General features: G+C 40.4%; 2 protein-coding genes across 5 annotated transcripts; both read right to left on the bottom strand.

Annotated features, from left to right (window-relative positions):
* Positions 1–243,626: 243,626 nt before the first annotated feature.
* On the bottom strand, positions 243,627–841,544 carry GABRG3 (gamma-aminobutyric acid type A receptor subunit gamma3). The gene is made up of 10 exons (XM_057494689.1): positions 841,492–841,544; positions 836,323–836,471; positions 787,452–787,519; positions 525,721–525,941; positions 523,435–523,517; positions 294,291–294,428; positions 259,902–260,054; positions 256,338–256,534; positions 255,980–256,039; positions 243,627–251,547 (listed from the first exon to the last, which is right to left on the bottom strand). Exons 1-10 carry the CDS (start codon positions 841,542–841,544, stop codon positions 251,266–251,268), a joined length of 1,404 nt encoding a protein of 467 aa, XP_057350672.1. The 3' UTR covers positions 243,627–251,265.
* A 37,797-nt stretch (positions 841,545–879,341) lies between these two features.
* On the bottom strand, positions 879,342–970,535 carry GABRA5 (gamma-aminobutyric acid type A receptor subunit alpha5). Of its 4 annotated transcripts, none has more exons than XM_036919044.2 (11): positions 970,435–970,535; positions 968,807–968,866; positions 968,272–968,430; positions 954,610–954,731; positions 952,691–952,758; positions 952,369–952,589; positions 916,214–916,296; positions 901,240–901,383; positions 898,559–898,711; positions 882,837–883,048; positions 879,342–880,610 (listed from the first exon to the last, which is right to left on the bottom strand). In XM_036919044.2, exons 3-11 carry the CDS (start codon positions 968,355–968,357, stop codon positions 880,308–880,310), a joined length of 1,392 nt encoding a protein of 463 aa, XP_036774939.2. In that variant the 5' UTR covers positions 968,358–968,430; positions 968,807–968,866; positions 970,435–970,535; the 3' UTR covers positions 879,342–880,307. The 4 variants fall into 4 exon arrangements, with proteins under 4 accessions (XP_036774939.2, XP_036774938.2, XP_036774940.2 ...); XM_036919043.2 differs by lacking the exon at positions 970,435–970,535 and adding an exon at positions 970,152–970,406; XM_036919045.2 differs by lacking the exon at positions 970,435–970,535 and adding an exon at positions 969,772–969,999.
* Between the last annotated feature and the right edge of the window lie 92,737 nt (positions 970,536–1,063,272).

A 1,063,272-nucleotide genomic window follows, 5' to 3' on the forward strand; every position in this document is an offset into this window, starting at 1 on the left:
AACAGTGGAAGATTAACTTCTTCCTTACCAATCTGGATACCTTTCATTTCTTTGTGTTATCTGATTGTTGTGGCTAGGACCTCTAGAACTATGTTGAATAAAAGTTGGAAGAGTGGGCATCCTTGTCTTTATCCCAATCCTAGAGGAAAAGCTTTCAGCTTTTTTCTGTTAAGTATGATGTTGGCTGTGGGCTTGTCATATATGGCCTTTATTATGTTGAAGTACTTGCCCTCTGTACCCATTTTGTTGAGAGTTTTTATCATGAATGGTTGTTGAACTTTGTCAAATGCTTTTTCAGCATCTGTTGAGATGCTAATGTGATTTTTGTCCTTTTTGTTGATGAGGTGTGTGATATTGATGGATTTTTGAATACTGTATCATCCTTGTATCCCTGGAATAAATCCCACTTGATCATGATGGGTTATCTTTTTCATGTATTTTTGAATTTGGTTTGCTAAAATTTTGTTGAGTATTTTTGTATCTATGTTCATCAGGAATATTGGTCTGTAGTTTTCTTTTTCTTGTGATTTCTTTGCCGGGTTTTGGTATTAGAGTGATGCTGACCTTATAGAATGAGTTTGGGAGTATTCCCTCCTCTTCTACTTTTTGGAAAACTTTAAGGAGGATGGGTATTAGGTCTTTACTAAATGTTTGATAGAATTCAGCAGTGAAACCATCTGGTCCATGGGTTTTGTTTTCTTTCTAGGTCAGCCTTGGAAGGTTGTATTTTTCTAGAAAGTTATGTTTTTCTTGTAGCTCATCCAATTTGTTAGCATATAATTTTTCATAGTGCTCACTAATAATTCTTTGTATTTCTGTGGTGTCTAGTGGTTTTTCCTTTCTCATTTCTGGTCTGTTTATGTGTGTGAACTCTCTTTTTTCCTGATAAGGGATTTATTTATTTTAATTATTTTCTCAAAAACCCATCTCCCGAATTCATTGATTCTTTCTATTGTTTTATTCTTCTTTTTTTTTGTTAATTTTCTTTTGGTATCATTAATCTACAATTACATGAAGGACATTATGTTTACTAGGCTCCCCCCTTCACCAAGTCCCCCCCACATCCCCATTCACAGTCACTATCCGTCAACATAGTAAGATGCTGTAAAATCACTACTTGTCTTCTCTGTGTTGCACAGCCCTCCCCGTGCCCCACACACACTATACATGCTAATTGTAATGCCCCCTTTCTTTTTTTCCCACCCTTATCCCTCCCTTCCCACCCATCCACCCCAGTACCTTTCCCTTTGGTAACTGTTAGTCCATTCTTGGGTTCTGTGATTCTGCTGCTCTTTTGTTCCTTCAGTTTTCTTTTGTTCTTATACTCCACATTTGAGTGAAATCATTTGGTACTTGTCTTTCTCCACCTGGCTTATTTCACTGAGCATAATACCCTCTAGCTCCATCCATGTTGTTGCGAATGGTAGGATTTGTTTTTTTCTTATGGCTGAGTAAGATTCCATTGTGTATATGTACCACTTCTTCTTTATCCATTCATCTATCGATGAACATTTAGGTTGCTTCCATATCTTGGCTATTGTAAATAATGCAGCAATAAACATAGGGGTGCATCTGTCTTTTTCAAACTGGAGTGCTGCATTCTTGGGGTAAATTCCTAGAAGTGGAATTCCTGGGTCAAATGGTATTTCTATTTTGAGCATTTTGAGGAACCTCCATACTGCTTTCCACAGTGGTTGAACTAATTTACATTCCCAGCAGCAGTGTAGGAGGGTTCCCCTTTCTCCACAACCTCGCCAACATTTGTTGTTGTTTGTCTTTTGGATGGTAGCCATCCTTACTGGTGTGAGGTGATATCTCATTGTGGTTTTAATTTGCATTTCCCTGATGACAAGCGATGTGGAGCATCTTTTCATGTGTCTGTTGACCATCTGAATTCCTTCTTTAGAGAACTGTCTATTCAGCTCCTCTGCCAATTTTTAAATTGGGTTATTTGCTTTTTGTTTGTTGAGGTGTGTGAGCTCTTTATATATTTTGGATGTCAACCCTTTATCAGATCTTTCATTTATGAATATATTCTCCCATACTGTAGGATGCCTTTTTGTGCTATTGATGGTGTCCTTTGCTGTACAGAAGCTTTTCAGCTTGATATAGAGTCATTTGTTTATTTTTGTGTTTGTTTCCCTTGCCCGGGGAGATATGTTCAAGAAGAGGTCACTCATGTTTATGCCTAAGATATTTTTGCCTATGCTTTTTTCTAAGAGTTTTATGGTTTCATGATTTACATTCAAGTCTTTGATCCATTTCAAATTTACTTTTGTGTATGGTGTTAGATAGTGATCCAGTTTCATTCCCTTACATGTAGCTGTCCAGTTTTGCCAGCACCATCTGTTGAAGAGACTCTCATTTCCCCATTGTATGTCCATGGCCCCTTTATCGAATATTAGTTGACCATATATGTCTGGGTTAATGTCTGGAGTCTCTATTCTGTTCCATTGGTCTGTGGCCCTGTTCTTGTGCCAGTTCCAAATTGTCTTGAATACTGTGGCTTTGTAGTAGAGCTTGAAGTTGGTGAGTGAGATCCCCCCCACTTTATTCTTCCTTCTCAAGATTGCTTTAGCTATTCGGGGTCTTTGGTGTTTCCATATGAATTTTTGAACTATTTGTTCCAGTTCATTGAAGAATGTTGCTGGTAGTTTCATAGGAATTGCATCAAATCTGTATATTGCTTTGGGTAGGATGACCATTTTGACGATATCAATTCTTCCTAGCCAGGAGCATGGGATGAGTTTCCATTTGTTAGTGACCTCTTTAATTTCTCTTAAGAGTGTCTTATAGTTTTCAGAGTATAGGTCTTTCACTTCCTTGGTTAGGTTTATTCCTAGGTATTTTATTCTTTTTGATGCTATTGTGAATGGAATTGTCTTCCTGATTTCTCTTTCTATTAGTTTATTGTTAGTGTATAGGAAAGACACAGATTTCCGTGTGTTAATTTTGTATCCTGCAACTTTGCTGAATTCCGATATTAGCTCTAGTAGTTTTGGAGTGGAGTCCTTAGGGATTTTTATGTACAATATCATGTCATCTGCAAATAGTGACAGTTTAACTTCTTCTTTAACAATCTGGATTCCTTGAATTTCTCTGTTTTGTCTAATTGCCATGGCTAGGACCTCCAGTACTATGTTGAGTAACAGTGGGGAGACTGGGCATCCCTGTCTTGTTCCCGATTGCAGAGGAAAAGCTTTCAGCTTCTCGCTGTTCAGTATGATGTTGGCTGTGGGTTTATCATATATGGCCTTTATTATGTTGAGGTACTTGCCCTCTATACCCATTTTGTTGAGAGTTTTTATCATGAATGGATGTTGAATTTTATCGAATGCTTTTTCAGCATCTATGGAGATGATCATGTGGTTTTGTCTTTCTTTTTGTTGATGTGGTGGATGATGTTGATGGACTTTCGAATGTTGTACCATCCTTGCATCCCTGGGATGAATCCCACTTGGTCATGGTGTATGATCCTTTCGATGTATTTTTGAATTCGGTTTGCTAATATTTTGTTGAGTATTTTTGCATCTACGTTCATCAGGGATATTGGTCTGTAGTTTTCTTTTTTGGTGGGGTCTTGGCCTGGTTGTGGTATTAGAGTGATGTTGGCTTCATAGAATGAGTTTGGGAGTATTCCCTCCTCTTCTATTTTTTGGAAAACTTTAAGGAGAATGGGTATTATGTCTTCTCTGTATGTCTGATAAAATTCTGAGGTAAATCCATCTGGCCCAGAGGTTTTGTTCTTTGGTAGTTTTTTGATTACTGCTTCAATTTCGTTGCTGGTAATTGGTCTGTTTAGATTTTCTGTTTCTTTCTGGGTCAGTCTTGGAAGATTGTATTTTTCTAGGAAGTTGCCCTTTTCTCCTAGGTTTCCCAGCTTGTTAGCATATAGGTTTTCATAGTATTCTCGAACAATTCTTTGTATTTCTGTGGGGTCTGTTGTGATTTTTTCCTTTCTCGTTTCTGATTCTGTTGATTTCTGTTGACTCTCTTTTCCTCTTAAGAAGTCTGGTGAGAGGTTTATCTATTTTGTTTATTTTCTTGAAGAACCATCTCTTGGTTTCATTGATTTTTGCTATTGTTTTATTCTTCTCAATTTTATTTATTTCTTCTCTGATCTTTATTATGTCCCTCCTTCTGCTGACCTTAGGCCTCATCTGTTCTTCTTTTTCTAATTTTGATAATTATGACATTAGACCATTCATTTGGGATTGTTCTTCCTTCTTAAATATTCCTGGATTGCTATATACTTTTCTCTTAAGACTTCTTTTGCTGAATCCCACAGTAGTTGGGGCTTTCTGTTGTTGTTGTTGTTTGTTTCCATATATTGCTGGATCTCCATTTTGATTTGGTCATTGATCCATTGATTACTTAGGAGCGTGTTGTTAAGCCGCCATGTGTTCGTGAGCCTTTTTGCTTTCTTTGTACAATTTATTTCTAGTTTTATGCCTTTGTTGTCTGAAAAGTTGGTTGGGAGGATTTCAATCTTTTGGAATTTACTGAGGCTCTTTTTGTGGCCTAGTATGTGGTCCATTCTGGAGAATGTTCCATGTGCACTTGAGAAGAATGTATATCCTGTTGCTTTTGGATGTAGAGTTCTGTAGATGTCTATTAGGTCCATCTGTTCTAGTGTGTTGTTCAGTGCCTCTGTGTCCTTACTTATTTTCTGTCTGGTGGGTCTGTCCTTTGGAGTGAGTGATGGGTTGAAGTCTCCCAGAGTGAATGCATTGCATTCTATTTCCTCCTTTAATTCTGTTAGTATTTGTTTCACATATGTTGGTCCTCCTGTATTGGGTGCATATATGTTTATAATGGTTATATCCTGTTGTTGGACTGAGCCCTTTATCATTATGTAATGTCCTTCTTTGTCTTTTGTTACTTTCTTTGTTTTGAAGTCTATTTTGTCTGATACTAGTATTGCAACACCTGCTTTTTTCTCTCTGTTGTTTGCATGAAATATCTTTTTCCATCCTTTGACTTTAAGTCTGTGCATGTCTTTGGGTTTGAAGTGAGTCTCTTGTAAACAGCATATGGATGGACCTTGCTTTTTTATCCATTCTATTACTCTGTGTCTTTTGATTGGTGCATTCAGTCCATTTACATTTAGGGTGATTATTGAAAGGTATGTACTTATTGCCATTGCAGGATTTAAGTTCGTGGTTACCAAAGGTTCAAGGTTAGCTTCTTTACTATCTTACTGTCTAACTTAACTCGCTTATTAAGCTATTATAAACATGGTCTGATGATTCTTTATTTATCTCCCTTCTTATTCCTTCTCCTCCCTTCTTCATATGTTTGGTGTTTTGTTCTGTGCTCTTTTTAGGAGTGCTCCCATCTAGAGCAGTCCCTGTAAGATGCCCTGTAGAGGTGATTTGTGGGAGGCAAATTCCCTCAACTTTTGCTTGTCTAGGAATTGTTTAATCCCTCCTTCATATTTAAATGCTATTCGTGCTGGATACAGTATTCTTGGTTCGAGGCCCTTCTGTTTCATTGCATTAAGTATATCGTGCCATTCTCTTCTGGCCTGTAGGGTTTCTGTTGAGAAGTCTGATGATAGCCTGATGGGTTTTCCTTTGTATGTGACCTTTTTTTTTTCTCTCTGGCTGCCTTTAATACTTTGTCCTTGTCCTTGATCTTTGCCATTTTAATTATTATGTGTCTTGGTGTTGCCCTCCTTGGATCCCTTGTCATGGGAGTTCTGTGTACCTCTGTGGTCTGAGAGGCCATTTGCTCCCCTAGTTTGGGGAAGTTTTCAGCAATTATTTCTTCAAAGACACTTTCTATCCTTTTTTCTCTCTCTTCTTCTTCTGGTACCCGTATAATACGGATATTGTTCCATTTCGATTGGTCACACTGTTCTCTTAGAATTCTTTCATTCCTGGAGATCCTTTTATCTCTCTCTGCACCAGCTTCTCTGCATTCCTATTCTCTGTTTTCTAGTCCATTAATGGTCTCTTGCATATTGTCCATTCTGTTTTGAAGTCCTTCCAGAGCTTGTTTTATTTCTGTATTCTGCCTCCTTAGTTCTTGCATATTTCTCTGCAAGTCCATGAGCATGGTTATTGCTTTTGTTTTGAATTCTTTTTCAAGAAGACTGGCTAAATCTATCTCCCCAGATTCCTTCTCAGGGGAAGATGTAGCAGATGCCGAAGCTGTCTGGCTTTGTCTTGTCTGGATCAAATTTTTTTACCTTTTCATTTTGATAGGTGCAGTGGAGTGCTATTGATGTGTCGTGTATCAGCTGGGAGAGTCAAGCCTCTTTCCACTTGGCTCCTGGGCTTTCTTTAGGGACAACTGCAACCCCTAGTGCTTGTGTTGGGCAATTGCGTGTAGACTGGGTCTCTGTATCTTGTCCGGCCGGTATGGAGGAAGCTCCCTTGCAGTGGGCGTGGCCAGCCTCAGGCATCTGCTCTACTATGGCGGGGCCCCGGTGGGGTAATGGATGGGGGGCTGTTTGGCTGTTTACCTCTGTGAGGGGTCTCAGAGCTGTTGCCCAGGGGCTGAGTGCACCCAGAGTTCCCTGGTATTTCCAGCTGCTGGACTGTGACCTGGGATGCTTCCATCCAGGTGTGGCGTCCCTGTCCCTTTAAGACTTTCAAAAAGCACTTGCTTTTCTTTGTCACATTGGCGCCGGCTTTGGGACCGGCTCACAGGTCTTACTGTCTTGCTTTCCTAGCTTCCAGCACCCCACACATGCACTGTGTCTGCGCTCTAGTGCAGATGGCTAAGGCTGGGTGTTCAGCAGTCCTGGGCTCCCTCTCCCTCCCCGCTCCAACTCCTCTCCTCCCGCCAGGAGCTGGGGTGAGGGGCCTTGGGTCCCACCGGGTTTCGGCTTGTACCTTACCCCTTTCACCAGGCGCTGGGTTCTTGCAGGTGTGGATGTAGTCTGGCTGTTGTCCTGTGTCTTCTGGTCTCTCTTTTAGGATTCATTGTATTTTCAAAAATATGTATGTTTTTGGGAGGAGATTTCCACTGTCCTACTCTCGCCGCCATCTTGGCTCCCTTGTTTTATTCTTCTTGATTTTATTTATTTCTTCTCTTATCTTTAGTATGTCTCTCCTTCTCCTGACTTTGGGTCTCATTTGTTCTTCTTTTTGTAGTTTCATTAATTGTGAGTTTAGAGTGTTCATTTGGGATTGTTCTTCTTTCCTGAGGTAAGCTTTTATTGGTATATACTTTCCTCTTAGAATGGCATTCGCTGTGTCCTACATATTTTGGGGGTGTTGCATTGCTGTTTTCATTTGTCTCCATATATCGTTTGATCTCTGTTTTTATTTGGTCATTGATCCATTGATTATTTAGGAGCATGTTTATAAGTCTCCATGTGTTTGTGGGCTTGTTTTGTTTGCATAATTTATTTCAAGTTTCATACTGTTGTGTCTTAGAAGTTGGTTGGTACAATTTCAGTCCTTCTGAATTTACTGAGGCTCTTTTTATGGCCTAGTTTGTGATCTATTCTGGAAAATATTCCATGTGCCTTTGAGAAGAATGTGTATCCTGCTGCTTTTGGGTGGAGTGTTCTGTATATGTCTGTTATGTCCATCTGTTCAGGTGTGTTGTTCCGTACCTCTGTCTCCTTACTTATTTTCTATCTGGCTCATCTGTCCTTTGGAGTGAGTGATATGTTAAAGTCTCTTAAAATGAATGAATTGCATTCTATTTCCCCCTTTAATTTTATTAGTATTTGTTTCACACATGTAGGTACTCCTATGTTGTGTGCATAGATATTTATAATGCTTGTATCCTCTTGCTGGACTGAACCCTTTATCATTATGTAATGTCCTTTTTTGGTACCTTATTACTTTGTTTTGAAGTTTATAAGTACTGTAACTCCTGCTTTTTTTCCCTATTAGTTGCCTGAAATATCTTTTTCCATCCCTTCACTTTTAGTCTGTGTATGTGTTTGTGTTTGAAGTGAGTCTCTTGTAGGCAGCATATAGGTGGGTTTTGTTTTTTTTATCCCTTCTGTAACTCTATGTCTTTTGATAGATGCATTGAGTCCATTTATATTTTGGGTGATTATCAACAGATATGTACTTTTTGTCATTGCAAGCTACCAAAGGTTCAAGGACAGCCTCCTTACTATGTAATAGTCTAACTTAACTTGCTTATTATGCTATTTTAAACACAATCTAAAGGTTCTTTTTTTTTCTCCCTTCTTTCTCTTCCTCCTTCACTCTTTATATATTAGGTGTCATATTCTGTACTCTTTGTGTGTCCCTTGACTGACTTTGTCGGTAGTTGATTTACTTTTGCATTTGCTTAGTAATTAATTGGTCTACTTCCTTTACTGTGGCTTTATTTTCTCTGGTGACAGCTATTTAGTCTTAGGAGCACTTCATTCTATAGCTGTCCCTCTAAAATACACTGTAGTGATGGTTTGTGGGAGGTAAATTCCCTGAATTGTTGCCTAGCTGGTAATTGTTTAATACCTCCTTCAAATTTAAATGATAGTCTTGCTGGGTAAGGTGTTCTTGGTTCCAGGCCCTTCTGCTTCATTGCATTAAATATATCATGCCACTTCCTTCTTGCCTGTAAAGCTTCTGCTAATAAGTCTGATGATAGCCTGATGGGTTTTCCTTTGTATGATATATTTTTTCTGTCTCTGGCTGCTTTTAATACTCTTTCTTTGTTTTTTATCTTTGCCATTTTAATTATTCTATGTCTTGGTGTTGTCTTCCTTGAGTCCCTTGTGTTTCGAGACCTGTACTCTTCCATGGCCTGAGAGACTATATTCTTCCCCACATTGGGGAAGTTTTCAGCAATTTTTATTTCCTCAAAGAGACTTTATATCTCTTTTTCTGGAACCCCTATAATGCGAATGGTGTTCCATTTGGATTGGTCACACAGTTCTCTTATCATTCTGTTATTCCTAGAGACACTTTTTCCCCTCTGTGCCTCAGTCTTTGTATTCTGGTTTCTAATTTCTATTTCATTAACTATCTCTTCTACTTCATCTAATCTGCTTTTAAATCCCTCCTTTGTATGTTTCATTTCAGGTACTATATTTTTCTAAATTTCTATCTCTTGAAGTCCTCCCTGAGGTCTTGAATATCTGTCTATAGCTCCATTGGTATGTTTATGATTTTATTTTGCACTCTTTATCAAGAAGACTGGTGATTTCAGTTTCACTTAGCCCTCTTTCTGGTGGTTGAGGGATTTGGTTTGCACAAGCTATTTTGCCATTTCATATTTCTTATGATTACTATGGGATAATAACTTTGTGTAGGTGGTGCCTTCTAGTGCCCAGAAGGTCTACTCTCTGGAGCTGCCTAGTACCTGTAGTGGTGGCAGGGGTCACAGGTACACTGCGCTGGTGCCTCTGAGAGGAAAGAGTTCTCTCTGTTTCCTGGCTGCAGTGTCTGCCTCCACTGCCAGGGCTAGTTTGCCAAGAATCCTGGGGGTCACCTGTATGCTACACTCTGTAGCTGCCATAGGCAGGGCCATCCTCTGGCTGGCCTACTGCAATGGCAGGGGCAGCACATTTGTGAACCTATGCAGGCTGGGAGGAAGGAGTGACAGGCTACGTATCTCCATGGGGTGCCTTGGTGCTGGGTTGCCAGCAAGGGGGATGGAGTGTGTAGAACCTCCCAAAAGTTACCGACCTGCTGGGTTGAGTGTGCTGGGACGATTTGGTCCACCTGTCCTTTTCCTGAACAGCAAGCTGTATGTGATCCTTGCCCCTTTATCAGCACTCTGGCTTTTGGGAAGTCTTTCTGAGTGCCCACCTTTCTTTTTTCCCAGAGCTGCTGGTTGTGGGTACCTTTTCTCCACAAGCAGCTGGAGTCTCAGTCTTCTCCAAGTATTCCACCTGTCTTTCCTTTCCAACCTCTCTCATCTCTACAGCACTATGTAATGTGGGTTCATGCTCCTGGAGCAGATCTCCAGGGGTGGGTGTTTAGCAGTTCTGGGCTTCTACTCCCTCCTAGCTCTGTTTCTCTTTCTCCCGCCAGTGAGCTGGGGTCAGGGGAGGGCTTGGGTTCTGAGGAATCATGGCTTTGCTACTTTACCCTTTTCCATGAGGTTTTCACCAGCTGTAGGCAGTCTGTTGTAGTTTGGGGGGGGTCACTCTTTCTGGATTAGTTGTATTTGCTGCATTTTCATATTATATGTGGTTTTGGGAGGAAGTTTCTGCCTTGCTTCTCACACTGCCACTTTGTTTAGTCCTCCATCCCTCATTTAGTGATGGGAAAGCTTCCATCAGGATGTGTCTGGTTGACTTGGGCAAGTAGGAATGTGTCCCTTATGGTTCTGTTGCATTTTATCAGAACATTGGTTCTCTGTGTGTTGTTCTCAGACTTTCTGCATTGGAAGTACCTAGGAATTCTTAGAAATACACATTGTCAGCTTCTTGCCCCAGACTTACTGAATCAGAAATTCAGGACTAAGAGTTTCTTTAAGAGTGCCAAGTGATTCTAATGCATGCTAACATTTGAGATATACCAACAGAATTTCAAAGAGGATCATGAAGGGAATTAGGGCAAATGTAGATTCAGGTTTATAGGAATTATATAGTGTAATTCTTAAAAATACAAAAATTCAAAACTGATTTTGAGGTTAATTGTGGGTAAAATTGTAATATTTCCAGAATATATCACCTGGCTTTAGTACAATAGGCATTCAGAGGTGGAAAGAAGTATGGCTTTAGTGCATTTTCATCATTCCTCAGGGGTGGAGAGAAGTTCATGTCCATCTCAGTGGGTAATTACCTGGGCAAGGAGGGCCTATCTGTACCTGACAGATGAAGGGGGGGGCGGTTTTGCTTCTGCTGGAGCAGGAAGAGAGAAGGGCCCGGACTGTAGTTTGTAAGCAATAAATGGATTTTAAACATTATTCCTCTCTTTGACTGATTTCAGTTTTTAGAGGTATTTTTCCCTGGGATTTCCTCTTCCTGAACTTACAGAGACTAAAAGCTGACTTCTCAGCAGAATTCATGGAGGCTAGAAGACAGTAAGATGACATATTTAAAGTTCTGAGTGAAGAAAACTCAACTGAATACTATATGAAGCAAAGGTATACTTCAAGAGGAAGGAGAAATGAAGACATTCTCAGATAAACAAAAACTGCAGGAGTTTGTCACACTAGTAGAACTGTCCTATAAGAAAAGCCAAGGAAGTCATTCAGGGAGAAATTAAAGGACAACAGATGCTAAGCCACAAGGAGAAATTAAGAACTATGGTCAAGGTAACTACACAGACAAACACAAAGCCAGTATTATTGAATTTCTCATTTGTAATTCCTCTTTTGGTCTCGTATGTGATTTAAAAGACAAATTCATAAAACAATTATAAATTATCTTACTGGGCACATAATTTATAAAGGTGCAATTTGTGACAATGCAACATAAAAGGAGAGTTTGGAATAGAAAGTCTGTTAGAAGCAGAGCTTTTGTATGCAATTTAAGATGAATTGATGATAAATTCAAAGTAGATTGTAATAAGTTCAGGATATTTATCCCCATTATAATTACTAGGAAAATAACTAAAAAACATATTGAAGAGGAAATGAGGAAGAAGGCAAAGCATTACATTAGAAATAAAGTCAATTCAACAGAAGGTGGTATTACAGGAATGGAGAAACAAAGGAAGACATTGTTGGGGGAGAGATGTTGTGTATTTATTTTCCTCAGTTCTTGTCCTCACTGCAACAAAGAATTGAAGGGCAGAGACACAGTAGTGAAGCAGAGTAAAAGTTTTATTTAAAGTTACTTAAAGAGTGGGTGCAGGTGACCTCAGAGAGAGAGGAGTGCCCTGAAAGTTTGGGGTTCCCCCCTTTTAAGGATTTTTCAGGAATGTGACAAAGGGCTGGGTGTGGACTTGTTAAGTGGTCTCATGTATTTTTGATGAGACATTAAGTTTCTTATCAGTCTTCTAGGTAATTCTGTAAAATTAGCTTAAGACAGGAAATTTGCTGCTCTGATTTCCTCCCAGAATAGCAGTTTCCTGGTTTGGGAGCATATCGATCAAGACTGTCTGCCCTTCCTCCAAGGTGGGCAAAGTTATTTGTTTGCTAAAGAGTATGTTAAAAATCTTCCTTCTTAAACTTCCTGGGTTTTTTCAAAATGCAATTTTGACTTTGAGGTGGGATCTCCCTGTCTTTATTATGCTGTTTATAGGTGGGCCTTTTAGCAGGCTGGAGTAAATCTTACAATGATCTAATTGACACAATGAAGACATGGGCTGTGCTCGGATACTTCTCTTTATCTGGAGAATATTCAAACAGTCAAGGCCAAGTTGCTCTTGACCTTTTGAGCTTTAACTGATTAACTTTAACTCTGAGTCTTTTCTGGCTTTCTAGTTTTAACTGGTTAACTGTCCTTTCTAGGGGGCTTTACTGACCTTGTTCTCTTTCTACCCCACTCATATCTATTTTCCTGCCTAACAATATGACATATAGAACTAATTAAAAATTGTATAAATATTCATAACAGTGCTATTTATAATAGTTGAAAAGCAGAAACAACACAAATGTCCATCAGTGGATGAATGCATACACAACATGTGGTCTGTCCATACAATGGAATATTGTTTTTCTTACAAAGGAATGAAGTACTGGTACCTACACATGAGAGAGCCTTGTCAACATTATATTGGATAAAAGAAGTTAGACCCAGAAGGTTACTCATTCTATGATTCCATTTATATATAGTATCCAGAATAGATCAGTCATGGAGACAAGAAGTAGATTGGTGGTTGCTTGGGGCTGGGAGCAGTGGTGTATGGGGTGGGGTGCAACTTTCAGTGGGTGTGGGTCTTCTTGGGGGATGATGAAAATGTTTTGGAGCTTGACAGAGGTGGTCATGGCACAACACTGCAAATGTCTAAATGCCACCAAAGAATAAATATACTTTAAAATGATTAATTTTGTTATGTGAATTTTACCTCTCTCAATGTTTAACGTATTACTTCTAGTTTTGTTTTGGTTTGGTTCTACAACACAAGAGACAGACTTGGATGAGGTTTCAAGACAGATTGGTGTTCTAGGCCCTCCCTGCTCTGGCGACTGTTAGGAAAGAGTATAAAACCTAAATGTGATTTATTCCCACCAGGATGTTTAAACATTTAACAGAAAGGTATTAACAAAGGGCCACGTGGTGGAAGCTGCTCGGGCTGAGAGTGGGGGTGGGGGAATTGATAAGGGCCTGGCTATACCTGTTTGAGTTTCTAAACCTACCAATAAGATTAAGACAAATGTAAAGGAAAGATGTAACTGGCTTAGGCGACGTCTGGGAAAGAATGTGATCCCTGTAGTACTCAGCCAATGAGAAACCAGGGGAGAGACTCGGGTACTAGGAGATAAATTATTGGCCCCAAACTCCCCAGGTGTGCCTGCCCACCAGACACCCGATCTTGCAAGACCGTCATTAAAGCCTCGCTCCGCTGTTCTCTTTGTCTCCGTGTCCACTTACTGAATGTGTTTCTCACAGCGACCTCTGGATGGCAGCACCCTGTGGCCACTACCGAGCTATTTTCTGGAGCCGTGGTTCTCAAGGCAGGAGGTAGTTTGCCCATAGCAGCCTTCCACAGTATCTGGACACTTTTGGGTTGTGACAGCAGAGTGTGGAACGGTGTGCTGCGAGAAGTGAAGCTGTGTCACAGGCGCTGGAGTCCAAGGTGGCAATAAGGTGTGGGTATATTTGCAGTATTTCCAGAATCTCTTGCGTGGCTTTAGTACATCTACATATCCATAGGTGTTTCCAAGAGGTGGATGGAGAGAATTAGTCCATCTCCATATCAAAAGGTAATTACTTGGGAGAGCGAGGGTTCATCTCCACCAGAGAGGTTGGCTGGAGCTCTCTTCTGCTGCAGCCTGGTCCAGAGTCAGGACAACTGCTTGTTAGAAATAAATGGGTTTCTTAAATTTTATTTCTCCCTTTGACTGATTTCAGTTTCAAAGGTATTTTGCTCTGGGATTCCCCCTCCACCCCAGAGTTACATAAGGAATAGCACACTATTCTATTCCCATTTATTAATATTTTAAAGGAGCTGCCCTGACACTTCCCCACACTCCAACAGCACACCTCACAGTTACCTGCAAGCGCTGTTGTTCCCTTCTCCCAGGCAGCCCCAAACCCTGTGACTCCTGCCTGCAAGCTGGGGTGATGCTCACTTGATTCGTCCTTCTTTCTGACCTCAAAGCCCATCCCACAGACCCCTATGCTCTGATTCAGACCTTTGCTGATTCATACTATCATTTTATGTGTGCATTTAACTTTTGCTGGCCTCTGTTGCAGGGATAATGTAAGTTTCATAAGGCCAGGGGCTGTTTTTCCTGTTCACATTGTTCTGCTGAGTGGGGAGCGATTCCTGAGCCACACAAGGCCTCTGTAGGTCATACTGAAGGAGGGAGTGGTGCTGGGGACCTGGGGTGGGGTACGAGAGTATCTCACAGTAGAGGAGCTCTGTTTCTTTCCATCAGGCCTGGGTGTTCATATCTCCTTGACCTTTTGTTTACTCATTGATAGAATGGAGATCCATTAACTCATTCAAAAACATATATAGAGCTTACTCCCTGCTGGGCATGGGTCCAACTTCCGAGCTCCAGTGAGGAGCAGTCAGTGCCCCTGCCTCACAGGGCTGTGCCAGGGGGAGGCTGGAAGTGTGGGGAGGTGTGGATGAGGGGCCCACAACATGGGCCTTGGCCTGGTGGGGTGTGTGGCAGTGCTGTTCCCCAAGTTAGGGAGTCATGAAATGGGAGTGTTGGGGTGGCTGTGAGTCTTATGGGGTACCAGGAGTCTGTCATGACATGGCGAATCTTAAGAGCCCATGAGACATGCCCACAGGGGTGCAGAGGAATGTGTATGGGTGGAGAGCCAAGGTGCTCCCCAAAGGTGAGAAGCATCCCCTCTTCCCTCCCCGTGAAGGCAAGGTGTCTTTCTCTGTAACACAGCGGCCATGTCTTAAGAACCAACCTTCCTGTCCTCCTCACACACTGCGGATGACAATGGTCATGATTTACTGAGCAGGCAGCATGCACAGTGAGAGCAGAGGTGTCTATATCTAAACAGGTCTAAGTGTCTGTGATTTTTTTATTTGTTTTGCTTTCAGCAACTTGCAGACAAAGCCACCAAAGTCCAGAGAAGCGAATGACCCTCGCAGGGACTCAGCCACTGGGGGTCCCAGCTCTGATCCACATGCCTGAGTGCTCAGAATGTGCCAGGTCTACTCAGAGGCCATGCAGAAGCTTGGCTTGTCTCTCAAAGGAACTTTCTTTCAGCCTTCCATTCCTGAACTCTGCACCCTATGAGATGGGTCAATAGATGCCAAAGGCATAAGCTTCAATAGAAAAGTGTGAAGCATCCAGACCCACAGCTGTGACACACTGATGAAATGAGAGGAGAGAGGTGTTTAAGGATCTCCTTTGAGAGATAGTTTAATGCACCTACCAAAGCCAAAATCGCGCCAAAGTCGAACAGGCAAGGATGAGTTTATTCAGGCTGTTGTCTGAGAAGAGAGACTGACCTCATCTCTGCTGAAACAGAGGGAATGTTTGCAAGCTAGTGAGTGGTCTGTACTGGAGGGCATGGGGGTGGGGTGACCAATGGGGTGTCAAGCATGTTGCGGGCTGTTGGTCAGCAGCTACTACCTTACTCTTACTCAAACAAGCATTGAGCAGAATCTAGTAACAAAGAGGCTGTGAAGGCTGGTGCATTCTGTGATCGACAGGGCTGAGGAGGCCAAGGACAGGGGTGGGAGGGCACTTACATGAACACACTGGCCTTGTGCTCTGCTGAGGAGCTGGTGTAGAAGCAGGACCTGGGCAGGGAGCAGCTGGAGCCTTGTGTGTCCCTCTGCCACTCCTAAGAACCTTGCAGCCCCCTGCCCCAGGGTCTGCCCAAAGCACCTCCTTGGGCCCAGGGATAAGCAGACCATTCAGGCAGAGAACCAGGCAGGGCAGACGAAGGGGTTTTTCTGCTTTCTGGGACCACAGGGAGCAGGACTGTGCCCTGCCAAGGAGCATGAAGAATCTCAGACAAAAAATCCTCTGCTGCTATGGAGAAGAATGAGCCTTAAACAAGAAGGTGAAACTGGTCACATTTGCCTTCCCTTCATGGCAGCCATCTAGGCAGCTAGGCAACCCCCACACCTGCTCCAATGGGCTCCTCAAAGCTCCTAGTATGCCTGGCTGTCATCCAAAGCCAGCCAGTCAGTGGTAGTGCATGCCCGGACCGCTTGGAGGACAGCACTGCTGGGGTGACCTCATCACATAGCTGGCAACAGGTTCATGATCAAGACACCCTGGGAAAATGGTTTGCTAGGATTTGTCCAATGGGAAATAGACTTTCATGTTTCAAAAACTTATATTTAGATATAATATTGGACAACTAGAAATATAGTTTGGAAAAATGCTATTTCAATGCAAACCATTTTTTGTAATAATGCAGTAAAGATAAGATCAGGTCACAGCTGTCTAAAGCCCAAGTGAAAACAAACTAATCCAAATAAAATCTAGACTGCATTTATTTTAAGAAAACAAAGGAGGTTAAATATTACCTACCAATGGTACAACTGGCACAGCTCTGTGTAAGTGATCTCTGAAGATGTGCAGGACAGTCAGAGCAGCATTGTGCATAACAGGCCCAGGGGAAAATGGCCCAATAATGGGTAAATGCATTGCCAAACTTTCACAAAATGGAATAGTTCAGAGCCAGGATAAAAATTGCCTCTAACAATACACTCTAACATGGGGGATCCCCAGATACAGAAAGTATCTACTGCATGATTCCATTTATGTGAAGTACCAAAAAAGACAAAGTGGCCCAGGCCATTACAGTCAGCAGAGTGACAGGTGACACCTGTGGACCTGTATGGTGCTGAATTGACCTTGCACTTTCTGTATGTGTGTTCTGCTTTGCCAGGAAGCAGTCCTAGAGCATGAGGTCCCTGGAGGTCAGAGTGCCCTGAGCAGCCGGGGCGACTGTCCCCATGGTCTGTGAGTGCTGTGCAGGGTCAGCCATCGTGTGCCCTCTGTCCCTTATTGCCTTGGTCAGTCACACCAAGACGCACTACACGTGATAGATCTGACTGAGAAAAGCCACATGGGGGCGACACTGCAGGTGGGAGTTTGGCTGTTCTTTCCAAGTTTGATGTTGCACAAATGAAAATGTTACATGTGGAAAAGTAACAACCTGTTATCAAGTCCAACTGAGAGGAAATAGGGGCAGGAAAATTTCTGCCAAGTTGAGAGCAGACTGAGAAATCATTGTTTCCAAATTTAGGAGTAAATGAACCTTCCAGGCTTCAGTGTGGTGAACTCTGAGAAGCCAATACATTTTTTTTCCTTCCTTCCTTCCTTCCTTCCTTCCTTCCTTCCTTCCTTCCTTCCTTCCTTCCTTCCTTCCTTCCTTCCTTCCTTCCTTCCTTCCTTCCTTCCTTCCTTCCTTCCTTCCTTCCTTCCTTCCTTCCTTCCTTCCTTCCTTCCTTCCTTCCTTCCATTTCTTTCAACTGGGCCAGGGGTGCCCAGATAGTTAGTCAAACCTGACTTGGGTGTTTCTGCAAAGGTGTTTCTGGATGGGAATACCGGCTGAGTTGGTTGTCTGAGTCAAGCAGATCGCCCTTCCCATGTGGGTGGGCCTCACCCAATCAGATGAAGTCCTGAATAGAAGAGAAAGGGTGAGTAAGTGGGACCTCCTGTCCGATTGTGATGAGCTGGGACATCGGTCTTTTCCTGTCTTTGGACTTGGAACTGAAACACTGGCTCTTTTGGGTCCTGAGTCCATGGGCTTCAGACCAGCACCACACCACCAGCTCTCCTGGGGCCCCCCTGCGGATTTGGATGGGTCAGCTCCACGGTCAGGTAAGCCATTTCCTTATCATATATCTTTTTCTCTGTATTTGTGCATCCTATTGGTTCTGTCTCTCTGAAGAACGGTGACTCATTTTTACATATGTAGTTTCTGTGGCATGAGGTACATTCACAAGTCGTGTGACCACCACCATCATCAGTCTCCAGAAGTTTTCCATCATCTCCAACTGAAGAAATGCATTTTCTACAGCTGTGCTTTGTTGTTTAACCTCTTACTCCCCAGTGATTGTAAAATATACCAGGAGATACTTAAAGACATTTAAAGTACAACTGAAAGCCCTCATTCATTCATATACTTTTTTACTCAGATACCATGAATACTTATCTAGTTATTCATATAGGTACAGTGAACTTCAGGGTGGTTTTGAATAGCTGAAGTAAAGTTTTTCAACTAACCAGTGGCTCACATGTGTGTTTTGATTTCCCAAAGCTGATACATTCATCAAAGTTTCCAGATAGCTAGCTGGGCTTCTATTTAAATTTGTGCAGGAGCTTTGAGGAAGAAAAAGAAGAATAACAAACTTTACTCACATTAGATTTAATTTTGCTTTTCAAATACTTTGCAAAAAAAAAAAAAGACTAAGAGAGTTTTTATGACACTATCCCCATGAAAACCTTTACAGGTAACTCATGAACTTCAGCTGGTGAACAGGGACATGTGGCAGGCAGTCCTCACAGACTAGCTGTCATTCTCTGGAATGGAAACATGACCTGCTCTTTCAGAACTGCTAATGCCAGCTGGCAGTTTTCTCAAGTGTTTAAAGTGTATTCTGCAGGCTGTATTCTGCAGGCTGGCCTCTGAAAGCTGGGTCGCTTTGGGAGCGAGGAGCATGGATGGCCACATGGCCCTCCTCAGAGCCCTCCCTATCCCAGGGTAACAAAGCAGAAAGCAGCTTTCTTTGTTGCTAGCATCCAGCATCTCTGTCCTCCCAGTGTCAGCTGCAAGGAGCTGGAGTTTCTTACTGAGCGTGTGGCAAAGAAAATACTTCTGACAGAGAAAGGAGTTGGGGTTAAGTCATCTTTTGGCCTTAATGATTTTCTAAAGGAATATGTGAGAGTTCATGTCAGACAGGAGGGTGCTTAGCCTGCTCCAGGGAGGTTGTGAGGTAAGTGAATGAATCTGGATTCCCAGAAGTTGGTGTCACAGTTTCCCTCACTCTGCTCCATGAGGGGCCATGCCACCCGCCAGAGGAGCAAAAAGGCAGCAGAGACATGGAGCTGCCCAAGCCCTCTGGTGGCTGCTGGGAGCGGGGGTGGCAGTATTCTGGGAGCATTTGCTTTAAGCCTGACTTGGAGGTTTCATACCCCTGCCTGCCTGTGCTTAACTTAGGTGAGAATAAGACAACCATGGGTTGAGCCCACCAGCCACCCTGCAGCTGCCTGCATGCTCGCTGCCCACATCTGCCCCTCAGACTTCTCTCATTCTGCCAATGAAGAGATCAAGGCTCAGAGAAAGGAGAAACACCTCCCGTCACTCTCCTTCTGGCCTTCTGTTCTAGTGAACTGAAAATCATTCCCTCCCCACAGACTGGCTCACTGTGGTGTCTGTGCCCTCCATCTTGCCTCCTGGCCAGGACTGGGACAGAAGGGGGTCTCTCCTCAGTGCTGGCCAGTCTCCCTTCTCCCCCTGGGAGCCACCACTGGAATGGTCTTGGACAGCCCCTCATCACTTCCTGTGCCCTGGCCCACTAGGACATTTACTTTGAGGTCTTGTGTCTGGGTTCTTAATGAGATCATGCCTCTTTTGTTACTCAAGGATTAGGTGGAGCAAAGCCTTGCTTCCAGAAGACTTAAAATCCTTAATAGGGTCATGTTTCATATTTATTTTGCATCCCCAATTCTCAGTGGGTACTGTTGACTTGGACAGACCTTGAGCAGAAACAGTCTGTTTTCCAGTTGGCTCCAAAATGCAGCATAAGTGTCTGTGGATACAGCCAGGAACAGACAGGAGTGCTGTAGAGTTGCCTCCCCTGTTCCAGGCCCATAGAGCTGTGAGGGGTGCTTGGGAACCCACGTGTTCCTCAGCACAGTGATAGTCCTGCTGAAGATGAAATGGGAAAGGTATAAGAACTGAGAAAGCCTTAGTAAAAGTATAAATACTTAAGTAAAAAGTTGAATCCAGATTCCAAAACACAATTAAATCCACTCCAAACAGAAAAGCATGGTGCAAGAATCAATGAAAGCAGGATCTGGTTCTTTGAGAAAATAAAATACATAAACTCCTAGCCAGACTTATCAAGAAAAATAGAGAGTCTACTCACATAAACAGAATCAGAAATGAGAAAGGAAAAATCACTATGGACACCACAGAAATACAAAGAATTATGAGAGAATTCTATGAAAAACTATATGGTAACAAACTGGATAACCTAGAAGAAATGGACAACTTTCTAGAAAAATACAACCTTCCAAGGCTGACCCAGGAAGAAACAGAAAATCTGAATAGACCAATTACCAGCAACAAAATTTAATTGGTAATCAAAAAACTACCTAAAAGCAAAAACCAGACGGTTTCACTACTGAATTTTACCAAACATTTAGTGAAGACCTAATACCCATCCTCCTTAAAGTTTTCCAAAAAGTAGAAGAGGAGGGAATACTCCCAAACTCATTTTATGAGGCCAGCATCACTCTAATACCAAAACCAGGCAAAGACACCACAAGAAAAGAAAATTACAGACCAATATCTCTGATGAACAAAGATGCAAATATACTCAACAGAATACTAGCAAACCAAATTCAAAAATATATAAAAAAGATCATCCATCATGATCAAGTGGGATTCATCCCAGGGATGCAAGGATGGTACAACATTCGAAAATCCATCAACACCATCAAAAAGAAGAACAAAAACTATATGATCATCTCCATAGATGCTGAAAAAGCATTTGACAAAAGTCAACATCCATTCATGATAAAAACTCTCAACAAAATGGGTATAGAGGACAAGTAGTTCAACATAATAAAAGGCCATATATGACAAACCCACAGCCAACATTATACTTAACAGCAAGAAGCTGAAACCTTTTCCTTTAGAATCGGGAACCAGACAAGGATGCCTGCTCTCCCCACTTCTATTCAACATAGTACTGGAGTTCCTAGCCATGGCAATAAGACAACACAAAGAAATAAAAGGCATCCAGATTGGCAAGGAAGAAGTTAAACTATCCCTGTTTACAGATTACATGATATTGTACATAAGTTACCCTAAGGAATCCACTCCAAAACTACTAGAACTAATAACTGAATTCAGCAAAGTTGTGGGATACAAAATTAATACACAGAAATATGTTGCATTCCAATACACTAACAATTAACTAGCAGATAGAGAAATCAGGAAAACAATTCCATTCACAATTGCATCAAAAAGAATAAAATACCTAGTGATAAACATAACCAAGGAAGTGAAAGACTTATACTCTGAAAACTGCAGGACGCTAATGAGAGAAATTTCAGAAGATACCAATAAATGAAAACACATCCCATGCTCATGGATAGAAGTAATTAATATTGTCAAAATGGCCAACCTGCCTAAAGCAATCTATAGATTCAATGCAATTCCTATCAAAATACCAACAGCATTCTTCAACTTGAGCAAATCATTCTAAAATTCATATGGAACCACAAAAGACCTCGAATAGCCAAAGCAATCCTGCAAAGGAAGAATAAAGCAGGGGGGATCATTCTCCCTGACTTCAAGCTCTACTACAAAGCCACAGTAATCAAGATAATTTGGTACTGGCACAAGAACAGACCCATAGGCCAGTGTAACAGACTAGAGAGCCCAGATATAACCCAAGCATATATGGTCAATTAATATATGATAAAGGAACCCTGAACATACAATGGGGAAATGACAGCCTCTTCAACAACCGGTGTTGGCAAAACTGGACAGCCACATGCAAGAGAATGAAACTGGATTATTGTCCATCCCCATACACAGAAGTAAACTCAAAATGAATCAAAAATCAGAATGTAAGACATGAAACCATAAAACTTTTAGAAGAAAACATAGGCAAATATCTCTTGAATATAAACATGAGCAACTTCTTCCTGAATACATCTCCTTGGGCAAGGGAAACAAAATAAAAAATGAACAAATGGGACTACATCATGCTAAAAGGCTTCTGTACAGCAAAGGACATCATCAGCAGAACAAAACGGCATCCTACAGTATGGTAGAATATATTTGCAAATGACATATCAGACAAGGAGTTAACATCCAAAATATATAAAGAACTCACATGCCTCAACACCAAAAATGCCTATTTTTTATGGTAATAACCCTACTAAAAACTGGGCAGAGGATATGAACAGACACTGCTTCAAAGAAGAAATTCAGATGGCCAAAAGGCACATGAAAAGATGCTTCACATCACTAAATATCAGGGAAATGCAAGTTAAAACCACAATGAGATATCACCTCACACCAGTAAGGATTGCCAATATAGAAAAGACTAGGGACAGCAAATGCTGGCAAGGATGCAGAGAAAGGGGCTCTCTGCTACACTGCTGGTGGGAATGTAAACTAGTTCAACCATTGCGGAAAGCAGTATGGAGGTTCCTCTAAAAACTCAAAATATAAATACCATTTGACCCAGGAATTTCACTTCTAGGAATTTACCCTAAGAATGCAGCAGCCCAGTCTCAAAAAGACATATGCACCCATGTGTTTATCGCAGCACTATTTACAATAGCCAAGAAATGGAAGCAACCTAAGTGTCCATTAGTAGATGAATGGATAAAGAAGATGAGGTACATATACACAATGGAATATTATTCATCCATGAGAAGAAAACAAATCCTACCATTTAAGACAACATGGATGGGGGGGCGGAGCCAACATGGCGGCATGAGTAGGACAGTGGGAATTTCCTCCCAAAAACATATATACTTTTGAAAATACAACAAACAAAACTAGCCCTAAAAGAGAGACCAGAAGACGCAGGACAGTGGCCAGACTGCAGCTATACCAGCGAGAACCCAGCGCCTGGTGAAAGGGGTGAGATACAAGCCCCGGCCCCGCGGGACCCGAGCGCCCCTCCCCCCAGCTCCCGGCGGGAGAAGAGCAGGCAGAGCGGGAGGGAGACGGAGCCCAGGACTGCCGAACACCCAGCCCCAGCCATCCGGGCCAGAGCGCAGACACAGTACGTGCCCAGGGGGCCCTGGATACTGGGGGAACAGGGAGTAAGACCTCTGAGCGGGTGCCGAAGCTGACGCCCCTGTGACAAAGAAAAGCGGGGGCTTTTTGAAAGTCTTAAAGGGACAGGGACTTAACAGCTTCACGGAAACAACCCAGGTCACAGTACAGCAGCTGGAAATTACAGGGAAAACCGGGCTCACTAACCCCCTGGGCAACAGCTCTGAGAACCCTCACGGAGGTAAACAGCCAAGCAGCCCCCCCATCCATCACCCCAAAGGGCCCTGCGAAAGCAGAGAAGCAGCCTGAGACAAACTCCGCCCACAGAAAGGGAAATTTCTCCCTTCCGGCCGGGCAAGACACAAAGACCCACTCTACACGCAATTACCCAACACAAGCCACTAGGGGTCGCAGTTGTCCCAGTAAAGAAAGGCCAGTAGCAAGTGAAAATTTTGGCACTCCCAGCTGACAGTCAATAGCACCTGTCAACATGAAAAGGCAAAAAAATATGATCCAGACAAGACTAACCCAGACAGCTTCGGCATCTGCTACATCTTCCCCTGAGAAGGAATCTGGGGAGATAGATTTAGCCAGTCTTCCTGAAAAAGAATTCAAAACAAAAGTCATAACCATGCTGATGGACTTGCAGAGAAATATGCAAGAACTAAGGAAGGAGAATTCAGAAATAAAACAAGCTCTGGAAGGACTTCAAAACAGAATGGACGAGATGCAAGAGACCATTAATGGACTAGAAAACAGAGAACAGGAACGCAGAGAAGCTGATGCAGAGAGAGATAAAAGGATCTCCAGGAATGAAAGAATTTTAAGAGAGCTGAGTGACCAAACGAAAAGGAACAATATAAGAATCATAGGTATACCAGAAGAAGTAGAGAGAGAAAAGGGGATAGAAAATGTCTTTGAAGAAATAATTGCTGAAAACTTCCCCAAACTAGGGGAAGAAATGGCCTCTAAGACCACAGAGGTACACAGAACTCCTATAATAAGGGATCCAAGGAGGGCAACACCAAGACACATAATAATTAAAATGGCAAAGATCAAAGACAAGGACAAAGTATTAAAGGCAGCCAGAGAGAAAAAAAAGGTTACCTACAAAGGAAAACCCATAAGGCTATCATCAGACTTCTCAACAGAAACCCTACAGGCCAGAAGAGAATGGCATGATATACTTAATGCAATGAAACAGAAGGGCCTCAAACCAAGACTATTGTATCCAGCACGAATATCATTTAAATATGAAGGAGGGATTAAACAATTCCCAGACAAGCAAAAGTTGAGGGAATTTGCCTCCCACAAACCACCTCTACAGGGCATCTTACAGGGACTGCTCTAGATGGGAGCACTCCTAAAAAAAGCACAGAACAAAACACCCAACATATGAAGAAGGGAGGAGGAGGAATAAGAAGGAAGAGAAATAAAGAATCATCAGACCGTGTTTATAATAGCTCAACAAGCGAGTTAAGTTAGACAGTAAGATAGTAAAGAAGCTAAACCTAAACCTTTGGTAACCACAAACTTAAAGCCTGCAATGGCAATAAATTCATACCTTTCAATAATCACCCTAAATGTAAATGGACTGAATGCACCAATCAAAAGACACAGAGCAATAGAATGGATAAAAAAGCAAGATCCATCCATATGCTGCTTACAAGAGACTCACCTCAAACCCAAAGACACGCAAAGTCAAGGGTGGGAAAAAGATATTTCAAGCAAACGACAGAGAGAAGAAAGCAGGTGTGGCAATTCTGGTATCAGACAAAACAGACTTCAAAATAAAGAAAGTAACAAAAGACAAAGAAGGACATTACATAATGATAAAGGGCTCAGTCCATCAAGAGGATATAACCATTATAAATATATATGCACCCAATACAGGAGCACCAACATACCTGAAACAAAGATTAACAGAACTAAAGGAGGAAATAGAATGCAATGCATTCATTCTAGGAGACTTCAACACACCACTCACTCCAAAGGACAGATCCACCAGACAGAAAATAAGTAAGGACAAAGAGGCACTGAACAACACACTAGAACAGATGGACCTAATAGACATCTACAGAACTCTACATCCAAAAGCAACAGGATACACATTCTTCTCAAGTGCACATGGAACATTCTCCAGAGTAGACCACATACTAGGACACAAAAAGAGCCTCAGTAAATTCCAAAAGATTGAAATCCTACCAACCAACTTTTCAGACCACAAAGGCATTAAACTAGAAATAAACTGTTCAAAGAAAGCAAAAAGGCTCACAAACACATGGAGGCTAAACAACATGCTCCTAAATAATCAATGGATCAATGACCAAATCAAAATGGAGATCCAGCAATATATGGAAACAAATGACAACAACAACACTAAGCCCCAACTTCTATGGGACACAGCAAAAGCAGTCTTAAGAGGAAAGTATATAGCAATCCAAGCATATTTTAAAAAGGAAGAGCAATCCCAAATGAATGGTCTAATGTCACAATTATCGAAATTGGAAAAAGAAGAACAGATGAGGCCTAAGGTCAGCAGAAGGAGGGACATAATAAAGATCAAAGAAGAAATAAATAAAATTGAGAAGAATAAAACAATAGCAAAAATCAATGAAACCAAGAGCTGGTTCTTCGAGAAAATGAACAAAATAGATAAGCCTCTAGCCAGACTTATTAAGAGGAAAACAGAGTCAACAAAAATCAACAGTATCAGAAACGAGAAAGGAAATATCACGACGGACCCCGCAGAAATACAAAGAATTATTAGAGACTACTATGAAAACCTATATGCTAACAAGCTGGGAAACCTAGGAGAAATGGACAACTTCCTAGAAAAATACAACCTTCCAAGACTGACCCAAAAAGAAACAGAAAATCTAAACAGACCAATTACCAGCAACGAAATTGAAGTGGTAATCAAAAAACTACCAAAGAACAAAACCCCTGGGCCAGATGGATTTACCTCGGAATTTTATCAGACATACAGGGAAGACATAATACCCATTCTCTTTAAAGTTTTCCAAAAAATAGAGGAGGAGGGGATACTCCCAAACTCATTCTATGAAGCTAACATCACCCTAATACCAAAACCAGGCAAAGACCCCACCAAAAAAGAAAACTACAGACCAATATCCCTGATGAACGTAGATGCAAAAATACTCAACAAAATACTAGCAAGCCGAATTAAAAAACACATCAAAAGGATCATACACCATGACCAAGTGGGATTCATCCCAGGGATGCAAGGATGAGACAACATTCGAATATCCATCAACATCATCCACCACATCAACAAAAAGAAAGACAAATCCACATGATCATCTCCAAAGATGCTGAAAAAGCATTTGAAAAGTTCAACACCCATTCATGATAAAAACTCTCAGCAAAATGGGAATAGAGGGCAAGTACCTCAACATAATAAAGGCCATCTATGAAAAACCCAGAGCCAACATTATATTGAACAGCGAGAAGCTGAAAGCATTTCTGCTGAGATCGGGAACTAGACAGGGATGCCCACTCTCCCCACTGTTATTTAACATAGTACTGGAGGTCCTAGCCACGGCAATCAGACAAAACAAAGAAATACAAGGAATCCAGATTGGCAAAGAAGAAGTTAAACTGTCACTATTTGCAGATTATATGATACTGTACATAAAAAACCCTAAAGAGTCCACCCCAGAACTACTAGAACTGATATCGGAATACAGCAAAGTTGCAGGATACAAAATCAACACACAGAAATCTGTGGCTTTCCTATACACCAACAACGAACCAACAGAAAGAGAAATCAGGAAAACAACTCCATTCACAATTGCATCAAAAAAAATAAAATACCTAGGAATAAACGTAACCAAAGAAGTGAAAGACTTATACTCTGAAAACTACAAGTCACTCTTAAAAGAAATTAAAGGGGACACTAACAGATGGAAACGCATCCCATGCTCATGGCTAGGAAGAATTAATATCGTCAAAATGGCCATCCTGCCCAAAGCAATATACAGATTTGATGCAATCCCTATGAAACTACCAGCAACATTCTTCAATGAACTGGAACAAATAATTCAAAAATTCATATGGAAACACCAAAGACCCCGAATAGCCAAAGCAATCCTGAGAAAGAAGAATAAAGTAGGGGGGATCTCACTCCCCAACTTCAAGCTCTACTATAAAGCCATAGTAATCAAGACAATTTGGTACTGGCACAAGAGCAGAGCCGCAGACCAATGGAACAGACGAGAGAATCCAGACATTAACCCAGACATATATGGTCAATTAATATTTGATAAAGCAGCCATGGACATACAATGGCGAAATGACAGTCTCTTCAACAGGTGGTGCTGGCAAAACTGGACAGCTGCATGTAGGAGAATGAAACTGGACCATTGTGTAACCCCATATACAAAAGTAAACTCAAAATGGATCAAAGACCTGAATGTAAGTCATGAAACCATTAAACTCTTGGAAGAAAACATAGGCAAAAACCTCTTAGACATAAACATGAGTGACCTCTTCTTGAACATATCTCCCCGGGCAAGGAAAACAACAGCAAAAATGAACATGTGGGACTATATTAAACTGAAAAGCTTCTGTACAGCAAAAGACACCATCAATAGAACAAAAAGGAACCCTACAGTATGGGAGAATATATTTGAAAATGACACATCCGATAAAGGCTTGACGTCCAGAATATATAAAGAGCTCACACGCCTCAACAAACAAAAAACAAATAACCCAATTAAAAAATGGGCAGAGGAACTGAACAGACAGTTCTCCAAAAAAGAAATACAGATGGCCAACAGACACATGAAAAGATGCTCCACATCGCTAATTATCAGAGAAATGCAAATTAAAACTACAATGAGGTATCACCTCACACCAGTAAGGATGGCTGCCATCCAAAAGACAAACAACAATAAATGTTGGCAAGGCTGTGGAGGAAGGGGAACCCTCCTACACTGCTGGTGGGAATGTAAATTAGTTCAACCATTGTGGAAAGCAGTATGGAGGTACATCAAAATGCTCAAAACAGACCTACCATTTGACCCAGGAATTGCACTCCTAGGAATTTTCCCTAAGAATGCGGCAATCAAGTATGAGAAAGACCAATGTACCCCTATGTTTATTGCAGCACTATTTACAATAGCCAAGAATTGGAAGCAACCTAAATGTCCATCGATAGATGAATGGATAAGAAGAGGTGGTACATATACACAATGGAATACTACTCAGCCATAAGAAAAGGGCAAATCCTACCATTTGCAGCAACATGGATGGAGCTGGAGGGTATTATGCTCAGTGAAACAAGCCAAGCGGAGAAAGAGAAATACCAAATGATTTCACTTATCTGTGGAATATAAGAACAAAGGAAAAACTGAAGGAAGAAAACAGCAGCAGAATCACAGAACTCAAGAATGGACTAACAGGTACCAAAGGGAAAGGGACTGGGGTGGACGGGTGGGTAGGGAGGGATAAGGGGGGAGAGAAAAAGAGGGGTATTAAGATTAGCATGCATGGGGGGTAGGAGAAAAGGGAGGGCTGTACAACACAGAGAAGGCAAGTAGTGATTCTACAACATTTTGCTACGCTGATGGACAGTGACTGTAAAGGAGTATATTGGGGGGACCTGGTATAGGGGAGAGCCTAGTAAACAAAGTATTCGTCATGTAAGTGTAGATTAATGATAAAAAAAAAAAAAAGCAGTTCCTGTGTTGTGACCTCCAATGAGTTCTACACAATGTTATAAAGGGCATATAAAAGTGTAGGCAAAGGGTCTGTTTGTGTTTATACAGAGGATCAAAGCCTAATTTGGCTACCCCGAAAATGAACTAAGATACGATATGAAAAAGAACTTCCAACATCAGCACTCTCTGGAAGACTCATGCCAGAATATGATCAGAAAAAAAAAAAAAAAAACCTCAACAAAGATCCATGCACTGCTACAGCGGTAGATGCACTCATCCCACCAGTTCCTGGACTTGCCATGGGAATGAGGAAGGAGATATCTAAGCTGGCCTGTGCATACAGTAAAACAACAAATTTGACTGAATCTATACTGTTGGAACTCAACCAAGAATTAGGAGAAGTGCAAATTGTAGCGCTCCAAAATCTTACAACCACAGACTATTTACTGTTAAAAGAACATATGGGATGTGAACAGTCCCCAGGAATGGGTTGTTCTAATTTATCTGAATTCTCTCAGACTGTTCAAGTTCAGCTGGACAATACCCACCATATCATAGGTAAGTTTTCACAAATGCCTAAGGTGCCTAACTGGTTTTCTTGGTTTCACTGGAGATGGCTGGTGATTACAGGTATGCTTTGGTTATGTAACTATATTCCTATTATGTTAATGGGTGTGCACAATTTAATTAGTAGTTTAAAACCTATCCATGCTGAAGTTACTCTACAAGAAGATATGTCAAAGAAATAATCAATCTTCCCAGGTTTTCTTCTGCCTGCTACTTCTATAGCTTTTCTTCTTCCTACCTAATCACAACCTTAAAATAGAACTCGTGCCACATGTCGAATTTACCGAGTATCATAATTCTTCCAAGTGGTAAAGACACCTCAAGACAAATGCTGGGCATAGAAGCCACAGGGCATAAATATGCAAAGAAGTAAAAAGCTAACCTTTTCAAACAATAAGGCTTCTCTCTCACTTACCAACTTCACATTTCCCTGTATGGCCCCGGAAGATGACTGGTTAGCCAGAGACGGGTAAGATTCCTCAAGGGAGGAACAACCTAAGACAGGCACAGTCGCAGGGGGGCCATCAGGTGAGAAATTGGGGATCAACAGAGGTGAGGCTTAGAACCTCACCCCCCCTGTTCTGAGAGAAATCTTCTGCATACGTGGATGTTTTATTGCCCTTGTCTAGCTTGGATTAACACATAGTCTACAGGCACACACCTGATCATCTACATTTGCTCTCTTACAACACTAAACTATGTTTTCTACCTTTATCTTGTATCTACCTACCACTTCAGCATTTTATTAAAAATAATAATAAAGAGAAAAATGTCGTATCCACATATAAATCAAGTTTAAAAATCAAATGAATATTCATATTTGAACTGACTGTTTATAGTTCATAATGCATGAACAAAACCGAAAGCTTCTGTGATGACTGCCCTTGCACTGTTCACCATGTAACTTATTCACTATGTAAGAATTTGTTCTCCATGTAAGAACTTGTTCGTTATGCCTCAGAAGATTGGAGACTGACGAAAATTAGGCTTGGGGTGGAGTAATGATTGTGCATTGAGTATTGACCCACCTATACAGAATTTTATTGTTGTTAACAACTATTTGATCAATAAATATGAGAGATGCCGTCACAAAAAATACATACATACATATATATATATATATATATATATATAAACACACTTCCAATTGTAAAATAAATAAGTAACCGGGATGTAATGTATAGCATAAGGAATATAGTCAAAATATTGTAACAACTTGGTATGGTGATAGCTGGTACCTAGAATTATCATGTATATAAATGTTGAATCACTGTGTTGTTGTACACCTGAATCTAATGTAATGTAATACTGTGTGTCAACTACCCTTCAATAAAAAAATTAAAAAATTAAAAAAAAGACAACATGGATGGAGCTCGAGGGTTTTATGCTCAATGAAATAAGCCAGGGGGAGAAAGACAGGTACCGAATGATTTCACTCATCTGTGGAGCATAAGAACAAAGCAAAAACTGAAGGAACAAAACAGAAGCAGACTCACAGAACCCAAGAATGGACTAATAATTGCCAAAGGGAAAGGGACTAGGGGTGGGGTGGGAATGGAGGGGGAAGGGGAATAAGTGGCATTATGATTAGCACACATAGTGTAGGGGGGTGCACAGGGAAGGCAGTACAACACAGAGAAGACAAGTAGTTATTCTATAGCATCTTACTACGCTGATGGACAGTGACTATAATGGGATGTGGGGTGGGACTTGATAATGCGGGGAATCTAGTAACCACAATGTTGCTCATGTAATTGTATATTAATGATACCAAAACTAAAAAAAAGAAAATAAGGTAAGAGACAACAAGTGTTAGCTAGTCTATGGGGAAATGGAAAAAAAAAGAAAGAAAAGCATGGTGCAATGCCTGATACATAGTAAGCACTCAATAACATTAGCTCCATTTATGTTTCCTCCCAAATGGAATATGCTGGAATGCTCCGGGTGAGTGGGAGCTTGAGAGGAGGAAGGGAAGGGCCAAAGAAGCAGCAGCAGGGAAAACAGAAGAAGAGACTAGACAAAGGGATTCCACATGAGAGTCAAGGGGAGGTTTATGGTGTGTGTAGATGTTAAAAGAGCCAAAATCCAAATGTGAGGACCCCACCCTTGGGACTGTCCCAGGTTCAAGCGGAAAGACCGAGGCCTGATGGGTTTAGGTTCCAGAGCTGTGTGTTAGTAAGTCACTCAACCTCTCTAGGCTTGTTTTACTTCTTTCTGAAAAGAATGATGATAATATCTGTCATGTACATCTCAAAGAGGTATTCTGAGATGCTTTTTCTTAATCTTATGAAGTTGACAGAGATTATGAAGAATTATAATATTCTCTGTTGTGAGAAGAGCAGATAAATTCATGTTTTCTTTGACAACTTGGCAAAATATATTAAAGGCATTGAAGTATGCATCTCCTGTCACCCAGCAAACCATTTCTGAGAACTTTTTCCAGTAAACAATCAGATGGAGCTTGAGGAACTTTTAACAAAGATACTTACCACCTTAGGCTGGGAGTAGGGAAAACCTGGGAGTCACTTCTGCATCCAACAGAAGTGTGATTGCTACTGAAAATAAAAAACATTCTCAACATAGTTTGGAAAAAAAACTTACAAGTGATATAGAGTATAATTTAATATTTTTAAAACAAATTCTGTAAGGATATATCCCAAAATACTAACAGTGTTTCGCTAGTTGTTGGAATATATGATCACACAAATCTAACATTGTTTTGCAATGAACCCATGTTTTAATGTGAGTAGAAACATACACAGAAACATCTCTAAGACAAACAGTGTTATCACAGCAGACACCCCAGCCAGTGTGGGAGTCCCCTTCCTGCTGTCCCAGACTGTCACTCAAGCACCTTTCTGATGCCTGCTGGTGACAGCAGTCACCTCCCTTACCAGTGGCACTGTCCTCAGCAGCCTCTGCCTTGTGGCTGGCACCCATTGTTGGTCTCGCAGCACAGAGCTTGCCCGTCCATGTCCCTGGTGTTTCTCTGCTCCCAGGTGTGGCCGGGGCCCTGCCATCCACCTGGCTGCCAGCAGCCCCCCACTGCCGCTGACCCTCCCCACTCCCAGCCCCCAGCTCTGCTCCCCTGGGTCGGGACATTGCCTAGGCACCTGACACCCTCAACCAGTTTAATCCTCCACAGAGACTGTTGCTGTGTTGTCACCAGTGGTTGTCAGCCAAGACAATCTCAGCCAGCACATACACGGTGACAGGGAGCAGCCACATCCTGTCTCAGGTTCCCTGTTTCCAAGGCCTGTGCAGGACACAGACAGCCTCTGCAGTCCTGTCCCCTGGTGCTCCCCCTACCAGGTGCCTCCCACCAGCTGTTCTCTATGTCTAGAAGACCTCTATCCCGCCGTCATCTTTCCTTGACTCTTTTCTCCCCACACGTCCACCCATCTCTAGCAATTTGTCTATCCTTTTCACCGCACTTGCATGAAAAAAAACAACTGTCTGCCCCTGGCCATTCTGATCCACTGTAATCTGGTTTCATTCTTCTGTGTCCACTGAACCAGGATTGCTAGGATCTCAGTAAAGGGTGCATTTCCATGGCTAGTCTAGAATGAACAAGGAGACGTGGCCAACCATGTGCAGGTCCTGGGGGAAACACATCCCTCTTTGGAAGCTCACAGCCACTTGAGAACACTAACAGTACCAGGAAGTCCCATCCGCAAGAAACATACTGAATTCTGTTTGGTTCTGCATTTCCCAGCTCTGTTTGCCCACAGCACTTTCAGCCCCAGAGACGTGCATTACAGTTGCCGTCACCTCCGAACACAGCCTGCAAGATGAAACTTTGGCTGCACCTTGACCTGGGCTGTGAAAGGCCCGTCTGCAGTGTTCTTCCTCCTGGCATTAGCCCATGAGGCCCTGTTCCCTCCCAAGAAGTTTCCAGGCTACCTGGGATGAGTAGCCCTTTGCTCACATCTCCACGACCAGGCGCAGAGGTGTCCTGGGCACTGACCTGCACTCCCGCCATCCTGTCTGCCAGGTGGGAAGGCACAGACACCAATGGCCACTCTTCATGTCCAAGTTCCCAAAGCTGTGCCTGGCTCTGAGCAGTCCCTCACCAGTACTGAGTGAGTGGTGAGAAACAAGATTGAAATGGAAGGTGTCCTTAAACAGTGGAGAAGAAAGCCAGTGGGGTGATTCTGCATCTATCCCTCTCTCCATTAGGAGCTCCCCAGACACTCGACCTTCCTGGCCCTAGTAGAATGGAATAGAAAGAAGCTGATCTTGGGAGGGAGTGTGTACATCTGCCCTGTTTCTGCTTCCCTCTATGACTGACATATCTGCACTGGTCTTGCAAATAAAGGCTGCATTTTGAATGTGATAGCAAATGCTGGTTTTCTCTAGGGCCATGCGAGGGGAACAGGGGGCTGCCAGCCATACGTGGCTTTCTAGCCCCATCCAAACACATGGACCATGCCATGTGTATGACCTGAATTACAAAACCAACAGCTTATGGAAAGGAGGCCTTCATTCTAATGGGGGTGGGGTTGGGTGGGGACATACAAATGGTAGGATTTAAGGCTTCTTCCCAGACTAGCAAGTGCAGCTGTGCTCTCAGCCTGCACAGTGCAGATATTTAAAGCACCAGGAAAAGTCCTGCAGACATCACAAATATCAAAGGGGCCAAAAAATCAAAGCAGTTCTTGGTGTTTTCTTTTGCAAGGAGATTTTCAAGAAGAGTCTCTTGCAAATAGTGCAGGTGCTCTGTGCCCAGATGTCACTGCCTGAAGGACCTGGTAGCCTGGGGGCACCACCATAGCAAGCAGTGCATCCCCAGGTCCTCCAGGGCCTGTCGGATGGTCTTGCAGGCACTCCCAGCTCGCTTTTGGGGTCTGGAACCTTGGTTGCCCCATTGCCTGTGATTTTCATCTATTATTATGCCTTTATTTCTTTCCCTCAACATACACTTACTAAGCTCCTACTGAATACCAAGCACAGTTCTGGGTGCTGGGTAAACAGCTGTGAACAAGAAGAAATGCTGTCCTCATGAGGCTTATGTTCTGCTGCAGGAGGAGGTGGTCCAGAGACAATAAACAGAGAGGTTAGGAAAGGTATTTGTTATGAGAGAAAATGGCAGGGGCTGAAAGCGCCCACATTTCCGTGTGATCTACAGTCGCCAAGGAATGCTCACTCCCTTGCAGTGTCTCACAGTACTGCACTGCGCTCTTCATTATTCAGAGATGCTAAGTGCTTTTCCAGGAGCAGGTGTTACCCCTCTTCAAGGCTGAGAGCTATGCCCCTGCACCAGCTCATGTCTGGAGCTGCTCAACCTCTGTGCCTGGTGTGCCCGTGTCCCCGCTCACCCGAAGGCCCACACAGCATTGGTGCCTGGCCCTGGTTTTCAAGGGTAGGGCAGGCACAGCCTTGGTTCAGCAGGAGTTGAAGGTGAGCAGTAGGCCCCTTATAGCCATGGGGCAGGTGCAACCATCGGCCTTTATGGGACAGCATATGCTATGGCTGAAGGGGAAGGGCACAGGGCACAGAGGAGCGTCTGCCCAGGCTTGATGAGGTGTGCAGCATGGCTGGACAGTGGGAGGTTTCGGGAAGGTGCAACAATCTGAACAGATAGATGCCTCATGTTTTAGAGCATGCCTGTAGCTGGACGACCCAGGGTGGGCACCTTCAAAAGAGCTCTGCTCTCTGGAGCCTGGTCCTGGCCTGGCATCTGACATGTTGGGTCCTTACTGTGCCTCTGTATCTGTCTGCTGGGGAAATGCCCTCAGAGGATAATTTTTATTACACAGGCCCCCCAAAGTGTGTGTGTGTGGTGTTCTGCGGCTTGTGGCCTCTGTGTGTGTGCAGGCTGTGTGTGTGTGTGACATATATGTGGTGTATTTCTGGGGTGTGGTGTGTTGTAGTGTTTCTAATTGCACAGATCAGGAAAACCAAGTGAGAGATGTTCTGACATTTCCAAATGGCAGTTATAACTTGCTAGGTCTCTTCCAACATGTAGAAAGATTAAAAACAGAAAAAAAAAACACTGATGGCAGTTGTTGGGTGGAAAGAATTTCATTTGAACAGTTTGGTTTTGAAGCATTTCATTTGGCCTTCCTATCAAATCCTAATATTTTAAGTGGATGTCTATTATTTTACTTTCTTTTTCTTTCTCTTGTGTTGGAAGATGAAATATTCTTTGAAAATAGCTGTTGCAAAGCCAAATAAACATGTAGGCAGTTACAAAACACAAGAAGGTGCAGAAAAAAAAATAACGTGAGGTTTGGAAAGACTGAGGGAGATTGGGGCAGACCAAACAGCGAATCAAGCAGCGGGGATCATGGCGAGCAAGGCCTTAACTGTTGTACAAAGAGTGGTCTCAGATTTCCATCCAAAGTAAATGCATTTCTCCTATGGACTCACCCTAAATGTCCTGATTTTCTCAGGCCCGGGGCTCTGGCATTCTCCTCATTTCTGCTGGCGCCTCTTGGACCTACCCACCCCCTTAGCTCCGGTCCCTCTGTGACTGGGCCGCCTCGGCCCCATTAGGCACACCGTGGATCTCTGCAGGTGGATTTGGCTGAAAGCGTTCAGTCTCTGCCATCACTTCATTTCGTTTATGGGTATTCTGTTTAAGTATCAGGCCTCTCCCTTTTCTTTTCTCCCTGGCATCTGAATTAGCTAATAAGGAAAAGTGCACGTTTATGCAAACACGTAGACGCTGCTGGAGAGTCACAGGGAAGCTGCCTAACCTGGCTGTTGGCCTGCAGGCAGCACTGCTCTTTCAGAGCTTGGAAAACTTCCCGGCTGCTGTGGGCAAAAGTAGAACCTCGGTTACAGAAGACAGCACGGGGCAGGGTGCAGCTCACTTTCTTTACAAGAGCCAGATAGTAAATAGGCTCTGCGGGCCATTAGTGTCTCCATGGTGACCACCCAATTCTGCTTTGCAGAAGCGCCGTGGATGTAAATGAATGGCTGTGACTATGTTCCGATAAAACTTAGACACTGAGATTAGAATTTCATGTATTTTTCAAGAGTCATTAAATATTATTTCTTTTGATACTTATTCAATCATTGAAACCATTCTTGGCTCAAGGGTTCTGGTAACAGACAGAAGCCTAGATTTGGCCCCCGGCGGCGACGTGCTGGCACAGATGGCAAAGCTCGACTGCCTTGTTCCTGAGCCCTGGTCTCACGCAGCCATGGGTCCTCCCTGCGCGGGGTGCTTCAGCTTCCGGGCTCACAGAGGGTCTCAGTCTGTGCTCAGGGAGCAAACGCGCGTCTAACGCACCACACCCGGCTTTGTCTTTCCCAGACGGAAGTGATTCACCATCTCGCCAACTTCTCTTGTTCTAATTTTACCCAAAACCTTCCCTGAGAGCGCATAGTCAGGCTCTCAGACTCTCGTGTGGGATCCCTGTATACTCAGTAGGTTACTGCTTCAGTGGCTACTTCAGTTAAGTGACCGTTTTTCCTGCCTTAGCTCAGCTGCAGACCCTAGTCACACATGCCCAAGGAATGTTCTAGCACAAGTCTTCCGGCCTTCGAGCTCGAGCTAGTGGCCAGGCTAATTAAGGGGTGCCACGTGATATCTTCTCTTACAAAAGTAAGCTTTGGCTTCTAGTCTGGTATGTTTCTTTAGCTACTCAACTTGGTTAAGTGTTCCTCTACTAGCTGGCTGACAGCACAGAGAAGCCAGGTGCTAATTAGAGACCATCTCCATTGTGTAGCCAAGAAATGGCACATTTTTGTGATTTGTCATGGGATCATGGGTTTATGGTGGTTATTTGGCAAAAGAACCAAATGACCGAGCCTATCTCCAGGACCTTTGCAGCACCATCAACCAAGCCCATGGCAGGTGCGTCTTGTGAAGTGTTCAGCAATGGTCTGAAGAAGCACTCTGTGAACGTCCTGTATCCAGTTAAAGGCATCGTCTGCATGTGGGTAGAGCTCTACACTCGTATGAGCCCAAATGATACTGCCACACAATGTTTATTGGTTTCCTCACATCACTGTGACTCTCCTGGAGATAACAGAGTGGAGAGCATATGCAGCAAGTACCCCAGTGCCGTGGCACCCGCACCCATCCATCTGGCTGTTATTTGTGTCCATGCCGTGTTCTGGGACGACATCCAGCTCTCTGCTTTTAACCCAGGAGTCAAAATGGTTTCATGTATCAGGTGATCCCTTGAGGCAAGGTGTGGCCAGGGTAGATTTTCAGGCATTTGCTTTAATATATTTCTTTATGTTCATTGCCAAGTCAGGTTATTGTTTATGAGCTGTTATATTCCCAGTGGTTGTCAAGGATATTCCTTACACGGAGCCTAATTCCTCCTAGGGAAGGAATGGTTTTTGTTTAGGAAAATACTATTGGAATGCCTGGGTGCAGCTAAGATGCACAGGCATGGTAGTAAAAGAGGAGGCAAGAGAAAGGGGCTGGTGGGCCGCATAAATGGTTTACTTTAAAATGAATCAGAAACTGGAGACTGTGAAAGAGAGGAAGTAGAATAGTTGAAATGGCATCACGAATAAGTATACCTGGTATGTGATTTTAGGTAGATTACTGCACTTGCTAGTCTGGGAAGAAGCCTTAAATTCTACCATTTGTATTTCCCCACCCAACCCCACCCCCCATTAGAATGAAGGTCTCCTTTCCATAAGCTGTTGGTTTTGTGATTCAGGTCATACACATGGCATGGTCCATGTGTTTGGATGGGGCTAGAAAGCCACGTATGGCTGGCAGCCCCCTGTTCCCCTCGCATGGCCCTAGAGAAAACCAGCATTTGATACCACACTCAAAATTCAGTCTTTATCATGTTGATAATGGGTGTGGGGGAAAGGGGATCAGAAGAGAATCACTCCTTGGGATTTCAAGAGGCTGAGAGGAACGTGACCCATTCTGTATGAGAGGGTGAGGCCTCAAGTATGTAGGGAAAATGGGACTTTGCTTCCCTGTGTACCAGGTGAGCTAAGAACCGGACCTCCATTTAGAACAGGGGAGGGTGGGGGGTGTTAAATTACCTGAAGAACTAAAAATCCCAAGATAAAATTAATTAATGAGTTAATTATGTGTTTTTTAATATTAACCAAGGTCTTAATTAGTTGTTAGATAAGTTTAAGTTTAAACAATGAAACCTCGTACGTACAATTTACCAGCTTCATAGAGTATGTAATCTAGGGCTTCCACACTCTGCAGCAAACCGGTTTTGCATTCTCGTATTTTGTCTGTGGAAGTTGGGATACAAGAAAGTAATGTACCAGCAACCTGGGAGAGAAGAAAAGTCAGTCTGCAATATCAAGGACCTGGTAACCTTCTTTAAAAATGCCTCTTTTTTCTGACATGATCACCTGAAGGAAATGTTTTCCAAACTGTGTATTGTGAAATTAACTTAATTGGTCGTGATCAGCATTTAAAATAAAATTTTTAAAGAAAGAAAAAAAATTCAGTCTTTATCTGCAAGACCAGTGCATATATGTCAGTCATAGAGGGAAGCAGAAACAGGGCAGATGTACACACTCCCTCCCAAGATCAGCTTCTTTCTATTCCATTCTACAAGGGCCAGGAAGGTTGAGTGTCTGGGGAGCTCCTAATGGAGAGAGGGATAGATGCAGAATCACCCCACTGGCTTTCTTCTCCACTGTTTAAGGATACCTTCTATTTCTATCTTGTTTTTTGCCACTCAGTACTGGTGAGGGACTGCTCAGAGCCAGGCACAGCTCTCTAGGAGCTTGGACACAAAGAATAACTATTGGTGCCTGTGCCTTTCTACCTGGCAGACGGGATGGTGGGAGTGCAGGTCAGTGTTCAGGACACCACTGCACCTGGTCACAGAGATGAGCACAAAGGGCTACTCTTCCCAGGTAGGCTGGAGACTTCCTGCATCTTAGGAGGGGACAGGGACCTCATAGGCTAATGCCAGGAGGAAGAACACTGCAGACGGGGCTTTCACAGCCCAGGTCAAGGTGCAGCCAAAGTTTCATCTTGCAGGCTGTGTTCGGAGGTGACGGCAACTGTAATGCACGTCTCTGGGGCTGAAAGCACGGTGGGCAAAGAGAGCTGGGAAATGCAGAACCAAACCGAATTCAGTATGTTTCTTGCAGATGAGACTTTCTGGTACTGTTAGTGTTCTCAAGTGGCTGTGAGCTTCCCAAGTGGGATGTGTCTCCCCCAGGACCTGCACATGGTTGGCCAAGCCTCCCTGTTCATTCTAGACTGGCTATAGTGTCAGTGTTGGCTGGCCCTTGGGCTGGCCCTTCTAGCTTCCCCTGCCTCCTGCTTGTCAGGGCCATGTTCTGCAGGCTGCTCTCTTGCAGTGGGGCCAGGGTGGAGGGGCAGCTGGCCCCGTGGGACAGTCGAGATGGGCATGGAGCCAGCTGCTGGGACAGGTCTGACTTTCCACAGGGCTGTGAGAATTCTTGCAGCTGCCCCTTGGGTGTTCAGCTTCTCAGGTCAGCTCCTGGACAAGATGAATTCAGCTTGGTCAGTAAAAAGGGAACAGGAGTGTATATGAAAAACTGTTTTCAACTGTTTGAAGGTGTATACCGTGGATAAAAATGCTCCACTGCTATTGCAAACCTGTGGATAGGATAGGCCAAAACAATCACAGGGCAAGAAGAGCAATAGCAGTAACGGGCAGTCCAGGCATCCTTCAGAACAGTGAGGAAGAACATTTGCCTCAGTGTGTTTTCAGGCAACCAAGACAAAAACGTCTCTGAGCGTTGAGAGCTCTGCAAGGCCAGGGCTGTTCGAATTTCTGGGGTCTCTGCATGGGGAGCAGATGACCAGAGCAGAAGACTTGGAGAAGAGTTGAAATCTCGACACAGAGGGTGGCACACACACAGGCACACAACAGTGGCTAGTCTCTCTCTGACTTAATTCCTTCCAACTGGAAATATTATCAAGATGTGTGTACGTAAATATACACTTTCGAAAAAATATATACCTTTGAACAGCTCAAGGTGAGGGTAAGCAGTTGTAGTTAATACTTGCTGATAAGTTACAGGAACATGAATCATATCATGCCTCCTTTTATATAATTGTGGTTAAACATAACATGAGAATTACCTTCCCAACCATTTTTAAGTGTGCTGTTCAGTGGCATTAAGTACAGTCACACTGTTGTGCAGCCATCGCCACCATCCCTCTCCTTCCATCTTCCCAAACTGGAACTCTGTCCCCACTAAACACAGTCCCCTTTCCCCTTCTCTCGGCCCCTGCAACCACCTTCCTACTGTCTGTTTCTATGAATTTGGCTGTTCTAAGTACCTCAGGTAAGTGGGATCATACTGACTCAGCCCTGTGTCACTGCCTTGCTTACTCAGCATGACGTCCTCAAGGGTCTTCTAAGTTGTAGCATGTGTCAGAATTTCCTTTCTTTTAGTGCTGACTAGTATTTCATTGTGCACGTATAGCAGATCTTGTTGGCCCATTCATCCATCTATGCACATTTGGGTTATTTCCACCTTTTGACAATTGTGAATAATGCTGCAAATAACTGAGTCTCTGCTTTCAATTATTTTGGGTAAACACCCAGGAGTGGAATTGCTAGGTCATATGGTAATTCCGTATTTAGTTCTGGGGGGATTGCCATTCTGTTTTTCATAGTGGCCAGACCATTTTATGTTATCAGCAACAGTGAACAAGAGCTCCAATTTCTCTACATCCTTGCCAATACTTGCTATTTTCTGTTTTGTTTTTGTTTCTTTTATGTTAGTGGCCATCTTAATGGGTGCAGGGTGGTATCCTACTGCCGTTTTGATTTGCATTTCTTCAATGATGCTGAGCATCTTTTCATGCATGTATTATACATGTGTAGATCTTTGGAAGAGTTCTATTCAAGGCTTTTGCTCATTTTTGAATCAGGTTGTTTACACTCTTGTTGTTGAGTTGTAGGAGTTCTCTATATACCCTGGATTTTAACCCATATCAGATATATTAATTGCAAATGTTTTCTAGGAGGGAGCAGAAGGAGATTTTGAAAGAGAAACGACCTTAATATTGAGAAATGATGAGTTGCTTTCCTAGCTGGGAAACAGATAAATAAAATAACATTAAGAACAATGGTAGCAGATTATTAGGATTGTTTTTAAACCTTAGATTGTGAGCTCCCAGAGGCAAGCCTTTATCTTTAAGATCTAGAGGAGTGACTGGAACTTCGAGGGCTCCAGTTGTCCACCCTTTCCCTGCCCCCTTCACATTCTCCTGTGGATGTATAAGTGTGAGCCTGGGCAGGTAATTCAGTATCACCTAAACAGTGACAATAGAAACAGCTGAGTTTTATCCTTCCAGTGGGGAAACTTGGAATTTCATTTACCACAGCAGCAGTTGCTCATGGCAAACCTAAACAGTCAAAGCTTCTCACACGTGGGTGAATTTGTTCATTCCTCAGTATTTATACTGATGTCACCAGCTTCCAGGCCTTGGCCTAGGGGGTCACAGTGGTGAGCAGCATCAATGACCCTCCCTCGCAGAATTCATAGCCTGGAGGAGGAGATAGATGTTCAAACAGAGGATGATGCACAAAGAGATTAAGAAATTATAACAGGGATGACCTCTGTGAAAGACTGGTACATCTGTAAGACTTCTTTGTTGAAACAATAAAGACCTCTCTGGGTAGTTTAAGAAAAAGAAAAAGTTGTGTTAAAGGGCTTTAGGCAAACCAGGCTGAGAAGTCACAGGCTGGGGACTGTGGCCAATGACAGAGTCTGGGACACTGGCTGGGACCTGGGCTTGGCCACCCACCAGTGCCCGCTTGCCCTGTCCAACTGCTGGGTTGAGGGACCTCACCTCTATTTTGGAGTGTGTAAGGGGGAAATGTATCTGTTTGTTCACAAACTCCTCAGCAACTTCTCAGGTATAATCTGAAACCAGCCTCCATACTGGGAGTGCAGGGAGAGACGGAAGAAAGAGGCAGGCCTTTCCAAGTTGGTATGTGGCAGTTTAAATAAGCAAAGGAATCTTACCCACCAGGCTTGTCTTGGGTGGCTGAAAGACAAGTAGATCTTCACACCCACCTGCCAAATCTTAAAAGATTTCACAGAAGCCTTAAGTGGGTTCAGTGCAGAAGGTCTCAACACCACATCACTCGCTCAAGTCTGTCCTTGGGGTGGTCCCCAGGAGCTGGAAGGGAGGTGGAACCCACGTTCAAGGAGGGGGAGGGCTGAGGATCCCCTGACTGTGGGCTCATGTGCTGACCTGCGGGCATGTCTTCTCTTCTGGAGGGTGTCCCCCAACATCATAAACAAGGAAGAGATGGAAGGGCCAGGGGCCACAGAGCACGAGGCAGAAGCAGAGGGGTGTGGGTATGTCAGGACAGGGCAAGGGTCAGGGCAGCTTCCAGGAGCAACCATGAAGGGCAGCTGAGCCCTAAAGGCAGGGCCGGTGTGGGTAGGAGCAGTGTTCCCAGCCTCCCCCACAGGCCCCTCAGGGTTTAGTCTGCATTTCAGGAGCTGTGGGAGCCAATCATGTTTTAAGGAGGGGTAGAGGTTGTGGGAGGTGGTGTGATAATTTTTTCTCTTTGAGGTGGACCCTCTGGAAGCAGTGTTGTGCAATCTGCTCTGGGTGGGGGGCAGGAGGAGCTGAGGTCACCTTTAGAAGACCAGCTTCTCAAGACTGCCAGCCTCAAAGGGGTGCTTCTATTCTCTTTGATCTCCAAGTCCCAGATGCCTATAGCAGCGGCTGGGCATAGCTGGCTTTGAACAGGTGTCTGTGGGGTGATGGAATTCTGTGGAAGGCTCAGAGGTCCAGCGGGGAGAGGGGAGGGTGTGGTGGGGCAGCAGGCTCTAGGGTCCACAGAGCTAATGGTCAAGCACAGCTAATGGTAAACTGCTTTAAACAGGAACCCTTAGCACACACACATGTATTACTCTGAATTATAAATATGTGCCACTGTGCTGCTGAGATCCAACACAGAAGCAAACAAGTCTTGTTTTCTTCCTAGATCCTTCTGGGTGGGATGTCTCACTTCCCCTGAGTTCACACACACCAGTTTGGAGGATGTTGACCTAATGGTGTCCTACCAAGTCAATGTTTTTGGAATAGATGGGCAGGTAGGGATCTGTGTGGAATCTCCAGAAGAAACAGAAGTCATTATTTGTTTGGGCTATTCCTGGGCTGGCCAGGAAATCAGAGTCAAATGGTTAGCAGTGGCCAAAGAGCAGAATGCAGGGGTGTAGGGCAACTTTCCCGGCCTGATGGGACTCCACAGGGGGCCACAATGGTGACCGTGCCCCAAGGAGCCGTCAGGCACTGTGAAGCTGAGGGGTGGCCAGACAGGTGGGCAGGACACCCCCATGCTCTGTCCACTAAAACAACGTGCTTTTGTTTGATATGTTGGGCTTGTGCATTTGCTTTCATTCGAGCAGAGGGTTCTGTGGCTCAGCCCAGTGTAGAACCCGCTGCCCTAGCCCTTGCAGTGGCCCGCCACCCACACCCAGACTCTCCAACCCTCTCAAATCACTATAGCTCACAGAATACTTGGGGGTATTCTATGGACCCTTGTCAGCTGTGTGCAGAAAGTATGTTTATCATTTTGATTTTATAGATTTTGAGCTTAAGTGCTTTGGCATGGTGGCATGTCATGGGTAGCAGAGACAGACTTCAAGGAGACCAGGGATCAGATGCGCTCCAATCAGGCGTAGGACTTGGCGGCACCCAGTGTTCTGGAAATCCATCTTGGCAGACATCCCAGCTCTGCTTCTAAGCAACTCTGAATCTCACAGTTTGCAACCATCTAAGAATAGTGTCTGAAAACATTTTGGAAATACACAGGGGAGCCCCCCAGAAGCCATCTAGGGGGGCACTCCACTGGTCTCCAGTTTCAGGGTCCCTGTAGGAAAGCACAAAAACTTAAAGTTCTGTGCCTGATTCCAGCTATTTATTCCCCAGAAAGATGAAGGGTTTTTTAATTAGAAAGCTGGCCTGTAATGTGATGACTATCCAGTCTGACCGCTACTAGGTGAATTCAAACTGGAATTCTAGATTTGGTCTTCACTTGGCTTTCCTTTGAAATTCTCACTGCATTTCCTAGACATTTACTGAGTCCGCTTGGCAGCTTAGGGGAAAATATAACACAAACTTCACTTTCTGATTCTCTTATTCAGCTAAACTGAATGCCACTAATGGGAGATTATCTGAAACTACTGTGAAAGATGAGTATGTGGTTGACACAGCCTGAGAAATAACCTTCTGGTCTGAATTTTACTCCATTTGAAACCACCTGCAGTACAAACACGCAGGAACTGGGGAGGGGGTAAGGTTTGTATCTATTCAACATTGTAATTACATTCTATACGTGTTGCTGTCTTTCCCTTTGCCATCTCTGCAAACATAAATATCTGTAGTTCCTGTTTCTCTTCCCAACCAAAAGAGTGTTTTTTCCCCTTTCTTTACAAGCAAGAGCACAAATGAATGTGTGGTTTTTAAACCCTGAGTGGCTCTAGTTTCTTTGGGGCAAATGCTAAGCATGAGAGGATCAGACATAAATGCAAATAATTAAAAACACATTTGGTAGAAATACACTGTCAAAACTGGGTGGGGTTGACATGTATGAACCTAATTTTGCCTGTCATCCTCTATCATAGGATCAAGCTTCATAGATGGGATTGAATAAGGAGTATATGTACAGGGAAATGTGATCCAGTGCATAACTGTAGTGTACTTAAACATTATTCATTACATCTCATACAACAAAATCTCCTACAGTGTGTAAGAGGCCTGTGGCCCACCCAGGATGTGACCACCAGCAGGTCCCGGGATGGGACTGGGAGTGGGTGGCAGTGTCAATTTTCCAGCTGCTGCCAGGAGCAAGACCACATTTTTGGGACCATGTGAGAACTGGGGGAAATGGCTGGAAGCAGGAACTAATAAAAAGACAGGCAGGCAGCAGGTCCAAGTGAGGGCTTTGCAAAGCAGTCCAAGCCAAGGGTAGTCCTGGTGAGCTTCCTCCAGCCCTGGCACCTGCACTGTGCTGTTACAGAGCATTACTGCCAGTAAGTGGGAAATGCAGGTGGGCAAGGTGGTTTTCATTCCAAATCTGATTTGCTTGCAAGTTAACTTATTGCCTATAACTATTCTAGCACTTGGAGAAAGTAGGTAGTCAAGGATTATACTTCCAAACCTGATTTTCTTGCAAGCAACTCATCTATGAATAGTTAGCATCAAACTTAGAGTAAGAAGTAGGGATACAGAAGAATATTCTCAGAAAGCTTCAGAACTGAGAATTTCTTCTCCTCTTCTGCATCCACCTACTGTTCTTTCTCAGAACAGATGTGAAGCATCAAAATGAACAATGCATTATTTGGGGATGTTTACACATTTCTAGTGGAGTTTCCAAATGTCTGCCACCTCTTTCTAAGTCTCCCTCTCACCCACACAGACAAGCTGGTGTAGCGGTTGGTAAGTAAACTCTGTTCCTTGAAATTCACCAAGCAGAGAGGTCAGTTTACAAAAGAGACCACCAGCCTACAGTGGATTCTGATTTTTGCTCTCTTATATGTGTTCTGTGAAGCCACCTGGAACACTGAATTCAGTGTTCGTGACCTCTGGGCCATTGTTTGTAGGAGAAATACAGGATCAGGTCCCTGTGAGCCTCTGGTCACAACAGTTTAATCAATCCATCAATACATAACCTTGTTTGATGCATGCTTTTGTTCATAGGCATGGCCGCCCGCACCTGATCCATGCCTGAATGAAGCTTAGCTGACATGTATTTTCTCCGTAAGGCACATTGAAGCCTTCCTCTAACAGTGAGTGTTTGGTCCCCTGCTGCCCAATTCAGGCAATATATCCAGAGACAGAGTGTAAAGAAAGAGCTTTATTCACTAAGCTGACAGGTTGGCAGATGAAAGGACTATTGAGCTAAAAACCCAACTTAGTCCAGGGTTGATTCCTAGCTCCTTCCATGCTAGGGAAAGGGGAGCAGGGGGGGTGACAGATACCTGCAGATCCGGGCGGCCACAAGGCTCCGGGGAGGGCTGTGAAAGTGACTGTCCCAGGCCAGCTGATTCCCACGGGCATAGGTCTGGTCAGGATGTTTCTCCTTGAGGGAGGCAAGCCTTGAGCCAGGGGCTATTTGCAGAAATCTCAAGCTTAAGCAAAATGCTTTTGATGATTAACAACCCTATGTGCAGAGCCGAAGGGCTGAGCAGAAGTTCTTTCCCTTTCTTTTTTTTTTTCTCTTTTGGCCCAAAGGTTAAAGCTGCAAAAGAGACAAATACAGTATGGAGGCAGAGAAGCCAAGCTTTTTCTACCTGTTTCACTCCTGCTCTTGGGAACACTAGATAGCACTTCAGTGCTATGCTCAGGGGCCATTCTCAACAGGGACCTCACCAACAAAAAGCACAAAAACATGAAAAACTTGGCACTAAGTGGATCACAGAAAGAACACCTGTTTACAGCATGAGAGCTAAAAGAGGCAGTGTCACCTTGTGCCACCCCGGCTGGGAACGTGTGCACTGGAGAGTCACACTGCTCACCATGCTGTGTGACCGGGTAAGTGCCCTGAGTATTGATTCTGGGGTTGCAAATAAATGTCAGCAAGCAGGTGAATTTGCAAGTAAAGAATCCATGAATGATGAGGATCAACTATGTTAGTTAATTAGTTGCTGACAACTGATTTCCCCAAAAAGTTTCAAGAAGGTACATTTTCTAAATGACATGTTTAACTCAGGACCATATTTTGCTATGGGCAGGGAGGGAGTGGCTATTTTCATTTCTTTTCCAGATACCCAGATTACACTGTAATTTTCATAATTTGAATAGTCTCATTTTAATGCTCATAATTTCTCATGGTTCAGGCCTGAAATTGTTTTGAGGTTGAAAGAGGACAGACGATGAAACTTCCTGGTAGAATGGGTTGAAAGGCTGAAGGACACATGTACCGTGGTGAGCGGGCTCTGGAGCTGCCTGCCTGCCCTGGGCCTCTGTTCGTTGGCCTGGAAAATAAGAGGACTGTTAGTTCACAATGAGTCTGGCTTAGGTAGAGATTTCATGCTAAAGGATCATTCCATTGAGGGGAGGGGGCTATTGCAAGTGTTTCAAACATGGGGCAATGGTCTCCCACCCTGGAGGGCTAACGCGAGGCTGCAAAGGTGTCCCCCGTGTGGCCAACGGCATAAATGGTGCTTGAAGACATGTTTTTTTTTTTTATTCTGAAGGATGCGCTCCACAGTGCAGTCAGCCTTCCCTAAGCCTCAGCTCCCACAGTCGTCACCAGGCAGGGGGGAGAGCATGCTAATGAGTCCTGCCTGGTGGGACTGTGGTGAGGACTGCATGAGTGAACAAATGAGCAGACCCCTGGGACAGTGCTGGGATATCTTCAGAACTCAGTAATGATAATCTGAAAAAAGGTGCCTTCTGAACAGACCATGCTAGACTAGCACTGCGTGTTAGAACATCAGCAAACCCACTGCATGTTCTGGCGGCTGTGTCCCATTCTCGGACCCCACTCCTGTCAGTAGATCTGTGTGTAAAATTGGGGGAAGCAGGTAACAGGTAGCATTTGGTGAGGGCACCTATAAATCGTCTCTATTATTAAAGTTCCTTTAAGGATTTGTTGTATCCATTAAAAAAAATCTTTGGCTCAAAGTGGAGGAGAAAGTCCTGAAAACCCACCATGCTTTCTTAGAGCATTTCACTTTAAGGGATGATGGGCCGAATGCCTGGAGTTCAGCATCATTCTCCAAGAACAGATCCTGAAAATGCTGTGTATAGAAGAGACTGGATTTGAGTTTGAGGTTATACTAGCTTATTTGCGTTCTTAGCCCTGAATTTAGAAAATCCAAATATTGAATTAAAAAAGAAAAAGCCTTTATCCATTCATTTCTGCAGAAGTATTAGTGCAATCTATTCAATTCCTGTAGGGTAAAGATTAGCCTGCAGGCCTGAATCTAAGTTCCTACTCCTTCAGAGGTACTTGTTGAGGAACTGCCTTGTGGCGGAAGCTTCTCACCAGTCCTTCTCTGTCGGGTGCTGTGTCTAGCACAGGACAGCCCGTATCTGATGGCTCCATTCTGACAGAGGCCCAGTGGCTCCTTAGAGACCCGAGGCTTCGGGGACGAACACCCAACACCCTCCCGCTAACAGCGCTCTTGGTCTCTCAGGACGCTCCTAGCTTGGAACGGTCTGTGGGGTGTTTTGCTTGACACTCTTTCTTCTCTTCTGAATGACTCTCTGAGCCAAAGGTCGTTCTGAACATTCTTTTGAAAAGAACATTTGTTTTGGAAAATAGGCCCAGCTACAGCCCCTTAGCAACGAGGACTCTTTGTTCTTTGGTGAGCAGATGACCTGAAATGCAGGTGGTGTTTCAGCCGCTGGCTGTTAGCGCCTTTGATCTGCAGCGGGAGCTTCGAGCTCTGATCAGACGTGCGGGGGGCAGCTTGATTGCTGTCCGGCTGGTTTCATGCCCATCTCGCTCTTTAACTTTACTTTTATAAACAATTAGGGAATAAGAGAAGAAAAACTCTTTCTCACCCAAAAGGTTAGTTGTGTTTCGAGGAGCAGGAAAAATAGCTTGTCTTGTCCCTGGGGCTCCTTGCCTTTCTTCCCATGTCCTTCTGACTTCTGATTCTAGATCCTTCTTTTCCTTCTCCCCAGCACAAGTGGGGAGAAAGAACTCTAAGCAGGAAAGCCCAGGGCGTTCTCCAGGTGGCAGCACCAGAGAGGTCGTAGGTTTGCCTTTGCTGTGTGTCTTCCCTCTCAGGGTCTCAGTTTCATCACCCACACAACAGGAATATTAAAAATTGTAATTAGTTAACGAGATAATACTTGTAAAGGGCTTAGCATATACTAAGTAGTCATTAAATATTAGTTGCTCACATTATTATTATTATCATCATTAAATAAATGAATGAATCCCAGGGATATTTCATTTAAAAAGTAGACCACTAAGGAGATACGGTCAATTCATCCCTGTAGACGGAGCTGTAGGCATGATGGTGCCTTAGGTCATATTTTATTTTGAGCAGTTGGTCAATGTCCCTGATGTCCCTCCCACTGGCACTCCACATGGCACTGGAGAGCTGTGAGTGTGAGCCTGCATAGGCGTGCTGGGCTCCTAGCCAAAGGGAGACAACTAGGTGACCCTATATTGTGTTCTCAACCTCAGGTAGGTTGTTATTTGCAGAGAAATAAAGCCCAACATGGGTCTTATCAACAGCAGAAGGTGGGAGGATCAAAGTCTCTCCTGGCACATGTTTGAAAAGAAGTTGGAGGAGTGGAAACCTATGAGGACTGGAGCTATTGGATCAATCACCCAGTTGTGAGATGTCCACCTGCTGGCCTAGGACCTTAATAAAAAATCACCTGTGGAATAGCTCTCATCAATACAAAAAAGAGGGGGGAAGTAATTAGAGAAGTGTACATATCAGGCTAAGGGAAAATGAAGGAAGGAAAACAAGAAGGCTCAGGGACATGTTGCAATGCCCAGCACCCTTCAAAGGCTGTCCACAGGGGCTGTAGTGAGGCACCTGCGGGTGCAGACTTGCTGGCTTCCTTGCTCACAAAGCCCACAACATCAACAGGAATGTGGTTAGGCGGTGCTGAGTGGCACAGGCCCATCTCAGACCCTTTCCGTCTAGGGAGGAGGTGAGCTGATCAGTGCAGCGAAGGTGGGAGTACCTGCAGGCACGGGCAGGAAGCTCCAAGCTCCCCGGAGCCTGTGAGCAGCTCTCACTGCCCAGGTGTGGCTACCTTGATAGGGGTTCCATGCATATTCTTTGGGCAGCTCCCTACGCACAGGTCTTCCCAGGGTAGAGTGTGCCCAGGTCCTGGGGTTCACGGGATGGAAGTATCTGAGTGATGTTGGCCTCTGTGGCTGGAAGAGGCATCACAGGGAGTCAGGGAAACCGTGGCCAGGCAGCACAGCCACCGGAGCCAACAGAGCTCCAGTATTTCTTGAATTCCAGGAGAATAAGAGACTATTTCTTACCTCTGTGGGGACATAAAGCAACAGGGACAGTCTTGTTTGGCTTCCCTGTCCCTGGGGAGAGTGCCCAGCATTAGCAGCCAGGGCTCTGGGAATGGTTAGGATCCCACCTCAGTCTGTGTGTCACCAGGTCTCAGTGCCTGCGGGAGGGGCCCTGGGAGGTGACCGCCATCACATGTGGGGGAACCTTCTTGAGTACTGACTGCTGAAACATAGCCTGGCTCTGTATGCTTACCTCTGTGGGACAAGTGAGCATCGCCATCACTACTACTTCACCCAACCACTTATGAGAATCTAGAATGTTCTGGAAGCTCTTCAGGTAGAATTCCATCTTCTCCTTCTGCGGATGAGGCTGGGCTGGGTGGTTACCTCCTTAGCAAGGCTGCTCATCAGAACCATGTGCTTCTTCCTAGCAGTCATGTGCCCAGTAGGCAGCAGAGATGGGGCCTGAGCAACCATCACAGGAGCAGCAAATACCTTTGTAAATGTGAGTAGTTTCTCAGTGTTTTGAGACTTATTCATCCTTATTAGACATGCAGAGTAGGGATGCACAACAGAGATGAGTTCTATACTTTAGCAAACTAAGAGGAAAATGACAATTACTACTGTTGACTGAGTGTGTATTATTGTCAAGAACATTTATAGGCACATTATATCTTATCCCTCCATGGACCCAGAACAGTTTTCCTGGTATACATTGCACCATATCACAGATATCCACGTAGAATTCCAGGCCTCCCAGAAACCCTGGAACATGATATTATTGTTTCCATTAATATCGTTTGTGAACACAGCCCATTGTGTGCAGTGGGACTAACTACAAGGTCAAGGATGCGTGGCTTGCCAGTACGTGAGTCCTGGTGCCCTTGTCCCCCTCCCAGAGAGTCTGTGACTTGTCAAGTTATTGACCCAGACCCAGGCCCCAGAGCGTGTACCATAACTGTGCTCATTATTCACTGAATGTTCTCCTGAGTGTGGCATCATTAATGTGGGGGCTGCGGGCTTGGCCCCATTTCAGAGCCAGGTCTCCTCCTAGTCCTGGGCAGATGGCCCTGCCTCCAAGTTCAGGGCACTCATCACCCCACCCTCAGCCTACACTAGGTAGAGCCCACGGAGCAAAGGCAGCATAGGACCCAGACCTCAGTTCCTACACAAATGGTTCATTATGCATTACTGTGTCATCTTGTATTGGCTGGCTGTGCTTCCCTTTAAGTTTGAATTTCACAAGAATATGCTTTTGTGTGAAAAGTAGTAGCTGTACTTGAAAGATATGAAATATAAAACAATATCATATAATGAATATGCTGTAAAACTGTATCACAATATGATGGAACTCATGTAAAAAATGTCAAGTCATTTCGATTTCAGCAAATGTATATACACTTAACTAAGCTCTTACAGAAATCAAAGATTTTCAAAGTGGCTTACAAAGTAAAATTGAAATGTAAGTGTGTATATGAGAGACATAGAGACTGAAACAGGTTAGAATTAAAAGGATTGTCAAAGACATACTGAGGCAAATGAAAATAAAAATCTGGAGTAACTGACTTGAGATACCCCCATCTATCACAGGCTGGTCTTGCTGGCATTTCAGGGTTTCTGAACTCCCCTTGGGTTCCGTGTGACTCCTCATATCCTCATAGCTCCTGCAATGAGCCATGAAATATGCATGGGCTGAACACACTAGCTGCAGGGCAATGGGCCTCAGCTCAGAGAGGGAAAGGCTAATTCTAATTCTTATAAATTGGTTCTGTCTCCCCCCAAACACAGCAAGCCAGTGATTTAGATGTCAGTGTAGCCAGACCATGAATGTGTTCCTCCCAACCTTACTGGCTAAACTTAGAAAAAGCAGGGCAATTTGATAGCTGCCCAAAAGTATGCTCTGTTTTTTTTTTCCCCAAAGGAAGTGAAGTGCTAGAAGAGGAATATAAATAGCCCCTCTTGCAGTAAAACGGCATTTCTATCTAAGATGATTTCTAAAGCCACTGTGATGTGGCCGACTTGACGCGCTTCGGAGCTGCCAAAGAACATGCGTGAGCTCTTTCTAAGGGATGGAGTAGGAATGGGGACTTAAACGTGAGCCTCCTGCAAAACAATGTAGAGGCCACAAGGTTAACAAGGCATGTGCCCATGTGTGTGTGCATGTGTGTATGTCTGCCCATGCATTTATGCACACACGTGCACATATCTGTGTGCGCACATGTACGATCGTGTGTGTTGGTGTGTATATGTGTGTCTATGTGCACGTGCATTTGTGTATATGGGTATGCCTGTTTGTGCATATGTATGTGTGTGCACATATGAGGGTGTGCATATATGTGCCAGTACATGGGATCCGGTGTTCCCATTCATGTCCCGAGGAAATTCTGTACTGGAGACCTAGAGGGGAGTTAGAAGCCTTCCCTGTGGATCCCGCACGGAGTTCTGGATGGGAGCCCTGGGAGGGTTCGCAGGGGTCAGAGGTTCCCTTCACTCTTGTCCCTCCATTTCTACCCAGTGAAGGGTTTGAACGCAGCACTCTGGGTGTCCTGTGGGCCATGCAGACTCTTGGTATTTGCAATGCCGTTGAGGAACACATTCGGGGACCCCTTGTTAAGCGTTCAGAAAGTGAAAACAACCTGCCGTAACTGTGCGTCATCCTCTCCTATACTGAATGGTGATGAAGTTCATCTTCAGCCTAAGGCCCTCGCTGTCCCGTGATCATTTCTGAAATTCGTGGTAAGTAAACTTAGAGCAGAAATCTGTTTGAACCAATTCATTCTTTGTCTCTATTTTCCAAAAGGACAAAGCTGGTTTGTGAAGACAGACTTGGATCCATTTGACGAGGCTGTAGTTCTGGCAATTACTTTGCAGGTTTGACATGGTCTGTGACATAACCCTTCTTAGGTTACTGGAGTTTAGAATTATTCTTCTTGTCTACGCTGTATGCCTGTGAATGTGCTGGCATGGTGGGGACAGGCTGATGTGACCTTTGGTGAAGGCTGGCAGGATGATCCTCAGGCCTTGCAAACAATGTAAGAAACAAAGGAGTCATGTGGAGGGAAGGCCTGCGAACATCTCAGGGACCAAAGTGAGTCTCATGGCCTGGGCAGGGCTATGCCGCCCTCCCGGAGAGGACAAGGTGAGGAAGGGTATAAAGAGGGGGCCGCAATCCATCAGTCAGCAGGCTCAAAGTGAGGGTGACTTAGAGGGCGCACGTGGAGCGAGCCTCCCACGTGCTCAGGCAGGGCAGGAAGCACACCTCTCCTGAGGTGCACCTGGCCAGGACTGCACTCATCCACTAGGGATTTGGGGTCACCCTGTGGTGGCTTCCACCTCCCTCTGTGAAGGGAAAGGGCATCAGGGTGACTTTGTAGTTCAAAATTGCAAAGCTTAAACATATAATTTAGACCAGCAGTTGGTGACTTTTTCTTAAGGGGCCAGGAAGCAGATATTCCAGCCATCAGTGTCCTGCTATCACTTATGCCCTCTTGTCCCCAGAAAGCAGCGCAGACAATGCCACACAAATGGCGTGGCTGTGTGCCAGTAGAGCTCTGCATTACAGAAACAGATGTCAATCTGTGAGCCATGTTTTGCTGACCTGTTTGGGCCTGAAGATTTGGGAAGTGTACTAGCTGCTGAAGTTGCCCTCCAGGTGGCGCAGACAGATCTCCAAACCAAGGGGATTCAAGGGGCAGAGAATACGGACTCTTGTGGGCGGCGGAGTCTGGGGCCCTGCTGTGTTTATGGACTGGAAGCAGCATCCAGGTAGACAGTCTGTCTGCGGAAGTGGACAGCTGGTTGCTACAGACAGACACACCTCACCAAGCAGACAGATGACAGCAGAGAGGTGAATGGCCCCCTGCCGTTGAGGCCGAGGCCTCAGAACACCCAAAAGTAAAGAAAGGTAGAAAATCTGGGATTTGACGAAATTGAAGATCTCAAATATGCCTTGTGACTGTACAGTCCTGCGGGTGGTTTATCATTATCATTACTTGCAGTTAGATGGACTAGAAGGTTGAGACAGAAACAAGCTCTATTGCAGGAATGTGATTCTAGTCCCATTTTTGCAAATGAGAGTGTCTGTGTGGAAACCACGAGTCCATGATGCCACACATTTTTTGGCACAGGTAATCACAGGGGAGGGAAGGCTAACTGTGCGCAGTGTCTGAGGCTTCTAGGGAGAAACCGAACCTTTATGTGAGCTGGGAAAACCTGTGAGAAGGTCAACACCTTCGGGGCTGAGTAGGAAGAAGTCTTTCCTCTGACATGCTCCGAGGAAACCCTGGTGTTAGGGGACAACTGACCTTGACCTGGCTGCAGGAGAGCGGTGTGTGTGTGTGTGTGTGCGCGTGCGTGTGTGCACATGTGCGCACTCACATTCCCTCATTTCCTCATTTGCATTGGTCTCACTCTCTAACTTCTAGGATGACCCTTCTACGTCCCTTTTATCACCACCGCACACTGTGCCCACTCTCAGTCTGTGAAAGACATTAGTCTGGAATTAAAGTTACCTGGGTGAGAAACTAAATATTAATTCGGACAATGGACAGACTATTACAACTTCTGCAGCTACCTGCCCAGAAAGCCAGACCCCAGCCTCTGCAACAATCAGCCAAAAACGATCAGAAATTGATTAATGATGACCAGCTTCCCTGTAGTTTTGCCCCCACAAAAGGGCCGGTGGAAAAACGCAAGCCAAGGACAGCACTTCCTTAGCCCACCTCAATAAGGGTTCCCACTCCCCTGCCTGCCTTTGAGTCTCTGCCAAATGCAAATGGCTCCTTTGCTCTAGAAGGTTCTGAGTCAGTAACCTCTGCTTGTTCTCATTTGGGAGGCTTTTATTTATCTCCAAATGAGAATCTCGCACTCCAGCTCTTGCCAACAGAGGAGCACACGGGAGCTGATGGTAGAAAAGGTGCCATTACTTTCCTCTGTTAAAAAGGAAAATACAGGCCCAACAAGGAGCCTCTTTTGCTAGGTCAAGCCACCAAACTTGAGCTTAATATCTAACCTTGTTGCAGTTTCAACCTCCCTCAGAAATGTCAGGAATTTTCTGGTCAGCACAAATAACATAACCTGTCACTTAGGCTTTCCACATTCTTCAAAAAGAAGATTAAGTACTATGCATGCTAAGACACTCTGCTCTTCCCCCTAAGGAAAAGGGACTGACCTGAAACAATCCCTTCTTTTCCTATGTTAATAACTTTCCCCCACCCTCCCATCTATAAAAATCTTCCATTTTGTACAATTCCTGGGAGCATCTCTACTTGCAAGGGGAGATGCTGCCCAAGTCATGAATTGCTTAATAAAACCAATTAGATTTCCAAATTTGCTTGGCTGACTTTGTTTTTTAACACCTCCAACATTGCTCATCTCTCATACTTTTTGGTTGGGCAATCTGGTGCAAGGGGATTTGGCTACCAAAAATTTGTAGAAAATTTTTCAACAAGTAGTCTTAGTGGTTATACAAATTTTGATAATTTTGGTCCATCATGGAGCAAATTTTCAGTCTGCATCTTTATATTTTATCCATTTGTTGTAACTTTGTTTTCATTTCTAGTTATTTTCAGCCAACTTTGTACAATGATACATGTAACATGGAGAAGATGAAATACACTGTTGCCTAAACTGACGACTGGCTGGAATGGCTGGAGAAGCAGGGGGATTGGTGGCTGAGCTGCCACCCGTCTGTGGAATGACGGATCCACAGACCTGAGCCCCGGTCTCCGTGCTCACTGGGTGTGTGATCCTGTTTCCTCATCTGTAATTGGGTTTATCAAGTCTGCCTACCTTGTGTGGTCTTTGTGAGGATTAACTAAAAACAAAGTTGATAATACACTAAAACACACTTAACATATTTTGATAGTGTGATTTGTGACAAGAAATATATATTTGGTCTTTGTCCCTGTTTCTGGCACAAAGTTCCTAAAACCCTTGGGATTTCCCAAGTGATAAGAAGGATAAAAGTATCTTGATACTCAAACAAAGCCCTGGTAACCCAGCTGAGTTTATGCTGATGAGGTGATGTTTGGAAAATTCTCATGTAACTACAGGAGGGGGGTGGTTTCCAGGGCAACCAACCATGTGATCAGAGGGTTTGAACTTCCAGTCCCCCCAGTTTACCTCTGGTGAGGTGGGAGGGGCTGGAGGTTGAGTCAGTTGCCAAGGGCCCATGAGTTAACTACCCATGTAATGAGGTCTTTATAAAACCCCAGAAGGCCAACGTTTGGCAAGCCTCCATGTTGGTGAACCAGCATGGATTCGTGTGCTGGGCCCCAAACTCCACAGGAACAGAAACTCTCGTGCTGGGGAACTCACATTCTATATCTTTTTCTTTGACTATTCACTTACATCCTTTAATGTCCTTTGTAATCTAGTAATCTAGTGAGTAAAATATTTCTGAGTTCTGTGAGCTGGTGTAGCCAATTAACTGAACCCAAAGAAGGGGTGGTGGGAACCTCTGATTTACAGCTAGTTGGTCAGAAGCAGAGGGGACAACCTGGACTTGTGACTGGCTCCTGAAGTGGGGGCGGTCTTGGGGCTGAGCCCTACACCTGTGGGACCTGAATGTCATCTCCAGGTTATGGTGTCAGAATTGAATTAAATTTTTGGGATACTTGCTCAGTGCCCATGGAGAACTGAGTCAATTTGCTTGATGGTGTTGGAAAAAAGACAATGGCCACATCAACAAGAAATACTAAATGCTGGTATTATTATTATTATCATTGCCATAGTGTGAGCACATTGTTAGTGAGAACAAAGTACCTGTTCATGGATGACTTGCCTGCCTTACCATGAAATAATACTCTTTGTCTTTTTGTTTTCATTTTCTAAATGATATAATTCTGGTATTTTTTTTAACATGGTCTTAAGACTAATGAAGCATCAAGATATTTTACAGTTTGCAAAATTGAAAATGCTTTAGGCATATCTGACAGTAATTATTTACCTCTGAATGTCTGGGGGTTACAGGGGTAATGATGTAATTCTGGGATTGGGGGACAGTTCTTCCAAGACCCTTAACTCCTGATTCTGAGGTGTAGACATGCTCCAGGGAGCAGGAGGTTGAGATGGCTGTTTGCAGTCAGAGTGCTGGCCTGCGGTAGGGTCACTGGTCCCTGTCCTTGGGAGCCAAGTGAGTCCAGAAGACACTAGAGATCATGGCGTTTGTCTGGGGTCTAGCCTTCCTAATCATGTGTGTGTATTGGCAGTGTATTTCTTTAGAAAGTCAATGGAAGAAAACTAATCAGATCTTTATGCAGCCCTGTAGCTCTAAATTGTTCTTTTGTTATGGATACATGCAGGTTTGGAACAAGCCCCTGGCATAGTCTGCCCTCTGGGCCTTCCAAATGGTGCTCTGCTATTGCTGTGGACGGAACTGTCTGGCTGAAGCACAGACTGTCAGCTTTCTCCACTGTCAAGTTACTCTCCATCCTGTCTGATACTGCCGTCTTTGCAAGGGAGTCAGTGCACGACCCACACCGAAGAGGAGGGAAGTTATGTTCCACATTATTAAAGATGAAGTGTTTATAAGTTATTAGGACTTTTTCCACAAAGGAGATTTGCCCTTTCTCTCCCCATTTATCGATTTATTCAATCTTTTATATTGTTTGGCTCATGGATATTTATTTTAAACTTGGGTTATAATCCAACACTGTTTTGTTGCTCAAATGGCTCCAGCTTTGGCCGTTGGGGACTCTCTCAGTTGGCTGCTGTGTCCTGCGTCCCTTGACAGACCCCATCATGGCTTTGGTTTTGTTTTGTTGGGGTTTTATGTTTTTTGTCCCTTTCTTACTTTTCAGCACTGTAAAATATTCCAGGCTCATCGTGTATGTTTCCTGCTCCATGCCAAAACCAACCATTCTCCATGGAGTCCTTGTTCCTTTTATTGCAGAATGACATTAGAAATCAAGATCTGGCCACTAGGTACGCTCGTTGCTACTGGCATGTCACTGGCTCTAAGCCCTGTCAGCTGACACAGCAAGGAAATGTATGTGTGTATCCTAGCCCACGTACGTACACATATCTGTAAGTACTTCTGAATTTTCATCTATATAAGCTCAACACGAGTTCATACTGATGTTTATAGCTCCAATCCGTTACTGTAAGGACCATTCTAGCCCTCCTTCCTTCGCTTATTGGCAAACACTCCCTCCAGCAGGGGGCGTCCTGGCTCGCACCTCGTGTCATCCATCCCTCGTTTAATTCTGCCGTAAGTGTGCAGTGGAGTCGGAATTGTTAACTCGTTCTCTCCTAGGATACAACAGTGCTATGTGCAGTTTCTTTTGCCTTTACTCTAACAGATTTAACTTATTTCTTAAGTCATTTAGGTCCTCACCTTTCCTCCCACCCCTGCAGGGAGATTGTTCAGTGTATTTGTAGCAGGGAGATTGTTTTTCAAGTTGTAGTTTCCATCCTGGGATTCCACAACTTCCTAAATTATTTTTGAAGTTTGCACAATTAATGTTCCTTCTTTGTGCTTTAAAGTTTATGGGGTTCTGATAAACATGTGTGTCACACATCTATCACAGACTATCATGGAGAATAGTTTTACTGCTCTAAAAATCTCCCATGCTTCAACTACTCTAACATCTACCTCAAATTCCTGACAAACCTGACCCTTTTACAATCTCTATAGTTTTGCTTTTCCAGAAAGTTATGTACATGGAATCTTACAGTATGTAGCCTTTTCATATAGGCTCTTATATCAAAAGGCACTTAAAGTTCATCCATGTCTTTTCATGTTTTTTAAAATTAATTTATTTAATTAAAGTATAGATGATATACAATATCATATTGATTTCAAGTCTACAATACAGTGGTTCAAAAGCAACCGACATTATTAAATCCTCATCCCAACTACTTGACTATTTGTCAACATAGGAAGATGTTACAGAATCATTGGCTATATTCTCCGTTCTGTACTACCATCACCATGAACAACTTATATTATGATTGAGAATTTTTGTGCCTCTCTATCTCCCTCACCCTCCTCATGCACCCACCCCAACCCCTCTCCCATGGTAACCACCCATCACTTCTTAGTGTCAATGAGTCTACTGCTATTTTGTTTTGTTTTGTTTTTAGATTCCACAAATAAGTGAAATCATATGGTATTTATTTTTCTCTGTCTGGCTCATTTTATTTAGTGTAATGCCTTCTAAGTCCATCCATGTTGTTACAAACGATAGGATTTCTTTCTTTTTATGGCTGAAAAATATTCCATTGTGTTTATGTACCACCTCTTTTTTATCCATTCATCTACTGATGGGCACTTAGGTTGCTTCCATATCTTGGCTATTGTAAATAATGTGGCACTAAATATAGGGGTGCATATTATCCTTTTGAATCAGGGATTTTGATTTCTTTGGGTAAATTCCCAGAAGTGGAATTGCTGGGTTGTATGGTATTCCTAATTTTAGTTTTTGAGGTAGGCCTGTATTGCTCCATACTTCCCTGTTGGAACTGTTTTTGAGGCATCCCACAAATTTTCGGTTTTATGTGTTTCCATGTATTGCTTGATTTCTATTTTGATTTTTTTATTGATCCATTGATTATTTAAAAGCATGTTATTTAGCCTCTGTGTGTTTGTGGGATTTTTTTTGTTGTTTTCTTCATGTAATTTATTTCTAGTTTCATATCACTGTGATTTTAAAAGTTGCTTGATACAATTTCAATCTTTTTGAATTTACTGAGTCTCTTTCTGTGGCCTAGTATGTGATCTATTCTGGAGAATGTTCCATGTGTACTTGAGAAAAAAAATTGCATCCTGATGCTTTTGGGTGGAATGTTCCGTAGATATCTGTTAAGTCCATTTGATCTAATATGTTGTTTAGTGCCTCTGTTACCTTATTTATTTGCTCTCTGGATGATCTGTCATTGTTAGAAATGGGGTGTTAAAGTCACCTCTATTTCTCCCTTTACATCTGTTAGCATTTGGTTTATATAATTTGGTGCTCCTGTATTGGGTGCATAGATATTTATAATGCTGATTTCCTCTTGTTGGACCGACCCCTTTATCATTATGTAATGTCCTTTTTTGTCTCTTGCTACTTTCTTTGTTTTGAAATCTATTTTGTCTGATAGAAGTAGTGCTAGTCCTGCTTTTTTCTTCCTATTATTTGCATGAAATATCTTTTTCCATCCCTTCACTTTCAGTCTATGTATGTCTTTGGGTCTGAAATGAGTCTTTTGTAGGCAACATATAGATGGGTCTGGTTTCCTTATCCATTCTGCCACCCTGTGTCTTTTGATTGGTGCACTCAGTCCATTTACCTTTAAGGTAATTATTGATAGATATGTATTATTGCCATTTTATTAATTGTTTTCTGGTTGCTTTTGTAGTTCTTCTCTGTTTCTTTCTTCCTCTTTTACACTCTTCTCTTGTTATTTGATGGTTTTCTTTAGTGTTGTGATTGGATTTCTTTTTTCTAATGTTTTGTGTGTCTATTACAGGCTTTCAGTTTGTGGTTATCATAAGGTTCATGGATAGTTTCCTAAACATATAACAATCTACATTAAGTTGATGGTCACTCTATTTCAAACACAGTCTAAAAGTATTTCATTTTTATTCTTCTTCCTCCTCCACACTTTATATTAGATGTCATAATGTGCACTTTTTTGTGTATCCCTCAACTGATTTTGTATATAGTTACTGTTACTACTTTCTTTTTCACTTTATACTTGCTTGGTAAATAATTGGTTACTACCTTTACTGTGGTTTATTTTCACTGATGAAAAGTACTTAGGCTTTAGAACGTGTTCATCTACAGAAGTCCCTTTAACATATCCTGTAAGGCCACTTCAGTGGTAGTGAATTCTTTGAACTTTCATTTACCTGGGAACTTTTTAATCTTTCCTTTAATTGTGAATGATAACCTTGCTGGGTGGAGGATTTTTGGTTGAAGGTCCTTTTGTTTCAATACATTAAATATTTCAAGCTACTCCCTTCTTGAAAATTCTCTGCTGAGAAGTCTGCTGATAACCTGATGTTTTATCCCTTATAAATAATCTTTGTCTCTCTCTAGCTGCTTTAAGTACCCTCTCTTTATCCTTAATATTTGTCATTTTAATTATTAAATGTTTTGGTGGGGTTCCTTTTGTTAGGGGCTCTCTGCTCTTCCAGGATCTGGGTGTCTCTTTCCTTCTCCAGACTGGGAAAGTTTCCAACAATTATTTATTCAAAAAGACTTTCTACTCATTTGTCTCCCCTCCTTCTGGTACCTCAGTCTGGCAAATATTGTTTTGTTTGGGGTTGTCACACAGCTTTCTTAGCATCTTCTCATTTCTAGAGATTCTTTTTCCTCTGTGTTCCTAAGCTTCATTGTTTTCTGTTCTCTAATTTCCATTTCATTGATTGTCTTCCTTTATTTGCAGCAATCTATTATTCATTCCTTCCACTGTATATTTTATTTCAGGTACTGTGTTCTTCAGCTTTGAGGGGCTCTTTTTCAATACTTCTGTCTCTCTGTTGAAGTTCTCCCTGAGATCATCAATACTTTCCTGCAGTGAGCATATTTATGACTGTTACTTTGGAATCTTTATCAAGAAGATTGGTTTCATTAAGCCTTCTTTATGGTGTTTATCCTGTACTTTTGTCTGGGGCGTATTCCTCTGCCTTCTCATTTTGTTTGTGTTTCTGTGTTTCTTTCTTTGTATTAGATAGATCTGCTATGCCTCCTCGTCCATACAGTAATGTCTTTATGAAGAAGGTGTCCTGTGGTGCCCTGAAGCTCAAGGCTCTTTACTCATTAGTGCCTTGTTCTCCTTTGTGTTGGAGCCATAATTTCTGTTGGTGGGCTGTGGTGGGTCACCTTTCTGCCTGTCTGCCTGCTGTGGCTGATTTCAGTCTTCTGAGGCTGGCAGCTTTCCTCATATGGACTTTTATGAGTCATGCAGCCACTCTTCTGCTGGGGTGGTTATGGCTGGGGCCATCCTCTGCCTGTCCAACAGCTATAGTGACAATGCTAGGACAATGGGCTGGGTGGGTGGGTGCACAGGGGAGTGCAGCAGGGGGCTGGGCCACCAGGAAGGAGGAAGGAGTGTTTGGAGCTGGCTCCTGCAGACACCTCCTCAGTTAGGGTGAGACAGGCCAGGAAAGCTGGGAAAGCCTCCCTCTGCTTGCCAGGTAGCAAAATCTCTGTCTGCCTGTCAGTCAGAAAAGTCTGACCTCTGCTGGTCTGAGCAGCTGGTTGGGTGGGCAGGTGCACAAGGAAGTGCCTCAGGCCTGAGTCACCAGTGAAGGGGGTGGAGTGTGGGGTTGGCTTCTGCCAGTGCTTGTTCATTTGGGCTGAGGGAGGGCTGGAGAAGCATCTTCCACCTGCCCTTTCTCCTAAGGAGATAGCTCCCTATGACCCCTGCCCATCTGGCACCCTTCCCACTGCTGGTAAGTGTTTCAAACTGCTGCCTCTGTGTTGGGTCTCAGTGGGACTGATGGAGTGTGCCTGTCCTTCACAAACAGCCCGAGTCTCAGCCTTTCCAGAGTGCTCCAACTCTCCTTGGTGTTCAGCCCTGTTATAATCACCAAAGACCAATGCAGTGTGCACTCATGTCCCAGAGCAGTTCCCCAGGGCCAGGTGTGCAGAGTTCCTGAGTTATTATCCCCTCCCAGCTCTGTTCCTCTCCCTCCTGCTTGTGGGCTGGGTTGAGGGAAAGACTTGGGTCTGCTAGTTTGCCCTTCTCTGCATGGTCTTCTCTTCTTCACCTGGTTAGAAGGTCTGTTCTGCAGTCTTCAGGATGTTTTCAGGATTAGTTGTGTTTGCTGTAGTTGGTGTGTATATGGGAGGTTTCTGCTTTGTCATTCTTCTCTACCACCTTCTTTCTTCCCTCCACCTTGCTCATTTCTTTTTATTGAATAATATTCCCTTGCATAGATAGACCACTGTTTGTTTATCCATTTACCTATGGAATAACATCTCCATGGCTTCCAGTTTTGGGTACTTATGAATAAAGCTACTATAAACATTCATGTGTGTATTTTGTGTGGGCACAAGTTTTCAGATAAGTTGGGTAAATTCTTAGGAATGCAATGGATGAATTTTATGGTAAATCTACATTTTGCTGTGTAAGAAACTGCCTAAATGTCTTCCAGTATGGGTGTTCCATTTTGCATTCTCATCAGCGATTGTTATTGCCAGTTTTGCGAGTTATGGCATCTCACTGCTGCTTAATTTGAAATTCCCTAATGTCAAACAGTGTTGAAAATTTTCATAAGACTATTTTCCACTTGTATATCTCTTTGGTAAAGTGTCTTTTCAGATTTTTTACCCATTTTTTAATTATTTTGTTCTGTTACAGAGTTTTAAGAGGTTTTTGTCTGTTTAGGATACAAATTAGGTATGTTTTGCCAACACTTTCTCCACCTATGGCTTATCTTTCATCTTTTTAAAAAAGCACTTTGAAGAATAAGAGTTTTTAATTTTAGTAAAGTTCAACATATTATTTGTTCTTTTCATGAATCATTCTTTTGGTGTTGAATCTAGCAACTCTTTACCAAACCCAAGATTTCCCTGATAGTCTCCTATATTTTCTCTAGAAGTTTTATAGTTTCAGTATTTTACTTTTAAGTCTATGATCCATTTTGAATTAAGTACTGGTGCACTTGCCATATTTCTGAAACTGTTCTGATTCGAGTCTTGGAGGTGTGACTAGCTGCTAAATAAAATTGAAGATTTCATCACCAAGCAGATCTGGAATGTTAGGTTTATCAAGATTAAGCACATTCCTCACTGTAGAGTCAGATTCTTCAACATGCTCTTAGCCAGTTGGAATCTCCAAACCAAAAATATAGTGGTTACTGTTCCCAAATTTCTTCATTCCAAAAATATTGACCATACATCTCTGTTTTCCCAGTTGAGTCCTATTGCTAGGGCATAATTATTCATGTTTTCACTCTCAAATGTGTTTTTGGTTTGGCAATTCACTTTATATTGACTCTAAACAGTAATACTCTTTTTCATGGAACACTTCTTCAGTGTCTCACAGGTCAATTTTGGGAGTAAAAAGTTCCAATTTATTAGAATGGATTTCTGTTTTTTTTCTTACTCTCCTTATTTTTCTCACTTGAAGGAATCTGGACCTTCCCCTGACAGTACCATTTTCTTTAAGACCCTCTGTCCTAGAAAGCCACTCCTTCTTCACAACACAACAAGTAGGTTGGTACGCCCTCTGTTAGCTTCCAATAACATCTTTTGTTTTTATGTTTTTTCTTATCCTTAACCCATTTTTATTATATTTCTTGTCAATCTATAAGCACATACCAGAATGTCTTCAATATTTTGTCCTTTATCTACTCGTGATCATGTCTAACTCTCTCAGTGGTGCTGTGCACATGAACCTCAGCACCCACACTGATACTCTCCAACATGTTATGGCTTCATAATTTTGATTTTGCACCCCATTTCTCCCTTGGACCATTATTCAGAGCTAACTGTCATATGTGAACCTCTCTCCCAACCCATCCTTCTCATCAAACCTGCTCTCCATCACACCAGCTTGGCTAATCCCACCAAAGCCCCTGATGTTGGGTGGCCATCTCTAGAATTCACTCCACTACTGCTCCCAGGAGAAAAACTCACAAAACTAGGCAGATTTGTTCCATGTTTGACTGAGTTTCAGCCGTGAACACTTTACCTGTTGACTGCATTTGCCCTTGGAGACATTGTTACAAATGACGATGAGGTTCACAAAACACCATTGGCATCTGGTACCAGGCACATTATGCATTTACACATTGATTTGATGACCTCACCAATTGTAATAAACATTGTTCCTTGTAAATTCTAAATATGAGATACCCAAATTTACAAATAGAGCACAGTACATCCGTTAAATATGATACTTTCAGGACTACTTATACTGTATAACTTAAACACATATGGTTTTTAATCAATTGCTAAATCACAACAATTGACATTCAGATTCCTCAGTTAATTCTTCCTTTTCTAAGTAGACCTACAAATTGCTGGAAGTTACAATTTCTTTTAAAGCCATGTTTTCTCTTAGATATTCCTGGATAAACTCCACCTCTGCCTTCCCTCCCCCAGAAATAGGACATCTTAAAATTCTCAATTCTCTTTAGTTTTCTACTATCTTTATATTGGATAAAGAGGCATGTATCAGTCGTCACCTATTTCTAGTGAACTGAACCTACCTTTCCCAGGCTGAGTAGCTTAGAATCTTTACCAGGTTCTTCAATCAAAATGAATAGAATAAATATGACTGTACCATTTAATGCTATTCACTTAAAATATAATTCTCAGGTAAGAATTTTTTCTTACTGCTTAACACAACTGTATAGCTGAATATTGCATACCCAGGACCAATCTTGTTGAATTAGACCTGTCCACAAACCGGGCCGGCACTGAGTAAGGAGTTTTCCCTTCAGCTACCAATAAGCCAACCGAGGGCACCTGAGACCAGATTAAGCACTAACACCAGCCTTCCTCGTGCCATACAGAGTTAGAGGTCACAGTCTGTGAACCAGCCATGCACCCCCTTTTTCTTTGGGCAAATTCTACTTCCCTTGATTATACTGGGGCTGCTCAATGCAGAGCCATGCCCTGTCAGGCCAACCAGAATGCCCCATCCCCCTGGCCATGGGGCTGGTTTAGGTGAGCACAGGGGACTCTAATGAGCCCTTTCAGAGTCTTAATAGAGTTTTCAAACTTAAGAGTGAGAAAAGGGGCTTCGGCTTTTATGTCATCAATTGGAGGCTTCTGGTGGTCACTTTGCCTGCAGAAGAAAACGCAGGTAAAAGGCTTGATAGAGGCAGGGAGAGATGACAGACAGTGTTCTGTAGGCTTGGGGTCTGCTATATTTTAAAGAAATCTGCTCCATGAGAATGAGCACTGGCTGCAAATTCTCTGCAGATTGTTCCCATTAGCTTGGCTAGCCCTGGCCCTGGCCCGTTGGACCCAAGCAAGATTTCATTGTGAAATTGTTTAATCATTTATATATATCTCATGTGTATATATATATATACACACACACACATATATATAACACATATACTTCTGTGTGTTTGCTTATTTTTAATGTGTTTGTATGTGTTTTACAAAATCTGAAAACCGTTCTTCATGTATCTGACAGACATTTGATCGACCCTGTGGTATGCCAGGCACCGTGCTAGGCCCTGATGAGGGAAATATCTGGAGTCCTTTTCTTTATAGAGTTTATAGTCTAGGGAGAACACATGTTTGATCATAAAATCTACCAACCCACATAGTCCAAATACAAATTGTGTTTAATGTTTGTGATCTATTTATCTCAAAAGAATATGGTCAGAGAGACAAAGTAGCCACAAATATGGGTCCTGCTTTTGCTTCTGAACAGGAATGGAAACGTACTTGAAGTCATGACTTTGGGTCACGTCATCTTTATTTCCATCGTACCATCTTTATTTACCTGTTGGTTGTTCTGTGTTCAAGCAAGCATTACATTCCAATGAGTAGTGACAACTATCTGTTAAGATTTAACTGATGCTTAAGTTACCTTACTATTCAGGGAGAAGATACTTTTGTTTTGTTTTGTTTTATTTTTAAGTAAGGTTTAATTAAACAGCATGGCGTCCAGAAGAAAAAAATGTACCAAATAATCCAACCTGAGGCCAGATTATGCATTGAAGAGTGGGAAAAATAATCAGAGCTAACTGGGAGAAAAGCACTGTAATCAGAACGTACCTCCAAAATAAATCATACAATAAATTACTTTTCTATAAGAAACTGATCCACATGCAGACAGAGATGGACATACACACCACACACACACACACACACACATAACTCTAGTCTTTGTTCAGTGTTGCCTATATCTTCTATGCTGGTCACTGAGAAAAAGGACAAAGGTTTGATGTGAGCAAAGAAGGCTTGGCTCCTCTGCCACCAGTGGAGTGATGTTTAAGACAATTAGTGAGGGAACCCACTGAGTTGTTAAGAAACAAAAGTAGAAAGAAGGAAACTTGACAAAATATCAAGTCAGGCAAATTTTTAATCTAAATGATCTAATCTAATAAAAATGTCCTTGCTATCCTCATTTTAACCAGTACATACTTGTCTCATTTTTCAGATAGAAAAATGCATAATATGTATCAATCATTTCTCATGTGGTAACAAAATGTGTGGGCCAAAAAAATGTGACTTGTATTATCCATTAATGTCAGACTGCAACTAATTATCTTTTCTTTGACTCATTCTTGAATGTGCAAAAGTGATTTATAAAAGTAAATGTTTGGAGACTCTTACACATCTTATGATGGAAGTGGTCCTCCTATTACAGAAGTCTTTGGAAAAAAGTCTTTCCTACAGATTTGTTTTGCTTTGGTTGACAGCTTTCTGGTGTCAGGACTTGGATGGAATGCTGCCTGCCTCTGGGGTCTCACTGTCTCCTCACAGAGCCTGGCCTCAGCCATCTTAGAGGCAAAGGAAATGAACGATCACAATGGCAGAGTCTGAAGACCCCAGGTCGTCTCTTCCCGCGGACACACTGCAACCACAACTCCATATGGAACAGTGCTCTCTGAGAAGGATCTGCAGGCGAGCAGAACAGCTCTTCCACAGAAAAGATAATAGACATAAAGAAGAAACATGCGTAGGAAGGGCAGAGTCCTGGTGTAGTCAGGACCCACATCCGCAGTGCAGTGACCCACAAGCAGGGGGGTAATGGATATGCAGAGTCATCCCTGAGGAGTGCGGAGCTCAAGCCCCACATCTGGCTCCTCAGCCCAGAGGACCCGAACTGGGAAGATGAGCCCCATAAAGTTTGGTTTGAAAATCGGCAGCGTTTAACTCCAGGAGAGCCAGGGGGCTGTAGGAAAACAAGCCTTCTCCCTTAAAGGGCCCATGCACAATCTCTCCAAGACCCAGCTCAGAGGCAGCAGTTTGAAAAGCAGAGGGATTATGCAGGAAGGAGGTTTATTGACGAATTTTAGGGCATGAACTGGAAGCCCTAAAATTCGTCAATAAACCTCCTTCCCGCATAATCTGAGGAACTTACTCCAGGAACAGAAACGCTGGTGGCTCCATTTTTTTCCCTCACCTTCTCTTTGACACTCCCCATCTACCTTGCTAGCACTGCTCATCCTGCCTCGGTGACCCACTGCAGCCCTGCCCAGTCCCATCCACCTGCCCTGGTAGATGCCTCTGAGAGTGGCTCCCGACCCACCACAGTTGGCAGGTGACCTAAGGAGCATCCCCCACCTGCCACAACAAGTGGGCAGCCTCAGGAGGACTGGTGGACCCCAAAGTAGTCCTCACCTTGTCCTACCTGGTGGGCAGCCTCAAAAGTGGACCTTAGCCCCAGCATACGCAGCAGGTGGCCTCAGCCAGGACTGGCATCCCACCCCAGCAACCTGGTGAGCAGCCTCTGCTGGGATGGGCACCCACCCCACGTAGCTCCCACCCTGGGAGAGCAGTCCCACTGTAGCACTGGACTTCAGCTCCCAGCAAGTTCACTCTGGATTCAGTGAGACCGAAAAACAACGGAACATTGGAACGAGGACTCATACCGAGCTTTGTTTTTGGGTGGCAGGTTGAACTCTATAGTCATGTCCACATCCATGGATCTGCACGTGCATGTAGCAAGTCTGCAATCCAAACCTGCAGACATCATGGGGCAGAGGTCTATATGCAGCAACACAGACACCAGTGGTTTATTGCCCACGTGTGTGAGCTTGGCCTGCGTAGTAGGCCGAGTGCTACATAAACATGAGAAGCGTTGCACACGCTCAGTGGGCAAGCAGCTCAGGGTCCAGCAAGCACCCCGGCCATGGGAACTTCCATTTTCCCCACACTCCCCATGTGGCTGGGCCTCACAGTCAGCCACACTGCCACTCGTGCTCTTCAGGACACTGGTCTAGGTCACCTGTCAGTTTTTAAGCATAGAGTGATTTGCAGAATTCCTTTATTATCTTAACAGCTCTGTGTCTGTAGTGTGTTCCCCCTTTCATGCATGTTATTGGTAAATCATATTTCTTCTCTCTGTCTGTCTTTATTTTGGTTAACTGGGACTGTGGTTTTTTGATCTTCGTGTTAATTTTTTTGCCTTTCCTTCCCCCTTTCTACCAAATGACCTCAGTAAAGACTCCAAACTGATCTATTGAGGTTGATTTGGGCTCAAGCATCTCCCTCAAAGAATAATTTTTTTGTTTGAGTAAAGTAATTGAGAGACTAAGAGATATGTAGCTGTGGCAATACCCTCTTTTTTGGGGAGTGGGGGGGCTGGGGGGTCTATTTATACTTAGGCACATGAGGTATTTTAAAGCATCTGACACATAGTAAGCACTCAGTGTCTGAATATGTAAGTAAAGTACATGAAGTTAAACTAGTAACAAAAATCCTAAAATAATATAAAATCTCTATTTATAATTTATCACACTTGTAAAAAAAATGAACAAAATAAGATATAGTTTGCATGAAGATTATGGGCAGATTTAAATAGAAGCTGAGAAGCTGACACCACCAGGCCTTCCAATCAGAGGTGTCAAACGCTGCTGATATGAGACACGGCCTTTGCCACAGCACCCAAGGCTCCCTCGCCCTCCCAGCTTAGCGTGCCTTGCCCCCTCCCTTTGTCGTGGGTGACTGAAGATGGACTGAATAGGAAGATAATTGTGTTCCCTTATGTCTCAAAACATGAGGACTTTGGATTTCAATGCACTCGAATGCACTCAGGTCGTGTGAGGGAAGGAACCTGGGCACCCTCAGCAACCTGCCCCACTACTGCCCCGGGGAGCTGATGGACTCCCTGTTCTTTCCTGCTCCTTCTCTGCCAGAGAACTGCTGGGACTAACTGTCCACCTAACCTGGTGAAGATGCTGGGGGATGAGGCCGGCTGCAGTGCCAGGCATGGCCCTGCTGTCCTGTTGCTGTGCCTGAGGTGTTGGAAGTCTGGCTCTGGACTCACATGGAAATCAGCAGGACTCTGTCCTTACCCGGCCTGGGATGAGCATCACTGGGAAGGCACTTGAAGGGATTGTGACACTGGGAGGAGAAAGGAATGCATCCCAAGAGGAGATTCTAGAGAAGAAGGCAGGGCCCGTGTCAGATGGCCTGGCATCAGTGGGTCGGGGGAGTAGCCCATCTAAAAGTCATTCATCAGGAAAGAGCTCTCGTTGCCACACACATGCTGGGGGATACTGGAGAACAACTTCAATTTTATTTGGAGCCAGGGGGCCTCACCAGTGCCTGCTCCTTGGAAGTGGTGACCTTCTTCCTGGCAGTGCCCCTCTATCCCCATGGAGTAGGTCTAATAAGCTCAGTTTGGAATCAGTCCCCTTGACTGGACACCCCGTATGGGAAAACTAATTAAAGTTGAGCAATGACAGCTACAACTGTCTGTTGGATATGTATGAAGGTTCTTTTAAAATTCAAAGTTGGACCATGTTTATTAATTTTGGGAAAAAAAGTGTGCGTATGATTTTATCCTTAATTCATTAGTTAGATTCTCTTTAGTTACTTATCAGAGTCTGGCGAGGAGAGATGGGGTTGCTGAGGGAAATCTTTTGAGAACTGTGTTAAGGAACTCATTTAGTTTCTTCTCCCACACCTTGTCTTCTGGAAATCCATCAGGGTCTGTTTTGGGCTTGGGTACCCTCATTTAAAGAGTCAGATGAAAGTAGCCATATATTTCTGGGTCAGACATCTAATGAATGACATTAGACCTGAGAAGATTGCTTTGTGCTTTTGAAGTGACAGGAAATGCTTTCCTTTTAGAAATATGGATGTGACCTGAACCCAAGGCAAGTACCCATCCCTAAACAGTCGTCACTTCGCATGTCACCAGGTCCTGTCTGATGAGTGAAGGTTAGAAGTAGGTTGCTTTCCTAGCCACAAAGTGACTTTCATATATATATATGTACACATACACACACATATATATGTGTGTGTATATAGTGTGTATCTCAATATAATTAATGTATTATACACATTTCATTGTACAAGACTACCTTGACTACAGAGTGGGTTTGTTTGCTTTTCTGGTAGTGAAGCTGGTTTTGAGTTGTCCAATCTCTCTGCCTGTTAGTGACTGTGACCCCAGACCTCAGGCCTCGGGCACTGGGTGGGCCCCAGGTTCGTTGGTTCTGGTTGTGAGACTAGAGCCATCCGCAGGGTTTCCAAGATGCCTCGTATGCCTTCTGCGCGTTCTTTTTCGCCTCTGTCTCCCTCCTGCTCAGATATAGTCCCTGTTCACGCCCACAACATCTGAATGATGTGTACTGCATCTTTACTGGTTCCAGAGAGAACTTCATCCACATCTACACTAATTTTACCAAATCTTTAGGGAGCATATATGCCCTTTCCCATAAAAACCTTCTAAAAAGATTTCCCTAAGCAACTCCATCTCTCCTCACCAGACTCTGATAAGTAACTAAAGAGAATCTAATTAATGAATTAAGGATAAAATCATAGGCACACTTTTTTTCCCAAAATTAATAAACATGGTTCAATTAATAAACATAGGACAGCTTATAAAACCTGGTCCCATGCAGGGTGGCTCCCATCTAAACTCCGCCATCCTAAACGCCTGATTTCTGTCCCAAACAGTGCTATGATTTCCTCCTGAGCAGATGCTCCATTCCCTGAGAGAAGTTTGGTGAGTACAATTTCTTTTCTCTCTTCACATGAGAAAGCAAAACATCTTGAGATAAGATAAAAAGAAGGTCAAACTGATTCTGGGCTGAGAGAGGACTCTGCTCTGCATCAAGAGGAGTAGGATCCATGGAAGGAGAACTTGAACGCTCAGGGAGGTCTCTGGTACTCAGGTAGGGTAAGTTATTGGGAAGACCCAGCCAAGACAAGGGGTGTTAGACTCCTGGTCGACGGGGCTTTTAGAGCTGAAGTTAGTTCTAGGGGAGCCTCAGACATTGGAAGGTATTCTGGGTGGGAGAAGAAAAGCGGAGTCTCTGAATCTTTATTATATTTGCTTCTTGGTTTTGAGCTTTAGGTCACATGTGGATTTACTCTTATGAACTAGTCAAGCCATTGAGTTTACTGAACCCAACAGCTCCAGAGAAAGTTGTGACTTTATTATATGGAAACCGTTTTATTGGCTTTCCAAAAAAAAAAAAAAGCCATTTTTTAAAAGCTTGAGCTGTATTGCAAACAAAGAAATTGCAATTGTGCTAATTTCATTTTCATAAAAATGTGTAAAGCTATAGTACTAGAGTTGCTCACTAATTCTACTGCCCAGTGGCTCTAGGACTTCCCGGACCAGGGTCAATTCTTTTGCCTTGCTCCTACAAATAACCTGACAACCCCTCTTAACACTGGAGAGGTATTACTGTTTCCTTATTTCCTTAGGAACAATGTTTCCTATGTTCATTATTTTTTTCCTACATATTTAATGCTGAGTCACATACACCCTATGTTCATTACAGCATTATTCACAATAGTTAAGAAACAGATGCAACCAAAGATGCCTCTAAATGAACGGATGATGAAGATGTGGCACATATATGGAATATTACTCAGCCATAAAAAAGGATGAGACCTTGCCTTTTGCAACAATATGCAAGGACCTAAAGGGGCCAAAAAGTTTAGACTAAGTGAAATAAGTCAGGCAGAGAAAGACAAATACCATATAATCTGTATATGGAATATACAAATTTCATTTGTATATGGAATATAAAAAGCAAAACAAATGAACAAAACAGAAGGATTCATAAACACAGAGAAAAGACTGGTGATTGCCATGGGGAGGGAGATGAAGGGTGGGTGAAATAGGTGGAGGGGATAATGTGGTACAAACTTCTAATTATAAAATAAGCTAGTCATGGGAATGGAAGTACAGCATAGGGAACACTTTTGTATGTTGACAAATGGTAACTATACTTATGGTGAACGTTTAATAATGTATATAATTATTGACTCACTATTGTACATCTAAAACCAATATAATATTGTCTGTCAACTATATTTCAACTAAAAAAGGAACACAGTAAGAAAACAGAATGTAAGTAGAGGAAGCACAGAGGGTAACATAAATTGTCAAATAGACACCTGGGCTTGGATCCCCTGTGCACTCTAATCTGGGAGGGAATGAAGGGAAGTGAGTCCCACTGAATGGGGCCACTGGTGTCAATGGGGCAGTACCTGCAACATACTGAGGGCCCTCATTTAGAGTTGTGAAGAAATTATTTCCACAAACAGATGTAAGAAGTGTCAAAACTGGCTCTCCAATTTGGAAGAAAATTAAGTGAGAGTCCTAACAAATTGCATGACATAAGTAAACCCACATGGATTTTAGAGCTAACTGTTAACTAAAAACTTTCTGGAAATTGTCATTTTGGAGATTTCACCAGACTGTTGGCTTCTAGTCTTTCTTTCATTTTGTTTTATTTTATTTCTTTTATTTGCAAAAGTCAAGTTATTTTGCTTTGCTGGTTATCAGATTCCCTTGCTAGAGGTAATATGGCCCAGCGCAGCAGGGGCCTGTGTTTCTGAGTCCTCTCTGCTCCAGGGCCATTCCCAGGGGCTACCACCTTTAAATGTTTGAATATGTCTGCTGGTAATCTCGACTCTGGTATTATGTTTATGCCATTGTTTTATCCACCTAGGACATTATATATTGGCTCTCTAGTATGACATCAGAGGCTTTAGTTTCCTCTGCACTAACATTACTCCTTGAACTGTCTAGTTGTAGAAAGTCATTAGTGACCTTAGGTCCTAAGTGTGAATCTCCATGTTTTATCCCCACAACATGAAGCATTCCTTATTCACACCTCATTAATGTGGAGAAAGATACTCACACCCTTATTCTTCCCAACTCTCCTCCTCATACTCACCTCCATAGGAATGTGGATGACACATGTTCATATACCCTCTTGGACAAACATACTTATGTCTGCTGTGTTTTGCTGAAGCAAATCAATAAGAGCATTTAGATGATTATGACTATGTAGCTGCTGTTACAGACGGAGCCGGGCTGAGTGCCTAGTGCCATTTCCTTCCCTGTGCGCCAGTGGCTTGGCCTTTGGGGTGCTGGAAGGGTCTGTATCTGCTGTCCTGCAGCTGGTTTCCCTTCTTCATCAATATGTCAGAGTCTCCACACATCTCTGTTGATTTTCTGTTTGCATTTTCTCTCCTACAATCTGCCTATGGTTCTCTTTTGGAGAAATGTTAATTTTTTTTCCTTATTTATATCTAGGTTCTCTTTAGATATTCTGATTGTGATGGGTTTATGGTATTTATATTTACAGACTAACTTTAGTTTTGAAGTAATCAAATTCCTTAATCTCTTCTTTTAAGAACAGAGCTGCTTAAATATAAGGGGTTTGCTTTCCCCAAATTCATAAAGATGATCTCCTACCTTTCCTTCCAAGGAGTTTTGTTTTCAAACTAATGCTAAAATTCATCTGGGATTTACTCTCTTTTTTTAAATTTTTAAATTTTGATATCATTAATGTATAATTACTTGAACAACATTATGGTTACTAGACTCCCCCATTCTCAAGTCCCCCCACCCACATACCCCATTACAGTCACTGTCCGTCAGTGTAGTAAGATGCTAGAGAATCACTACTTGTCTTCTCTGTATATACTGCCTTTCCCATGTCCCCCCGCAACACACACATTATGTGTGCTAATCTTAATGCCCCATTTTCCGCTTTATCTCTCCCTTCCCACCCACCCTCCCTAGTCCCTTTCTCTTTGGTAACTGTTAGTCCATTCTTGGGTTCTGTGAGTCTGCTGCTGTTTTGTTCCTTCAGTTTTTGCTTTGTTGTTATACTCCACAGATGAGTGAAATCATCTGATACTTGTCTTTCTCCGCCTGGCTTATTTCACTGAGCATAATACCCTCTAGCTCCATCCATGTTGTTGCAAATGGTAGGATTTGTTTTCTTCTTATGGCTGAATAATATTCCATTGTGTATATGTACCACATCTTCTTTATCCATTCATCTACTGATGGACACTTAGGTTGCTTCCATTTCTTGGCTATTGTAAATAGTGCTGCAATAAACATAGGGGTGCATCTGTCTTTTTCAAACTGGGCTACTGTACTCTTAGGGTAAATTCCTAGAAGTGGAATTCCTGGGTCAAATGGTATTTCTATTTTTAGTTTTTGGAGGAACCTCCATACTGTTTTCCACAATTGTTGAACTAGTTTACATTCCCACCAGCAGTGTAGGAGGGTTCCCCTTTCTCTACATCCTCACCAACATTTGTTGTTGTTTGTCTTTTGGATGGTGGCCATCCTAACTGGTGTGAGGTGATATCTCATTGTGGTTTTAATTTGCATTTCTCTGATGATTAGCAATGTGGAGCATCTTTTCATGTGCCTGTTGGCCATCTGAATTTCTTCTTTGGAGAAATGTCTGTTCAACTCCTCTGCCCATTTTTTAATTGACTTATTTTCTTTTTGTTTGTTGAGGTGCGTGAGCTCTTAATATAATTTGGATGTCAACCCTTTATCAGATCTGTCATTTATGAATATATTCTCCCATACTGTAGGATGTCTTTTTGTTCTACTGATGGTGTCCTTTGCTGTACAGAAGGTTTTTAGTTTGATACAGTCCCAGTCGTTCATTTTTGCTTTTGTTTCCCTTGCCTGGGGAGATATGTTGGGATTTACTCTTATAAATGATATGAGTTAGAGATCTCACTTCATTTTCTTTCCAAACATGTAGCCAATTTAAGGTCCTATATTTACTGAATAATCTTTTTCCTTTCTGATTTTAAATGACATCTTTATCATACATTATATCAAATTCTCAAATTAATAATCATGCTCTTTGGGGCTACCCTGTTCCAGGGACCTGCTGATTCTTATCAATACTATGTTGTATAATCTCCATGGTTTTCTAAAAGGTTTCAATATGAGAGAGTTAGTTTTCCTATTTGTCTTAATTTTAATCATTGCCTTAGCTCTACATATTTATCCACAGAAGCTTTGGAAGTAGTTTATCTGTTTCTACTATAGATTCATAATACCCTCTAGGTCCATCCATGTTATTGCAAATGGAATTCCATTGAATCTACAGACTAGTTTGGGGAGAAATGATGTCTTCCCCTGTATTGCCTCTACCTGTACATGAACATCATCTCTTGGCCCATTCACTTAGCTATTCACACATATCTTTTAGTAAAGTTTTATCATTTTCTCCATAAAGTTCTTGGCATCAGTTTACTGGCATCTTGTGAGGAAGGAGAAACAAATGATAAACAATTCATTAACAAGATATGTTTTCATATGCAAGTGATACCACCAGATACACAATGTGCTTTGCTTTGGTAACTTACATAAGTGATGGCTAAACACACTGGGTTAATGGGTATTTCTTGCAGGATGATTTGTCTTCAACTTGAGGAGTAAAAAACTTAGGCACTTACAGTGTGTTACCTAGTATCTTATATGGTAAGGATCCTATTAATCCATTCAAGAGAGAAAACATTCCTAAGCTGTTGTTGAAATTCCCCAGTAGGAGTATTACACCTGATAATTCTTATTCACAAAGAATCCAGCAAGTGTTATTTTCCACAATCTAGGATGCCTTTGGCAAACCTTTACCAAAGAGTAGTCCTATACAATTTTTTTCCTTAAAATAAATTAACCCATGTGTGGAATACTTTTGCTAAGTTTGGTTTCATACATGACATTTTACTTAATAAACTTCCAAACACTTATTCTGTGCCACACTATTATAAGTGTTTTCAAATAAACATGAATTCATTTAAGTCTTAAAACAAACTGGGGAGGAAAGCAATTTTATTATTGAATTTGAATTACCAAATTCAAATGGTTGCCCAAGTCAAAGGAATGTAATCTATTTGTATTTAATGTAGATTAAATGAAATTTTAAGAATGAATGAGAGATCCTACAACACGGTGGTGAGCCTGAAGCATCCCTTACACAACAGACACCAGAGAGACTGCATGAGAAGGTAAGGGAAGTTGCTGCCCCCTGCCCCCTACCCCCAGGACAGTTCAGCACCATGCAGAGGCCTTCCCTGAGCCTCCAGTTCCTCCAATGGGTAAAGGAAACTTGGGAGAGCAATCACCTCCTCAGAATTTTCTTTGTGGGAGCCCCTATTCTGACCTTGCCCCATGTGGACTACAGGGGAATCTGTGGGGCTCAACCACAGGGAATCTGTGATGTAAAAGGAGGGGCAAAACAACAAATGCTGGCTAGAATGAGGAGAAATAGAAACCTTCCTACACTGTTGATAGGACTGCAAATTGGTGCAACTGCTGTGGAAATCTGTATAGAGGTTCCTCAAAACACCTAAAATAGAAACACCATTTGACTCAGTAATTCCAGTCCTAGGAATTTACCTGAAGAAAACAAAATCCCTGATGCAAAAAGATATATGCATCCCTATGTTTATCACTGCACTATTTGCAATAGCCAAGATATGGATGCAATGTAAGTGTACATCAATAAATGAATGAAGAATATGTGATACATATACACAATGGAATATTATTCGGCCATAAAAAGAAAAGAAATCCTGTTATTTGAAGCAACGTTGATGGATCTAGAGGGTATTATGCTCAGTGAAATAAGCCAGGCAGAGAAAGATAAATGCCATATGATTTCACTTATTTATAGAGTATTTTAAAAAAGCAAAATAGAAGGAACCATCTAGTAAGCCTGACAAGAGATTCTGGACAATTGTGAAACCCATCCTACAGCCTCACTTGGGCAGGGAACAAGCTAGCAGGCCTATCCAGCTGTTCTTACCCACTGACACCCCCCACCTCAGAGATCAGTTGCCTTGCCTCCAAAACAGACCCTAATAGCAGTCCCCCAAGGATGCTACCAGCAGACACATACAGAAACCCAGACTGAGATGAATGGTGGAGAACAGTCTCCGTCAAAGCAGAGCTGCAAAGTTTAGAAGAAGAAGCCACTACTCAGGTGTCAGATGTCAGTGTAGGGGATCAAGACACACACACACACACACACACACACAGAGAACAAGTAAGTGTGACACCAGCAAAGGGAACTAATGAAGCTCCAACAGTTCATCCTGTGAAATCTGAGATCTATGAACTATCAGACAAGGAATCCAGAATAATCTCCTAAAGAAGTCTCACGAGCTACAAAAACACAGATAGACAATTAAGTGAAACTAGGAAAATAATTAGTGAACAAAATGAGAAGTTTGACAAAGAGATAAAAACCACAAAAAAAGCAAACTGAAATCCTAGAACTGAAAAGTATAGTAACTAAAGTGCATCAAAAGCAGACTCAACCATGCAGAAGAAAGAACCGGCAACCTAGAAGGTAGGACGTTTGATATTATCAGTCAGAGGAGTAAAAAGAAAAAATAGAAAGAATAATTTAAAAAACTAAGGAAAGCCAATGGGAATTATGGGACACAATGAAAAGAAAAAATATTCACATTATGAGAATTCCAGATGGAGAAGAGAAAGAGAAAGAGGAAGGGACAGAAACTATATTGGAAGTTATAATGGTGGAAAACTTCCCAAACCTGGAGAGAGAAATACCTGTCCAGATCCAAGAGGCTCAAAGGACCCCAAACCATGTGAACCCATGTAGGGCCACGTAAGACACATGGGAAGCAAATTAGTAAAAGTCAAAGACAAAGAAATAAATTTAAAGGCAGCAAGAGAAAACAGAACTAAAAGGAGAAATAAACATCAATACAGTAATTGTTTGACTTTAATGCCCTATTCTCAGCAATGGATATATAATCCAGACAGAATTAATCAGGAAACAGTGGATTTCAGAATCAATAAGGAAACAGTAGATTTGAACAACACAGCAGCCCAATTAGACCTAACAGACATATGTGATAATTCTATCCACCAATAGCAGAATTTACATTCTTCTTAAGTGCACATGCAATATTTCTAGGATAGCTCATATATTAGGCCACACACACACACAAACTTTTAATAAATTCAAGAAGATTGAATACCAAATAGCTCCTTTGGCCACAATGGTATAATACTATAAATCAATAACAAAAAGAAAACTAGAAAATCACAAATACATGGAAATTAAGCCCATTCTCATAAATAATCAATGGATCGAATAAAAATAAAGAGGGGAATAAAAAGTATCTTGAGACAAATAAAAAAAAAGTATCATACATAAGCTTATGGAATGCAGCAAAAACAGTTCTAAGATGGAACTTCATAGCAATAAACACCGACATTAAGAAATGAGAAAGATCTCGACTATACTAACTCTACATTGTAAGGAACTATAAAAAGAAGAACAAACTGGGCCCAAAGTTAGCAGAAGGGAGGAAATAATAAAGAATAGAGCAGAAATAAATGAAATAGAGGATGGAAATCAATAGGAAAGACTAACCAAACTAAGAGTTGGTTCTTGAAAAGATAAAATTGACAAATGCTTAGCTAGACTAACCAAGGAAAAAGAGAGATGACTCATATCAACAAAGTTATACATGAAAAAGGAGACATTACAACTGATACAACAGAAATACAAAGAATTTTAAGAGACTATGAACAATATGCCAGCAAACTGAACAATCTAAAAATATGAAACAGAAAATTCCTAGAAACATACAAACTACAAAGGCTGAATCAGGAAGAAATTAAAGTCTGAATAGACTAACTACTAGTAAGGAGATTTAATTGGTAATAAAAAATCTGCCAAAAAGAAAAACCCAGTACCATATGGATTCACCAGTGAATTTTTCCAAACATTTAAAGAAGAATTAATGCCAATCATTCTCAAATTTGTCCAAAAAAATTGAAAAGGAGGGAACACTTCTAAATTCATTTTAGGAGGTGAGCATCACCCTGATACCAAAGCAAGAAAAGGATGCTACTAGAAAAGAAAACTGGAGACCAATATCCCTAATGAATATAAATGAGAAGCTCAAAAGATCAATATGAAATTGAATTTAGCAGCACATTAAAGGATAATTCATGATGATCAAGTTGGATTTTTTTTTACATCAAACAAAAATTCTGTTTATTTCTCTACAGTCTTCACAAATTACCTGGTTTTGCTTCTTACTTGTAAAGGGGGATCTACTACTGTGGGTTTTTTCTCTTCTTTTCCTTTTTTTCTAAATTAAGGTATCCTTGATATACAATCTTATGAAGGTTTCATATGAGCAACATTATGGTTACAACATTCACCCACATTATCAAGTACACACGCCATTACAGTCATTGTCCATCAGTGTAGTAAGGTGCTATAGAGCTACTACTTGTCTTCTCTGTGTCATACTGCCTTCCCCATGCCCCCCCCATATTATGTGTACTAATAATAATGACTCTTAATCCCCTTCTCTCTCCCACCCTCCCCACTGACACTCTACACACCATTCCCTTTGGTAACCACTAGTCTCTTCTTGGAGTCTGTGAGTCTCCAGCAGTTTTGTTCCTTCAGTTTTGCTATGTTGTTATACTCTACAAATGAGTGAAATCATTTCATACTTGTTTTTCTGGATTATTTCACTTATTTCCTCCACACATTTTTTAATCAGGATATTTGCTTTTGTGTGTTGAGGCATGTGAGTTCTTTATATATTTGGGATATTAACCCCTTATCAGATGTGTTGTTTACAAATATATTCTCCCATACTGTAGGATGCCTTTTTATTCTACTGAAAGTGTCCTTTGCTGTACAGAAGCTTTATAGTTTGATGTAGTCCCATTTGTTCATTTTTGTTTTTGTTTCCTTTGCCCAAGGAGATATGTTCATGAAAAAGTTGCTCGTGTTTATATTCAAGAGAGTTTGGCTATGTTTTCTTCTAAAAGATTTATGGTTTCATGACACATTCAGGTCTGATCCATTTCAAGTTTACTTTTGTGTATGGAGTTAGATAATAATCCAGTTTCATTCTCTTACATGTAGCTGTCCAGTTTTGCCAATACCAGTTGTTGAAGGGACTGTCATTTCCTCATTGTATATCCATGGTTCCTTTATTGTATATTAATTGACCATAGATGTGTGAGTTTATATCTGGGCTCTCTATTCTGTTCCATTGATCTATGGGTCTTTTCTTGTGCCAGTACTAAATTGTCTTGATTACTGTGGCTTTGTAGTAGAGCTTGTAATCCCCCCAGCTTTATTCTTCCTTCTCAGGGTTGCTTTGGCTACTCACAGTCCTTTATGGTTCCATATGAATTTTAGAACTATTTGTTCTAGTTCATTGAAGAATGCTTTTGATATTTTAATAGGGATTGCTTTGAATCTGTAGATTGCTTTAGGCAGGATGGTCATTTAAACAATATTAATTCTTTCTACCCATGAGCACAGGATGTATTTCCATTTATTAGTATCTTTAATTTTTATCATGAGTGTCTTGTAGTTTTCAGGGAATAGGTCTTCCAACTCCTTGGTTAGATTTATTCCTAGGTATTTTATTCTTTTAGATGCAATTGTAAATGGAATTGTTTTCCTGATTTCTCTTTCTGTTAGTTCATTGTTAGTATATAGGAATGCAACAGATTTCTGGACATTAATTTTGTATTCCATAACTTTGCTGAATTCAATTAATAGTTCTAATAGGTTTGTGGTGTATTGTTTAGGTTTTTTAATGTACAATATCATGTCATATGCAAACAACTTCTTCCTTTAACTTCTTCCTTACCAATCTGGATGCCTTTTATTCATTTGTGTTGCAGCTAGGACCTCCAGTACTGTGTTGTGTAAAAGTAGGGAGATTGGGCATCCTTGTCTTGTTCCCGATCTTAGATGAAAAGCTTTCAGCTTTTCACTGTTAATTAAGTATGATATTGGCTGTGGGTTTGTCATATATGACCCTTATTATGTTGACGTATTTGCCCTCTATACCCATTTTGTTGAGTTTTTATTGTGGATGGTTGTTGAATTTTGTTAAATGCTTTTTCAGCATCTGTGGAGTTGATGATGTGGTTTTTGTCCTTTTTGTTGATGTGGTGTATGATGCTGATGGATTTTCAAGTACTGTACCATCCTTGCATCCCTGGAATAAATCCTACTTGATCATGATGGGTGATCTTTTTGAATTTGGTTTGCTAATATTTTGTTGAGTAGTTTTGCATCTATATTTATCAGGGATATTGGTCTGTAATTTTCTTTTTTTATGGTGTCTTTGCCTGGTTTTGGAATTAGAGTGATGCTGGCCTCATAGAATGAGTTTGGAAGTATTCCCTCCCTCTACCTTTTGGAAATCTCTACTTTTTGGAAAACTTTATATGAGGATAACTATTAGGTCTTCTCTAAATGTTTGATAAAATTCAGTGAAGCCATTTGGTCCAGGGGATTTGTCCTTGGGTCGTTTTTTTGATTACCAATTAAATTTCATTGCTCGTAATTGTTCTGTACAGATATTATGTTTCTTCCTGGGTCAGCCTTGGAAGGTTGTATTTTTCTAGAAAATTGTCCATTTCTTCTAGGTTATCCAATTAGCATACGATTTTAATTTTCCATAGTATTCTCTAATAATTCTTTGTATTTCTGTGGTGTCTGTAGCAGTTTTTCCTTTCTCATTTCTGATTCTGTTTATGTGGGTAGACTCTCTTGTTTTCCTCAGAAGTCTGGCTAGGGGTTTATTTATTTTGTTTATTTTCTTGAAGAACCACCTCCTGGTTTCATTGATTCTTTCTACTGTATTATTCTTCTCTATTTTTCTTATTTCTGCTCTGATCTTCATTATGTCCCTCCTTCTACTGACTTTAAGCTTCATTTGTTCTTCTTTTTCTAGTTTCATTAATTGTGAGTTTAGACTATTCATTTGGGACTGTTCTTTCTTGAGATAAGCCTGTATTGCTATATACTTTCCTCTTAGAATTGACTTCACTGAATCCCACAGATTTGGCATATTGAGTTGTTATTTTAATTTGTCTCCATATATTGTTTGATCTCTGTTTTTATTTGATGATTATTTAGTAGCATGTTGTTATATCTCCATGTATCTGTAGGCTTTTTTGTCTTTTTTTGCATAACTTGTTTCTAGTTTCATACCTTTGTGGTCTGAGAAGCTGGTTGGTATAATTTCAATCCTGAATTTACTGAGGCTCTTTTTGTGGCCTAGTGTGTCATATATTCTTGAAAATGTTCCATCTACACTTGAGAAGACTGTGTATCCTGCTGCTTTTGGGTAGAGAGTTCTGTAGGTGTCTGTTAGGTCCATCTCTTCTAATGTGTTGTTCAATGCCTCTGTCTCTCTACTTATTTTCTGTCTGCTTGATCTGTTCTTTGGAGTGAGTGATGTTTTGTAGTCTCCTAGAATGAATGCATTGCATTTTATTTCCACTTTTAATTCTGTTAGTATTTGTTTCACATATGTAGGTGCTCCTGTGTTGGGTGCATAGATATTTATAATGTTTATATCCTCTTGTTGGACTGACCCCTTTATTATTATGTAATGTCTTTCTTAGTCTATTGTTACATTCTTTGAAATCTATTTTGTCTGATACAAGTACTGCAACTCCTACTTTTATCTCCCTATTATTTTCATGAAATATCTTTTCCATCCCTTCACTTTTAGCTTGCGTATGTCTTTGGGTTTGAAGTGAGTCTCTTGTAAGCAGCATATAGATGGGTCTTGTTTTTTCATGTATTCTGTATCTCTGTGTCTTTTGATTGGTGCACTCATTCCATTCACATTTAGGATGATTATCGATAGACATGTACTTATTGCCACTGCAGGCTTTAGATTTGTGGTTACCAAAGGTTCAAGGACAGCTTCTTTACTATCTAATAGTCTAATTTAACTGGCTTATTATGCTATTTTAAGCACAATTGAAAGTTTTCTCTTTCTCCCTTCTTTTCCTTCCTCCTTTACTCTTTATATATTAGGTGTCATATTCTGTAGTCTTTGTGTATCCCTTGACTGACTTTGTGGGTAGTTGATTTAATTTTGCATTTGCTTAGTAATTAATTGGTCTACTTCTTTTACTGTGGTTTTTCTTTCTCTGGTGTCAGCTATTTAGTGTTAGGAGCACTTCCATCTATAGCAGTCCCTCTAAAATACTCTGTAGAGACAGTTTGTGGGAGGTAAATTCCCTCAACTTTTGCTTATCTGGAAGTTGTTTAATCCCGGCTTCAAATTTAAATGATAATCTTGGCAGGTAGAGTGTTCTTTCTTTGAAGCCCTTCTGTTTCTAGCATTAAATGTATCATGTCACTCCCTTCTGGCCTGTAAGGTTTCTGCTGAGAATTCTGATAATAGGCTGATGGGTTTTCCTTTGTATGTGATCTTTTCTCTGTCTCTAGCTGCTTTTAATTCTCTCTCCTTGTCCTTGATCTTTGCCATTTTAATTATTATATGTCTTGGCGTTGTCTTCCTAGAGTCCCTTGTGTTGGGAGATGTGAGCACTTTCATGGCCTGAGAGATGAGTTCCTTCCCCAGATTAGGGAATTTTTCAGCAATTATTTCCTAAAAGAGACTTTCCATCTCTTTTTCTCTCTCTTCTTCTTCTGTACCCCTATAATGCCAATACTGTTACATTTGGATTTATCATACTTTCCTCTTTTTATTCTGTCATTCCTAGAGATCCTCTTTTCCCTCTGTGCCTCAGTCTTTGTATTTCTGTTTCTAATTTCTATTTCATTAACCATCTCCTCTACCTCATCTAATTGGCTTTTAAATCCCTCCTTTGTATGCTTCATTTCAGATACTATATTTTTCAAAGTTTCTATCTCTTTCTTGAAGTCCTCCTTGAGGTCTTGAATATCTTTTTTGTAGCTCTTCAGGTATGTTTATGATTTTTATTTTGCAATCTTTATCAAGGAGATTAGTGATTTCAGTTTCACTTAGACATCTTTCTGGTGTTTGAAGGATTTGTACAAGAGTTTTTTGCCATTTCATATTTCTAATGATTACTATGGATAATAACTTTGTGTAGGTGGCACCTTCTATTGCCCAGAAGTTCTACTCTCTGGAGCTGCCCAGCACCTGGATCGATGGCGGGGGTTCACAGGTGAGTGGTGCTGATGCCTGCCTGGAGGAAAGAGCTCTTTCCTCTTTCCAGCTGCAGTGCCTGCCTTCACCACCAGGTAAAGTAGGCTGAGCGTGCTGGGAAGCACCACTCTATTATGCTCATGTAGTTGCCATAGACAGGGCTGTCCTTCAGCTGGCCTCATGTGATGGCGGGGACAGCAGATGAGTGGACCCGTACCTGCAGGGAGGAAGGAATGGCAGGCTGTGTATCACAGTGGAGGCCTTGGCACTGCATTGCAGTTGAGGTGAATGGAGCACCTGAAGCTCCTGAAAATTCCCAACCTGCTGGGATGAATGTGGCAGGATGATTTCATCCACCTGTCCTTTCTCCTGAGCACCACATTCTGTGTAAACCTTGCCCCTTTAGCACTCCTCTCATTGTTGGGAAGTCTGTCCAAGTGCCTGCCTTTCTTTTGTCCCAGAGCAGCTGGCTATGGGCCCCTATTCTCTATATGCAGGCAACTGGATTCTCATTCTCTCCAAGTACTCCACCTGTCTTTGCTTTCCATCTCCTCTCATCTCCACAGCACCACATAATGTGGGTTTATGCTCCCAGAGCAGATCTCCAGTGTTGGGTGTTTAGCAGTCCTGGGCTTCTACTCCCTCCCTGTTTTATTTCACTTCCTCCTGCCTGTGAGCTGGGGTTGGGGATGGGCTTGGGTTCCATGACATCATGGCTTTGCTACTTAACCTTTCTCTGTGAGATCTTCTCTTTTCCCCAGATGTAGGCAGTCTGTTGCTGTCTTTGGCTTGCTCTTTAAAGATTAGTTGTATTTTGTGTATTTTTATGTTATATGTGATTTTGGAAGGAAGTTTCTGCCTTACTTCTCACACTACCATCTTTTCCCCCAATCAAGTTGGATTTATATCTGAGATGCAAAGATGTTTCAACATATGCAAATTAATTAATATGCGTATCATATTAATAGAATGAAAAATATATGATCATCTCAATAGCCACAGAAAAATATTTGACAAAATTCAACATGTATTCATAATAAAAAATAGTTTAACAAGTTAGGTAAAGAAGCAATATATGTCACATTAATAAATATGATATACGATAAGCCCACATTTAACAGCAAACTTAATGATAAATGGTTGAAAGCTTTTTTGATGATCAGGAACAAGATAAGGTTGCCCACTTTCACCTCTCCTGTTCAACATAGTACTGGAAGTTCTTGCCAGAGCAATCCAGCAAGAGAAGGAAATAAAAATCACAGAATTGGAAAAAAAGACATGCAATTGTCTCCATTTGTAGATGACATGATTTTATATACAGAAAATCCTGAAGACTCTACCAAAAAAAATGACTAGATCTAGTCAACAAATTCAGTAAAGTTGCAGGATACAAAATTAATATACAAAATCAGTAGCATTTATAAACCCTAACAATGGATTATCTAAAAAGAAAGTGATTCCATTTACAATACCATCAGCAGCAATAAAATGCTTAGGAATAAACTTAACGAAGGAGGTGAAAGATCTCTGAAAACTGCAAGACATGGATGAAATAAATTGAAGACAACAAAAATAAATGGAAAGCTATACTGTGTTCATGGACCAGAAGAATTAATAATGTTAAAATATCATACTACACCAAAAGCAGTCTATAGATTCAACACAACCTTGATTGAGATTCCAATGGCATTTTTTTATAGAAATAGAAAAAACACTCCTGAAATTTATTTGAAACTATAAAAAATACAAATAGCCAAAAGCCTTCCTGAGAAGGAAGAACAAAGTGACAGGCATCACATTTCCTAATTTCAAACTATGTTATAAAACTAGTAGTCAAAACAGTATGGTACTGGCATAAAAACAAACTGATCAATGGAACAAAATTGAAATCCCAGAAATAAACTCAAACATATATGGTCAGCTAATATTTTACAAAGAAGCCAAGAATACTCAGTGGAGAAAGTCTTTTCAATACATGGTGCCAGGAAAATTGGGTATTCACATGTAAAAGAATGAAACTTGGCCCATATCTTACACCACATGTAAAAATTAACTCAAAAGGGATTAAAGACTTAAATAAAAATACCTAAAATGATGAAACTCCTAGAACAGGAGAAATGTTCCTTGCATTATATCTTGGCAATGATTCTTTGGATATGAAAGCAAGCAGAAGCAACAAAGTCCAGAATAAACAAGTGAGACTACATCAAACTAAAAAGCTTCTTTATGGCAAAAGAAACCACCAAAAAAGTGAAAAGACAACTTACAGAATATAAAAAAGATTTGAAAGCCATATATCTGATAAGGGGTTAAGATAAAAATTAAATAGCCAAAAACCAAATAATCCAAGTTAAAAAATGGGCAGAAGACCTGAATAGACATTTCTCCAAAGCAGACATATAAAAGACCAACAGGTATATGAAAAGATGCTCAACATCACTAATCATCAGGGAAATGCAAATCAAAACCACAATGAGATGTTACTTTATGCCTGTTCTAATGGCCTTCATCAGAAAGACAAGAGATAGCATGTGGTGATGAGGATTTGAGGAAGAAACTGCTGTGCACTGTTGGTAGGAATGTAAATTAGTACAGCCACTGTGGAAAATAGTATGGAGTTTCCTCAAAAATTAAAAATAGATCTACCATATGGTCCAGATACTCCACTTCTGCTTATTTATCCAAAGGAAACAAAAATACTAATTCAAAAAGATATCTGCACTCCTATGTTCATAGCAGCATAATTTACAACTGCCAAGATAGGGAAACCACCGAGGTGCCCATCAGTGGATGAGTAGATAAAGAAGTGGTGGTACACACACACACACACACACACACACACACACACACACGAGAATATTGTTCAGCCATGAAAAATGAGGAAATCCTGATATTTGTGACAATATGGATGTGCCTTGAGGGGATTATGTTAAGTTAGAAAAAGAAAAATACTGTATTAACTTACCTTGCATGGAGTCTAAAAAGCAAAACAAAACAAAATAGAAACTCATAGAAAAAGGGTTTGTGGTTACCAGAGACAGAGGTTAGAGAAAAGGGGAAGAAGAGAAATGTGGTCAAAATGTATAAACTTCCATGTACCAGATAAGTAAGTATTAGGGATATAATGTACAGCATGATAGTAATAGTTAACACTACTGTATAATATACCTGAAAGTCGGCAAGAGAGTGAATCTAAATCTTAAGAGTTCTCATCACAAGGAAAAAATTTTATTTTTTTTGCTTTATCTTTTCATTGTATTTATGTGAGAGGATGGATGCTAACTAAATTTACAGTGTTAATCATTTCATGATTTAAGTCAAACCATTATATAGTACACCTTAAACTAATACAGTGATGTATGTCAGTTTTGGCTTAATAAAACTGGAAATAAAAGAAGGAATAGGATAATGCAAGTGTTATAAAAGTCACATGCTGATAAATTATAAGGACTTTGGGATGCTTTCTTCTTTTATATTAAAAAAATGCTGGAATGAGAGATTAATAAGGGAAATGACCAGAATTGTCATTCTATGGGGACTAAGGAAGACACATCGCGAAAGAGATTTTTGGTGTAGACAAGGAAATTGAACATACTTAGCACATATGAATGATACAAATGCCAAGAAGTCAATTAAATATATTTTCACAAATTTTTTCTCACATTAAACTTACTGCTTGTTTGGATTTGGGGAGTATTTTTTATGTATCAGTTTTTATTGTCTGTTCAGAGGATGGGGATTAATGTACTTTGTAAATTACATAGCATTGAAGACCAGTGGTTTCCACCCCAAATGTATGTACATAGTTTATCATATAATCTTATGCTTGTGAAAATATTATGTCATTTAATCTATTATTAATGTCATTTACCTTTAATTAAAAACCTATTATCAATTTTCTCTACATTTATATTATAAAATATATTAATTTTCAATCATAAAATTTGCTTTCTTAACCATTTTTAAGTTTACGATTCACTCACTTCAAGCACATTTATAGTGCTATACCACCCTACTGTCACCCATCTCCTTAATTCTTTCCATCTTGTCAACCTCCACACCCATTAATCAACTCCTCATTCTCCCCTCCCCCAAGCCCTTTGGCAGCTGCCATTCATTCTACTTTCTCTCTCTCTGAATTTGACTCCTCTAGGTACCTCATGTGCCCAGAGTGGAATCATACAGTATTTGCCCTTTTGTGACTTGCTTTTTTCACTTAGCATGCTGTCCTCAGGGTTCATCAACACTATAACATGTCTCAGAATTTCCTTCCTTTTGAAGGCTGATTACTATTTTATTGTATGTATCTACCACATTTTATTTATCCATTCATTTATTTATCCACAGACACTTGGGTTGCTTTCACATTTTGGTTACTGTGAATAATGTTGCTATGAATATGGGTGTGCAAGTATCTTTCAAGTCCCTTTTTTCAATTCTTTTGGGTGTGTACACAGAGTTGCTGGATCATATGGTAATCCTACTGTTCCAAGCAGTCCTGTCCAGGGAGAGCTTGGTGAGACCTCAACCCAGCTTTTGACTCTAATCGAGAAAGAAGCCACAAACAAGTCAGATGAATATAGGTAAGGAAGGAATTCATTAGAGTGAGAGTAGTAACATATGGCAGCTGCCCTCCGGGTGACTGAGAACAGGGAAGTGCAGAGGGAAAGTTCTCTGAACCCCTACTTGGCCTAGGGCAGGTTCCCTTGCCAACTCCTGAAGCCAGGGTCACCTGGTGTTGGATCTGCACATCATGGGGACTAGCCCCGACTACCCCAGAATTTGGGGGAGTGGCAGAGCATGGGATGGAGTAAGATTATGTTCTGAGAACTTCCCAGAGAAAGGAGATTTTCAGGCAGGCTTCTACAAGCAGGTTGCACAGCTGCAGTTCTGCACAGGTCACCCAGGTGACGGGAACTTGCAGACCCAAATCAGAGCTCTCAGCAGCCCCTCCCTAATGATCAGGAGTAAAGTGGAAATAGAATGAAATAGCAAAGAGACAGCAAAGACACCACTGGAAGAGCGCAGAGACAAGACACAGTAAGTTGAACAGTGAGAAGGCTTTATTTAAAAGTATGCACTTAAAGGGAAGTGAGGGCAACCTCAGGGAGGAGGCACACTTAGAAAGCTGGGGATTCTGTCTTTTAAGGATTTTCAGGAGTGGAGCAAAGGGCCAGAGTAGGTGTAGGCTTGTTATGTGGTCTTATGATGTCTCTCTCCAATGAAGGACACTATGTCCTCATCCACAGTCTTCCAGATGATCCTGTAGGATAAACTTAACATAAGGAATTTATTGGTTCTGTTCCTCTCTGAGATAGTGGTTCACTGGCAGCATATTAGTTAAGACTGTTGGCCTTGCCTTAAGATAAGTTGTTGGCTAATCACCAAAGAATATGTCAGGAATCTTACTTCTCAACTCTCTGTTTTTTGAAATGGAATCTTGGCCTTAAGATGGAATCCCCCCCTGTTCTTATGCCATTTATAGCATTTTTAGGAAAATTAATCATGATGCTTGTCCCATGTCTCTGCCCTGTCTCACTATGTTTAATTTGTGAGGGGCCACCATGCTGTTTTCCACAGTGGCAGCACTGTTTTACAGTCTCACCTACAGTGCACAGGTGTTCTGGTTTCTCCACATCCTCCCCAACACATGTTTTTTTGTTGTTTTGATAGTCATACTAATGAGGGTGAGTGGCAGCTCATTGTGATTTTGTAAAACATATTACTTTACATCATTTATTATTTCCTCAGCACCAAACACCTTTGGAAATACTAAAGACAATTTGATGAATTCTTTGCATCTTAAGCCAGTTTTTTCAATAATAGCTTGAAATTATTTTAGTGAGTTAGGCCTTGACTCCTATTCTTAATTGAAATATTATTAAAACTCCAGGAGTTGTGCCCAGTGTCCTTGGCCTAGAGAATGCAGACATAAGTGGGCACTGGGGTAAGCAGAGGGCTGATGAGGAATCCACTTCACTAAGAGAAGTCATGTATGCATGCGATCTGCCTTGTTTTTCCTAAATGGTAAAAACCAGTGACATACTGGGCTCTCAAGGCAGTCATGGAGACACTAAAATATAATTAATTTTAAAAGTTGACCCAAGTGGGCTTGTGAATTCACATATTTTAGGTTGACTAGAGTGTTACAAGTAGATACCTCCCTAATCCTAAATTCAGGGCATTCATGATTGTCTTGGGTTTCAGCCCTGGGCCAAGTTCGCTATGGATTCATTGTGACCAAAGAAATGACAGTAGAACATTCTTGGGGTGAAAGGGTTTATTACCCAGCTCATTCTCCTGGCTGTAGGTCCAGCACTAGTGTCCCTGTTCCATCCAGAGCACTGGGCCGAGCTCTTTATAGTGTGCAGTAATAGCTTATTGCATATGGGTGTGGAAGCAGTAGCCTAGCAACAGGCCAGTTACATCATCAAGTGGTTTAAGTTCAGTGAGGATCCTGGCCATAGGAGCCCCAACTTCCCCAAACTCCACCCCTCCAGGATTTTGCCTTACAATCTGCATGCTCTCAGTCTTCTGCAATGGTCCCTGTGTAAGAAACTGGAGCACTGTAACCAGATTCCACAACAGCAACAGAGGATAACAACAACTTAGAGATAATAACAAAAATTAAGATACAACACAATTTTGATACAGGTAACAAAAAATTATAATAATCCTCAAGCCAGAGGAGGTTCCCAACCCACAAAGACCTTAGAGCCAAGAATGAACAACAACTTAGAGATAATAACAAAAATTAAGATCCAAGATTTTGAACAAAAATTGTAAGAATCCTCAAATCAGAGGAGGTTCCCAATCCACAAAGACCTTAGGGACAGTAAGACATATGTTTTAATGACACCAACATAGGCAAATCTTGTCCATCAGGTAGGATGCATGCAAGAGAGTGGTCCTGTGATAGGACTGTAGCAGGAAGGGGGTCCCTTCCAGGTCTAGGATACCATACTTTTACTCCTCTCCCCATGGGGGTTACTGAAGGGTCTATATATAGTGCTACTGGAGGTGCATGCACTGGCCATAATGATAAAACAAAACTCCCCAGTAAGATGCTCCTGTGTTCTGGCTATTCAGGATATACTACTGTGACCTTTGGGGGCCACTCTACTGTTATTCCAGGAATACACAGGAGGCCAGCTTCCAGGTCTTGTCCCTAAGGTGCCAGGAGGGCCAGTCATTGTTGGTTCATGTGTTGAAAGGTCCAAGGCCATGTCCACTCAATGGAGTCCCTAGTGTTCAGTGCAGTTGGTGCTGGCAGCAAGATATTATTCTGCTAGCTGAACCTCAGTTTCAGTGATTCTTCCTTGATTTGTACTTGCAGTTGTATAGGAGAGGCAGCCATATTTGCTAACATGTCTAAAAAGGGCTCCCTTTTGGGGTTTCTGGTTCAAACGCCATAGCATGGTCCATAAGCAGACTGGCCAACCTTGCAGACTATTGGTATCTGACTTTAGTCTGGATTTTAACAAGCCGTTGTGCCTCTCTATCATGCCTGCTATGGTAGGACTGTATGGCACTTGAAACTTCCATTTGATTCCCAGCTGTCACACCCATTCTTGCAGTGTATGTCTAGTAAAATGGGTGCCCTGATCACTCTCAATTACCTGTGGTTGGCCATAGGCAGCAAAGAGATGCTCCAGGCCTCTTTTAGTCATCTGCTGGTCTGCACAATAGGTAGGAAAAGCAACCAGAAGTCTAGTAGCTGTGTCCACACAAGTCGTGACATACCAATATCCTTCTGACACAGGTAGAGGCTCAATATAGTCTATCTGCCACCTGACGAGGGGTACAGGCCCCTTAGTTCTTGTCCCATGTTGCTGTGGAACTTGGTGTAAGTCTCTTTTAGAGCATACGACACATTCTGCCAGGCTCTACTAACTTTTTCAAAGGTCAAAGGCAAGCCCCACTGACAGGCCCACATTGTCTTTTGCCCTACATGCAACAAATGCTGATATAACCATTGGGCCACATCAGAGGCAGGCTTTCCTTCTAACCAATGTATCTGGGCCAATTTATCTGCTTCATCATTTCCTGGGCATGTCAGTGGCAAATGACCTGTCACATGGTATCCTGTAATTATTTTAATCTGACCACAGGCCCATAAGTCTTGCCACAGTTTTTGCCCTCAAAGGGGTCAGTGACCAACCAGCCAGTTGGCATGGTACCAGGTTGGTAGCCACAGGGTCAAGCCCTGATAGATGGTCCAGATGTCAATGCAGACAATTATAGCAGAGGGCTCCTGGGTGATCACTAACCAGACGGCCCACAACTCTGCCCATTGGCTGCTCTTCCCCTCACCATCTTCTATCCATATTGTCTCAGTCTTAGGATGGAAAGCTGTGGCCCTCCATTGTGGGGGCTGCCCAAGGCTGGAGCTGTCTGTGTACCATGCATCTTCAGGTATAGGGGCTCTTCCCTCCCAACAGGGACTCTCTGCTACTAATGGTTCAAAAGCAAGTTCTTCCTGCTTTTCACTAGTATATGTCACCAGCCCCAACAAAAGATGGAGTTCTTCACTCAAGGGGCTACTAGAGAGGGCACTACCCTGCTGTAAGTAAGGACCCCACTTGGCCAGTGTGGGCGTTTGTACCACACCACTCCATGGCTTTGGGTCCAGTCTCTTACCCATTCCAAGATGGGATATAGGTGGTTATTATCTTTATTGGGGCCATTCCAGTGACAGTTTCTATAGCCAGCAAGGTGTGATATATAGCAGCCAATTGTTTTTCGATCAAATTGTATCATACCTCTGCCTCTTTCCAGAATTGTGATCAGAATCCAATAGGTTGGTGAGATTGTTCAAGCCGGTGCCAGAGACCGGCTTCAGTCACATGAACATCCAGCTCACGGGGCCTTGATGGGCCTATCACACTCAAGGCCTGCATGGCCTTGACTTCCCATTTTGCTGTAGTAAAGGCAGATGCACATGTTTTATCCCAGTCCCATGTGATGCCCTTTTGTACCAACTGGTATAAGGGCTTCAGAATTTGTGCCAAGTGTGGGATAAACACTGTCCAGTAGCCTAGAGGACCCAGAGGCTCCTATAGCAATGCTGCAGTTGTAGGGAAATCCCTGGACTTTATCTATAACTGCTTCTGGTATAACTTTGGTCTTACCCGACCAGACGACCCCCAAGAATTTGACAGACAAACCAGGTCCCTGAACCTTGGTACTGTTCACAGCCCATCCTTTCTCCTGTAGATGATGCAGCAGTCTAGGTGCTGCACCTTCTAGATCTGAAAGAGACTTGGATGTGGGCATGACATCATCAATATAATGGTACAGCTGCACCATTAGTGGTTTCTCCCATGTAGCCAAGTCCTGGGCTACAATTCCGTGACAGATGGTGGGGCTGTGGAGGTGTCCCCATGGAAGGACGGTGAAAGTCCATTGCCATCCTTCCCACATGAAGGCAAACTGTTTCTGATTTTCCTGCTCAATGTCAATTGAAAAGAAGGCATTAGCAAGATCTAACACATAATGGTATGTTCCTAGTTTGTGGCTGAGGGTATCCATCAGGTAGAGAGGACAGAAGCATACATAGGGGGTATGACTTTATTCAGTTCTCTGTAATCCACAGCCTTACACCAGGAGCCATCTGGTTTTTTACTGGCCATACTGGGGAGTTGAAAGAACTATAGGTGGGCTTTATAGTACCCCCCTTTTCCAGTTCCTGGAGAGTTTCTCCAATCTCTTGATGCCCTCCAGGCAGTTTGGTATTAGTCACCCACAAAGGCACAGGCAAAGCTATGGGTGGGTGCCTAGCATGTCCCCTCAGAACTGCCTTCACCACATGTACTCTCAGTCTGAACTCACCTGCAGTGGTCTGCAACCATAGACCCTGCAGGATGTCAATCCCCAAAATACACTCAAGGATAGGTGATATATACACAGTCTTTTGGGGGTATATGCCCTATTCCCAAAGGGGTTTGGGCTTGTTTCCCTATGATAGCCTTTCCCCTGTGTCCATCTATGATAGTGGGGGTCCCAGGGAACCACTCAGGGTTACTGTGAATCAGTGAACATTCAGCCCCTGTGTCCACTAGAGCCAAGACACATTGTAAGTTCACTGGGGACCAGTGGATAGCTATTTCAACATATGCCCTCAGGTCCCATCCAGGTACCTCGACCTTCCCCTCAGTTGAACCATGTTCCCCAATCATTTTCCTGTGTGTGCTCAAGTGAGGTTGGCTCACTCTCCAGCAGGAAGTCTTGCAAATACACAGACTTGGACTCATGGCTCTGTCTCTTACCCCTGCTGCTTTGGTTTCAGTTGTTATCATAGCTCCAGTAGGATCCTATTTGACTTTCCATCTAATTTCTTTCCATCTGCTCCTGCCCATATTAAATCAACCCACATCTGGGTCCTCGTATCCTTCATGGGGCCCTTTAAATTCTTCTTGTGAGTAGCAGACCTCATTTCTTTCCATGTTCTCATTGCTTCAGCCTATCCTAAGTCTGCTACTGTGCATGTAACCTCGCTCATGGGCAGCCCTAAGTGAAGGGCAAGAATGGACACTAGAGACCCAAAGAGGGATGTAGGAGCTATTTGAAGCACAATATTTCTCACCCCTGTAGTGAAAGGCTCCTCATCTAGGCCATGGTTCTCTAGATTACAAATGGGATTTTTCATGCCTAGCTCTTGTAACACCTGTTGGAGCTCAGCATATATCTGCCATCTAACAGGAGAGGATGGTAGATCACCCGGATTGGGCCACACAGCACGAAGTGCAGCCATAAGCCAATCGAGGAGAGAATGATTTCCTGGGTCTGATGTGCACTTTCTAATCGCTGCCTCAAGGCAGGATGAACTATCAGGGAAGCCAGGTCTCCCATCTCTGATCCAGACAGAACAATTCCATCCACCCCTAAGTCTCACAGCCACCAGCTCATCCTGAGTATAGGGGCGGACCACAGAGTGCTCCACAACCTGGGAGGGGGCTGCTCCTCTCCTTGGGGAACTTTCAGCTGCTGGGTCTTTATTTTCTTTACAACCACTGGGCGTGCTTTTAATACAGGAGGTGCCAGTGCCTCTGGCACCACCCTTTCATCCTTCCCCAGCTCCTCCATTTCTGAGGCTGATGGCATCTTTCTCTCCACTCCCCAGAGTGCCTCCTCTGCTACAGGGCCTCGCAACAATGCCAGCTAAGTCTTCAGACTTACCTTCAGCTCAATGCCTCCCAGCTGACGTTCTCGTGCCACCTCTGCCTGTTCTTCCCTCTGGAGCTTGTCTTTTTCCTTGATGGCCTCTTCCTTCTTCAGAACACCTGGCAGCACTGCCGTCTCGTCTCCAATGGCACCTTGCTGCCAGCACACTCGTGCTGCCTCCTCCCATATCAATATCATCTCCTTCCTCAGGGAATCCACAGAGGTTTGCAGCTCACGTTCTTGCACCACCATTTCTTGGGTCTCCTCTGTACACATTTTTAAGACTGTGAGAAGCAGCCAACCCACAGTCCCCACTGCCTCCCGGGCACTCTGCTTCTCAAAGGATCTGCTTACTATACCAAGAGCCACCCCTACTGCCTCAGGTGTTGCCTCCTCTTGCCTCCAGTCCTGGGGTGGGGCCCAGTCCTCTGGGAGGCAAGCCACCTCAGACCACATACCCACTGGGGAACGATCCACTGTCTCCCCATTCACAGGGGCAGCCCACTGAAGCACCCCTCCCATAAGGGCAGCCTGTCTTTTACCTTAGTCAACAGTGAACCCTGCTGACTTTCACCAATTATCTTGCCAATGGGTTCAGCCCCACACAAGTTTGCTATGGATTCAATGTGACCAAAGAAAAATGACAGCAGAATGCTCTTTGGGGTGAAAGGGTTATACCCAACTTTATTTCCAGGTGGCAGGTCAGTCACTAGAATTCTATCCACTCAGAGTGACTATGCAGCAAGCCAGTCTCTGCCTCTGGGCTCCTCTGTCCACACAGCTGTCCTCTGGGCTTCTCTGCACAGTCGTCCCACACAGCCATCCTCTGGGCCTCTGTCTTTGGCACTGCCACCACTCCAGCCTCTGCTCTCCTGCAGGCTTGCAGCCCTGCCACCGTGTAGCTCCCAGAGCACTGGGTGGAGCTCTTTGTATAGAGTGAATAGCCATGTATTGCCCACAGGTGTGCAGTGAGCTAGTCAACCACAACCAGGTGAGAATCCTGGCCACAGGAACTCTCATTTTATCCACAGTGTCCTCTTCTGTAGACTTTTTTTTAATACTGAGAGAAGCAGCCAATCCACAGTCCCCACTGCCTCATGGGCACTCTGTCTCTCAAAAGACCTGCTTACTATAACAAGGGCCACCCCTACTACCTCAGGTATCACCTCTACTTGCCTCCAGTCCTGGGGTGGGGCCCAGCCCTCTAGGAGGCAGGCCACCTCAGACTACATACCCATTGGGGGACAATCCACTGTCTCCCCATTCATAGGGGCAGCCTACTGAAGCACCCCTCCCAAAAGGGCAGCCTATCTTTTTCCTTGGACAGTAATGAACCCTGCCAACTATGCCAATTGTCTTGCCAATGGGTTTCAGCCCTGGGCAAGTTTGCTATGAATTCAGAGTGACCAAAGAAATGACAGTAGAATTTTTCTTTGGGGTGAAAGGGTTTATTACCCGGCTTGTTCTCCTGGTGGTAGATCGAGCACTAGCATCTCTACCTCCGCCCAGAGCACTGGGCCGAGCTCTCTATATAGCACAGTAATAGCTTATTGCCTGAAGGTGTGGAAGCGGTAGCCTAGCAACAGGCCAGTTACATCATCAGGCGGTTTAAGTTCAGTGAGGATCCTGGCCATAGGAGCCCCAACTTCCCCACAATGATATATGAGCATCTGCTCAAAACATGGTATATATAATTTTAAAGATTCCTTAATTCAAGATTTAGTAAAGTTACTTTATTGTCAGTTTTTAATATCAGGTTTTTAGAGACTGCCTTGAATTACTGACTGGTTTAAAAATGTTTGCCATTACTTGAGCTCTATGGATTTTTATGTCCATATTCAGAAAATTATCAAGAACAACAGGCAGACCATTTTAAAAGGAGAACTGACCAGCAGTATTTATGTCTTATTCTATGTGCTGATTCTGGTTCATGCTTTCAAAAAATAAAACCACCAAAAATAAATAGTGAGATGCTGTGGCTGACACACTGTTTTCTTGAAATGGCAATCAAATATGTCATGTTGATTACTAGGAAGACAGCTGTTCTGAATCCTCCCGTCCTCGCCAGCTTCTCAGCTGTCTTTCCCCCTCAGGATGAGTCCTGATTCACCCCACCCTCCCAAACAATCATGTCTGAGTCATAGGGAGGGTGGGAGGCAACAGGTATTTATTATTACTTCTATTTTTCTGCACAAAAAGTCTATTTTTTCCCATAATAATTAGAGTATTCAATATTATAAGGCAATGTGTACTACCTAGGTTATACTGGAGCTTGTTTCTTCTTTTTACTTTTTCTTAGAAAGTGGGAGAAATAGACTAATGAATAAATACTATTTTCCCCAGAGATATGAAGGTTGGGTCTGAACAGCTGTGGCTTTCAGAGACCTCATAGTCTTCGGGCACTCCAAAAAGTGCCAGCACAAAGTAATAGAAGTTGGGGGCATGGATCAGTAGAACAGGAGCCCTGGAAGGACCATGGGGAAGGGTCAGGGCGTGTGGAGTTGACAGAGGCCTTCTCACACCAGGGGCTCTGCAAATACAGCTCCCTTCCCTTTCATAAGACCAGCCACCCCCGGGCAGGAGCCTGACTCCCAGGCCTCTTTGCTGCAGGCCCCTTAGCATGCACACCCTGCCTCCCATGTGAGTCTGAGTGACAGGATGCTTCTGACCCTGAGCCCACCCTTCATTACAGCCACAGTGAGTGCCGAGTCTTCCTGGGATGCCCTCTGTCCCTTCTCTGCCCAGGAGCTGCCTCAGGGGTTGCAGGAACCATGTTCTGCAGCATCTTGCACATAGCAGACACTGGGTGCATAATAAATTTATTAATTGTATTAATAAGTGTGTCTAGTTTTACAAGATCTCAAGGGGAAAGACAAAATGGTCAAGGAAGGCAAAATGTCAAAATGTTCCTTATTTTTGGATCAAAGCCTTGTTTCTAATACCCAAGAAACCCATCCAGTTGTGTCTATCTTTTCCATTAGGAATGACTTTTAAAGACTGAGTACTAATCTGAAGGAATAGATAAATAGGTTAGAATACATAGCTGCATATTTTGGGGAACAGTATTAAGGATAAGAAGTCCTGGATTCTGGGTCCTGATAGCTCCAGGTCTCCCAATATATCTTTGTGATCGTAAGTCAAGAAGCCTCTTACGTCTTAACTGAAGCAAGAAGATGTGGCCTTGGAGGGTGGTTTTGCCTCTTCAAAGACGTGACAAAGGAGGCCCTTCAGAGTGTGAAGTGGTTCAGATAAATGTAAGAACTTATTAAGGCTGTAAGTCATCAGCCCTGCCTCCTGGGGGAAAAGTGTGCTGTGAGGAGGTAAGTGTGCCTCATTCTGTGAGGGAAGGAGCACCTCACCCTGGCAGGAAGCCAGGGCATTGCTCGGAGCCAGTGAGGGAAGAACAGGCTGTAAAGGCTGTTTCCTTATGATCTGTTTCCTTAAGATCTGTTTCAATGAATCAGCGGGGGAGCTAGAACTGCATTGCTGAAGGGAAACAGGTATTGTTTTATGAAAGGTGCCTTTGCAGCACCTGTGATTTGCTTCACAGTACATTCTTAAAATAGATATTTATTAACTTTTTCACTTTTATTTGTACATAAAGGACTGAGTTCCAAATTAGAAGAAGCTAATATTCCCTTAATGGGATTGCTTGGGGGAGATGCACACTATGTGATGCAATGGTTTAGAGGCTTCTCTCCGCAAGTCGGCCGCAGAACTCTCATTCCACTTAAGTCAAGAAAATTTTCAGGTGCAAATGAAGTAATATGCTGCTGCAAAAGCTAGTAAGAAGAAGAAAAAGAAAAAGGAAGTAGAGGGAGAAGGGGAGGAGAAAATGCAATGTAACGTTGAACGTAAACAGCCAGCCTTATAAGCTGGGTTATTTCTTGGGGCACTGAGTGTTTGGGTGAATGTTTGTAGGGAAATAATAAATTGTTGACTCATATGAAAACAAACACATTTCATTAATCAATTCGTGACTGATTTTTCATTTTTTTTGTTGTTGTCCTCAACCCTTTGTAATTATGTTTATTTGGGAGTTTTAAGGAGGTAAAACAAATAGTTGGAGAGACATTTCCAGGCGTTTATTTGCCAAGTGTCCAAGTGAATCACGAAAGCCTGATACCTGCCTTCAGCATCTCAGAGTGCTCAGTGTGTCATTTTCCCACTTCCATCTGTAGGGTGGGAAGGCATTTCCTTTTTCTCACAGGTTTTCCCTACAAAGGAATTACATTTTTGTGCAACCAACTACTGATCTAAGGATTAAAAGGAAAAGCAAAGCAAAGCTCCTTGAAACCAGCAAAGGTATAAAAATAGTTTCTGCAGTGTTGATGCTGGGGTTCTTGTTCACAAACACTCAAGGTAGGAGAGCAAGGTACAGGCTTTTATTTAGAGATAAAGTGAGAGAATAGAGCTCCCCAGGAGGGGACAAGAGAGTCCGGGGTGGTATGTTGTCTAGGGGTTTTATAGACAGATGAGGATTTTTCAAGAACATGAAAAAAAGCTTACGGGTGTGGACTTATTAAGTGGTCCCAGAATATTTAGAATTAACACAAGTAACTTCCTGCTCTTGATTTCTCCCTGAGATACCAAGCATCTTGGTCTGGGGACATATGAAACAAGGCCACCTGCTCAGCTCCCAAGGTGGGCTGACGTTTTGTTTGTTAAAGAGTAAGTTAAGAATTTTTAACATCTTAACTTCCTGGGTATTAAAAGGCAATCTTATCTTTAAGGTGGAATCCTTCTTGCCTTTTACTCTGTTGTTTATTCCTGGGCTTACTTGCTAAATTAGTTGCCCAGTTTGCAAAATCACCTCATTAGATCTGAAGGAGGAAGGACAGCACATAGGCCTGGGCCTTTTAGCATGCTAAAGTGAACCTTAGACATGATTATAAATGATTAGTATAATAAAACATGTGCTACTCTTCTTTATCTGGGGAATATTAACTGATCTCACTGAAGAATGACTCTACAGCTGAATATTTAACACAGAGTGTTGGTAGGGGGTTTCCTTGCATGTAGTTACATTGCTCTGACTACAAATATCCTGCCTTGCTTTTTCCAGGGGGCCTCACCCCACTCTGACTACACCCATCGTCCCTGTCTCAGTGTGACACACTCAGGTGAAAACACATCTTTGAACATGGTAAATTAATCCCGCAACTATAGCTGGGTGCTCAACTGGCCCTTGTACACAGACACCATCCTCGGAGATCAAGTTCAGGTTGCTTGCACTTGTTATGCAAATTTATGATGTAGTTTTAGCCATATTTAAAAAGAAGAGGAGGTCCCTAATTAAAGCAAAAGTCAAGAAGGCAAAGCCAACTGAATTTATATGCATGCAAAAAGGCAAATAAAGTCTCTTTCTGACTATGTCTTTGGGAATGTTTTTTTTTGTAGATAATTATTTTTTATTGAAGGGTAGTTGATGCACAGTATTACATTACATTAGTTTCAGGTGTACAACACAGTGATAAAACATTTATATACATGACAATTCTAGGTTCCAGCTATCACCCTACCAAGCTGTTACAATATCTTGACTATATTCCTTATGCTATACATTACATCCCGGTTACTTATTTATTTTACCATTGGAAGTCTGTACTTTTTTTTGTGTGTGTGTGAGGGCATCTCTCATATTTATTGATCAAATGGTTGTTAACAACAATAAAATTCTGTATAAGGGAGTCAATGCTCAATGCTCTCTCATATTTATTGATCAAATGGTTGTTAACAACAATAAAATTCTGTATAAGGGAGTCAATGCTCAATGCACAATCGTTAATCCACCCCAAGCCTAATTTTCATCAGTCTCCAATCTTCTGAGGCGTAACAAACAAGTTCTTACATGGAGAACAAATTCTTACATAATGAATAAGTTACATAGTGAACAGTACAAGGGCAGTCATCACAGAAACTTTCGGTTTTGCTCATGCATTATGAACTATAAACAGTCAGTTCAAATATGAATACTCATTTGGTTTTTATACTTGATTTATATGTGGATACCACATTTCTCTCTTTATTATTATTATTTTTAATAAAGTGCTGAAGTGATAGGTAGATACAAGATAAAGGTAGAAAACATAGTTTAGTGTTGTAAGAGAGCAAATGTAGATGATCAGGTGTGTGCCTGTAGACTATGTGTTAATCCAAGCTACACCAGGGCAATAAAACATCCATGTATGCAGAAGATTTCTCTCAGAACAGGGTGGTGAGGTTCTAAGCCTCACCTCTGTTGATCCCCAATTTCTCACCTGATGACCCCCCTGCGACTGTGCCTGTCTTAGGTTGTTCCTCCCTTGAGGAATCTTACCCGTCTCTGGCTAACCAGTCATCTTCCGGGGCCATACAGGGAAATGTGAAGTTGGTAAGTGAGAGAGAAGCCTTATTGTTTGAAATGGTTAGCTTTTTATTTCTTTGCATATTTATGCCCTGTAGCTTCTATGCCCAGCATTTGTCTTGAGGTATCTTTACCACTTGGAAGAATTATGATACTTGGTAAATTTGATATGAGGCACGAATTCTATTTAAGGGTTGTAATTAGGAAGGAAGAAGAAAAGCTATAGAAGTAGCAGGCGGAAGAAAACATGGGAAGATTGATTATTTCTTTGACATATCTTCTGTAGAGTAACTTCAGCATGTATAGGTTTTAAGCTACTACTTAAATTGTACACACACATTAACATAATAGGAGTATAGTTACATAACCAAAGCATATCTGTAATTACCAGCCATCTCCAGTGAAACCAAGAAAACCAGTTAGGCACCTTAGGCATTTGTGAAAACTTATCTATGATATGGTGGATATTGTCCAACCGAACTTGAACAGTCTGAGAGAAATCAGACAAATTAAAACAACCCATTCCTGCGGAATGTTCACATCCCTTATGTTCTTTTAACAGTAAATAGTCTGTAGTTGTAAGATTTTGGAGCGCTACAATTTGCACATATCCTAATTCTTGGTTGAGTTCCAACAGTATAGATCCAGTCAAATTTGTTGTTTTACTGTATGCACAGGCCAGCTTAGATATCTCCTTCCTCATTCCCATGGCAAGTCCAGGAGCTGGTGGGATGAGTGCATCTACAGCTGTAGCAGTGCATGGATCTTTGCCGGGGTTTTTTGATGATCATCTTCTGGCATGAGTCTTCCAGAGAGTGCTGATGTTGGAAGTTCTTTTTCATATCATATCTTAGTTCATTTTCGGGGTAGCCCAATTAGGCTTTGATCCTCTGTATAAACACAAACAGATCCTTTGCCTACACTTTTATTTGCCCTTTATACCCTTGTCTAGAACTCATTGGAGGTTACCACACAGGAACTGCCCTTTTTGATTTGTTTTGTTTTGTTTTGTTTTGTTTCTGGTATCACTAATCTACACTTACATGATGAATATTATGTTTACTAGGCTCTCCCCTATACCAGGCCTCCCCTCTAAACCCCTTTACAGTCACTGTCCATCAGCATAGCAAAATGTTGTAGAATCACTACTTGCCTTCTCTGTGTTGTACAGCCCTCCCTTTTCTCCTATCCCCCCATGCATACTAATTTTAATACCCCCCCTACTTCTTCCCCCCTTATCCCTCCCTACCCACCCATCCTCCCCAGTCCCTTTCCCTTTGGTACCTGTTAGTCAATTCTTGAGTTCTGTGATTCTGCTGCTGTTTTGTTCCTTCAGTTTTTCCTTTGTTCTTATATTCCACAGATAAGTGAAAACATTTGGTATTTCTCTTTCTCCGCTTGGCTTGTTTCACTGAGCATAATACCCTCCAGCTCCATCCATGTTGCTGCAAATGGTAGGATTTGCCCTTTACTTATGGCTGAGTAGTATTCCATTGTGTATATGTACCACATCCTCTTTATCCATTCATCTATCGATGGACATTTAGGTTGCTTCCAATTCTTGGCTATTGTAAATAGTGCTGCGATAAATATAGGGGTGCACTGATCTTTCTTATACTTGATTGCTGCATTATTAGGGTAAATTCCTAGGAGTGCAATTCCTGGTTCAAATGGTAAGTCTGTTTTGAGCATTTTGATGTACCTCCATACTGCTTTCCACAATGGTTGAACTAACTTATATTCCCACCAGCAGTGTAGGTGGGTTCCCCTTTCTCCACAGCCTCGCCAACATTTGTTGTTGTTTGTCTTTTGGATGGCAGCCATCCTTACTGGTGTGAGGTGATACCTCATTGTAGTTTTAATTTGCATTTCTCTGATAATTAGCGATGTGGAGCATCTTTTCATGTGTCTGTTGGCCATCTGTATTTCTTTTTTGGAGAACTATCTGTTCAGTTCCTCTGCCCATTTTTTAATTGGGTTATTTGTTTTTTGTTTGTTGAGCTGTGTGAGCTCTTTATATATTCTGGACGTCAAGCCTTTATCGGATTTGTCATTTTCTAATATATATTCTCCCATACTGTAGGGATCCTTTTTGTTCTATTGATGGTGTCTTTTGCCATACAGAAGCTTTTCAGCTTAATGTAGTCCCACTTACTCATTTTTGCTGTTGTTTTCCTTCCCGGGGAAATATGTTCAAGAAGAGGTCACTCATGTTTATGTCTAAAAGGTTTTTGCCTATGTTTTCTTCCAAGAGTTTAATGGTTTCATGACTTACATTCAGGTCTTTGATCCATTTTGAGTTTACTTTTGTATATGGGGTTAGACAATGGTCCAGTTTCATTCTCCTACATGTAGCTGTCCAGTTTTGCCAGCACCATCTGTTGAAGAGACTGTCATTTCGCCATTGTATGTCCATGGCTGCTTTATCAAATATTAATTGACCATATATGTCTGGGTTAATGTCTGGATTCTCTAGTCTGTTCCATTGGTCTGTGGCTCTGCTCTTGTGCCAGTACCAAATTGTCTTGATTACTATGGCTTTATAGTAGAGCTTGAAGTTGGGGAGTGAGATCCCCCCTACTTTATTCTTCTTTCTCAGGATTGCTTTGGCTATTCGGGGTCTTTGGTGTTTCCATATGAATTTTTGAATTATTTGTTCCAGTTCATTGAAGAATGTTGCTGGTAGTTTCATAGGGATTGCATCAAATCTGTATATTGCTTTGGGCAGGATGGCCATTTTGACGATATTAATTCTTCCTAGCCACAAGCATGGGATGAGTTTCCATCTGTTAGTGTCCCCTTTAATTTTTCTTAAGAGTGACTTGTAGTTTTCAGAGTTTAAGTCTTTCACTTCCTTGGTTAGGTTTATTCCTAGGTATTTTATTTTTTTTGATGCAATTGTGAATGGAGTTGTTTTCCTGATTTCTCTTTCTGTTGGTTTATTGTTGGTGTATAGGAAAGGCACAGATTTCTGTGTGTTGATTTTGTATCCTGCAACTTTGCTGTATTCCGATATCAGTTCTAGTAGTTTTGGGGTGGAGTCTTTAGGATTTTTTATGTACAGTATCATGTCATCTGCAAATAGTGACAGTTTAACTTTTTCTTTACCAATCTGGATTCCTTGTATTTCTTTGTTTTGTCTGATTGCCGTGGCTAGGACCTCCAGTACTATGTTAAATAACAGTGGAGAGAGTGGGCATCCCTGTCTGGTTCCCGATCTCAGAGGAAATGCTTTCAGCTTCTCGCTGTTCAAAATAATGTTGGCTGTGGGTTTATCATAAATAGCCTTTATTATGTTGAGGTACTTGCCCTCTATTCCCATTTCGCTGAGAGTTGTTATCATGAATGGGTGTTGAACTTTGTCAAATGCTTTTTCAGCATCTATGGAGATGATCATGTGGTTTTTGTCTTTCTTTTTGTTGATGTGGTGGATGATGTTGATGGACTTTCGAATGTTGCACCATCCTTGCATCCCTGGGATGAATCCCACTTGGTCATGGTGTATGATCCTTTTGATGTGTTTTTGAATTCGGTTTGCTAATATTTTGTTGAGTATTTTTGCATCTATGTTCATCAGGGATATTGGTCTGTAGTTTTCTTTTTTGGTGGGGTCTTTGCCTGGTTTTGGTATTCGGGTGATGTTAGCTTCATAGAATGAGTTTGGGAGTATCCCCTCCTCCTCTATTTTCTGGAAAACTTTAAGGAGAATGGGTATTATGTCTTCCCTGTATGTCTGGTAAAATTCCGAGGTAAATCCATCTGGCACGGGGGTTTTGTTCTTTGGTAGTTTTTTGATTACCTCTTCAATTTCGTTGCTGGTAATTGGTCTGTTTAGATTTTCTGTTTCTTTCTGGGTCAATCTTGGAAGGTTGTATTTTTCTAGGAAGTTGTCCATTTCTCCTAGGTTTCCCAGCTTGTTAGCATATAGGTTTTCATAGTATTCTCTAATAATTTTTTCTATTTCTGTGGGGTCCGTCGGGATTTTTCCTTTCTCGTTTCTGATACTGTTGATTTGTGTTGACTCTCTTTTCTTCTTAATTAGTCTGGCTAGAGGCTTATCTATTTTGTTTATTTTCCCAAAGAACCAGCTCTTGGTTTCATTGATTTTTGCTATTGTTTTTTTCTTTTCAATTTTATTTATTTCTTCTCTGATCTTTATTATGTCCCTCCTTCTGCTGACCTTAGGCCTCATCTGTTCTTCTTTTTCCAATTTCGATAATTGTGACATTAGGCCATTCATTTGGGATTGCTCTTCCATTTTCAAATATGATTGGATTGCTACATACTTTCCTCTTAAGACGGCTTTTGCTGTGTCCCACAGAAGTTGGGGCTTAGTGTTATTGTCGTCATTTGTTTCCATATATTGCTGGATCTCCATTTTGATTTGGTCATTGATCCATTGATTATTTAGGAGCATGTTGTTAAGCCTCCATGTGTTTGTGAGCCTCTTTGCTTTCTTTGTACAGTTTATTTCTATTTTTATGCCTTTGTGGTCTGAAAAATTGGTTGGTAGGATTTCAATCTTTTGGAAGTTTCTGAGGCTCTTTTTGTGGCCTAGTATGTGGTCTATTCTGGAGAATGTCCAATGTGCACTTGAGAAGAATGTATATCCGGTTGCTTTTGGATGTAGAGTTCTATAGATGTCTATTAGGTCCATCTGCTCTACTGTGTTGTTCAGTGCTTCCGTGTCCTTACTTATTTTCTGCCCAGTGGATCTATCCTTTGGGGTGAGTGGTGTGTTGAAGTCTCCTAGAATGAATGCATTGCAGTCTATTTCCCCCTTTAGTTCTGTTAGTATTTGTTTCACATATGCTGGTGCTCCTGTGTTGGGTGCATATATATTTAGAATGGTTATATCCTCTTGTTTGACTGAGCCCTTTATCATTATGTAGTGTCCTTCTTTATCTCTTGTTACTTTCTTTGTTTTGAAGTCTATTTTGTCTGATATTAGTACTGCAACCCCTGCTTTCTTCTCGCTGGTGTTTGCTTGAAATATGTTTTTCCATCCCTTGACTTTTAGTCTGTACATGTCTTTGGGTTTGAGGTGAGTTTCTTGTAAGCAGCATATAGATGGGTCTTGCTTTTTTATCCATTCTGTTACTCTGTGTCTTTTGATTGGTGCATTCAACCCATTAACATTTAGGGTGACTATTGAAAGATATGTACTTATTGCCATTGCAGGCTTTAAATTCGTGGTTACCAAAGGTTCAAGGTTAGCCTCTTTAGTATCTTACTGCCTAACTTAGCTCGCTTATTGAGCTGTTATATACACTGTCTGGAGATTCTTTTCTTCTATCCCTTCTTGTTCCTCCTCCTCGATTCTTCATATGTTGGGTGTTTTGTGCTGTGCTCTTTCTAGGAGTGCTCCCATCTAGAGCAGTCCCTGTAAGATATCCTGTAGAGGTGGTTTGTGGAAAGCAAATTCCCTCAGCTTTTGTTTGTCTGGGAATTGTTTAATCCCACCGTCATATTTGAATGATAGTCGTGCTGGATACAGTATCCTTGGTTCAAGGCCCTCTGTTTCATTGTATTAAATATATCATGCCATTCTCTTCTTGCCTGTAGGGTTTCTGTTGAGAAATCTGATGTTACCCTGATTTGTTTTCCTTTATAGGTGACCTTTTTCTCCCTAGCTGCCTTTAAAACTCTTTCCTTGTCCTTGATCTTTGCCATTTTAATTATTATGTGTCTTGGTGTTGACCTCCTTGGATCCTTTCTGTTGGGGGTTCTGTGTATTTCCGTGTTCTGTTCGATTATTTCCTCCCCCGGTTTGGGGAAGTTTTCAGCAATTATTTCTTCTAAGATACTTTCCATCTCTTTTCCTCTCTCTTCTTCTTCTGGGACCCTATAAATGGATATTGTTCCTTTTGGATTGGTCACACAGTTCTCTTGATATTGTTTCATTCCTGGAGATCCTTTTGTCTCCCTTTATGTCAGCTTCTATGCATTCCTGTTGTCTGATTTCAATTCCATCAATGGCCTCTTGCATCCTATCCATTCTGCTTATAAACCCTTCCAGAGTTTGTTTCATTTCTGTGATCTCCTTTCTGGCATCTGTGATCTCCCTCCGGATTTCATCCCATTTCTCTTGCATATTTCTCTGCATCTCTGTCAGCATGTTTATGATTCTTATTTTGAGTTCTTTGTCAGGAATACTGGTTAGGTCTGTCTCCTTCTCTGGTGTTGTCTCTGTGATCTTTGTCTGCCTGTAGCTTTGCCTTTTCATGGTGATAGGAATAGTTTGCAGAGCTGGGACGAGTGATGGCTGGAAGTACTTCCTTTCTTGGTTTGTGGCCCTCCTCTCCTGGGAGAACAGCGGCCTCTAGTGGCTTGTGCTGCGCAGCTGCGCGCAGACAGGGCTTCTGCTTCCTGCCCGGCTGCTATGGAGTTAATCTCCGCTGCTGCTGTGGGCGTGGCCTGGCTCGGGCAGCTGCTCCAAAGTGGTGGAGTCGCGTTGGAGCAGGAGCGGCTGGGAGGCTATTTATCTCCGTAAGGGGCCTCCCTGCTCCCTGCAGCCCAGGGGTTAGGGTGCCCAGAGATCCCGGATTCCCTACCTCTGGATTAAGTGACCCGCCCTGCCCCTTTAAGACTTCCAAGAAGCACCTGCCAAAACAAAACAAGAACCACAAAAAAAAAAAAAAGAAAAAAGAAAAAAATTTTTAAATTTAAAAAAAAAAAAATTTTTTTTTAATTAAAAAAAAAGGTGGCCGCTCGTTTTTCTTTTTTCTCCGGCGCCAGCCTCAAGCCTCTGCTCACCGGTCTTGCTGCCCTGTTTCCCTAGTATTGGGGTCCCTGTCCCTTTAAGACTTCCAAAGAAAGCGCTCGCCAAAACAAAGCAGCTAAAAGAAAAAAGAAAAAAAAATTGGTCACGTGCTTTTCTTATGTCCTCTGTCGCCCAGCCTCCAGTGCCTGCTCACTGTTGTTGCTGCCCTGTTTTCCCAGTATCGAGGGCCCTGCACTCTGGCCCGGATGGCTGGGGCTGGGTGTTCGGCAGCCCTGGGCTCCGTCTCCCTCCCGCTCTGCCTGCTCTTCTCCCGCCGGGAGCTGGGGGGAGGGGCGCTCGGCTCCCGCGGGGCCGGGGCTTGTATCTCACCCCCTTCGCGAGGCGCTGGGTTCTCTCAGGTGCGGATGTGGTCTGGATGTTGTCCTGTGTCCTCTGGTCTTTATTCTAGGAAGGGTTGTCTTTGTTATATTTTCATAGATATATGTTGTTTTGGGAGGAGATTTCTGCTGCTCTACTCACGCCGCCATCTTCCCTGTCCTCCTGTCTTTGGGAATGTTGAGGGAGCATTATGTATTTTTCTCAGTCCTTGTCCCCGCCGCCACAAAGAATTGAAGGGCAGAGACACAGTAGTGAAGCAGAGTAAAAGTTTTATTTAAAGTTACTTAAAGAGAGAAGAAGTGCAGCAGGCAACCTCAGCAGGGAGAGGTGCCCTGAAAGGTTGGAGAGAGAAAGTTAAGATTAAAAGGTTACACACTTAGAAAATGTGGGTGCCCTCAGAGAGAGGAGCATCTCCTGAAAGGTTGAAAAGAGAGTTTAAAGTTACAAGGTTACACACTTAGAAAGTGCAGGCAACCTCAGAGAGAGGAGCGCCGGAAAGGTTGGGGGTTCCATCTTTTAAGGATTCTTTAGGAATGTGACTGAGGGATGGGGTGCAGACTTGTTAAGTGGTCTTTGAATACTTAGAATTAACTTAACACAAGGAACTTCCAGCTCTGATTTTTCCCTGGGATACAGGCGTCTTGGTTTGGGAGCAGATCAAACAGGCTGCCCTCCCAGCCCCCAAGGTGGGCTGAGTTACTGTCTGTTTGCTAAAGGGTAAGTTAAGAATCTTACATTTTTAACTTCCTGGGTATTAAAATACAGTCTTTAAGCTGGAATCCTTCCTGCCTTTCACTATGTTTACTGCTGGGCAGGCACGCTAAATTAGTTGCCTAGGTTACAAACTACTTAATTAGGGCTGGAAGGAGGACAAAAAAACAGCATATAGGTAAAAGTAAAAAAGTAAGCTGGGCCTGCATGATTAACACAGTAAAGACATGGGCTACGTGGAGGTACCCTCCTTTATCTGGGGAATATTCAAACATTCCAGGCCAAGTTGCTCTTGGCTTTTTGAGCTTTAATTGATTAATTTTGGGTCTTTTCAGTGGACTTTCTGACCTTTTTCTCTTTCCGCTCATATCTATTTTCCTGCCTAATAGGAACATAACTCTCCAGAAGTCAAGAAATATTAAAAATGACATTAAAAGTTCCATTCACATTTGGGACAAATTATACAGTAACAAGCTTCAAACTGAGTGTATCCACTATGCCCCCAGCACAGAGCTGCCTGTCCTCTTGACACCCCCCACCCCTGATGCCTGGGTTCTTGTTTGCAGAGTTGAAGAATGAACTTAGCAAACACCCAAGGTAGGAGAGCCAGGGAAACTTTTATTGAGAGAGACAGTGAGAGGACAAACAGAGCTCCTGGCTTGCGCCAGGGAGGGACAAGAGAGCCCGGGGTGGTGCGTTGTCTAGGGGATTTATAGGCAGTCGAGGATTTTTGAGAACTGAGGGCTTAGGGTGTGGACTTGCACCACCTGCCCTGCCCTCAAGGTGGGCTGGGTTGTTGTCTGTTTGCTAGGGCTGTTTACAGTGAGGTCACAGGTTATGCTGAGATACCCTTGCGGAACACTCAAACACTCCAGGCCAAGTTGCGCTCCTGGCCTTTTGACTTTTAACTGGTCTCACTGAAGATGTCTATATTCTTAGTCTGGTATCTTTTCCCTAGAGAATTAGTGTGACCTTGACTTTGCATAATGCTTAACACAGAGTTTCAATAGGGACTTCTTTGCCCATTGTTACGTTGCTCTGACTGTAAATATTCTACCCTGCTTTTCCCGGAGGACTTCACCCTACTCTGTCTAAGCCCATGGTCCTTGTCTTACCCCCAGTCCATCAGTGGCACTGTCACTGTCCCCCAATACCTGCACCCCAGCATGCATCTTTGAGTCCACAGTTTCCCACCTCTCCAAATATTAGCATGTGCCTCTAGTTTGTTCTTTCAAGTTATGAGGAAAATGTTGAAAGATTTTGCAAATACCATTTGTCTCCTTCAAGGTTCAGCATGAACTTGAGAGGCTTACAGTTAGGGCTATTAGGAGTGCAAATGAATTCTTGAAATGGATTTGGTGTTGAATGCACGAGAGTAGGATTGAAATGAAGATGGAACATTTATTTAATCCAGGTCCTGCTTTATATGAATTAACAAAAATAAAAGAAAGAGAGAAAGAAAAAAAAGTTTTAAAAAGAAAGAAAGAAAAAGGTTTTAAAGGACAAAATGCCTGCAGCCAGAGTGGGGTCAGATTTTAGCAGCTGGGTATTGCATTGGAGTTATGTCAAGTCCAAAGGCCGATGAGGAGGAGGAGGAGCAGAACGTCACTTAGGGCTAACAGAGGGTTTGGGGCCCGCTGCCGAGCAGCAAAGCTCTGGGAGCCTGTGGCCGACCACCAGCCTTGGGAGGGGTGGAGTGGGTCCCTGGAGGGTAGCCACACCCGGGGAGCAGCGCCCCTACTCAGGACGATGCCTGCCGCTGCACCTCACCTGTCCCCGATTGCCTGCTGAGGAGTTGAGAGACAGAATCCCCTATAAGCTGATGTGAAAATTCAAAGTAAGACAATAAAAATTTAGAAGAAAATATCATCCCACAGGTTTGAGGAAAGCATGCCATGAGAGAAGGTCCCCAGAACACAAGCACAAAGGGTGACTCCCGCGGTAACTCCCAGAAGTCACAGATTCAGCAGAGCAAGGCTCTGTTTTCTCACAAAGGCTAGAGAGGCTTGTGCTGGCTCCCACGGGATTGCCTCGCTGCTCCTCTGCTTCCTGTGATGGGCTGCACCCCGTCAGCATCTCTCCTCCATGGAGAACTCACTGGGGTTCAGCCCGGAAGAGACAGTGCTGGAGCGTCTGCAGAGGCAAAGGTCTTGTCTTGGTTCCAGTGCGCGCTGCTCTGGCTCCTGTTCGCCTCTGCAGTGTGTGCCCCACAGCAGACGCTCTGCTCCCGCATCCAGTCCCTTATCAGTCTTGGCCCAGGCTCCAACCCAATGACCATGCCACTGTGGTGCAAATGATGCCGCCCGGGCCCGGACCCTCACTTTGCACCTGTCCCTCGGCCTCACCTTCCTAGAACCACCCCCCACCCCCACTCCATGCACCTGCCCTTCAGCCTCTTACGTGTTGAAACCTATGTACCTGCCCTCAGCCGCACCTGCCTGGACCCCTGTGCACCTGCCCCTATGTCTGGACCACCTGCACTCTGACATTTTCTTTTCCTGCTGATATTCTCTCATCCATTCTGTTTAGTTCTTAATTTAGTCATTATTACTGTTCACTTTAAGAATTTACATTTCATTCTTTTTATAGTCTTTTTATAGCTCTATGCTCAAATATGAATATTTTAAAGTTCTTTCAATATTGTCATCATAGTCATTTTAAAGCCCATGTCTGGTAACTCTACTCCCCAAGTCCCTGAGGCATTTTTTCTGTTTTCTGTTGACTCTTGGAATTGTGACATATTTTGTCTTTTTATATGCCTAACCATGTGTTTCTTCATTGTTTCTTTTAACTTTTCATCTGGTTATAATTTCAGACTTACAGAAATATTGTGATTAGAGTACAGAAAACTTCTGTGTACACACCCTTCTCCTTTTCACTGTGTATGAAGAAGTAATTTTATCTGTTGTACTTCATAATGCTCTTATTTAAACCTTGGAACTCCATTTTATCTTATTCAGTTAACCCAGTCAGCAGAGCTAGGCCTCACGACAGCCCCATTGCTGTTCAGACACTGCCCTCTCTTTCCATTGCATATTTTCCACCTGCTGCCTCTCTGTCACTTGGCCTTCCATGCCTGTGACCTTCTCTTTTTTCGTTCATCAAATAAGTCATTTAAAAATAGCCCATGCCCCATGGCAGAAAGGGTATGTGTGTGTAGGATGTGTGTGTGCGTGTGTGCATTCCGTGGGGTGGAATGGCAGAAAGGGAAGACTAAAAAAAACGAGAAGAATGAAAAGATAAGTACAGTAATAATTTTATAATGAAAAATTAAATAAGACAGTTTTTATGGTGTTATTAAACCTACTTTTTAAATTTAGTTTCCCAAATGCTACTCTTGAGTAAACCTAAATTGAGTGTTATCATAGAAAATATTTGTTTTCCTAGGCAAAGAAGATACAACTTGCTATTATCAATGTTAGAATAAAGCATCATTTTAAATAAAAATATTCAAATAAGTATGATACAATATTTTGTTGCTAAATGATATTAGATCATCAGAGAAATTATGTGGTAACATGAGAATGTGGTTGCCATAGAGAATTTAGAGTTACAGTGAAACTCAAATACAAACATGTAAAGATCTTACGATTGTAATGTTTTATACAAATAAAACAAGTAGGCTGTTAAACACTGTAAGTTGATATGTATGACACTAAGTTCTCTTAAAGACCAATGAGATTGGCATTAAAAAAATGTTTTGTCAATTGGATATATGCTGTTCCCGGACAAGGAGAGTGTCTAAATCCTGTCATGCGACACGGGGCCAGGGTGCACGGAAGATCATCAGCACGGGAGGGGCTGCTGCTCCGGTAATGTTACTCCAGTATTGTAATAAGACACATTCAAAAAGTGTCAATTTTGCTTAGCTCATGAGATCATCATCTTTAGATTACTCAGTGTGCACTGAAGAAGTGAAGCGTGATTTACTTTCCTTATTACCAAGATGCAGATCAAGATGCAATTTCTACCTTTAGAAATTGGTTGCCAAAAGAAGTCACACAAATTCAACAAGTAATGTTGAATATTTTGGTAATCTGAAAAAGAATGATAATTAGAGACAAAAGAAACAGTAACAAACTGGTTAGCCAGAAACGGGTAAGATTCCTCAAGGGAGGAACAACCTAAGACAGGCACAGTCGCAGGGGGGCCATCAGGTGAGAAATTGGGGATCAACAGAGGTGAGGCTTAGAACCTCACCCCCCCTGTTCTGAGAGAAATCTTCTGCATCCGTGGATGTTTTATTGCCCTGGTCTAGCTTGGATTAACACATAGTCTACAGGCACACACCTGATCATCTACATTTGCCCTCTTACAGCACTAAACTATGTTTTCTACCTTTATCTTGCATCTACCTACCACTTCAGCATTTTATTAAAAATAATAATAATAAGGGAGAAATGTGCGATTCACATATAAATCAAGTATAAAAATCAGACGAATAATCATATTTGACCTGATTGTTTATAGTTCATGATGCGTGATCAAAACCAAAAGTTTCTGTGATATGACTGCTCTCGCACTGTTCACCATGTAAGAACTTATTCACTAGGTAAGAACTTGTTCATTATGCTTCAGAAGATTGGGGACTGTTGAGAAATAGGCTGGGGGTTGATTAATGACTGTGCATTGAGTCCCCTATACAGAATTTTATTGTTGTTAACAACCATTTGATCAATAAATATGAGAGATGCCCTCTCAAAAAAAAAAAAAAAAAAGAAAGAAACAGTAACAAGTAAATAGGAGGTTTATACAGAGGAATAATGCATTTGACATACAGGAAGTAATCAGAGAAATATATAGCTTTAGAAAAGCAATATCTAAATCCCTTGTGAAAGTTAAAATTTTAAATGCACTTTCTAACCTCAAAGCAGTATTTAACCTGTGTGCAGTGCCTTCTGGTGCAGTGCCCTCATAGACTTTTCTATTTAATTAAAAAAACTCTAATTCAAAAGCCATAAAATGAAATAATTCTATATTTTTTACATCATAAAACTCAAAAATACAGTGGTCAGAAAAAAAGGTAATCATCTTTTTAAAAAATCAATGAACTGAGAAAAAATACTTGCAATTTATCTTACAAAGTAGTCACATCTTTTCTATGTAAAGATCCCCTAGAAACCAATAAGATGGGCAATTCATCAAAGGATAATTAAAAGAAGTATAAATGGTGTATAAGTAAAAGACTTCTATTAGTCAATAAATCAAAACTATACTAAAATACCATTTTTAACAATAATCATTAGAAATCCTAATGTATGACAATCTTTTCAGCAACATAGAAAGAAATAAGCATTCTCATGTATTACTTACAGGGGGCAATTTAGTAATATCAATCAAAAGTTAACATGCTTATATACTTTGACCCAGAAATCCTACTGGAAATTTATCCTTTGACACACATAAGGATATTTGTAAAGATAGAAATACAAAGTTATACATTGCAGCATTGTTTGTAAAAGCAAACGATTGTTAGCAACCTATATGTCCACCGATATGGGACTTGTTAAATTGTAGAATAATGAATTGTAGAATAAAATGAAATCTCATGAGTTGGAAAGGAAATGAGGATCTTCTGATATAAAAAAAAAATGAGAAGTTGTCCAGGAAGTGGCCATTAAAGCAAGCTAGAGCAAAATGTATAATATGTGACCCTTTGCTGAAGAAAATGAAATGGTGTTTTTATTTGCTTAGAAAATTCTGGGGAAACAGAAAAATATATCAGTAATTACCTGTGGAAAGACAGGTGAAAAAAAGTTCAGAGCAAGTGTTTTCTCTGTATGTATTTTATATCAACTTTTACAAACTATATATTGCCTCCAGGAAGTTTGGTAAAAATAATTGTGAAGAAAAGTACGGTGACCACTATTGAGTGAAACCTGTAAATTGAGTGCTGTAGAGTTTTATATCAGTACTGGAAATGAGCTTTCAATTTGCCTTCAAATTATCTGGCAGTAGGTGATATAACAATCCAAATAAATTATAGAATTCATAGCTGACAGAATTATTTCTAGTTTAGAGGCAAGAGCAAATCACCTCCAACAGTTAGGCAGGGAGAAATGATAATATAATGCAGGGTCCAGTCCCCCTAGCAATACTTTTAAAGCAGGCACAAAATCTTTCTTATGAATTCTCCTTTGGTATATTTCAGCAAAAGTAGTTGTTTGAAGAGATCAAAATTATATGGAATGGCTATGTGGCCCCCCTGGGATAGGTTTTAGTTGGTTAGAGGAGTAATTGTCCATCTGTCTTTTAGGCAGTTATATAAATATGGCTTTTCACAGCCAAGATTTTGAAATTTATTAATCGTAGCAGGTCCATGATCATATTCTTTGACAAGATGTACTTGAGTGCAAATCTATGCTGTCATCATCAAGTTGTGAAACCAAGGCCACCTGTGTGGAATGTGGATGGAGACTCACACTTACACTCTGGATGATTACAGTTATTCTTCAAGACCCTCTAAGTATATCCACTTTCTCTAGCAAGGAATTCTTATAAATAGTTTCATTACTATGGATTGTCTTTATGGCTTCGATTCCATTTGCCATATTGAAGACTCTGTGGTCAGGTACTCATATTTGTTATACTTTTTACCCTATTTGGCCATTTTGAGTAATTTATTTTTAAATTTATTTTTTGATTATTAATGTAAAAATGAATGTTAAAAAGGAAGCTAGTCACTTGATATTGGATGAAGAATGAACCAGTGGTGAGGTTGAATCTTTTGCAGTGTTCAAGTTTAAGGTTAAATTTTGAATGGAGAAAGAAATGAATGTCCCATATTGGATACAATTCTTAACTGTCTGTATTACAGAAGGGACATAGAAATAATACCATAAAATACTCCAGTGGTATTCAATCCTCATCTGCTTTCATTTTATGTAATGTTTAATATTAATGTTTGCTACATTCTCTTGGTAGAAAGTAAAGTTCTATGTGGGGTCCTATCCTTATTATATCATACTTTCTCTTTTATTTAATGCATAAAGAATTTTGATTATACTTTTTACTTTAATTGATGATATTTCTGATTCATACATCTGATTCTTACTTTTGATCAAAAAATGAGCACCAGATTTATGCATGCGCCCACATCTATGAAAATATTAGGACTTTTACATTATTCACTTCTTAAATAATTTATGATTTGTGCTACATATTCATTGCATTATTAGAATGAACAGTATTGATAAATAATATATTTCTATTCTGATTTCCTCACTTAGTATTACAATTTTATTTCCTCTTAAGATCCCCACTTCCCTTGTCTGGGGCTCTGAACCCCTCCTCTTTCATTCATCCCTTCACTCATTTGTTGAGACATTTGCATGTCCTGGGTACTGCTAAAGAGTCTGGAGGATTCAGTGATGAAGAAGACAAACAATCCACTTGCCTTTAGGGAACTTGACCTTCCAACTACAGATAAGTGTCACATCAAACCTCTTTACAGCAGTGACATTTAAGCAGGGAACTGATGAGCAAGTGAACAAGATCTGGGGAGAAAGCATTCCATGTAAAGAGAATAGTAAGTGCCAAAAAGTTGAGAAAGGATGGAGATTGGTGCGTTGGAGGAATGGCAAGTCAGCCAGTGTTACGCTGTCCTGGAGCTGAGGTTTGTACCACCTGATACGGTATGACGAAGTCTGACTAATGTAACTGAAACATTATTTTGGATGTTCTATGGAGAATCAGTGTGGGGCCAAGGGTGGATGAGGAAGGCCACTGCAGTAGTCTGGTGATTCCTGCTGGGGGCGTACACTAAGATTGTGGCAGGAAAGGCGGTAAGAGTATTCTGATTCAGAGGTGTTTTGTGTCTAGAACGGGCCAATTTACCAGTGAATTGTCTGCGGGATGTAAGGAAATGAAAAGAATCCAGAGTAACCCCCACACTTGAGCAATCAGAGGATAACAGTGGTATTAATTGAAATATGAACCTGAAGGGAAACATAAATTTGAAAATTAAATTCCTTGTTTTAGACACGTTCAGCATGAATGTTTCTTTTATTAGTCTTGTTATAGGCTCTTCAATTTTATTAATCTTTTCAGAAAGCTGTTTTTTACATTTGTAAATTTTTCTATTACATGTCATTTTTCATTTTTATTCAATTCATTCTCTATTATTTCATTTATTCTATGTCCTTGAGATTTAATTTGCTCTTTTCTTCTAGTTTCCCGAAGTTTAATTCTGAGATCACTGATTTTAAAATGTTATTTTCCATAAAATACACGTACATTACATCTTTTTCAAGGATTAAGACAAACACATTAAAATAACTATCTACAATGGGTGAATGAGAGTGGGATTTCAGTTTTCAAAGGGTGGGGACAAGGATGAAAAAGATCAAATTATTTTCCTCAAGAAATAAACTCTAGTGGGTGAAATTGACAAGTAAATAGCACATATAATTCAAACAAAAGACACCTAAAAGCTACCATGGGAGTAAAGAGAAAAGGATAGTGTAACTGTCTTCAGAAAGAAAGGATCCTTTGTAACATTTTTAAAAATCACTCATTTGAATTTTTCATCACAAATGTTTATTAAGCATTTACCATAGTTTAGAAACTACTAGTTGCCAGATGGAGGTAATTGCATTATTGTTCACAAATACTCCCTCTTGCCTGAAGAACATTCTGCATCTCTGCTCAGTTCCTTCCTCATCTTCCTGTCATGAGAATGACTTTGCCCAAGTGGGGCTGCTTCCTCAGCCTCGGTCCCAGAACAAGCAGCATGTGGGTCAGGAGCACCGCCTCAATAAGCCACAGCCAGTATGTAATGTGACCCAGAAATAGACTGTGTGGCGCAAACCAAACTCCGCCTCACCACCAGGGACAACAGAAACCCCATCTTATTTTCTAATATAGACCCTAAACTATTAATTTTCAACTGTTGTGTATTAGTCAGGGTTCAATCAGAGAAGCAGAGCCACTAGGAAATACATGTGCAAAACACCTGTGTGTGCGTGTATATGTATGTGTGTATGTATGTGATGTGTTTTAATTTCAAGTATTTGGGGATATTACTACCTATTTAATTTAATCTTGTCTAATTTAAACCTTACTTGTTTTTGGGGTCTAATCATGGCCAGAGAACATACCCATACGACGTCAAGCTCTCTTGTTCGCTGTGACGTCTTTCAAGTCCCAGCAGATATTCTGTGCTGGTTAATGCTCCCTGTACACTTGAAAAGAATGTGTGTTACGCAGTTGGTTTGTACGGTTCTGTAAATATAAATCAGATCAATATAGTGTTGCACAAGTTGTTGATGCTTATTGTTTTATTTTTCTACTTGTTCTATCAATAACTAAGATAGAGACATCCATTGATAACTGTGGATTTGCCTGTCTCCCCCTTAGTTCATGATTTTTGAATTCTGTAGAATACATATTTAGAATTCTTAGGACTTCCAGTTGAAACATCCGTTTTAGCATTAGAAAACAATTTTTTATTTCTTAGAAATATCTTTATCTTACAGTCTACTCTGATATTAATCTGATAAACAACAAAGCTTAATTATGCTTTGTATATTATGTGGTACACTTTTTCCATCCTTTCAATTACAATGTATCCTCATATTTAAAGTGTTTCTTATAGATTCTGTCACTGGACCTTACTTTTTGTCTAGTGTGGCCGTCCTTGCCTTCTAACAAGCCTTTGCTTCTATCAGCACTTGATGGACTTATCGATATGTCTGATTAAATCTGCTCCCTTGCCATTTGTTTTCCATTTACCATCTGTATTTTGTTCTCTTTGCTTCTTTTTTACCTTCCCTTCGGTTAATCAAATCTTTCTTTTTCTTCATTTTTTGACTTCTTAGCTATATATTCTAGTACTATTTTTTCTTAATGATTCTTGTATACTAATAATTTTTGTCCTTTATTTATCAAAGTGTAAAATTAGAGTCAATATCGTCCTGTATGTTACTCGGCACCCAGAACTTTCTATCTCTTCTTACTTTAGCAACAGTGCACAGTCTCCACTGTCTGCTCCCTGTGTCTTTCCCACCCAGGTCACATGTCTCTCTCTCCGTCTCACTAGGTAGCAGCTCTGAAACAGTGCAATCCCGTGTATCTTCTTCCTCTTCTGTTCTTGGTGCTATTTTTTCTATAGCTTTCACTTCAACATTTATTATAAACATGTTTTAATAATGCTATTGATTGGTTTTCAATAGTCAATTGTCTTTTAAGAAAATTACAAGAAGGAAAAAACTGCCATTTTATATTTAACTCCTTATTTAACATTTCTACTATGTTTCATTTCTTCTTATAGATCCAACTTCCCCTTTACTCTGAGAAGCCCTCTTTAGTGTTGGGGGCAGGGGATTGAGTTTATTTTCCTCAGTTCTCACCTCTGCTGCAACAAAGAACTGAAGGGCAGAGACCCAGCAGTGAAGCAGAGTTAAGGTTTTACTTGAGTGCACTCCAAGGGAGGAGCGGGCTAGAGTCAAGGTAGACAAAGGCATGTTTACTTGAATAAAACAGAGAGGAAGGAAAAATGGAGGAAAGGGAAGTTTATTGAACTGCTGCTTGGCGTAGGGCACATCCCCTGCCAATTTCTAAAGCCAGTGTCACTTGGAGTCCAGTGTCAACTTGTATCTGCACAGTGTTTGAACGAAGTCCCTGCCACCCCAGGACTGGGGGAGCCACAGAGCACTGGATGGAGTGAGATTATGTTCTGAGAACTTTTTAAAGGCAAAGAAAAGAGATTTTCAGGCACACTACTAAGGAGCATGATTGCACAGCTACAGTTCATTGGGGTCACCCAGGTGAGGGGAACTTGCAAGCCCAAATCAGAGATCTCAGCAGCCCCTCTACTTATCTGAAGTAGGACAGAGAAAATGACACACTCGAAAACAGAAAAGTGTGGGCAACCTCAGAGAGGAGATGCACTTAAGGGTTCAGGGTCTGGGGTGTTACAGGGCTTTTTGGGGAAAGGTTCAGTATAAGGCATGATGTATACTCCGATTCCTTTGGAGTTTTGTCTTAGGAATAGGGTTATGTAGGTGACTATGTTGGTCCAGAACTTGGCATTCTTTGTCTATATAGGTTTATTTACACTTCTGAGATCTGTCTCCTGCCTTGGTTACAAAGTTACTTGATTAGGGGCTGGAAGAAGAGATAAAACAGCATATAGGTCAAATTAAAGAATAAGCTGGGCCTCTTAGCAGGCTAAAGTAAATTTTACAATGGCATGTTCTAATTGATACAATGAAGACATGGGTTGTGCTAAGATACTTTTCTTTATCTAGGGATTTCTGGACATTCCAAGTTGCTCTTGGCCTTTGGAACTTCAACTGATTAGTTCATTGACTCTGTGAGTCCTTTCTGGGCTTTACTGGCCTTATTCTCTCTCCATTTGTTCATTTCTAATTTGTGGCCTAACATGAACATCTTTTGTCCTGCATGTTGTTTGATGAATTCTCTCAACTTCCATTTATCTGAAAACACATTCATTTTCTTCTTGTTTCTGAAGGATATTTCAAGTGGATATAGAATTCTGAGTTGATTACTTTTTAAAAGCACTTTAAGAAAGTTATTCTACTATTTTCTGGACTCCATTTTTTTCATTTTTAACAGCTATTATATGCAACATTCTTCCCTCAAAATAAGGTGTGTTTTCTCTCTGGTGATTTCAAGATTTTCTCACTTCTTATGAAATTTGACTTTGATGTATCTTTAACTTACTAAATTACACACTAAGTGTGATTTACTGTATTTATATGTATCTTGCCTGGGAATTACTAATCTTCCTAAATGCGTAGGTCAATTTAAAAAATTAAATTTAGAAAAATGTCACCATTATTTTGTCAAATACTTTTTTCAAACACATTTTCATTCTCTTTTCATTTTTGGATCCCATTTACACACATGCTATTCTGTTTCTACTGTCTTATACATTCCTAGGACCAGCTCATAATTTCCTATATCCCTTTCCTTCTAAATGCAGAATTTCTATTGCTCTGTCTCAAATTTATAACCCTTTCCCTTGCTATCTTGAATTTACATTTAAGCCCATCCAATGGAGGGTTTTTAAATTTCAAATACAAGTATCTTCTGCTATTTATTTATTTTGGTATCATTAATATACAACTACATGAGCAACATTGTGGTTACTAGATTCCCCACATTATCAAGTTACCACCACATACCCCATTTTAGTCACTGTCCATCAATGTAGTAAGATGCTATGGAGTCACTATTTGTCTTCTCTATGCTATAGTGCCTTCCCTGTGCCCCACTATATTATGTGTGCTAATCATAATGCCCCTTATTCCCCTTCTCTCTCCCTTCCCACCCTTCCCCCCAGTCCCTTTCCCTCTGGTAACTGTTAGCTCATTCTTGGGTTCTGTGAGTCTGCTGCTGTTTTGTTCCTTCAATTTTTCCTTTGTTCTTATACTCCACAAAAAAGTGAAATTATTTGGTACTTGTCTTTCTCTGCTTGGCTTATTTCACTGAACATAATACCCTGAGCTCCATCCATGTTGTTGTAGATGGTAGGATTTGTTTTCTTCTTATGGCTGAATAATATTCCATTGTGTACATGTACCACCTCTTCTTTATCCATTCATCTACTGATGGACACTTAGGTGCTTCCATTTCTTGGCTATTGTACATAGTGCTGCAATAAACATAGGGGTGCATATGTATTTTTCAAACTGAGCTGCTGCATTCTTAGGGTAAATTCCTAGGAGTAGGATTCCTGGGTCAAATGGTATTTCTTTTTGAGCTTTTTGAGGAACCTCCATACTGCTTTCCACAATAGTTGAACTATTTACATTCCCACCAGCAGTGTAGAAGGGTTCCCCTTTCTCCACAACCTCACCGACATTTGTTGTTATTTGTCTTTTGGATATTGGCCATTCTAACTGGTGTGAGGTTATATCTCATTGTGGTTTTAACTTGAATTTCTCTGATGATTAGTGATGTGGAGCATCTTTTCATGTGCCTGTTGGCCATCTGAATTTCTTCTTTGGAGAAGTGTCTGTTCAACTCCTCTGCCCATTTTTTAATTGGCTTATTTGCTTTTTGTTTGTTGAGGCATGTGAGCTCTCTATTTATTTTGGATGTCAACCCCTTATCGGATATATCATTTATGAATATATTCTCCCATACTGTAGGATGTCTTTTTGTTTTACTGATGGTGTCCTTTGCTATACAGAAGCTTTTCAGTTTGATATAGTCGCAGTTGAAATATTAATTCTTCCTACACAAAAGCATGGGATGGATTTCCATTTATTAGGGTCCTCTTTAATTTCTCTAAAGAGTGTCTTGTAGTTTTCAGGGCATAGGTCTTTCACTTCTTTGGTTAGGTTTATTCCTAGGTATTTTGTTCTTTTTGATGCAATTGTGAATGTAATTGTTTTCCTGATTTCTCTTTCTGCTAGTTCATCATTAGTGTATTGGAATGCAACAGATTTCTGTGTATTAATTTTGTATCCTGGAACTTTGCTGAATTCACATGTTAGTTCTAATAGTTTTGGAGTGGATTCTTTGGGGTTTTTAATGTACAAAATCCTGTCATCTGCAAATAGGGACTATTTAACCTCTTCCTTGCTATTCTGGATGCCTTTTATCTCTTTGTGTTGCCTGATTGCTGTGGCTAGGACCTCCAGAACTATGTTAAATAAAAGCGGGGAGAGTAGACATCTTTGTCTTTTTCCTGATCTTAGAGGAAAAGATTTCAGCTTCTCCCTGTTAAGTGTGATGTTGGCTGTGGGTTTGTTATATGTGGCCTTTGTTATGTTTAGATACTTGCCTTTTATACACATTTTGTTGAGAATTTTTATCATGAATGGATGTTGAATTTTGTCGAATGCTTTTTCAGCATCTATGGAGATGATCATGTGATTTTTGTCCTTTTTTATTGATGTGGTGGATTATGTTGATGGATTTTCAAATGTTGTACCATCTTTGCATCCCTGAGATGATCCCACTTGGTCATGGTGTATGATCCTCTTGATGTATTTTTGAATTTGGTTTGCTAATATTTTGTTGAGTATATTTGCATCTATGCTCATCAGGGATATTGGTCTGTAGTTTCTTTTTTGTTGTGTCTTTGCCTGGTTTTGGTATTAGAGTGATGCTGTGTTCATGGAATGAGTTTGGAAGTATTCCCTCTTCTATTTTTTGGAAAACATTAAGGAGAATGGGTATTATGTCTTCCCTAAATGTCTGATAAAATTCAGCAGTGAATCCATATGATCCAGAGCTGTTGTTCTTGGTTAGTTTTTTGATTACTGATTCAATTTCATTGCTGGTAATTGGTCTGTTCAGTTTTTCTTTTCTTTCTGGGTCAGTCTTGGAAGGTTGTATTTTTCTAGAAAGTTGTCCATTTCTTATAGGTTATCCAGTTTGTTAGCATATAGTTTTTCATAGTATTCTCTAATAATTTTTCGTATTTTTGTGGGTTCTGTCATGATTTTTCCTTTCTCATTTCTGATTCTGTTTATGTATGTAAATTCTCTTATTTTCTTAATAAGTCTGATTATGGGTTTATCTTTTTTTGTTTATTTTCTCAAAGAATCAGCTCTTGGTTTCATTAATTCATTCTATTGTTTTATTCTTCTCAATTTTGTTTGTTTTTTCTCTGATCTTTGCTGTGTATCTCCTTCTGCTGACTTTGGGCCTCATTTGTTCTTTTTCCAGTTTCAATAATTGTGAATTCAGACTATTCATTTGGAATTTTTCTTCCTTCTTTAAATAGGCCTGGATTGCTATAAACTTTCTTGTTAGGACTGTCTTCACTGTGTCCCACAGAATTTGGAGCTTTGTGCTGTTGTTTTTATTTGTCTCCATATATTGCTTGATCTCTGTGTTAGTTTGGTCATTGATTCATTTATTATTTAGGAACATATTGTTAAGCCTTCATCTGTTTTCTTTGTTCAATTTATTTCTAGTTTTATACCTTTGTGATGTGAGAAGTTGGTTGGTACAATTTCAATCTTTTTGAATTTACTGAGGCTCTTTTTGTGGCCTACTATGTGGTCTGTTCTGGAAAATGTTCCATGTGCACTTGAGAAGAATATGTATCCTGCTGCTTTTGGGTATAGAGTTCTGTAGATGTCTGTTAGGTCCATCTGTTCCGGTGTGTTGTTCAGTGCCTCTGTGTCATTACTCACTTTCTGTCTGGTTGATCTGTCCTTTGGAGTAAGTGGTGTATTGAAGTCTCCTAAAATGAATGCATTGAATTCTATTTCCTTCTTTAATTCTCTTAGTATTTGTTTCACATATGTCGGTGTTCCTGTGTTGGTTGCATAGATATTTATAATGGTCATATCCTCTTGTTTGACTGACCCCTTTATCATTATGTAATGTCCTTGCATGTCTCTTGTTACTTTCTTTGTTTTGAAGTCTATTTTCTCTGCAACATCTGCTTTTTTCTCTCTATTGCTTGCATGAAATATCTTTTTCCATCCCTTCACTTTTAGTCTGTGTATGTCTTTGAGTTTGGAGTGAGTCTCTTGTAGGCAGTATATAGATGAGTCTTGCTTTTTTATCCATTCTGTAACTGTGTTTTTTGATTGGTACATTCTGTCCGTTTGCATTTAGGGTTATTATTGATAGATATGTACTTACTGCCATTGCAGGCTTTGGATATCTGGTTACCAAAGGTTCAAGGGTAGCTTCTTTGCTATCTAACCTTCTAACTTAACTCACTTATGCTGTTATAAACACAGTCTGATGATTCTTTTTTCTCTCAATACTTTTACTTCCTCCTCCACTCATTATATGTTAGGTGTTTTATTCTGTACTATTTGTCTTTCCCTTGACTGACTTTGTGGATAACTGATTTTATTTTGCAATTAGTTGATGTTTAGTTGGTCTACTTCCTTTGCTGTGGTTTTATTTTCTCTGGTGACAGCTATTTAGCCTACACCTTACTTCCATATATAGAAGTCCCTTTAAAATACACTGTAGAGATGGATTGTGGGAGGTAAATCCCCTCAACTTTTGCTTATCTGGGAATTGTTTAATCCCTCCTTCAAATTTAACTGATAGCATTACTGGATAGAGTAGTCTTGGTTTGAGGCCCTTTTGTTTCATTGCATTGAATATATTATGCCATTCTCTTCTGCCTGTAAGGTTTCTGTTGAGAACTGTGATGATAGCCTGATGGGTTTTCCTTTGTAGGTCATCTTTTTTCTCTCTCTGGCTGCCTTTAATACTTGTCCTTGTCCTTGATCTTTGCCATTTAAATTATTATATGTCTTGGTGTTCTCCTCCTTGGGTTCCCTCGGTGGGAGATCTGTGGGTTTCCATGGCCATAGAGACTATTTCCTTCCTCAGATTGGGGAAGTTTTCGGCAAACATTTCTTCAAAGAACTTTTTAAAAATTTCATTATCATTAATCTACAATTACATGAAGAACATTATGTTTACTAGGCTCTCCCCTACACCAAGACCCCCTGCAAACCCCATTACAGTCACTGTCCATCAGCATAGTAAGAAGTTGCAGAATCACTACTTGTCTTCTCTGTGTTGCTTAGCCCTCCCCTTTCCCCCACCCCCCACATTATACATGCTACTCATAATACCCCCTTTCTTCTTCCCCACCCTTATCCCTCCCTACCCTCCCATTCTCCCGAGTCCCTTTCCCTTTGGTAACTATTAGTCCATCCTTGGGTTCTGTGAGTCTGCTGCTATTTTGTTCCTTTGGTTTTTCTTTGTTCTTATACTCCACAGATGAGTGAAATCATTTGGTTTTTATCTTTCTCCACTTGGCTTATTTCACTGAGCATAATACCCTCTAGCTCCATCCATGTTGTTGCAAATTGTGGGACTTGTTTTCTTCTTATGGCTGAATAATATTCCATTGTGTATATGTACCACATCTCCTTTATCTATTCATCTACTGATGGACACTTAGGTTGCTTCCATTTATTGGCTATTGTAAATAGTGCTGCCATAAACATAGGGGTGCATAAGTCTTTTTCAAACTGGGCTGCTCCATTCTTAGGGTAAATTCCTAGAAGTGGAATTCCTGGGTCAAATGTCATTTCTATTTTGAGCATTTTGAGGAATCTCCATACTGCTTTCCACAATGGTTGAACTAAATTACATTCCCACCAGCAGTGTAGGAGGGTTCCCCTTTCTCCACAACCTCACCAACATTTGTTGTTGTTTGCCTTTTGGATGGTAGTCATCCTTACTGGTGTGAGGTGATATCTCATTGTGGTTTTAATTTGCATTTCTCTGATAACTAGTGATGTGGAGCATCTTTTCATGTTTCTGTTGGCCATCTGAATTTCTTCTTTGGAGAACTGTCTGTTCAGTTCCTCTGCCCATTTTTTAACTGTATTATTTGCTTTCTGTTTGTTGAGGTGCATGAGCTCTTTATATATTTTGGATGTCAAATCATTAACAGATCTGTCATTTATGAATATATTCTCCCATACTGTAGGGTACCTTTTTGTTCTATTGATGGTGTCCTTTGCTGTACAGAAGCTTTTCAGCTTGATATAGTCACGCTTGTTCATTTTTGCTTTTGTTTTTCTTGCCCAGGGAGGTATGTTCATGAAGAAGTCACTAATGTTTATGTCCAAGAGATTTTTGCCTATGTTTTCTTCTAAGAGTTTTATGGTTTCATGACTTATATTCAGGTCTTTGAACCATTTTGAATTTACTTTTGTGCATGGGGTTAGACAGTGATCCTGTTTCATTCTCTTACATGTAGCTGTCCGGTTTTGCCAGCACCATCTGTTAAAGAGACTGTCATTTCCCCATTGTATGTCCATGGCCCCTTTATCATATATTAATTGACCATATATGCTTGCATTAATGTCTGGAGTCTCTAATCTGTTCCACTGGTCTGTGGCTCTGTTCTTGTGCCAGTACCAAATTGTCTTGATTACTGTGGCTTTGTAGTAGAGCTTGAAGTTGGGGAGTGAGATCCCCCCACTTTATTCTTCCTTCTCAGGATTGCTTTGGCTATTTGGGGTCTTTGGTGTTTCCATATGAATTTTTGAACTATTTGTTCTAGTTCACTTAAGAATGTTCTTGATAATTTGATAGGGATTGCATCAAGTCTATATATTGCTTTGGGCAGGATGGCCATTTTGATGACATTAGTTCTTCCTAGCCAAGAGCATGCGATGAGTTTCCATTTCTAAGTGTCCTCTTTAATTTCTCTTAAGAGTGTTTTATAGTTTTCAGGGTATAGGTCTTTCACTTCTTTGGTTAGATTTATTCCTAGGTATTTTATTCTCTTTGATGCAATTGTGAATGAAATTGTTTTACTGATTTCTCTTTCTATTGGTTCATTGTTAGTGTATAGGAAAGCCACAGATTTCTGTGTGTTAATTTTCTATCCTGCACCTTTGCTGTATTCTGATATCAGTTCTAGTAGTTTTGGAGTGGAGTCTTTAGGGATTTTTATGTACAATATCATGTCATCTGCAAATAGTGACAGTTTAACTTCTTCTTTACCAATCTGGATTCCTTGTATTTCTTTGTATTGTCTAATTGCTGTGGCTAGGACCTCCAGTACTATGTTAAATAACAGTGTGGAGAGGGGGTATCCCTGTCTTGTTTCCTATCTCAGAGGAAAAGCTTTCAGCTTCTTGATGTTCAGTATGATGTTGGCTGTGGGTTTATCATATATGGCCTTTATTATGTTGAGGTACTTGCCCTCTATACCCATTTTGCTGAGAGTTTTTGTCATGAATGGATGTTGAATTTTGTTGAATGCTTTTTCAGCATCTATGGAGATGATCATGTGGTTTTTGTCCTTCTTTTTGTTTATGTGGTACACAATGTTGATGGATTTTCGAATGTTGTCCCATCTTTGCATCCCTGGGATGAATGCCACTTGGTCTTGGTGTATGATCCTTTTGATATATTTTTGAATTCTGTTTGCTAATATTTTTTTGAGTATTTTTGCATCTAGTTCATCAGGAATATTGGTGTGTAATTTTCTTTTTTGGTGGGGTCCTTGCCTGGTTTTGGTATTAGGGAGATGTTGGCTTCATAGAATGAGTTTGGGAGTATTCCCTCCTCTTCTATTTTTTGGAAAACTTTAAGGAGAATGGGAATTATGTCTTCTTTGTATGTCTGATAAAATTCTGAGGTAATTCCATCTGGCCCAGGGATTTTATTCTTGGGTAGTTTTTTTGATTATCGCTTCAATTTCTTTGCTTGTAATTGGTTTGTTTAGCTTTTGTGGTTCTTCCTTGGTCAGTCTGGGAAGGTTGTATTTTTCTAGGAAGTTGTCCATTTCTTCTAGGTTTTCCAGCTTGTTAGCATATAGGTTTTCAGAGTAGTCTTTAATAATTCTTTGTATTTTTGTGGCGTCTGTCATGATTTTTCCTTTCTCCTTTCTGATTCTGTTGATGTGTGTTGTTTCTCTTTTTCTCTTAATAAGTTTGGCTAGAGGCTTATCTATTTTGTTTATTTTCTCAAAGAACCGGCTCTTGGTTTCATTTATTTTTCTATTGTTTTATTCTTCTCAATTTTGTTTATTTCTTTTCTGATCTTTATTATGTCCCTCCTTCTGCTGACTTTGGGCCTCACTTATTGTTCTTTTTCCAGTTTTGATAATTGTGATGTTAGACTATTCATTTGGAATTGTTCTTCCTTCTTTAAGTATGCCTGGATTGCTATATATTTTCCTCTTAATACTGCTTTCGCTGCATCTCACAGAAGTTGGGCCTTCGTGTTGTTATCATTTGTTTCCATATATTCCTTGATCTCTATTTTAATTTGTTCATTGATCCATTGATTATTTAGGAGCATGTTGTTAAGCCTCCATGTGTTTGTGAGCCTTTTTGTTTTCTTTGTACAATTTATTTCTAGTTTTATAACTTTGTGGTCTGAAAAGTTGGTTGGTAGAGTTGGATGTAGAGTTCTATAGATGTCTATTAGGTCCATCTGTTCTAGTGTCTTGTTCAGTGCCTCCGTGTCCTTACTTATTTTCTGCCAGGTGGATCTATCCTTTGGGATGAGTGGCATGTTGAAGTCTCCTAAAATGAATGCATTGAATTCTGTTTCCTCCTTTAGTTCTGTTAGTTTTTGTTTCACATATGCTGGTGCTCCTGTTTTGGGTGCATATATATTTATAATGGTTATATCCTCTTGTTGGACTGAGCCCTTTATCATTATGTAATGTCTTTCTTTATCTCTTGTTACTTTCTTTGTTTTGAAGCCTATTTTGTTTAATACTAGTACTGCAACACCTGCTTTTTTCTCCCTGTTGTTTGCATGAAATATATTTCACCCCTTGACTTTTAGTCTGTGCATGTCTTTGGGTTAGAGGTGAGTTTCTTGTAAGCAGCATATAGATCATCTTACCTTTTTATCCATTCTATTACACTGTGTCCTTTGATTGGTGCATTCAGTCCATTTACATTTAGGGTGACTATTGAAATATATCTACTTATTGCCATTGCAGGCTTTAGTTTTGTGGTTACCGAAGGTTCAAGGTTATCCTCTTTAGTATCTTACTGTCTAACTTGTTATAAACATTGTCTGGTGATTCTTTATTTCTCTCCCTTCTTATTCCTCCTTCTCCATTCTTTATGTGTTCGGTGTTTTATTCTGTGCTCTTTTGTGTTTCCTTTATCTGCTTTTGTAAGTAGTTGATTTTATCTTTTTGCCTTTAGTTAGTATTTGGTTGGTCTGCTTTCTTTGCTGTGATTTTATTTTCTCTGGTGACATCTGTTTAGTGTTAGGAGTGCTGCCGTCTAAATCAGTCCCTCTAAAATACCCTATAGAGTTGGTTTGTGGGAGGCAAATTCCCTCACCTTCTGCTTGTCTGGGAATTGTTTAATCCCTCCTCCATATTTAAAAGATTTTCGTGCTGGAGACAGTATTCTTGGCTCAAGGCCCTTTTGTTTCATTGCATTAAATATATCATGCCATTCTCTTCTGGCCTGTAAGGTTTCTGTTGAGAAGTCTGATGATAGCCTGATCAGTTTTCCTTTGTAGGTGACATATTTCCTCTCTCTAGCTGTCTTTCAAACTCTGTCCTTGTCCTTCATCTTTGCCATTTTAATTATTATGTGTCTTGGTGTTGTCCTCCTTGGGTCCCTTCTGTTGGGAGTTCTGTGTACTTCCGTAGTCTGAGCGATTATTTCCTCCCCCAGTTTGGGGAAGTTTTCAGCAATTATTTCTTCAAATACACTTTCTATCCCTTTTTCTCTCTCTTCTTCTTCTGGTCCTCCTATAATGCGGATATTGTTCCTTTTGGATTGGTCACATAGTTCTCTTAACATTGTTTCATTCCTGGAGATCCTTTTATCTCTCTCTGCATCAGCCTCTATGCGTTCCTGTTCTCTGGTTTCTATTCCATCAATGGCCTCTTGCATCTTATCCATTCTCCTTATACATCTTTCCAGAGATTGTTTCATTTCTGTTATCTCCCTCTGGATGTCATCCCTTAGCTCTTGCATATTTCTCTGCAGCTCTGTCAGCATTGTTATGATCTTTATTTTGAATTCTTTTTCAGGAAGACTGGTTAGGTCTATTTCCTTCTCAGGGGTTGACTCTGTGATCTTGGTCTGCCTCAAATTCTGCCTTTTCTTGGCAATAGAGATAGTTTGTGGAGCTGGCGCATATGATGGCTGGGAGAACATCCCTGCTTGCTGGTTTGTGGCCTTCCTCTCCTGGGAGAACAGCGACCTCTAGCAGTTTGTGCTGGTCAGCTGTGTGCAGACGGGGCCTCTGATTCTTGCCCGGCCACTATGGAGTTTAGCTCTGCAGTTACTGTGGACGTGGCCTGGCTTGGGCTGCTGCTCCAATATGGCAGAGCAGCATCAGAGGGGAAACAGCCGGGAGGCTGTTGATCTCCATGAGGGGCCTCCAAGCTCCACTGCTGCCCAGGGGGTTAGGGCGGCTGGAGTTCCCTGGGATTCCCAGCTGCTGGGCTAAGTGTCCCGGGACACTTCCGTCCAGCTGTGGGGTCCCTGCCCCTTTAAGACTTTCAAAAAGCACTCGCTTTTCTTTGTCCCTGGGGCCCTGGCTGCAGGGACCCACTCACAGATCTTATTGTCCTGTTTCCCTAGTTTCCCGCATCCCTCACACGCACTGTGTCTGCACTCCGTTGCGGATGGCTAGGGCTGACTATTTAGCAGTCCTGGGCTCCCTCTCCATCCCAGCTCCGACTCCTCTCCTCCCGCTGGGAGCTGGGGTGAGGGATGCTTGGGTCCTGCCGGGCCGCGGCTTGTATCTTACCCGCTTCACGAGGCGCTGGGTTCTCACAGGTGTGGATGTAGTCTGGCTGTTGTCCTGTGTCTTCTGGTCTCTCTTTTAGGAAGAGTTGTATTTATTGTATTTCCAAAAATATATATGGTTTTGGGAGGAGATTTCTGCTGTTCTGCTCTCGCCGCCATCTTGGCTCCCTCTCAAAGCACTTTTTAACTCTTTTTTTCTCTCTTCTTCTTCTGGTACCCCTATTATGTGAATATTTTTCTGTTTGGATTGGTCACACAGTTCTCTTAATGTTCTTTCATTCCTAGAGATCCTTTTTTCTCTCTCTGCCTCAGCTTCTCTGTATGCCTGTTCTCTGATTTCTAGTCCATAAACAGTCTCTTGCACCTCATCCAGTCTGCTCTTAAGTCCTTCCATTGATCGTTTCATTTCTGTAATCTCCCTCCAGACTTCATCCCTTAGTTCTTGCATATTTCTCTTCAGGTCCATCAGCGTGGTTATGACCTTTATTTTGAATTCTTTTTCAGGAAGACTGGTGATTTCAGTCTCACCAAGCCCTTTTTCTGGTGTTTGAGGAATTTTTGACTGAACAGAGTTCTTCTCCCTTTTCTTGGTGATCGGAGTCATTGCCAGTGAGTGGCGCATGTGTCAGCTGGGACAACAGAGTCCCCTCCTGCTTGTCTGTCACTTTGCCCATCTCTGCTGTTTGTGCAAGTTAACCCCTTGCCTGTCTCTGCTGTTTGTGCCAGTTTACTGCATGCAGGGAGCAGCCTCTGGGCTAATCCCCTAAACCACTGTGGGTGTGGTGACCCTTGGGATGGCCTAAGGCTCTGGTGGGGATTGCAGGTGAGCAGCGTTTGTTCTGTTGTTAGAACAGAGCCCCTGTGTGCCTCCTGGGCTCTACGCCTGTCTCCTCTGTCTGTGTTGGTCAACTGCACGCAGGGTGCAGCCTCTGGTTTAATCCCCTAAGCTGCCATGTGTGAGGTGGCCCTTGGGATATCCTAGGGCACTGGTGGGATTTGAAGGTGAACGGCGCTTGTTCTGCCATGAGAACAAAGCCCCTTCATGCTTCCCAGACTGTGCACCCATGTCTATCGTCTGTGCCAGTTAACCATACTCAGGGAACAGCCTCTGGGTCTGGGCCAGTTAGCTGCATGCAGGGAGAAGCCTCTGTATTAAACTGTGTGGTTGCTGTAGGCAGGGCAGCACTCCGGCTGTTCTGCAGCAATGGTGGGGAGAGCTGGTTTGCTTGCAGGTGTTGGCAGAGAAGAAGGAATGGCAGGCTGTTTATCTCTGTGAGGGGCCTAGGAGCTGCATTGCCACCCAGGGAGATAGGATGCCTGAAATTCCTTAAAGTTTCCAGCCTGCTGGGCTGAGTATGCCAGGATGATTTTGTCCCCCTGTTAAACCCTTGTCCCTTTAAGACTTTTAAAGCACCTCCTTTTCTTTTGTCCCAGGGCAGCCAGCAGTGGGAACCTGTTCACAGTCTTAGTCCTGTATTTTGCTTCTCCACTCCTCTAATATCCAGAGCACTGTGCAATGTGTGTCTGTGTCGGGGCAGCTACTAGGGCTGGTTATTTAGCAGTCCTGTGCTTCCACTCCCTCCCCACTCTGATTCTTTTCCTCCCACTGGTGAGCTGGGGTGGTGGGAGTGTTTGGAGTCCTGCCAGGTCACAGCTCTGCACCTTACCCTTTTCTGTGAGATGTTGGGTTCTTGCAGATGTCACCTGGCTGGTGTACTGTATCTTCTGGTCTCTCTTTTAGGAATAGTTATACTTGCTGTATTTCAAAATACATATGGTTTTGGGAGGAGATTTCCAACATCCTATTCATGCTGCCATCTTTGGGTGGAGTCTCGTACCTTCTGCTTTTTAAAATGTCACATTATGTCACTTTTCTTTTATGAAATATCTACATTATTACCTGTTTCACTAGCTGCAAGAAATCCAAAGAGGATTTTTGCTTTTACAAAAATAAGCAAAAAGCAAAAATAACATTCAGCAATTATTTTCAGTGAGCCTTTACAGAGGTAGCACACACACCAAGCAAGGGGAGTTGCCCTGCCAAACTCCTTTCCTGGGAACTACACTTAGTATCTCAGCAACAGGCCACCATAGCTTTGAGCTGTGTCTGTGACCATGTGAGTTTTATCTCAATTTATTTTATGTGTCCATTAGCAAGATGTATCCTAAGGTATCCAAGAAACCTAAGAAAGATTATTTTTTTGGACCTCAGAAAGCTCAAAAAAATTTCCATATAACTCAATGGTAGTTGCTTCTTGCTTTACACCATTTTGGCTTACCAAGGGTTTCATAAGAACACTTTACTTTCAGAGAGCAGGAGAAAGCTGTATTGTCTTTTTTTTAGTTGTACACTATTCACTGGGTCCTTTTTCATAATTCCTACTTCTTTCTTGCTATTTCTTATAGTTCTTTCACTAAGAAATTTTTCTTATTTTTTGATAATATTCATATAACTCATCTAAAATATTTTTTCTGCTAAATCCACAAATGGAAAATATCTACTGACTGTATTTTTTCTTGACTATGGACCACACTTTCCCATTGTTTATAGTTGTAGTAACTTTCAGTTGATTCTGGGAATTTTGAATGATACATTGTAGAAACTCTGTTGTTTTTTTTTAAGCATCCCCTTAAAAACATGAATTGTTAATTTAGAAGGTCATTCAATTACTGACTGGTTCCTTTGACATTTTGTTGGCTTCATTTTATGCTGTCTTAAGGGAAATTTACAAAAGACCAGGATGTTTCCCAAATCCCTCTTTCTCAGTGGGAGTCATCCACCAAATTAGTCTTGTGGGTCTTGTCACTACTTGGTTCTACATTTTGAGAGGTTGGCTCTAGAGCAGTCCTTGCTTTAAGCCACGTTCCTCGCCACTAAGGCATGCACATCCTGATGTTACAGTTTGATGCCTGGTATATTAGCCAAATGTTAAGAACGTCACTGCGCTGAGGCTAGGCCAGAACTCCAATATCCTCCCACACTACTGAACCTCTTGTATTGCTCTTCCTCTTTCAATCTTATAGCAACTGCTCTCTGGGAACTTCAGGGAGTCTTGTACTGGCCAACTCTCAGCCACAGACTCATTTTGGACCCCCTTACACACTACCACCACTAACACAGTTCCCACCTCTCACTACTGTGCCTCAAAAATGCCTTGAATTCTGATCTGTGCCTCCTCCACTCAGCATGACTATACTCAGACTTAGATTTTAGCTTTTGCCCTAGGTTCAGGGAACTGTCCCCAGAGAACCATGACAATCATGGGATCACATCTAGAGATTATTCTTCTTAGAATATTTTTTCTAGTTTTATGGTTTTTTTCAGTAGAGCAAGTTGAGGTAAGTTATATAGATGGTAATAGAAGTATTGACCATTATCACTCAAAATATTGCTTTTCACCCTATTATGTTTCCTGTCCTTGAAAACCACCACAGTTGTGTTAGAAATTTTCATCGTTCTTTCTTTTATTTATTTCCTCTTCTTTTGTCCCTTTTATGTTTTAACCTAGATTATATCTGCTGACTTTCCTCCTGTTTACCAATTCTCTCTTCAGTTATGTCTAGTTTGCTTTTAAGTCTTGATTGAATTCTTATTTAGTTATTTTATTTTTTCAATTCCCATTTGATTCTTTTTCATTGATTTCTATCTTCTGGTTTTAAAGATATCTCCATTTTGTTTTCTATTTTTTTGAATATATTTTTCACAACTATTTAAAAATCTGTGTCCATAAATTTTATTCTTTCTTGATTTTTTACTGTAGTTGATACAGAACATTATGTTGGTTTCAAGTATACAACATAGTGATCCAACAGTTATATAATTATATCAGTCATCACCCCAATGTAGTTACTATCTGTGAACATAGACAGATGTTACAGAACTATTGACTATATCCTCTATGATGCACTTTCATCCCATGACTAATTTATATTATGATTGATATTTTTTGCATCTTTATCCCCTTCACCTATTTTACCCTCTCACCTTAATCCCTCCCTCATGGTAACCACCAGTCACTTCTTAGTGTCTATGAGACAAACTATGAGTTTTGTTCATTTTGTTTTGTTTTTTTAAATACCAAACAACCTAGTAACTCTACTTCTAGGAACTTACCTGAAGAAAACAAAATCTCTGACTCAAAAAGATAGACATGACCCTATGTTTACTGCCACATTATTTACAATAACCAAGATATGGAAGCAACCAAAATGCCCATCAGTAGATGAATGGGTGAAGAAGATGTGGTATATATACACAATGGAATATTATTCAGTCATAAAAAGAAAGAAATCCTGCCATGTGTGACAACATGGATGGATTTAGAGGGTATTATGCTAAGTGAAATAAGCCAGGTAGAGAAAGACAAATGCCGTATCATTCACTTATATGTGGCAATCCAAAATTTTTATATCTGGATTACATGTAGATTTGTTTCTTTTGTGTATTTTTCTCTTGACCCTATTTATTGCTGTGTCTGTTTTTTTTTATTGCGTATTTGGACTTGTGTGTGCAAAATTATAGATATTCAGAGTAATATCTTTCCAGAAAAAGATGTATTTTTATCTTTTGGCAGGAAATTTACCTTGATCTTTTGATTGTTTGGTTGATTCTAGACTAAGTTTTTGTCTTTGTAGAGCTTGCTTGTTTAGTTTCCTCTAGTCTAAGATATAACCCTCAGGCTGTTAACAAAGCTTCTTATTTCTCAACAGGCCCTAAACTCCAATTTTGTGTACCCAGCACTGGCAAACTGCTAAAGGAGTCTTAAGACTTAAGAATCTCCTTCCCTTTTCACTTCTCTGTTCAAAGGATTCTTGTCTTTGAAGTCCTAGCTTTAAAAATGGTCTCTGTCTTACAGCTGATTTTTGTAGGTTCTTATTTCTCCTGGACAGGGCCTCCCTCCCTCATTTCATTATTAAATGCATGTTTTATTTCACTGGAATTAAGCCTTTAAGTGTTTGCTGTGCTCCATATTTTACTTTCATTGAGGGTGACTGCAATTATAAACACAATCTTGATTCTGTCATATTTACCATGTTTCTAATCTTTCCTTATAACTTAGGGTTTTTTGTTTGTTTGTTTGTGTATGTGGTCTGTATACCCTCTATTTCCTCCCAGCTGGTAGGAATTGACAACCATGATACTGATTAGATTAGAGTCTCTTTTTATCCCTGCTACTAAAAAGCCATGCTGTAGGCAAGGCTTTTCCTGTGCTTCAGCATTTAGCTTCTCTTCTGCTTTCTGGAACCAAATGAGGTGCAGGAAAGGTTTTGCTGGCAGCTGCCGCTCCTATCCTAGTTGGACAGACATGGATTTTGGTGTCTGATCCTCATTGTTGAGACAAATGCTGCATAAACATCCCCCAATACTTACCTCCACACATGCTTTGTCTGACTGCCTTTGCCTCTGGCTGCCCTCTACCATCCATGTTCTGTGGTCTGCAGGATTTTTCACCTTCCTTGAAGTTAAATTTTATGATTCTGTTTTTTGTTCTCCTTATTCCTTTTGAGGAATTTCCAGAAAAAGAAAGAGAAAAACTCCTTTATGCTACCATCTTTGATCTAGAACACTTGAACCATTTCAACCTGCCTCATTTTATTATTTTATACAGACTGTGCTGTCTTTTCACTTCCTGGGAGTGTGAACTCTCCTGTTTTTAATCTCTGAAGCACCTCCTAGGATGGCTCATTTCCTTGAGGGGTTTCTGGCTAACTCATTTTGGGTGGGGCAGCAGTTGTGTATACTGAATCGTGTACTTAGAGGGTGGTTTTGATCTGATTTTGTCATAACTCTCTATAATCAACTGGTTAAACCTCAGTTTTTAGCCACTTTCTCACTTTGTAATTCCTGTGCCCAGGAATACTATACATCTGGGCTCAATATCCCTTGTATGTTTAGCATTAACTTTATTGCTTATGATTTTTCCCCAGACCCCAAACTTCCTTTGGTGTTTTATTCTGTTAACAGACTGCTGGCTATAAAATGTCTGATTCTGGACTATTCTGCTTGCAGTACTAAGGAAGGCAGGAGAGGGGAAACTGTTTTTAAAACAGAACTGTACTTAAACTGCATCTAAAACAGATCTGCAATTACATTTTCTTTCTACTTATTCCTTTTCTCCATCCCCCTGAGGAACAACATGTTGATTACTTGTGTCTCCTGGACTCTCATCCCAGACTTAAAGCTCAGGACTTTCATAGTTAACTGGTCATGATAAATATTTTACAGGTTTAATTTTGCTACTGCTAAAGAAGTAAAATGGCAAATAAATCTCTGGTAGTCAAAGCAAAGCCTAATTATTCAGAAGCTACTTTTTGTGATTACGGTGTCTCACAAACATTTTCCAGGTATATTCTACTTAGAGTCTGAAACCAGAGAAATTCTGCTTTCATCGATTAAAAAACTGTGTAAACTCATCATCACATGACCATCATGGTGGGACTATCCACTCTGTCCACTGCATCTTTACTGCTGTTTATGCATAGACAGACCCTGGGGAAAATATTAGAATTTTCTATACGGAAAGCAAGAAACAAAGAAAGGCATAGGAAGCGATAAACATAGGTTGAAGTGTTAATGGACCTCAGGTAATAACTAAGCCACTTGCAGCACTAAAACAATTAAACTGAGGTCTATTTTTATTAGCTTTGTGATGACTTCTGCACACCTCTTTGGACATTTTACAAATGCAGTAGGAAATTGTGCCATGTAGGAGGTCCTTGAATGGTACTATATAATAAAGATTTCCTCTGTGTTTGCATTAGAGCCTTTTAAGCAATTCAATAGCCATTAACACTCAAGACTAGGTGATTATAATGTACAGAGAGCAGTTATTACATGTGTATACCTACAGTCCCTTTTTTTTCCCTCTTGCCTCACTTCTACTAGCATAAAAAGGATTTGCTATATGTTTGCATGTGAAGGAATGGGAAAAAAAAAGAAAAGTAGCTTATTCACTGTGTCTCTGCTTAAACATTTTTTGCAGATAAATTGGAGGACAGGGGTTGTGGGTTTAATGATTTTTATGATCTTCACCAACCCCTTTCTTTGTAACCTGGGTGATCATGCATTAGCTAATTTTATCATCCAGAGACATTCCCATTCTGGAGCTTGAAAATATTTGATGAAATTTCTGGAGCAGGAGGATGGTGACAGGTAAGGCCTCCACCATGGGTTATCTTCTGATGCATGGAGGGAAAATAGCACATTCTGTGAGTCATTGCCGCCTTCCTCTGATGACAGCTGGATAATGTGACCTTGACTGGAGGAATAAATCAGGAGATGGGGGTCCTGAGTTATGTATTTTAAATTATTTCAAGTAACCTCCATGAGCTTATTTGAAATGGCTGCCAAAGTAACCTAGCTGAAAGGGGAGACACAGCTCAACAAGAGTTATTTGTTTAACTGGGAAGTCACAAAATGGGCTGTTTTGAAACAGAATCATTTCCTTTGGTGATTATCATATGTCCCAAATTTATTTGCTATTAATTTAATAATTTAGAATTCAACTATTATTCCACAGATGTAAACAGAAAACAAGTTTACCTATTAATAAGGTTTTTATCCCAAAGAGTTTGCTTTAGAGACAGAAATGTTATTCGATCAAAGTGATGTTTTCTGAAGTCCTGGAATTTTGTTCTTGCTATTTGAACATACCTTGAAGCATTTGGGAAGTTTCAAGAAGCTGAGAATTTTTGTTACAAGGAATAAATATTTAATTAGAGTTTCCCAAAGAAACCAGTGGTATGTGATACAGCCTTACCACTGCATTGTTCATATTATGTGCTTCCTGCAGTGTTGTTAGAGTCCAGAGATCATGTCAGAAGGTTCTTTGGTATCTCTTCATTCACTGAATAGTGCTTCACACAGTACACATTTTCAAAAAATATCTTTTAAAATAAATAACAAATGAATGAAAGTGAGAATGTTGCACGTAAGTTAAAGGACAGCTATCTCTCTAAGAACATTATGTTGGCAAGACTTTCCTAGAGGTCTTCCTGGGATTTTAGCCTCTGGAACAGGCAATTGTGCAAACGAGAGAATAGCGTCTATAGTTCTTCACGCTATAGTGGTGAACACTTACATTTCAGATACTGCTATAATGTGTAGTATTGTTTGTTTCTTATTTTGCTTACTATTTGAAGTAAAGCTTTTGGAGTTTTTTTTCTTAATCTATAAAATGAGATACAGTTTGATTGCAACTAGGTCAGCCTGCAGTATCTTCATGCCTGCACCTGGTGGTTAAGGTGGAGACACCACATTTAATTTAAAGTTGAAGTTCAGCTGTTAGATATACTAAATAGCAATTCTGAAGGTTTGTGATATAATAATAAGTTCATTTTACTCTGAGGGAGAAAAATGAAAATTCCACGAGGAATCTTGCACTTTCCATCATTGCTTGAGCAACGTGTGCCGAGTTAGGAACTGTGTGTGTGGCAGGACTGCTGACCTTCAGAGAATAAGCAAGTGACCCACTATTTCAACTATCGGTCTCCCCACTCCCCAAATTAATTTCATGGGTGGTCACAAATGTGGTACCTCCTTATTCACAGCATAAGGCATTTCTATAAGTTAAAAATGTACACTTCCAACCTTTAAGATATACTAAATAAAAATTCCACTAAAATCCTTAGAATATGGTTACCAGAATGCGGATGGTCACTTTCTCTCTGCTGCTCCTTCTGGCTTGGGGACTGAGTAAATTACCAACTAACTGATTTTGGGAGCTTGGGTTGGGGGTGGATATTGGAATGTTTGCTTGAATTTGCCAGAGGGGAGAGCAGAAGTGGGGACATAACTGAAACATGGTAGGGACAGGAAAATGTAGAAAATGAAAAATGAGCAGCAGAGAAGCAATGGTGCTGCAGCTGGATGGACTGGCGCTGGGAAACCTGCATTGGTGGCTCAGTGCCTAGGGAAGCAGATGTGCCTGGGTGTGTCCCCTTATGTCCTGGAGGAGTCCTGCAGAGAAGGGCCAGAGGTGTGAGGAGGCAGGAAAGAGGGGGCTTACTTTGAGATAAAGTCACTGAACCCTACACCTGTTTCATTACTTTTCTATATGTATATTTCACAGTAAAAATATTTATAAAATAAAAATGAAGAATTATGCATTTTAGACTCCTTGTATGACATGGAACAATTTGTGATGTTGCAAAGAGTTACCTTGTAGAAGCCATTGGTATCTTTAAAGAAAAGATTTTAAATTCTAATAATTAACAAAGCAATTATTTATTATGGGAATACATGTTCGAAATTTCACTTCCAAAATTATTTGAGATAATAAAAGCAGTCTGGGTCAGGTGCCTTTCTTCTTTACTCCTGTAATACCTTATATGTCTATCTAAACTTACATTTACTGCAGTGTCTAACCATTATTTTTTAAATAAACTTTTTTTATTTTAGAAAAGTTTAAGATTTGCAGAATGTTGCAAAGTTATTGCAGAGAGTTCTTTTATACCTTACACCTAATTTCTCCTATTGCTAATGCCTTACATTAGTTTGATACAGTTATCACAGCTAATGCATGACTGTTGATACTTTATTATTAACCAAAGTCCATATTTTATTTGGATTCCCTTGGTTCTTACTTGATGATCTTTTCCTTTCTTAAGATGCCATTCTATGTATCATATTATGTTTAGTCACTACATCTACCTGGGCTCTACTGGACGGTGATAGTTCCTTAGACTTTCCTTGTTTTTGAAGATGTTTACAGTTTTGAAGAGCATTAGAGAAGTATTTTATAGAATGTTTCTCAGTTTGGCTTTGTCTTATTTCTTGTTTCAGGATTACAAGGAGGTTATGGGTTTTGAGGAAGAAGGCAGAGAGGTAAAGCACCATTCTCACATCATATTAATGGTAAACACTAGCAACATGACTTATCATTGAGATGTTGAACATGATCACCAGGAAGAGACAATGTTGGTCATGTTTCTCCACTGTGAAGTTCCTTCCCCATCCTCTTTGGTGAGATTATGTCATATATTTTAGGTTGATTTAAATGCTTGCATTACAGACTACATTTCATTCTGGTATTCTCTGCCAATCTAGTTGACCTTGTTTTAATTTGCATGCATAAAAGTTTTCTCTTTGTGCTATAAAGCTCTAACTTTGACAGATGGATAGTGTCATCACCTATGCAACAATACACCACCATACAAGAGAGTTTCACAGTCTTAAAAATACTCTGTACACTACATTTTCAATCATTCCCCTTCCTCAAACCACTGTCAATCACTGATCTGTTTTGTGTCTCTATATGTTTGCTGTTTCCAAAATGACATATAAATATAATCATACAGTATGTAGCATTTGTAGATTGACTTGTTTTACTTAGCAATATACACTTAAAATTCATGCATTTTCTATTGCAAAGATTCCTAGTTTTTCAAGTAATCGCTGAATACAATTCTTCCCTTTGTATGCATAAGCCAGTTTTTTATCCATTCACCTATTGAAGGATGTTTTGGTAGCTTTTAGGTTTGACAATTGCAAATAAAGCTGCTATAAACATTAGTCCACAGATTTTTCTATGGCATTAAGCTCTAAAATCAACTGGGTAATACACAGGGGTGTAATTTCTGGATTATATGATAAAATCTTTTTCTAGTTTTGTAAGAAATTGTTAAAGTACTTCAGAAGCAGCTGTAACATTTTGCATTCCCACCAGCAATGTGAAGGGGCTACTCTTGATTCATATCCTCACTGGCATTTGGTATTACCAGTTTGTTTTTAATTTTTAACTATTATAGATATGTAGGAGTAGTCCACCGCTGTTTCACTTCACATATTTATAATGAGATATGTTGTTTGCCACCTGTACATTTTCTTGGATGGGATGTTAGATCAGGTCTTTTGCCCAGATTTTAATTGAATTTTTGTTATCTTAGTTGAATTTTTAAAATTCTTTGTATATTGTGGATACAAATAGGATATATGATTTGAAAATATTACCTCCCTGTCTGTGGACCTTTTCATTATCTTACGTGTCTTTCAAAAAGCAAAATTTAAAAATTTTATTAAAGCCCAACTTATGAAATTTTCCTTTCTAGATCATTTTCTTCATAGATCTCCCTTAGTGTTCTGTGTAAAGTATCACCACAAAAACTAAAGTCAGAGAATTAAACAAGATGGCAGTGTGAGGAGTGAGGCAGAAACCTCCCAAAATCAAATATAACACAAAAATACAATTAAAACTAATCCTGAAAGAGTGACTGGAAAAAATATGGCAAAAGAGGGCTTACATCTGGAGAAAAGAAAAGACATCATGGAAAAAGGTAAAATAGCAAAGCCACTATCTGGTGGGGACCAAAGCCTTCCCCAGCTCCAGCTCACAGGCAGGAGGAAGAGAAATGGAGCAGGTAGGAAGTAGAAGCCTAGGACTGCTAAACACCCACCCCTGGAGATCTGCTTCAGAATCACAAACCCACATTACATGGTGCTCTAGAGATTAGAGGGCTTGGAAAGCAAAGACAAATGGAACACTCAGAGACTGAGATTCCAGCCACTTGTGGAGAATAGGTACCCACAACTGGCCACTCTGGGACAAAAGAAAGGCAGGCACTCTGAGAGATTTCCTAACAGTGAGAGGGCTGCTAAAGAGGCAAGGATTACACAGTGATTGCTGCTCAGGAGAAGGGACAGGGAGACAAAATCATCCCAGCACGCTCAGCCCCACAGGTTGAGAAATTTCAGGAGTTGCTGGTGCCCCATACCCCTTGCTGGCAATCTAGTACCGAGGCCCCCCACTGCAATATGCAGCCTGCTGCTCTTCCCTCCTGGCTAGCAGTGGTTTGCAAGTGTGCTGCCCCTGTTATTGCACCAGGCCAGCTGGAGGGCAGCCCCACCTACAAAAGCTACAGGGGTATAGCATACAGGCTTCTCCCTGCCTGATCGGCCCACTGGCCCTGGCAGTGGAGGCAGCACTGCAGCCAGGAAGCAGGAAGGAGCTCTTTCCTCCCAACAGGCACCAGCACAGTGCACCTTCAACCCCTGCCATTGCTCCAGGGGCTGGGCAGCTCCAGAGAATACAGCTTCTAGACCCTAGAGGGCACCACCTACACAAAGAGATTATTCCATAGTAATCACTAGAAATATGAAAAATGGCAAAATAATCCTGTACAAAACAAAATCCCTCAAACACCAGAAAGAAGGCTAACTGAAACCGACATTACCATCTTCCCGATAAATATGGTAAAATAAAAATCATAAAAATACTCACAGAACAACAGAGAAAATACTTCAAGACCTCAGGGAGGACTTCAAGAAAGAGATATGTGTGTTGAAAAATGAACTATCTGAAATTAAACATACAATCGAGGGATTTAAAAGCAGATTAGCTGAGGTAGAGGAGATGGTAAGTGAAATAGAAATTAGAGAACAAGAATTCAAAGAAACTGATGCACAGAGAGAATAAAGGATCTTGAGGAATGATAGAATAATAAGAGAAATGTGCAAACAATCCAAATGGAACAATATTCTCACGATAGGGGTACCAGAAGAAGAAGAGAGAGAAAAGGGGATAGAAAGGCTCTTTGAGGAGATCATTGCTGAAATATTCCCTAGTCTAGGGAAGGAAATAGTCTCTCAGGTCATGGAAGTGCACATATCTCCCAACACAAGGGACCCTAAGAAGACAACACCAAGACATATAATAATTAAAACAGCAAAGATCAAGTAAAAAGACAGAGTATTAAAAGTGCCAGAGGGAGAAAAAATATCACATATAAAGGAAAGCCCATCAGGTTATTGGCAGACTTCTCAGCAGAAATCTTACATGAAAGAAGGGAGTGGCATAATATATTCAATGCAATGTAACAGAAAGGCCTCAAATCAAGAATATTCTACCTGCAAGATTATCATTTAAATTTGAAGGAGGGATTAAACAATTTCCAGATAAGCAAAAGTTAAATTTACCTCCCACAAACCATCTCTACAGTGTATTATAAAGAGACTTCTATAGATGGAAGTGCTCCTAAGGCTAAATAGCTGTCACTAGAGAAAATAAAAAGACAGTACAGGAATTAGACCAATTAATTACTAAGCAGAACCAAAGTAAATCAATTACCCACAAAGTCAATCAAAGGATACACAAAGATTACAGAATATGACACCTAATATATAAAGATTAGAGGAGTAAGAAAAAGGAGGGAGAAAAAAGGAACCTTTATATTGTGTTTAAAATAGTGTACTGAGTCAAGTTAGACTGTTAGATATTAAAGAAGCTTCCCTTGAGCATTTGGTAACCACAAATCCAAAGCCTGAAATGGCAATAAGTACATATCTGTTGATAATCACCATAAATGTAAATGGACTAACTGCACCAATGAAAAGCCATAGAGTCACTGAATGAATAAAAAAGTAAGACACATCTATATGCTGCCTACAAGAGACTCACTTCAAACTCAAAGACATACACAGACTAAAAGTGAAGGGATGGAAAAAGATATTTCATGCAACTAATAGGGAGAAAAAAGCAGGAGTTGCAGTACTGGTTTCAGACAAAATAGACTTCAAAACAAAAAAAGTTACCAGAGACAAAGAAGGACAGTACATAATGATAAAATGGTCAGTCTAACAAGAGGATATAACCATTATAAATAACTATGTACCCAACATAGAAGCACCTACATAAGTGAAAACAAATGCTAACAGAATTAAAAGGGGAAATAGAATACAATGCATTCATTTAGGAGACTTCAACACAACACTCACTCCAAAGGACAGATCAACCAGACAGAAAATAAGTAAGGACACAGAGGCACTGAACAACACATTAGAACAAATGGACCTAACAGACATCTACAGAACATTCCACCCAAAATCAGCAGAATACACATTCTTCTAAAGTGCACAAGGAACATTTCCCAGAATAGATCAAATACTAGGCCACAAAATGAGCCTCAGTAAATTCAGAAGGATTGAAATTGTACCAACCAGACTCTCAGACCACACAGGTATGAAACTAGAAATAAAGTATACAAAGAAAACAAAAAAGCCTACAAACACAAAGAGGCTTAACAACATCCTCCTAAATAATCAGTGGGTCAATAATCAAATAAAAACAGGCAGCAAATACTATACAGAGACAAAAGACAACAGTAACTCAACACCAAAAAATCTGTGGGATCCACCAAAGGCCGTGCTAATACGTAAGTATATTGTTATACAGGATTACCTCAAGAAAGAAGAACATTTCCAAATTAACAGTCTAAACACACAATTAATGAAACTAGTAAAAGAAGAACATAATAAAGTAAAATATATAAAAGTAAAAGGAAGGACATAATAAAGATCAGAGAAGAAATAAATAAAATCAAGGAGAATAATACAGTAGACAGAACCAATGAAACTAGGAGCTGGTTCTTCAAGAAAACAAACATAATAAATAAACCCTCAGCCAGACTTATCAGGAAAAAAAGAGAGTGTCCACACATAAAGAGAATGAGAAATGAGAAAGGAAAAACCACTACAGACACCATAGAAATACAAAGAATTATTAGAAAATACCATGAAAAAATTATATGGTAACAAACTGAATAACCTAGAAGAAACAGACAACTTTCCAGAAAAATACAACCTTCCAAGACTGACCCACAAAGAAGCAAAATCTCAACAGACCCATTATCAGCAATGAAATTGAACAGATAATCAAAAAACTACCTAAGAACAAAATGGCTGTACCAGATGGCTTCACTGCTGAATTTTATCAAACATTTCGAGAAGACCTAATACCCATCCTCCTTAAAGTTTTCCAAAAAGTAGAAGAGGAGGGAATACTTCCATACTCATTCTATGAGGTTGGAATTACTCTAATACCAAAACCAGGCAATGACACCACAAAAAAAGTAAACTACAGACCAATGTCTCTGATGAACATAGATGCAAAAATACCCAACAAAATATTAGGAAACCCAAATTCAAAAATACATCAACATGATCATCCATCATGATCAAGTGGGATTTATTCCAGGGATGCAAGGATGGTACAGTATTTTAAAATCCATCAAAATCATACACCACATCAACAAAAAGGAGAACAAAAATCATATGATCATCTTAATAGATACTGAAAAACCTTTTACAAAACTCAATATCCATTCATGATAAAAATTCAACAAACTGGGTATAGAGGGCAAGTATCTCAACATAATAAAGGCCATATATGAGAAACCCACAGCCAACATCATACTTAATAGTGAAAAGTGAAAGCTCTTACTGTAAGATCAGGAACAAGACAAGGATGCCCACCCTCTCTGCTTTTATTCAGCATAGTACTGGAAGTCCTAGCCATGGCAATCAGACAACACAAAGGAATAAAAGACAACCAGATTGGTAAGGAAGAAGTTTAACTATGACTGTTTGCAAATGACATGATATTGTACATACAAAACCCTAAAAAATCCATGCCAAAATTACTAGAACTCATAACTGAATTCAGCAACATTGCAGGATACAAAATTAATACACAGAAATCTGTTGCATTCCTACATACTAAAGATGAACTAGCAGAAAGAGAACTCAGGAAAACAATTTCATTCACAATTGTATCAAAAAGAGTAAAATACATAGGAATAAACCTAACCAAGGAGGTGAAAGACCTATATCCTGAAAACTGTAAGACACTGAAGAGAGAACTTAAAGAAGACACCAATAAATGGAAATACATTCCGTGCTCATGGATGGGAATAATTAATATTGTCAAAATGGCCACCTTGCCCAATGCAATTTACAGATTCAATGCAACTCCTGTCAAAATACCAACCACATTCTTAAACGAATTAGAACAAATAGTTCTAAAAATCATATGGAACCACCAAAGACCCCAAATAGCCAAAGCAATCCTGAGAAGGAAGAATAAAGCTGAGGGGATTATGTTCCCCAACTTCAAGCTCTACTACAAAGCCATAGTAATCAAGACAATTTTGTACTGGCACAAGAAAAGACCCATAGATCAATGGAACAGAATAGAGAGCCCAGATATAGACCCACACATACATGGCCAATTACTAAACGATTAAGGAGTCATGGATATACAATAGGGAAATGACGGCCTCTTCAAAAAATGGTGTTGGCAGAACTGGAGAGCTGCATGTAAGAGAATAAAACTGTATTATTGTCCAATTCCATGCACAAAAATAAACCCAAAATGGATAAAAGACCAGAATGTAAGTCATGAAAGCATAAAATTCTTAGAAGAAAACAGGAAAAACAATTCCATTCACAATTGCATAAAAGAATAAAATACCTAGGAATAAACCTAACCAAGGAAGTGAAAGATCTATACTCTGAGATCTACAAGACACTTTTGAGAGAAATTAACCCTGAAATCTATAAGACACTCTTGAGAGAAATTAAATTAAAGAGGATACTAACAAATGGAAATTTATCCCATGTTCTTGGATAGGAAGAATTAATATTGTTTAAATGGCCATCCTGCCTAAAGCAATCTACAGATTCAAAGCAATCCCTATCAGAATACCTACAGCATTCTTCAATGAACTGGAACAAATAGTTCTAAAACTTATATGGAACCACAAAAGACCCTGAATAGGAAAAGCAATCCTGAGAATGAAGAATAAAGCAGGGGGATCTCGTTTCCCAACTTCAAGCTCTACTACAAAGCCACAGTAATCAAGACAACTTGGTCCTGGCACAAGAACAGACCGATAGACCAGTGGAACAGAATAGGGAGTCCAGATATTAACCCAAGCATATATGGTCAATTAATATACAATAAAGGAGCCATGGACATACAATGGGGAAAAGACAGTCTCTTTAACAGCTGATGTTGGCAAAACTGGACAGCTACATATAAGAGAATGAAACTGGATTACTGTCTTACTCCATACATAAAAGTAAACTCAAAATGGATCAAAGACCTGAGTGGTCATGAAACCATTAAACTCTTAGAAGAAACATAGGCAAAACTCTCTTGAATATAAACATGAGCAACTTTTCTATGGGCATATCTCCCTGGGCAAGGGAAACAAAAGCAAAAATGAACAAGTGAGACTATATCAAACTAAAAATCTTCTGTAAAGCAAGGGACACCATCAGTAGAACAAAAAAGGCATCCTATAGTATGGGAGAATATATTCATAAATGACATATCCAATAAGGGGTTGGCATCCAAAATACATAAAGAGTTCATGTGCCTCAACAAACAAAAGCAAAGAATCTGATTAACAATGGGCAGAGGATCTGAACAGACATTTCTCCAAGAAGAAATTCAGATGGCCAACAGGCTCATGAATAGATGCTCCACATCACTAACCATCAGAGAAATGCAAATTAAAACCACAATGAGATATCACCTCACACCAGTTAGGATGGCCAACATCCAGAAGACAAACAACAACAAATGCTGGCGAGGATGCGGAGAAAGGGGAACCCTCCTACACTGCTGGTGGGAATGTAAATTAGTTCAACCATTGTGAAAAGCAGTATGAAGGTTCCTCAAAAAATCAAAAGTAGAAATGTCATTTGACCCAGGAATTCCACTCCTAGGAATTTACCCTATAAATGCAGGATCCCAGATTCAAAAAGACATATGCACCCTTACGTTTATCACAGCACTATTTACAATAGCCAAGAAATGGAAGCATCCTAAGTGTCCAGCAGTAGATGAATGGATAAAGAAGATGTGGTACATACACACAATGGAATATTATTCAGCCATGAGAAGAAAACAAATCCTACCATTTGCAACAACATGGGTTGAGCTAGAGGGAATTATGCTCAGTGAGATTAGCCAGGCAGAAAAAGGCAAGTACAAATGATTTCCCTCATTTGTGGAGTATAATAAAGCAAAACTGAAGGAACAAAACAGCAGGAGACTCACAGACTCCTAGAAGTGACTAGCGGTTACCAAAGGGTAGGGGGTGGGGGACGGTGAGTGGGGAGTGAGGTAGAAGGGGATTAAGAGGCATCATGATAAGCACACATAATGTAGGGGCATCACGGGGAAGGCAGTGTAGCACAGAAAAGACAACACATTACTGTGCATACTTACTATACCGATGGGCAGTGACTGCAGTGGGGTGTGGGGTGGGATTTGATAATATGGGTGAATGTAGTAACCATAATGTTGCTCATGTCAAACATTTCCTAAGACTGTGTATCAATCATATCAGAAAAAAAAAAGAATCTGAAGTCACATAAAGTTTCTCCTGTTTGCTTCTAGAATTTTTATAGTTTTTAATTTTCTATTTAAATCTACATCCATTTTTAGTAAATTTTGTGTAAAATGTTAGGTCAGTGTTTAAGCTCATCTTTTTGCAAAGGACATTCAATTGTGCAGGCAGCATTTGCTGAAAAGACGGTTCTTTAATGTGTTTCCTGTGCACCTCTGTCAAAAATCAGGTGACTGTTGGTGTGAATCTACTAAGTTTTCTATTGTGCTCCGCTGATCTGCCTGTCTGTTCTTTCCCCAGTTCTGCACTGTCTTGGTTACTGCAGCTTTTTATAAGTGTTGATCAGGTCCTGCCAATCTTTCAACTTTATTCTTCTTTTCCCAGTCCTTTGTTTTCCCATATACTTTAGAATCAGCTTTTGGATATCCACAAAACAAAGAGCATGTGGGGATTTAGACAGAGATTGGGCTGAATCAGTAGATCAAACAGGGGGAACTGACATCTTAATATAGTGTCTTTTAAACATGGAATATCTGTTTTCTGTGTAGATCTTCTTTGATGCCCTCACCAGGGTTTTAGTTATGTGTATATGGATCCTGTTCACATTTTATTAGCTGTTTACCTGTTTTCTGTCACTATATTTTTAGTTCCAAATTTTAAAAACAGTGAAGTTTTTTTTTTTTGTCAATGAGAATGATATTAGCTATAGGTTTTTTTGTAAACACTTTCATTATGTTAAGGAAATTTCCTCCCATTCATAGTTTATTGATAGATGTTCAATTGTTGAATGCTTTTCATGGATTTATTATGATTATACCATTTTTAATCCAGTTTGATAACATGAGTTAACACTGATTGACTTTCACATTAAGAACACACCTATGTGCCTGGAATGAACATTGCTTGGTTGTGATGTGATATATTTATTGATTTTTATATATTTATTGATTTGTTTTGCTAATATTGTGTTAATAATTTTTGTGTCTCTGTTCATTAGAGTTGTCCTGTGTTTCTCTTTTTTGAAACAACTTTATCTGGTTTTGCCATTAGGATAATGCAGTCTTCAAAAAGTTATTAGGCAACTTGATCTGTCTTCTATTTTCGGTTAGAGATTATGGGAAATTAGCACCATTTCTTCTTTAATATTTGGTTAAAGCTCACCAGTAAAGCCATCTGAACCTAGTTATTTCTTTCTGGAAAGATTTTAACTACTAAAATATAGTTAATAGTTATACCGTTTTTCATATTATCCATTTCTGCTTGAGTTTTGACAACTCGTGTATTTCAAACAATTGGTCTATTTTATTGGCTTTATGAACATTGCATTAATATGTGACCACAGAGTCAATCATTTAACTCCCTTATTATCATTTTAATGTCCACTGAATCAATAGTGAATCCCTTTTTCATTTCTAATAATAGTAATTTCTATCTTCTCTTTTTCCTGGTTAGCCCAGCTAAACGTTTATTAAATTTATTGGTATCTTCAAAGACCCACCTTTGGTTTGATTGATTTTCTCTGTTGTTTTCAGTTTCACTGATACATGTTCTAATTTTTATTATGTCTTTTCTTCTACTTGCTTTAGGTTTAATTTGTTCATATTTCCTTAGCTTCCTGAGGTTCAAAGTTAGATTATTGGTTTTAGACTTTCTTTTCCCTCTAAATACTGTTTTGTATCCCATAAATTTTGATGAGTGTACTTCATTTTCATTAATTTGAAAAACTTAAAAAAATGTTTAATTAACCTATGTGTTACTTCGAAGTTTGTCCTTTAATTTCTAAATATTTGAGGGTTGTTGAGATATCTTTCTGCTAGTAATATCTAGTTTAGTTCTGTTATGGCCTGAGAATATACTTTGTATAATCTCTCTTCTTTAAGATTTTTTAAGTGTATTTTGTGGCCCAGATGTGGTCAATCATGCTGAACATGCCATGTCTGTTTGAGAAGAATGTGTACCATGCTGTGGTCAGGAGGAATGCTTTATGAATGTTGATTAGATCAGGTTGACAGTGTTGCCCCTGCACCCATATCCTTGCTGATTCTCTGCCTGCTCTATCAGTTATTGAGAGTGGTGTTGAAGTTCCCGAATATAAATAGATTTGTCTACTGCTCCTTTCAGACCGATCATTTTTTTGCCTTCTGTATTTTAACGCTCTTTTGTTGGATGCATAAACATTCAGGATAATTGTCTTAGAAAATTGACCCCATCATTATATGTTGCTCTTTATCTCTGATATTCTTTGCTTTTCTGAAGTCCACTTTGTCCAGATTTAATATACCTACTGCATATTTTTAGATTAGTGTTAGCCCAGTGCATCTTCCCTTTTTCCTTAACTTTTAACCTATTTCTTTGGGCAGTATATAGTTGGATCTTTTTAAAAAATTTTTTCAATCTATTCATTTCTGTCTTTTTAGTGATGTTAAGACAAATGATGTTTTTAAACCATTCACATTTAAAGTGGTTGCTATTATAATTGTATTAAAATACTGTCTTTCTAAATGTGTTTGATGCATTGCATTTGCCTTTTCATTTCATTTTTCCTCTTTTTCTGCCCTATTTTTATCTAAGCACTGAGTCCTTTCATATTGCCTCCCTTGGTATATGGTAAATATTTATTTATTTTTAAAGTGTAAGTGATTGCCCTGAGGTTTACAATATAAATTTTAAAATAATGTAAATCCAATTTCAGATAAGGTCATGTATAGTCCAGGTTCCTTTCTCTTGTCCCTTCTGACAGTATGTCATTCATTTCCCTTACCCAGAGGCTTTAATCATGCTACATATTGTTATTAGTATTGTCCTTTAGATTAAGAATCAGAAAAGTAATAGATTTTATTTTATCTTCCTTTATGATATTCTCAACAGTCATTCTTTATGAAGATCCAAGTTTCTGAGAAATCTTTATTTTCTTTATTTTTTAATGATAATTTAACTGAATTTGCATTTATACTCTATGCAGCCCAGCTTTTTTTTTTTTTAAGACTGTAAAGATTTAATTTCATTTTCATCTTGCTGCAGGGTTAGTAAGTTCTCTTTAGTTCTTATTCTTGTTCCTCTGCAGGTAGGGTGTTCCTGTGCTTCCTGCAAGATGTTTTCTTAGTCTCTGGTTTTCTGCAGTTTGCATATGGTATGACTGACACAGTTTTTTGGGTATTGATCATGCATAGTGTTGTCTGTTATTAATTTTGATACATTCCTTGCACTGTCACAAATATTCCTTGCAATCCATTTTTCCTTCTCTGGTAATCCAATTACTTTTGAAATTGTTTACACCTTTTGTTACACCTTCTGATACTGTCCCACTGTTCTTGGATGTTCTGTTCCATTTTTTATTCTCTTTTTCTCATTGTCTCCTGTTGACCTATCTTCAAGCTCGCCAATCCTCTCCATGGCTGTGTCAAATCTGCTGATGAGCTCATCAAAGGATTTCTTCATTTCTTTTACTGTGTTTTTGATTTATAGCTTTCTTTCCATTTCAATTCTCTTTCTGACTTCCCATCTTGCTGCTGACACTACTCATCTGACCTCGCATGCTCTCTGCTTTTTTCATGAGAGCTTTTAACATATGAATCATAGTTATTTTAGATTCCTTGTCTGATAATTCCAGCATCTGTGTGATAAATTATTATTTCTGATGACTGCTTCAGCTCTTAAGACTGTGTTTTTGTTTTTATCTTCCGGGCTTTTAGCGTATCTTTATTTTTTGTTGAAAGGCAGACCTGTTGTATTGGGTAATAGGTATTGAGGGATGAGGAAACAGGTTTTGGGTTTGCTTTTAGCACCAGATATTTCATATTCTAGTTGCCCTTTTTCTCTTCCTTTCCCTCTCAGCTTTAGGGTTCCTTTTTGTGCATCTCTTCAGAAAGAGTCTGTATCTTGAAGCTTTCTCATCTCTAATCAACTATACCGGAGAAGTGGTGGTAATGGGGGAGGTGAAGCATGTGTTAGATTTTGCCAAATTCTTGTCCAAAAGGGAATTTACATTCCAGCCATGTATTAGAGGTCCTTCTTGCTTGTAGGTGTATTTTTTCTAATTTTGCCTATCTGACAGTTGAGAAATTATATCTCAGGGTAGTTTTACCTTTTCTTTGATAAATTACTTTATTGCTTGAGCTAATTTTATCATTGATTTTCTAGAGTTTATAGCAGTACTCTCAAGTTTTCTGCAAATAGAGGTCATTTTATTTCTTTTTCAATTATTACATCTTAAATTGGGTTTTTTCTTATTTAATTGCATTGATTAACACACCTAGTACTGTGTTCAGTAGTGATGATGCTATCAGGTGCCCTTGCTGTGCTTCTGATCTTATTAGAAATGCCCCTGTGTTTCGCAATTAAACAAGGTGCCGGCTTCATAAAGTATGCATAAATCCTTTTTTTCTTAGTATTTTTATTAGTGATTGGTATTATGTTTTGTCAGAGACTTTTTCTGCATGTATGGAGATGATCATATGATTTTCTCTTTAGATCTATTAATATCACCTGTTGTATTAATGAATTTCTGATTATTGAAACAATCTTATATTCTGCACTCAAATCCACTTGGTCACATGGTCTATTATTTTCTCAGTGTAGTGCTGGACTTTTGTAGATAGTCATAATGATATTGTTTTCTAACTTTTTAATATACTATGTTTAAAATGATAATGATAAATGTTATACTTGCTTCAACTGGGAATTTTTTTCATTAACTGTTTTCTAGAAAATTTTATATACCATTGGGACCAGTGGTTTTTGAAAGTGTAATATAATTGCCTTGTGAAATAATGTAAGCCTGGTGCATTTTGGGAGTAGCTATATGATAACTTTCTCTTGTCTTCTCTAGAAACTGGTGCATTTAAGATTTCTATTGCTTATGGGGTCAATTTTAATAAGTTAAATTTTCTAACTTACATGAATTATTCATTTCATTTAGGTTCCAAATGTATGTGTAAAGTGATCTACAAAGTATTTATGACTAAAATTTTTGTGTGTGTCAATGGTTATTTCCACCTTTTTGTTTCTTACATTATGTACTTATTATTTTCTTTGTTTTTTAATTAAAATATCAATATCAAGTGGCTTCTTTCCCTTTATTAATTTTTGAAAAAATATGATTTTAATTTAATTATTAGACATGTTTCACATTCTCTGGCTCATTAGTTTCAGCCTTTATTTTTATTATATTCTTTGTATTTTCTTTTGCACTATTTTGCTGTTCTTTTTCTAGATTTTTTTGAGTGGGGGAATTTTTACTTAGTTTCATTTTTTTACTGATACAAGTACTTAGGCAATGAACAGTCCTCTAACCAATGCTTTAAATTTATTCCACAGAGTCTGATATCAGTGTTTTAATCATTATTTTTAAAGAAACTTTGTAGTTTTGGTTTGTATTACTGCTTTCCCCAAAATTTTGTTTAATTATTTTTTCTAATTTTCTGCATGGATGACCCTTTTAAAATTTGTTGTTAATTTCTAGTTTTATTGTGCTGTAGTTAGAGAGTAGAGTTGTTTGTGAAATTTCTACTTTAGAAAACTTGCTGATTCTTTCTTTGTTGTTTAGTATGTTAGGGGTCAGCAAAACTATAGATTTCATGCCAAATCAGCTCACTGTCTATACATTTTTAAATAATTGAAAAAAGTACTTCTTTTTCAGTTTAAAAAGGACCGTGTTTTATGATTTGTGAAAATCATGTGAAATTCAAATTTCTGTGTTCATGAATTAAATTTCATTAGAATACAGTCACTTTCATTTGGCTGCTTTTGTGTGGCTGCAGTAGGATTGAAACATTCTTTGGCCTGTGAAGCCTAGACTATTTATTTACTCTGTGGTCCTTTGTGGAAAAGTTTGCTGGCTCCTACAATATGTCAGTAATTTGGAGGAATATTATATACATTTAAGAGGATATACTTTCTGGTATCAAGATATAAAATTTGATACAAAATTATACTTATGTCTTATGTCTTCTGAGAGTGGTATGGTGAACTGTACTGTTATCCTGTGTCTGTCTCTATATCTCTTACAGTTTTGGCTTTGTGTGGCAGCTGTGTTGCTTGGTGCATGAAAATTCATGATTATTATACTGTGAATTATAGCTTTTAACCTTAAAAGGGACATTTTCTTTCTATAGCCAGTGTCTCTGTCTTATATTTCACTTTCACTTCTTTCATGTTCACAACCCATGCTTTCTGTTTCCATTAGCTTGACGTATGTTTGCCAAATCTTTTTTTATGTTTTGTTTGCTTTTTATTCAAATATAATTTCAAATATGCATAAAAGGTGTAGGAATAGTACCAGGAAGCTCTGCTGGGTGTTGACTTTTTTTCTTAGGTAATCTAAAAGTACTGCTCTTTCTTTTCAACTCATGCTGAAGATGAGGTTAAAATGGTGTCACATATTCGCTTTGCTAATATGTGTAGTTTTTGGAGGATGTGTGGAGAACATTTACTTCAGGCAGTCAGGATTACTTTGACCAAGCACAGGTTTGCAATTATGTACATTTTAAATTTTAAAATTTAAGAATAAATAAAGGCAGAATAATGGAGATTATATATAGTATAATTCTAATTTGTTTTACAATTGTTTAGTTTGCTAGTACTCATAGCATATAATAAATTTATTTGTTTAATTTTGTTCCTTAATTAACTTTATGCCATGAGTCTACAAAATCCTGTCTGATAAGTATTCCCATCTTCTTAGAATGAATTAAAAGCAGAACATCAATTTTGCTATATTAGATTTCACAAAGAAAACAACCATCAAGGTCATGTTACATAATATCTATAACAACTCATTTTTGACCTAAACATAATGAAGAAAAAGATTGTTATTCAAAATGTATTTTATTTTCAATGACTCAACTTTAAAATAACGTATTTTTAAATACTATCTTAAAAAGGCAGTTTCTTATAAGTTTGTGTAGGTGGAGCATGTCAAAATATTTGCTTTTTTAGTAGTTGAATGTAAATTTGTCTTGAAATGTGCCCAAGGTACTAGTACTAATTTTTTATAGATTGTCCCTTCCAGGAAACATGTTACTGAAATATTTTGTAAATTATATTCTTCTTGAGATAAAAAATTTGGTGGTATTTTATGAGTTTAAAGTAAATGTCTGTTTGGTATCATAAATGCTTAGTATAGTGATCCAGGAGCCAAACAATGATTTTCCTACAGTATAATGACAAACTTTTGAAGTGTGATTGCTCAAATTTATAACAATAATATTATAATGTTTTTGATGTATTTCTATATCACAAAATCAATATCATAAAGATGACAGTCGACTTTGTCCATAAAAATTTAATTTTTAACCCTGGGCCATTCAGAATAAGCAAAAAAAAATCAGTCTTCAGAACATTGCTAAATAGTTCCCTGAAACTTGTGACAAGACCTGGTCAGTCTTTGGAGGTGAGGATAGGAACTTCCTGTTTAGACATAAACTCCCTCACACTGAGGACCTCTGTAGGATAGTCAAGAGAGTGCTGGGTATGTCACAGTAGGTGGCTTATATGAATCACTGGGCCCCATTGTACCTCATTGCCTCATTTGTCTACTGGAGGATTTGAATCAAAAGAGTCTATGATTCATTTCATCTACAACTCTTTCTCTCATTAACCAAAATTTACACATGGAAGAAAATCCTTATCATGCTTTTCTCTATGGGAAAAATCAGAATGAGTTACTGAATAATTAATAAGAACTGGGTACATATTTACTGCTGCCTTGTCTATTTCAGGTATCATCAGAGACTTTATAATGACTTTCCATGATAATATTCAGTTATTCACAATCAGACAAAGGCAAATAAAAGCAATTGGATACTAGTTTTTATCCATCAGAATGACAAGAATTAAATAGCATTGGCATAATCCAATATTGGCAAGGGTGTGAGAAAATTTTAGTACACATTGGTGGGTTGTGAATTTGTCTAATTTTTATGTAAAAATACATATCAGAATATAAAAGCTTCATATTGTGAGCCAGTAGGAAATTGACTCCTGGAGAAAACTGTTGTAATTTAAAAAATGAATTAAACAGGGTGTTAACAGAAACATTGGAATAGTAAATAGTGTGAAACAATATTCAACACGAAGAGTTTAGGTTTATACATTCATTGGGATACTATGTAGACATTAAAAAGGTGATTAAGGATTTATAGCAATTAGTTGACTCCAAAAAGATATTGGTAACAAATTGTTTAGCTTTAAAATAAAAGTAGGTCTTAGAACAGTAGACATAATCAGATGCTATTAATGTAAAACTGCTCTGTCCCTTATGTATACACATGAAGTTCTCTAAGAATAGAGAATGTTTCTTTGGATCCTAGAATTGTACATGATTTCAAATTTCTCTTAATTCTTTGGATAGTGCTGGGGCATTATTACATTAGAAATCATTTTTAAAATAAACACATGAATAGAGTTTTACTTAGAGATTTTAATACTCTGCTGGTTTATGAGGAACAAGCTATTTATGGTAGAATCAAGAGGACATGCTCAAATACTACCTTTCTTAGGATAGTATGGTGGGCTAAATACATATTTTTTAAGACAGAAAATAATATCAGAGATGTTGAGAGTTTTTTTTCCCTTTTCAATAGCACTTTAATTTAAATTTGAAGTTAAGGTTAATAGACTTTCCATATTGGATGATTTGATCCTTTTGTAGTACTTGTCTTGTTCCTAAAGGTGTTAAAATGAAAAAAGAATTTAAAGATAGTTAAATACTGATCTCAGCCATTATTTTTAGAAATCTTAAATTGAAACACTGCCTTAAGGTCATTTAGATGCTACTTTGAGTTACAGACAACAATAGGGGGAATAGAGAGATTTTGATGGACACATTATTTAGGGAAATGATGTGTTAAACAAATGTAAATATTTCTAAAGATTTATAGAACTTGTACATTCTGTATTACTCAAGAGCATTGCAAATCTCCAAGAGGGGTAACATTTTGCAGGTTTTCCCAAACTGTTGAGAACCAGTGTTCCAAAAAAAGTCAATTTAAGAAATGTTGATGCTAGGTAGTGAGTAACGTGTATTTGGGAGTGATCCTCACAAATGGGTTCCTAGAGATTCATGTGTATCAGAGTTTCTCAGTCTTGATACTACTGCCACTTTGGATCTGGTACTTCTTTGTAGTGGGTGCTGTCCTTGGTGTTGTGGAATGTTCAGTAGCATCTCTGGCTCTATCCACTAGATGCCAGTAGCATGTTCCCACTGTGACTCCAGATATACCATAGGGGCACAGTTTCCCCCAGTTTAGAACCACTAATGTACATGTACTTCTGAGAAGGATGTTGGTTCAACTTGAATCCATGTATAGAGGGAGCTGAGTGTTGAAAGAACAGTGAACTATTGAAAGAAAATGTGTTCCAGTCTGGACTCCTCTCTGTGTTACTATGAGGTCAAATGGCTCTTCGTTTCTGAAATTCAACTATGTTCTCTATCCAATGGTTAGGGTAGAAGACCTATCCTGACAAGCCCATGAACCTGGGTGAGGTCATGGTATATGTAAAGTTCTTTAGACCAGAAAGTTAGAATGAAAAGCCAGCAAAACATTGATCATTAAATATTGGTTTCCCTAAAATGGTGCACTGATTTAAGTTCTAAGGAAATTAACATGACACAGAATTTTCTCCTACTTGGGGTATTAGCCCAAGAGTTATATGAGATTTTCTTCTTTGTGCTCCTCAGGTAGGTACAATTCATTGCTTGTTCTAATAAATTCAGCCTTGACTTTTCAAAAGAATTGGGACCCCTAAGGGTAGTAGTTTTCAGAGGGTGGGAAAAGTTATATCCTTCAGCTTCCCCTGAAGGACAGTGTCCCCTAAGGACAGTATTTCAAAGAAGGTGTACATAATATACAAATTGACTTCCTTGAGGATTAAAGATGGTGGCAAGAGATGTGAGAAAGAAACCTCCTCCCCAAACCACATATACTTTGAAAATATAGCAAATACAACTAATCTTGAAAGAGCAATAGGAAATAAGGCTGTGTCAGACTGCCTACACCTGGGGAACAGAGTAGACCTCAAGAAAAAGGTAAGGTACCAAAGACAGGGGCTGGGACCCAAGCCTTTCCCCCACCTCAGCTCACTAGCAGGAGGAAGAGAAATGAAACAGGGAAAGGATGGAGACCTAATATTGCTGAACACCCAGCGCTTGAGATCTGCTCTGGGAGTATTAACATATATTACATGGTGCTCTGGAGATTAGTGGGGTTGCAAAACTAAGATAGGCAGAATATCTGGAGAGACTGAGACTCTAAACACTTGTGAAGAACAGGTACCCACAACCAACCACTCCGGAAGAAAAGAAAGGCGGGCACTCTGAGAGACTTCATAACAGCAAGAGGGCAGCTAAAGGGGCAAAGATTGCACAGAGCTTGCTGCTCAGCAGAAAAGACAGGCAGACAAAATTGTCCTGTCACACTCAGTCCAGCAGGTTGGGAACATTCGGGAGCTTCAGGTGCTCCACCCCCTTAGCTGGCAATGCAGCTATGAGGCTCCCCCACAATGATATGCAGCCTGCTGCTCCTTCCTCCCAGCTGGCACTGGCTTGGAAACTGGCTGCCCCCACCATTGCACCAGGCCAGCCAGACAGCAGCCCTGCCTGTAGGAGACACAAGTGCATAGAATAGAGGCTCCTCCCTGTGTGTTTGTCACACTTGGCCCAGGCAGTGGAGGCAGGCACTGCAGCTAGGAAGCAGGAAAGATCTCTTTCCTCCAGGCAAGCACTAGGGAAGCTTTCCTGCAAGACCCACTGTTGCTCTAGGGGCTGAGCAGCTCCAGAGAGTGGAGTGACTGGGCACTAGAGAGCACCACCTACAAATATGAAATATCAAAGGAACCTGGTTCAAACCAAAATCCCACAAACACCAGAAAAAGATAAAGTGAAACTGAACTTACCAGTCTTCCTGAAAGAGATTTGAAAATAAAAATCATAAGCATGCTCATGGAGTTACAGAAAAATATTAAAGACCTCAGGGAGAAATTCAAGAATGAGATACAAATACTGAAAAATACAGTATCCGAAATGAAATATACAATGGAGGGATTTAAAAGCAGATTAGATGAAGTAGCGGAGATGGTAAATTAAATAAAAGTTAGAGAACAGGAATACAAAGAAGCTGAGGCACAGAGAGAAAAAAGGATCTTTAGGAATGAAAGAATATTGAAACAACTGTGTGACCAATACAAACAAAACAGTATTCATGTTATAGGGATACCAGAAGAAGAAGAGAGAGAAAAGGGGATAGAAAGTGTTTTTGAGAAGGTAATTGCTGAAAACTTCCCCAATCTGGGGAAGGAAATAGTCTCTCAGGCCATGGAGGTGAACAGATCTCCCAAAACAAGGGACCCAAGGAAGACAGCACCAAGATATATAATTATTAATATGGCAAAGATCAAAAATAAGGACAGACTATTGAAAGCAGCCAGAGAGAGAAAAAAGATCACATACAAAAGAAAATCCATCAGGATATCATCCGACTTCTCAACAGAAAACCTTACAGGACAGAATGGAGTGGCATGACATATTCAATGCAATGAAACAGAAGGGCCTCTAACCAAGAACATGCTACCTACAAGATTATCACTTAAATTTGGAGGAGGGATTAAACAATTTCCAGATAAGAAAAATCTGACAGAATTTATCTTTCACAAACCATCTCTACAGTGTATTTTAAAGGGACTGCTCTAAATGCCAGTGTGCCTAGAACTAAACAGCTGTCACCAGAGAAAATAAAACCATATCAAAGGAAGTAGACCAACTAAACACTAACCAAATGCAAAATTAAATCAGCTACCCACAAAGTCAATCAAGGGATACACAAAGAGTACAGAATATGACACCTAACATATAAAGAGTGGAGGAGGAAGAAAAAGAAGGAAAAAAAAGAACCTTAAGATTGTGTTTGTAATAACATATTAAGTGAGTTAAATTGGACTGTTAGACAGTAAGGAAGTTACCCTTGAACCTTTGGTAACCATGAATCTAAAGCCTGCAATGGCAATAAGTACACACCTATCTATAATCACCCTAAATGTAAAAGGTCTGAATGCACCAATCAAAAGACATAGAGTCACTGAATGGATAAAAAAAGGACCCATCTATATGCTGCCTACACTTCAAACTCAAAGACATACACAGACTAAAACTGAAGGGATGGAAAAGATATTTCATGCAAGTAGTAGGGAGAAAAAAGCAGGAGTTGCAGTACTTACATCAGACAAAAAAGACTCCAAAACAAAGAACATGACAAGAGACAAAGAAGGACATTACATAATGATAAAGTGGTCAGTCCAAGAAGAGGATATAACCATTATAAATATCTATGCACCCAATATAAGAGCACCTATATATGGGAAACAAAAATAGAATTAAAGGGGGAACTAGAATGCAATGCATTCATTTTAGGAGAATTCAACACACCATTCACTCCAAAGGACAGATCAACAAGACAGAAAATAAGTAAGGAGACAGAGGCACTGAACAACACATTAGAATAGATGGACCTAAAAGACATCTATAGAACTCTACACCCAAAAGCAACAGGATACACATTCTTCTCAAGTGCACATGGAACATTTTCAAGAATAGATCATACACTAGGCCATAAAAAGAGCCTCAGCAAATTCAGAAGGATTGAAATTATATCAATCAACCTCTCAGACCACAAAGGTATGAATGTAGAAATAAATTATGCAAATGAAACAAAAAAGCCCACAAACACATGGAGGCTTAATAACATGCTCCTAAATAATCAATGGATCAATGACCAAATAAAAACACATCAAGCAATATATGGACACAAATGACAATAATAACTCAACACTGCAAAATCTGAAGGATGCAGCAAAGGCTGTGATAGGAGGGAAGTATATTGCAATACAGGCCTACATCAGGAAAGAACAGTCCCAAATGAACAGTCTAAATTCACAATTAATGAAACTAGAAAAGGAACAAATGAGGTCCAAAGTCAGTAGATGGAAGGACATAATAAAGATCAGAGCAGAAATAAATAAAATGAAGAAGAAAAAACAGTAGAAAGAATCAAAGCAGGAGTTGATTCCTTGAGAAAATTAACAAAATATATAAACCCATAGCTAGACTTATCAAGAAAAAAAGAGAATCTATACATATAAACAGAATCAGAAATGTGAAAGGAAAAATCACTGTGGACACTATAGAAATACAAACAATTATTAGAGAATACTATAAAAAATTGTATGCTAACAAATTGGATAAACTAGAAGAAATGGATAACTTTCTAGAAAAATACAACCTTCCAAGATTCAACCAGGAAGAAACAGAAAATCTCAACAGACCAACTACCAGCAATGAAATTGAATCGGTAATCAAAAAACTACCTAAGAACAAAACTCCCACACCAGATGGCTTAACTGCTGAATTTTATCAAACGTTTAGTGAAGACCTAATACCCATCCTCCTTTAAGTTTTCTGAAAAGTAGAAGAGGAGGGAATACTTGCAAACTCATTCTATGAGGCCAGCATCACTCTAATACAAAAGCCAGGCAAAGACACTACAAAAAGAGAAAATTACACCCAATATCACTGATGAACATAGATGCAAAAATACTCAACAAAATATTAGCAAACCAAATTCAAAAATACATCAAAAAGATCATCCATCATGATCAAGTAGGATTTATTCGAGAGAGGCAAAGATGGTGCAGTATTCGAAAATCCATCAATATTATGCACCACATCAATAAAAAGAAAGACAAAAACCACATTATCATCTCCATAGATGTTGGAGAAGCATTCGACAAAATTCAACATTCATTCATGATAAAAACTCTCAACAAAATGGGTATAGAGAGCAAGTACCTCAACATAATTAAGGCCATATATGACAAACCCACAGCCAATATCATACTTAACAGTGAGAGGCTGAAAGCTTTTCCTCTAAGATCAGGAACAAGACAAGGATGCCCACTCTCCCTGCTTTTATTCAACATAGTACTGGGGGTCCTATCCATGGCAATCAGACAACACAAAGAAATGAAAGGCATTTGCATTTGGTAAGGAAGAAGTCAAATTGTCTCTGTTTGCAGATGACATGATATTGTACATAAAAAACCCTAAAGAATCCACTCCAAAACTACTAGAACTAATATGTGAATTCAGCAAAGTTCCAGGATACAAAATCAGTACACAGAACTCTGTTGCATTCCTATACACTAATGATGAACTAGCAGAAAGAGAAATCAGGAAAACAATTCCATTCACAATTACATAAAAAAGAATAAAATATCTAGGAATAACCCTAACCAAGGAAGTGAAAGAACTATACCCTGAAAACCACAAGACACTCTTAAGAGAAATTAAAGAGGACACCAATATGTGGAAATACATCCCTTACTCATGGATAGGAACAATTAATATTGTCAAAATGGTCATCCTGCCTAAAGCAATGTACAGATTCAATGCAATCCCTACTAAATACTAACAGCATCCTTCAACAAAATAGAGTAAATAGTTCTAAAATTCATACAGAATCATGAAAGACCCTGAATATCAAAAGTAATCCTGAGAAGGAAGAATAGCTGGAGGGAATTTGTTCCCCAACCTCAAGCTCTACTACAAACCCACAGTAATCTAGACAATTTTTTACTGGCACAAGAAAAGACCTATAGATCAATGGGACAGAATAGAGAGCCCAGATACAAACCCCAGCATATACGGCCAATTAATATACAATAAAGGAGCCATGGACATACAATGTGGAAACGACAGCCTCTTCAACATTTGAGTTGGCAAAACTGGACAGCTACATGTAAGAGAATGAATTGGCTTATTGTCTTACTCCATTCACAAACGTAAACTTGAGATGGATCAAAGAACTGAGTTTAAGTCATGATACCATAAAATTTTTAGAAGAAAACATAGGCAAAATTCTCTTGAATATAAACATGAGCAACGTTTTTCTGAACACATCTCTTCAGGCAAGGGAAACAAAAGCAAAAATAAACAAATTGGACTATGTCAAACTACAAAGATTCTGTACAGCAAGCAAAAAGCCATCCTACAGTATGAACAAAGACATCCTCCAGTATGGGAAAATATATTCATAAATGGCATATCTGACAAGCGGTTAACATCCAAAATATATAAAGAACTCACATGCCTCAACACCCAAAAAGCAATAACCCAGTTAAAAAATGGACAGAGGATATGAACAGAAACTTCTCCAAAGAAGAAATACAGATGGCCAACAGGCACATGAAAAAATGCTCCTCATCATTAATTATCAGGGCAATACAAATTAAAAACAGAATGAGATATCACCTCACACTGGTTAGGATGGCTAACACAGAAAAGACAAGGAACAAAAAATGCTGTTGAGGGTATGGATAAAGGGGAACCCTCCTACACTGCTGGTGGGAATGTAAATTAGTTCAACCATTGTTGCAAGCAATATGGAGGTTCCTCAAAAAACTAAAAATAGAAATGCCATTTGACCCAGGAATTTCACTCCTAATTTACCCAAAGGAAACAAGATCTCAGATTCAAAAAGAGATATGCATGTTTATTGCAGCACTATTTACAATAGCCAAGATATAGAAGCAACGTAAGTGTCCATCAGTAGATGAATGGGATGAATGGGATGAATGGATAAGGAAGATGTGGTACATATACACAATGGAGTATTATTCAGCCATAAGAAGAAAACAAATCTACCATTTGCAACAACATGGATGGAGCTGGAGGATATTATCCTCAGTGAAATAAGCCAGATGGAGAAAGACAAGTGCCAAATGATTTCCCTCATTTGTGGAGTATAACAGTGAAGCAAAACTGAAGGAACAAAAAAGCAGCAGACTCATGGACTCCAAGAATGAACTAGCAGTTACCAAAGGGGAGGTGTGGGGAGGGAGGGAGAAGGGGACTGAGGGGTATTATGATTAGTACACATGGTGTGGGGTAGGGTTCACAGGGGAGACAGTGTCTACAGAGAAGACAAGTAGTGACTGTGTGGCATCTTACGACACTGATGGACAGTGAGTACAATGGGGCATGGGGGGGACTCGATAATATTGGTGGATGTAATAACCACAATGTTTTTCATGTGAAACCTTCATAAGAGTGTATATCAGTGATACCTTAATAACATTTTTAAATTGATTTCTTTATTAGAAGAAGATATATTTGTGTTCAGAATTAGGTAAAATGACCTATTGTGTTTCTGACATAAGTGAAACCATAAAGTTTTCCTGGTGGAGAATGAAGAATCTCAGTGGGGATGGAAAAAATATTTTAAGTTCTACCTCCAAGAAAATGGAGTAGAGGTTCTTTTCCATATTCCTGCTGTTACCTCTGAAACGTCAAGAGAAGAGGACAGAGCAGCCAGGGACCTTGGAACCCAAAAAGACTGAGGTCTCTGGGTCTCCTTTTTATCTCATATATCCCAGACTAGATCCTGGAGAAGCTGGGGACCCAGAAACACCAATGAACACTGACTAAAAAGCCCCAAGAAAAGCCTGCTTTCTCTAGCCTGAAGACCAAGAAAAGGGCAGCCTAACAAGACAGAAAATGTTTGGACAATAAATGTGCTACTCCTGTCAAACACCACAGAACAGCTATAGTTCTACTGCAACCCCACCAACAAAGGCATTGTGAGCGGCTTGGACTTCCACCCTCAGAGACTCCAATGAGGCTCCTCATCTGGGAAGCCAGGACATTCCTCCTCTGCCAGCAAGAAATGAACTCAACCCTATATACACAGTACCCATGGATACCACGTGGGGACCACAGTTCTCACCCTGAAAGACAGTACCGAAGGATTCCAATGACACCTTAGATCTCCTGTGGTCACTTCTGTAGCTTCCTGATGCTCTGTTCATTTTGCTTCTATTTTCTCTGTGTTGTTCATTTGGGTAGTTCTATTGTTCTGTCTTCAGATTGACAGATTCTTTCCTCTGCCCACTCCCTTCTGTTGTTGAAAAAACTATTTATTTTGATTACTGTGTTTTTCAGATATAAAATTTTTATTTAGTTCCTCTTTATAACTTTTCTTTCTCTGCTGAGGCTATTTTTTTCATTTGTTTCAAACATGTTTGTGATTATTTGTTGAAGCATATTTATGGCTCTGCCTTCCTTTTTCATTTGTCAGATAATTCTACCATCTCTGTCATCTTGGTGTTGGCACTAATTGATTGCCTTTTGACATTTGGTGTGATATCTTCCTGGTTTTAGGTATGATGAGTGGTTTTTATTGAGACCTAGATGTTTTTGTATGTTACAAGACCACAAAGCCCCATCATACATACTCTGTGGGATTCTGTGTCTCTGGGCTGGGTCTTAGAAATCAGTATTTTTAAAAAGGTGATTCTAGTGTTTCTGATGCTCAGTCAGATCTGGAACCATGAGGATGCTCTTAGGCCCTCCCTAGATCAGAGTCAATGTGATAAGGCAGACACCATCTTTCACCAGGTGTGGCAAGTGTCACTTTATTTTTAAGGTCCAGCTCCCTAGACCAGGAACTAAGTTTGACATTTATTTGTTTCCCTTAAGGTGTGGGGCACACAAAGTTCCCAAGGAATGCCTGTAACTGGTGGATTAATTCTTTCCTGAGTGGCTCAGACTAACAGGGGAGAGGGCTGAGCAGGTGCTGGGTGAGTCCCTGTGCCCTCCTCCCTCTGGCTCCCTCTGCTGCCAACTCTGCTGGTTCCCCTTGGTGTGTAATTGGAGGGATGCAATGCAAATGAATAACAAGAGGAGTGATATCCATTCCTCTGCACACGCACACTAGGGGCATCCATTTTGTATATGCATTTTTAAAAAATTTCTGTTTGGAGAAAAAGAAATATATGGGGTTCTTTTTGTTATTTTCATGTTGATTCTCTCAGGAGAGAGGTATGGTCTTAGGCTGTAGGGCTTTTATCCAGAACTGATTTCAGAACTCTGGCTCTGAAAAATAGTCTCTAGAGGTCTTTTGTGAAATTCTTCACCAATGTAATAAAACACCTCATAAGGATCAATTGTATGGCATTTCAAAATTGAACGTAGTGTGTGGGAGGGGTTGCTGTCTGTTTTTTCACGTTTAAAATAGTAACGTTATGTTTTTATTCCACTTGTCTACTGGGCTCAAAGCTACAAAGCTCCTTTTCTAAGACAAATAAACCTGCTCCTCAGGAGGATCTGAAATGCTTCCCGGCATTAATATTATTATGCAAAAGGTTTCTTTTTGAACCTGACAGGAAAGCTTTGAAAAAAATGTACAGATTGATAAATACCTGGAATTCAAAACAGAAATGGTTCAATATTGAAAAATTAACATCATAATATTTTACTTATATTCTTTGCAATTGTATTTTCCAAGTTTACTTGGCTTTGCATGGAGATTTATTATCCTACATAATTCTGGTGTGTTTTCAGTTTCTCAAGAAATCCAATTAGAATTTTTATTAGTATAGCATTAAATTTACAGAATAATTTTGGGGAAAAGTAACATTTTTTTAATAGCATTCAGTAAAAGCTGAAGATTGAAGTGACCTCATGCCCTCTGGGCTTGGGAACAACAGACAAGCATGATACATCTCACGGAAACAGAAAACACTTCTCCAAAACATACAGGTTTACATTTGACAGTCCATAAAGAGTTCAGTTCTTTCAATAAAGGTTTAGAGACTAAAACTTAAAGCTATGAATATTCTCAATATTGGTGTCTTCTTCCTATTTCAGGAAAACCCAGCTGGGTGCAGGCTCAGGGCAAGCTGGGCCACAGCATGCGGGTCTTCACGGCCCAGGAGAGCATGGCTGTCATTTTCACCCTGATCACACTGAATGTAGCAGACTCATTCCAGAGCTCAGGAAAAATGTCCTAAAACCACAGGCATTTGAGAAAGGTGAAGAAATCTCCCTTTCCCTCCCAAATCAGAGAATGGTATAACCATTGTCACAAATAGCTAGAAGACACCCTTTGTTCCAGGCAATGTGGGCACACACAGCAGACCTGAGCTTGTGAGGAGCAGCTGACATTCATTGAGTCTGCCAGGACCCTAGTTAAGTATGTTGGCATTTGCCCATCCCCGGACTGTGTGGTGGGTACCGGTGTGTTCTCAAGCTACCTGTGAGGGAACCAGGGCCAGAGAATTGGCATGAATGGTCCAGTGTCACTGGACTAGTTATGATGGACCCAGGAGTTGAATTCAGAACATTTTTCTTCAGAGCCCTGTCTTTACCTATCCAACTCTAGCCAATCTCAGACTTCAGTTTACCTCCTGGACATTACATACAGTGGACAGCTGACCAATCATAAAGACCAGGATATACTCCAAGTGCCAGATCAATGGCTTACTCTGAGTTCAAAGGAACTAGGGCTGAAGTGGCTCAAGAAAGCTCTAGTGCTCTGTCCACTCACAAGTTCCTCATACCCAGCAAATTTTGGAGATGGTCAATTGCATGAAGACAGCTTTGTATATGCATAATGTAAGGATGATATGGACCCAGTGCTGGTAACATCTTTGGTTAGTTTTAGAAATAAGCTGCCTTTTACTTTCTTAACCAACTTCTGTGGATATTTTCACCTCTTGTCTTGCAACAGGAAAGAAATGAGGATGTTTCAATCACCAAATGATGCAAAAGCACTGCGGACAAGATGGTATCCTTCCTACCAACCCAGAATGAGGGGTCAGGGAACTGAGCCCAGCCCTGCCTCGGCCACGGCCAACCCCAAGACAAAGGAGGAACTGGGTCTGAAGCAGCCAGTGCCTAAGACCCTGACAGCTATGGATACCATACATTTCAAAAGATATAAAACATACATTTGTACTGTTCCAAAAGATGAAAAATGTATTTGAGACCATCTGTACCATTTAAACTCATGGGAATAGGAGCCAGTTCACAAGTCCTTGTTTGAAGGCACTAGGATAAATGAATCCCTTTCTCATTTGTCTGTAAGAAACAAGGACACCCATCTGGCGAGGTTCAGCCCCAAAGGTGTGCTCCCTGTACCTGGCCTGAGCAGCCTGGCCTGCCGGAGGAGGAGGAGCAGGCAAGCCCCCATGCCAGGGTGGTTCTGGGGTCGCAAATGTGACATAAGTCCTCTCTGCGGCCTGCTGCACCATTTTCCCCACCTCTACCCTCTGTCTGGTCTCCAGAGCCAGAGCTCAGCTGCCCTGCACCCTCTTCCGTCCTCCGGCACCCTGTCCCTCCTCTCACTTCCTGGCTCTAAGCAGTTGACAAGCTTCAGGGAGGTAGGACCTTGGATTGGAACCGCCTTCTCTTCCTGCTACAGGCAGCCCCCCTCCGGCCTGCCTGTGAGCATCCCCCGTCCACCCCTCCCTGGGCCTGCCTCCCAGCCCCGCAGGGATCCTGTCCCTGGATGCTGCCATGGGCTCAAGCCTGTCTGACGAGGCAAACCCCACTCACAGTCCGCACCGCCCTTGGCCAGCTGCCCATGGCCACCCCAGGGAAAGAGGTCTCCAAAGAATTGCTGGTATCAGTGACACCAGCTCCCAAAAGTCCGCTTCCAGGCAGGTTTTGATATGACCCCTTTGTCAGATCAGCTCTCACAATGGTCACCAGTGTCCTCCTTGTTTGCAAGTCCAAAGGACGTTTTATCTTTAGTTTTTTATTGTGATAAACTACACATAACATAAAATTGAGCATTTAACTATATTGAGGTGTACAGTTCAGTGGCATTAAATGCATTCACGTCATTGTGCAACATCACCGCTCTCCTCCCTAGAATTTTTTCATCTTCCCCGATTGACACTTTGTCCCCGTTAAACACTTTCTGTTCTCTCCTTCCCCAACCCCTCACACCCACCACTTACTTTCTGTCTCTATGAGTCTGATGAGTCTAAGTGCTGCACAGAAGTGGAACCATCCAGTGTGTGTCCTTCTGTGACCAGCTCATTTCACTCAGCACGATGTCCTCAAGGTTCATCCATGCTGTGGCATGTGTCAGATTCCCTTCCTTTCTTAAGGCTGAATAATAGTAAAGATTTATCCCCTCACCTATGGAAGGACATGGGTGCTCCCTCCCTCTGGCTGCGGTGGGCATCGGTACACACACAGGGCGTTTTTAAAGCTTTATTTTATTTGTACAATCACAACCACCCTGCATAACGGGTCACTGCTCTCTTCTCTTCTGTTTAGGAAATACTCTCTTCCCTCCACTTGCTTGACACAATGCTCACCAGCCTTCCCTGTCTCTGGCTGGTACTTCCTGTCTTCTTCCTTGAAGGGGTGTAGCCTTCCAGGCGAGTCCTCTCTGGGTCCTCCTCCCTTCCAGCCTTGCTCCCTAGACCAATTCACTCACCGCGTGCCCATCCCACCCCTGCACAGGTGACGGCCTGTGGGCATCTAAGTGCAAACCACCTGCACAGAGACTGTGGTCTTCCCACGCACAGCCTCCGCCCTCCGTCCTTCTCCTTCCTGCTCGCTGTCTTCCGCCCTCATCTCCCATCTCTTCGTCCCCCTCCTCCATGCCCTGCTCAGCACTGGCCCCCCGGATGGTGCGGCAGCCAGTCACGGAGCTGCTTCCCCACACCGGGTCCAGACCACCTCTTCTCCACGCACGCAGGGGTTCCTCCTGGTAGAGATGTAGGGACAGCATTCCTGAGGGGTCTCCTGCAATGCCCTTTTGGCTGCCCAGCCCGGAGCGCTCTCCTCCACACCTCCAACTGCTGAGCACACCACCGCCAGGTATTGCGAACATCCGAGTTCATATGCTCCCCTCCCCCTTCTTGTTATGAGCCTTCCATGGTCTCCCATTGCTTCACCTGCGAAGGGTGGCTCACCAGGCTGTGCCGCCCATCCTGCCAGTCATCACTCATGCTCACATCAGCTCCATCTCTAGTCTGTGCTGCAGGTTCACAGTTGTTTAAACCTGGTTTTGTCTTGTCCCATGCATCCCATCACAGGGCCTTTGAACTTACTGAAGCTCAGGCCTCTTCTACCTGATTGTTTTCTTCATTGCTCATGCCTGGAGGTCTGAGCCCCCTGCAGTGACACCTTGCTGAACTTCCAGGCAAGGGAGTGAGTTATTACATCAGTGCCCTTGATAAATGGTGGCCAGTCTCTGGGCAGGGGTGGTGCTGCTCAGCTCACCGTAGAAGTCCCCATGCTTAGCACACTCCACGAAGGTCAAACCCCTTAGGACATGATTCCATGTGCATGCCCTGTGAGGAGGTGACATGGAAGCCTTCCCACTCACAGTGGGCACTTCTTTACTCATGTCTGGCAGTGCACTGGACACTCTGCTGAGACCACCCTATGTGAGGCCACATGTCAGGACTCCTGGTTGACCCTCCCAGGTTCCCCTTGGCCAGCCCAGCTCCTGTTTGGGGTTCTTGTGAGTACATGCATGACCCTGTAACAGCTTGTGCACAGGAATGCAGCTCCTACTGTGACAGTACCCCCTAGGACATGTAGCAGGTTCTCAACTAGTCCTTGTAGAAAAAAAGAAGGGAGTCAGGAAGAAGGGAACTTCAGGACGGCTGCTTGAGGTTGACAACCAGCTGATAGCATTTCTCAACCTGGGCCAGATGGCCAGGACGTCTGTCTAGTCCGTGATGCCACAGGCAGGCTTCTTGGTATGAAGAAGCTATGAGTTACATAAATGACAGATTGCAATGGGTAAGAAATGTGTAAATTAAGAACTGTTTTATAAGAGACAGGCAGATTACATCATGTGCTTCCAAGCTGGTCTTTTGCTGCCTTTATAATGGAAATGCATGTGCATACAACCTTCATTTTATACACTGTAATTTAAAAGACTATTGTAAATATGAGCTGTCAGAAAAGCATCTCCCCCAGGTTAAGTCTTTCCTTGAGGCGTCTCAGAGCTGCTCCTCTCAAGGGCATCAGGAGACTCTTGGTGAGCCCCTGGGGCACGTGCTGCAGGGTCAGACTGCCTTTCTGCACTGTTAGCCCGCTAGCTTGTTCTCCATTCTCATGGCACCTAGTAGCTCCTCCACCTGTATGGTAATAATCCTTCCCAAGATCTTTTAATAGAATCTTCTGTGGTTGCCACTGGGAAAGAAATATCGAATTTCCTTCTTTTGATCATTTGCTGAAAGCAGAGTGCTGGCTTCTGGGAGCCAGGTTTTCCTTACCCTTATCTTTAATTGTCATTCCACAAAGGCCCATATTTTGCTTTAAGGGAAATTGACATTAAAAGCAGCAGAGGGACTCTCTTTTACCTGACTGATTAATGCTCCACTTTTGCACAACAGAATAAAAAGGGTATGAGTTTAGACCTAAGAACATTACAGGTGGGGGCTTGGCACTCCCTGAACCAGGGAGGAGAACGCTCTGTGTGATTTGCACTCTGGTTTAAGAGTGGAAAAGTGGGCATGATGCATGCACCAGGTGGTCGGTGTTGTCTTCTTTGTTCTAAGGGGAAGAAGCTTATCTTCGAGAAATATTAAAAATTCCATGCTTGATAAGAACATTATTTTGCTCGCTTGCTCTGGGCCACTCTGTTGCCCTCTGTAATCACTGTTGTCCTACCATCTGGGCTACAAGCTTCTATCCTTCACTGGGAAGTGGGCAGAGCTGGGGGGAAGGCTGTATAATAGGTTAGGTCCTGGTCATTGGGTTGGAGATCCTCCCCGAGGCCTCCAGCAGAAAGATGGGCCTAATGGCTTTGGCCCTCTGCTCTCCAAGCAAGGGCAACGAAATGGGCTGAATGTCTGCTTAATGACTGCTCCACTGACCCCTAGTGCTTGTGCTGTACAGTGAATCAGAGGCTAATTATTCCTGTTAGATGATATGCTGATGAAATACGGACATTCTGCAAGGATATTGGTTTTATGCATTATAGCAAGAGCTTGAAAGACTGGCTTTTTCCTAAATTCCACAGAGCTTCAAATAGAACTCAGTAAAAATGACTCCAAATTCCTTTATGAATGAGGCTAAAACTATAATTACACCTGGAAGCCATAAGCATGGCGAGGCCTAAAATCAGCACTATGTGCTGCCTTGACATCTGGCAATGCTGGGAAAGCCTGGAATGGCTGAGCTGAAAGTCTCCACCCCACTTGGCTCCCGTGGATAAGGTCTCCTGCTGAAACAGTGCTCTTTATCGCAGGGACCAGGTGCAGGCCCTCCCCAGTTCCCTGCCAGACAACAGAGTCATTCAAACAAACCGATCAGGTCCTTGAGTGGGAACGAGGGTCACCTCCCAAAGCCTGCCTCCCGCAGTCCCGGTGACTCCCTCTGTTCCTGAGTGCTGGTCCTGTGTGTCCCTGCATGGTGTGCGGTGTCCTTCTCCGCAGAGCTGTGAGCACCTGTGACAGAAGCTGATGCCAGTCTCACTGTCCTGTCAGGTATCATGTGTTTGGCGTCCCCATAACCCAGGGTGGGAATCCCACTCTCCCCCGTTGGGTGAAGAGGAGCTCATCAGAACCACTGGCATAATCAACAGGATGGCCCAACACCACGGAGGGCGCTCTGTCAGCTCTAACTTCTCCTTGGCCATTACCTAGCTCCGTGGTGCAGCGAAGGCCACCTGGGTGGACACGCCAGTTGCTAGTGGGCTTGTAGTTTGGCTTGCATGGCCCTGCACTGTCTCTGTCCCAGACGTCACCTCTTACTACTCCCAAATGCCCTAGATGAGAGCCATCCATCGCTCTACCCGTGTGACCCTCAGATTCAGCCTGTGTGTGGCAAGGGGTCTCTGCCCACCTGTGAAGACAGCAAAAACCCTAACTGGTTATCACCCCAGCCCCACTTCCAAGGGTTGAGCTGCGCTCTCAGGTCACTGCATTTCTCTGGCGGCCACCACTGCCTGCTCGAGGCAGCCCTACGGCCGTGGTTTGTGACTGTGCATCCTGGGGACAGGACCAGGGATGGCCCTTGGTGGGGCATGCTGGGGAAGGAGGCTGCTGCCCTGCAAGGAGCTGGGCATGCACCCATGGCCCAACAGTCATTGTTTAGGCAAGAGTGGTGCCCTCGCCTTCCCCTGGGCTCCTGCTCGCTCACCGCTACTGCCCACGCTCTCCTGATCCTCAGGGGAGTCTGGCTCCATGCCCATGGCAGTCCGTGACCCAGGCAGTGATAACAAGTGGGGTGGGGGAGGCTTTGGTACTCACCTGCTCCCCCAGTTGTAAATCCCCTGGTCACTGTGTCTGTGCTTTGTTCAGTGCTGCTGCTCACTGGCCCAGAAAAGGGTGAGCCTGGTGACCATGGCCCCACCCTGTCATAGATGGAAGCCAAGCACAAACCCAAGATCCTTAAACCCGACAAGGTAACCTTTGCTGAGGGGGAGGCTCCTAGCATTGACAATACTGATTCAAGGCTCTCTGGAGAAAAAGAAAATTAAATTGAAACAAAGGTCCATAATCTGACCAACTGGAATGCCAAAGTTTACTGAAATAATTTATATAACAAAAGCAGCGAAAGGGTACCTCTGCTATAGAGCTTCTGAATTAACTTTTCCTTCTGCTAAAATGCACCAAGTGGCAATCCTTCAAGATCACTGAATATTCACTTTTTAAAGAAAATCTGCCTTCCAGAGGCTGTAACATTTCACATTTCCATCTGCAGTGTGGGAATGAGCCTGCTCCTTCCTCACCAGCTGTTGGTGTGGTCACTCTTTTGTGTGTTGGCCACTTTGATAGAAGTGTGGTACAGAATTCCTTGTGGAATACTTGTCTTTGCACCCATTGGCTCTGCTGGGTCACATGACCACCGTGAACTAGTTCCATCTACAGGCTTGGGTACCTGGGCTGGAGTGTGGGAGCATTTCTTTTCCAAGAGAAAATCGGAGTACAGTTGCCAAAAAGCAAAGGGGTGCTCAAGGCCAGCACAGAAATAAGACAAAGCAAAACAAAACTTTTCTGTAAGACATTGTTCATAGCTCCCCTCATACAGTTTTATTTAGAGAGCTTAATCCTGAGTGGACGAGGCTGTGTGTTACAAAACACAGGCTGCCCTGTCATTTGAGGCGTCGTGCTGCTTCTAGATTAGAGAAGACTGGTCTGGTGCAGCAGGCCAGTTGGTGAGACAGAGCGGAGACAGGCTGACAGGAGGTGATTTGTCATTTACACGCCGAGGCTGTGCCCTAAGACACTCCTTCCCATGACCAACTGAACATGTACAGTGGCAGCGTCAAATGTGGGTCGTTTGTCCAGGTACACCTCACAACACTTTCCTAGATTTCAAATTATGCAAACCCTTAATGTGCGCACCAGTTTAAGGTCACCTTGTTCCTTTGAATTCCTCACTGCTCTGCTTTGCAACGGATGACAACAGTAAATTCACATGGAGTGGCCAATAGTTCATGTGCTTTTATTACTTTCAAAGGCAATATTGTCCTTACATCTGAAACGAGTTTTCATCTTCTGAAAATTACTTTGCTGGGCCACTTAAAAAAATTCAAGTTTCAAATTCTGGACATGAATGTTGATTGTGAGGTTCATTTCTTTTATTTATAAATCAGCTCCTCTTTACAGAAACAGCCCATGTGGGGCCTTCTGACTCAACTTGTATGTGACCAACTAGCCACACTGTCCCCAGGGAGTTGCTTGTCAATTCAGTGCCAGCTGCTGAAAGTATGTGAGCATATGCAATTCACAACAGTGGTTATATTGAGGTTCTGAGTGAAACCACTTAAACTCCTTGATCCTCGGCAGGGGTGGGGGAATATTTTTTGAACTGTTCCAGTCTTCAGTAACAACCCTCAAGACACTGCCTACATTGTTGAAAGATTTTGCAAAGTCAGTGGGAGAGGGGTTCAGTGCACCTATCTGAGAGTGCCTAGGATGTTCTCAGGAAGTTTGATATGTGCTCTTTAAACTTGTTTCCCTAAAGGGAGATGAACAGTTCAGCTTCTTAGAGGTGGCCCTATAGGGGAACCAGACACAGGTCTAGGTGCTCCATTCATGAACGTGTGGGTACAGTCAGCTATTCAGTGGGACACCTGTCCAGCTCATGAAAAGAAAGGAACAATTGGAAACTGCCATCTATGCAGCATAGCGTGTCACTCTAGACTTGGTGCATTGCTCAGATATTCAGCATTAGAACACGACAGGTTCTTAAAACCTGCATATCTTATCTCAAAGCTTTCTAGACACCTTGTTTTCTATCACCAACCATAGACATTTCTCCTCTACTATAAACATATATTGAACTCCATCTGTCATCCCTGATGAAAATGTATACATCGACTGCTCATGTATGAGTGGGTGTCAGCTGCCCTACATGCCCCAGCAGCAGCCAGCAGCCACCGCACCCCAGACCCACACCTCCCACTTGCCTTTGTTGGGGAAGACTGCTCTTCTCCTTGTACTGGCCTTGTCCCTCAGACTCTCTGACAGACTTCCTCCGTCACTCCTCTGCCCTCCTCCCCCAGCGCTCACCCTGTTCCTGCTCACCTGGTGGCTTCTCCTTGGCTGTGAATCGCCGCTCGCCTCTTCTGTTTTCAGTGATCCTCAGACCTTGCCACTCGTCTTCTGTGGAACCAGACATGGACCTTAGATGTCTTTAAGCATCTTTGTAGAACACAGGTACAGCTATGTCTATTTCTATTCAATGTTTTTCTGATAGGGGCAAAGCGTCATCTCTTCGCATAGGAAGATCAGCAGAGAATGACTAAAAATATACCATCCTTGGGTCTTGGCTTACGCCCTATGCCTGCTCCCACCTCATCCTGCTGAGCCTCCTCGCATGCTCACAAGGCACAGGTGGACTGTATCCTGCTTTCAGAAGCACCCCTCCAACTACTGTAAGCTGGGGAAACCTTTGGAGAAAACCAGAGGTTCATCCCATCAATTTCCCTGGGACTGACATTTTTACAGAAGCAAGTAGCCTTGCTCAAGTTTCACTCTCTTAAACTCAAGATGCCTTTGTTGATTAGATTTTCTTGCCTCAGTCAGGATTGTCACAAATGCTATTTCCATTTCCTTTGGGGGATGTCTTCAGGCATATGTGTGTGATTACACTTGACATTAAAAGATCTGGCATTGAATCACTTACATTTTGACATGCAGCTGACATTCTAATTCTCACATCAGATTCCACAGAGTTCTTTCTATACTGTAATATAAAACATAAGGTTGGCCTGTAATGTGAAATATAAGGAGCCTGCAGTGAAGCCAGATGTCCTGTGGATGGAGCTGTGTGTCCCTGCTTCCAGCTGTCTTCAGCTCTTCCACGGGGTGATGCTGAAGCTGGTGATAGGAGACAAGAGGTCTCGTCCTCACACCAGCCTTGAAAACCTCTTCTGGGGATTCTCAGGATTGTTGCTGCTTTTCTGATTATCCTCTAGGGATCTGACTATCTTTTTTTTGTATTTATAGGATCTCTCATTGAAAATACATTTGACTTTGCATGTGGTGTGTAGATTTTCTTTGTCAATATTTAAAGACTCCCAAAAAGCTCGATTGCATGTTGCTCTGGTTGGTCCGGTGAGCATGTCTTCATCGTGGCAACAAGGAGGGAAGGGATGGCCCACCTGCCTTTTGCCTGCCTTGTGATCTCCAGGGAGAGTTCCCCCTTTAACCCTCACCTCTTCTCCCCTTTCTCTTGCACTTAAGCTCTGGAGTAGAGAATGTATAAATGATTGTAGCAAAGACTGGCTACTCTTTCACTGGAGTCTTTGCGTTCAGGCATGTGAGACTGGATTTCAGAGCTGCCCTTGAGAAGGAATGTGATTAGGTTGTGACCCATGAAATGTAGACCAGAGGGATGTGCATTCAATTTTAGCCATGGTCATGAGAATCCCTAAGTACTTTTCAGTCTTTCTCTGTACACAGGTGCAGATTATTCTGTCTGCCCCATTAGATCCATTCTCTGCCCTCTGTGCCCTGCTGTGTGCACTGGCTGGCTGACAGTCAGGCTGCATCATTGGGCTTCCTTGCCTTCTGGATTTAGCTTGGGTTCAGTCAACTGGGAACACCAGCAGGAAACAGGTTTGGCAGACAGAGATGTCAGGCTGACCTGATCTGATCCTGCCTGATGGGGGCTGGCACTGACTGCATTCGTCTATGCGCACAGCTCCTGCCAGACAGCCTTCTCAGGGCTCCAGCTCCCACTGGCTCTGGCAACCAGATCCTCTCTTTTTGTCCCTCCACACCAACACGGTCATTGTTTCTGAGTTGGTATCTGTGGGCATCCCTCAGCCTTACCATCCACTGTTGGCCCATTAACCCTGCCTGAGCCTCTGTGAGTTGTTCCCCTACCTAACTGACTGCGCTCGGGCACTTTGAGAGTCCCTCCTATTCCTCATCAGGACTCTGACTCCCACAGTGATCGGGACCGTGAGTGGTCCCAGAAACAGACTCTGAAAATGGAATTCCAGAATTGGATTGTTTGCATATGTGAGAAATGAGGTGGGGACCTCTTTGGGTGGGGAAAAGGCAATGTTGGTGACCCGTGTGTGCTGTAAGGTGCTGGAGGAGGGCCAGCCTGGGGCAGGTGAGAGATCTCGGGCACGTGGCAGCTTGCGTGATGAGGGAGGGTACAGAGTCATGGGATACCTGTTTATTTAGTTCCAGTGAGCTTATAAAAATAAAGGGCAGAGCTATGGAAACCACTATGGAGGCAGTAAAGGAACCCTGCATTCTGTGCAGCCAGAGCAGGTGTGACAGACTCAGGCCCAAGCAGAATGGTCAGACAGCCTCTTCTGTTAAAGGCAGTAGTGGGAAGGAGCAGGCCTTTAGGCTGAAGGGACGGACATTTGGCTAAAGAGACTGAAGTATGAACTTCTCAGTACATTCCTAGGGTGCCTTTGTGGGCAAAAGCAGCCTTTCCTGTCCACCTGGGGAAGCCAGCGTCACGTGTCACGCTGCTCACCACCGCAGGAAAGGGGAGTGTGCGGTGCACCAAAGATGTGGGAAAGAATGTGAGAGCAAGGAGCACGGGGGGTCAGGGGCAGCTTCGTAGTGACGGGGGATGGACCTGAATCATTGAGGGAGGAGGAAATGAGGTCCAGGAACTGAGAATCCCTCTTGCTCAGAGCTGCCAGTTCAGGCGAGGGCACTGATACCAGCAGTGATTGATTTTTGTTTACTTGAAGGCATTACCTCCAGAACTGTGCAATATCCTCGTCATTACTACGTGACTACTTACCTGGATATAAAGTGTTCCCGGCAGAGCACCGATGCCTCAGAAAGGCTGAGCAGGAAGGGGCTCAGCCAGTCACTTAGTGGAGGCTGGGGCAGAGAACAAGCCCACAGTCTGTCTGACATCCCTTCCTGACTCCGTCGAGAGACTTTCTGATGTCTGAGAACCTTGTGGGCTCTGGTCTCCCCTTTGCATTATCTAGGCTGGCCCAGCACAGCATGTGCTTGGATGGTGGCATCTATCATCCGGCTTTGACTTTGCTGCAGGGTGGGGATCTGCGAGGTCAATGAAACAGAAGTCAGTGGAAGATTGAAGGAAAAGATGAGGCAACAAAGAAATTGAGAAAAGGAAAGATTAACAAAGTGAGATTACAGATCTCTAAACACTCATAAAGTGCTTTTTCTGATAACCCTATGCCTAAATGTGTTATAATAGCTACTTTGAAAAAAGAGCCATCAAGGGAGTAAATGTTGATGCTTCTGCTTGGGGGCTAACAGGGAATTCTGGACATGAAAAGGAGATAAAAGTTCTGTTTATGTTTCCCAGAATAGTGATTCTCCACATCCCTTCTTCATCCAAGGTTATCCTTTCTGATTATGAAATAAAGTAAGGGATGAAGAAATAGTAAATGTGTGGAGTTTAATAAAGAAAATGAAAATTTTCATAGTTTTTTTGAATCACACATTCAAATAGTCTGCTAATATTTCCTATTACTTTTACATGTACATTCTACTTTCTTGTAATTTTATATTTTATTAGCTTAGCATTACAAAATTATTTTTTAAACAGCATTATAAGGAAATTACACATGACTATGAATGTTAAACAAAATTTTCCTAACTACATCATAGTCTATTTTGTGCCTATGGCATAATTTATTAAATCATCTTGCCTTTGGGAGGATTTTAAATGGTTATATGCATTTTTAAATGATGTTCTAGCGATATTAAAGAATTTAGCATTTTTTAGGATAGATTTTCAGAAGTAAAAGTATAGGTCCAATCATAACACCGAATACAGTGGATCCAAATTGCCAAATCACTTCCAAGTAGATTTCAGTGCTCATCCGATGTATTTCCAGCCAGTATTGCGTGTCTCCTTTGTGTGACACTGAGCTCGGGAGAAGAATATGGTCATGAGCAAACATAGAAATAATGCCTTCTTTTAAGGAACTTCTCAAACTAATGAGAAACACAAAAACTGAACAAATAACCCTACAAGAAAGCATGGCAGACAGAGCTAAATGCTGAAAGAGGTAAGATTGGGGTCTCCACCATTCCCTCCCTTCTCAGCAGAAGCCAAGAGGATCCCCTCAAATCTGTGTGATCACATGAGTCACATCTGACTTCTGGGCATAGACGGCGGGTTCATTCTACCCTTTGTCCTTGCTGGTCTTTGTCACAGAGGGACATAGTGCCAATCAAATGGAGGCTGATTGTCCTCCATATGTCTGTGATCCCTGGGCCATAGGGGCATAAGTGTCCTTGTTGCTCTTTACCACTTCTTTTGAATTAATTTCCTCCCTCCTTCCTAGAAGCCTCCAGTTTTGCATCTCTTGTTCTGCATTATTTCTGCAATAACGGTTCCCACTTATTCTCAGTAAAGGTTATCTTTTGATTCAGTACTATTTACCCCAAAACCATTCCTATCATAATTCTATTTGCTTCCAACCCACCCATTATTTTGTATTTTAATAGGTAGACAAAAGCTGTATCAAGCAAACAAAAAGCATATGAAATTAAGCATGGCTATATAAAATCAGATCAAATAGACCCTGAGATAAGGAGTATTATCAAGGAAAGATAGGGACATTTTATACTGATACAGAGGTCAATTTGTCAAGTAAATATAACAAATATAAATGTGCTTTCACTTATTCACAGTTTTAAAATCCATAAAGAAAAACTGATAAACATGAAAGGAGAAATTCACCAACCCAAATTCATAGTAGAGATTCTACCACATTCTTTAAGCAACTTATAGAATCAATAGACCAATACATCAATAAAAATATGGTTATGAACAACACAGTCAACTCCCTTGATTGATTTGTTATTTATAAAAACACTGAACCCTTATCCAATAGGATATACTTTCTCCCCAAATGCACATGGTGCATTCACCAAATAGTTTTGATCAAGTTAGAGAATTGAAACCATACACAATAACTTCTCTGATTACAGTGAAATTAAATCAGAAATTGGTAACAATAACATATTTAAGAAAGGTCCAAATAAATTATAAAATAATTTACATCACACAGTACTTTAAACTGAGTGGTAATTAAAATACAACATGTCAAAGTCTGTTGATATTCTAAATCAGAGTTTACAGGGAAATTTACAACTTTAAACACTTTTATTGGAAAAGAAGAAAGGTATGAAAATAATGATCCTGGGTTCCACCTTGGGAACCTGGAAGAAAAAGAGTGCAATAAACCTAAACAGGTAGAAAATAAAAAAAGAGAGAAGCACAAACTCTATGAATTAGGAAATGAGTAACAGAGAAAAGAAAAAAACCCAAAACTGATTTACTTAAAACAAAAACAAATTGATTGATCCCTAGGTAGACAGATAATGAAAAATAGAAATACAAATCACCAATATCAGGAATAAAAGAGATCATAGCGACATAAAATATAATAAGTAAATATTATAAACAATTTTATGGCAACATATTTGAAAACTTAGATGAAACAGGCAACTTGCTTTATAAATACAACTTAACAGAACGAATACCAGATGTCAGAGAGAATATGAATAGCTCTGTACTATTAAAGAATTTGAAGTCATCAAAATCTCCTCACTAAGCACACTCCAGGCTCAGAGACTTTCACTAGTGAATTCTATCAAACATTAAGAGAAGAAATAATGTTAATTATATACAAGTATTTTCAGAAAATACAGGTGAAGGAATATTTCCTATCTTATTTTATGAGTCCAGAGTAACCTTGCCCCAAAGGATGAAAAAGACATTATGAAAATTAAAACTTTAAAGATCCTTCATGAACATAAACACAGAATTAGTTAACAAAATAATAGGATATTGAAACTAGTAACATTTCAAGTGGATAATACATCATGACCAAGTGGGGTGATTCCCAGGAATATCAGATTTGTTCAACATTCAGAACATTTAGATTTCCATTGCTATAATTTGCTGCATTAAGGAAAAATGGAAAAGAACCCTAAGACCAATTATAAAGATACGGTAAGGGCACTTGAAAAGAAGTTAGCACCCATTTGTGACAAAGCATAAGCAAACTAGGAATAGATGGAAACTTCATAATCAGGATATAGAGTACCTATAAAAAATCTGACATCATACTTTATGCCAGGCTATCAACACTTACCCACCCACGGGATGGAGATAAAGGAATGGATTCTTGCTATCATTATTTCTTTTCAATATTGTGTTACAGTGCTTGGTTTTGAAATAGGGCAAGCATTAAAAGGAATAAAGTTTGTACAATAAGTAGAACTGTCTTGTCTCTATTTGCTAAAGCTATGATTATTTAATTTATTTACTGTGGTTAGAATATAAATAACATGATGTTTAGCATTTTAGCTATTTTTAAGTGTGGAATTCAGTAGTGTTAAGTACAATCTATTACCCAAACTTTCATCATCATGAACAGAAACTCTGTAACCATTAAGCACTAACTCTCCATATTTCTCTCATCCAGCCCCTGATAACCTCGATTCTACTGTCTCTTATGAATTTACCCATTCTAGAGATCTTATATAAGTGGAATCTCATACAATATTTGGCCTTCTCTGTTGGACTTATTTCACTTAGCATGGTGTTTTCAAGTTTCATCTATGTTGTGGTATTTGTCTAAACTTCATTTATTTTGATTGCTGAATTCTGTTGTATGGATATACTGGATTTTGTTTATCCATTTATCTGTTGGTGGGTACTTAGATTGTTACTAGTTTGGTTATTGCAAATGATGCTGCAGTGAACAATGACATAAAATATCTATTTGAGTCCCTGCTTTCAGTTCTTCTGGGTATATATCCAGTAGTGGGATTGATGGGTATTTTGGTAATACTTTGTTTAACTTTCATAGGAAACACCAAATCATTTTCCATAGTGGCTGCACTACCATTTTACATTCCCACTAGCAATGCACAGGGTTCCAATTTTCTCCACATCTTTACTAATACTTGTTGTTTTCCATTTTTTAAATAGACAATAGCCATTCTAGTAGGTATAAACTGATATCTCATTATGGATTTGATTATGATGTCCCTAATGACTCACAGACATGCTGGGAGAAAGCAATATAAAAGGCATCCAAATTGGAGATGGAGAAGTAAAATTGTTGCTATTTAGCAATGACATAACGCTTTATATAGAAAACCTTGAAGATCACTAAAAAATATTAGAACTAATAGATAAATTCAATAAAATTGCAGGAAACAAAATCAGTATACAGAAACCTATTGCATTTCCATATACTCATAAGCAAGTATGAGAAAGAGAAGTTAAGAAAACAGTCCCATTTACAAATGCAAAAAAAAAAACAACTTATAATTAATTTAACCAAAGAACTGAAAGACCTGTACTCTGAAACTATAAGACACTGATGAAAGAAATTGAAGAAGACACAAATAAATGTAAATCTACAGCATGCTCATAGATTGGAAAACTTAATATTGTTAAGATGATCCATACTATTAGGACAATCTACAGATTCAGTGCAGTCTCCACCAAAATACTAATGACATTTTTAACAGAATTAGAACACAGAATCCGAAAATTTCTATGGAACCTCAAAAGATCCCAAATAGCCAAAGCAATCTTAAGAAAGAACAAAACGGATGTATCATGCTTCCAGATTTTCAAACAACACTTCAAATCTGTAGTAATTAAAACAGCATGGTACTCACACAACAGAGACACATAATTAATGGAACAGAATACTGAGCCCAGAAACAAATTCATGCTTGTATGGCAAGTTAATCTATGACTAATAAGGCAAGACTATACATTGGGAAAAAGTCAGTATCTTCAAAAAATGATGCTAGGAAAACCAGACAGCTACATGCAAAAAAATGAAGCTGGACCACTTTCTTATACTATATGTAAAAATAAACTGAAAATAGATTAAAGACTTTAATGTAAAACGTCAAACCATAAAAATCCCTGGAAGAAAAATAGGCAGTAAGCTCTTTGAAACTGGCCATAGTGATACATTTTTTTTGTACCTTTCTCAGGCAAGGACAACAAAAGTAAAAATAAACAAATGGAACTATATCAAATTTAAAAAGTTTTGCATAGCAAAGGATGCCATCAACACAACAAAAAGGCAACCTACCAAATGGGAGAAGATATTTACAAACAGTATATTCAATAAGGGGTGAACATCCAGTATATACAAAGAACCCATACAACTCAATATCAACAACAAAAAATCTGATTTAAAAAATGGGAGTGGACTTGAATAGACATTTTCCCAAAGAAGCCATACAGATGGCCATAAAGCACATGAAAAGATGCTCAACATTAGTAACAATGAGGCAAATGCAAATCAAAACCACAATGAGATATCATCTCACACTTGCCAGAATGGCTAACACCAAAAGTCAGGAAATAATAAGTGTTGGCTGGGATGTGGAAAAAAGAGAACCCCATGCGGTGGTGATGGGGATATAAATTGGTGCAGCCACTAGAGAAAACAGTATGGAGTTTCCTTAAAAATTAGAAATACAACTATCATACAACCTGACAATTTCACTCTTAGGTATTTATCCAAATAAAATGAAAACACTTACTTAAAAAGACATATATACCCCAATGTTCATCATAGTATTGTTTACAATTGCCAATATATGGAAGCAACTTAAGTGTCACCAGTAGATAAATGGATAAAGAAAAGATAGTACATATATACAATGGAATATTACTCAGCCATAAAAAGGAATGAAATCTTGCCATCAGTGACAACACGGATAGACTTAGTTGGTATTGTGCTAAATGAATAAGTATGACAGAAAAAGGCAAATATCATATGCTTTCACTTATATGTGGATTCTAAAAATCAAAACAAGTAATACAGAAATAGATAGATGAATACAGAGAAGTAACTGTTGGTTGCCAGATTGGAGAGGGTAGGAGGGATGGACAAATAGGTAAAGGGGATTAAGAGGTACAATATAAAATAAATAAGACATGAGGATCTAATATACAGCATGGTAGATAGAGTCAACAATATTGTAGGAGATTTGTATAGTAACAGATGGTAAGTAGATTTATTGTTGTGACCATTCTGTAATGTATATAAATATCAAATCACTCTGTTGTATACCAGAAACAAATACAACATTGTTTGTCAATTATTCTTCAATAAAAAATTTTGTCAAAGGAGATGTTTTGAAATAAATTTAACAAAAGATGTGAAAGACCTTTTTCTTGATAATTACAGAATTGCCAAGAGAAGTTGAAAAAACACTAAATAAATGGACAATCTGCCATGTTATGGATTGGAAGACTCAATAGTCTTTTAAGTTGTCAAGTTCTCCCACATCCCAAACAGCTTTAGCTTTAGAAATTTAAAAGTGTTTCTACAATTTGTATTGAAATGCAAAAGTCTCAGAATAACCAAAGCTAATTAAAAACAATAACAACTGTTGGACAGCTTATACCAACTGATTCGAAAACTTCTAAGAGCTATAGTGTGTGTCATCACAAGGCCGGACATGTGGCTCAGTGGAGAAAAGCAGAGTCCAGAAATAAACCCACATATGCATGTTCAACTGATTTTTTAAAAATGTACCAAGACAATTCACTGGAACTAGGAAAAACTCGAATGGTGCTGGGGTAATCGGATAACCCTTTGAGGGGGAGAAAGGAATGCTGACACATACTTCACACCCTAAATAGGTGTGATTTCTAAATTCCTTATATACCTGAATATAAGCCAAAATGATAAAACTCCTGGGAGAAAATATTTGCAATCTTGGAATAGGCAATATTTTTAAAATAAGAAATACAAAAGCATAAAACATAAAGGAAAAATTAAATAATGAACTAGATTTTATTAAAATTAAATTTTTTTTGTCTTCAAGGACATTGAGACAAATGTCGTGTCCTAGCATGTGACTTATTGAATGTGATATAAGATCAGAATATATTATGTGTGTATATGTTATTTATGATATATCCTATATCTTAACTAGATTTGCAATGGTTTCATTTTAAAATACTTTGTCATCACAGGTAGCAATGCATTATATATACTGTATTTTGAAAATATCCTTGTTTTTAATTGATTGAATGGAAATTAACACATCCCTAAATAAACCCAGCTGATTTCAGCAACAAATTTCAGATCAATTCCAAATGAGGTGAGGTGTGACTTCCCTGGATGGAATGTGACTGCAGAGTGAGCTAGTTGGATCACCCCCAACATTTTATAGAGGAAACCAGCAAAGACAGAAGACTCATTATTTATTCTTCCTATTAACATCCAAACTTTCACCCTTAGATATGAAAAAGTAATCAATTGTCTACTCTGATGGGATTTAAAGACATTCAGTGCCTGTATTAAATAGTATTTGTAAATCTGAATTTTAAATATTAGCTTATATTGATATTACCAATTTTCTTTTATGATTCATTATATGCTTTACTACTTTTTGAAGCAGGAAAGTAACATTTTTCTCTTACAGATGAGCAAAGCATTAGGAATAATTCAGATAAGGATGGGACCACTGCAAATCAGTGAAACATCAGAATTAATCTCATCACTGTAGATTTCAAGGCCCCTTATGATGAATAGAGGCTCAACTTCAAATACTGATGATTAAAAGACGGCCTGTTGGCAAAGAGCGATGGGAAGAAGGGAGGAGGAGAATTGCAGATAGAAGGGACAGCATGCTCTGTGCCATGGCGATTTTTTACCTTTCCCTTTGGCGGAAGAGCCATTTTAGGCTCTACTCCACCTTTACTGAGCATGTGTATGTGTGTGTTTCATTGTGCCGTGTGTTGGGAGTTACATCAGCAGAGTGACAGCCCAATTGTGATAAGCCTTTCAGATCATTCATGAATAATGCAGCTGGCCTCCTGATTTTTTCTTAAGAAAAGAACTTCTGTGAATACCCAAATATACTTAGTCTTTAATGCTGCTTTTTTTTCTTTTTGCATCAGCCTATTTCTTGGCTTCCCTTCAATCCTACCCTGAATAAACTGCCAGGATACACTGGGGAGACACACTCACTGTGGTTAAGGGCTGCTGTCCTCATGTGCACGTTCCCTGCCAGGACGGCATCTGCCAGCTGCTCGTGCTGTCATTATCTCCCCATCAGAACTGTACCCGCGATGGCTGGGTCTGCCTACAAGTAAGGCCCAGGGCCAGCGCGGGCACGATCCATGCCTTTTCATATCTAAGGCAATGTAATCAATATGCTTTCCCCTCAATACACAAAAATAATACTTTGTACACTTTTCTTTCTCCCTATGATCAAAGCAATATATTGTTTTTCCTTAATTAACCTTTAGGAGCCTAACCAGGTATTGTTGTGTTTTTAGTCTATGCAAATGAGAAAAAAAGGTACACAGAAGATGGTAGACTATCCTTTCTCTAGATGAAAATAATGCTAAAATGTCATTTTTTTCCCATGTAATCAGGAAAAGCAAGTTGCAAAACTAATCAAAACTCTCAATTAGAAAGGACAGTAACTCTTATCCATTAGTCCTGGTTCCCTAATACATAGGTGGACCTACACAATTTGAGACATTAACCACATTTTCTTTTCCTCCAATGATTAGCCCTCATTTGATCCTGGCGTCAAAGAGGGGCTTCAACTCCAGAGGGCACAAGAAATGCAAATTAACTCTCAGGTTTGAGGTTTCACCACACGATTTGAATGAAAGTCAAAAAAAATTAAATAATTAAAAACATGTATTTACCTAAATACATACACATGAATTTGGAAACAGATCCAATCTATTATAACCTGTTTCTACCTCAGCTAGAAAAATAACCCATGTTTAATAAATAGAGAAGAGATTTTTTTAAAAGAGGAAGGGTCTTACAGGAAGGAAACTGAACCCAGGAGAAGGTTGCATCAGTGCCTTGTACACCTTTCATTTCAGAAGGTATCAGTGGCCCCAGATGTCCCCATTACCGCACGGCCATGTGACGGGTTAGCTCCCCTTTAGTTTCCAGAGTCCAGAGGGCCTGAGGGCCCGAGGTAACGTGAGAAATTCAGGGAGATGGAAAAGAGAGCAAGAACTCACCGGTGTCAGGGAGGCCATGGGAGGGCACCTGCCAGAAGGGTGCGGTCAGATAGTCCCTTCCTGGGTGTGCGGGTGAGCTCCATGCTCCTGGCCCCAGGGCTGCGGTGCACTGCCCGGTCACAGCCTGGAGAGAGCTCACACCACCTGTCCTCAGGGCCAGCCAGAGGTATCAGCCTAACTGCACGTCACTGTGCCCTCAAGGAAGACTTCCCCGTGGCAAAAGTTGCATCAGGACCTGAAATAACTCTAGAGATAAGGAGGGTCAGAAAACTTCCAGAGGTCGAAGGATCACATCGAGACAGTGTTTGAACCTACATGAACCACACATCGTTACATTGTCACTGACATCACCTGGCAATAAGGAGGATTATGCCCCTGCTTTAGGCAGTTTTGAGGACTGAAATCACGCAATCATCGCAACTTTGGGAAAGTGAGATCACATTCCTGTGTCTCTGGTTCCATGACCAGGGGATTTTAGCAGTTCTGTGCTGTGCTGCCCAGACTCCTTCTAAGAGTGTTTGTGGGGATTCCTCTATGTGGTTGTCCTGGTCAGTGGGCTGGACAGTCTGTTCTCCCCATGATTCAAGTTCTGGGATTTCGAGTTGCCATTTGACCCTAAGAATAATTGTCAGACTGGGGCAAACAACAAATACACCACAGTCTGTATGCTTGTGGGATCAAGGTGAGATTTCAGAATAGATGAATTCTGGGAGAACCAAACCTGTCCTCACTGCAACCTCCCACCTACCCCATCCCAAATGAATGAAGCTTCCCCAAGCTGGGGAATGAAGAAAAATTGGGGAGATGTCAGAGGTTGGTTTCCCTGTAAACAGTGTCCCAGTGAGTGGAGTGGAGCCCTGGTATGACTTGGGCAATGCTAACCGCGCTTACTGCTCTAAATCCCTAAGCCTCAGTGGCCTAACATGATAGAGGCTTCCTTCTTGCTTAGATGGATCATTCAGTGAGTGATGAGCCAGTGAGTCCTGACACTCATCCTCCCTGCCTGTGGGCTGTCTTCTCCTAGGGACTGGTGTCCCCTGCATGGGGAGGGAAATGTGGGATAGTACGTGGGAGGTATTTACAGGCCAGAGATAAGCATCACTCCTGTTCATGTTTCAGTGGTCAAAAGTATGCAAGCTCAGAAAGCTCTCTGCCTAGAATAATGAGGAAACGCTTTGGGGAATAGCAGGCCAGTCCCTGCCAAATATCATTACTGCTCCCAACATCTGAGGGCAGAGGTGATTCCTGCTATGCATCATGGGGTCAGAAACAGGAAGTTTCAGGACAGCTTGGGAATCCCAGGCTGTAAGACTTTCCTACAGCTCAGGAAGAGGGCTGGTAGCCCTGAGTAGAGTAGCCTAGGAGGTCTGCCCACAAAACCCATATATTAATCTTTCAATTACAGAGGTGTATTTTTGGTAAGTAAAACCTCTTCATTGGTTTTTTACGATGCTTAATGTTAGGCCAATAGTATTAATTATGCTAAATCCAGCTTAACAAAAAAGAAACAGAGATAGTTGTATCTTACACAGTAACTGTGATCTAAATGCATCCTGTACAGTAAAGTCATGTTCAGACAAATTTTTCCTTGAGAATACTTCATATCACCATTAATTAACCAAAATGTAAACCATATATATATATTTATATTTAGTATAACTAACATTGACAACAATGAATTTGGTCGTTTTTTTCCATCCTTTGAAAATTGCAAAAATATTTACATTAAATATTAGATTAAGAACCAAAATCTGCTGCAACTAAATCCTTGAAGTTCATAATGATTGATAGGCATTGTGTGATTTATTATCTTAAGAAAGATATATGGCTATTATAGGATAAACATGTAATACATATACATCCACACATCCACATGTACTTTTGTGCTAAGGTTTGTAAGCCATGTGCAAATGATCAACAAATCATTAATTAAATCACTCATTGATTAATGTTGTATTCAGAATTTCTCATTAAGGGATCCAAGCATGTGAAAAAGATGTTGTAATAACTGTTTGGCTTAGAAGAAAATAAGCTGTGTAGCAATATCCTATTTTGTTAGTTTGTGAACAGTTCTGTGGTCATGTCAGTAGGCCAAACTGCGAACCTATTGAAAAAATAAAACATGAGTTTGAGAAGACATGTCATATGAGCACATCCTATTCATTTGCTGACAAATCTGTTAGGGAATTGACAATACCTTTGGAATTCACAAAGTTGGTTGTGAGATGCAGGGAAAAATAGCAAACAAATGAAGCAATAGCCCTGAAGTGCCTCTTTTGGTCCGCGGGTAACTTCTGAGGGCTCGTGTGGCAGCCATCACTCCTCACTGCATGTCCCCCCACAGCCTTTCTGCATGTGTGTATCTGACTGTTCGATATCTTCTGCACAGACCCCTCCTCTCAACATCGCCTGATGGGACTGAAACTTTCAGTAACCCAAACCCCAATGGAGGTGACAGATGTTTAATGCCAGTGAACTGGGATTGGAATATGATGTTAATCCAGAAAATAGTGCTAAACAGTTCTATTAAACAGTTGTATTAAACATTAAGAGAAATGTTCTGTGCATTTAAGAAAGTGAGGGACTGTGATCAGGCCTGACAAATGCCCAACAGATGGTGCATGCCCAGGCAGCCCCTCAGCCACCACTGTTTCCTCATACATTCTGCACAGACACCTCCAAACCCTTTTTAGGGCAGCACTGGGGCAGCTCCCACTTGGCCATGGATGGACAGGGGATCCCCAAAACTTCGCCTTAGTTTCTCTGATCCCATGCTCACCATTCTGGTGGCTAACCTGGTCTTCCAAAGAAGGCAGTGCAGAAGGAAGTTGCCCTGGTGGTGAGCAGAGGAATTTGGGCCACTGAAGTACAGCAACCTTGCCAATTAATATAGTAGTGGCCAGGCATTTGTCTTTTTGCCTCTTGGGAGGTTGGTAAAGTGAAAATTTTCCTGGACTCAATAAACTATGAGACACTAAGGAGCTGAAAGACAGAGAGTGAGGCCGAGTGTGCCACGTCACTTCCTCTATCAGTCTAGGTCATTTTATTTCTATTACCAGACAATTCCAAGTGTCTTCTGTCGATGTTGTCCACACCAGCACGCAGCAATTACTCTACAAGCTGCAGTAGATGGGGCACAGGGGAGCTCCCTAGAACATGATAGTCTATTAGTGCATCCACCTTGCTTCCTAAATGTGCCATTTCTTCTGATTTCAAATGTGTTCTTATAATTTCTACAAAATGGTCAGTTAGTCTTTAAAATAGAGCAGTTTTGCAAAACTCAATATTACTTGAAGAACTTAAAAAAGCCTTTATTTTGTTTTCACTCATGGGAACAGTGATTCCCTTCCCAGTGCTAGAACTTTCTTCATAAACATTCTGGGTATTTGGGATACAATTTATAGCAAAAAATTATTCCATTGTGTGTAATTAGTGAAATAATAATCTAAGGTCCAAAAAATCGTTAGGATTTGCAATCAGAACATTTAAGGAGGAAGAGGTTTACTGGGTCAAGGAACAGACCTGGTTTCTGAATCTTGGAGGAACTGTCCGACTTGGCGAAAGGAAGCCTGCAGTGATGCACGCTGGTCGGCCCCTGAGAATATGGTGTGGCTGAGATCAGAGGCCTAGGTGTGCCGATCCCGTGGCACAGGCGCATCTGGGATGAAGCTAACTGCCCTCTGTCAGCATTGGTGTCCTGGGGTGCAGCTGTCACAGGACAGGTATTGACTGAGTACCTGCTGCTCTTTATATGCTGAGCTCAGCCACATGTCACGGAAATGATAAGCAGGAAAGAGGTTGGTGGCTCCAGTTTTGAACTTGGGAAGACCTCAAGAAAAGGGGGCATCCGAGAAAGACCTGAGAATGGGTGTAGTGTTAGCAGACAGTTGCTGCTGCCGCGGTGGGTGCGGGAGGCAGGTGGAAGGAAAGCAGATCGCAGCCGTTCGGGGTGGTGGGGCGCCTGTCAACGAGGCTGGGGGTTCCCTGTGAAGAATGTGCTGGTGATGTGATACGAAGCTCCTGGGGGGCTTTGTGTGGAGAACAGTGTCTCATACAGCTCACTTATTATTATAAAATTGTGAGGAGGAATTGACACAAGCCTATTTGCAGGGCAGGGCAAGGAAACAAGTTTTCCATAAATAAGAATTAATAACAAGAGGAGAGGGAGTCAGAAAAAGAAGCTTGCTTGGAACAAAGCCTCAATTGTCAAATAGAAAATGCCCAGGCAGATGAATTTGTATCAGCTGCCTGGGAATTCTAGCACTCGCTCTTGGAGCCCCTGCTGCCTACTTGGGCTTGGGCTAGCTGCTCTGTGCATTATCCTGGGCAGTGACTAGCTACCACAGTAGGCTATTTAACCTATCTGTGCCTCAGTTTCCTTATCTGCAAAAGGGGGCTAAAATAAAACAGCTCAGGAGGCTATTGCAAGGATCTAATGAGATAATCTGTGTGCTTAAAATAATTTGACATATATGGTAGGAGCATATATAAGATAATAATTGTTAGATAACATTATTTTTGTTGAAAGAGAGCATCATTTACCCCACTTAGCCACAACAGGGCACACCTTTAGCACTAACCGTTCTTAGGGCTTAGTGCCATGGAATAGGGCACGCAAGGCTGCTGTGTCTGGTGAGGTGGCTACAGAGTTGACGCGAATAGAGCAGGGACCCTGAGACAGAGTTCTTTTGTGCAAGGCAGAGCAATCATACAGTAAAAATGCTCAGTGCACAGGTTGTTGGGGAAAGGTATGAGACCCTCTCTTTCTCCTCTCTGACATATACACACTGCAGGCTGACGTCTGCAAGGGCTAAAGGTATGACCTGAGCAGGTAGGCTCAAGAAAGATAAAAATTTAGTCACATTTGAATAAAACATATATTGAGTAATTTCTTAGCATTTACTAAGCAGTGGTAAGTGGTAACAAGTACAGGTTTATGAGAATGAGACCTAACATGAGAATTGAAGAGTAGGGTTAATGAGAAATGTAATATGGACTCTAACATTTTGATTCATTTTCATTTTATTCCCTTAGGAATTTAAATCTGTGTCATTATACATTAACGTGTATTTGCAGAATGTCAAAGCACTCGTGGGTAAGATTTGTCAAATGAAGTGAATGTCCATTGACTTTTTTTTTTTTTTTTTTTGTGAGGGCATCTCTCATATTTATTGATCTAATGGTTGTTAACGACAATAAAATTCTGTATAGGGGAGTCAATGCTCAATGCACAATCATTAATCCACCCCAAGCCTAATTTTCGTCAGTCTCCAATCTTCTGAGGCATAAAAAACAAGTTCTTACATGGAGAACAAATTCTTACATAATGATGTATGTGCCTACAATGCCCTACAAGGGCAGTCATCACAGAAACTTTTGGTTTTGCTCATGAATTATGAACTATAAAAAGTCAGTTCAAATATGAATACTCATTTGGTTTTTATACTTGATTTATATGTGAATACCACATTTCCCTCTTTATTATTATTATTTTTAATAAAATGCTGAAGTGGTAGGTAGATACAAGATAAAGGTAGAAAACATAGTTTAGTGTTGTAAGAGAGCAAATGTAGATGATCAGGTGTGTGCCTGTAGACTATGTGTTAATCCAAGCTAGACAAGGGCAATAAAATATCCATGTATGCAGAAAATTTCTCTCAGAACGGGGGAGTGAGGTTCTAAGCCTCACCTCTGTTGATCCCCAATTTCTCACCTGATGACCCCCCTGTGACTGTGCCTGTCTTAGGTTGTTCCTCCCTTGAGGAATCTTACCCGTCTATGGCTAACCAGTCATCTTCCGGGGCCATACAGGGAAGTGTAAAGTTGGTAAGTGAGAGAGAAGCCTTATTGATTGAAATGGTTAGCTTTTTATTTCTTTGCATATTTATGCCCTGTAGCTTCTATGCCCAGCATTTGTCTTGAGGTATCTTTACCACTTGGAAGAATTATGATACTCGGTAAATTTGATATGAGGAACGAATTCTATTTAAGGGTTGTAATTAGGAAGGAAGAAGAAAACCTATAGAAGTAGCAGGCAGAAGAAAACATGAGAAGATTGATAATTTCTTTGACATATCTTCTTGTAGAGTAACTTCAGCATGTATAGGTTTTAATTTACTACTTAAATTGCGCACACACATTAACATAATAGGAGTATAATTACATAACCAAAGCATATCTGTAATTACCAGCCATCTCCAGTGAAACCAAGAAAACCAGTTAGGCACCTTAGGCATTTGTGGAAACTTATCTATGATATGGTGGATATTGTCCAACTGAACTTGAACAGTCTGAGAGAAATCAGACAAATTAAAACAACCCATTCCTGGGGAATGTTCACATCCCTTATGTTCTTTTAACAGTAAATAGTCTGTAGTTGTAAGATTTTGGAGCGCTACAATTTGCACTTCTCCTAATTCTTGGTTGAGTTCCAACAGTATAGATCCAGTCAAATTTGTTGTTTTACTGTATGCACAGGCCAGCTTAGATATCTCCTTCTTCATTCCCATGGCAAGTCCAGGAGCTGGTGGGATGAGTGCATCCACAGCTGTAGCAGTGCATGGATCGTTGTTGGGGTTTTTTGATGATCATCTTCTGGCATGAGTCTTCCAGAGAGTGCTGGTGTTGGAAGTTCTCTTTCATATCGTATCTTAGTTCATTTTCGGGGTAGCCCAATTAGGCTTTGATCTTCTGTATAAACACAAACAGACCCTTTGCCTACACTTTTATATGCCCTTTATACACTTGTGTAGAACTCATTGGAGGTTACCACACAGGAACTGCCCTTTTTTTTGTTTTATTTTCTTTTGTTTTGTTTTGTTTTTGGTATCACTAATCTACACTTACATGACGAATATTATGTTTACTAGGCTCTCCCCTATACCAGGTCCCCCCTATAAACCCCTTTACAGTCACTGTCCATCAGCATAGCAAAATGTTGTAGAATCACTACTTGCCTTCTCTGTGTTGTACAGCCCTCCCTTTTCTCCTACCCCCCCATGCATGTTAATCTTAATACCCCCCTATTTCTCCATCCCCCATTATCCCTCCCTACCCACCCATCCTCCCCAGTCCCTTTCCCTTTGGTACCTGTTAGTCCATTCTTGATATCTGTGATTCTGCTGCTGTTTTGTTCCTTCAGTTCTTCCTTTGTTCTTATATTCCACAGATAAGTGAAATCATTTGGTATTTCTCTTTCTCCGCTTGGCTTGTTTCACTGAGCATAATACCCTCCAGCTCCATCCATGTTGCTGCAAGTGATTGGATTTGCCCTTTTCTTATGGCTGAGCAGTATTCCATTGTGTATATGTACCACATCTTCTTTATCCATTCATCTATCGATGGACATTTAAGTTGCTTCCAATTCTTGGCTATTGTAAATAGTGCTGCGATAAACATAGGGGTGCACTGATCTTTCTCATACTTGATTGCTGCATTCTTAGGGTAAATTCCTAGGAGTGCAATTCTTAGGTAAAATGGTAAGTCTGTTTTGAGCATTTTGATGTACCTCCATACTGCTTTCCACAATGGTTGAACTAACTTACATTCCCACCAGCAGTGTAGGAGGGTTCCCCTTTCTCCACAGCCTCGCCAACATTTGTTGTTGTTTGTCTTTTGGATGGCAGCCATCCTTACTGGTGTGAGGTGATACCTCATTGTAGTTTTAATTTGCATTTCTCTGATAATTAGCGATGTGGAGCATCTTTTCATGTGTCTGTTGGCCATCTGTATTTCTTTTTTGGAGAACTGTCTGTTCAGTTCCTCTGCCCATTTTTTAATTGGGTTATTTGTTTTTTGTTTGTTGAGGCGTGTGAGCTCTTTATATATTCTGGACGTCAAGCCTTTATCAGATGTGTCATTTTCAAATATATTCTCCCATACTGTAGGGATCCTTTTTGTTCTATTGATGGTGTCTTTTGCTGTACAGAAGCTTTTCAGCTTAATATAGTCCCACTTACTCATTTTTGCTGTTGTTTTCCTTGCCCGGGGAGATATGTTCAAGAAGAGGTCACTCATGTTCATGTCTAAGAGGTTTTTGCCTATGTTTTCTTCCAAGAGTTTAATGGTTTCATGGTTTACCTTCAGGTCTTTGATCCATTTTGAGTTTACTTTTGTATATGGGGTTAGACAATGGTCCAGTTTCATTCTCCTATGTGTAGCTGTCCAGTTTTGCCAGCACCACTTGTTGAAGAGACTGTCATTTCGCCATTGTATGTCCATGGCTCCTTTATCAAATATTAATTGACCATATATGTCTGGGTTAATGTCTGGATTCTCTAGTCTGTTCCATTGGTCTGTGGCTCTGCTCTTGTGCCAGTAACCAAATTGTCTTGATTACTATGGCTTTATAGTAGAGCTTGAAGTTGGGGAGTGAGATCCCCCCTACTTTATTCTTCTTTCTCAGGATTGCTTTGGCTATTCGGGGTCTTTGGTGTTTCCATATGAATTTTTGAATTATTTGTTCCAGTTCATTGAAGAATGTTGCTGGTAGTTTCATAGGGATTGCATCAAATCTGTATATTGCTTTGGGCAGGATGGCCATTTTGATGATATTAATTCTTCCTAGCCACGAGCATGGGATGAGTTTCCATCTGTTAGTGTCCCCTTTAATTTCTCTTAAGAGTGACTTGTACTTTTCAGAGTATAAGTCTTTCACTTCTTTGGTTAGGTTTATTCCTAGGTATTTTATTTTTTTTGATGCAATTGTGAATGGAGTTGTTTTCCTGATTTCTCTTTCTGTTGGTTCATTGTTGTATATAGGAAAGCCACAGATTTCTGTGTGTTGATTTTGCATCCTGCAACTTTGCTGTATTCCGATATCAGTTCTAGTAGTTTTGGGGTGGAGTCTTTAGTGTTTTTTTTGTACAGTATCATGTCATCTGCAAATAGTGACAGTTTAACTTCTTCTTTACCAATCTGGATTCCTTGTATTTCTTCGTTTTGTCTGATTGCCGTGGCTAGGACCTCCAATACTATGTTAAATAACAGTGGAGAGAGTGGGCATCCCTGTCTAGTTCCCGATCTCAGAGGAAAAGCTTTCAGCTTCTCGCTGTTCAATATAATGTTGGCTGTGGGTTTATCATAGATGGCCTTTATTATCTTGAGGTACTTGCCCTTTATTCCCATTTTGCTGAGAGTTTTTAACATGAATGGATGTTGAAATTTGTCAAATGCTTTTTCAGCATCTATGGAGATGATCATGTGGTTTCTGTCTTTCTTTTTATTGATGTGCTGGATGATGTTGATGGACTTTCGAATGTTGTACCATCCTTGCATCCCTGGGATGAATCCCACTTGGTCATGGTGTACGATCCTTTTGATGTATTTTTGAATTCGGTTTGCTAATATTTTGTTGAGTATTTTTGCATCTACATTCATCAGGGTTATTGGTCTGTAGTTTTCTTTTTTGGTGGTGTCTTTGCCTGGTTTTGGTATTAGGGTGATGTTAGCTTCATAGAATGAGTTTGGGAGTATCCCCTCCTCCTCTATTTTTTGGAAAACTCTAAGGAGAATGGGTATTATGTCTTCCCTGTATGTCTGATAAAATTCCGAGGTAAATCCATCTGGCCCGGTGGTTTTGTTCTTTGGTAGTTTTTTGATTACCGCTTCAATTTCGTTGCTGGTAATTGGTCTGTTTAGATTTTCTGTTTCTTCCTGGGTCAACCTTGGAAGGTTGTATTTTTCTAGGAAGTTGTCCATTTCTCCTAGGTTTCCCAGCTTGTTAGCATATAGGTTTTCATAGTATTCTCCAATAATTCTTTGCATTTCCGTGGGGTCCGTCGTGATTTTTCCTTTCTCGTTTCTGATACTGTTGATTTGTGTTGACTCTCTTTTGTTCTTAATAAGTCTGGCTAGAGGCTTATCTATTTTGTTTATTTTCTCAAAGAACCAGCTCTTGGTTTCATTGATTTTTGCTATTGTTTTATTCTTCTCAATTTTATGTATTTCTTCTCTGATCTTTATTATGTCCCTCCTTCTGCTGACCTTAGGCCTCATCTGTTCTTCTTTTTCCAATTTCGATAATTGTGACATTAGACCATTCATTTGGGTTTGCTCTTCCTTTTTTAAATATGCTTGGATTGCTATATACTTTCCTCTTAAGACTGCTTTTGCTGTGTCCCACAGAAGTTGTTTCCATATATTGCTGGATCTCCATTTTGATTTGGTCATTGATCCATTGATTATTTAGGAGCGTGTTGTTAAGCCTCCATGTGTTTGTGAGCCTCTTTGCTTTCTTTGTACAATTTATTTCTAGTTTTATGCCTTTGTGGTCTGAAAAGTTGGTTGGTAGGATTTCAATCTTTTGGAATTTTCTGAGGCTCTTTTTGTGGCCTAGTACGTGGTCTATTCTGGAGAATGTTACATGTGCACTTGAGAAGAATGTATATCCTGTTGCTTTTGGATGTAGAGTTCTATAGATGTCTATTAGGTCCATCTGCTCTAATGTGTTGTTCAGTGCTTCCATGTCCTTACTTATTTTCTGCCCAGTGGATCTATCCTTTGGGGTGAGTGGTGTGTTGAAGTCTCCTAGAATGAATGCATTGCATTCTATTTCCCCCTTTAGTTCTGTTAGTATTTGTTTCACATATGCTGGTGCTCCTGTGTTGGGTGCATATATATTTAGAATGGTTATATCCTCTTGTTGGACTGAGCCCTTTATCATTATGTAGTGTCCTTCTTTATCTCTTGTTACTTTTTTTGTTTTGAAGTCTATTTTGTCTGATATTAGTACCGCAACCCCTGCTTTCTTCTCACTGTTGTTTGCTTGAAATATGTTTTTCCATCCCTTGACTTTTAGTCTGTACATGTCTTTGGGTTTGAGGTGAGTTTCTTGTAAGCAGCATATAGATGGGTCTTGCTTTTTTATCCATTCTGTTACTCTGTGTCTTTTGATTGGTGCAATTAACCCATTAACATTTAGGGTGACTATTGAAAGATATGTACTTATTGCCTTGCAGGCTTTAAATTCGTGGTTACCAAAGGTTCAAGGTTAGCCTCTTTAGTATCTTACTGCCTAACTTAGCTCGCTTATTGAGCTGTTATATACACTGTCTGGAGATTCTTTTCTTCTCTCCCTTCTTGTTCCTCCTCCTCGATTCTTCATATGTTGGGTGTTTTGTGCTGTGCTCTTTCTAGGAGTGCTCCCATCTAGAGCAGTCCCTGTAAGATGTTCTGTAGAGGTGGTTTGTGGAAAACAAATTCCCTCAGCTTTTGTTTGTCTGGGAATTGTTTAATCCCACCGTCATATTTGAATGATAGTCGTGCTGGATACAGTATCCTTGGTTCAAGGCCCTTCTGTTTCATTGTATTAAATATATCATGCCATTCTCTTCTGGCCTGTAGGGTTTCTGTTGAGAAATTTGATGTTAGCCTGATGGGTTTCCCTTTATAGGTGACCTTTTTCTCTCTAGCTGCCTTTAACACTCTTTCCTTGTCCTTGATTTTTGCCATTTTAATTATTATGTGACTTGATGTTGTCCTTCTTGGATCCTTTCTGTTGGGGGTTCTGTGTATTTCCGTGTTCTGTTCGATTATTTCCTCCCCCAGTTTGGGGAACTTTTCAGCAATTATTTCTTCTAAGATACTTTCCATCTCTTTTCCTCTGTCTTCTTCTTCTGGGACCCCTATAATACGGATATTTTTCCTTTTGGATTGGTCACACAGTTCTCTTAATATTGTTTCATTCCTGGAGATCCTTTTGTCTCTCTCTATGTCAGCTTCTATGTGTTCCTGTTCTCTGATTTCAATTCCATCAATGGCCTCTTGCATTCTATCCATTCTGCTTATAAACCCTTCCAGAGTTTGTTTCATTTCTGCGATCTCCTTTCTGGCATCTGTGATCTCCCTCCGGACTTCATCCCATTTCTCTTGCGTATTTCTCTGCATCTCTGTCAGCATGTTTATGATTCTTATTTTGAATTCTTTTTCAGGGAGACTGGTTAGGTCTGTCTCCTTCTCTGGTGTTGTCTCTGTGATCTTTGTCTGCCTGTAGTTTTGCCTTTTCATGGTGATAGGAATAGTCTGCAGAACTGGGACGAGTGACGGCTGGAAGGACTTCCCTTCTTGTTGGTTTGTGGCCCTCCTCTCCTGGGAGAACAGCGGCCTCTAGTGGCTTGTGCTGCGCAGCTGCGCGCAGACAGGGCTTCTGCTTCCTGCCCGGCTGCTATGGAGTTAATCTCCGCTGTTGCTGTGGGCGTGGCCTCGCTCGGGCAGCTGCTCCAAAGTGGTGGAGTCGCGTTGGAGGGGGAGCGGCTGGGAGGCTATTTATCTCCGTAAGGGGCCTCCCTGCTCCCTGCAGCCCAGGGGTTAGGGTGCCCAGAGATCCCCGGGTTCCCTACCTCTGGATTAAGTGACCCGCCCTGCCCCTTTAAGACTTCCAAAAAGCACCCGCCAAAACAAAAGAATGACCACCAAAAAAAAAAAAAGAAAAAAATTTTTAAATTAAAAAATTAAAAAAAAATTTTTTTAATTAAAAAAAAAAAGGTGTTCGCTTGTTTTTCTTTATTCTCCGGTGCCAGCCTCAAGCCTCTGCTCACCGGTCTTGCTGCCCTGTTTCCCTATTATTGGGGTCCCTATCCCTTTAAGACTTCCAAAAAGTGCACACCAAAACAAAACAGCAAAAAAGCAAAAAAAAAAAAAAAAAAAAAAAAATGGTCGCGCGCTTTTCTTATGTCCTCCGGCGCCCGGCCTCCAGTGCCCGCTCACTGTTCTTGCTGCCCTGTTTCCCTAGCATCCAGGGCACCCTGGGCACGTACTGTGTCTGCGCTCTGGCCCGGATGGTGGGGGCTGGGTGCTCGGCAGTCCTGGGCTCCGTCTCCCTCCCGCTCTGCCTGCTCTTCTCCAGGGGGAGGGGCGCTCGGCTCCCGCGGGGCCGGGGCTTGTATCTCACCCCCTTCGCGAGGCGCTGGGTTCTCTCAGGTGCGGATGTGGTCTGGATATTGTCCTGTGTCCTCTGGTCTTTATTCTAGGAAGGGTTGTCTTTGTTATATTTTCATAGATATATGTTGTTTTGGGAGATTTCTGCTGCTCTACTCACGCTGCCATCTTCCGCCCCTCTCCCATTGACTTTTTAACAGAAGTGATTAAATACTGTAAAAAATTTCAGTGTTGCATTTTTGCTTTAGACAGGTCCTGACATTCTCTTAGCATATTGATTTATGTGGATCACTAAAAAGGGTATAAAACCAAAGCAAATCTTATTTGCAAAATTAAAATACAGACAAACTGATTCCTTTATTCCCATAATGATCTCAGCAATAATATCTAAATTACCTAAATGAATTAAGATAAAATAAACTTCAGAGAAAGAAAAATCGCCAGGGTAAAGGAAGTCATTATATAGTGATAAAAATGGTAAATGACCAAGAAGATATAACAATTCAAAATGTGTAACACCCAACAACAGAAGAACCAACAAATATGAAGCAGAAATGAAAGTAGAAATAGATAAACCCACAGTTATAATTGGAGACTTCAATACTCTTCATTTAGTAGTCAGAAGAGGAATTAGAAATTCTGTGAACCTGTAGAAAACTGAATGATTCCATCAATCAACTGAATCTAATTAACAATCATAGAAAATTCCAGTCAACAACAGCAGAATGCACATTCCTTTCAAAAGTTCATAAAACACATTTCAACATTGAACATATCCTAGGTCATAAAACAAATAAATTTAATATAAATGAAATTCTATGAAGAATGTTTTCTGACCATAATGGAATAAACTAGATACAGACAGCAGAAAGAAATCTGGGAAATTCACCAGTACTCTAAAGCTAAAAACACACTAAAAAAATTCATAGTCAAAGGAGAAGACTTAAAGGAAATTAAAACCATTTTTGAATTAGATGAAACACAAAATATGACATATCAACCCTGGTTGAATGAAGCTAACATAGCGTTTAGGTGGAACTTAGCAGCATTAAATTCTTGTTTTGCTAGAGCAGGAAGTTCTCAAATCAACAAAGTTTACCTTAACAAAAAGAACACACAATAGAGGCAGGTCACAGGGAAGGCAGTACAGCAGGCAGAAGACAAGTCATGACTCCATAGCGTCTTACTACGCTGACAGTGACTGCGATGGGGGGTGAGGACTTGATAATATGGGTGAATGTTGAAACCACAATGCTGTTCATGTGAAACCTTCATAATATTGTATATCAATGATACTTTAATTAAAAAGAAGAAAGAAAAAAAACAAAAACCCAAAGCAAGCAGAAGAAAAGAATAATGGAGATAAAACAGAAATCTATGAACTTGAAATAGAAAAAAAATATTAAAAATCTTTAAAAGCAGGTTTTTAAAAAACAGATCAACAAAAAATGACAAACATCAAAAAATAAAAGAATACAATAAAGAAAAATGAGAGAAGATACAGTTACCAGTATCAGCAGGGACATCACTACAACGTCCACAGTCAGTATGGATGCTGATAGACAACAAGGACAATAAGGAAATGCTAAAACAACTCCATGTGCATATAGCTGATAATTTTGATGAAATGTATAGATTCCTTAAAAGCCCCATGTTACCAAAAACTCACTCATAAAAATATTAATAACCTGTCTAGTTCTGTAGCTACTCAATAAATTTAATTCATAATTAAAGAACTTCTGTAAAAGACAATCCCAGGTCCATGCAGTTTTATCAGTGAGTTCTACTTAATATTTCAAGAATAAATAACAGAAATCCCACATGTATCTTCTAGTAAATGGACAAGAAAACAGTTCCCAATTCTTTTTATGTCTAATATCAAAAATTAGAGAAAGATAGTAAAGGAGCAATGTAGTTTAATATCCTTCACAAACATAAGCACAAACATCTACACCAAAATAGCCTACCGAGGCCCATAGTTTCAAGAATGCAAGGCTGATTCAGTATTGGGAAAGGAGTCCATGCAATCCATAATATTAATAGATCCAAGAAGGAAACCCACAAAATCATATTACTTGATGCTGAACAGGTATTTGACAATTTTGACATCTATGCATAATAAAGAAAATTGTTGGTAAGCTGGAAATAGAGGAGAAACCTTTAAACTTATAAAGGGCAAAACAAAACAATATCCTGGTAAATCTGCAACAAAAACCTAGCCGTTCTACTAATGGCAAAGGAACAAATGTTTTCTCCCAGTGATCAGGAACAAGGTAAAAGCATCTGCTCCCACCATTTCTACTTAATATTGTCCTAGAAATCCTAGCTAGTGTAATACAGTGAGGACAAGGAAGAAAAGGCAGACTGGCAGGGACAAAAGAAGTCCCTGTTTGCAGATGACATAATTCTCTATACAGAAAATAACAAAATACCAAAAATCTCCTTGAACAAAAAAAAGTGACGTCAACAGGCCCTTCTGATCAATGTCCTCTCATGTCTCCACTGATGTGGTAAATTCAGGCTGCCCAGGTCAGTCTCAGGCCAGGACAGATGAGGGACAGACGTTCTTTGCCTGAAAGGACTGCTCTTTTCATTCACCCGCAGGCCCCCTGCCTATGTTTCCAGCAGTGGGTGTCTGTGGAAGGCAGGGTTTGGTCAACTTCGAATGAGATCCCATTCTTGGAATAAAGTGATTCTGGTAGAAAGACTTCAGAAGAAAACAAAAACATAGTTGGAAAAACAGAAAACTCAACATGAATAGAAAACAAATGATTCAATTTTCTTGCTTTTGTGGTCATCACCAGTGAAGCCCAGAGAACCTTCGGGAGCAGTTAGAGGCCGATGCTCAGGGGCAGAAGGGTGGGTGATACAGCATCGTGAGAATGATACAGGCAGGATTACTTGTGACTGGGAACTCAGAGACAAGCAGCTGTGTAGTATTTCAATACAAACGTGTTGGGAAGAACCTGGCAGTAGAGCAGCAATAGTGCAGCTACCTTTTTCTAGTGGTGAGAGACGTGAAGTTAACCAGGAAGGGCACATTTGACATAAAAAGGCTTGTTGTCAAATGTGCCTTAACAGAGATATCAGAGAATCACTTTCATGGACAGAAACAAAACCTGCCCCTTTTTCATTAGCGTTCTTTTTTGGCTAACTAGATGTGTTAATCCCTTTTAATTTCTGTGTTCTCATTGGCCGTATTGCCCAAATTTATGGTTTACACCAGTGTCTTCAGATTATTTTTCTGCACAAAAAAGGACTCTTGATCTCCTGTAACATTCTGTCCAGTCACTCTGTTTCCCGTGCTTCGAATTCTTCAGCAACAGCTCTGGCAGACTGAGAACAGATGCATGCGCATCGTCTATCAGGAAGGGCTCAAAATCCCCTCTCTTTTAGCTTCTTCGTTGTCCTCAAATTTCAACTTTCAGAGTTTGTGAGGGTATATAGGATATAAGGGCTGGAGGAGAGAAGCACAGATTGAGAAATGTATTAAAATGTACCCATTTTTCTATTTGACAGCTTTCAAATGATTTTCCATGGAAAACAGTTCATTCACAAATAATCACAAGTATTTATTGAGGGTCTACAGTGCTAGCCTTTGTGGGAGATTAAAAAGTTCAAAATACAGTCTGCTTTCAGGAGGTATGTATTTTAACTACAGAGCTAAAACAGCAGAAAAGGACATATATGTATCTGTACACAAACACACACACACTAAATATTCTTGAGACTCAAAAGTGGAAGACATCACAATGAACCAGAGACAGGATTCAAAGAGTATTCAGGAAGGATGTGGTAGATGGGCAGATGATGGCATTTATTTCTAGAATCAAAAAGAAAGTTCACCAAAGTAATTTAAAACCTAAAGTTAAAAAACTTTCATGTATAATGGCTCCAATAAATACTTCTGCATAAATCTAACAAAGCATCTATATGCTGAAGACTGCAGAAATCAAAGAGCTTAATAAATGAATAGCCATAACATGTTCATGGACTGGAAAACTCATACATAGATCAATGGAATGGAATAAAATCCAGAAGGAGATCCACACAAATATGTTTTTTTGTAAATATTGAAAGGCAATTCAAGGGAGAAACAATAGTTTTTTCCACAAATTTGGAACATTGGACATACATATGCAAACAAAAAAAAGAAACCTCAAACTATACCTCATAATCTATGCAAAAATTAACTCAAAATGGAGCACATCTAAATGCAAAATGCAAAGCCACCTTTGAAGAAAACAGTAGAAAATCCACCTTATTGGATTAGGGAAAGAGTTCTCACATATGCTACCACAAACACAACTCATAGAAGTAAAAATGATGAATGGGATTTCATAGAAATTAAAAATGTTTGCTCTTTGAAATACAGTTTAGGAAATGAAACTATTGATACATACAATAAGGATGAATCTTTATCTCAGTAAAACAAGTTAAACAAAAAGTAATACATTCTGTATTATTCCATTTGCATCAAACTAGGAAATGAAAACTAATATATAGTGAGAAAAAGAACAGTGGTTGACTAAAGACGAGAGGTCTGGGGATGGACAGGGGGAAACTTTTAGGAATGATGGATTGATTCCCTTATCTTGACTGTGCTGATGGCATGTGTATACACAGGTGAAAGCCTATTCAATTATACATTTTATTTATTTATTGTAAAGGTATCATTGATATACACTCTTATGGAGGTTTCACATGAAAAACATTGTGGTTACTGCATTCACCCATATCATCAAGTCCCCCCCGTACCTCACTACAGTCACTGTCCATCAGTGTAGTAAGATGCCGCAGAGTCACTACTTGTCTTCTCTGTGCTACACTGTCTTCCCCATGACCCCCCCTACACCATGTGCACTAATCATAATACCCCTCAATCCCCTTCTCCCCCACTCCCCACCCAACCTCCCCTTTGGTAATGGCTGGTCGTTTCTTGGAGTTTGTGAGTCTGCTACTGTTATGTTCCTTCAGTTTTGCTTCGTTGTTATACTTCACAAATGAGGGAAATCATTTGGTACTTGTCTTTCCCCACCTGGCTTATTTCAATGAGCATAATACCCTCTAGCTCCATCCATATTCTTGCAAATGGTAGGATTTGTTTTCTTCTTATGGCTGAATAATATTCCATTATGTATATGTATCACATCTTCTTTATCCATTCATCTACTGATGAACACTTGGGTTGCTTCCATTTCTTGGCTATTGTAAGTAGTCCTGCAATAAACATAGGGGTGCATATGTCTTTGTGAATCTGAGAACTTGTTTTCTTAGGGTAAATTCCTAGGAGTGGAATTCCTGGGTCAAATGGTATTTTTATTTTTAGTTTTTTGAGGAACCTCCATATTGCTTTCCACAGTGGTTGAACTAGTTTACATTCCCACCAGCAGTGTAGGAGGGTTCCCCTTTCTCTGCATCCTCACCAGCATTTGTTGTTTCTTGTCTTTTAGATGTTGGCCATCCTAACTGGTGTGAGGTGATATCTCATTGTGGTTTTAACTTGCATTTCCATTCAATTATACATTTTAAACATGTGCCAGTTATTGTTTGTCAATTATACTGCAATATAGCTTTTATTAAAAAGCTCTCATGCATTTTAATCAGTCAACATCTTGAAACTTCTTTGCTATGTGTAGGTTATCTTCAAGCAATGGAAAAGGAAGTTTATTAAAGCATTGTTGTTTGAAGTGATTGCTTTGTGATGAATTCTACCAAACATTCAAAGAATATTTAATACCTGTTTTTCTCAAACTCTTTCAATAAACTGAATAGAAGGGAATGCTTACACACTGATTTAATGAGACCACACTGTATTGTTACCAAACCAGACAAGTACACTACTATACAAGAAAATACAGGACAATACCCTTAGTGAATATAGATGAAAAACACTCAATAAAATATGAACAAACCAAATTCAACAACATTAAAAGGATGATCAAGTGGGATTTATTCCAGGGATGCAAGGATGGTTCAGCATCTGCAAATCAATCATCATGATACACCACATTAACAAAATGAAGGGAAAAAATTATATAATCATCTCAATAGATACATAGGAAGTATTTGACATGATTGAACATTCATTTATGATAAAAACTCAGCAAAGTGGAAATAGAGAGAGCACACCTTAACATAATGAAGGTATATATGATAAACCCACAATCAACATCATAATGGTGAAAAGCTGAAAGCTTTTCCTTTACTAAGATTAGGAACCGGACAAGAATGCCCACTCTTGCCACTTTTACTCAACACAGTATTGTAAACCCTAGCTACAGAAATTAAGCAATATAAAGAAATAAAAGGCATCTAAATTGGAAAGGAAGAAAATCATCACTATTTGCAGATGAAATGATACTTCACATAGAAAACCCTAAAGATTCCACTAAAAAACTTAGAACTAGTAAATGAATTTAGTAAAGCTGACAGATGCAAAATCAATCTACAGAAATCAGTGGCCTTCCTATACACTAATAATGATCTATCAAACTAGAAATTAAGAAAGCAATCTGATTTACAAATGCATCAAAAAGAATGAAATCCCTAGAAAAAATTTAACCAAGGAGGTGAAAGTTCTATACACCGAAAACTCTAAAACAGTTCAAGGAAACTGAAGAAAACACAAATAAATGTAAAGATATACAGTGTTCATGGATTGGAAGAATCAATATTGTTAATATGTTCACACTACCTAAAACAATGTACAGATTAAGTGCAATCTCTATCAGAATACCAAAGGTATTTTTCACAGAATGAGAACAAATAATTCAAAACTTTGTATGAAACCATAGAAGATCCAAAGCAATCTTGAGAACAAAACTGGCAGTATCATATTCTCTGAACTCCGAACACACTATATTACAAAGCACAGTAGTCAAAACTGTATGGTGTTCACTTAAGAACAGACACACCTAAAATGAACAGAATCAAGAGCCCAAAAATAAAGGTACAAGTATATGGACAATTAATTTGCAACAAAGGAACCACAAACATACAAAGGGATAAAGAGAGTCTCTTCAATAAATTGTGGTGGGAAACTGTACAGCCACATGCAAAAGAATGAAACTAGACTATCTTATACCATACACAAAAATTAATTTAAGATGGATTAATGACTTGAATGTGAGACCTGAAACCATAAAATTCCTAGAAGAAAACATAGATGGTAATCTCCTTAATTAATACTGGTTAGTGATGCTTTTGTGGATCTGACTCCAAAGTCAAGGGAAACAAAAGTGAAAATAAACAAATGGGACTGCATCAAACTAAAAAGCTTCTTTACAACAAAGGAGACCATCATCAAAATGAAAAGGCAGTCTACTGAATGGAAGAAGATATTTGCAAATCACATGTCCAACAAGGAGTTAATTTCCAAAATAGACAAAAAACTCCTACAACTTAACAACAATAACAAAACAAATAAAAAATGGCATGGGTTCTGAACAGACATTTTTCCAAAGAAGACATACAGAAAGCCATACAGATGTCTTTCCAAAGAAGGCATACAGATGATCAACATCACTAATCATCACAAAAATGCAAATCAAAATCATGATGAGATGTCAACTCCCACCTATTAGAATGGCTTTTATCCAAAAAAAAAGAAATAACAAGCATTGGTGAACATGTGGAAAAAAGGGACCCACGTTACACTGTTGGTAGGAGTGTGAATTGGTGCAGGCACTATGGGAAACCGTATGGAGATTCCTCAAAAAGTTATGAAATACCATATGACTTAGCTATTCCACCTCTGGGTATTTATCCAAATAATGAAAGAACAGCAATTCAGAAAGACATATGTACCCTGATGTACACAGCAGCATTATTTACAATAGCCAAGATACGGGAACAACCTAAATGTCCATCATTGATGAATGGCTAAAGAAGACATTGTACATATAAACAACAGACTACTCACCCAATCATAAAAAAGAATGAAATCTTTCCATTTGTGACAACATAGATGCAACTTGAGGGTATTATGTCAAGTGAAATAAACCTAAAAGAGAAAGACAAAAACAGTATCATTTCAGTCATACGTGGAATCTAAAAACAAACAAACAACAAAACAAAACAAAACTCAAGTATACAAAGAACTGATTGGTAGTTACCAGAAGGCAGGGGTTTGGGAGTGGAATGGGCAAAGGGCGTCACATGTATGGTGATGGATGGTCATTAGACTTTTGGAGATGACCACTTTATAATGACTATAGATGTTGAACTACAGTGTTGTACACCTGAAACTTATATAATGTTCTATACCAGTTTCACCTCAATAATAAATAAATAAATTGGGGAAGAATAGAGCAATGGCCATGGGGAAGGCCCAGTTCAGTAAGCTATTGAGAACAGTAGGGTGTTTCTGGACTCAGAGTGTGGAAGACATGAATCCCATAAGCCTGAAACTAGGGTATGTTCTCAATGGTGGGATGGTAGGAAGGGGGTTTGCCCTTTCCCAGGGATATTTTGGCAATGTCTGGAGACATTTTGGTTGTTACAATTGGCACAGGGAACTATTAACATCTAGTAGGTAGAAACCAGGGATTCTGCTAGGCATCGTACAGTACAGAGAATAGCCCCTTACAAGAAGAATGTCAATAGTGATGAGGTTAAGAGATCATGGTCTAGGGATCAGTTTTATCCAACACAGATTGGTTTTCCCTGCTCTACGGTGGAGTTTTTATTCCTAATATTGTCACATAGTAGGTGTTATTTTTTTAATGAGTATTTATTGAATTACTAATATACACAGATGCTGTAGCTGAACTTGAACTTTTCTCCATAAAATATGGTTTTCTTTATAAAGTGATATATGTGTACAGCTCAATTTATTACTTCTCTCCATACTGAATTCTGAAGACCCTGCTTGCATGTGGCCGAGTGAACTGAAGAAGCCACAGTAGAACCCCATCTCCCCACGTACTCCTTTCTGACAATTGGAAATTGCTGAGAGTTGGCAGGGTGTTGTGTGCTGACAGCATACTGACAGGAAAATGGTCTCAATTCTGGGAGGGAAAAGTTAGATCATTTCTCTGATTTTCACCTTAGAAGCTCGGTTTGAACATGTCAGCACACATGCACTGTCCCAGATATATAAGTCATGTTTCTATATATATGTAAGGAGACTATGGGGTCCTCCCAGCACCACAAACTCAGACCCTCTGGGAAAGCAGTTCCATGCAGGGCAGGGGCCAGGGTGGAGCGTAGCGGGGTCCTGTAGAGAGAGTGTGGAGGGCCCCAACTTGCTCTCTCAATTCCACTGATCCCATCCTTGGGATGCCCTGGTGGTGGCATCTCTGAGACACAGGGACAGGGGCCTGTGCATGATAAAGACAGAGACTAGAGCAATGTCAGTAATTTCATGTCATGAGCAAACAGCTTTATGCTCTCTTATGTATGGTCTCATAAAACCCTGAAAATCCTCTATCATATCTATTTTACCTATGAGGAAACAGAACTCAGAAGGGTTAAACCAGAATCCAAGATGATTTGTCTGGCAAACAATGGTTGGACTTGAACCATACAGTCCCTTCTTGCTCACCTGTCCCAGGTGTGAGGCCCCTGCTGCAGGTTTCCTGGCTGCACTCACAGTGAGTCAAGTTCAGACATAGCCACTGCATTTTTAGATACTGGTAAAATCAGTTTCATGAGTGCTGAGAAATTTACTGCAGGAATTCTCAATTTTATCTGTAAACCTGTACTGCCAGTCTGGTCTTCCCATGAGAAATTAACAGAAAATAAGAAGACTGTGCAGGAGATAAAAAGATATTTCTACAGATAATGTGAAGACTGAGGCACAAAATGAGTCTTTATTACTATTTTCAGACGGTCTCCTTGGGTGAGATTCTTTTCATTTTCTCTCCTCTGCTTTCAGAACTTTAATGAAAGGGAGGGAGGGGAGAAAAAGGAGTGGGAGACTACTAAGCAAGGCTTTGAACTTCAGAATTCCCTGGCTGCCAGAATGAACCAAAGGACAAGATGCTCCCTGCCCATGCCAGCTTAATTATAGCTCAAGAACATCGCGTCAACAGCACGTTTATATAACAGGGATGCTCTGAACATCCGATCAGCAATGGTGTGCTGCCCTAAGCCAGGAGAAATGTACACAGTTACAGCAGAAAGAGGAAATGGGATATATGATTTACTGCTAACATACTTTGTTTTCCATAATAATTGACATATAATGTCTTTCAGGCACACTTTAGTAGGGATGAATATTTTAAATATTTCCTTGTATTATGAATGGACATTGTGTCCATTTTGCATGTTTATTGAACATAGTTAGCATTAAGCTAGATGATTTTAGATATACAATGGTGAATCAAACATGGGCTCTTCATTCTGGAATGCCCAGCACTGTAAATGGCGCCCTGTGAGTCCTGTTTTGCTCACTTCCTCATCACAGAGACTTGCCCTCCTGTGGAAGTTCCAGTCTCTGCAGGGCTTGATCCTTCGGTTCAGTATTTCCTCACCAATAAAGAAGGAAAAGGGGCAAAGGAAGTCACTTTAATGGCATCAATTATGGCTTGTGTCTAACAGACTACTTGCCTAACCCATCTCTGGCCTGGAGAGAGGGTCAGAAGGTTGAGTCCCAGGTGGACTGGAGCCTGCTGGACAACCCCAAATTAGGCTTTAGTATTCCGTGTCCAGCACACACCCTGTCCTTAGAAAGTCAAAACAGGTACTGCCTTTGATTTATTTCTAAAATATTTGGTTGTAGGAGCAATAATGCTGGTAATGAACCTAAAACAATTTGCAGTGGGAAGATCCTGAGTCTCAGCCTACCATCTGCCCTCCAAATCTGAGACGCCCTGACAGGACATGGCTAGGTGATTATAATGTATTGCTGAAAGTGCTAATTTCTGTAGGACATGTATGATTATTCTAGTAATTTTGTTGGGGGAGATTATTCATGCTGGAAAAATTCTACGTTGGTCATGACCTGTAAGTAGAGACTTGAAGTATGGATAAATTGAGCAGGTCCAGATTGAGGGTGAGGAAAGGCTGACAGGCTTGGGAAACAATATAAATGAATATATTCATGTGGGGAGATGAGAGCCATATAAAAATGGGTGATGTTTAATTTGATTGGAATTTAATCCACATAAAATGGGGTTACACGGGGATTAAAACTTTTGATACCATAATGGGAAAGCTTCAAAACAAGAGTAGAAAAGTAGATATAATACTTTTGATGAGGATTAATGAAAGCAGCAGTGGCAGTATCAGAAGTATGTTTTCAGAAGTTAATTTTTGAAGTGGTGGACTTGAGGAATCAACAATGAAGTTTCAATAAGTAGCTATTGAGTCAATTCAACTGTACAACTCTATAGTATTCATGGTAGAACAATCAAACACGTGCCTACCAGGTCTTGCAAAACAGATTCTGTTTTTGAGTAAAACATAAATTTAACCTCAGTTCAAACCTGACACCTTGGCTTCCTCTTCAGTGAAGCTGGGATGGCTTGACACCCAATTATCAGACCCAGTCCTGCCGTGGTTACTAGGTCTTCTCTCGAAGAGGACCCTAAATTTAACTTACTACTGTGATAGTTAAAGTCAAGTCACCCTTGGTTCTAGCTTTGCAACCCGGGCCTGATGAATATACCAAAACAAGATAAAGGCATTATGATAAACAGATAACATCTGTTATGAACAAAAATGCAAAAAATTCCTCAAGAAATTCTAGTAGATTGAATTTAACAATGCATAAAAAGAAATAAAAACTAAAGCATTTATTTGATGGCATCAGAAAGAGGCTGAGGCAGCCAGAATTGAGGTCCCAGGATTCCAGGGAGAAGAAAAGCTTGTTGAAATGACAGACATTATAGACACCACTTCTCCTCTTGGGACATGTGCACAGGGCAAGAATATGAGACAAGCATAAAACATTGTTTAGAGAAGGAAAGAAGCCAATACATGTTGACAATTGTTTGGGGGTGTGGAGACCAAGCCTTATAGTTAGGGTTTGCCGAGCAACTGGGCATGGTAACTAAAGTCATATACAGAAGGTCCCCTCAAAGAAATAGGCATTATATCTTTTGCTAGGATTTCTTTAAAGGCATTTGTTGATTTTTAAGCTTCACAGGGTTAAAGTCCAAAACAAAGGAGAAATAAGATTAAAAGCTGAGTGGAGCTTCCAATAGTCTCATGATGGTGGGGAAAGTAACATGGGGTTTAGGATCCTCTAAGGAGATAGTCCCCTGATGAGCACCTAGGGATTCCACATGGAACCCTTTACACTTTAGAAGTGAGAATAGCACGAATGTATACCAAACATTAAAAAGCTTGAACCATGGCCGGGTCATGAATCAGGTAGGCCATGCCTGATCAAGTTGAGTTCTGCCCTACAGCAGCTGCTTGCCAAATGATGGGGTGCACCCTCTCTTGGAATGATGTCATCCAGGTTCCCTGTAATGCTCCATGCAGAATTTCTGCCCCTGAGTCTGGAATTTCACAGGGATGCCAAGAAGCAGGACAGGATGACAAAACAGATAATAATATAGACCCACAGGTGATGTAGATATCAAAGTTATTAGACACAAATTTTAAAGTGATTTTAATTATCAATACCAATAATATAGATGACAGGAAGGAAATTATAGCAGAGAACTACAATTTATGAAGAAGAATAAAATAGTATTTGTAGAGCCAAAATTAAGAACATGTGTTTTTAACAGAATATCAAAAACATCAGAAGAAATAATTAGACAAATGGAAGATGGGTCGAGAGAAAATGGTCACACTGAAGCACAAAGAAGAAAATTTTAAACTATGAGATATAGAGAAAAAAGCATAAGAAGCCTAGTGAACAAAAGGCAAAGATCCAAATTTTATGTAATTGAAGGCCCAGCAGTAGAGTAGCAAAGGATGTGAAAAAAAAAATTGAAGAAATCCTGGCTAAGGGTTTTCAAAATTGAAAAAAGGCATCAAGCCCTAGATTCAAAATGTCCAAGAAAACCAATTGGGATAAATACCAAGAAAACCACACCAAAGCATGTGTGCATTAAACTGGTAAAAACTAAGCAACAGACATCAAAGGTAAAACAGCCCCAAATCCCAGAAACGTTTACCTCCAAAGGATCAACAGTAAGAATTATCTCAGACCTTTCAATAAAACAATAGAGACCATGGTACAATGGATTCAACAGATGTTTTTGGAATAGTTAGATATTCATATGCAAAAACATGTAAACTTTAATCTGTACCTTGCACCATGTAGAAAATCAAATGAAAATGGATCAAAGATGTAAATGTAGAAAACTTTACAACCTTGAAAGAATATTATATATAATTTGTACAAAGATTTCACAGATATCACACCAAAACCATGATCCATAAGAGAAAAAATTTGATAAATTGGACTGTACCAAAGCTAAAATTTCTCCACTTTGTTAAACATTGTTAAAAGAATGAAAATCTGAGCCACTCGCTGGGTGGAAATATCTGTTTATCATATATCCTACAAAATATATGTAGGCAAAATATATTTTTAAAAACTCTCAAATATCAACCATATGAAAACAAACAACCCAATTTAAAAAATGGGCAGAGTACTTGAATAGACATTTCACCACAGAGGATATAATTATGGCAAACAGGGGCATAAACAGCTGTTAAATAACATTAGCCATTATGGAAATGCAAATTAAAACCACAATGAGAAACAACCATACATCTATTAGAAGGCTAAATAAAAAAGACTGTGCTAACTGGGAGGCAATGTATGGACTTTAACAAGTTGCTGGTGAGAATGCAAACTGGCACAGTCACTCTGGAAAATAGTTTGTTGGTTTGTTATAAATTAAAATACAAACTTATCATATAGTCAAGAAATCCTATTCCTGGGTAGAGAAATGAAAACTTATGTTCACACAAAACCTGCACATGAATATTCATAGCAGCTTTATTTGTAAGAGTTGAAAACTGGAAACAATCCAAATGTCTTTAAGTGGTTGGATGGGTAAACAGACTGCGATATATTTGTAGAAAATAATACTATTCATAAATAAAAAGGAATAGACTATTAATATATGCAACAATCCAGATGAAACTCAAAGGTTATGTTGAGTTAAAGACATAAGTTTGAAAAGTTATGTAATACGTGATTCTTGGATACATTACCTAGAGAGGAGTAATGGAAATAATATAGGAGACTTCTTATTGATAATTATGCAAACCAAAAGACAATAGAGTGACTACTTTAAAGGGTTGAAAATAAAAGCTGTTAATCCAGAATTCTATATGCCACAAAAATATCTTTCAGGAATGAAGGAGAAATAAAGACTTTCTGACAAACAAAAATTGAAAGAATTAATTGATAGTAGATTTATTCTCTGAGCAATTAAGGGAAAATTTTCAGACATAAAAGATAGGATATCAGACTAAAACTTAAATCTACAAAAATAAGTGAAGAGCACTGGAAAGGAAATAATTAAAGTTGAAATTATCCTTTTACTTTTAATTGATCTAAAAGGCAGTCTAAAACAAAAGTAGTGTCAATGCATTGTGTGTTTATGGCATATGTAAAAGTACAATGTATGGCAAAAATAAAATGAAAGATTATAGAGGAACATTTAGAATATGCTGTTATGAGTTCCTTAAATTACATGGGAATTGGTATAATATTTTAGGTTAGATTCTGATAAAAGATGTATATTGTAAACCTGAGAGTAACTATTATGTAAAAATTTAAAAATTGTCATTCAATATGGAATAAAAAATGGAATCATAAAAATTGGTGTTGAGTGCCATAAGGCAAAAAATTTTTTTAACTAGACAAAGAAAATATGAAGCTAATATAAATCCTTATTAAGATGGTTGTCTTTAAATCTATCTCAATAATCACATTAAATATGAATGTTCTGAACATATTGCTTGACAAATAGATTTTGAGATTGGATATAAAAGCAAAATTCAACTATATGCTTTCTATAAAAAATTCACTTTAAATTTTAAGACAAAGATAAGTTCAAAATAAAGGTAGAGAGAAATAAATACAATTCAAACATGAACCTAAAGAAAGCTGGAGTGGCAATACTAATTTAACAAAGCCAACTTCAGAACAGGGAAAGGTATCAATTATGCAGGTTAGTATTACCTATATACCACAACTGTACAATGACATCACTGTAAAAGAAAACAGTAATCCAATATCCTTCAGAATACAGATGCAATCTTCAACAAAACACTAAAAAATCATGTCCAGATAAGATAGCACAACATGCCCAAGTGGGGATCTTTCCAGGAATAAGATTGATTCAACATTTCAAATCCAATGAATGCAATTCACCACATCAACAAACTAAAGAAGGAAAAAACCATAGTGATTTGAAAGATGAAGAAAAAGCATGCAAGAAAATTTAATATGCATTCATGATTTAACAAATCTTGGCAAGATAGGAATAGAAAGGGAACCCCTTAACCTAATAGACACATCTCACCAAAACAACAACAATCCTACAACTAACATAACACTAAATAATGAGTCTGAATGCTTTCCTTTAAGATCCAGAGCAAGGCAAATTGTCCTTTCTCACACTCCTACTCAACATCTGGATGGAAGTTCTAACCAGTTCAACAAGACAAGCAAAAAAACCCCAAAAGGAATAAAACTTGAAAAAGAAGAAATAAAAATATCTCTATTCACAGATGTAATATTTGTCTGTATAGGTAATACCTAAGTATTGACCAAAAGAGCTCCTTGAACTAAGTGCAAGTTTCAGGGTTGTTATGCAAGAAATTAAAAATTTTAATTTAATTTACAATAGCATTACTGTAAAGTATAAAACACAGATGAAAGATATCAAAGATCTAGATGAATGGCGAGCTATATTGTATTTGTGAGTAGGTGACTTGATATTGTTGACATTGATTTTCCCTAATTTGTTCTATAGACTCAAAGCAATCCCAATCAAATTCCATGTTGTATGTTTTTTTACTTATAGGCAAGCCAATTCTAAAATTTACATGGGAAGGCAAAGCAACTAGAAGAGACAAAACAATATTTGACAATATACTTGAAAATGTCCACTTAATTTATAAATTTCTTGAAAAAAAACTTACCAAAAAATGTCATGACACAAAATAGAAAGCCTAAATAGTTCTATTCCATTAAATAACAAAACAATGGAAGTTGAATGGATAACTAAAATCCTCTTCACAAAGTGAACACCTTTCCCACAAGTCTTCACTAATGAAATACTTGCAAGTATCTAAGAGATAAATAATCCCAATTATTCTCAAACTCCACTAGATAATAGAATTACTTCTCAACTAGTTTTATGAGACCAGCATAAACTTGGTATTATAATATGACAAGAACTTTATAAGAAAGGATAGTGCAATAGGACAAGAAAATAAAGTACTGTTGAGGAAGAAATAAAGTTTTCATTATTTACCAAAGACACTCTGGTTTCCATAGAAATTTGAATCGAAAAGCCAAGTGTTAGCATAACTAAATCGACTTACATATCACCAGATTTAACATCAATGAAAAAGTGAAATATATTTCCATACACTGGCAACAAAACTTTTAAATACTTAGTCCCACCCACTGTAACACTAAAAATCTTACATAGCTAGGAATAAATCCAATTCAGTATGATCTATATATATGTATATATATGAAATATACAACAGCCTATTGAATGATATTAAATATCTAAGTATAGAAACAAATTATGTTTTTTGACTGCAAATTCAATTACTGTAAAGATATCAATGTCCCTTGAGATCTAGTAAGTTGATACAATCATGATAACTATCCCAGCATTTTTCTTTTATGGAAATTGGCTAAATTTCATTTAAAAACGCAGAGGACCAAGAACGCCCAAGATGAGCATGTGGAACACAGTGGGAGAGTCCTGCTGCTGCCTACCTTCTTTCTTATCTCATCATGGATAAATTCCCAGCTTTGTTTTGGGTAGTAACATGCCCAGCTAGAGGTGACCATGTGATGTGGCTCTAACTGATGAGATGCAAAGACATGCTGTAATTAGACTTCTGGGAAGACTCTTTTCAAGGTGGCAGATTCAGTTGACAAGAGGTTGTTTTGTTTATGTTTTCTTTCCTCTTGCCTAGAATGTGAAGGTAAAGTGGTTGAGAATGTGGTAAAACACATGCAGATAAAAGCTACCCATGGAACAGAATATGAGTGGAATACCATGGAATAGAGTAGAAGCTTGGGTCCCCCAAATCATTTGGAAGCTGCTGTAGCAACCCTGGAGTCCCAACCTCCAGAAACCTTGTCATGTGTGAAAAATAAGACAGCTATTTGCTTTATCCCTGATCTTTTACTGCCCCCACAATTTTGCCTTTTCCAGAATGTCATATAGTTGAAATAATACAGTATGTAACCTTTTTAGGTAAGCTTCTTTTACACAGTAATATGCACTTGAGTTTCTTCCATATCTTTTCATGGCTTAATAGTTCATTTCCTTTTAGCACTGAATAATATTCCATTGTCTGGATATGCCATAGTTTATTTATCCATTCACCTACTGAAGAACATCTCGGTTGCTCTAACTTTAGGCAATTGTGAATAAAGCTGCTAAAACATCCATGTGCTGGTTTTATGTGGATGCAAGTTTTCAGCTTCTTGGGTAAATCTGGGTAAATGCCAAGGAGTACAATTGCTGGACAGTATGTTAAGAGTATGTCTAGTTTTGTAAGAAATCAGCAAAATGTCTTCCAAAGTGTCTGTACTATTGCACTCCCTCCAGCAATGAGTGAGAATTCCTATTGCTCCATATCCTCACAAGCATTTAGTGTGGTCAATGTTTTGGATTTTAGCCATTCTAATAATTGTGTAGTGGTATCTCATTATTTTAATTTGCATTTCCCTGGAACATATGATATGGAGCATCTTCTGCTTTGCTTAGTTGTCATTTCTTGTACATCTTCTTTGTTGAAGCAGCTGTTAAGGTCTTGGGCCCATCCTAAATCAAGTAAAATTTAATTTTTAAAATTATATTTATTATAGTTATTTATTATTCCACATGAAAAGATGGCTTTTTTGATAGCACATATAGCTTCCAGCATCAATCACACGCTAATAAAACATGTTTATAGTTAGAAAATGACTCCTTCACTATACTTACAATCCATGTGGCCTTGGGCAAGCTTTGCTGCTTTGTGGCTCAGATTCCTCATCTTAGAATGAAGATCGTAATAGGCATTACCTCATAGGGTTGAGGAGCAACTGACTTACCTTCCATCTGCAATATGTACAGGCAGACATTTTTATTTTGTTCACTATTATTTAGTACATAGTAAGTATTCCTTAAATGTGAATCATATTTTTTAAATGGGTGAATGGATGGGTACTTCAGGGTTTCCTGTGGAGAGCTAGCCCCACTCACTGGGGCATTTAAATACCGCTGGATCCAGGAAAAATAAAAATGAGCACTGATATTCATACATCACTTTCGAGGTGCACTTTTATGCAAATCTATTAGACCTGTTTTATTTATATAATCCTTTAGTATCTTTTAATTTGGGCCATAACAACTCTCAAGTAAAAAAATAGAGGATGGGGCCATGAGGAGTGCATCAGATCAGATAAAGGCCAAAAAGGTGAAAGAAGGCTAGAACCATCTGAACGAACAAAGCAGGGATCTGGGACAGGAAAGAGGCAGAGTGTGGGCCGAGCAGCAAGGCCTGCGCTGCGATCTGTGCAGAGATGTGAGTGGCGAGACACTCTGGTGCTGGGTAGTAAAAGGAGTTGACAGCTAAGCATAGCTAATACTTAACTTCAGGTAGTTGAGTTACTCTGATATAAACACCTTTCTTGGTCCACATCTTCAGTAAAATCTATCACATACCCAAGAGCCTTGCCTGCATGCTTTTGAAGGACTTCAGAGAAAAGAGAATAGGTTTCAAAAGAAAAAGAATACTCCTGGGAGATGAACCATCAGTGGAATCTGATGTTAAGGCAAAGTCCACTCAGCCTAAAAGCAGCCAGAAATTGTGAATTTCCAGGGCATTTGCAGATACTATGCAGATTCTAGTGAACTCTCCCCAGAATGGAGGACAGCAGACGGCGCTGATATTCGTTAGGTGACAGAGAGCAGTGGGTCACAAGCTGGCAGCCAAGTTTCACTTGTCTCAATTTTTGTATTCATATTCTCAGGACAGAGATGAAATGACTTGAACTGAATGGTGCCATGGTATATGTGAATTGAAGAATTAAAGACGTTTTCTAGGTACTTGAAACTAAAGCAAACTAAAAACAAAATCAGGCAAAAGAAAGTGTTGGCTTAAATGTTCAAATAATTGGGCTATAATGTCAATACCCTATCTTGAATGATTATGAACAATTTACAAGATGTCCTCATCTCTCCATATCATAGGGTATGGATGGTAGTTGTTCTTTCCCTTGTCTTTGAGCCATTGAAGGTGAAGTTAAGGCCACGAGGGGAGTGTTGAGAGAGGAATCACATTGGTCTGAGCATTCAGTACACATTTCATCTGCTAATGGCTGGAGGCAAAGGCAAGTTTATCTTTAGACACAACATAGTAGAAATATTTATTATGGCAGTAGTTGATTCTGTTTTGTCCTTTTTCGGTTTTACTATCCTCTCTCTAAAGATGTGGACTTTATGAAAATGGAGTAATAAAAGTAATTGTTTTAAAAGTTTATCATCTTCTGAGATTTATGTGATGAACTCTACATTGAGCTGATACCCCTCAGTGTCCCCAGTAATTGCCAGGCATATTAAATTTGCCTCATGGCAAATACTAATAAAAACCTATATTCTTCATAAACTTGCAAATTTTTCTCAAAGGGATTCATGTGTAAATGAAGCTCTGCTTCATCCTCATAACACAAAAAGTCATCCTACTGTTCCTTCTAAACAGTGACTGCCACAGCACTGACACCAGCCCCTCTTGAGTGGCTGTCAGATGCCCTGTGGAGGACCAGGATCTCAGCAGAGCGAAATCCTGTTATGCTGAGGATAAGAAGGACTGAGGCTCACAGGGCAATATTTGTTGACTGATAAGTGATTGAAGGGAACAGAATTAATCAGAGGATAAAGGGGAAATAATCATCCTAATCATCAGCATAATAGCAAATTGTCATTGACCACATACTCCAGGCCAGACATTTATAAGGACTGTGTGGACCTGAGACAAACCTGACAAATGGTTGCTAGCTTGCTTTAATGAAAAATCTAGAACATAAAAGGACTTCCTCTTCCCAAGCTCAGACATGTCCAAGGTTAAATGGGATTTGGCAAGTCAAACTGCTCAAAAGACAGGACAGGAGCCCATATACCCACAGCCTCTTGCCTCCTCTGCATGAACTATTTCTGAGGATATGAATTCTTGGGCATTCTTCTTAAGCAGCCACCAAAGCTGCGGCTGCCTCACCTGCACCAGAGTCGGTGGCTCGTCCCTGTGTGTGCTAAGGGCAAAGGGTGCCGAGTGCAGGGTGACGGGCAAGAGAGAAGGATAAGGGGGGAGAAAGAGAAAGAGACTGAGAGAGAGAGGAGAGTTTGACTGGAGGGAGACAGGGAGAGAATGAATCTGTGAATAAAATTAAGAAAATGAGAATTTTATGTTCACTTTTATTTTCTCTAAGCTTTCATCTGAAAGACTCCATGTTTTTAAAAAAATAGCCTATCTGTGACTTCTGTGCATGTGTTGGTAGAGGGTACCTCGTTGACAGTTTTGGAAAAGAACATTCTCTATTTCCATAGAAAACAATGCTCCTCAGCCTTGGGGCCTGCTTCCACAAGCACTGCATGGAGTCATGTGGAAGAAAGGGGGTGTCATGATCAGATATCCTAGCCTCCATGATTTCATCTACCTGCAATGCGCCAGGCCTGTTCTTGGGGTACTGTATTGAGGGTCCCTGGCCTTGCTCCCAAAGAGCAGATCGTCTCCGCCCTCAGCCTGAAGCCTCTCCTGATCACGTTCTCACAGGCCTGGGACCATCCTGCGCAGCCCTGTACTTACTGGCAAAGCACAGCACCTGTTTTCTAGGGGACTCCGAGATTCTTCTGTTGTCTAGTTTGTCTCTGCGAATGGAGTCTTGGAGGTAAAAGGACAGCTCTCTGATGTGGGACGGCTGTGGTGCCAGGGTGGCTCCCACGCAGCCACCTTGGCCCTCGACTTAAGTCCCAAAAGCTGGTTTTAGGAGATCTGTTGCTAGGAGTCATTTCCGTCACTGTCTAGGATGGCAGCTTTGATCTTTTAGCATCCAAATTAAAAGGTACTAAGGGATTATATAAATAAAACAGGTCTAATGGATTTGCATAAAAGCGCACCTCGAAAGTGATGTATGAATATCAGTGTTCATTTTTATTTTTCCTGGATCCAGTGGTATTTAAATGCCCCAGTGAGTGGGGCTAGCTCTCCACAGGAAACCTGGATGAGTGTTTTAAGTGCTATAACCTCCATCTTCACAAATACAAATGTAAGTTTTTCTGCTTGATTTATCTATTTTATAGTTTGGAACCACAGGCAGTAGGTTGGAACCCCAATCCCAACATAAGCAGGCCTAGGCCGGCCATGGAACTTTCCTTCTTCAAGTTCACCATGTACGACATTGAGACTTATTCATTCAGCACACATCTGGGGCCTGAACTCCTCCACTGGGGCATGTCCCCCTTGCCAATTCCTAAAGCCAGGGTCACTTGGTTTCCCGTGTCCACTTGGATTTGCATGCCATGGGGACTGGTCCCTACCACCCTGGGATTTGGGGGAGCCACAGAGCACGGGATGGAGTGAGATTATGTCCTGAGAACTTCCCAATGACAGAGATTTTCAGGCAGGCTACTAAGGGCAGATGGCACAGCTGCAGGTCCTTCTGGGCCCCAGGAACTCGCAGGCCCAAATCAGAGCTCTCAGCAGCCCCTCCCTACTTATCAGGACTAAAGCAGAAACAAAGGGAAGACTTGGGAGTAGAATGAAATAGCAAAGAAACAAAGACGCTTACTACTGGAAGAGCACAGAGACAAAACACAGTTAAGTTGAGCAATGAGAAAGCTCTATTTAAAAGTACGCAGTTAAAGAAAGGAAACTGAGGGCAACCTCAGAGAAGAGACACACTGAAGGGCTGGGGAGTCTGTCTTTGAAGGATTCTCAGGAATGTGACAAAGGGCCAGGGGGCATAGACCTGTAAAGTAGTCTCAAGATGCTTACTTCTGGTGGGACCCATTATGTCTCCTCTCTTCTATTATCAGTCCTTCGGGTAATTCTGCAAAATTAACTTAACACCAGAAATTGGTTGGATTCCTCTCTAAGATAGCAGCTTCCCTCTGGGAACATATTAATCAAGACTGCCTACCTTGCCCCCAAGATGGGTTGAGTTATTGTCTGTTTACCAAAGAGTATGTTAGGAATCTTGCTTCCTAATTTCTTGGTTTTCAAAATGGAATCTTACCCTTCAGATGGAATCTCTCCTGCTCTTACTGTTTATGTTAAAGCATTTTCATCGTAGGCAGGAAAGCTAATCCTTGTCCCAAGTGCCCGCCCTACTTCAGTCTGAGGGAGGAACGAACTTCTCATACTTTATGACAGGAGGCCGCTGGGCGGGGTGGGGCAAGAAGCCCCCCTAAGTCAAGCCCGCATCCTTCCTCCCCAGCCGGGAGGAAGAGGACAGTCACTCTGAATGTTTGCATATTAAAAAGCCTCATGTCCCTGAGACTGCTCTGGGTGGTAGAAATTTACATCTTAAAGGGCAGAGGAAGAATTTTCAATCAAGCTTTCTAAAGTAACTGCTGTAAGGGGTACAGGGGTCCTTCTGGTTATTACCAGGTTTTGACAGGCACAAACAAATTTTGCTGAATCGAATCTTGGCAGCACTGAGCTTTCTCACGCAGACATTTTGAGTGGGTCTGGGGTCATCCCAGGGACACGGCCTTAAATAGAAGTGATACTAGTGTTTTGGTCAAGTCTCCTAGTGCAGGGGCTTGGATGGAGTCACTCCATGCCCAGAGCTCTTCTGCAGTTCTCAGGTTTCCTCAGTATTTGGATTCTACCACTGAGACTAGCTGAATGCAAAAAGAAAGAAAGCACTTGTTCTTAAGCCTAGAGGATGGACACGTGTGTGTGCACAAGTATAAGTGCGTTTTCTTTTATAAGACAGCTCTGCAGGATATCTCAGTGAGTGAATGAACGCAGAATTTCTGAATTCCGTGGCTGGTGTTCTTACCCAGTATCTTAGTTTGCTCCAGCCAACTTTTAAATCTAGAAAGGAAATAAAATGAACATTTTAGAACAGTCTGTGGTAGCAAAAGCCTCAGGTATATGCCCCCTGTAGCTCTGGGGGCAAAGGTGTTCCCAGCCCAGTATGAATCCCCTATGAAACTGGTGAAACTAAAATAAGTCAAGGGAAAGGGTAGGTCAGGAGAAACTGTTTTCATTGCTCACAGCTTGCTCGGATTTGCTGGCCAGGCTTGACCCCGCCCATGTCCTCTGCCGTTGCTCGCGCTCTGCCCCCTGGGCATGCTCTCCCGTTCCTGCCTGCCCCTTCTGGGAGGAGCTCCATTGGTGGGTTCTTGGTCACTGGCAGATGCCAGACCAACTACATATCAGGAATGGAGGGGAGGAGAGAATGGCCGCTGTCTCTCCAGTGCTTGCCCTAGAGGTGATGAAAGGCTAGAGCACTAAATACCTATTGATATGTAAATGGACTAGGGCTAGATGGGAGATTCTGGAAATTCTGAAGTTTACTCCACAATCCACCCCCCTAGAACTCTTGACTCACAATCGATGTGCCCCCCATCTTCCATAATAGCCCTTGGGAGAGAAAGCCAGAGCACTGTGACCAGACATTGGTTACAGTGCAATAACAACAGAAACTAAGATACAGATTGTTAGGCTGAAGGAAGGAAAAACAAGGACATGCAAACAGAACAGAGAGATGCCATAGGGAGAGAACAGACCAGACCCCAAGGTCCGCGCCGTATATGGAAAGGGGGCAGCTCTCCCTGAATTCCATCCTTCTGATGTGCCAACTAAGACCCGGATGTCAGCCTCCTCCCTCTTGGAAGGAAAAAAAGTTTCTAGTTGTCTATTATGTCACCTTTAGCCAATCATACCTCTCCATGCCCGGTAGGATAGCTTGCCCACTCCTCCCCCTCCTAGCCCCTTATAAGCCCCCCACCTCCCCAACCGGGTGTGACTTGCCCGGCCTGTAATAGTCAGACCGCGGAACATCACCCGGGAGTGGCATTCAAATAAACTACCTGGCCCTTTCTTGCCTCTCTTCGCCTGCTTATTTTGGCTAAAATTTATCTTACACAGATAGCAATAAAATCATGTTCCAGAGATCCAGCACACATTACCCCATTTCATCCATGGTATCACCTGTTACCATCTCCATTTGTCACATTGGTAGATTGAGGGACAGAGTTAGATGGAAAATGATGCTCAAAAAACATTAATGGTTGTCAAACTTTAATTTTTTTTCTTCAGTTTTCCCACCTGAAAAGTAGTCTGCTGTGTAAAGCCTTCTCAGAACCTCTCTGGCTGAGGTGACCAGCTGGCATGACCCCCTGATGCTCCCCCACTCCAAGGACTTGACAAAGCACAGTTTGGAAAGTACAAAACTCTCAACCCTTAGAATCATTTTCTGATTTTAAATATTGCATATCTAATATCTTCATGCTTACTCGTTCATTAGAGAAATCCTAATTTCCTATCTGTGCAGAGTGGACCTAAAATTTCACCAATGTGTGATATTCATTATAAAATCATTCTTTTGGAAATCCCTCCCCACCATCCATCTGAAATAACACTGAACCATGATTTAAGGGAAAACGATTCAAAGGGGCATGTGTCTCCTTGTATGCAGCATCTATAAGGTCTGAATTGGGATCAGTGAATCTGCTCCTTGCTGCTAATGCAGCAAGCACGAATGAGTGACCAGTCTACACTCATAATAAGGCAAGTCAGCATGTACGCAGTGGGGTCTTGCTCAGTGTTCTTTCAGAGTGTGGAGGCCTATGTGGGGTCCCTGAATCTAAGCCCTCTGCTTTACTGAGGACCTGACCCCCATGGTTGTGGGTTATGGTGTGTGTTTGTTAGTCTTTCTGGCTTCATTTCTGATGTAGATGTCCATTCTTTTCCTCCTCATGCGTTTACTTTCCTGGGGTTCACAAATAAGTAGAAAAGGCAGCAATGAGAATTATAAGAATGACCATATTAAAATGGGTAATAAGGTTGAAAATGCTTATTACCTGTTGTACCTACATAGGTATTGCCAACATGAGACTTCTCTCTACCATATTTGTTTTTTAAGGGATAATTACAATATACAAAGTAGTGAAATTTTGTTTTCGCTAGAGGACGTATTTGGAGTACACTTTAAAAATAAGACAGAAACAACCTCCCTTGGGGAAGGTTTTTTTTTTTTTTTTAATTATTATTTTTTATTGAAGGGTAGTTGACACACAGTATTACATTACATTAATTTCAAGTGTACAACACAGTGGTAGAACATTTATATACATAATTCTAGGTTCCAGCTATCACCCTACCAAGCTGTTACAATATCTTGACTATATTCCTTACGCTATACATTACATCCCGGTTACTTATTTATTTTACCATTGGAAGTCGGTCCTTTTTTTTTTTTTTTTTTTTTTGTGAGGGCATCTCTCATATTTATTGATCAAATGGTTGTTAACGACAATAAAATTCTGTATAGGGGAGTCAATGCTCAATGCACAATCGTTAATCCACCCCAAGCCTAATTTTCGTCAGTCTCCAATCTTCTGAGGCATAACAAACAAGTTCTTACATGTAGAACAAATTCTTACATAATGAATAAGTTACATAGTGAACAGTACAAGGGCAGTCATCACAGAAACTTTCGGTTTTGCTCATGCATTATGAACTATAAACAGTCAGTTCAAATATGAATACTCATTTGGTTTTTATACTTGATTTATATGTGGATACCACATTTCTCTCTTTATTATTATTATTTTTAATAAAATGCTGAAGTGGTAGGTAGATACAAGATAAAGGTAGAAAACATGGTTTAGTGTTGTAAGAGAGCAAATGTAGATGATCAGGTGTGTGCCTGTAGACTATGTGTTAATCCAAGCTAGACAAGGGCAATAAAACATCCACGTATGCAGAAGATTTCTCTTAGAACAGGGTTGGTGAGGTTCTAAGACTCACCTCTGTTGATCCCCAATTTCTCACCTGATGGCCCCCCTGCGACTGTGCCTGTCTTAGGTTGTTCCTCCCTTGAGGAATCTTACCCGTCTCTGGCTAACCAGTCATCTTCTGGGGCCATACAGGGAAATGTAAAGTTGGTAAGTAAGAGAGAAGCGTTATTGTTTGAAAAGGTTGGCTTTTTACTTCTTTGCAGATTTATGCCCTGGGGGTTTTATGCCCAGCATTTGTCTTGAGGTATCGTTACCACTTGGAAGATTTATGATACTCGGTAAATTTGATATGAGGCATGAATTCTATTTAAGGGTTGTAATTAGGAAGGAAGAAGAAAAGCTATAGAAGTAGCAGGCGGAAGAAAACATGGGAAGATTGATTATTTCTTTGACATATCTTCTTGTAGAGTAATTTCAGCATATATAGGTTTTAAGCTACTACTTAAATTGCGCACACAAATTAACATAATAGGAGTATAGTTACATAACCAAAGCATATCTGTAAGTACCAGCCATCTCCAGTGAAACCAAGAAAACCAGTTAGGCACCTTAGGCATTTGTGAAAACTTATCTATGATATGGTGGATATTGTCCAACTGAACTTGAACAGTCTGAGAGAAATCAGACAAATTAAAACAACCCATTCCTGGGGAATGTTCACATCCCTTATGTTCTTTTAACAGTAAATAGTCTGTAGTTGTAAGACTTTGGAGCGCTACAATTTGCACTTCTCCAAATTCTTGGTTGAGTTCCAACAGTATAGATCCAGTCAAATTTGTTGTTTTACTGTATGCACAGGCCAGCTTAGATATCTCCTTCCTTATTCCCATGGCAAGTCCAGGAACTGGTGGGATGAATGCATCTACCGCTGTAGCAGTGCGTGGATCTTTGTTGGGGTTTTTTGATGATCATCTTCTGGCATGAGTCTTCCCGAGAGTGCAGATGTTGGAAGTTCTTTTTCATATCGTATCTTAGTTCATTTTCGGGGTAGCCCAATTAGGCTTTGATCCTCTGTATAAACACAAACAGACCCTTTGCCTACACTTTTATATGCCCTTTATACCCTTGTGTAGAACTCGTTGGAGGTTACCACACAGGAACTGCCCTTTTTTTTTTTTTCCTTTGTTTTTGGTATCACTAATCTACACTTACATGATGAATATTATGTTTACTAGGCTCTCCCCTATACCAGGTCTCCCCTATAAACCTCTTTACAGTCACTGTCCATCAGCATAGCAAAATGTTGTAGAATCACTACTTGCCTCCTCTGTGTTGTACAGCCCTCCCTTTTCTCCTACCACCCCATGCATGTTAATCTTAATACCCCCCTACTTCTCCCCCCATTATCCCTCCCTACCCACCCATCATCCCCAGTTCCTTTCCCTTTGGTACCTGTTAGTCCATTCTTGAGTTCTGTGATTCTGCTGCTGTTTTGTTCCTTCAGTTTTTCCTTTGTTCTTATATTCCACAGATAAGTGAAATCATTTGGTATTTCTCTTTCTCCACTTGGCTTGTTTCACTGAGCATAAAACCCTCCAGCTCCATCCATGTTGCTGCAAATGATTGGATTTGCCCTTTTCTTATGGCTGAGTAGTATTCCATTGTGTATATGTACCACATCTTCTTTATCCATTCTTCTATTGATGGACATTTAGGTTGCTTCCAATTCTTGGCTATTGTAAAGAGTGCTGCAATAAACATAGGGGTGCATCTGTCTTTCTCAAACTTGATTGCTGCGTTCTTAGGGTAAATTCCTAGGAGTGCAATTCCTGGGTCAAATGGTATGTCTGTATTGAGCATTTTGATGTACCTCCATACTGCTTTCCACAACGGTTGAACTAACTTACATTCCCACCAGCAGTGTAGGAGGGTTCCCCTTTCTCCACAGCCTCGCCAACATTTGTTGTTGTTTGTCTTTTGGATGGCAGCCATCCTTACAGGTGTGAGGTGATACCTCATTGTAGTTTTAATTTGCATTTCTCTGATGGTTAGCGATGTGGAGCATCTTTTCATGTGTCTGTTGGCCATCTGTATTTCTTTTTTGGAGAACTGTCTGTTCAGTTCCTCTGCCCATTTTTTAATTGGGTTATTTGTTTTTTGTTTGTTGAGGCGTGTGAGCTCCTTATATATTCTGGACGTCAAGCCTTTATCGGATGTGTCATTTTCAAATATATTCTCCCATACTGTAGGGATCCTTCTTGTTCTATTGATGGTGTCTTTTGCTGTACAGAAGCTTTTCAGCTTAATATAGTCCCACTTACTCATTTTTGCTGTTGTTTTCCTTGCCCGGGGAGATATGTTCAAGAAGAGGTCACTCATGTTTATGTCTAAGAGGTTTTTGCCTATGTTTTCTTCCAAGAGTTTAATGGTTTCATGGCTTACATTCAGGTCTTTGATCCATTTTGAGTTTACTTTTGTATATGGTGTTAGACAATGGTCCAGTTTCATTCTCCTACATGTAGCTGTCCAGTTTTGCCAGCACCACCTGTTGAAGAGACTGTCATTTCGCCATTGTATGTCCATGGCTCCTTTATCAAATATTAATTGACCATATATGTCTGGGTTAATGTCTGGATTCTCTAGTCTGTTCCATTTGTCTGTGGCTCTGCTCTTGTGCCAGTACCAAATTGTCTTGATTACTATGGCTTTATAGTAGAGCTTGAAGTTGGGGAGTGAGATCCCCCCTACTTTATTCTTCTTTCTCAGGATTGCTTTGGCTATTCGGGGTCTTTGGTGTTTCCATATGAATTTTTGAATTATTTGTTCCAGTTCATTGAAGAATGTTGCTGGTAGTTTCATAGGGATTGCATCAAATCTGTATATTGCTTTGGGCAGGATGGCCATTTTAATGATATTAATTCTTCCTAGCCATGAGCATGGGATGAGTTTCCATCTGTTAGTGTCCCCTTTAATTTCTCTTAAGAGTGACTTGTAGTTTTCAGAGTATAAGTCTTTCACTTCTTTGGTTAGGTTTATTCCTAGGTATTTTATTTTTTTTGATTCAATTTTGAATGGAGTTGTTTTCCTGATTTCTCTTTCTGTTGGTTCATTGTTAGTATATAGGAAAGCCACAGATTTCTGTGTGTTGATTTTGTATCCTGCAACTTTGCTGTATTCCGATATCAGTTCTAGAAGTTTTGGGGTGGAGTCTTTAGGGTTTTTTATGTACAGTATCATGTCATCTGCAAATAGTGACAGTTTAACTTCTTCTTTACCAATCTGGATTCCTTGTATTTCTTTGTTTTGTCTGATTGCCGTGGCTAGGACCTCCAGTACTATGTTAAATAACAGTGGAGAGAGTGGGCATCCCTGTCTAGTTCCTGATCTCAGCGGAAATGCTTTCAGCTTCTCGCTGTTCAATATAATGTTGGCTGTGGGTTTATCATAGATGGCCTTTATTATGTTGAGGTACTTGCCCTCTATTCCCATTTTGCTGAGAGTTTTTAACATGAATGGATGTTGAACTTTGTCAAATGCTTTTTCAGCATCTATGGAGATGATCATGTGGTTTTTGTCTTTCTTTTTGTTGATGTTGTGGATGATGTTGATGGACTTTCGAATGTTGTACCATCCTTGCATCCCTGGGATGAATCCCACTTGTTCATGGTGTATGATCCTTTTGATGTATTTTTGAATTCGGTTTGCTAATATTTTGTTGAGTATTTTTGCATCTATGTTCATCAGGGATATTGGTCTGTAGTTTTCTTTTTTGGTGGGGTCTTTGCCTGGTTTTGGTATTAGGGTGATGTTAGCTTCATAGAATGAGTTTGGGAGTATCCCCTCCTCCTCTATTTTTTGGAAAACTTTAAGGAGAATGGGTATTATGTCTTCACTGTATGTCTGATAAAATTCCGAGGTAAATCCTTCTGGCCCGGTGGTTTTGTTCTTTGGTAGTTTTTTGATTACCGCTTCAATTTTGTTGCTGGTAATTGGTCTGTTTAGATTTTCTGTTTCTTCCTGGGTCAATCTTGGAAGGTTATATTTTTCTAGGAAGTTGTCCATTTCTCCTAGGTTTCCCAGCTTGTTAGCATATAGGTTTTCATAATATTCTCCAATAATTCTTTGCATTTCCGTGGGGTCCGTCGTGATTTTTCCTTTCTCGTTTCTGATACTGTTGATTTGTGTTGACTCTCTTTTCTTCTTAATAAGTCTGGCTAGAGGCTTATCTATTTTGTTTATTTTCTCGAAGAACCAGCTCTTGGTTTCATTGATTTTTGCTATTGTTTTATTCTTCTCAATTTTATTTATTTCTTCTCTGATCTTTATTATGTCCCTCCTTCTGCTGACCTTAGGCCTCATCTGTTCTTCTTTTTCAAATTTTGATAATTGTGACATTAGACCATTCATTTGGGATTGCTCTTCCTTTTTTAAATATGCTTGGATTGCTATATACTTTCCTCTTAAGACTGCTTTTGCTGCATCCCACAGAAGTTGGGGCTTAGTGTTGTTGTTATTTGTTTCCATATATTGCTGGATCTCCATTTTGATTTGGTCATTGATCCATTGATTATTTAGGAGCGTGTTGTTAAGCCTCCATGTGTTTGTGAGCCTCTTTGCTTTCTTTGTACAGTTTATTTCTAGTTTTATGCCTTTGTGGTCTGAAAAGTTGGTTGTTAGGATTTCAATCTTTTGGAATTTTCTGAGGCTCTTTTTGTGGCCTAGTATCTGGTCTGTTCTGGAGAATGTTCCATGTGCACTTGAGAAGAATGTATATCCCGCTGCTTTTGGATGTAGAGTTCTATAGATGTCTATTAGGTCCATCTGCTCTACTGTGTTGTTCAGTGCTTCCATGTCCTTACTTATTTTCTGCCCAGTGGATCTATCCTTTGGGGTGAGTGGTGTGTTGAAGTCTCCTAGAATGAATGCACTGCAGTCTATATCCCCCTTTATTTCTGTTAGTATTTGTTTCACATATGCTGGGGCTCCTGTGTTGGGTGCATATATATTTAGAATGGTTATATCCTCTTGTTTGACTGAGCCCTTTATCATTATGTAGTGTCCTTCTTTATCTCTTGTTACTTTCTTTGTTTTGAAGTCTATTTTGTCTGATATTAGTACCGCAACCCCTGCTTTCTTCTCACTGTTGTTTGCCTGAAATATGTTTTTCCATCCCTTGACTTTCAGTCTGTACATGTCTTTGGGTTTGAGGTGAGTTTCTTGTAAGCAGCATATAGATGGGTCTTGCTTTTTTATCCATTCTGTTACTCTGTGTCTTTTGATTGGTGCATTCAACCCATTAACATTTAGGGTGACTATTGAAAGATATGTACTTATTGCCATTGCAGGCTTTAAATTTGTGTTTACCAAAGGTTCAAGGTTAGCCTCTTTAGTATCTTACTTCCTAACTTAGCTCGCTTATTGAGCTGTTATATACACTGTCTGGAGATTCTTTTCTTCTCTCCCTTCTTGTTCCTCCTCCTCGATTCTTCATATGTTGGGTGTTTTGTGCTGTGCTCTTTCTAGGAGTGCTCCCATCTAGAGCAGTCCCTGTAAGATGTTCTGTAGAGGTGGTTTGTGGAAAGCAAATTCCCTCAGCTTTTGTTTGTCTGGGAATTGTTTAATCCCACCGTCATATTTGAATGATAGTCGTGCTGGATACAGTATCCTTGGTTCAAGGCCCTTCTGTTTCATTGTATTAAATATATCATGCCATTCTCTTCTGGCCTGTAGGGTTTCTGTTGAGAAATCTGACGTTAGCCTGATGGGTTTCCCTTTATAGGTGACCTTTTTCTCTCTAGCTGCCTTTAACACTCTTTCCTTGTCCTTGATCTTTGCAGTTTAATTATTATGTGTCTTGGTGTTGCCCTTCTTGGATCCTTTCTGTTGGGGGTTCTGTGTATTTCCGTGGTCTGTTCGATTACTTCCTCCCCCAGTGTTGGGAAGTTTTCAGCAATTATTTCTTCTAAGATACTTTCCATCTCTTTTCCTCTCTCTTCTTCTTCTGGGACCCCTATAATACAGATATTGTTCCTTTTGGATTGGTCACACAGTTCCCTTAATATTGTTTCATTCCTGGAGATCCTTTTGTCTCTCTCTATGTCAGCTTCTATGCGTTCCTGTTCTCTGATTTCAATTCCATCAATGGCCTCTTGCATTCTATCCATTCTGCTTATAAACCCTTCCAGAGTTTGTTTCATTTCTGCGATCTCCTTTCTGGCATCTGTGATCTCCTTCCGGACTTCATCCCATTTCTCTTGCGTATTTCTCTGCATCTCTGTCAGCGTGTTTATGATTCTTATTTTGAATTCTTTTTTAGGGAGACTGGTTACGTCTGTCTCCTTCTCTGGTGTTGTCTCTGTGATCTTTGTCTGCCTGTAGCTTTGCCTTTTCATGGTGATAGGAATAGTCTGCAGAACTGGGACGAGTGACGGCTGGAAGGACTTCCTTTCTTGTTGGTTTGTGGCCCTCCTCTCCTGGGAGAACAGCGGCCTCTAGTGGCTTGTGCTGCGCAGCTGCGCGCAGACAGGGCTTCTGCTTCCTGCCCGGCTGCTATGGAGTTAATCTCCACTGTTGCTGTGGGCGTGGCCTGGCTCGGGCAGCTACTCCAACATGGTGGAGTCGCGTTGGAGCAGGAGCGGCTGGGAGGCTATTTATCTCCGTAAGGGGCCTCCCTGCTCCCTGCAGCCCAGGGTTAGGGTGCCCAGAGATCCCGGATTCCCTACCTCTGGATTAAGTGACCCGCCCTGCCCCTTTAAGACTTCCAAAAAGCACCCGCCAAAACAAAACAACGCCCACCAAAAAAAAAAAAGAGAAAAAAAAAATTTTTTTTAATTAAGAAAAAAAAAAAAAGTTTTTAATTAAAAAAAAAAAAAGGTGGTCGTTCGTTTTTCTTTATTCTGCGGTGCCAGCCTCAGGCCTCTGCTCACCGGTCTTTCTGCCCTGTTTCCCTAGTATTGGGGTCCCTATCCCTTTAAGACTTCCAAAAAGCGCTCGCCAAAACAAAACAGCAAAAAAGCAAAAAAAAAAATGGTCGCGCGCTTTTCTTATGTCCTCCGGCGCCCAGCCTCCAGTGCCTGCTCACTGTTCTTGCTGCCCTGTTTTCCTAGTATCGAGCGCCCTGCACTCTGGCCCGGATGGCGGGGGCTGGGTGCTCGGCAGTCCTGGGCTCCGTCTCCCTCCCGCTCTGCCTGCTCTTCTCCCGCCGGGAGCTGGGGGGAGGGGCGCTCGGCTCCCGCCCGTCCGGGGCTTGTATCTCACCCCCTTCGCGAGGCGCTGGGTTCTCTCAGGTGCGGATGTGGTCTGGATATTGTCCTGTGTCCTCTGGTCTTTATTCTAGGAAGGGTTGTCTTTGTTATATTTTCATAGATATATGTTGTTTTGGGAGGAGATTTCCGCTGCTCTACTCACACCGCCATCTTCCGCCCCTCGGAAGGTTTTTGTAGTGCCGGGACAGCTTTCTGTTATCTTCTGGGAGGACTGCCACCCCACTCCTTGTGCAGAGCCTCCGTGCTCTGCCTTGTACTGGAGAAAGCAAGTGTGTCAGCGAGCTCATCATTTGACACACGGGAGGGGTATTACCTAAAGAGATAATGCAGATCTTTAGTCCTGCCAATGCCCGCCTGGCAGAACTTGATACGTGAGTGAAAGCAGAGTGCATCTGTGCTCACAGGTGCTCAGACCTTGGGGCGACCCTGGGATTTTGCTCTATTGACTATCAGAATAACAGCTGTCACTTGGGCTTTTCAGCATTATTGGTACAGGTGACTGAAGTGCTGATATTTGATCTGTATTTTATCTAACACAGTCTCAAGTATCTATAAATAGAATTGTCTTGTATGAAATCTGATGTTTATATAGTCTTGTGATCTTATATCATTTTAAAGATAATTCTTAGGACTCAGAACTATAGAAGTACAGAAATCAATATATCTGAATTTTGGAACTGTGCCCTCCTGCCACATATGAAATAATTATTTTAATTGCTGTTAAATTTGAGGTGGTATGTGTCTCCACACACATGTCTGGCAAATTTTAATTGAATTGGAGTCTTCTCGTTTCCACTGACCTTTAAAGTTACCCTAAGATTAAACTATTTGTAGACAATTTTGAGTCAGCAAGAACAGTCAGTGTCATTCAAATGTTAAGGTAACAAATGCAGATTCATTTCAGTAGGTCAGGGATGGGCTAAAAAGAACCTGGGGGCTACGGCAGGGGCTGGCCAGCAGGGAATCCAGTGCTGGGTTTGTTGGTCAGCTACAGGGCTTTCTGATATTTGAACTGTAGGGGTCACCCCCCACTTGTACTTCTGTTCACCTGTGCGGCAGAGATTCTCACCCACGCACAGGCATGTTCCTTCTCTTCTTCCTGGACATGCAGCTGGACGTGTCCCAGCCTCCTGCACAGTCCGTTAGGAGTGGCCGTGCTCCTTGGCTCTGGGTGATGGACTGTGGCTGAGAAGGTTTTTGAAGTTAAATTGAAGTAACAAGTCTTTGCAATCAGTACAGTCCCAGAATAGTATGATATAATCAATGGCATACAAACACACCCACAACTCTCCAGTGAGATCAGTCACATTTTCTAATAATGCTGCTATAATCTATTGAGGATGGCTTTTTAGCCCGGCCATCAACAACTTCCACCTGGGGACTCTCTCACTCTTTCCCACCCACTGGACAAGTGGAAAAGAAGGGTAAAGCCAGGCAGGAGCAAGAACATGAATCTGTGGGGTGGGTGGAGCTGAATCCCTTAGCAGGTCTACTCAGACTGCTACACGGGGAAGCTCTTACATGAAGCGACTGAGATTTCAGAGTTTACTTGTTGTATAAGCGTCCAGTGGCCCAGCACAGAGTGCTTATTTCTGGGACTGTACTGATTGCAAAGACTTGTTACTTCAATCTAATTTCAAAAACCTTCTCAGCCACAGATATGTACCTATTTAATTTGTGGATTTGCACCCCCTTCCCTTCAAAGAAGCGACTGAGAAGGTTCACTCAGACACCACACCTCCCTCCAGTTTCCGCCTCTACATTCCCTCCTAATTTTACATATAAGTTGTACAGATGTGCATTTTGAATATTGGGTCCTATTCCATAAATCAGAACCCCCAGAGGGGTCATTGAGGAAGCTAACTTTAGCAGGAGCCCCAGGTATTATGCCTGTCAGCAGCCAAGGTTTGGAAATGAGAATTAGGCAAAATAGGCTTTATGATGGCAGGTGACATTGGATTGGAGATGACTGGCTTTTTAATTTTCTGTCTTTAAAAGAGGCTTTCCTTTTATGGAAAATTATTCTCCTCAGCCTTGAATTTTTCTCACTTGTTTGGTTTATTCAATTATTTCCCCCCTGTGGAAAAATGTGTAGGTGGTAAATGCTTTTAAAATTTAACTTTCTGTCGCCAGGTGGTCTGTACTATTTGCATCTTGCTTTTAAAATGCCAAAAGCTGCTTCTCCTTAAGTTAGGTCCACACAGTTAGCTGCTGACCCCATGTTACCCAATTCTAGTGGTTTTTCTGCTCCATACTGGGTTTATATGGTGAGGAGATTAATGGCTTATTCAAGCCTTGCATGGCATACACAGGAAGATGAGAGGGACTGGTCAGATCAAAGGTCCAGAAAACTGGCAGCTCTCTTTGTCCTGAGTCTGTTGACACCTGAACGGCTCTGCCACTAATTTTGTTTGCCTTTTATTTCTATTCCATAGGTCCTCAGTAGATTATAGCAGCATTACTAGAAAATGTGACTGATCTCACTGGAGAGTTGTGGGTGTGTTTGTACGCCATTGATTATATCATACTATTATGCCATTACTGTTTAAACATTCACCACCAGTAAAAGCACTTGTTTCTAGATCATTATGAAAGCTATGAGAACATCTTAAGTTCTGGCCAGTTGAATTGTTCTGAAATGCAGAGGTGATGTGTGGGCTGCCATGGCGATGAATAAGGTGGTGAATGTGTGAATAGCCTTGGAAAGAAAGGTAAATTTGCATCTGAAATACTTCTGTTCCAAAGAAGAAGAATCACTCACTGCCAGCTCTAAGATGCAAGGCATTCAATGTACTTAACCTGCCAGGCAGATGACTAGTGTCCCCAAAGAATGATAACACATCAGAGGCATAGAGTTGGCCTCTGCTGGTGGCAGGTGGGTACTGAGTGGCAGATCAGCTTTGGTGATCAAACGTCTATTTCGTCCAGCCCTTGCATGTCCTCCATCTTTGCTGTCATGGTATTTTGCATATGGTCTTGATGCAAATCTCCTTGCTCATGCAAAACGCTTATGCTTTCTACCGCTCCTCGAGCTGGTGTCATATACAGCATTTCCATTCATGATGGATATATTTGGCCACATATCTTTCTTGGCAACCCACAGTCATGTATTACATCTCTACAGCTCACTCACAAGCCATGATCTGCTACTGGAATGGAAAGTGGTTGTCAACAAAAGGGCACAAGTCTTCACTTCAGAATTCAAGGTGTCCATTGCCAGAGACTCCAAATCCAACCTCTTACAGCCGAGCCGAGACTCCATACAGTATTCCTATTTGACACAGGTATTTTAAGTACCATTGGCTCTGCTAAGTCATAAGGCCCACTTCCCACTTCAGCCTGCATCTAGCCAGGGCCTGCTTCAAATACTTCTCTCGCTGGCAGTCCTACCCCAAATTTGCAGCTTTATGGGCTATACAATAAATGTGTCAAAGCATTATACCTACATTTTATATGTATTGCTTCCAAAATCCAGAGAGATCAACAATGTACCTCTTTCTTCATGGTGGATGATTGAAGATGGGACAATTTGTCTCTACATGTAGAGGAGCCACCTCTACATGTAAAGAGTCACTTGTGTGGCATGATTCTGGGCTTTCCCAGAATTTATCAGACTCTGGAAAGAGTTTGTCTTATGGAATAAAGCATGTATTGCACTTTTAATTCTGAAACTCCAAAGGTCTAAGTAATTTTGAGTCCTTTGAAATATCAAGATGATTAAGGTCTCTCTGGGCTGGATATTATGACAGAAAGTTCACAAGTTTACATAGATCTGGGATAAGAGTGAAAGTGTATTACTGGCCTTGCAATTAAAAGGCAATAATTTTTAAAATTATCTCTATTATTCGGGACTAAAATCAAAGCATTTGCTAGGTCAGTAGCTGCACACTAGTTGCCAGGGCCTTTATTCACTTGCTCTAGAAAATTTGTCACATCTGAAGCAGTCTCTGTTAATAACATCATAACCTGATTCATTTTACAATAATCCCCAATCATTCTCTGGAAAGTCTCATTCTTTAAAGTCTGTCTGGCTTTTCCAACTGATACATGTGCAATTAAATGAGGATAGATTGAATTATCTTTCCTGCATCTTCCAAGTTTTAGGTAGAAAGAGCCTGGAATTTCCTCAGAGACGTGACATTATTTTGGACTTACTATTTTGGCATACTGGGACAGTTAGGCCAGCTTGCACTTGACCTTCATCCTGGGTCAGGTGCAAAGATGGAAGCAAACGGGCAGCCTGCCCTCCATCATGGCAGAATATCATGTGTACCATAGACAAGAAGAAAAAGAAAGGCACTTTAACTCCTACTTTAAGTGCTCCAAACAAATAAAAGCATGAGCTTTCTGTTATTGATTTAACAAGAATGTGTTTATCCCTGACTTTGGCATTCCCAGTGTTTGAAGATATGTGATACCCTTTTTGGATATTGTTCTAATCATGATAGAAAATGTTTTTGCTACATGAACAAATATAAGCAGCTTACTTTAATAATTTGGTTTTATTTGCCTCAAATACCATTGCATGTTTCATTTGGCAAGATGGGACTTCATTAGTAAACGTCTTTGCAAGTAGAACACTTTTTCCTTTTTTAAAACCTCTGTCTCTTGGTTTTCTTAGAACAAATGTGTGAAGATTTCACCAGATTTAAAGTAAGTCTCCTTCTATCATATGTTAGTCCTCTATGCTCCTGAAGGAGTCTGAGTGTATTACCAGCCCTTGCAGATGAAATCCAGTCATTTTCTGGGTCTCTGGAGGAAGGACAAGGGCAAAGAGACTGCTTATGCCCTCGCTTGCATAGCCCCATCTGACCTTGGACTGCAGTGTCAGTTTGCGTCCCCAGGGAATTAAAAAATTCATAGCCATTCAGTCTAGAAATTTTGATTCTTTACCTTTCCTCTGGACACAGTCACGCTGGTGAACAGCTCCCTTCCTCTGAGAAAGGCTGGGGGAAGAATTGCCAGTGTGTACTGGTAGCTATGGTGCAGGGTTCCTCTCAAAAGGACCTGCCTCTTGCCCCACAGAGCGGCTCTGAAACTGTGAAATGGCTTCACCTTGGGGCTGCATCAGAGTCCGCGAACCCCTATAATGTCACCATGAGCTTTTGCCTGCCTGCTGTGGTACCTCCCTGGTTATACACATCAAGCGGCACTTTCACAGACTTTGCATCTGTATCATTTCTACAACCGTGGGGTCAAGTAGCCACTGTGTCCGATGCATGTGGATTGAAATGCTCGGATTTCTCCTCCATTCCTAAGGCTCATTATGGTCATGGGGCCCACTGCTCTGAAGGCTAAGTCATGCCAGCCGCTATGTCACTCCAAGATTTGATAATTCCCACTGAAACCATGGACCCAGTTCCATGGTGGTGTCTCCCGTCGTCACCTGCAGCTCCCACTGAGCTTAACCGAATGCCAGGGCTCCCTCACTGATGTTTTTCTCAGTCTCTAAGTGAGGGGGTACCACTGAGAGTCCCTGCTTGTGGTTAAGATGGCAGATGGATTAGTTGCATATGATGGACCCACCCCAACATTTCCATCTCCCACAAACCAGGGCTTTTTCTTCTGTGGTATATCAGGAAAGTGTTGGCATCTCAATTTCTTTGGCTTGAAGGTCACTGTGAAATTGGGTTTCAGTAGTCATTTTACTTGAATAGTTCATCATCAGCCTTTAAAACAAATTGCTGGTGATGTTTAATCCCTTCACGTATAAACGCAGCCAGCCCAGCTTTATACTTGGTCCTTTCTGGCTCTGATACCCTTAAAATAGCTTCCAGGCAGGTTTCCGGGGCTCTTTACAATGCAAGCACTCAGCAAGCTGCAGCCGCTCTAGTGTATCTGCTGCTTCTCTGGGGAACAGGTTCTGAGGTGCTCCTTCTGGGCTGTCTTTGCTTCGTGCCTGAGGCAATGAGAAGATCATCCCTTTGGAGGTTACTGACCCAGGGAAAGTCCCTGAATAGTTTTCAGGAAAGAAAAGCTGGTTTGGTGTGGGGCAGGAGGCACAAACATGTCATTCCGAATCTTACATTGTGAAATCTCTCCTTTACCTAGAACAACAGCTCTGCAACAAGAACATTCAGGGCCTGGGCATGAACTCTGTTCTTAATTTACAAGTCAGGTAATCGAGACAGTGAACAATCTATACATTATTTTTTAGTTGAGAGTAGCTGTTACTGATTTCTGTGAATTCCTGCTAAACACAGCTGATTCAATGTGTCATTCTAGCACATTTTTTAGATGCCCCATTGAAAGATATGTTCTCTAAACAAAAGGTGTGTGTAAATTAATTAGAAAGTAAATTTTTGTCATAGTAAAAGAACTGTCTCAGAAGTTCCCTCTGTAATATCAAGGTTTTTAAGTGCAGCTGCTAAGCATAAGAGTTTTGAAGTGCTGGAACTGATATTTCTAGCACTTAAATCCTTTCTCTGCATTTTTCTAGGTCTATGATGTTGGGCAAGTTATTTTTAACCCAAGCTTTAGCTTTTTTTGTCAGTAAAATTGTGACAAAAACAGGGTCTCCTTCACAGGGTGCTGGAGGGCCTGGATGATTCAGTGTGTGTGTGTGGAGTGTTCAGCACATACTCAGTCCCCATACACGACAGCTGTTATCATTTATCTCTGAAGAGGCCTGTGGCTTTGGTCATAGGCCAGGAAACTTGGCAGTTCTAGTAAGAGGGAGAGATTAATGAGCATGAAATGTTCGTGGGCATTCAAGCATGGATTGAATATAGGAAGTAATTGCTGAAAACACCACATTAGATGCTCCTGAGATGTCCAGTTGATGTCTAAAGATCCAGTGTCAGGTTTGGAGGCCTTGTGAGAACTATGGGCAGAAGTGGTAAGAAGTGTGTCTGTCATATTCCCCCTGCCCCCATCGCTCCCCCTCACCACTCCCAACATCAGGAAGACGTGGGACTGGATAGTCAAAGGCTTAAGTAAGCCAGAGGACCTGGAGTTCTTCATTTTAAGTAACATGTGCTCAGTTAAAAACTAACCAGAGTATAAAAACTTTCTGTCTGCCTGTGGTGGCGGCAGTGGCGGTCGGTCTGTATTTTGTGCTTGTGAAGGCATGCCTTTGGTGTGCGGCTGCAGCACCTTCCCACAGTCGCTGTAGGGCTCTGGGGGCAGCCAGCCCTCCCCACGCGTGTGTGGTGTAGGGACAGGTATCCAGAACCTTGCCCACAATTATTCATTCCACTCCGGAGCGGCAGATGAGGCCCCGCAGGCTGGCACCTACCTCGGCTGGGCTGCAGCAGGGTCTCCTGCTCTTCCCAGCTGGGTCTGGGGGTCGGGTGGAGTGAGGTGGGGGCTGTCTCTGTTCACCAGCTCCAGCAGGAGTGGAGGAGGAAGGCACGTCCCCGGGTACAGGCCACTTGTAATCTTTCTGCAGGAGGGGACCCTGAATCCCCTTTCCCCCACCCCCTGCAGACATTGCCTCTGGGCTGGGCTGTCCAGGGAGCTGAGCCTCAGAGCGGGGCAGCTGGCGTCCTGCAAGCTCTGGCGGGCAGAGCCCATGTGCAGGCCCGCACCCCTGACCTGGCCCCAGACACCGCCTCCCCGCAGCCTCCTGGGCAGCCGCCCCAGACCAGAAAGATGTCCACTCCTGGCTCAAGTATTTCTGACAACATGTGCATTTATTTGAATTAGAAGTACAAACGTAGGAATCCAAATACAAATACAGAGGGCAGCCCAGCCCCTAGGCCCAGCCGGCCCCGGGCACAGGACCGCCTGGAGGGTGCGCGGGGACAGGACGGCGAAGCGGGGCGGCGCCCGTGTCGCCAAGGCACGTCGGGCGCACGCGCCCTCGTTTCACCAGGACCCCACGAGCTGGGCTGCACGGCTGGCGGGGAGTCACATCCTCCGGGGACTGAGGACAGCCAGACCTCAGAACCTTCTCAGGACAGCGGGGACCAGCCTGCACGGCCCCCAACCCGGCTTCCAGGCGTCCAGGCCTTGCGGGAGGACAGGGGAACGGGGGCTGTTGGAGGCCACTTGGTGAGGGCGGGGACCCTGCCCTGGCGCTCTGGCCTGGAGAGGGGTGCGCGGGTCCCCGAGCACTTCTACGCTGCGCGCCTCCACTAACTCCGAGATACTCCCAGGTTGTGGAATGCCTCCTCCTTCCACCCACCCGGGCCTCGCGGGCGGGAAGGAGTCCGCCGCGGCAGAGAGCAGGCCCCCGCCGCCCTCCCCTTCTGCCTGCGGCATCTCCCAGAGCCCCGGACGGCTTCGCTTCCCACGCAGCTTCAAGAAGGGAGCGCGGCCGGCGCCCTGGGGCTGATTCCCGCGCGCCACACGGTTCCCACTAGACCCCGTGCGTCCTCGCGTCTGTGTGAGAGCCGCATCCCAGGCAAGTGCCGGGATGGCTCTTCGCTGCCTGCATCTTGAGAACTACTTTCAGCTTATTCTGGTAAAACTGACCGCGCACTAACGACGGAAGAATCGCTCAGATGTGCGCCCAAGCAAGGGGATGATGAGCAGGAGCTCTCGGTCGGAGCAGGCTTGTTGGCCCCAGGCCAGCTTCTAATCCGGTATCGAACTTTTTTTTTTAAAGAAGGAATGTGGTCCCACATGTCCAAGAAATAGAAAGATTGTCAGTTCCTCTCTCTCTCTCTTCTTCTGAACACTTAGTAATCTAATATGCTGTCACTAAGAAACTGTGCTCCTTTCTATTTAACTACATTTGAAGTGGTGAGTAGAGTAGTACACACACGTTAGTAAGTTGTTCCAGTTTTACCACTGTACACACATACACAAATACACATCACTGCATATAAACACAAGATGACCCCTTGCTCCTCACAAACAACCCAGGCCCAATCCGCGAACATTGTTACTTTCCTAGAATTTTCCATAGAAAGTGCACATGAGAGGAATGAACCTCTCTCAGTCCCAGAGTTCCTTGTAAAGTACATGTCATGAGATTGTACAAACCTATGCATGTAAACATCATTCACTAGCACAAAATTAGTCATTCTGAAGGTCAATAATGAATGAAAGTGTCTTTCAACATGTTTTAACAGTTATTCTAAACAGATAAAATATAGTAAACACTGCAGATTTCATCCATATATTTTGCCTGTACCTATTTCTATCCAAAAGTAAAAATCCCGAGATAAAAGGGGGAATCAAAGCCTAGACGCAAATTGTGTATTAAGAAGGGTAACAAAACCTGTGGTGTCCAGAGATGCTTTCATTTTAGGGAAAAGAGTTCTTATCTTCATGAAGAGAAATAAAATTTTTTTAAAAAGTAAGGTAAAATCAAAGCAAAACAAAAAACCCCACAAACTAACAAATAAAAATTAGGTGGCAAGGTGGCCTCCTAAGGAGTAATTCCAGGTTCTGAATGAGTCAGGCTAGACAAGCAGCACTGGTGAGATAAAGAGCAGTTTGGGAAATGTTTTAGGCCTCCAAAATTTTGAGCTGTGATTTGTGTATTTAATATTTAAGGCAAAATGAAACTTTTCCATTTTCTCCTTCAGTTGTAATTTTTGTCGTGATTTGGGAAAAAACATTAAACCTTTGTGCTGAATCAATAACTAAGGACTAGTAGGGAACACGAAAACGGATATAGATGGTGATAATGGTGCTGGTGATGCGGCATAATTTATTTCTCCTAAAATCCTACAATCATATCCGGCTGACAATTTGAAAATTTGGTCAGCAAGATATGTAGACTTTTCTCTCTTAATGACATGAAAGTTACTTCAGCACGCATTATTTTTTCTTTTTTATCTGTCTATGGCTTCTAGAGCCACCCTTCACTACCCAGCGCATGGACGCAGTGAGTGGGTGCAGCTAGCCGACTGGTGGATGGCTTGGCTGGGACTGCGATGGGTGGACAGGGCGTGGGGTGGTCTGATCTTCCAGCAGAGGGACTGAAGTGCTGCTCTGTGCCTGGAGGGGGCCTTCCCTCACGGTCGAAAGTGACCCCCCGGAATCCTTCCTGTTATAAACATGAACAGTAAATGATAAAAACCTCTTGTAACAAATGCTGACCAAATCAAAGCACTCATCATTTGTTCCTGAAAATCAGTCTGACAGTGTCTTAGGACTTCTACTTTTTAATGGAAAATGGGAACTTTAATCCTTTTGTGAAAAAAATGGTTAGAGGGCAAAAACAAAGAAGGAACCCTGAATAACTAGAAAAGAAGGAAATGTAGCAGCTACCTTCTCAGTCTAGGGGATTGCATTATTGGCAATTAATCTGCAATGTTCTTTCCAGACTATTCAGTTTACACTGTGAATACAGAGGACCCTCTTTCCTTGCAGGAACCATTACCACCCTCTCATTGTAGAGCCAGCCCACTGGGCTGGGAAACCCTTACGTTGTGTTTACAAATTCAAAAAATGAAGTGGTGAAAATAAGTGATTATCTGAATAATTCAAGATAAACAATTTGCATTTCCCTCATTTATCTGAATGCTATATCCAAATGATGTGTGTGCCTGTGTGTGTGCATGCGTGTGTATGCACAGCTATGTGCTCTGCATTTTCAGTTATTTCCTAGCTCATGTTCCTGTATGAAATGACCTGAAAAAACCTAATTGGCTAACTCAAAACACTAAAAACTTTTAAATAACTGTTCAACTAATTTTTTTAGCACTTATTTAAATTGGTCTAAAATTTGGTTTTTATGTGAGCTGAATAATAATAGTCTTAGGATAATTTATTGACAACATTAAAAACCAAAGCATCATTTAACTAGAGGACATTTTGAAAAGCTAAAGAAGGAAACATTCTCCCTTTTGACTTTGATAGAACTAGACCAGGCTTATATTGTGGAATTGTTAACTCGTAATCAGAAGGAATTTTACAAGGAGGAGTGGAAACACCCTAGTGTCCAGCCTTCAAAACTACATTAAAAAAGAATCTAAGCTTTTATTCTTTCAGATACGAATTGCTGAGTTGTTATCCTGTTATCTCAATAGGATACAACACATATGTTCTCTCCTTATAATGTTAGAAATCTAATTTTATAGTAAAATGTGAGTTGACAAGAAATACAAGAAAGGGTCTGTCATTTCACCTGAAATGCCTCTTTTTGGTTCCTTGGTTGTGATATACAACATGGAGGCACTGCTAAATCATGCGAACCTGAATGTTTCCTAATGGCAAATTTCAGAAAAAGGAGTATCTACAGATTACATGTTTCCTCAATTTTGGGCAATTTGTACGGGGGCGCAACAAAAAATTGTGAATTTCTCATTTGCAATGTATTCACAATCTGGTTCTTTCCCCCTTATTTCCAGACATCTTTCTGAATATTTTTAGAAAGATAATGTTCTGAAGCCCAAGACTGATAGTAAACATTTCAATATGTATTTACATCCCAATTGTTTATCCCATCCTTCACAAACTTTTTTTTCAGAAATTGAGGATGGAATTTCATATGTATATAAACTGTCAGAAAAAACACTCAGGCAGTTGCAAAATCATGGAAGGAATTAAAAATGCATGTGTCTCAAGAGCATTGATCTGATATAGTGACAAGTATAATGGTTGAAGACCTCAAGTTTGCAAAGAAAATCACAGGAAGTTTTCAGTTACTATCAGTCAAGATAAAATGATCAAGGAAGAAGAGGTTTTGTTAGTGTTGTTTTCTAGCCCTTTAGATAAAGAGTGCCCCATTGCTTACTAATTGTGGCAAGTATTCATCAAGGATAAATAGGGTTATCAATTACCCTCCTTTGCAGAGCAGCAGAAAATATGCCTAAACACTTTTACTGCGGCAAGCTATGGCCAGGCGAAAGGACATTCACATCCCATTACAAGCACTGTGTCACTGACTTGCAGATTGGCCCCAATTTCCCTTATGTAGCCTGAAAATGCTTTGCTATCAAGGATAAGCATTTCCTTAACTGAAGAATCCACAAAAATTGTGTTCTTTTCTGATTTGGTATACGATTAGTGATAAGACTGTTTGGCATGTGAAGAAATGAAATCCTGTCTCCACCCATTCATAAAAGATAAGTAAAACCTGGTATGAAATACAGGTGATCACAGGAAATGGAAGATCTATAAGATACGTATGATTTGAACTTTATGTGTTATTTTAAGGCATATGTTGGGTATTTTGGGGGCAGTATTGGCTGGGTCCAGAAATTTATAGTAACACTGTCTCTCTCTTTCCAGTATCTGAAAGTCTGTGTTCTGGTCAGTGTGTTGAGACTGTAGAAACAGAAACTTTCTAGTCTATGAAGAGGCATTTTGCTTTAATTCCATAAATGCCTTTTCTTCTCTTCCCCTCTTAGCCTGGATACAGCTTTAAAGAGAGACAATCACAGTTGTAAGTATGATCCACAGTGGCCAGAAATTAGAAAATCTTTTAAAAATGCAGAACTGTCATCTCCTCAATTTAGAGTACTTTGGCAACTGAGGAGCACACCAGCACCTTTGGAACGCAGGTCACTCAGACGACTGCCGTGCCAGCTGCCGCACAACCACAAAATACTCCCCAACTCTACGTGCAAAGCAAACTGGGTGTTGCTGTAAGGGCACAGGGTCTGCACAGAACAGTCTCACACCCATGTGCTCCATACATACCCGACCAACCAAGCCTACTGGAGTATCCTTCCATTCAAGAGGGGTGCATTTCCCTCACACTCTCCCTCTACCCCTCCTCTTCCTTCCTCCAAAGAGTAAACTCAAACACACTAACAAACATGCCCCTGAGCACTGCACCTGTGTGAGGTGCACCCCACTACCCCACACTGTGGACAGAAAAGGCTTGTCTCGGGAGCCGAGACTGATAAGGAGAATGTGCGCTGGCAAGCCGGCAGGGGGGCGGGCAGTGGTGTGTTCTCTGGTTTTATTCTTTGTAGTCAGACCCTGTAGGGGGTGGGTTGCTCTGTGTGCAGGAATCTGTTTTATGCTGAATGAGATTCTGTTAGACTCTCTTGAGATGAAGGTTCTCCTTCACAGAAAAGGAACCAGGAACTAGAGTGTTTAGATCAGCAGGATGACTGAGGTTAGGGAGAAAAGAACGGTTGTGTTCAGAAAACAGAGGTTATTGATGTACACGTCCTATATGTATAATTTCATGATAGTTACCAATGATGCCCAGATATTGAGTGGTTTTGAAATAAGAGGCATCAGTAAAAAAAAAAATTAAGGTAAAATTGGACCAAATCTGTTACAGAAATGCTCTTATGTTATTTTCTTCCTAAGAAGAATTTCACTAGAAAATCCAGTTTCTTCCAGAACATCTTTTGAGATGTAACAGGTTGAAATTCTTTACATTGTTAGAAATCATAAATCCATACAGTTGGAAATTGTGTATGAAGAAGACCAGCCTTCCCAGGGTGCTCTGGCCCTGTTGGGAGGCGGTGGGGTTCCTTTGCTAAGGGTTCCTCAAGACCATCTCTGCAGTTGGCAGGAGGGTGGTTTGTGCATGAGGGCCAAGACAAAGCTGCTAATGGGAGAGATTCTCCAACAGAGCAGAGATTTCATTTAGGACAACAGGTTCAACCTGTTTACCCACGAATATGTACTGTTATTTGATGTTTAGAACTGGATTTGCTAAACAGAAGCCAATGAGCCGATATAGCAGCTATCAAATCAAAATGCAGGGAGTTGACAGGAAGAAAAGCAATGGGTTCGAATGTCTCACAGTATATAGACTCACTCCTTGAAAACTGGGTGATCAGGTATCAGTATATTTGCAATTAGTTCATATGTAATGATGTCCCTAAAAATAAACAGGCTCATCCAGCTTCAACTTTTCTGGCCTCCCCCACTCCCATCCCCTTCTGTGTCTGGTCTGCATTAAGTAAAATGTGGAAAATAAGCACTTTTATATACTTTGCACATCATTTTACCTTTTTTTCTGAGTAGTAATAGTTACAGTAGGTAATTAAAACAAAATGTTATGGTTTCCAATAAAATTAATTCAGTTTTCTGGGTTAGAAAGATGAGAAGCGTAGAGATTCTGGTACCCATATTTTAGTACCCAGATTTTTATAATGCCAAAGCATTATTAGCGAACTGGTAGGACTTTTTTTTTCCTATCAATGGTGGGAAGCTTCTGAAGAGTCTTGTGAAGTACATACCAGCATCCAGGTATAACAAAGAACTAACATCAGGAAGCAAGTAGGCTTTGTGCTATAAAAATATCAAAAGAGTAATAATTTCAGGGGATTATTTTTCCTCTAGGATTTTGCTGCATATCCATATTTCAAAGTATAAAATAATTTTTGCTCAAAATACCTTATTGATGATAGTCTGATTATTTTTTGCATCTAAAGTTGATTTGTCTTCAAAGTTAATATTCACTAAGAAACTTTTAAAATCCTATCTACATTTCTTTCATGCTCTAGAACACATTTTCAAGACAAGGTCTTGTGAATGCTGAGTACCTTTCTTTGCAAGATGAAGATAATGGATGAACCTATAGTAGCATAACATAAACAAGACACACACTCTGGCAGTGTCCCTTGGTCTAGTGAAACACAACTCTCAAGGTAAGATCTGAACTCAAGCTGAACTAGTCCAAGAACCCAAAATTCAAATACTTCTGACTTTCAATAGTTTGGAATAAAGTAATAACTTTCTGAAGCTCAGAGAACATCAACATCACGACTTCAGCAACATGAGAATTTTAAAAACCATATTTTTTTTCCTTAACTGGAAACTTGTGGATGTTTCACGGACACCCTCCCCAGCCTAGGGTGAGGTTATTAGGTACAGGAATGCTCACTAATGATGATGGTGCCAGAGCAAAATATGCCACAGGGAGGAAATGGGGTGAAAACTGACTGCAACTCAAACTGCCCTGGAGCACGGAGCTCAGATCAGGATGAGTGTGTCCTGGGCGGCAATGACTGCACATACATGGGCATTTGTGCCACTGAGGGCTGCCAAGGAAAGAGACAGAAGAGCTTCTCAGGTATCTGCCTGCGTGTTTTACACATTTCCTTGAGGGGGTAATTGTCAGCTCCTCTGCTGTCCAAAACATATTCATGCACATCACCAAGCTACAGTTTCAGTAAGGGATTAGCAAGAATAACATTTTAAAACTCAATTAACTTTGTATGTGTGTGTGTGTGCATGTAGGTGGATGGGTGTGCTCTCATACATGTGTGTTTGTGAAATACATTAACAGAAGTATAGTTGCCACACACCCCTGCACTACTCAGAGGTAAGGATAACTTCATTTATACCGAACGGTGTCCTTTCTTGCTACTCCAGTTGGCTGCTACCAGTCTGGGGAGGGTGGAAGAGAAAGAGGGGAACTAGCGCTCTTCACTCATCACCACGAGTGGCATTTAGAGATACAGGTATCCGACCCAATAGACCAAGTTGAAGAGCAGGAAAGATGTAGGGAAAAAGACCCGGGAGTACGAGTCCAGCTCCAAGATGTCTATGTGAATACGCCCCTTCCTCCAGGATCCCGATTTGCATTCTTCATAGCAGCAGAAGAAGCTCTGACAGTCTTTGCCATCCAGACACTCATAAACACAGGTATCTTCAAATTCCTGCCAGTACACGGAATTGTTTAAAGTGAGCATTGCAGGTGGTGGTGGTCTCATATCAAGGAGAGAATAGTTCTGCAAGCAACAACACAAAAATCATCATGAGATGCAGTGTGAACAGCTTGAGGTAAATCAAGTGGCAGGCGCACGTTACACCTGTCCTGCAGGTAAGAGGGCACTACCATGCGCCTGCCCACCATTCAATCCGCCAGCTCAATCTTGGCAAATCTAATGTGAGGGAAAGTACGGTGCAGTTTTCAAAACATGTATTTATTAGTTTATTGGTGTGGGAGGCTGAACATATTTTCAAATATGTATTAGCCATTTCAAGTCCCCATTCTGCCTACTTTTCTGTTGATTTGGAGTAAATATAAACCTATTACTTATGTTAAATAGTAAATATGTTTAAATTTGGAGAGATCAGTTTTTTTCTAATTTGTAAACAGTGAAAAATACGGTGTATAGGAAAGAGGAGAGAACTTTCTTGTTACATATAATTCAGGAAAACATGAGCTTTCAGTGTTTGGCACCTGGACACTGCTTGTCACCTGAAGACACACAGCCAAATAAGTGTACAAGACACTATTTTATTTTCTACTTCCCAAGGTCTCCCCATGACATGGAGAGACTGTGGAGCAGATGAAGGAGAGGAGACAACTTATAAATGAATGGAACCCTCATTTTTAATAGTGAGAAGTGGCTTCAAATAAACAATTCTTCAGGTGCTGTTCGGTTCTCCCGGATAACTGTGAACTATGTATTACACTGAAATCTATTAAGAGGACAGTTCTCTAAATTTGACTGAATAATGTAAGTGAACTAAAAATCATCCCTGACTTTCTGATTCAGTTTTATTTGTGCTGCTTGAGCTGGGGTACTTAAGGGAATGGTGGGGGCTGAAGTGCTTGGCTGGCTGAACCTTTGCCCAGTGCTGGGAGCAGCTTTTCAGAATTCATTAGAAAGCAACATGAGTACCCCTTATATTTTTACCAAAAACTGCTATTACAAGGAATTGTGGCACCCCTTTTCTTCTATTTCTGTCAGTTGGATTGTGTCTGTTCATAGCTGAGTGGAGTCTTAAGTCAGAGAGAAGCAGGTAGAAATGTGGAGCTCTCAGTAGCCTTTGGGGGCATCCTTTTAATTGGGAAGTTTCTGTGGGAGGTGAGATGCTCCCTAAGCATTGCCAGCTCTTCACATGCCTCTGGGGCAGCTGGTGGCGTCATGGGGCAGCTGTCTACCTTCCTGCACAATTCTGGACAATGGGCAGAAATAAAAGGCTTCCTCTCCCTTAGGCTGTAATGTAGACATGTCTCCTTTAGGTAAATGGTTCTTAAACCTGCGCAGGTATAAAATCACCAGGGGTATCTGTAGAAAAAAGCAGATTCCTATTTCCTGTAGTGCATCTGAGGAATCTGCATATTTTTGACAAGCTCCATTTGGAAAAATCTGCCTTTATTTGATAATTGCATGAGTGTTTTGACAGTGTTCAGCCAGACAGTCATCCTTTCATTTCTTCAACCCTCTCCTTGTGTAGCGCCACACAGAGGAGATGGCCGGCTGTTACAGGCAAACAGGCCCAGAGGAAGACACAGATCACATGGGCATCAGAAAGCTCTGCAGGAGTGGGGGCCTCTCATTAGAGATCTCGAGATCTCAAGGGGGACGTTCGTCTTTAAATGCATCCCTCTCATTTGTCATGAAGATTTCAAACCGTGCTCGAAATGGGAATTTTAATTAATGAGCCTCCAAAGTCATTTTCAGTCCCTAACTCACTCCTGATTTGCCTATGTGTATGCTGCAGCCCCGTGACTTCCCTGAAACCACGGTGCTTCCTGGGAGGTAGGTACTATCGAACATGTGAAATAGATTAACCTTTCATTTTAGAGCTTAGGAAGCTGAGGTCTTAGGAAACTGAGGTCTGAGGTATTTGCACAACTTGCCCCAAAGTGTAACAGGTAGAAAAGTCTGCCTCCATACTGTATTTGTCACCTTTGTTGATCTAACCTTTGGCCAGAAAGAAAAGGGTCCCTGCTCAGCCTTGCAGCCCTGAAGTCAGGTTTGTTAATCATCAAAAGGAATTTTGCTTAAGCTTGAGATTTCTGCAAACCCCTTGCCAGAGGTTTGCCTCCCTGAGGAGATAAGAGCATATGTACAAAAATAAAGACTGTTCTGTCCAGGATTTGTAGGAACATCATGACCAGATGTATACTGGCCGGAATCATCTGACCACAGACGAGGAGTTTCCCGACTCTTCTCTGACCCTTGCCGGCACCCGGATCCTTTCCCCAGCATGGAAGGAGCTTGGAATCAGCCCTGAATTAAGGTGGGTCTTTAGGACAATAATCCTCCCGTCTTCCAACCTGCCAGCTGGTGGAATACAGCTCTTCCTCTGCTCAACATCTGTCTCGTGGTGTATTGGCGGAACTGGGCGGCAGCAGAACTGAACGCTCATGGTTACAGCGAACCCTGCCCTTTCCTGCTGGCAGGCTCTTCATCTCTGCTTCCCCTCGTTGGGGACATGGCCCCTGAGCTAACACTGTGGACCTTTCAGAGCAGAGTTGAAGACGTTGACAAGCATCCCTTTCTCTGGCTGTCCTCTGGTCTCTGCTGGAGATCTGACTGGCTTCTGCCCTGGAGCCCTTTCTCTCTGTGAATTGTTTTTTTATGTACTTTCTGAAAGGTCATTACACTTTCCCTCTTAAAAAAACTTTATTTTAGTTTTGTGGACATTTCTTTTTTCTCTATGTTACAGTAGTCTTCTGGCAGTTTCACTTCTATTCCCAAGATGTCAGTATTTCTCTACTCCTAACCACCTGGCTGTGTGGGTGATGTGCTCCCTGGGCCTCAGGTTATTTGTTCTGACTCGTCTCTGGATCTGGCACCCTCAATTCCCACCCCTTCCATTACTTTTCAGTCTGTGGCTATTTGGAAGCATTTGCTGGCAGAATCAGTCTGTTCACTGGGGCTTCCCATGGCTGTATAAGTGGCTTCACCATTTACCTTCTGTCAGAACTACAATGATAAGCACTTGTAGAGTAAGGATAACCACCAGTCTCCTTAGGAAAACATGCTGGAATGCACTAAATATAAGTGACTAATTAGCAGTTAGAAAGCCGCCTATGGTGTATGGGTAGACATAAAACATCCAGTGTAATTAGCAAATTGATATGTATAAAGGAATGCAAGTAATTATATATAAAAATTGTTAATAAAAGGGTAGTTCACATCAGTGACTTAAAGGTACATTTGTTAATTTTTCAATAGATTCTTACCTCAAGCCATATACTAAAAATTCACATGCATTAATAATTAAACATGACAATTTGTTAAATTGTCAAGCCTTGATCAGTATTTATAGAGCTTAATTTCTCCAAACCCCAGTTTCCTCACATGTAGAATGGGTTGTTGTGAGAATCGACTGAACTGATTCATGAAAGCACTTGGAACATAGGGTCACACAGAGGAAGCACTCAAAACAAAGTGAGTGGCGTTACGTCATTCTGAGGGTGGGGTGGAGGGCTTCCCAAGCAGGACACAAAAGACAGAGACCACAGCAGGACAGATCGATAGCTTTGAGAACAGGAGACTTAAAACAATGCATGTGGAAAAAGGTGTAAGAAATGACAGTAACAATGTTGCCAATTAAACCTGGAATAAAAACTACATAACAAAACAGATTAATATCCCTAATATATTCTATGTCTGGATATATAAATTTCACTTATTATATAAAATACCATATACATAATGTATAACAAAAAAGTGGCAGATTGCTACTCTTAAAAAAAATGTTTTGCAAGTTGTATAGAAATCTTTTATAAAAGTTAAAATAGAAGCAAATCATGAAAACAGAAATGAAAATAAAAATAGACAAGAGGAAAATATTAAACTTCATAGACAATCAAATAAATGCCAGTGGGAACAGGTTACAGGGGCCATTTCCTATTTGGCTATCAAGTCTCTGCAGGGAGAGTTCTGGGGGGTGGGCACCCCACACTGCCAGTGGAGCTGACGGAATATGATTTGGCAAAGACCATGCAACCCCTTTGATCCAACCTCTCTGCTTTTAGGAATTTATACTAAGTAAACAATCACAGGTGTATGGAAAACTGGTGATAAGAAAACACATAAAAGTGAAAAGATGTGGATTAGCTCAGTGCCCAGCCAAGATTTTCTGTGTATGAATCATGAACATATGATACAATAACTAAAATGATCCTATGAGATAATATTTATGACACAGAAACTTACTCATAACTTTTTTTTTGAATTACAAAACAGAAATATGTATGTTATATGTTAATCCCTGAGTAGGAGTGTGATTAATTATGTCCTTTTATTTTCCAAATTTTCTAAGTTGGAAATTTAAAAAAAGTAAAAACATTTTTGAAGGCAGTACATGCATTAATCATTGTTCTGTCCATGCATACATACACAATAACATATATTTCAATCTTAGTTTAGCAAGAGTTCTCAGAAATGTTGGCACCTGCAATGCTATACATACAGAGGGGGCTTGTAGGCTTATTCGCTCATGAATCCATCTTGAGGAATCTGGGTGTAGTAACTAAAAGAAAGCAGAAAAAAAAAAATTAGGAAACTGCTTTGGAAATTTGCATCATGGATCACCCAAGTCAAGAACAATCTTCAAGGGATGGTCACATCAACCCATGTCAATGACTGGTGAAGCCAAAAAGGTGCTTGAGGATCACATTCTTACCTTCAGAACACTTGTCTTGTTTTTTAAAGGTCTTTTTGAATTAGCTATTTTCATTCATGTTGTATAAGATCCTTAGGAATAAAGATTATTGACCTTAAACTATCTTCTACAAACTTCCCTGAAAATCTTTGCTGCTGGAACTCACCGATGTTTTCTTCTTAGTGGTAGTTGGTTTTCTGCAACTTGAATAGTAGTTGAGGGTGGCATACTCCATCAGAGCAGCAAAGACAAATAGAAAGCACACCGTCACGAAGAGGTCCATGGCAGTCACGTAGGACACACGGGGTAAGGACTTCCTGGCTATGGTGCTGAGCGTGGTCATGGTCAGCACTGTGGTGATGCCTGCAGGGGGACAGGCGTCAGGCTGGATAAGGAGCCGCATGGGGTCCCTTCACTACAGCACAATGTTTGACTTTCTTGTAAATGCTTCTTGACACTGCATCACTGTAACAATACTTTCAATTTTAATGTCTATACAACTTTTAAGCAACATTTCCATAAAATTTTTTCATGGCTTTCACAAAACATTAAAATGACTGAATTAAGTCAATACCAATCAATATATTCAGTAATTCTCCTATTGTTTGACATTTGCCTTTTAAATGTTCTTAATGAAGATGGAGTTTGCAAATCCCCTGTATGTTCTGTCTGTTCCACACACATCTCATAATTTTCTTCTGCCCAGATAAACCATTTCCTTTCTTACTTCTCTTTCTCTGTGCAATTTGTAAACTCGCACCTTTCTTCAAGACCCAGCTGAAGCACACTCCTTCTGAGGTGACTTTGCCTGCAGCACCTCAGGCTGAATTGGTACATTGCATATCTGTACCATCTCTGTACCTTGTATGTACCTCATTTTTTGTATTATCACAGTGAATTGCTTATGACTTTGCAGTGTTTACATGTCTGCTCCCTAAATAGATTGATCTGTAAAAGCAAATCTCTGTTTTGCTCATCTTTGCTTGCTTGTCACCAAGCACTGTGCCTAGCACATTTTAAGCATTTCAGTGAATGCTTTGCATAGAATGCATTGATTCATCGATTAATTAATTAACTAATAATACTGTTGGTCTGACTTTGACTATTTCATATATGTGGGTCAACACTAAAGATTTAATCAAGCACTGTAGAAAAGATTTAGGAAAAAGACATAATGCAATGGATGGTTTAGAAGGAAAGACATATGAATAAAGGAGTGAAGGCTACTAGACATGAAGAAGAGAGAAATGACTGGGTGATTAGTATGTGGAATGAGTTGATGCTCCTCTAGGTGAGCTCCTGGAAATCAGAACTTGCTGGAGCTGCTGGCTAAGCAGGCCAGTGACATGGACCACAGAATCTCAGGAACATAGACTTTAATACTCACTACCTTTAACACTCAGTGGTTCAATAGGAATACTATAAAATATATCTGCCTGGTGATACAACTCAAGGGATTGGGTAGACAAGACAGATGAGTGGATCACAGCTCTTAACAGTGCCTCCCTGTACCTGCTCAGAGCAGTCACCCAGGGCCAGTTGGAGAATGAGTCTAATGGCACGGAGTGGACAGCTTAGCTATCTATGTGTAAAGGATATTAACTTGGAAGTCAAAGCCCTCACATTGCTCTCGGCTTTCTCAGTATTTGGTCATGTGAAGTCACCTGTCTTTGAATCGGTTTCTTTAACCAGCACAGTGACACCAGAAGGCCAGGCTCCCCTTACTGTAGGTGGGGTAGCTGTGACACCTCAATCAAAATGCTGTGTAAACTTGAAAACCTTATGCTGATGGAAGGTGTATTTTTTGGGGAAATAAGAGCTTTTGTAATAAACATCCAGTTGAACTTTTACAAAAATGTGGTGACCATGTCTTATCTACAAAACCTGTTGGTAGGTACTTTTCACTATATTTGGAGATTTTTAAACTCCTTTCTTCAAAATACTGTACCTCATTGTCTTTCTCTTCTCATTTTGGAATAGTTACAGTTGTTGTACACCTTCATATTGTCCCACAAATCGCTGAGGCTGTGTTCATCTTTTAAATCTTTTTATCCCTTTCTTCAAATTAGATAAATTTTAAGTAATGGTCTTCAATTATACATGACCTTTATTCTGCCATCTTAAATCTTCTCTTAAGTCCATTTAATGAATTGCTCAATTCAGCTATTATGCATTTCATTTTATAATTCCCTTTTTAATATACTTCATCTGCTGAGATTATCCATCTGTTCATTCATAACATTATACATTCCTTTAAGTCCTGAACATTGTTATTACAGCTGCTTTAAACTCATGTCTGTTGATTCAACATCAGAGTTGTCTTTTTATATTGACTCATTTTCTTTTTCTTGATCATAGATCATTTTCCTGCTTCTTAGAATGTCTAATAACTTATTATAGTATTGTACTCAATATTGTGGATGATACTTTATAAAGAGCAAGGACTATGTTATCATTTTAAAAAGCCTGTTGAGTGCTTTCTTAAGGCAATTACTTTACTGGTGGCTCTCTTTGATCATGTCATAACTTGTTTTAAGGGGTTTAGAGGAGGTCTAGAGAACCCCTTTATTCTTAGGCATAGCACTTCTGGTGTCTCAGCTAAATATCCTGGTGTTAATGACATTTATCCCCTCTTGAATTGTAAATCTATCGTCTGGCAGCATTGTATTTTTAGTTTAAATGACAGACATATTTATGGTGTGCCTGTCAAGGATACATTGGCTACTCTTTGTTAGGACTTCTCTGTCTTGAGTTGTGCAAACATAACTACATATTATATTGTTTTGAAACTGATCTTTAAAGCCATTCTCATTATGACACCCAATATTTATAATTGTGAGGTCATAACCCTAAGAATAGATACAAAATTTGTGTTATACCTTTGCCAACTGTTTTTACTAATTTTATCATGTATTTTCTAAAGCATGTAAAATTAATACAAATAAAGGTTATTACAAGCTAATTTATCTTGCTCAAGTAGTACTTTGTTATTGAACAAACAAACAGAATAAAAAAACACAGAAAAAGCACAGTATGGTGTGAGAGAATTTGCAAGGTTTTTAAATTGAGGCATCTCCCTCTTTTCTGAAAGAAATTTTTTGGGGAAAGCAACCTTTAATATTCAGACATTACCTAGCTTCAGAAATCAAATATTGAAAGTTGGGCAAAATTCTTATCATAAAGAAAAACTGATATAAAACATGTTGCACAATTCCAATAAATCACTGAAATTTTATGTTTTATTAATAGGATTTAAGAGGCCAGAGGAAACTTTATGAAAAGACTTTGAGCTTTAGTGTGTAGATTTTAGCAAAAAAGAATGATCATTTTCTTGTTGACTGGTAAAGTTGCAGAATGTCATAAACATAGATAAACAGAACTTCTTTTATTGAGACACTATTTTACCAATACTGTGTCTTTAGTCCTCAAAGGTATATGGTAAGTTCTTTTTACTTACACTGATATAATGACATTTTCAAGTGTGGCACTGTCCCGATGTGGCTATGTTTGTATGATGACATCATCCTTAGAGCTAGTATCAGATAATGCAATTGATTTATTCTTAATCTTTAACACCACCTTAAGTGGCACACATACAATGAGAAAAAACAATCTAAATGGCTACTTAAAACAACTGAAAGTAGCCCTCAAATTAGATGTCCCTTTCATTGAGAGTATTTTATACTTCTGTATTAAAACAAAATAGTGGGACAGTCGTTTTGAAACTTACCTAATGCTGTTCTTGCTGGTGTAGCATCTTTTTTGATCCAAAATGACACCCAGGATAAAACCACAGTCAGTATACAGGGAATATATGTTTGAATAGTGAAGTATCCCATTCTTCTACTCAATTCAAAATATATAGTCATGACAACATAATCACCTGTAATGAAAAATTGTCAAAATTAAAACAACTTTCTTGGGCTAAAAATAATTCAGGGAAATAATTTATAAGTTATTTTGTTAAATGAATTACTTGGATAAAAATATACATGCTACAATAATATCAAATTGGGAAAAGGATCAAAATGCTAGTGCTCTTAAACCTAATTTTTATAGTATTCATGGCTGTGCAATACATTTTCCTGGTATTGTAAAATACACAAAAACAAACATTAATTGATGGAGGAGACAGACATACTCTGTTCCATGACAGGCAATTACTCAATGAGCTATTATTGCTTGAGTTAATCTGTATTTTGCATGTTTAAAATCAAGGGTAACATAACAAACTCAACCCTCAAGCAGTTCCATTGCCATTCTGTTTTTTCAATAGTAACAGAGCCTACATAAACTTTCATACATATACTTGTGTAACAATTTTGTATTTCTATTTTTATATCATGGATCTTAGCTATAAGCATGGACCTTGTACTTTATGTTTTATTTAATATTTTTATATTTATCTTATCCTCTCATGATTCTGGCACTCAGACTGTGCCAACCCAGAAAACAAACAGGAAATCACTTTATGACATTTTGCTCCATCTTCCTAAAGTAAAGCCACACCATACAGAATAGGGAGCAATACAGATGTGACTAGAGATTCCATAAGACTCCCTGGGGGATTGGAAAAGGGTGCATACTTAATACATTGTATGTTTTATTCCAAAGTCATCTCTAATCATGCCTTTCATAGGCAACCTCCCACTGATATCATGTCTCTACCCCTCCTCCCTTTTGACCTCCACCCTCTAGCCTGCTGGATTCACCCTTCTGGCATCTGAAGTTCACCATGTCCAGACCTGAGCTGTCTTCCCCATCTGCTCTTTCTTAAGTTCTCTCAGTTATTCAAGGTGGAGACCCAGAAGCCATTTCTGACTCCTTTACCCTTCTTCAATTCCTTTCCCCACCAAGTCCAAGCACCTTCTTGTGCTGAGGCCCCCAGCTTGTCTCTCAACCACCAGTCCTTCTCCACTTTAGACCAGTCTACATCCTACCACCAAAACAGTCTTGTTAAAACACAAATGTCATTACACCCTCTTCTTACACTCCTTCACCAGCACCTTGCTACCCTGATACAGTTGTCACACCTTTATTATGGTCTACAGCATTCTGCATAAACAGCCCTTGCCCTGTAGTCTTTGTACTCTAGGCATTGGGTCTCCCAGGTCCTCAGATACGGCATGATCCCCCCTTAGGCAGCTGAACCTCTGCACTTCTGCGGAGGATGCTCTTCTTTTCCTACCCTCTGCATCCAGAGAGTCCCCACTCACCCCTGTCCTCCTCCCAACAACTGTAATTAATTCATCTATAAATATTAATGTAATGTCTTCCTTCAAACCAATAAACTAGTTGGGTTACAGAATATGTCTCTTGTGTTTACCAGTGTTATTTAATAATAAGCAACCAATATTTGTTTAATGAAAAAATTATCCTGAAAATCCTATTTTTACCTAAAAAGACTGACAGGGAGACTAGATTGAGCCATATGAAAATTATGCCCTTCAATAAACCAGAATATTTTTTTCAGGATGCAGTGTGCTCTTGTAGCAATATTCAGGATGGTTGAAAGAAACATCAATTTTGAGATCATTTCCCAAGAAACATTAAAAATTTTAAGCAAATTGGCATTTCACCATAAAGGAGTCAGAATGATTAACCTGAAGTAATCAAAGAACAAAAAATTATTTTCCTAAGTAATATGAATGCCACACTACATCATTTCCTGGGAAAGTATTATTGAATTATGTGTGATATTGAAGTGCCTATTAATTTTTTACATAAAATTTCAATTAAAAAGCAAGCAGAAACAAATATTAGACAGAAAAACAAAACATAATAAATCACCCGAGCAGTTATGAATACAGCTTCAAAGAATTTCCAAAGAGTTGAGTAATTTTTTCAATCACCATTGTAGGTTCCTGAGTAAGATAAACAGAAAGACAGTTCCAAACAGATGCACAATCCATTTGGATAAATCCACCGCCTTTTCACCAACCTTTTCACCAACCTTTTCACCACCTTTTCACCAAGGTGATCAGGCCTCCACACCTGGGCTCAGCAGCCCCCTTTGCCTGACTCGGAGGTCTGCCACGTCTCCCGTGGTCAGGTGTATGAGTGAGATGAGCTTCCACTACCCTCTGAAACCTGATTCTGTAACTCAACAGAAGAAGTGGTTCCAGAGTGCTCCATGATTCTTGTGTCCCAGCTTTCACAGGGTGCAACTGCCTACAGAAGCAGTGGCAGGAGGAATTGTAGGTTCTATGCCCCACACAGGAAGACCGCCACTTAGCCAATGTGCCACACATCCTAAATTGGAAGGGAGAGGCCAGGTACATCACATGTTTCTGTACACACCTAACTTGCTTGTCTAGGCCTGAGGTAAAATATATCCTCATAGGAGGCAAACACCCTTCCCTAAATCTGAAAACATTTGGCTGAAAAGTTTCTCAGAGAAGACAAGTGTGTCTAGATTACATTTGCATTAGTTGTAGGACTCTTAACTGAAAGAAAAAAATTGTTCCTTCTCTCTGCTCCTGCTCTGCAAGTGTTCATATAACCACGAGTATGTAAACGTTCCCAACACGTTCACTCCCATGGACCCAGCCACCAACAGTGTGGGTGTGGTCTCAGCTCCTGGCGCCTGCTTCTTGGAGGCCTTCCTTCCTTCTCTGTGGTGTCTCACCCATGCATCCTGATCAACGTGCACATTTCCTAATGCAACTCACAAACTAGACTGAAATATTTTTGACTTTCTGTAATCAGCTCCTTTCAAACCAGAGATACACGGGTTTCCAGTTGACTCTTAAGGCAGATAACAAGGACCTGGAATCCATAGAGGACTCCGCAGTCCACCCTGGAATGTGTCTGACACCTGCTTCCCAGGGGGAACATGGAATAGAAACAGCTATGGAAGGAATGAAAAGCTTCTCTTTGATCCATCAAGGTAGAAAAGTCATCTTTGGGCCTAGTGGAGTTAAGAGAACAAGTTGCCCTTTACCAATTGCTATTTTTGTGATCCTTTTATTTTTCCTGAGCAAATGTAAAGAAAGATATATGAAATATTGGAGACTTTTTAGAAGAACATGTGTAGGACAATGTTTAGCACAATGGCACAACGGCACACAGTAGGCAGTCAATACATATTTATGAAATAGAAATTTATTGGACTAATAGTATTTTCCATGAAGTTTGGAAGGACAAAGATTAATAAGACACAGAAAGTTTCTTCAAGGGTAAAGACTAGTCACATCTCCGTAATTTACCCCAATATTGTTCCCAGAGAATATACTATAAGTCATTATTCATTCCATGTCATAGACACCCTCATTTGTTTGTTCACTGCAGGCACCAATTCTTCCTTTGAATATCCTTTAAACATTGCTGTTATTTCCCCAGAGCTCTCCTCCTTCTGGTGGCCATGTCTTCTCTCCCCCTCACAGAGTACCCACCTCTAGTCTCCTTTCAAAATATCTGAAGTTAATAACCCTCAAAAGCCAGTGAGACCTGGTAATTAGTAAGCAAGGCTCAGCACAATAAAAGCCTAATCTCCATCCTATTCAATTTTGCCCCTGGAAGACTTGTCTTTTATTTTCTTTTTTGACATCTCACGTAAAGGTGTTCATTTTAAATACATTTTATCAACCTTTTATTTTATTGTTGTGCTGTTAGTGTCATCTTTGAGAATCTGTTCTCTAATGTAGGATCATAAAGATGTACTATTTTCTTTTGTGAGTTTTGCTTTTATTTTTATATGCAGTTGCTTCTTCAAATTAAGTGTTTTAAATTCCTTGATCAGTTGTCACAGTACTATTTATTGCCACTACAAGTCATCTGCAGAACCACCTCATGTGTCCATAGGTGAATTCATCTGTTTCTGCATGCCAATTCCTGCATAATTATCACTCTATCTCAATCATTAAATTGTCAGGCACACCCTAAAATGACCCCCAGTTAGTCATTCACTCGCTCACATAATTCTCTCACCTGGAGTGTGAGCAGAAACTGTGACTGGTTTTAACAAAGAGAACATAACCTGTCATTTCATTGATTAGGTCACTTCATATAGCAAAGGTGAATGGATTTTGCAGATCTGTTAATCCAAAGAAAGATTATTTAAGGTGGGCCTGACTGAATCAGATGAAAAACCATAAAAGAAGTACTGGATCTTTTTCTGAAGAGAGGTTCTCCTTCTCATCTTAAAGAAGTGAGCCACCATTAGCTCTACACCCAAAAATAATGAATTCTGCCAACAGCCTAATGAGCTTAGACATACATTCTCCAGGCAAGCCTTCAGGTGAAAATGAAACTCAGCAAATATTTCAATTGCAGCCTTACAAGAACTTGAACAAAGGACCCAGCTAAGTCACACCCATGCTCTTAATCACACAAATGATGAATTATAAATGTATGTTTTGTTTTAAGCCACTAAATTTGTGGTAATTTGTTACACAGAAATGGGAAATGAAGGGAGAGTGACATCAACAAGGTGGCCAAATATTATGTCATTCAAACATATTCCCCCATCAACAACATTAATTTGGCATCCATTCATGGACAAAAGTTCTTTTGTGGGAGCTGTGGGGCCCAGGTGGAGTTTGTGAAACCTTGGTGCAGCCCATGAATGAAGAGAGCTATTCTGAGAAAACAGCCCCATATCCAGGTGGCTGATACATCAACTGTGGTCCTAGCTAAAAACCTGCAAACAGCTCTGTTTGTCTGAGGACTCAGCTTCAGACCTGTTTGGCTCTGGTTTTGTCACCAGCCCCATATGCCAAGGGACCCATGAAGAGTCACACCCACTACGTGTTTGGTAAAAGACATATGGAAGTGACTGCTACTTCAGGTATGAAGACAACAATGCAAGACTTCAAGGAATATAAAAAATCCAAGAAACATAACCCCCCAAAAGAGACATAGTAATTTTCCTGGAACCAACCCCAAACATAGATATTTATGATTTACCCAATAATGAACTCAAAAAGCTATTTCAAGGAAGCTCAGTAATCTACAAGAAAACAAAAAGACAATCCAAGGAAATCAGAAAAATAAGACACAAAAACTAAGAAGTTAGACAAAGAGATATTTGTAACAAAAATTACAAAAATGAACCAAACAGAAATTCTGGAGTTGAAAAATAAAATTAATGAAATGAAAAAAAAAAGCAACTGAGAGAGCATAACATCAAACTTGATCAAGCAGAAGAAAGAATATGTGAAGAATAGGACCTTTGAAATTATCCATTCAAAGGAGAATAAAGGAAAAAGAATAAAAAGGAGTGAAGAAAATGTATGTGAGTGATAGGATACAATTAATAGAAACAATGTAAATTATGGAGTTTCAGAAGGTGAGAAGAGGCAGATGGGGGCATAAAATTTTTTTATGGCCTAGGAATTCCTAAATCTGGAGAAAGATTTAGACATACAATAACATGAAGCTAATAGGTAAACTCCAAATTTCAATCTAAAATAATGTTTTCCAAAATACTTTATAATAAAATTGACTAATATAATGACAAAGCAGCAGAGAAAAAAAAAAGTTATCTTATGGAAGGAAACCTCCATAAGGCTAGCAGCATATTTCTCAGCAGAAACCCTGCAGGCCAGGAGTGAGTGGGATGATACATCCAAAGTGTGGAAGGAAAAAAAAACCTGCCAACCAAGAAAACTTTACCCAACAAATTGTCCTACAGAAATAAAGACAAAGGTAGTCTTTTCTAAATAAAATTTGATGGAGTTCATCATCACTATACCTGCTTTGCAAGAAATAATGAAAGAAGTTTTCGAAGTTGAAACAAATGGATACTGACTGGTGACATTACAACATATGAAAATATACAAGACACTGGTAAAGATAATTACTTGGTCTAACTCAGCATCGGGCCAAGTCAGAAGTTTCTGGAGGGTCCTATTTTTGTAAAAATACCTTACAAAGGGGGGAGTAGAAGGGGACTGTTGAGCCACTGTGATGTACATTTGATAAAATTTAAAAAAGAAAGTTAAAAAAAAGAAAAACAAAACTTAATAACAACAAAAAATACCTTACAAAATAATTACAGATATTTATATGTGTTTTTGGTGTTTTCTTTTAATTTTATCACCATTTCACTATAACTTCTTTTCTTTCTGGTGTTGGCAGATTTGTGGTTGCTTCCTACCTTAGACGTTTCCTCCCTCTTTTTTTTTTTTCATTCCATTATTTCCAGAGGAGAATATATGTTAAAATATCTCTACTCTTCCATTTATGTCATTTTTTTACAGGGAGAATCATATGCATTTCTATTTAAATGAACACTTGAGTTCATACCCATATTTTTATCATTCAAGGTTCATGATGACTGAAATAAAAATGTATAAGTATTACATATTTTACAACAGGAACATGTAATGATTTTATTAAAATCAGTTTTTACCTCATGTTCATAAGCTTGTTTAATCATGAAGTAATAGATGACTTTTAGAACAAGAAGCTTGGAAATTTGATGTTACTAATTCTGTACAAAGTTAATCAGTTAAGATAAATGTCTGAAAATGGAGTACTACAGGAATCTTCAGAATAATTATCTTATACAGGTCACTAATTTCTGAAAAATAAAATGCAATTCAATATTTTAAGTGTAAGTAGGATATCTTTTTTATATGTACCCCTGTATAGTATGTATATAGTGATTCATTTGATTGCATTCTTAACCTGTAGCTTTTTTGCATTTTTGGCATTCAATTTTTATTAGCTACACCATCTCCCATTTGTTCTTAATCAGATGAAGAATCAGGAGCATGGATGGGACAGCATGAAGTTTTGATTTCAGCTCCAAAATGTAAAGAGTTGGGTAGTTGTTACTCTTGTCTTTACAACAAGAAAGAAACATACAAACTGAAAATCAACTTTTTTTGACCTGCCAGAGAAATGAGGTTATATGGTAAACCACCATCCCAGAATAAGGCATATCCAGAGAGATACAGAACACAGAATTTCCTTACTAGGTGCAGAAGTTGCTGGATGCCATAAGCTAGTAGAAACACTAAAACACGAATTTTTAACAGATTTCTTGAGGCTGAGTGTACAGCGGCATGAGAATGAGAGACCCTAAGAGCTGCAGTCTTGAGGGGCACCAGGATATCTGCAGGCTTTTCCTCCAAGTACTCACTATGTTCTTGTGAGGAGGCTTTGAGAAAGTTCTCCAAGTGTCCCTAGTAGAGCAGAGAGCACACCTGTCATGAAACCTTCCCAGATCTTCTGCCTAACAAAGGCCTGAACTCCAGGGGAAAAGACTTTACCAGGGGACAATTCTGAAACCTAACCCCAAATGAGGCTATACCTGTTCCAGCCCACTCCAGCCTTCCTGCCTCACCTAAGGGGAACACTGCATGGTCAACAGGAATAGAGATTCAAGGAAGTAGACTGTAAAATCTATGGCTAGAGATAAAATGAACACATATAAGCTGCTCAATTGGAGCCAAAGAAGGTAAAAAATAAAAAAAAGGAAAAAAGAAACAAAGAAAAATGCAGCAAACAGAAAAGGATTACAAAGATAGTAGATTTCAATCTAACTTTATCAATAATTACTTTAAATGTGAATGGTTTAACCACTCTAGTTAAAAGACAGATTGCAAGAATAGATTGAAGAAAATAAAAAAGAAAACACAAGCAACTCCGACTATATGTTGCCTCCAAAAGAGCTACTTTAAATATAGACTCAGATAGGTAGAATAAAGGGATGGAAAAAACATATAATGCTTACACTAACTTAAAGGAAGCTGGAGTAGCTATATTAATTTCAGACAAGACAGACTTTAAAATGAGATTATGTGGGATAAAGAGAGATATTATGTACTGAAAAGAGGCCAATTCTCCGGAAAGTTCAAGCTAGTTCAATAAAACAAGAAAAAGAGATGAAAAATACACAGATTGGAAAGGAAGAAATAATATCTCTTAATTTACATACAACATGATGTCTGTGAAGAGTCCACAAATAATCATCCTAGAATAAGTAAGGTTAGCAAGGTCACATGGTACCATATCTATATGTGAAATTAACTGCTTTCCAAATACCAGCAATGAAGAGTTGGAATTTCAAGTTTAAAAATTCAGTTCCATTTATAATAAATAGCATTCCCCCAAATTTGATTTTTTTCATCAACAGTTTTGTTTTCCACATACACATTCTGTGTGTGTGTGTGTGTGTATATATATATATATATTTATTTATATATTACTATCTTTGTAATCCTTTTCTGTTTGCTGCATTTTTCTTTGTTTCTTTTCTTATATATATATATATAAAGTACTTAGGTTGTACATCTAATAAGTACTTTATATCCTTCCTTGTTTGATTACATATGATACAATATTATAGACATTAAAATATGGACACATTTAGCTTAATATAGATATTCATGGAGGGAATATATATTATATACAATAGGTTTTATATGTACATCTATACGTGTGTGTGTGTGTGTGTGTGTGTGTGTGTGTGCATTCACAGGTTAGTGTACATACATATATTTCTTTGCTCTATCTGTGGAGAGGATCTAGAAGTAACGATATCCCTCTAGCAATGAGCCAACCCAGCAACTAGATCTTCTTGGAGTGTAATACTATTCCCCAACAAAGGGAACCAAGGCTTCTTGGAGAAATCTCTGATTTTTTTGGCTAGGTGAGGATATACACAAAAATCATGTTCTATTGTCACAATGGAATTAAATTAAAAATCAACAATAGAAAGATGTCTAGAATATTTCCATATATTTTGAAGTAAAGCAAGCCCTTTAAAAATTACATTTATGAATTGGAGACTTCTGCCTCTAGGAAGATGTAGCTGGTGTACTTTTTTCTCTTCCTCCCATTAAATGCAACTAAATATCTTGGAAATTGTATGGAAAGAAAATACAAGAAAACTTGGAAGAGTGGTAAGAAGACAGAGAAGCTGGGGATGAAAGGACCCAAGGAAAAATATGATGGTGAGCTCTCTGATTCTCTTTACAATCTGACCAAACACCAAAGAAAACACTGAGGACCCGCCCTCACTCATTCCAACAGGCTGACTGGTTCCCTCGACTTCCAGGCTCTCCTGGCTGTGAGGAGACGGCCCCACCGCCACCCCTCCACTGTAGTAGTGACAGAGAACATCAAGCAGAGAGTCAGGACTGTCATGCCTTCAGAGTGGCAAGAAACTCTTCCACCCATGTGGTGACAGTGCGGGCCATGGGGCACCTGGACTTCTGCTCCTACTCAGCGGTGATGAGGCAGTGAGGTTACTGCAGGCAGAGTGACAATACCTCCCCTCGGGTGTCAGTAGAGTCCAAGCAGAAATGGGACTCACAGCTTCCCTTAGCAGTAATGAGGTGAAATCGCTCTGTAACTGTAGGAAAGATCACAGGAAGTCAGCTAAAACATATTCAAATAAGATCTAGTCTCATAATGTCATGCCCATGTTTATATTTCAACTGAAAATCACTTATTCCAAAAACAAGGAAGATCTCAAACTGAAAAAGGCAATCAATAGATGCGAATACCAAACTGGCATTGAATTATTTATCAGCCGTCATAAAAATGTTTAAATGAGCAATTATGAACATAATAGAAAGAAATGAAAAGTAGAAATTCTCAGGAAAGCAGTAGAGGTATAAAGAAGAACCAAATGGAAAATTCTGAGCTGAAACCCACAGCTAAAAGAAAAATCTTAGTGGGTGGGCTTGACAGCAGAATGGAGGGGGCAGAAGAAAGAATTAGTAAGTTGGACTATAAAACGAGAATTTATCCAATCTGGACAACAAATATTTAAGAAAAGTAAACAAAGTCTTAGGGATCTGTGGGACTATAACAAAAGATCTGTAGAAAACGGTCTGGTAGTTTCTTTAAGAAGAAAACTAAACATGTACCTGCCGTCCATATGACTCGGCAATCGCACCCCTGGGCATTCATGCCGGAGAGAAGGCAGCTGATGCTCATACAAGGACTTGTACACCTATGCTTACAGCAGCTTTATTTGTAATAGCCAAAAATTAAAAGTCTAGATTCCCTTCAATTGTTAATAGTTAAAGAAACTACTGAGCAATAACACTGTACACTCAATAACTTGGATGAGTCTATAGAATTGAGTGAAAAAAGAAAAGCCAAAACATTCCATTTTGTGTGATTCATCCATACAGCATTCCTTGAATGACAGGATGGAACTGGAGAGCAGGTTAGTGGTTGCCGAGGCCTAAGGGGGCAGCGAAGGTGGGAGAGAAATGAGCAGGGCTGCCAAGGGGCAGCACGAAAGATTCCTGTGGTCATGGAAACGTTTTACATCTTGACTGTATTACCAAATCTGTGACACACTTTTCTTTCAATACATTACCATTGGGACAACTGGGTAAAGAATACAGGGATCTCTGTATTATTTCTTCCAATTGCATTTCAATTGATTAACTTAAAAGAAAAAGAGTAATTAAAAAGCACCATATTGGTCATAGAATAAATCAAAATGTAAATTAGAATTATTTATAATGGAATAAAAATGATATGGGATGTAAATGTTGAAAGAAAATGAACTTAGTGAAAATTATCAGTGATTCTGAATCAGACGTTGTACCTAATTTGATAAGCTTCACTTACCCAAACCATCTGACTTTGATTAAATACAAGTCACATGCTCTCCCTACCTCAAGTTTGGCCCTTATTTTAGAGCCCTCTTGCTGGTGATTATGTTCCCTGTTCCTTGCCTCCCCACCTTGTTACTGGGCCATGAGGACAGGTCCTCTAACGTCACTGTCTTGGAGTGCTTCAGCATGGGTAGGCAAGGCTTGTGGGCAATTAAACAAGTGTCATCCTCTGAAAGTCAGCGTTTTCTCGGTACACTATCACACTCTATTCCCTTACTTGTAGGTGACTCCATTAGAATAGATCAGAGATAACTAAAATTAAAGCTCCTAGTTTCTCATCCCCAGGTGTTCAAAGGTGCTTTCATACTACCCATCAAGACAGAACTTGGGTAAAGCTCTAAATGCCTGTAGAATGTAGATGAGGAGTGTTGAGCTGGGATGTATCATAAGCATATTCTACTTTGTTTAGTATTGGTTCAAATGTTGAATCCCAAGGCTTTGGGGTTTTTCACAGCTGATGGAATCCCTTCAAATTCACTGTCAAAGATGAACTGTCAGTTAGGAAGCCTGATCTAAATAGATTGCAGAAGAATGACCCTTTTCTGGGATAGAACTCATTACATCTGTAAGTGTTTGAAATGGCTTTGAAATGACTGATCTGGGGACTCTAAAAACCAGCCCTCAAGGACAAGCCTGGTGATCAGTCCGTAACTGTCTGCAGGCAGTCTTTCAGGGAGATTTGTAGGACTTGCTTTGGAAAAGAGAATCTCTGTTCCGGGCACATCACTGTGATTGATGTCATCCCTCTTTAGGGACAAACCTGCTAATCCACTTCTACAACTCCTTTCAACATTTAGAAATAGGAGTTGGTTCTTACTTTAATCAGAAAGCTTCTCCAGGCTAAACCTAAGGTCATCTCTTACCTTTTCATTCTCCCTTAATAATTTTTTAATTAGGGATTTTTTATAGCAAATACCAATGATGCCTGCAAATGACCAAAAATTAGAGATACTTGTGACATTATTAATGTGTATAATCCAACTTCGGTAATAGATCTGGCACTCCACTACTTTAACTTGTGAATGTATCCTAAAATAAAAATACGTGAGATCATAGAGTAGGCTGGGCATATTTTTAGGATTTCAAATTGACAGATGGGACTTAACATAGAAGATGCTTCCAGAAAAAGCAGATTTTAGGGAGAGGGAATTAAAGAGCTCCTTAATTTAAAACACATTTTATATTATGTCTGTGCTGGCCCTGGGCCTCTGTCCACAGATCTATCCCTCTGCTCTGAGCTGTGCCTCATAGAGGCCAACAACTATGACCATTTCCCCTCCTACTGGGCAACTGCCTAAATGGTTACCAGTAGGAAATGCAGGTGGCAGAGTGGAGAATGGGAGAAACTAGGGTATCTCTCCCTCTTTTGGTCTGCCTTGGGCTATGTCACAGGGACATGGTGTCCTCTAGTTTCTGTGACGCTACTTGATCGTGCCTTCCTTTGTCCTACTGACCTGGGGCTGGGTGTAGCGTCTTCTGTTTTTACCAGTCTCTGGATTGTCTCACTATCCCCTATTTGTCTTTTCTGTCCTTCAATCACTTCTCTAACCAATTCCCTACATTCAACTCCATCTCCTGTTTTCCTAGTTACTCTATGACCAGCTCAAGTCAGCTGATATGTAACGGATATGTCTCCTATGAGAGAACTATGCTTGCTTCTCCAACTTCGTCCATCTTCTGTGCTTCCCACTCTGTGCATTCCAGACAATGGGCCTCTTTCAGTGGCAGGATCCCCTTGTGCTCCTTCTAACAGCCCAAATGCCCAGAGCTACCTTCCCTCCCATCTCAAATGCAGCCCTTCACCTGGTGAGTACCTCTTTGTCCTTCAGGTCTTAGTTCAAAGGTCACATTCCTGGCTACTGGAGTGAGGTCAGGCTCCCCAGGTTTGCCTACAGAGGATTGTGCCCATGTGTTCTCCACTTACCACAGTTACGACTTCATACTTCTCTGTGACACTATTTATTAATGTACATCTTCCCTATATGCCTGTAAACTCCAACAGAGCTGAGCCTGTGCTTCCTTTATTCACTATTTTATTCCCAATGCCTAGCAAGAGACATTACTCACAGCAGATGATTACTAAATATATCAGCCAAAAAATGAATGAAAATCCATTGCTGCTCGCCAAATGGATGAGTAGATTAAGAAAGAGATTTTCTTGGTAGGAACTGCTGGGGACTCCAGTCTTCCCCTGCCTTCCTTATTCTCTGCTCATATTCTCAGCCTTGCCAACCTTCTGATGTACTTTGCAAACTCATAGGCAATAGTTTTGCTCTCTGTATTTATCAGAATGACTGATATAATTATTCATCCATCATCAGAACTCTTATTTTGTAAATCATATTAGTATAGCATGATTTTAAGAGTACAGCCACAGAAACTGTCCTGCCTGGATTTCAGGCAGGTAGTTCATCTCTTTGTGCCTCATTTTCCTTATCTATGAAATGGGAATAATAGTGGTATCTATATTTCTCACAGTAGTTGGGAAGATTAAATTAATTATATAAACTCTCAGAACAGGACCTAACAGAAGGAAGCTGTCAGCACATGTCAGCTGTGTTTTTGGAGTAAGCTGATGTTATAGACAATACGTGCCACCTTTGGTGTTTTTGAGAATGAGGACAGAGTAGAATTCATAGTTTGTATCTAATTTCTTCAGTAAAGGTTATAACCTTAACTGACGCTAATGCTCACTGCTTATCAAATATTCTCAGAAGCCTTACTGCCTCTTACATGGAAATAAACATTTACAGTGAAACAACATTTTTATATTAAAAAAGAGTTGGTTTTTGAGAACAAATGTAAGACTAATTGGAGTTGAACTTTTTTTTAATATGAGTGTGCCTCTCACCAAAGACTAGATTGTTTATAGGTCAGTAATATGTCTCTAGACTTGAGCTATTGTTTCAATAATAGAGGATATGAATGAAAAAATGGGCATTAGAAAGCCAGTCTCTCCTGTGGACTATTATATCTTATTTCCTGAGACTCCTGGGGAATTTTCTGAGATCAAATAGTGCTTAGAATGGAAACAAGCAACCACTTTATCAAATCTGCATTTTCAATATTCTAGAATTAGCCTTACATCTTTGTACCAAATTAAACCCTGAAAGTTCCAACAATTGTCATAATGTACAATTATAAATATGAGAAAAATATGCCTCAAGCCAAATGAAGTTTGTTATCTTGGGATGATGGAAACATTTTATTTAGTACCCTTACAACTGACCAAGTTTGTTTGATTGCAGATATATTTTTCCAAAATTATAATCAAAGGCTAGACTAAGCCCAGCCATATATCAAAAAAGTGATACTTGTCATATGGGTCAGTAGACAAGCCATATGGATGGAGTAGTGGAAATTCACAATTGTCCCCATGAAAACTGTAAAAAATGCCATCTTTCTGATATGTTATATGCTTCCAAAGGGAAAGCGTTAGAAACCTAAGCCCTAGATTTCTCTGAAACAACAGTCAAGGCTGGAAGACAAGAGAACAATGTCTACAAAGTTCAAAGGGAAAGAAACTGTGAATCAGCCTAGATACAATTAAAAAAAAATTGCATGGGCAGACATTCTTAAACATGAACAAAACATGACCCTACTTAGGGGTCCTTCATGAAAGAAATAATTAAAAAATAAAATCCACTCAGTTAAGTATTGGCTCAAATTAAGAACTTAGGGAGGAAGGGAACGTTACATGAGGAAGCTTGGTCATCATCAGACTCATCATTCAGGAGAGAGCTGATGCGAAACAGCTTCGGAAGATATCATTCAAGAAGATAATTTGAAATGTGTAGAATCTGACAATGTAAAACATCGCAATGTAAGCAGAAGTAGCCACGTGGGATAGTAAAGAGAGGAAATCTTAGAATGACAGTGTGTCTGAGACAGAGAAGAGCAGTCTGTGGCATGTGGAACTGGTCTGGTACTACTGGCCAGGGCTCGTGTTGCTAGAGTTGGGCTGACGTTCCCACACAAGCATGTGGTGGCATCCAAAATCAGAGCCAAGCCCCACTCCCTCACACCCTCCTCCAAACACCTGACTCCTGTAATAATTCTTTTCCCTCTGGCTGAGGTGCCCGCAGTTCCTGCAGTGCATGCTCCCTTTTGCTGCAACAAGGAGCACCCCAGCTTGATGGTAGGTGTATTTCTGATCTCTGGCTGCAGGGTACTGACATCACCTGTCTGTCATAGCCTACTGAGTCTACCTAAAACCAGAGCAGATAGCCAACAGTCTGATACTGAAATTTAAAGAAATATTTCTCTTAATTTAGAGGAACCTTTTAGAAAGTAATATATTTTTTCATGAAAAGACATTTATTTGAAGTTTTAATTTGCCTATTTTCTTTTTAATTTCCTCTTCTAATACAATAAAATAATTAATTTCTATATTAAATTGAAATTTAAATACATTTTTAAATTTTGAAAATAGCATTGATAATATGATAATGTAAAATTTTTAAAAATGTAGACTGTTCTAGTAATCTGTGTGGATTCACTGAATACATTTTTGGAAGACATCTACCTAATATTAACTCTGGTGTTTACTAAGAGATGTGTTCTTTTTTAAATCATCTTTATACTTTTGTCCATGTTAGAGGTGTTTTTTTTAATATGACAACAAACCTATTGTATGAAAAAGAGTATGTCTTCCATTAAAAAATTCTAACTGTATTTCCCAAGATTATTTACAATTGGTGGAGGATGGAGATTTATTCATTTATATATTTTTCTGTGATTTTTAAGTTTTTAAAGATAGCATTTTAAAAGTTGGGGAATATGAACAAATAATTTAAGAAGCAAAGGAAAACATTATCCAGAGATGAGAATAAAACCACCATTAAGGTTTTGTTATATTTGGTTTCATACCTCCAACAAACACAAAAAGGATCATAGAGGGTAAATAGAGGGAGAATACAGTTATTTTACCTTAATGTCTTATTATAAACATTTTTTCCTTGTTCAAAACAATGAATTCTTTCACAGGCTTTTTATTCAATACAAATTACCCTTTTTCTTTGGGGCCATTGGACAGTTTGTGAATTGAAGACATAGAATTTCATTGATGACAAACACTTCAAATAGGTATGCTGCCGAAGGCCAGCCCTTAGGCAAAAAGTAAATGCACAGATGCATTACTGCCAGGGGTTCTTTCATTAATACAAAGGACAATATAAATATCTGTTTTAAACAAATAGCTGTTCTACTTCAGCAAAACAAATTTCTTTACAAACAATGTCATTCTATTGAATCCACGGTTACTTCAAAGATTCATTCCCTAGAAAACACTATGTTCTTTTTATTTATTTTATCTGTGACTTTCTTACAGAAGAAATAAAAATCTCTCAAAATGCAGCCTATCCTTTCATTTAAGACCTATATGGGGAGCTATGATGAATACTTAGCTAAGTCCACAACTTTAAGTCCTCATTAAAACTGTGGGCTTGCTAGCTACTTTCTGAAAAAGACAACTTGTTCTAGTTCATTATAATTAATCCGGACAAAATGGACAATTCATGACACTGCAATTCAGGGTAAAATCCAAACCTCTAGAGCTTTATTTACTGATAAAGCAAAGGCTTTTGGTATAACAAATCAATAAATCACCCCAACATGGTTTGATAGCAAGGTTTTGATAAACACATTACACAAGTTATATGAGATATTACTAAAAAGTTCATAAATAAGGAAGCAATGGTGCATTAATATAAGGGGTGTGGGTAAAATTGCAATTATTTTCATAATATCTTGCCTGGCTTTAGTGCATCTCCATATCAACAGGCATTCAGGGGTGGAGAGAGTATGGCTTTAGTGCATTTGCATATCAATAGGCATTCCTCAGGGATGGAGACAATTTCATCTCCATATCATTGGGTAATTACCTGAGCAATAGAAGGCTTATCTGAACTTGAGAAGTTAGGAGGAGGTCCTGGCATACTTGACTGGAGCAGAAAAGAAAGAGACTGCCCTGAAATGCAGTTTGTAAGCAATAAACGGGTTTTAAACTTTATTTCTCCCTTTGACTGATTTCGGTTTTAGAGGTATTTTGCCCCGGGATTTCTGTTCCCCAGAGTTACATGTGGAAGTAGTCGGCAGGATCTCTGAACCTGAAATCTGTCATAATGGGTGTGACCTTTGAGAGGGCTGCCCCTAAAGATGATGGGGAAAAATTCCACTCTTGCCAAGGGACATTTGTCTACACTCATATGGTCATGGAGATGCCACCACTGCTGCTGGCTGTGTCGACCCTGGCCCATGGCCTCAGCCTAAGGTTGCTGCTGCTGCCATTGCTGCTGCTCCTGCTGCCAGCCAGAGCCTGGTCACAACCATGGAAAGGAGCAGAGGTCTGGTTCTCCTTGATAGAGAAGCAACTGGCTGCTGTGTACCATGCCTTGCTGGCTATGGAGCCCATCACCAGAACAGCTCTGACCAAGATAATAATCACCTATCCCTTCACGGGGTGGGTGCAAGACTGGACCCAAAGGTCATGGAGTGGTGTAACACAGACACCTAGTGTATATCATGTGATTGGCGATCTTCCTTTGGCATCCCCAGGGAATAATGAAGCAGACACATTGGCTCAGGTGTGTTGGCTAGAAGGAAAGCCTGCCTCTGATGTGGCCCAATGGCTGTATCAGCATTTGTTGCACGTGGGGCAAAAGACAAAGTGGGCTGTAGCCCACCAGTGGGGCTTGCTATTGACCTTTGAAGAATTTAGCAGAACTTGGAAGAAGGGCCTCAGGTGCTCTCATGGGGACTTACACTGAGTCCTGCAGCACCATGGGACAATAGTAAGGGGACCGATAGCCCACCTCAGGCAGACTATACTGGGCCTCTGCCCATACCAAAAGGATACTGGTATGCCATGACTTGTGTGGATATGGCTATGTCGTGAAGATCAGCAAACCACCAAGAGAGGCCTAAAGCATCTCTTTGCAGTCTATGGCTGGTCACTGGTGATTGAGAGCAACCAAATCACCCACTTTACTGGACATGCGTTGCAAAGATGGGTGCAGCAATTAGGAATACAGTGGAAATTAGATACTGTTAAATGGATGTGGCCCTGAATATTTCAACACATGGACCAGCGAAGGCTGGTCCTGGCATGGTGGAGTAAAGGCCTGAAGGATGGCCTCCTGTGTATTCCTTGAGTAACAGCACAGTGGCCTCCAAAGATCATGGTTATTTTATTCTACAGTTTTTGTGGCCTGGATGTGCCCCCTGACTGCAGCTGCCATGTAATGGCTGAAATGGATGAGTTTTGGACTTAACCTGCATAGGACTTTGAACCTAGTTGAATCTTCTGGCTTGAGGATTATCCTGGTTTTATTGCTATTGTCAAGAAAAAGTGCTTAAAGAGAGGCTTGACTTTGTCTAATGATTGGTAAAAGTTTTGTGAGTACTCTAGCATGGTAGTTAGGAATAAGTAAACAAGTGTAACAAGTGACAATAATAGTGTGTCAGTGTATTAAACATTTTGTGCTTAGAGAGAGATTGTGCTGTAAAGCACATTTACTTAATCTGCATAGGTTGAATCCTCTGGCTTGAGGATTGTCATGATTTTATTGCTGTTGCTATTGTTATGTCATTCGTCTGGTCACAATGCTCCAGTATTCTTGCCCAGGGACCATTGCAGAAGAGGGGGAATGAGTAGACTGTAAAGTGGGATTACTGCGGGGGTGGCCTGTGGGTAAAATTATAATATTTCCAGAATAACTCACCTGGCTTTAGTGCATCTGCATATCAACAGTCGTTCAGGGATGGAGAGAAGTATGGCTTTAGTGCATTTGCATGTCAATAAGCATTCCTCAGGGATGGAGAGAATTTCATCTCTACATCAGTGGGTAGTTACCTGGATGACCAGGACTTATCTGAACCTGAGAGGTTAGGGGGAGGTCTTGCTTGCTTCTGCCTGAGCAGGAAAGAAAGAGATGGCCTCGGACTGCAGTTTGTATGCAATAAATGGGTTTTAAACTTTATTTCTCCCTTGGACTAATTTCGGTTTTAGAGGTATTTTGCCCCGGGATTTCCTCTCCCTGGACTCACAAGGGATAAAGAGGAGCAAGTTAAGAGGTGTGGAAACTACCCAACATTTCCTATGCATTTGAAATAAGAACACAGGGTATTACCAGAGTGTCCTTGGAGTTATTACTTCAGTGTAAGCTTTTCCTCACTGTGTGGCTTCTTGAACTATGTTCTTTGCTTCCCTAGGAAGAGTAAGCAGGTTGACTAACAGTTTGTATGCACTCTAAGAAGAGTGACCCATGTCATCTGTGACTCGATGCTAATGTGACCCCAGAGCAGAGTGGGGCTGGGCTCACATGGACTACCCACCTGGACCAGCAGCAGAGCAGGGCAAAGAGGGTGTGAGGGGGCTCTGCCAAGGGCCAGGTGGTTGGAAAACTATTGAAATGTTAGGCAGGAAAGTAGATATGAGTGGAGTGGAAAAAGAATAAGGCCAGGAAAGCCCAGTAAAAAAGGACCCAGCATTAATGAGTTAATCAGTTAAAGCTCAAAAAGCCAAGAGTAACTTGGCCTGGAATGTTGGAATATTCCCCAGATAAAGGAGGGTGCCTCAGCATAGCCCATGTCTTTATTGTGCTAATCATGCAGGCCCGGCTTATTTTTTTAACCTACCTATATGCTGTTTTTTCTCCTTCAGTCCTAATCAAGTAATTTGCAACCTGGGCAACTAATACAGCATGCAGGCCCACCTGTAAACAACATAATGAATAAAGACAGGAAGATTGCTTTTTAAAGCTAAAATTGCATTTTAAAAAACCCAAGAAGATAAGAAGTAAGATTCTTAACATACTCTTTAGCAAACAGACAATAACTCAGCCCACCTTGGAGGAAAGGCAGTCTTAACTGATATGCTCCCAGACCAGGAAGCTGCTATCCTGGGAGGGAACAAGAGCAGTACATTTCTTGTGTTAAGCTAACTTTGCAGAATTACCTGGAGGACTGATACCACTTGACAAGTCCACACCCCCAGCCCTTTGTCATATACCTGAAAAACACCTTAAAAGGGGGCACTCCCAACCTTTTGGGGCCCTCCTCTCTCTGAGGTTGCCTGCACTTTCCAAGTGCACCACCTTTTAATCTTAAACTTTCTCTCTCTGACCTTTCAGGCTGTCTCTCCTCGCTGAGGTGGCCTGTACTTTTTCTCTCTTTAAGTAACTTTAAATAAAACCTTTACTCTGCTTCACTACTGTATCTCTGCCCTTCAATTCTTTGTTGCAGCACGGACAAGGACCGAGGAAAATACACAACACCCCCCAACAGAAATACTGCTGCGATTGTACAGTGTTCTGATAGTTGAATGAGTCTTTTGTTTTAGAGCACATCAAAAGGGGAAGGTGGACAGCAAACCCGAAGGAGCTTGACTCTGACCTCAGGCTTCTCAGTGGCCAGGAGGCCAGCACAGGAACGAGGCAAGGGCCAATGAAGAGATCGAGAGGGGGGTGTTAGGGGGCAAGCTGGGAAGGTGGGTCAGGCATTCTCATTCCCCTCTCAGTGAGATGTGCTGTGCAGTGACAGGAGCAGCATGCAAAAGGCAGGTTATTTTCCAGGGAATGCTGGCATTTGTAAGGAAGTACTTTCTGCACGGATGTGTCTGTTCAGTGACAACCAGCAGAAATAGGACGGGTAAGAAGTGTCACTGGACAAAGAGGAGGGCCACCCAGGTCATCTGATTGATACGCTGCTGTGCTGATGACATCTCCCCATGTAACAGAGGGCTGGCTCCGGCTGGCAAACATTTAGTTATCTTGGCAACCGGGCTTGCAGTTCCAGACTATGTTAATTTAACCACAAAAAAGGAAGCCAGACCCAAATCCTCACGTGTGTTGGACATGTATCTTCTGGATGGACATTAATAACCTGAGCTCCTGACCCCTTTGGGGATTCATAATTAAGGAATTAATTCCCTACTTAGGCAATCAGTCTTCCAATAGGTCTCATGCCATAAGTAATGTGGACATCTTAAATATAAATCCTGATGAAAGTATCCAGGGTTTTCATAGAAAATGAAATTGTGGTAAACCATGTGCTTGTGCTGGTCTATAAACATTCATATCAAATAACTAAATAAATTTATCTGCTCTGTTCCTTTCACAAATTTCAGTTCAGGTATTTGTATCCATAGGCAAAATCAGTATTATCTTTAAAGTGCTAAGTAGATTAAAATGGCCCTTATTAATTAATTTTAAATCATGAAACTATAAGTAAGGTGTGAAGCATACTACTAAAATTTTAACATATTTTCTTTTCTACTACATCACCTTAATGTACTAAGATGACAAACTAAGTGTTTATGAAGTGGAATATTTGTCTTTTCCATTTGTTTGTTAAACAAATGGTTGTTTTCCAAACATTCATTTGTCTACCAAGTACATTCTTTGAGGTAACTACTTTGTTAGATCTGTGGGATACAACTGGTTAATTCATTGGGAGACACACATAAAATTTATGCTGAGCTATTATTACTGAATTTTTCAAGATCCTTTAATCCTTGCAAGATACTTATTTATGAGGCAGACATAGTACCGTCCTCCCCATTTTACGGAGAAAACTGAGGCTCAGAGATAACCATTCAAGATGACACAACTTGTAAGTATAAGCCTGGAATTTAAACCCAGACAGGACGGCTCCAGAGTTCTTGTTATCAACTGTATCTCACATTTGCTGTTTGCTTCCAATCATAACACAGTGCAGTGTGGTAAGTGCTACCTTGGGGCAAGGTTAGGACACTGTGGAAGTAAATGGCTGTCCTACTTAGCCTAGTTTTTGAGGGATTTCTAAAAATGGCTTCCTGACTGAAAGATCTTAAAGCTTAAGAAGTAGGGATGATGAAAGCTAAGCAGGTTGGTGTGGGAGGGAATGGGAAGGAGTGGGGTATGCAGTGCTTACTAGGATGTAGACAAGAACAAGTACTCCAGGTGGCGTTAGCACAGGGCTGGGAGAGTTATTTGACTTGTCCTAAGCAGAGCCCCCCTAGCACTTTCTAGAATGATGCATTCAGTAGGAACACTTCATAACTACCTTGAGGCCATGCCAGGATGGCTTGCCATTGGTTTTCATGAACAAGGATATTTTTAAGACTCAGGCTTTCCAGTTGCATAATGGGGACAATAGCATAACTACCTTAAAGGGTTGTAGTAGCATAAAGAAGAATATAAAATAATAAGATGTTAGCAGCAACTTAAACCTGGCAATATAACAGAGCATTCCTTGCCAGAGTTCTAAATTTCAATACTAATGTAATTATTTTACAGATAATTTTAAACTATCATATCCTCTTATATCAGTGTACAGACTTAAAATTTTCTGATCAAATTATTGGAAGCAGTAATAAAATTCCATAATGAAAAAAAGATATATATCATCCATGCCAGGGAATATACCAAACAATGAAGTTTAACCCAATATTTGACCAGAGAAGTAAACTATTCTGAAAACTAAGAGTTAGCTGCAGGAAGGAAAGTTAACTTTTTGTCGAAGTGATGTCATGGAAAAGCTACCGACTGGCCTCACAGGGAGAGGGTCTAACATCAGCTGTAGCATATATTGGCTGTGTTGCTATGGGCCACACACACGATCTTCCTGAGATTCAGTCCTTCATCCATTAATAAAGATATTGGCACATGTTCCACCTTTTTCAGAGTACAAGGCAAGAAGCAAATGAAAACCATAAAATGGTGTGTGTATGAATTACACTGTTATCACATACGAAAAGCTATAATTTGTTCAGGTCCTATGGAAAGATAATTTTGTCTTTAAGGAATAATTAATTAAATCTGATTTTAAAAGAGCAGACTTAGCGAGATGTGATTTGTATCATAGAATTTCAATTTTCTTAGTGGATGAGCAGTTCATTCAACCAAGCAGCAATTTTTCCACATTTTCTCTCTCAATTAGAGAAGGAGGATGACTCACAGTGGGTTTGAATGATTTTTCACTCAATCTTATGAACAAAGACACTGTCGCTATTTTAAAAATACTGACTCTAAAACCCAGACTGATATATTATCCAGATTGCACTCAGACAAATATGACAAAAAGACAAGAAGAAACCGCTTTTAGAGTTTCTCCTACTGGAGCTATTTCAAATATACATTCCTATTTGCATTCAAGATATGAATCTCACTACAATGCCCTGTTAAAACATGTTTCATTGAAAAAAGTGCTAACCGCTGATTTAGTGGACATTTATTAAATAAAGCCAATGTGTGAATCTCATCATTCTCCTTCACAGGAAGTACACTAAGACAATAATACATATATATATATATATGGATGGCAATTACATATGTACATATGTTAGTTCATTTAAATTCACAAGAGCCATGTAAAGGAGAAGGCAATCTCTTTCTCATTTATGAGAGAGACGCATGGGTGAGTCACAGAGGTTGCCCAAGGTCAGAGGGCAGGTAAGTGGTGTTACTGCATTCAGACCAGTCTGATTCCAGTGCTCCTGACCTTTGTGCTCACTCTTTGCCATGGGCACTGTTGGAGAAAATATTTTAAAGTATCAGCTGGAGCAAGAGCTACCTGTTGGACATATAAAACTTCACATAGAGAATAACTTTGAGTGGGGGAGTTTGGAGAATTACAGAAGCTGTTAAACCTAAGGCTCTAATAAACTTCAGAAAGATCAAACATCCACATCAAACTGTGTGGCCTTTGCTGTAGTCATGGAAGAGCAGCTCTTTTTCATGGTTACTTTGACTATAACAACTTTATTCTCTTCTGGGGCCTATTTTGGGCTTTGTAATGAAACAGACATCAGGGGAAAAGCTATTCATGCAGTTAATTTTGGGCCCCAGGCTTCTGACTTGATCTCCTACTTTGAAGGCAGAAGCCTTTGCCTCTCCTACAAAGCCGCTTTTGAATGTGCTCTGAACATACTGTAACCATGCAATTGTGTAAGCCCAGCTTACATTGCTGGTTCTTTTTCACAAGCTTTCTTAGATGCCTGGACATTCAGGACAAAGAAACGCTGTGTGTTCTGCCCAAGTGATTTTAGATAACTGGACTTAGGTTGAAATGAACCTTGTGGGTAGCCCCGATATGGTAAGGAAATGGCTTAGCATGCAAATATCTTAAAGAAGATAGCAGCAGCTTGCTATAGAGATCACAGCTTGCTATAGAGATCACAAATGCAATCCCTCTCCCTCTTTTCCCTGAGCCTAAAAACATCATTATTTTATCTGTATTTTTATTGGCTGTTTTGTTGTATATAAAATACCCTTTATTTTCACACTTTGAATTCCATCATCTTTTAGTCACTAAGATTTCTGGGGAAAAGTCAGATGTATGTGTTACTTTTGCTCCTTTGATGGTAATGTGCTTTTTTTTTTTCTTTAGATGCTTAAAGTCATACTTTCTGCCTTTGCTTTGGCCTTTAATGATTCAGTGGTTTCCTTTGTACTATTCATCCTTTGGCGTTCTCAAGTATTCCTGAGTGTGTGATTCCATGTTTTCATCTATCTAGCATAATTCAAAGCCATTATTTCTATACATATTGTTTCTAACCCATTTTCTATGGTCGACATTTCTGGGATTCCAACAACACTTAGTTTTTAATTTTTTTCTTTATGAATATTAAAACTTTATATCCTATCCCACATTTATTGCACTCTTAACTCTTTCATTATTTTCCTTTTTTTCTTCAGTTTTGATATTTTATATTGATCTGTTTTATAGTTAACTGGTCATATTTTTCCTCTATTTAGTAATTTATTATTGAATTTCTCTTTTGTGTTTTTAATGAAAATTCTTGAATTTTCATTTAAAATTCCATTTGAATGCTTTTCTTTTTACTAACTCCTATTATCTGGTGAAATTTGTTTCATCGTTTACTAATAAATTTGTATTATTAAAAAATTATATTAATATTTGTTACTAATTTATCTACATTTCATGTTTTCATTTGTCATTTTCTCTTTTCCTCTGTTCTTTAAAAAATATTAGTTACTCCCTTACTAAAGTCTTTATTGGTTAACTCCAATACCTTAAAACCTAGGGGTCTGTGTCTATCCCCTATTATTTTTCCTTTGGGTTTTGTTCATTTGGCAACAAAACACATGTGGTATGAAAATTTTTATGAAGATTATTATCTTTCAAAGAAAGTTCATCATTTTCTTTTTGGTCTATAAATGTGGGGCTAATGATTTTAACAGAACTGGAGATGGGGATAACTCATGCTTGAGCTGTAGTTGACCAGATTTTTGTTGTCCATCTCACACTTGTTCTAGGGATGGCCCTCCAGGGACTCTAACAGCGCGGTATGTTCACCAGGCCCCTCCTCCTGGGCTCCTCTTCAAGTATCATTTTTATTTTCCCAACACTGATGGACTCTTAGGCTCTATTCTGCTTCTTAGAGGCTTTTTCTTGCCTTCTTAACCTATTTCTCTTCAGTTTCAGGATTCAGAAAATATCTAGAGCATAGAGTTCATTTCTCTTTCCTTCCTTTCTCTCTGGGAACTCTAGTCCCTAGGGCCTGTAATAATGGGACCTTACTGTTGCTCCAACCCAAGGAAAATATTAATAATGTATTACATTGGTATGGTCCATTTGTTACAATTAGTGAGCTAATACTGATACTGAAATCAGAAATTATTAGAAACTGAAATTCATATTTTTTTCAGATTTCTTTATTTTTTGCCTAATGTCTTTTTACTGTTCCAGCATCTTAGTCAGGATAAAATATTGACTTTGAGTGGTTGTGACAGTTTCTCAGGCTACACTTGTTTGGGATGACCTTGACAGCTTGGAGGAGTAAGGCATTTTGTAGAACATCCCTCAGTTGTGATTTGTTCGATGTTTTCCTCATATTCAAGGTCATAAGGGGTTATGTGACTCTGAGAGGCAGACAGTAGAGGTGGAGAGTCCTTTTTGTCACATCATATGAAGGGTACATATACCAACATTGTATTACTTATTGGCGTTGATTTTGACCTCATTGTCTGATAGAGAGTCTCTCAAGACATCTGCTCTGTGAAACTATTTTTTCCCTTTTTTCCATACTGTACTCTTCGGAAAGAAGTCACCTTGTGTAGCCCACATTTGAGGAGTAGGAGTTAGTGTCCACCTCCTTGAGGGAATAATATCTACATACATAAATTACTTGGAACTACTATGCATGGGGCATTTGCCCATTTTTTCCTATTTATTCAATCACTTATTTATATCAGTAGAGACTCATGGGTATTTATTTTACACCCACTTTTGGGGGACACAATTCAACCCAAAGCAGTAACCTAGAAAGTATCACATACTGTGAGGATTAATTGAACTTGGAAGTGAAATGTTCTCTTTGTAACAAGTACATTTTTTGTACTGGGATTCTCTAGTGGTCTTCAGGATCAGTGACCTCTTCCAAGTGGACTGGGTGAAGTCCTAACACCCAGTACTTTGGAATGTGGGCTTCTTAGGAAGTATGGTCATGTAGATGTAATCAGTTAAGATGAGGTCTAACTGAAGTGCGGCAGAGCCTCATACAGTTTGACCGGTGTCCTTACACAAATGGGGAACTTCGGACCCAGAGGCAGTAACACGCAGAGGGAAGATGATGTGAAGACTCAGAGAGAACGCCATCTACAAGCAAAGGAGAGCATTCTGGGACAGAGCTTTCCCTCACAGCCCTCAGAAGGCTGTGATAACCTGACTTTGGACTTCCTACCTCCAGAACTGTGAGACAATAAATTTCTGTTGTTTACCCATTAGTCTGTGGTACTGTTATGGTAGCCCTGGAAACTAGTATAGTTACTTATGCTCTTGAACAGCCTTTAAGAATATTAATAAATATATTCATTATATTAAATCAAAGTCTCAGAGTGATGTAAACAATATTTTTAATATTCCTGTTATCCCAACAGAGAAAAGCAGGACAACTCAAATAAAAGTGGCTGTTCAGGTGCATGCCCAAAGGACCCTGGGTAGAGGGAGGACAGAGCCCACACAGGTTCTGTGACATGAGGCAGCAATGAAGACGCCCACCTCAAAGCACCTGGTGTTGGCAGCACACCTGCAAGCTGGACACCTGGCCTTAGGATTCTGAGGTTTTTCAATGTTCTTCCATTTCACAAATAAGTTCCATAGAGGAATTATTTATATATGCTTAGAAACATGGCACAATAACATCCATCCTCTTCAGACTTCATAATGATTTTTGACACTCAGTTAGATAATTCTCCAAATGCTTTAATCTCCTTGGAAGAATGGGGTTATGTAAGTACATATTATTGCCATCCTCCTTTTGAGTTAGGAGATTGAAAACAAGGAATAAAATTTGTCCATAAAAGGACATTCAACTGAGAAAGATCCTATAAAACTCCATCCGAACACTTGTATTTCATGAATATTCACTAAACCGCCTTAACAGTGACTCCTAAATTCATAATGGATGTGGCTAGAAACACACACGTGGAACAACACAGCACAGTGTGCAGGCACAGCGTGACTTCTCGTCTTCGTGAGCTCCAGTCACCACTCTCCCATCTCACTTTTTCTTGAGTCCATAGCAATGCTGCACGGTTATATATGGGAAATATTCTCCTTTATCCCTGTTGCCTTTCCTGCAGGCTAAACTGTGACCAAAGTTTTTTTCTCTGCAAATTGGGCCTTGGATAAAGCAATAAATGAATGGCTAAAATAAAAATGTTTTATTTAATTCCAAAGGATTATGAAGAGCTTATCTACAAAGCAGAGTTGGACATGTGTCATGAAGCTGCCTTACGGTACTAAGGGGCTCATGTTACCTCTTTTCCAGATCCATTAGATATGGACATGACTTCCATTAAGCTTGACTTAAAACAGGAACATGCTACCCTGAATTCCTTTAATTAAGAATCAGGGTATCTGGTTAGAGCTACCCAAACTGAAAATGATATTCATAAAGCCTCTCTGAGGATCTTATAGAGACGATGTGAAGCTAAGAATGGTGTGAGGAAATATACTGAATAACAGGAAACTCACCTGAACTGAGTTGATCTTAAGAGTATGAAAAACACATATTTTATATCTGTAGAAAAACTCCTGTAGGAACAAGTTTTTTTGTTTTTGCTTTTGTTTTTGTACATGGAGACATAATATAAGAATGTGATTGCCAAATAAATACCAAAAGGGTTATTTTTACTTCTTACCTTATATATTTTGTAAACACTCATGAATCAGTTTCCTGGTTCACATAATCTAGATTCTGTCAATGATCAACAACTGCCTGCTGTGAATATAGTGTTAATGTTGTGATGAATGCCCATCAATGACTAATACTGCATGTAAAGATTATTAATTAATGAACATATGACTTGGAATTCTTTATCATCCAAATGATGTTTTCCTTACAAGTATAATTATACAAAAGACTGACTATAGTTGTAAAAGTTTTACAAAGTGTAAACCTGGACCCATTCTGATTTTCTTATAGGTCATATTATTGCTAAAAATAAATCTATTTACTTGAAGAAAATTATTATTCCCCATAATAAAATTTTAGATGAGAAATAAAGCTTCACACTTCTCTGTGGTAGAATGCAATTCTTTTTTTCCTTTATCAGAGTAGAAGTGAGGGGCAAATATAAATACTCAATATTTATCCACGAAATAGTCTTAATTATTGAATAATATGTTGATTAAGTGGGACTATTTTTGGCATTTTGTCCTCAACTATGACACTTAAATACTCAACATGTCTTCTAAATCCAAAAAACAATATCATTGCAAAGAAATGGAATGCCCAGAGTGGTGTTTTGTGGACTAATAATACCATCCAGAAAGTTATTGGATATTCCATGAGAAAAGTGTTTTCTGATACAATGAGTCTGAAAAGTGCTAGATTAAACACAGGCTGATTTCTTTACCACAATTCTTCCTTGTGTTCAGACACACTGGACATCTTCAGGAAAAGAATGCAGTATGTGATGTCCCCTGATCGACTGCTTCAGTTAGGAAATGCTTCTGCTAGCATTGATGCTGGTATCTCGTAGGATATCACTGACTTGTAGAAAATGGTGGGAAGATACCACGATCTTTGACCACGTGTGAAATCTTCCCTGAAGTGCCAGCAATGAGCCCACTTCACTTCTGTGCTCTGGCAGCAGGTGGTGGGACACATTTACATTGGTGCATCTCTTATTAAATTCTATTTCCTGTCTTCCCTGCTTTCCTGAAGGCTCCGTAAGATCAAGAAATGTCCAGAATATTCTAGCTTTTCCAGGAACTCTTTGGCAACTTAGTGAGTTAATAGATGATTGAATCTAAGACTAGTAGTTAAAAATACTCTAAAGGACTTAGTGAAGTTTATATAGAAAATATTCAAGAAAAAAAATAAGCTCAGTAAGTGCATGGTGGGCACTTTCACCACTTCTTAAATATTTTAGGATGCTCTAATCACGATGTTTTAACAAAAATTCACTTTGCATATATTTAATGCCTCTTAGCAATATAACCATCTCACATCCATGGGCTTAGCTTGTAGTCAGAGGAGGGTGGGCTCTGAGGCACCAATTACTTGCTTAAAGGCACATTACCTTTAAGAGATTTGGATGCTATAAAGTAATAATGTGTGGGCATTGTGAAGTTCAAATGACTTAGTTCACATAAACATTTAAGATGGTCACTGGCATATTCTGTACTAGCTGGCATTATTAAAGTCCAGCTCATTGTACTGACGTGAGACCACCTAATCAACAGAGCCTTACAGAATTTTGGCATATTTCACTCGTGGCATTTTAGGAAGCTGCCAGGATGGATCTTGCACAATGTAAGATCCCAGGAATCTCCCTGAGAACCTAAGTGAAATCCAGTAGCTGGAGCTCTTACAGGCAAAGGATTCCACAGGCTAGGACATTAAGAGAGGGATCTGATCTCGGCAAGCATTATTCCAAAAGCTGCCTTATCTGGATACGTTATTGTGGGTATCACCATTTGGGTGCACCTGGCTGTAGGGACCTTGTCATCATGATTGTACTGCAGAAGCATGGATATTAATTTACTCAGCTCCCATTTTATAGATATTAGATAAGTACTAGGTTTGGAGTCATGTCTGTCATTGAGGAATCTTAATGAAGCCATTCCCCCAGAGTATCTGGAGCCAGTCTCATGAGTCCTTCCAACACATGTCCAATCCTGTCTTACCTACTTGTTCACATACTGCTGCAATATGCTTTACTTCACTCCTTTTTGCTTCTGGAGTTTGTTTTAGCCCCCTTATACTTCACTTATCAGACTGACAGAAAGGCTTTTACATACATGACTTCCTTTCTGTTTGCATTGCCTCTTCCCAGCTCGACTGTCACGATTTCCTGTGATGTCTCAACATTCCTCCTAGTTGATCTCCTTGACTCAAATATTTTCTTCTTTAGTTCATTTAGGAGAGCATCACTAGGAGCTAAGCACAGTCCAGGTGCTTCGTATAATCAGTTAACAACAGAGACAATATGCCATTTATGGAATAGGACCAAAAAAACATAAACATAATAAACACACAAATTATATGGTAGATTAAACTAGCTAGTGAATGCTGAGAGTGCTATTAGGATTTTCAGGGTAGGATTCAATGAGAAGATGATTTCTGAGCACAGGCTTAAAGAACATAAGGGAGTTAGTCATTCAGAAACTCTGAGGACAGGCATCTGGGCAGAGAATGGCCCGTCAAAAGCCGTATGGTGAGAACATGTTTGATATGGTTGGAGCAGAGTCAGAGAGGGCACTTTGAGTGGGATGTGGTAGATAGATCATCAAGGGTAGATCGTGTAGAGCTTTGGAGGCCATGATAAAGACTGGCATTTGCTGTAAGCCAAAAAAGGGAGTCGTGGAAGGGTTTTGAACAAAGGAGTACTGACTTCAGTAATGACGAATCACTTTTGATGGACTGCGAGTGGTCAAAGCTAGAATCAAAGGGGCAAATCAGCAAACTAATGCTAAAACTGAGGAAAGAGACAATGGCGACACCGATCAGGATAGCAGCAGTGAGACTGGCAGGAGGCCATCATATTTAGAATACTTTGAAGATACAAACAGCATTTGCTGATACATTGGGTACGATGTATAAAAGAAAGGGAAGAGCCAATGATGATTCCAGAAGTTTTGGCCTGAATAAATGAAAAGATGAAGAAGCTACCATCTGATAGGGGAGCTACAGGTGGGATTCCCAGTGGGCATCAGTTTGGGGCATACTAAGTGGGAGCAGCCTCAGAGACATCCAGGAGGAGGCACTCAGCAAGCCGTTGCATCCAAATGGCTGTCATTTATGGGAAGTTCGGTCTGGGATGTAAGTCTGGGAGCCAACATCATGGACGTCAGGATGAGACACCTGCGGGAGTATTAACAGGAAACAGAGCCCCAGGTGAATGGGACGTGGAGAAGATGGAGCTCCGACACAAAGAGACGCAGACAGACGGCAGTGGGAGGAGAACCCAGGGCCCTGGGGGCTGAAGGAACAGAGGAGTGATAGGAAGAGAAGAAGGCTCAGCATGTGGAGGTCGCTGGTGGCCGCGCCAGCCGGGAGGAGAGAGAGTGAAAGTCAAGTCGCCTCTTCAGTCAAGTGGTGACAGCTTCCCAGTGCCACTAACTCGAGGTTACTCCAATATGCCTGTGTTAGTCTCCTAGGTTCTGAGCATTAGAATGTGGGCATCTTTGGGGGCCCTTAAGCTGCCCACCACAATGCTTAATTGCAGTGTGTCTGGAGCCCTGCCAGCAAGATTGTAAATAATCTTGTGAAGTCTTCCCTTCATTAACTTCTTCTTAATTACCCAGTTTGCATGTGTCATTTGTTGCCTGCTGGAGACTTGATGAAACTTTTTTTTTAAAGATTAGTGAAATAACAGCTTGTCTTTACATTTATGGTAGTACTGATCCAATAGAGAGTGAAAATGTGCGGTGTAAGCGAGAGGGAGATGTGCTGTGGGAGGAGGGGAAACAGTGCATAAGGATAAGCCGCGAGCGTCCCTGTGCAGCCCCATGGGGGAGCCGTGGCAGCAGGGGGCCAGCACCTGGGATAGTGGGGAGCAGCATTACCAGCTGAACACATGGAAGAAAGTGGAGCTTTCAGAGGCTGAGACCACAAACAAAATAGGAGCCAACCCTCTGGGAGAGCGGGAGTGGGACAGTAAACAGACTGGAGTGTGCACTGTCATGAAGGTAATATTCCTGAGCAGGTGAACGTTTGTTTTCCAGGGGAAGGTGAAAAATCCTAGATATTCTCTATGTGTAGCCCTCCAAAAGGCCATCATATATGAAAATATATAGAAGCATACCTCTGGGATAAACATTTCAAAGGGAGATGAGTAAGAAAAAGTGTTTAGAAAGACTCCTAGGGGAGGTGATAAAGGATAATGGGTTGAGAAGCATTGGACTGTGCAATATGATCTGATAACCTTCAAGCCCACTTGAATTTCATGGCCAACGACTTCAAATGAGACCATGATGTTGCATGGGTACAGTGCAGAGTGGAGAGAAGGCTGGGTTTAACTAGGGTTGGGTTTTGTGCAAGAAAAAGGGCAACAGGAGCTGAGGGACTGTGCAGAAGAGAGATCGTAATGACTGCTCAAGAACTGCCCACTGGGACATAGGGCCTAGAGCATTCTGGGCCTCTGCAGGCAGGCATGGGGGGAGTGGGACCACTGCGGATCCATGGGACGGTCACCAGTGACAGCCCATCAGTTACATCTCACTCCTGTTCAAACAGCATCTGATTTGTTGGAAGCAAGTGAGTTTGATTTTTGTTAAAATGTAACTTATTTCAGAATATGGTTTTTGCTTATTTTCTAAAGGAGAGATGGTGATTTATAAGATTCAACATGATGTGAAGTTTCATGTAAAAATAGGAGAAGCCAGATAAGAGCAGTAGATGGAACAATATTTCTAGCAATGCCGATAACATTCCTTGACATCACAGAAAGGTGGACTTGGCCATGAATGGACAAAGAATTTCAGGGAAACTGTCATTTCTCATTCATAAAGGACTGTCCTAAACATCACTTCTGTCTCCCACACAGTTTAGTGTAAGATGATATGTATTTGTTAGGCCGATGGGTAAGTTCCTGGTTTGTTCATTACTCTCTCATGTCTGCTGTGTTTTTCTAGTGAGGATGAATGCCCCTCATTGCCAATGAATGTTTTCTATACTTTTTTTTACCCACAGTAACACCTAGCTCAGTAATTGCTGGACTATTCCCTCGACCCCATAGCTCTCTCCATGTGCTACTGCCCCTGCTGGCATTTTCTTACCTCAAAACCTCTGGGCCAGTTGTGTTCAACTTCCATTTCCTTTCCCTTAGCATCCCAGGAAAGAAAAAGCAGTATGGACATTTGGCACTGAAATGCTAGAACAATTCTCCCAGGTTTGTGGTTATTCTCGTTTGGGCTGCCTCACACCTGAAAGGTCTGTTAGTGCATGCTAACCCTTCAGGGAGCAGAATTACATTTTTAATGTAGGTGACTCATAATGGGAAAAAACTTCCCTAAAAAATTTTTCTTCATGGTTCCCTCAGAGTTCATTTAAATAATTTATACATTAGTAGGTAAAACATTTCTTTTCATCCAATTACATGCTTTGTAATATGCATAGAATGGTCATTTAATAAAATCAAATTGATGGATAATTATTGTGCTCGAAATACTGAAAAATAAATTCAAAGGTTAAATTTAGAGTGAAGGAAAGGAAGAAGCTAGAAATTAAAACTCAAAGGATAGTTCACACCAAATTCTTTTATTTGTGGGTTCTCAATAATATTTGATTCTTATGTATGTGGAAAGTTGTAGAACTCTCACCATAAGTAAAATTGGTTTATACAAATATGGTCAGTAGTGGGGAGTCCAGGTTAGGTTTATACACATGTTGAAACATAGTTTTGATTCAAAATATAAGGCAATTCCATATATACAATGCAATAATCTTCAGTCATAAAAACGAATGAAATTTTGCCATTTGTGACAACACGGATGGCCTTAGAGGGTATTATGCTCAGTGCAATAAGTCAGACAGAGAAAGTCAAATACCATATGGCTTCACTTATGTGTGGTATCTAAAAAGCAAAACAAACAAAACAGAAAGAGACTCATAAACACAGAAAACAGTCTGTGATTGGAGTAGAGGAGGGTTTAGGGGAATGAACAATAAAAGGGGGAAATTAATGAGCATGTTTGATATCCTCACCTGGGTAGTAGCTACATGAGTGTATATACATGTCAAACTCCATGGAGCTGTATGCTAAGATTTGTGCATTTGGATGTATGTACCTCAACAAAATAAAAATAAATACAAATTAAAAATAAAACAAAATAAAATCTCATTGGATATTTGAAAAAAATATATATATATGGCAATTCTAATAATCTTCTTCCCATCATAATTAAAGTGTTTAATGTAATTTTCACGTTTGAACCAGCTGTTTTGCCTCAGACACCATTGAAGCATCATGGTTGCCCTAATATAATTAGTTAAAATGGACACATGAAGGAATTCTATGCTAAAAGTGAAAGGTCAGATTTTTAAGAGCTGTACTTCTTAAGTTAATTCCTACCTGCAGATGTTGTCACAATTTCTGTGGTGTTTCTTAGGCCCATGAAGTCAAACTGGTAGAGCCGCCAGGATTTCTGATCAGCTGCCTCAACTGAATTTTTTCTCCATCTGTAAATCATTTCTTCTTTGGGGTAGCCATCTAAAAACACAGAACAAATATTTACACTTGAAGATGTAGCTTTATAAGGTACTAATATCAAAATTATAATTTCGATCATTTAACAAATGTTAAAATTTTACCATATCTGTTCTAAAAAATTTCCTTAAAGACACAGACTCTAAAAATGAATTAGCAACCCAGAGAGCTCCTGCGGCAGGACTTCGTGATCAGCAAAGTGTTTCCAGCCGTTAGCCTGGCTGTGGTCTGTGAGGACACGGCGGGTAAAGAGCTATTGTCTTCATTTCCTCCACCTGGGAGGGCCACCACCTCACCGTTAGGCTGCAGGGAACCTTCAAAGGGTAGAGCTGCTGTCAGAGTGTCCCTAGATCCTGGATACCGAGGTCGGTCTGTGTACGTGGTCCACACCCATCACACCTTCCACCCTTCCCCAGAATGGCATATCCACTGAGGCTTCAGGATTCCAGAAGACACTGCCTCTCAGTCCTGCTTCCAGCATCAGTTTCCAGGTATGATCAGTGAACTTTTTACCTTTTACAGAGACCAGTGCTCATCTTGGTAATTATCCCAGGAAGCAAGATGCTCTCATGCATCTGCTGCCGTAACCTGCCCAGAGCCAGTGTCCTGGATCGGTGTCATGCCCCCCTCCTGCTGGTACTGTTACCAGGGTGCTGGGGGCTACCAGAGCCTGAGCCAGAGATCGGCCCAGTGCCTGCTTCTCTACTCCTGGATCCCCACTTCTGAACAGTGCTTGGGGCAGCACCATTAATTCCAGGCTAGAGCTCTCTGTCCTGGTCGGAGGGCTGACTTTGCACACTGGCTTTCTGTGGCACGCTCCTGTCTCCAAGCTCTGCAGCAGGCCTGCCCCACAGGTCATGCCCCCTACTCCCCAAGAGCATGTTGTCCCCCAATGCATAACAGTGTTGGTTTTATTAGCCCTTCCTTAGTCACGCAGACGCTGAAGGCAGGAGGAGTCTGTTAGGAGTAAATGTATGTACCACCCTCATAAATATAAAAAGCAATGCATTAATGCGTTAATTAATTAATTAATTAATTAAACACTGCAAAAATCAGTTTGCAAAACCCTTAAAGAAAATATGCCTTCTTGGTTATTTCCCGTTCTACCTATCATTGCTAGCTTGACTCACTCAAAGACTAACGTAGATGAAAGGGGTGCCACCTGCTTTCTGATCGTGGATCGCTCTGTGCCACTGTCAGCATGGCAGAGACACCTGCTCTCCCTGACTTGACAACGTTGATATCAAGGCAATAAGGCTCAGCTCCAGCATTTCTATCAACTAAACATTTTAATTGCCATTAGCCTCTGTTCTTTGTGCTTTATCTTCCAATTAGAGTGTCATAATTTAAAAAATCACTTTATGCTATAACATTGTTTTGTTAAACAGATTTATGAGATATAATTTACATATATAAAACTCACACATTTCACATGCATAGTTCAGTGCTTTTTACTATATTCTCTGAGGTGTAGCTGCCACCATAATCTATTTTTAGAATATTTCTTCACCCCAGAATAAAAGTCCAGCCCCATTAGCACTCACTCCCCACCCCCTTCATCAAGCACATCACTTGCCTCACCCTGCCTCACCCACCCACTAATATATCTTGTCTATATATTTGCCTATTCTGGACATTTCATATAAATGGAATCCTACATGTTATATTTTGAACTGACTTCCTTCATTTAGCATAATGTGTTCAAGTTTCACTCATATTGTAGCACATGTCAGCACCTCATTCCTATTTATTGCCCAGTAACACTCCACTATACGAACACACCATAGGTTTTTTTAACCAGTCATCAATTGGTAGACAGTTCGGTTGAGTCCACTTTTACACTATTAAGAATAATGCTGCATGAATGTTTGTGTGTGGGATTTTGTGTTGACATAAGTTTCCAGTTCTTTAGGATATACACTTAAGAGTGGAACTGTTGTCATAGGATAACTCTACATTCAAATTTTTTGAGGAAATGCCAGTGTTTTCAAAGTGGCTACACTTTAATATCCTACCAGCAATGAATGAGGGTTCCAGTTTCTCCACATCCCCTCCAACATTTGCTAGGGTCTGCCTTTTAATTGTAATAGTGGATGTGCAGCAGTATGTTAGTGTTTTAATTTGCATTTCCCTACTGACTGACACTGAATCTTTTCATGGGCATATTGACCATATGTGTATCTTCTTTAGTGAAGTGTCTGTTCAGATCTTTTTCTCATTTTTTATACTTGGTTATTTGTTTCCATATTGTTGAGTTTTAAGTTATTTGAGTATTTTGGGTACAAGCCCTTTATCAGATGTATGTTTTACGAATACTTTCTGTCATTCTTTGACTTGTCTTTTGATTCTCTCTCCTTCATGTTTGAAGGAGAGCTTTGCTATTATAGAATTATTGGTTAACAGTCTTTTTCCTTCAACATTTTGAAGATGTCATTTAATACCTTCTATCCTCCAAGGTTGCTGATGAAAAATCTGCTATTAAAAAAATTAAAACTTGCTTTTAAGGTATCTATTGTTTTTCTCTTGCTGCTTTAAATTTTTCTCTGTCTTTGACATTTGTCAATTTGACTATGATGTGTGTAAGTATGGTTTTCTTTTAGTTCATTGCAGTTTGTTGAGCTTCTTAGATATACAGATTGTTTTTGGTGAATTTTTTGGCTACTATTTTTTCAAATAATTTTGTCCCTGTTTCTCTGCTTTTTCAGCTCTGGGATTCCCAGTAAGTATATGTTGGTAATCTTCATGCGGTGCCGCAGGTGCATGATTTTCTATACATTTTTCTCCATTCATTTTTCATTTCCATTGCATAATCTCTAGTTGCTCTTCAAGTCTGCTGACCCTTTTTTCTGTCTGCTCAAATCTGTTGCTGTGGTTTGTGAATTTTTATTTCAGCTCTTGTATTTTTCAACTGCAGAATTTTTATTGGATTCTTTCTAATAATTTCTCTATCTTTTCACTGATATTCTCTATTTGATGAGACCTGTCACACTTGCCTTTAATTATTTGCACATGGTTTACTCTAGTTCTTTGAATTTATTTAAAACAGCTTAAATTCTGTGTCTAAGTGCACCCAACACGTGAGGTTCTTCAAGGGTGACTTCTACTGATGGCTTTTATTTCTGTGTCTCTGCAGGCTTTATAATTTTTGTTGGAAACTAGACATTTTCAATAATGTCTTGTAACAACTCCAGCATCAGAACCTTCTCTCCACTCCACGGTGCACTGATGTTTTGAGGTGTTTGGTTTTGTTGTTGTTCTTCTTCTTGCTGCTCATTTTCTTAGTGACTCTGCTGGACTAATTCTGTGAATCTGTATTTCTTATATGTACAGCCACTAAGTTCTCTGCTCATTTGTTTTTGCTTTTGCTTTTATATTTTTAAGCCTGGTCTCCTAGAATTCACTTTTGGTTAATTATGATTTAGTGGTCAGTCGATGATCAGTTGGAATGTTTTCTTAAATGCCTTGCCTGTATTTTTTCCTAACCTTGCCAAGGCGGTCTGTGTGTGAAGGCATGAATTCAAACTTCAAATAGTTTACAAGACAGTCTTAGCCTTAATTTCCAGCCTGCACAGGTCCTCAAGGTCAGAGGTGAATGACTGGACCATTTCCTCTTCCAGGTCATTCCTGGGCAAGCACACAGCTCTGCACATGTGCACAATGTTCTTAAAGACCTTCAGAAATTCACTGGAGTTTTCCAAAGTTCTCTGTGACTCTCTACTTCTCTAGGTCATGCTCTTAATTTTTTTTTTTCCTTTGGTTTGGGCTCTTTTTTGAACCACCTGCTATCACAACCTTAGACAGATGTAACATTGCCAGAATAATATTTTTTTTTCTATGATGCCCAAGGGATACTGCTTTTTTAAAAAATAGTTGAGCTGAGCTCTAAGTCAAGTCAAATAACAGCTTGACAGTGAGATTTTTCAAGTGCTCCTAGTTTTGATAAAATTTTGATGGTGTTCCTAGGATAGAGTTCTTGACAGAGCACCAAAGATGCCAGTCCTCCCCATTTACTGTGAGCCTGCAGGCCTTGCATAGCTACCAGGCCACTGGGCTGGTTGGGAGGCAGAGAGAATGGGAACAGGCCCTGGTTGACATGCACAGGCTCCATTTTCAATCTGAAGTTTAGAAGTTTCTCTTGGATGGGTAATTTTTACTCTTCACTGTGACTTTGGTTAATTCATATTCTGAAATGGTTGCCTGGTCAGTATTTTTACTGCTTTTGTGGAAGAGTGGTCAGTGAAGACCTCAATTCTAATAACAATAACTAACAAATGATCTATTTATTAGCACCAGTAGGTTTCATAGGATTTTTACCTACATGTTCCATTTAATATTATCCTGTTCTAGACTGACTTGAGTATTGGAAAGGTCAAACAGCTTGCTCAGTGCTATACACCCCAGCTTGGATGAGGTTGCTGAACAGACCCAGGTCTACACAGACTCAAGGCCTTTTTTCCGCTCCAGTCTATCTGGCCTCCTTTTGCAAACCTTGCATCCTTATTTCTAATTTACAGGGACTCCTTTTGTTTCCTCCTTTCCACAAAAGACTCAATACTAATGTTAATATATTTATATGCAACATTTTCTATAAAACATACTTACATTTAAATTAACCTTCATCTTCTAATGATGCATACAGTAACTTGAAAGAACAATGGTAGTTAGGATTTCAGAGACAGGATAAAGTGAGGAGAAAAATTTCAGTACCTCACTTAGCTACTGAATTCTCTTCCTGTAAGTCCTTTTTCTATTCATCCCTACCATCAGCCACCATCACTGGCATCATTATTTGACCAGAAGTGCAATGAGAGGGACTAGTTTTTCTTAGATTACTAAATACTAGAAAGACAACAGTAACACAATTTTGCATTTATGCATGACTAAGAGAACAGGAAGGTGAAAATTATCTGGGGCATACTATATGTTTAAGAAAGCAACTTAAAACTAGGAAGAGGACAAAGGAATTTATGAACTGTAGAAGCCATGTAGGAAAACCTATACTATACACCAGAATAATTTCCAAATGGGTGAGGGATCCAGATGTGGGGAAAGGAAATAGACAAACTACAGAAGTCTAAGATAAGGGAGTTGTGAGTGAATTCCTTTACAACTTTGGGTTTAGGAAAACTTTCCTAACAATGACTCAAAATCTAGAAGCAATTAAAAATATATTTATAGAATTGGCATCATGAAAAAGATTATTTAAAAATCAACATGGCAAAGGTTAAGAAGAGTAAAAATGACAAATGACAAATTGGGGAAAATATAGGTAACATATCACAGGAAAAGGGGTAATTACACTAACAAAGAATGACATATAAAAATGAGAAAAGATAAGACCCAAAATCCAATAGTAAAAATCTGTGACTAAACAGCAATAAAAATGGACCATAAATTGTTTGTAAAAAAGACACCAAGTCTCTCTCCTAATAGGAGAAAGGACTGGAAGATGCTGAAAATTGGTAAGTAAAAGGATAAAATGCATTTTTCTTTACTGCTCCTTATAGACTGAATTTCAGGCTAAATAAATATTGATTGGGGAAAGTTCTTTTCTGCAGAGAAACCACACCTCACCAATGCAGGAGGAATGATATAAGTAATAATGCCCCTCAGCAGCCCCTCCTGGATCTGGGACTCTGTCTTGGCTTCACTAAAGCGGGACAACCAGACATGATGTTCCTCTCGCTGGGATGCAATCACAATTGCACAGGACTGCCTGTGGAGTGTTTTTCCAAAAGAGGTGAAACCTAAGGCCATGGTGCCACCTACCAGTTTGCTGGAAATATGGGGAATACATGACACTGTGAGACTATGACCAGACAAATCTAGGATTTGTGGAAACCTGCCAGGCAAAATGGCCTACATTTATTGATTAAAAGAAACTTAAGAGAACTATCGACCGAATGCAATGTGTGGAAGACACACATTGATGGTAGACCTTGACGGTCCCTGATTTGAACAAGCTGGCAGTAGAAAAGGAACCTGGAGAAACTGACCATGTGTGGAGCCTCCCACTACAACACTAAGGGGTCAGCGTGAACCTGTTTGTGTGATCGTGACACCTCAGATCAGTAGAAGGGCATGGCTGTTAGAGGCACCTAGTAAAGTATTTATAAGAGAATCCATTTGAGTCTAAATTTACCTAAAGTATATTCTTTAACAAATATGGGAGGGGCACCAGAGTCAAAATAGCAAAAAGTTGACATTGGGCAACTGGTTCATGGAGTTTCATGCGCCTTTATCTATTAAAAAATAAACATGTTCAGACAGTGTTCAAACTAAAGCCCATATTTAGCTAATAAAAAAGAAGCCCAAAAAGGATTATCAAGATAAAAATAGATGAGCATGACAAAGTCAGCAGTACCAGCCGTCCTAAGCTCTGGACTCGGAAGGCCATTTACACATGCGAAGACTTTGATCCCATTAAGAAAAAGACTTTGAAGATCTCAGGCTCTTAATCATGAAATGCAAAGAATGTGGACAGGATTGCTACCTTCTGATGGTACTGAGGACTGAACACAACTATATTTTATGGACAGAATGCTTGTGTCCCCCGACCTGGAGTTCATATGTTGAAGTTCTGACCCCTAGCGCATTGGTATCTGGAGGCGGGACCTTTGGGACTTATGTAAGTCAAGAAGGACACAAAACAGGAGCCCTCATGTTGGGACTGACACCCCTTTAAAAAGAGACACAAGAGAGATGATCTCTCTCTTCACCACAGGGAGACATAGCAAGGTCTGCAGACCAGGAAGAAGGCCCTCACTGAACCGGAATTTGATACCACCTTGATCTTGGAATTCCAGCTTCCAGAAAAGTGAGAAACAGATTTTTTAAAAATTTATTTTGGTATCATTAATCTACAATTACATGAAGAACATTATGTTTACTAGGCTTCCCCCTTCACCAAGTCCCCTCCACATACCCCTCCACAGTCACTGTCCATCAGTGTAGTAAGATGCTGTAAAATCACTACTTGTCTTCTCTGTGTTGTAGAGTCTGCCCTGTACCCCCTTCACATTATACATGTTAATTGTAATGACCCCTTTCTTTTTCCCACCCTAATCCCTCCCTTCCAGCCCATCCTCCCCAGTCCCTTTCCCTTTGGTAACTGTTAGTCCATTCTTGGGTTCTATGATTCTGCTGTTGTTTTGTTCCTTCAGTTTTTCTTTGCTTTTATACTCCACATATGAGTGAAATCATTTGGTACTTGTCTTTCTCCACCTGGCTTATTTCACTGAGCATAATGCCCTCTAGCTCCATCCATGTTGTTGCAAATGGTAGGATTTGTTTTCTTCTTATGGCTGCACAATATTCCATTGTGTATATGTACCACATCTTCTTTATCCAGTCATCTACTGATGGACACTTAGGTTGCTTCCATTTCTTGGCTATTGTAAATAGTGCTGCAATAAACATAGGGGTGCATCTGTCTTTTTCAAACTGGAGTGCTGCATTCTTAGGGTAAATTTCTAGAAGTGGAATTCCTGGGTCAAATGGAAAGTCTATTTTAAGCGTTTTGAGGAACCTCCATACTGCTTTCCACAATGATTGAACTAATAAACATTCCCACCAACAGTGTAGGAGGGTTCCCCTTTCTCCACAACCTCGCCAACATTTGTTGTTGTTTGTCTTTTGGATGGTGGCGATCCTTACTGGTGTGAGGTGATATCTCATTGTGGTTTTAATTTGCGTTTCTCTGATGACAAGCGATGTGGAGCATCTTTTCATGTGTCTCTTGGCCATCTGAATTTCTTCTTTAAAGAACTGTCTATTCAGCTCCTCTGCCCATTTTTTAATTGGATAATTTGTTTTTTGTTTGTTGAGGTGCATGAGCTCTTTATATATTTTGGATGTCATCCCTTTATTGGATCTGTCATTTATGAATATATTCTCCCATACTGTAGGAAAACTTTTTGTTCTATTGATGGTGTCCTTTGCTGTACAGAAGCTTTTCAGCTTGATATAGTCCCACTTGTTCATTTTTGCTTTTGTTTCCCTTGCCCAGGGAGATATTTTCACGAAGAAGTTACTCATGATTATGTCCATGAGATTTTTTGCCTATGTTTTTTCTAAGAGTTTTATGGTTTCATGACTTACATTCAGGTCTTTGATCCATTTTGAATTTACTTTTGTGTATGGGGTTAGACAGTGATCCAGTTTCATTCTCTTACATGTAGCTGTCCAGTTTTGCCAGCACCATCTGTTGAAGAGACTGTCATTTCCCCATCGTATGTCCATGGCTCCTTTATCGTACATTAATTGACCATATATGTTTGGGTTAATGTTTGGAGTCTCTATTCTGTTCCACTGGACTGTGGCTCTGCTCTTGTGCAAGTACCAAATTGTCTTGATTACTGTGGCTTTGTAGTACAGCTTGAAGTTGGTGAGCGAGAACTTTATTCTTCCTTCTCAGGATTCCTTTGGCTATTCGGGGTCTTTGATGGTTCCATATGAATTTTTGAACTATTTGTTCCAGTTCATTGAAGAATGCTGTTGTTAATTTGATAGGGATTGCATCGAATCTGTATATTGCTTTGGGCAGGATGGCCATTTTGACAATATTAATTTTTCCTAGCCAGGAGCATGGGATGAGTTTCCATTTGTTAGTGTCCTCTTTAATTTCTCTTAAGAGTGTCTTGTAGTTTTCAGGGTATAAGTCTTTCACTTCCTTGGTTAGGTTTATTCTGAGGCATTTTATTCTTTTTGATGCCATTGTGAATGGAATTGTTTTCCTGATATCTCTTTCTATTAGTTCATTGTTAGTGTATAGGAAAGCCACAGATTTCTGTGTGTTAATTTTGTACCCTGCAACTTTGCTGAATTCCAATATTAGTTCAAGTAGTTTTAGAGTGGAGTCTTTAGGGTTCTTTATGTACAATATCATGTCATCTGCAAATAATGACAGTTTAACTTCTTCTTTACCAATCTGGATTCCTTGTATTTCTTTGTTTTGTCTAATTGCTGTGGCTAGGACCTCCAGTACTATGTTGAATAACAGTGGGGAGAGTGGGCATCCCTGTCTTGTTCACAAAGGAAAAGCTTTCAGCCTCTCGCTGTTCAGTATGATGTTAGCTGTGGGTTTATCATATATGGCCTTTATTATGTTGAGGTACTTGCCCTCTATGCCTATTTTATTGAGAGTTTTTATCATGAATGGATGTTGAATTTTGTCAAATACTTTTTCAGCATCTATGGAAATGATCATGTGGTTTTTGTCTTTTTTTTGTTCATGGGGTTGATGATGTTGATGGATTTTTAAATGTTGTACCATCCTTGCATCCCTGGGATGAATCCCACTTGTTCATGGTGTATGATCCTTTTGATGTAATTTTGAATTCAGTTTGCTAATATTTTGTTGAGTATTTTTGCATCTATGTTCATCAGGGATATTGGTCTGTAGCTTTCTTTTTGGTGGGGTCTTTCCCTGGTTTTGGTATTAGGGTGATGGCTTCATAGAGTGAGTTTGGGAGTATTCCCTCCTCTTCTATTTTTTGGAAAACGTTAAAGAGAATGGGTATTATGTCTTCTCTGTATGTCTGATAAAATTCCAAGGTAAATCCATCTGTCCTGGGGGTTTTGTTCTTGGGTAGTTTTTTGATTACCACTTCAATTTCGTTGCTGTTAACTGGTCTGTTTAGATTTTCTGTTTCTTTCTGGGTCAGTCTTGGAAGGTTGTATTTTGCTAGGAGGTTGTCCATTTCTCCAAAGTTTTCCAGCTTGTTAGCATATAGGTTTTCATAGTAGTCTCTAATAATTCTTTGTATTTCTGTGGGGTCTGTCATGATTTTTCCTTTCTCATTTCTGATTCTGTTGATGTGTGTTGATTCTCTTTTTCTCTTAATAAGTCTGGCTAGAGGCTTATCTATTTTGTTTATTTTCTTGAAGAACCAGCTCTTGGTTTCATTGATATTTGCTATTGTTTTATTCTTCTCAATTTTATTTATTTCTTCTCTGATCTTTATTATGTCCCTCCTTCTGCTGACCTTAGGCCTCATTTGTTCTTCTTTTTCCAATTTCGATAATTGTGACATTAGACTATGCATTTGGGATTGTTCTTCTTTCTTTAAATATGCCTGGATTGCTATATACTTTCCTCTTAAGACTGCTTTCACTGAGTCCCACAGAAGTTGGGGCTTTGTGTTGTTGTTGTTATTTGTTTCCATATATTGCTAGATCTCCATTTTAATTTGGTCGTTGATCCATTGATTATTTAGGAGCATGTTGTTAAGCCTCCATGTGTTAGTGAGCCTTTTTGCTTTCTTGGTACAGTTTATTTCTAGTTTTATACCTTTGTGGTCTAAAAAGTTGGTTGGTAGGATTTCAATTTTTTGGAATTTACTGAGGCTCTTTTTGTCGCCTAGTATGTGGTCTATTCTGGAGAATGTTCCATGTGCACTTGAGAAGAATGTGTATCCTGTTGCTTTTGGATGTAGAGTTCTATAGATGTCTATTAGGTCCATCTGTTCTAATGTGTTGTTCAATGCCTCTGTGTCCTTAGTTATTTTCTGTCTGGTGGATCTGTCCTTTGGAGTGAGTGGTGTGTTGCAGTCTCCTAAAATGAATGCATTGCATTCTATTTCCTCCTTTAATTCTGTTAGTATTTGTTTCACATATGCTGGTGCTCCTGTGTTGGGTGCATATATATTTACAATGGCTATATCCGCTTGTTGGACTGACCCCTTTATCATTATGTAATGTCCTTCTTTATCTCTTGATACTTTCTTTGTTTTGAAGACTATTTTGTCTGATACTAGTACTGCAACATCTGCTTTTTTCTCCCTGTTGTTTGCATGAAATATCTTTTCCAATCCCTTGGCTTTTAGTCTGTGCATGTCTTTGGGTTTGAGGTGAGTCTCTTGTAAGCAGCACATAGATGGGTCTTGCTTTTTTATCCATTCTGTTACTCTGTGTCTTTTGATTGGTGTATTTAGTCCATTTACATTTAGGGTAATTATTGAAAGATATGTACTTATTTCCATTGCGGGCTTTAGATTCGTGGTTACCAACCAAAGGTTCAAGCTTCTTTACTATCTTACTGTCTCACTTAACTCGCTTATTGAGCTATTATAAACACTCTCTGATGATTCTTTATTTCTCTCCCTTCTTATTCCTCCTCCTCCATTCTTTATATGTTGGGTGTTTTATTCTGTGCTCTTTTGTGTTTCCTTTAACTGCTTTTGTGGGTAGTTGATTTTATTTTTTGCCTTTAGTTCATATTTGGTTGGTCTGCTTTCTTTGCTGTGATTTTATTTTCTCTGGTGACATCTATTTAGCCTTAGGAGTGCTTCCATCTAGAGCAGGCCCTCTAAAATACCCTGTAGAGGTGGTTTGTGGGAGGCAAATTCCCTCAACTTTTGCTTGTCTGGGTATTGTTTAATCTCTCCTTCATATTTAAATGATAATCCTGCTAGATACAGTATTCTTGGTTCAAGGCCCTTCTGTTTCATTGCATTAAATATGTCATGCCATTCTCTTCTGGCCTGTAAGGTTTCTGTTGAGAAGTCTGATGATAGCCTGATGGGTTTTCATTTGTAGGTGACCTTTTTTCTCTCTCTAGCTGCCTTTAATACTCTGTCCTTGTCCTTGATCTTTGCCATTTTAATTATTACGTGTCTTGGTGTTGTCCTCCTTGGGTCCCTTGTGTTGGGAGTTCTGTGTACCTCTGTGGTCTGAGAGACTATTTCCTCCCCAAGTTTGGGGAAGTTTTCAGCAATTATACACTTTCTATCCCTTTTTCTGTCTGTTCTTCTTCTGTTACCCCTATAATGTGGATATTGTTCCTTTTGGATTGGTCACACGGTTCTCTTAATATTGTTTCATTCCTGGAGATCCTTTTATCTCTCTGCATCAGCTTCTATGCGTTCCTGTTCTCTGGTTTCTATTCCATTAATGGCCTCTTGCATCTCATCCAGTCTTCTTTATAGTCCTTCCAGAGGTTGTTTTATTTCTGTATTCTCCCTCCCTACTTTGTCAGTTAGCTCTTGCATTTTCCTCTGCAGCTCCATCAGCATGGTTATGACCTTTATTTTGAATTCTTTTTCAGGAAGATTTGTTAGATCTATTTCCCCAGGTTCCCTCTCAGGGGAGGATGTCTGTGTGATTCTGGTCTGAATCAAATTTTTCTGCCTTTTTATGGCAATAAAGGTAGCTGTGGGGAGTTGGCACACGTGTCATCTGGGAGAACATCCCTTCTTGCTAGTTGTGGCCTTCCTGTCTTGTGAGAATGGTGACCTCTAGTGGCTTGTGCTGGGCAGCTGCACGCAGATGGCGTCACTGATTCTTGCCCAGCCGCTGTGGAGCTCCGTGCAGTTGCTGTGGGCGTGGCTGGTCTCAGGCTGCTGCTCCAATATGGCGGAGCTGCGCTGGAGGGGGGATTGGCAGGAGGCTGTTTATCATCTGAGGGGCCTCCATGCTACACTGCCACCCAGGGGTTTAGGGCGCCTGGAGTTCGCCGGGATTCCCAGCTTCTGGGCTGAGTGCGCCAGGACTCTTCCGTGCAGCTGTGGGGTCCCTGTCCCTTTAAGACTTTCAAAAAGCACTTGCTTTTCTTTTGTCCCAGGGGTGCCAGCTGTGGGGAACTCGCTTGCAGATTTTGCTGTCCCGTTTCCCTAGTATCCAGCACACCATGCGCTGTGTGTCTGCGCTCCCAGTGCTGATGGCGGGGGCTGGGTGTTCGGCAGCCCTGGGCTCCGTCTCCCTCCCGCTCAGTCTCCTCTCTTCCTGCCGGGAGCTGGGGGAGGGGCGCTCGGGTCCCGCGGGGCCGCAGCTTGTATCTTACCCCCTTTACAAGGCGCTGGGCTCTCGCAGGTGTAGATGTAGCCGGGCTGCTGTCCTGTATCTTCTGGTCTCTCTTTTAAGAATAGTTGTATTTGTTGTATTTTCAAAAATATATGTTTTTGGGAGAATATTTCTGCTACTCTACTCATGCCACCATCTTGACTCCTCCCCCCAGATGTTTGTTTTTGAAGCCCTCTAGTCTATGGAATTTTTATATAGCAGGCAAACTAAAACATTATGTAAAGTGCTTAGCCTTGTTAATTACTGACTTAATGTTAACTGTGATTTTTTTATTGTGGTGCCAGAAAAAAAATTTACATCCCTCCCTCAAAATACTACATTGAAGAATTCTTCCCTCTTTGAACCGAGCTCTCTGGAAGGCTCTCTTTGGCAGGTTCCAGTCCTTGGAGGCTAAAAGCAGGCAGGTAGGGTGGCTCAGTGAGTAGCAAGCTATGCCACAACCAAAACGATTGTCCTTGGGCGATCTCCAAGGACCCCCTTCACATCCCTCTGGGTCCCTCTTCTCCCTGCATTCAGCTCAGGATACAATACATTGGGAGATAGTAGCCTTAAATATATATATACACTCTGTGTAGCCTTTTGCATCAAGAAAAGTGGAATTCATTTTCAAAAGATGAAAGTTAGGTGGTAGCTCCCTTGTCTGTTACATTTGACCTACTTTGAGAAATGTTTACAAGGAAAAGCAGACAGCATTGATTTAGAAGTTGCAATATGAAGCTGTTTCCAATTTTGTTTTTGTTTCTATGCAAGGAAAAATAAATTCCACCTTGATAATTGTGATGAATTTCTTGACTGTGGTTGTTAAAAGTGCCCAAGTATAATAGTACTCTCCCTGCTGCCGGGAAAAGTATTATTTTCCCAGTGCAAATGTCACAAAAATACCCCAGAGATTGCGAACAGCCTTGGGCAGCAACAGTACATTCACTGCTGTTGGAGTAGAAGACCGAGGAGATTAAGAGATATTGTAGGGTTTACTGTCAGCTCACAAAACCCTTGTCCACTGTTCAGAAGTCAAGTTAGTTTCTTCAAAATTCTCTGTTCAAAGATTTCTCAACTCAGTGTAGTCTAGCATTCTATAGCTCTTTGTTTTTAAATAAGAATTGGAGCTTGTAGGTTATTGTTTCAACACATTGTTTACCTGGCTTCTAGATATGAGAAAAGCCACTCGATCTCTTGGGGCCTTATCTTTTTAAATATGGTAGAATGTACTATATGCTGTTGTTAAAACCGTGGGCCTTTGGAATCACTTTAGTGGGTCATCTCCAGGAATATAAATGAAATACAATAGCATTCTATGTTATAGCATTCTACTATGCGTTTTATAGACCATATCAGAAGGCATTGTCTACAACCCCAGTAAATGGTATTTTGTGTCATTTTTTAGGCTGTGCATATATATGCATATATCCTGAATCTGAATGGGCCTTGGGAGACTTGCTGTGAAAGCTGGAAAGCTACCATCCAGAGGTGAATCTGAGAATTCAGTGCTTTCAGGGGTGGGGAAGGTACACAAGAGAGGCCATGGGGAAACTGGCCAGAGTGTCCGGGATCTGCAAACACCCAGCCCTATTCAAAACACTGATCCTGAAAGAATCTGCTCAGACTCACCCAAATATTGTGGCCCTTCAAAAACACACACAACTATGAAATCTAGTATAAACTCTCCTGGTATCTAACTGTTGACAAATAAGTCATTCTTTTTTAAAGAAGCGAAGTATGTCTATGGGATGGGTGTTACACTGCAGGGCATCAGTGAGCACACGGTAAAGGTTTTCAAATTGTGTTTCCTTTGGGAAACAGCAGTCAGACTGGTGGGAATACTCAACCAGGAACCTTTGGGCTTGTTTATTTTTGTGTGACTTTTGAGGGTTTCATAGGTCTTAAAAGGGTGGAAACAGGCCTAGATGTAATTCTTGAGAGTGCCATTGATCCTTGACCTCACCAAATGGAAGAATGGGCCCATCTGAGGCAAGCAGGGCCCAACATGAGGTTGCCCCCCACCCACCAAGTGAATGAGACACTGGGGGCCACCCAGTGTGGGCTGGGAGGCGTTCATGAGCTCTGTGCCTAGGTGTGTGTGTGTGTGTGTGTGTGTGTGGCTTCCAAAGTCTTCTAAGGTTTCACCTACTCACTAATTATGAAAACTAAGCTACTGACAAAGAATTACTCAGTCATATGTTTTAAATTATAAGCTTTGCACAATTTTAATAGCTCACATGATTTAACAAAATAAAAATAAAAATTTTTAAAAGTACTGGCACAGAATGGGAGAAAGTATTTGCACATAATGTATCTGAAGAAGGACTAGTATCCAGTTATGTAAGAACTTTTATATCTCAACAATAAAAAGACAAATAATCTTATTCAGAAATGCACAAATAATTTTTTCAAGGAAGATGTATGTATGGCCAATAAGCACATGAAAAGATGTCCAACATCATTAGCCATTAAAGCAATGCAAATCAAAACAAAATGAAATATTGCTTTACAGCAAATATTGTACACCAGGATGGGTACAATAAAAATGGGAAAGTCACAAGCATTTGAGAGGATGTGGAAAACTGGCAACACTCATACACTGCTCGTGGGAATATAGAATGGTGAGACTGCTGTGGAAAACAGCTTGCAGTTCCTAAGTAAAATGTTAAACATATCCACCACTGTTAGGTGTATGCCCAATAGAAAGGGGGATACATGTTCACACCAAAGCTGGACCACTAATGTTCATAACAGCCATAGTCATAGTAGCCAAAATGGAAACAACTCAATATGCACCAACTGATGAATGGAGAACAAAACCTTACATTGCATGATTCCATTTCTATGAAATGTCCAGATGTGCAAATCTAGAGAGTCAAAAAATCAGCAGTTGCCTAGGACTGGGGCCAGGGGAATGGGGAGTGACTGCTTGATAGGTACAGGGTTTCATTTTGGGGTGATGAAAATGTTATAGAGTTAGGTGCTGATGATAGCTGTGCAATTCTGTATATATATTAACACTGCTGAAATGTACATTTTAAATTGGTGAATTTAAGAATGGTATGTGAAATATACCTACAGAAAGTGGTTATTTAAAATATAAAAGGTACCATAAAAATAAAATATCCTGATGTACCATAAAGATAGTGTTGATACCCCCAACAGTTGCCTGGGGGGCAACAATGCACAGGTAAAACTGGCCCCCGCTTTCACTTAAAAATAGCAGGCTATCATGGAGAGGATTAAAAATGGCAGCAGGAGAGGTGAGACAGAGGCTTCCTCCTGAAACTGTATATAATATGAAAATAAAATTAATACAACTAACCCTGAGAGAGCAACACCAAAGAGGATGGCGCCAGACTACATAAACCTGGAGAAAAGAGCAGACCTCATGGAACAGGGTAAATGTACCAAAGTGGAGGCCCGGCAGGACCCGAGCCCCTCCCCGACCCCAGCTCACCGGCGGGAGGAAGAGAAACGGAGCAGGGAGGGAGTGGAAGGCTTGGGACTGCTGAATATCTAGCTCCGGAGATCTGCTCTGAGAGCACAAACCTACATTTCATGGTGCTTTCATCATACTCTCGTGATTATGGGGTTGGAAAGTGGGACAGGTGGAGTTCCTGGGGAGACTGGAATTCTGGCTGCTTGTGGAAAGCAGGATCGATATCCGGCTGCTCTGGGACAAAAGCTTATACCTGTGTGCTCGTCCCACTGGTCCAGGCAGTGGAGGCAGGCATAGCAGTGGGGAAGCAGGACTCTTTCCTACGCCCAAACGCCAGTACCGCTCCCCTGTGACCACCAACATTGCTTCAGGGGCTGAGCAGCTCCAGAGAGTAGAGCTTCTGGACACTAGAAGACACCATATACAAATATGAAATGCCAAAGGAACCTGGTACAGAGTAAAATTATTAATACAACTCCCGAGAAAGATTTAAAAGACATGGACCTCGTGACTCTTCCTGAAAGGGAGTTCGAAATAAAAATCATCAACATGCTAATGGAGGCATGGAAAGATATCCAAGAACTCAGGAATGAATTCAGGTCAGAGATCCAATCATTGAAGAACACAATGGAGGGTATTAAAAGCAGGTTGGATATGGTGGAGAAGATGACAAATGAAACAGAAAACAGAGAAAAGGAATACAAAGAAGCTGAGGCACAGAGAGAAAAAAGGACATCTAAGAATGAAAGAATATTGAGAGAATTGTGTGACCAATCCAAACGGAACAATATTCGCATTATAGGGGTACCAGAAGAAGAAGAGAGAAAGTGTCCTTGAGGAGGTAGTTGCTGAAAACTTCCCCAATCTGGGGAAGGAGATTGTCTCTCAGGCCATGGAGATCCACAGATCTCCCAACACAAGGACCCAAGGAGGAAAACACCAACACATATAGTAATTAAAATGACAAAGATCAAGGATAAAGGCTGACTATTTAAGACAGCCAGAGAGAGAAATAAGATCACATGCAAAGGAAAGCCCATCAGCCTAACATCAGACTTCTCAGCAGAAACCTTACAGGCCAGAAGGGAGGGGCATGATGTATTTAATACCATGAAGCAGAAGGGCCTGGAAACAAGATTACTTTATCCAGCAAGATTATCATTTAAATTTGAAGGAGGGATTAAACAATTTCCAGATAAGCAAAAGCTGAGAGAACTTACCTCCCACAAACCATCTCTACAGTTTATTTTGGAGAGATTCCTATAGATGGAAATGTTCCTAAGGTTTAATAGCTGTCACCAGAGGTAATAAAACTATAGTAAAGAAAGTAGAACAGCTAATTACTAAGCAAGTGCAAAATTAAATTAACTCTCCCCAGAGTCAATCAAGGGATAGACAAACAGTACATAATATGATACCTAATATATAAAGAATGGAGGAGGAAGAAAAAGGAGGAGAAAAAGAAAAGAACTTTCAGATCATGTTTGTAATAGCATATTAAGTGAGTTAAGTTAGACTCTTAGATAGTAAGGAAGTTAAACTTGAACCTTTGTTAACCACTAATCTAAAGTCTGCAATGGGAATAAGTACATACCTATTGATAATCATCCTAAATGTAAATGGACTGAATGAACCAATCAAAAGACATAGAGTCACTGAATGTATTAAAAAACAAAACCCATCCTATATGCTGCCTACAAGTGACTCACTTAAAACCCAAAGACATACATAGACTAAAAGTGAAGGGATGGAAAAATATATTTCATGCAACTAACAGAGAGAAAAAAGCAGGAGTTGTAGTACTTGTATCAGACAAAATAGACTTCAAAACAAAGAAAGTCACAAGAGACAAAGAAGGACATTACATAATGATAAAGGGGTCAATCCAACAAGAAGATATAACCATTATAAATATCTATTCTCCCAACACAGGAGCACCTACATATGTAAAAACTCCACAAAATGGGTATAGAGGGCAAGTACCTCAACATAATAAAGCCCATATATGACAAACCCACAGCCAACATCATACTTAACAGCGAGAAGCTGAAAGCTTTTCCTTTAAGATCAGGAACAAGACAAGGATGCCCACTTTCCCCACTTCTATTCAACATAGTACTGGAGGTCACAGCCATGGCAATCAGACAACACAAAGAAATCAAAGGCATCCAGATTTGCAAGGAAGAAGTCAAACTGTCCCTGTTTGCAGATGACATGATATTGTATGTAAAAAACCCTAAAGAATCCACCCCTAAACTACTAGATCTAATATCTGAATTCAGCAAAGTTGTAGGATACAAAGTTAATACACAGAAATCTGTGGCATTCCTATACACTAACAATGAACTAGAAGAGAGAGAAATCAGGAAAACAATTCCATTCACAATTGCATCAAAAATAATAAAATACCTAGGCATAAACCTAATTAAGGAAGTGAAAGACCTATACCCTGAAAACTACAAGAAGACACTCTTAAGAGAAATTAAAGAAGATACCAATAAATGGAAACACATCCCGTGCTCATGGATAGGAAGAATTAATATTGTCAAAATAGCCATCTTGCCTAAAGCAATCTATAGATTCAATGCAATCCCTATCAAAATATGAACAGCATTCTTCAATGAACTCGAGAAAATCATTCTAAAATTCATATGGAACCACAAAAGACCTCGAATAGCCAAAGCAATTCTGAGAAAGAAGAACAAAGCTGGGGGCATTACACTCCCCAACTTCAAGCTCTACTACAAAGTCACAGTAATCAAAACAATTTGGTACTGGCTAAAGAACAGATCCATAGACCAATGGAACAGACTAGAGAGCCCTGATATAAACCCAACCATATATGGTCAATTAATATATGATAAAGAAGCCATGGACATACAATGGGGAAATGACAGCCTCTTCAACAGCTAGTGTTGGCAAAACTGGACAGCTACATGCAAGAGAATGAAACTGGATTATTGTCTAACCCCATACACAAAAGTAAACTCGAAGTGGATCAAAGACTTGAGTGTAAGTCATGAAACCATAAAACTCTTAGAAGACAACATAGGCAAACATCTGCTGAATATAAGCATGAGCAACTTTTTCCTGAATGCATCTCCTCAGGCAAGGGAAACAAAAGCAAAAATGAACTCATGGGAGTATATCAAACTGAAAAGTTTCTTTACAGCAAAGGACACCATCAACAGAACAAAAAGGAATCCTACAGTATGGGAGAACATATTTGTAAATGATATATCTGACAAGGGGTTAACATCCAAAATATATAAAGAACTTACACACCTCAACACCCAAAAAGCAAATAACCCAATTAAAAAATGGGCAAAGGGTATGAAGAGACAGTTCTCCAAAGAAGAAATTCAGATGGCCAACAGACACATGAAAAAATGCTCATCATCACTAATCATCAGGGAAATGCAAATTGAAACCACAATGAGATATCACCTCACAACAGTAACGATGGCCAGCATCAAAAAGACTAAGAACAACAAATGCTGGTGAGGATGCAGAGAAAGGGGAACCCTCCTACACTGCTGGTGGCAATGTAAGCTAGTTCAACCATTGTGGAAAGCAATATGGAGGTTCCTCAAAAACTAGAAATAGAAATACCATTTGACCCCAGAATCCCACTCCTTGGAATTTACCCAAAGAATACAACTTCTCAGATTCAAAAAGACATATGCGCCCCTATGTTTATCACAGCATTTCTTCAATAGCCAAGATATGGAGGCAACCTAAGTGTCCGTCAGTAGATGAATGGATAAAGAAGATGTGGTACATATACACAATGGAACACTATTTGGCAGTAACAAAGAAACAGATTCTACCATTTGCAACAACATGGATGGAGCTGGAGGACATTATGCTCAGTGAAATAAGACAGGCAGAGAAAAACAAATGCCAAATGATTTCCCTCATTTGTGGAGTATAGCAATGAAGCAAAACTGAAGGAACAAAATAGCAGCAGACTGGAGACTCCAAGAATGAACTAGTGGTTACCAAAGAGGAGGGGTGTTGGAGGGTGGGTGGGGAGGGAGGGAGAAAGGGACTGAGGGGTATTGTGTACAGTACACATGGTGTGGGGGGATCACGGGGAGAACAGTGTAGCACAGAGAAGGCACATAGTGGATCTGTGGCTTCTTACTACACTGATGTACAGTGACTGCATTGGGGTATGGGTGGGGACTTGATAATGTGGGTAAATGTAGTAACCAACTTGTTTTTCTTGTGAAACCTTCATAAGAGTATATTTCAATCATAGCATAATAAAAATAAGTAAAAGAAAAAAAGAGAGAAATAGCAGGCTATCCACGAGTGACGTGAACAAGAGGCGACAAATCTCAAGTTGGAGTTGCGAGGGGGAACCTGTGTACTTGGTGATCTTCTCAAAACTGAGCCCACTGTCTGAGAGGAGGGCTAGGAGAGGGAGGTTTGGGCAACGTAGTGAACGCCTAGCTTTCTAAGCAGCAGAGAAGCTGCCTTTCAGCTACCACCCAAACTTGTCACCTCATTTTCTGAACAGAGCTTTTCAGTTGCAAAGCTACCCCTGGCAACCCCAAAGAGTTCAGGAGTGGCACATGATCCCAGCAGCACGTCTGAAGACGTGTGCACACAGGTGTGAGGTGGACACCTCTGACCCATGTCAGCTTCCCCTGCTGCAGCCACCACCATGCTCGTTGCCCCCTCCAAAGCGCTCAGGCACTTTGCACAGGGCATGCATACTCACATAGCATGGCTTAAATATCTTACTTTTGCACACTTTCCCAGGACCTTTCCTACGGTTGGAAGGAGCCTGTGCAAATGAGGGGCAGGCGGATGCAGCTTACCACATTCACAATAATCTGCATCTGGGTCATTGCTATACTAAGGTTCCTTCTCCAGTTATAACATCAATACAGAAAAACCCACACCACGAAAATTCTGATTGAAATATCTGTTATCAAATTAATTATGGAAGGACTGACATCTTTGCAATAGCAAATTTTTCCTTTCAGGAACATATGCCTCTCTGGAAGGACTTGTTTTAACTTCTTTATTAGAATTGTAATAATTTTCTTCATATATATCTCATGGCTTTAAGGTTTCTAGAATGTAGAATATTTCTAGATTGTAGAGTTTGTTTATGTTTTCATTGTTTTTTGGTCTAACATAAATAGGCATTTATCCTTTATATGCTTACAGGGACACTGGTAATGAGAATGAAAGCAGTAAATCTTATATATTTGCTGAATTAGGTTTGCCAGTATTTTAATTAGAATCTTTGATGATTTAGTAAAATGTTCAATCGTGGCACATCATGGCTTTCACATTTTAACACAAAGTTTACTTGAAAACCCTCTATATCATGTTACAGCAGAAGTAGCATTGGAATAAAACATATTATTCCAATGTTACAATTTTAATTAGAACAATAAACATACATTTTTTGACAGTTTGACAGAATTCCCCTCTAACATTTTATATAATGAGGGTTTAAAAATAATTTGTTGTTGAAGTAAACTATACAGTAAAGAACACATGTCAAAAGTACTCGGCTTCATTGATTTACAAAACTTAATATACCCATATACCCAGGAAACAGAATATTACAGATCCCAAAGTTTCTGGTAACCCCGCAAAGACTACCTTATCTCAAGGCAAACTAAACTAAAACCTTCTTCCCACCACATAGTTACCTAATCATAGCCATATCCCAACAATAACCACATGCCAGTCTCTAACCCCACTGAGCTGCTTTTGTAGAACAAAATCCCAGGGATGCCTCTGTCTCCTGTATTAATTGTTCCCTTGTTGGAATTGTAATCAATAGCCTGACTTCTGACACCACTGATTAGTTTCCTTTGGCTTTGTCCTTTAGGTGAAAGGAATTATAGTTGGCCTTTGAACAACATGGGGATTAAGGGCACTGAGCCCTCTCATAGTTGAAAATCAGGTATAACTTTTGACTCCTTGAATACTTAATTCTATTAGCCTATTGTTGATAACACAGAGTTGATTAACATATATTTGTAAGTTGTATGTATTATATACTCTCTTCTTACTACAAAGTAAGCTATAGAAAGAAAATGTTTTCTCAAATTGTTGCAAATCTCCAAAAAGTTTTCAAATATATTTATTGAAAAAAAATTCACTTATAAGTGGACCCATGTAGTTCAAACAAACCCATGTTGTTCAAGGGGCAGCTGTGCTTAGTATGTTCATCTTTGTGTCTGACTTCTTTTTCATACTTTAAAAATAGTAGCTCTTTATGAGCCACTTGATTCATTTTTCTTCAGTTATTGGTCCTACTGTTTTCTAATTCTTGGATCAATTTTGGACACTATTCTTTGCTAGGAAATCACACATAATTCCTCCAGTTTTCAATATATTGTTCTAAATTTCTCCTGTTTCTTTCATGGCTTTAAAATAAGTGTAATTTCTGTATTTTCATAATTTAGATGTCTTTGTTTCATTTTTCTGTATCAAAGCTGTTGCACTTTGTCTCTTTTATTTAGTTTTCTTCCAAACTCAGAGCTTTGGCTTATTCGTTGTTTCTGCTCTTTGTTTTCATTTCGTTATGCACCTGGCACCACTCTAAGTGCTGCAGAAACACCAGCAAATGTGCTCATGCCCCTCTTCCCTGGGCTTATCTTCTCTGGGGAGTGAGACAACAAGCAGATGGAAGTAAGTTTAGAGAGAGAAAAGGAGGGTGAGGGGATTGGGTGTGACAGGCAGGCTTGGGACCTAGGATAATCAGAAAATTCTCTCTGATAAGACACCTAAAGGAGGTGAGGAAGGTGCCGCAGAAGGGCACCAGCATCAAGGCTGTGAACAAGGGCTTGGTGTGCTTCAGAAAGAAAAGAAAGGCAGCAACGGAAAGGACAGATAATTGAGGAGAAAGAATTAGCAACTGGCCAATAAACATGGCAAGAGATGATCCAACTCACTGAGAGTTAGGGAAATACAAATGAAATGGACTAACTTCTGAGATTTGATTTTCTCAAGAAATAGGCAATATGTGTTTTTTTTAAGAAAGTAATTCATTAAAATAGATACTATAACATCCAACAATGAAAAAAGTGGTGAAAAGATGCTACTTATGTACTATTAATTAATGCAACATCATGGAATGAAATGTGGCACTATTTGTTAAAACAGTAAACATTCATAAATTTGACTTGCAAATTTATTTGATGGAAATGCTGTGCCAGGAAAAAAATAGTAATAAAATAACAAAATAGACACACACAAATGTTTATTGCCATGCTATTTTTAAACTTGAATGATGGAAGAAATTATGCTCCATCTCTATTCTTGATTACAACGCAGCCATTAAAAACAATGAGTGCAATATGCACTGGATTGGAAGTGTGCCCATAGAACTTTATAAAATGTAAGATCCAGATGGTATGTTGAGTATGAGTTTGTCTTAGATAAAAAAACAAAAGAATATGTGTGTATATAGATATGTTTGTACGTTTTCAAGAGCAACTTGCAAATTCTCTCTGATGAGAGGCAAAATGTATGAAGCACAGGGATATGAGACCACAGGGAGGCGTGGAATGACTTTTCCTTTAGATGTTTGAGCTGTCGCAGCATGCAGCTTATCACAAAAATGTCTGTAGTCTGCCTTGAAATGTTTTTTTTTTTTTTGCCTACCTAAAAGCATAATAAGAAAAACTAGAAACTAGTTCTTCTTGGATGCAGCTGTGACTTCAGAGGTATGGCCTCTGAGTAATTACAATAATAGCAACATGATCCAATTCCAAAGGATGAACCCTCATCTATAAAATTTTAGGCTGCTCATAATTCAGCCAATGATGGTCTCCTTTCCTTCCTCCCCAAAAATGGAAACAACCGATAGGCTATAAATGTAGAAACAAGGCAATTTTTCCTCTTCCATAATAATGAAAAATTACACTAAAGCAAGCTATGAGAGAGAAAAAACTGAAAATTGGAACAAAAGAATATATATCAGTGTGAGGAATTTAATTATAGTCTCAAGGAAGCTGGTATCCATAAAAGTGCCAGTGTCCAGAGTTCCATGTTCAAATCACCCCTCTGATTGTTCTATTTTCATTACGCCAATTGTAATTTGTTTTCCAGTTTCCTTTCATGAAGAATGACGTATTTTGGGTGACAACACCTGTGAAAAGGTTTTTCCTTTTGTTTTGGAAAACTTGCAGTTTGTCCCCTGTGTCGCATGAGGTGTTCTGGCTGTCTGTGGCCCACAGGTCACATGCTCTCACACTGATACTCCAGGAACTCACAGCAGCCATGAGGATGGATCTGGGGCAAAAGGAGAATAAGCCACTGCCCTGTGGGAACCATGAGGGCTCCTTGCTCACCACTTGCTCACAGAAAGAGAATAATCCTCTCACATTGTCACACTGAAACATTTCCAATAGCCATCACATATCACATCCCAAAATTGTTGAGACAGAGCAAAGAAAAACCAGCTTTTGTTATTTATGAATGTGTGCTGGGAAGGGTATGTATGTTTGGGAAGTGGTAGAGAAGGAAGACAAGTCTTACAGGAAAGGACAGGGTTGAACTGAGCAATGAGAGGATGAGTATGGGCCACTGGGACCAGGGGTGAGGGATGGAAACATGCCAGACCCAGGAGAAAGAGAACAAGGTCTCGGGAATGTCACCTCGGGGCATCTCCCGGCAGAGTCACTCTTGCATGCCGAGTGCCTTGGGGACCAGGCCCTCCTTGGAAAATTTGGACAGCCTAGACTCCATTGCACCCTCTGTTGTAGGTTATAAGCAGCAATTTGGCTAATTATTTTTAGCTCACATAAAAAATAACCTTTAGAAAGTAAATCTGAGTTACATTCCTTTTGATTAGTCTTTGTCAGACTCGGTCTACAGAGACTCCCCAAGAGGCGCATTTTGTTGCCACCCAATCTCTGACCTAAAGAGACCACAAAGCACCGATTGCTTCTCAGCCAGATGATGAGAGTGAGCTTGCAGAGGCAGCTGGGGAACACCTCGCAGGACCCAACGCACATATGAATGGGTACAATTTCAAGGAAAGAGGATTGTGTTTCCAGTAACTAAGGATACATTAAAATAAATAATTTCAACTGCTTTCAATCAAGGTGAGAAGAGGATAGAAACACGTCACCAGTCAAAAACTACTATTACTAAGTGGTTGTGTGGTGTTTTCCCCCAAATTGTAATGAAGATAACACAAATGTCAGTTGATTCACTAGGATGGGGCGCTGTAATACTATGAGTCATTTAGTTACATTTGAAGGATAGGTGAGACATTCCTTTAACTGCTACCTTCCAGTAGACTTGTCCTGGGTCATGTGAACACTCTGGGTGCCTCAAGGTGAGCTCGCTGGGCAGTGCTCAGATGTGCTAGCAAAAGAAGTGTGACAGCATGCCCCAGGCTCCTGGAATCCACCGGCCTTACATGTTCCCCACCATCCTAAAGCAGCTGGCTTGATAGAATGACAGAATGGCCTTCTGAAGACTCAGATGAAGTGCCCGGTAGGTGGCACTATCTTGCTGGGCAGAGGCAAAGTTCTTTAGAAGGCTGTATGTGGTCTGAATCACTGTCCAGTATATGGTGCTATTGCTCTGACAGCCAGAATTTATAAGGTTCAGGAATCAAGTGATAGAAATGGGAGAGGCACCACTCCCTATTACTGCCAGTGACCCACTAGCAAAGTATTTGTCTCCTGTTCCCATGTCTAAAGGTCTTAGTTTCAAAAGGAGGGATACTCCCACCAGAAGACACACCAATGATCCCATTGAACTGGAAGTCAGCACATCCACCTGGCCACTCTGGGCTCCTCATGTCTCTGAATCAATAGGCCAAGAAGGGAGTGAACATGTTGGCTGGGGTGACTGATACTGAGCACCAAAGAAAAATTGGATAGTACTATTCCACAGTGGAGGGAAGGGAGAGTATGTCTGGGATACAGGAGATCCCTTAGGATAGCGCTTGGTATTATCATGGCCTGTGGTTACAGTCAATGGACAACTACAACCTGCAGTCTAGACCCTCCAGGAATGAAGGCTGGGTCACCCCATCAGGTGAGGAGCGATGACCCATTGAGGCTCTTGCTGAAGGCGAAGGGAATCTGCAGTCGAAGAAGGTAGTTCTTCAGCTATGAACACATGGCCAGTTATAGAAATGAGGACTGTAATTGTCATGAGCATTCTTCCCAATTTTGTTATAAATATGTTTGTATGTGTATATAAAATCTACTTTCTCTCTCTTATCCCCTTATGTAACATGAGCTGTATTACCTTTATATCTTGGTAGTTAAGTATTGTTAACTTTACATTAACAAGTTACATAGTTAAGTTGTAGAATACTAAGGAGAAGAGTAAACATCACCCGAAGACTTACTTCCTCTTCTACTATGTTTTTGGTTGTATGGAGAACAGTTCTATCATGTTAGGTGGCATTATGTTCTGTTATAACCTTTTTTGGAAATTAGTTGTGGTTTATAGAGATGTAGAGGGGGGCCATGTGGACAGGGAGTGGCCTCGGGATGGCTGACTGTCTGTGTCAACGTGACTGGGTTGGGGGAGGCCCAGAGAGCTGATGAAACATTGTGTCTGGGTGCATCTGTGAGGGTGTTTCCAGGTCAGTATCATTTGAATTAGGGGATTTAGTAAAGTAGACAGCCCTCCTCCACATGGGTGGGCACGATCCTAAGCACTGAAGGCTGGAACAGAAAAAAAGGCAGAGGAAGGAGTAATTCAGCCCTCTTTCCCGCCTCACTGTTGTGCTGGGACAGCGCAGCTCATCTCCTGCCCTCTGACTGGGATTCACACAGTTGGCTCCCCTGGTTCTCAGGCGTTTGGACTCAGATTGAATCACACCATCGGCGCCCTGGGGTCTCTGGCTTGCAGGTGGCAGACTGGGGGACTACTCGGCTTCCGTGTGTTGGTTCCGTTTCCCTGGAGAGCCTTGACTAAAACAGACAGAAACAGATGCAGTGGGGTAATGAAAGGTAAGTGCCATGGAGCAGGGTTTGGGGGACTTCCCTGGAAGTTTACTGTAAGGGGAAAAGTACCTTGTCATTGGCCCTTGCTGTGCTTCCTCTACCAGGCTGAGCCCAATAAATACTCATGAGAAAGGCCCGTATCCCAGGAGCTTGGAAGCTTTGTTTCATGTTGGTCTGGAATCGGGAGATGTACCACCTTCAGACTAGGCTCTCTTTCTCATGCACACACACTCACATACCACATGCATGCACTTGCACATATCCTACATACGCACCTCACACAGATATAACACCACATGCACACACACACATACTCTCATACACACATGTACAGCTAGTAGAAGACCAAAGGACAAGAGGTGCAAGGACTAAAGAACGTCCTTAGCTGCTCACACTGGTTTTCTTCCTTGGGCTGTTGTTCAGCTCTACCTGGCAGCCCAGATAATGGCGATAACCATGTATATTAGAGATATATCGCCTCATTAAACCATAAAATTAAAGATTCTGGTAAGGGAGAAGAGCTTCATTGAAAAGCCTTTTTCTCTTTAGACAGTTTCAGGCCTCAGGCAGAGGTTTATTAAAATGATGATAGATAATGTATACAGAGCTGAGCTAAGATGCTGCGGTGCCCGGGAATGAAGTCCGTGATAATGCACTTAGAGCTAACCACCTGAAGGGAGAAAGAAAAGATTAATGATGACCATCTAACATCCAGGTACTGTGGTTTATACAAGATTTCATACAGAATTGGATGAACTCATTATTGCTTCCTACAGGGGTTACTGATTGCAATTTCCACTTTGTCAACAGACGTGTATGTTGATATGAAAGCTGTTTTGCAAAAGTCAAAAATGAGCACTTTTCCAACTGTGGATGAAGATGAATTGCTAAGGACTGAAACACATGGATGAAAGGATGCAGTTCATTCAGACTGTAATACAACAGCCCCTCTGCCACTGTGGCTGAATGTTCCCTGTAGCCAGCCATAGTCTGACCTGCGGGTTACACCTTCCTGCACTGTCCCAGTGTGAAAGAGACATGACTATGTCTGCAGCAGTGAGAGTATGCATGGTGGCAGCATTACTGATCCACAAGGAGCCTGGGATTTTGGACCATGACAGTCCCTCTGCTTGAGAAATATTAACACAAACATCACTAGTGTGATCAGTCACTCTTCCACCAGGTCCTTCAATTTAGAATCAAAGTCATTAAAAATATACTGCTCAGCTTGTCCGTATTTTCTTATCTACTATAAAAATTCCCAGGAAAGCCTTGCAGTTATCTAGGTAAGGCATGCTGCGATTTATGAGGCAGCCTCATTTTTTACCACATATGTGCAGGGCCAGGGCAGATCATAGATCACATGTTGATGTCCATGTCATACCACATGGGTTTAATTTTTCCAAGATGCTCCAGGAAGTGTTGTGTTATTCTTGTGAAAAGAGTAAGGTTATACTTGACCCTTATTTTAAAGATAGATACGCTGGAGCTGTATAAACAAAAGTACATCCCCAACTGAGCTTTTGCAGGATTTTTCCTCTACCTTCTGAGTTGGCCTGTTAGCATGGCAGCTCTGTCTGTGGACCCGTGGCATCCAATATAAACTCTGAATAGATGGCAGAACTCTTGAGCCTTAAGAAAGGACCATGGAGGGAAGTACACAGTCTTACCCAAGAAACAGAGAGAAAGTCTAGGAAGAGGAAAAAATAGGAGCAAGTGGAGATGCAGGACAAAGGAAGCATAGGAAAGCTTAAGACATCCTCATGGCCAACAGGTACATGAAAAGATGTTCAACATAGTTGATCGCCAAGGAGATGCAAAGCAAAAACACAGTGAGAGGCCACCTCACACCTGACAGAACGGCGATCATCAAGAAAACAAGAAATAACAAGTGTTGGCAAGGATGTGGAGAAATGGGAACCCTCCTTTGTACACTGTTGTTGAGAGTGTAGATTGGTATCACCACTGTGGAAAGTAATATGGACTATATGATCCAGCAACCCCACTTTTGGACATTGTCAAAGGAAGTGAAATCAGGATCTTGGAGAAATACCTGCACCCCATGTTCACCGCCCCCATTATTTACAACAGCCAAGACATGGAAAAAACTTCAGTATCCGTCAATGAGTGGATGTGAAATATAAATGTGAAATTCCCATATATATGGAAATATATGTATATAAAATATGGATTTTATGCATATATACATATATACACACACACATATACATGGAATCTACACATATGGGACACATCAGTAAACCTATCAGAGATTTCTCCTTCTCTTAGTACTTCTTTCCCTGACACAGATTGTATACTGTGCACTCATCAATGCTTGACACTATATATATATATATATATATGTATATACACACACTTCCACACACACTGAATATTATTCAACTATGAGAAAGAAGGAAATCCTGCCATTTTTGACAATATGCATGAATTAGAGGACATATGCTAAGTGAAATAAACCTGACAGGGAAAGACAAATACTGTATGATATCACTCATAGGTGGAATCTTAAAAGAAAAATTGAACTCATGGGAACAGTACAATTGTAGTTACCAGGGGTGGCAGGGTGAAAGAAATGAGGACATGTTGGTCAAAGGGTACAGAGTTTCAGGGAAATAAGAGATAAGATCATTGTCATCATGCATTTAAAATGATTTGAGGGATTTTGTTAGATTTCAAAGGTTACTGATATGATTACATGGCAATGTTCTATCTACTCTTGGGTACATGAATAACTTATGTATTTTCATATTTTTAGGCAGCATATGCATGGATTAAAAATGAAAGGAATGACAGCAGGAGAGGAAGTTACAAAAGATATGTTTTTATCAAGCCTATGAAAATCCACCCCCAAATGTGTGTCTGCCAGAAAATAGCTATGTTCTCATGAAACAGGCAGAATTTTTCCAGAACCTCCATTTATGAACCAGACATCCATTCAGGCTATCTCCAGCACAAAATGCCCAGTAGCAGGGTGAATTTGCAAAATCATGTTTCAAATGTTTTGGGTATTTTAAGACTGACATATGTGCAGCTACAGACAAGTAAACAACTAGAGTCACCAGCACCTTCCGGAGAGCACCTCACTTTCTACTGAGTCTGGCAAGCACTTAGGACATTAAAGTCTTTCACACTGAACACCATGCAACAGCAGACTCTCTGTGCTGGTGTTTAGACACTCGGAGTCAGCCTTCATTGTCATGACCCATCTGACAACCCGCCACAGGGCACGACTCACACAAACAGACTCATTCTCCTAGAGGGGGACCCACACAGCCATTTCCTAGTTCCTATTTTGTTTTTCACTATTTTAAAATAGATTATCTGAATCCCCTTGCACAAAAGTAGGCATCTTAAAACTATGTCCTTCCTCATCTAACAGCAAGTGTAAATGTTCTACATTTTCTTATTTTCATGGAATTTACCATTCAACTTAACAAAATGAATTTTTTTAAAGATTAGTTTTCATTATTAAAGATAGATATGCTGGAGCTGTATAAACAAAAGTACATCCCCAACTGAGCTTTTGCAGGATTTTTCATCTACCTTCTGAGTTAGCCTGTTAGCATGGCAGCTCTGTCTGTGGGCCCGTGACATCCAATATAAAGGCTTGTTCCAGATGGGGTAAGGCGAGAAGGAAATCTTCAGAGCTGGATTGTCGATGATCGAGTTCTGTGAGCTCCTGTAGCCTTCCTGAGTCTCAGACTTAACAGTACCGTTGGAGAGGTTCCCACATGTGGAAGAGGGTGGCCCTGCCTGGGCTTGAGGCACCCAGGGGGCTCAGTATTCTGTCCAGGTGTGCAGAGGCAGAGCTTTGTTTGAAAGACAACAACTCCCAGAGCATTCCTTTCCTTCACTTACTGGTGACACTTGCTGCAGGACAAGATCAGGGTGAGGATGAGGGACTGGCACAAAAAAGGAAGACAGTGTGCCTGGCACAGATCATTTTGGGCACTGCACACACTTTCCTCCCTTTTTGGAAATGATCAACACATTAGAGGCTCTTCAAAGATTAGTATTAAACAAATGTACTGGAGTTTATCATTCAGGGATTTCCTAAATCTGTCTGAAGGAACTACAAAGGAAACAGTTTGGAAAACCCCTGGTTTAGACCATACCTTATAGCAACTACTTTTAGAGAATTTGTGTTTGTTGTCTAATAATTTCTCAACTATGTGTGTGTTCATGCATGTATACATGTATATGTGTGTGTGTGGTAGGCACGGCACACCTGTGTACAGTCTTGCATTTTCTGAAGTTGTACAGCCTCTTTGAGGACAATAATTTCAACCAACCAATGTTTCCTGAATATCTGCCATATGGAATCTACACATTGGGACACATCAGTGGACTTCACACCAACATCTCCCCTTAGGGTTTCTTTCCCTGACAGGGATTGTACAGTGTTCACTCACCAAGGCTGAACAAATTGATTTCAGTCAGGGTGTTTTGAAGCATATAAGATGGTATCATCAAATCCTAGTGATATGGAAGTGTACTCAGGCTATATTTTTCAGCCATAATTATGTGAATAATTATGTCATAACTGGTATTCAAATGAAAATGAGATTCATGTACAATTAAGACCCTCTATGGTCTTCCGCATTCCCTGCTACTGTCTTCTGCTTCCCATGAGCCAATGCCTTCCAATCTGTACACTAGCCCCTTTCTCTGGGATTCCAGGTCAGATCTGCACTGTACATCTCCATTCCTATTTCAATGTGTCTGAAACCAAATTCATTCTTTTTTTATAATAAGTTCCCATTTCTTATTATCTCTTCGCTTAGGTAAAGTGTTAAAATTTCCCCAGACATGCAGGCAAAAGCTATCAGTCATCGCCCATTGTCCTTTACTGAATCACCAGGAAGAGCAGTCTGCGTTGAGTCTGTCCCATCTGCCCAACCCTGCCGCTCTTGCCTGTGTTCAGACTCCCCCAGGACTCCTCTGGACTGCAGCAGCCTCCCAATTTTTCTCTATAATCATGTAACTCTTCCCTTCTTGAATCCTTCAACCATGCAGTTTCAGGAATGAATTTTTTTCTCTAAAAATCTAATTACATCATTTCTCTCATTAAAAAACCTTCAGCAACTCATTTCCCACAGCAAAAAGGTCCCTGGTAAGTGGGACCTCCCCAGTCTAGTGCAGTCTCCCCCATGCACATTCCACCTGGTCCAAGGGCCACACCCTTCATGGGGGGTGCCCCAGGTAGGTGTGAGGCTGCGGTGTGTACTGGTCCCTTGTGATTCTTGTTCTGCGTGTGATTTTTCTCTGCTTAGAATGGAAGCTTTCTTCCCAAGGCCTTCCCTTACCCCTATGCACGGGATTAGTCCTTCTGTCCTCTCTGCTGCTGTGGCGTTCTGTTCATCTCTGCATTATGGACTTTGTCAAATGAATTTAATATTTTAGTGTCTTCCCTCATAGGCTTTGACATTTTTTGAGGCTGGGGATGTGTGTCTGATTCATCTCTATCACCCTGATGCACAGTATCACCCTGAGGCAGAGGGGGAATGTCATCTGTGCTTGTTAGGTTTGAAGAAGGGATCTGCTGTGCCTGTGGGAGCCACAGGGAGCTCGCTGGCCCCCAGAATTCCTAACAGCCTTGGCTACTGTCTGGAAGCACAGTGCCCACTCCCATCGGGATTGGGTTCTAGGTGTGGAGGTCCTTTTAACAATGCACTTCCTTGACACCTCCAGGAGTGTGACAGGGACCTGCAGGCTGAGAGAAGCACTACTGTAACAGTGTCAGGAGACAGGGCATGACACACCCCTGAGGTCCACTTGTATGCAGGTACACACACTTCACACTCACACATATTCATATGTATGCACAGGCATCACATTCACAAATACACACTCGATGCTAGATTCATACAAACACATAAACACTGTCACATACACATACACTTCTACATACTCCACACTCACATGCATACACATACACACATACAGATACACTCATAAACACACATCACACTCACACACACACACACATGCACACCACACTCGCACACATACATCATGCCAGAAACTCCAAGACAACTTGGTGATTCCTTGGAATAACCAAACCACAAGATGAAAGCCAGCTCCAAATAGAGGTTTGGACCCCTCTTTCTGCAATAACTGGAATAACAAATCAGAGATGCACCCTGATGAACAGACTGAGTTTACTATTTTAAGTATTACTCCCCTCTGAAGCCATAACAATAAGTGACAAGAGGTTGGTGATCACCTCTCTCTTAAAATACAATGACTTTAACACCAGGAAAAATAAATTAATTCAGTGTGCTCCAGCAAAATTTCAAATAGGACCCAGTAGGCCCAACGTTCTGAACTTTATCCCAGGCCATACACGGTGGTCCCCAGTGGGGGCAGGGCACTTCAAGGAGATGTTTGGAAATGTACTGTTCTCACAGTACCGGGGGCGTCACTTTTATTTATCAGGTGGGAGAAGGCTTGTTGGACATTCTTCAGTACTGAATACAACTGTCCCCCTCCTGTGCAACTTGACATGCTCACAGACACAGGCAGGTTTTGGAAAAAAACCAAATCCACTTGTCTTACACTGTTTAATCAATACATTAAACTTTTTGCTTGCATAGTGGTAATATACACTGATCTTTTTAGAAATACAGGTGATGTATAAACAGAGGGAAGACTTTATTTCAGCCTGTTTTGAAATTAACCAAGAATTACTCATCATTTTGACACGTCATATTACTAAGTAAAAGTCGCTTTTGGTGTCTGAGTCACCAGGGCAGTCACTGTGTTTGTGCCTAGTTTTTCAGTCCCAGGTATACAGAAATGTCTCTTCTCATGAAGCCATGCCAAATGTATATGAAATGAAATACCTATTATTTTACTTTAAATTATTTTAGTTTCCTTTTTCTTTGACAGGATAAAGCAATATGCTAGTCTTTTTTTTGGTAAATTTGTCTGTAAGCAGGTTATATTATGTACAGATTTTATTTTAGGAAAGTAAGGGACATCATCATGTATTTGCTGTAAAAATGAGGTGTGGGTATCATGAATGTTATGGATTGAATCATTTAATCCAACATTCCTACATTGCAGTCCCAGTCCCCAGCATCTGTGAATGTGACCTCATTTGGAAGTAGGATCTTTACAGAGGTCATCAAGTTAGAACAATGTCATTAGGGTGGGTCCCGGTATCCTTACAAAGAGGGGAAATTTGGACACAAAGCATAGATAGAAGGAAGCCAGAACGAAGAGACACGGGGAGAAGACGGCCATCTGATAGCCCAGGGGAGAGGCGCTGACAAAGGACTGCCTGCCAGTGCGTTCACCTGGGACTTCCAGCCTCCGGAACTGTGAGACAACATATTTTTGCACTTTGAGCTACTCAATTTGTGGTGTTTGCTATGGTTGCTGTCTTAGTCTGTGCTGCTGTAGCAAACACCACAGATTCTGTGGCTTATAAGAGACAGAAATTTATCACTCTCCGCTCTGGAAGTTGGAAAGTCCAAGATTAGGATGACAGTATGCTGGTCTTCGGACAGAGCCCCCTCTTGGCTCAGAGCCAGCACCTCATCCCCGGGACCTCACGCACATGGTCGGCCACGGGCACTTCGGGAGCCTCTCCCGGGACACACTGATTCCCTCTAGGAGGGCTCCATTCTCGTGACTCGACCAGTTCCCAAAGACTTCACCCCTAATACCGTTAGCTTTGGGGGTTAAGATCCAACATACGAATTTGGGGTAACACAGATATTTAGATCATAGCACAGTTTTAGCAAATACAATGGGCATTTTACAGTAATAGAGTGGGAGTGCAGATCATGGACCCACACTAACTGCTGTAGACTCAGTGGTGTCCTCACACTTGTATGCTGAAGCTCTAACCCCAACTGTGGTTTTATTTGGATATGGGCTCTTTGGGAGATAATAGGCTTAGATGAGGTCATGTGAGTGAGGTCCTCACGATGGGATTAATGCCCCTATGAGAAGAGACACCAGACAGCTTGCAGTCCTTCTCTGCTGTGTGAGGACAGTCAGAAGGACCATCTGTAAGCCAGGGAGACAGCCCTCACCAGAAGCTGAATTAGCCAGTACTGATTTTGGACCTCTTAGCTTCCAGAATTGTGAGAGAAAGAAATTCTGTTGTTTAGGCCACCTAGATTATGATAATTTTTTAAGCAACTTGCACAGACAAAGATACCAATCAATGAGCGAAACATTTCACTGGATCAGGGTATTTCTGACTGCACTGGAAGAGAGGGCTCTAACCTCTCTCACTGAGTCACCACCCCTGGGAGACAGCACTGACTCCCACATCCTGGGAGGGTCCACACAGGAGGAGGCCACCTCTCTGGCTACACCAGGGAGCCCCTCAAGGACAACTCAATGGAACATTGGTTTTTATGCTATATTTCAAATACTGGACTAAATACACACCATGTTTTAGCAATGGGGAATATCCTGTGAAGTTTGAATATGCCTAGGTCTCAGCTATACTAACTGAAAAAAAAAATCAGCCAAGTGCTGTTAGATACACATGAAATGCACTGCTACTCTGTTGAAAAGTAAGACAGTCAGGAGTGGAGTAAGACTTAACACACACACACACATACACACACAACCCACATGCCCAAATCTCAAAGCATTACATATTCTAGTTAAATATTCAAAACCAGCACCATGGGCTGTCAAAAGAAGACGTGATGAGAACAAGGAGAATGTGCAGTTCACACTAGGGTCATGATGTGATTGTTTTGTTGGTGCCATTTTACCCGTGTCCCACATTCCTCCCTACAACATCAATGTGGAACAGGTATATGAACTTAAAAGTCGCATGTGGCTTACATGACAGTATTGCATTCATGATGTGTTTAAGGGTCATGCATTCACATTTTACCCATCTTTCATCTGCGCAAACCACATGTGTTCAGTCCAGCAGACCAATGACCAGCAAGAGGAGCATTCAAAGGGTGTGTAGGAAGTTGCTAGGAAAATCAATCCAGTAGGAACAGCAGGCAGTAAGAGAACAGGCTTTGAGTCTAGGGACACCTCTTGTGCAGATCACATGAGACCATGCGGAAGTGGCAGCCTGGGTACAGGAGGAGACAGGGCATCCATGAAGTGTGTGCATGACAAGGCAGCCCCTTATGCACAGGGATCATCAGTGTCTTTTGTGATGTGATGAAGGCTGATGGTCTCTTGTGTGGCCCCCAGACTCTATCCCCAGTGTTCTCTCTTGTCTAGAGCACTTTATTTTGCCTGGAAATCATTGTATTTTTTTCTGGACTGCTTATAGCTGACTACCAATTAACACTTCTTAAGTGCTTAGTATAGAAAAATTAACATCCTTCAAGATAAAACAAGGAAGGAGATGCCCAGCCAGATATGAAAGCTATGGGATGGTGAGGGGGGAAGTGACATAAACAAAAGGCAACAAGCATACGGGAAGAATAGTTGCTATTGAAGTTCTCCTTTCTTGTGTCTAAGACTGATATTCCACAAGTATGAACTGGCATGGTCCAACCAGCCTCTAAATTGTTGAAATCCTCCCATTATCAGTCAGCACATTATTCCTGGAATAACTAACCCAAGTCCCTGTGCCAGTCCATCAGAGTAGATGTTTTAGTCCCTTCCTGGGGATTCTGTGGACTTCATGATGATTCAACATGATGAAACCTGCCCCTGGCTTCGTAGGGGCTAGAGGTACACTCCAGTACTACGGACTAACACCTGTGAAGCACCAGCTGTTACACCTTGAGAAAACCAACTCATGCCCTGACCATACTACGGATTTCTATCTTGGAGGGAAAATCTCTCTGAAGAATGGGATTCCTCCTCAAACTGATGCACTTAGCTGTTAGCTTGGCCAGAAGTAGAGATAAGTGTACCCACTTCTCAGTAAAAGAGATTTCCCCAGGGGCCTTTTTGTTGTGTCTTAGAAGGAGAATAAGTGACACTGCAGCCTTAGGGGAGAAGGAGCAGGTGCCTGAGGTGTTCCGTATGAAGGCCCACCGCAGGGAGAACAGTGGTGTGGCTGGTGCGCAGCCCAGAAACGCCAAACCCACCTGCTCACTGGACTGAGAGGTAACTACAGGCTAACTCAGTGCCAGACCAGTCCCTCGGCGCTGTGGAGGGAAAAGAGAGATAAATAAGCTTGGATTTAAGCCCTTAGAAAATGCATTTTTGGTTTGACACAGGTGTGTAAACTTTGAAACTTTTCCGCTTTCGTGGCAGTTGTGAAGGAATAAACAGATTAAGGAAATAAATAAATAAAGTGTCACGACCTCAGTGGATCTTAGATAATTTTAGATTATTTATGAATTAGTTACCTGCTTACCTGCCCAGGAACCTCACTTGGAATGAGTCCAGTCCTACTAAGGGCCTTTGTAATCCTGTTTGTGTAGTTTCTCTGTGCTTTAAGAGAACTACAAGGTGAAGATCTGTGTATTCTTGCTGATCCCGTTGGATAGGTGAGCTCAGGTGCTGCTAATAACACCCTCTTGGGAAGAGAAAGACCCAGGGAATCCCAGGGAATCCGTGGACCTGTACTGGGGCTCAGTTAGAAAATGTGCAGAGAGAGCTAAAAATAAGCATTCTGTGGGACAAGATGGGTTTATTTCCTTAGTTTTATTATTGGATGTGATTTTTAAAGATGTTTATGGGTACTGTTTGTTTTAGCCTGCCAAGAGAGGTGTCATAGAATTCTAAGATGGCCCCACGATCTTAGGGCCAAGTGTTAACTCCCATCATGAGGATACTTTACATGGAAAAAGGATTAATATTACTTATCAGGTGACCTTAAAATAGGGAGATTATAGTGTGGTCTTAACCCAAACATATGAGTACAGACTTTTTTTGACTGATCAGAGACAGGAGAAGCATTACAAATGTGAGGGGGTGTTGACACAAGGGAGGTTCTCTGTCCCTGGCTTTGATATTGAGGGGGGCTGTGAACTTAAGAGCAGCATATATAGCAAGAAAACAAGACTTCAATCTTACAACCCCAAAATTCAACAGGAATCAGCTTGGAAGAGGACCACAATCTCTAGATAAGCATGTACTTGGCTGACTCCTTGACTTCAGCCTGAGCACATAACCCAACCACGCCATGCCAGATGTCTGACCTACAGAACCCTGGCAATACATAAGGGTAATTATCCACTAAGTGTGTGGTGATTTATTATGCACTGAGAGAAAAATAATATAAGTCTCAGCAGAGCCTTTTCTATGAGTCATTGTTCTTTCTGGGTAGTGTTCTCAACATTACTTGATAACTAGTAATGTTAATGATTATAATGACAACAATACCATTCATGGACTCCTTAAATATACAAAGTGCCTCAGTAAGTGGTTTACCTGCATTAAGTCATTTATTCAGCCTGTCACAAAGCAGCAGATGTGAATCTACATTAGGTAAGAAAAATTGAAGTGGGCTAAAGTATTCCCAACTTTGTTTTGCCCAATGAATGCCAGAATTAAAAAACATTTTCTAAAGTCTTCGGGCTCTCAAAATGGCACAGGAAAAGATTAAGCAGATGTTCATTCACAATCAGAAAGTATGAAAGACACAAGTAAACAAACCCCCCAGGAGAAGTGTACTCTGGAAAACGCAGTAAGGAGTAGGAAAAGGGGCTTAGGTAGGAAAGGAGACAAAGGAAGTGTGGAGTATCAGGCAAAATCCCATAGAGAGGGACTCTAATTCAACCCTGAGTGAGTAAGTGTGGTTAAACGATCGAAGCCCTCATGGGAACTGAAGACCACCTGCAAAGCATCTCATGACCCCACATACCTGCCAGAAGCAAATTTAACCAACTGAAGAATGGACTGTATCTGTGAACTAATATTATCTTAATGCATTTTACATACAATATCCAAAACTTAATTAAATGTCAGATATTATGTACAATGATAATTGCACTAAAAGGGAGGAGAAACAGAGGTATATAGAAATAATATTTTATTATTTTTTTCTCATATTATTATGTATTATGTTATGATTTTATCACTATCTAAAATAATAATAACATTTCTATATCACACTGGAATTAAATTAAAGATGAATGAAAAATAATGAATAACACAGCAAAGCTTACAGGATGCAACTAAAGCAATGCTTAGAGGGAAATTTATAGCAGTAAACACCCATACTAGAAAAAAAGAAGAAATACAAAATGAACAACATCCCACCTAAGATACTGAAAAAATAAGAATGAATTACATGTAAAAAAGCAGAAGTAAGGTAATTAAAGATTATAGCATAAATTAGTGAAATAAAAAACAGAAAAAATAACTTAAAAAATAAAAATTTGGCTCCTTATAAAAGCCAACAAAGTTGACAAACCTTCATATAGACTTTCCAAAAATAAAAATAAATCAGAGAAGATGCAAATTACTAAAATTGGGTATGAAAGAAGGAACATTGCTGCTGAAATTAGACAGTAATAAAAGGGAGTATTAGGGAATAACTGTATGTCAGTAAATTAGATTATTTAGAGAACTTACTGGAAAGATAGAGCATTGAATTCAACTAGTATTTAAAAAAATATTTCAACATTAAGTTAAGTTAGCATTTTAAAGCTTTCCTTGAAGAAAATTAGAGACCCAAATAGATTTACCGGCAAATTCTACCAAACATTAAAAATGACTGAAAATCAATCCTTTAGGAGCTCTTCCACAAAATGGAGGAGAGAAAATGCTTCCTAACTCATGATGAGGCAGTATCACCTGGACACTAAACCCAGACAGCATATTATTATGAGACAAGAAACTCCATCCCAATATCTCTTAGGAAATAAGATGAAAGTGTCATCAGCAATATACTAGCTAACCTAATACCGACAACAGATTTGAACAAAAATCTTTCCCAAGAAGATATACAAATGGCCGATAGAAATATAAAAAGATGATCAACATCACTGGCTAGAAAGAAACATTAAATCATAACCAAATTGTGATGTCACATCACACTTGGTAGTCACACTTAAAATACAGTAAGATTGGACTTTAAGAAAGTCTGAAAATCAACTATATACTATTTTCAACAAACATATCTAAAACATAAGAATACAGAAAGTTGGAAATCAAGGAATAGTAGAAAAAACATATCATGAAACTATTAACCAAAATAAAACATGTATAGCCATATTAGCATTAGAATATGTAGACTTTAAGGTAACATAAAAACACTTAAAAGTGGTAAAATTTCAATTTTAGAGAAGTATAACCATTCTAAATTGGTATAAATCAAATATAGTCTTACAATGTTCAAAACCTCAATGGACAAAACCAGATGTAGGAATGAAGAAATTCTCAATCATTTTGGAAGATGTCAACATATCTTGTGATGGTTTATTAGTTATTCTTCTCTAGAGAATCATGACTAATAAGTGACTAATAAGCTTATAAGTAGACAAAATTTCACAGAGTAGTAAGATCTGAACAACATGACTGACAAAGTTGATCTAATTTCTTAAGAATTTAGAAAAAGAACAGCAAATTCACAAGATAATATGAAAAATCAATTATTCCTAACTCATTCTGAGGCCAGCTTTAACTTCATAGCCTTGACACCAAAACTAAAGATATTTTCAGAAAAGAAATTTGACATGAACACTTCAACAAAATGTTAGGTATTTGAATCTAGCAATTATAAAAAAGATAATATATCATGACTGAGTTCATTCTAGAAATACAAAATTACTGTCACATATGAAGATCAATCAAGCATAGTAACAGAATAAAAAACTATGATAATTTCAATAGATGACATTTGATAAAATTCAAGACCAATTCATGATAAAGGAACATATTTATCATAAATGAATTTGTGATAAAACCTCCCAGGAAATTTGACTAGAAGGGATTCCTTCAACTTAATAAAGGACATCTATTAAAAATGAAAGCTAACATTATACTTAACAGTGGAAGTGGACAACTTTGTTTATAAGATCTGGAACAAGAGAAAGACTTCACTCTCCTACCCAGGATGGTACTGGACATTCTAGTAGGAGCAGTCAGACAAGTAGAAGAAATAAAAAGCATTCAAAGTGGAAAATAATATAGAAAACATGATCTTGCAGGTAGAAAATAGCAACGAATCTACAAAAATAAAAACCTATTTGAAATTATATATCAATTTAGCAAAGTCACAAGTACAAGGTCAATAAACAAAAATAAACTGCACTTCTATGTTAACAACAAAAATTAAAATTAAAGTATAATTATACTTAAACTGCATTAAAATATGAGATCCTTAGGGATAATTTAACAACATACGTGATGAAATATGTGGTACAAGCATTACTCACCAAGGCCTAATATGTCATCTAGATTAGGTGACTAGGAAGAACTGGGCACTCACCCACTCTCTTCCACCAAATACCTGGCTTTTTAAAATGAGTCAGAAATAGGAAAAAAACCAATCTTAAATTTTTACAGATGCCAGCTTAGTTGAAAAAGTTCTCTGATTTCATAACTAAGATTTTTATGGTTATTGCTAAAGCTTTCCTTGTTCCAATTTCATAGCACTTTGAGAAACAAATAAGTGAAATACATTATTGCAGAATGCTTTGTTTTTATTCTAAATTTTCTGGGGAGATGTCATTTGAAAGTGAAAGCATGAGCAATCTTACCTAACATATGCAAGGTTACCAACTATGGCAAAGAATGAAAACTAAAACTGAGAGGACCCAGGGTGTTGTGTGATGGACTCACTCTATCAGATGCTCTGCAGAAAGGACTTCACATGAGATTGCTTGGCTGCACTTTGTGCTGGAACAACAGACTGGGTGGCTCAAACAACAGAAATTAATATATCATCTCAATTTCTGGAGGCTGGAAGTCTGAAGTCAAGGTGGAAACAGGGTTGTTTCCTCTGATGCCTTGCATCTCAGCTTGCAGATGGCTACTTTCTCCCTGTGTCCTCACATGGCCATCCCTCTGTGAGTATCTGTGTCATAATCTCCTCTTTTTATAAGGACATCAGTCATATTGTATTAGGGTTCACCTAATGACCTCCTTTTACCTTTTTAAAGGCTACATCTTTAAATGCAATCACATTGTAAGGTACTGGTGGTTAGGACTCCAACATACGAATTTTGGGCGGAAAAAATTCAGCCCATAACAGACTATTCACGGGAGGCCAGGCTCTGGCCAGCTCACAGAGTGCTGTCCATTCTGGTAGCATACACAGCAGTTTTATTGGAGAGAAATGCATTCATGCCTTTGATGTTTGACAGCTCCTATTTGCCTTGATAAGCTGACCCATCTGACTTCATGCTACGCCTACCAGTTGGAAAAAAATGTTTGCATTTATGGAATATTTTCCTCTATTTCTCTGAGACATAAAAATGCTGTCAGGATTTATAGCCTTATCAGTTCAACTTTCCCATATAAATGGGCCATGTTGTAGAAAAACAAGTTGAAAAAATGATGCTGGAACTCCTCATAGGAGAATGAAAACTAGAACCCAAAGCTGAGTATGTGGAAGAACTAACTCAATTGGCTTCCAAAGTGCATTTTGCATAAGAGAATTACCTGTTTAGTCTAGCTTCTGGGGTGGTAAGTGTGTCCAAGTGGATTGATTAGACACCTTAATTAGGATACATGTGTGTTGGCTTCCCCTAATGGACTCCTCTTCCCAGTGGTTTTGCTATGTGGAAAACCTTAGCTATGGCATTTTATTTTGTGCATGCTACAAAGTAGGCATGTGCTCCAGTGCTGATTTGGTCCATATTTCAGCCATTATCTATTCAGGACTCCCCATTCATTGTCCACTATTCTTAGGCTGTGGTCATAGAGAATATCTGTTCTGGTGCATTAACAGGATATTGATGAATATAAACCACTATGAGAAAAAGGGGAGTTGAGGGGGAAAATGATGGCAGAGTAGGAAGACAAGGCAGAAACCTCATACCACAAACATGCACATGAAGGAAGCAATTACAGAAAATAAAACTAACCCTGAAAATGACCTGGAGATTGAAAAACAGACAATCTACACCTGATGTAGATGGTGAAGAAGAGAAGACCACACAGAGAAGGGTAAAGTGGCAGAGCCATGATCAAGCAGGACCCAAGCCCTTTCCCCATCTGAACACACAAGCATGAGGGAGAGGAATGAAGCAGGGCAGAGATAAGCATTTTGAAACTCTGCACACCTGGGCCTAGAGATCTTCTTTGGGGACATGAGTCCACACTGCATCAGGCTTTGGTGATTGACAGGGCTGGACACCAGAGAGAGTTGGAGCACTCTGGGAGGCTGAGGCTCCTGCTATTTGTGGATGACAGGCATGCTCCATAAGTCCCACTGACACCCAACACATGGGGGGAAGTTTGAAAGATTTACCAGTAGTGAGAATGGAGCCAGAGGGACAAGGATCAGATGGAGCTCTCTCTGAAGAAGAAAAGGCAGGTGGACACTTCCCCAGCCCTCCCTCAGCCCAAATGATTGATTGTGGGAGCCTGAAATGCTCCATGCTCCTTGCAGGCAGCTTAGCCCTAAGGCACTTCCCTGCACACCTGCCCACCCACCCGGCCTGCTCAGCCCCAGCAGGTCAGACTTAACTGCCTGGCAGGCAAAGGGAGTTTTTCCCAGCTTTCCCAGCTCTCTGTCAGCCCAACTGGGGAGGTGCCACAGGGAGCCAGCTCCAAGTACTCCTTCCTCCTTGCTGGTGCCCAGCCCTGTACCACACTCCCCTGTGCACCTGCCCTACCGACTCCATCAGCCCAGCAGTGCTACCATTGCTGCAGGGCAGTCAGAGGGTGTCCCCACCCACAATGATCCATCAGAACCACCACTACTCTGCTCACAAAGGGCCATCTGAGACAAGCAGCAGACTGAAATCAGCCGTGACAGGCAGAATGGCCCACCTACAGCTCACCTACAGCAACTGTGGTTCCACCACAAAGGAGAACCAGGCACTGGAGAGTAAAGAGTCTTCAGCTTCTTGGTAACATATGATTCCTTCTTCATAAATCCATTACACTCTAGATGACAAGACATAGTGGATTTATCTAATACAAAGGAAGAAACACAGAAATCCAGAAAAAATTGGGAGGCAAAGAAATATGTTCCAAACAGAAGTACAGAATAAGACATCTGAAAGAGTACTAAATGAAATGGAGATCATCAATCTTCTTGATAAAGATTTCAAAGTAACAGTCATAAATATATTTATTGATCCACAGAAAAGTGTTGATGATCTCAGGGAGAACTTCAACAAAGAGATAGAAGACTTGATGAAGGGCCCCTCAGAGCTGAAGAATACAGTACCTGAAATGAAATATACAATGGAAAGAATGAATAATAGATTGCTGCAAGTAAAGGAAGATAATCAATGAAATGGGAATTAGAGGACAGAAAAACAATAATGCTGAGGAACACAGAGGAAAAAGAATCTCTAGGAATGAGAAGATGGTAAAAGAGCTGTGTGACAACTCCCACCAAAAGATTATTCACAGGAAAGGGGTTCCAGAAGGAGAGGAGAGACAAATGAGTAGAAAGTCTTTTTGAAGAAATAATTGCTGAAAACTTCCCTAATCTGGAGAAGGCAATAGATACCCAGATCCTAGAAGTTCAGAAAGCACCTAACAAAAGGAACCCCAGGAAGACAAAACTAAGATATATAATAATTAAAATGACAAGATTAAGGATAAAGAGAGGGTATTGAAAGCAGCTAGGGAGAGGCAAAAATTACTCATAAGAGAAAAATTACCAGGCTTTCAGCAAACTTCTCAGCAGAAACGTTATAGGCCAGAAGGGAGTAGCTTGAAATATTTAATTTACTGAAACAAAAGGACATTCAACCAAAAATCCTCTACCCAGCAGTTATCATTCAGAATTGAAGGAGAGATTGAAAGGTTCCCAGATAAATGAAAGCTAAAAGAATTCACTACCACTGAAGTGGCCTTACAGGATAGGTTAAAGGGCCTTATGTAGATGTAAATATTCTTAAGCCTAAATATTTTTCATCAGTGAAAGCAAACCCACACTAAAAGTAGTAGATCAATTACTTACTAAGCAAGTATGAAATTAAAAAACAAAGAAAGAAAAGTAGTAAAATAAACTATACACAAAATCAGTCAAGGGATACACAAAAAATGCAGATTATGACATTTAATACATAAAGTGTGGAGGAGGAAGAAGAAAAAAATTAAGTACTTTTAAACTGTGTTCAAAATAGAGTTACCAAATATGGACTATTATATATTTAGGAAACTATCTATGAACCTTATGGTAACAAGGAGGCTAAAGTCTATAACAGATGCACAAAAATATTAAAAAAGAGAAATCCAATCACAACACTAAAGAAAACTATCAAATAACAAGAGAAGGGTATAAGAGAGGAAGAAAGGGTCAGAGAGGATCTACAGAAAAAAAACAGAAAACAATTGATAAAATGGCAATAAATACATACCTATCAATAACTATCTTAAGTGTAAATGGACTGATGCACCAATCTGAAGACCAGGTGGCAGACAGACAAAGAAACAAGACCCATCTACATGCTGCCTATAAGAGACACATTTCAGACCCCCAAAGATGTACATAGACTGAAAAGGAAGGGGTAGAAAAGGATTTCTCATGAAAATAATAGGGAGAAAATAGAAAGAGTAGCAGTACTTGTATCAGACAAAACAGACTCCAAAACAAAGAATGTAACAAGAGGCAAAGAAGGACATTACATAATGATAAAGGGGTCAGTCCAACAAGAGGATATAATCTTTATCAATATCTATTCACCCAACATAGGAGCTCCTGAATATGTAAAACAAATACTAATGGAACTAAAGGGAGAAATAGACTGCAATTCAATCATATTAGGGGACATTAACACACCACTTACACCAATGGATAGATCACCCAAACAGAGGAAAAATAGGTACTGAAAAACACATTAGATTAGATGGGTTATCAGATATCTACAGAACATTCTGTAGGATACACATTTTTCTCAAGTACACATGGAATTTTCTCCAGAATAGAACACAAGAAGAGCCTCAGTAAATTAAAAAAGATTGAAATTGTTTCAAGCAACTCCTCAGATAACAATGGCATGAAACTAGGAATAAATTATATGAAGAAAACAAAAAAACTCCACAAGCACATAGAGGCTAAACAACATGTTTCTAAATAATCAATGGATCAAGGAACAAATCAAAGTGGAAATCAAGCAATACATGGACACAAATGAAAAAAAATAGTTCAAAATTTGTTGATGGGATTTTCTGGCATCTGGGATGCCAGAAAAGTGGTACTAAGAGGGAAGTACATGGTAATACAAGACTACCTCAAGAAACAAGAATCATCCCAAATAAACAGTGTAAACTCACAACAAAAGAAATCAGAAAAAGTTAGTAGAAGAAGGGATATAATGAAGATCAGAGCAGCAATAAATAAAATAGAGAAGAATGAAAGAATAGGAAAAAAATAAATGAAACCAAGAGCTGGTTCCTTGAGAAGATAATCAAAGTAGACAAACTCCTAGCCAGGAAAAAAGAGAGAAGGCATAAGTAAACAAAATCAGAAACCAAAGAGGAATAGTTAGAACACCACAAAAATACAATGAATAATTATAGAATTCTATGAAAAATTATATGCCAATAAATTGGACAACCTAGAGGAATTGGACATATTACTAGAAAAGAACAACCTTCCAAGACTGACCCAGGAAGAAGCAAAAAAATCTGAACAGGCAAATTATGAGTAACAACATTGAATTGGTAATCAAAAAACATCCATCCAACAGTCAAAAGGTCAGGACCAGATGTCTTCAAAGCTGAATTCTACCAAACATTTAAGGAAGAGCTAAGACCCAACCTTCTTAAAATACTTCAAAATGTAGAAGAGCAAGGAATACTTCCAAACTAATTCTATGAGGTCAACATCACTCTAAAACCAAAACCAGACAAAGACAACACAAAAAAGAAAATTATAGTCCAATATCCTTGATGAACATAGATGTTAAAATCCTCAACAAAATATTAGGAAACCAAATTCAAAAATACATCAAAAGGATCATCCATCATGACCAAGTGGGATTTATTCCAGGGATGCAAGTATGGTACATTATTTGTAAATCAATGTGATACCACCACATTAACAATAATAACAAAAGGATAAAAATCATATGATCACCTCAATAGATGCTTAAAAACCAATTGACAAAACAACATTCTTCATGATAAAAACTTTCAATACAATGGTTATAGAGTGAACATACCTCAGCATAATTAAGGAAATAATATGACAAAATGATAACTAATATCATAATGGCAAAAGAAAAAACCTGAAAGCTTTTCCTCAAAAATTAGGAACAAGACACAGATGTCCACTCTCATCATTTATATTCAATGTGGTACTGGAAGTGCTAGCTATGGCAATCAGACAAGGTAAAGAAAGAAAAAAATCATCCAAATTGGTAAGGGAGAAGTAAAACTGTCAATATTTTGCAGATGAAATGATGGTATAGAAAACTCTAGACTCCACCAAGAAACAATTACAACTAATTCCTGGATTCAGCAAAGTAGTAGGATAATTACTACAAAATTAATACACAGAAATCTGCTGCATTCTGATATACTGACAATGAACTAGCAGAAACAGAAATCAGGAAAACATTTCCATTTACAATTTCATGAAAGAGAATAAAATATCTAGAAATAAACCTATCCAAGGAAGAGAAAGTCCTTTACTCTGATAACTATAAGACAGTGATGAGAGAATTTTAAAAAGACAATAAATGGAAATCTACCCATGCTCATGGATAGGAAGAATTAATATTGTCAAAATGGCCATCCTGCCCAAAGCAATTTACAGATTCAATGCAATCCCTATCAAAATACCAACAGCATTTTTCAGTGAGCTACTGCGAGTAATCTTACGGAACTACAAAAGACCCTGAAAAGCAAAGGGTATCCTGAAAAAGAACAAATCTGGGTTTATTATTCTCCCTTATTTCAGCTTTCCAACAAATCTGCAGTAATCAAAACAGCATGGTATTAGCACAAGAACAGACACATAGATCAATGGAACAGAATAGAGATCCCAGGAAAAAACCCCACACACATATGGTCAATTAATATATGATAAAGGAGCCATGAATATACAATGGGGAAAAGACAGCCTCTTCAACAATTGGTGTTGGCAAAACTGGACAGCTACATGCTAGAGAATGAAACTGGATTACTGTCTAATCCATACACAAAAGTAAACTCAAAATAGATGAAAGACCTAAATGTAAGACATGAAACCATAAAACTCTTAGATGAAAAGATAGGCAAAAATCTCTTGAACATAAGCAGAAGCAATTATTTTTGAACACACATCCCTGCACAAGCAAAATAAAATCAACAATGAATAAGTGGGACTGTATCAAACTAAAAAGCTTTCATACTGCAAAGGACACCATTAACAGAACAAAAAGGCTATATACAGCATGGAGGAGTGTATTCATAAATGATTTATTGAATAAGGGGTTAAGATCCAAAATACAGAAAAAAACTCCTATGCCTCAATATCAAAAACAAAACCAAAAACAAATAGGTTTAAAAAATTGGTGGACAACCTGAACAGATATTTCTCCAGAGAAGAAATACAGATGGCCAACAGGCACATAAAAAGATGCCCCAGATCACTAATCATCAGAGAATTGCCAATCAAAACCACAATGACATATCGTGTCACACCAGTCAAAATGGGCACTATCCAAACGACAAGAAATAACAAATGTTGGCGAGGATATGGTGAGAAGGGAACCCTCCTACACTGTTGGTGGGAATGTAAATTGATGCAACCACTGAAAATAGAAATGCCATTAGATTCGGTAATCCCACTTCTAGGAATTTACCTGAAGAAAACAAAATTCCTGATTTAAAAAAATATATGCATTCCTGTGTTTAATGCTGCATTATTTACAATAGCCAAGATATGCAAGCAACCAAAGTGTTAATCAATAGATGAATGGATAACGAAGAGGTGGTACATATATACAACAGAATATTACTTGGCCATAAAAAAGAAAAAAATCCTTTCATTTGTGACAACATGGATGGATCTAGAGGGTGTTATGCTAAGTGAAAGAAGCCAGGTAGGAAGAGACAAATGCCATATGATTTCACTTATTTGTGAATAAAATAAAGAAAATGAACAAAATAGCTTTAGACTCATAGACACTGAGAAGTGACTGATGGTTACCATGGGGGAAGGAAGGGTGGGTGTGTGGTAAGGGTGATGAGGAAAAGGGGCACAAAAATTCTCAATAATAATGTAAGTTGGGCACAAGTATGGTAGTACTGCATGGGGAATATAACCTATGATTCTATGACATCTTGTGTATGTTACAAGAATAGTAATGCTGCTAGTGGGATGAGGATTTAATAATATGGGTAATTGTTGAACCACTGTGTTGTATACTTGAAATCAGTACACAATTGCATCCCAAGTATACTTTAATAATAAAAAAAAGAACCCCAGAGTAATGGGGGGAAAAAAAAGGAAGTTCTGAAAACACAGAAAGTGGACCCAGCTGAACCTGTTATTTGTGGGGTGATGTACGGGAAGAAGTGGCCAAGGTTGAGAGTCTGGCCTGTTACATCAGCTGTGACTTCCTTCAAGACTGGAAGAGGAGCCACCCCTCCCTCCTGGAAGCACTATGGAGGCAACAATCAACATGCAATAGGTTTTCCTGGGCCTGGTTACCTGTACTGACCTCACCCTTTGGCCCAAGATTTCCCCTAGTGTAATCCCATTCACTTTAAAATATTGGAATGTGGCAAAACAGTTTGGGAAAATGATGTATTTCATGCTCTCACTTTGAAATTCTTGTTTGGTATGAGTAATTCCAAAGTGGTAAATTTGTTCAAATGTATTTAATTCAGTGATTTCCAAACCTGATCACAAACTTTTTAAAAAGGATTAACAACTCTCTGTACATCCTACAGGAAGCACCACATTAGAATGTGTGGGCTTGGCTGTTTCCTCCCAGGAGGTCACAGGCACAGAGAAGGAAACACAAGGGGTGGAGGCCCGCGCAGCCCTCGTTGGCTTGGGTCTTCCCTGATCTGACCTGCGCTCAGGGTGGTGTGGGACACCCAAGATTTTCTAGGTCAGGTTTTGGTTCTAGCAGAACAAATGAAGATGAAGGCAGTTATTTAGGAAATAGTTCTGTGGTATCAGGAGAAGAAAAGAGAATTGATTTATCACTGCACTTATCTTAGGAGCATGCGTTGGGAATTTGATTTGTAATTGGAAGTTCAGGGACACAGGTTAGGCGGCATCTTTCTAGGACTGCTGTCCATGCCAAGCATGAAGAAACAAGACCTCATAGGCTACTCTGTGCTTTACCTGCTAAATCTAGAGCAGAACAATGAGATACCTGCCATATGGCTTACAAGCATCCACAACTTACCATGATAAATTTAGGATGATATAATATATTCCCTTTTTAAAGATTTATGTCTACTGTGGGTACAGGAAATTGGCATTGTATAAATGTTCCAAAGTAGTCTATTCCTTTGAAAAAGAAAATTGTAGCAATATTTTATAAGTCATGTAATATGGATCATTGAAATAAATGATAGAAACAAATTACAAGAACCTACCATATTTTTGCTTTTTCTTCATATTCATGATTAAAAAAAAACAAACAAACAGATCAACAACCGTCATCTTTTCTTTCATTTAGGCTTACAAGGGGTATCTGTGCTTTGAATTGAAACAGGGCATGGAATTCAGCTTCTGTTGACAAGTAGCAACATAAAAACTTTCCTTTAACCCCAGCTTTTTTTGCTACTGAAGAAACCTATACTTTCCACAGCCTCAATGCTGTGCTATTTTACCAGTTTTTGGCCGAAAGGTTTTCATGTTTGTATATGCCGGCTGCCAGAGTTCCTCCTGCTCCATCCCACCTTCCTCTCCCTTGCTTGAGTCCAGGATCTCCTCCGCAGCTGGTCTTGGATTCTGCAGCTGCAGGAGGGCACAATGACAGCTTAGACCCCCATGGCCGCCCCCCCCCACCACGTGCACACTTGAGGCTAACCCCTCCAGCTGTGCACCTGTATCCTTCTGGCCCAACCCCCATCATCGGTCCCTATTGCTGTGTATGCACATGTGGTGATGCCTTGCAGCCACAGGAATGCAGGTGAATAGCCAGGCTCCCCACAGTTGCTGGTGCACTGCAGTTGGCCCCAGTCCTTGCTGCTGGCCCTGGTCCTTAGCACTTTGTATGTGTCTATAACTGGTCCCTACCACTATACAGGTATATGTTTCTGACTCCCATAGCTGAATGTATGAATAAAACCAACTCTGGCTTCCAACACTGCGTGCCCTAGCCCCTAGCGCCTGGACCTGAAGGTGCCATTGAGGATCCCAGTGGCTCTGCAATCTCTGCAGAGCCTCACATTTGCTAAATATCACATAGTTGTTGATGCTGTGGAACGAACCCTGCGGCCTCAACCATTGAGACATCAAGCCCTTCTGGACCCAGAGCTGCCATCTTCCCCCACTCGTGACATCCTGCATCACTATACCCAGGGTTACAGGCCGCTCCAGCATGCCCCTACTTGCAAATGCAGGTCTTTCCTTACTGAAGTCAATCCATAAAGTCTGGGTGAGGTGACTACTTTTTCTTTTTCTTTTTTTTTGAGAGGGCATCTCTCATATTTATTGATCAAATGGTTGTTAACAACAATAAAATTCTGTACAGGGGACTCAATGCTCAATGTACAATCATTAATCCACCCCAAGCCTAATTCTCGTCAGTCTCCAATCTTCTGAAGCATAATGAACAAGTTCTTACATGGTGAATAAGTTCTTACATGGTGAACAGTACAAGGGCAGTCATCAGAGAAACTTTCAGTTTTGATCACACATTATGAACTATAAACAGGTCAAATATGAATATTCGTTTGATTTTTATACTTGATTTATATGTGAATCCCACATTTCTCCCTTATTATTATTATTATTATTATTTTTAATAAAATGCTGAAGTGGTAGGTAGATGCAAGATAAAGGGAGAAAAAATTGTTTAGTGCTGTAAGAGGGCAAATGTAGATGATCAGGTGTGTGCCTGTAGACTAAATATTAATCCAAGCTAGACAAGGGCAACAAAACATCCATGGATGCAGAAGATTTCTCTCAGAACAGGGGGGGTGAGGTTCTAAGCCTCACCTCTGTTGATCCCCAATTTCTCACCTGATGGCCCCCCTGCGACTGTGCCTGTCTTAGGTTGTTCCTCCCTTGAGGAATCTTACCCGTCTCTGGCTAACCAGTCATCTTCCGGGGCCATACAGGGAAATGTAAAGTTGGTAAGTGAGAGAGAAGCCTTATTGTTTGAAAAGGTTAGCTTTTTACTTCTTTGCATATTTATGCCCTGTGGCTTCTATGCCCAGCATTTGTCTTGAGGTATCTTTACCTCTTGGAAGAATTATGATACTCGGTAAATTTGATATGAGGCACGAATTCTATTTAAGGGTTGTAATTAGGAAGGAAGAAGAAAAGCTATAGAAGTAGCAGGCGGAAGAAAACCTGGGAAGATTGATTATTTCTTTGACATATCTTCTTGTAGAGTAACTTAAGCATGTAAAGGTTTTAAACTACTAATTAAATTGTGTCCACACATTAACATAATAGGAGTATAGTTACATAACCAAAGCAGACCTATAATTACCAGCCATCTCCAGTGAAACCAAGAAAACCAGTTAGGCACCCTAGGCATTTGTGAAAACTTATCTATGATATGGTGGATATCGTCCAACTGTACTTGAACAGTCTGAGAGAAATCAGACAAATTAAAACAAACCATTCCTGGGGACTGTTCACATCCCATATGTTCTTTTAACAGTAGACAGTCTGCAGTTGTAAGATTTTGGAGCACTACAACTTGCACTTCTCCTAATTCTTGGTTACTTTTTCAAATGTACAGATACCTACACAAGGCTATGGGAACTATGAGGATTCAGGGACATATGACATCACCAAAGGATGACAGTAGATTTCCAGCAACTGATTCTCATAAAGTGGAGATACCTGAGTTGCCTGACAAAGAATGAAAATAGTAGTTATGCAATGTTATATGTAAAACATATTTCAAAAAAGGAAATTATGGTTCTAAAGATGCTCAGAGAGCTACAAGAGAACACAGATAAACAATTTTAGGCAATCATGAAAACAATACAAGAACAAAATATGAAGTTCAGCAAAAAAATGTAAAATATAAAAAATAACCAAAAAGGAATTTCTAAGCTGAAGAATACAGTGATTAAACTGAAGAATTCATTAGAAATCTTCAACAACAGACTGGACCAAGAAGGAGAAAGAATCAATGAGCTTGAAGACACATCATTTGAAATTATCTAGTCAGAGGAGAAAAAATGTAAACAAAATGAATGAATTATTATGGGATACATTAAAAGAAATCATGGATCATTGGAGTCCCAGAAGAAGAGAGGGGAAATGAAGTAGGAAGTTATTTAAATAAATAATGTCCAAGAACTTCCCAAACCTAGGGAATGACTTGTATATCCAAGTTCATAAAGCTAATTGGTAAGGCCAAAGTTTCAATCCAAAAGGATTTTCTCCAAGACACATTATAATAAAGTGTCTAAAATCAAAGACAAAGAGAGAATTTTAAAAGCAGCAAGGGAATAAAAATTCTATCATACAAAAGAATCCCAATAAGATTATCAATAGATTTCTCAGCAGAAACTTTGAAGGCAAGAAGAGTGAGGGTGATATATACAAAGTGCTGAATGAAAAAAATCTCTGCTGATCAAGAACACTTTAACTGGCAAAGTTCAATCAGAACTTTCCCAAACAAAAGCTGGAGACTTAATCACCACTAGAGCTGTCTGAAAAGAAATTCCGAAAGGAGTTTTGCAAGCTGAAATGAAACAACACTTACACTGGTAAGATTAAGTATATAGTCAGATTACTCCAATTCTGTAATATGGTAGTGTTTTAACCACTTTAACTCTGGCATAAAGGTTAAAGGACAGAATATTAAGAACAGCTATAGCAACAATAGTTTGTCAATAGTTAAACAATATAAAAAGATGTAAATCAAGATGTGATGGGAGAGAATAAAAAACTAGAAATTTTGTATGTGATAGAAGTTATCAGGCTAAAACAGATTGTTATGCCCATAAGATGTTTTTCAATAAGCCTCAGAGTAACCACAAAACCTATGGTAGACACATATCAGAGAAGGGGATCAAAGTTTATCCCTACAGAATATCATCAATTACCAAGGAAGATTACAAGAGAAGAAGAATGAAATAAAGGCACGACGAAATAGCTAGAAGACTAGTGAGATGTTATTGGGTAGTCCTCACCTATATAAAAATAATTACTTTAAATATAAATAGATTAAATTCTCCAATCAGAAGGTATGGAGTGACTGGATGGGAAGTTCCAATGGTCTGCTGCCTTCAAGAGACTCACTTTAACTTCAATAATGTACATAGGCTCAAAGTGAAGTTATGGTGAAAGATATTCCATGCAAATGGAAATCAACAGAGACAGGGATTGCTATACCTACATAAAACAGACTTCAATCAAAAACTGTAACAAGACACAAAGGTCTTTATATAATGACAAAGGTGTTGATTCATGAAGAAGATATAACTACTGTAAATATTTATGTACCCAACATTGGAACACATATGTTTTTCACAAATACTAACAAATATGAAAAGAATAATAGTAATAGATGACAATATAATAATAGCAGAGAAATTCAAAATATTACTTTAAACAGCAAATAGATTTATTCTCCAGACAAAGAATAAATAAGGAAACATTGGACATAAGCTATATACTCAATCAAATGGGCCTAACAGGCATATGTAGAACATTCCATGTACAGCAACAGAATACACATTCTTCTCAAGTGCACACAAAACATTCTCTGGGATAAATCATATGCTCTGTTACAAAGCAAGTCTTAGTAGATGCAAGATGATTGAATCATACAAAGCATCTTTTCCAAGCACATGGTATGAAAATAGAAATCAACTATAGGAAGATAACTCAAAAACTCATGAATATGTGGGAATTAAACAACATACTCCTGAAAAAACAGTAGGATAAAGAAGAAACCAAAAGGGGAATTTTTAAAAGCCTTAAAACAAACAAATGGCAACACAACACACTAAAACCTATACATGCTACAAAATAAGTGCTAAGAGAAAATTTGTAGTAATAAATATATACATTAACAAATTGATGTTAAAAAACAACATAGGGGCTCTCTTGTCCCTTCCTGGCATGAGCCAGGAGCTCTATTTTCTCACTGCATCTCTAAATAAAAGCCTCTACCCTGGCTCTCCTAAAAATAAAAACAAAAACAAAAAACATAAATTCAGAACTCAAGGAATTAGAAAAAGAATGAACTAAGCCCAAAGTTAGCAGAAGAGTAGATAGCAAAGATCAAAGAAGTAAATGACATCAAGACTAAAAAATTACTAGTAAACAGCAATGAAATTGAGTTGTTCATTTTTCAAAAAATAAACACTGAGAAAACTTTAGCTAGACTTACCAAGAAGAGGAGACTCAAAGAAATAAAATTATAAATGAATGAGAAGATATTGAAGCTATATCACAGCAATACAAAAGATCATAAGAGACTATTTGAATAACTATTTGCCAGCAAATAGTATAACCTAGAAGAAATGGATAATCCCTAGAAGCATACAATTTACCAGGATTGAATCATGAAGAAACAGAATAATCTGAACAGACTAATGAAAAGTAAGGATATTGAATCAGTAATCAAAAACTTCCCTACAAATAAATCTTGGGACCAAATGGTTTCATGGGTTAATTCTATCAAACATTTAAAGAAGAATTAACACCAATCCTTCACAGACTCTTCCAAAACATTGAAGAGGAAAGAATACCTCTAAACACATTTTATGAGGCCAGCATTGTCACAAATACCAAAGCCAGAAAAGGATACTACAAGAAAACAAAACTATATGCCCAAATCCCTGGTAAGTAAGGATGCAAAAACTGTCAAGTAAGTACTAGCAAACTTAATTGAATAGCACTTCAAAAGGATCATACACCATGATTAAGTGAGCTTTTATACCTGAAGTGCAAGGATGGTTCAATTTATCCATATATGTGATATTTCATATTCATAGAATAAAGACAAAAATCATATGATCATCTTAATAGATGTAGAAAAAGCACCTAACAAAATACAGCATCCTACCAATAAAAATGCTCAACAAATTGGGTATAGAAGGAATATATCTCAACATAATAAAAGCCATTTATGACAAAGCAACAGCTAACATCACATCGTACTCAATGGTGAAAGGTCGAAAGCTTTTCCTCTAAGACCAGGAACAAGACAAAGGAGCCCACTCTCACCACTCCTATTCAAAATAGTACTGTAAGGTCTTAGAACAATTAGTCAAGGACATCCAAATCAGAAATGTACAAATAAAATTGTCTCTGCTGATGATAGGACATTGTATATAGAAATTCTAAAAACTACCAAAAAAAATACTTAGGAATAAATTTAACCAAGGAACTGAGAGATCTATACACTGAAAATTACAATACATTGATGGAAGAAATTGAAGAAAACACAAATAAATGGAAAGATAGCCATGTTAATGCATTCGAATAGTTAAAATGCCCATACTATCCAAAGCCATCTACTGAGTCACTGCAATACCATCAAATTCCAATTGCATTTTTCACAGAAATAGCAAAAAGCACCTAAACTTTATATGGAACCAAAAAAGACTCCAAATACCCAAAACAATCTTGAAAAAGAACAAAGTTGAGGACACCACATTTCTCAATTTCAAAATACGTTACATATCTATAGTAATCAAACATTATGGTACTAGAATACAGATTCATAGACCATTGGAACAGAACAAAGAGCCCAGATGTACAACCACACATATACTGTGAACTAATAATTAACAAGGGATCCAAGAATACTCAATGGGAAAAGGATAGTCTCTTGAATAAATGGTGGTAGGAAAATTAGTTATCCATGTGCAAAATAATGAAGTTGGACCCTTAAACCATAAACAAAGTTAATGTGAAATTGATTAAGGACTTAAGTACAAGACCCAAAGCCATAAAACCCCTAGAAGAGAACACAGTGGGAAAGCTGCTTCATGTGGGCTTGGCAATGGTTTTTTGGATATGACACCAAAAGTACCAGAAGTAAAAGCAAAAATCAACGAGTAGGACTACATTAAACCCAAAATTTTCTGTACTGCGAAACAGTAACCTATAGAATGGGAGAAAATATTTGCAAACCTTCTACCAGATAAGGGGATAATATCCAAAATATATAAGGCACTCATATGACTCAATAGAAAAAACAAATACAACCCAAGCAATCTGGCTAAAATATGGGCAAAGGGCTTGAATAGACATTTTTCCAAAGAAGATATACAAATGGTCAATAAGGACATGAAAAGGTGTTCAAAGTCTGGGAAGTGCAAATCAAAACCACAAGAGATATCACCTCATACCTGTTAGAATGACTATTATAAAAAAGGCAGTAGGTGCAAAATGCTGATAAGGATGAAGAGACAAGGGAACACTTGGTGTTGGTGAGAATGTACATTGGTAAAGCCACTCTGGAAAACAGTATGGAAACTCCTACAGAAAAAAACCCCTAAAAATAGGATTATCATACAATCTAGCAATCTCACATCTGAGTATATGATCAAAAGAAATGAAATCAATATATTGAAGAAAGATCTGCCATTCCTGTTCTTTGTGGCATTAGTCCCAAGAGCCAAGATGTGATGAGATATTTTTGTGATACTACTCAGCCTTAAAAAAGTAGATGATCCAGCTATTTGCAGCAATTTGAGTCAACCCTGAGGACATTATGCTAACTGAAATAAATTGGGGAAAGACATATTGATAAAATGCTGCTCTTACTTATATATACGGGATTTCTCTTTCTGCTAGTTCATCGTTAGTATATATGAATGCAACAGATTTCAGTGTATTAATTTTGTATATTACAACTTTGCTGAATTCAGTTATTAGTTCTAGTAGTTTTGGAGTGGATTCTTCAGGGTTTTTTATGTACAACATCATGTCATCTGCAGTGACAGTTTAACTTCTTCCTTACCAGTCTGGATGCCTTTTATTTCTTTGTGTTGCCTGATTGCTGTGGCTAGGACGTCCAGTACTACATTGAATTAAAGTGGGGAGAGTGGGCATCCTTGTCTTGTTCCCAATCTTAGAGGAAGAGCTTTTAGCTTTTTGCTGTTCAGTATGATGTTGGCTGTGGGTTTGTCATACACGGCCTTTATTATGTTGAGGTACTTGCCCTCTATACCCATTTGTTGAGAGTTTTTATCATGAATGGCTGTTGAATTTTGTCAAATGATTTTTTGGTATCTATAGAGATGACCATGTAGTTTTTTACCTTTTTGTTGATGTGGTGGATGACGTTGATGGATTTTCAAATATTTTATGATCCTTGCAGCTCTTGAATAAATAAATCCCATTTGATCTTGATGGATGATCTTCTTGTTTTAGTTTTGAATTCAGTTTGCTAATATTTTATTGAATATTTTTGCATCTATGTTCATCAGGGATATTGGTCTGTATTTTTCCTTTTTTGTGCTATCTTGTTTTGGTATTAGAGTTATGCTGGCCTCATAGAATGCATTTGGAAGTATTCCCTCCTCTTCTACTTTTTGGAAAACTTTAAGGAGGTTGGGTATTAGGTCTTCACTGAATGTTTGATAATATTCAGTGCTGTAGCCATCTGGTCCAGGGGTTTTGTTCTTAGGTATTTTTTTGATTACCAACTCAATTTTCTTTCTGGTAATGGGTTTGTTGAGATTTTCTGTTTCTTCCTGGGTCAGTCTTGGAAGGTTGTATTTTTCTAGAAAGTTGTCCATTTTTTTCTAAGTTACCTAATTTGTTATATAAAATTTTTCATAGTACTCTCTAATAATTCATTGTATTTCTGTGGTGTCCTTAGTGACTTTTCCATTCTCATTTCTGATTCTGTTTATGTGTGTAGACTCTCATATATTTTTGATAAGTATAACTAGGGGGTTATCTATTTAGTTAATGTTCTCAAAGAACCAGCTCCTGATTTAATTGATTCTTTCTATTGTTTCATTTTCTCAGTTTTATTTATTTCTGCTCTGATCTTTATTATGTCCCTCCTTCTACTGACTTTGGGCCTCATTTGTTCTTCTTTTTATAGTTTCATGAATTGTGAGCTTAGACTGTTCATTTGGGATTGTTCTTCTTTCTTGACTTATTGCAATATAGTTTCCTCTTAGAACTGCCTTCCGGTGCATCCCACAGGTTTTGGGGTGTTGAGTTGTTGTTTTCATTTGTTTCTATATACAGCTTGATCTCTGTTTTTATTTGGATATTGAACCATTAATTATTTAGGAGCAAGTTTTTAGATCTCCATGTGCTTGTGGCCATTTTTGTTTTCTTTGAATAATTTATTTTTAGTTCAAACATTTGTGGTCTGCGAAGCTGGTTTTTGCAATTTCAAGCTTTTTGAATTTACTGAGGCTCCTTTTGTGGCCTAGTATGTGATCTCTTCTGGAAAATGTTCCATGTGCACTTGAGGAGAATGTATATCTGGCTGCTTTTGGGTGGAGAGTTCTATAGATGTCTGTTAGGTCCATCTGTTCTAATGTATTGTTCAGTGCCTCTGTCTCCTTACTTACTTTCTGACTGGTTGATCTGTCTTTTGGCGTGAGTGGTGTATTAAAGTCTCCTAAAATGAATGCATCACATTGTATTTCTCCATTTGTATTTGTTTCACATATATAGGGTCTCCTATATTGGGTGCATAGATATTTACAATGGTTATATTTGTATTTGTTTCACATATTTCAGTGCTTCTACATTGGGTGCATAGATATTTACAGTGTTTATATGCTCTTGTTGGACTGACCCCTTTTATCATTATGCAATTCCCTTGTTCGTCTCTTGTGACTTTCTTTTTTTTCAAGTCTATTTTGTCTGATACAAGTACTGCAACACCTGCTTTTTTCTCCCTATTAGTTGCATGAAATATCTTTTTCCATCCCTTCACTTTTCGTCTGTGTATGTCTTTGGATTTGAAGTGAGTCTCTTGTAGGCAGCATATAGATGGGTCTTTGTTTTTCCTCCATTCTGTAACTCTATGTCTTTTGATTGGTGCATTCCATCCATTTTTATTTAGGGTGATTATTGATAGGTATGTACTTATTGCCAGTGCAGGCTTTGGATTCGTGGTTACCAAAGTTTCAAGGGCTGCCATGTAGGCTGGCCCTCTAGTGTCCAGAAGCTCTACTCTCTGGAGCTGCCCAGTGCCTGGAGTAGTGGTGAGGTTGCAAATGCATGGCACTGGCACCTGTTGGAGGAAAGAGCTCTTTGCTGCTTCCCAGCTGTAGTGCCTGCCTTTACTGCCAGGTCCAGTGGGCTGACTGTGCAGGAAAGAACCTCTGAGTTATGCCCCCGTAGGTGCCATAGGCAGGGCTGTCCTCCGGCTGCCCTGGTGTGATGACAGGGGCAGTTCCACTGGGTCTGCCTTTTTCCACTTCTTTTCAAGATATTGTTGAAGGCCTGGACATAGTAGGTACTCTACAAATATTTGCAGAACCTGGGGATGGGTGGAAGAAAATGCCTCCACTCACTGGTAAGTCAGGTGGGAAGTAGAGGTGAGGTGAAAATAGGAAAAGATTTGCAAAATAGCCATTTTATTCTGTTCTAAATCAGAATCCTAATCTACTTCTTCAGATAATAAATAAAATTTGTTTCCCCCAAAATTCAATATGAAATTTTAATTACATTCCACTTTTTAACTGGAACATAATTAGAGTTAAAAGCTTGGCATATTAGAGCAAGGATATCAGGGTTCCTGGGGCTGGGTAACCAGCGAGGCGTAAAAAGAGATGAGGACAGGAAAAAGCTCAAATACATGCACACAGCAAACCTTGATGTGGACTCCAGATATTCCCTAAAGAGGGATCTGTAAGGCAGGAGGCAAGGAGATTTCTGTCCACCTAGTAGACCTCAATAACCATTATATATATGCAGTTAGTTTTGATAAGGGTGCCAAGACAATTCATATTGGGCAACTAGAAATTGGTCAACATGCAAAGAAAAATGTTAGATTCCTTCTCTCACCATAGATGTCAGAGCTAATATAGAAGTCTTAGAAGAAAACTCATGAAATAAAACATCATGACCTTCATTAGGCAAATATTTTCTTGCATTCTGTAGATTGTCTTTTCACCTATTTTATGATATCCCTTGGAACACAAAAATTGAAAATTTGATTAAATGTAGTTACTCTTTTTTGTTCTTTTGTTGCTTGTGTCCTAAGAAAACATTCATTTTTTAAGAACTCCAAGATGACATTTTCCAGAGATTGACAACTTGATCCAAAAATTCATATGGAAATTCAAAGGACTCAGAATAACCAAAACAATCTTGAAAAAGAACAAAGTTGGAGGACTCACAATTGTTTCAAAACTTATACAAAGATCAGTGGCACTCTCATGAGGATAGACATGTGGACCGATGACATAGAACTGAGAGTGCAGCAATAAACCATTAGACCTCAAGGGAGGCCTTCCAAACCGAGGCCCATGGCGAGGAGTGGCCATCCCCTCTGGGCCTCCCCTGGAGTCTTCCCATTGCTCCGCCTTGTTTCCACTGTCCTCAATGACAAGCAACACTGCCTCTGATGCAGAGGAAGGAATTGTTCCTATTTCTGTAGAATCCTATTTCTGTAGAGTTACACTTTAGTTGGGTTAAACTATAGTATGGGCTATAATTTGTTTTGATTTTAAGAGGTATTCAGTATGAATAAGGTTATTTCTCTATTCTGAATTTGCCAGTTACATATATATAATACAAGTGTCTAATTATTTCTCATGAACTATTCCATGTAAAAGACGGATATTTTTTCAAATCCATCATTGCACCACAGGTGCAATAAAGGTGACAAAGGATGACAATATGTGACCCACATCACAGATACTACTTATACTGTACTATCTATTCTATCTCTATCTGTTTACCTACCTATCTATCTACCTATCATCTACATCTAAATCCATCTATCTTTCTATCTCTATCATCTGTCTATGTCTATCTGTCTCTATGCTATACTACAAATCATTCTGTGTTATTTGAATGTTTCTTTAGCTCTGTGCTTAAATTCTACTACTGAAAAGAAGTTATTTCTTACAGTTTTATTTGACAAAATGATTATCCATAGTGCTGTCTCCATCTTTTTCATAGCCACAAACACAAACACAAATTCAAAGCATTCTAAATGAATTCACTATCAACATCCACATAAATATACCATGCATTACTCTGGACTGCTTACAATGTGTTTGAACTACAGTGTCACACTAGCAATTTTCATGTTTATCAAAAAGCTTTAGTCAAGCCAAAAATCAACTGCCTGTAATTTGCTATACAAATATATTTCCTGGGTCAGATTGAAGGCTGCATGTAGTTGCACTGACATGAATAGCTGATGAATAAAAACACTCAGGTAAAGTCCTGTAAGAATTGTGTTGCCTAAATATTTGGGACAAAATAAACATTTTGTAGAAAATTATTAATCTTAGCTTATTATTGCTTATATTGAAAGCACAAGGACAACTTGAAATTTACCTTTCTCATGGCATTTAAAAATTTGGTCATTGATTTATGAGCATTATTCCCCAGAAAGTTCTGACTCAGCACCTGCTGAACAGAGCACACTTGAGGATTTCAGCACTCCCTGCCTTTTTGAATTCAGCAGCCACTTTTAATGGTGATAGAGCACATTTTTGCCATATGAGCTATACCTAAACACATGCAGCGGTACCCCCAAAGCCAAGGAGGGCTTCACAGCATCTGTTGAATTGGACTGCTAAAATAATAAGATCATTTTGAAAAGCTAATTAATTAATTTGATTTAAAAACAGCCACCACAAAGAAAACACTTCCAGATTGACAGAGTAAGGACCTCTGCAAAGTCACTCCTCCATAAAAGCAAGAAAACTGACAGAAATTGAGTAGTTGCAAGAGACCATAAATCAAAATCAACCTTTTGAGAGCTCTGGAAATTAACCAAAGCCTTGTGAGGATCCAGTGAGAACTGACTTGGACAAATGCTGTGAGCTCAGTAAGAACAGAGAGCTGGCGATGCTGTAACTGGTTGTGGGTAAAATTGCAAGGTATTTCCGGAATCTCTTGCCTGGCCTTAGTGCATCTCCATACGGATAGGTAATTACAAGGCTGAGCCAGGGCATATCTGGACAGGAGGGGTTGGATGGGGCCTCCTCTGCAGCTGGGTTGTCAGAGAGACACAGGAGAGAAGAAGTGAACTGCTTGTAAGAAATAAATGGGGTTTCTCCCACTTATTTCTCCCTTTGACTGATTTCGGTTTCAAAGGTATTTTGCCCCAGGATTTTACCCTCCCTCCCCCCGTGTTACACTGTGACTAGCTTAACTTTGTTTCTTCTAAGGATCAAAAGGTAGAATGATTAGTCACACAGAAGGCTCTTTGAAGAGATTAGGCATGTGACTGTTGGATTCACTCAGCCCATCCCAGCAAATGAAAGAACATTAAGCAATAACCTGAATCCACACAAAAGAATAAAGAAGTCCAAAGAAATTAACTACATTTGTAAATATATTGTAAATAAATATAAAAGACAACATAAGCACAATTTGTTTGTTTGTTACTTCTATCTAATTTAAGACAACTACATAAATCAGTAATTAAATACACTTGTTGATGGGTTAATAATGTATAGATAATAATTTGTATATAATTAATAGTACAAAGGTGGAGTGAAGGAAAGGAGCTATATTGTTATAAAGCATTTATACACTATTGAAGTTAGGTCAGTATTAATGTGAACTATTCTAAGTTAATGTTAATTTAACTAATAGACATCTGTGGAAATCTTCACCAAACCATAACAGATTACATGTTCTCCTTAAGTACACCTGGAATGTTTTCAGGATGAGCCATAGACTAGGAAAAAAACCTCATTAAATTAAACATTACTGATACCATCCAAAGTATGTTCCTCAGCCATAATGGAATGAAACTAGAAATCAGTAACAAGAACAAACTTGGGAGTTCACAAATACTTGGAAATGAAACACACTCCTAAGGAATGAAAAGGTCAAAAAAAATCACAAGGGAATAAGAAAATTTTTCAGATGAGGGCAGGAATGCAAGGTTAGTTTAGTATATGAAAATCAATCAGTATAATACACATTAATAGAATAAAGGACAAAAATAACACAGATAGTCTCAAAAGATTCAGAAAAAAACAGCAAAATAAATATCCTTTCATGATAAAAGCAGTCAACAAAACAAGGAATAGAAAGTACCTTTCTCAATATGATAAAGGATATAAAAAAAATCTATAAGCATGTTAAATGATGAAGAACTGAATACTTTCACTTTAGGAATAAGACAAAGATGTTTGATTTCACCCCTTCTATTCAAAATAAATGGGAGATTCTACATAAGAAATTATGCAAGAAAATGCAATAAGGCATTCATATTAAAAGGAAGAAGTAAAACTATCTCCATTTACAGATAACATGATATAAAATATATAGAACCATCAAGATTCCACAGAAAAACTATTAGATGTAATTAAGAAGTTCAGTAAAGTTGTAGTTTGCAGGAAAAATACACAAAAATTAATTTTTTCTCTTTACTAGAAATGAACAATCTGAAAGGAAAATTATAAAATAATGCCATTTTTTTAAAACTCCAAGATGACATTTTTTAGAGATTGACAACTTGATCCAAAAATTCATATGGAAATTCAAAGGACTCAGAATAGCCAAAACAATCTTGAAAAAGAACAAAGTTGGAGGACTCACAATTGTTTCAAAACTTATACAAAGATCAGTGGCACTCTCATGAGGATAGACATGTGGACCGATGAACTAGAACTGAGAGTCCAGCAATAAACCATTATATATATGCAGTTAATTTTGGATAAGGGTGCCAAGACAATTCATATTGGGCAACTAGAAATTGGTCAACATGCAAAGAATAAAGTTAGATTCCTTCCTCTCACGACAGATGTCAGAGCTAATATAGAAGTCTTAGAAGAAAACTCATGAAATAAAACATCATGACCTTCATTAGGCAATGAATGTTTTCTTAGATATTATACCAAAGACACAAGCAACAAAAGAACAAAAAAGAGTAACTACATTTAATCAAAATTTACAATTTTTGTGTTCCAAGGGATATCATAAAATAAGCGAAAAGACAATCCACAGAATGCAAGAAAATATTTGCACAGCATATAATATGATTTAAAGAAATCTTGTAATTCAACAATAAAGAGATAAACCAATTGAAAAATAGGCAGAAGAATTGAGTAAGACATATTTGCAAAGAAGATCTACAAATGGCCAATAAGACTTGAAAAAAGGTGTTCAACATCATTATTTGTTAGAGAAAATAGAAATCAAATCTCTGAAATATCACTTTCACACACATTAGGAAAGCTAAAACTAAAAATGATGCACAAAGTGTTGGTGAGAATGTGGAGAAATTGGAACACTTCTACATTGCTGGTGTGATTGTAAAATGGTGAAGTCTCTGTGGAAAACTGGTACTTACTCAAAATGTGAACATAGCATTACCATATGAACCAGCAATTCCACTCCTAAGTGTATCCTCAAGAATATTGAAACAAAAGTCAAAATGTGTACATGAATGTTTACAGCAGAATTATTCATAATAACCAAATAGTGGAAACAATGCAAATGTTTATCAACCAAAGAATGGATCATAAAATCATGGCAAATCAACATAATGGAATATTAGTTGGCATCCAAAAGGAATGCAGTACTAATACATATACATCAATACGGACAAACCATGGAAACATCATTCTAAGTGAAAGAAGCCAGTCACAAAACGCCACATATTATATCATCCATTTATACAAAATATCCAGAATAGGGAAATCCAAGTACAGAAAGTGGTGCCAGGAGCTGAGGGGAAGAAAAAATGGGAAATGACTGTTAATATGTACAGGGTTTGTTTTTAGGGTGGTGAAATATTCTAAAGTAGATAGTGGTAACAGTTGTACAATTCTGTAAATACACTTAAAACTCCATGTAATTATATACTTTAAAAGAAGAAAACTTACACTTTATGAATTCTGTCTCATTAAGGTTGTTATTTTTAAGTTAGCCATTAGGATATAGGAAACCTGAGCCCAAATCCAAGCCTTACTTGCAGGATTCACTACTGTGTCAGCAACCCAGAGTCAAACATGGATACATATCTTCATTTAGAAAATGAAAAGGTTAGACAGGGTGATCCTTATCCCTTCCACTTCTCAGTAATATGATGATATGAATGATTTAGCTCCAAATCCTGTTTAGTTTCATTTTGAAAATGTTACTGTGAACAAACAGTGCTCACTTACAGATTTCAATTTCTAAATAATCAAACTAAATACATTAGGGGAGTCAAGATCTGTCATTCTAGATTGATTTCTAAGTTTGAGAATGGAACAATACAATGGGCTGTTTTTTGTGTGCCCAAGAAAATTTTTTCTGAACTTTGCAAAAAGTTTAGCTTCACAGTTTCACATTCAGTTTTCCTCCCTGAATTATAAACACTGAGAGTTGTAGACAAGACGTCTGCATGTAGTCACTTTGGTTTTAGGAAATCCATTGATGAATAGACACAAAATTTAAATGGATCTTATTTTTTCTTCAGTTTCAGATTCTTTGCTTGTTTCTTTATTTGCTTATTCAGTCAAAACACCTGAAATCACAACATGGACAGGTGTGAGAATGCATTGTCTCCTGTTAAATTCCCTCCCTTCTCCTTTGTTCCCTTAATTACTCATTCCTGTGAAAATAGATGGAACTAAGCCTCGGTTTACATTTTGTCAAATTGTTCCAGATGAGGAAATAATACTTCCAGGGTGAAAATAACCCTTGGCTACATATCCCAGGTATGAATTACATAGCAGTATACTCACTCATACACCTTAGGTGTATTTTCATACTTAGTGTGAGCACGCTTCCATGTCACATCCCCATGGTGGTGGTTTTCAAATTGAAGCCCTACTCAAGGGTTTATTTGCACAAGTCTTTCAAATTTCAGAGAAGTTAAATGTAACCAGCCACTCCAAGAGATGGATGGATATACCTTGATTTATGAAATATTCAGTAGAAATACTTACTCTACAACCTGGAACTCACATTTTAAGGGTTTATTTGCACAAGTCTTTCAAATTTCAGAGAAGTTAAATGTAACTAGCCACTCCAAGAGATGGGTGGATATACCTTGATTTATGAAATATTCAGGCATATATTTGTATATAAAGATTAGGAAAGGAAGGAATCAAAAGCAAATGAGTACAATCAAATTTCTCTTCCACCTATTGAAAGAAAATAAATACATTTAATCAACTACTGAGTCACTACACTTGGTCCCAATTTGTTCATGCAAAGACTTGTTTTCTTTTTCAAACAAATAATGAAATGAGAAGTGAACATGAAGTGAGGGTTTGAATCCCAATCTTGTAAATGCATTTGTTAGATAAGATCCAGGCCCAGTCACTTATCCTATATCGAGTAATAATAACAATGAAAATAATATAAACATTATTATGTACTTCCTCTGTGTCAGGCCTATGTGAAGCTGGTTATATGTTGTATTTTATTTAAACTACATCAGAGCCCTATGAAAAAGTAGTGGAGTTACCCTCCATTTATAAATGAGGAAACAGTCTTATAAAAGTGACATATGTGAGCTGCATAGGGAAGGTAGGGCTTGAACACAGACTGAGAGCGAACTCTTGGCCACCATACTCTCCTGCCTATTGTTCATCTTTTTACACTTTAAGGTCCTTTTCTGCAACATGGGTTGGAAAATACACACCTCACATTATTATGTAGAGATCAGGTAAGATTTCATAGAGAGGGAGAGAGTATTTAAGTTTGCAGGGATTAAGACGAGGCATTTAAAATTATGGCACTTTACACATTAAGAGATTAAAATGCAATTGCTATGAAGCACAATTACAAAATGATATTGTTGTATAACACCATCATAAATTTTATATAGAAAAAATTATTTAATATCACATGCTTGGATCATTTCCCAAAGTAGAGAGTGTTGAAATAATAGAATTTTGTTTTCTCTGCTGATGGCGTCCAAACATCAGACACCGGGTTGTCACTCAGTTTCTCAGAGAACATGATGCTTCTAATGCTGCTATGACAGGCCTGATTCCAGATGGCCCTGGAAAATCTGTGGGACCGAAAGCATGAGTAGTGAAAGCCACACCCAGAGAACAGCCGGGGAGGGAGTCCTCAAGGAAGCCTCTCTTTTCAAGATCAAGATAGAGTTCATTTTGTGTCTTGCTCCTCGTAATCTTGGATAAGAGGACATGACTCAGTTTCCCTAGGACTGTGCCAGCATAAGTCCTTGATTCAGACACAGGCTCCTGAAAGGCTACTTCTTATAAGTGCTGAAATATTTCTTTTTCCTTCTCCTCCTGCCTATTTGTATGGGCAAACCAAGCCAATCACACTTACAGGTATACAGGGTCAAAAGAGATGGCTTATCTTTGTTTCCAACTCTCATTTTCAATGACAGCTACTCTTTTTTGGTAAGAAGGATGAATTCGGTGATGTATTCTCCATTTTGGATCATTGCTCATTGTCCCTAGTATTTTGCAGAAATTCTAAAGTTCTTACTCTAGAAGAGGAGTCTCTGGGTTAATCAGTGTTTTTAATTCTCTGGGTTAATAAGTGTTTTTAATTCAGTCTTCAAATGGCCACAAACTCAGCCTGTGGTAAAGGGTGATTATTTTATAATATCCCTCCCCGTGGCTGCTGCCAGAATGAGAGTTACTTATCACAGATCTGTTAGCTTCTCCACTGTTCAGCCAAGCTCATCTAAAGAAGTGAGCCATGTCCTTATTTGCTCAGCAAATCAGTTTCAAACATTGAATAAAAGAAGAAAATTGGGAGCAGAGTTATATTTAAATTACTAAAAATAGTCATTTCAGGCCTAAACTTTCATACCAATCATACAGCCAAATTTACATTCTTTGAGGGGAGAAAATAAGATCATTTCAAATCGTACTTTGTACTGACTTAGGAACAAATTTAAGTTGCTCAGACAATAATAAATAGTTTTTAGGCTTTATGAAACTATAAGGTATGGGGGATGTCCACTCACTGCAGCTACAAGTTTGAGTCCCAGCAACCTCCTCGGGTCCACAGTTTGATAGAACTCCCTGAACTCAGCGAAGACATTCTACTTGTGGTTACAGTTTATTACAGCAAAGAGAAACAGACTAAACAAGCCAAGGTGAGCCGCATAGAGGGCAGGGCCCAGAGCTGACAAGCAGGGAGCTTCTTGGTGCCCTCCCACGGCGGACTTGTGCAAGAAGTGTTTACCTCTCTCAGCAGTAATGTGTGGCAATATGCATGGAGTATCGCCAGCCCAGGGAGCTCACCCAAGCCTGGATGTGCACAGATTTTACTAGAGTTTTGTCACAGAGACATGGTTGAGTGTAAATGTAATTTGCCAAGCATTTAGACCAAGACCCCAGTTGTAAATCACATTGTTAGCATAGACCATCCAGTGTGACCCAGAAGCCCCACCATAAGTCTTCTGGTTAGCATAGACTATGTGGTTGGCCTAAGGCCCCCAGGTAAACAAAGACATTCTTATCAAGCAGGACATTTTGAGGGTTTGGAGATTACCTTGCAGGAGCTGGGAGCAAAGGTCAGACTTTGCTTTGAGCAAGGTGGCTCCTTTACTGCAGGAGAATATGTTAGCATAGCTGGTTTAGCACTCTTAACATTTATTTGGTGCAAATCATGTGCCACATTTATGAATATTTCACATGCATTAACATTAATTAATATTTCACTTAACATTTAACAACTCCACATGCTAGTTATTATTAACCCATTGCGCAGATAAGAAAATTGAGGTGTAAATATACTGAAGAACTTACTCAAAGTCTCAGCTGATAAAGTTTAGAGTCCAGGTCTGACATCACAGACCGCACAATGCTCTTTCTCCTGCATGCAGGAGCTCTTGTTAGCTGATTTCAAAATTAGTCATACCACGATAACAGCAGCATAAGGACTGAGCTCACACAGCAGGCCTGATTGGCAATATTTGTGCATCTCCAAGGAAGCCTGTTGTAATTCTCCAAGGAAACTGAGTATTCTTTGCAAGCCCTGAAACTGTGGTTCTTTGGAGGCTTTTTATGATAATGACAGATGATTTTTTGGAGCAATGAGCTATGCCATAGCAGCTTGTTAGGACTGTTTTGTGCAAACATCAGAATTGATGATGTACACCTCACTTCATTATTGGGTTCTGGGGTTTCAATAATCATGGCTGGCCACATAGCAGGATGTGTCCACACGACTTGCCCTTTGTAGAAGCTCTGAACCCCTGGATTCAAATGGGTTTCCCTGAGCAGAGACATTTCAGCCACACCCCTGAAATTTGCTGCTACAGAGAAAGCCCTCTCTCCTATGGCCCAGGGTAGAGGACCCAGTGATCTCTTTGGGTTCCACCAAGGCATATGAGTTTTCCTCTTGCTTTTAATCTGTATTCTTTCCCATAGTGACCTGCAGCCACGTGTGTTACCTGCTTCCCACTGCATGTGTCCCTCCAGTGAGACAGCCTGAGGATAATCTTGAGAGATGCCCAAAACAGGGCAGAACATACATGTTTTTCCCTTTAAAAGTCTCCTGATTCCTGTTACATTATTGATTTCATTATTGGCATTTTTTGCTTCAAAAGAGAGAAGATACAGCCAAGAAAGGCCACTGAGTGAGAGTAGTGTAGACAAGACAAGGATTTCAGTGTCCTCAGAATGCTCAATATTGTGGATATTTGGCTGATGTACATGGATGCCTGACTCTTCTGGAGTATGATGTTTGGGCTAAACTTTGGATAAATTTTCTCTTCCATATCTTACAACTCAGAAATAAAAAGACAAATAACCCAATTTAAAAAGGGGCAATAGAGCTGAATAGACCTTTCTCCAAAGAAGATATACAAAGAACCAATAAGCACATGAAAAGCTCAACATCCTTGGCCACCAGAAAAGTGCACATCAAATCTATAAGGAGATACCAACCAGTTCACACCCAGCAGAGTAGCTATTATAAAAAAGACAGATAATGACAAGTGTTGGGGAGGCTGTGGAGGAATTGGATCCTCATCCACTGCTGATGAGAATGTAAGACGGTGCAGCTGCTTTGGAAAACAGCCTGGCAGTTCCTCAAACATACAGTTAACTATATGATTAGGACCTCCACTCCTGGGTATATACAAGAGGGAGATGAAAACTTGTACATGAATGTTAATAGCAGCATGTTTATAGTAGCCAAAAAGAAGAACTCTGATGTCTATATATAACATGTGCAAAGTCCACACTATGGGATATTATTTGGAATAAAAATGAAATACTAATATACGCTCCTACATGGATGAATCTTGAAAAATCATGTTAAGTGAAAGATCCCAATCACAAAGGTCCACATATGAAAAATATTTCTCTTCCAGAATGTTTTTGAATAGGGTAGAGACTGTCAAATGGTTAGAAATAGTGACTACTTTTTCCTGTCTGGGATTTACTCCTAGGTCCTCAGAGCCTACTTAATGTGTGGTCCTTCTTTCCCAAGCACTCTGAGAATGGAATCACTGTGCCTGGGGTTGACGGTCAGCTCTGTAGTGACGAACAGTGAGCAGTGTCCCTCCGCTTGTCCACTGGGCGGCCACCATAGGCAGAGTGTGTCCTTCCTAATGGCTCAGGAGAGATGGGACACAGACTTCTCTTTGCTGCTCCATAGTAACTAATTTTTTTAAATTAAAGTGGAACAAAAAGGGTCTCCTAATTTGCCTGAATGAGCAGAGAGTATAAGAAGGGGATCAAACATCAACAAGATCCTCAGCATATTCAATTGTTGCACATAATGATTTCTTCCTTTATGTCTTTATTTGACACTACTTTTAACAGCACATTTTATTCTTTTTCCATTTTTTAAAGTGAGATTTATCTTACCGTTTAATTTTTAAAAATCCTATCTTTTCACTTCACCTGAGTAATTTAGTAGAAAGGCTATCAGATGAAGACAGATGTTGAGAGAAGGAATATTCTAACACAAAAGGGATTCACAGGGAAGTGTCCACCATCTATAGAAGTACTGCATTGAAGTGGCAGTATTATTTCTTTCCTGAAAATGAAAGTTTTCAAGGGCAGAAAACTGCACATGATAGTCTTGACAGCCTCAGCTATTATCTTCTGGGTGGCAACATCCTAATGTTGACATCAACTGGAAAAAAAATTATCTTCAAGAATTAAAAAAAAAAATCAATCACTTAAAATGTATGACTTTTGGGGTGTTGTAAATACATAAAAGAAACTTTGTTCTTCAAGTCTATCCTACAAATTTTTGTCAGCAAGTTTCCAGCCTATTTGTCAGAAAAACAATTTGACATGTTGCAATTCTAAACACGTGTGATCCAAGCCCACTTCCGCCACACAGGTGTGGTACGGTATGAAGTCTTGCCGACTACCTGCCAACTGTTGCTTCTTACTTTAAAGCTGTATTTTTCCCTTTAGTACAAATAATAATGCAACCAACCTCATGTAAAGTGGACCAGACAAGGTTGTCTAGATACTATTCATAATTTGCTACAGAGAAGTTATTGAAACTCTAACTCTCCTACTTGTTTTGCTACCCTGCCCACAAAGATGCACCTAGACATTCCATTCCTCGGTGACAGCGATCTGTGAGGCCCCCTTATAAGTGCAAATAATTTTGGGCCAGGCAGGGAGGGTGAAGAGCTGGAGCAGAGAACACATCGAACCATTTATTCCTTACTGTTCATCAGCTTAATAGGAAAGGAGAAAACTAGACAAACAAGAAAGCCTGAAGGGAATAAGGTACAGACAGAAAAACCAAAATGAGAAGAAGCAAAGGTGAAAGGGTTGAAAGGCAGGGGCCGGGTGGTGTGAGGCAGAAAGCACAGTGATGCTGTGGGGAGAACTGGAAAGCGGGGGGTCAGTCAGGCATCAGGAAGGTACTCAGGGCACGCTCAGCCACGGGGGCAACGAGGCCGGTGCAGAGGCACCTCGCGTTTAGGCAGAAGACAAGTCAGTGTGATTGACTGAGCCATTGTGCATTTCCAAGGAGGAAGACTCACCGTACGGATGCGCTGGTGGATGGGGATGTAACGAGGTACGTGTGTTATGAGGGGTGCAGTGTCTGCGTTCAGAGTCTGAACTGTGCGTGTGACACTCGTGTCTCAGGCAACAGCCCACTGGGTCTGAGCTGGAGCCCAGCTTCGGGAAAAGCCCTGAGTTGTCATGGCAACCACTCCCTGAGCACTGACATCCATGCCTGCCGGCTCTGACTTAAATAGTTTGATTTTTTTTAACATAAATTGATAGTGCAATAAAACTTAAGTTTAAAGATTGCTGCAATTTGTCCCATAATTGTTCTGTGTTTTTTTCTCTCTGGGTTGAAAAAGGATAAATGTTTTATTTTAGATAAAGCCATGTTTTTAAAAAATTATCATTTGTATGTGTGCTTACTTATTTCTTAATGTACTCCTCTAAAAGCTTACCTGGGGCCCAGGGCTCTGAGTCAGCTCTGGTGTGAGGAGAAAGGCCTTCTAGCAGGGGCCATCGGAGTGTGCCTGGCGGCCAGGGTGGCTCGGCCACACGGGCAGGACTGGGGGAGGGCTGGTGTATTCCCTGGGTCTCTGGGGCAGGCCTGGGCGCCTGTCTTTGCAGGCAGAGCCCTTGCTCTGGCCTCCGAGCTGCCAGGTGCCTCCCTCTCTCGCTACGGAGGGGCGAGTTCCGGCGCGGAGTGGAGCGAGAGCACTGGGCCCAGCTTTGCTTCCCGAGGCTGGCGCCTTTCCCCAGCCTTTCGCGCCGTCTGTGTGTGCAGCTGGTTCCAGGAGACGGCTCCTCCCATTTCATTTCTCCGCCTCTAGAACTCAGCAGACCAACGCAACGGCATCACTGTCTTCCAGCTCTGCCACCTAGCGAGGCAGTGCCTCTCCTGGGAGCTGGCAGTGGGCTCAGAGGGGCCCTGACCGCGTGGCCCCTCCCGGCACACCCAAAGGGGACTGTCGTGCTTCTCCCACTTGTGCTGTGAGTGTGCAAAGCTCTGTAGCAGAGAAAGTTACTTTTTCCCACATTCGTAGTCTCCAGTTGGGGTCAGACCACTGAAATTACTTAGGGGTTGTTTGATGTGCTAAGCCTTCTCTCCCAGCATCAAGGGCCTAGTCTGTCTTGCCAAGACATTGGCACTGCGCCCTTTGACTTCAGGCGGGGCCCAGGGTGCTGACGCCCAGGGGCCAGGCACTGCGCTTAGTTCTGCCATCACACCCACAAAGCACGCTCTTTATTATCCCATTTTGCATATGAGAAGAAGAAGAAAGGCTAGAGGCAGGGTTTGAACTCACATGGGCCAAGGGTCACAGCTCTTTGTCACTGCTGCGCTGAGGCCCTGTGACTGACTTGTGCAAGCACCTCCGTCAGAAGGTGACGTATCACCTGGGAGGAAGGGACGATACCACACCTGGGGGAAGGCAGGTGCCAGCAGTGCAATGAGGTGCAGAGGCTTTTCCTAGGAATTACGGACAGTCGGTGCCTCCACACCTCATTTTCTCCCCAGCTATTCAAGGCCTTTCCCTTCAAGAGTATCGCCTCTAGCCAGTGACTATGCTGGCAACCGTCCTCCCTTATCTGGGGGGAGGATAAGATTCCAAGACCCCTTGGGACACCTGAAACCATAGGTAGTACCAAACCCTATATATATATTTTGTGTTTTCCTATACATACACACCTATGATAAAGTTTTAATTCATAATGATTTATGAATTATTATTATGACATAAATATAAATTATGAATTATAGGCACAGTAAGAGCTTAACAGCAATTATAGAGGTAATTATAGAGGTAATTATAAAATAGAAATAATTATGACAAGGTACTTATAATACAAGTTATATGAATGTAGGTTCTCTCTCTCTCAAAGTATCTTACTGCACTGTCCTCACTGTTCTTGTGATGATGAGAGGTGATAAAATGCCTACATACTGAGATGAAGGGAGGTGAGTGACGCAGGCCTTGTGACCCAGTGTTAGGCTATCATCAGCCTTCTGACCGTTTCTGATCATCTGCTTCAGGATGGCCTGCGAATGACGTTGTGGGTATTGATGACAGATGGAATGTGACTAGAGGACAGTAAAGAAAGGAGAAGAAGCCCCATGGGGCTCAGTGAGTCTCTGGAACTGAGGGGCGGGGTCTTGAGTAATGACACAGGAGGTGACTTTCAGAGATGAAACACTACCCATGCCAGCCAGCCCAAGCCCTGGAACTGGAGAGAGAAACACAGCAGGGGCACAAGGAGGATATTTGGGAGCCATCAGGCCACTAACGATCATTGAAATTATGTGGCAGAAGTAGTTTTGTTCAGGGGGCTCGGTGTCTCCTCAAGGAGGACAACATCCACTAAGTTTTCTGATGGGTCCATAAATCTCAATTTCAGGATACTTAGCAGCATCCCTGGCCTCTACGCACTAGATGAGAACAGCAACCCCCTGCACAAGTAGTGACAATCAAAAATCTCTGCAGACGTTCCCACACGTCCTCCGGGAGAGCGCCGTTGCCTCAGGTGAGTGCTGCTGCTGCGACGATCCCACTACGTGCTTCAGCTATTACTTTATTAAACAATCATCTTTATAGCACATTGAAGTCATTTCTAAATGACTCCGCAGTGAGAAGTTTCAACTATACATACTTATTATTTAAAGTCTTAGAAAGGGAATTGCTGTTATTTTAGACTTGGATACCTATTTCCAAAGAGCAGGGAGGGAAGAGTTCAGCTGGAGAGGATACCCAAGCGCCTAAGAAACAAGTCAGGAAAATCATTCGAAAGCCAAGGAATGTGAGCTCAAGAACGTTGGAGCCCCTGTGGACAGCAGGCGCTCAAAGTCTCTGAGGCGGCCCGTGACTCTGGACAGGAGTGTTGTTTTGGGATGCGGGGTCACAGCCATCCAGGCAAGAGATGCTATGAAGTCAGCAGATTCAAGGAATGAATTGGATGAAATGGATACTTTTCCTTCTTCCTGATGACTCTTCTGTAGTCCCTAGATTTCCTCTGAATTCCCCATCTCTGAATGTTTTTGCTTAAAGTAAGTGGCAGGATTCTGCCTCTCAGAGCGTCACAGTAATGGAGTCCTGGGCAGTTCTGGACCTCGGAGACTAGAGGGAGTGATTTCAGATGAAACGCCCCTGAGAGGTCTTCAGAAACCCATTTCTTATTAAAATGAAGAGTGAGTTGTCCCTCCACAGAGGTGTCTGAGAGTGCACTGAAGGATGGGAGAAAGGATTGGGTGATTAAAGAAACATCCAGGAATGGAGATGTGAGGACTTAGGGAAGTAAGCTCATCAACTTATCCCAAGGGGAGAGAAGAGGTAGAAATGGAACATTTCATTCATTTGTGTTTTAAATTATTGCTCACACCTATTCCATAAACTTTAAGTTGCTTGAGGATAAAAATTTCGTTCAGTATAGGTTACACAGTATTTGAGTCACTGAATTCTGCTAAGTGCTGAAATAACTACCATTCTTTTATAATTAGTGATGAGAAAGATCCTGAGCATTAATATTTCTAAAGGAATCCACCTTGCATATTTTATCTGTGTGTATTTAGTTTCCTAGAATAAATCAGACTCCTAAAAGATGCCTTGTGGAGATTTTATTCAAATTAGTTCTTTTAAACAAGAGCATTAATTAACTGAAAATATTAGGGAGAAAAGTAGGAATATGCAAAAATTGGCATCTCGTTCTTTCTTTTCACCCCAAAAAATAGTTGTGGGAAAGATGAAAATGGGACATCTTTAGTTAGCCATAAATGCAAAATTATAGCACTGGATGAAGAAATAATTTTATTCTGTCAGCAAGCTGCAGCAGCTGGGACTCACATTCTTGACTACATTCTCCATCTTAAACTCAATCACAACTTATACACACTGATCTGAATGTATTTTTTTAAGATAAGGGCCCAATTAAATATGAAAGTGAGTATTTAAATTATCTACTCAAATGTAATTTAAACCCTAGCCACACTTGACGATAGGGATTTCCTTGTGCTACATTAAGCACAGGTGAGAGCTAATTTCTTATGTTAGCACACACATGTTAATTGCTTTTCTTTTTTTATTAAGGTATCATTGATATACACCCTTATGAAGGTGTTACAAGAAAAATAATGTGTTTACTACATTCACCCTTTTTATCAAGTCCCCCCCCATACCCCATTGCAGTCACTGTCCATCAGTGTAGTAAGATGCCATAGAGTCCCTATTTGTCTTCTCTGAGCTACACTGTCTTCCCCGTGACCCGACACACACCACATGCACCAATCATGATACCCCACAATCCCCTTCTTCCTCCCTTCCCACCCACCCCTCCCCTTTGGTAACCACTAGTCCCTTCTTGGAGTCTGTGAGTCTGCTGCTATTTTGTTCCTTCAGTTTTGCTTTGTTGTTATACTCTACAAATGAGGGTAATCATTTGGTATTTGTCTCTCTGCCTCACTTATTTCGCTGAGCATAATACCCTCTAGCTCCATCCATGTTGTTGCAAATGGTAGGATTTGTTTTCTTCTTACGGCTGAAAAGTATTCCATTGTGTATATGTACCACATCTTCTTTATCCATTCATCTACTGATGGACATTTAGGTTGCTTCCATATCTTGGCTATTGAAAATAGTGCTGCAATTAATATAGGGGTGCATATGTGTTTTTGAAACTGGGATGCTGTATTCTTAGGGTAAATTCCTAGGAGTGGAATTACTGGGTCAAATGGTATTTCTATTTTGAGCTTTTTGAGGAACCTCCATACTGCTTTCCACAATGGTTAAACTAGTTTACATTCCCACCAGCAGTGTAGGAGGGTTCCCCTTTCTCCGTATCCCTGCCAGCATTTGTTGTTCCTAGTCTTTTCTATGTTGGCCATCCTAACTAGTGTGAGGTGCTTTTCTTTTCAAAAAAATTTTTTTGTTTCCCATAAGATATGCATTCCTCATATTAATTATAAATCCCTCTATAACATTTTTAAACTGCGACAAGTTGGCTGTCCCTCAACTGCCTTTATTAACTTCAGTCAAGGTCTTCCCTTATATTTTTTGCCTTAATTAGTAACAACTTTAAAGTGTGTAGGATTAGCGTATGCTGATATGGCAGATTTGTTGTAATTACTTAACTGACAATAATTTAAACATGAATAATTGTAAACACAAATCTCCTGCAGATGTAAATTACTACCTGCATTACTTTTTTTCTAAACATTGCTAAAATGGATGTTATGATTTATAATCCATTTATTGCCTCATTTTGCTTTGTTCTCAAGGGACTGATGCACCTTTTCACTTTGGTTGCTTTGACTTGAAAGGAATAATGCAAAACAAATTTAGATAAAACATTAAAAATAACCTTGCAAGTAATTATATTCATTTTCACAGTGACTTGCAATAAACAGGAAACAAAGAATGATTATCCTACTGTGAGATTTTTTTCAAAAAGCAAATACATCATTTGTAACTGGACATGCAAGATTAAATTTGGAATAATAAATAATAAAAAAAAAGACACCTTAATTTTATTTCCTTAAGAGAAGTCATAATATTTGCCTTTTCCTTCAAATAAATGATTTATGGCACAAAATTCTAGGCCTTAAATGAGTTGGTGCTTGAGGAAAAATAAAAGCTGACACAAGTATACATCACTGTAGAATCTCTCTACCTTAGAATGTTTAACAAATTACCTAAAAAACCCATTCTTTTCTCTTCCAGGTGCAAATGTATGAGAGTTTCAAAGAACACCTGATTTCCCCTTCTCATTTTTCCTACTCCCCTCAAATTCATGAGCCTACTAATTCTTTGTATAATATGATGTGAAAGAATAATGCAATAGAAACATGCTTTATTATTAAAGACAGTTATGCAACAACCTGGATAAATATCAGAAAAGACAATCTAAAAAGGTTATACACTGTGTGATACCATCTATATAACCTTGAAGTAACAAAATTACAGAAACAGAGAATAAATTGGGGTTGCCAGGGTTTAAGCATAGGAGGGAAGGGAATTACTGCTATAAAAGGGCAACATGAAGGATGTTTCTTTGGAAGAAAATGTTCTGTATCTTGACTGTATCAGTGCCACTGTCTTGGTTTTGGTATTGTCCTATACTTTTGTGAGATGTTATCACAGGGGGAACTGGGTAAAAGGTCCATAGGATCTCTTTGAGTTACTTCTTACAACCGCATGTGAATCTCAAGAAATGTTAAAAGGTATACTTCAAGCAGGAGAAAAATGAAACTAAATCTGCATAAAAGAAAGAAAAAGCACTGGGAAAAGAACAGATTAAGGTAAAATAAAATCTTTGAATATTCTTATTCTTTTACTTTCTTATTCTTATTCTCAATTGATGTGAAAGACAGCTATTTAAAGCAATAATAGTAAGAAGGTATTTGATAATTAGACATCAATGACACAAGGAACAGAGGAAAGAATTGTGAATACTCTATTAAAAGGTACCTGCACGTTAAGATGTATAGAGTTATTTGAAGGTGAACTTAAGTCATTTAATATGCATATTATAACTGCTATGGCAACTGCTTAAAAATTGAAAAAACACAAGTACAAATGATATGCTAAGAAAAAATAATCATATAAAATGATTAAAATTATAGAAGCTTAAAAAGAGGTTAAAAAAAGAACAAAATAGCAAATGCAATGAATTAAACACTGTTTTAAAATGGTAGATATTTATCAACTGATATAAATCATCATTTTAAATATAAACATTCTAAACTTACCAGTTAAAAGGCAGACTGTCTTATTGGATTAAAAACACACATAAGACCTTACTATATGTTTTCAAAAGAAATCCAATTTAAGTATAAAGGCTCAGATAGGTTAAAAATAAAGGGATGGGGAAGCAATGGCTGAGTAAAGAACACCAAAAAGCTGTCCATTCATAAAAACAATAGGAGTATTGGCCAAAAAGAACAAAATTAAAACTTTCAAAACTCTAAAAATTAACCAAAGGTTTGCAAAATTCTAGACAGTGATTATTTAAGAAAGATAGCTGAATATGAGGGCGGAGCCAAGATGGCAGCATGAGTAGTTCAGAGGAAATCTTCTCCCCAAAACATAGGAAAGAACATTGCAATATAGGCTTACTTCAAGAAAGAACAACAATCCCAAATAAACAGTATAAACTCACAATGAATGGAACTAGTAAAAGAACAAATGAAGCCCAAAGTCAGTAGAAGGAGGACATAAAGATCAGAGTAGAAATAAATAAAATGGAGAAGAATAAAACAAGAAAGAATCAATGAAAGCAGGAGCTGGTTCTTCAAGAAAATAAACAAAATAGATAAACCCCTAGCCAAACTCATCAGGAAAATAAGAGAGTCTATACACATAAACAGAAACAGAAGTGAGAAAGGAAAAACCACTATGGATGCCATGGAAAAGTAAATAATTATATGCCAACAAATTGGATAACCTAGAAGAAACGGACAACTTTCTAGAAAAATACAACCTTCCAAGACTGACCCAGGAAGAAACAGAAAATCTGAACAGACCAATTAGCATCAATGAAATTGAACTGGTTATCAAAAAACTACCTAAGAACAAAATTCCTGGACCAGATGGCTTCACCACTGAATTTTTTCAAACATTTAGAGAAGACCTTATACCTATCTTCTTCAAAGTTTTCCAAAGAGTAGAAGAGGAGGGAATAATTCCAAACTCATTCTATGAGGCCAGCATAACTCCAATACCAAAATGAGCCAAAGACCCCACAAAAAAATGAAAATTACAAGACAACATCCCGATAAACATAGATGCAAAAATACTCAACAAAGTATTAGCAAACCAAATTCAAAACTATATCAAGAACATCATCCATCATGGTCAAGTGGGATTTATTCCAGGGATACAAGGATGGTACAATATTCAAAAATCCATCAAAATCATCCACCACTTCAACAAAGAGAGGGACAGATATCACATGATCACCTCCATAGATGCTGAAAAAGCATTTGACTAAATTCAACATCCACTCATGATAAAAACTCTCAACAAAATGGGTATAAGGGGCAAGTACCTCAATATAATAAAGGCCATAAACAACAAATCTACAGCCAACATCACACTTAAAAACAAAAAGCTGAAAGCGTTTCCTCTAAGATTGGGAACAAGACAAGGATGCCTACTCTCCCCACTTTTACTCAACATAGGACTGGAGGTCCTAGCCACGGCAATCAGACAACACAAAGAAACAAAAGGCATCCATATTGGCAAGGAAGAATTAACCTGTCACTGTTTGCAGATGACATGATACTGTACATAAAAAACCCTAAAGAATCTATCCCAAATCTACTAGAACTAATAACTGAATTCAGCAAAGTTGCAGGATACAAAATTAATATATAGAAATCTGTTGCATTCTTATATATTAACAATGAACTAGCAGAAAGAGAAATCGGGAAAACAATTCCATTCACAATTGCATCAAAAAGAATCAAACACCTAGGAATAAACCTAACCATAGAGGTGAAAGACCTATACTCTGAAAATTACAAGGCACTCATGCAAGAAATTAAAGAAGACACCAGTAAATGGAAATACATCTCATGCTCATGGACAGGAAGAATTAATATTGTCAAAATAGCCATGCTTCCTAAAGCAATCTACAGATTTAATGCAATCCGTATCAAAATACCGACAGCATTCTTCAAAACTCTAGAATAAATAAATAGTTCTAGAATTCATATGGAACCACAAAAGACCCCAAATAGCCAAAGCAATCCCTAGAAGGAAGAGTAAGCTGTGGGTCTTATGCTCCCCAACTTCAAGCTCTACTACAAAGCCACAGTAATCAAAACCATTCGTTACTGGCACAAGGACAGACCCACAGATCAATGGAAAAGACTAAAGAACCCAGATGTAAAACCACAGATGGCCAAGTAATATATGAAAAGGGAGCCATGAATATACAATGGGTAAATGACAGCCTCTTTAACAACTGCCATTGGCCAAACTGGACAGCTACTTGTAAGAGAATGAAACTGGGTTACTGTCTAACTTCATACATGAAAGTAAACTTGAAATGGATCAAATACCCGAATGTAAGTCATGAAACCATAAAACTCTTAGAAGAAAACATAGGCAAAAATCTCTTGAATATAAACATGAGCAACTTTTTTCTGAATACATCTGCTTGGGCAAGGGAAACAAAAGCAAGAATAAACAAATGGAACTACATCAAACTAAAAAGCTTCTGTACAGCAAAGGATACTATCAGCAGAACAAAAAGACATTCTACAGTATTGGAGAATATATTTGTAAATTACATATCCGACAAAGAGTTAACATCCAAAATATATAAAGAGCTCACATGCCTCAACCCCCAAAAAGCAAATAACCCGATTAAAAAATTAGTGGAGTATGTGAACAGACACCTCTCCAAAGAAGAAATTCAGATGGCCAAAGGGCACAAGAAAAGATGCTCCACATTGCTAATTACCACATTGCTAATTAAAACCACAGGGAGGTATCATCTCATATCAGTTAGGATGGCCAACATCCAAAAGACAAGGAACAACAAATGCTGGTGAGGGTGCAGAGAAGGGAACCCTCCTACACTGCTGGTGGAAATGTAAGCTAGTTCAACCATTGTGGAAAGCATTATGGAGGTTCCTCAAAAAACTAAAAATAGAAGTACAATTTGACCCAGTAATTCCACTCCTAGGAATTTACCCAAGGAAACAAGATCCCTGATTCAAAAAGACATATGCGCCCCTATGTTAATTACAGCACTATTTACAACAGCCAAGATATGGAAGTGACCTAAGTGTCCATCAGTAGATGAATGGATAAAGAAGATGTGGAACATATACACAATGGAATATTATTCAGCCATAAAAAAGAAAACAAATCCCACCTTTTGGAACAACATGGATGGAGCTAGAGTATATAATGCTCAGTGAAAGAAGCCAGTTGGAGAAAGACAAGTACAAAATTATTTCACTCATTTGTGGAGTATAACAAAAAAGCAAAACTGAAAGAACAAAACAGCAGCAGACTCAGAGACTCCAAGAAGGGAGTAGTGGTTACCAAAGGGAAGGGAGTAGTGAGAATCAGTGGAACAGAGGGAGAATGGGATTCAGGGACATTCTGATTAGCACACACAATATGGGGGGTTGGCACGGGGAGGGCACAGAGAATACAAGTAGTGACTCTATAGCATCTTACTACACTGATGGACCAATGCCTGCAATGGTGTGTGGTGGGGGACTTGATAATATGGGTGTATGTTCTAACCACAATGTTGCTCATGTGAAACCTTCATAAGATTGTATATCAATGATATCTTAATAAAAAAATACAGTACCCTAGGTTTACCAAGACCAAAAATATATATATATATATATAAAAGGTTCTACAACATGGAAAACCAACATTAACAAAGCCAACAAACTGGGAAAAAATGTTTGCAACTCTTATCACAAAGGCAGGGTCAATTCCCCAGTACACAAGAGTTCCTACTGGTCAATAAGAAAAAAGATTCAAAATGCAGGAAAAAAAAGAACAAAGCATATGATAACTCCATAGGCAAGGAAATACACAGCTCTTAAAATATCAGAAGACATAATCAACCCCATTCATAATAAGAGAGATCCAATTTAAATTATACAGACATAACACTTATTATAGTATATACAGTGAACTACTCTATGCAGAGAAAAGATGGTAGAGGGCAGAACATAGTGTTAGTATATGTGTAAAACATGTGCATGTTTGCCCATGAAAAATCCAACACTGTTGCTTATGAGGAAACCAGGTGGTTGACAGATGGAAAGGAAAGGAGCCTTCATGGTCTTTTCTTCTGTATCTTTAGAATTTCGAATCAGGTGAATGACTTTGAAATGTGAAAAAATAAAGACATAAAATTGGGTCTAAGAAATTTAAGAAAAGACTAAATGGTAAATGACTAAGTTCCTTCCCTAATATCAGGAACAAGGCAAGGATACCCCTTTTCACCACTCTGATTCAGCACAGTATTGGACATTCTACCCAGTGCAACAAGGTAAAAAAGGAAATCAAAGGCATGCAGATTGGAAAGGAAGAAAGAAAAATTACTACTGACTATGTACAAAATCCCAAGGAATCTACAAAAAAAAAAAATCTTTACTAGAACACATGAGTTTAGCAAGGACATAAGATACAAATGTAATACCGAAAGCAAGATCCAAAGAAGAAAAAAAATGATAATTAGATTTCATGAAAATTAACATCTTGCTACATGAAGAACCCTATAAACAGGATGAAAAAAAAAAAAGCTGCAGCTCAGGAAAAACTTTTGCAATATATACACATATCTGGCAAAAAAAAAAATCCATTTGGAATATGGGCAAAAGATGTAAAGAGACATTTCACCAGAGAAGAGATACACGTTGTAAATATTAATATATGAAAAGATATTCAACATCATTTGCCATCATGGTAATGTAAATTTAAGCAATGATGAGATATTATTCCATACCTATTAGATATGCCAAAATAAAAATAGTGATATTAACAAATGCTAGCCAGGGTGCAGAGAACCTGGATCTCTCTTACATTGCTAATGGGAACTGAACCTAAAATGGTATCGACACTCTGGAAAATTGTTTGGAAGTTCTTTTTTAAAAGTAAATATGAGCTTTTCAACAAATGGTGCTGAGACAATAGGACAGCCACAAGCAAAAGAATGAAGTGGGACCCTTACCTCACACCATACACAAATATTAACTCAAACAGATCAAAGAACTAAAACTGTAAGACTGTTAAAATAAATCATAGGGAAAAATCTTTATGATCTTGGATTTGGCAAGGATTCCTAGATACTTAGATTCTTAGAAACCAGCCATTTTATTGGTTAAGAAAATACAACAGAAATAAATTGAACCACACCAAAATCATTTGAAAAAATAGTTGTGACCCAAACACCAAGATAATACAATGGCAACCCATAGAATGAGACAAAATATTTACAAATATTACATATGATTATATTATAAGGGACCTGTGCCTAGAATATATAAAGAACTCTTATGACTCAGTAATATATACATATGTATGTATAAATACATAATACAAATACTCCAATTAAAATTGGGCAAAAAATATGAATTTATCTCCAAGAAAGATATATAAAAGGCCAATAAGCATGATAAAAAATAAAACGCAAACCAAAACCACAATGATACATCACTTCACACTAGGATGGCTAGAATAAAAAAGTGAGGTAATAAGTGTTGACAAGGATGTGGAGATACCAGAAATCTCATGTCCCACTGGCAGGGGTGTAGTATGACACAGCTGCTTTGGAAAACAGTTTGATAGTTCCTCAAATGATTAAACACAGAATAACCATTTGACTCATTCATTTCACTCCTAAGTACATACCCAAGAGAAATGAAAACAGATGTTCATAGGAAATGTGTACACAAATGTATATGTTGGCATTATTCATAATAGGTGAAAATTATCCAACAGATGAATGGATAAACAAAGTTGGAATATCCATACAATAGAATATTACTCAGTTATAAAAAGGAACAGATTACTGATGCATGTTATAACTTGGATATAACTTAAAATGTTATGCTAACTGAAAGAAGCCAGACACAGAATACTGTATGATTGTCCAGATACTATATGATTGCATTCACATGAAAGTCCAAAACAAGTGAATCTGGAGAGGCATAAAATAGAATAGTGGTTGCTGAGGGAGGGTGGCGTATTGGGATAAACAGTGATAGACGAAGGGTATAGAGTTTCTTTGTGAAATGATGAAACCATTTATAACTGGCTGTGTGATGATTGTACATATCTGTAAATATGCTAAAAATCATTGAATTGTACATTTTTAAATGGGTGAGGTATGTGAATGAGATCTCAATAAAGTTGTTAAAAAAGTAGTAAACCTGAATTTGCCATATGTTCCAGCAATCACATCCATGGGAATCTGTAGCAGAGAAATAAAAACTATGTTTACATAAAAATCTTTGCCCAAATGTGTAACACAGAGAAGACAAGTAGTGATTTTACAGCATCTTGCTAGGCTGATGGACAGCAACTAAGGGGGAATGTGGGGGGGAACTTGGTGAAGAGTGGAGTCTAGTAAACATAATGTTCCTCATGTAATTGTAGATTAATGATACCAAAATTGAAAAAAATCTTTGCCCAAATGTTCATGCTAATTGTTCACAGCAGCTTTATTTATGACAGCAAAAATACTGAAACAACTCAAATGCCCTTCAATCAGTGAATGACTACATGAAATCTGGTACATTTGTGCAATGGAATACTACTCGGTCATAAAAGGGAACAAACTATTGATTTACTTGACAGCCTATGCTTAGTGAGAATAAGTGAATCTGATGAAAGAAATGAAAGAAAACATAAGTAGATTAAGAGAAATACTGTATTGATGGATTAGAGATCCAATATAGCAAAGAGGTCAATTTTTCCCAAATTAATCTATAGGCTACATCCTATATGATAAAATTCATATAGCCTCCTCAAAATGACAAGAATATGGAAGCCGAGACAGATTTTTCATGACCAGGGGGCAGGGCTGGAGAAGGCAGGTGGTGACTTGTCATGCAGATATAAATCAGTGGCAGGAGGGAGTCCCTTTGAAGTAAGAAAAGTCTTTGTATCTTGATTGTGGTGGGGGCCGCAAATACCTGTTGTTTTTGATCAAACTGCATAGAATATATAAACACACACAACTGAGCACTGAATAAGGTCTGAACCCTACTTACCAATATCGTTTCACTGTCAATATTCTGGTTTGTTATTTTACTACAGTTATATAAAAGGTCACCATTGGCACAAGTGCGGGGAGAGCTCTGTGGGAATTCACGTAAAATTTTGAAATCTATAATCAGTTCAAAATATGGGATGGGGGAATAATCTCTCCTTTTAACTGTTGCTATCAACCCAGTGTCTGGGGCCCTAAGACCCTCCCTCCCCAGGTCCAGTCTGCCTGCCACCAGGCGTGTCCGGCCCCTTCTTTTTGTGGCCCCTTGTTCCCTTCTGCCGCATGGGCAGATCGCTGTCCTTTCTCTGCTCCCCCTCCTGTGCGAGATGGAGCCTTCTTCCTGTGCCTTATGTTTCCAGGACTCCGGCGTTTGCGATTCTAATTCTATAATTGGCAGTTTGATAAGTCGGCACAGTGTGATGAGACAGCCTGGTTCGGAGAGCCCGTCGCCGGGGGACTGGGCCTCTAATGCCTCCGTTTGGCACCCTCTGGGTTGGATTCATGACCTCTCCGAGCTCCAGATCTGCCAGATAAAACTGAAAGCCCCTGGCTCACCTAAGGAAAGAGGCTGTGCTCTGGTAACAAGAGCAGGATAGAGGAGAGGCTGAGGGTTCCGCTTTTTCCCTTAGGAAAATACATGCTGCCTTTTAGGATTCGTTTGGAGTGGAGACTCTCTTGTTCACTGTTCTCAAAATTAAGCACCCCATTCTCCACTGATTAAAGATGTGCTGCAAAAACATAAAAGCTAATGGGGTGGGGGTGGCTTGAGGACAGGCAGATGACTTTTAGTGCTCAAGACGTTATACCGAGAGTTGCTGGCTTCACCTGGTGTAGGATCCTAGATGCAGTCCTCTCTTAATTATCAATTTATTAATGAAGGAGATTTTGCATTCTAAGACAGAACTTGATTCAGAGCAGTGGCTAGATACAGAAATAGCCGAATCAAACAAGACGGTCCAGACGGCGGTCCACAGTGAGTTTTTCTCAGGCCCATCTTTGCTCACTCTCTGTGGAAGCCGGGTGAAGGCGACGTGGGGGTCTGGGCAGCGTGTTCACATTTAGGATGGAAATCGGGAGACAGCAAACAGTCTGGAGCCTTGAAGCACAGATGCCGAGTCCACAGACTTGGTGGCAGACACTGAGTGCTGCTGCTCAGCAAAGATCACACGATCAGTCGGGGACCGTCGCTGCCGTCCCTGAGGTCACTGTATTTCAGAATCGAGGAAGAAGATGAAACCATGCCGACAAGACTTCGCGAGGAGGGGTCCTGGCAGTAGAAGACATTGGTAGATGGCCTTCAAACCACGACGACCTTTCATAAAAGGGCATGTGCTTGTCACATTACTAAGGGAACTAAGTCAAGGACACAGTTGTAAATGTTGAAAAACTCACACAATGTTGGAGCTTGTTGAGGTAATCTAAGATGAGGATGGCAAAAATTAGGTTAACAAATCATTTGCTTATAATACTTTTTTTTTTTTTAGTGCTGCCTTGAATCAGTTTTGAGGTCCTGGCTAGAGGCTGGTCAGTTCCCTTTCCTGAGCAGCTGACTGAAGTCCACACTGCAAGCATCTCCCTTATCAGGAACTCACCCTCAGAGTCACTACGATGAGGCCTACTTGCCCAGGGCCATCTAACTGACAGCTAGGGAGAGCCCCTACATGCTGGAGACCAAGAAATTACTCAGATTAGCTCCACAGAGAGCCAACCTGCCCTATTTGCCATGCACAAGCTTCCCCTAGAGCTCCACTTTGCTGTTACCCTGTCCCAAAGTGTCCCCCCATCCCCTTTTCCCTCTGTTCCCCCATCCCTCCATGTGATCCTGCCTGGAAGCCTTCTCTTGTTCGGAACTGAGAGTTTTAAAAATGCTCTGCCTTTCATATAACTGAGTGTAATTGTGTTAGGGCTCACCATCAAAAGAGTAAAAATTTTGCCAAAGGCTATATTCTAGTTCAAGCAGTGATATTAGTCAATGGCCAAGCAGAGACCAGCCTGAAATGAAAGGTATATATGCCTCTTACTACCTGCAAAGCCCTCTAGGGTGGAGCAGAGAGCACCTCTGTGGTTTAATTTCTGATGGTTGGATTTGTCTCCTTGAGAGCAGGGAACAGGCATTTTTAACCCCACTTCCTAATATGGTGCCTGAAACTTTTGATATGTTTACTTAATGCTTTTCTCATAAATAAATTAAAAGTTAGATGAATAAATGTTATTCAGCAATGTACTACAAAATTAAATAGCAAAAAAAGTAACACCAAATGCATTAGGTTAGATTGTCCCTAGCTATAAAGGCAAAAGGTTTTGTCTTCCAGGTTTTCCAAGCCTTTGCTGTCACTCTAAGTTTATAAAGTTTTCTGTGTATAAATACTCTCAGCTCTAACTTTACTATTATTGCAGAAGAGGAAAGAAACTGTAAAATCCAAGCTCTGATAATCACCATGGCAAAGGTGCAGGTAACATCCTCACTGCAATGAGAAACAGAAGGAGCGGTTTGGAATGGGGGGTGAGGGACTGGTGGGTGATAATGAGTGAGGTGTGCAGCATGTTGATTTTGAAGCACTGATAGGGCATCCGGTGGTGACAGTGGGAAGAATCGGGTCTACAGTGGAGATGGGGGTCTGGGTAGGAGGAAAGCATATGGAACTCATCAATATGGAGTGACCGAAAACCTGATGTTGGCCCTGCACCAGTGCTCACACTAAGAGACGAGACCTCGGACGGGGACAGCTGCTGCTCCAGGAGGCGGAGCGCTACGGAGACCCCCGCGCCGTGGGCTTGCTGGGGGACAGGCAAAAAGCTAATGTGGAAGCCAAGAAATACATTTGAAGAAAGGGAGTCAAGCTCGCCCAGCGCCGAAGAGAGAAACGGTCTATTGGGAGGCAGACCCAGAGAAGTTGCTGTTGTGGGGAAAGTCATTTAATTGTCTTAATATTTTAAGAGTTGTTTCTGAAATGCTGTATGTTGTGAGAGTGGTTTATGGAAATTTAAAATATCTTAAAGTTTGACCATGAGAAAAAAAAATCACTGCATGACCCGAGGTCTCAGGGTATCACCCAGAGAATCAGGAAAGAAGGCCATGATTCCATTTTCCTGTCTGATTTATCTTATACTTTGTGGCGGTAAACAGCCTTTATGACAACTGTAAGTCAGAGAGTAACGAGAGCCCAGCAGGGGCTCTGATGAGGAACAATGTCCTCTGCAGCCGTCCTGAAGTAGGATGCTAAATGCTGGCATTCCCAGGACTGCTCAGGACGCGTCGGGCACTGCGGACCCCACAGACGTCACTGCTTGGCTCCTACCTTTTCGCCCGTGCTGGGAACAGGTTCTTTTGTACCAGTCTTCCCTTCAATACTGCTAGTAGAATGCAGAAGACCTTTAATGTTTATAATAATTTCAGAACTATGAAGAAACTATCTGTGGCTCTCCTAAGGGATCTGAAGACTTGTTTTCTAATTGCAACTCAGTATTCGAATAGCTTGTGATCACTGTGATTCATTAATTTGTAGGAATGTTCTCAACTGTATTTTTATGATTTATATATCTCACTAGTTTCAAACTCACTTGGTGTTTCTTGTTAAAATACAGTTTCCAAGGCTCAGTTCAGACCTTTTAGAATCTCTGGAACTAGGGCCCTGGAATCAGCATTGAATAAGCTTCTGTTGTGTTTCTGATGCTTATTATATTTACAGAACCACTAGTCTAGCAACTCATTCCAAATATACCAGCCTCGGAGGCGGAGCCAACATGGCGGCGTGAGTAGGACAGTGGGAATCTCCTCCCAAAAACATATATACTTTTGAAAATACAACAAACACAACTAGCCCTAAAAGAGAGACCAGAAGACGCAGGACAGTGGCCAGACTGCAGCTACACCAGCGAGAACCCAGCGACTGGTGAAAGGGGTGAGATACAAGCCCCGGCCCCGCGGGAGCCGAGCGCCCCTCCCCCCAGCTCCCGGCGGGAGAACAATAGGCAGAGCGGGAGGGAGACGGAGCCCAGGACTGCCGAGCACCCAGCCCCAGCCATCCGGGCCAGAGCGCAGACACAGTATATGCCCAGGGGGTCCTGGATACTGGGGGAACAGGGAGTAAGACCTCTGAGCGGGTGCTGAAGCTGATGCCCCTGTGACAAAGAAAAGCGGGGGCTTTTTGAAAGTCTTAAAGGGACAGGGACTTAACAGCTTGACGGAAACAACCCAGGTCACAGTACAGCAGCTGGAAATTACAGGGAAAACCGGGTGCACTAACCCCCTGGGCAACAGCTCTGAGACCCCTCACGGAGGCAAACAGTCAAGCAGCCCCCCCATCCATCACCCCACCGGGCGCTGCGAAAGCAGAGAAGCAGCCTGAGACAAATTCCGCCCACAGAAAGGGAAATTTCTCCCTCCCGGCCACGCAAGACACAAAGACCCAGTCTACACGCAATTACCCAACACAAGCCACTAGGGGTCGCAGTTGCCCCAGTAAAGAAAGGCCAGTAGCAAGTGAAAATTTTGGCCCTCCCAGCTGACAGTCAATAGCACCTGTCAACATGAAAAGGCAAAAAAATATGATCCAGACAAGACTAACCCAGACAGCTTCGGCATCTGCTACATCTTCCCCTGAGAAGGAATCTGGGGAGATAGATTTAGCCAGTCTACCTGAAAAAGAATTCAAAACAAAAGTCATAACCATGCTGATGGACTTGCAGAGAAATATGCAAGAACTAAGGAAGGAGAATACAGAAATAAAACAAGCTCTGGAAGGACTTCAAAACAGAATGGACGACATGCAAGAGACCATTAATGGACTAGAAAACAGAGAACAGAAACGCAGAGAGAGAAAAAGGTATCTCCAGGAATGAAAGAATTTTAAGAGAGCTGAGTGACCAATCAAAATGGAACAATATACGCATTACACGGGTACCAGAAGAAGAAGAGAGAGAAAAAGGGATACAAAGTGTCTTTGAAGAAATAATTGCTGAAAATTTCCCCAAACTAGGGGAAGAAATGGCCTCTCAGACCACAGAGGTACACAGAACTCCCATGACAAGGGATCCAAGGAGGGCAACACCAGGACACATAATAATTAAAATGGCAAAGATCAAAGACAAGGACAAAGTATTACAAGCAGCCAGAGAGAAAAAAAAGGTTACCTACAAAGGAAAACCCATCAGGCTATCATCAGACTTCTCAACAGAAACCCTACAGGCCAGAAGAGAATGGCATGATATACTTAATGCAATGAAACAGAAGGGCCTCGAACCAAGACTACTGTATCCAGCACGAATATCATTTAAATATGAAGGAGGGATTAAACAATTCCCAGACAAGCAAAAGTTGAGGGAATTTGCCTCCCACAAACCACCTCTACAGGGCATCCTACAGGGACTGCTCTAGATGGGAGCACACCTAAAAAGAGCACACAACAAAACACCCAACATATGAAGAAGGGAGGAGGAGGAATAAGAAGGGAGAGAAATAAAGAATCATCAGATTGTGTTTATAATAGCTCAAAAAGCGAGTTAAGTTAGACAGTAAGACAGTAAAGAAGCTAACCCTAAACATTTGGTAACCACAAACTTAAAGCCTGCAATGGCAATAAATTCATACCTTTCAATAATCACCCTAAATGTAAATGGACTGAATGCACCAATCAAAAGACACAGAGTAATAGAATGGATAAAAAAGCAAGATCCATCCATATGCTGCTTACAAGAGACTCACCTCAAACCCAAAGACGCGCACAGACTTAAAGTCAAGGGATGGAAAAAGATATTTCAAGCAAACAACAGAGAGAAGAAAGCAGGTGTTGCAATTCTGGTATCAGACAAAACAGACTTCAAAATAAAGAAAGTAACAAAAGACAAAGAAGGACATTACATAATGATAAAGGGCTCAGTCCATCAAGAGGATATAACCATTATAAATATATATGCACCCAATACAGGAGCACCAACATACCTGAAACAAATATTAACAGAACTAAAGGAGGAAATAGAATGCAATGCATTCATTCTAGGAGACTTCAACACACCACTCACTCCAAAGGACAGATCCACCAGACAGAAAATAAGTAAGGACACAGAGGCACTGAACAACACACTAGAACAGATGGACCTAATAGACATCTACAGAACTCTACATCCAAAAGCAACAGGATACACGTTCTTCTCAAGTGCACATGGAACATTCTCCAGAATAGACCACATACTAGAACACAAAAAGAGCCTCAGTAAATTCCAAAAGATTGAAATCCTACCAACCAACTTTTCAGACCACAAAGGCATTAAACTAGAAATAAACTGTTCAAAGAAAGCAAAAAGGCTCACAAACACATGGAGGCTAAACAACACACTCCTAAATAATCAATGGATCAATGACCAAATCAAAATGGAGATCCAGCAATATATGGAAACAAATGACAACAACAACACTAAGCCCCAACTTCTGTGGGACGCAGCAAAAGCAGTCTTAAGAGGAAAGTATATAGCAATCCAGGCATATTTAAAGAAGGAAGAACAAACCCAAATGAATAGTCTAATGTCACAGTTATCAAAATTGGAAAAAGAAGTACAAATGAGGCCTAAGGTCAGCAGAAGGAGGGACATAATAAAGATCAGAGAAGAAATAAATAAAATTGAGAAGAATAAAACAATAGCAAAAATCAATGAAACCAAGAGCTGGTTCTTCGAGAAAATAAACAAAATAGATAAGCCTCTAGCCAGACTTATTAAGAGGAAAAGAGAGTCAACACAAATCAACAGTATCAGAAATGAGAAAGGAAAAATCACAACAGATCCCGCAGAAATACAAAGAATTATTAGAGACTACTATGAAAACCTATATGCTAACAAGCTGGGAAACCTAGGAGAAATGGACAACTTCCTAGAAAAATACAACCTTCCAAGACTGACCCAAAAAGAAACAGAAAATTTAAACAGACCAATTACCAGCAACGAAAATGAAGCGGTAATCAAAAAACTACCAAAGAACAAAATCCCTGGGCCAGATGGATTTACCTCGGAATTTTATCAGACATACAGGGAAGACATAATACCCATTCTCCTTAAAGTTTTCCAAGAAATAGAAGAGGAGGGGATACTCCCAAACTCATTCTATGAAGCTAACATCACCCTAATACCAAAACCAGGCAAAGACACCACCAAAAAAGAAAACTACAGACCAATATCCCTGATGAACGTAGACGCAAAAATACTCAACAAAATTTTAGCAAACCGAATTCAAAAATACATCGAAACCATCGTACACCATGACCAAGTGGGATTCATTCCAGGGATGCAAGGATGGCACAACATTCGAAAGTCCATCAATATCATCCACCACATCAACAAAAAGAAAGACAAAAACCACATGATCATCTCCATAGATGCTGAAAAAGCATTTGACAAAGTTCAACATCCATTCATGATAAAAACTCTCAGCAAAATGGGAATAGAGGGCAAGTACCTCAACATAATAAAGGCCATCTATGAAAAACCCACAGCCAACATTATATTGAATAGCGAGAAGCTGAAAGCATTTCCGCTGAGATCGGGAACTAGAAAGGGATGCCCACTCTCCCCACTGTTATTTAACATTGTACTAGAGGTCCTAGCCACGGCAATCAGACAAAACAAAAAAATACAAGGAATCCAGATTGGCAAAGAAGAAGTCAAACTGTCACTATTTGCAGATGACATGATACTGTACATAAAAAACCCTAAAGACTCCACCCCAGAACTACTAGAACTGATATCGGAATACAGCAAAGTTGCAGGATACAAAATCAACACACAGAAATCTGTGGCTTTCCTATATACCAACAATGAACCAACAGAAAGAGAAATCAGGAAAACAACTCCATTCACAATTGCATCAAAAAAAATAAAATACCTAGGAATAAACCTAACCAAAGAAGTGAAAGACTTATATTCTGAAAACTACAAGTCACTCTTAAAAGAAATTAAAGGGGACACTAACAGATGGAAACGCATCCCATGCTCATGGCTAGGAAGAATTAATATCGTCAAAATGGCCATCCTGCCCAAAGCAATATACAGATTTGATGCAATCCCTATGAAACTACCAGCAACATTCTTCAATGAACTGGATCAAATAATTCAAAAATTCATATGGAACCACCAAAGACCCCGAATAGCCAAAGCAATCCTGAGAAAGAAGAATAAAGTAGGGGGGATCTCACTCCCCAACTTCAAGCTCTATTATAAAGCCATAGTAATCAAGACAATTTGGTACTGGCACAAGAACAGAGCCACAGACCAATGGAACAGACTAGACAATCCAGACATTAACTCAGACATATATGGTCAATTAATATTTGATAAAGGAGCCATGGACATACAATGGCGAAATGACAGTCTCTTCAACAGATGGTGCTGGCAAAACTGGACAGCTACATGTAGGAGAATGAAACTGGACCATCGTCTAACCCCATATACAAAAGTAAACTCAAAATGGATCAAAGACCTGAATGTAAGTCATGAAACCATTAAACTCTTGGAAGAAAACATAGGCACAAACCTCTTAGACATAAACATGAGTGACCTCTTCTTGAACATATCTCCCCGGGCAAGGAAAACAACAGCAAAAATGAACAAGTGGGACTATATTAAGCTGAAAAGCTTCTGTACAGCAAAAGACACCATCAATAGAACAAAAAGGAACCCTACAGTATGGGAGAATATCTTTGAAAATGACACATCCAATAAAGGCTTGACGTCCAGAATATATAAAGAGTTCACACGCCTCAACAAACAAAAAACAAATAACCCAATTAAAAAATGGGCAAAGGAACTGAACAGACGGTTCTCCAAAAAAGAAATACAGATGGCCAACAGACACATGAAAAGATGCTCCACATCGCTAATTATCAGAGAAATGCAAATTAAAACTACAATGAGGTATCACCTCACACCAGTAAGGATGGCTGCCATCCAAAAGACAAACAACAACAAATGTTGGCGAGGCTGTGGAGAAAGGGGAACCCTCCTACACTGCTGGTGGGAATGTAAACTTGTTCAACCATTGTGGAAAGCAGTATGGAGGTACATCAAAATGCTCAAAACAGACTTACCATTTGACCCAGGAATTGCACTCCTAGGAATTTACCCTAAGAATGCAGCAATCAAATATGAGAAAGATCAGTGCACCCCTATGTTTATCGCAGCACTATTTACAATAGCCAAGAATTGGAAGCAACCTAAATGTCCATCGATAGATGAATGGATAAAGAAGATGTGGTACATATACACAATGGAATACTACTCAGCCATAAGAAAAGGGCAAATCCAACCATTTGCAGCAACATGGATGGAGCTGGAGGGTATTTTGCTCAGTGAAACAAGCCAAGCAGAGAAAGAGAAATACCAAAATGATTTCACTCATCTGTGGAATATAAGAACAAAGGAAAAACTGAAGGAACAAAACAGCAGCAGAATCACAGAACTCAAGAATGGACTAACAGGTACCAAAGGGAAAGGGACTGGGGAGGATGGGTGGGTAGGGAGGGATAAGGGGGGGAGAAGTAGGGGGGTATTAAGATTAGCATCCATAGCGGGGTGGGAGAAAGGGGAGGGCTGTACAACACAGAGAAGACAAGTAGTGATTCTACAACAGGTTGCTACGCTGATGGACAGTGACTGTAAAGGAGTATATAGGGGGGACCTGGTATAGGGGAGAGCCTAGTAAACAAAGTATTTGTCATGTAAGTGTAGATTAATGATTAAAAAAAAAATGCAGTTCCTATGTGGTGACCTCTAATGAGTTCTACACAATGATATAAAGGACATATAAAAGTGTAGGCAAAGGGTCTGTTTGTGTTTATACAGAGGATCAAAGCCTAATTTGGCTGCCCCAAAAATGAACTAAGATATGATATGAAAGAGAACTTCCAACATCAGCACTCTCGGGAAGACTCATGCCAGAAGATGATCATCAAAAAACCCCAACAAAGATCCACACACTGCTACAGCTGTAGATGCACTCATCCCACCAGCTCCTGGACTTGCCATGGGAATGAAGGAGATATCTAAGCTGGCCTGTGCATACAGTAAAACAACAAATTTGACTGCATCTATACTGTTGGAACTCAACCAAGAATTAGGAGAAGTGCAAATTGTAGCGCTCCAAAATCTTACAACTACAGACTATTTACTGTTAAAAGAACATATGGGATGTGAACAGTGCCCAGGAATGGGTTGTTTTAATTTGTCTGATTTTTCTCAAACTATTCAAATTCAGTTAGATAATAACCATCATATCATTGATAAGTTTTCACAAATGCCTAGGGTGCCTAACTGGTTTTCTTGGTTTCACTGGAGATGGCTGGTAATTACAGGTATGCTTTGGTTATGTAACTATACTCCTATTATGTTAATGTGTGTGCGCAATTTAAGTAGTAGCTTAAAATCTATACATGCTGAAGTTACTCTACAAGAAGATATGTCAAAGAAATAATCAATCTTCCCATGTTTTCTCCCGCCTGCTACTTCTATAGCTTTTCTTCTTCCTTCCTAATTACAATGAATTCTTAAATAGAATTCGTGCCTCATATCAAATTTACCAAGTATCATAACTCCTCCAAGTGGTAAAGATACCTCAAGACAAATGCTGGGCATAGAAGCCACAGGGCATAAATATGCAAAGAAATAAAAAGCTAACCATTTCAAACAATAAGGCTTCTCTCTCACTTACCAACTTAACATTTCCCTGTATGGCCCCGGAAGATGACTGGTTAGCCAGAGACGGGTAAGATTCCTCAAGGGAGGAACAACCTAAGACAGGCACAGTCGCAGGGGGGTCATCAGGTGAGAAATTGGGGATCAACAGAGGTGAGGCTTAGAACCTCACCCTCCCTGTTCTGAGAGAAATCTTCTGCATATGTGGATGTTTTATTGCCCTTGTCTAGCTTGGATTAACACATAGTCTACAGGCACACACCTGATCATCTACATTTGCTCTCTTACAACACTAAACTATGTTTTCTACCTTTATGTTGTATCTACCTACCACTTCAGCGTTTTATTAAAAATAATAAAGAGAGAAATGTGGTATCCACATATAAATCAAGTATAAAAATCAAATGTGTATTCATATTTGAACTGACTGTTTATATATAGTTCATAATGCATGAGCAAAACCAAAAGTTTCTGTGATGACTGCCCTTGTACTGTTCACCATGTAACTTATTCACTATGTAAGAATTTGTTCTCCATGTAAGAACTTGTTCGTTATGCTTCCGAAGATTGGAGACTGACGAAAATTAGGCTTGGGGTGGATTAATGATTGTGCATTGAGCATTGACTCCCCTATACAGAATTTTATTGTTGTTAACAACCATTTGATCAATAAGTATGAGAGATGCCCTAACAACAACAACCAAAAAAAAAGTACACACTTCCAATTGTAAAATAAATAAGTAACCGGGATGTAATGTATAGCATAAGGAATATAGTCAAAATATTGTAACAACTTGGTATGGTGATAGCTGGTACCTAGAATTATCATGTATATAAATGTTGAATCACTGTGTTGTACACCTGAAACTAATGTAATGTAATACTGTGTGTCAACTACCCTTCAATAAAAAATAATTATCTAAAAAAAAAAAAAACAAAAACAAAAAAAAAAACAAATATACCAGCCTCTGATTTTTAATAAACATTTACTTTAGAATAATTTTAGATTTACAGAAGAGTTTTAAATATAAAACAGAAAGTACCCATATACCTTTCACTCATTTTCCACTGTTGTTAATCTCATATTGCTTTGGTACATTGACAAAACTAAGAAACTGCATTTGTATACCACTATTTAACTATTTGCTAACTCAAGACTTGTTCATTGTCAGATCATGTACTCAAAAGTTCTTTGAAGTGTTCAGGCACCTACTTTCCTGTTCAAGCCCAGGAAACATCTTTCTCAGTTCCTTACTGTCAAATTTGCAATTCTGAATTAATTTCATATTTCCCACCAGAAGAAAGGTGTAGGAGCACTGTAACTACCCACAGTGCCCTGGCTCTTTGGAACCTTGTTTGGATAGAAACAGGATGTATCTTCTTGCCTCTTGCAGTTACCCAACACTGTTGATTTGTTTTTAGTTACATCATTACTCATGATTCTGTTACATTCATTGAGCTGCTCCTGCACACTAGATTCTAAATATTACTTTCAAAGCTGTGTATTTTTTTCATTTATGATGATTACAAACTCAAGTCTCAATGGCAGTATGCAAGAAAAAATGATAATTCACATTCAGGTCATATTAATTTACTATTTGGAATATTATAGCATAAGCACAGAACAACACCACATTCTCCAACCATATCTCCTCTTGAATTTTTTAGGTCATAATAACTACATTCCTAGAATGTGACCCGCTTTGATGTGGACCACACCTCTGAGCATTTCCAGCAGGAAGGAGGGGAGGGCTGAGCCGTTAACACAAAGGATGAGCATCCCCCATCTAGCAAGGCTGACAACGATGCAAGAGCACGGTGTCATCTTGTCAATCAGAATCATGCGAGGACACTGACGGCATGATCTGGTGGCCTTTGCTGAGCAACACTCTTGAGGACCCTCAGAGAAGATGGGTGTGGCACCCTTGGATGACTGACTGTCCTGTAGCACAGAGTGCGGGGGCAGCCCAGGGCCCAATGGCAGTGGGTGCACAGTGGATAATGCCTACTGCTCCCCCTGCTCCCACTGGCTGGCGTAGACTGGTGGTGGCACTGTGGTCAGAACACAGATGGGGCCCAAGTCCATGCCTGTCAGTAATGCACATCTCTTAATTCTTCTTGTGTCCAACATGAGTGAGAGTCAACAAACAGCAGCACATGAGCACCATTCTTCTGGCCAAAGCTCATGTCAGTGTACAGGAGGAGTCTACTGACCAGGTGCCCTCCCAGCACCAGACCTTGCCACTGGACCCTGGATGATCCCTTAGATACAAGGTGCAGAGCTACATGGTGATTTGATTGACCTAGTATGTAGAACAGGGGGTCCAAAAGCCCCCAAAGGACAGGGGACAGATGTGTGTGAGCTGAGTTCAGGTTGCCAAACCAACTGGTCACCCCCAGTTGTCGTAGCCACCGAAGGGGGAATTAGACAATTTTAAGATAGGCGTCTCCAGCAACTGAGATCCATGCAGGACCTAGTCTGTGCTGCAGGTGCTTTGTCTGGATGCACTGCCCGCCTGACCATCCCAAGCACCATAGAGGGACCTACAAGTTTCTGAGGAAGGTTCTCCAAAGCAGAGGGACCTCTGAAGCATTAGACCCTGATGTCAGTTATTTTTCAAAAGTATTTTAAGGAGTTCACTTCACTGTCTTCTGAATTCTATCTTCTCACTTGGGAATTTAGCTCACAATCTAAAGATTTTACCTTGAAGAAAATGAGTGTTTTTTTTAAGACTTTTCTGTTTTGGCTGATTTTCAGCTGATTACCTCAATGTGTTTAAGTGTTTTTTAATCACTTTATTATTCATCCTGATTGGCATTCATATGGTTTTTGAATTCCTGATTTAATATGTTTCATCAGGCTTGAAAAATGTCTTAGTTCTTATTACTTCAACAACTGCTTCTGTTCCATTTTTCTCTCTTCCTTTGTTAGAACTCTGATTATGCATATGTTCGGCTGTTTCATTGCACCACCTTGTCTCTACTACTATTTATGTACTTTCCATCCTTTAGTTTTTTCAACATTTAATTTTGGTTGTTTTATGATGGCCTATCTTCTAGTTGACCAATTCTCTCCTCAGAGCTCTTAAATTTTAGTTATGATACACTTTTTCTCTTTTAGAATTACTTTTTCTCATTATTTTTTGTTCACTGTTGAAATTATGTATCTTGTATTTTAATTCCTCCAAAATTACAGGGAGAGTTCTTTGGCAGTCTGTTTGAGAATTGCATTATCTAAAATCCCTGCTGAATCTAGTTTTTGTTTTCCTTTTCTTACAGTTTACTATTTATTTTCTCCTTCTATGCCTGTTTATTTCTTGTTAACGTTGACTTTCAACATGAAAATTCGTAAACATAAGTTGAGACTTGAGACAAGAGCACTTCAGAGGGTTTACATCTGATCCTGGAAAACAGCTAGAAGCACAACTATTCTGGATCCACTTAATCTGACTTTAGGATTGACAGGATTTGACACTGGGCTTCAGAATCTGGAAGGAACAGACTATTTTAGTTTATACTGACTCCTTGGATATATTAATTTGGGACCCCCATACCCAAAATAGAGAGTGTCTTTCAGGCTGACCCCTTGCTGGGCTTAAACTCTTTTGTCTTTAGATTCATGAGATCATCGGAAGGGCCCCTTTGCTCCTGACCTTCTCAGGCGCTTCCTCAAAAACTGCAGGTGTCCATAGCAGAAGACTAGCTCCAAATGACCATATTCCTGGGATTTTCCTTTCCCTGAACTTGGTCCCTTAAGTCATCACTGTCCTCTTAGAGCTCCCAAGGTATTCAAGCAATTATTTGTTTTAGTTTCTCTTGAGAGAGATTTATCTGAATCATGTGTCCATCACTACCACGTTCAGAAATCCCATCAAATATCCAGTTTTTCTTTGGTTAGATGGTATAAATAGGTTGGCAGAGAAAGTAGCTTTAATATTATTATTTCAACAGTACGTACTTAAATTAATGTCTGAAATTCCACCACTGCATATTTTTTCTTCTCCCAGAAGAATTGCCTTTTATAGGTACTACTATTTTAGAATAAAATTGCCAGTATAATGACAGGATTACTGGTTATTTTTAAAAATCCATGACAGTGTCAAAATTCTTCCTTCTCAGTGTTTGGGTTTATGGCCAATTATCTGAGATAAAGCAGACACAGATATGTTGAGAGCTTATTCAAGAGAATGAATACAACTGTGGAAAAGATAGGATTATTTTCTTTAACTTAATAAACAATTATCCTTTTCTTATTGGTCATTTATGAGTGCATAATAATGGACAATATTTGTACATTTCATATTTAGTGCTTCTTCACATTGATATTTATGAATCATGACATTGTATGATTTCTTCCAGAACACAGTTAATCTATGGTCCAGCTGAGCAGTATTGACATGGCCACTGGAACAATGATGAAGGGCAAGATGTGGAACTGGCATTACTTACAAAATGATCTGAAATAAGATTAGGATGTCATGAGGTGAGGGGTGGGAGGTCTGCAAAAATGGAAGAAATTTAAGTATCCATGTAATTATCTGTGAACTGAAAGAAAGAAGTTACATGTGACTCTAGAGTATGACAGTTCACATTTCCATTGTTGTGGATAGAACCAAAAAAAATGCAAGGACTGATTGTATGTTCTAGAGATGAAGTGCTCAACCTTGCTTGTGCCTTGGGTTCCTTCAGACCCTGGGTTTTAAAGGACTAAAATAAAATAACATAGTTATTAAAGAAACCAATCATATTGATGTAATTGATAATACAGTAAAGACTCCAATCTAGTAATATTTGTGCTTATCTAGTAATAAATTAAATAACAAGAGCTAGCAGTGAACCCAATATCTATAGCAATTTTGATGCAGGAGGAGTGGCAACACCACTTTGAGATTCCTGCACTCAGTGTAATGTGACGTCAGAGTATCTATAATTTTTATTAGTGAACTACTATAGCTTGTGCCTTCAGTCCAAATTCAAAAAGATTAAGTTTGGACCTAGAGGGTATCATGCTAAGTGAAATAAGTCAGACAGAGACAAATAGCATATGATGTCACTTATACATGGAATCTAAGAAATAAAACAAACAAACAAAAAAGAAATAGACTCATAAACACTGACAACAGACTGTTGGTTACCATAGGGGAGGGGAGTGGAGGAGATGGGTGGAAGATGTGAAGGGGATAAAGAGTACAAACTTCAAATTATAAAATAAATTAGTCATAGAAATGGCGCACAGAGAATTTAACCGATAATATTATGACATCTTGGTATGGGAATGGGGTAACTACACTTAACATAGAGAGCATTTAGTAATGTACATAATTATCAAGTCACTATGTTGTACATCTGATACCAAAATAATGCTATATATCAGTTATATTCCAATAAAAAAAAAGTTAATACAAATAAAGATAAATTCTTTTTCCATCTGAGCTGAAAGATCCTCTCAAATTCTGTCAATGGATTTCTTGTAGGAGGAGGGAATCCCCCCAGAAGAATCTGTGCTTTAGAGAGCAGATTCAAACGGCTCCAGGACCAATGGCAGTGCCATACACAGGGCCAAAATGGTTAAAAGAAGACCAGCGTCCTGGAGGGAGTAGAGAAAGCAGAATGAAATGTCCCATCAGGCTTCACCACAGTGTTTGCAGCTGCTGGGAAGCCAGCAGGAATCCATGGGAGGTGACTCGACTACTACTATACAGGACTAAACAGACAGCAGGCAGGTCATTTGGACAAAGCTAAAGAAGTTGATCATGTTTGCAGGCCTGGAAAAACAGCTTTGGAAGTTTATAGAATACCCTTTTCTAGCATGAATGAAAAGGGAGCATCTACAAATTATTTCATTTCATCTTATGAATGGAATTAGATCTATGTGTTTTGTTATAACAACATAGTGAATCCGATAATTTTGTTCATGTTTGTTGTTCATCTGAAAACAAGTTGATACCTGTTCAAAAGCCACAGATTTCAAGCTAGATAAATAAACTCTACCTCCATAGTACATAGGAGTAACACTTTAATGGGTCTTAAAAATTATAAACTGCTCTGCAAAGACTGGTTGATAACTCATTTAAAAAAATACACTGTCAGCAGTATTCATCTGATTCTATTAGCCTCTGAGAAGATAAGGTAGGTTAATTAAAACAAAACAACACTAAGATGTATTTGTGAAATATAAAAACAAAGCAAAACAGAAGGACTCATAGACACTGAGAAGTGACTGGTGGCTACCAAGGGGGAGGGGTTGGGGCGGGTGCAGTGGAGGTCGGGGGAGATAAAGGGGCACAATAATTCACCATCACAATTTAAGTTGATCAGGGGGACTGTTGAACCACTGTGATGTACATTTGAAACCAACATAAGATTGTATGTTAATGACACTTTAGTAAAAAAAAAAACACTAAGATGGATAAAAGTATTCAGAAGGAATGGATGAAAACCCTGTGGTAACAAGGAGGCAGAGAGAAGAGAAGGGTCATCAAGTCAGATCAGCCCAAGGTGAACGGCTGTGTCTGGAGAGGAGGAAACGGGTCAGAGCCTTCGGGACAGCAGAGATGGCTGATGATGATAAGGCCTTTCTATCCCCACAGTCCCGGCACAGGGCTTCTGATGTGCACAGGCTCTTCTACTGCCTCTTGCACAGCTATTTCCCAGGGAGCAGATGACACCTGTCAGCCTCCTTCCTCCAGAACAGGGAAAGGTCAGTGAGTCAGCTCAAATGGCCAGGTGGGCCAAAATTTTTGATGCTATCAAGTAGCTGACAAGTGTCTACATTGTCCATTTAATTTTTTTTTTATATCCAACAATTTGTCAACAGCTGACAGCTCCTTCAGCCAACAATTCCCTTCAGGTAATTTCCCCTTTCAACAGCCACCTGCTGGGGATCTCACATGGGCCTGGCGGGGTGGAACTTCTGAGAAGGAGCCATAACATCTGAGTTTGGGGGTTGGTAAGGGAATATGTAAACCTGTAGGTTTGGACTTTGATGTTTCATCGTCATAATAAAATCACCAAAAAGTATTCTGTAAATGATCACTCCTGTTTGGAAGAGTTTGAAAATCAGGAGAAAGAAAATCTTTCATTTCTCTTTGGGCACCATGGTTTTCCCAGTGATGCACCGCTAATGAAAGAGACTAAAGAAAAAAGGACCATCTTTTCTCCAATTATGAATTCTGTAGTTGAGTTAGATAGCCTTGAAATCAAATCCATCTTCTCTGCTTACTGCCTACAAGACACACTTTCAACCAACTACAGACTGAAGCAAAATGAATGTACTAATGAAATTTGGAAAAATTTCTTTTGAGCCAGCTGATTTCTTTGGTCTGATAAGCTCATCTCTAGCTTGGAACACTCCATATGTAACTGCTTTGAAAGAACACAAAATGTGTGTACTCCTACCTAATGATGAAGAACAATGGAGTTATAATGGTATAGATTCATTTAAAATCCTGGATTTGTCTTACATGGTTTGGTTCTATGAAAATCAAGCTTTCCTAATTATCATTTTAAAAAAAGTAAAAAACATGTTAATGAAAGGAAAATAAAGTAAAAAGTTGCTATTTAGTTAGTAAAAAATTGTTATTATGCAAAAATCAAATAATATCTCAGCAATGGGTAAGAAAGGCAGCATTTTAGTTACTTTAACACAGCATTTTCAAGTACAGAGATTAATGTGAAAATTCCTAATAATTGTAGAATACTTTGCAAAATCATGACAAAATAAATACAAATGTAAGACATCTTGTCAAAAACTTGTTGGAAAAACCCTAGATAAATTTATTTCCATAATACAGTTTAAGGAAGAAGGATCTGAAAGGATTTCTAAACTATGACAACTATCCATTTTAGTATTCTAACAACTACCAGTTGTCAAGAGGAGAACTAAATGGTAAAACCTTCAATATCTTGTTTTAGTAGAGAAGGGAAAACATCATCTCAGAAACAGATATTTACTGCAAAAATTATTTTAAAATAAAGTGTTGAATGATTTAAAACGTATTTGTAACTGTGAAAATATGGAATAAAAATAAAATTTAAAATAAGCATGCAACAGACACAGGTTTTAATTAACTGTATAGACTATTATATATAAATATGTAACAATGCTTAAGTGTCAACCAGAAGCAGGTCCATATGCTTCTGTCCTTTGCCTTCGTACCAAAGAGTATGTTAGTAAAAAGGGGATATTTCATTTCTGACGCTGGTCTGACCTTATCTGTCTTTATGTGAAGACTGGGTCTACTGTCGTCACTCAGAGGAAATAACTTTAATAGTCTGAAGGCAGAAAATTGAAGACATTTTAACAAAATGGACCAAACACTCAGAGTCAGTCATTCAAATAGAAAGTACAGCTAATGCCTTAAGTTGAATCTAAAATAAAATACTGTGCTTCCTCCACCAAGGGGCCTGAGATCAAGAATACGGGAGAGTATCTTTAGGAAAAAAAAAACACTTCCAAGTCAAAGGTCCCTACAAATGTCAAAGCTTAAGCTACTGCCTTTTGATTTATTAATTGAAAATGCACTATGGCTCTAACACGGGTTACTAGTGATGTCTTGGGAGAGCAAAGGGATTACAAAGAAATGGTTGCTATGTAATTAAATAAGGTACTTGAATATGGATTGGCTGCAAGATTGGAAACTGTTATTCAGCATCTTAAGCACAGGTTTGAATCCTGCAGAGAGAGCGCTTGTTCACGTGTATACAGCAACTAGATGGCTTTTTCCCTCCTGTTTCAGTGAATAGAATTGACATCCGTTTATTCGTCCATTTTTGGTTTAATCATTCCGTCTTATTTGTAGGGTCTTCTCAACAGTTTCTTAGTGGACCTGGAGGAAGTCTACACTAGAAAGCCTATGATAACTAAATTAACTTCGTAAAAATTTAGGCAATAAACACATTTTAGCTAAGTAAAGACTATTTCTTTTTCTAGCTTTTTAACCAATTCTTCTTTTTTTTATGTAGATTTGTAGATGAGAGGCCCGCCATTCTATGTGTTCAAAGTTAAAACTAAAACTCATAAAACTACTGCCCTGATGATGCGAAGGTTCTGCTCATAATGCAGAAAACAAGTTCCTATCCTGCAGTCAGGTGGCCGAACGTGCCCCACCCTTGCATTCTAAGCCCACTGGGTGCTTTACTTTTACTACATCCCCTGCTTGAACTGCCTTTCTTATGCACCTCTGAAGATGTGGATTTTTATCTGTAATTCAAGGACTACTGTGTTCTAATAGTAGGGTCCATACTATCCTCTCAGCAAGCCCTTTACTAAACTCAAATATTATTTAATTATATAATACCTTCCTTTGTGCTATGATTGGGGTGTATTTATGCGTCATCTTCCCAAATAAATAGCAAAACTTCTTTGAATTAGTGAGCCTTGTCTTACACATTTCTTCTAAAGCACACTGGCAGGAAATCAATAAGTATTCATGATTTCCAGATCAAATTCCTTTTTTTAAAAAAAGGATGATATAAATGAATACTTCTTTCACAACTCATACCATAATTTGCACACAAGCACACATGAATACATATATTCATAGTGGTTATTTCCCAATAAATATTTATAAATTTGAAAATGTGACACATCATATGAAGAAGAAAATAAATCAGTGTAATGAGTATGGTCAGAGAATGGTAATAAAAATTTACCTATCCCTTCATTTCCACTTTCCAAAAACTTAAAACAGAAGTCTCTACAGACCCACACTTTAAATTTAAAAAAAAATCATCCTAAATATCAGGTACTATGTAAGGTCTTGTCATCCAGAAACACCATTTCCTGCAAAGGTCAGTCTCAATCTTTTCCACAAATGGCTTCAACTTGCATTTACAAATGCTATAGATACAAAAAGCTATGACTTGCATTTATAAATAACACAGTAACATTTCAGAAAAGGAAGAAACTTTGATGTTGAGATGAGGATTAGAATGATACTGCAAACAGCAAGAACAAATACCTGTTCATAAAAAATTGTCTATTCACATGGGTTACATGTGAATCACTGTCAACTTAATTAGGAGGTTGGAGGAGAGTATGGGGCAGGCTTGGGAAGGACATGCACAGACGGAGGCAGAGAAACAACGAGGAGCAAGGAGCACAGAAAAGTCAGAGGGAAATATGGTCCCCACATGGCAGGGGACCATGTGTATGTGAAAGAGCCAATATTAATGGAATAAGAGGAAGGTTACAGGAGAGATTAAAATGAGATGCACCACATAGGACGGGCCTCATGATGACCAATGTTGCCTGGAAGATGTGTAGAGGACTTGGGCATGGTAAATCAGAAAATATGGAGAAATTACATAATAACAAATAATAACAAATAGTTAAAGCATTTAACAGTAGTCATTATTTCCTTATAGGCCCGGAGTGGAATCACAGAGGCTAAGGAAATAAACACGACAGTTGAAATTTAAATTGCAGATTGTCTTCAGCCTTCCCGATCACAGCAAGCACTGTCCCTGGGGCAGCTGTTCTCCCTCCCACCCTCCTCAGTGCTGTCGTGTGTTGCCCACGTAATGCAGTCAGATCCATTTGTCAGAGTATGAATTTCATCTTTCCATCCATATGCTGCTGAGTTTTAAAAACTTATGTATAGTGAAAGTTTGCATTTTCTAGAGGACATTTCTGTTGAATTTTGTAAGTGCACAGACTTGTGTCCACCACCATACTTCCATCACTCCCCAGATTTCCCCATGCCACCTCCTTATTCACAATATTTTCCTCTACTCCTAACCCCAGGCCACCACCAATCTCTTTCCTCCTATAATTTTGCCTTTCCCAGAGTAATGTAAATGTTATCATACAATATGGAGCCTTTAAGGCTGACTTCCTTCACTTTAAGACTTGTTTATCTTGTTATATGCATCAAAGCTTATCCTTTCAAAAAAATGCCTGAGTAGTATCTCATTATACGGATGTGTAGCAAGTTGTTTATCAATTAACAAAACAAATCTTTGTTGTCTTCCAATTTGGGCAATTATGAATAAAGCAGTTATAACTTTTCATGTATTGTCTGTGTGTGTATGTGTGCTTTTTTCCATTTCCTAGAAGTGGAAATGCTGACAATAACATGGTAGGTGTACGTGCAACTTTATGTAAACCAATAAACCATTTTCCAAAGAAGTTTGCCATCTTGCTTCCAACAGTAAATGCAGAAGAGTTCTGGTTGCTCCACATCCTCACCAGCCCTTGGTATGCCATTTTTAAAAGACATTTTGAGAGGTATATATCCATATCTCATTGTGGTTTTAATTTCAGTTCTCTAATGATTAATGATGCTAAACATCTTTTCACATGCATATTTGTCATCATATATCTTTTTTTGGTGATATATTTATTTAAATATTTTACCTATTTTGTTGGGTTGTTTTCCTTTTGTTGACTTTTGAAAGTTCTTCATATATTCTGGATACCAATCCCTTGTTCAAATACAATTTGCAAATATTTTCTCTCTGTAGCTTGAGTTTTCCATTCTCTTAATAGTATCTAATTGCAGAGCAAAGTAGTTCAAATTTAGTAAGTCCAACTTATCATTTATTTTATAGGTCATGCTTTTGATATATCTAATAGACATTTTTGGCTAACACCAAATGAGATGAGATTTCTCCCATATTTTCTCAAGTTTTATATTTTATATTTATGTCAATGAACCATTTTAGTTACTTTTTGTATAAAATGTTATGTGTGTGTCTAGGCTCATTTTTTTCTTATGGAAGTCCAATTTTTCCAGCACTTTGTTGAAAAGATTATCTTTTCTCTGGCACTTTTGTCAAAATTCAGTAGACAGGCTAATGTGGGTTTATTTCTAGACTCTCAACTCTGTTCCATAGATCTATATGTTTACACTTCTGATAATAACACTGTTGATTGCTGTAGCTTTTTGGTAATATATGAAATCAGGTAATATAAATTTTTAAACTTTGTTCTTCTTTTCCAATGTTTACATATTATTGTTCCTTTCCTCTTTCATCTAAATTTTAGAATAAGCTTATCAATATCTACAAGTCCTTAAGTTTCACCAAGTACAGAATAACTGCAAAGAGATAGAAATTGCATAAAAGAACCTAATAGACATTCTGGGATTGAAAAGTACAATAACAAAATTAAAAAAATACATACAAAAAAAGGGGTGCATTTATCTTTTTGAATTGAGGCAAAAATGCATCTCTGTTTATTGCAGCATTATTTACAATAACCAAGATGTGAAAACAACCTAAGTGTCCATCAATAGATAAATGGATAAAGAATTTGTGGTATATATATGATGGACTATTACTCAGCTGTGAAAAAATGAAGTATTGCATTTAAAACAACACAGGAGGATGAACTTACAGGGTATTATGTAAGTGAAATAAGCCAGGAAGGGAAAGACAAATACAACATGACTTTATTTATATGTGGAATCAAGAAAACAGAGCAAATGAACAAACAAATTAAAGAAATAGACTCATAAATACAGAGAACAAACTGGTGGTTGCCAGAGGAGCGGGGGCAGGTGGATGGGTGAAATAGGTGAAGGGGATCAAAAGGTACAAAATTCAAGTTGTAAACAAATAAGTCATGGGATGAAAAAAATAGCACAGGGAATATAGCCAATAATATTGTAATAACTTTGTGTGGTGACAGATGGTAACTACACATCATGGTAAGCATGTTAAAATGTCTAAAATTGTTGAATCACTATCTTGTACACCTGAAACCAATATAATATTGTATGTCAATTATACCTCAATTAAAAAATAGTATACAAAAGGAGCTCAAAAGTGGTTTAGAGCTGGTAAAAAAAAGCTCAGTTGAGATGAACAAGTCTGAGGAACCAGAAAAAGAAAGTGAAGGAAAACAAACAGAGCCTCTGAGACTATGAGATGCTGTCAGATCTGTAGACATGCGCATAACGGTGGCCCAGGAAAGGGGAGAGAGAAAGGGACAAGTAATACATTGAGAAAATATTTCCTCTTACTCCCCAAAAATCATTAATCCACATGTTCAAGAAACTCAACAAATTCTAAGTACAATGCACTGAATGGGTTCTATCCCTAAACACATCATAGTCAAAATGACAAATGACAGTGACAAAGGGATAATCTTAAACAACAAGAGAAAAACATCTCATTCTGTAAAGGGATAATCAAGACAAATAAAAGCTCATTTCTTATGAGAATTAATGGTAGTCAAAGGCAGTAGGATGCCACATTTGACATTAGCATAGGAAAGAGATTTTGAACCAAGAATTCTATGCTGAGTAGAACCATCCTTCAAAAATTAAGGACTAGTTAAGGCATTCCCAGATTTTAAAAATTGAGAGGATTGATCATTAGGATACCTGCTGCACAAGAAATTTTAAAGGGCCTTCAGGCTGAAATGAAAAGATAAGCAAATAATCCACATAAACTAATAAAGAGCCATGGTAAATGTAACTACCTGGCAAATGTGAAAACAGTATTAATGTATTTGTATAAAAGCCTTGCACATACATATGATTTTAAATATAACTGCATAAGTCAAGAGTTATTAAACTGTATCAATGGGCTTATGATTCATAAAGACAATTCATATGATACTAATAATGGGAGGAGAGAAAGGAGCTACATTTACAGAAACTTTAAAGCAAAATTTCTGTAAACTATTAAAACTAAGTTAGTATTAAATTGTGACAATTTGTCTTAAATTAAGATGTTAATTATAATCTCCAGGGAAAACATTAAAAGCATAACTTTTAAAAAATGCAGAAAAGGAGGAAATTAAAGTGGTACACTAAAAAATGCATACTTGACACAAAAGATGGTAGTCATGGAGAAACAGAGGAACAAAAAAGACATTAGACATACAGGAAGTAAATAGGAAATGCCAGTCATAAATCCTACCTTATCAGCAATTACATTAAGATTTAAGATAAATCCACTAAACAATACAAAGTAAAATACAGAGATTGACAGAATGGATTAAAGAGAACAATAACATGACTCAACAATTGATTGTCTATAAGAGACTCACTTTAGAGTGAAAGATACAGATAGATAGGTCAAAACCGTAAGTCTAATACAATCATGGAAATTAATTATTTTACAGTTCTTTAGGTCAAAAATCACATTGGTCTCCCTGGGCTGAAGTTAAGATATTAGCAGAGCTACCTTTCTATCTGATCTTCCCAGAGACAGAGACCCCTAACTCCTAGGTATGTACCCAACAGAAATGAATGCATTTATAAATAAAAAGATATATTCAAGAATGTGTTACAGTTTTATTGGTAATATCCATAAACTGGAAATAATCCAATCATACATCAAGAATATAATGAATTAAAATATAATGGTGTATTTATGCACTGGAATAGTACACAGCAATAAAAAAGAATGAATCATTTGTATATACTTGGATGAGTCATGTAGAAAAATGATGATGGATGAATATACCAGAGAAGGTTACTTACAAAGTGATAAAATTAATAGTAACTCAAAATGCAGTAAAAGTAATCAATGGAGATTGAATTCAGAATCCCCGTTACCTCTCTTTGAAAAGTAAAGGTGTGGTTTTTACTAGAAAGGGCACATATGAGCCTTCTGGGGGTGCTGGAAGGGTTTTATATGTTGATCTGAGTGGTGGTCACACAGGTTAATACATAAGTGAAAATTCATCAGTGTGTCCCTTTATGCATGCTATCCTTCAACAAGTATTTTTAATGGTTAAAAAAACACACTCAGAGAAGATATAACCTGTATAAATATCTATGCACCCAATATGGGAACACCTATAAATGTGAAACAAACACTAAAATAATTAAAGGGGGAAAGAGCTCAATGCATTCATTCTAGGAGACTTCAACACACCACTCACACCAAAGGACAGATCAACCAGACAGAAAATCAGTAAGGACACAGAGGCACTGAACAACACACTAGAACAGATGGACCTAACAGACATCTACAGAACACTCCAACCAGCAGTAGCGGGATACACATTCTTCTCAAGTGTATATGGAATAGTTTCCGGAGTATCACATACTAGGTCACAAAAAGAGCCCCAGTAAATTCAAAAAAGATTGAAATTGTGCCAACCAGCTTCTAAGCCAAAAGTCTAGGAAATAAATTATGTAAAGAAAATAAAAAATCCCACAAACACATGGAGGCTTTACAATGTGCTCCTAAATAATCGGTGGATCAATGACCAAATTAAAACAGAGATCAAGCAATATATGGAGATGAATGAAAAAAAACAACAGCTCAGAACCTGTGGTATATAGTGAAGGCTGTTTTAAGATGAAGGTATATAGCAATATAGGCCTACCTCAAGGAAGAAGAATAATCCCAAATGAACAACCTAATCTCACAATTAATGAAACTAGAAAAAGAAGAACAAATGAGGCCCAAAGTCAGTAGAAGGAGGGATATAATAAAGATTAGAGCATTAAAAAAATTAAATTGAGAAGAATAAAGCAATAGAAATAATCAATGAAACCAGGTGCTGGTTCTTTGAGAAAATAAACAACATTGATAAAGCCCTAGGCAGACTTATCAAGAAAAACAGAGAGTGTACACACATAAACAGAATCAGAACTGAGAAAGGAAAAATCACAATAGATACCATAGAAATACGAAGAATCATTAGAAACATTATGAAAAACTACATGCTAACAAATAACCTAACATTATTATTAGAGAACATTATGAAAAACTACATGCTAACACATAACATGGATAACCTAGAAGAAACAACTTTCTAGAAAAATACAACCTTCTAAGACTGACCCAGGAAGAAACAGAAAATCTCAGCAGACCAATTACCAGCAATGACACTGAACTGGTAATCAAAAAACTACCTAAGGATGCAGGAGCCCAGTTAGAAAAAGACATATGCACCCCGATATTTATCGCAGCACTATTTACAATAGCCAAGAATTGGAAGCAACCTAAGTGTCCATCAGTAGATGAATGGATAAAGAAGAGGTGGTACATATACACAATGGAATATTATTCAGCCATAAGAAGAAAACAAATCCTACCATTTGCAACAACATGGATGGAGCTGGAGGGTATTATGCTCAGTGAAATAAGCCAGGTAGAGAAAGACAAGTATCAAATGATTTCACTCATCTGTGGAGTATAAAAACAAAGAAAAAACAGAAGGAACAAAACAGCAGCAGAATCAAAGAAGCCAAGAATGGACTAAGAGTTACCAAAGGGAAAGGGGCTGGGGAGGGTGGGTGGGGAGAGATAAGGGGGAGAAAGGGGCATTATACTTAGCACACATAATGTAGTGGGGAGGGTACACGGGAAAGGCAGTATATACAGAGAAGACAAGTAATGATTCTATAGCATCTTACTACACTGATGGACAGTGACTGTAATGGGGTATGTGGGGGGGACTTGATAATAGGGGGAGTCTAGCAACCATAATGTTGTCCAAGTAAAAATTGTACATTAACCATACCAAAACTTAAAAAAATAAAAAATAATAAAAAAAAACAAAAAAAACAAAACAAAGAAAACTACCTAAGAACAAAACCCCTGGACCAGATGGCTTCACTGAATTTTATCAAACATTAAGAGAAGACCTAATACACATCTGGCTTAAAGTTTTCCCAAAAGTAGAAGAGGAGGAAATACCTCTATACTCATTGTATGAGGCCAGCATCACTTCACTACCAAAACCAGAAAAAGACCCCACAAAAAAAAAGAAAATTACAGACCACTATCTCTGATGAACATAGATGCAAAAATACTCAACAAAATATTAGCAAACCGAACTCAAAACTTCATTAAAAAAATCAGCCATCATGATCAAGTGGGATTCACCCCAGGGATGCAAAGATGGAACCACATTCGAAAATCCATCAACATCATCCACCACATCAACAAAAAGAAGGACAAAAACCACATGATCATCTCCATAGATGCTGAAAAAGCATTTTACTAAATTCACCATCCATTCATGATAAAAACCCTCAACAAGATGGGTGTAGAGGGTAAGTACTTCAATATAATAAAGGTCATATACAACAAACCCACAGCTAACATCATACCTAACAGTGAGAAGCTGAAAGCTTTTCCTCTAAGATCTGGAACAAGACAAGGATGCCCACTCATCCCACTTTTATTCAACCTAGTACTGGAGGTCCTAGCAACAGCAATAAGACAACACAAAGAAATAAAAGGCATCCTAATTGGTAAGGAAGATGTAAAACTGTCACTGTTTGCAGATGACATGATATTGTATATAAAAATCCCTAAAGAATCTACCCAAAAACTACTAGATCTAGATCTAATATCTGAATTCAGCAAAGTTGCGGGATACAAAATTAATACACAGAAATCTGTTGCATTCCTATATGCTAACGATGAACTAACAGAAAGAGAAATCAGGAAAACAATTCCATTCACAACTGCATCAAAAAGAATCAAATACCTAGGAATAAATCTAACTAAGGAGGTAAAAGACCTATACTCTGAAAACTACAAGACACTCATGAGAGAAATTAAGGAAGACACCAAAAAATGGAAATACATCCTGTGCTTATGGATAGGAAAAATTAATATTTTCACAGTGGCCATACTGCCGAAAGCAATCTACAGATTCAATGCAATCCCTATCAAAATACCAACAGTATTTTTCAACAAACTAGCACAGTTGTATAATTCATATGGAACCACAAAAGACCCTGAATAGCCAAAGCAATCCTGAGAAGGAAGAATAAAGCTGGGGGGATCATGGTCCCTAACTTCAAGCTCTACTACAAAGCCACAGTAATCAAAACAATTTGGTACTGGCACAAGAACAAACCTATAGATCAATGGAAAAGAATAGAGCTCAGATATAGACCCACACATATATGGCCAATTAATATATGATAAAGGAGCCATAAATATACAATGAGGAAATGACAGCCTCTTCAACAAATGGTCTTGGCAAAACTGGACAGCTACATGTAGGAGAATGAAACTGGATCACTGTCTAACCCCATACACAAAAGTAAACTTGAAATGGATCAAAGACCTGAATGTAAGTCATGAAACCATAAAACTCATAGAAGAAAACATTGGCAAAAAGTTCTGGAATATAAACATGAGCAAATTTTCCTGAACACATCTCCTTGGACAAGGGAAACAAAAGCAAAAGTGAACAAATGTGACTGCATCAAACTGAGAAGCTTCTGTACAGCAGAGGACACCATCAGCAGAACAAAAAGGCATCCCACGGTATGGGAGAATATATTCATAAAAGACATATCTGACAAGGGGTTAACATCCAAAGTATATAAAGAACTCAAATACCTCAACACCCAAAAAACAAATAACTTGATTTAAAAAAATAGGCAGAGGACCTGAATATTTCTCCAAAGAAGAAATACAAACAGCCAACAGGCATAGAAAAAGATGTTTCACATTGCTAATCATCAGGGAAATGCAAATCAAGCCACAATGAGATATCACCTCACAGCAGTTAGAATGGCCACTATTCAAAAGATCAGAAATAACAAATGTTGGTGAGGATGTGGAGAAACGGAAAACCTCCTACACTGTTGCTGGGAATGTAAATTGGGGCAACTGCTATGGAAAGCAGTATGGAGGCTCCTCAAAAAAGTAAAAATAGAAATACCATTTGATCCAGTAATTGCACTTCTAGGAATTTACCAAAGAAAACAAAATCCCTGATTCAAAATGATGTATGCACCCCTGTTTATCACTGCACTACTTGCAATAGCCAACATATGGAAGCAACCTAAATGTCCATCAATAGATGAATGGGTAGAGTACATATATACATGGTAAAGTATATTATGTACATATATAGCATAGAATATTATTCAGCCATGAAAAGAAAATAAATCCTGCCATTTGTAACAGCATGGATGGATCTATTTGGTATTATGCTCAGTGAAATAAGCCAGGCAGAGAAAGACAAGTACCATATGATTTCACTAATTTGTGAAATATAAAGACAAAGCAAAACAGAAGGAATAAAAGAGTAGTAGAGAAGTGACTAGTGGTTATTACCAAGGTGTAGGGGTTGGGACAGGAGGGGAAGAGAGTGAGGGGGATAAAATGGCACAATAACTCATAATCACAATGTAAGTTGGTGTTGGGGACAGTAGTAAAGCATGGAGAATATAGTCAGTGATTCTGTAACATTTTTCTGTGTTGATAACCGCACTAGAGGGGGTGAGAATTTAACAATATGGGTAACTTTTGAACTACTCTATTGTATATTTGAAACCAATGTAAGATTATATATCAATGATACTTCAATTAAAAAAAAGAAAGAGTGGTCCTCAGAGGAAATACAATTGTTCCATACTGTTTTGGGAAACTTATTCTTTCTGCTTCTGTAAAAATGACTGATATAATATCTGGAGCACCATTTGGCAACAAATGTAAGTGTATTCCTTTGTCAGTAAGTAATGCTACACTTAAAAAGACATTGCTGAGGATTTTAAGAAACAGTTATCACAACAAATGCCTCTGTGTGGGAGCTCTATGTGTGGATGGAAATGCAGCTCTTACCTCAGGATATTTGCAAGCTATTTTTTGATAACCACAACATAGATCAGGCACCTGAGAAGAGACGAATTTAGCAAATTACTCCTTTAACATAAAGAAAATTTTGTATAATTCCTACATGATATAAAATGTTAGAGAAGTCAATCCTGTGGTTAGCTTTTTGAAATTTTAACAATAAAAATTTTAAATATTGGTATTGGGATGGAAGACAGACAGGAAAATCCTAGTTATTTGATGTGTCACACATTTTTATCGAAACAAGAACCTTATCTGGAATCACAATTGTGTGCTATCTAGCAGATAGTTCTAGTGAATGCTGACTTTATTGTCATACATTACTTTCTCCTGTTCTTAAACTTCACATAATTAGAATAATCTAATTTTTTTCTGTCTGGCTTCTTAATGTGTGAGAGTTCCATGGGGTTGTTCATTCTTTGTTTTACTGCTGTGGAGTATTATATTATATGAAGGTACCACAGTTCGTCCACTCTTCTGTTGATGGGCATTTGGGGCTTTTAGGAACCAAGCTACAGTGAATATTCTTGACCACTCTTGGTAGACATTTTGCACTTATTTCTCTTATATATATGCCAGGTTGGAATTACCAGATCATAGAGAGGTGCATATTTAAGCTTAGTTTTCTAAAATGGTTGAGCCATTCATGTGTGGGTGTATTTGTATTTCTAACATCCTTCAGAAAATCCAATTTCCTGCACATAGCTCATTTTCTAAGTTGAGAAAACCAAAGCATTACATAATTAGGTATCAATATCAATAATTCAATTTTCTTCTTTAGGTTTTTGCTTTTCTGCTTCATATGATACAATTAAAGCTAGTGAAAGTGAACCTAAAATCTGGATTATCAAATGAATGTTAGGTCAAACAAAGGAAACTTAAATGTTTTCAGTAAAACTTATCAACTGGCAAGCTCCAGAAGTATGGTTAAAAGAACATGGAGTCAGTAAAATTTCAATCTAGTGCAGCAATATATTCTCAAGCCTGAACAGTTTTTCCTGTATCTTTTTTATTTTTATATTTCAATAAATCTAGGTTTGTCTGTGTTTAATTTTTGATAATGATAATCATGTATGCAGAAAATAATACCTTCCCACATTAATTTATAATTCTTCTAATTTGACAGTTTATTAGTTTTGTTCTATGTTTGTTATTGTTTGATAAATAATGCAATACAATAATGCAAATCCTTCCAGAGCTAAATAGGTTTTGTCAAACAGTATTCCTTGTAAAAGCAATGTAGTTACAGCAAGATAAATCACTTATAACAATTATTTAGGGCACTTTATGTGTGGAAAACTCTATTACCTTTATTTTTCACTGACAAAAAATATCCACAGATAGTTACAAACCTAAAATGTGTATTTAAACATTAGCCTTTCCCTTAGGAGGTTAGTTGTTTGGTCTCTCTCATGCCCTCCCTCAATTCCAGAGTCCCACAGATTCAGGCAGAAACACCATATGGCAACGGTGTCCGGCTGCCTGGGACAAGGTGCTGCACAGCATTGCAGCCTTCATGTTACATTCTCACTGACCTGACATGATTGCTGTGATGTAAGTTCTCGATGCCAACTTACTATTCCAAACAGCATTTCCTTTAAAACCTGTCCATTTCTTAAGCCATTGACATCTCTAAGATGGAGGCGGGCATCTTTATTCTACATTGCTTTTGTAAACACTATGTGTATCTTCAGCACCCAAATTTGTGTGGTTGGCTCCATTTCCCAGAAGCATGAGAAAGTCCTGCTGTTGAATTCAGGGAAAAATTACAGAGGAACAGTTCATATGCACTTTCCTTGTGTATTAAACATGTCCCTTAGAGTCAAACACAGATAATGCATCCTCTGTGTGCTCACTTGCTGCTCAGGAATGACTGAGACAGTGGAGACCATCTGGGTTGATAGTACATAAAAGTCAAACAATACAAAGCAAGCAACTCACTAGAAGAAAATCAAACCTGCAATTGTACCAGCAAATCATAGGTGATCATTTTACATTTAATGAAATCAGAAACCTTGCTGTAGGACAATTAATTTGGCTTTTTTTGGCAAGTCTGGTTATCAAAGCAAATGCAAGCAATTAAGTTCTAGTAACTAATGTCAGAGATGTGTCATGGCATGGCTTGGTGGGCATGCACGCTGAGAGAACTGATGGCAACTTGGGGCATATCAATCAAAAATCTTTTGGCCACTTCAAGAAAATCCTGATCAAGTTCTTTTAACCAAATTAAAAATGCAGTTCTGCTAATATATGCAACATAAAAATCTTTGGAAGTTGAAGTCATGAATGCTTTTGCTATTTTTTCATGCTCCTTCTACTATTTGACTAAAATGTAAATTTCTGGAGGACAGAGAATGTATTCCATTTTCAGCATGAGGCATGTGGTAAATATTTAATGTAAAATGTGAATTACAGGGAGCCAAGATGGTGGCGTGAGTAGAGCAGCGGAAATCTCCTCCCAAAACCATATATATTTTTAAAAATACAACAAATACAACTATTCTTAAAAGAGAGATCAGAAGACGCAGGACAACAGCCAGACTACATCCACACCTGCGAGAATGCAGCGCCTCACAAAGGGGGTAAGATACAAGCCCCGGACCAGCGGGACCCGAGCATCCCCCACCCCAGCTCCCAGTGGGAGGAGAGGAGTCGGAGCAGGAGGAAGAGGGAGCCCAGGACTGCTAATCACCCAGCCCAAGCTATCCGCACCAGAGCGCAGACACACAGTGCATGCATGGGGTGCTGGATATTAGGCAAGCAGGACAGTAAGACCTGTGAGTGGGTCCCCAAAGCCAGTGCCCCTGGGACAAAGAAAAGTGAGTGCTTTTTGAAAATCTTAAAGGGACAGGGACCCCACTGCTGGATGGAAGCATCCTGGGACACTTAGCCCAGCAGCTGGGAATCCTGGGGAACTCCGGGCACCCTAACCCCAAGGGCAGCAGGGCAGCTCGGAGGCTCCTCACGGCTATAAACAGCCCCCCACCTGTTTCCCCTCTGATGTGGCTCCACCATATTGGAGCAGCGGCCGGAGGCCGGCCACGCCCATAGCAACCAGGGAGCTTAACTCCACAGCGGCCAGGCAAGAATCAGAGGCCCCATCTGTGCCCAGCTGCTCAGCACCAGCCACTAGAGGTCGCTGTTCTCCCAGGAGAGGGAAGCCACAAACCAGCAAGAAGGGACGTTCTCCCACCCAACACACATGCTAGCTCCACACAAATACCTCTATCACCATGAAAAGGCAGAAGAATTTGATAGAGACAAAAATCACAGAGTCAGCCCCTGAGAAGGAGATAGACCTAGCCAATCTTCCTGAAAAAGAATTCAAAATAAAGGTCATAACCATGCTGATGGAGCTGCAGAGAAATATGCAAGAGCAAAGGGATGATGTCCGGAAGGAGATTACAGAAATGAAACAGTCTCTGGAAGGACTTAAGAGCACACTGGATGAGGTGCAAGAGGCCATTAATGGAATAGAAATCAGAGAACAGGAACACAGAGAAGCTGACGCAGAGAGAGATAAAAGGATCTCCATGAATGAAACAATATTAAGAGAACTGTGTGACCAATCCAAAAGGAACAATATCTGCATTATGGGGGTACCAGAAGAAAAAGAGAGAGAAAAAGGGAGAGAAAGTGTCTCTGAAAAAATAATGGCTGAAAACTTCTCCAAACAGGGAGGAAATAATCAATCAGACCACAGAAGTACACAGAACTCCCAACAGAAGGGACCCAAGGAGGACAACACCAAGACACATGATAATTAAAATGGCAAAGATCAAGGACAAGGACAGAGCATTAAAGGCAGCTAGAGAGAGGAAAAAGGTCACCTACAAAGGAAAACCCATCAGGCTATCATCAGACTTCTCCACAGAAACCTTACAGGCCAGAGAGAATGACATGATATATTCAATGCAATGAATCAGAAGGGCCTTGAACCAAGAATACTGTATCCAGCATGGTTATAATTTAAATATGAGGGAGGAATTAAACAATATCCAGACAAGCAAAAGGTGAGGGAGTTTGCCTCCCACAAACCACCTCTACAGGGTATCTTAGAGGGACTGCTCTAGATGGGAGCACTCCTAAGGCTAAATAGATGTCACCAGAGAAAAAAAATCACAGCAAAGAAAGCAGACCAACCAAATACTAACTAAAGGCAAAAAATAAAATCAACTACCCACAAAAGCAGTCAAAGGAAACACAAAAGAGCACAGAATAAAACACCCAACATATAAAGAATGGAGGAGAAGGTATAAGAAGGGAGATAAATAAAGAATCACCAGACAGTGTTTATAACAGCTCAATAAGCAAGTTAAATTAGACAGTAAGATACTAAAGAAGCTAACCTTCAACCTTGGGTAACCATGAATCTAAAGCCTGCAATGGCAATAAGTACATATCTTTCAATAATTACCCTAAATGTAAATGGATGAAATGCAACAATCAAAAGACACAGAGTAATAGAATGGATAAAAAAGCAAGACCCATCTATATGCTGCTTACAAGAGACTCACCTCAAACCCAAAGACATGCACAGACTAAAAGTCAAGGGATGGAAAAAGATATTTCAAGCCAACAACAGGGAGAAAAAAGCAAGTCTAGCAATACTAGTATGAGGCAAAATAAACTTCAAAACAAAGAAAGTAACAAGAGGTAAAGAAGGAAATTACATAATGATAAAAGGCTCAGTCCAACAAGAGGATATAACCATAATAAATATATATGCAGCCAACACAGGAGCACCAGCATATGTGATACAAATACTAACAGAACTAAAGGAGGAAATAAAATGCAATGCATTCATTTTAGGAGACTTCAACATGCCACTCACTCCAAAGGATAGATCCACCAGACAGAAAATAAGTAAGCACACGGAGGCACTGAACAACACACTAGAACAGATGGACCTAATAGACATTATAGAACTCTACATCCAAAAGCAACAGGATACACATTCTTCTCAAGAGCACATGGAACATTCTCCAGAATTGACAACATACTAGGCCACATAAAGAGCCTCAGTAAATTCAAAAACACTGAAATCCTACCAACCAACTTTTCAGACCACAAAGGCATAAAACTAGAAATAAACTGTACAAAGAAAAAAAAAGGCTCACAAACACATGGAGGCTTAACAACATGCTCCTAAATAATCAATGGGTCAACGAACAATGGAAACAAATGACAACAACAATACAAAGCCCCAACTTCTGTGGGACGCAGCAAAAGCAGTCTGAAGAGGAAAGTATATAGCAGTTCAGGCATACTTAAAGAAGGAAGAACAACCCCAAATGACTAGTCTAAGATCACAATTATCGAAATTGGAAAAAGAAGAATAAATGAGGCCTAAAGTCAGCAGAAGGAGGGACATAATAAAGATCACAGAAGAAATAAACAAAATTGAGAGGAATAAACAATAGAAAAAAATCAATGAAACCAAGAGCTGGTTCTTTGAGAAAATAAACAAAATAGATAAACCTCTAGCCAAACTTTTTAAGAGAAAAAGAGAATCAACACACACCAACAGAATCAGAAACGAGAAAGGAAAACTCATGACAGACTCCACAGAAATACAAAGAACTATTAGAGACTACTATGAAAACCTATATGATAACAAGCTGAAAAACCCAGAAGAAATGCACAACTTCACAGAAAAATACAACCTTCCAAGACTGACCAGGGAAGAAACAGAAAATCTAAACAGACCAATTACCAGCAACGAAATTGAAGCGGTAATCAAAAAACTACCCAAGAACAAAACCCCCGGGCCAGGTGGATTTACCTTGGAATTTTATCAGACATACAGAGAAGACATAACACCCAATCTCCTTAAAGTTTTCCAAAAAATAGAAGAGGAGGGAATACTCCCAAACTCTTCCTATGAAGCCAACATCACCCTAATACCAAAACCAGGAAAAGACCCCACCAAAAAGGAAAATTACAGGCCAATATCTCTGATGAATGTAGATGCAAAAATACTCAACAAAATATTAGCAAACAGAATTCAAAAATATATCAAAAGGATCACACACCATGACCAAGTGGGATTCATCCCAGGGATGCAAGGATGGTACAACATTTGAAAATCCATCAACATCATTCACCACATCAACAAAAAGAAGGACAAAAACCACATGATCATCTCCATAGATGCTGAAAAATCATTCGACAAAATTCAACATCCATTCATAATAAAAACTCTCAGTAAAATGGGTATACAGAGGGCAAGTACCTCAAAATAATAAAGGCCATATATGATAAACCCACAGCCAACATCATACTGAACAGTGAGAAGCTGAAAGCTTTTCCTCTGAGATTGGGAACAAGACAGGGATGCCCACTCTTCCCACTGTTACTTAACATAGTACTGGAGGTCCTAGCCACGGCAATCAGAAAAACAAAGAAATACAAGGAATCCAGATTGGTAAAGAAGAAGTTAAACTGTCACTATTTGCAGATGAACTGATATTGTACATAAAAAATCCTAAAGACTCCAGTCCAAAACTGCTAGAACTGATATCAGAATACAGCAAAGTTGCAGGATACAAAATTAACACACAGAAATCTGTGGCTTTCCTATACACTGACAATGAACCAATAGAAAGAGAAATCAGGAAAACAATTCCATTCACAATAGCATCAAAAAGAATAAAATACCTAGGGATAAACCTAACCAAGGAAGTGAAAGACCTATACCCTGAAAACTAAAAGACGCTCTTAAGAGAAATTAAAGGGGACACTAAAAGTGGAAACTCATCCCATGCTCTTGGCTAGGAAGAATTAATATCGTCAAAATGGCCATCCTGCCCAAGGCAATATACAGATTTGATGCAATCCCTATGAAACTACCAGCAACATTCTTCAATGTACTGGAACAAATAGTTCAAAAATTCATATGGAATCAACAAAGACCCCGAATAGCCAAAGCAATCCTGAGAAGGAAGAATAAAGCCGGCGGGGGGGACCTCACTCCCCAACTTCAAGCTCTACTACAAAGCCATAGAAATCAAGACAACTTGGTACTGGCAGAAGAACAGAGCCACAGACCAGTGGAAAAGAATAGAGACTCCAGACATTAACCCAAACATATATGGTCAATTAATATACGATAAAGGAGCCATGGACATACAATGGGGAAACGAGAGTGTCTTCAACAGATGGTGTTGGCAAAACTGGATAGCTACATGTAAGAGAATGAAACTGGATCATTGTCTAACCCCATACACAAAAGTAAATTCGAAATGGATCAAAGACCTGAATGTAACTCATGAAACCATAAGACTCTTAGAAAGAAACATAGGCAAAAATCTCTTGGACATAAACATGAGCGACTTCTTCATGAACATATCTCTCCAGGCAAGGAAAACAAAAGCAAAAATGAACAAGTGGGACTATATCAAGCTGAAAAGCTTCTGTACAGCAAAGGACACCATCAATAGAACAAAAAGGTATCCTACAGTATGAGAGAATATATTCATAAATGACTGATCCGATAAAGGCTTGACATCCAAAATATATAAAGAGCTCACATGCCTCAACAAACAAAAAGCAAATAATCCAATTAAAAAATGGGCAGAGAAGCTGAACAGACAGTTCTTCAAAGAAGAAATTTTCAGATGGCCAACAGACACATGAAAAGATGCTCCACACTGCTAGTTATCAGAGAAATGCAAATTAAAACCACAATGAGGTATCACCTCACACCAGTAAGGATGGCTACCATCCAAAGGACAAACAACAACAAATGTTGGCGAGGTGTGGAGAAAGGGGAACCCTACTACACTGCTGGTGGGAATGTAAATTAGTTCAACCATTGTGGAAAGCAGTATGGAGATTCCTCAAAATGCTCAAAATAGACATACCATTTGACCCAGGAATTCCACTTCTAGGAATTTACCCTAAGAATGAAGCAGCCTAGTTTGAAAAAGACAGATGCACATCTATGCTTATCGCAGCACTATTTCCAATAGCCAAGAAATGGAAGCAACCTAAGTGTCCATCAGCAGATGAATGGATAAAGAAGATGTGGCACATATACACAATGGAATATTACTCAGCCATAAGAAGAAAAAAAATCCTACAATTCGCAACAACATGGATGGAGCTAGAGGGTATTATCCTCAGTGAAATAAGCCAGGCAGAGAAAGACAAATACCAAATGACTTCACTTATATCTGGAGTATAAGAACAAAGAAAAACCGAAGGAACAAAACAGCAGCAGAATCACAGAACCCAAGAATGGACTAACAGTTACCAAGGGGAAATGGACTGGGGAGAATGGGAGGGAAGGGAGGGATAAGGGTGGGGAAGAAGAAAGGGGGCATTATGATTAGCATGTATAATGTTGTGGGGGGAATGGGGAGGGCTGTGCAATACAGAGAAGACAAGTAGTGATTCCAGAACATCTTACTACGCTGATGACAGTGACTATGAAGGGGTGTGTGTGGGGTCTTGGTGAAGGGGGGACCCTAGTAAACATGATGTTCTTCATTTAATTGTAGATTAATGATAACAAAATTTAAAAAATGTGAATTACAGTGTCACTTGGATGACCAGTGTCCATAGAATGAAACTATATGGATGCAAACATATAAACTAATATACATTCTTGTACACTAATTCTATTCCATTCAATTCTACTAATTCATACTCCATTCAAATTGGAGATATTACTCAAGATGTCTTTGATAAACATTATAACTAAGATAAATCTTCTATGTACTTCCTTTGGAATGCCCATTCGATGGATGAAATAAACACATAAATAAATTAGGGTATCTTTCCATTAAAAATAAAAAGATAATTTTAGTTTCCAGTGTGAAGAACAAGCACACATAGCCCCAAATACATAAAAAGTAGCTTGATCAACTCCTATTCTGTTGTCACTGCTATTTGGTTCTGAGCTTCCTATCACTTCCACTAAGACTGGAGGCAGGGACAGGGAAAAACAGTGTCATTCTTTATATCTCTTGGCAGTTCTTGATTTCCTGACTTCTTTTTGTCTCCCCTTTCTGCCTCTCTTTCTTTCTCATTTAGCATATCCCTCTGAATAAAAGCATGAGGCTTTATGCAAGGTTTCTATACCTCACAGACTGAATGTATTCTACAAAGTACATTGAGAGAAAATAAATCATTTCATTTCCCTTAGAAAATATATCACACATTTAAAGTAAGCATAGATGTTTCCAAGAAAAACTGCCAAGTCTCAGAGAAAGTTTTAAGGAAGACATCACTATTATTTAATGTTAGATTCATATAGTTATCTTACTCTGAGTAAATGGGACTTTTTCTTCTCAAGCTTCTCTTTAATTTGGATAAAGAAACAATAAGATAAATGACAAAAGGCACATGTGATGGTTGGTGACTCCAAGTCATCCATGTTCATAACTGACTTACTCTGCAAATTCCCATGGTGGTTCTTTCTTGGGGATCTTCATTGCCTAACAGATTTGTAGTTATCTCATCTCTGCTGATGTTTTTAATGGAGATAATTAAGTCAAGAAGCCAAAAACCAAGTATAGCATTCTCAAATTTACTAAATGTGAAGTTCAGTTAACACAACTTGATTTTATTCCCTGATGGCATCATTTTCATTGGGTCATTCTTATAATGATCAAACCTAGGGATACGGGTGACGTCCTGCCAAAGGGAAGTAACGTAACTGAGAACACCCAGCGATTTACTAGGTACTGTGGTATATTCTCCACAGACATAAAACAACCCGTGGACTTATACAATAGTTTTCTTAAAAAATATAAAGAAATAAAACAAATACATCTGGCTACAGTCCTAAAACATATGATTAGAGGGAATCTGTATTTTTATCACATTCGAAATACATTATTCAGGATATATACTATTATGATGGAGTCTGTTTTAAGGACTGAATATCATTAGAATGATTTTCACTCTCTTCTTATAGTAAGTGTAGAAATATGAGAAATAATAATCAAGGATAGCTTTCTAAGAGAAGTTCCCATCACAACTGAGTCTTTTTCTGTGTTATTGTTCTGAGCAAGCTGTTTTGTTCTGTATAAAAGCTTTTGATATATTTGGACTGCACATGTGATGGCACGTTGACAACATGGAGAAAAGGTTCAGATGCTTGGGAAACAGCATGCAGCCACCACCGTGTCTCATCCCCTGCCCAGGCTGCCACTTCCCTGGTGGATCAGCAGATAGGCTCAGCTTTGCAAGTCCCCTCCTGAAGAAGACACTGCCTCTACCAGTCCCACTACAGGCACCTTCTGATTGCATCTGGTGCACCAGTTCTTATCCAGGGTTAGCACCGAAAATGCTCATGACTGTTGGTCTTCACATCACCCTCCTTTTTATATTCCTGTGGAGATGTGAAGTGTATTTTGGGGATGTGGATATATTTTGCCCAAATGTACTAATATACTAACATGAAAACTAATTCTGGACATCTTTATATTGAATCTGATGCCTTGGGCTTAACCAAACAACTCAGGAGTCATCCTTACAATACATGTCTTTCCTAAAATTGCCTCTCTGCTTATTCTCAGACACCTAAAATTATACAAATTAGGGCCCTCCTCATTTGCCCAGGCTACTGAAGGGAGCATATTCACTCATATGTCTGCTTTTATACAGCCTTTTGATTGATGTATATCACATAATCAGAAAATAAATATGGTGACACCATTCCTCTTGTATTTGTTGGTGGTGGCTACTGACACGGCCAGTTCTCATTCAGTCGTAGCAAGCTTGTATGCATCTTAAAGGCAGTTTGCACTGGGATGAGAGTAAAGACCCTAAAGAAGGTGATAGAGGTCGGAAATCTGAATTCACAAAGTGAAAAGAAATGAGCACTGGAGTAGGAATAAGTAAAAGTAAAAGAAAATCTTTTATTTTTCCAATTCTTAACAATACAAAAGAAAAATTCTATATAATAACATTATACTAGTATTATATGTTAGTAATTATTACTTTTCTTTCAGGGAAATATAGCTTAACTCCATATTCTTTATTTGTGCGCTGCATGTGGTGACTTCCTTCCGAAGAGGGCACAGTACTGTATGAAAGGAGGGAAAGTAACTTTATAGCAGAGAAACCTACCCACAGTGAGGAGCATCACCTTGGCCATAGGATCAAGGTTCACATCAGCAGCGGAAAGTAATGCTGGCGGTACCATGTGATGGAGACCACACTTCGCCCCTGTGGGCTTCCTCTCAGAAACCCATAACCCCAGCCTAATTGTGAGAAATAACAAACAGTGTATAACTCTTTCCAGTTGAGGGGCATTCTAAAAAATACTTGACCAATATTCCCTCAAAATGTCAAGGTCATCAAAAACAATGAAAGTCGAAAACTGTCACAGCCAACAGAAGCCTAGGGAAACAGGACAACTAAATGCAGTATGTGGCATTGTAGACAGACTGCTAGAAGAGAACAAGGGAAATAGGTGAGGAAAACACTAAGGACCTCCCGATCCGGTGTGGATGTCAGTTAATAATAACATATCCATATTAGTATGTTAGGTTTATTAGTTGCTAAATATAAGATGTTAATAATGGGGATACAAGGGATTTTGAATGGGTGGGGACTCTATACCGTTTTCACAAGATTCCAACTTCTTTAAATCTAAATCGTCCTAAAATAAAAAAGTTATTTTAAAGAAATAAAAAAATAATGATGCATGTTACAGCATATACAGCAGGACTTGGGGCTGACTGTTGACACCAGATTTCAAAGCATTATTCTCATCCCCCCTCTATGTCAGTGTCCTGCCCATTGCCTGGTCCTTCCCTGAGATCATTCTGGTCTAGCTTCATGGTTAATGACAACATTTCCAAATGAATGGGCTCAGATTGTTCAGCACATTTTAAACAAAGAATTTCTGTGGGCATGGAAACAAAGCCCATTTTCCTCCATTACCAAGGCTGTGAGAAGTTGTGTGAGCATGTGGTCCCCAGCCGGTGCTAGGTTCCATTCGCTACCTGAGGGATTTCTGGTAACAACCTGTAGTCAGAAACCATAGACTTTCTAGAAGTTGTGAGAAAACCCCCAGACAGACCCAGAAGGCCTGACAGAGGATTTCTGTAACTCTCCTTCTTAGCTAAGCTAGAAGGCAGAAGATAGAGCGGACCTCTATTTCTGATTGACTCACTGTGAGACACCAACAGAGATAAGTAGGGACAGCAGTGCAGACAATATGTGCCCCAGGATCACCAGGGCGGGGTACCAGCCTGGGGCCATGAGAAGGAAGACGCCCCCCTTCAGCCAGTCCATGGACTATATTTGTGTTTTAGGTACTGTGTATTTATCAGACACTTGGATGATTTTACATATTTCTGTTTTAGGTACTGTGGATTTGTCGGACACCTGGATGTGTCATGATGCTAAATACTAATCTAAAAAATTCAAATCACACTAAAAGAAGTAAAATCATGTTGTGGATAAAATGAGAGTTCCTGTGGCCAGGATCTCACCTGACCCTGGATGACTAGCTCACTGCACACCTGTGGGCAATACATGCTGTTGACTCTATATAAAGAGCTCCGCCCAGTGCTCTGCATGTAACATGGTGGCACGGCTGCAAGGCTACAGGAGAGCAGAGCAGAGGCTGGAGTAGTGGCAGCACCGAGGACAGAGGCCCAGAGGACAACTGTGCGGGACAACTGTGCAGACAGGCCAGGAGGACGGCTGTGTGGGATGGCTGTGCAGAGACGCCCAGAGGATGGCTGAGCAGACAGAGGAGCCCAGAGGCAGAGACTGGCTTCCTGCATGCAGACTTGCTCTGAGTGAACGGGATTCTAGTGACTGACCTGCCACCTAGAAATTAAGTTGGGTATAACCCTTTCACCCCAAGAACATTTTGCTGTCAATTTCTTTGGTCACATTGAATCCATAGCGAACTTGCCTGGGGCTGAAACCCACTGGCAAGACAACTGGCAAAAGTTGGCAGGGTTCACTGTTGACCAAGGAAAAAGACAGGCTACCCTTATGGGAGGGGTGCTTCAGCGGGCTGCCCCTGTAAGTGGGGAGACAGTGGATTGTCCCCCATTGGGTATGTGGTCCAAGGTGGCTTGCCTCCCAGAGGACTGGGCCCCACCCCAGGACTGGAGGCAAGTGGAGGTGACACCTGAGGCAGTACGGGTGGCTCTTGGTATACTAAGCAGATCCTTTGAGAAGCAGAGTGTCCGGGAGGCAGCAGGGACTGTGGGTTGGCTGCTTCTCACAGTCTTATAAAGGTCTACAGAGGAGGCCCAAGAAATGGCAGCATGAGAACACGAGCTTCAAACTTCAGTGGATGCCCTGAGGAGGGAAATGCATTGATGAGGAAGGAGGTGGCACGAGAACTTGAGCTGCAAACCTCTGTGGATTCCCTGAGGAAGGAGATGGCCTTGATAGGTGAGGAGGCAGCACGAGAGCACCAGCAGCATGGTGCCATTGGAGACGAGACATCAGCACTGCCAGGTGCTGTGAAGGAGGTAGGGGTCATCAAAGACAAACTCCTGAGGGAAGCACAGGTGGAGGTGGCACGAGAACATCAGCTGTAAAGCATTGAGCTGAAGGTAAGAGACCTTCTGAACACTGAGGTAGCACTGCTGCGAGGCACAGTAGAAAAGATAAAGGTTGTAGCAGAGGAGGCACTTGGGGGAGGGGAGAGAGAGGTGCCATCAGCCCCGGAAATGGAGGAGCTGGGGAAGGATGAAGGGGCGGTGCTGGAGGCACTGGCCCCTCCTGTATTGAAAGCATGCCCAGTGGTTGTAAAGAAAATAAAGACCCAGCAACTGAAAGTTCCCCAAGGAGAGGAGCAGCCCCCTACCCAGGTCATGGAGCACTCCATGGTACGCCCCTATGCTCAGGCTGAGCCGGGGGCTGTGAGACTTAGGGGTGGATGGAATTGTTCTGTTGGGATCAGAGATGGGAAAGCTGTCTTCCCAGACAGTGCAGCCCACCCTGAGGCAGTGTTTACAAAATGCGAGCTGACATGTACAGAGGCTGAAGCAATGAGAACCCAGAAAGAAATAAGACCTGTTACTCACAGGAGGAATTTGAGGGGCCTCGTGAGGGTCATGAGGACCCAGAAGTGGATTGATTTGATATGGGCAGGAATAGATGGAAGGAAATTAGACAGGAAGCCAAATAGGATCTTACTGGAGCTATGGCAATGGCTGAAACCAGAGCAGTAGTTAAAGCCATTAAGACCAAAGAGGCAGAGGCCAGAGACAGAGCCACAAGTTCGGCCTGTGTGTCTGCAAGACTTTTTGCTTGAGAGGCTGGAGAACAATGTTCGAGCTTCCCTGCACAGGGACCATTGCAGAGGACTAAGGGCACAGAGATTGAGAGGAGAGAATCCTGAAGGGGTGGAGTGTGGATAAAATGAGAGTTCCTGTAGCCAGGATTCTCACCTGGCCCTGGTTGACTAGCTCACTGCACACCTGTGGGCAATACATGGCTGTTGACTCTATATAAAGAGCTCTGCCCAGTGCTCTGCATGTGACACGGTGGCAGGGCTGCAAGACTGCAGGAGAGAAGAGCAGAGCCTGGAGTGGTGGCAGCACCGAGGAAGGAGGCCCAGAGGATGGCTGTGCAGGAGGACTGTGCAGAGAGGCCCAGAGGATGGCTGTGCAGACACAGGAGCCCAGAGGCAGAGACCGGCTTGCTGCATGCAGTCTTGCTCTGAGTGAATGGGATTCTAGTGACTGACCTGCCACGTAGAAATTAAGTTGGGTATAACCCTTTCACCACAAGAACATTTTGCTGTCAATTTCTTTGCTCACACTGAATCCATAGCGAACTTTCCCAGGGCTGAAACCCATTGGCAAGACACATGTCAACAGTTTGAAACCTAGTGCTTAGGAGAAAAAAAAGTACCAAACATAATTTTTTCATTTATTCATTCTTAATTTGTATATTACAAATTACAAGCTGTATACAGTTTATAATCTGTTCCTCATAAAGTCAAATCAAATTTCTACAGGGCAACTAATATATTTTTAAAATTTTTTATTAAGGTATGATTGATATACACTCTTATGAAGGTTTCACATAAATAAAAAATGTGGTTACTACATTTACCCATATTATCAAGTCCCCACCCATACCCCAATGCAGTCACTGTCCATCGGTGCAGCAAACTGCCAGAGATCCACTATGTCCTTTCTCTGTGATACACTGTTCTCCCTGTGATCCCCCACACCATGTGTACCAAACATAGTACCCCTCAGTCCCCTTCTCCCTCACTCTCCACCCACCCTCCCACACCCCTCCCCTTTGGTAACCACTAGTTCGTTCTTCGAGTCTCTGAGTCTGCTACCATTTTGTTCCTTCAGTTTTGCTTCATTGATATACTCCACAAATGAGGGAAATCATTTGGCACTTGTCTTTCTCTGCTTGGCTTATTTCACTGAGCATAATGTCCTCCAGCTCCATCCATGTTGCTGCAAATGGTTGGATTTGCCCTTTTCTTATGGCTGAGTAGTATTCCATTGTGTATATGTACCACATCTTCTTTATCCATTCATCTACTGATGGACACTTAGGTTGCTTCCATATCTTGGCTATTGTAAAAAGTGCTGCGATAAACATAGGGGTGCATATGTCTTTTTGAATCTGAGAAGTTGTATTCTTTGGGTATATTCCAAGGAGTGGGATTCCAGGGTCAAATGGTAATTCTATTTTTAGTTTTTTGAGGAACTTCCATATTGCTTTCCACAATGGCTGAACTAGCTTACATTCCCACCAGCAGTGTAGGAGGATTCCCCTTTCTCCACATCCTCGCCAGCATTTGTATTTCTTAGTCTTTTTGATGCTGGCCATCCTTACAGGTGTGAGGTGATATCTCATTGTGGTTTTAATTTGCATTTCCCTAATTATTAGTGATGATTAGTGATACGGAGCATCTTTTCATGTGTCTGTTGGCCATCTGCATTTCTTCTTTGTGGAACTGTCTCTTCATATCTTCTGCCCATTTCTTAATCGGGTTATTTGCTTTTTGGGTGTTGAGGTGCATAAGTTCTTTATATATTTTGGATGTTAACCAATTGTCGGATATAACATTTACAAATATATTCTCCCATACTGTAGGATGCCTTTTTGTTTTGTTGATAATGTCCTTTGCCGTACAATAACTTTTTAATTTGATGTAGTCCCAGGAGTTCATTTTTGCTTTTGTTTCCCTTTCTCAAGGAGATGGGTTCAGGAAGAAGTTGCTCATGCTTATATTCAGGAGATGTTTGCCTATGTTGTCTTCTAGGAGTTTTAGGTTTTCATGACTTACATTCAGGTCTTAATCCATTTAGAGTTTACATTTGTGTATGGGGTTAAACAATAATCCAGTTTCATTCTCTTGCATGTAGCTGTCCAGTTTTGCCAACACCAGCTGTTGAAGAGGCTGTCATTTCCCCATTGTATGTCCATGGCTCCTTTATCATATATTAATTGACCATACATGGTTGGGTTTATATCAGGGCTCTCTAGTGTATTCCATTGGTCTATGGGTCTGTTCTTGTGCCAGTACCAAATTATCTTGATTACTGTGGCTTTGTAGTAGAGCTTGAAGTTGGGGATTATAATTCACCCTGCTTTATTCTTCTTTCTTAGGATTGCTTTGGCTATTCAAGGTCTTTTTTGGTTCCATATGAATTTTAGGATGATTTTCTCTAGTTTGATGAAGAATGCTGTTGGTATTCTGATAGGAATTGCATTGAATCTATAGACTGCTTTAGTCAGGATGGCCATTTTGACAATATTAATTCTTCCTATCCATGAGCACTGGATATGTTTCCGTTTATTGATATCATCTTTAATTTCTCTCATGAGTGTCTTGTAGTTTTCCGAGTATAGGTCTTTCACTTCCTTGGTTAGGTTTACTCCTAGGTATTTTATTCTTCTTGATGTAATTCTTAATGTAATTGCTTTCCTGATTTCTCTCTCTGATAGTACATTGTTAGTGTATAGGAAAGCCACAGATTTCTGTGTATTAATTTTGTATCCAGCAACTTTGCTGAATTCAGATATTAGATCTAGTAGTTTTGGAGTGGATTCTTTAGGGTTTTTTATGTACAATATCATGTCATTGGCAAACAAGGACAGTTTAACTTCTTCCGTGCCAATCTGGATGCCTTTTATTTCTTTGTGTTGTCTAATTGCCATGACTAGGACCTCCAGGACTATGTTGAATAGAAGCGGGGACAGTGGGCATCCTTGTCTTGTTCCCGATCTTAAAGGAAAAGCTTTCAGTTTCTGGCTGTTAAGTATAATATTGGCTGTGGGTTTGTCATATATGGCCTTTATTATGTTGAGGTACTTGTCCTCTGTACCCATTATGTTGAGAGTTTTTATCATGAACAGATGTTGAATTTTGTCAAATGCTTTTTCAGGATCTCTGGAGATAATTATGTGGTTTTTGTCCTTCTTTTTGTTGATGTGGTGGATGATGTTGATGGACTTTTGAATGTTGTACATCCTTGCATCCCTGCCATAAATCCTACTTATCATGATGGATTATCTTTTTGATATATTTTTGAATTCAGTTTGCTAATATTTTGTTGAGTATTTTTGCATCTATGTTAATTAGGGATATTGGTCTGTAATTTTCTTTTTTTGTGGTGTCTTTGCCTTGTTTTGGGATTAGAGTAACAATAGCCTCATAGAATGAGTTTGGAGGTATTCCCTCCTCTTCTATTTTTTGGAAAACTTTAAGGAGAATTGTTATTAGGTCTTCACTAAATGTTTGATGAAAGTCAGCAGTGAAGCCATCTGGTCCAGGGATTTTGTTCTTAGGTAGGTATTTGATTATCAGTTCACTTTCATTGCTGGAAATTGGTTGTTCGGATATTCTGTTTCTTCCTTGGTCAGCCTTGGAAGGTTGTATTTTTCTAGAAAGTTGTCCATTTCTTCTAGGTTATCCAGTTTGTTAGCATATAATTTTTCATAGTGTCCTCTAATGATTCTTTTTATTTCTGTGATGTCCATAATGATTTTTCCTTTCTCATTTCTGATTCTGTTTATGTGTGTAGACTCTCTTTTTTTCTTGATAAGTCTGGCTAGGGGTTTATCTATTTTGTTTATTTTCTCAAAGAACCAGCTCTTGCTTTCATTGATTCTTTCTATTGTTTTATTCTTCTCAATTTTATTTATTTCTGCTCTAATCTTTATGCTATCCCTCCTTCTACTGACTTTGGGCCTCATTTGTTCTTCTTTTTCTAGTTTCATTAATTGTGAGTTTAGACTGCTTATATGGGATTGTTCTTCTTTCTTGAGGTAGGCCTGTATTGCAATATACTTTCCTCTTAGCACAGCGTTGGCTACATCTCACAGATTATGCGGTGTTGAATTATTGTTGTCATTTGTCTCCATATATTGCTTGATCTCTTTTTCTATTTGGTCATTGATACATTGGTTATTTAGGAGCATGCTGTGAAGCCTCCATGTGTTTGTGGGATTTTCATTTTCTTTGTGTAGTTCGTTTCTAGTTTCATACCGTTGTGGTCTGAGAAACTGGTTGGTACAATTTCAATATTTCTGAATTTACTGAGGCTCTTTTTGTGCCCTAGTATGTGATCAATTCTTGAAAGTGCTCCAGGTGCACTTGAGAAGAATGTGTATTCTGTTGCTTTTGGGTGTATAGTTCTGTAGATGTCTGTTAGGTCCATCTGTTCTAGTGTGTTGTTTAGTGCCTCTGTCTCCTTACTTATCTTCTGTCTGGTTTATCTGTCCTTCAGAGTGAGTGGAGTGTTGAAGTCTCCAAGAATGAATGCATTGCATTCTATTTCCCCTTTTAATTCTGTTAATATTTGTTTTACATATGTGGGTGCTCCTGTGTTGGAAGCATAGATATTTATAATGGTTATATCTTCTTGTTGGATTGACCCCTTTATCATTATATAATTTCCTTCTTTGTCTTTGTTACTTTCTGTGTTTTGAAATCTATTTTGTCTGACACAAGTATTGCAACTCCTGCTTTTTTCTCTGTTAGTTCCATAAAATATCTTTTTCCATCCCTTCACTTTTAGTCTGTGTATGTCTTCAGTTTAAAGTGAGTCTCTTGAAGGCAACATATAGATGGGTCTTGTTTTTATACATTCAGTGACTCTATGTATTTTGATTGGTGCATTCAGTCCATTTACATTTAGGGTGATTATCGATAGGTATGTACTTATTGCCATTGCAGGCTTTAGATTTGTGGTTACCAAAGGTTCAAGGTTAATTTCCTTACTATCTAAGAGTCTAACTTAGATGCTGTCTAACTTAATACAGTGTTACAAACACACTCTAAAGGTTCTTTTCTTTTCCTCCTCCTTTTTCTCCCTTTCCATTCTTTATATGTTAGGTATCATATTCTGTATTCTTTGTCTATCCCTTAATTGACTTTGGGGATAGTTAAATTTAATTTTGCCTTTGCTTAGTAATTAGCTGTTCTACTTTCTTTACTGTGGTTTTATTTCCACTGGTGACAGCTATTAAACCTTAGGAACACCTCCATCTATAGCAGTCCCTCCAAAATAGACTGTAGAGATGGTTTGTGGGAGGTAAATTCTCTCATCTTTTGCTCATCTGGAAATTGTTTAATCCCTCCTTCAAATTTAAATGATAATCTTGCCAGATAAAGTAATCTTGGTTCCAGGCCCTTCTGCTTCATGGCATTAAATACATCATGCCACTCCCTTCTGGCCTGTAAGGTTTCTGCTGAGAAGTCTGATGTTAGCCTGATGGGCTTTCCTCTGTATGTGATCTTATCTCTGTCTCTGACTGTCCTAATCCTTGATCTTTTCCATTTTAATTACTATGTGCCTTGTTGTTGTCATCCTTGGGTCCCTTGTGTTGGGAGATCTGTGGATCTCCATGGCCTGAGAGACTATCTCCTTCCCCAGATTGGGGAAGTTTTCAGCAACTACCTCCTCAAAGACACTTTCTATCCCTTTCTCTCTCTTCTTCTTCTGGTATCCCTATAATGCAAATATTGTTCCATTTGGATTGGTCACACAGTTCTCTTAATGTTCTTTCATTCTCAGAGATCCTTTTTTCTCTGTGCCTCAGCTTCTTTTTATTCCTCTTCTCTAGTTTCTATTTCATTTATCATCTCCTCCACCATATCCAACCTGCTTTTAATACCCTCCATCGTGCTCTTCAACCATTGGATCTCTGACCTGAATTCATTCCTGAGTTCTTGGATATCTTTGTGTTCCTCCATTAGCATGTTGATGACTTTTATTTTGAACTCCCTTTCAGGAAGAGTCCTAAGGTCCATGTCATTTAAATCTTTCTCCGGAGTTATATTAGTTTTACTCTGGACCAGGTTCCTTTGGTGTTTCATATTTGTATATGGCGCCCTCTAGTGTCCAGAAGCTCTACTGTGAAGCTGCTCAGCCCCTGAAGCAATGTCGGGGTCACAACAGGGTGGTATTGGTGCCCGGTGGGTAGGGGGGTGAAGAGCTATTCCCCGCCTCCCGGCTGCTGTGCCTGTCTCCACTGCCTGAACCAGTGGGCCGAGCACACAGCTATAAGCTTTTGTCCCAGAGCAGCTGGATATGGATCCCTGCTTTCCACAAGTGGCCAGAATCCCAGTCTCCCCAGGAACTCTGCCTGTATTACCTTTCCAACCCAGTAGTCATGCGAGTCTCATGGAAGCACCATGAAATGTAGGTTTGTGCTCCCAACGCAGATCTCCGGAGCTAGGTATTCAGCAGTCCCAAGCCTTCCACTCCCTCCCTGCTCTGTTTCTCTTCCTCCTTTCAGTGAGCTGGGGTGGGGGAAGGGCTCGGGTCCTGCACAGCCACAGCTCTGGTACGTTACCCCATTCTGTGAGTTCTGTTCTTTTCTCCTGGTGTGTGCAGTCTGGCACCATCCTCTTTCCTGTTGCTCTCTCAGGATTAGTTGCACAAACTATATTTTCTAATTGTATATGGTTTTAGGAGGAAGCCTGTGTCTCTCCTCTCACACTGCATCTTTAATCCCTCTATTCCACCAGGACAACTAATATTAACAAGGACCATAGTGGTTTGCTTTCTCCTTCAGGGTTCAGGTGATTAAAAAAATGCATAAGCATCAAGAATCAATTTAGTGGCATTTTTCTCACCTCTGTCCACCCCTTTACTAGTGTGGTGTGATGTGTGTGTGAAGAAGTCTAATCCCTGGTTCCCCTCCTTGGACCAGAAAGAACACAGTGGAAATTATTTCAAATGTTCTGACCTCCCTTGAGCTACCGAAGGGTCTGGTATTTGTTTCATCTGACTTCAAATCAGAATAAATGCTAGCATAGCATGGATCTCAGGCTGAAAGCCAAGGAAGGCAGTGGCAGACAGAGTGGTTTTGTGAAAATTGCAAGGAGACTGTAGACATGTGGATGCCTGTGGCCAATAAATGATTTCCCTAGAAGAAACTTGGATGAGATATTTTTTAGGGGAAATTAAGTCCTTTAAAAGCAGTCAGAAAAACCTGTGGGGAATACACACACACACACACTGACACACACATACGCAGACCCAGATGGGACATATACACATAGAATATCCGAGATGACCTTAAGCCCTCACCCTGAACTAATCTCAAGGTTCACAAGCCTGCTAATTAGTAAAGATCTTCCACACCAGTGTGTAAATATGGGACACGTGACTTTAAAAAAAATTATCAGCTTTGAAAAGATTACAAAACATATAAAGAGACAGAGAAACATGGCACATTTAAAGGAATAAAATAAATCTCCAGAAAAAAATCTACACAGGAAACACATTTGGCTTATTAAATGCTTTAAAACAGCTGTTTTAAATATGCTCAAAGAACTAAAGGACTAAGAATTAATGGAAATCATGGACATGGTATATAAACAAAATGAGAATATAAACTGAGATAGAAATTATAAAACAAATGAAATAAAAATTTCAGAACTGAGAAACATAATAGGTGAGTTGAAAGCAAATACAAAGGGAGGATCTTGAAAGCAGCCAAAAAAAAGCAATTCATCACATACAGAACTCCCCATTAGGACTGTCAGTGGACTTCCCAGCAGAAACTTTACAGGCCAGAAGGAAATGGTCTTTCTATTATCTAGATGACTAAGGTTAATGCCAATATGAACAATCCTTGTTCACTTACTTCCCTGTGAAATGCACAAAATTTTTTTTTCTTCTTGGATTTTATAAATGTCATCATTGTGTACTGTCTGTAGGGGAGGATGGAGAGGCACTCTGTAGCTATTTGTGAAGATTGTGACTCAATAACAATTTCTTCTAGGTTTTTGCTTTAAAATTATTCTTTCCCTCCTAATTGTATTTTCTCCTTCCCTCTACCTTCTCTCTCCCTCTCCTACTGTCCGTTTCTCTCTCGCTCAACTCTCTCTCTCTCTCTGAAGTATTAGTTTCTATATTCTTCAGCTAGCACTTTCATTGCTGTTACTTTTTTTCTCCATATTCTATAATAATTCTTCTGTTTCATTTGCGAGATTGCAGTGTTATTACTACTGTCCTTTTAATGAATTTTAATTCTTGAAAGTTTAGCATTCACATATTTAATTTTCCAGGAATCTGCTTCCTTCTCTTTTTATGTAGTATCTATTATTGCTTTAGGAACATAACAGCCTCTCCAGTTTCTCTGAGATGATTGATTATTCTAAAGTTTTATATTTTGTGTCTTATCTCTGTTTTCTTGAATCCTGATAGCCAGCTGGTGTGCTGTCCAGTGACTCTGTCAGGACTCCACTCTTATTGAGCACACTTCCACTAGAGATACTTTATTTACAGACATGATTTCATAGCACTATATGGAATGCCAAGACACCACAGCAACCGTCTCAGATTGCAGTATGATTGCAACAACCCAGAGCGCTTCATTTCCCCTGAACACTCCAAGGCCAGACCTGGTTCTGCACAGCGCCCTGAGGAGGGCTGAGGCCTCCCTGAGACCTGGCTCATGGCTCCGCTTAGTCTGGCCTGTGCTTCAGATCTCTCAACACTGTTTGAATCACATTTAACACAGTCACATCTGTGTTTACTACTTATTGCTTCCTTCCTTCTTTCCCCCCTTTTCCTTTCCTTCCTGCCTTCCTTTCTTCTTTCTCTCTTGGATCTCAGGTGCACATAATTGAATGAATCAGGATCCTTTGTTTCATGATGTACACTTATCATTCATCCATTTAGTTTCCCTTTCTTCATTTGTCCAATGAGATATTTTTAACAGCATAATAAGCTACTGAGAAACTACTAACTAAAGTAAAATTTAAGACTTCAAAAACAACCTGCATCTGACTAGACAATCTCCCCAATCCCACCCACTTGCATACCCCAAGTGGAATGATTATACTGGTATTCAGTGTTTCCTAGATTTCCTTTTTTATAGAGTTTGTTTATTCACCTTCTATAAATGTCACCATAATGTAATCAATCTGAGTTGAATAATATTCTGAGACTTACTTTTTAACATTAAATAGAATATTATCCTTATTATTGGATATCATCATAGTTCATCTATGTAGACTGTTCTATAGTAGCCCAATGACTATTTTTTCCATGTATTCTTCAATAACTTTTTCTAATAATGAAAACCTTCATGGATTTTTCTTGTGATGGATATTTTTACATGTTTACTTTCATTTTGGTGGGAACATGGAATGGAGGAAAAGTAAATATTATGCACAGTCAGCCATTTTGTACTAAAAGTACCATTGTTTTATTAAAACTACTGTTACTTTCTCTAACCTAGGTTGAAACTCAAAAACTTAATGAAAAAAATCATTACCCAGCATTGATTGTTCTTACCCAAATAAAAATACATGTTCTCTGACTCAGTACTTCCATTTATCTAAGAGAAATGAAAATACATGTTTAAAAAGTTCAACAAGAACGCTTGTAACAGCCTTTTCCTAACCATAAAAACAAAAGCAAAAAAATGCAAACAATTCAAATGTCCATTTACAAAGGTAGGGGAAACAAATTTTGACATAGTCATACAATGGAATAAATACTCATAAAAAAAAATTAATCCAGACAAGATAGAATAAGCATGTTCCACTCTAGTCCTGGAGGTGATCACAACTTAAAACTCTGGAAAATATGTATAAAGCAGCTATCAGAAGACAGTGAAAGGTAGAGAAAAGACAGAATATATGGTGTGTATCCTGGGATTTGTATTTTTTTGTCTCTTATATACACTGGGCTTGGAAATGGAGCAGCCTGTGACTTGAAAATGCCAGTGACACAGACACACACAAATAGAACCCACTATCCCTACTCAAAAGGTAAGGAGCAGGGTGGCCTGGCAAGATGGAAACCTGTGGCTGATACCTGCCCTGCTCCAGGCAAACTTCATGAAAGGAGTCATGCACTCTACCTTCCCCAGCAGGTACTGCAGAGATCATGGTATGAGTGAAGTCCACCAACTCTGCACTATCATGAGTAGAGGTACTGCTCATTCCACCCCCTGCAGGGGTCCGTGGAGGCTGGGAGACAGAGCCCTCCCCATCATGCACTAAGCAAACTACAGAGTAGGCTCCCCACCTCTTCTGCCTAAGGATGAGAAAGCTGGGGGAAAAAATCTTGTATCTGTGTGTTAAGCCATGGGCACACATCCACATGGTGCCTGAATGAAACCAAATAGAATTAACAGAGAAAAATCTTTAAGAAATTAACTACAATGTGGAATTTATGATTACAAATGGCCTCTGGATAGTACAAAGTAGAGGAGCCCAGCATAGTGCTGAATATTCTTTGAAAATAAAATTAACATTAAAATGACAACCTACAAAAGTGAGCGAGAATGTACATCTGGAAATGAATTCATCTATTTTTTTTTTTGCTAAAAGGATACATTTAAATAGATGCAGAGGTCTCAATTTCATATTCAAAATGTCCAGGATAAAACCTAAATTTTCTCATCTGAGTGAAATCATTTGGTACTTGTCTTTCTCCGCTTGGCTTGTTTCACTGAGCATAATACCCTCCAGCTCCATCCATGTTGCTGCAAATGATTGGATTTGCCCTTTTCTTATGGCTGAGTAGTATTCCATTGTGTATATGTACCACATCTTCTTTATCCATTCATCTACTGATGGAGACTTAGGTTGCTTCCAATTCTTGGCTATTGTAAATAGGGCTGCGATAAACATAGGGGTGCATCTGATTTCACTCATATGTGGAGTATAAGAACAAAGAAAAACTGAAGGAACAAAACAGCAGCAGAATCACAGAACCCAAGTATGGACTAACAGTTACCAAAGGGAAAGGGACAGGGGAGGATGGGTGGGGAGGGAGAGATAAGGGCAGGGAGAAAGAAAGGGGGCATTAAGATTAGCATGTATACTGTGGGGGGGGGGCAAGGGGAGGGCTGTGCAACACAGAGAAGACAAGTAGTGATTCTACAACATCTTACTATACTGATGGATAGTGTCTGTAATGAGGTTTGTGTGGGGGACTTGGTGAAGGGGGGAGTCTAGTAACCATAATGCTCTTCATGTAATTGTAGATTAATGATAACAAAATAAAAATTTAATTTAATTTAATTTAATTTAGAAAATCTAAACTTTCTCATCATATCAGAAACAGAAGAATCACAACTGGAATGATAAAACACAATCAGCAGTCTTGAATAAGAAAACATATATGATGGACTTATCTGACAAGGATTTTAAAGCAGTACTCAAAAAAATGCTTCGGCAAATAATTGAGAACACTTTTTAATACATGGGAAAATAGGAAGCTTAGAAAACAAATAAATGATAAACAAAATAACTAAATTAAAATTTTAGCTCCGAAAAATGCAGTAGCAAATAAAACATTCAACAGATGGGCTCAAAAGCAAAATGGACAAAATGGATATGATGGAGGAAAGAATCAACGGATTTGAAGTTAAAGTATTGAAACCTTCCAGTCTGAACATGAAAAAAAATCAACAATAAGAACAGGAACATGGAGTGGAGCCAAGATGGCGGTGTGAGTAGAGCAGCGGAAATGTCCTCCCAAAACCACATATATTTATGAAAATATAACAAAGACAACTCTTCCTAGAATAGAGACCAGAGGACACAGGACAACATCCAGACCACATCCACTCCTGTGGGAACCCAGCGCCTCATGAAGGGGGTAAGATACAAGCCCCAGCCCTGCGGGACCCGAGCGCCCATCCCCCCAGCTCCCAGCGGGAGGAGAGGAGTCAGAAGGGGGAGGGAGACGGAGCCCAGGACTGCTAAACACCCAGCACCAGCCATCCGGACCAGAGAGCAGACACAGTGCGTTCATGGGGTCCTGGATACTAGGGAAATAGGACAGCAAGACATGTGAGTGGGTCCCTGAGGCCGGCGCCCGGGGACAAAGAAAACCGAGGGTCTTTTTCTTTTTTGAATTATTTATTTAATTTTTTTTTTTTGCATGTGCTTTTTGGAAGTCTTAAAGGAACAGGGACCCCAAAACCAGATGGAAGCATCCTGGGACACTTTGTCCAGCAGCAAGGAATCTGGGGAATCTCTGGGCACCCTAAACCCCTGGGCAGCAGTGAGAATGGAAGCCCCTCAAGGAGATAAATAGCCTACCGGCCGCTCCCCGTACAACACGGCTCCACCATTTTGAAGCAGCGGCCTGAGGCAAGCTATGCCCACAGCAACAGTGGAGTTAAAATCCATAGCAGCCAGGCAGGAATCAGAAGCCCTGTCTGCACGAAGCTGCCAAGCACAAGCCACTAGAGGTCGCTGTTCTCCCAGGAGAGGAGGGCCACAAACCAACAAGAAGGAAAGTTCTTCCAGCTACAACTCATGCTAGCTCTGCAAACTGTATCTATCAACATGAAAAGGCAAAACTAGAGGCAGACACAGATCACAGAGTCAACACCTGAGAAGGAGACAGACCTAACCAGTCTTCAAGAAAAAGAATTCAAAATAAAAATCATAAACATGCTGATGCAGATGCAGAGAAATATACAAAAGCTAAGGGATGAAGTCCAGAGGGAGATTACAGACGTCTGGAAGGAGATTACAGAAGTGAAACAAACTCTGGAAGGATTTATGAGCAGAATGGAAAAGATGCAAGAGGCCATTGATGGAATAGAAACCAGAGAACAGGAACGCATAGAAGCTGACACAGAGAGAGATAAAAGGATCTCCAGGAATGAAACAATATAAAGAGAACTGTGTGACAAATCCAAAAGGAACAATATCCGTATTATAGGGATACCAGAAGAGGGAGAGAGAGAAAAAGGGATGCAAGTGTCTTTGAAGAAATAATTGCTGAAAACTTCCGCAAACTGGGGGAGGAAATAATCGAACAGACCATGGAAATACACAGAACTCCCAACAGAAAGGACCCAAGGAGGACAAAACCAAGACACATAATGAATAAATGGCAAAGATCAAGGACAAGGAAAGAGTTTTAAAGGCAGCTAGAGAGAAAAAGGTCACCTATCAAGGAAAACCCATCAGGCTATCATCAGACTTCTCGAAAGAAACCTTACAGGTAAGAAGAGAATGGCATGATATATTTAATGCAATGGAACAGAAGGGCCTTGAACCAAGGATACTGTATCCAGAACGATAATCATTTTAATATAATGGAGGGATTAAACAATTCCCAGACAAGCAAAAGTTGAGGGAATTTGCCTCCCAAAAACCACATCTACAGGGCATCTTACAGGGAGTGCTCTAGATGGGAGCACTCCTAAAAAGAGCACAGAAAAAAACACCCAACATATGAAGAATGGAGGAGGAGGAATAAGAAGGGAGAGAAGAAAAGAATCTCCAGACAGTGTATATAACAGCTCAATAAGTGAGCTAAGTTAGGCAGTAAGATACTAAAGAGGCTAACCTTGAACCTTTGGTAACCACAAATCTAAAGCCTGCAATGGCAATAAGTACATACCTTTCAATAGTCACCCTAAATGTAAGTGGACTGAATGCACCAATAAAAAGACACAGAGAAACAGAATGGATAAAAAAGCAAGACCCATCTATATGATGCTTACAAGAAACTCACTTCAAAACCAAAGACATGCACAGACTAAAAGTCAAGGGATGGAAAAACATATTTCAGGAAAACAACAGAGAGAAGAAAGCAGGGGTTGCAGTACTAATATCAGACAAAATAGACTTCAAAACAAAGAAAGTAATGAGAGATAAAGAAGGACACTACATAATGACAAAAGGCTTAGTCAAACAAGTGGATATAACCATTATAAATATATATTCACCAAACACAGGAGCACCAGCATATGTGAAACAAATGCTAACAGAACAAAAGGGGGAAATAGACTGCAATGCATTCATTTTAGGAGACTTCAACAGGCCACTCACTCCAAAGGATAGATCCACTGGGCAGAATATAAGTAAGGACACGGAGGCACTGAACAACACACTAGAACAGATGGACCTAATAGACATCTATAGAACTCTACATCCAAAAGCAACAGGATATACATTCTTCTCAAGCGCACATGGAACATTCTCCAGAATAGACCACATACTAGCCCACAAAAAGAGTTTCAGTAAATTCCAAAATATTGAAATTCTACCAACCAACTTTTCAGACCACAAAGGTATAAAACTAGAAATAAATTCTACAAAGAAAACAAAAAGACTCACAAACACATGGAGGCTTAACAACATGCACCTAAATAATCAATGGATCAACGAACAAATTAAAATAGAGATCAAGAAATATATGGAAACAAATGACAACAACAACAAAAAGCCCCAACTTCTATGGGACGCAGCGAAAGCAGTCTTAAGAGGAAAGTATATAGTGATCCAGGCACACTTGAAGAAGGAAGAACAAACCCAAATGAATAGTCTAACATCACAATTATCGAAACTGGAAAAAGAAGAACAAATGAGGCCTAAAGTCAGCAGAAGGAGGGACATAATAAAGATAAGAGAAGAAATAAACAAAATTGAGAAGAATAAAACAGTAGCAAAAATCAATGAAACCAAGAGCTGGTTCTTTGAGAAAATAAACAAAAAAGATAAGCCTCTAGCCAAACTTATTAAGAGAAAAAGAGAATCAACACAAATCAACAGAATCAGAAATGAGAACGGAAAAATCATGACAGACTCCACAGAAATACAAAGAATTATTAAATTTTCCTATGAAAACCTATATGCCAACAAGCTGGAAAACCTAGAAGAAATGGACAACTTCCTAGAAAAATACAACCTTCCAAGACTGACCAAGGAAGAAACACAAAAGTTAAACAAACCAATTACGAGCAAAGAAATTGAAATGGTAATAAAAAACTACACAAGAACAAAACCCCCAGGACAGATGGATTTACCTCGGAATTTTATCAGACACACAGAGAAGACATAATACCCATTCTCCTTAAAGTTTTCCAAAAAATAGAAGAGGAGCGAATACTCCCAAACTCATTCTATGAAGTCAACATCACCCTAATACCAAAACCAGGCAAAGACCCCACCAAAAAAGAAAATTACAGACCAATATGCTTGATGAATGTAGATGCAAAAATACTCAATAAAATATTAGCAAACCGAATTCAAAAATACATCAAAAGGATAATACACCATGACCAAGTGGGATTCATCCCAGGGATGCAAGGATGGTACAACATTCAAAAATCCATCAACATCATCCACCACATCAACAAAAAGAAAGACAAAAACCACATGATCATCTCCATAGATGCTGAAAAACCATTTGAAAAAATTCAACATCCATTCATGATAAAAACTCTTAGCAAATGGGAATAGAGGGCAAGTACCTCAACATAATAAAGGTCATATATGATAAACCCACAGCCAACATTATACTGAACAGCGAGAAGCTGAAAGCTTTTCCTCTGAGATCAGGAACAAGACAGGGATGCCCACTCTCCCCACTGTGATTTAACATAGTACTGGAGGTCCTAGCCACGGCAATCAGACAAAACAAAGAAATACAAGGAATCCAGATTGGTAAAGAAGAAGTTAAACTGTCACTATTTGCAGATGACATGATATTGTACATAAAAAACCCTAAAAATTCCAATCCAAAACTACTAGAACTGATATCAGACTACAGCAAAGTTGCAGGATACAAAATTAACACACAGAAATCTGTGGCTTTCCTATACACTAACAATGAACCAATAGAAAGAGAATCAGGGAAACAACTCCATTCACAATTGCATCAAAAAGAATAAAATACCTAGGAATAAACCTAACCAAAGAAATGAAAGACCTATACCCTGAAAACTACAAGTCACTCTTAAGAGAAATAATCGTCAAAATGGCCATCCTGCCCAAAGCAATATACAGATTTGATGCAATCTCTATCAAATTACCAGCAACATTCTTCAATTAACTGGAACAAATAGTTCAAAAATTCATATGGAAATAGCAAAGACCCCGAAGAGCCAAAGCAATCCTGAGAAAGAAGAATAAAGTAGGGGGGATCTCACTCCCCAACTTCAAGCTCTACTACAAAGCCATAGTAATCAGGACAATTTGGTACTGGCACAAGAACAGAGCCACAGACCAGTGGAACAGATTAGAGACTCCAGACATTAACCCAAACATATATGGTCAATTAATATTTGATAAAGGAGCCATGGACATACAATGGCAAAATGACAGTCTCTTCAACAGATGGCGCTAGCAAAACTGGACAGCTACATGTAGGAGAATGAAACTGGACCATTGTCTAAACCCATATACAAAAGTAAACTCAAAATTGATCAAAGACCTGAAAGTAAGTCATGAAACCATTAAACTCTTGGAAGAAAACATAGGCAAAAACCTCTTAGACATAAACATGAGTGACCTCTTCTTAAACATATCTCCCCGGGCAAGGAAAACAACAGCAAAAATGAACAAGTGGGACTATATTAAACTGAAAAGCTTCTGTACAGCAAAAGACACCATCAATAGAACAAAAAGGAACCCTACAGTATGGGAGAATATCTTTGAAAATGACACATCCGATAAAGGCTTGACGTCCAGAATATATAAAGAGCTCACACACCTCAACAAACAAAAAACAAATAACCCAATTAAAAAATGGGCAAAGGAACTGAACAGATGGTTCTCCAAAAACGAAATACAGATGGCCAACAGACACATGAAAAGATGCTCCACATCGCTAATTATCAGAGAAATGCAAATTAAAACTACAATGAGGTATCACCTCACACCAGTAAGGATGGCTGCCATCCCAAAGACAAACAACAACAAATGTTGGCGAGGCTGTGGAGAAAGGGGAACCCTCCTACACTGCTGGTGGGAATGTAAATTAGTTCAACCATTGTGGAAAGCAGTATGGAGGTTCCTCAAAATGCTCAAAATAGACTTACCATTTGACCCAGGAATTCCACTCCTAGGAATTTACCCTAAGAATGCAGCACTCAAATTTGAAAAAGACAGATGCACCCCTATGTTTATTGCAGCACTATTTATAATAGCCAAGAATTGGAAGCAACCTAAGTGTCCATCAGTAGATGAATGGATAAAGAAGATGTGGTACATCTACACAATGGAATATTATTCAGCCATAAGAAGAAAACAAATCCTACCATTTGAAACAACATGGATGGAGCTAGAGGGTATTATGCTCAGTGAAATAAGCCAAACGGACAAAGACAAATACCAGATGATTTCACTTATCTGTGGAATATAAGAACAAAGGAAAAACTGAAGGAACAAAACAGCGGCAGAATCACCGAACCCAAGAATGGATTAACAGGTACCCAAGGGATAGGGACTGTGGAGGATGGGTGGGTAGGGAGGGATAAGGGGGGTTGAAGAAAGGGGGTATTATGATTAGCATGCATAATGCGGGGGTGGGACAAAGGGGAGGGCTGTATAACACAGAGAAGACAAGTAGTGATTATACAACATTTTGCTATGCTGATGGACAGTGACTGTTAGGGGGTTTGTGGGGGGGACCTAGTATAGGGAAGAGCCTAGTAAACATAATGTTCTTCATGTAATTTTAGATTAATGATAAAAAAAAGTAAAGGGGGATTACTCCCTGATAAGATAAAACTAACTGCAAATCAGCGATTAATGCATGCTTTAAATATCCCTAATTTTATCATTTAAATGTTGTCAGATGATCAGCTATGGAAGTAAATTTTTCTGATAATATTCCTTTCTCTTAAAGAAAAAAAAGTTAAAAAGGCAGTTCTTGTGTGGTGATCTCCAATAGGTTCTTCACAATGGTATAAAGGGCATATCAAAGTGTGGGCAGGGGGTTTGTTTGTGTTTCTACAGAGGATTGAAGCCTAATTTGGCTACCCAGAAAACAAATTAAGATACGATATGAAGAAGAACTTCCAACATCAGCATTCTCTGGAAGAGTCATTCTAGAAGTTGATCATCAAAAAACTTCAACAAAGTTCCTGGTGCTGTTGCAGTTTTATCTGCATTCATCCCACCGGTTCCTGGACTTGCCATTGGAATGAAGAAGGAGATATCTAAGCTGGCCTGTGCATACAGTAAAGCAACAAATTTGACTGGATCTATACTGTCGGGACTCAACCAAGAATTAGGAGAAGTGCAAGTTGCAGCGCTCCAAAATCTTGTGACTATAGACTATCTACTTTAAAAGAACATATGGAATGTGAACAGTTCCCAGGAATGCGCTGTTTTAATATGTCTGATTTTTCTCAAACTATTCAAATTCAGTTAGACAATATCCATCATATCATTGATAAGTTTTCACAAATGCCTAGGGTGCCTAACTGGTTTTCTTGGTTTCACTGGAGATGGCTGGTAATTGTAGGTCTGCTTTGCTTATGTAGCTGTATTCCTATTATGTTAATGTGTGCATTCAATTTAATTAGTAATTTAAAAACTATACACGCTTCTGTTACACTACAAGAAGATATGTCAAAGAAATAACCAATCTTCCCATGTTTTCTTCCATCTGCTACTTCTATAGCTTCTCTTCTTCCTTCCTAATTACAACCCTTAAGTAGAATTTGTGCCTCATATAGAATTTACCGAGTATCATAATTCTTCCAAGTGGTAAAGATACCTCAAGACAAATGCTGGGCATAGGAGCCACAGGGCATAAATCTGCAAAAAAGTAAAAAGCTAACCTTTTCAAACAATATTGCTTCTCTCTCACTTACCAACTTCACATTTCCCTGTATGGCCCCGGAAGATGACTGGTTAGCCAGAGACGGGTAAGATTCCTCAAGGGAGGAACAACCTAAGATAGGCACAGTCACAGGGGGCCATCAGGTGAGAAATTGGGGATCAACAGAGGTGAGGCTTAGAACCTCACCTACCCTGTTTTGAGAGAAATCTGCATCCGTGGATGTTTATTGCCCTTGTCTAGCTTGGATTAATACTTAGTCTACAGGCACACACCTGATCATCTACATTTGCCCTCTTACAGCACTAAGCTATGTTTTCTACCTTTATCTTGCATCTTCCTACCACTTCAGCATTTTATTTAAAATAATAATAATAATAATAATAAGGGAGAAATGTGGGATTCACATATAAATCAAGTATAAAAATCAAACAAATAATCATAATTGACCTGATTGTTTATAGTTCATGATGCATGATCAAAACCGAAAGTTTCTGTGATGACTGCCCTTGCACTGTTCACCATGTAAGAACTTATTCACGATGTAAGAACTTGTTCACCATGTAAAAACTTGTTGGTTATGCTTCAGAAGTTTGGAGAGTGTTGAGAAATAGGCATGGGGTTGATTAATGATTGTGCATTGAGTCCCCTATACAGAATTTTATTGTTGTTAACAACCATATGATCAATAAATATGAGAGATGCCCTCTCAAAAAAAAATAAAATAACAGGAACAGTGCCTCAGGTACCTGTGAACAAAAGAAGTGTAATCTGTGTTATGGAAGTCCCAGTAGGAAAGAAGGACAAGTGTGGTGTGGAAAAAAAGAAGAAATAATGGGTGAAAACTTCCCAGATTTGGCAAAAGATATAAACCTACAAATTCAAGAAATTGAGAAAAGCCCCAAGATATAAACCCTATGAAACTCACACCCAGACACAACATAGTCAAACCTCGGCACATTTTTTTCGAAAGGGAAATAACAAATCTTGAAAGCATCTGGAGAGACCTGGGGAGTTACTCCGGAGAGAGCGACTTTTCAGGTGATAGCAGATTTTTTTTTGTCAGAAATCATGGAGGTCAAAAGGAAGTGGCACAAACTTACGGCAATATGCTGAAATAAAACTGCTAAGTCAGAATTCTAAATGCTCAATGCAGGAAAAATAGCCTTCAGGAATGACGGTGAAAATGGCATTCTTAGATAAGGGAAAACTAAGAGAACTTGTTACTGTCATACCCCTCCAAAGGAATTGCTAAGAAGTAATTCAGACAGGAAGAAATGACAGCAGAAGGAAATAGAGAATATCAGAAATTAAGAAAAGGTGATGGAAATGGTAAATATCTGAGCTCTTATAATATACTATTCTTCTATAGAGTTTTTAAGAATTATGTTTGATGATTGAATTAAACATAAGAACACTGTCTAATGTACTTCTCGATGTTTATGGTGGAAATATGTGAAACAATTATATCATAAAAGGCAGAGGGGTAGGTAAAGGAACTTAAGTGCCTGTAAAGATTCTACAGTCCACCTGAACTGGTAAAATGTTGCCATGGGTAGACCATGATAAGGTAAATGTACACACTGTGATTCTTGAAGTAGCCACTGACACTATACAATTACTATCAAAATCCCAAGATAATCTTTTGTAGATGTAGAAGAGCTATTTCAAAACCTTGTATGTACAGGGAAAAGAACTAGAATTGGTTAAATCAATTTTGAAAAAGAAGAATAAAGTTGGAGTACTCACACTACCTAATTTAAAGACTTAATATATAGATACAATGATACATGTAGTGTGGAATTAACCTAGGGATAAACTCATAGATCAATGAAACAAAATAGTCCAGACACAGACTCACACAAGTATAGCCAACTAATATTTGACAAAGATGCAAAAGTCACTCAATAGAGAACTGATAGTCTTTTTAGCACATTATGTTAAAACAACATATAAGAAACTGAACTTTAATCTAAACTTTGCACCAAATATAATGCAAATAACAAAATGGACCATACATATAAATGTAAGACAAAATCATAATATTTTTGGAAAGAAACATAAGAAAATTCTTCATGATCTAGGATTAACTGAAGAGTTCTTAGATTTACACAAAATTAAGAAAAAAGTGGTAGATTGAATTTCATCAAAATTAAAATTTTCAACTCTGTGAAATGCCCTGTTAACAGAAGAAAAATGTAAGCTACAGGTTGGGAGAAGATATTTGTAGAACATATTTAAAAAATGACTTCTGTTCAAAATATATAAAGAACGTTCTGAACTCAATAATAAGAAAACAATGTAATTAGAAAGGGGCAAACACTTCACTGAAAGAGAAATATGGACAGCAACACACACTGCAAATATATTCAACATTATGAGCCATTAGGTAAATTCAAGTGACAGCACAACAACTATAACATTCCTGGGAATACCAATACTGCAAAGTATACAGAGCAACTGGATGTTTTCTATTACTGATGAGAATGTAGAATGATACGGGCAGTCTACAAACCATTTTGGTAGTTTCTTACAAAATTAAATATTCATTTTTCATATGTATTACTTAGCCATCTTACACCTGATTATTTATCTTACAAAAATGAAAACTTATGTTCACACAAAACCTTTTGCACAAATTTTCATAGCAGCTTTCTTTGCTATAGCTAAAAATGGGAAATAACCCAAATGCCCTTTAGTAGGCACATGGATACAAACTATACTTAATTCATACAAAGAGTACTATAAGCAACAAAAGGAAGAAACTATTGCTACATGCAGCAATTTGAATGGCATTATTCTAAAGGAATAAAGACAGCCTCAAAAAGTTTATATCCTCTGTAGTTAGATAGCATTCCTGAAATGATAAATTATAATAGATCAGTGGTTGTGACTGATTAGATTTGGGCAGATGATATAAATATAAAATGATAGATTATTTCTTTTAAGCAATAGAATAGTTCTGCATTCTGATTATAGCTGAGGTTACATGAATCTATACACACGATAAATTTTCATAGACACACAAACACACATGCAGTGTATTTAAAAACATTCCAAATGAAATTTGTAGTTCAGTTAATATATTGTATTTACTACAGATGCTGGGTAAAGGATACATAGGTACTCCCTATATACTTCTGTAGTTTATATGTGAAGGCAAAATTAATTATCAATTTAAAAAACTAGAAAATAGAGAAATAACTGATACAAGCAATAATATGGAAGAATTTTTAAAACTGTCAAAAGAAGTCACACACACAGAAGTGCACACTGTATGATTCTATTTTTCTGAAATTCAAGAGGAAACACAAGTAATCTATGGCAGCAATGAGTTTGTGTGAGGAGCTTGGTTAACCTTCTCCAAAAAAGCAATGATAAAATTGGCAAAGATTTTAAAAATATAATTTAAAGTCCCTAAATACTTGCTGAAAGACACACACACACATTGAAAAGGATTGATTGCAGGAAAGCCATTGAACTAGATATAAACAGTGGGCCCTATGTCATTTTAGGCGGGGACTGCCTCCACCCACCCCGAGCTGTGGCATGTACAGTGGAGCATCCCATGAGAGCTGGCAGCTCCGTGGCACTGCCAGACAAGGCTGACATTATTTGGAGCAGAGCATGGGAAAATCCTATTAAAAATCCCCAAATCCCATGGAAAAATCTGAGAGACATTGTCCAAGTAACAGAGATCTCAGTGGTAACAATCATTAAGACTAACATTGCTGTGACATTAGTTAAAGACAGTAAAATGAAAGCAGACCAAACCGATGTATAACACTAGATCCAGGGAAAGAGACAGCCAAAGACAGCCCTGCTAAGATCTCTCTTATCCGGCACCCACGCAGAATCGACTGGAGAGGACTTTGGGTCTGCAAGCCCCTGGCTGACAGTAAGGCAGACTTGTCAGGTCCATCAGCTTTAAAAATCTGACCGCTAAGAGTGGAAACCCAACTCACTCAAGGTGTTCAAACACAACCTCTGACTAATGAATTGTCACCATTAAGTTGTGCTGATCCACTGAAAATACTTAACAAAACCACATTTAAATAAAAAGGAAGAAAAACAGAAAAAAGAAAAAAAAAAAAAAGAAGCCCTTCCTTTGAGAGTAACAAGATACCACAAAATTAGTCCAGGTAAGTCACTAAACAAATTAAAAACTGCAAGAACAAGTCTTGGCGACATCAGGATACAGAATTGCTATAATATATCATCAAATAAGTCCATGTTTCAAAAAAAATATCATAGGACATTAAAAAACTGGAAACTGTGACCCAAACATAGGAAGAAAAATTAATAGAAACTCTTTGAGGAGGTCCAGATACTGGACAAGCAGGCAAAAGCTACCAAGATACTGTAAATCTATTCGAAGAATTAAAGGAAATGGCTTTTGCAGAATTAAAGGAAAATATTATGATGATGATTCACCATACAAACATATAATGAAATGATAAAAATGAACCAAACAGAAATTCTGGGTTTGAAATGACAAAAGAGAAACAAAAAATTTGTAAGAGGCACTCAGTAGTAGATTTGAACTGGCAGAAGAATCAGCAAACGTAAAGATAGTTCAATAAAAATGATTTACTCTAAAAACACCAGGAAGAAAAAATAAATGAAGAAAATAGGTCCTGAGAGACTTCCTGGCCTGGGGTAGTTAGAGCAGGTGGATAGTGGTGCTGAGTGTAGAGTTCCTGAAAGAAGTGGTTGGGGAAATGGCCTCTGGATTGGTTGATTTGCTGTCCCCAAGAATTAACTGGCCCTGTGAGGGCCAGTCTCTTCCAGTGTCAGCAAGGTCCCAAGATGTTAAAGGATCAGAAAAAAAAATCCTAATACATAAAGGGACAGGAGGTATTTTTTGGGTAAGAGAAATATTCTAAGCCATTTTTTGGATGGTGATCACACAGATATAGGTGTCAAAATAAATAAAAATGTCAAAAATACATTACACGAAATATCTAAGATCTGAATATCTTATGCACTTTTGTATGCCAGTTATACTTCAATCAAAATACATAATACAATAAAATTTTTTACAAAATATATAATATTAATAAAAAATTTTAAATTAAGATAATCTAATATAGTAATATAAAAATGAACAAAATAAACCCATGCTGGAAAGATAATATTAGGGTCAGATACCATGTATAGAAAGTTTCTAGTGCAGAATTTGGTGCAGACCAAGGCTTTAAAAAATTAAAATTAAAGGCATTTGTATTTTTTATTAACAAGACTTCTCTATTCTCCGCTTCTGCACATTTAACATTAATATGTAATTCAGAATTGTGTTGATGATCTAAGGCACAGAACACTAATTAATCAGGACCAATCATCAAGGCATGGTATTTTTTATGGGTTCTCTATTCACTGAATATTCATAATTCATTGAAAACATGAATTATTCTAGCAATTAAATTAATGCAACCCCCTCGTTCCCCATAAATGTGCATATTTCACTTTTCACCTGTGTTTGTTCTTACTGATTTCCAAAAATCCTTTTATTAAAAGGATTTTTTACTCTGGCTTTTCAGACAGCAGGTGGGTTTTGTGATATCATGGCTGGAATCATCTTGTTTAACGCAATCCTTGATTCTCATTTTCTAAAATTATGCTAGATTTTAATGCTTTTCTGAGACTCATTCTCAGGGACACTTGATTTGCATTTAATCAAGAGAAGCTACAGATTCCGGAAGGCTGAGCCATCTTCTGCGCTGCTTGTAATGACTTACTTTGTCCTGGGTGTTTTCTGTAGCTAAAGTGATTGGACTTCAGGTCTTGCTCTTTAGACATATAGTAGCCATTAAGTGTATATATGTAATTTAATTCATATGTTTGCATTTTTGTTAAGCAAAATTAAACCCAGTTCAATTTTGAGCAGATTACAATTAATTAAGGTTAAAAAATAGCAGAAGAAAGTAGAAAGTCTATTATGAAGTCCTTAAGTACTGCTGGCTCCTAAAGAGAATCAACTGAATAATCAAGACAAAATCAGTCATTTGGCCTCAGCCAGCATTCCATTGCTGAGTTCACCATTCTGCTTGGTAACATTATGCAAATAAAACATGGAACCGTATAATTATCATATACTTTGTTTTATAAAAGTTACTTTACTTTCAAACTTGTAAGCACTTATTTAAAAGGGATATCAATTTTGCCCAACTCCATAATCAAAGTTTTAAGCAACATAAATAGTGAAGAGAAGGACATACACATTTGTATAATGCTTCACATTTAGTGGGATGTTATAAGGCAAGAGTCATTTCTCCTTCAGATAGGTGTCTTTCTCTCATATGAACTAGATAACCCAGGGCCCTGCTTTGCTTGACACAAATAACAGGTGGCTGGAGATACTTCATTTAACACTGTATTTTACTGAAAAAATTTAAAATTGAACAAACACTAAGCTGGACTGATAGCTAGGAAAAAAGTATAAATCAGAATTGCTTTGAGCAGCGAGGTGAATGTTCCCTTTAGATGGGAAAACTAAGGGATAAGTGAGTAGCCTCAAGTTATATTCTGGACTTGCAATCTTCCAGTTTCCATGGAGATATCGCAGAGATGTGTGACAGGGCTCTGCCAAGATACACACTGCCCGGCTGGTGAACTGGATTAAGCAGGTGGAAAGGCGGCCTTGGGTAATGGAATCAAAAGACAAAACAGACTTTTATCTTCAGGAGGGTAATGGTGAAATCCCAAAATTAAGGTAACTGCACTCAGATGAAAATAATTATGCTTTGGTTATGAAAGAGATTAAACACATTAACCTTGGTCCAGTCTGACCATGGTCAAGTCTGTTGCCACCACGGGCGTCAGCACATCTCACAGACCACTTCTCAGCCTACTAGGCTGCTTTCTCCTCATCTCTCAAACCCCTTAATGCAGGCATGTTCTATGCATCAGTCTTCAGATGATTTCTCTTCTCCCTTCATTTGCATCCTATGTGATTTCATCGAGTTAAAAGGCTTCAACATTCCAACTTTGTGATTCCACATTTATATTTAGATCTCTCCACTGCAATAAGGATTGGTATATCCAACCTCACTCAGTATTTTCAGATGTCTACCAGACATCTCAAGCTTTATTTAATCTTTATTTATATCCCCCAAACAGAGGTTTAGATTGTCCCCTAATCTTTGCACCCAAACTCATTCCTTCCAGAGTGGTCCACACTTTCTGTATATGACAATGTGGTTCACCTGTGACGTGTCCCTTCTCTCATGCCTCATACTCAATCCCTCATCAAATAGTGTTCTGTATACTCTTGACATATATTCAGAGTCAATCACATCTTATCATTTCTTCTGATACACACTAGTCTAAGCTACCACCATCTCTTCTCATCTCTTGGTATTCCTATATGTACCTTTGTTCTCTTCCCATTTATTTTCCACACAACAGCCAGAGCAAACCTTAAAAAACATGAATCAAACAACGTATCTTTCTTAAAACTCTCCTATGGCTCCCATCCTACTCAAGTGAAAGCCATATCATGGCCTCCAGCTTCTCCTTGAATAGTCTAAATATTCTCTGTCTTAAAAACTTTACACTTATTTTTTCCTCTGTCCTGAATGGTCTTGTCACTTAAATCAACATAGCTGTCACTGCTCTACTTGAAAGAACTACCCTCCCCTCACTGGCATCTCTATATACTTTCACTAACTTATTTTTACCATATATCTTGTCTCCATAAGGCATGCCATATATTTCACAAGTCTGTTTATTGTTTTTTTTTAATAGAAATATGTTATAAACATGCCAAGAAGATAGGCATTTTTATCTATTGTATTTACTGATGTATTTCTAGTGACTAGAAGAGTACATAATACATAGTAGGAATACCTTTGACAGGCTCTTTAATAGACTGCACACCACCAAGGAAAAAGGGAGCTTGAAGACACGTTAATATAAACTTCAGAAGCAGAAATTCAAATAAAGAAGAACAGAATTAACAGGGCAGAAGGGAATATCCAAGAACCATGGCACAATTACAGAAGTGTAACATGCACACCGTGGGACAACCAGGAGAAGAAAGAAAGGAACAGAAGATATATTTGAAGAAATAATAACTGAGAATTTCCCCAAATTAATGATATATCCCAAACCACAAATCTCAGAGAACACTGAGCAGGATAAATTTAAAAACTACACAAATGTTTATCATATTTGAGCCTCAGAAAACCAAAGACAAAAAGAATATCTCTAAAGAAGCTGGGTCAGGACCCCTTACCTGTAGAGGAGCAGGGTTAAGAATGACATTGGACTTCTCTTCATAAACCATGGAAGCACGAAAAGAGTGGAGTGAGCTATGTAAAGTTTTGAAAGAAGAAAATCATCAACTGAGAATTATATATCCAAAAAAAAACTATTCCTCAAGAGTGGAGAACAATAAAGACTTATGACACAAACAACAATTAAGGGAATTCTTCATCAGTAGACCTGTCTTGCAAGAATTGTTAAAAGAAGTTTCTTCAGAAAGAAGGAAATTTGTATAGGTCAGAAAGTCAGATCTACATAAAGCAAGGAAGAACATTAGAGAAGGAATAAATGGAGGCAAAATAACATATTTTATTTTTCTTATTCTTAATTGATCCAACAAATAACCATTTGTTCAAAATAATAATAACAGTAATGAATTTGGTGGTTGTAGCTTATGGATCAGGGAAGTGGCTGACAGCAAAGGTATAAGGGACAAAGGAAAAGTGAAAGAGGAATTAGAAATACTCCAAGGTACCTGCACCACCTGGGAAGTAGAATAGTGTTATTTGAAAGTGGACCCGAACTAATTTTAAGTGCATATTGCAAACTCAAGAGAAACCACCGAAAAATAGAAAAAATGTCTAATTCATATGGGGAGAGGAGAAAAAAAATGAAGCCACATAGAATTTAAACTGCTCAATTAAAACCACAGAAGGCAGAAAAAAAAGTACAGGAGCAAAGGAGGATCGGTGACCTTTGGCTTTGGGCAACCAGGAAGGATCGAGTTCCTCAGGTTCTCGGCCTCCTTGGAGTGGCGGTGGGGCTCTCTAGAAACACGTGGTAAAGAACACAGACATGCACAGGAACACATTCACACACACAGAAACACATTCACACACACAAACACAGGGTGCAAAGCAAACAGTGCGCACACAATGGCTTGCTCTTTCTGTGGATGGCACTCAGTAAGACCTACTTCATGCAGTTCTCTCTTTTCATCTCATAATCCTCTCTCCAGTCTGTTCACAGGTAACTTGCAGTTCACATTCCAACTCCAGAAAATAAGAGATTTGTATGATCTGATAGTTTTCCAGTGATATGAAGTTCTTTTCATAAAACAAGTGAAATTGCTGCCATAGATTAAACATTAGTACTCTGACCATTTATCATGACTTAAATAAATCAATAGTCAAGTCATTGCACACAAAAACTACAGAGTCAAAACATGCATCAGAAAGAACCACACTTCAGTCTTAAACTCACATGATATATTAGGTCAGTTACCTAATTACAAAACTATGAAATTTCAGAATCCATGCCTGAATCACAGAATTATAATAATAAAAATATCCTCACTTAGCCCAGCTAACGTTTAGTTCACTAGTAAGGTATATCTCACTGGGTAGCCTTATTCTCACCAATGCCTGATTATCTGTTAGTCACCACTGGTCACTTCTGATAGACATCAAAGTCCTCGTTATCTAACAGCTGGTCCAGGAGAACTGAACAAATGCAACCACTCCATATTTGGGCCTCACGTAGCCCACGTGAGGAGCTGAGGAGGAGACAGTGTTTGGGGGAATGTTGGTAAAGGAGAGATTGTTAGTTGTTTAAAGGGAAGCAGAAGAACACCAGACAATTTTCCCATCTTGCAATTTTTTTCCTGGAGCCTGTGATAATATTATGGCTTCGGACAGAACAGTTCCTCTTTGCTGGAAGGGATTTCATGTGTGGCCCAAGTGCTCACCACTCACCAGCTGGGTATTTTGGGGCAAGTTAATCATCTGCAAAGTTAAAGGATGCATTAAATTGTTTCCAAGGTCCCTTTCCTAACTCCTTATACCTGTTGAGATTAATGACCATTTAATTGCTATTTGAATCCTCTGCTCCTCATCCTGGCACAACAATATCAAAAAGGATTTCAGAACTGGATAAAGGCCAGCTAAAATTTGGTTGAATCAGACATGACAGGCCAATACTAGATTTTACTTTGAAGACTCCACAGTTAAGCTTTACAAAGGCCACACACACCTAAGGCGCTTTTAGTGACATACCTAAGTGGATGGCATTGACCCTTTTGGCACCCAGAGCTCCAGAACTTGTGTACATGCAGCACCACAACTGTCTGTTGGAAGGCTTCCTCCCCCTGCAAATGACAGCCCCTTGCCCAGAGATTAATGGCGTCGGAAGGTAAACCCCAGCTTCGTTACCCCGAGTTACCAGGAGAACACTCAGGTGCACTCCATCCCAGGCACCCACGGTGGTAACCTGCCCCATGCACACCTCTAGCTGGTGGCTTTCACCTTCGCATCCCCAGCGTGCACTTCCTGAGGTCTCCTCCCAAATGCCCTGCTCGCAGTCAGTACTTGCCCCAGGTTCTGCTTCTGAGTACATCCCCCCTGACACTCCAGAAGCACATAGACATTACAAGTAGTTTGAATGGACAAAGTATTTGTTTATGAGTAACAGGAACAAACTTCAAAATAGACAAAATATCAGATGGATTCCTAAATTTCAAAATGCAAATAGAACATGGTAGGATGCACCAGGTTGAACTAATTTTGACAAAAACAATTTGAATGGTGTTCATGAAATCCAAAGAATTCAAGAAGTCTTGAGCATCTCCTCTGAGATGAGCAAATAAATAACAAAATAAAGAAATGTGAAAAAGATATTAGATAGCAGCATATCAATGTTATACTGGATTATGGCCAGCGCCTGGTTGTATTCCAAAAAAACTGAAAGAAACCGGCCGACCTGACCATGACAGGGAGCAAATGAAGGCTCTCTGCTCCTGATATGTGCATTGTCCTCGGGATCCTTATAAATAACATTGTCTGTGTTTGATCATGAATTCATGAAAGTTATTATTATATTACAGAAAAGTTATTTTCCTGTAATACTGAGGGTTAACAAAAACAAATGCTAAGTAAATGCCAGCAGTTGAAAAGCTCACCTTTTCTAAGCAATTTTTTAGGTTATTGTGAATTACTTAAATCATTAAATCCACTAATATCATTAATTCCCACTAATATCATTATTAATATTGATTCAGAGCATTTCAGAGTTGCAAGAGTTCTTTCAATGAACTTTGTTAAGACTATTGATTAAACTATTTAATGTTGCAGTCATAGTGATGCTACTTGTTAATGTGTAAATTTCTGTCCATTAGAGACTCAAGGAACTTCTGTTTGGTAGAAAATATAACACTAAAGATTATGGATTATTTCCCTGTAGAAATGTCCTTATTTTGTGTCTAAAATCATTTTTTTAACATTTCTTTTTATCACATTTCTTATAAATACCTAGGTCTTCTTTAAATGCTCTTTTAACTGGTATTGACATCTACTGACTTCCTCATTTATTAAGAAGTTGATTGGTATATTTGGCATGTGCTCATTTTATATTGAAAAAGTCAGCTTTTTAATTTTTTGAAAATTATATTTTAGCAGCATATAGTCTGAGTTCTTCATTTCACAGGGACACTTAGATTAAGCAAATTTTCCTGATCAAGAATTGGAAGCCACACATCTGAAATCCCAGGCTATAATTTATGTAGTTCAACTCACCATTCTCCTACTGTATTTTACCTGTGCTTCGCTTACACAGTCAGTGTAAGTTAGGCCAGGTGAGTCACTAGCATTTTATAGATGGGGAAAATTGAACCCAGCTGGGAAAATATCTTGCTTAAGGCCACAGACCTGATGTCCACAATGACCTCTGAGTTTCAGTAAGGACCAGTCAAGGTAAAACAGCTGCAAACCTGGAAAGGTCGGGGTACAGTGAGTGCTGCTGGGCTGAAAGGAGGGGAACTGGGTCTGAAGGATTCAGACTTAAAGATTCAAGGAGGCAGCTTTTGAGCTGGAACATGTGAACGGCTCAATGATGGTAACTTTTCACATCTAGTACTGGACTTAAGTTCTAAGAAGTAGACTAAGAAGCAACTCTTAAAAGGGCTGCAGGAAGGAACTCATTCTTAACAAATAAAGTGTGTTGTTGACCAAACTAGGTTTTAATAATAAAACTGAGAGAAAAAGTATGTAAAAATACCTATATATCAGAAAATCAGCCCCTAAGATTCTGATATTTTAGCCATTATTTTATTTTGAAATAAGAACAAGCCTAATAACAATGACATACATCTTATAAAATGTGCACAGATATAAGCTTGATGCAGGGTTAATATTTGAATATAATTTTGTGTAATATTTTAGGTTTTTATTAACTTAATAAAGTATAACTATATCCTAAGTCAATTAAAATAAAACTGAACAGTGTGTACTTAAAAGCCATTAAGGCACACATTACAGTCTATTACTATTTTTTGCTCTTTAAAGAAAAAATGATCCAGAATATTCTTTTGCTCTTAACCAATCAAAATGAATTAACAATATTAAACTGCATGTTCCCCATCACATTTATGTTCTATTATTTTAAGACAACAAAATAATACCTTGATAGCATTATTTGCTAATATAGTGAAGTAAAATATTAATATTTGTGAAGTGATATATTCATTATAATTAGCTTTATGGAACCAAGATTCAGAGAAATAGATTGTCTCTTTCTAATTCTTTTTCTTTCTTCTCACATATACATAGGTTTGTTGGAACAAAAGAGAGTTGAAATCCATAGACACAAGTTGCATTTACAGCTTGCTTCTGGCACCCAATCATTAACAGAGATGGAAATCATTTAACATTAACTGGAAATGGTGCTTTAATACTGTGCTTTGTGTTACTAAGTAGTTATCACCAACATCATTACCACAAACTGCAAAGAAAGAGACAACTAGTAATGAGAGGGTCAGATTTTCCTTCTAACAGAGCAGACTCCTCTTTGTAAATTCTCTTCCTTTTGTAGGAAACCATCAGGAACTTCTTCAATGAATTTACTTGCATCTTCCTACTCAGGCTTAAAGAGATTTGTGCTAATTCACAACTGGAGAACTGCAGACATATTTGCAATACATTCCAAAAATGTTCATTGTTTGAGGGAAAAAAAGAGGCAGAGAATTTTTTGACATATTCTATCAATGGTTAATCATTAAACTAGCCATTGGGCAAACATGTCAAAGTATATGGTCTAAGTAGTATATCTTTTCTCACAAAATATTATGTTTCAGGCAGTGTAATTTAGAAGTGCACTGGGCACAAAAACTGGTTAATATGGAATGATTATGTAATTTGCATAGATAAATTAGGGCACCTGACTCGCCTCAAAACTCAATGGCAGAAACAGTTTCTTGTGTGATTGTTTTTTTCCCATTGTCTTGACCTCATGATTGAGAAGGTAGAGGAACGGTGGAAGTGCTGTGTAGTGCAGAGATAAAGACAAGTTCGTCAGTGCTGATAACACACACATGGACGTGCACCCACTTCTGGCCACTGCTGGAATAACAACTAACACCTTCCTAGTAGCCACTGGTAGTATCTACATGCATGAGAAACCCAGATATTTACAATATTAAATACAGCATGAAAATAATGTGCCAGACTGCCCATTTCATTGTGCCATTCTTATATTTTCTAAAGAATTAAAGTTCACTTTGCGCCTGTGCCATTGAAATGTAACTAACCTGGAAACGACCAGGTGATTTCTTTAAACAAGCAGCAGCAGCTAAAGGGGGTGGGGGCGGAGTGACTGTTCCTCTTCTGAAGTTGCCTTGTGAGATTTCAGAGAAAAGCAGGTCCATGTCACAATACCTGCAGTCGGCTGGGCCAAACAGTAGGTGGCCCCAACAATAGGTGGCCCCAGACTCTGTCACTCAGCTCCCAAGTGGAGTGACAAAAAAGCTTTGCCAAACAATCTGGGGATTATCCAAACAAGTAGGACACTGGCATCTTCAGATTGTCTGATGTTGACAGCAAAAACATAGCAAAGGAAAGCTGCAAAATATTTACTCCGGGCTATTGTTTGCGCAGGATAAATGGCTAGCTGGCCATCTGGTAAGCAATTCTTTCCTGGCAACCTAGACATAGCATTGTTCTCCTCAAATTCTCTCTAAACTCTGCTAAATGCCTTCTGCAGTCCTCATGGTTGTTGATACACTGAGGCAAGCTAAATGATCAGAGATGAGTTTAAATTGGAATAGCAGAGGAATTGCAATTCAGGACAACAAGCTACAGGTGAGTTTGTTGACGGTTTGGGGGAGGCTGTATTTATTGGCACAGAATGTAAAGAGGAGAATTCAGTCAGAGTGTGTTAAAATAAAAAAAGTAATGGAGACCAGCTTTGAGAATTCCCCTAGCAGACAAAACCACTCAAGTCATACAAAAGAAAAGAGTTTTTCTAATTTTGTCATCAGGGGTGAAGGCAGAGATCCTGTAATGCCCCTTCCAATTAAAGGAAAGTATAGAATATGTTTCTTCCCTAAAAAAAAGAAATACCCAATGTTTTCTAAGAATAATGCATAGCTGGGTTTCTTTGCCGAGATTCTTTTCCCTGCAATGAAAGAGGGGATCTCATGATCAGAAATATAATCATTTATACAGCATTAGTGATAATCTGGTTCACTAGCATTAGGGGAATGGTTATGTGAGCACCCTAAATTTCTGTGGATCTGAAGTAACAAGTGAGCTGACTTAGTATAACTAAGCTTTTGGAGTGAGTTCTGGAAGATCTTTAAGGAAAAACTAAGTTTAATTAATCTTCCACCATTTACCAGATTTTTGGTCAATTTCCAGCAAAGTACCATTGAATGGGAGCATAGCAGCTCCCCATTTTCTAGTATTATTGCAGTTTTCATTGCTCCACCATAAACATACATTAATGGAGGAGACGGTATAGCCTTTTGGATTTCAACAGTGAATTTATGTTCATTTGGATCATATGAAATAGTCTAGTTACAAATATTTAGAGGGAAACAATCCAGAGTTTTGTCAATCCCATCATTGTTTTTGAAACATGAAGATTTTGGGTAGAAGTCCAGACCTGAGTGAGGGGTATCCCTTTAGGAGTGGGGCTACCCAATGGAGAGCCATAATATTTGTTCCCAGTCTTCTGGAAGGAAGGGCCTGTGTGGTTTCAAACTGACCAAAGGAAAATCCTACCAGACAGGTTTTACCATTCTTCTAAAGATAGTGGCCAGACCACCAGTTCAGGTTCATTACTAGTATTATTTGCTCTGGCACAAATCCAACAATTAGTAAGTTAAGCAGAATCAGAAAGCTTTTCTAATGTGGTGCTAAAAGGCTGTGTTAAAGTAAAGGATGGTAGGAAAACTAGGGAACTAATAATTGATATGATTTAACTAAACATAGAATGAAAATAGAAAATAAGGAGAGTTACAAAGGCCTGATCTGGATGTCTTGGGTAAGCTGTCAACTCAGACGTTGTCTATCTCAGTCCCTGGAAATTCAATTTGAGATCACCAGTTGGAGTAGTTCCTTTCGTGTTTGGCGGCTTTCTTTAGAGGGAAATCCTACGCCTTGAAGACTACTCCTTGGAGTTTGGCTGCACAGGGATTTAGTTAATAACATCTGGTAGGGGTCTTGGTGCCTTTTTCACTAGATGAACTCTCTGGGCCATAAGGTGTGATGTTTGATGTTTCATCTCCTGGAAGCACATTGTGGAAAGATTGTTCTACCAGAGCATGACTATTTTCTATGTACTTGATTGGGCCTTTACAAAATGAAGTAAATTTCCCTTTATTAATTGGGTGAAAAGATGCAGGGATTAAGTACATCGATCATCCTATAATTATTTCAGAAGGTCAAAGTATATGTATCCAAAGGGAGTGGATCTAAAATTTAGAAGAGACAATGGTAATGCATTTGGTCATGGTATCTAGAGGATTCCAACTAATCTATCTGTGACTTAATAATTTCATACAGTTCAACTAGTCCAGAAAACAGGATAATAAGCGCCATCAAAGTCCTGTAGAACTGGCCAGACAGCATAGACTTGTTGAAGTATTTGACAAGTAAATGGTTCCCTAATCGCTATGAATTTCAAGTAAGGCTCTTTAAGTGGGAATAATATTTTCTAATAGAATTTTTAGCTGCAGAAGAGGTAGCCACCTGTCAAGATGGGAAAGCATCAGTTTAATGTGAAAACATGAAAACCATTACTAGAATATACTTATATCCGTAAGAGGCAGGTGTATGAAATCCACTTTCCAAACCTTGAATGGTCCACTTGGTAAATGAAAATGTCCAGGGCAAGTATGGGTAGGTTCCACTGGGTTAAATTTAGGGCAAATGGAACCAGCAAAAGAAGCACTTTTTGCAGCCTTGCTAATGTTTCTCCATTAATATTGATTCATGAATGTTATTTTATTAGTCATATTAGTCTTTATCATTTATTAATTCATTCTGGTAGTTAATAATGGAAATTTTAGATTTTCTAATGAACAAGTTTGTTACCAGGTTTAAGACAAAGTTTCTGCTCTTTTTGATACCAATGGCCTTTAGATCTCCTTTTCAGGGGCCAATTGTACTTCCCTGGTCAATTCTCTTAAGTCATCACCTGTGTTTCTGGATAATGACAGAGGCTTGGTCTATGGATCCCGTAAAAGCAGTGTTTTTTGCACAGACATCAGTAAAGTGGTTTTCTTTGGCTTCTGTCTCATACTTAAATTGCCCAGGGACTTTAATAATAGCTAGGGTTGCTGGCAGGGGTATAGCATCTAATAAATTTCAGATGGAAGGGCCATTTTTTTATCTTGTCTGCAGTGGAAGTAAGGGAATCTCACTGTTTACATAACATTCCAAAATAATGGGCTACTCCAAAGGCGTATTGACTATAAGCATAGATGCTTGCGGTTTTACCTTTAACTATAAGACATGCTCAAGTAAGAGCATACAATGTGGTTTGTTGAGCTGAAGAGGCCAAAGGTAAGGGTGCAGCCTCAATGACTTCAAAAGGATTTGGTATTGTATGTCCAGCAGAGTATTTACCATTTTCATTTTTCAAGTAAGAGCCATCAGTAAACCATGAGAAATCAACATTTGCCAAGGAGGTTTCTTATTAACACAAAGTGTTAATAAGTGATCCTTCAAATTCAGTCATGGGGTTCTTGTCCATGGAAGAAGGAAGCGTGTAGCAGGGCCGAGACTGTTACAATGAGCACGAGTGATGTGAGAGGCACAAGCAAGGGGATTTCACAAGGAGTCAGGCAGCTGGCTGAGAGTTGCTGGGAGGTGGAGTTCGAGAGAGCTTTGCAGATGCCATGAAGACTGTATGATACAAAGATGGTCAAAGAGGATCCTATGACTACATCTTCAGCGGCTTAGACTGGAAGGCAGAAGCACAGACTGCCCTGAAGCAGAGGGGTGATCTCGGGCCATAGGACATAGATGTTGGCTGTAGCAACCTACACATCAGTGGCAGTCCGCATGTTTTTTGGTAACCATATACAAACAGTAAAAAAACGGTAACTATAATTTGAAAGTCTAAGGCTAGGTGAATTTTTTCCTTCAGGGTTTTAGGCCATCTTAGTTTTCCAAGATAAGGGGGTCAGGTTTAGTGGTTTTTAATAAGACATACAGGGAAGACATATAATATGACATAGAAGGACATTAAAAAGAAGTTTAGAGTCCAACTGTGACAGTAACCAGCTACCCCAGAAAGCACTGTTCAGCATTTGCTATTGGGTTTGGGGAAGCTCAAGATGCCATAAGACTATCAGGATCTAGGTATAATCCTTGTTCTGAGATTAAACATCCCAAATATTGAACTTTAGTTTCAATGACTTGCAACACTTCCTCTGAGACCTTGTGTTTCTTAGGAGCTCAGAGTCCTGATTGGTAAATAATGTCTTCTTCTGAGGAAGCTTGGGAAGGTGATCAGAGAAGTAAATCATCTACATATCGTGATAATGTGGAGCCTCCAGAAAATTTTATATTATCTAGATCAGCTTTCAAAATTTGTTAGAAGTAAGGATTTTCAGGAAAGTCCTGGTGCATATGTCCAGGTATATTGTTGTCTGTTCCAGGTAAAGGCATAAAGGTATTGGCTAGTCTGATCAGTTGGAACACTAAAAAAATGCACTATATAAATTGATAATGGTGAAAACTTTGCATTCAGTAGGGCTGGGTACTAATAACATATTCAATTGGGAACAACAGATTGGTGAGGAATAATAATGTTATTTATTGCTCAGAGATCTTTGACAAATCGTTATCCTCAACAATCAGGCAATAGAGGGTACTACAGGATTGGCATAAGGGATAATAGTCCCTGTGCTTTATAGTCTTCTATGATATGTATTATGCCCTGTAAAGCTTCTGTGTTTATAGGGTACTGATTAATTCTGGGGAGAGGTTTTGAGGGATCAATTTGGATTTTAATAGGGGGACACTGAATTCTGCCTATGTCTCTGGAGGATTTTGCCCATGGAGTATGGGACACTAAATCTAATAATAGGGATGAGTTTAAAGTTTGATGTCCTCTTTGTAAAATATATGTGAAAGAAAAGAATTTGAATTTGAATTTTCCTGATGATTAGATTCAAAGAGTTTAAGTTCAGGCAATTAAAGAGTTAGTTCTCCCTTTTGAGAGAAAGAAATGGAAGCACGGTATTCTTTTTCAGGAAATCTTATCCTAATAAGAGGACAGGGGCCAATTCACTGAAGAGAAATGGATATTTATTTTGCAAAGGTCCCAAGCAAAAGAGTATAGATTTAGAGCTGAGGACATGTTGTGGTCTATTTGAGACTCCCATTATTTGAATGAATGTATTACTCTGAGGAAGGGACTGTTTAATTGTAGTGGAGTCAAGCACCAGTAGAGTGGCTCTATTAAACCCCCACCTGGAGAATAGTTTTCCCTAACGTATTTAACTGTGCCCTTCTTTTAGAATCATCTTCTAAGGCATGGACTAACTGAATAGCTAGAATGACAGGACCAGGGTGGGCATTGTTTCCCATTCTATGCAGGTTCTCTTAACTAACAGAGAGAAGTCTCTGATTAAACTGTTTATAAACATTGAATCAAAGGCCACCCTGGTAGATTAAATATCTATAGGGAGTCCAGAAATTTCTTTGAAAATAATTTGGAGTCTGCTATAGTACCCATGAAAAGATTCAGCAGGCTTTTGGGTAAATGCCTGAATTTTGTTCCATCCTACTGGTTTAGAGAAAGTCCTCGAGATGGCCAGATGCAGCCTGCTGGCTCTCGTACACACTTGTTCATGTAAAGGAGCTTGTGATTGACTTACTTGGAATTCTCAAGATTGCTTGGAGCTTCCCCAAGTAGCAGTTTTCATCTGATGCTAGGTTTCACCTTCTCCAACAAGCATGTGGACTAACTGAAGAAGCCAAGTTTTAATTGCAATGTTGAATACTTTGGCAAATCTAGTGGATCCTCAGTTACCTTGGGAAAATCTTTTACTAAAGCTCTAAGTTCAGCTTTAGTCTATGAGACATAAGAAATTAATGGTTTAGTAGGATCCTTAGAAGGCCTAATTTTAAAAGAGAATTTTATCAGGCTCAGCTGGTAAGGTTTCAGTATTAGAGAAGGAGAGTTTACGTAAAGGAAGTGGGTTAGAAGAGGTTAAAGGTAGGTATAGAGGAGGTGGAGCAATGGCGTTAGTGAAACCTCAGCTGGTGCTGCCAAGAAGCCACAGATGCTTTTTTATCTTTCAATTGTTTATTTGATTCAATTAACTTAGAAATAGTGTTTCATAAAGAGGCAATTTTAGAATCCTGAATACATTTAGAAGCTTCTAGGTATCATTTAAAATAGCTATCCCGTCAGATAGTTTCATTCTATTGCTAGTCTTTTAGTCTGGAGAAAAACAAGTTTGGGGAGACTGAAAGTTCTGCATAATTGCCATTGGAGTTCTAATTTGTCTTTAGTAAGGTTGGTCCATTTATTTAAAATGTGCATGAAGAAAGACCATTTTTTAATATAAAATCAGCATCTTTGAAGAAAGGCCACCCCTAGAGCATTTAGATGATTGGAATCCTATAGCTCAGAGGTATTCTGAAGAGCAAAAGAAACATACCTGAACAGCCTAATGGGTTTACTTTAAGGAATGGGAGTTGTGTGGTTGTTGTTGTTGTGTTTTCTTGGCAGACAGCCTTTGTTCTAGTTGTCCAACCAGTGACCAGGTGTCTCTTGTTGCGTGAAAATTGTTTTGTAGTCAGCAAGTGACATAGTGCTAATCTGGCTTGTCTATGACCAACTTATCCTTTCATGGGAGTCTTTTCCTCCAGCAACCAAAGTCTCCCATAAGGAGAAGGTGACTGTCTAGTAGAATTTATTTGCTTGACTCATACCCATCAATGGTATTTAATTTTTTTTTGTACTCAAGAATTCCATAGAACTTATACCAAAATTTGAGTGAACTTCCAATTTAAAAAAATGAGCACTCACCAGAAAGGATAAAACCTTTAAACAGATCCCAAATAAAATAAGAGAGCTCAGCCAAAGGGAGGGAGCTCAGAATCCAAGTGGAGACATACCAAACCAAAGTAGACAGTGACTCATAGAAGTGATGAGCACAAGGGGCTCAGTACAGGTATCTGGTTTGATCCCAAGGATCATTGTTCTTCAAGAGGCATTGCCTTTGCATCCCACTTCTGACACCAAGAAATGCCACCTTAAAGAGGTAAACAGAAACAAGTTCAAAATTGTCAAAAAGATGATTTTATTCAGAAATATCAGAAGAATTGCAATTCAGGACATGCAAAGTGTAGCAGGCTAAAGGTGAGTTCCCTGAGGGTTTGGGAAGGGAATGTAAAGAGAGGAGAGTCCAGATAGAATCTGTTAGAAGAAAAAAAAACAGGCTACAGCTTTGAAAATTCCCTGAGCAGATAAAACCAGTCCAAATAAGCAAACAAAATTCAATTTAGTTTATTTTGCAAGACCAACCCAACTTGAGTTAGTTTTTTGTTCATGTATGTGGAAATTATAAGCAAAACTTCCCAAGGTTGATATGATGCAACCCTGACCAACTCCCTATCATTTAGGAAAATTCCAATATTGTCAGTTTCCTGTAATTAAGGCATTTATGGGAAATTAGCCCCTCAGTCTTTTAAGTTTTGTTTTTCTAAGGGCACATGTGTGAGAGTTTCTATTTTATATTCTGCAGTTTCATTTTGATTGAAATTGTTTCACATTGTCAAAGCTGAATGATACTTCAAGATCACCCAGGAAAAGACTTCATTTGATAGATGTGGAAACTAAGGGCCTCAGATGATAAGTGACTATTCAATATTTACTTCCACTTAAATATGTTGTTCTCAGTGAATTCCATTAAAGACATATATTAAGAATGGCTTCTTTCTCAAGAACTGAAGGTTTAGTCGACGAGGATGTGCCAAAGGAGTACACAATCAGCACCCATCTTATTATGCTTCCAAGTTGGAATTGATGGGCCTCATATGTGTATCTGAAGTGTAAGTTTGGCAGAGGGAACATGCACAGTTAGTCTCAACATGATGAAAAAAGAGGACCAGGGAGATTTTGTCAATACCCAGGTCTTATATAAGAAAAAAGCTCTCGCTCAGTGTAGTAAGATGCCACAGAGTCATTACTTGCCTTCTCTGTGCTACTCTGTCTTCCCTGTGAACCCCACACACACCATGTGTGCCAATCATGATACCCCCCAATCCCCTTCTCCCTCCCTCCCCACCTGCCCTCCCACACTCCTCCCCTTTGGTAACCACTAGTCCCTTCTTGCAGTCGGTGAGTCTGCTGCTGTTTTGTTCATTCAGTTTTGCTTTGTTGTTATACTCCAACAGTGGGTTACAGTCTAAAAATGGAGGCATTCTTCATAGTCCTGTTGAATCTGAATTAGTAGATTTAGTTATTTAGAACAATGCCTGAAGGATAATGCATTCTAAATATTTGTTATCAGTGTTACTATCCTCTAAAAAAAAAAAAAAAGAAAAGAAAAAAGCTTTTCTTATATACCATAATTTCATAATTGGAGGATCTATGTACACAAGAACTATTCCTAGCATCTCATACAATTTTTAGGCAAAATACCTTCATCACTTTGCATTTAGGCAGTACTATTTATACTGACATCATCTACATGACTGTTCAGTCATCACCCCAATAGAGCTTTTGGGTTGGGAAATTCTCCTACTTATGCTTCTAACACCCATTAATTGAAAGGTCTTATAAATGACACCTGGCCTAGGGTATCTCCTTGTTTATGTATTCTTTCACCATTAGATTATCTTGCTGAACACATTAAAACTTCATGTTAACTGGCACGCTGTACATCTATGGTGTAATGCTACGTGATGCCAAGTAAAATGACTTCAGAGGCTTTATAAAATTTAGAAATACTTTGAATTATCAATATAACATCAATATAAGCACATTTTTAGTATTATGCTATACTATTATGTAAAATACAATTAAAAAACAAAAATGCTAGAGAGGATCACAAACATACAAAACCTTTTAAGATAATTAAATAATAAAAGGGTGAATTAAAGTCAAGTCTTAGAATATGTTGACAATTCATTATCTGTCCCTTTCCTACTCGCCCGTCATTACAAGACGGTGGGCTTATTCAGCTTTGAGCTCCATCAGCAGAGAGCTTAGTTCACTAAATGTCAAGCCTACCTGTCATGCTGGCCTTTGTCAATGGCTCTTCCTCCCTTTTTGTCCCCTATCACCTTTCCACCCAGAAAACTCCTAACACTTCCTGCAGATCTCCATTTACTCAACTACAATGACTCCCAGACTTCTGAGCAGATACACTTGCTCCTTTTCTAGTGTTTCTGTCTCCATTTTCAGAAATTGAGGGGCATGCACCAGCTCAGAGTGTGCCTGAGTTCAGCCCTGCGTGACCTCACGTGGGTCCTCTGTATCCCTGAGCTTCTGCAACTTGTAAACATTGGAAATAGTGGTAGCAAAACTGACCACATGCCATGTTGTGAGAGTTGAATGGACACTGCCAGACAGCAGTGACGATGACAGGGACAGCAGCAGTGACACCATACATGTCAGGGAGAATTATTGTTACTATTAGCAGGATCATCATTATTTGTATTATGCAGCAGTAAGCTTATTGAAATATAATTGTTACCTGAAAGAGACAATAGATGCTATGAGGCAATCTCTTGTACTTTTCCATATTCCTCATACCTAGACCTACTATATGGCAACATTTTTGATGACTACCCTCGCATATTGTGTGTGTATGTGTCCGTGCACTTCAGCCTCATGATCATCGGGTTCCTGGTGATAAGCCTTAGGAATGAGTTTTAAACCTAGATGAGAGTTGGCCAAAGTGTCCATGTCTCCATTCCTTGAAACTCACACTATGATCTAAGCCGCTGGACTCTGACTTTACTCCACTGTGGAAAATACATGAAGAAAAGAAAGAGTCCTTCCTTCCTAAAGTTTTCCCTACCCCATTCCTGGCCATGCCAGGACCTGGGCGGGAAATGGAATCCTGAACCAGGCAGAACCCCAGTGAGATGGAGGGCAGGGAAAAAGGGGCGATGTGTTGAGAAAAGAGAGAGACAGGGAAGAGCGAGCCATCTAAGGGATGGGTTTACCCTGATCTATGAAAACACCCCTTATTATAGTGATCTTGTTTTCCTTATCCCACATCTATGCCTGGCAAACAGAGAAAGCTGGAGCATCTCATGAAGGCTAATTGGTGAGGACCACATGGCACCAAGTAGATACTACTATTAATGTGTGATTAGGTGATTAAAACTTAAATGATCAATAAGCCACAAACAGTTTAGAAAAGTCGCCACATCTGTTGTTTATAAAATGATTCAATTTTGCCATAGTATTTACAGATACTTGAAGCATTTCAAAGGTTGCTTGAAAGTGTAGCTTCTTCCCAATTCTTTCCCCCCTGCACACTCTCTCTCTTTCTTATTCTTTCCCCCATCTGTCTGCTGTCTGTCTCTCTTTTGTCTCTCCGATTCGCTCTCCATCCCTCTCCCTCATCTCTCTCTTTCTCCATGCAGTGGGCACAGCACTGTGTAAAAAGAGAGCTGCAAGCAATATAAAATACTTTTTAGTAACAAAAAAATAATATTCTTGCTTTCCACCCTCACCAAGATTTACTTAATTGTTCGGAACAAGGGAGCTATTCTTTTGTCCTTATGGTACCACATACCTTTATTACTTGGCTGGCTTCTCTTGCTATGCCTTTTGTCATCAGGATAGGTTAAGGGCTATGTTAGCCTAGAGAAGAAGTCCGGCCAGCATCTTCCACTGCAGGAAGCTAGAGTCCTTGTGGATGAGGGAGGTAGCATTAAACCCCAGATGAAGGAAAAGACCCCATGTAGGTAAGGGGACTCAAAGCAGAGGACCCCAACCTGTGAGGGGGCCACGAGCAAAGCCAGGAACATGAGGAGGCTCAGGAAAAGTAGACTGGAAGAATACACTGGGGTCTTCCTCAGTTCCTTTGGGTTCCTGCCACCCAAGCCAGCAGGGGACAAGGAGGTTAGGGAACAGTGGCCAGCCAGAGGGGCTGGAGGCAGAGGAATCCATAGATGGGCAGTGACTGCTGCAAGTGTGGATTTGCAGGGATGGAGGACGCATGAAACAGTGAAGGCCAAATCAGTCGGGCAGGGGCCCAGGTTCTAGTTGGGAAGAGACTAGAATCCAGGATCAGTAGCCATGTGGGAGGAGCCTTTGATAAGGCACGAAAGGGGTCATTGCTGCAGAGATGAGCAAAAACCTTGTGCACCAGGTTGTGAGTGAAGACCAGGGCTCCCCTCATCACCAGGAGGACACGGCCTTGGTTGCTCGACCCGGAATGTGCACAGACACCCCTGAGCCCAGAGAGCAGGGCCGGAAGAAGAGCTGGGAAAGCCTGGGGGTGTCCTTGCAAGGCAATGTGCGAAGGCAGAGCAAGACAGCTTGACACCCAGGGGGGCATGTTTTTAATCAGCAACACCAAGAACGAAGATTGATGCCAAATGAAGTTGAGATCAGTCATGCAAAGCAAAGACAGTGGGATTTCTTTTTTTTTTTCTTTTCTTTCCCTGGAATTTTAGGGAATACATTTTTACTCTATTCCAAAGATTTTTCTACAAGTGGTAAGAGAGGAATAGACAGCTGGATGTCTGAAATCACAGACTCTAGGCCCACTGCGGCCTAGCTGGCTGCACAACGGTGGCCCCATCACACACCCCTGGGCCCACATCCATTTCCTCTTCTGTGCTCTATGAGTGATCTTCCTCCTCCTTTTAAAGGACTGCATGTCTTTATTTAAGCTGTGGGTCTCATTCTAGTGTTTGTATGGTTGTGTTTAGCCAATTTTACTAAGCCAATTGTACCTGAATGTGAAAGGAGCTCTATGTCCCTCTTTCCATGGATGGCAGAAAGGAAGGAGATCATTGCATGCTTCTGTTTTCCTTTTCTCTTCATGTTCCACAAAAGCCTTGATGCTTTCAAACAAAACCCCCAAGGGGACCCTTCTTTCATTTATATCCACAAAAACTCAAACCCTGCCTTTTTAGTAAGTGTAATTAATAACAACAAACCTTACAAATCAATACAAAAATACTTTTCTTTTTTCATCTTGTGACTCTTTCTCTCCTTGTAGAGTGAAGAGAGCTTAAACTTGGGCATGAGATCTGAATCTGCATCCCCAGAAGATCATGTCACTTGCACAAGTCACACAGCTTCTCAGCCTCTGATTCTTTCTTTTTAATAACAGGGATCATTCCGTCCTCCCAGGAATGTCTTGAAGACAGCCTTCCTAGGAATACTTAATTACAGAGAGAAAAATAATAACTTCATAGTGAGGAAGTTTGGCAACGTGCCTTAACATGTGATCAACGCCAGCATTGCCAGTCAGGGCCAAAGGGCATCAGGAGCCTGATAGGACGCCCCGCCATGGTCTCCTTGAGGTGCTCCTGCCAAAATCACACAATCCGGCTCTAATCATGAAGCAACATCACAGAGACCCTAATGGGGGAATGCTCTACGAACTAACGGTCCACAGCACAAATGCCAGTCTTAGACAGGCTGAAGAACCAGTCGAGATTAAAGGAGTCTAAAAAGAAAGAACAGCAAAATACAGCTTATGATCCCAGATTTGCAGTCTTGGGCTATGAAGAGGGAGGGTTAATATCTGTGTATGTTTGTGTGTTCTGTATAGTTCTCATTATTAGGACTAGTGAAATTTAAATAAGGTTTGTAGATTAGATAATGCTATCATAACAGTGCAATTCTCCAATATTTATAAATGTATTCAGTCTACATTTTTAAAATATCCTGGCTTTTAGGAAATACATGTTAAGGTATTTAGGGGTAAATAAATCCACATGTCTGTAACTTGCTCTCAAATGGGCCAGAAAAAACAAACAAAAAATATCCCTCAAAAAAAAAAAAAGTGTGAGTGTGCATGTGTGTGAGTAGAAAGAGAGAAAACTAATTAAATGAATGTGGTAAGACTTCAACATTTGGGGAATGTGAGTGAAGGATATACAAACCCTATTTTTCATGTAATCCTGAACTTAACTCAGAATAAAGAGTCAAAAGCAAGTGATGCTGCTGATGAAATCTGTAGCAGTGTTCCATCGGATAACGCCCACGTTTCCCTGCACTGGCCTGGCAGCTTTATGCTGCTTGGGTGCTCTGCCGTGAGCACCTGAAGTAGATGGGAAACACTCTGGAAATGTGCTCGGTGGTCATGACATAGCCCGGTTTTATGTGATTTCTAAATAATTTGCTCTAAGCCAATTGTACTCCAGGAGAGCTGATAAAAAAATCATTCTCAGAAATGTCCTGCTCTCTTCCCCTGCATAGCTCTCTGGGAATTAGGAAGGAAACTATGCCCAGGGTAGTGGAAACTGCAGCTTCACCTACTCACAGAAGGGGACATGTGTAGCATTCTTTTCTTTTACTCTGGTATCATTAATATACAATCACATGAGCAACACTGTGGTTACTAGATTCCTCCCATTATCAAGTCCCCATCGCATACTCCATTACAGTCACTGTCCACCAGTGTAGTAAGATGCTACAGAGTCACTACTTGTCTTCTCTGTGCTATACTGCCTTCCCTGTGCTCCTTCTATATTGTGTGAGCCAATTATAATGTTCCTTAATCCCCTTATCCCTCCCTTCCCACCCATCCTCCCCAGTCCCTTTCCCTTTGGTACCTGGTAGTCCATTCTTGGGTTCTGTGATTCTGCTGCTGTTTTGTTCCTTTAGTTTTTGCTTTGTTCTTATGCTCCACAGATGAGGGAAATCATTTGGTACTTGTCTTTCTCTGCTTGGCTTATTTCACTGAGCATAATACCCTCTAGCTCCATCCATGTTGTTGCAAATGGTAGGATCTGTTTTCTTCTTATGGCTGAGTAGTATTCCATTGTGTACATGTACCACCTCTTCTTTATCCATTCATCTACTGATGGACACTTAGGTTGCTTCCATTTCTTGGCTATTGGAAATAGTGCTGCGATAAACACAGGGGTGTATCTGTCTTTTTCAAACTGGGCTCCTGCATTCTTAGGGTAAATTCCTAGGAGTGGAATTCCTGGGTCAAATGATATTTCTATTTTTAGTTTATTGAGGAACCTCCATACTGCTTTCCACAATTGCTGAACTAGCTTACATTCCCACCAGTACTGTAGGATGGTTCCCCTTTCTCTACATCCTCGCCAGCGTGTGTAGCCTTATTATAAGTGAGCCCCACCTTTCCAGATGATATTGGAACAGTATTTCCATTTACAGCCATATCACAAGGCGCCACAAGTGCTGGGTCCTCAAGAATAAACCCTTTCCCTCCTGTGACCGGAGTTCCTGCTGTCCAGGCAGCAAGCGTCACCATCTTCATCACAGCTCAGATTCAAGCTGTGGCCACCTCAGGACATGTAAGGGCACAATCTGTCCTATGAGAGCGTATTAATGCCCAAACGGACACCTCCACACAGTGCCTGAGTATAATTACCCAGCCATGTGACTACCATGCAAATTCAATTCTGGAGACAAAATGGATCTCTTTAATTGGAAGCAATTAATAGAGATTTTCTCTTGAAATATATAAAATCAGAAAGAGCTTTCTATAATACAAAACTTAATGACAAAAATACAGTTTCAGAATGTTAGCTGGGATCACTGTGAACACGGACCTTCATGCACAATTACATGTTCCCAAAATGGTATCTTGTGCTTAGGTAGGGCTATTCTGTCACTCCCCCTCCCCTTTTTGATACAAATGTTATTTCCCTGATCTTCTAAAGAAGATCAAATTTGGGCAGTTAGACCCAATATCCGTGCCCATTAGAACCCACATTTCCGCACCCAAGTGGAAGGGCCCCGGCAGGCAGGCTGCACACCAGGACGGCCGGATGAGAAGCGCCGCGGAGCCTTATTGGTTCTCTCCATTCTTTTATTTCTTTGCTCACGTCTGAAATTTCACAGCTCTTTCCATTAAGAGGTCAGAGCCTTTTAAGTGCTGATATCTTTAGGAAGGATTAGTGATAACTCACATACGGTCATTGAATTGAGAGCGGTTAGGTGCACAAATGGCAGAAGAGGAGAAAATGCTCCCAACCCTCAAGATGGGGGAAGTAGTGGAGAAACGGAGGGTGCAGGTGCTTCATCGATGGATCTTGGAGTAAGGCAGAAAAAGAGGACTGCTTCCCTGAGAACATGCTCGTCCTCGCAGGACAGTTCCCACTGCGTGGCCCCTGTGCGAATAAACAAGGAAACCTCATCCACAGGGAGGCGGGGAGGCCCTGCAGGGGGGAGCCTCAGGCACACACTGCTGTGCGGCCACCCTACCCAGGGGGACGGAGGACGGTAAGAATTACTTCAACAAGGGAGGACAATTTTCACATAGGACTTTAATCTCCTACTTTAAGAAGAGGAAGGAGGATCCTTTCATGCCCCACCAACAATGAGCACATCAATTACCACTTGCAGCCAATGAGAAACTGCCCCAACTTCATTTTTCTCGACTGAACATTTGTTCCAATTAACCCTCCTCAAATTCCCTCCTAAAACCTAACAAAAGCTGACTTTCCCTTCGTCCCTTCAGACGTGTCTATGATTCACTACAGCCTGCATCTCCCAAATTGCAATTCCTCTGCTATTCCTCAATATACTCCTTTCTTTTAACTTAAATAAAAGTGCTTTTTTTTTTCCTGTGCTGCAAGTTAACACCAAGCTCAACTAACATGTCCCAGGAAAGAGAGGTGTTTTGCTGCAGGGAAGAGAGGCCAGCTGGGTGCCTTCTGCACCCTCACCTCCCAGCTCCTGCTGCAGTGTCTGCTGAACAGAAGGTGGTCGTACCCTAAGGGGTAGATGAACATGGGCTCAGGACCTCTGCCAGAACTGACTTGAGTCTTCAGACCTGCTCAGAATCAGGACTAAGTCGTGGAAGGGAGAGAAAAGTAGAAGCACATGTCACTAAACTTCCTGTGTGCATGTTGTCTCTGGATCCCTCCTTCTCCATCCCCTATGTCCCTGGTTGGCCGTTTTGGCTCCCTTACCTCCTTCCTCGCCTCACTCATCAAGGGCCAGCCTTCACAGCATCCCTGCTGAGGCTCTTACCAGTTAGAAAAATGCCCATGAGAACTACTGCAAGTTTCCAGTCCTTCTCCATAACTCTCAGACCCAAACAAACTCCAGAAGGAGAACATGACCCATCTTGTTACATCATTGCTTTAGCAATGACCAACCTTGGGTTTCCTATCCCAGCTTGGTTTTTGTCCCTACATCTCTAAAGTAGGTCCCATGACCTACTTCTCTCCTAGTTTGGGTATCTCTGCTTTTACCCTACAGCTTCTTCAAAGCACCATCCTCATCTGCATCCTAAATGTTTGCAGTCCTTCTCAAAGACCTCCCACGGCATCCAGAAGGAGGCATGCCCAAGGGGACCCTATAAGGGTGCTGGCTGTCTTGGGCCATCTGTCTGGCTTGGTTGGCTCCTCTGATCAGACCACCAGCTTCATAAGGAAGCATGGCTTCCCCAGCTGTCACTCCCCTATGGATTAGCTGACAGGCTAACAGGTATAGGTCCTGGGAGCAGAGGATGAGCAAGACCTATGAGTGTCCATCCTTCTCCCACAGACCTTCTAATCTCAGAGACCTACAGTGCTTGGCAAGAATCTAGGTCTACCGGCTTAGACAGACTTCAGCTTGGTTGGTGGGTTTTTCTCCCCTTAAAGTCACTCAAGCCCTGGGGCAAAGGTCCTGAGTCCAGTGATCTCCACCTTGTCCAGCCCCACACCTGGAATGCTCATCCCCAGGTCTTCAGGGAAGCCTTTCTCATTCCCCAGGTCAGCTCATTGGTCACCACCTCAAAGAAGGCTTCCCTAGTCACCAAGCCTCACGCCTCAACACCAGTCATTACCTAATTTTCATTATAGTACTGATCTTTCCCTTCAATCTTAATTTTTGTAAGCTGATTTTCTTCTTGCCAGATTGCTGATGGTTTGCCCCCTCCACTGGAATGCTAGGCCATGAGGTCAGCCATGCTCGCCCATTTCTCCATGCTGGGAACCCCAGTGGGATTGTGATCAGCTCTTCACAAGGTTGTGCTGAGTGAGTGAAGCCTGTGTCTTCAACATCTTCTCCCTCTGTTTCCATAGTAGACATCTTGCTGCTTCATCCCAGATCCTTCTTCAGGGTGGATGAACCCAATCTCCAGCTACTGCGAAAGTGAGTCCATAGCTGCATCTTTCACTGAGAATCACCCTCAGCTGTAGGGGCTGCCATGCCCAGGCTGTGCCCCCTGTTCAGGGCACCCATGGCCAATGACTTGCCACTAATCCAGGGACACAAAGACTTGGCCACATTGCTTCAACTCTGGACCTCTGTCGTGGGGCTCTCACAGCCCCACAGCTCCCAGTGGCAAACTCACCATGAGTCAGTTGTTTCCTCCTCCTAACCCTGCCTCCACACTTCCTCAAGGGAGTGGCTCCAGGCAGCACTTCTGGACACCTTCTGCACTGGACTCCCCAGGTCTGTTTGTTTTCAGGGAACTAAGTCTCACTAGTTTCCTGTCCCTCTAGCTGTACCCTGTCTGTTTTGCTTCTACTTTTGATCCGAATAAGTTCCCTTTATTTTCTCTGCACTGTAGTTTTAAGATTTCGGTGAGGCCCTGTGCCCAGCTGAACCTGCAATCCTACTGGGAGGGCTTCCTGGCAGATGGGACCAGCCTTCCTCCACATTTTTCACTTCTCAATATATAGAAATCATATCAAAGTTTTTTCATGAGAAACTAAAAAAACAAAAAACAAAAAAAAACCTTTTAACGAAATGTCCTTTGGCAGTGTTTGTGAGAAGTCAGAAGTATGGAGATGTAGAATGGGTCTTCTACCTTCTGTCAAAGACTTTGGGAGGCAGGAAAGATGATAAAAAACTAAAAAGGACACAAATTTTTAATGAACTATGTACCAGTTTATAAGCCCTTAAAAGTGAAGTTGTTGCAAATATTTCTATAATGTGTAGCAATACACGATGCCAATATTTTCATAAGGGGCTGCACACCAATGTAATTACTTATTTTACTCTTATGTACTCTCCAGACCCTGGAAATCCTGAAGTTCTGTTTGGCAGTTTAGCAATTGTGAATGTGCCATTGTTGGGAGAGATGCTCATTTGAAATACTGTAATCTGGCTCTAACATCTGAGATGAGCTTGTAAGCCCCGCTACGAGGAGGCAGTGACAATAACCTAGAGCAGAATGTGATGCTGACATTAGGTAAAAGGCATCCATCTGATTGTCAAGGCACAAAGAGCAACATCCTTATGGTAAAGTATCCATTTCCTGTTATATGGTGAAACACAAAAAGGGGAACATTTACACCATACATCTGCTTTTCCTATTTTAAAATACTGGATATAAATACTGGATCAAAGAGCTCTTAATACATACTAAAAAATAAAAACTGCAAGAAATGATAACAACTGAAATAGGCATCGTTCAGTTTTAGTTTTGTAGAGCAAATCCAGTTCTTTGAAACCTTCTACTTCGGCAGAATTGTATGGTCACAACGTGTTTATTTTTGCTCTTGACTTCTTCCAAAGAACATTTTCACACACATTTTCAAACTTCAACACCCTCTTTAATTCTATGGCTAAACTTCATAGAATTGCCGTGTGCAAAGACTCTCTTGGTGGAGCCTACCTAGATTCTTACATTTTAGCCTAATTCTGTCATTAAAGTGAAACCAGCTTCCTTCTGATACAGAGCAAAACAGAAGATGATAGTAGAAAGTGTCATTTTGCCACTTTTGTGCATTTGCTTTTAATATTCTGTATGTACATTTAATTGAACCACTTTGAGTTCTTGAAAGATATTCAATAGCTCGGAAGATCATCCAACGTAGCACTAAGTGAACAGGAACAAACAGCAAATCGATTTTGGACGATTAATGTCTATGGCTATCATCATTAAATACAGTGAGTCCAGAGCCAGGAAAATGAGGTGTGAGTGTGTGTGTGTGTGTGTGTGTGTGTGTGTGTGTGTGTGTCTGTGTGTGTGTATGTGTGTGTGTAAAATATACATGGATATTTTAATTTTTAAACATAGTCTTTTCTCAAAAATAAATAATATGGGGGTTATTGAATTATCCTCAAAGGGGTTATAGAACACCAATTAGCTGTGTAAGTCCTAATATTTAAGATATGGGATAACGTTCATTTTGGAAATGTTGATATTACAGATTGAATGGGAAATCTTGCCATGTGACTTAAATGACACATCATCTTCTGTTAGTCTGTTTCTACCTGAAAGCTGAATTCAAAGATGTAACAGAAAACAAGTAACATTTACGCAAGAACAGATTAGCCCTGAAGAGCTGCCTGCCATCTCATACTCGCAGTCTGCTGACCACTCACCCTCATTATAAAGGCTGATGTACTTGTGCCCAATCCTGGGAGTCCCCCAACCCCTACTGCAGACTCTTCAGTGAAAAGAGAGCTACTCCTGCCAAGAGACTTCCTGAGGGCGAAACCAGCTTCAATCCAGTGTCATGGAAGTTTGTCCGGGGAAGTAACGCTGTGTCCACTCCCACCTCCGGAATAGGGTGGTGTCTGGGGAAAGAACCCATCCAGTCCCCCATCTCAGCGCATTGCCATCATCCTGAAAATCGGTCAATTCAGAATCCTAGGACATTGCACTGGCCTTTGCTCAGCTCTGGGGTACCATTTGGGTAAACAGATTTCAGCACCCAAGATTCAAAAATTGGCTGTCTCAGGAGAAGGTGAGGTTCGCTGGGGCAGGTATCCTTGAGTGCCACACTAGATCCTGCCACATCCAGGTATTGTGCTGGACCTGTTAGCTCCTGAGTGTCATATATTCCCCGCAGAGCCTGGATTCAAAGGCTCCAGGGCCTTTGTCAATGAAGAGAAGGCTGCTCTCCTACACGTCCATCTAGTCTGGGAAAGGCTGCTATGTAAGACCCAGACAGCGTAAGGGTGCTGAGGGCTGTTCTTTGCCAAGTACAGTGGTGTGTTGTTTACATCGGGTGGCTATTTCACTCTTGCATAGTCCCACTGAGATAAATTATTTACCAATTCTCTTTCCCAGCTGCCGGACACTAAGACATCTAGCTAGTTCCAGAGCAAGCTGCCCAAGCTCACACTGCTAAGGAGAGGCGGAGCTCAGCACTGGACGCATTAACTGGACTCCAGAGTGGCCACACAGCCCAGTCTGGCTTCAACAGCACCATTTCACACAGAGAGAGGAAGCATCCCACATGCTCCTCCAGAAGTCAAAAACTGTGGCCTCCTCCTTTCAGAAACAGATGGGAGTTTAACATCATCATGGCGACCTTGGCCTGTCTGTGGTCATCTTTGTAGCAGGAGAATCTGATTTTGGCAGAAAGGGGCTGTCCTCTGCAGGGCTTACAGAGTAACTGCAGGGGGAGTGGTGAACTGGCAGGAGGCGTGCATCCGACCAGCAGACACATTCATGGGCAGACAGGAGAGTCCTTGTCCAGGTCACATGCCTGGAAGGGTTGGTGCCCCCAGGTTCTCAGACAACCACGGCTCATCTCTGAGGAATCACTCTCCACTGGCGTTTCATGTTAGTAAAATCTCCTTTGGTGCATTCTCATGGAAGCAAGCACACATTCTGAGAACAGCATTTCCTGGTAAAATATTTACAGGCTCTGAGCCAGGAGCAGTTTCGCCTCCAGACGAAGGAAGGCAGGCTCCTTTAGCATCAAGTGCCCCTGGACAACCGTCCTCAGGTCCTACCATCTGTTCCTTCTTGGAACTAAACCTTCTGGGAAGGACAGGGCTACCAGCAAGGCTGTCTGTGGAATAGCAAAGGGCCTGGATCTAAGTCTGTCTTCACCTCCCCAACAGCAGTCATTAGAGAAACATGCCCGTCCTGCCACGGCTGCATCAGCCAGTGCCCAAGATGTCACCCCCTCTGGTCAGGTTACAAGTGCTGGGTGGGCCCCTGAGCAATTGCTCCCCTCACATGGCACATGCGACACATAGCTGGCGTGATCTGCAAGGGCTCTCGGTTCCAGCTCCTACAGGCAGCGAGGCAGGTTCCCTCCACCCTGAGACCCTCGCAGAGTCCACTGTGTGAGGTCAGCACTCAAAACTATGTGGTGAAGTGAGAAACAAAGTAAATAAACTTATAAAAAAAAAAACAGAGGAAGAAAAACATGTATGAAAATATTTGTACTGGAACTAAATCAGAGAGCTTGAAAGTTTTAGAAAGATATGCAGATACTCCTGGAATGGCTTCCTGGGCCTACATACGTCTCTGCTTACCATTGTCTTGTGAAAAGGAAAGGTTTGGATGGCAACATAATATAAACATGAGCAGAAATAGAAGAAATTATCTATTAAACATTTGGAAAAAACAGCATGTCATTTGCATATGCAATTTCATAAAAAGTTTTACAAAAAATGTGTAGGAGATGCTTATACAGGGTACATCTTGCCATAAAGACACTTTCCCTTTTATTTTATATTTTATCAGGTTTTTAACCAAGGGGATAGATAGCAAATGTTTGTTTCCTTAGCTTCAAACTAGAGTTTATAATGTCCTGGCTGATATATAATTGTATTGTTTATCCTAGCTTTTGTTTTTATTTAATGTGGTTACTTGTAAAAATAAGGAATTAAATAAATATATCTCTTCTCATTAAATTAAGATTTAATTACAAGCCATGGTGGAAAATATTAAAAGCTATTTAAAATTGAACATACTGCAAAAAAAATGGCTGAGAGTGAGGTATAGCAATAAAAGTGAATATATTTTATTTATAATGATATCACATTTTAAGCAAAGCAGTTTCCGACTGTACGGAAGCTGAAGTCACAGGGAGACAGGCATTTGTTGCCTCTGGCCATTGCACGCAGCTCATGCTGTGCTGGGCACCTTCCTGAAGTGGGTTGGCATGGTCAAGAGGCTCCCAGAGGCCTTGGATGGAATGAGGGCCACAGAGGACACCTGCCCAGCCTCCCTCTCTGCTGCATCACCCGCAGTGTCAGCGTCCATAAAATGAGCGTGCAGTGCACACCCGCCACCAGGAGGTGTCGCTGCGGTTCTTGGACCTGGGAAAGGGGGGGCGGCCAGACCCTCTGAGCAGAGCCACAAGGAGAAGAGGCCCTTCACACTGCGTAACTGCAAACGGGGTTGACAGCCAGCCCTTCATGGGGTTTGGGGCACACACACCAGCTAGCTCCCAGAGTACACAGCAACCAGGGCCTGCTGCGCTTCTGTGTGCTTTCAAGAGAAAAATAAAATCCTTGCTTTTTGATTGTACAAGGTTTCACCTATAGTAGGCTTTTGATATTGTATATTTGAATATGGAACAAATAATTTTTAAATGCAGTATTTAATCTTCGTATTCTTTAAATATTCATCTAGTATCTCATTTATAACGTGTTCTGTGCTTGACAGCGTTTCCCTTTTGGGACGGCAGTAAAACCCTCCAGAACAGAGTAAAGGGCTTTGGGCAGACCTGTGGGCTCAGGGCACAGCTTTCTGCAGAGGAGGCACGCATCACTTCTCACCTCGTCCTCAGGATTTACTGTTTGCTTGCTACCAACCACCAGTCCTTCTCTCCATGAGTCCTTTCCCACCTTCACTGGGGTTGATTTGCACCAGAACAACATTGCCTAGAGTGGGAAGGACATCATCTTCAATAAAATGACTCCCAGGAAGGATTTAGGATGAAACTACAATATTCACCAATAATCAGCTTTAACTCCCAGGTGTTGAAGCACAAAGCGGTTCTCATGAAATAGCATTTGTACTTGTAAGAACAACAGGAAGACAAATCATATTTTCAGACTTGGATGTTTGGTAGACATTTTCTTGAAAATGAATGAAAAAAGTCCATTACTACTAGGAGAATAATTAATAGTATTTGTCGCCAATACTGAAATTTGAGATTTCAAGTGTACATTAGAATTTTGGTAAACTTGCAAGCACCATCATGAACTTGATAGCTTCCCAATACTTAAATATTGCTCTAATGAGGTTGGGGAGAATATTAACAGATGTGATCTTTGTGATGTGTCAACATTTGGATGATTTGCAAACTCTGTAAACTAGTATTTTCTAATGGACCAATGCATGATGTTACAAAGTCATACATGAGTAAAAGATATCTTCAAAGTACAAGATAGACCAATGTACTGTAAGTAACAGAGTGTGAATAGTTCAGTGATATTGAGACAGGGACCATAGATGTAGTCAGAGTAGGGTGAGGGCCTCCGGAGGGGTCAGAGCGGGATATTTGCAGTCAGAGCAGTGTAACTACATGCAAGGAAATCCCCCTACTAAAACTCTATGTTAAACATTAAGCTCTAGAATCATTCTTCAGTGAAATCAGTTAATGTTCCCCAGACAAAGAAGAGTAGCACATGTTTTGTTATGCTAATCATTTGTAACCATGTGTAAGATCCACTTTAACATACTAAAAGGCCCAGGCCTATGTGCTGTCTTTCCTCCTTCAGATCTGACGAGGTAATTCTGCAAACTTAGCATGCAGACCCAGCTGTAGTCGGCATGGTAAAAGGCAGGAAGAATTCCATCTTGAAGATAAGATTGCATTTTAATACCCAAGAAGTTCAAGAGGCAGGATTCTTTAGCAAGTAGACAATACCTCAGCCCACCTTGGGGGCTGGGCAGGCAGCCTTTTGATGTGCTCCCAGACCAAGGCCCCGGTGTCCCAGAGAGAAATCAAGGCAGGAAATTCCTTATGTTAAGTTAATTTTTAATATTCAAGAACCACTTAACAAGTCCACACCCCTAAACTCTTTTTCACATTCTCGAAAAATCCTCAGCTGCCTATAAACCCCCTAGACAACGCACTACCACGGACTCTCTTGTCCCCTCCTGGCATGAGCTGGGAGCTCTGTCCTTTCACTGTATCTCTAAATAAAAGCCTGTACCTTGCTCTCCTACCTTGACTGTTTGTGAAGCTCATTCTTTGGCTCTGCAAACAAGAACCCCGGCATCAATATTATATCAGGTTCCACATTGTAAAATTCTAAGAAATGACTGCTTATTGAACTTTATGTGATATCAAGGAATAGCCATGATTACCTGAAAAGTCTAATAAAACACTGCCTATTTCTGAACTGCAGTTCTGTCCCAGACTGGATTTCCTTCAATCAAAAATATAGATCACAAAAGTTTGCATGCAGAAATAGATTTGAAAATCAGCTAGCTTTCATTAAGCCAGACCTTAGAGAGATTTGCAAAAATGTAAAAAATGTGACTGAATTTTCACTAAATTCTTTTGTTTGGGATAATATAGAAATATTTTACTTACGTTTTTTTATTTTCAAATGAGTATTAAGTGCACATACTATGATGCTTCAGTTTTAATTTCTAATAAGTGAATATTAACAGAGAAAACCCCCATCAATAAAGGTTTCTTGGAGACTTCAATTATTTTTTAAGACTTCAATAATTTTTGTTGTACTAGTGTGCCCATGGACTGGGAGTTTTGTATCTTATGCTAAGTTAATTTACATGTTTGATCTTCAAGGCTGCTAATGCAAATCCCACTGAGACTCAATGGATCTTAAGAGGTTCAAGTTCCTAGGAACAGGTTCATAGGCATAATGGGAAGGATCCACATGATGGGCGAGTCTGTGCTCAGTATTTGAGAAGATACAATGGAGGTTAAACACAGTGAAGGAACTCCTGACTGCAAGGGTGATATTTATATTGGAGTACATCTCTGCAGAATCCCTTTGAAGTCTAAAAAACTAGAAAATGTCCCACTTTCAAAGAAAATTTATTTTTATAATGTTCCCAAAATTCCAAATGTACTTAAAACTTGATGGGATTTTATAATGAGCAACCACATATCCATGTAGATTCTGCAATCAATACTGTCTTACACTTACATTCACACGTAATTGTATAGATCAAATACATCCTTGTGGTTATAGGACCCCTACTGTGGTCTAACTGCACTTATCAGTCAACTTTATATTAGGAAAGTCCTTCTGTGTCGGGGAGTACAAATCCTCAGCATTGTGTGTAGTGTGCAGCCTATTCTTACAAGGACAACCAGTGTTTACTTAACTGATCTCAGATTATTGAATATTTGGATTGGTTAAACTCTACTAATTTGAGAAATGCTGTGATGGACATGCTTTTCCTTAACAATGATCCTTTGTTTCTCTGAGATAAAGTCTAAGAATTAGGATTCCTCAGTGAATGAACATAACCCTGCTCCAAGGTTTCTTGGGTGTATTGTGGCAACTTTTGTCAATCTGATTTTCCTTTGCAATTTGATTCCACATGTAGATGTTGAAAAAAAGGTAGAATTTAGTCTGAAACAAGAGAAACTGAGGGGCACACCAGCTCCTTTAAGATACCCTGCCTCCTGGGCATAAAATTGTATATCAATGATACCTTAAAAAAAAAAAAGATACCCTGCCTCATAGTAGGTCCTCATTAAATATCAGAGGAATGAATAACTAAATGGTGAAGCACAGTGGGAGATTTATTTCTAGAGTCCCTAATTGGAAGGCAAATCATAAATAGAGTCCCTGGGAGGTTCACTTTGGTGGCAGGCTGAGACTTCCCTCCTGCACCCTGTCACCCCTCAAGTTTTTCCTATCCCCCAGGTAGGAATATTTTTTTAAATTAATTGTCAAATAAATCAAAGATGAAATATAATTCATATAAATGTAAAATTTATTATGGTTAATATGTTTTCTAAATCACCTGTATTCTTTTTTTTTACACCAAGTATCAAACTTTAAGTCTCATACCACAAAGTTCATTGTTTAAAAGTGGACAATTTGGTGGTATTTAGTATATTCACAAATTGATCACCAATGCGTTGATTACTAATATCTAATTCCAGAATATTTTCGTCACTCCAACAAGAAATCCTATCTATATCTTTAGCTATTACTCCTCATTTCTCCATAGCCCCGGCCCCTAGCATCCACTATTATTCTTTTTGTTTCAGTGAATTTGCCTAAGGTAGATATTTCATAAGTAGAATCATAAGTACAATTGTACAAATATTTGTCTTTTTGTGTCTGATTTCTTTCACTTAGTAAAATGTTTTCAAGGTTCATACGTATTGTAGCATACCGTGGCATTTCATTCCTTTTCATTGCTAAATAACATTCCATTGTGTGGCTATACCACTTCTTTTGATCTATTCCTCAATTGGTGGACATTAGTGTTTTTTACACTTTTCATATGTTATGGATAATGCTGCTCTGATAATTCATGAGAAAGATTTTGTGTGAAAATGTATTTTTCTTTTCTCATGAGTATATTCCTAAGAATGGAAATAATGGATTATATGGTAACTATGTTTAACTGTTTGAGGAACTGCCAAATTTTTTGCCAAAGCAGACACACCATTTTCTATTCCCACCAGCAGTGTGCAAGCGTCCTAATTCTCCACATCAGAGCCAACACTTGTTATGATGTCTTTTGTGTTATAGCCACCCTAGTGGGTGTGAGGTGATATATCATGGTGATTTTGAGATGCATTTCCTTCAGGATGCATATCTAAGAATGTCCCAGAAAAGACTGAAGGTCACAGTGACAATTGCACTCCCCTGAATTCCATCCTCATCTTCCGAGAAGGAGGTAGGCAGGGGCTTACATTTCTCCCATTGTGAATAAATACACAAATGATCATTTGCACCTGCTATCAGCTTTCTTGTCGCCAAGAGCTAAGACTCACCATTCTACACAGGTTGTCTAACTTCATCCTCCTATTATTACTGTAATTTTTCAGACTATGAAACTAAGACTTAGGAAGAGACAGTAACTGCCCAAGGCCATCCAGTCTATCAGTGCAAGCTTGGGCTGGAGACAAAGCGATCTGACTGCAGTTACCTCATTAACCCTTTCTTCCTCTCTTCTTGCAAAAGCACTTTGAACCCTTACCGTGCCAGGCATTGCCTTGCAGAACAGGGCAGAGCAAACCCTGTGCTTATGTGCTCACTGAGCAGGAGAGGCAGTGAGCACAGGAACGAGAGCATGCATGGTGTCTCGGAGGAAATCAGGCAGAATCTGATGGCAGGGACAGGCACTTTTATACATATAGGAGAGTCTGGGAAGGCTTCCTGAATATGCTGAACTTTACACCAAGACCTAGAGATGGTGAGAGAAAACTATGTATATATGTAGGGGGAGAGGCTTCTGGTCTGAGAGAAGAGCTGGTGCGGGGCTCTGAGGCAGGCATGCCTCACATGTGGCGGATACAGGTGTCCGGGTGGCTGGCTGAGCCTCTGGAGGAACCAGTAGTGTCTGGGCAGGAGGGAGGGGAGACTTGGGAACATGGTAAGGACTTGGCTTCATTCTGAGTGAGGGAGAGAGTGACTGCAAGGACACAGCAGACCATCTGATGAGATGAACTGTAAGCGCCCAGGTGGCGGCGGGAGGCATCTGCCTGTGCCCACACAGAGATGGCCCCACGCCCGGTGGAAGCTGCAAAGCTGCTGAGAGGCCTCAGTGACCGGGTCAAGAAATCAAGGACAGCTCTGAGGTCTGCAAGGTCAGGGTTTTTATTTAATGAGTGGAGAAAGAATGGGAAGGGACGTACTTGGTATGGTCTGTAGGGGTTACACTTGAAATACCCAGTGGACACAACTGCCAGACTGCTATACCCTCTTTGTCAACAGTAGCAAAACTGAATGAAATAACACAGGTGTCAGTTACTTAGCAAGCGAGCGTGAGTTACTGTTACGATCCCCAGGCCGTCTGTTGGATCCTGTGACTTCCACCACATCACCCTCTGCTTCTGTGTCAAGTGTGGGCCATGGAGAAGGCAGGGAGAACACTTTTTGGCCTTGACTCTCAAGCTCAACTATGATGATTAAGGCTGAGTCCCGACCCTATCCTGTGCCCGTGGAATTGAGCAAGTTGCTTCCCTGGGCAGCGGGCACTGGTGTGGGCACCTGTCTCACAGGTCGGTAAGAAATAGCGCTGGACAGCTTCTGGTCCAAAGTATGCTCGTGGCCACTCATATTCTAATCTTTAGAATTCCATTCCCTAATATTTTTAGTCCTAATTGGAAGGCTATCAACCTGCTGGTTCACCTTGTATTTATGTCCCGTGTTATTTCCAGGTCATTATTCTTAGTTTCAGGAAATGAAAAAGAGACGTTGGGAAAGCTCCCCAACTCCCTCCTCTGAGGGGTGTGCAGGCAGAGTGGGCTCTCCCAGTGCTCTGGCTCTCACTGTCTGCCTTGATGTACAAAGCGATGATTGACAGGGAAATGGAGATTAAATGGCCAAGTGGTTTGGCAGAGTCCCCATGTGCCATACAGATGTAATAGCATTTAAGATGACAGAAAAAGAGACTGGCTTGTTTGGACCTGTATGTCTTATCTGCAAGGGAATGTCCAGTGGGCAAAGTCTGTGACTACCCAAAGCCACACAGCCCAGACCCCCTCAGCCCTCGTGCCAAGCCAGCCCAGTCTGTCTGCCAGGTCCGGGGCTCCTTCCCTTTCCCCGCCGGCTTCTGCAGCCTCCTCCCAACCCCCATCTCTCCTCCCTCTGCTGGCTTGCTGTCCCCAGGCTGTCCCTGAGTTCTGGCCCTGGTGGTGCGGATGCACTGAGCTAACCGAGGCTCCTCCAGGGTCCCTGAACATAAGGAGTGACGGGGTTTCTACGATTCATTTGGTAAGCAATCAGTAACTTCTCTCTCATGTTGGACTTATTTGCCTACCTGTTATTCTACTGCAACTCCCTCCAAACAGGATCACGCCATGCATGTCCTCATATCCACTTCATATCAATTGAATATTTCTAGTTTTACTGATTTAGAGCTTATCAGTTTTCAAAAAGACAACTTCAGATTGCTGAATTGACTTTGGACTGTTTCCTCCTATCATTCCTCCCAACACTGAGTAGTGGGAAGAGCACGGGGCCATTTCCCACTCTGGACCCGCCGCAGGCCAGCTGTGTGCCTGCGAAAAGCACAGGGAATCTCTCTGGCCTTGGTTCCTAATGAATAGAAGGAAAGTCTTGGGTGAGACTATCTATAAGATGCCTTCAAGCTTGAAACTTTAAAAAAATGTCTTTAATGTATCAGGAGATAAAAACGGATGGCTAAAATGATGGTTGGGCAAGTGATTAGGAGAGAAGAAATGGGCGACGAAAGTGGAGATATCTCCAAATAGAGTTTATTGTGTGTGCAAAGCGGAAAACTGCGACCCCAACACATTAGCCTTTGGCCATTGTTTAAGTTGTCAAAAATAAATACTGATGGGAAGTGCTTTTTGTTATTGTCACTAAAGGAGAAAAAGTGGGGCAGTACAGGACACTGTCAGGTATGAATGGAAGGATGAGCACAGTCTGCAGCCCAGTGGGGAGCCTGAAAAACATATTTCTGGGAGAAAGCATGCAGTTCAACCGGTCCCCTGCATGCATGTTTCCCGGAAAACACAAGTTCTAAAGTTCTTTCCATTCTATTCTGTAAAAATCAGACAAACTGTCAATTGTGGAAAACTTTTCACCAGGCTCAGGAAACAGGCAAGGTTTTGTTATTCTAGCCAAACAATAAAGAAATGCCCTGAGGAAGGTTTGCAAGGAGAAAAAAGGTGGACCCACCGTTTGGTCTGCCTGTTTCTAAAGCTGGTTCAGGGCCAGGCTCAGAGTGGAGGCTGACGTCAACGGCGCCTGTGATGTCACGGAGGGAGTCGAAGCTGAGGTCTTCATCCTTTGTCATTATTGTTCTTTATATTTGAGTTAAGTAGATTCTATTTCGATTTTAAACTTAGTAGACGTGTTTCTATTCTGAAGAGACCACATGATGCCCTTTTCAAGAGAGACTGCCGCAGCATTTCGCTTTGTTCTCCAGCTACCGTGAAGTCCACCTTCATTTATGTTCAAGCCCCACTAATTGTAGCAACACAGAAAGCTAGAGTGATTTCAGCTAGAGTATTCAGTTTTCCTCTGATGGCTCCAATTCCATTTTAAATGTTATTTTATATTTATTATTTGGTTTTCAGCAACCTAGTTCATCATGCTCCAATCACACAAACTCCAAATGCTACAGTCATTTGATTCCTTTGTCTCCCTTAACTACACACCCTATGGCTCGCTAATCCTTGCCAGTTCTGGCACATTCTACCCTTTTTACTCTCACTATAATGACCGTATGGCAACTATGCAACTGGTCCGTGTTTGCACTCCATCTCTCTCCCGCTTCCCTGCATTGTCACACATCCATCTTTCTCCAGCACATTCAGTGATCTGTCATTTTTTAATTCAAAAGCTCTTAATATTTTGCTCTCAGAAAATAGTTGAGCTCTCCTAGCCCAACCTTCTACTCTAGGTATTTCTCTCTTTTCCACCGTGTACTGTGAATGAGGCCCTGGGTCTGGCCACCATTTTCATTCCTTCCAAACCTCTTGCCACTATGACTGCCTGTTAAATCCTAATTTTAATAACTTAAAATGTCAGCTCTTTCCTGATTTCACATGATAGTAGTAATTTCCTGTCTCCTGAAATGTCAGAGGAAATTTTGTCCTCTGAGGAAGTATACCCCGGGGCCCAAGTCAAGAGGGGAGACAAACACAATGACGTTGGAGGGATTTTGAGACTTGGCACCTATGGCACAAGTAAACATGACACACAGCCTAACTCCTTGCCAGGATAACATAAATTCTCATACTAATGGCCTATTTACCTGTACCTGGTAACCAATACAACTTGCCTGGCTTCCCAAAAAACTTATAAAGATGCCAAAAAGCAACAAAAATAAAAAAACAGTCCAGAGAGACAAAGCCTTCAATAGAATCACACTCACAGATGTCACAGATATTGGACTAATCAGACAAAAAGTGTCAAATAACTATGATTACATGCTGAAGGTTCTAATGGAAAAAGCAGACAACATGGAAAAACACTTGGGTTATACAAGCAGAAACCTGAAAACACTAAGAAAGAATGAAAACGAATTATTATAAACCAAAAACACTGAAACAGAAATGAAGAATGTCTTTGAAGGGCTCATCAGTAGACTTAGCAGACAAGAAAATCATCAATGAGATTGAAAATAGGTCAATAGAAACTGCTATAGCAAATGAAAAAAAGTAATAGAAGACCATAACATCCCAATTACAAGACGTGTAACATATACATAATTGAAATACCTAAAAGAGGAAAAAAAGAGGAGGAGAACTATATGAAATAATAAAATAATTGGTTAAGATCTTTCCAAAATTGGTGGACACTAAACCATATATCCAGGAGGCGCACAGAACACCAAGCAGGAATAAAAGTAAAAAAAACCCTCATCACCTAGACACATCATATCAAACTACAGAAAACCGAAGACAAATTGTAAATTTTGGAAAAAGCCAAGAGTGTGGTAGCAGGAATAAGGGGCTTATAAACCCGAAGAGTAGAGAAACAAGGGCAAGAATTCCAGTGCATTTAACAGAAATCATGTTGGTATAGCTGCTTTGGGAGATTGTTTGACAGTTTCTTATAAAACTAAACATACTGTAACTTTATAATCAGCAGTCATGCTCCTTGGTATTTACCCAAAGTAGTTGAAAACATGTCCACACAAAACCTGCACACAGAGTCTTATAGCAGCTTTATTCATAATTGCTGAAATTTGGAAACAACTAAGATATCCTTCAGCAGTGAATGGATAAACTGTGGTACATCTAGACAATGAAATATGTGCAGTGCTAAAACAAAATGAGTTATCAGGCCATAAAAAATAGAGGAATCTTAAATGCATATTAACAAGTGAAAAAAACCAATCTGAAAACGCTAAATACTGTATAATTCCAACTATATTACATTCTGGAAATGCACCACTCCAGTGGGGGTTGTTGATAATGGTGGAGGCTGTGTATGTGTGGGGGCAGGAGATATACAGGAAATCTCTGTACCTCTCTCTCAATGTTGCTATGTACCTAATAATGAAGTTTTTTTTTAAAAGAAACCATGCAAGTAAGAGAATGGATTGAAATATTTAAAGTGGTGAAAGAAGCAATAAAACATCAACCTAGAATCCAACATCTAGACAAATTATCCTTCAAAAGTGAAAGAAATTAAATACTTTCCAATACAAACAAAAACAAGGGGAATTGTCAGCTACAGACTCCCCTGCAAGAAATGTTAAAATATGTTCATCAGACAGAAGAATAATGATATGTCAGAAACTTTATTTAACATAAATAAAGAAGTATTAGAGAAAAAATAAAGAGAAATAAAATACTTAACTTATTTTTCTTATTTTTAGTTGAAGCAAATATAACTGTTTATCACAAAAATAGTAACTGTGTGGCTCTAGAATACAGATGAATGAAATAAGGAACAACAGTGTCATAATGACCCAAAAGGGTGGGGGGATGGGTTCTCTAGTCAGGAATCTGTGCCACATAGGAAGAAATATCATATCATTTGTAAGCAGATTTAGATTCCTTAAAGATATAAATTGTGCACTTCAAGGCACCAACTAAACCTTTTAGAAAAAAGTATAATTAATATGCTAAAAGAGTTCAATAGAATCACATAATAATCACATCAAATGTTCAGTTAAAACCAGGAAAGCAGCCAAAGGGAGAGGGAAACCAAAAAACAAGTGTAATGAATAGAAAAAATATATAAACACAGTAAATATTAATCCAGCTATATTAATAGTCACTTTAAATTCAAAGGCTTTAAGTACCTCAAATAAAAAACAAAGGTTGTCAGAATGGATTTTCAAAACAAAACAAACCCATATTATATTGTGTGCAAGAAACCCACTTTAAACAAAAAGACTCAGACAGGTTAATACTAAAGGATGGGGAAAGATATACTAACATTAATCAGAAGAAAGAAGAGCTGTATCAGTTTCAGACAAAGCTGACATCAGAACACAGAAGTTAATCAAGGGGAAAAAGTGGCATCACATACTGATGGAGGTGTGGATTCTCCATGAAGACAAACAATCCTAGACGTGAATGTATCTAACAAGAGAACATCAAGATCCATGAGGTAAAATGGAAAGAACTGAAATATACGTCTACTATATGGTTAGAAACTCCTACACCTCTATCTCTATCCTAAATTATCTATGCAGAAATTTATGCTATTAAATGGCAGAAATAAGACTCAAATCTAAGTCAAAAACAATGTTTTAAAAATTGGTAATTTTCAAATTACTTCATAAACCTATGATCAAAGGAAGCACCTTGTGTCTTGAAATGTCTTAAATGTTTATAGAATTTGATATAGTGATCAAAATAATGTTATAATAAAAATTACATAGCATTTAAAAGGTTAACTGTATTTAATTTGTCTAAATGTTGAAAATCTTTCAGATATCCAGTTCTGTTCAATACCAACTTTTCACTTTCTAAATGAAAATTCTTTTGAAAGACTAATAATAGAATGAGCTCTACAAATACATACTAAATAGCAAAATGTATTTTCTTTGCCATTCATAGTCTGTATCTGATCTATAAGAATAAAAACAAATCATTTCACACTGCTAAGGTATGAAGGTTATTAAGGAAATTCCTTATTTAAATCAGAGTCTGGCCCATGTTTCTGTTACTCCAAGCATGCAAATGCAAGCATGTGTGGTCTGTGGGAATAAACCTGCCAGACTGATTATAGAAATGATGCTCCACATGTCCAGGCACCTCAGAACAGATCAGAGCGGTCATAAGATGATGGCCTAAGATCCTCTTGATCTCAGGTTCTCAGGAGACACACCACATGTTTATATAGCTCTGGAACGAGGTGCTCCCCTTCCTCTACAACTGTTTTCCCTTTTATTCAAGCTCAAAGGTTATGCATCATCCTCAAATCCATGGCCTCTGCCTGGCTGGCATGGCTCCAATAAAATAGATGAAAATGGATAGTTTTCTCATTTTCTCTAATTCTTGGGCATCCAAGGAAAGGAAATGTGTCTAAGAGCACAGAACATAGTCCATCAATCAAGAATGAACTTCTAATTCCAAATCTCTCTCTCACCTACTTTCTTTTCCTTCCTTCCTTTAATTCCTTCCTTTTTTTTTTTTTGGTGGATAAATAAATTTTTAGTGTATTTATGAATGATGAATAACTTTTAAAGAATTTTATTGAGTGATTCAGAATTTCTGTTTAGGTAGATTGTTTAGTTGAATCAATGGAGAACAGATTTTAAATCTGGATATTGGTGAAGGTTTAAAGAATGAAAATAGTAGAGGAAAGGGAATTCATATAGAAATTCAAAATATACCTAAAATATATGTATTTGACAGTTATTTGTGCTTGCAGATGTATTGCCTTTCAGTTCTGTATTCAGGCTGTATTACCTGCTCTGTGATGATACAGATGGGCCCTGTCAACAGGTCTCCTGCACAGCTGGCATAATGTTAAGAGGGATCATCGGAGGCGTTGGAAGGACACTGGGAAAGGATGGGACTTCCTTTCCTAGTTCGTGTGCTGCTCTTGGCCTTTCTGTCCTCCTGCCGTATGGCTACACGCCCAGAGCATGAGGTCCCTTTGTGAGTTTGCAGCTCCCCTCCTCCAGCTCGCTTGCCATCTCACCACAGCCCGCTCAAGAGGGACCCTGTGCACCCAGAGCCCATGCTAGCCATTCAGGGAGCAGCGACTGATCCCTTGACTCCCTACATGCACCTGTCCGTGTGCTTTGATCTACCCGCACCCCATAGGTATCAAGAAGCTCCTGACATAGACACCACATACCTCAGGCCTTACACCACCCAGCAGTTTAGCACTTCCTAAAGCCCTGATTCCCTTTGTGGACCTTCCTACCGGGGAGATCACCTGCACCCAGAAGGTTGTTTCTTGCTTGAAAATTCCAGCCAAGATGTTTACCCACCAGGATTGCGGCCAGATGTTTCCTGCTTAGAAGCCACCACAAACCAGCCCTGGCCCAGAACAGCCAGAAACACTTCCTCACCCTTTGGTAAACTGCCACCCCACCTTCTCCAACAAGCTCCCAATGCAAGCTTGGGAGGGTTCTGCTTCCAGTTTGTCTTTTCCATGGATACTTTCCTTTAGCCATAAGCTGTTTCTTTAATAGATTTTATATTTTGGAGCAGTTTACATTCCCAGCAAAACTGAGCAGAAATTCAGAGATTTGCCATGTGTCCTTTTCTCTGAGATAAGATTTCAGAATCTGTTGACGGACAACATCCTTGAATAGGAATAGCGTATGTTCTTATCATGAGCTAACTACCTACTTAATCAAATGGCAATTTCCCAAATGAGGCACTATATGGGCTGCATGATTTTGAGCTGTTAATAAAAACAGTTTACCTTAGGCAGCCACCTACACAGAATATCTATTAAGTACCTACTGTGAACAGGTATTTAGTAGCCGACAGAAAACATGCTCTCTAATCAACAAGGACAAACTTTAAAAATAAATATTGAGTAAGTGTCAAGAAAGAGCAATTTATAACCAAAAATGCACAGATAGACTTTCTTCCCAATCACATTTATGGCTTCATTGGCCCAGCAGGGGAAATTATTTGGTTTACAGATTTCTTATCTTTGTCTTTTCATGCTGTTAAAGTGACAGCAAAGCACATTTCCCAGACACTCCTTAAGTTCATCACTGGCGATCTTACCAAGCACAATGCCCAATGAGGAGTCATTTGCCTTGACATTGGTTTCCTTTAGCTAGTAACTTCCCAGACAAATGCAGGTGTAGTAGAGAAAATCCTGGACTTGGAGGAGCAAGAGCAGAGACCAGCCTACCATTCACTCACTGTGGGACCTTCACATGCAATTCTCCCTCTAAGACTAAGTTTTCGCATCTGTGAAAGGGGTATGGCAGGTGGGAATGGGGATCAAATGCACTTTCCTGCACACTGACAGGAAACACCTGCACAGCAGAGGGGCTGCTACTGCTTGGTGGTGGGCATGGCGCTAGCCCAGAGGGAGAACCAGATGATCCCTCCAGATTGCTGTAGCTGAGCAGCGGTGGGACCCAGATGTGCTGACACTGATATTTACTAACTGGCCTTTACTCCTCTTCCAGATTAATTAACTTGGGAGAATGGAGCATTGCCTTTTAAAACTCTGAAAATCAGCCAACGTTCTCAGACATTTCATACATCACTGCAACAGCAGTGACATTTCCCTAATAATTTCTCCAGCTCCAATATGGTTACAGCTGACACAAGTGTCAAAGATAAAGAGCACCATGTTTCTTTTTTAAATTTTTGCTTTGAGTGGTTTATTGATGCAGAGCCATGTCACAGCAAAATACAGTTCATATCTTGTGACCTGAGAATCTCTTTCTGCTCCAACAGTCCTCTTCCAATAATAATAATAATAATAATAAACAATGACAATAAAAACTAAAAGCACAGACTCAGTACCTATTCTGCTTGGCTCAAACCCACTCAGTCTTGCTTCTTGAGGAATATGGCAGAAAACCTCACTGGTCCATGCTGGGTTTCCACCGCTGTGAAAGGCACTGAGAAAAACAGGGCCTCCTCAGGTCACTGTAAGGGTCAAATGGGTTGATGATTTTAAGTGCTAAGAAGAGCACCTGGCACATACTTAACGCACCTGTGTAAGTGTGGGGGCAAACTGAGAATTTCCCTATTCTAGCCCTGAACTCCATGTTTAACATTAGCTCCAAGCCCCCCCAACCCAGCCTATGAGTGGGATAAGCTGCATGCTCTGGGCATCGTGGTGCTCATATCAGTTGCATGTGGTGTCAGTGTTGATGTGGGGGAGGATGACCACAGTGGAGTGGAGATGCAGGTCTTGGTAGACAGCACACCCAGCATTCTGTTTCCCCCATGGTAGGCAGTTCAGAGAAGTTGTGCCACAAGTCACTAGGGGTATGTGTTGACCTTCACCAGAATAGAACTGGAGGAAAGCATAAGCACTAGAAGGACTTCCCATCAGCTGACAAAAATGTGAATTTGTTTGTGTTTTTAGGTTGAAAACTGGATGTCCCTAAACCCTTAAAATACTGCTTTGACCAGGGCTATTTCAGTGAGAATGCCATTGATAAGGTTTAGGGAAAAGAGATTTTTCACCATACCCCTGGTTTTTGTTTCTATTTTTTTTTAACACAGTCACAGAAGTCAGTGTCTGCAGGCAACCCTAACACAGGAGAGTATAAATTGGTGGATAGTTCTTCCAAATTGGTGAAGTTAAGCCCAGTATGAAAGGATAATAGCTAGTGAGGTTGTGGCTGTTTTCTCTTCCCTAAAAGACCTTCCTTATGTGAGGTGTATCCACCAGAGCTGTGTATCTCTAGGGACTCCAACAGTAAAAGAGAAAATGTGTAAATATCTTTCACACTTGCTCTTGCCATCCCAGTCCCATCAACATCTATGTTCTTGACTAAACCAACTAAGAATCTCTAAAGGGTGTACCTGTACTTCCTTCCATTATTTTGTAATTTGCTGCCATTCCCACCTTGCAGAAAGGGTGGGGGTGTTCAAAGGGTGAAGAAAGTTCCCTGGCATCTGTCGTGTGTGAGCAGGAAGATCTGCTTCATGTCCTTGGAGCCTCCCGCTCCGACTCTACTCTCCTAACACTCTGCAGCCACAGGATTATTCACAATAATGACAATTAAATGAGCCCCTCTTGAACACTCAGGAGTCTTGGACAGGCACTTCCCATTGTATACAGATTCTGTCATTTCATTTAACCTTACAGACAGGTAAGGTGAGTATTGTTATTATTCTCATTTCACAGATTAGAAAACTAAGTCTCAGAGAGGTTAACCAAAATACAAACCTACATAGTAAGAAGTGGTGACAGTAGGATAGGACCAGTTCTGTTTAACTTCAGACCCAGTGACACTTCTAATTTGCCTGATTTCAGGAACTTGGTGTTCAGGATGTGCAGACAGTATCTATGTACCCTCTGGTGCAAAAGGGTCAACTCACACTCCTCTCTGTGTGACCCAGCCTTGGACACAGCACCCCAACCCCGAGTTTATTTGCTGCATTACCTTTCAATGGCAAGAGGAGGGGTTTTTTTGCTATGTGATAAAATCTGAGAGATGCTGAGACATCCCCTTCTCCAACACCTCTCTGAACTTCCTTTATTGCATTATCCTCCCTCCCTCCACTGCTGTTGGATGTTTGATCCACCATAACAGGGTATCTGGCTATAGTGGGACCACTGCTAACAAAAAATACTGCACAGCAAAGGAAACAATCAACAAGGTGGGAAGCAACCTACTCAATTGGAGAAAATGTTACCAAACCACCTATCTGATGAGATGTTAATATCCAAAGTATATGAAGAACTCACAACATAATAGAAAAAAATCCTGATTCTAAAATGTCAAAGGACCTAAACAGACATTTAAAAAGTATATATATATATACAGACAGCTAAAAAGTACATAAAAAGGTACTCAACATCACCACTCATCAGGGAAATGCAAATCAAAACTATGATGAATTATATCTCCTCAGCTTGTTAGAATGACCAAGATCAAAAAGACATGAGATGACAAGTGTTGGTGAGGATGTGGAGAAAAGGGAACCCTTGTGTACCCTTGTTGGGAATGTAAATTGGTACAGCCATGACAGGCTTAAAGATGGCAGCATGAGGAGTGAGACATAAACCTCCTCCCCAAACCACATATAATATGAAAATACAGCAAATACTGTATAAAAAAAATCCTGAAAGAGCGACCAGAAAGACTGTGACAGACTGCCTACATCTGGGGAAAAGAGAGGACCTCACAGAAAAGGATAAAGAAGGGGCGGAGCCAACATGGTGGCGGGAGTAGGACAGTGGGAATCTCCTCCCAAAAACATATATATTTTTGAAAATACAACAAATACAACTAATCCTAAAAGAGAGACCAGAAGACACAGGACAACAGCCAGACTACATCCACACCTGCAAGAACAAACCGCCTGGTGAAAGGGGGTAAGATACAAGTCGAAACCCGGTGGGACCCAAGGCCCCTCACCCCAGCTCCCGGTGGGAGGGAGAGGGAGCCCAGGACTGCTGAACACCCAGCCCCGGCCACCCGCACCAGAGCGCAGACACAGTGCAAACGTGGAGGGCTGGGAAGTAGGGAAATAGGGCAGCAAGACCTCTGAGCGGGTGCTGAAGCTGATGCCCCTGTGACAAAGAAAAGCGGGGGCTTTTTGAAAGTCTTAAAGGGACAGGGACTTAACAGCTGGACGGAAACAGCATAGGTCACAGCCCAGTGGCAGGAAATTACAGGGAAAACTGGGCGCACTAACCCCCTGGGCAACAGCTCTGAGACCCCTCACGGAGGTAAACAGCCAAACAGCCCCCCCGTCCATTACCCCCGGGGCGCTGCTAAAGCAGAGAAACAGCCTAAGGCAAACCCCGCCCACAGAAAGGGAGATCCATTCATATCGGCCGGGCAAGACACAAAGACCCACTCTACACGCAATTACCCAACACAAGCCACTAGGGGTCGCAGTTGTCCCAGTAAAGAAAGGCCAGTAGCAAGTGAAAAGTTTGGCCCACCCAGCCGACAGTCAATAGCACCTGTCAACATGAAAAGGCAAAAAAATATGATCCAGACAAGACTAACCCAGACAGCTTAGGCATCTGCTACATCTTCCCCTGAGAAGGAACCTGGGGAGATAGATTTAACCAGTCTTCCTGAAAAAGAATTCAAAACAAAAGTCATAACCATGCTGATGGACTTGCAGAGAAATATGCAAGAACTAAGGAGGCAGAATACAGAAATAAAACAAGCTCTGGAAGGACTTCAAACCAGAATGGACGAGATGAAAGAGACCATTAATGGACTAGAAAACAGAGAACAGGAACGCAGAGAAGCTGATGCAGAGAGAGATAAAAGGATCTCCAGGAATGAAAGAATTTCAAGAGAACTGTGTGACCAATTGAAACGGAACAATATCTGCATTATAGGGGTATCAGAAGAAGAAGAGAGAGAAAAAGGAATAGAAAGGGTCTTTGAAGAAATAATTGCTGAAAACTTCCCCAAACTAGGGGAGGAACTGGCCTCTCAGACCACAGAGGTACACAGAACTACCATGACAAGGGATCCAAGGAAGGCAACACCAAGACACATAATAATTAAAATGGCAAAGATCAAGGACAAGGACAAAGTATTAAAGGCAGCGAGAGAGAGAAAAAAGGTCACCTACAAAGGAAAACCCATCAGGCTATCATCAGACTTCTCAACAGAAACCCTACAGGCCAGAAGAGAATGGCACGATATACTTAATGCAATGAAACAGAAGGGCCTCGAACCAAGACTACAGTATCGAGCACGAATATCATTTAAATATGAAGGAGGGATTAAACAATTCCCAGACAAGCAAAAGTTGAGGGAATTTGCCTCCCACAAACCACCTCTACAGGGCATCCTACAGGGACTGCTCTAGATGGGAGCACTCCTAAAAAGAGCACAGAACAAAACACCCAACATATGAAGAAGGGAGGAGGAGGAATAAGAAGGGAGAGAAATAAAGAATCATCAGACCGTGTTTATAATAGCTCAACAAGCAAGTTAAGTTACACAGTAAGATAGTAAAGAAGCTAACCCTGAACCTTTGGTAACCACAAACTTAAAGCCTGCAATGGCAATAAGTTCATACTTTCCAATAATTGCCCTAAATGTAAATGGACTGAATGCACCAATCAAAAGACACAGAGTAATAGAATGTATAAAAAAGCAAGATCCATCCATATGCTGCTTACAAGAGACTCACCTCAAACCCAAAGACATGCACAGACTTAAAGTCAAGAGATGGAAAAAGATATTTCATTCAAACAACAGAGAGAAGAAAGCAGGTGTTGCAATTCTGGTATCAGACAAAACAGACTTCAAAATAAAGAAAGTAACAAAAGACAAAGAAGGACATTACATAATGATAAAGGGCTCAGTCCAACAAGAGGACATAACCATTATAAATATATATGCACCCAATACAGGAGCACCAACATACCTGAAACAAATATTAACAGAACTAAAGGAGGAAATAGAATGCAATGCATTCATTCTAGGAGACTTCAACACACCACTCACTCCAAAGGAAAGATCCACCAGGCGGAAAATAAGTAAGGACACAGAGGCACTGAACAACACACTAGAACAGATGGACCTAATAGACATCTGCAGAACTCTACATCCAAAAGCAACAGGATACACATTCTTCTCAAGTGCACATGAAACATTCTCCAGAATAGACCACATACAAGGCCACAAAAAGAGCCTCAGAAAATTCCAAAATATTGAAATCCTACCAACCAACTTTTCAGACCACAAAGGCATCAAAATAGAAATAAACTGTACAAAGAAAGCAAAAACGCTCACAAACACATGGAGGCTTAACAACATGCTCCTAAATAATCAATGAATCAATGACCAAATCAAAATGGAGATCCAGCAATATATGAAAACAAACGACAACAACAACACTAAGCCCCAACTACTGTGGGACGCAGCAAAAGCAGTCTTAAGAGGAAAGTATATAGCAGTCCAAGCATATTTAAAAAAGGAAGAACAATCCCAAATGAATGGTCTAATGTCACAATTATCGAAATTGGAAAAAGAAGAACAAATGAGGCCTAAGGTCAGCAGAAGGAGGGACATAATAAAGAACAGAGAAGAAATAAATAAAATTGAGAAGAATAAAACAATAGCAAAAATCAATGAAACCAAGAGCTGGTTCATCGAGAAAATAAACAAAATAGATAAGACTCTAGCCAGACTTATTAAGAGGAAAAGAGAGTCAACACAAATCGACAGTATCACAAACGAGAAAGGAAAAATCATGACGGACCCCACAGAAATACAAAGAATTATTGAAGAATACTATGAAAACCTATATGCTAACAAGCTGGGAAACCTAGGAGAAATGGACAACATCCTAGAAAAATACAACCTTCCAAGACTGACCCAGAAAGAAACAGAGAATCTAAACAGACCAATTACCAGCAACGAAATTAAAGCGGTAATCAAAAAACTACCAAAGAACAAAACCCCTGGGCCAGATGGATTTAACTCAGAATTTTATCAGACATACAGGGAAGACATAATAACCATTCTCCTTAATGTTTTCCAAAAAACAGAAGAGGAGGAGATACTTCCAAACTCATTCTATGAAGCTAACATCAACCTAATACCAAAACCAGGCAAAGACCCCACCAAAAAAGAAAACTACAGACCAATATCCCTGATGAATGTAGTTGCAAAAATACTCAGCAAAATATTAGTAAACTGAATTCAAAAATACATCAAAAGGATCATACGCCATGACCAAGTGGGATTCATCCCAGGGATGCAAGGATGGCACAACATTCGAAGGTCCATCAACATCATCCACCACATCAACAAAAAGAAAGACAAAAACCACATGATCATCTCCATAGATGCTGAAAAAGCATTTGACAAAGTTCAACATCCATCCATGATAAAAACTCTCAGCAAAATGGGAATAGAGGGCAAGTACCTAAACATAATAAAAGCCATTTATAAAAAACCCAAAGCCAACATTATATTGAACAGCGAGAAGCTGAAAGCATTTTCTCTGAGATCGGGAACTAGACAGGGATGCCCTCTATCCACTGTTACTTAACATAGTACTGGAGGTCCTAGCCACGGCAATCAGAAAAAACAAAGAAATACAAGGAATCCAGATTGGTAAAGAAGAAGTTAAACTGTCACTATTTACAGATGACATGATACTGTACATAAAAAACCCTAAAGACTCCACCCCAAAACGACTAGAACTGATACTGGAATACAGCAAAGTTGCAGGATACAAAATTAACACACAGAAATCTGTGGCTTTCCTATACACTAACAATGAACCAACAGAAAGACAAATCAGGAAAACAACTCCATTCACAATTGCATCAAAAAAAATAAAATACCTAGGAATAAACCTAACCAAAGAAGTGAAAGACTTATACTCTGAAAACTACAAGTCACTCTTAAGAGAAATTAAAGGGGACACTAACAGATGGAAACTCATCCCATACTCATGGCTAGGAAGAATTAATATCGTCAAAATGGCCATCCTGCCCAAAGCAATATACAGATTTGATGCAATCCATATGAAACTACCAGCAACATTCTTCAATGAACTGGAACAAATAATTCAAAAATTCATATGGAAACACCAAAGACCCCGAATAGCCAAAGCAATCCTGAGAAAGAAGAATAAAGTAGGGGGGATCTCACTCCCCAACTTCAAGCTCTACTATAAAGCCATAGTAATCAAGACAATTTGGTACTGGCACAAGAACAGAGCCACAGACCAATGGAACAGACTAGAAAATCCAGACATTAACCCAGACATATATGGTCAATTAATATTTGATAAAGGAGCCATGGACATACAATGGCAAAACGACAGTCTCTTCAACAGATGGTGCTGGCAAAACTGGACAGCTACATGTAGGAGAATGAAACTGGACCATTGTCTAACTCCATATACAAAAGTAAACTCAAAATGGATCAAAAACCTGAATGTAAGCCATGAAACCATTAAACTCTTGGAAGAAAACATAGGCAAAAACCTCTTAGACATAAACATGAGTGACCTCTTCTTGAACATATCTCCCCGGGCAAGGAAAACAACAGCAAAAATGAGCAAGTGGGTCTATATTAAGCTGAAAAGCTTCTGTACAGCAAAAGACACCATCAATAGAACAAATAGGTACCCTACAGTATGGGAGAATATATTTGAAAATGACACATCCGATAAAGGATTGACGTCCAGAATATATAAAGAGCTCACACGCATCAAAAAACAAAAATCAAACAACCCAATTAAAAAATGGGCAGAGGAACTGAACAGACAGTTCTCCAAAAAAGAAATACAGATGGCCAACAGACACATGAAAAGATGCTCCACATCGCTAATTATCAGAGAAATGCAAATTAAAACTACAATGAGGTATCACCTCACACCAGTAAGGAAGGCTGCCATCCAAAAGACAAACAACAACAAATGTTGGCGAGGCTGTGGAGAAAGGGGAACCCTCCTACACTGCTGGTGGGAATGTAAGTTAGTTCAACCATTGTGGAAAGCAGTATGGAGGTTCATCAACATGCTCAAAACAGACTTACCATTTGACCCAGGATTTCCACTGCTAGGAATTTACCCTAAGAATGCAGCAATCAAGTTTGAGAAAGACCAATGCACCCCTATGTTTATTGCAGCACTATTTACAATAGTCAAGAATTGGAAGCAACCTAAATGTCCATCGATAGATGAATGGATAAAGAAGATGTGGTATATATACACAATGGAATACTACTCAGCCATAAGAAAAGGGCAAATCCTACCATTTGCAGCAACATGGATGGAGCTGGAGGGTATTATGCTCAGTGAAACATGCCAAGCGGAGAAAGAGAAATACCAAATGATTTCGCTCATCTGTGGAGTACAAGAACAAAGGAAAAACTGAAGGAACAAAAGAGCAGCAGAATCACAGAACTCAATAATGGACTAACAGGTACCAAAGGGAAAGGGACTGGGGAGGATGGGTGGGTAGGGAGGGATAAGGGGGGGAAAGAAGAAGGGGGGTATTAAGATTAGCATGCATGGGGGGGTGGGAGGAAGGGGAGGGCTGTACAACACAGAGAAGACAAGTACTGATTCTACAACATTTTGCTATGCTGATGGACAGTGACTGTAAAGGGGTTTATAGGGGGGACCTGGTATAGGGGAGAGCCTAGTAAACATAATATTCATCATGTAAGTGTAGATTAATGATAACAAAAAAAAAAAAGAAAAAGGAGTTCCTGTGTGGTGACCTCCAATGAGTTCTGCACAATGGCATAAAGGGCATATAAAACTGTAGGCAAAGGGTCTGTTTGTGTTTATATAGAGGATCAAAGCCTAGTTTGGCTACCCCGAAAATAAACTAAGTTACGATATAAAAAAGAACTTCCAACATCAGCACTCTCTGGAAGACTCATGCCAGAAGATGATCATCAAAAAACCCCAACAAAGATCCACGCACTGCTACAGGTGTAGATGCACTCATCCCACCAGTTCCTGGACTTGCCATGGGAATGAAGAAGGAGATATCTAAGCTGGCCTGTGCATACAGTAAAACAACAAATTTGGCTGGATCTATACTGTTAGAACTCAACCAAGAATTAGGAGAAGTACAAAATGTAGCACTCCAAAATCTTACAACTACAGACTATTTACTGTTAAAAGAACATATGGGATGTGAACATTCCCCAGGAATGGGTTGTTTTAATTTGTCTGATTTCTCTCAGACTGTTAGGTTCAGTCGGACAATATCCACCATATCATAGATAAGTTTTCACAAATGCCTAAGGTGCCTAACTGGTTTTCTTGGTTTCACTGGAGATGGCTGGTGATTACAGGTACGCTTTGGTTATGTAACTGTACTCCTATTATGTTAATGTGTGTACGCAATTTAATTAGTAGTTTAAAACCTATACATGCTGAAGTTACTCTACAAGAAGATATGTCAAAGAAATAATCAATCTTCCCATGTTTTCTTCCGCCTGCTACTTCTATAGCTTTTCTTCTTCCTTCCTTATTACAACCCTTAAATAGAATTCGTGCCTCATATCGAATTTACCGAGTATCATAATTCTTCCAAGTGGTAAAGATACCTCAAGACGAATGCTGGGCATAGAAGCCACAGGGCATAAATATGCAAAGAAGTAAAAAGCTAACATTTTCAAACAATAAGGCTTCTCTCTCACTTACCAACTTTACATTTCCCTGTATGGCCCCGGAAGATGACTGGTTAGCCAGAGACAGGTAAGATTCCTCAAGGGAGGAACAACCTAAGACAGGCATAGTCGCAGGGGGGCCATCAGGTGAGAAATTGGGGATCAACAGAGGTTAGGCTTAGAACCTAACACCGCCTCCTCATTCTGAGAGAAATCTTCTGCATCCGTGGATGTTTTGTTGCCCTTCTCTGGCTTGGATTAATTCTTAGTCTATAGGCACATACCTGATCATCTACATTTGCCCTCTTACAGCACTAAACTATGTTTTCTACCTTTATCTTGCATCTACCTACCACTTCAGCATTTTATTAAAAATAATAATAATAGAGAAATGTGGTATCCACATATAAATCAAGTATAAAAACCAAATGAATATTCATATTTGAACTGACTGTTTATAGTTCATAATGCATGAGCAAAACCAAAAGTTTCTGTGATGACTGCCCTTGTACTGTTCACCATGTAACTTATTCACTATGTAAGAATTTGTTCTCCATGTAAGAACTTGTTTGTTATGCTTCAGAAGTTTGGAGACTCATGGAAATTAGGCTTGGGGTGGATTAATGATTGTGCATTGAGCATTGACTCCCCTATACAGAATTTTATTGTTGTTAACAACCATTTGATCAATAAATATGAGAGATGCCCTCACAAAAAAAAAAAGGACAGACTTCCAATTGTAAAATAAATAAGTAACCGGGATGTAATGTATAGCATAAGGAATATAGTCAAAATATTGTAACAACTTGGTATGGTGATAGCTGGTACCTAGAATTATCATGTATGTAAATGTTGAATCACTGTGTTGTACACCTGAAACTAATGTAATACTGTGTGTCAACTACCCTTCAATAAAAAATAATTATCTACAAAAAAAAAAAAATCTTCCCACAAAAAAAATTAAATTAAAATTAAAAAATTAAAAAATAAATAAAAACTAAGGAAGAAAAAAAAATAACATAATAAATGACCCAGGACTGAAAAAAAAAAAAAAAAAAGAAAAGGATTAAGTAGCCAAGCCACGATTCAGCAGGACCCAGGTCCTCTCTCCATCCCAGCTCATGGGTAGGAGGAAGAGAAATGGAGCAGGGAGGGGGCAGAAGCTTAAGACTCCTTAACATCCAGCCACAGAGATCTGCTCTGGGAGCACGAACCTACATTACATGGTGCTCTGGAGATTAGAGGGGTTGGAAAGCAAAGACAGGCAGAATACTCGGAGAGGCTGAGATTCCAGCCACTGCTGCAGAACAGGTACCCACAACTGGTCACTCTGGGACAAAATAAAGGTGGGCACTCTGAAAGACTTCCCAACAGCTGCTACAGCTGCTAAAGGGGCAACGATTACACAGAGCTTGCTGCTCAAGAGAAAGGACAGGTGAACAAAACTGTCCCAGCACACTCAGCTCAGCAGGCTGGGAACATTCAGAAGATTCACATGCTGCATCCCACTGGCTGGCAACACACACGGAGGTGCACCATTGAGATACACAGCCCGCCACTCCTTCATACCATGACATCGGTTTGCAAACCAGCTGCCCCTGCCATTGTGCGGGGCCAACCAGAGGGCAGTCTTGCCTATGGCAGCTATAGAGTGTAACAAAGAGGCTCCTTCCTGCATGCTCTGCCAGCTGGCCCTGGCAGTGGAGGCAAGCACTGTGGCAGGGAAGCAGGAAAGAGCTCTTTCCTCCCAGCAGGCACTGGTGCTGCGCACCTATGACCCACACCATTGCTCCAGGGGCTGGACAGCTCCAGAGAGTAGAGGTTCTTGACACTGGAGGGTGCTGCCTACACAAAATTATCATTCCATATTATTCATTACAAACATGAAAAGACAAAAAAAAATCTGGTATAAACTAAAATCCCACAAACACCTGAAAGAAGGCAAAGTGAAACTGAAATCGCCAATATTCCTGATAAAGATTTCAAAATAAAAATAATAAACATGCTCATAGAGCTACAGAAAAGCACTCAAGAACTCAGGGAAGACTTCAACAGAGAGATAGAAACTTTGAAAAATACAGTATCCGAAATGAAACATACAATGGAGGGATTAAAAAGCAGATTAGATGATGTAGAGGAGATGGTAAATGAAACAGAAATTAGAGAAGAGGAATACAAAGAGACTGAGGCACAGAGAGAAAAAAGGATCTCTAGGAATGAAAGAATATTGAGAGAACTGTGTGACCAAATCAAATGGAACATTATTCACATTGTACGGTTACCAGAAGAAGAAGAGAGAAAAAGTTATACAAAGTGTCACTGAGGAAATAATTGCTGAAAACTTCCCCAATCTGGAGAAGGAAATAGTCTTTCAGGCCATGGAGGTGCACAGATCTCCCAACACAAGGGACCCTAGGAATAAAACAGCAAGACATATAATAATAAAAGGGAAAAGATCAGTGACAAATAGAGTATATTAAAAGCAGCCAGAGACAGAAAAAAAGATCACCTACAAAGTAAAACCCATCAGGCTATCAGCAGACTTCCCAGCAGAAATCTTACAGGAAAGAAGGAAGTGGCATTATATATTTAATGCAATGTAACAGAAGGGCCTCAAATCAAGAATACTCCACCTAGAAAGATTATCATTTACATTTGAAAGAGATAGTAAACAATTTCCAGATAAGCAAAATTTGAGGGAATTTACCTCCCAGAAAGCATCTCTACAGTGCATTTTAAAGAGACTGCTACAGATGGAAGTGCTTGTAAGGATAAACAGCTGTTACTAGAGAAAATAAAACCACAGCAAAGGGATTAGACCAATTAATTATTAAGCAAATGCAAAAGTAAATCAATTACCCACAAAGCCAGTCAAGGAATACATAAAGAGTATAGAATATGACACCTAAAATATAAAGAGTGGAGAAGGAAGAAAAAGAAGGGAAAGAAACAAGAACCTTTAGATTGTGTTTAAAATAGTGTAATAAATGAGTTAAATTAGACTGTTAGATAATAAAGAAGCTTCCCTAGAGCCTTTGGTGACCATGAGTCTAAAGCGTGCAATGGCCATAAGTACATATCTATTGATAATCACTCTAAATGTAAATGGACTGAATGAAACAATTAAAAGACATGGAATTACAGAATAGATAGAAAAAGAAAGACCCATCTATATACTGCCTACAAGACACTCACTTCAAACCCAAAGACATACACAGACTAAAAGTGAAGGGATGGAAAAAGATATTTCATGCAAATAGGGAGAAAAAAGCAGGTGTTGCAGTACTGGTATCAGACATGATAGACTTCAAAACAAAGAAAGTAACAAGAGACAAAGAAGGACATTACATAATGATAAAGGGGTCAGTCCAACAGGAGGATATAACCAGTATAAATAACTATGCACCCAACACAGGAGCACCTAAATATGTGAAACAAATACTACCAGAATTAAAAGGGGAAATAGAATTCAATGCATTCATTTTAGGAGACTTCAACACTCCATTCCAAAGGACAGATCAACCAGACAAAAAATAAGTAAGGACACAGAGGCACTGAACAACACATTACAACAGATGGGCCTAACAGACATCTACAGAACACCATATCCAAAAGTAGTAGGATACACATTCTTCTCAAGTGCACACGGAGTATTTTCAAGAATAGTTCATATATTAGGCCACAAAAAAGAGCCTCTGTAAATTCAGAAGGACTGAAATTGTACCAACAAGCCTCTGAGATCACAAGGTATGAAACTAGAAATAAATTATGCAAAGAAAACAAAAAGACTCACAAACATATGGAGGCATAACAACATGCTCTTAAGTAAGCAATGAATGGATCAATGACCAAATAAAAACAAACATCAAGCAATATATGGAGAAAAATGAAAACAATTATACAACAATGCAAAATCTGTGGGACGCAGCAACGGCTGTGGTAAGAGGGAAGTATACTGTAATACAGGCCTACCTCAGGAAAGAAGAACAATCCCAAATGAACAGTCTAAACTCACTATGAATGAAAAAAGAAAAAGAAGTACAAGTGAGTCCAAAGTCAGCAGGAGGAGGGACATAATAAAGATCAGAGCAGAAATAAATAAAATGGAAGAGAATAAATTACAAATGGAAAAGAACAACAATTATAGAAAGAAACAATGAAGGCAGGAGCTGGTTCTTTGAGAAAATAAACAACTGGGACAAAATATGCACCAGAAAAGACCCATGGATCAATGGAACAGAACAGAGAGCCCAGATATAAACCCAAGCATATGTGGTCAATTAATATATGATAAAGGAGTCATAGATATACAATGAGGAAATGACAGTCAATAACCAGATTAAAAAATGAACAGATACTTTGCCAAAGAAGAAATGCAGATGGCCAACAGGCACAAGAAAAGATGCTCCACATCACTAATTTTCAGGGAAATGCAAATTAAAACCACAATGAGATATCACCTCACACCAGTTATGATGGCCAAAATAAAAAAGACAAGGAACAACAAATGCTGGTGAAGATGTGGAGAAAGGGGAGCCCTCCTACACTGCTGGTGGGTATGTAAATCAGTTCAACCATCTCCTCAAAAACTTAAAAGAGAAATACCATTTGATCCAGGAATTCCACACCTAGGAAATTACCCAAAGAAAACAATATCCCAGATTCAAAAAGACATATGCACCCCTATGTTTATTGCAGCACTATTTACAAAGCCAAGATGGAAGCAACCTAAGTGTCCATCAGTAGATGGATGGATAAAGAAGAGGTGGTACATATACACAGTGGAATACTATTCAGCCATAAGAAGAAAACAAACCCTACCATTTGCAACAATATGGATGGAGCTAGAGCATATCATGCTCAGTGAAATAAGCCAAGTGGAGAAAGACAAGTACCAAATAATTTCTCTCATTTGTGGAGTATAACAATGAAGCAAAACTGAAGGAACAAAACAGCAGCAAACTCAAGGCTCCAAGAAAGGACTAGTGGTTACCAAAGGGGAGGGATGGGAGAGGGCAGGTGGAGAGGGTGAGAGAAGGGGATTGAGGGGTATTATGATTGGTACACATGGTGTGTTGGGGGGGTCATGGGGAAGACAGTGTAGCACAGAGAATACAAGTAGTGACTCTGTGGCATCTTGCTACACTGATGGACAGTGATGGTGGTGGAGTGGGGGGGGGGACTCGATAATATGGGTGAATGTAGTAACCACAATGTTGCTCATGTGAAACATTTGTAAGATTGTGTATCAATGATACCTTAATAAAAAAAATTAAATTGGTACAGCCACTATGGAGAACAATTTGGAGATTCCTGAAATAATTCAAGAAAGAAGTACCATACAATCCAGCAATTTCACTTCTGGGTATTTATTTAAAGGAAATGATACCACAATATTGAAAAGATACCTGCATCCACCATGTTCATTGCAGCATTATTCATAATAGCCAAGACATGGAAACAACCTAAGTGTCCATCAAAGGATGAACAGATAAAGAAGATATCACACACACACACAACCTTAAAAGAAGGAAATCCTACCATTTGCAACAATACAGATGGACTTTGAAAGCATTTTGCTAAGCGAAATAAGCAAGAAACAAAGACAAATGCTGCATGATTGCACTTATATGTGGAATCTAAGAGTCAAAAAACATAGCGGACATTAAATTGGTGGCTTCTTTGGGCTCTGGGAGTAGGGGGAAATGGGAGGTGATGGTCAAAGGGTAGAAAGTTTCAGTTATGCAAAATAAATACGGTGCGGGGATCCACTTAATAGCATGATGCTTATAGCTAATAATACTATAGTAAATGCTTAAAATTTGCTTAAAGGGTAGATCTGTTAAGTGTTGTTACCACAAAATTTTAAAAAGTAATAATTAAGGGAGCTGTAGGGAACTTTGGGAGGTGATGAATATGTTTATGGCCTTGATAGTGGTGATAGGTTCTTATCTCCAAATTCACTGGGTTGTATATACTAAAGCACATTGAGGAGTGTGGGGCAGGCAGAGAGAGGAGAGCAAGGTCCACCTTACCCACTGCACAGGTCTGCCTGATGTGGTCCCTGATGGGAAATCTGGCTCCCAGGGGGTGGCCTTAATTCTTATTCGCAAGTCTAGACTGCTGGCCTCCACTGTGTCTCCCAAACATGACAAAAAGCTCCCCTAGCTGCAGGCAAAGCAGGAAAGCAGGTGGATTCAAGTGGACGCTAGAGCATACGGGACCTTGTGCTCCTGATGCCTGGTAGGCGGAGTGGGTGGTAATGTCCTTCCCTGTATTTGGGTTCTCCAGAGGAACAGAATCAATGGAATAGATATAGATATAGATGATATAAATACAGGTATAGACAATATGGATAATAGACATGGATGTGGATATAGAAATAGGTACAGGTTTATGTTAGATTTAGATTTGTATCTTGGTTAGATTTAGATTACTTCATTTTTAATTTTTTTTTACAGTAACATAAAATTTATTATAGGAATTTGTTCATGCAGTTATGGACGCTGAGAAATCCTGTGTGAACTGTCTTTTCTAGCTGAAGACCCACAAAAGCTGGTGGTATAATTCAGTCAACCCAAGAATTGGGAGGTGACAGTGTTTAAGTCCTGGTTTGAGTCCAAAGACCTGAAAACAAGGAACATTGATGCCTGAAGACAGGAAAAGATGGATCTCCATTTTAGGAAAAGAGAGCAAATCCTTCTTACACCACCTTTTTGTTCTACTTGAGCCCTTGGCAGATCGGCTGATGCCCACTCATGCTGGTGAGGATGATCTGCTTCACTCAGTGTCTGAATCAAATGCCGACTCTTCCAGAGATACTTCACAGACACACCCAGAAACAACGCTTACTAGTTCTCTGGGCATCCCATGGCCCAGACAGGTTGACACATAAGTTAACCATTGCTCTCCCCTCAGATATGGTGCTTTCCTAAGTACCTAGGAACAAATTTAACCAAGGAGGTGAAAGACCTATATGTTTTAAACTGCAAGACATTAATGAAAGAAATTGAAGATGACACAAATAAATGGAAAGATATTCTCTGCTTATGGTTTGGAAAAATTAATATTAAAATGTCCATGCAACCCAAAGCAATCTACAGATTTGATTTCCTTGTGGAAATCTCAAACCTAAGCATGTGCTTCAGAGAACTCAGGGCCACGGCTGGCATTTCCCAGCTTCTGTTATTTGGTGATTCACCCCTCCAAAGAGAGAATGGACCTTCACGGAGGTATGTGGCTCCTTCCCTGTCAAAGCAAAAGAGATGGAAAGGCGCCCTCCCTACAGGATGCTGCACCTGGTAGAAGGCTTGTCTCATTAATGTGCTTGGACAGCAGGCAGGGAATAGGCCATTTTGACTCAGCTTATTTTAAGAAGACACACCACTTATGAAACACTTGGATGAGCCAAGAGTACTTTGTTCCCTCTCCAGGTCACACCAGTGAGGGTTTAGAATGGAATACGCTTGGCTGTGCTCCGAATGCCACACACACAGGAAGAAACAAGGTGTTAGTGGCTCCTAAAAATAAACCTTTCTGTTTTGTTTAGAGCTATGCATGGCCAACCAGATGCTGCTGGAGCCTGATAGTGATGAGGCCAAGTGCAGTCTTCCGTTCCTGCTCAGCCTGCCCTGCTATAGTGAAGAGATAAAACTCAACTACTGAGCACGGGTGCAGATGGTACCGTCCCTCACTGAAATCTTGATAGGGAGTGCACTGAATCTGTAGATTGCTTTGGGTAGCATGGACATTTTAATATTAATTCTTCCAAACTATAAGCAGAGAATATCTTTCAATTTCTTTCATTAATACCTTGTAGTTTAAAACATATAGGTCTTTTACCTCCTTGGGTAAAGTTCCTAGGTACTTGAGAAAGCCCCCTAAACAGGGAGCAAAATTTGGGGAAAGGAATTAAGAACATTACTGATATTAAATGAAACATAGTTTTAAAGGATATGAATAACTGCTTGAAAACCCCTGGAAGAGCCTAGCACTATGCTTTCCAACAACAGTTGGCCATGAGTTATGGGCAGGCTACTGAGCCCTTGAAATGTGGTTACTCCAAGTTAAAATGTGCCATCAGCATAAAAATACACACTTGATCTTGAAGGTCTTGAAACTCTCCCATGTTAACTTATTAAAACATCTCAGTAATTTTTCATGTTGTTTACATGCTTAAATGATAACATTTTGGATAGACTGTATTAAATAAAATATAATAGGAAATTATTTTCATGTTTCCTTTAACTTTTTAAAATGTTACTCCTAGAATATTTGAAATATTTAAAATTTTATCTGCATTATATTTCTATTGCAAAGCACTGATCTAAGAGAAACATATGTAGTAAAAGAAGAGCAAAAAGTGTTAATCTGAAAATGAAGACTTTTAAAAATGAAAAGACCATTATGCTACTCAGAGGAAACACTTGTACAATTTAGAAGAAAAGTAAAACAAAAGACTAATAGAGAGACTGAATCCAGCTTATGGATATATGTTATTCCACCAGTACAGTCTTAACCTTCAAAATGTTTTAATTAGATATTTGATTGTATGTGAGTTTGCCATCAACTTTAAAAACACTGGAAGCTTTTATATAAAATTCAGGTATCCTGACAGAAAAGTAACAATATCTGGCAAAACCTTTCCTGGGTTCCACCAATGTAAGATTCAGCCGGGAGTGGGAAGCAGTTACCTCACAGATACTACACCGTTTGCTGCAGTCTCCACTGTGCCCTGTTATACCCTGGAACTTGAAAGTGAATGTGGCTTCTGCTAACTACCAGCCAGCATGTGGTCATGCTTCTGGCTGTACACTTATGAGGAAAACAATACTGATGGCTGCCAGAGTCATTCACTGAAATGTTCTATGTGGCTCTTTTGGTCATTTGTATTTGCAGCCCCATTCCATGGCATGGGAGATTGTGGTGCAGTACTGAGAAGGGCCAAGAGTAAATATTAGCATTTGTAGAGAATAAAGTTTCTGGGAGTTAGTGTAAGCTCTAGATAAGGAAAAATAGAAACAGAAAACTTTCTCTCATATCTGAACTTTTTGTCATATTAAATCAGAATGGGGACAATAATACTGAAGGATGTTTAAAAATGACTATTTCTGTGGGTCTTAAAAAAGCTTTTCAGTTTATCTTCATAAGAGCAATTTACAAATAATCCATAAAGCGGAGTAGAAAGCAATATCCCTCATGATAAGATGTTTCCACATATTAAAAGAGATATGGGAAGAGGTTTCAGATCTCAACTTCAGAAGGAAGCAGAGCATATCAGCAGTCAGGAGCTCATGGAAATTGGACTGGTGGACTCGAAGGCCGTTTGGTACATGTGCAGTAACTGTTATTGAGTAGGTAAACAAATTCCTAGCAAAACAACAGATAGTGTATCTCCATGAAATTGGATAAAGGTGCCCTCAACTGGCATTGTTCAGTTCCCCCCAGCCTTACAGCTGCTCTCCTGGGTGAGGGGCTCATGGTGTGCTGGAAGAGCTAGCAAACACTATTTCCCATCAAGTGTCCACAGAGGAACATGGCGGTGACAGTGTTATCATGATGATCATAACCCTCTTCAGAGTCCTGCATTCTATTCATTTTGAGTATATTTTACTCCTTTCTTATGTGCTGGTCTTCTGCCTCTGGAATATCATTATGTCATGTAACTAAAAATTGTTTTTAGTAGGGAACTAAACTGTTTTTAGTAGGGAACATGCAGTTAAAATTCCATGACTAAAACACATAATTAATAGATATTTGTGATTTAATTGATCTATACACAGACTATTGAGGCTATCTTTAGTTTATAGTTTGAGTGATAAAATGAAAATATGAAAGATATAGGCCAGTGTGGTGTAGAGCTACACTCTGAATGAAAAAGAGAAAAGCATCCACAAAATAAATAGTAAGGTATGAACTTTCAAGACACAGAGCAGAAAGAAATGAAGTAGGAAAAGTAGGAAGGAGTCTTAGGAACTATGGTAAAGCATTCAAGCTTGATGCTAATCACCAGGGGACAGAACTTCTGAATGACTATAAGCACACTTAGAAAGAATACATATTTTAGTAAGTCAATGCCAGGATATAAGCATATAATGGACTAGAAAAGATAATAGTAGGAGCAGAAAACCCAACAGGTGGAAACAGTAAGCAGTGAATAAATTCAGGGACATATTTTGGAGGCAGAATCAATAGTAGCTGGCTGGATCCAGTGGAAGACTTCTGGATTACAGAAGTCAGAGGATCGCATTTCTAATACTGTCTCCCCTTACCCTAGAGCACTGGCAGCATATGTTTCTGACCTCTCATCTACAACACAAATGTAATAGTCCAAAACTCTGGACTAGAGATTATGTAGCTGATAAATGCAAAATACAATGTGAAAGTGCCTGTGTGTGAACGAAGGACCACAGCTTTGTTCAGAGTCAAGGTGATATATGAGCCCAAAATGTACGAACCACTGCATAAGTTCATGATCACTGAGATCTCAAAGCTGGATCTACAGATATTCCCACATAGTAACACAGATGACTGTTTCCCTGAAGTGAACGGAGAGGTGTGGGGTTTTAATCTGGAGTTTTTCACCTGATTGTTTTACTTAGTCCATATATATATTTATTTATCAGCAACTTGAGCCAATCTTGGATGTGAATCAGGCTTAAGATGCTACTCAGTTCAATTATTCATACTTCTATATTTTTAAAAATAAAGTTTTAAATTTCAAATAGGCTTACATTTACAGAAAAATTACAAAGATACTACAATTAATATCTTCCATTAATATGGTACATTTGTCACAATTAATGAACAAATATTGATAATTATGATTAGCTAATGTCCATACTACTTTTTTCAGATTTCATATTTTTCTAATGCTATCTTTATCTTTCTACTCCAGGATGCCATCCAGCAATTTATGAATGTACCCATTTCTCCACATCCTTGCCAACATTTGTTATTGCCTCGTTTTAAAAAATTATAGGTACTCTAGTGGGTATGAAATGGTATCTGATTGTGATTTTTATTTGCATTCACCATTATTAATTATGTTGAAGATTTCTCATATGCCTCTTCACCATTTGTATATCTTCGTTGGAGAAATGTTCTTTGTCTATTTTTTAAATTAGGTTGTTTGTCTTCTTCTTGTTGGTTGTAAGATTCTTTGAATATCCTGGAAACTAAACTCAGCATAAATATGAATTGCAAATATTTTCTCCCATTCAGTGGTCTGCAATTTTTTCTTTTGATGGCATTCTTTGAAGCATAAAAGCTTTTCATATTGATGATACCCAGTTTATTTATTTTTTAAATTGCTTGTGTTGTTCTGGTGTCATATATAAGAAACTAGGCTAATTCAAAGTTTCCAAGATGTACACATATTACCAACAAAAATTTTTATACTATAGCCTTTACATATATGTCTTTCATCCACTTTGAGTTGACTTTTGTACATAGTATAAAATAGAAGTCTAACTTCATTCTTTTGAGTATGACTACTCAATATAGTTGTCACAGCACCATTTGCTGGTAAAAACAATTCTTTTCCATTGAGTTACTTTGACACTTTTGTCAAAAATAAGTTGACCATAGATGTATGGTTTGTTTCTAGACTTTTTTTCTATTACATTGATCTATATGTCTGTCTATCTTCACAGCTGCACCACAACACACTGTCTTGATTTTTATAGCTTAGTGGAAAGTTTTGAAGTCAGAAGAGTTTATCTCTTTTTGAAATTTATTCTTCTTTCAAGATTGCTTTTGCTCTTCTGAATTTCTTGAATTCCCACATACATTTTAGGATCAACAGCCAATTTCTGGGGAAAAAGTGAGCTAAGGTTTTGGTAGGTATTGCACTGAGTCTGTAGTTAACTTTGGAGAGTACTATCTTCTTAACAACATTAAGTCTCAGTCAATGAACACAGGATGCCTTTCCATTCATTTAGGTCCTTCATCTTTCATCACTGTATTTGTAATTTAAAGTGCACATATCTCACACTTATTCTTGTTAAATTCACTCTTAAATATTGTATTCTTTTTGATATTATTGTAAATGTAATTGTTTCCTTAATTTCATTTTCAGGTTTTTCATTTCTAGTTTATAGAAATACAAATGAGTTTTGTATATTGATCTTGTACACTGTAATCTTATTTCAATCTTTTTAAATATTGACTTGTTTGATGGCCTAACGTTTGGCTTATCCTGCAAAATGTCTCATGTGTACTTGAGAAAAATGGGTATTTTGATGTTTGGTGGAGTGCTCTACAGACGTTGGCAAGATCTAGTTGTTCTGAAGTATTGTTCAAGTCTTCTGTTTCCTAGTAGACTTTCTGTTTATATATTTTCTACCAAATTTGAAAGTAGGATATGGAAGAAACTAGCTGTTATTGCTGAATTGTCTATTTTTCCCTTCAAGTCTGTCAGTTTTTGCTTTATATTTTTGCTACTATATTATTAGGTGCATATATGTTTATTATTGTTTTGATTTCTCAATGTGCTGACATATTTTATGATTATAAAATGTCTTTCTCTAATAATTTTTAAAAGCATATTTTGTATGATCTTAATATAACAACTCCAACTCTCTTTTGGTTTACTTATATATGTACATATATTTGTATGTAAATAAATATGTGTGTGTATATGTAAATGTATAAGTGTGTGTGTGTGTGTGTGTGTGTGTGTGTGTGTGTGTGTGTGTGTGTGTGTGTGTACTTTTATCCTTTAACTTTCCATCATTTGTTTTTGAATAGAAATTTTGTCTATTATGGACAGCATAAAGTAGAATCATGGTCTCTTACCAATTCTCCCAGTCACTGAATTAAAAAAAATTTTTTAATTGAAATATAGTTGATGTACAATATGGGTTTCAGGTGCACAACACAGTGATTAGCAATTACATACATTACTAGATACCATGATAAAGTATAGTTGCCATATGTCAACATAAAAAGATATAATATTGTTGACCATATTCCCTATGCTGTATTTTACCCCTGGGACTAATTTATTTTATGATTGGAAGTTTGTACCTCTTTATTCCCTTCACCTATTTCACCCATCTCCCTCCCAATCTCCCCTTTGACAGCCAACAATTCTCTGTGTCTGCGAGTCTATTTCTATTTCGTTTGGTTTTTTGTTCATTTGTTTTGCTTTTTAGATTGCAAATATAAATGACATCATATGGTATTTGTCTTTCTAACTTATTTGACTCATCATAATATCCTCTAGGTTAATCCATGTCACAAACACCAAGATTTCATTCTTTCTTTGGCTGAGTAATATTCCATTATATATATCCATCACCTCTTCTTTATCTACTTATCCATTGATAGTTAGGTTACTTCCATATCTTGACTTTTGTAAATAATTCTGTGTTAAACATAGGAGTGCATATATCTTTTTTAATTAGTGGTTTTATTTTCTTCAGGGAAATTTCCACAAAGGGAATTTTGGGGCCATATGGCATTTCTATTGTCAGTTTTGCTTTTTTTTTTTACTAACATACCATTGATACACAATCACATGAGTAACATTGTGGTTACTACATTCCATCCATTATCAAGTCCCTACCACATATCCCATTACAATCACTGTCCATCAGCATAGTAAGATACTATAGAGTCACAACTTGTCTTCTCTGTGCTATACTTCCTTCCACGTGCTCCCCTACATTATGTGTGCTAATCATAATGACCCTTAAGTCCCTTATCCTTCCCTTCACACTCACCCTCCCCAGTCCCTTTCCCTTTGGTAACTGTTAGTCCATTCTTGGGTTCTGTGAGTCTGTGGCTGTTTTTTTCCTTCAGTTTTTGCTTGGTTCTTACACTCCACAGATGCATGATATCGTATGGTACTTGTCTTTCTCCACCTGGCTTATTTCACTGAGCATGATATGCGCTAGCTCCATCCATGTTTGCAAATGGTAGGATTTGTTTTCTTCTTATTGCAGAATAATATTCCACTGTGTATATGTACCACCTCTTCTTTATCCATTCATCTACTGATGGACACTTAGGTTGCTTCCATTTCTTGGCTATTGTAAATAGTGCTGCGATAAACATAGGGGTGCATATGTCTTTTTCAAACTGAGCTGCTGCATTCTTAGGGTAAATTCCTAGGAGTGGAATTCCTGGGTCAAATGGTATTTCTATTTTTAGTTTTTGGAGGAAACTTTATACTGCTTTCCACAGTGGTTGAACTAATTTACATTCCACCAAGAGTGTAGGAGGGTTCCCCTTTCTCTGCATCCTCACCAGCATTTGTTGTTGTTTGTCTTTTGGGTGTTGGCCATCCTAACTGGTGTGAGGCAATATCTCACTGTGGTTTTAATTTGCATTTCTCTGATGATTAGCTATATGAAGCATCTTTTCATGTGCCTGCTGGCCATCTGAATTTCTTCTTTGGAGAAGTGTCTGTTCAGTTCCTCTGCCCGTTTTTTAATCAGATTATTTGCTATTTGGTTGTTGAGGCATCTAAGCTCTTTATATATTTTGGATGTCAGCCCCTTATCGGATATGTCATTTATAAATATATTTTCCCATACAGTAAGGATGCCTTTTTTGTTCTACTGATGGTGTCCTTTGCTGTACAGAAGCTTTTTAGTTTGACATAGTCCCACTTGTTCATTTGCTTTTGTTTCCCTTACCCAGGGAGATATGTTCATGAAAAAGTTGCTCATATTTATATTCAAGAGAGTTTTGCCTATGTTTCTTCCAAGAATTTTATGGTTTCATGACTTACATTAATGTCTTTGATCCATTTTGAGTTTCTTTAGTGTATGGAGTTAGACTAATCCAGTTTCATTCTCTTACATGTTGTCCAGTTTTGCCAACACCAGTTGTTGAAGAGACTGTGATTTTCCCATTGTATATCCATGGCTCCTTTATCATATATTAACTAACCACATATGCTTGGATTAATACCTGGACTCTAGTCTGTTCCACTGGTCTATGGGTCTGTTCTTGTGCCAGTACCAAATTGTCTTGATTACTGTGGCTTGGTAATACAGCTTGAAGCCAGGGACCATAATCCCCCTTGCTTTATTCTTCCTTCTCAAGATTGCTTTGGCTATACGGGGTCTTTTCTGGTTCCATATGAATTTTAGAACTGTTTGTTCCAGTTCATTGAAGAATGCTGTTGGTATTTTGATAGGGACTGCATTGAATCTGTATATTGGTTTAGTCAGTATGGCCATTTTGACAATATTAATTCTATCTACCCAAGAGCATGGGATGAATTTGCATTTATTAGTGTCCTCTTTAATTTCTCCTAAGAGTGTCTTGTAATTTTCAGGGTATAGGTCTTTCACTTCCTTGGTTAGGTTTAATCCTAGGTATTTTATTCCTTGTGATGCAGTTGTCTATTTCTTCTAGGTTATCCAATTAGTTACTATATAATTTTTCACAGTATTCTCTAATAATTCTTTGTATTTCTGTGGTGTCCATAGTGATTTTTCCTTCCTCATTTCTGATTCTATTTATGTGTGTAGATTCTTTTTTTCTTTATAAGTCTGGCTAGGGAGTTATCTATTTTATTTTCTCAAAGAATGAGCTTTACATTTCATTAATTATTTCTATTGTTTTATTCTTCTCTGTTCTTTATTATTTCCTTTCTTCTACTAACTTTGGGTCACATTTGTTCTCTTTTTTCCAGTTTCAATAATTGTGAATTTAGACTGTTCATTTGGGATTGTTCTTCCTTCTTTAAATAGGCCTGGATTGCTATATATATTCCTCTTAGAACTGCCTTCACTGTGTCCCACAAAAGTTGGGGCATTGTGCTATTGTTTTCATTTGTCTCCATATATTGCTTGATCTCTGTTTTAATTTGGTCATTGATCCATTGATTATTTAGGAGCATGTTGTTAAGCCTTCATGTGTTTGTGTGCCTTTTTATTTTCTCTGTACAATTTATTTCTAATTTCATACCTTTGTGATCTGAGAAGTTGGTTGGTAAAATTTCAATCTTTTTTAATTTGTTGAGGGTCTTTTTGTGGCCTAGTATGTGGTCTATTCTGGAAAATGTTCCATGTCACTTGTGAAGAATGTGTATCCTGCTGCTTCTGGGTGGAGTGTTCTGTAGATGTCTGTTAGGTCCATCTGTTCTAATTTGTTGTTCAGTGCCTCTGTCTCCTTACTTACTTTCTGTCTGGTTGATGTGTCCTTTGGAGTGAATGGAGTGCTAAAGTCTCCTGAAATGAATGCATTGCATTCTATTTTCCCCTATAATTCTGTTAGTATTTGTTTCACATATGTAGGTGCTCCTGTGTTGGGTGCATAGATATTTATACTGGTTATATCCCCTTGTTGGATTGACCCCTTGGTCATTATGTAATGTCCTTCTTTGTCTCTTGTGACTTTCTTTGTTTTGAAGTCTATTTTGTCTGATTCAAGTACTGCAACTCCTGATTTTTTCTCCCTATTGTTTGCATGAAATATCTTTTCAATCCTTTCACCTTTAGTCTGTGTATGTCTTTGGGTTTGACATGAGTCTCTTGTAGGCAGCATATAGATGTGTCTTGCTTTTTTGTCTATTCTGTAACTCTATGTCTTTTAATTGGTGCATTCAGTCCATTTACATTTAGGACATTATATTGATAGATATGTACTTATTGCCATTGCAGGCTTTGGATTCATGGTTACTGAAGGTTGAAGGGCAACTTCTTTACTATCTAGCAGTCTACCTATATTTTTAGTTTTTTAAGAAACGTCCATTCTCCTTTCCATAGTGACCATACCAATTTACATTCCCACCAATGGTGTATGAAAATTTGTTTTCACCACATCTTCACCAGCACTTGGTATTTGATACTAAACCATTCTGATACTCACAATTCTTAGTGTTGTGAGGTGATATCTCCCTGTGGTTTTGATTTGCATTTCCCTGATGATTAGTGGTGCTGAGCATATTTTCATGTATCTGTTGGCCATCTATGTGTCTTATTTGGGACAATGTCTACTCAGGTCCTCTGCTCATTTTTGATTGGATTAAAATTTGTTTTTTTTTTTTTCAATGTGTGCTGATTTTTATGTTTTTTAAATACGTTTTGGATACTAGCCTCTTATTAGATACAGTATTTGCAAATATATTCTCCCATTTAGTAGGTAGCCTTTTCATTTTGTTATTTCCTTTACTGTGCAAAAGACTTTAAGTTTGATAGAATCCCACTTATTTATTTTTGCTTTACTGTCCCTTGCCTGAGGAGACACATCCAGAAAAAATTACCCTTATGGACATGTCAGTAACTTTAGTGATATCCTACAAGTCTCTGTTCATTTCTCTTCATTCATTTATCTTTTTGCTCTGTGGATTGTATAATAACAGCTGGTCTATATTTAAGTGTGCTGATTCTTTCTTTTTAATGCCCAAATATGTTACAGAGCCCTTCTAATTAATGTTTTATTTCAATCACTGTACTTTTTTTTATTATTGTAAGATATACATAACATGAAATATACCTTCATAATGATCTTTAAGTATACAATTCAGTGTTATTAAGTATATTAATGTTGTTGTGCAATCATCACCGTTGCCCATCTCCAGAATGCCTTTTATCTTGCAAAAGTCAAACTCCATATCCATCATAAAATAAGTCCCCATTCCCTCCACCCCAGGCCCTAGCAAATATATTCCTATATATTGTCTGACTGCTCTAAGCACCTCATAAGAGGAATCATATAGCATTCACCTTTTTGTGACTGGCTTATTACATTTAGCAAATGTTTCATTCATTGTTTTAGCATATGAAAGAATTTCTTTCCTTTTTAAAATGTTTGAATAATATCCAATTGCATATATATATATTACACTTTGCTTATCCATTCATCTGTTGATGGACAATTGAGTTGCTTCCACAGGAAAGGGAGAAAACCTCAGCTTGTGGACTCAGGAAAAATTCTTTCTATAAAGAGATTCCCTGTCCATCTTTGGCTGGGGTTAAGAAAAATAGAGCATAAAATGTTCCTCCTAAGAATTTGAAACCACACAACCTAAAATCACAAAGACATGCAGCTAGAATTCACCAGGAACCCAGGTTTTAACTTTAATGTAAAATGATAGAGGCACCCTCTCTAGAAGAAACTGCCTTAAGTATAAGCCTCGAGGAAACCCCATATAAAAGTCTCCAGGAAACTTAAGCTCAAGTTAACTAATTATTGAATAGAAAAGTAAGTGAATTACCTTGAGATGTAGTAAAATGAAAAAACAATTTATACAAATCACTCCTACAAAGATACTAGAATGCTTGGGAATAAATAAAATAAATAGGAGACATTGAAAATTTGATGAAGAAATAAGAAGCTGTTAAAATTGGGTAAGAATCTAGAAAAAACAACAAAATAGAGTATCTAATATTGAGAAATAACCATTGAAATTATAAACTTAATAAATGAATTAATAGTATATCAGACCATGTATATACATACATGCAAAACAAAGTGACTCACAAATGACTAGACAATTCAAATGGTTCCACAAATATTAAAGTTTTAAAAATAGTTAAATAGAAGAGCAGGTCCAAATTTATTCATAGGCAGACTTACCAGTTATTCATAGACATTAGCCATTCACTTGCTGGGCACACTGAAAATTTGTTTTATCAACAAATATAATGGTTTGGGGGATATATTATTTTAAGTTGGTATTGAGCTAATTAAACTAATTTCTACAAAATAATATTTTTACTTCATCTAGGTGATCAGTGAAATTTTACTTTCTACTTTTTCTTTTAACTGGACATGAACTCATTAAAGTGTGTTCATTCCTTATATCATTTTTCTTTCACTATGATGTCCATTGAAGAAAGCCACAGAACCTTCTGCATGAGTTTTCATCATATTTGTTTGTGATGCTTCATTTGCAATTTTATAGAAAGCCAATAAAGTTAATTAAGTTCTTATGAGTCATACTTAAGTATTTATGTTCAACACACTTAAAATGAACTTCATAAATTATACAGATATATCTCCATACTGATGCTTATTTAAAATTTTATTTTATAAATAAGAAAATAAATTCGATATTTCCTTCTGTATGTATCCTTGCATGCATTATATATTGTTTTTAAGAATTTATAAATGATTACTTGTTAGCTATAATATCAATTATGAGTAAAACATTAGAAGACAATATACTGTGGAAACTTACATGCTACAGAGTGCAGTGATAACAGGTACAAACATATTTAAATAAACATTTGTATCTTTCTACTTAGAAGACAAAACAACTTGCCTGAAGATGGTACTAAGCCCCAAAATATCATCAATTCATTTTGTATATTTCCAAGTAATATGCACAGTTCATTAGCATAAGGATCTTTGCTAAGTCAACTCCTCATCAATTTCTGAATCTCTCAATACTGTTAAATTGCTCACATCTTTACCAGAACCACCTCTCTTGTGACACAGGTCCTATGTAATTAAGTATAGAGGGAAAACATCCAGGTGCCCAATACCAAAACCACTGTCCATTTTTTCCAGTTGTACAGTGATGCCGCAATCAATCACATGACCATTTGCCAGAAACCAGCATGGCTAGACATTCCTTTACACAGTGTTCACACCCAGATTTGGTACTCACAGCTAGAAAAAATCAGCGGGCAGGAGTGCTCATCCATCGGGAAGTTGTGCAGCTGCAGCTGGCACTCTGCATTTATGGTGAGCCTGTGAGAGAGCCAAGGGTTACTCCTGAGGTCGGCCAGCCACCACCCAGAGAAGTCCAAGGGCAAGGCCAGGGGACAGCCGTATTACCACAGTACAGGGCACCGTGGCGGAAGCACATGTAACCCACCCTTGGCAGTGGCACCAAGCATTCAGGGATACCATTTGGTTGTTTCGTTGTTGTGTTGTTTTGTTCTTTTTTAACTATTGGTAGCACAGAGGATTTGAGTTAGTAAAGTTCCAAACTGTGTCAAGACACTCAAGCTGAATTAGAGAGGAGATAAACAAAGACTGTTGTTTTAATCATCTTTGTTTTCAATCTGTTTGACTGAGTTAAATCCTTCATCCACTTTGAAAGTGGTGTATTTGTCTGAAAAAATGCGTTCTCAAGAGGACTTCTTACTTAGACAACTACCCCATTTGTTAGGCAGGAGGCAGCTGCACTAAATGTGTGCACTGTGTCCTTGCAGAGCGGACAGCCCTGGGGTCAGAGTGTTTGTAAAGGATCTCAGGATGGGCCACGTCTCTGTTCAGGTTTGCTGAGGCTCATTTCATTTCACAGTCTCATTCATAGTCCTGTAAGACTGATGAGAAAACTGTTAAAACTCCAGGCCTCTAAATGTAATTTATCAGTAGAGATAGTCCCCTGTTGTGTTTTTTTTTTTTGTGTGTGTGTGTGTGTGTGTGTGTGGTGTTCCCAGCCTGACAAAGTTATTATGTCTTTATGTCTCTGAAACTTTAAAATTTCTCTTCTATTTATTTCAATTTTAATCTGTACCTTTATTTATGCTATGAATACATGATGAGTTACAGATTTCTCTTCAGATCAAAACTCATCTGCAATGAGGAGCTCATGATGCTGGACACGGGGTGAGGGAGGAGGAGCACAGGGCTGGTGGCGGGGTTCAGCGGGCCAAGAGGACGCAGGGACGTGGATGAGGGGGCCTGGGGAGCTTGCCTTCCCCCAAGGCATGTTGAATTTTAAATGTCTTTAAGATCTGCAGAAGGAGATAGCACGCAGACAGGTGACCAAGAATCTAGAGTCTAAGTTTAAGTCTAGACGTCAGTGTTTGAAGTAGGTATGTGGGAATCCTCAGCATGGATGTGGCTTTCAGAGTTGTAGGAATGGATGAGCTAAGCCAGCAGGAAAGCGGAGAGCAAGTGACGACGCAGTCCTAAGGCAGAGGGAGCAGAGGCAAGAGAGGCGGCATCAAGAACAGGGCGGCCTGGTCAGGGATACTGTGATCTCTCTCTGACAGATGGTGACCACACTTATCATGCTGAGCATTTCATAATGTATATAATTGTTGGACACTACGTCGTACACATGAATTGCATGGATCTGAATAGGATATATACACATAGACATATACAATACTAACTGTAGTTCAATTAAAAAATTCAAATACAAGTACAAAAACAAGAGCAGGGCAGGAAGCTTAGGAAGGAGTCCATGGTGCCGTGAAAGTGGTGAGCACCTGCTAATGGGGCGGGCGCGCCCAGCGCTCCTGAGAGGCCGTGCACAGTGAGTGGGGAAGGCAGCGCCCACAGGGCACTGTCACGGTCCTGATGCTGGACGAGCAGGAGAGCTGGCCCGGGTACAGGGCATCACTGTGGTGTGCTGAAACCCTGTGTTCGGTCGGACTCAGACCACCCAGCAGACAGATGCTTGGGGTCAGGATGCAGGTTCAGACTCTCATAACCCAAGCTCCCAATGGGGACTTTGGGCAGGAAACTCAATTCACTTCTTTCAAGCATGTTTCTTTCACCTTGCTGTGTTTCTATGAGGACTGCCCCGCCCCCGGGAGGACTCATTAATGTTAGCTGCCACTTTCATTAGGGATGCACTGGGGAATATCTTCTGTGACCTCAAATCTGGCTATAGTTACACTTGTTAATTAGTACACCAAGATATCTTTATTTTCCTAGCTGAGTGAACTCATAGGTTAAATATATTAAAGATACTTTCCACAGTGCACTTGCAGCAGAAACAGTCTGATGAAGGAATGAGTATTCATTGCAGATTATTTGTATACCTTTGTTTATACACACATGACATTAGAACACACTTTTTGGGGGATGCTGAAGCATATTGAACATGAGAAATAATAAAACTTAGACATGAAAATAGAGCCCATCCCTGTGATGATCTAAATTATGGCCCTGACATCAAACATCAATGATTAAAGATCCCTCAGCATCGTACCTTAAAGTATACAGGATTTTCCCATCATTCCAAATTCGGAGGAGCTGATTGGGGGTGGTGATCCAGTGAGCCTCTGCAGTTTTGGAGTTGCGGAAGATTGTATCTGGAATCCATATTAACCCCACCATGTTGCTGTTCAGAGTGAGTATTTTCATTGTGCTGTTGAACCGAAGGCGGCTGTCTGTCCATGTCTGAGCAAAGAATATGTCAATTTGGTATTCCTGCAACAAAGCAGAAGGAGAGGTTGAGGGGTTCCTATTAGTGAATTTTCTTTATAAAAGTTTGGTTTTCCTCTGTGTTTACATTCTTACTTCCCAGGTCCCTTTCTGTTAGTGCTTAATATGGTGACTGGATCAACACAATGAACTTTCAACAAATGATAACCAATATTATTGTTTAATAGTGTGAAGTATGTGAAAATGCTTTTTAAATCTTAAAGTGTAATAAACATATGAAGTGTATAAAGGGACAAGAGATAGTAGAATGTAATTCAGATCCTCCTGCATTCACAAATCCAAGCTTTGACATTTTATATGATCTATTGAAGCCTTCATTCTCTAATCTGTAAAATGGGTAAAATAGTAGTGCCCACCTCGTAGAGGGATTATAAAGGAGAAAGGAAATGACTAAATGAAAAATCCTTAGTGTCTGGCATAGCAAAAGTGATCCATAAAGTATTAGCTTATATAATACTAATTATCTTTTTCACTTAAGTGCCTTTCCAACAATACAACCTCAGTCAAAAAGAAAATAAAGAAACAAGCAGTAACAAAGAACTATAGAGCTGATAGCCATCAAGCCAAATGCTTATCCCCACTCGAGGTGGACAGGGCTCAGATTACATAATCAGAAGCCATTCGAGTGCTCACAGCACAGATGAGACTTTACCGTGAGGCCCAGAGAAATGTCGGGAGGTCGGGCCACCTTGGAGGCCCTTCCCCGAATCGCAGCCCAGAGGAGTATCATCAGGTCCAAGGGGCAAGGAGGGTCTGCAGGCAGAGTGTTAGAGGTTTCCATATATTGCATAGTTCCCTTTACATGTTAGATATTATAAATGAATTTCTTTTAAAGAGTATAAGCTCAGTAATTCTCAACAAATCCCAAGTTCATCCTTTCCATTGAGTTTATAATTAAAGAAGCTTTCTGAGGACTTAGTTCAACAGACCAGGTTCTCCCTTTTATTAACTGATCCACTTATTCACTCACTCTTTGCTACACTGAGTATGCCAGGTCCTACAAAGCCTGAAAGACCCAGCACTGCGCGGACAAGAAAACTCCGTCCTCATGGAGCTTAGAATCTAGTCAAAGGATTAAACAATTAAGGTGAAAAGACATAGCTTGCTTGTTGGTCACTTAATGCCAAGCAGGAAAATAGGGTCGATGTATCAATTAGGAGTCTAGCTAGAAAAATCAAAAGATATCCAAGTATTCAATGTGAGAAGAATGATGTACAGTGAATCTGAGTTTTGCACAAACATTTGAGCAGCTGGGAGGGGAAGCAAATGCCAAGGACACAGTCGCTGGGGGCACATTATCGTGGGAGCTTCCAGAGATGGATGAAATCTCAGCATCCAGAAGGTCCTGCTCCATCTTCCCCTCTGACCCTGTGTCTGCAGAAACTTGCCTCTGGGGAATAGCCTCTGCCTCCTTATCACATTATAGAACTTGTGCACATTTCTCACTGCCAGACTGTAACCCCAGAACCCAAGTGAGAGCGAGAGAGAGACAGAGAGAGACTTAGAGAAAGCGTGTGTGTGTGTGTACATTACTCTCTGCGACATAACCTAGCATATACTGACTGACTTCCAACCAAAGGGAAGGGGTTGGAGAGGGTGGGTGGGGAGGGAGGGAGAAGGAAATTAAGGGACATTTTGAATAGCACATATAATACAGGTGGCTCGCAGGGAAGGCAGTACAGCATGGAGGAGACAAGTAATGAGTCTATAGCTTCTTACTATGCTGATGGACAGTGACTGCAATGGGGTGGGGGGGGACTTGATAATGTGGATGAATGTTATGATCACAAGGTTGCTCATGTGAAACCTTCATAAGATTGTATATCAATGATACCTTAATAAAAAAATTAATTTGTCAATGGTCCTATATTCTAAAAAAATGGGTTTCATAGAATGCTGAAACAAGTGAAATAAGTCAGAGAAAGACAAATACCATATAACCTCACTTATGTATGGAATCTAAAAAGCAAAGCAAATTAAACTCATAGATACAGAGAACAGATTGGTAGATTCCAGGGGCAGGGGTTTGGGGTGGGTGAAATAGGTGACAGTGGTCAAAATGTATTAATTTCCAGTTATAAGATGAGTTAAGTCCTGGGGATATAAAACACAGTATAGAGACCATAGTTAATAATATTTTATTGTATAACTGAAAGTTGCGAAGAGAGTAAATCTTAAAAGTTTTCATTACAAGAAAAAATATTTGTAACTATGTGGGGTGATGGATGATAACTAGACTTATTGTGGTGATTGTTTCACAATATAAACATAAATCAATTTATCATGTAGTACACCTGAAAATACGAATGCTGTATGTCAATTACATCTCAATAAAAAGAAAATCAGTGCAGTAAAAACAAAAACAGCAAAGTGAAAAAATGACTGCTGAAACAAAACTGAACTGGGCAGTGTTGGCTCAGGAGTGAAGAGGGGTCGTAGGTGTTGGACAGAAGCCAGGAGCTATGTGGCTCACGTCACACATGGGGGACCGTCCGTTTGCAAGGTTGGCATCTGCAACAAGGCAAATGTCTAATGAGAACACAGCTCTGTGGGCAGAATTGGGATAAAGAACATTAATTAGAAAGTGTTGGCTGCTATTGACTGTGCTTGGTAAGTGAACACAAGGAAGAAATCATCTCAGAAGATAATCGACCAGTTTGAAAGCAGTTATGGAAGAGGAAAGGGAAGATCGAGCAAACACAGTTCTTGCAGGGCTGGAGGGGGCAAATGCTTCTCACCCCAGCAATAAATAACAAAACCCAAAAATGCTTTAGGTGCCAAGAGCCATGTGAAACTCAGCTTTGCAGAAAGAATCAGACCTATCGCTAAAAATCTCTAAATGTGTGAGGTTGTCGCTCTGTAATATCCTTAATTGTGCAAATGTGGAGCCAGGATAAGAGAGTAGCGTGTGATTCTTCCCCTGTAGGCTGATAGGACCAAGGTACCTGACCTTGATTTAAGAGTAAGGGCGAGAGTGTGACAGCTGAGGAGTGGGGGACAACAGCGCATGCAGAAAGGCATAGGCACACAGGGGACCTCAGAACTGCACAACAAAAGCATGCATGTGGCTGTGTACACGTGAAATTGGCCCCACAGGTAAGAACCTGTCTAGGTTTTAAGAGCGTTCTATAGCCAAAGGAACCCCAAGTCAGGAAGAAAAATCTGACTGTCTGAGACTTAGATGTACTTTTGCATTCTTATCTATAATGGACAGAACAAGGTCTGGAAAGCTGATTGGACCCCAAAGGAGGTTTATTCTACATTGCCCACTCTCCCATGGCCAGAAAAGTCAATGGGAAAGGGATAAATTCTGAAACAATGCAGTCAAGAGCCCGAGGAGGAGTCCTTGGGATCCCTACCCTGCAAGCAGAATCAGAGCTTAACCACAGAAGGTATCTCCTCCCAGGAAACAGAGCCCACTCAGGATCTGCCCAGTGGGGTCTCAGACCTGCTGCAGACCAGTGGGTTGGGTGGGACTATCCTGGCCCCTCGTCATCCTTGTAGATATACCACATATGTGGTGGTGCTTTAGTTAGCTTTTTTTTTTTTTTTAGTTTGAAGTTCATTGGAACAAGGAAACCATGTGCAGACTTGATGTGGAGGCCAGCGCCCGTATATAAACTTGACCTTGGGGCTGGTACTAGGTGGACCTTTTGGGTCACTTTAATTGTAGAAAGGAGTGGCATATCTTCCCTGATAAAGGAGAAACTGACAAAATATTTGGCAACTAAGATCATGATTGTTATTGGCACTCTTTGCCAAATATTGCAGCATTCCTCCCTGTGGGCACATGGAAGAATTGTACCGGCAGCCCCACTGAGGGGTTGTGCATGGCCACCCCATTTGTGACAAAGTGAAATGTGAACAGAGTTGGGTATGAAATTTCTCAGAGGGTGGCTCTAAGAGCCTGGGGGAATTCAAGCGCCCCCTTCCCAGGCCCTGAGAGCCCATGTGGAGCAGAGCCCCTGCTGATTCACGCTGGACATGTACTGTGTGTGCAAAACTCCCAGAGCAGTTCGTCAGATGGTTAAGCCCAGCCTGCCGCAACTGGTAGTGTTGGGGAAGTGGAGAGGGGCGTGGGCACAGGGCTGAGGGCTGTGCTCCTCACTGAGCAGGAGACTTAGAACCAAGGCGAGGGTTAGGAGCAGGGGAGCCACACAGACAGAGGAGCAAGAGAGCTCCAGGCGAGAGGGGCAGCAAGGCCAAAAGCATCCCTGATGAGGCAGGGACAGCTCTGTCCCCTTACCTCCTGGATGACATGACTGAGGCTTAGCAATGATGACGCCGCCTGACTGTGCAACAGACTATTTTCAGAAAACACACTCTCTAAACATAGCGGTACCCGTGCATATGACATCCTTCTCTCCCTTAGCACTGGTGTATCGTGTAAAGGACTGAGGAGAGAAGGATGACAACGTTCTCCTAAGCAAGGCCAAGGCCCATCAATGTGATGGATAAAGGAAATTCTCTGTCAAGGCCCCAGGTATATTTTGGAAAAGCCCTAAAATCATCTAGTTTAGTTTTAAATCCCAAAATTCCTCATGGATACTGAAGCTGAGAAAACTTGAAAAATTTTACCAAAGTTACTCGTGTCAAAATTAATTGAATTCTAGAAGTCCGAACAAAAATTTCCAAGTGGTGTTGTGCAAAAATAGCAAAATAAAAAGTCTCCTGCAGATACGACCATCCTCTTTGCCCTTTGTCTCTGTATCTCTGTGCTTTCCATACCCATTAATGCACAGATTATGTTCCTTCAGAGTATATTGTTTTAAAATGCAGATCTGAAATTGGTGAGTTAACTAAGGTCATGCCTATAAGGCTCAGATGCTTCTGCACCTACCAGGCACTGATCACTGAGACAGCGACAACAATGACCTTTTCTTCCTGAGGGTAAACTGACACCTCAGAGATTGAGTAACTTTCAAGTCACCCTGCTGCTAAGTAACACTTGTTCTAAATTATTCAGACAAAATCTGCTTCCCTGAATGTGACTGAGAGTGGCTGCAGCAGCTAAAATCTAGTTGTCAGATGTAGATCCACTGTGACATGTGAAAGAAAGCCCAGTGCACAAGACCCCTCCACATTCCCCCTGTTCACAAACTGCATGAAGTGGTTTCATCTTCCCTGGCCTCAGTTTTCCCATCCATAAAAGGGTAGAGATGGGCTAGATTAAATGTAAGGACCTTCCAACTCTAACATATTCTATATCTGTATCCCGGTTTAGAGTTAGCCTTCACCGTTGAAAGTAATTTCCACATCATTCATTTCTGTATCTTACTTTTTCAATAAAGACATGATGAACGACTTCTTCATGTTTGCTCTCCTGTCACTGGAACGAACTCTTATATGGTCAGATTCTCCATAACATGTTCAGATACCAACCGTGAGGCTGCCGTTTGCAGGGTGAAGCATGACCTCCTGTCCCCACTCCAAGCTGTTTCCCTGGAAGGAAGGGGAGCAGAGCAGGATGTCGTGGGATGGGGTGGCTGGGTCTGGGATATGCTTGCTTTATTCTGAAGCCCTGCCATCAGCTCTAACTCAGGAGAGTGCAGTGTAGCTGTGTATAGTGTGTTTGCTTTATTGTGTCTACATTTGACTAAATGTTGGAGAAACACTTCCCACCCACAGAGAAATATTTTTATGTCTCTCATAAACTTTCTTTGTAACAGCATTAATCATCTTCCCTTTCTGCAGAGGAAAAAAATTCATTCTTATAATGTCTATCTAAAAATTAACATTTTATACAATTCATAAATAGTTGTAAAATTGTGTCAGAAATACTAATAAATGTAACAGGTGAAAAATGCAGAGAACCCCCCTCCCCAATTTAAACCATTGTGCTTGTGGAGAGCCTATGTTCATAATTTGTTTTAATAATAGAGAGTTTAATGATTCCTAAATAGGCCATGAATTACTGCAGAATGTGGAGCATTTTGGCAAAACAGAAGAAAAATTATCCTTCTTAATGATATATGTAACTTCTAAGAAATTAGAAGAGTACTTCCTAACAGTTTTCTCCTTTCCTTTACCAAAGAAAAGGACCAAGTGCAAGAATAATCGATTAATAAAGGTCAGGCACTTGGAGATTGGGGGCTGCAGGACACACATACTCCCGGGGGTCAAAGGCGCTCTTCGCTGTCAGAGCATGTTGGCGCGACACCTGGTACACGATGCACAAATACATTAGTAGAGGAAGTCACTGGAAGTTTTCTTTGTAAAATGGTAATCACAGATCCATGCCAATTAAAGTTTGCTCAAACATCTTATCTAAAAATGTATACTATGGAGTGATGATTAGAATAAAACCATTTTTTTTTCCTTATCAGGAATGGGTGAATAACAGAAATTATATATATATATACACATACACACACATTTATATATATGCATGTTTTATATATATATGTATGTTTTATATAATATACATATATAAACACACACACACATATATATATATATATATGTCATTTCCTCAATTCTGGGAAATGAGGCTTTACAGTGGCCTCCACTATTTTCTCCTGGAGACCACGCTAGCCTCTGAAGCTTAATTCTGCAAGCTGCAAGGAAAACTGAGAGGACCCAGCAACCATGTGGTACCCATGGACCTGAGCCGGGAGTCACTGGTGGACTCCCGGTGGGCCCAGTCCAGGATGAGCAAGGGTCAGGAAGAAGCCCGGCTGCTGCTGGACACGGCGCTAGAAGCTGAGAGAACTGGAGGGGAATGGCCGGCCTGGGCTCACCCTCCTCCTGTCCCTCTCTCCGAGTGCCTCAACTCGGTGTACCCAGCAGAAGTCCACCTACCAGGGACATGGGAAGGCGGCCTGTGGGGTGCAGAGTGCCAGGGGAGGGTGGGGCGCGGACGGAGGGCCAGCAGAGGCATGAGAGTGGTGGGAAGCGCGCTCTGCGGGCAGCAGGCTCCCCTGGTCGGCCACTTGTCCTCATCCCCCTCCAGCAGCTGTTCTTCCGTGTTATGCAGCTACATGACTACTCTTTTCAGATTAAACATTTTAGAACATTCCATTGCATGTTATATTCTCCAATAACCACTGCTGATCAAAAATCTGTCGGCTACTTGAAGTCTACAGAATTAGGTTTAAACTCCTTTGCATGCTACTCGAGGCTCCTTGCTTTATAACCACATTTACCCTCTGTTTGCTTGTAAACAAGCCCCAAATCATAGCCGTCTTATTCCACACTGTGCACACCAGCCTTGCACACGCCTCCCTTCCTCCAACCAGCCTGTGCTGTCCCCAAGCTTCGAAGCCCCCTTATCACCTTCCCTCTTCTCATCATATCAGCTCCCTGTCTCCCATTTTCCTGAGGCCTGAATCCTTAGCTCACACATGTGGCTATCACCTGCTCCTCCTTGGAATGCCGCTCATCACTTTTGTCTCCTTAAGTCAATGCCTTACTACTTTAATCGGAATATCTCCAATTATGTGCATCTTCAGCATGGAGAACTGCCACATGGTCCCATGATGCCTGTCTGTGGCACAACACTCCCACCCCCCACTGAGAAAGCAGCTTTGTTGAAAGGCTATCTCTTGGCCACCGGAGTGCCCCACCAACTAATGAAGATCCTGAGCCTTAATTATAAAGTTGCTTGTTAAACATGACTATAATTCTGCAGTCTGAGCTGGTTGCTAATGCCACTCACATAGTGGAAGAGAGTGATTTCCTGTCTGCATGTGCTTGTAGGTGAGAGGTGCTGACTTGTGTCTGGGAATGTAGCCCCTGAATGTCCGAGCCCTCTCTGTGTTCATCCCAGAGGTACCAACTCTGTCCCCCCAACTAGAGAAAGCACCCTGCCTCCCCTCCTATCCCTAAGGTGGCTCGGAACAGCAGGGCAGTGCCTGGCCAGCACCCCTGAGCACCCACTGAGTGTCTCCTCCCGGAGCCCCAGGGTACAGCAGGCTCACAGGACTCCACTCTTCTCTGTGCCCAGCCAACAGGCCCACTTTGGCCGGCAGACCTTCCTGTGTCTGTGCTCCCACCTCTGGATGGCTGAAGACCACAGCGGCCCTTGTTTCTGCTTCGGCCACGCTGTTGAAGTCTGTGTCTTTGATGTGACTGCTCACTCATTAAGAGGGAAAAATCCATGTCAGAGGTGTGTGCAAAGGTGTCTGTGGAAAACTCAAGGAGACTCTTACGGGCTGAACTGTGTCCCTCCTAAATTTGTATGCTGAAGTTGTAACTCCCAGAACCTCAGAATGTGACTGTATTTGGAGAAAGGGCCTTTCAAGAGATGATTTAGTTAAAAGGAGGTCATCTGGGTGGGCCCTTATCTAATATGCCTGATGTCATTTTAAGAAGCAGAGGTTAGGACTCACACAGACGGAGGACTGAAGGAGAAGCAGAGAGGCCTCAGGAGAAAACAACCCAGCTGACACCCCTGGGCTTTGACTTCCAGCCTGCGGAGTACGAGAAAACACATTCCTGCTGTTCAAGCCACTTAGCCTGTTATACTTCGTTATGGCAATCCTAGCAAACTAATGCAGAGACCAAATGAAGACAAGAGAACATTACACCACATTGAGGCAAAATGCCTTAAGAAAAGGAGTTGAAAGTGTCGAAGGTAATACACAAAGTTGTCCAAAGGCATTCATAGTGTTCGTTTTTAAACACAGTTTCTGCCACTTCTGGGTTTTCCTTTTAGAAAGGCACCTATCCTTACTTCCAAACTCTCACTGTCTGAATATCCACTATAACAGTTCACAGTCTTACCCAAATTTACTACCAAGTGGAAAACCTGCTATATTGAATGTCTATGTGCACATCAGCCAAACTTTAAAATGGCAGGTGGTTCTGGGTGAAAGGATGTAGCCTACTGTGGTAAGTTATTTTCAAAAACAGCCTTAAGAATTCCCCCTACTTTGTCCAAGGGCTTGGCTAGCCCTTCCCACAGTAGTGCTGGACTTGGCCACGTGACTTGACAGTAAATGGGACAGCAGCAGAGACACAGCAAGAGCTTGAGTGTGGGGACCAGCCCGTCTTGCTGCTCTTGGGGACCCTGCGACCAGCACCGCATGAACAGGACTAGGCCAGCATGCTGAAAACAAGACGAATGGCCAGACATGCTCACAGCCCCAGCTCACGCCACGCCAACACCTGGACAGGTGGGTGATACCATCCTTGACTAGGAAACCCTGTCCTGGCCAGCTTAGATCAGACAACTTGCCCAGCCAATCCAAGAATCATAAGGAGTAATAAAAACCTACTAGACTTGGGATGGTTTGTCGCAAAGCAAGCTGACTGATAGGCTCACACGTCAGACGTTACAAGAGTTTATCATTCTCCCTCTCTTTCTCAGAGAGTTTAGCCCCTCATGGTTTCTGATTTTCACTTCTTCAAACCCATTGCAAAATGGGGTCCAATTTTAAATAGTATCTTTATTACCTTTTAATATTATTTCTCTATTTAAATTATAACATGTTTTCTGCAGTGTAGAAGAAAATTACAATGAACTCCAGTACAGTACCCAGACACCTTTGTTGGCTTGTCATATAGGTGTGTAAGAGTGCTCTGTTGGTATTTGGGAAAACTGTTTGGAATTTCTGCATGGACTAGAAATGTATCATTATTATTCCCATTTGAAAATGGAATACAGACTTCCATTATCCAAAAATTGCTATTTAGTTTTCAGAAGGAGATCAGATTCAAATGATGAAAATGTCATTGTAGTGGAATCCATTGTTGAGGTAGTTGGCATTATGGTAGAAATAGGGCTGAAAGAACTACAGCCACGAGGGAAAATCATAAACATATCCTCACTGGAAGAAAACACAGGCATCCCAATAAAGAGACTGTATTTGGCATTTTGTACACCTAAATTAAGAGGGAATGATATAGAAATAGTTTCCATTTATCATCCCCCGATGACTAGATACCTATCAGGAACTCTTATCTCTGAAATTTCAAAAATATCTTACAAGTTTTATTTCGCTCCATTATCAATAATACAAGAAATAAGCATTAATAATTATCAGTTTTGTGACTCTAGTCCTCAAAAGAAGTACTGAATGTCTTCTGGATTCCGTAAGTGGGAGTTTCCCCGGGATCCCACTGACCCTGGAAACACAGTGAAATTTGAAAGTGCAGGAGGTACTTCTCAAAGCCGCTTCCCTATACCCAGGTTTCTAAAAGTTTGGCATCATCCCAAGCCATTTCATGATCATGAACACAAAAAACCAGCAGAGCATCATGGCTGGGGTCTGGCCATGCACGTAACTTATTAGCCGCATCTTCTCATGTTGTTCCTGAACACGAGCAAAGCAACTGCCCCCAGCTCTCCTTCGGCTTCCTCTCCTGGTGTGTCCTGATGGAAGCACAGCCTATGGCCAGGCAGACTAGATTCAAATCTTTCCCACAACTTATGGGTGGTGAAAAGTGGGTGTGTTTTAAAACTTCTTCATGCCAAAGGTTCTCCATGCAAATTGGGAAAATAATTATTTATGTCATTTTGAATTGAACCCTGAGATACAAAGTTTGCACTCAAGGCATTAGACCATTTATCATCTTCATGTACTCCAAATTCAAAGAACTACTTTAAAGCTTATTACATGTATGCACACACATACATATACGGATATATATATTACAATGCCCATGAGTCGATCTCTAATTCATTAGTGCTTTGCAATTTAGCATGCAAGTTTTCCATCCATTTTTAAAAGTAATGCAAACTTTGTGCTTTCCCACTGATATGGACACCTTTGTGGAGATACATAAACAACACCAGGATGGATGTTGATCGTCTGGATGCTTGGCCCAGGTTCTAAGGCAGCCCACTAAGCCCCTAAATTTGCTGCTTGCAAGCACCTAAATTGTAGTGTTCACCCTTCACTATTAATGCCTGCGGGACTCGAGGCAGGACATTTCAGAGACAACTGCAGAGCCCCTTGGACTTGCCTCAACCTTCAGGAGAGTGAGAGAGGGCCTAGGAAGGCTTTATTTTTTATCTATTAAAGTTCTGACAGATTCACACTTTGAGTTTCTGGGTTTTGTATGTTGTATAAGAAGCCTTCTTTTCTTAACACAAGATGACTTGGTTAAAAGAGCACATGAATTTCTTCTAGAAAAATTGTCCACCATTTTCCTAGCATATCTTCTTTTTTCATAAAACCCTTTATTGTATTATTATTTGTAAGGAAATATGACTTTTAGGAAGTTAAATATCAATGGCAACTGTTAGTCACATTTTCTTCTTTCTAGGCAGAGCACTGGACACCATTCCCTAAACACCCATGAACATCCCTGCAAGTGTTCTCATCCAGACAGGGAAAACTCCCAGATGCAGAAAGTGACGTTACTATCCACTGACATCAGGAGAGTTCCGACACGTGCAGGGGACTTGGAGGTGGGTGCCCTACGTGCCAAGGATCACAAAGACTACAACCTTCCAGAACTAATTAGGTCCCTGAACTAAACTTTAAAATATATAGCCCCATTAGGAGGCTCTGTGTAGTATAAAGTTATGAACAGGAGATACGGAGAGAGGCCTGAGTTCTTGGTGGGGCTGTGAGCACATCCCAGCACATATGTGCCTGGTGTTCCTGCTGGCAAGTAAGGCCACCTCCAGGGTCACTGCAGTGGCCATGGCACACATCAGCACCAAGCTACCTGCAGCGGAAGAATGCCTGCTCCATCCTATTAATAAAGTGACTGACACTCATTACCAGTTGGTAGGACACAGTCCATGTTCTAAATAATTAACATGTCCTCACTTAGCTGAATGTTTACGAGCATTAACATCTGTGTTTCAGAGGGACCTGGGAGTCATCCACCCAATCGGTGACTGAGCTTTGCTGAGCCCAGGTTGGTTTCAGATGCTTTCCTCAGGACTGTAACAGTGAGAAGCTCGCCTTTGGACGTCCAGGCTCGGGGAGAGTGGGCAGGAGGCAGGAGGTGTGAGTTCTGACGCCTGCTCCCACTCCAGCAAGCTGCCTTCATACACTCAAATTTAAACACATTATGAAGAGGATGAATTATGGAGATTTGAAATCCCTCCAGGTATAGTATATGAAATAAATTGAGTCACGATCTGACTTGACAATCTGCAGCATTCCCAGGGCATCAACACCCTGAAGGATGAGCAGGAACTTCTGGCCCACATGAGAGGAAGTCTTTTTAGCTCCTGAGACCTCATCATTGATTTAAAGAATCCACATAGTATTTCCAAGGTAGCTGCTCAGGAAGGAAGTAGGACTCAACGTTTTTCTCCTCCTTACCAGCAAAGTGCATGTGTCAACCTAGGGGACCTTAAGTACAAAGCTAAGCTTAAAGAAATAAATCTCCCCTTTGGGACATTGCTTTACACAAAGCCCTATAAAGGTAACAGTGAAAGGTGAAAAAAAAATAATTTGGCTTTCTTGTGCATGGAGAAGCACAATTATAATTCTGTTCTGGGTCACATTTTAATATTTACAAAGACAGGTCTCCAGACATACCTGCTGTGAGTTTCCTTCCAGAATGATGAGATACTTTCCCGTTAGGCATTGCTTAGAAGTGCTCGCCACCACCCACAAGAGAATCATGAGAATTTTAGAATGTTAAGTGGTTTAGTAATGCTTTGAAAAGGAAGCTGTCCCAGTGCTTACATAGGCACCATTTTTATTTTGTGTTATTTGGTTTTTACCCTTAAAGAACTATCTTGGGCTCTTTCTGTTGCCAGCAACCATAAAAGTCAGGATTCCAGTTCTCATAATTTTTTTTTAACACAGTTGGTGTTAGATGTATGGCAAGATATATTAACAGGGCTGTATTCAAATTGCCTGAGCAAAAGGTGTGGGAAGCCTTTTCCCCTAGCTTTACTGTGAGATGATTAACATATTCATTGTACAGGTTTAAGGGGCACAGCGTGTTAATTCGGTACACTTATATACTGCAAATGATCGCCACCCCAGCTTTAGCTAACATCTCCATCCTGTCACATAATTACCGTTTATTTTTTTGTGGTGAGAACATTTGATTCCTTTCTTGCTTATAGCTGCTAAATCAGGAAAAATGCCTTATCTGTAATTTAATGAGAAGACTTCTCGATCATTCTTTTTTTTAGCTGACAAATGTTTGACCTTTCCATGAGAAAATGATTTAAGTTCATACAAAATGCTTTGCTGTATGGCTGATCCCAGTGGGAAGTTGGTCAGTCTGTAACCATTCCTGGCTGAAGTTCATTGCCAAATCACATTTTATCTTCAGACTGAAGTGTTCCTTTTAAATATTTAGACAGAACATAGCAGGTGCTTAGCCTTGCCAGGTCTCTAAATAGCTTTGTGCTCATGGGGCCTCTCAATGAGCACAATGCATCTCTGAAGGAAGTCTGGCTGAGTCTGGGCTAATGAAGAATCTCAGATAAATGGCAGCCGACACAGAAAATGACAACAGCGGACTCCCAGGCTTAAGTCCTATGAGACTACCACTCAAACCGGCAAACGCAATGTGTTACCCTGAGCTACTCATCCAGGGGAGAAACTGTTTACATCACTTGCAAATTAGACAGCAATCCCCACGGTAGGACTGCAGTGGGTGGGACACGTTGAAAACTTTGTAGAAGACATCACACCCTCAGGATGGGGTGCCACTGCAAAGAGGGTAGATGCCAGGTTTCCATGTGGGGCTGAAGGAACGGACATGTAGTAAGAATATGAGCTGGAGCTTACTGAAAGGAAGGGGGGATACAGTATAAGAGAAAGGACCTGGAAAACAATTATAAAAATGGAGAAAGGCTCCAAACCACAGAGTTTAGAACCTGTGACCTAGAAAAATTAAAATAAATAAGCCAAGAGAATGCAAACTTGATCAGCTCAGGGATAAAGGGTTTTCCTAAAGAGATAAGAAGTTCATGACATCACAAGAAGATGTTAATGTTCCTCTAGTTAAAAATTTCAGATTCCTCACAAATATTTATTAAGAAGGGCTTTTAATTTGGAAACTGGGATGAAACAAAGAGGAGTACGTTGAAATTCACCATTTTCTCATACAAACTAGTAGAGATACAAAGCAGCACTTTGTAAAATAGCCCTTCTTGTTTAAGAGCTGTAGCCTGCATGGAAATCAGATGTCATGCTGGAAAATCCGCATCCTACAGTGGACTAAATTCTTTGTCATTTGGGGGAATTTCTTCTCACATGAAAAATACACATAAATTAAAAACATAAAGTAAGACAACTGGATTATAATCAGACATTTTAAAGTATCAGTGAATAGTTCATATTTATTGTGCACTCATTATTATTGTGCAGGCATTATAATTATTTGACAAACAGTATTTATTTAAATCTGCCCAAAACCTTATGAGGTAGATTTCACAACTTTCTCAATTTTCTATCCAAAGATGGTTTCAATGAAGAGATATACATTCTTTCCAACTAGAAGACAGCTGAACCATTTTCACAGTTCTTTTTTTCTGAAAATAGTAATGAGTTAGAAAGCAGAGTAAGTGAATGTAATTTACAAAATATACAGGGAAGGGAACATTAGAGAATTACTTTCTTTTTCGTTTTCTTCCCTCTTCATCTATTTCGTCCACTTCTCTCCCCGTGGCAATCACCAGTCCATTCTCTGTGTTTATGAGCCTATTTGTGCTTTGTTTATTCATTTGTTTTGCTCAGATTCCATGTATAAGTAAATTCACATTGTATTTATCTCTGTCTGGCTTACTTCACTTATCACAATGCCCTCTAGGTCCATCCACATTGCTGCAAATAGCAGGTTTCATTCTTTTTTATGGCTGAGTAATATTCCATTGTGTATATGTGCCACATCCTCTTTATCCATTCATGTACTGATGGACACTTAGGTCACTTCTGTATCTTGGTATTGTAAATAATGTTGTGATAAACAAAAGGGTTCATATGTTTTTTTGAATTAGTAATTTTTTTTCTTTTGGTAAATTCCCCAAAGAGAAACATTAAGAAAGAACTCATCATGGGTAATATTTAAGAATATGGAATGCTACAACTACAAAACTCAGAATTTGGATGTTTTCAAAGAAGTCAAATGAAGTAATTTGAACAACAAAAAGAGGAGTAGATATTGAAAGCCTTCAGAAGTCAAATTATATATACACTTGTATAGACTACATACAGACTATAGATTTCATTGGAAATTGGTATCTGTGCAAGAATACCCTACCCAGTCCATGGAAGAGATCTGAGAGACTAGAATAAGTACCAAGCACATACAGACATTAGGTTAATGAGAAGATTGGCATTGCAAGCAGCAAGGAAAACAGCCCTCTCAGTCAGCAGTATTGGGGTAACTGCATGCCCCATGTGAGAAGAAAATTTGACCTATACCTCACATAACAACCAATTCTGTTTGTCTCTTTTACCCATTTTTACATAGGATTCTTTTTCTTACTCTGAGTTTGAAGAATTTTTTAATATATGAATATATGTCCTTTGTCAGATGGGTGACTTGCAAATACTCTCTCCCAGACTGTCTGTCTGTTCTTATGTTCTTCATTGCACATACTTTTGGTGCCATGTTTAACAATGCATCTCCCGCCCCTGGGTCATGCATATCTCCTCCTTTATTCTCTTTAAGCAGTTTTATAGTTTTTCTTTCACACGAAGATTTGTGACCCACTTCGAGTTCTTTTATGTGTAAGGTATTTGTCAAGGTTCATTTTTTGTATGTGAGTATCTAATTGTTCCAATGCCATTATCCTTTCATCACCAAGTTGCTTCTTTCAACAAAAATCAGCTGGCCACGTATATGTGGACTCTATTCTGTCCCTTTGATCCCTTCCTCTGACATTCACCATTACCACACTGTACTGATGACACAGCATTGTAGTAAGCCTTAAAATTGGGCGACATGATTACTAAAACTTTACCTTTCTTTTTCAGAGTCATCTTGATAGTCAACTTCCTCTGCCTTCCAAAATAGATTGTCGAATCATTTGTCCACATACATAAAAGTTCTTATGGGATTCAGATTGATTTTTCATTTTAAATCATGTATATCACTTTGTGGAGAATTTACATGTCTACTATTTGAACCTTCCATTCCATGAACACAACATGACTTTTCACTTCTTTATGTCCTATTTGATTTCTTTTGTCAGCATTTTTAGTTTTATATAAACTGATACTGTACATATTTTCTTTTTGTAAGTATTTCATTTTTTGGAGTTATTTTAAGTGGTGTTTTTAAACTTCTCTGTTTTACAATGCACATTTATGGCGTACAGAAATATACTTGATTCATGTTGGTCTCCTATCCTGTGATTTTATAACATCACTTCTTCGTTATTGGAGACTTTTTACAGTTTCCTTGTGATATTTATGTAGACAATTTTTTGTTCTGCCATTAATATATCTCATTTCTTCCACTCTGATTTGCATGCTTGTTATTTTTTACTTGTCTTTTGTATTGACTAGAAGTTGTACTGTGATGTTGAATAGGAGTATTGAAAACATGTTCCTAAGTTTAAGGGGAAAGAATTCAATCCCACAATTAAGCATGATCTCAGCTATAGATTTTTCCTAGATGGTACATTCTGAGGTAAGAAAGTTCCCCTCTGTCCTAGTTTGCAGTGGGTTCCTAATGTAAATTCGACTTGGTGTTTTATCTGTTCATTTCATATATTGCTGGGATCAATTTGCTAATATTTCAGTGAGTATTTTTGTATATATAGCTATGAAATACAGCCTGTAGTTTTCTTGTCAGGTTTTGGTGTCATATTAACACTAATCTCATAAAGTGGTTTGGGATATGTTCCTTTACCTCAGTTTTCTGGAAGAAGTTATATAGAATTGGTCTCTTTTCTGCTTTAAATGTTTGGTAAAATTCAACAGTGAAAACATTTGGGCCTGGAAATTTCTTTTTCATATATATATATATATATACCTATATATATATATATATATATATATATATATATATATATGTATATATATTTTGCATTTTTCCAATTCCTGTAATAGTTGTAAGACCTTTATGGTTATCTGCTTTGTCTTGGGTAGGTTTTGATAGTTTCATTACATCAAGTTTGTTGAATTTACACCCATAGGGTTGTTTCTAATACTCATTTATTATCCTGAGAACCCTTATGGTTTCCATTTCATTTCAATTCCTGATATTGGTAATTTGCATCTTCTCATTTTTATTTCATCGGTCTGGCTAAAAGTTTATGAATTCATCAATATTTTCAAAGAATTAACTTTTGGCTTCATTGATTTCTTCTAGTTTTGGTTTCCAACTTCATTGATTACTTTTGTTTTGTTCCATCTTGTATTTGGCTTTATTGGGGTTTGTTTTGATCCTTGTTTCCAGTTCTTAAAATGGAAAGTTAGGTTAATGATTGGAGACCTTATTTTCTTTTCTAATAATGTTGAACAACCCAAGTTTGAAATGCATGACTCCACTTGTATGCAGATATTTTTCAATAAATAATGTATAGTACTATAATTTATTTTCTGTTCCTTACAATTTTCTTAAGAATGGTTTCTTTTCTTTGGCTTATTTTATTGTAAGAATATGCTATATAACATACAATATATGTATTAATCAACTGTTTATGTTATTGGTAAGTCTTTCAGTCAAAAGTAGGCTATTTGTAGTTAAGTTTTTGGGAAGTCAAAAGTTATATGTGCATTTTTGTCTGTGTGAACCCCATGTTCAAGGGTAACTGTATAAACATTAAATATTATAAATTTTCCTCTAAGCATTGTTTTAGATGACTCTCACAGATTTGGTATGTTGCGTTTTTGTTTACTCAGTTAAAACCTTTCTAATTTCCCTTGAGATTTCCATTTTGGTCATGGAATATTTAAAGGTACGTTGTTTAAGTTCCACAGATTTGGATATTTTCCTTTTATCTACCATACTTCCTAATGCTCATTTCTAGTTTAATTGTTTTATAGTTTGAGAGGATATGTCAAGTAATTTCACATGTTTTAAACTGTTTCTCTACCTTCACTCCTGATGTTCCAAGTTTCCTTCTGGCATAATTCCCTTTCCATCTGAGCAGATTCTTTCAGTAATTTTTGTAAAGAGCAGGTCTACTGGCAACAAATTCCTAAATTTCCTTCCTCAAATAGTATTTCTGAAGCCTATTTTCACTGATTTCTAGGTTGACAATTCTTTTCTTTCAACAGTTTAAACTGGCCATGCCCCTTTGTTCTGGCCTCCATGATTTTTGATAAGAAACTCACATTCATTGAATCATTTTTCCCCTGTAGTTAATAGTAAGTCACTTTTATCTGGCTTTTTTGAAATTTTTGTATCTATCTTTAGTAGTTAGCAGTTTGTTATTGGTATGTCTGTGGATGGATTTCTTTGGGGTTACTCTGTTAAGATTTTCTCAGTTGTTAAATCTTCAACTTTCTATCACTTGCTAAAGTTGGGAAGTTTTCAGGAATTATTGACATTACACTCTCTACTTCTTGACTAACTAAAATTTAGATTTTATTATTTTCCCATAGGTCCCTCTATCTCTGTTCTTCTTTCTACAGTATTTTTCACTCAGTTGTTAATATTGGATAATTTCTACTCGTTTTAGAAAGTTCACTAACTTGATCATCTGTCATCTCCATTCAGCTACTGAAATACTGACTTATTCACTGAGCATAAAACCCTCTATTGGTATTCTTTTATGGATTTTTTATGGGTCCTCTGGATTCTTTTATGGATCCCACCCCACCACCTCTGGTGGTGGCTATTCTATTTCTTAGTTCTAATCTTCCAGGTATTTCTTCTCTTTCTCTTCTTTTTGCTGATAACTTTTAGTTTAACATTTGTTAAAAGAGTAATCACTATTGTTTCCTTAAAAATGTTTCAGGAAGGGTAAGATCGTTCCTACCCCTATTTCATATTTACATGAGTGTCTGTTGATTGCCTTTCCTTGCAGGAGTTGAAACTTTCATGGTTCTTTATGTGCAACGCAGTTATGGATTGTGTTCTACATATATCAAATTTTATGTTATGGGACTCTGGGTCTTTCTTAAATTCTATGGAAAAAGTTGGTATTTCTGTTTCTGGCAGGTAACTGACATGTTTCAGGCTGCAAGTTCCAAGTTGCTTTCTGTGTTCTGTGGTCCAACATAAGTTGTATGTGGAAGCTCTAACCTTTGATTACTCTGCAGATCTATTACACATGTGCTGGGACCCAGGAAGTGGTCTATCAATTAGTTCTCAAAGTCTTTGATATGCTAATTATGATCAGATTCATGCATAAACAGGTCAAAATAAGTCCTGGGATTATATATAAGCAATTTTTATGGGGTCATTTTCATGACCATGTCTCATTCTGCATTTTACCCAGTACTTTTGATTTCTCTGGATTCTTTTGTGGATCCATACTCAGAAATGTGGGGCTCTAGATACCAGTCCCTATCACACACTGACGTGTCCTCACCCAAGTGAAGGGATGACAGGGAGGGAAAGAAACGGGATGCAGCTCCACCAAATCGGGAGCAAGTCCTCCTCTCTGAATTTTTGTTCTTTTGTGTTGTAGAAACTGACACAGCCATGACCTAAATGAGATTTCTTGGGGACTCAGAGAATGGGAGATTTTTACCCTCTCTAAGAATTAGGAGTTTTCTTCCAACTCCTGAAGTCAAACTAGAGGTCTCGTTTTAGAAAACGCATTGTCTGCAGAGCAGTGCTGACTTCAAGATTTCAACCTGTGTTGAATTCAAGTCAGGAGATCCAGGAGGAAAAGCAATTGCAAACTCCTTGGCCAACTGGTGTTCCTTTAAACTTCGGTGGTCTTCCCCAATACACCTGTTATTACTGAATTTGCAATGCCTTCAAAAGTTTCTCCAGGCATTCTTTTTTTTATTAAAGTATCACCGATATACAATCTTATGATGGTTTCATGTACACAAAACAGTGATTCAACCTTCACCCACATTATCAAGACCTCACCCCCTCCATTGAGATCACCGTCTATCAATGTAGTAAGATATTATAGAGTCATTGATTGTATTTCCCATGCTGTACTACCATCCCAGGACCTACCTATGTTGCAATTGTGAATTATAGCGCCCCTTAATCCCCTTCTCCTTGTCCACCCACCTTCCCCAGTCTTCCCCTTTGGTAATCACTAATCCTTTCCTGATGTCTTTGAGTCTGATGTTTTTTTGTTATTGTTCCTTCTGTTTCACTTTGTTTCACTCCACAGATGAGTGAGATCATTTAGTATTTGTCTTAATGAGCTTGACTTATTTCACTTAGCATAATACCCTCTATCTCCATCCATGTTGTTTCAAATGGTAGGATTTTTTGCTTCTTATGGTTGAATAATATTCCATTGTGTATACATACTGCATCTTCTTTATCCATTTATCTACTGATGGACACTTAGGTTGCTTCAATATCTTGGTGATTGTAAATAGTGCAGCAATAAACATGAGGGTGCACATGTCTTTTTGAATTAGGGATGTTTTCATCAGGTAAATTCCTAGGAGTGAAATTATTGGGTCTAATGGTATTTCTATTTTTAGTTTTTGGAAATACCTCTGTATTGCTTTCCATAGCAGTTGAACCAATTGACATTCCCATCAACAGTGTAGGAGGGTTCCCCTTTCTCTGCATCCTCACCAGCATTTGTTGTTTTTGTCTTTTGGAAAGTGGTCATCCTAACTGATGTGAGGTGGTATCTCACTGTGGTTTTTATTTGCATTTCCCTGATGATTAGCACCTTTTCATGTGCATATAGGTCGTCTGTATTTCTTCTTTGGAAAAGTGTCTGTTCAGGTCCTCCACCCATTTTTCAATTGGGTTATTTGTTTTTGGGGTGTTGAAGCATATGAATTCTTCTCCAGGCATCCTGTCCACATTTTATGCATTTATGAGTAGAAAAGAAAGAGTAAAGTATGTTTATACTATCTAACCAAAACAGGAACTTATAACTTTTATCTTTATTAAAATTTTTAATTTTAGCTGATTTTTTGCTGGTATAGAAAGAAACTTTATTTTGTAATATTGACCTTATGACCAAGAAGCATGAAAAATTCACACATTATTTTGAATAGATAGATTCTATTGGATTTTCTATGTACACAATTATTGATTCTAATTTAATTCCATTGTGGCTGAAGACTATACATTGCATGATTTCAATCCTTTTAAATCTACTAAGTCTTGTTTTCCTGCCTAGCATGTGGTCTTTCCTGGAGTATGTTCCATGAGCATATGAGAAGAATGTGCATTTTGCTGTTGTGGAATGAGTGTTCTAGAGATGATTGTTAGGTTTCGTCGGTTTATGGTGTTGTTCAAGTCTTCTGTTTTCTTACTGATTTCTATTTGTTCTATACATTATTGAAAGTGTGCATCAGAGTCTCCAAATAGTACTGCTGAACTGTGTATTTCTCCCTTCAACTCCCTCAGGGCTGTGTTGTTAGGTTCATGAATGTTTATATATTCTTATGAACTGACCCTTTAATCATTATTTTTCTCTAATAACATTTGTTTTTCTTAAAGCCAATTTTGTCAGATATTAGTAGAGTCACTTCAGCTCCCTATTATTGTTTGTTTGCATGGTATATCTTTTCTCCATTCTTTTTCTTTCAACCTATTTGCATCCCTAAATCTAAAGTGTGTTTTCATGGACAGCATATACTAGGTGGAGTCTTTTTTTTATACAACCTGAAAATCTCTGCCTTTAATCAAATTGTTAGTTCATTCACATGTAATGTTATTGACAGGGTCGGAGTTAAATCTGACATTTGCCTGTTTTTTATGCCATTCATGTCTTTTATTCATTTGTTCATTGTTTACTTATTTCTTTTGTAGTAAGTGGATGCTTTCTAATACAAAATTTGATTTTCTATAAGGATTTGTAATTGTATTTTAAAAATACATTCTTAGTTGTTCTTGGGCTTACAATGTACATCTTATTAAAATAGATTTCAACTTTTGAAATACAAAAATATAGAAACTTACGAAATATAGAAACTTTACTCCTGTATAGTTCCATCTCCATTATTTATGCTATTACTGTTACATGTATGACATTTATATATGTTAAAAATTCAACAAATGTTGTTTATTATTTTATATAATCTTAAATATTTTCACAGCTGAAAGAACAAGTATATATTCATATTTTATTATAAATATTAATTGATATTTATAACATAAATGCATGGAGAGAGTTTGTTACAGTAACCATCTTATTTATCATTTCTGATTCCTTATATTTTTCCAGTGGATTCAAGTGGGTCTGCTATCAATAATCTTCCTCCAATAGTTGTATTGTATTCTCACTCACTTCCTGTGTTATTATTAAGTAATGATATACATAATTGTTTATGTGTAATATATATATAACTATATATAATTGTTTATATATATACATGTATATATATAATTTTTACACAATTGCTTTTTAAATCAGGAAAATAAATATACGATTACATTTTTATAATGACTTATTACCCTTATTGGTGCCTTTGTTTTCTCCATGTGCATTTAAATTACTGTCTAGAGTCACTTGCTTTTAGTCTGAGGAATGTTCATCAGTATTTCTTACACATGGGTCTCATTATCACCACCTTCAGCCCCATGGTGTACAAGCTCTATTCAAAGAGGTGCAGGTGAGAGGACAGAGGCTCCTTCATTCAGCCCGTCTTCCCCATGGGGAAGAGCTCTACTTCAGGCATACAAGCCAAGAATACTGGGGGCCCCAATAACTCCCACTACTGCTCACCTCTGGGTAAACGTCCCACTCCAATAAGGACAAGTCTAGTCAAGACCAGGGTCAACGCTTCTCCAAGTGTCAGGTTATAGAGCAGATTTACACTGGGAGAAGCAGAAGGCATTGCTCGGCCCCAGAACATAGAGGTTCTGCCCAGGCTGGAGGTAGGTCATAAAGTTAAGAGTTCTTTGCAGTTCTGCCTGAGGGGACTGACACTCCATCTCAGAATGACACAATAGCCTTAGATTGGGACCTGTGGGGAGAGGGAGAAACCTGTCTTATTAGCTGCACCAGCCCAGAGTCCAGTGCCTGGGTTAGAGCTTCCATAAGATGCTGCTGGAAGTGGGGGTGATAAAAAAGCAGGGGTGGCCCAAATGCCACAGATGTTTGCTGTTCTTATTGATATTTAGTATACTTATGAAATGCATGGCTCTTAATTTGCTGTATGTACACAGGACAAGCTCTAGAGTCATTAAATTGTGTGTGTGTGTGTATGTGTGTGTGTGTGTATGTTTATAATTTTCTCTAGTTAAATGATTGTTTTGCCAGGGAGAAGGCCTGCTGAGCTCCTCACTGCACCATTCCATGAGACCCATCTGCTTTCCTAACTATCTGCAAATAATAACAGCTGTATTTGCTCCTTCTCAACACTTACATTTTTCCCGTTTAGGACCTGGATTCACAGTGGGTCGTTTTCTATTCCACGTTTACTCTTTGTCTACTGATTTTGGGAGTTGCAATCCAAAGTTTGCAGGTTTTACCAGAACTCCCTCTTGTACTTCAATATTTGTCCCCAGTTCCTGCAGAAATAACTAGAATTTCCACTCAAAGTCTCAGCTTGTCAACAGCCTCTTCCAAAATGCAGTTGCTTCTTAAGGTAACATAGCACTAACTGCCTGGCTACCCACTGTGAACTTTCATTATTTGCATCTTTCTTCAGAAAGGTTTCATAGCCACAATGCTAGATCTCCTGGGCTTTAGGCAAAATGCTTATATTTTGTTCAGTTTTGTGGTTATTTTTACTGGGTTAATTGTTAAGATCTTTTATATTCACCATTATCAGAAGCTGAAGTCCAACATGGTTCTAAACCCAATGACTTGTAGTAATATTTTAAAAGAGGAAAAGTGAGAGGAGTAGAAAGGTGTTGGCATCCTTGTACCTACCCAACTCAAGCTGGAGGGTAATTCTAACATTAAGTAATGGAAAAGAAGACAACATAATGAAATTTCATTGAAAACCTCTGCTGTCTGCCCCACATTTAGGTGGGGCACTGAGTCCTGGTCCTGACCTACCAGTTTCCAGGCATGTGATATTGTCGAGACAGTCCCCCTCTTTCTTGTTGGGGTGCTCTTCTTTAAGATACCGAGTGGCTAACTCCCTCAGGTGCTGTCTACTCACTGAGGCCAGCCTGATGATCTTGAATTGCAGCTCCACCCGCACACCACTATCCTCCTCATTTTGCTTTCATTTAAAGCACTTGTCATACACGTACACACACAATTTTTTTTATTGTCTTTACTTTTAAGAATGTAGTTCCACAAAGCAGGGATTATTTTATGGTTAAATCACTGATATACTCCAAGTACTCAAAATAGTATCTGGCACATAGTAGAAGCTAAATAAATATGTACATGGATGAATGCCTCTTAATACTTCATAAGCAAATGGAGCCTGCATAACCCTAAAATGCCTTTCCAGCTCTCCCATCTTGTCCCCTGATTACTCTCTCTCCTTTCCCTGCAGCACTCACTCTCATTGAGACATTCAGGTTGCTGCATTGATTATGCACTTCTATTTTTATCAGACCTTTGTAATGTAATGTCACAATTCTATTCAGATTCCCTTCACACATCCTAAGTCTAATTCATTTACATCACCACTCTAATGTCTATTTATTCTACATCTTTTACCCATCCCCCTGACAGAGTTTTTGGTACAAATATATTAAGTGAGTTTTCCTTGAATTTTGCAGCAAAAATCTGGCAACATTACCAGCAGTCAGTAATGCCTTAGTTTTCTTAAGTGTCACAGCATCACCTCTGGACCTAAGTGACATTCTCAGTGAATGTGGTTTCCATACCTTATGTTTTAAGCCATTAGTTCAGGGTCAGGGTTTCCATATTTCTACCTCTATACAATTATTAATGACTAATATCAATGTTATTAGGTAAAGAAAAGTATAATCCACCCACAGCAGATCTCCCTGTTGCTATGGGAACAGCCCTGATTTCTTTTCCCTTTGTCCTTTGTCTGAGAGCACTTGTTTGCTGTTGTTATAGAAATAGTCTGTATCCTAGTAGCAATAGCAGCAGTGTGTAGAAACTTGCTTTTCTCCCATCCCTGCATACCAGGATACAGTCCATATTTCAGCTAATTGATATGGATTATCTAGCAAACAATTAGGGTCAGACAACCTGCTCTAAAATCAGTGTGCAAATGCCTTGAAGACATCTGAAGTGTTGGTTATGTGAGGAGGCACCACCATACCTCTCTCTCTCTCACAGACACACACACATACACACACACACACACACACATCGAATCCATAGCCGGACTTACTACACATACAAAGACAGGACAATGCAAAAGGAAGAGCACAAAGCTTTCTCTTTATCGGACGGTTATTCCAAAGTGCAAAGATCTGTATGTGTGTGTGATAAAGTGAGGTCACAATTTCAACTCTGCCCCCAAACATACATTTTTTGTTCTTCAATTCACCTTAAAGGAATTCAATGATTTTGACAAAATTTGGAATAATACAAAAGGGCAAGATGCTCATTTTTTGTATAATTCAGTTTTTCATCTTAAAGTGAAATGGAAACCAGTGTCCTAGAATAAGCACATCTGCATGTGATGACACTGGCAGAGATTGGGGCGAGGCACCTGTAAGCCACGGCATGCCAAAAAAGGCCAGGAAAAAGCAGGGGCTTCAAGAAACAAAGAAAGATTCTTCATTAAGTGTTTTAGAGGGAGCACAGCACTGTTAACATCTTGATTTTGAATATTTATCCTCCAGAACTGAGTCAATAAATTTATATAATTTTATGCCAAAAATAAAATAATAACATAAAATAAATCCATCTGCTTCCTTGTTGATGGATTCCACTGGGATTCAATTATATGGGTAGAGATTATAGAAAGAAATGATTTCATTGAATGATGTTGAGCACAAAAGCAAGGTTAATATATCATCCAGGCATATCACAGAGTATTCATGTACAAAGCATTAAGATTCACAATAACCTACAATAAAGTTGATAACATTCTATAAATATAAATGATATCTAAACTTACATGGAAAATCATATGTATCCTGGAATCCAAAGGATCTACTATGGAATCATGGATCTACTATGTATGGGTTGGGCTATGTCTAATTTTATAGTAATCAGAATAATCGGTTATAGAAGGTCGCCAAATATCTTGGTAATTTTAGTACAAACAGTTGGTAATGAATACAGTATATAGATAGATAGATAGATACATAGATAGATAGATAGTTAGATAGATTCTGAAACCTATGTGAATATTATTAACCTATGTGAATAACCTGTGTGAATATTGTTCTTTCTACAATTACTGAGAAAGTGTTATTAGGAAATAAGGGGACTTCTGTTGTGATAGGGGCACCTATAATCCATAGCATAATGCATAAGTTGTAAATGTATTTTTCATGTTTTATTACTTATTTTCTTAATAATTTTTAAATTAAGGACAGTTTTAGAATTACAGAAAAGCTGCAAATGTAGTGGAGTTTTTTCACCCAGTTTTTCCTGTTATCGCCATCTTGATGAATATGGTATATTTATTACATTCTAACGGACCAGTAGTGATACATTACTGTGAATGGAAGTCCATGTTTTATTCATATTTCCTTAGTTTTCACCTAAAATTCCTTTTAATCCCAGGATCCCACCCTGGGCGTCACATTGCGTTTGGCCTTCACGTCTCAGGCTCCTTTGGCGGAGGCAGCTCAACTGTCCGCTTTTACAACCGCGAGAGAGTTCTGAGGAACGCTAGTTAGGAACTGCAAAGAACGTCCTTGAATTGTGATTTGTCTGGGTGTTTCTCTAGGAGTAGACTCGGGCTATGGTTTTTGGGAGGAGGACCACAGAAGTATAGTGCTATGCTCAATATCTTGTCAAGGGCACATGCACCCAACGTGCCTTAGCACTGCTGATGTTGACCTTGGTTGCCTGGATGAGGACAGGTTTGTCAGGTTTCTCCACTGTGAAGTTACCTTTTTCACCCTTTTCCCTTATTCTACTTTTTGGAAGAAAACCATTAAGCCCATCTCATATTCAAATTGGGGGAAGGGGGTTGAGCTCTACCTCCATGGCAGGGAGTATCTACAGAAATCATTTGGAATTTTCATGTAATGAAACCTTGCCTTTTCTCCACATTTGTCTATTTATACTCTTTCACTTATATCAGTATGGTGTCACAGATATTTATGTTATACTGTGGTTTATAATCCAGTTCTACTTAATGAATTTTTGGCTCAAAGTCTTCCAGCTCTGGCTGGAAGAGCTCTTTGGGTTGGCTCACGTGCATTTTTTATATACCTCCACAAATGTGTGTGTGTGTTTTAGAACCTTGTTTTTTGACATTACAAGGTACTCCAGACTCATATTTCTTACCCAGAATCAGACATTTCTCCAAGAAGTGCCGGTTTTGAGCATTACTGGAAACTGGTATTAGAAACCAATATCTGGGTTCCAGTTACATTTGTTCCTGCTGGGGTGTCATTCTTCTAGACAGTCTTAGCTGACAGGACAAGGAGATGCATGTGTATTACCTCTACTCCAGAGTCCCTGTCTGTGACCTTGGCCTATATTTCTGTTGTGTTATCCTTTTGTTTCTCTATTTGATTTACAGAAGTCCTTTATGTTTCCTGAATAATAATCTTTCATAATGTACACTGTATGTGAATTTTCTAGAAATTCTGTCAAATGAGAATAGGGAACATGGATGAGATGATTCTCTGACACATTATGTTAATCCTGAAAATGGAGTTTAAGACTCCCTATTTGAACTGTTATTCAGGCAAACAATAGAATACTGCACAGCAGTTGATGAATGGAGACCTACATGTTGCAACATGGCTAGCTTACAAAAACACAAGGTTCAGTATGACAGCTGCAAGTTAAAAGACTCATGGACTATCATACCATTTGCGGTACTGAAGACACACCAAGCAATACTACAGATTTATCAGACAATATAGCCAGTTAATAGAAGTAAAAATGTAGTAATTGAAAGAATACACACCAAATTCATGAATGCGGCTGATCCTTGGCAAGAAGATGAGGGCATAAAAAGAAGTGGGATCCTACCAAAGCCGATTAGCTTTTCATTTTTTATATTGTAAAATACAACTGTTTATCAACAACAATCATTGTTTAACTAGAAGCCCTTTAAAATATTCTTGACATGGTTGAGAAGGTCAGCAGTTTTTTAAATGATCCTTTTTTCCCCCACTTACAAAAGGCAAGGAGTAGATAGGGGGTGATGGCCAAAGTCTGTTGGCAAGTGTAACACTCAATGAATGACAGAGAAGTTGTTAACACTGAACAGCTGCTCCTCGTGATACCTACCAGAAACAGAATAAAATAAGGATCTGATTTGGGAATATTAATGTCACTGATGTTCAACTTCAGAAGGAAGTAAATAAAAAGTTGTGAAGTCTCTTTATCAAACCAAAATAGTTAAGATTGTTCCCAAAGTGAGAAAAGAATTGATAAATAATTTCACAGGAAAGAGTAAATAATTTTTAATGTGACTCTAATGCACCTGAAAGCTCCTATTTGTTCACATCTAATTGGAACTGGACATTCAGTGGAAGATATCTAACAACTTCACTGAGCAGCCTATCTGATAACATAAATCCTCAGACTGAAAACAACTCAGATACCTCCTCTGGTGCCCCATATGACTCAGACTTTTATAATATATATTCTATACTCAAATCTATTAAAAGATTAGGTAAACTCCTTACTTTGAGCCTGTACCTCACAATCACAGTCACTGTTACCCGCACCAGCTTCATGACCTCTGCCCCTCGCCTCGTGCTCGTCGTAACCCCCAAGCCGTGCTTCTGCATATTCAGATATAACTTTGACCCAGACATAACCTTGCTGACCAAGTCCTTTTGTCTAATTGCGCTGAACCAATAATTCTATTTTTACTGATAACATACTTTTGCAATTATTTCCTGTACATAACAACCAAAGACTTTCATTCCATTCTTAATATAATAAATCTACCAACAAAGATGACTTGTAATGGATCAGTGTATTCCAGAGGCAGAACTAAAATATTTTCTGTTACTTGCAGAAAGAAGTCACTTGAATTCTCAAATTTCCATAGTATGAATTTCCTTACAGGAACTGTCTTTGTGTTAAGTTACTGACAGAACAACTCAAAAGCTGTTTGTTTATGATAGATGGTGCAATATAATCCATTACTGTTAAAAATTATTATTTTTTAATTTCAGGATTAAAAGCCAAACTCCTCACCACAAAGTGCTTATTAATACTATGAAAAATGGATTTCATTGGTTCAAATTTTATCATTTATTTATATTTTGGTGGCAGTAACTTAAAAAAAATTTCATGAGAATAAAAGTTAACTCTCTTTTTCTCCTAATAACTTTTTTCAATATACACTTTAGGTAATTCAGTTCTTTCTATTCTTTTCTATTAATTTATTTATCACAGTTTTTCAATCCACAGAGTGGCAAATTCCATCACATTATTAAAAACATTAAATACTGAACGAATTTTTCTGGAAGCACTGATGCAAAAACATGAGTTACTAAATTGAACAATCATGTATTCATTAAATTAAACCCTCAGATCTAAAAGTCAAGCTTAATTTAAGTTCCTGATGTATAAGACATCTGTTTGTTTTCTTATTGTTCAGCTCGATGAAATCAACCTTACCCAAGGTTTTTGCACCAAAGGTTTTAGATTTTTTTAAGAATATGACTACCAGAGATGTCCTGAGGGAAAGCGAAAAGGAAGAGCTAGCTTGAGAACCCCTTCATTTGCTCACTTGGCCCACATCTCTTCAGGCCACACCAGGCCAGGACTTGAACTGTCATCACTAGGAAGAATGTCCCTTTAGGTTACTCTCCCTTCTGTCCACTTGTGCAGGATTTAAGCTCCCTGCAAAGCCCTCTGCTCTGCATTACCTCCAGGGTGAAAGTACATGGGTGTGGATGGCAGGTACCACCAGTTACTCTGTGAGATCTACTTTTCTCTTCCTCCTCTCTTCTGGCCTCAGCATCACACCGACTGCACCTGACTCAACACCTCAGCACAACGTGGCCTGCGGCCCCACCAAGTGTGGGGTAGAAACACAAACCTTCCTGAGAAGTGACGAACAGGGCTTCCTATCTCTGCGAATCAGAGAGATTTACAGGGAAGCATTCCTTCATCATGAAATCATAGATTTCAGTGCAAAGATATTGATCAGGAACAAAGAAGCACCTAATGATAAAAAAAAAAAAATCAATCCACCAATACCGTGCAAGAAAGAGCAAAGCTGAAAAATACATGCAACAAAAAGGCTAACAGCATAAGTAGACAAATAATTGTGGTTGGGGGTTTCAACACCTCTCTCTCAAAAACTGTTAGAACTACTAGGCAGACAAACGAGGAAGATAGAGAATAACTGAACAATATCACCAACCTACAAGATTTAACTGATTTTGTAGGACCCGCCACCACAGCAGCAGAACATGATGCTAAGGAGTGCCCTGCCGTGGAGCCACTGGTCTTTTAGCTGCATATGACATGCTGAGTTTTGGAGCGACACCGAGGAAGAATCCGATTGGAGAGGGCATAACAGCTCTCAGGCCAGGAACTATGTACTCAGGGAAAAGATGAGGAGGGGGAATCAAGGCACTGGCAGTTAGGATGAGCCTCAAAAGGAAGGACTCCCCCTTACGTGAATCCTGGGGCCATGGATCAAACTACATCAGAGCATGTTTCTGTTCTTTACCAAGGAACTCCTTACAGTATTTCTAATATTTGATGTGAGAGTTTATGAGCAGTCATTCAGGAAGTTCTTTTCTGAAATTATTCAAGTTCTGTGGACTCTGAATTATTGATGTTCCTTGTCTATTTTTCTAAACACTGAAAATACACACTACCATTTCTATGTAAAGTCATGTCTACAGGTTATTCTAACGATTGGGGAGGTTTGATCCAAACACTGCTCACCTCTCCACAGCCACACAGCTGCCTTCACCCACTGCCGCTCTCTCTCCATGCTTACCAGATTTCCCTTTGTCTCAACCCCTACCTCAAGGTGCAGCCTCAAGGAACATGTCCCTACATTAACCATTGCAGGAGGAATATGAAGCTGTTTGAAGCTTTCCAAATGGGAAGGAGAAAGGTCAAGCCAGCCAGTCCCACAGAAGAAAATGGTCCAGACATCAGGTGATTCAACTGAGCTGAACTATCACTGGCTTCATGGCTGGGAGGAGTGATTATTTCACTTGTCTTTGTATATCCTAAGGCAAGAGAAACATTGCTCTGCATATGAGGTGGACACATACATGTCAGTTCGAATCAAGGGAAAATTTTAGAAAATGATTGATGAGTGAATGAAAGTTGAATACAAAGTTCATTTTATTTGCACTTTTACCTAGTGGGTAAAGTAGGAGATTAGTTTTGGTTTCAGTGATCTTTGATGACTGCTTATTTTTAAAATGGGTTATTTCTAAGCAAAGTAAGTTCCCAAATTAATTTATTCATTTATGAATATCCTACCTTGTGCCAGGTAACATGCAATTGAGTAGGATGAGGTGAGTAAGAGGCCTTTTCTGTTGTCTGCGAGCTTTGGTCTGGTACCAGAAGCAGACCATAAAACATACTTAAAGGCCATGTATGCGTGCAGTGATAGAGATCGCTCAGTTCAGTAATTGCATGTTTTTGCATCAGGGCTTCAAGAAAAATTCGTTCAGTATTTAATGTTTTTAATAATGTGACGGAATTTATCACCCTGTGAATTAAAAAACTGTGATGAATAAATTAATAGAAAATGATAGCTAGATAGATAAGATAAATAGCTAGAAATAAGACTACGACAAAAAGCCCGAATGTCTGCTCATATCTCTAACCGCATCACTCTGTCATCATATTAATAGCTTATGCTAATTATCAATCTACATCTCTAGGTCGAAAAAAGATGGCAGCATGACAACTGTGGCGGAAATCTCTTCCCGAAACCACGTATATTTTCAAAATACAGCAAATACAACTACTCCTAAAAGAGTAACCGGAAGCAGGGGTGCACCAACCAGTCTACATCTGGGAGAAGTGAGCATCGCATAGAAAAGGATCAAGTAAAAAAGCCGCGACCAGGCGGGACCCCAGCACTGCCCCCACCCCAGCTCACTGGCAGGAGGAAGGGAATAAGCTACGTCTCTTATAGCATATGTCATTAAATGTCTGGCACTTCTCAATTAGTAATAATACACTTATTTTTCTATTCTAATTTTTAAGTTGAATGTCTGAGAATTCATATCATGATGTAGAATTTCAGATACTTAAAAATTCAATAAACTCTTGACAAAATTTTTGTCAGGAAAATTTAGCACATTTTTCTGGACTAACAGTGAGGTTCAGGGAAGTTAAATGACTTTTCCTTATGTCTTAGTCATCAGCTACAAAGCCTGTCGTCTACTTTCCCCCTGCACACCATGCTACAAGTAACACCTACAGGGCGCACCTGCAGGCTCAGCACACTGTAGCTACCAGATTACAGGAAAACTTCAGTCTCCAACATTTTTGAATTAAATATACATCTGGATAGCTGGGTAGGTGGAACAGGTTGATTCCTTCAGACATTTTCCCAAAACAAAATCTCCAAGGTAACTACAACTTACAGTTCTTTATGGATTAGTGGAAACACTGCATATTATACTCAGTGGAAAAATAAGTTGTCAGGGCAAATGTAAGGATTGAATACATATGTTAGAACAACGTCCTGAGACTTCTCATCAACCAAATGTAATCTCTGCTTTCAATATGTCAAAAAGTGACCTATGAAAGAGAAATTCACATATACGACTTCCATAATAAAATGATTTCTTTCCTGAGCAGTCTCTCTTCTCAAAAGCTATTAGAACTGAAAATGCAGGTGATTTTTGCTTTCATCATTACAGGCTGTAGCAAAGTAGAGGAAGGAAGCAACAGTCCTTTTTGCAGATCACTAGTCAAATTATCTGAAGTTGGTAAGCTTGTGATGAGTTATATTTCGTCTCCATGGAAATGCCAGGAAAATCTTGATTATCTTGAGCGTGTGAGGGTTTCTCAGACTTCCCCAAGTGCCCGCGGTGTTTTTCTTTTGCTGCTCTGTTGGGTTCCAGACTCTCCCAACAAGAGAAAGAATGAGGGCACTGCTTCCTCTGTCACTACACACTGTGTGTGTGTGTGTGTGTGTGTGTGTGTGTCTGTGTGTGTGCGCGCGCAGGTGTGAGTGTGTATGTATGCATGAGAGAGACAGACTAACAAAGCTGGAGAGGAAGAGACGTCATACACTGAGAGTATCACGGTGTCCTTAAATACATACACAACACTTTTATTTATTTTTCTTATGTATCATTTGCTTTAGATAAGCAAAATTGGCCACAATTCTCTTTTTGTTTTGTTTTTCATTACTTGAATCTCAAGAAACACTTGGCAAATATTTGGGGAATTTTTTGATGAAATTATATATTTTTGCAAACAACTTTCATTCTCATAGGAGCAGGTCATAAATTTGCTCTTAAATGTGTTTCGGTAGTCCATGACATTGAATTTGTCAGGCCATTTTTTATGTTAACAGAAAGGAACAGAACACTTGTGCATCTATTCCTATACACCGTTTAGTTTGTCTTCTGATTTTCTGATACTGCAAAAATACTTTGATTGAGAACTTAGAATTCTGACAGACTTAGAGACTTATTTTTTAATCTCTTCTACTGGACACATGTAAAAACCCTGGACATATGTACATAATGCTCTGAAAGGTAGGGAGGAGAAGGCAGATCAGCTAAGGACCCCATGACTCCAGAACTAACAGGTCAATTGCCTGCGTCTCCTTTTTGTCTCATACATCTCAAACCAGATGCTGGAAAAGCCTATACCCTGGAAGTGCCAAGGAGCACAGACAACAGCATCCAAGAAAAGCCTGTTCTCTTTTGGGAGAAAATCAGGAAGGTGGAGACTAGCAAGATAGGAACCTTTTTGATAAAACACATCCTACTCCATTAGAGTTTCATGCCGTGCACCTAACCTTACCAACAAATGTCTGGTAACAACAAAGTGCCTCAACCTCTCCAAGGAGCCAGCAGGAGACAAGTGAGAATCCTGGACTCCCATTCTTACCAGCAAGAGGAGGAGCCTCTGCCTCCCTCCACAGGACGGACATCAGTGGTGCTCGGGCAGCCTGGGCTTCCCCTGCAACTCGGCCACACAAAGAGCCCCTCCATTCCCCAAATGAGCCATCAGAAGGCACTAAAGAGGCACCCAAAGAGGTTACCCAGTGGCAACCAAGCACCCCTCTCTACCAGGGTGTCAGGAAGAGTGTGGAGCTTGCATATCCATCCCTGCCTGGCAGTAAGGACGTGGTGCTCCTTGTGCCTGACAGCCTGGTTTCAGTGGAAGGCTGATAGAAAAGAAGATCTAAAATATCAGAATATAATTAATAACCAGATAAAACTGAAAATTACTCATTATACCAAAACCAGGAACATTTCAACTTGAATAGGAAAAGACAATGAACAGAAACCAAGAAATGGATGACAAGATGTTGGACTTACCTGACAAAAATTTTGATGCGACCATCATTAAAATGCTTTTGTAAGCAATTAAGAACATGGTGGAAAAAAATGAAAAAAAAAAACTCCAGAAAATCACAAAACAAGAAATAGATGAAAGGAGAACCAAATGGAAATTAAAAACTAAAAATAAGATAAATGATATAAAAATCTCACTGATTGAGCTGAATAGAATGGAGATAACAGTGTAAGAAATCAGTAAACATGAAAATAGACCACCAGAAATTACCCACTCTGAACAAAAGAAAGAATGCATTGGAAAAAAATATGAACAGGGCCTTGGGGACATGTGGTACCATAACAAAAGATGTGACATTCGTGTCATTAGCATCAGGAAAGGAAAGAAGAAAGAGAACAAGGGAGAAAAATTATTTAAACAAATAAAAAATCAAACTTCCTAAATTAGGTAAAAGACATTAATCTACTGATTAAAGAAACTGAGTAAATTTCAAACAGGGTAAATCCAAAATAATGCATACCAGAACACATTATAATCAAACTCCTTCAAATCAAGGAAAGAAGAATATTGAAAGAATATATTAGAGAAACAGACTTTAAAAATGGAAAACAATGATTTGAATGACAGATTTCTCATCAGAAACATGAAAACCATAAGAAAAAGACACAGTATTTTCAAGATATATCATCCAAACATTAATCAAAAGAAAGCAAAAGATAAAACAAGGAAAATTACCAAGGGAAAAATATTACTTAATGACAAAATGGTCAGCTTACCAAGAAGACATAACGATCTAAATGTATACACAAACTACAATTTAAATTCAAAATACATGAAGCAAAAACTTATGAAACTGGAAAGAAACACATCCACTGCTATAATTAAAGACTTCAGTACCTCTCTCAATGTTGATAGAACAACTTGTCAAAAAATGATTATGGATATAAAAGGACTAAACAATACCATCAACCAAAAGGATTGAACTGGCATTCAGAGGACTTTCCATTACCATCCACAAAATACATATTGTTTTCAAGCAGCCTTTGAACATTCACCTATATGAATTATATCCTGAATTACAAAAAAAACTTCAATAAATTAAAAATATTTGAAGGCACACAGAGTTTGTGTTCTGACTACAATGGATTCAAAGTAAAATCCAACTATAGAAAGTAACAGGAAAGTCTCCAATCATTTGGAAATTATAAAACACACTTTTAAATAATCCATGGATCAGAGAAGAGGTCACAAGAGAAATCAAATATACATTCAAATAAATGAAAACAGTAAAACATCAAAATTTGTAGGATGCGGCTAAATAAATGCTGAGGCTAAAATTTATAGCATGAAATCTTTACATTAAAAAAGAGGAAAGGTCTCATCAATAATAAAAGCTTTTGCCTTAAGAAATTTGAACAATTAGCAAAATATTCTCAAAGATAGCAGGAGATAAAAGTAAGAGCAGAAATCAATGGAATTAAAAAGAAACATCAATGAAAAAAAAATAGTCCTGTGACAAGATCAACCAAGCTGACAAAGTTCCAGGAAGACTGACTAAGGGAAGGAAGTCCCATATTATCACTATCAGGAGTGAAACAAGCAATACCATAACAGACACTGCAGATACTAAGGGGATAATAAGGACCTACTATAAACAGCTCTACATACATAAATTCAACAGTCTAGATAAATGGACCATTTCCTTTGCATGTACAAAATAGTAAAAATCAACTAAAATGAAATGGATAATGTAAATAACCTTACAACTATTTTAGACTCCTGAAGTTTAAGGACTCCTGAAGAAAAAAACCTCCAAGACTATATGGTTTCAGTGGGAAACCTACCAAATACTCAAAGAACTAAGATCAATTCTACCCAAGATATTCCAGATAATGGAAGAGTGTGGAACACTTTCCATATCATGTATTATCTAATGCCAAAACCAGACAAAGCATACCAAGAAAAGAAAAAATACCAGTATCCTTCATGACCATAAAAGTCCAGCAATATATGAAAGAATTATATACCACGACCAAGAGAATTTATTTCAGGAAAGCATTGTAAATTAAAAACACATTACAATTTATAATCACTAAAAATTAAATACATAGGTATAAATCTAATAATACCTATACAGGACTTGTAGGCTGAAAATTACAAAACACTGACAAAAGAAATCAAAGACCTGAATAAATGGAGAGTCATACAACATTCATGGATTGCAAGCTTTGTATTTTGAGATGCTAACTTTCTTCATTTTGATCTGTAAGTTTAATAGAATTTCTACATAAAAATTATATACCTATAGAAAAGCTTATTCTAAATTCATATGGAAAGGCAAATAAACAATGAATAGATAAAGTACTTTTAAAACGAATAGTGGGAGGAATCATCCTATCTAATTTTATGACTTACTGTACAACTACAGTGCTCAAGATAGTGTGGTACTGGCAGAAGAATAGAAATAAAGATACAGGGAACAGAACAGAGAACGCTCAAATAAGCCCCCAAACGTATGGCCAATTGATTACATACAAAAGTGCAAAAGCAGTCAATTCAAGGAAGGATAAGAATATCAAAGAGAATTTCAGTTTATAGTTCTGGAATACTCGGATGTCCACAGGAAGAAAAAATGAAGCTAAAGCAAAGTCTCAGACTTTATACAAAAATCCATTACAAGTTGATCATAGATTTGAAAGCAAAAATGAAAAACTATGTAACTATTAGAAGAAAGCACAGGAGAAAGTGATCCCATCCTAAAACATCCTTGCAGAACAGGAAGTTCTCCAGTTAGTAGTGTCCAGGGATTCTGGGTGGGGGAGGAGATGGTTGAGGCTACTGAGGAGGAGTGGTCTTCCGAGATCTGGGTGGTGATAAGAGCTCCGCATGTTCACTGTGGAGGTAGTGGTGGTAGTTACAGGCATGTACACATGTAACAAAACTGCTTGGAACCCTGTGTAGACACATACATGAGTGCACACAGAATTAGGTGAAGTGTGAATGAGGTCTGTGTATTGCACCCGTGTCAGTGTTCTGGCCTTGGTATTATCCTCAGATTACACATGGTGCTCACCCTGGGTGAAATGAAGTAATTGGAACCCAGGCCTTTCTGTACTATTTTTGTGATTTCCTCTTAATCTATAATCATCTCAAAATAAAAAGTTTAAGAAATGGCTTGATTGCCTTTACACTTCTTCTTTCTTTATTGTTTAACAATAGTAAATTTGGATGGCAATTATACAAAATTATAGTAGTTAAAATGTAAGTCCTGTAATCTTTGTAACTAGTGTTGTGAAGCAGAAAATAAGGAGAAAAAGCAGAGAAAGGGGATAAATAAATTACAGAAACCAATGTCTATCAATAGATTCTTACTCAATTATGAGTTTATATGTCTTGAAACAATAAAAGTCTACAAATATTTTTGTATGGATTCCACTAATTATGCTATCAATATCCTCCAGTTAGGTGCTAGGACTGATTCTTAAAGGTCATCAAGGAATTTATGGTTACTAATTACAATCTCTGTCTTCCATAATTTTATAATATGAACTAGTTTATATTCAAATGTCTATCATGCATTATCTAATGCGAAAACCAGATAAAGCATACCAAGAAAAGGAAAAATACCTCCCCTATGTAGATAAAAACAATGAACAAAGTAAATAAGGGCAGAAAGGCTTCAAAGAAAACAAGCAATAACTTGTCATCCTTTCTGTCATCACTCACAGACATCCTCTCCTGTAAGCATTTCCTTTTTCTCCGCCTTCTTCTTAAAGAACTGCCCTGCTAGACTCTGATTTTCTGCTGCTCCGAACCTGGAACCGGACCTGCTGTCCTCCCCAGCCCTCGTCAAAGGAGGGGCATCCTTCCCTGCTAAAGTCGACGACCTCAGTCCTTGGTCTCAGATACTCACTCACCCTGGCTTTCCTTTTCTTGAGCATCTTAGTAGCTGCCAAGATTTTTTCTTCCTTCTCTTTATTCTAAAGAAACTACAAACTTCTCCAAGGTAGCCAGTTAATCAAATGTATTTCTGTTTTTATTTTAGCTGGGGTAAAAAATGGTACATAACAAAACATCAGTACAACCCTAGTAAAACACGTGACCTCAGTGCCGTGGAATGACTGCTGTGTGGGGATGTATAAAATATATGTTTCACAGTGTGAATTCGGGGCATGCTTTCTTTTTGCTTTGTCAAAAGATTTTTCTTACACTTTAATCCAGTGTGTGGAGCAGGGATTTCCTGTACTGAGATGCTACACCCAAGAGGAATGCAAGCCTGAATCATGCCACTCTAGTTCTCTTAAATCAGTTCTACATTGTACTGCACAAAAAAATTCTTAAAACATAATTTTCACTATTTCCATATTCAAGTCTCTTGCTAATTAAGCCCCATCTTGTTTCTTAACATTCAAAAGTAAGATTATGGTCAACTGAAGCTTTACTGTGGTGAGGTGCTACGCTGGGTGCTTGGGGGCGTCTTGTTTAATCCATGCAATAGCCCAATCTGAAAGACTGAATTTACAGACACACAATGGCCAGACCATAAAAGGCAAGAGAAGTCCACATCACAACCTATGCAGCCAACAGCCTAGGAAGCTAACTCAACTTTGGCAGCCACTGGCTGAGAACGGTCAGAACTTGGTGGATGGCTCCCAACTTCCTTAATTTTTGCCTATACTTTAAACCAGAGAAAACAAAATATGCCCCCCAAACCAATCACATAGGATGCTCGACCTTAATTAGTGCACCTCTAGCTTCCCTGTGCCAACCTTCAATCAGGACACACCTGAATCCTTCTCTTTTTCCACTACACAGGTCTCTCACACCCTGCAGCCTGATTTTGAGTCTGTCCAATGCAAATATGGTGGTTGACCCCTTTGCTCTAGCAACCTCTCAATCAATAGCCTGTGTTTGCTCACATTTGGGTGAACTTATTTATTTCTGCAAGACCTGAAATCCAGCAGAATTACCTGCATCATTTGCAGCTGTGGAGACCATGACATGGGTGGACAGAAGCTTGCCGCGGGTCCTTATCACCCAACTTGATGTCTCTGACCATTCCAGTCTCAGGGCCCTTTACTTCCCCTGAGATCTTCATGCTCATTATCATTTGCTCTCACTACTAAATGATACCACGAGCTCCCTTGTCAGTCCTGCAAACATAGAAATCAGTGGTCTATTACTGCATTTCTATTGATGACTTAATTTAAATGTTCAGGGTTTTCCTGTTTGTCCTAGAAAAGGGGTACCCAAACCTGGCCGCACACTGAGGACAACAGATTATTTGCCTGGCGCTTTGTGAGAAGATGCACTATCTCTGATGTCTCAGCAGGCAGGAGAAGAGTGACAAGCACTGCCAACTATCAGAAATTAAATGAATCCCAGTGAGATAAGGCTTGGTTGGTGTGGTTGGTGTGATCTGAGGCAGGTATCCCAACAGGGAGATGGCCTTTCCTGGACATTGTTCATAAAACACCATTAATTCACAAAGGTTCAGTGACTCAATAGAACTAGTTACCAAGATCTATCTCAACAAAATATTAAGATACTAAAAATCTTGTTATTTTTGGATATTTAAAATGTTATATGCAAATGTAACACTAATTCTCATATAGACTAACAGTCAGCAAACTATGGCCCATGAACTAAATCTATCCCAGCACCCATTTTTGTAAATAAAGTTTTATCGGAGCACAGCCACACCCATCACAACTGCAGAGGTGAGCGATTACAACAGGCCGTCTGACCTGTCGGTCTAATACATCTACTATCTGGTGCTTTACAGAAAAAGTCCCTCAACCAGTGAGACAGAGTATGTTTCAGCTAAACACTTCGTTGAAAACACTTTACTATGGGCTCATTATTAATTTCAATGTCTAAAACTGTACTTGTCCTGATTTGGTATCACCAAGTGGCCAGTTTCTTCCACTTTCCTAAGGGCAAAAAAGAAACTGTGTAGTCTTCTTTTGATGTACCCTTTCTCCTGAACGACACTGAAGCGGCCCCCCACCGCCGCTGCCCGTCCGCCATCATGCTGGCGGCTGGGATGTCACACCGTGGGCACACCTGCCCTAACCAGTGTCCTCCTCCCATCTTGGGGCGCATGATTCAGTCCTGAATCAGCAGCCAGACTTTCAAAAAAAAGACTCTTTTGAAGAGCTTAGAGTGGGTAAATCATAGATACATCTCTTTGCAAAAGTCTTTGATACTACACACAAGGGATCCTTATGTAAATTGAACCAGATCCATTAAGGTTAGCTAGAAAATGCAAAGCTGGCTAATGTGAGGTAAAAGGCAGGCTTTATTAGCAAAGCTTACATGCATCTTATTCCTCGAGACTTCCCTGCAGCCTGCACACATGCCCTCTTGTTGCTCTTGATCTTCTGAGATGTGGCAGCTCGCTGCATCACACCCTGTGAAGGTGCATCATGCAGATGGGCCCCCAGGTGCCTACACACACCCACTCTGATGCACAGTTACTAGCAGAGCATTACAGAGGGTGTTTTATTTTCTTACAGTGTCTGTGACTGAAGCTTGGTTACATAGTCAACAGCTAGCTTCCTCTACACCTCTCACCTAACCCTGTGTGTTGCAGCACCCCTGAGGGTTAGACCTGGGTCTCATTTACCTCCATCTCCAGCACTGGCACATGGCATAGCCCAGCTCCCAGCAGGAAACCCATGCAAACTATGGAGCATATGGGAGCACAAGTGATGGTAATGAGACACACACAAGAAGGTGTTTCTAGTAGAAGACCCAAACCCATCTCAAAGGCTTTCCCAGCCAGGCTGCAGGACTGGGTGCAGACATCAAGACAGGCAACATCAGTGGGCAGAATGCTAACGTATGAAAGTGCCTTTCTCCCCTGTCCTCTCATCTACAGCCTGGTGTCTGGCAGATCTCACCGGCGTGGAAGGAGGGCAGAGAGCTAAACTCCTGTAGGTTCAGGGCATCCTCTGTCTGCTCAGGCTTTATTTCAGGAGTCACGGTATGTAAAATTATAATAAAAGAACAACAAAAAAAAACATCCTCACCACCCAGGATCTTGAGCTCACCCCTTGAATTCCCTTTTCTGGTTTTTCCTGGGAAGGCTCCTGGCCACCCGCATCCCCAGAAAAGCTGAGTTAATTCATTCCCCTTACATGCTTTGGTATTGGATAGTGAATTCAGCCACATCATCTATAAATGGCATTTTTCCTCTCAAGCCACCTGGCTATTATTTTTGTGTTGAGCAAGTAGGGCTGCATGACCAAATGCCACAGGCTGTGCAAAACAAAACTAGGATGGCCACACCCACATCTGCACCAGTGCTTGTGTTTTAAAGACACAATTCAATTACTAGGCATCTGATACATTGATACATCCTTTTCACAGCCTTTCTCTCTTGTAACAGAGACATTTCTAAATTTTAAGCCCAAATGCATATCATTCATAATATTAACAGAGAGAAAACTGATTTATTTTCCTAAGAGTGGGTGCAGTCATTTTTATTGTCATTCTTTTTAATATTGTTTTATGCCACTTCTATTTTGGATTCTATCTGAAATACTCATTGTCCTTTTCTACTATAGCTTCCTTTCAAGTAGACTTTTGAATTTCTATGAATCTGGGATAGTAAGAATCTTCCAGTATAAAAGAGCTAATAATGGAAATATTCAAATTTAAATGTTTATAAACAATTTTCCTTTGCCCTTAGGGTTACAGTTAATATTGTAACTAATATTAGTATTACTAATATATTTCCCAAGATGCTTATAATAGACACGCATCTTTAGAACAGATATATATTAATAAAAATATTGCTCATTACCAGTACCCAGATGTTAGTGATGTCTTACGATGGCTCATTCCCAGGCTGATTTCATGCTGTAATATTCTTTAGGTCTATAAGCATATCTACCACCTGTTAGTGTCAGGACTGTGCAAGGCCTAGGACCCAAAAGGTGAATGATGAATGGCAGAGCCCTGCCTTTAAGAGCTTTAGAGACTTTCAGTGAGGTAGATGTGCAGAACTTCAGTTAAAATACCATGCGTGCTGGGAAAGAGGTCGCACAAAATGCAGCAGAAGCATATGTGGGAGAACATCCTAGTCAGCAGGCTAGAGGTGGTGCTTACTGAAGGACAGAACTTGAGGCCGATGCTTGGAATAATAGGGGTTTTCTAGTGAGACCTAGAAACAGAGGTCATTGCAGGAAAACAGCAGCATGTGCAAGGGAGCAGGGCTATACCAATATAGATGGCTGAGAGTAGTTGGACCAGGCAGTGGTGTGCAGGGCAGGGGAACCTGAGGGGGGACCCGGATGCAGCAGGCCAGTAGGAAGGTCAAGAAATGTCTTGGCTCCAAATGAAAAATGTTTAGATTTTACACTGAAGTCATGAAGGAGACCATCGAGGAATCCTGGGTGGGGGATGTTGCTCTGGCAGAGGGAGAAAGACGGGCTAATTTTTGGGTGGAAGGAATAGACATGACAGTAGCCCAGTTGAGAGACCATGAATGACAGAACAGGGAAGCAATAAAGATACTTCTTTGCCTCCAGAGTTGGCAGAACACCGAGCAACAGCGAATGACTCCCTGAGTAAAGGGGTCAGAAAGGTGAGTCCTACTGTTATCCTGGCTTCCTGCCTTAGAGGTTCCCAGCCTCAGGGCAACAAAGGAAAGCCCTGAGTGGAGGAGCTGAAGGTGTCTGGGGCCACCTAGACTTAGCCAGTCTAGGACAGAGTACTACAAGAGAGAATGGCACAGGGAGAAAACACGTGGAATAAATAAAAATTAAATCATGATATAGCAAAACATGTGAGACACATCTAGAGCAGAACTGGTTTTTATTACTTACTTCACTAAATTTATTTATTTTATTTCCCTAACTTTATTGTACTAAAGGTGGTATTAGGAGAGAGATGGCGCATCAGTCATCTCAGCTCCACCTTAAGAAACTGGTAAAGGAATAGGAAATTAACATCCTCACCCCACCAAAAAAAGCAAAACAAAACAAAACAAAACAATGCAAAAAGGAAGTATAAAGTTTAGGGTGCTAATCAATGAAATAAAAAAACAGAGAAACCACACAGAAAATCAGTTAAACTAAAAGCGGTTCTTGGAGAAGATCAATGAAATTGACAAACATGGTCTAACTAACCAGAAAATAAGAAGACACAGATTAACTGTACCAAAAATGAGGAAGAGGACATCATCATAGGTTCTATTTATGTTTAAAAAGAAAGTAAGAAAGATTACAACTTTGTGCAAATAAATTGAAATCTGAGATGAAATGGACAAATTTCAGAAAAGACACAAACTGCCAAATTTCAATGAATAGTTAATCCAAATATCCCTATGTCTATTTTTAAAATAAATTGTTAATTAAACCCTTCTTGTAAAAATCTCCAGGCCCAGACGGCTTCAATGGTGAATCCACTCAACATGTCAAGTAAGAAATAAAACCATGTCTATAGAATTGGTGTTTCACCAATCATATATACATAGCTTCCAGAAAACCGCAAAGGAAGGAATACTTTCCAATTCATTATATGAGGCCAGGATTCCTTGATATCAAAACTAGAAACAAAAATTAGAAGAAAATAAAATTACCCAGCAATATTCTTCATGGAAATATATGTAAAGATTTAAAACACAGTTTTAGCATATTGACTCCAATGATAAATAAAAAGGAAAAACAGCACGATCAAGTGGTGTTTAATCTGGGAATGATCTTGGATTTGGTGATGAATTTTTAGATAAAACACCATAAAAAAGCATGATCCAAGAAAGGAAAAAAGTGGATAGTGGATAAAGTGGACTTTCATCAAAACCGAAAACACCTGCTCTTCCAAAGGCACTGTCAGGAACATGAGAGGCGAGCCCAGACTGGGAGGACACACCTGCCATGCACGTAGAAGGTAAAGGGCATTCACTCCGAAGAACAGTGCTCACTTCTGCTCTCTGACATGTCCTCCTAGTCAGTGCCAGAGCAATGCCTTTACCATGGATGTCCACTCAGGGAACACTCCCGCCTAACACCTCCGGTGGTTCCTGTTGCTCTTGGCGGGAAGCCTGCGCTCCGGGAGGGCTCCATTGCCTGGGCTGCCTTGATGGATGCTGACACCTTTCACTCCCATTCTGTCTCAGGTGCTCACTCCTTACTCTCTGACCACTGAGCTTGCTGGCCTTTCTCAGGTTCTCCAGAAGTTGCTGTCTTTACATTTTTCCAGACTTCTACATCCTTCCTCTGCTGTTACCTCCAAATGAACCGCTGCTCCTCCTCTGGGACCCTTCCTTGCCCGACAGTGGCATGTCCACCTCTCAGCTATCAGCTCAAATATTACTTCCCCAAGGACCTTTCCTGACTCTCCACTGGACAAGGGTATGGATTCTCAGAGAATCCTGTGTTTCTCTTTTCTGGCACTTGTTACCATTGTAATATATTAAGTAATAGTCTATTCAGTGTTTGTCCACTCAACCTGGGGACTATGTTCACTGGCACAGCAAGGGGCATGACCCAACATACAAAAAGAATTCATAAATATTTAAGGTATGACAACTGGACCCCACAGACTTGGCAGAAATGAATCCTTGCCATAGAATTTTTTGTTTATAAATTTACAACAAAAATGGCTCCCACAGATAGCTGGAACAAAAATGAATATTTTAAATATTTTGGTTTCCATCTGTGCATCAGATGTTCTCATCTGCAACTAAAATGACTCACAACAGGTTTCATGTGCTTGTTTGAAAGTGTTTGACAGGCTCAAATCCCTTAACGTGGGGAAATACCTAAGGATCAGTCACAGCATCACTCTGTCAGGCTGAGTCGTCACTAAACATTTGGGCTTGGTGACTTGACCAAAACAGAAGCACGCATTTCAGGTTGACTTTCTTGGGACTCAGAACAGCTTACGGGTGGTAGACCACTGGGGTTGAGATCCATCTATCACATCACTAAATTCAGGCAAGCAAGATTCTGGTGGTAACACTGCATCTCAGTGGTGCATTTAAACCACCTCCATCTCACTGTGTGAGCCTGAGCAGCGCGTCGCTCATCGATGCCCTTCCGAGGGAGTTAATGGCCACTGTCAGCCTGGTTCCTGCCACCGATGTGCCCCTGGCATTCTGCACTATCTGTGACAGCCCTGGGCTTTGAGGTAAGTTGGCTCTGGTGCCTTCATTTCCAAAGAGGAATTCACTCAATATGTCCTTGGCTATGAGGGGAATGAGAGCCCAGTTGGTCCACAACTAATAGTTACTACTTGTGTCTAAATGATACAACAACTGAGGAAACGTGTTCCTTTTGTGTAGAAAAGAGCACTGAGAATGTGAAGAGAGAAAAGACATATAATTAACTGGAATCTATTTCTCAAAACTATTCAATTTTTTGAAAAAAGCAATACATGCTTCTTCTGTGTAGAAAATCTCAGTAGGTGGAATGAAGAGATGGAAGAAGATATATAATTTAGTGGACCCTATTTTCTCAAAATTATTTGCTAATTTTAAAGAAGAAAGTTTGTTAAATTGATTTCTTAGTAAGTCATCGAACTGTCTTTTGGTTCTACACATGCATCCCCAGAAAGTTCCCAATTGTTGAAGAGGAGAGTTCACTCAGGTAAAGGCATTTGTCCCACCTCAGATAATGAAGAAGGACAAACATGTGAGTAAAGCTTGTAAACTTCCTCAGAGCCCAGCGGGGAGATGATTGCAGACGACAGAGCTGGAAGAGAAGGGATTAACCGGCAGTCACCTCCTTGGTGAGGAGAAGTCCTAAAAGAAGTTATTCATTTCACAGAGGACATGGAGTAGGACTCACTGAGGCTCATTACGGAGGGACACACAGTCGCAGTCTTGCTTTGAAAGCAGCCTTCTTACAAGCCCACCTTACGGTGACGGCTGTTTAGAGACACCCAGCAGCACTGGGCAGAAGACCCCACCGGCTTCCCCCAGGTACCTCTTTTGAGTACAGAAGCAAACTCAGATGACAAATAACTGAAGGGTCCCTTTAAACTGAGATGCTCAGTCTTCTCACCCGGCACACATGGTATTTTCCCTCCCTTAAAAGACACACGGAAGAGACTGGGGAGAATGGGAGGGTAGGGAGGGATAAGGGCAGGGAAGAAGAAAGGGGGTATTACGATTAGCATGTATACTGTGGGGGGTGGGGGAAGGGGAGGGCTGTGCAACACAGAGAAGACAAGTAGTGATTCTACAACATTTTGCTATGCTGATGGATAGTGACTGTAATGGGGTTTGTCGGGGGGACTTGGTGTAGGGGAGAGCCTAGTAAACATAATATTCTTCATGTAATTGTAGATTAATGATGACAAAAAAAAAGGAGGGGATTACTCCCTGATAGGATAAAATTTTAAAAAAGACACATGGGTCTCTTGTTGTTGCTTAAGGAGGATAAACAATTACGGAATTAAAAAAAAAATCATTGCTTCTAATGTAGGAAGTTTGGAAAGGAAAGAATTTGAGAGACAATGGCTGTCTGCATAGGTGGTCTCAAAAATAAATTCTGATTTGCTATTTACCCAGGGAAAAGAAAGGTGAGAGGGACGTTTTGCTCGGGGATCTATTGGAAAGGAAGGAGAAAGCAATAAAGAGTAAAGCTACTTAATAAAGAGACTTAGGTATAAGATGTGGCACAGGTGGGACCTAACAATCCACAAGAAAAAATAAGGGAAGATATTATATTATTGGCTTCAACCTTCAATACAGAATTTTAAGAGAATAAAAAAAGTGGACCCTAAAAGGTAGTCACTCACAGAATGGAGCCTTTTTTATTTAAATAAAATGTGAAAATTTAATAGTATGCCTTATTACAGTGAAATAACTTTTTTCATTAATTTAGCAAGATGCTCTTTGCAGATGGAAATAGTCCATGAAATGCTTATATTAAAAGGAAAGGAAAGGAAGTGGTAGTGTCTACTTCTAAGTCCCTGTCAACTAAAATGTCAGCTTGGTAAACAACAAATGCATCTCATTATATTCCTTTGATGTACCTATTTAATTAAATACATATATATGAAAAAACAGAAGAGTAACAGCAGCGTACGTGATGGGGAGCAACAGCGCCCTGCCTGTGTCACCCACCGAACAGCATCTTCCCTGGGCCAAGGCAAGTCGGGGGTGGGAGTGGGGGAGGGTAATGCTTTCAATCCTTCTCGTCCTGGTGGTTAATTCCAGCTCCCTAGGTACCGTTCTGCCACTGAAACATGAATTGATTTGCCAATTTTAGACTCCAGTGTATGAAAATCAACTTTCCCAATACGGCCCTATGACAGTCACTGGTTCCTATATTGGTTTAAATCACCTGCTTCCAACTACTTCCTTCTTCTGGAGATGTGCCATCTTGATCCTCAGTGGCACAGGTGGCTGCCCCATCCTTCACAGCATGTTATGGGCTTCAGGCCTCCAACACTCACAGTAAAGACCCACCTTCTCTTGTCTTCCTTACTGTGAATGTGTATTTCACTCCTCACTGTCATGGAAACAGGAGTGGGAAAGGACTATGTAGTTCCCAGCCTGCTCAAGGACAGGGCCTTGCTGACAAGTTAACTCCCAGAAAGCAGGAGAGTTCCTGAATTTCTCTACCAACGGCAGGCTTTCTGGGGCTGGGAATGTGAAGGGCGGCCCCATGCTGTTTTAGAACTCATAAAAGGAAAGTAAGCAGTCTTTCTGGTGTGATAGACAGATTCCCAAGGTTTGGGGACACTGGGGGACTGAAAAGTTAACTGACTATAACAAATAGAAAAAACAAGGCTCTACAGAAAGCTGACTGCTGTGTTCACAGTATCCAAGGACATTTTGGAATAGAGAAGGAAGGACCCTCAAAAAAAAAACAAACAGCAAAATCGAGGAGAATAGGAAGGAGCATCAAAGTCACACCACAGGGCTGGAGAGAATGGAAGGTGTCAGAGAGCCAAAACCTCCTCCAGGCCTGAGACCTTCGGGAAAGCTAAAGAAAAGAGCCTGCTATCCTTCAGAGCCACCAGCCCCAGCCAGGGGCAGCCACACTGCACGGGCCTGGCGCTCCCCAAGGTGGCCAGCAGGGCGCGCTGCCTCCCCCAGGGCAAAGGATCTGGGAACTTGTCTATGACTGCAGGGTCCCTCCGAGTTATAAAGAAGCTGTTTCTCTGGCCGTGGACACAGTGACCCAGGGGAGTGTAGCAGAGGGGGACGACACAGACACTTTTCAAGGCCATACTTCAACAGACACTTAGCTTGTTTCTACGTCTTAGCTATGCTGAACAATGCTGCAGTAAACATCGATACAGATATCTTTTCAATATCCTGTTTTCATTTCCTTTGGGTCAACGGATGAATGGATAAAGAAGATGCAATATATATACGATGATATAAAATAGAATGTTATTCAGCCATGAGAAGATGGAAATTCTGCCATTTGAGACAATCTACTTGGACCATCATGCTGAGTGAAATGAGTCAACAAACACTTTATGATTTCATTTATATGTGGAATCTAAAAAAGACAAAGTCACAGAAACAGAGTAGAATGGCGGTTACCAGGGGCTAAGAGGTAGGGCAACTGGGGAGATGTTGGTCAAAGAGTACGAACTTACAACTAGTATATAAATAAATCCTGGAGACCTAATGCACAGCATAGAAAGTCAGCAACACTGTATTATAAACCTCAAAGTTGCTAAGAGACTAGACCTTAATTGTCCTCATCTCTCTCTCTCTCTCTCTCTCTCTCTCTCTCTCTCACACACACACACACACACACACAGAAGTGTGAATTATGTGATGTGCCAGAGATGTTAGCTAAGATTACAGTGGTAATCAAACTGCAATAGTAAATGTATCCAATCAACACTTGTGTACCTTAAGCTTACATGATGTTAGATGTCAATTATATCTCAATTTAGTAAGTCATACTCTCATTAACATTTTCACTATTACAATTACTATGACACTGAAACAAAGAATATATTTCTTTTAATTTTTTATTAAGGTATTATTGATATACACTCTTAATGAAGGTTTCACTGAAAAAACAATGTTGTTACTACATTTACCCATATTATCAAGTCCCCACCTGTACCCTAACGCAGTCACTGTCCATCAGTGTAGTATATTTCTATGTTTAATACTGTTTACACCTAAATTCAACACATGTCCTTTAGATTACCTCCTATTCTCAGGATACACTCAGAAATCAAATATTCCCTTCACAATTTTTCTCCAAGAACTGGCCACTGAAGGCCCATGTAATTACTGAGTCAAGTTCATAGTGCTTTTGAAAATAGCTTGTGTGGGATACACAGTGCAAACCTGATATTTAAATAGTTAACAATAACTTCTTTCTTTTGAACTATGGAATCATGTTACCTCATTACCTAAAACAAGAAATCCCTCAGTAGAAAACTGGTTAATGTTTTGAACCAAATTGCATAAACAGATGTATAAAACAGATACCTTAGGGTTTCACATACTATTCTAAATATTCTGCAGGGGAAAAAAATCCTTGAAAACAATACAATCTGGCCAATTGTAATTATAATTTTGTATAAAGAGCCAATCTAGAAAAAGCACTGGTTTACTGTACTAGTTTCTTACTGCTGCTTCAACAAATTGACATGAATTTGGCTTAAAACAGCCCAGATTTATTATCATGTTTTGAAGGTCAGTAATTTAAAATGGGTCTGCAGGGCTGTGTTCCTTTTGGAAGACCCAGGAGAGAGCTTGGTTCCTGCTTTTTCCAGCCTGCAGGGGTGCCCACATTCCTCACGCCTGGCCTGGCATCACCGCAACCTCCATGCTTCTGACCTTCCTGCCCTCCTCGCATAAGGACCTCATGACGACGTGGGCCCATCCAGGTAACCTGGGGTCAGCTTCTCATCTCAAGGCCCTTAACTTCATTAAATCTGCAAAGGCCTTTTGCCTTTTAACATAACATTGGCAGGTTGTGGGGACTGGGACATGGACACATTGGGTGGAGCGAGAGAGGCATCATTCTGCCGTCCACACTCACTAACAACCCACAAAAAGTAACCAAGTATGTTTTGGTGCCTTCAGAGCCCATTTGAGAGAAAGGGTGCTGTGCAGCTCCAGGCCCCGAGGCCGGGAGGCTCCACCCTGAGCCTGCACGGGGCGCTGGTGGAACCCCTCTCAAGGCCTGCGAGGGCTGATGCGGAGAACATGGTGCGGTGTGAGAGCAGGAGGCCCACCGCCACCCACTCAGTTAAGTCTTATCCATACATGAAGAGCCTGTTAAAGTCATTTTCTAACTGACAGCAAAAGGAATGAGTGCACAGAGGCTCAGGAAACCCTCAGGTGAGCTTCACCTCAGGGATTTCTCCCAGTCAGATTCTTAAACACTAGAATGTGACACATGGGCCAGCAGGGTGGGGAGCACCGCCCTGAGGGACAGGGGGGCGCTATTGATGTTCTTCACAATCAAATCCTCCAGACATGGGCTGTTCCAATCCTGCATTTCTTTACCCAACAGGCTGTGGGGCTGCATTGTCTCAGAAATCTCACCCAGATTGAATGTTTTCTCTGCCCAGCCTGCTGCCAGGCCTGCTGGTGGGTAGGGCCATCTCCCGCAGCATCAAATTTCCACATCCGGGAGAACCTGCCCCACATGGTCCTGCCAACGTCTTTAATCTCCACTGTTGCACAGAGTCTTTGGGGGTTTAGGGAAGCTGTGCAGATTCCACAGAGGCCCGGCAGGCTAACCCATGAGGCAGACAGTGACGTTTTCCCCAGGCAGGATGAGGGGCAGGGCAGGTAAGTCCTCGCCGACCAGGCTGATCTCATCTGTGTGGAGCTCAGTACCTACAGGACACAGGCTCATTGCCTGGGGCCAGTGTGTAAGAAAAGGACACCCTGTTTGGAGTGGGACACGGTGTTGACACAGAGTGACCAGCCAGCTCATGGTCCGGGGCTGGTGAGAACTGGGGGGAACCAGGCAATCCATCTCCTTAAGAATCGACGTGGGTGGGGGGCCCAGGTCTGAGGGCCTGCTGCCTCCAGGTCTGACCCGTGGGTCTAGGGGACTTGAGGGCCAGGTGTGGAGACCAACGAGGACGCCACAGCAGCCACTCTGGTCCCCACTGACTGCCTCATACCCCTGACTGGACACACAGGGGCATCACATCATGGCGATGGGCCAGGAGAAGGGCAGGGAGGCCACAGGTTGCACTTCAGCCGTTACTGGTCTCAGCGTGTGTCGTTTGCAGGAGGCTCGTCTGTGCAGGATTCACAGGCTTCAACCATCCAAGCCCTGCATCCCCCTGGCTTTCAAGGGCATGCACCGAGCTGGCATGCACGGAGCGGGCGTGCAGGGCAGCCCCACCTGTCAGTGACAAGGAGCCAGGCCAGGAGGGCGGAGGCAGCACCTGCTGAGGGCAGGGGTGGCAGGGACACAGCAAGGAAAAGCCTGCAGCCAAGTGTGCCCCACTCTGCTTGTTGTCTGAGCCTGGGTCTCCCTCCTGGGTCATCCTGGACCAGACGCCCCCCTATAGAATCACCTCTTTTTGGAAACTAGGGGAAGGGGGTCCACACTGAGAATAAATCACACTCTCACACAAATGCTCGTTAGGACAAAAGCCCATGCAAATGATCTCAGAGCTTACTCTACCATATTTAGTATTTTTTTAGGATCCCTTTATGAAACATTGTAGTATTTTGTTTCAAGTCAAAATGCTACTACTTATATTCATTTAGAAGAGCATTTTGTAAATCAAACCACCAATGAAAGAAAGCATGCTAAGAAATGCATAAAAAGATTTTACTCTACAGATATCCCACGTTTTCCAAGTTTCCCTTGTTTTTCTCCTTGCTTGGAGGAGGATGGGAGCGGGGGTTTGGCACGGTCTTGAAGGAGCCCTCCACTTCCTTAACCTGTCTGAGAAGATCACGGATCGTCTCCTTGGAAGTCAGGAACAGAGCACTGTCTAGAGCAGGGCTTCCTGACACTTGGGCACTTGAAAACTGCAAAAGGAGAATCACGGTGAGTTTACCTTTCCAGTAACTAGAGTGCTGGTGGTAGAAAATGTCAGACAACAGGCAGAGCTTGTCAGCTCACTTCAGAGCTCTCTCCCCCGAAAGAGTGAGTGGCGCTGTGAAGGCGGGCAGGAAAGAGCCGCTGGCAGGTGACCTCTGGTTTGCAAAGTAGGCCCAGAGGTTCAGTTCTTTCCAAGCTCAAGACAGGGAAGCAAGATCCCCGGCACTGGGGGTGCTTGGCAGCTTCTCTTCACTTTCTCTGCAGCCTGCACAGTCTTTAAACCTGTGCTTCCTTATGACTCGGTGGACTGAGAAGAGGTGGTGCCCTGTTTAGCTCTTCTCACGGGCACCATCCAGAGCAGAACTTTCTGCAGTGAGAGATGCTCACATAATGCATGATTGTTTAGCCCTTCACATGTGGCGAGTGCCACTGAGGGAGAGGGTTTTTAAGTTTACTTCTCACTAATCTAAATGCCAGTGGTTTCCTGCGACCACTGCTCTGGGACTGGACAGCAGGGGTCTGAAGGTGATCACAGCTAAGGCTGTAAGGTAGGGAGTAGACTGCAGCTTTGGGGGAAAAGTGGACTGGAACTCCTCCCTGGAGCAAGATGGGGAGCAAGGCTGGTGTGCCAAGAGATGTCCTATGTCCCCCCAACACCTCTTCCACAGCTCTGAGGTGGCTAAACCAGGCAATGGAGGCCAGGAAGCTGTGGGTGGGGGGAGGTTAGGCGGGTGGGCGAGTAGGCCGGAGAGGGCAGAAGGTGAGGAAAGTGGGGGTGCTGTGGTGACACCCCCTGCCCAGGGCAGCCTGTGCCAGGCCACCTGTCCCCCTCCCAGGGACTCCAGCATACCCACGGCTCCGATTTGAGGGTCAGATCTCAGGACCCCAGCTCCTCCTTGTCTCTCAACACTCAGTCTACTCTGCTTCTACGGGGTACAGAAGTGTCGTTGTTTTAATGCTCTAAGTAGAATTAGGTGGAAACTTAGTTCTGGATGGCTTGCTAAACGAAGCTTTTCTCTCTTTGTGCAGGTCTCCCTCACTGCCTGGGAAAAGGTCGTGCAGCTTGGACTGAACGGGCTGGGAAGATCAGTCATGTAATGCCCTTAAAATCACCCCGTAATGAATACCGGTACTCACTCGTGGTGCGCCCCTTCCCCCACCCTGCCCACAGCCGGGGCCTGGGTGCAGCGGCTCCCACTGCATTCTATAAGCACAGGGACCGCAAGGAGTACCCGGGGCGTGTCGGTGGTGATGAGCACTATGACCAGGACGGTGCCTCTGGGAGGAGGGGTGGTCAGGAAAGGCCTCTCTGAGGAAGGGAGAAGGGAGGCAGGATCCAGAAAGACCTGGGGGAAGATGTGCCAGGCAGGATGAACAGCAGACTCAGCTCTGCTGTAGGTTTAAGGCCTGGGTGGAGGTGGGGAAGATCAGACATGCAGGCCAAATCTGTGCATTTGACTGAGCCATCAGAGCTGCGCAGGATTAATAAGTTGGGCTTCAGCGTCTGTGAGCGCCTCTCAGCAAAGAGATGTCTGGCAAGACCACCACTAGTCTACAGGTGTCTGGGTACGCCCCCTGCCCCCAGAGAGCCTGTGTGGGGGTGGGTACACCCAACTCAACCTTCCTTGGCAGTCAAAGCCAAGCTGCACCCTATGCTTTACCTTCACATCTGGTACTGAAACTTGACTCATCTTAAGATTTCAAGAAAGTGCAGTGTAAGAAAGTGCCTTGCCATTATATCCACACGCCCATCCCTGGGCATGTTGCACCCCACTGTCTTCCTTGTGCCACCTTATCCACTCCTAAGTGCCTCTGAAACATGGTACACGTGCCGTCTCCATGTTTCCAACTGTGTACATGAACATAGAGCCTTACGAATCAGAAGCTCAGGAGGGACAGCTGGCCACTTAACGGGACACTTGTGCTCTTTGTAAAGTCTCAGAAGGTGCTCTGTCTTTCATCCCTGCAAAGAGATGGTTTCATGTGAGACTCTGTGGTCCCGCAGAATACCGAATTGCACTTTCCTCTGGCTGTGGGGAACAAGATGAAAACTGGTTATTGTGCCATCTGAAGAAAATAAATGCATCCCATCTCTGCTGTCATGAGCTGCTCTGCCATCTGGCTGCTGCCCCCTACAAATCAGATATTGCAGCTTCTTCATTATCTGCTGAGAACATTTGCTCAGTGTACTGAGTCCCTGGCTCCACATCCGATTCACACTAACAGGCACTCACTCAGAGGGTATGTCTTGCTCCCTGGCAGGAAACCTCTGACAGCAGTAATGTTTGTAGAGCCAGGCTGAGTGGGCAGGAGGCGCTAAAGTGGAAGCAGGGAGCTGGGTGCACTGTGATGCTGTGGCCTGGCAGGACGGTCTTGGATGAGTTCGGTGAAGTCCTGAGCAGGTGCACATGGCAGGGTTTGCAGCGGAAATCTGGGGGCTTCCTCCCTGCTGGGTGAGTGACACATGGCCGACCCAAGCCCCTCAGCCCCGCTTTTGTGTGTCGGCTCTTCTGGTTTGGTCCTTGGGTCTGTTTCTGACCACATGGAAAAGGAACCTCGAGGAGCATCACACATAACTGATGAATCTTAGTGGTGACAGGTGTTGCCCGCAGTCCAGAACACTCGGGTTCAAACATCTCTCCTGACCTTCTCCCCAAACGTGTCTCCTTGAAGACTTGGAGGTCACTGTCACTTTTACAACCCATTTCACATCGGCCACGTCCCAAATACTCTTCTCTGTGGGTTGACTCTAGTTATTTTGGCTGTTCAGCTGAATTCTGTGTCGCCATTCCTTGCAGGCAGAGTACGCGTCCCTCTCTCCACACGCCACCCAGAACCCGGGTTTCTCAGCCCGTCCTCGAAGTCATGCAGCTTCGCCTCCTCAGCGATGTGCTCCTTCGCGACTGAAACGCAGGGCCCCCGAGGTTCCCATGGCCTTTCAAATGCCAAGATTTACAGCAGCGTCCTCATTGTTTTTTCTTCCTTCTTGATTAAAACTCGCTGTCATTATAGGGATCATCCAACACTCTACAGACCACGGATTTGAATATTTTAACTGTTCTCAGTACCGACAATGTGACTGGAACCATACGTCAGACCCTTATGTGGCCATACGGCTCAGTACAGAAGCTGAAACAAAGTTTAACTTGGACCCATACTGAATGTTGGGAAATACTCATGTTTTCTCCCTTGGATATGTATGCCGTTTTCTGGAATTACACTTTAGTTCTCGGCCTTGCCGTCAGACATCTGTGGGCTGAGGAATAACAGTCGCTGCACAGTGTCAGTGTAGCTCCGACCACATGACAGGCAGTCCCGGAGGGAAACGGCAGATTGAAGGGGTATTTGGAGGAGCAGCTTTGCCTGGCGAGGGAAGCCAAAGGGAGACAGGACACCTCTCTGCAGGACTTCAATGACAGTGACCGAGAGAAAATAAGGGGCTGGTAATGGCTTTTCCAAATACTGGGAGAACTGGTCTGCATGTTAATGGGACTAAAAATAAATAGAAAGCATACAAATGGTGTAGTCACTCCTGTCTTTTCTTATGTCCATATTTCAGTCTGTTAGTGACCATCTTCTTACATGTAGCCATGCTAGTTTGCAGAGTCTTTTCTCTTAAAATAGACATTTTTCTTTCATGGCAGTGTTGGGGTGGTATTTTAAGATTTCTCAGAATAAGAATGAAATTCAGCAGTTTTCAGCATCAGATGGCATCTGGAAATGTTACTAGAATAGTAAAGCTGACTCCACACCAGGTCAAGTCATATAGATCGTGGCTCTTGGAGGTTGGGAGTGAGAAAATGCAATCAATGGTGGTAGCCTGACACGTGCCCGAGGGCAGCAGCGGGAATGCATGGCTGACGGAGGTGACAGGAGAAGTAACACTGAAGATTAGAGGTGGGCAGTGGAGGGTTTTACTGGGCACAGGCTGCAGGGCTCACGAAGAGAAAGGCATATAGGAGATCATTTAAAAGACCTGATTATGCATGTATATATATTTATGTGCACAGGAGGACACACATGCAAAATGCAACCCCAAAAGCAGAAGCAGGGTTTGAAAATCACAATGCTACTTAACATCATCTTATATTCAAATCACACTGCTTTTGTTACAGTGCTGCCTTCCAATATTTATAAAACCAGAAGAATTATTCTTTCATGGCAGGTCTTAGCAAATTGCTGCTTAATAATCAAATCATGATAACCACAATATTTATCTAATTAGGTCTGTCATTATTTTAATTCAAGTCAACTAATGATGTTACATTCGGAATTCTAGTGCTTTGAGCCAGAGTTATGCCTTAATTAGAACATTTTCCCAAATTTATTATTGCTTAAAGCCAATTTAAAAATAAAAAAGCTAAGAAAGCTTTGCTAGGTAGTTTCCTTAAAAGAGAAGTTCGATAGGGAATTTTTAAAATATTATTGGCTTCTACACTTACAACCAACCAAATGATGCCTAACTTTTAGAGAATGACAACTACCTTCTCCTATGTGTCTGTCTACCTTTGCACACTGATCTCTGTTTGTAAATGAAACAAGTACATATGTAGTAAGTAATTATTCACAAAATGATTACATGATTCAGTTACATCCATCTCTCCCAATTCATTTCTCCACATAAAGAGTATGCCATATCATCTTGGAATTAAACTTTCTTAAATATGTTGACACTGACATATTTATTTTACAGGAGAAAAAGAACCAGAGAGACACTGCATCCATCCATGCTGCACCGGAGTTTTGTATATTCAAGGCACGTTGTGGCAGTCTTTGGAAGATGCTGTTATCAAGTCCAAGTTTGTGTCATCTGCCACACAACATCCAATGAGCTGAGAGACAAAATGTTGGGGCAAGGAAAGTGACTTCATTCGGAAAGCCAGCAGACAGAGCAGATGGCTGACTAATGTTCTAAAGAACCAACCTAACAGTGGTCAATTTCAGGCTTCTTTTATGCTAAGGGTGGGGAGAAGGAGGCGACGGTCAACCTCAGACAGCTGGGTGTCAGCAAGGGTCTGAGGAGAGCTGTGAAACTCCTTGCCCCCCGGTGAGGTGTCTCCAGTCATTTCATTCTGGCCATGAGGTTCCTATAAATCCTTGACAATCCAGGCATCATTTTTATCCATACTTCCTTATCTTCTGAAGGGAGGCAAATTTCAGGTAAGGTGCTGTTTGTTTGCATCAATCTTAAGCTGTGAGCAAAATTCCTTTTGATGATTAAAAAGACTGTGTGCAGGGCTGCAGGGTTGAAGAGGCTTTATGACCCAAAGGTTAAGGCAGCAAAGGAGACAGACACACTATGAAGACAAAGATGCCATACTTTTTAACTCTATTTTAACAGCTTTTAGGAAAATCTAATTTTTACCTAAATGACTCTCAATAATTTAAAGTCAGTGTATTTTTCACATGTAAACAATATCATTCATTAAGAGTTAATTAAGTGCTAGACAATTGGGTTGCATTAATTTCAATGATATTTAACCCACACTTCCCCATGAGGTCTTTCCCAACAAGCCCCTTGAAAAAGATGCCATTTCCAAATGAATGGGCTGCTTCATACGCTTCTTTTCATGTGCTCTCTCTGAGTGGCACATGCCACCTGGCCCAAAGTGCTACAATTCTAGGCTGGGGCCAGACCTTACCTCCACACTGTGGCCCCCGCTTTCTCCCCGACCACAAAGCGGGATGACGGCCCTCCTTTGTGGGCTCCTGTGTCAGAGTGTTGAGGTGTCTCTTGGCACCCCACAAGACTGAGGAGGGCCCTGCCTTATCATCTCATACCCATGATCATGTATGGAAGGAAGGGAACACCATTAGCAACCTCCCACTACTTCTCCCTGGGTGCCAGGAGCCTACGGAAGTTTTAAGGACACACACACACACAGTGTTGCTGGTATAAGAAAAGTGACTTTGGGAATAAAAATTATTAGAGCATTACCTTACTTAAATATTTGAAGACTGACAAGTAGAGAACTGTATTCAAATGACACTGTAGTTCAAAAATATCCCAGCTATTCAATACATACGCTGCATGCTAAGCATCACATGGAGTACACATGACACCTAGGTTGAGGCTAGAGAGGACAGTTGTGGGAGAGAGGACAGTATGTGCCACAGTAGTTGGGACATTCTGGGAGGGGCTCAGCGAGCTAAGTGCCCAGAATCTCAGGGCTCCTTGAGCAATCGCTCCTAAATCCAAGCCGACCCAAGAAGTCTTCTCCGGTCTTCTCATCATTCCTTTGCAGTCAGCCTCCCATGGCCTCTGCTCACACCTTGCTAGATGCTAAATGTGGATTATAGTAAATATGTTAACACATTTGTTCTACCTGAACAACCAGGAGCCCCTACAGCTCAGAGACCATCTCCCTTTCATTTCCATTTTCCCAAGCCCTGGGACCAGCCCGGCCCCCTGGTGCATAAAAAAAACTCTTGGTATAAAGGGTGTTATTTTTCAACTTTGCCTCTTAAATGTCTTCATATTTACATGCTCCTAATCTCCAAGCAGATTAAGAGCTTGTTTCTTCTATTTCCTTTGAATTTCTCCATGGTACCAGACCCAGCACTCACACTTTCCGTATCAGTATTTTAAATGCTTTTCTTTCCAATTGCTTTAGCTCCTGTCTACCACTTTCAGATTCAACAAAGCCAAAAGAAGTAAACAGATAGAAACAACAAATAAATGCTGCATGCTGCGATCTGGTTTTCTTGAAAAATTCCACTGTTTATTTGGATTATCTTTATTCATAGGATTGATTCCATGTTCCCAAACATGGATGTACTTAAAACTTGGTGGGTATACTTACTGAAATCTATTTGACAAGTTTTTACAATATGTGTGCCCTAAGAACATGCATGCAAACAAGATTCTGAAAGCCTCCATTCACTGATAAAAAAACACCATTGGAGGTCTTTTTTCCTGAAAATATCCTGTCATGATATTCAAGAGGATGGCTGTTAATAAGCCTTAGTGTTAACTGATGTTGAATTGGTACTAACAGACTGACTATGCAAACAGACAATGTCCAGAGCATGTATAAAAACAGCATAATCTGAGCCACCTTTGTAGCAACCAGCCAGGGAAGCCGTATCACAATCTGTAGTAACTGGTCCAAAATATTCTCAACTTTGTCAATAACTGCTGGTTTCCCTAATTTTTGCCCCCTGCTTCCAACTTAAGAACAACTAAACAGCCACATGTGCACCCAACCAATCGCAAAAGATATTCTAGTTAATCTGCCTCCAGTCTCTCCATGCCAACAGCCTCCATCAATTAAAAATGAACACTTGACAGGCGTGCATGCTTTTCATTCAGATGCAAGAAGGAAGCACTTCTAATGCTACCATCATTAATATTGTGTAAATAAACAAGACCACCCAAAAGAGAAGAGGCAAAGGCTATTTTTTCTTTGGAACTTGTTACGGCATTATGGGAGTTGGTCATTATCACTTGCATTTGGCAGGTGCAAAAGCAGGAGAGGCAAGGGGAGGCTTCATGTGGGAAGAAGGAAGGATTCAGGTCTACCCTGATTGGAGGCCATTATAAGAGGAGAACTGATTATGATACTCCTTATCATGAGGGGAAGAGTATCTGGTGGGAATCCCAAACACATCTCTGAAATTGACATGAAGTCTGTAATCCCTAGCAGAGCTCAAAATCCTACAGCTCACCATAATTTATGATGATTCTCATTATTCCTCTCATCTATCCTTGGATTCATGCAGTTGTAACATCTCTTGTACTTTATGGATGTTGTGAAGAAATAGGAATATAGCTATTAATCAATTAAAAATCAATCTTAAGTGCCTCAACTCATTCATTCTTCTCAAATAGTATTTACAATCTAACTAATATTTATGTGCCAAAATGTCTGAGAGACATGTAAAATAGGATTGTTCATTTTTAATTACTGAGATTAATCTGATGGTTATCAAGCAGCAAATCACACCAAATTAAATACTTGTCATCTATGCATTTTTCTGTTGGGGGGTCTTTCTGTGGTCCTTAACAAATGCCGGCCTGAACTGCAATTGCTATTAATCTTGTGCTAACTAATCAGCATCTAACATATACCAACTTTCAGTTTCAACTGAATACAAAGTAATTTGAGCATTGGTTTGATAAATACATTGAACTGTTAAAGTGTCTTTGTCCTGATATTGGTAATTATTAGCAACAAAACCTTTCCAAGGAAATGAGATTTAGAGCTCATTTTTTTAAAAGAATGTAATATGAGTAAATTTTAATGTCTATGTAAATTAAGGTATGTAAAAAGACCAAACTGAATTGCCCCTAGTTATTTAGTAATTTAGGTAGAGACAACCTATCTTAATCACAAATACTCAAAGACCTAAAAAATAACTATTCTAAGTCCAAAGCAATTGATGTCGTAGTATGGCTGTGTCCCGCTGATCCCTGTCCCCTCCTGTCCCTACAAGAGGACCCTGAGAACAGTATCCAGCTTCAAAAGCAACATCCTCCAGCCCCTGAGTTTTAGCGAAAACGACTGTGTTATGTAGGACTTCCAAATTCATTCTCACAGCCTGCTGCCTTACATGCCAACTATGACCATTTACCTAAAGGATGGAAGCAACCCAGGTGGAGCAGAGGCCCTGATGATTCTCTGCAGCTGCCGGATCAGCTGGGAACTGTGTGCCTCCAGACTCCTTCCGGGAGAATAATCCCTTGTATGGTTAAGCCATTTGGTGTTGAGTTACTGTCACTACTAGTCAAACTCAATTCCTAACTGATACACAGGGTTGCTCAGGTAATATTGAATCTAGTTTTAGTGCTTGTCAAAAGTGGACACTTTACGAGGAAAAATTCAAAAAAAAATTCAGAATCGGTTATGCCATTCACTTTAAAGGAAGGGACATATCAAAAGAAGAAATCTGGCTTGCCTTGATTAATCACCTTAGAAAAGACAGATGTTCAACGGAAATTAGAATGCTCATGAAGGGCTAACTATGCACTCGGACAGCAGTCAGTGTAACTAGAGTCAAATAGTGCGTGAATGAGATCATCTAAAAGGAGATTTAAAAATTTATATTTTTAGATGCAGCATCCAAACATTCTCAATTACAACACAGTCCTGTCACCAAACACCCAGGGAGTGGGAGCATGTGCTGGGCGCCACAAAGTCCCACCTGCTGCTCTAGGGGGTGTGACACTCACAGGATAGAAATAGTATACTTCCTAAAAAGTTGTCATAGTCTTTCATCCAAAACTGGGATGGAAATAAGGCCATCATTGCCATAAATCATCTACTACTTTCTTTAGCATTGCTGGAGAGTGTTGCCAAATGTCTAAACTTGATAAATTAAGGTGGTAAGCATACAGGAGGAAGCAAACGAGACAGGTCTCATTATAAGTAATAGATTTCCTGGTTCACTCACACTCTATCTTCTGACACAAAAACATCCTAAGAAATGAGCTGTTGTGACCTCAGCTATCCTATAATATACATGAAGTCTTTGATTTTGAAAGACTTTAAGAAGCATAATTCGTGTTTGCCTCTCCAGGACAACTGAATCCAATGATATCAGTGTGCATTAGAACCACTCTTCTCACACTCTACTCCCTGTGGATGCTGGGGATATTAGGAGTGGCCTGAGGGCCCCCTGGGATGGTAGGAAGGGCGGCAGGGATTGATGGAAAAGGAAGGGGTGTAGTCTTGCCCCAACTTCAGGAAGAGCATTTCAGTACTTATCAGGATTTCATACACGACTGTAGTTGATGGGAAGTTTCAAGGACTATAATAAATGAATTAAAAGCAACAAACAAACACCACTCTCTTGGGCATTTATAATGGTATATGAATGTCACCTAACCATATTCTGTGCAGCATTGAAATAAGCACTTTACATGTTATTTTATCATTACAGAAAATATTACTATGCTTAAGTCTCCACAAAAGTCATTCATCAGACCTAAAAGAAAAATTCAAAATTCCAGGGCTTTATTTGAAAATATCTGTTACCTAAGCTTAGACTTATCTCAATGTCTTTAAATAGGTACTTTATTGTTCTTTGTCTATACAATTTAGTTAAAACTCTTATTTACTTTTTAAATATTAGGAATATTGTCAGGAATCTTATAAATCATAACTCAGAGGGAAGCAAAAACAATTATTTTTGTGCACATTTTTGGAAATGGTATAAGATTTTTAATGTATTAACTAATTATGAAGTAACTTCCACAAATAATGCAACTCATCATGGATGGAAATCATCACCTGCAGAAACGTGGTATCTTACCTAGTCCGGAAACAAGCTCCATTATCTTCTTCCCAGCTTCCTGATCAAGGCTTTATCAACACCTGCATGTACACTGGCCCTGCTCTTTGTTCTAAGGGCTCTGCTTTCTGCTTTCACCACCTTGCTAGCAAGATCTAATATTAGCATTCTTTTACTCACTTTGTAAAAGTATAGAATGCTCTTATATGTAACATAATGTAGCAGGCTCAGAAATAAGGCTATGATGACAAAGTCATAGAGCAAGTAGGAGGTCCCAGTGGTTTTATATGAGCTGCCATTCTGAAGTTTAAATTTCAGAAAAATTATTAAGTAATTGATAGCACTAATTCATTAGGAGTTTTCATAAAGGTTTTAAAGCATCGATGTTAAATGATTGAATTTAACATTAGCTACATAACTACTATTAATATCATAATAAGGATATGGTAACTTATTACAAGACAATTAGCTGAAAGTCCAAGCATACAAGTAGTACTACTTTATAATATGAAGAGATTTTAGATAACCACTGTGAAAGCTTGGGAAGATGAAAATTTTTATATAAAAGAGGTTTATGAATGACTAAAGACTACCATTGAGGTTTGAAGACATCTGAGAAAACTTTTGTAGATAACCTGTAAAATCAATATATTTAGGCAGATTAGGAAATTGTTCCACTTAAGCAAAATTTTTATTAATAAAAGATATGATTTCTATGTCTTCTACTTTATACTCAGTTCTGTGATTAGGAAATTGTCAGCAATGTCCCTGCCTCTGTCTCATGAACTTTCAGTGTTTATTAAGCAAATGCCCTAAATTCAGTATTAGAAAAAAATTTAAATTAGCCTATAAATTCAAGCATATCTTTTCATTTAAAAATATACAAATGTTAGTGATTCTATAGCATCTTACTACACTGATGGACAGTGACTGTAAGAGGGTATGTGGTGGGGACTTGATAATAGGGGGAGTCTAGTAACCATAATGTTGCTCATGCAATTGTACATTAATGATAGCAAAATAAATAAATAATAATAATAAATAAATAAAAATAAAAATAGAAATAGAAATATACAAATGTTTAGATGTACCAAGCCAGAAAAATGTAAAGGCAGTCTTAAACTGTATAAAGTACTTTTATTTCTAAAGAGGTTATGTTCTTCTCAAAAGAATCAATATTTTACAAATATTCTTACAAATTCAGAATTTGTTTTGTTTGCTTTACTACTGGGATACTAACAGGACAAATAAGAAGCATTTGAAACAATCCTAACCCCTCCTGGTTGTGTCTCGCATACAAGTGTCCTGAGTCTCTGCCACATATCTTTTTAAAACATGCTACAGTGTAATTTTCAGATAATCAAACCTTCACGATCTAGAGTGGGAGGTTGGTGTGTTCATTTGAATCCTGTTACTTTATACTCAGTTCTGTGATTAGGAAATTGTCAGCAGTGTCCCTGCCTCTGTTGACTTCCCATTTATTTCACAGATCAATTTCATCTGCGTGTATCATTAACTTTCATGAATTATGTCAGGTTAGATCTCTTTTGTAATAGCCTAGAAAGATCATTAAATTCAGTAATCATCCCATCAAATAAGGATTTTTTGAGTGCCTCCAACATGCTTAGAAACTAGTTCTGCTAAAATCTGTTAAACAACACAAATATTGATCCAATGTCAGCTCTCACTGGGTTTATAATTTTAATGGAAAGACATGAAAGAAAAACCCGTAAGGACAGATAACCTTTACCAAGGCGCTTCTTTCATTCTCCCATTTGTAATAATCACTCTCAAGGGAAGACAAGTAGGAGAGAAATAGGGTAACCCTGTGGGTGCTTGCTGGCCTCTGAGGGTCCCAGCGGACCCCAGAACTGTGCATTAGAGAATCAGCAAAAACAGCTATTAACATTTCAGGAAGCTCTTAAATAATTATTTGATTTAAAACCATTTATCTCCCTTTTTTCTATAAATGTTGTAATTACATAATGAAATGGGGGAGGGAGTTCTATACATTTCCTTATGGACATTTCAATTCAAACACATTAAATTAACTAGTTGATTTTCACCAACAGTAATTAGTGGGCACAGTCACTGGGACTCAATGATTTTTATTTTTTAGTTAGTTTATGTAGAATATGGCGTGACTTTTGCAAATTACTGACCAGATTGCAGGGAGACAGAAAGGCATGTGAATACCACTCCAAATGCAGAACATGTAAAAGCCACAGAACAGTGGTAAATCCTGGAGGGCTGCCTGGACACTAGGGTAAAGTGGTAACTGGTCATGAAGGAACTCAGTTTCTAGAATTGTTAGTAAAAAATAAAATAAAATAAAAATTTTAACCTGGAGAGTCCAGTGACTTAAAACATTTAAATTCTTGCAATTCTGTGAAAAGATTGAACCAAGGAGAAAAGCAGGTGCCAGGCAGACTGTGCCTACCTATTGCAACAGAAACATTAAGCCTCTGAGCTCAACTTTCTCTTAAATTTCTCCTACTTACAATGGCCTTTCACGCCTTTTGTCTCTTATCAATCAACTGCCTATTAATAGAAGTAATCTGCCAAATGCTAGAGCCCTAATTCCTGACCTCTGAGTTCTGCTTTGAAAAGAAAGCACAGCTCCGAGGCACTATGGAAGTGCACAGGAAGAGAGGAAGGCAGATTAATTGCTTTTCAACTAATCCTAATAGTTTGCTGCTAATCATTCTGTTTATCTTTTCACATCAAGAGGAGAGGTGGCTAGCTGTGTCATTAGCAAACACAAAAATGTTCTCCATGTTCCAGGGTTTTGAAACCCTGTGTTCAAAAATACGGGAGGAGACATGTCCAGAACATGACACCCCCAGCACGTCTCCATGCGAAACCTGAAATACGTAAAAAATCTGACCACCTTTCAAACATCATTCACTTTGGGGAGTATTTGGTGAACTGCAGACAATTTCCAGAGACAAATGTACAGTAATTGGGAAGGAGAAAAATGTATAGGGTGGTGGGGATAGGAGAAGGAAGGCCAGGGAATGGATCAACCTCCCTCACGTGGGAGATTTACTGGGAAGGTTAGCTTGTCAGTACTGGATAGTGGAGTTTTTTTGTTTCTTTGTTTTTTTCAGCAAACGTCTTCGAAAACCATCAGTCAAGCCCTTGCCTTAGGTACCCCATCCATTTTAAAAATAAAAAATAAAATTGAATTTTAAAACAAAATAAAACCAAATATAAATAAATCACCCACATGCATCCTTTTTTTCCCCTTGCATTCATTTACTGCTCTGCAGGGTGATACAGGGACCATCAGCTTTGAAATCTGTGTTTCAAGGGTATCCCATGATGGGAGTAAATCTCAAAAATTGGGTAAACAGGGCTCTACTCTGCACTTTCTTTCTGTATTTCAAATCTCCTAAAATCCTGTGTTCCTGTTTGCATGCAATTCACATTAAGGGAACATAAACTCTACTTCTTACATGCCTCCCCTCCACCTTCCTCTTTTCTAAATCTTTAGTACAGTTCTCCAAAGAGTTTATGAATTCTGAGGGAAGTAACACTAATATAAGTCATTTTAGGTTAGTACAAGTGACAAAGTCTCCCTCTTTGACCAAACTTTAGTCAAACTCCTCCAAACCCTCTTCTTCACCAGACCTTAGCCTTCTGTGCCTCTCTTGTTACTTTTAGCAAGAATTCTACCAAGTCAGGTTAGCAAGAATTCCCTCACTCTTTCTATCTAATCACCCGGTATTTGATCAAGTCCCTTATCCCCACCTGTGATTAGAAGTCGTAACTTTCCATCCCCACTTGCCCCTGTCGTATGTAGATTTGCATTTAGTCTCTCTCCCCTATTGCAACAATCTTGAACAAAATCTCTCATTATTTTTAACAAGTGCCTGATGCATAATTTCTCTTTAACCTGATTGCTCCTTTGTACAATGAAACTGTTGCACTATAGGACGGTTTCCAATTTGGGTTATTCACTTTGCAGAGTTTGGGGACTTTGGTCAAATTGGGGTAGGGTGGAAAGAGGGTGTTTGAGGAGAGCTCCGGGCCTCTCCATCTGTGCCTTTCCCTGTTTCATTTTATGTTGAAGTGGTGAAGGCAGCTCTGAGGGGACATGCTAGCACCTGCCCATGCCTTTGCCTGTTCCTTGGCAAGTGACTAATACCAAACAATATGAATTTCCAGAAGGGCATAAAGAAATTGGAGAAACCCTCCAGGAACTGGAGAAGCATCTCTTTGCAGCCTATGGCCTAGAGCATCTCTTTGCAGCCTATGGCCGATTGCAGGTAATCAAAAGTGATCAAGGCACCCACTTTACTAGACATGCACTACAAGAATGGGTGCAGCACTTAGGAATGTAAGTGGAAGTTTCATATACTATATAATCGTACTGGGGCAGGTATGATAGAGAGGTACAGTGATTTGTTAAAATCTGGACTGAATTCAGACACCAATAGTCTATGGAGATGGTCAGTCCACTTATGGACAGTGCTATGGCATTTGAATGAGAATCCCCAGAATGGGATGTTGAGCCCCACAAATATACTAATATGCATTGTTGCTCCCCTGTACAATTGCATGTGCAAACCAAGAAGGAATTATTGAAGCTGCGATTTGGTCAGCAGAACATTTTGCTGCCAGCACCTACTGCACTAAACCCCAGAGACTCTGTTGAATGGACATGGCCTTGGACATTTCGACACACGGACCAGTTGGCCCTTCAGGCACCTTGGGGAAAAGGCCTAGAAACTGGCCTTCTGTGTGTATTCCTGGAGTAACAGCAGAGTGGTCCCTAAAGATCAAGATAGTGTACCCAAAATGGCCAGAAGGTAAGAGCATCTTAGGGCGGCATTTTATCATTATGGCCAGTGCATGTGCCTCCCATAGCCCTACATACTGACCCATCCTTAATTCCCACAGGGAGATTGGTGAAGGTCTGGTATGAGAGACCATGATGAGAATCCATTCCTGCCACTGTCCTATCACAGGACCTCTCTCTTGTATGCATCCAACCTGACGGACAGGATTTGCCGATGCTGGTGTCATTAAAATGTGTCTTACCACCCTTAAGGTTCATTCCTCACATCTTTGTGGATTGGGCACACACCCTAGCAAAGACCGCTACTTGCTGGATATGCACAGAGCTCCCTATCAGCACTGCTACTGGCCTCCCATAGAAAGTACAGATCATGAACTGGGACTGGCTTGAATGCAGCTGGAATGACCACTTGGTGGCAATCATCTCTTCAGCCTTGAGGATGACTATTACTACAATTTTTGTTGTTACAAGTTTCCAGCTTTCTCACACAGGGAACATTGCAGAACAGTGATCTCTCCTGTGCAAAGTGTAAGTCATGAACTCACCTGAGTGGAACTGTTTTGAATAACAGCTGGAATGACAACTCGGTGGCTACTGGTCTCCTCAGGCTTTAGGAGTATTATAATTGTTGCTATTATCTGTATCATACTTTTCATTGTTATCTGTACGCTCTCCTCTGTTGCCGTTGTGGAATCTGGTTATAATGCTCCAGCTTTCTTGCACAGGGACCATCACGGAAGACTGAGGGTGCACAGATTGTGAGGCAGGAATCCTGGAGGGGTGGAGTGTAGGGAAAATGGAAGTTCCTATGGCCACAATTCTTACCTGACCCTAATCCACTTGATGATGTAATTGGCTTAATGCTACAGTAGTGCATACACACCCATTGGCACTAAGTCATTATTGTCAGTGTTACTATACATATGATGAGCTCTGCCCAGTGCCTAGAGGCAGAGATGGAGACAGTTATCAGACTGCCAGAGGCAGACATGATTCCAGCACTCAACCTGCATGCGTGACAATAAAGCTTGGCATAAATTCTTTTACCCCCAATGTCCCATTGGTATGACTGAATCTGGAGTGAATTTGCCCAGGGGGAAATCACTCAGGTGAGACACCATGTTATCATAAATGACAAGATACCTTTTTCTTTTATAGCTGAGTAAAATCCTATTATTAATTTTTCATTAATATTATTACTTATATTTTCTTTATCCATTCAGCAATCAAAATCACAGTGAGATACCACCTCACACCCACTAGGATGCCTATATATATAATTTTTAATGAAAAATAATAAGTCTTGATGATGATATGGAGAAGGTGAAAACTTCATACATTGGTTAGAGGGAATGTAAAATATTGTAGCCTTTGCAGGAGACAGTTCGGCAGTTCCTAAATAAGTTAAAGAGTTGCCATACTGCCAAGCAATTCATCTCCTAGGAATAAATCCAAAGGAATTCAAAACAGGTATCCAACCAAATAATTGTACATAAACGTTCACAGCACTACTATTGATAATAAAGAATAGAAGCAACCCAAACGCCCATCAACAGTTGAATGGATTCACAAAATGTGGTATATTTATACAATGGATTATTATTCATCTTACAAAAGGAATGAAGTACTTCTAATCCATGAACACAGACTATCTTTCAATTAATTTATGTCTTCTTCAATTGCTTTCACATATGTCTTATAGTTTTCAGTGTACAAGTGTTTCATCTCCTTGGTTAAATTGATTCCTAGGGAGGGAGTGGAGCCAAGATGGCGGCGTGACTAGGGCAGTGGAAATCTCCTCCCAACCATACATATTTTTGAAAATGCAACAAATACAACCATTCTTAAAAGAGACCAGAAGATTCAGGACAACAGCCAGACTACATCCACATTTGTGAGAACCCAGCACCTCATGAAGGGGGTAAGATACAAGCTATGACCCAGCGGGACCCAAGCGCCACCTCTACCAGCCCCCTGACAGGAGGAGAGGCGTCAGAGCGGGAGGGAGAGGGAGCCCAGGACTACTAAACACCCAGCCCTAGTCATCCTCACCGGGAGCGCAGACACACAGTGCGTGGTGTGCTGGATACTAGGGAAACGTAACAGTAAAACCTGCAAACGGGTTCCCACAGCTGGCACCCCTGGAACAAAAGAAAAGCGAGTGCTTTTTGAATGTCTTAAAGGGACAGGAGTCTCACAGCTGGGCGGAAGAGTCCCGGCACACTCAGCACAGCAGCTGGAATCCCGGGAAACTCCGGGCACCCTAACCCCCTGGGCAGCAGCACAGCTCAGACCCCGCACAGTGATAAACAGTGTCCCATCCATTCCCCCTCCGGCACAGCCCTGCCATTGCAGAGCAGCAGCCTGAGACTGGCCATGCCCAGAGCAGCCGCGCAGAGCCCCCTCCACAGTGGCCGGGCAAGAATCAGAGACCCCGTCTACACACAGATGCCCCAGCACAAGCCACTAGGGGTCGCCGTTCTCCCAGGAGAGAAACACAACGAGCAAGCAGGAAGGGACTTTGTTCTCCCAGCTAACACACGTGCCAACTGCCCAGGACTATCTCTATCGCCATGAAAAGGCAGAAGAATTTGATACCGAGCAGAATCACACAAATATCCCCGCTTGAGAGGGAACCTGGGGAGACAGATTTAACCAATCTTCCTGAAAAATAATTCAAAATAGAGGTCATAACCATGCTGATGGAGCTGCAGAGAAAAATGCAAGAGCTAAGGAGGGAGAATACAGAAATAAAACAATCTCTGGAAGGACTTAAAAGCACAATGTATGGGATGCAAGAGGCCATTAATGGAATAGAAATCAGAGAACAGGAACGCAGAGAAGCTGATACAGAGAGAGATAAAAGGATCTCCAGGAATGAAACAATATTAAGAGAATTGTGTGACCAGTCCACATGGAACAATATTCACTTAATAGGAGTACGAGGAGAAGAAGAAGAGAGAAAAGGGGATAGAAAGTGTATTTGAAGAAATAATTGCTGAAAACTTCCCCAAACAGGGGGAGAAAATAGTCGCTCAAACCACGGAAGCAAACAGAACTCCCAACACAAGGAACCCAAGGAGGACAACACCAAGATGTATAATAATTAAAATGGCAAAGATCAAGGACAAGGACAGAGTAATAAAGGCAGCCAGAGAGAGAAAAAAGGTCACCTACAAAGGAAAACCCATCAGGCTATCATTAGACTTCTTAACAGAAACCTCACAGGCCAGAAGAGAATGGCATGATATATTTAAGGCAATGAAACAGAAGGGCCTTGAATGAAGAATACTGTATTCAGCATGATTATCATTTAAATATGAAGGAGGGATTAAACAATTCCCAGACAAGCAAAAGTTGAGGGACTTTGGCTCAAACAAACTAGCTCTACAGGGGATTTCAGAGGTACTGCTCTAGATGGAAGCACTCCTAAGGCCAAATAGATGTAACCAGAAAAAATAAAATCACAGCAAAGAAAGCAGAACAATCAAATCCTAACGAAAGGTAAGAAATAAAATCAACTACCCAGAAAAGCAGTCAAAGGAAACACAAAAGAGCACAAAATAACACACCTAACATATAAAGAATGGAGGAGGAGGAATAAGAAGGGAGAGAAATAAAGATTCATCAAACTGTGTTTATAATAGCTCAATAAGCGAGTTAAGTTAGACAGTAAGATAGTAAAGAAGCTAACCTTAAAACTTTGGTAACCATGAACCTAAAGCCTGCAATGGCAATAAGCACATATCTTTAAATAATCACCCTAAATGTAAATGAACTGAATGCACCAATCAAAAGACACTAAGTAATTGAATGGATAAAAAAGCAAGACCCATTTATATGCTGCTTACAAGAGACTCACCTCAAAACCCAAAACATGCACAGACTATAAGTCAAGGGATGGAAAAAGATATTTCATGCAAACAACAGGGAGATAAAAGCAGGTGTTGCAGTACTAGTATCAGACAAAATAGACTTCAAAACAAAAAAAGTAACAAGAGATAAAGAAGGACATTACATAATGATAAAGGGCTCAGTCCAACAAGAGGATATAACCATTATAAATATATATGCACCCAACACAGGAGCACCAGCATATGTGAAACAAATACTAACAGAACTAAAGGAGGAAATAGAATGCAATGCATTCATTTTAGGAGACTTCAACACACCACTCACTCCAAAGGACAGATCAAACAGACAGAAAATAAGTAAGGACACAGAGGCACTGAACAACACACTAGAACAGATGGACCTAATAGACATCTATAGAACACTACACCCAAAAGCAACAGAATACACATTCTTCTCAAGGGCACACGGAACATTCTCCAGAATAGACCATATAATGGGTGACAAAAAGAGCCTCTGTAAATTCAAAAACATTGAAATTCTACCAACCAACTTCTCAAACCACAAAGGTATAAAACTAGAAATAAATTGTACAAAGAAAGCAAAAAGGCTCACAAACACATGGAGGCTTAACAACATGCTCCTAAATAATCAATGGATCAACGACCAAATCAAAATAGAGATCCAGCAATATATGGAGACAAATGACAACAACAACACAAAGCCCTGACTTTTGTGGGATGCAGCGAAAGCAGTTTTAAGAGGAAAGTATATAGCAATCCAGGCATATTTAAAGAAGAAAGAACAGTCCTAAATGAATAGTCTAAAGACACAATTATCGAAATTGGAAAAAGAAGAACAAATGAGGCCTAAAGTCAGCAGAAGGAGTGACATAATCAAGATCAGAGAAGAAATAAATAAAGTTGAGAAGAATAAAACAACAGAAAAAAATCAATGAAACTAAGAGCTGGTTCTTTGAGAAAATAAACAAAATAGATAAGTCCCTAGCCAGACTTATTAAAAGAAAAAGAGAATCTACACACATCAATAGAATGAGAAATGAGAAAGGAAAAATCACGACAGACCCCACAGAAATACAAAGAATTATTAAAGAATACTACAAGAAACGATATGCTAACAAGCTGGAAAACCTAGAAGAAATGGACAACTTCTTAGAAAATTACAACCTTCCAAGACTGACCAAGGAAGAAACAGAAAATCTAAACAGACTAATTACCAGCAACTAAATTGAAGTGGTAATCAAAAAACTACCCTAGAGCAAAACTCCTGGGCCAGATGGATTTACTGCGGACTTTTATCAGACATACAGAGAAGACATAATACCCATTCTCCTTAAAGTTTTCCAAAAAACAGAAGAGAAGGGAATACTTCCACACTCATTCTATGAAACCAGAATCACCCTAAAACCAAAACCAGGCAAAGACCCCACCAAAAAAGAAAATTACAGACTAATATCCCTGATGAGCATAGATGCAAAATCCTCAGCAAAATATTAGCAAACCGAATTCAAAAATATATCAAGAGGATCATACACCATGACCAAGTGGGATTCATCTCAGGGAAGCAAGGATGGTACAACATTCGAAAATCTATACACATCATCCACCACATAAAAACAAGAAGGACAAAAATCACATGATCATCTCCATAGACACTGAAAAAGCATTTGACAAAATTCAACATCCATTCATGATAAAAACTCTCAACAAAATGGGTATAGAAGGCAAGTACCTCAACATAATAAAGGCCATATATGATAAACCCACTGCCAACATTATACTGAACAGTGAGAAGCTGAAAGCTTTTCCTCTGAGATCGGGAACAAGACAGGGATGCCCACTCTCCCCACTGTTATTCAACATAGTACTGGAGGTCCTAGCCATGGCAATCAGACAAAACAAAGAAATACAAGGAATCCAGATTGGTAAAGAAGAAGTCAAACTTCACTATTTGCAGATGCATTGATATTGTACATAAACAACCCTAAAGACTCCACTCCAAAACTACTAGAACTAATATAGGAATTCAGCAAAGTTACAGGATACAAAATTAACAGAAATCTGAGGCTTTCCTATACACTAACAATGAACTAATAGAAAGAGAAATCAAGAAAACAATTCCATTCACAGTTGCATCAGAAAGAATAAAATACCTAGGAATAAACCTAACCAAGGAAGTGAAAGACCTGTACCCCGAAAACTACAAGACACTCTTAAGGGAAATTAAAAGGGACACTAACAAATGGAAACTCAGCCCATGCTCTTAGCTAGGAAACATTAATATTGTCAAAATGGCCATCCTGCCTAAAGCAATATACAGATTCAATGCAATCCTTATCAAATTACCAACAGCATTCTTCAACTAACTGAAACAAATAGTTCTAAAATTCATATGGAACCACCAAAGACCCTGAATAGCCAAAGGAACCCTGAGAAGGAAGAATAAAGTGGGGGGAATCTCACTCCCCAACTTCAACCTCTACTACAAAGCCACAGTAATCAAGACAATTTGGTACTGGCACAAGAACAGAGCCACAGACCAGTGGAACAGAAAATAATCTCCAGACATTAACCCAAACATATATGGTCAATTAACAAATGAAAAAGGAGCCATGGAATACAGTGGGTAAATGACAGCCTTGTCAACAACTGGTGTTGGCAAAACTGGACAGCTACATATAAGAGAATGAAACTGGATCACTGTCTAACCCCATACACAAAAGTAAATTTGAAATGGATCAAAGACCTTAATGTAAGCCATGAAACCATAGAACTCTTAGAAAAAAAATAGGCTATTGGACATAAACATGAGCGACTTCTTCATGAACATGTCCCCCCCACCTGGGCAAGGGAAACAAAAGCAAAAATGAACAAGTGGGACTATATCAAGCTGAAAAGCCTCTGTAAAGCAAAGGACACCATCAATAGAACAAAAACGCATCCTACAGCATGGGAGAATATATTCATAAATGACAGATCCAATAAAGGCTTGACATCCAAAATATATAAAGAGCTCACATGCCTCAACAAACAAAAAGCAAATAATCCAATAATAAATGGGCAGAGGAGCTGAACAGACAGTTCTCCAAAGAAGAAATTCAGATGGCCAACAGACACATGAAAAGATGCTCCACATTGCTAGTCATCAGAGAAATGCAAATTAAAACCACAATGAGATATCACCTCACACCAGTAAGGATGGCTACCATCCAAAAGACAAACAACAACAAATGTTGGCGAGGTTGTGGAGAAGCGGGAGCCCTCCTACACTGCTGGTGGGAATGTAAATTAGTTCAACCATTGTGGAAAGCAGTATGGAGGTTCCTCAAAAAGCTCAAAATAGAAATACCATTTAACAGAGGCATCCATCCCACTTCCAGGAATTTACCCTAAGAATGCAGCAGCCTAGTTTGAAAAAGACAAATGCACCCCTATGTTTATCGCAGCACTATTTACAATAGCCAAGAAATGGAAGTAACCTAAGTATCCATCAGTAGATGAATGGATTAAGAAGATGTGGTACATATACACAATGGAATATTATTCAGCCATAAGAAGAAAACAAATCCTACCATTTGCAACAACATGGATGGAGCTAGAAGGTATTATGCTCAGTGAAATAAGCCAGGCAGAGAAAGACAAGTACCAAATGATTTCACTCATATGTGGAATATAACAACAAAGGAAAAACTGAAGGAAGAAAACAGCAGCAGAATCACAGAACCCAAGAATGGACTAACAGTTACAAAAGGGAAAGGGACTGTGGAGGATGGGTGGGAAGGGAGGCAGAAGTGGGGGGAGAAGAAAGGGGTCCTTATGATTAACATGTATAATGTAGGGGGTGGGCATGGGGAGGGCTGTGCAACACAGAGAAGACAAGTAGTGATTTTACAGCATCTTACTATGCTGATGGACAGTGACTAATGTGGTATGTGGGGGGGACTTGGTGAAGGGGGGAGTCCAGTAAACACAATGTTCCTCATGTAATTATAGATTAATGATACCAATATATATATATATATGTATATATATATATATTAGCAAACTGAATTAAAAAATACATCAAAAAGACCATCCACCATGACCAAGTGGGATTTATTCCAGGGATTCAAAGACAGTGCAATATTTATAATTCAGTCAATATCATACACCACATTAACAAAAAGGATAAAAACCACATGATCATCTCAACAGATGCTGATAAAAGGATTTAACAAAATTCAACATCCATTCATGATGAAAATTCTCAACAAAATGGGTTTAGAAGGTCCATACATCAACAAAGCAAAGGCCATATATGACAAACACACACCCAACATCATACTTAAAGGTGAAAAGCTGAAAGATTTTCCTCTAAGATCATGAACAAAAGAAGGATGTCTACTCTCACCACTTTTATTCAACATAGTACTGGAGGTCCTAGCCACGAAAATTAGACAAAACAGAGATAAAGACATCCAAATTAATAAGGAAGATGTTAAACTGTCACTATTTGCAGATGACATGATATTGTACATAGAGTTCTAAAGACTCCACCAAAAAATTATTAGAACTATTAAATGATTCAGAAAAGTTGCAGGATACAAAATTAATACCCAAAAATCTGTTGCATTCTTATATACTAATAATGAATTAACAGAAAGAGAAATCAGGAAAACAACTCCATTTACAATTGCATCAAAAAGAATAAAATACCTAGGAATAAACCTAACTAAGGAGGTTAAAGACCTATACTCTGTAAACTGTAAGACACTCATGAGAAAAATTAAAGATACCAATAAATGGAAATCTATCCCATGCTCATGGATAGGCAGAATTAATATTGTCAAAATGGCCATTCTGTCCAAAGCAACTTACAGATTCAATGCAATCCCTATCAAAACACCAATAGAATTCTTCAACGAACTAGAACAAATAGTTCTAAAATTCATATGGAACCACAAAAGATCCCAAATAGCCAAAACAATCCTTAGAAGGAAGAATAAAGCTGGGAGGACTACACTCCCTAAATTCAAGCTCTATTACAAAGCCACAGTAATCAAAACAATTTGGAAGAGACCCGTAAATCAAGAGAACAGATTCATAAATCAAAAGAACAGAATAGAGAGTCCACATATAAACTCACGCATATATGGCAAATTAATATATGATAAAGATGCTATGAAAATACAATGGGGAAACGACAGCCTCTTCGTGTTGTCAAAACTGGACAGCTACATGTAAGAGAATGAAAATGGATTACTGTCTAACTCTGTACACAAAAATAAACTTGAAATGGATCAAAGACCTGAATATAAGATACGAAACCACAAAACAGAAGAAAACAGGCAAAAATCTCTTGAACATAAGTATGAACAAATTTTTCCTGGACACATCTCCTCGGACAAGGGAAACAAAATAAAAAATGAACAAGTGGGACTACATTGAATTAAAATCTTCTGTACAGCAAAGAACTCCATCAATAGAACAAAAAAGCATCCTATAGTATGGGAGAAAATATTTGTAAAAGACTCATCTGATAAGAGGTTAACATCCAAATATATAAAGAACACATGCACTTCAACACCCAAAAAGCGGACAACCAGGTTAAAAAATGGGTGGACAACCTGAACAGAAATTTCTCCAAAGAGAAAGACAAATGGCCAACAGGCATGTGAAAAGATGCTCCACATCATTAATTATCAAGGAAATGCAAATCAAAACCATAATGAGATATCACCTCACACCAGTTAGAATGGCCATTATCCAAAAGAAAAGAAATAACAAATGTTGGAAAGGATGTGGGTAAATGAGAACCTTTCTATACTGTTGGTAGGGAGGTCAATTGGTATAGCCACTGTGGAAAGCAGTATGGAGGTTCCTCAAAAACCTAAAAATAGAAATACCATTTGACCCAGTAATTCCACTTCTAGCAATTTACCCAAAGAAAACAAAATCTCAGATTCAAAAAAGATATATGGACCCCGATGTTTATTGCCACACTATTTCCAATAGCCAATATATGGAAGCAATCTAAGTGTCCATTAATAGATGACTGGATAATGATGTGGTACATATACATAATGGAATATTATTTAGCCATAAAAGGAAAAAAAATCCTACCATTCGCAACAACATGGATGGAGCTAGAGGGTATTATGCTCAGTGAAATAAGCCAGGTGGAGAAAGAAAAATAGCATATGATTTCACTTATTTGTGGAATATAAAAACAAAGCAAAACAGAAGGAACCAAACAGTAGTAGACTCAGAGACACTGAGAAGTGACTAGTTCTTCCCAAGGGGGAGGGGTTCAGGTGGGTCACAGGAGAAGGTAAGGGAGATAAAGGGGCACAATAATTCACAATCACAATATGTTGGTCACAGGGATGGTAGGACAGCAAGAAGGATATAGTCAGTGATTCTGTAACATCCTTCTATGTTGACAGTAACCGCACGAGAGGGGGTGAGGATTTAATAACATGGGTAACTGTTGAACCACTGTGTTGTACATTTGAAACCAATTTAAGATTGTATATCAATGCTTAGAAAGAAAAAATTTAAAGAGCCCTGCTGTGATGGGAGGCACTCTCTAAACAGCTGTATTTCCAGACTATTCACTTGGGGGAGGACACGGCCCCCTCTGTCCTCAGGCAATGGCAGAGAAAGTGGCCTTCATACCCCTGAGGAGTCTAGTTGTTGTTATTCTAAGAGGCTTCCCCTGGAAGATCCAGGTGTCCTTGAAGTTCTTTTGTTTTAACCTTAGAAACCTGCACACAACTTAAATTCTAATTTAAACTTTTCACATTTGTTCAAAGAAATAAAATATAATGTCCCCTAAATCTTTGCAAAATGTTGCTGTAGAACCAGGACTAGTTTTTACACTTGCTTTTGCACAGCAGACAGAGCCTGCCTTTGAGACATGAATGGACCACCCCAGGGCCCAGCAGATCTGGGCTTTCTTAGATGCCTCTGGTGATTACTGGCTTTGCTCTCTGTCACTCTGGCATTTACCCCACAGGACTCAGTATATTTGTGAGATTATGTTCTTATCCTTATAAATCAGAGTTCAATTTAGACTTACTTCTTTCAACTGGCATGTGGAAAGCTGAGGTGTGGGTGGGGATTTTGTCTTCCTGGGGCTTGGTTTAGAAAAAAAAAACCCACCAATTTCTCTTTCTTATATGGACATGGATTGTATGTGGCAAAAGAACTGGACAGAGAGGAGATATTTATCAGTTCTATGCTAATTCAGATTAAGATAAAAAGTCAAGGAGAGAACAGGCAGCTTGGTTCTTATTTAGCACTAGAGATAGTACTTAGTATTTTGATACTTGATCCCTTTGGAAAACAATTTCTGCAAACCCCACATTCACATCCTCTAGGGCCCTTGCATTTCCACTGAAGTAAGAACTGCCCCCCGGATGAAGTAGGAAACGTGGCAGCTGTCCCAGCCTCCCGATGGCCCTCCTTTGCATCATGTTGTGATGCATCATACCACGGACCTAACTATTGTATCTTCCTGGGGAAAGAATATTAATACACTGTATCATCTTTCCACTGAAAATGTTTATGATAGAAAGTGATTTGGACACATGTTTTCTGTGTCAAAATATATTCACCAAAGAGAAGAGAATAATGGCCTTTTCTTTTTTATATATTTCTCCTTGCCTCCTGCCCCCAAGTCAAGGTTGAATGATCATAAATAGAATTTGGGGGGATATCTTCTGCAGTCTCAGCACTTAGAACATGGCCTTGCAGGAGACAAGCTGCCTCAGTTTACGCCCAGAGCAGGGAGTAGTCACTGCTGGGGTGCCCTCTGGGTCTTGTCGTTGCTCCACCACAGGGCCGCACTGTCCTTTTATCCCCCACCCATAGCCCACCAAGGTCCATGATCACATCCAGTGAGTGGCCATGTGCTTCCTGTACAAGAAGACCCTGGTTCTTGAATGAGGTAAGAAGGAGGCTCCGGGTAGACCCAAATTGAATGGCAGCTGTTTGGACCACACTCACATCTATTGCATGTCAGGTCAGAGGCGTGAAGAAAAGAGGTTGCTTTAAGCACCTCTTGAATTTCATATAAATCAGATTCTTTTTATTATTTTACTGAATTATTTTAAGTTTGAAGAATCTGCCCTCAATTCATACTTCAGGTGGCTGAACACCATTTTCAAGCTCAGAGTCAGACTGAATTGTGACAGAGTTTCCTGCAATGAAATTAGATTTTACTCCATTTAACACAGCACAATTATTATCATAAAGTATCTGATGTTTCCATTTTCCCTGAGAAAATTAACTTAAAATTGTCTTTTTATAGATCACTTTTATATATTAAAAACTTATTTTTACTGGAATTGTAAGAGATCTAAGACAATTTATTGTGCAATCAGCTTTATTATGTACTAGCATAAAAATCGATTTTTATATGAGAAATTCTTATGAATTTCACATAAACAAGAGTAGCATTACAGCTTTCCCATCTATTATTTAAATCACTTGATGAAGTAGAAAGAATCTGTGTTAAGTCAAAAAATATATTTTAATATGTTTTGCAAAGTTTAGATAATTGGATCATTCTTTCCTTCATATAATCATGGAAGAATCAGTGTAATTTAGACATCCTCTGCCTAGCAAGCAAAACAGGGAAGTGTTACCATATCAAGAAAATGAGTTAATAAAAAAGAAAATGACAACAAGCTCAAATCTCTAGTTTCACTTCAACAACCAGAGTATTGTCGGGCATTCTAGGATGGCAACCTTGACCAGTTCCTGCCTTTTGCTCTCCAAAGATAGTTTAAAAAAAAAACAGAGTCGCCAAATTTGGGTTTTCAACCCCACATTCATGAATACATACAATATTGACAACTCATTTCATTAAAGTCTGCAGTCTTGAAAAGACCAAACCCTCCTCTTCTCCTGCCTCTAAAGTCCCCTTCCCCCTTCCCATGACAGAACACCTTTAGCAGATGAACCTCAAGGAATGTTCGGAATTTAAAATTTAAAAAAAATAGTGCCCAAATGGCCTACAAAGTTATAGAAGGGGTACTGTCTGAGGCCTGATATGATTCTGGTTGTCTTTTCTTCTTTTTCTTTTTTTTTGAGTCTAGTTACCATTAGTTTAACTGTAATTATTTTGCACTGTTGAGCATATAGCATGTAACACACAGGATTATTTTTTTCACACAGGATTTTTTTAAATGCAGCTGTTTGGAAAAATATCTAAAATATAAAGGTACCTTGAAATGGTCTTAGTTTACTCATATAACACTAGTGTGTATGTAACATGGAAACATGGGTTTGATACTTGGGTATTTATATTTGGCATAGAATGTTAAGTGTCTTTATTAAAGGTTCATTTTCTTGAATTCCCTTTAATATTTAGTAGGAAGTGTGCATATACACGGCTGTTTTAATGTTTTAAATTTGGTCCAATCACAAAATAGAAATACATTTGACCCAGGAATTCCACTCCTAGGAATTTACCCTAAGAATATAGGATTCCAGTTTCAAAAAGAGATATGCACCCCTATGTTTCTCGCAGCACTATTTCCAATAGCCAAGAAATGGATGCAACCTAAGTGTCCATCAGTAGATGAGTGGATAAAGAAGAGGTGGTACATGTACACAATGGAATATTATTCAGCCATAAGAAGAAAACAAATCCTACCATTTGCAACAACATGGATGGAACTAGAGGGTATTATGCTCAGTAAAATAAGCCAGGTGGAGAAAGACAAATACCAAATGATTTCACTCACCTGTGAAACATAAGAACAAAGAAAAACTGAAGGAACCAAACAGCGGCAGACCCACAGAACCCAAGAATGGACTAGCAGTTACCAAAGGGAAAGGGACTGGGGAGGATGGGTGGGAAGGGAGGGAGAAGGGGAATAAGGGGCATTATGATCAGCACACATAATTGTAGCAGGGGGACATGGGGAAGGTAGTACAACACAGAGAGGACAAGTAGTGACTCTCTAGCATCGTACTACACTGATGGACAGTGACTGTAATGGGGTATGTGGTGGGGACTTGATAACGTGGGGAATTTAGTAACCACAATGTTGCTCATGTGACTTTATATTAATGATACCAAAATAAATTTTTTTTTAATATGGTCCAATCACTTAAAATACAGTTTTAAAACTACATTCCCAGTCAAAGGACCAAAGCAGTGATCCAGATTTTGGCTACTCTGCTGCCTCCTGTACAGCAATTTGCAACCAGCTGTTAATGACAGGCCGCAGCAACACGGTAGGTTCAGGTCTTTAAGCTGTAAAATGTATTTTTAGGATGCTTAAAAATTTGAGTGCTAAGTTATTTAACACCTTAATACCAGAAGTAAAAATAAGTAAACAAGAAGACCTCAGTAGAAGTGTTACCCATTTTCAAATGGCAGTTTTCCAGAGAGCTGGAGACATTCTTCTCTTCAATGTGAAAGACCGAAAGGAGGCAGAGGAAATCTCATCAAAATGCAACAGCAAACGGTCATGTGCAAACCGTAAAAACACACACAACTTATAAAAGCCGCTTGTAGAACAAGCATTTCTAGGAAACACATCTATTTAAAGAGTAATAGGGGAGTAACATCTAAGACAGAAGGAAAGGAGAAAGGCGTGACCAACCGCCCCTTCCAGACTCTGGGCACCTACCCTCCCTCCAGGGGTAGAGTGGCATGCTGACAGGTGGAAGATGGCCAAAAAATATGGAATTAAACAGAATAGTGCAAAACCTAGTAAGTTTTATCTATAGTTCAAGTTCAGGCAATTACTATCATGACGCATCTCATATTCATTCAATAGATTTGACTCGATGGACAGCAAGTTCAGAGCTCTGTGTAACAGCGGATATTTAAGTAGTGCTAAGATGTTTTAACTGTGAAAACTCAATAAACATTACCTTTTAGCTAATCCATTTGAGCACTGAAAATTATAAAAATATATACCCAATAATAAAGTTTTCATTCCTAATCATGAGCAAAAAGAAAGCCTCCAGTTTCATGTGATTTGTTAAGATCATAAGGAAAACATGCTTTGTAGAAGGATCACTTGTAAGGAAAGGCATGGTACCCTGTCACACCGTGACCCTGAGACCTTCTGCTGGCAGAATACGTTAACTAAGAATAGGAGCGAAGTCCCCTGCAGCCGCGACCCCCTGTGGCCTGGGCTACCCTGGAGGCTGGGCGCTGCGGGTGCACTTCCACCCAGGGGCCGAGCGTGGGCTCACTGCAGCCCCGACCCCCTGTGGCCTGGGCTACCCTGGAGGCTGGGCGCTGCGGGTGCACTTCCACCCAGGGGCCGAGCGTGGGCTCACTGCAGCTGCGACAAAGCTCGCCCTGAGCGCAAGTTCACGTTGTCTGTCTGCCTCAGCTGTGGCTCCCCGGAACCCTGCTCCTCAAAGCCCCAGGTGTGGGAGTGAGGGCTCTGCAGTGCGCGCAGAGGCGAGCTTCCCAGGCATCCCCACCCCAGGCACTCTGTCCGCACCTCTGTCAGCTTAGGCCTCTCTCTGCTTGGGTCTTCAAGCATCCTGCCGGATTTTCTAGGATCCGAATGCGCTCAGCCCATCAGCACATTCCCAGCAGCCCATCCGCGTGGCCTTCTCTGTACCTGTGCCTGCCTGCTCACTACTTCTAGTGAAAATACACGCACACAAGCGGCGCAGTGGAGCACCAAGTAGGCCACCGAGTAGTCACGAGCCCTGGGCCTTGGCGGCCCTTCTCCGGGCTCCTCCTCCACCCTCGGACATTCCAGACACACAGAGCTCTCTCGGAAACCTGCTTCTCCACCCACAGCACCCCACGTCCTGTCCTGCAAGCCCCTGGTCACCCGCAGCGCTGCCTCCTGACAGAGAGCTTCTCTGATCTGCAGGGCAGGACACCCCGCCTATTAGACTGCATTAGTAACTCCAGACACATTTTACCCGACAGGCTGTACAGTCCAGCACAGCGTTTCTGGGCCGCTGGGCCCGGAAGCCGGCAGTGAGTCAAATAGAAATGTGTCTCCACACTCTGGTCCTCATCCCTTTGTGGGGGACACAGTTTGCAAGGCTGCAGGGGGTCTTGACCAACGTTTTGATTTAGATTATTCTTCTCAGACAGGAATAAAAAATGGATATTTAGCAAAGAATCTTCATCTACAAGCAAACATACTCAGACTTAAGAAATAAAGTCTGAGATTGAAGAGCTGAGCAGTGGGGAAAGGCTGGACCACCAGCAGGCCAGAGGGACTTGCCCAGAGTCCATGTTCAGTACCCGCTGCTTACCCTTCCCAGGCACGCTGTGACTGTGACCCGCAGGACAGCCGCCTGGGAGCCGGAGCGCCCCTGCAGTAAGTCATGGGCATGGAAGGACAGCAGGAGGGGGCTGTCAGAGACCTTTTGTTTCAAATAATAAGTATAAAAGCCTGTAAGCCAAATTGTGATCATTTTAAGACAACAGAATCATAATAGAGTTAGGTAAAATAAAACATTTGATTATGAAAGCCTAGATAAATGTGCTGGTACTGTTCCCTGGAGGAAGAAACAGAGCGCATTAGTCTTTGTCAAAGGGGTGGAGCGGGGTCAGTGCTCCCAGTGAGCAGAACTGCCCTCCGCAGCCCATGCCTGTTCATGCCGAGGGCAGCTGGCCACGCCCGGATACTGAAAGATGATGCTCCGCACCTCTGTGCGAAGGGAACGTATGGTCATACGGGACAATGCTTCCTATGTAGGCCACTGTGAAGTGCTTTGATTGTGAATGGACAAGGAGCTCCAAGAAGTTCACCAACAGCACTCTACAGTGATACACAGAATCCACTGGAGTCACTCCTAAATTCACAGAATGAGCAAAGGTTACACTTGCAGGGATTTAGAAATAATCTAGTCTGTTACTTCTTAACTTTTCCTTTCCATCTTAAATACCTTGGAAATAGAATATATTCTCATCATTAGTAACAGATAAAAGACTGGTGGTTACCAAGGGCTACGGGGTGAGGGAAATGGGGAAATGTTGGTCAAAGGGTAGTACACATTTCCAGTTAGAAGATTAAATTCTGCAGATCTAATGTACAGCATGATTATAGTTAATGATGTTGTATTACGTACTTAAATGTTGTGAAAAGAGTAGATTTTAAATGTTCTCACCACAAAAAAGATGTGGCACGATGGAGATGTTAACTAATGCTGTGCTGTGGTGTTAGACAGAAAGAAACGAGCGGGATGGAAAGGAGAAAGGGTCCCCCAAAGGTGACTCAGGGAGTTGATCAAATAGAGCAGAAAGCCAAAAATGACTCAGAGAGTTAATCAGATGAAGCCACAGGGTCCAAGAGTGACCCAGGAAATGTCCAGGGTTCCCCCAGATAAGAAACATCAGAGGCACAGGCACAGCACAGCCCCTGTCCTCATTTTACCAATCAGAACAAGCCTAGAGAGCTGACAGCTGTCAATCAAGGCCCTCTGCCCTGCCAAAACCACAGAAAAGCAGCCTCAGAATGAGAACCCGGGCTGTCTCACCTCGGGCAGGCCCGCTCTGTGACTCTCTGCAGAGGGCAGTGAAGCTTACTTTGCTTTCCTGACTTGGTCTCTCGTCTCACTGTATCTGCTTCCCTGCAAGTCCTTTACTTCCCAACAGGGGCAATCAAATCAACACATTGTACACTTTACATTTACACAATGTTATGTCAGTTATATCTCAGTAAAGCTGAAATAGAAAAAAGAATACATTCTAACCACAGATCTCTTTGTGGTGGTTCTTCATGAGGACAGAGAAAGGCAATGCCAAAACAACCGGTGATGCCCAGTCCACACACAGTCCGGTGAGGAAACCGAGCCTGGAGGGAAGCCATGTCCTTGCATGGTGTCACTCTGGGCTGTAACACAGACAGCATGATGCTGGCCCAGCAAGCTGCATTGACCAGTCTTGGTCAGAGAAGTCAGGCCACGGTGAGCCCCACTTCTTAGGGATCCTTAGGGTCAGGTAAAGTTATGCACTATTGGGGTTCTCTATGACTTCCTACGCAGCTGTTAAGGTGGGGTAACATGACTCAATAGTTCAGGGTTTCTAAGAAAATGATTCTGCACTTAAACTGCTTCCAGCTTTGAATTTAACAGCTTGGCTGAAGCGAGAGTTTTCTGACTGTCTTCTCTAGGTGCTGGCAAAGTAGAGACACAAACACGGGACACTAGTGAACCCCTTCTCTCAGCCTGGTATACATTCAACATTCGCCATTCACCCTGGGCTGGAGAATGGGGGCCAGCAGTGGGAAGGTGGGGCACTCTGAGCTCTGACTGATATGTACCCTTTTCTGGATGTCTGGCTCCACCTCCAGCAGGGATTTTGATAATAAAGATTAAACATATTTAAAGTTTTAAGAAACACCCACTTTTAAACCTAGATAGGTTCTGGGAATTCAAAGAAAGTGGTTATAAACATAGAAACTATTGTATACAGGAGTGTTCTGCATGGAAAGGAAAGCAATCAACAGGCCCTGCACTAAGGAAGTGGGCCAAGTGGATTTGGGGGGCAGCCATTCCCTGGATTAGACTGAGCATTGTCCTTCAGGGCAGCGCTGCATGGCCCCAGGGCTGCAGTGTCAGGCTGCAGATGATTTATCTAAGCATCTTTTTGCATCTATCTAGCTATCAATTCAGTGTGTGTATGGGCGTATTTATGTGTAAAATACATACATACACATATAGATACATACATATATATGTATTTAAAGATGTGAAAGGATCTCCAAAGCTGGGAAGGGTACTGTCTTTAATTCCATTTGGGCTCTGGCTGCCCAAGTGTGGCAAGGAATCTGAAGTGAGACTGTCTGCCCTGGGGCCAAGACTATTCCAGGAGAGCAAAGTCACTGGTAAGGGCCCAGCTTCCGCCTGCAGCTCCCAGTAGCATCACTGCCACTAAGGCCGCAGTTAGTCTGACTTGTAAGTGATCATGGAAGACATCTAATTAAATGCAAGAATTCACTGCAAACACTCCTCAAGGGCCTAAGATCTTGTACGTGTTCAGGGTTGGAAAGCTCGTGCCTTTCAGGAATTGAGTTGTCATTTGATACCTCTAATTCCTAGATCATTGTTTACACTGAGAGCTCCTGCAATATGCACCCAGACTGTACACAAGCACACCCCGATTGCTAAAGCCTGCATCTTCCACTAATTCCCCTTGGAGGAATTTGGGAGAATTTGCTTTTGGATATTTTGCCTGAAGTTACAGCGTAAAATTCGAGGTGGGTCTCACAGGAATCAACGTATCAATGTAATCACATCTAACACTTATTTGGCATGCATTATCTCTCAGGTGTCCTTCTAAGCACCTTGCATATGATACTGAAACATCCCTGCAAGCATAATCTATTACCCCCATTCTACATTTGGGAGCACCCTGCTTGAAATCTCCAGGAAGCAATGGGGCCACCTTTAAGCCTGGCTCAGACCTCTCCCACTACTGACTCTCAACACTTAAGGAGGTGGGGGTTTGATTCCACCCAGGGTAGTACTCAAAACGTGGAAAACAGGGATATTTCTGTTGAAGAGTTTTAGGATTTACTAAACTGCATCAGAACTATAGGGAAATTTGCATTGAAAGGCAGAAAGAATATATTTAAAAGAGCTTTAAAGAAAGAATACAGATCCAGCACACAAAAACTAAAAATGCCTGCTATCCTCAGGCTAAATGGACTTCAATCATCTAACCCTTTGGGGGCAATCATAAAAACACCTAGTGCATGGCTTTACTCAAAAAAGAAGATATAAAACAGGATCTCCATCATCTTTATTTTTTTTGGTATCATTAATATACAATTACATGAGCAACACTGTGGTTACTAGATTCCCCCCAATATCAAGTCCCCACCACATACCCCATTGCAGTCACTGTCCGTCAGGGTAGTAAGATGCTACAGAGTCACTACTTGTCTTCTCTGTGATATACTGCCTTCCCAGTGCCCCCCGACTACATTACTTGTGCTAATCATAATGCCCCTTATTCCCCTTATCCCTCCCTTCCCACCCATCCTGCCCAGTCCCTTTCCCTTTGGTAACTATTAGTCCATTCTTGGGTTCTGTGATTCTGCTGCTGTTTGGTTCCTTCAGTTTTTTCTTTGTTCTTATACTCCACATAAGAGTGAAATCATTTGGTACTTGTCTTTCTCCACCTGGCTTATTTCACCGAGTATAATACCCTCTAGGTCCATCCATGTTGTTGCAAACGGTAGGATTTGTTTTCTTCTTATGGCTGAATAATATTCCATTGTGTATACGTACCACATCTTCTTTATCCATTCATCTACTGATGGACACTTAGGTTGCTTCCATTTCTTGGCTATTGGAAAGAGTGCTGCGATAAACATAGGGGTGCTTATGTATTTTTGAATCTGGGATCCTGTGTTTTAGGGTAAATTCCTATGAGTGGAATTCCTGGGTCAAATGATATTTCTATTTTGAGTTTTTTGAGGAACCTCCATACTGCTTTCCACAATGGTTGAACTAGTTTACATTCCCACCGGGAGTGTAGGAGGGTTCCCCTTTCTCCACATCCTCACCAACATTTGTTGTTGTTTGTCTTTTGGATGGTGGCCATCCTTACTGGTGTGAGGTGGTATCTCATTGTGGTTTTAATTTGCATTTCTCTGATGACTAGTGTTGTGGAGCATCTTTTCATGTGTCTGTTGGCATCTGAATTTCTTCTTTGGAGAACTGTCTGTTCAGCTCCTCTGACCATTTTTAATTGGATTATTTGCTTTTTGTTTGTTGATGTGCATGAGCTCTTTATATATTTTGGATGTCAACCCCTTATTGGATATGTCATTTATGAATACATTCTCTCATACCCTAGGATGCCTTTTTGTTCTACTGATGGTGTCCTTTGCTGTACAGAAGCTTTTTAGTTCGATATGGTCCCACTTGTTCATTTTTGCTTTTGTTTCCCTTGCCTGGAGAGATTTGTTCAGGAAGAAGTTGCTCATGTTTATATTCAAGAGAGTTTTGCCTATGTTTTCTTCTAAAAGTTCTATGGTTTCATGACTTATATTCAGGTCTTTGATCCATTTCAAGTTTACTTTTGTGTATGGAGTTAGACAGTAATCCAGTTCCATTCTGTTGCATGTAGTTGCCCAGTTTTCCCAACACCAGCTGTTGAAGAGGCTGTCATTTCCCCATTGTATATCCATGGCTCCTTTATCATATATTAATTGTCCACATATGCTTGGGTTAATATTTGGACTCTCTGTTTGTTCCACTGGTCTATGGGTCTGTTCGTGTGTACCAAATTGTCTTGATTATTGTGGCTTTGTAGTAGAGCTTGAAGTTGGGAAGTGAGATCCTCCCCACTTTATTCTTCCTTCTTATGATTGCTTTGGCTATTCAGGGTCTTTCGTGGTTCCATATGAATTTTAGAACTATTTGTTCCAGTTCATTGATGAATGCTGTTGATATTTTGATAGGGATTGTTTTGAATCTGTCAATTGCTTTAGGCAGGAGGATTTCCATCATCTTTATTTGCCATCTTAACAGGCAAGGTCAAATTGCTGACCTCAAATTTTTTGTAGCAGGGAAGTAATGAGAAGAATCATTTTATGTTACGTGTATCCAGAGACACAGGAGCAATTAGGAAAGAACATTCAGATATTCTAGGAAACAGCTACTTGCCTATAATAAAGTAAACATTACAGAGGCATCTGGAAAGTAATGTAGATCAAAGATTTGATGGATGACCCCTGGGAGCCCCTCCAGCCAGACTGTGTACACACGGGCGGGACTCTCTGCGCCCTCTAGGACCCTCTGAGAAGCCACCTTGTAAGAGCATCACTTACAAAGATTCCTCTTCTGTATGCTTTCAGTTAACTATTAGCATTCACTCAGTCACTCTGCCTTAACCTTGCTTTATATTGCTTTTTGGTTTGGTTTTATAATTTCCTCTACTGTTTTTCAAACTGTGTGGTCATTGATTTTGTGACTGAAAGGTGTGAAGTGCAGCAACATAAACATATACTGCACCAGGAATTGACTTCCTTCAGACTTCTTGGGAAGAGAAGGCCTCCCTCTGCAGAGCCTTCTGAGAGCACAGCAAGTGTCTAATAACACAGGTCACCAAAGGACAGACAAGAACCGCATGAGGAGACAAAATTCCTTCAATTATCTTATATGACTTTAATCATCTACTTCATATAAAAGGCCTCATCTACTTACAGCATAGTGTGATTCCCCTTAATTGATCCTGTAAACCTAAGCAGTGTTCTTTCCTGAATGTGGCTCAACAGATGCACCTCAATATTTGTTGGGTGAAAGGGAAAAAATAAAGAAAAGAAAAATAAACAATTCCAGGTTCAATTGACTGAAAGGTTAAATAATGCCTCACATATAAAATATTAATTTCAAAGATTCAGCTGAATTCCTGGGGCGTGATTTCTTATTATGGATCAAGGGTGACAACAAGCATCCTTGCTGTGTAGGAAAATGACCACACTCCTCGGCTGTCGGGGGACATACAACCTGGAACGGTGCTTTGGGAAAACAGCTGCACACATCATGGCAAACAGACTTGGGCCAGTAACTTCACTTCTGAAAATCTGTTTTATGTAAATTATATTAATTGGAGGGAGATGTTTTTAAACAAAGCAAGTAGGGAACAGGCATTAAGTTTCTGCCACACTGTTATCTTTTGATGCTTCCCATTCAACCCTAGTAAAAGCTTGGGGGTGCAGTCTGCAGAGTTGGGGTGCTGCTGGCCTGGTGGGCGGAGGCCAGAAAGATGGAAGATGGGGGTGGGCAACCGGGGGATTCAACACGCAGGCCTCCAGGGCCGAGGAATCCACAGACGTGAGCGCCAGTGTAATTTGCTCCCCCCGCCCCTCTGCCCCACCGCCTGCCCGGGAGGTGCGTGTGGCTGTACTCGCAGCTCCGCGGCTCAGACACCAGACGGGGAAGGAGCTTCCTCATCCAGCGCTTATACGACTAATACTGGGAAAGGGGTTTTGCCCAAATTGGGCCCTGTGTCTATCCTTGGGGCAATACTGTGGGCTGGCTGAACGATTAACCTTGTCACTCACCGACAGACCCCAAGGCCCGCCCTGAGGCCAGGAGTGCTGGCTGCTCCCCAAGGGTCCAGTCATGCTGTCCACTTGAAGTAGAAAAAAATATGGCACAGGGACCCCTTGAGCTCTTAGGGCCCCTGAAGTGACTTAAAATCTAGGAAATGAAAATCAGTTGAAGGGACAACCCCAGCATGGATTTCAGAATCTCAGGGGAGGGGTTGGGGGTTGGTGCAGGCTGTAGCCAAAGCAGGAGGCCCAGGTCAGAGCAGGATGTGGTAAACTGAGAGAGTGCCAGGGAACGGAGGCTCATTTGGAAGCCATAAGCATCAGTCCCAGCGGTTTAGACCAGTGATGTCTGATTTCTGAGTCCTGCATTAGACCTCGTTCCTTTCTATGAGATTTGCACTGAAGGTAGGGATAAGACATGAAAGTCACCCTTAAAGCCTGGGGCACTGGACAGAGTCGAGATGTCTGGGTAGGGCTGCTGCATTCAACAGAGTTTGACAGACACTCAGCAGTGACACCAAGGGGCCTGAAACGCGGGGAGCAGCCGCCCTGGGACATGAGTGTCCATCACGCGTACGTGAAGGGGATGAGAACGGGCTACCACAATTATACCACTTTGACTATGGGTTATTTTGAGCTGAAAGCCACTGACAGTCAGTAGATGCAGAAAGAAACTTTCTCAGCACTTCCCTTATCTGAGTAGGAGCAGAAACTGAGAAATGCGGGCCGCTGTAAGTCCTCTCCCAGGGAAGTTTTATGACTGTGAAGAAAGGGCGAAGTCAGCGCCAAGGTGGGCCTGCACACACGAATGTTACTAAATGACCCTTATCTTCCAGTAGTTTTCCCATATATTTACTTTCTCACAATTTACCAAACCCCAGAAGATCAAACCCTTTTCACTGGTCTTGTCAATTCTCCAAAATATATTGCCCTTTGTGAAAATGCTGCATAAGGCTCCAGGACTGACTATCTCTGAGTTTTCTGTTTCGTTTTTGTGAGACCTGCCATAAAGTATGAAATAAATCTTTCTTGTTAACCCATCTTCTGTTAGTTCAATTTGCGGGGCCCCAATTACAGAACCTAACAGCACAAAGGAAAAAACCTTCCCCTTGTTGTCATGAGGAAGAAGTTGGGGTATAACTCTGCACGTCCAGGATGGCAGGGAGACAGAGAACCCCCAGAAGTCCAGAGGAATGGTGACTTTCCAAGTGCAGGTCACTTCAGAATGCCCTGCGCCACATCCTCCTCCCCCATTCTGTCCCTGCCAGTCAGCGTTCTTGCCTCAGCATCCACCTTGGGAAGACACAGGAAGGCTCTGCCCCCGGGAGGTGGCCCCTGCAGGTGCCCTGGCCAGGGTCTGGCCTGTAGGGACTCCCTGTTGATCCCTCCTGCTGTGTGTGCTGGCCTTGAGGTCAAATCGTGTCCCTCAGTGTCTGACACAGTGATTGTCAGATTGGAGTGAGAGTGTAATCACTGTGGTACTTTACAGTTTACAACAAATTTCCATATGCACAAGCACTGCATGAGGCAGGGAGGGGTGATTAACCACCAGTGTGGTCAGGATTCTGGAGGCTCTTGCTGGCCTGGGCAGAGCCTTTCGTTTCTGGAGCCTGGGATGGAGCCAGGAAGCCCCTTCCCGGGGTTTCTGAGGTAGAGTGGGAGGCCTCTAGGGACCACAGGGCACTGGGTGTTACTCAGCCTCACAGCGGTCCTCAGACCTGTGTACCCCAGGGATGAAGAGAGGCTGTGCTGCCTTTCCTGGATGTCACACGTACCCCGCCACAGCAGCTGGGGCCACACTTTTATACCACCAGCCCCATTACAAATGGCCATAGTAGATGCTCAAGCAGCCCTACACTGAAATGAACTCATCAAACATAATGGCAACTTTAAAACTTGGAAGATCACACCTGCAGGAATAGGAAATGTATCAGTCACAGCGTGAGCCCAGCTCCAAGTCCTGTTGAGTGTCTTTGCCTAACAACTGATTCACAGGAGAGGTTTGGGAAATGTGCAGTGGATTCTCCTTGAAAACACACTGATGGAGGTAAGTGTCGGGACAGATGATCCTCAGTAATAAAGTAGCTGTTGTCTCTGGGACTGCAAACAAGCAATTGTTGAGCATGTGCTGTTGAATGCCCACTCCCTTGGGCTTCGGTTGCTCTACAGAAGAATCCCTGTGCTCCCAGGTGGCAGAGCCGAGCAGGCAGCCTCACCATTTTCAAAGGTTTCTGCTTGCTGTAGGCCTCCCTTTTTTCCTTCAAATCTAGGTAAACTTCATCTTTGTGCAGCTAATCACCACCGACTTCATGGCCTCACATGTGTCTCCAGCCTGGGTGTGCAGGGTCTGCACCCATTTCTGGTCTGTGATACTTCGTAGCCCAGTCTCCACCTCCCCTAGTTTGTGCCGTTCACTGGACAGCCTGCCTGCCTCTGTCGGTCTTATTTGTAACACGCTGCAAATGAGCAAATGCCACATTAGAACATCAGTAAAGTGGAGCTCTTCAGATAATCTTGATTCAGCACAGGTTTATCCCAGTCAATTCCCTCAGTTCATTCAGCGGCATGTAAATGAACCAAGGACACACTTTCATCTTCTCTGGGGCCAGTAAACTCAGCTCAGGAAAAAACATGCACATATAAGGTATTTTTAATTTGCACCACTAATCCTAGATAACGACATGCAGATATTCACCAGCACCCAGAAGGGGGACCAGAAGAGAGAGGACACGGTGCAGCAGGATTCATCCCCAGGACTAGAAAAACCACAGGCCACGTGTCCTCGCAGAGCGTCACTGCCCACATTCATCCATCATGGGCCAGTCAGTCATTGCATGTCCACCCTCCTGACCCAGTGGCTCAGAATAACACTCTTGGTCTTTTGTGATTCTTGCCCAAGAAGTGGACTCCACGTCTCCCCACACAGGTTTTTCAGGTAAGGAGAGACAAACTGAGCCTCTGCCAGGTAATAAAGTGGAAGGGTTCTAAGATCCTTTCCACACGTGGGAGGAGGTTAGACGAATCTGCTAGATTAGATCTAGGACTTGATTAGATTAGACTTGGCCAAAGCTTGCAGAATTTAAACTGCTGCGAAGCACAGAAAAGGTTCATTGGAAAGACTGAGCTACACGGGGAGAGCCCCTGCTTCCTGCTCCCTCTCAGCCTTATTAGGAAACAGTGCAGAACTGTGAGGACTCCCCTTTACTAGGCTTCGGGCAGGAGTGGACAAAGAGTACGAAGCCCACAGAGCAGGCCTCTGCCCCAGGCTACACGCATCCCCTCCCTCAGAACTTCCTGCAGCCCCTCTGGACAAGGCTCATTCACATTCCTAATGTCCTGAGTTATGTCAGGATGGGCCAAGGTCACCTAGGGAGCTGCAACACACCTGCTGGAGCAGCAAAGTCAGCGAGAGTGCCCGACGACGAGCCAGAGAACAAAGGAGAGGCCAGGAGCTTCGAGGCTGCCGGGGGCACATGCAGAGCCCTGAAGCACCCGTCGAGTGACCTTGCTGACCCATCCACCTCCTTCGAGATTCTCAGCCTTTCCCTGCAAGGGGTTGCCTAAAAATGCTGGCTGCTTCATTTTAAAGGAGTTTTAATTTGCACCAGATAAGTTTGACATAGAGTGAACGAGAGCTAGGAGACTGGAAGACTTATCTAGGACAAAAAAAAAGTAGTAAATAAGAAGAAATGCAAAACACAAACTGGAGACCAGCCATCCTGCCAATGCATGCATATATTTCCACAAGATATCAATGATGAAATTAGTATAGCGATGGCCAATTACAACTCATTCTGTTATCTGACCACAGCATCAGGACTCTTTGTTTTCTTTTTGTTTGCTTTTAGAAGAGGCAGCAGGTAGAGAGGGCCCTTTCCTCGCACTGAAGCTCTCTTACTGACCAACCCATCCTTTCTCAGAAGAGAGGTGGGGGCATCTCAGCTTACCCATGCAGCCTGCACAAGCCCTTCGTGCACCCACAATGCAGTGTCAATGCCAGTGACCAGGGTTTTTGAAGGCTATTTGATGAAACAAGACAGGTGTCTCCCAACAAAAATGTGGGGTCTCAATTGGATTCAATATTACATCCGTTTGGGAAAGTTTGGAATAAATGAAGCTGGTTTAAAGGCTAAAGAGCCTGTGTTTAATCTTCTAGTTCATTTACCTAGAAAATATATGATGTTCTTTTTTTTAATTAAGCTTTTATTTTTTTTTAGAGCAGTTTATCCCATAGACCTCCACCCCATATGTGCATAGGCTCCCCCGTTTATCAACATCCCCCACCACAGTGGTAAACTTATTATAAGTAAAGAATCTACATTGATGCATCATAATCACCCAGAGCCTGTAGGTCACAGGAGGGTGTTCACTCTTGGAGTTCTCCATTCTGTAGGTCTGGACAAATGTATTATGATCTGTATTCACCAACACAGTATCATACAGAATAGTTTCACTGCCCTAAAAATCCACTGTGTTCCAACTACTAATTCTTTCCTACCCTCCCCAATCCCTGGCAACCACTGATCTTTCTGCTTTCTCCTTAGTTCTGCCTTTTCTAGCATGTCATGTAGCTGGAATTCTACATTATGTAGCCTTTTCAGGTTGGCTTAGTATCATGTATTTAAGGTTTTTCCATGTGTTTTTATGGCTTGAGAGCTCATTTCTTGTTTGCACTTGAATCATATTCCATTGTCTGGATGAACCACAGTGATTTATCCATCTTGGTTCCGTCCAAGTTTGGCAACTCTGAATAAAAAGCTGCTATAAATGTCTGTGTGCATATTTTGTGTGGATATGTTTTTAAATCCTTTGGAGAAATGCCAAGGAGCACAACTGCTGGACTGTGTGGTAAGAGTATATAGTTTTGTAAGAAACCACCTGACTGTCTTCCAAAGTGTCTGCATGGTATGGTCGCCTTCACCTGGGCAGTGATGGCCATCTAGTTAAGTAGTTCTGAACATGCATCTCATTTAATTGGAATGTTTTTTAATCTATTATCATTTCACACCCCACAGTTGATAGTATTGCCTACTATGACTACTATTACTAGATTACTAGCACATTCCATTTGTTTTACAAACAATAACAATGCACTCAATCTTCACAGAAATCTTACAGGGTGATCTTTTATATTCAGCCCACGGGAGATATGTTTGCTCTGAGAGGTTGGGTTATTTCTCTGCAAGTGCTAGATTGAATCTAACACACAAGTTAGTGATGCCCATGATTTTAACTGCTAAAAAATACTGCTTACAGCTCACCAAATAAATGGCCAGTAACAGATTATTTCCTTAGTAAGCCATCTATAAGCACTCAATAAACCATGGACACTTTGGGATTCCACTTTGGTTGAAACTGTTTTCCATTCCTACATTAAAAGTAAGCAAACAGACGCCTCTATATGCCTCTGCCTCCCCACAGAGCTTGCATCACAAGCACAGGGTTTGCTGCTTGAACTGATCAAGGTTAAAGGTATGCAGTGCTGTGAAACATTACAAGATTGAGATACAATTTTAAAAGATGCTCAGGGTTTGATCTTTGGAAATAGCACTTTATGGGATCGATTTTCTTTAAGAAGTCTTGTTCATAACCAGGAATATTTACCCCAGAAAAATAAGCTAAAATTACATGAAGCCTCTTAGTAATGATGGCCAGGCATCCTTAGAGGGATCCCCTTCCCTTTGCTGAATAGTCAGAAGCCTCCTCCATATTGATTTCCTAGTCAAATCTTCAAGTGAAACATATAACCTCATCAGACATTCAGCCTAAAATATTTTTTCGTATGCAATACTGGATTACAGTGAAGTAAAGAGAGTGATAAAATCATAAAAGATCATTAAAAAATGAATTAAAATGGGCATGAGGTATTGAAGGAAGAATGGATAAACAAAGTGTGGTCTATACATAAAATGGAATACTATTCAGCCTTAAAAAAAGAAGGAAATTCTGACACATGCTATAACATGGATGAAATTGGAGGGCATTATGCTAAAAAAAATTACAAATGGACAAATCCTGTATGACTCCACTTCTATGAGGTACCTGGATAGTCAAATGTATAGAGACAGAAAGTAGGATGCTGGTTGCCAGAGGCTGGAGAAAGGGGGCAATGGGGAGTTAGTGCTTAATGTGCACAGAGTTCTACTGTGGGAGATGAAAATATTCTAGGGATGGATGGTAGTGATGGTTGTACAACAGTGTGAAGGTACTGAACACTACCGAACCACACACTTTAAAATGATTAAATGGTAAGTTTTATGCATGTTTTATCACAATTTTAAAGAATGGGTGTCAGGATATTCTTTAAAATTCTCATTATGATAGCAGAAAATAACACCTCAAAATGAATACTGTATGAACATGCCCCCAATAAGAAAAAACTCATCCCATAACTCGGGTTCTGGTATTTTTCTCTTCCCAGATATCTCGTAGATCTTCCATAAACAAAGCCAGTAGTTTAACAAATCATTTATGCCCACTTACAAGGATGTGAAGGCTGAGGCAACTGACCCAGAATTTCGGATATCTGCTAATCAAACACTTGATAATCCAGCTAAAACACTGAGCTGAACACAGAAGTGCTCAGTTCCAGCTGGTATCCGTGTAACTGTGCCACTTTCCTTCCCACTGGGTGCGCAGACGGCTGGCTGCTCCTTCTGTCATTACTCCTTTCTCTCCAGGGCCTTGGAAGCCAGGTGTACAGAGGGGGCTTATTTTCTCTAGACTTGACAGTAGCTTGGGAAAAACTGCATTTTACAGACCCATTTTCCTTTGATCCCTTGGGTTCAGCCCCCGCAGCCTTCTGTCCTATTTGTCAAAGGCAACCAAGAGCCCAGACGGAAGGAAATTTTTGAGCCAATCAGAAGCCCACCTTCAGCGCTGAGGGATCGGCCTCCCAGATCGCACAGAACCTGAGTGGTCTGCAGCAGTAAATGCGGCTTAGCTTCTTGGGAGTCGGCCGGCGGTCATGCACGCGCAAGTCCGGGGCGGAAGGTCTGCGCACAGACCACACCCGGCTGGAGATTCGGCGGGTAAGTGACCGACGCTTGCTCAGCCATCAGTGGCAGGGGCGGAGCTTGGAAGTCACAGCGTGGGGCTGGTCCCTGCTTTGCGCTTACCACTTGTATGACTGTGGACAAGCTCATCAAACTCTTCAAGACCGACTTCTCTTGATTTTGAGAATGGGAAAACAGAAAAGCCAACACCATAGGGTTGTTATGTATGTTTAATGAGGTAACTCATGCAAGTTCCTGAGTATATGGTAAGCCCTTCAGACAAGCACGAAGGCACATTCTGTCTGGGTGGGCGCGCAGGAGAGGCTTGGCAGAAGGCGTGGTTAATGTGTCTGACTTCCACCACTCACCACAGAGGCCTGAGCATACTTAACTGCGCTTTCTAGTCTCAAAGAGTCGTCTTTTTAAATTGTATGCTCAACACAATGATAAGAGGAGAAACATTTCTGCATACGTTGTAGTCATTTCTTTAATGTATCTGTGTACAGCTACAGGGCAACAACCTTCAGACTTAATTCAGAATGACTATATGATAAGAGGATACATGTTTTAAAAAACATCTGTATTCTAGTTTATGAGTATCTAAACCCTGTGAGGTGTGCTTATTTTTAGGACAGGAGGGCTCTGTATTTCATGCATTATTTGTTTCCTGAGCAGTATTTCTCTCTTACATTACATTTCTCATTTACACTACATGACATGGTAAATGACTTCCTAGCTATGGTTGAAGTGTCTGATTTTTATACTAATTTTTTGTAGGTGTTAATAAATGAATCATGGCACTGCTTCTCCAATCTAGTTGTCATGTGGTAAGAGCAAGGAACCCAGAGGCGGATTCACTCCTGGGAAACCTCAGGCTTCTCTTGGGTGCACTAAGCTCCAGTTTCCTTTTTTACAAGAACGGCTTCCTAACAGTTCCTCCCTTGAAGGACCTGGGAGGGCCCTCCCATGGGTCTGCGGGGAGCCCGCCTGAAGAAAGACCTCAGCAAAGGCAGCTCTTACCATCATATCCATCAGGGACAAGTCGGCCCACATAGACCTCTGAGGAGCCGGATCTAAGCCAGACCTTCCACAAACTTAAGTTGCTCAAGTTGTGATTTACTTCAAGATTTGTTTTCTGAGTTCAAGCTGCCAGAAGTTTAGAAACACTAATTAGAAACACAGGGAATCACGAGAGACAACAGTGCCAACAGCATCAAACGTTATGACAGCGTCAAGAGTGGGGAGGAGGGAATGATAAAAAGACGCAAGACGTGACGGTGCTCCGGACCGGCAGACAGCCCTGCAGGTCACCACCAGCCCCACCAGCCCTCTGTTCAAGGACCATGGAGCAATTTACACACCATAAATTGTCTTTGAGAAGGCAAAATTGCAAACGCATTTTAGAAATTTTTAGAAAGAGTGCTCCCCAAAAATGCATCCATGTAGCTCAGGGACAGTGCTCACACGCACGGGCCGGTCCTGTGATTCGGTGCATGTAGCTCAGGGACAGTGCTCATACGCACTGGCCGGGTCCTGTGATTCTGTGCATGCAGCTCAGGGACAGTGCTCACATGCACTAGCCGGGTCCTGTGATTCTGTGCATGCAGCTCAGGGACAGTGCTCATACGCACTGGCCGGGTCCTGTGATTCTGTGCATGCAGCTCAGGGACAGTGCTTACACGCACTGGCCGGGTCCTGTGATTCTGTTCACAAGGGGCGCCTGCTTGGTTCCAGTGGCAGGCTCTGTGTTGCACAGACCCGAGGAAAGGAGGACTTTAGGGAGGCGGGGCCTTGACTGCATACACAGGAATAGGGCTTCTGCTAGTACTGAGGGCACATCGGATGCAACATCCAGTCCTCCCCAAGGGCTCATGGGCAGATCCCCGTGGATACACAGTCCCCAAGGGGACCTGATGCTCCCTCACTGGCTCACTTCCTTCCATGTCTTTTTCTTCCCCTGGCTCCAACAGTAACAAAAGTCTATTCCTTGATAGGTGCAGAGATGGCCTGTGGTATTTGTTCAACCCTTCTTTACCTCTACTTTCTGATAATGGGGAAACAGTGATCAAGGAAGAATGTTAATTGTGGATCTTCTAAGGAATTTGGAGACATTGGTATGGGAGAAAAATGGGGAATATATTCCTAGGAACCTGGCCTTCTGGTCTGCTCTAAGAATGACCCCCTCAAGCAAAAGCTCAGGCCAACACTGTCCCCACAGCTGTTCCCTGCATCCCTGAGGTATGTCTGTGGACCCTGCATGGGGTGTCCCTTTCCAAGCTATGGGAATGCCACTCTCCCACTCTGCTGGCATTTGACTTCTAAAATGTAAACATTTAAACTTTCAAACTGAACCCTGGTCTCCTGCCATCATATTCTCTAAGAACAAGCATTAAGTGTAATAGTCCCTCTTCTGCTTATCTGTTATCACGGGAAATAGGAGTGGATCCCTCAGCTGGCATTTGACTTCTAAAATGTAAACATTTAAACTTTCAAACTGAACCCTGGTCTCCTGCCATCATATTCTCTAAGAACAAGCATTAAGTGTAATAGTCCCTATTCTGCTTATCTGTTATCACGGGAAATAGGAGTGGATCCCTCATAGTTGACGGTTCACTGGAAGTGCAATTCTGCGTCCATTTAGATTTGCATGTGTCTGTCTGTGCACGTGTGTGCGTGGGATGGGGAAGGACTTCACAGGACTGCAGGCAGCCTGGAGCTAAAGGAGCCCCTGGTTGGGAGGAAGCAGAGATGTGCCCCTGAGCACTATCGGCACCAGAAAGCTGTGTCTCCCAAGTAGGGGGAAATGTATTCATCAATACGTTTCTTACTAAACTCATTTTTTTAGCATTCACAGATTAGCATCCATGTGGCCTGCAATTGGAGAGGAAAGTTCAGAAGGAATTACAGATGTTTTGGGGGGCTCAGGAGAGAAGGAGGATTCCCTTCTCCTGCTTTAACTGCCTGTCAACATTCATGTCGATTCCATCTCCTTCCTGGGGCTCAGCCGGCCCTGCTCAGGTGGTCTTCAGAAAGAGGCTCTCCTGGGCAGGACTGGCCAGTCTCCGGTTCTCCTCGGTGTGATGCCCAGTCCGCAGAAGGGAATCCCCCTGGCATGTGGTGTGGTCCATGGAAGTTTGTTGGACCTTGTCCTTATCCTAAGAGTTAGCCCTGACCTGGCCTTGAAGATTCTAAGTTACTTATATAGACCGAAACTGTCAAGAAGACGCAGTTCTTAGGATTTAAAAACACTACGGCGCACTGCCCTTGGGCAGGTGACCATCTACTGGTTGCTCAAAACAACTGATCTTTTTGCTTGGCCTAAACTCCTCCCTCTCTGTCTCTTTTCCTCTTATTCCCTCTTTTTTCCTCTGTGTTCCTCTCTCCCTCTCTCACCCACATCAGCTGGTAGATGCTCGTCCCTGTGCTCCAGTGACATCCTGTGTTGAGTTCTGCTGACCGCCCTCACTATGCCCAACTCTGCGGGCTCCCTGCGTGTCCCTCTCCCTGACCTGCCCACAGTCAGGGGACAGCAGCCACGCTCTGCGGCTGTGTGTCCAGAGGACCCAGCACACCGCCGGAGATCCAACAGGTCCTCGACAGATAACAGTTTCCTTTTAATCTCTTCTTTAGAAATCAGAGAAGATGCTGTTAGGCAAGCAGCAGACCAGGCTAAAGACAAATATTCTGCTCTGTTTCTCCTCCACTTTATATTCACGTGGTAGTGGGGATTATTCCAGGGGAGATGTGTAAAGATGTCTGGTATCCACACAGCATGTCGGGGGTGCTGTTCTCTGTACTTCATAAAGTATAGATGAGCTAAAAAGCTTGAGATGGCTAAAAGGAGTAGGGAATGTAGACAACATTAATAAAAAATTTAAAATGAAGCTAAGTTGAAGCCCCAAAGTACAGACTTCTGTGGGGAATGATGGATTTGGACAAAAGGTACCACACTAGGGCCCTCGGGTCAAGTCTACCCCTGAGGGCTGTTCTGTAAATGAAGTTTCATTAAGACACAGCCATGCCCACCACTTACATGTGCCCCATGGCTGCTTTCACAGCGGCACAGGCGAGCAGGGGTGGCAGAGACCTGCGCCCATGAAGCCCGAAGCATTATTATCTGGCCCTCTGTGTTTTCCGACCCCTCCTCTGGAAAAGGGGTCACTCCTGTACATTCTCACACCAGAGTGGAAGCTTCCTGAAGAAGAGGTCAGCAGTCGGGCAGAGCACATGGGCCTGGTGGAGGGGCAGCAGGGCAGGAAGGCTCGGGCCTGAGGAGAGGCCACGAAGCTTTGGCAAAGCTCAGATGTTAAGGACCTTTAAAACAGGTGTGGAGAACGGGGTGCCGTTCACAGGAAGAGGGAAGTCAGACAGAAGGGCTGAGCAGGATGGCGTGCACAGGGCCAGAAGGGGGCCGAGCCCCACCCACCCACCCACCTTGAGGCTCGGGGGGCAGTGCTCTGCCATCACCAGGTAGTGGCGGGGCCAAAGGAAAGCAAAGCATACACACCCACCTGCCTCTGCACTATGCCTCCACAGGGACACGCCTAGATTAAATAGGATCCCAAGTGTCATGATGCAATATCCAAAATTTCCAGTCTATGACAGAAAGTTACCCATCATACCAAGAATCAGAAAAATCACAAGATGAGAGAACATGATCAATAGATGTAAACACAGAAATGAATCCGATGTTGTGATTATTTGACAAGGATTTTGAAGTAGCTATCATAAAAATGCTTCAAGCAATGATAAGTTCTCTTGAAAGAAGTTTAAAAACAAAAAAACAAAAAACAGAAAAGCTCAGCAAAGAACCAAGTGGAAATCAGAGTGAAATATAATACAAAATTTTTAAAAGTCATTGAATGGGCTCAAAGTAGAATGACAGAGATGGACTATATATCACTGAAGACAGAGGGGAAAAAAATTAGCCAATGTAAACAAAAGAGAGAATATAGAATGAAAAAAAAAAAGAACAGATCTCAGGGAACTATACGTCAATTACAAAGGTGTTAGTACTCATATCACCACAGTTTCAGGAGAAAATAGACAGTGTATTGAAAAAGTATTGGAAGAAACAATGGCTGAAAACTTCCAAAATTTGCTGAAAGATGTAGCCTACAGATTAAAGAGGCTGAGCAGACCCCAAATAAAATAAAGTCAAATAAATCCATATCCAGGTAACATCATTATAAAACTAATGAAAATGAAGATAAGAAAAAATATTGTAAGTAGTCAGAGAGAAATGACATCTTACATCTCCACAGTGAAACATAACTGCAAATGACAACACATTTCTCATCTGACACTGTAGATGCTAAAGATAATTTCACAACATGTTTCAATGGCTGAAAGAAAAAAACTGTCAATTACAACAGTTCTATACATCCAGTGAAAATACTTCTATATAAGATGAGGACAGATAAAAATATTCTCCAACAAAGAAAAGTTCAGCAAATTTGTTACTAGCAAATCTCCCTTAAAGAATGGATGCAGAAAGTTCTCTAAACAGAAAGAAAATGATAGATCTTCAAAAAAGAAAGAAGAGCATGAGAACTGGTAAAAACAGGAATTGAAATATACTTGACAATCCTTCTTGTCATAAGTTTCTTAAATAATTTCTGATCTGGTGCCCAACGTATGTACAGGAAATCCCTCAGACAATTATATCTATAAAATAAGGAAAGTGTAGGATACGAAATGGAAGTAGTGTTTCTATACTTCACTCAATGTGGAAAAACACTGATACATGATAACTTAAATATGTATATTACAATTTTGTGGGTGACCATATAGAGAACTGTATAAAACAACATAACCAAAAACATTATAAGTAAATGAGGATGGAATCCTAGAATACATTCAAGTAAACCAAATGAAGACAAGTAAACAGAAGCAGAAGAATTCAATAGAAAAAATGAAAGAAGAGAAAACAATTATTACAATGGCAGACTTAAATGCTAATATCTTCTATTACATCGATAATTATTTTAAATGTAAATGGTTTGTGCACAAACACTATAATACAGAAATCAACAAAAATCATTTAAAAAGTGATCCAACTATATCTTGTCTACAAGAATTCACTATAAATTCAACAATGTAGGTAGGATGGAAGTCAAATATGGAAAACAATATATCATGAAAACACTAACTTTAAGAAAAAGCAGGAGTATCTACATTAATATCTCATGAAGTAGACTTCAGAGAAAAGAAAATTACTAGTGGCATAAAGGGCATTAAATAATGATAAAAAGATAATCCTATCAGGGAGCATAATAATATGTTATGTGTAATATATTATGAAAATCAAGTATGTTCCAAACAACATGTTAAGAGCATCAAAGTACATGAAGCAAAAACTGACAGATCTGAAGGAGAAATACACAAATTCACAGCTATTACTGGGGACTTCAAAACTCCCATCCAAGCTACTGACAGAACTACCAGACCTAAAGTCATCAAGGACACAGAATACCTGACTACTCAATTTACAAACAGAATCTAACTCAAATGTATGGAAAACACCCCAAAACAGCAGAGTACACGTTTTTATCCAATACCTGTGAAGCATTTACCAAGACAGACTATATCTCAGGCCATAAACTAAACCTCAAAAAATGTAAAGTAATTGGAAATATTCAGAGTTTGTTCTCTGACCACAGAGAAATAACAGTAGGAATAAAAAAGAGAAAGACAACAGGAAAATCTTGATTCATGTAGATATTAAACAACAAACTTCTAAACAATCTATAGGTGAAGAGGATATGTCAAAGATATTTTTAATGCATAGGGTTGAATGAAAGTGAAAACACAATATATCAAACTACGTGGGATGCAGCTAAAGCAGTGCTTTGAGAGAAATTTAAGTATTGAATGCTTACATTAAAAAAGAGGAAAGGTCTCAAACCAATAACCTAAATTATTAGCTCAAAACACTTGGAAAAGAGGAGCAAAATAAATGAAGCAAAAGGAAGGGAATAATAAAGACAAGAATAGAAACCAAATGAAACTGAAAACAGGAAAACAAATAGAGAAAAATCTAAGAAACAAAAAGCTGATTCTTCAAGTCAATAAAAGTGATAAGCCTCTAGCAAGAATGAAAAAGAAAAATAGAAGACAAGTCATCACTGTCAGGAGTGAAAGAGAGGATACCTCGTGGCCATTCAGAAGATACTATGGAGACCATGAAAAATATTAAACTCATAAATTTGGCAATTAAGAAGAAATAAACCAATTCCTCAAAATCCACAAACTGCCAAAATTCTACTTAGATTAGACAACCTGAATCATCCTATAACCATAAATAAACTGAATTCATAACTTAAAAGCTCCCCAAAACAAATCTTCAGACCCAGATGGTTTCACTGGAGAATTTTATCAACATTTCAACATTAATTAGTACCAATTTTGAACAATTCCTTCCATTACTTCTTAAAAAAAAAAAATGTCTCCAGTGGAGTGTAAGCTCCATGAGAGGAATGATACATTTCAGTAATCAGCAAAGCACCTGGCAAAGAGGAAGCAATTACTAAATAATAAGGTGAGTGAGTAATGACCAGTAAGAAAATCCCTCAGAGAACACTGTAGAGAAACACGTGTGCACCTACATGTAAGAAGTGCACATATCAAACATACATTAAAAATGTCTCAGTGATAAATGTTCCAACTTTTAACTGAGCTTCCTCCTACGGACACAAGCAGGTTTATGTAGTGAATGGCAAGTGAGAAAATCCCTCTTTTTGCATAATATGCTCCTCTACATTAAACTCTTATTTTTCAATTGGAAGCATATATTCACACATTGTTTCTGAAAAGCAAACATTTGTTTTTTAAAATAAATCAAAGAAGAAAATAATGCAGGCTTCAATAGTCAAATAAAACATACTTCAGCAGCTTTTTAAGGGTAAAAGGAACTCTGGTGCCCTGTTGGTGGGAGTGTAAACTGGTGCAGCCTCCATGGAAAACAGTATGGAGGATCTCAAGAAATCTGCATGGAAAAGAGTATGGAGGATCTCAAGAAATCTGCAACAGAGCTACCATATGATCCAGCAGCTCCACTTATGGGTATACATCCAAAGGAAACAAAACCACTATCTTGAAGAGATATCTACATTCCTGTAGTCCTTGCAGCATTACTCATAATAGCCGAGATATGGAAACAATCTAAATGTCCATGGATGAATGGATAAAGAAAAGGTGGTATAAATATACATATATATCTATATCTATATACACATATACACACAATGAAATATAAATCAGCTTTGATAAAAGGAAATCTTGAAGGATCACGGGAAGATGGTGGCATGAGTAGTTCAGACTAAATCTCCTCCCCAAAACTTATATATTTATGAAAATACAATAAATACAACTATTCCTAAAAGAGACACCAGTGGATGCAGTACAACAGCCAGGATACATCTACATCTGTGAGAACTCAGCATCACACGAAGGGGGTAAGATACAAGCTGTGGCCAGGCGGGACCTGAACGCTCTCCCACCCCAAAACCCGGCGGGAAGAAAGGAGTCGGAATGGGGAGGGAGTGAAAGCCCAGGACTGCTAAACAACCAACTCTAGAAATCCGCACCTGGAGCGCAGACACAAGGTGCAAGGGGTGCTGAATATTAGAGAAACGGAAAATCAAAACCTGTGGGCAGCTGCTCACAACTGGCACCCCTGAGACAAAAGAAAACAGAGTGCTTTCTGCAAGTCTTAAACAGACAGGGACCCCATAGATGGACGAAGTCGTCCCGGCACACTTAGCCAGCAGCTGGGAATCCCGGGGAACCTTAGGCACTCAAAACCCCAGGGAAGCAGGGCAGCTCTGAAGCCGCTCATGGCACTAAGCAGCCTGCCAGTCATTCCTCCAACTGGTGCGGACCCCAACACACTGGCCCAGTAGCAGGAGAGTGGCAGTGTGTGCCAGTGGTGGCGGCGCTGGAGGGGGCCAGGAGCGGGTCGTGTGCACCAATGGTACAGGAGGGGACCAGGAGAGGCTTGTGCGAGCCCACAGCGGCAGTGGCTGAACAGCATGGGTGCAGCTCGCGCGCCCTGGTGGCAGTGGAGCCAGAGGAGCCCGGTAAAGACCCATGCGGGAAAGCCCCGCGCACACCTGCAGCAGAGCCAGAGGGAGCAGGTGCGCTCCTGGCAGCCGACCGGAATCCCAGCCCAACGCACAGCCACCTGGGCCAGACCCAAAGGCCGCTGCTGGCACACAGCTTCCTGGCAAGGGCGCCGCTATCACGGAGGAGCGCACCTGGCAAGCCTGCCACTCCCCGCAGGGCTCCGTGCACCTCTGATGGAGACCCCACCCACGGCAGCTTAGGGGACTAACCCGGTGGCTGCCCCAGGAGTGCAGGTAACCGACAGGCAGCAGAGAAGGGAAGGCATCCAGCAAGCAGGAAAGGACTTTCTTCTCCCAGGTGACACACCCGCAACCTGCCTACAGCCACCGCTATCACCATGAAAGGCAAAAAAATTTAGTCCAGTCCAAGATAGTTCAGACAACACCTGAGAGAGGATCTGCACAGACAGACCTAACCAGTCTCCCCCAAAAAAGAATTCAAAATAAAAATCATAAACATGCTGACAGAGCTGCAGAGAAATAAGCAAGAGCTAAGGGATGAAGTCCGGAGGGAGATTACAGAAGTGAAACAAACTCTGGAAGGATTTATAAGCAGAATGGATAAGATGCAAGAGGACACTGATGGAATAGAAACCAGAGAACAGGAACACAAAGAAGCTGACACAGAGAGAGATAAAAGGATCTCCAGGAATGAAAGAATATTGAGAGAACTGTGTTACCAACCCAAAAGGAACAATATCTGCATTATAGGGGTACCAGAAGAAGAAGAGAGAGAAAAAGGGATAGACAGTGTCTTTGAAGAAATAATTCCTGAGAACTTCACCAAACTGGGGGAGGAAATAGTTGCTCAGACTATGGAGGCACACAGAACTCCCAAGAGATGGGACCCAAAGAGGACAACACCAAGGCACATAATAATTAAAATGGCAAAGATCAAGGACAAGGACAGAGTATTAAAGGCAGCCAGAGAAAGAAAAAAGGTCACCTACAAAGGAAAACCCATCAGGCTATGATCAGACTTCTCAACAGAAACTTTACAGGCCAGAAGAGAATGGCATGATATATTTAATGCAATGAAACAGAAGGGCCTAGAACCAAGGACACTGTATCTAGCACGATTATCATTTAAATATGAAGGAGGGATTAAACAATTCCCAGACAAGCAAAAGTTGAGGGAATTTGCCTCCCACAAACCACCTCTACAGGGTATCTTAGAGGGACTGCTCTAGATGGGAGCACTCCTAAAAAGAGCACAGAACAAAACACCCAACGTATGAAGAACAGAGGAGGAGGAATAAGAAGGGAGATAAATAATCATCAGACTCTGTTTATAATAGCTCAATAAGCGAGTTAAGTTAGACAGTAAGGTAGTAACAAGCGAACCTTGAACCTTCAGTAACCACGAATCTAAAGCCTGCAATGGCAATAAGTACCTATCTTTCAGTAATCACCCTAAATGTAAATGGACTGAATGCACCACTCAAAAGACACAAAGTAATTGAATGAATAAAAAAGCAAGACCATCTATATGCTGCTTACAAGAGACTCACCTCAAACCCAAAGACATGAACAGATTAAAATTCAAGGGATGGAAAAAGATACTTCATGCAAACAACAGAGAGAAAAAAGCAGGTGTTGCAATACTAATATCAGACAAAATAGACTTCAAAATAAAGAAAGTAACAAGAGATAAAGAAGGACATTACATAATGATAAAGGGCTCAGAACAACAAGAGAATATAACCATTATAAACATATATGCACCCAATACAGGAGCACCAATATATGTGAAACAAATACTAACAGAATTAAAGGAGGAAATAGAATGCAATGCATTCATTTTGGGAGACTTTAACACACCACTCACTCCAAAGGACAGATCCACCAGACAGAAAATAAGTAAGGACACAGAGGCACTGAACAACACACTAGAACAGATGGACCTAATAGACATCTACAGAACTCTACATCCAAAAGCAACAGGATACACATTCTTCTCAAGTGCACATGGAACATTCTCCAGAATAGACAACATACTGGGCCACAAAAAAAGCCTCAGTAAATTCCAAAAGATTGAAATCCTACCAACCAACTTTTCAGACCACAAAGGTGTAAAACTAGAAATAAATTGTAAAAAGAAAGCAAAAAGGCTCACAAACACATGGAGGCTTAACAACATGCTCCTAAATAATCAATGAATCAACGACCAAATTAAAATGGAGATCCAGCAATATATGGAAACAAATGACAACAACAACACAAAGCCCCAACTTCTGTGGTACGCAGCAAAAGAAGTCTTAAGAGGAAAGTATATAGCAATCCAGGCATATTTAAAGAAGGAAGAACAATCCCAAATGAATAGTCTAATGTCACAATTATCGAAATTGGAAAAGAAGAACAAATGAGGCCTAAGGTCAGCAGATGGAGGGACATAATAAATATCAGAGAAGAAATAAATAAAATTGAGAATAATAAAACAATAGAAAAAAACAATGAAACCAAGACCTGGTTCTTTGAGAAAATAAACAAAATAGATAAGCCTCTAGCCAGACTTATTAAGAGAAAAAGAGAGTCAACACACATCAATAGAATCAGAAATGAGAAAGGAAAAATCACGACAGATCCCACAGAAATACAAAGAATTATTAGAGAATACTATGAAAACCTATATGCAAACAAGCTGGAAAACCTAGGAGAAATGGACAACTTTCAAGAAAAATACAACCTTCCAAGACTGACCCAGAAAGAAACACAAAATCTAAATAGACCAATTACCAGTAACTAAATTGAATCAGTAATAAAAAAACTACCCAAAAACAAAAACCCTGGGCCAGATGGATTTACCTTGGAATTTTATGACACATACAGAGAAGGCATAATACCAATTCTCCTTAAAGTTTTCCAAAAAATAGAAGAGGAGGGATTACTTCCAAACTCATTCTATCAAGCCAACATCACCCTAATACCAAAACCAGGCAAAAACCCCACCAAAAAAGAAAACTACAGACCAATATCCCTTCCAAGATTGACCAAGGAAGAAACAGAAAATCTAAACAGACTAATTACCAGCAACTAAATTGAAGTGGTAATCAAAAAACTACCCAAGAGCAAAACTCCTGGGCCAGATGGATTTACTGCAGACTTTTATTAGACATATAGAGAAGACATACTACCCATTCTCCTTAAAGTTTTCCAAAAAACAGAAGAGGAGGGAATACTTCCACACTCATTCTATGAAACCAGCATCACCCTAAAACCAAAACCAGGCAAAGACCCCACCAAAAAACAAAATTACAGACTAATATCCCTGATAAGCATAGATGCAAAATCCTCAACAAAATATTAGCAAACCGAATTCAAAAATACATCAAGAGGATCATACACCATGACCAAGTGGGATTCATATCAGGGAAGCAAGGATGGTACAACATTCAAAAATCTATACACATCATCCACCACATAAAAACAAAGATAAAAATCACATGATCATCTCCATAGACACTGAAAAAGCATTTGACAAAATTCAACATCCATTCATGATAAAAACTCTCAACAAAATGGGTATAGAAGGCAAGTACCTCAGCATAATAAAGGCCATATATGATAAACCCACAGCCAACATCATACTGAACAGCAAGAGGCTGAAAACTTTTCCTCTGAGATCGGGAACAAGACAGGGATGCCCACTCTCCCCACTGTTGTTCAACATAGTACTGGAAGTCCTAGCCACGACAATCAGACAAAACAAAGAAATACAAGGAATCCAGATTGGTAAAGAGAAGTCAAACTGTCACTATTTGCAGATGACATCATATTGTACATAAAAAAACCCTAAAGACTTCACTTCAAAACTACTAGAACTAATATCGGAATTCAGCAAAGTTGCAGGATACAAAATTAACACACAGAAATCTGTAGCTTTCCTATACACTAACAATGAACTAATAGAAAGAGAAATCAGGAAAACAATTCCATTCACAATAGCATCAAAAAGAATGAAATACCTAGGAATAAACCTAACCAAGGAAGTGAAAGACCTATATCCTGAAAACTACAAGACACTCTTAAGAGAAATTAAAGAGGACACTAACAAATGGAAACTCATCCCATGCTGCTGGCTGGGAAGAATTTATATCATCAAAATGGCCATCCTGCCCAAAGCAATATACAGATTCGATGCAATCCCTATCAAATTACCAACAGCGTTCTTCAATGAACTGGAACAAATAGTTCAAAAATTCGTATGGAAACACCAAAGACCCCGAATAGCCAAAGCAATCCTGAGAAGGAAGAAAAAAGTGAGGGGGATCTCGCTCCCCAACTTCAAGCTCTACTACAGAGCCACAGTAATCAGGACAATTTGGTACTGGCACAAGAACAGAGCCACAGACCAGTGGAACAGACTAGATACTCCAGACATTAACCCAAACATATATGGCCAATTAATATTTGATAAAGGAGCCATGGACATACAATGGCAAAATGACAGTCTCTTCAACAGATGGTGCTGGCAAAACTGGACAGCTACATGTAGGAGAATGAAACTGGACCATTGTCTAACCCCATATACAAAAGTAAACTCAAAATGGATCAAAGACCTGAATGTAAGTCATGAAACCATTAAACTCTTGGAAGAAAACATAGGCAAAAACCTCTTAGACATAAACATGAGTGACCTCTCCTTGAACATATCTCCCTGGGCAAGGAAAACAACAGCAAAAATGAGTAAGTGGGACTATATTAAGCTGAAAAGCTTCTGTACAGCAAAAGACACCATCAATAGAACAAAAAGGAACCCTACAGTATGGGAGAATATATTGAAAATGACACATACGATAAAGGATTGACATCGAAAATATATAAAGAGCTCACACACATCAACAAACAAAAAGCAAATAATCCAATTAAAAATGGGCAGAGGAGCTGAATAGACAGTTCTATAAAGAACAAATCCAGATGCCAACAGGCACATGAAAAGATGCCTCACATTGCTAATCATCAGAGAAATGCAAATTAAAACCACAATGAGATATCACCTCACGCCAGTAAGGATCGCCAACATCAAAAAGACAAACAACAACAAATGTTGGCAAGGTTGTGGAGAAATGGGAACCCTCCTACACTGCTGGTGGTAATGTAAATTAGTTCAACCATTGTGGAAAGCAGTATGGTGGTTCCTCAGAATGCTCAAAATGGAAATACCATTTGACCCAGGAATTCCACTTCTAGGAATTTACCCTAAGAATGCAGCACTCCAGTTTGAAAAAGACAGATGCACCCTTATGTTTATCGCTGCACTATTTACAATAGCCAATATATGGAAGCAACCTAAATGTCCATCAGTAGATGAATGGATAAAGAAGATGTGGTACATGTACACAATGGAATATTACTCAGCCGTAAAAAAAATATATATCCTACCATTTGCAAAAACATGGATGGAGCTAGAGGGTATTATGCTCAGTGAAATAAGCCAGGTGGAGAGAGACAAGTACCAAATGATTTCACTCATATGTGGAGTATAAGAACAAAGGAAAACTGAAGGGACAAAACAGCAGCAGAATCACTAACACTAAGAATGGACTAACAGTTACCAAAGGGAAAGGGACTGGGGAGGATGGGTGGGAAGGGAGGGATAAGGGCAGGGAAAAAGAAAGAGGGCATTACGATTAGCATGTGTAGTGCATGGGGGGCATGGGGAGGGCTGTGCAACACAAAGAAGACAAGTAGTGATTTTACAGCATCTTACTAGGCAGATGGACAGTGACTATGAAGAGGTATGTGGGGGAGACTTGGTGAAAGGGGGAGCCTAGTAAACATAATGTTCTTCATGTAATTGTAGATGAATGATATCAAAATAAAATAGAATTTAAAAAAAGGGAATCCTGCCATTTGTGACAACATGGATGAATTGCATGAACCTTCAGAGCATTATGCTAAGTGATGTCACTGTATGATCTTATTTATATGCAGGATCAAAAAAAAAAAAACAAATTGACAGACATGGAGAACAGATCTGTGGTTACCAGGGGGGAGAATTGGCAGGGTGGGGAAATTGGGTGAAGGTGGTCAAAAGATACACATTTGCAGTTATAACAATAATAAGTCCTGGGGATGTAATGCACAGCATGGGGACTATATTTAGTAACACAATTATATATTTGAAAGTTTCTAAGACAGTAGATCTTAAAAGTTGTCATCACAAGAAAAAATGCAGCCATAGGAGGTAATAGATGTAAACTAAACTTATTGTGGTGATCATTTATATACATAGTGTAGTATATATGAAATCATCATGTACACCTAAAAGTAATACAATATTATATGTCAGTTATATCTCAATAAAACTGGAGAAAAAGGCAATCTGCCATTTAGGTCACCTCCTAACCTCCTTGGAAATAGCACTTCTATTAACTAAATGTGCAGCATATTGGATAAAATCGGGGAGTCAGGATGTCAGCTGTTGGCTTTCCATTGGTGCTCGCTCCTCTCCTGCGCTGTCCTACCCGGGGCAGCCTATAGGCTTCATCCCTGTGTTTTCACTATCATCTCATGGCCAGGAGCTGAATTCGAGCTGCAAAGCCAAGCCTAACGTTTTGTTTGTGTTCCCCCTTCCAGTCTTTCTATGGCCCTGGAGGGATAGCAAGATAACTTTTTTTATATCTTATTCAGAAATACAGCAACAGGATCAGATGCATATTAGAATGAAAATGAAGCACGTTTGTCATCCACTTAAAACTCCAGCTGATCATTTCACTGCCTGTCAGTAGGAAAAAAATTGAAACAAAACAAAACAAAATGAACTTGCCATCTGTGATACAATATTTCACCAAGTAGAAATCAAACATTAAAAGAAATCCACCACCTAAGGGTCTTCTAAGATGAATTGATCATTCTTTGTTGAAAACTAAAAATAAGTCATAAAAGTGGAAGCTTTATTTTCTTGTTGTTTTTTCCTCTATTTACCTTGACATCACCCTAAAACTACATCCTGAGTTATTAAAGGATGGCTTTTGGAGGTTTCCTGTAAACATTAGTTGCCCATTAGCTGCGTGTAGCAGCGGTGGCTCATTTCGGTAAAGTGGACATCCTGTTTATTAGACTGCTGAGCTTCCACACTGCCTGGCCCCCCAGCAGGGTCACTCCTGACTTCTAGCAGTTACAAATCCTGCCATGCACAACTGGATGCATAATGGAGCCACTTGACCTCAGCACCAAGCTCTTTCATTGTGGCTGTGTGGGAAGCTCTTTTCTCTATACCAGCCTTTCAGCGACGTGCCCTCCTCATGCCGTCTCATTCAACTCTCAGGACCACACTAGGAAGTGAGAACTGTTACCTCCACTGTACAGCCCAGGAGAGGAAGCCCGGAGTACCCACACAGTGTAGGTCAGGAAGCGCTGATGGCGGATCCAGATTCAGAGCACAGTCACTCAGATTCCCGAGTGCATTCTCTCACTACAGCCCAGTAAGTACAATATAGACTGTGTAGCCCTGCAAAACCTGTACTGTATGGATTTGACTACCCAAAGTCCTGAGTATTTCCATATAATTTCTTAGGTCCATGTCATGTTATAATCTGTAGTCTTCAATAAATATGCACCTAAACAATAAGCCAGGAAAGACTAGTGGGAGTGAATTACTTAGGTTCCAGGCCCCTGCTTCCCAGGCACCAGCTGCATTCCAGCATAGAGCCTGCAGTCTAACAATCAGTGAGGAATACTGTTGACAGTACATGTAGCAAGGGACCACCCCCAGCGCTACTGTGCAAGGGTGTCTCAGAGTCTGCATTTTAACCGGCTTCACCATGATATTCCAATATCTGTGTCTACATTCAGTTGTGTTCCTTTCTACTTGTTACTTATGCTCAGTACAGGTCACATGCATTTTTCAGTTAAGTTCAACTGCTTATTATAGTTATTTGGCATTTGGTAGTTTGGAGAATTCACTATGCTTTCTTATGTGCAGGACTGGATGGGCTAGGTTGCTAAGCATCCTGGTATAGCATAGTAGGAGAAAAAGTCCAGAAATACCTTAACTAAGACCTTATGATCTGAATATGACCAGAACTCCTTGCTTTGTAGTGCTGGGGTCTGTGGTTTACTGCTGCACGAATGATCAGCATGCACAATGCCCTGGGAGCCAGGCCCCCTCAGGCCCCTCAGAGCTGCCTTCAGATACATCTAAGAGGTGATGAACTTACTGCAAACCAAGAAAACAATTTGGGGATGGGATGAACCCACATGCAGAGTTGAGGCATGTAAATCTGAAGAGAGAATCTCCCCTCCCCCACCTTAAATCATTACATTGTTTCTTTTAACAAACACCCAGCCTTTCTTCTGGCCTCCACTTACAAAAATGTTTGAAATTCATAACATGAAAAGAAATAGAATAGATGTCAACATCTGAAGACACAAGATAAATGGGTCACTGACAGGGCAATAGAACCCTAGGGTGTTTTGTTTCTTTGCATTTTGGGAATGAATGAATTCTGCACATTTTGAAACTGTAAACTGGTGGTTGGGTAGTTCTTGCTCAAAGTTTTCATACTATAGCAGGGGAAAAATGGTAACATTTCTTAGACGTAGACTAAGCACAAAGCCATGAGGATTTCATCAGAAAAATCAGAGGAATTTGTTATACAGAGAAATCAGTAGACTGAAAATAAGTAATTACAAAACTGAAGGCACCATTATCTACAAAAGTAGAGAAAGCGCAATGCATTTTGTTTTGCATGTGGCTAATGCATTTTTATTTGGGGCACAGATAAAGGATGCATGGTGACACTGCATAGCACGGGGCATGGGACCAGGCATGAGATATTTCTACCATCTGATTTGGGAGGGAAGCCTGACAATCCTGCATCACTAGATTGCTAAATTAGACCTGTCTTGAAGTGGCAAATCACAGCATTTCATTGATGATGTTTTTATTTTTAAAAAGTAGTACTTCTGATTCTGGCACAATTTCTAAAGAGGAATTTCACAATTTCTGACTTAAAGTATGAGTTGCATTTTTTAACCAAGAGCAAGTATTAAATGAGTCAGTAATACTCATACCATTTGTGGAGCATCTGTGAGACACCAAGCATTATTTTCCAGTTTTTTTTAAAGCTAGTCCTCTTAGCAGCCCTGCCAAATTTTTTAAAGAAATTGGAATGCACGTTGGATCAGTTGAGGAGCGTCCCACTGAAATAAGACACAGGTAGGTGTGACACACACAAGCCAAACCATCAACTCTTTTCACAAAATATTCCATTAATCCAAGAGTCATAATGTGGGCACTGTCACTGATGCTCTTTGCCATTTAATTTAAAATCAGGCTTTGAGTTCAGCATCTCATCCCCAGCATTTCTGAGGCCCTCCTTCCAGTGGAGAAGCACACAAGGATAACTTGACATAAACTGGCTGGACATTCTCAACTCCTTCAACTCCCACAGTGCAGGTTCCCAGACCTGGACCCTCTAGGACCTCCTCTGGAAAGCTTTCCTGACTTTCTAAAGTAGAATTAATCACTAGTGCTAAAGTAATTAAACAAGGATGCCATTAGACCAAGTGGTTCTAATGCCTTGGTAACCTATATAAACAAACTGAAACCCAAACCAGAGTCACTCCTATAAATGCACTGGTATCTCAGAAAACTGAACCGAAGGACAACTGATCATGCACAGCCAGCTAGGCTTACCCAAAGAAGGGAAGTGCTTAAGCTTCGGCCAAGCAAACTCTGTTCTCCTTTTGCTTCCATGTCTGCTCTGTGAAACCTGCCCCAAGCCCCAGCCCCGGTCGGTGGAGTGCTCCTAATCACTGCAGGTTGGGCGCTGCCCTATTCAAATCAATCTTTGCTCGAATAAACTCTTGAAAATTTTAATGTGCCTCAGTTTACTCTTTAACACTAGAAAAGAACTAGAAATGTTTAAAGTAACAACTGAACCATTTTTAGTACAAAGATCACTTGCTCTTTACTGACAGATCTCATACCCCGTACCTGCTGTGTAGTATAGGCCTACCTCATCTTAATTGCACTTTGCAGATCCTGTGTATTTCACAAATTGAACATTTGTGGCGACTTTCATCAAGCAAGTTTATTGGTGCCCTTTGTTCTGACAGCAGTTGGTCACTTCATGTCTCTGTGCCACATTTTGCTAACTGTTGGAATATTTCAAACCATTTCATTATTAATGTGTTTGTTGTGGTGATCTGTATGTGATCGGTGATCTCTGATGTTACTATTGTGACCGTTTTGGGGTGCCATGAACCATACCCATATAAGTCAGTGAACTTAATTGATAAATGTTGGGTGTGTTCCAACTGCTCCACTGAATGGCCCTCCCCTCATCTCCCTCCCTCTTCTTGGGCCTCCCTACTCCCTGAGACACAACAATATTGAAATTAGGCCAATTAATAACCTATAATGACCTCACAGTGTTCAAGTGAAAGGAAGAGTTGTGTGTCTCTCACTTTAAATCAAAACCTAGAAATGATTAAGCTTAGTGAAGAAGGTATGTTGAAAGCTGAGACGGGCTGAAATTTGGACTCTTGTACCACACAGTCAAGTTTGAATACACAGGAAAAGTTCTTGAAGGAAATTAGAAGGGTTACTCCAGTGACCACATGAGTGATAAGAAAGCAAAACAGCCTTTTTGTTGAAATGGAGGAAGTTTTAGTGGTGTGGATAGAAGATCAAACCAGCCACAACATTCCCTTAAGCCAAAGCCCAATCCAGAGCAAGGCTCTAACCCTCTTCAGTTCTGTGAAAGCTCAGAGAGGTAAGGAAGCTGCAGAGGAAAATTTGGAAGCTAGCAGAGGTTGGTTCATGAGTTTTGAGGAAATAAGCCATCTCTGTAACATAAAAGTGCAGGTGAAGCAGCAAATGCTGGTATAGAGGCTGCAGAAAGTTATCCAGGAGATCTATGTAAGGATTCACAAAGGTGGCTCTGCACTAAACACAAATTTTTCAGTGTAGATGAAACAGCCTTATATTGGAAGAAATACTATTTAGGATTTTCATAGTCAGAGAGGAGAAGTCAATGCCTGGCTTCAAATCTTCAAAGGACAGGCTGGCTCACTTGTTAGGGGTTAATTCAAATAGTAGCTTTAAGTTAAAGCCAATGTTCATTGACCACAGCCTTTAAGACTTATGGTAAACCCACTCTGCCTGTGCTAAGTGGAACAACAACGTCTGGATGACAGCACATCTGTTACAACATGGTTTACTGAATATTTTAAGCCCACTGTTGAAACCTACTGCTCAGAAAAAAAGATGCAAAATGTTACCACTCATTGACATGCACTTGGTTACGCAAGGGCTCTTAGGAAGATATTTAATGAGATTGCTTTCATGCCTGCCAATACAACATTCTTTCTGCAGCCCATGGATCAAGGGGTAATTTCTACTGTCAAGTCTTATTATTTGTGAAATACATTTTATAAGGCTACAGCTGCCATACGTAGTGATTTCACAGATGTATCTGGGTAAAGTAAATTGAAAACTTCTGGTAAGGATTTGACACTCCAAGTGCCCTTAAGAACATTCGTGATTCACAGAAAGAGGTCAAAATATCAACTTGAACAGGAGTTTGGGAGAAGCTGATTCCAACCCTCATGGATGACCTGGAGGGGTTTAAGACTTGCATGAAGGAAGTAACTGCAGATGTGGAAACAGAAAGAGAACTAGAATTAGAAGTGGGGCCTGCAGGTATGACTGAATGGCTGCCCTCTCATGATAACATTTGAATGGATGAGAAGTTGGTTCTTATGAATGAGCAAAGGAAGTGGTTTCTTGAGATGAACTCTACTCCTGCTGAAGATGCTGTGAAGACTGTTGAACTGACAACAAAGGATTTAGAATATTGCATACACATAGTTGATAAAGCAGGGAGACTGACTCCAATTTTGAAAAAAGTTCTGTGGGTAAAATGCTCTCAAACAGCATCACATGCTACACATGAGAGTCAACTGATGCAGCAAGCTTCACTGTTGTCTTATTTTAAGAAATTTCCACAGTTACCCCAGCCTTCAGCAACCAGCACCCTAATCAGTCAGCAGCCATCAACAGCAGGCAAGACCTCCACCAGCAAAAAAGATTAGGACTCGCTGAAAGCACAGATGATGGTTAGCATTTTTTAGCAATAAAGTATTTTTTAGTTAAGTATGTTTTCTAAAATGTAATGTTATTTCACTCTTAATAGACTACAGTATAGTATATATAACTTGTATATTCACTGAGAAACCAAAAAATTCATTTGACTCACTTCATTGTAATATTCAGTGTATTAATGGTGGTCTGAAGGCAAACCTATAGTATCTCTGAGGTCTGCCTATACAATGATCTATTGACACTCTTGTCTCCTTGAAAGCAGGTCCTTGTAAGGTCCTCTGGTATAACCAGCACGACCTAGAACAAAGCCAAGCTATTTAGTGAACACTGGTTCATAAATGAGTGGTTAAGGAATAAATATTATTAACTTTCTCAGGCTCACAGTAGCTTTATGGTGTTAATAAGCACTACAGCCCCTGCTGTGCTCATTTTAAAGCAATGTTCCTTGGGAGCATAGATTTAGAACGAGGTGGACCTGAATCGTTAAGAGTACAGTTATCAAAGAGCTAGGTGGTTGAGTTATCTTAGGAAATGCTGACTCCTGGCTCTTTCTTCAAGAAATGCATTATTATATGTATTATTATTATTATACACTTGTATATTGCATTGGCACACTGAAGTCAGTGTTGGTCTCTCAAAGTTAAAAAAGAAGGAACAGGTTCAATTTTCTTTAGCAGTCAAATTTGAGGTACAGGATGTATTTTTGCTTGTTGCTATTTTTTTAGCATACCTATTACACAGGGCAGAATAAGTTTCCTTAATACCAGCTGTGTGCACCACACCTTTTTGACACAAGGTTGCTGGGCGCTGACTCTCTAAGCCCTCTGACGCGGGATTTGCCCGCTGCCCCAGGCTCCTCTGACAGGCCGCTCTGCAGGTGTGCTTAGAGCAAGAGACAATGGCGCCTTCTTTCATTGTGACCAGCTGTTAGAGGTGAACTAGAAATGTTTAAAGCAACAAGTGAATTATTCTTAGCACAAAGGTCGAGATGTATTGTGAGGGAAATAGAATAGAGGCTTCCCTTCTTTAGGACAATCCTCAGGGATGTCTGACCAACCAACAGTCCATCTGCCGTGCTTTCTGGCTTTCTGGCATTTACTTTTTTGATCTTCTCCACTGGGAACATGCCTGTAAGGTCTCCATGAGAGGCGTATGTCCAGGACATATCTAATCCTAGACCAACATTAATTTAAACCATTACTGGGCAGCGGAATCAGGGTGGCTGCATAGTTTCTGGATTTCCCCAAATTCTCAATGCAACCCAAACAGATCAATGGGGATAACATATGGAAAACCCCAGAAAACATCTTTAAAACAGTATGCTCAGACTAGTAGCTGAAATTAGCATCAGGGCATGGTGATGCTGGACAATTCAAGGGGGCCCTGGAGGCCCTACAGCCTCCCCTCCAGCGCTCATCTCCCAAAATAGAGGGTCTGGCCCCAGGTAGAGATCAGGGCGACGGGTCAGCAAATGATGGCAAAACTGGGGAAGTCCTTGCAGGCCACACCCTGCAGTGAGCAGAGAGCGTGCAGCCGGCAGAGGGGTGTGGAGGTTGCCCAGCACCAGGGAGCTCTGTGACGGTCCAAACATAGGAGACTGTGGAAGCAGGACGTGCCTTGAGCAGAGAAGAGCCCTGAGTGGGAGAGACAGAAAGCTCCCCTGGGTGGGAGGGGTGTGGGGCAAGCAGACCTCAGAGAGATGGAACAGCAAAATCTGCCACCCCGGGGGGGTGAGGGGGGCCCACTGTAAAGTCCGTCAATGCAGGGCTAGCCTTTGGTCACACCTGCTTTCTTTAAACCCTAGGTACTTCCTAGCTCTGAACAATGGAAGATTCTAGAGACTATGGCAACCTAAAAGCGATGCCCCCTCACAGGTGCCGGAGAGTGTTTTCCAAATGCCATTCCCCACTGAGTGGAGGCAAAGCTCCCTAGAGGAATAGCCGATTCCAGGGCTTGGGAAATAAATGTAAAAAGAGATCCTGAGACATCGCATGACACCGAAGGTCATGTCAAAACTCACAGAAGCCAGCTTTCAGGGGCTTCCATCCAGAGACTCAAAAAGAGTAGCAACTCTAACTGATTAAAATGCATTGAATATATAAGGATGTGAGTTTATAATGACATTAATAAGATGAGAGAAAGAAGGGGGTGTGGAAGTAGAGGCAAGGGGAAAGAAAGAACCGCCCCCAGCGGCCGCCGAGGCGCCGCCCACACTGCAAACAGGCAGTTAAGGAGGAAGAGCTCGGGGTCTGTCCTCGCGTCCCTGTGCAGAGGGCCTCCGGGCGACCAGCAGCTCCCACTGAGGAAAGGCGGCTCTGTACTGAAGGGAGAAATGGGTCTTGATGTGCTGCAATGCATGTGAAGCAGAAAATGTAGTAATAGTGCAAGATCAATGGCACCAAGAGAATGAGGGCGGCTGAATTCCTCCACAAATCAATGCCGCGGGAAAACGCAGATGGAGTTTCTGCTGGAGAATAAAGGACGGTCAACAGCCACGGGCATCTCCAAGGGAGGGAGCCCGGAGGTGGATATGGCACTAAACGAGGCAGCTGCACAAACACCTCTGCAGGTGGGCTGGTCAGGACAGGACACCAGAGAAGCACTGGGAAGGCTGTTGGTAATAAAATAGCATTATTGTTAGGTCTTAAAAGTCTGTATTTTTTAGCAATGAGTTCTCAAATCTGTTGGGGCAAAATGAGAGTCTTGGGTTTGAAATTAAAATAGTTCACCATCAAAATAACAAAAAATGTAGGGAAATCTTGATAATTATTGAACCAGATGATGGGCATTTGCATTTCATTACACCATTGTCTCTAATGTTGTGTGTGTTTCAACACTTCATAATAAAATTTTCTTAATATATTATTATGAGGGGAAATACACATATTTATAATTAACTACAAGAATAATGATAAAGTATTTGAAGCAAGGAATGCTATTACAATTTCCTTACTAATTTCCCTCCCCCTCCGCCTGCCTCCCTCGTCCTCCTCTGAAACCACACCAACCAGTATCCAGATGGCTGGGAACTGCGAGCTGAAGGAGCAGACACAATGGGCATCTGCATTTGGGTTATCTTCTCAGCATTGCTAGAACACAGACAATTAATTCCCTGATGAACTGTTAATGGAACCCTAACTGCATACAACATTTCCCGGCATCAATAAAGAAGACTGGCATCCAGAACATTTCCAAATGAAGTAGGTAGTTAAAATGCAACAGGAAGAAAGCCCTGACATACCAACTTTAGAGCTAGCAAATGATTACAGACTTTAGAATGGAGCATTAGATGCCTTTGTCCCAAGAGATGAGTCTAACCGGTTGATGGGGTTTTGCTCTCCTAATTCTGGAGTGAGGCTTGCAAGCAGGAGCATTTCTTTAAGAGCGTTTACAGATGGATGAGTGGGATTCAGGCCACCCAGATGACAATGGGTACAAACTGCTGCTGGAGGCCTGACAGAGCCCTTGTCTGCACGGTGTCCACAGTGGGGCTGGATGCTTTGCCCAGAGTTCCCAGTCTCACCAGTTAATCCTGAGACCACAGTTTGCCCGAGAGGAATGAGCCTGTGACTTTCAGGGGCACAAATCTGGACTGTGAGGCTGCCTATGGACTAGAGGCCCTGCTCTAAAGGTCTAGACACCATGGAATTCCCTGGGCCCTTGGATGGGAGGGCAGTTCCTACCCAGTAATGACGGGGCTAAACTGGGCAGCAGGGCCTATAGTCATACTTAACTTGACAGGATTCAATCAGTGTTTCTGGTCACTGAGGTTTGGAGCTGCAGGAGCATGTCTGCCACATGCATTCACTAAATGAGGTGACAGTGAAGAAGTAAATATCCAGGTCTGCCTGTGCTGCTGAGGCTCGGAGCCAGAGAGGGACAGAGGGGTCCTACGGAAATGGTAAGGGAAGTGTCAGAGAGGACTTCAATACATAAAAGTGCAGAATGAAGATCTGGGGATAAATAATCTATGTCATGCATAGCATGGTTCTGAGCCATGGGGTTCAAAGGTGGGAAGAGGAGTGAGGGGCCATTGCAGAACCTAGTCCTGACAATCCCCAGATAAACTCTAGAGCCAAGAAAGCCATCATGCTGAGAAAACGACTGGACCACCCACAATTTCAGAGGGCAGCCCCCTGGCCCCCGTAAGGCTTCACTTTCAGTGCCAACACTTTCTTCCACACACCTGTCCACACTGCCTCAGTCCTGTCACACTCCAATTTTTGCTCTGCTTACAAATGCTTCTGTTTTGGGCACCTTGGAAGCTGAAGTCATCCTATTTGTATTTGCATCCCAAACCACAGTGCCTGACACAAGTAGGCACCAGACACATGGATTTTGGTTGGCCTTAAACATAATGTAGCATATCTAAGAAGGTGCACAAACACTAGAAAGAAACAGACAAAAATTGTGCCAGGTGGCAAGAGAGGGAAACCTTTTCTCTCTCTCCTTTCTTTCCATATACTACACACACATAACATACATGCACATACACATACACACACATCAATACACTCATGCACACAGAAACATACACAAACATGCATTTGGGGAGACAAGCAAGGGCATGGCAGGGCCTTTAGGAGCTTCCACCAGGAGCAATGATTCAATGAGGACATCTAGTACAGAACTGTTCCTTTCTTTCTAGCTGTTATATTGGTAGGCCAAGGGAAAGAAAAACAATTTTCATTTAATACTAACAGACATACTTACATAAAGTAGTTTCACGATTTAAAATTTAATGTGGAGTCTAAAAACTATAATTGATTTCCTAAATTTGGATTTTGGATTCTAAAACACCAGTGTTTTACCAGTCCTACTAAAGTATGGACTATATTTTCAGGAGAAACATTGGATCATCTGGTCCCAATACCAAAGCCACAGGCACTGCTGAGGAGCGCAGCCCATGCATCTGTGCTCTGAGGTGCTGGGCCTCTCTGCCCATCCCCTCCCCCCTCCCCCCAGCACCAGGCCATGCCCAGAGCCTGCTTTCCTGCCACGTCCTTAGTGAGCAGTCTGAGTCAGCTACAAAGCAGGAGCTAAAGCCCAATCTGGAAAGGACAGACTTGAAAGTAGTAATTACATATTTTCAATTTGAAAATTGCTTGAGTTGAGAGATTCAAAATCTATTTGGGGAATGCATAAATAATATAGTGATAATTGGCACATTTTTTATATCGGCCTTCCCATTTTAAACACTCATTTAGGAGAATTAGCAAAAAAATATGCATGCCAACAAAATACAAATGAGATCCTATTTCTTGCACATATCTTATTCACCACATTCTTTACATGATTCTACAGTCATGATTTCAAAATAATCAAGAGCACTAATACTGCCACTGAAAAATGGATGTATTGGGTCATTAATTGGAATCTTTGGTCCATTTACACTTGATGTGGTCGTTGGCATGTTTCAGTTTGTCCTCTGTCTTGCTATTTGTTTTCTGTCTGTTACATCCATTCTTTGGTCTGTGTATTTTGTTCTCTATCTTATTTTGAATCAATTAAGCATTTTTTAGTGTTATGTTGCACTCCCTTTGCATTTAAGCTATACCTCTGTGTTATTTTTAGTAGTGGCTCTATGGCTTACAATATGTACCTTTTATTTATCAATGTCTACTGTAATTAACATTATATTATTTACATATAATATGATATAAGAAACTTAAAAGAATATATATACTTCAATTACTCTCTTTTCTCCTTTGCAGATGCTATTTCCATATATGTTATAGACTTGTCTATATGTTGTTATTATTTTCCCTTTAAGTGGCCATTTGTCTTTTAAGGAAATTATGACATGAGAAAAAGTCTCTTAAATTTCCTTACATATTTACACTTATCTAAGATCTTCAATTCTTTAGTAGACTACAGTTTCCATTTGGTATGTTTCTTCAGCTTGAAGAAATTTCTTTAATGTTTCTGGTAGTGCCCCTCTGCTGGTGGTGAATTCTCTCATTCATTAACAATATCATATCTTTTTTTCACTTTCATTTCTGAAGGGTATCTTCCTTGGACATAGAATTTTCTATATTTCTCCCTCCTTCATCAATAATTTAAAAATATTATTCCATTGATTTTCTTCTGTGTTTTTAATTGTTTGCTTTTGGTGGAGGGTTTGCATTATTTCAGATGAGAAGTCAGCATATTTTGATCAACATTATTCTCTGCATAATGTGCCAATTTTCCGTCTGGTTGCTTTAAAATTTTTTTCTTTATCTTTTGTGTCAGCAATTTGATTATGTTTTTCCTAGGTGTCAATTTTTTGCATAGGGTTCGTTTAGTTTCTTTATTCCGTGGATTTAAATTTTTCATTAAATTTGGAAAACCTTCTTTCACTCATTCTTCAGATTTCTTCAAATATCAATTTCTTTCTCTCTTCTTCTTTGGGGCTGCTATTACACATACTTGAGAGCACTTCACATTGTCTCACAGGTCACTGAGCAGGTTGCTCATTCTCTTACCTTTTTTCTTCCAGTAGTCCAGCTTAATTTCTATTATCTTGTCTTCAAGTTCACTAATCTCTTCTTCTGCAATACATGCAAAATTAAATATCCTGTTAAGGGCAGATATTAATTTTTTTTAATTTTAGAGGCTATCCTTATCCTTTTTAGTTCTAGAATTTTCATTTTATTCACTTCACAGCTTTCATTTTCTATTAAGATTCCCCATCTCTTCTTTCATTATCTCCATGCTTTCCTTTAATCTTTTACAATATTTACAATATCTCTTTTTATATCCTTGTTGCTATTTCCACCATTATTATTATTTCTGAAACTTTTCATTGGTAACTGAATTTTTATCCTGGATATAGCCACACTTTCCTGCTTCTTTGAATATTTAGTGATTTTTAATTATATTATGGACATCGGATGCTATACTGTCTCATGTCTAGATTTTTGTCATCCTTCAAAGGTGCACTGAATTTTGTTCTGGCAGTTAACTTATTTGTGGATCAGCTTGATCATTTTGAAGCTTATTTTAAAATTCTGGGGTGTGGGTCTAGACTTAGATGTCTTACTGCACAGTCACACTCACCCAATTCCTAAAGCATTGGCTTCCTTGAGTTTCAACTGCATGTCTGGCATCTCTCTACTCTGATAGCTTTGAGAAACTCTGCCACTAAACTGCGTTGCGTGGATGGTGGTATAGGCTTGGGAAAGAAGGGCCAATTAGTTGTGGAAGAGTAATAGTCAAGGCGTGAGTTGTAGGAGTTTGCTGTGTCATGTCACATCATTGGTGTGAATGCCAATGTCTCTAAGCCTTGTATAATTTCCAAAATTGCCATTCAATTCAGAGATTTCCAGTAATTGTTACCTCTGAGGTCTGACAAGCCTAATTCATACAGGCACAGCTTATTATTTGATCAAAGGGACCCTACATAATTTTCTGAATCTCCTTTTCTGCAAAGCTCCCTGTTCTCTGATATTTGCCTTGCATCTTCCAGCCACCTCAGCATCACAGAGCTCTGATCTCTATTTTATCTGCTCAGTGAGACCAACATACTCTACTTGGGCTTTATCTTCCTACACCATGAACTGAAAAGTAACTCTAGGCAGAAAGCCAGGTGATAATGAGCTTACCTCCTCTCCTTTTGTTCTCTTCAAAAGCATGATCCTGTGCCTTCTGTTACCCAACATCAGAAAACAATTGTTTCATATATTTTGTCCAAACACATGGTTATTTATGGTGCAAGGACCAGCCAGTACATAAATTTATTATAGTCAAAAGAGGAATCAGTACCGATTTTTGGAAATCAAGACCACAAATTGTGGATTAGACATCGGTTTTGGCAGTCCTACCAATGCACTAATCCAGCACCGTGGTTCCTGATAAAGTTCTTCCCTGAGAAAGCAGAGGAGTAAAGGCAGTGAAATACTCTGCCAACTTTGAGAAACCCTGGTACTGAACTGAGTTGTGTGGATGGCGGTATAGGCTGGGGGAAGACGGGCCAATTTAGTTGTGGAAGAGTAATAGTCAAGGAGTGAGTCATAGGAGTTTGCTGTGTCTCATCGTTGACTGAGACATCTGTGCTGACAACACCTGAGGCGCCCTGGACTTTGGCCCAGGTGTCCTCTGTCATCGGAATGAGAAAAACAGATGGTGACTGACTGACAAGGCATGTTCCCCACCCCAAACCATAACAAAACCAGGAGGATGAATGAATTACAATCCTATAGTTTCTTTCCAAAGAAGAAAAAAAGGAGATCTAAACTATTTTATCAGGTAAAGAATGATTGATTGGAATTCCACTTCTAGGAATTTACCCTAAGAATGAAGCAGCCCAGTTTGAAAAAGACAGGTGCACCCCTATGTTTATTGCTGCCCTATTTACAATAGCCAAGAAATGGAAGCAACCTAAGTGTCCATCAGTAGATGAATGGATAAAGAAGATGTGGTACGTATACACAATGGAATATTACTCAGCCATAAGAAGAAAACAAATCCTACCATTTGCAACAACATGGATGGAGCTAGAGGGTATTATGCTCAGTGAAATAAGCCAGGCAGAGAAAGACAAGTACCAAATGATTTCACTCATCTGTGGAGTATAAGAACAAAGGAAAACTGAAGGAACAAAACAGCAGCAGAAGCACAGAACCCAACAATGGACTAATAGTTACCAAAGGGAAAGGGACTGGGGAGGATGGGTGGGTAGGGAGGGATAAGGGGGGGGAAAAAGAAAGAGGGCATTACGATTAGCACGTATAGAGTGGGGGGGCACGGGGAGGGCTGTGCAACACAGAGAAGACAAGTAGTGATTTTACAGCATCTTACTATGTTGATGGACAGTGACTGTGAAGGGGTATGTGGGGGGGACTTGGTGAAGGGGGTAGCCTAGTAATCATAATGTTCTTCATGTAACAGTAGATTAATGATACCAAAATTTTTTTTTAAATGATTGATGGGTGGTTTTCTGGGGCCTAGGTTCTCTGTCCTAAGGTTCATCCTGCAAAACCCACACCCCTGTGAACACTTTGTCATTGTCAAATAAAGGGATACGGCCTTTTGCACAGAAATTACTTGATGAAGTCATGTACACACACAGGGAAGTATTACTTAAAAGGCCAAAATAAGATCATTTAGGACTACAGAGTCTACAAGAAGCAGACATATTAGAACAAATGAATTAAAGAATTTGTATTGGCCTGATAAACATACTAAAACCTAAGGAAATATATTGGCAATATTTGATATGAAACATATAAAATAAATAATGCATTAAGAGGAATGAGTAACTACATGAATATAGCTGAGGAACAACTCAATAAAACTTAAAGACTAGATTGAACAAAAGCCAATGGATAAAGTAGGACAAAGTCACACATCATATAAGAGACAAGTTAAAATATATGCAAAACACAGGCTGAAGTGCTATCTTCGAGATAATAGGAATCCTGGAAAGAGATAAAGATAAAATGGGTTAGGAGAAATACGTAAACAAAGAATGGCAATAAGGAATTTTAAAAATTTAAAAGAAATCTCAGGTTGAAATGGCCTATGGAATTCCAAAGAGAATATTTCAGGTAAAATCCACACCTAGATACATTTTAGTGAAATTTTACAATACATGAGAAAGAAAAATTCTAAAAGCTTCCAGTGTATGAAATAATAAGATATACACATATTGGTGTCTGCCCTGGGTTCCTGATACAGGGCTTCCAAAACCCTTGTACCTCCTAGGGGTGCTTGGAGAGTCTTTTGTTCTAATATTTAGTCTTTGATCCCAGTTCCCTACACAGACAGAGCTCCCCAAATCCTTGAAAATTCCTAAATTATAAGAGCAAGAGCACTAGGTGCTTCGTTTGGTCTGATATTTGGTCTTTGGCCCCAGCTCCGGACCCAGAGCTCCTAAATCCCTTGGAGTTTCCTGGGGGATAGGATGTATTTATTCTAATGAGGCAACTCTGGAGGGGCTCCAGGGTTGGGGCTGGTCACCAGAGAGAGCGAGTCGTGAAGAGATGTTCGAAACTTTCAGCTCCTCCCTCCTTTTCCAGAGGGAAGAGGGGCTCAAAGTTAATAATTAACCATGCCTCTGTGAGGAAGCCTCCATAAAAATTCCTGATAGTGTGGGGTTCAGAGAGCTTCCAGGTTGTGGAGCACATCCACACACCAGAGGGTGACGCACCCTAACCCTTGGGGACAGAAGCTCCCAACTGTCCCAGACCTTGCTCTACGTATCTCTTCATCTGGCTATTCATCTGTATCCTTCATGATGTTCCTCAATAAACTAGTAAAAATAAGTCAGTGCTTCCCTGAGTTCTGTGAGCTATTCTAGAAAAGAAAATCAAATCCAAAGGGTGAGAAAGTCACGGGAACCACCAATTTATAGCCATACCACACAGGTGTGGAACCTGAACATCTACCATCATGACTGACATCTGAAAGCGGGTGGGGACAGTCTTGTGGGACTGAGCCCTTATCTTAGGATCTGACGCTATTTGCAGGTAGATAGTGTCAGAATTGAGTTACACTGCAGAGAACCCAGCTTGTATTGCAGAATTGCTTGATGTAGGGGATAACCCACACACATCTGGTGTTGAAGTGCTGCGAATGCAGCAGTCAGGCAAAAGTCAAGGAAAGACATAAGAGGGAGGCAGACATTTCCCTACAGAAAAAAATGGAGCACATACAAGGAAATAAATCAAAATGGCATCATATTGGCTATGAGAAGATATTTGAGTAGTATTTTCAGTATATTTTTTTAAAAAGTAATTTAGAGTTTAGAATTTTGTATCTAGCTAAATTCTCAAATAAGAGGTCATAAGACATGATTCTTAGTCAAGCTCTGGACTCAGAAGGTGGCCACAGTAAGACCCAGGCAGACAACAGCAGTTGGATGAAGTACCTAGACGGGTAGGAACATTTGGATGCGATACGTAGATAAGTACTTAGAAAAGGTGGACATGAAATCAGGAGTTGCCTTGTGAGACGTATGCCCGAACAGTAAAGAAAAGCCTCATTTTATACTTTCTTGTCTTAAAAATAGCCAAGACTAAAGAAAAAGATAAAACATATCCATAATTCACTTTAATTAAAATATAGGTAATATTTACATGATAGGAGGGGAGGAGAGAAAAAGAAGTGAAAAACCTGAAAAAGTCTTGCCTTTTTTTACTCTCAAAATCCATTTTATCTACAATTAATATAGATGTCAGCTTTCTTTAGTTAATATTTACCCTGCTATATTTTTTTATCCTTCTATTTTCCACTTTTGCTTACCCCTGACACTTTTGTGTCAATCTTAAATAGGAAATACTTATATTTGTTTTTCTTCAATCTAAACTGTTTTCTTCTACATGGAGATTTTTATCCATTTATGTTTTAAACTTATGTTTGGGACAGTTTTTCCCTTTCTATTCTGTTAATTTGTCCTGGGTTATCTATATTTTTTTTTTAGTCATCTCTTATCTTCTTTTGTGTAATTGATGAATCTATGAATTCTGTAGAAAACAATTTAGAATGCTGTCACCATTCTCAGTGAGCCCTAGGCTGTGAACAAGACATTGCTCTGGGTACTGGAAACAGAAGAGCAAATGGACGTAGTATCTGCCCTCATGATGCTTAGGGTTTGGTGGAGGGGAGAGAAGAATAGCACGGAATCAGTTTCCACATTTCTGGACTAAAATATGCCACTAGCAAACTGGAATACAGGTCTCTTCATAATAAGTAATTTTTTAAAAATAATAATCGATATGCTGATGGCAGGAAAGAAAAAAGAATCCCACTGAGTATAATGTGCTATATATACCATATAAATAATATAAATATTATATGTATTTATATATATATATAGCATAGTAAATAATATAAATGGTCATTGAACTCACTCTTACGCAATATTTCACATATATAATATGAAGCAACATGGCAGAGATTCAACTTTTAAAAGCAATACTTGAAAATTAGAATGCTCTGTTAATTTATGTGAGGTGCTTCTGAATTATTCCTGCTGCCATATCTGTATGAGGTTGAAGATTGCCTTCCCGAAGGAAGGTAACCATTGAAGAGCCTTTAATTCAATATTCTTCCAAAAGTCGTGACTCACAGGTTACTCACAAGCAGGAAAAAATGATTCAGCATGTTGGCACTTTCCCCCTAAATGTCAAAGAGGCCTGGTGGTCTGTGCTCCTGTGCTGACTTGGCTTCTGCCTGTGGGGCAAAAGGTACTTCACTTCGCTCCTTTTCAGTTTGCTACCTGCCAAGGTCTTAGGAGTCCTGTGGGAGGGTCAGTCATCTGGAGTAACTTCTGTGAAACGACTCTGAAAAATAATATTTCCACCCCTTTACCTAGTAGAAAGAAAGACCTTCTGAGCAGGAAAACACCACAATCCTGCACCCGTCCACCAGGCAGGACGTCCATCCCCGGCAGCACCAGGAGGCTGGCCATGCTGAGAGGGCGGCATGCTAAAGGAAGAAGTGCCCCAGCACCGTCACTTGGCATTTCAAAGAGGAAAACAGGCATTTCCAGGATCCAGGGTCACTGTTAAAACAATCCAATTTAAAAAGTGGTAATTATATATAGAGAGAGAGACAGACAGACAGACAGACAGAGAGAGACACTTCACCACAGGGGCCATTCGGATGGCAAACAAGCACATGAAAAGATGTCCAGCACCACGAGCCACAAGGGACATGCAAGCAAAGCCCAAGGTGAGCTGCCACCGCACACGGGTGAGAAGAGCTGAAATCCAAGTAGTGACAAATGCTGATGAGGATGTGGATAAACGGTATCTCTCATACCTTGCCATGGACGTGTACACAGGTAGGATCACTCTGGAAACCAATTTGCCATTTTCTTAAAAAACTGAATATGCACTTGCATACAACCCAGCAATTGCACACTCCTGGGCATTTATCTCAGAGAAATGACGAGTTACGGCCACAAAAAAATCTGTGCCCTAATTGTTATGGACTGAATTGTGCCCCCTGCTTCCTGCTGCCAAACTTATAAGCTGAACTCCTAACCTGCAATGTGGCTATATTTGAGGTAAATCTTTGAGGTAATTTAGGTTAAATAGGTCACGATCTCCAACCTGATATCCTTACAAGAACAGGTAGAGATGCGGGAGCACACCCTCCTCTCTCTCGCACCCTCCCTTCCTCCCGCCTCTCAGCGCCCACAGGGGAAAGGCCACAGGAGCTCACAGCAGGCAGGTGGCCTCCTGCAAGCCAGGCAGAGAGGCCTCACCAGACACCAACGCTCATGGCACCTTGATTGGGAACTTCCTGCCTCAAAAATGGCAAGAAAATAAATTCCTGTGATTGAAGACACAAAGTATGTGGTACTTTGTTATGGAAACCCTAGTACGTTAATACACTAATGTTCATAATTGCTTCATTTGTAATAGCCAAAAACTGGAGACAACTAAGACTTCTCTTAGTAAGGGAGGGTTACCAAGCTGGGGTATATCCATACCACAGAACGTCACTCAGCAGTACTCATCAATGGGAATAACTATTGACTGACCCCACTGGTTCTGAATAATGCTGTACTGAGTGAAGAAAAAGCCAATCTCATAGGGTCACATACAGTATGATTCCACTGATAAAACATTCTCAAAAAGAAGAAAAGTATAGAGATAGGAAACAGAGTAGGAATTGCTAGGGGCTAGGGATGGTGGGAGTGATTACACAGGGGCAGAAAGAGGGAGACCTTTGCATGATGGGATAGTTCCTAATTGGGGTGGCGATTACAGAAGTCAACATGTGATAAAGTGACACTGAAGTACAGCCACGCGTTATGCAGATGTCCATCTCCGGGGCTAGGCACTGGGCTACAGTTACCTAAGACATAACACAGGAGTGTCTGGGCAAGGGGTACATGGGAGCCCCCTATACTGCCTTTGCAATTCCCTGTAACTATTCCAAAGTAAATCTATGTTTATTTTTCAAATAATTATTTGAATTTTTGTGATTATTTCAAGATAAAAAGCTTAAAAGCTTCATGAAAATAACACAGAAGTATTGCTTCTCTGATGACTTTGTAGTTACCTTCATTAAAAAGTCAGCAGTCTACCCTACTGACGTTCATTTTAACATAAACTGATGCTTCAAACCTTATGCCAACACTGGGGTTTCCTGTCTCCCGGCTACGCTTCAGGACCCCTCGGTATGGGAAGGTTTACACTTAGCCGTCATTGGGCTGAAGCTGGTCTCTGTCACCTTAGTCTTGTGCTCCCCAAATAATAATCTTTCTAAATCTCACCTGAAATTCATGAAAAACCTGAACAGAAATTCTGGCATTTGAAGGGTCATTGTCAGACTAGAAAATGACTGACACAGCACCTGTGACGCTTTCTGACCTCTAGTAGCCTCTCATGTCGTAGCTACGTACTCATAAAGTAGATACATAATACATATTACATATAATGTTTATTTAAAATCATATATAACCTTACATAGAAACACCTACTTAACCAAAACATTATTTTCAGGCTAAAATATCTTTTCCTATGTCTCCAAAAATGAAAATTCTTCATCAAAAGGGAAACAAAAATAAGTATCACAGAAAAAAGTAAAAAGCTACAAAGGATTGCAAATTCACCTGTTTTTTAAGAGACATGTAAAGATCTTCTTTAATGTATAAAACATTTAAATAATACTCAAATTCATATATTAATAATTAAAAGCAACAGAAGGAAGGTCAATAAGTATGGATAGAAGAAGTAAAGGTGTCCTCAGAGATGGAAAGACTTTCCAAGAGAAAAAAGAATAAGAATAAAAATACATATAGAGGAAAGGAGAGAGATTGGTAGAGGGAAGGGAAGGTGCACTGATGCAGTAAGATAATAGGGACAGACAGGGATTGTTCAGACTTTAAGAAAACTCTAAAAACTTTTTAAAAACGTCCTTGTACATGGTACTTCCCTCAGGACAGTGGTCTTAGAAGCCCTCAACTTGTCTTATTGCTCCCTGAAATCCCCAGGAAGCTCTCTAACCATTTCTCACAGCTCTTCACCTGTTTTCTAAAAGATGGCAGAGGGTTCATCTGGTAAGAGAGTCATCACAGGGAAAAAACATTCTCTAGTCTCCAATAGTAAACCTAAGGAACATCATACACACACAGACAGTGAAATAAAGCCAAAATTCAGAATATTAACATATCTGATACAACTCCAGCCTTGGAAATAGCTGAAAAGAACTACCTGTCTCTAACCAGTCCTGGATTCATACCTTCCTCAGTTTAATGCTATTCAAATATTATCTATACCTTTTCAATCAAGAGGAATGATTGGCAACTGGAAAGGGTAGAATGCTGAGAAAAACAACGATGATGACTAACGTGTATCATTTATTAGTGTTTACTACATGCCACCTCTGCTAGGGACATCATGTATATTGTTCCATTTAATTATTACTCACAATAATGTACTATTAACATTTGTTGAGAGCCAAATATGTTTGAGCATGCTGCTTTATTTACACGTATGATTTCATTTGATCTTTATACTTCCACATGAGAAAAGTGCAGGTGAGAGGGGTCCAGCGACTTGCTCGTGTTCACTGAAGTACAAAGTGATAGTGCTGGGTTCTGCTTCACCTTTCTTAGACCATATTTAGGATTCCATTTATTTATAATAATTCTACTAGGCAGTGTGCTGAAAGGATGTGGTAACCAGCCTCCTGTAACTAACTGTGAATAACTTCCCTTGGGTCACAGAACCACTAGGTGGCTAAGCAGAGCCTCAAACCCAAGTCTGTCTGATTGCAAAGCCTTGTTCTTTAGACTTATGACACTGTTTCCAAATGAGCCTTAAGACATAAGATCTAGGGAAATTTTGATAAAGGACAGACTTTGCTCCCATGGAAGAGCTGAATAAATGAAATTAATATTTCCTAAAGCCTGTTAATAGAACTAATTAATACAACCAACCATCTCTTCTTTCAAATGAAATACTTTTCAGTGAGGTTTACTGGAGTTAAGTTACAGTCAGTTTCCTAAACCAGACATTCAAACACATGCAGTAAGTGTTTTATCATATAGGGGGCATCAGCTACTCTTTACAACCCTACTAACATTTGATAGTAGATATTTCCATTCTGTTGAGGAAAATAAATTTCGGGGGACTGTCTGGGCTGAGTCTGAACCCAAGGTCCTTGCTGCATTTGTCCCGTGAACTCTCCCAGCACAGCCCTGCGTTCTGGATGGAAGCAATAAACAAGGTGGACCAGGAGATTGACAGCAGCAGAAATAAGGCCATAACTGAATCTAGTCATAAACTACCACCTAACTGACACTAAGGAATATGAAGTGGATAATAGAACGAAGATTTCCACATGGACTTGATGCGCTTTGACAACGAAGGGGCTTTGAAAAAAGTGAGTCTGGATTCCATAGCACATGGAGAGCCTTTGAAAGCTCTGAAATGGAAAATACCAAGATAAAATCTGTGCTTCAGCAAACTGCAGCAGCATATGGGATGAGAGGCAAGGGGCAAAGTGTGGGAGGCATTCGGAATGCCCCAGGTGAGAAGATGTGAGAATGAGGTTGAATTAGACCCCAGAGTTTAAAAGAAGGGAGGGTACAGCAACGGGATAGGTGGGATCAGCAGGGCTTAAATCGTGCTTGGATATAAAAAGGGAAGTTGAAGACAGCAATAAATGTTACTGCTAAGTGGAGACCAGGAAAGCAATGGGGAGCACCAGGAGGAGGGGGATTTAGAACGAGATGGAGCTCTCCAGCAAGCTTCAGAAATAATGAGAGATCCGAGGGGAGCAATGGCAGGGAAAGGAAGCATGAAAATGGACTTCCAGGAGGCTGGAACAGGGGAAGGTGGCATTTAGTCATTACAATTAAGCTTGAAATCTCAGATTCAGGAGAATTACTTCCAATGTAGCTGTAACTACAAACCCCTGGAAGTGCAGAGAATGCAGTGATTATAAAAATAGTGGAAGCTGGCACATGCTGATATGATTTCCATAAGAGAGAAATGGTAGGTTTAGAACAGACTGGTAAATCTAACAATTTCTCCTCAGAGGTAAGAATAAATAATTACTGGGCACTTGTTAAACTGTTAGAAAGTATACTTTAATCACTAGGAGTGAAGATGGAATCACTAAAAAAAAGAAAGTCATGGCAAACAACGCCAAGGCCTCGTGCGGCGGAGCTGGGAGCTGGCAGCTCCGAGGAGCGCCACAGACACCCCAGACCAGGCGCCTCGGCTTTCTGCAGGCCTCTGTGGATACTGGCGCTCCAGTCAGGGCAGAAATGTGGTGACTAAGCAGTGCAGAAGGTTTGAAGAGGATTGAAGAGCCATGCTTAGAGGTTAGAAGTTAATATTATCAAAGAACCTGATTTCCAGCAGGAAAAAGATTTGAAAATATGGTTGAAGACATAGGGACACATCATGACATCTTGAGTTGCTGCGTTGAGCATTCTATGAAGTGAGATGTGTATCTTAGAGGACATTAATACCCCAAATATTCTTGCCAGGTTATTGTGATCAATTTAAACTGAAAAGAAATTTTAAAGGGATAAAAGTAAAAAAATACATAAGAACCGAACAAGGAGAGGTCATTTAGCAGGAATCATTTGAGAAAATGCCTCAGGTTTAGGCTATAAACAAATTTTAAGCTGGCAAAAGATAATGCTATTACAACCTTTTGCTGCATGAATAAAAGTCTTACTCTACCAAGGGTGGCTTAGGTGGCCCAGCATTGGGCACTGAATTGACTTAGATCTGGAGTCAATTCATGGTTGGGAAACATACTTTTACAAGTTCACCACTGAACCAGAGGATTTCCAGTACAAATCTGGAGAGGTAAATATTCTGAGGAATGAGATAAAAACATTAGGTCCAATTAGGCTAATGAAAGGAATCTCACTAGCAGAACAAAGGATTTTTAACCTTGAAAATGGAAGACTTATTGGTAATGAGAATTATGTTCTCCAATATCAGAAAGGCCTTGATGAGCGAAGGATTTTAGTTGTTCTGTGTAATTCCAAGAGGTAGAATTAGGAGTACTGTTTGACATTAATGAGTGTCTAGGAATATGCTTATGTGGGAGAGGTTTGAGCAGAAAGTATGATTCCAAGACCCTTCTGGGAGAAATACACTCAGCCATGGAAAATTTCTAGACCAAAATAACATGCATTTCTTCCACAAATATTTACTGGGCTTTACTGAAATCCACACAGATGCACTGGTAAGTGAAAGAGATAAAAGTATGGGGGCGAGGTGTAGTGGGGACACTGGCAGGGCTCTCCCACCGAAGTGACCCCTGCAAGGAAAGCGCTGGTTAAGAATGGGAACTGCTGAGACAAGACCTGGCTTGAGACTCAGGAAGAGAAAGGGTGGGTGGAGCTGGAGGCAGGGATGCTGGGTGTGCGGCTGACCAATATCCCACTCAGACAAACTGAAGCAAAGTAATTTTGCTAAGTTCCTTTCACGGAGGGTTGCTGACCTTTTATTTCATTTCTTTTTTTTAAGGTATTGCTGTGAAGATAAATGGTTTATATTTGAAAAGCACCTAGGAGAGTCCCAGGCAGATAGGAATCTCTATATCAGGGTTGGCCGTTACTGTTTTTGTCGTAACTGGCCTTTTCCTCGATGGTCTTGGAGGGGATGTATTATGGACCGAGAGTTTGTTGTCCCCCAGAATTCATACGGTGAAATTCTAATCTCCAGTGGGGTGATATTTGGTGGGGTCTTTGAAAGGTAAATTAGGGTTAGACGGGGTCATGAGGTAGAGCCTCCAGCTGTTATCACAGGAGGATGAAATAACTCCCTGGGTGGGGGCACACGCTTTTACTGGTTACCAGTCACAGCCCTTCTTGCGCAGGTTCCACAGGTGAAATGATTTGGCCATTTGATCACGTTCCCACCACCACATCCTCTGCTCCAATGGCTTTTCAGAGCTGTCGGCACCTAACAGCCCTGGGTGAGCTGCCCGAGCCCACTGCCTCCAGGCCGCCCATCAACACGCCCCTCTCCATCCTCCTCCTTAGACTCCCTGGCCCTTGGTCAGCTCCGCCGGGCCAGGCCGCCTCCCGCCATCCTCATCGTGCCGTCCTTCTGCTACATGTCCTTCCTCCCTCCACATCCAGCGACCGCCCGGCAAAGTTTCTCTTTCCTGATCAGACACATGCTCCCACCGTACATCCGATGACACTTACCAACATCTGTAAATATTCCTTCTGTGGGTGCAAGATGAATGGCTGTCCTCAGCTCTTTTCCCTGTGCTCCCCGAGGACCAGGGCCCCCACGTTTATTTTGCCCACCACTGCTTCCCTGGCCCTCAGCACACCCTGGACTCATATCTGTTGTGTGCCTCAGACATGTTAACCCAGGGCAGTAAGACTTGAACCCTCGGTGCACATAAGGCCCTGCTTGCACAGATCCCCCCACAGGTGGAGGCTGATTCCTCTGCATGAACCTCCACTAGAGGAATCACAGGGAAACAGAGGATGGCTGTGTGTTCTGCTTTCAAAGGGGAGGCTGCTTCGTCATCATGTTTCCCAGACATATGTGGGGTGACCGCCTGTTGCAGAGGTGGGATGGTTGATTTCATGTGTCAACTTGACTGGGCTCTGGGGTGCTCAGAGGGCTGGTAAAAACATTACTTCTGGGTGTGTCTGCGAGAGTGTCCCCAGATGAGAAAACAATCGAATCGGTAGACTGAGCAAAGAAGACCCAACCTCACCAGTGCGGGCAGGCTCTATCCAACCTGGATAGAGCGAGAAGGCGTGAGGAGGAGGAAAAGAACCCGGGTTCACCCTGACAGCGGGGCGCCGTGGCCTTGAAGATGGGCTCGCTGCACGGAGGTCGGCCTTGTGCTCTGCAGGAGCCAGGGACACAGAGCTGACCAGGGGACAGCCCTGCCCTACCCGAGCTCACAGACAGAGAACCGGAGAGAGGGAGGTGTGCGTTAGGGAAGTGTGTGCTCAGAGGAGCCGAGCAACGTCGGTCCAGTTCACACTGAGCTGCGCAGTGAAGCCCAGGAAGAATGAGGCTCCAACTCCAATCACTTGGATTTTCAGTAAAAAGAGTGGCTGTAGCTTAAATTCCCCTGCGGTGACACAGGGGAAAGTTTCAGGCTGGAAGACTTATCCTATTAACCTCATGAGGAAATAAGCTAAGAACCGGGGGACACTGTCTTTGCTGAACCAGCACGGCCTGCATAAAACATGAGCCTCTCACCGTGCAGGGTAATGGGCTTCTCCTCTGCTGCCATTGTATTTAAGTAATCTATTTATAACAGTATGTTGAGTATCTTTATTCCCCAGGGAAGAGCAGGAGCTGTTGGCTCTGCCAGCCCAGTGTCAGGGCCTCACAGGGTGCTGGAGCCTAACAGGCCTGGCCACCCCGACAGGTGAAGGGGCAGCTGAGGGCACCATCCCCGCAGAGGGCTCTCCCCACCTGGGCCAGGCCAGGAGAACAGGCAGAGACTCCCGGAAGGATTTGTCCTGACCCGGAGAGTTCTCCAAAGAGTCCTCATGCCAGGGAAGAGGACACAGAAATGCCTTTTCTCTTCTATTCAAAATAACAAATGGCTCTAAAACCCAAAGAACAAGGTGTTCGACACATTAGGACACTTAGGTTTTTATTTTTTTAAGAGCTATGGTGCTATAAGATGAACTAAGGTGTTCAGAGGAAAGGAGAAAGAATATAGTTCTACTACTTTTTCCTCTTGGTATCTCTGAATAGTAGCTGAGGAAGTGTTTTAGGTTATATATGGATATTTGAATGCATTTCCCATCAGGCCTCCTTTTGGTGCGTGTTTTCCTGTTACTACTCTCTGACGTGAAACTCATTCTGGAAGCCTTGCATTGCCCAGACATAATTCAAATCCCCAAGAAAGCTTTCAAAGGCCTTCTGTGCAACTGCTGCCTGCCCGCCTCCCCATTCCACACTCCTGGGACCTTACATTTCCCTGCTTTGTATCTTTATGTGTCTTCTTGCACTTCCACCATCCAGAATTCAGGCAATATTCACTCCTCTCTAGAAAACTGCCATTCATCTGAAACTGAGCTGCTTTCTCTCCTCTGGGGCGGGCAGCCAATTCCGCCTTTGATTGTGACCATTGTCCGCTGGTCTGGCCCTTGCTCCCCGCTGATTTGTGAGCTCCCTGAGGACAAGCAGTCACCTTGGTGTCCCCATCCCTGGTACATACATGGTGAACAGAACTACTGTCTGAGGAAAGAACTGAGACAGAGGGAGGAAGGGAGGATTAGAACACACATTTTAAGAAGAAAGAAGGCAGGAAGTACACACTTAGAGGAAATATCCAGGGAATGGAAGACAAGCTTCAGATATTTAATCCAGGGAAGAAAGTTCTGAGAATACATAGCTGTCTTCAAATATTTGACGAGTTTTAAGATAAATAAAGACATAGAAGAACTAGAAATTAGACTGATAATGTGGAAATAGAAGGGAAATTTAACTCAAAGAATTTTCTAGTATTTCAATGGCCAAAGATGTGATACCATGTCAGGAACCAAGGATGACCCTGCTAATGGATGTCACCTCACTCAGTGGGGACCAGTTCTCTGCAGAGAGTAGGTGGGGTAAGTCAGAATGCCAACTCCATCACCTTGCAGGGGTGTCCCAACACTGAAAGTCTGGTTGTAGGTAAACATACCATCACTCATACAGTCCTTGCCCCATATCAGACGAAAAGGGAAATAAAATGATCTCACATGAGAATTTAAATAGCCACAAATGACTTAACTCAACTACCATTAATTTCTATTATGTCAACATCTGTTTTTTTTTTTCCAAATGTTAAAAATAAAAATACTTAGAAGCATGTTTGCCATCCTGGATCTCTTGGAAAAGATTTATAAAAACAGTTTGAAGAAAATTCTGACCCCAAACTTATTACTGATCCACTTTCAAGCTGAATTTCTAAACACTTTGAAAGCAACACTGCTTGACATGAGAGACATCACTTTCTCTTCAGAGGAAGAGGTCCACATGTGTTACTATAACTTTCTAATTTTGTTGGGAGCTAATGAGTACATGCTCATTATGATACAAAGACTCCCTTTCTCAGGGGAACCCTCCTACACTGTTGGTGGGAATGTAAACTAGTTCAACCACTGTGGAAAGCAATAGGGAGGTTCCTCAAAAAACTAAAAATAGAAATACCATTTGACCCAAGAATTCTACTCTGAGGAATTTACCCAAATAAAACAAGATCACAGATATAAAAAAACATAGACACCCCTATGTTTACTGCAGCACTATTTACAACAGCCAAGATATGGAAGCAACCTAAGCGTCCATTAATAGATGAATGGATAAAGAAGATGTAGTACATATACAGAATGGAATATTATTCAGCCATAAGAAGAAAATAAATCCTACCATTTGCAACAACATGGATGGACATGGAGGGTATAATGCTCAGTGAAATAAGTCAGGCAGAGAATGACAGGTACCAAATTATTTCCCTCATCTGTGGAGTATAACAACAAAGCAAAACTGAAGGAACAAAACAGCAGCAGACTCGCAGAACCCAAGAAGTGACTAACAGTTACCAAAGAGAAAGGGGGTGTGGAGGGAGGGTGGGGAAAGAGGGAGAAGGGGATTAAGGGGTATTATGACTAGCACACATAATGTAGGGGGGTCAAGGAGAAGGCAGTATAGTACACAGAAGGCAAGTAGTGACTCTATCCGTCTTACTATACTGATGGACAGTGACTGCAATGAGGTGTGCTGGAACTTGATATGAGGTGTGGGGGGGACTCAAAAAATGGGTGAATGTAGTAACCACAATGTTACATGTGAAGCCTTCATAAGGTTGTATATCAATGATACCTTAATTTAAAAAAACGGGAAAAGAAAAAAAGCACACAAAGACTCCATTTCTCAACAGCAGTAAATGTAATATGAAACATTTAATATTTATTTAAAATTATTTTACCAATGAGATATTATTGCCAAAAAATATTCAACCCAAATCTAATCATGATGGAGCAATCAGATATTTCACACTGTAGGACATTCTACCTTTCTTCCAGATAACTGGTACAGAAATTCATGTCTGTGGTACCCTGAGTAATAAAATCCTTTGTCTCAGACCCAGGTATTGCCTGTCTCCTGCCAGCACTTGTGAAACTGTAGTAGGTCAACCTGTTACTCAGACTGTCACAGTTCTTGATCAGGAGAACCCTGAAGCATGTCCACAGTTGGAAGGTCCACATATCTCTAGGCAGGAACTTGCAATGGGTCTAAAATAGAAGGAGGAACTAGAACTCCAGACTCCGAAGCCACAGAGCTGGCATTATCTCTCTCCATTCCAATAGAGGGGGGTTCCTGATTTTTGGAGGGTGAATCAGAGAGACCTGAGATTCAGTGACACAGAAATAACAGAGGAGCACACAACGATGGGCCCTCAGCATTTTGTCTACAGGTTTGTAACTTCCCAAGCAACAGACTAAATCAACAACAATAAGAAAAACTTCCATCTTGTGAAATTAACAAACCAAAGTAAAAAGATCTGGAAATACTAACAAGCAGCACCTCCCCCAAGTTTCCAGTACTCACTCCAAACTGAGGCCTGCAGAGAGGTTCCAATTAGATGTGTGTTTCATTTCTCAATATTAATGAGTAGCAATTGAAGAACTGCTTTATTATGAAAAGTATTCTCCAAAATGAATAGAAAGAAAAAGTACTAGAGGTAACAAAACAATGTGGGAACAGAAGAAAACTTCAAAAAAACCATGGTTAATGTCCTCAGAGAGAGAAGAGAGGATAGTCATGAAAAGTAATAGCAGGATGCTGTAAAAAAGGAATATTCCAAGAACAAAGATTTTTTCAAAATTAAAAAAATATGAGTAGCTAGATGGAGGGTAAATTTGAAGGAATTTCCTAAAATCTAATACAAAAAGAAAAATATACAATATGAAAATAATATAAATAAAATAATTATAACATATAATTACAGTATAAAAGAGAAAGGTAAGGGATGATTGAAGATGGCGGTGTGAGAGGCAAGACAGAGGCTTCCTCCTAAAACCACATAGAATATGAAAATATAATTAATACAACTAATCCTGAAAGAGCAACAGGAAAGAGGGCTGCGTCAGGCTGCATACACCTGGAGAAAAGAATAAACTTCACAGAACAGAGTAACATACCAAAGCCGTGGCCCTGTGGGGCCCACGAAGAGTCCTCATGCCAGGGAAGAGGACACAGAAATGCCTTTTCTCTTCTATTCAAAATAACAAATGGCTCTAAAACCCAGCTCAGTGGCAGGAGGAAGAGAAACGAAGCAGGGAGGGAGTGGAGGCCTGGGACTGCTGAATACCTAGCCCTGGATATCTAATCTGGGAGCACAAACCTGCATTACATTGTGCTCTCATGATTAGAGGGGTTGGAAAGCTAAGACAGACAGAATACTTAAAGAGACTGAAATATAACCAATTTTGGTAAGCAGGGATTCATATCTGGCTGCTCTGGGACAAAAGAAAGGCTGGCAATCTGAGAGACTTCCTAACAGCAAGAGGGCTACTAAAGGGGAAATGACTGCAAAGAGATTACTGCTCAGGAGAAAGGACAGGTAGACAAAATTGTCTGCATGCACTCTGCCCAGCAGTTTGGGAACTTTCACGATTTCAGGTGCTCAAACCCCCTGGATGGCTAATAAGTAATAAGGCCCTCCTCCGTGATACACAGCCTGTTGTGCTTTTCTCCCAGACAGTCCACACCTGGCTGACAAATCAGTAAACCCAGTCCTGGCATCAGGCCAACCAGAGGGAAACCCCACTTACAACAGCTACAAACGCAAAGCATAGAGGATTATACCTGTGTGCTCAGCACACAGTTCTGTCAGTGGAGACAGGCAGAGCAGCCAGGAAGCAGGAAACAGCTATTTCCTCCCCCGAGGCACCAACACTGCTCCCCAGCGATACACAACATTGCTCCAGGAGCTGAGCACCTCCAGAGAGTAGAGCTTCTGGGTACTAGAGGGCACAACATACAAATATGAAATGTTAAAGGAACCTGGTTCAGAGCAAAATTATAAATACACCAGAGAAAGAGTCAAATGAAATCGACCTCATGAATCTTCCTGAAAGAGATTTCAAAATAAAAATCATAAACATGCTCATAGAGGTACAGAAAACTATTCAAGTACTCAGGAATGAATTCCAGTCAAAGATCCAACCATAACGGAACACCGTATCAGAAATGAAACATACAGTAGAAGGCTTTAAAAGCAGATTAGATGCGGTGGAGGAGATGATAAATAAAATAGGAAACTAGAGAAGAGGAATACAAAGAAGCTGAGGCATAGAGAGAAAAAAGGATCTCTAAGAATGAAAGAATATTGAGACAACTGTGTGACCAATCCAAACGGAACAATATTCATATTATAGGGGTACCAGAAGAAGAAGAGAGAGAAAAAGGGATAGAAAGTGTCTTTGAGGAGGTGATTGCTGAAAACTTCCCCAATCTGGGGAAGGAGATAGTCTCTCAGGCCATGGAGGTGCACAGATCTCCAATATAAGGGACTTAAGGAGCAAAACACCAAGACATATAATAATTAAAATGGCGAAAATCAAGGATAAGGACAGACTATTAAAAGCAGTCAGAGACAGAAATAAGATCACATACAAAGGAAAGTCCATCAGGCTATCATCAGACTTCTCAGCAGAAACCTTATAGGCCAGAAGGGAGTGGCATGATATACTTAATGTAATGAAGCAGAAGGGCCTCAAACCAAGATTACTTTATCTGGCAAGATTATCATTTAAATTTGAAGGAGGGATTAAACAATTTCCAGATAAGCAAAAGCTGAGAGAATTTACCTCCCACAAACCGTCTCTAAAGTTTATTTTGGAGGGACTGCTATAGATGGAAATGTCCCTAAGGTTTAAATACTTGCACCAGAGGTAATAAAACCCCAGTAAAGAAAGTAGAACAGTTAATGACTATGTAAATGAAAAATTAAATCAACTACCCCCAAAGTCAACCAAGGGATACACAAAGAATACAGAATATGATACCTAATATATAAAGAATGGAGGAGGAAGAAAAAGGAGGAGAAAAAAAGAACCTTTAGATTGTGTTTGCAATAGCATACTAAGTGAGTTAAGTTAGACTTTTAGATAGTAAGGAAGTTAACCTTGAACTTTTGGTAACCATGAATCTAAAGACTGCACATGGCAATAAATACATATCTATCGATAATCACCCTAAATATAAATGATCTGAATGCACCAATCAAAAGACATAGAGTCACTGAATGGATAAAAAAACAAGACCCATCTATATGTTGCTTACAAGAGACTCACCTCAAACCCAAAGACATACACAGACTAAAAGTGAAGGGATGGAAAAAGATATTTCATGCAACTAACAGTGAGAAAAAAACAGGAGTTGCAGAACTTGTATCAGACAAAATAGACTTTAAAACAAAGAAAGTCACAAGACATAAAGAAGGACATTACATAATGATAAAGGGGTCAATCCATCAAGAAGATATAATCATTATAAATATCTATGCATCCAACACAGGAGCACCTACATATGTGAAACAAATACTAACCAAATTAAAGAGGGAAATAAAATGCAATGCATTCATTCTAGGAGACTTCAACACTCAATCCAAAGGACAGATCAATGAGACAGAAAACAAGTAAGCACATAAAGACACTGAACAACACATTAGAACAGTTGGACCTAACAGACATCTACAGAACTCTACACCCAAAAGCAGCAGAATACACATTCTTCTCAAGTGCACATGGAACATTTTCAAGAATAGATGATATACTGGGCCACAAAAAGAGCCTTGGTAAATTCAAAAAGATTGAAATTGTACCGACCAGTTTCTCAGATCACAAAGGTATGAAACTAGAAATAAATTATGCAAAGAAAATGAAAAATCCCACAAACACATGGAGGCTTCACAACATGCTCCTAAATAACCAATGGATCAATGACCAATAAAAACAGAGATCAAGCAATATATGGAGACAAATGACAGCAATAATTCAACATTGCAAAATATGTGGGACGCAGCAAAGGCTTTGAAAATAGGAGAGTATATTGCAATACAGGCCTACCTCAGGAAAGAAGAAAATTCCCAAATGAACTGTCTAAACTCACAATGAATTAAACTAGAAAAAGAAGAACAAATGAGGCCCATAGATGGAGAGAGATAATAAAGATTAGAGCAGATATAAATAAAATGTATAAGAAAAAAACAATAGAAAGGATCAATGAAAGTAAGAGTTGGTTCTTCGAGAAAATAAACAAAATAGATAAACCCCTAGCCAGAACTTATCAAGAAAATAAGAGAGTCTACACACATTAACAGAATCAGAGAAGACAAAGGAAAAATCACTACAGACACCACAGAAATACAAAGGATTATTAGAGACTACTATGGACAATTATATGCTAACAAACTGGATAACCTAGAAGAAATGGACAACTTTCCAGAAAAGTACAACCTTCCAAGGCTGACCCAGAAAGAAACAGAAAATCTGAACAGACCAATTATCAGCAAAGAAATTGAACTGGTAATCAAAAAACTACCTAAGAACAAAACTCCTGGACCAGGTGGCTTCACCACTGAATTTTATCAAACATTCAGTGAAGACCTAATACCCATTCTCCTTAAAGTTTTGCACAAAGTAGAAAAGAAGGGAATCCCTCTATGAGGCCAGCAGCACTCTAATACCAAAACTAGGCAAAGACACCACACACACAAAAAAATTAGGACCAGGCCAATATCCCTGATGAACATAGATGCAAAAATACTTAAAAATATATTAGCAAACCAAATTCAAAAATATATCGAAAAAATCACCCACCATGATCAAGTAGGATTTATTCCAGGGATGCAAGGATGGTACAGTATTAGAAAATACATCAACATCATCCACCACATAAACAAAAAAGAAGGACAAAAATTACATGATCATCTCCATAGACACCGAAAAAGCATTTGACAAACTTCAACATCCATTCATGATAAAAACTTTCAACAAAATGGGTATAGAGGGCAACTACCTCAACATAGTAAAGGCCATATATGAAAAACCCACACCCAACATCATACTTAACAACATGAAGCTGAAAGCCTTTCCTTTAAGATTGGGAACAAGACAAGGATGCCAACTCTCTCCACTTCTATTCAACATAGTTCTGGAGGTCCTAGCCTAGCAATCAGACAACACAAAGGAATACAAGGAATCCAGATTGGTAAAGAAGAAGTCAAACTGTCATTATTTGCAGATAACATGATATTGTACATAAAAAACCCTAAAGAAACCACTCCAAAACTACTAGATCTAATATCTGAATTCAGCGAAGTTGCAGGATACAAAATTAACACACAGAAATCTGTTGCATTCCTATAGACTACCGATGAACTAGCAGTAAGAGAAATCAGGAAAACAATTCCATTTCCAATTGCATCAAAAAGAATAAAATACCTAGGAATAAACCTAACCAAGGAAGTGAAAGACCTATACTCTGAAAACTACAAGAAACCCATGAGAGAAATTAAAGAAGATACCAATAAATGGAAACACATCCCATGCTCATGGATAGGAAGAATTAATATTGTCAAAATGGCTATCCTGCCTAAAGCAATCTACAGATTCAATGCAATTACTATCAAAATACCAAAAGCATTCTTCACTGAACTAGAGCAAATCATTCTAAAATTCATATGGAACCACAAAAAAACTCCAAATAGCCCAAGCAATCCTGAGAAGGAAGAACAAAGCTGGGGGGATTATACTCCCCAACTTAAAGCTCTACTACAAAGCCACAGTAATCAAGACAATTTTCTACTGGCACAAGAAGATAACAATAGACCAATGGAACAGACTAATGAGCCCAGCTATAAACCCAAACATATATGGTCAATTAATACACGATAAAGGAGCCATGGACATACAATGGGGAGAGGACAGCCTCTTCAACAACTGGTGTTGGGAAAACAGGACAGCTACATGCTAGAGAATGAAACTGGATCACTGTCTAACCCCATACACAAAAGTAAACTCGAAATGGATCAAAGACCTGAATGTAAGTCATGAAACCATAAAACTCTTAGAAAAAAACGTAGGCAAAAATCTCCTAAATATAAACATGAACAACTTCTTCCTGAACGCATCTCCTCAAGCAAGGGAAACAAAATCAAAGATGAACTCATGGGACTACATCAAACTAAAAAGTTTCTATATGGCAAAGGACACCTTCAACACAACAAAAAGGCACCCTACAGTATGGGAGAATATATTTGTAAATGATATATCCGACAAGGGGTTAACATCCAAAATATATAAAGACCTCACACACCTCAACACCCAAGAAGCAAATAACCTGATTTAAAAATGAGCGGAGGATACGAAGAGACAATTCTCCAAAGAAGAAATTCAGATGGCCAACAGACACATGAAAAGATGCTCCACATCATTAATCAGGGAAATGCAAATTAAAACCACAATGAGATATCACCTCACACCAGTAAGGATGGCCAGCATTGAAAAGAGTAAGAACAAATGCTGGTGAGGATTCAGAGAAAGGGGAACCCTCCTACACTGCTGGTGGGAATGTAAGCTCATTCAAGCATTGTGGAAAGCAATATGGAGGTTCCTCAAAAAACTAAAAAGAGAAATACCATTTGACTCAGGAATCCTTGGAATTTACCCAAAGAATTCAAGTTCTCAGATTCAAAAGACATATGCACTCCTATGTTTATCACAACACTATATACAATAGCCAAGATATGGAAGCAACCTAAGTGTCCATCAGTAGATGAATGGATAAAGAAGATGTAGTACATATACACAATGGAATACTATTCAGCCATAAGAAAGAAACAAATTCTACCACTTGCAACAACATGGTTGGAGCTGGAGGATATTATGCTCAGTGAAATAAGCCAGATGGGGAAAGACAAGTACCAAATGATTTCTCTCATTTTTGGAGTATAACAATGAAGGAAAACTGAAGGAACAAAACAGTAGCAGACTCAGAGACTCCAAGAAAGGACTGGCAGTTACCAAAGGGGAGGGGTGTGGGAGGGCAGGTGGAGAGGGAGGGAGAAGGGGATTGAGTGGTGTTATGTTTAGTACACATGGTGTGAGGGGTCATGGGGCCAATAGTGTAGCACAGAGAAGGCAAATAGTGGATCTGTGGATTCTTACTGCACTGATGGACAGCGACTGCATTGGGGTGTGGGTGGGGACTTGATAATATTGGTAAATGTAGTAACCACATTGTTTTTTCATGTGAAACCTTCATAAGAGTGTATATCAGTAATACCTTAATAAAAAAAATTTTAAAGAGAGAGAAAGGTGATAGCAGAGAAGAAAGAATTTATCAAAGAAATGATACAAAAGTTGTTTTCATAATCAAAGGACTCGACCTTTCAGATAGTTAAGATTTGCCTAACGCCTGGCGTAATGAAAGAAAAGAAAATAGGTTATACCTATATTTAAACCACATCATCGTAAAATTCCAGAATATGAGGGGATAGGAAACGTTCTGGTTGTGGCTGGGAGCAAAGGGGCCAGGGCAAGAAGCAGCCACAATCAAATGAGCACACATAAAAGTTAGGACAGAATTCATCCACCGATCTAGCTGGCAAAGGATCAGCGCTTGCACAAAGAGAGGGAGCTACTCCCAACCCAGGAGAGGGAAGGTAAAGACGTTTTCAGATATTCAAGGTTTCGAAAAAGTTACTTCCATGCAACATTCCTCAGGAAGGTCCTGGAGAATGTGCTCCACCAAAATAAGAGAACAGAATGACCAAGACTGGGAAGATCTGATGTAGAGATGAAGCTGTCAACATAGACAAGAGAAGGCTGTGGAAGTGACTGTGCAGGGGTCCATGTCCACAGCCGTGAGCAGATGGAGCGAGAACAATCAGAGGCTCTTCCCACTGAGGGCTTTCTAAAGCATTCAAGCCTATCAGGAGGATTCTACAGTTCTATCAGAGTTCCTAATAAAACACTGCAGTCCTAGGATAGAAGACATTAATTCTTTTTAATGGGAAGCAACTACCTCCTGGAGAAACAGAATTTATACCCCTCCTCCCAAGAAATGTCAGTCAGTCACATTAGGACATTCTTCAGAATTCAGTAATCACATGATTCAAACATTGGAAGAAAGGAATATATATTTGATTAAATTTTGTTTTGTAATACTTTGGGAAGATGAGCGGTGGAATGCATGCAGGGGAGGGCAGATAGTAGAAGAAAATTAAATTGTAATATTCTCCAACAGGTCTATCAGTATAAGTATTATCTTACTATGATGAATCTAGTCATTTTCATATTAGCAAATTACTAAGTAAAAGAAGGGATTCCTTAAAGAATGGAAAGAGGACTCAGGTAGGTGGAGTATGAGACAACTATTTTTTTTTCTTTTTTAAGTCTTCCAGTATTATGTTTTCTTCCAGGTATGAAAGTTAAATTCCATCAGTGGATGCAAATTTTAAGGTGAAGAAGGAGGATGAGGGGGTGGCAGGAGAAGAATGTGGCAGAGGAAAAGGGAAAAATATAAAAGACTAAGTCCTTGGTAGGTGCATGAGCAAAGAGAGACGTTCTGAGGGAAGACTGCACGTGACTTAATCACTATGACCTATTATAATGAAATGAAGCATTTTGGCGGCAACAGGGGGGCAGTATGTGTGGAGGAGGGACATGTGGGATACAGGGATGATGTCTTTCAAACAAGAGGGAAATGAAAAATCATTATCAAAATAAATTAATATTCACGTGGTATTTCTACACATGAAAAATTATTAGTGCAATATTAGCAGTTGAATAAAGGAGATATTCCACAAGTGACGTGGTTTATCGGGAAAATCATGGAGGTTTTATTTTACTTTTGTTTTCATATCTGACAAGAATGCCATTTACTTGTTATTAAATTTTTAATGGATAAATAGTGGTTTATTGTAGCCTCTGGTGTATTATTTAAAGAGAATTCAGCGCAGTCCATGGCTAGGATAAAATAAAATATCACACTCAGAATCCTTGTGGAAATAGGTAAGAGTAACATAATTCCTTTTTGTTATTGCTATAATTAGATGAAATGCTTAATATAAAGCACATTGAAATAGAATTTGTAGAAATAATTCGAACGTAAAAATAAAAAATCACATTGAAGAGAGCATGGAATGAAAGGAAATAAAAAGCCTTTAACAGAATTATTGCTTCCTGGGTTTCCAGATATGGTCGCTGCTGGGCTCTGATTAAATACGTGCTCAGCACCAAATTACAGGAACTTGAAACCTACTGATCCTGTGAGGGCTCTTCTCCCACTGCTGCACAGCTGCATTCAGTGCCCAATCCATGGTGTTAAGTATATTTTCTTCTCCTCCTATCTCTCTGTGCTCATGTATTTACCTTAACACTAATTGCACCATCTTCCATATGGGCTTTTAACCCAAGTCTTCTTGGCCACAGATATATTCCCCATTCCTCCTGCATATCAGAAGCTCCTGCCCACCTGCAAACCTCACCTGACCCAAAAGGGCAGAGGGAAAGCCCCAGAGAGTCTTTGAGTCTGGTTCACTGCTTTATAACCTGGGCCAAAGCCTCCCTGCCAGAGTAGATGCTCAGTGAGTCCTTGTGAGCTAAGAGGGTAAGTACTTGGGAGATGAGTGAGCTAAGTGGCTCCACCCACTTTTTTTAACAAAGTGGTGGGGATTTCATGAGTTTGGGTGAATGCAGATGGAGGAAGCACGTAGTGGTTGGTGTTCAGTGAGAGGAATCTGCGCACAGGAAATCAGTGAAGCCATGAAGCCATGACGAGACAGGAGAAACTCTGACACTGCACACACAGTCTTAAATATTCTGCCTTGTATGCTGTGCTATAGCACCACAGCAATAATCACAGTGATGTGCACATATGCACCTGATACTGGAATATGTCTGTGTGAGAACTATTAGTATTATAAAGCAGGTAATGTTATTATCCCCAGTTTATAGGTAAGGAAAGAGAAATGTGATACGATTAATAATTTACCTAGTGTCATTCAGGCAGTAAAGGCCACACTAGAATTTGAGCCCAGGTCTGTTTGCCCACCACCCAAGCTCAGAATGTATGTGAACACAGGAGTATCTCAAGTGCTTTCAAAGTTCAAGTCATAATAAAAATACATGAGAGAGGGAAGCCAAGATGGCAGAGCAAGTAGTTCAGCAGAAATCTCCTCCCAAAAACAAATACATTTATGAAAATACAACAAATACAACTATTCCTAAAGGAGACACCTGTGGATAAAGTACAACAGCCAGGCTACATCTACATCTGCGAGAACCCAGCATCACATGAAGGGGGTAAGATAAGGCTAAATAGATGTGACCAGAGAAAATAAAATCACAGCAAAGAAAGCAGACCAACCAAATACTCTCTAAAGGTAAAACATAAAATGAACTACCCACAAAAGCAGTAAAAGGAAACACAAAAGAGAACAGAACAAAACACCCAACATATGAAGAATGGAGGAGGAGGAATAAGAAGGGAGAGAAATAAAGAATCACCAGACAGTGTTTATAATAGCTCAAAAACCAAGTTAAGTTAGACAGTAAGATACTAAAGAAGATAACCTTGAACCTTTGGTAACCACGAACCTAAAGCCTACAATGGAAATAAGTACATATCTTTCAATAATCACCCTAAATGTAAATGGACTGAATGCACCAATCAAAAGACAGAGTAATACAATGGATAAAAAAGCAAGACCCATCCATATGCTGCTTACAAGAGACTCACCTCAAACCCAAAGACATGACAGACTAAAAGCAAGGGATGAAAAAAGATATTTCACGCAAACAACAGGGAGAAAAAAGCAGGTGTTGCAGTACTAGTATCAGACAAAACAGACTTCGAAACAAAGAAAGTAACAAGAGATAAAGAAGGACATTACATAATGATAAAGGGCTCAGTTCAACAAGGGGATATAATCATTATTAATATATATGCACCCAATACAGGAGCACCAGCATATATGAAACAAATACTAACAGAATTAAAGGAGGAAATAGAATGCAATGCAATTATTTTAGGAGACTTCAACACACCACTCACTCCAAAGGATAGATCCACCAGACAGAAAATAAGGACACAGAGGCACTGAACAACACACTAGAACAGATGGACCTAATACCACATCTATAGAACTCTACATCCAAAAGCAACAGAATACACACTCTTCTCAAGTGCACATGGAACATTCTCCAGAATAGACCACATACTGGGCCACAAAAAAGAGCCTCAGTAAATTAAAAAAGACTGAAATCCTACCAACCAACTTTTCAGATGACAAAGGTATAAAAGTAGAAATAAATTGTACAAAGAAAGCAAAAAGGCTCACAAACACATGGAGGTTTAACAACATGCACCTAAATAATCAATGGATCAACAACCAAATTAAAATACAGATCAAGCAATATATGGAAACAAAGGACAACAACAACACAAAACCCCAACTTCTGTGGGACACAGCAAAAGCAGCCTTAAGAGGAAAGTATATAGCGATCCAGGCATATTTAAAGAAGGAAGAAAAACCCCAAATGAATAGTATAACATCACAATTATTAAAATTGGAAAAAGAAGAACAAATGAGGCCTAAAGTCAGCACAAGGAGGAACATAATAAATAACAGAGAAGAAATAAACAAAATGGAGAAGAATAAAACAATAGAAGAAATCAATGAAACCAAGACCTGGTTCTTTGAGAAAATAAACAAAATAGATGAGCCTCTAGCCAGACTTATTAAGAGAAAAAGAGAGGCAACACACATTAACAGAATCAGAAATGAAAAAGGAAAAATCATGACGAACCCCAAAGAAATACAAAGAATTATTAGAGAATACTATAAAAACCTATATGCTCACAAACTGGAAAACCTAGCAGACATGGACAGCTTCCTAGAAAAATACAACCTTCCAAGACTGAGCAAGGAAGAAACAGAAAATCTAAACAGACCAATTACCAGCAAAGAAATTGAATCGGTAATCAAAAAACTACCCAAGAAAAAAACCCCGGGGCCAGATGGATTTACAATGGAATTTTATCACACATACATAGAAGACATAATACCCATTCTCCATAAAGTTTTCCAAAAAAGAGAGGAGGAGGGAATACTCCCAAACTCATTCTATGAAGCCAACATTACCCTAATACCAAAATCAGGCAAAGACCCCACCAAAAAAGAAAACTACAGACCAATATCCCTGATGAACGTAGATGCAAAAATACTCAACAAAATATTAGCAAACCGAATTCAAAAATACATCAAAAGGATCATACACCATGAACAAGTGAGATTCATCCCAGGGATGCAAGGATGGTGCAACATTCAAAAGTCCATCAACATCATCCACCACATAAACAAAAAGAAGGACAAAAACCACATGATCATCTCCATAGATGCTGAAAAAGCATTCGACAAAATTCAACATCCATTCATGACAAAAACTCTCAACAAAATGGGTATAGAGGGCAAGTACCTCAACATAATAAAGCCCATATATGATAAACCCACAGCCAACATCATACTGAACAGAGAGAAGCTGAAAGCATTTCCTCTGAGATCGGGAACTAGACAGGGATGCCCACTCTCCCCACTGTTATTCAACATAGTACTGGAGGTCCAAGCCACGGCAATCAGACAAAACAAAGAAATACAAGGAATCCAGATTGGTAAAGAAGAAGTTAAACTGTCACTATTTGCTGATGACATGATATTGTACATAAAAAACTCTAAAGACTCCACTCCAAAACTACTAGATCTAATATTGGAATACAGCAAAGTTGCAGGATACAAAATTAACACACAGAAATCTGTAGCTTTCCTATACACTAACAATGAACTAATAGAAAGAGAAATCAGGAAAACAATTCCATTCACAATAGCATCAAAAAGAATGAAATACCTAGGAATAAACCTAACCAAGGAAGTGAAAGACTTATACCCTGAAAACTATAAGACACTCTTAAGAGAAATTAAAGAGGATACTAACAAATGGAAACTCATCCCATGCTCTTGGCTAGGAAGAATTAATATTGTCAAAATGGCCATCCTGCCCAAAGCAATATACAGATTCGATGCAATCCCTATCAAATTACCAACAGCATTCTTCAACAAACTGGAACAAATAGTTTAAAAATTCATATGGAATCACCAAAGACCCCGAATAGCCAATGCAATCCTGGGAAGGAAGAATAAAGTGGGGGGGATCTCGCTCCCAAACTTCAAGCTCTCCTACAAAGCCACAGTAATCAAGACAGTTTGGTACTGGCACAAGAACAGAGCCACAGACCAGTGGAACAGAATAGAGACTCCAAACATTAACCCAAACATACATGACCAATTAATATACGATAAAGGAGCCATGGACATACAGTGGGGAAATGACAGTCCCTTCAACAGATGGTGCTGGCAAAACTGGACAGCTACATGTAAGAGAATAAAACTGGATCACTGTCTAACCCCATACACAAAAGTAAATTCAAAATGGATCAAAGACCTAAATGTAAGTCATGAAACCATAAAACTCTTAGAAAAAAACATAGGCAAAAATCTCTTAGACATAAACATGAGCGGCTTCTTCATGAACATATCTCCCCATGCAAGGGAAACAAAAGCAAAAATGAACAAGTGGGACTATATCAAGCTGAAAAGCTTCTGTACAGCAAAGGACACCATCAATTGAACAAAAAGTTTTCTTACAGTATGGGAGAATATATTCATAAATGACAGATCCGATAAAGAGTTGACATCCAAAATATATAAAGAGCTCACACACTTCAACAAACAAAAAGCAAATAATCCAATTTAAAAATGGAGAGCTGAACAGACAGTTCTCCAAAAAAGAAATTCAGATGGCCAACAGACACTTAAAAAGATGCTCCACATCGCTTGTCAGAGAAATGCAAATTAAAACCACAATGAGATAACACCTCACACCAGTAAGGATCACCACCATCCAAAAGACAAAGAACAACAAATGTTGGCGAGGTTGTGGAGAAAGGGGAACCCTCCTACACTGCTGTTGGGAAAGTAAATTAGTTCAACCGTTGTGGAAAGCAGTGTGGAGGTTCCTCAAAATGCTCACGATAGATATATCATTTGACCCAGGAATTTACCCTAAGAATGCAGCAGCCCAGTTTGAAAAAGACAGATGCACCCCTATGTTTATCACAGCGCTATTTACAATAGCTAAGAAATGGAAGCAACCCAAGTGTCTATTAGTAGATGAATGAACAAGGAAGATGTGGTACATGTACACAATGGAATATTATTCAGCCATAAGAAGAAAACAAATCCTACCATTTGCAACAACATGGATGGAGCTAGAGGGTATTATGCTCAGTGAAATACTCCAGGTGGAGAAAGACAAGTACCAAATAATTTCACTCATATGTGGAGTATATAAGACCAAAAAAGAAAAACTGAAGGAACAAAACAGCAGCAGAATCACAGAATCCAAGAATGGACTAACAGCTACCAAAGGGAAAGGGACTGGGGAGGATGGGTGGGAAGGGAGGGATAAGGGCAGGGAAAAAGAAAGGGGGCCTTACGATTAGCATGTTTAATGTGGGGGGCATGGGGAGGGCTGTGCAACACAGAGAAGACAAGTAGTGATTCTACAGCATCTTCCTACACTGATGGACAGTGACTGTCATGGCGTTTGTTGAGGGGACTTGGTGAAGGCAGGAGCCTAGTAAATATAATGTTCTTCATGTAATTGTAGATTAATGATACCAAAAAAAAAAAAATACATTAAACTCTAGAGGTATAGACAACAGGGTCGTAGGAGCTGTGATGCACCGGAATGTTCCAGATCAGCCCAAAGGAATCGTTTTCCATTATTTTTAACACTGTGTTATCAAGTGAAAAACTAGGGCTGGATCCTCTTTAGTCAGTTTATGGCCTTTGTGTTCAAATCTTGAAAAACTTGTATTTCATATGTTAGTAATCATGAGGAAAAGTCACATTAGAATAAAAATTTTAGTAGGTAAACTATAAAATTTTGAAAACCATAATTTTTGAAAAGTGTTTGTAATATTTTTCTTCTCCATACAGAAAATTTTCCATCTTCTGCTCCTAGCATTCAGTAAATAGAACTAATTGAATTCTACTTATATTTCTGAAGTACAGCAGAAGCATATATTATTGGTAAAATTATTATTTTCCTTTTATAATGCAGTATTCCCAAAACACAAGTGAAAATAAGTGTGCCAATAATATATGTTTCGGCGCCACTTCAGAAATACAGTTCTTTCTCTGTTGGAGGGGGGAATGAGGAAGGCTGACTTCATCATTTCCTACAGCTTCTGCATTTGGAAAAGAATGTCATTCTACACATGGACAAGAGGCAGGCAGGAAGACTGTGGGATGAAATTACTTCTCAAGTGTGGTCTTCTCTAATGGACAAACTACTTCAAACCTGTAAGGAATGGAAACACTTTACGACTTTTTATCCGTAAGCCACAGTTCTAAGTCTCTATAGTCCTATCCTTGCTCAAAAATCTGACTTCTGGTCACTTAGAGTAAAGGCAGGAAAACAAATCCACTTTGTACTCGAATCAAAGCTTCTCTTGAATTAAAAAAGACTGGGCTGCTGTGTGGCCCCAGAAGATGACTGGTTAGCCAGAGACGGGTAAGATTCCTCAAGGGAGGAACAACCCAAGACAGAAAACAACAGATTTTCTTTTTCCACTTTAGTTTTTGAAATTATGTTTGATGATGGATACAAAAATTATAACACTGGTGTAACTGAATGTATATAGAGGAAATATAAGGACAATTTTATTATAAACTTGGGAGGACAAAGGTTATAAAAGAGGTATGGTGTCTACACTTCACTTAAACTGGTAAAATTAAGACACCAGTAAGCAGTGATAAGTTATGCATATATAATGTAAGACTTAGAGCAACCACTGAATACATGCTAAAAGCAATACACATATGCACTATAGATAAGTCAAAATGGAATCCTAAACATGTTCAAATAAGCTACAGAAAGGCAGAAAACAGAAAATGAAATACAAAATGGCAGACTTAAGCCTTCACATATTAATCACTACATGAAGTATACATGGTCTAAAGAGATCAACTAAACAACAAAGACTGACAGAGTGGATCAAAAAATACGAACCAATTATATGTCACTTAAAACAGTTCAACAACACAGATAAGTTTGAAAGGGATGGAAAGGATATATCGCGCAAAGTTAATCAAAAGAAAGTAGAAATGGCTACATTAACATCAGCTAGAGTGGACTTAGAGTGAATCTGTAGATCAATTAAGGGACATTGTCATAACAATGTTGTCACCCAGTCCATGAACATGACTTGTCTTTCTATTTATTTAATTTTTAATTTCTATCAGCAATGCTTTGGAGTTCACAGAATGCAGGTCTTGCATTTACTTTGTCAAAATTGTTCCTATGTATTTTATTAATTTTGATACTGTTGTAAATGGAATTGTTTTCTTAAATTTCAGATTATTCATCACAAATGTGTAAAACTCAATTGATTTTTGCATATTGATCTTGCATCCTGTGACTTTACTGAACTTACAAGTTCTAATAGTTTTTTTGTAGATTCTTTCAGTTTTCTATATGTAAGAACATACCATCTGGAATAGAGATAGTTTTGCTTCTTTCTTTCCAATAAGGTGTCTTTTATTATTTTTATTATTAACAGATGCCTAATTGCTTTGGGCAGAACCTCCAGGGCAATGCTGAATAGAAATGGTGAGATTGACATCCTTGTCTTGTTCCTGCCCTTAGTGCAGAAGCTTTCAATCTTTTATCAGTAATGATAGAAGAAAAAATAATTCATAGATTGTCTTTATCAATTTGAACAAGACACTTTCTATTGTAGTTTGTTGAGTGTTTCTATCAGGAAAGAATACTTACTTGATTTTTGTCAAGTGCTTTTTCTGCATCTACTGAGATGATCATGTGATTTTTGTCTATATACAAATATGGAATATTACATTGAATTATTTTTGTATATATTGAATTACCTTTACATTCTTAGGATAAATCCTACCTGGTCATTTGTGTTTAACCAAATCTATATGTTACTCGGTTCTGTTTGCTACTGTATCTTAAAGGATCTTTGCATAGATATTCAAAAGGGATATTGATCTGTACTTTTCATGATCTTGTGAGGTGTTTGTCTGGTTTGGTATCAAGATAATATTGTTTTCATAGAATGAGTTTGGAAGCTTTCCCTTTCTTCAATTATTTGAAGAGCTTTTGAAAGAATGGTGTAAATTTTTTGAAGGTTTGATACAATGTACTACTAAATTGCAGCAATCCAGGGCTACACTTTTCTTGATGGGAAGGCTTTTGATTACTAATTACATCTCTACATGTAGCACGTATATTCAGATTTTACTTTTGAAAAAGTTTACTGAGAAACACCTAAATATATAAAAAGTTTCACATATTTAATATGTGTATTTTGATGAGTTTGTACACATGCACATACCCATGGTACCATTACCACAAGCTAAAAAACATACCCATCACCTCCAAAATATTTTCATGTCCCTTTGCTTTTTTTTTTGGTAAGAACACTCAGAATGAGATCTACCCTCTTAAGTTTTTAAGTGCGCCACACAGTATTGTTAATCATAGGTTCCATGCTGTACAGCAGATGTCTAAAACTTACTCATCTTGTATAACTATAACTTTGTATCTATTGAACGACTCCTCATTTTCCCTTCCCCCATCCCTTGTCAACCACTATTATGTCTCTGCTTCTATGAATTTGACTATTTTAGATACCTCATATAAGTGGAATCATGGAGTGTGTGTCCTGTGTCTTACTTCACTTAGTATAATGTCTTACTGGTCCATCCATGTAATCACAAACGGTAGAATTTCTTTCTTTTTAAAAGCTGAATAGTATTTCAGTGTATGTACATACCACACTTTCCTTATCTATTCATTCATCTATGGAACATTAGGATTGTTTTCAAATAATGCTATTGTGAATAACGCTGCTATAAACATGGAGTGCAGATAACCCTTTGAGATTCCTAACTGTCAGACCATATGGTATTCTATTTTTCATTTTTTGAGGTATTTCCACACTGTTTTTCATAGTAGAAGCAAGGATTCCTGTTTCTCCACATCCTTGCCAATACTCATTATCTTTTTTTTTTTTAATAATAGCCATCCTAACTTTTGTGTACCTTGAATCAGCTGAGATAATCTGTCTTTCTAGGACCTGGTCTATTGTGTCTAGGTTATTGAATTCACTGAAATGTAATTGTTCATAGCATTCCTTTATAAACTCCCCTTTTTTTTCTGGTAAGGTCAAGAGTATGGTCCCCTCTTTCACTCCTTAATTCAGTAATTTGCATCTTCTCTCCCTTATTTTGTCCAGTGTAGGGTTTGTCAATTTTGTTGATCTTCACAAGAACGTATTTTTGGTTTTATTAATTCTATTGTTATTATACTCCCTTTATCATTAATTTCTGATGTAATCTTTATCATGCTCTTTCTTTTCCTTCTCTGTGGTCATTTTGCTCTTTTTAGAATTCCTTCAGGTGGGAGGTTATCTAGTTGACATAGTTTTATGTTCAAAATAGGCATTTGCAGCTGCCCACTTCCTCTCGGGACTACTGGCACCTCTCATAACATCCGGAACGTCGTGTTTCTGGTGCTCATCTCGTAGTATTTTCTAATTCCCTCATGATTTCTTATTTGACCCACTTCCTATCTAGGATATAATGTTTTGTTACCACATATATGAATTCCTGAAATTTCTTTCTGTTACTGATTTCCAATTCCATTCTATTATGAATAAGGAAAATACCTGGTACAATTTCAAATCCTTTAAATGTATTGAAATTGCTTAATGCCCTGATACAGGGCTTTTTTTCTTGGAGAATAAAGGAGTAGGGTCCATGTGCACTTGAGGAGAATGTGTATTCTGCTATTGCTGTGTCCTATAGGCATCCAACAGATCTAGTTGGTTTGTAACACTCTAAGCTTCTCTTTTCTTGTTCTCTTCTGTCTAGTTTATCAATCCATTATTGAAAGTAAGGTACTGAAGGCTCCAACCATTATTGTTGAGTTGCCTATTTCTCCCTTCAGTTCTGTCAGTTTTTACTTCATATATTTGAGGCTCTCTTGCTAGGTCCACATATGCTTATAATTACTATGTCTTTATGGTGAATCAATCTTTTTATCATTACCAAATGTCCTTTTTTGGCCTGTAATAATTGTTTTTGTCTGGAAGTCTATTTTGTCTGATATTAATATAGCCAGTCTAGCTCTCTTATTACTGTTCACATAGTATATATTAATTCTATCCTTTCACTTACAATCTACTTGTGTCTTTAAATCTAACCTATGTCTCTTATAGACAGCATATATTTGGATTATATTTTCAATCCATTCTGCCAGTCTTTGCCTTTGATTGGGGTGATTAAACCATTCAATAAAATTACTGATAAAATAGGGTTTGTGTGTGCCATGGTGCTATTTTTAAATATATGTATGTTATGTCTTTGTTGTTCCTCTATTCTTATATTACTCTCTTCCTTTGTGTTTAATTGATATTTTCTACTGTACCATTTAAATTATCCTGTCCTTTATTTTATTGCATTTTTATTGCATTTTTTAAGTTATTTTCTTGACCACTGTCCTGAAGATAATAATTAACATCTTAATTTATAATCATATAGTTATATCAATACTAACTTAATAACATACAAAAACTATGCCTCTGTATTGCTCCATTCTCCCCCCTTCTTTGTACTATTATTGTCATACAAATTGCATATTTTTAGATTATATATCAACATGGACATGTAATTATTGCTTTACACAGTTACCTTTTAATTTAGATAGGAGAAAGGTATCACAAAAATACATTTATACATATTTTTGAATTTACCCATTTAGTGACCTTTACCAGTGTTCTTTATTACATCATGTAGATTTCAATTACTCTTTTGTGTTGCTTTTTTCATTTATTCCTGAAGTACTCCCTTCAGTATTTTTTACAGGCAGATCAGCTTATGATGCATTCTCCCAATTATTATCTGGGAATGTCTGAATTTCTCCTTCATTTCTGAAGGATAATCTTGTTGAATATACAATTCTTGGGTGATGGTCTTTTTCTTTACCACCCTGTATATATTTTTCCACTATTTTTGGACCATGGTTTCTGAGGAGAAATTAACTGACAAGCTTACTGAAGATCATTTGTACATGATGATTTTCTTATATTTGTTGTTTTCAAGCTTATTTCTCTTCGGCTTTAGTCGGATTAATTGTGTCTGGTATAGACTTCTGATTTTTCCTATGCAGAGTTTACTGAGCTGGGATATGTAGATTAACTGTTTTCATCAAATTTGGGGCATTTTTGACCGTTAATTTTTCATATATTCTTCCTCCCCTCTCCACCTCCCCCATCTGGGACTCCCATTATGTACATTCTTATACAGAGAAAGAGTGAGACACAAGTCTCTGGGAATCTACTCATTTTTCTATACTTTTAAAATACTCTGTTCCTCAGACTGAATCTCAATTGACCATTTTTCATGTTCACTGGTACTTTGTTCTGTTAATCTGATGTTGAATGCCTCCAGTGAATTCTTTATCTCAGTCATAGTATTTTTCAACTCTAGAACTTGGTTTTCATTCATTTCTTAAAATAAATGGTATCTCCTTTTTTATACTCACCATTTGGTGAGATATCTTTCTTATTTCCTTTTAATTCTATAGCTATGGTTTCTTTAGTTCTTCGAACAAATTTAAAATAGGTGATTTAAAGTCCTTTTCTATTAAGTTCAATTAATTAACTTAATTATTTATAAGTAAAATTTGATAAGTAAAATGGATCCCAACCTGTGAAAATAATTGATAAACATGCATTAGACTCAGCTAATCTTTAGGGAAGGTTTGAACTGGAGGCTCTCCTGCTGCTTCCTTCCTAAAATAATAATAATAATAATAATAATAACCCTTCTCAGCAGTTGTGAACGTATAGAAAGAATAAACAGATAGGTATGCAAGGAAACCAGCTTATCAAAACATGGATTATTTAGCCATAAGATTTGGTCAAGAAGGAATAAATCATGTACAGTACAAGCATTTGCAGTGTCCATGATGTGACTTTTTTCTCAAAACAGAATATTTATCAGTGCAAAATATACTAAAGGAATAAATTATCAAAGGAAAAATAGCAAAATTTTATGTATTTTATGGAAGGAATTCAACTTTAGTTTTAAAATCCAGGTGGAGGTATAAAAACATTTTCACTTCTTTCCTCAAAAACACATGGAAGACGAAAAGAAACAGGATTAAAATATCCAATAAAACAAAATATTTAATATATTTCAAACACATGAAGACAGAAAGTCAGGAGAGGAATGTGAGATGACTGATCAGCAAGCAGAGTAAACTTAAGCTCATGAAAAGCAGTGGACTGGTGAAAACAGGTCTTAAAAAGAGCAAAATGGATTCATTCTCTGGTAGCATTTTTGGTTTTTTTTATCTTTATTATTTGTATCATCCATGTGCACACATGGTGTCCATAACAGAGGATGCTGTTTATTAAATACTTCACATTAAATAATAAGTATGTGACATGATGAGAGCCAAGTCAATTGTCCTATGTGGACACCTCGTAGGTGATGGACAAAGAACTCTATCAATGGAAGGGAAAGAAGGAGCTGTCCCTGGCTTGTCCTAGATCTCTCTGGAAAAGTAATGGTTCTGAATCCTAACTCCAACCTTTGATTATGTCAACAAAATCTCTCCAGGAGGCTGATGGCCCTAGACATAATTCCAAGGCTCATTTCTCTCTCTCTTTTTTTTAAATTCATTTCATTATCATTAATCTACAACTGCATGAAGAACATTATGGTTACTAGACTCCCCCCTTCACCAAGTCCCCCTCACATACCCCTTCAGTCACTGTCCATCAGCGTAGTAAGATGCTGTAGACTCACTACTTGTCTTCTCTGTGTTGCACAGCCCTCCCTGTGCCCCCCCGCACACTATACATGCTCATCGTAATGCCCCCTTTCTTTTTCCCCGCCCTTATCCCTCCCTTCCCACCCATCCTCCCCAGTCCCTTTCCCTTTGGTAACCATTAGTCCATTCTTGGGTTCTGTGCTTCTGCTGCTGTTTTGTTCCTTGAGTTTTTCTTTGTTCTTATGCTCCACATATGAGTGAAATCATTTGGTACTTGTCTTTCCCTGTCTGGCTTATTTCACTGAGCATAAAACCCTCCAGCTCCATCCATGTTGTTGCAAATGGTAGGATTTGTTTTCTTCTTGTGGCTGAATAATATTCCATTGTGTACATGTACCACATCTTCCTTGTTCATTCATTTACTGATGGACACTTAGTTTGCTTCTATTTCTTGGCTATTGTAAATAGTGCTGCAATAAACATAGGGGTGCATCTGTCTTTTTCAACTGGGCCTCTGCATTCTTAGGGTAAATTCCTAGAAGTGGAATTCCTGGGTCAAATGGTATTTCTCTTTCGAACTTTTTGAGGAACCTTCATACTGCTTTCCACAATGGTTGAACTAATTTACATCCCCAACAGCAATGTAGGAGGGTTCCCCTTTCTCCACATCCTCACCAACATTCGTTCTTAGTCTTTTCGATGCTGGCCATCCTGACTGGTGTGAGGTGATATCTCATTGTGGTTTTAATTTGCATTTCCCTGATGATTAGCAAAGTGGAGCATCTTTTCATGCACCTGTTGACCATGAGAAGTTCTTCTTTAGAGAAGTGTCTGTTCAAATCCTCTGCCTATTTTTTAATTGGATTATTTGCTTTTTGTTTGTTGAGGTGCATGAGGACTTTATATCTTTTGGAAGTCAACCCTTTATCAGATCTGTCATTTATGAATATATTCTCCTGTACTGTAGGGTACCTTTTTGTTCTATTGATGGTGTCCTTTGCTGTACAGAAGCTTTTCAGCTTGATATAGTCACACTTGTTCATTTTTGCTTTTGTTTCCCTTGCCCGGGGAGATATGTTCATGAAGGAGTCGCTCATGTTTATGTCCAAGAGATTTTTGCCTTTGTTTTTTTCTAAGAGTTTTATGGTTTCATGACTTACATTCAGGTCTTTGATCCATTTCAAATTTACTTTTGTGTATGGAGTTAGACAGTGATCCAGTTTCATTCTCTTACATGCAGCTGTCCAGTTTTGCCAACACCATCTGTTGAAGAGACTGTCATTTCCCCATTGTATGTCCATGGCTCCTTTATCATATATTAATTGACCATATATGTCTGGGTTAATATCTGGGGTCTCTATTCTGTTCCACTGGTCTGTGGCTCTGTTCTTGTGCCAGTACCAAACTGTCTTGATTACTGTGACTCAGTAGCAGAGCTTGAGGTTGGGGAGCTAGATCCGTCCCCCCGCACTTTATTCTTCCTTCTCAGGATTGCTTTGGCTATTCAGAGTCTTTGGTGTTTCCATATGAATTTTTGAACTATTTGTTCCAGGTCATTGAAGAATGCTGTTGGTAATTTGATAGGGATTGCATCAAATCTGTATATTGCTTTGGGCAGGATGGCCATTTTGACGATATTAATTCTTCCTAGCCAGGAGCATGGGATGAGTTTCCATTTGTTAGTGTCCTCTTTAATTTCTTTTAAGAGTGTCTTATAGTTTTCAGGGTATAGGTATTTCACTTCCTTGGTTAGGTTTATTCTTAGGTATTTTATTCTTTTTGATTCAATTGTGAATGCAATTGTTTTCCTGATTTCTCTTTCTATTAGTTCATTATTAGTGTATAGGAAAGCCACAGATTTCTGTGTGTTAATTTTGTATCCTGCAACTTTGCTGAATTCTGACATTAGTTCTAGTAGTTTTGCAGTGGAGTCTTTAAGGTTTTTTATGTACAATATCATGGCATCTGCAAATAGTGACAGTTTGACTTCTTCTTTACCAATCTGGATTCCTTGTATTTCTTTGTTTTGTCTGATTGCCATGGCTAGGACCTCCAGTATGACATTGAATAACAGTGGGGAGAGTGGGCATCCCTGTCTTGTTCCCAATCTCAGAGGAAAAGCTTTCAGCCTCTCGCTGTTCAGTATGTTAGCTGTGGGTTTATCATATATGGCCTTTATTATGTTGAGGTACTTGCCCTCTATGCCCATTTTGTTTGGAGTTTTTATTATGAATGAATGTTGAATTTTGTCAAATGTATTTTCAGCATTTAATGAGATGATCTTGAGATTTTTGTCCTTTTTGTTGATGTGGTTTATGATGTTGATGGATTTTTTAATATTGTACTGTCCTTGCATCCTTGGAATTAATCCACCTTGATCATGATGATATTTTTATGTATTTTTGAATTTGGTTTGCTAATATTTCATTGAGTCTTCCTACATTTATGTCCATCAGGCTTATTGGCCTGTAATATTCTTTTTTTGTAGTGTCTTTGTTTGGTTTTGGTATTAGAGTGATGCTGGCCTCATTGAATGAGTTTGGAAGTATTCCCTCCTCTTCTACTTTTTGGAAAACTTTAAGGAGGTTGGGTATTAGGTCTTCACTAAATGTTTGATAAAATTTAACAGTGAAGCCATCTGGTCGAAGGTTTTGTTCTTAGGTAATTTTTTCATTATCGATCCAGTTTCATTGCTGGTAGTTGGTCTGTTCAGATTTTCTGTTTCTTCCTGGATCAGTCTTGGAAGGTTGTATTTTTCTTGGAAGTTGTCCATTTCTTATAGGTTATCCAATTTGTTAGCATATAATTTTTCACAGTATTCTCTAATTTTTTGTATTTCTGTGGTGTCTGTAGTGATTTTTCCTTTCTCATTTCTGATTCTGTTTATGTGTGGCTCATTCCATCTTGAAAGATAAGTGTCTGGGAAGACAGTCCCTCCAGTCTTTCTGGAACCTTAGAGTTTAACCTAGGATTTGGTCTGCACTCTAATTATTTTGCTCCCTTTATGAAGATAGATGTTTTACTGTCATTTCAGATCAGAGCAATTATCTAGAGATTGGCTAGGGATAATTCTCAAGGTTACAGCAGCTGGGGCTTATAGGGATAGGGCTTCTTATAGAAACAACAAGGCTCCCAGGATCCCAAGGCTATTTTTCCACAATCCTAAAGTCTAAGAATGTCAAATGCCAGAAGCTAAGCTTAGAGTTGCTACTACTGCAACCCACATCACCTCAAGCAAGGCAGGACACATGAGCCTACTTTTCTGGGTAGATAATCACAAGCTAGAGTAACAAAAAAAAAAAATCAATGAGCAACTGCTGACAATTGTCAGCCCCAACAGAAAAATATAGAAGACTTCCCAATAACCCTGTAGGAAACTTCTCTTGTTCATGCATTCCCACCCAACCTGCACACACACACACATTAATGAACATTTTAGTGCCTCAGTGTCAAATATAAGTGGCAGTCAAAAATCAGGGAACCAGAACCTTGAAACAGACAACAAAATAGACAACTAGCAAAGTACAGAAAATAAAATCAGAGTAAACTTGAAATGGCTCAAAGACCTGAATGTAAGACATAAAACCATAAAAGTCTTAGAAGGAAATACAGGCAAAAATCTCTTGAACATAAATATGAGCATTTGTTTTCCTAAACACATCTCCTCAGGCAAGGGAAACAAAATAAAAAGTGAACAAGTGGGACTACATCAAACTAAAAAGCTTCTGTAGAGCAAAGGACACCATCAGCAGAACAAAAGTCAACCTACGATATAGGAGAATATATTTTTTAATGATTTCTCCAATAAGGGGTTGATATCCAAAATATATAAAAAACACATACACATCAACACCAAAAAACAAATAACCCAATTAAAAAATGGGCAGAGGATTTGAACAGACTTTTCTTCAAGAAGAAATACAGATGGCCAACAGGCACATGAAAAGATTTTCCACATTGTTAATCATTAGGGAAATGCCAATCAAAATCACAATGAGATATCACCTCACACAATTTAGAATGGCCAACATCCAAAAGACAAGAAATAACAATTAATGGCAAAGATGTGGAGAAAGAGGAACCCTCCTACACTGTCCGTAGGAATGTCAATTGGTGTAGCCACTGTGGAAAGCAGTATGGAGGTTCCTCAAAAACCTAAAAACAGAAATACTATCTGACCCAATAATTCCACTCTTAGGAATTTATAAAAAAAAAAAATCCCTGATTCAAAAAGACATGCATCCCTGTGTTTATCACAGTACTATTTACAATAGCCAAGATATGGAAGCAACCTAAGTGTCCATCAATAACTGAATGGATAAAGAAGATATGGTACATATACACAGTGGAATATTATTTAGCCACAAAAAGGAAAGAAACCCTGCCATTTGCAACAACACGGGTGGACTTAGAGGGTATTATGCTCAGTGAAATAAGCCAGGCGGAGAAAGACAAGTACTAGATGATTTCATTTACTTGTGAACAAGACAAAGCAAATCAGAACAAAACAGCAGTAGACTTATAGACACTGAGAAGTGACTGATGGCTGCCATAGGGGAGGGTTTGGGGTAGATGGGTAGGGAGGTTGAGAGGGATAAAGGAGCACAACAATTCTCCATCATGATGTAGGCTGGTCACGGGGATGGTAGTACATCCCCAATTCTCAATGGCGAATATAGCCAGTGATTCTGTAAACATCTTCTTATGTTGACAGATAGTAGCGGTACTAGTGGTGGGTGAGGATTTAACAATATGGGTAAATGTTGAACCACTCTGTTATATACTTGAAACTAATATAAGATTGCATATCAAGGACACTTCAATTAAAAATAAAAAATAAATAAAAAGAGAGGGCTCTGGAAGCAGGACAGTTTGTACCTGTGGAGCACAACTGGGAGGGGTGTGAAAAGGCAATCCAGGCACAGATGGGAAAAGTCCAGAGGCTAGTGTGGTGACTGCAGAGGCTTCAGCAGATGGGACGGAGAGTGGGTGGATGATGGGTGGGAGAGAAGGGGAGTCACACTGCAGGCAGAAGAGGCTAACTTTGAGCTGGGCAGACAATCACTGTGGTAGTGGTCTTGAGCAGAAGGACGGTGCTAACAAAGGTTGCTTTAGGGGTTCCCCTGGCAGAGAACTCGAGAGGGGGATGCCCTTTCAATACACCCAGGAAAGGGAGTGGCAGCTAACTGACGTACTTCAAGGACAAGGGCTGCTGCCTATCTTGGACAAAACTGTGCTTAGCACCTGGTACCTACATAGTTAATTTACATATATGTTTAAGTTGACGACGTGCATCTTCAACTCTGCTCTCAGGCCAATCATCATGGTTATCAGCAAGGCCATTTCCTACACTAGCAATTCCTTAAGGAAAGAAGGAACGAGATGTAAGACAATTCTTTGTGATGTCCACGGACAAGCTCAGAGATGTGAAACTGGCTTTCCTTATGTGTGGGAGGTAAATAGCAAAGTATTTTATTATAGGAAGGCCTTGAGAATCAGGAAAAAATATAATAACTCCTTTGGTTCATGAGTAATTTCATTTTGTAATTTGATTCAAAGAAATTAGTTTTTCTGCAATTAAATGCTAAAAATGCAAGTAACTCAAAAAAGTCCAAATGTTTGGTATTTTGTGAGAACTTTTTAAGCTGCTGAGGTATATGGATCTTGTGGAGAAGTGAAATCTGATAAATGTGTACAAAAAAATGAACCTAGATATTTATGTTAACAAAAATCACTTAGCATGTTCAGGTTAACAGCCCAATTGTGATCTGCAGCTTATAACAACTTGCTATCCAACTTTGCAGTTGAAGTGAAAATTCAAATAACTCATCAGTAATTGCCTAATTGAGAAAAAGTCCGTTGCCATAAGAACTAATAAAAAGCTCTTCTAGAAAGATTTGGATTTGGATTGCAAAAAGCAAATTATATGCTTTGAAGCAGAACAACTAGCCTTTGTCAATATGAAAGCATTTCATTAGGAGTCTGTTCTAAGGTGGAAAAGAATAGAGAGGAAGAAGAAAATTCACAGCTCAGAACTGAGACTTAAGCCATCCCTGGGCTGCCCCCAGAGCCCTTTGTGTAGTGTCTGCAGGAAGTCACCCCATGACTCTGAAACTAAGGGTGGAATTTCCATTAATAATGAATGATCAATGAGAAAAAGAGTTTTGCAGTGGAAAGCCTGAGAATTTGTAAGCATTGAACCAGGACACATACTGAAAAAATGAATCCATTATTTTAAAATACTTTAATTTCTCACAACCATATGGAAGGGATAGCATTTCCTAACAGAAAACCAGTTTTATGTAAAGTTTAAATAAAGCATGGCCATACTCACTTTTTTGTTCTCTGTAATTTGGGGAAGAAATCTCAACAAATGCAATAAAACTAGAAATCAAAAGCAGAAGGAATTCTAAAAATTAAACAATGCATCAACAGCTAGTGGGTCAAAGAGGAAATCACAAAGGAAATTTGAAAATATCTTGACACTAATGAAAATGAAAATACCACATATGAAAAATTCCAGAATGCAGTAAAAGCTAGGATAAGAGGAAAATTTAGAGCTGTAAATGCTTACTTTAAAAAAGTAGAAAGATTTCAAATCCACACTTCATGGAAGAAAAATAAGAACAAACTAAACCCAAAGCTAGCAGAAGGAAGGAAATAAAGATAAGAGTGGAGATAAATGGAATAATGAATAGAAAAACAGTAAAGAAAATCAACAAAACCAGGAGTTGATTCTTCTAACAGATTAACAAAACTGACAAAAAGAAAACTCAAATAACTAAGTAATAAATGAAAGAGGAGACATTGTAACCCATTTTACTAAAATAAAAAGATTTCTAAGAAAGGGCTATGAAAAATTGTACACCAACAAATTGGAAACCCTAAATGAAATGTAATAATTCCTAGAAATATAACCTTCCAATGAGACAGGGACCATGGACTTAGACAGAATAGGGTGAGGGCCTCTGGAAAAAGCAAGGCAGAATATTTGCAGTCAGAGCAATGTAACTGCATGCAAGGAAACCTCCTACCAAAACTCTGTGTTAAACATAAAGTTCTAGAGTCTTCTTCAGTGAGATCCGTTAATATTCCCCAGATAAGAAGAATAGCACATGTTTTTATTATGCTAGTCATTTACAATCATGTGTAAGATTCACTTTAGCATGCTAAAAGGCCCAGGCCTATGTGCTGTCTTTCCTCCTTCAGATCTGATGGGGTGATTTTGCAAACTGGGCAACTAATTTAGCATGCAGACCCAGCTATAAAAAACATAGTAAAAGGCAGGAAGGATTCCACCTTAAAGATAAGACTGCATTTTAACACCCAGAAAGTTTAAGAAGATTCTCAACTTACTCTTTGGCAAACAGACAATACCTCAGCCCACCTTGGGAGCTGGCAGGTGGCCTTTTGATAGGCTCCACGCCAAGATGCTGGTATCCCAGAGAGAAATCAAGGCAGAAAATTCCTTACGTTAAGTTAATTCTAAATGCTCAGGGACCACTTAACAAGTCCACACCCCTAAGCCTTTTATCCAGTTCCCAAATATCCTCAACATTTGTTAAAACCCCTAGACAGTGCACCACCACGGCTCTCTTGTACCCTCCTGGCACAAGCCAGGAGCTCTGTCTGTCTTCTCACTGTATCTCTCAATAAAATCTCCCTGGCTCTCCTACCTTGACTGTTTGCTAAGTTCATTCTTCGACTCCGCAAACAAGAACCCTGGCATCACCAAAACTGAATAATGAATAGAAAATCTGACAAGATCTATAATTAGAAAAGAGACTGAAAAGGTAATCTAAAATCTCCCAATGAAGAAAACCTCAGGATCAGATGGCTTCACTAGTAAATTCTACCAAACATTTGATGGAGAATTCCCATCTCTTCCAAAAACTGAAAAGAAGAGAATTCTTCCAAATTTATTCTATGAGACCAACATTCTCTGATACTAAAACAAAGACATTACAAGAAAAGCATAGACCAATATCCTCTATGAATGCTGATACAAAATCTTCGGTGAAATGTTATCAAACAGAATTCAACAATAGATTTAAAATAATTATAGACCAGGACCAAGTGGGATTTATTCCTAGACAGCAAGAATAGTTTAACATATGAAAATTAATGTAATGTATTACATTGATTCAAGGGAAAAAAATTGATGTAGAAAAAGCATTTGACAAAATTCAATATTTGTTTATCACAAAAGCACTCAACAGAGTAGGAATAGATGGAAATAACTGCAGCATAATAAAGGCCATATATGAAAAATGGCCCCTAGCCAGCATCATACACAACAATGAATGACTGAAAGTGTTTCCTCTAAGATCAGGAACAAGCCAAGGATGCCCACTTTACCACTTCTGTTCAGTCTAGGACTGGTAATCCTAGCCTGAGCAATTAGGAAAGAAAAAAAAAATTAAAAGACAATCAAATTTGAAAAGAATTAAAATTATCTCTGTTTGCAGACAAAATGATCTTATATGTAGATTAAAGATTCCATAAAAAAGGACTATTAGAACTATAACTGAATTTGGCAAAGTTATAGGATACAAAATCAATACCCCCAAATTAGTTGTGTTTCTATACAGTAGCAATGAAAATCCAAAAAGGAAATTAAGAAAACAAATCCATTTACAATAGTATCAAAACTAATAAAATACTCAGGACTTAACCAAACTTGTACACTGAAAAGTATAAAATGTTGCTGAAATTAAAGAAGACATCCATAAATGGAAAAACATGCTGTGTTTATGGATCAGAAGACAATATTGCTAAGTTGTCAACACTATTTAAAGTGATTTACAGAGTCAATCTATCAAATTCCCAACCATTTCTTTTGCAGAAATCAAAAAGAAGTCCTCTAATTCACATTGAATTTCCAAAAACCCCATATAGGCAAAAATATCTTGAGAAGAACAAAGTTGGAGGTATTAAACTTCCTAATTTAAAAATTTACCATAAATTACAATAATCAAAATGTGCAGCACTGGTATAAAGACAAACATACAAACCAAAAGAATAGAAAAGAGAGTCCAGAAATAAACTATTACATATATTGTCAGATGGTTTTCAACAAGGGCATTAAGACTATTAAAATAAGGGAAAGGACAGTCTTTTCAATCAATACTGGGAAAACTGGATATCACCTGCAAAAGATATTCAAAATGCAAAAGAATGAAGTTAGACCTATATACAAAAATAAACTCAAAATTTATTCAAGACCTAACTAAATCTATGAGCTAAAACTAAAAACTCTGAGAAGAAAACACAGAGAAAAAAGCTTCATGGCACTGGATTTGGCAATGATTTCTTGGATATTACACAACAGCCCAGGTATTAAAAGAAAAAAATAGGTAAATTAGAGTGCATAAAAATTATAAATGTCAACTCCACAGAGTGAAAAGGCAACCTACAGAATGGAAGAAAAGATTTAGAAATCATATACTTGATAAGGGGTTAATATCCAGAATATATAAAGAACTGTAATTGAGCAACTAAAAACAAATATGATTAAAAAGTGGGCAAAGAACATGAGTAGCTATTTCTTGAAGATATAAAAATGGCCAATAAGCATGTGTAAACATGTTTAACATCACTAATCATCAGGGAACTGCAAATCAAAACCACAATGAGACACTACTTCACACCTAGTAAGATGGCTATTATAAAAATACAATTCTTTTAAATGGAAAGTAACAAGTTTTTAGTGAGGATGGGGAGAAATTACAATGTTAGTGCACTGCTGATGGGAATGTAAAATCGTACAGCTGCTATGGAAAACAGCATGGCGGCTGCTCAAAAAAAAAAATAATAGAATTATCTTATGATCTGGAAATTCCACTTCTGGGTATAACCCAAAAGAATTGAAAGCAGGACACAGATGTTTGTGCATGCATGATCACAGCAGCATTATTCACAGTAGCCAAAGGTGGGACACCCCCCAAGTATCCACTGACAGATGCTCAGGTAAACAAATGCGGTTGAGCCACACAATGGAGTGTTATTCAGCCTTAAGAAGGAAGGAAATGCTGACACATGCTCCATGAAAGAACCTTGAAGACATGCTACATGAAATAAGCCAGACACAAAAGAACAAAGACTGTATAATTCCTCTTACATGAGATACCTGGAGTAATCAAATCCATAGAGACAGAAAGTAGAATGGTGGCTACCAAGGTTTGGAGGGTAGGGGGTGCTGGAAATGGGAAATGACTGTTTAATGGATCCAGAATTTCAGTTTTAGAACATGAAAAATTTCTTTGGATGGATGGTAGTAATGGTAGCACAATTTGGACTTAATGACACTTAAAATAGTTAGAATGACAAATTTTATTTTATGTATATTTTGACACAAGTAAAAAGGAAAGCCCCTCATCCCAATCTGAGAAAAATTTTTTCAAACGTCCCATACTGACTTAAATTATTTTAGTTTTAATTTTGCTTATATATGTGGGAACTTAAAAGTAGATAAACATTCTTTATCTGTTAATTCTCACACAACTGTAAATTCGATTTTAAAATGAAATACAAAACTCAAAATCAATAAAAAATATCAAATTTACTTCATGAAAATAATAAGATGCGTGGCTGTTCTGTTGACAGTTGTAGCCAGTTCAGTCTCCTTCACTGGACATGGATAACACACACAATCGTAACAAATCGGATTTTCAAGGATAAAAGAGGCGTTTCCTCCTCTGTCATTAGATGTGTGTTAATATCACTGCTTTTCACATCCAGGCAGGTCACAGTTGTTGCTTCTCATTTCATAATCTCTTATCCACAAGATACACTCCTGAACTGGCGTCTACCTGACCTGCTCTCAGGATGGGGCGGCCCAGCTCCTCCGTGCTCACTGCCTCCCCTCACCTGCCTTCTTGGGGACTGATAGTTCTTAGTCTTGCTGGTAGATGTTTAATGGGTCATTTTAAGTTGGAACACTCACAGAAGATAAATTCAGGTTGCATGTGTTTATGACTCTCCTGAAATCCAGTAGGCATCTTGCACTACGATGCCAACAGCTGAGCCCATGGGCAGGTCTCTCTGCAGACACACTGGGCAGTGTGTCCTGTTTCCTCACTTCCTCTCCCATGCCTTCAGCCTCCTCATTTTCTCTGTCATTTCCTCTTTCTGCTGCGGGCGCTTACCAGTGGGAAGACCACATGTGCAGCTGTTTCTCTGAGCCTTCATGCCCAGCTGGAACGGTTTACTGGGTGCCTGTTTTGATGGTGAGTACAATGGCACACTGCTGACTGGGTGCTTGACCCCGGTCTATTGTAATCAGACTTTGCTGATCAAGAAACTTCTCAATTTTATCCTGTAGAGTTTGGAATTGAGAAATAATTGCCTTTTCACACAGATTAAGTCCCTGAATTTGTGGACTCTGTAGTGCCTTAAATTCTGCTTGAAAACAATCACTTGTTTTTGGGGACCATCCTTTTCTTTTAATGACTTATCAAGTGCAATCAACACCGAGCAGCATGTACCACTGACAATGTTTTCCAGTCTCTTCCCTAGCCACAGGTCTGTAGTGCCTGACTTTCCAGATTGTTGCCTATCAAGACTGAATGTCGCATCACTGTGTAACACAGATCAAGGTGCCATCAGTCCTGGAATATGGCTCCCTTGCCACCCATTCTCGACCCCAAAACCAATGTTGCATACTTTAGCTTTTCATCATTATGTCATCCATTCCTAGCTCCAATTTCGGAATCCATCATAATGAGCTAAATAATTAAATTGTTGCAAAAGACAATCCCACAATTTTGATGGCCCAGAAAAACAGGCATTTTTCACTTGCTCTGCATTGTCCAAAGCAGGGTGCAGGGCTGTGGCACCCTCACTGTGGACTCGCTTCACTTGCAGGACTGCCCCACAGCGGGGGACAAGAGCACTTACCGGCTTGGGCCTCCCACCAGCCAGTTCAAGCTCATCACTTCTTTGGAAAAATCCATGACCTCCCCTAGCAGGTGGCCACACCCAAGCACATCAGGAAGTGCAATCTTGAAGGTGATAAGGCAGAGACACAGATATACAGTGAGACAGCTGCCTAGCCCCTCAAGTCCCTGTGTGCACATCTGTAAACTAGAAAATAGTACTTGTCTGTAGGATATCTGTGAGGATCTGGTAAGATAATGCATGTAAAGCGTGTAATAAAGAGAGTGGAAAACAAGAATCCCTGTTCTTTCAACTTGCTACTTACTGGTCTTGGTTTGTGCAGATGGTTGTTGGAAGAACATGAGATTCTGCTCAGTGATAACTGACCCTAATCACCTCTGCAGCTTAATATAGGGGAGTTCCTTCTTGCTGAAACATGCCACTTTGGTGCTTCTAAAAAACACATCTTATTATCTGCCCTCAATTCTGTGAAGGGGCATTCCACGAAAAAAGTCGGGTCCAGTGTTGCACTAGTGTGTCCACTGGTCATGAACAGGCTCTCAGACACTTGCACACAATCCACACAACCCAGCCAGGCAGTAGATGCAGGGACTGCTGCCTGTCACCACATTTTGCTTTGAGAGACAATCTCCGTCACAGGAACACAGCACCCCAGCTAGCAAGGCTATTTCTTTACCTATTTTTGAATTACCTTTTATTGCACAAAAGTGGCTGCTGAATCTATCAGTAATAGATTTCACCCACCTTTTTTTCCTTCAAAAAAATAAAAAGTCCTTTGGCATATCCTCACACTGAATCTCTTTGGGATGAAAAAAGGTATTATCATTAAATGAAGATGTTTTGGAAATGCAACTGGCTGCCATCATTAAAAGCCAATGTCTGATGAGCATTTGGGGAAAAACAAGCCCACAACGACCAGTAAGCAAGCCTTAAGAATCAGGATGGAAGGAATTGGGGTTTTTAGAAAGCTGTAGCTATAATTGAAGTGCAGATGTAATTATAAGGCATCAAACAGGTAGTCTTTTTCTCTGCTGAAAAAGAAAAGGCAGGGCCAGCTTTCAAAAATCTTTTTCTCTCCAAGGAACCAGAATGGCTCCTCCAGGATTTTATAAGTGTGGAGAGCAGGCCACCCTGAATGGGCAGCTCGTGCTGAAGGCTGAATTCACTGAGAGCACGCACCCAGGGGTGTCCCCACCAGAGATTCTCTGCCCCCTCCACTCCCCTCCTCCCTTACTGGAGCTATCATCCAAACGAGGCGTGTACTCACCCCGGATGGCTGGCCCAGCCCGTGTCTCTGGGAGCAGTTTCTGTGCAATGAGAGACAGAACCAACCAAGCGCATGACAATTAATCAGGCACAGCAGGACCCAACTCACGGTCACTGCCTGATCACCGGGGCCTCGCCCAGCCTCAGTCCCTGGTCTCATCTAGCAAGGCTGTCTGTCCTGCCCACATGGAAAAATGGTGCTGCTCCACAGGATGAGAGACAGGGTGGCTCAGCCATGCTCAGCTTGGATGTAGAGCAGCCAGAAAATGTTTCCCCTGGGCTTTGGTTCCATCCCATCTGCCCTCGCAATGCCATTTCCTCACCTGTAAAGGCCTCACAAGATTGCCATGACGATCCCAGGAGATCAAGTGCTGGTGAACTAGACACAACAATTTAAATAGGATTTCTTGCCACAGTTGTTTCAATGATCCCATTGTACAAGTTGTGTTTAGCAGGTAAAACCATGGTTTTACAACATCCAAAAGTGTCCCTATCTCAGTAGAAATCATTGACTTTGCAATTTATTTCCAGACCCTACAAAGATACAAACACAGGCCATTCCATGATATCTTATTGAGTCAGACTACTTTAAGGTTTGGTCTCCTCACTGTCTCCCTCCAAAAACCCCAGTTGTCTGCCTTTATCAATCTGATTTTAATTCATCCACTAAAATGCAAGCTTCCCAGGCAGTTCTACATCAGTCAGCAGGAAAGATCTGGTCAGGTGGGTGTCCAGCAAATGCCTGATGCTCAGGATGGATGGATGGATGGATGGATGGCTCCTTCCAGAAGTGGGTCAGAGGCCACCTCCTCTAACCCCTTCAGTGACCTCAGCCACCCCACACCAACCTCAGCCACCCAACACCGACCTCAGCCACCTCACACCGACCTCAGCTCCCCTTCCCAATGCTCACTCTTTTGGGTCCTGTTCTATGTATCTTCAAACTCTCAGTTATCATTTTTGTGGCTATATTTCTCCCCAGTTAGACACTAAGCTGTTTGAGCACAGGGGTTGGATATAAGTTATATTTATTTCTCCCAGTGTACTAATCATTCAAGATGCTACAAGGGTGGTGCTTGATAAATGTCTGTTGTCTCACTGTAGGCTATGACAAAAAAAAAATGTGCCAAGCTGTCCAACCACCAGAAAGATATCTTGTATCTAAGAGAATAAAGTCATCAATTCTTTTTCATTTACTCATTAGCACACTTACTGTATTCATTACCATTTGCCTATCCTCAATAAAAGCTTCACTGACAAAGAAAGAAAAAGGGAGATTTCACAGATGACCCTATTAGGCTAAATCAACATGTGAGGTTAAGATGGTTCTTAAAATAAGGTTGGAAGCAGGAAAGGGAACTGCCCCAAGCTCCAGTCATCACCGTGAGGCAGGCCACCTGCGTGCAGCATCTTACAGAGGTGCACTAGACTGGCATCTGGGACCACCTTGATGTTCCTGGAACAATTCTGCAGCTTGCTTTTGATGGTAAACATACATATTTTCCAAATTTCAAAATGAATTATAAAAGGAAAGTGAGCAAAACTAATTAAGTACAGAAGGTATACTGCTTTATTATCTACTGTGTTTGACTGTGGGTTTGTTGCTGAACAACCACGTTTAACAGCAAGGCCTATCGAGGAACTGGTGCAGGGCCACAGGCCAGACGAGCCCCGTGTGCAGCACAGCAGCACTCTCCAGGCACAGGCTGGCGGTGACTTCATGCTGTACGAGAGGGGTTTCTCTGAAATGATGCTGCTCTGGCTTTGCTTTTCTTGTTTCCTGTATGCAGAGCTGGGGCGTATGGATAAAAAAGTTCCGTATACTCTCCATAATTTGCAGAATATTTGGTTAACACTGTGGGGGCTGGGTTTGAGCGCCCTTGCTGTGGGACTTTGAACCGGTGGCATCACTTTTCTGTGCCTTGGTTCCTTTATCTGTGAAATAAGATGATAATAATGTGTCTTATTTTATAGGGTTTTTCTGATAACCAAATGGAGCACTACATATGAAGCGCTTAGTACAGTGTCTGGCACATAAATGTTTGTATTTATATTATTTAGCCAAAGCAGAAGCATACACTGTGCATTTTAGGATCATATATAATACTGTAGTACAGTCAGACTGAGCACTTATTTTCTAGCCTTGTGACAACTTAAGTCTGTGATATGTAGCACAGTATTTCAGGCAGTGCCCAGGACTGCTGTGGTGGCGATCTGCATGGTCCCGTGTGCACCTTCACTACAGTCTCTCTCAGTCACGTCAGCTGCACGACCCCAGAATCACTCAGGAGCTATAAAACTGTTGATTGAAAATCTTAGCTACCAGCTGCTCAAAGGGACATTACAGATGATGGAACCAGGATGGGCGTCAGGCCATTTGTAAGATCCTGATTCCCTTGAAGCTGCGAGATACAAATCCGAGTACTCTCCATGGCAAAGGCATCTGTAGTCTATGAACATCTGCTTTAAAACCATCATGACTATCTCAGTTCCGCTTCAAAGAACAAGCAAATGTGCAAGCTCCATTTCACTGGAGAGAAAGTTCACCAGCTTCCAGAATAGGTAGGTATTTGATTTCTTATATAGTTGCCATCACGGAGCTGAGGTTTGAAGGTCAAGGGTACCAAAACCATAGATACTCTGCAAGAATGCCACCCTCCTGTCGCCTGTAAGAATGCTGCCATCTACAGATTTCGTAAGGTGCCATGCATACAACCCTAAATTGAATGATCGTTCTTCCCAAGGCAGCACCTTCTTTGAATTCCAAGCTGGGAATGACCTTATCTCATTTACTGAGTGATCAGTTCGGCATGACCTTGAGTGAAAACCAATTAAAAAATTAAAAAATGAGTGGCACTTCTAAGAGTATTCAGATACTGACAACTGAAGAGCATATCTGACATTTCTACGACAACGAAGCTGTAACGGCAGGTTACCTTTGACCAAGTGAATATCTGTACTGTGTGAGACACATGCAAAGAAGTTACAGATTTTAGGAAGTTTGCAACAAGTCAACGCTGTGGTAACAGCAAGATGTGGCTGCAGGAGTTGGCCTCAGCCAAAGGAGTTTTAGCTGACAGTGACAACCAGCACCCTTGATATGGGGAGCCCCGTCAAGGAGCACCGCTGACAAGAACAAAGCCCATCAATTATTAGAAATCGCTTTTCAGTGGCCAGAGAATGTCATGAAACACGACAGTCTTTGGCACAAAGTGGTGGCCGGAATTCCACCAGCAGGGAGAGCAAAGACTTCATGCAACCCTAAGGAAAGGAGAGAGAAGTGACATCACACTTAGACCAGGAGGTTATAAAAACTAAATGCCAACAGGGGCCAGCAGGTTGCACAAGTAACTGAGGTGCCTAAATGTGAGAAAAACAACTGGGCAACCACAATGATAAAGAGCAAAACACAACAGAGAGGATAGGGGACTGTCATTAAAGGGACTGTGAGACTGTGAATAAAGGATTTCCTCCCTTTGAAAGGACCTGCTCAAAGGGAGTTGTTATTTCTAGGTCACATGGATACTTGACACATAAAAACATACCTGATATCAGGCTTCTTAAAACTTAGAAAAACCTGGAGTTTAATACATTATTTCCCAACATTTAAGTAGTAGCAATGAATTTAATCATTTAAGTATCATGTGCCACAGACAGACTCATAGTCCCGCCATGATCCCCACCTCGTGGTGTCCACACCTTTGTTTAAGCCCCTCTTCTTGAGTGTGAACAGGACTTGTGACTTGCTTCCAACCAAGGAAACATGGTGAGAGTATGAGCTGTCCCTCCGGAGATCCTGTGATATTATAGAAGGTTCTGCCTGGGTAGCGACTCCCTCCAGGACTCTCCTTGTTGGTGGATGGAGTGGGGAACCGCGCAGGGAAGACCTGGGCACCACGGCTGCTGGGTCTCAGGGGCTACGGTGCCCTCAAGCTGGTCTCCAGGAGCTGGTGGTGGCTTCTGTGATCTAAGAGTGGCCTCTACGAGCTGTAGGCAGCCTACAGTTGACATTCTACAAGAATACAGGGCTCCAGTTCTACAGCCACAAGGATATGAATTCCTGTGATCACCCTGCGTGTTCTCAGGAACAGGCCTTCCCCGAGCTGAGCCCCCACACTGGCCACAGCCAGATGACGTTTGATCACAGCCTCATTAGGCCCTAAATGGAGGACCAAGTTAAGCCATGTCCAGACTCCTGGCCTACAGAAACCGTGAGAAAAAAACATGTGCTGTTTTGTCACTACTCTGTGCTCACTGGTTACATAGCAGTACTTAACTAATACATTAGGCAAAATGAACAAATCACACCGAAAGGACACAATTCGCCACAGACAACTCACTTACAACATCTGCTATATTCCATTTAACCTGACTTCGATATTTGCCCAAATTATGAAGTTCCCTAGACTGAGAGTCCGAAGCGCTCAGAGGAACAGGTGGCACCTGGGGGCCGTCCCAGCCCACGCGCTGCGAGTTTGTTTGTTTGCTGTTGTGTTTTGCTTTGTTTTACTTCACTTCTTCATTAATGAATCAGAATGACTGAGGCATAACCCTGGACTTTACTACCACATTTGGTAAAGTTTTATGTGACCAGCTTTATAAAGACCAGACCAGTACGGCCTCGACAATGACACAATCAATGAACTTCAGAGGCGCATCTTTGGGGATCAGGTAATTCACCAAATGGCATTTAGAACAGAGCTGGATGCATGGTAATCCTATGTTAAATGAATGTGTGAATGATATTTTAATGGACAGATGCTACCCTGGCACACCTCAGGTGGCAACCCTTGTGCTGTTCTTCTACAGTGTCAGAATTAGTAACTTAAAACTAAACGGAGGGTCTGGATCCTAAATCCACAAATGGCGTGAAAGGAAAAGCAACTGTACGAGGTAGGTAATGTTGAAAGGAAATCAAGTGAGCTGGAAAATAGAAAAAAGAAAAAAAGACTAAAAGAGTTAGAATGAAACACCAACTCTGATGACTAACACATTGTAAGGATTAAATTGAACACTGTTAATTTAGGTTGAAGAGCAGAAACTACACACAAATGAAATGGGATACACATGGCACCGGAAGTGGAAAAGGATTGTATTTTGGACTACATGACTGTTCTTCGCAAATTAAAAGAAACTCCATATTAGTTAATGCCATCAACGTAACTGTGTTTACCATATAATATACATACAAATGAGCCATGTTACCAGCAGTTTATTCCACCTCAATGCCAGGCCTTGGAGAACCATGTTCAATTTTGACAAGTATCACCAACTACAGCCCATTTAGAGGAGTCGTCGAGCATGGTGGCATGGTATCTGGTACGTGGGTTACCATAAATGTTGACTGGATGACTGCATTATGGATTGACTGCCTGAATAATCTGTGAACTAGAGAGAAACCATGAGAAATAGTTTGACAAAAAAAGAAGTATTCAAACTAGTAGAAGAAGACTATAGCATGCCCGTGATGGTGTTTAGGACACACCACTCCAAATTATGGCACCTGGTGATATTCAATATTTCAAGCTGAAGGGGTTTGAGAAATGGCAGGTGCAAGAAGGGCTTTCTGATCTTCCCCTGGAGCAGATCATAAACCTTCACGCAAGAGATGGAATACCAGGAGGAAAGGAGCGTCCTTCTCTCCAAAAACTAAGGGACACAGAGTGGGATCGGAATGAACAGGCCTTGCTGAGTTCTCCCCGCTTTATCTGCCCTATGCCTCTGTGTCCTATCATCTTCCCACGACTTCCCACCGCCCATCGAACCTCACGTAACAGTGGTCAGATTTAACCATCTCTACAGACCTTCAGTGCCTTATGGAGTCTCTGTGTTATGTAAAACTTGTATTCAATAAATTTATATGCTTTTCCCCTGTTAATCTGCCTTTGTCAGTTTAATTTTCAGACCAGACAGGGGCTCTTTTTCTTCCTCCATGCTGGTTATAAACACAGACACAAAAGACAGACTATTTAGGTTCAAATTGGGTTCCTACACCTATATTTGAAGCTATTTGCCTCTTGATACTTAAGTTTTCTTATTTGTAAAATGAAGATCAGAGTACCAGCACCCATTTCAAGAGTGTGTTCATAAAGAATAACATGTTAACACATTTATACAGCTTAGAAAAAAGTATAGTACACACACAGAAGCACTTAGAAAGCATTAATGATTAGTATTATCATTGTTATTATTAGCATTATTTTTCTATTAGCCAAAGGGCTAGTTAGCAGTAGGCTTACTCTCAGTCATTCCTGAGGTCAGAAGCAGGCAGAAGTTACAGAGAAGGAAACCGATTATACATGTTGCGGGATAAGAAGGAAATTACATAGGTGAGAATTTCAGGGAGAGCAGAGCTTCAAGGGAAACACTTCAATGGAAGGAGACTCAGTAAACAAGGGGAGTTCAGGTAATGAAACAAGGACTGTGCTCTACACCTAAACTGTCTTGGTTTAAATTCTGTGTCCATACATTATTTGCTTTGTGACCTTAAGCTTTTGCTTAACTTCCTTCTGCCTTGCTTATCTGAAAAATCAAGACAATAACATCACCTACCCCAGGATTAAATAGGTTAGTATGTGTAAGTATTTAGAAGAGCTTTTCATATAAGTGGCAGCTATATTTCCCCTCCTCCCCCTTTCCATTGTTTGCAGGAACAGCATTCCTAATAGTTGTAGGAGTAGTAGTATTAACTTTATTTTACTAGAATCCTTCTCTAACCACAGGATTGTGCCTTAGATAAAATAGGTAGACAGGAAATATTCGTAGGTGGTTTTTTTTTGCTATTATGGAACTCAAAATAGAGTAAAAAGTGTATTACATACCCCAGGCACGTATGCAGGGGGGAAAAAACCATGAGCAGACAAATTGAAGTGGCTGATAAAAGTTAATTAGTTAATTCGCATATCAGGACCCATAAAACGGAGGCCGCCCCACGGCCTGGCCCACACCGTAAATCTAAGCCTAGGTGTCCCTGCGTGAATGGGACACAAATGCTGTCAGGGAACCGAGCGCCAGTCACAGGCTCCCCCAGCGCAGCTTCGGCTAGCTCCCCGTACCCTGGAAAACGGACTTGCCCGCCGTAGGAGGCACCCCCCAGCCTCCCAGCCGGTCAGGCCTCGTGTCCAGGGGGCCTCCCCTGATGCTCCGAAGCCTCACGCTGCCCCCAAAACCCGTGGGAAGATGCTCCACAGCTTGTGAGGTGCTGTGCTCTCCCACCCATCGGCTTTTCCCCTTGAACAAAGGACATCAAGCTCATTACTAAACTGTTTTAGTTTGTCATTTGATAAGGCTTTTATTGTCTTCTGTAAGAAGTAAAATGAAGAAGGACAGATTACCATCAAGTCCCATTTTCGAGATTTGTATGTGACTGCCTTGATTTGGAAATTAGGAACTTGGGAAGTATTACTCCGTTTATAAATTGACGCGTTTTGGAAATACTAAAAGTAAATGTTCATTTAGCAAATATACTGGAATATTATTAAATTCAAGGGTATACTGTGAGGATTGATTCCAGCAGGCCTGGAATTAGGCTGAGCTATTGTACTGAAATAAGAAATGCCCTTGTGTGGGACTGACACCTAGTCACGGCATGAAACGTAGTCGACCGTGCTGACTGGAAGCGCAGATCCAGAGAGTCTGCGGGAGGGAGGGTTTGCACCGCCTTCTCAACACTGTTTATTGCTAACAGCAAGATTGAAGGATCACCCCTCTAAGGCTGAGGACACCAGGAGCACCTGCTGTTGGAGTTGGTTTAATGGCAGGAATGTGCCCATGCGACCAACAGAATCTGATATTCTGGCCAAGACTTTATTTACTCGGGCGTCTGGACCCAAGGACTTCTGCGCATGTGCTGGTGATTCCTGCTCGGCTTTAAGGAAGTTATCAACATCTAACAAATACAATAAAAATTAGTATTTTCAGAATTCAAAGGACCAGTGATATTTGTTTAGAGAGTTAGTCTATGTAATAATGATAATAAATTTCTTATAACAAAGCCTGCAAATGCTAATTACACCTGAGACGTCAGTGGGATAGTACATTTCCATGGGCAAACAGAATAATCCTTTTGGGTAAATATTCCCTTTTTTCTTCAATAAACCTACCTTATGTTATCTAGTCAGCTTTATCTCCTGCTTTCAATTTAAATCACTATCTTTATTCATCAACTAAAACTGTGCTGGAAACTTATAGCAGAATATTTATTCATGCTCACTCAGCTGCTTTCATGACAATATTTTTTAAATCAAAACTTATTTTTGAGAAGAATGCAGGAAGGAACCCTTAAAAAAAGCACCACTTCTTAGTGTCGGTATTGATATGCTGGGACTGTTATATGTTGCAGAATAAAGAAATGAAGAATTAAGTCAGGAAACTGGGATTGGGTCAGTCTAAGTTTGAGGCAGGTAGTGTACACAATAAGCCTAGAATATCTTGTTATAACAGAATACAAAGAATGTATTAAAGACTATTGAATGTATACCCAAAGGAGTTAGCAGGAAATGTCAATATATTCCCACCAGCTAAAGATAAGACAACTTGAGTTTCAGGAAGAATATGTGCAATGGATTGAAAATAATCAGGTGTGTTTATCCGATGCCTTTGGAGAGATATTTTTTAAATTTATTGGTCATCTTTGCAAAATAATGAGCTGGTGCCTAGCATCCTCCAAACTGCTAAATAAAAAAGGAGAAGCAGTAGGCATTTATCTAGCCTTTTCTGTACAAACTGCACCTCAGGGTATGCAGGCAATTAAATAGTTGGTAAGAAAAAAGTTTATCTTTATCGTGCATCATATTCCCTGCTGCTGTCAACCATATTTCATTCATGTAGAAGGTGATGTCCTAAATCAGATTTTTAGTTTTGATGAAACTGGTCTCTCTTGGAAGCGAATACCTGAAAAGACCTGTTTCTAAAGGGAGGAAGAAGGACTTTCTAGGTTTAAGGCTTAAAGGATGGATCAGTTAAGGAGCTAGAGGCACATGCCTCTGCCAGAAATGTATTAGGATTATGCTTGTCTAGCCCATCTGTGTATCAACTCTCTGACCAGGTCTTAAAACTTAAGAATATGTCTCCTCCCTAGGCATCAATCCCTCCCCGGATCACAGCCAAAAATATCCCCTAACCTTATTCCCACCTGGACCCCATTAGATAAACACGCTGGACTGTGGTTAATCGCCTAAACACTCACTACCTATATTCTAGGCAGTGAAGTATCTTGGATCTGTTAGGTAGCAAGTTAAACATGAGCAGCGGGGGAAGAGGAAGATAAGGTTCAAGGAAGAAAAAGTGCCCAAACGCTGCCCAGGTAGAGGGTCCCACGTGAAGAGAACAAAGGCTTTGCAGGGAGTGAACTTTTTTGCCTATTGGGACCAGGCTAAACGGGCTTTGCTGTGAGCACTTTGGGAAAACACATGTACACCAAGAGGAATGGGTGTTTAACTAGAGCTGTCAATCAAATGGCCTCACCCTGTCAATCAGAGAACTGCCTCCCATTTGGTCAGGACAAATAGACCCTCAGAAAGTTCTGGGCCTGTGTCTACCTCGAGTCTGGCCCGCTCCTCCCATGGAGTGCATTCAAATAAAACTTTCATTTTGCTTTGCCATTGTGTCTCTCCCTTTCAATTCTTTGTTGCAGCAAGGACAAGAACTGAGAACAACCTCAACCCAAGGAAGGATCACTGCAGACATAAAAAAAACTAACATAAAAACTTGACTTAACAGAAATCAAACAAGAAGAAAAAGTAACTTGAAGGAAGCAGAAACAATGCACAGAGAAATGACATACAATACACTGTCCTTACAAACCAACCTCAGAGAGATAAAAAGAATTCCTGCATCCAGGAGACAAAAAGAAATATTCAGAAAACAGAAAAGAGCTATGGGAGGTGGGAGGAGATACTCCAAATAGAAGGAGGAATAAAGAAGTTGATGAAATCTATGACCAAAGATTAGAAAAATAAAGAGATGAAAAACAGTAGAGAAAATATATGCAAAACAGAGGATCCCAACAGAAGTTACCTGAATAATAGGAATTTGAAAAAGACCAGAGAAAATGTGCTTGAGGAAATTACCAAAGGGTTATTTCAAGACTTTATTCCTAGATTTGAAGGGCAGAGTTTCCATGTTGAAAATGATTACTGACTAAATAAAATGCACCAGACAAAAAAGCCCCCAAATAAATCACAAGGCCCTGAACGAGCACCTAGTTAACTACTTGTAAGGGCTTAGCTGACTAACTGATTAGCTGGAGGTAGCGCGTCCATGCGATGGAAATGAAAACAACATAAAATTGTGTTTTCTAAAAATAATTAATGACATAAAAGATGCTCAAGATATAGGGCTAGGTGGGAAGTTTTTTTCTTTAAACAGGACATCTGGATTCAGTTCCTGCATATACAGAAAGAGGGGATGTTGTCACTCCTGCTTATGATGAGAAAAAACTGGACAAACTGAAAAGCAACAACCTTTCTTGGACCCATTAGAAAACTAAGTTGATAGGGCAAACTGTCAGCCCAAAATCCAGGGAGGTGGCCACATTCTTGTAGAGAAGCAATGGAGATTGGCTGCATGAGGCAGAAGCCACAGGAGACCTGAAATGGCGGGAACAATGAAAGGCTGACTCACAGGAGGCTGAGCGTAGGCCGGCATGACAAGTGAGAAGACGGTGTGAGCCCCACGATAAGGGACAGCCCATGCCTTCCTGGATGTCCCCTCAAGAGCCCCACCACATTCTGTAATACTGTGGCTTATAATAAGAAATATATATTTGTTCTTCATCCCCATTTCTAGCACAGTGCTCCTAAAACCCTTGGAATTTTCTAAGCGATAAAAGCAATAAAGGTGTCTCTTGTTATGTTAATGATGTGATGTTTGGACCCCCACATGTGGCCAGGCGGACCAAGCCTGTGATTGGAGGGCTGGAGCTTTCAGTCCACTCCCCCCACCCCACCCCACCACCACCTCTAGGGAGGGGAGAGGGGCTGGACTGTGAATAAAGTGCTAATGGCCAATGATTTGATCAGTCATGTCCAAGTAATGAAACCTCCATAAAAACCCTAAAGGACAAGGTTTGGTGAATACGTGGAGATGCAGTGATAGTGGTGTGCTCAGAAGAGGGCCTGGAAGCCTATGCCCTTTCCCCACACCTTGCCTTATGCGTCAGTGCATATGGTTATTCCTGAGTTATATCCTTTATATTAAACTGGTCATCCAGCAAATAAAATGTTTCTCTGAGTCGTGTTGGCTGCTCTAGTTAATTAATTGCACCCAGAGAAGCAGTCATTGGACACCTGATTTATAGCTAGTCTGTAAGAACACAGGTGACAACCTGGACTTGTGACTGGCATTTGAGGTAGGGGAGCAGGCAGCCTCGTGACACGGAGCCCTTACCCTGTCCAGTCTGATGCTATCTGTTATCTCCAGATAGATAGTGTCAGAATTGAGTTGATTTGCAGGAAACCCAGCTAGTTTCAGAGAATTGTTTATTGGTATGAAAATCCCTGTCTCCCCTCACCCGGCCCACCACCACATTGGAATTGATCAGAATCCTTGGATTCTTATGCTGTGGATCCAAAATATATCTATCTCCTCACAGTCCTGGAAGGGGGAGGGGAGGGGTAATTATTGTGAAACATTCATAATGCCTTCTCTGTAGCAAAGGCCTCCTCTCCAGGGGAAATGACTTTGAAAGAGCAGAATTCTGAAACTTTATTCCACGGGGTAATAGGGTAGGGGGTAAATCTATACCATTAGAATAGAAACAGAAACACCTGTGGAGCCCACAGCCCTGAAGACACAGGCCCACTGAAAACAGATTATGTCATAAAAGTACAGAACACTCTAAATTCCCTATATACACCCTCGATGCCAAGGCAACTCTGGATTACAAGTGACGGTGGAAACAGCTATAAGACACTCTTGGAGAAATGGCTGATTCCAGGGCTGGAACAGGGAGCACCTTGTAGTGCCGTAAAGTAAGAAAGCATACACACACACACACACACACACACACACACACGACAGATAAATATTATGTGACATCCTAAATTGGATCCTGGAACAGAAAAATGACATAAAATTCATTGTCCTATATACTCTATTAGGAAATAATATAAAGTGTGGACTTCTGTTAATAATAATGTGTTGATATTGGCTCATTACTTGTGACAAATGTACCACACTGATGTATGATGTTAACGATAGTGGGAATCAGGTGTGGGATATTATGGGAACTCACTGTACTACCTTTATGACTTTTCTGTAAATCTTAAACTATTCTAAAATTAAAACTTATTTTTTAAATAGCATACAAATTGGAGGTAATATGACCCTAATTTTTTTTCTGGAAGAGACTGTATAAACTTGAAGAGATTGTATTCAGATTCACTGAAAACATCTATACAAGGAGATTTATTTTGGGGGGGCTTTAGAACTAGAAGTTAAATTTCCATAGTGGCTGTAGGATTGATTATTCAGATTGTCTATTTAAACCTGGTTGAGTTTTGATAGTTTGTAGATTTCAATGGATTGGTCCATTTCTTAAAGTTGTTGAATTTGTGAACATAAACTTCTTCACAGTATTTCCTTATAACCTTTTGCATCCCTGCAGGATCTGCAGTGACCTCTCTCATGCCATTCTTAATAACAGCGATTTGCATCATCTCTCTTCTTATTTTGTCAGTCTTGCTTATCAATTTTATGGTTTTGTTTTTGAAGAACAAGCTTTTTTGTTTCCTTGATTTTCTCTATTGCCTCCTATTTTCATTTTCATTGATTTCTGTTCTTATCATTAGTGTTATCTTCCTTCTGTTTGCTTTGGCTTTATTTTGCTTTTCTTTTCCTAGTTTCTTGAGCAGGTGTTTAGATTACTGATTTGAAATTTTTCCTCGTTTCCAGTTTAAGCATTTCTTGCTATCAATTTCCCTCTCAGCATTGCTTTAGCTTCATCTCATGTATTCTGTTATGTGTTTTCATTTTCATTCAGTTCTGTGTATTATTATTTTTTTTTATTTACATTTTTTTGATGCACAAATTAATTAGAAGCTTTTATTTCCATTCGCCTGGAGATTTTTTCTTGTCTTCCTGTTATTGTTTTTAGTTGGACTGCATTATGGTCATACAATAAACTCTGTATGATTTTAATCTGTTGAGGCTTGCTTTGCAGCCCAGTAAATGCTCTTTGAGCACTCAAAAAAAAAATGTGTCTTCTGTGGTTGTTGGGTGGAGTGTTCAATGCATGTCAATTAAATCCTGTTGGTTGACTGTGTTGATTAGATTTACCATATACTTCCTAAAGCATATACTTCCAAAGCATACATACTTCTTAAGTATAACTGTGGACTTGTATATTTCTCCTTTCAGTTTCACCAGCTTCATTTCATGTACTTTCAAGCCATATTGCGTCATGCACACATATCTAGGATCATTACATCTTCCTGGTGACTTGATCCTCTTAGCATCGCAGAATATCCTTTATCTCTAATAGTTTCTTGTTCTGAAGTCTACTTCATCAGATATTAACACACCTCCCTGTTTTTCAAATTGTAATTTTATATTTGTATGGTATGACTTTGTCCATTCTTTTACTTTCAACCAACTAATATCATTGAATTTGAAGGAAGCTTCTTTCAGGCACCATATAATTCAATCATTTAAGTTCTGTATTTTTAATTTTTAATCCACTTTGCCTATTCTGTTTTTTGATTGATGTATCTTAATCATTTACATTCAAAGTCATTATTGATCTTTTAGGGTTTAATCTGTCATTTAATATGAAATTTTCTATTTGTTTCCTCTGGTTCTCCTAATTCTACCTTTAAAATTTTAAACTGCATGTAGTTAGAAATAGGTAACACTGGAAGGAAATACTCTTATTTGTTACAACAACTTTCTCTTCACGTGTGATTCCAGTTACTTGGGTTTTTCATTTCCCATTCAACTGAGGTGATCTGGAGCTTTTGTTCCTACGTAGCCAGACTAGCCAATTAAAGCATTATAAGGCAGAGAAAAAAATAACTCCTAAAATTCACACCCCCTGAGACTGAGTGAGCAGCACACAAATCCTACTCAGAAGCCAGCACACCTTGGCCATTTTTGAGCCATACTTGTGATCCTATAAGAGCCTCTGAAAAGCCAGAGGGCTCGGCCAATTTAGTCTACCCTTGCTTGTATTATTCATGTAGTCAAGTGCCATGGGCCAAAAGAAAGCAAGATACATAGAAAGAAAATTACCAAAATTATCGTTTTGAGGTAGAACAAACAGCTGGGCATTCTATAAATTGGAGTTAACAAGGGTTGTTTTTCATGTGACTTCACATTTCATTAAGAGTAGGTTTTTCCTTCCCCAAACACCATGAATCAAGGAACGCTGTGTTCTCTGTGACCTGTATGTGGCTGAGTTTGGTACCTTCCACACATGGAGTGGCACAATTCCAGAGGGCTCTGGCCTAGCTAGCCTTTTGTTCATTAAAACAAGTGCTTATTTATTTTCCCATGAACCATTAAAGAAAGCCTCACTATGAGAAAGCAGTATGTCAAAAGACCACTTAAAAGGCAGTAATTTAAAAGGTGTATATTCTATATTCAAATGCATTTATTTGAATACCAGGAGAAAACTGTGGGTGGACACACCCCACACTATTGATGTGGGTCACCTCAGGTGGGTGGGAGAGAACAAGGGAGGAATTTGTTTCTAATACATCGTTGTGTTGTTGCTTATTACAACGGATGAGGAAAATGTTGTAACTTACAAGAGCAAATAAAGAAAGATGTAAAGGGAAAGGGGAAGCAATTCCTTTCACTTTTCTCAGGCTGCCTACACACATTTGGTTATTTATGAACTGGTCCTGATGCTTCTGACCTGCCCGCTGCAGGTACGGCCCTGTATCAACCAGGTGGGCCCCGCTGCAGGCTGCCCAGTAGCCATCCGGCTCCTACTTTAAATATGCCTGAGTGTGGAGATCTTTGACGTGTGGCTTTGACAGCAAACAGTTTAACTTTAAGCACTAAACAGAGGTAATGTGACTTTACTAACACCTAAAGGAAAGGATATTCAATTAGAGTGACTTTTCAGTGCAGGGTAAATGCTGGTATCGATTGACATGTCAGACAGAGTAAGGCCTCCAGTGGGTCTGGACTCTCCTGGGAAGGTTGAGCAGTGTCTCAATATATCATATATAATGATTACATGCACAAATAAACACCTGTTAAACCTTTCACAATAATTGAAAAGGAAGATTGTGAACATGACTTTAAAATAATGGAAAATATATGTATCAGTCTCTGCCCCTGTGTTCTCAGCACAGGGCTCCTAAAACCTTTGTAATTTCCTAAGTGATGAAAGCATTATGAGAATCTTCTGTTCTAATATTTGGTGTTTAGCCAGACAGAGATCCTAAATCCCTTGGAGTATATTTTGTTCTAATAAGGCAACTCTTAGTGGGTATCTGATAGCTACAGATTAAGGGCTGCTCACCAGAAAGACCAAGCCATGATTAAAAGCTTGGAATTTTCAGCTCCATCCATGCCCCCGTCTTCCAGGAAGGGGAGAGGGAAACAGAATTAATAATTGACCATGCCTATATAATTAATTTAAACCTCCATAAAAATCCCACCAAAATGGGTTCGGAGAGCTTCCAGGTTGGTGAGCATATCCCTGAGCCAGAAGAGTAGTGCACCCCAATTCTACAGGGACAGAAACTCCTGTACATAGGACCCTCCCCCATGTATTTCTTCAGCTGGTTGTTCATCTGTATCCTTTATAATGAACCAGTAAACTTAAGTGTTTCTCTGCTTTCTGAGAGCCATTCTAACAAATTACCCAACCCAAGAAAGGGAACTCTGATTTATAGGTGGTAACTCAGGACTTCCAATTGGCATTTGAAATGGACACAGTCTTGTTGGACTGACCTCTGAACCCGTGGAGTATGATGCTGTCTCTGGGTAGATAGTCTCAGGATTGACCTAAATTGTAGGAAACCCAGCAGGTGTTGCAGAATTGCTTGGTACATGGAAAACCCCAAAATATCTAGTGTCAGAAGGGGTGTGAATACGGTAGTAGTGTGAGAGGAGTGTTTTTCTTATACAATGACTAATACCTATTTCATAATTAATAAATCTGAATGCTTGGCATAGTCAAGGTTTTAAGCTTTTAAGAGGATAACAATCCAAAAAATATTACAGAAAATATTAACTAGAAATTGTGCTGTATTATTTCTATCAGGGGCATTTTCATTTGTACTTCCTGGGATTTTCAGTATTTGAGACATAGTTAATTTTTAATATAAACAGTACTCTTGGGAGGACTGTGGAGGAAAAGATACAACATGCACCCTGACTGAGTATTTATATTGAGAAGTCCGGGATATTAGCAATCATACATTCTAAATTGAATGAGTATTAAAATGTGTTCCTTGTCAGTACTTTTATTGGGAGAATGTAACCATATTAGTTAATGTGATTATGATTCTGTAATTCAATCCATATCATCATATCCCAGAAGTAACTAGTTCATTGTTATTCAATTGAAGTTTTCAGCCAAAGATTCAAATAAATTGGCCAAATGTACTTTGAAGAACAATGACCCCCACCATGTGAAATCCCCTTTCCTAGAATGCCTATTATCATCATCAACTGTTGTTACTCTTATGAAGTCTGGCATTTATCTGAACACCTTCTAGGACACAGAATATGCCTCCAAATAATTTTTTAGAGACATGATTGAGTTTTCAACTCCTCAGTGGAAATTCTAGTTACTCTAAAATCCTCAAAAACCAAATCACTAGGAATAAAGAGGCAAGTCATAACAAAAACCAAAGACACTCATTTCCAAAACTGTGTGGAAAATGGCAGTTTTCAGGGTTTAATATTTTTAAGATTAAAATGAATTACTGCCCCATAAGCTTCCAACATCAGTGGCAGCCAATGTATTGAACTGGACATGTGGCCCTTTCAAAGCAGAGCTCAGGAGGTACATGCCCACGCTGGGAGCCCTCTGGCACTAGGAGGGCCTCGCTCACATGTGAGTGGCCTGCCCGAAGCAAGGTTGTGCAGGTGCTCACATTATAAACACAGACCAGAAGTCACAGACACCCCAGTCTTTGCTGGATATAATTACAACCGAATTGTTCTTAACACAGCCATATTCATACTTACATGCAAAAAGCAAGCTCTCTTTGATATGTTCTAGCTTTCTTTTTGTGCTCATTGTAGGTTCACATGCAATTTTAAGAAATAATGCAGACAGATCTCATGTACCCTTCACTTGGTATCCCCCAATGATAACATCTTGCAAAAGTACAGTACAAATTCACAATCAGGATTCACTGACTATTCAGATTTCACCAGTTTTGCCTGAATGCTGTGTGTGTGTGTGTGTGTGTGTGTGTATTTCGTTCTGTGCAGTCATATCATAAGAGTAGGTTCATGTCACCTCCACTACAGTAAAGACACAGAGCTGCTCCAACACAACCTCATGCAACTCTTATATCCAGTCACCTTCCTTTGGCCTTCTCCTACCCCTAGGACCTGACAACCACTAATATGGTCTCTGTTGGTATAATTTTGTCATTTAAAAAATGTTATATATATTGCAATCATACAGTGTGTAACTTTATGAAGTTCCTTTCACACCGCATAATTCCCTTGAGAACCATCCAAATTGTTCTGTGTATCAAAAGGCCATTCCTTTTCACAGCTGAGTAGTATTCCACAGTAGGACTGTACAACAGATTGTTTAAAAATTCTCACCCCCTGAGAACCATTTGGTTATTTCTGAATTTGTGCTATTCCACATAAACCTGCTATGAACAGGTATACACAAGTTCTCATGCAGACATAAGTTTTCATTTCTGTTTGGCATTTTCACTATGCAATGAATAGGATAAATTGTAGCTGTTTCCTAAGAAAATGCCAAACTGTTTTTCCAGGTTAGCTGCTCCATTTTACATACCCACCAGCAACATACAAGCGTTCTGGATTCTCCACATTCTTGCCAGCATTTGGCGTTATTAACACTGTTCTTTTGCTCGAGTCATTCTGATAGGTTTGTAGTAGTCTTTCTGTGGTTTTAATTTGTATTTCCCAAGTGGTTAACAGTAATCTTTTATTTGCCATCTGTATATATTCTTTGGTGAAATGTCTCTTCATGTTTTTGCCCATATTTCAATTGGATTGTCTGATCTTTTCTGTTAAGTTTTGAGATTCTTTTATATGTTTTAGATACTAGTCATTTTTGTTGAAGATATGGTTTGCAAATATTTCCTCTCAGTTGGTAAGTTATCATTTCATCCTCTTAGAAAGGTCTTTGGTAGGGCCTTAATTCTAATGAGGTCTAGCTTATCAATTTTTCCTTTTATAAACCTGGGCCAAGTCTAAGAATTATTTTGACTAGCCCTAGATCCTGAGGATTTCTCCATTTTGAAAATAGAAGTTTATGGTTTTACATTTTATTTTGAGTTAATGTTTTACGTAACATGTGAAGTTAATGTTAAATTTCTGTGGATTTTTGTTTGTTTGTTTGTTTGTCTGTTTGCCTATAGAAGCCCAACTTTGTAAAAAATAAGTTGAGCATAAATTTCTAGGCGCATTTCTGGTCTCCCCATCCTGTTCATTTAGTTACATGTCTACTCCTTTGCCACACAAAAATGTCTTTACTACTGTAGCTATATAAAAAGTATTCAAATTAAGTCAACTAATTCCTCCAAACGTACTCTTCTTTCTCAGAATTGTTTCAGCTTTTCGAGATCCTTTGTCATTCCACAGAAATTTTTAGATAAGCTTGTCTGCATACACCAAAAAACCTTGATGGCATTTTAAAAGGAATTATATTAAACATACAGATCAAGTTCAAAAAAACTGATGTCTTTATTTCCTTAAGTGTTTCAATCTAGGAACAAAATATTTCTCTATTTTATTAGAGCTTCTCTGATTTATTTCATCAGTGTTTTGTAAATTTTAGCAAATAGAAGCTATACATGTTTTGTTAGATTTATAACTAAGTATTTAAATTTTTTGGAGCAATTATAAATACTATTGTGTTTTATTTCTGACTTTCATACGTTCTTTGTTGTTATATACAAATGTGAGCACATTTTTTTGATGATCTTTCACCCTAGGACCTTAGTTCTAAGTTTATTTTTTAAATCCCATGTGACTTTTACATAGATAATCAAGTTACTTGTAAATCTGATAACCTTTCCAATCTACATGCCCTTTATTTCTTATTCTTACCATATTGCAGTGGCTAGGACTTCCAGTACTATGTTGAATAAGAATAATGAAAGCACATCCTTGCCTTGTTTCTGATTTTCAATTTTCCACCATTAAGTATGATATCAGCTATAGGTTTTTTGTTTGAACTTTGTAGATGTTTTATATCAAGCTGAAGAATTTTCCTTTGATTCCTAGTTTGCTGAGAGTTTTTTTTTTTTTACCATGACTAGGTATTAGATTTTGTCAAATACATTTTCTGCATCAAATTATATGATCATGTGATTTTTTTTCTTTAGCATCTTGACTTGGTGGATTGCACCGATTGATTTGAAAGTTGAGCCAGCCTTCCATATTTGTATCAATCTCACTTAGTCATGGTGTATAATTCTTTTATACTTTCTTGGGCTTAATTTGTTAATATATATTGAAGATTTTTGCCTCTAGAAAAGAAACCAATCTTTAGTTTTTCTTTTTTGTCCTGTCTTTATGTGCTTTTGGTGTCAGGTAACACTAGCTTCATAAAAGGAGATGAGGAGTGTTCTCCCTTTTCATATTTTCTGAAAGAAATTATGTAAAATTGGTATTAATTATTCTTTAACTATTTGGTAAGATTCTCCATGAAACCACATGGAACTCCATATTTCTTTTTGGGGAGTTTCTAGTTACTAATTCAGTTACTTAATTGTTATAAGATTATATTCAGGTTCTCTATTTAATCTTTTTTTTTGGTAGTTGTTAATATTTTTGGTAACTTTTTTAAAGGTCCATTTACTCCAACTTTCAGAATATCAAATTTATAAGTTTAAAATTGATTATAGTCTTCACTTCTTGCCCTCTTCATGGCTGTGGGATCTATAGTGACACACCTCACTTCATTCCTGATAATGGCAATTGGTGGCTCTTCTCTTGCTCTTATTTTTCCTGTTTCTGTTGTTCCTCTTTCTGCATCTCTCTAGGGCTTCTTGAACATTGTAAAGGATTCCTTCTTATTTTGTTTGTTTGTTCAGCATATCACTGCGTGGTTTTCTTTGTGTTTGCTGTAGGTGTTACAATACGCATACATAACTGTCATGGGCTGATTTGTGTCCCTCCAAGCTCATGCTGAATGCTAACCCTCAGTACCTCAGAATGTGACTGTATTTGGAGATAAGATCTTTAAATATTAATTAATTCAAAGATAATTAAGTTCATAGGAGGTCATTAGGCTAGACGCTAATACAATATGTCCTTACAAGGAAAGGAGATTAGGACACAGACCTGCAGAGAGGGAAGACGGTATGAAGACATGGAACAGATGGGCATCTAAAAGCCAAGGAGAGAGGCCTCAGGAGAAGCCAACCCTCCAGACATGTTGATTTTGAACTTCTTGCCTCCAAAACCATAATAAAATGAATTTCCACTGTGTTAGCCTGCAAATCTGTGGTACTCAGTTATGGCAGCCCCAGCAAACAAGTGTGGTATTTAATGCACTCTATAGGCTACTGGTATTGACATGTTATCACTTTGAGTGAAGTAGAGAGAACTTAATCCATTTAGGAGCTTTCATCTCCTCCACTTTTTAAATAAATTGTCTCAGCATTTCCCCTACATACTACATATTTAATTGGATAATTACAACATCTTATTTATCTTTCTGTTGGCATTGGTCATCCTCTCTTCCCATGCAAGTTGTGACTTTCCTGTTTGGTTGCACTACAAGTGAGTTGTGATAGTGCCCGTGGCATTCTAGATATCATGTCACGGCACTGGGACTAACATTCCTTAAGTCGTAAAGTCCTGAGGGGATTGCCCTCCTTCTTTCTGCCTTTCAGTCTTCTTCCTACACTCATTTTCTTGTGTTATATTCAGGGATTTTTAGTCCTAAAGGGAAGGACCTGAAGGCAGCTGGGCTGCTCCATTTTGACTAGAACCATTAGTCTCTCTGATAGTTTTAAACATTTGTCTGTTACGCTGAGGGTTTCTTTTTGGTCATTTCTTTTTGTCACTTTCCATATGGAAATTTCACATATTTGAATTTTATAAGAATTTCTAATTTACTTTAATGAGTAGAGTTTACTTGTCCTATTAGGCCTGGGAAGCTTTCAGTCCTGAACCTCGGAAACAGGATAGGGAAGGGCTCAAATTATTTACAAATAATCTCAATTTCAAAATTCCTATTTAAATACTAACAAAGTGGTTCCTCTTTCTGGTGTTCAAGACAGGCTGATTTTTAAAAAAGGATATTTTCTGAGTCAGGCCATGTGATATTAGCCTTCACTAATTTTTTAAGGCTGAATCTCCTCTTTTTGTGTGATCAGAGCATATTTATAAAATTCAAAATACTGAAATTGTGATAGCTCCAACTATTCAGGACTAACCCTATTTGCTTGTTACCCAGGACTTCAGTGTTACTATTTTGTTGTGTTTTGTTTCAATGCTATTGTAAACGGGGTTTCTTTTTTCCAGATGATTCACTGTTAGGGCAACTTACTCTAAAGAAATGACCAGAGACATGTGCAAAGAGTTTGTATAATTGCTCACTGCTGTACTGTTTTTAATCGTGAATAACTGGAAGAACCTAAATTGAAAACAACAGAAGAGATTGTCTGATTACATCCTGGTGTACCTGTGCAATAAAATACCATGAGGTCATCAAAACAAAGACAATGTTATCTTTGTGTACTGACATGAAAAGGTATTCATAATCTATTCAGTGAAAAATAACCAGAGGATGGTCTGGAAGGGCTAATGTGTTAATGAGGGTATCATGCACAGTGGGGGTGAACTCCAGCAAGCATTACTGGAAGGAGCTAGGACTTAAGCACCTCACATGGGGCCCCTCAATCTCCTGGCATTCCATGGAGAAGTGTACTTGGGCCAAGGAGCAGTCAGATGCACTTGGGATTCTGTTGTAGCACCTCTTGTTTGCTCCTGTTTTATTAAACAAATTTTATTGAGATAAAATTTGCATCTAACATTATTTTCGTTTCAGGTGTGTAACGTAATGATTTGGTATATGTATATATTGTGAAGTAATCACCACAGTAAGTTTAGTTGACCTCCATCACTTCACATAGTCACAATTTTTTTTTTATGATGAGAACTTTTAAGATCTATTCTCTCAGCAACTTTCAAATACACGGTGAAGTTTAACTACAGTCACCATGCTGTACATTACAGCCACAGAATTTACTTATTTTATAACTGGAAGTCTGTATCTTTACCTTTACCTATTTCCCCTATCCCCCACCTTTGGCAACCACCAATTTGTTCTTTGTATCTATGAGTTCAGTTTTTGTCATTTTTTTTTCTGGATTCCACATATAAGATCATACAGTTTAAGTTTTTAAATTCTACGCAACTATCTTTTCTTACAATATCTCTGATCAAAAACAAAAACACAGTTAAGAAAGATAGAATTTTTAGCTAATAATATGAACAATCTTGGAATATAATGATGTCCTTTACTTTCTAGGGCACATGCAATATAATGAGTCATAAGAAATACATATTTGGTCATTCAGATGACCAAATACATATTTCCCAGGTGCATCTGGTCTGCATCCACAGTTCCTAAAGACACTGCAGCCTTAAAGGTGAAATGGGTGTCTTGCTGTGTTAATGAGACACTCTGGACCCCACCTGAGACAGGCGGTGGAGGCTGACTCAGCCAATGGCCAGTAATTCAGTCACTCATGACTCTGCAATGAAGCCCTCACAAACCCTCTGCGAAGAACGTACTGCTCCCCTGGATCCTGCTTCTGCTTCTCTGCTGGGGAGAGCTTCTACGCCTGGGGAACCCGAAAGCATCCACGTGCCAGGGAGCCAGGCCCCCAGCTCCACAAGGACAGCAGCTCCTTTATCTGGGATCTTGTCCTGTGTATCTCTTCGTCTGGCTGTTAACTCCTATCTTTTATGGTATCTTTTATTAACCTGGTAAACTTAAGTGTTTTCCTGAGTTCTGTGAGCCTCTAGCCAATTAATCAAGCCTAAGGGGGAGGTGGTGGAAACCTGCAATCTGTAGCTGGTAGGTCAGAAGCACAGGTAACTGCCTGGGGCTTGCGACCAGCATCTGGAACAGGGCATGGAGGGCAGTCTCGTCGTAGGACGGAGAGTCTGGGGAGTCTGGCGCTGTCTCCAGGCAGAGAGCCTCAGAACTGAGTTGAGTTCTTGGACACTCTGTTGGTATTGGAGAATTGCTTGGTGTTCTGTGTGGGAAGACCTGTTCCCCCCACACACCTTGTAATCGGGTCTGGAAAGCCGAAAGCAGTTATACTACTACTGCTGTGTACTGTTGTTTTTGTATATTAAAAAAAAAAGAGAGACTGGCAGAGTTTCTCAAAATCATGGCATTGCTGACATTTGGACCAAATAATTATATACTTGCGGGGAGGGAGGCTGTCCTGCTCACCGTGCGGCACTAGCAGCGTGCCCAGCCTCTGCTCTCCCAGTGTCAGCAGCGCCCCCCACACACGCGCCAACAAGGTCTTGAATCGTTGCCAAACGTCCTCTGTGCGCACGGCATGCGGAGGGCAGGTGGCAAAACTGCTCTGGTTACTTACCCCGGCTCCGGGAGGCTCTCACAATTTAGAGAATACAATTAAGGCTGAGGTCCTGAAAGGCAGATTTGGGAGGGGGAGAAGGGAGGGAGGAAAGAAAGGTAAAAAGAACTAGATAAAGTGGTGTATGCCTCAGGAAAAATTGTGACTGAAGCGAGCTGTGTCTGCAGGGAAGATATCCTTTCGTCCTAATCCTTTCTTCCCTTGTGGCTGACCCTCAGGTAAATGGGTCCCTCTTCCTACGCCCCCTGGGCCCAGGCTCCCACTGGCCCACATGCCTTGCCTCAAACCACGTGCGCCCCTCATCCGGGCCTCCCGCGCAGCTTCCTCCGTCACTCACGTCTTATGTGCCAGCCAGCAGGCCAGAGTGTCCACGGAGCTGCTCGCTGGGGCTCAGAATCTCGTACAAGGGACTGATGCAAAGGACACATCAGCATGCAGTTCACACAATGTTAATTTAGACTTGGACAGGACATAGCAATAGAAAGACAAAAACAAACCCTAAAAGGAGGTGGACAAGATCTAAACCTTGTCCTTTTTCTGACCCAGTTCAAATGTCCTGATTATTTGGAAAGTGGTTCCAGGTTTGAAAAATAAATCTACAAAGAGAAATTAGTATTTTACGGTTATTTGTTCTTCTAAGATAATATACAAGTGAAATGTGTGCACAAAGCTCCTGATAATTTAAGGTAAAAACTGGTTCCAATTTCATGCTTTGTCTTAAGTTGCCTATTCTTGACTAGAGATTCTTGTCTTAACATAGGTAAGCCTGCAGCCCTGCAGCTGTGCTTTAAAAGTCCACAGATGCAAGAACTGCAGGCGCATGAACAAAGGTGAATAATCAATTCACCTTCTCTAATGAAAGATCCAATTTGTTCTGATCTCCAAAATACAACAGAGGCACCATGCCTCATCTGGTTTGCCAGATGTTTGTGTGTGCATTTTAGCCACTCACCAGACTAGATATTCCTGAGGGTGCAAACTTTCTCTGACCAACCTCAGAATCCTGGGCAACACCAAGCCCAGGGCCTCTACACAGTGACACTCAATATTTATTAAACTGAATGACAAACATGAGGAGAAAACACACGGCAACTAGAACGCTGCTTTGTGTGATGGCATCTACTGTGACTCTGTGAAAGAACAACCTGTCATGATTTACCATGAATTGATTGTCTACATTTTGCTAGGAATGGTACACAATTGATTCGAGTATTTTTGAATGCAAGAACCCACAGCCTGCCAGGTTAACCATATGGTGGCTGTTTATCAGATGTGATGACCCAGGTCAAGCCAAACTACTGGAAATGAAAGAGAAGCTGCAAGCACAGAGGAAGACAGGCCCCCTGGAAAACGGGCCCCCTGGAAAATTCCGAAGCCAGGAGGAATCAGCCCAGAAGGTGGGAGGAGCGGGGTGTCTATGTCTGAAGTCTGGAGCCATGCAAAGAGAAAGGGAGCAGAGATAGCTGGGATGTGCCTGCACTTTCTGGCTCCAACTAAGGGAGGGCTGCCCTCATGCCAGAGGGCAGAGGCGAAGGCAGATAAGGCATCTCTCCTCAGAGCAAGCCCTGGAGGCCTCTCTAAGAAGGCTAATTCCCAAACGCTAGCTCCACAGAGCACAGAACACAGCATCCCAAGGAGAAAACCTAAATTCTGTGAAGGAATGGGGAATAGATGGCACTTGCCCACCCTATGCTTTGGCCCCGCTCTCTACTGGCAAGTGGTTAGCGTGAATTTGGCTGCATGAACACTGGGGTAGTTTTGCAAACTGTAATGAGAGGCAACCGGAGGTGATTCCAGAAGGAAGGGATTCCCGGTCAAGAGACCATAGTCCAGCACATCGCTAAGTATGTAATGGAAGATGGAGGCCGAGATACGTGTGTGTGTGTGTGTGTGTGTATAAAACCAGTTCTTACAGTGCTATGAAGTTCCATAAAATTCATGCACATTGGCCAAAACAATCGTAGTAATGCCCTCATTCAACACCGTTGCTGACAGAGACCTGAGCCAGGCACTGCTGGTATTATGGGCAACAAACAAGCTCAGTCCTGGTCCTGGCAGAATGTGTTCATGGACATTTCATTTTTTTTTTAAATGGACAAAAGAAGATATCAGTGTGGCAGGTAACTAGTACTGCACTGTTCATTTGAAAAGGTTCCCTGCAAGGAGACTGTCCTAAGGTCCTGTGGAGATGCTGTAGCCTTGACTCATGACCTACGAGGAGCTGTGTGCAGGAGAATCACCCAGGTACTCGTGGAGTACGTTATGTAGAAAGCATATGCGTTGCCATGTGTATATATTTGGAAAACTACGCACATAAATGTAAATGGTGACATTTAGGATGGTTTTCTTCTCCCCTGTGCCTTTCTGTGTTTTCAAATTTCAACAGTCAACATTTATTTTATTACTTTTGTGATCGGGAAAAAGTCTTCATGAAGGAATTTTAAAAGTTACTTTTAGAATGTAGACACAGGGGATAGCAATACTCTTAGGTGCTGTTCCATCAAGATAAGAAGGTACCTGACCCTCCCTGCTCATCACTGTACTGTACCTAGGTGCCCTGTGTCCCTAGAACCTGGGCATCCTCTCCCCAGGGCCACAGGCTTTATCTAGAACCCAGAAAGGACAATCCTATATGGCCACAACCCAGTTATCTGTTTGCCTTGGTTGAGATTGAAGACACTGCTTTCTGGACTAAGCAAGTTGCAAATATCAGGGCAGACAACTTTTCAAGAAGGTAGTCTAGTGCTGTGAAGACCTGTAGTCTGACAGCCCTTCTTGGGAATCCTACATCTCTGAAATGCATTGGGCAATGCTCTCAGGCTCTCTAAGCCCTGGTTTCCAAAGGAAGGACAAAGAAAATACAGTGACCCTTGCAGCCTCTGAGTAATTAATTGATCACCGGAGTTCTCACTATAAAATGGGAAGGATGAGCGCCTGAGTCCTTGGCTCAGAACCAGGAGAGGGCACATGGAAGCAACCAGCTCAACAAAGGTCTGTTTCCTACACTGAGTAAATATTTGCAGTCATTACTGCTAATTATCTATGTGTACTATGTACAAAGCACTTTGCTACATGATTTGCACGCATAAAACCAATTTTAGTTCTAGAACACTGTAGGAGGAATGTATTATCCTGATTTTTTAAAAAAGGAGGCGTAGGGTTGACATGATTTTTACTTCCTGGAGATCCCATGCAGTTGGCCTTAGAACCAGGCTATCTGACACTACTTTGAACCACTACGTTCTGCACCTCCCCACACAAAGTAAGACATTATTAATGAATACATTCACACAGTGAAGAGGCCTCAACATTTAAAAGGTGCAATAGAGTTGACACCATCTGGAACTTCTTCTGCAGGGCTCTGTAGGTCATTGTGTGACTTTTTGAGTCTCTATAATATGAAGTATTAGGGTTTTATTTTGAGTGCCCAAGCATTGTTGTCAAAATTGTCCAGCCTTATATCTTTCTAAAATTAAAATAATAATAATAATAATAATTAATAATGATCTTTCTTTTCACAAAAACATCCTGGGCATCAGCATACGTTAACTTTCTGTATGTCCAATAGAAGAGTTAATGGTAAAGATGAAGAGAAAGTGCACAGGACTCAACCCGGTGCACACTGAAAAGCACAGCCCCTAAATCCGCCTGCAGCCCTGGTGCTTAACACGTGTTTACAAACAGTAACGATGAAGTGTCAACAGCTGATGCTCAGAGCACTTGGTGTACTGTCCTAAGTGCTCTGCACATTTTTCTTCTTCTTCCTTCCTATTATCAGTGCTCCTACTGCACAGATGGGGAAACTGAGACGCAGAGCTGCATCAGCCTTGCTGAGCACCCCCTCCTCACTGCTGCTCCTCTGCCTCTGGCTCACCGGCTCTGCTGCGCTGCCCTTTCACTTGCACAGCCCTTCCATCCCTGCCTCATGCCCGAAGTGCCAGGGCCCTCAGCTCAGGCATGAGGCTCTGGATTAGCTACCCCTCCTGCACACAGACCCCCATTCACACCAGCCGGTGCAGGTCTAGAGGCATGAATCGTGGTAGGATTTCCAGGACAAGGAGAGATGCAATGAAAACATGAGAAGAGGAGATACCTTCTTAGTTCTCTTTAAACTGCACCACATAGGAATCAAAATCCAGTCACCAGATCAGGCTTAGTGAACACCCACGAAGAAGGACTGTCTAGATGAAACAGCAGCAGTTGTGAGGTGTAGCAGGAGCACGCTCTCCTCAAGGGGAAAAAGGACTTCTGTGAAACCTATTCACTAATTTGTAAAATGAAGACACTGAAAGATTATCTTGAAGGTTACTCTCAGTTATGAAAAATAGGTTAATTCAACTTTAATGCAAAGGAGTGCACCTTCTTTAAAACGACAGGACTGTCATTGTTTTAACCAGTACAACATTATTAGAGATTGAGTCCAACCAACCATGTGGGCTGGGAAGCACTACCCTGAACCTCCAGAACATCTGTTGGTTGCTGACGAAAACAAGAAAAAAACATGAAATGGGAGGGTTATGGATTCTTACACAGTGACTATGGGTCAGGAACAACTGTCAAGGGCCAGCACACCAAGAGAGAACGAGGTCTCAGCGAATGGCAGGGGAAAGCAGAAGAGATGGACACGGATGCTCCAGGACCAGGACCTTGTAAAAACCAAAAGGGAAAGACATTCCCTGCCGTACTTGCACATCACTGAGAACCTGCACACTCAAATAACAATCTGTACCAGACTTAAATCTGAGGGACCGTCTCCCCTAAATTAAAGATTTCTCCCTCCAGTCAGGAAAGAAGGAAAAGCTGATGAAGAAGACGAAATGTCTAGTTAGTATGCCTCAATCCTGATGTATCATGGCCCAGACACTGAAGCCAGGGGTGAATGGGTGCAGCAGGGTGCTTTCAGCAGAGGGCCCATGTGAGGTGGCAAAATGATGAACATGCTTACAACTCCAGACTTAAAGAACTAAGGTTTGAAAAGGCAGTGACTATGTATTGTAAGTTTATTTAATAGCAGTGAAATTAGCAAAAATGGTAGAGTAGGGACCCTAAGAGTGTACCTTCCTAAGAAATACAGAAAAATATGGCAAAAATTGTCAGAATCAACCTTGCAGAACTTTCAGAGTCCATGAAAGGTTTACAGAACCCAAGCAAACAGTAAGGCAGAAGAGAGTCCCCTGACCAAGGTGGGAGAGCGCTGTGACATTTCAGCTTATAGAGGCTGACGCTGCTTCTCAGTCTGTATCCTCGTGGGTACCTGGTTCCAAAAGAGCAGAGGACTTTGTTTCCAAGAAGTTGTGTTTGTTCGTTTTGACAATGACAGGGGATTCCCTAAATGACTGGTGCAGAGAACTGATTGATAAAGAAAACAGAAAATCTGAATAAGCCCATAGTAAGTAAAGAGGTTTAAATCAGCAATCAAAACCTTCCATCAAACATCAGATGGCTTCTTCTGTGAGCCTGCCAATATTCAAAAAAGAATAAACACAAATATTTTTCAAAGTTTTACAAAAAATAAAAGAGGAGGAATGCTTCCTAACTCATTCTGTAAGGTCATCATTACAAAGCCAGACAAAGATATCACAAGAAATATAAACTACAGAACTCTTATGAATATATATGCAAAAATCTTTAACAAAATATTAGCAAACAAATGTAGTAGCATATTAAGGGGACTATACATCAAGACAAAGGGGGGTTTATCACAGGAATGCAATTAAAGTTCAACATACAAAAATTAATATACCACATTAATAGAATAAGGAAAAATCCTATATGGTCATATCAATTTATGCAGCAAAAGAAACTGATAAAATGCAGTAGCTTTTTATGATTAAAAAACACTCAGTTAACTAGAAACAAGAGAATTTCCTCAAAATTATAAAAGGTATATATGAGAAACCCACAGGTAACGTCATACTCAATGACAAAAAAAACTGGAAGCTTTCTCCTTAAGATCAGGAACCCACCAAGATCAAGGATGCCCACTTTTGCTACTCCAGCAACACAGAAAAAGCAAACTCAAGACAGAAGAACAAAGCTGAAGGAATCACACATCCTGATTTCAAACTATACCACAAAGCTACAGTAATCAAAACAGTATGGCACTGGCACAAAAATATATACATAGATAGATCGAAGGATCAGATCAGAGACCCTGGAAATAAACTCCCACTTACATGGCAAATTCATCTACAATAAAGGAGACAAGATATACAATGGGGTAAAAGACAGTCTCATCAATATATGGTGTTGAAAAAACTGGATAGTTCCATGCAAAAGAATGAAACTGCATCACTGTCTTCTACAATAAACAAAAATTAAGTCAAAATGGATTAATACTTAAATATAATACCTGAAACCATAAAACTCCTAGAAGAAAAACATAAGCAGTAAATTCTTGAACATCAAGATTAGTACCTCTTTTCTGGATATGTCTACAGAGGAAAAGGAAACAAAAGCAAAAATAAACAAGTGGGACTACAACAAACTAATAAGCTTGTTTACAGCAAAGAAAGCCATCAACAAAACAAAAGGGCAACCTACTGAATGGGAGAAGATATTTGCAAATGATATATCTGATGAGGGGCTAATATCCAAAATATATAAAGATACATCTCTCTCATGCATCTCAACAGCAAAAAAACAACAATTTGATTTTAAAATGGGCAGAGAAACTGAATAAACATTTTTCCAAATAAGACACAGATGGACAGCAGACATATGTAAAGATGCTCAAAATCACTAATCATCAGGGAAATGCAAGTCAAAACCACAGTGAGATAGCACCTTACACAATCAGAATGGCTAATATCAACAAGACAAGAAATAACAAGATTTGGTGAGGATGCACTATTAGTGGGAATGTCAATTGCTGCCGCTACTAAAAAAAACAATTTGTTAAGTTCCTCAGAAACTTTGAAATAGAAATACTATATGACCCAGTAATTCCATTTTTGGGTATTTAACTAAAGAAAACAAAAACACTAACTTGAAAAGATATATGCACCCTTATGATTACCACAGCATTACTACAATAGCCAAGGTGTGGAAGCAACCTAAGTGTCCATCAATAAGTGAATGCATAAAAAGAGATGTGGTTTATATATATAATAGAAAACTATTCAGCCATAATAAATAATGAAATCTTAGCATTCATGAGAGCATGGATGGACCCAGAGAGTATTATACTAAGTGAGATAAGCCAGACAAAGACAAATATCATATGATTTTACTAACGTACGGAATTTGCAAAACAAAACAGAAACAAACTTATAAATACAGAGAACAAACTGGTGGTTGCCATTAGGAAGAGGAAATAGGTGAAGGGGATAAAGAGGTACAAACTTCCAGTTAGAAGAGGTAGAAAATCCCAATTAAAAGATAAATAATTCCCCAGAGATGCTGTATACAAGTAAAGAAAAGGGAATATAGTCAATCATATTGTAATAACTTTGCACGGTTACAGAGGCTAACTACACTCATAATAAAAGAAGTTTTTTTAATAAACTAATGCCTTCAGGGGGGCCATCAGGTGATAAAATGGGGATCAACAGAGGTGAGGCTTAGAACCTCCTCCCCCCTAATCTGAGAGAAATCTTCTGCATACGTGGATGTTTTATTGCCCTGGTCTAGCTTGGATTAACACATAGTCTACAGGCACACACCTGATCATCTACATTTGCTCTCTTACAACACTAAACTATGTTTTCTACCTTTATCTGGTATCTACCTACCACTTCAGCATTTTATAAAAAATAATAATAATAAAGAGAGAAATGTGGTATCCACATATAAATCAGGTATAAAAATCAAATGAGTATTCATATTTGAACTGTTTATAGTTCATAATGCATGAGCAAAACCTAAAGTTTCTGTGATGACTGCCCTTGTAATGTTCACCATGTAACTTATTCACTATGTAAGAATTTGTTCTCCATGTAAGAACTTGTTCGTTATGCTTCAGAAGATTGGAGACTGATGAAAATTAAGCTTTGGGTGGATTAATGATTGTGCATTGAGCATTGACTCCCCTATACAGAATTTTATTGTTGTTAACAACCATTTGATCAATAAATATGAGAGATGCCCTCACAAAAAAAAACAAAAAACAAAACAAAACAAAACAAAAACAAACAAATATATATATATATACACACTTCCAATTGTAAAATAAATAAGTAACCGGGATGTAATGTATAGCATAAGGAATATAGTCAAAATATTGTAACAACTTGGTATGGTGATAGCTGGTACCTAGAATTATCATGTATATAAATGTTGAATCACTGTGTTGTACACCTGAAACTAATGTAATGTAATACTGTGTGTCAACTACCCTTCAATAAAAAATAATTATCCAGAAAAAAAAAATTAAAAAAATATAAATAAATAAATAAACTAATGCCTTTAAAATAATTAATAGTTTGTATTTGGGGGAACATTGTGTATAAAGAGGTAATTTTTAAAAATCAATACCCTAAAAGGGTGGGTACAGGGCTGTAAAGGAGAAGAGTTTCGTATGTTATTGAAATTAAGTTGATATAAATTCATATTACAGTGTTATAACTTTAGGATGTTAAATGTAATCATCATGGTAACTACATAGAAAATAGCTATAAAAATATACACAAAAATGAGAAAGGAATTTAAACATTTCACAAAAAACCAACTAAACATAAAAGAATACAGCAATGCAAAAAATGAGGGACAGAAGAGCTATGAAGCACATAAACAAGTAGCAAAATGACAGAAATAAGTCCCTCCTTATCAATACTTACTTTAGATGCAAATGGCTAAACTATCTAATTAAAAGACAAAACATTAGCAGAATGGATAAAAATACATGACCCAACTATATGCTGTTTATGAGACTCACTTTAAATCCAAAGACATAAATCGATGAAAGTGAAATGATGGAAAAGATATTCCATGCAAATAGTAACAAAAAGAGAGCAGAAGTGGCTATACTAGATTGGACACTTTAAATCAAAAAAGTTTACAAGAGACAAAAAAGGACGTTATGTATTAATAAAAAGTTCAGTACAGAAATAGCAATTATAATTATTTTTGCACCAAATGACAGACCATCAAAAACATATAAAACAAAAACTGAAAAAATTAAAGAAAGAAATAGAGTTATATAATTATAGCTGAAAACTTCAATACCCCTTCATAATAATGGATAAAACAACCAGACAAAAGATAAGTACTGAAACAGAGGACTTAACACAATAAACCAACTAGATCTAGCAGACGTAAGCTGAACACTTTCCCCAGCAACAGCGGCATATATATTCTTCTCAAGTGCACATGGAAAAATTCCCAGGATAAATCTCATGTTAGGCCACAAATTAAGTCTCAATAGATTTGAAAAGATAGACATCATACAAAATATTGTGTTTTGCATTGTATTGAAATATAACAGAAGGAAACCTGTGGCTCTCAGCCTGTCTACAGTGAGGCCATCAGCTGGGAAAGCCTGGGGAGCTCACCCGGGCGGCCCCGCAGGCATTTCCCTGCCCGGAGCCGGGCCTGCGGCTGGACGGGCCGTGTGGCTCTCCTTAATGGTGACAGGATGCCCCTCAGCAACCACCATCAGGGCACTTTGAGAAAACAAGGGTTATTCCATTTCCTGGAAGTCCCGCAGCACAGGGGACCCCAGCGAGGTCTCAGGCAGAGAGTGAGCCCCAGCCGCCGGCTCCGCCTTCCCTGGGGTGGAAGGGTGGTGCCCAGGGTTTCAGGGAATTATTCTTTCCTGGCGAATTTAAAGAGTGGCGATTAGGGTGTGGAAAGGGGCAAGCAGGGGTCACTCAAGCTGTCAGCTATCCAGCCCACCCAGGGCCTTCTAGGAGGGGAACATCCTGGGTGGGGCAGCCGGGCCCCCATCTGGTTGCTGTGCTGGCAGCTCTGTCCCACTGCTGGCAGTGTATTTACTCGGGATGGATGTCTTAGATGGAGGCCTCGGCTAAAGGTCAGGCACTCCTACTGCAATCAAAATACTTAATATTAGGCACTTACGCTACAATAGTTTTTGTTAAATTATCTTCCAAAGTTAAACTTTATTACAGTTCTAACACCCTTCCATTGTATAGGACTTTCCAATTTGCAACATGCTCTCATGCATAATATTCCTTGAATTTTCAGTAAATCCAGTAAGGTGGGCTGGGTAATAATTATTGCCTCATTTTCAGAGCACAAAAGCAGGGCCCGGAGCTGGTTAGGTTCATGCCTTCCGGTGATCAGTCCATATGCCGGGGCCCACACTGCACCAGCCTACCCCTCCCCGCCTGGCACAGGCTGCTTACTGGAGGGGCAGTCCACTGCAGGCGGCCCCCTGCTCTGCCTCCTTTCCCCAGGGAGCATTTCATAGTGTCGCTTGGAGTGGTGACAGATGTGTACAGACCCAGAGTCATTCATTTACCCCATTCCCCACCCCCATGGTCTTTATGGAAGAAAAGAAATTGCCCAAACTCCCAGCAGTTCAGTTTTTGAAAATTACAGGTACTGTTTAACCTCAGCAATACTGTTTTGAGCACTTAAAATTGTGTTAAGAGGGTAGATCTCACATTAAGTGGTCTTAGCACAATAAAATACATTTTTTAAAAGTGCATGGAGGATGAAGAAACTGGGGAACAGCAAGTTGTTAGTTTGTATTCTGCCATTGTTAATATCTATTCCAGTTGGTTTCAGGCTCTTCAGTGAAATGTTTACATTGTTGGTGACTATAAAGGGCATGAGTCACTATCCTCCCTGTAAAAAGCAGGATATATTCAAATAGGCTGAATTTTTATTTTGGATTTAGAAGAGAAGTAAATTGTAAAGTTTGCACATCATAGGAGGGTCTGTCTATATGTTAAAACAATATGCCAGGCATAAATTAAACTAACAAATTTTTATTATATTTTTAAATTACTGTTTTAATATTTTTAAATTAACTGAAGCTTGCTGCTAAAGCCCACATATATGTACCTCACTCGTTTCTATCATAGATCATTTGAAAAGAAGTTAATAATCATCATGTTAGAGAAAGCAGTTAGACATAAGCTGGAGAAAGGGGCCCACCTATGACCAAGGAGGACCCCTCCCTGCCCAAACCTAAGCCCCATTAGTTCCCAGTTCCAGAGTCCAGGACGCCCAGCTTCTCAGGAGGCCCGGGACCACAGGGGCTTCCCTGATCCCAGGGCACGTGTGAGGTCCCAAGACCTTGTCTGAAAGTAACCCCACCTCATTAAAATAACATCTAAATTAAATTGAGACAGGGACCGTGGGTTTAGACAGAGTAGGGCCCCCGGAAAAGGCAAGGCAAGATAATTATCTTGTCAAGTCAATTATCAAGTCAGAGCAATGTAACAACATGCAAGAAACCCCCTACCAAAACTCCAGGTTAAACATTAAGCTCTAGAATCATTCTTCAGTGCGGATCAGTTAATATTCTCCAAATAAAAGAAAGTAGCCCATGTTTTTTATTATGCTAATCATTTGTAATTATACATAAGATTCACTTCAGCATGCTAAAAGGCTCAGGCCTCTGTGCTGTTTTTCCTCCTTTAGACCTGATCAGGTGATTTGCAAGCTGGGCAATTAATAATGGCAAGCAAGGCTAGCCATAAACAACATAATAAAAGCAAGAAAGAGTCTATCTTAAATTGCCTTTTAAACTCTTTAGCAAACAGACAATAACTCAGCCCACCTTAAAGGCAGGGCAGGCAGTCTTGATTGATGATTGATATACTCCCAGACTGAAAAGCTGTTATTCTGGGAAAGAAATCTGCAGTAAATATCTTATATTAATTTTGCAAAATTATCTGGAAGACTGATGAGAAAAGAGACTTAATGTCTCCTCAAGGATGAACATTCTAGGACCACTTAACAGGTCCACATCCCCTAGCCCTTTATCATGTCATAAAACCCCTAGACAGTGCACGATCACGGACTCTCTTATCCCCTCCTGGCGTGAGCCAGGAGCTCTGTCCTCTCACTTCATCTCTAAATAAAAGTCTCTCCCTTGCTCTCCTACTTTGAGTGTTTGTGAAGTTCATTCTTCACTTCCGTGAACAAGAACCCCAGCATCAAAATTAACACTGTGGTTTTGCACCCCCCACCCCTGGTGCCCCAGCAACCATGGGCTTCTCTTGGCTACGTATGGGTAAAGTGCCTGTGCAGAGAAAAAAGTTATACTCTAGAGCTGTCAATCAACCTGTCAGTCAAATGACATATAAGGTAGGGTAGGACTTCCTGCCAACTTTATAAAAAAATAAAAGCCAACTTAGCCCTAATAGCAATGCTGCTTCTGGTGTCCAGGCAGCCCACTCTCCACCTTTCTTGACAGTTTACTTCTGCTTTGCTTAACAAACTCCTGCTGTTTAAAGTTGTCCTAAGTCTGTCTCTTGATTGAATTCTTTCCTTGGAGAAGAGAAGAGCAGTAGAAACACTCACAGCCCGCCAGTAATGATTAGATTAACAATTTGAGTTAAAACATTAATAGCCAATTTTTGTGAGATGGAAAAAGAAAGTTTCTCTGCTGATGGTAGTAATTTAAGTACATATTAAAAAATTTTCAATAAAACTTGGCAGTAACTATACAAATTTAAGTGCATAGGCCTTGCAAACAGCAACTGCATCTCCAGGTATGTACCTACAGAAATATTCCCATATGTATGCAAGGGTGAATGCATAAATATACTTCTTTATAACTGATTAGAGAAGACTATGGACATTATTAATAATGTACTGGTTAAAAAATAGACCATGCATCCATACAATAGAATACTTTGCATCAGTTAAATTGGCTAGGGCAAACATACTAACTTTGCGTAAAAGGAAATCTATTGTTTTTAGAACCAAATAGGCCTTGAAATTGGTGGAAAATATTTACAGATAATAAAATTACAGCCTTAAGACAAGGCATCCCAAGGGTTGAAATATGTTCATTTCCAACTCTTGCTTTGGGGTTCTCTGGATTGTGTGATACTGACCAATCAAATTACCCTAGAAATAAAATACCCATTTGCCCTCTCATGCAGCTTATCCTGTGCTCATTCAAAAATATGCCTACTGAGTATGCATTTAACCTTGAAGTAGTCTCAACAAATTCTGACATAAACCACTTCTATGAATTGCTGAGATTAGAGGCACTTCAATTAATGTAAAAGTCCCAGATTCTGCTAAATTGGCAGCAAGTGTCAAACAATTAGAAAACACCAACATTAAAACAAGAACCATTTTTGATGTCCATCCTATGCTGTCAGGAAGCGATAAAAAGCAGCGTTTCAGGGAGGGCGGCCCTCAGAGATGATAGGGCTCCGAAGTTCCACAGGTGACGGATATGGTCGCTCATTGAGTCCAGGAGAAACGAGCTTAGTGTCTGCTCTGTAAAACTGAGGATTTTTTGATCTAAAAAAACCACAATTAACTGACTGACCAGTGAATTTTATTGGGTACACCGTAAACTTTCTGGCAGCCTCCCTGACCCTGGCACCACCAGCCCCAGGCTAATTCAAACGCCCTGTGTTCACTCACCTTTGCTGTTGTACAATGACCCTGTCTTCTACGTGTCTCCTAATTTTTCTCACTGCAAAATCTCCTTGAGTTAAAAACCGAGGTAGCGCCTGTTATATGACAGTGTCCTAGCCAGGGCCAGGTAGACCAGACACCGCTTCCCATTCTGCATCCTGCCAGGGGTGGCGGAAACAGACATTTGGGGTGCTTCCCTGAATTTCATCCCATCTAGAGCATGAGAAATGTGTACAGGAAATTAAGAAAAAAAAAAAAGTTGCAAGACAAGGTCTAAGAGATACACAGAGGACTGCAGGAATTTGGAGACATCTGGGGTGACTGGGAAAGACTCCAGGGAAGACAGAGTCTGGACTCGGGCTGAATGAATGGGCATTCTCAGTGAGAGTGGGTTATCTGGGCAGGTTTTCAGCTGGAGTGTGGAGTACGAGCGAGTGGTTGAGGTTAGACAGGAAAAATGTGGTCCTACTGGAGGGGTTTTGGTTGGGGGCTTCGGGACAGAAGCTGAATCTCTCCATTGCCTCCCAGCCCAGAGACCAAACAGGCTCCCTCCACATTCTCTTTGCTGTGGATGGTGTAATGTACAAGTTACGAGTAAACGAAAACGAATCTGTGATGGTGTACACAGAGAAAGTTTAGCAGTTTATCTTCACACTGTGTAAAAAAGAAATGAGGCTTGTTCAATAAATACGATGAAAAAGAAGTCTAGAAAGCACAAAGAAGTCTAGAAAGCAAACATTTTACTTGAACTCCATTCATAGAACCTTAAAGCACCCATGTTCCACATATGCGGTAAAATTATACTGCAGACAGGGCCTGGACTTTGTGACACCATTTGGAAGGAACCCGTATGTAAACTTTGACATGTGCTGGGGAGAGACTCACTTTTACTGAGCCCATGTTGTTCAACTTTTGCATTTAACTGTATGCGTTTAGAGGTGATGCAACTCTCTTGAAAAATAGTCAATGGCTCCTTTTTTTTTTCAGCAATTCAAATTTTGCCATCAGTTCAGATGACTAGTGTGTTTTTTATGTAGTTGTGTGGCTTCTTTTGTGAATAAAATTCAGGAAAAATTATCTTAGCCTTTGTTAATGGGGGTTAGCTTGCTTGCCTGCAAGCACTATTTTAGTAATGAAGACTGTCTTTTATTTTTCACTGCTTCATTTATGTTATGCTAACAAGCCCAGCTTGTGAGTTGCCATTAAAAACATGAAAATAGTTTAGGCCGGTTTGGTCGTTTTCTTTTATTATAAAGTACAATGACAAAACCTAATTTATACTACATACATAAATAAAAGCTTTTTAAAAGCATAGAAAATGGTAAAGGAGAATACTTGTAGCACTGAGCACACCTTTGGGAGGTGCAGGGAGCCAGGGGGCTCAGTGGCGATCTGGTCACTGAGGTGCGTGGAACGGAGTGGCCACGCAGGCGCTGCAGGGGACCAGAGCTCCGCCGAGCTCCCCGGAATTCCTGCTTCTCCCTGAGCTGCTCTTCATGCCCTGAGCCAGAGGCCTACAGTGGCTTTTATTGCAGGGGAATTTCAAGGCATCTCATGGTTTCTGAGAGTTATTTATCATCCTTTTGTTTGTAAGCTAAATAAGCTTTCTTTATCCTTTCCACATAGATCATATTTTCTGCCAACTACTCCAAGACTCTGTGGTTTTCCCTTGACCTTTAGTTCTCTATGACAGGCTTTTTCTGTGGAGGGCAGAAGCAGGTTGAGCTCTTGCATTAGAGATTTTGAATGAGGTTCCATCTGATGTGATGTACCCATTCCTCTTGATTCCTCTTGATAGAACATTTCTGATCTGAAACCCTGCCTATAAAAGTTTTTGTTTATTATTTTGGAAGTTCTGCTAAGAATCCTAATGAATGTCACACAACCTTTTGCATTCTCCCAAATAAATGGAAGGTCATACCTTCAAGGCATGTAGGTTCTTTCCTCCCTCTCATTACACCTGCACCTTCATTTCCTTTGACTAAGAGCAGAAGACTGCCTTTGACTTCATTTGAGAATTCTGCAGGTTGCCACATCAGAAGCCAAATGCCCTGTGATGTATTTTTTCAAACTCTCCCCATGTCTGATACCATCTGCCATTGTGAGGGGGCAAACAGGATTGCTTCTGCCATCCCAGGGGAGAACATGCAGCAGGTGATCAGAACTGGACACAGGGAATCGTCAGAATCAGAGAGAGAGACAGAGCTTCTCATGATGACAGCCAGATATTTTACTGGACATGTGGTGTGACTGTTTGCCTTGCCTCACAATGAAAACATCACCAGGATGTGTTCAGATAAAAACTGTGACTTAAGCACTTCCTGGGTTCCCAAGAGAACTCTCACCAAGGATTAAAATTCAATTCAGTAAAATGTGCCCAGTTAACAGCCACTGGAGGGATCTTTTATGCCAGCAAATATAGCTCCAAGGACCTTCTTAATATTAAAAATCTATTTAATACTCATGCAGTCAAGCCATGAACATTCCAAGCATATTTCCCCCATTGAGCAGGGTTGGCCATAGCAGATGGGCTCAGTTACAGGCTATTAGACACTCACTCTGGGAAACATGTGCTGTTGGTAGCATAACAGGAGAGGACGTCTTGCCCACTCACACAGCACTTAACAACCCTTTCCTTCCCTCCTGGTTCACGGAGCCACGGAGCACTTCCCACAGTGCATTTCTACATCCATTTGGGACCAGCTCCCTGTGGAACACACATGCTCTGAGGGTCCATACAAGATGCAGCTGTCAGGGGTAAAGAGGGCTAGTGCATGGGTGTACTTTTATTTTTGAATTAATAAATGAGTTAATACTTAATGAATGTAAAATGTAATTTTTAAAAGGTGCAATAGTTAAAGAAACCACCAACTCTACCAGAATGTTTGCTACAATTCATCAGTTTCCCAACCCAAAGCAGCCTGATCAAGTAGGAAACGCCCTCAACCAAACATCAGAATAAGTAAACCCTGGTTCTATAACTATGTACCTAGCATTCTTCTGTGTCTCAGCTTCTAATTTGTAAATTGTTCATCAGGATTAGCACCTGTACCTGTTAGGTTTTGCTACACCCAACACTTAGTGACATAAAACAACCACCACTTATTATTGGTCATGAGTCTATAGGTCACCTGGGTGGTCCTGCAGATGTGGGCCAAGCTTAGCTAATTTGGGCTGAGCTCACTCATGTGGGTGCCATCAGCTAGGACAGCCTTCTCTGCTCCATGAGGTCTCTCATCTCCCAGTAGGGTAGCATGCCTGGTTGCCATGGTGACCGGGAAGGGTTCCATGCAAGTAAGTGGAAACACAAGCACTCTAGCTTCCCAGACTAGGTCTGATGTAAGGGATCAGGAAAGAGACCTCACCTCTCATTACAAGAACTGAAAAGTCACATTAGAGGTATGTGGACAACAGAGTTACGTGGACACATAACTATGCCCAATACTTAGAAGCAATTCTTCAAAGTGTCTTTTGAACTTTAAAAATGCATTCTCTAAATGGCTTTCCTGTAGCTGTGGGAACGTTGGAACGACCCCAGAGAGGATGCATCTTTTCTATAGAGGTTACTGCCTTCCAAATAGACTTGACTCCTAGGAGATGCTGACATATCTCCTTACATTTTACCTGATCCTAGAGATTATCCTTAGCTAGAAGCCAGCCCCTTGAAAAAATCAACCTCTGCATGTGGAAAATGAACACGGAATTATTCTGGGAGGATACCATTCTGCCAGGAATATGATCAAGAGAAGAAAGAGCTTAGAAAGTAAGAGCTGATTTTTATCTAATTCTCTATCAACCTCTCTTTTGTCATTAAAGGTCTTGATGACATTGTGTCTGAGGCTGGCACGAACCAGTTCTTGGGGCTGTTTGAGGACTGTGTTGGAGGCTATATGTTCAATTTACCTTGCATTAAAGTTAAGGTGATGGGGAAGAGTTAGTTTTTAATAACCTTTTTAAATAGCAAGCCCTGGACCTGGCCCCACTGGCTAAGATAACCAAGTTTGCTGCCAGACTTCCACAAGGCCTCTTCAGCAAACAGCTGTCTTTCCATTTTGTCTCCTTTTATGCCAGGCACTTGATTAACTGTTAGGCGAGCCAAGATTTAAATCCATCTACCAGTGAAATCTCACCACTCACCACACACACACACCCTACACAGCATCTTTGGAGTTACTCTATTACAGCTTTTGTCCTTAAATCATAATGAAAACCTGTCTGTCCAAACACCTGTGCTCCCTGCTCCCAGTTTACCTTAAATTGCACTTAATTTTTAAAAGTATAATTCTAGTTTCCAACAGTTCTTCGATTTTGTAGACAATATTTTTGTACCATTTCTTAGTGGTTTCTTGTTGCCTCTCTACCCTTTACTTTTGCATTTCCTTTTAGCAACTACAAGTTTTTTGTTAGGGACACTCACGAATATCCTCATTGTGTACCACACTTATCCCCCAAGTGCCATGGCTGTGCCACACCTGATCTTGCCTACAGCCTGAAATCCAGGTGTGGGCTGGGCCAGGCTCTTTCTAAAGGCTCCAGGGGAGAATTATTCCACGTCTTTCTCAGCTTTTTGGTGTTGCCAGCAGTCCTTGGCATTACTTGACTTGCAGACACATCATCCAATCTCTGCCTCCATCATCACATGGCATTGTCACTGTGAGTCTCTATCTATGTGTCTCTCCTTTTCTAGCAAGTACACCAGTCCTGGATTCAGGGCCCACGCTACTACTCTAGTCTGACCTCAGGTTAGCTAATTGCATCTGTGACAGCCCTAGTTCCAAATACAGTCACATTCTGAGTTTCTAGGGAAAAAATGAACTTGGGGGGACACTACATAACCTGTTACAGGCCTCTTTATTTGATCACCTGATGTTAATTGAATCTGTAATAAGGCCAACATGCCAAAGACGCTTCAACATGGCGTCCTTCATCTCAGGGAGAAACTACGATTATTCCCAGTTTACAGAGGAGAAGACCCCAGGCAATGGCCCGTGACGTCTGCTGTTAAATTCTCCAGCGGAGGCACTCTGCCTTTGGTAACCAGTATTCTGTGCATGGCTGGTGTTCCAGTTTCCTTACTGAAGTTTTGTTTTACTTCTCCAGGTTTCTTAATGTGTTATGATTTCTAACGTGTTAGAGTTAAAGCATACTTTTCATCCCATAAATATGGGTTTTCCACAGCATAGAGAAGAGCTAAGAACTTGGTTTCCCCAAGTTAGAGAAATTGTGAGAAGAGTAAGTAAATGGTCAAAGCCCCAAATGAGAAGATGAAACAAGGTGTGGTATTCAGGTTCTCTGGAGAAACAGAACCAATAGGATGGACACATGGTGAGGCTTATTATAAGGAATTGGCTCATGGGATCATGAAGGCTAGAATGTCCCAAGATCTGCAGGGCCAGCGCCACAGCTCCAGACCAGGTCTGAAGGCCTGGGAACCACCCAGTCTCATCCAAGGCAGCCAGACTCAATGTTTCAGCCCGAACCTGGAGTCTGAAGGCAAGAAGAGCTCTCTCTTACACCAGGGAGGGTCAGGCTTCATGTTCTATTCAAGCCTTCAACTGACTGGGTGAGGCCCACCCACAGCAGAGCAATCTGCTTTACTTAGTCCACTGATTTAAATATTAAACTCATTCAAAAACACGCTCACAGACACACCTAGAATAATGTCTGACCCACTATCTGGGTACCCTGTGGCTCATTCAAGTTGACTTGTAAAATTAACCATCACACAAGGAAAACCCACATTCTGTGTGTTCAGCATCCCTGAGTGCCCTGGGGAAATATTAACCTGACTCATGTTTAGGCATCTGATGTGACCTGACCTACAAACCGAACTGAGGGGGGCTTGCCCAGCCTGTGGGGCCCAAGGCATAGCCAGTGCTGCTGGTCTCACTGCATGAGTGATGGCTGGGAGGTTGTAAAACTCAAAACTGTCCTGCAGAGGGCTCCACTCGTAACCCTCTCCTCTCTTGTCCTCACCGGCTTCAGCCTTAGCTACTGCTTAGGACAAGAGAGAAACGCCCTTCCTTTGGTTTCCAGAGTGATCTGCAGCTAAGTCAGGGAAGAAATCACCCAACCGTTACAAAGCCCAGGAAGTCACTGGCCATCTCAGGAAATGTTTTCTTTCGTCTTCACTCAATGTCCTGAAAGTATTCTGGAAGTTGACAGGGCTACAGGGAAGAAAGCTCGTGGAGGGCACTAGGAGGATGCTCATTCTCCTGCTGCCTGCCATTTTCCCACAAAGGTCAGTGCAGGAAACAATCAATTAAGCTGTAAGGGGCATTTGCAAATTAGTCCCATTTGTCTTGGCATTTCTAAAATTAATGCATCCCAGAATAGAACAGAATAGAAAAAAATAATGAGAGTATGAGAGTCCAGCTGCTCTGGAAATTATAGCAGGGCTGGAATGAATCTCACATACCAGTGTTGGCTACATGGGCCCTTGGGTGCATGTGGGGCTTTGAGTTCTATTCTCATAAGAAGAAAGCCCTTACGAGACAGAGAGATGCCAGCACAGTTGGAGAAGCACAGCTGATGAAATGTATGCCACACACAGGGCTGCAACACGGCGGCTGCCCGACGTGGTTGGAAATGCCGAATGTTCTCAGGAAACTCTCTCTGCAGATGCTGCTGCCCCGCTAACATCCAAGCACTGTCTTGCCAAGACTGCCCCCTGCTCAGCCTCACTGGATGGTCTATTCTGGAAAATGGCAGAGGAAGACACACAGGACAAATGTGAAACTGCGGCAGAATTACAGAATCCAACTCCGAGGGCTATGTATGGGCGAACTGCGGGGAGGCCTGGGGTCAGGGCAGGTCACTGAAATCGATTTTTTCATTTGTTAATAGGGAGCCTCCCCGTGGCTGCCATAACAAAATGCATCAAATTTTGTGGATTATAGCAACAGGATTTTTTTTCTCTGACAGTTCTGGGGGTGAGAAGTCTGCCAGCTACTGGCAGTGCCTCACTCTCCCCAGAGGCTCTAAGGGAGGGTCCTTTGCCTTTTCCAGCTCTGGGGACTGCCATATTCCATGGCTCGTGGCCACATCACTCCGGTCTCTGCTTCTGTCTCCACACTGTCTTCTGTCCTGTGTCTGCCCTTTCCTGTCTGTCCCGATTCTCCCTCTGCCTCTTTTATAAGGACGCCTCTCATTGGATTGCCTCCCTCACCCCAGATAATCTGAGATGATCTCATCTCAAGACTGTTAATTTAATCCCATCAGCAAAGGCCGTTTTATACAAAAAAGACAACATTCACAGGGATTTGATGTGGGTATCTTTTGTGGAACCACGTTCAGCCTCCCACAGTGGGCCGGGTGACATGCTCTGTAAGACCCAATCCAGTTCTGATCCTCAGAATCAACAGAAACAAAGTACATGGTGCCAGCGCTCCTGTGAGACCAAGGCAGACGGAACAGGGTCTGCAAGACATGCAGCACTACTAGCAAGCTCCAGACTGTGAGGAAGCCCTCAAAAATAAAAGTAACTCCGTGACATTCACACTAAAGAAATACTCAAAGAACCTCCACTCCGAGTCTCATCTCATCCTTAAGGGACATGCATGCACCTGACAGACGGTTTCTGGCATCAGGACCTTCAGCTGTGGCTCCCCTGGACTAGAATTCCTTGTTTCTCTCATTGTTTGAGAGACAAGAGCTTATCCTTCCAGCACAGTATCACCTCCCCAGGAAGCCAACCTGGCTCTCCCAAAGAAAATTAAACTCTTCCTCAACAAAATGATTCGTAAATTCTTTGCATAGCAATGATCACATTTTCTTATCATGTGACTTAAAAATATTCTAAATCATGTAACTCTGAACATCACTTCCAGCCTACCTTCTGTGTTTTGAATTGTTTGGCTCCTTCAGATTCAATGAATTACTCAGAGGACAGAATGGATCACATATAAAAACACCATTAGTAAGAGTTCCCTACGGCTTTCCTAAGCTGTCATTTCCTGTGAGCTGCCTTCGTTTTTGCACGAGGCTGAGGATGAATTACATAACTCACTTTTTCTACCAACCAGTCTTGCAAAAGAGTAAAGAGTAACCAGAGTTTTGAAAATTGTTTTAAAAATCATGTTTATAGCGAACTAGAACTTGACTACTTAAGATTCACACATTGGTATCAGTAAGAATTATCTTTTTCTACCATTAACTTTAAAACGCAAGCTTTTAAGGATAACCATGACTATTCTAACAAGTTGAAGAGTTCAAACACCCTGGAACTTCAGAATAAAGCCGCAGTGAGACACTGAGCTCTTTACAAACCAACCCCAACTTATTTTTTCAGCTTCGCTTCCTTTCACTCATTTTCTACCTGTCCCTTCCATTTATTCCCTATACACACATGCACATACTTGCTCATGTGCATGCACACACACACACGTACACATGTACACAGTGTGTTACACTAAATACTCATTTTGAACCCTTGCTGCACCACTTACTGTCAGGTTACTAATTGATCTGAACTCCAATTTCTTACATGTGAGATAAGGACAATCATAATTGACTCAAATTTTGTTTTAAAATGTGGATGCTATAGTATATATTCACAAATAGATTTTCAATAAAGGCTCTAGGCTGGCCTGAAATCATACCCACCTCCTAATCCTCAAGCTCCATGTAATCCCTTGTACCTGAGTGTGGGCAATAGCGTCTTGCGTCTAATCAATAGCATACAGCGACTAGATGTCCCTCCTGTGATTATGATTGTAACGCCCATCTCCCTAGTGCACTCACTCTCTCTGGCTGGCTCTGATGAAGCCATGTGGGACGGCCCCTTTGTTGCAGGGACTAAGAACAGGCTCTGGCCACAGTCAGTAACAAACTGGGGCCCTCAGTTCACCAGCCCACAGGAAATTGCATGTGAGCAATAACCCCAGGAGCTTGCAAGTGGGGCCTTCCTCAGCCAAGCCATCAGATGAGAACCAGCCTTGGCCAACACCTTGATCTCAGCCGAACAAAGGGGCCAGCCAAGTCATGCCTGGACTATTATTCCTCAGCATATGTGAAATAATGAATATGCATTGTTCTAAGTCACTCAGTTTGTGGTCATATAATTACACAGCCATTGCTAACTACTTGACAAGGTATTAGAAGAAAAAAGTGAGCTCAGTCAAATACTGGTTTGTGCTAAAACAGAAATAAATGGTAAAAGAAAGAAAATCTAGAAGTTTGAGGACTTCAGGGATGGTCAAATTCACTGCTTATGAAGTGAAATTTAAAATAATTAAGCAACAAAACTGCATTAAGAATGCTCAGTCAAACCTGGTGACTCAGTACTTCATAAACCATTAGGTGACATTATGTCATTAAACCAAGTTTACTATTTCCTATGTCTTTAACGTGGCCAACAATAGGCAGAAGAAAACTGCCCCTGCCCACCATACTTGAGGCGGTGCAGCACCTTGGGCAAGGCAGAACCTCCAGAAGGCAGAGCCAGGGCCAGGGGCTTCCTCCTCTGCCACGGCAAAGACGCTGCTCAACATCTGCTGGCCAGTGTGCAGAGAAAACTCTACGAAGTTTCGTTCACATGATTGGTACAGCCTGAGAGGTGTCAAGGCTAATTTTCCTTATTCCCACAACTATGAAAGAGGAAAAGAAATCGCTCTTCACAGGAAAATTTGTCCCAGAACTCATAAATAAAATGCTCAAGCTCTAAGATACACTTTAAGAAGGTAACATTTTAACAACCAAAATTCAGAGTAAATATCCCAATCTGACTGAAAACACAACAATGTTGGCATCCCTAGAAAACAGGTCTTCGGTATACTTAGAGTGGGTATTGCTTGATCAATGAGAGTGGAAAAACCCACTCTCGCCATTGTATACCCAGAAGAGGCGGCTAGCAACGTCCAATGTGTGTGCCCTGGCATTCCCAAAGGTTGCCGACTGCCTAGCCATTGGAGAGCAATCATGTTTTTGGACACGACACTGAAAGTCACAGACTTATCAAGCTACGGCACAACCCAGGACCGGGAAGCAGGCTTGGCTAATCAAGAGCACTCGGGTTTGCAGCGTCCCGGACGCTTTCACCGGGAAGACGAGCGGAGATGACTAGCTGTGTGATTAGTCCGGCACCTCCTTCCTCCTCACCTTACCACAGCTCTGTCCGAGCCGACTGGACTAAGGGAAAGAGGGGAGGGGAGGGTGGAGGGGCTGAAGGATAGAAAGGTTCCCTCCTTGGCCTAGAAGCCCCATGCAGGGTCACCAACTGCCACCAGGTATTGGCAGCAACCCAGAGGGCTCAGATACTGAAATGACCATATCAAGATCCTCACTGTTTGCTGGGACTAGGGGTTGTGACAGACACACACGGGAGACCTCCTACTGGATTATCTCTGCTCCAAATGGTTGCCTAGGAGACGAGGGAGCCCAGATTTTGAAAAACAACACAGACACTGAATGTGAGATCAGACATCTTTCAAGTTACTTAGACAGAAGAAAAATCAGAACCCAGCAGCCCAGCAGTTCTCCCAGTCCCAGGAGGTCGTGAGGTGGCAGAGGGTCTCTGCGGAGTGAGTGGCTTCAGCCAGCCAGAGAGGAGACTGAGCCACTGTGTTTGAACACAAAGAAGGTTAACTGGGTAGCTCTCCTTCTCTAAACTCAGAGACATGTGGCCATTTATCATCGAGACATTTGCTTCAGTGCCTCATTTCAAAGATTCCTATTTACTAAATAAACACATCCTACCAGGTCACTCCAGTTCTGGTTCCCTGAGACGTCTGCAGGGCCACAGCTTGCTCAGAATCCACCACAAACACGTTCCGGCCCCTTCATTTACACCAGTTATTGTCAGTCTTAAAAAATCCTATCAGATTCACTGTTCTGATCTTTAAGACAAGGACACGGATATGAATTAAACAAAAACCTCCAGTCTGTCCATAACAAGGAAGTCCATTCCCAAAGAGGCAAGGGAAGAGATTTTGTTAACATGGAACTTACATATTCACAAGACTTTCCTTTAAAATTGGTTGTCACTCATGCTGTAGGATGCAGTCTGACGGAACAGAGGAGGGAGGGAAATTTGACAGGGAGGCAGGTCCTGTGTAGGCAGGTCCCTCTCAATGATGGGAAACAGACACTCCCAGATTGCAACGATCATCATGACTTGCTACCGCTCCAGAATAGCCCCCACACCACACCAAGTGCAGTGATATCTTATCAGTGGGAAGCACACCCCAAACTGATTTTCTGTCTTTTTATATATTGGCACTGAAAACACAACGTAAAGTTTACTGCATTAAGATGTTGAAAAAAAGGTCTCTTTTTTTTGCAGAGGAAGTGGTATGAATGGGACCTGGGCACCTCTTGCCTTCTCAGCGAGGGGACCGTTTCCCCCCAGGGAGCCCACATACCCGCCCTCTGCTTCCAGGCTTTCTCGGTTCCCCAACACACTTAGAAAATTCTGACTTGCTTCTCTTCCTGCTTCTTCCGGGAAATGCAGCTTGGATCATCTGCAAGTGAGGGATTTGCCAGGGTGACCAGAAACAGCTGAGGTTGTTTGAAAATGGTTTCTGTCCAGCAGACAGAGGAGCCCTGGAGGGAAGCCCAGGCCCAAGGGCACGCAGCCAACTCCCTGATCCCACTCCCTCGGGGCGTCTGGATTACCGAGGTGTTACATTTTTGCGCGTGTGTAATGTTGGTCTGTGTCTTAAACAAAATGCTGATGCGAGTATTACTTTAAATCAGAGCTGTTTTTCTCAATTACAACTGTGAGGCATTCAGATTGTGTTCACATTTGGAAGACTCGGTAAAGTGTGCAGAAGGACATTTCAATCATCCATAATCCTCCCTCTCAAAATAACTCCAGCTGATATTGCAGTCTGCTCCCTGCCAGCCTTCTCCTCATGTGTTCCTGTGCAAACGCATGCAGACACACATACGTGCACTGAGGTGAGTGAGAGGGAAGAGATGTTTGTGTGTGTACAGTGTTGATTTCTGCAACCAGTCTCTCTAACAGAAACAACTGATACACAGAACTGCAGATGTACATGATATTTTAGAGCTTTTAAAAGGAAACTCACTTACTGTACGGATGCATCAATTGAGACAGGAGATCCACAGAGGTTTTCCACAGCAACCCAGCTACATATGGTGAGAGGCAGCCTGTCTCTGACTACAAGGACCCCTCCTTGCACCATGAAAGCCTAGAACCAGTGTCTCATCCCAGAGCAACACTAAACCTTGGAAAAATCACAAGTACATAAATGCAGAAGTATTACACATAGTTAAAAAACATCTTGCTGCTCTAGGGTTTGTGAGCAGATCCATGGCTCAAGGGCAGTCTACATCCACTTAGCTGTTTCTGGGACATTCAGGGCACAGGACTGCAAGCTTGCAAGAACAGGAACAGAAGCAAAACGATTTGATGCACAGATCAAATGCCTCCCCTCAGTCATTTCTTCACCTTTGGGAGACAGAGTGGAGAGTGCTCAGAGGAGCAGGAACGCAGGGGGAGGAAAAAGCAAGGCTAGGACGAGGTCTCAGCTGGAGGCGAGCTGGCCGCACAGGGTGTTCTGGGCCATATCCACCTGCCGCCAAAGGCCTAGCCTCTTGCGTCAGCTGTCAGTCACTGGCTGTCTAGGGAAGGTGGCATAAAACCTCCCAGGAAGGGTGGCTCCATTCAGCCAAGGGATGTTCTCTAGAAAAAGGCAGCCATGTGCTCTAAGCCAGGAACACTATGGTAACTTCCGTAAGAGAAGTAAGGGAAAAACAAGTGCCTCAAGTGGACAGGGAGAGGCACATATGAATGGCAACATAGGAAAATGTTACCCAATTCACCCCCTGCCTCAGCCAGCCTTGGAATAAAACACAGCAGTGAGATGTCAGGAGGCTGCAGGCAGCTGAAATGCCCCCTGGCCTTCTTTGTCGCTTTTAACTGGGTGAACCCAGCCTATCCAACCCCAAAACATGTTCTGTCCTCACTAAGCCGCAGACCCTCCCGCTCCGCAGGACCAGAGCACAGCGCACACACACCACCAGGCGCTTGACCAGAAGAGGGGGCTGTAGGGAGGACGGCGGCTGGGTTGTGATGTTTTTTGATGTATGTATGGGATTGAAAATCTAGGAATATTCATTTGTGGGTGCATCAGTGCTTTCCCTTTCCCTGGGAGAAGCTAGCAGTGCCGTTAGTCCCCACCCCCAGCAAGGTCATGCTCACACTGAAGATGTTTGCATGTTTATTCACAACTTGTTTTTTTACTTCATCGCCCTCGTCCTTGACATGCTACTCCCCGGCAGTCCAGCGCACAACAGAAGTTTAGTTAGGCAATATTTAAAATAAATATCATAAATTTCTTCACTCCTAGAACTTAGAATGAAGAACTAAACAGAATAAAATCAGGAAAGGGATGATTATGGAAGCATACAAATGAGAATGATGTTATTTTCGAAGATGAATTGGAGTGGGAATCCGGGTAAAGTGATCCAGATGTGGCCTCCTGGGTCCTGGCCTAGCCCACCTGGCCCCCCAGCCCCACGGCCGCAGCTCTGTCCGGGATGGTTGGCCCACCCAGAGCAAAACGTGCCCTGAGGTTACAGGGTCTTTCTACTTTTTTTCTTTTTGGATAAGGATTTGTTCCATTGTGCATTTCCACACAAATAGAAATGCTTCTTTTTGTTGTAAAAAGTTCATTACAAAGACAATCTATAATTGAAACATGAACAAAATTTAGCTTTAAATGAGTCAAGTATTCTGCATTTGAAATTCAATTTCACAAACATTCAAGATCCGTGAATTTTAGTTAAAAAAAGACTAGCAGAAAAGAAAAAGATACCTTTTCAACAGAGAGTGAATCACGAAGTTTTTTTTTTTAATGCTTTGGGAAAACACACAGTGTAGTTATTTAAGAAAAATCATTTAAGGAAGACAACTGCTTCAAGTCAAGTGGATTTCAGGCTAAAAATTATTTTAAAATTGGCTAAGAAATTGAAGTGCTTCTGTGCAAGTGTGGACGCTAGTATTTTCTGAGTGTTACAAGTGACCTGGAGACTACCTACAAATGCTTCCTGTTTGAAGGTACCTACCCCTCTTTTTCTTCCAGGAATATGTGAATGGTAGTATAAAACATGTCCCATCAATATGTGGCCCAATTGTTCTAAAATGTTAGTGAGGTGTTTTTTGTTGTACAGGGTTTGAGCCCACTGGTCTTTCAGATCACTTGGCAGCAAAGTTTGAGTAACAGGGTATCCGTAAAAGCCACAGAGTAATAGGCCATCACAACTTCAAGGACATGCAGAAAAGGATGGAAAAAATAAACTCATGGTAGGAACTGTGTTAGCTTGCAAGGTTTACCAAAAAAAAAAAAGTAAATTTCAGGAAAGTCTGAAATATCATGAATATAAATGACCAAAGGACTTTTCTAGAAACCTAATTTTCAATCCTTGCCGACAGCCAGTGCCACTTTATCTCAGCTATCATTGAACAACCTTTTAGAAATAGGATCATGAAAATTTAGTCATTTTCTGGGAATGTACATAGGAAGTAAACGCCACCTTCCTGCAGAAGTGCTTTTCCATTTAGAAGTGTAAATCCAAGCTGACATGTCCAAATTGACCAGGGTTTTGTCTATATGAAAAGAAAATTCTGCACAATGCTATAACCGTCTAGTTAAATTCCCTGCCAAGGGTTCCAGTGGAGATAAAAGCTGAAAGTCTGCTTGGGTTATTTTCCTATTGTTTCTCAGAAAGAAGCATGCAGAGTGCTGTGAGGCACTAGGCTACGTTGTGGCCCCAGTGGCTGCCTGGTCGCCTCTCAGCAGACGGCTAACTTTTGCTTTGTCTGCTTCTCTTGTTCCTTCTCTGAAGATAAAACTCTTATCCCACTCATCTTTTTCCAGAACAACAAAAAGCACACAAAAATAATTTGCATTGACTCTCAAATTCCTTGTAAAACTGCAAGTCCCAACCCATGGAATGTCACAAATAAGGGTAACAGACCATCTGTTCTATCCAATGGCTTTAAGGCATCCAAGAAAGGAGAAACTGGTCCCCCACGTCCCTACCACTAGTAAACATGACTGATCAGCCCAAGGAAAGCTCACACATTCCTGGAGTTCCACCTCCAACCCTTTCGATCGTCATGAAACAACCTCCTATCATTTCAAGTTTTCAGAAATAGAGATACAGGACTGGGGACAGGTTTTTGATGAATCTGATTCCCACGCGGTGTTAGCCAAATGCTCCAGCCCAGACACTAACAGCAAAGACTCACTTAAGAATTTTGTTGTATGAATTATAAAGAAGAATCAAATCCATGCCTCCATTCGGTCACTGAGTGGCACTGATTCCTCCATCCGTTAACCCTCTCACTAAGCTAAGAGCGAGGTAAAGAGGGAAGGGGCCTCTCGCCCTAAGCAGGGGAGGGAGTGGGCTGTCCCCGAAGCACAGGTTCCGGTCAGTGTGAAGCACAGGGAGCACCAGGTGCTGCGAGGAGACCGCGGGGGACCTACCCGCACGGGGTGGCCACTGGGCCTTCTCGGCAGAAATCACTACTGCAGCCTCTGCTACTGGTAACTCTTTTGAAGGAATCAAGTTTACTGGTTAATCTGATTTAAATGAGTTTCTCAAATTTGTACTGATTGAAAGGAGAAATACTACTTGATCAACTCTTATGACTGACATAAAGAGAAGGTGGGAATGAGGACTGATTTTTTAATGCACCATCTAAAACCGGTCGCTTGTGGTTAGAGATTGACATGCTACTGCCAACACTCTAAGACGCGGCATGCAGCGGTGGTGATTCCTGGAATTGCTTCGACGCTCTGGTGAGAAGGCGAAAAGGAGGCCCGCTAGCCCCATGTTCCATCTCACCCTTTAAGGAACCTACGCCAGCGCTTTGAACCACTCATGAAGGTGAAAAGAGCAGCAGACTGAGGATGAGCACAGTAACTAGGCGTCAGTGCCCTCTTTAATTTTGGCATCTTTTCTGAAAGTCTGGGGCCCAAGGGCACTGCCTACTCAGGTCCTGACTCACCCCAGGAGTCCCCGGGCCAGCTGGTCACCAAGACTGTCTCACCAAAGTAGGAGGAGGCCAGAAAGGAAGCCCTCTTTTCCTTGGAAAGGCATTGCGGCCAGGGCTCCTGACAAGGGCAGGATTCGTGTCCTTCAAGGGTAAAAAAAAGGCTGCCTCAACTTATTAATTCCATGCATCCATCCCTCTCATTTTTCTCTCCCCAAACCCAAAGCATCACTTGCATCTTGAAGTAAATACTGTAAACTGATCTATGCCTCTCCAAAGGCAGTAGCTTAGCTGGCCATTTCTCTGATGAGGGTCAGACAGGTGCTCTTACCTGTCCATGGCCTTTTGTCCCCAGACAGCAGTTGAGGACCAGGATCTGTGGGTTCCACATCAACCCTGAAATTATGTTCCTTGGTGAGAAAGAGAACATAAGGGGAAAGAGTTTGGGGAAGGAGGTGAGCAGGAAAGGCAGCCAGTCCAGCCAGCACATTTCCCTGCCTCCATGAGCCTGACTTCACGAGGTCAGATGTGGGGGCTCTCCATCGACAAGGGATCAACTCCGTGCTCACTGAAAGGAAAGCAAGAATGCTGGGCTGCCAGGCAGCCTCACTTCGGCTTGTTCACTGATTCCTGAAACACTGCACAAGCCTTTCCACTGACACCTGAGTTTTGGACTTCCCACCTGAAAAAAAACACCTTAAGACATTTATATGTTGTCATCACTGTGACAAAGACATTGACAATATCTAAGCATGAACCTTTTTGTAAGTTTCCACTTTTGCCACAGTCCAGCTTTGCCTTTGCCTTGTGACTGGTTAGCCAGGCGTGGGCAAGGGAGCAATTAAAAGTGTACGTGTCATCCTTTGAGCCTGCCCCCCCCCCCAGGGAGGAAAAGAGCGTAATGCGCCACCTGCTGTTTACATTTTGTAGTGCAAAATATGACTTCTCGGGACTAAAATATTAATACTATTCATGTGTAATTCATCAGTAAATACAAGAGCTGAAAGGAGCCTCAGACATATTTCAGCTACGTCCACTTATTTCACAAATAAAATAACTTTTCCCCCTAAAATATAAGTTGTCAGGTTTCTCTTTTAGGGTTTAGTTTTACTTTAAAAAGCCCTCTTCACTTCAATAAATATTAAGAATTACTAGCACATATTAACTGAATACATATGGTCCTCATGGGACCTACACCTGAGTATAAAATATCATATTAAGCTATTTATTCAAATTTAGCTAAAATATCTAATCCTGCTCTCAAGCTAAAGACTGACGTCTTTTAAAAGTGGTGTGTTCATGTTGTGGAAAGCAATGTGGAGGTTCCTCAAAAAACTAAAAACAGGAATACCATTTGACCTGGGAATTCCACTCCTAGGAATTTACCTAAAGAAAACAAAGTCCCTTATTCAAAAAGACAGATGCACCCCTATGTTTATCGCAGCACTATTTGCAATAGCCAAGATACATATACACAATAGAATATTGTCCAACAGGCGATGTGATACGTATACACAATAGAATATTATTCAGCCATAAAAAGAAAAGAAATCTTGTCACTTGCAACAACATGGATGGATCTAGAGGGTATTATGCTCAGTTAACTAAGCCAGGCGGAGAAAGACAAGTGCCGAATGATTTCCCTCATTTGTGGAATATAACAACAAAGCAAAATGGATAGAACAAAAGAGCAGCAGACTGGCAGACACCAAGAAGGGACTGATGGTCACCAAGTGGGGGAAGGAGGGAGAAGAGGATTAAAGGGGGCTGTGATTCCCAGTCACAAAGGTAGGTCACAGGAACGGTAGTACAGCACGGAGAATACAGTTAATGACTCTATAACATCTTACTACACTGACAGACAGTGACCGCAATGGAGGGGGTGAGGACCCGATAATATGGGTGAATGTTGAAGCACTGTGTTGTGTATTTGAAACCATCATAAGGCTGTATATCAATGATACATTAATTTTTTTTAAAGTGGTGGGTTCAGTCATTGGCACCCACATGAACATGAACACAAAAGTGTCAGCACAGCACAGCCATCTTTCTTCTCTGGTAACTGCACTGATCAGCTCTCTCCATGCAGAAGCTCATCCTAAGGATCTGAACCCTGAGACAAACTCACACACGTCCAGACAAAGCAGCCAGGTGGTCGGGTTGCAAACTTAACCGTATGATGAGGATCCGAGGAAGCTACATATGTGCCTGTGGGCCAGGGACACCCAGAATATGACTACTGCTTTTTTCAAATGTTAAAAGACAGCCTGTGGATGATAGGTTAGAATTATTCTGCAGTGCTCCAGAAGGCAAAATACAGGTTGAGTAGACAGATACAAAAAGGAGACTATAGTGTCACGAAAGGAATTTTTTAGTAATTTGAATTGTTCCGATGTGGAAGCACCTACTATTAAAAATACGAAAGTACAGGGCAGGTGATATTTCAGGGATATTTTCTACCCAGGGAGGAGCATTGATTCTGAGGTTTCCACCAGGTCCAAGTTACCTTTTAAAAACAGACTTGCTGCTGGAATGCAATTTACTCGAGGTTATCGACTAAGCTGGGGTCAGAGCTGGAGCTTCAGTTGTCAAGGGAAACACATTTTTTTTTCACTTCAAAAAAATAAAATTGTTGGGAGGCAAAGGCAGGAAGATAGAAGATGGAAGACTCATTCCATAAATCAGTCTGAGCGTTTTCTTTGAAACCGGTGCTGATCATAGATCTCTACCAGCCTGTGAGACTGGCGTGTAAGAACATGACTAATAAGCACATGGATTAAATTTGGGGGAGTTGTGATCACAATCTAAAGAGGTTTTAATGCAGCTGCACAATGTGTTTTCTAGTTGAACGAACAGTAAATTCTAAGGTTTAATTTTAACAACAAAAAATGAGTAGCTTCCTGCATGGAACATCATTTTGTTATCATGTTTGTTATTACAGACTCATCAAAAAGTGTCATTAGTTAGATGGCCCAAATGCAGAGTCCACTCAACCCAGTATATAGTATGAGGCCATACTGTGTGGCATTTTGCTATGGTTAAGCCCTCAGGGGGTCCTTGAGGAACCCAGGAAAATAAGGACTTCATTGCACCAGCAATATAAGAACTTATGTTAGGTGAACGCTCCCATCATCATTAAAAATACACATAACATCTCCATAAAGATGTTCATTTCTTGTAAGTATAGACACACTTGTCTGTATATCATGTACCTTTATTAGGAAAAAATATATTAAACATAAGAGAGCAATAACAAGTTCCTAGAATGGCATTCCTAATATAGTTCCTACTGTTTCACGACCTCATCTATTAAAGTCGAAATGCTTTATTTATGCCTTCATTCATTTGCATTGTACTGAGGCATTGCCCATTGCCTCATTAACTACAGAATATTTAATGGCATTTGGTGGCTTACCTAGAAACTCTCAGCCCGCTTAGGACCACACACAGGTGAAACAATGGAACTATAGTCAGAACTGCTAGGAGACAGAAGGGCTGAAGAGAGAAATATAAAAACCAGACCTGAGGTATCAGTCCCTTTATAGAGAGGAGGGAGCTTTGGGGCTATCAGGTCAATCTATTTTCAAAAACACAACATGATCAATGAGATTGGCAGAGTGAAACTGGCAAAGGAAGGAAGATACTGTGTCCCACTTCCTGCCGCCTGGTGCGGGTGATTCTCCTTAGCACAGGCCCCTGCCCCCTTCTCATGCAACGAAGGCTCCCTTTGGGCAGGCACTCAGCAGGAGGGCTCTCTGTATCACCCTCACCCTGCCTAACAATTAACACGGAGTAATTCCATAGAGTAACTTGAATCGCTTTGCTCATTAATGCACACATCTATTGACTTTCTAGAAATCTCAGGGAACTTCTGAAGCTGAGTTGTGTTCTTGTGAGTAGGGACTGCTTTGCAACATGTGGTGATGACACAGCCTGTTAGTTCAGAGAGCCTGAGGGGCTGCCAGCTGTTTGCCAAAAAGACTTCTCCTGTAGCAGCATGCCATGACTTTGCAGAACATGCAAAAGGCTCTTCAGCCCTGCCCAGGAGACCTGTTAGCCAGTGAGGAAACACTGATGGATCACGGGATGTGTTCAAATAAGTAAACACTCCACGCCTTCGGGAGGCGAATGGAAGAGGGTTTATGTCTGAAGAAGGTTCAAATAGGCTTAGGGTCTCTTCTTGTGAAAGTCCATGACCACAAGTGGTATGAAACTGGAAATTTAAATAAATTACTGGACTTTAAATTCCCCTTAATGTCATGTAAATTAAAGTATATACTTAAAAATTATGTAGTGTGCACTGGTCTTCATCTCTTGGCTTATAACACAATGCATTGCCAATATTCTAGCATTTAATTTTAAAACATTGATAGAAGGTTTTAACATTGATAAATTTAGCATTTAAATTTAAAACATTGATAAAAGGTACTCAATATGACAATTTCTGTTCATCCATCATATTTTAGGGAAAAAACTAGAAGGGGGAACACTGTTCTTTTTCCAGTAAGCTTTGACCACACAGAAGTACTAGAAATGACCACATTTTGCTGCTCTGAAATACAGATACTTAGCAAGGAGCAAACCTTTGCACAACCCTGGTGATTGGGACAGTTATGCTCTCTGTGGTGCCACCTGCTGGTTGAATACTCTAACTGCACCCTTGTACAGCGACCCTAGGGCATTATCAGCAGGGGGTGAGCTAGCTTGCAAATCATCTTACTTTGCATTGGGTTTAGAAATTGTTACAAAACAAAGTGATGAACCAAGTGATAAAGACTTGATTTGGAAATACATTCTTGACTCCATTACTTATCGAACCGTATTTTTAAATTGGGATAACTGTTGAAGTTAATCCAGTTATCAATAGCAGCTTAGAAGTTGCAGGTCAACATATTATTTCTGTAACTTGCATTCCGCCTATAAACTAAACCAATAGTGGTGGAGACTGCTATTTGTCCACCAAAACCCATCTGCCGATGTTCTGTAATAGCAGAGTTGCCGGCAGATGTCAGTCAGATACCAACCTGTTTCATAGACACCCCCCACCCCCACTCCAGGCCGGCTGCAGCCCTGGGACTTAGATCTAAGCCCAAGGCGATAAGTAGACAGAAGCAGAGTGCCCTCTAGGCTTTGCAGTCATATGTTGGAAATGACAACACCCACCATAGGCCCGTTTCCTGGTATCACTGAGGAATCAGGGCGGCCCGCTAGCCTAAAAGGTTCACTTCAGAATTCCTACATGAGAAATGTCCGTGCTCTTCAAATCACTGAATTACTTGGGAGTCTCTTGTTACAACAGCTTAGTGTTTCCTAACTGACAAATCAAGGTCTACAACTATTTTAATAGTGGACACAGGATCCAAAATTCTTGTGTAGGTTTCACAAATGTTTTATTGGTGACAATGGTTGCATATGGCCTAAGAGCTTTTGGAAAATACATTGAATGGTAATTATGTGATGGGATAAAGGTGGCAGGTAGTGCTATGGTGGTAATCATTTTGCAGTTAATGAATGTATACAATCAATCCATTGTACACCTAAACTTACACAATGTTATGTGTCAATTCTATCTCAATAAACCTGCGAAGAAAAAAGAAAATACATATTGCAGCAATACAAAAGCAATTAAAAAGCAATTTCATTTTATAAGAAATGGCATAGTTATAGACTTAGTACTAATCAGTTTTCAATTTTGATCAAGCCAATAAATACACTGGGTTCTAACAGACAAAAATTAGTCTTAAGAACTACAAGGATACATTCAGATTGCACATCTTTACAGTTACTCTGATAATTTATGAGATGGTGGCTCTTAGTTCCCATTACGGCAATTTGATTTTTTAAAAAGCACTTCTTTGACAGATAGCAAGAGATCAAAACAATTAGCAGAAACAGGATTTGTAACTAGAAAGTTTGGGATTCATAAATTAATTTCCCAAATTCAGATACTGTGATTTCTGGGTGAGCATAACAGCTCACTTCCTATTCAGTAGGTTTCTCAGAACTTGTCAAATTGAGAAAGCAAATGATTCAGACCTTTGCTGAGTTTTTCACCTTAAAGTTTGTGTCTAAAGTTTAAAATGAAAAGCATATGCAAAAGATCTTTACCCTTATCCACAATTAATCAGTAACACTGCTATTTGGAATTCCCCTGAGCTGAGTTAGGTGGACTCCTGTTGCAATCTGCTCCATCCTCAGATGCAGGGTAAACCTGGATACCTGGACTTCCTGGGAGAAATCAGCATCTTCTCTGTTTTTTCTGGCATATTTAAGATGTGTGGCCTAATGTCTTATCATTATGAGTCATCATGGGAATTCAATATGATAGGACTTTAAATTCAAAGGCTGTCTTTGCAGATGGAACAGATTAGCACAATCTGCAATAGAAGTCCTTGGCCTCCCCATCCAACTGCTCGTAAAAATCAGCAGGCCTTTTCAGATTCGGGAAATGTCCCTAAGATTCACGATGAGCATGAGTAAATACACAGTTTCCCAGTTGATATGATTACTCTCATGTCTGCAACAAGCTTGGCTGTCCATGGCACAGCACAGACTCTCCTGGCTTTGCAATGCAAGGTGGATGTAACGACTTTCATTCTGCACATATGCGGAAACTTCTTTTTTTCTTTATTTATGCAGGGACTACTTCTAGGCAAGTAAACTTGACTTTTCTGTGGTTAGATATGACAAATATCTTTAACTACACCGTCTTACACCTGCCAACCACTAGAGTAAGTTTCCAGAGAATCAGTACATGGTGAAAGTCCTTTAAAACAGCACATTCGACATGGAAGCAACATGAAGGGCATTCACACAGGGAGCGCTGAGGGTAACACGGCGACCTGGAGTCACCTCCTCCGTCACCAGCCCCCTCTCCCGCCTGCTGTTTGTAAGCGGCACAGATGCATCCTTCAGGAGTGTACAACCTTGTAGATGTGTAAGGCACAGAAAACTGAGCAAGCATTAAATGATTCCGTGACACATCCTCCGGAATTTTTTGTTTTAATAAATCTCAGATATTCTAGTTATTTGTCATTTACTATTTTCTCCTAAAAAACCAAAAGCGTAAATATCAACAGGGGTTGAAGCCTTCATATTAATTGGATTTTTTAAAATTATTCTTTACTAAACTACAAGGGCAGAAATGGTTTAATCCATAAAATTCATGTGTCTAATGTCTCCTGACCTGGCTTATGCACAGGACCCACTCAAAAAATGTCTTTACTGAGCTTCTCAGCAACTGTGGGGCACAGGAAGCTGAAGAGTTTCTTCTAGATCAGCTTGTGTCCATGGGCTCTCGGGTAGGAAGGAAGGACTGCCCTGGGGAGGAACACCAACCCACAATCTGGGGAGAGTACTGCCTCCTCTAGACCCTCAGCCTTTTGAAATAAGCAAGGAAGAGTACAGAGTCTGGATAAAGAGAGAAATGGACAACATTGTTATGATGCATTTTTCTGAGGAAGGTTTGAACACCTGTATACACAGTAAGTGGGTCACCTGCTGTTGCTTTTTCCATTTCAGAGTTTTCAGTTTCAGGAGGGGTCAGTGAAGGAATCCAGAATCATGTGGTTAGAACCACCCTTGAAAATTCAGTGCACAATTGCGTTTCATTTATTACAGATTAAATATGACAAATACAATGAAAATAACTCAACCACCTCTCCTGTCTTACCAGGTCGGTGGTTTCTGTTTGCAGTGGATAGCACTGCAGTGGGGCTCAGGGATTCCTGCTCAGCCTGTGTGCGACGTGCCAGAAGTGACGATGGCAGGTGGGGGCTCTCAAGTTGCTCTCCACATCCACCAGCTTTATTCTTCCACCGACCTGGGCGACACGTCTCACCTCTTCCCACAGCCCTTCCGTCCTGTGCTGTCACCTTTGATAACATGTTTACCAATATGAAGGGTGAATTTTTCTTCCTTTTGATCTCAGAACCTAATACAATCCCTGACCCAAAGAAGGCACTCTGTGTCTGTCTGTTAAATGATTTCTTTGATTACTAACTTAATAATTGTTTAGTATCTTTATTTCCTATTTGCAATTCTTCTCTTGTGCATTTTTTAAAAATGTTTTTTCCCTGTACTTCTGGGGTGATGGCATTTTTTTCTTCATTACTGACTTTTGAGAACACTTCTATCTTTGTTCTCAAACCTTTAATATTCTCTATCATTATCTAAATTTTCCACTGTCTCCTTTTGATTTCCTAAATATATATCAAGTCATTAGCAAAGAATAATTTTAGAACTAGTTTTCCCAAGTTATATAGTTAATAGATAAGAGTTAAATAGTTACATATATAGTTCCATAGGTAATATGTATATTGTACGTAATATGTTCACATATAGTATAACTGTAATTATATGAAATATAATATATATAGTTACATAGCTTACAGTTCAAATTAACAGTTCATGTTATTCTTTGTACTGATTGATCTTAACACCCCCAAAAATGTTGTGTTATAAAGGCAATAAGGTAGCAATGCCTCTAGAGTGGACACTGGCAAACTTATTTTCTATAAGGAGTCAAAGCACAAAAATTTTAGGCTTTGCAGGACCTAGTGTCTCCGTCATACATTCTTCTTTTGTCTGGGGTTGGGGTTGGGGACAGTGTTGCTACTGCTTTTTTACAATCCTTTAAAAATGTAGAGTTTTCTCAGCAGACAGGCTGTTAAAAAAACAAAACAAAAAACAGGTCCTGGCCCCATCTGGCCCATGGGCTAGAAATTACGGAACCTTGCCCAATCTCATGCCAAGGTTTGATACTCCTGCTTTAAGGCCGACAGCCTACCAGGGGTCTGTCACAGGGTCCCCGTGAAAAGGGAACAGTATTTATCACTTGGGTCTTTGTGGCCAATCTCCATGCTTAGGAGCGTTTCCTTCTTGGTCCTGCAGGTGCGGTGTTTGCACAGCTGGCCTCTTGCTTTGATGCAGAACCACCTCACAACCGGTCAAGGACTCCCCGGGGTCCGTGGAAGACCCTTTCAGTGTGATACAGAGTTCCTCTGCTAGCCTTGCCCTTTGCCCTGAGACTGGCCTACGTTCATTATGTGTAACTGATCACCAGTGTTCTGTTCTCCCCACTAGCTTTCTGGATAAGGGTCATGAGAGTGCCACGAAATAAACATTATATCATCAGGAGGGTGTTCAAAATGCCAAGTCAAGTTTTATAGTTTTGGAAATATTGATTCTGAGAAAATCCGAACAACATGAATTACATCTCACTTGGAGGAAATGCCTTGACAACTTTTACAGTTTTTCCTGATGTTAATTGTCTTCCACTTGGGTCAAAATTTTACGACTGATCTTTTCCACAAATTGTTTTTTCTGGACTTTACGAACTACTTGCAAAGCTGTACATTAGATAACCTCTAATTATTGGCTAATGTGTTTGCTCAATCTTTTTGCCCACTCATTTTTGTTTGTTGATATCAGATCTCTCCTGTCCTGGAAGCAGGAAAAGGGAAGTGGTCTGCTGTGTGGGCATTGGGGTGGCTTCTGAAGGGGTCACCAGGGGACTGGCAAGCCACACACTTGGGGCTTCTGTGATTAACCAGGCTTTAGGCTCCAAGTATGGCTGAGAGAATGCCAAGTTTTTGTCCCTCCCTAGGGTGCCACTCAGGGAGGCTACGGGCCTGAGGGCTGAGTCCTTCCTCGTGGTCTGATCACCATGTGAGGCAAGGGAGGGAGAAGCTTCGACCAGGGCAGCGAGAAGTGCTGTGGTCAACGTACTCACCGTCTCAGGAGACAAAGAGCAAGACGGGTCCAGCCCAGGAGTTTCCCGAGGGACGGACAGGGAAATGAACCGTCACTCCTACCAGACGTGACATTCACTTATGTCAGCAAAGGAAACAGAGTGACAATGTTCAAGAGAACAGCATTTTTCTTAATTTATTATAAAAATAATGGCCAATTCATTACAATGTGTACTTTGGACAGACACTGGCATACATACTTTTGGAGGACATGGTCTCAATAAAAAATAAAATCAATAAAACGCTGTGATAGTTAATTTTATGTGTCCCCGTGGCTGGGCTAAGGGATGCCTGGATAGTTTGTGAAGCACAGTTTCTGGGTATCAGTGAGGGTGTTTCCAGAAGAGATTAGCACTGAATCTATAGACAGAGTACAGAAGACAGACCTCAGCAATTGGGTGGGCACAGCCCAACTCACTGAGGGCCTGAATAGAACAAAAAAGCAGAGGAAGGGTGAATTGCTTCCCACGCCTGGGCCTGGGGCACCCATCCCCTCCTGCCCTTGGGCATCAGAGCCCCTGGTTCTCAGCCAGCAGCTTTCCAGAGCCTCCTGCAGGCAGACAGCTGATCAGGGGACTCATCAGCCTCCATAATCATGGGACCCAATCTTCCAGAATAAATCTCTTCCTATATACCTGCATATATGTACTGTTTGTTCTTTTTCTCTGGGGAACCCTGACTAATATAAAAAGATTTCTTCTGAAGTTCTAAAACAACAAGGAAGCCTAGCAATTGGGGTCACAAATCTAATCATTACCTAAAATAATCAAAGTTGGTAGACTCAACAATTGTAGCTTACCTCTAGATTTCTTGGTTTTGGGATACAAGCCCATAGAATTGGGGGACAGCTACTTAAAAATGCATTATGGACATAAAATAAGGGTACAAAAATCCTATTGCCTAAATGCATCTAGTTACACCTGGACTTTGTGCAGTACTTATATGCAGAGCTGATTCACAGCTGAAAATAGAAATATAACAATATTTGAAGCATTTTTATTTTATCCAACACAGTGGACAAATCTCCTAGCTTTCTCAGATTAATTAGCAGACTGCCAAATTTAGAAGAGTAGTACCACTATATTAAACACTACATTGTAAGCAAACTACTTGTGTAAAGCTATTAGTAATACAGTAATACATAATTCATTAGCTAGTAGTAATATTTTGTTACTATAGATCACAATTTCACTATAGTTAAAAATTATTAGCTTAGAATTTTTAAAATGAACAATTAGTTAAAATATTACAATTAAGTAGAAAGACCTTATAAAAATTATGTATTGTCATCACTTTGGAAATAAAACACATAAAAATAACCAACTCCAGGAAGTCTGAATCTTAGTTTTAACTCAGCAGCATCCACATTATTTACCTCTCTGAGGAAATCTTGTTCTCCTTGGCTAGTAAAACACAAACATCCTCCTAAGGTCCACCCTAAGATGGCTCCTTTTCCTAAGAAGAGCAGCAAGAGGATAGAAGGCATGTCCTTCCCAGCAGGAGGGGAGGAAGCAGGGAGCTATCAGAGCCCAGGTGGACGGAGCCCTCTGGCGATGGCTGGAGCCTGTGGGGCTTAAACTATGGCTGAGCCTGACCTGCCCCAGGGGTGGAGCGCCATGTGAAGTCACCACCACAGATCTAAGGGCTGAGACAGAGTTTCAGGTGCAAGAGCATAAAGACAAGAAAGCCATCCAATGCAAATGAATTCTTTCATACAGGAAACAAAATACTGTTCTTTTTTCTAAAGCTAACCTCTTCATGTGTCATCCAAGCAAAAGTGGATGCTATTTGAGTCCATGCCCATCACAGAGACTAAATCTCACTTAAGAATCTGCATATACACAGGTATTAGAACAAAGGGATGTACCACAAATTACCCTTAAACCTTCTTCCACTGCAGAAAGACTCAGGCTTCATCTCACTTTTGACTAGGCTCATCTCAGAACAGAGAGAGGAACTCGCTTATAATAGGTCTTATGCAACATGTCAGAGATCATCACAAGCACTTGGTGTAATTATCTCATTAACCCACAATCGATCCAAATATAACAGAGTTTCACAAATATAAAATGGAGGTTCAGGGAGGGCACACAAGGGGCTTGGCGTCACGGGGCTGCATGCAGTCGCTCCTAGCCCCCCGCCTTTCATCCCCTCCCACTGTCCCACATGTTCCCAACTAAAACTCCCATGTAGCCTGCTTTTCTCATGTTCTAGCAATTTGCACATTTCACACATCCCTTTTATTCACTTTGCTTTGAGAAAGTAACTATTGGTTGTTGAACTAAATATACATATTTACACGCAATACCTGGTAAAATTCTAAATTTATTTGATAAATGTTTTATTGTGCCCACTTTTCAAATATGAGAAATGAGAGCATGATATTCAATACCTGGGAGTTAGAATTTGAGCTCAGATTTGTCTTATCTCATGACTGATGATCGCTCTCATCTCCGGTCTCTGCAGGGCATTGCGCAGGTGTCCCAAACAACCATGCATGTGGGCCTATTATTACAGCCGGCCCCCAACTCGGTCAGCCCCACGGTGAATGACCAGTAAGGCTCCTGGGGAGGAAATGAGCTGCTAAGTTAGAAACTGTAAGATTAAAAATTGGAAGACATTAATAAAAATGGTGTGAATAGTGGAAGCAGGCATGTCTGCCAAAAGATTTTGAAATTCTGTGATTGCGTAATAGACTGCATAGGTGCCAGAGCCTCCTCCCCGGCTGGATCCCCTTTCCCACTGTCCCCCTTGAGGGTGTTGCCTTGAGCCTCCCTCACCAGCTGTATTATCACTTTATTAAATATAAATAAGCTATTCTCAATTTATCTGCTTGGGCCGCTGATCACCTGATTCTCTCATTTCCTGTAATTCAGTTGTTCCAAAGTAAATTCTTATCCAGGTTCAAAACATTTAGCAAAATCATCTCTGATTAAAACATAATAGACCCAAATAAAGATAAAGTGTACAATTAAACGTTGTCTCCTAGACTGAGGTAATCCATCTTGACTCAATTTTTACGCCATAAATAGATTCACCCTGTCTCTCCTGGATCATGAAGTTGGTGGCAGCTGGAGAGCAAATTCTATATTATAGTTCAGCTTGTTTCTTTTAAAACAGAGCTTCACCATGAACCTCAGTAGCTAAAGAAGTTTTTTAAGGTTGCATGCAATGTATAAATTTGAAAATGTTTAAACTGTGCATTACCAATTATGTCTCAAGTATTGAAAATTTCCTTTTTCATACCCAGTAAATGGAATGTCAATACAAATGGAACTGCCTTTGACTTTCACCTGAACTTTTTCACATGCAACAGACAAATGGGCACTGAGAATCGTAAACACCTATCCAATTTATGTAATTAATCATGAAATGCTCTCAGGGGTCCCTCTAAGCTAGCCTATGGGCACATCTTTGTTCATCAAGATGTTAGCCAGTGCCTAAGAATTATAGCAATGGAGGTGCTGACTTGATTCTTCTTTAGCAAGTCTGCAGATAATGATGATCTGTGAGGGTGGTGTGTATCCTTCACATAAAACTGCATGCCTAGACTTTTCAGTCCTCAACAATCCTGGTGATGTAAGAACCTCAAGACTACAAAGTCTCACTAAAACTTGACCAGAAAGTTCCTTCAAAGCACAGTCAACTAAAGGTGCCCAATATGGATCTGTGGTGGTTTATCGCTGGAAAGGGAAGCATCATAAATTATGCAACAGGCTGGAGTAAGCAACTGATACCATATGGTCCCATTACAGACATTACCCTGTGTCATCTTTCACCAGTTCAGAGTACTAAAGAGGAGGGTCACTAAAGAAAGGTTTTAAATAATAAACTGTATGGAAAAAGAAAGACATACAAGTTGACACAATAAAAGCTGAATTTGGATATGATGCTACCCATGTTATTCTAAGTGCTCTTGAGCTGCAGACGTGCCTGATTATATTCTATCTCCACAAGAAGAAGCTGGAAGACAAAGTGTGGTAAATGTTCTCTTCCATCCCTGACGGGCATCATATTTAAAAACATGTGCCTTCGTTCAGACCTCCAAAAAACATACCTTTCATATTCAAGAGCAATGCAACATGAACATGAGATGACTCTGAAATTAGAGTTCAAAGAATTTCCTATCACTACATTAAAGAGCAAAAGAAGTTTGAAGGATCAGCTTTCTCCCGTAGCACAGAGCTCCCAACCAAAGACAGAAGAAGTAGGGCATGCATGAAGACGCAGGAGACCAACCACACAGAATGCACAGCTATTTGAAACACAGAAAAGGAAGTCTTACAGCTCTTTTTGCAGCGCTGGAGTACACAGGAATGAGCCAGAGAAACACTGAGGAAAAAGAGATCATTTTAAGAGGTATACAGGACTTGGGGCCCTCCTGCCTGTCATCATTCTGAAATCTAAACTCTCTACAGTGCTCAAGTCAAGCTAACACACACTACCTGCGCCGACATAGAAAACATAATTATCATCACCATTTGCAGAGGAAGAGACGGAAGCTCTGATCCAAAGTTAGCCAAGGTTCCCCTGTGCACTGAGAACTAATTGGCCCGTTGGTGGGGATTTGGTTTTGCTCGAAGTGAAGAGGAGGCCACTCTGTAGAGTGCACACCTGGGCACGGGCGGTGGGCCACAGACCACTTGCATTTGGTTCCCTGTCTCTGAGAAGATTCTGGAAACCCTGACTTCATGAGTCTCTGTGAGGACTAAATGAGATACTATGGACAGATCGTTTAGCAGGGACTGGGAACGCAGATGCTAGTTCCTTTCTCTTTCTCCTTTACTGAATGTACATCTGCTTTTGATAGAGTAAAGTAAGGTGACTGCAGACATCCCTTGATACCCAGCAATTTCAGCAGATTTATGGTTTTGTGCTCTAGCCGAAAGCTGTTTAAATTGATGTTGCCAAAGCATATATCATTTCATTCATTCTAAGCAGTTTATCTCACAGTAGACGCTAGGTGACCCCAGAAGGGAAATGGGTAGGGAGACACTATCAGGCGGTGTGCAAACCAATGAGGGACCGACACTCTGAAGTCTGCTCCTCTGCTCAGAGCTGGGGGCTCCGTCCGCTCTGGGTGTCTGGGGTGTGCCATGCAGCACTCTGCGTGAGACCCTTGCACCTGCATCTCCCTCCTGCTCAGGATGCCCCAATGCCAACCGCAAGCCTCCCACCAACCCCACCCGCTCTAGTTAACTTCAGCTCTTCCCTTCAGCTCTCATGAGTACCTCGAAGAATCCTCCAGTGGTCTCTGACCTAGGCCAAGCTCTGTTACAACATTGCTTCAAAGCTGCTCATTCCGTTTCTTAAGTAACTCATTCTCAGTTCGTATAATAATCTGTGTGATTACTGTGTGAATTAATGACCACCACATCTCCTAGGCTTTATCACCTTGACTTCAGAGAGCATGTCTAGCTTTGCTCCTAGCACAGTGACTGGCACAGAGCTGGTGTGTGGCCATTGGCTTCTAAAACGTCTCCCAAATATCTCCACACCCTGGCGTTCCAGCCTGGGAGGAAACCCACTCCCGCTTCTGCTTTCCTGTGAGTTGGACCTAGTGACAGGCTCCTGAAAAACAGAATAAGGGAGAGTAATGGGGTGTCACTTCCAGATTAATTATAAAGTATTGCCTCTTATGCCCCCTCTTCTCTCTCTTCCCCCTCCTTCTTTCTTTCTAGCTGTCTGTCTGTCTGTCCCTCCTCTGGTGAGGCCTGTGCGGCAGGAACTGGGGGAGGCTCTGGGAAAGGGCAGCAAGGAACGGACACCCTCAGTGCAGAACGGAGTCCTGCTGACGGCCAGGTGAGTGACTGGAAGCGGACTGAGAGCCCCTGGGGAGTCTGCAGGCCCAGCTGCACCTGTAACCTGTGAGACCTTGGAGCGGAGGCCAGCCACACCTGCCCAGACTTCTGACGGCAGGAAATGGGCCATTTTAAGCTGCTGAGTGCCAAGGTGCTAAGTTACACAGCAGCAGGTGACTAGCTCATACTCAACTGCACAGTCTTAACTTGATGAAGGACTATTTACAACCAAACAACAGGAAAATAAATGTGGAGTTTTCAGAGTTGTAGAACAAAGTGTCTTACCAAAATCAATTCAATCAACAGTTCTGCCAGAGTTTTGCTACAGAAAACTTGACTGAAGAGGCAGTCAGTATTAGGGGGGCTAGAAAGATGGAAATATTTCTATCAAGCAGAAGGAGCTTCCAGGCAGTGGACGGAGCACACACAAGTCAGTCGGATTCAGTTGGGACAAAAGATAATCATTCAGCATTTGCTGAAGGACAGTCACTGAACCAGGGGCTGCGGCACAAATGCAGGACCCCCATCTTTAATGGCTTGTGACTGAATACAACACCCAGACCTACCTAGAGAAAGTCGACAATGATATCTGCTAAGTGTCTAACGCACATCTGGACAGGGCTTTGTGGCCACACCGGGGAGAGGCCCCTGCCCAGCTGTGTGATGGCAGAAGACTTCTCAGGAGAGAAAGGACGGTAAGAATTATACAGACAAAGAGGAGCTGAGCATTACCAGTGGAGTCAATGGCACCAGACAAGGGACCGAGTCCCAAGTCCCTTGTAGAGAGGCTGACATCCATAGCAAGGGGCCTGGGGTGGAGCCCAGATGCAGAGGGAACTACTAAGAGGATTTGAACTGGTGGCTGTGAGGAGTGGCTGGGACCCAAGCTGGGGAGTCTCCTGCGGTGCCAGCCAGCCAGACTCAGCGGTGTGTTGGGCATAGTGGAGGGCAGGGAGAGGGGCCAGGGCGGTACCCAGGGAAGGTGAGCCAGCCACAGTCACACAGCCACCCAAGAGGAGCCATGGGGCTTCCCTGAAAATTCCCAGCAAAGGGCTGTTTGGCACTCACTGCCTGTTCTGGAAGGGGATGCAGCCACCATGGCAAGGGAGGGCGGAAGAGGAAGTGGCTGACCTTGAGAGCAGTGGAGGGGGGCGGAGGGGGCTGCAGCCTCCTAGGTCCGGGGTTTTCAGACTGGCTCCACAGGCCGCGGGAGATGGCAGGATGGAGCCAAGCAGCTCAGCTCCAGCGCCCTCCTCCTGCTGCACCAGAGAAGCGCAGACTTTCACCCATTTTATCTATAGGGGTTCTGGGTAAGGATTTAGGAAACAAGGGGGCGATGCAGCACTGCTCTGCTGAGGCTCTAGTCCTGGTGAAAATCAATGCAGAATGAGGTCTCCCACCAGCACATGGAGGTGGGGGACGCAGAGGGGCCCACCAGCATGCTGTGTCCTCACACACAGATCTGGTCCAACATGGAAACCAAGAAGGGCAAGTCTGGGTGGACAAGTTAGGAACTTGCTGAGTGAAGGGTATTTACCAGAGAGCCGCACAAGGCTTAGGAAGGAGTCAGAAATCACCTCTGTAGCTTAGATTTAAAAAGACAACTCACTAAAATACTCAAATTACAGATTTATTTAAATAAAGAGCAATGTGTATGGTGTATAGCACGTATAGCATGTAAAGTTCTCTGTCTTCAGCAGCTTTTAGTCCATCAAACACTGCTAGAGATAGAGATAGAGATTTTAGGAAATATTGCCAAAAACGCTGCTTGAATATTGGACGATGGAAGAGCTTTCAGCCACCAGGGCATGTCACAGAAAAGTCAGCTCCTCACAGAGATGGGGTCTTGGTGGACAGTTTCATCGGGACAGAGTTACTCAGAGAAGGCTGGACAATATTAGGAGAAAGAATTCATAGGGTCACTTCCTTATCTCTTGTAAGTTCCCTACAAATGCTTAAAGCTTAATTGCTTTCCTCATTTGAATGTTTCTCGAGATATGTAACTTGTTAACTTTGAAGCCAAAAAAATAGGAAAACAGTGTTTTCCTGCTTTCTTTGATAACTCCAATTGATTTTCACTTCCTTGCAGAGCTCCAAGGACACGTGTACCTTTAGACCTGGGTATATGAAGGAGAAGGATGGGACAGATTAGGAAGTCTAGAAACAAAAGGCGAGTGATTTCAATTCATTGACAAAATGAGTGGTTGGTAGGAAATTTTAAAAGAGCTTCTGTATCATAAAATCAAATGTCTGCTTTGTGCCGTAGCCTCCTAAAATCACAAGACGTCAGCTTTGGGAGAGGCCAGAGCGGTCGCTGTGTACACGTGTCCTCTCCCAGCAATGTCCCCAGCACCTGGTTCCCGCGAGCACCCCCTGCGCCCCCCATGACCCAGGAGCAGCAGGCCCTGCCCGGCCGGGGCGAGCGTGCAACCTGCCTGTCCCAGCATTTGTCTTGCTCCTGTTCTGTCCTCTCACGGAATTTCGCACTGGTGGTCGGAGGAACGGGGGGCAGTGTAGTTCGGGCAGACGAGGGTGCGTCTCAGGAGCCGGGCGCCAGGAGGGCGGCGGACGCAGCGAGCGGCACCCCGGCCCAGACCCGCACCTCGTCCGACAGGCTGTGCCACGCTGCGCGGCCATGCGGGGCAGGCCGACCCAGGGGCAGGGCCACGGCCCGCGGGCAGCCGCAGCGCCAGGCAGAGGCGAGGCGGAGGCACGGGGAGGGGAGCCGAGCCGGACAAAGCCAGGAGGGCGGGGAAAGCTAGGACGGCGTCGGAAGGAGGAAGGAAGGACTTCCCGGGGGGACGGAACACCAAGCGGGTTCCCTTGGTGAGTGGCTACACAGGTGTAGGGGCCTCCACACTGCGATTACAGGGGGGTTTTAGGCCTCGATGGCAGCGTCTTAGACCACCAATGTCCTCACCAACGGCAGCCCCCCACGAGGAGTGCGCGAAGGTCGGCACCCCTGCACACCTACGAGGTCTGGTGATTATTTCAAAAAAGGCCTCAGAAACATGGCTCTGCCTGGCAAAAGGCTATAAATAGTCGACAAAAGAAAAGTCTATGCCTTTCTGACAGACAAAATGCACAATTAAACAGTGGGCCTTGCTTAAAGTTGAGGGTCACCCACCCTCCTGTGCCGCCCTCTGTATTCAACACAAGAATCCCATGTGTCTATAATATGCCTTGTGGTTCAGCTCCTACTAAGTATTTTCATTCCTAAAAGAGGATAATTGGAAAGACCATGCTGGCCCCTGGAGACCACCACGTCCTCATCCATCCATTATACAGCAGCTGCAGAAATTACCTGAGAAACGTCAGCAAGTCACCAAACTTTGATGTCCTTTATTAAGCTTTCTCTCCTTTTGGAAAGGCATGGCAATTTTTACCCATCCTCGTGCAGCTGTCTTACCTTCTGTAATTTATCAAATTCATGGATATTGGCTTTGTGTTCACATTGGCAAACTTCCTCAGGATCCTAGAATCAGGACTGGTGAAGAGTAGGACACATGCATTTAAAATAAACAACTTCTCTTTGATTTCAGAGCAGAAGTAACTCTTAATATTTATTACACTTTTCACAAAACTGTAGACACTTACTGATCCTCCTGTGTGTGCACAAAACTGCAGGAAATCATAGCAGGACACACAGAAAGTGCAGTTTCTGGGCCCTGACCTCTGGAAGCCCTTTGTATGTAGCATATACATATAACATGTCATACACACTGTATGGAATGTGGAGATGGATGATGTGGGTGACACAACTGAGCGCTTTTTTGTTACTGTTTTCTTGCAACAGTAGCTGAAGAAAGGGGTGAGCTGAGTGGTGGTGGCGCTTCCCTTTGGTGGGCGTCTTCTGGAGGGTGGGAAGGCATCGATGTGAGCTCTCAGAAGTGAATGTGATCTTCATAGAAAGAAAAACGGGGTAGTCATTCCAGGAGAGCAGCAGGGTGAGCAGAGGCGTGGAACAGGAAAGGGAATCTGGGGCGAGGCTGCCAGGTCAGAACGCCCCAGGCATCCGGTTTCGGAGAGCAGGCGTATAGGGAGGCAAGATGTGGCTGCAGGCGAGTCATGGAAAACCTCTGGCGCAGGCTTAGGACGCTTCCTCTGCAGGCACCTGGGACCCACACAAGGTGGGTCTTCCTGAGCAGAGGAGCAATGAACTGAGACCCACCTCCAGGAAGACAGCCGGGGCAGCTGAGTGGGGGCCGTATGGGAGGGACAGGATGTTTCACAAAGGAAAGCCAATTAGGAGACTATGAAGTAGCTCAGGCAAAACATGAGGTGAGCCTGAATAGAGAGCACAAAATGTTAGAGATGCAAATAAACAAAATAGTTAAGGGAGCAAAGCTCGAAGGGGGCAGAGGAGAGCAGTCAGGGCAGGAGAGGCTGAGGAACCCACGAGGACCCTCTGCTGGGGCAAGGCTGCACAAGGACTGAGGGCTGGGAGAAAGGGGGCCCCAGAGGCCGTGGCAGCAGGGCTGCACGGGAGGGAGCGAACCACTGATGCCTCCACATGAACAAGGCTTTCTCCATGGACACCCGGTCCTGGGAGCACAGAGGGAAGTCTGGCATCTTCTCCAAAGGCCACCTCTCTTGCTCATCTCCTCATTCTTCCTGAATAAGGAGGAGAAACCAGTGCACCTCTCCCCCTTCCTCTAGACATAGCTCTGACATTTCCTGCCCTCTGTGTACCTCTGCTCTGCCCTCTGGAGAGTGAAATCTGGAGCACGCCTGAATGGCTCCTCAGCATCACTTACACCCCTGACTGGGGGAGGCACAGGGGTCCTTCCCAAAGGGGGAAACTTATGAGCAGGTTTCATGCAGCTTCTGCTGCCCAGGCTATGCTGCCCACTCTACCTCAGGGACTGGCAGAAGCTGGAGGGTTGAGGGCAGTCAGCTCCAGGGAAGTGGGGCACAATGCCATCGCACCATGCCCGCCAGCAACGAGCACATTGCACTGGGACCAGGGCTGCCCAGAAGAGGGTCTGCATCAGGGTCCATAACCTTTCCTCACGACACTCCTTTGCTACAGGTGGATGTCTGCTTTGGGGAGAACTGAGCCCCTGGTACAGAACACTGAGGCGGAGAGAGGCGCCCTGACATACACCAGGTGCTCCCTGGGCACTTCAGGAAATTGCTGGCTGCACAGCATAAGCACTGCCATGACAGTTGATTTGAAATAATGGTTGTGTTCATTTTCATGGAAAAGAAGTTGTCGGAGCATCAGACGCTTTGGTAGGGAAATGACCCCCAGTTACAGCACCGTGGCTTCAGGGAAATGGCATTTAACTGACATGGTTTTGAATTGTGGCATCTTTTCCAGAAACCTAAATCATTCTAGGCAGCTGCCCCTTGAGCAACATGGGTTTGAACTGTGTGGTTCTACTTATACGTGAAATTTTTTCAATAAATATGTTGGAAAAATTGTGGAGATTTGCCAGAATTTGGAAAATCGTTTTCTTTAGCTTACTTTATTAAAAGAATACAGCATATAGTACATATAACACAAAAATATGTGTTCATCAACTGCTTATGTTATCACTAAGGCTTCTGGTCAACAGTAGGCTATTAGTAATTAAGTATTTTTGGAGTCAAAAGTTATCCACGAATTGGATTTTTGACAGTGCAAATGTCAACATCCAGAACCTCCTGTTCGCCAAGGGCCAACTGTAGTTTGAACTGACTTGAATGGCATCTGGACAGAACCCCGGATGAACCCACCCATTTCTTCTCACTCTCTTCTCTATTGTGGGTGCTATTGATTCCTTCCAACTCGTTCACAAGGCTAGCCCATACATACCTATCTGGTTGTAAATACACACATGGATTCACACACACATGCCCAGCATCATCCTGGTAGTAGCTATTGTGAGAAGCACAGAGATGAGAAAGCAGCCTATGACTCTGGGCCTCTCGAATATAAGTTCCCAGGATAAAAGTGTGCACTTCCCGTCAACACAGGCATTTAGTGTTCTCTGCCTGGCATTGTCCAAATTTGTTAGTGAAAGTGCTGCAGGCCCCACCCTCCAAAATTCACATGCTTAAATACTGCACCCACTCCCCATGTGGTTAAGCTGCTTCCCAGACTGCTTCATCCCTTCCTCCGCCCTGCACCCCGCCCACTCACTGGCTGCAGTCTGCTCTGAGTCACGCATCTGCCTGCGTCAGGTCGGGGCTGGGAGAAACACACATCCGTGCCCCAGGGACTCTGAGTCCCAAGGGGGAGATGGAGCTGAAGGCAGGTGAACACCCATGTGGAGGGGCCTGGCCACCACAGCCACAGGGCTTCTGTGATGCAGGGAGCTTGCCCTGACTTGGGGTTCACGCACCTGCTGGTCTCTCTCACAGCATGAAGTTGGGTCCACTGGCCAGGAGGTGCTGACACAGTGGGTGCACCTATGAGGAGACTGACATTCTCCCTCCGGCTGAATCTCTCTCAGCCTGGGGTTGTGCCTTGTGCCGCAGCCAGGTGCAATCCCACCTCCACTTACTCTGTGTGCGTGGTCTCCCCTGGAATGGTGACCCTGGACTCATCAGACTTTCCGAGACAAAGACACGGTATGAAGCAGACCTAACGAGGAGGGCAGCTGTACAGAGGGACACTGCAGCCACCCCACGGACCTGTCAGGCAGCCCTGCTGTGACACTGGGTCCTGAGAGAGGGGGGAGGGTGGTGAATGAACTCCTTGGCCAGCAGCAAGTCAGTGTGTCACAAACTCTTATGAATGACCAGAACTTGCAAAATATGGGACGGGCCTCATGCTGGTTTGCTAGAGATGCCATGGTGAAGCACCACAGACCGGGTGGCTCACACCGCGGAAATGTATTGTGTCACAGCTCTGGAGGCTGGAGCCCAACATCAAGATGCCAACAGGGCTAGTGCCGTCCAAGGGCCATCAGGCAGAGTCTGTCCCCGGCCTCCCCCGGCTTCGGGGTGCCTGCTGGCCACCTTCAGCTTATAGATCTCCGCCTTCCTCTTCACAAGGTATTCTCTTGTGTGCATGTCTGTCTCCAGATTTTGCCTTTTTATAAGGACAGCAGTTTTACTGGATTAGGGCCCACCCTACTCCACCATGACATCATTTTAACTTAGCTTATTACACCTGCAGGAACTCTATTTCCAAATAACGTCACATTCTAATGTACTGGGGGAAAATCTCCAAGTACAAATTTGAGCTTGTTGGGGAAAGGGAGAACACAGTTCAAGCCGTGACAGGCCTCACGGAGGGATCTGCAAATGCCATCAGCTGCCTCCAGGGAACCGGGCAGGGAACTGGGGTAAGGATGGCCTTTCACACCTTTGCAGTCCAGCATTCTTTTTGAAAGGTGAGATACATAATTCACCTGTTTGGTACCTTTCATAGGTTTCCTCCTGAACCTCTAATAAAGTCCAAACACCTCACCAAAGCTCCCCCGTGGGCTGGCATGCTGAGCTCTCATATCTAAGCTCCCTCCACACTCATGAAAGGAAACCTTGATGTGTGGTCCCAACCACATGTTTAAATTCTTCCTGGATTTGGCCACAAACTGAAATAATAGTGTTCATATGTTTTCAATGTTTTATGCCCCAGGAATTGAAGTTGCATAAACACCGTAGTCTTATCTGTTCTTGTCACCCTGTGTCCTCAGCATTTGACAAGAGCAGGTGTTCAGAATATTTATGGGATTTTTAGTCTGTGCGTCACTATTGACTTTTCCCATTCCTTAAAGAAGCCTCCACGCAGTCATCGCCACATCTGGGACGTTCGATTTCTCAAATCCACACCCACCTCTAGCCCCAACAAGGCTCTTCAGGCCCAGGACTTGCCACTTCTCACCATGGACTTCCACAATGACCCTAACTTTTCTCCCTAACTCAATCTCACCAGCCCCCACCACTGTGCTTCCCAATGCTCCCAGCGGGATTTCTCAGAAAGATGCGTGAGACCAACCACCCTTAGGAGGCAGAAATGGCACCTCTCTACGTGTAGAGACACCACGGCACAACACAGCTGTCCTGTCCTTCCACGCCCCAAACCCACCCCAGGTACACAGCAGAGTGAAGCAGACTGTAAACGGCTCCCTGCCTCCCGGCCAGCTGGGCCTGTGAGAGGCTATGGGGTCTCACCAGGGCCACACGGGAGACTTCCTTCGGACCCTCTAACACGATGCCCCAATCTAACACTCTTTCAGAAAATGGCTTTTATACGCAACATAAAGAAGCCGCTCTTTTCCAAGGTACATAATGTAGTCCATATTGTAAAGAATGAGGGATATCAGTTTTGAAATATCCAACAGAAATGGAAAAATTTAAGATGAAAAGAAAAATAAAAAGCTATTCATACAGTTGGAGGATTACTGTGCAAAATCATTGTTAAAAAAAGGACAGACACTTATTATTATCACAGATATCTCAGTATTCTTAACTCGCTGAAAAGTTCACATGCATTCACACAATGGATATGAAAGTCCCATCTTACCCAGCAGCATGTCTAGTGACATTTTGTATAAAAATGGTGAAAAGTTCCAAGACACAGGAAGTCAAAGAAGAGAAGACATGCAGTACAAGTTTGAAGTGCATTGGCTTTACACTTACAACATGCTTCTTGGCACAGCTCACACTGATTTCCTTTTACTTTATAGTGTGAGTGGTGGTCTATCATCTCCCACATGGACAGCCTTTGAGATGTGACCTAAGTGTCCTAAACCTCAGCTCCATTAGCCAAGAGCCTGGGAGATGATGTTAACCACCTGCAGAGGTTCACTGTCAGGTTTAAATTCCTGCAACTATGGAAGCACTGAAAAGCTGTTAGGTATAATATTACTAGAGAGTAAAGTGGATCTGTAAACTACTGAAACTGTGATCTAAAGACATGGCAAAGTATGTGGGTGTGCAGGATATGTATGTGCTCACACACAAATATATACTAACAGGTGTGTATATGAAGAGGCAGAGGGTACAAACAAATTTTATTCATTCATTCATTTTACAAAACCTTATCGGGGCTTCTGCACTGAACTGCAGGGGGATCAAAACAACTGCAGGCGTTGGCCTCAGAGATGCAGAGTCACCTGCTTTTAGATTGGGGCTCGTGGACCTCAGGCTTAAAAAGCCTTTACATGTCATCTTCTTTTTCACTCTTGGGGATCTATATTTTTTTAAGTTTCAGAAATCATTCTCATTTATACTGTATGGCTCTTCCAATTGTACTTTATTGATTTACTTAATAATATATATATTTTAGATATAATCATTGTTTCTAATGATGTTAGCTTGGAAAGGGCTTTCTGTCTAGTGATGAACCAAATCTCAAACCCACAAGATTTATGTGTGAAAGTGTTATTTTTCGTTTCTTCAAAGAATATTAAAACTACTCATAAGACCATCCTATTAGACACTCAGTAACAGACAAGCACTGTATTTGTCCAAGGCTGGCATTGCTAAAAGAAATACATCATTCACTTCCTTTAGTTTCTCTCAGAGTTATTTATAGGTAAACCCTGGACACAGTGGCCTCTGGCGGACTCCCTCCTCTTCACTAATCTGAAAGCGTTTGGAGACAGTCCTAAAACAGGGGCAAGAATCCCACAGTAAAGCTTCATTAGGGCTGTACTCTTGGCCCCAAATTACTTCCTTACTATTAGTTATCAAAACGTCTAAACTTAAAATCTGAAACCAAAGATGCACGGCTATGATGGGATAGCTTCTCATGGACCGACACTCTCACTAAGAACAAACAGAAAAGCTAGATAAAATGCACATTTAAAGAGTCTATTCAAAGGAGCCCAAAACTGAGGAGGCGGGCTCACCACGGCGACCGCCCTGCCCACACGCCCCCTCCGCCCCAGCAGATCTCTCCTGGAGGGGTGGTGCAGGGCGCGGAGAAGCCAGGCGGGGAGACAGCCTGGGAAGCACGAAGAGCCGGGGGCAAACCGGGAGCGTGGTGCAGCTCAGGAGCCCTTACAGGAAGAGCCGAAACTTCAGGGAAAACGGATGGGGGGGGAGTGAGCCAAACACTGGTTTTCCCTCAGTGCACGGACTGACTAAGCTGCATAGAGAAGAGGTTAAAAAGCAGTTATAAAAATGACTTAAAAATAAAAACAGAAGGTTCGTCCATTTTATGGTGCCAGAAACAAAACCATTAGAGCTTAAGACCTTTTTGGAGTGCCACTGGTAAGCATCCCATGCCCTTGGTTGGGACTCCCGGGGCACATCCTCAAGCCTGGGGTGGTGGGGGGCCGAACCAGGGCCCAGCTGAGCCTCAGGAGATGACAACCAGCCCCATGAAAGGCTGACCTCCGGATGTGTGACAAGGAGCACGTCCTGAAGCCTCTGCAAACTTCAGTACACAATCAAAATCACCAGGCATACCAAAAAGACAGGGCCAAGCCACCAGCACAGGCAACAGGAATGGTAGCACGGATGGCCAGACACTGCAGCTACCAGCCACGCCGAATGACCGATGCATCCCAGGAAACAGATCGCAGGATGGAGGATTTCAGAGGACTGACATCTATTAGAATGTTAGAAATAAAAATTTAAAAAAAACTAAAATGAGGGACTCAACAGATGGCTTTGGCAGGTCACTAGACACAGGTGAGGAGGGAATCTGTGCTGAACAGTAAGTTGGAAGGTTCTTGCTGAACAGAAGCACAGAAAGTGGGGAGACAGAAAGAAGACCACAGCATAAGGGGCAAATGCGACGTGGGAGAAACACTTAGCATCCATCAGACTGGAGTCCTAGAATGTGAAACGAGAGAGAGAACAGTGCAGAAGCATTTTTTTAAAAATGGACATTTTTCAAAAACTGATGAGAACATTTTTCAAGAGCCTCTATCAAATGACAGATGCAAAAGCCATCACGCACCTTAAGCAGGATAAATGTGAAGACAACCAAAATGAGTGTAGCACTATGTGCTGCAGCCCTCTTTGCCTTTGTCCTTTCCTGAGCTTAGATGCCTTCAGAGAAGTTTATGGAGCAATCACGGGCATCCTCCAGTATGACAGACCTTTTTTGGAATGGAATTTCCCTACCTCCCTCTTGGGCTTGACTTTACCTCTTAAAACGTCAGCCAAAAGCAAGAGAAGCAGGGTTGAAGTTCACAGACACCACTGCGAGCCTGATGGGCCCACGTTTCTGGTGATGTTTAACCTGTCCCACAGACTACACAGCCACCCCCTTAATTGTGGGTAGCTTACAGTCACAACCACTATTAGTCACATCACAGTGACTCAACCACTGCATGTTCTGGATTTCCTCAGATGACTTAGTAGCAGATCTTTAAAAACAGGAAAAGAAGCCAGTCTTAAAAGGCTACATGCCACAGGGTTGACTTTCTGGAAAAGGCAAAACTACAGAAACAGTAAAAAGATCAAAAGATCAGTAGTTATAGGGCTTAGAAGGTAAGGATGAATAGGTAGAGAGTAGAGGATTTTTAGGGCAGTGAAAGATACTCCGAATGATACAACACTAGTGGATACATGTGATCATACATTTGTGAAAAAGCCACAGAATGTATAACACCAAAGGGAAGCCCTAATGTGAACTACAGACTTTAGTTCATAATAGTGTATCAATACTCATTCACTAATTGTAACACTTACCACTCTAATGCAAGATGTTTATAACATGAGAAAGTGTGTGTGTGTGTGTGTGTGTGTGTGTGTGTGTGTGTGTAGGTATATGGCAACTCTCCATGATATCTGCCCAATTTTTCTACAAATTGAAAATTGTGGTGTATGATATGAGACAGAGAAAGACAAATACTGCATAATCTTACTTGTGGAATCTAAAAACCTGAAACCATAGAAACAGAGAGTAGAGTGGTGGTTTCCAGGCTGGGAGATGAAGAGATGCTGGTCAAAGGGTGCACACTTCCTTTATTAAGTTCTGGGGGCCTAATCTACTGCATGGTGATTATAGGAAACATTGTACTATACATTTGAAAGTTGCTAAGCGAGTAGGTCTTAAAAGTTCTCACCACAAAAAAATTAAAAGGTCACAATGTGGGGTGATGTAGGTGTTGACTAACCGCATTGTGGTGATCATCTCACAATATACATCCAGTATGCCTATCCAATCAACATGCTGCACACCTGAAGCTTACACAGTGTTCTATGTCCACTATATCTCAACAAAGCTGGGGAAAAAAATCAACTGCTCTAAAAACTAAAGTCTATTAATTTAATGTTTTTTTTCTCAAAAAGGAAAATGATCCTCACACTAGAATTACCCTCAGCCTTTTCCACCTCAAGTTCCAAGTTAAATCTGTAACCCCACACACGCCCCCGCTGCATCCTTACACTGACAGCAGGAATGTCGCGACAGTCGCTCTGTGGTCCCATCTCCGTGAGCCTCAGCGGACTCATCATAAATAACTGGAAAAGGGCAATATCTTCCCCACCATGATCTTGTGAAGATCAAAGGAGATTAGATCAATAGCACAGAATCAATATCAAAGCACTAGTGTTCTTTGTTCCTTTCCTAAAAGGTTGCTTACAGTGAACAGTCTCAAAAATAAACTTACAAGCTCTCCTGTATGGTGTTGCCATGGTCCTGAAACAAACTATGAGCAATTTCTATGAGGATTTCTGCACATTTAGACAGGTTGTAACAGCAAAGACAGAAGATGTGATTAAAGCTTTATAAAAAAAAGATTCTCCTCAACCCATCTCAACCACTTCCAAGCTCCTCAACAACTAGGTAAACAAGACAATGAAAATAAATCTGTTAAGTAATATATTGAAATGCAACTTCATTTTCATTTATCAGGGAGATTGTCTGAAACTGGATATTCAGTATTAATGATATCAGTAAAAGAAGCAGAAAAAGTCGGAGGGAGAGGAGGGGGAAGTTGTCGTTTTCTCTCCCTCCTTGACTGCTAAATGAGTATTTGGGAAAAGAGTCAAAACTTTATCAGGCTTTAGGTTTATGGTCAAAACCCCAACAAAAATTTACATCCTGAAATCCTTACACATCTTTAGATTGTGCTTTGTTTCCATAATATACTCTTTGATTATTTTGGTCTCCCTCATATTCTTTTTATTACTATTATTGCTAACTCAATCCCCAATCCCCGCTTACACAGTCAGCTCTCTTCTTTTAAATTGCTTGTATTTTTCATGAGGTCCCCTTTGAAGAACTTTACATCCTTTTGAAATTGCGGTTTGTTTCACAGGGTGTATGTAATGTATTCAGCAATGTGAGAAGAAGTCCTTTATCACTTTGACTTTTAAGCAAAGTGTTCAGAGTGCAAAGGTTAAAAATACTCATCCTTCATGAAGCAGCTGTGCAGAGAGCACATTTAGGGCAGTGAAACGCTTCTGCACAACAGTGTAATGGTGCATACACGAAAACTCTGGGCTTAAGGAGATGATGATGTGTGTCAGTGTAGGTTCACTGGTGCCGGACGTGGCCAGTGCACGTGGGGGCACTGGGGTTACGGGAACCTTCTGAAAAAAAGCAACTTGGAAGCCCCTGCCTCATGAGATTTCTGCAATCTCCTTTGGGATTGCTGGATATTCCCTCTGCTGGGTTGCTGGGCATTGAATCTGTCTTTGTTCTGGCCCCTCTACAGTTGGTTTGTTTATGGATCTGGACCAGCAACTCCCAGAGCAGGAAATGGGCCTTCATTCACCTTTGACCCACCGACATCAGCAGAGTGCATGACATTCGGCAGTTGAATGTCAAAAGTTCGCTGAAAACACGGAGATAGAGAAATTCACCCTAGAGAACTTAAGAATTAAGTATTTAAATATAGGTGAGTTTATGTAGACCTAGATATATTTTTTAAGAAAGCCCTGCCTACGTCTATGCTTTGCTTAGCCCAGTTAATTTGGAATCAGATATGGGAACAGCCTAGATGGCCAGCCCTGCTGAGAATAGACGATAAATATGCCTCTATTTCCAGAAAAACGCATCTCCTATCATTCCGCTGCCAACGGTTGCCTAGATAGCTGCTGTCGTTTCACAAATTAAAGATAACCAACATTTATAAGTCTACTGCAGTGGCGATATAGCCTAGGAAGAAAAACAATTGGACCAAATGAATTTTCAAGATACTCAGGGCATTTTTTAAAATAAGGGCTTAATTGGAAAAGCTTTCTACTCAATCCTAGTGGTTAAAGACCTAGCATTAATAATGTGCTGCATACGCCTCAGGACACACATGAAACTGAGGCTCATGGATTTTTCTCAGGTAAGGGAGGTCTTCCATTGCCTCAGACCATTTTGACTGAGATCATACCTTACCCCTCGATGAAGGGGTCAGAGGTAATGATTTCAAATAACGATCTTAAATCATAATGCCAGCTCTGTGTTACATATTTTGTTTTCATTTTTCTCTTTTAAAGGAAGGAAATGAGTCTCACTAGAGCTCTTACTGGATTTGAACTAATCTCATGAAATCTGACCCTGCACCCACATCAGATCAAAGTCAGGCTGCACAGCTCCCAAACGCCAAGGTGCATCTGGGGTCCACCGATGGATGCAGCCAGACGCGTCATCTTCAGGGCCTTAGGCCCCGGCAGAGGCAACCTCCCCTGTGGCATTCAAACGGCATGTCAGTCTCATTCCCCAGTCGGGTCACACGCCCTATCATCCTGTCTTTTGCCAAGTACCTTCCCACACTGTCCCACGCTGGCAGACTCCTGCTGATCAAACCCGTTTCAGATTGAGAAGACCTCAGCAGAGAAATCCATTTCAATTGCTGCTAGCTTTCACAAGGGGGTAGGGGGGATGCCTGCCACCAGCAGAGTCCTTATCACCCTGTGGGTGGCTGTCACTTAGCCTCCTCCTCTGCAGCCTATGATTTTCAGGCAGGACTTTCTATCAATTCCAATAGCAAAGCTCAATCCTGGACACAAAGACCTCAAAGTTATAGGAGTTCATGAAAATCCCTCCATACATAAATGCAAGCATCTGCTCCTAAAAGAGTGTTGTAACTATATATCTATGGAGGCACTTCTTTTTTAGAGTTAGAAAATAAAACTCCAGAATAAGATACAAATAAATGAGGAAGCGATTACTCTCTTTATACAGTCATCTGAATAGTGGTTTATCAGGGAAAGGGAATGTTACCTTCACAATTTACCTGTCACAATGTGCAGCCCACTGGTTCACTTTTATTCACTTCACCTCTTTGCTAGTCTCCACCTCCAGCCTATGGAAGGCGTGGGGCATTTTTTTAAGTGAGTCACCCACAAATATAATTTTACCCCTACATGGAACCTTTATCTTATCAGAGAAAGGATGAACAATTTTAATATCTGGCAATGAAAAGAAATTATTTTGCTACTAATTCTGGAGGGATTATTTCCATCCACAGAACATTGCAGTGAAAGGACAGCATTTAAATCAGTATTTTGTCAATTCACACCCTACACCTCAACCTTACCCCAAATCCAGGGGCCAATGCGCAGCAATAAAGCACGGAGCTGTCTGCCAGCATACAAGAGTCCCTGCCGTCCTGGGTCTACACATGCAAGGGTTTGATCTTGGAATAATTCTACTCGTTCCCTTGAGGCACACATAGCACTTTTACACTAACATATTCTAACACTCCAACACTTTCCTAGCAGCTAAGCACTTTATACAGGGCAGGCCTTCCTTTACATTGCAAACAGTTACTTCTGGAGCTTCTGATGCTTATAAGCCTGTGAAAATACCCAAATCAGGGAAATAAAATACTTGATCCTATGCGTTCTCTGTTAAAAAAAATTAAAAGGGCAATTTATTTACTCTCAAAGTTCAAACTGAAGACAGAAGTATGAGCTGGGTAATTTCATAACCTCTCCTGAGACTCATCAAAAGGCAGGTCTCTTGGTTCTTGAAAAAAATGAACTAAAAATCAGAAAACTGTCCCTTACATTCATCCTTAATATGAATGAGCTCACACAGAACCAATGAATGCCTAACTGCAAATAACCACACCTTAAAATTCCCAGATGGTAAATATATGTGTGGAGATGGTGGGCATGAGATACTTTTAATCATACAGCAACATCTCACTGCTCATGTTGTAAGTACTACTTCTTAGTTTTTACCCCACTTTTCAACATTTAAACTACCAATAAATGGTACAGATTTAAAAAGTCAATACTGAATTTTTAATCTGCATGATAAATCTCAACCAGAAACCCACAACAATAATGTCACAACAAACTGACCCAAAGACCATCAGATCACAAAAGAAAATAGGTTCTTACCATGTTTATTGATGACACGGGACCAATGCTGTTAACATAGATGTCAACATCAATTACAGTTGGTTTTACTGTGGAGAAAAAAATACATGTGTGTTAATATTTTGCTCAGGAAAGACTATTCAACTTCCTTTAACTCATGCATTAACATCTTAAGGATATGTTGGAAAGCTGTGGATTTTCTTTGAGACTTGTTTTGTAGCTTCAACTCAAACCATGCTCATCTTTCTCTTTAAAATTCTCAAAGGAAGATTGAAACTGTACCAAACAACTTCTCAGATCACAAAGATATTAAACTAGAAATTAATTGTACAAAGCAAACAAAAAGGCTCAGAAACACATGGAGGCTTAACAACATGCTCCTAAATAACCAATGGATCGATGACCAAATTAAAACAGAGATCAAGCAATATACAGAAACAAGTGAAAACAATAGTGCAAGGCCCCAACTGGGAAGCAGCCAAGGCAGTTCTAAGAGGAAAGTATATAGCAATCCAGGCCTATTTAAAGAAGGAAGAACAATCCCAAATGAATAGTCTAAAGTCACAATAAATAAAACTGAAAAAAGAAGAACAAATGAAGCGCAAAGTCAGTAGAAGGAGGGACATAATAAAGATCAGAGAAGAAATAAATAAAATTGAGAAGAACAAAACAATAGAAAGAATTAACGAAACCAAGAGCTGGTTCTTTGAGAATATTAACAAAAAAGATAAGCCCCTAGCCATACTTATCAAGAAAAAAAGAGAGTCTACACACATAAACACAATCAGAAATAAGAAAGGAAAAAACACTACAGACACCACAGAAATACAAAGAATTATGAGAGAATACTACAAAAAATTATATGCTAAAAAATTGGATAAACTAGAAGAAATGGACAACTTTCTAGAAAAATACAACCTTCCAAGACTGACCAAGGAAGAAACAGAAAATCAGAGCAGACCAATTATCAGCAATGAAATTGGATCAGTAATCAAAAAACTACCAAAGAACAGAACTTCCAGACAAAATGACTTCACTGCTGAATTTTATCAAATATTTAGAGACATAACACCCATACTCCTTAAAGTTTTCCAAAAAGTAGAAGAGGAGGGAATACTTCCAAATTCATTCTATGAGGCCAGCATCACTCTAACACCAAAACCAAACAAAGATACCACAGAAAAAGAAAATTACAGACCAATAAGCCTGATGGACATAGATGCAAAAAGACTCAACAAAATATTAGCAAATCAAATTCAAAAATACATCAAAAAGATCACCCATCATGATCAAGTGGGATTCATTCCAGGGATGCAAGGATGGTACAACATTCGAAAATTCATCAACATCATCCACCACACCAACAAAAAGAAGGACAAAAACCACATGATCACCTCTATAATGCTTAAAAGGCATTTGACAAAATTCAACAACCATTCATGATAAAAACTCTCAATAAAATGGGTATAGAGGGCAAGTACCTCAACATAATAAAGGCCATATATGATAAACCCACAGCCAACATCATACTTAACAGCAAGAAGCTGAAAGCTTTTCCTCTAAGATCGGGAACACGACAGAGATACCCATTCTCCCCACTTTTATTCGACATAGTACTGGAGGTCATAACCATGGCAATTAGACAAAACAAAGAAATACAAGGCATCCAGATTGGTAAGGAAGAAGTTAAACTGTCACTGTTTGCAGATGACATGATATTGTACATAAAAAACCCTGAAGAATCCACTCCAAAACTACTAGAACTACTACCTGAGTTGAGCAAAGTTGCAGGATACAAAATTAAGACACAGAAATCTGTTGCTTTCCTATATACTAACAATGAACTGCCAGAAAGAGAAATAAGGAAAACAACTACGTTCACAATTGCATCAAAAAGAATAAAATTCCTAGGAATAAGTGAAAGACGTATACCCTGAAAACTACAAGACACTCTTGAGAGAAATTAAAGAGGACACTAGTAAATGGAAATACATCCCCTGCTCTTGGGTAGGAAGATTAATATTATCAAAATGGTCATCCTGCCTAAAGCAATATACAAATTCAATCAAAATACTGATAGCATTTTTCAACGAACTAGAACAAACAGTTCTAAAGTTCATATGGAATCATGAAAGATCCCAAATAGCCAAAACAATCCTTAGAAGGAAGAATAAAGGGAAGGGGATTATGCTTCTTAACTTCTAGCTCTACTACAAAGCCACAGCAATCAGAACAATTTGGTACTGTCACAAAAACTGACCCATAGATCAATGGAACATAATAGTGAGCCCAGATACAAACCCACACATATATGGCCAATTAATATATGATAAAGGAGCCATGGATATACAATGGAGAAAGGACAGCCTCTTCAACAACTGGTGTTGGCAAAACTGGACATGTAAGAGAATGAAACTGGATCACTGTGTAACCCCATACACAAAGGTGAACTCGAAACGGATCAAAGACCTGAATGTAAGTCATGAAACCGTAGAACTCTTAGAAGAAAACATAGGCAGAAATCTCTTGAATGTAATAAACATGAGCAACTTTTTCATGAACATATCTCCTTGGGAAGGGAACAAAAGCAAAATGAACAAGTGGGACTACATCAAACTGAAAAGCTTCTGTACAGCAAAGACACCATCAGTAAAAAAAAAAAAAAAAAAAGGCATCCTACAGTATGGGAGAATATATTCATAAATGACATATCCCATAAGGGGTTGATATCCAAAATATATAAAGAAACTCTCATGCCTCAACACCCAAAAAGCAAATAACCCAATTAAAAATGGGCAGAGGATCTGGACAGACACTTCTCCAAAGAAGAAATTCAGACGGCCAACAAGCACATGAAAAGATGCTCCATATCACTAATCATTAGGGAAATGCAAATGAAAACCACAATGAGATATCACCTCAAACCAGCTAGGATGGCCAACATCCAAAAGACAAGAAACAACAAATGCCAGAGAGGATGCAGAGAAAGGGGAACCCTCCTCTACTGCTGGTAGGAATATAAATTAGTTCAACCATTGTGGAAAGCAATATGGAGGTTCCTCAAAAAACTAAAAAGAGAAATACCGTTTGACCTAGGAATTCCACTCCTAGGAATTTATCCTAAGAAAAGAGGATCACAGATTCAAAAAGACATATGCACCCCTATGTTTATCGCAGCACTATTTACAAAAGCCAAAACATGGAAGCAACCTAAGTGTCCATCAGTAGATGAATGGATAAAGAAGAGGTGGTACATATACACAATGGAATATTATTCAGCCATAAGAAGAAAACAAATCCAACCATATGCAACGACATGGATGGAGCTAGAGGGTATTATGCTCAGTGTAATAAGCCAGGTGGAGAAAGACAAGTACCAAATAATTTCACTCATCTGTAGAGTATAACAACAAAGCAAAAACTGAAGGAACAAAACAATAGCAGACTCACAGAACCCAAGAATAGACTAGCGGTTACCAAAGGGAAAGGGGTTGGGGAGGGTGGGTGGGGAAGGGAGGGAGAAGGGGATTAAGGGGCATTATAATTAGCACACATAATATAGGGGAGACATGGGGAAGGAAGGCAATTATTGACGCTACAGCATTTTACTATGCTGATGGACAGTGACTGAAATGGTACGTGGTGGGAACTTGATAACAGGAGAGAATATAGTAACACAATGTTGCTCACGTGAAGCCTGAGCATAAGATTGTGTATCAATGATACCTTAATAAAAAAACAATTCTCAAAGGAAGAGAAATTCTTATTTTCATTTAATAAGTCTAGGAAAACAGGACATTTATATACTCCAAGTTGAAAATCATAGATGACTATAAAGATAATCTAATATTTGTTAAGCTAATTGTATGGTAAGGAAAATATAACAAGATAAAATATAAGACATTGTCTAAGTTACTTAATGTCAAAGTTTTCTATAAAGGCAAAGCCTAGTGATGAGTAGCTCAGGGACAGTGCAGGTTACTTATCCATAACCTGGCCACCTATCTATCCTTGCAAATGTCTGGAGAGTATGTACACCAAAGAATAAGCAATATTGATTTGCTGTTATTTTTATGACTTAAAGAGACATTGTTATTATAACTTAAGGAAATATACACGCATATCACAAAATTAAAATTCTACAACTCAAAAAAGAATAGCACTTTAGTAAGTTAAGGAATTATGGTTTCAATTAAAAGGTCATAAAATGTATATACTGAGAAATTATAACATCTAACATTGTGCATCAGACGTCAAATTGGCTCATTTTGCCTTAAAGAAAACCAGTTTATCTTTCCTTGGCAGAGACCAGTAATGAGGTTGCTCAGACAGCCGACCCCCGAATCAGGAGCCCACATCCACTGAAAGAAAGGAGGTTCCCTTTCTGTAGCTCTCAGCAACAATGAGAGGAGGACAGTACCAATCTCAGAACATTTCTGCCCAAGAGGAACATGATCAAGACGCCCGAATCATTACACATAAAAGGGGTTGTTTCTATGGAAACAAGAGTGTGTATCCGCAATTATCTCAGTGAGCTTCCTCCAGTTTGGCTAAATACCTAAATCATTCAAAAATGGACTTCTGCACTCTACTTTTGGAACTGAGAGAGTGGCACTCCTGAGCTCACAGCATCTTGGTAACTTGTGCATCCAGCAGTCTGTAGCCTAAGCTATGTTTCCCACACCCCCGTGAAAATGAAGACAATGATCATGAATTTGAGGCATCTACTGTAACATCTGTCAGTACTACCAAGTCACATGAACTTCAAAGAGCTGTTGGCATTTTGAAAAACAGCCCAACACAATTCTATGTACTATGCATAAAGTGCTTAAATTTATAAAAGGATTATTCTTCATTAAGATTGAGCTTTGCTAACTACTAGGAATAGTAAGTAGCATCTTTCTTCAACTTAATTGGATTTAGCAAGTGTTAGGTCTCCAAACACTTGTCAAGTTAGACGACTGAGGACCTACTGTTTGCAAGAGACTTTTCTGGTTGTTTCATGTATTTATTAGACTTGAGGTCTCCAGAGCTTTTGCTCTCATTAAATGAAAAGGGCCTACAGACATAAAGCCTTAACAACCTGAAGTGGGAAGTGCCAAATGAGTAGTAAGCACAATTGCAGTGAAAGTGTTAAGAGATAAGAGTTTGGAATAAACATATACACACATGCATGTGCACACAAAACCTAGGGGAAAATTAACTGTTTTAAGCAAATTCTCTTTTAATCAGCATCATGCTAAAGTAAAAGGAGAATTTAGGAAAGTGGCTCAGGAAGTAGATAGGAGACAGGCGGCTCAAATTTATAATTCAATGATTCGAGATTAAGCCCTGACAAATGATCTCACTAGGGTGCCAAGACCATTCAATGTGGAAAAGGACAGTCTTTTCAACAAAGGATGCTGGGCAAACAGGATATCCACATGCAAAAGAATGGAGTTGGACCCTTACCTTACATGATATACAATTAACTCAAAATGGATCGAAGACTTAAAATTAAGACCTGAAATTACAAAATTCTTGGAAGAAAACAAAGAGGAAAGTTTCATGATATCTGATTCGGCAATAATTTCTTGAATATGACACCAAAAGCATGGGCAACAAAAGAAAAAAATCAATGAATTGGGCTATACCAAAATTATAAATTTCTTTGCATCAAAAGACACAATCAACAAAATGGAAAGGCAATCCATGGAATCTGAAAAAACATTTGCAAATCATATGTCTGATAAGTGGACAATATACAAAATATAAAAAACAACTCCTACAACTCAACAACAAATAAGCAAACAATCTGATTTTAAAATGACCAAAGTACTTAGACATTTCTCCAAAAAACATAAACAAATAACCAATAAGCACATGAAAAGATGCTCAACATCATTTGTCCCTAGGGAAATGAAAATAAAACTATAATGAAATACTATTTCACTCCCATTATGATGGCTACTAATACAACAAAGCAGAAAGTTACAAATGTTGCAAGAATGGAAAATTGGAACCCTTGCACACTGCTGGTGGGAATGAAAAATGATGCAGCTTCTATGGTGAATTGAACAGTATGGTGGTTCATTAAAAAGTTAGACATAGAATTACCATATAACCCAGCAATCCCACTCCTGGGAATTTACCTAAAGGAATTAATAGCAAGGACTCAAACATTTATTTGTACACCCATGTTCATAGCATCATTCACAATAAACAAAAGGCAGAAGCAACCCTCATACTCATGAAGGGATAAGGGATAAGTGGGTAAACCAAATGTAGTATATACAAGTGGAGTATTATTCAGTTTTAGAAAGGAAGGGGTTTCTGACCGTTTTGTATTCTTTTATCTGATGGTTAGTCAGGTGTGTCCACAAGAGAAGAGGTGCAGAAAAACAAAGTTTATTATACTCACAGGTCCTAGATTCAGGAAGGATGCCATACAGGACCAAGTGGAAAAGACACCAGGCTGGTCAGGAGGAAGAAGACAGGGCAAGATGGTGGTGATGGTGGTGGGGCAGTTAGGCTGTGACCTTAACTGGAGTTTCTTAAGAGGCACAGCAGGCCAGGTAAACAGCTAGGACTGGCTAGTCTGAATAATTCCAGTGGGCTTTGGGCTACAGGGTGATCTCTAGTGGCCTGGTGCCTGGCCCTGGGATGACTAAGACAGAAGAATATTGCCTCCTGGGGCTTGGGGCCAGACAGAGGAGTCATGGCTCTGGACAGGTCAGTTCGCATGGCAAAGGCGTGTTCTTGGCTGGCCCTTTGCTGTCTCTAAGAACTGACTAATCCTGGGAAGGGCAGTGTCTTCCTAGCCAGAAAGGGTTTTTAAGACATCGAAACATCACAACATACAGAAATTACAATCATGCATACACATACATGCATGTAATTTTAATATACACATATTTATACACACCCGTAATACACTGACACATATCAACATGGATGGAACCTGAGGATATTATACTAAGTGAAATAAGTGTGTCACAAGAGGTAGATGCTTTACTATTCCAAGGACATGAGGTACCTAGACTAGTAAAATTCATACAGTAGTAGATTAGTGGGCTGGGGGAGGGGTGAACGGGGGTGGCTGTTTCAATTCTGCCAGATAAAAAAGAGTTCTGGATATGGATGGTAGTGATGGTTGTAAGACAATGTGAATATAGGTTATGCCACTGAACTGTACACTTAAAAGTAGTCATGGCAATCTATTTCATAGTATATGTATTTTACCACAGTAAAACGGATGATTAATCTCTGTTGGCAAGAGGATGAAGAGTTACACAGAGGTAGAAAAGTCAGGAATGAAGAAAGAGGGGATGGTAGCTTTCCAAGTGAAAGAGAGAAAATTGTATTGAAAGAGTATAAACTAACACTGTTAGAACTGGGTCCTATACACTTAGGCCAAATATGAATTCCTTTTCACTTCTTCATTTGAATTCTACCTATTTGGATGCTATTACTTCCTAAAAATTCAGAATCAGGATGTCCGAGAAGAATCATAAACTCGTAACTGTGCAGGAGAAGTGAGCACAGCAAAGATGCACTGACTGGGTAAGCCCTGATAAGGATCTGTAACACTTACTCTCTTGAAAGATTTATGTGGCCAAAAGGGGAATTACACAGACTGCGCCTTTACTTGCCTCTGTCACAAAACCAAGGCAGACAGCTTTTCGGTTATTGCTCTCCACCCTACCATGGGCTGCCTCACCCTAAAACAAGCATACAGGAAACGGGTCTGCCTGCTAATGGCCCTAGGGGACTGTGGCTGACCTCTGACCTCCAGATGCTTAGAGCCTGGAGGTGTGCAGGTTACCATCCTGTCATGGTAAAAAGTAAATAAATTTATATTTTAATGAAATAAAATTCCTGATATCAATCTCTTTGAGACTTGACATCCAAAACCATATGTAAATGTGAATAAGTTTCCTGTTAAATAAACTTTTATTTCTCTTCCATCTCTTGAGAAAATAAAAATAAACGAGTTTTTTCCCCCAAAATGTCCAAGGAGTTCTCTGCTAGAGGATCCCATTTAGATGTCATAAATGGGTATTTCCTAGCATGAGTCTGAAATGCCAACCTTGAATAAAACAGGTAATGAAAATATTTCTATGTAATCTACTACCAGTTTACTGTTTCCTGATGGCATTTAAATCTTAACAAACATTTTTAATTTTTCTGCCTGACTAAGTTTCAGGGTTACTTTTCTGTCTCTGGGTCATGCCCCTCAAAATAAGGTTGGGTCTGAGCTTCTCTCATAAAAAGGAAGTCATTGGCTGATCCAACTCCACATTTTCTCCTAACTTTCACAATGAAATGGAAAGTGTGTCAAGCTGGTCTCTGAAAATCTCCAGAAGTTTCTCTCTAAACCCATAAGATTATGATGGCATTCTTCACTTTAGAAAAAATGGAGGTAAGAGAAAAATATAGTAGACAACAAAGGGACTGTACTTGGTGCAATGTAGATTCATGGGGGTCAGCCCATGTCACTTCTCTGGGGACATGGAAGAGCAGGAATCCATCCCAGCAGGGATGAGGCTGTAGATATACACCAAACGCCCAGCATACTGAAGTGGCAGGCCTCAAAGGCCACAAGGACCAGTACTAATAGTCATTTGGTCGTTCTTGAGTTATTTGACTCATATGTCTTACAAAAAATAGTCTCATACAAATTTTGAATAAGTGTTTGGGATGTTTAAGGTAAATTTATTTCACATGTAGTAACTAAGAAGAAATGATGTACAGCTTTTTCTGAAACTCCCTATTTTTAGGTCACTTCCTAGATTTAGGTCATAAGCATCCCTTAACATCCCCAATAAGAACTGAGTCTTGGAGAGGAGGGTCTACATGTGATTCACCTTCATCCCTTCACACAGCCTCTGCCACAGTTTCTGGCACACAGTGAGCACCACTAAATATTGCACAACTATGATTACTGAAAATTGTCATTTTAAGTTCCATATTAACTTGGACTTTACATGTTCAATGTTCACATGAAACTGTAAACAGCAATGGCCATAAGAAAAATTTTTAAGTGTCTTCTGGAGCTAGCTGATGACTGCAGGCTGACCCAAGTAATCACAAGGGTAAAGAGCTGATAAAGAGATCATTTAACACAAGGTTACTCCTGAAAACAGGCATCTGTTGCAACAAAAATTGTGCTAACTCGTGGGAGAGGAAAAATCTGGAAATGGCATGGGGAGAGCAAATGAAACCACGGATATTCATTCAAAAACAAGGCAAGAAATGGACAATGACAAAAACACGGGTTAGAATACCTGGGCTATAGAGCATTTGAATGATGACAGGAAGAGAGACAAAGGAGTGGGGAGAGATCCAGGTGAAGACAGCCATCCACAGAAGGCACTCCCTAATGAGCTGCCCCCAGCTGGAAGCAACAGGAATGAGGTGCGGGGACCCCAGAGAGCACTGAGCATAAGTGCTAAATGAGTCAACATAGTCCATGGAACATGCTGCCTGGCTGCAAACACTGGCTCTGCCACTCACCAGTTCTATAATCCTGAAAAGTTTCTTAACATCTCTGTACCTCAATCCTGCTAAGTGTAAGATGAACTGATAATAGAACTAATTCACGATCCTTATCCAGGATTCTGCAGTCCCACTGGAGCAAATTCCCAGGGGGCCATCCTCACTTTACCAGTTTTAACTTCGGTAATAAGGCTTAAAGGGATTCTAGGGAACAATGACTTTAGTGGGAGTTTATCATCATCATTATTGCAAATAATCTTTCCAGGCTCATCTTAAAATGTAAATACTCGAATTGGCGCAACTAATCCTGGGAGAGCAACAGGAAAGAGGACGCGTGAGACTGCACACGCCTGGAGAAAAGAGCAGACCTCCCCGAATGAGGTAACGTACCAGAGCTGTGGCTCCCGGGACCCAAGCCCCTCCCCGACCCCAGCTCACGGGCGGGAGGAAGAGAAACGGAGCAGGGAGGGAGTGGAAGGCCTGGGACTGCTGAATACCTGGCTCCGGAGTCCTGCGCCGGGAGCACAAACCTGCATTTCATGGTGCTTTCATGAGACTCGCATGACTACCGGGTTGGAAAGTTAATACAGGCAGAGTTCCTGGGGAGACTGGGATTCCGGCTGCTTGTGGAAAGCAGGGATCCATATCTGGCTGCTCTGGGACAAAAACTTATACCTCTGTGACCGGCCCACTGGCTCAGGCAGTGGAGACAGGCACGGCAGCAGGGAGGCGGGGAACAGCTCTTTCCTCCCCCCAGGCACCAGTACCGCTCCCCTGCGACCCCCGACATTGCTTCAGGGGCTCAGCAGCTCCAGAATAGAGCTTCTGGGCACTAGAGGGCGCCATATACAAACATGAAACGCCAAAGGAACCTAGTTCAGAGTAAAATTGTTAATACAGCTCCCGAGAAAGATTTAAATGACATGGACCTCGTGACTCTTCCTGAAAGGGAGTTCAAAATAAAAATCATCAACATGCTCATGGAGGCATGGAAAGACATCCAAGAACTCAGGAATGAATTCAGGTCAGAAATCCAATCATTAAAGAACACGATGGAGGGTATTAAAAGCAGGTTGGATATGGTGGAGGAGACAATAAATGAAATAGAAACTAGAGAAGAGGAATACAAAGAAGCTGAGGCACAGAGAGAAAAAAGGATCTCTAAAAATGAAAGAATATTGAGAAAACTGTGTGACCAATCCAAGCAGAACAATATGGCCATTATAGGGATACCAGAAGAAGAAGGGAGAGAAAAAGGGATAGAAAGTGTCTTTGAGGAGGTAGTTGCTGAAAACTTTCCCAATCTGGGGAAGGGCATAGTCTCTCAGGCCATGGAGATCCACAGATCCCCCTACACAAGGGACCTAAGGAAGACAACACCAAAACACACAGTAATTAAAATGGGAAAGATCAAGGATAAGGACAGACTGTTAAAAGCAGCCAGAGGCAGAAATAAGATCACATACAAAGGAAAGCCCATCAGGCTAACATCAGACTTCTCAGCAGAAACCTTACAGGCCAGAAGGGAGTGGCATGATGTATTTAATGCCATGAGGCAGAAGGGCCTGGAACCAAGATTACATTATCTGGCAAGATTATCATTTAAATTTGAAGGAGGGATTAAACAATTTCCAGATAAGCAAAAGCTGAGAGAGTTTACCTCCCACAAACCATCTCTGCAGTCTATTTTGGAGTGACTGCTGTTGATGGAAGTGTTCCTAGGGGTGGATAGCTGTCACCAGAGGTAGGAAAATTATGGTAGGGAGGGTGGAGCAGCTGATGGAGAGGCAAATGCAAAATGAATTTGACTATCCCCAAAGCCAATCAAGGGATAGAAAAACAGTATAGAATCTGATACCTAATATATAAAAAATGAAGGAGGAAGAAAAAGGAGGAGAAATAGAAAAGAAACCTTAGATTGTGTTTGTAACAGCATACTAAGTGAGTTAAGTTAGACTCTTAGATAGTAAGGAAAGTAACCTGGAACCTTTGGTGACCACGAATCTAAAGCCTGAAATGACAATAAGTACATACCTATCAATAATCACCTTAAATGTAAATGGACTGAATGCACCAATCAAAAGACATAGAGTCACTGAATGGATAAAAAAACAAGACCCATCTATATGCTGCTTACAAGAGACTCACCTCAAATCCAAAGACATGCACAGACTAAATTCAAAGGATGGAAAAGGATATTTCATGCAAACAATAGGGAGAAAAAAGCAGGAGTTGCAGTACTAGTATCAGACAAAATAGACTTAAAAACAAAGAAAGTAACAAGAGATAAAGAAGGACATTATATAATGATAAAGGGCTCAGTCCAACAAAAGGATATAACCATTCTAAATATATATTCACCCAACACAAGAGCACGAGCATATGTGAAACAAATACTAACAGAACTAAAGGAGGAAATAGACTGCAATGCATTCATTTTAGGAGATTTCAACACACCATTCACTCCAAAGGATAGATCCACCAGACAGAAAATAAGTAAGGACACAGAGGCACTGAACAACACACTAGAACAGATGGACCTAATAGACATCTATAGAACTCTACATCCAAAAGCAGCGGGATATACATTCTTCTCAAGTGCACATGGAACATTCTCTAGAATAGACCACATACTAGCCCAAAAAAAGAGCTTCATTAAATTCCAAAAGATTGAAATCCTACCAAATAACTTTTCAGGCCACAAAGGTATAAAACTAGAAATAAATTGAACAAAGAAAGCAAAAACGCTCACAAACACATGGAGGCTTAATAACACGCTTCTAAATAGTCAATGGATCAATGACCAAATTAAAATGGAGATCCAGCAATATACGGAAGTAAATGACGACAACAACACAAAGCCCCAACTTCTGTGGGACGCAGCGAAAGCAGTCTTAAGAGGAAAGTATATAGCAATCCAGGCATATTTAAAAAAGGAAGAACAAACCAAAATGAATAGTCTAATATCACAACTATCAAAATTGGAAAAAGAAGAACAAATGAGGCCTAAAGTCAGCAGAAGGAGGGACATAATAAAGATCAGAGAAGAAATAAACAAAACTGAGAAGAATAAAACAATAGAAAAAAATCAATGAAACCAAGAGCTGGTTACTTGAGAAAATAAACAAAATAGATAAGCCCCTAGCCAGACTTATTAAGAGAAAAAACAGAATCAACACACATCAACAGAATCAGAAATAAGAAAGGAAACATCACGACGGACCCCACAGAAATACAAAGAATTATAAGAGACTACAATGAAAACCTATATGCTATAGAAGTTGGAAAACCTATATTTCCTAGAAGTTGGAAAACCTAGGAGAAATGGTCAACTTCCTAGAAAAATACAACCTTCCAAGACTGACCAAGGAAGAAACACAAAATCTAAACAGACCAATTACCAGCAAAGAAATTGAAGCAGTAATCAAAAAACTACCCAAAAAAAAAAAACCCCCGGGCCAGATGGATTTACCTCGGAATTCTATCAGACATACAAAGCAGATATAATACTCATTCTCCTTAAAGTTTTCCAAAAAATAGAAGAGGAGGGAATACCCCCAAACCCATTCTATCAAGCCAACATCACCCTAATACCAAAACAAGGCAAAGACCCCACCAAAAAAGAAAATTACAGACCAATATCCCTGATGAATGTAGATGCAAAAATACTCAATAAAATATTAGCAAACTGAATTCAAAAATACATCAAAAGGATCATACACCACGACCAAGTGGGATTCATGCCAGGGATGCAAGGATGGTACAATATTCGAAAATCCATCAATATCATCCACCACATCAACAAAAAGAAAGAAAAAAACCACATGATCATCTCCATACATGCTGAAAAAACATTCGACAAAATTCAACATCCATTCATGATAAAAACTCTCAGCAAAATGGGTATAGAGGGCAAGTAACTCAACATAATAAAGGCCATATATGATAAACCCACAGCCAACATCATACTTAACAGCAAGAAGCTGAAAGCTTTTCCTCTGAGATCGGGAACAAGACAGGGATGCCCACTCTCCCCACTGTTATTCAACATCGTACTGGAGGTCCTAGCCACGGCAATCAGACAAAACAAAGAAATACAAGGAATCCAGATTGGTAAAGAAGAAGTTAAACTGTCACTATTTACAGATGACATGATATTGTACATAAAAAACCCTAACAACTCCACTCCAAAACTACTAGAACTGATATCAGAATACAGCAAAGTTGCAGGATACAAAATTAACACAAAGAAATCTGTGCCTTTCCTATACACTGACAATGAACCAATGGAAAGAGAAATCAGGAAAACACCTCCATTCACAATTGCATCAAAAAAATAAAATACCTAGGAATAAACCTAACCAAAGAAGTGAAAGACCTATACCCTGAAAACTACAAGTCACTCTTAAGAGAAATTAAAGGGGACACTAACAAATGGAAACATCCCATGCTCATGGCTAGGAAGAATTAATATAGTCAAAAGGGCCATCCTGCCCAAAGCAATATACAGATTTGATGCAATCCCTATCAAATTACCAGCAACATTCTTCAACAAACTGGAACGAATAGTTCAAAAATTCATATGGAAACACTAAAGACCCCGAATAGCCAAAGCAATCCTGAGAAAGAAGAATAAAGTGGCAGGATCTCACTCCACACTTCAAGCTCTTCTACAAAGCCATAGTAATCAAGACAATTTGGTACTGGCACAAGAACAGAACCACAGACCAGTGGAACAGATTAGAGACTCCAGACATTAACCCAAACATATATGGTCAATTAATATTTGATAAAGGAGCCATGGACATACAATGGGGAAATGACAGTCTCTTCAACAGTTGGTGCTGGCAAAACTGGACAGCTACATGTAGGAGAATGAAACTGGACCATTGTCTAACCCCATATACAAAAGTAAATTTGAAATGGATCAAAGACCTGAATGTAAGTCATGAAACCATAAAACTCTTAGAAAAAAAACATAGGCAAAAACCTCTTAGACATAAACATGAGTTACCTCTTCTTGAACATATCTCCCCGGACAAGGAAAACAACAGCAAAAACGAGCAAGTGGGACTATATTAAGCTGAAAAGCTTCTGTACAGCAAAAGAAACCATCAATAGAATAAAAAGGTACCCTACAGTATGGGAGAATGTATTTGTAAATGACAGATCTGATAAAGGCTTGACGTCCAAAATATAGAAAGAGCTCACCCACCTCAACAAACAAAAAACAAATAATCCAATTAAAAAATGGGCAGAAGAGCTGAACAGACAGTTCTCCAAAGAAGAAATTCAGATGGCCAACAGACACATGAAAAGATGCTCCACATCGCTAATTATCAGAGAAATGCAAGTTAAAACCACAATGAGGTATCACCTCACACCAGTAAGGATGGCTACCATCCAAAAGACAAACAACAACAAATGTTGGCGAGGCTGTGGAGAAAGGGGAACCCTCCTACACTGCTGGTGGGAATGTAAACTAGTTCAACCATTGTGGAAAGCAGTATGGAGGTTCCTCAAAATGCTCAAAACAGACTTACCATTTGACCCAGGAATTCCACTCCTAGGAATTTACCCTAAGAATGCAGCACTGCAGTTTGAAAAAGACAGATGCACCCCTATGTTTATCGCAGCACTATTTACAATAGCCAAGAATTGGAAGCAACCTAAGTGTCCATCAGTAGATGAATGGATAAGGAAGATGTGGCACATATACACAATGGAATATTATTCAGCCATAAGAAAAAAACAAATCCTACCATTTGCAGCAACATGGATGGAACTAAATGGTATTATGCTCAGTGAAATAAGCCAAGTGGACAAAGACAAATACCTAATGATTTCACTCATCTGTGGAGTATAAGAACAAAGGAAAAACTGAAGGAACAAAACAGCAGCAGAATCACAGAGCCCAAGAATGGACTAACAGGTACCAAAGGGAAAGGGACTGGGGAGGATGGGTGGGTAGGGAGGGATAAGGTGGGGGGAGAAGAAAGGGGGTATTATGATTAGCATGCATAATGGGGGGGTGGGAGAAAGGGGAGGGCTGTACAACACAGAGAAGGCAAGTAGTGATTCTACAACATCTTGCTATGCTGATGGACAGTGACTGTAATGGGGTTTGTGGGAGGGACTTGGGTTTTGGGAGAGCCTAGTAAACATAATGTTCTTCAAAAAAATAAAAATAATTTTTAAAAAATGTAAATACACTGTCTTTGAGGTTTACATTAAATCCATCTATATCAACTCAATGGAGATATGTTTTTAAATTCTTTTAATCCAATTTGAAGAATACTAGGTTATGGGAAGTGTTTAGCTGACGGGTTTTGGGTAAGGGGTATAGAGAATGGGCAAACCTGATTAATATTAAAGTTTTGCCAATACCTAGATCCATGATAAAGTGTCTGACACAGCTTAGTATTGGAGTATTGAGATGATGCAGTAAATATTATGAGTCTCATTTCAACTCCTATTTGTCCAATTAACTGGGTTATGACATTTGATTACAGAATTTACAGCTAATCACATCTCTTCCAATCCCAGCACTATGGATGTCAACTCTAAACCTTCACTTCTTTCCCAATCATCTTTTAAGTGTGTAGCTGCAACTAGGCCAACAGTTTACAAAGATCAAGATAAAGTTGTCACCACCTCAGACCTGTACCACACCTGAGAAGTAGTATGGAAGAATGTAAACAATGAGATTCTGTATTTATATATACTTATATTAAAATCATTACTAAAGTTGACAGCTTGAGAATTCACATTACAAAAAAATAAAAAAACAGAAAACATTAAAGACGACACCAAAAAAAATACTAGAATAATTGGATTCAGCAAAGTTGCATATACAAAACCAATAAATAAGAAATCTGTTGCATTCCTATACTAACAATGAACTAGTAGAAAGAGAAATTCAGGAAAATAATTCCATTTACAATTACATCGAACACAATAAAACACCTAGGAATAACTTGACCAAGGAGGTGAAAGACATGTACTCTGAAAAGTACAAGACACTCATGAGAGAAATTAAAGAAGACATAAATAAATGGAAATTATCCCATGCTCATGGATGGGAAGAATTAATATGGTCAAAATGACCATCTTGACTAACATAACTTACAGATTTAATTCAATCTCTATCAAAATACCAAACACATTTTTCAATGAACAAAACACAATCGTGAAATTTATATGGAACCACAAAAGCCCCCAAATAGACAAAACAATCTTGAGAAAGAAGAACAAAGCTTGGGGGTATTATGCACCCTGACTTCAAGGTATATTACAAAGCTACAGTAATCAAAATAGTATGGTACTGGCACAAGAATAGACCCATAAATCAATGGACCCACCAATATATATGCACCCACACATATATGGCCAATTAATATATGATAAAGGAGCCACCAAAATACAATGGGGAAAAGACAGCCTCTTCAATAAAAAACTTGGGTAAATTAGACAACTACATGCAAGAGAATGAAACTGGATTACTGTCTAACCCATACACAAAAGTAAACTCAAAATGGATTAAAGACCTAAATATAAGACATGAAACCATAAAAGTCTTAGAAGAAAACATAGGCAAAAATCTCTTGAACATAAGCATGAGCAATTTTTTTCTGGACATGTCTCCCTGGGCAAGGGAAACAAAAGCAAAAATGAACAAGAGGGGTTACATCAAACTAAAAAGATTCTGTAGAACAAAGGACACCATCAACAAAACAAAAAGGCAGCCTACAGTATGGGAGAATATTTTTATAAATGATTTATCCTATAAGGGATTAATATCCAAAATATATAAAGAATTCATATGCCTCAACATAAAAAAAAAAGAAACTGATTAAAAAATGGGCAGAGAACCTAAAAAGACATTTTCCCAAAGAAGAAATGCATATGGCAAACAGGTACATGAAAAGATTCTACACATCACTAATCATCAGAGAAATGCAAATCAAAACCACAATGAGACATCATCTCACAGCAGTTAGAATGGACACTCTCCAAAAGACAAGGAATAATGTGTTGTTGAGGATGTGGATAAAAGGGAACCATCCTACCCTGGTGGGAATATAAATTGACCCATTTGCAACAACATGAATATAGAAAACAGTATGTAGGCTCCTCAAAAAATTAAAAGTAGAAATACCATATGACCTATTAACTCCACTTGTAGGAATTTACCTGAAGAGGACAAAATCTCTGATTCAAAAAGATATATGCACCCCCTATTGCTGAATTATTTACAATAGTCAAGATATGGAAGCAACCAAAATGTCCATCAATAGATGAATGGATAAAGAAGATCTGGTGCATATACATTGTGGAATGCTATTCAGCCATAAAAAAGAAAGAAATAATACCATTTGCAACAACATGAATGGGCCTTGAGGGTATTATGCTAAGTGAAATAAGCCAGGTGAAGAAAGACAAATACATTTGATTTCACTTATATGTGGAATTTAAAAACAAAACAAAATAAAATGGATAAAACAGCAGTAGACTCATAGACACTGAGAAGTGACAGGTAGTTACCATGGTGGAGGGTTTGGGGTTGGTGTGGGGTGAGTGAGGGGGATAAATAGACACAAAAATCTCAATCATAATATAAGTTGGTCACAGGGATGGAAGTGCAGCATGGAGAATATAGCCAATGGTTCTGTAACATCTTTCTGTGTTAACAGATGGTAAATGCACTAGTTGGGGTGAGGATTTAATAATGTGTATAACTGTTGAATCACTGTTATATACTCGAAACCAATACAACACGGTATATCAACTAGACTTCAATTTAAAAATACACTAAAAAAAAGAAGAGAAACAAAGAAAACCCACTACTGTATCTGCCTGCATTTGTTGCTGTCACATTCTCTTTATTCTAAAATAATATTGAGACTGTATCAAAACAAAAAATGAAAAGACCACTAGTATTAAAGTTCAGAACCACAAATCCTTCAGAGTTCCAATGGGTAGAATCTTAAAAGCTCACATCTAAATTTCTATCTCTTGAAAGAGAATTGAGAAAGGCATCTGCAGTCTCATCATCTTGCAAATTTGACTCTGAAGTAACCATATGGCGTTGTGAAAGTAATTTAAATTTCCTGGGACTCATTTTCTCCATCTATAAACTGAGTGTTTGAAGCAAGTTTTCCTCCAACCACGAACTCTATTAGCTATAATGAGAGAGATGATGTTTAAAAGCTTCCTTTATGATAGTATCTTCTCCTTTCTACTGTCTGACTGGGAATATCAAACTGCATTTGCCAACAGAGTTTTCAGTCCATAGCAGATTTGAAAAGCTTACTGCATTACACCCCTAAACAATAAAAAGATTGAGAATGGTATGGGAGGCCTAGTATGTGACAGTTCTCATTGAACTTTAAAATGCATTAACAGTGTTGATATCACAAGGATGACAGAATAGGAAGGCCCTGCTCCTCCTTCCCCTACATGGACCAACTGACTTTATGAGAAATCAGAAAAACAGTGAAGAGGTTCCTGCATCCTCGGTGTGCTGGAAACCAACCACATGGAAGCCCAAAAGGAAAATTCATGATACACACATACCTCTGCCTCTGACAACTGAGAGAAAACTAGTTCTCAACTTCTCCCTAGGAAGGGAGAGAGAAGAGTGGAGCATACAGACAACATTCCGACTACCCAAGAGACTGGTTTCTGTATTGCCTGAATTTAAGCACTGGAAGGACGGAGACACCAGGCTGGGGACTAAAGGCACACATCAGAGATATTGGGGGATCCATTCCAGACCATCACAATAAAGCGAATATTGCAATAAAGAAAGTGAAATGACTTAGTGCATATAAAATATATTTACACTAAACTCTAATCTATTAAATGTGCAGTAGCATTATGCCTAAAACAAATGTACACACCACAATTTAAAAGTACTTTATTGCTAAAGTATGCCAACCATCATCTGAGCTTCAGCAAGTCCTATTCCTGTTGGTGGAGGGTCTTGCCTCGAGGTAGATGGCTGCTGATTGATCAGGGTGATGGTTGCTAAAGGTTGGGGTGGCTGTGGCAATTTCTTAAAACAAGACAAGTTTAGCACACTGACTCACTTAATGAATCCTCTCAATGAGAGATTTTTCTGTAGCATGTGATACTGTTTGATAGCATTATATCCATAGTGGAATTTATGATAAATATCAATGAGAACAACAGATGCATATATGTAAGAGTTCCAGAAAGGGAAGAAAGAGAGAAAAAGGCAGAGAGCCTATTTGAAGAAATCATGGCTCAAAATGCCCCAACTTGGAGGAGAGAAATGAACAAATTCAAGAAGCTCAAGAAACTCCAAACAGGATAAATCTGAAGAATCTACATAGACACATCAGAATCACACTGTCAAAAATCACAAAGAGAGGATCTTAAAAACTTAGAAAAAGTGACTCATCACTTATATGGGGGCTCCTACTAGATCATCACTGGATTTCTCAGCAGAAACTTTGAAGGGTAGACAGCAATAGGATGACATACTCAAAGGGCTGAAAGAAAAAAACTGCCAAGAATACTCTATGTGGCATAATTTTCCTTCAAAAATGAAGGAGAAATCAAGACTTTCCCAGGTAAACAAAAGCTGAGGGAGTTCATCACCACTAGACCTATCCTGCAAGAAATGCTGAAGGGAGTCCTTCAAGTTGAAGTGAAAGGACAATAAATAGCAACAAAAAACAATACAAAAAACATGCAACTATCTAGTAAAAATATATAGACAAATACAGAATCTTGTAGTACTATAGGTACATAAATCACTTTTATAGATGATATAGGATTAAAAAACAAAGTAAAATTTAACACCAAATTGATTTAATGGATACACAATATAAAAAAGTAATTTATGTCATCGATAGCATAAAGGTTTCAGGGGGCACAGAGACATGAAAAAGTACAGTTCTTATATGCAATTGAGGTTAAGTTGTTATCAATTTAACATAGGTAGTTATAAACTTAAGATGTTTCATATAATTGCAATGGTAACCACAAAGAAAATACCTTGTAGAATATAAACAGAGGGAATCATAATATGTCACAACAAAAAAATAAATTAATGAAAATCAAAGATTGCAACGAGAGAAAAGAGGAACAGAAAAGCTGCAAGACATACAGAAAACAGTAAAATGGCAATAGTAAGATGGGTGATTGCCACGTCAGTTGGGACTTATTTTTAAAGCTTCTGCATATGTGAAGTTAAAGAGTCTGACAATAGCCATGCACCTCAAATATCCAGAAGTAAATTACAAATGTAGATCTGAGTAATAAAGTGGTCATGACTGAAGTTGCAGATTTGGGGAAATATATATTAATACATGGGGAAGGTGGCTGAAGCCACAAATGTGGATGCTACTATCTAATGAAAGATGACTGTATAAAAAAATAGAAGAGCATGAAAGATAACTTACTGAAGAGCCAGCAGTGGGTGGTGGGGAAGGAGGAGATGCCAGAAGGGGGTAGACAGGAGGAGAAGGCATGCAATGGAGGCAAACAGAGACACAGGTGCCAAGGTTCTACAGAATGCAGTGAAGACAAAGAACATTTTTCAAAGAGCTAAGAGAGTAGGAGAATTGAAAACTGTAGACATTATGGTCAGAATTTAAAATAAGAATAGGAACTTCAGTGTATAAGCAGCTCTGAGTTACATCCAGGACCAACGTTTGGGATTGCAGACTGGGAAACGTATTGGAGATTAAATGTTTTAAAATTGAGTTGGTCCTGGATCATGACAAGGAGTTCGGGGCATAGCTGTGTTGTGAAAAAGAGGGGGACAGAGGCAAGAAAAGAGAGGAGGATGAAATGGGCCAATGTGAATACAAAGGCAGGGAGAGAAGGCTGAAGGAGGTATGGAGACGCTTCAAGAGCTAGAGCTCACCGAACTAATTTAATACAAGTCTTCTACTTCCCAAAATCTAAACGGATGGTACCCTAGATCTCCTTTCAGTTTAAGAATGTCTGAAGATATTATTTTAACCACAGTGAAGGTGCCTCATCTGTTCTAGGTAAAAGGAAAATGTAAAGTTAATGTTTCTAGAATATTTAACTAGTTGTTTACTCTAATTGCTGAAGGTGGGACCCTCTCTATCCTCATGGTCTGGACATTCCATGACAAAGAAGCTCTCAGAGTAAGGCATTAGAGAGAGGGCAGGTTCCTGGGTAGGTGTGTATGTGCGGGATGTGGTGGTTCTAGCTGAGCAGTATATCAGCCTAGGTATATAATATATCAGCCTAGCTATGCAATATCAGCCTAGGTATATAAGGTATCAGCCAAGGTATGCAATATGTTAGCCTATGTATCCAACATATCAGGCAAGGAATGTAACATATCAGCCTAGGCATGTAACACATCAGCTTAGGTATGCAATGCATCAGCCTAAACATGCAACATATTAAGCATTGTTAGTCTTCCAGAGTTAGATGTTGGCTGGAGAAATATATAACATCAACCCTAGGAATGCTTTACATCTTTGGAAAAATGGTCAGTTCTGTGCTGGAGCACCTTTGTGTTTACAGGAATATATCCAACCCTTCCTGGCTGCCCATTCTAATCTAGCTCCAACTTTGAATGGATGATGCTATGTTTGGAACACTGGACCTCAAAAGGCTCTGCCTTAAGACTGAGGACTTTCTTAACTGTAAGACCAATACTAACTGGCATTTATTGAGCATTTATAATACAATTATGGTCTAGCAGTAAGCTCACCAAGTAAACCCTAGGCAAGTGAATACCTATTAGAGGTCAAAGAACATTTGGCAACATTCCCGTCTTCCTCAAAGTTCTTCCTTACCTGGTCAGAGCTTTTTTTGGTTTTCTTACTTACCTATACCTTTGCAGATATGTGTGTATGGATGTATATATTTATAAGAAGCTAACCTTTTTTCCAGTCTTCATGTGTCACTGATAAAATACAAATATGCTGGTAGGATTAGCACTTTCCAACTTGCATAACCAGCTTGGTAATGGGAAATCAGGACAAACTGAGAGGAAAAGTAAAAAGACTCCAAACATCAACCCACCCTATTCTGATACTGATGGATCATTACAGAGGTCGCTGTCAGTATACTCAAGCTCTATAAACCTGGGGTTCTTTATGCCCACCTAGAGGAGGCCCTGTCGGCCCAAACTGCATCTGAGGAGCTTCTGCAGATGCCCAAGGCAGCTGGAGAGAAAGCTGTTGACAAAGCCCTCTCTAGACAGAACCAGGGGCAGAACCCAAGCCAAGTCGGTACTGCTCAGGGGAGGCTTCCCCTTCACTCCGTTCTCCCACCCTGCCCCTCCTCCACACCCTCTCCTGACTTTTTCCTTGAGGAATGTTCTCTACTCCACCAGGCTGCAGCTGTATTAACAAATGGGAGAAGATTCTGGATTTTCCTCTGACTCAGCCTGCAGGTAGGTGCTGCTGAGAAGGCGCACAAGCTGGGCTTCTCCCCGGAGCCATAGACGTAGAAGTGTCAGCTCCTGGTGACCTCTGAAAGTAACCAAGAAGCTGTCTGCTGGTGCCATTTATCACATTAATTTTATCTCCTTTCCTTTCCTTCCAACATAAAAAAAAATTATGTGTGCCTCTTTGCAAGGGTTGGTAGAAAGTGGTGAAAGGAGATTTTTTTTTTTTTTAAAGATGCCATCGGCAGCCAATGTTTTGATAAGAAATTTGCGAATTGAACGCAAAAGCCAGATTAAGTAGTTCTATTTATGGAGGCCACGCAGGCCTGTCAGCACCCATCAGAGCACAGTCCAGGCCACTGTACCCCAGATTCTACTCTGTACTGAACCTCTGAGTGATTATCACTCAAGAGTTTCCATATTTGGAAGAACAATTGTTCATCGCAATTTTGGAATTAAAATTAAGGGCATGTACACATTCACCTAAAGTGCAAACCAAATATTCACAATTTGAAACAATTAGAGTTAGTCACTCATTTTAGCCATTTAGGTTCATGTTAACCTTCTAGGATAATAGTATACACTAATGCTAAATATTCTGGGTCCATGTTCTAATATATTTGAGTAGGTTAATACATACTTATGCATTTTCAACACTGACTCTTGAGATGAATTTTTTCTGTTACATCTTAAAATAATGCATATAAAATAATTATTTATCTGAAATACTTTTAAATGCCCCATACCCTGGGAACATTGAGGCTAATTTCAATTTACTACCTGTGTCATATATAGTGGTACCTGTGAAATGTTTATTGATAGTTTATATTGTTCTCCAGATAGAGATGATGGGCAGTGAATAAGATTTATTGATGAAACTTTTTCCAAGATTTTACTTTTGGAAAACATATACCTATCAAGAAAACCCAAAGCACTTGTCCAGATAAGAGTCAAGACTGCTTAGGACACCAATTAAAGTTATCTCTTCTTACCATCTTTCTTTCTAATGATGCTCAAAACTGATCTAGGACTGGAACAATGAAAAGTTTTTGGAGATGGTCACTCAATCCCATGCCCTGGCACTGGAGGTATAAATCAAGGCACCTTTTCTGGAAAGTTTGCATCTTTTGGCCAAGTAGTTCTCTTATAAATTAAAGTTAGGCAAAAGGTGTCACAGGAGATTGAAAATGGCCAAACTTTACCAGCAAGAGTAAAGTCACTTGAACCAAGTTAGCTTTATGACTTACTCTGACTAACAGAACATCACAGAAGTGATGTCATGGGACTTCTGTACATGACCAGATTCTATGCTATCTGAACTCCAATTGATACTTTGTAAACAAGCCCAGACTAGGCACCTTGAGGAAGAGAAGCCCTGTGGAGAGACTGACCACATGGACAGAGAGGCCCAGGTATCCCAGCCGTTCTAATCAACACATCTGATCAATGAGGCAGGTCAGTGAGGCCACTGGGCACCCACCAGCCTGTAGCCCACCCTTCTGCTCAGGCCATTCCAGCTGACTCCTGCTCATATTGCCAAATTACACAATAACCAGTTTTAAGCCACTAAAACTCAGTGTGGTTAATTTTATAGCAATGTCAATTATGGATAAAAATGATGCATCAGTGTTGCTTATCATAATGAACTTAGAGATACAAAACAATCAAATTAGAGTTTTAAAATATTTCATGACACTCAAACAGCAATTATATAATGTTATGTGGGAAATGGGAGACTATTTGGTTCTGTAATTTCACTATATTTAAAATTTTAATAGAAGTTTGAAAGAAATATGCCAAAATATTCACATGATGACTTCTGGATAGGTGGGTAACAAGTTGTTGTTATTTTTTATTTTTATACTATTTCATGCATCCCATATTTTTTATAATACAATATCTTTTTGACTTGAAAATAAATGTAATAATAAAAGGAAAAAATGAAATGTGACACCCAACACAAATGATTGATTCATTAAGATATTTAATAACTTAAATGCTGAGGGAAAATGTTCAATAATTTAAATAAATACTGCCTTAATCTTGTGAAAATTTCTAAAGAAGTTTATGAAATCAGAATGTTCTGCTTAAAGAGGCAGTTATCTGTGATGACTGACCTAAAGCCAGGGAGATGTAGATGGATTCAGACACTACATAGACTCTGCCCTGGGACGACACTGGAAAGCCTCCCTGTGGGCCAAGGAGCCCTCACAGGAAACATGCCAGTGCATCCTCAGGATGGGAGTTCAGGCGGTGTTCAAAACCCTGGGCCTCAGGAAGGAGGGACACGGACACTGAGACTGGAGTGAGGCTGTGCCAGGCTTTCGGCTGCCCCCGCTTGCCCCCTTGGGTCTCCAGGCTGAGGCCCGCAGGAAGGCACCCTTGAGTGGGGCTCCGTGGATTCTCTGACTTAAGGAGCTGAAGCTGTGGGTCTCAGGAGACCCAGGAACGAGTCCAGAGAGCACAGCTCAGAAGAGGAAAGACTGTGCAGAGAGACTCGTGAAGCTCCACAGAGGGCCCCCCCCTTTGGTATCCCACAGAGCACTTACCAGTCTGTGTAGGTGAAAAAACTACCCGAGGCCAGCATAGGAGCACCCATAAGGGTCAGAGAATGGTTCCCTGTGCTCCCATGGGACTGGAAACACTGCCTGTGCTCAGAATCCGGAGTGGAAAATTTACAAACTCATGGGGTTTTGACAGAGCATTCAGCAAAGTTTTGACTCAATGAATAATTAGCCCTAGAACCTGCCAGAGCACTTCAAATCTGCCTAACAGAAAAAGAAAGCAAGATTCAAAGGATCAAATTGTTTCTCAGTAACTTAACTTCACCCCAGAATGACACTCAAGAATATTTATAGGAATACAAAAATATCAGGCAGTCAACAAGGTAAAATTCACAATTTCTGAAGTGGTAACAAAGATGAACAGGCATGCAAAGAAGCTGGAAAGCACAATATAATGGCTACACAATAGAAACACCTAGACTGACATAAATGTTACAGTTAGAAGCAAGGGTATTAAAACAGGTATTGCCTGTATTCAAAAAAGCAGGGATGTTCAAAAGTTAAGCAGACATAGAAAATACATTCAAAAGTTAAGTAAACATAGAATATATAAATGAGACAAATCAAACTTCAAGAGGTGAAGACTATGATATCTGAGGCAAAAAAATATACGGGAAAAGATTAATGGTACAGATTAGACATGGAGGTAGAGAAAAATAGTGAACTTGAAGGTACAGCAATAGAAACTATCCAAACTTAAACTTATGAAAATGAAAAATTTAATGGAAAAAGCATCAGTAAGTTGTGGAACAACTTCATGCAGCCTAAAATATGTGTAATCAGGGTTCTTGAAGAAGAGAAAGAAAGTTGGGGGAACCAGAAAAAAACACATTCTTGAAGAAATTAGAGTTAAAATGTTCAAAATTTAATGAAAAGTAAAATCTTCAAATCCAAGAAGCTCAAGGGGTCTCAAGCATAAGAAACATGCCACAGGCAGACGATAATCTTAAGAGAATCTACAGGGGGAAAAAACATGAAATACAAAGGAACAAAGTTAAGTATGACTGCATATTCTTTATCAGAACATTCCTTATCAGAAGGCAAGGCAGATGAGCAATGCCTTTTAAGTACTGAGAGAATAAACAAATAAACAAAAATGTCTGTTAACCCAGAATCCTAGATCAAAAACGAAGACCTGAGAGGAATTCCAGAGTAGCAGAATGAGATCAATAAACCCACTCCCAAATAAAAACAATCATTTAATATGTTAATGTATAACATGGTGACTATAGTTGGCAACACTGTATTATATAATTGACATTTTCTAAGACAACAGAACTTAAATGTCCTTATATATGCATATTCTCATATACATAGGATGATTTATTTTAACTAGAAGGGAGAAATCCTTTCATAATGTATACGTACACCAAAGCATCATGATGTACACTTTAAATATCCTAATTTTATTAGTCAATTATACTTCAGTAAAACTGATAAAGAAAAGAATTTAAAGTCCCTGGAAATTGTCCTAAAGGCATACAGCAAATGAAGAAACACTTCTTTAAGAAAATCTATTATGTATCAATGAGAACAGTGAGAGTTTACGGCATTTGGCCACAAAATGCTCCCTGTTCCCCACCCACAGATCCATTTTATGAAACCTCTATTCTACCCTGGGTGAGTTTGACCAAGAAAGCAGAGGTTTCCATTCCTGTAGACTCTGCGTCTGAGGTTATGGTTTCAACCTGGGAGGGTCATTTCACCAGTGTTTCTCACTCTTCCCAGCCTTATTTTTCAGAAGTTCCAGTTCAGGCAGGCGTGGTCTAGAGGACTTAAGTTCCCTTTCTCCATTGAGGTCTTTCTTGCAAAGGAGGAAACTTATTCCAAGTGTTTATGCCTTGTTCATTTGCAAGGTGGAGGTCTCATTACGGAAAGAACAAGACAAGTAGACCAGCGTTACCAATACCCACCCCCACAGCGCATGTGCAGCTAAGCTGTCACTCAGGGAGCACATGGACTGCTCTACCAGTGCCCAACACTATTCAGTGGCACAGAGCCCCTTCCCAGAAGGCCGTAAGTATGAAGTACTCTGCAGATCGGCATTAGGAAGGTGATTATTTGGCACAGAGTATGAAGAATTCCATGCCTAAGGTTATTGTTGAAAACAATGAAGATGGTGGAGAGCAATTAAGAGGGTGCATTTAGCTTTATGACACTGGTAACAAAAAGCATAACAGCAGAGCAAGCAGGAGTTTAACAGAGACAACCAGAGAAAGAAATCTACAAGGAGCATTCCTGGAACCACAGTCAACCCTAGTTTTCAGAAATTCTGTGCATATGCCCTATACTATATCCACTCAGGAGCAATCAGAGCAAGATATGAAGTATACTGAAAACATTTCTTAAGCCATAAAAACCAATACATCAATAAAGACTCAAAGCCTCACTAGCACAAGGGCTTAAACACAACCACTGACCAAACACTGGCTGAACAAGAAACCTCTCTGACCTGGGGCAATTCCTAAGGAAATCAGGCTTTACATAAAACCATTTGCATAAGCTGCAAGTTTGGAAGACTGTCTATGACATAGGCTGCAATATTTCAGTAGTGATTGGAGGGGCCAGGAAGGAGGGTTAATACAAGCTACTAATCCCTAGCTGAACATGGAATATCTGTACAATTCCTCAACTGTGATAGCAGCCTCCTAGTCACACAGATACCCATTGATAAAAAATCTGACTAAGGGGACTTAAAGACAACCATTGGCCAATAAGTAAATCTGCTGACCTAATCAAGAAGCAATCACTGGGTAGCTAAGCTAAAAGAAAATAAGGGGAAAAAATCTGAGCAGGGTCATCAGAAGTCACCTACTCTTAGGGAAACAGACTTCTCAGAATGAGTACAGGTAAGTCACTAAGCACATAAATAAAGGATGAGGCACAACAAAAACATACCACTGTCTGAATGATGTGGGATGTTATGCACAGTTGCTACAACATATTATCTAAAGTGTCAAGTTTTCAAAAAAAATTATGAGATAAATAAACAGGAAACTGTGACCAATACACAGAGAGGGAAAAAGTGGGCAATACAAACTGCTCATTGGAGGTTTCAGATATTGGACTTAACAGAGACTTTGAAAAGTCTATTATAAATTAAATCTGTTCAAAGAACTCAAGAAAACCATATCTAAAGAATTAAAGGAAGGTGTGATAACAAACTCTCATGAATAGAAGATACCAATAAAGAGATAGAAATGAAAACAAAGAACCAAATGGAAATTCCAAAATGAAAAATATAATAACCAAAGTAAGAAATATACTGGAGAGACTCAACAGCAGATTTAAGCTGGGAAGATAAAGCATGACCAAACTTGAGGATAAATCAATAGAGACAATGGAATCTAAAGAAAAGAAAGATAATTAATTAACAGATTCAGAGAAATGATGGATACCATTGAATATATCAATATATGCATAATGGGAATAATAAAAAGAAACAGGGAGACAATATATTCAAAGAAATAAACTTTCTAAAATCTTCTGAAAGTAGATGAGAAACATTAATCTACACATCTAAGAAATTTAACTGCAAGTAAGAAAAAGATGAAATCCAAATCTACACATCATAGTCAAAATATTGAAACCCAAAGATGAAGACAGTAGGACTGTTATATTATAATCTTGTTATAATCTGTCATAATCTTGAAAACAAAGACAGAAAAATAACTCATCACATAAAGGGAAGCTAAATTAGATTAAAAAGTGACTCCTCATAAGAAACAATGGGGGACAGAAAGCAATAGGATGACATATTCAAAGTGCTAAATATAAAAAACTACCTTTCCAAATAAAGGCAAAATAAAGATATTCCCAGATAAACAAAAACTGAGAGAATTTCTTACTAAGAGACCTGCATTATAAGAAAAACTATGGAAGTTCTTCAGGTAGAAAGCAAATGATCCAAGATAGTAATTCAAATACAAAGAACCCAGATAAAGATAATCATGTAAGCAATAATAAAAGGCAGCATAATTACATATATCATCTTCTTTTCCTTAACTAATTTAAAAAGAAATTGCAAAATACAATATGTATTTAATTGTACAGTTAGGCCTACAACAAGCAATATATTTTAAAATAATGAAATATATGTAACAACTTTTATCTTTGTTGACAAATATATTTAATAAAACATTTAACAATAACAAAAAGACAAGTAATATGTTTAAGAATATAATCCCAAAGGATGTTGAGAACACAGCTGGTGTTGAACCCCAGTGACAACTTTAACCCACAGGAAGAAATGACAAGAATCAGAAATGATAGATAAGTATAGCATTTAAATGGTTAATAAAATTTAAAATAAATACAATTACATAAAATAATAATTACAAGAACAAATTATTGGACTTATAATATATAGATATAATACATATAAAAACATAAAAACAGGTGACTGAATGTAGCCAGTAAATTTCTGTATTTAATTCAAACTAAGTTAGTATAATCTAAGGTATATATTGTTAAACACAGCAAAAATTTTGAAAAAGATGCAAAATACTAAGAAAATGTTACAAAAACATAATTAAAAATCATTAATCCAAACAAAAACCTGCATAGAGACACTTATAGCCACTTTATTAATAATTACCAGAACTTGAAGGCAACCAAGATGTCCTTTTGTAGGTTAATGGATAAACTGTAGTACATCCAGACAACTGAATATTATTCAGCCTAAAAAAGCAATGAGCTATCAAGCCATGAAAAGACATGGAGGAAACAAAATTGCATATTTCTAAGTTTAAGAAGCCAATCTGTAAATGCTCCATATTGACGATTCCAACTATGTGACCTTCTGGAAAAGGCAAAACTATAGAGACAGTAAAGAAATTATTGGTTGCCAAGGTTGGGGAGGGAGATGAATAAGCCGAGTATGGAGAACCTTAAAGGCAGTGAAAATATCTATATGGTATTATAAGATGAATACATGTCATTATAAAATTGTCCAACCCATAGAATGTACAGCACTGAGAGTGAACCCTAAGTCAAACCATGGACTTTGTGGGATTGTGATGCATCAATGTAGGTATATCTTTGGAACAATGTACCACCTTGTGATGATGCTGATAATGGACAAGGCTATGCATGTGCAGAGGGACAGTAGTATATAGAAAATCTCTGTACACTACTTCAATTTTGTTGTAAACCTAAAACCTCTCTTAAAAAAAAAACTTTTAAAAATTCATTAAAGAAACTAAAATGTTACATGAGGATAAGTCTGCTTAATACAAAAAAGTAGTAAAAGAAGATCAGAGAAACCAAAAAAGACTTACAACATAGAAAACAAAAATCTAAATGTCACATGTAGATCTAATCATATTAATAATATCATTAAATGAAAAATGCTTAAAGAAAACAATCCAAACGGTTATAAAAAATCCAATACTTGTGCTTAGAAGACATATTCTAGGTTCAAAATACAAATAGTTGAACATCAAAAATATGTAAAAGTATGCATGATGCAAATAACCATAAAAGACTGAAATAACTGAAAGATGGTTGTGTGAGAGGTGAGGCTTCCTCCTAAAACCGCATATAATAAGAAAATATAATTAATACAACTAATCCTGACAGAGTAACAGGAAAGAGGGCTGTGCCAGACCACACACACCTGGAGAAAAGAGCAGACCTCACGCAACAGGATAACGTACCAAAGCTGCAGCCAGGCAGGACCCAAGCCCTTCCCCCAACCCAGATCACTGGTAGGAGGAAGAGAAATGGAGCAGGGAGAGAGTGGAGGCCTGGGACTGCTGAATACCTAACTCTGGAAATTTGCTCTGGGAGCACAAACCTACATTTCATGGTGCTTTCATGATACTCTCGTGATTACAGGGTTGGAAAGCTAAGACAGGCAGAATTCCTGGAGAGACTGAGATTCCAGCCACTTGTGGAGAGCAAGGATCCATATCCGACTGCTCTGGGACAAAAGTTTATACCTGTGTGCTGGGCCCACTGGTTCAGGCAGTGCAGACAGGCATAGCAGTCAAGAAGCAGGAAACAGCTCTTTCCCGAACCCCCCTAGGCACCAGTACCACTCCCCTGCAACCCTCGACATTGCTTCAGGGGCTGAGCAGCTCCAGAGAGTAGAGCTTCTGGGCTAGAGGGCGCTATACACAAATATGAAACGCCAAAGGAACCTGGTACAGAGTAAAATTAATATAACCCCTGAGAAAGATGACATGGAACTCATAACTCTTCCTGAAAGGGAGCTCAAAATAAAAATCATTAACAAGCTAATGGAGGTACAGAAAGATGGTCAAGGACTCAGGAATGAATTCCAGTCGGAGATCCAATCGTTGAAGAGCACAGTGGAGGGTATGAAAAGCAGGTTGGATACAGTGGAGGAGACAATAAATGAAATAGAAACTAGAGAAGAGGAAAACAAAGAAGCTGAGGCATAGAGAGAAAAAAGGATCTCTAAGAATGAAAGAATATTGAGAGAACTGTGTGACCAATCCAAGCGGAACAATATTTGCATTAAAGGGATACCAGAAGAAGAAGAGAGAAAAAAAGGATAGAAAGTGTCTTTGAGGAGGTAGTTGCTGAAAACTTTCCCAATCTGGGGAAGGAGAGAGTCTCTCAGGCCATGGAGATCCACAGATCTCCCAACACAAGGGATCCAAGGAAGACAACACCAAGACACATAGTAATTAAAATGGAAAAGATCAAGGATAAGGACAGACTGTTAAAAGCAGCCAGAGGCAGAAATAAGATCACATACAAAGAGAAGCCCATCAGGCTAACATCAGACTTCTCAGCAGAAACCTTACAGGTCAGAAGGGAGTAGCATGATGTATTTAATGTAATGAAGCAGAAGGGCCTGGAACCAAGATGACTTTATATGGCAAGATTATCATTTAAATTTGAAGGAGGGACTAAAGAATACCCAGATAAGCAAAAACTGAGAGAATTTACCTCCCACAAACCGTCTCTACAGTCTATTTTGGAGGGAATGTTATATATGGAAGTGTTCCTAAGATTTAATAGTTGTCACCAGAGGTAATAAAATCACAGTGAAGAAAATAGAACAGCTAAGTACTAAGCAAATGCAAAATTAAATTAACTATCCCCAAAGTCAATCAAGGGATAGACAAAGAGTACAGAATATGAAGAATGGAGGAGGAAGGAAAAGGAGGAGAAAAAGAAAAGAACCACTAGATTGTGTTCATAATAGCATATTAAGTGAGTTAAGTTAGACTCTTAGATACTAAGGAACTTAACCTTGAACCTTTGGTAACCACGAATGTAAAGTCTGCAATGGGAATAAGTACATACCTATCAATAATCACCCTAAATGTAAATGGGCTGAATGCACCAATTGAAAGATATAGAGTCACTGAATGGATAAAAAAACAAGACCCATCTATATGCTGTCTACAAGAGACTCACTTTAAACCCAAGACATACACAGACTAAAAGTGAAGGGATGGAAAAAGATATTTCATGCAACTAATTGAGAGAAAAAAGCAGGAGTTGCAGTACTTGTATCAGACAAAATAGACTTCAAAACAAAGAAATTAGTAAGAGACAAAGAAGGACATTACATAATGACAAAGAGGTCAATCATTCAAGAAGATACAACCATTATAAATATCTATGCTCCGAACACAGGAGCACCCACATATGTGAAACAAATACTAACAGAATTAAAGAGGGAAATAGAATGCAAGGCATATATTCTAGGAGACTTCAACACTCCACTCACTCTGAAGCACAGATCAACCAGACAGAAAATAAGTAAGGAGACAGAGGCACTGAACAACACATTAGAACAGATGGACCTAACAGAAATCTACAGAACTCTACACCCAAAAGCAGTAGAATACACATTCTTCTCAAGTGCATATGGAACATTTCAAAGAATACATCATATACTAGGCCATAAAAAGAGCCTCAGTAAATTCAAAAAGACTGAAATTGTACCAACCATTTTCTCAAACCACAAAGGAACGAAACTAGAAATAAATAAAGCAAAGAAAATGAAAAATCCCATGAACACAAGGAGGCTTCACAACATGCTCCTAAATAACCAATGGATCAATGACCAAATAAAAACAGAGTTCAAGCAATATATGGAGACAAATGACAACAATAATTCAACACCGCAAAATCTGTGGGACACAGCCAAGGCCATGCTAAGAGGAAAATATTCTGCAATACAGGCCTACCTCAGGAGAGAAGAACAATCCCATATAAGCAGTTTAAACTCACAATTAATGAAACTAGAAAAAGAAGAACAAATGAGGCCCAAAGTCAGTAGAAGGAGGGACATAATAAACATTAGAGCAGAAATAAATAAAATCAAGAAGAATAAAACAATAGAAAGAACCAATGAAAGCCAGAGCTGGTTCTTCGAGAAAACAAACAAAATAGATAAACCCCTAGCTAGACTTATCAAGAAAAAAAGAGAGTCTCCACACATAAACAGAATCAGAAATGAGAAAGGTAAAATCACTACAGACACCACAGAAATACAAAGAATTATTAGAGAATATTATGAAAAATTAAATGCTAACAAACTGGATAACCTAGAAGAAATGGACAACTTTCTAGAAAAATACAACCTTCCAAGGCTGACCAAGGAAGAAATAGAAAATCTGAACAGACCAATTACCAGCAATGAAATTGAACTGGTAATCAAAAACCTACCTAAAAACAAAACTCCTGGACCAGATGGCTTCACCGGTGAATTTCATCAAACATTTAGTGAAGACCTAATACCCATCCTCCTTAAAGTATTCCAAAGAGTAGAAGAGGAGGGAATACTTCCAAACTCATTCTATGAGGCCAGCATCACTCTAATACCAAAACCAGGCAAGGACACCACAAAAAAAGAAAATTACAGACCAATATCCCTGATGAACATAGATGCAAAAATACTCAACAAAATATTAGCAAACCGAATTAAAAAATACATCAAAAAGACCATCCATCATGAAAAAGTAGGATTTATTCCAGGGATGCAAGGATGGTACAACATCTGAAAATTCATCAACATCATCCACCACATAAACAAAAAGGACAAAAACCACACGATCATCTCCATAGAGGCTGAAAAAGCATTTGACAAAATTGAACATCCATTCATGATAGAAACTCTCAACAAAATGGGTATAGAGGGCAAGTACCTCAACATAATAAAGGCCATATATGACAAACCCACAGCCAACATCATATTTAACAGCAAGAAGCTGAAAGCTTTACCTTTAAGATTGGGAACAAGACAAGGATGCCCACTTTCCCCACTTCTATTCAACATAGTACTGGAGGTCCTAGCCATGGCAATCAGAGAACACAAAGAAATAAAAGGCATCCAGATGGGCAAGGAAGAAGTTAAACTGTCGCTGTTTGCAAATGATGTGATATTGAACATAAAAAACCCTAAAGAATCCACTCCAAAACTACTAGATCTAATATCTCAATTCAGCAAAGTTGCAGCATACAAAATGAATACACAGAAATCTGTGGCATTCCTATACACTAACAATGAACTAGCAGAGAGAGAAATCAGGAAAATAATTCCATTCAGTTGCATCAAAAAGAATAAAATACTAGGAATAAACCTAACGAAGGAAGTGAAAGAACTATACCCTGAAAACTACAAGACACTCTTAAGATAAATTAAAGAAGATACCAATAAATGGAAACTTATCCCATGCTCATGGATAGGAAGATTAATATTGTCAAAATGGTCATCCTGCCTAAAACAATCTATAGATTCAATGCAATTCCTATCAAAATACCAACAGCATTCTTCAATGAACTAGAAAAAATCATTCTAAAATTGATATGGAACCACAAAAGACCTCGAACAGCCAAAGCAGTTCTGAGAAGGAAGAATAAAGCTGTGGGCATTGCACTCCCCATCTTCAAGCTTTACTACAAAGCCACAGTAATTAAGACAATTTGGTACTGGCACAAGAACAGACCCATAGACCAATGGAACAGACTAGAGAGCCCTGATATAAACCCAAACATATATGGTCAATTAATATACAATAAAGGAGCCATGGATATACAATGGGGAAATGACAGCCTCTTCAACAGCTGGTGTTGGCAAAACTGCACAGCTACATGCAAGAGAATGAAACTGGATTATTGTTTAACCCCATACACAAAAGTAAACTCGAAATGGATCAAAGACCTGAATGTAAGTCATGAAACCATAAAACTCTTGGAAGACAACATAGGCAAACATCTCCTGAATATAAGCATGAGCAACTTCTTCCTGAATGCATCTCCTCAAGAAAGGGAAACAAAAGCAAAAATGAACTCCTGGGACTACATCAAACTAAAAAGTTTCTTTATGGCAAAGGACACCACCAACAGAACAAAAAGGCATTCTACAGTTGTAAATGACATATCTGACAAGGGGTTTACATCCAAAATATATAAAGAACTTACATGCCTCAACACACAAAAAGCAAATAATCCGATTAACAAATGGGCAGAGGATATGAAGAGACAGTTCTCCAAAGAAGAAATTCAGATGGCCAACAGATACATGAAAAGATGCTCCACATAACTAATCATCAGGGAAATGCAAATTATAACCACAATGAGATTATCACCTCACACCAGTAAGGATGGCCAGCATCGAAAAGACTAAGAACAACAAATGCTGGCGAGGATGCAGAGAAAGGGGAACCCTCCTACACTGCTGGTGGGAATGTAAGCTAGTTCAACCATTGTGGAAAGCAATATGGAGGTTCCTCAAAAAACTAAAAATAGAAATACTATTTGACCCGGGAATCCCACTCCTTGGAATTTACCCAAACAATACAACTTCTCAGATTCAAAAAGACAGATGCACCCCTATGTTTATCGCAGCACTTTTTACAATAGGCAACATATGGAAGCAACCTAAGTGTCCATCTGTAGATGAATGGATAAAGAAGACGTGGGGCATATACACAATGGAATACTATTCGGCCATAAGAAAGAAACAAATCCTACCATTTGCAACAACATGGATGGAGCTGGAGGACATTATGCTCAGTGAAATAAGCCAGGTGGAGAAAGACAAATGCCAAATGATTTCCCTCATTTGTGGAGTATAACAGTGAAGCAAAACTGAAGGAACAAAATAACAGCAGACTCAGAGACTCCAAGAATGAACTAGTGGTTACCAAAGGGGAGGGGTGTGAGAGGGCAAGTGGGGAGGGAGGGAGAAGGGGATTGAGGGGTAATATGTTTAGTACACACAGTGTTGGGTATCACAGGGAGAACAGGGTAGCACAGAGAAGGGACATAGTGGATCTCTGGCATCTTTCTGCACTGATGGACAGTGACTGCATTGGGGTGTGGGTGGGGAATTGAAAATATGGTAAATGTAGTAACCACATTGTTTTTTCATATGAAATCTTCATAAGAGTGTATATCAATCATACCTTAATAAAAAATAAAAAATATATATTGAAATAGCTGTAGTAATATTAGACAAAATACACTTTAAATTTAAAAATGCTAGTATAATAAATAGGAATATTTGTAATGATAAAGAGTCAATATGCTGCCCACACAGTATTGACACAGCTGAAAGTTACATAAAAAAAAAACTGACATTATTGAAAGAAGTAAAAGATAATTCAATATAACATTGTTGAAAACTTTAATTCTCTATTTTCAGTAATGGAAAAACTAGACAAAGGAAACGGAACAATCAACAAGAAAACAGAGGATTTGAAGAACACTATAAAATGACACAACTTAACAGACTTCTGTAGAACTGTCTTCCCCAAAACAGCAGAATACACATTTTTCTTAAGTGCACATAGAACATTCTAGAGCACAGAGCACTTGGTAGACCAAATAACAAGATAAATGTAAAAGACCTGAAATCATACAATGTATGTTCTCCAACCATAATGAAATTATATTAGAAACCAATGACAGAAATAAATTTGGTAAATTTACAAGTATGTGGAAAATAACACTCCTAAATTAGCAATGGGTCAAAAAACTAATCAACCAGCAATTCCATTTCTATGTGTTTATGAGAAATGAAAAATGTATGTCCACATAAAATACACACATGTTCACAGCAGCATTACTCACACTAGCCAAAAGTAAAAAACCATCAAAATGCCTTATTGAGTATTGTTATTATTAATTGATGAAGGGATGAACAAAATATGATATAGCCATACAAAAGAATATTATTCAGCAATTGAAAGAATGAAATAGTAATAACGCTATCATATAAATGAACTTTAAAAACATTATACTATGTAGTGAGAGGGGGGCATGGGGAGGGCTGTACAACACAGAGAAGACAAGTAGTGACTCTATAGCATCCTACTACGCTGATGGGCTGATGGACAGAGACTGTAATGGGGCATGTGGGGGGTACTTGGTGATGGGGGGAGTCTAGTAAACATAATGTTCCTCATGTAATTGTAGATTAATGATACCAAAATAAAAATAATAAAATAAAAAAACATTATGCTATCTAAGAGAAGCCAGTCACAAAAGTCCAAATATGCCATGATTCCATGTATATGCAAATTACAAAATAGATAAATCTATAGAGATATAAATGATTAGTGGTTGACTCAAAGTGGGGGTTCAAAGTGGGGAGGCAGGAACAATGGGAAGTGACTGCTAATAGATAGTTATTTTTTTAAGGTGATGAAATATTCTAAATTTAAATCATGGCTGCAGAACTTTGTGAAAATATAAAAACCACCAAATTGTACACTCTGGATGCATTTTGTTTGTATGAGTTATATCTCAAGAATAAGGATGTTTAAAAAATAAAGTAAACTAAAAATATTTTCAGGTATACAAATGCTGAAAGAACTCATCACTGACAGATTAAACTAAAAGAAAAGTTACAGGAAGTCTTGCAAGTAGAAAGAAAATGTCAAAAAAATGGAAATATGGATCTACATAAAGGAGGGAAAAGCACCAAATATGGTAATGAAATTAGTGGAATATATATATATATATATATATATATATATATAAAATTGTCTATTTAAATACAACAAATAACAAATAATAGGGTTGATAACATGTTTAAGTGAAATGAGTGACCACAACTCAGCGTAAGTCTGAGAAGGAGATAGAAATATACTATTGCAATGTTTTTATGCTACATGTAAGGTAGTATAATATCATGTGGAGGTAGACTATGTTAAGTTAAAAGATGTGTACTAACAAAACCACTAAATTAGCAAAATAAATGGTTATGACTAATAAGAAAATAAAAGAAATAAAATGGAATTATAAAAAGAAAGGACAGGGAACAACAAAGAGACAGAACTATAGACACCAGTAAAGAGATGACAGACTTAAATATAAGCACATCATTAACTACATTAAATGTAAATGATCTAATGACTCCAGTTAAAATACAGAGATTTTTAGACTTGGTTTTTAAAAAAGAAGACCAAATGGTGCTTATAAGAAACACACTTGAAACCTACTGACGAATATATGTTAAAAATAAAAGTATGTGAAAGACCTATACTATACCAACACTAGTCAAAAGAAAGCTGAGTTTTCTATTTCATATCAAAGTAGATTTCACAGCAAACAATATTGTCAGGTAAAAAAATATTCCTTTTCTAATGATAAAGTAGTCAAATAATCAAGAGGATATAAAAATGCTAGATTATTTTACACCTAATAAACAGTGCTTCAAAATCCATGATTCAACAGTGATAGAACTACAAAGAAGAATGGAAAGATCCAGTTGTTGTCAGAGACCTCAATAACCCACTCTCAATAATTGATAAAAATTAGTTTTAAAATATCAGCAAATAGACTTCTGCAAAAATTTGAACCAACTTCACACAAGTGATCTAATTTGTAGAACACTCCACCTAACAATAGTAGAATGCAAAGTATTTCTAGTGCACACCAATATAGATTGTATTTTGGGCGTTAAAATCTCAACATATTTAAAAGGTCTCAAGTTATAAAAAGTATGTCCATTGACCACAGTGGAATTAAATTAGAAATCATTAACAGGAGATACCTGAAATAATCTCAAATATTTGGAAGATGAATACCACATATCTGAATGAACACTACATGTAGGTCAAAGAAACCAAAAAGAAGTATGCATTTTTTACTGAATATAAATGAAATAAAAATGCTGAAATCTGTGGGTTGTCACTATAGTAATACTTAGGAGGAAATTCAGAGCACTAAATTTGAAAATTAGAAAATAAGGTCTCAAATCAATGACATAACCTTCCATTTTAAGCAATTAAAAATAGAGCAAACTAAACCCAAATTAAGCAGAAGTATAGTAATAATACAGATCCAAGTGGAAATCAGTGAATTAGACAACAAAAATAATTAATCTTCTGATTTAGTAGGTCTTGGGGTTGGACCTGATCTCTGTACTTTTAAGAGTTGTCCAGGCAATTCGGATGCTAAGCCAAGTTTGTGAACTATTGGATGGGTCTCCTTTAGAATCACTTCAAATCATATTCTAAAAAAGTATGATTTTTACATCTGCATTTGTCCCTCAAATGTGAATTAGGAGGATAACAAGCTAATCAGTATGGGCACACTTTATAAAAAGATCTGTAAGATATTTTGGATCAGGATGCTAATTACAGACTGATGAAATGCCGACAGCTGAATAGAAATCTCAGCATAAGACAAAGCTTTTATGACAGTGGAGCTGTCTGAGGGCTCTATTCTGCTATGCATAAGCCAAACTGAAACAGCAGCCAAGACAGCATGTGGGTCTGGGAACACCATGGAACCTGACACTTTATGTCCCCTCTCAACAGGCCAGGTGTTAGAATCTAATTCTTATAACAGGCTTTGGATATAGTTTTACTTTTTCCATCTAAAGATGGAAACCTCTTGTCACTGAGATTGTTTCTCTCTCTCACTGAATCTGCTGGTATCTGGCAAGAAAACCCATTAATTAGAGACCAGATCTTTTCTCATCACTCAAACACTTTTTAATCTACATGCAACTATTTTGCTGAATTTCTGCAGGAGTAAACTGAATAAACATAAGAAACAAACCATTTGTTGTTCTATAAACTGAACTGAATATTCAAATCAAGTCCAGTCATTAGATTATTCCTTGGGACATATGAGCTGAGTGATTCATCAAATTACATATATGAAAAAAATATAATGTTTATACATCGAGACCTCATTATATGTTCCCCACAAGGAAAAACCAGCCCGGTCAAAAGTCAAATGAGCTGAACTGCATGCATAGACTCTAGTACAGCCTTGCCTTACACAGAATTCTGCCTTAGGTAAGAAGTGCCACAGTGAAATCCCAAGTGCAAAGGCATGTGTGCAGAAAGCAGCACTGCCCAAAATGATGGGGGAGACGTGGGGAAGGGCCACCTACTACTGCGTGCTCAACCAAAGTACGGTCTTAGCCCCGTGTCCTCTGAATGCCTAATTAGTCTCTCACAGTAACGACAGGTATAATTTCTCCAGAAAAATTTGTTCTCCACCTCCCTTATGCATTTGAATTAACTTTGTGAGAGAATCAGTTAACTAGATCTACAGTAATAGCTTTTACTTCAAGCACAGCAATTAAGAATGTCTGTTTCCTCTCCTCCTACATCTGTTCTGAGTAGCATGAATACATTTGAATTATTTTCTGGATATATAGTAATTGCTGGGAAATGACAACTCACCTGTCTGTATAGTAGGCTATGGTGTTTAGGCTGATCTAAATTATAGTTGAGATGGCCACCTGATGTGCATTAAGAAAGAAAAATATAGCTTGACTTAAGTTAGAGGGGTTGCCTGGAATTCAGTGCCCAGCTAAAGCAGTTAGATTGTGACCCATCTAGTTTGCTACATTTTTGGGACCCCAAAATGTCACATAACCTACCTCCAACTACCTCTTCCTCTGACATACAAGCACCTACACTTCATCATTCATACTTCATTCCTTTGAACTAAAACATTGTCCCTTATTTTTTCTTAAAATACTGAAACCATCAGGATGAGGGACAATTGTATATATCCATTATAAACTATTTTATCTTAATGATACATTCTATTCTTTGTAGAGCCCTTCACACATTGCAAAACTCTCTCAAATCCAGGGACCCAATCTCCAAACCCTGTGGCAGGGCATAGCAGAAGCTGCCCCACTCACACACACCAGAAACCGGCTCAGAAATACATGGGGGCTTTCTCTGACTTCCCACTGGCTGATCAGGCCTCTCAGAGATGTCACATCTATGACCAACCATCTTTCAGCATTCATTTTTCACTTCATGGAAAGAGTAACTATGCTTATAATTTTTCATTGAAAGATGTTAAAGAGAGGCATAATATAAGGCTTGCTTTACACATTATACTTTAAGGCTCACTTATTGTTTCTTTTAGTGGTTTTAATATATATTCTCTGCAACAAAACTAACTCCTGACCTATTTGAGGTCACAGTCCCACTGACCAGCCATTTTCTCTTTCCTCTTCTTCACCCAGGAGCCTTACCCTGGATTGGGCAGCAGTTCCTCTTGCAGATCCAGCGGGGAACTGTCCGGTCACTCAGCACTTCTGAGTCAGTGCCTGGCTGCTGCCGTGTCCAGCTCTGGCAAGCCTGGCCTCTCCTCCAGTGCTCTGAGTCAGGTGGGGCGCAGGGGCACCCACCTCTGTGGAAGAGACTGGGGTGTCTGGATATGTCATGGAGCTACTGCTCACCTCTTCACCCATGCAACCAGCTTCCTCTCATACTGGCTGGTTGTCATTCCACACTTAGAAGTTTTAACTAAACTGGGAATACGAACTTTAAAAAAGACTGTAAAAGAATCCACATATGCAAATACCAGAGGGAAAAGAATAGAAAATTAGTTCCTCTAGCCATGGTCACAGCCAAGAGAAGATTATTCAGATGTTCTGCCTAAATTAAATGAGCTATGGGTCATTTCTATGTATTGCACATTCCCTCAACGTTCATTTACCTTTAAAGGCCAACACATAACCTATGTTTCCCACCACAGATTATATTTGGCCTAAACCATCCAGATTATGGAGAGGGAATTTCTATTCTGTAATAATTTATTTTCAGGAGAGTGGATCAAGTTTCTTGAAACTCTAAAGGGAGAGAAATTCACTCAGGACATTTCCCTTTATTTTCACAATTCTCTTATTAAAAGGTTTATCTTCCTCCAGCCTTGTTGAGCCCACATGACAAGATCTGTTCCCGAGATAAATGACACCCTGCATAGCCCTGAACTAGTAAAGGACCCAGCTGAAGTATCACTTCGAATGATGGATAATTCAGGATAGAGAACTAAAACAGATACAACCATAATTCAGAAGTTAGTTGAGGAGAAATAACAGCTGAGGAAATAGTATTTTTAAAACATAATGATCACAGTTTGTATTATAAAAACTAATTAGAGGATTCTATGTGGGTATGTTACTTCTATGCAACATAAATGTATCTGTTCTTTTCCACCTATTTTTTGTTGACAAAAACAGTGATGAGCCATTTAATTTATTTCCTGATGTTGGATCTTCGAGGATGTGGTTGGACTATGTATGTTTGGAGATGCCAATATAAACTGATGGATCTATAGTTAGGAATTGGGGGACTGTGTCCTGTGGGAAAAAGTTTAATTCTCAGCTACAAAACTGTGGAAAGTATACACATATATTGCAGAAACTGTTTCATGGTGACACCACATCAAGTCATCTTCAATACAGTCCTTCAAAATGTACCATTACCATTCCAAAGGTGAGAAACAGATGCTAGAAGACATTCAGGGGAGAGGCAGCTGATCCACCTAGGAAGGGAGGTGAGAGGGATACAGGTCATGGAAGAAGGCTTCTTGTAGGGAGTCACGCTGGGGCTTGAATGAGCTCAGTGCAGACATGGGTGAAACGGGTTAGGAAAACTGCAAGCTAGAATGAGAGAACCACAAAAGCAAGGATCCAGAAGAGGAAATTAGGAGGTTTGGTGTCCCTGAGGGTATAACACATGATGTGCACTAAGGTCAGAGTGACTTAGCTCTTTATGTCACTTTGAGAGGCTTAGACTTCATCCTACATGCAAAGAGGAGTTTTCAAGGAATTCAGGCAAGGAGTGCCTTAAACAAGTTTGCTTACTCCAAAGTGGGAATACCAATATGAATTCCTAACTGCTATTTGGAGATCCCTTTCCCCTCTCCATCAGAAGAACCCAAGCACAGACTGTGCCCCTGTTGCTGCCCACCTGTCCATACCCAGACCTTGGTGCAGAGTGAATGCTCAGTATGTGTGAGCAGACTGGTTGGGGAGGGAGGTAATGATATGGGAGGTGAGCAAATAAACTGATAATTACAATGAACTAATGATAGTCCATGTACAGCACTTAGTTATATAAATATAGTTGGATAGTGCCTTGATGAGGAAGCACGATAGTTATAATGAAATAGTCTATGTGAGAAAAAGAAATTCAGATTTTTATAAGAAATTATCCTTTAAAGCAGAGCCTTTCTAAACCATGAAAGAAAATGGTGTCTAATCCAGTATGTTTTACCAGGAGAGCTGTTCCTGGGAAGTTGCTCTGACTGAATGTCAGTGAACTGCTGGATTTTGCCACTCAGACATTATTTAGTGTGTAAGTGAGACAGAAAGAGGAGCCCTGAGAGGCCCCCCAACCCCAAAGACTCTCATCCAGTCGCTCTGTCACATCAAGGGCCACGAAGCCATGCACGGAGAACTTTTCAAGTCAGGAAATCAAGAGGAGCATCCCCCATTATAGTATAACTTTTGAGAACCAAATGACATGAGGTTTTAGAAGAGATGCCTTTTAAAAAAGAAGCATTTCTTTCTTAGTGTGTCTTAAGCTGTTTTACTTAGAAAATCCACAATTCCTTATGTGCACAATGGAAAAATAAAATCTTTAGAATGGTGAATTCTGCTTACCTGATGCACATGACAAAGCCTTAGTATAGCCCCTTCCCCATGGTGCAGTTCTGTGTAAATGCAAGAGGAGGGCCCTGTTTTGGCATAGGCTTACCTTGCATTTTCTATAAATTGTCCAATAGCTGAGCGATCTAGCTATAGTCAGGGAGGACTGGGTTGAAAGCTATGCTCACCCTCATTCAACGAATGTCTAGTCTTCTACTTCACAAGGTGAATGTGGGAGTCTTACTTATTTTTGCTCTAAGGTCTAGCACAGTGTCTGACAATTAATGAGGAAATTAGTAATCTCAATCTTCTCTTCTATACAAATGCAGAATTGCTGCATGTTCTTCACATTGCAAAGACTTTTTATATAATCATAATGGGAAAACTGGTCACAACTGAATTTATGAACTTTGTGTAACACTGATTTAGATGTGTTGCTCACAGACTAAATATCTTAAGCTGGCAGGAAGTCCAAGAGTACTTTGGCTCCTCTCGTTCATTGTATAGAAGAGGCAACTGGGACACAAAGAGGACGTGTGCTTCTACACTGCACTGCACAGGCACTGATCTCCAAACTTCCTGCTCACTACTTCACGAGGATTTTGAAATTCTGTGCCTTTTGGAACCAGTGTAGTTCTATTTCCTGTGGCAGGTAAGTTGGAGACTTGAGCCCCATTGAGAAGCAGAGGGAAGGGTGGCTGGTTACTGTGAGGTTTGTCATGCTGCTGGACTTTAAATGAAAGTCAGCTCCATGAAGAAGAGGAAACAAGTCATTTCCTATGAAAAATGTGTCTGTTACAATCCCTAGGTTCTCTCACTGTCACTGTAAATATGGTGCAGGCCTGTACCAGCAACTGCATGCATTTCTCCCCTGGCCAAACACACCACTCTTGTTTGGGCTTGGATCAGGATCAATTTTTTAATTTATCAATTGTTAATGTATCAAAATAACTGATAGAAAAACAAGATAGATAATCAGCAAAGATATAGAAGCTCTCAACATGCCATCAAACAACAGAATCTAATCCACCCAACAACAGCATAATACACATTCTTCTCAAGTACTTTCTCAAGTACCCATGAACATTCACCAAAATAGACCATATTCTGAGCCATAAACCAAATATTGACAAATTTAAAATAACTGAACTCAAACAGTTTGTTTTCTGATCTCAATGGAATTAAACTAGAAATCAGTAGCAGATAAAAGGAAAAATTCCAAACACTAAGAAACTAAAACACATCTAAATAATCCATGAGTTAAGGAAAAAAGTCTCAAGGGAAATAAAAAACACATTGACCAGAATGAAAATGAAAATACAACATATCAAAATCCATAAGATGAAACTAAAGTAGTGCAGAGATGGCAATTTAGGGCACTAAATGTTTACATAAGAAAAGAAAAATCATCTCAATTCAAGAACTTAAGTGCTACCTAAGAAGGACCAAGTAAACCCAGAAGAAAGCAGAAGAAAATAAATAGAAAAGAAAAAAGCACATTAATGAAATTGAAACAAAAAAGCATTAGGGAAAAACAACTAAACAAAAAGCTGGCTCCTCAAAAAGGTCAATACATCAAAACTCTAGCAAGATGACAAAGAAAAAAGAAAGATGACATAAACTACCCGTATGGGAATGAAGCAGAGGATATTAGTACAGGTCCTACAGATCCTAAAAGGATTATAAGGGAATATCATGAACAATTCTACACACATAAATTTAATAACTTAAAATAAAAGGACCAATTCTGGAACAATACAAGCTCTCACAACTCACCTAATATTAAATTGAAAATTTGAAGACATTTATAACTATTAAGGAAATGAATTTGTAATTTTTTTAAAAAAAACAGAAATCTCTTGAAGCTGAGCATATCACTGAAGAATTCTATGAAATATTTAAAAAGAGTTAACACAAATTCTTACAAATTCTTCTCCAGAAAACATGAGGGAGCACTTCCTAACTCATTTTATGAAACTAGTATTACCTGATACCAAAATCAAATGAAAACTGTTAAAAAAAAAACAATTATAGACCAGTGCTCCTCACAAATAGAAATGCAAACATCCTTAATGAAAAATAGCAAGTAGAGTTCAGCAATATATTAAAAAAAGTTTTTGAAATAGAATATCACACATGATAACTGAGTGGGGTTTATTCTGGAGATGCAAGTCTGGTTTAATATTTGAAAATCAATCAACTTAATCTACCATATTAGCTGGCTAAAAAGAATCATGTAATCATATCAATTGATGCAGAAAAAGCATTTGGCAAAATTGCATACTCATTAATAATAAGAAAAACATTCTCTCAGGAAACCAGAAATAAAGGGAATTTTCTCAACTTGGTAAAGAATACATACAAAATACCTATTGTTAAGATCACACTTAATGGTTAAAGACAAATGTTTTTCCTCTAAGATCTGAAACAAGGCAAGATGCTCACTTGTACTATTGCTCTTCAACATACTATTGGAAGTTCCAGCCATTTCAATAAGGCAAGAAAAGGTTAGTAAAAGGCATAAAGATTGTAAAGCAAGAAATAAAACTCTGATTAACAGATGACATGATGCACATGGAAAATCCCAAAGAACTTAACAAACAAAACATCCTGAAATTAGTGAGTTCAGCAAGTCAGAGGACACATCAAGTTACAATAAGCAACTGTGTTTCTATATACTAGTAATGAACAAAGGGAAAAAGGAATTTTAACATATACTACCATTTACAATAACTCCAAAAACATGAACTACTTAGCTGTAAATATTACAAAACATATACAGACTTGTATACTAAAATACTTGCATGCTATAAACCACTGGATGTACAAAATTAAAGATAAGGGGAAAGACACATCAGATTCATGAAATAAAATATTCAACATAGTAAAGATGTCATCCTTCCCAAATTGATAAAAAATTTAACACAAGAATTTTTAAAGAAATAGATTATTCTAAACATCATCTGGAAAACAAATGGATTACAAGTTGAATAATTTTGGAAAAGAGGAATAAAAAGATTGAATTATTCTCTAATTTCAAGGCTTATTATATAGCTAGAGTGAGCACAACTGTAGGTATTGACACAGTGATAGACACATAGATAAAACAGAGAACCCAGAAATAGCCCATGCCAGCCCAGTCAACTGACTTTTGACAAATGTGCACATGCAAATGAACAGAGGAAGAATAGTCTTCAGGAAATGGTGATAAAGTAACTGGATATCCATAGGGGAAAAAAAACGGAACTGAGCTCTAGACCTCACACCTTCATTCCATATGAAAATTAACCCCAAACAGATAATGAATTAACTGCAAAACATAAAATTACAAAACTTTTAGAAAAAAAGGAGAAAATCTTCAGGAACTAGGGCTTCATGGAGAGTTCTTATACATTATTCCAAAGCATGTTCACAAAAGATTAAAAACCAATAAATTGGACTTCATCAATATTAAAAATTTTTCCTCTGCAAAAGATCTTAAGAGGATGAAAAGACAAGTTACATACTGAAAGAAAAAAATTTAGGAACTACATCTGGCAAAAGGAATTGTATCTAGAATATATAGAGAACTCTTAATAATGCAACAGAAAAATAAAATTGAACAAAATAGTCCAGTTTTTAAAGGCACAACTAATATGAAGAGACATTTCAATAAAGATATACTTTTGGCAAGTAAGCACATAAAAATATGTTCAGTATCACTAACCATTAGGGAAATGCAAATTAAGGCCAGAAAAAACAAAGGGAAAGAGAAATATCAACCTATTTGATATACACCCATTAGAGCAGCTAGAATGAAAAATAGTGACAATACCAATTCCTGGCAAAGCCACAGAGAAACTGCATCTTTCATAAATTGCTAGTGGGAATAGAAAACGGTACAGACACTTTGGAAATGAGTTTGACAGTTTCTTAAAAAACCAAAACAAACATTCATCATATGACCTAGCAATCATACTCCTGGGTATGGATCCCAAAGATTAAAATCTTAAGTCCACACAAAAAACTGAATACAAACATGCATTGTCCTTTTTCTGTAATAGGCATTAACTAGAAAAAAAAAACAAAATGTTCTTCAGTAGGCGAATGGATAAACAAACTATGATCAATCCATTAGATTTCTCAGCAATTAGATTAGAAAAGACTATACACACAAAAATTTGAATGGATCCCAAAATAATTTTCTAAGGGAAGACAAGCCAATCTCAAAAGGTCATGTATGTGACATTCTCAAAATAACAATACAGAACTGGGGAACAAATTAGTGGCTGACAGGGGTTAAGAATTTTGGAGGAGGAAGGAGGGTGTGACTACAAAGGAGTAGCAGGCAGGGAACCTTTATGAAACAGTTTTGTATCTTGACTGCAGCAAGCATTACACAAATCTACACGTGATAGAGTGATATGGAACCAGAAACACACATTGTACTAATGCCAATTTTCTGGTTTTGATCTCATCCTATATAGTAATGATTTGTGTGATTCTACTTCTATACAACTTTCTGTGAATTTATAATTATTTAAAATAAAAAGTTTAAAAAGACTTCATCACACTGTGTTTTCTATTGAAATAACAAACATCAACACTCACTTCCAATATCCGGCCTCAGTTTTTTATCATATTCTCTTAGCAACTTGTTGAGAATCAAAGTCACATCAGTATCTTGGGATTTAGGAGCTAAGACCCACTTCTGGTTTGATGATGAATCTTCATATTCATCCTCTTCCACCTTTCTGGACCTGTAATTACAGCACAAAGTGTGAAGTATAAGTAGTAGCAATGGCTCCAAGTGTCTTAAGCTTGACTCACCCAAGCACCACTGAAATGGGTAGGAAGTACCCAGTACCCTTGACCCAACCAGTGGATTACTTCTAAAATTAAAAAATAAAACACAAAGTAGAAAAATTAGTAAGAATTCAATAGAAAGAATGCCACTCCTATTAACAGAGGAGGATATTTTAATTAAATGTCACAGGATTTCACATGCACCTTCAGTAGACACTGAGAAGTAATCAGCAGGCAGTCAGCCTTCCTCGGATCCACCTTGAGAACCTCTGAAGGTCAGAGCACAAACTTCCGGATGTTTGTGAGATGGTGACTTTCTCATGATGTTTCCACCCCCCACTGCCAAGACCTCATTTTAGTTGGAGGGGAGAATAGCTTGCAGAAAGGCACCCACTGAAAGAGTTGAGTCTGATTTCTGTGCTGCTCATGGAGCCTGGAATCTTTGGTCTAGACAGACCTGGGGACTTTATGAGGTAGTCGACTTGGCCAGCACTCATGTGGAGCGACAAAGAGCAGAGATGTTAGTCGGTGAACAACCTCTGGCCATTTTACATGAACTCCTACAACCCAAACTGATTCATGTTTTACAGAGCTGGCTAATACAGACACATCAAAACACTGAAATCTTTCTAATGTGTCTTCATCATTTGGCCCCTTAATAAATGGGTCCAAATGAACACCTAAGCAACTCTGAACCGGGATGAACATGACCTCCACCTCTCCTGGGTGATACACACTGACAGGAGTACTTGGAAGAGACCTAAAAATGACAGGCTAGTTTTATTAGCTGAGTGAGGCCCTCTGAACAACAGCCACTTGGGCTTGAAAAGAGGAGCGTTTCCTGCCTTAAAGCAGCATTTCCAAGGGGATGCCATTTACCAGGGTGAGAAAACTTGTAAAACAAACACACAGACTTATGTTCTTACAGCTGGTCATCGTGCATACCTTAATGACTTTTTTCTTCACAGAAGAGAACAAAATATAGAATAGAAAATTGCACTGAGGTTTACTTATCCCGACTGGGTATGAACTCACTTTTGCTTAGCTTCCCAGACAGAAGCCACAATTTTAACTCTCTCAGGGTAGTTGTACTCTAGGACATAAGTTTCTTTAAGTTAATTTTTGGAATTGTCTAAATTATCTGTCATGAACATGAAATAAAGGAAAATAATAAAATTCCTAAAATTTATTATCTCTACTTCGTTTAAATCCTCAGAATCATGTACATATTATATATAATAACAATATGTAATATGTAATATAACATGATTACATGTTTAGAATAGATAATATATAACTATATGTATATATCATATATTATATTTATGATTTTTTATGAGTGTTAACTAGTCTTAAATTAAACTAGAACATGTAAGATAATCTAGGTCTGGACGAATATACACATGTATATGAAATTTTGATAATGAGTATAAGGCATATGTCTCACAGACTGACCTCACATAAAATTTTCCTAGGCTGCTCCTAAACTATAATTCTAGTTCTTGAATAGAAGAAATAGAAGGTTTAGCTAGAAGGTTAAAGTTATGGCTAGAGGTTAAAATATACCATCCATGGAAACTACAGACTGCCACGGATTTTTATTCATACCGAACAATCACCATCAACTTATACAATTGGGACACATATTCACAAAGTGGTATGCTGCATTTCATTATCTGTAAAACTGAACTTTTACAAATAACACTATGTAATTTAAAATGTCACCATAGGCTATTTTATCTTATATGGATATTAATTTTATCACGTTGCCAAAAAAAAATAAGTTTCTGCAGGACATGGACAGCTGGGACAGCCCACAGGACCTGGCATTTAATTCCAGAGCAACAGCATTTGGCAGCAGCAGAATCACATATAACATTCGAGGAACTTTCCAACTTGACCACAGGGCTTTCCTGCTTCGTCTTCTCTCCTTCCCTCTCATCTTCTTTCCCCTTTCCTTCTTCCCCGCTCCCCAAGACAGCTCGCCAGCACAGACCAGACCATGCTCTCCACACTCTGCTGTTTTCTCTTGCCCCGATGGTCACAGGTACAGAGGCAGAGCACAACGCCTAACCGCCTAACTCTTCATCAGTTCTCTGTGTACACAGACTTAGTTTCTGAAAAATACTTTTGAGCTTCTTCAATAACAGGTATTCCAATGAGCCTAATTCTCCCTCTAGTGGTCATGAGAGGGATTTCTTGAAATTGCATAAGCTTCCTTAGGGGGCCAGGGTGGGTGAGAGGTGGAGATGAGAAAGGAAAGGGAAGGAAACAGCATTCTCTCCCACTCCCTCTGGAGGTAAAGCAGGACTGCAGCTCGGCGGCTGGGTTGGGTTGGGCAGAGGGCAGAGCGTGGCAGATGCTCTTGGTCCCAGAGAATGAAACAGAAGCCTCACAGTGTCGTGACACACCACTCGCCCCGCAGGAAAATCCTTCCTTTGATGAAAACCAAATCTCATCTCAGGGGACTCAGTAGAATGTGACTAAAACAAAAATGTTCTGTTTTTTTCCGAATTGTAAGCAGGTTATATATCATCTTTATGACTGTTCTGTTATCAGGACTGTTAGATCCTAAACACCATCACTGCCATTAGCTTTTCCTTAAAAACAAATCAGCGATGTACTGTCATCCTCAAACAACTGCTCAACTCTCAGATGTTATTTTCATGTCTTATACCCTCCCTTCCACCAGAAGGACACAGACAAAGTCTGAAGTATTTTAAAACATTAAGAAGAGCTGTTAAACCTCAGAAAACAGTAAAGCACCTGCAAGATACTACCAGGGTCTGGGTGCAACTTGGTGCATTTTAATGCTTACTAAGTTCATTATGGGTGTCAGAGTGGGGTGCTTTTCTCTTCACAGAGTTGCCAGGCCACCACCACAGAGTGCAACTGTGAGGACATTTTCCCAGGGTCTTCAACACCAGGAAGGTATTCCAGAGTGCAAATGAGAACTCTCTCAGCATTGATAACACTTTTGAAAGATGACACTGGACATCAGATTATTTTACATGTCTGTAAAACCCATTCAAAGAACAAAGCCACTTTCAAAGGAGAGAGAACCATATGGCTATAAAATCAGTTGAAAATTTGGATTTATTCCAGCTGACATGCAACCTCTTTTCTGAAGACCAGAGAACCAACCCAGATACAGCATATTAAAATCATTTACATCTGCCGTGGTGATATGGAAGAATGAAGACTCTCAAGAAACTGCATGTGTATGTGGGAATCCCTAGAAATCTGACTGCTTCAAGTTAGATACTCAGGTACCTTCCTGTTAAGCATGTAAAGTAACAAGGGAAATAGGTTGTATTCCTTCTAGCATGTTAAACATCTATAGACATAAATAGTTGATTGTCTAACCCTGAATGGCAGGTCACCTTATCCAGCTGGTGACAATAGAAAGGTCATGTACTTGTGACTTCAGAGTTAGGTAATACGACTTCAGACCTCTACATGGTGCTGTCTGCTGCTCTCTCTGCCTCAGAACAGAGATATATGCAGGCAGAGTCAACCTCAGAAAGCGTGCTTGCCCTGCCAACCCCTCCCAGCCCCGCTCTCTCCTTAGACAGGAAAAAAAGACATAAGTTGAAAGGCAGAAGGAGACTGCCCGTCTGAGAGAGGCGCCTGTGAGTCACCAGTGGCATCAGCTGTCCCTGGCACACCACCTACCTCTCACACTCAACTCCACCACACAGACAAGTAGTGTGGAGGGGAGGAACAGGGCTTCCTTCCTCCAGGCCAAACACCCCCATCAACGATGGGAAATGAGAACTGGGGGCCCCTTCCAACTAGTAGGACTTGTTAATGTGCCTCCCCACTTCACAAGTATGAATGAAAATGCAAGACCTCTGAGCACTACCTGCTGACACCTGCAGGGCATACAGCCTAGAGGAACAGTCTCTTGCTCTCTACCCAGATCCCCACAGAAAAGAAGTGTCAAAACAAGAGTGTTTGTAGGACAGAGGTACCCGAAAGTTCTTGGGGTGGGAGTTGAGGGAGAAGCAGGAAGCTGCTCGAATTTCCAAAGCTCAGGACAGTCTGCAGGCTCAGGACCAGAGGTCTGGCCTGGGAGACAGAATTAAAGAGACCAAACCCAGAATCTCCCGTTCTATTTACAGTAACAGGGTTTAACCCTTCTGATCCCACCAACTTTCCATGCTTATGAGTTATCGTCATCCCTTCCTGGACTATTTCCAAGAGCTCATGAACTGGCTGGTGGTGTGGGAGGAAGGTTAAAGATATTTATGGTATGATAATTTATTCCAAGTACCAGGCAGAAGCTTTATTATCCATCTCAACATGCTTGCTTTATGGGGGTAGGTGTGCATGTGTTCCTGTGTGTGAAAAGTGGCTCACCTAGAAGAGGTGCATGTGTGTAGTGTTCGTGTGTATTGGCAGGACCTGGGAAGGGAAGCCTTCCTGAGAAGCAGGGCTCTCGGCTGCCCATCTTGCCCCAGTCTTCCTCCACCTGCCTCCAACCTGGATGTTCTAAGCTCAACTGGGCAGATAGAAAACCATGACTCCTGGGTCCGGGGAAATTTCAGACAGATGGAAATGACGCATAATGTTGGTCCATGCGTGTGTGAGAGCCCCTGGAATACTTGGGGGCAGGGTAAGGGGTAATAAGGAGGGAGACACCACCAGTCCCTTAGGATACTGGTTTCAAAACCCCCTAAAACCACCAGATCCTACAAGCGTCAGGAGAAGAGCCCATTAGTCTGAGTCCCCACATTCCCTGCTGCAGGGAAGGCTGCCGCCGCCCAGCCTGGCGGATGGCCGTGCGCAGGGGGGAGCCAGGACAGGTGAGGTGAGGGCCGGCTGCCCGGCCTTCTCCTCCCGCCGCCCGGGCGGGCCGAGCCGCAGCCCAGCCGACGGCGGGGCGCGGGGGACTCCGGCCACAGACAGCGCCCCCGCCGCCCTCCCGCCCGGCTCGGAGCCGCCGGGGCTGCGGGCCCGCGCGCCACTCACCGCGCGTGCAAGCCCGAGAACAGGCAGAGGAGCAGCAGCAGCTTCCGGGCCATGGTGCGGCGGAGCCCGGGGCGCGGGTCCGAGGCCTCCGGCCGGCCAGGTGCGACTCCCCGGCGCGCCGGCCTCGCCTCGGCGGTCTCGCTCTCCTCCCCGCGAGCCCTGCGATGCCTCGGACTGCGGCGCGGGCCGGGCTCGGGGCCGCCGGGCCGGACAGGTGCGGGCTGGGGCGGCCGGCCGCGCCCCCGACGGCCGGCGGTGTGCGCGCGCTGCTCGGGGCGCTCGTGGGACCCCACTCCGCGGCGCGCCGCCTCCGCCCGGCCCCGGTCCGCGCGGCGGTCCCCGGCCCGCAGCCGCCCGCCCCGCGCGGCGAGCCCGCCCCACCTGCAGCCGCGCGCCGGTGCTGGTGCCGGTGCCGGGGCGGGGCGGTGGGCTCGGCGCGGGGTGCGGCCGCCGCGCTCGGAGGTGGGGGCAGCCAGGCGGCCGTGCCTCCGGCGGCGCCTCCGAAGCGGTCCCGGCGGGGAGGAGTTTCCCCAATTACACGCTTGACAACGCGCGAGGCGAAGGAAGCGAGGCTTGAATGGACTCGGAGTTTGAGGCCAGGGAAGGGCGGGGCCCGGCGGAGGCGGGGAGGCTGGGGGTCCCCGCGCGGAGCCCGGGAGGGGCCCGGGTCCGGCGCCTCGTCGTGGAGAGCGAGCCCCGGCTCCGACGGGGTGCGATCACCCTGACATTTCACCACGACGCAGAGGTTCTCCGGCCCCGCCTGAACTCCTGCCGCCGGCCCCGCTCCGCGCGCCCTCCCCTAAGTGCGCCATAGCCGGGGGGTGTTTGCCCGCAGCAGCCCCGCCGTGCGGAGACAGCAAGTGCTTCAAGTCCCCCAAACTCCTCCTGGGCACTACTGAGATTCCGTGTGGAAAAGTGGCTTACTGGGGAGTGTTTGGAAGAAAGCACCCCTGATGTGCGTCTTTCCAATGGAAAAGAGAGCCTAGCACACACCAGTGGTCAGCAATGGCGAAAAGGAATCTCAAAGGTAGGAAAAAGAAAGACCCCGAGTCAAAACTGCGGGAAGTTCCTTTCGACCGAACCGTGAAGAGCACTTCATTCAATGTGTTTTCATACTCCAAGACTGGAAATTGCATTTCCGTTTTCATCTGTAATAATCACTCAGAAAGCTAGTCTTTTCCCAGATAAGAATTACACAATGTTAGCATAGCTTAGACGAAATCCACTAAAAAGTTTGCTTTTATATTGCAAAATAAATAGTTCTCAGACGGTATTTTATATTTTGAACTGCTATTCATCGAATTATGAAAGAGTGTGATTAACTCTAATATTGTCAAGTAGCTTTGTTCATAAAACAGAAAAGTAAATTGAAAGCAGTCCGGTGCTCTCCCCTTATTTCTGGGTCATGAAGTGGAGTGAAGCGAGGTTGGTGATGTTAGCATTGTGTTTTAACAATGGAGCTGTTGCTTCCCTGCCGTCTTCCTGCCTCGGTGTGGCCTTGAGCTCACCCCCTCCCGGGGCTCCCGCAGGCATCCACCTCTGCTTTCCACAGCTCTTGAAGGCACAGACCCCACTCAGGCCTTGTCTGTTAAGACTCCCAAGATTCCTGCATTCTGCCATCTCCAACACCTTTAACACTTCTTCAAGCTTCAGGGGAGTATGAGCCCTAATCTCCAATTTTCTGTAGCAACCAATTGAGCACCTTAAAAATTCCTTTGCTAATGAGTTATCATTTGTTAATTGCTTATAGAAATGTCAGACTTCTACAAAGTATTTTTAGTGTGCTATGAGAAGACTGCAAGTAAAAAGAAACAATCCTCTGTGCCTCAATTTTTAACACAGTAATAGGAACTTACACATTAACCATCAGACATCGGTAAGTAACATAATAACCATCAGACAACAATAAGTAACATAATAGGAGCCCAAGGCTGATGTGAATGAAGGCTTTGTATAAGATCAACTCATTCCAACTCTCACATTATTTCTATTTCAAAGATGGAGAAAGAGCACAGAGAAGTTAAGGCATTTCCCTAAAATCACCCAGCTAGGAGGTTGAGAACTAGAGAGTAAAACTGCTCCAACCTCTCAGTCTCAATAGCTATGCCATACCTCCTCTAAGATGAGTAGGAGCTCAGCACACACTTGTTTGCTTCTTTGAGCAAAGTTTTACACTCTGCTGCATTCATTTGAGCATGAGTACAAATGCTTACAAATTGTTTACAATAAAAGTAGACCCATACTTGAATGTTTTTGTAAGTTATCAGTATAATGAGAATTATCCCATGAAGATTTTACAACTCAACTAGTGGGAAAGAAAATGTAATGTTCTTTTTACATCCTTGTGGTGTTTATTCTTTTTCTTTCTTGCATATCTTCAATGTGCTGTTATTATGAATGAAGGCAACATGATATTTTCTGGCATTTAGAGTGCTCTGCTCCACTTATTAAACTTGGTGGCTCATGTTAGAAGATCTGATCATTTTACTTTGGAAAGCCCCCCTCCCATGGTGCAGTCTGAGAACCCTTGTTTTCCTTATTTCGCTCTTTCTTTTTCTCTTTTCTTTCTTTTAAGGTAAATGAGTTGATAGGAAGGGAAATCCAAAGGTCAAAAACAATCTTTCTGGCCTAAGTGTGATAGCAAAATGCAAGGTCAAGAATCTAGAATCTTCAAGGGACTGGCAATCATGCTTTGATTTTCCTCAGTTTGACCTTCGAGGAGGAGGGAGGAGGAAGGGGGGTAGAGAGAGAGAGCGAGAGAGAGAGAGAGAGAGAGCGAGGGAGGGAGGTGAGCCTTGCAGAGCATGCGCAGTGCTCGCTCTGCGTTCCTCCAGCCCTTTCGGGGTTGAGCACCAGAGAAGCTTTCCACTTGGGCGCGCGGGATTTGCATTCCAATTCCCCAAGTTCGCAGAGAAAAAAAGGGAAATAAAACGTAACGTGACAGGTAAGGGTTGGGATCCATCCACCCCACCGAAGCACATGCATTTCTGCGAATACGGAACATCCTCCTCCGAGGCGGCTGTTGGCCAGTTCTGTGGTATCGAGTCCACACTCAAGGCTGCCTAGGAAGACGGCCTGTCGGCGCGGCGCGCAGTCGAGCTGCTGCGCTGCAGGAGGCGGCCAGGAGCCCGAGGACGGCGGCCGGGATGGCTGCCTTGGCTAGGGATCCTCCTGTGGCTTCTCCGAGATCGGCCTCGGGACTCCTCCCTAAACCGCCTCGCTTCACCTCCTGCAGGCGGCGAGGAGCAGAGCGAGATGTGGAGCTGAGTCCGCACCAGCTCATCCGACTATCAAAATTACACTTCTGTCTAGTGTTTCAGTTGTTCTTTTTTAAAAAAGACCTTTCTTTCAACTTAAATATTATACAGAAATCATGCACATACAACACACTGCCCTGGTAAGTATGCCTCCATGGTACATACCACACGTGTATATCACCCAGATTAAGAGAGAGAGAATCTTTTCCAGGTGCTTCCTCCCAGTTGCAGGGCCCCCTTAGCAGATAGGTAACCACACTCTGTCCTCTCTCACTGTACACTGGTTTTGCCTGTTCTTGAATCTCAGAATCGTTGAGTATGTTCAAAACACCTGGTTGCTTATATCCAGTATGTCTGTGAGATGTATCTATGTTGCTGCATAGAGCAGTTTATTTTATTTTATTTTTATTTTTATTTTTTTTAGATAATTATTTTTTTATTGAAGGGTAGTTGACGCACAGTATTACATTACATTAGTTTCAAGTGTACAACACAGTGATGAAACATTTATATACATAATTCTAGGTTCCAGCTATCACCCTACCAAGCTGTTACAATATCTTGACTATATTCCTTATGCTATACATTACATCCCGGTTACTTAATTATTTTACCATTGGAAGTCTGTCCTTTTTTTTTTTTTTTTTTTGTGAGGGCATCTCTCATATTTATTGATCAAATGGTTGTTAAAGACAATAAAATTCTGTATAGGGGAGTCAATGCTCAATGCACAATCATTAATCCACCTCAAGCCTAATTTTCGTCAGTCTCCAATCTTCTGAGGCATAACAAACAAGTTCTTACATGGAGAACAAATTCTTACATAATGAATAAGTTACATAGTGAACAGTACAAGGGCAGTCATCACAGAAACTTTCGGTTTTGCTCATGCATTACGAACTATAAGCAGTCAGTTCAAATATGAATACTCATTTGGTTTTTTATACTTGATTTATATGTGGATACCACATTTCTCTCTTTATTATTATTATTTTTAATAAAATGCTGAAGTGGTAGGTAGATACAAGATAAAGGTAGAAAACATAGTTTAGTGTTGTAAGAGAGCAAATGTAGATGATCAGGTGTGTGCCTGTAGACTATGTGTTAATCCAAGCTAGACCAGGGCAATAAAACATCCACATATGCAGAAGATTTCTCTCAGAACAGGGGGGGTGAGGTTCTAAGCCTCACCTCTGTTGATCCCCAATTTCTCACCTGATGACCCCCCTGCGACTGTGCCTGTCTTAGGTTGTTCCTCCCTTGAGGGATCTTACCCGTCTCTGGCTAACCAGTCATCTTCCGGGGCCATACAGGGAAATGTGAAGTTGGTAAGTGAGAGAGAAGCCTTATTGTTTGAAATGGTTAGCTTTTTATTTCTTTGCATATTTATGCCCTGAGCTTCTATGCCCAGCATTTGTCTTGAGGTATCTTTACCACTTGGAAGAATTATGAAACTCGGTAAATTTGATATGAGGAACGAATTCTATTTAAGGGTTGTAATTAGGAAGGAAGAAGAAAAGCTATAGAAGTAGCAGGCGGAAGAAAACATGGGAAGATTGATTATTTCTTTGACATATCTTCTTGTAGAGTAACTTCAGCATGGATAGGTTTTAAGCTACTACTTAAATGGCGCACACACATTCACATAATAGGAGTATAGTTACATAACCAAAGCATATCTGTAATTACCAGCCATCTCCAGTGAAACCAAGAAAACCAGTTAGGCACCTTAGGCATTTGTGAAAACTTATCTATGATATGGTGGATATTGCCAACTGAACTTGAACAGTCTGAGAGAAATCAGACAAATTAAAACAACCCATTCCTGGGGAATGTTCACATCCCTTATGTTCTTTTAACAGTAAATAGTCTGTAGTTGTAAGATTTTGGAGCGCTACAATTTGCACTTCTCCTAATTCTTGGTTGAGTTCCAACAGTATAGATCCAGTCAAATTTGTTGTTTTACTGTATGCACAGGCCAGCTTAGATATCTCCTTCATTCCCATGGCAAGTCCAGGAGCTGGTGGGATGAGTGCATCTACAGCTGTAGCAGTGCGTGGATCTTTGTTGTGGTTTTTTGATGATCATCTTCTGGCATGAGTCTTCCAGAGAATGCTGATGTTGGAAGTTCTCTTTCATTTCATATCTTAGTTCATTTTCGGGGTAGCCCAATTAGGCTTTGATCTTCTGTATAAACGCAAACAGACCCTTTGCCTACACTTTTATATGCCCTTTATACCCTTGTGTAGAACTCATTGGAGGTTACCACACAGGAACTGCCCTTTTTGTTTTGTTTTGTTTTGTTTTTGGTATCACTAATCTACACTTACATGATGAATATTATGTTTACTAGGCTCTCCCCTATACCAGGTCTCCCCTATAAACCCCTTTACAGTCACTGTCCATCAGCATACCAAAATGTTGTAGAATCCCTACTTGCCTTCTCTGTGTTGTACAGCCCTCCCTTTTCTCCTAACCCCCATGCATGTTAATCTTAATACCCCCCTACTTCTCCCCCCCTTATCCCTCCCTACCCACCCATCCTCCCTCCCTTTCCCTTTGGTACCTGTTAGTCCATTCTTGAGTTCTGTGATTCTGGTGCTGTTTTGTTCCTTCAGTTTTTCCTTTGTTCTTATTTTCCACAGATAAGTGAAATCATTTGGTATTTCTCTTTCTCCGCTTGGCTTGTTTCACTGAGCATAATACCCTCCAGCTCCATCCATGTTGCTGCAAATTATTGGATTTGCCCTTTTCTTATGGCTGAGTAGTATTCCATTGTGTATATGTACCACATCTTCTTTATCCATTCATCTATCGATGGACATTTAGGTTGCTTCCAATTCTTGGCTATTGTAAATAGTGCTGCGATAAACATAGGGGTGCACTGATCTTTCTCATACTTGATTGCTGCATTCTTAGGGTAAATTCCTAGGAGTGCAATTCCTGGGTCAAATGGTAAGACTGTTTTGAGCATTTTGATGTACCTCCATACTGCTTTCCACAATGGTTGAACTAACTTACATTCCCACCAGCAGTGTAGGAGGGTTCCCCTTTCTCCACAGCCTCGCCAACATTTGTTGTTGTTTGTCTTTTGGATGGCAGCCATCCTTACTGGTGTGAGGTGATACCTCATTGTAGTTTTAATTTGCATTTCTCTGATAATTAGCAATGTGGAGCATCTTTTCATGTGTCTGTTGGCCATCTGTATTTCTTTTTTGGAGAACTGTCTGTTCAGTTCCTCTGCCCATTTTTCAATTCGGTTATTTGTTTTTTGTTTGTTGAGGCGTGTGAGCTCTTTATATATTCTGGACGTCAAGCCTTTATCGGATGTGTCATTTTCAAATATATTCTCCCATACTGTAGGGATCCTTTTTGTTCTATTGATGGTGTCTTTTGCTGTACAGAAGCTTTTCAGCTTAATATACTCCCACTTACTCATTTTTGCTGTTGCTTTCCTTGCCCGGGGAGATATGTTCAAGAAGAGGTCACTCATGTTTATGTCTAAGAGGTTTTTGCCTATGTTTTCTTCCAAGAGTTTAATGGTTTCATGACTTCCATTCAGGTCTTTGATCCATTTTGAGTTTACTTTTGTATATGGGGTTAGACAATGGTCCAGTTTCATTCTCCTACATGTAGCTGTCCAGTTTTGCCAGCACCACCTGTTGAAGAGACTGTCATTTCGCCATTGTATGTCCATGGCTCCTTTATCAAATATTAATTGACCATATATGTCTGGGTTAATGTCTGGATTCTCTAGTCTGTTCCATTGGTCTGTGGCTCTGCTCTTGTGCCAGTACCAAATTATCTTGATTACTGTGGCTTTATAGTAGAGCTTGAAGTTGGGGAGTGAGATCCCCCCTACTTTATTCTTCTTTCTCAGGATTGCTTTGGCTATTCGGGGTCTTTGGTGTTTCCATATGAATTTTTGAATTATTTGTTCCAGTTCATTGAAGAATGTTGCTGGTAGTTTCATAGGGATTGCATCAAATCTGTATATTGCTTTGGGCAGGATGGCCATTTTGACGATATTAATTCTTCCTAGCCACGAGCATGGGATGAGTTTCCATCTGTTAGTGTCCCCTTTAATTTCTCTTAAGAGCGACTTGTAGTTTTCAGAGTATAATTCTTTCACTTCTTTGGTTAGGTTTATTCCTAGGTATTTTATTCTTTTTGATGCAATTGTGAATGGAGTTGTTTTCCTGATTTCTCTTTCTGTTGGTTCATTGTTAGTGTATAGGAAAGCCACAGATTTCTGTGTGTTGATATTGCATCCTGCAACTTTCCTGTATTCCGATATCAGTTCTAGTAGTTTTGCAGTGGAGTCTTTAGGGTTTTTTATGTACAGTATCATGTCATCTGCAAATAGTGACACTTTAACTTCTTTACCAATCTGGATTCCTTGTATTTCTTTGTTTTGTCTGATTGCTGTGGCTAGTTACCGCCAGTACTATGTTAAATAACAGTGGAGAGAGTGGGCATCCCTGTCTAGTTCCCGATCTCAGAGGAAATGCTTTCAGCTTCTCGCTGTTCAATATAATGTTGGCTGTCGGTTTATCATAGATGGCCTTTATTATGTTGAGGTACTTGCCCTCTATTCCCATTTTGCTGAGAGATTTTATCATGAATGGATGTTGAACTTTGTCAAATGCTTTTTCAGCATCTATGGACATGATCATGTGGTTTTTGTCTTTCTTTTTGTTGATGTGGTGGATGATGTTGATGGACTTTCGAATGTTGTACCATCCTTGCATCCCTGGGATGAATCCCACTTGGTCATGGTGTATGATCCTTTTGATGTATTTTTGAATTTGGTTTGCTAATATTTTGTTGAGTATTTTTGCATCTACGTTCATCAGGGATATTGGTCTATAGTTTTCTTTTTTGGTGGGGTCTTTGCCTGGTTTTGGTATTAGGGTGATGTTAGCTTCATAGAATGAGTTTGGGAGTATCCCCTCCTCCTCTATTTTTTGGAAAACTTTAAGGAGAATGGGTATTATGTCTTCCCTGTATGTCTGATAAAATTCCAAGGTAAATCCATCTGGCCCGGGGGTTTTGTTCTTTGGTAGTTTTTTGATTACCGCTTCAATTTCGTTCCTGTTAATTGGTCTGTTTAGATTTTCTGTTTCTTCCTGGGTCAATCTTGGAAGGTTGTATTTTTCTAGGAAGTTGTCCATTTCTCCTAGGTTTCCCAGCTTGTTAGCATATAGGTTTTCATAGTATTCTCTAATAATTCTTTGTATTTCTGTGGGGTCCGTCATGATTTTTCCTTTCTTGTTTCTGATACTGTTGATTTGTGTTGACTCTCTTTTCTTCTTAATAAGTCTGGCTAGAGGCTTATCTATTTTGTTTATTTTCTCAAAGAACGAGCTCTTGATTTCATTGATTTTTGCTATTGTTTTATTCTTCTCAATTTTATTTATTTCTTCTCTGATCTTTATTATGTCCCTCCTTCTGCTGACCTTAGGCCTCATCTGTTCTTCTTTTTCCAATTTCGATAATTGTGACATTAGACCATTCATTTGGGATTGCTCTTCCTTTTTTAAATATGCTTGGATTGCTATATACTTTCCTCTTAAGACTGCTTTCACTGCGTCCCACAGAAGTTGGGGCTTAGTGTTGTTGTTGTCATTTGTCTCCATATATTGCTGGATCTCCATTTTGATTTGGTCATTGATCCGTTGATTATTTAGGAGCGTGTTGTTAAGCCTCCATGTGTTTGTGAGCCTCTTTGCTTTCTTTGTACAGTTTATTTCTAGTTTTATGCCTTTGTGGTCTGAAAAGTTGGTTGGTAGGATTTCAATCTTTTGGAATTTTCTGAGGCTCTTTTTGTGGCCTAGTATGTGGTCTATTCTGGAGAATGTTCCATGTGCACTTGAGAAGAATGTATATCCTGTTGCTTTTGGATGTAGAGTTCTATAGATGTCTTTTAAGTCCATCTGCTCTACTGTGTTGTTCAGTGCTTCCGTGTCCTTACTTATTTTCTGCCCAGTGGATCTATCCTTTGGGGTGAGTGGTGTGTTGAAGTCTCCTAGAATGAATGCATTGCAGTCTATTTCCCCCTTTAGTTCTGTTAGTATTTGTTTCACATATGCTGGTGCTCCTATGTTGGGTGCATATATATTTATAATGATTATATCCTCTTGTTGGACTGAGCCCTCTATCATTATGTAGTGTCCTTCTTTATCTCTTGTTACTTTCTTTGTTTTGAAGTCTATTTTGTCTGATATTAGTACTGTAACCCCTGCTTTCTTCTCACTGTTGTTTGCTTGAAATATGTTTTTCCATCCCTTGACTTTTAGTCTGTACATGTCTTTGGGTTTGAGGTGAGTTTCTTGTAAGCAGCATATAGATGGGTCTTGCTTTTTTATCCATTCTGTTACTCTGTGTCTTTTGATTGGTGCATTCAACCCATTAACATTTAGGGTGACTATTGAAAGATATGTACTTATTGCCATTCCAGGCTTTAAATTCATGGTTACCAAAGGTTCAAGGTTAGCCTCTTTAGTATCTTACTGCCTAACTTAGCTCGCTTATTGAGCTGTTATATACACTGTCTGGAGATTCTTTTCTTCTCTCCTTTCTTGTTCCCCCTCCTCGATTCTTCATATGTTGGGTGTTTTGTGCTGTGCTCTTTCTAGGAGTGCTCCCATCTAGAGCAGTCCCTGTAAGATGTTCTGTAGAGGTGGTTTGTGGAAAGCAAATTCCCTCAGCTTTTGTTTGTCTGGGAATTGTTTAATCCCACTGTCATATTTGAATGATAGTCGTGCTGGACACAGTATCCTTGGTTCAAGGCCCTTCTGTTTCATTGTATTAAATATATCATGCCATTCTCTTCTGGCCTGTAGGGTTTCTGTTGAGAAATCTGATGTTAGCCTGATGGGTTTCCCTTTATAGGTGACCTTTTTCTCTCTAGCTGCCTTTAACACTCTTTCCTTGTCCTTGGTCTTTGCCATTTTAATTATTATGTGTCTTGGTGTTGTCCTCCTTGGATCCTTTCTGTTGGGGGTTCTGTGTATTTCCGTGGTCTGATCGATTACTTCCTCCCCCAGTGTGGGGAAGTTTTCAGCAATTATTTCTTCTAAGATACTTTCCATCTCTTTTCCTCTCTCTTCTTCTTCTCGGACCCCTATAATACGGATATTGTTCCTTTTGGATTGGTCACACGGTTCTCTTAATATTGTTTCATTCCTGGAGATCCTTTTGTCTCTCTCTATGTCAGCTTCTATGCGTTCCTGCTCTCTGATTTCAATTCCATCAATGGCCTCTTGCATCCCATCCATTCTGCTTATAAACCCTTCCAGAGTTTGTTTCATTTCTGTAATCTCCTTTCTGGCATCTGTGATCTCCCTCCGGACTTCATCCCATTTCTCTTGCGTATTTCTCTGCATCTCTGTCAGCATGTTTATGATTCTTATTTTGAATTCTTTGTCAGGAAGACTGGTTAGGTCTGTCTCCTTCTCTGGTGTTGTCTCTGTGATCTTTGTCTGCCTGTAGTTTTGCCTTTTCATGGTGATAGGAATAGTCTGCAGAACTGGGACGAGTGACGGCTGGAAGGACTTCCTTTCTTGTTGGTTTGTGGCCCTCCTCTCCTGGGAGAACAGCGGCCTCTAGTGGCTTGTGCTGGGCAGCTGCGCGCAGACAGGGCTTCTGCTTCCTGCCCAGTTGCTATGGAGTTTATCTCCGCTGTTGCTGTGGGCGTGGCCTGGCTCGGGCAGCTACTCCAAAATGGTGGAGTCGCGTTGGAGCAGGAGCTGCTGGGAGGCTATTTATCTCCGTAAGGGGCCTCCCTGCTCCCTGCAGCCCAGGGGTTAGGGTGCCCAGAGATCCCGGATTCCCTACCTCTGGATTAAGTGACCCGCCCTGCCCCTTTAAGACTTCCAAAAAGCACCCGCCAAAACAAAACAACGACCACAAAAAAAAAAAAAAAAGAAAAACATTTTTAAATTAAAAAAAAATTTTTTTTAATTAAAAAAAAAGGTTGTCGCTCGTTTTTCTGTATTCTCCGGTGCCAGCCTCAGGCCTCTGCTCACCGGTCTTGCTGCCCTGTTTCCCTAGTATTGGGGTCCCTATTCCTTTAAGACTTCCAAAAAGGGCTCGCAAAAAAAAAAAAAAAAAAAATTGGTCACTTGCTTTTCTTATGTCCTCCGACACCCAGCCTCCAGTGCCCGCTCACTGTTCTTGCTGCCCTGTTTTCCTAGTATCGAGCGCCCTGCACTCTGGCCCGGATGGCTGGGGCTGGGTGTTCGGCAGCCCTGGGCTCCGTCTCCCTCCCGCTCTGCCTGCTCTTCTCCCGCCGGGAGCTGGGGGGAGGGGCGCTCGGCTCCCGCGGGGCCGGGGCTTGTATCTTACCCCCTTCACGAGGCGCTGGGTTCTCGCAGGTGCGGATGTGGTCTGGATATTGTCCTGTGTCCTCTGGTCTTTATTCTAGGAAGGGTTGTCTTTGTTATATTTTCATAGATATATGTTGTTTTGGGTGGAGATTTCTGCTGCTCTACTCACGCCACCATCTTCCGCCCCTCCAGATGTTTATTTTTTATTGTGGCACATGGTTGTGACTGTGGTATTCAAAATACCAATATACAACACATTATTTTCCGACATGAACATATTTGTGCATGTCTGTTAGGTATATATGCTCATTTTATCTTGATTCTATGACTAAAAATGTAATTTTTTAGACCACAGGGAAGGCATATATTTAGTAATAATAAATATTACTAAATATTTTGAAAGTGGTTGTACTTGCCACGCATCGACTATGTGTGAGTTCCTTACATGGCCTCAGTGAAATGCAGCCATGTCATTCATGTGTAGTCATTCTGATATTTTCTTCTGATTTTAATTTAATTGACCTCTGTTCAAATTCTTACTAGCCATTGTAGTATCTTCTTTTATGAAGTGTCATTCAACTCCTTGGCCCATTTTTAAATTACCCTGCCATCTTTTTGTTTGTAGAAGCTCATTAAGTATTTTAAATATGAGTCCTTCAATGTGTGTGATGAATACCTTTTTTCCGTGAAGTTTGCCTTTACAATGTCAGAATAGTATTTTATGAGCATTATTGCTTTGTGCCCTGTTTAACAAATCATTGCCTACCCAGACATCATAAATGTAATTGACTATGTTTTCTTCTGAAAGCTTTAGAAGAAAGACCCCCAATTCTCAATAAAATTAATGTATTTATTAATTTGCTCAACCCCACAATGAAGGCAAGGTATGGTAACACTGAATTACCAAAATCATACTACAATGAAAGCAGAGTTCTAGGTTGAGTTCAGCATTTCTTTTCAGACCTTTTTATTCTCCTCTCTAAGTTAAGAATACAATAGGATAGTAAAAATATTGCATTCAAAAGCTATTTGGTTTTAGGGTTTTTGTCTCCAATATGGTTATACTATTAATTCAAACTGGAGCTGAATTCATTTCCTTCCATTTGTATTCATCTTTAAGGTTTTTCCCATCCTTGGCAGATTCATATTAATTTTTAATATGTAAAGTATTAACATGATTTCAAAAGCTAAAAACTATACAGAAAGGAATAAAGAATACCCAGACAAGTGCCACTCTGCACTGCCCCTCCTACTTGCTCCTGACCACACATGTATGACCCATTTCATGGATTTTTGCTTTACCTTTGTCTAATTTTACAAAAATAAATAGATGAATAGCTATATCCTCACATCCCTTTCTTCATTTTTTTATATTGCATGGAATATATAATGTTTGGATGTTGCTTATGTGACTACAATAATGTATCTTGGAAATCACTCTATATCAATTAATCACTACACCCACCCTTACTCATTCTTTTTACATAGGTACATATAGCTCTGCATGTAAATACTGTAATTTTTAAAACAATCTACTTTTTGGGCGGTGTTTTAGTGGTTTCCAACATTTTGCAATTGTGTATAATGTAGATCATATACCTGTAGCATATCTATTTTAATACTTTTGGAGAGGTGTCTTCAGAGTAATTCCTAAATGTAAGATGTTAGATCAAATAGTGCCCGCATAGTTTAGTCAGTGGTCACATCTCCTTCCCTTGGGGAAATTACCTTCATTTTTTCATTCCAATGATCAAAACTATGTTTCTCCTCAGTTTTGTCGATAGAGTGCATTTTCAAATGTCTTCAACTAAGAGGTGAGAAATTATATCTCAGCATAGTTCTATTTTGCAATTTTCTTGTTATGGGCAAAAGTGAACATTTAAAAATGTTTATGGATCACGGGAAGATGGCGGCATGAGTAGTTCAGAGGAAATCCCTCCCCAAAACATATATATTTATGAAAATACAATAAATACAACTATTCCTAGAAGAGACACCAGTGGATGCAGTACAACAAGCCAGGATACATCTACATCTGCGAGAACTCAGCATCACAAGAAGGGGGTAAGATACAAGCTGCGGCCAGGTGAGACCCGAATGCTCCCCCACCCCAAAACCCAGTGGAAAGAAAGGAGTAGGAACAGGGAGGGAGAGAAAGCCCAGGACTGCTGAACAACCAGCTCTAGAAATCCGCACCCAGAACACAGACACGAGGTGCATGGGGTGCTGGATATTAGAGAAACGGAAAAGCAAAACCTGTGGGTAAGTCCCCACTACTGGTACCCCTGAAACAAAAGAAAAGTGAGTGCTTTCTACAAGTCTTAAAGATACAGGGACCCCATTGCTGGACAGAGTTGTCGCGGCACACATAGCCAGCACCTGGGAATCTCGGCGAAACTTAGTCACCCTAAACCCCAGGGAGGCAGTGCAGCTCTGAAGCCCCTCACAGCACTAAGTAGCCTGCCAGTCATTCCTCCAACTGGTGCAGACCCCAACACACTGGCCCAGTAGTGGGAGAATGGCAGTACATGCAGGGACAGCAGCACCAGAAGGGACTGAGAGCAGATCCGTGTGCCAACGGCACCACAGGAGAACTGCTCAGGCGCGGCTCATGCGCACCGGCAGCAGGGGAGCCAGAGGAGCCCGGTAGAGGCGCATGCGCACCTGCAGCGGAGCCAGAGGGAGCAGGTGCACACCCAGCAGCCAATCGGAATCCCAACCAAGGCACAGCTGCCCGGGCCAGACCCAAAGGACACTGCTGGCACAGAGCTGCTCAGCAGGGTCACTGCTAGCACAGAGGAGTGCACCTGGCGTGCCTTCCACCACCTGCAGGGTTCCGCACTGCTATGATGGACACCCTGCCCACAGCAGCTTAGGGGACTAACCCGGTGGCTGTTCAAGGAGTGCAGGTAACCATCACAGGCAGTGGCAAAGGGCAAGGCATCCAGCTAGCAGGAAAGGACTTTCTTCTCCCAGGTGACACCCGCAACCTGCCTCCAGCCACAGCTATCACCATGAAAAGGCATAAAAACTTGGTCCAGTCCAAGATAGTTCAAACAACACCTGAGAAAGGATCTGCAGAGGCAGAACTAACCAGTCTCCCTGAAAAAGAATTCAAAATAAAAATCAAAAACATGCTGACAGAGCTGCAGAGAAATATGCAAGAGCTAAGGGATGAAGTTCAGAGGGAGATTACAGACGTCCGGAGGGAGATTACAGAAGAGAAACAAACTCTGGAAGGATTTATAAGCAGAATGGATAAGATGCAAGAGGCCATTGATGGAACAGAAACCAGAGAACAGGAACGCATAGAAGCTGACATAGAGAGAGATAAAAGGATCTCTAGGAATGAAACAATGTTAAGAGAACTGTGTGACCAATCCAAAAGGAACAATTTCTGCATTATAGGGGTACCAGAGGAAGAAGAGAGAGAAAAAGGGATAGAAAGTGTCTTTAAATAAATAATTGCTGAGAACTTCCCCAAACTGGGGGAGGAAATAGCTGCTCAAACTATGAGAGATGGGACCCAAAGAGGACAACACCAAGACACATAATAATTAAAATGGCAAAGATCAAGGAAAAGGGCAGAGTATTAAAGGCAACCAGAGAGAGAAAAAAGGTCACCTACAAAGGAAAACCCATGAGGCTATCATCAGACTTCTCAACAGAAGCCTTACAGGCCAGAAGAGAAAAGCATGACATATTTAATGCAATGAAACAGAAGGGCCTTGAACCAAGGATACCGTATCCAGCACGATTATCATTTAAATATGAAGGAGGGATTAAAATTGCTAGGCAAGCAAAACTTGAGGGAATTTGCTTCCCACAAACCACCTCTACAGGGTATTTTAGAGGGACTGCTCTACATGGGAGCACTCCTAAAAAGAGCACAGAACAAAACACTCAACATATGAAAAATGGAGGCGGAAGAAAAAGAAGGGAAAGAAATAATCATCAGCCTGTGTTTACAACAGCTCAATAAGCAAGTGAGGTCAGACAGTAAGGTAGTTAACAACCTAACCTTGAAACTTTGGTAACCACAAATCTAAAGCCTGCAATGGCAATAAGTACATATCTTTCAATAATCACCCTAAATGTAAATGGACTGAATGCACCAATCAAAAGACACAGAGTAACAGAATGGATAAAAGAGTAAGACTCATCTATATGCTGCTTACAAGAGACTCACCTCAAACCCAAAAACATGCATAGATTAAAAGTCAAGGGATGGAGAAAGATATTTCATGCAAACAACAGAGAAAAAAGTAGGTGTTGCAATACTAGTATCAGACAAAATAGACTTCGAAATAAAGAAAGTAACAAGAGATAAAGAAGGACATTACATAATGATAAAGGACTCAGTCCAAAAAGAGGATATAACAATTATAAATATATATGCACCCAATACAGGAGCACCAATATATGTGAAACAAATACTAACAGAATTAAAGGAGGAAATAGAATGCAATGCATTCATTTTAGGAGACTTTAACACACCACTCACTGCAAAGGACAGATCCACCAGACAGAAAATAAGGACACAGAGGCACTGAACAACACACTAGAACAGATGGACCTAATAGGCATCTACAGAACTCTACATCCAAAAGCACAGGATACACATTCTTCTCAAGTGCACATGGAACATTCTAGAGAATAGAACACATACTAGGGCACAGAAAGAACCTCAATAAATTCCAAAAGATTGAAATCCTACCAACCAACTTTTCAGACCACAAAGGTATAAAACTAGAAATAAATTGTACAAAAAGAGCAAAAAGGTTCACAAACACTTGGAGGCTTAACAATATGCTCCTAAATAATCAATGGATCAATGACCAAATTAAAATGGAGATCCAGCAATATATGGAAACAAATGACGACAACAACACAAAGCCCCAACTTCAGTGGGCCGCAACAAAAGCAGTCTTGAGAGGAAAGTATATAGCAATGCAGGGATATTTAAAGAAGGAAGAACAATCCCAAATGAACAGTCTAATGTCACAATTATCAAAATTGGAAAAAGAACAAATGAGGCCTAAGGTCAGCAGATGGAGGGACATAATAAAGATCAGAGAAGAAATAAATAAAATTGAGAAGAATAAAACAATAGAAAAAATCAACTAAACCAAGAGCTGGTTCTTCGAGAAAATAAACAAAATAGATAAGCCTCTAGCCAGACTTATTAAGAGAAAAAGAGAGTCAACATACATCAACAGAATCAGAAATGTGAACGGAAAAATCATGACGGGCCCCACAGAAATACAAAGAATTATTAGAAAATACTATGAAAACCTATCTGCTCACAAGCTGGAAAACCTAGGAGAAATGGACCACTTCCTAGACTGACCCAGAAAGAAACAGAAAATCTAAACAGACCATTTACAAGCAAGGAAATTGAATCGGTAATCAAAAAACTACCCAAGAACAAAACCCCCAGGCCAGGTGGATTTACCTTGGAATTTTATCAGACATACAGAGAAGACATAACACCCAATCTCCTTAAAGTTTTCCAAAAAATAGAAGAGGAGAGAATACTCCCAAACTCATTCTATGAAGCTAACATCACCCTAATACCAAAACCAGGCAAAGACCCCACCAAAAAAGAAAACTACAGACCAATATCTCTGATGAACGTAGATGCAAAAATACTCAACAAAATATTAGCAAACCAAATTCAAAAATATATCAAGAGGATCCATGACCATGACCAAGTAGGATTCATCGCAGGGATGCAAGGATGGTACAACATTCAGAAGTCCATCAACATCATCAACCACATAAACAAAAAGAAGGACAAAAACCACATGATCATCTCCATAGATGCTGAAAAAGCATTTGACAAAATTCAACATCCATTCATGATAGAAACTCTCAACAAAATGGGCATAGAGGGCAAGTACCTCAACATAATAAAGGCCATCTATGATAAACCCACAGCTAACATCATACTGAACAGCAAGAGGCTTAAAGCTTTTCCTCTGAGATCGGGAACAAGACAGGGATGCCCACTCTCCCCACTATTATTCAACATAGTACTGGAGGTCCTAGCCATGGCAATTAGACAAAACAAAGAAATACAAGGAATCCAGATTGGTAAAGAAGAAGTCAAACTGTCACTATTTGCAGATGACATGATACTGTACAAAAAACAATAAAGACTCCACTGCAAAACTACTAGAACTAATATCGGAATTCAGCAAAGTTGCAGGATACAAATTTAACACACAGAAATCTGTAGCTTTCCTATACATTAACAATGAACTAATAGAAAGAGAAATCAGGAAAACAATTGCATTCACAATAGCATCAAAAAGAATAAAATACCTAGGAATAAACCTAACCAAGGAAGTGAAAGACCTATATCCTGAAAACTACAAGACACTCTTAAGAGAAATTAAAGAGGTCACTAACAAATGGAAACTCATCCCATGCTCCTGGCTAGGAAGAATTAATATCGTCAAAATGGCCATCCTGCCCAAAGCAATATACAGATTCGATGCAATCACTATCAAATTACCAACAGCATTCTTCAATGAACTGGAACAAATAGTTCAAAAATTCACATGGAACCGTCAAAGACCCCGAATAGCCAAAGCAATCCTGAGAAGGAAGAATAAAGTGGGGGGGATCTCGCTCCCCAACTTCAAGCTCTACTACAAAGCCACAGTAATCAAGACAATTTGGTACTGGCACAAGAACAGAGCCACAGTCCAGTGGAACAGAATAGAGACTCCAGACATTATCCCAAACATATATGGTCAATTAATATATGATAAAGGAGCCATGGACATACAATGGCGAAATGACAGTCTCTTCAACAGATGGTGCTGGCAAAACTGGACAGCTACATGTAGGACAATGAAACTGGACCATTGTCTAACCCCATATACAAAAGTAAACTCAAAATGGATCAAAGACCTGAATGTAAGTCATGAAACCATAAAACTCTTAGAAAAAAACATAGGCAAAAATCTCATGGACATAAACATGAGTGACTTCTTCATGAACATATCTCCCCGGGCAAGGGAAACAAAGGCAAAAATGAACAAGTGGGACTATATCAAGCTAAAAATCTTCTGTTCAGCAAAGGACACCATCAATAGAACAAAAAGGTATCCTACAGTATGGGAGAACATATTCATAAATGACAGATTCGATAAAGGGTTGACATCCAAAATATATAAAGAGCTCATACACCTCAACAAACAAAAAGCAAATAACCCAAATAAAAAATGGGCAGAGGAGCTGAATAGACAGTTAGACAGTTCTCTAAAGAAGAAATTCAGATGGCCAACAGGCACATGAAAAGATGCTCCACATCGCTAATCATCAGAGAAATGCAAATTAAAACCACAATGAGATATCACCTCACACCAGTGAGGATGGCCATCATCGAAAAGACAAACAACAACAAATGTTGATGAGGTTGTGGAGAAAGGGGAACCCTCCTACACTGCTGGTGGGAATGTAAATTAGTTCAACCATTGTGGAAAGCAGTATGGAGGTTCCTCAAAATGCTCAAAATAGAAATACCATTTGACCCAGGAATTCTACTTCTAGGAATTTACCCTAAGAATGCAGCACTCCAGTTTGAAAAAGACAGATGCACCCCTATGTTTATCGCAGCACTATTTACAATAGCTAAGAAATGAAAGCAAACTAAGTGTCCATCAGTAGATGAATGGATAAAGAAGATGTGGTACATATACACAATGGAATATTACTCAGCCATAGGAAAAAAATATATCCTACCATTCTCAACAACATGGATGGAGCTAGAAGGTATTATGCTCAGTGATATAAGCCAGGCAGAGAAAGACAAGTACCAAAAGATTTCACTCATATGTGGAGTATAAGAACAAAGGAAAACTGAAGGAACAAAACAGCAGCAGAATCACAGAACCCAAGAATAGACTAATAGTTACCAAAGGAAAGGGACTGGGGAGGATGGGAGGGAAGGGAGGGATAAGGGTGGGGAAAAGGAAAGAGGGCATTACAATCGGCATGTATAGTGTGGGGGGGGGGCACGGGGAGGGCTGTGCAACACAGAGAAGACAAGTAGTGATTCTACAGCATCTTACTAAGCTGATGGACAGTGACTGTGAAGGGGTATGTCGGGGGGACTTGTGAAGGGGGGAGCCTAGTAAACATAATGTTCTTCATGTAATTGTAGATTAATGATACCAAAAAAAAGTGTTTATGGCCATTTTGTATTTTCGGAAATTATCTCATCATACCCTCTGCACATTTTTCTGTAAGATTTCTTCATATATTGTCCTCAAATTTTAAGAATTTATATTTGTATACAGTACAGCTATTTTTCTGAATTATATGTTGCAAATAATTTCTCCCCACTTGTCATTTTTCATTTGATTTTGCTTATATTTTCCTCAACATGCAAATTTAAAAAATGTTTCTCATCAAATTTGTCAATATTTTATTGCATCTCTATTTGAATATAGTTTGTAACTTTTCTCTTACACCTATGTTATTAAAGAATTCACCCATGATTTATTCTGGTGCTTACATGATTTCATTTGTTTTTTTTTCATTTTTATCTCTGACCCATGTGCAGCATATTCTATGTGATGTTTGGGTGCAATTTTAGTATTTCCTAAATAGCTATCCAGGTATCTCCACGTTACTTACTCTAAAGTTCAACTTTGCCCCACTGATTTGAAATACCGCCGTTATATACAAAATTTCTATGTGCACCTGTATGTTTTGAAATTTTTATTCAATTCCAGTGGCTTTTTACTACTAATGTGCTAGCATCCCCATTTAAATGATGGAGACTTTGTAGCATATTTTTATTGAAGTATAGCTGTTATACAATATTATGTAGTTTTCAAATGTACAACATTGTGATTCACCAATATACACTAAGAGATGCTCCCCACGATAAGGGTACTTACCATCTGTCACCATACAAAGAAATACAATAGTACATTTTAACATCTGTTTGAGCTAGCATTACCTCTTACTCTTCTTGTTCAGAATTTTCATGTATTCTCACATATTTATTTTTTCAAATTAAGTGTATTCTCAACTTACATGGCTCCAGAAAACAATCTTTTCATGTTCTATTGGGAGTTCTATTAAATAGATAAATTAGCTTAGGGAGAACTGAATGATGTTTATGATGCTAAATGTTGAACTGTCCTAAACAATAGTAAGGGATATTTTTTTTCCTCTTGTCCATGAGTACTTCATATAGGAGTCTCATATTCCTTGTTAAATTTATTTGTAAAAATTTTGTTTAAAATTTCTATTATAAATGGTATTTTCTCTACCATAGTGATCTAATTGGTTATTATTCTTGCATATCAACATTTCCGTTACCTTGTATTATTTTTATGTCCTGCTTGTTTCCTGAATTCTCAGAATATTGGAGTTAATTTTAACATTGATTCTCCAGTGTTTTCCAGTTTTTCTATCACATTATCTGCATATAGAGATAGAAATACATCATTGTTCTCAGATTTTATGCCTCTAATAGTTGCCGTTTGTCTGATGGCAGTAGCTAATACTTTTTGTATGATGATAAAGAGTGGAGGAAATTTCTTATTCCAAATCACTGTGGAAAAGTCTCTAGGGTCTTTTAATAGGAGAGAGACAGACAGACAGAGAGACAGACAGGGGAAGAAAGGAGATACCAATAAAGAACTATTTTTGAGGGTTTGTTTTTAATATCAGGAATTGTTTTGAAATTGCTCAGCATTTTGTAGCTTCCGTGGAGAAAATCAAATGATTTTTCTCCATAGATGATTAATACAGTGAATTGCACCACTGAATTTCCTAATATTGCACCATTCTTACACCTCTGAAAATAGACTTGGAAATTTTCCTTCATTTTCTGTTTTAGAACAATTTGTTTGCCTTGTGGTTATATGCTTTTTAAAAATTTAGTAGAAAATCACCTGTGAAGACATTTGGGATGTGTGTGTGTGTGTGTGTGTGTGTGTGTGTGTAGAAGCTTTTGATGAGGTTGTCTTTTTCCTTCCATGGAAAATGACCTCCTTAAGTTTTGTGTCCCTAATAGGGTCATCCAGTAAGTTTTATTTCCCCCAAGAAATTGTCCATTTCATCTATTTCCATTTTTTTGAATAAAGATGTCCAAAGTAGTCTTTTATTACTTTTGTTTTCCTCTGTATAAATAGTATCATTTATTATTTTGTGTCTGTTCTCCTTTTCTTCTTGAGTGGTTTGTACATTTTATTTTCCTTATCATCATGGAGTTCTGATTCATTGGTTAGTTAGATCTACTGTTTCTGTATACTCTACATAATAAAATTCTGTTCTTATCTTTATTTTACTTACCTTGTACTTTCTTTTGGTTTATTTCATTGTTCTGCTTCTAGCTTTTTGAGTGGGAATTTAATTAATTTTTTTGTGTTTTTCCAGTTTTAATGAAATAGTTGTTTAACAATATGAATTTTCTTCTGATATGTCTTAAATGTACACCATCGATTTTATGTGTAATGTTAAATTACATTTAAGTTTTAGAAATTTGGTCAATTTTTGGATCTCCCTTTTATTCTTATATTATTTCATAAAATAATTGTTAAATTTCCAGTTGGAAGAGATGTTTTAGAAATTTATTTTTAATGTATAGTTATTTATGATCACAGTGTTATTTATGACATTTTCCACTTTATAAATGTACAGATACTCCTTAATATCAGTAAGTAATGTAATATGTGATTTATTTTGCTGCTGCTCCATATGTTTTGGAGTAGAAAGCATATTCTCATTTTTGAACATGTAATGTTCAGTACACATCCATAAGACCTACCTCATTATGCTGGTTAGTTTTTTTCATCTTTATTTACTTTTTGTGTTTCCTTACTTTGTCCTAGTATTGGGTGGTTAATGTTTCTGATATTTATGTATTTATATCTCTGTCTCCTTTCATCTCCTACAGTTCCTGCTTTGTATGAATGATGCATTACTTTTTCATGTATTCCTAGGTATTCTCTTGTATTTTTGCTTTTAATTGTGGCTTATCATGTTAAATCATTTTATGCCCGAATGCTACCTTGCCTGATGTCAGGATTTCAAACCCTGCTTTCTTATTTTCATTTGCCTGGTACTATGTCTTTCCTGATACTTATGTTTAGACTTTTTGCATCTCTAGGTTTGCATGTTTTTCCTCTAAGTTCTGCTTTATAAGCCTATTTGAAAGTATTTTCCTTTTGATAGGAGAGGTAAGCCCTTCATCATTACAGTCAGACCCGCTTTGGCACCAGGTGTCAACTCCCACTATGTTGTGTGTCTCCTTTGCTGTTTTTTGGATTTCATTTTTGGAATGCAAGGATTTTCTTGTTTTTATTCTAGTGCTTATAATTCAATTTAACTTTTTACTGTTCAGTTTGGCTGTATTGCATGCCCTACTCTGACTTTTACCTATTATCTCTACAATATCAATGAACTAATTCTATTTTCCCCTTTCTCTCTCCTTCTTCCTCTCATTTTTTAGTTTTATTTTCTGCTTTGTTACAGTTTTTAACATTTGTGCACTATTCTATCCTTATTCCCATGTTTTTCCTTTTAGATCCAGAATTAAATATATTAAATGCTCACCATCAGTTCTTTTAATGAAGGTTTCCTGAGGCTTGGCAGAATTAGAAATAATGAAATCTTTACTTCATCAAAAATAACATAAATACATAGAATATTCAAACTCTAATCAGGCACCCTCTTCCTGTTCCATGACATGCCATAATTGTCCAGCTATATTCTTAACTTTTATTTTGTTCTCACAGATTAGGCAATTTAAAAATTGTTTTGTGTGTTCAGTGCAAGGTTAAATTTATCAACCTCTTTATTACATTTTGGCTCACATTTTTTTTTTCACATCAGAACTTCTTCCTAGGATCTTCTTCCATTTCCTAGAATTTTCTTGAGTGGATATCATTTGGCATAAAAAATCTCAGCCTTTATTAACCTGAAGATGCCTCCCTTGTATTGTCTTTCTTGCTATTTTTCTGTCCGGCTGTTCTGTCAGTTATCAAGAGTGGATCACGGATGTTTTCAGATATTATTGCTGAACTATTTCTCCCTTCTTTTCTGCCAATTTTTGCTTCATAGATTGTGGGGCTCTGTTGTTAGGTGTGTGTGTATATATATATATATATATATATTTTTTAATTATTATATATTCCTGATAAATTGACTATCATTATAAAATGTCCCTCTTTGTCTCTGGTCACATTTTTTTGTATTAGTTATTATTTTATTCTGATATTGGTATGACCATTCCAGTGGTCTTTTGGTTACTACATGTATGCATTGAATATCATATCTATCCTTTTACTTTCCATCTATTTATGTCTTTGAACCTAAAACCTGTCTTTTATTGACAGTGTATGGTTGGATCCTTTTTTAAAAGTCCATTCTGACAGCCTCTTTTTACTGCAGTATTAAATACATTACTTTTAATGTAATTACTGATATGATTCAATTTACAGCTCCTGTTTTGCCATTTGTTTTCTTATATCTTCTTTGTCCCTGAGTTACTCCTTTTCTGCCTTCTTTTGAGTTTGTTTTGTAGTGCACCATTTTAATTCCTTTCTTGGATTATTAACTATTTTTTCTTTTACTTATTTTCTTAGTGGTTGCTCTGGAGATTAAATATGTGTCTTGTTTAAAACAATATAGGTCAGATTATTCTTAATTTAGTTTCAATAGTATATAGAAATGTTCCAATATAGTGCCCTGTCCTCCCCTCATTGTGATATTACTATCCTACAAATTACTGCTTATAAACTCCACAGTATAATTTATAATTATTACTTCATGTAATTACATTTTTAAATCATTGAGAAGAAAAGAGTAAAAGTATATTTATATTTTCTATTATATTTATCTATGTAATTTATTTTACACAAAGGAAAGGGGGTCTCCTTCCTTTCTTTGTGTGGATTCAAGTTAACACCTAATGTCATTGATTTTCAACCTAAAATATAACCTTTGATATTTTTTGTAGAGTAGGTTTGCTCTAGATTAATTCTCTCCATTTTTAATTACTCGGGGGGGGTGCTTTTATTTCAACTGCTTTTTTGAAGGATAATTTTGCTTGATGTAGGAATTTTGGTTGATAGAGTGGTATTTTTTTCTCATTCCTTTCAGCACTTGGAATATGTCTTCCCACTGCCTGCTTTGTGGCCTCCGTGGTTTCTGCTGAGAAGTCAGCTGTTAATCCTATTGAAGATCCCTTGTATATGAAGAGTCTCTTTTCTCGTTTCTTTCAGGATACTTTCCATGTCTTTGGCTTTCAGCAGCTTGATTATAATGTGTCCAGGTGTGAATCTCCTTAAAGTGTACTATGCTTATAGTTAGTTGAACTCTTTGATGTGTATATGAATGTTTTAATAAACTCTAGGAAGTTTTGATCATCTTTTCTTCAACTATTTTTCTTTATCTCTGGGACTCCTGTCATGCACCCATTGGTCCATCTGATGGTGTTCCACAGGTATTTCAGGCTCTGTTTATTATCCTCATGCTGTTCTTTCTGTTCTTTGGGCAGAATAATCCCTGTTGACTTGTCCTCAGGTTTGCTGCTTCCTCCTTCTGCCTGCTCAAATCTGATGTTGAGGCCCCTTAGTGAATTTTTCATTTCAATTACTGTAATTTTTAAACACAGAATTCCTATTTGGTTCTTTTGAACAATGATTCCTCACTTTACTGCTATTATCCACTTGGTGAGGCATTGTTGTCCTACTTTTCTTTAATTCTTTAAGCATGGTTTCCTTTAGTTCTTTGAACATATTTATGAAACTTGATGTAAAGCCTACCTACTAAGCTGAAATCTGGGCACCCTCAGGGGCAGTTTCTTTTGATTGCTTTGTTTGCTGTATATAGGCTGTACTTTCCTGTTTCTTGGTGTATCTGCTAGTATTTATGGAAACTGGATGTACTAGACATATATTCTATTACCTTTGAAATCTGGTCAGTGTTATGTCCAGAATTCGTGATCCCCAAAGACTGCCAGGGAGCCGAGTCTGGTGCAAAAGCAAAGAGCCTTTATTCGAGCTCGAGCTCAGTCTCCTATCCGCACCGACGCAACAGCGAGATGACAGAGAGAGAGAGTGCATTTCAAAAGAACAAAGGTTTTATAGGGGTCTAGGGGCAGTTGGCAGGGTGATGGTCGTGGCTTTAACCGATTGGCTGGGGAAGGGTCAGGGCCCTGTTGCGCAGGTTGCTGGGTTCCAGCGGGAACGGGCCTGGGTCAGGGACATAGTTACTCAAGAACAAAATGGAGTCAGTCCCGGTTTGCTCTTTCAATCCCCCCTTGTCATGTTGCTTACGGGCCCAATCATGGGACCGGCTGCATTGCTATTTGGCTTTCTTCTGTTACTAGGGGCTTGTATTGAGCACAGAGGACCATTAGTTGGACGGCCCCCACGTGGTCTCTGACAAATTGGACCAGCCTGTTGATGATACAGGGCCCGAGGGTTAGTAACAGGAGTAGGATGGAGAGGGGTCCGCTTAGGGCTGAGATGAGGGTAGTTAACCAGGGAGACCAGTTGAACAGAGACTCGTACCAGGACAGAGATTGCTCTCTTTCTGACTTTCGTTTCTGCAGCCCTTCCCTTATGAGGGCTATAGATTCTTTTATGACCCCCGAGTGATCAACATAGAAGCAACATTCTTCCCCTAGGGCTGCACATAGTCCTCCTTGCTGCATGAATAATAAGTCTAACCCCCTTCTGTTTTGAAGCACTACTTCTGACAAGGAAGTAAGGGATTCCTGTAAATGAGAAATTGATTTTTCAATTTTCTTCTATGTCTAGGTCAATCGCTGCCCTTAGGATTCTGTAGTTTTTTTTCCTGGATGACGAGTAAGGATATTCCGGTCCCTGCTCCCGCTAACCCCAGTCCTAAGAGTGCAGCTAGGGTTAAGGTTGCAATAGGCTCTCTTTTACTTCGGGGGTTAGCAGAGTCTAACCTGTTAAGTATTTCTTCTCCCGAATGGTATGCTAGTTTGGGGATCAACTGCACGAGTATGCAGAAGCCTTCTTTTGGGGAGTTAAGGACTTGGGTGTGCACGCAGGGAGTGAGGCCACTGGAACAGGCCCACCATGCATTTTTGGGGGGAAGCAGATACACTGTCTCTCTGGAGGGGGGACCGTTGGGGTTTCATTACCGAGGTGTGACTGCCCGGGGGGGCATATGGCCTATGCAAGTGCCTTGTCCACTTACCGCCTGGAGGGTTAGCCTTGCAGTAGCCTGCTGCCACCTGCAGGAGCTGGGATTGGAGGCTGCTGTATAATTGCCTTTGATGGCAAAACATTCATAATATGGTGGCCAGACATCTAGACAGAGCCAACAGGACTTGATCAGCTCGGGCCTGGAAGTGTTCAGAACACGGTATGCTCCAACAACTATGCTCCACAGGGGGTCCGTATCAGCTGGTAAGTCGCAGCCTGGGGCAGGAGCTCCGGTAGGGGCAGGGGATGCATGGGGCCACGAGGCAGGGGCCTGGGTGTTACTGGGTGGGACCGCCCGGGCAGGGGTAGGCCGGTGAGCTAGCACCTGGTTGGGTTCTACCCCCATGGAGGACTGTAGGATAAGGGGGACTACTTGCATTCGGACAGTTAAAAGCCCACCTGGGTCTCGGGCTCTGAGTCTAACTTTTTCATAGAAACGAATTCCCCAAGTCTTGCCAGTTTCCCATGACATCGCCTTTTTTCCCCTGGTCTATGAAAGAGATACTTAAGGGTTAACAGGGACTTGAGCTGCAAGGTGGTGCAGGGGGCCGCCCGGCGGCAATTAGATCACCGGATTTTGGGGGTCTCCTCCAGATGTGTCCAGTTGAGACACAGGACCAGGAGGCACAGAAACAGTCTGCTGATCCGCAGGGGTCCCCTGACGTCCGAGAAGGTTCAGAGCAGATGTAAAAGTGTGGCGGGGGGGTTTTGGGGTTAAAGGGCTTGGGTCTGAGGCAGGGTCCTGTGCATTCAAGATGGAAGAGTCTTAGTAGGTTAAACCTGAGTTCCGGAAACCAGGTGTCTCTGGGGTGGGTCTGGGAAATCTGACTAAGGATTATCCCCGAGCTGGTGTCTATGATTTGCCACATAATGTTCAGGGGTGTGTGGGAACTCTCGGCAGCATGAGCAGTGACAAGTAGAACTTACAGAGTTACTAATATCAGGCAGGCTGAGTGAGCCATAGCCTGAGCTTGAGCAGGTTGCCTTGGTCCTGATTGACAGTCCATTGGGTGACAAAGTTTCTCCGGATTGTGGAAGGGTCGGCTGGCCAAACGTGGGTGTGATGGACCCAGGTGGCGATGCTGTCTACTTTGAGAGTGGTGGGGGTTGTTAGTACCTTCCAGGTTAGTAGGGTCCCTTCCAGCGCAGCTCAAAGGTTTCTTGGCAGTGTCTTTTGATGTAGACCCAGTCTCCTGGCCTGTACTGATGAGGTGCCGGGGTCGTGCCAGCTTCGTAGATGGCACGGAGGCGTGGCCAAATGTCCTTGTGCACCTTCTGGAGCCCTCTCAAGGAAAAAAACAGTTATTGTTTTTCAAATTCAGCAAGAAGTTCAGCTTTAAGGTTGGGAATGATAGGGGGTGACCTGCCAAACATGATCTCGTAGGGAGTAAAACCCAGGGTGTAAGGAGTGTTCCTCACCCAGTAAAGGGCGTATGGCAGGAGAGCTACCCAGTCCCCACCAGTCTCCATGGTTAATTTGGTAAGGGTTTCTTTTAGGGTTCTATTCATCCTTTCTACCTGTTCTGAGCTCTGGGGCCTATAAGCACAGTGTAATTTCCAACCTGCCCCAATAGCCTTGGCTACTGCCTGTGTTACCTGCGAGATGAAAGCTGGCCCATTCTCTGATCCTATCATGGCAGGAAAACCATACCTGGGTAAGATGACTTCTAGTAGTTTCTTGGCCACTGTCTGAGCCGTTTCGTGCTTGGTTGGGTATGCCTCGACCTAGCCAGAGAAGGTGTCTATAAATACTAAAAGATAATTATAACCATACTTTCCTGGTTTAACTTCAGTGAAGTCGATTTCCCATTGGGCTCCCAGTTTGGTGCCCCTGAGTCTGGTTCCTTTTTCATTCGATGTAGCTCTCGTGTTTGTGAGTTAACAGGTCTTGCAGGCAGAAACAACCTGTTTTATTTTGGTGTCCTGTTGGTGAATTTTAATTCTGGCATGTCGGATTAAGTCTTTTAATTTTTGGGCCCCCATGTGGGTAAACCAGTGCATGTGTTCTAATACTGAGACTCCGAGCCGGTCTGGCAGCATGAGCTCTTTGTCAGGTGTATACCACCATCCCTTTATCTCCTGGGCCATGGGGAGTCTCTTGATCCGCTGCAACTCCTCCTGGAAGTATTTGGGCTGGACTGGTAAAACTGGGTCTCCCGGGTCTGGTAGTTGTAGGGCCATGGTGGGGACTGAAGTTAGGGCCACTGCTTTGGCTGCCTGGTCAGCCTTTTGGTTACCTCTTGCTGCCAGGTCATCAGCTTTCTGGTGCCCTTGGCAGTGGATAATGGCCAACTTGGCAGGAAGCCATAAGGCCGTGAGCAGGTCAAATATCTCCTGCTTATTTTTTATAGTCCGTCCCTCTGCCGTCAGTAACCCCCTCTCCTGGTAGATTGCCCCATGAACGTGGCAAACGCATAACGGCTATCTGTATAGATGTTGAGCCGTTTTCCAGCTCCTAGTGTAAGCGCCTTGGTGAGGGCTATGAGCTCTGCTTCTGAGAGGACACAGGCTTGGGCATACTTGTGGTCTTCCAGATTGCCAGAGGTGCGGAGGTTCTATTTTACAATAGTAAACTTCCTAGAAGTTGTTCGTTAATTACAATAACTTAATGTTCAGTTAACATTTGATCAGAGGTTGTAGTTAAGTCCCCTGTGCCAGTTGTCTTCTGCCCTCTGTTGATAGGTCTGTGTGAGATTTAAGGATTGTTTTTGCATGCTTCACATCTTGCTCTGATATTGAGTGCAGCCTAGTGAAGGGAGAGCCCCGCCCACATGGTGTCCACTTCGGTGACCATCGCTGCACCCGCATACCTGTGTCCATCCCGCACAAGGTGTTGCCATCAGTGAACCAAGTAGCTTCGGCATCGGGGAGGGGTCGGTCGGTTAGGTCCATCCAGAATCTGTGTACTTGCTCCAGGATCCCTGCAGTCATGTAGTGGAGCACCTAGGTTGGGGTCGGGCAGTAGGGTCGCAGGATTGAGGGCTGCACTGGAGTGGAACCGCACTCGTGGAGGGTTGAGTAGCAGGCTCTGGTAATGAGTCATACCTGTGTTGCTCATCCATTTATCAGGAGGCTGTTTCAGGACCACTTCAATGGCGTGTGTGGTCGTGATCCAGATCTCCTGTCCCTAGGGTCAGCTGGTCTGTGTCTTTGACTAGAAGTGCAGTCGCCACAATAATTCTTAGGCATGGCGGCTAGCCAGCAGCCACTGGGTCCAGCTTCTTGGACAAATAAGCTTCCGGGTGGCTCCAGGGGCCTAGGGTTTGAGTTAGAACCCCTTTCACTATTCCCTTGTGTTCATCTACAAAGAGGTGGAAGGGCTTCATAATATCTGGCAGGCCCAGGGCTGGGGCATCTAGGAGGGCACTTTTTAACTGATTAAAGGCAGTTTCTTCCTTCCAGTCCATTTAAATGCTTTCCCCTCTTTGGTAGCCTCATATAGGGGTCTGGCAATCTCAGCAAAACCTGGAACCCAGAGGCGGCAGTAGCCGGCTGATCCTAGGAATTCTCTTACTTCCCTTTGGGAGGTGGGAATAGGGATTTTCAGGACAATTTCTTTTCTGGCATCTCATAACCGCTGCTGTCCGCCCTCCAGGATGTTTCCAGGTAACTTACCCTCTCCCTGCATATCTGAGCTTTCTTCACGGATGCCCGGTACCCTAAGGCCCACAGGGTTGTCAGCAGATCCTGGGTCCCCCGCTCACAGTCTTCGGCCATGTCAGCAACAATCAGGATGTCATCTACATACTGTAGGAGGGTGAGGCCAGGGTGCTCCCTTCTGTACTCACCTAGGTCCTCATGTAGCACTTCATCAAAGATGGTGGGTGAATTTTTGTACCCCTGAGGCAGCCGTGTCCAGGTGAGCTGCCCACCATAGCCTTCTTCCAGATCATGCCACTCAAAGGCGAACAAGGGTTGGCTTAGGGGTGCCAGCGGCAGACTGAAGAAGGCGTCCTTTAAATCTAGTACAGTAGACCAAACTCTGGAGGGCGCCAAGGAGCTCAAGGGAGTATATGGGTTGGGAACAGTTGGGTGTATGTCCATGACTCTCGTTTACTTCCTGGAGGTCCTGTACCGGTCGGTAGTCATTCGTGTGAGGCTTTTTGACTGGCAGTAGGGGGGTGTTCCAGGTACACTGGCAGGGAACTAGTACTCCTAGGCTTCATAGTCTCTGGATGTGTGGCTGGATTCCCTTCCAGCCATCCTGAGACCTGGGGTACTGCCTGATCCTTACCGGACCTTCTCCTGGCTTGAGCTCTACTAGGACCTGGTCCTGTGAGTGGCTAGTCCTACCCCTCCCGTCTCTGCCCAAACTGTGGGGAATTTTTGTAGCCATCTGTCCATGTTATCCTCTCTCGGAGCGCCCTCTGATGGAGGCGGTATTCATCCTTTAGTTTCATGGTCAGGACCTGGATGTGGTGGCCCTTGCCATCAGTGACCTGAGGCACCCCCTTGTCTGAAAGTTATCTGAGCTCCAATCTTTGTCAGTAAGTCCCCGTCCCAACAGTGGGTAGGGGCATTCTGGTATTACCAGAAAGGAGTTGGATACCCGGCCTGGCCCCAAATCTACTATTCTTCGGGTAGTCCATGAATACTGGCTCATACCAGTTGCCCCTTGTACCCAAGACTTCTTGCTCACTAGTTTTCCTTTTGGGGTGTAGAGGACCGAATGTTGCACTCCTGTGTCGACAAGGAAGTCAACAGGGGTCCCCTTCACTCTAAGAGTTGCCCTGGGCTCGGGGAAGGGGTGCAAACACTGACTCCCTTAATCACTCAGTTCATCCAGCTCTAAGACTTTCACTCGATCAGTCTTGCTTCCCTTCCAGTCAGCCTTTTTCGGGCATTCTCGGGCCCAGTACCCTATCTCTTTGCAGTATGCACACTGACCTTTCTGCAGCCTCTGCCTCCCCCGCTTGGTGGTTCCTCTACCTTCTTTTGGGTCGTCCGCCAGCTGCCGGAGACGGCGGTCTCGTTCCTTGGGGGAGCCTGCAGTGGTAGCTAGTACTGTTCTGGCCAGGTCTCGAGTTTGCTTATTGCTGGCAGCCGCCATGGCGCGAGCCTGCTTATCTTCAGGAGGCTCCTGGCTGCTGTATACCTTTTCAGCTACTACCAGTAAGTCCTGCAGACTTCTTTCTCCTAGTCTATCTATTTTCTGTAATTTTCTTCTAATGTCTGTGGCCGACTGGTTTACAAAGGCCATGATAACAGCTGCCTTGCTTCCCGGAGCCTCTGGATCCATGGGGGTGTAGGTACGGAATGCCTCCATGATCCATTCTAAAAAGGCAGCGGGAGATTCATCTTTTTCTTGCTGTACATTTCCTACCCTGGCCAAATTGGTTGGCTGTCTAGCAGCCATTTGGAGAACCCCCATTAGAGCCTCTCCTTACCTTCTGCTGTGTTGAAATCCCACTCAGGCCCAGTTAAGGGGAAGGAGGTGACCGAGCCTGATTGGTGGTAGGATTCCCGTCTACGCCCGGAACTAGTTTTTGGGCCTCATTAAAGATTCTCTCCCTCTCCTCGGTTGTGAACAGGGGCTGCAAAAGCTGCTGGTAGTCATCCCATGTGGGCTGATGGGTAAAGAGAACGGAGTCCAATAAATCAATAAGCCCCGCCGGTTTCTCGGAAAACTTAGGATTCTGAGCCTTCCAGTTGTAGAGGTCACTAGTGGCAAGGGCCAGTAGTGGTGGGGCTGATTTCCCTGTTCATCTGGGGGGCCGGTGGCTCTAGGGGTAGAATGGTGGAGTTGGCGGCGGAGGCAGACTGCTCCCTCTGGGTCCTTTGTCTGGTAAAGTGCGGGCTTCCCACTGGAGCGCCTCTGCCCCCTGCTTTTGGAGTAGCGTGTGCTTCCCCCGTGGGGGGCGGGGTGCTAGTGTCCCTCCGGCATCCTAGAGGGCTGATATGGGGGAGGAAAAATTAGTTCTTCATCAGCGCCCCCCGCCCCCAGTAGGACAGGGTAGAGGGGTGCTGAAGGCTGGGTAAGACTTTTCTTGTTCTTCTCCGTCCTCTGCAAAGCAAGAATGGGTTTCGGCTCCGGAGGGCGTGGGGCCAGGAAGGGCTTAAGCCAGGAGGGAGGGTCTTCTTCAAGGTCCTGCCAAGTGATGATATAAGGCAGCTGATCAGGATGACTCGTCTCAGTCTTAGACTGAGAGACGATATCCCTGACTCCGTGGATGGTAGGGAGGTCGAAGGTTCCCTCTGGCGGCCATCTGACATTGAAAGCTGGCCACTCTCTAGAACAAAAAGTCCGCCACCAACCCTTCCGGACTTCCACACTGAGGTTGTTAGCTCTTCCCCTGACATATTTAAAATGACCAATCGTAATACTTAGAGAAGTAGTCTGAGCCTGTCCCATAATGTCCGTCCAGTAAGTCCACAAAATAAAACAGAGAAAAAGACAAACAGAGGGCCCTGAAAACAGTCTTCCCATTCCGTGGAAGCAAAACCAAAAGCTAGACGATGGCCTCACGCCGACTGGAGGGAGCGACCCGCCTCCACATCCCTCCAGAAGGGAGGATCGGAACGTTTTCCGAATCCTCCCGCCAGCGGTCTTCCAGTATGTCCACTTAAACTGCGCTGGGCACTACCAGAATTCCAGAAATGAGCTCACGCAAAAAAAAAAAAAAAAAAAAGGGACCAGAAGCGGACACACAAAAGGGACAGGGAACGAACAGATCCCTACTGAGGCCAGTCAGGCTCTCCGGGTCAGGGTCCCTCGGGGTCTTGGGGATCCCGGACGAGCCCCAAATGTTATGCCCAGAATTTGTGATCCCCAAAGACTGCCAAGGGAGCCGAGTCTGGTGCAAAAGCAAGGGAGGGCACAGAACAAAATGGAGTCGGTCCCGGTTTGCTCTTTCGGTCGCCTCTCCCCACTCCGTAGTAGTTGTCGTTGCAGTACTTTTTTGTTATTGGGGATTAGATGTTATTTTTGTCCAGTCACTTTCCTCGGTGAGTTCTGTAGTGTCTGTATCCCTGTAATGTGATGTCTCTGTTGTAATTCTTGTTTAACTTTTAGTCCCAGTTTCCTACGTGTCATTTCTGGATCAGCACAGCCCTCTTGGCTCTTTCTTGGCCGTCCACACATCCCTGAACAGGCACACGGCCTTCCACATCCCCAGGAACATACCAGACCTTTTTATAGTGCGCCATTAACATGTGATTCCTCACCTCTTCCTGTTAAATTTCTGGCTGGTCTCTTTCTTACCCCAGCTTGTATCACAGTCTTAAGGAAACTATAATGTTTACCTTCCCTGCTACTGATTTCCATTGTTATCAACAACATCCTGGCAATAAAGCTTTTCCACGGAGCTCTGAGTCAGGTCAAATAGTGGCAAAGCCCCGGGAACAGAGCTTTTTGTGGCATTTCAGATCAAGACAGCGCCCTCTAGTGACAGCAGGGACGCCGATCTTCATGGTATCCCGGCAAGGGGCCCGTGGGGAGATGGAGAATTCCCAAGTTAGAATGTCACAGATCTCACTGCTCTAAGGTTCATTTCTTCAATAAACATGATTACTTTCTTGTTTCTCTGGTTAAATGCCCAGAGTACTGAAATGGTTACTTTTGATAATCTTGCCAGTATTGTCATTACTATTTTGGGGGAGAGAATTTATTGAGGTATCCACTCCAACATCTGGAAGTCCCACCTCTAGACAGTAAGTTATATGTTTGCCTCTACCTAAAGGGCAGCCTGTTATTCAGTCCAAGCTAGTCGTCACCATGTGGGGGGGTGTTGCCAGTGTTATTAGGTCAAATTCAGATAGGTTTGTACAACTTTGAAATTTTTATATTAAAAACTCTTAAGGAAATATTTTCTTTGTGTGGGCTACAACTACCCCTACCCAAAAAGATTTCATGACATCATGTCTACCCACTTTCAAGTATGCATTCCCCCCATCAGTTCACATTCATTGAGCACATGTCACTGGCTTGGAATAGTGTCAGCTGCTAGGGAACAGTAGTAATGACATGAAAAATATAGAATAAATTGGGCTTAAATTAATATATTAAGTCAATTAGAGCTCATTTGCAATTTTCCTTTCTAAGGTCATACATTATAAAATATAGTATCTGATATTTGGTTTCATTTATCCTTCAATTTGAAATCAGAAAAGGTAAAGAAACTGATTTCTTGAGACTTTTATATGAGGGAAATATTAAATAGTAAATATTTTTGAATCATGAGTTTCCATAAAGAACTCAGGATCATTTCAAAATAAGCGACTGGGAATCTGAGTGAAGGGTTGAGAGAGTCTGTTGAAAATGATAGTGACAAACAGATAATCATGCAAATCTTTGACAAAATGAACCTTTTTGCATACTTCAAAAGCATTACCTTACATCGTGCAAACCTGGCAAGTAATTGCAATGATCATGGTAATTCATATTCAAATACTCACCATGTTTCCTCATGGCATTGATTGTCCCAGATGTGCTAGTATTGTAAAAAAGACATTAAGACTAATTTGTAAGTATTTAAAATACTGTTTTCACCAAGAGAACTAGGATATTTCCAATTTTCTTTAAAAAAAGGGTCTTTTTTATTTGAAGCTAGATCTTACAATGGAGGCTATTGTTGATTAACGACTCCATGTCATTGTGGTTCCACTTTCCCCTTGAGGTAGGCCCCACCCAGTGCAGTAACCATAATCATGTACCCAGGTGCTCTCGGGGAAGCAATCACATCCACGAACTTGGCTCCCGGCAGTCAGTGCTTCTGTCTCTTCCCTTCCTTCTTCCCTCCCCTCCCTCTGTGCATTCTTGCTCCCTGCATTCCCCGCTCTGCATCTGCCCTTCCTGCATCCCTCCGTCTCTCTCTTTCAGGCAGCCCAGGGGGACTAGAGTGCCACCCTAACAGAGCCACTCTATCAAGAGGAGTTTCTAAGATCACAGAGCACAGAATTTTTATAAGAAAGAACAGATTTAAAGGTCATGTTTTCAGTGCAAAAAAAAAGAGAAAGAATTCTCTAGGGCACTCTTAATAGACCATCATTCAACCAGGGCATGAAGCAAGATTTTACATTTTAGGTTACATTTTTACTCTAAATCAACTACCATCTGGAAGTAATTGCATGGTGTTTGAACCTAGAGTTGGAAATTATGAGAACTGAAATCAATGCCTACATTTTCTCCTAATGCATGATATGATTCAGCCGATGGATTAGCCTCCTTGGGTGTCGACATCCCTATTTGTGAAATAGAGATTTCTCATTTTCTGTACCTATTTCCCATAATTTGTCCCACAGGAAATGTAGAACACTATTTCTAATCATTAGCATAACAAATAGCTTGGAAGATTTACAACCTCTTTGTCAATCTTGCACAAGGGAGTGTTTTCTGTACCATTTTAACTTTGATAGTTACGCTAGAAGCATTTGAACCCAGTTATTGTATACAAGAATTTAGGCCAATTTTAGCAGAATCCTGCCCTTAGGTAGACCCACAGATTCTTGAGAAATTCAGAAGTAATACTGATTACTGACTTCTTAGAATATTCTATCTTTCTATTTATGGTGATGTCAAGAGATGCATTTAAGTACCCTTGTATTAAAAGTAGGGCACTGTAATTTATAATTATTTTGAAAAAAAATTAATTTCTTGCATTGTTACATTTTTCCAAGGTGATACTCTATTATATCCTCATTAAAAATAACAAACACTGAAATTCTACAATACAAAATCAGAGAGCAGAAAACTAGTGGGATGTTTTTCACTAAATATTCATTAGATCTAAGCTTGAACAGCACGTAAATGGAGAAGGCCTATCTTTGAACTGGCATTCATCCAGCAGAGCTCCTAGGGTTCCCTGGGCTAGAACTTGCCAAGAAAATTATTGCGACTTGGTATGGAAGACATCATTTTGTTAGGATCGAGATGCTTAATTAAAGTGAGTGTTAGTTTGTGTAACCATTTAGACCTAACTTAGAGTGTATTTTTCTCCACACTACAATGCAAAGATAAACTATAAAGACTATCTCACAGTGAATGTAGCCAAACAGTATATGGTAACAGACGCTTCATACTGAGCCTTGGGTTTGCCTTTAGTTTTGGCAGCTTTTTACGCTGTGGAGTAATGGGAAGCACACACACTATTTTACAAATATAACACCTTTTATAATAAAGAAATGTTTCTTATGTGAAGACTAGGAAGTACCCTTTTTGTTGACCTTTACCTTTTTATTTCTGAGTTCCTGAAACTAGACATAGAAGGGGCAATGGAATCTGCATATTTAATAAGCAGGGATGCCAAAAAATGGGTACCTTTTTGAAGCATGTAGTAGTTCTGTGACTCTTTCATACTACTCTGATAAAATACGATGATGACCTTGAATTCTAAGAAAAGTTTTTTCAAGATAAATACTTGGAGTTTTAGGTGAGTGGATGTTACGGGCATTTACATGGTTATTCAGGATGAAAGATACCTGCTGAGTATCTTCCTGTAAGTGCGTCCATGGCCCTGGCTGCATCTGTATCTATCAAATACAAGTGAGGTGTATGGGTTTGAAAGAATTTTGTAGCATTAAGTAGTCAATTTAGGCAGGCTTAATTTTGGTACCACTTGCTGTCAGAGCTCCCCTTTTACAATTCCAAGAGAGCCACAGAGAAAGCAAAAACTGTTTTTTTCGTACATGTTCCTGGACACTGCCTCCAGCAGTAAGTAGCTGGTCCAAATGCAGTATTTTGAATCACTGTTTACAAAGAGCAAAAGGAACATATGGATCAAGGAAGGAGCAGTCCCCTTTCCATAGCATGCACCCACCTTGGGAATACCCTGAGGTGGATCTCCATCAAGTAGAGAGCCATGGGGCACGGCACCAAGGAGATGTATGTGATGGGAAAGATCTTCAGGTTTACCTCTGTGCCTACACCGTCGGTGAAATCAGCCTCTTCTCTATGTGCTACTATAGGAAGTTAAGATTGGAGCAGGGGTGAGTCACCAAGACAGGCTTTTTTGCAAGCAATTTCATGATGGATTTCCTTTCTGTCATTTTTAGGAAATGAGTCTACCAAAATACAATTTTTTTCAAGAAATAATATTTATCCACAAGATCAATTATCTTTTTTATTTTTTAATGAACATTTAAGGCTCATATACAAAAGCTAACAAAGCAATAAGTCAACCTTGACATACATACAAGGAAATAAAATGGAAAGTAAGTCAATTACAATTTCTCACCACTGAAGCACTACACGCTGACTGCAGCGAGAAGTGGTCAATGTTTCAGACAATGAACAAACAGACCAAATGCTGAGACTTCATTACATCACTGTTGGTTTTAATGTTTCCTTCTTTATCTTGGTCATTATTCAGTTAGTAGGGAGGAGATAAAGGAACAGATAAAAGTTTCTTTCTTCCCCCCAAAAAAGGGTTTTTTAAGCTGTTAAATTTTTCCTTAGGGAAGTATTTTGACTAGCTTACCACATAGTTTTGTTATTAAATTTATCTGCATAAATATTTACCTATTCTACCTCAGTGTAAGATCATGCAGTACTTTCTAGTTTCAGAATAGTAAGAATTATCAAAAGCAATTAGTTTTGTACATAAATGCCCACAGTTTCCTTTTTAATGAAAAATGTGTTCCTTGTGATCTTTGTTTCTTGCGAGAACTGGTCAAGTAATAATCATGGAGCGTTTCCTAAAATATTTATTTGCTGGGAAAATTTGTATGAAATGACATTTGAAGTATAAAAAACATTGTTAGGTAACACTTGGAACAGTTAAAAATATACTTATCTTGGTTGTAAACTATCAATGTAAGATACTGAGCATCTGAGTGTCAGAGCCATTGTCTCCTGTTTTTCTAAAAGTTGTTTGCTTTATTTATCAATGTGACATCTTTGAAACATCTGACGTTATATATAGAAACATCAAGGCAATATTATTGTACACATTATTAAACATGCAAAAATTTCCTGAAAGATAGTGCCCAAATATGGAAAGTTCCTCCAAGATCAACCTCTCCTGGATACCATTCTGTTGGAAGTATGGCTCTGGGAGTTTGGGAATGCAACAGGCGGGTTATTTTGGAGAGGCAGCCCCTTTAATCACCGGCTCCCTATTCAAATATGTTGCCCAGTAAACTAAGTTGAAAGTGCCAAACAAGACTGGGAATACAATTCGTGACATTTTGTCAATTTTGCTGATGCTGTTATAAGTCTTTTTGGTTTCAGAAGTCTTCTCTTCGGAAGGTTTCACGGAGACTGAAGATGCATTTGAGGTCCCCGCCAGAGTCTGCTCCTTTGGGATGTTGGGGGTGTGGGTCATCTTCCCAGTAGTATAAGCATTTGTTGACTTATTTAGTATAAGTTCCCGCTCTTTTTTCTGAAAAATATAAGAATGTAAGGGCATGCCATTTGCAGGCATGGTCAGTTCACTTCTAAAAATTTCAAGATTTTTCTCTCAAAGAGAGATAAACACGAGCTTAGCTCTGGTAGAGAGCAGTCGTCCCCAGACTTTTAAGCCTGTGACCCCAAATGGCCGGTCTTATATATGAAATTCTAGATCAGGCAAATAATGTATGGTGGAAAAAAGTCAGAACTGTGGTTACCTTTGTTGAGGTGGGGACCAGAAGGGGCTTTAGTGAATGGAAAGTGGCATGGTGAGCTTTCTGGAGTGCTGGTGATGTTTCTGCCTTGATCAGGATTTGGGTTACGCAGGTGGACATGTTTGTCAAAACCCAGCAAATATGCCTTAATATTTGTGCATTTCACAAATTGTGCTCCAAAAGAATCGAGCAGTAAATAAATATTGAACTCTGGATTATGATATCCATGCCCAGCACTACAGCCTTCTGGAGAATGACACACAGTCTTGGGGTTCCACATGGCCTAATGAAGTATGTTGCTTGTTCTAGAAGATCAGCAATAATCTGGGGTCAGAGAATCCCGGTTACCTTCACCCCTTCCTCTTCTTCCAGGTGTCCCTCCAGATCCGTGGCACGTGTTAACAACAGTGGGGCTGAATACGTCCTTGTGTCTGACAATGCTGGTGTGCTTGTCCCACAATATCTAGGGCTCTCTGTTCACCTCTGGGCTTCCTCTTCCCTCCAGACACACAGAAATGAGCCTGGCAGCCTCAGTCCCTGCAGCAGGCTCCCAAGTGCTCTCCCACTTTAGACTTACCTATTTCCAGTTCACTGTCACACACCCATCCAAGAACAAGGCCCGTAGCAAATATTTACCTTCTGGCAACACAGGGCTGGGTGTTGGGAAGCCCCCCTCCCCAGAGTCCGTTCATATTCCTCCCCCTGCAGACATCTTTCACGGTTCCTTCTGTCTTCATGATCAAGTCCAGATGCTTCAGTCAAGAATCCCCACAGTCTGAGGACACGGTGCCTCTGCACATTTACCCAGGTCCCCACCAATTGTCCATTGTGGTCATCTCACCCCTGTTCCCCTAGCCCCATCCCCCAAAACAAACCCACTCCCAAGGCGTCTACTTGTGAAGACCCTCCCCTCCGCTCCCTTCTCCCCTGAGAGGGCCCAGAATGGGCCCAAGTAGGCCTTCCTCTGACCAGGGGAGCTGGACTTGAAAGTGGGTCTTCCATGGAGGGGACATGGAGAGAGGACCTGGGCATGGGCAGGGGCTGTGGAGTTCAGAAGCAGGAAGACTCTGATGAGCCAGGTCAAGGGAGAACGTCTGGCTTCTCACAGGAAACGAAACAGCAGTGTTAAGCGCAAAGAGCAAGCATGGGGCCACCGAGGAGACAACGCTGGCCTCCCGGGCTGCTGGTGCTTGTAGGTTTGTGGCCCTGGCTGGGAAGTCAGGACGCATCATTCCAGCGTCCCACAACACCGCCCGGGACTCCCCTCATGACGGGTTTCCAAAGCGCAGACCAAGTTCTACTTTCAAGTTACCCTGATGACTCTGCCCTACTTTTCTCTCAGAGCAAAGGATTTGCTTATCTGTTTCAGGCACAAAGTGATTAGCAGTTTATCATATGCTGCTTTATGTCTCCCCCGTGTGTGGTAGTCTCGTCTCCCCAAGGACGAGGTTCAGCTTGGAATTCTGTGCAATCTTTTCTTTTCAAATATTCCTTAGAGTTAGACACCAAACACCCTCTAAATAATCAACAATTAATTGCTTTGAACAGAGTAAATCTTTCCACAGTAACTCACGTGCATCATTCAAGTGAGTCAGATCACCTCATCAGTGGACTTGGGGTCATTTTGCTGCCTCCAATAAGTCACATGCTTAAAGCCCCTTTGCAGAATATATACTACATGGTAAAGTGGCAAAAACAGCAAATGGGAGAATGGGCTGCACCGTTCAAAACTGGACAAGCAGTGCCTGAACAAGCAGCAAAATAACAGGTCTGAGTGTAAACAGGCCCGAGCCATTCCCGAGGACATCAGACCTTTTGCCTGAATGAAGCTGGCTATTCAACATGGAACAGGAGCTGTTGTAAGTAAGCCTGTGAATGTAAGGGCAGGGACCATGTTTGGGGGGGTGAGGGGAGAGTTGGGGAGGAGAAAAAACACTTGTCTTATAATTGAACACAGAACCAGGCATGTTTTCTCTGGGGAAGAAGGAAAATGAAGTCCATACCTTGACCTTGGCTGCTTCCGAGGCTTTCTTACCATCCCAGGCCCAGCCTCTCTTTGTGAAATAGTTGACCGTGGCGAACTCGATGAGCGCGGAGAACACGAAGGCGTAGCACACGGCGATGAACCAGTCCATGGCCGTGGCGTAGGCCACTTTGGGCAGAGAGTTCCGGGCGCTGATGCTGAGGGTTGTCATGGTCAGCACCGTGGTCACCCCTGTGGTCGGCAGGGATGGGGAGGGGGGTGGAGAACACAGAAGGCATCAACGCAATGCTCTGAACATGGCGGACAAAGACAGGAAGGGAACTGGTGGTCACTGTGCCCCCAGCCCAGGCCTCCCTGTCTGTGGATAGCACCTGACACATTCACAGCATTTAAAACATTGCCTATTTTATTATCACGTGTATGGTCTCCTTCCTCTGGAATACAAACTGAGGAGGGCAGGTGCTTGGGTCTGACTCGTACACCTAACCCGTGTCCCCACAGTCCCGAACCAAGCCAAGCAAACAGATGGTGCTCAACAAAGAGGCTTAACATGAGTGGTGTTTCTCTGTGGCACTGGGGCAACACCTACCTGAGAAAGGGCAAGAACATTCATTAGCATCTAGTGAAATGCTTCACAAAGATTCCCTGTGCACTTTGTATCAGGCTCAAGGCAAACTGGTGTGACAGACTTGCTTTCACAAGCAGTAACCCAGATCACAGACTTCCAGGAGCCGCAGGGCTCCAAAGCACCTTGTCTGAGCCAGGTAGTGGCACTTCACTCCCTCCAGGAAGCATTGCTGTCTCGTCAAGACCTGTGTGCAAGGTGCCTGTGGCTCTCCGCCTCGGTTTCTGGGGGAACTCCGCAGTGACTGTACAGCAAGGCTGGGTGCTTGGAGGGGGATATTAGTCAAGGACTGGCAGATCATGAGCCACTACTCAGCGCCAGGCTCTGACCTAAGCTACATTTTGGACCAGTGTCATTAACCCCATTTTGCAGGCGAGGACCCTAAAGATTTAAAAATAGTTAGCAGTGTGCTCAAATTCACCAGCTGGCAAATAAGAATGTATACTCAAGGCCAGCTCCACTGGACCCTTACAACCCACATAGCTGCTGCAGACTCCCTGCCCCTTTCCTGCCGCAGTTTTGCTGCACACGGGTGTGCCTGTGGGCATGGGTGTGGGTGTGATGTACCTGTTATGGGCTGAATTTCCCCCCCCTACTCCAACTGATATGTTGAAGTCCAAACTTGTGACCTTACTTGGAAATACAGTCTCTATCAGAAAAACCAAATTAAAATGAGGTTGTTAGGCAGGCCCTGATCTACTATGAGTGGTGTCATAGACATGCACAAAGGGAGAACACCATGTGGGGATGAGGTATGCCTCCTCTAGCCAGGCAGCCACCGGAAGCTAGGGGAGGGACCCAGAGCAGAGCCTGACCTCCCAGCCTCAGAAGGCACCTTGAGTTTTGACTGTCATCATCCTCCAGAAGGATGATTCACTTCTGTTACGTAAGCCGCTCAGTGCACAGTACTTTGTTACATCAGCCACCAAACCAATACAGCACCAAAAGAAAACGCACGGGTGGTCATAGCAGCTCAGCTCTCCCCCAGTGTCATCCTTCACAGGTATTCACAGGCACTCAGGGAACACGGTGTCACGAATGGTGTAGCAAAATGGAAGTTCCCAAGGCCAGGATCTCCTTGATGATGTAATTGGCCTACTTGGTAAGTGCATGCTTACACATGTGTTGGCAACGAGACATTATTGTGGGTGTTACTATATGAAAAGCCCAGTGCTTTTCCCAGAGGCAGAGACAGAGACAGACTGCAGACTTGCCAGATGTGGACATGATTCTAGTGCTCAACCTGCCATCATGAGAATAAAACTTGGTATAAGACCTTTCACTCGCAACATGCTGTTGCCATTATTCCATCTCACCAAATCCAGAGTGAACCTGCCTAGAGCTGAAACCTTCTGGTAAGACAGTCATAGCATAGACAGCAGGGTTCACTACAGACCAGAAAAGAAAATGGAATAAGCTGCCCTCATGGAAGGGGGTCTTCAGAAGCCTACCCTTAAAGGTTGGGAAATGCTGCAGGAACACCCTGTGGAGGAGGAGATATCTAGGTATCCCCCAGTGGCTGTGTGGACTGAGGTGCTTTCTTCCTGGGGGAGTGGGCCCCTCCCTGGGGCTGGGGAAAGGTGGAGGTGACACCTGAGGCAGTGATAGATGCCCTCCAGGATAACAGGAGATCCTTGGAGGAACAGAGTGCCCACGTGACAGCAGGAGCCATGAGTTGGCTTCTTCTCACAGTGTTAAAAGAAACTGTGGATGAGAAGGACCACTCCCGCGAGATGTACAAGAGGAGACAGTGTGAGAAAGTGAGCTGTGAGGTGCTGTGGAGAAGGCAGGAGCAGACAAAGACAGGCTCTTGTGAGAAACACGAGAAGAGGCAGCATGAGAATGCCAGCTGCAAGGTGCTGTGGACAAGGCACGAGATTTGTCCAAGTTTGAGGTGGGTTGTTGTGAGGTGCTGTGGAAGAGGTAAGGGCCATGAAGGAGAAGGATGTACTACTGCAGGAAGCACAAGAGGCAGCACGAGAAGGTGAGCTGTGAGGTGCTCTGCAGGAGGGAAAGGACAGGGCTGGAGATGCTCTGTGGAGTGGCAAGAAACTTGCCATCAGCCCCAGAAGTGGTGGGGGTATGTTGGAGAAGAATGAGGTGCAGGTGATGCCGGAGGCAACGACCCCTCCTCTCTTGAAATCCTGCCTGTTTTACTCAAGAAAATGAGTTTACTCAAGGAAACAGTGGGTTCCTCCAGGAGAGGTGCAGCCTCCTCCCCAGGTCATGGAGCACTCTATGCTCTGACCCTATACACAGGCAGAGCTGGTGGATTTGGGGTCCTGGTTCAGCAGAAATGCTCGGAGTCCATATCAACCTGGCTTCTGCATCTTTAGGATGTAGGGGTGGAGAGCATCCTCCTGTCTGAATCAGAGATGGGAAAACTGGCTTCCCTGACAACTCATCCCGCCTTGTGGCAGTGACTGAAGAATGCACACCAGACCCCAGGAACTCATTCACTTCTCGAGTGGGTAATAGCTGCACTTTACACTATATAGCCCAAGCAGGGTGACTTAGCATCTTCCCCTGCTAGGTGGCAGGTATATGCCAAGCTCCAACAGGGAGTTGGGCATGAAAAATGCCATTTATAACCCATCAAATTATGGCCTGTATGAGGAGCTGTTTACCGTGGGGATGAGGGATACGGTGCTACAAATGGATCCCTCATCCCTCTTTGGGCTCTTAGTGGTCATTCTTGCCCCTTACTTAGGGCAACCCATAAATGAGGTTACCTGTACTGTGCCAGATTGGAGGGAGGCTGAAGCAATGCAGGCACGGAAGGGAGTGCAGTCTACTACTGATAGGAAGGGTTTAGAGGGCCCTGTGAAGGTCATGAAGACCCAGATGTGGGTTGATTCCGTAAGGGCAGGAGCAGATGAAGAAACTGGATGAAAAGTCAAATAAAATGTCACTGGAGCTGTGGCAACAACTGAAGCCAGAACAGCAGTTTCAGCCACTGAGGACCAAAAAGCAGAGGCTGGAGACAGAACTAAAAGTCTGGCCTGTGTCTGCAAGACTTCCTGCTGGAGAGTGAGCAGACCTCACCTGAATCCATACAGGAAAACAACTGGGCAATAGAGTTTGAATGAGGGGAGGGTTGAGGTACCTGCCTTGGGGCACCAGGTGGGGGCCAGAGGCCACATGTTAAAATATCAATTAATTGGGCCCCAGTGAACATACAATGGGTCTTGACTCTGGTAGATACAGGAGATAAATACTTACTGATTTATGGCACACCTGAGTGGTTTTCTGGGACCCCCAGTGTTATACATGGATACAAAGGCCAGGCTATCAGAATGAAACAAGCCCAAATCCTGTTGGGAATAAGGCATCTAATACTGTATAGGATGATATGCTTATTTCTGATTCTCTTATAGATAAATGTAACACAGTTCAAGAGTTTTGGGATCTTTCAGGCTACTGGAGAATGTTTATCCTACACTTGACACAAATTCTGAAGCCCTTATACCATTTTATATGAAGGGGTGTCAGCTGGGACTGGAGTATGTGCATCTGGTTTTGTCACTGAAAAATGGGCAGTCAAGGCCATGCAGGTCTTGAGTATGATAGACCCATCAAGGCCCTGTGAGCTGGATGTCCATGTGAACGAAGACGATTATGGCTGGGGGCTCTGGCAGCAGTTTGGATGAACTCACCAACCTATTGGACTTTGGTCACAACTCTGGAAAAGAGCAGAGACCATTTGCTATTGGCATTCCCAAGAAATGAAGCAGATGAATTGGCCCAGGTGCGCTGGCTAGAAGGAGAGCCTGGTTCTGATGTGGCCTAATGGTTACATCAACGTTTGTTGCATGTCTGGCAGAAGACAAAATGGGCTGTAGCCCATCGGTGGGTTCTGCCTTTGACCTTTGAAAAAGCCAACAGAGCCCAGCAGGAGTGCACTGTGTGCTCTAAAAGGGACTTACACTGAGTACACAGCAACCTGGGATGACAGCCAAGGGGCCAATACCCCTCGCCATGTGGCAGATAGACTATATTGGGCCTCTGCTCATATCAGAAGGGTATCAGTATGTCAGAACTTATGTGGACACAGCTACTGGACTTCTGGCTCCTTTTCCTGCGTGTTGTACAGAGCAGCAAATGACCAAAAGAGGCCTAAAGCATCTCTTTGAAGCCTATGGGTGACCACAGGTAACTGAGAGTGATCAAGGCACCCATTTTACTGGACATGCACTGCAAGAATAGATGCAGCAGTTAGGATAAAGTGGAAATTTCATGTGCCATATAATCCTACTGGTGTACACATGATAGAGAGGTACAAAGGCTGTTAAAGTCTGGCCTGAAGTCAGACACTAATAATCCATGGGGATCATCTGTCTCTTTTGGACAGTGCTAAGGCATTTGAATGAGAATCCCCAGAAGGGGACATTGAGCTGGTAGACATGGTAACACTCACTGCTGCCTCCCCTATATAGCTGCAAATACAAAGCAAGGAGCAATTGTTGAAGCTGGGGTTTGGCCACCAGAATAATATTTTGCTGCCAGCACCAACTGCAATAAACCCTGGAGACTCCATTCAGTGGACATAGCCTTGGGTGTTCTGACACATGGACCCACAATGGCTGGCCCTCCCAGCACCTTGGGGGCAAGGACTGGAAGCTGGCCTCCTGGATATTCCTGGAATAACAGCAGAGTGGCCCCCAAAGCTCACAGTAGTGTACCCCAAACATTCAGAAGGTAGGAGCATCTTACCAGGGAGTTTTATTTTATCTTTATGGCCAGTGCATGCACCTCCAGTAGCATTATACGTATGTGGAAAAAGTGAAGGTTTCTATGGCCAGGATCTCACCTGGCCCTGGTCGGCTTGCTCACTACACATGTGTGGGCAATACATTGTTACTGACTCTATATAAAGAGCTCTGCCCAGTGCTCTGGGCTGTTACACAGCTGCAGGAGAGCAGAGACAGGAGTGCTGGCAGTGCTGAGGACAGAGCCTAAGATGGCTGGAGGGGGCAGAGAGGCCCAGAGGCAAATACTGGCTTGCTGCATGCAGACTTACCCTGAGTGGATGGGATTCTAGTGATTGACCTGCCATCATGGAAATAAAGTTGGAAATGCTTTCACCCCAAGAACATTCCACTTTCATTTTTTCAGGCCCACTGAATCCACAGGGAACTTGTTTGGGGATGAAATCCACTGGCAGGACAATTGGCAACATCAGAATTCATTGTAGACTGAAGAATGCAATAGGCTGCCCTCATGGGAGGGGCGCTTCAGCGGGCGGCCCCTGTGGATGGGGAGACCTTCGAGTGTCCCCTGATCAACATGTGGTCTGACTTGGCTCGCCTTCTAGAGGACTGGGTTCCACCCCAGGTCTGGGAGGAAGTGGAGACAACACCTGAGGCAGTTAAGTTGGCCCTCAGCAAAATAGAGAATTCCTTAGAGAAACATGAGTGCCCGTGAGGTGGCAGGAACTGTGGGGTGTTTTTTTCTCACACTACTGAGAAAGGCTGTAAGGAAGAGAGATGTCCTCCTGCAGGAAGCATGAGAAGCGGCAGCATGAGAACATGGCTGTGAGGTGCCTCAGAAGAGGTAAAAAAAACTTTTTGATGCCTGAAATGGCATTTCTGTGAGGTGCTGTGGAAATGGTAAAGGATGTCATGGTAGCCTAAGGGGAGGCAGCATGGAAGTGCAGGCTGCGAGGTACCGTGGGGCAGGTGAAGGATGTAGTGGTGCGGTCAGCCCCAGAAATGAGGGAGGAGCCGGGGTTGATGAACAGGTGGGGGTGCCAGAGGCATCAGCCCCTCCTTCGTCCAAACCCCACCCAGGTGAAAGCTGGTGGAAAGCCTGAAAGAAAATAAAGACCTGGCAGCCACGCATTCCTCCTGGAGAGGTGCAGGCCCCTCCCCTGGTCCTGGAGCACTCCACGCTGCACTCCCATACTCAGGCTCCAGCAATGAAAGCACAAAACTAAATATGGTCTGCTTCTCAAGGGAAGAATTTAAAGGGCCATGAGAAGGTCAGGAGGACCCAGGTGTGGGTTGGTTTGATAAAAGCAGGAGCAGACAGAGAGAAACTGGATGGAAAATCAAACAGAATCTTACGGGAGCTGTGGCAACAACTGAGACCAGAGCAATGGTTCTGGCCGCTGAGGACAAAGCAGAAGCCAGAGACAAAGCAAGAGGATCACCTTGTGTGTCTGGCAGACTTTCTGCTGGAGAGGCTGGAGAAGGTGGGCATTATAAGGCCCACCCATGGTCCTTTTGGTTAACTCCTTTGAGTAGAGCTGGTTTGAATACAGCCACGATGACCACTTGGTGGCAATGGATCTCCTCAGGCATGAGGGTTATTAGAATTTGTTGTAATTTTTGTTATTTGTATATTGTCACAGCCTCTGTTGTTATTGTGGAATTTGGTTACAATGTTCCAGCTTTCTCGCACAGGGACCATTGCAGAAGACTGAGGGCACATAGATTAAGAGGCAAGAATCCTGGAGCAGTGAAGTGTGGAGACAGTTGAAGGTTTCTATGGCCAGGATTCTCACCTGGCCCTGGTCGGCTTGCTCACTACACATGTGTGGGCAGTATGTTGTTATTGACTTTATATACAGCGGTCTGGACTGCTGCATGGCTGCAGGGCTGCAAGGCTGCAGGAGAGCAGAGACTGGAGTGGTGGCTGCACCGAGGACAGAGACTGATGGCTGCAGGGGCAGCGAGGCCCAAAGGCAGAGACCGGCTTGCTGCATGCAGACTTGCTCTGAGTGGATGGGATTCTAGTGATTGACCTGCCACCATGGAAATAAAGTTGGGTATAAATCCTTTTACCCCAAGAATATTCCATTGCCATTTTTTCAGTCTCACATGTCCATAGTGAACTTGTTTGGGGCTGAAACCCATTGGTAAGACAACACAGACCCCTCGGTAACCCCCACAAGAATCAGGGTAGATGTTTGGTATACTAGACCCAGAAGGGGTGCTCTTTCTGTCACAGTCCTATCATAGAACTACTCTCTTGCATGCATCCTACCTGATGGACAAGATCTGCCCGTGCTGGTGTGTAGGGAAGGCCCAGTCCCCTTCCCCTACTGTTCTATGAGGACAGCTGCCCACTGTTTCACCCCGTCTGGCCTTGAGAAACCTGTTGTACCCATGGGAAAGGAGCTAGATAAGGGCCTTGAAGGCCAGGTGCCTGGCCATGAAGGCCACATGCATGCACATCTTAAAACACTTATGTAACCATGAATTAGCAATATAGCAGTAGAAGTACAACTGTGTGCAGAATAAAGTGGCCTGTTTGAGCACCCTCTATGATGACTCCCGCTGTCTTCTTTGCTCCTCGCTTTGCCCCAAAACCTCAAAGGCAACCCCCAGACCCCAACACTTGGTGCTGTGAGCAGAATGAGGTAGGTGGTCGCGAGAGCAACAGTCCTTTGGCTCCCCTGGGCATGGAGGGGTGGGTGGAGGAGATGTGGTCCCCAGCCTCTATTTGGTATCTGGTAGCAGCATACTTGACCTCGTGGGCAGTGCCACAGGACTGGGAGTCCATACAGCTGACCCCAGAGGCTATACGGACAGCACTGGAAACGCTAGAGTCCCTAGTCCCTCAAGCCCACCGAAGTCAGCTGGGCGAGTGGCGTGGATGTCCCTGATGGTCATCCACCATGCCGCTCGTGAAACTGCAGACTTACAGCAGCAAGTACAGAGTCTCCAATGGAAGGAGGAGGATTTAGAGCAACAGCTGGCGGCTGCCCACCATATATTAAGGGAATCGGTGAGTACTGCCCGTCATTGCAGGCAGAAAGCCCCAAGAGCAGCACAGTGCTAGTGGTTTTGCATGCTTGCCTGCTGTGCATCAACACGTGGAGGTGCAAGAACCCACAGATGTGGGGGGCAGTGGGGTGGCCCCCAGAACAGCTACCCAGCGAATGACATACACGACATATACGGCCATGGAATTGCGGGATTTGGCCAAACAGTGTAAGCGACATTTGGGGGAGTCTGTGCCTGCCTGGCTGTTGTGGCTATGGGATGAGGTCGCTGGGAATACTGAGCTCTCACCCTCTGAGGTGTTGCAACTCACCAGCATAATAGCTGTGTCCTCTATACGTCGTGTGTTGCAGGGCGCTAGGTGCACAGACCCACACGCTGGCAATAAAACCCTGATTAACTGGTTGATGGCTTCAGCAAAGGGGGTGTGGGATACCCCAGGGGACATGCCAGAACATGTTAAAATGGAACACGTATCTGGAGTTGGTGCACGTGCTCTGTGGAATGGATACGAGGTAGACGATGTTTGCTCCCCACTACCGCAGTCCAGATGAAGAACTATTAACGTCTCGTACGAAAGATCATTCTAACCAATAATCCCGCAGGTACCTTTGGAACTGTTGCTGCATTGCTAGCGCCATACACTGACCGCCCAATATGTGAAGTGGTGTCAGCATGAGCTCGCTTGGGAGACGTAGAAGTAAAGCGACCTCAAGTGACCAAAGCGAGAGCTACCTTGGTGAAGCAGCACAAAAGAAAAAAACATAAAACAGCCACAGTGAGAACAGCGCCAGGGACGGCCATGGTAGGACCGCTGAAAGTAAGCTGCAAACAGGTGTGGACTGACCTTCTGGTTGCTGGACTGGCTCGTGAGAAGCTTGATGGACAGCCTTTAGAGGTCTTGATGAGGCTATAGAAGCAGTTGCATCCAGACCAATGCTATTGCCCACTGCCCTGAAGCAGATGCAGGTGAGCATCGTGGCAGACCAGGAACCCACGCGAAACGCACTGACTGGCTTCCTCCCAGACTAGGGGTGGGGCCGAGGTACCCAGTATACTGGGACACCGGAAGACCGGAGGCCATTTGTTGAACTTGCCGTTCCCTGGTCCCCACAGAATATATACAGGGTGTTGGCACTGGTGGATACGGGTGCTGACTCCACCCTCTTCCATCACCACCAGGATAGATTCCAGGACCCCTCTGCAGTCATACAGGGGCATGGTGGGCACACAGTGCAGGTGCGGCGAGTGACTCTGATTCTGAGAATTGGGCGCCTGCCCCCACATCAGTATGCGGTTTATGTATCTCCGATAGCAGAATACATTCTAGGGGTGGGTGTGCTGCACAGTCTAACAATGCAAACGACTCTGGGAGACGTTTGGTTTCCTGTGCGTGTTGTGAAAACAGTGCAGCGAGGTCATCTCCACTGCACACCTGTAGTATTGCCAAAGCCACCCGTGTAGTGAACATTAAACAATACCAGCTGCCTGGTGGACAGGAGGAAATCAGCCAAAACATTCTGCAGTTGGAGGAAACACACATCATCCACCCAGCACACAGCCCTTTTAATTCACCAATGTGGCCTGTGAGGAAGCCTGACGGCACTTGGAGAATGACAATAGACTATCAAGAACTAAATAAAGTGACTCCCCCACTGCACGCTGCAGCACCGAACATTACTGATCTGATGGCTAAACTGACTGTGACTCTGGGGGCTTATCACTGTGTCGGATCTGGCTAATGCCTTCTTTTCCACTGACATTGCACCGGAAAGCCAGGATCAGTTTGCCTTCACATGGGAAGGCTGTCAGTAGACGTTCACTGTCCTCCCACAAGGATACTTGCACAGTCCTATTTTGTGTCACATCTTGGTGGCTAGTGACCTGGCCACCTGGTTCCATCCACCCTCAGTTCAAGTGTTCCATTATATAGATGATATAATGCTGACTTCCGATTCTCTCCCAGATCTACAAGCTGCAGCTCGCAGTTTGCACCAGGCCCTCCCGGGGTGGGGGGGATAGGCCATCAATGAAAACAAGGTGCAGGGACCTGGTTATTCTGTCAAGTTCTTGGGTGTTGTCTGGTTGGGTAAGACAAAAATGTTACCTGGAGCAGTGATTGATAAAGTACAACAATACCCCCATCCAGACACTGTTAAGCAGATACAAACATACGTAGGCCAGCTGGGGTATTGGAGAAGGTTTATCCCTCACTTAGCCAAGCCACTGCTCTGCCTTATAAAGTGAGGGGAAACATGGGACTGGATGCCAGAGATAAAAAAGGCTTTTGCTGAGACAAAAAGAGCAGTGGCTCGGGCCCAGACACGGTGAGTCAATGACCCCTCCATACCGTTCCTGCTGATGGTGTCTGCTAGCACGGATGGGTATGGGTGGGGATTATGCCAGAAACATGGTGCCCACAAAGTCCCAACAGGATTTTGGTCTCAGTTACGGAAGAGAGCTGACACTCGCTATTCACTGTTGGAAAAAGAGCTGGCAGCAGTGTATGCTGCCTTACTGGCTACTGAAGGAATCACCAGAATGCAAGCAGTACAGGTGGTTACTGCCCTCATGATTGAGGGGTGGGTGCGAGCCTGGACTACAGCTAGCTACCTGGACTGGGGTTGCCCAGACACCCACCCTGGCCAAATGGGGAGCCTACTTAGAACAACGGGCTAGATTCTCCAAAAGCCCTCTCTCACGGGAATTACAAGTCCTGAGACCATTAACTTTTGCGGTTGAACCCACACCCATCTTACGGAGCGTGGAAGCCCCAACAGTAAGCCCCTATTAAGAGGGGACAGAGACCAGCAGCGGAGGCCTGGTATACAGACGGATCCGCAAAGGGCCGCCCACTGACACGGGTGGCTGTCGCCATTCAGCCCTTACAGGAAGAGTTCTGGTATGAGTCTGGGGTAGGGCAATCCAGTCAATGGGCTGAATTACAGGCCATGTGGCTTGTTTTAACTAGAGGTTCAGGTCAAATAACCGTTTGCACTGACAGTTGGGCTATGTTTCGGGGCCTCACTATCTAGTTGCCTCAGTGGGCAGCACAGGACTAAGAAATCGGCCATCGCACACTGTGGGGGCACATGATGTGGAAGGACCTGTGGACCCGTGTGTTAAAGGAAGGTGCCCTGATATACCACGTGTCAGGACATCACCCAGCATTAAGCCCTGGGAATGATGTGACTGATGCCCTGGCCAGGGCTTGTGTGCTCCAGAAAGCCCCCTATGAACATGAGGCCATGGTTGCATAAAAAAACTAGGGCATGTAGGCCCTAGAGCCACGTGTAAAGTTGCCCAGAAATGGCACATTCCACTGGTGTTTGCTGGCGCAGAACAAGTGGCGCAAGCATGTTCTCAGTGTGCTCACTTTGCCCGCCTTGTCATCAGTACCCATGTTTCAGAGGGACTGAAACATTTTAAATGGACACAGTGAGTGAAGCACTTACCTGTAGCAGTACACTTGCTGAATGAGCGAGCAAGGAAGACTAGGAAAAGTCCCGTAAAGAAATTATTGGTAGCTTGCCCACATCTTAAAATATTTGAAACAAGGCCCCAGTGAGTTGAATCCACAGTTGCTAGAAAGAAAACATTGCTCCTTCCTGCCCCACGTCTCCTGGCTGTACCAAAGAATGAACACGGCCGTAGACCTTAGTGTTTGAAGGACATCCGTAAGTCGCCTTGTATGAGGTATGGAGGAAGAGGCTGACCCTTGGGTTACAAGTTTCCCCATGGACAGGAAAGTGGCCTTTTAAACTGACTGCTTCCTTGCCAGAGAGGGCAACAGTCATACTGGCAGGAACTTTGGCCATGTGGGTGTGGCCAATACCACAATTTCTGTTGAAGGCTGAACCTGATGCTCTGCCAGTGTCTTCGGGAGCTCTGGTCTGGTATCACAGACCAGGGAAACTGCTCCTGGCAGCCACTGATTTTGTCACAAGACGACAAGGTCGCTTGCATCCTCCCAGGGAACCAGGACTTGCCATTGATGGTGTCTTTGTCTGCCCTGTCTTTCTGCCCAGGCTGACAGACAGCAATAGTATGGTGGCATGGGCCCATACTTTTGCCCAGGTACATAATGCCTCCCACTACTGGGTGTGTATGGAACTGCCTACAGAAATCACTGCTAGACTGCCGCAGAAAATTGCTCCAGCCAACCTGTCTGCGTGGGAATGCCTTCAAGCGAAGAATCGCGGTGATGCCGAAGGTAAAACAGAACTGCGCGCAACTGAGCAGTTGATCTGGCAGTTAGCACACACTCTGCCTGAGGAGGGTACCATGTATACTGAGGGAGGATAGATGTCTAATATATATGTAACCTTGCAAACTATAGCTCCACTGTGCATTGAACAGCAGGTTTCCATACCCAGTCACATAGCGGGCTGGTTACCCAGAGGACTGTGTGCCAATGTCAGTATTAATCGCACCCCTAAGCGCTGGTGGGACAGTCGCACCCATCTGGGCATTGTGCCAACTGACCCCCTGCCAGGAGAAAACATTTAAATATGCGGAGAACATGGCTAGTCCTATCTCCCTGCAAATTAGACAGGCCATTGTACATGGAGCCGCCCCTACATATCAGGACAGATTTTGCAAACCTTGCCGTGTTCCACACATAATTAGAATGCTGCATATTCCCGTTGGTATCATCCTAAATGGATGGCATGGTAGTTTTACCCCCTAGCTATCTTTCTTCCAGGAGTCGGCCCTATAGATGTAGAATTACAAATAGAAGCCCTGGCACAGCATGTTGCTCGTGCCTTGAATGTAACAAGATGCTCACTAGCCCTATTGCTAGACGAAGTCACCCAAATGCAAAAGGTGACTTTACCAAACAGAATGGCTCTGGATATACTCACAGCTGCATAAGGGGGCACCTGTGCTTCACTGCACGTTAACTGCTGTGTTTATACCCCAGACCACCAGCAGCAAATACAAGCTGTGCTCCAGGAAGTGGATGATGAAGTGTCTCAAATACAAGTTTTATCCCAAGGCCCCCTGTCTGCTTGGTGGTCACAACTTGGTCCCACTTGGCAGTGGTCCCTAGCTATAGAGGCCGTCGGGCATGCGGCCTCCTTGTCTGTTGCTCTTCTTTATATTATTTCTGTAAGCTGTAGGCACAAGGCTCTGCTTTGTGTGCAAGAAAGAAGTAGATGGCTGCTGTGCTATAGAAAAGAGTGGGATGTAGGGGAGCCCTCCCCACTTCCCCTACTGTTCTATGAGGACAGCTGCCCACTGCTTCACCCCAGATATGTCTGGCCTTGAGAAACCTGTTGTACCCATGGGAAAGGAGCTAGATAAGGGCCTTGAAGGCCAGATGCCTGGCCATGAAGGCCACATGCATGCACCGTCTTAGAATACTTATGTAATGATGATTAGGAGTACAGCTCTGTGCAGAATAAAGTGGCCTGTTTGACCCTCCACAGTGACTCCTGCTGCCTTCTCTGTTCTTCGCATTGCCCCAAAACCTCAAAGGCAACCCCTGGACCCTGACGTGGTATCATTAAAACATGTATCTTATCACCCTTGAGGTTTATCTCCACTAACGTCTTTGTGGATTGGGCACGCAACCTAGCAAGAAGTGCCAGCATGTCTGCTTGCCGGGTGTGCGTGTAGCTCCCTACCGATTTCACTTCCAGCTTCCTGTGGAAAGTATGAGTCATGAGCTCCTCTGAGTAGAACTGGTTTGACTACAGCTGGAATGAACACTTGGTGGCAATGAATTTCCTCAGGCTTGAGGATGACTATTATTATCATAATTTTTGTTGTTATATGTATGTTGTTGTAGCTTTTGTGGAATCTGGTTACAATGCTCCAGCTTTCTGGCACAGAGACCATTGCAGAAGACTGAGGGCATGTAGACTGCAAGGTGAGACTCCTGGAGTGGCGCAGTCTAGGGAAAACGGAAGTTCCCATGGCCAGAATGCTCACCTGACCCTGACCTACCTGATGATGTAATCGGCCTACTGTATAGGCCCATGCTCACACACATGCTGGAAATGAGACATTATTGTGTTACTATAAAAAGTGCTCCACCCAGTGTTCTGCCCGGAGAAAGAGACTGCGACAGATTGCAGACTTGCCAGATGTGGATGTGATTCTAGTGCTCGACCTGTCATCATGAGAATAAAGTTGGGTATACAGCCTTTTACCCACAATGTTCTGTTTTCATTGTTTGGTCTCACTGAATCCAGAGTGAACTTGACTGGAGCTGAGACCCTCCAGTGAGACAAATGAAATTAATGCTTAATGAGAAATTGGTAGGCATTTTAAATTTCTCTTAGAAATCCAGCTATTCATTGTACTGGAGGGAAGTGTGCTAGGCATGACCTTTGCATCTCCTTATGTCTGTTAACATCCTAATGTGCCTTGGGAATCTCTAAGAGGAAAAAGCTATAATATGCTTTATTTTCCAAACTAGATTGTTTTCTACCCCAAAGAGCTTGGGTAGCACTGCCTGGCCATGAGCCAACCTCCACACTTCCCTGAAGCACTCCTGAAGCTACATGAAGCTGGCTATCCATGTGGCTGGATGTAGAGAGATGGTCCTAAGGGCCACTCACTTGGAATCTCCATCTCTCCCCCTCCCCAGGGCTTCCTAGAGACGACAGGAGTGTTATCACAAAATGCAGGTCATGGTTTCTTTCTTTGCAAGGGGAAGTTCAGCAGTAAGAGCTGAGGCATGAAGCATACTTTTCAAAAAGACATGAGCATCCATTACCACAACTGACATGCAAAACTTCCTTTAGTATCACTACTGGAATTTGAGAAAACAGCTTCCAGGTAAAAGTCAAATGCATGACTATGTCTGCTGTGCAAGGTACTTCCTGAACTAGATCTCACTAATCTTAATTTATGTTTTGGGGATGACAAATGATGTTATTTTAAATTCTTATCATATATGTGTGTGTATCATATACACACTGTGATATATATATATATATATATATATATAGTTGGTTACTGTCATAGCACATATCATTACTGACTGCCACTTGAGGGTTCATTTTTAAAGTGGCATGCACATTTCAAAGAAAACTCCTTGGTAACATACAAAGTGGTACTTTGGGAGAAATGAATTGTAGCCCAAGCTCATATAAGAGATTGCTGGCAATTTCAAACCTCAAAAAGAAGGCTACCAGCAAAAGACTTTTTAAAATGAAAGCTATGTTCGAGCTGACCATGCGTCATCCTCTAAACAGTTGTTCAGGGAGCAATCCGAAATCCTATTCCTTAACCACGGCATTCTTCCCTATTGGTCCACTCGTTTTCCAGGCCACAGAACAGACTGGCAGCCCTGGAGGTTAGAGGCTGTTGTCTAGGGTGGCTAGAAGCAGTCACAGAACAACAGCCCACGGGCGGGCTTGGCTTGAGGACACTCACCAAACACAGTCCTGGCTGGGACCGACTCTCGGTTCAGCCAAAAGGACACCTGCGACAAGATCACGGTCATTATGCAGGGAAGGTAGGTCTGGATGACAAAGTACCCGATCTTCCTCTTCAGATGGAAATGGGCCGTCATGATTGTGTATTCACCTGCAAAGAAGCATATTAATGCAGAGCAGCCGCCAAAAATCCTAAAGCCCCTGGATCAGAGGGGTCCCTGTAGTCACCTTATCTCTGCCTTCCCATGTTCAAGTATTTATTTGCATTGTTCGGGTGGGGATGAGTGGGTTTCTGAATGGTCCTTTTATACATAAGTCTTTTTGAGCCCCAGCCTCTGGCCGATGCTTTTCCTGGGCAAAAGCAGATTTGTGTGTTTCCCTAATCCCCAGTCACAATCTGTGCCACTCTCCACTTGCCCCTCACTGTTACTGCCATCAGGATTTCAGTATTTAGCCTCTCCAGACAGACTCAGGACATTGCCAAGCCCTGTTGTGGGTGGAAGATTTTCTTCCTGTTTCCCAGCCGGGGAGGGCTGGAAGGAGCCCCGGGGAAGCACTCCCCCAGCGGTGCCAGGCTTGATCGCCAGGACCGGCTGAGGAACCACAGCCTCAGGGGGCCAGGTCCCTGCAGCTCCTCCCTTCTGCTGCCTGCCAGGGAGACCAGGGACGTCTCCTCAGCCATGTCCCCGTGGCTTCTCTGGATCTGCATGGCTGTGTGGGAGGCTGGCGGGGACCTCCCATTCGTTGCTCAGAATGACGCTGCCTTGATGGTGAACTGGTAAGGAGAGAGGAGGGCTGTGGGTGGAGGACGGGGACGGCTGTTTGCAGGGAGTCTCCACTGCTACACACGGAGTGATGGGAATCTCCCTGGGGAGGTGGGGAAGGTGCAGAATTGAGCTGATCTGAGGACAAGAATTCTTTAGCTGAACTGCAAGTAGTAGATGATGTGGCCAGGAGGCCAGGTGGAACTGTGAACAGAGACAGGCTTGGAGCCTCCACGAAAGCAGAACTCGGGTTGTGTTCAGACGGTGCTCTGCAGTGGGATGTCGGAGGCTGGTAACACAGCTGGGGTGCTTGCTATTGGAACAGAAGCCTAGAGCTCAGCAAGGCTGGCCGTGGCTGTGTCCCTCTGTGCCTCTTCTCAAAGCGCACCATGTGTCAGAGACTGAGGGAACTATTAAGATATCATGTGACAAAACCTGCCCTCTTACAGATAAGGAGAGCAAAATGCTCAACTGTGCCTAAAGACACAGCGGCAGTGGCAGGCTTCGCTCTCTGCGTGGTCCCAGGGCAGGTGAGGGCAGGTGAGGGGGCTGAGCAGGCTTCCACACTGCAGGAGGAAAGAGGGACAGAGGCCAAGGGGTGCTTAGCGGCAAGGCCTGTAGCACCTCATGATCCGATTTTGCCTTCCTTGATCTTGAGAAGAGGGAAAACTTGATCGATTTATTTGCAGGAGGGTCTGAAATTAGTTTCCTACTTATAATTCTTTGTTGCTCTTTTTCATTCTGTTTAATTTTTGAGTTGAAAGCAGGGATATCAAATAATATTTGTAAAAAGACCATCTTTTAAGAATGCAAATAGGAGCAGAGGCCCTGTTTGTAAACTGTGACGGAACTGTGTGAAGCCATTCCACACGGAGCCCCTGCGACAGCATTGCTAGTCTTCACCCCAGATGTCTTCCATGACATCAGGCCTGCTTCTCCTTCCTTTCCCTGGAACACTGTAACCACCCAGGGAAGCTGCCAGCCTCCAGTGCTGTCGGGCTCTCTCCCTCTCCCCAGGATGCCCAGCACTTGGCCAGAGGGCCCGCATGGGCACCTGTACACAGGGGAGGCATGCACTCAATCTCCCTGTGCTTCTTGCCAGCCTTTCGTGGTGGTGGTGATGCTGACCAGGGTACCTTTTGGGGTTTAGAACTCATGCTGGAATGAGGGATCACTGCATCTCTATGAGGCTTTTCTCCTCTGCCACAGGGGGCCTCTGGAGGACAGGGGAGCCCCTCGCCCACTTGCAGCCAGGCCTCCTGCCTGTGACTGCTAGAGCTGGACCTCCAGTGGCCATCCGACCACACACTTTACAGGTGCAGGAAGCGGATCATTCTGTACCTTTGGACACCCCAGCCGATTTGCATCAGAGGAAGGCAGGCTCGTACTGCCCCATGGGGCTCAGACTAGCTCTGAGCGTGTGGGAGGGAGAGCACCTGCCTTCTTCTTGGTAAGGTCTCAGCTATTTATAGGCTGCTTGGTTGTGCTTTCCAAAATTCAACCCCAGGGAAATCTCTGAAATCCTCAAAGCGGAAGGTAGGGGAGCAAGCAAATGGGAGTATTTGCTGGAGGCCACGTACCTTTCCCGCAGGCTGTGCCTGAGTGTCTCAGTGCTCAGGGCAGGATCTGTGTTATATAAACAGGTCCACGCTGCCTCTGGGAAGGGCCAGAGATCACTGGGGCAAATGCACCTCAGATTAACGCCTCACGTGGTCCTTAACGCCACCCGCCACTGCAGCTGGTGCGTCCGTATGCAGGGGCGCTTTGTGGCCAGCACTGCACAGCAGCCAGGCCCCAGATCGCCAAGGGGCACTCAGGTGGATGGGACAGGGTGTGCTCAGGTGGCCCTCCCCTCAGCCTGCCGCCAGAGCATGGGGCTCCCCCAGGCCACTGTGTTCTGCACTCCGGGTCTCACCTGTGCTGGTGCTGATGTTCTCGGTGCCCACTGTCTGTCCCATCAGGTGGTACTGGTTCAGCCTGGAGCCATCTTCTGCCACCACCACTGACTTGGTGGTACCGTTGGTCCAGACATAGACAACTTCAGAGTTTGGGTATGCATCTACACAGGGGGCGGGGGACAAAAAGGGGTGCAAGCATTGAGTTGTTTGCAGCCTGGCACAACCAGAGATGTTAATAAAAGTAGCAAGAGAGGTAAGACAATTAGGAAGTCAACACTCAGTGAACTAAAGAATGCATAGGGTGGTCAGGCCAGGGCAGACGGCACCACGGTTCAGGTCCTTCTCATTTCTGAAGATCAAGTGCTCAGAAACCAAGGCCTGCAGCTTCCTAGAATGTATTTTCATCACGGAGCACTGAGTCCCTCAGCTCTGTGGCCTCGGGCACGTCACTTATGCTCACGCAGTTCCTCCAGCTGTGGAATGAGGTGGTGATAGCACCTGCTTCTTAGGGCTGCTGTCCAGGACATGAGCTCCGTAACGACATAATGCACACAGTACTAGGAGCCGTGTCTGATCACATCAGCTACAGTTAAGGTCCCACTTTGCAACTGGCACTTATTGTCCTGTTGCCCCACACTGTCCTGGTAGGAGTGTGACATGACAGGCAGGACCTTCACCCCCTGGTGATGGCACACCTGTGAATGTCACCTTACATGGCAAAAGGCACTGTGCACATGGAGTTAAGGCTATGGGCCTTAAAATCAGGAGATTATCCTGTATTATCCCAGTGGGCCCAGTATAATCACTTGAGTTCTTAAAAACAGAGACCTTTCTCCAGCTGGAGCCAGTCAGAGACCCAGATCAGGAGCTGTGAGGCATGAGGAGAGGACTTGCTTTGAAGATGGGGAAGGGACGTGAGCCAGGGTGTGTGAGCAGCCTCTGAAAGGCAGAGGGACCCCGCCCACCAGCCCCTCCCAAGGGGACAGCTGGCAGGAAACAGAGCCCTCCACCCTTCCTATGGCCACAAGGCACCGAATCCTGCCAGCCACCGGAATGAAGCGGGAACTGAGTTCACACCTAGAGCCTCCAGAAAGGAATACAGCCCTGCCAACGCTGGTTCTGGCTTTGTGAGACCCACAGCAGAGAAGTCAACACACCCACTGTACTCTGACCTCTGTAAGGTAAAGGCATTGTTTTATTTTTTATTTTTTTCCATTTTATTGGCATGTAACATAGTGTAAGTTTAAGGGTACAACATGATGACTTGATATATGTACATACTGTAAAAAGATTAGCAAAATAAGAGTGATTATCAGTGTGTTGCTTAAAACTGCGAAGCTTGTGATAACTTGTCACAGCAGCAACAGAAAGATGGAGAACAGAAAGAGGACTCTCAGAGGAGGGAGACAAATACACATAAAACATATAAATGGGGAGGGAGTAGTAGGTGTTGTGGAGAAACACAAGCTATGGAGAGGGAAGAGGCACAATTTTAAGTGGGGTAGTCTGGGGCGACTCCAGGGATGTGCAGATGCTGGCCACACTGCTGCCAGAGGAACAGCATCCAGGAAAGGTCGTGGCAGGTCCTGAGGCACGAGCCTGCCTGCGATGCCTGAGGGAAGCCATGCAGGCAGCTTAATAATAAAATGCCAGATAAAACAGTCCTAACATTATTTTAAGGTCTTTGACTTTTACTCTGACCTAGCCAGGAAAAAACACACTGGGGGGTTTAAGCAAAAAAAAGTGACACATTCTAATGTATGTTGTAAAAGGTTCTGTCTGGCTGAGCTGAGAGACTAGATGGTAGGTGGAGAAAGAGGAGAAATTTGGGATTCATTTTAAAGCAGGGGGTCAGCCAATCAGCTAAGGAATTGGATGTCAGCCGTGAGAGGAAGGAGAAGGCCGGGTCAAACATCCAGATGGTCACTGGCACTTACTAGGATGGGGAAGATTCTAGAAGGCCCTGGCTTCTGCTTAAAGAGCAGCAGTGTGGGTGCAGATGGGCCAGAGGTGAGAGGCCTACGGGGGGGACCCCCGTGGGAGCTGAGCAGCCTGCTGGCTGTAACCAGTGGGAGGTTCACGGGGCTGACTCTGGATGGGGACATTACTTCTTGAGTGGCCTGCGTACGGATGTCAAGTGAAGCGCGGGCTGTGAGGTCACCTGCGCAGTGCATGCAGGTGGGAAAGGGAAGAGGGTGGACATGCCGCCCCAGGGCCCCAGGGTGCTGCAGGGTCCAGAGTCTGGGAAGGTAAGGAAGGAAGGAGCAGCAGAGCCACCCCAGCACTGGCTGCTGGTGGGAGGGTACGGGGGATGCGTTGTCACAGGCTGCCGTCCCGCCGATGTCTCCTGAGGGGCCGCAGGACTAGTGCAATCCGGCCCCCAGCAAGAGTACTTCCATACGAGCAGCTGCTTTAGAGAACCGACGGGCTCATCTGTCCCAGGTGTCTCTTGAGGCCCCTGAAAGGAAACCGGCACGCCTGCCCTACGGTCTAGTCGGGAAATCCACACAGATGCCACACGCAGCCTTCCGGTACCTCCCAAGCAGGCTACAGGCTGTGCTCCCAGCTACACAAGCAGAGCAGGACCCTAACTCCACACTGAGCAGCAGCCTGCAGACTCAGAGCTGAGACGGCTGCAGCTGTCTCAGAAGACGGGGACGAGCTACGCACATCTGTGGCTGGCAGGGACGGCATCCTGAGTAAGCTGGCAGAGCGGAGCTCTCCCCCCACCAGGCCGAGCTGGCTCACTGCGCTGCAGAGGAGCCCATGAGCAGCATTCCTTTGGGTCTTACAAGCAAACCTATGCCTTAGGTCAGAGATCTTGACAGGCAGAGGCGGAGGAACGGTCTGAATGATCAGGAGTGCTCCTAAAAGGGCAGAGGCTTCTTGGCTAATGCACATCACTGTCTTATTCTTGCTTTATGTGCAAGTATCCATAACAATTGGAAAACAATAAAACAAACATGTATATAGCAAGCACTGAGCTTCACACAGAGGAGAACGCCAGAATCTCCAAGGACCTCTGTGCGTGACTCACTAAAAGCTCACCCTCTCCCCACAAGGCGGCATCCTGAATTTTATGATAATCATTGCACTGTTGGCTTTTGTGGTTTTACTTTCTGGGCAGCTGTCACTAAACAAAGTATTTTTGTGGCTTGGCCTGTGTTCTCTTTGTGAAATCTGTTCATGGTTTTTACCCATTTGATTCATGTTTTATTTATATATTCTCATACACACACTTTCTGTTCTATGTGTGGCAAATACCTTAAAGTTTGTGATTATTGCTATGTTCATAGGTTTTTTATAAACATTAGTCAAACTTAGTCAATTTTATCAATAATAAGTCAACCTTATCATTAATTAATCAAGTTTATCAGCTTTTTCACCTTTGCCCATCTTACTTCAAAAGGCCCTCCTTGTTCCAAGGCCTTGGTATCCGGCCCGTGCGAGAGCAAAGCCAGAAAGCGCGTCCTTGACTGCAGGACCTTGATGCCCGAGAGCTGACTTCGGTGCATATTCTCGCATATACCTGTCCAACCGCACTTTCTCCATGGGGCTTCTGTGTTCTCAGTGAAGTCACTAGGCTGCCCCTCTTGCCCACGCACTTCTAGGGCCTGCTCTGCCAAGGAAGGTCTCCTCCAAGCACCCGTTGTCCCTCTGCAGGGTTCTCTGCTCTGCTCCCGCTTTTTGTCTGGGTTTTGACCTACCCCAGCTTAACTGCACAGGCTTTAGAAGACACTAGAAGCTAGAGGGGTGAGGGTTCCCCTTTTCTTCTTCAGGAGGCCCTGGCTGTTCTTTGGCCTCTGCTCCTCCATATACATGGTAGAATTGGCTTATGAGGCTTCCTTAAAAATACTCTGACAAGATTTATGTTGGAAGTGAATCAGATCTATAGATTACAGATTGGGGAGACATGACATCTTATGTTATTGTATCTTTTTAATCATGGATATGACATGTCCTTTGTGTATTTAGGACACTGTAGTGTAGGTGTCTGACTATAAGCTTTTCTGATTGTAATTTATGCCAGGTAAATAGGGTCAGAATAGTGCCCCAGGCATTCCTAGCTGACAGCATCACTATTGACAGGCTGAGGGCAACACAAAATAGTCTTCTACACTGAACTGTCTTTCAATAGAGAATCATTTTCTCTCTCTTGCTAGATGCCCTCCCCCTCAGCACTCTTTTCCAATGCCCAGAGCACCCTGTCCCTGAGCAAAGGCCATGTGAGAGGCCCCCTTATCAGAAGGTTGCTCAAGGGAAGGTGGGGTAGGACTAGAATTAGTAACATGATTCTGATAGTTATCTGCATATTAGTAAGATATGAAATAGGTGTAATACAGTAAGACCCCATTACAGCAACTGATGGGACACCACGGATGCCACACTGAACTCAGGTTACAGGTGGATGTTGAGTGGTTATTCTTGCCAAGCCCTAGGTAACACAGAAGGGTATTTTTCATATGGACAGCATGGCATGCTCCTGACACGGTGAATTCTGCTGTAATTTCCTTTCTTTCCCGGGGACGATGAGGACACGGGCACTGATTATGCCCTCCACCTTGGTGGGCTGCTTTCTAAATGCTATGCGTACGCACCACTGGGCATATGCTGAGATGCTGATGGTCCTCTGAGTTCCACATAAGTGTCAGTGAGATTTCTATCTTCTTCCTACAATGTAAATGTTGTAAGACTCCGGAACTTTGAAGGGCCATGACACTCAGACGCGGACTTGAGCCGAGCAGCCTTCTAGGTTCCGGCCGGGCTGTGAGTGTGGGGCAGACGGGAGGTGGTGGTAAGGCAGCAGCCCCTGGCTTCCCGGGCTGTCGCCAGACTGGCTCAGGCAGCTTCCACTGCTGCTGTTCTCGGCACTGTGCTGCACCTTCCCCCCCAGCCCCCAGCCCCCAGCCTCAGCGGGGAGGACTGCTGCACTGTACAGGCAGCCCCCCAATGGCACCTCTGCTGTCAGGCGGGCTGCAGGTACCCCATGAAAATCCCCATCCCACTGGCTAATGCACAGGGAACTGTGGGTCTGACCCTTGGACAAGAAAGGTAAAGGGCCCCCTGCAACCCTTGGAACATGTAAGTAGGTTGGGGAACATGAATCCTGAAGCTCGTAAAGGAGCTCAAATTTCAGGGCAATAGGTCTTAGTGACGGAGGTCAGTTCTGAGAGTGAGGGCCACCTGGGAACACAGGCATGTGTCTAAACAGAGAACAGGAAACACTGCTCCCTGTGGGGCTGTCCCGTCAGTGTCAAATCTGCTCAAGAAAGAAGGGAAATGGGACAGAAGAGATGCAGGGGAGGGAGAACATCAGGACCTAAAACACTTTGCACGTGGCGGGGAAGTGCGGGTGCAGATGCCTCCTCTGATAGACTAGTCAGAGGCCAGGTGAGGGAGGAGGCCACAGGGGGAGGAGTGAGGTGGTGAGGGTGCAGGAGGAGGAGTGAGGAGGTGAGGGTGCAGGAGGTGGAGTGAGGAGGTGAGGGTGCAGGGGGAGGAGTGAGGTGGTGAGGGTGCAGGGGGAGGTGGTGAGGGTGCAGGGGGAGGGGTGAGGTGGTGAGGGTGCAGGGGGAGGAGTGAGGTGGTGAGGGTGCAGGGGGAGGCAGGGGGTGGTAAGGATGCAAAAGGGAGGCAACCAGGGTATGTAGATGCGACAGGACTGTGGAAGCATGGACCCCACCCTGCCTGCACTCTCAGAAGCAGGGCTGGGCACCAGTTTCCATGGTGGGACAGAAAATGGCCCAGTTTCAGATGGCTCTCCTCAGGCTGTGAGGCCGAACGGCCTGCGTAGGGCGTCCATGCTGCAGTGATCACCGGATGGTAGGGGGCTGTCTCTGCCCTGGGACGCTTGCTGGACATGAGTCTTCCAAGCCTCCTCCTCTATTGTTGGTAGGTGTGTGTGTGTGTGTGTGTGTGTGTGTGTGTGTGTGTGTGTGTAATAATGCTTAACTTACAATAAGGACCAGATAAAAAATTATTTTTAACTAGATAAAAGTTACCTGAAATCACAGTGTGACATATTAGTGTCACCTACAATGCACACTAATATTCACAGCATCTTGCTTTTCAAACTGTAAGAATTAAATGACCTACTGGTATTAATAATGTTAATGACATTCATAACAACAGCACCAAGAGGCAGCAGGGCCTCCCAGCATGTCAGTTCACATTGCTGAGTCCTCATCAAACTAAGGGTGGTAATAAATGACCGCTCATATGTGTTTCAGCTCAGGCATTTAGCAACATTAAATTCTTCTCTTTGTGTCAGTTATGTGGCATTTAATCTCTTGGCCAGGGACACCAGTAAAGGAGGCAATCAGGTTTTTTGTGCTATCATTTGTCATGATTTAGAGCTCCAGAAACTTAATGCTCGGCTCCTGCCGACCATACATCAGTGGTGCCAGGCAAGAAGGTTTGAAATGTTTTCATTCACAACTGACTTGGAAATTCATCACCCCTTTCTGAGCAGCTCCTTCCCTTGGGTTGACACTTTCTGTATGTCCTTGGCTAGCATTGCAAATCGTGAGCAGGAGGTGGGGACGGCACTATCAACCCCTCATTTACAAGGCCTTGCAGAAGCAATGAGATTTTGCCTATGAGAGCAATATGGTGGCCTGACTCTGACCTTGAGCCAACGATATACACACAATCTAAGCCTTTTTTTCCCCTCACCTACCGAGGAGGGGAAATAACACCCATCTCCTAGGGGCACTGTAAGGACAAAGTGTATTCATCAGTGTCAAGTACTTAGTATATGCCTGCCACACAGAGGCGCTTCATAAATAGTAGCTACAAGGAAGGTAACTATATGTTGAGAAGTATTTTTGCTTGGTGTCAAATTCAGTCTTAGGAAAAGATCCTTCTACTTGAATTACTTTCCCATTGTTGGTCAAAAATAAATCCAATGCTTGAGGCCTGTTGACTAGCCTTATCTGACAGGCTGTGTGCACACCCAGGAACTGCCAATAACCAGTCAGAAAATCTGTTTTACTTTGTGCTTTCATTGCTTATGACAGCAGAAACACAGATTAGGATGTAACCAATAATCAGAATTTGGGTGATTTGAAAATGTGCAGGATCTGAGTTCTCTGACACCCGTGTCCTCAGCCTCCCTGTCTCCTCTAAAACGAGGGGTGGGCCTCAGATGACCACCCCCATCATCTGCGCGATCTTCTGCAGGTCTCAAAACCTCCCTGAGCCTCAGTCCCCTGAACTGCAAGCCAAGTCGGCACCTGACGTATCAGTTACATAATGTAGATTAGAGACTTTGTAGAATGCAAATATACATAGATCTATGATCTGTAATGGCCTACTGGGTAATTGGGTAATACAGGGATATTGGGTAATATCCCTGCTTTCAGTTCAGCAGGTGAACACTAGACCTACGGGGGGTTTACCACACCTTCTTCCTTGCCCAGAGTCAACTAAGAGGTAAGTGCAGCTCTCCGCAATGGAGATGAACAGGTCACCCTGCTGCCCTGTTCCCGGTGAAGCTGCACAGCAAGGTTGGGGTTTGCTAGTCAAATGGTCCATCTCTTCCCCACAGTCAGGTCTGTAAAATCACCATGGGGTCGTCGCCCTGGCTGGTCCAACAGAGTCTGAGCCGGTGCCCTCTGTATCCATTGACTTAAATGGGACCTAATCAGGGAAGACACAGGGCTGCCCCCCACCCAGCAGGAAGGACCCTCCCCTTGGGAAGAGGACTAAGAAGCAGGGCAAAAACCAGAAGTGTTCTGAGGAAATCCCCTGACGCAGCCTCCCACCCCTCCTAAACCTTCCAGCTTTGTTACCTTCAGATCAACAGTTTCTCCCAATTACCTCGAATCTCCTTAAGGAAAGCAGTATTTCTCAGGTCACCTAGTCTTAAAATCGTGATGCCACCTTTCTCTCCTGTCGCTCTTTGATCCTACACGCCCAGCTGTCACATCCGGCCACCGCCCTGCTCCCAGCTCGCATCACTCCCAGCGCAGGCCCCAGCCGATGTCACCTCTGTTTCACAGTGAGGTCGGCACATCCCCTTGTTCTACTGACATTGCCCGCCCTGCCGCCTGGTTTACACTTTCATACTTAAGGCCCTTCCTGTTTGGGTTGTAATACCATCTTGTCACTTCCCTAAAAGGTGTTCCCTAAACACTTCCACTACCTGATCCCCAGTCATGTTGGCTTTGCCCTTATTTCCGTTACCCTTCTTTTCAGACCCTTCCGGGTTCGGTTCAAAATACCATCCCCAAGATGAGCATCCCTATCTGTGAATCTCAAGTGGCTTCATGGCACAAGGGTATCGAACCCAATCATCTAATGTGTCCACCATCAACTCCTTGGGAGCAGAGCACCACTGATGCTTTTGCATCACTCACTGCACCTAGCAGAATGCAGAACACTCCCCATGCATCTGCTAAGTAACATCAAGGTTAATAATGCACCTAAGCTCAAACACAACACATAAACCTTCAATGTGTTTGTGGATCCTCACGGACTGCATCCTACACACATGAGGCACTCTGAGCCCTGTGTTCTAGATCACTCCTGCGCATGCTGAGTCATGACATGCTGGGCATGACAAACGCAGGAGCAGAGACATAAGCACTTGTAATTGAATGAACTAATAGCTTACTACAGTAAGAAGCGCCCTGATTCTCTGAAATTCTCTCCACTAAATGTTTACCAAAGAGGCAGCCATACTTAATTTAGTCTACACTTCCATGATCCAGATGTTGTGTCATGACTTAACTTACTATTTAATGCATCACTCCACAAATAAAATGAACAACAACAAAAAATTAAGTTCTTTTTTCTGTTTCTAAATAGCCTTGATTTGTTTAAGCACTTGCTTCTAAATGTAAACCATGCCATTATCTTTAAGGAATTTCCTTACGGACTAGGAAACATCAGTCTATAAGCTAGGGCTAATTTCAACATTTGTTTGAGTTCTTGAGAGCAGAGATAGCAGTAACAGAACCAGTTTGTTAATTCAGTTCTGCATTAGAGAAGCCAAACCATGTGGCTCATTAGAATAATGACACCTATTTGCATTCCTTTGTCTCCTAATAGCAGAGTACTGTTGGATTGGGTAATTTGAAACTCATTATATTATCACATCTAGCCTCTGTGTGCTCAGATACCCGCTGTATAAGTGAACTACTTGGCTTAGCAGCTATTATTAGTAAATCCAAAAGATGAAAGACAAGTAAGAAAAACACTTAATTGAATAACATTTCTTCTCTTACAACTATTATGTCCTGAGCTGAAACCATATAAGCTGAGGAAAGGCAATGTTTGTGCAGTTTTCTAGCTGTTGGTCTACTGTATATAAACATGATATATGAAGAAAATCCTTCTAATTGTTTTGTGTATAATAGCAAGGACAATAACAGCAAATATAAAGAAATGATCAACATCTAAATCAAACCAATATTTAAAATATTAGGCAGATAAAAAGAAATTTGGTATGAGAGTTCAAATCTCTACTGAGTTCAAGAAATGTTCATATTGGTTTATGCTCTCTACTGGGTTTAAGAAATATATGTGTACATACATTCATTGACCTTATTTGATTTGATTGAATGTAGAAGTGATGAGATCCTATCAGATGCATATTTTATCTCTGAAATGTGAAAAAGATTTAACTGCAGTGGGTTGGTTGTTGAATAAGAGATAATTTAGTGAAGAAGGATTAGAGAGTCACTTATATCCCTTTATCAAAAATTGTGCTTTTGTGCTGCCTGCCCTGAAAACCATTGTGATTAAATCTGAATATCATATTAACTTGAACTTATTTAAATAATGATAAAAAAAATAGCAATTTCACTTCCAGTGTTTAGCCTTTGATCAAATCAACAGCATAATTTTCCTATACAAAGAGGGGTATAATTTTAAGTTACACAACTCATTTTCCTCTTGGGGACATGAACAGTTCATTTTCTACCAGGGACATGAATCAGTGATTCCCAAATGAGATGCCCTAGGGGTCTTTTGAAGGTTTTGTGCATGTACTGATGTGCACAGCCCCCTCACGGCAACAAATGATTTTAAAAAGTCCTGGACAAAGTCCCTTTCCATTCATAGGGCTTTCCCCAAATAAATGTGTTTTATCTCTCCATGGTAATTGAAGATCATAGTTTTAAAAAAATGAATTATGTCCATCCAACCTAACTGTTGGCTTATTACACATACTTAACATCTCCTAATTCCAAAACTCACACTGGAATGATTAGAAGGAAAATGAAAGGAAACCCCTGGGATCAAAAGAATTCCCCTTCCAGGAATGTTACTAGGAAACAACTACTAACTGTGGACATGATATAAAAAAACTCCCTGAAGCCCTGGAGAGTGAACAAATACAGGTGGAAACTGTAAAGAGTGGTACTTGGAGGAGGGGAATGGCTTTCTAGTTAAAAAGCTGTGAGCCTGAGTTATGAGGTGCCTGAAGCTCAGATCCCTCCGTCTTACTGGTTTGAAGAACCAAGACAAAGACTGTGGAGTTATCAAAATAGCACAGTGGCAAAGTCAGGGGCAAAATCCTATAAATTGTGGAAGAAAAGAGCCACAGAGAAGCAGCCCCAAATGTGGTAGTCATGGATGTACGTAAACTCAATCCAGACATCTAACTCAGCCCTACGTTACACAACATGGAGCACAGTCCTGCAGCCCAGCCACGGGAAAAGAAGCACCGTACATTTCAGCTGGTGCCTACCGCAGGAAAGACAGAATTTGCAGTTTTCCTTTAGTTACATTACCTGACTAAAAGTAAATAAATAACACTAAATTTAACATACTCCAGAGTCTGTGAAATATAACACTGAATATCCAAGGAATAATTTAAAATTACTAAAGTAAAAGAAATAGGAAAGACTTACCCACAGTCAAGAGAAAACACAATCAATGCAGAATGACCCTGAGAAGATTCACACCCTGGATTTAGCACACAAGGACTTTAAAGCAGCAATTATGACTATACTTGAGAGTGTAAAATAAAAAATGTAATGTTCTGTAATGAAAATTTATTGAATTGAAAAAATTAAGAGTAAATTCTTGGCATAGCCTATTTAAAAGAAACTCTTTAAAAGGACCAAATACAAATCCTAAAATGGGCAAATATACTAAATAAAAGCTTTACTGTCCAAGCTTAATGACTGACTGGAAATGACAGATAGTCAGTGAATTTGAAGACAGAGCAATAGAAATGATCCGATATAAAGAATAAGGAGGGAAAACACATTTAAAAATAGACCTCTAAGGATCTAAAGTATTATATCTGAAGTTACAATACATATAATTAGAACTCCAAATGAAGAAGAGAGGATAGAACAAAAAATGTTAGAATGAACAGTGGTCAAAATACCCCAAATTTGGTGAGAGGTATAAAGTTAGAGATGCAAGAGGCCCAACAAACTCCATGTAGTACGAATAATAATAAGAACACATGTGGGGGACTTCTCCTTCCAGGAAAACGGAGATGTGTTTTCCTTATTCTTCCCACTAAATTCAACTAGAAACCCTGGATATTACATACAAAATAAATATAGGACGAGTCTGAAAGGTAGAATGAAGACGGCAGAAACAGGCCGTAGGATGTTGGGGCCCCAGGGATGACCCAGGGTGGGGGTCTCTGGCTTTCTTCTTGCCTTATAAATCCCGGACTTGGAGATGACAAAGCGAGCAGTCTGGGACTGCCAATGGGCATGGGAAAAAAACAGTAACAACAATAGAAACCTGTGCTCTCTCTAGCCAAAGGATCAGCAAAAGGTCAGCCTATCAAGAGAGAAAATATTCTCAGAACCAATATCTATATTAGTCAGTGTTTTCCAGAGAAATGGAACCAATAGGAGGCCATATATATGTATATATAGTACATGTAATTTATTAATAAGGAGTTGGCTCGTGCAGAAGGCCGAGAAGTCCCATGATCTGCAGTGAGAAAGCTGAAGATGCAAGAGAAGCTGCGGTGCCAATCTGAGAACCGGCTGCCTGGAAGCCCAAGAGGAGGGGTATTTCATTTTGAATCCAAAGGCGGGAAACGACCGATGCTCCTGCTCGAGATAGTCAGGCAAGAGGAGCTTCCTCTGACTCATGGGAAGGTCAGCCTTTTTCTTCTATTCAGAACTTCAACTGACTGAATGAGGCCCACCCACATTACGGAAGACAATCTGCTTTACTCAGTCTTCTAATGTAAATGCAAATCTTATTCCAAAACAACCTCACAGACACCCCCAACATAATGTTTGTTGAAATATCTGGGCACACCATGACCCAGTCAATACATACAATTTACCTTCAGAGCACTGAAAAATACAATAACCATAATAAACATCTTAATGAGTAAGTTCATAAGCAGGGTGGGGTGGGGCAGGGGAGAAAGGAAAGATGCACTAAACTTAAAAATCATTCTGTACCCATATAACTATTCTGTTTTTCACTTTCAGTACAGTATTCAATCAATTACATGATATATTAAACATTTTATTACAACAGGTTTTTGCCCAACTGAAGGGTAATATAAGTGTCCTGAGCACATTTAAGATAGGCTAGGTTAGTCTACGATGTTTAGTAAGTTAGATGTATTAAATGCATTTTCAATTTACAATATTTTCAGCTTATGATGTGTTTATCAGTACATAATCCTATCACAAGGGGAGGAAAATCCATATACAAAAAATAGTATAAATAAATCAAGATGGAATCATAATTATTGTCCAGCTAACCCACAGGGAGGCAGTAAAAGAAAACAGAGAAATGAGAAACACAGAGAACAGAAAACAGAATAATAAAATACCAGATTTAAGCACTAATGTATTAATAATAGTTATATTGGTTGTCTATGTAAAAAATTCAAAAGAATTAACAAAAAACTCTAGGAAATAATAAGCAATTACAGCAAGTTTGCAGGATAGGTTAATATACAAGTGTCAATCACTTTTTAAATACCAGTAGTAAACAGGTAGAATTTGAAATTAAACACACAATACAATTTACATTAGAATCACCCAAAATGAAGTACTTAGGTATAAATCTAATGAAATATGTATAAGTTCTATATAAGGAAAACTAAAAAACCCTGACAAAAGTCAAAGGAGAGCCAAACAAATGGAGAGCCATTCCATGTTCATGAACAGGAAAACTAAATGCTGTCAAAATGTCAGTTTTTCCTTACTTGATATATAGATTCAGTGCAATACCAATAAAAATCCCAGAAAGTTATTTTGTGGATATTGACAAATCAATTCTAAGTTTATGTGGAAAGGCAAGAGATAGTACTGAAGGAGAAAAACAAAGTCAAAGTCAAAGAACTGACACTAACCAGCTTCAAGATATACTATCAAGCTACAGTACTCAAGGCAGTGAGATATTGGCAAAAGAATACAAAAACAGATCAGTGGAACAGAACAGAGAGTCCAAGAAAGACCCACACAAATAAAGTCAACTGACTTTTGACAAAGAAGCAAAGGCAATACAGTGTATCAAAGATACTCTTTTCAAAACATGGTGCTGGAACAAGTAGGTATCCACATGGAGAAAAAACATGAATCTAGACACAGACCTTACACTCCTCACAAAAATTAACTCAAATGGATCACAGACCTAAATGTTAAAAGCAAAACTATAAAACTCCTAGAAAATAACATAGGAGGAAATTTAGATAACCTTGGGATTTGATAAGCTAGACCTCATTAAAGCTAAATACTTCTGCTCTGTGAAAGACACTGCCAACAGAATGAGAAGATAAGCTACAGACTTGAAGAAAGTCTTTGCCAAACTCATATCTGATAAAGAACTAGTATGAAAAAATATACAAAGAACTCTTAAACTAAATCATAATAAAATGAACAACCCAATTAAAAATGGGCAAAGGCCCTGAATAGACACTTCACCAAAGAAGTTATACAGATGAAAACCATATGAAAAGATGCGCTGCATCAAATATCATAAGGGTATTGTAAACTAAAACGACAAGATACCACTACATAACTATCAGAATGGCTGAATTCCAGAACACTGATAACACCAAATGCTGGTGAAGATGTGAAGCAACAGGGACCCTCATTCTTTGTTGGTGGGAATGCAACATGGAAGAACTGCTTTGGCAGACAGTTTGTCCATTTCTTACAAAGTTAAACATATTCATACTATGTGATTCAACAGTGGTGCTCCTTGATATTTAACCAAAAAAGGCAAAAACTTATGTCTACACAAAAGCCTGCCCATAGATGTTTATAGCAGCTTTATTCATAGTTGCCAAAACTTGGAAGCAACCAAGGTGTCCTTCAGTAGGTGAATAGATACACTATGGTGCAACCAGACAATGGAATATTCTGCTACTCAATCTCAAGAACACATTCTTCTGCTTCAAAAATGTAAACTTCACATGCATGAGCACAAATGGATAGTATAAAGAAGGAAGGAAATAGTTGATTGGTCCCAACTCTGACTCCAAATATCTCAAAGTAAGGATGAGGCTGCAGGCCAGTGTCAACATTCTACTCTGTCTGGAATGGCTGGAATCCATGAATTTCTACTAGACTTAGAAGAGTGTGCACCTAATGAATAGTTTATTTGTCCAAGCAACACATATATCTTAATTTGTGTAAAGGGTGAGCAGTGAGAGTGAGCATGACAATATCACTGCTTTTGTGGAACATTGTAGAAGTGAGTTAAGACAGCAATGCCTACCATGCAATGGAAAAGCTACCGGCTATGTGCTGGGAAGTGGGTCGTCAAGGTCCCTGTGGGGGACAGGTGAACTGCAGCGTGAGAAGTGAGAACAAGAAAGACTTAACAGGTGAAGGTCTGGGGGAACACTTCCCCATGAGCACATTCTAAATGGTACATGCTTCTACTCGCATCTAGTCTGCAAAGACAAGGGTGTATGTACCTCACAGTACTCTCCAGTCTTGTCATGCTTATTCTTATACAGAACCTAAATCCTGCCGAATTAATGTGGAAATATCCCCAAAAGTATGTCCATGGTTCTTACTTGTGAAAATAACTTACAGCTGCCAAATTTCAGAGGGCATGCATGGGCGTCCATCGGAAAGTCCTCTAGTTGCATTGGGCACTCTGCAGAGATGGTCAAGCTGGAAAATAAGAAATGAAGACCTTTAAGTGATTCACTACATTCTAGCTATATATTGAGCAACCACTATGTTGCATAAAGGCATATTAAGTACTTCACTCATTATTTTAATTACTGTCTTTGATGCAATTGTCTAAACTCTCCAAGAAAATTCTATAGGTTTGCACTGAGGATGAATATCATTTAGAATAAGGTTTAAATCAAATCTACTCAGGAGTTCTGTGGCTTGCTGTGTGTGTCCATACATACATTACCATTTGTAAAGCATTCGAGATGCCTTTAAAAATAACATATTCTTTGTTTCCCATCCTTTAGCCAGAGTAATCTAAAACCTTGTCCTGACAAAGCTGAAGATATATGTATTTTCTAAAACAGTCTATAAGCTCAAAAAATATAAAGGTGGAACAAATGCCCAAACCAAATTTTCACCTGAAGCTGGCTATAGTTGTTGTGTACTGGCCTGATGTCATGAAAGCAGAATAGATGAAGCCTATTACAATAGCAATCTTCTGTACAACTTAATTATTGTTTTTAATCCAAACCTAGTCTTCCAAATAATACCACCATCCACTACCACTGCCACCAATGACTACAACAGTAATGGTCATGATAGCTGCCGTGTCGGTGCCAGGCACTGCGTTAAGTCCTTTGCCTGCATTACCACATCTACTCAGAAGAGCACAGTGAAATTTGTTGCTTTTAACATCCCAGTTTACAAGGTAGGAAAGTGATGCCCAGATATTAAAGGATCAGGACAGTAAAGCAGAGCTCCTGAGTCCTGAAGCTGTGATCTGAGCCCAGGCCGCCTGGCCCCTCTCACTGCAGAGGCTCCCGACAAGCACACCCACCACACGCCAAGTGATAATGGCTTCTGCGCATTTCCAAAGTCGCCACACTATGGTGCTTTTATTTCTCTACAGGCGTTACTAATTAGGTAGTGAATCTAAATTTCATTAATGAGTTAATCTTCAGTTTATTAGTTCCTTATTCTACTATTTATAACAAAACAGAAATGCATAAAATGAAATCAAAATATAAAATATTCACCTAAGCAGATATTATCATTCTATTTTTAGACAAGTAATAATTCAACATGATATTAGCTCTTACGTTCCTTTCCTGTTAATACTGAATCTGGACCTTGCTTATGTGCCACACTGAGGATCAAAATGTAGAATCATTCGTTTTTGCCTTTACTATTTCCCTCTGTTAAAATAGATTAACCTTTTGCTGTTAAATTGGGCACATAATTCACACCTGATGATTGCAGATGGAGTGGCTGATGTGTATATTCTCTAAATGAAACTAAAATGTATATCAGTGCCAGGAAGGTCTGTGCCCATCAAAGGAAGAAATCCTGTGCCCCGTTGCTTCAAGGGACCTCTTCCCAAGGATGGAGTGATTTTCAGAGAGTGTGAGAGCACATAGATGGGAACACCGCAGAAGTCTCACACTCATGCAGGGCAATGACATTTAAAATGACATGCCACATATGTTCACAGAAGGATATAAGGAAATATAGAAAACTGTGAAAGAGAAAATCATAAATATATATCATTTCACTCATAATTTTAATTTCACTTGGTACATTTTGTCAAGATGTTTTCCTACATGTGCCTGTATTTTCTTTTTGCCCTTAGTATATAAAATTCAGCCTTGTATATACCTTAGAGTGGGAAATTTTCCACATTAAAATCTACATAACCATGATATTGAAAGGTGAAATATTTAGTTCTAGTATGTAGATGTCTGTGTATTATGTATGTACAAATATGCTTGTGTGTGTGTGTATATATATAATATATGTGTATTATGTATATGTATGTGGGATGTGTAGATAGATCTCCATAATTTATGTAAAAGGACTATTATTAGAGATTATGAAATGGGTAAGGTGAATGAATATTTACTTATTAGAAATAAGAAAATTAGATTTAAAAAACACAGCCCATGAGGAGGGCATTTAGCTAACACAAAGGAAAATAATATGTTATCTGGCTGTTAGTAAACTTAACACTTTTTTTAAGTAAAGAAATAGTGGGATAGAGAATTTAAATAAGTCAAATATGTTCCAGAGAATAAAATCACAACAAACTCAGAAAGTCTAGAATTTCCTGAAGAAAGGAATTTTTAGTAGGGGAATAGGAAATGTATATAAAGCTATAATGCCAGGTCCAAAGCAATAGCTATGAACATAAGCATATGAAAAAAGAGTGCTGTAGAGGCTTAGAGCAGAACACTTCCAGTTGGGAGCATCCGTCTCGGTGCTGGTCATGTCTCTGTTTAGGGAGGTAGGTGTAAGGAAAACACTGGCTCCATCTGTGGGAGCAGCAGAAGGTGGGGTGTAGAGGCCTTTGGTGATCCTAGCTGTCTTAGCTCAGCCACAAGCACTGCACATGTCAGCCAGTACACCAGCTGTCAACAGCGTTATGGGCTGTGCCCCAACATCGGGGTGCTATGGAGATAATCGTCCATGGGGGGCCTTCTCCCTGCACACTGCTGCGTCTGGTGCTCACATCACTGGGCTGCTGCCCCAGGAAGCACTTCCCTGTTCACCGGCTCTGGAGGCTGCCTTGAAGCCAGAGCTACTGACTGAGCTCCTGACAAGGTGGTCAGCCCCTCCTCCCCCTCACTCTGTGCTGGTACTTTGTTTTAAGCCCCATGGCCAATGGAGGCTCTGCCCCCTGGCATTTCTGTTGTTTGCCCTTACTTGTCAGAGACCCACTCATGGAGACCGGACCTCCCGTGCTGAGCACATAGCCCACTCCTGTCTTTTTCTCCTTTTCCCCATGTCTTCCTCCTTTCTTGGCCAACACCATGTATTTATAAGGATGAGAAGCCTTCCTTTCTGTCATGATGGTCTCAGCTCTTATTAAAGAAAGCGTCTCTTGTCCTGCTCCATTCTGTCTGTTTGACCCTAAGAGCTAGTTACCTTTTGAAAACCACTTTACTGACATTTAAAGATGCCAAAGAATGTACACCAAGGAGTCTTCTTTCATCATATAGTGCAGACGGGGACATTTAGGGAGGGTGCGCAGAGACAGGAGGACAGAATTTAGCTGGATCTTAAAAGAATCTTTTAAAGAAAACATAATTTCAGTAAAAAACACAAAATAAAGTAATTCTACAATTACCAGACCTACAAATGCTATCATGAGGGCCTCACAGATTTCTCCCCATTTTAATAGATCTCATTAGAATTGGAATTCCAAGCACTAAAGAAACATACTTCATCTAATGATAATGTCTCTCTTCTAAGGAATGAATGTATTATTCAAAAAGACCCCCCATAGCACATGTTTCAGCCTAAGTAAGAGAACATGTCAAAAGTGGCCTATGCTTTTTATAATACTCAAAAAAACTCTTAAGATAAGAGGGAAGCTTCCATTCGTGGAGCCTCTGAAATGTAGAAAGCCTTGATGTGTAACCAACCTTCTTCACACAGAATTGGGATCATAGCACTTTGTGGAATGGTGGGTTTTCCTAGTTCAAAGGAGGTCACCTTTTAGAAACTCTCTCTTTTCAGACAAAGAAAATAAAGTCCAAAAGGTTAAGGAATGTGTCTATGAAAAAACTACACTGATTTACTGACAGATCCAAGAATCCACTATTTTTTTTCCCAAGGCAGAGTATCTGTTTTATTTCTAAGTTCTATTAAAACATTCAAGCATTAACTTATTGGAAGATAATGTCCCAGTTTTTAACATCTCAATTTTAGATACAGGAAAAGGGCATTTTGTGAATTGAACTATTTGCTTCAATTTGGGTTTCTATCATCCAACTTGAGGGCTTGGGATTCTAAACTCACCAGGCAGCTCTCTGCTTGACCAGGGGCAACTCACCATTGAGGGCACTTTCAGGTGGTTAAAACAGCCAAATACTAGAGCAGCTTTGCCATTAACTAACCGTGTGAATTTTCTAACCTCTCTGGTCCAGTCTTTCCATTTGAAAAATAGAGGTAATAACAGTTGATTTTATTCTTTGAAAAAAATAGTTGATAAGTGTGAAAGGAAGGTTGGTCTCAATATTTCTACCCAATATTCTCTTCAGATCTGAGCCTCCTTCATTTACATGAAAACACTGCAAAAACAGTGCAGGTGTGGTGGTGTTAGGAAGAAAAATGTTCTTGCAAAGATGTCTAGGTCCTAATTTCCCAAGCCCCCAAACCTGAATATGTTATCTTAAATAGCACAAGGGCTTTGCAGACATGATTCAGTTAAGGTTATTGAGATAGAGGAGGTTATGCTGGATTATCCCAATGGGCCCCGTTTAACCACAGTCCTGAGAGGGAAGAGAAGGCGATGTGATGCAAGAAGCAGAGGTCAGAGTGATGTGGCCTTAAACCCCGGAGTGACAGTGGCCTCTGGAAGCTGGAAGAGGCAAGGAATGGATTCTCCCCGAGAGGATCCAGAAGGAATGAAGGAATGCAATGCTGCCTACAGACTGATTTTAGCCATGTAATACCTTTTTTGGACTTCTGACCTGCAGAACTGTCAGACAGTAAACTGGTTATGCTTTAGCCAATAAATTTGCCATAACTTGTTACAGCATCTGTAAGAAAATAATTTAAAAAATTTGGTACTTGGACATGGGGGTTGCTGTAGCAAATACCTAAGATGTGAAAATGACTTTGGAATTGGGCAGTGGGCAGAGGCTGCAAGAATTTTAAGATTCATAATAGAAAAAGCCTAGACTGCCTTGAACAGACTGTTAATGGATGTTAACAGGATGTTAATGATTCTGTAGTGAGGCCTTGCAAGGAAATGAGCAGTATGGTAGAGAAAACATGCATTGTATAGTCATAAACATACTACTGGTAGAAATATGGACATTAAAGGCTCTGCTGGTGAGGGCTTAGAGGGAACTGAGGAATATGTTATTAGAAACTGGAGGAAAGGAGATCCTTGTTATATAGCAACGGAAAGCTTAGCTGAATTATATCTACAATTATGTGGAAAGCAGAACTTGTAAACAATGGTGGCAGGCTAAATAATGGTCCCAAAGTCATCAGGTCCTAATGCCTGGAAGCTGTACACTCTGCCTTATCAGGAAAAAGGGTCTTTGCAGATATGATCAAGTTAAGGGTCTTGAGATGGGGAGATTGTCCCAGTGGGCACTAAATGCACCCATGAGGATCCTTAGAAGAGGGAGGCAAACAGAGATCACACATAGGAGAATGAAGATTGATGTGATGAAAACAGAAAGAAATTTGAAGATGCTATGCTGCTGCCTTTGAAGATGTAGGAAGTTGCCCTGCGTCAAACAATGCAAGGCATGCAGCCCTGGCAACAGCAGGAGGAGAGTAAGTGAGTTCCTCCATAGAGCCTGTAGAAGGAGTACAGCCCTGTCAATACCTTGATTTTGCCCCAATGACACTGATTTCAGACTCATGACCTCCAGAAATGTAAGAGAATAACTGAGTGCTGCTTTAAGCCATCAAGTTTGTGTAAATTTGTTAGAGCAGCCAGAATAAATGACATTGGATACTTAGATGCTAAGAGATTTCCAAGCAAAGTATTGAAGTTGTAGCCTGTTTTCTTCCTGCTTATAATAAAATGTAAGAAGAAAGAGCTAGATTGAGGAAGGACTGCCATCAAAAAAGAGATCAGCAATTGATGTTTTGGGAAATTCGCCATTTACCCAGGTTGCAAAAGATGCTATAATTAGGACATTCACTGTCAGAAAAGCATGCTCTTAAGGGAAAGCCAAGGGTGCAGTTGAACACCTTTTGCTAGTTCCTCCAAAGTATCAAAAGGTCAGAGTATTCAGCCACACAGATGACATGTGAGGAGGCTAGGTGTGTGACTCATGGGTCCCCTCAGTCATGGAAGCAAAAACCAGGGACAGACATTAGGTTGTCTGTGAAAGACTGATGGAGGAGCCTCTTGTCTAATGGTGTGAATTATTGAGACATACGTAGGAGACCTACAAGATTGTACCAAATTTTATACCAGGAGAACCTGACAATTTTGACTTAATGGGACAGAGGGAAGGAACAATACTTCCTTTTTTTTCCCGCCATTTTCTCCCCTTTCAAATGGGAACATCTATAACCAATTTCACATGTCTCTTCCACCATTGTATTTTGGAAGCAGATGGCTTGTCACTGAGTTCCACAAATTCACAAATGGAGAGGACTTGTGCCTCAGGGTGGATCATACCCAGATCCTCATGCATAGCTGATTTAGATAATTCAGTTGATGAGATTTGGAGCTTTTGAGTTGAGAAGATTTAGTTGAGATTATAGACTTTAATTTGATGCTGTAATGAGTTGAGACTTTTAGAGATATTAGGATGGGGCTAATATATTTTGCATGTGGGACAGACTTGAATTGGAGGGGACCAGAACACAGGTTGTGGTAGGCAAAATAATGACCCCCCAAAGTAATTTACATGCTAAATCTTCCTATCTATGTGTTAACTAATGAGGCAAAAGAAACTTTTCAGATGAGATTAGGCTAAAAAGATTATGCTGAAAAGATTCCCTGGATCATCTGGGTGGACCCATAGTAATCACAAGGCTACCTATGGGAAGGAGACAGGAGTGTCAGAGTCAGAGATGCGATGTTGGAAGCAGTGATGATGGAAGGACAGATTCAGGGCCATAAGCCAAGGAGTGCAGTCATACCCTGAAAGCTGTAGAAAGCAAAGAAACAGAATCTCTCCTAGAGAATCGAGAAGAGACACAATCCTGCCAACAGCTTGATTTTAGCCTGGTAAGACCTGTTTCATCAGACTTCTGCTCTCCAGAGCAGTGAGATAATAAATTTGTGTAGTTTTAAGCCACCAAGTCTGTAGTAATTTGTTACAGCAGCAACAAGAAACTAACACAATGGTTTCCTTTAAAAAAAAAAAAGTAATATTACTAATCAAATGGTCAGTTGTTAGTGTGCTGAATAACAGCCTTATGCATATTTCAAAATCATTTTCACAAAGGTAAAGAAAACTGGCAATATTATCCAATTTATAAGTAGCTCACAAAGTGTCTACTTCAGTGAAAATTCAGATTTTGATAATGAAATAGACGTCTCATGCAGTGTCCTGGCTTGGTCAGCTATTAAGCTGCGCACCATGTTTTCGCAAGATTCATTCAGTGCAAACATAATCTCCCTGTAAAGATGCTACAGTGGCTTGACTGAGAGTTTATTTTGGGAACTCTTTAAGTTAAATTTATTTGGGGACTCCTGAAATTTAATATTAACATAGCATTTAATGACTGATGTTATGGGAAAGAAATAAGGCCTAATTTGGTTGTGATACTTTTCTAGTGCTATGAGTCCTTATAAAGATCAAACAAATGCTTAATGAAGATAACTTCCTACTTACCACTGTTGTGCCCATATGAAAGGCTGCAGGGTTTGGAGATGGAGTAAAACCGGTGCTGTTCACCTGGCATTACTGTAGGGAAGATATTTATTGCACTGTAGCCTCACTGTGCTGCCTCTGGCTTATTCCCACTTGTATGGGGCTCTGAAGGGATCCTTCCATGTTCCAGTAGTGATACTGATGGAGAATTCTCCTTTCCCAATGGTTGAGTCACATTCTTAGGCACCATGCATAGGGAATATTTTTGTGCTGTAAGTGCATTTTTGAAAGAAAGCTCAGCTCTGATGATGATATGCCTATTTTTCCTAAATTTGACTCACCTCTAGACTGGCAAATGAAGAGAAGTTTATTTATGTATTCACTTACAGAGAATTGGCCCTTTCACACACACACACACACACACACACACATTACCATTGTTAGAAATACAGATAACCCTGCTTCTCCTTTAGAAATTTCCCTGTGAGCCGGGCCTAATGTCAAACCCTTCCTTACTGAAGCTTTCTTCCTGTACTCACAAAGGACTACAAACTTGTTCATGGAATAGAAGAGTGCATGAATGACTTTGTCTTCTCATAATCATTAGCATGATGTACCACGCACACTGTCAGTTAGGCACTTGCTGCCAATTTTCCTGGGAATCTAACTATAATTTATAGTAATGTTTTGAGGAAAAGTATATTCTAAAGCTCAGTCAACTATATAAAAACTGAACTTTTAAAATCCACACATTGTCAAGTTGGGAATGCTGTTTGTTGGAACCCAAAGGTCACTGCCAGACTCATCGATCCCCCCACTTGTCACTATATGTAACGTGCACATTGGTCTCTTAGGAGGTAATTGCAGATCTACTGCAACTGTGTTTGATCCAGACCAGAGCTGCAGGCCTAGTATCTTTCAGGACCTGGAAATTGTGCTTATCTTGGTTAGTTGACCTCTAAGGGATCTTTATCTGAGTACTAGCCCTGGCTCTACCCACATCTAAAGCGGGGGTTTTGTCTGTGATAAAGAAGAGATGCCAGGCCCAGCAGGGGTTGCTGAGGTTTGCGTATGGGGAATAACCAATGGAGAGCTAGAAAAATAAAGTGTGCAATGACTTGCTTCAATAAATTCAATGAAGGGATACCTTGTAAAAAGCAGAACTTAGGCATTATCTGAAAGTTCAGATAAGACTATACTAAAATGATTAACGTTTCAGTTTACACAGTTGCAGAGTTCCGGGCTTTCAAAAAAAATCTGTTATTGACATAACATAATGAATATCTTCTTTTTAACAATAGAACCATAACAAAATGAATATCTTCTTTTTAACAATGGAACCAATTTTACAACTTACTTCAAGCTTGAGTTACAGATATCATAAGTCAGTCTAAGACTAATTGGTTCATTTTGTACACTACAATATAGCAAGGATGTACATGAAGCCAACCATCAGAATTATACTGGGCTAAAAATTCTCTCTAAACTTTTCACTATTGACTAGGATTCTGATTCCTTTTCAGCTATTAAAAAAGATGTCAGCAATTCTTGTTTATGTTGGGAAAACTAGCATATATGTATTAATTTTGTAAAGCTAGCATTTCTTATCAGAAGGCACATGAACTTTATTGATCTATTTCATTACAAGGTTCCTTTTCTTAATACTCATGTTTCTCAGGAAGGAATTGTAATGTTTGACATGAGAATAAAAATACTGTGTTTAATTTTTTAATGTGTACCCACATGCCCCAATATAAACCTTAATAGATCAAACGCAGGAAAATAAACACAGGCCTGAACAACAACAACATGCTGCAGAAAAGGAATATCACAAATATGCAGAGAAGTTCCCTTATCAAAATCAAATTCAAACATAGCTTTAGCCATAAAGTGTGAGGTAATCGATGCCATGGTGCAGGAGAAAGCAAATGGAAGCGACAGGGGAACCAGACAGATCCAGCTTCAGCTCCACATACTTGCTGTTACTCAACATTCCTGAGTCTAAACCTGTCTCTCAAGGGGATTGATTGTAAGGCTTACCTTTAAGTTCTGAATATAAATATGCGGTACAATGCCTGACACACAGTAGATGCTTTAAAAATGCTTTTTTTTTTTTTTAATCACATTTAAGAATGTGATTAAAGATGGCGGCGTGAGAGGAGAGACAGAGGCTTCCTCCTGAAACTGGATACAATTAGAAGATACAGTTGGCGCAACTAATCCTGAGAGAGCAACAGGAAAGAGGACGCGTGAGACTGCACACGCCTGGAGAAAAGAGCAGACCTCCCCGAACGGGGTGACGTACCAGAGCTGTGGCTCCCGGGACCCAAGCCCCTCCCCCACCCCAGCTCACCGGCGGGAGGAAGAGAAACGGAGCAGGGAGGGAGTGGAAGGCCTGGGACTGCTGAATACCTGGCTCCGGAGTCCTGCGCCGGGAGCACAAACCTGCATTTCATGGTGCTTTCATGAGACTCGCATGACTACCGGGTTGGAAAGTTAATACAGGCAGAGCTCCTGGGGAGACTGGGATTCCGGCTGCTTGTGGAAAGCAGGAATCCATATCTGGCTGCTCTGGGACAAAAACATAAGTGTGTGGCAGGCCCACTGGCTCAGGCACTGGAGACAGGCACAGCAGCCGGGAGGCGGGGAACAGCTCTTTCCTCCCCCCAGGCACCAGTACCGCTCCCCTGCGACCCCCGACATTGCTTCAGGGGCTGAGCAGCTCCAGAATAGAGCTTCTGGACACTAGAGGGCGCCAAATAAAAACATGAAATGCCAAAGAAACCAGGTCCAGAGTAAAATTATTAATACAGCTCCCGAGAAAGATTTAAATGATATGGACCTCGTGACTCTTCCTGAAAGGGAGTTCGAAATAAAAATAATCAACATCCTAATGGAGGTACGGAAAGACATCCAAGAACTCAGGAATGAATTCAGGTCAGAGATCCCATCATTGAAGAGCATGATGGAGGGTATTAAAAGCAGGTTGGATACGGTGGAGGAGACAATAAATGAAGTAGAAACTAGAGAAGAGGAATACAAAGAAGCTGAGGCACAGAGAGAAAAAAGGATCTCTAAGAAGGAAAGAATATTGAGAGAACTGTGTGACAAATCTAAGTGGAACAATATTCGCATTATACGGATACAAGAAGAAGAAGAAGAGAGAGAGAAAGGGATAGAAAGTGTCTTTGAGGAGGTAGTTGCTGAGAACTTCCCCAATCTGGGGAAGGACATAGTCTTTCAGGCCATGGAGATCCACAGATCCCCCTACACAAGGGACCCAAGGAAGACAACAGCAAGACACACAGCAATTAAAATGGGAAAGATCAAGGATAAGGACGGACTGTTAAAAGCAGCCAGAGGCAGAAATAAGATCACATACAAAGGAAAGCCCATCAGACTAACAACAGACTTCTCAGCAGAAACCTTACAGGCCAGAAGGGAGTGGCATGATGTATTTAATGCCATGAGGCAGAAGGGCCTGGAACCAAGTTTACATTATCTGGCAAGATTATCATTTAAATTTGAAGGAGGGATTAAACAATTTCCAGATAAGCAAAAGCTGAGAGAGTTTACCTCCCACAAACCATCTCTGCAGTCTATTTTGGAGTGACTGCTGTTGATGGAAGTGTTCCTAGGGGTGGATAGCTGTCACCAGAGGTAGGAAAATTATGGTAGGGAGGGTGGAGCAGCTGATTGTGAGGCAAATGCAAAATTAAATTGACTAACCCCAAAGCCAATCAAGGGATAAAGAAAAAGTATAGAATCTGATACCTAATATATAAAGAATGAAGGAGGAAGAAAAAGGAGAAGAAATAGAAAAGAACCTTTAGATTGTGTTTGTAACAGCATACTAAGTGAGTTAAGTTAGACTCTTAGATAGTAAGGAAAGTAACCTGGAACCTTTGGTAACCACGAATCTAAAGCCTGAAATGGCAATAAGTACATACCTATCAATAATCACCCTAAATGTAAATGGACTGAATGCACCAATCAAAAGACATAGAGTCACTGAATGGATAAAAAAACAAGACCCATCTATATGCTGCTTACAAGAGACTCACCTCAAACCCAAAGACATGCACAGACTAAAAGTCAAGGGATGGAAAAAGATATTTCATGCAAACAATAGGGAGAAAAAAGCAGGTGTTGCAGTACTAGTATCAGACAAAATAGACTTCAAAACAAAGAATGTAACAAGAGATAAAAAGGACACTACATAATGATAAAGGGCTCAGTCCAACAAGAGGATATAACCATTCTAAATATATATGCACCCAACACAGGAGCACCAGCATATGTGAAACAAATACTAACAGAACTGAAGGAGGAAATAGACTGCAATGCATTCATTTTAGGAGACTTCAGCACACCATTCACTACAAAGGACAGATCCACCAGACAGAAAATAAGTAAGGACACAGAGGCACTGAACAACACACTAGAACAGGTGGACCTAATAGATATCTATAGAACTCTACACCTAAAAGCAACAGGATACACATTCTTCTCAAGTGCACATGGAACATTCTCCAGAATAGACCACATACTAGGCCACAAAAACAGCCTCAGTAACTTAAAAAAGATTGAAATCCTACCAACCAACTTTTCAGACCACAAAGGTGTAAAACTAGAAATAAATTGTACTAAGAAAGCAAAAAGGTTCACAAACACATGGAGGCTTAACAACACACTCCTAAATAATCAATGGATCAACAACCAAATTAAAATGGAGATCCAGCAATATATGGAAATAAATGACAACAACAACACAAAGCCCCAACTTCTGTGGGACACAGCGAAAGCAGTCTTAAGAGGAAAGTATATAGCAATCCAGGCATATTTAAAGAAGGAAGAACAAACCCAAATGAATAGTCTAATGTCACAGTTATCAAAATTGGAAAAAGAAGAACAAATGAGGCCTAAAGTCAGCAGAAGGAGGGACATAATAAAGATCAGAGAAGAAATAAACAAAATTGAGAAGAATAAAACAATAGGAAAAATCAATGAAATCAAGAGCTGGTTCTTCGAGAAAATAAACAAAATAGATAAGCCTCTAGCCAGACTTATTAAGAGAAAAAGAGAATCAACACACATCAACAGAATCAGAAATGAGAAAGGAAACATCACGATGGACCCAACAGAAATACAAAGAATTATTAGAGAGTACTATGAAAACCTATATGCTAACAAGCTGGGAAACCTAGGAGAAATGGACAACTTCCTAGAAAAATACAACCTTCCAAGACTGACCCAGAAAGAAACAGAAAATCTAAACAGACCAATTATCAGCAACGAAATTGAAGTGGTAATCAAAAAACTACCCAAGAAAAAAACCCTGGGCCAGATGGATTTACCTCGGAATTTTATCAGACATACAGAGAAGATCTAACACCCATTCTCCTTAAAGTTTTCCAAAAAATAGAAGAGGAGAGAATACTCCCAAACTCATTCTATGAAGCCAACATCACCCTAATACCAAAACCAGGCAAAGACCCCACCAAAAAAGAGAATTACAGACCAATATCCCCGATGAACGTAGATGCGAAAATACTCAATAAAATATTAGCAAACTGAATTCAAAAATATATCAAAAGGATCATACACCATGACCAAGTGGGATTCATCCCAGGGATGCAAGGATGGTACAACATTCGAAAATCCATCAACATCATCCACCACATCAACAAAAAGAAAGACAAAAACCACATGATCATCTCCATAGATGCTGAAAAAGCATTCAACAAAATTCAACATCCATTCATGATAAGAACTCTCAGCAAAATGGGCATAGAGGGCAAGTACCTCAACATAATAAAGGCCATATATGATAAACCCAACATCATACTGAACAGCGAGAAGCTGAAAGCATTTCCTCTGAGATCGGGAACAAGACAGGGATGCCCACTCTCCCCACTGTTATTCAACATATTACTGGAGGTCCTAGCCACAGCAATTAGACAAAACAAAGAAATACAAGGAATCCAGATTGGTAAAGAAGAAGTTAAACTGTCACTATTTGCTGATGACATGATATTGTACATAAAAAACCCTAAAGACTCCACTCCAAAACTACTAGAACTGATATTGGAATACAGCAAAGTTGCAGGATACAAAATTAACACACAGAAATCTGTGGCTTTCCTATACACTAACAATGAGGCAATAGAAAGAGAAATCAGGAAAACAATTCCATTCACAAGTGCATCAAAAAGAATAAAATACCTAGGAATAAACCTAACCAAAGAAGTGAACGACCTATACCTTGAAAACTATAAGACACTCTTAAGAGAAGTTAAAGAGGACACTAACAAATGGAAACTCATCCCATTTTCCTGGCTAGGAAGAATTAATATAATCAAAATGGCCATCCTTCCCAAAGCAATATACAGATTTGATGCAATCCCTATCAAATTACCAACAACATTCTTCAACGAACTGGAACAAATAGTTCAAAAATTCATATGGAAACACCAAAGACCCCGAATAGCCAAAGCAATCCTGAGAAAGAAGAATAAAGTGGCAGGGATCTCACTCCCCAACTTCAAGCTCTACTACAAAGCCATAGTAATCAAGACAATTTGGTACTGGCACAAGAACAGAGCCACAGACCAGTGGAACAGATTAGAGACTCCAGACATTAACCCAAACATATATGGTCAATTAATATTCGATAAGGGAGCCATGGACATACAATGGGGAAATGACAGTCTCTTCAACAGATGGTGCTGTTAGAACTGGAGAGCTACATGTAAGAGAATGAAACTGGATCACTGTCTAGCCCCATACACAAAAGTAAATTCAAAATGGATCAAAGACCTGAATGTAAGTCATTAAACCATAAAAGTCTTAGAAAAAAACAGGCAAAAATCTCTTGGATGTGAACATTAGCAACTTCTTCATGAATATATCTCCCCAGGCAAGGAAAACAAAAGCAAAAATGAACAAGTGGGACTATATCAAGCTGAAAAGCTTCTGTACAGCAAAGGACACCATCAATAGAACAAAAAGGTACCCTACAGTATTGGAGAATATATTCGTAAATGACAGATCCGATAAAGGCTTGACATCCAAAATATATAAAGAGCTCACCCACCTCAACAAACAAAAAGCAAATAATCCAATTAAAAAATGGGCAGAGGAGCTGAACTGACATTTCTCCTAAAAAGAAATTCAGATGGCCAACAGACACATGAATAGATGCTCCACATCACTAGTTATCAGAGAAATGCAAATTAAAACCACAATGAGGTATCACCTCACACCAGTCAGGATGGCCACCATCCAAAAGACAAACAACAAATGTTGGCGAGGTTGTGGAGAAAGGGGAACCCTCCTACACTGCTGGTGGGAATGTAAATTAGTTCAACCGTTGTGGAAAGCAGTATGGAGCTTCCTCAAAAAGCTCAAAATAGAAATACCATTTGACCCAGGAATTCCACTCCTAGGAATTTACCCTAAGAATGCAGCAGCCCAGTTTGAAAAAGACATATGCACCCCTATGTTTATAGCAGCACTATTTACAATAGCCAAGAAATGGAAGCAACCTAAGTGTCCATCAGTAGATGAATGGATAAGGAAGATGTGGTACATATACACAATGGAATATTATTCAGCTATAAGAAGAAAACAAATCCTACCATTTGCAACAACATGGATGGAGCTAGAGGGTATTATGCTCAGTGAAATAAGCCAAGCGGACAAAGACAAGCACCAAATGATTTCACTCATCTGTGGAGTATAAGAACAAAGCAAAAACTGAAGGAACAAAACAGCAGTAGAATCACAGAACCCAAGAATGGACTAACAGTTACCAAAGGGAAAGAGACTGGGGAGAATGGGAGGGTAGGGAGGGATAAGGGTGGGGAAGAAGAAAGGGGGTATTATGATTAGCATGTATAATGTTGGGGGTGGGGGAAAGGGGAGGGCTTTGCAACACAGAGAAGACAAGTAGTGATTCTACAGTGTCTTGCTATGCTGATGGACAGTGACTGTAATGGGGTTTGTGGGGGGGACTTGGGGTAGGAGAGCCCAGTAAACATAATGTTCTTCAAAAAAATAAAAATAAATAAATAAATAAAAAATGCTAGGGAAGAAGTAAAGGTGACATCAGCACAAGTGGTGGATCAGGGAACACCCGTGACAGCGATGTATAAGCTGGCAAAAACTGTCAGCATCAACTGTTTTTAGAACTCCAGAATCTAAAAAAACTTACAACAGCCAGGAGAATGCTTAATGAAGGGAAAAAAATCTGAATTTTGGTAAGCAAGTTCTGTGGCATTTAACATACTCTGTTGTCAGCCCCTCTACCCAGCTCTGCAGTGGCCTTTAAATGGCAGCCCACATTCGTGGTGCAGGTGGCTGGTAACAGGAGCAGAATGTTAGATGCTTGTTTTGATCTGTCTGGTGGGTCCCTACAGGATTGGTTCAAGGGTTTGCCTTTCTTGCAACCAATTCAAAGGTTTCTGGGGCTGAGGTATCCTCCTAGGGAGCATTTTTTGAAAACATTTAAATATAAATGTATTCACTGCAGTCACAGGGACAATAGATACATATCTGGGGCAAGCAACAGACAGATAGAAAAGCCCAGTAAGGATAGGCTGGGGAAAGACATACTTAGGTAAATAAGGATGATGAGCTCCCACATATTGCAGACAATCTAGGGCATGTGCATTTCCAGGAATGGGTGCATGCCCAGAAAAGACCCAAGACCCTAAGTCTCATCTCCAGCTGACCTACAGGCACTGCACCAGCAGGAAGTGAAAGCTCTAGCAAAGTTGTGCCACCTGACTAAGCACTGAAGGGCACCCCAGCACACACACAGAGCTCACCTGCAGAGACTGAGAGAGCTCTGACTTTTAGTTTTTATTCCAGATTTTAACAATATAGGAAAAAATAAAGGCCAGTACCGTGAAATCAGAGGAGGTTTCAGGTTTTCCTCAGTATCATTTAAATTAGCGAGATCAAGACTACCAATGCTCCAGAGAAGACAAGTAGTGACTATAGCATCTTACTACGCTGATGGGCAGTGACTGTACTGGGGTATGTGGTGGGGACTTGATAATGGGGGAAATCTAGTAACCACAATATTGCTCAGGTGATTTTATATTAATGACACCCCCCCAAAAAAAGACTACTTACAAAAGGATCATCAACTTACAAAAGGTGCTTCATCTCTAGAAAACAGCATAAGAAAACACATACTGCAACCCCCTCTGTGGGTTGGCCATGTTCCCAGGATGCAGTGGGCGCCCTGTAAGTGGCATTAGTGGGACTGCACTATGCAAGTTCGTGCAGCAAAGAACCAGATGCTCGTAGAACAGGAATTGAGCATAAACAGGGAACGTGACAAGAGGAACTGAGTTCCACTCTCCTTACCAGTAGGAGACATAAAAGACATATGACTTATGATACTTAAAATTGTATCAATGCACCCACTGTAGTTCTGTCAAGTTGGTAGAGAAATAGACAGGCACTGTGAATGCGGAGCCAACACAGTCACCGCGGCCGCTCAGAGCTGCTTGCCCGGCGCTGTACTCTTTCTTAGGGTATTTGTGTTACTCTGGCTGACAAAACAAAGTTCCATAGCCTTGGTGGCTTAAACAGCAGAAATGAATTTTCTGACAGATCTGGGGCCAGAAGCCCGAGGTCGGGGTGCTGGCAGAGTCGGTGTCTCCCAAGCCTCTCTCCTTGGCTCAGAGTCAGCCGCCTTCTCCCGTGTCCTCACATGGTCTTTCCTCCAGCTCTGCCCGTGTCCAGATCTCTCCTTACAAGGACCCCAGGCAAAATGGAGTAGGGCCCACCCTAAGGGCCTCCTTTTAACTGAATTACCTCTCTAAAGGACCTATCTCCAAATACAGTCACATTCTGAGGTAGTGGGAGTTGGACTTCGACATACAAATTTGGGGGCATAATTCAGCCCGTAACAAAATCCAGGCCATTAGCATCCTACCTGCAGCAACCCCCCCGCCATGCTTCTGACCTGACAAATGATGGTGTAGAGAGTAACGCAAACAAGGAGGACATCCCCCTGAACTAGTTGAGTTGTACGCTGGAGAGTGACATTAAAAGGAGGTGAAGACTTATGAATTCATGAGAAATACTGTCTCATTTCATGTGCCTTTTGTGAGATCTTTTGCAAAGCTCCAAGAAATTTCTGGTTCTTTCAGGGCCACGTTAACATATACTCAGAGACACCTCAGAGTCCGTGAAAAGGAAGTGTATTCCAGAGTCTTTCTGGCCTGTGCGATCCAGGGTGAGGGAGAGGTCAGGAGCGCTGGGCTGCAGAACATCTCAAGGCCAGGGAGCGCCTGAAGGGAGGGGACAATGTGAACTGGCAACCTGGGAGGAAAAACGTGCAATGAAAGGGAGACAAGAAGGGGCCCCTCCTTCCTGGGTATGGAAGCCTCAGGGAGGCCTGCTGCTCCTTCCTAGACGCCCTGACCGGCCCGGCTGACGGAGGCTAAAGGGGCACCTCCTGGGCTGGGCTGTAGAAAGCTTCTTTTCACTTCTATTTATAACAGTTACAGCACACAGGTACTGATCTTACATCCATTTTACAAATGAAGAAACAAAGGTATGGAGGAGACACGCCACACAATGAGTGAGGGACTTAGGATTCAACCTGAGCAGAAGGTCCTGGCATCTGCACATGAGTTTGTCTCAAACCAGGAACGTGCGCATTAGTTAACAAGCGATGCATCCCTCGCAAGGGAAATTTGGACAATGTTTCAAAGCTGTCCTCTGTGTTCAGAAATGAGTAACAGGAGAGAGGCATGGAGAGCAAGGGGTCCCCGAGTGGCCACGGCAGCCCTCCAGGTGAGAGGTCAGGTGGGGTGGCAGGTACAGGCAGGATGTGAGTGATGGATGACCCTCGGTAGCTGGGGGGTTGGAAAGGAAGTGCCAGTGCTGTGCGGCAGACAAGGAATGAAAAGAAGCCAGCTGGATAACGAAACCAGCCACTATTTGAGAACTCTGGGCTGAGATTCAGACCTGGGCAGGCTCTGCAGGAGGAGGCGTCCTGTGGCCCACGAGCATGCAGTCAGGGCTTGACTGTCCATGGAAACAGATGGGTTTTTGAAGAAGAGACCGAGTGAGACTACTAGAAGATAGAACACTCGAGGAACCAGCCCTGCTGGCCCTGGCTATGGTTTTAATTCCACGTGCTTTGAGAAGTTAGCATATCTCAATTCAAGCACCTACAAAATAGGGCGAAATCTATGCCCTCCCTCCTTGTGGGAGAATACACAACACACCTCAAGTGGCTACAAACGACAGGGTCACACTGTTCCTCGTGGGAGAAAAGGCAGCAGCTGTGTGAGTGGAGAGCGCGGGAAAACTCAGGCTTGAAGAAGGATGGACACTTTCAGAGAGAGGGTCCAGGCCCCAGGGACCAGGCCAGAGGTTAAGGTGAAGGAAAATGAAGGGGGAGTATGTTTGACTAGGAGAACATCCTCCAACACCATGGACCAGCTTCTATATTCACGCAACAAAGAAAGTGCCACAGCCTGAAGCTGCAAGAAGCCACATGTTGTCATGTGTAAACTGGGCTGCAGGTGAAAGCGTGTCCTGTGGGCCCTGTGTGAGGGCCTCCCGGGTTAGGGCTGCCTGAGAGAGAGCACTATGCCAGGAGCCCCGCCTGCACCAGCTCCCTCCGCCCCAGGAGATGGCTCCTGATGTTCTGACCTCACAGGTGGGGACAGAGCCTGACGTAATGTCACCTGGTAAGGTGTCCGAGCCGGACGCACACCCAGCCTGTAGAGGACAAGGTTTTTGTTCCGGACACGTGGCTAGGCTCTCCTCAAGCAGTCCACATGTACACAGAAAGGACCGCAGCTGTTAGGCAGAAACACAGATCTCTCCCAGAAGGTTTTCATTCTGATATTTTTCCCAAGTGAATGCTGTGGCTGCTGTGGCTGGGGACCCCTGAGACACAGGCCCAGGCCTCTGCTGCCCCGCTGCGTGCAGCAGGACTTCCTCACCTGGTGGCTGTGACGTGGCTGTGACCTGGTGACTTCCTCCCTGGGAGAGGGAACAGCGGGTCCCACCACTCCAGGGACAGAAGAGGAGGAAAGGAGAGGCGCGGGCCATGCGGGTGGCCAGGAGAGATTCTGTTCCTGGCCCTGAGATTTCCCAGGGGCCCAAAGGGAGTAATTAGCTCTCAATCTGTCCTTGTCCACCTGCTTATCTCCTGCTGCAGCACATACTTTTTACACTATTTCATTCTGACTTCTCTTCCGCAATTTTACACATCTGTGTCTTTCTACCCTTGCAACCCTCATGCTAACTGCTGCACCTCCCCAAGGCTGAGCTCAGACGGCACTTCTGTGAACCCACCCCACTCCCCATGCCAGCCACACAGCCAGGCCCCCACCCCCGCCCCATATTCACTGTTGTATTCCCAGATACACTGGCCTCCATCTTCATGACATCCAGCTTCCATGGGTGGCGTCTGACGCACGGTTTGCAAGTAACTCTAAACTGATGAAGGGATGGAGGAAGTGAAGAGAAAATGAGGGTTAAGTGAAGGGCTGAGCCAAGGAAGGGTGGGAGGCAGTCAGACTGGCAGACAGGTCAGCCCCCAGGGTCACTGCTTCGTCATTTAAATTAACATGCAGAGTGATCAGCCAGGACAGCCCTCTCCCCACTTAATGATACACTTTCAGTCAGGAGGTCAGAACCCATCCCCTCCACCATGTCACCCTCCACACACACGCGCACACACACACACACACACACGCACGCACAGCTCATACACTGCCCTGACACTCCAGCACTGACATCCTCAGGAAGGGTACTTCCCCAAGGCCACGCACAGACAAATACAGCACGGAGGGAGGAGGAATACATCCTTCCGAAACATTTGAAGTTTTCAGTTGTCTAGGTGAGGCAGAGCATAGGCTGTGTGCTCAGGGGCTGGGGGCACATAGGAGGCAGGTGAGCCCAGGAGGGTGTATGCCTCTCAGAGCCCAGCCAGGAAAGGCGCATGTCTGCCTGCTGTCCCCTCAAGCACGAGCTCCAGGGCACCCATCATCTGCCGCCTGGAGGCTGGTCGGTGCTGCTCGGCACCCAGAGAAAGGGTACAGTAACTGGCTGAGAGGCGAACATAAAGCACCCAGTTTGACTGCATTTCTGTCTGTACTAGATTGCTTCATTTACAGTCTCAGAGACTGCACAACCTCAAGGATTTAGAGCAGAATTCAACCCTTCTCTGACCCTCTCAGGAAAGCATGGCGCCCTTCCAGTGTTCCCGTTCATTCATTCTTTCAAATCATTATCTTGGGGAACAGCACAACTTTTGCAAGACAGGTCTGGGAACCACTTTTGACACTTCTCACCCATCACTCTATTTCAATTCTATCAGCAAGTTCTGTCAGTTCTACCACCAAAATTACTTTGTCCTTGTTTTCCATTTCCGTGGCTTCTGCCCCTGGCAGAGCTGTGTTCATCTCCTGCCTGGATACAGCAATAATCCCCAAGCTGCAATTTGATTCTACTTGGAAGCCTGATTTCTTCAACCCATATTTTTTTTTTTTTTCACAAAACAGAAGATTCCTAAGCTTGAATCACAATAGAGGCCCCAACATATTTGGATGCACTTCACTCCCTACATCAGCCTTTGCTTGTCTCCTTAAAAATGCTGAACTCAGGAAACCCACTCACACCCCTTTTCCTACCTAGGCTGATGCTGCCTTGCCCTTCCAGCCGTACTTACAAAGCAACTTAGAGAAGCCATTCCTGGTCACCCCCAGACTAAACAGCCCCTCCTATTATTCTCTCCCATGGTCTTTTCCTTCTCTGTGTCTTAGAGCTAATGGAAAACAACCTTTCCTACGTTTATATTTAATAATGAGTGTTGATTGACCTTATTAATATTGCCTGAAGCATTATGGAAAAAAATTAGATTCCACTGGAAAAAAAATAAACTCAATAAAAAAAATTAGTTTAGCAATGTTTATTATTTTCTTATTGGGTATATATTAAAATATTTATAGCTTATTTGATTATTCATACTTTTTAAATGCTTTTTAAAAAATCACTCTGATTAAAAGATTGTAGGGGAGTGACAATCACCAAAATGGCAACATAGGAGAACCCAGCCTCTGTCCCACCATAAAGATCAACAATAAGCTAACCACAAATAAAAACACCTCTGTTAGATATCTGGAGTTCACTTAAGAAAACTTTGCAGCACAGTGGAAAAACCCTGAGAATAATCACACACACACAAAGGAAGGAAGACAGCTTCATTTTCCTGCATAATGCCAACCCCCAAGCTGGCGTTGCTCAGGGCCAAGAAGAAACTCCTCAGGTAGACCAAGGGCCCCTTACAAAGAAAAGAAGGGCAGGTGAGTGACCAGCCTCCCAGAAGGTTCCCGCTCAGTCACACCCATCCAGGCTGGCACAGCTGAGATGCACAGAGATGGCTAGGAACCAGGAAGAAACACAGGGCTTCCAGTAGCAGCCATGCAGAGGGAGCAGCAGTGCACGCAGCCACCTGCTCTGTAGACAAACCCAGCAGATTTCACCAGTGAAGAAACCAAAGGCCAGCACAGCCGCTGTGGAACTCCTACAGATTTCACCAACTGATGCCCACAGCTATTCACATTCACCAACACCAGCTTCCTGAGTCCTTCCCCACTCCCTCCCTCCTTTGTCCCTGCCAGAGTCCAGGAGCTGCACCAATAGCCAGTTTCTGTGGCTGCAAGAGTACAAGCCTGGATACCTACAACTCCGTGCATGCATTTGAGGCTAGCCCTTCCAGCTGTGCTTGCACACTGCCAGCCTTATGTCCATCACTAGCCTCCAATGTAGTGCAAACACCCAGGGGGGACCATGCAGCCACAGGAGAGCCCCCAGAGGACCATGGTCCCACGATTGCTTGTGGGATCGTCTGTCACTGGCTTGCACCACTGCATTCACCTGCAGCTAGCCCCTCCAGCTGTGCACCAGCCCCACTGCTGTGTACATGGTGCAACACAGTAACCATGGGTATGCACACAGTTGGCCCCAGCCCTTGCTGCTGGCCCTGGCCCCCACCACTATGCGTGTCTGCAACCAGCCTCTGCCACGTCACCGGCTAGTGCAGCTGACTCCTGCAGCCAACTGTGTGTACACCACCAGCTCTGGCAACCACCACTGCCTGCCTTGGTTCCTAGCCACAAACCCTGGAGATGCTCCTGAGGGCCCAACATTGCAGCCACTGTGGATCCCCAGAAATGCTTACCAAGGACCATACAGTTACTGATGTTGTGGACCCCTGAGCTGAGCTGAACAAACACCATGACCCCCAGACTCCGGGCCACCACATGCCCTTACATTCAGCATCCTACACCACCAGACCCAGAGTAATAGCATGGTCCTGTGTGCTCCCGCCACCAGATGAAAGAATTCCGTTCCAGAAGCCCTCCATAATGTCTGTAAGGGTCAATCCTTCAAGTGTGCAGGCACCCCTTCAAGGCCATAGGATCAGCAGCAGAGTAAACCTCCAGTAACTGGCCCCAAAGAAACGGAGATCCAGGAATTATCCAACAAAGATTTGAAAATAATTGTTCTAAAGATGTTCTGAGAGCTACAAGAGAACACAGGTAAAAAATTTAACAATATCAGCAGTACAAGATCATAATGAGATTAACAAAGATACAGGAAAACAAAGAACTAAACAAACTTTGGAACTGAAGAGTACAATGAGCGTGCTGGTGAATTCAATAGAGAGCTTCAACAGCTGACCTGACCGAGCAGAATAAAGTACCAGCGAACTCAGAGACAGACCAGTGAAAGTATTCAATCAGAGAAGCATAAAGAGGAAGGAGTAAAAAGGAATGTGGACAGCCTAGGGGGATGCATAGGACACCACCAAGAGAAAATAATGTACCATCCTCGGAGTCCCAGAAGGAAAGGGAGGGAGAAGGACATAGAAAGCTTATTTGAAGAGTTACTGCCTGAGAACTTCCCAGAGCTTGGGAGATATCTGGACATCCAAGTTCATGAAACTAATAGTCCATTCCCAAACTTCAATCCAAAATGATCTTCTCTAAGATAAATTATAACAAAACTCTCTAGTATCAAAGACAAAGAGAGAATTTTAAAAGCAGCAAGAGAAAAAACTTTTCTGATACAAGGTAACCTCAATGAGGCAATCAGCAAAATTTTTTAGCAAAGTCCTTGCAGGCTAAGAGAAAATGGATGATATATTAAAGTACTGAGGGAAAAAAAATCTTCCAACAAAGAAGTTGGCAAAGTTGACCTTCAGAAATGTAGGGAACATAGACTTTTCCTAACAAACAAAACCTGAGGAACTTCATCACAACTAGACCTGCCTTGCAAGAAATGCCAAAAGGAGTTCTTCAAATTGAAACAAAGGACATTAACTAGTAACATGAAAACATACAAAGTATATAACACACTAGGAAAGGTAAGCATATAGTCAGATTCAGATTAATATAATATTGCACTCTGGTGGGTCAACCATGTAACCAAGAATAAAGGTTAGAAGTCAAAGGTATTAAAAATAACTATACCTACAATAATTTCTTAATGGATACACAACATAAAGGTAAATTGTATATGATTTCACTTATTTGTGAAATCTAAAAACAAAACAAAACAAATTTACAAAATAGCAGTAGACTTACAGACACTGAGAAGTGACTGGTGATTACCATGGGGAAGGGGCTGGGGTGGGCGGATGGGGAGAGTGTGGGGGATAAAGGGGTACAAAAATTCTCAATCATAATATACGTTGGTCATGGGAATGGTAGTAGAGCATGGAGAACATGACCAATGAGTCTGTAACATCTTCCTATGTCGACAGTAACTGTACTAGCGGGGGTGAGGATTTAATAATACAGGTAACTTCTGAACCACTGTGTTGTATACTTGAAACCAATAGAAGATTGCATGTCAACTATACTTGAAGAATAAAAACAAATAAAAGGGAGAAAAAAAGGGTAGAATTTTCATATACAGTTGAGAGTAAATTACTTGCAGCATAAAATAGATTGTGATAGGTACACATATGTAAACCTCATGTGAATATCCTCAATTCCCAAAGGAAGACAGGAAGAAAGGAACAAGGGAACTACAAAACAGCAAGAAAACAGTTACTAAGATGGCATTAGTAAGTCTATACCTGTCAATAATTCCTCTAAATGCAAAAGGATTAAATTCTCCAATTAAAACATACAGAGTGGCTGAATGGTAGCAAAAAAAGCCCCAATTATATGCAGCCTACAAGAGACTCACATCAGCTGTAAGGACACACACAGGCTCAAAGTGAGGGGATGAAAGAGGACAGTTCATGCAAATGGACACCAAAAGAGAGTAGGGATTGCTATAGTTACAACAGACAAAATCGATTTTAAGCCAAAAACTGCAACAAGAGGCAAAGAAAGTAATTATCTAATGATTAAGGAGTTAATTCATCAAAAAGATACAACAATCTTAAACATATATGTACCCAACATTGGAGCATCTAAATATACTAAGAAAAATATTAACAGATCTGAAGGGAGAAACAGGCAATATAATAAAAGTACAGGACTTCGATACCCCACTTTCCACAATGGCTAGATCATCTAACCAGAACACCAATGAGGAAACATTGCACTGGAGCCATGCGTCAGACCAAGTGGACCTTCAGTCATGTATACAACACTCCACCCAACAGCAGAAGAAGACACATTCTTCTCAAGTGCACACAGTATATTCTTCCAGATAGATATGGTAGGTCACAAAAAAGTCTTAGCAAATTTAAGAAGATTGAAATCATATCAGCTGCCTTTTCTGACCCCCGTGGTATGAAACTAGAAACATTAGCAGGAATAAAAGTGGAAAATGCACAAATATGTAGAAATGAACCAACACATGCCTGAACAACTAATGAGTCAAAGAAGAAATCAAAAGGGAAAAAAAAAACACCTTGAGACAAATGAAAACAGAAACAGAACACATCACAACCTATGGGATGCTGCAGAAGTAGTTCTAAGAAGAAAATTTACATATAAATGCCACCATTAAGAAAAAAGAGCTCAAATAAACAACTTAGCTTTGCAACTCAAGGAAGTATGAAAAGAAAAACTAAATCCAAAGTTTGCAGGACAGAAAAAACAAAGATCAGAGTAGAATAAAAAAGAGAGACAGACTTGAAAAACAATAGAAAATGGTAAAAAGATGAACAGCCAGGTTTTGAAAAGATAAATAAAATTAGCAAATCTTTGCTAAGACTAATAAACAGAGGACTCAAATAAAAACAAATGAAAGAGATGTTACAACTGATACCAAAGAAATACAAAGGATTGTAAGAGATATTGCAAATAATTACATGGCAAAAAACTGGAAACCTAAAAGAAATGGATAAATTCCTATGAACATATAATCTACTAAGCCTGAATCAGGAAGAAATAAAAAATCTGAGCAGAAGTAATGAGACTGAATCAGTATCAATCCCCCCACCCTGCAAAAAAATATCTCAGTACATGACAGTTTCACTGGTGAAGTCTACCAAAGGTTTAAAGAAGAATTAACAGTACTTTTTCTCAAACTTTTCCAATAAAATAAAGAGAAAAACTCTCAAAATCATTTTACAAGACCAATATTACCCTGATATGAAGGCTTATAATGACAGTAAAAGAAAACTGCAGACTAATATCCCTTCTGAACACAGATGCAAAAATTTACAACAAAATATTTGCAGAAGGAATTAAAGAGCATATTAAAAGGATAATACACCATGATCAAGCAGGATTTATTCCTGGGATGCAAATAATAACATATATAAATCCATAATATGATGCACCATACTAATAAAATGAAAGATAAAGATCATATGATCATCTCAATAGATGCAGTAAAAGCATTTGACAAAATACAGCATCCTGTCATGATAAAAATACTCAACAAATTCGGTATAGAAGGAACATAACATAATAAAGGCCATGTGACAAACCCAAAGGTAGCATACTCAGTGGTCAATGTTTATAAGCTTTTCCTCTAAGATCAGAAACATGATAGCAGGGATCATTCTCACCACTCCTACCCAACATAGCACTGGTGCACTAGCCAGAGCAATCAGTCAAGAAAAAGAAATAAAAGTCAGCCAAATAAGGAAAAAAGAAGTAAAATTGTCTTTGTTTGTAGATGAAATGATCTCATATGGGGAAAATCCTAAAAATTCAGACAAAAAAAACTGTTAAAATGAATGAATAAATTCAGGAAAGTTGCAAAATACAGTGTCAACATACAGAAATCAGCTGTGTTTCTATATACTGGCAGTGAAACACCTGAAAATAAAATAAAATAATCCCATTAACAATAGCATAAAACAAGAAAATACATAGGAACAGATTTAAGCAAGGAGGTGAAAGACCTATACACTGAAAATTACATGACTTTGATGAAGGAAATTGAATGAAAAAAATGCAAAGAAATGGAAAAATAACCCTCATTCATGGATTAGAAGAATCAATATTGTTACAGGTGTCCATATTACCCAAAGCCACCTACAGATTCAGTGCAATCCCAGTTAGAATTCTAATGGCATTTTTCACAGAAATAGAAAAAAAACTTCTAAAATTCATGTGAAATGACAAAAGACCACCAAGTAGGCAAAACAATCCCAAGAAAGACAAAGCTGGATGCATCACACCTCCAGATTTCAACTATACTATCAAGCTGTAGTAATCAAAGCAGTTATGGTATTGACTCAAAAGTAGACATAGAGACGAATGAAACAGTATCAAGAGTTCAGAAATAAACCCTAGGATATATAATCAATTAATATTTGACAGGGGAATCAAGTATACTTACTCAGAAAATCTCTTCAATAGTGTTGAGAAAATTGGATAACCACATGCAGAAGAATGAAATGGATCCCTATCTTCTAACATTCACAAAAATTTACTAGTAATGGATTAAAGATTTAAACCTACCAACTGAACCCAAAAAGCTGGTAGAAGAAAGCATACATGCACAGTTCCTTCTCAGCAGATTTTGGCAACAGTATTTTTGGATATAACAGCAAAAGCACAAGCAATAAAAACAAAAGTAACAAGTAGGACTATATCACCTAAAATGCTTCTTCACATCAAAAGAAACAAAAATCTACACTAAAAGGCAACCTATGGAATGGGACAAAATACTTCTAAATCATATAAATGATAGGAGGTTAATTTCCAGAATATATTAAGAACACATACTACTCAACAGCAAAAACCAGACAATCCAAGTTTTAAAATATGCAGAGGAACATAAAAGACATCTTTCCAAAGAAGATGTGCAAATGGATGAGGCACATGAAAAGGTGCTCCACATCACTAATCATCAAGGAGATGCAAATCACAACCACAATGGGCTGTCACCTCACACCTCTCAAAATGACTATCATAATAAAGACAAGAGATAAAAGGCATTGATAAGGATGTGAAGAAAAGGGGACCCATGTGCAATGTTGGTAGGAATATAAATTGTTTCAGCCACCATGGAAAACAGTATGAAGATCCCTCAATAAAATTAAAATAGAACCACCAAATGTCCAGCAATCCTACTTCTCAGTGTATATCCAAAGGAAATGAAGCCAGGATCTCAGAAAGGTATCTGCACCCCCATGTTCATGGCTAATACATGGACGAATGGATGAAGATGTGATTAATAAACAAAAAATAAACACACACACACACACACACATATAATTTAGCCATAAGAAAGATATCTTGCCGTTTGTGATTACATAGATAAACTTTAAGGATATTATGCTAAATGAAATAAATCAGACAAAGAAAGACAAATACTATATGATACCACTCAAATGTGGAATCTACAAGAGCTAAACTGATAAAATACAGAGAAAAGTGGTGGTTGCCAGGGGCTGGGGTTGGGGGAAATAGGGAAATGTTGGTCAAAGGCTACAAACCTCTAGTTATATGATGAGTAAGTTCTAGGAATCTAATGTACAACATGGTGACTATAGTTAATGGTACTGTTATATACTTGAAAGTAGCTAAGAGAATAGATTTTCAATATTCTCACACAAAAAAAGAGAAATGATTATTTATGTGCTATGATAGAGGTGTTAGCTAATGCTATGTTGGTAACTATTTTGCAATATATAAATGTATCAAATCAACACACTTATACACCTTAAAACTTATACAGCTTTACACGTCAATTCTATCTCAATAAAACTGGTAAGTAGATATGTAAGTAAAAGCTTGTAGCACAAATGCCTTCACTTTCCTCAAACTATTTAGAAATGTTGCTGAAGTCCAAGGATTCCTGGCATCCTCTGTCACCCCTTCTTCATATGTGATGCAGGGGAAAGCAGCTTGGCTACTGCTGGCTCATGTGCCGTGTGCACAGCTATCATCAAGGTCAACGGGAAAACACGCCCCCTAAGGAATGTTTCTGCTTCTGTCAAATCAGGCAGGATTTCCAATGACCTTTCTGGGATGACACTCGTCCAGTATCTGTGCTGTCCGACACTGAAGTCATTCTTCACTTCTAGCCATTGACCTCTTGATATATGGTTACTATTACTGAAGAGTTGAATTTTTTGTTTTATTTCACTTTTTAACATGCCATATGTATCTAGTGGCTCCTGTTCTGGGCAGTACAGATTACACAGAAAATAAAACTCACGACGCCAGGCCACTTGGAGGATATTTTAAGTGTCCAGGGCCCTGTCACTTTTTCTTTCTCCATAAGCATAAGGCAAAGTCCTAATTATTCTCCAAGTAAATACAGAAATCCTCACTGCAGGGGCCACATCACCAAGACAGTGGCCCCTCTGAATCGCTCCCTACCGAAGGAACGTGGCCGCTACTCATGGATTGTCTCAGACTCAAAGCATAGAGACAGTATGCATGAGATGAGATGACCAAGTTCACAAGCCAAAGGACCATAACCTTAGTTCACAGTATGAGAGCTGGTTATTTATTTTTTTCCAGGAGAAGGGAGGGGAGGACATTTTTAGCAGCCCCTTGAGTTTAAGTCAGTGTTCTGGTGACCCAATAGCTTGGTGGTCCGTGCAGGCTGGTTGCATGCTGGGGAGGGTGTGGGGCTAAGGATATACTTCTTGACTCTGAGCATGGAAACAGGTTCCAGAGATGCAGCAGTTTACTTTCCCCGCATGTGTTTCGGTGACACCAGGGCTTTACTAGGACCTGATAAAGTATCAGACACATCGTGAACTTTCTTTATCCTGAGCAGGCATGGCGCCCCCTGGTGGAGGTTATTTTCACCCACGACGGACAAATAAAGTTCATAGCTTCCTATTCTGTTTTTTTAGATACTACATTAAATTGGGTATAAGCAGGTGGGTTTAGGCATTTGGGCTTTAGTGACAGTCTAATTTGTCATCTATGAATGGGTATAATGTTGATGTCAAATTCTTAGGGTGTTATGAGTTTTTATTTCTGAAGCACCTGACACAGTAAAGGCCATTCACAACTTGAGAAGTAATTAGCAGACCAGCTCAAGTGGTTCTTTCGATTCAGACATTACTGGGTGAAGCCTGGACTCTACCTGTGTGAGGCTGGGACTTGGCGCCTGGGACTGAGACCTTAGCCAGCCATCACCTGGAACTTTCTACCAAGGGCCTCCTACCCACCCCTCTGAGGAGAGGGCCTTAGAGATTCTGGAAACCTTGTAGGAGGTGTGGCCCTTCGCTTGTAGGTGGCTTATTTCCAAGAAGGTCCATGCCTTGATAGGGAAGCCTGTCTTCTTTCTCACTAGGACAGAGTGCGTCTGACAGCCTTGAGGGGCCAGGACCTCAGGGGACAGAAACATGCTGAAGAGGACCAATTTCAAAAGGATGAGGTAGTTCTTCATGAAATGCATGCCTGCTAGTCCAAAATGGACTGAGTAGACTGAATTGATAATGGATAACTACAGTCATGTTTTAAACCAAATATGCAAGGAATATGTATTAAAATGCCCTCATTTATACTCCACAGGTACAATTTGTTGGCCAAACATCAACATGAATCTTTATAAAACTGGCAGAAATCTAAGCACTGCGAATGTCTGTGAAGGAGAAATCTCTAGGTCTCCCTTCTCAGTCCCTCAAACTAACGTCTAAGAAGTGAAATAGCCATGATTAAGGAAAGGTAGTCTCTTTCATGCCACTATCACTGACTTCTTCCTGTGCAGATGTGCAGTCAGTTTCTCTCAAGGGCCAGCCCAGGGACCAGGCTCTGGGGTTACACGGGATGTACAGAGTTACCCAGAGTCAAGAATGTTCAACACGTGATCCTTTCCCCCAGAGTTCAACTGGAAATCAAATGCAGCATTGCAAATGCTCTGACCAAGGTTGCTCAGGGTGCCACAAAGCAGAGAAGCCGGAGCTGAGTCAGGGGGCAGCAGGCTGACAGGGAGCAGGGGACCCCGGGAAGACGTCTTGGAGAGGTCTCGGTTTTCAGTGATGGAGGGAGCTGAGGGGGGGTGGAGGTGCGTGCCTGATGGGGAGACAGAGGTAAGAGGGACAGTGTGCAAACCCTCCCGTGGCCCCAGATTACAAACAAAGGTCATTCGCAGTCAGGTCAGTGCATACATTGGTCTGTAAGACTCATTTCCCACAGAGAAAGAAGAAAAGCTGATGTTACTAGAAATCCTGGGATGAGAAACTGTTAAACACTGCTTGCTAATCACATCTCAGGTTGCAAAATGGGTTGGCACTATATCTTCAGTTTCACATATAAGGTGTCAGACAGGAAGGAATACAAATGATCTCTTCTCCCACTGTTCCTACAGTTTTTCTAGAGCACTTGGAAATATGCGTCCCAAGCCTTATGTTTTAGCCAATTCCTGGAATTTGTCCAAAGGATATAATGGTATGTGCTTTCATGAGAATGTTGTTTATCACAGAGGAAGAAGTGGAAATGTCATGAATTGTTCTTAGAGACTTTATAATGACTGGATATCCACATGATAGAATGTGGCAGATCATGAAGTTTTAGAAGAATATTTAGTAACAGGGGAAAACATTTTCAATAAATTATAAAGCTACTTACAGGTTAGTTGTCACTCAAAAACGACAGGACAGTAGGTGTGAGCACACACAGACATACACATGTGTGTCTACACACACAGACACATGTACTTGATTCACACCAATTTACCAACATTGATTCTCTTTGGTCTGTGTGTTATCATAACCGTAGTCCATACTTGGTGATTTTCTTTGTTTTACAAATTCTTTTTATCATATTTTAATTCTGTCATTAAAATAACCTTAAATATTGCAAGATTTAGTCAATGTCTGTAGCTGTCATGAAAGACATTTTTAACTAGATACTAGTGTGTGTGTATAGATACAAATATAGATATAGATGTTTGTATATGTATATACACACAATACACATATATGTGCCTAGTTAAAAACTTCTAGTTATATATGTATAATTTCCTTCAAATATTTAACCCACAAATCAAACGTTTAACATACGTATCATTTCCTTTAAGTGAGTTACTAACACTAAAGGAATGGGGCCCCCAATCACCATGCAAAAGTGTGGCTGTGCTGCCTCCCAGTGGCCATTGAAGGAACAACCGAACATACTCTCAATTTTCAAGGTGAGGAATTCTCAGAGCCTGCAGATTTATGCATTGGAAGGAAAGAAAGGAAAAACAGCAATGATAACAAAGAGTGGCTCTAAGCGACTGAAGTAAAATAAGCAAGGACTCGGGCCAACTAAATGATATAATCAGGAATCGAGCCTATGCTTTCTTCACTCCACCGTATTCCCACAGTTCAAAGCTATGCTTCCCACTAATGATGAAAATCTAAATGGAATTTGAATAATCATAAAAATGCCTTTCCCTTAAGAGAAGTGACAAAACACGTGTAGTAACGGTGCTTATGAGTTCTGTACATGCAGGAAACTTTTGAGAAGAGTGTTACCTCTGGGAATGGGTCTGCTGGGTCTTCCATGATGCATGTACAGTGTTTAAAACTAACTGTAACAACAAAATTTAAAAGATCTATACCCACCTGTAGCAAAAGAACCATGTTTTGTTTTGTTTTTTAAGAGAAGGGACATGTTTGTCATCCTTAAATGCATTTAAGAATTGTGTTTAAAAACATGTATTAATAATGATGGTTGTATGAGGGTCCTGGTACTTTGACAAGAGTGTTAATTCAAGGAATGGTTGTAAAACTCTTCCATAATGCATTTAGAGAAGTGTTTTAAAATGTGTAATGAAGACATTTATAAGAGTTGTAAAAAAAAATACGCCTTTCTCCAAAATAGCACAGGGGAACACAAATTGTGTGTAAGTGAGAATGCCCAGTAGCAAGCATACAACGCACGGCTCTCCTGGGCTCTGGGAGCAGCACACTGCTTCCACAAGAAGCAATCATCAGCCCTCTACAGAGGCCGGCTGGTCCCTCTGCCATATAGGCGCAGGCTGGGTGGTCGGGGTGCAACAGCATTCCCCCAACAGCAGCCGTTCTGAGGCAAGCAGAACTGTCTTCTGCTAAGTTCTGTCTTGTCTACTGTGGTTTCCTGCATGAGAAACTCAGGGACATTTGCTTTTCTGCCAGGGGCCCAAAGACTGGGGGGAGCATGCCCTTCGGTGGTCCTCACTGTTCCTTCCCAGAAGGGCTGGAGTATGAGAGGATTTGGGAGAAAGGGAAATGAAAGGGGCTCATTGTTCCAGCTCATGTGATCATGAAAAAAGAAAATCTATCATCAGACTTGGCATAGTCCCTGGGAGAGGAGGTCCAACTGTACTCCAAGGCCTATGGTGGAATAGCTTTGAGACCCACTGCTACACGACGACAACCACAAATTCTAGCCAGGAAGACAGCTAGCAAGGCTGGCCAGGAGGATGATGCATTCGGGCCCAGACAGGCCGGCGTCAGACTCTGGGCCTGCTCCTCTTCTCACGCCAAGCCTCACGGGAAGGCCTGAGAACCTGCTGCCATGAGGTTTCCTTGGAGGGAAGCTGCCTATGGTTGGAAGCCTCCTGCCTAATGTCTGAAGCATAACTATGGAGACAGTTCTATAAAATATATGAACCTATTTGCTGAAAGACTGTCCTCAGAGAAAGTGTTCAATACTCTCTCAGTGCCCCACCCTTGAGGGTCCAACAGGGAAGGTTTGTTCCTGTCCACAGGCTTATCCTGAGCAGCTGGTGCTTCTTATCTTTGTATCAGATGACCGTCGGTGGTAGACAGTTCTTCAGAACCAAAACTGTAGGTTACCTCCAGGCAAGCACCTAAAACTGTTCGGCAGACATTTTGGGAGCAAATGCCATCCATGGGTTATGTGCTCCTGGCTTCTTTGGAGTCCCCTATTTAAAGAATTCCATCTTTCTGAACTATGTGTACCTTTGAATGATCTCTGGAGCATGGTGGGGATGTTACATAATAAATCCTTTCTGTGTGCAATCACCTCCATGGAGTTACTTTTTAGAAGTTGGTAACAGTACTCTTCCAGAGATTCTACACATTTGTCTCAGATTAAAAGTGTATCACATGGACCGTAATTTGTGCACTTTCATATTCCATCTTTCTAATTAGGTCTGAAGTCTGAATAAAAATTCTGAAGTATGATTTTAGTTGAAAAATGTATAGAATGTTTATATCGCTTTTGATGTTCAGCATCACAAGCAACATGATCATGGAAACACTTGTGCATAAAACTCAGTCCATATTCCTAGTTATTTCTTTTGAATGGATGTCACATGGATGGCTGGATCCACTACATCACTGGCTTTACAAGGCTTGACTGGAGGGAACCCTTGCTAAACAGAAAGGCGGTACCACTGGAATGTTCAAGGATGGCAAGAGGGCACCGGGACACTACCGGCTGTGTGACTAGTCTTACCACCTGTAATCCCTACTGCCGCTTCTCTGCCCTTGCTAAATCAACAGGTAAAATGCTATCAAATCACAGCTTTACTATATGAACATTCATAACACCTTCAAGTAGAAGTATTTCCATTTTCCAAATACTATATATGACTGAAAAAAGAAAACTCATTATCAGCTTTGCAATTCACGAGCAGACGTCCTCTGCATAAGCAAGGATGACTTATAACTGGTAAGTGGCTCTGGGTTTCACCATCCTCCTTCTGGGCGTGACACTGACGTGGATAAGAAGGCCATCATACGTCTCATAACACTGCATGCCTCCAATTTTCAAATGTGGTACATTAAACAGGGAAATTCCTTAGACCTGAATTCCAATTCCTGCTGCCCTTCTCATGAAGTTTGTGACCTTGGACTGATTATCAAACATCTCTGAGAGTTGCTCTCTTTGTTCGTTAATGGAAACAGTGTGACCTTGTGGACAGGGCTGTCTGAGGACTGAAGGATTTTGTGTGTGAAGTTGCCTAACACAGACACTCAGAAAGAGGCCCATCTGCTGCTTCTTTTCCCCTTCTAAACAAGGGGCCTACATCGCTATCTTTTTCAAGTTATCATGCACCCAAATTAAAGCATCCCACTGACTCAGGCAGTGGGCCTAACTACGGTCCCTCGGTGAGAGGAACCAGATGTGAGTCAAGGACAACCGCCTGTGGGGCCTGGGAGCATTTCTGTTCTGTGAACAGCACACAGGTGCACAGCAGGCTCACACAGTGTCCCCACAATAACGACACCCGGTGATTCGTCCCAACCCCGTGGGGCCCCCCAGCACCTTCCAGGACCTGGGACTTGTCCCCACTCCTCCTCTCTGCTCGCAAGGCTGCACAAGATGCACCTGGATTCACTACACAGCCTTCCTCTGCAGAATGAGGACCAAGGACTAATTTTCAACCTTTGGGATTATGTCTTAGCTTTTCAAGATACTTTTCTGTACGGAGAAGGAACCACCCTGGGCCTGGGGCACTGATCTTATATTCACAATTCATGTCTCCATCTATGAGTGAAACACGTTCAAGTTCAATGCAGGGCAAAGGCAAGAGCCAGGAGTGGATCAAGATGCCAGGGCGGGACTATAGGCTTACAGAGTCCTTGCTGGGCTGTTAAAAGGAAAAGCAAGTCCTGTGGTCAAATAGGTTTGGGACACAATGCGTCCAAGTGTTCGTTCCTCTGGGCACATGTCAGGACCTGCAGCCTCTGAAGATGGCAGTATTGATGCTATTTTCCTATGATTACTTTTAAATATATGTATTACAAAGAATTATATGATAGAGAAATTCCACTAACACCTACACAAAGGCATGTGCTTTTTTTTTTTTTTTTTTTAACTCGGCTTCAGTGCTTTTTCTTTCATTTAAAAACATCTTTCTCGAAGAATATTTAGGCCCAGCATGGAAATTGAAAAGCTACCAAGAAGCCTTTCTTGCCAGTCAATTTATTGATTTACTCAGACGCAATGAATAATTCAGAAGGAAGAAATGACTAATAATCCTTTTAACTCTGAAACACTAAAATTTAACCTCAGCATTGGAATATTACCAAACCATAGAGAAGTAAATGGCTTTTAAAACTTCAGTGGGGTTTCACAACTGCCACACAAAAAGGGTTCTCCTCAGATTTTTTAAAAATAAATTTCCCTCACTTATATTATCTGGGTCGGTATTCCAATGATGCTCTTGACCTTGAACCAAATAAACAAGCATTGGTAACAAATACTACGGACCTAATCGCAGCCTAGGAAAATAATCACATGGATACCGGCCTGGGCAAGTTTAAAGGTACAAAATACACACCCCGAGCAATCGGCAAGTCCATCAGGTTGCAGGGGCAGCGCCCTGTCCACGGGGCCCCGCGCCCCGGGACCCCCGCCGCCCCCCGCCCTGCGCGCCCCCGCGCCCCGCTCACCGCATGGTGTAGAGCAGGGTGCCGTCGTCCTCCAGCCTCAGCAGCTTGTTGGGCGTGGTCATGTTGTGGGCGATGGACTTCTTCCCGTTGTGGAAGAACGTGTCCGGAGTCCAGATTTTGCTGGCAAGCAGGTTGTTGAGAGGCAGGCGCTGCATGGGCCCTTTAAAGCGAAGCCTTTCATCTTTCCAGCTTTGCCGGAAAAACACATCTATGGTGTATTCCTAATGCAAAGGAAGGCAACCAAGGCCCGTCTCAGTAGGGGAGGCCCGAGGCGGGGCCCTCGCGGTGCTTACCCAGGGCCTCCGGCCGCGCCTGGACCTACCATTTCCGTGTCGGACACCGGGCCGAAGCTGGTGACGTAGATGTCCGTCCTCACCTGGGTGATGCGCTCTGCAACAGACAGGGGTCCCGGCTGGGCGCAGCGCTCACCGACGGCCGCCCCTGCAGCCTATCTGGGTCTTTACTCTAGAAAGCAGTTTCACTCCTGGCAACCAGAGGGCTTTTAAAATGTGTTTGTGAAATGTGGGGGACTGAACAGGCACCAGATGAACCGGGGCGCTCCCAGCGGCAGCACGAAGCAAGCGCTCATCGTGGGAAGAAAGGCGCTTGGTTCTCACTGTCCTTACCCCCCGCCCCACTCCCCGTGAGGAACTCTCACGGGCAGAGGGGCCGAGTCCTGGCTGTGGGACTTGGGGTGCTGTTCACACACACCTGAGCTTCAGTGTCCCCCTGGGTGAAGCTGAAACAATGTTTCCAGCCTCACATGCACAGTTCTGCTCTCCCATAAAGAGCGGCTTTTAAAGGGGCCGGACAATTCAGATGAGGGGGTGAGACTTGGAGCATCTGCGGTGAAAACGTTAGTCCTGGGCAGTCCCTGGGGAAAGGATGTGTACGAAATGTCCACAGTGTGGCCTGCGGCAGGGACAGGTTGAGAAGGAAGACCCACTTTGCCTCATATGGCATTTTGAAATGTTAGAAATTTTTATTATGTAAGACAACTATTTCAGTGAAAGAATTGAAAATACATAAAGTGATAAAAGTAGTCAATAATATTGGAGTAAAATGTGTGTGCTCCCTGGGCACTACCAGGACCCTGTAGCCCCTGGAGTCGCGTGTGAGGACCATATGCGGAGTGTGCTACCGCCACCAGAAGTGACCCCACACCTCCGGAGGGTGTCCTCACGAGTCAGAGCTCCCAAGGCTTGTCTCCCCTGCACCTCGCTGTGTGGAAGCACACGTGAGCACGGTACTCGGACACGGGTTTGTGTGGTGCCTGGGTTCTCAGTGCCTGTGTCCCCACTGAGATGAGCCCCAGCAGGTGTCTCTCTGTGGGATTCTCAAGCCCCGCCCTACAGGACTAACACGTGAGGGGCTCATGAGGATGCCACGTGACCGCAGCTCATTGGAGTGCAACAGGCTTTGATTCCCGTGGGTTTGATCAAAGGAGCCTGGGGGCTGCTGGACACAGAAGCCCAAGGACGTTAACTCAGAGGTGGAGTAACACGGTGTCGAGGGGCCTATTTGGGCTTCTCTTGCTGAGAATGGCAATTCATCCTTTAAGGGGATTACCCTGTTAAACATGGAAATAATGGAGAAGTTAGCTTTTTCCTGGGAGAAGGTAGTTGCTGGAGGGTCTCTAACTTACCTAATGGAGCAAGCTCAAGTGCACCACAATCAGCTACAGCCAAGGGCACCACAGATGCTGGAAAGGCACACGAATCTCAGCACAAAATTAAGCTGTGCCAATTGTGCCCTGAAAGCACACTTTGCTATTCACTTATTTTTATCGACTTCCATAGGATCAAAGAATATACTATAATTATGACCCTAGTGAAAGAAATTAAACATATAATATATAAAGGTGTAAAGAACAATTGCACTGAGCAATGGATTTCTGAAAAGGGCTTCCATAGATAAGCAAGTAAGATCATAAATTATTCCTTAACACAGGGCAATCTCAACTTCAGTCACCTAAGAATTGGTTCCCTCTTAAGTGAACCAGAATGGACATTAGGATTATCTGGAGAAAAAGGATTTTGCAAGGAGACCATTTCTCCCAGCTTGTGGCATCTGGAAAATGATAAAAAAAAAAAGGATTCAGGAGCCTTGGCAACAATGATAAGTTCAAACTCCTGGCAGGGAAGCTTTCTGAGTTGTCTCAGTCACAGAAGACATGAACTTGAGGCTGAGCTTCAGCTTTTTTGTGGCCTGGTGGGCCGGGGCCAAGGGGAACCCACTCACCTCCAAGCCCAGGCCTCAGTCTGTTGTCATAGCCATCCAAGAGCCCATCCAAGATCCTGGTAAATATCGTGATGTTGTCATTGGTCTCGTCTTTTGATGAACTGGTTGGCATTTGTGAAAAGCTTTTTAACAGAGAACAAAAGAGTTCACATGTGTGTTAGTTATTGCCTACAAATGCTTCTCAAGACATAGAAAACAAGGAATAATATGGTAATTTGTCTTGGAGGGGGGCCGAGACTGATCTCTACTACTTAGGTTTTTGTTTTGCATAAGTAAGTAAATAAACCTTAATTATTGAATGTCCAGAAAGGGTGCTGGCTCTGGGATGGCAGTCCATCAGCTTGACATGATGCTCAAAATCCATCCCTCCCTGATTTTGAAAAGCCCTTTATGTCAAGATTGTAGCCATTTTTAAAACAAATTAGCTACTGCACATGGACTAGTACAGCCTAATACACTCGGAGGGGATTTCAGAGGTTTGGTTTACACAGAAAACTGAGTCTTCATATTTTTCAAAAGTCTGCAATGGATGATTGGTGTGGAGGGGATATTTTAAATTTATGCAAGCTGAAAAGTAAAGTTAGGTCCCAAAACTTTATAGAGATAGAGCAGATGACAATGAGAAACTGTCCTGAGCAGATCTGGCAAACTGACAAAGAGTTACTTGGGAGGGAAAGAAAGTCACCAGTCTAGAAGACAGTCACATATAAGGAGAGCATGGAGCCCACCTCAGGTTTCCACAGCTGTTTTCAGATGTTGCAAATAGCAAGATGCTTGGAATAATCAAGAATTTGACCTACATATTTGGTTTGGCTCCATGGGGAACTCACATAGCTTACACAGCTGAAAGCCAGGCTGGTGCCGAGAAGTCAGCACCCTTGGCACTTGGTACAACGAGTGATTCCTGGGATGTCCTGCAGAGCCTGGCTTTGGGACCCTTATTCTGCTCAAGCCACTTTCTCTTCCATGAATCAGCTGAAATGAGAGCTGGGACCGACCATTAGCATACGGTGCTCAGGGCAGAATCGATGTTTCCCTTCCCCACCCAGTTCTTGAAAGTTGGTCATTTTTATTGACTGCCTCTAAACAATCGATTCTTTACTGGCCTAAAGCTATTCCTGAAGCTATTTTGAATGAAAGAGTATAAAGTTCTTTTGATCTAATTATCATATCACCATTAAGCTGCATATAGTTGAAACTCTAACAAGCTAAAATTCAGTCCTGTTCCTATAGAATCCATAGACACAATTTTTTACTCTGTGACTTAGTATTTAAAATACTACATTCCCTTTCTCTGACATGCATTGTCACTTCACACTTTGGAATGATGCCCCCCCAACCTTGCAGACTGTATTCCAGGAAGAAAGGCCTTAACATTGCCCTCTGGGGTTATGAGAGAAAGAAACAGTGATATTTTGCACTTGCACAGTTGAGTAAATTGGTCAAACTAAATCTGGCCTCACTGTCCACTTCTCATGGTGTTCACATTATCAATAGGTTTGCTATCAATATGTTTCCATATTTCATTTTAGGCTGTTGTCCAATGGTCCAATTCTTGGAAGGTCCTTGCTGGCTCTAACTTAGAATAGATGGGAGAACATACACACTAGTAGAAAATGCATATCACTTATATATATAATATAAAAAAGACAACCTTGTGGAAACAGAGAGTAGAATGGTGGTTACCAGTGACTAAAGTTTTGAGAAATAGGGAGATGTTGGTCAAAAGGTACAAACTTCAGTTATAAGACAAATAAGTTCTGGGCATCTAATGTACAGCATGATGATTATAGTTGGCTTCAAATTGCTAAGAGACTAGCTCTTAAATGTTCTCACCACAAAAAAGAAATGATAATTATGTATCATGAGGGAAGTGTTAGCTAATGCTACAGTGGTAATCATATTGCAAAGTATAAACGTATCAAATTAACATGTTATACACCTTAAACTCAAAGGATGATTTATATCCATGATATCTCAATAAAAAACTAAAGATTAAAAAAAGTAACATCACTGTAAATCAGAAAAAAAGAAAAAACACATCTTAATGTTTTGAATACATATTTCTCAGCTATTCCACCATGTGTTGTGAAAATATTCTTAAATTACATGTGATCCAAACAGCCCTGGCTGCTAGAATACAAAGACTACACTATGTCATCGACCATCCGAGACATCCCCAACACTGTGCCTCACCGTGACCAGTCACGAGTGCTGCTTCCCTTGGCACTCTGAGCACCACTCCACCACAGTTTCAGAGAAATATTCTATTTGGCTCTGAACTCCACTTCACAAATACCCAAATCATTTCTGACAGCATTGCAATAGGATGCTATGCTCAAGAATTCCAAAGCTCATCTTCCATTTCCTGGCCAACATTTTTTTTTAAAAGGTGGGGAGGGGGTGTTTAAAAATATCTATACTCACTTACACAAAATTACACAGTCTTTGGATGAATTTCAGTATCTGTTCTGTTCTCCATAGCTGCTTCTTGTAGTTACTTGTGGGCCTATTTATGATAGAGGTCATAGCTGTGGACTTGCCCTGATTTTTTCTTCTCTGTATTTACTGATGATTTGAGATTATCCTAAAAAATGATTCATGTGCAGCATGTGGTCATGAAATACACTATTTTCACAGCCATGGGGAGGAAGGCCCTTCCCTTATCATAGGTAGCTAATAATGTGCCTGATCCAGGAGAATCTCACAGATGTGTGATGAACTTACTAGGGTCTGTCTCAAGGTGCAAAAATCTATAAAGACTGCTTCTAAATTAAAAAGCAACTTGAGCTTGCTTTGTTCCATTCTGGTTAGTTTAAAGTACCTGGAAAACAAAATAATATGAAAGAGCTGGGCTGTGCCTTCCATGTGATATATAATGCACAGAGTTACATATAGGAGGCCTCCAGTGGAAACTTGAGATCCTTCTTCCTCCTGAACAATCCCTCCATTTAGGTTCAGAAGGCAGGCTCAAGCTCACCAACATTCCATCTCAGTTTTCCTTAACTGTATTGAGTATAACAAAGGAGCTCTGCTGATCCTCAGGTCAAATGTGAGTGCAGGACTGCTTCCAGGTAAGCTAAAGACCCCACTCTTTGGAGGGATGGATTTTTGTGAGCTGAGACTAGATCTATTATTACTGACAATAGTCTAAGACACAACAAACACTTGAAAATTTTGATGACTTTCCTTTCAGTATTAGTGAGGAATAATTAACCAGGTTCTCAAAATATGAACTGTTTCCTCATATTTTATGCTGGTTGTCTACAAAAAACATGTCACATTTAGTCCATGTGAACAGTTCCAACATTTTCAGATTATTGAGATTCCAAAAAAGGGAACATAAAGGAAATGTGGACCCAACCATCCTTGTTAAAACATTTTTCATATTTTCTTGGCCAAGTATTGGTCCATACAAAAGGCACAATGAGTTGATCTCCAAACTTGAACTCTTTCCCAATGACTTTAAACTTGAAAAGTAAGGAAATGAGGTCACTGAGTCCCAATTTCCAGCATAAGAAAGGAAGGTGATGGTAGTGAGAGGGGCACAGACATGGGTGGGTACAGCAGGACAGCAGCAATGCTCAGAGGGTAGAAGGGATTCTTAGGAAGCTATGAAATGATATTCTGCCAGACTTGAAGTTCCGGGTCATTCAGAGACTTCGGATGAGCTGGAGGAGAACAAGCAGTCCATGGAATTTGGTCCACTGACAGGATTCTTTTGCCACACAGTGTTAAAGAAAAACAAACATGAATGTCTTTAGAAAAGGTAAACTGTGAAGGATCAAAGATGGCAGCGTGAGAGGAGAGACAGAGGCTTCCTCCTGAAACTGGATACAATTAGAAAATTTAATTGGCGCAACTAATCCTGAGAGAGCAACAGGAAAGAGGACGGCGTCAGACTGCACACACCTGGAGAAAAGAGCAGACCTCCCCGAATGGGGTGACGTACCAGAGCTGTGGCTCCCGGGACCCGAGCCCCTCCCCCACCCCAGCTCACCGGCGGGAGGAAGAGAAACGGAGCAGGGAGGGAGTGGAAGGCCTGGGACTGCTGAATACCTGGCTCCGGAGATCTGCGCTGGGAGCACAAACCTACATTTCATGGTGCTTTCATGAGACTCGCATGACTACCGGGTTGGAAAGTTAATACAGGCAGAGCTCCTGGGGAGACTGGGATTCCGGCTGCTTGTGGAAAGCAGGGATCCATATCCAGCTGCTCTGGGACAAAAGCTTATACCTGTGTGCCCGGCCCACTGGTTCAGGCAGTGGAGACAGGCACAGGAGCCGGGAGGCGGGGAACAGCTCTTTCCTGCCCCCAGGCACCAGTACCGCCCCCCTGCGACCCCCGACATTGCTTCAGGGGCTCAGCAGCTCCAGAATAGAGCTTCTGGGCACTAGAGGGCGCCATATACAAACATGAAACGCCAAAGGAACCTAGTTCAGAGTAAAATTGTTAATACAGCTCCCGAGAAAGATTTAAATGACATGGACCTCGTGACTCTTCCTGATAGGGAGTTCAAAATAAAAATCATCAACATCCTAATGGAGGTACGGAAAGGCATCCAAGAACTCAGGAATGAATTCAGGTTGGAGATCCAATTGTTGAAGAGCACGATGGAGGGTATTAAAAGCAGGTTGGATACAGTGGAGGAGACGATAAATGAAGTAGAAACTAGAGAAGAGGAATACAAAGAAGCTGAGGCACAGAGAGAAAAAAGGATCTCTGAGAATGAAAGAACATTGAGAGAGCTGTGTGACCAATCCAAACACAACAATATTCGCATTATAGGGATACCAGAAGAAGAAGAAGAGAGAGAAAGGGATAGAAAGTGTCTTTGAGGAGGTAATTGCTGAAAACTTCCCCAATCTGGGGAAGGAGATAGTGTCTTAGAAAAGGTAAACTGCAATTGCACATTTACCACCTGTCCTTGTCTTACATCAGGCCTCTTTGAGGCACTTGATTCTGGAAGTCCGGTATTAGCCTTTTTCAGATTCTGGGCCCTAGACCTGGCTTTCAATTGATCCAGGGGGAAGAGGCACAGGTATCTTTATAAGGTCCCCAAGTGATCCTCACATGCAGTCATGGTGGAGCATAACTGCTCTGGGTCTGTCTAGCTTGAAAACAGAAAGGCTGCACCGTAAGCCAACTGCCAGAGTGACTCTAAATGAACTCAGAGCATCTTTCCTCTCTAGGCTTTTGGAGAGGCTGTATGATTGGGCTTAATGCTTATTTCAACAGTGCAGTTCAAGAAATGTATCTACCTGGTCTTGTGGTGAGTTACTGGAGCTATGAAGATGACAGACAGCATCCCCAACCTGAAGAATATGACTATACTCTAGAATAATCAACATGTTCACAGAGGATTCCAAGGAACATGGTAGGAGCAGGAATCTATGCATCTATGCAATCTATGCAAGACCTTCCAGAGACCCAAAGGAGAGAGACTGGAGGGGAAAACCAACCTGAGCTTTCAAGCATCTCAAGCCAAAGAAGGGTGTAGAAGGGTGTGTGGGCAATGACCCTGATAAAGGAAATGTGTGCAGGTGGTGAGAAGAGTAACGTGCTCAGGGGCAGAGATGGCACACATCAGACCATACAGGACTCCATGTGCCATGCTGCACTCCTAGGATCTGTCTTGAAGGGGGCAGGAGCCTGAGTGTTTAAGCAGGGGCACTTTTCTTCCTTGAAGCCCCACAGCACCTTGTGGATGATGGACAGGGGAGAGGCAATGGCAGGGCTGACAGAGGTGGGTAAAGGGTCACCCAAGGAGGCTCTCTCCAAAATCAGTCCCCTGCACAGGAGGGCCAATTCCCCCTGCCGTGGGATCCACACATCACTCTGAAAGGGGAGTGGACAAGGGGCTGTGGTATTAGTCCAATCTAAATGTATCTTTCTTTTGAGGAACCAGAAAGAATTTTACTCCAGCATAACTTTATCTTCTTACCTATCAGTTTTATAATTGCTAACAATAATATGCAATTAATATTATATGCTAATATGATATGCTAATAATTGCTAATAATAATAATATGTTGTAGATTCATCTTTAAAGGTGCTTCAGTTTACCAAGTGATGCCTGGATATTTCCTTCTTTCCATATTTTAAAGGATATAAGCTCAATAATTATGTCATTGTTTCTGGGAAAGAAAAAATTTTTGAATATTGTACCACAAATGGGGCCATTGCAGGCAATGCGGGACACAATGCTTTGTGGTGTTGCCTCTATTTATATTGACAACTATTTTTCATTTACATAAAATGGGATCAATAATGGAGAGCAGACCCATACTGTAATGTGAGCTTACTTTAGGAACCGAACTGGATTGCTTTTAAGTGGCAGCTTATCTGTCTTTCTAAATTGCATTTCATTCTGAGATTTTCCCCAATATTTAATTACTTCTCAGAAATGCATCTTCAGTTTCCTTGCTTGTTACTCTAGGCTTATAAAGTAAGTACCTCTAAAAGGCACATTTTGTGAGGTTTTCCTCAAATTTCCATTGCACACCACTTTAGCTAACTATGTTAAAAAAAAAACCACACAACTATATAAAAGACAAAAAACAGTAGACACTAGCTAGACATTGAAAGCCAGTCCCAAGTTTCCAAATAAGAGTTGTCATGTTTTATTGTAGAAAACATGGACTTGAAAAGTGATTTTAGTGGATGAATTCACGGCCATGAAACATTATGGCAGAACTCTTACTTAGATTGCTCCCAAGCCCTTGGGCCTCACATCAAAAGTGCTCCCAGCCCTGCTTGTCAGCTTCCTAAATAGTACTCAGGTCTACTCTTGCTCACTACCTTTCCTGTAGTCTCTTCACTCTCGTCTCTACCACTCAGCCTGGCTCAGAATCCTACCAGCTACAAGGTAAAACCATCGCCCATCTCACTGGCCACCCCTCCCATCATCTGACTCTACCTGCTTCCCTGGACTCAGCCCCCTTTGCTCTCCCCAGACCACTGGGTGCCTGTGTATGTGATCATGCAGCACGTGAAGCATCCTGGAGTCTGACATACATAGTTTTCCCTCCATCCCTAATCATTCCCATCAGCAGTCCCATTGTCCGCAACACATCAGGTCTTTAAAAAGTCTTTCATTCAGCCTATATTCCCTACTAGTCATTGTTCCAGGCTTTGCCTCTCCTCTAGCCAAAACTCACTGAAGAGTTGTCTGCACTAGAAACCTCTACTGCCTCTCCTCCTTTTCTTGCACCCACTCCAGTTGTGATTTTACCACCTGCATCCAAATGAGACCTCTTTTCTGGAAACCACTCCACTTTGTGCTTGCTATCCGATCGTCAAGTCTCACTCCTCTTCTAACCGTGTCTCCCCTCTGACAGTCTTTCTTCACTTGGCCTCAGGACACCTCTGCTCTTCTCTTCACTGGCCTCTTCTTCTCAGTCTTACTCATCCCCCCTCTTACATTCCTGACCTAAAACACTGGAATGTTTTTATTCCAGTTAATAAAAACACTGGGCACAACCCAAGGACCTCTTTTTGCCTACATTCAACATCTAAATGACCTCATCCAGTCCAGTGGCTTTCAGTTTCTCCCAGCCATGGAGGACTCTCAAGTTCACACCCCCAGCCCCAATCTCTCCCTGACCTCTGGAATCGTATGTCCAATGAACTGCCTGGCTACTTGGATACCTAACAAGCATCTCACAGGCAGGGCTTAACATGTCCAGAACTGCACTCCAGGTTTTCTCCACAACTTCTCCTAGTGTCTTTTCCAACTCACTGAAAGGCCATTAAACCCACCATGTTTCCAGGTCAAGCTTGGGTTGGAGGGGAGGTCATCTTTGCCTCCTCTTGTTCCAAGCCCACATCAATCCATCTACAAAGCCTGCTGAACAAAGTAGTCCCTCTCCTGGGTCACTACATTCACCTCTTAACTGCCCTCACTGCCCTTTCCTATATGTAACCCGCAACATAGATTCTATTCTATTCTCCACTCAGTAGCCAAAGTAGGCTTTAAATTTTAAGTCACACTACTGTCACATCTCAGTTGGATCCTAATTGCTCCTACCTAGAACCACTCCAAGGTTCTCTTTGACCTATAAAATAACAGCCAGCTGCCCTTCCTGCCACCCCACTGCCTCTGGGATTGTGCCTCCTACCAGTCCACCTCTTCCTCACTCTGGCCTCCTCGGTGTCCCTGATATGCAAGCAAACCCTGTCCCTGCTGCTCCTCTAGCCTGTTCAACATTCTGTATGAGCAGCACACTCACGGTCTCCTGTTCTGAATTATTCTTCATAACTGAGGTGACCCACCTGACGTGCGTGTTCTCTGCACAGCAAAACGCACCCTCTTGGAGGCAGGCTCTGCTCTGCCTATGGTGCATCTCAGCACCAGGACACTTCCTGGCCCTCAGTATGGAGCCAGTAAATGCTGATGAAGCAGCAGGGCAACGCCCTCAGGGAGGGTCCGCAGAGCCTGACCCTGAGAACGGGCTACCTTACATGGCGAGGAACACTCTGCCAGAGGGATCACTACGGACTGGGCTGTGCCCACCGCACAGGCCTAGTAAACCACCTCAGGTGTCTCCTGGTCACAGCACCAGAAGGACAGCCAGCCTGTACTTAGCACCTCCTTCCTCCCTGGCCTTATTTTAGCATTTAATGTACACGGGGCAATTTAGCCTTCACATCAGCCCTGTGAAATAGGACCCAGTGTTAACTCCGCTCTGAGGTGAGGAAATCAGATGGCACACAGCAGGTGTGCAGCCACAGAGGCCCCGCAGGGCCAAGGCCCCCCTGGAGCAACGACAAGGCCCTCCTGGGGCAGTCGCTGGGGTCCTGAGTCAGGGACCCAGCCGAGTGGGCAGCGATGGCCCCGTTTTTGTTGTTGGTGTTAAAACTGAAAATGGTCTGGTCCTGGGTTTCATTTATTTTTAGGGATGCCTTTTGATTTTAAATTAAATCATTAAATAAAAATAAATTAAAGATATGCCTATTTTGTTGGGTTTTCTTCAGGCTGTGGTAGACCCACTGTCGTTAGGGTGGTGTTGAGTTCTAGAGGAGGGCATTCTTTTTGTCCCCGGCATATACACTCCCCCGTTCTTTCATTTTCACTGCACCTTTAATATGAGGACATTCTGCAGACGGTCCTGCAGGGGAGAGCGCTCGTCCTGCCCTGAGCCCTGAGATGGATTCGGATTCTGCCACTTAGCAGTCATTAAAGTTCTGCACATTTCTCCTTACTCTACAGCCTAAAATCTTTTCACTTACAAGAGCGGGTTTGGGGGAAATTAAAAACTGTGTATTTTGAAAATACTTTCTGGAACAAAGGAGATGCACCCATATAAACACTGATCATTACTATTGCTACCACCAGAGTATAAGATTTCTTTTCACTTTTGATTCTAATATTTTCCTCTGAAATTTCCCATCAATTAAAACATGCATGTTATGCAATTGTTCCTTTCTAAAAATCCAAAAGCTCACATTCTCCTTCTCCCCTTGAACCAAACTGGTGACTCATGTTGGAGCTGATCGCCGGACTGTGTTGGCTGGGTCAGCCCTGGCTGACTGTCCTAAGCTTTGCTTAGCTCACTGCCTACTGGCATTGTGAATATGCTAAAAGTTTCCTTTGTAAAGTGTGTAATTTGTATTTTTTCTTTGGCTACCTTAAAAAAAACTGCTGGGCATTATTCTGTAGCAAGGATTGGCCATCTAAAGTTTTTGCTCTGTGTGAGGGCTACCTTTCTGATCTCTGGCCACCTCTACAGCCTCCACTTAGAAGCCCCATGGCCTGTGTGTGCCTAACTGCTTCTGTGGCGTTGCCGTGTGTTTTTATCATTGTTACAATGACCGCCTGTCCTGGGCCTCATGAACCTGCCGCTGTAGTGCAAGAGGAACGTGTTATCTGGATAATCACAAGAGAGAACTTGTCATTTAAAAAGACACTCTGGGAACTTGAATGATTCAGAGAGAATGTACTTTCTGCTCTGGTTAAAAGAAGAGAACCGTCCTTGAGAACATGTCTGAAAAAGCTCTTCATGAAACCAAAGGTCCAGGTTAGCACACTCATTTAGTCAGTTAAAGAATAACCGTATCTGTTCATGTTGCAAGAAGAATCTGCCTTTTGCTGATTATAAAATATTCTTTCCCAAAGTCTATTTGAATTGTAGCTCCCATATAATAAAATTCGAATGCATTTCATTTCCAATAGATAAACCTCTAAAATACACTTAATAAAAGTAAATGAATGGAATCAGATTTTAACATATTACTGAGTTGTTCATAATGCTCAAATTTTTAATTATCACTGGTCAGTCAAGTTTGGTAAAGTATATTTTTTCAAATGATGGTAAATTACTCCCAGTTTAAAAGTAATATTATGTATTTTCACATTCCATTGTTTCAAATATTTTTTCTGTGCTACTTTTTCTATACCATGTACTTTTGTTTACAGGTCTCACTAAAATAATTATAATGCCTCAAATAATACAGTATCTCCTCCAAACATGACATCAAATAAGCTGACTGTCAAATAAGGCCTTTGTTCATTCTGTCATACCCTTGACTCATGCTGTTATATAACTTGAATCTCATAGAAAAATTACAAAGGCTATTGAAAATGAGCTGCTGATGACTCTGATCAAATTGGGAGAAAGAGGAGAAACAATACTCATATATTTTCAAAGCCATTTCACATTAGTTATCTTATACTTTCACCAAATAGTATTTTACTTATCACATTATAAATGTCCTGATTGCTGAAGCCGCGCTCTTCACAAACACTGCCTATAGCACTGCACATACACAAAAGCTTGCACTTGCTTTTTCTTCTGCTCGCCGAACAGTTTTCTGTAGCCCTCCCTCCCCTTCCCCAGTGGTCTGGCTTCTTTTATGCATTTGCAGTTGTCAGCATTTCCCTTGTCTCCAAACGTACAAACTCAGACCTCTGGTGTTTCCCCTGCTCACTACCTACTCTTAGGACAGAAAGCTTTCTCCACTGCAATGCAAAGCATTAAAGAATCCTGCCCCTTCCTCTATAGACTGGCCCAACTTAGACCTACCCAGCAAACTGTGTGCGGTTAAAGAGAGAGCCCAGGGACAGCCAGGAGGCAGCACTGTTCCTGGCGTGGTGAACTGTCAGCTCTCCATCACTCTCACCTTCCCCGACTGTGAGACAGGCTAAGGACAGTAGCCCACCGGTTCCTCCTAGGACTTAGCTCAAACACATAACAATAGGTGCCCCTAAGGTGATAGCTATTATTTTGTCAAAAATTTTAAGTCAAGTAAGTGTTATGGCACTTTCTTTACAGTTTCACAAAATTATTCTTAAGTATGTTTAGAGTAATAAGCAAGGGAGATAAGCCTTGTATAAGAAGGGAAATCAATGGAGATGTGTACTCCCAGATGGCCAGGTGTCCTTTGTGCTTGCTGAAAACTACACCCTGCCAGTCAGGGTGTGTGAAACCCGGCTTCTCACTTCAGTAGAGACCCTGCTTCATTGAAAGCAACTGGACATGCAGGGTCAAGAGTTAAAAGCACTCAGAGTGCCGGATGTAAAATTCCACTTATAGGAATATCTTCCAATAGGAATGATCTCAAATACTTAAAACAGTTGTAAGCCCAATATGCTCAATGCAGGAAAATTTGTAACAGCACAATTGAAACAATGTAAGCATGCCAAATTAGGGAAGGAGCTGATGATGAAGCTTTCATACATTGTAAAAATACTCATCCATCTTCAAATCATACATTTTAAAGCATTTGTAATAACAAAGTATTAGGCATGAAAAAAGAACAGTACAAAACTGAAGGTGCAGTATGATTCCCAACCATAAAAATATGCAGGGAAGCAAGGGGAAGAAAACATGCCAAAATATGATTTTTTTCTGTGTGGTGGGATCAAGGATATTTTCCTTTTTTATATACTATTCTATGCCGCACATATTTTCTACAGTTTACTAATAAACATTGTTTTAGAATGGACTATTACCCTTACATCCAAAAATAAAATTCTCCAACAGCTAATTCTCTAGGGAGGTTAAGAGTATTCTACCACTTGTTCAGTGTTAGTTCCTAGAAACTAACAATTATCTCTCTATTTTGAATTTGCTCCGAAAAAGCCACCAAATTAAATGAGAATTAAATATAGCTTCTTCTAGTGGCTAAATTCCATATGCTGCATCACTTCATATTTCCTTGCATCCACCAGGAGTGTAATAATCTCTTACCTATAGAATGCAAATTCACAATAATATATTTGACCAAATCATAAAAAGACAATACATGTTCCCAATCCTAGCATATTCCTCACCTCTGAAATACTGCCAAATATTTGCAGGATATCAGTAAACAAACTATCGACCTAACGCATTCACTTGGGAATTTGACTATTGTGTATGATTTCACTTACATACACATTTTTCAGAGAAACACTGGGAATATCATGGTCTATAGGATTTAACAGCTGGGAGAGACCTTAGAAAGGAGAATTTCATTGAACAGATGAGTGAAGGCATAGAAGGGGAGGTGAACATGCAAGATGAGCAGGGCCAGTACCACGACAAAAGCTCTGCCCCTAAGGAATGCTCGGAATGGCTCAAAGGACTGCTGCATGGACACGGTGCTCCTCCCGGGGTACCGAGGACAGGCCTGCCCCTGGCCAACCTGGACCACAGTCCCAGTGCCATCACTGACCAGCCGCAGCACCTGAGGGCAGTTACAAGTCTCTGTTTCTCAGTTTCCTCCACTGTACAGACCTGGGAAGATCAAAGAGTAGAAAAAGTGCAGAGGACAAAGAGAGGATGTTGCGAATCTAGGAGGGTCCTCTGTAGTTGCCAGACAGAAGTGGTCTCTCAGGGCTGCCTAGAACCAATGTATTCTCAAGGCCCCTCCATGATTCAGCCAAGCGTAGAGTGTACTGGGTAGGCTCTGGGGCCAGTTTTTGCAGAACATTATTCTACATCACTTTCAAGTTATAATCCCTTTGATTAGCCAGAACACTTTTGGGAAGGCATGGGGAGAGGAGAAACATCACTACCTCCTAAGAACATTTATCAGGAATGTTGGTTATCATGAGTTGGATGAGAAATGATTAGAATCAGTATACTGACACTAAAGACCACGTGGGAGGAACTTGAAGGAACTGATGACACCAGACCCCCAGGAGTGTTTGGCTGATCCTCCTGTAGTTTCTAGTACCTGCGTCTGCATTCAGATGCCTACAGTTCACGGCCTTTGGCTCAGGCCAGGACCACCGCAAGTGCTTGTTAAAGCTACATAGTGTAGGCTCGGTTTTAAAGACAAATTCCTTCACATAACGGAACCAAGGAGAACAGTCAAAATGTTGAATGCAGTCTTGTCTTAACAAGCCATAAGTGTTCTTTATACATGTGAACTTCTGAATCTTGTTTTACTCTGAGTAAAAGGAAACCCAGCTGACTCTGAAACTATCTTCTGCCTCCCTTTTTGAACACATAATCTGCTTCTTTTCTCCGACTCACTTCAGGGACCCCACAGTGCAACAGCCTTGCTCAGGAAGAAAGCATAGGCCAGTATTCTTTTGTTTATTGATAACAAATTGAAGTGGGGAGGGATGCAAAGGTGACCATTGAGGGCTTGCCGGTGTACTGCTTAGCATAGATTCCAAAAGGCACTTGTGCCCCAAACAATGTAAAAAAAAAGCATCGGTGATAACTTACCCAAAGTGACTGGCTAAGTTCATGGAAATACAAAAGAAAAGGAGGTGCTTGATCATGATAAAGCTAGAGAACATTCCATTGTCCATTCCCAATAAGAATAATATTGAAGCAGACGAATAAGGAAAAATAACTGTTTTTTTCTCCAACTTGATCTTGAAGCTGAAAGGCACACAAAGGGGAAAAGCATGTAAATAGGAATGTCTCTCTGTCACAGTTCCTGGAGTCAAATCATACTGCTAATCTGAACGATTTATAAGGCAAGGAACCCACTCTCTTTCCTGGGCACAGCTCTACATCCTGTATTATCTGTATCCACTGCACTAAGTTGGGGCAAAGAAGAAGTTACAATGTCTTAATTTTCACTTTTACTCAGAGTGCAGAATCATTCTCCTAACTTATTTTTTCCACGTCTCAAATACTGTTTTACTTTTTAGCATATTATCAAATGACCCATTAGTCCTATTATTAGAATAAATGAAGTTATCTGAGTAACTGTATTTTGCATCTATCAAATCCACAAGTGGAAGAATTTTACCTTTCTGAAATACCTGCCACACGTTCAAAGTCAGCAAGCTACTCCTTGTTCTGCAAGGTGCTAAGAGAAAGTAAGTGGAAAGAGGAGAAAAAAAGACACATTTCAGAAACAAGTCTTCTACAAGAGCACGATCATGTAAGAACTGCTCACAAGTGAGGGTTGCCGCTTTCTGGGCATCCAGTCCCCATACTAAATAACTTCATACTCACTGCATTTGGGGAAGTCTTTCAGCTCTGGGCTGTGCCCTAATTAATGCATCTGAAGCCAGGAAGGCACAGTCTCTGGGCTCTGCAACTAACCTTAGCGAAGGGACATATTTCTCAATATGCGCATAACGTAAATTGATCTACAGGATTCGATAGCACCGCGTGTTCAAAAGCAACATTTTCCGAAGGAGACCCCACGCAAACTTCGGGATCGCGAAAACACACAGCAGGCATTTCGACCTCAGAAAGCCAAGGCCCTCGTATCAAGATGGGCAGGGTACCATGCGGTGGTCGCCTGGCTGCGCCCTGGGGCTTGTCGCCTGACCCGGGCCGGAGTCGGGGCGGCGAGCACGCGGCGCTGCATGCGTAAAACCCGGCGGCGCCTCTTGCTGCTCTCGGCCCCCAACCACGACCCCCAGAGACAGGCTACCCTCCCACGGTCCCCCGGCCGGGGTATCACGGTCGCAAGTGGGCGCGGGGGCGGAGGTGCGGAGCCGCAGCCTCTGCCGCCCGGGCTCCGGCTGCTGGGCGGGATCGGCCTCCCGTCCGGTCCGCAGCGGCGCGCCCCGCGCCTCCCACCCGCGGACCCCGCCCCGCGCCCCCCGGCTCGTTCCCGGCCCCCAGCCCTCCCCAGCCCCTGCCTCGGGTCCGAGCGGAGCGGCCCGCGGGGAAGCGCCTGCCTCCGGAGCGGGGGGCGAGCGGTGCAGCGGCGGCTCCGAGTCCCCCGGTCTCTGCCAGCCCCGCGGAGCCCGCGCGCACCTGCACGCTGCCCGGGACGCCGCGCGCCTCAGAGCCCGGGGCCGGCCGGCCCTCCAGGTGGGCGAGCTCGGCCCTGCGGTGGCCGTGCCGCCCCAGTTCCTGCCGGCGGGCCGTGGGCGCTCGGCCCCGGCCCGCAGGGCTGCACTGCTCCGGACGCGCCCGCCTCCCTCGCGGCGGTGTCCCCGCAGGCGCCGGGGGAAAGTTTACGCTCGCCGCCGCCCGGGGCGGCCCGCCGGCTCGCCACCTCGCCTTCCCGGCCATGCAGCACGCGGCTGGGGCGCCCCGAGGGGAGGGGTGCGGGCGGAGCGGGGCCGCCGGTCCTCCCACCCCGGCCCGCATCTTCTCGCCCCGCTGCCCGGCCGGGCGCCCCCGGGTCTCACCCTGCGCGCTGGCCCGGGGCGTCTAGCCGTCGGCGACGGTACATCCTCCGCCGCCGCCGCCGCCTGCTCCACCGCCTGCGCTCGCCGGCTGGCAGGCGCGGAGGCCGGTGCGGCGTTACCGCCGCATGCTGCCGCCGCGAACTTGCCCAGTGTGCCGGGGCCGAGCGCACCGGGCCCGCGTGCCGCCGCCTCCCCGCAGCTCCGCTCTGCGCCGCCCCGAGGCCGCGCGCTGCCCAGCTGCAGACGCCCCGCGCCCCCAGCGCACTCGCGCGCTCGCTCTCACCTCTCCGAAGCGCCACATGCCGTCCCTGGGCTGGAGGAACGTGCCTCTGCAGAGGCGCTCCGGTAGAGGCCGCCAGACTCTCACCAGATGCGCCCTCGGGCCGGCTCAGCCGAGGGGGAGGGCCCAGGGCTGGCCTGGCCTGGTTTGGGATGGGCCTTGTTTCTGCTGAAGTTTCTGGAGGGACAGTGCATTCGGTGCCTCCTGCAACAACCACGGATCCTCTCCCTTAGAGCAGAAATGGAAAGGAAAGGCCTGCCGGCAACGGCCAGAGGCCCCGCTCCCAGAGCTTTCCTCGTCCAGGGCCAGCGCCGACCACCTTCCTAACCTGGCCTCTGTCCTTTTTCGGTCCTCAACACACACCTCTAGATCCACATCTCCTGTTCTTTGTAGAAAGAAAACTATCTCGAGTGGCTCCTTTTTATTTGTAATTCTTTGCTACAGGTGAAAAAGAAGAAAATTGGATAAGACTAGAATAAAATTATGCCTTACCTAATTGCGGTATACATTTGGAGGTTTTCTGAAGCCCCATTTCTTGACAAGAAACCGCGGTGTTGATAGTAAGGAGCTGTGGGGTACAGACCAGATACCGCGTCTGAAGTTCAGCGGCCGGTCTTTGAAGGACCGAATGGGGGCCGGGACACCGGCGCATTGCACTCCCAGCCTCCCGCACCCATGCACACGTGGGGTGTGGTTACCAGGACTGTGTCTGTCTCTCTCCGTGAAGCAGAACCTGAGAGGTGAGTGTGGCATTGGTAATGACTGGACGAAAAAACAGGGCCCCTTCCAGCAGCGCCTGCAAGATGGACGCAAAATCAAGCACATGCCTTAATTTTAAGATTGCAGCTCTTTTTCCTCAGAAGAAATACACAGGGAGAAATGGTCAAGATTTAAAGTAAAGCCACCAACCAAGAACACGATGAGATTTTTATTATTCCAAATCTTTTGCGACACTGCATTGTTTATAGTCACTTTTAACAGAACAATTCTGAGAAAAGGCAAATTTCTAACTTTCATCCGGGAAGAATCTTTACTTTTTCAGAGTGTGACATCACTATTCTTCAGCTAGGTCTAATGCTATTGACTCCAAATCTAAGCTACCTCTGATACTTTTGCACATTCCAAAAATTCTGGAATTTTCTGAAAATAATAAATTGTAAATGTATTTCGGGACCAGGACATAAAAAAAAAAAAAGAAATATTGCAAATATGCACAAGAAGTGTTACTCTGATTATACATTTAACCACAGTGTTAAATTCTACAGGTTCTGTATGAAATATAATTAGATAAGATGCTCATTTAAAAGGCTTTTCTGATTCTAAATTGGATAAATTGAACACATGCATTTCTTCGTTTTTCAGTTTCTCAGTCACTAAGATCAAGTTCATTAACTGTCAAATCATTAAATTGAAAACAACTAGAATCAATAGAATTTTATAATCAACTTAATATAATTTTCACCAAGTAGGTGTGAGAATTCTAGGTTTAAAGTACCAGTGACAGCTACTCTTCTCTTAAGATTAAACAGCATAAGGCAAATCAGAGTTCGAACAACTAGTGAATTTAAAGCTCTACAGATTATCAAAGTCATTCAGTAATCTTTGCAAAAAGCAGTGTAGATAAATTAGGGATGACTTTTGGATTAGTGAAATTCATGGACATTAATTTTCAACAATTATACCTTTCCAAGGTGTTTATTATTGACAAATAGTGAATGAAATATCAACTGTAAGTTAATTTATGTCCTTTTGATGAATTATTTTTGAAATTTCCACGTTTTTGGTAAGTTACCTATCAGTTTAATTTCAATGCATAGTATTGAACATATGGAAATTATCTTAAGCAAGATCTAATTTTTAAATTTTCATTTAAGCATGTGGCTTAAATATTTACCTCTTCTCTATGATGAAATGGTAACCCAGTCTCTTCTCTTAATACTTATGAACATATAAGAAAGACTTGGTCTGATGGCCCTGAGGGAATAATGAAATAGTAAGACATATCATAACCTTATAGAAACTCACATTTTAGGAGAATATTTATCATTTTAATAATGTTTATTTTAACATGGAATTCAGTGTTTGCCCTGAGAAACAATGGTCTATCAGCTGTATGCCTGTTTGTTCCATTAACATTTTTCTCTTTTATTGAATGACTTAAAACAAAGTAATTATGGTTTTGGAAAGCAGTAGAGGGCACCCCTGTTCCATATAACCTCAGTGTTGGACCAATCTCAATAAGAATTTAGTTTCCAGTGTGAGAGCCTAAAATAGCTGAACTTGGAGAAGCCGGACAACGGGTAGAGCCCTTGCCTGGAGAACACCCAGAACACTGGCAGACTGGGGAGCTCTGTGTGGGTCGGTGGGTGTAGTAGAGGTGATGAAAACATGAATTTTCAGTTTTGTGATGAGTGTTGCCATGAGGAAGCAGAGTTTGGGCAGGAAGCTGAATGGAGGATGTTCTAAGTTAAGAGCCCACTTGTGCAGAGTAAGGCATTTTCATGGAACTCTGTGTTCTTTTGTATTTATGAAGAATCAAGTACAAAGTAAAGACAGGAAGGGGTAAGGTGAGACAGGTACACTGAGGCCAGGCAGAAGTCAGAAAATGTGGAGCTCAGGAGGTAACTTTCTCCTGCAATTGAGAAATAGCTATTGAATAGTTATGCTGATCTGGGAAAAACATGACTAAAAAGATTCATCCTGGCAACTATGTAGAGAAAATGTGTTGGGAAGATGCAAATCTAGGCTAAAAGCATGTAAGAACATCACAGGGCTAGCCCATGATAGGAATTTAATAAATGCTTGATTTACTTCATTAATGGAAGGATAAACTCGGTATTTCATGAATTCAAAGCAGATTTATGAGTCCTTTGCCCAGGAAGAAACATGATGGAAGACGGTCTTCGTTGTTATGGAAACAGAAAGCTCGAGAAGAAGGAAAATTTCTAGAAAAAGATGACAAATGTTTGGACCCTGAAAAAGAACTTGGACAGAAAATAACAGAAAAGGCAAAAGAAAAAACAGGAACAAAGGTAGCGCACACTAAGTAACAAGTGCTCCATTCACAGAAAGTACACTGTATATTTTTAATTCATCATTTCTTTTTATTTTACCTTATTTAAACAAGAGCTCTCATTTAGTCGTCTGAAAGGTACATGTAGACTACAGACATGTTTTAATTACCCAACATTATTTTAAAATAGAGACATTTAAAAACCAGAATATTTCACATAAATAAATGGATAAGTAAGTAAATGAATGAATAAACACTCCAGATTTCTGGCTTTGACTTAAAGAGAAAAAATAAAAAGCAGATTTAGCAATTGTGGACATACATTCCCAGCTTCTCATCCCACCCCCACCTTGCTTATGCTGAGCACGGAGTCCTTAGAGGAACATAGTCCACTCCTTCTTTACACTTAGCCTGCCCACCTTCACCTGTGTTACCGGGAAAATAGAAGCATCTGAGGTTTTTAAAAAGATTTACGATTTTTATCTGATCCCATTTTCTCTCTATTATTGGCTTGTTATATTTATTTTGATTTTACTAGCTGCTCTGGGTTTAAATAGACATCTTTAAATTATAGCCTACCTTTAAGTAACATACCATTGCACGTATAGTATATGAATCCTACAACAATATACTTTTATTTTGTTTCTTCTCCTATTTGCTGTTGTCACACATATTACTTCTACACAGGTTAATTAGTCAATTATCTTTTACTTTAAAAGTCAATTTGTTTTAAATTATGGCAAAATATACAGAACATAAAATTTACATTTAACCCTGTTTAAGTGACATTAAATGCATTCACATTGTTGTGCAACCATTACCACTATTCATTTCCAGAACTTTTTCATTATCCGCAACTAAAATTCTATAGTTATTAATAATTATACTCACCATTCTTTTTCCCCCTACTCCCAGCTTCTGTAACAACTGCTCTACTTTCTATTACTTACGAATTTGATTGTTATTTAAGTACCTCATATGAGTGAAATCATATAATTCTCCCTTTGTGCCTTGCTTATTTTACTTAGCATATTTTTGAGATTCATATATGTTGTAGCATATATTAGTACTTCATTCCTTTTTTAAGCCAGAATAATATTCTGTTGTATGGATATACCACAATTTGTTTATCCATTCATGTGTCCATGGACACTAGAGTTGTTTCCACTTTTTGACTATTGCGAATAATGTTGCTGTGAACATTGGTGTACACATACCTGTTCAAGCCCCTGCTTTCAATAGAATTGCTGAATCATAGGTAATTATATGTTTACTTTTTTGGGAAACTGTCCCACTGTTTTCCATAGTGGCTACACCGTGCTACATTCCTAACAGCAAGAATTCCAACTCCTCCACATCCTGAACAGTACTTGTATTTTATGATTGCCACTCTAATGGGTTTGAAGTGCTATCTTATTTTTGTTTTGATTTGCATTTCCCTAATGTTCAGTGATGTTGAGCATCATATCAAGTGTTTATCAGCCATTTATATATCTTCTTTCAAGAAATGTCTGTTCAGGAGCTTTTCCTGAAATATGTTTTCTTTTTTTTTTGGTTGCTATTTTTGAGTTATAGCAGTTTTTATGTATTCTGGATATCAATTCCTTATCAGATATATGATTGAAAGTATTTTATGGGTCACCATTCTACTCTGTTGTGTCCTTTGATGCACAAATTTTTTTATTTTGATGAAGTCCAATTTATCTATTTTTCTTTTGTCACCTGTCCTTTTGGTGTCATATGCAAGTAATTCTTCCAAATTCAAATTCATGTCATGAAGCTCCCCCTTATGTTTTCTTCTAAAAGTTTTATACTTTTAACTCTTACATTTATATCTTTGACTTGTGTTGACTTCATTTTTGTATATGATGTTTGGTAAGGGTTCACTTAATTCTTTTGCATGTGAATGTCCAGTTTCCCTCGTACCATTTGTTGAAAAAGACCATTCTTTCCCTCATTGAATGGTCTTCGCACCCGTTAGTAAGTCATTTAACCATATATATAAGGATTTATTTCTGGACTTTTTAATCTGCCTTTTTGCCAGTACCACATTATTTTGATCACTGTAGCTTTGTAATAAGTTTACAAATTATTAAGTATGAGTCCTCCAATATGCTGTTGTTTTTCAAGATTATTTTAGATATTCAGTGTTCTCTGTGATTCATGTGAATTTGAGAAGTGTTTTTTAAATTTCTGCATAATAATGTCATTGGGATTTTGATACGGATTGCATTAAATTTATAGATCCCTTTGGGAAGATTGATATCCTAGCAATATTAAGTTTTCCAATCATTGAACATGGAATGTTTATTTTATTTGTTTAAGTCTTCTTTTTATTTCAGCAATATTTTTAGTTGTCATTGTACAAATTTTTCACAGCCTTGACTAATTCTGAAATATTTTATTATTTGTGCTACTATTCTAAATTAAAAATTTTTTTAATTTCCTTTTCAGGCAGTCCTTTGTTAGTGTATAGAAATGCAACTGGTTTTTATGTGTTTTTTATATCTTGAAACTTTGCTGAATTTGTTAGTGAGTCATATTTTTTGTGGAATCTACATATAAGATCACATCATCTGTGAACAGAGATCACTTTACTTCTTCCTTTTCATTTCTTTGCTTTTTATTTATTTTTCTTTTTTAATTTCCTTGGCTGTAATACCCAATACTATGTTAACAAAAATGGCAAAATGGTTGTCTTGTTTCTAATCTTAGAGGAGAAGTTTTGGTTTTTCATCAAATATGATGGCAACTATAGTTTTTTCATATATGGCGATGATTACATTGAGATGTTTCCTTCTATTCCTAATTTGCTGAGTGTTTTTTTTCATGAAAAGGTGTTGGGTTTTATCAAATATTTTTTCTACATCAATTTAGATGGTCAATAGGGTTTTGTTTTTGTTTTGTTTTACTCATTATGATAATTTGGTGGACTATACTGATTGATTTTCATATGGTGAACCATCCTTACATTCCAGGGGAAAAAAAAACGCAACTTGGTTATGGTATATAATCCTCTTTTAATATGCAGCTGAATTTGGTTTGTTAATATGTTGTTGAGGATTTTTGCCTCAGGGTTCGTAAGGGATATTGATCTATAGTTTATTTTCTCTTAGAGATTTTAACTGGTTTTGATATTAAAGTAAAATCGACCCCATAGAATGAGTTAGGAAGTTTTCCTTCCTCTTCAATCTTTCGGAACATTTTGAAAAGGACTGTTGTTAACTCTTCTTTAAGTGTATGTTAAAATTCCCCAGAGTAGTCATGTGATCTTGAGCTTTTCTTTTGAGAAGTGTTTGGTTACTGATTCAGTCTCCTTACTAGTTATAGATCTATTCAAATTTTCTATTTCTTCATGTTTCAATTTTGGTAGCTTTTGTGTTTCTAGAAATTTGTCCATTTCATTTAAATTGTCTAAGTTGCTGGCATACACTAGCTTATAGTACCCTCTTGTAATCATTTGTATTTCCATAGAATTGGTAGTAATGTTCCTATTTCATTTCTGATTCTAGTAATTTGAGCCTTTCTCTTTCATTTTTTCAAGTCCACCTAGCTAAAAGTTTGTCAAATTTGTTGATCTGTCTGAAGAACCAACTTTTGGTGTGTTGATTTTCTTTATGGTTTTTCCATTCACTATGTCATTTATCTCTGCTCTAATATTCACTATTTCCTTTTTTTTCTGCTAGCTTTGTGTAGTTTGTTCTTCGAGTCTCTTAATCTATAAAGTTAGTTTGTTGATTTGTGATTTTTCTTATTTTTTAAAATAAATGTTTACAGCTATCAATTCCCCTCTTAGCATTGCATCCTATAACTTTTAGAGATATTGTGATTCATTGTGTTGTTTAAGTCATTTATTTCCTTACCTATCTTTTTCTAGTTGCTTTATTCGTTATTGAAAGTGAGTATTGAAATCTCCAGCTGTTATTGAAAAAACTGCCTGTTTCTGCCTGCAGTGCTGTCATTTTATCTTCATATATTTTGAGAGTCTGGTCTTAGTTACATAAATGTTTATAATTGTCATATCTTCTTGTATTTAACTTTTCATTCACACATAATGTCCCCGTAACTTATGACTTTTTTCATTTAGAGTTTATTCTTTCTAATGTTAATATAGCTACCCAGCTCTCTTTCTTTTTCTATTTTTATGGAATATTTTTTCCATCCTTTCCTTTCCAACCTATTTGTGTCTGTGAATCTAAAACGAGTCTCTTATAGATAGCATGTAGTTGGATTATGTTTTTTTATCCATTCTACCAATCTGTATCTTTTGACTAGAGAGTTTAATTAATTTGCATAGGAAAAGTTATAACTGCAAAAGAGAAATTTATTTCTGTCATGTTGATATTTGTTTTCTACATGTCTTATAACTTTTTCTCCTTTGTTTGATGCATTACTGTCTCCTTTGTGTGTTATTGATTCTTCTGTAGCGAAATATTTTAATTCCGTCCTCATTCCCTTTTGTGTCTTTTATAGCTAGCTATGTTCTCTGTGGTTACCATGGTGATTACATTTAACATCCTAAAAGTAAAACACTCTAATTTGAATTTAACTTAACTTTAATAGAATACAGAAGCTCTGTTCTTATACAGAACAGTTCTCACCTTTTTTCAGTTTTTGATGTCACAAATTACATCTTTATACATTGTATGCCCCAAAACCCTTCCTATTTTTCTTTAAAATCATGTAGAAAATAAGAAATGGGCTTATAAGCCAAAATCAGAATGCTATTGTCTTTTGTAATTAACCACAAATTTATGTTCAATGGATAGAGATCTTTATTTCTTCCTGTGACTTTGAGTTACTGTCCTGTATCGTTTAATTTTAATTGATAGATCAATTTTAGCTCTCCTACAGAGCTGGTTTAGTCATATCAAACTTCCTCAGATTTTACCTGGGAATGTTTTTATTTCTCCTCATTTTTGAACAGGTTTCCCCCCAAAAAAATATTCCTTTACAATTATTTAGGCAATTTGAATATGTAAACCTACTGCCTTCTGGCCCCCAAGGTTTCTGAGGAGAAATATGCTGATAATAATAAGATTATTGAGGACCTCTTGTCTACGATGAGCAGCTTCTCTCTTGATGCTTTCAAACTTCCTGCTTTGTCTTTGCCTTACGGTGATTGTAATTTTTCTTGAGGTGAGTGTTTTTGGGCTTATGTTCCTTTGAGTTGATGAGATTCTTGGGTTTGTAGATTCATATCCTGCATCAAATTTTGGGAGTTTTTGGCAATTATTCCTTGCAATAATCTCTCTGCCTCTGTTTCTGCCTCTTCTAGACCTCCCACAATACTTGTATTGGTCCACTTAAAAGAGTCCCATTAGACCCTTAGGCTTTATTCACTTACTTAAATCTTTTTTCTTTTTCCTTAGACACAATAATTTCAATTGTCCTACCTCAAATTTTCTAGTTCTTTAGTCTTTCTGCTTAAATCTGCCTTTTAATTTCTCTATTAAATTTTTCATATCAGATATTGTATTTTTCTACCCCAGAACATCGCTGTGGCTCCTTTCTATGTTCTCTATCACTGTGTTGGTATTTCCACTTTGGGTATACATTGCACTGTTCTCATGACTTTGTCCAAGTTTTTCTTTAGCTCTTTGAGCAATTTTAAGACAGTTATTTTAAAGTGTTTCTCTGGTATTTCTGTCCTGTGGACTTCCTCAGAGATATTTTCTGTCAATTATTTTTTTTTGTTTGAATAGCCTTTGCTTTCTTGTTTCCTTATATGCCTTTCAAGTTTTGAAAACCAGACATTTGAGTCTTATAATGTGGTAACTCTGGAATTCCAATTCTTCGCATTCCCCTGGTTTTTGTTTCTTTAATGTTATAGATTGCTGGGTGTGGGGTAAATGGCAGAATTTCCAGAATCTCCCACCTAGCCTTAGTTCATTTACATACCAATGGATATTTCAGAGCCTCCCAGTAGATCTAGGGCAACAGTTGGAGTGAATGAAAATGGCCATTTTCTTCTCCCCTCTGTTCTTGGTACTTAATTGGTCTGGTGTCTGCCAATCACCAAGGACCTGCCCCTGGAGTTCTTCCAGGAAGGGGTGAGGAGGGGTAGCATCCACTGTGGCTGGAGGAGACAGATGGAAGCCTGGCTAGCAACTCAAAGAAATAAAAGCCTTTCTCCCAACATTCCCATTTCCTTTGACTTACTGTGATTTCGCCAGATTCCTAAGAGACTTTCCCCAGGCCAGGAACACCCTTCCCCATTGGAATAACAGTGGGGATCAATCTAAGTGATAAATATAGGAAGGTCTTCTTCTCAGGTCTTTTAAAGTCTCATATATTTCTCTGGATATGTATGGTGGCTTTCTAATTCTCCCTGTATAGATACTTGCTTTGGAATGCCCCAATTATTAAGTATCTGGATCTAAAAGGGGAAAAAGGGAAAAATGAGGGGAAAAAAGTCAATATCTTTTTAAATCCCTGGGAAACTGCTTTAACCAGTGGTGGTCCCAACAATTGTGGCCCCCTCTGTGTATGCATTTCTGTGACAAGAAGCAACAATCAGAAATCAGAACAAATACTAAGGAAAACCAGGCCCTTATTGTCCACTTTGGTTCATGTACTTCACTCCAGGAATGTGAGCTTGCATGTCTACCATGGGAGAATGGGTAGACATTACTAATAGTGAAAAATAAAATAGTTGTCTTGGAAGAGACAGATTCTTGGCACTTGCTGCTCCACCATGATCCCTCACGTATCTTTTAAATACATTTTTGAATGAGAGAAATGTTCCTTTGGGTATCATTTTCATTTTGTGTGAAGAAATTCCTTTATGTTTCGTACAGCATGGGTCAGCTGTGATGAATTCTACAAACATTTATTTGAAAAAAGGATTTTCTTTCATTTTCACTATTGAAAGATATTCTTGCTTGGTATGCAAGTTTTCACTGATTTTTCTTTATATTTGCTTTAAATCTCTTATTCTACTGTCTTCTGGCTTACATTGTTCCTAGGAAGATGTCTGTAATCATTCTCTCTATTTTTCTGTACATAATGTATTTCTGTGACTGATTAGAATATTTTCTATTTATCATTGGTTTCCAGCATTAAAAAAAAATTTTTTTTGGTATCATTAATCTACAATTACATGAGGAACATTATGCTTACTAGGTTCCCCCCTTCACCAATTGCCCCCCACATACCACATCAGTCACTGTCCATCAGCGTAGTAAGATGCTGTAGAATCACTACTTGTCTTCTCTGTGTTGCACAGCCCTCCCTGTGCCTCCCCCCACATCATACATGCTAATCATAATGCCCCCTTCCTTCCCCCCACTTATCCCTCCCTTCCCACCCATCCTCCCCAGTCCCTTTCCCTTTGGTAACTTTTTGTCCATTCTTGGGTTCTGTGATTCTGCTGCTGTTCTGTTCCTTCAGTTTTTTCTTTGTTCTTATACTCCACATATGAGGGAAATCATTTGGTATTTGTCCTTCACTGCCTGGCTTATTTCACGGAGCATAACACCCTCTTGCTCTATCCATGTTGTCTCAAATGGTAGGATTTGTTTTCTTCTTATGGCTGAATAATATTCCATTGTGTATATGTACCACATCTTCCTTATCCATTCATCTACTGATGGACACTTAGGTTGCTTCCATTTCTTGGCTATTGTAAATAGTGCTGCAATAAAGATAGGGGTGCATCTGTCTTTTTCAAACTGGGCTGCTGCATTCTTAGGGTAAATTCCTAGAAGCGGAATTCTTGGGTAAAATGGTATTTCTATTTTGAGCTTTTTCAGGAACCTCCATACTGCTTTCCACAACAGCTGAACTAATTTACATTCCCCCCAGCAGTGTAGGAGGGTTCCCCTTTATCCACAACCTTGCCAACATTTGTTTTTATTTGTCTTTAAGATAGTGGCAATCCTTACTGGTGTGAGGTGATATCTCATTGTGGTTTTAATTTGCATTTCTCTGATGACAAGCAATGTGGAGCATCTTTTCATGCGTCTGTTGGCCATCTGAATTTCTTCTTTGGAAAACTGTCTATTCAGCTCCTCTGCCCATTTTTAATTGGGTTATTTGTTTTTTGTTTGTTGAGGTGCATGAGCTCTCTATATATTTTGGATGTCAAGCCTTTGTCGGATCTGTCATTTATGAATATATTCTCCCATACTGTAGGGTACATTTTTGTTCTATTGATGGTGTCCTTTGCTGTACAGAAGCTTTTCTGCTTAATATAGTCCCACTTGTTCATTTTTGCTTTTGTTTCCCTTGCCTGGAGAGATATGTTCATGAAGTCACTCATGTTTATGTCCAAAAGATTGTTGCCTATGTTTTTTTCTAAGAGTTTCATGGTTTCATGACTTACATTCAAGTCTTCGATTCATTTAGAATTTACTTTTGTGTATGGGGTTAGACAATGATCCAGTTTCATTCTCTTTCATGTAGCTGTCCAGTTTTAACACCAACTGTTGAAGAGGCTGTCATTTCCCCATTGTATGTCCATGGCTCCTTTATTGTATATTAATTGACCATATATGTTTGAGTTAATGTCTGGAGTCTCTATTCTGTTCCACTGGTCTGTGGCTCTGTTCTTGTGCCAGTACCAAATTGTATTGATTACTGTGGCTTTGTAGTAGAGATTGAAGTTGGGGAGCGAGTTCCCCCACATACACTTTACTCTTCCTCCTCAGGATTGCTTTGGCTATTTAGGGTCTTTGATGTTTTCCATATGAATTTTTGAACTATTTGTTCCAGATCGTTGAAGAATGCTGTTGATAATTTGATAGGGAGTGCATCAAATCTGTAGATTGCTTTGGGCAGGATGGCCATTTTGATGATATTAATTCTTTCTAGACAAAAGCATAGGATAAGTTTCCATTTGTTAGTGTCCTCTTTAATTTCTCTTAAGAGTGTCTTGTAGTTTTCAGGGTCTAGGTCTTTCACTTCTTTGGTTAGGTTTATTCCTAGGTATTTTATTCTTTTTGATGTAATTGTGAATGGAATTGTTTTCCTGATTTCTCTTTCTATTAGTTCATTGTTAGTGTAAAGGAAAGTCAGAGATTTCTGTGTGTTAATTTTGTATCCTGCAACTTTGCTGAATTCTGATATTAGCGCAAGTAGTTTTGGAGTGGAGTCTTCAAGGTTTTTTTATATACAATATCATGTCATCTGCAAATAGTGACAGTTTAACTTCTTCTTTATCCATCTGGATTCCTTGAATTTCTTTGTTTTGTCTGATTGCCATAGCTAGGATCTCCAGTACTATGTTAAATAACAGTGGGGAGAGTGGGGATCCCTGTCTAGTTCCCGATCTCAGAGGAAAAGGTTTCAGCTTCTCGCTGTTCAGTATGATGTTGGCTGCGGGTTTATCATATATGGCCTTTATTATGTTGAGGTACTTGCCCTCTATGCCCATTTTGTTGAGAGTTTTTATCATGAATAGATGTTGAATTTTTTCATGTCAAATGCTTTTTCAGCATCTATGGAGATGATCATGTGGTTTTTGTCCTTCTTTTTGTTTATGTGGTGGATGATGTTGATGGATTTTCGAATGTTGTACCATCCTTGCATTCCTGGGATGAATCCCACTTCGTAATGGTGTATGATCCTTTTGATATGTTTTTGAATTTGGTTTCCTAATACTTTGTTGAGTATTTTTGCATCTACGTTCATCAGGGATATTGGTCTGTAATTATCTTTTTTGGTGGGGTCTTTGCCTGGTTTTCATATTAGGGTGATGTTGGCTTCATAGAATGAGTTTGGGAGTATTCCCTCCTATTCTATTTTTTTGGAAAACTTTAAGGAGATTTGGTATAATGTCTTCTCTATATGTCTGATAAAATTCCACAGTAAATCCATCTGGACTGGGATTTTTCTCTTGGGTAGTTTTTTGATTACTGCTTAAATTTCGTTGCTGTTAATTGTTCTGTTTAGATTTTCTGTTTCTTCCTTGGTCAGTATTGGAAGGTTGTATTTTTCTAGGAAGTTGTCCATTTCTTCTAGGTTTTCCAGCTTGTTAGCATATAGGTTTTCATAGTATTCTCTAATAATTCTTTGTATTTCTGTGGGGTCTGTCATAATTTTTTTCTTTCTCATTTCTGATTCTGTTGATGTGTGTTGATTCTCTTTTTCCTTTAATAAGTCTGGCGAGAGGCTTATCTACTTTGCTTATTTTTCTCAAAGAACCAGCTCTTGGTTTCATTGATTTTTGTTATTGTTTTATTCTTCTCAATTTTATTTATTTCTTCTCTGATCTTTATTATGTCCCTCCTTCTGCTGACTTTGGCCTTATTTGTTCTTCTTTTTCCAATTTCGATAATTGTGTCTTTAGACAATTCATTTGGGATTATTCTTCCTTCTTTAAATATGCCTGGATTGCTATATACTTTCCTCTTAAAACTGCTTTCGCTGCATCCTACAGAAGTTGCGGCTTTGTGTTTTTGTTTTCATTTGTTTCCATATATTCCTTGATCTCTATTTAGATTTGGTCATTGATCCATTGATTATTTAGGAGCATGTTGTTAAGCCTCCATGTGCTTGTGAGTCTTTTTGCTTTCTTTGTGCAATTTATTTCTAGTTTATACCTTTGTGGTCTGAGAGGTTGGTTGGTAGAATTTCAATCTTTTTGAATTTGCCAAGGTTCTTTTTGTGGCCTAGTATGTGGTCTATTTTGGAGAATGTTCCATGTGCACTTGAGAAGAATGTGCATCCTGTTGCTTTTGGATGTAGAGTTCTATAGATGTCTATTTGGTCCATCTGTTCTAGTGTGTTGTTCAGTGCCTCTGTGTCCATACTTATTTTCTATGTGGTGGATGTGTCCTTTGGAGTGAGTGGTGTGTTGAAGTCTCCTAAAATAATTGCATTGCATTCAATTCCCTACTTTAATTTGGTTAGTATTTGTTTCACATATGTTGGTGCTCCTGTGTTGGGTCCATATATATTTATAATGGCTATATCCTCTTGTTGGACTGACCTCTTTATCATTATATAATGTTCTTTATCTCTTGTGACTTTCTTCATTTTGAAGTCTATTTTGTCTGATACTAGTACTGCAACACCTGCTTTTTTCTCCTTGTTTGCATGAAATATCTTTTTCCATCCCTTGACTTTTAGTCTGTGCATGTCTTTGGGTTTGAGGTGAGTCTCTTGTAAGCAGCATATAGATGGGTCTTGCTTTTTTATCCATTCTATTACTCTGTGTCTTTTGATTGGTCCATTTACATTTAGGGTGATTATTGAAAGATATGTACTTATTGCCATTGCAGGCTTTAGGTTCTTGGTTACCAAAGGTTCAAGGTTAGCTTATTTACTATCTTACTGTCTAACTTAACTCACTTATTGAGGTATTATAACCACAGTCTGCTGATTCTTTATTTCTCTCCCTTCTTATTCCTCCTCCTACTTTCTTTATAAGTTAGGTGTTTTATTTTGTGTTCCTTTATGTTTCCTTTGACTGCTTTTGTGGGTAGTTGATTTTATCTTTTGCCTTTAGTTAGTATTTGGTGGGTCTGCTTTTTTGCTGTGCTTTTATTTTCTCTGGTGACATCTGTTTAGCCTTAGGAGTGCTCCCATCTAGAGCAGTCCCTCTAAAATACCTTGTAGAGGTGGTTTGTGGGAGGCAAATTCCCTCAACTTTTGCTTGTCTGGGAATTGTTTAATCCCTCCTTCATATTTAAATGATAATTGTGCTAGATACAGTATTCTTCATTCAAGGCCCTTCTGTTTCATTGCCTTAAATATATCATGCCATTCTCTTCTCGCCTGTAAGGTTTCTGTTGAGAAGTCTGATGATAGCCTGATGGGTTTTCCTTTGTAAGTGACCTTTTTCCTCTCTCTGGCTGCCTTTGGTACTCTATCCGTGTCCTTGATCTTTGCCATTTTAATTATTATGCATCTTGGTGTTGTCCTCCTTGGGTCCCTTCTGTTGGGAGTTCTGTGTACTTCCGTGGTCTGAGAGACTATTTCCTCCCCCAGTTTGGGGAAGTTTTCAGCAATTATTTCTTCAAATACACTTTGTATCCCTTTTTCTCTCTCTTCTTCTTCTGTTACCCTTATAAGCGGATATTGTTCCATTTTGATTGGTCACACAGTTCTCTTAATATTCTTTCATTCCTGGAGATCCTTTTATCTCTCTCTGCATCAGCTTCTATGCATTCCCATTCTCTGATTTCTATTCCATTATTGGCCTCTTGCACCTCATCCATTCTGCTTTTAAGCCCTTTCAGAGATTATTTCTGTATTCTCCCTCCCAACTTTATCCATTAGCTCTTGCATTTTTCTTTGCAGCTCCATCAGCATGGTTATGACCTTTATTTTGAATTCTTTTTCAGGAAGATTGGTTAAATCTATCTCCCCAGGTTCCATATCACGTGATGTCTGTGTGATTCTTGTCTGGATCAAATTCTTCTGCCTTTTCATGGTGATAGAGGTAGTCGTGGGCTGTTGGCATGTGTGTCAGCTGGGTGAACAATGTCTCTTCCCGCTTGCTGGTCTCCTTCCTCTCCTGCGAGAATGGCGACCCCTTGTGGCTTGTGCTGGGCAGCTGTATGCTGAGGGCACCTCTGAGTCTAGCCCAGCTGGCTGCGGATGCGTCTCTGCATGGCTGCGTCTCTGCATGGCTGCTGTGGGCGTGGCTGGTCTCAGGCGGCTGCTATGCTATGGTGGGGCTGCACCAGAGGGGGGACAGGTGGGAAGCTGTTTAGCACTGTGAGGAGCCTCAGAGCTTCTGCTGCACAGGGAGTTAGGGCACCCGGAGTTCCCCGGGATTCCCAGCTGCTGAGTTGAGTGTGCTGGGACGCTTCTGTCCAGCTGTGAGGCTCCTGTCCCTTTAACACTTTCAAAAAGCACTCACTTTTCTTTTGTCCCAGGGGCGCCGGCTGCAGGGACTGCTCACAGGTTTTCCTGTTCTGTTTGCACTCCCACGTGTCTGCACTCCCAGTGTGGATGACTAGGCTGAGTATTCAGCAGTCCTTGGCGTCCACTCCCTCTCTACTCCAACTCCTCTCTTCCTTCCGGGGAGCTGGGGTGGGGGTCATACTTGGGTCCTGCCGGGCCGTGGCTTGTATCTTACCCCATTCGTGAGGCACTGGGTTTCTGCAGATGTAGATGTGACCTGGCTGTTGTCCTGTATCTTCTTGTATCTCTTTTAGGAATAGTTGTATTTGTTGCATTTTGAAAAATATATATGGTTTTGGGAAGAGATTTCTGCTGCCCTATTCACACCACCATTTTGGCTCCTCTCTCCAGCATTTTTATTTATAGAAAATGCTCAAAATGACAAATGAAGAACAGATTGATTCTTGGCAGTGGACTATCATGTGGTGGGGAAGCAGGAATGAAGAAATACAACTATAAATACAATTATAAAGTTGTAGGATAAAGGCCTACTTTGAGGTGATAGAATGGTTCTGCATCTTGATTATTGTGTGGTTACAAAAGTACATACTTGTGAAGAAATTGCATTGAACTACACACACACACACACACACAGAAAAGTGCATGTAAAATGTGATAAATCGGAATAATGTCTTTAGAGTTCCTGGTTTTGATTTGTACTATATTTATATATTTATGCTAGAGAGCACCTTTGAAGCTGAGGGTAATCTACATAGGACCTCTCTGTATTACTTTCACAACTTACTGAGAATGTATATTTACTTTAAGATTTTTAAAAATCTGTGAATCTATCTGGCTCTTTGAATGGATTTTTGACCATGTATGATTTTGTAACACTGGTCATTTGAAAACTATTAGATTTTTGCTTATTCATATCTTCCTTGTTAACACTTCATTATACTATAGCCAAAGGAGAAAATCACACTCATATCCCCACCAATCTCATTAGAGAGATCTTTTACAAATTGGGAACTGTCAATCTCACAGTGGTAACTACTTCCAAAGTTCTAATATTACTTAAAATCTTGAATTTTATCATTGGCAATGAATACCCTCAATTATTGTCCTTGTAGTCACAGGAATTCCCTCTATTCATTTTCAATAGAATGTCCATTAAATACACAACTCTGAATAACTACTGTTTGTTCATCAGTTGTTTATTCAGTGCAACTGATATTCCATGAACCAAGTGGCTGGTTCAGATTATAATTAAAATAATTTTACAAGTTATTTTCTTTTCTTAAAACACCCATCTTATATTGGTATGCACTAGAAGTGTTTTGTGAGCACTTCTCCTTTTGTCACATAGAATACTTAAAGTCATATAGACAGAGGTTAAGATTTAGTTAATTTATTTTCATTTGTGGCTTCATCAAGGATATGCATAAGTAAGACTACAATTTTTAACTATGAAAATGTTCTGATGAACAATACAATGATTATGAGGACAGTTGTAAGAAATAGAAATTTTGCCAAACACTGCTTTTGTTCTATTAGTGCAAATGCCAACACTGTAAGATAGGAAAGTAATGCTTTATTATAATTACACAAAAATTTTTAACTTCTTGGACCCCTTTAAAGTGTCTCAGGGAACCCCATGGGCCCACAGACTACAGTTTGGGAAGATGAACATGTACTAGAAGCAGATTGGTTGAATTATATTTCATTTTCATGTTCAAATGTACAGTCATTTTCCACAGTGATTGTGAATACTTCCATTGCCACCAATATTGACTAAAAATCATTGGTGCTCTATATCCTTACCAATACTTGATTTTGTCTGACAATTTAACCTTGCCAAAATGATTAGCCCAAACTGATGTTGTATAATGTCTTGCTTTGCATTTCCAAAATTAATAATGGGGTTTAGACTATCTTCATATTTTTTTTCACCATTCATGTTTCCTTTTGTGTGAAGTGTCTGCTCATATATTTTGCCTATTTGTCTGTTGGGTTGTATTTTCCTTACCATGATATATACTATATATGTAATATACTAATGGGGTTAAGTTTTTCTTCTTCATGTATTGAGATGATTACAGTAATTTTTCTCCTTTTAGTTGTTAATGGTGAACAAAACTACATTCCTTGCAATGAATATAGTGGTGCAGCTATCCTTGGGAGTTAGTGTTTTCATTTTCTTTGGATAAATACCCAGAAATGGAATTGATGGATCATAGTAGTTCTATTTTTAATTATTTGAGGAAACCCCATACTCTTTTCCATACTGGCTACACCAGTTTACATTCCCACCAACGGTGCACAAGAGTTCCCATTTCTCCACATCCTCAGCAACACTTATCTCTATTCTGTTCAATAATACCTATTCTAACAGGTGTGAGGTGATATTTCATTGGGTTTTGATTTGCATTTCTCTGATTATTAATGATGTTGAACATGTCTTCATGTACCTGTTGGACATTTGTATGTCTTCTTTGGGAAAATATCTATTCAGATCCTCTGTTTATTTTTTAAGTGATTGTTTGAGGGTTTTTTTTTGTTATTTTATTGATTTATGTGTTTATATATTTATATATTAAATAATTATAAAATATATATATATATATTTAAGGATATTAGCCCCTTACCAGATATATGATTTGTAAATGTTTTCTCCTGTTCCATAGGTTGCCTTTTCATTTTGTTGATGGTTTCTTTTCTTTTAAGTTTGATATAGTCTTGTTTATTTCTACTTTCATTGTCTTTGTTTTTGGCATCAAATCCAAAAAAATCGTCCCCGAGACTCACGTTAAGGAGCTTTACACCTGTTTTCTTCTAGGAGTTTTATGCTTTTAGGTCTTATATTTAGGGCTTTAATATATCTGAGTTAATTTTTGTGAATACTCTAAGTAGTGTTACAGGTTCATTCTTTTGCATATTACTGTCCAGTTCTCCCAACACCATTTATTGAAAAGACTATCCTTTCCCTTAGTTGCTTTGTTATAAATGAATTAACCACATATGTGTGGTTTTATTTCTTGGCTCCCTGTTCTGTTACCTGTTTTTTTCTTTTTACAACAATGCCATTCTGTTTTGATTACTGTAGCTTTGCAATATAGTTTGAGACCAGGGGGCATGATGCCTCCAGCTTTGTTCTTCTTTCTCAAGATTGCTTTGGCTATTTGGAGTCTTATGGTTCCATACAAATATTAGAATTGTTTGTTATAGTTTTGTGAAATATGCTATTGGAATTTTGATATGGATTGCATTGACTCTATAGATAGCTTTGTGTGGTATGGACATTTTAGTAATATTAATTCTCCAACTCATGAACATGGAATAACTTTCCAGTTATTTTGTGTCTGCAATTAAACTTTCATCAGTGTTTTATACTTTTCAGTGTACATGTCTTTCACCTCCTTCATTAAATTTATTCTTGGGCATTTAATTCATTTTTATGTGACTGTAAATGTGATTATTTCCTTATTTTCTCTTTCTGGTAGTTTATTATTAGTGTACAGAAGTTGCATATTTATTTTGTATACTGCAACTTTTCTGAATTCACTTATTAGCTCTACCAGATATTTCATGGTGTCCTTAGGATTTTCTTCATATAGTATATTGTCATCTCCAAATAGTAATAGTTTTACTTTTTCCCTTCCAATTTGGATTCCCTTTATTTCTTTTTCCTGCCTAATTGCCCTGCCTAGGATTTCCAATATTATGTTAAATAAAAATGGCAAGAGTGGCATCTGTTTCTTGTCTTGATCTTAGAGCTTTAAACCATTGAATATTATGTGTGTTGTGGGCTGTGGCTGCTCATATATGAAACTTATTATGTTGAGGAAGGTTTCCTCTATACCCCCATTGTTGAAAGTTTGTGTCATAAATGGATGTTAAATTTTGTCAAATACTTCCTCTGCATCTATTGAAGTGATAATATGATTTTTATCTTTCATTTTGTTAATGTGCTCTATCACATTGATTTGTGGATGCTGAGCCATCCTGGAATTCCTGGAATAAATCACATTTGATTATGGTGTACGATCCTTTTACGGTATTGTTGAATTCATTATGCTGATATTTTGTTGAGGAATTTTACATCTATATTCATTAGGGATATTGGCCTGTCACTTTCCTTTTTTTGTGTTATCTTTGTTTGATTAGAGTATCAGGGTAATGCTGGCCTCATAAAATAAGTTTGGAAGAGTCTCCTCTTTTTCTTTACTTGGTAAGGTTTGAGAAGTATTGGTATTAATTTTTTTCTTTTTGCGTATTTAGTAGAATTCACCCATGAAGCTGTTTAGTCCTAGGATTTTGTTTGTAGAGTTTTTAAATTATTGATTCAATCTCCTTACTAATAAATGGTCTATTCAGATTTTCTGTTTCTTCATGATTCAGTCTTGGGAGGTTGCATGTTTCTAGGAATTTATTTCTTCTAGGTTGTCCAATTTCTTAGCATACAATTGTTCATAATAATCTCTTATGATCCTTTGTATTTCTGTTGTATCAGTTATAATGTTTCCTCTTTCATTTCTGATATTATTTATTTGAGGTCTCTTTTTTTTCTTGGTCAGCCTAGTGAAGTGTTCATTTTGTTTCTTTTCAAATTTACAACTTCTGGTTTCATTGACTTTTCTGTTGTCTTTTTATTTCTATTTCATTTATTTCTGCTCTCATCTGTTGTCTTTTTAGTCTGTATTTTATTTATTTCTACTTTGATCTTTGTTATTTCTTTCCTTCTACTAACTTGTGTTTCCTTTGGTATTCTTTTTCTAATTTCTTGATGTGTAAAGTTATGTTATTTGATATTTTTTTCTTGTTTCCTGAGGTGGGTATTATCACTATTAATTTCCCAGTTAGAATTGATTTTGCTGCATTCCATACGTTTTGGTGTATTTTATTTCCATTTTCATGTGTCTTGATTTATTTTGGGCTTCACCTTTTATTTCTTTGTCCACCCAGTGATCTTCCAGTAGCAAGTTGTTTATTTTTCACATATTTATTATTATTTTTCTTGTAACTAATTTCTAGTTTTATACCACTGTGGTCAGAAAAGATGTTTGACACAATTTTTAGTTTCCTTAAATTTACTAAGACTTTTTTTTAGCCTAACATATAATCTATCCTGGAGAATGTCCTGTGTGTACTTGAAAATAATGTATATTGTTGCTTTTGGATCGAATGTTCTGTATATATCTGTTAAGCTCATCTGATCTTGTGTCTTTCAAAGCTGCTATTTCTTTAATGATTATCTTTTGGATGATCTATCCATTGTTGTAAGTGGGGTGTCAAATCCCCTAATAGTATTCTGTTACTATCAATTTCTCTCTTTATATCTTTTAATATTTACCTTATATATTTAGGTGCTTCTGTGTTGACTGCATATATATTTACAATTGTTATAATCTCTTGTAGGATTTATTCCTTTGTCATTATGTAATGTTCTCCTTTTGTCTTGTTATATTCTTGGTTTTAAAGTCTATTTTGTCTTGTATAAGTAAAACTATCTGAGTGTTCTCTTGGTTTCCATTTGCATTGAATATCTTTTACCAACCCCTCATTTTCAATATGTGTAGGTCCTTTCATCTTAAGTGAGTCTCTTGTAGGCAGCATATAGAGGATACCTGTTTTAAAATCCATTCAGACACTCTATGTCCTCTGATTGGATAATTTAGTTCATTTACATACAAAATAATTGTTGATAGATATGTACTTACTGTCATTTTTTTCCATTGTTTTCAGGCTGTTTTATAGTTCCTCTTTCCATTTCTTCCTCTCTTGCTTCCTCCTTTGTGGTTTGATGAATGTTTTTAGAGGTATGTCAGATTTCTCTCTCTTCATCTTTTGTTGATCTACTATAGATTTTTCCTTGGTGGTAACCATGAAGCTTACATATAACAACTTATATTTATAACAGTCTATTTTAAGTTTATATCAACTTAAGTTTGAACACATTCTAAAACCCTATTTTGATCCTCCCCCCATGTTGAGTGTTTTTGTTGTCACATTTTACATCTTGCTAGTTTGCATATATCTTAAGTAATTATTGCAGTTACAGTTATTTTTACTACATTTGTCTTTTAACCTTTATACTAGACTAGTATTATAATTGATTAAACCATTACCTTTACTATAAACTTACCTGTGCCATCTTTTATTTTCAGCTTAAAGAAGCCCCTTTAACATTTCTTGGAAGGCTGGTTTAGTGATAATTAACTTCTTTAGCTTTTCCTTGTCTGGAAAATTCTCAACCTCTCCTTCAATTCTGAATGATAACTCCTCTGTGTAGCATATTCTTGGTTGAAATGTTTTTCCTTTGTTCTTTTTGCACTTTGATTATATCATGCCATTCTCTATGGCCTGCAGTTTCTGCTGAAAAGGCTCCTGATAGTATTATAGGACTTCCCTCATATATAAAATATTTTTCTTGTTTCCCTTGTATCTGTCCCTTGTTTTTTCTTTACTGCTTTTAAAATCTTCTCCTTGTCTTTAACTTTGGACATCCGAATTATACTATGGTTTGGCTTGGGTCTTTTTGGGTTCAGCTTATCTGGGACTCTCTGAGTTTCCTAGTTCATGATGTATGTTTATTTCCCCAGGTTAGGGAAGTTTTTAGCCATTATTCCTTCAAATTAGTTTTATGTTCCTTTCTCTGTATTCTCCTTCTGAAACTTCTATATTGTGAATGTTAGTTTGCTTGATATTTTCTTATAAGTCCTTTAAGTTATCTTGGTAAGATAAATTCTAGCCAAAATAAGCAGGCAAAGAGAGGCAACAAAGGGCCAGGTAATTTATTTAAATACCCCCGGGTGAGGTTCTGTGGCCTTCTTGCCAGAGGCCAGAGAAGTCCCACCCAGTCAGGGAGGTGGGGGCTTATAAGGGGTTAGGAGGGGGAGGAGTGGGCAAGCTATCCTAGGGGGGTGTTGACAGGTATGATTGGCTAAAGGTGACATAATAGTCAACTAGAAACGTTTTTCCTTCCAAGAGGGAGGAGGCTGACATCCGGGTCTTAGTTGGCACATCAGGATGGAATTCAGGGAGAGCTGCCCCCTTTCCATATACGGCACGGACCTTGGGGTCTGGTCTGTTCCCCCCCTATGGCATCTCTCTGTTCTGTTTGCATGTCCTTGTTTTTCCTTTCTCCAGCCTAACAATCTTCACATTTTTAAAGTTTTTTTCTGGTCTGATTGGGTTAGTTTCTCTGCCATGTGTTCACGACTTATCCTTTCTTCTGCTTCATGTAGTCTATTGTTAAACCCCTCTACTGTATTTTTCAGTCCAGGTATTGCATTCTTCAGGGCTGTGACTTCTGTTTGGAACTTTATGTTTCATACATCTTTGTTTAGGTTCTCACTGTGTTCATCCATTCTTCCCCTTAGTTCAGTGAGCATCTTTAGACCAGCTTTGAACTCTATTAGGTAAATTACTTATCACTGTTTCATTAAGGTTACTTTTCCTCTGGGATTTTATCTTGTTCTTTCATTTTATAACATTTTCCTTTCTTTCTTCATTTTGCTTGAATCTCTGTATTGGTATATGCATTAGGTCAAACCAGCCAGTTCTCCCTGTTATGAAGGGCTGGTCTTATGTGGGAGATGAACCTTAGTGGTAAACTTTGCCCTAGCTCTTGGTTGTCTCTCAAACCTTTGTGATTGTCCCAGCAGCCTATTTTATTTTTAGTAGTTCCCAGTAGCTGAGGATGCACCAAGACCTGCTAGCATCCCAAAGGAGAGAATCTTAGTCAGTACCTAAGTTCAGGCTGATTGGAAATTGGATACTCAGGCAGTACCTTTTAAAAAAATGCACACACACACACACACACACACACAGAGTTCCTATGTATTCTTTTCTTACACACACACACACACACACACGCACTATATATATATATATATATATATATAACAACAATAGTATTATGCACAGCAGTAATAGTAGTATAACTCTGTCAAAGTTCCTGGACCCAATTCCAATGTGTGTGAGTATGTGGAAGAGGATCTTCCCACACATAACACCAAGCAATTCTTGAACATCAGCAGGGTGTTGGAGAAATCAACTCAATTCTGATGCTGTCTGCATGGAGAAAATGCCAGGTTCCCCAGGTTAAGGGCTCTGTCTTACAAGACTGCCCTCTACCCCCCACACTAGATGCCAGTCACAAGCCTTGGGCAATTAAGCTGTGCTTCTGACCTACTGGCTACAAATAGGAGGTTCCAATGACCTCCCCCTTGGGTTCAATTAATTTGCAGAACAGCTCACAGAACTCAGGAGAACACTTACATTTACCAGTTTAATAAAAGATACCATAAAGGATACAAGTTAACAGTCAGATGAAGAGAGACAGAGGGCAAGGTCCCAAATACAGGAGCTTCTCTCCTCCTGGAGCTGGGGGCCTGGCTCCGTAGCACACGGGAGCGCTCTGGCTCCCAAGCATGGAAGCTCTCCGGCTGAGGAGCAGGCCCCAAGAGAGCAGAGAGCAACAAGCTCCTCGCAGGGGTTTCGGGAGGGCCTCATTACATAGTCATGACTGACTAAATGATTGCCTATTGGCTGAGTCAGCCTCCAGCTTCTTCCCTTGGGTGGGGTCCAAAAGTCTCTCATTAACATGACAAGGCACCCAGTTCAGCTTTAAGACTCCGCAGTGTTTTCAGGAACTGTGGAATGAAGACCAAATACACCTGGGAAATATATACTTCGTTATCTGAATGACCAAACGTATTTCTTATGACATTGTACGCAGCAGTCATGTGGAGCACAAGTGAAGCCCTGCTGGACCGCAGAGCCAAGTGTTCTGCAGGTGCCCTGAGCAGCAGTCACAGAAATCAGGGCTCCCTGTGAGCGTAAACGCTGTTTTCTTGGACATATCACTGAACTGTAGTGAGGCAGAGTGCAAATGTGACATCCCCCTGCCTATTTTTCCTGACACACATCCTCATAGCCTCTAGAAGTGTGCTGAACCTGAAGTTTGCCCTTAAGGCCGACGTTCTAAGACTAGCAAGTAGACTTCTTTCACAAAAAGGCCAGGGGTATGTTTCAGTCTGTTGTCTGTGCAGCGTCCTGGGGATGGTAGCCTGCCAAGAACTCTCCCTCTGATGGTTACAGTGTCAGGGGACCCAGCAATGCAAACCCACTGGCCACCAAAACCAGGTGATAAGGGGAATCTCCTAGGCGGCAGCTGCAAAAAACAGGCCTCCAGATGCAAACACTGGGGTACCAGACTGTGTAAAGGCTCCTCTCCAAGAGATGCTGGCTTTCTGAAGCATAGCAGGCAAAGATAATGCCTGCTCTCCAACCGCTCGGGAAGGTTACAGTCAGGCCTTAGATGCGTGGCTAATTAGAAGCCTGCTCCTGAGGCTGCAGCTACGGCGATTAGCTAATAGGCCTCTTTCAGAGAAAGACTAAACTCCTCCGTGTGTTGCCTCTTGCTGTTCCCTGGGGGAGGTGGGTCTTTAAGAAGAAGTCTTTCTCCATTTATTACAGTCCTGTGGGACTTGTGAGGATAAACCCCACTGGTCACCAGACTCAGGCACTGTAAAGACGTCTCCTGGCAGCAGCCAAAACAATCAGGGCATCAGGTGAGGGCATAAGCATCTTTCTGGAAGACATTGGTTAACTGGGGCAAGGCAGAAGGAGAGAGGAAAGATTGCTTCCACCAGACCTCCAGGGGCCCCTTTAAGTGTGCCAGACTGGAAGTCTGCCCCTTTCTCGGAATGACCGGGGATTCGCTTCAGTCTGCTATTCCTGCAGTGCCCTGGGGTTGGGAATCTGTGAAGAACTGTCCCTGATTGTTGCAGTCCCCTGTGACCCAGAGCCATAGGCCATTCCAGCCTCCAGACCAGGTGATCAAGGGGTCTGCTTTGGGTGGCAGCCACAAAATCTGAATCCCCAGACACAAACCTCAGGGCACCAGATGGTGTGGAAGCTCCGCTTGTGAGATCCCCGTGCTCTGGAGCTCAGTAGAGGGAGAGCCTCTGCGTTGCCTGCCTCCCACTGGCTGGAAGGAGGTGGGGGAGGGGGAGTGCAAAGCTAGGGAAAAAAGGAAAGAAAGCGAAAAAGGAAAAGAAATAGGAAACAGGACACAGGAAATGAAAAAAAAAAGTGAAGGGAATTAAAAATAGAGATGCATTGGCCAGCTTTAGCAAGGCAAAGGGAATGCAGGAAGATGGTGCACACCAGCTTCACACCCTGAAAAGTACCTCGGCAGACTCCTGCCCCCAGACCATCTGCTTTCAATTAGCAAATGAGTCTTTTTCACATGCAGTCTGGGTGCTTTGGGCCCTGGATTAGGTAAATCTACTCACAGGCCCTTTGTGGGCCATTGCTCAGTTCACCACAGCCCCATGGCTCTCGTGGGCATGGGCCTCTTTTGTCTTCAGAGCCAGATATTTTGTCTCTCAGATGCTGATCTTAAAAGCTGGTGCACCCAATGTGGGACATGAATCCTTCACTCCTCCGGGAGCAGCTCTGGGTGGCGAGTTCCCTCAGGACTGTGGGCAGGCTGTCCCAGCTCGCCTACCCAGCGTCACTGTGGGTTCCCACCCACTTGCCTGATGGGAAGATGCTGCTGTGTTTATGGATTTTTTTTCCAGGAAATTGTTCCTTATGTAGCTGTAGATTGGGTGTGTCCCTGGGAGGAGGTGGTTCAGGACTTTCTACATTATCATCTTGAACCAGAACCCCTAAAGGTATGGCAATTTAAATAATATGGTATGACACAAGGACAAAAAAACAGACAAATGGGAACAGAGATACACAGCCACTTGGTATACAATGAAGGGACACTGTGGTTCAGATTTTAAGTGGTGCTGGTTCAATCTGACTCCCATATTGAAAGAAACTTGCTCTCAAATTCACATCAAGTACAAAAGTTAATTCCAGGTGAATCTTCGATCAAAGGCACAAAGGAAACGATAAATTGAATTACATCAAAATTGAAAACCTTCATTTATCAAAAGCCAAAAGTGGGAAAAAATATTTGCAATAAGTTTAGTGATTAAAGGCCTTATACTGAAAATACATAAAGGGTTCCTAAAACTTAACAGGAAAAAATCAGCAAGTTTAAACAGGTATTTCACCATAGATGGACTCCAAATGGGCAGCAAAGATCTGGTAAGATCCCGTGTCACTGGTCACTAGGGGACACACATGGAATATAGTAATAAAACCTTCTGTAGCCTGAGAATGGTTTAAGTTAAAAGGAGTGCCGATCCCAAGCACTGACAAAGATGTGCGTCAGTTGGAACTCGTATACTAATTGGAATGTAAACTAATGTAACTACTTTGGATAACTGCTTGACCTTATCTACCAAAATTGAAGATCTGTATATTCTATGACCTAATACTTTCAATACAAGATGTATATTCAATACAAATGAGCACATCTGAACACCAAGAAATAGGTACAAGAATGTTCCTAAAAGCATTATTCATAATAAATAAAATCTGAGAACAAATATCCACCCATAACAGGTTGAATAAATTATGGTATATTCATACAATCAAATACCAAAGAGCAGTGCAATGTATGATTGCTTCATGTAACAACATGCACAAAACGGTATTTATTGTGTTATCCCATTTATATAAAATTCAGATGTGGGTGATTGCAATACCCAGTTTGAGAAGCCCCCATGGTGGTTTCCCCTGGGGAGGAGGGAGAGGCCCGTGAGGACCTCCGCATGCTGTCAGTGCTTTACTTCTTTGTCTGGATGGTGGTTACAGGGCAATTTTCATTTTGTGATGTTATCATCCTGTACACTTATATCTGTGCACTTTTCTCTCTTGTGATTATACATCTATATGAACATTTAAAAACATTAGACTTCCACACTTGTGCTTCCGAAGAGTATTCTTACACGTGTCTAGAGGCCTACTCCAGTTGAACTCTTTTCAGGACACACCCAACACAGGTCAGGAGTTGGCATTGGAAGTCAACGTTGCTACTGAATTCTCTAGTGGCTTTTGCAATTATATTTAAAAATTAAGGTAACTATGAAGTTATCAAAAGAAAAAGTAGTGAAGAGTAGACTTGCTAAACATTTTGGCTTAGGAAGTCTGGGCAGATCAGCATCCTCGTGCAATGGCTGTTCTTGTGTTTGTGCCCCCATCTGATTCATGATCAGCATCTACCCCTACCTGACTGGTTGCTGTTTCCTTCTCAGATCCCATCACTTTCCCAGTGCCTCCAATTTGTGATCAAAACCTAGGACACTCAGGTTTCAGAGCCTGGACCTGCCATAGGGACTGTGGGTCTGTTCCCACAAGGGGGTGAAGTAGGATGCAGCAGAGAGGGGAAGAACATGAAAGCCAGTGACGGGTACGTGCCCTGTGGCAGGTGGTGCTACCATCTTCAGATTGACTTATTCCCTTTGTTAGATAGGATTAATTATACTCATCATTAGGTACTTGGGGGGATTTAAGTGCACTCATGGCAGGTATAAACACCACATAAAGTCTAGCTTTTTCTTGTGTAAGTTTGACTGTAAAGGACAGCTTTTTGTGGAACACCAAATTTGAGAACTACACGTGTGTTTGTGCAGTTTTATGTTTTCTGGCTGGAAGTGCTTTTAAGTGGTCATAATGGGGCAGGAGTCTTTACAATTTCTCAAAGATCACCCTACTTTATTATATCTCTTTATGGAAATAAGCTGGTGCTGGATCTCAATGTCTATGACCAGAGGTGTAATCCAATCCTCTCAAAATTCTACATCCGCTCATTGATATGAACCTGTGTTTTAAAAATCATAGTATTGGTAACCCTTTATTTTTTAAACACTACCCATATGTAAGCAGAGGTTGGTTGCTTGGTAGGCACCAGATTCATGTGACAAGGTGGTTGCATTCTTGTTAACTCAGTGCTCCTTCTGGCTTCAAGGGTCTATTCTTTGATGTCTCCTCAAAACACTAGTCATTTGTTTACTTATTATTGAAAAGAATTATATGAAACTATAATTGTGTAGAAGCCACAGAGTTCTCTGCTAAAAAATATAGTGCCTTCCATAAAACTGTAAATGCATGCATTTTGGTAGCAGTCATTTTGAATGACCTGGTCAGCATTTGCTGACCTGGAAGATGAAAAAGTATAACATAAATGAACAAAATCACTGTCCATCTTACAGCAAAAGAAAATATTTCCTTCTTGTATGCACAATGAACAGTAAATTGAAGATAAAAACCTAGACCTTGTTATTTTTGAACAAAATATATAATATAGCAAGAAAATTAGTTGTCCTCATTCTGTACAAAAGCCACATGCTGAAAATGGTTCTTATCCTCCCTTCGAGGCAATGTGAAAATTAAATTGTTATCAAATTATTATTGAGGAATGGTCAGATAGAAGTGATACACTCTGGAAAGAGTCCTTGCATGGCCTCAGGTTGTAAAGCTGGTGAGGTGAGTAAGATTCATTTCTCAGCCAAGAGTCTTTGCAATTCTAATATCTACCTTCTCAGATTCTGTTTTCAGGGGGAAGTCAGGGGAGCAGCAAAAAGTCATGCAGGAAGAGGTAATGGAGCGTGGAAGGCCTTTCCCCACATCACGTCACCAGAAGGCTGTGACAGAGCACTGTCCCAGTGGTGCCCAGCCTTCCAAGGCCGACACTGTCCCATCTAAAGCAGAGTGCTGATCTTTGCTTCCTGGGAATAGTTTTGTACCTCATATTTGCTTTAATTCCATTTTAGAAGAAAATTAGTTTAGCCTAATCCACAGCCTTATTTTTCTGTTTAAAATTGTGTTGTCCAAAAGTTGTGCAGTGTAGTCTTACCTCTATTGAAATAAAAATTTTCACAAAGGTTTCAGAAACAAAGAAACTATTTTACATTTCCAAAACATATTTTCTTTCTCAGTTAAGCAGGTGTATTTGTAAGGTTCTAAAAAATATGGCACACCCATAAAAGCATTCAGCAACTGGCAGCTATTATCAATATTGCCATTTTCATGAAGAAACATGGACATTGTTCGCACATACAAACGTATGGTTAAATGAAAGGCTATTGTGCATAGGTGAATTAACTAATGAAAAGGTGGGTCAAATAACCACAGGATAAAATAGCACGCAAAAAGGTACAAATAGTACAGTATTAACAGCAAAGCTAAAGGAGATAAAAAGAAAAGGATTGAGGCAGGATAGGCATTTTAAGTTGCTTTAGTTAACAATGACATAGAAATAATCAGTACAAAGAATAAAGAATGGTAGAGCTATTGGCTACAGAGGCCAAGTTTCCAGGCTTAGCACTGGATTTATAAGAAAGAAGAGTATCTTTTTTGCCTAAGTGTAATATACTGTTATTAATTTTGGGAACACACAAAGGTCATGTTAGTCCATGAAACTAAATTTTTACTAAATTAAATTTTATTTGACACTTGATACTTCACAACTTTAAAAGACACCATCTTCACTGAAAATTTAAAAAGGAATACAATAAAAATATCGAGTATTTTAGTGTGCTGATAGGGTTTTGACTAATTTTAAAGCAAATGTTGGTAATGGAAATCCTTTTCATATAAATATTCTAGAATAAATGTCATTGTAAATTAACTAAATATCTTTCACAATTTTAGTAAAGGTCAAGATTTTTCTTACAATAAGAATTTTCAGTAGAAAATGACCTCACACAAGAGACCTCTATTATGCATTGATATATTTGAATAAACTTAGGGTCAAGAAACTGAAATCCTAAATGGAGTGAGAAAGAGAGTAAAGAATGGTTGGAGAGATATCCACTTGTAGAAATGGCCACCTAAATAACCCTAACCAATCCTTTTGCTGGTATTTGTACAACTATGTACATCACAATATTATTCATAGTAGTAAAACTGAGAAGCAACTTAAGTGTCCATCAGCTAAAAAATGGGTAAGCAAAATGTGATCTTTATAGTCAACCAAATAATATTTAGTTTAATAAGGAAGTAAATCCTGGCATTTGCTACAACATGGATGAATCTTGAGGACAGTATTCTGAGTGAAATAAGCTGTTCACAAAAAGATGAGTCCTGTTGATTATACTTACATGAGATTCTTAGAGCAATCAAAATCACAGAAGCAGAAAGAAGAATTGTGGTTGCCAGGTGATAGGTGGTGAGAGGAATGGGGAGTTATTGTTCAATTGGTAGAGGATTACAGTTTTGCAAGATGAAAATACTTTTGGAGATGAACGGTGGTGATGGTTGCACAACAATATAAATATACTTAAAACCACTGACTTGTACACTTAAAAAATGGTTAAGATAATATATTTTATATGTTATGTGTTTTATAACAATAAAATATTTTGGAAAAAGTAGATAAAACATAGTTCCCCATTTAAAAAATTGGGAGAAATGCAGGAAGGAAAAATATATATTCATTACAACATTATTCATAATAGTAAAAAAAAAACCTTAGATACTACCTACATATTGAACTACATGAATATGATTAAATAAATTAGGGTATATCTACTTGATGGACTATCTCAACTTAAAGTATTAAGTGGGAAAAGTAAGATAACATTGTGTATATTTATAATCTGATTCATGTAAAAGTTAAAAAAACTGCTTAAAATAAATAAACCAAATTTTAATAGTGAGAAAAAAGATTCAGATAGGACTCACTCTATCAGATAGTAAATGTTATTATAAAGCTATGAAAATTAAGATAGTGTGGTATTTATTCAAGGAATGAAAAATAAACATATGGAATAAAATTAACACCCCATAAATGGCCCATTTAGGTATAGTCTCTCAATTTTTAACAGAAAGTAACATTTTGTAAAAGATGATAGTTTAAAAATAACTTGTGGTGGGATAATTGTATAACCATATAAAAATAAAATTAAATCATACAATATGAAAAATCATTTAAAATTGGAGATCTAAATACAGAAAGCTGAACAAAAGAGCTCTGGAACATGGTTTCTAAACCTCAGCTCTTTGGACTGGATCATTCCTTATCGTGGGGGTGACTCTTACACTGTAGGGTGGTCAACAGCATGCCTAGTCTCTACCCAGTAGAAGCCAGAAGGAGGCTCCGAGTTGTGACCATCAACAATACCAACAACAATGGTAGACAAATTTGGTCCTATTGAGACCCAATGTTCTATAAAATAGCAAAGAAGGATATCTTCAGACTTTAGGTAAAGAAAGAATCCTCAAATACAAAGAAAAAGCCTGGAAATTTGATTTGCAAAATATTCAGTGGAACTGTTTATTAAAAGGCATCAGTAAGAGAGGAAAAGGCACACCACAGAGTAGGGGAAAATATTTGAAAACATAACCAACAGAAGTCTTGCATCCAAAACATAAAAAATTCCTTTTAATTTTGATTTTGAATGAGAAAATAATAAATAATTTAACAGAAAATAATAGAAATATATTTAAAGAGACACCTCACAAAAGAAAAACATCCAAACAAACAACAAACATTTAAAAAGATACTCAACCTCATTAAGAGGTAAATGAAAAGTGAAATCACAATAAAATAACATTACATACCTACCTCAATGGCTAAAATTAAAAATATTGATAATACCCATTGTTGGCAAGGCTACAAAGTCTTTTACATATTTTTGAAGGAAGTGAATAACAGTATAGCCACTTTGGAAAAGTGGTTGGTATGATCTACAAAAGTTAAATTTGTGCATACACTGTAACTCAGAAACACTTGTTCAGACATATACCCCATCAAAATTAAATATACATGTGTACAAGGAAATGTATAAAGATCTTCTTGGCAACTTTATTAGAAATAGGCAAGAACTGAAAAAATAATATTCATTCATCTGAAATGCACACATAAACTTGTGGTATATTTGTAAATTGGACTATTACATACTGATACAAATAAACAAACCACAGCTATATGCAACAATTGTGATAAAATACAAAACTAATTTTGAGTAAAAGTAACCAGACACAAAATATATAAGGCATCAATTAATGATCAAAAATAGGCAAAGCTACTATTTAGAGATGTAAAACCAGAAAGATTATTATCATCATAATAATTATGGTATGGCATATATTATCCTGGGATAAGAAGGATACAGGTAGAAGGGAAAAAGATGTTGGCATGAGAAGTGAGGCAGAAACCTTCTCCCAAAACCACATATTACACAAAAATATAGCTAATACAAATAATCCTGAAAGAGATATCTGAGAATACAGAACAGATTGCCTACATCTTGGGAAAAGAGACCCCACAGAAAAGGTTAAAGTAGCAAAGCCGTCAATGGTGGGACCCAAGCCTCCCCCAAACCAAACGCTCCTCCCAGGTGGGAGGGAATAGAAGCCTAGGACTGCTAAACACCCAGCCCTGGAGATCTATCTGCTCTTGGAACATGAACCCACATTACATGGTGCTCTGAAGATTAGTGGGGTTGGAAAGCAAAGATAGGCAGAATACTCAGAGAGACTAAAATTTCAGCCACTTGTGGAGAACAGGTATGCACAACTGGCCCCTCCAGGATAAATGAAGGGCAGGCACTTTGAAAGACTTCCTAACAATGAGAGAGGTGCTAAAGGGGCAAAGATTATACAGAGTTCACTGCTCAGGAGAAAGGGCAAGTGGACAAAATCAGCTTGGCATACTCAGATTAGCAGGTTGGGAACTCTCAGGAGCTTCAGCTGCTCCAGGCGCCTGGTTGACAGTGCATCCCCAAGGTACCCCACAGCAAAACGCAGCCTGCCACTTCTTCCTCAAGTACCAGTTCTACAAACCTGCTACCCCTACCGTTGCACCAGGTCAGTTGGAGGGTGGCCCCACCTATGGCAGTTACAGGGGCATAATTCAGAGGCTTCTCCCTGAGTGCACAACCCACTGGACCTGGCAGTGGAGGCAGGCACTACAGAGGGGAAACAGGAAAGAGCTTGGTCTTCCAGACTGGTGCCGGTTCTGCTCACCTGTGAACCCAGCCAGAGCTACAGGTGCTTGGCAGCTCCAGAGAGTAGAACTGCCGGACACTAGAGGGCACCACGTACACAAAGTTATTATTCAACAGGAATCAATAGAAAAATGAAATGGTAAACAAATTTTGTACAAACAAAAACACAGCAATAGATACCAGAAAGAGGGCTAAGTGAAACTGAAATCACCAATCTTCTTGATGAGGATTTCAAGATAAAAATCATAAACATGTCCATGGAGCTACAGAAAAATATTCAAGATCTCAGGGAGGACTTCAAGAAAGAAACAGAAACTTCAAAAAATACAGTATCTGAAATGAAAAATACAATGGAGGTATTTAAAAGTAGAATAGATGAGGCAGAGGAGAGAATAAATGAAATAGAACTTAGAGAATAGGAAAACAAAGAAGCTGAGGCAAAGAGAAATAAACGGATCTCTAGGAATGAAAGAATAATAAGAGAAATGTGCAAACAATCCAAGTGTAATAATATTTGCGTTGTAGGGGTGCCAGAAGAAGAAGAGAGAAAAAAAACTATTTTGGAGGAAATAATTGCTGAAAGCGTCCCCAATCTGGAGAAGGAAAGTCTCTCAGGCCATGAAAGTGCACAGACCTCCCAACACAAGAGACCCTAGGAAGACGACGCTTAGACATATAAAAATTAAAATGGCAAAGATCAAGGACAAGGACAGAGTACTAAAAGCAGCTAGAGATATAAAAAAGATCACATGTAAAGGAAAGCCCAGCAGGCTGTCATCAGACTCCTCAGCAGAAACCTTACAAGCCAGAGGGGAGTGGCATGATATATTTAATGCAATGAAACAGAAGGGCCTCCAACCAAGAATACTCTATCTGGAAAGATTATGATTTAAATTTGAAGCAGGGATTCAACAACTTCCAGATAAGTAAAAGTTGAGGGAATTTGCATCCACTAACCATCTCTACAGTGTGTTTTAAAGGGACAGCTCTAGATAGAAGTACTTCTAAGGCTAAATAGCTGTCACCAGAGAAAATAAAGCCACAGTAAAGAAAGTAGACCGATTTGTTAACTAAACAATTGCAAAATTAAAGCAACTACCCCCAAAGTCAGTCAAGGGATACACAAAGAGTACAGGATATATAAAGAGTGGAGGAGGAGGAAGAAGAAAAAGGGAGAAAAAAAACCCCTCTAGGTTGTATTTGAAATAGCATAATAAATGACTTAAGTTAGACTATTAGACAGTAAGGAAGCTTCCCTTGAACTTTTGGTAACTACAAATCTAAAGCCTGCAATAGCAATAAGTACATATCTATTGATAATCACCCTAAATGTAAATGGTCTGAATGCACCAATCAAAAGGCATAGAGGTACTGAATGGATAAAAAAAAAAAAACCATCTATATGCTTCCTCTAAGAGACTCATTCCAGACTGAAAGACATACACAGACTTAAAAGTGAAGGAATGGAAAAAGATACTCCATGCAAATAATAGGGAGAAAAAAGCAGGAATTTCAGAACTTACATCAGACAAAATAGACTTCAAAACAAAGAAAGTAACAAGAGACAAAGAAGGATATTACATAGCATTAAAGGGGTGAGTCCAACAAGAGGATATAACCATTATAAATATCTATGCACCCAATATAGGAGCACCTAAGTATGTGAAACAAATGTTAACAGAATTAAAGGGGGAAATAGAATGTAATGCATTCATTTTAGGGACTTCAACACACCACTCACTCCAAAGGACAGATCAACCAGACAGAAAATAAGTAAGGAGACAGAGGCACTGAACAAACATTAGAACAGATGGACCTAACAGACATCTACAGAACACTCTACCCCAAAGCAGCAAGATACACATTCTTCTCATGTGCACATGGAACATTTTCAAGAATAGAACACATACTAGGTCACATAAAGAGCCTCAGTAAATTCAGAAGTATTGAAATTGTCCCAATGAGCTTCTCAGACCACAAAGGTATGAAACTAGAAATAAATTATACAAAGAAAACAAAAGAGCCTACAAACACATGGAGGCTTAACAACATGCTTCTAAATAATCAATGGGTTAATGACCAAATAAAATCAGATATCAAGCAATATATGGAGACAAATGAAAACAACTCAGCAGCCCAAAACCTAGGGGATGCAGCAAAGGCAGTTCTAAGGGGAAAGTATATTGCAATACAGGCTCATCTCAAGTAAGAAGAACAATCCCAAATGAACAGTCTAAACTCACAATCAATGAAACTAGGAAAAGAATAAATGAGGCCCATAGTCAGTAGAAAGAGGGACATAATAAAGATCAGAGAAGAAATAAATAAAATTGAGAAGTATAAAACAATAGAAATAATCAATGAAACCAGGAGCTGGTTCTTTGAGAAAATAAACAAAATAGATAAACCCATAGCCAGACTTATCAAGAAAAAAAGTTTATACACATAAACAGAATCAGAAATGAAAAAGGAAAAATCACTATGGACATGACCAAAATACAAATAATTATTAGAGAATACTATGAAAAATTATGTGCTAACAAATTGTATAACCTAGAAGAAATGGACAACTTTTTAGAAAAATACAAACTTCCAAGACTGACCCAGAAAGAAACAGAAAATCTGAACAGACCGTTTACCAGCAAAGAAATTGAATCAGTAATCAAAAAACTACCTAAGAACAAAATCCCTGGACCAGATGGCTTCACCGCTGAATTTTATCAAACATTTAGTGAAGACCTAATACCCATCCTCCTTAAAGTTTTCCAAAATGTAGATGAGGAGGGAATACTTCCAAACTTATTTTATGAGGCCAGCATCACTCTAATACCAAAACCAGAAAAGGCACCACGAAAAAACAAAATTACAGATCAATATCCTGGATGGACATAGGTGAAAAAATCCTCGATGAAATATTTTAGCGCATCAAATTCAGAAATACATCAAAAAGATCATCCATCATGATCAAGTGGGATTTACTCAAGGAATGCCAGGATGGTACATTATTAAGAAAATCAATCAATATCATATATCACATCAGCAAATAGAAGGACAAAATCATATGATCATCTCTACAGATGCTGAAAAAGCACTTGACAAAACTCAACATCCATTTATGATAAAAGTCTGAACAAAATGGGTATAGAGGGCAAGTATTTCAACATAATAAAGGCCTTATACAACAAACCCACAGCAAACATCATACTTAAACAGCAAAAAGATGAAAGATTGTGAACAAGACAAGGATACCCAGTCTCCCTGTTTTTATTCAACATAGTTCTGGAGGTCCTAGCCACAGCAATCAGACAACACAAAGAAGTAAAAGGTATCCAGATTGGTAAGGAAGAATTTAAAGTGTCACTGTTTGCAGATGACATGATATTATACATAAAAAACCCTAAAGAATACTCTCCAGAAACTTCTTGAACTAATAACTGAATTCAGCAAAGTTGCAGGATACAAAATTAATACACAGAAATCTGTGACATTCGAATATACTAATGATGAATTAGCAGAAAGAGAAATCAGGAAAACAATTCCATTTACAATTGCATCAAAAGATTAAAATACTTAGGAGGTGAAAGACCTATATCCTGAAAACTACAAGATACTCATGAGAGAAATTAAAGGAGACATCAGTAAATGGAAATACATCCTGTGCTTGTGGATAAGAAGAATTAATATTGTCAAAATGGCCATTCTGCTTAAGGGTGAAACCTCCTACACTGTTGGCGGGAATGTAAATTAGTTCAGCCATTGGGGAAAGCAACATGGAGGTTCCTCAAAAAACTAAAAATAGAAATACCATTTGATCCAGGAATTCCACTCCTAAGAATTTATCCAAAAAAAAACAAGATCCCTGATTCAAGAAGACATATAGACCCCTATGTTTATTGCAGCACTATTTACAGTAGCCAAGATAAGGAAGCAACTTAAGTGTCCATCAGTATATAAATGGATAAAGAAGAGGTGGTACATATACACAATGGAATATTATTTAGCCATAAAAAGAAAAAATCCTACCATTTGCAACAACATGGATGGAGCTGGAGGGTATTATGCTCAGTGAAATAAGCGTGGTGGAGAAAGACAAGTACCAAATGATTTCAGTCATTTATGGAGCATAACAACAAAGCAAAACAGAAGGAACAAAACAGCAGCAGACTCACAGACTCCAAGAAGGGACTAGCGATTACCAAAAGGGAGGGGTTGGGAAGGGTGGGTGGGGGAGGGAGGGAGAAGTGGATTAAACAGCATTATAAGCACACATAGTATAGGTAGGTCACAGGGAAGGCCATATGGCATGGAGAAGAAAAGGAGTGATTCTATAGCATCTTACTATGCTGATGGACAGTGACTGCCATGGTGTGTCGGAGGGGACTTGATAATATGGGTGAATGTTGAAACCACAAAGTTGTTCATGTGAAATCTTCATAAGATTGTATATCAATGATACCTTAATTTAAAAAAAGATGAGTATCATCAAAGTTTGAAAAGGACATAAGGAAATTGGCATTCTCATGCATTTTAATGGAAATGAAAATTGGAGAAGACTTGTTAGAAGTTTATCTAGGAGTATCTGTCAAAATTTGGAATGTTTATGTCCTTTATTCAGCAATTTCTAGCAATCTGTCTGAAAGATTAGTTGCTCATATGCATAAGGATGTATGTACAAGACAAAATAAAAAGAAGGATAATGGTATTAACTAGGAAAGGGTAGGAGGGCTTTCTGGAGAGGGGCTCAGATGAACTGTTTTGGACAATTCCAATTCTTATAACTGCCAGGTAGTTCCTATCATACCAAAGCTCTCACAGAATATAACTATAAACTCTTCATAAAATCTAAAGGAAATAAAGCTGTTGTAGAATAAAATAAAGAAGGCAGATACCAGAGTCACAAGTGCTTAAAATAAGAGAAGAGAATTGGGTAATTCATCCTGCTTTCCTTTTATTTGTAGTGTGATGGCAGTCTCAGTTTACACCATGTAGAACAGCTAAAACTCTAAAGCAGCCTGAAGAATCAAAAGAAGAATTCAAGATAACCACAACCACTGGAAATTGAGGGGAGTACCTTAGAAATAAGAGAGTCAAAGGAAATTAATCCTAAATTCTATATATAATCCTTGCCCAAGTTTCTTGCTTATCCTTGAACTAAATATATGACCAGATCCTAAGTAGCCCCACTAAGAGTAAAAGAATTTAGCTGCAATTTAAATTGCTACTCACCACAGGGAAAATAGAGTTTGTAATTTGAGTCTCATTCAGGTTAGTTACAGACTCAAACAAAAGCAACATTCTTTGAAGGAACATAAAAGAATCCAGAGTCTTTAACATTATATCATTCACAAAGTCCAGGATACAATCTGTAATTACTCAACATAGAAACAGAAAAGTCTACCTCATTGGCAAATCAGAAAAAACAATAAATAGTGATGGATGGCAAAATGACTCAGATCTTGAAATTAGCAAGCAGGGATTTCAAAGCAGCTTTAATAACTAAGTTGAAGGGCATGAAGTAAAATGTGCTCACAGTGAGTAAAAAGTTAGGAAAATAACATCAAATTAATAGAAAATCTGAAAAAAGACTGAAATGAAAATTGGATAACTGAAGGAATTATATATATATGTGTGTACATATATATATATATATATATGATTTTAAAAATTAAAATTCACTGAACTCCAGAATGTAGATGAAAATGAAGAACAAGAGTTGGCCAACTTGATGGCAGATCAGTAGAACTTATCCAATCTGGATAATACACAGAAAAAACAAAAAGACAGGAACAAGCTTTCAGGACCTCTTTCAAATCAACATCAATATCAAAACATTTAACATATGGAATTGAAGTACCACAGTAGAAAGGAGAGGGTTTGAAAAAATAATTGGCAGAAATAATGGCTGAAATTTTCTCTGATTGGAAAACAAATTTACATATTTGAGAATCTCAGAAAATTCAGAATGGTAAGATTACAAAGAACACAAAATATGGGTGCATTATCATTAAACTATTGAAAACCAAACATGAAAAATGTGTAAGGTAGCCAGAGAGAAATTACATATAGCACATAAGAGAACAATGGTGTGAAATACTATGACTTCTCCATAGAAATAGTGGAAGCCACAAGATAGTAGGACTTCTTTGAAGAGTTGAAAGAAGAAAAAGAGTCTTTAAAGAGTTGAAAGGAAAATAGACTGGGAGCCCAGAATCTTATATTCAACAAAAGTATATTTCATGAAGTGAAATAGTTATTTTCAAATTTTAAAAAACACCATTAAGCATTACTATAATTTGCACTATAAGAAATTCTTCAACTAAAGAGAAATGTTGTAGATCAGAACTCAGGTTTTCAGGAAAGAAAATGTACCAGAAATGATAGATGTACGGATAAGTACAAAGGATTATTGTTTATTTCTAAATTTTTTGAAATGCAAATGACCATTTAAAAGTAATATTATAATATTTTTGTGGGCTATTTCTATAAATATAGTACATATGACAATTGTAGCATAAACAACGAGGGGGGTGACAAATGGACATATGTTGTAATGATTCTACATTTTATGTGAAATCATACAATATTAAATCTAAGAGGACTATGAAAAATTAAGAATGATATTTGAATTTTCCAAGTGCTTGCTAAAAAAATGCAGAGAGGTTTTGCTGAAAAACCAACAGATATAAGAAAATGGAATTCTAAAATATATTTAATCCAGAAAAAGACAGGAAAGGAAGAGCAGGGAACAAAACAACAAGCAGCAAAAAAAAAAAAAAAAAAGGGGAAATACAGTAAATGGCAGACCTATCCAATTACATCAATAACTAATGGAACTTTAATGCAATAAACACTCCAATAAAAAGATATAAAATGCCAAAATGTATAAAATTAAAGAAGCAGGTGCACTGGTACTTTCACCAAAATAGAGCATGTGCTGGACCTTAAACAAGTCTCAGTAATTAAACACAACTGAATCATACAGAGTTTGTACTCTGATCACATTAAATTTAGTTAGAAATTAATGGCTGAAAGCTTTCTGAAACACCCATCCCCCCAACTATTTGGAAATTAACACACATTTCTATATAACCCACAGGTCATAAAAGAAATAACAAGTAAAAGTTAGAAAGGATTTTAAACTGAATGATAATAAAAGTACAATGTACCAAAAATTGTAGGATGAAGATAAAACAGTTTTGAGAGGAAAATTTATAACTGTAAATGTTTCTATTTGATAAGAAAATGCTCTACATTTGGTGTCCCAAGATTTCACTTCAGGAAGCTACCTAAAGCAAAACAAAACAAAACACAGTATCTACAAAGCAAGCATGAAGATAGTACTGAATATAAAGCAAAAATAAATGAAATAGAAAACAAATATGGGAAGCAGAAAAATTTTTTTAAAAGCTGTTTCTGAGAAAAGATCAATATCAATTGCTAAAGCCACATTGAACAAGAGAGCAATGTTACCGTGATTTCTTGACGGATGTTTGCTTTATGATAAATTGTTGAACAAATATTTGCTTTTGCATTTTCCCATGTTTATGTTTTACAATAAAATGTTTTAAAAATGCAAAAAAGAAATAGCTAAATATATGGACAGAGATATGTATATGGTAATCTTGGTAATAGCACAAAACATGTGAAGTCAGCTACCTATCACCCAGCTTCAATGTCTGTCAGCCTGTGGCCATTCTTGTGACATCTCTGCAATCACCCACTTATTCTCTCCTCCCCCAGAACTATTTTTAAGCAAATCCAAACTAAAATAGATACTCTTTTATTGATAAATAAATCCATTTGTTTTCATTATATATATATTCTCAGATAAAAAACTTGCACAATGATTATAATATGATGCTATTTTTAAAAGTATATGTGTTTACATATTTGTATTTATTGGCTTCACATATAGAAAGAATCCTGGAAATTTACATATCATGATATAGACATGGTTTGCCTCCCAAAAGGCAAGTAGAAGATATTTTTTCTCTCAAAATATAGCACTTCACACTGTTTGCTCTCTCCACACACACACTCTACACTTTGATAGCCATCTTAACCTGTATTAAACAACAAGAATGCAAATCCATCTAGAGATGACTAGATCTTTGGCAATAAGGAAAGGAGATAGCCACATCTGGTAGCTTAGGCACACACACACCAGAAAGTTTATCATAGATAAATAAATAGGTAAATGGATAAAGGACTAGGAAGGACAGAAACAATATGTCCGATGTGAAAAGTCAGCATGCTTTGGGAGCACATGATTGATAAACTCAGAACAAGTAATCAAGGAAGGCGTGGTAAAAAACAGTGTGATTGTCTCTCTGCACCATCTGCTGTCCAAGTGACAACGATTTTCAGCAGCCAGAGATTTGGCATCTCACAAAATGTCAACCTCATTCTGAAGGAACGCCCAGATTTTATGAAGGACCCCAGAGGAATCCTGCAGAGGAATTTCAATCATATCAATGTGAAACTCAGTTTCCTTGGAAAGAAAAACAAGCAGCTTTGGGTTGATGAATGAGAGAGAAAAAGAAAGAAACTGGTTACTGTTTTCACTATCTGTGGTGATGCATAGACCATGCTCAAGGGTGCCGAAGGGCCTCCTTTGCAGGATGAAGTCAGCCTGCACTCATTTTTCCAACTCGGTTGTTACTTGGGAGAGTAGGTGTCTGTCTCATTGACATCCACAAATTCTTGGACGAAATGTATCTCCACGGTTTGGATGACGTCAGGTGTTGCTTGCTTGATATTTCAAGTACAGATAAAGAGAGTTAATTCCCGGAAGAAATGGCCTTGAGCTTAAATCGAATTCAGCTGCCTTGATTTATCAGGCTATGCAAGTTAAAAAAAAAGGAATATCAAAAGATTTGGAATCATATCTATTTCTGTAAGAAAGCAAGCTAATGATGACTAAAATATAAAAATTGTGCAGCTATAGAAACAACATGGTGGATGATACCTAAGACCTATTTGTGATATTTTTATTAAACACAATAAAATTATTTTATCAATCAAAGGAAGACCTGATACATTTTCTCTTTTTTTCCTCCCAGCCTTATTGAGACATAGAACACTGTGTAAGTTTAAGGTGTGCAAATGTTGGTCTGGTACACTTACATACAGCAGAATGATTACTAGCTTAGCATTAACTAATACCTGCATCAGGTCACATAATTACCATTTCTTTTTTGAGGTCAGAACATTTAAGATCTACTCTCTTAGCACCTTTCAACTATATAATACAGTATTATTAACTATAATTACCATGCTGTACATTAGATCCCCAGAACTTATAATTTTATAACTAGAAGTATGTACACTTTGACCAGTATCTCCACATTTCTCTCAACCCCAGCCTCTGGTAACCACCATTTTACTCTGTTTCTATAAATATGATTTTTTTAGATTCCACAGAGAAATGAGATCATACAGTATTTGTCTTTGACTTGTTTCACTTAGCATATGCCTTCAAGATCCATTCCTGTAGTTGCAAATGGTAGGATTGCCTTCTTTCTCATGGCTGAATAATACTTTGTTGTCTATTTACCACATCTTCTTTATCCATTCGAACATTGATGGACACTGGTTATTTCCATATCTGGCTATTGTGAATAATACAGGAGTTCAGATACCTCTTCAAGATCCTGTTTTCATTTTCTGTGGGTAGATACCCAGAAGTGGGCTTGCTGGATCATATGGCAGTTCTATTTTTATTTTTTGAGGATCCACCATACTCTTTTCTGCAATGGCTGCACCAATTTACATTCTCACAAACAGTGCACAAGAGTTTCCATTTCTCCACATCCTTTCCAACACTTGTTACCTCTTGTCTTTTCAGTGATAGCCATCCTATCTATGCAATTATGCTCATCAGGAATATTGGCCTGTAATTTTTTCCTGATACATATTGCTAAGGAATCTAAAGTATGTTGGGATAGAGAAAGCAAAAAAAAAATTCTGATACAAATCAGAATGTGGTGAACACTACAAAAGAATTATAAAATGACTGAGGGTATGTGGTCTCACACTACACTCTTTCAATTTTATTTAAATATTTCACATTAACAGTCTCTTCTTACTTTGCTATATCTAAATATGGCTAGACTTCCCACTATGTCATTACGCAGATGTGACTATGGATAGGTATGTGTCAGTAGACTATGTCACCTTTCTTAAATGAAAGTTACCACCTGCTGAAATATTACTTCTGTTAGCTTCTGCTTTTGTTTTTATTGGACTCTTTCCATGCTTCAAAATTCTGAATTACTGTCATCTTTTGAAATAACACCGTGGTAATTCAAGTGCCAGCACAAATTAAAATACTTCTTAAGTGCATAGAACTAATTAACAGCAAAGGGCCACAGTGTTAAAAAGAAATGTAATCATTTCTCCTGAAGTAAGCAAAAAAGCCTTCCAATACACAGTCAATCACTATGGAGCTGCTGCAATGTGACTACAATAAATTGACTCTGAAAAAGGAATTCCCTGGGCACTTCCACAGAAACCAAATAGAGTAGCATCAAGCATAGTAGTTAGGGATACAGGTGTAGGGGGCAAATTTGGATCCAAACACTGGCACTGTTACTGCTCTTCCTGTATTCCTACGACAGTTTTCTGCTATTACTGTACCTAAAGGCTGATGGCACCAGGCTGGTGCCTTTCATGAAACTGTCTTCGATTACCCGATGCTTGTGCTGCCTCTTCTTACCAGGACTTGCATGTCCATAGACAGCACTCACTGTGGGAACACTTCCAACCACGCATCTCCATCTCAGATTTTTCTCCAGGCCTTAACATTAGTATTTAATAGGCATTTCAAACGTAAAATGACTGAGACTGAGCTCCTGATATTTCTTTCTCCTGGGCAGATGGGAAGATGCAAGAAATATCAGTGAATCAATGCTGGAGCGCTCACTCTAGTCTTCTTGTTATGTGAAATAGTTAGTTATGCTATTAAATTCCATAAGCCAAAAGATTTTAATGGAGACAGTTGGACATGTGTCAAAAAGAAAAAATTTGGACAAAATAAAACAAATGTAGACGTTTGAATAATGAAACAGTAGAAGAAACAACTGTGTGGATGGTGCAGGGAGAGGGCAGTGGCAAGGGAATGCTCAGAGAAATTCCAGACTCCCAGGAAGCAGACCTAACAAAAGGTATGAGTGAGAAAGGGCCAGGGTTTGGGAGACTTCTGAGTTCTGTGTATGAAAGAGTCAGCCCCGCGCTCAGTCCTCCGGTGCCCCTTGCACAGTGAACCCACAGCCAGATGTTTTCACAAAGGCAAAAACAAGCAGGATCTTTTCCTGAAGAAAATGAACAAATGGGCACAAATAGACACCTGATAAGTAGCTGTTGAAAGAAAGAATGAGCATTTCCTACAGCTGATCATATACTGCATCATAATGCACAGTAACTGACAGAGGAAGCAGTCTAAAAAGTCAGGAAGAATATATCAGATTTGAAGAAGAATGAGCAGACTCACATATACAGAACACTGCCTGTAACAACTGTAGAATATACATTCTCTTTGGATACACATAGGATACTTACTGAAATTGACCATATAGAAGGAGATAGGAAAACATTCATACATTTCAAGAATTGGCACCATGTCTTTTATTTTTTTTTTAACCACACTGAACTTAAATTAAATAGCAACACTCTGCCCCCACCTCCCTCTGCCCACAAAGGACTACAAAAGTGTTACAAATTTGGGAATTAAGACAATGCTTTTAAACAACACATGAGGGAAATAAAAAATGAGCAGAATTCTTTAAAATTATGGACCAAATGATAATATAAATAAAAGGTATCAAATTTGTGATATGTAGCTAAAGCTATGCTGGTAGAGAAATTGAATGACTGAAATGCATATAATAAAAAGCAAGAAAGATTAAAGATCAGTAATCTAATAAGGGAACTTCTGCTTCTAATCAAGGTAGGGTCTCAGAGACTGGCTTTAAGTTCCTATCTGAAATAAAGAAAAATAAGACTGAAAATTAGGAATAAAAAAAGGTGGCTTTTAAGACAATGAAATCAGATAATGAACGAGGGACAGGAAACAAAGGAGATGAGCTCTGTGACTGCCCAGGCTGTGCCCTCACGGGGCGTGCGGGCTATGGCACAGGGGAGAAGGGATCCAGGCAGGAGCCGGGAGGCTGTCTGAGTTGATAAGACAGACAACTATCTGAAGAGGAGTTGGCCAAGGAATTAACAATGCAGAGCCTATGGACATCAAAGGATGTTAAGGGCATATTACTAAGAAAAACTTCATGCCAATGAATTAGGCATTTTAAATCCTTTGAAATACATACATTTATAGGGCTGACTCAAGATGAGATGGATAATATGCAGAGCACTACATCTACTAAAGAAACAGGGTTAGTGGTTAAAAACATTCCCTAAAAGAAAATTTCAAGTTCAGATGGGTTCACTGATGAGTTTTATCAACTACTGAAGAAGGAAATAATACAAATTTTCCACAAAATCTCTCAGAAATTGAGGTGCAGGGAATGTTTCTCAAATTATTCATGAAGGTCAGATTCATCATAATACAAAAACCAGGAAAGGATGTTATAAGAAAACTATAAACCCATATCCCTCATTAATAAAGATGCAAGTGCCCTGAACTAAATTTCAGCAGATTATATTTAGCAATATATAAAGAGGATAATATATCATTACAAAGTAGAGTTTGTCCCCAAAATGTAATGTTGATCTATTATTCTAAATAAGAGATCAAGAAATTGTTTCTTAAAAAGACCAGATGATAGGAAGAGCCAAGATGGAGGCGTGAGTAGAGCAGTGACAATCTCCTCCCAAAATTATATATATGTTTGAAAATACAACAAATACAAGTATTCCTAAAAGAGAGACCAGAAGACACAGGACAACAGCCAGGCTACATCCACACCTGCGAGAACTCAGCGCCTCGCGAAGGGGGTAAGATACAAGCTGCCTCCCAGCGGGACCCGAGCGCCCCTCCCCCAGCTCCCAGAGGGAGGAGAGGAGTCGGAGCGGGAGGGAGAGGGAGCCCAGGACTGCTAAATAGCCAGCCCTAGTCATCCTCACCGGAGCGCCGACCCAATGCATGGAGTGCTGGGTACTAGGGAAACAGGACAGCAAAATCTGCTAGCGAGTCCGTGCAGTTGGCGCCCCTGGGACAAAAGAAAAGGGAGCACCCTTTGAAAAACTTAAAGGGACAGGGACTCCACAGCTGGACGGAAGCGCCGCAGCGCTATCAGCCCAGTAACTGGGAGAGAAATTGAATGATTGAAATGCATATAATAAACAGCAAGAAAGATTAAAGATCAGTAATCTAATTAGGAAACTGCTGCTTCTAGTCAAGGTAGGGTCTCAGAGACTGGCTTTAAGCTCCTATCTGAAACAAAGAAAAACCAGACAGAAAATCAGGAATAAAAAAAAGTGGTTCCAACTCCGGGCACCCCAACCCCACGGGCGGCAGCGCAGCTCGGAAGCCCCTCATGATAAACAGCCTCCCGCCCATTCCCCCTCCAGTGGGATTCCGCCATAGCGGCAGTGGCCACGCCCACAGCAACCAGGCAGAGCTTCTTCCACAGCGGCCGGGCAAGAACCAGACACCCTGTCTGCGCACAGCCGCCCAGCACAAGCCGTTAGGGGTCGCTGTTCTCCCAGGAGAGGAAGGCCACAAACTAGCAAGAAGGGATGTTCTCCCAGCCGACACACGCACCAGCTCCCCACAACTACCTCTATTGCCATTAAAGGCAGAAGAATTTGATCCAGACCAAAATAACAGAGACAACCCCTAAGAAGGAGATAGACCTAACCAATATTCCTGAAAAATAATTCAAAATAAAGGTCATAACTATGCTGATGGATCTTCAGAGAAATATGCAAGAGCTAAGAGAAGAAGTCCAGAAGGAGATTACAGAAATGAAACCATCTCTGGAAGGACTTAAGAGCACACTGGATGAGGTTCAAGAGGCTGTTAATAGAATAGAAATCAGAGAACAGGAATGCATAGAAGCTGACGCAGAGAGAGATAAAAGGATCTCCATGAATGAAACAATATTAAGAGAACTGTGGGACCAATCCAAAAGGAACAATATCCACATTATAGGGATACCAGAAGAAGAAGAATAGAGAAAAAGGGGTAGAAAGTGTCTTTGAAGAAATAATTGCTGAAAACTTCCCCAAACTGGGGGAGGAAATAATAGCTCAGACCATGGAAGTACACAGAACTCCCAACAGAAGGCACCCAAGGAGGACAACACCAAGACACATAATAATTAAAATGGAAAAGATCAAGGACAAGGACAGAGTATTAAAGGAAGCCAGAGAGAGAAAAAAGGTCATCTGCAAAGGAAAACCCATCAGGCTATCATCAGACTTCTCAACAGAAACCTTACAGGCCAGAAGAGAATGGCATGATATATTTAATGCAATAAAACAGAAGGGCCTTGAACCAAGGATACTGTATCCAGCACGACTATCATTTAAATATGAAGGAGGGATTAAACAATTCCCAGACAAGCAAAAGTTGAGGGAATTTACCTCCCACAAACCACCTCTACAGGGTATTTCAGAGGGACTGATCTAGACGGGAGCACTCCTAAGACTAAATAGATGTCACCAGAGAAAATAAAAACACAGCAAAGAAAGCAGACCAACCAAATACTAACTAAAGGCAAAAAATAAAATCAACAACACACAAAAGCAGTTAAAGGAAACACAAAAGAGCACAGAATTAAACAACAAACATATAAAGAATGGAGGAGGAGGAATAAGAAGGGAGAGGAATAAAGAATCAACAGAGTGTTTATAATAGCTCAATAAGTGAGTTAAGTTAGACAGTACGATAGCAAAGAAGCTAACCTTGAACCTTTGGTAACCACGAATCTAAAGCCTGCAATGGCAATAAGTACATATTTTTCAATAATCACCCTAAATGTAAATGGACTGAATGCACCAATCAAAAGACACAGAGTAACAGAATGGATAAAAAAGCAAGACCCATCCATATGCTGCCTACAAGAAACTCACCTCAAACACGAAGACATGCACAGACTAAAAGTCAAGGGATGGAAAAAGATATTTCATACAAACAACAAGGAGAAAAAAACAGGTATTGCAGTACTAGTATCAGACAAAATAGACTTCAAAACAAAGAAAGTAATGAGAGATAAAGAAGGACATTACATAATGATAAAGGGGTCAGTCCAACAAGAGGATATAACCATTACAAATATATATGCACCCAACGCAGGAGCACCAGCATATGTGAAACAAATACTAGCAGAACTAAAGGAGGAAATAGAATGTAATGCATTCATTTTAGGAGACTTCCACATGCCACTCACTCAAAAAGATAGATCCTCCAGACAGAAAATAAGTAAGGACACAGAGGCACTGAACAACATACTAGAACAGATGGACCTAATAGACATCTACAGAACTCTACATCCAAAAGCAACAGGATACACATTCTCCTCCAGTGCACATGGAACATTCTACATAATAGACCACATACTAGGCCACAAAAAGAGCCTCAGTAAATTCCAAAAGACTGAAATCCTACCAACCAACTTTTCAGACCGCAAAGGTATAAAACAAGAAATAAATTGTACAAAGAAAGCAAAAAGTCCCACAAACACATGGAGGCTTAACAACATGCTCCTAAATAATCAATGGATCAACAACCAAATTAAAATAGAGATCAAGCAATATATGGAAACAAATGACAACAACAACACAAAGCCCCAACTTCTGTGGGATGAAGCGAAAGCAGTCTTAAGAGGAAAGTATATAGCAATCCAGGCATACTTAAAGAAGGAAGAAGAATCCCAAATGAATAGTCTAACATCACAATTATTGAAATTGGGAAAAGAAGAACAAATGAGGCCTAAAGTCAGCAGAAGGAGGGACATAATAAAGATCAGAGAAGAAATAAATAAAATTGAGAAGAACAAAACAATAGAAAAAATCAATGAAACCAAGAGCTGGTTCTTTGAGAAAATAAACAAAATAGATATATCTCTAGCCAAACTTTTTAAGAGAAAAAGAGAATCAACACACATCAACAGAATCAGAAATGAGAAAGAAAATATCATCATGGACCCCACAGAAATACAAAGAATTATTAGAGAATACTGTGAAAATCTATATGCTAACAAGCTGTAAAACCTAGAAGAAATGGACAACTTCCTAGAGAAATACAACCTTCCAAGACTGACCAAGGAAGAAACACAAAAATTAAACAAACCAATTACAAGCAAAGAAATTGAAGCGGTAATAAAAAAAACTACCCAAGAACAAAACCCCTGGGCCAGATGGATTTACCTCGGAATTTTATCAGACATACAGAGAAGACAGAATACCCATTCTCCTTAAAGTTTTCCAAAAAATAGAAGAGGAGGGAATACTCCCAAACTCATTCTATGAAGCCAACATCACCCTAATACCATAACAGGCAAAGAACCCAACAAAAAAGAAAATTACAGACCAATATCCCTGATGAATGTAGATGCAAAAATATTCAACAAAATATTAGCAAACCAAATTCAAAAATATATCAGAAGGATCATACACCACGACCAAGTGGGATTCATCCCAGGGATGCAAGGATGGTACAACATTCAAAAATCCATCAACTCATCCCATGCTCTTGGCTAAGAAGAATTAATATTGTCAAAATGGCCATCCTGCCCAAAACAATATACAGATTTGATGCAATCCTAATCAAATTACCAACAGCTTTTTTCAACGAACTGGAACAAATCGTTCAAAAATTCATATGGAACCACCAAAGATCCAGAATAGCCAAAGCAATCCTGAGAAGGAAGAATAAAGTGTGTGTGTGGGGATCTCGCTCCCCAACTTCAAGCTCTACTACAATGCCACAGTAATCAAGACAATTTGGTACTGGCACAAGAACAAAGCCACAGACCAGTGGAACAGAATAGAGACTCCAGACATTAACCCAAACATATATGGTCAATGAATAAATAATAAAGGAGCCAGGGACATACAATGGGGAAATGACAGCCTCTTCAACAGATGGTGTTGGCAAAACTGGACAGCTACATGTAGGAGAATGAAACTGGATCACTGTCTAACCCCATACACAAAAGTAAATTCGAAATGGATCAAAGACCTGAATGTAAGTCATGAAACCATAAAACTCTTAGAAAAAAACAAAGGCAACAATCTCTTGGACATAAACATGAGCGACTTCTTCATGAACATATCTCCCCGGGCAAGGGAAACAAAAGGAAAAATGAACATGTGGGACTACATCAAGCTGAAGAGCTTCTGTACAGCAAAGGACACCATCAATAGAACAAAAAGGTACCCTACAGTATGGGAGAATATATTCATAAATGACAGATCCGACAAAGGCTTGACATCCAAAATATATAAAGAGCTCATGCACCTCAACAAACAAAAAGCAAAGAATCCAATTAAAAAATGAGCACAGGATCTGAACAGACAGTTCTCCAAAGAAGAAATTCAGATGGCCAACAGACACATGAAAAGATGCTCCACATCGCTAGTCATCAGGGAAATGCAGATTAAAACCACAATGAGATACCATCTCACACCAGTAAGGATGGCCATCATCCAAAAGACAAACAACAAATGTTGGCGAGGTTGTGGAGAAAGGGGAACCCTCCTACACTGCTGGTGGGAATGTAAATTAGTTCAACTGTTGTGAAAAGCAGTATGGAGGTTCCTCAAAAAGCTCAAAATGAAAATACCATTTGACCCAGGAATTCCACTTTTAGAAATTGATCCTAAGAATGCAGCAGCCCAGTTTGAAAAAGACAGATGCACCCCTATCTTTATTGCAGCACTATTTACAATAGCCAAGAAATGGAAGCAACCTAAGTGTCCATCAGTAGATGAATGGATAAGGAAGATGTGGTACATATACACAATGGAATATTATTCAGCCATAAGAAGAAAACAAATCCTACCATTTGAGACAACATGGATAGAGCAAGAGGGTGTTATGCTCCGTGAAATAAGCCAGGCAGTGAAGGACAAATACCAAATGATTTCCCTCATATGTGGAGTATAAGAACAAAGAAAAACTGAAGGAAAAAAACAGCACCAGAATCACAGAACCCAAGAATGGAGTAACAGTTACCAAAGGGAAAGGGAGTGGGGAGAATGGCAGGGAAGGGAGGGATAAGGGCGGAGAAAAAAAAGGGGGCCTTACAATTAGTATGTATAATGTGGGGGGGAGGCACGGGGAGGGCTGTGCAACACAGAGAAGACAAGTAGTGATTTTACAGCATCTTACTACGCTGATGGACAGTGACTGTAATGGGGTTTGTTGGGGGACTTGGTGAAGGGGGGACCCTAGTAAACATAATGTTCTTCATGTAATTGTAGATTGATGATAACAAAATAAAAGAAAAGAAAAAGACCAGCTAATAAATATTTTAGATTATGGCCATATAAACTTTGTCAAAAGTACTCAACTTTTCCATTGTAGCATGAAAGCAACTGTGGTCAATACATTAATGGATGACTATGGCTGTCGTCCTAAAAAAGCAGGCAGCTGGACCTTTGGATATAGCTTGCTGACTAGTGTTCTAAATCAGTCAATTTTAAATCACCACATTAACAAATACAAAGAGAAAAACAACATGATTATCTCAATAAATGGAGAAGCATTTAGACAAATCCAACATCCAGTCATGCTAAAAATTTTAACAAAACAATTAAGCATTGAAGGGCAATGCCTCCTTTAGGAAAGGGGCATCTAGCAAAAAACTACTGCTCATATCAGACTTTATGGTGAAAGTTGAATTTTGCTACCTAAAATTAGGATAAATTCAAGGTTATCCACTCTTATCACTTCTGTTCAATATTGTAATGAAGGTTCCAGTAAGTTTCAATGAGGATGAAAAATGAAATGTAAGGCATCAGGATTGGAAAGGAAGAAATGAAACCATCATGACATGGATACCAGGATTATCTATGTAGAAAACCAATGTGAATGTACAATAAGCTACTAAACATATTGAGTTTAGTGAGGTTGAAGGATGAATGATCAGTGTGCAATAATCAATTATATTTCTGTATGATGACAAATTGAAATTAATTGAAATTAATAAAATAAAACTCAATTTTAAAATAGTATCAAAAACTATAAAATTAGGGATGAATCTGACAAAATACATGAGAGGTATACTGAAAACTATAAATATTGTTGTAAACTAAATAAATCCTTAAAGAACTAGATAAATGGGTGTGAAGACTCCTAAAATTGGTGTATAGGATAAATGCAATCCCAGTGAAAAATATTTTCATGCCCATTGTAGAAATTGACAAAATAATACTATATTTCCTGTGGAATGCAAAGTCAGTAATTCTGAAAAAGATCAAAGTTAAAGGACTAATATTACTTGAGTTCAAGACTTATTATAAACTCAAATAAGCAAGACAATGTTTTATTTGTATAACAAGAGAAAAATGCCTCAAAGGAATAGGATAGAAAGTCTACAGACACATGCATATATGGACAAATGATTCCTATTAAAAGCACAAAGGCAAATCAGTACAGAAAGATTATCTTTTCAAAAATGTTGCATAACAACTGGATATCCAAATTCAAAAACAAATAACATGAATCCATACTTCATGTTGTATATGAGAATTAACTCAGAATGAACCATTGATCTAAATGTGAAACCTAAATCTATAAAACTTCTAGAAGCAAACAAGGAGAAAAAATTCATTGTGACTTTGGGTCAAACAAAGATGTCTTAGATATGACACTAAAAGTGTGATCTCTAATAGAAAAATATTTGGTACATTGGATTTCATCAAAACCAAAAGTTTCTCTTTGAAAAATGCTTTTGAGAAAATTAAAAGGCAAGCCACACATTGCAAAAAAATTTTTTGAAGTATATATCTTATAAAGGACTTATAACAAGAATATATAAAGATCTTTCAAAATTCAATAATAAGAAAACAGTTAAATAAAATAATGGGCAAAATATTTAAACAAGTACTTCACCAAAGAAGATATACAGCCGGCAAATAAACACATGAAGAGATGTTCAACATTATAGCTTATTAAAGAAATAAAAATTAAAAACACAATGAGATACCACTGAACACCTATTAGAATGCTAATATTAAAAACACTGACTATATCAGGTGTCAGTGAGAGTGTGGAGGACTTCATGTATAGTGGAGATTGTGGAGGAGCTCACATATATTACTGTTAGGAATGTAAAATTGTATAATCACCTTTATAACACAGTATGCTAGTTTCATATAGAATTAAGCATACCCCTACCAAATGATCCATCTTTGAGAATAAGACAAAGATAGACACTATCACTACTTTTAATCAACACTCTATTGGAAGTTCTGACTTAGCATAAGAGGAGGGGAAATATATATAAGCATTGCAGAAGAAGAAATAATGTGGTTGTGCACATAGAAAAGCCAAATAAATAATGGACAGATAGATTCTTAAAATTAATCATTTCAGTATTAAAAAGTAAATGTACTAATTTTTACTCACAACTAAGAAAAAAAGCATTAATCTTTAAATGTTTGGTGGAATTCACCCATGAAGCTATCTGGTACTGAAATTTAATTTGTTAGGAGATTTTTGATTACTGATTCAATCTCCTTTCTCATTATAGGTCTATTCAGATTTCTAGTTCTTCATTTCTGAGACTTGATAGATTGTATGTTTCTAGAAATGTATTCATTTTTGACCCACTGGATATTCAGGAGTGTGTTGTTTAGTTTCCACATATTTGTGAATTTTCCTGTTTTCCTCCTATTGTTGATTTCCAGTTTCACACCACTGTATCAGAAAAGATACTTGCTATTATTTCAATATTTTTAGATTTGCTAAGACTGGTTTTATGACCTATAATATGACCCTGGAGAATGTTCAGTGTGTACTTGAGAAAAAATGTGTATTTTCCTGTTGTTAGATAGAATGCTGTTACGTTTGTTAAGTCTATTTGTTCTAAAGTATAGTTCAAGTCCAATATTTCCTTGTTGATTTCCTGTCTGGCCAATCTATCTATTGTTGAAAGTGGAGTATTGAAGTCCCTTACTAATATTATATTGTTATCTATTTCTCTCTTCAGATCTGTTAGTATTTATTTAATATGCTTAGGTGCCCCAAGGCTGGGTGCATATACATTTCTGATTATTATATCTTCTTGATGAGTTAAACTCTTTATTGCTGAATGGTTACCTTCTTTGTCTTCTGTTGACATTTTTGAGTTAAAGTCTATCTTGTGTTTATAAGGATGGCTACCTCTGTTCTCTTTTGGTGTCCATTTTCATGGACTATCTTTTTCTGTACCTTCTTTCTAAGCCTATGTGTGTCCTTGAAGCGGAAGTGAGTCTCTCCTAGATAGCATATAATTTGGTCTAATTTTTTTTATCCATTCAGCCATTTTGCTTCTTTTCACTGAAGAATTTACAAAAAGTAATTATTGATAGGTAAGGACTTAGTGTTGCCATCTTGTTTTATGGCTGTTTTATAGTATCTTTGTTCTTTTCTTCCTCTTTTGCTGTCTTCTTTGTGACTTGATGATTTTCCATTGTAGTAGAAAATCTACTTTGATTTTCTTGTCTTTATCTCAAGTGTATTTACTATATGTCTTTGTTTTGTGGTTATTCTGAGTCTTACTTGAAACATCTCATAGATATAACATTCTATTTTAAGCTGGTCACAACTTAACTTTGATTGTATACCAAACTACTGTTTTTCTATCCCCTTCCAACATTTTATGTTTTTGATGCCATAACTTACCGATTTTGTATTGTGTATCCATTAACAGATTATCACACCTATAGCTATTTGTAATACTTTCATCCATTAAACTTTATGCTAGCATGAAGTTAAAATCCCACCACATTACAGTATTAAAACATTCTAAATCTGACTATGTATTTACTTTGACCAGTGTGCTGTATGTGTTCATATGTTTTCATGTTATTAATTGGTGTATCTTCATTTCAGCTTGAAAAAAAATCCTTTCAGCATTTCCTGTAAGGCAGGTCTACTGGTGATGAATTCCCTCAGCTTTTGTTGCTTGGGAAAGTTTTTAATCTCACCTTCATTTCTGAAGGAGAACTTTGCTGGATAAAGTTTCTTGGTTAGCAATTTCTTTTAGCACTTAGAACACATATTCCATTCTCTCTGGCCTGCATGATCTCCACTGAGAAATCCACTGATAGCTTTATGGGAGTTCCCTTGTATGAAAGATTCCTTTTTTCCCTCTTACTGCTTTTATCTTTGTTTTTAGTAAGTTTTAGTACAATGTGTCTTGGTAAAGATCATTTTGGATTGAAATGTGGGGGTGACCTATCAGTTTCATGAACTTGGATGTCCGAGTCTCCCCCAGGTTTGGGAAGTTCACAGCCATTATTTCTTTAAATAAGCTTTCTACTTTTCCCTCTGTTCCCCTTCTTGGACTCCAATGATGCATCCTTTGTTTCCTTAATGATGTCCTATAAATCCTGTAAGGCTTTCTTTATTCTTTTTCATTCGTTTTTGTCTTTTTGCTCCTCTGGATACTTTTAGTTGCTATGTCTTTGAGTTCATTGATTCTGTCTTCTGCTTAGTCAAGTCTGCTCGCACAGCCTTCTATGGAATTCTTCAGCTCCAATATCTGTTCAGTTCTTTTTTTATGTTTTCTATCTCTTGTTGAAATTCTCATTCTGTTCTTGTACTGTTTCCCTGATATCATTAAATTGTTTTTCTGTATTCTCTTGTAGCTCTCTGAGCATCTTAGAACAATTCTTTTAAACTCATCATCAGACAATTCCTGGATCTCCATTTCTTCAGGGTCAGTTATGGACATAAACTGTGTTCCTTTGGCGGAGTCATGTTTCCCGGATTCATCATGTTCCGTGTAGCCTTGTGTAGGTGTCTGTGCATTTGAAGAAGCAGTCACTGCTCCTGATCTTATGGGCTGACTTTTGTAAGGAAAGACCTTCGCCTGCAAGTGGGAGTACACTGGAGCATGCTGTGACCCTGGGTCTAACGGGGCAGGGCACCAAGTGCAGGGGCACATGGCAATTCCAGGTCCAGGAAGGTTGTATGTCTTTTTGGCTCAGGCCTCTGAAGTTCACAGCCTTGACAACTGTATGGTGTTTGCCTACAGCTCTGAAGAGTCCACAGGGGCTGCAAGAACTATTGCGGCCCCCCTTAGTACCTCCAGACCCAGTGTCTAGGGACCAGGGAAGGCATCAGTGGTGGCCAGTGCCAGTGGTGTGCACATAGTCATCTGTAGAGCCAACTGCAGCTTCCTGTGTACTGGCCAGGGTCAGGTGCAGAAAGATACATAGCAGCGAGGCAAGGACAGCCAGGAGGGGCCAGGATTGGCTCACACACTGACAGCTGTGGGAGCCCCTGGCTGTGGTGTGGTTCACAGTGGCTGCTGCGGCTCACCAGGAACCAGGAGTGCACAGCACTGGAGGCCAGCACCTAGAGTCAGGCCGAGGACGTGCAGCTGGAAGGACTAACTGCAGATGACACCCATGGTACCAGTCAGCGACAGAAGAGAGGGCTGGATCTGGGCCGAAAGCTGCGGGGCGGGGGGGTCCTGACTGCTGGTTGTACTCCTACAGCTGTGCTATCTCCCCATGGGCACACCAGAGTTGTGCAGGCTCACGGTTGGAGGGGCCAGCCCCCACACTGATGGGGACCCACTGCTGGAGCTGCACTGGTGCCACGCACTCACACAGCGGCAGAGGCCGGGACTGGCTGCTCGTGTGGGGTCCCAGGTCTGCCAGGGTGAGGAAAGGAAGCCTCAGGGGACTGAGTAGCTGCTCATTTTGGTGTGAGCTTGTGGGACCCCCTGACTCCATTTTGTGTCCTCCATCTTGAATAACTATGTCCCCTGCATGACCCCTGCCCCCATTTTGTTCTGTATCCTTCATCTTGAGTAAGAAGTTTCCCGCTCAAGCCACGCCCCTTCACGGAAACCATGCCCAGCAACCTGTGCAACAAGACCCTGACCCTCCTCAGCCAATCAGCTAAGGTCACAATAACCCCCCCCTTGGAAGGCCCCTAACTGTTCCAAAAGTATAAAAGCAAAAAGGGAACTTTGTTCAGGGTCTCAGACCGAGTCCTGTGTTCTGACGGGCCCCTGAGACCCGAGCTCAAGCTAGCAGTAAAGACCTGTTTTGCTCTTGCATCTAGCGACCGAGCCTGGTGACTGTGGCTCCACATGGGGGACTCAAGGAAACGGGGCACAACAAGGTTTAAGAAAGGTTTGTCTAAACCAATGTCTCAAATATTTACACCTATGTTTCCTTCTAGGAGTTTTACACTTTTAACTCCTATATTTAGGCTTAATACATTTTGAGTCAATTTCTGTATCAGTTGTGGTCCAAATTCATTCTTCTGCGTGTGGTATCCCTTTGTTTCAGCACCATTTTGTGAACCGATGACTCTTTCCTCAGAAATTCTCTTGGCATCTTTGTCAAAAATCAACTGACCAAAACCAAAATGGCAGCAAGGAGACCTCAGCTTCCGTCCTCCCCTAAAGACCAACAAATAGACAGCTACGCATGAGCAGAAACAGCTCGGGGAGATCTCTGGAGTCTGGTGCAACAACAAACGGAATAACCACCCGGGAAGAAAGGAGGAAGAGCTTCGTTTTGCTGCATCATCCCACCCCCCAGCCAGGGTTGCTCAGCACCGAGAGGGAACTCCCACGCGAGAAAGAGTTCCCCTTTCCAGGAAGGAAGAGTGAGTGAGCAACCCGCTTTCCTAGTCTTTTGGGGCACTACGTGAAGGACCCACTTCAATTTCACTCCACCCAGAGACTGGCAAAGCTGAGATGCACAGAGACAGCTGGGAATAAGGAATAAGGGCAGGCGCTGCAAATGTCAGCCACGCAGCATGAAGTGACCATGGTTCCCAGTGACCCACTCTGCGGGTGGCCCCGGCAGCCCTCACTGCTGAAGAAACCAATGTCCAGCCCAGGAGCATGGACCCCCTGCAGATATCATCACATTTTTTTGCTCCACAGGTATTCATATTTGCAGACCCCAAAAAGTTAAAAATAGTTACCATATGACCCAGCAACTCCACTCCCAGGTATATATCCAAAAGAACTGAAAACTTTTGTTCATTTAAAAACATGTATATGAATATTTGTGGCAGAATTATTCACAATAGCCAAAGAGTAGAAGCAGCCCAAATTCCCATCAACTGATGAATAAGTAAGCATATTTTTAAAATGGAATATTATTGAGCCACAAAAATCTATGAAGACCTGATACATACTACAATAAGGATGAATCTTGGAAATAGCACAATGAGTGAAAGAAACTGGAAACACACTCAAAGAATACATATTATGTGGTTCCATTTATATGAAATGTCCAGGATAGGCAAATCCACAGAAATAGGAGATAGGTGAATGGTGACCACAGGGAGGGAGGGGAGCAAGCTAGGAAGTGTGGGTTTATTTTGGGGATGTGGGAGCATTCTGGATTAGCTAAGAGAGATGGTTATACGACAATGTAAGAATGCTAAAAACCATTGAATTGAATACTTTAAAGTAGTTGAAATGATGACTTTTATGTTATATAGATCTTATACGAATTAAACAAACAAAAACGAAATATAAAACTATCCGAATTCTATGAATAGAAGGGCAGCTCCTTAACCTGATGAAGGATGTCTACAGAAGACCTGCAACTGACATCAGCCTTAGTGGTGGAAGAATGAATGCCTACCCCTGAAGAGTTTAAAGATGGCATGAATATTCTTTCACTCTACTCCTAAATAGCACTGTCCTGAAGCTCCTAACCAGTACAATAAGTAAAAAATAGGCTTACATGTTATAAATGAAAAAAATAAATCATGTGATATTGATTGTCTAGAAATGTCTAGAAAACTTGGAAGAATCTACCAAGAAAATAAAAGAAAAAAACCTCCTGGAATAACTGAGCTTATCAAGGTCTCAAGAATTAAATCAATACACAAAAGTCAGTGTTATTTCTATACAGTAGCAAATAACAATTAGATTTTTAAATAAAAACCATTTACAATACATAAAGATTACTTAGGCACATATCTAATAAAATATGTGGAGAATCTGTGTATACAAAATTGAAAACACTTATGGAAGAAATAAAGAAATATTTGAATGCCTAAATAAATGGAGATATGTATCAAGTTCATGGATTGGAAGATTCAATATTACTAAAATGTCATTCTTAATTTCATCTACAGATGCAGTGTAGTTCCAATCACAATCTGAGCAGGGCTTTGGTAGATACTGACAAGCCTAATAAAAAATGTATGAACAGTCAAAGGAAGTGGAATAGCCAAGACAATTTTTAAAAAGAACAAATTTGGAGTATTCACACTATCTGATTTCAAGATTTACAATAAAGCCACAGTGTAAGAGTGTGGAACTCATGAAAGTTTAAACACAGAACAGTGACAAAGAACAGAGTCCAGAAATATACCAATACAAGTCAGGTCAACTAACTTAACAAAGTACAAAAGCAATTGAAGTGAGAAAGAATAGCATTTCCTACAAATAGTTCTTGAACAATAGGACCTCTATAGCCAAAAAAAGAACCTTGACACATATTTCATACCTTATACAAAATTAATTCAAAATGGATCATGAATCTGAATGTAAAACATGAAGTGATGAAACTTCCAGAAGAAGGAAGGAGAGAATCTGTTCTGCCTTGGAAAAATAAACTTTAGGCATGACATTAAAGATACGATTCATGAAAGGAAAACTGGTAACAATTCATAAAAGGACAATAAGTTGGTCTTCAACAAAAATAAAAATTTATATTCTTTGAAAAGTACTATTAATATAAAGGCAAGACACAAACTGAAAACAAATATTTTGACATCATGTATTTGATAAAGGACTTTATGAGATACAGAATATAACCATAATATAAGGGTTATTCGAAAACAGATAACCCAATTTTTGAAAATGGGCAAATGATCTGACTAGATAATTTGTCAAAGAAAATATATGAATGGCCAATGAGCACATGAAAAGATGCTCAACATCATCAGTTATTAGAACATATAAAGTAAATTTCAATGTGATATACTACATGCCTACTACACTGGCTAAAACTGAAGAATAAAAACTGAAAACAACAAGTCCTAGAGAGGATGCAGAGAAACTGGATCTCTCATACATTACTGTTGGGAAGGTGAATTATTTAGCCACTTTGGAGGCAGTTTGGCAGTACCATAAAATTAAATACATTTACCATATAACCAAGGGTATTATGCAAGTGGAACAAAAACTTATATTAAAACCTTGTATGTGAATGTTTAGAGCAGCTTTATTCGTGCTTGCCAAAGGTGCAGAAAACCCAGATGTTCTTCAACAGATGAATGGATAAACAACCTGTAAAATGGAATGCTACTCATCCATATAAAGGAACAATGTATTGATTCATACAAAACCGATGAATCTCTTGTGAATTTTTCTAGGTGAAAGAAAGTAAACCCAAAAGACTCCATATGGTTTGTTTTAATTAACATGACATTTGGGAAGAGGCAATCATTGGTTGTCTAGGGCTGGTGGCAGGGAGGGGCTGGAAAAAGAAAATTCTGGGGGTGATTTATGGTTCCATATAGTACTTTGCTGGATGGAATATGGAGGATCCCAGAGCGACTGCGCTGGGGTCCCCACTTACACACTTTTTAGAAGTAACTAATTTTTCCTCAAACAAATTTTTTCACTGGTAGTACAAACTATCCTATCAGATATACCTTCCATATGCCATTTTGAGGAATTTAGTCAAGCATGTCCTTCTGTAAAATGGTGAGTCGAGAAAAAAGAAACCTGAAACTCAGGTAACTGTAACAAACCTGCTAATGCAATGGCAGAGGTGCCGTGATCACAGCTCTGCAAGAGGCACGGAAAATAACCGGTCTAGACTGGAGCAACTGGGAACTATCTGGAGAAGGTAGGATGGTCTTATGGATTAGATATTATACTTCAGGGTTTCAGAGAAAAAGCTGAATAAGGAAAAGGTCATATTTATTTGGAGCCAAATGTTTTGCAGACGACAGCAAAAATTCTTCCCATGTGTCACATTGCAGAAACTTGGTCATATGCCTTGACCTAAACCATCCGCAAAGCAAGAGGATCCAATCACTAAAGAGAAGGCCATCTCCTTTGGACACAGGGACATGTGAACACCCTAGAATACGCAGCTTCTGTCGTCAAGAAAGCAAGTGGAGGAAGCACCATTTTGTCACCAGCCACCACTTCTTGATGCAGCATTTCGCAAACCCACAAGGAAGGAGACTGCTGTGTCGGGCCCAGAGTCCCGGTGTCCCACAGATCCGGGACAGTACATTGCCCGCCCCACCCCCTGTGCCCCTCTCAGGCTGCCCCAGGAGCCAGGAGAAAGGAAGGAGCCTACACAGAACCAAGTGTGTTCCCATCCTGAACGGAAAGCTGTAGAAGTGACGGAGAAGATCACATGGACACTACAAATAGTCTTTTTGGCCGGCTGGGGCTTAGGGTGAGAAATTCAGTTGAATTGAATAAGTAAAGCCACACATTTGCATGCCAGAATTTTCTTTGACTGTAAAATTCATATGAGCTACTTCTGTATTGGATGTGAATTAATTTTTTAAATAAGAAATAAAAAAGACTTTAAAAGAGGCAGGGGGCTGCAGAAGGAGTAGAGCTGGTGATGGAAATAGAGAGATGATTGCTTTTCACAGGTGAAGGTGGAGAGCAACCGTGCTTCCATTAAATGTGTTGTGAGAAAGTTTATAGGCATCAGATCAGTCATAGAAATTTCCCTGGCAATAAAGTCTGGTTTGATTTTGCAACAAATATTTCCATACCATGATTGATTCTGTAGCTTTCCGTGCAGTGCAGGGATTACTCGCTGTGCTAGACTTTCAATGGCAGCTTCCACCAACATTGGAATCGATTCCACTAAAAGGGCTTCGATATGCAGAGAAATTCAATTTGCTTTCCATTTACTCTAAAGAATTTTTTCTTAGCAAAAAAAAAATGTTTCTCATCACTGAGAAGATTAAGAAAGTTTCAGGGCCTCAGGAGAAAATGTAAAATCAAGCTGGACAAAGAATCAAAAACTGCATTATTGAAGAGCAATTCTGTACCAGTCACCAAGGCTTTTTCTTTTCCTAATCACTGTTGATTGTCTGACACTCATTTTTTGATATAATTGTATAACATATATCATGTGTTTTAATTTTTTTGAATTGTTTGCTAAAAAGGCATGAGAGTTTAAAAAATTTCTGAAAGACATTTTCTCATAATAAATTCTTTTTTTAGTTTATAATTTGTAGTAATTTCATTATTATGAAATGGTGTGTGCATGTGATATATGGTTTATGCAAACTACAGGGAAATAAAAAATTAATTCATTATTCCAACACTCGGTTATACATTAAGTTTTGATCTATGTACTAAATGCACAAATGCAAGATTTGTATTATGTCATTCACTATTATAAGTATTTTTATTTTATTTTATTTTTTTATTTTTTGGTATCATTAATCTATAATTACATGAGGAACATTATGTTTACTAGACTCCCCCATCACCAAGTCCCCCCCACATACCCCATTACAGTCACTGTCCGTCAGCATAGTAAGATGCTACAGAATCACTACTTGTCTTCTCTGTGTTGTACAGCCCTCCCTGTGCACCCCCCTACATTATGTCTGCTAATAGTAATGTCCCTTTTTTTCCCCCTTATCCCTCCCTTCCCACCCACTCTCCCCAGTCCCTTTCCCTTTGGTACCTGTTAGTCCATTCTTGTGTTCTGTGAGTCTGCTGCTGTTTTGTTCCTTTAGTTTTTGATTTGTTCTTATACTCCACAGATGAGTGAAATCATTTGATACTTTTCTTTTTCCGATAAGCATTTTCTTCTGTTATTAAAGGTTTATTCAAATAGATATTATGCCAGATTAATATTCTTTTTTTAAGGCTGTTAAGCATATTTTATTTAATAACTTCTTTACTGTTGGACATTTATACTGTTTCCAGTATTTTACTTGCAGAAGTACTTAGATCAATGCAATTGGCAACTAGCCATTTTTGTAAGCAGAAATTAGTATATGTTATTTCCTAAAGACAGATTCCTACATTTGTAATTACTTGATTAAAGTGCATGAAATTTCTTGAGGCTCAAGTAGACTTATGAAAATTAATAGCATTTTTTTGTTAGAATATGTTAAAATACTTGTGTTACAGAACATTTGGCAACATTATTTTTCATAAGTTGGTCACAAGAATGTTATCATTTTAATTCATTTTTTAATCAAAGTATGCTTATAACATTTTTGTCACAGTCAGCTTTTAAAACTTAGTGAAACATTTACTACTGTTTCATCTTGTAATTTCTATCCTTTTTTCCCTCCATTTGTCTCTTTGAGAAATTTATTTTGCTTATTTTATTTTTCTTCTCCATCTTTTTAAATATTTTCACTTCATGTAGAAAATTCTACTAGCTTTCTCTTCTTAATTCTGTATATACTTCTGAAATGTCCAGTAACTTTGTGTGTGAACATGTTCTGCTGACCAGCTAAGCAGGCTGGTGATGGGTACTAGAGAAAGACTAAAGGCCAGGCCTCAGGTTTTGTCCTTCTTTCACATCACTGATAAATAGTTTTTCACTATCAGTTATGGTTTTACTGCTCTAAATTACGAATTTCACTTCCACTGGTTTACTTCAGTTATTTTCATTTTAAGTAATTCTTTCAGCATGTAAAATGCAGTGCCTTGTACATAGTAGTCAATATGTAACTGTGATTTCTTATTGTTACCATTGTATGATGATGACGTTTTTTCCAAACACATGAGGCTCATTCTCACTTTAGGAACTTTGAACTTAATATTGCTTCTATTTTCCACAAATCTCATGGTTAACTCCTTCCATAATTTAGATTTCAACTAAAAATTCATTTCTTAAAGAAGCTTTTCTTGACATCCAATTTAATATGGGTTATTTTAAGTCTTTTTCTATTGTGTTACTTTGTTTTATTTTTATTACTGCACATATTATAATTTGAAATTATATTTTCCTTGTTTGTTATCTACCTTCTTCACTGAAATTTAAGCAATGGTTCAGAAACTATTCCACCTACTATCAGAGCAGGAGCTGGAGCCTAAGCTTATTCTAATATGTGTATTTTTTAAGTGTGTACACATTTCTTTAAGTATTATCTGTTGGATTTCACCAAAAATTTTGTGGAGTTATTTCCCCAGATAGAAACAATTTGAGAACTTTCTTTTTGAAAGAATTTCAAATTTTGGCAATAAATTTGAAGCTTATTTTTTATCCTACTTTTTTTTTCAGGAATGCAGTGAAGGAGCACAGAAAACTTTACACCGTTTATGAAATGAGGTGAGTCCATGACATTTCAATCTATCTATTAAAGACTTCTACTTCTCACTAATAATGCAAGTATTAGTAGTCATTATTAGCTTATGACTTATATCGCTTTATGTGTTCTATTTGAAACATCTCCCCAAATTATTGTAATGCATAAATGAAAATGAGAAAACAATAATAAATTGTATCACCTTAAATCATTTTATGTTATTTTGCTATAATTTTAAGTAAAATTTTCACTGAATTCTAATAGGGAGTCTGATTCTAGGATTAAGTGCCTGCGTATTAAAAATAGTGTTTTAGCATTAGAAGGAACTTCATACATTCCCACTTTACGTATTTGTAAAGGTAGCCCAGAAAGGTTAGGCTTGCCCAAGATCACACAGCTATCCAGAAACAGAGTTGGGATAATAAAATACATTACTTTCATCATCATGCTTTTAGGTTGCTGCACACTGCCTGGAGAAAAAATAAAATCTCTAATGATTTTGAGTGGTTAAAAGTTTTCTACTGACATCCTCTCAGAAAGAAGCAGGCTCTGACAACAAATTTTTCAACAAAACTTTTGAAGACACATATTTAATGGAAACTAATCATCTGATAAATTCTTGTTTATCTTTAAAAATTAAGTTACAACATAACTTCACAGTTAAAACTTCTCTAGTTACCAACTACCCGCAACCTCCAAGCTCAACCCGCATCCCAGGCGAAGACTATCTTCTTCTGGGCCCATTATTTGTTAATGCTTAAAGCTTTTCTATATAAAAGGCTAACAATTTCTTCCTTCCTTTTTTCCTTCCTTCTTTCTTTCCATATATCCAGATTCTAAGTACTACAGCTTGAACTAGAGTAGTTGGTCAATATTCTTAGTAGAAATAATGATTTATCTCTAAACATTTTTATTGTTTATTGTATAAATAAAATTTTATTTACTTATCTATATCTTTATAACAAATTCTTAAAAGCAGAATTGTGAGGTAAGAAGGTATGCACATTTGAAACCTTTTACATTTATATATGTTTGTATATATTTTTGCATAAATTATAATTATAGAATGTAACTATTCACAGTAAACACAGCTATGTAATCACCCATCAGACTGGGAAAAAGAACATTAGAGTCACCTCAGAAACTCACTCCATCCTGTGTCAGTCACTGCCTTCTCCTTTCACCAAAGGTAATTAATGTCATAATTTCTATCACCATCTCCCTCTGGTTGGGTTCCCTAGAAGCAAGATCCTTCCCAAGATAAGAATTCTTTCACCAATGGTTTATTGAAGGAGTTCCATCAGGAAAAACTTGTGAGAGTGGTTAACAAGTAGGATATGAGAGGTAAAGAAAATACAAAAAGAGCATTTTTGAGACATCTAGTTGCTATCTGATCCTATAAGCACTCTGTAAATCAATTATAAAACAACGGCTGTCTGCCTAGAAGCCTCAGAGTTATACAACTGCATCAAAAGACTTCAGCAGAGGACTGTCCCTGGGGGAGAGACATCTCAGGAATTTCCATATGAGGCAGCACCTGGACCATGTTCTGGAAAAAAGGTGCAAGTCTGAGTAATTGACAGCCAACACTGCATCTGAGAAACAGGGAAGGAAGTCTAGTACGAACAGTATATGCTTTAAAAAACCAATGCATGCTTTAAACTACAAAGATCCATTTCTTCTCACAGTAAGTTCATGCTATCTAATCATGATTAATTTAGATGATTCTGAGTTTGTAATTTCTTGGAAAGCTTACCAGAAGAGATTTCTGGCACAAACCACAGCCCATACCAAGGCAGTTCTCCCAGAGGCGATGATTGATATGCATCACCTCCATGCCATGTCTTACCAGTCTAGGTGACCTTAGTTACCACCTCTTCTGGGCCAGCTGGCTTGCATCCCTGGTACAATGGTGGGATGACCAAGACCCTTATTATTGAGCAAAAATCATTACCGTGATTTTTCATGATGCTTTTTGGCCATGTTTCATGCTGATGCTGGTGGACAGTTGAAATTTGGCACATGTGAGTATCAACAAATGGTTCAAACTGAAAAGCTGAAAGTTTTACCTCAGGAATAAGACAAGGATGCTCACTCTCAAACTTTATTCAACATAGTATTGGAAGTCCTGGTCAGAGCAACTAAAGAAAAATCAATAACAGGCACCCAAATTGTAAAAGAAGGGGTAAAACTGTTGCTATTTGCAGATAAAATGGTATTATATATAGGAAACCCTAAAGTCTCCACCAAAAAATAAAATGTTAGAACTAATAAATAAATTCAGTAAAGATGCAGAATGCAATATCAATATACAAAAATCTGTCAGGAAGGGAAATTGAGAAAACAATCCCATTTACAATTGAATCAAAAATAATAAAATACCTAGGAATGAGCTTAACCAAGGTGGTGAAAGACCTATACTCTGAAAATTATAAGACACTGATGATATAAATCGAAGACAACATAAGTAAATGGAAAGATATTCAGTGCTGATTAGAAGAAATAATATTGTTAAAATAACCATACTACCCAAGACAATTTGAAAATCTAATGGTGTTTTTCAAAGACAGAGAAAAAGCAATCCCAAAATGTGTATGGAAACATAAAAGATCCTGAATAACCAAATCAATCTTGAGAAAAAACAAAGCTGGAGAAATAACAAATCTTCCTGATTTCAAGTTATATTACCAAGCTATAGTAATCAAAACAGTATGGTACTGATTTAAGAATAGACGTGTAGATCAATGGAACAGAACAGAGAGCCCAGAAATAAACTCATGCATATATGGTCAATTAATTTAATTTATGACAAAGCAGCCAAGAATATACATTAGGGAAAGACAATCTTTTCAAGAAATGGTGTTGGGGAAACTGGACAGCCACATGCAAACAAATGAAACTGGATACTATCTTACACATATACATAAATTAACTCAAAGTAGATTAAAGATCTGAATGTAAGACCTGACACCATAAAAGTCTTAGAAGAAAACAAAGGCAATAAGTTCCTTGACATTGGTCTTGGCAATAATTTTTTTGGATGTGACTTCAAAGGCAAAGACAATAAAGGCAAAAGAAAACAATTGGGACCATATCAAAATAAAGCTTTTGCACAGCAAAGAAAATCATCAACAAAATGAAAAGGCAGTTTACTGGATGGAAGAAAATATTTACAAATCATATAGGTGATAAGGGGTTAATACCCAAAATATGTAAATAATTCATACAGCTCAACAGCAAACAAACATTCCAAATAAAATAATGAACAGAGGATCTAAATAGACATTTTTCCAAGAAAGACACATAGGTATGTGAAAACTTACATAAAAGTGCTCAACATCACTAATCATCAGGGAAATTCAAATCAAAACCACAACTAGATACCACCTCACACCTGTCAGAATGGCTATTATCAGAAAGACAATAAATAACAAGTGTTGGTGAGGATGTGGAAAGGAGGGTACCCTTGTGCACTCTTGGTGGGAAGTAAACTGATGCAGCCACTGTGAAAACAGTGGGAAGTTTCCTCAGGAAATTAAAAATACAATTACTATATGATGCGTTAATTCCATTTCTTGGGACTTATCCAAAGAAAATGAAAATTTAAAAAGATACATGCATCTCTGCATTCATTGCAGTATTGTTTACAAAGCCAACATATGGAAACAATCTAAGTGCTCAACAATAGCAGAATGGATAAAGACGTGGTTTTATATATATATATATATATACATATATATGTATATATAATGCTTATAATGCTAAGGGGAATGATGCTAAGTGAAATAAGTCAGACAAAAAGACAAATACTGTGTGATCTCATTTATATGTGCAATGATTAAAAAAGAGAGAGCTCGTAGATACAGAGAACAGATTAGTGTTGCCAGAGGTGGGGGGTGTGGTTGGTAGACAAAATGGGTGAAAGAGGTCAAAGATATAAACTTCCAGTTATGAAACAAGGAAGTCCTGGAGATGTAATGACACAAAACGCCTGGTCAGTATAGTTAATAATACTGTATTGCATATTTGACAGTTGCTGAAAAAGTAGATCTTAAAAGTTCTCATTACAAGAAAAAAATTTGCAACTACATACAGTGATAGATTGTTAACAGACTTATGTGGTTATCATTTTAAAGTGCATAAAAATATATGCTGTACATGTGAAATTATTTGATGTTATATATCAGTTATATCTCAATTTAAATAAGAAAGAAATGCTCTGATGAATCATTTGGAAATGAGACATATTCCTATTAGTGCTGTTCTTTATAATGACATGGGTCAATTCCCCAGCCAATGTGGCAACTCCTTCTCAGCCAGCTGATTTATGGGCATGAGGGTATGAAAATTACTAGGCACCAACCATAGCTCTATCTAATGTAGTTATTACTATATCCACTTGTGAAAGGGCCTCTTCCCTGGAAACCATGACAAGTAGACCCACAATACTGGTCCATTTTCATTATTAACGATAAACAAAAGTCCATAGTTTACATTATAATTCACTTTTGATGTTACAAATTCTATGAGTTTTGACAAATGGGCAATGACATGTATCTGTCATAACAGTATCATACAAAGGAGTTTCACTGCCCCAAAAATCCTGCTTTCCACCTACTCATCCCTCCCTTCCCCTGAACCTTCAGGAACCACTAACCTTCTGTCCCCTTTTAAAAAAACTTTTATTTATTTATTTATTTATTTATTTTGATATCATTAATCTACAATTACATGAAGAATATTATGTTTACTAGGCTCCCCTCTTCACCAAGTCCCCCCCACATACCCCTTCACAGTCTTCCAGAATGTCATATACTTGGAAACATACAGTATGCAGCCTTCTTCAGATTGGCTTCTTTCACTTAATATACATTTAAGATTGTTCCATGCATTTTTGTGGCTTTATAAATCTTCCTTTTTATCTCTGAATAATCTTCCATTGTATTGATGTATCACAGTCTGTATATATATATTCACCTATTTAAGGACATCTTGGCTGCTTTCACGTTTTGGCAATTATGGATAAAACTACTATAAACATTCATGTACAGGTTTTTATGTGGATTTAAGTCTTCAGTTCATTTGAGTAAATAGCAAGGACAGTGATTGGTAGATGTTTAGAGAAGCCACCAAACTGCCTCCCAAAGTGTCCTAGAATGCCATTCTGCATTCTAACCAGCAGTGAATGAGAATTCCTGTTGATCCATTTCCTTGTCAGCATTTGGTGGTGTCATTGTATTTTAGCCATTCTAATAGGTATTTAGTTGTGTCTCATTGTGTTAATTAATGTCATCAATTCCCTGATGGCATATGATGTTGAGCATCTTTCCATATGCTTATTTGCCAATGGCACATGTTCTTTGGTTAGTTGTCTGTTCAGATCTTTTGTTCATTTTTTAATCTGGTTGTTCATTTTCTTATTGTTGAATTTTAAGAGTACGTTGTATAATTGGATACCAGTACTTTAGCAGATATGTGTATTACCAGTCTGTGGCTTGTCTTTTCATTTTCTTAGTAGTGTATTTTTCAGGGAAAAAGTTTTTAATTTGAATCCAGTCCAATTCAACAACTTTTCTCTTTCATGGATTGTGCTTTCTGTATCATAGCTAAATAGTAAACACTAAACCCAAGGTTGCCTAGATGTTGTCCTATTTTATCTCTTAGGAGTTTTAAAGTTTTGCATTTTACACTAACTTTGTGATCCATTTTGTGTGAATTTTTGTGAAGAGTATAAAATCTTTGTATTTTTTTTGCATGTAACTGCCCAGTTGCTTTGGCATTACTTGTTGAAAAGCCTACCTTTTCTACATTGAATTGCCTTTGCTCTTTTGTCCAAGATCAGTTGATTTCTGTGAGTCTATTTCTGCACTCTACTCTGCTGCATAGATCTGTTTGCCCATTCTTTTGCCAATATCACACCGTGTTGACTCCTATAGCTTAAAATAAGTCTTGAAGTTGAGTAGTATTAGTTCTCTTTGTTCTCCTTCTGTACTGTGTGACTATTCGGGTTTTTTTGCCTTTCTATATAAACTTTAGAAATGTCATTTCAATAAATATAAAATAATGTCCTGCAGTTTTGATTGGGATAGCATTGAAGCTGTAGATCCAGTTGGGAAGAACTGACCTCTTGGCTATATTGATTTTTTCTATTCATGTACATGGAATCTCTCTCCATTTATCTTCTTTGGTTTCTTTCATCAGAGTTGTATATTTTTGTAGTTTTCCTTATATTGATCTTGTATATATTTTGTTAGATTTATCCTTAAGAATCTAAATTTTTGATGTAAATAGTAATCTAACAGGTTTTAAGCTATGCTAGTCTTTCATTGATTACCATAGAAATTACAATAGGTACTCTTTTATTAGTGTCTAACATGAATTATTATTTTTCATTTCCAAGACAATTATTGTTATCATTCATTTAAATTTTACATATATTCTTAACATAAATTACTGTTACTATTAATATAAGTAGTATATTTTATACATTCAATGTCAATTCATATTTTCTTAGGTATTTATCACTTATACAGTTCTTCATGCCTTCCTACAAACGTTCCTGACGGCAACTATCTGTCTGCTGGAAGCACTCTTTTTAGTATGTCTCTTTGTGCAAATGTGCTGTAACAATTTCTCTATGTTTTTGTCTGATATATCTGTATTTTTCCTTCACAAGTAAAGAAAGTTTTTAAGGAGTATAGAATTCCTTTTGGGGAACTATTTTCTTTCATCACTTTAAAGATAACATTTCATTGTCTTCTTTGTTTTCCTGTTTCTATTGAAAAGTCTTCTGTCAGTCTTACTGTTGCTTTTTTGAATTAATTTTTACAGTTTTGGACATGTGTTTAACATTTCTTTCTTTCTGATTTTCAGAAGTTTTACTATGATGTGCATGTGTTTTCGTTTATCTTGCTTTGGTTTCATAATTTTTGTGAATCTGTGGGTTAATGTCAATTTTTTTACCTATTTTAAGAGTGTCACAGCTACTCTCTCTATAAATATTGTTTCCACACCAGTATATCTGTTATCCCCTTCTATGATTTCAATTATAATTATGTTACACCTTTTTTAGTGTTGTTACATATCTTTTATTCTCTTTTCTGCTTTTCCCTTACTTTTTTCCTCTCCATCTTCAGACTGGCTATTTCCAAATGTCTTATATTCCAGGTAATAAGTCCTCTTTCCAGCTGTATCTCACTTGCAGTTTGAACCCATTTTTAATATGTCATTATATTTTTCAGTTCTACAATTTTCCATTTTATTCTGTTATATAGATTTTGATTGTCTGAGGTATTTTCCCCACCCTGTCATCTATTTCTTAAGTATATTAATAAAAGGTTTGTTAAAAGTCTGCATCTGATGCAGAAGGGACTAGCGGTTCCCAAAGGGGAGGGGTGGGGAGGGAGGGAGAAGGGGACTGAGGGGCATTATGATTGGCACACATGGTGTGGGGGGGTCATGGGGAAGACAGTGCAGCACAGAGAAGGCATATAGTGGATCTGTGGCATCTTCCTACACTGATGGGCAGTGACTGCAATGGGATATGGGGGAGGACTCGGTAATAGTGGTGAATGTAGTGAGCACATTGTTTTTCATGTGAAATCTTCATAAGAGTGTATATCAATAAAACCTCAATTAAAAAAGTCTGCATCTGATAATGACAATATCTGGATAACTGTGGTTAGATTTTTGTTTCTTTTGTATTCGGTTTAGATCTTGATATACCTTTTAAATTTGATTGCCAGACACGTGTTTTAGAATATCAAGCTCTAGATCAGCACTGTCCAGCAGGACTTCCTGTGAAGACGGGAAGGCTTTGCATCTATGCTAATACTATGGATACTGGCCACATATTGTTTTTAGCAGCTGAAATATGACTAGTGTGACTGAGGAAGTAATTTTTAACTTTATTTACTTTTAATACATTTAAATGTAAATAGACACATGTGGCTTGTGGCTAACATAATAGATGATACTGCCGTGGATAAGTTTTCTTGCCTGACATTGTGTATTTAATATTCCAAGTGCTCTATTTGACGTTTCTTTCACTAGAAAGGATAATTCGTCAGGTCCTTGCAAATAGAGTAAGAGCAGATCACTCTAATGGAATCACGCACAGAGGCTGGGCTGCTATGGAATAAATATTAGAAAACAGTGATTAATAAGGGGGTGCAGGAGACACTGGTAGTGGCACGGGGAAGTGATACAGAGAAGAGAAAGCAACTAATAAATGTTATTAAGCCAGTTACCATACTAGACAGTTGGGTCCGAATCTTTCAAGGAAAGTCTGGAAAATGGAATGTACAAACACATCTCTCAGATTTATCATACCCAATAGTTGAGAGATCTGGAGTGTTTTTTTTACCAACTCCAACGGCTGCTTTGGGAGTGAGGCAGTGTCAATAACACCCTCCCTACACTGTATATAACCTGCCACAGCTCAGAGCAGCATTTTGAGGTTCCAGAATAAAACAATTCATTAGGCTTTGAGATGCCCATAGTGGCAATTGGAAATCAGCTGAAGCATGCTTAAAGGCTGATGGGTGGAGCAGAACAAACATGACGTAGAAGATCACATTCACCTCAGTGCATTTGCTTTCGTTCCAGGATTTTGGCCACTCAAATCATAGCTACCTTACTAGCTTTGTAATATATTTATGACATGGATAAGCATATAAATTTCTATGCTTATCCATTTTCTTCTGCTTGTTCTAAATAGGAGGATTAGTCTCCTGAAAGCTAGTCAGTCAAAGCTGACAGTGGAAATCTAGGTTATTGTATTTCAGGCAAAACAAAGTATTTTACTGAATGATTTATGTGTCTGGGTGCTAAAATATCTTTTTATTGATTTGGAAGATGGATAACAGTCACCCAATTTGTACCAGTTAAACTGAGGTAATTTTAAAGACAATCAAGCAATTTTCAACAAGCTTGGATCCAGTGGTAACCCATTTCCTTATTTGTGAGATACATTGAATGTATGCTGTTTTCAGTAAAAATGGTCTTTTCTGTTTGCTTGTTATTTTTTTACACATAATTATATATGAAAGATTAAAGAAACAGTAACATTCTTCAATATCACCCTATCGTACAATTCATTGATAGAACTACTTTGAAAACAAAACAGAAAACGCTAAGTAAGAGGAATTTTTCTCCCTAATCTGTATTGTTTATGCTTGCAGAATTTTAACATTTCTAGGCGCCATTCCAGACCACAGTAGTGCCCGATTGTTGAAGGATCCTGGCCTCTAACTTGCTGAGAGCTATGTTTCCCTTTCTGGCACTGTTGTTGGTATCAGTTCTCATGCTCCCTAAGGCATTTCCATGCTGTTGACTGAATTTTGCCAGTGAGTGACAAGTGTCAATGCACATCTTCATTTGTCCCTGAAATTCACCACTCAGGGACTTCCCTGTTCCCTGAGAAGGCAGCTCACCACCTGGCACAATGCTATCAACACACAGCATGCCCAGCAACAAGATGCCAATCAGTGATCAACACCAAAAGGTTGTGTGGCCTATCGAGGGCCTGTGCATGTGGTGAGCAGCAGTCATGGCAAGTGCGGGGAATGTGGGTGCAGGATGGAGTTCGGTAGACCAGGCATCATCAAGTGTTTTAATCACACATACTAAGAGTAAAAGTAATTCAGTGGAGCCCATATACACATTGTTACTTATAAAATATATTAATGCACATATTTTTTTGATGTAACAAAGAAAAACCTTCTAATTCACTTTCGGCAGTGAAGAATCAACTTGACTTACTCTGGAAACCATTAATAGAGACAAGAAGAAATCAGGGTACAAAGAAACCCAAAGGCACTGCAAAATAGGAGAGGGTCATTGTAAGAGCAGCCCAGGGTCAGCCCTTGGGTGAAAAGCAACAACAGGTGGAGAAACCAGGGTGTGCCATGTTTCATAGGATGTGATCACTTCCCCCAGGATGGAATCCAACTTCAGAGGATCTTAACTAAGCCCTGTAAGCAGAATGGTTAATGAGCAGCTTTGAACTGAAGTGGAATATTTAGAGAATTCGTGTTAGTTTCCAGTGAGCAAATCTAAATAAATCCTGAGCTTGTACTAAGTTAGTTTGTTTGCCTTCAAAAACCTCACATTCAATGCAATTCATCTTTTGCTTTGCAAATATCTTTGTATCTGTTGTACAACATCAAACAATATAAAGGTGAATTTTCTATACATTGAGATGCGATTCAATATAATTGTACTTAAAGCAGAAATGAAGTCTAATATGATGTTATATTATTTGGATCAGATGAATCAAAATCTAATATTGGCTTTTGCAGTTAACATTACATTGCTAGAAAATGAAAGCTCTGGTTGGTGGTTAAAAACACTTGCTCAGATTTCCAAGGGAAGTTTCTGTTTAAGTTTCTGTTCAGTGCTTCTCGCATCGTCTGTGTTCAGCAATAATAACAACGACATCACCAGTACTGTGAAGGTGTTTCCAGAATTTGTGCACCTTTTGACCCCAGGCAGAATCCAATGCAGGATTTCCTGTGTTTATCAAGGATCCTTGTAACTGTCCATGAAGACGAGCACAGCGAGGTACTCTGTCACCTGACACTTTTCTCATTAAGTGAAATGGAAAGCATCAGGTAGATTCTGACATATATTTATGATCACACCTTATCTATTAATACCATCCTTCTGCCAGTCTGACATCACCACGATCCTAGAATGTGAACACTTGCAGTTATCCTAAACAGGGTGCAGGGCCATTGAGGAAGTAACCTCAGCTCCATTCATGGCTTGGGTGTGTCTGACAAACCATAGCAAGAACAGAGTGAATATCTGATCTCAAACTTAGAGGTGTGTATTTTATCCTAGGGGAGTTTGCTTACTCCTAACTTGAAAGTTTGTACACGTATGTTGTTGAGCTCAAGCAAAAATATTTATGATTATCCTAATCTTATCTGTTTTTTTCCTGTCCAACTGTAAATTTTGCACCAAAGGGTCAGAAAATAAGAATTCTACTTAGATCATATATTTAAGAGCTTTAGGAAACTAGTCACAAAACTGTAGGGTGTTTTATAGTCCAACAGTCAGAGTCTGCCTACATCGCCTGGTCTGTATCAACCTAGGAGTGTACGGGGACAACGGAGGAAGCATTTGCCACACAGCAGTAGCCCCAGCTGAGCTGAGCAGTTTGTCTGTAAATTCCACATCGAGGCTTTGATGGGTTCACAGCTGAGATTCCTGAGAGAGGTGAAGCAAATGAGGTGATGACCCCTATGATCTCCCAGGTTTCCTCTTGGAGGTAATTTGCAGAATGTGGTGCAGGGAAGGGTACTCTGAAGAGGTTGGCAGCCTGGCTGAGTTGAGTGGGAGTCAGTTCTGAGAGGCTATGGTTACCGTGCCTTGCAGACAAGAGTCTCAGAGCTAAGGCAGGCGCACAGAGAAGGAGCTTCAGAGATATGTGTATCTTGTTGAGCATCATTCTACACATGCATAGAGTAAAACTCTACATGGCCAGAAAAAGAAAAACTTGCAGAAAGGGCTGATTACTCAAACAGTCCTCAGAGATCACACATAGCCAAGAATCATTTGAATTCCCAATATCCAAAGTGGAGAAACTCCTTAAATACATGACATACTCAGTAGACCCCAGAAAAACATCTTAGAAATAGGGCTAGACAAGACCTAGAAGAAAATCTATCCTAGACCCATCATTAGAAGCAAGTCTTGAAAGCATCAAATACAGCCACTGAAACTAGCCAGAACAAAGTATACCACTCTTTATTAGAATCTAAGAAAGCTAGAACTCAAAATGTAAAATTCACCATGTGATATTTTACTGTGTAAATTATACCTCAATGAAAATTTACTGATGAAAAAAGTAACATCTTTACCTCAACAGATATAAACTTTGGTATAATTTAATACTAGCTTATTAAAAAAATTAGCTATCTGGTAATAGGAGAGCTTCCTAAAGTTGATAATGGATCATACATCTCTAATAACATTACCATTAATAATGAATCATTAGACACATTCCCATTAAGTAATTAATACCTGCTCTCAGCATTTGTGTTTAATAGAATATTAGAGTTCCTAGCCAGCGAACTAAAATAGTAGAAGAAAATGAAAGATTAAAAGACATAAGACAAAGAATTAAAACTCATTTTTTATACATAATTGTTGTATACATATAAAGCTACACATAATAATAGCAAAAGAGGTAATCAAACTCAGCCTAGTTACAGAGAATTCCTCAGCAACAATTTATTATTTTCAAGAAAAGCTATAATTTATAGTAACGTAAAGCCCCACCAGGTTTGTACTCAGGAATACCTTTTTACAAAGGTATTAATGAATATATTTTTACTAAGCAAATATGAAGATCTTGAAGAAAAGATTTAAATTTTATTGAAAGGCATAAAGACAGACCCAAATAAATAAACATGAAACATGTTATGTTCATAGATGACAAGATAAAAATGGCTTTGGTCCTCAAAATGATGCATAAATTCAATGCAATTCTAGATGCTTAACAAAGCTCTTTGTGACAATTGACCAGACAATACTAAAATTTATATGAAGAATTTCAGGACTAAGAAAAGATGAAATGATTGAATAAGAAGAGTAGGAGGGGCTCACAGAGCCCAAGGCATAGGAGGTGTCATGACAAAGCTATGTAAGTGAAACATGGTCTTGGGAAGGCATATAAGCCAGTAGCCAGACTAGAAATCCTAAAAATGAAGAAACAATAACACGTAAAATTGGGATTTGAAACAGGTGGTATTATAAATCCAGGAGGAGACTTTGGACTAATTAGCACAGGATGTCAAGACAACTGGCTACACATTTAGGAAACTGTAAAGCTAGATCTGCATCTCCCATCTTGCTCAAAATTAGTTCTCAAAGGGCTAAAAACACACAAATGAGGAAAACTACTTAAAAGTTAAGTGGAACAAAAAAGAGGAGAGTATCTTGAATCACCATTATCAAGTGTTGGGAGATAACCTTCTTAAACTAGACACACATACACAAGCACAAATCACAAAAGAGAAAATGGATAAATCTGAGTTCAAATTATTGACTTAAGAGGACATTAGGCCAAGTGAAGTAGGTCAGACAAAGAAAGGCAAATGCTGTATTATTTCATGTATATGGGGAATCTAAACAAAACAACAACAAAAAAGAGAAATAGACCCACAAATACTGACAATGGACTATTGGTTACCATAGGGGAAGGGGTGAGGGGGATCGGTGAAATATGTGAAAGGGATAAAGAGGTACAAACTTCAAGTTACAAAATAAATTAATCATACGAATGGAACTACAGCATAGAGAATATAGCCAATAATATTGTAATAGCTTGGTATGATGGAAGGGAGTAACTACACTTACTGTAGTGAGCATTTAGTAATGTATGTAATTGTGAAATCGGTATGTTGTAATTCTAAACCCAATATAATATTGTATATCAGCTATATTCTAATAAAAATTACATTAGATGTATTTATTACATCTAATAAAAAGCACATGAATAGAAAAATGAGCAAATGAATAGCAATTCACAAATTAAGGATAAATAGAGTATAAGCATATGCATAAAAGTGTGTAGAATAAACAATAAAAAATGAACAAAAGAGAAAATAAATAATAAATGCAATAGTAAAGAATCAACCTATGATTAAAGTCCATATATTGCTTATAACAATTTATGGAATATATATACTGACAAAAAATGCAATGGCTTTGGATCAAACATGAGCAAAAGGCATTCACTTCCCGCTTGAGAGAAATAAAACAGTTAGCTATTTTCTGGGGCATAGAGTCAATATTCTCTTGAAACCTCAGCAAGAGGCATGTCATTTGACTGGCAATTCAACTTTTAAAACTTTGTCCTCAGGATGAGAGGAAAGTGATGTGTTAGAAGTAACTACAGATGACCTTTGAACAATGCAGGGGTTAGAGGCACTGACAGCTGCACAGTCGGAAATCCACATGTAACTATTAACTCCCCAAAAACTTTACTACTAATATCTGACTGTTGACTGGAAGCCTTACCAATAAAGTCAATAGTGGATTAACACATATTTTGTATGCTATATATATTATACACTGTATTCTTTATTTATTATATTTTTAAATTGAGGGATGGTTGATATACAATCTACATTAGTTTCAAGTATACAACACAGTGGCTCAACAGTTACCCACGTTATTAAATCCTCACCCCGACTAATTCAGTTACTGTCAGCATAGGAAGATGTTACAGATCATTGACTATATTCTCCATGTTGTTACTAGCACCCCCATGCCCAACTTATATTATGATTGAGAATTTTTGTGCCCCTTTATCCCCTTCACCATGTCCATCCACTCACACCAACTCTTCCACCATGGTAACCACCAGTCATTTCTCATTGTCTATGAGTCTACTGCTTTTTTGTTCATTTTGTTTTGTTTTGTTTTGTTTATAGGTTCCACAAATAAGTGAAATCATACTGTATTTATTTTTTTCCACCTGTCTTATTTTACTTAGCATAATACCCTCTAGGTCCATCCATGTTGTCACAAATGGCAGGATTTTCTTCTTTTTTATGGCTGAATAATTTTCCATTGTGTATATGTATCACATTTTCTTTATCCATTCATCTATTGATGGACAGTTAGGTTGCTTCCATATCTCGGCTATTGTAAATAATGTGGTGCTAAACATAGGAATACATATGTCTTTTCAAACCAAGGATTTTATTTTATTTGAGTAAATTCCTAAAAGTGAAATTAGTGGGTCAAATGGTGTTTCTATTCCTGTTTTTTGATGAACCTCTGTACTGCTTTCCACAGTAGCTGCACCAATTTGCAGTCCCACCAACAGTGTAGGAACATTCTCTATTCTCCACATCCTTTCCAACATTTCTTATTTCTTGTGTTTTGGATAGTGACCATTCTAACTGGTGTAAGGTGGTATTTCATTGCTTTGATTTGCATTACCCTGATGATTAGGAATGTGGAGCATCTTTTCATGTGTCTATTGGCCATCTGTATTTCTTCATTGGAAAAATGTCTATTCAGATCCTCTGCCCATTTTTTAATTGGGTTATATGTTTTTTTTGGTATTGTGATCTATGAGCTCTTTATATGTTTTGGATATTAACCACTTATCAGATTATTCTCCCATAGTGTATGCTGCATTTTTGTTCTGTTGATGGTGTCCTTTGCTGTACAGAAGCTTTTTAGTTTGATGTAATCCCACTTGTCCAGGGATATGTGTCGAGAAAAAAAGTTGCTCATGCTTATGTTTAAGAAGTTTTTGCCAATATTTTAAGAATTTTACGGTTTCATGTCTTACATTTAGGTAGTTAATCCACTTTGAGTTTACTTTTGTGTATGGAATTGGACAGTAATCAAGTTTTATTCTCTTGAATGTATCTACCCAGTTTTCACAGGATCAGTTATTGAGGAGATATTACCCATTTTATATTCATGTTTCTTTTGTCATATATTAATTGACCATATATATATATATGTAGGTTTATATCTGGACTCTCTATTCTATTCCATGGATCTATGGGTCTGTTCTGGTACCAGTACCATGTTGTTTGATTACTATAGCTTTGTAGTATAGCCTGAAGTCATATTCCCCAAGCTTTGTTCTTCTTTCTTAGGATTGCTTTGGCTGTTGGAGGTCTTTTGTAGTTCTATGTGAGGCAAATGCTGTAGTTCATTGAAAAATGTCATTGGTAGTTTGATAGGGATTGCACCGAAACTGCCAATTGCTTTGGTAAGTATGGCCATTTTGACAATATTAATTCTTCCTATCCATGAGCATGGGATAGATTTCCATTTATTTGTGTCCTCTTTAATTTCCCTCATCAGTGTATGTTAGTTTCAGAGTACAGGTCTTTCACCTCCTTGGTTAGGTTTATGCATAGGTTTTTTATTCTTTCTGATGCAATTGTTTTCCTGATTTCTCTTTCCATTAGTTCACTGTTAGTATATAAGGGACACAACAGTTTTCTGTGTGTTAATTTTGTATCCTGAAAGTTTGCCAAATCCAATTATTAGTTCTAATTGTTTTGTGGTGGAGCCTTTATGGTTTTCTAAATATAGTATCAAGTCATCTGCAAACAGTGACAGTTTCTTCTCCCTTACCAATTTGGATGAGTTTTACCTCTTTATCCTGTCTGATTGCTGTAGCTAAGACCTCCAGTACAGTGTTGAATAAAAGTGGTAAGAGTGGGCATCCTTGGCTTTTTCCTGATATTACAGAAAATATTTCAGCTTTTTGCCATTGAGTATGATGATATCTGTGTGTTTGTTGTATACGGCCTTTATTATGCTGAGATACATTGCCTCTATACCCATTTTGTTGATAGCTTTTATTATGAATGGATGTTGAACTTTGTCAAATGCTTTTTCAGCATCTATTGAGATGGTAATGTTTTTATCCTTTTTGTTGTTGTTAAGGTGGTATATCCCATTGATTGATTTACTAATGTTGTACCATTCTTGCAACTGTAGAATAAATCCCACCTGGTAGTGGTGGATAAAGTGGTGATGTACTTTTTAATTTTGTTTGCTAATATTTTGTTGAGAATTTTTGCATGTATGTTCATCAGGATATTGGTTTATAATTTTCTTTTTTTTGTGGTGTCTTTGCCTGGTTTTTGTATTAGAGTGATTCTGGCCTCATAGAATGAGTATGGAAGTGTTCCCTCCTCTTCTACTTTTTTGAATACTTTAAGGAGGATGGATATCAACTCTTCTTTAAACATTTGGTAGAATTCAGCTGTGAAGCCATCTGGTCCTGGAGTTTTGTTTTAGCAAGTTTTTTTATTACCTATTCAATCTTGTTACTGGTAATTGGTCTGTTCATATTTTCTGCTTCTTCCTGGGTCAGTCTTGCAAGGTTGCACTTTTCTAAGAATTTGTTGATTTATTCTAGGTTGTCCAAATTATTGACATATACTTTTATAGTACTCTCTAAATGCAGAAATTCTCTGCATTTCTGTGTTGTCAGTTGTGACTATTCTTCTTTTGTTTCTTATTATGCTGATTTGTGTCCTGTCTCTTTTTTTCTTGATTAAGTCTGGCTAGAGGCTTTTTCTATTTTATTTATCTTTTCAAAAACCAGCTCTTGGTTTTATTGATTTTCTTCTATTGTTTTATTTTTCTCTATTTTATGTATTTCTGTTGTGATCTTTATTATGTGCTTCCTTCTATTAACTTTTGGTTCCATTTGTTCTTTTTTTTGTTTGTGTGGTTATAAGTTTCCATACCTCTTAGAACCTCTTTTGTGGCATCCCACACATTTTCAACTGTTGCATTTTTGCTTTCATTTGTCTCCATGTATTGTTTGCTTTATTATTTGATTTGTTCATTGATCCATTGATTATTTAGAAGTATGTTGTTTAGTCTCCAGGTATTTTGAAGATTTTTTCTTTTTTTCATGTAATTTATTTCTAATATCATATCATTGTGATCTGAATAGATGCTTTTTTAGTCTTTTTTAATTATTGAGGCTTTCTTTGTGATCTAACATATAATCTCTTCTGCAAAACATTCTGTGTACCTTTGAGAAGAATGTGTATCCTGTTGCTTTTGGGTGGAATGTTCTGAATAGATCCATTAAGTCCATCTGATCTAGTGTGCTTTCAAGTGTCTCTGTTTTCTTATTTATTTTCTCTCTGATGATCTGTCCATTGATGAAAGTGATGTGTTAAAGTCTCCTAATATGATTGAGTTGCTGTCTATTTCCCCCTTCAGTTCTGTTAGTATTCATTTTACATAGGTGCTCCTGTGTTGGAGACATGGTTATTTGCAATTATAATATCCTCTTATTGGACTGACCCCTTTATCATTATGTGGTTTCCTTCTTTGTCTCTTTTTTTCTTTGTTTTGAAGTCTATTTTGTCTGATACCAGTACTGACACTACTGCTTTCTTCTCCCTATTGTTTACATGATACATCATTTTCTATCCCCTCACTTTCAGTCTACGTAAGTCCTTAGGTCTGAAATGAGTCTCTTTTAGGCAGCACATAGATTGGTCTTGTCTCTTTATCCACCTGCTACTACATGTATATTGATCAGTGCATTCAGTCCATTTATATTTAAGGTAGTTGGTGATAGGTGTGTACTATTTGCCATTTTATTAACAATTTCCTGATTGCGTAGTTCCTCTCTCATCCTTTCTTCCTCTTTTATATTCTTCTTTTGTGATTTGATGGCTTTCTTAAATGTTTCATTGGATTTTAAAAATAATTAATAATTTTTTTGTATGTATTATAGGCTTTAAGCTTGCGGTTTCCTAAACATATAACAATCTATATTAAGTTGATGTTCACTCTATTGCAAACACAGTCTAAAAGTATTTCTTGTTTATTCTTATTCTTCCACACTTTACATATTAGATGTCATAATCTGCATTTTTTGTGTATCCTTTGACTAATTTTGTATATGGTTGGTTTTACTATTTTGGGGGTTTTTTTCTCTTATCTTTTTTCAACTTCATACTTGCTTAGTTAGTAATTAGTCTACTGCTTTTGCTGTGAGTTTATTTTCACTGATGAAAAATATTTAGGCTTAAGAATATTTCCGTCTACAGAGGTCCCTTTAGTACATCCAGTAAGGCCAGTTTAGTTGTGGTGAATTCCTTCAGGCTTCCTTTATCCAGGAAATTTTAAATCTCTTCTTCAATCTTGAGTGATAATCTTGCTAGATAGAGGATTCTTGGTTGAAGGTCCATCTGTTTCAATCATTAAATACTTCATGCCACTCCCTTCTGGCCTGTAAAGTTTCTGCTGAGAAATCTGATGATAGCCTGATGGGGTTTCCTTTTGAGTAATTTTTTTCTCTCAAAGCTTTCAGTATCCTCTCCTTATCCTTAATCTTTGTCATTTTAATTATTTTATGTCTTTGTATTATCTTCCTTAGATTCATTTTGTTAGGGGCTCTCTGCACTTCCAGAACCTGGAAGTCATTTTCCTTCCCTAGATTGGGGAAGTTTTCTTCAAAGAGACTTTCTACTCCTTTGTCTCTCTCTTATCCTTCGCTACCCCTATGATACAAATATTGTTTCATTTGGAGATTTCACACAGCTCTCTGCATCTTTTCATTTCTATGGATGTTTTTCTCTTTGTTCCTCGGTTTTGTTGTTTTCCTGGTCTCTAATTTCCATCTCATGATTGTCTCCTTTATTTGCAGCAATCTATTATTCCTTCCTTCCTTTGTATATTTCATTTCAGTTACTGTATTCTTTAGCTCTGAGTGCTTCTTCTTAAGCTCCTCTCTTTGTTGAAGTCCTCCCTGAGAGTGTCTATACTTTGCCATAGATCAATGAGCATATTTATGACTATTAATTTCAAATCTTTATCAAAAAGAATGGTGATATCCATTTAATTCAGCACTCTTTCTGGTGCTTATCCTGTACTTTTCTTTGAAACATATTCGTCTGCTTCCTCATTTTGTCAGTTTCTGTGTTTATTCCCTTGTATCAGGAAGATCCACTGTGCTTCCTGATGTAGAGATTAATGGCTTTAAGAGAAAGGCATCCTGTGGTGCCCAGAAACTGAACACTCTTTACTCCCCAGCGCCCGGCTCTACTTTGTTGTGAAGACCCAGTTGCTGTCGGTAGGCTGTGGGTGGGGCTGCCTTTCTTCCTGCCTGCTGGCAGTGGCTGATCTCTAGTCAGCAGAGGCCCTCTGTGAGCCATGCAGCAGTGCTTCTGCTGGTATCATTGTGTGGGGGCCACCCTGCTTGCCCAGCAGCTACAGCAGTGCTGCTGGGCCAACGGGGTGGGTGGGATAAGTATGCAAGCGACTGTGGTAGGCGGCTGGGCTGCCAGTGAAGAGGAAGGAGCATTTGGAGCTGGCTGCCATAGGTACCTCTGCATTTGGGATCAGAGAGGGCTGGGAAAGCCTCCCTCCACCTGCCAGGCAGCAGAGTCTGGACCACTGCTGGGCCAAGGCAGGCTGGTACACAGAGATACACTTCAAGGTTGAGCTGCCAGTGTTCACGATGGAACACTTGGGGTTCCCACATGCACCTGAACATTTGGGCTGAAGGAGGTCTGGGGAAGCTTCATCCACCTGCCCTTTCCCTGCAGAGAGTGCTCCAGCCAACACTTTTCCCTCTGGCACCCTTCCTGCTTCTGATAAATCTTCCAAACTGCCACCTCTATGTTGGCTCCCAGTGACACTGAAGGAGCTTGCCTGTCCTCCACAAGTGGCAGGAGTCTCAGCCTCCCAGGGTGCTCCAACTCTCCCTGGTGTGCGGCCCCACTAATCACCAAAGCCCAGTGCAATATGGACTCATGTTCCCAGAGCAGATCTCCAGGGCCAGGTGTGCAGGGTTCCTGAGTGCTTATCCCCTCCCAGCTCTGTTTCTCTCCCTCCCCCTTACGGGCTGAGATGTGGGAAGGACTGGGGTCCCAATCAATCAATCATGTCTCTGCCACATTACCCTTCTCTGTGGAGTCTTCTTTTCTTCATCAGATATAGATGGTCTGTACTGCTGTCTTCAGCTGGTTTTCAGGATTAGTTGTTTTTGCTACAGTTACTTCTCTGGTTTGTATGCGGGAGGAGATTTCTGCCTTGCCTTGATACTCTGACATCTTTTTTGCCAGAAGTCTATACACTGTATTCTTATAATAAAGAAAACTAGAGAAAAGAACATGCTTTTTGAAATAGTTGAAAATCTCCAAAAAACTTTCCAATACATTTTACCTTAAAATATTCATATATTAGTTAGCCTGCACAGTTCAAACCTATGATTTTCAAGGAATATGATATATCCCTATATATCATAATTGTATTTATAGGGGAAAATTAGAAATTATTGTATATTTAACCATAGAGAGTTGGTTAAATAGATTTTTATAAACAACTACTCTTTAGGGAGCAATAATGACTTTGAAGCATATTAATTTTGGGGTATATGTTAATATTATGTCCTTTGAAGCTTTGAACTATTGAGCCTAGACAATGACTTCATCTCTTTGGCTGTGCAAGTCCTAGGTGGCATTTTCTTCCAACAGAAGGCCATTTCATACGCACTGAAAATCTGTTGTTCCGTATAGACATGAATGGTCTTAGCTCGATCTTCTGGATAACTTGCTGTAGCCTCAAACCAACACTTGCGGCCTCACCTGCACTTGTATCGTGGAGGTGGCTTCTTTCCTTAAACCTCTGGAACCAAGCTCTGGGCGTGTCAGACTCTCCTCGTGCAGCTTCCTCCCCTGTCTCAGCTTTCACAGAATTGAAGAGAGTGGGGGCCCTGCTCTGGACTGGGCTTTGGCTTGCGGGCATGTTGTGGCTGGGTTGATCTTCCCTCCGGACCACTAAAACGTTCCCATATCAGCAATGAGGCTGTTTTGCTTTCTTATCATTGATGTATTCAATTTCAATTTCCTCTAAGAACTTTTCCTTTACATTCACAACTTGGCTGACTGTTTGGCACAAGAGGCCCAGCCTTTGGCTTATCTTGGCTGCTGACGTGCCTTCCTCACTAAGCTGAATCATTTCTAACTTATGGTTTAAAGGGAGAGACGTGCAGCTCTTTTCCCTTGAACACCTAGAGGCCAGTTTAGGGTTGCTCACTGACCTGATTTCAATAGTGTTGTGTCTCGGGGAGTAGGGAGCCCTGAGGAGAGGGAGAGACAGCGGAATGGTGGTTACTAGAGCAGTCAGAACACGTGCAACATTTATCATTTAAGTTCACTGCCTAACATGCGTGAGGTTTTTGGCACCCCAAAACAATTACTATAGTAACATCAAGATCACTGACCACAGATCACTATAAAAACATGATAATGAAAAATTTAGAAATGTTGTGAGAATTCCCAAAAATGTAACATAGAAACACAAAGTGAGCAAATGCTGTTGGAAAAATGACACCAATAGATTTGTTTGAGGCACGGTTCCCACAAAGCTTCAATTTGTGAAAAAATGCAGCATCTGTGAAGTGTAATAAAGGGAAGTACAATAAAACAGTGTGCGCCTGTATACCAATTAAGCAACAGAAATAAACAGACTGGACTTAAAAAACCACACTCAACTATATGCTTCTATAAGAAACCCACTATAAAAATAGAGTCACAGGTTAAAGGAGAAAAATGTGCATGCTGTGCTGTGTTGAATGGTGTGCTCCCAAACTCATGCCTCCATGGAAACTCAGAATGTGACTCTGCTTGGAAATGCAGTCTTTGCTGATGTAAGTATTTAAGATGGGGCTATACTAGATTAGAGTGAGCCCTGAATCCTAAGACTAGTGTCCTTCTTAAAAAAGACATGCAAATACACAGGACACGGAGACACACAAGAGGAAGGCCATGTGAAGATGGGGGCAGAGATTGGAGCGAGGAAGCCGCAGATCAAGGGACACCGGGGAGAGGCCAGGAGGGTTCTTCCCCCAAGCCTTCTGAGCGAGCGCGGTTTGGCTAACACTTTAAGTGCAGATCTGGGGCCTCCAGAACTGTGAGAGAATAGATTTCTGTTGTTTTAAACACCCAATTTGTGGTAATTTGTTACAGCAGGACTAGGGACTGGTATAAGTGGTAACAATCATCAAAATCAGCTAGAGCAGCTATAATAATTTTGGACAAAGTAGATTTTAGAAGAAGAGAAATTATCAAGGATAAGAGGGGGATTACATGATGATAAAGAGGTCAATTTTTCAAGGCATAACAGTCCCCACCGTTAAAGCCAAGAACAGTCCATGAAGACATGATGACTAAATAAAATGTGGTGTTCTGAATGGGATCCTGGTCATAAAAGGACATTAGATAAAACCAAGAAAATATGAGTAAAGCATAGCCTTTATATATACACTGTACTGATATTGGTTCACTTATTGTGACAAATATACTTACTACAAGATGTTAATAATAGGGGAAACTGTGTACAGGTTTACATGTAAATTTACACAATTTTCCTGTAAATCTAAAACTGTTTTAAAGTAAAAAGTGTGTGTGTGTGTGTGTGTGTGTGTGTGTGTGTGTGTGTGTGTGTGTGTTCTCCTAGGGGAAGAACATGGCTAGATAATTTAAGAAAAATTTAAAATGTCTCAAGATTTGTAAAACATTTTACTTTAATAAAATGCTTATTAAAAAGAAAGCCTGAGTTCCCATTTTTCACCCATGAAATGCTCACAAATTAGAGAGTGAGACTGACATCTTTGTGGGTGTTCTGAGCTGGTCACTGTCATGCACTGCTCACGTGAAGGAAACTGGTAAACCTTTGGGAAAAAATAATTGGCAGTGTTTACAGAGCTCTTTTTTTACAGTGTTCATACCAGGTGACTAAATAATCTTGAAATGTTTCCAAAGGAAAGTGTCAAAATGGAAAAGAAGGTGTTGTCCCCAAGATGTCAGAAACGAGACTTACTTATAACATTGAATATTAAATATGGCGTGCCTTGTCTAATGTCTCGCCAGCTAATATTTTCATAGTAAAAGCCACTTGATTTTCAGTATCCTATCTTTATAGGCTGTATGCCAGGAGCCGAGCACAGTTGGAGAGACTGGGTTGGTAGTTTTTAGAGTAGATGATCAAGACAAGCCACAGGGAAGGTGACCATCAAACTTCGACCCCCAGATCGGGGTGAGTGAGTGAGCGAGAAGCTGACCTGGAGAAGAAGTCAGCTTACCTGGGCTCTGTCTTCCTCATAGCAGTGCCAGACGGGGGCTGGGTAGACCAGCTCCAATGTGGGGGTGAGCCCTAGTGAGCCCTGAACAAGAGGCTCCTGGCATTTTATGTACCCAGAGGTCAGGAAGAGAGGTGAAGGGCTAGGAGGGAAAAGTCCTGAGCTCTGAGTCAGAGTGCAGAAAAACGTCCTCAAGGTCCCCCACTCCTGGTAAGAAGGGCAGGTACCTTGGAAAGGCCTTGACTGAGGGCCCCAGTGGGAGGCCTCAAACAGAGGTGCCTGGTCCAGGAATGCACGTCGGCCAGGGGGTCTGAGTCCTTGGCTACCGCATCCCGCTGCCTGGTATGGGTTGGGCAGCTTCCCCCGGAGGCCTTTCAGGCAGAGCTTTGTAGTGGCCTGAAAGTTCACACATGGGATTTTGGCCTGGAGCTAGAGGCGTCAACATGCTTATCTCTTAAGAGAATGCTTTTTGGTTGCTGTTTACATAGGGAAAAATTTATTTATTTTCCAAATGCAGTATGTTTTTTTAACAAGATGTGTGGTAAAATTCTTAAGTGACATTCCAATCACAGGGGGCAGAATACTAGAATCATATAGAGATGCTCTGAAAAATCAAAAAGGAGTGGGCATCAGAGAGAAGTCATGTTGTGAGTGCAAAACAGCTGTTAGTTAAAAACCATTCTTGTTTGGTGTGCAAGGAAGCAATGGTATAAGCATTTTACATCCTGACTGGAGAGTTTATCACTTACAGATGGTTAAGAAATAAATAGGGAGTTTGAGGTGGATATGTACTACAATATAATTCATCCCATTTAAAATATAAGAGGCTCCAGGTTATGATGTTCTAGCCAAACATGTAAACATCGGGAACAGGTCACTGACCGGAAGCGGGCGATGACTCTATATGGATAACTATGGGAACTTATCAACACATGGATTCGTTCAGTGACGACTTGCTAAATGACTACCAGGTCAAACGGTAAAACATATAATTTTATAGTCAAGTATTTAATGAACTAAATATTAGATCTAGAAAATTATTCCTAATTCAGCTCAGAGAGAAAAATGAGATGGAAAACATGGGGGTTTCACAGTGCTAACTTTAAGAAACTATTAATGTGAACCCTGATGTCCAACATAAGAATTCAAAACAGATCTTAGAGAGAAGAGGGTTGGGTGGGGTGAGAAGGTGAACATTATAAATGATTATGTTTTCTAGAACTTCTTGCATGCATAACTTCTCAGATTGAATATTCACAAAAGTAAGGATGAAAAGAAATCCATGCCCAGACTCTACATGGTAAATATCAGAACATCACAATTTCTCTCAATCTGAGCAGATTCCACATAGGAAAACCTCAAAAAATGTCGTGGAAAGACATAAAGAGAAAGAACAATGAAACTGGTATCAGTTTTCACAAAAACAAAAATGAAGCCTGAAGACAATGAGCTGCTATCATCAGACTACTATTAGAAAAACTAGCTGGTAAGACATTAGACAAGGAATGTCAGATTTAATATTTAACATTATAAACCAGTCTCATTTCTGATATTTCAGAGCCTAAAACTTCATTTTAATTTTGAAATCTTAGCACCCTAAAATTATATATTTAGCATAATAAAGCCCCACATTAAGAAAAAAATAAAATCTTTCAATTAATTTGAAGTGAAATAACTTACCACTTATAAGATCTCATGAAAAAGGAAAGAAATTGGGAAGAGAAAAGTTAAATAAGGAGAATAGGAAAGCAAGAAATATAACAACAAGGAAACAAAGATGGAAATAATTCTCAATAAATATTGCCTTTGCTCAAAATGCTAGATATTATATATTTTTAAAAGCAAAGGGTCAGACACTAAAAGATAGTAAAAAGCAGATGGCCTAGGGAACTCAGGACTGACACAGCAGTGGGTCACTGGGTCTTCTTCTCGTCTCCTGTACCTCAGACTGAGCACTGCAAAGGCCAGCTATCTGGAAATGCCAGCAAGTACAGACAAAAAACAAAAGGGACTTCAAGAAAAATCTTCCCTTTCTAGCCAAAGGACCAGCAAAGGGTAGCATAACAAGGCAGAAAACATAGACAATAATGTCTTTATTTCAGTCAAGCACCACTGAAAACTGTGGCCCCATCCACTCCTGCTCTCAAGGGCTGGGCATGTGGACCAGCACCCTCGTCCAGGCTGACAGAGGAGCCCAGGGCTCCCACAGGGCGGTGCCAGAGAAGGCTGAGTGGGAAGGCAGGACTTTCATCCCCACCAGATGGTAACAGAAGCTCCCTGGCCTCTCTGGTGTCATTGGAGGCCAGGTGGGGAGCTTGCACCCCCTTCCACCCAGCAGTGATGAGGCGACCTCCTCTCCCCACAGATCAGTGCCAGAGGAGACCTAGTGGAGGTGGTCTTGTACCGTGACTCAGATAATAAGGCCACCACCCTGCAGTGTCACTGGAAGCCACTTGAGGAGTGGTAGTGAGACACCCTTCTCTTGCCTTCCAGGCGTAATCAGTGCAGGTCTCCTGGGAGGCATGAACCCTACCTCCACTAGGAGGGGGTCCCTCCTGCCCTGGATGTCAGTGGTGACAGGACAGATAGGACGGACTTCCTCCCCTGCCTTGCAGCAACGAGGCAGCATCCCCCTCACTCCCAAAGTGGAATTGGAGGATGCCAGAGAGAACCGAAGAGTTCCATGAGATCCAGACATTTGGAACATTGTACACAAAATGTCCAGGCTTGACAGAAAATAATTCATCATACCAAGAACAAGGAACAATAAGTAAATGCCAGCACTAAGAAGACAGAGCTGGTAGAATTGTCTGACAAGGATTTCAAAGCAGTCATTATGAAAGCACTTTGCAAGAATTATGAACATACTTGAAATGTATGAAAAGTACAGAGTCTCAGCAAAGAAACAGAAGATACACAGAAAAACTAAGTGGAACTTTTAGAACTGAAAATGCATTGGCCAAAATAAGACTCAGCGGTAGAAGGGGAAAGAGGCAGTCATCTGAAGATAGAAATGACTCAATCTGAACAACAGAGAGAAAATAAACAGAGAAAAAATAATGAACTCTACCTTAGGGACCTGTGGGAAGATAACAAAAAACATAGCATTCGTGGTAGCAAAAATCCTAGAAGGAGAGAGAAAGTGGTGGGGCTAAAAAATATTCAAAGAAATAAGGGCTGAAATTTCCCTAAATTTGGTAATACACATTAACCAATAGATTCATGAATTCAGATTCCAAATAGGATAAACCCAAATAAATCCACGGAAAAATATATCATAGACTACTGAAAATGAAAGACAAATAAAAAATTTGATAGCACTCAGAAAAATGGCACATTACCACAGAAGAAAAACAGTTTAAATGACCCCAAATTTCTCATTAAAAATGGTAACACCAGAATTAAATGGTGCAGTACTTTTCAAGTGCTATAAGAGCTATCAGCTTTAAGTTTTATCTCTGGTGCAAATATCCTGAAGGAATGAAGAGGAAATCAAGACAAACACAGGTGAAGGAAAACTAAGAAAATTTGTCACCAGCAGATCTGTTCTAAAATAATGGCTAAAGGAAATTTTCTTTAAAAAAGGAAACCATGGACATTAGAAAGTGACAAAAAAAAAAATCGGAAAGAGCAAAAATGCAGGCAAATATGGCAGACGTTCCTCCTCCAACTGAGTTTTCTAAATTGTGTCTGTGGTTGAGGCAAAAATTATACTGTAATGCATGTAGAGATACGTACATAGAACTGAAGATAATCATAAACGAGAGAAACTGAAGGACAAAAGTGAAGAATCTTATCTCTATTAAACTTGAACTGATAAATTGAATACCAGTAATCTTTGATAAGTTAGATATACATAATGTAATATCCAGAGAACAAATAAGGAAGCTATGCAAAGGCATAATGCCAAGCACATTACAGATAAATCAATATGGAAGTCTAAAAAATGTTCAAGAACCCTCAAGAATACCTGAAAAGGAAAAACAAAGAAATCAAAAACAGGCAGAATAAGAGAAAAATAAATGGTAGACGTAAACCCTAACAGATCAATAATTACAGTAACTATACAATTATCTGAATACATGAATTAAAAGACAAGAGATGGGTGGAGTGGATTAAAAAAATATATGACCCAACTATATCAAAGTATCACCACTTTGAGAAGTTTGGCAGTTTCTTTTAAAGTTAAACGTAT

The sequence above is a fragment of the Manis pentadactyla genome, chromosome 18, assembly GCF_030020395.1.
Source record: "Manis pentadactyla isolate mManPen7 chromosome 18, mManPen7.hap1, whole genome shotgun sequence".
NCBI classification, from domain to species: domain Eukaryota; kingdom Metazoa; phylum Chordata; class Mammalia; order Pholidota; family Manidae; genus Manis; species Manis pentadactyla.

Bases quoted from the DNA above. Each gene is read 5' to 3' on its own strand.
- GABRG3 (XM_057494689.1), bottom strand. From the start codon at position 841,544: ATGGCCCGGAAGCTGCTGCTGCTCCTCTGCCTGTTCTCGGGCTTGCAC. The intron at 525,942-787,451 runs GTAAGAACCTAT...GCTTTGTTGCAG, and splicing joins CCGTGTCATCAATAAACATG to GAATACCAAATTGACATATT. The intron at 523,518-525,720 runs GTACGATGCTGA...GCTCTCTCACAG, and splicing joins AAAATCCTGTATACTTTAAG to GCTCACCATAAATGCAGAGT.
- GABRA5 (XM_036919042.2), bottom strand. From the start codon at position 970,195: ATGTACCGTCGCCGACGGCTAGACGCCCCGGGCCAGCGCGCAGG. The intron at 954,732-968,271 runs GTAAGTTATCAC...TCTGTTAAAAAG, and splicing joins AACTTAGCCAGTCACTTTGG to CTTTTCACAAATGCCAACCA. The intron at 898,712-901,239 runs GTGAGACCCGGA...GCTTCTTTGCAG, and splicing joins GAACATCAGCACCAGCACAG to GTGAATACACAATCATGACG.